The following is a 1038471-nucleotide window of genomic DNA, read 5'->3' on the forward strand; positions in this document are numbered from 1 at the left end:
TTTCTTCCCTTCCATAGAAGGGTCCACACCTTTCCCAGGTGACTGCGTCGTGTAGGGGACAGTGCCGGCTTTGGGAGCTCATAGCTTTCAGCTGAAGTCCAACTTCCTGTGTGAATTTGAGTAAGTCCATCACTTTTGAGCAGGAAGGCATGCTTTGGTCTCAGTTTCTTGATCTTTATAATGGGAATACTACCCTACTCTCTGCCACATCTTCCCCATTTCCAGCCAACTTCCCTTCATCCTTTGGCCTTTAGCTCAAATGCCATCATTTTTTTTTCCATTGAGAACATTTTTATTGAAATATATTTGACGTATAATATTGTGTGAGTTCCACATGGGCAACACATCAATTTGATACTTTTTTATATTGGAGCGTCTTAACTAGATCAGATGCTTGGAGCTAAGATGGGAGTAACTGGCAGCCTTTCCTCTTTTCATGCTCCTGAGTTTGCTTTATGTCTGCTAGTCCAGTGGATTCCTAGAGCAGGGATCATGTCTCCTTAATTGTCTGCTGTGTCTTCTTTACTGGCACAGAGCCTGACACCTAATGGATGCTCAACCTGTGTTTGCTAAATGAGGAAATGAATGTGTGGCTATTGCTACAATTGCAGAGAGAATTTCCTAAGTGACTGGCACTGAGTAGGTGCTTTGCAAGTGACACCCATGATTTTTCAGTGCCGTTGACACTGGAATCACATGTTGTATCTTCTCATACTCAATCCATGCGGGAGAACGGGGTGAACTTGGAACAACTACAGTCTGAACTGTCCAAGTCAAGAAAAAAATGTGGTGTGATAAACTACTGGCCCGAACAACTAGAAGCATGACACACTTTTTAAAGGCTTAAGGAAACGAGAGATCCATAATTTAAAACGCAGGATCAAAAGTGCAAAAAAGCGGTCCTTAACTCATTTTGCTTGCCCCTCACAACTCACACCACAGGCAGTCCAAGAGCACACGTTCTTGAAGAGCAAGGGGTGAAAAGGAATTCCCTCCTGACATCACCTAACTCCCCCCTTCCTCTCCTCATCTCTGGGGATTATCTTATCTGTCCCTTTAATGTCAGCCAGCCCAAATAGCCTCTTGTCAAATATTTCTGGGGCCTGTACTTGAAGAAAGGAACGATTCTCTCAAATCTTTGAACAGGACATTTTTCTTTCTTTCTTTTTTTTTTTTTATGTCAAAATAAACCATCTGCTTGTACAACTGTTTCTAATTACTTCCCTGCCTAGACTCTCCACTTGAGGGGTTTGGTACCAGCACCCCGCCCAGAGTGCTGCCGCCCAAACTCTCGCAGGCAGCTCGTCCACGCCCTCGCAGCTCCGGGTAGAGCCCGGGTCCTGCACGCCTGGGTGTTTGCGGGTCCCTCTGCCCGGCCGTCTGCTGGGGGCACGTCTCTCCCCTCGGTCTCCCCGCCCCCCCGCCCCCGGGAGCCCCACCTCGCAGCCACGCTCCTTGCTTCTGCAGCCTGGAAACTCAGCATGCGTCCCGCAGGCTTGGCGAGCGTCTTGCTGCTGGTGTCCTCCCTTCTCCTGCCGGGGGGGCTGTCAGCTGTTCCACAGAGCTTTTCGCCGTCTCTGAGGTAAGTCTGGTTTGTTTTTCTTGAAGACAGACCTGCCCTGCCTTGCGTGCGGGACTCAAAGCTCCGGGATGGCTGCCCCAAGCCAAGGGCAGTTAGGAAGTTGGACGCCACATCAACTGTTTTTCAACCTGTTCCGATGATTCTTCTTCCATCTACACTGTGTATTACCTTACCCCTGTTCATTTGCCCTTCCTTGGGAAAAATACAATCATTGAATACATTTATCATTTCCTCCTACTCCAATACGTATCAGGAGGAATTTTCTGCCATGCCAGGTGTACCTTTGTGCTCTCACCACGTAGAAGGCAGAGCTATTGCGTGGGGCTCGCATTAACATTTTGCATGACATTTTCAAAGAGGATTGGAGGCACATCGCGATAACTAAACTTGTATGCTTTGAAAGTATAGTTTATAAGTATCGCTTCTTGCAACTTGAAAAAGCCTTATGTCTTCTGTTATCATAACCTGTATGGTTCTTTCTATATAATCATCTCTCCTTTTTCATAAAACAACTGCTCCTGACCATCAGCTAGCAACAGGACTTTTGAAAGAGAACTGAAAAGTCAGCCAAGAGTCAGACTTTGGATTAATTTGCATTTAATCTAAATGCACTGTGTAAGGTTCAGTGGCGGACCTCCAAGGGGCAGGCCCGGATCCTCCAGTTCACCTGGAAGACGGTCCTCTTCTTCGGTGGGGCAGGTCACCACTTAGACATCTGTGGTCATTTCTCCGGTGATGACCAGTGGATAGCATCAGCTTGGTTCTCGGAGAAACGGGGGAGGAGGGGGTGCCCAGGCTAACGATCCCCAGGGGGTTGGCATTCGGTCTCCAGTTCGGGATCTGGGTGGACCCTGGGATGCCGCGGCGGCGGGGCGGGTTGGGGGCGGGTGCTCGGAGCAGAAGGAGCAGTGCCTGGACGTGATCGTGGCCCCCGCTGTGGTCTGTCGCCCCTGCAGGAGCGGCCCGGGCGCCGCCGCGTGCAGGCTGTCCCGGGCTGAGTCGGAGCGCAGGTGCCGCGCGCCCGGGCAGCCCCCAGGGGGCGCTCTGTGCCACGGCCGCGGCCGCTGCGATTGCGGGGTGTGCATCTGTCACGTGAGCGAGCCCGGCGTGTACTTCGGGCCCCTGTGCGAGTGCCACGAGTGGGTGTGCGAGACCTACGACGGCAGCACCTGTGCAGGTAAGGGGGTGCGGCGCCGGGCCCTCCGCACGCGCTCCCCAGGGGGCTTCGGCCCCCTGGGGGAAGCGGAGGCTGGGGACCATCCCATCAGCATCCTAGAAGCCACCACGGGGAGCGGGGGAGGGGGGGAGGGCCCTGCCTTCCGCCAGTGGGTTCTGGAATCACGTCTCTTAACCCCGACCTCTGCCCTAGGGCCCAGACTTCAGTGGAAATAATATTTGCTAAGGTTCCCTCGCTCGATTATAAATCTCAGCTTCTACTGTTGCTTCCTCATTACAGACCAATCCTCCCCACTTCCCCGTAAATGGAGTTATTTCGCTGGGCTCTCCACCCTGATCACGCATGTTAATCATCATATTTGCAGAGTGGAAGCCCCTCCACCCTGATCACGCATGTTAATTATAATATTTGCAGAGTGGAAGCCCCTATTTGTTTTATTTCTTAATTGAAGGGTAGCTGATCGACAGTGTGGCGTTAGTTTCTGACCCGTGTTTTCTTTCTTTACCAAGGAAGTACAGGAGAATGTGATTTTCCTAAATTCCAGGGAAGCCCACTGTGTTTTTGAATGTGGATTTGCCCTCTCGTAGGTAGCATGTAGTTGACACGTAGTGGCCTATATCAGAAAACCGTACACCAACACGAGCAGGCCCCTGTTTTCTTGGGAGCGATGGCTTTTGTATTGTTTTTGCTGCTCCCGTTTTTTGGCTTCAATGCAGCTTGGTGTTTTGTAAGGGTGGAGTGAAAATAAATTCATTTCCTTTGCACATTTTAAAGGAGTGATTTGGGTTCTCATACTGGAAGGGGTCAAGCTATTTCTTCGAAGAGAACACCCCTCACGTCTATAACCAGTTTCTCATAACAGCACCGTTTGCTTGGAGCCAAGAACCTCAATCAGGTCATTGTGAATGATCCAGGCCCTCGGTCAGTAAAAGTGCATCCTCAGTGCACTTTTGTGGGAATACACACAGTGCGTTCCCACCAGTGTTTGGCAGACTCGTAGGAAAAAAAAAAAAATCCACTTATTTTACCCACAGTGTACTGAGAATAAGAGTCCAACACTAACAGAGAGATCAAGCATGAGTTTATAGAAAAATGTTTTTTTTTTTCTCCTGTGGCATTTGGGCCTAGAAGCACAGGGAGGGTACGTAATATGTGGGCTGTTTGACAATGAAAAAAAAAAGTCATATAAGTAATTTGGAGGGCCACAGGTGCTCCTGTGTGTTTGTGTAGCCTTGGAGGCTGCGGTTCAACCTTTAAAAGTATTGAATGCCACAACTTATTTTAGCTTGTCAGTCCCACATGCTTCAGCGCTATTAAGGGCAGCCCTTTGGAATGAAAGCTAAGTATTGTCTAATATTTCTCTCCAAATTCAACTGTTACCTGGCTTCTCTGGCTTTGATTGCCTCTGGCAAGGCCTCCTCAATATCGTGAGTTCTGGACACATTTTTCAGGGCATTTTGCATTGTTCTTGGATTGGAAACATCAGAAGCAGAATGCAGTTTTTTAGCCAGTAAGCTAGTTCTGGTTACCAGTAGCTTGAACTCCCCCTTTAAAGAAGCTGATCGGTTTCCTTTCTGTTAGTTAAAGGGTAGCTGTGGTATGTATATGTACTCTGATTATCTCCCATGGAAAATGACTTTTTGTTTCATCCTGACATCTTTGTCACTACATTCCTTCCATCCTGGTGCAAAATGCAGCCCTGAGTCATGCATGGTTTTGTTTGCTCGTGTGTACATTCCTGCTTCTCTATATTTAAGACCGAATGAAAGAACTGCGTTTGTTTCCAGTCCTCATCTTTCTGACTGTTGCCCATTGATGCCGGCTCGCTGGGCCTGGTGTAGAATCTGCGCCTGCAAATGCACTGGCTACATTTGCCAGGTCAGTGAGGACAGCCTTACACACAGTCTATCTGGTTATCTTGCCAGCTTGCCCGCTTATTCTGTGCTTCAAGTTTAGCTACTCCATTCTGTCTGCAAGAAATAATTCCTATATTATGGCCAGTAAGATAGAAACATGGGCTTCCCCAGTGGCTCAGCAGTAAAAAGAATCTGCCTGCAATACAGGAGACACAGGGGACATAGGTTCGATCCCTGGGTCAGGAAGATCCCCTGGAGAAGGAAATGGCAACCCACTCCGGTATTCTTGCCTGGGAAATCTCATGGACAGAGGAGCCTCCTGGGCTACAGTCCATGGGGTTGCAAAGAGTCGAACACAACTGAGCACTCACTCAAGATAGAAACAGCAGGTTGTCTTTTATGTTTTATGTGCTTCTGGGCCTTGGTCTCTGTGATGAGCTCCTATAGATGATTTTCAAAAATAGAGTAACTTCCAGAGACTTTCCCCACCTCTGTGAAGAAAACACAGTTCTGCTCTGGCAGGGTATCATAGAGTGGTTAAGACTGTGGGCTCTGGGAGAAGTTTTCCAGGATTTGAATCCTACACTTAACATCTGTCTGAACTTGGGCAGTTACTTAACATTCCTGAGCCTTGATTTCTTCTTCTGTAAAATGGGAATAATAAAGTAGCTATCTTATGGGATTTTTGTGAGGTTTAACAGATGCAGGAGACTTAGAATAGTGTTTTGCATAAAGTCAGTACTCAGTACAGATGAATATGCTTGTATATGTCTATATAACATTATTTTGGGATGCGCAAAAGGTGAGCTAGGATGAATGGATAGAAAGAGATAGACAGATAAAGAGCCTGGCTTTGTGTTTGTTAGTCAGTTGATACTGTGAAAGCAATTTAGTTTCATTAATGTCTTGGGGGTGGGGGGGACCTGTTATTGATCCAAAGTTCAAAAGGTCAAGCCAGGACAGCAATTTTGGCTCAACGGGAGAGCAGCTGTAGGAGATACACTGTGCTCTTTTCAAGTTAAGTCCACTGGGATTCTTACACCGTGACTCATAGGAGACATACTTACTTTAGATGAGCTGGTTGAAAGTGATGACGTTTACACACGATCACAAGTGGTCTCTCTCTCCCAGTCTCCACTGGCTCCTGGCACATGGATCTTCCTCCAAATTCTATAGCATAAAGATCTGACCCAGCGATTATTCATGTGGATGTGATGGTCTAATGAGGAGGAAACTCATTTTAGTGAAATATTTCTTTAAGAACAGTCAAATGTTTGATTCTATAAAAACAAATATTTGGTTTGGAATTCAGGATATCCTGAATAACCCCCTGGGTACCTGTGATTACACTTAAAGTATTGGTTTCTTAAACATTTTTCCAATCACTTTTTGAAATACATCACTTAAAAGAGTTTCAGTTTTAGGAACTTGGAAAAGCTAATTGAATCCACTGTAGCCAGTTCTATAAAGTGCTATTGGAGAAGGGAATGGCAACCCACTCCAGTGTTCTTGCCTGGAGAATTCCATGGACAGAGGAACTTGGCAAGCTACATACAGTCCATGGGGTCACAAAGAGTCAGACACGACTGAGCAACTAACACACACACACATACACACACACACACATACATAAAGTGCTATATGGCCTTCCCTGATGGCTCAGTGGGTACAGAATATGCCTGCAGTGTGGGAGATGAAGGAGACTTGGGTTTGATCCCCGGGTCAAGAAGATCCAGGGATCAAACCCATGAATCACATGGGCAGAGGAGCCTAGAGGGTTACAATCCAAAGGGCTGCAAAGAGTTGGACACGACTGAGTGACTAAGCACTCACACTTGCACACTCTAAGTGCTGTATATTTGCTAGACTCTCTGTTTACTGTTAAAGATGTTGTGCTATTAAAGATGTGGTGTAGTTGCTTAGTCATGTCTGACTCTTTGCAACCCCATGGACTGTAGTTCACCAGGCTCCTCTGTCCCTGGGATTTCCCAGGCAAAAATACTGGAGTGGGTTGCCATTTCATCCTCCAGAGGATCTTTCTGACCCAGGGATTAAACCTGTGTCTCCTGCGTCGGTGGGCGGATTCTTTACCACTGAGCCACCAGGGAAGCCCCGTAAGATGTTGTAAACACATGCATATGTATAACTGAATCACTTTGCTGTATACCTGGAACTAATTCGACATTTTCATCAACTGTATTCCCATATAAAAGGAAAAGTTAAAAAATAATAAAATGAAGGTCAGTTAACTCCAGTAATCCCACTGCTGGGCATACACACTGAGGAAACCAGAAGGGAAAGAGACACGTGTACCCCAATGTTCATCGCAGCACTGTTTATAATAGCCAGGACATGGAAGCAACCTAGATGTCCATCAGCAGATGAATGGATAAGAAAGCTGTGGTACATATACACAATGGAGTATTACTCAGCCATTAAAAAGAATACATTTGAATCAGTTCTAATGAGATGGATGAAACTGGAACCTATTATACAGAGTGAAGTAAGCCAGAAAGAAAAACACCAATACAGTATACTAACACATATATATGGAATTTAGAAAGATGGTAACAATAACCCTGTGTACGAGACAGCAAAAGAGACACTGATGTATAGATCAGTCTTATGGACTCTGTGGGAGAGGGAGAGGGTGGGGAGATTTGGGAGAATGGCATTGAAACATGTATAATATCATGTAAGAAATGAGTCGCCAGTCCAGGTTCGATGCACAATACTGGATGCTTGGGGCTGGTGCACTGGGACGACCCAGAGGGATGGTATGAGGAGGGAGGTGGGAGGAGGGTTCAGGATGGGGAACACAGGTATACCTGTGGCAGATTCATTTCGGTATTTGGCAAAACTAATACAATATTGTAAAGTTTAAAAATAAAATAAAATAAAAAAAATACAGGTGCTACAAAAGATGAGGAATACATGACTGGTTCCCGCTGAGTAGGGAGGTTCAGAGAAATACCAAATGCCTATAAGGCAAAGAAGAATATAATTTCTATGTATTTCTATGAGGGTTCCATTAAGGTAGGAATTAAATATTGTGATGTAAATTCTGGAAAAATTGTAGCGTTTGACATAAGTCTTTTAGTGTAAGGAGGTTTTTATTCCAAAGGGTGGACAGTTGGAATTCTGAGTGAAGAAAAGTGGAAGAAATGGTTTAGAGGCAGAAAAACATGTGGGTGTGTTTGGAGAAGAGTGAAGGGTTCTGGGGCTGGCTTCACTGGAAGTTAGGGCTGTGGGAAGCCTAGTGGGAGATATGTTGAGAGCTGCAGCTCTCATCTGGCAGAGAGCTCTGAACCTGAAGGTGAAAGTGAAAACTGAAAGTCGCTCAGTCGTGTCTAACTCTTTCTCGACCCCATGGACTACACAATCCATGGAATTCTCCAGGCCAGAATGCTGGAGTGGGTAGCCCTTCCCTTCTCCAGGGGATCTTCCCAACCCAGGGATCGAACCCAGGTCTCCTGCAGAAGAACTGCAGGCAGATTCTTTACCAGCTGAGCCACAAGGGAAGCACGCTGAATGTGAAGCCTGTGCTCAGTTAAACAGTATATAGGAACCATGAAGCAGTTTGAACATGGGAGTTTGAACATAATTGATGGTCAGTGATTCATGGAAATAATATGGTGCCTGGGGGCCCGGCAGGTTGGGATTGACACTTGATGGGGAGGAACTCAGGTTAGATCATGTTTAAATACTAGTTCCCGGGGAAGCGAATAAGGATAGAATTATGAGGCATTTTAAAGACTGCTGGAAGATAGAATCATATGCTTCAGTACTCAGGGATGAGTAAGATGGTGATAGAACTGATGGAAGAAAGTCAGGAGAAAGAATCAGAAAACTCATCAATGGTGAGAAGGCCCTGCTAAATTAAAAACTCTTATTTTTATCTGGAATTGCTGTGAAATGAAGAATGATCGCTTATAGAATGAGTCTGGACTTTATGGCACTTCTGGGCTTAGATAGGAATCTTGTCTGAATTGTTAACTGGAGTTAACTTGTTTCTGTCATTCATCCCTGAGACAGTCATTTGATTTCTCTGAAAGTTAGTTTCTTTTTCTGGAACATCTTTATGGATATAAAGAACTTGACATTCTTCAGGATATTATTCAGAATAATTTTTATGTATAAATACATTTAATATCTATATAATTTAAAGATTAATTTATTCAGTTCAGTCGCTCAGTCATGTCCAACTCTTTGTGACCCCGTGGACTGCAGCACTCCAGGCCTCCCTGTCCATCACCAACTCCTGGAGTTTACTCAAACTTATGACCATTGAGTCGGTGATGGCATCCGGTGATCTCATCCTCTGTCGTCCCCTTCTCCTCCTGCCCTTGATCTTTCCCAGCATCAGGGTCTTTTCAAATGAGTCAGCTCTTTGCATCAGGTGGCCAAAGTATTGGAGTTTCAGCTTCAACATCAGTCCCTCCAATGAACACCCAGGACTGATTTCCTTTAGGATGGACTGGTTGGTTCTCCTTGCAGTCCAAGGGACTCTCAAAAGTCTTCTCCAACACCACAGTTCAAAAGCATCAATTCTTTGACGCTCAGCTTTCTTTATAGACCAACTCTCACATCCATACATGACTACCGGAAAAACCACAGCCTTGACTAGATGGACCTTTGTTGGCAAAGTAAGGTTCCTGTTTTTTAATATGCTATCTAGGTTGGTCATAACTTTCTTTCCAAGGAGCAAGCATCTTTTAATTTCGTGGCTGCAATCACCATTTGCAGTGATTTTGGAGCCCAAAAAAGATTAATAGATTTAATTTATTCAGACTATGAAACATCCTTATAAGCATTGATTTAAACACACATGGTATGAAAATACTTAAAATACATGGAAATACCCCTAATGTGGAAGTATTGGTAATTTTTTTTCTGGCAGCTATTTCTGATATCTACACTGTTAAGTAGTATGAGAACTGTGTATGATTATTCATGAGAGCTGGATTTTCTGAATCCTTATAGTCTGTCCTAGAACTGTTGGACCTACTTGCTCCTCACAGTTGCATTTTACTTAAAATTTTTTTCAAAACTGGAGTATAGTTGTTTTACAATGTTTCTTCTGTACAGCACTGTGAAGTAGCTATGGTGTGCATATATCCCCTCCCTCTTGGACCTCCCTTCCATCCTCCCATCTCACCCCTCCAGGCCATCACAGAGCGCCGAGTTGAGCTCTCTGTTATACAGCTGCTTCCTACTAGCTATCTGTCTAACATGTGGTAGTGTATACATGTCCGTGCTACTTTCTCAATTCATCTCCCTCATCTCACATGCCTCCACCCCATGTTCACAGGTCCATTCCCTATGCCTGCGTCTCTGTCTCTGCCCTGAAGATAGGTTCATCAGGACCATTTTCCTAGATTCCACATACATGCATTAATATACAGTCTCTCTTTTTCTGTTTCTGACCTATTCATTGTGTATGACAGATTCTAGATTTGTCCACATCTCTACAAATGACCCAATTTTGTTCCTTTTATGGCTGAATAATATTCCATTGTATATTTGCATTACATCTTTATCCACTCCTCTGCTGACGGACGTTTAAGTTGCGTTCATGTCCTGGCTACTGTAAAGAACGCTGTGATGAACACTGGGGTACATGTGTCTTTGGAATTAGGTTGCATTTTTCTTTGAATTAACTGTCTCCAAACCTATTTTGTGGAATCACTCTTCAGTTTTTCTTTCTTAGTGGTCTTCTGTTTTCCACCTTGCCCCCCCCACACCTCCCTTAGCTGCAGTTCTGTATCCAAAGATTCAACCTACCTTGGATCATGGAGTACTGGGGTACATGTTTATTGTAACACATCCACATTGTAAGTGGCATTGTGCAGTTCAAACCTGTGTAGTTCAAAGGTCAGCTGATTTAGTGAAACATTAGTACAGGTCCTAGAGACATCAGGGGTGGGCTTGTTTAATCACAGGAATGTAAACCAACTTAAGACTGAATAGTAATCATTCTAGTTCTTGAAACTCTCTGATTTCCAGTCCTGTACTTGAGTCCTCTCCCTGCTCTCCAAACTTTTCTTTCTCTCACTATTCATCATGTTTACTTCATTTCCAAATTCTGCTCATTTGGGGCAAGGAGTTCAGCTATTATTTCTATTATCTTGTTTCTTGGTCATCCACAGTCTTTGAAGTCTTGGTGTCTATTCTAAGAGTTGATGTCTTTAGGTATTAATGTTATATATATATTCACTTTTTTCAAATCTTGCTTTATCATGTATGCTACTGCTCTAAGTCGCTTCAGTCGTGTCCGACTCTGTGCGACCCCATAGATGGCAGCCCACCAGGCTCCCCCGTCCCTGGGATTCTCCAGGCAAGAACACTGGAGTAGGTTGCCATTTCCTTCTCCAATGCATGAAGATGAAAAGTGAAAGTGAAGTCCCTCAGTTGTGTCTGATCCTCAGCGACCGCATGGACTGCAGCCCTCCAGACTCCTCTGTCCATGGGATTTTCCAGGCAAGAGTACTGGAGTTGGCTGCCATTGCCTTCTCTGTTATCATGTATATGTACTTATAAATAATATAAATACCAAGGCCTGGGGAAGTTCTCTTTATGCATATATATTCTGGTTGCCAGTTAAAGCATATATGCTGCTGCTGCTGCTGCTAAGTCACTTCAGTCGTGTCCGACTCTGTGCGACCCCATAGACGGCAGCCCACCAGGCTCCCCCGTCCCTGGGATTCTCCAGGCAAGAACACTGGAGTGGGTTGCCATTTCCTTCTCCAATGCGTGAAAGTGAAAAGTGAAATTGAAGTCGAGCAGTCGTGTATGACTCTTCTCGACCCCATGGACTACAGCCCACCAGGCTCCTCTGTCCATGGGATTTTCCAGGAAAGAGTACTGGAGTGGGGTGCCATTGCCTTCTCCGTAAAGCATATATATGTGTATGCAAATATGTATTTGCTACCTTAAATTTATACACATATGTTATATACATCTGAATACATAAATATGTCTTCAGACATATGTTTGCATGTATATGTGTTTACGGCATGTATGTGGGTATTAATATATGAGTATACGCACAATTGCATTTACCTATGTGTGTTTAGGTATGTGTGTAAATCTACATGTACCACAAAGACACACCCAGGTAACCCTTCTTTCCGAAAGACTGCTGTCTGCAGAGGGGAGTCCATTCCATTTTCAAATCTTTGCAATGCTAATACTTCTGATAGAAAAGGCACCTTGGGTTGTTATCACATTTGTAAACCTACTACAAACCAACAGCTTATTGGGGAATACTTTGGGTGATTGCCTCTTCAAAACATCTCATGAAGACAGTGGGAAGTTACTTGGTTGGCTCCTAATTTGGTTGTCTTTTTCACTGTTCAGTCAATTAGGCTGCTGAAGTCACATTTGAACTACGATTCGTATTTGGTAAGAATGAATGAATGAAAGTTGCTCAGTAGTGTCTGACTCTTTTTGACCTCATGGGCTGTAGCCCACCAGGCTCATCTGGCCATGGGATTCTCCAGGCAAGAGTACTGAAGTGGGTTGCCATTCTCTCCTCCATAGGATCTTCCCAACCCAGGGACTGAACCTGGGTCTCCTGCATTGCAGGCAGATTCTTTATTGATGGAGCCACCAGAGAAGCCCCATATTTGGTAAAGAAGTTCTCTAATTCTAATACTAAAACTTTGTTCATAGACAGGAATGAAAAATGACTCCCTTTCCTACTCTTTAAGTGAAAAATAGTACTGCTTTTGTCACTAACATATTTTTATTCTGCATACATTTTATGGAGAATCTGAAAATTCCTTAAGGCCCCCTGTTCCATGCTGAAGCTTTGAATCCAGGGTTAGATGCAAAATCACTGAGGATTCTTCTTACAGATCGCAGTCCTAAAACTATAAACCAAATCATAAATTTTCTCTATCCTCAAGGCAATAATATTTTCTTGTCTGGTTTTGCCTGTAACAATAAATTCTACTATTACAGAAATTTGATTTCCTGGTTAGTTCATCTGAATTTTCTAATCATACCTCAGCAGGGAGAAAAAAGGAAATAAGTAAAATGAGATAAATCAACTTTTATGTCTAACTGGACTGGGCTTCCTGGATGGCTCAACAGTAAAGAATCTTACCTGTAACAGGAGACACAGGAGATGTGGGTTTAGTCCCTGGGTTGGGAAGATCCCCTGGAGGAGGAAATGGCAACCCTCTCCAGTATTCCTGCCTGGGAAATCCCATGGACAGAGGAGCCTGGCGGACTACAGGGGTCACAGAGCCAGACATGACTGAGCACAGGCTCGAACTTCAGGAGAAGACAACTGGATTAGGAGACAGAAGAAACAGTTGGAGGTGTGGTGGGGGACTGAAAGGGAGCTATCTTGTAGGAGGAATTTGTTTGAGCTTTCTACCTTTCTTTCTGCCTAGAATGCATGTGGAGTTCCAGAAGTCTGTCTTTAAAATTGAAGTGTAGTTAATTTACGACATTGTGTTCATTTCAGGCGTGCAGCACAGTGGCGTTCAGATGTCAATGTGTGTGTGTGCGCACGCGCATGTGTGAGTGTATGTTTTTTTTTCTGTTCTTTTCCATGGTAGGTTAATCTAAGTTATTGAATATACCTCCCTGTTTCGTACAGTAGGACCTTGCTCTTTATTTGATATATAGTAGTCTGTATCTGTTAATCCTATACTCCTGTTTTATCTTTCTCCTTTGGTAACCATAACTTTGTTTTCTATGTCTGTGGATCTATTTCTGTCTTGTAAATAAATTTGTTTGTGTTATTTTTAGTTTGCGCATGTAAGTGAGATGTAATATTTGTCTTTCTCTGTCTGACTTACTTCACTCCATAGGATAATCTCTAGGTCCATTCACGTTGCTGCAAATGGCATTATTTCATTCCTTTTTATAGCAGATATTTCATGTTGTGTGTGTATATTTATATATTATTGCACCTCCTTTGGGCTTCCGTTATAGCTCAGTCGATAAAGAATCCACCTGCAATGCAGGAGGCCCAGTTCAATTCCTGGGTCGGGAAAATCCACTGGAGAAGGGGTAGACTACCCACTCCAGTATTCTTGGGCTTCCCCTGTGGCTCAGCTGGTAAAGAATCCACCTGCAATGTGGGAGACTGGGTTCGATCCCTGGGTTGGGAAGATCCTCTGGAGAAGGGAAAGGCTATGAACTGTAAAGTCCATGGAGTCACAAAGACTCGGACACGACTGAGTGAGTTGCACTCACTCACCACCTCCTTTTATTGACATATATACCTTAAGTGCCTCAGCACATAGAATGAAATTCAAGTAAGTTAAATATGTATGTGCTGTGTCTCCCCTTCAGTCTTATTGTTAATTAAAGCCTCTTATTAATATTAAATTTAGGGTGTATACATCCCTCTTTTCCCATGATTATATAAATATGTGTTATGAACACATATAGATAGGTTGTTTCCATTCATTTTTCTTGCTTTTTTTCTTTAAGAATAGATCATGGCCCACAGTCTAGTTTTTACATATATGATTAAGAATTTTCATAAGTATATGATGTGCTATAGTATGAATGTATTACGTCATTAGACTGTCTGCCTATTAGTGAACACTCTGGTTGTTTGAAGTTTTTGTTATTTTTGTGTTTTTTGATATAGAGACTTTAAAGAGCATTCGATTTAAAATTGCTCACACATACTCACACTCATACACTCACACAGCTCTCTAGCACTCTGGCTCTTGCACAAGCAAGTACACACTAGAGTGAGTTGGGTTCCGAGACACTTAAGAGGGCATCTCCAGGCAACAGAAGTGTGAATAAAAGTGTCTTCCTGTGTTGAGAATCTTGGCAAAGGGAAACTTCAAACAGGGTGGAACCAGGAGATATGAAGCTTTTGTCCTTTGGGAAATTTCGATTCCAAGCCTGATCTGGGATTCAAGGTCGTGAGTCACATCTGAGAAGGAGGAGGAGTATAGTACTGCTGGGTAGAGAGGACCACGGGGGATGGGCCAGGGCATTCTCAGAGCCCCACATGGGTAAATTCTCAAGCTATTTCCCATTAACTCTTAAATTGATAAAGATTGAGAGCTGCAAGAAGGTTGCAAATCTCATTTTCTTTGGAAAAGAGTGCTTTGTCTTTTCAAGGATCACATTTCCTGGCAAATAAGAAACTCTATTTGGTAATAGAACTCATTCTTCTGTCTACTCTAAATCATCTTATTTAAGGCTGGCTAGAATGATGGCTTTGTAAAGGGAAAAGAAAAATAAGACCTTGATAAGAGTGCTCACTGGTCTGACCTTGTGTCACCTCAGTCTTAATTTATGTGGTGGGACAGGCTTCTGTGCCAAAGTGCCTATCCTGCTAATTGTACGTGATCGCTTGTTCGAACATCAAATTGTTCCAAGTCAATAGTGACCCACTCCAGTTTCCTGATTTATTATTTCATCTGGATATTTCCTAGGAAAAGGCGGGCTAAAGTTTTTTCTGAAAAGAGGCCAGTGAGTTAGGTATTGCTTAGAAGCTTCTCTTACAGCAATGCATGAATGTAAATTTGTGATTTAGCCAATGAGAATAAGGAGCCCAAATCAAGAAATCAAAAAGCACGGTCAATGTATTTCCTAATTGGTCATTACTGCTCTTTCAAAGCTGTCATTTTCTGCTGTGCACAACAGTTAGACAAAACTAGTTATTTCTCTAAACAAAATGACTTGGCCATTTAATTAAACCCTTTCTTCTCCAAAATACAGAAGACAAGTTATAAACTTTTTTTTTTCTTTTTTGATCAACACCATTATTTATATAAGTTCTAAAAGCAGTATTGATGTGAAAATAACTCATCTTTAAGAAAGAAAGGACATTTTTAAGAAACTAAGAAAATATTTTTTTGAGAAAGAAAGCAAATAATTGATTTGTTAGCTGTGTACTGGATAGACTTCTTTAGATTCCTTCCTTGGGCTTCCCTGGTGGCTCAGATGGTAAAGCATCTGCCTGCAGTGCAGGCGACCCAGGTTCAATCCCTGGGTTGGGAAGATCCCCTGGAGAAGGAAATGGTAACCCACTCCAGTACTCTTGCCTGGAAAATTCCATGGACTGAGTAGCCTGGTAGGCTACAGTCCATGGGATTGCAAAGAGTCAGACATGACTGAGCAACTTCAGTTTGAATAGATTTGAGCCCTAAAATTAGTGTTGTGTTAGTAATACAAAAGAATAATAGAAAAATATCTACTTACTTTTGAGCATGCTTTGATGGAAAATATTTTCATACGTATGAATTCATTCACTTTGCTGACAAAAGTCCGTATAGTCAAAGCTATGGTTTTTTCCAGTAGTCATGTGCAGATATGAGAGTTGGACGATAAAGAAGGCTGAGTGCTGAAAAATTGATGCTTTTGAATTGTGGTGCTGGAGAAGACTCTTCAGAGTCCCTTGGACTGCAAGGAGATCAAACCAGTCCATCCTAAAGGAGATCAACCCTGAATATTCATTGGAAGGACTGATGCTGAAGCTCAAATACTTTGGCCACTTGATGTGAAGAGCTGACCCATTTAAAAATACCCTAATGCTGGGGAAGACTGAGGATAGGAGGAGAAGGGGGTGACAGAGGGTGAGATGGTTGGATGGCACCACTGGCTCAATGGACATGAATTTGAGCAAACTTTGGGAGATAGTGAAAGACAGGGAAGCCTGGCTTGCTACAGTCCACGGGGTCGCAGAGTCAGATATGAATGAAAGACTGAACAACAATGAATTCATTCACTTCTTCTATAACTTGAAAGAGGTGGTCAAAATTATTCTTCAGGGACTTCCCTGGTGGTCCAGTGGTTAAGACTCTGTGCTTCCAATGCAGGGGGTACAGGTTCAACCCCTGACTGAGGAGCTAACATCCCACATGCAACACTGCACAGTCAAAAAGTTATATATATATATATGTATATATATCGGAGAAGGCAATGGCACCCCACTCCAGTACTCTTGCCTGGAAAATCCCATGGATGGAGGAGCCTGGTAGGCTGCGGTCCATGGGGTCGCTAAGAGTTGGACACAACTGAGCAACTTCACTTTCACTTTTCACTCTCACGCATTGGAGAAGGAAATGGCAACCCACTCCAGTGTTCTTGCCTGGAGAATCCCAGGGACGGGGGAGCCTGGTGGGCTGCCGTCTATGGGGTTGCACAGAATTGGACACGACTGAAGCGACTTAGCAGCAGCATATATATATATATATATATAACATTTATATATATATAAAATTCTCTATCTATCATACTGAGTAACCCAAGAAGAAATACGTCCCCCAAATCAATAGGTAGCTTCTCTTCAAGCATATTAAAGTTGTCCTGAGACAACATATTTAGGGGAAATTGTTCAGTTGCTGAGTCTTGTCCAACTCTTTGCAACCCCATGAACTACAGCACTCCAGGCCTCCCTGTCCATTACCAACTTCCAGAGCTTGCTCAAACTCATGTCCATCGAGTCGGTGATGCCATCCAACCATCTCATTCTCTGTCATCCCCTTCTCCTCCCGCCTTCAGTCTTTCACAGCATCGGGGTCTTTTCTAATGAGTCAGTTATTTCCAACAAGTGGCCAAAGTATTGGAGCTTCAGCTTCAGCATCAGTCCTTCCAATGAATAGTCAGGGTTGACTTCCTTTAGGATGGACTGGTTGGATATCCTTGCTGTCCAAGGGACTCTCAAGTCTTCTCCAGCACCACAGTTCAAAAATATCAATTCTTGGGCACTCATCCTTCTTTATGTTATAATATTTAGGGGAAATATTTTCATGAGTTTGGAGTCTTGAAATGAGAACCTCATTATTCAGGAGCCTCATTTTTCCATTGAAAATATATCTTGATTTTTTTCCTTTTTTGTGGAGAAGCAGATTGTGCCTCTCCTTTCTGTCGTATGTCAGAGATAGTGCACATAATAGCTCAAATATTGGGCAGGAGAAAGAACACCTCATTCATTAGCATCAAAAGAAGTCCAGGTAACAGAAATCACTGAGGCTAAATTACTCATACCAACAAAGAGCTTTTCTCTCAGCTGTAACTGAAATTCTTAGAGTGATTGCATTTAGCACTAAATAAGGATTCACTGGAGTCAGCAATAGGGGAAACTCTTTCACAACCTTTGGTTTTCCTTTTCCATAAAATCAAAAGAAAACATAGGTAGGAGAGTTGAATACATATTTCTTATTTTCATGGACGTGAACTAGTATTATTTTGTGTATTACCCATTTTGGATAGTATGACTAAATCAACTTAGATATTATTTTTGCTCTTATAAAATTAAAGTGTTTATAATATAAAATCCAGAAGTTCAAATACATGTGCTTAAAAATGTATGTATGGCGTTTTTTAGAACAAAGAGATGTGAATTGACGGCAGTGCACCAGGAAAGAAGAAAAGTGTGCAGAGAAAACTGAACAATTTTGATTAGGTCATCATGAGCGTTACCTTTGTGCCCTGAAGGTGGGCATGTCAACCTTTGCATCTTGATATGCGGGTTCTGGGGACATGCTACATCTATCACTCATCAATCTGCCTGGCATGTAACGTTTCTGAATGCTTCTATCTCAGACAGCCCTGCTTAAATGCTGCTGCTGCTAAGTCGCTTCAGTCATGTCCGACTCTGTGCAACCCCATAGATGGCAGCCCACCAGGCTCCCCCGTCCCTGGGATTCTCCAGGCAAGAACACTGGAGTGGGTTGCCATTGCCTTCTCCAATCCATGAAAGTGAAAAGTGAAAGTGAAGTAGCTCAGTTGTGTCAGACTCTTAGCGACCCCATCGACTGCAGCTTACCAAGCTCCTCCATCCATGGGATTTTCTAGGCAAGAGTACTGGAGTGGGATGCCGTTGCCTTCTCCATGCTTAAATGCTAGATGAAGAATTTTAAGGCTTTTGAGGGATAGCACACTGATTTGTTATTCATAAAGCCTTTCTGTGCGTGCATATACACGCGTGCTCAGTCATGTCTGACTCTTTGCCCGCCAGGCTCCTCTGTTCATGGGATTTCCCAGGCAAGAATACTGGAATGGGTTGCCATTTCCTTTTTCAGGGGATCTTCCTGACCCAAGGATTGAACCCGAGTCTCCTGAGTCTCCTGCGTTGGTAAGAGGATTCTTTACCACTGCGCCACCTGGGAATCCCAATAAAGCCTTCATTGAATTTAATAATCTGCCCTTTAGGAGAGCTGAGTGAGAATGTTTGGACAGGATGGAAATGCAGAGGCAGACTGCTCTAGAAAATGCCTGGGAATTGGAATTAAAAAAACAAAGCAAGCTCCTTGTTCTTTCTCCAATATTGTTGTTCACTGTGTGTCCTTGTGAAAGTCACTTAACTTCTCTGAGCCTCAGTGAAATTAACTTTCACAAGCATTTGTTAAATATCTCCACAAGAATGTCTAGAGAGGTCGCTCTCCTCTTTCTTCGAGGTGGGTAGGTAGGTGGGAGTTGAGGAGCTGAGGGCAATTATTTTCTCAGCCATAGGATTTAACATAAATATTTGAATACAGTGGTTCCTCAGCGGAATTAATGGATTGATGCGATTGTGACAATCTGATATTTAGATCTAATTTGGGGGTCATTATGTTTCCTTTTGAAGTGTAACCGTGTTAAGTTGATTACATCGAAGATTATAATGGCATCTTGAGGATTTTTATGAAGGGATGAGAAAATTTTTAAGGAAAAGCAAAAATGTGTCTAGAAACTAATAGTCAAGAAGGGATTCATATCATTTTCGTAAAAAGGAATTCCTTAATTGTAAACATAATTTTTCTGTGTGTCAGAGGGGAAGAGTTCCTTTCCACTGTACTTAAATATATAAAATCTGTTGTTTTATGGCATCTTCCAGCTGATCTTTGTATAAATGCATGCTCCAAAGGCCATGGTGGTGGTGGTGGTGGTGGTTTAGTCACTAAGTCACGTCTGAACCTTGTGACCCCTGGACTGTAGCCCGCCAGGCTCCTCTGTCCATAAGATTTCCCAAGCAAGAGTAGTGGAGTGGGGTGCCATTTCCTTCTCCAGGGGACCTTCCCATCCTAGGGATTAAACCCTCATCTCCTGCATTGCAGGTGAATTCTTTACCACTGAGCCACCAGGGAAGCCCCCTAACGCCGTAAAATACAGCAATTTAATGAAAACCAAACTATTGACCCATGTCACCACATAAGCAAATAGGCTCAGTGGCTGGCTGTTTCCATGCACGTGTTCAGTAAGCCATTTATCTACTTTTAAATTAAATTACTGTCTTTAATTTTCATACCTGTTCTGCCTTAGAAGAGTATTTTATGTAGCATGATGTGTTTGGTTTTTGGATGAGCTATTTTGGGACTTTCTTTTATGTCCTGAGAACTTCTAAAAAGCATTGTAATAAGTCTGTGTGTTTGGTATTATCCAGATTTCTGTTCTTCAGATTTTAAACAATGGAGCTCAATTTGTTTAAGAGGAAGAAGAGTGTAAACAGTTGTAAATTGTGTGAGAGGTCAGTGCCCCCAGTGGCTGGCCAGTGAACCATTGTAAAGTCATTGGCACCACTGTTACGCATGTAGCTCAGTAATTTAATGCAGAATGTATTTCTTGTTTCTAGTGAAGAACTGTAGGTCCTTTAGGGACTAATTTCTCCATGAAGTTTGATTGATTCTGAAATGCAAAATACTTACAGTTTTATTGGAAGTCAGTATGAGTATAAATATTTTTGACAAAAATGTGTGTAATTAGTATTTCTAATAAGTTAGTTGGTATAAATTAGTCACCAACATTAAAAGCTGAAACTGAAAATGGACCACTTTTTCATATTTAAAAAGGAGAAGGCAATGGCAACCCACTCCAGTATTCTTGCCTGGAAAATCCCATGGATGGAGGAGCCTGGCAGGCTGTAGTCCATGGGGTCACAAAGAGTCAGACACGACTGAGTGACTTCACTCACTTTTCATATTTAAAGACTTATACAGATATAAAATTTAGAGATACAGATCATTGTGTCGTATGTGTGTAATCACTATGCCATTTATTGGTTCAGTTACCAGCTACTTATGGAGAACTATGTGGTTAGTTGGCGGTGTTTTTTTTCAGTCCCTCGGTCGTGTCCAACTGTTTGTGACCCCATGGACTGCAGCACGCCAGGTTTCCCTGTCCTTCACTATCTCCTGGAGTTTGCTCAAACTCATGTCCATTGAGTCAGTGATGTCTTCCAACCATCTTGTCCTCTGTCGTCCCCTTCTCCTCCTGCCTTCAATTTTTCCCAGCATCAGGGTCTTTTCCAATGAGTCAGTTCTTCGCATCAGGTGGCCAAAGTATTGGAGCTTCAGCTTCAGCATCAGTCCTTCCAATGAATACTTAGGACTGATTTCCTTTGATTGACTGGTTTGATCTCCTTGCCATCCAAGGGACTCTTAAGAGTCTTCTCAACACCATAGTTCAAAAGCGTCAGTTCTTCGGCACTCAACTTCTTTATGGTCCAACCCTCACCTCCATACATGACTACTGTAAAAACCGTAGGTTTGACTAGATGGACCTTTGTTGGCAAAGTAATGTCTCTGCTTTTTAATGTGTTGTCTAGGTTTGTCATAGCTTTTCTTCCAAGGAGCAAGTGTCTTTTAATTTCATGGCTGCAGCGATTTTGAAGCCCAAGAAAATAAAATCTGTCACTGTTTCCATTGTTTCCCCATCTCTTTGCCATGAAGTGACATGACCAAATGCCATGATCTTCGTTTTTTGAATATTGAGTTTTAAGCCAGCTTTTTCACTTTCCTCTTTCACCTTCATCAAGAGGCTCTTTAGTTCCTCTTCAGTTTCTGCCATAAGGGTGGTGTCATCTCTGTATCTGAGGCTATTGATATTTCTCCTGCCAATCTTGATTCCAGCTGGTGCTTCGTCCAGCCCGGCATTTCTCATGATGTTCTCTGAATAAAAGTTAAATAAGCAAGGTGACAGTATACAGACTTGACTTACTCCTTTCCCAATTTTGAACCAGTCCATTGTTCCATGTCTGGTTCTGTTGCTTCTTGACCTGCATACAGGTTTCTCAGGAGGCAGGTAAGGTGGTTTGGTATTCCCATCTCTTTAAGAATTTTCCACAGTTTGTTATGATCCATACAGTCAAAGGCTTTAGTGTAGTCAATGAAGCAGAATTAGATGTTTTTCTGGATTGCCAGTTTATTATCTGATGGATTGTGTTAGGAGCCAGAAGACTGAACAGTTATACTCTTGAGCTCAACTCATTTTCTCTACAATATTGCATCCAGAGAAGCTTCTAGTTATTGAAACGTGTATTTTGATTTGTGTTTATACTCTTTAAATACAGGTTACCATTTCATTAGGATTGTGAAAGATGAATGAGAAATAAAATGATAGGTTGTATGTTAAACAAATGCTAGTTACAAATCTTGTTATTTTTACTATATTCAAAGTAAAATAAGATCTTTCTTTTTCATTATATTCCTTATATACACATAATTTCCATTTAAATTAATCAAAAATAATATTCCACATGAAAATATCATGAACTTCCTATTATAAGAAAAAGAAATCTAAGTATTAAATAATTTTTGAGTGTACCTCCAATATTTGATTATAAGATGTGATGAAATTTAATTTTAGCACAGTATGATGTAGGAATAAACCCTGAATATACTATGAAATCGGTGTTGTTCTGTATAATAATTTCTTCATGACTTCCCTTCATATATTTTTCAGTGTATGAATACTTAAATAAGATGGAATAATTCAGGCTTGTATGGAGTGAAGGGGATGTCTTTCAGATGTACTGTTGTGTCTGACTCTTTGGGATCCCATGGATTGTAGCCCGCCAGGTTCTTCTGTGCATAGAAATCTCCAGGCAAGAATACTGGAGTGGGTTTCTATTCCCTTCTGTAGAGGATCTTCCCGACCCAGGGATCAAACCCTGGTCTCCTGCGTCACCTGAATTGACAGGTGGGTTCTTTACCACTAGCACTACCTGGGAAGCCTGTCATTCAGATACTCATTGGTTTATCAGATGGAACAGTTTTCTTGGGTCCAAATAATAGAAAACACAACTCAAATATGCTTAAGGAAAAAAAAAGTTTGCTGGCCTACTTAATTGAAATATTTAGGAAATGGTTCTCAAAGTGTGGTTCAACTGGGAACTTGTTAGAAATGCAGATTCTGAGGCCCCTCCCCAGATTTACCTGCTCAAAAGCTCTCACTGTGGGGCTTGGCCATCTGCTTAAACAAGGTCATCATGTTGTCCTGATAACATAGTAAAATTTGAGAGCCACTGGTCCAGGATGGAATCTGTCTTCAGGTGCAGCTCAATTTCTTGCTCAAGGGATTGTACTAGGATCTAAATGTGGGTTGTGGACCCCAGGGACAGCCCCATCTCCAAGCTTCACATGGTAGCCAGTGGCAGCTTAAGATACCAGTCTTCATAGCGTGTCATCCAGTGGACAAGAGAAATGATTTTACCTTCACAGTCTTCAGTACCAGATGGAAACCTGTGTCCACTTGAAGAATGAAGAGAACTAGAAATGGAAACTGTATAGATCAACATATGCAATATGTTTTTCTTTTATGTAAGTCTCTTTAAAAGAAGAGAGTCAGAGGGAGAAAATATGACTGCAATAAAGACAAAAAGATGAGCTACTGGAGAAACAACAGGAGATGAGGTGGCTGGGGATATGAAGGCTATTTGAGGAATCGGAGGAAATGGTAAATAATATAAATCTGCAACATGGGGTTCATATTTTAGAAGTCTAGACCCCTTGCAGCTTTAAAACTTCATAAGCTATTCAAGTGTCATGTTTAATATTGTAAAATAATGATAATTTTAATCATTCATGCCACTGCTATTCTCAGTGGCTACATTACTATTCATTTATTCAGTCAATGCATGTTTAGCACTCTGAGGGCAGTAAACACACAGCCAGCATTGTTCACTTTACTTAGGTTAGTTTTACACAAAAATATGACTATACTGTGCCTTTCAAGTGTCACCTTTTTAAAAAATGTTTTCTAAATTGCATCAACCAACTGGTAAAACAAAATCTAAAAATATGTAAAGAACTACTAAAACACACTCTTAGGGTCAATACTTTATAATAAAATTTTCTTTATTATATTTCTTCATAAACCTCGAGTTTGTTTTATGGCTTCTAGGTTTTTCCAGTGATTTTGATGACCTGTCTTATTTTTTTGTTTGTATATCTTCCGTAGATGAGAACAAATCAGATTTAGCATATTACTCAAGCGCATTAAATTTCACAAGAGAAATGTGTGGTTATAGCTGTAAGGCAGGTGTTATGATCCTGTCAAATTGCTCGTGCTAATTTCGAGCCATGTCAGGGAGGTTGCTGGGAGACGTAAGAGGAGCACAGGAAATTACAGGGAGCCTGTTGATAACAACATGTCCTTGTACCGTCACCTAAGATAATCCCTAACCTGTCACATTACCAATGCTCTGGTTAAAACAGAAGGCCTCTATTGCAGGTTTGAAACTTCCCAGGTGGCGCTAGTGGTAAAGAACCCACCTGCCAATGCAGGAGACACAAGGGACTTGGATTCAACCCCTGGGTCAGGAAGATTCCCTGGATGTGGGAATAGCAACCCAGTCCAGTATTCTTGCCTGGAGAGTCCCATGGACAGAGGAGCCTGGTGGGCTATGATCCACAGGGTCCCAAAGAGTTGGACTTGACTGAAATGACTTGGCATGCATGCATGTGTTGGTTTACACCAATATCACTGAGCAAAGAAAATTAGGACGATTCTAAAAATATGGTTGTTATTATTGAAAGTTTAGCAGTGAAAATATGGATAAAATTGGCATTTTTAATTGTGATGGCAGAAAAACATTATTTTTAAAATAAATATATTTGATGTATAGTTAAATTACTTTGGTTGTGTTTTGTCAGCTTGGTGACCATAAGAATTCAGTTCAGTTCAGTTGCTTAGTTGACTCTGAGATCCTATGGACTGCAGCATGCCAGGCTTCCCTGTCCATCACCAGCTCTCAGAGCTTGCTCAAACTCATGTCCATCAAGTTGGTGATGCTATCTGACAATCTCATCCTCTGTCATTGCCTTCTCCTCCTCCCTTTAATCTTTCTCAGCATCAGGGTCTTTTCCAGTGTTCTTTGCATCAGGTGGCCAAAGTATTGGAGATTTAGCTTCAGCATCAGTCCTTCCAATGAATATTCAGGACTGATTTCCTTTAGGATGGACTGGTTGGATCTCCTTGCAGTCCAAGGGACTCTCAAGAGTCTTCTCCAAAACCACAGTTCAAAAGCATCAGTTCTTCAGCTCTCAACTTTCTTTATGGTCCAACTCTCACATCCATTCAAGACTACTGGAAAAACCATAGCTTTGACTTAGATGGACTTTTGCTTGCCAAGTAATGTCTCTGTTTTTTAATATGTTGTCTAGGTTGGTCATAGCTTTTCTTCCAAGGAGCAAGCATCTTTTAATTTCATGGCTGCAGTCACCATCTGCAGAATTAGCTGTGATGTTTTCTGTCATTGGCTTCCTAAGGCCGTCTTCTAGGGAAATGCATTTTCTAGGTGTGTGTCTTTAATCAGTGCCCTGGGTAATTGTCAAGCTCAGATATATTGGCAAAGTGCTGGCCTAAAGTAAGAGTTTCAGTTACTTTTCAAGAAAAGGAATACAGGGAGCTCATAGACATATATCCAGTCTCAGCTTGTGAATTTTATTTTGTTGCTGATCATTCAGTGTCAGAAAGAAGGTTTAACCTCCCTCCCTCACCCGGTGCCGAGGAAGACAGGTGAAAGGTTAACCAGGTGTGTGTTCGGTGTGTGGTTGGCACAGAGGGAGAGGAGCATAGAGCCATGCAGAAAGGTTGGCGCCTAGGAGGTGGTAATGAAAGAAATCTTGGGATTCAAAGGAGGAGACCAAGGGGATCTTCACTGTGATGGGAGAGGGGTCACAGAGGAGGAAATTGGGGCCCCAGTAAGTGGAGATACTGATGTCTGTGTTTCCCAAAAGATGTTTAGATGAAGCAAGTCTTGCCTCTCAACCCAAGGAACCAGCCCTTGGACTGGCATTCGGGGGAGTATAAGGCTGTAGACACATGCACAGTGGCTTGTCTAGTTGGAAGACGTGGTCTTTTCAGAACAATCTGCTCACCCTTTATTTTCTTTTTAAAGGTAGTTTTTATGTTGTTGTTGTTTAGTCACTCAGTCATGTCTGACTCTTTGCAACCCCAAGGACTGTAGCACAGCAGGCTTCCTTGTCCCTCACTATCTCCCAGAGTTTGCTCAGATGCATGTCCATTGAGTCAATGATGCTATCTAACCTCTCAACCTCTGCCGACCCCTTTTCCTCTTGTCTTCAATCTTTTCATCATCAGGGTCTGTTTTTAGCTTGACATATACATTTAATTGATTCTATATCTTGACTTAAAAGAGTGACATTTCAGAGTTCATTCCTTTACTTTTAAATAAGTAAAGGACATATGGCTGCTTTGTTTTCCCCCCACTGGTTGTAGAACTGGGAGGGATGGCTTTAGGAATGGACATGGGAGGAGATTCCAGGTCACAGGCTGGTATTCTTGAGCTGTGGAGAAGGCAATGGCAAGCCACTCCAGTACTCTTGCCTAGAAAATCCCATGGATGGAGGAGCCTGGTAGGCTGCAGTCCATGGGGTCGCTACGAGTCGGACACGACTGAGCGACTTCACTTTCACTTTTCACTTTCACTTTTAACTTTCACACAATGGAGAAGGCAATGGCAATCCACTCCAGTGTTCTTGCCTGGAGAATCCCAGGGACGGCAGAGCCTGGTGGGCTGCCGTCTATGGGGTCTCACAGAGTCGGACACGACTGAAGCGACTTAGCAGCAGCAGCAGCGGCATTCTTGAGCTGACTCTTAACTCTGCCTTGTGTGAGCTGTGTCAGGATGTGAACGCTGCTAAACCTGTCCAATAACTTTCTTGTCTGTGACCTGAAGAATAGGACAGCTTGATAGAGAGTACTACTCACTCAGCATAAACTGTGTGCCCAGGCACTGTGCTAGGTATCCTATATATTATTCATGGGATTCTCAGTTCAACTTTGTGAGAATAGCACTGTTGTATTCTGACAACAGCAATAACTATTAATCTGCCTTACAGGATTTTGAGAGGGTAATCAATGAGGTTAGAGACATTCAACAAGCAAAAATCATATTCCAAAGTATGGATAAAATTCTGCTTCTTTTGAGACATAAACTATATACAGCTTTGCAAGATAGTTTCTGCACCCCCCCTCCACAACTCCTACCCATTAAATTTTTATGGAACCCCTCATCTGTTTGCACATGGCATATAGGGAGTACAAATAGGTGGCACTAGAAGTCAAGAACCTGCCTGCCAATGCAGGAGACATAAGAGATGCGGGTTCAATCCCTGGGTCGGGAAGATCCCCTGGAATAGGGCATGGTAACCCACTTCGCTATTCTTGCCTGGAGAATCCCGTGGATAGAGGAGCCTGGTGGGCTACAGGCCACAGGCTCACAGAGAGTTGGACATGATTGAAGCAACTTAACACGGCAATATATTTTGGTTTCCCATCTGTGCTTTGAAAAACCAGATAATATAGATGAATATGTATGGAATTCAGGGTTAAAAATATTGGCCAGATAGAATCTTGTCTGTCTTGATTTGGCTGTGTGACACCTAACAGGTTATTTCACTTCTTCTGAGTCTATTTCATTGGAAGAGTGAGAATCATCTCTCTTATGAAGCTTAAATGAGACAATGGAAGATGACCTATTGCAGGGATTGACAAAAATTGGATCACATTTAAATGAAGTGTCATGGTTGAATGAGAGTTTGCAGAATAATTCTTTATAAATGCAAGTCAACGCCATCAAATCTAATGACAGAATGATTCTTGTCTGCAAAGTGTGAAGGTAAATAATGTTAGAGTAACATTTGGTAAGATCCCTTCTGAAGGAAGAGAGTTAGTAAACTTGTATTCTCTCTTGCGCCAGAGGAAAAAGCCTAAATATACTGCCAGAGATGAGGTCGCTGACATCAAAGGACGCCTGAGTATGGATGCATGCTGATAAAATGGCTTCAGTTTGTCTGACTCACTGGTGAAAAAATAGAAACCATTGAGAGGTGGACTAAAGGTCCTGGTGTGAGGATTGCTAGCTTTCAGAATAAGTGAAAAACAAAATGCTCTTCATCTTGGACTTTGTTTCAAGCTTACTTGCAGCGATGGAAACATTCAATAAGGGTAACAGAACTTTGTGATGGACTGAAAGTTTGTGCGTCCTCCCCCCGCCCCCATCACATGTTGAAGCCCTCCCTGCCTCTCATATGATGTGTATTAGGAAGCAGGACCTTTGGGAAGTGACTCAGTTTTTTCCAGTAGTCATGTACCAATGGGACAGTTAGACCATAAAGAAGGCAGAGCGCCAAAGAATTGATGTTTTCTAATTATGGTGCTGGAGAAGACTCTTGAAAGTCCCTTGGACTGCAAGGAGATCAAACCAGTCAATCCTAAAGGAAATCAACCCTGAATATTCATTGAAAGGACTGATGCTGAAGCTGAAACTCCAATCCTTTGGCCACCTGATGCAAAGAGCCGACTGATGGGAAAAGACCCTGATGCTGGGAAAGATTTCAGGCAGGAGAGGGGAACAATGGAGGGTGAGATGGTTGGATGGCACCACGGACTCAATGAACATGAATTTGAGCAAACTCCGGGAGATAGTGAAGGACAGAGGAGCCTGCCATGCCGTGGTCCGTGGTGTTGCAAAGAGTCAGACACTACTGAGCGTCTGAACAGCAACAACATAGGTTTAGATGAGGTCATGGCAAGTTCCCCCATGATAGGATTAGTGCTCTTATAAGAAGAGGAAGAGACAGCAGAGCTCTTGTCCTTCTCCACCATGCGAGAATGTAGTGAGAAGGCAGCAGTTTGCAAGCCAGGAGGAGGAGCCTCCCTAAGAAACAAATATCCCAGCACCTTGATCTTGGACTTCCCAGCCTCCAGAACTATGAGAAATCACAGTGTCATTTGAGGCTCCTGGTATATGGTGTTGTGTTATAGCCACCTGCGCTAAGACACTCTTAATGGGCAGCTATTACTTAAGCACAGGGTTCTCTTAGGCAAAAATGAATAGTCCAACCCTGAAACCAGTGAAACCAAGACTGGTTAAAATAATGTAAACACAGTGTGAGAAGCCTTGAATTCTGCCTGGGATTGTCACTTGGGAAGTACCCTTTGAGCAGGGCCTGGAAGAAGGAGAGGGATTTGTATCCTTGGGGTATGATAGCATCAGAGAGGTGAGACATTCATCGCAAATGAGCACAGAGAAGAGGCTGAACTGCAAATCAGTGTGTTGACAAAATATGCCAAGTCTGAGAAATGGAGGCCAAGTCAAAAGCGGCAGCCTTGGGTCTGTTCATCTTCTCGCTTCAGAGTTTAGTCTGACAGATTTGCAGAGAGAGGGAGCAGAGTTTCTTGGTCATTAGAGAAATCATCACCGAAGGATGCACTTTTCTGTTGATGAACTAGGAGCCCCTTAGTATTCCCCGCATCAGAGTTGCCCCAAAGCCAGACATTTACTGACATTTAGTAAAGATCTCTCAGATTTCTTCTTTGCGCTGGCTCCATGTTAATAAATGGTGTACTGGAGTGTTGCACACCTGAGATCTCTCTGCTTCTGGGCAAACCGTTTGCCTGAAAATTCTATAAAGTGAGTTTTTGAAGGTCTGATGACTTTTCTACTCTTTCAAATGCTTCTGTACCTCCAACTTCTTATTCTGGAAATCACGGTGAGTTAAGTGTGTCTGAATTTTGTCATTAAGGAAATGGCCTGGTTCTCTGTCTCTGATGAAAGATGGAGGAATCAAGTGTGTGGGGCTCCTTTTCAGCAGTTTTCTCCTCTCCCAGGTCAGCAGATGGCAGAGCTGGTTGGGGCCAAGGTCTCCTTCTGACCGCCCTCTTAAATCATCTTCGCATCCCGGTCATGGCAACCATTTGTCTTATAAAGCTCACAGCTTCCAAATTAACCCACTTTGGGGATTTCTCATCAAGAGAAGGTTTATATAAACAAGGATAAGCTGTGCAGTTGAATTTGGATTGTTACTGTTGGAAGGGATTGTGAGATCAGGTGGCAGAGGGTTCATGTCTCCAGACAGATTCTGACAACTTTTTCTCCATCATCCGTGTGGCCATTTTTTTCTGCTGCACGTCCCTTTGAGGATTTTAAATATTCTTCTTGGTTTTCAGCTGAATCAGAGGATGGTGAAGTCTTGAGTCCCCTGGATGAACATTTTCTTACGCGAGAATCTGGATTGTGAACAGCACCTTCTTTATCAAGTTCAGAGGCTTCAGATACTGAGCTGTATTTGTGGTCATGCTTGACTGTTATTCAGTTAGGAGGTGATTTTGCTATTTTGGGAGATGAGGGAAATGGAAATAAATGGGGTTGCTTTTTGAGTCCAGAAATCCATTTGGCGCAATGGAGCTGACACACTTTATTGCCATTTTTAGGGTCTCCTTCTAATTTGCAGTGGATACCGATTCCCTGCTTAGATTTCCTAAGGCCACTTCTGTTAGTCGGAAAGGAGACTGGGGTAGCCAGAATTCCCTGTACAGATCTCTCTCCTCTGCTTTCTTTTCTCTGATCCCTCCTTTATTTTTCTTTCCCCAGAATCCCTTAGAGCTTGGTGAGCTTTTCCTTTCCTTCCCCTTCTGTGCTCCTGGGAAATCCATTTTGTAAAGCACCCGGATTTAATTCAGCAGCCCCAGAGGGTGATAGGTTCAAATGTAGCCACCAAAGGAATTTTGAAAATCTCTTCAAAGAGCCTGGCTTTTGAGTGTATTGTCTTGTGGTACAATCCTCTTTTGAATTTCAGAAGCCTAATGTTGATTCTTCCTTTCTCTTTGCATTGCTTTTCTAAAAATTCTTAAATTCCCCACTCCCCTTCATCCTCCAAAGTCAAATGGAGATGGGTCAAGCTACCTAGGGTATAAATGCATTGAACAGCATTATTTAACAATAATCTCTCTAGGTAGGCATTTGCTAGGAGTGAATCCCAAGGTTTCTGAGATTATTTAGCACATAGTAGATGCACAAATAAGTAAATAAATAAGTAGGTGAATGGATGGCAGGGAGATGGAAATGACAGATTTTGTTGAATAAGCAGACTTTATGTCATCCTCAGTTCAGTTCAGTTCAGTTGCTCAGTCGTGTCCGACTCTTTGCGACCCCGTGAATCGCAGCACGCCAGGCCTCCCTGTCCATCACCAACTCCCGGAGTTCACTCAGACTCACGTCCATCGAGTCAGTGATGCCATCCAGCCATCTCATCCTCTGTCATCCCCTTCTCCTCCTGCCCCCAATCCCTCCCAGGATTAGAGTCTTTTCCAAAGAGTCAACTCTTCCACGAGGTGGCCAAAGTACTGGAGTTTCAGCTTTAGCACCATTCCTTCCAAAGAAATCCCAGGACTGATCTCCTTCAGAATGGACTGGTTGGATTTCCTTGCAGTCCAAGGGACTCTCAAGAGTCTTCTCCAACAGGCGCTCAGCCTTCTTCACAGTCCAACTCTCACATCCATACATGACCACAGGAAAAACCATAGCCTGGACTAGACGAACCTTTGTGGGCAAAGTAATGTCTCTGCTTTTGAATATGCTATCTAGGTTGGTCATAACTTTCCTTCCAAGGAGTAAGCGTCTTTTAATTTCATGGCTGCAATCACCATCTGCAGTGATTTTGGAGCCCCCCAAAATAAAGTCTGACACTGTTTCCACTGTTTCCTCATCTATTTCCCATGAAGTGATGGGACCAGATGCCATAATCTTCATGTCATCCTAAGCGTCTTCAAAATTTGGCTCATTGGAGGTGCCATCTAGAGCTAAGAAAGCCTCTTGTTGTTGTTCAGCCCCTTAGTCGTGTCTGACTCTTCTCAACCCCATGGACTGTAGCCCACCAGGCTCCTCTGTCCATGGCATTCTCTAGGCAAGAATACTGGGGTGGGTTGCCATTTCCTTCTCCAGGGGATCTTCCTGATCCAGGGATCGAACCCATGTCTCCTGCATTGGCAAGTGGATTCTTTACTGCTGAGCCACCAGGAAAGCCAAGAAAGCCTCTAGTAGTTTGAAGGAAAAGGCTGTTTTAATTTTCTGGCTTCCTTCCTTAGCAAGAACGGAACTCTTGCCTTTTGAGCTTTTACCCTCCCTCCCCATGAAGGATGGGGAGGATAATGAAGGATGATGATCCTGATGAAGGCTTTCTTTAACAAGACACTGACTTTTTGAAAAACAAACAAACCAACATGAGGCTGCAGTATTTCCCATTAAATCACTTTAATATGCCCGGTGTCCTGTCCTGTTTATTATGATTCTCAGTGTTGCCAGTAAATTGTGTCCTGAATGTCCTTGATTGAAATGTACATTCCGCATTCGGGTATGTGGACCAATGTGACTCCTTTCTGTGGGTGTGAAATGACATCTGCGTTCCGGACAGGCTTCAACCACCCGACAACTGTTCTCCCGAGTGATCTGTGAGCTGGGCCTTCGTCACCTGTTCAGTCTGCCAATATATTTTCCACATCTGTCCTCCCAGTCGCCCCGAGATTTATTTTGCTTGCCTGACGGCAAAATGTCCTTGTACCTGAGGGACTGAGGCCGGGGAAACATCGATCTCTTCTTTCTTTGACACGAGTCCATTAGCTTCATCTGTCTTGAGGACAAACCCGGCTAAGAGCCTATCTGATTTTTCTTCTTTGGGGACCTTTCAGAGTTTCAAGGTTACAGAGAAATTGGCTTTGTGCAAAGCCTATTGCCATCTGTTGCTGGTTTCTAACCTCAGAGCCATTTAAGAGATGTGCCACGTTAGATTCACACAGACGTTTTAACTAATTATATGTCCTCGTACTTAACCCAAGAGCAAATATTAAGGTTTGTCCTATCTGTGCCATTTATCTAAATATCCCCCTATTCAGCCTGTTTTTGGCTTTTTTTGACATAGTGTTTATCTGTGATAAGATGTCATCTTCAGCGGCAGCGTGTGTATTCTGGATGATCATAAAATAATAATGCATGTGAATGGAGAGCCAAAAAGCAAGCAGGGGATTTGGAGATTCCTGTTTTGTTTTAATTGAGAAAACTGAAACCCAGAGAGCTTATGTGGCTTTCTGTCAAAGTCTCAAAATTAGCTCATGTTTCAGGTGAAATTTGCTTTTGGATTTTAAACAGATGATAACACTGAACTTTTGGTGACTGTTTGCTTATTTCTCAGTGTTCTTAGCTTTCTTAACTAAGAAATGACTGTTTTTTAAGGTATAAATATTATTTTCTAGTAAAAATTTGAAAGAGGCTAAAAAGTAGAAGCTTCAGTCAGAATATGCAACTATACAGCTCTTTCTCTCTCTATATACACATATATATGGGCTTCCCTGGTGGCTCAGTTGGTAAAGAATCTGCCTGCAATGCAGGAGACCTGGGTTCAATCCCTGGGTTGGGAAAATGCCCTGGAGGAGGGCATGGCAACCCATGCCAGTATTCTGGCCTGGAGAATCCCATGGACAGAGGAGCCTGGCGGGCTGCAGTCCATGGGGTCACAAGGAGTAGGACACAGTTGATCGACTATGCACAGCATATATATATACACACACACTTCAATACAAATAAATATGATAATTATATTAATATTTTATGCTAGATTTTCTTTTATTATGTTACATATGCCTCATATTCACTTCCTCACATATAAAGTTCTAATCTTAGAGCTTTTTTAAGGAAACGTGTGCTAAGGAAATAAGGAGAGGAAGGAATATGCTATATGCATGAAGATGCATTTTGCACTGATGCCTATAAAAGCAAAAAGTCATCGGCAGATTGTTTATCCAATAGTAGAAACTGCATCATAGCACAGTAAATTAACATGATAATTTGCAGTCATTGGAATGATAAGTACGAAGATTTTGTCTGTGGACATAGGTTGTAAAATCAGATTTTAAAAACCACAACTACTGTTGTTCTGCCTCCTCTACTATCAGGTGTGGGAAGGGTATGTACGCATACAGACAAATATGAAAAATTCTGTGCAAAGCTAACTGGTGTTGGTGTGATTGTCACTGCTTTTTTTTCCTTTGCTTTAAAGTTCTTCTGTGGTTTCATATGGGTTCATACAGCGTGATTACAATCGTGTGATACGTTATGTCAGGAAACGGAAACGCACTAGGTGAAAAGGATGGCAGTGACATGACAAGTACTGAACGTCGTGTGTAAATGTGACAGATATTTCCAATTGGCCAGGGAGGGTTTTGAATGCTCAGTTGTGCCTTGGGAACCATAAATTGAATAAGACCATATGAAAGGTGCTGGTTATTTCCAATTCCCAGCCCTATATTTCCAATAAATTAATGTTTTAGAAAGACCATTGGCTTCAAAAGGCTCCAAAATATGTAAGTAGCAGGAATGAAGACTGAGCCCCAAATCCCTGGTGTCCATTCTTTACAAATGTGTGATACCGAAATGGTGAGGATATTAGGGACTGAGCTTGCTCTTGGCATAACCTTGAAATAGCCCACCTTTGTTTCCGGCTGCCACAAGGATGACGCCCCGTCTCTCTCCCAACAGACATGAGCATGGATCCCTCTTCCCCAGGCTTGATTTTCTTTTCTCATCCCAGAGTCTCTCGTCCACCTGCCACCCTCTCAAGGATGCTCAGGACTTAGTCTGGTTTTGGAGCGCTGCTTCCTCCATGGTGCTGTGTATAGGGGTCTTCTGGGAGCAGAAATTAACAGAGGGTAAATTGTTTTTTCGAGCTGATAGTGTTTGGTACTTCTCAAACCATACTGTAGGAGGGGCCTGCCTCACGTAGGGTGAGTCCAAGTCAGGGAGGCAGAAGAGGATTGAAAAGATCTTGACTCAGAGCTACTGGGGAGATGTAGGGGGTGTCCTGGCATCTGTCTGGGACATTCCCCAGTGGCTCAGAGGTAAAGAATCAACCTTCGATGCAGGAGCCACAGGAGACTCAGGTTTGATCCTTGTGTCGGGAAGATCCTCTGGAAAAGGGCATGACAACCCACACTAGTGTTCTTGCCTGGAGAATCCCATGGAAAGAGGAGCCTGGTGGGCTACAATTGTTGGGGTCACAAAGAGTCAGACATGAGTAAGGCAATTTAACATGTTAGCATGTCTGGGACATAATTAGGAAGAAGATTTTCTATTTAAGGTAGGGGGTGGTGGTGGTGTAAACTTACATGGTTCACATAACCTGCATAGCTTCCCTTTATCTTGAGACAAGGATTCTAGTAAAAGGATTCATTGAGCTAAAAATTAATATCTTATAGCTTACAGTGTGTATTTCATAATTTCTTGTTGTTTAGTCTGACTCTTTGCAACCCCATGGACCGCAGCACGCCAGGCTTCTCTGTCCTTCACTATCTCTTGGAATTTGCTCAAACTCACGTCCATTGAGTCGGTGATGCCATCCAACCATCTCATCCTCTGCTGCCCCCTTCTCCTCCTGTCCTCAATCTTTCCTGCATCAGGATCTTTTCCAATGAGTTGGCTCTTCACATCAGGTAGCCAAAGTATTGGAACTTCAGCATTAGTCTTTCCAATGAAAAATCTCAAGAGTCTTCTCCAACATCACAGTTCCAAAGCATCAATTCTTTAGCGTTCAGCCTTCTTTATGGTACAACTCTCACATCCATACATGACTACTGGAAAAACCATAGCTTTGACTATACAGACCTTTGTCAGCAAAGTGAAATCTCTCTTCTTAATATGCTGTCTAGGTTTGTCATAGCTTTTCTTCCAAGGAGCAAGCATCTTTTAATTTCATGGCTGCAGTCACCATCCACAGTGATTTGGGAGCCCAAGGAAATAAAGTCTGTCACTGTTCCCATTGTTTCCCCATCTATTTGCCATGACGTGATGGGACCAGATGCCATGATCTTTGTTTTTTGATTGTTGAGTTTTAAGCCAGCTTTTTCACTCTCCTCTTTCACTTTCATCAGAGGCTCTTTAGTTACTTTTCACTTTCTGCATTAAGAAAGGATGGGGTATTTTCAAAAGCTTTATTGTCCTATGTTGATTTTCTTAATACTCTTTAATTTCCCCACCAGCCTGTTCCCACAACTTGTTTACATGCTGATACCCTCCCCTTCAATCTATATTTCCTGTCTGTATTACTCCAGGGTCACTATTTTTTCATAGAATATTTCTACTTGAGTGATTTACTGATATCTGAAAATTAACATATCGAAGCCAAGGTTCAAAATCGTTTTCTGTTGCAAGACAACAGATAGTACTCAGTATCGAATTTCTCACTGCAATCAAATTCCACTTACTCCAAAGGTAGATAAGCTCCCAGGGAGGCCGGGGGCCAGCAGGGATCAAGTCCAAGGCTGGGAACCGGGAAACCGGGGCTGAGCTTCCTTCTGTCAGCGCACAGCTCTGTGATCATGTAAATCATTTAACTTCTCCCACTTCACACCAGGGGTGGCTTGACCTACTTAATCTGCAGAGCTTCTTCAGGCTTAAAAAATTCTGGTTCTCTTCCCTGATTTTAATATTTAATGATATGCATAGTTGTCCTTTTGCTGCATGAGAATTAGGCATGAATGATAAATGGCTCACAATGAATGCCTCTAATTAGTTATAACCTAGAGAAAACACATCCATTTTTAAGTCTTTCCTCTTCTCATTTTATTGGGTTTTCCAGTGTCAGTAGTTAGTATCAGTGGCATTTGATTTTCCCTGGGAACCTTGCATCCTTTTATTATTGCATCCTCAACCTCTTCTCTCTGTTGTTTTCATCACAGTGGCTGTGGACACATATGTTAAAGACTACTGTAATGTGTCCTCAGTCGCTCAGTCGTGTCCAGCTCTTTCTGATCCCATGGACTGTAGCCCATTAGTCTCCTCTGTCCATGGACTTTTTTAGGCAAGAATTCTGGAGTGGGTTGCCATTTCCTTCTCCAGGAGATCTTCCTGATCTAACCCAGGTCTCCTGCATTACAGGCAGGTTCTTTACCACTAGTGCCAACCGGGGAACCCAAAGACTGTTAAGCTGGATATTATTTCCCAAATCACTAGTTGCTCCCTGTTGTAATTCTATGGTACTGTGTTTCTTTCCTCTGTCATTCCCTCTCATCCAGGGAAGATCCTTTGTTGGCAGCTTCTTGCCTATCCTGAACAAAGGTTAAAAACCTAGAGATGAGCATGGAGAAATTAAGAAACAGCGTCTATGCTACAAGAGTTAACAGTCTAGGGAGTTGAATTATTGAGCTGCTTGATCACCTTGGGTAGGTCTGGAGAACCAAGGCAGCTGAAGGAACATGGCATAGGGCAACACCCACCATGGGAAAGACCCTGGAGCTCACCTTCCCAGCTGGTGGGGGTCTGACATGGTGAGAGAAGAAAGAGGGTGACTTGACATTACAGGATGCAGGGAGCTAGAATGGAGGCTGTCTGATAAAGTGGTCTTCTAGGCTCTGTAAGTTAACTTTACCTGATAAACATCATATTCATTATTATAACTATATTGACCACTGTGAATGGGTTTCCCTAGTGGCTCAGATGGTTAAGGATCTGCCTGAGGTGCAGAAGACCTGGGTTCGATTCCTGGGTGGGGAAGATCCCCTGGAGAAAAAAATGGCAACCCAGTCCAATATTCCTGCCTGGAGAATCCCCATGGACAAAGGAACCTGGCAGGCTACAGTCCGTTGGGTCACAAAGAGTCGGACACAACTGAGTGACTAACACTACATGAATGTAAAAGGCACTATGATAAATCCTATAAGAGGGCCATTTTATTCCTCACATTATCCCTTTCAGGTACATGCTTTTTTAAAATTTTTATTTATTTTATCTTTATTATTATTTTTGATATGGACCATTGATAAATCTTTACTGAATTTATTACAGTATCGTTTCTGTTTTATCTTTTGGGCTTTTGGCTACAAGGCATGTGGAAGCTTAATTCCCAGACCAGGGATGGAACCCACACCCCTGCATTGGATAAATCATGGGTCAGGAGTCTAAAGCATAGCAATCTGGGGAAGCGGGTTCAGTCACGTGGGTAGCAGTTGCTGGAGCCAGCTTCTGGAATGTCTATTTAAGGCATGAGGAGAAGACATTTGCTTTCCCCTTATGCTTACCTGACATGACATTCCCAAAGCATGTAATTGCCGTATCTGTGTTTTCCTGTTGAGATGGACCCAGACACTTAAACCAGGAAGGCATCAAGACTCTGAAAGTTCTATGTCATTGAGCAAGCTAGTCATAAAATGAAGCTGGAAAGGAAAGAAAACCTTTGATTCCCTTGGTATTTTCTAATTGAAATTGGCCACATGGAAGTCCTAAGCAAAGATGCTCTTGACCCAAGCGGCCCGGTACTTCTCTTCCTGAGCTGGAAGCACGTCACGTCCCTGGCCCCATGTGGCCCTGTAGCACCTCTTAAGGGCTGTTCCTTTGGACGACAGCCAAGTGGTCTCTAGAGAAATTATCTGGAAATTGATTCTGATGCTAAGGAGTCCTTGAGAGAAATAGCATCTGTCTCTTGTTTCAGAGTAATTCAGCCGATAGATATTTTCTTTTTAGGCAGGTACAAAATTCCATGCTGCTCAAAGATGAGTGTTCCTTATGTAGGCTTTAATACTTGGACAGTTCCAGTAGAGGTGGGGGAGATTTTGATGCCAATCTCTGATTGGAATGTTTTTCCAGTAGTAGCATGTGGTTCTGTGGTAGGATTTCAGTCAAGTTTTCCGCTCAGTCATATGATTTGGTGCTTCTGGTATTTATGTTCTCATTTAGTATAGATGACCCGTCACTGAACATTTTTGTCGTGCCTTTTTTCCTTTTAATTTAATAGCAAAAAAATAAAAAGAAGAGTTCTCTGTGTGAGACCTCATATGACTTCCATTGGGAGCTGTGTCCACTTTCAACTTCCATTTCCTTTTAAATTCCGCTGGCTGGCCTTAGTTTCCACATGTGCAGCTGGGAAGGCTCTTGTGTGAAGCCTGGTCATCATATTTCCTTTGCAGATCTGAGTGCTTTTTTTTTTTTAATTTCTCAAATATGATGCAAAATCAAGACTGTTGAAATAATTTGTAATGGTGTGGCCAAAGGTGGAAATATGAGACATACATTTCTATAGAGATATATATTATAAGCATCCTTTTGTATATCATTTCATACCTGTGAAACACCTTTATGAATTGTTATGCTTCCCCAGGTCATTTGGGAAGGGCTGGTGTTTGCATTGACTTATGTCTAGAGATCTACAGTGAGATGTTTTGTGAGATTCATTTAGGGTTTTACAGAAATAAAAGAATCAAGCAATTTTGACTCATCAAGCCTTTAGGATTTTACAAAAATAAAGGAGTTATAGTGATTGTAAAATTCCTAGAAGAAAGCATAGGCGAAACATTCTCTTAGGTCAGTCTCTCAAGTTAATGGAAATAAAAATGAAAATAAATAAATGGGACCTAATCAAACTCATAAGCTTTTGCAATGCAAAGTAAATATAAAAAAATGAAAAGACAACCTGTGGAATGGGAGAAATTATTTACAGATGATGCCACAAACAAGGGCTTAATCTCCAAAATACAGAAACAGATCATACCACTCAACAGCCAGAAAACAAACAACCCTATTGAAAAATGAGCAGAAGACCTTAATAGACCTTTCTCCAAAGAAGACATACAGATGGCCAGTGAGCACATGAAAATATGCTCAACATCACAAATTATTAGAAACATGCAAATCAAAACAACAGTGAGGTCCCACCTCATACCCGTCAAAATGGCCATCATTAAAAGTCTCCAAATAACAGATGCTGGAAAGAGTGTGGAGAAAAGGGTCCCCTCTGACACTGTTGGTGGGACTGTAAGTTGGTGCAGCCACTATGGACATCAGTGTGGAGGATCCTCAAGAAAACTAAATAGAACTCCCACATAATCCAGCAATCCCACTCCTGGGCATATAACCAGATGAAACTATAATTCAAAAAGATACATCAGCCCTATGCTCATAGCAGCACTGTTCTCAATAACCAAGACAAGGAAGCAACCTAAATGTCCATTGACAGGTGAATGGATAAAGAAGATATGGTACATATATACAACAGAATACTACTTAGCCATAAAAGCAACAAAATAATGCCATTTGCAGCCGCATGGATGCAACCAGAGATTATCATACTAAGTAAATTAGAAGGAGAAAGGCAAATACTGTATGATATCACTGATATGTGAAATCTAAAATAGGGCACAAATGAAGTTATCTGCAAAACAGAAGCAGACTTACAGACATGGAGAACTGACTTGTGGTTGCCAAGGGCGATGGGGACACAGAGAGGCTTGAACTGGTAATTTAGGCTTGGTAGATACAAACTGTTACATATAATGGGTGAACAACAAAGTCCTACTGTATAGCACAGGCAGCTATATCCAATATCCTGGGATAAACAATAATGGAAAAAAACTAGTTGTGTAAAACTGAGTCACTTTGCTGTCAGCAGAGATTGGCGAAACGTTGTAAATCAACCCTGCTTCAATAAAACAAAAAGTTACGATGGCTGAAAACTAGAGTTTTAGTGATGATCACACTTCAGTGAATACAGAAGTTGAATTATAATGTTGTACACTTGAAATGTACCTAATGTTATAAACAAATGTTACTGCAGTTGAAAAAAGGGATGAGTTTACAAGATGGGAAATGTCTTTGAATTTAAAATATATACAGATGGTCCCAATCATTTGTTCAGATGGATATTTGCGTGCACGGTTGTGGTATACCTGGCAGCTGATTAACCTGCCAGTGGGGCTGCCTCCAGCCTACTAGTGTAAATGGCCTCCTGGTTCCCAAATGTTCATTATCAGAACAGTCTTGCTTTGTTTTTGCATTGTGTCTTTAATCACATACTGAGAAAAGAAAGAAAAGTGCTTCCCTCATAGCTCAGTCGGTAAAGAATCTGCCCACAGTGCAGAACACCCGGGTTCAATCCCTGGGTTGGGAAGATCCCCTGGAGAAGGAAATGGCAACCCACTCCAGTATCCTTGCCTGGAGAATCCCATGGACAGAGGATCCTAGTGGGCTGCAGTCCATGGGGTCACAAAGAGTTGGGCATGACAGTCTTGCTTTGTTTTTGCATTGTGACTTTAATCACATACTAGTCATATCCTGCTTATTTGCGAAAAAGAATTTCAGACTTCATCTGTGTTTACTCCATATCCTTTTGTTATACTGTATGACTTCTACATGACATATTGGTTCTTACTTTAATTCCTATTAACTCTATCAACTCCTACCTCAGATCTTTGCATGTAGAATTACACAGAGGTACTTGTCACAAAATTTGTTGAATCAACAGTGTAGAAGGCTACAGTAATTTGCTTTACCACGGAAGGTTATACAGGTTTTAACGGATTTATCTGGAGAAAGAAAGCAGACCGTTTTCTCGCAAGAAAATGTTCTTTTCTTTATGTTCTTTGTGTTCGTATATTCTCTGTGACTTTCACTGTAAAATGCCCTCCCTCAGTTTTGAAATTAGATCAGCAAGAACAAGGACAGTGGTCAAAAGTTGCCGCTTCTGGCTCGGACAAGAAATTTCGCATGTTGCTTCCATCCTCTTAATGTGAATTGCCTGTAAATAGACTTTAGCAATTGATTTTACTTTTTGTAATCGGCTGCCCCCAGAGGGATCATAATGGATGGCCTTGAAAAAGGAAGAAATTTCTATGTGTTTGACATGCTTTCATTACAGTAATTGGGGAAAAAGAGAAGAAACAGGATGTGACTCAGGGCTTGGGGGTCTCTGTGCCCTAGTTTGCTTCTCAGATGGAACTCAGTGCCTGAAACACATTCCTGCCTTCTGCTGCTGGCTCCGCTTGGCTTTCCGTGTGGCCATCGGCTGACCTTGGTCTCCCTGTCCCTGCTCCATCCCCTGAGGCCATCCCCTGCTGCCCCTGTGGGCCACAGGTGTCTCCCACCATGCCATCCCACCTACCAAATGTAGTCCCCTAGGTACTCCCATTTTAGGTGCTCTCTCAGGATAAAGCCATCAGGATGAAGACTGAATTCAAGATCGCCTTTATTTGGTTGATCATGGTTAGAATCGTCTTTGATCATTGCCTGCAAGCTTCAACGCACTAGCAGAGAGTCCAATAAAATGTATCATGCAGTATCTCTTTATAAATTGTTTTCTTTAAGAGGTATGAACAGGACTTCCCTGGTGGTCCAGCGATAAAGAATCCTCCTGCCGATGCAGGGGACACGGGTTTGATCCCTGGTCTGGGAAGATCCCACATACTGTGGAGTAACTAAGTCCTTTACCACAACCACCAAGCCTGTGTGCCTGGAGTCTGTGCTCCACGGCAAGAGAAGTCACCATGATGGGAAACCCAAGCACCGCAATGAAGAGTAGCCCCCACTCGCTGCAGTGAGAGAAAAGCCTGCACAACAACAACAACAACAAAAGTTAAACAAAAAGCAAGAACTAAAGAGCCTCTTGATGAAAGTGAAAGAGGAGAGTGAAAAAGTTGGCTTAAAGCTCAACATTCAGAAAACTAAGATCATGGCATCTGGTCCCATCACTTCATGGCAAATAGATGGGGAAACAGTGGAAATAGTGGCTGACTTTATTTTTCTGAGCTCCAAAATCACTGCAGGTGAGGATTGCAGCCATGCAATTAAAAGATGCTTACTCCTTGGAAGGAAAGTTATGACCAACCTAGACAGCATATTCAAAAGCGGAGACATTACTTTGTCAACAAAGGTCTGTCTAGTCAAGGTTATGGTTTGTCCAGTGGTCATGTATGGATGTGAGAGTTGGTCTATAAAGAAAGCTGAGCGCTGAAGAATTGATGCTTTTGAACTGTGGTGTTGGAGAAGACTCCTGAGAGTCCCTTGGACTGCAAGGAGATCCAACCAGTCCATCGTAAAGGAGATCAGTCCCATGTGTTCATTGGAAGGACTGATGTTGAAGCTGAAATTCCAATACTTTGGCCACCTGATGAGAAGAGCTGACTCATTTGAAAAGACCCTGAAGCTGGGAAAGATTGAGGGCGGGTGGAGAAGGGGACGACAGAGGATGAGATCACTGGATGGCATCACAGACTCAATGGACGTGAGTTTGGGTAAACTCCAGGACTTGGTGATAGACAGGGAGGCCTGGTGTGCTGCGGTTCATGGGGTCACAAAGAGTCGGACACGACTGAGAGACTGAATTGAACTGAAACAAAAAATAGTTACGAACAGAGCCCACAAGGTTCCTCTTTATAGCAATGAGTTTAATATAGTGATGTTCCTGCTGACCGATCTTGGAAATGAAAGTTTCATTCACAAGGATGAAATTAAAGCACTATCAAGTTTAAAATGTCACGCAGGTCTTTGTCAGTGAGGTTCATTATGCTGTATTATTATATTCATACAATTTCTTTCTTCTAAGGAGCTTAATGTTCTCACTGAATGTTAAACAACTGCCACAAAATTCTTGTGAGATTATTATTTTTCCCAATGACATAAAATTTCAAAATTATTTACTAATTAATTCTTTTGAATTTCTCCAAAGTAGGGCAAATTCAAACAGTCAGGAGCCCCCTCCTCTCCGAAGCTGGGTTGGTTATTGCATCTCCCATCCTTCACTTTCATGTAAATGACCCTTAGATGCACAAGAGGCATTCTTCTGGGAAATGACATTTTGTAGCCTTTCAAACAGCTTCTTTAAAACAAAAGAGAATAAAAACTGGACACATGTGTAAATCTTCTGGGAACCCTGTGTCTAGAAGAGGAATTTGAGTCAACTCCAATATCCAGTCTGGAAGTGCCTTGGAGTTTTCCAGGACAAAAGCAAATACAACTTGGAATCCTACCCAGTCTGTTACCAGTTGAAGTCACTCACAGTTTATCTAACCCTAGTTGTTCTTGCTCCTTCCTCTTGACAGTAAATAGAATAATAATTAAAAGTTATTTGTTTTAGACATAGGAAGCAAACTTATGCTTACCAAATGGGAAAGGGGAGGAGGAGGGATAAATCAGGAGTATGGGATTAATAGATACCCACCACTATGTTTTGGGACTTCCCAGGTGACGCAGTGGTTGAAGAATCCGCCTGCCCATAAAGGAGACACAAGAGATGCAGGTTCAATCCCTGGGTGGGGAAGATCCCCTGGAGGAGAAAATGGCAACCCGCCCCAGTATTCTTGCCTGGGAAATTCCATGGACAGAGGAGCCTGGTAGACTACAGTCTGTCTGTCTGTCTTTTCCCATGGGGTTGGAAAGAGTCAGACATGACTATGCGCATGCATACACACACAATGTATAAAATAGATAAACAGCAAGGATTTACTGTATATATGGCACGTGGACCATATTCAATATCTTGCAGTAACCTATAATGGAAAAGAATCTGAAGCTGTGCGCCTGCAACGAACACAGTGTTATAAATCCACTACAGTTTAATAAACATTTTTACAGTTACTTTTAAACAGCACAGTGGTATAGATCTCAATAGTTGTTATTCTGATTATTAATTTTATTGTGCACCTCCTGTTCGGTTTTGTGGTGGAGGTGGCGTTTGGCTTGACTGAGACTCACCTCTTGGCTCTTGCTGTTTGCCTTGATGACTTTGGCTTGTGTTGCCTGGCCTGTATTGTAGGTTCTGGAATCTGTTCTAGGGAGAACTCAAGTGGCTTGGATCTGATTCTTAGGAGGAAAAAGGGATAGGCAGGAAGGTGGTAGGAAGTCCTTTCCTAATTCCAGTCTTTCCATGACAGCCCAACCTTCTGGAAATGTCTGAGTTATACTCCTCTACTGGACACTCGCGGCCATGGTTGACCCCGGCATGGGGAGCTGTCCGAGGTTCCAGCCACCGGCAGCAGGTGCCGCCAGCCCATCCTCTCGTTCTCAGAGTCTAGATGGGGTGTGGCTCTTGTGTGTGCGGGCCTTGTGGCTCTTGCAGTGGTTCAGTTTCCAGGCAAAAGCAAGGAAGAGCTTTCCCATAGAGGGTCCAGCTATCTGACACTGATATCCTCACTTGAAATACATCAATTGGGGGAGTTTCCTGGTGGTCTGGTGGTTAAGACTTCAGCTTCCAGCACAAGGGGTTCAGGTTCAACCCCTGTTGTTGTTCAGTCGCTCCATCATGTCCGACTCTTTGCAACCCCGTGGACTGTCCCTTTTCCCTGTCCTTCTCTGTCTCCCAGAGTTTGCTCAAACTCATGTCCATTGAGTGAGTGATGCCATCCAACTATCTCATCCTCTGTCACTCTCTTCTCCTCCTGCCTTCAATCTTTCCCAGCATCAGGATCTTTTCCAATGAATCAGTTCTTCGCATCAGGTGGCCAAAGTATTGGGGCTTCAGCTTCAGCATCAGTCCTTCCAATGTATATTCGGGGTTGATTTCCTTTAGGATGGACTGGTGTGATCCCTGGTCAGGGAGTGAAGATCCCACATGCCTTGTGGGCCAAAATCCAAAACATAAAACAGAAGCAATATGGTAACAGATTCAAGAAACACTTTAAAAATGGTCCACATTAAAAAAAAAATCTTTAGAAAAATACATTGATTGCAGGAGACCAGAAAGAAATCTTATGAAAAGGCAAGTTACTTTTAGATATTATCCAGCAGGAAAGCAGAGTGTTCCAGAGAATCAGAACACCCTCCAGTAACCCTTAATTTCACTCCCCACTTAGGATATGTGATTGAAAGATCTGTAAATGCTGTGTGACCTTAAGCTCTACCCTTCAGTGGGGTCAGTCTCTTCTTGTACTGCTTATTGTTGGACTCCCGTGAAGCCAAGTTTTCTCCAAGGTGTATTCCATGGATACACTTTTGGACGAGTGATGAGCAAACTATAGTCTGGGGTTTGGGGTGGGGCTCACACACTGCCTAATGTGCTTGCTGAAGTCCCTTATGATCTAATGTTTGGGAATCCCTCATCACAAAGATGGAGGATGTGAGGACTGGAGGATGCAGTGTAAGCCAGCTGCATCCTGCTTCCTCTGCAGTCCTTCTCCCCACGGGCTCCAGTGATGTGCCTGACCTCCAATGGATGGGTTAGATTAACCCCATTCGCGGAAGCAAAGGGATGCAGGCAAAACAAAGTGAGAATTTACACTGCCCCAAGGGAAATACCCTCATTTAAAGGCGGAGGGGATTTCATAGGCTTAAGTGCACACTTAGAACACCAAAACAGATTCTCTTAAATAGGTGCCCTTCTGAGAGTGAGAGAAACACATTAAGCACTTAACAGTCTTTAATTTTTATGTAAATCGGTATTTTTATTCTCCAATTTAAAAAGTGTGGTGTTAAATAAAACACAGATGAAGAAAACCACACACAACCATGCATAGCTTAAGAAAACATTAGACGATTGAATTCTCAGGACAAGTAATTGAAATCTGCAGTCACGCCAGAAGCCACGTGTCCCATCCCAAGTTTGACCTGACTCTCTGCCTTCAAAAGTGACCACTGACCGGGGCCCGGGTCCTTTACTCATTTATTCACTATCTGATAGGCATTGATAGAGTATGAGGCACTTACATCAGCCTTTCCTCTTCCATCTGAAGCATTTAGAATGACATGTCAGATATCTAAGACATAGTTCTAAATAAACCTGATTCTCCTGATCAGACATGGTTTGATCCCTGGGTTGGGAGGATCCCTGGAGAAGGGCATGGCAACCCACTCTAGTGTTCTTGCCTGGAGAATCCCATGGACAGAGGAGCCTGACCAGCTACAGTCCATGGGCTTGCAAAAATTCAGACACGACTGAGCACACACACAGAATTTAAGATTCAGCACCTTGTTGGTAATGATGAGAGAGACAGATATGATTAAGTCACAATTTTGTTTGTTTCTATAGGACTTAAACTCTAAGAGCAGCAGACATATTGCAAAGGAAATATTAGTAGTCAAAATGTCAGTGACTTTTTCCCCCTAAATTCTCATATGCCTGGTTATAGTTTTTGAGATGGGAGGAAAGAGAAAAATGCATTTAGAATGTTTGTTTTCTCCACCAGTCTTTTCCTGGGAGAGAAGAGAGAATGAGGCAAAATGAATTCTCTTTCCCCATTTATCTCTCCATCTAGAGATTCCATCCTCTAACAGTTTCCTTCCTCTGATTTAAATGTGATGCTCCTGGAACATGTTTTACGTAGACCCAATAAAACAGGATTAGTCTGATAGCAGTGTGTTCAAATTGGCACAAAATTTGGAGCAAGTGCTATTTCCTACCTGTCAGATGTTGTATCTGGTCAAAGAAACGTGGGATAATCTATGTTACAATCTCCTGGGCCTTGGTATATTGTGAAATTTAGGGAAGGAACAAAATCAGGATTCAGGCAGAAGGATCTAGAACATGAGAAGAAAGGAAGTTGTGTGCTTACCCGTGGGGCTTCCCAGGTGGGACCGGTGGTAAAGAACCTGCCTGCCTGTGCAGGAGATCTAAGAGACGGGGGCTCAGTCCCTGGATTGGGAAGATTCTCCTGGAGGAGGGGATGGCTACCCACTCCAGCATTCTTGCCTGAAGAATCCCATGGACAGACAAGCCTGATAAGCTTCAGTCCATAGGGTTGCAGAAGAGTTGGACACAATTGAAGTGACTTAACATGCACACACACAACTGCTTACCTACATGTACATTTTTCTAAATATGTGAACCCACTATTTTAAGGCTACATTTAGTCAGGATCGGGGTGAGGTTCTCAGGCTCATGACTGCTTCAGACAGTGGGATATCGTAGGGTTTCACTCTCCAGATGGAACTGCTGGACCTGTGAGGAAATGGTGACAGGAGTTTGAACTGATCATCAAGCCTTAGAGAATGGAAAGTACTATTCTGAAATAATGAAGGAAAACACAGCACGTTCCTTCCATGGGGACTAGGATCAAGGAAAGAGCTCTAGGAGTGTCCAGAATTCACCCCTTCGCTGCATGGATGCAGTGTCTTTGTTCATGATTAGCAGAGAGCATGCCTTTGCATGTGACACTGCTGGGCGGCTCTGAAATGACCTCCCACATGGCCCCTGGAGGATGCCCTTGAAATTTTTCAATAAAGCAAGGAACCATAGAAATTGAAAGAACTTATCTTCTTTGTGGGGAGGGGGTTCATTCCTGGGGGGGGGGGTCATTTTCCCCTTGGCCTCACCATGTAAAACCATGGGGAGGTAACAAGTACCAGTGCTGAGAACTGAGACTGCCCTCTTTTGCTGTTAAAGATGACAGAGTCAAGCTTTGGGACATCAGGACATCTGAGCAAACAGTAACTAAACAAGCAGCACATCCTGTACCATGATGAAAGGTCATGTTGAAGAGCAGGAGTATCCAAGACTGGGTGTCTATAAATCCTGAAGTTACTACTCTAACCTTGATGGTCATCTTAGGCTAATGTGACTCGGTAAGGAAGAGCCGACTCACTGGAAAAGACCCTGCTGCTGGGAAAGATTGAGGGCAGGAGGAGAAGAGGGTGACAGAGGATGAGATGGTTGGATGGCATCACCAACTCAATAGACATGAGTTTGAGCAAACTCTGGGAGATAGTGAAGGACAAGGAAGCCTGGTGTGCTCCCGTCCATGGGGTCAGAAAGAGTCAGACATGACTTAGGAAGTGAACAACAACAAAGTGAGGATTATGTGAAAAATTCAGAGTGTAGCTGAAATATGGGCATATCTTTCAATCTGCAAAGACAAAAGACAATTAAAAAAACACCTGATTTTAAAAGTAAACATTTTTCTTCTGAATGTTGAAATAATTATTGAAAATATTTTGCATTTTGTGAAGAGTTTATAAAGATGTATTCCCAGGGGAGCTGTCAAAAGTACCATGGTTAGGATAGATCCATTTTAGAAAATTGAAATATTTTTGTTATAAAACTGCTCATTCCTTAGTAGTTGATGTCTCCATCAAGCAGTTGGTTTCCAAGTGGATACAAAAGTAGATGGAAGGGAATGGAGTCCTCTGATAAAGTCAATCCAGTGAGAATTTGGACATGACAATATGATTGCCACGCCCAGTAACTTAGTTGCTATTTATACTACATTTGAGATTTGTTTTGAAGGTTAAATAAAATAGTAAGAGTGCTTTGTAACAATATATGCAAGCAAAATGCCACTACTAAAGCAAGTGTTCTATGTATGTCTTTAAATATCTCTTTCTAAGTAATCATTAAGAACATAAAAATGCTACCATCCTTACATTGCAATCACCATTCTGACAAATTCATTCTAGTTATGCAAATCTAAATATGTCCTGTGTATACATTTTCCATGAGAGGAGATATTAAAAACTAAATACTGAATGCAGAAATGTTGCATGAACATTTCACCTTCGCAGCAGGAAAATAGTTTAAAGAAGCCACAGTAGCATGAGCCAAATGACTGCCAACTGGCTGATTCCTTGCTTTAACTTGCTCTGATAGCTGCTGCTCCTGCCTTGACTGTGTTTAAGGGGAACATTTTACCTGGCAAATTTCTCTACTGTGCATTCCACTGTGCTTGGAGAAAACGACATCTTCACATCATGTCAGAGAAAAAACAGCATCCCGCAACCTATTTGTACAATTAGGGATAATTCTATGTAAGTGGAAGCCGATGAGGGCAGAATAGAGTGGTCAGCAGGTCATCTCTCCATGCAGTGTTAATACGGAGACATTCTGGGTGTCCATGCTGTGTTTTAAGCTCTTACCAACTCTCAAGCTTGCCTACTTATTTATTATAAACATTAAAAGCAGAGACCTTCACAAAAGGGCAAAATTAACAGTGAGTGCATTCACACAAAGAAAATGTATTTGAATGAGGTGTGTCTGCTGTTACAGGGATTGTCAGTGGGGTTGTCTCAAAGGGTGTTTGTGCTTTTCTCTAAATGGTTTGACTTTGACAATCAAGAGCATGTAGATTACCTGTACCAGGAGTATGCACATAAGTGGCATTTTTTTTGTTTTAATTTTTACCAATTCCATGAATACTTTTTTTGAGTGCCTACTATGTACTGGGGCTTCTCTGGTAGCTCAATTGGTAAAGAATCTGCCTGCAGTGCAGGATACCAGGGTTCAACTTCTGTGTTGGGAAGATCCTCTGGAGAAGGAAATAGCAACCCACTCCAGTATTCTTGACTGGAAAATCTCATGGACAGAGAGAGGAGCCTGGCAGGCTACAGTCCGTGAGGTCACAAGGATTGTACATGACTTAGCAACAAAGCCACTCCTATATACTAGATGTGAATGTCTTTGAAGGACTCAGAGTCTAGCAGAAGATGTAAATAAATGAATAACTAGAAATGCTGTATTTGGTGCTGGGAATACACTGGTGGCAAAACATATCAGTGTCAAGAACAGAAAGGATCTGAGACCCTTACTCTCTTCGCAAGCTAACAGGTTAGCCTGGCGATGTCATGAATGGTACCAGAAGACAAAAAATTCTGGTTCAGAGACAAAGGACTATATTTGTTACCCATATCAGGACAGACAGCATAAATCTCATGTTCATATCAGTTCTTCTTGCTCTCCAAATCTTATGGGAAATTGCAGTGAATGTCCACATGAACACCATGTACACAATAGTGAATTTATAGTTTCTACTTCATGAGTGAATCTTACTAATCTATACTTTGTCTCAAAATCACTTATTATTAATACATTCAAATTTTCAAATGTATTACTATTTATGTTTGTATTACCATTTATCATTGCAATGATAATGACAGTTATCATATAACTCTGTATTATTAGTGGAAAAAATTTTTAACTTTTATTTATGTATTTATAGCTGGGCTGGGTCTTTGTTGCTGTGTGGCTTTTCTCTAGGTGTGGCGAGCAGGGGCTACCCCTCATTGCAGTGCTGGGGCTTCTCACTGCAGTGGCTTCTCTTGTTATGGAGGATGGGCTCTGGGGCCCACGGGCTCAGTAGCTGTGGCTCCCGGGCTCTGGAGCACAGGCTCAACAGTTGTGATGAATGGGCTTAGTTGCTCTGCGGCCTGTGGAGACTTCCTGGACCAGGGATCAAACCCGTGTCTCCTACATTGGCAGTTGAATTCTTTACCACTGAGCAACCAGGGAAGCCCAGTGGAAAATGTTTTAATCTGTATTTACTTTTTATTTTCAACAAGAATTTTCTTATTTCATATGACCTTCGATTTTTTTTTCTTGATAAATATCTGAGCTTTACCTTTCCTTTTGTTGGATTTTAAATACCTAATAGAATTCAAATAACTTCTTGATCAATTTTACTAATTTTTATCACTTTATTTACTATATATTTATGTATTCTTCCTCTGCTGTTATTAAGGCTTTGTGTTATTCTTTTTAATTCTTTCTAAATTTAGCGCTTGTTTTCTGTACTTTTGCTTTGAACTTGAATTGCTTAACACTGTGGATCTCATTGTATACTGATCTGTTACAGTGTGTATAGTAGGTCACAAGGGGTGTATGGAGTACATGGCAGACACTTATGTACTCAAACAGAATTTACACCTTCCCGTACCTACGATGACATTTCTCTCCTGCTCTTTGCTGTGAGGAGTTGACTTTTGTGATCAGGGAAATGACCTACTTCTTTGCACTTTACTGATTCTCATTAAAAGATGATAAAAAAGAGTATAATAATACATTGAAAAAAATATGGTGCATGAAATATTTTTATTCTTTTATTTAAAAAATTGCAACACTAATGCGTGTGTGTGTGCTCAGTCGTGTCTGACTCTTTGTGACCCTGTGGACTGTAGCCCTCCAGGCTCCTCCATCCGTGGGGTTCTCCAGGCATGAATACTGGAGTGGGTTGCCATTTCCTGCCCTGGGGGATCTTCCCGATTCAGGGATCGAGCCCGAATCTCCTGTATTGGGAGTTAGATTCTTTACCACTGCGCCACCTAGAGCGCCCCACAACACTAATAGATCATTCTTATAAAGTAGAAATGCAGTAGAATATAAAGGAAAAAACAAAAAAAACCTGAGTGTCTCCCTGTCCCCTCATTGACAATACTAAACTGTATTTTTTTAAGAGAATTATTTATTTTTTTAATTAAAAATATGTTTTAAACTTTTTGTTTTCTATTGGGGTATAGCCGATTAACAGTGTTGTGATAGTTTCAGGTGAAGTGAAGGGACTCAGCCCTACATATGCATGTATCCATTCTCCCCCAAACTTGCCTCCCATCCAGGCTGCCACAGAACATGGAACAGAGTTCCCTGAGCTGTACGGTAGGTTCTTGCTGGTGATCCATTTCAAATAGAGCAGTGCGTACCTGTCCCTCCCACACTCCCTAATTATCCCTTCCTCCCATCTTTCCCCCCAGCAATCCTAAGTTTGTTCTCTAAGCACATGTATCTCTTTCTGGTAAACCGTGTTCTTAAATCCCTGTCCCCTCCCGTGACCTTCTGTGATTTGGACAAGAGGTCCTATCTCAGGGCTTTTTCTCAACCTGAAGGACGATCCGTAACTGACTTTCCCATCCTCTTTCTGCTTGCTAACACCCACAGAAGCAATTATACCAAGGCTTTACCCAAGCACTGAACAAGGGCAGCTTGGGGCGGCAGCTTTCCAGGTCTTCAGAAACTTGTCAAGCTTACAACAGAAAAGAGACTGGCCGTGCTGGATCCAGGTCTGTAGATCTGAGAGTTGTTTGGGCAGCAGAACGCCCACATCTGTTCTCTTTCCTGGCTCTGTGTCAGTCCTGGGATGGCCGTGCAGTAGTGACGTTAGGGGGTGCTTTGCCCAGAGGCCCCGCTGCTTTTGAAAGGTGGGTTTTCCTACCAAGTGAATATTCTTTTGGTGGTGGGCCAACTGCGACATGCAGTGAACTAACCCGAGGACATTTGAGTGAACTTCAGATGTCCTAAACTGTGATCATGTCCTGCTGAGCAAAATAAGACGATGGGGTGTGTTTTCCTCTTCAGTTTGATTCGAGACGAATTACCAGGGGGCATAACTTTCTACTTTTATGTAGCACCTGTGACATTGCAGATAGAAGACATTTGCACTTTTTGATTGTGAAAGACAAAACCACAACGCTGTAGTTTCTTCATCATGTTTCTTTGGGGATACACTTCCTGTGTCATGTGTCAGGAGAGCAATGGTGTTTTGATGAGAGGCATTGGGCTTCCATTGTGTGGCGCAGCTGGTAAAGAGTCCGCCTGCAATGCCGGAGACCTGAGTTCGATCCCTGGGTTCGGAAGATCCCCTGGAGAAGGGAAAGGCTACCCACTCCAGTATTCTGGCCTGGAGAATTCCATGGGCTGTATAATCAGTCCGTGGGGTCGCAAATTGTCAGACACGACTGAGCAACTTTCACTTTCAGCGTTGTCCATAGCAACCATAAAGAGCACGTTATCAGGTTGTTAAGATACTTTAGAGATGAGCCAGGTATTCAAGGTGAAGTAACAGGTGCATAAAAGGGGAAGCAGGGAGGGCTTGTTGGCAGTGCTGGGCATGGAGCAGCTCCATATTCATGCCATCTGCCCGCCCTCTGCGTTCACCCAGTGGCTCCAGACCTGGAGGCATTCACAACTCAACAGGAAACACAAGAGACTCATTAACTGAGATAAAATCGTCTTCAGGTTTCCTGTCTCCTTTGTTGTGGGCTCTGATTTGCATGTGATTTCTGATTTCCTTTGACTTGTGTGACATGTCGGAGTCTTGTCTCCTGAGATCTCTCTCTTGACTCTGAACTGATTACCCAGGGTGACATTGAAAACATGAGAGGCTTCCAGTTTCTAAGGATTGTGGATTTTAAAGACAGGCATTTGTTTGTTCAGTAGAGATGGTGGTCTTGAAGGTGTAATTGGGAGAACTAAGGCTTTTTGTACAAGGAAAGAAAAAATAGAGACACTGGGGAAGATCTGGGGGAGGGGGGCGTTGCTGGGTTTGGGGAAGAGGAAGTAAAGGAAATCTGGTAGCTAAAGGGTGTATCTGAAGAATATTTCCTCTCTGAGCCCCAGTAGGGGACTTCCTTGGTGGCTCAGTGGTAAAGAATCTGCCTGCCAGTGCAAGAGGCATGGGTTCAACTCCTGGGTCAGAAAGATCCCCTGGAGAAGGCAACCCACTCCAGTATTCCTGCCTGGAGAATTCTGTGGACAGAGCTGCCTGCTGGGCTACAGTCCATGGAATCGCAAAGAGTTGGACACGACTGAGTGACTAAACAACAAATGCTCCTGTTGGCATCCCACGATAATACAGTAGCCCTTCATGTCCACGGGTTCTGCACCCATGAATTCAGAACCCACAGGTACGGAGTGCCACAGTCCTGCACCATTTAATATTAATTACTTAGGCACTGCAGATGTTGGTATCCGTGGGGTCTTCTGGAACCAATCCCCTGCAGATATTCAGCGACCACTGTATGCAGTGTAAACCCTTTTCCTTCTATCCTCGTGCAAAAATTTCTGAAGACATTGCTTTCTCATGGGTCTGTGCTGTGTGTGGGTGCTCAGTCGCTTCAATCATGTCCAACTCTTTGTGACTGCATGGAGTATAGCCCACCAGGCTCCTCTGTCCAGGGATTCTCCAGGCAGGAATACTGGAGTGGGTTGCCATGCCCTCCTCCAGGAGATCTTCCCAGCCCGGGGGTGGAACCCGAGTCTCTTGTATCTCCTGCACTGGCAGGTGGACTCTTTACTGTTTAACCACCAGGAAAGCCCCCATTTGTCTGTGGTGAAGTCAGATCTGTTTGTTTATTTTCTGCATTTTCCACCAGAAGTTCCATAAGGGAAGAAGGACAGCCTTTTCTGTTCTTGGCTTCAGCTCCAACAGCAAGGACAATTGCTTGGTACAGAGTGCTCCAGTACTTACTGAACAAATGACATTTATTTAGAAATAAATTATTATTTTTATGATTGTATTGACAGATAAATGATTTTTTCCTTATTTTTCATCCCACTTCAAATGCTATCTATTTCTAGCATACGTGGTTTTTAATTTTTTTTCTTATGATAAAAAATATAATTTCCTTAATGTTTTTAAAATACAGAAAAATGTGGGGCAGGGAAAGCACAATTTCATCTGCCATAGGAAACCATTAGCTCTTTTACATTCTTCTAGTCATCTTGTGTGTTTTTATATAGCTGAAGTTAACTATAGCATCATTCTGATAATTAATTCTAGCTTGTGTTTTAAGGAAACACAGATATAGCAAGCTCATAGAACCACGACACAACTAAGCTTTTGGAAATAATATCCCATTGATCCTATTTTCTTTCCACATCTGCTTGATGAAACTTAGAGCTTGGGGAGGCATTGCTTGCAAGGGAGTCTGGGGAATGGAGTTGTAGCACACCAGACTTATTCTTGAGTATTATTTCTTATATTTTTATTTCCTTTATCTAGAATGCTTTTCTTGCTGCTGTTCACAAAAGTGATCCATTGACATATTTTAAGTTGCAATTCAAAAGTCACCTCTGCAGAGAAACCTCACCTGCTCAGTGACCCCCACATGGCCCTTTCTGAGTAAAACCCACCAGGCAGTTCATTTCCTCTGTAGTGTTTCTGACCATCTGTAATTACTGTGTCTCTTGACTCTCTAATCCCCTAGAATATAAGCTCCAGGAGGGCAGGAACTTTGTTTTATTCTGTACTGTATCCACAGGACCTAGCATTTGGCCAGGACTTTACATATTTTATCCACATTTGTTTCTGATGGATTCACCAAGATTGTAACTTTAGACTTTTTCCAGCTTACCACCTTAAGAACTGCAGCAATGGGCATCTTTGCACAAAACTGTCTACGTTTCTGACAGTTTTCTTGGTTTAAGAAAAGATGAGCTATTGGATAATCAGGTTGGGAACATTTTGCATTTGCAGAACTGTTTTATAAGAATACTGTTTCAGTTCAGTTTCCTGCCAGCAATGTGTGAAAGCTTCCATCTTATCTCATCACCACTGGAACTGAATATTTTCATGTTTAAATCCTTGCTAATTTTTTTTCTCATGGAAGTGCAGAGGTTTTTTTTTATAATTATAAACATTTTTCAAGTTTTAGAATATTATGAATATTCATTCTTGGTCATATTTTTAAAAACAAAATTTACATCGTTTTGCTTTATGCTAGAAGTTTTCAACGCCTATGTAGTCAAAGCCATTGATTCTTTCCTTTGTGACTTCTTTTATTGAAAGAAAGTTTTATCCAGACAGCAGGAGAATATTCAGTCTTTAATTCTTTGATGTTTTCAATATTTCAGTTCTTTGAGATACTTTCTGTATCAAATTTATATTCATGAATTATATTTTAGGGGCTTTTAAAGTTATCTTCTTTATCAAATTTGAAACTGGCTTATATTAGTAGGAAATGAAAAAACATCGGTTTAGAAAGTAAACAGAACACAGACAAAAAGGAAAGACCATAAAACTAAAATGTTTTTATATCTTATGTATTTGTCTGTTCTTGTTCCAGCATCGAGCAAGTCTGAAAATCACATTTGAACACTCCCCCCACATTTTAACTGTATTTGCAACATAAATTATTATAATGTTCATGCTCTAAGTGGAATAATGCCAGCAAACCTGGTTTGCTTAGCACAATGTTGTGATTGCCTCAGTATCAATTTATTGGATAATATTATTGTTATCCAGTACTCTTGCCTGGAAAATCTCATGGATGGAGGAGCCTGGTAGGCTGCAGTCCATGGGGTCTCGAAGAGTCAGACACAACTGAGAGACTTCACTTTCACTTTTCACTTTCCTGCATTGGAGAAGGAAATGGCAACCCACTCCAGTGTTCTTGCCTGGAGAATCCCAGGGACGGGGGAGCCTGGTGGGCTGCCGTCTATGGGGTCCCACAGAGTCGGACACGACTGAAGCGACTTAGCAGCAGCAGCAGCATTATTGTTATTGGAGGGTGAGGTTGGAACATGGACCTAACTGCATCCTTGAAACTGATCACAGTGACTTCCAATAAGTGAGGAGGAATGCGGGGAGGAATTTGATTTTAGCCATACGGCATGCCAGTCATCCTTAATGCCTGACTCTAGAGTGAATGGAAATAATATGCCCTCCTGTGAGTCCTTTAAGTGCTAACGTATCAGCTGAAACCCTTAGACGAATCTCTTTGAAAAGCAGTGTTCTCCAATTTCCTGTTGCTGCCTTCAGGTTGAAATTAAAATCACCAATATTTTATAACTGTGAATAGTTACTATAATAATTGATTTAATTTAATTTAACAATGTGCCTGCTAAGGCATAGATTATGCAGTGACCTTGAAAGAATGAAGAATATTAGAGGAATTAAATATGCCCTATGCTGATTTCTTAGTTTTCCTAATTTATTGGCTTTTCTTGGAATAGTCATTCTCTTCTCCTCTATTTTGGAAAAAAACAGAGCCCCAGGAATAGAATAGAAGATGATTTTAATTTGAAGAAACTATGGGTTTATCTGTTTAGGTATTATACATGAGAACTGTAAAAGGAAGTTCAGAATTGAGCATGCAGAGAAAGTAATTGAGTGTCTGATTGTGTGGCAGACAAAACCCTAAGGTCACATCCTTGGATAGTCCGTTCCCTATTGAGTGGAACCTGTGAGTTGCCTGTAACCAGTAGAATATGGCAAAAGTGATGAATCTTACGGACAGAGGAGCCTGCCAGGCTACAGTGCGTGGGGCTGCAAAGAGTTGGACACATCTGAGTGACTGAACACTGTTTCTTATGGGTTATTGGAAAAGGGAGATTATACTAAGACCTTGTCAAGTCCTTGAAAGGAAGATTCAGGCCTTCTCTGAAGTTAGAGAGTCAAAGCATCAGATCTTCCCCACTCCCCCACATTCCCATGGCTTTGAAGAAGCAGGATGTCATAAATCTTACAGCCACCAGGAAAGGAATTTTACCAATAACCAGAGGGAGCTGGCAGGTGGACCTTTCCCTATTTGAGCCACCAGATGAGAACACAGCCAAACCTACACCTTCATGACAGCCTTCTGAAGCTCTGATCAGAAAGCCTAGCTAAGCTGCATCCAGAATTCTGATCTGCAGAAGCTGTGAGATAAGGAATGGGATAGGCTTTCAGTTCGTGGTCATTTGTTGTGTTGTCAGAGATAATTAAAACAAGCAATCCCCAGGATGGCATCAGCTAAGGCAGGGAGAATTCACTTCTCTGACACAAGATGTGAAGTTCCTTTCACTCTCAGTTTGCAGATTAATTTGAATGGTGTTGTTCTAATTTGAAATTATGCTCATGTCTAAAGAATGATCCGGTCTGATACTCCTTCTATTTCTTTCCTTGTGAACACTTTTTTTTTTTTTTTTTTTGAGGATTATGTTTTGTTTGATGGAAGTTACTGAAGGCTTAAGCCTGGACAACAGTCTCTTAAGATAGCTCTCCTGTGGACAATTTTTATTAAGAGAGACTGATAAAGATATCAAAAGGATTATTCTTGAAAGAATACCCCCTCTGACTAATAGTTGTACTTATTTCTCTGAGTTTTGAACTTCTTTACGATTCTACTACTTTTTTACTTTTTGTCTATTCTCATTTAAGCCATTTTGCCTCTGAGCTCAAGCTTTCCAGTTGTCTTCGTGTTTGGCGACCTGATCTCCTTTTCCCCTTGTCATTTGTCCCTTGTCTTTGCTGGATGATGCTGAGTTTCCCCTTCAAGTCTACGTGCTCAGGGTGCTTAATTCAGTTTATATCCTCTTTCCATTCCCGTTCTGGGTTCACTCTTAACCCTGCCTCGTTGCGTCTTCCCCATGCCACTCAGCATTCGAGAAATTTCTGTCTCCTTCCCTCTTTAAAATTTATCTCCACTGTAGAATTTCATTTTCTGCTTGGCAAAGTTCAAATTTAGATATGTGGAGCTTAGGCCTGTTCCTTTGTGGGATTCAAGTTTTGTGTTTACTCTCTTCAAGAAGTGAACAAATCGATACGCAGCTTTGAGTGAGCACAGGATTTCTCATCATCATTGGATGGAAGATCACATATGAGCATCTCACCTGAGCTCTAGGATTGTGGACAGTGAATTATAGATTGTAAGTGAGCATGAAGACCATTCCCAGTATAGGTATGGTCCTTTGGAATCAGAAGCATTGCAGGGGAACTTGGTTTTTCTTTGATCAGAGGACATCTGCTATAGATTAAATATTTGTGTCCCCCTTCCCCCAGATTCACATTTTGAAATCCTAATCCCCCAGGTGATAGTACTAGGAGGTGGTGCCTTTGGAGGTGATAGATCAGGAGGGTGGACCCCTCATGAATAGGATTAGTGCCCTTATAAAAGAGGCCCTAGAGCAAACATGCTCCTCTCACCACATATTGTTGTGTTCAACTCCTTGTGACCCCATGCCAGGCTTCCCTGTCCTTTACTAACTCCCAGGGTTTGCTTAAACTCATGTTCTTTGATTCAGTGATGCTATCTAACCATCTCCTGCTCTGCTGCACTCTTCTCCCTTTGCCTTCAATCTTTCCTGACATCAGGGTCTCTTTCCAGTGAGTTGGCTTTTCACATCAGGTGGCCAAAGTATTGGAGCTTCAGCCTCAGCATCAGTCCTTCCAATGAATATTCAGAACTGATTTCCTTTAGGATGGACTGATTGGATCTCCTTGCAGTCCAAGGGACTCTCGAGTCTTCTCCAGCACCACAATTCCAAAGCAGCAATTCTTTGGTGCTCAGCCTCCTTTATGGCCCAACTCTCACATCTGTACATGACTACTGGAAAAACATAGGTTTGACTAGATGGACCTTTGTCGGCAAAGTGATGTTTCTGCTTTTTAAGATGCTGTCTAGGTTTGTCACAGCTTTACTTCCAAAAAGCAAGCATCCAAATCTGTCGACATCATAGTCTTCGAATATCCAACTGGCAGAACTATAGGAAATACATTTTTATTCTTTGTAAGCTACTCAATCTGTAGTTTTCTGTTACAGCAGCCTGAACTGATAAGACAGTCTTCTTTCTGGAGTCTGTTTCTCCTCTATGATTACCTTCCCTTCAGTCCCTCTGTGTGCCAAGGTCTCCTCTAGTTCTTGCATCTGTGCTTCATCCTCCAAATCTGGGACTCGGAATATATTATAATAGACATTATAAGAATTGCTTGGGTGTTTCCTGTACCAGGACATAGCGGTGGCTTGGTGTCCTGCCCATTTGTGGGGCAGGAAATACTTTTATTTGTGCTGGTGAATTCATTTTGTCTGGGTTGTCTTTCTTTACTAAAAATCTTGCATTCTTTTTCATAACAAACATTTAGTGACTAATTATGTTTTTCCAGGCAGTTTACAGAGGGCTGTGGAGAGTTTAAAGATGAATAAGAGTTGCCTTTCTCCTCCCAGATGTAGTAAATGTGAGACCTACTGGGAAGGTGACATTGATGTTTGGTGGGTACACATCTGCTGTGGCATAAGGTCGGTACTTGGCTAGACATACTAAAAATGAGAATTTTGGGCTTTCGAGCTTGAGACACAAAAAAGACTTGTGTGTGATTCTTGTGCAAAAGAAAGTTTAATAAAATTATTACTTGGTGACAAAATAACATTATTGTTATCATGATGATAAAGATAAGATGTAACACCAGAAATTCTCCCAATTTCTTGTTATGTCTTTGCTGCTGCTAAGTCGCTTCAGTCGTGTCCGACTCTGTGCGACCCCAGAGACGGCAGCCCACCAGGCTCCCCCGTCCCTGGGATTCTCCAGGCAAGAACACTGGAGTGGGTTGCCACTGCCTTCTCCAATGCATGAAAGTGAAAAGTGAAAGTGAAGTCGCTCAGTTGTGTCCAACCTTTAGCGACCCCATGGACTGCAGCCTACCAGGCTCCTCTATCCTTGGGATTTTCCAGGCAAGAGTACTGGAGTGGGGTGCCATTGCCTTCTCCGGTTATATCTTTAAGAGAGTATTATAATTTTAAAAGAAGAGAGTATTTTAATTTTAAAAGAGAAATCATATGCTCTTTAAAATTATTTTCATTAATCAAAAAATTAGTATCTGTTTTAAGATTAGAATTCTTGTGCTTTTGTAATTCTCTCATACTTGTAAGTCTGAAGCTTTTAATATGGTCTTTCATAATTATACTTGAGATTAATTGAGAACCATTGACCCAGTGAAATCAAGTTCTGAAATTGACTTACCAGTAATGAATTCTTGATAAGGATGTATTATTCATATCTGCGGTAATTATTTTGGACTAACGATATTCTAGATTAAATTGATCTTGGAAAATACCTTACATGCAATACTTCCTGATCTCAAGACACAACTCAGTAATGAGTAATATAGAGTAAATTTTATATTCTTGCAATAACTGGGAATGAGGTGCTGCCCTGAGTGTGTATAGAAATACATATACAGCATTCATTTGTCTAATATTTGAATTTATTTGTATGTAATTAGTACCCTAAATTGTAATACCTTCTGCATTGCTAACCATTATTTTGTGTCATGAGATTTTAAACATATCTCATGTTTAACATACGTTCTTTGTTTTCATGTGATGATGGGTAAGTGAGGACACATTCTAAAATAGCAAAAGCAAAATAGCTTATATGGAAATATTCCATTCTGTGCATCCCCATCTTTTTGCATGGTATAAAGTGTATTGATTGGTTTATGGAAACTTTATAACTAAATATATATTTATTGCTGGATTAAAGATAAAAGTGGTCAAGATGTTGGCCTCTGTTAAAAACCTGCTAATTTTCATCATTGGAATTATTATGACTTTATATCCTTAAGTAAATAGAATAAAAGTCTCCCTTGGAAAAAATAAGTTACTCAAAGCAAATTAATTCTTCCTGGTCAGCAAGGTGCTATTCCATGAATCCTGTCTAATTAGTTTAATTTTTTTAGTTAGGAATCATTTTTAGGAGTTCATTTTCTGAAAGTGTCTCATTTCTCTTTTTTATATCATTTGTGTAGTGAGAGGAATATATTTATAAGTGATGATAAATGTTAAAACAGATTACTTATCTCTAGTAATACTTACACCTGTTAATATATGAAATTTTAATTTTCCTTCTAACTGTTCAAAATCACTTGCATTTAACATCTGAATTTCAATTCCTTTTATATCCCTTTTATGTGAAAGTGTAACCTTGAATCTAAAACAACCACTGAAAACACCGCCTTAAAAACTCAAGAACTTGAAGATACGTGGCTGTGGCGTGTGCACACCCTCACGTACCTGAACTTGGGTGACTTTAGTTCCTTCCATCTTTGCCTCTGATGCCCCTGGGCTAGAGGAGCCTGAACTCATATTATCAGGCGCTTTAACACTGGCCGCCAGAGGGCTCCCATATTCCTTCCATCTTAGTATAAAAATACAAAGTGCAACAGCTCATGAAATTCTCCATCAAACAAAAAGTGTTGTAGTATTTATGATAAAGTTATCTTTGGGAGGAAAATGTTCCAAACTCACTGTGTTCTTACAAAATGACTTCAAGGAACAAACTTGAGAAATTCACATTTTCATGAAAGCAAAGCGATGACTTTGTGTGGTTGGTTTTGTTTTTGTTTTTGGAGACCGTGGAACAGACTGACAATTCTAAAGACAGTACTCAGCAACTCCATTGAAAAAAATATTGACATTAGCTATTATGTGCATAAAACCGTTATATATTTATAAATGATATAAAATATGATTCTAGTCATTGGAGTACAGTACAAGTAGACTTGTAGATTATCCTGAAATGGAACTCTGGGTATTTTTGTTAGCCTAGCTTTTGGTATTTCATGCAAGGGTGGGATTTCTTTGGGTGGTCGTTGTGGTAAGAGGAATAATGTCACAAGTGATGTATGTTTCAACTGGAGAGGAAGGAAAGGGTTGCTTTCTTTGTGGCTCTTTCCTCTGGTTCTTTCTGTGCTAACTGAAAACCAGTCCCTGGGGCTGAGACTTTGCCAGGTAACTCGAAGGGTTTCTAAAAAGCAGCTAATGCATTTGTCATTCTCCTGTTTTCTTTAAATTGAGATTTAATTTATTTTTATTTGTTATTAATTTTTAATTTAATTTTTTGGCCATTGGTCTTCCCAGGTGGCACTAGTGGTAAAGAAGCCGCCTGCCAATGCATGAGACGTAAGAGACTCGGGTTTGATCCCTGGGTTGGGAAGATCCCCTGAAGGAGGAAATGCAACCCGCTCCAGTATTCTTGCCTGGAGAGTCCAATGGACAGAGGAGCCTGGCTGGCTACAGTCCATGGGGTTGCAAAGAGTCGGACACCCCTGAAGCGACTTGGCATACACAAAGCCTGTGGGATCTTAGTTACCCGACCAGGGATAGAACCCACCCCTTCCTGCATTGAAAGCCCAGAGTCTTAACCACTGGACCACCAGGGAAGTCCCCTGTTTTTTTTTTTTTTTTTGTGATCACTTGTCTGCCTCTGACAATCCAGGCGCTATCCCCAGAGTTTATGTCTGCAGGCATATTTCTGCCATGAGGTGGACAGTAGGGTTAGCATTTAAAGGGAAGGTTGTAATTCACAGCAAAACAAACTTTGAAAACAAGAATGTAAAGAAATTCTTTGAATTCAGGTGAAACACTTCAAATGAGTCTCTAGATTGATCTTATTCTGTGATGTTTTTAAACTTCAATTTATCATCAGTCACTGAAAATGTGATCTAACTATTCTACCTCTTTCAATTACTTTTTTTTCTCGAATACATCAGTCATTATTTCTGCACTTAAATGTGCATCAAGGAGAATAACAACATGGAGGGCCTGCTTAGCTCAATTATACACCCACACCTCCATGCCGTCTTTTCGACTGTGAGACTGCAATATTGTCTTACAGAAGAAAATAAAACAATCTGTTCCCCCTTTCATCCATTATGTTCCTCTGGTCTAAGGATTATTTTGTGTTTTCTCTAGAGAAAGATAATTTAAAAATAGAGCTAATTTTGTTTTATCTTGTACTTATCAAAATCGTTTTAAAGCAGCATTATGAATTCTGTTTTAATCTGTGCTTTTGAAATGATATTTCGCGATGCACACTTTTTCTGAAGCCTCGTCTGTTCCAATGGTTCCCGTCTGCCCATAAGATGAAAGGAAAAGTGAAAGTTGCTCAGTCTTACCTGACTCTCTGCGACCCCATGGACTATACAGTCCATGGAATTCTCTAGGCCAGAATACTGGAGTGGGTAGCCTTTCACTTCTCCACAGGATCTTCTGAACACAGGGATTGAACCCAGGTCTCCTGCTTTGCAGGTGGATTCTTAACTGGCTGAGCCCCCAGGGAAGCCCTCTCCGCACGATATTGGTGATTGAAAAACACCACAGTCCTTAGGCTTAGATTACCACATCTCCTTGAAAGGTGCTTGAGAAATGATCAGAGGGTAAAATTTAGTTTGGAAGTTCAGGTAGAGTCAGTTATGGTTACAACCAGGTAGTAGCCAATCTAGAGCCGCTCAGCCCGGTGATTCACTGGCTTGTGTTTGGTGCCACTCTTGCTCAAGGAAACCCAAACTGTTGCAAGTGGTAATTAACTGCATTTGAAACCATTGTTTATCTCTAGCTCAAAATATGTGTCAGCAAAAGAAAAGATAAAAAAGATTGATAGCAACTATATATCGCCCGAGCCCACAAATTATTAAAATTCTCTTGTGTTTTATATTCCCTGTGGAAGCCTTTGAATTAAAAATGAAGGACAGTCTTTTTAGTGAGATAGGTTTTGCTTAGCAAAGTCTGCTCATTGTCCTACCATTTCTAAGTTCCTCTTATTTAGAAATGAAAATACCTGGAAATGTTTTCATTAATATAGCCAAGCAGTTTTACATAAAGCAATTGGTTCCTGCCTTTCCTGAATCATTACTTCAGTTCTGAAATTCAGTATGTTTCGATGCTGCTCCAGATGTATGTATTTGCCATTTAGAAAAGAAAGTGTGTCCCTCTCTAGACTCTGTGAAATCAAATTGGCATGAAATGAACTTTGGCTCCAAAGCTTCTGCTGGCATTTATTTGCAAAGGTTTCTGTGGCCAATATTCCTGCTGCCGAGGTGACATTAAACCTGGCTGGTCACCAGGGAGAACTGTGGCTTTTCTCTTCACTCATTCCGGGTGTGACAAAAAAGGAACTACTTCAGGATATGCCAACCTTGTTTGATTTGGCTTTTTCTGCCCCAAGCAATCCTTGATATTTACATTTCAGCAAAAGACCAAAAAAACTAAAATAAAATAAAAAACTGAATTCCCAGCACCAGGGAGACAATAATCAGGGGGAGAACTTAACACTGCCTGGCTTTTTCTTAAAATGTATGTTAAGTCCCTCTTCCTAAAGCCTCTGATGGTACGTAGATGCCTTGTGTGCTGGGGCTGTTGATGTCGATCATTTTTATCCCTGGATTTGGGGTATCTTTAACATAAAATATAAACATTTATCTTAGAATTCTGGTTCCCAATCTTGACTGGGAATGCTTTTTAATTCCTAATGCTCAGGCTGCATCACAGACCAGCTGATCAAAATGTCTGTGGTTGGAACCAGGAGTCCAGTTTTTTAAACCTCCTAGGTGCCTACAGTATGGAGCCAAGTTCAAGAGTCACTGTCTCATAAACCCACATCCCCAAGTGATGTCATCCGTCTTGATGTGTGTAGCAGATGAGGACCCTAGGCTACAGGTCTAGATGTTCTGGAAATGCATGGTGTTTTCTTATAACTTGATTTAATTTTAATAACAAGTTGCACACTCCAACCTGTGTAATTCGGCCACTGTGGGGGAAAGTTGATCTTAGCTAATTTAGGTTTCTTTCTTTCCCTAGGATTGCAAGTGAGTTTCAAGGGAATTGAAACTAGCTGGAGAGGGTGCTAGTCCAGGCTGCTTCTTAACCCCTTGCGCTGGCCTTAGCCAAAAGGACATCAGCGTATCTGTCCAGCGATGGGTCTGTGGTCCACCGGGTCTCCTAAGCACTTCCCCTCCGCCTTGCTCCATCCCACATGAAGGGCTCTCTTTCTCCCATGCCGGGTGGTGTGTGAGGCATTGAGGTGAACTGGCTGAATCTGCCCTGAAGCCCCATCCAACATTTTTCTCTTCCGCATCTTCTCCACACTTGCAAAGTGGCTCCCACGAGGTTTGCTGTTTCAGACAGAATGAGAGAGATATTGAATGAAAATATTAAGAAAGGAACCAGAATTAAACTGGAGCTTCTGGTCAGCAAAACCAGAGTCTCCTCTTCGTCTTTAGACAAAAGCTGTACATTCCTTTTTAGTTGAAAAGAAACCATAAAAAGAAGCCTCTTGTCTTGAAGCAGTTTTTTCACATGGGAATGTTTGATTGAAAATTATCATTGATAAGTATATTACTATCAAAGTTCAACTTCACATTTTTTGCTGCTGCTGCTGCTGCTAAGTCGCTTCAGTCGTGTCCGATTCTGTGTGACCCCATAGACGGCAGCCCACCAGGCTCCCCCGTCCCTGGGATTCTCCAGGCAAGAACACTGGAGTGGGTTGCCATTTCCTCCTCCACATTTTTTTGCTAGACACGTCTAATTTGTCTCTGTTTCCTCAGGTACCTTTGTCATTTGTCTGCACAGGATGAATCACCTTTAAAATTGTATCAACTGGTGCCACCTCCACTGGATCAGGCAGACTTGTGTTAATCCCATTGGTGCTTCCTCTCTTGTCATTGAGAAATTCTCCCTAATTATTGATGTGGATGAATTACTTCATTTTAGAGAATGTTTGAAGCTGATTTATTGATGATTTCTTAATTAGTATCTTTACTGAGTACGCCTCAGCTTGTCTAACTCAGTTCTGCATAACCTTGGCCTTCAGAAAATATGATTCTCCCTTACAAAGTCCAAGTTAAATATGCATAGATTTTATGTTTCTATTGTTGTAACCACAATATCCACTAATCATGTGCCTGTTATGTACCAGACACCATGTTCCTACCTTATAAAGATTGTCTTGTTTAGTTTGACAGTCTCCATTTTACTGTCAGATGAGGAAACTGCTCAAAACACTTGTCCAGGTTTATTCAGCTTGATAATCACAGTTAGGACCTGCTTCACACTCTTAACTATTAGACTTAGACATACAAATTAAGGCAGTTCTTGATGTTTGAAATGTTATTGTACACATATGCATGTGTGTGTGTGTGTGTGTGTGTGTGTGTGTGCTCAGTCATGTCCGACTCTTTGTGACCCCATGGACTGCAGCACACCAGTTTCCTCTGTCTTTCACTGCTCCCAGAGTTTGTTCAAATTCATGTCCATTGAGTTGGTGATGTCATCCAACCATCTCATCCTCTGTCACCACCTTCTCCTCCTGCCTGCAGTCCTTCCCAGTATCAGGGTCTTTTCCAATGAGTCATCTCTTCACACCAGGTTCTAAAAATTAAATATGTTCAAATTCATAAGGGAATTTCAAGAGAAGCTTGGAAATGTTTTGGAAATAAACCCTTTGGAGGTAATGTGATCGGTACTATCGAGACTTCCACAGAGTGTCTTGATCCTGTGTCTGATATGGGGGATTGTGCTTAGGGGACCTTGGTCTAACCCAGAGCTGCCCGACGGAACAGGAAGCTTGATGGAGCCTTCTTTCTCTGCACTGACCAGCATGGTACCCTCTTTGCCTCTTTTCTTTTCTGTTGGCCGCTGTGCATGTGGAATCTTAGTTCCCCAACCTCTACTGCAGGAGGATGGAACCCAACTCTCCTGCAGTGGAACCTTGGAGTCTTAACTACTGGGCCACCAGGAAAGTCCCATATTTTCTTCTTCTCTTCTTTTCTTTTTTCTTATCATTTTTCTTCCTTTTCCTCTTTTTGTTGAATAAAGCAAATAAACACAAGCTTTGGCCTCAGACAATGTTTAATTCCTAATAATAATAATCTGAGTAAATAACTGAATTTTTCCTTTCTAAATGCAAGTAAATAGTAGCACCTACTTGTATGGTTATTTTTAGGATTAATGGGATGATCCTGTAGAGTTACTGCTATACATCATCTGTTCATGGTGATTTGATCGTGGTGATGGTCCTACTTCCCCAGTGCAATGGTAAAGAATCCACCTGCAATGCAGGAGACACAGGAGATGTGGGTTCAATACCCGGGTTGGCAAGATTCCCTGGAGAAGAGAATGGCAACCTACTCCAGTATTCTTGCCTGGAGAATCCCATGGACATAGGAGCCTGGCCAGCTATGGTCCATAGGGTCGTAAAGAGTTGGACATGACTGAAGCAACTTAGCATGCCTGTATGCTTGCACTAGTGGTAACATTAAAAACTGGTAAGAGAAAGGTTTGCTACAGATTTCAAAGAACTTGTACTCAAATTCCCATCTTCTGTTTTCATTTGCTTTTCTTTCTGCACTATCGTTTTGCATCCTAAAAATAAATAAAAGGCTCCAATTATAAATGTGGGGCTTCATTAATAAAACTTCCCACTACAAAAGAAAACAATAACATACCAGAATCAGTGATTTAGTATGACCAAAATTCCAGAAATTGATTTTTCAGTAGTCTGCTCTGTTTTTTTTTTTAAACAGACCCTTAGCAGTGCTTTTTAGAGGGCAGCATTTGTTTTGTGTTATCTGCAATTGGAAAGTTTCAGCCCAAGCCCCAGAAACGAGTGCAGAAGGGGCGAGTGATAGAGGAAACCTGGTATTGTTTAGGGAACATAAACTAAAGAAGTCATCTCTTGGCCAGGACACATGCCAAGTCACGAATCAACTTCCACCCTCCACTGTGTCAAAGCTCCGTGGAGGAGATGGCATCTAGTCACACTCCCAAAAAATAATCATCACTGTGTTCAGGGTGTCCTGCTGACTCCACGGGGCTGGTGGCAGGATGCTGGAGACATTGCAAGGCTGACTCACTGCAACCAAGGGACTTAGCACATGGCAGGAAAGGAGAGCAAGTTTAAGCTGAGAGTACACGTGATTTGCTAAGATTCCAAAGCAAGAAGAGTGGAACCAGAGCGTTGCTGGGCACATCACTCGTCTGTGGGGCTAGAGAAGGAATACAGGATACCAGCAGCCAAGACGGGCTTCCAGGCAAACAGGTTGGTGTCTCGGTCTTGAGAAGGAGATGGAAACGAACAACAGGCAGGCTGAAAAAGTGGCCAACTCACTGCCTTCTGTCTGCTCTGGTACAGTCCTTTTGGATCTGACTCCTGTCTTAAATAAAAATGCTACTCGAGAGATACGATTTTGGTAGAAATTAAAGAAGAAAGGACTACCAAATGAAGGAATGATAAGAAATTCTGCAGTGGAAGAATATTTACAAACTCTGGGTGGACCCAGACCAACAGACCTTTGCTAATATGGGAGCCGTGTTTGGTGACATATGGCTTGGGGTAATATTGGAAAGTTATTCCATATTCATTAGTTCATTCGAGGCTTCCATGGTGGCTCAGTGGGTAAAGCATCCACCTGTGATACAGGCGATGCAGGAGATGTGGGTTCAGTCCTTGGGTCAGGAAGATCCCCCGGGGGAGGAAATGACAACCTACTCCAATATTCTTGCCTGGGAAAGTCTATGAACAGAGGAGCTTGGTGGGCTACTGTCTGTAAGATTGCAGAGATTTGGACACGATGGAGCACGCATGCATGTTATCTAAGAGTACTAAAAAGAAAAAAAGCTCATCAACTCATTAGTTCATTTGTTCTTGTACTTACTCATTTTTTAGGCACTGTGGTAGAAGTGGGAGACCTAGCAGGAAATAAAACTGGGCTTTCATTGTAATATGGGAAACAGACCGTAAGCTAGAAAATAAGCAAAAATAAAGTATGTTAGATGGTGATAAATCCTACAGAAAATTGAACAGGCAGGGCGATTAGGGATTGATGGGCTGAGGAGGACCGTGGTGTTACATAGGGTGGCCAGGAAGGACTGACAGTTGCCAACGACCTTCCTTTGTATTCAAGGACAAGAAGGCGGCAGTGTGGCTGGGATGCAGGGAATGAGGGGCAGGGGCTGGAGCTGACGTTGGAGGAGCAGTGGGTGGGGCCAGGGACACGGTAGAGTCTGATGGAGACACAGCAGAGACCTGGACCTGGATGAGGGCCCTGGCAACTATGAAAGAAAGTGAAAGTGAAGGTTGCTCAGTCATGTCCGGCTCTTTGTGACCCCATGGACTGTAACCTTCTAGGCCCCTCTGTCCATGGGGATTCTCCAGGCCAGAAGTCTGGAGGGGGTGGCCATTCCCTTCTCCAGGGGATCTTCGCAACCTAGGGATTGAACCCAGGTCTCCCGAGTTGCAGGCAGATTCTTTCTCTCTCAGCCACCAGGGGAGCCCGAAGGCATCGACAAAGTCTTCATGCCCTCAGGGATGCTGAAGGGCTTCCCGGCCCCCTTTCCTGACAGATTATTCATCCACAATGAGCTCAAGTAAAATCGTGATCAAAACTCTATGCTGATTATGTCTGTCCCTCTAGCCTAGTTATTTTTCATCTGGAAAACTACACTAAAAAAAAAAATGTAAAAGATGAGACTCCTATTATTCCATCCAGTTTTTACTTCTATTGTCCTAGCCCTGGAGCTTATGATTTCTGTGACTCATACGGCATATCATGAAGGAATCTGAGTCCAACTGGAGATGCCAATAAAGTGCTCTCAAAAGTGACATATATATACTACCACGTGAGAAATGGGCTTCCACTGTGGCTCAGTGGTAAAGAACCTGCCTGCCACGGAGACATAAGAGACATGGTTTCAATCCCTGGGACAGGAAGATTCCCTGGAGGCGGGCACAGCAAAGCTCTCCAGTATTCTTGCCTGGAGAATCCCAAGGACAGAGGGGCCTGGTGGGCTACCGTCCATGGGGTCGCAAAGAGTCGGACATGACTGAAGAAACTTAGCACACACACACGCGTGTGGAAAATAGATAGCTCATGGGAAGCATCTGTAGAGCACAGGGATCTCAGCTCAGTCCTCTGTGAGGACCTAGAGGGGTTCGATGGGAGAGTGGGAGCAGGGCTCAGGAGGGAGGTCATACATGTATTCTTACAGCTGATTCACATTGTTGTACAGCAGAAACTAACACAACTTTGTAAAGCAACTCTATTCCAATTAAAAAATATTGAAAAGAGATAAAACTTCCCTAGAAGCATGGTTTTCGAAGAATGATATGGATGACTGCCTTGTGGGAGGCATGGAGGTTAGGAGTGAGAGGCCGGTTGGCCAGCCTCTCCAGTGATGGAAGAAAAACGTGGTGAGGTTCGCAAGTGCAATGCTGAGGGAGGTTCATCCACTCAGCAGAACTTATTGAGCATCTTCTGTGTTCTAAAATGTCCATGTATAGGGTTCTGGGCTTCCCAGAAGCTTCCCAGAATTCTTTAGTGGTAAAGAATCTGCCTGCCACTGAAGGAGATGCAAGAAACATGAGTTCCATCCCTGGGTCGGGAAGATCCCCTGGAGAAGGGAATGGCAACCCACTCCAGTATTTGTGCCTGGAGAATCCCATGGACAGAGGAGCCTGGCAGGCCACAGTCCATAGGGTCGAAAAGAGTTGGACACGACTGAGTGACTGAGCATAGGGTTCTAGGTACTAGAACAAGTCGGGGCTCCTTGCACTCATGATATTTACCTTCAATGAAAATAAAGAAAAGTCAGATTTGAGGAGCCTTAAACCAGACACTGGAGAAGGAAATGGCAACCCATTCCAATATTCTTGCCTGGAAAATCCCATAGACAAAGCAACTTGGCAGGCTAATTGTTCATGCGGTCACAAAGAGTTGGGCACGACTAAAGCGATTTAGCACAAACCCAGACACAGGAACACATTTTATTAATCCAGGCAGAAAAAAAGCAAAGAACACGAACAAAGATTAGCAATTGCATACAGCCTTAGAGTTAGGAAGATGAAGCCGCGTCTTCAAAGGAAAAGAGACTGGTTGATCCAGCTGCAGGCGAAATAGTGCTGGTGGACACAATACACATTCATTGCTCAGCCAAAGACCTCATCTCAGGTCAGGCAGGGATTGCTTTCCTTTTGTGTAAATTCAAAATGTAAACTAAATGGAAATAATGCTCCCGCTCAGTCGTGTCTGACTCTTTGTGACCCTATGGTTTGTACTCTGCCAGGCTCCTCTGTCCGTGGGATTCTTCAGGCAAGAATACTGGAGTGGGTAACTGTTCCCTTCTCTAGGGGCTCTTCCCGAGCCAGGGATCAAACCCAAGTTTCCTGCATTCCAGGCAGATTCTTTACCATGTGAGCCGCCACTCTTTAGCTCCCTTTCCTGGAGCTTATCTGTTCTATCAGACAAAAATGATCGCCTATCTGAGATGAAATAAATATGGTGCCAGATCCAAGATTTCTTAGAAAATAAATTGATTGCTGGAAGTGTTTCCGCAGTCTGTGAATGACCCTACATTAAATGTTGACAAGAGAAGTGGGGTTGGGTGTAAACAGTTGCCTTCCGTTCTTCAAATGATTTCCCCTTCAAGCCCCTTTGTGAGAACCCAACACTCTGCCTTTCCGGCCAGCAGAGTTGGCTTAGAATACATTCTGGAGTGTGTAGGTTACCACTCGGCGTATTGGAAACCGGAAGTGTTTTTGCTAACTAAATGTCGAATAGATAAAACTTTACTCTCAAGACAGAATATTTTGACAAAAACACCATGTACCTTTATTGACAGGGCGCCTTCTGCTTTGGATTCATGCTCATCTAAGACTGTTTGTTTCTCGTGTCAGACATCCATTGACTTGTGATGAATGCAGGTGACTTCCAAATGTCAAAGCCTGAACACTTTGCCTGTTCACTCAAGGAGCATGTGTTGTTCAAATTCAGGGTCGCATCTTGTTTTTCTCTTGACAACACTTTGGTCTTAAAATCTGGAAGCGCATCGGACCCTTGATAGCGTGTCTGTGTCTGTGAAAAGAAAATAAACCCATGTGCTCCTGAGGGGCTCCATCCTAGTAATCTTCAGTCCTTCCAGAAACAGTGTGCATCACTTCCAGTGATTCAGGGCCAGCTTGTGGGAGTGACAGCCACTCCACACTGCCATGAGCAGTCACTGCGTGGACCATGATGACTTGCCCCAGAGCTTTATTTCTCAGACCACATCTGTTGTGGTAGGGGTGAAATGTGATGGTTGAGAATTATGGATTGTGGCCAACTGAGTTGTCACTCTTTGGTCTAACGTGGGTGAGAAAGAGAAGGTGACAGAACCATTTTTTACTGCAGTTAAGTGTGATTAATCTTTGTCTTCCTAATGCAATTAAAAGAAAAGAAAAAAAAAAAAAACCAGTATTTTCTTTCTTTTTTCACCACCTCTCCTCTACACTGCAAGTTAAAGTATTCTATACAAGTGAACAGGAGGGAACAATTGCTGCCTTGCTGGAAATTCTCCCAATTAAAAGCATGAAAGTGTTAGTCGCTTAGTCGTGTCCAACTCTTTGTGACCCCGTGGACTGTAGCCCACCAGGCTCCTCTGTCCACGGAATTCTCCAGGCAACAGTATTAGCCATGCCCTCCTCCAGAGGATCTTCCTGACCCAGGGATTGAACCCAGGTCTCCCACATTGCAGGCAGATTCTTTACCATCTGAGCCACCAGCAAAGCCCAATTAGAGCCTGTCTTTATTTCTTTTTTCTCTTTTTTATTTTTTTAAATTCTGAAAACGTGATAACATATTTAGAGGAAACTTGGAAAATACAGAACAAAGTTACATATAGTTCCATTATATATTATACAATCATTTTTAAGTACATAAGTGAAGATTTTTAGTTGGAGTTTCGATATCAAACTCAAAAATTAATAGAATGAATATACAGAGAAATAGAAAGATGTAGTAGACCTGAAAAACACTATTAACTAAATTGATGTAATTAAGCTTTATACAGTTTTCGCATAACGGTATGATACAAATTCTATTCAAGTTCTCATAGACTCTAAACCAGTAGACACTGGAACATATCCAGGGACATAAGACCAGGTGCAAAAATTTCATGGTCTAAAGGTATTGAAATCATACAGAGTCTGTTCTCTTATCATATATCTCTTATGATAGCCTGTCTTTGAAAAACAAAAACAATGAATATGGTTGATGATACACTTCAGAGTATATATAACCTGCTCACGTTGTCCAGGTTGTGGTTTATTTTATAGAGGAAATAGTTCAGTACTTTTATTAGTGAAAGATAGATTGGAAAGCTCAATCTTTCTCATTCATTCTTTTTGCCATTATTCATAAATCAAAAGTTAAAATATGACACTTGATTTCTAAAGTAGGGGATATTAAAAAAAAAGTGAATCCATCTAAGTTTGGGAAGGATTTAGATGGTCATTAGGTTGAGTTATTTTAATAGCTTTCTCCACTGATGTGATTTTATATGTGTTTGTGTGATTATTTGAGCTGTCTCCTGTGCTAGAGTCTAAGGCGTATGGAGGCAGGGGCTCAGTGTGTGGGCTGACTGCTCCCCACAGAGAACCAGTCATGGACCATCACCTGGAGTCAATCAGCTCTAGCTGGAATGTTTATTGATATAAAGACTGAGTGATTGAACTACCTACCTATAACTAGTGTTTTGTGCAGTTTCTGTTTAAGGGGGTTGTCTAAAAATTTTTTGAATACTTCTATCAAAGAGGAAGTAAAGTTCCATATAATTTACATGTTTACATGTTTGAAAGTTGTTGTTCAGTCGCAAAGTCATGTCTGACTTTCTGCGACCCCATGGACAGCAGTACTCCAGGCTTCCCTGTCCTTCAACATCTTCTAGAGTTTGCTCAAACTCATGTTCATTGAATCAGTGATGCCATCTCATTCTATTGTTCCCTTCTTCTCCCACCTTCAATTTTTCCCATCATCAAGGTCTCTTCTAATGAGTTGGTTCTGTGCATTAGGTGGCCAAAGTATTGGAGCTTCAGCTTCAGCATCAGTCCTCAGTACTGAACTGATTTCCTTTAGGATGGACTTGTTTGATCTCCTTGCAGTCCAAGGGACTCTCAAGAGTCTTATCCAACACCACAGATCAAAAGCATCCATCTGCTTTATGGTCCAACTCTCACATCCATACATGACTACTGGAAAAACCATAGCCTTGACTATATGAACCTTTGTTGGCAAGGTGATGTCTTTACTTTTTAATATGCTGTCTCAGTCTTAAAGTACCTTGAGCCTTTTTTTTTTTTTTTTTTAAGTAGTGGGACTGTTAGAACTGTTCCAATTCATTTTAGGAAGATATCTTACAAGACAATCCTGTTGACTTTGAAAACCTTTGGAGGTGTGTGAGACAAACCTTAAATGATGGCTGAGTTCATAAAGTTCAACTAAAGTATTTAAACTATAAGCTTTAATTGTTATTTTTGAAACTATTATGCTAGTTGGTTCAAATCAGAGGTCTTCAGTATTATTTCATGTAATTAAAATGTGACTAAAAAGTCACTAAGTATTAATAGGAATCATTAAGAGTTCCTTACAAGATCAGATGGTAGGACTCTCATGGTTCCACCATCACTGCACTGAAATTCTTTCTTGTAGCTTCAAGTTTCTCTTCAAGCTTTTTGTTATCATTAGCATTTATTCACTTATTCAGGTGTTAAGTACTAATTCAGGTCCTACTATTTTCCCTGGCTTAGATATCATGCTTTTTTAAAGCAATAAAAGGAATAAAATTAGGCATTAAAGGGATCAGATCAGATCAGTCGCTCAGTCGTGTCCGACTATTTGCGACCCCATGAATCGCTGCACGCCAGGCCTCCCGGTCCATCACCAACTCCCGGAGTTCACCCAGACTCATGTCCATCAAGTCAGTGATGCCATCCAGCCATATCATCCTCTGTCGTCCCCTTCTCCTCTTGCCTCCAATCCCTCCCAGCATCAGAGTCTTTTCCAGTGAGTCAACTGTTCGCATGAGGTGGTCAAAGTACTGGAGTTTCAGGACAAACAAAATGTTGTATATACACACAAAAAAATCAGAGTCAAAAAAAGGAGTGGACATAGGTGAAACATACCATGCACATTTCATAGATTTTCATGCCATTTTCATAGATTTTCATTCCATGCACATTTCATAGGCAAAGGGATAAAATTTAGCAATTAGATATTTCATATAAGTGGAGAAAAATATTTCTCCTTTTGTGTTTATTTCATTTGGCATAATGTTTTCATTACAATCTATGAAATGTGCCTATGAAATGTGCATGGAATGAAAATCTATGAAAATGGCATGAAAATCTATGAAATGTGCATGGTATGTTTCACCTATGTCCACTCCTTTTTTTGACTCTTATTTTTTTGTGCATATATACAACATTTTGTTTGTCCATTCATCTGTTGATGGACATTGTTTCTGCCCTTTGGCTGTTGTGGATGGTGCTGCAAAGAACATTGGCGTACACTTTAAAAAACAAGAATACAATAGTTTATAAAGTCAAGTTCATTGGGAGGGTTTTCACGAATTTGAAAGAGTGACAGATACTGGAAAGATGTCATGTCCACTTGCTTCATGCTTTTGTTGAGAATCTACCTTATCCATTAAGTAATTTAGGTAATTTATTGGTGATTTTGTGCTTTTCTTGAAGGTTTCATACTTTTTAATTTGCTCTCCAAGAGTCAAGATAAATGTGTACATCTTAAAATAAACATACACCCTATTTAAAGAACGAATCTTTCCAAATGATTCCTTAGAAGGAAACTGTTTATTTGAAGAGACATTAATTTAAAAAAAAAGTGATTTGGGTACTACTAAGTGCATTTTAAAAAACAAAAAGTAGCTCAGGATGGCCAGAGGAATAGGGCATTGGGGAAAATTTCTCAAAACCTGGGTTTAAGGAATCCTCGGTTTCCTGAATCCCCAGAAGAATGAGGATCCACAGTCTAAAATAGGTTTCTTTGTGCAAAATAAAAACTCACTCTTATTTTTTTAACTTCTTAAAAATAAAAAACAAAAAGTAAATATGCACTAAAATCATTTGCAGTAATTTTCTACTTATCTAAGAAGCTAATTCCTATTTTAAGAGCATATCTAGAGAGGATCAATATTCAGTACATTATCTAACAATTAGTGTGGTTGTTCATCTCAAATTAAAAATCAAGTTCATAGGGCAACAGTGGAGAAACAGACATAGAGAATCGACTTATGGACAAGGGGAGAGGGCAGGAGAGGGTGAGATGTATGGAGGGAGTAACATGGAAACTTATATTACCATATGTAAAATAGATAGCCAGTGGGAATTTGCTGTATGGCTCAGGAAATTCAAACGGGCTCTGTACCAACCTAGAGGGGTGGGATGGGCAGGGAGATGGGAGGGAGTTTCAAAAGGGAGGGGATAAAAAAATCAAGTTCCCAACTGTTCTGCTTAATAGATGCTTAAGTATATTTTAGCAGAGTCAAAATATAAATGACTGTATTTTTAGAATTCAGTATCAGTGTATTTAGATGCCAGTTGCATGTTAATCGGTCTTCCTGTCAAAATCTAAGCTCCATAGATCATAAACAGCATCTTTATAGCAGATTTTCTAAACATTGTGTCCCCTGATAAAGTCCTCTTCACTTCCTAGCACTTAAGATTAAGATGAGGGAAGGAAAGCTATTGAAATATGAAATTCTTCTTTGAATATGAAATTATAAAGTGAGAATGTACAAATGCAGAATAGCTTTAAACTGTTACCTTGCAAAATGTTTTGTTTTCCATAACACTAGCGTGATAAAGTAAAAAAAGATTGATCAAAATAATGAGTCTAAATAATAGCCTTTCACTATCATGAAGATGATTATAGTTATCAGTAGACGCCTAGAAGCACTAGGTCCCAACTCCTAACATTAGGTCCAGTTTTTATTGCATGGTTATTTAAAGCCATGTAATTGAACTAACCGAGGGTTATTTAGAATAGAAAAATTTAAAAATCCTGTTTAAGCAATATTAACAATAGATAATTAAGGTACCTTCTTCCCAATGGCTGGATGTTAATATCAACATTCAACTGAATTTAAGCCAGTGCTGAATACCATCATCTAGAGCAAACTTCTAGAATGACAAGAATATATCTGAAGATTGACTACTCATTTCATGCTTATTCATTTTATCATTGAAAGGTTTCGTGGTCACATTTCAAAAGACATGCTGGCTAGACTAACCCAGTTGGAACTTTTATTATTTTCATTCAAAATATCTTTGAATCCCTCTAAAAATCATGAATGGAGAAATTTCTCTAAACTTCCTCTGATTTGCTGGAATCTAGACTGCCTTGGCAGAGAAGGCAATGGCACACCACTCCAGTACTCTTGCCTGGAAAATCCCAAGGATGGAGGAGCCTGGAAGGCTGCAGTCCATGGGGTTGCTGAGGGTCGGACACGACTGAGCGACTTCACTTTCACTTTTCACTTTCATGCATTGGAGAAGGAAATGGCACCCCACTCCAGTGTTCTGGCCTGGAGAGTCCCAGGGACGGGGGAGCCTGGTGGGCTGCTGTCAATGGGGTTTCGCAGAGTCGGACACAACCAAAGCGACTTAGCAGCAGACTGCCTTGGTGCATGTTTCTGTGGAAAAGTAAGCTTTTGGTCCAGAGTCATTTCTTAAGGATAAGTTGAGGGTTTGCCCAAGAATCTGAGATCAATCTAGAAGTGAAAACAAGTTGACACAAATTGTCATTATCTTCACAAACAACCACAAAAAATGTCACAAGCTGTCTTTAAGCTCCCAGAAGAAAATTTCATTCCTAAAAACGTTGATGGAGAGAGTTACCAAAACATTTTCCTTGCAAGATTTGCCAATTCAAAGACTTTGTTCATCATCATTTTCTACGGAAAGTTCCAGCTCAACATTTCTCGTGTTACCCTGAGGAACTGTATCAAACATTGACAACAAGCTTAATTTTTGTTATAAAGAAGTTTAAAAAATATATTTCCTATGGCTCTCTAGTTTAGCTTCTTGACATACATTTTGTATTCGATCCTTAGTTTATTTTATTTTCTTGTTCTTAAATATGGGTGCCTGGGGAAGGTTGGTGGTCCTATAGTTAAAAGGACTCTGCCTGGCAAATAATCAGAAGACAAGGCTATACTTATTTCTTCCAAGAGCAAAACTAACTGCCTTTCTCTCCCCCAAATCAGGCTTACTGCTAGAACAATGTTGCATTTTTTAAATTTCTAGAAGCATTTAGTTTCCAGAAGAGAAAATACATAAGACAGCATCCACTTTCTCTAGCATCAGATCAGATCAGATCAGATCAGTCATTCAGTCGTGTCCGACTCTCTGTGACCCCATGAATCACAGCACACCAGGCCTCCCTGTCCATCACCAATTCCCGGAGTTCACTCAAACTCACGTCCATCGAGTCAGTGATGCCATCCAGCCATCTCATCCTCTGTCGTCCCCTTCTCCTCCTGCCCCCAATCCCTCCCAGCATCAGAGTCTTTTCCAATGAGTCAACTCTTCGTATGAGGTGGCCAAAGTACTGGAGTTTCAGCTTTAGCATCATTCCTTCCAAAGAAATCCCAGGGCTGATCTCCTTCAGAATGGACTGGTTGGATCTCCTTGCAGTCCAAGGGACTCTCAAAAGTCTTCTCCAACACCACAGTTAAAAAGAATCAATTCTTCGGCACTCAGCCTTCTTCACAGTCCAACTCTCACATCCATACATGACCACTGGAAAAACCATAGCCTTGACTAGACGGACCTTTGTTGGCAAAGTAATGTCTCTGCTTTTGAATATGCTATCTAGGTTGGTCATAACTTTCCTTCCAAGGAGTAAGCTTTTAATTTGATGGCTGCAGTCACTAGCTGCAGGGATTTTGGAGCCCCAAAAAATAGTCTGACACTGTTTCCACTGTTTCCCCATCTATTTCCCATGAAGTGATGGGACCGGATGCCATGATCTTCATTTTCTGAATGTTGAGCTTTAAGCCAACTTTTTCACTCTCTGCTTTAACTTTCATTAAGAGACTTTTTAGTTTCTCTTCACTTTCTGCCATAAGGGTGGTGTCATCTGCATATCTGAGGTTATTGATATTTCTCCTGGCAATCTTGATTCCAGCTTGTGTTTCTTCCAGTCCAGCGTTTCTCATGATGTACTCTGCATATAAGTTAAATAAACAGGGTGACAATATACAGCCTTGACATACTCCTTTTCCTATTTGGAACCAGTCTGTTGTTCCATGTCCAGTTCTAACTGTTGCTTCCTGACCTGCATACAAATTTCTCAAGAGGCAGATCAGGGGGAGGAGCCAAGATGGCAGAGGAGTAGGATGGGGAGAACACTTTCTCCCCCACAAATTCATCAAAAGAGCATTTAAACGTCAAGTAAATTCCACAAAACAACTTCTGAATGCCAGCAGAGGACATCAGGCACCCAGAAAAGCAACCCAAGTCTTCGAAAGGAGGTAGGAAAAAATATAAAAGACAAAAAAAGAGACAAAAGAGGGAGGGACGGAGTTCCGTCCCGGGAAGGGAGTCTTAAAAAGTGAGAAGTTTCCAAACACCAGGAAACCTTCTCACTGCCGAATCTGTGCCAAGCTTTGGAAGCACAGAGGGCAACATACCAGGGAGAAAAAATAAATAAACAATTAAAACCCGCAGATTGCGAGCCCTACGGTAACTCCCCCAGCGGAGAAGCAGCACAGACGCCTGGACATGCCATTAGCAAGCGGGGGCTGGGTAGGGAGGCGCGGTGCGGGCTGCATCGCTTAGAGTAAGAACCTGGCCTGAATACCCTGAGCGCTATCTGAGCGAAATAATTTGGGCTAGCAAACCAGACTGTGGGATATCTACCACGCGAAAAGCCAGCCCTAACCTATGACACCGCCAGGCCCGCGCACGGAACAAAGGACTGAACAGAGATAGCTGGCTGCAGACCTTCCCCCTCTGGTGACAGGCAGCCAGAGCCGGAAGGGGGCAATTGCAGCTCCAGAGAGACATTATCTATAAAACTGTAAGCAGGCGTCTTTGCTAACTAAAACTTCTTGGGGGTCTGGACGGTCAACATCTGCCTGAGAAGGTGCGCCGGTTGTACAACCAGATAACCGAGTGGCGGGGTGCCTGAACCTGAGCGGCTTGGACCTGGGAGGTGCATGCAGCTCAGGGCCGGCCTCGGATGGTTCCCAGTGGAACAACCTAGAGCCCGAGCAGTGTGGGCAGGGAGGCTACACGCACCGTGAGCGGGGGCAGACCCAGTGTGGCTGAGGCACTGTGAGCGCACGCCAGTATTATTTGTTTGCAGCATCCCTCCCTCCTTCCCCACAGTGCAACTGAACAAGTGAGACTAAAAAAAAAAAAAAAGTGTCCTCCACCGTCCCCTTTGGGTCAGGGCGGAAACCAGACACTGAAGAGACCAGCAAACAGAAGAAGCTATAACAGAGGGAAATGCCTTGGAAGCTACAGGCAATAGATTAAAACCCTGTGGTTACTACGGACTACATAGGAAGGGGCCTATAGATCTTGAGAAATATAAGTTGGACCAAGGAACTAGCCAAAAATGAACTGAACCCACAATACTCACAACAAAACCAGAGAAAGTCCTAGATATATTTTTACTATTTTTATGATCATTCTTTCTTTCTTTTTTAATTAAAAAAAAATTAAGTCATCTATTGTTCCTCTAATTTTCACTTTTATAACCTATTACTTTGCAAAAAAGAAAAAAAAAAGACCCTATTTTTTTCTTCTTCAGTAAACTTCATAAATATATTTTTTATAATTTTTTGACCTTGTTTTTTTTTTCTTCTTCGTTTCTTTAACATTGTATTTTTGAAATTCCAAACTCTACTCTAGATTTTTAATTTTAGCTTTTTGGTATATGTTATCAATTTTGTACCTATAGTTTTTTTTTTTATAATTTCTGTGACTTTTTTTTTCCCCTCTGTTTCTTTCTCTTCTTCTTTTATATAACATTGTATATCTGAAATCCCAAACTCTACTCTAGATTTTTAACTTTTGCTTTTTGGTATTAGTTATCAATTTTGTACCTATATTTTCTTTATAATTTTCGTGACCTTGTTTGTTTTTGTTTGTTCGTTTTTTCTCTCTTTCTTTTCCTTCTTCTTTTCTTTAACATCGTATTTTTGAAATTCCAAACTCTACTCTAGATTTTTAATTTTTGCTTTTATGTATTTGTTACCAATTTTGTACCTTTAAGAACCCAATCTTCAGTACCCATTTTTCACTAGGGAGCGAGATTACTGGCTTGACTGTTGTCTCTCCCTTTGGACTCTCCTTTTTCTCCACTAGGTCGCCTGTGTCTCCTCCCTAACCCCTCTCTACTCTACCCAACTCTGTGAATTTCTGTGTGTTCCAGAGGGTGGAGAACACTTAAGGAACTGATTACTGGCTGGATCTGTCTCCCTCCTTTTCATTTCCCGCTTTTATCCTTCTGGCCACCTCTGTCTCCTTCCTCCTTCTTCTCTTCTCTGTATAACTCCGTGAACATCTCTGAGCAGTCCAGTTGTGGAGTGCACATAAGGAAGTGATTACTGGCTAGCCCACTCTCCCCACTATTGATTCCACCTCATCTCATTTGGGTCACCTCTAACTCCCTCCTCCCTCTTCTCTTCTCCATGTAACGCTGTGAACCTCTCTGAGTGACCCTCATGGTAGAGAAACTTTTCATCTTTAACGTAGATGTTTTATCAGTGGTGCAGTATAGAAGGAGAAGTTTTGAAACTACTGTAAAAATAAGACCAATAACTGGAAGCAGGAGGCTTAAGTCCAAACCCCAACTCCAGGGAACTCCTGACTCCAAGGAACATTAATTGACAGGAGCTCATCAAACACCTCCATACCGACACTGAAGCCAAGCACCACCCAAGGGCCAACAAGTTCCAGGGCAAGACATACCAAGCAAATTCTCCAGCAACAAAGGAACACAGCCCTGAGCTTCAATATACAAGCTGCCCAAAGTCACCCCAAAACCATAGACATCTCATAACTCATTACTGGACATTTCATTGCACTCCAGAGAGAAGAAATACAGCTCCACCCACCAGAACACCAACACAAGCTTCCCTAACCAGGAAACCTTGACAAGCCACCTGTACAAACCCATACACAGTGAGGAAATGCCACAATAAAGAGAACTCCACGAACTGCCAGAATACAGAAAGGACACCCCAAACTCAGCAATTTAAACAAGATGAAGAGACAGAGGAATACCCAGCAGATAAAGGAACAGGATAAATGCCCACCAAACCAAACCAAAGAGGAAGAGATAGGGAATCTACCTGATAAAGAATTCCGAATAATGATAGTGAAATTGATCCAAAATCTTGAAATTAAAATGGAATCACAGATAAATAGCCTGGAGACAAGGATTGAGAAGATGCAAGAAAGGTTTAACAAGGACCTAGAAGAAATAAAAAAGAGTCAATATATAATGAATAATGTAATAAACGAAATTAAAAACACTCTGGAGGCAACAAATAGTAGAATAACAGAGGCAGAAGATAGGATTAGTGAATTAGAAGATAGAATGGTAGAAATAAATGAATCAGAGAGGATAAAAGAAAAACGAATTAAAAGAAATGAGGACAATCTCAGAGACCTCCAGGACAATATTAAATGCTACAACATTCGAATCATAGGGGTCCCAGAAGAAGAAGACAGAAAAACCATGAGAAAATACTTGAGGAGATAATAATTGAAAACTTCCCTAAAATGGGGAAGGAAATAATCACCCAAGTCCAAGAAACCCAGAGAGTCATAAACAGGATAAACCCAAGGCAAAACACCCCAAGACACATATTAATCAAATTAACAAAGATCAAACACAAAGAACAAATATTAAAAGCAGCAAGGGAAAAACAACAAATAACACACAAGGGAATTCCCATAAGGATAACAGCTGATCTTTCAATAGAAACTCTTCAAGCCAGGAGGGAATGGCAAGACATACTTAAAATGATGAAAGAAAATAACCTACAGCCCAGATTATTGTATCCAGCAAGGATCTCATTCAAGTATGAAGGAGAAATCAAAAGCTTTTCAGACAAGCAAAAGCTGAGAGAATTCTGCACCACCAAACCAGCTCTCCAACAAATACTAAAGGATATTCTCTAGACAGGAAACACAAAAATGGTGTATAAACTCGAACCCAAAACAATAAAGTAAATGGCAATGGGATCATACTTATCAGTAATTACCTTAAATGTAAATGGGTTGAATGCCCCAACCAAAAGACAAAGACTGGCTGAATGGATACAAAAACAAGACCCCTACATATGCTGTCTACAAGAGACCCACCTCAAAACAGGGGACACATACAGACTGAAAGTGAAGGGCTGGAAAAAGATTTTCCATGCAAATAGGGACCAAAAGAAAGCAGGAGTAGCAATACCCATATCAGATAAAATAGACTTTAAAACAAAGGCTGTGAAAAGAGACAAAGAAGGTCACTACATAATGATCAAAGGATCAATCCAAGAAGAAGATATAACAATTATAAATATATACGCACCCAACACGGGAGCACCGCAGTATGTAAGAAAAATGCTAACAAGTATGAAAGGAGAAATTAACAATAACACAATAATAGTGGGAGACTTTAATACCCCACTCACACCTATGGATAGATCAACTAAACAGAAAATTAACAAGGAAACACAAACTTTAAATGATACAATAGACCAGTTAGACCTAATTGATATCTATAGGACATTTCATCCCAAAACAATGAATTTCACCTTTTTCTCAAGCGCACATGGAACCCTCTCCAGGATAGATCACATCCTGGGCCATAAAGCTAGCCTTGGTAAATTCACAAAAATAGAAATCATTCCAAGAATGTTTTCTGACCACAATGCAGTAAAATTAGATCTCAATTACAGGAGAAAAACTATTAAAAATTCCAACATCTGGAGGCTGAACAACACGCTGCTGAATAACCAACAAATCACAGAAGAAATCAAAAAAGAAATCAAAATTTGCATAGAAACGAATGAAAATGAAAACACAACAACCCAAAACCTGTGGGACATGGTAAAAGCAGTCCTAAGGGGAAAGTTCATAGCAATACAGGCATACCTCAAGAAACAAGAAAAAAGTCAAATAAATAACCTAACTCTACACCTAAAGCAACTAGAAAAGGAAGAAATGAAGAACCCCAGGGTTAGTAGAAGGAAATAAATCTGAAAAATTAGAGCAGAAATAAATGCAAAAGAAACAAAAGAGACCATAGCAAAAATCAACAAAGCCAAAAGCTGGTTCTTTGAAAAGATAAATAAAATTGACAAACCATTAGCCAGACTCATCAAGAAACAAAGGGAGAAAAATCAAATTAATAAAATTAGAAATGAGAATGGAGAGATCACAACAGACAACACAGAAATACAAAGGATCATAAGAGACTACTATCAACAATTATATGCCAATAAAATGGACAACGTGGAAGAAATGGACAAATTCTTAGAAAAGTACAACTTTCCAAAACTGGACCAGGAAGAAATAGAAAATCTTAACAGACCCATCACAAGCACGGAAATTCAAACTGTAATCAAAAATCTTCCAGCAAACAAAAGCCCAGGTCCAGATGGCTTCACAGCTGAACTCTACCAAAAATTTAGAGAAGAGCTAACACCTATCCTGCTCAAACTCTTCCAGAAAATTGCAGAGGAAGGTAAATTTCCAAACTCATTCTATGAGGCCACCATCACCCTAATACCAAAACCTGACAAAGATCCCACAAAAAAAGAAAACTACAGGCCAATATCACTGATGAACATAGATGCAAAAATCCTTAACAAAATTCTAGCAATCAGGATCCAACAACACATTAAAAAGATCATACACCATGACCAAGTGGGCTTTATCCCAGGGATGCAAGGATTCCTCAATATCCACAAATCAATCAATGTAATACACCACATTAACAAATTGAAAAATAAAAACCATATGATTATCTCAATAGATGCAGAGAAAGCCTTTGACAAAATTCAACATCCATTTATGATAAAAACTCTCCAGAAAGCAGGACTAGAAGGAACATACCTCAACATAATAAAAGCTATATATGACAAACCCACAGCACACATTATCCTCAATGGTGAAAAATTGAAAGCATTTCCTCTAAAGTCAGGAACAAGACAAGGGTGCCCACTTTCACCATTACTATTCAACATAGTTTTGGCCACAGCAATCAGAGCAGAAAAAGAAATAAAAGGAATCCAAATTGGAAAAGAAGAAGTAAAACTCTCACTATTTGCAGATGACATGATCCTCTACATAGAAAACCCTAAAGACTCCACCAGAAAATTACTAGAACTAATCAATGACTATAGTAAAGTTGCAGTATATAAAATCAACACACCGAAATCCCTTGCATTCCTATACACTAATAATGAGAAAACAGAAAGAGAAATTAAGGAAACAATTCCATTCACCATTGCAATGGAAAGAATAAAATACTTAGGAATATATCTACCTAAAGAAACTAAAGACCTATATATAGAAAACCATAAAACACTGGTGAAAGAAATCAAAGAGGACACTAATAGATGGAGAAATATACCATGTTCATGGATTGGAAGAATCAATATAGTGAAAATGAGTATACTACCCAAAGCAATTTATAGATTCAATGCAATCCCTATCAAGCTACAAATGGTATTCTTCACAGAGCTAGAACAAATAATTTCACAATTTGTATGGAAAAACAAAAAACCTCAAATAGCCAAAGTGATCTTGAGAAAGAAGAATGGAACTGGAGGAATCAACCTACCTGACTTCAGGCTCTACTACAAAGCCACAGTTATCAAGACAGTATGGTACTGGCACAAAGAGAGAAATATAGATCAATGGAACAAAATAGAAAGCCCAGAGATAAATCCACGCACATATGGACACCTTATCTTTGACAAAGGAGGCAAGAATATACAATGGATTAAAGACAATCTCTTTAACAAGTGGTGCTGGGAAATCTGGTCAACCACTTGTAAAAGAATGAAACTAGAACACTTTCTAACACCATACACAAAAATAAACTCAAAATGGATTAAAGATCTAAACGTAAGACCAGAAACTATAAAACTCCTAGAGGAGAACATAGGCAAAACACTCTCTGACATACATCACAGCAGGATCCTCTATGACCCACCTCCCAGAATATTGGAAATAAAAACAAAAATAAACAAATGGGACCTAATTAACCTTAAAAGCTTCTGCACATCAAAGGAAACTATTAGCAAGGTGAAAAGACAGCCTTCAGAATGGGAGAAAATAATAGCAAATGAAGCAACTGACAAACAACTGATCTCAAAAATATACAAGCAACTCCTACAACTCAACTCCAGAAAAATAAATGACCCAATCAAAAAATGGGCCAAAGAACTAAATAAACATTTCTCCAAAGAAGACATACAGATGGCTAACAAACACATGAAAAGATGCTCAACATCACTCATTATCAGAGAAAGGCAAATCAAAACCACTATGAGGTACCATTTCACACCAGTCAGAATGGCTGCGATCCAAAAGTCTACAAGCAATAAATGTTGGAGAGGGTGTGGAGAAAAGGGAACCCTCTTACACTGTTGGTGGGAATGCAAACTAGTACAGCCACTATGGAGAACAGTGTGGAGATTCCTGAAAAAACTGGAAATAGAACTGCCTTATGATCCAACAATCCCACTGCTAGGCATATACACTGAGGAAACCAGAAGGGAAAGAGACACGTGTACCCCAATGTTCATCGCAGCACTGTTTATAATATCCAGGACATGGAAGCAACCTAGATGTCCATCAGCAGATGAATGGATAAGCAAGCTGTGGTACATATACACAATGGAGTATTACTCAGCCATTAAAAAGAATACATTTGAATCAGTTCTAATGAGGTGGATGAAACTGGAGCCTATTATACAGAGTGAAGTAAGCCAGAAAGGAAAACACCAATACAGTATACTAACACATATATATATGGAATTTAGAAAGATGGTAACAATAACCCTGTGTACGAGACAGCAAAAGAGACACTGATGTATAGAACAGTCTTATGGACTCAGTGGGAGAGGGAGAGGGTGGGGAGATTTGGGAGAATGGCATTGAAACATGTAAAATATCATGTATGAAACGAGTTGCCAGTCCAGGTTCAATGCATGATACTGGATGCTTGGGGCTAATGCACTAGGACGACACAGAGGGATGGTATGGGGAGGGAGGAGGGTTCAGGATGGGGAACACATGTATACCTGTGGTGGATTCATTTTGATACTTGGCAAAACTAATACAATTTTGTAAAGTTTAAAAAAAAAAAAAAAAGAGGCAGATCAGATGGTCTGGTATTCCCATGTCTTTCAGAATTTTCCACAGTTTATTGTGATCCACACAGTCAAAGGCTTTGGCATAGTCAATAAAGCAGAAATAGATGTTTTTCTGGAACTCTCTTGCTTTTTCGATGATCCAGCGGATGTTGGCAATTTGATCTCTGGTTCCTCTGCCTTTTTGAAAACCAGCTTGAACATCAGGAAGTTCATGGTTCACATATTGCTGAAGCCTGGCTTGGAGAATTTTGAGCATTACTTTACTAGCATGTGAGATGAGTGCAATTGTGCAGTAGTTTGAGCATTCTCTGGCATTGCCTTTCTTTGGGATTGGAATGAAAACTGACCTTTTCTAGTCCTGTGGCCACTGCTGAGTTTTCCAAATTTGCTGGCATTTTGAGTGCAGCACTTTCACAGCATCATCTTTCAGGATTTGAAAAGCTCAACTGGAATTCCATCACCTCCACTATCTTTGTTCGTAGTGATGCTTTCTAAGGCCCACTTGACTTTACATTCCAGGATGTTTGGCTCTAGGTCAGTGATCACACCATCGTGATTATCTGGGTCGTGAAGCTCTTTTTTGTACAGTTCTTCTATGTATTCTTGTGATCTCTTCTTAATATCTTCTGCTTCTGTTAGGTCCATGCCATTTCTGTCCTTTATCGAGCCCATCTTTGCATGAAATGTTCCTTTGGTATCTCTGATTTTCTTGAAGAGATCTCTAGTCTTTCCCATTCTGTTGTTTTCCTCTGTTTCTTTGCATTGATCACTGAAGAAGTCTTTCTTATCTCTTCTTGCTCTTCTTTGGAACTCTGCATTCAGATGTTTATATCTTTCTTTTTCTCCTTTGCTTTTCGCTTCTCTTCTTTTCACAGCTATTTCTCTAGCATAATCGATCTAAATAAGATTATATAACATGCTTTCTTAAGTCATTATTCTAAAATACTGAACCATGGAGCCAGGTGTGTTCCTGAAAGTTACGTTGGAAGGAGGAAAAATTGAGAGTGAGAGTTGAAACTGAGAAGTGAGGTGGGAAACACAAGTTCATGGGTACTGGATTTGAATCAGATTTTATGATTTGAGACAAGCCAGTTGCTCTCCCTGGGCCTACATGTTGACTTTCTGATTCTAAACTCATAAGGGTTTGGTCAATAACCTACTGCTAATGAACATAAAATACCCAGCATAGGATCTAACATATAGTAAGTACTCAGTGAAAGTTAATTTCTTCCTTTCTTACTCTCATTTTTACTTTATCTTAATGAAAGTTTTTGAGTCAGTTGGTGCAAAACCTCTATTAATTTTCCTGTGATCACCTCAATAGCAAATATTGCCTTATCACAGAGGATGATTTCTGGTCAGATTAACTTATTTTAATCACATGTTAATAATTGGTCCCTCAGAAAATACTGAGGGCCAATGATACTTGTGCATATTCAAGAAACCAATGGTATTTAGGTATTGAAGCCAATGGCATTTAATAAACGTTTACTACATAGTCTTTCTTTGCTTATCTCTGTATTGAAGTAGACCCTTTTTTATTTCTATGGTGAACATGATCTACATTGTCAATAAATTATTTCCTAGACCTCTTCTGGCATCCAGTGTTCCTCTCCCTCATTGTGATCACACATTTTATAAGAACCGTGAGCATATAGAGACGACCATGTTAAAGTGATACATCCTGCTGCATTCCATGATGAGTCTATTGAAATATGTGAATTCATAATATTTTAATCAAGTTGATTATTACAGCCCTGACTACAGAAAAATTATATCAGCTCTGACTGCCAGAAAGTACGTCTTGGTAATCAGAGGATTGCATCTCCAGGACCTTCTCTCTCTCTCTCTCTCTTTTTTTTTTGATGACCACCCAGAACTAAAACAAGTTTTGGCCTAGTAATTTAGACAGTATTTAAAATAGGATATATATCTTAAGTGAGTAAAATCAATTAATATAATTTCATATACAATTTAGTCTTTAGAGATACAGACCATTTCAAAGAAAGGCTTTTTTTTCCCAAAGATTTTTTTTTTTAAGAGGACCATTTTTAAAGCCTTTATTGAATTTGTTACAATATTTTCTGTTTTTTTTTTATGTTCTTTTTCTTGGCTTTGAGTCATGTGGAATCTTAATTCCCTGACCAAGGATCAAACCCACATCCCTTGCATTGGAAGGCAAAATCTTCACCACTGGGCCAACAGGGAAGTCCCCAAAGAAGGGCTTCAAGTTCAACCATTCAGACTGAAAAAATGTGGCAGTTTGAGGATGCTGTTGCCTGTGGTGTTGCTTTGGCAAAAGTTAAGTTGAAAGTATAAATTTTGACAACTGGGCAATTAATTTTATTAACATACAGCACAATGGTAATCACAGTGAATTTCCTAGATTTAAGAATCCTAATTAAATAAAATTATTCATTTAAAAACATACACATTTTTCACATAAAACAAAAATGTTCCTCTCCTCTCTTAGCTAGATAATTAAAGTTGTCTTATGGATCAAACCTATTAAGTTACTATAATCCACTCCCAGGTATTTTCACCTCAGAATGGACTCTAAATGTTGTCTATATCTTATCTGAAAAAGAAGGGATTCTCTAAGAGTGTTTGCATTAGAAGCAGTTGAGTTTTAGTCATAATTATCTGTAGTTGGTTAGTTGCAGCTTAATCAAAAAAAGAATTATGCAATGAGGGTTTATTAATCCTATGTCAAACTTTGGTTACATAGATGGAAACTATATTTGAACCAAGCTTTAAAATCTCATATGAATTAAAGCTTATTATTAATGTCTGTGCAAACCATACACCATAATTTTGCCAGTATTAGAATGAATAAGAGTCATTTGCAAGTCATTTGAAGGATAATTATAATTCCAAATATATAAAACAGGTTTTTGACCTAGGCTTGAGTCCTTTAATTTATATTCATGTAAATGTGGAAATTTATACAAATGTATGAAAAATATGATTTGCAGGAAGAAAATGCTGGATTCATCACTACTTTTATTATTTACCAGTAGTGTGCCCCTGGACAGTAATTTTATGCCTTCTTCATCATCTATGTATGCATCAAACTTTTTTTTTTTTGGCAATTACTGTGTGCCAGAAAATTGGATAGGAACCAAGGATATAAAATTAAGATGGCACATAGCCTAAAGAAGGTAACCGTTTAATAGGGAAGAAAGCCATATCAAGAGATAATTATGGGTTAGTGAAGTAGTAGATATGTACATAGTATTATGGAGCCTGGAAAAGATTTCTTTTCCAGTTGAGTGTGGGAGGGCATTTCAAGAAGAAGAGAAAACATTAACAATGAACTGACTTACAGTCCTCGGTGGAAATGAAAGTCATTTGCAGCCATTTTAGAAAACATTATGGACATATCTATTAAACTTACATATTCATATAACATTTAATTCATCAACTTTACCTTCAGAAATTAATAATAAACTATTTGCATGTATGGGCAAACCAATATTCATGGAGAAGTTCACTTATCTGATTCCTTTCCACAATACCCTTTCAAAAATAATTGTCCCAGGAAAAAAAATCCCTCTCTTCAGTGATTAATAATAAATAAGAAATTAGTATGAGACCTGTAAAAGTAATATAAGAAATACAGAACATAAATAATAATCAAAACTCAGATAATAAGTCAACATCTGAAAGACTGTACTGTGAAGCTAAAAATAAATTATGAACGACTTATGTTATGAAATTAAAAAGAAAGGATTATTTTTAATAGATAAATTGCTTCTCAGCAATGAACTTAAAAAGAAGATGCAGGTACTCAAGGAGAAAATTATACAAGACAGAAAAAAATTTTAAGGATTTAATAAATACTTACATAATGGTTATTATGTGACAGTCACTATCTTAAGCACTTTACAATTGTCATCTGACTTAATCCTTATAATAACTATAATACAAATACTACTGTTGTTCCCATTTTACAGACATGAATTCTGGGATATATAGAAAGATTAAATAACTTGCTGAAGTTCACACAGCAAAGATATATGGTGAGGGTACTTATAAATTAAAAAAAAATTCCTCTTAAAATTCTTGCAAAAGAAAAATAAACCCAAACTGCAGCCTACCAAATATGATGTCATAAAAATTTGCAATATAATGACAGAAAAGAGACTAAATCCTTTAACTTTCTAAAATCCACTGCTCATAAAAATCATGAAAATGTCCAACAACCAATAGAAAAGTTGGCAAAATATATAAGCAGAAAATTGTAAGGAAATGAGACAAAGAATGATTTTGTTTATAAAATAAAAATGATTTATAAACCAAAGAAAACATGTTGAATCTCATCCATAGTTGACACATGTCAGCAAAATGATCCAATGTAATTTTTGATGCTCAGATCAACTCAGTTTCCTTGGTGATATTCCATGTTATGTGTTGGCAAGTGAATCCTCACACGTTGTTGGTGAGAGTGTACTTAGTATCATTTTGGAAAAAAATCTTTTATGGTATGTATGCCCTTTTATCCCTAAACTTCCCTTGTAATAATTTACCCCACAGATCTTTTCAGACTTTTGCTTAAAGATGCCTGTTTAAGGAAGAACCCCTATGACAACACTGTTTGCAGTGGTAAAAGATTAAAACTAGTTAAGTGAAATCATTAAAAGGGGTGGCTACATGGTTGTGGTGTATAGACGGTGGAATATTATGCCTCTGTTAGAGTGAGTAAAGCAGATCTCTATAGGCTAAGATGTTGACATGAATAGGGGTTGGGAGACAATTCTCCATGGGTCTCTTATGTTTCTGTCCTTTTTTTCATCACATGCACTGATTGCTTTCATTCCAGAATATCATTTCATGTATGTTTGTACAGTCTTGCAAGACACAGCCAGTGTCTCTTTCTGAAGCAAAGAGGGTCTGTTTATAACCTAGTGTAATAAAATAGCACACTCTTCTTTGGCACAGATTCTGGCATGCTTTGTTATTATTCAGTCGCTCAGTTGTGTCTGATTCTTTGTGACCCCATGGACTGTAGCATGGCAGCCTTTCCTATCCTCCACTCCCTCCCGGAGTTTGCTCACAGATTCATGTCCATTGAGTCGGTGATGCTACCCAGCCATCTCATCCTCTGCTGCCCTCTTCTGCTTTTAACTTCAGTCTTTCCCAGCATTAGCGTCTTTTCCAACGAGTTGGCTCTTCACATCAGGTGGCCAAAGTACTGGGGCTTCAGCTTCAGCATCAGTCCTTCCAGTGAATGTTCAGGGTTGATTTCCTTTAGGATGGATTGGTTGGATCTCCTTGTAGTCCTGGGGACTCTCAACAGGCATGCTTATTCCACATATATTATAAGAAACAGGATCCCCACCCAGGAGATGTCTCTCCCATAAACCTGCCACATGTGTAGGAATCACCGGCTCCTCCTTGTGTTGTCCTGTGGGGACTGGAGCTTGGGTTACTGACAGAAATCAAGATTTCAGTTACTGCTATTGATGTGAGTAATACAGTCCTTAGACTCTGAACCCAGAGTCTCATGTCTTCTGCCAGAGTCCATGAAATGGTGCAGGCTTATTTGTTCTTACTAGTTTCAAATAGAGGAAAATCAAATCTCAGCCCTTTCTTTGTATTTTTTCTTTACTTGTCATGTTATAAACATACAGAATACCTAATATTACAGTGTCTTGAAATTAAGCATGCTTTTGTTGAACAAATATTAAAAGCATAGGTGATCATCTTCTGTTTTTAGGTATATCCATTTTGTGTGACATAGAAGCAAGGGTATTACTTTCTTTATGATTTCTCTACTTGTTAACAGTAGGACGAAGAATGGTGTTCAGTTTGAAAGCCAGTGTTTTCAGAAACAGAATTTGAGTATAAATACACATGGTAAAGTAATTAGCCTCCAATTAAAATTAATTAATTTAAAAAATACATGTGGTGGTTGTTTCAGATGTGCTCCTGTACCTGTAACTCATCTGTTTGTGAAAACTTTTTTTTTTTAATTATTAACTTTTATTAGAGTATAGTTGCTTTACAATGCTGTGGTAGTTTCTACTGTGCAGCAAAGTGAATCAGATATAGCCCCTCTTTTTTGGACTTTCTTCCTATTTAGAGTACTGAATAGCGTTCCCTGTGCCATACAGTAGGTATAATTATTTTATACACAGTATACACACACACACACACACACACATCAGTTCCAGTTCTTCCCACCCCCCTTCCCCTTTGGTACCCATATGTTCTCTGTGTCTCTATTTCTGCTTTGCAAATAAGATCATCTATACTGTTTGTCTAGATTCCACAGATATGCGTTAATATACGCCTTCACAGTTCTTTACAAAATCTCTCCAAGATATATTTTAGGTAGAAAAATAACATCAAAGCTAAGAACAAAGTCTGTTGCTAATTTTAAGAAAACTGATAAGTGAGTATATGTGAGGATTTAACTTTATTTAACTTGAAGCTTGCATATTTGGCTAAGCAAAGGAAATACTGCTTTTAATTCCTTTTCAAATTTTCTCTGATACTTGCTGTGAGTTTTCCTCTTATTTTCCAACTGTTCACTGAATGCCAGTGAAAAAAGTAAAATAATTAAACATGACTTAGTTCAAGCTTGCTTAAAACTTAGTGTGATTCAGTGGTGTAATGATGAGCTTAGGTTTAGTTAACTCTCTTCAGAATAAATATTCCAGTCTCTTTTTATTCCTTTTACTTTCCTTAGATTGTCTAAGATACACTGGGAAATATGGATTTTACTGATGCTATGTGTTCAGGCAGGATGGAGGAGGGTGAGGAGGCAGAGAAGGACAAATGGCAGGGTGGGAGAAAGAGGGGAAGGTGCCAAAGGATTGAGAAACAACTGATAAGATAAGGACTTAAATGTCAATTGAATTAAGGAATAAAAAGCATATTAAATTTTCTAATGTCAGTAGAATGGTGGGACTGAAATCGGAATGTAGATAAAAGGTGAGACTGGGAGTGGAACACTACCTACCTGGAGCTTTAAATAAGGAATGGAGCATTGATTTGGAATAGAGACTAAGAATAGGGACTTGGGTTTAATAGAGGGGGTGTTGATTACCTTTAGTAGAGACCAGGAGATGATGAATTTCACGGTGTAAGAGGAAGGTGCTAACAACAAAGCTGAGGTTGAATCAGAGGAGAGAGAAGAAGCAGGGTTTCCAAAAAACCATATGGCAAAGAAATCCTTGAAAAGAATGGACCTCGACACAGCCTCTGGGGCTGCAGGAAGGAGGCAACGTGGATGAGGGTTCCTTAAGAGGGAGAAAGGATAGAAAGCTGGGGGATTTCATTCCTGGTCACCCTTGTGGGTACCCAAGCTGAGTGGGAGACTGGACAGCTTCATTGAAAGTTTAGAGGAATTGTTTAAAGGCATTAACTGAGAATTTTCGCTTCAGTAGGTGAGGATGGTAATACTGGTTTTCTGTTTTTTCATGTCATTTTGATAACCAAATAATACGAATTAAAGTGATTTGTAATTCAGAATTTTAATATGTTTTTTATTTTTCGGTGTTCTATTATGGTTTGGTCAGAGAAGGCAATGGCACCCCACTCCAGTACTCTTGCCTGGAAAATCCCATGGGCAGAGGAGCCTGGTAGGCTGCAGTCCATGGGGTCGCTAGGAGTTGGACAGGACTGAGCGACTTCACTTTCACTTTTCACTCTAATGCATTGGAGAAGGAAATGGCAACCCACTCCAGTGTTCTTGCCTGGAGAATCCCAGGGACGGGGGAGCCTGGTGGGCTGCCGTCTATGGGGTTGCACAGAATCAGACACGACTGAAGTGACTTAGCAGTAGCAGCAGCATATGGTTTGGTAAAGCTATTTTCCAGAGTAAATATCTCTATACCAATGTAAAAAGAAATGGAAGATACATTATCTAGAATGATTAAAAAGGGATATTTTGAAATTGAATGGTAGGTGAAACTTATCTATCATGGATTATGATGATAACTATAACTTTTCAGAGACATAACTCATGACTCAGTCACAGAGAGTGCATCCTGGGGGTTGGTAAGTTTAGAATTGTTTGTATTTTTTGTTTTAACTTTCATGTATTTATTCATTGTTTTTGGCTGTGCTGGGTCTCATTGCTGTGCAGGCTTTTCTCTAGTTGTGGCGAGCGGGAGCTGTTCTCTAGTCGTGGTGCACGGACTTGCCATTGCAGTGGATTCTCTTGCTGCAAAGCATGGGCTCTAGGGCACTCGAGCTTCGGTAGTTGCAGCTCACGGGCCCCGTAGTTGTGACTCCCAGGCTCTTGAGCACCAGGCCCAATACTTGTGGGGCAAGGGCTTAGTTGCTTCAAGCCAGGTGGGATCTTCCCGGATCAGGGATCAAACCCATGTCTCCTGCATTGGCGGGAGGATTCTCTACCACCGAGGAAGCTCCCAAACTGTTTATATTTTCATATGAAGATATTCCTTCTCTTTGGAGCTCAGGCTAATACCACTGTTGTCATACTCTTTTCCTATTCTCAAAACACCTTGAGTTTAATGACTTCAAAACAAGCGAGCATGCTGGCTATTATGGCAAACTTTCCTTTCTTTCTTTCTGTTTTTTTTTTTTTTTTTTTAACTTCAAACAGCAATAGTTTATTTGTGCTCACATGTCCATGGTTTGAGCGGGAGGGTGTGCTCAGTTGTGCTTGACTCTTTGCAACCCCGTGGACTGTAGCCCACCAGGTTCTTGGTCCATGGGATTTGCTAGGCAGAATACTAGAGCGGATTGCTATTCCCTTCTCCAGGAGATCTTTCCCCACACAGGGATTGAACCTGCTTCTCCTGCAATGCCTGCATCAGCAGATGAATTCTTTACCACTGAGCCACCTGGGAAACCTTTGGGTGGGAGTTGGTTGACATAAACTAGTCACACGTTTGGTTCAGATCTGCTCCACAAGTCTTGTCAATTGATGATAAAAGAGAAGAAGTCAAGCCCCAGCTGTACAAAGCATATTTCAAGCCTCTGCATAAAGATCCACTAGCATCCCATAGGCCAAGTGAGTTGTGTGTCCAAGCCAATTTCCTTTCCTTTCAATCCTCTAAACATACTGCTCAGTTAAGTTTGCCTCTCCTCTTCCAATATATATGGTTTCTATAAGAACTACTTGTGAATGAACTGTGTGTAGTTTTTATTTCTCCTGAAATGAGTAGGGATGTCAGAACAATGTAACAGTATTATATCCTAAAAAGCAACTTTGCCCTCTGGTTTTATTTCCAATTTAATTTTTCTGTCTACTGATCTAGATTTTAATTTTTTAAAAAGGGAGCCAACAGTGACAACTTATTTAAAAAAATTTTACCTTGTCCATGAATTGCTTTTTTTCCAATTTTCTAAATGACTTCTTGAGTTCCTAAAAAGTTTTAAAAATGAATAGTAATGAGCTCAATTTAGTCTCCATGCCAACTACTGATAAGTATTTTTTTTTCTGCTGACTGATCTTTGTATTGTAGAAAATGTCTTGACTTAAAGTGCTTTACTTGCTTTCAAGAGAGTAGTTTCATTTTTTTCCAATCAAGTGAACCAAACTGTCAACAACTTTTATTCAGTACCCGCTTTTATGAACAGCTTAGAGGAGAGGTACCTTAGGGGGTTATTGAATTAATAGAAAAGTCCTTGCTATTAGAAGATTTACATTAAAGTTGGACTGAACATATAAATGTTTATTAATTTTTGAAGTAAGTGAGAAGGAAATAAAATAATAAATTACTACCATCTGCTCCTTTTTAGTTGGTTGAGGATAAAATACCTCAAGAATCTCTTGATCGTAATGCTTGAAGACCTTGAGGTGATCATAGCTTTGTTTTAGTCATTGCACAGACTTCTTTAAGGAGCAATAGGAGAGGTCTTTTTTAAAAAATAGATTTTTTTAAAAGGTAGATTATTAAAAGTCCATGTTTTTGGTAGTGTCCACTTCTGGGCATATTTTAGAAGCTCTGCATGGGGGAAACTTTCCACAGCCCACTGGAATTTAGGAGTTGCAACAGGGCCAACAGGAAAGGCCCGGTATTTTTTTCGAACAAATAAAATGGTTTTATTTTCTAGAAAATAGGGTTTGGGGAATGGAGGCGTCCTAGGCAGAATGACTAGAAAGATAAGTCATGGAGAATCATTTTATCTGTTTCCCAATGACTGCCCAGGCAGTGTGCTTTATTATATGGCAGATTTCTACTGGATTTTTTTTCTACTGACTTTTTAAGATTTATTTTTATTGACATGCAGTTGATTTACAATGTTGCATTAGTTTCTGCTGTACAGCAAAGTGAGTCAGTTATGCATGAGTGAGCTACCCAAGAGTGTATATATAGACATATATAAACATGTATGTATGTACATGTACATGGCCTATGTCATGTGCTTGCCCGTTCACAGCTGTTTCACCTATATATACATATATATGTATATGTATCTCCATTGAGGCCCATATATACATATCTCCATTGACCCGATTCCTTGACACATATGTTTATCTAAATGAGAAGGAGGTGGGTGATGGTGAGCATGGAGCTTCATTTTGTTCCTAGTAAAACTAGGGAGATGTCATTCATTCCCGGTTTCCTAGTCTGGTTACAGTGTTCTGAGATTCTTAGATTCCAGTTTGACTAAGTTCATTTCCATCAACTGAGAAATACTGTTGGTGGATAGTGAGAAATGGCAACCCACTCCAGTATTCTTGCCTGGAAAATTCCATGGACAGAGGAGCCTGGCGGGCTACAGTCCATGGGGTTGCAAAGAGCCGGACCCGACTGGGTGACTTTCACAAGACTTGAGTGGCTTCTATCATTTGGAGTATTTGAGATGAAGAGACGCTCTTGAATAAAATACCCCTACACAGAACAACAAGCCAAGGAAGAAACTAAAGGAGCTGAGGGTACATTTTATTTTTTTTAATTACAGAAGAAAGTGAGGGAATCTTGGTAAAGGTTTCTGATGAAAAAGCTCTTAGAACTGGAGCTAGAGGAACAGAGAACTGAAAGTTTCTATCATCTGGTCCAGTAATCTTTCTCTTTCCCTTCTCAAGACACCTGAGAAATACAGTACATCCTCTAATGATGGGGTAGGGTGGGAACACCAGCTTCTTGATAAATGTGGATAAAACAGAGCAGGGAAAACAATTCTAATACTTCCCCATAAAAGACACTTGGGCTTCCCTGTTGGCTCAACTGAAACTGCCTGCAATGCAGGAGACCCTGGTTTGGTTCCTGGGTTGGGAAGATCCCCTGGAGAAGGGATAGGCTACCCACTCCAGTATTCTTGGGCTTCCCTGGTGGCTCAGCTGGTAAGAAATCCGCCTGCAATGCAGGAGACCTGGATTTGATCCCTGGGTTGGAAAGATCCCCTGGAGAAGGGATAGGCTACCCACTCCAGTATTCTGGCGTGGAGAATCCCACAGACTGTATTGTCTATGGGTCACAAAGAGTCAGACACGACTGGACTGAGCGACTTTCACTTTAAAGACACATGCCCTGCATCCCTTGAGAAATACTGTATCTATGTACATGTTTAAGTTGTCAGACCAAAAAGAACAAATGAGCCCTAAAATATTAGAATACTAACTCACCTGGTGAAGATCAGAAGACCAACTATGGCAGAATATATATGAGCACCTAGATTTCCCGAATTTCCAAGCTAGGGCTTGTGTCTGAGTGTCTTGTATAATTTTTGACTATGATGTATAATTATATGTTTGTGAAATTTACTACTCAAGATTCAGCCAAAACATTGTGTATTGTTTGCTTTAGTTTATATTTTATGTTTTACAGTTTGTAATTATTTCAGGTTACCAGAATTCTAATGTTAAATCCCTGAATCTTAGCAGTATTCAACCCAAACCCACTTTAAAAATGAACTTATCAGGATAATGTACAGTATTCTAGTGGGTGCTTTGAGTAACAAGTAGGATTTTGTTTCATGATATTGTCAGTAGCAAATAGATTTGGTAACAATATCCACCACCACCACCCTGATTTAATATGTTGAATGTGCTGTTTGAAGGGACTACCTTGGTTTATTGTAACAAAAACAAGATAACTGAGGCTGTAGTATGGAGTTTTCAAGGTGAAAGGAATCTTGGGGGTGATTCAGTTCAATCTCTTAACTTTGCAGATCAGCACAGTGACGTCTAGAGAAATCAGATAACCAGACTCCTGAATTCTTTAATCTGCCAACTTTAGCATTATTTAATTTTCAATAGTAAAGTCTGATGATTTTGCTGTTAGGATTCTTTCAACAAGTATTGAGTAATCCACTTCTGAGCATGTGAGTTACAAAAGGAAACATAAAAAGCTAAACTGGTGTCATCAAGCTGCCAGTCTTCACTGACACCACTTTTCCTGGAGCAAAAAGGTGCTCTCGTGTTTGTTGTTGTTCTGTTGCTCAGTCACATCTGACTGTGACTCCATGAACTGCAGCACGCCAGGCTTCCCTGTCCTTCACTATCTCCCTGAGTTTGCTCAAACTCCTGTCCAGTGAGTCAGTGTTGCCATGCAACCACCTCATCCTCTGAGCCCCCTTCTCCTCTTGCCCTCAGTCTTCCCCAGCATCAGAGTCTTTTACAATGAGTCAGTTCTTCGCATCAGGTGGTCAAAGTCTTGGCATTTCAGCTTCAGCACCGGTCCTTCCAATGAGTAATCAGAGTTGATTTCCTTTAGGATTGACTGGTTTGACCTCTCATGTTTACCGCATTGCATCTAAATGGACAATGTTGATTGTAATAGGAAAAACACAACTTTTCAGCTAAGTGAGCTAATTATACTTTGTTCCTCTTATTTGTAAAACAAGGAAACAAAATCTATCTCACTGGCTCTTTATGGAAGCCAAAGAGACTTGCCTGCATAGAGTACTTATCACTCTACCCGGCAACCAATACTTATTAGTTTTCCTTTCCTCTCCTCTTTTCCACTTTCCTGATCCAGGTCACATGTGGATTAGTGTCCAGGCAAGACCAGAGAGCAGATATTTCCATTTCTGGGCCAAAATTCCCTTCTGCACAGAATCCTTCCATCCTTCACATAGAAGTGGGAAGTAACTATCTAAGAAGTCTTTTTTTAAAATAAAGAAACAGGGAGGGACTGGTGCCCCTGTCTTGAAAATAGTCATTTCTATTAAAAACCATGAAATAATTGTAAAATTAGCCAAGGGGTCCTCTTCTTAGAATTTAGATGTGACATTGTTCTTTTGTTTCTCATACCTAGAGAGGCTGGGAGAACTATAGTGGCTTAGAAAGAACAGGAGAAAAATTGAGTGTGTCCATTATTAAATGAGCTTGTTTGAATCCATTGGACATTAGGATACAATGCTGGTCTTGGAAGTTTACCTTTTTGACCAAAGCAAGTAGATCTATGGGCTTCCCAGGTGGCTCAGTATAAAGAGTCTGCCTGCCAATGCAGGAGATGAGGGGTCGATCCCTGGGTTGAGAAGATCTCCTGGAGAAGGAAATTGCAACCTACTCCAGTATTCTTGCCTGGGAAATCCCATGGACAGAGGAACCTAGTGGGCTATGGTCCATGAGGTTGCAAAGAGTCAGACACAACTTGGCAACTAAGCAACAAGAAGTTAGATTTGTGGGGCCAACTGAGTTCTCAGATTAAAACCGTCTATTTCAAGGTTACTGTGTGGCTTTAACAGTGTATCTGACATGCATAGACAATAATTTTTTAACATCTATCCTCCTATAGATGAAAAATTATTTTCAGTGGTAATGATGGGGTAGTAATTAATAATCAAGATTTATTTCCAGCTTTATTAAGATACAGTTGACATGGCATTATGTAAGCTTAAGGTGTGCAGCATAATAATTTACATATAAATAATAGCCGCAATAACTTTGGTTAACATCTGTCATCTCATAGAAATACAAAGAAAGAAGAGAATGTTGTTTTCTCTTTGTCATGAGAACTCTTAGGATTGACTTCCTTAACTTTTGAATATACTGTACTTCAGGGTCCCCAACCTCCAGAATTTAATGCTTGATAATCTTAAGTTGACCTGATGTAATAATAATAGAAATAAAGTGCACAATAAATGTAATAATCTTGAATTATCCTGAAAACACTCCCTGCCCTGGTCAGTGGAAAAATTGTCTTCCACAAAATTGGTACCTAGTGCCAGAAAGGTTGAGGACCACTGCTTCATTGCGTGTGTGTGTGTGCGCACGCTTAGTCACTCAGTCGTGTCCGACTCTTTGCAACCCCGTGGACTGTAGCCGCCAGGCTCCTCTGTCCATGGGGATTCTCTAGGCAAGAATACTGGAGGGGGTTTCCGTTCCCTTCTCCAGGGGATCTTCACAACCCAGGGATTGAACCTGGGTCTCCTGCACTGGAGGCAGATTCTTTACCATCTGAGCCACCAGGGAAGCCCAGTGTATATTAACTATGGTCATCGTGTTGTATGTGACACACTGGTGCTTATTCATCATACAACTGGAAGTCTGTACCTTTTGGCCACCTTCATCCAATTCTCTGTCCCCGCCCCGTTAAGTACAAACCTCTTTTTTTATGAGTTTGGTTTTTGGCTTGTTTGTTTGCTTGGCTCGTTATTTTCAGGTTCCATGTGTAAGTGAAATTATGCACTATTTCTCTTTCTCCGTCTGACTTATTTCACTTTGCATTTTGCCCTCAGGTCCCTTCATGTTGTTCCAAATGCCAGGATCACCTTCTTTCTCATGGCTGAGTAGTAGTCCATTCCACCGCTGCCCCCCTAGCCCAAGGAGACTGGGACCTGGCCCTGCTTTCACAAAGATCTTCACCTGGCTTCCAGAGCCTGCTGTGGCTTTCCGCCCAGTCTGGGGTGGTGCAGATGTCCTGGGACTGGGGGTGATCAGGGACCTCGACTGTGGGAGGAGTGGGGGAGAAGAGGGGCTAGCAGAGCTGTGGAAGCGCATGTGGACCTGGGCCAGGCGGTCGGTGGGAATTCTCAGGCCCTCCTAGTGTAGCACAGAAATGGGGACGGGGGAGCTGCTCTCGGCTCTAGCCATTTATTTTCATATCTAAGAGGGAATAAAAAGACCACATCTTATGTGTGAATATCTTTCCCAGTATCAGGGTCTTTTCCAGTGAGTCAGTTCTTTGCATCAGGTGGTCAAACTATTGGAGCTTCAGCTTCAGCACCAGTCCTTCCAATGAATATTCAGGGCTAATTTCTGTTAGGATTTATGGTTTGATCTCCTTGCAGTCCAAGGGACTCTCAAGAGTCTTCTCCAGCACCACGGTTTGAAAGATAAACTCTTCTGCACTCAGCCTTCTTTATGGTCCAACTCTCACAACCTTATGTGACTATTACAGAAACCATAGCTTTAACTTTATGGACCTTTACTGGCAAAGTGATGTCTCTGCTTTTAAATATTCCATCTAAGTAGGAAAGAGGGTAATCAGGATCTATTACTTGCAGCTCTTGAGGATTAAATTATGCCCCACTAAAGGATGGGTGAAATCCCTCCATCCGGTGCCTTGAATGTGACATTTGGGAAGACAGTCTTTGAAGATGTAATTAAGATGTGGTCCTCCAGAAGTCTGAGGGACTCTAAATCCAGTGACCTGTGCACTTATAAGGAGAAAGATTTGAAGACACAGACACACAGAGGAAAAACCACACGAAGACAGAAGCAGAGCAAGGAAAGCTTGCTCAGACAAGGAGCACCAGGACGGCAGGCAGCCACCAGTAGATGGGAGACAGGAATGGGAGCATGTCTCTGGCAGATCCTCTAGAAGGATTCAGACCGTTGGCATCTTGATGTCAGTTTGGGGGCACTAGAGCGGGGAGTGAGGAAATTTTTGTTGTTTTAAGCCTTTCAGTTTATGGTACTTTGGATGACAGCTGCAGCAAAATAGTACACAGTGGATAAAGTGTTTTGCCAAACGGGATGTTCGGCAAAGCCACGTTGTTGACACTACAGTGGCGATGACCTTGCTTCAATAATACAGCAGCCTCATTCCCTGAGGTTGGCCAAAGTTCTTTGTAACCTTGGGTAAAGAGGATCTTCCCTGGTGGCTCAGACGGTGAAGAATCTGCCTGCAACACAGGAGACCCAGGTTTGATTCCTGGGTCGGGAAGATCCCCCGGAGAAGGAAATGGTTACCCACTCCAGTATTCTTGCCTGGAGAACTCCAGGGACAGAGAGCCTACTGAGCTACAGTCCAAGGGGTCGGAAAGAGTCAGACATGACTGAGTGACACTTTCCCTTTCAAAGAGTAGGACTTATTTAAAGATTCTTTTCTTTCTAAAAACATTGTGTACTTATCTCCTGATAAAGTTATATAGGCTATTCCTTGGTAATTTTTGACAGTAAAAAAAAGTCTACTCCCATGTGCTTTCCTAAATGGAGGAAAGGGAATCAAGAAGACCCTACCGGGCATGAAGTTTAGATAAAAAATAAAAGCAGATGACCCTATCCTACCTTGGCTGTCATCTTTGCCTGCAGTCAGATGCTTAAGGAAAAGCTGAAAACACATTACCTGGCAGCGTGTGCCTAAGATGTTAACATAAGATGTGAGGAAAAGGGGCCTCCTAATAAAAAAAATTGTGTATTCTAAATAAAGTTAAATAGCTTTTTCTTGAAAGGACTGCTGGTGGGCTTCAGTGTGCTGGTATATATCATGACTCGCTAAGAGAAGAATACAGCATGTCTCTTTCCATGTTTATTTTATCATAGAGCCTTTTATGGAACAAGTTTCTGAAACTGCACCTCCATGTACTAATAACTCTGGGGTATAAGCACCTAAAATATAGCTTCTGCTGATGCTTTATGGAGTCATTGTGAGATGAATGAGCCTTTTAGTATCATCTGTACATTGTGCTTATTTTTCCTCTATTTTTCCAAATCTCCATTTTAAAAAGTCTGTAACCTTTGACCCACAAACCATTACCCACCTCTGTCATATATACCTTAGTTTGGAGTTTAAGATCTTCCATCCAATATAAGAGATGTATTCTTTTTCTAGATACTTCCTTGTCTCCTAAATCATTCTTATTTTCTTCATAGTTGATATTAGGCTTTCGTTATTGGGATGAACCATAAGAAATAGCTGGCATTTAACTTATAGAAGTGGCTGTTTCTTTGCTCTATGACACAGGGAGCTCAAACCTGTTGCTCTGTGACAACCTAGAGGGGTGGGATGGGGTGAGAGGGAGATTCTAGAGAGAGGGGATGTATGTTTACCTATGACTGATCCATGTTGGTATACGGCAGAAAGCAACACAATATTGTAAAGCATTTATCTGTCAATTAAAAATAAATAAATTTATTTTAAAAGTGGCTATTTCACATTGTTTAACCTAATACACTAATATTATTAAAGAATCATTACAGTGACCGATATTCTTAATTCACCAAAAGAGGTTTAGCCACTTTAAGAATTTGGCTCAATACGTTCATAAATAGACTGATTGGCAGGAGAGATCACTTATGATTGTCAGTGATACCAAGCTGGCTGAGATTGACAGGATCGTGTAGGACCAGACAGGGATGCAAGATGATACGATCAGTTTGACAAAGTAACATGCTCTGGATAAAATGAATTGCAATTAGGGTGCAGGCAAGGTGTTGTTGTTTGTGAAACAGAATAATTAATTCAAAAAATGCAACAGGAATAGAAACCCTTATGTGGACTGGGCCACATGCAGAGGAGTTTTAAAGTCAGAGCCGATCAGAGACCCAGGCTCTGCCCGACATGCCCGCGTGGCATGCCTTTGAGCCATCCACTCGGACCGACCATCTGGACCTCATCGTGTGGATTTTGGCCTCCACCTCGAATGACTGTTGGCCCCAGATCAATGATTCCGCTTCATTGTGGCCTATGAGAAATTCATAGTGCCTGAAATAGGCACTAAGACATGGCATTGTCATCTTGAATAATATACGAATACTCTCTCCCTGGTGGCTCAGATGGTAAAGAGTCTGCCTGCAGTGCAGGAGACCAGGGTTCGATCCCTGGGTCAGGAAGATCCCCTGGAGAAGGAAATGGCAACCCACTTCAGCATTCTTGCCTGAAGAATTCCATGGGCAGAGGAGCCTGGTGGGCTACAGTCCATGGGGTCACAAAGAGTCGGACAAGACTGAGTGACTAGCACCTTCTTCTTCATTCTCCCTGCAACCCATTCAAACTCTGCTCACCTTTCAAAGCCCAGTTAAAGGTCAAAGAAGTCCAGAAAATCTTTCTCCTCTTCTGTAGGTTGTAGACTACATCCTTCAACTTCATACAACATACAACAAATGGTTCTGGCTGAACATAACACAATCCTCTTTGCATATTAGCCTTGACTTTGCAGTTTGTAAATCCCTTGAGGACAAAGACCAAGGATTGTATGTGTTTTGCACTTCTGTCTAATATGCAATCAATGAAGACATTAGCTGGCTTCTTCAAACAAGACTTGATAAAATTAATGACTGCAAAAATAAAAACAGCAAAATGTTGATTTGAGAAAATGAAAGGTTGAGAAACTTTTGTGAAGGTGGATGGCTATGACTCTTATCCTTTTGACTCCTGAACCAAATTTTCCCATCAGGAAACAAAATGTATACTTATTTTTCATGTTAATCTTATCCCAAAGTGGGAAAATTATAAATATATAGAGATATATATTTAATATATCTATACAATTTATTGCATATGAAATTCAAATAAACATAAGGCCAATGTTTAGTAGAATTTTATCTAAGATTCCTTACTTAGAGTTTGTGATCTTATGTGTTATAAAATGCAGCTAAATGGAAACAATTTTTATTGGGTTTTGGTGTCTTAAATGTGCAAGTGCCTGGTGGACTTTTTTAGTGCTAAATTTTCTGATCATGTGTTTTTTAGACCTCTGGTTAATTATCTAGCCTAATGTCTCTATGAGTTAATGTTTTTAGCATGAGTTATCAAAGTTGATTTTGGAAATAAAGCCCACATAGTCCATTGTATGGAGTATAAATAGTGCCCCCCCCACCCCGCCAGCTGCTGCCATATACTTGTGTTTGAATTTATTATGGTTCATTCCTGAGCCAGCATCAGTCTTAAGATTCTTTGGAGAACAATCTAAGTCTAACTGGATGTTGTTAAATTCTCAGGCCACGGTAAGTGTGACTGTGGCAGATGCAAATGTGATGAAGGATGGTTTGGTGACGCTTGCCAGTACCCAACCAACTGTGACCTGACCAAGAAAAAGAGTAACCAAATGTGCAAGAATTCTCAAGACATCATCTGCTCTAATGCAGGTAAGAATTCTGTCCCCAGAGCATCCTCAAATGAAATAATCAAAGTTAGGTTCTTAATGGAAATATGTAGGCATTGAGAAATGTTGAACCTCGGAGTGAGACTGCTTTTGAGTGTATTTTTTTTTTGAAATGAAATTCAGATAAATCAATTGGGGAAAATGTCATCTTGCTGAGACTGGCAAGTCTGATGCTCTCCAGCTGTTCCACATGCCTCCTTCAAGCAGGATATTTTCTGGAATAAAAACCCCTGACAGCATTTTATGTCAACTGTGAGCCATGTTTTCAAATGCTGGATTAATTCTCTTAAAAAGGATTTGTATGAACTGAATTAATTGTTCTCTGTTACAGATCAAGGGGGCTTTGAATTCATATGTTACCATCATATAGAATTAAACTTTTCAAATTTGACGGAGGTTTCAGGTGCCCTGGATGTGAAACCCATTGAAGAAGATAGTGACAGCAAGAGTTTTATTTAACTGAAATATTTTTCTATCTTGTAGATTTCATTTAAAATTATTTTCTTAGAAATGTACAGAGGAGCTGTTAAAATTAATTACCCAAATCATATAAAATGCAACAACTATGGTTTGGGTTTTAATGGTGTTTAGCCAATATTACTATACTTAAATATTCTTTTGACAGTTGAGCACACAGAAGCTCAAAGTCAGTTTATATTCTCAACCCCGGTTGAAACTGGGAATGCTCCTGTCCTCACTGAAGGCTCTGATTTCATTGCTTTGGTGTCTGATATGAACTGTAGTGGGTTTTTAAAGTTCTCTGGGTAGTTCTTCAGCACAGTGGTCCCTAATCTTTTTGTCACCATGTACCAGTTTTATGGAAAAATTTTTCCAAGGACTGAGAGTGGGATGGATGGTTTAGGGATGATTCAAGGGCATTGCATTTATTGTGCATTTTATTTCTATTATTATTACATCAGCTCCATCTCAGATCATCAGACATTAGATCCTGGAGGTTGGGCACCCCTTGTTAAGTAGATCTGGGGGTATGAGTTTTTGCTTTGTGTGCTCCAGGCCAGGGTTTGATGACACGTGAATACCTGCCCTCCTGAAGTTCCTGTGGTTGGGGGACTCCTTTTACAATCAGAGCTGGGACCTTTCCACAGCCTTTGAGAGGAATTGCTCTGTGAAGATTCAGAGCAGTAGGCTATTTTGTTAGTAGTAATCGGGGCTATTTCCAAGGCAAGTTGTGACTGGTGCAACCTGGAACCATGATGGAAGTCCTGACAGTCAGATGTTAACTGTCACTCTCCTGGCTTCTCTCCAGCACTTCCTTCTTTTCTTTCTTCTTAGTAAAATCTTTTTACTTCTGGTTCACAATACCCACCCTCCAAACACATACGTGCACACACACACACACGCACATACACTCTCCCTCTCTCTCAACTTCATGCTTTCTAAACTTCTTTCAGTAATAAGTTTTGAAATCGATTTCAGTTCTGTTTCTTTGTAGTCTATTTTTGGATTGATTGATTTTCAAATCCAGTTTTTCTTTCTTTTTAATAATAATAATACATTTAATAATTATTAAAAATTTAATAATATGTTTTAACCACCTAAGAATTAGTTTAACTGTGTCTTTTAACTAAGAATTATTTAGCTATTTAATACTTTAAAATGTATAACTATCATGGAATCTAAACGTGTGATTCACTACATCATCATCTCAACACGTCCAAAAGGAGGAAATTTACAGAATTGTTTTAGTAGATGATGAAACACGTAGGATAAGGTATAAGATGCATTTCTAAGATATTTTTACCTCTATTTTTTAACATGGATGTAGTATTTTTATGTAATCTACTGTGCCTATTCCAGCTTTGCCAACAATGCCTTTTATAGCATCGCCCCCACCTCTGTTCCAGTCTAGGGGCAGTGTTACGTCTGGTTGTCATAAATCTTCAGACTCCTTTAATGTGTCTTTAGACAATTTTCACAGACAACACAATCTTTTTTACTCTCCTCTCAGTTTCTTAGCCTTTCAAGTTTACTTTGGGGATCTTGTCCTCACATGTCTTTCTTTAATGCCTACTTCTCCCAGCCTAGTTCAGGCCCACTGCCCACAAGTTGTGTTAGTCTGAGTCCCTTGGACAACAAGGAGATCACACAAGTCAATCGTAGAGGAAATAAACCCTGACTATTCATTGGAAGGACTGATGCTGAAGCTGAAGCTCTAATACTTTGGCCACCTGATGGGAAGAGCTAACTCATTGGAAAAGACCCCGATGCTGGGAAAGGTTGAAGGCAAAAGGAAAAGGGAGCAGCAGAGGATGAGATGGTTGGATGGCATCACTGACTCAATGGACTTGAATTTGAGTAAATGCTGGGAAATAGTGAAGAACAGAAGAGCCTGGTGTGCTGCAGTCTATGGTGTGCTACAGTCCATTGGGGTTGCAAAGAGTTGGACACGACTGAGTGACTGAACTGAACTGAAGATGTTGCTAAGAGTTGGATACGACTTAGCAACAGACAACAGCAACAACTGAGTTGTTATTACTGATCTTTCCCCTTCATACAGCAGTGTGGTTTTCAGGAAGCAGCTTGGAGCAGAAAGCGAAGAGGAGCTGTATGGAGTGGAGAAGAAGACCGAAGGGCAGGGGGAGAGGGAGATGGAGCTGGGGACCAAAGGAGTCCCAGAAGGTGGCTTCAGAGGGGCACAGAATGGCCAGGCATAGTCTGCAGAGCTGAGTCAGAGCAAAGCGAGTCTCCTGCACCATCGCATCAAGGATATAGGCCGGTGTTCAAGACAGGGAGTCATCCTAGAAAGAGCCAGCTATATTAGGCAGAACGAAAAGTCAGAACTAAAATAATCCAGCAGGAGACAGAAGACCAGTTCTAGAGACTGAGCTAATTGGCAACCAAGAAAGAGCCACGGTTTGACACAGCATGAACGCGCGAGTCTGGCGCGTCTGCCGGGGCTTCCATATGCTGTTTCTTGGAGCCTCAGTTGTGAATTCCACTTGATGAGTAAGACAGGAAGGCTCTGAACTGTTGTAAACTTCCCGCGTCACCCAGGGATGGTTCAGATGTGTGGATTGCAGGGAGCCAGCCTGTGGGGGACGTCAGGGAGGAGTTGTAGAATTCAGAGCAGAGACTATGCCTTCTCATCTTCCCTGAAAACAATGATGGCGTCATAATCCTCATGATGGTACACCTCTCTCCCTAACCGGGAAGTGCTCCTGGTATTCCAACAGATACATTCTAAAATCCTTGACCAATATTCTGGATCCCGTACTTTCTGCCTGCAGCAGACACTTTTCTCCAAACTCAAGTCAGAGTCTTCACTGTTGTTTAATTCTTCATCCTTATTCGTTAGCTCAGACTCTGTCTTCAGCATCACAAGGCTTTTCTCCATCTCCTTTTCTTGAAATTCTATCTGTATACCAAGTGCCAACTCAAAACTTACTTCTTTGCTGTGCCTTTCCTCCTTCACAGAGCCAGCCTGAGGTTCATGCTATCTTTATAGCTTTTGTCACAAATGTGTTGCAAATGCCTTTGTGGCATCTGGTTTCATATCTCCATTGTGTACTAAGTATCAATCATCCAGCACATTCTTCTTGATCTATAATTTACTTGGTTTTAATTTTATTCCTCTTATTATCTCCTATAGCACCTACAACTTCACCAGTGATATAATAAGCAACGAGAAAATGTAATGAATAGAGATGTGACTGGTTGAAAGACAACATGAATAAATGTGAAAATGAAAAAGATGGGTGATAATTAGGGGGAAAAAAAGAGATGAGGCAATCCCATGAATCGTAGCATAGATTCAAAATGAACTTTTATAAATCAAAATAGTTTCCAGGGGAAAAAAAAAAAACAAGAAAATGAAATGTAATAAAAGTAAAATTCACACAGGCATTCTCAAGGAAGAAAAATAACAAGCTCAGGTTCTGTGAAATCACCATTTATTTGTGACTGTGAGAGAAAGAAGTGACCCGTGTAACAGAATCACACAGAGGGTTGGAAATCAGGAAACAGTGGGATCCATAAATATAAAATGTGTCTGGAGAAAATATTTGGGAATATGACTAATGTACTTGAAGTCTTAATGGGAGAAGACAAAGAACCCAGCATTTTCTGGAAGTCTATAATGTGCTAGATACAATAGAGTTTTTAGAAAGATGACAGGGTGATATATTTATCACTTGTTCTTCAGAGTAGCTCTATGAAGTAGACATTATTTGCAGATAAGGAATTTGAGAGTTAGAGATAAAAAACAATGACCTCAAAAGTGTACAGCTAGAGGGGATTAAGACCTGGCTTTAGCTTCAGAGCTTCCTTAGTCCTAAATCCATACTCTGTCTGGTCAACACATAGAGGATTTCCAATATTCAGTAGCTCAATTCAAATTTCAATATCTTTAGTTCTTTTCCATCCTTTACCTCTCAAAACCAGTCACTGAGTCATCTTTTCTTTCTCCTGAAAATATCCCCATGTGTATTTCCTTTTTTCTAAACTCATGACCATAACGTGGGTCAGCCTCTATCTTCTTTCCTGCAGACTAATGAACCAACATTCCTTCAAATCCACTTTGCCTCATTTCAATGCATTCACCATGTGACAACCAGAATAACCTGGTGGAAATAAATGTCTGATCACATGACTCCCTTGTTGAAATATTTCAGTGGCTTCTCATTATTCTTGGATGAAAGTTGGAAATCTTTAATGTGACCTCTTTGTTGTTGTTCAGTTGCTAAATCGTGTCTGACTCCTTGCAACCCCATGGACTGCAGCAGACTAGGCTCCCCTGTCCTTCACTATCTCCTGGAGTTGGCTCAAATTCATGTCCATTGAGTTGGTGATAGTATCTAACCATCTCATCCTCTGCCACCCCCTTCTCCTTTTGCTTTCAGTCTTTCCTGCATCAGGGTCTTTTCCAATGAGTCGGCTCTTCCCATCAGGTGGCCAAAGTATTGGAGCTTCAGTATCAGTCCTTCCAATGAACACTCAGAGTTGATTTCCTTTAGGATTGACTGATTTGATCTCCTTGCAGTCCAGGGGACTCTCAAGAGTCTTCTCCAGTACCACAGTTTGAAAGCATCAATTCTTCAGTGCTCAGCCTTTTAGATTTCCATAAACTTCACCATTAGTTGCCTTTTTTTCCTTTCATGACACCCTCCGCTTTATTTTCCACTATACACCAGCTATTTTTCCCCCTCTTATTTCCTCTTTTACTGCAGAGCTTTTGCTTTTGTCTCTTGCTGGAAGTGGGCTTCTTCACCATCTCACTTCTCTTTGCTGTTATTTTTTCTTGGCTTTCAGTTCTCAGTTTAAGAGCCATTCCCCATTCCCCAGCCATTCCTCTTTGACCACCAGGTCTCAGATAAATCCCTTTACTGTGTGTTTCTGCAACATTGTGCACTTCTCCATTTATTTTATCACTTTGGTTTTTACTCATATAAAACTTTAAGAGGAGGTTATGGCTGAATTGATCACCTGTTGCATTTCCAGAGTCTAGGATGAGATCTAGCGAATGCCAAAGTCTCAGTTACTCTGTGGTGATGGATGTGATGATCAATTAAAGATTAAAAAATAAGCATTAAAAAGGAAGCTACTCAAATGGACAATCTACTTCTCAGTATCTTTTGAATGCTGTTTTATTGTCAGTGAACTCACTCTCAGGGGTTGTAGTCAAATCCTTTTACACTTGACAGGGTATGTGGAGAGCAGTAGACCAGATGGCTGTGGTGCCTCTGTTTCACTCTGAGCTGCCCTGAGAGTCTGGTGAGGTTCTAGGACTCCATGCATAAGAAAAACCCACTCTGGGCCCTTTGTCACAGGGACATGGGTATCACTTTAACACTACAGATATGAAGTTTTTAGGAACATTTGAGTTTTTCATTTATTTAAATTTGATAATGAAGCCACAAATATTTATTATATAAATAATAAGCTCAAATATTGCACAAAGCATTGAATAAATAGCTGGTGAGGAAGATAAGCAAGGTTACTTTTCTCACAAAGCTTAGCATTTTCTGCTTTAGTTCACTCAGACCCAGGTGTAATCAGAAGATATTCATTCATGCATTGATTGGATGGACATTTATAATGTAACTCTGCTCTTGGGGAGTTCAGATTTACATTCATGAAACTATTAGAGGTCAATCATAATAGCTGTGTGCTATAAAATGTAACTAATGGGCTACAATAATCTCAAAAAAAGAATGTCATTATCCATCTCATCATACCCAGTAAAACCTAATTGGAACATAAAATTGATTGGAATTGTCTTTACCCATGAAAGAGAGGTTAAAATTCATTAATTATAATTTATATGCATTTAACAAATAATTTTTGCTTTGTTTTAATGGTTTAGGTACATGTCACTGTGGCAGGTGTAAATGTGATAATTCAGATGGAAATGGACTTGTCTATGGTAAATTTTGTGAGTGTGATGACAGAGAATGCATAGATGATGAAACAGAAGAAATATGTGGAGGTATGTATATTAACTTTGCAAAAAACAACATAAGTACTTGATTTTGTCACCTGTTTCATTGAACTTCTATCTCTATGAGTTTATATACTGGGTTTACTCATTTAAGCTGAACCTATGTTTATTTGGAAAATACTTCATATAAGGAGATATAGACTAAGGCATTCAGAGCAGATTAATAAACCTTTGTTGTTGTCGTTCAGTCACTCAGTTGTGTCTGACTCTTTGCAACCCCATGGACTGCAGCATGCCAGGCTTCCCTGTCCTTCACCATCTCCTGGAGTTTGCTCAAACTCATGTCCATTGAGTCGGTGATGCCATCCAACCATCTCATCCTCTGTCATCCCCTTCTCCTCCTGCCTTGAATCTTTCCAGGCATCAGGGTCTTTTCCAGTGAAAAATTGTTTATACTTTTTATTTTGTAACCATTTTATTGAAGTATTATTTACAGTGTTGTGTTAGTTTTAAGCGTACAGCATAGTGATTCAGATGATATATTTGTGCATATATATATATTCTTTTTCAGATTCTTTTCCATTATAGGTTATTATAAGATATTGAATATAGTTTCCTGTCTTATGCAGTAGGTCCTTGTTGTTTATTTTATATAGAGTAGTGTGTATCTGTTAATCCTAAACTCCAAATTTATCCTAATTTACCCCTAACCCTGGTATCCCCTTTGGTAACAGTGTGTGTTTTCTATGTCTGTGCATCTATTTCTGTTTTGTAAATAAATTCATTTGTATCATTTTTTTAGATTCCACTTACAAGTGATATCATATGATACTTAGAGCAGACTAGTATTTTTTGAGTTTTTCTCTTTAATTTTTTATTATTTTTTAATTGAAGGATAATTGCTTTACAGAATTTTGTTGTTGTTTTCTAGTACTTTTTAAATGCAGAATCACATTGTTCCCAGAGAAGAGCCCGATCATTATGGCAACAGGCCAGTTGCCTGGTTCTGAAGTAGTCCTAGTTGGACTCTATCTTCTTTGCTCAGCTTTTATTTTGCCTCTTTTCTCCCAGTCTCTCTATTGCATGTTTTAATTTCATTTTCTTTCCCATTTTGAACCATAACCCTGTAAATACTCTCATGTGCTATTGGGGACATTGAAGACCAATTGGATTATTAGCCTGGAATCTATCCCTCCCCACACACTTAGATAACTTTTTTCATGATTGTTTCTATGGACAACCATTACTCAATCCATTTTTCTGTTGTATCAATTATTGCAGGCTTGCTAATGTCAAGAGCTGCAATGAGTACTTCTTATTCAATAGGTAACTTACCAGGATCCGAAATGACTTGCCAGGGTTAAATGGAATTTAGACTCCTGTCTATCTCATGCCTGGCTTCCCTGATGGCTCAGTGGGTAAAGAACCTGCCTCAATGCAGAAGATGCAGGTTTGATCCCTGGGTCAGGAAGATCCCCTAGAGCAGAAAATGGCAACCCATTCCAGTATTCTTGCCTGAAAAATCCCATGGACAGAGGAGCCTGGAAGGCTACAGCCCAAAGGGTTGCAAAGAGTTGGACACGACTGAGTGACTATCCATACACACGTACTGTCTGATGCCAAAGACTGTGCTATTGATTGCTCCCCATAGAGACCTGCCCTGGAGTTTGGAGCTCCACAAGGAAAGCCCTTCTTACCACTTGTACTGTATTAATAGTTCCCTTCTCTTCTGCTTCCCTCTCTGCAACTCTGTGCCCAGGGTTTCAACCAAGACTGGCACAGGGCAGGAAAGTAAACAGCAGTGAGAATCACTTCAGTTTGGGAACACTCTTCTCTGCTGTTATGAAACATTTTAACCTGCTTACCTCTGGCCTAATCTCTCTATCCATAAGTAATTAATTCTTTCATTGAAATCTGAAGAGACTCTGTCCACAGAATCCTATCCTGCATACCAAATGGGTGATTTCAGAGGAGTATTTGCCCTGAAAGGATCAGGAGCCAGCGGGGTGGGGAGGAACCGGAAGGCCATCAAGTGTCACTAAGCTGCTGCTTTGTTTACAAAACAAATTGAGGCTTCAATTCCTGCGGTCATCCAGATGCTCTTGTTTTAGGTCAGCTCGGAGCTCTCTCTCTGGTGTCCTAGCTGCTCCACCAACCAAGATAAAACAAAAAGAGAAGAACCTTCATTTTTTCCTCCCAGTGACCGAAGCTCGATGCTGCTCAGACAGTTCTGCTAAAGGGCTTGTTCCAAAATGATTAGAAATTAGATAAAGCTACCCACACATGTGATGTGTTTGTCTTCCTGGTATTTCATTTGCAGTTATCACAGATCAAAAAACAGGAAGGGAACATGTGTGGAGCCAGTGTTTTCTGATACACACTGCCAAAGCAAAGTCTATTTGCGTGTGTAAATATAAACATTGACCTGGAAAGAACAGGAAATGTTTAATGCTCAACCTTTCCACTCATTATTGCTGTTGGTTTGAGGCTAAAGCAATTTCATGGTGCAAACTCTCTGACCACAGATAACCAACATTCCCGTAAAATTCTCTGGCGATGGCACTGTGTAGGATTCTAGATTTTTCCATGTATCATTCACATGAAAACAGTCTGTTGAGAGGTGATTCTACAGCCCAATAGGGAAGCAATTCAAAAAGAGATTTTCTTACTCCATCAGTTTGCACAAAGCCAAGAATGATGTTCATTGCCTGGGCTGTGTATTGTCCTAAGGCTTATATTTTATCTCGGTTATCCAACTATGTCTTATTACAGTACTTTCACTTGAATTATGAAGATATCTGCTTAATTTTCCATATCTGCATATGGTATAGCTTTACATGATTTATTCTAATAATCCTGTTCACCTCTATCTCAATGATTTTTTAGTATAACCTTATCAGTACTGAATTTTATAAGCATACAAAGAATTTGGGTGTGAGGAATGAAGATTTATGATCATTTATTAATCTCATGGTAAGCCTTACATGAGATTAACGAACTGCTGCATGTTACATAAATTTCTTATAATGACAGAGGAAATAAACTTTGAAGATTTCTGAGATTATACTACTTTAAGTATAATCTACTTAAAGGAAATTCTACTTTAAGAAGTTAATCAAGCCTTTAAAAAAAAAAAAAAAAAAAACTGACTCCTAGGAAAAGCTTTTAGTAAGCAATTGTCTTGTTTTCTTTCAGTGTAACCCTCAGGTTCCTGAGGCTTGTGATATAACACTGGCTCATGATATTTTTGTGTGCATACATATAGAGATAGTTTTAAGTCCATGAATAAAATGTATAGCTTTTATATTTTACTACTGATGAAATCATTTGATGGTCTTTATGTCAGCTTAAGTGAAAAAGTTAAAATTTGCTGTAGAAATGATCCTTGTCTATTAGCTTATGTGCTTAGTCACTCAATCGTGTCCTACTCTTTGCGACCTCATGGACTGTAGCCTGCCAGGCTCCTCTGTCTATGGGATTCTCCAGGCAAGAATACTGGAGTGGGTAGCCATTCCCTTTTCCAGGGGATCTTCCTAACCCAGGGATCGAACCCAGGTCTCCTGCATTGCAGCTGGCTTCTTTACCATCTGAGCCACTAGGGAAGCCCCATCTCCAGCTTAAGAAGAGATTTTCTGTAGATACTCCAATTGCAGCTCATTTAGACAGAAAACATGACATTATACACTGGGTCCTTGTCTTTTTCTCTATATTTCACTCTAGCACTTTCTCTTCATCTCTGGCTCTCTCTGTCTCTCTGATACATATCTACATGAAGGAAGTCTCATCTGAGAGGCAAAAATAGCATGAGACCAGCATATTTTATCGTATTTTCCCCTTCATATGTGTGTGTACCCGGCCCTACTGACATTCCTGCTGTTGGCCAGAAATGCCAGAATGTGTTTGGAAAGAAAAATAGCCTTGCTATTAGTTTCCCATGGAGGCTCTGGGATGATGGCTGATGGAGAAGAGAGAGGCAAGAGCAAAGACTTTAGCCATAGACTGATAAAGCATAAATTCATGTACAGCAGAAAGAATAGACTAAAAACGAAAATGGTGCTGTTTTTCATCATAGGTGCAAGAACACACGTTCATGGTTGTTGACATAACTACAGAAAAAAAGAGGATATACAAGGAGATTTGGGGCAAAAAAGACTTGTCATCTTTTGGGAATTTGTAGGGTTGCTGGACATGGGCACAGAAAGTGATGAGGTGACATCATTACAGATTGCATGGACATAAGTACAAACAAGCAGAGTAATAGTTTATGGAGCAATGGGAGCTGCAGTGGTGTGGGGGCAGTTGGAGACAAAATGATGGGCTGCCCTTACCCAGCACTTGTATTCTCTTGACAGATAGGAAGGGGATTTGACTTTAATACCAAGGGTCCATGCTGTTTTATTTGTAGTTAGTAGTTTAAGTACTACTAAAAGTTGATTTAGCTGAAACCCTCTGCCACATGGTAAAACACAATAGCTTGTTGGATACTGTTGAATGAAAAGATGAAATGTTTCCTCTGGCTAAAGAAATGGCTCAGTCATTAATACTGTGCATCCAAGGAAGTATGCACCATTGGTTTCTCATGGTTAATTTCAAATGACTCAAGAAATGCTCTCAGAGTGAATGCTTATATACATTTGAGTTTGATGTACATATTTGTGACTGGAGGCCTGGTAGACTTTCTCTGTCTTTCATGCAGTTTCTTGAACACTCTGTCATTTTCCTCAGCCATCTGGCTAGGACAAATCAGAGGACACCTTGACTTGCTTTATGTGTGTGATGATGTAGATGTGGGCACACCTATGATGTTTCGGTGGCGTGCTATATAATTTGATTATTTTAAGCAAGAACCATGGAGCAGGTTGATTATTTCCAAAGGCAGAAGTGATCACCAAGAGGTAGAAAGTTAATTCTGCTTTTGAAAGCTGCTTTTTTTCCTCACTGTGTAAAATTCATTTTGGGTAAAGGCCACGGAAAGTGTTACTGTGGAAACTGTTACTGCCAGGCTGGTTGGCATGGAGATAAATGCGAATTCCAGTGTGACATCACCCCCTGGGAGAGCAAGCGAAGATGTACATCTCCAGATGGCAAAGTCTGCAGCAACAGAGGTGTGTCTTTCATATTCATTACCACGTAATTGGGGAAAAAACAAAGCTCTTTAATTATTACTTCACCTTTCCTGTGTATTTCCTTCCATGTGGAAGTCATCTTTTATAGGGTTTGACTTTGATGTAAATCAACATTTCCCATACCAACAAGCGTCCCTTTCTTATTTTTTTTTTACTGGGCAGAAGGCAGAAAGATAAGAAAGTTGCTGTCATACTTGCAGCTTCACTGAACAAATAGTTAACTCAGGGCCTGTAATTTCTTTGGCAGCCCTCCAGAAATGACATGGTAGAGCGAAAAGGCGATTCTGGTAGATACTTCTGTTAAATGTCTCTTGACTAACAGAACCAGCTACAGCGTGACCATCTCATTATTCAGAGGGTATTCCAGAAAAAACTTGTCTTAATTAAGTCAGTCAAAGGCTTGGTTACAATACTGAATTGATATGGAGTCATTTAACTTTGATACACAATAATAAAAATATGATAGTGAATAAAATATAGCCATGTGAAATTGAGATTGACCTTAGGCAGGAATTTAAAAAATATATTAGTATTGCTATTGTGTAATTTAAAGTGAGTTAACTAAGTGTTGATATCAAATCAACTAGTATTAAACACTTGGAAGAAAATTCTTGAAAATACGTGTTCTTTTTCCCTTTGTCAGCTGTCCTGGTAGATAAATAGCCATGTTGGGCTTTTCTGACTACTTGAAGTTATCAGTAAGTAGTCAGTTTCCTTCTATAAAAAAGTTAAAATCTAGAAAGCTGGAAAATTATTTTTTTGCATTTCTATAAATGAATGACACATTTTAATAGGTAATGCTTACATGGAAAGCCTAAACACACTACCAGTTTTATCTTTTTAAAGGTTGACACAGAAAAGTAAAATATGCCCAATTTCTGTACATAGAGAAAGGGAAGCAAAAGGCCTGAACTTGGGACAAAAATTATAAGGAAAAGTCCTCTCTTTAATTTATGCAGAGCAGGTCTGATTATTTATCATACTCACTCACTTATATTTTCATTTATTATATAAGCTATGTAGGAACCATTGCTTCACGAATGCCCTATTGATGGACATTTAAATCACCAGTGGTTTTTCAATGACATGATACCACCATATTTAATGTTCCTATACATGTGCTTTTCAGTTCTTTTCCTTGCCTCTACATACGTGAATTGAAGTGAGCTGTTATACGTAACATACATCTAAAGAGTCTATGTTGGGAAACTGCCATCTGGAAAGTTGTGCATTTTATACTCTGCACCTGCACAAACTCTTGATCCTAAAACAATCTTCTTTTTCATTTCTGTCTGTCTGATGTCTGAAATAATTCTAACTCGCTGTTGTTTAAAGTTCTCTTAACCCTTAATCGTTACAGGTTGAGTGGTAAGCATTTTTTACATTTATCTATCGTCATTATTTCTCTCGACAAAACTTCCAATTAGTGTCCTTTGTCTATTTTTCTGTAGGCATATTTGTCCTTGGATAATTCATTCATAAGAATTGCTTATGTTTGTGAAAGTAGCTTTGTCTTTTAAATACATATGACTACGTGTTTCAGCTGTTTTTATCTTTTAGTTCGTTTTTGGTATCTTGCCCTCAGCCAGAATTTTAGATTTTTATGTCGTTAATTCTTTTATTTTTTTTCTTTAAATAATTTGCTTTGACGTTTTTGAATAAAAATGAATTTTATTTTACATTTTATGGTTTTATATCCTTAAATCTTTAGCTGGAATTGACTTTGATGTAAGAGGTAAGAAAGGGATTTAACTTTGTTCCTTTCACAAATGATCTAAAGATCATTGCCCTAAAGATGGTTATTAATAGTTCACACAAAATTATATGATTTACAACTTAACACTTCTCTATATGAATCTCCAAAAAGCCAGAGTCCTCGCTCTCCGCCTGTGCCAGTGTCGTCTATAGCCTGGGCTCGTCTGACCCAGCCATGCCTGCTTTTCAGTCTTTCTGGATATGCTCCTTCTGCTCCAGTAGGTCAGGCCTGCTGAGGATCCCATGTCCATCCCCACCTTCCTTGGCTCACTCTTGCTTTCTTGACCTCCCTTGAATTGTTCTACCTCCAGACCTCCTAAAACATTTCCCCTTCTCTCTTCTTATCCAGACCATCTACCTTAATTACTTCTGCTCACATTGACTTCCACTTGCCCAACTTTTAGAGTATTTATGTCCTTGTTTACAAAATGTTAGTGCTTCACGTGCTAGTTTTTTTATTAGCCTTTTTTTTTGGTCAAATAAATTGTAAACCTCTTGAGAGCAAGGGTGACATTTTTTGTTAATTGTGTTGGTATTATCTCTGAGTCCTACCAGCACGGTGTTCCTGACACATCCTGGAATCCCACAGAAGTATCGGCATGGATAATAACTTTTGTTTATGAAGGATCTCTACTGTCCACTCTAGATGGTGTTTCATAATTCCCAAACACGTATATTTTCCAAATATAAAGTGAACAACAGAAGAAAGAGCAATGTGTAAGATGCTTTCTTTCATGATTTTTCTTCATTCGACCCATACAAAATTATTTTTCCCCTCTAGGGATTTGTGTGTGTGGTGAATGTTCTTGCCACGATGTGGACCCCACTGGAGACTGGGGGGATATTCATGGGGACACCTGTGAGTGTGACGAGAGGGACTGCCGGGCTGTCTATGACAGATATTCTGATGACTTCTGTTCTGGTAAGTGCTTTTCTAACTCCTGTTTTTATTTTTTATTATTATTATTATTCTTTTAAAAAAATATTTATTTATTTCTTTTATTTGATGGTGTTGGGTCTTAGCTGTGGCCTATAGGATCTACTTCCCTGATCAGGGATCGAACCTGAGCCCCCTGCACTGGGAACTCAGAGTCTTTACCATTGGACCAGCAGGGAGGTCCCTAATTCCTGTTTTTAAATAAGAAAGTGTTCATTTCCCTCTTTTCAAGATTTATTCTGCTTCTCCAAGAAACTGTGAAAGAACTGAATGTGCCTTCTGAAGAATTTGAGACCCATAGGACTCCTAATATCAACCCGAAAACCCTTTAGAGAATTTGCCACAATGGGCAAAGATTGGAGATGCAAACACACCCACTCTCTGAAAAGCAGTCTAATCTTTCACCAAAAAGAACTATTACCTCCACGTATCTAATACTTAGCAGTGAGAACACGAAGCTAGCAGACCTGACCATGAACAGGAGAGGTACCGTTAAGGCAACTGTTATTAACACAGCACAAAACGAAAGACAATGTGGTTCTCGTAGGAATTTATTGCATTGCTTCTTTGGTATAATTTATATACTAAAAGTTGTTCTGCATTAAGTCTACAATTGAATATCAATTAGTAGATTCAAAAATTCTATGTGGACCAGCTACTCTTTGCCAGCATCTGTGCTGCATCCGGGCCACTGGTTCCAGCAACGAAGGAGACAAAGATAATCCTTGACAAGGAGCCTGTAGTCTAAATGCAAGGGGCTTCCCTGGTAGCTCAGCTGGTAAAGAATCCGCCTGCATTGCAGGAGACCCTGGTTCCATTCCTGGATTGGGAAGATCCCCTGGAGAAGGGATAGGCTACCCAGACCAGTATTCTTGGGCTTCCCTGGTGGCTCAGTCTGTAAAGAATCTGCCTGCAACATGGGAGACCTGAGTTTGATCCCTGGGTTGGGAAGATCCCCTGGAGGAGGGCATGACAACCCACTCCAGTATTCTTGCCTGGAGAATCCCATGGACAGAGGAGCCTGGCGGGCTTCAGTCCATGGGGTCGCAAAGAGTCGGACACGACTGAGCGACTAAGCACAAGCAATCTAAATGAAAGGGAAAAAAAAAAAAAAAAAACACACTGCCAGAATTTCTAATAGTGCAAAGGAAAACAATAAGCAGTCAGATTTATCTTTAAAAATGTCACTCAACAAAAATGAAGTAATAGATTTTATTACATGGGACAATCCAGGAGGCGTAGACACATCTTCATGCTTGATTGCTTGGTTTGTGTAAGGAAATAGATGGGGAACTCTGTCTCCAGAAAAAGTTTGCCAGCAAAGGCAGATAAAAGAGCTACCCTTTTTAATTACGATGATGCAACTGCAAAGACTTCTCTGGCCTGGCCCAGGGGAGCTGGCTCCTGTAGCTTCCCCCTGCAGAAGAATTGCCCTGTTCTGATGATCCCTCGGGCTTGGGAGAATTTCCTGAATGGGCTCACAGAGGTGATGGGGTCGTAGGCTGAGATTTGAACAATAAGACATCAGGCTGTGATTGTGATTTTATTATTCCTTTGTTGAAGTGAGCTGAACGTGGCCAGTTCTCCACAGTCTGCCTCCGACACCTAACATGAGAAATATAAGCAAGAGGAATCTCATTATCAGAGATCCTACGCTGAGAGATACCTGTCAAGTTCGTTCACACACCTCATTCCATTTTATGTTCGCACTGACTCAGACAGGGATACATTATCATCTACGTGTAAGAGGGAATGTTCAAAGAAATTAGCGACTTGACAAGTTCACACCGCCCTTAAATGTCACCTGAAAACAACTTTAGCTGAAGTGCTCATGTCATTTAATCTCCAAATGATGCACAGAAGATGCTTCAATTTTACTTTGTTTTGGTAAGGAAGAGATGTCCTTTGAATGCTTAAAATTCTTATAAAACTAAGCTTCTCTGAACATTGTTTTGATCTGGGGTGGGCATCAATGTCTGGAGTATTTCTTCATGCTTATTAAATCTTTAGAATTCTATATACAATGCTTAGCAAATTACTAGTCTTCACAATTTTCCCAATTGCCCAGAGTTGCACCATGAGAAGGGAGCCATGCAATTGACTATTGAGTGTGGAAGTACCTTAGTGTTAGGAGATAGAATATCCACATCCACCCCAAGGATGTGGATATTCTCTAGTGATTTATGCCAGGCTGGAGTGGAATAAGACTCAGATAAAATGAAGCTTTATTTTTAGCTCCCATTCCAGCCACCCTGAGAGTTTTGAGCTTATTTAAGTCCAAGAGAAATCTCTCATTGGATTATAGTTGGCTCATTTAATTGACCTTCTAATTTTATTTATTTATTCCCACTCTTTCCATTCATGTATTCAATAATGCACTTAAATGTAAATATTTTGTGCCTGATGCATCATGGGTACAGGAGACATGATACAAATTTTAAAATATGATCCCTGCTCCCAAATAAATCAGTTGTATTTATTTGTTCTTTCACTCCTAAAGTGTATTTATCACTTCTTTCACACTTCTTTCACTCCTGTTCACTGATACATGAATTCATCCATATACAAATATGACTCATGTACCCACAAAGATACACACGCATGTTCATGCCTCAAAGAGGATACTCTAGACAAATTTTGAGTGTGACTGAAATGACAAGGGCATGACCAGCCATCCTGAAGTATATCAGCTGCTCTGTTATTCCAGTTCTATGAACTGCTCCCCTGAACTGACTTTCTGATTCTGAAATAACTCCTTTCTTCCTGATGACTGCTTACCAATCTGATCCATTTTGCCAAATTCCCAAATAGGAAAAAATATGCTGCAGTGTGACTTTCCACTTTTTCAGCTTGCTCCTGCCTAGCAAAATGATGAAAATATAAGGTTAGTTTTGGCCTGGAGTTCCCTTAGTTTGGAAAGTAGACTCATTTGGTAGAACCGTATTATGGGAGGAAACTTGTCTTTGTGGATTAACAAAGAGTTAAGGGAAGAAATGGAAGGAAATGGTTACATACATTCAGTTTACATTGTCTTGAAAGGGAAAAATAATATATTAAATGACAACTGCTAGTTAGATTGAATTCATTTCCCCCAATGTTTTCTCTCCATGGTCTTCATATTTCCTTGTGAGAAGCAACTTGTAAATATCAGATTCCAGTTCATGAGCATTTTTTGTTCATTTTCAAGGAAAGAAATAGCCTCTGTGGAAGAAGAGCATTCTGGAATGGATGGAATTACATATGTCCTGGATTGATGTTTCTGAGGTTAGATAGCTTAACACAAAAGAGTGCAATGATCACACACACAAAAAAGCTTTGGTGTCAGCAACCTCTTCTATAATTTCTTGAGAGCCTTTAAAGCTCAGTGTTTTGATTTTTTAAGTAAGTTTTTTTTTTTAAATAATGTTTTTGGCTGTGCTGGGTCTTTGTCGCTGAGCGGGCTGGGCGGGGACTACTCTCCCTTTGAGTGCGTGGGCTTGTCACCGCGAGGTCTTCCCTTATTTCGGAGCACGGGCTCTAGGGCGCTCAGACTTCAGTAGATGTGGCGCACGGCCCCAGTAATTGCAGCTTCTGGACTCTAGGATGCATGGGCTTCAGCAGTTGTGGTTCCCAGGCTCTGGAGCACAGGTTCAGCAGTTGCAGTGCACGGGCTTAGTTGCTCCAGAGCTTATGGGTCTTCCTGGACCAGGGATCGAACACGCGTCTCTTGCCCTGGCAGGTGGATTCTTCACCACCGAGCCATTAGGGAAGCCCCTAACGCTCAGCGTTGCCATGATGCTCTTTGATGATGTCTCTTGCTGCCAGCTCCCCACCCTGTGATGCAGTTCTGGCTGTGATCCTCTTTACAGGCCAACATTAGACACTGTTGTTTTCCCCTTGTCATGAATGTGTGTGTGTGTGTGTGTCTAAGGAGTGTTCATAGGTCTTTGAAAGCAGTTCTCTAATGTACATTCCATGTATTTAATATCTGCGATAAAACAATACATTCTATATCTTTCATCTCTATTTTGTTGATTCCCTTGTCTACAGAGTTTAAAAGAATCTTTGTTAGAATCAATGAAATGAACTTCTGAAGGCCAAATATATGTGGATACATACACACCTAGATTTGACACACTAGCATTGAAACATGATGTTTCAGATCAGGGTGGTAGAATTCACTTCTTCTAGTTCTCTCATTTTAAAGATAAAGTGAGATGGAGCCCAGAAAGGTGAACCAGTGACTCATTTAGATGGAGGACACGGATCTCCTAACTTCTTCACTTTTGCTTTTTTCTCTATTTGTTTTTGAAAGACTCTGATATAGTATGTTATGACAGTCTAAAGGATTTTCATGATAAATAGATCTTATCATTTCTAAGCTTATAAATCAAAAGCAAGCATTTTCATCATCTTCATTTTATTGCTATAAAATTGAGAAACTAGTAACCTCAGAAGAGAAATTGCAATTTCAAGTTTTGATTTCCTGTCTTTTCTGAAAAGCTAAATACCTGCTTCAGAATCTGGTATTGATACCTTGCATTTCTAACTGGTTTCCTAAACCCACTGATGAAATACCATAAAGAATTTTAGTAGAAAAAGGTACAGTTTCCTTTAGAATGGAATCCATAACTTATTTTTGGCTGCATGTGACTTTAAGTTATTGAAGAATATATAATATAACTTTTACAACTGTGAAAGCATAGTTTTGTTTATGTTTTCACTCGTCAAGTTCATCTCTGGTCAACATTTAGGTTAGCATTACCACTGTCAATACTATTCTTCACGCTGCTAGACTAGAGTTACATTCAAGCCTTTTCTCTATTACTTTTACATTTGCTTCTTCTGTGATATTCATCGGGGTATTGGATTTAGGTATACCTACTTTTCCCCAGACAATGAAACCTTCAGAAACATTCTGTATGCCACTATTTCCTCATTTAAACTGGTTGCCATATACTCACTGACTCTCAGGAATTACTTTCACTGTGAACGTTTTACTCAAGTCATTCATTTTTTTCATAACCCTTCTTCCCCCAGCGTGAACTTGTTCACTGGATGTTGGCTTCTGGTGGCAAAGTGTAGAGGGCACAGCCATGGATGATTTGAGGAGGCCAGGGCCCATCCTGAACTAGGCAGTGTTCTCCCACTTTGATCCTTTCCTAGTTAGAGGCCAGACCTTTCAGCCCGGCCAGTCGCAGCAATGACAGCATCCCATCAGTTCTTTCCAGTGTGTACACAATCGACCACAGCTGTTTCTGAGAGTGCCTTTTGCTCAGCTGAGGCAGGGGCTGGGTCCAAGCCTGAGGCCACACACAGAAGCTTAAGGATCATCACACATACCGTTTTTGTTTGGAGTTGGCGATGCCTAGAGGTGACGCATAAACTCAGAGTAGTAATCCTTGAGAAGGTCCGTGATGCTGCATTAAATGCACAGGAAATAGAGGTGAAGACCTTATGGACCACGTTTCCTCTAGAACTTGTAGAAATGCTCACAAATAGCAGAGGGACAGAAAAGTGAAGCCACATAACGTTAGGGGGAGAAGCACAGAGAGTAAGGACTCAGCGAGGCAAATAGAACAAAAACAGAAGGGAGTGGATATGAGGGCAACAAGGGGAAGACTTGCAGAGATTTCTTCTAGGTCTAGTGCATCTGTACATTTTTTTAACATTTGTTAAAGCACCCACAATTAATCTGACTTCTTAAGATACTAACTAGACCAGATTTTAATTTCAAGAATCTCTATTAATAGTGTCTGTCCATCTTCATGAATTTGTTTTATGCTACTGAAATTTTTTTTTTTTAATGTTGACATGTGAATGAACCTAAGACAGAAAGTAATGGCTATTCTTTTTTAAAAAAATGGTTACTTATTTTAAAATTACTTATTATTGATTTATTGATTTATTAATTTATCATTTATTTGCATTCACTGGCTCTTATTTGCGATGCCTAGGATCTTCGTGGTGGCGTGCTGTAGGATCCTTAGTTGCAACATGTGGGATCTAGTTCCCTGACGAGGAATCCAACCTGGGCCATTGCATTGGGAGCCTGGAGTCTTAGCCACTGACCACCAGGGAAGTCCCTGTAATGGCTGCTCTTAAGCCAACTATGGAACTTCAGAGTATCCTCCCATCAGTCCCCATCTTCTTCCACACAGACTCTGACTTTATTCCACGTGTCAAGGGATCAGGATGCTCACTGCCCGTGAATTCCAAGCACCTGCAGTAGTAGGTGGCCCTCTCCTGAGTACTTAGGAATTCCCTGGCCTCCTCACCTACTGGATGCTTTGTTCTAACTTCCACAGCTATTTTAAACTTTCAAGAGGAAAGCTTTTTTTCCCCCCTTTCAATCTAACTGTGTTTTTCAGTTTTATTGTTGAAGTGTCAGCTCGTCTTCCGCAAATGGCAGCATGTTCTGTACTTTGTCCAGCATCCTCCTGGCACATTCAAGTGCCCTACAAATGATGCTGCTTGTCTCCCAGAATTTCAAAGTCACTGGCTCTCATAGAACAGCAGAATTGATTGTACTTTAAATGTTAAAGATTTTGTTTTAAAATCTGTTTTTTATCTATGCATTTGCAATACAGCTCTGTTTGCAAATTTTGCTCTAAAAATTATATGAGGACAGGGAAGATGGGGAGGAACTTTGTAAGCTAGGATAAATGGCTAGAATCTAGGGAACCCAATAACCTCAGAGCTATAAGTGTTAGTAAGTTAAATTTTTATAATAAAAATTCCTGTGTTTGAAGGTCTAAATGATCATAGTCACATGTCGTATGTATCTATTAGTAATCAAAAATTTTTCCTTTAAAATTATGAGCTCTAAGACAAAGTGTTAGTATCAATAGCAATTTGTTCCATAGATTCTGTTACATAGCAGGTGCTCAATAAACTTGTTGAATGGAATTTAGTGTAAATGAGAGATTTGGGTTCCGTAGTCCCTAATAGCTCATCCTATTTTGACTGTGATTTTGTGACTTATTCCATGAAGAAGCCTGTTTATAATGAAAAGCTTCCTGATAGACGGATGCTTCAAACTTGACAGATGGACATCTGCCCACAGACCTCATGAGATACTGATAAAACAGGCCAGTCTTCACTGAAGGCCAGTTTTCATACTCTGTGATATATATTAATATCAATGGACATGAGTTTGAGTAAGCTCTGGGAGTTGATGATGGACAGGGAAGCCTGGCCTGCTGCAGTCCATGGGGTCACAAAGAGTCGGATACGACTAAGCAACTGAACTGAACTGAATACAAAATAGCATGGATTTTTAATACATTAGCAACATACTTGATTTACTTAAGGAAAGTATGATTCCACTTCCTTTAAAATCCTTCATGCATTTTTGGAGGAATTATTGAAATCTACTTTACTTTGCATTTGTAATAATGAGTTTCAGAACGGTTATGAAGAGTTAGAAAAACTCAGCTAAGTTATTCATTCCTTTCTGTTCCTACTTGGTTAGATGTGTGGGCTCAAATGAATAAAAATAACAATAGCTCATTTTTATGTAGCATTTTAAGATACATTATATACTTCTTGATAAATGTGGATAGATAATGCGGTTTAGAATGAAGAACCTAAATGTCAAAGAGGGTGTCATTTGACCAGCTGTATTCTGTAGGGAGCAGGGTCAGGATTTGAACCTACTTATATGATTGATAACCTGGTCTATTTTCTGCTATACCATATCACCACTTATCACAGTTTTTTGAAGGCTCTGTGTCCATGTGTAAATAAATTAATTTCTTTCCTGACCTCTTTTGTGTGTATGAAATTAGTCTTCAAGGGTTGTGGGTAGTAAAAAGGTCATGAAAATAAAGTCTGGGAGACTCCAGGAGCTGAGACCCTGTTTCAAAAACAAATTGCTTTCCATTTCCTATGGCTCTCCTCCATATGAATTAATCTCCAGACCCATTAAACCCTCCATTTGGGCCCCAGCAGGCTAATTCAATCTCATGCACTTGGATTTTGAAAGATTCAAGTTGATAGCCCTCCAAACCTGTTTATCTGATCTGGAGTTGTTGCTTTTCTTTACTCTTCACGATCAGTCAATACAGCTCGGGTATTTAAGAACGTTGTTGAAAAATGGACTTTTGCCTTAATGTTTTCTATGAGATCCTGAGTTCTTTGTCACACTCACTGTTTGGAAACTAATTCTGACTTCAGTATGTTTTTCTCATATACATGTGTATGTGTATATATATATATAATACATTTTTACATACACTAATATACATGTATACTCTTACTCTCATTGTGAAGGTCACGGGCAGTGTAACTGTGGCAGATGTGACTGCAAAGTAGGCTGGTATGGGAAGAAGTGTGAACACCCACGTTCCTGCCCGCTGTCAACGGAGGAGAGCATCAGAAAGTGCCAGGGAAGTGCCACTCTGCCATGCTCAGGAAGGGGTAAGTGAGGGTCTCAGGCCTTGCCACCCACCACTTCTAACCCTGTGAGTCTAGTGAATTCACTTCACACATATCTTATTTAAAAGGTAGCTGAGATTCCTGAATGAGGAACAATTTGCCTTTTCAGAATAATGACTCCAGTATCCACGAGTGAAAATACGGAGAACTATAATCTCTCTCTTTCTTCCTCTCTGTCACAACCGCCCCCACACACACTCACTCACTCACTCAGTCTACTTTAGCTCTGAGATTTGTTCAATTTCCATCTAGTTCAATGCTGCATTAAAAGAAGAAAAAAAAAGTTTGAATATTTGCTCAGAGCTTTGTCAATAAAACCATCTAATTGTCCACTGACATTTCTGAAACTTAATAACATCCTACGGAATTGTAGTGTTGGCTTTTGAGAAAGCATCATATAAACAGCTTGGAATAAGCTTTCCTGGTCTTGGATGGCATGTAGCCTCAGGTGTGTTCTTGGTACCAGATCAGTACACACTGGAGGAGAAGGAAGGATTCATCTAGGGGAAAGCTGGTTTCACTGTTTTTGATTTATCAAAATAAGAAATACAATTTCAGCTTTCATGCGAAAAATGGCAAAATTAAGGTGAAATATGCTTTTGGAGGAACTGGTAATTGAAGTTATTACAAATTTTATTCATGAAAAAGGAAAATGAGAAAGATTTCCCTTATGTGAATGTTAGATCAGAACCACCACAATATTGTAAAGTAATTAGCCTTCAATTAAATAAATTTAAAAAATTAATTTTATGTTGCAGGGCTTTTTTTTTCTTTTTGAAAAATGAATTTTTGAGATTGAATTCAAGTGTCATAAAATTTGTGCTTATAAAGTATACAACTTAGAGGGGTTTTTTGTTTTACTTTTTACTGTATTCATAGAATTATCTGACCTTCACCACTGACTTGTTCCAGAACATTTTCATCACCACAAAAAGAAACTTGGTACCCCTTCCTGGTCACTCTCCATATTCTCCCCACTCAGCCCCTGGAAACCATTAATCTTCTTCCTGTCTCTGTACTTTTGCCTGATCTGGATATTGCATCTAAATAGGAACTGTGTTCTTTTGCGTCTGGCTTTTCTCACTTAGCTTAATGTTTTCAACATTGTAATGTGTCAGTACCTCGTTTTATGGCTGCATAATATTCATCTGTATGGATATACCATGTTTGTTCATCCACCCATCTGTCAATCAACATTTGAGTTGTTTATTCTTTTTGGCCATTATGAATACCGTTCTATGAATATTTATTTACAAGTTTTGTGCAAAGAATTTTTTTTTTTTCATTTCTCTTGGATATCTGCCCATGAGTTGGAATCGCTGTGTCATATGGAGTTCTATGGTTAGGTTCTTGACGTACCGTAACACTGGCTTTAAAGTGACTGTACTATTTTAGTTTTCCTTCAGAAGTGTATGAAGCTTCCAATTTCTCCACATCCCCACTGTTATTTATTATCATATGTCATCTTTTCTCTATTATTATTTTTTTGAGGGGTGGGTAGAAAACCCTCCCAAGTCTCCAAGATTATTTGTAACATACTGTTTTCCTGTACTCTGGTATTTATCCCTAATGATTATAAGAAAGAGGATAAAATATGGATAGAAGGAATTTTTAATTTCAGAAGCATTTCGGATTTGCCCCATCCTTCACTAATAACCCCAGACAGGAACCACTGTTATATCAGCATTAGTAAAATATTGTGATTCTATTGCTTCAGCAAGCCTATTAAGCTCTTAAAATAACAAAGACTAAAAAATCAGTTTTTCTTGGACTATTGTTATTTATTGCTAAGAATAGCAAGCTATATAATAGAAAAATAAGAAAAGCATATAAAATATCTTAAACATAGAAAATGACTTTAAGTATGTGTGTATATATATATATATCTGCCAAAGTTTTCCATTTGTCTTGAATTTTTATATGATGTTAGTGCAAGAGAATTATTTATGGACTTCATATATCAATGTTTAATAAACTCTGACAAACATATTTGTCTCCTACCTTTATGAATAATCTTTATTTAGTTCCTATTTTTCAGGACTAGAGTATATTTAAAGTTTATTGTACCAAAAAGGTGTTAATATGTGGAGAATTATACTTTTTATTTTTTTTGAAATTCATTCAAGCCTTTTGATGCTCTTTACCAATTGTAAGCTTCTCTAGTTTCCTCACAAGGAAACAGAGATATTGATGAGTGAAGAGGTTTTCCAGGGAACTGTAACAAAATGTAAGAATTTTGAGAATGAAGACCAAGGATTTATGACAGGCAGGCCAGTGCTCGGACCAATGGTCAGAGACTTCATTTTTCATAGGGCTACATCTGCAAACTCATGAGCACTGGAGGTTTTAAAGCAAATGGCCAAGATGGAAACTTCCAAAGGATTAGTTTTGCGGTTTATGAATGACAACTGCAGCTGTGGTTACATGAGTGAAGAAAGCAATTACAAGGCCCATCGGTTCTCCAGCCGGAGAGCCTCAGCAGCTCACCAGCTGGAGCCAAGGGGAAAAAAAAAAAGCAATTCTCCTGGTAGAATTAAATTAGATTACTTGCTTGTGCCATTGATGACTATGTGTGATCATTATGTCTTAAAGGCAGGGGAATAATTTAGAGGATGTCTTAAATTCTTGGTTAATCCTGTAATTCCTTGATTTCTATTCCTTCATTTAGTTAGATGATTCTCCTGGAGCCAGTGTGGATATCCAGTGATTCATCCTAATTTCTGCTCCTGGGGTTGGGGGGTGGGGTGCAACTTTCTCAATTCTCCTATCAGTGTTTCGCTCCAAGGGCAAAAGAGTCGGACACGACTGAGCACACAGACACGGGCAATGTCTACACATTGGTTTTCAACTCTTCTTGGTTAAAAATACACTTTTATTGTTATTGAGGTTCTCCTGGGTACGTGGTCTGGCTTTGGCCAGAAAATATGAGCAAAAGGGATGTTATCACTTCCAAGTGGAGGATGCGGAGGCAGTGAGAGATTGTTGTGCTGTCGTGTTCCCTGGCATGGGGATTTGCAGTGTTTAAGATGGTAGCTGATCTAAATAAGGGGATGTCTGCTGACCCACCAAAGGTCTATAACACAAGTGAGAAATAAACCTTTGTTGTTTCAAGTGGCTGAGACGTTGGGGTTGTTTGTTATGGCCACAGAACTCCTGATCATACTCTCTTCTGCATGCAGAATTAGGGAACACAGCCAAAGCAACACAACCAAGCTAGCAAATGCAGCAAAAATCATGCTTAAATCCAAAGAGGTAGGTATAAAAAAGTTGAGGTTTATTATTGTATATATATTGAATGTATCATATCAGCATGGGTATCTAAATCAGCATAAATAGGGACTTCAATGGCAGTCCAGTGGTTAGAAATCCATGCTTCTGCTGCAAGAGACATGGGTTCAATCTCTGGTTGGGGAACTAAGACGCCATATGCTCCATGATATGGCAAAATCAAACTAAATATATGTATATTTTATAAGTGATATATTTATATTATTCTGTTAATATCAGTAGCATTTATGGGCACAATAAAATGCTAAGAGCATTAAATGCATTACCTTTTTTAATATTCCCAAAACACAATGAGGTAGGAAGAAATATAATTCTTCTACTTTTCACAAAAGAAGAAACTGGAACAATCTGTCATCTTACCTGGTAGGTGCAGGAGGTACAAGTTTTCATAGAAATTTTAATCCAGGCCCTTCAATGCAAGAGCTGTCATTTAAGATAATTTACTAACATTCTAATTTGTTAATGTGTTCTTATAACAATTTTCTGAACAACTTGCAGTGAATAAATTTTTGTATTATAAGTATTCTTCTGCAAAATTATTGATATGGCTACATAGCATTCCATAATATGGTTGTATCCATAGCAAAATAATTTAATCAACCCTCTTTTATTAGAAATCTAAATTGTCTCTTATTTTATTCAAGTGCAAATGTCATACTTTATACTCTTATAGAAGAACATTTGCATAAACCCTAAGTATTATTCTTAGCTGTGGATTTGTTGTTGTTCAGTGGCTCAGTCATATCTGACTCTTTGCAATCCTATGGACAGCAGCAGGCCAGATTCCTGTCCTCCACTATCTCCCGGAGCTTTCTCAAACTCATATCCTTTGAGTCCATGATGCTATCTAACCATCTCATCCTCTGCTGCCCCCTTCTCCTTTTGCCTTCAATCTTTCCCAGATCCAGGGTCTTTTCCAGTAATTTGGCTCTCTGCATCAGGTGGCCAAAATATTGGAGTTTCAGCTTCAGCATCATTCCTTTCAATGTATATTCAGAGTTGATTTCCTTTAGGATTGACTGGTTAGATCTTGCTGTCCAGGGGACTCTTGAGAGTCTTCTCCAGCATCACAGTTGAAAAGCATCAGTTCTTTGGCTCTCAGCCTTCTTTATGGTCCAACTCTCACACCCATCCATACACAACTACTGGAAAAGCCATAGCTTTGACTCTGTGGACCTATTCAGCAAAGTGATTTTTCTGCTTTTTAATATGCCGTCTAGGTTTGTCACAGCTTTCCTTCCAAGGAGCAAGGATCTTTTAACTTCATAGCTGTGGTCACTGTCCGCAGTGGTTTTGGAGCCCAAGAAAATAAAATAGGTCACTGATTCCGCTTTTTCCCTTTCTATTTGCCATGAAGTGATGGGACTAGATACCGTGATCTTTGTTTTTCAAATGTTGAGTTTCAAGCCAGCTTTTCACTCTCCTCTTTCACCTTCTTCAATGGACTCTTTAGTTCCTCTTCACTTTCTGCCATTACAATGGTATCATCTTCATGTCTGAGGTTGTTGATATTTCTCTCAGCAGTCTTGATTCCAGCTTGTGATTCATCTAGCCCAGCATTTCTCATAATGTTCTTTGTATATAAGTTAAATAAGCAGGGTGACAATTTACAGTCTTGTCTTACTCCTTTCCTGATTTGGAACCAGTCCATTGTTCCGTGTCTGGTTCTACCTGTTGCTTCTTTGATCCACATATACAGGTTTCTCAGGAGACAGGTAAGGTGGTCAGGTATTCCCATATCTTTAAGAATTTTCCACAGTTTGTTGTGATCAACACAGTCAAAGGCTTTAGCATAGTCAATGAAGAAGAAGTAGATGTTTTTGTAGAATTTTCTAGCTTTCTCCATGTTCCAAGCAGTGCTGGCAATTTGATCTCTGATTCCGCTGCCTTTTTAAAAGCCAGCTTGTACATCTGGAAGTTCTTGGTTCACAGTACTACTGAAGCTTAGCTTGAAGGATTTTGAGCATAACCTTGCTAGCATGTGAAATGAGTGCAATTGTATGGTAGTTTGAACGTTCCTTGGTGTTGCCCTTCTTTGAGATTGGAATGAATACTGACCTTTTCTAGTCCTGTGACTACTGTTGAGTTTTCCAAATTTGCTGACATATTGAGTGCAACGTTTTAATAGCATCATATTTTAGGATTTAAAATAGCTCAGCTGGAGTTCTGTCACCTGCACTAGCTTTGTTCATAATAAGGCTTCCTCAGGCCCACTTGACTTCATACTCCAGGATGTCCGACTTTAGGTGAGTAGCCATACCATTGTGATTCCAGGTCGTTAAGACCTGTTTTGTATAGTTCTTCTGTGTATTCTTGCCACCTTTTCTTAATCTCTTCTGCTTGCTTTCCTTGTGGTTCAGCTGGTAAAGAATCCACCTGCAATGTGGGAGACCTGGGTTTGATCCCTAGGTTGGGAAGATCTCCTGGAGAAGGGTACAGCTACCCACTCGAGTGTTCTGGCTTGGAGAATTCCATGGACTATACAGTCCATGGGGTCTCAAAGAGTTGGATATGACTGAGCCACTTTCATTTTCACTTTTTCTGTTAGGTCCTTACCATTTCTGACCTTATCATGCCCATTCAAGGGCATGAAATATACCCTTGAAACCTCCAATTTTCTTGAAGAGATCTCTAGTCTTTCCCATTCTATTGTTTTCCTCTATTTCTTTGCACTGTTCTTTTAAGATGGCCTTCTTATCTCTCCTTCCTATTCTCTGGAACTCACTTGGGTGTATCTTTCCCTTTTTGCTTCCCTTCTTCCTCATCTTTTTGTAAGGCCTCCTCAGACAACCACTTTGTTTTCTTGCATTTCTTTTTCTTGGAGGTGGTGTTGGTCACTGACTCCTGTACAGTGTTATAGATCTCTGTCCATAGTTCTTCAGGTACTCTATCAGATCTGATCTCTTGAATCTATTTATCACTTCCACTTTTTAATCATAAGGTATTTGATTTAGGTCATGCCTGAATGGTCTAGTGATTTTCCTTACTTTTTTCAATTTAAGCCTGAATTTTGCAATAAGGAGCTCATGATTGAAGCCACAGTCAACTCTAGGCTTTGTTTTTGCTGAAAGTATAGAACTTCTCCATCTTCAACTGCAAAGAATACAATCAGTCTGATTTTTATATCACCCATCTGCTGATGTCCATGTGTAGAGTCATCTCCTGGGTTGTTGGAAAAAGATGTTTGTTATGACGACCATGTTCTCTTGACGGAACTATGTTAGCCTCTGCCCTGCTTCATTTTGTACTCTAAGGCCCAAACTTGCCTGTTATTCTGAGTATCTCTTGACTTCCTACCTTTGCATTCCAATCCCCTATGATGCAAAGTACATCTTTTGAAACAAACCAAGATCATTCTGTCATTTTTGAAACTGCACCCAAGTACTGCATTTCAGATTCTTCTGTTGACTTTGAGGACTACTCCATTTCTTCTAAGGGATTCTTGCCCACAGTAGTAAATATAATGGTCATCTGAATCAAATCTGCCCGTTCCTGTCCATTTTAGCTCATTGATTCCTAAGATGTCAATGTTCAATCTTGCCATCTCCTGCTTGATCACATCCAATTTGCCTTGATTAATGGACCTAACATTCCAGACTTTTAGGCAATATCATTCTTTATAGATGGAACTTTACTTTCACCACCAGACATATACATAACTGAGTGTTGCTTCTGCTTTGGCCCAGCCTCTTCATTCTTTCTGGAGCTATTATTGCCTTCTGCTTTTCCACAGTAGCATATTGGACACCTTCTGACCTGGAGGGCTGAACTTCTGCTTTCATATCTTTTGCCTTTTCATACTGTTCATGGGATTCTCGAGGCAAGAATACTGGTGTGGGTTCCATTTCATCCTCCAGTGGGCCATAGAACTCGTCAGTATGACTGGTCCATCTTGGGTGACCCTGCATGGTGTGGCTCATAGATTCCTTGAGTTACACAGCCCACTTCGTCATGACAAGGCTGTGATCCATGAAGGAGCGGATGTGGATTGAAAACATTTAAATGCATAAAAATATAACTTCTTAATAAATGTTCCCAAACAATTTATATTCTCTAGAATAATTGTATCGGGGTGGAAGAGGGTTTCCCTCCGCCTACCAGTAGTGACAATTTAAATAATTCGCTTTCCATGGGGTGGTTTCTGTTTGTGTTGAAACTTTTACCATTTATCAAACTCCTTTCACTGACTTCTGTAATCATCAAAACGAACAGTTTATCTGCAGGCATTAGTACTCAGCAGCTCGTGTTTGCAGCGTTTGCCCTTTTTGGTCATCATCCGTCCTCGTGTTTAAGTCGTTGTCTCATTTGGTGCCGCAGTCCCGTGTTTGTTGTCTGTCCCCTGTTCCCTTTGGGTTTCTTTGATCAGACTTGTTCTAAGAGAGATTGCACGTGTTTTGGCCCTTCAACACACATACCCAGACACCCCCACAAGGGGAGGTGTGAGGTGGGAGGAGAATGACAAATGGAAGCTAATTATTGAATATCATAGCTTCTAGAAAATAGGAACTGTGTCCTCATTTTTATCAATTAGTAAGCCTTAATTAATGAATTAAGCAAGTTGGTTCAGTTTCCTCACCTAGGAACATAATTTGAAAGAAGGATAGCATGCCAAATTTGCACCATCTGGAGATTTTTCAATTTAAATTATCATTTATCTCTTCTTTTTATTGGCAAAGCACACCTTTTCTCGTTTTGATCAACCAGAGAAGCTTTTTGTGATGCATGCATTTTTTTTAACCTGTGTTTTTTTACTCTACGTAATTATTTTATAACTGCCATTTTTCTTATTTATATATAGAGGATACAATTGTTATTTGAAATAGAAAAAAAATTTTGTTTTAAGTCCTCTAAAAAATTATTGTCAATTTTTGTGGGTAGGAGGGTCTTTTAATTTTTTAATAAAATTTTTATCAGCTTTATTGAGATATTGATGTTAAAAAAAACAAAAAATTGCACACATTTAATGTATATAATTTGATTAGTTTGGACGTGTGCGTATACCTGTGATGCCATCAGCACAGTCAGGGTGATACACAGATCTGTTACATGTCCCTGTGTCCTTTTCCTGTGTTTGTGTATGTAGTAATGCTTAGCACAAGCAAACATTGACTATCTAACATAGTCAAACTAACAGAAGCAGAAAATAGAATGGTGGTCACCAGTGGAGCGGGGAGGAGGAAAGGGGGGAGGTTTTTTCCAGTGGGTATAAGTTTTTTTTATACAAGGTAAATAAGGTCTGGAGATCTCCTATACAACATAGAGTGGATAGCTAACAATTTGAACTTTTTTGTGTGGTTTTGTGAACTGAAAAAAATTGTTAAGAGGATAGTTCTCCAAACATTTTAAGTACTGCCCCACCTACTGTGATTTTGATTGTATTTTTAAAATTCCCAGAGGCTTAATTAGATATCTTATTGTTAGTGAAGTGGGAAATGTATAGACAAGAGAACCCAGTATTTCCTTTGAGTAGTACTTTGAGTACACTTTGTCGATAAAGGTCTGTAGAGTCAAAGCTATGGTTTTTCCAGTAGTTATGTATGGATGTGAGAGTTGGATCATAAAGAAGGCTGAGGGCCAAAAAACCAATGCTTCCAAATTGTGGTGCTGGAGAAGACTTTTGTGAGTCCCTTGGATAACAAGGACTGTTATCCAATCAATCCTAAAGGAAATCAACTCTGAATACTCATTGGAAGGACTGATACTGAAGTTGAAACTTTGGTCACCTGATACGAAGAGCCGACTTACTGGAAAAGGCCCTGATTCTAGGAAAGACTGAAGGCAAAGGAGAAGGGGGCAGCAGGAATGAGATGGTTAGAGACGAACAAGATGGCAGAGGAGTAGGTGAACGTGGAGGACATCTCTCTCTACGAGTACATCAGGAATACACCTTCAGACACAGAAGTGCGTTCAGAATGCCAGCTGAGAGTGGGCAGGAGTACCTGACCACTGGAAAAGAATATATAGAACCATGTAAAACTCGGTAGGCCGAAGGAACCAGGGGCGAATCAGGAGTGTTAGGACTGGATCCGCCCTCAGCAGGTGGGGGCACTGAAGCAGGGGTCCAATCACCACCTCGGGGCAATTGTTTGGGTCAGAGGAGATGGTTAGATAGCATCACTGATGCAATGGGCGTGGATTTGAGCAAACTCCAGAAGTTAGTGGAGGACGGGGGATCCTGGTGTGCTGTAGTCCACGGGGCTGAAAAGAGCTGGACGTGACTTAGGGACTTAACAACAGCAACAACTTTGAGAAGGAGAGTGGGATTCAGATTTTCTCTTTACTAAGTATTCAGTTTGATCGATCCCCTGCGTCTGTCAGAGCTTGGGAACTCTGGAACAGTCATACACTGAATTATGACCTTTCAGACGTAGTTGCTGAGCACCCCAGCCAAAGAAGATGCAGAAATGATCCTGTCAGATAAGCTTCTTTACTCTTCCTTTTCCAAAAGGAATCATCCTACTTTCAGTGATGCACCAAATGGGGATAATATCAGTGAATTGGGAAATCATGCCAGAAGCAGAAGTCTATATTTTGTCCTATTTATAGACATTAAATGATGAGACATCAGTCTTTGGATCCCCAGGGTGTCTCCCACGGATCTCTGAGCACACCTTAAATTTTCAGTGTCCCTTTTATGGCTTTTAAGTGTTCTCTAAAATCATGGAATGACCCAGAGTAGAAAAATAGTATCTAGGAAGAGAAAAAGCCTCTTTGTTATTTGCTTCCTTTGTACTCAGAAAATACGTATTAGAATGTCTTAAACTGTAGAACATTTCACAAAACCTCGACAATGTGAATGCTATTTATTATGACTTTGTTAGGGCTGCCAGGGTGGCACAGTGGCAAAGAATCCACCTGCTGATGCAGGAGACGCAAGAGACACGGGTTCGATCCCTGGATCGGGAGGATCCTCTGGACGTATTCTTGCCTGGGAAATCCCATGGACAGAGAAGCCTGGCGGGCTACAGTCCATGGGGTCACAAAGAGTTGGATCTGACTGTATGTGCATGCACACACACACAACTTATTTAAAAAATAATATGGGGAGAAAAAGATTGGGATCATGGAAGAACGAAATATAGCGCCTCCATCACTCTTCAAGGTTTCATGATGTGCTGGGACATTTTCTACCCTCATGAGGGACCGAAGGTGCAGGTGCCTGTACAGCTGCAGACTGGTGTTTTTCTGGCCAGTCCGTATTAAATCTGATATTTAATCTCTCGATTCTATGAAGAAGCAGCGTTTACTAAACTACAGGCATAATTTGTGTACATTGAAGGAAATTGCTAAATATAATGGAAGCAAGCCAAGAAAAGAAGATCTCATGTAAGATGACTCGGTAGGAATTCTCCTTTCCAGCAGGCAAATAATTATCTCTGTTCCTCTTCTTTATTTCACTGTGCCTTTCCTCTTGCTATTTTAATATTCAGCAGAGCAGAAAGGAAAAAAAAATTCAGAAGCTGAATTTAGTAATTTTTGTCTAATCTTTTAAAAAAGATGGTACAAAGTAACTCAGTGGAAAATAATAAATGTAATATTTTTTTCAGATAACCTGAGGATTTTCTGATCCATAGTCCAGAAAACTGTATCACTCCCCAGACAAAGTGAATATTTTGTGTGTGTGTTCCAGTCAGCGATCTTGCTTAAATGGTTTGTCTCCGGCAACAGAACATTTTGTGTCAAAGATAGAAATCAATCCAAATAAATGGACAATTTTTATTACATTTTGCATAACTTTTATGGAGTAAATTGAAAACTGGCAAAATTTTCTGGCTAAGAAAGTTCCCAGTAAAGACTGCAACAAATATTGTCAAAATCTATTTGAAATGAAAATAGAATATTGGGCATGAATTCAATCCTGATTTCTCTAAGTGACCTTAAAATGAAATGTGTGACAACCATGACAGTTTTGTTACTATAGTTATTTATTTCTATTAAAACATTAAGCCCACTGTGTAGGATATAGTGTGGGGCTCTGATGGTTATCTACCTGCTTTTATTCAACATAAACAAGCAAACCAGATACATTTCATGGGGAACAGTCTCTTCTGGTTATCAGCAGTAATCTTCACAGAACTACACATTCTATACGCTTTGTTTCTAATAGAAAAATCCATGAGGCAGAGTATCATTATCATGTCTAGATTTTAGGGTCATGTAGATGATCAAAACTCTATAATTCCTTTCTTGGATACATAAGATGTCATTAAAAATTATATGGCTTGTCGTTATGTTAAATGTCCATGATAGATACATACGCAAATATTATATTGTTCAGTTGCTCAGTCGCGTGACTCTTTGCAACCCATGGACTGCAGCACACCAGGTTTCCCTGTTCTTCACCATCTCCTGGGGCTTACTCAAACTCATGTCCATTGAGTCATTGATGCCATCCAACCATCTCGTCCTCTTCTCCTCCTGCCTTCAGTCTTTCCCAGCATCAGGGTCTTTTCCAATGTGTTGTCTCTTCACATGCAAATATTATATTCAACAGAAAGTAGTATGTTCAAGGTATAACCATACTAGAGCATATTGACATCTTATGCATCATATTTTCATTAGTGATGTTGCTTATCAAATTTAATAAATCTAATATTCATTGATCATTTTACCAGGTATAGGGCTTCCCCCCTGCCCCCGATGGCTCAGGGGTAAAGAATCACCTGCAGTGAAGGAGATGCAGGTTCGATCCTCAGGTAGGGATGATCCCCTGAAGGAGGAAATGGCAACCCATTCCAGGATTCTTGCCTGGAGATTCCCACAGTCAGAGCAGCTGGTGGGTTACAGTCCATGAGGTCGCAAAGAGTTGGACATGACTGAGCACACACACACTTCAATGTTGCCATAGAAATGCTGGGTTAACCTTCCTCAGTGCCTACTACAATGCATCCTTGCTAAAATACTAAGTTAAATGTAACTAAAGTGACCAAGATACAGCCTTCTTATACCTGAGGCAAGTATGTTAGCATCCTTTCATGTGGTTTCCTCTTTCCTTTGCCTCCAATCATGTTTACTTATCTAATGGAATAGGGGAAGACACAATTCTACAGTGACTGTTTTATTAAGAGGCATTCATATTAGCAAAGCAGTGAAATAACAACAGTTTAGTGGTTGGACTGGTATTTTGAGGGCCCCATTGTCTATACTGGGTATATGTACATATACCTGCCTATTTTAAATGGCAAAAGGACCCAGCATTGCAGCGAGGCAAGGAAGTGGGCTTATGTGTTTGGGCTGAAAGACTCTAGACTGAATCTGGGTTCTCACTGGGGCTACCTTACTGGTGACTTTGAACTTCACTGCTCCAGGCTGCTTTTCCTCTCCTTCACTTCTCTCTGCAGCAAGTGCCCTTGATTCTATATTCTGACTCATTTGGATCCTTAGATTCTACGTGCTCTCATGGGTCCCATGGGTTTCATTTATGACTCACCTTCTTCACAGACTTTCTCTGGTTTTGCATCACTAACCTGACAGCTGAGTACTCTTCAGAAGAATCAGGTGACTCGCTATGCTGTTTTCTAGACTCTGCTTTCTCCCAAGTGACTGCTTTGGATACAGACTCATATTCTTCAGTTAAGACGTCCTTTCATTTGGACTGCAACAGTTAAGATGGATGAGATTTTGGCTCTTCATAAATATTTATTTCTCATGTGATGCCTTTTATTTGGATAAAGGAAGAAAGACAAGATTCTTTGGCTTCCTATTTAAGTTTCTAAATAGTCTTGGCCTCTTTGCTGCTCAAAATATCCATGCCATGTGGATGTTGTAAATAGCACCAAATGGTCTGGCATAGCACTGTCATGAGCTGCTTAAAGTTTGAATGGTCCCAAGAATGAAACTGTAGATATTTGAGGTCACATGTAACGTTCTTTACAAGGACATCAAATCATTTTCCAACGTTTCTTTCTCTGGAGTTTTTCCTGTGGCCCTATATTGCACAATAGTTCACAGAAGGAGCTTAAAAGAAATGTAAAAAAAAAAATTGTCAGCAGATAATGGAGTCTACAGTGACTAGAAAGTTCTCTTACACAGCTTCACTTGATGAATTTGCTAGAAGTTTGCATATCATGAATTATATGGAGCTATAGCCACAATGGTTTGCCTTGGAAATGAACAGAGATCATTCTGTCGTTTTTGAGATTGCATCCAAGTACTGCATTTCGGACTCTTATGTTGACCATGATGGCTACTCTATTTCTTCTGAGGGATTCCTGCCCACAGTAGTAGATATAATGGTCATCGGAGTTAAATTCACCCATTCCAGTCCATTTCAGTTTGCTGATTGCTGGAATGTCGACATTCCCTCTTGCCATCTCTTGTTTGACCACTTCCAATTTGCCTTGATTCATGGATCTGACATTCCAGGTTCCTATGCAATATTGCTCTTTACAGCATCGGACCTTGCTTCTATCACCAGGCACATCCACAGCTGGGTGTTGTTTTTACTTTGGCTCCATCCCTTCCTTTTTTCTGGAGTCATTTCTCCACTGATCTCCAGTAGCATATTGGGCACCTACTGACCGGGGGAGTTCCTCTTTCAGTATCCTATCATTTTGCCTTTTCATACTGTTCATGGGGTTCTCAAGGCAAGAATACTGAAGTGGTTTGCCATTCCCTTCTCCAGTGGACCACATTCTGTCAGCATTGTCACCCTGCTTAAACTTCTATGCAGAGCACATCATGAGAAATGCTGGACTGGAAGAAACACAAGCTGGAATCAAGATTGCCGGGAGAAATATCAATAACCTCAGATATGCAGATGACACCATCCTTATGGCAGAAAGTGAAGAGGAACTAAAAAGCCTCTTGATGAAAGTGAAAGAGGAGAGTGAAAAAGTTGGCTTAAAGCTCAACATTCAGAAAACGAAGATCATGGCATCCGGTCCCATCACTTCATGGGAAATAGATGGGGAAACAGTGGAAACAGTGTCAGACTTTGTTTTTTTGGGCTCCAAAATCACTGCAGATGGTGACTGCAGCCATGAAATTAAAAGAGGCTTACTCCTTGGAAGGAAAGTTATGACCAGCCTAGATAGCATATTGAAAAGCAGAGACATTACTTTGCCAACAAAGGTTCGTCTAGTCAAGGCTATGGTTTTTCCAGTGGTCATGTATGGATGTGAGAGTTGGGCTGTGAAGAAGGCTGAGCGCCGAAGAATTGATGCTTTTGAACTGTGGTGTTGGAGAGGACTCTTGAGAGTCCCTTGGACTGCAAGGAGATCCAACCAGTCCATTCTGAAGGAGATCAGCCCTGGGATTTCTTTGGAAGGAATGATGCTAAAGCTGAAACTCCAGTACTTTGGCCACCTCACGCGAAGAGTTGACTCATTGGAAAAGACTCTGATGCTGGGAGGGATTGGGGGCAGGAGGAGAAGGGGATGACAGAGGATGAGATGGCTGGGTGGCATCACTGACTCGATGGACGTGAGTCTCAGTGAACTCTGGGAGTTTGTGATGGACGAGGAGGCCTGGCGTGCTGTGATTCATGGGGTCGCAAAGAGTCGGACACGACTGAGCAACTGAACTGAACTGAACTGATAGCCACAATATGCCAGCAAATTTGGAAAACTCAGCATTGGCCACAGGACTGGAAAATGTCAGTTTTCATTGCAATCCCAAAGTATGGCAACGCCAAAGAATGTTCAAACTACCGCGCAATTTCACTTATCTCACATACTAGCAAAGTAATGCTGAAAATTCTCAAGCTAGGCTTCAACAGTACATGAATCAAGAACTTCCAGATGTTCAATCTGGATTTAGAAAAGGCAGAGAAACCAGAGATGAAATTGCCAACATCTGTTTTAGCATAGAAAAAGCAAGAGAATTCCAGAAAAACATCTACTTCTGCTTCATTGATTACACCAAAACCTTTAACTGTATAGATCAAAACAAGCTGTGGAAAATTCTTAAAAAGATGGGAATATCAGACCACCCAGCTGCCTCCTGAGAAATCCGTATGCAGGTCAAGAAGCAACAGTTAGAACCAGACATGGAACAATGGACTGGTTACAAATTTAGAAAGGTGTACGTCAAGGCTGTACATTGTCACCTTGCTTATTTAACTTATATGCAGAGTGCATCATGTGAAATGCTGGACTGGATGAAGCACAAGCTGGAATCAAGATTGTCTGGAGAAATATCAATAATCTCAGATAGGCAGATGACAGTACCCTTATGGCAGAAAGTGAAGAGGAACTAAAGAATCTCTTGATGAAAGTGAAAGAGGAGAATGAAAAAGGTGGTTTAAAACTCAACATTCAAAAAACTAAGATCATGGCATCCAGTCCCATCACTTCATGGCAAATAGTTGGGGAAACAATGGAAACAGTGAGGTACTTTATTTTTTTAGGGTCCAAAATCACTGCAGATGCTGACTGTGCCATGAAATTAAAAGACACTTGCTCCTTGGAAGAAAAGCTATGACAAATCTAGACAACATATTAAAAAGCAGGGGCATTACTTTACTGACAAAGGTCAGTATAGTCAAAGCTATGGTTTTTCCAGTAGTCATGTGTGGATGTGAGAGTCGAACTATAAAGAAAGCTGAGCCTTGAGGAATTAATGCAGTCCCTTGGACTGCAAGGACTGCAATCAGTCCTAAAGAATTAGAAGGACTGACGCTGAAGCTGAAACTCCAATACTTTGGCTACCTGATGCAAAGAGCTGACTCCTTTGAAAAGACCCTGATGCTGGGAGAGATTGAAGGCAGGAGGAGAAGGGGGTGACAGAGGATGAGATGGTTGGATGGCATCACTGACCCGATGGACATGAGTTTGAGTAAGCTCCAGGAGTTGGTGATGAACGGGGAAGCCTGGCTTGCTGCACTCCATGGAGTTGCAAAGAGTCAGACGTGACTGAGCAACTGAATGGAAGTGATAGTCCCAATGGGCTGTCCCAGAGAGTACAGGCTGTACAGGTACAATCTGGCTGTCCTAGATGGTGGCTCAGATGGTAAAGGATCTGCCTGCAATGCAGGAGACCCTGGTTTGATTCCTGGATTGGGAAGATCCCCTGGAGGAGGAAATGGCTACCCACTTCAATATTCTTGTCTGGAGAAGTCCATGGACAGAGGAGCCTGAGGACAGGCTACGGTCCGTGAGTCACAGAGTTGGACACGACTGAGCGACTGACTCTTTCAGGATCATTGTCCTGATAAGATGATGGCAAAACTTACACACTTGAGTATACTTTACTGTAATTATAAAGAGGCAAAACCCAAGGAGTGTAATTCATGCGTGACTCTAAATCTGGATGATTCTGTTGCATAAAGAGAGAAACCTGGAAGGACCATAGTGGTAGAGAGTCCTGGGTGTGGTCAGAGGCCTAAAGTCTTGTGGCTGCACGAAGACGTGGCAAGGCTGGAACATACTGACCTTATGTAACCCTTTCCCGAGTGTCCCTCCCACTACTTGTGTGATCCCTGGGAAAACCCTTGGCAGGCATCGACCTCCTGTTTGGGTTGAGGTGCCCACACACGGTGCTACAGCTCTGTGCTTCCTCTCAGCATCTGTAGCCTCATCCCGTCAGCCACTTTGCAATCCTGGGGCCACGTGCCTCTGCAAAGGCAGGAATTCCAGACATGGCTACACGGCCTATGAGAACCTCACAGCGTGCTTGTGCTCATCCCGTTCATTGTTTTTGTGGCCCTGGGAAGTTGCATTTCACTTTACAGACTGTCAGTTTTATCTCTGAAAACTGTATTATAATGGCCGTTTCCTCTAAAATGTTGTGAGGGATGATTAAGATGGTGCATAAGAAATTGTCTTGTTAACTGGAAAACCAACCTACAGTTGTGAGGGATTACTGGGGTTTAAGCAGATGACGCAACAGGTGAACTCAAGGCCATAGAATGTTAGAGAGAAAATAAGATCAGTATTCATTCACCTCATTCATTAGTTAATTCACACATTCGACTTATATATATTGGGGTCCTACTGTGTGCCTAGAACTGGTCTAGGTGCATAGGATAAAATAATAAATAGGCAGCTAGTGTCAGGCCTCTCAGACAGCTTGTGGTCAGTTTGGTTGGAGAAATGAAGTGAAGTTGCTCAATTGTGTCTGACTCTTTGCGACCCCACGGACTGTAGCCTACCAGGCTCCTCCATCCATCCATGGGATTTTCCAGGCAAGAGTACTGGAGTGGGTTGCCATTTCCTTCTCCAGGGAGATCTTCCCAACCCAGGGATCGAACCCAGGTCTCCCACATTGTAGGTAGACGCTTTTACCGTCTAAGCCACCAGGGAAGTCTAAAGAAGAAAACAAATAATTTTTCTTAGCGTTAAGAGATGAAAGTCAAGATAAAATGGCCAAGGTGGGTTATGCAGCCAGCTCCAGATAAGGGAGTCAAGGACCCTCTCTGAGGATTTCTTCTTGGCCAGATCTAAGTGTTGAAATGGGGCCAGAAGAGGGAAGATGGTCAGAAAACAGAAAAAAAAAAAAAGATTTATACCATACTTCAGACTCCTGAAGGTTTTCTGGAAGAGATCAAAGTTGGGTGGGCTTTGTTCTTTGAGAATCCAGAGAGGAGACTTAGAATTTGTTGAAGAAGTATTTTAAAAATACCAACATGAGCTCCCACCTGACTTAATCTATCTGTGAGATGGCCTGGGCATCAGGGATTTTAAAAGCTCACTGGTGACTTCGCTGTATGGCCACATTTAGAATCAATGCTCTGCAGAGTTGTGTAATGGGCAGAGTCCTGCCACAGAAGGACGGACACTTTTGTTTTTGTCCTACTTCCCACAGAGCAAATGGGCCTTCGGGAGTGCTTAAGAGTTGCAGAAAAATTACTGTCCTATGGGGTCTTTGCCGGATGGTCTGTTGAAAAGGTGGAAAAGCAGTGAGGCAGTGGGGGGTGGGGGCATGGGAAAATTATGCTCTTAGTGAAAAGGATAAAGAATTTTCAAAACAGGAAGTCCCATCAGGAGGTACAGAAATATAAAAGAGTATGCTATATTTGTTCAGGAAATTGCTCCAACCACATTTTTGTATATCTGAGGTGGCAGTGAGAATCTGTATTTTAGAATAGATCCAGTGTAATTATGAAGCTTTTGGGTGTGAATGCTGGGGTTGAACCTCTTTCACAGTATTATCCTTCCCTGGTCCTCAGTTGCCCAGAGCCCTTAGTCTGACTTTCAGCCTTCACGGGTTGCTTTCTGAGAACTAATCTGTGATGTGTTTTTCCAACCAAAATTAATTTATATTATAATGAAAGATTCTTAGACTTCTATATCCCAGGATTCTTAACCTGAAATTCACACAATTCTGGCAGTTTATGGTTGGGTGTCAGGGCAATAAGTAACTCATATAATAGTGGAAATTAACTGTACATACCTTTTTATATTTTTATAAAGATGGGGCCTACGGTTTCTTTTACTGGGTTCTCAAAGAACTGCAAGATATCAACAAAAGGTGTGATATTAAAACCACTGCATAAAACCAAAACACTTTTACAGAGAGGTCAGAGCAGATTATTAAGAAACATATTTTGCATTAGATGTGCCTTAACTATACATTGTGTGGTTTAATAGTTAAACTAGTCAATTATGCAAATAGTAATCAAATGTAGAAATACTTGGTGATATCCAGTTGTATTTGTAACTTATGAAGTGACTTCTTTTTCTCTTTATTGAAGTTTAGTTGATGTGCAATATTTGTGTAAGTTTCACGTGTCTGACATAGTGATTTACCATTCTTAAAGGTTATATTCCATTTATATTCCATTTACTGTAAAATGCTGGCTAAATCCCCTGTATTGTACTGTATGTCCTTGTAGCTTGTTTATTTTATAGTTTGTAGTTTGTACCTCTTAATCTCCCACCCCATCTTGTTCCTCGCTCCTCCCCTCTCCCCGCTGGTAACCACTGGTTTGTGCTCTATATCTGTGAGTCTGTTTCTTTTTTTTGTTATCAGATCAGATCAGATCAGATCAGTCGCTCAGTCGTGTCTGACTCTTTGCGACCCCATGAATCGCAGCACGCCAGGCCTCCCTGTCCATCACCAACTCCCGGAGTTCACTGAGACTCACGTCCATCGAGTCAGTGATGCCACCCAGCCATCTCATCCTCTGTCGTCCCCTTCTCCTCCTGCCCCCAATCCCTCCCAGCATCAGAGTCTTTTCCAATGAGTCAACTCTTCGCATGAGGTGGCCAAAGTACTGGAGTTTCAGCTTTAGCATCGTTCCTTCCAAAGAGATCCCAGGGCTGATCTCCTTCAGAATGGACTGGTTGGATCTCCTTGCAGTCCAAGGGACTCTCAAGAGTCTTCTCCAACACCACAGTTCAAAAGCATTTTTGTTATACTCACTAGTTAGTTTTGGCTTTAGGTTCCACATATAAATAACATTAATAGTATTTGTCTTTCTCTAACTTGTTTCACTTAGAATAATATTGTCCAAGTCCATCCTTGTTGTTGCAAATGTCAAAATTTCATTTTTTTTATTTTATGGCTGAGTAGTACTCTATTCTAGGTATGTATACATACATATATATATATATATGCACACACACATGCCCATAAACACACACACACACATCTTCTTCATCTGTTCTTCTGTTGATGGAGTCTTAGGTAGCATCTGTATCTTGGCAACTGTAAATAATGCTGCTGTGAAAATTGGGGTTCACGAATCTCTTTGAATTAGTGTTTTTGCTTTCTTTAGGATTAAATACCCAGCAGTGGAATTGCTAGGTCGTATGATAGTTCTATTTTTAGTTTTTTGAGAAACCTCCAGACTGTTTTCCATGGTCACTGTACAAATGTACATTCCCACCAACAGTGTATGAGGGCTCTCTTTGCTTTCTTGCCAACATTGATTATTTGTGGTCCTTTTCAATGATAGCTCTTCGGACTGATGTGAGGTGATATCTAAGTGTGGTTGTAGTTTGTATTTCTCTGATGATTAATGATTAATGATGTGGAATATCTTTTCCTGTGCTTGTTGGCCATCTGTAAGTATTCTTTGGGAAACTGTCTATTTAGATCTTCTGTCCTTGTCTTAACTGGACTGTTTGCCTTTTGATGTTGAGTTGTTGTTGAGTTGATGTATGAGTTGTTTATATATTGGGGATATTAACCCCTTATTGGTGTTATCATTTGCAAGTATCTTCTCCCATTTAGTAGGTTGTCTTGGCTTTTTTTTTTTTTAATGTGTTCACAAGATTTGAGTTTGGAATGAAATGATGGACCAAACTCAAAACCATTTTCTTCTGAAGCATGAGAATTTATCACTGAATTTTCTTATTAGGATAATTAGAAACATAGATAAAATTTCAAGGAGGGGGGAAAAATTCCATTCCTGTGTTTCCATTTGAACAGAGTGACATTTCTTCTCTAATGCTCTGGGTTTTATTCTCTACTCATGACAGGTGTCCATTCTGATTAATAAATGTTGCAGTCCTGAATGCTCAGAAGAGTGTAACCTGCCATTCTAGAAATAACAGGAGTATAGGAACAAGAACAGAAGGAAATTTAACTTGTATGCTAATAAAGTTCTTTTTGAATTTTATTAATATATATAAAAATGGAATAAAGAAACATAATTGGTGTTTTGCAATTCCTCCATGGCTCCAAACTAAGGTTTAGCTAGTCTATAAACTCCTTTCCAATCAACATTCAGTCATGTTATTATTGTTTTAACTTTAGCTAGTTTTGTCCATATGAATCCTGGAATTATGAGGGACAGGGATAAATTATCAAAGAAAATTTCAAGCAGTGTGTCAGAGCACATAACCTGAGGAAATAGTAAAGTAGATAGACAAATAGGTCATGCAGCAGCAATAACTCCTGTGATTATTAATCTTGAATGAACCAAGCTCTACCTTCCTGGGCTTGAAATTGTTTATCATACATGTATCCATTCATGTATTCATTCCTTTATTCAATGCAATTAATTCCGTTGGCAATATAAAGTGACAAGTAGACTCTTCTTAATGGTTACCTTAATGGAATGATTTGCATGGCTGTTTTTTGAACTTTGATGTTGCTGCTAGATTCTGGTTCAATCCAGAATCATAGAAATGACACCATGGCATAAACTGGCCTGAGAGGAACGCTGTGAGTGAGAGTAATGGCTTTTATTTGTTCAGTGTAGGCGATAAATATGCAAAGTGTTCATAAGACCGTGGCTGAAGCTTACTCGAGATCACAGACTCCCAGTAACAGAAAGGTACGGCATTACTGCTGCTGGATCACGCTGAAGAGCCATCCCCAGTTTGGGACATATTACAAGTTGGATTTTATGTCCTGAAAAAGTCTAGCTTTCTTGATTATGTATTTCATTCCTTTGCCATTAGGTACAGTGCTAAGGATATAGCAATATTACACAACATCCATGTCAACTGAGTCTTTTAGAGGTAGATGGTAGAATCCTAGTTCAACCAGAAACAAAGGAGTTATGTGCTTACATAACCTAGAAGGTCAGGGGTGAAGATGAGCTTTAGAACTAATGGAAAAACCTTTATATGTGTCTCTCTCTTTCTTACATGTAGGCACACGCACACACACACACACACACACACACACACTTACACACATGGATGCAGGCACATGACCACACGAAGCTGCCCCCAGCACATGCATTTCTGCTGTGTTAGAATTTTATCTTAATCTTGCCTACTGTAGATGAATTATTCTCCATGCAGAAGGGTCATGGGTTCTAGCCACCTAAGGTTATATGTTTCTTTGCCCTCACAAAGGAAAATGAGGGCGTGGAGAAAACTCCCCTGCAGTTCCAGGCAGAAACAACAGCTGGTGCATCACCTTAACTTGGAACCATGATCAATTTTGAACCAGTTCTTATGTTCAAGGGCTTCCCAGCTGGTGGCAGTAATAAAGAATCCACAGGCCAATGCAGGAGACGCAAGAGATGAGGGTTCAATCCCTGGGTCAGAAAGATCGCTTGGAGTAGGAAATGGCAACCCAGTTCAGTGTTCTTGCCTGGAAAATTCCATGCACAGAGGAGCCTGATGGACTACAGTCCCTGGGGTTGCAAACAGTTGGATGCGACTGAACATACACGTATGTCCAAAGAGAGAATTGATGGAGTATTGAACTCGGCTCACCCCAGGAGCAGTGCCAGGGTGGTGATAAGTAACAGTTTAAGACTTCAAAGAAGGATTTCCCTGACAGTCTAGTGGCTAAGACTCCGAGGGTTCCATTCCTGGTTGGGGAACTAAAATCCCACAGGCCCCATGGTGCGATGGGAAAAAAAAAAAAGATTTCAAAGAGCCCTTCTGGGCAAACGAAACAACGTTTACTGGCTACAACCACATTTCAAGCTGTATTGATCTTGAGAATCTTTGATTACATGTAGCACCATCTTCCCATAGCAAGATTGATACGTAGCATATTTTTCAGATTCATAGTATAAGGACACCATGACCTGATTAGGCAATTCATGAATAACTGTGGTAGGAGAATAATAATCCCCAGAGACAGTCATGTCCTGATCCCTAGAACCTGTGATTATGCCAGATTATGTGGGAAGGAGGAAAAAGTCACACATGAAATTAAGATTGCTAAGGGGCTTCTCGGGTGGTGCAGTGGTAAAGAACCCTCTTGCCAAAATAGGAGTTGCAAGAGACCCATGTTTGATCCCTGAGTCAGGAAGATACCCTGGAGAAGGAAATGGCAGCCCACTGCAGTATTCTGGCCTGGTAAATCCCATGGACAGAGGAGACTGGTGGGCTACAGCCCAGGGTGTCGCAAAGAGCTAGACACAGTTGAGTGACTGAGCACACACACATGTACACACAGTCAAGAGAGTGTAGTGAATCATCTGGGTTGGCCCAGTGTAATTACAAGGGTCCTCACAAGGTGAAGAGGAGACAGAAGACTTAGAATCAGAAGGAGGTGACGTGGGGATTGACTTTTCGTTGTTGACTTGGATGATGGAGGAATGGGACCCGGAGCCAAGGAATGTGATTGGCCTCCCGAAATTCGAAAAGGCAAGGGATTATTTGACCGTAGAGTTCCGGAGGACTCAGTTCTGCTGACACCTTTATTTTTAGCCTACTGAAATCCATTTAGACTTCTGATCCCTGGAACTATAAGGTAGTACATTTTGTGTCACGTTTAGCCACAGAGTTTGTGGAAATTTGTTATAGCAGCAATAGAAAATTAGTACAGGGACTTCCTTGGTGGGCCCAATGGTTAAGACTTCGTACTCCCAATTCAGGGGTGTGGGTTCAATCCCTGGTCATCAGGGAGCTAAAATCCCACATGCCTGGTGGCCAAAAAGTAGAACATAAACAGCAGAAGCAATACTGTAACAAATTCAGTAAAGAGTTTAAAAATGGTGTTGTGTTAGTCACTGAGTTGTGTCCAACTCTTTGGGACTCCGCGGACTGTAGCCCGCGAGGCTCCTCTGTCATGGAATTCTCCAGGCAAGAATACTGGAATGTGTTGCCGTTTCCTTCTCTAGGGTAAACTCCCAACTCAGGGACTGAAGCCAGGTCTCCTGCATTACAGGCAGATTCTTTACCAATCTAAGCCACCAGGGAAGTGGTAGACATCAAAAAAATCTTAGAAAGAAAGAAAGAAAGAAAACCAGTACAGTGTCACAAGGAAATATTCTTTGGCATAGACACTAGGATATAAATCAATAAATCAGAATCTTTGTCTGAGTGACTTACGTAGGCCCATGAATTTCTTTAGACTTTTACAATCTGTAAAAGAATAATACTTAGAAGGTATTTCTTTTACTGCTAGTACTTCACCTACCAGTATAAACCTAAAAAGCTGACTAGTGTATAATTTCCATATTGATTTTCCTTTGCATTATTTTAAAATAATGGAAATTAGTTTTTAAACACAACTTTATATCCTGCTTTTTGCAATTATATGAGATCTTATAGTTTATCCCACTTTGTAATATGGTCTGGATATGTTGGTTTTAATGGCTGTATACTGTATTAAGAGATTTTGACCACATGTAACATTCATCTTTATTTCCTCATTTAATCCATTTCTCTACTTAAATGGCCCATGAACACAATTATATGATTTTCATATTATGGTCTGAATTTTTTTCCGGTTTCGACATTTAACAATGCACATTTGGGTGTGCATTGTTACCTGGAGTAAGTAAGTAGATCTAAGTTTTCCTGGGCCTACATTTTGGGAGTCTCTTTTAATAAAATGAATTTAAAAGTACAGGTACAAAATTAGTTAAGATGCATTTTTATTTAGGATGAAAAGGGAAATCAGCATACTTGTTTCCATCTTATTTACTGTATGTACTTTTGGCTGTGCTGGGTCTTCGCTGCTGCGTGCAGGCTTTCTCTGATTGTGACAAGCAGGGTCTACTCTCCAGCTGCAGTGCACTGGCTTCTCACTGCTGTGGCTGCTCTTATTGCGGAGCACAGGCTGGGCGTCCAGGCTTCAGTGGTTGTGGCACACAGGCCCAGTTGCCCCCGGGCTTGTGAAATCTTCCTAGACCAGGGATTGACCCATGTCCTCAGCTCTGGCAGGTATTATTCTTAACCATGGCATCACCAGGGAAGTCCAATGTACTTTTTTAAAGCAGAGAGACACCACAAACATCACAAAATCCAGAGTACAATGGAATTACAATTTTTATGATTTGGCTGTAAATGACTCTGTATATATACATCAAGACTTATTTCTTCCCAACTTTCCAAAGTTTGCAAATGAGGGTTGGGCCTTACAGAATACGTTCACTGTTATGACTTGATCTCTGGCCTGAAGGCTCAATATTTCCATTTTTGTTTCTTTTTCATTCAGGTTGCCTGAACCCCTTATAGACCTCAAGATCTTCCAGCAAAATATAATCATGACCTGGAGTCTTGGTTTCACAGTTCATAAAAAGCTAGATTTTTAGGTAATAGAAATTCAGAGTTACAACCGTTCTGACTATTATTTCACCTCACTTGAAAAGAGATAAGGAAGCTGATCAAGGCCAGATTGAAGCTAAGCCTAAAATGAGCTGTGCCTACTCATTGAAAAATGTTCCCACACTCTAGAGACTTTATTCTACCTTTAAAATGCTCTTGTCCATCTCTTCACAAGACTTTGGAGACTGGAGATTTTCAGAGTCTTAACGTGTTGATGTGAAGATAATACGAAAAGAAAGCTTTTTTCACAACTTTTTTACCCTCAACAGCTTCTCTGGGGGAGGAAAAAGAGGATTTTATCTCAGTCAAAAGGGAATAAAACTGTTGGCCCTGACAAATTAGGGTTGGAGGGGATCATTGAAACCAGGAAGTGGGAAAGTTGGGGGATTATCCCTAAAGCCTGGATCAGACAAGGAAATCAGCTGGAGGCAGTGCAGATTTAAGTGAAGATGGGCACGCTTGGGTCAAGGGCCCGGGCTGATTGGAGCAAAGAGATAGAACAAGAAGAAATGGGAGGAAATGTTTTAATGGATTGAAGACAGGGTGGATATGAGTGGAAAATCTTTATTTCAATGAATACAGGGCCTTCTTCCATGGATTTAGTTCTACATTCCTGACACTGATCTAAAAGGGAAAAGAAAAATTGAATCTAGAGTGAGGTTGGTATGTGTGTATATATTTTCCTGTACCTGTGACTAAATTCTAGAGTCAATTAGCAATAATATGGGAATTTTCCATTATTTATGCTCTTTTCTCTAATAGAGTAGATTCTGTTTTGCAGACAGATGAACAAAATTTGAATTCATTAATAATAGGTAATTTCTGTCACTGTGGTTAACATTATTAATATGGATTTTATTCTGCATTTAACATGTATGTTTTAATCTTTTCTATTAAAAATAACATCATAAATTTGAAGAAAACTTTAAAAGTTGATACAATAATGTAATCTGTAGTTTATTCATTTAACTTGACCCTGTGATAGGGTGATCTAATATTTAGTGTATGATCAACAATCTGTAAGAAACTTGTAGAGATTACCTCTTAAGTAATCCTCTTTCAGGATGATGAATACTTGTTTTTTTCTAAAAGTCTAAAAACGTTTGTTTAATGAATTACTCATATTTTCTTGTACTGAAATTGTTTTCTTATTTCTGTCCTAATACCTAATGCAGAATTCTATTTTATTTCTCATTCCACATGCAGAAACACTGTGTCATCATTTTAAAATGTAAATGCATTTAGTTGCTCTTCTGTATGGTTTCCATATAGATTCCTGACTAGATATCCTATAAAATTATAAAACTCAGGTCTCCTGTTGATTTTTATCTGAGGATGGGTAATGAGTTTAGCTTTGAGTCATTGTAGTTCCAAAGCTGTAAAGAAAATCATTGCAATCACACTTAACCTTCACATTGCATGGATCCAAGGCAAGACGAGATTATAAACTGGACAACTGACTTGAGAACTCTCTTCTTCATGTTGGAGGAGATCATCAGGGTAGTCTACTGAATAATCTGCACATACAACATTTTACTTATTTATTTATATTTTTATTGAAGAATAGTTGATTTACAATGTTGTGTTAATTTCTGCTATACAGCAAAATGATTGTTTTATATATATATATATATATATACTATATATTAACACAATCTATATATATATTTTTTTCTTTTAAAATATTTCCTTCCATTATGTTTATCAGAGGGTACTGAATATAGTTCCCTGTGCTATACAATCGGAACCAATGTTTATCCATTCTGTGTATAACAGCTTACATCCACTAACCCCAGCCTCCCTCTCCATGCCCTTCACCTCTCCTGTCCCTTCGCAACCATAAGTCTGTTCTCTTTGTCTGGGAGTCTGTTTCTGTTTCATAGATAGGTTCATTTCTGTCATATTTTAGGTCCCACAGTAAATGATATCATATAGTATTTGTCTTTCTCTTTCTGACTGGCTTCACTTAAGACGATGATCTCTACTTCCCTCCATGTTGCTGCAAATGGCATTGTTTCATTCTTTTTATGGCTGAGTAGCAGTCCATTGTGCATATATACCACATCTTCCTTATCCATTATCTGTTGATGGACATTTAGGTTGCTTCCATGTCTTGGCTCTTGTAAATAGTGCTGCTATGACCATAAGGGTGCTTGTATCTTTTTGAATGATCGTTTTCTCTGGATGTGTGCCCAGGAGTAGGATTCGTGGCTCATTGGTAATTCTGGGCTTCGCACATGGTGCTAGTGGTAAAGAATCAGCCTGCCAATGCAGGAGATGTAAGAGATGCCAGTCTGATCCCTTAGTCGGGAAGATCCCCTGGAAGAGGGCATGGCAACCCACTCCAGTATCCTTGTCTGGAGAATCCCATGGACAGAGGAGCCTGCAGGCTATAGTCCATAAGGTCGCAAAGAGTCAGACACGGCTGAAGCAACTTAGCACAGCACACCACAGCACATGGTAATTCTATTTTTAATTCTTTGAGGAATCACCATACTGTTTTCCACAGCAGCTGCTCCAGCTTAAGAATATAGAACATCTTAAAGAAATGAAATCTTACTTTTTTGCATATATACTATAGCCTTTTGAGTCTGTTTTAAATTTCATTCAAAATACCTTATTGAATAAAACAATTAAAGTAACCAATTTAATAAATATTCCATTAGGCTGATTAAGCATGTCCCTCTGAAGTGTATTGAAAATAGCAATATATACAGGGTCTTGTATTCATTTAAGCAGTCATGGGTACAGGGTGACCCAGAACCCCCAGGGTTCCTAGAGGTATTCTGGAGATATCCTGGAGGGATCCTAGAAAGGATACTTGGGAGAGAGAAAAATCTGGATTTGTTGCTATTCCATTACCCCTATCTCTTGCTTCTTCCAGGTAAATTTCACTTACATATGTATTATTTAGTAAGGATCTATTAATAATTTCATTTGGAAAAAAATGTTTCTGCTGGTTTCTCGTTGCTGTTGCTGTTCAAACGTGAAAACCTTTGCTTTAGTGAAAGCAAACACTGTTTCTTTCCGAATTTATCTCCAGTTTAGGCAAACATTTATATTCTATGCTCTAATAACTACAGTGCATTTCATTTTCCCTGTTCAGAGCCTTTAAGTGTTCACCTGAAATGATTTAAAAATAAACTGTCACTCCAAAAGGAAAAAGAAGCGTCTGTGGATGGCAGGCTCAGGATTGTAGGCACACCTAGGGTTGGTCACAGACTGAAACCCAAATGTTGAGAAAGAATAAAATCAAAAGAATAACTGTGTCCAGTGCTGCCATGGGGCTTGAACCGCTCTGCATTTTATTTCTCTTAAATCTGTGACTTTCCTGAGAGTTAGACAGGAGGGCCCAGCATCAAGGATTTGACCTCCCTTCAAATCCTGGGCGCTGCAATCCGCTGGAGCCACCCGCAGATTCTTTTGTTGATAAGTGATTCAGGAAGAGACGAGGAACCCTCCCCACCAGCAGGCTGCAAATGAACTGAACTGCAGCCTGGTTCACGACGTGCGTGGCTAACAGTTACTTTCGTTTTTTTGTAGAGGGTGGCAAAGGCATTTTTTATAGTAATAAGGTGCAATCTGTGAATCCTGCCATATACCAGATTAAAAGAGCTGCTGCTACATCCGTGCAGAGAGCAGAGGCAGGTAATTATTCAGAGATAATGCTTCCGGGACAGAACGTTTTCATCCATAATGGTCCCCTGCTGAGAGATAAATGGAGAGGCTGAGGCAGCTTACTTATTTTTTGAAGCCGGAGATGTTTTTTCAGTGACACAATTGCAGCTCTCATGATTACCTTTCCTGTTTTACCAAATGAAAGGTTGTAGATTTTAATCATCATGTCTGATGGAGGGCGGATGTCATAAAGTGACAGAAGGTGACAATGGCCTGCAGTGTGCAGACTGATTTAGTACACAATCCTGGTGCAGGATCAGGAGAACCACTTCCTTATAAATAGGTAGACTGTTGGCTTATGCACCTTCTCAAATTCTAAATTAGTTCTGTTCCTACCAGGTAAGACTTCATCTGTCTTTGCTTTGACGATGAAAATTCAGCTGGGAAGTCACCTCTAAGATGACAGATTTCATTTGATTTCGGGGATGACTCGGTTTCATCTGTAGCTTGAGGGTTACCTGTAGGACTAGATGGCTCTATAACTGTGTTCTTTGAATGGAGACAGTCCCCTTCTCTGATCTTGTATTTATTAAATAAAGGACTTCATCATTGTGTGAAGTGGACAGAAATAATATTCTGCCCAACTTGAAATGTCTGAGCTGGCTGCTAACTAATGGGACGGAAACCGCTTGGTAGATGGTTCAGGAGAAGTTTGATGTGGTTTGTTCCCTTGCAGTCTATTTGCCTTGATCCTTTTGCAACAGTTAATAACTGGTTTTGATTGTCTCAGCATCACCAGTTTTCCTTGATTTTATGAGAAGTTGCCTTGCCTCCTGTGATTTTTATCCTATCTCATCAAAATCCTTTTCTTTGTATATTTTTAAAGGCATAGAATATTTGCAACTAAAGGTTTTTTCTTGTACGAAACCAAAAAAAAGTTCACCTGGCCCCACTCTGTGTTTGTATTTGGATCCTACGCTCAGTCATTCTGACTCTTTGTGACCCTGTGGATGGATTCTCAGTCCTCCAGACTCCTCTGTCCATGGGATTCTCCAGGCAAGAATACTGGAGTGGGTTGCCGTGCCCTCCTTCAGGGAAACTTCTGGATCCAGGGATCCAACCCTCATCTCTTATGTCTCCTGCATTGGCAGGTGAGTTTGTTGTTGTTGTGTACAACTAGCACCACCTGAGCGGTCCATGTCCTGCCATAGTAATCATTAACTTTTCCTGAGCATTTGCTTCTGTTCTAAGGGCATCACATAAATTTATCATGAATTATATAATGTTTTAAAAAATACTCAGTAGGTGTTTTCACTCTACCCAGAAAGAAATTGCACTCAGGGAGATGACTTGTGAAGGTTCTCATAGCTGAAAAATGGGGGGATCTGACTCCGTTGAGTTGAATGCCAATGCCCAGTCTCAAGCAAGGTACAAGGTGCTTTACTGTTCAAAGTGTGGTCCTTGTATCCACAATAGCAGCATTACGTCATCTTGGAACTCATCAGAAAGGCAGAATTTCAGACCCCACCCCAGACCCACTTAATCAGAATCTGCATTGTTAACACCATCCCTGGGTGATTGATATTCACCAGGAGGATTAATAAGAGCCTCACTGTTCCTTTGTTACAGGTCTGCAAACCTGTTTTGCCTCTGTTTAGGACAGGAAGGGTTTAGAGAGGATGTCAGGGTGAGTGATGATGCCTGCTTTGGAGAACTTGTGAAAAATTATAGCAATGTCTCAATGTTGAGACTTTTTTCTTAGCACAGTGGGAAAATGATTCTTCTGGTTTCAATGACGACAGGCAAAAGAGTGCCCTGGGAAATATCCCTATGAAATCCTAAAAGAAAATAATGATAATAAATTCAGAAAGACTTATTGAGGTATCCGAGCATGTTTTTAAAATCCTTTTCTGTCCTAGCACCACATCTTTTAATTCTGGATCATTCTACTTCATGTCTTGGCACTGTACTTCTGCCCACTGGAAACACATTTATCAGGTTATTATGAGGGCCTGCCTTTCGGCCTTGATGGAGACAAATTAACGACTAAGGTGTGCTGGCCCCTTCCAAGCTGGATGGTAAATTTGTAGAGGAAATTGAAATCTGTAACTTAAATACACTAGGAATGTACTTAACCTTTAGACTCTGAAATGCTTTCTCAACATGCAACACAGGAAGGTTGATATTTAAGCATTTGACAAATTAAGGTTTAAGAAGGAAGTTCCTTTTTTTATTTTGAAAGATTGTGTTAATTATTGACGAGGCCAGGAAATATACTTTACATGGTTTTTCTTCATGGGGTAGTATTTCAATTCAGTGTTTTGAACAGGCCCTAGAAGTAACATTTAAAAATCGGAAACTAAAAGTGATATATGCACCTCCTGAAAGAGAAGCCTAATTATTTTCATCATTTTTCATAATATTATATTTGTTGTTAACTTTAATTATTCGAACACTCAGTAGAAATGAAACTGATATTTCAGGCTCTGTGATGATTAAAGCTTCTGTCAGCTTTAATCTCACTATCCTAATAGAATAAATTTGAGTTGGTGTGTTCAGTGAAATAACCACAAATTGAAACTTCAGAAACAGGTAGCAGTGGATGAATGTCCATTTCTTTTCTCTTGACAGCTCTGTAGAAAGGGATAATGACGGTCCAGAAAAAAATGCTTACAGCCTGATATAACCAGCATAGCCTATTTCCTAGATTTAAGACATTCAGTGTTGAAGCAGACCAATGATTTTGTTGCTGTTCAGTCGCCAAGATGTGTTTGACTATTTGCGACCCCACAGACCAATGATTGGCAGTAAGTAAATAACAGTGTTGGGAGTAGAAATGTTATATAAAATGCCCACTTTGAGAAAAAATTAAAATTAGCAAATATTTATTAATTTTATTATCCATAACAAATCTAAGTCTTTTTCATAAACAGTGCTGCAAATTCTTCATAATTTCTTTTGCTATTTTAAAATAGGCATCATCATAACCCATAAATGTTCAGACCCTTTCCCATACTCCTTGATCTGTGAAGCATTTTGAAAATGGCACTCTAATTTCATGGTGCAAAAAAGAATAACAGATTTGTGGGCATTTCAATGTTTTAAAAAGGAATTGTAAGTGAATAACAACTTTCCTCAAGACAAGCAGCTGACCTTAAACGTTAGTCGCTGATTGGCCTTTGTACATGAATGATGGGCCTTCTAAAGAATCAGTCACATCTCTTTCACCTAGTTTTACTCCAGGAAACCTAGCAATTTCTAAATGCCTTGATTTTTGCTTTTCTTGTGGAAGTTTCTTTTTATTGCACACACAATGGCTTCCTTGTATTTCAGTGCTTTGTAAAGGTTTTTTAAAATACACATGAAGGATTTGAATTTAAATTAAAATCCAGCTGCACACATTCTTATTAAAATTAATTCAATTGTGGAGAAAAGCTAATCAGATATTTTCTTGTGTTGTTAATTTGCCTCTCCTCAGGCAATGAAAGTACATCATTTTTAAAGGAAATCATTTCAAGATTCATCCTAATTTCAAAAAACTGAAAAAGTCTTAGAACCCAGAGATTGGCTAATTAAATACTTTTTGATGATGATCTTAGTTTACTCAACAGAAAGCCAATGGGGTATCTTGAAATTTTACCTGAAATAGAAGACGAGATCTGAATGGAAGTCCTGGTTTGGACACTTTCATGCTGTCACTAACCAGAGGTCATGTAACCTTTCTGATTCTCCTTTATCTTGTCTGCGAGTAAAGATAAGACTCTTGTTAGGATTAAATGAGGATTAATTGTGCAGTTTTCTGTTTCACTAATTTCTGTAATAGGTTTTGTGGTTTACTTTTCACTGCTTTTCAAAGTGTAGTCTGCATTGAAGAATTTCACTTTCACTTACCTTTTTTCCCTGGGGATTTTATTTCTTTCTAGCTTTATGGCATTGTGATCATATAACATAAATAAAGAAATCACGTTTTAGAATATTTGAGTGATTTTTATGTGAACTAGTATATCATATGGAGGCTTCCCAGGTGGCTCACGTGGTAAAGAATCTGCCTGCCAATGTAGGAGATGCAGTCAGGAAGCCTGGGTTCGATCCCTGGGTCGGAAGATCCTCTGCAGGAGGAAATGGCAATCCACTCCAGTATTCTTGCCTAGAAAATTCCATGGACCAAGGAGCCTGGTGGGCTCTAGTTCATGGGGTCTCAAAGGATCGGACACGATCAAGCACACACACGCATGGGTGTGAGGTATAAAGTCAATTTTGGTAAATGTTCTATGGGTGAAAGTGAAAGTCACATCCGACCCTTTGCGACCCCACGCACTATATAGTCCATGGAATTCTCCAAGCCAGAATACTGGAATGGGTAGCCTTCCCTCCTCCAGGGGATCTTCCCAACCCAGGGATTGAACCCACGTCTTCTGAATTGCATGCGAATTCTTCACCAGCTTCGCCACAGGGGAAGCTCAAGAACACTGTAGTGGGTAACCTATCCTTCTCCAGGGGATTTTCCCCACCCAAGAATCAAACTGAGGTCTCCTGCATCGCAGGCCGATTCTTTAACAACTGAGCTGTCAGGGAACCCCTTTGGGTAGTTTAAAGAAATTAGCCCTAGTAATGAGTTTGTCCAGATCCTAAATGATCCTGTTTAGATTTGATCTATCCAGGACGGAAAAGTGTTGGTCGCTCAGTGGTGTCTGACTCTTTGTGACCGCATGGTCTGTAGCCTGCCAGGCTCCTCTGTCCAGGGGAAATCTCCAGGTAAGAATGGTGGAATTGGTTGCCATTCTCTTCCCTAGATGGTAGAAAGGAGAGTACTAAATTTCCCATAACAATAATCAATTTCTCATTTTGTTTCTAGTAGTTTTTTTATATCATATATATTGATGAGACATGATATGGACAAAAAATTCATGACTTTATGTATTGATTAACATTCAAATTATAAAAGAACAAACTCATATGACATTGTTTGTTTAGTTTTTTTATATTAAGTTCTGCTAGGTCTGAAATTTATGCTACTGTTTCTTCATACTATACACTTGATAAATCTTCACCAACAGTTTTACTTTTATTCATTTTCTTGAGTCAGATTTATCTTTTATGGGCATCACATATTTGAATATTTGATTTTTAAAAATTTTTATTGAATCTGTGAATCTTTTAAGAGGGTAGGGATTAAAGTATTTGAGTTTATTATCCTGATATATTTTGTTTTACTCCTGCCAACTTCTTTTATCATTTTTCATGCCATTTTTTATTTTCTGAATTTTGTTTCAATGCCAGTATGAAACGCATTGTATAGGTTTTAATCTCCAATGTTTTGCAAATAAATATATCTCTTTTTATGTTTCTGATTCTCTTATAATATTTTAAAAACATTGTCAGTATAAATTTTTGTAATTATCAAGGTCTTCAGTTGAACGATGTCATTTGTCTTTCATGAAAGATTATCTTCATTTCATTTTCCCCTCATCTTTACTCACTGAAAATTATTATTATAACTTTAGATTTTTAGAATTCACTAAATAAAATTAAATTATGACTCTTTCATAATGCTTCTGTTTCAAATAGTATTTTTGACATTTTCATTGAACTGTTTAACCCTATTTATAATAGTTATTCAGAGAAGGCAATGGCACCCCACTCCAATACTCTTGCCTGGAAAATCCCATGGACAGAGGAGCCTGGTAGGCTGCAGTCCATGGGGTCGCTAAGAGTTGGACACAACTGAGCGACTTCCCTTTCACTTTTCACTTTTCTGCACTGGAGAAGGAAATGGCAACCCACTCCAGTGTTCTTGCCTGGAGAATCCCAGGGATGGGGGAGCCTGGTGGGCTGCCGTCTGTAGGGTCACACAGAGTCGGACACGACTGAAGCGACTTAGCAGCATAATAGCTATTAACCCCAACTACTGTAAGTAGTGATTACAGTGCTTATAATTGGTCCTATTTTCCACGTTTCCTGTGTTTTTGATGCCTTTTATTCACATTTCTCTGTTCTTAAAAGAATTTTCTCTGTGTAGTTTACCTTGAATATCTAAAATTATTTTTCTGTTTTCCCCAAACCTTAACATCATGTTCCCTTTAGAAATCTTTATTTTGAATGATAACATTTTATCTAAATGTTCCATTTCCTTCTGGTATTTTAATTATAATAAATCTGATCCTTTGTAGGTGATCCACATTTATTTGCCATCTTTATATTTAATTTCTATCATGATGTGAATCTCTTTCAATTGCATTCTTTCCCTGGAGCATGGTAAATCATTTGTAGCTTGATTTTGGGTTCAGGATTTCAAATAGGGTTCAAATTTCAAAATTTCAGGATTTGTGGACCTGATTTTGGGTTCAAAATGCTTTGGTCAATGATTTTTCAGTGTCTTTTTGTACTGTTATGCCTGATTCTTCCTAGGAAGACCCGTGATTCGTAGATCGGATAGACCTACAGCCAGCATCATCTGCCAATAATTTTGTCTTTGTTCATTTCTTCTGCATTTTTTGAAATTATTGTCATTTTTATTCAAAATCACTGATGAGACTGATTTCCACCCCCTTGTGAGTCTGCCCTTTATTTTTTTCTCCATAGAGACTTTAATGTTACAAATGTGCTTGATTTTTTATGTTCTTTTCCCCTTCTCACCCAGCTCTCTTATCTCAAATAGCTCTCCCGCATGACTTTTTTTTTCATTGAAGCTATATCTCTTATTGCAATCAACAAAGAAAAAAAAGATCTTGTAGGGCTAAAAAACTTTTTAGAAGCATGTGTATTTTCTTAACTTGACTTGTCACCGTGCTTGTTCTGTAGTTCTTGCCATCACTGGGTGGTTTACTCTATTCTCTTTAGAAATATGCAGCAACCATCAGTTTGCTAAAGGCAAAGGTACCTCCTACAGTAAGGACATTCCTGAACTGTCTCCAACCCAATATGTTTGAAAATTTTAATTGATCCTAGAATGTTTACAAAAATATTTACTTATTTATTTGGCTGCATCTGTTCTGAGTTGCAACACATGGAATGTTTCGTTGCAGTGCAGGAGCTTCACTCTGGTTGTGGAGCGTGGGCTTAGTTGACCTGCGTCATGTGGGATCTTAGTTCCCCAACCAGAGACTGACCCTGTGTCCTCTGCATTGGAAGGTAGATTCTTAACCACTGGACCACCAGGGAAGTCCCTGATCCTAGAACTTTTCTCAAAAAAGTGCACAAAGCATCTCACAGAGCCTATGTTTCATGGAATTATATTTGACCACAAATGGCTAAAGATATATCATTTTATAAGCTGTAAATATTATGAGAAATCCTTTGCTGTAATTATCCGCTAGTATTCATTTTCACTTTAAAGCCAATTTGCTATGATTTTATATTTAGATAGAGCTTCTTTACAAATGAGAAGAAATAGTGATGAAGAATTTCCCAGTGTTTTTCCGTGTTTTGTAAAAGTAGATATAGATGTTCAGTATATATATATATATATATATGTATGTATGTATGTATAATAGTTCCTCAGATGAGGAAAATCATTTAATGAGGCTTTTATAAATACATTTTGGACACCCACATAGACAAACTGCAGAAGAAATTGCAAACATTTTTCACACACATCATACTATCTTAGATTACACTGAAACATTGCAAGAGTGCTAAAAGATGTCAAAGTAACTAATTGCAGCATGTGAACTTGTGTTTTTTGCCTAAATTTGTCAATTGAAGAACTTCGTATTTTGGGGGGAAACATTGTAGTGTCAGTACCTCACTTTTTGGGTATCAAAAATTATGCTCCATTATTTTATAGTGACAGGATATGATAGAATACGAAAGATGTTTATACAAAACTATATAAAAAACAAAAATGAAGAGAGTTCCCATGGGTATATAGTTGGTCATCAAGACAAGCCTTTCAACAAACGTTGCTTACAGTTCAGTTCAGTCACTCAGTCGTGTCCGACTCTGCAACCCCAAGGACTGTAGCATGCCAGGCTTCCTCCATTACCAACTTCTGGAGCTTGCTCAAACTCAGGTCCATCCAGTTGGTGATGCCATCCAACCATCTCATCCTTTGTCATCCCTTTCTCCTCCCACCTTCAATCTTTCCCAGCATCAGGGTCTTTTGAAATGAGTCAGTTCTTCACATCAGGTGGCCAAAGTATTGGAGCTTCAGCTTCAGCATCAGTCCTTCTGATGAATACTCAGGACTGATTTCCTTTAGGATTAACTGGATCTCCTTGCAGTCCAAGGGACTCTCAAGAGTCTTCTTCAACACCACAGTTCAAAAGCATTAATTCTTTGGTGCTCAGCTTTCTTTATAGTACAACTCTCACATCCATACATGACCACTGGAAAAACCATAGCTTTGACAAGATGGACCTTTGTTGGCAAAGTAATGTCTCTGCTTTTTAATATGCTGTCTAGGTTGGTCATAGCTTTTCTTCCACAGAGCAAGCATGTTTTAATTTCATGGCTGCAGTCACCATCTGCAGTGATTTTGGAACCCAAAAAATAAAGTCTCTCACTGTTTCCATTGTTTCCCCATCTGTTTGCCATGATGGGACCACACGCCATGATCTTCGTTTTCTGAATGTTGAGTTTTAAGCCAACATTTTTACTTCTCTTCTTTCACCTTCATTAAGAGGCTCTTTAGTTCTTCTTCGCTTTCTGTTGTAAGGGTTGTGTCATCTGCATATCTGAGGTTATTGATATTTCTCCCAGCAATCTTGATTCCAGCTTGTGCTTCATCCAGCCTGGCATTTCACATGATGTACTCTGCAAATAAGTTAAATAAGCAGGGTGACAATGTACAGCCTTGACGTTCTCCTTTTCCTATTTGGAACCAGTCTGTTGTTCCATGTCCAATTCTAACTGTTGCTGCTTGACCTAAATACAGACTTCTTTCACCTTCATCAAGAGGCAGGTCAGGTGGTCTGGTATTCCCATCACTTTAAGTACTTTCCACAGTTTGTTGTGATCCACACAGTCAAAGGATTTGGCATAGTCAATAAAGCAGAAGTAGATATTTTTATGGAACTCTCTTGCTTTTTCTATGATCCAATGTGTGTTGGCAATTTGATCTCTGGTTCCTCTGCCTTTTCTAAATCCAGCTTGAACATCTGCACTACATATAAAAGAGACAACTAATGAGAACCTACTATATAGCACAGGGAACTCTACTCAATGCTCTGTGGTGACCTAAATGGGAAGGAAATCCAAAAAAGAGGGGATATATGTATATAGCTGATTCACTGTGCTACAACAGAAACTAACATCACATTGTGAAGCAACTATACTCCAATAAATTTTTTTAAAGTAATGGTTAGAATTTTAAAAAATGATGCTGAAGTGATGAAATAAATGTATGAAAAAGAATGAATGGACACCATAAATAACCGAATGTCAAAGCTAAAATTACCAGTTTCTAGAAGAAAACATGAGACAATATTTTAGCGACCTTGGGTTAGGTGGAGATTTTTGTAGGAAATGAAAGAACACAAACCATAAAATAAAAATTGATAAATTGAACTGCCTCATAGTAAAAAGTCAACTTCTAGTTATCAAGATACTGGTTCAGTCAGTTCAGTTCAGTCATTTAGTCGTGTCTGACTCTTTGCAACCCCATGGACTGCAGCACGCCTGGCCTCCCTGTCCATCACCAACTCCCGGAGTTTACTCAAACTGATGTCCATTGAGTCGGGGATGCCATCCAATCATCTCATCCTTTGTTGTCCCCTTCTCCTCCCGCCTTCAATCTTTCCCAGCAACAGGGTCTTTTCAAATGAGTCAGTTCTTCACATCAGGTGGACAAAGTATTGGGGTTTCAGCTTCAACATCAGTCCTTCCAGTGAACACTCAGGACTGACCTCCTTTAGGATGGACTGGTTGGATCTCCTTGCAGTCTGAGGGACTCTCAAGAGTCTTCTCCAACACCACAATTCAAAAGCATCAATTCTTTGGTGCTCACCTTTCTTTATAGTCCAACTCTCACATACATATGTGACTGTTGGAAAAGCCATAGCCTTGACTAGACAGACCTTTGTTGGCAAAGTAATGTCTCTGCTTTTTAATATGCTGAGAGTCCCTTGGACTGTAAGGAGATCCAACTAGTCCATCCTAGAGGAGATCAGTCCTGGGTGTTCATTGGAAGGACTGATATTGAAGCTAAAACTCCAATACTTTGGCCACCTGATGCAAAGAGCTGACTCATTTGAAAAAATCCTGATGCTGGGAAAGATTGAAGGCAGGAGGAGAAGGGGATGACAGAGGATGAATGGTTAGATGCCATCACCAACTCAATGGACATGAGTTTAGGTAAACTCCGGGAGTTGGTGATGGACAGGGAGGCCTGGCCTGCTGCGGTTCATGGGGTCACAAAGAGTCAGACATGACTGAGCAACTGAACTGAGGTGTAGGTGCTGGTAATAAAATGAAAAAGAAAATCACACGTAGGATAGCTTATTCTCAATACATATGTCTAACAATTACTTGTACTTAAAATGTATAAGCAACTTTTACTACTCAGTAATAAAAGATAAACAACTCAATTACATGGGGAAAAGACTTGATTAGACTTCACAAAAGAAGACATATGCTTGGCAAAACCATATGGGAAAGTATTCAGCATCATTATCAGGGAACTATCCATGAAAATCTCAGTCAGTTATCCACCCCTGTATAACCATTAGATGGATGAAATCAAAGACACTAAAAACACCAGATGTTGGTGAAGATGTGAAGCCCAGAATTCTCATATTTTGCTGTTAGGAATATAAAATGGAACACCTATAATTTGGAAAAAATATACTCTGTGCCACTTAGATGTTAACCCAATGTAAGTGATGAATGTCTGCAAAAAAAAAAAAAAAAGAAAATAATGGATAAGTAAATGGCGACAATTCATAAAATGAAATATTTCTCAACAATAAAAAGTAATACACACTACACATAATCATATGGGTTCTCTGGATGATATACACAATAATATGGATCTATTTATACAACTTTTATCCTCATTCAAAAAATAATTTGTGGAGGAAAATGCATTCTTTTCTGTCTTGACCTTAGTTTTTTTGAAAACAGATGGTCAGGTTTTCAATTTTGGAAGTAAAAATGCTGCTTTTCTGAAATATTGATTCAGAAAAGGGAAACTTCTAAGTCACAGACTAAGTTCAGCCATAATAAGCCATAAGTTCATCTGGTAATACTGTTTTTATCTCTGATGATTGCTGTCAAAGACAAAGCAGTGGTTCTCAAACTTTAAGGTACATCAGAATCTCCAGGAGTTTCAGATCGGCAGATCTGGGGTGGAGCCTGAAATTTTTCATTTCTGACAAGTTCCCAGAAGAATACCTCTGGTCCAGAACAGAGGAATGCTGTTGGATAATGGGCTTTCATGGTACTGGTTGAAGAGCTCAGAATAACAGTTAACTGTCCAGTTTGTATTTCAAGGAGTGCATGAATATCAGAGTATGGTGGGAGCAGCTGCTGAGTCTTGAATTTCAAGGTAGATCACTGATCTGACCTTTATTTGAGTTCTGGTAAACCACTGTGAAGAAGGCTGAGCACCAAAGAATTGATGCTTTTGAACTGTGATGTTGTAGAAGACTCTTGAGAGTCCGTTGGACTGCAAGGAGATCCAACCAGTCCATTCTGAAGGAGATCAGCCCTGGGATTTCTTTGGAAGGAATGATGCTAAAGCTGAAACTCCAGTACTTTGGCCACCTCATGTGAAGAGCTGACTCATTGGAAAAGACTCTGATGCTGGGAGGGATGGGGGCAGGAGGAGAAGGGGATGATAGAGGATGAGATGGCTGGATGGCATCACTGACTCGATGGACGTGAGTCTGAGTGAATTCCGGGAGTTGGTGATGGACAGGGAGGCCTGGCGTGCTGTGATTCATGGGGTCGCAAAGAGTCGGACACGACCGAGCGACTGAATTGAACTGAACTGAACTGACTGAAACCACTATAAGGCGTACTCATAATGAATATCTACTTCTGGACAAAATTTTCTGTTTCTATATCCACCTGGCCTCTGAAGAGCAATTGTGAGCTGTTATTAAGCCGTGTCACTGGTTTATTTAAGGGGGTGGGATGGTGTGGTAGATTTTATTACTGTGTCCAGTTCTTTCCATGTCGGCTGCCTTGTGACTTATATGGCTGTCTTGGGGTGGGGAAAGGGAAAGGATATTTACTCATTGGACAACAAGCTTAGTCATGTGACTTGTCTTGGCCAATGATAACTGAGTAGGATGTACAGTTCTAAGGAGAAGCTCTAAAAGCCCTCTTCTGCTTTTTCAATTGTTTTTCTCCTTTGCTGTAAAGAGTGGTATTTCACAGACAGTGGCCATTCCATTGACCAGAATGAGAAAAATATGTGCAGAAAAGTTGCAGCCCACACGTAACCTGAGCAAAAAATAAACATTTGATCTTCTATGTCAGTGAAATTTGGTGGCTGTTATTGCAGCAAAATCTAGAGAAAATTATTGAAATATCCCATACCTCGTAGTTTATGCCAGATATCAGACTAGGCTGATTATGTATATTACTTTGCTTTTAGTTACCATAATAATCCTGTTAATTAGATATTTTTCCTTCAAATTATAGGAGAGAAAATAAGATTTACAGAGTTAACCACATTAATTCTGGTAAGAGATTTCTTTCAATTATACAACAGTGTGGTAATACACAAAATGTTAAGCTATAAATAAATAAGATTATGTGGGCAGACGATCAAGTTTATCAAGAAATATTGTCAGAAGAGCCGACTCATTAGAAAAGACCCCACTGCTGGGAAAGATTGAGGGCAGGAGGAGAAGGGGGCAACAGAGGATGAGATGGTTGGATGGCATCACTGACTCAATGAATATGAATTTGAGCAAATTGCAGGAGATGGTGAAGAACAGGGAAGCCTGGTGAGCTATAGTACATGGCGATCACAAAGAGCTGGACACTAGTTAGCAACTGAACAGCAACAGTTGTTTGTTGAACCTGGGCTTCCCCGGTGGTGCTATTGATAAAGGACCTGCCTGCCATGCCAGAGATATAAGAGAAGCGGGTTCAATCCCTGGGTCAGGAAGATCCCCTGGAGGAGGGGATGGCAACCTACTCCAGTGTTCTTGCTTGGAGAATCCCATGGACAGAGGAGCCTGGCGGGCTACAGTCTGTGGGGTTGCAAAGAGTTGGACATGACTGAAGAGACAGCAGTATCTTAATCAATGGGCAACTACAGAAAGTAAAACCTTCTCTACCAGAATTGGTGTTTCCATTAAAAGTTAATTAAATAAAATTTTACCACTCAGTGCAAAAACCTCCAGTTAAAAATGTTCACTCTTTAAAACTCTGAATATTATTTACTTGGGATTTTTTTGGAGTAAATGGGCTAGGATTTTGACGTTTGAAAGTTGAAACTAGGTCCCAGTAAGATGAATGAATGGGGAAACATTATTAGCCGATTTTAGAAGCTTTTAGTTGAGTAAATAAACATGTTAAACTTGACAGATACTTGAAGGTTTGATTGTTAGTGAGGCAGTAAATGAGGAATTCAAAGGAGAGGCGGTAAAAGGTCTGGAATCCAAGGTCTGTGCTTAGGAGATCTGTGTTGATGAGTAAACCTGGGGTATTCAAGGTGAAGTACTTTCCCATTAAGATGGGAAAGATTCCAATAAAGATGTTTTATGAGGAAAGATTAGCGCATCTATTGGGCAAGGCATTTGGGACTAGCTTTCTCAAAAGCTTTATTTTTAAAATAAGTGTTATGGTGCATCTGCTCTCTGCCAAGTGTTCTCGGTGTGAGTCGTACGCAGTAAACAGGAAATATATCTGCGCTCACAAATCTCTTACATTCCAGTGGGAGAAACAAACCAACAGAAGGGACGAGCTTCTGAAATCCTAAATACAATGAAGAGACTGATAAGAGAGGACTGAGTGTGACCGTGGGGAGCGAGTGGTATTTGCAGGAAGAAGGGGGAAGAAGGGATCAGCAGAAAAGGCCATGGATGAAAACCTGATGTTTGAGCTGAGCTCTGAATGAACTTGAGAGTCGCTTGGATTGAAAGGAGATCAGTCGAGACAATCCTGCAGGAAATTCACCCTGAATATTCATTGGTTGCTTAAGCTGAGCTCAAATACTTTGGCCACCTGATGTGAAGGTCAACTGATTTGAAAAGACCCTGACACTGGGAGAGGTTGAGGGCAAAAGGAGAAGCGGGTGGCAGAGGATGAGATGGTTGGATGGCATCATCGACTCGATGGACATGAGCAAACTCTGGGAGATAGCAGAGGACAGGGGAGCCTGGCGGGCTATAGTCCATGGGGTCACTAACAGTTCACAGGAGTTAGCAACTGAACAATAACAAGTGAATGAACTAAGAAAACAAGCTGGGGAAAGGCTGGAGGGAAGAGTGATCCTGGCACCCCAGCGAGGGAAAATGCTTCAAGGCAGCAGTGAGGTTCTCATGTTCTGTGATATCACCAAGGCCAGTGCTTCCCACATTTAGAAAAAATATATAGATCCTTTTGAAAATAAGGGTGTGTGTGTGTGTGTGTGTTTCCAATGTCGGGCTCCTTTTAAAGAATTCATTTTATAGGCAAGTAGACTCAATTTCTATTTTTATTTGTCTTTTGTAGCTTCATGGGTATGTCTTATCTGTAACAGCTGTATTGGGAACATGTAAATTACATATTATATAGTCCAAAAGAAAATGAGAATGCACAATTATCTGGGAAGTTTCCTATCATTCATGCATACTTTAAAAAAAATAATTTTGGTTGCCTAAATGATCTGTGCAACCTCAGCAGATAAGAGTTTCTCAAGCTTTTGTAGCCCAAAATATTATATGAAGCAAAAGATTTAGTCAGTGGCCTATCCCCACCCCTGACCCCCCTTTCCCCAAAACCTCAAACCAAAGAAAATTAAACACATGTTAAATATCTGGATAAATAAACCAAATAAAAAAACCAAAATAATATATGTATTTTAATAGAATGAATAGAAATATTATCTCTTTGAAATAAACTCCACTTTAATCATAAGCAAATTACTTATGTTAATTACAACATTATGTCATGTCATATAGTTATATGCAGTAAAAAAAAAAAAAAAAACTCTCAAAGTTTATTTTAAAGAGAGTATAATTATGTTGGTCTTCCCTGGTGGCTCAGTGGTAAAGAATTGCCTGCCGATGCAGGAGACATGGGTTCAGTCTCTGAGCTGGAGAGATCCCCTGGAGAAGGAAATGGCAACCAATTCCAGTATTCTTGCCTCAGGAATCCATGGACAGAGGCACCTGGAAGGCTGCAGTCAATGGGGTTGCAAAGAGTTGGACATTACGTAGCGACTGAAAACATGATTGTGTTATATTCTCAGAGGTTAGAAATACTTAAAATGTGGCTCCATTTCAATTCTTGCTGTTGTATAAATACTTCATTAGTATAGACGGTAGGGACAGAAAAAACATCTCTTAATCTGAAAGCACTCAAGTAAAGAAGATTAAACCATAGCTTCTTATATATTTGGATTAGCTCCAATAATATAAACCTGAACAGTATATACAAGTTATTGATTATATATGAATAAAGATCCAAAATCACTGTGGAAAGACTCTTGAAAGTCCCTTGGACTCAGGAGATCCAGCCAGTGCATCCTAAAGGAAATCAACCCTGAATATTCACTGGGAGGACTGACGCTGAAGCTGAAGCTCCAATCCTTTGGCCACCTGATGCAAAGAGTCAACTCAGTGGAAAAGACCCTGATGCTGGGAAAGACTGAAGGTGGGAGGTAAAGGGGACAACAGAGGATGAAATGGTTGGATGACATCACCAACTCAATGGACATGAGTTTGAGTAAACTCCTGGAGATGGTGAAGGACAGGGAAGCCTGGCATGCTGCAGTCCAGGGGGTCACAAAGAGCTGGACATGACTGAGCGACTGAACAGCAATGAATAAAGATGCACATATCAAGCCTTTTCTAATACTCTAAACACTCGCTGTGTTGATTTTCTACTTTTCTATGAGAATCTGTAGAAAATCCATCCTAAAAATGCTTCACTATTTATATTCATCATAGTTTAATTTTGGCCTAGTTTGACCAGTATCGAAATAAAAAGTGGAGGAAACCATTACTGTTTGTCTAACCATCAACACCCAACCACATATCTACTCTAAGTGACATAGTTTCCAATGAACTATTGCAAAATACAGAGCCTATAGGACTCTAAGAATTACTAGTCAGTTTACTCACTGATGAGATTGAATGTGCTTTTCCCAGGGTAAGAGACCCACTCCAGTACTCCTGCCTGGAAAGTCCCATGGACGGAGGAGCCTGGTTGGCTGCAGTCCATGGGGTCGCTGAGTCGGACACGACTGAAGTGACTTAGCAGCAGCAGCAGCAAGAGACCACATTTTGACAGTTTCCCTTCCATTTTACTGTTTTACACGATACATTGAAAAAATGCAGAATGTGTTTCCTTTTCAGTTTGTTCCTAATGTTAGCCAATTGATTCCCAATGGCAATTCAGAATAGAACATTTAAATCTGGAAATATACTTTGGGGAATCAGAAACCTTCACAGAGGCTTTTTTGTCGGGGAGAACAGTGACTCTCTCATTAGGCAGTGCCAAGTGCACCTGTGCTTCTAATCATCAAACATGTATCTGCTTAGGGCAAAAGTTACCTTAGTTTACTGTCATTTAATCTTATGATTCATTTCCAAGCTGAGTGAGTCAGAAGCCTGCACGACCTCTTGTTTAATGAAGGGCTACTGGGGAGAATGTCGGGCTCCCCATAAATGCAGATTCTGCCTGTTTGATTGGAACTCTGTTCAAACATTTGTAGATTATAGGCTTGTGATATCCTACTTATATTTTCACCGATTAAAAAATTAATTGGAACCTTTTCTTTGACTTTCTTTAGAGACACTGAGTTCTAGCGCTAGGTAAGCAGGGTATTTTTACGTGCCTTGAATCACTTAAAAATAGCTTCAGTGTGTGCTCTGCAGAGATGGGAAGGAGACGTTATAACATATCATGATTCCTCACATCCTCTGTGTAATAAACTGGTCATGATTTTTAATACTTCAGTGTGTTCCAGTGTTTCCGAATTGATATTGCCACATCTTGTGCTGGGAACAGCATTCATGGTATTTGTTTGAGTGCCAAAGATTCCGTTTGCTGCCTTGTTAATTTTTGTTCTAGCTGATACCATCAAATATGTTTTATGAAGAAATTTAATTAGAGTCATTTTGTATATGATATAATTAAATAATCACATCCAACTTAATTCTGAAATTAACTGTTCTTGGAGGCTGATATTTGAATCTACTAAATCTAGACACTTGCACGGGTACCAGTTAAAATTTTTTCTTTTTATAGTCATAAAGAGTTTTATGTTTTGATCACCAAAGTGACAAAACGGGAGCATACATCAGGAGTTGTTTAGAGCAGGCTTTGCTGAACCTGAATTTTCAGTACATGCTGGCCTTTTCAGTGACTTCCATGTGATAGTATTTTCAAATAAAAGTATTTTAAAATATTTCAATTCGATCTGTGCTGTATATATCCATAAAGATGTGAATATATGTGAGCATATGTGTATGTGCATGGATTGGCTTTGAAATCAAATCGATGATGGGGGAAGCAAAGTCAAAATGATTGAACAATAATTTTAAGGCCATCAATCATTGTTTCATCATTGGCTTCATCACACAAATAGAAATGTGCCCATTACTATATGCCAAGTACCTCTTTTACTCTTGGTTTTCATGGGAATTCCGTATGTGCATAAAAAGTACACTTCCTGGGAATTGGTACTATATTTTCCCATTGTTCAACATTGCCAGCTCTCAAATTAATCTGATGTAATTTATCTGCTCATGACTCTGTTGATTTTGTGCAGGAACTTAGTTCTGTAACAAAAACTAATTCTCACTACTTGTGTTGCACCATTTAATTATTACTGAATGAACACTGATTAAAATAAAAGAAAGCCCTTTATTAAAGGAATGTTCCTAGTACACGACAAACTATGTTGTGTGTGCTCAGTTGCTTCATTTGAGTCCGACTCTTTGCAACCCTGTGGACTGTAGCCCATCCATAGTGACCCTATGGACTGTAGGCTCTGTCAGTGGGATTCTCCAGGCAAGAATACTGAAGTGGGGTGCCATGCCCTTCCTCAGGGGATCTTCTTGATTCAGGGATCCAACCAGTGTCTCCTGCATTGCAGGTGGATTCTTTACCAATGAGCCACCAGGGAAGCCCCATAAATTATATTACCAAATATTAATGTAAGGTCCGTAAAGTCAAAGTCATGGTTTTTCCATTAGTCATGTATGGATGTGAAAGTTGGACCAAAAAGAAGGCTGAGCACTGAAGAATTGACACTTTTGAATTGTGGTGTTGGAGAAGACTCTTGAGAGTCCCTTGGACAGCAAGGAGGTCAAACCAATCAATCCTAAAGGAAATCAGTCCTGAGTGTTCATTGGAAGGACTGATGCTAAAGCTGAAACTCCAATACTTTGGCCACCTAAAGCAAAGATCCCACTCATTAGAAAAGACCCTGATGCTGGGAAAGATTGAAGGCGGGAGGAGAAGGGGATGACAGCGGATGAGATGGTTAGATGCCATCACGGACTCAATGGACATGAGCTTGAGCAAGCTCCAGAAGGTGGTGAAGCACAGCGAAGCCTGGGATGCTGCAGTCCATGGGGTCACAAAGAGTCAGACATGACTTAGCAACTGAACAATAGCAATGTAAGGATAGAAGAAAGGAAGGATCTGTAATGAAAAAATATATCAAAAAATATTTTCACTTGTCATTCATTGGACATAATTTTAAGGTGTGTTGAGGGGTCATTATTGGAAGCTAAACTCCCCTTTTCAAAGAAAGTCAGTGACATTATTGTGTAGACAATTTGGTAGGAATGAAATGTACTTTGCATGCTCAGTAGCTCAGTCGTGTCCAACTTTTTGTGACCCCATGGACTACAGGCCACCAGGCCTCTCTGTCCATGGAATTTTGTCCATGGCAAAAATATTGGAGTGGGGTGCTATTTCCTGCTCCAGGGGATCTTCCAGACCCAGGGATTGAACCTGTGTCTCTTTTGTCTCCTTCATTGACAGGCAGATTTTTTACCTCTGTGCCACTTAGGAAGCCTCCATACTACAGTTGATCTTAGCCAAAAAGCCGAGAAGCAAAATGTACTTTAATGCCATATAAAAGTAAAAACATCATATTTGTCATTGCTACACAGTGTGTATATTAGAAACTGCTGATGCCCTTAAGGGATAGCATTTGAAGAACAAAGGGAAGAGAATATGGTGTCACGTGTATGAGTTGAGAATAAAACGAATTAGCATTTGGCTTCTGATGTTCATTTATTTTCTTACTCAAAAAAAATCAGGCATTGCATTCTTTTTGGGTAATTATGAAATGCAAAATGAGATAGAACTGGAAATCTTTCACAGTAATTTCTTTTGGAGTTTTGGCCAGTATTCCCCCATGATAGAATTTTCTTTTGTTCTGAGATACACGGGATGAAATTGCTTGAACAAGTGATATTTGAAGATACCGATGATTGTTTCATAAGAAGCACAAATACTCATATTTCCTTGTCACTGGGAGTTAGGTGAGTCATCTTCAAATTGCTTCATATGAAATATGATCAAGTCAATTATTTAAAACACAACCTATAGATATTCCTGAAATTGTTATCCTTTTTGAAAGAAATTAAATATTTACTTTTAATATGTTTTCTAAAACAAACTTTCAGAACAGTGAATAGGTACAAGATTTCAATTTGAGTTTTTAGGTATAAGGAAGGCTTATTCTTCCTGGCTTTTTAGTTTTCATTTTACTTAAGTTGATGTTATTCTTCTGCATTTCATGCACCGTCTTTGTGCCTTCCTGACTACCTCATTTCATTGGATGCTTTCAACTTTTTCCAGCATCTTTGTTGTCGTTGTTGTTGTTTTTGAAATATTTTGCACTTGCCTCCTCTCTAAAATGCATTAACGCAGTTTCGTTTAAACTTCAGATCATCCAATTATTAGAATAGCACTGTGTAGACAACACATGAAGAAATGAATCATTCATCCATTTCCCGTCTTTTGTCTCCTTTCCTGATTGAAGGGTTCAATAAATTGCTTCAACTCATAATGACTAAGAGAGTTAAATACTATTTTTACCCATTCAGCTGGGTTTTAAATACAGCATGTGGACCCGTCATTCTGTCATGGGCAGGAACTCTGGAAATTCTTGACAGCTTATAATCTTTCCTACTTATATTCACAAGGAAAAATGATTATACTTAAAAGCAGGAACTTTACACACTAATTTTTAAATCAACTTTCAGAAAGGCAAGAACCCCATGAAAATCAGTGCCCTCTTTTCTTTTGCGAAAGTTCTTATCTCAGAGAACAAAGCGGTCAGCATTTAAGGATTTAATGTATTAAATGTGTTACTTTGTCATTTAAATAGAATATAAGAAGTCTATTTGTGATAACACTTGATTTACTTATATGTTGATGTTCTAAGATTTAAATCCATATGTATTTAAATCCAAATTTGAATCCATATGGAAGTCTGTATGGTAGAAAATATTATTTCCATGTAAGGAAAAAAGTATAACATTGTGACCCGTCAATTTATTTTTGTAGTTAATTTATTTTTAGCTGTGCTGGGTCTTGGTTGCTGTACAAAGGCTTTCTCTAGTTGTGGTGAGCAGGGGCTGCTAGGGAGCATGGGCTTCTCGTTTTGTCGGCTTCTCTTGTTGCGGAGCAGAGGCTCTGGGCTTTTGGGCTCCATAGATGGGCATGCGGGCTCAGTAGTCGTAGCACCCAGGCTTAGTCGCCCCACAGCCTGTGGGATCTTCCCAGAGCAGGGCTCAAACCTGTGTCCCCTGCATTGGCAGGTGGATTCTTAACCACTGGGCCTCTAGGGAAGTCCTGGCCCTTCAGTTTAATCTAAATCAAACCAAGCCCTCTCCCTGTTTATCATTTACCCTGATATGTATTTTTTTCATAGCACTTTTTATTACCTGAAAGCATATATATGTATATTTTTTTGCTTTACTTCTAAAACTCGATTTTAGCCATTAGAATAGAAATTACAGAACAGGGCACAAGTTTCTTATTTAGACCTAGACGAGTAATGACACATCAGGGACTATGGTGTTACTGTGATGTCCCAATGAATAGCTGATAACTGACTCACTGACTAAATGAATTGCAAAAATCCACTACTTATTTAGTTGTTGTTGTTCAGTTGCTCAGTCATGTCCAACTCTTTATGACTCTATGCCAGGCTTCCCTGTCCTTCATCATCTCCCGGAGTTTGCTCAAACTCATGTCTGTCGAGTCGGTGATGCCATCCAACCATCTCATCCTCTGTTGTCCCCTTCTCTTGCCTTCAGTCTTTCCCAGCATCAGGATCTTTTCCAGTGAGTCAGCTCTTCGCATCAGATGGCCAAAGTATTGAAGCTTCAGCATCAGTCCTTCCAGTGAATATTCAGTTTACTTAGTATGAGTATACATTTTGCTACTGAGTACTTTCCATACCTGGCATTTATGGCTAAAGGTATTGAAATTGAAATAGTCACTGAAGGATATTACCATGGACTTTGGTATTAGTCAATGCATTTTCTTTTTAAACAAATGTATTTATACATTTTTGATGTGGATCATTTTTATAGTAAAGACTTAATTTGTTTGTAGTATTGCTGAATTTGTTATAGTATTGCTTCTGTTTTGTGTTTTGGTTTTATGGTGAGAAGCACTGTAACTTCTTAATCAACATCAAGTTTTTTCTCCTCTTCCTGGGTTGTTACCTAGTGAGCCTTTAGATTAGCCCCCAGGGTGTTGGCTCCATTTCTACAATAGAATCGACATCTAGATTTCTAGAAACTCTTGGAAAGGCAGTTGTGGTTCCGTTGACCCAGATCCCTGACGGCTGCAGGACTGCAGCATTGTTCTCTGCCTAATCAAAGCAGCTAATAATGATTAATGCCAACGAGTGTGTGCTCAGTGGGAAGAACGGAACTTCTGGATGTCATTCTTAACTGTCTTGTAGATCGATGTGTTTCCATTGGCATAATTTTCCTTTTTTTTTTTTAATATCCACGAAGGTGTGGACTTTAAGCACCATCTGGAGAAAAAAAATTTGTTGTTTGGCACTAATTTAGGGTATATTCTACCACTCTACTGAATTTCTCAATGAATAAAGCCCTGCCATGGTAGCTGGTATAATTACTTTCCCTAGTTGGCATTCAGTAGTGAAAAAGATTATTTCTAATATGAAAAAGCCTAAATATTATAGGAAAAATACAAATATGCTAAAAAGAATCATCAAAGGATTTAAACAGTTTTCTCAAAGGAAATAAAATAATGAAAAATGTATACATAAAAGTTCCTTTGAAATGGAAATTTAAACTTTGTAAATTGGAAGGATTTTCTTCATGCAATTCAGTGTTGAGATAAGGATTCACTATAAGTAACCAGCTGTGACTTAGTTTCTTAGGGTAATTTACAGTGTAAATTATGAATATTCCTGACTCAATACTTTTATTTCAAAGAAGCTACCTAAACAAAAACCACAGAGATGCAAATATTTCTATATATAAAAATACTTCACAGTTTTATTCCAATAGTAGGAAAATGAAGACAATTTAAATATCTAATAATAGAATTAAATGGCTAAATGCAAAAGAATGAACAGCCCACACTAAAAGTTTTCAAAGGATAAATGAAAGATATGAACAATGATCATGATATATGCAGAATAAACTGGTTTTAAAATATATCCACAAATTTTCAAATATATCCACAAGTAGCTCAAATGGTAAAGAATCTGCCTGCAATGCAGGAGACCAGGGGTCTATCTCTGGGTTGGGAAGATCCTCTGGAAAAGGGAATGGCAATCAATTCCAGAATTCTTGCCTGGAAAATCCCACGGACAGAGGAGACTGGCAGGCTACAGTCCCTGGGGTTGAAACGAGTTGGACACGACTTAGCGACTAACACACGGAACACACACAAACCTATCGAGTTTTATATTATATATATTGCATATAATCTCTTTAAAAGAAAGAATAGAAACAAATAAGCCAAAAATGTATAAGTGGCAATCTCTGAGTGATACATATATTAATTATTTTTTTAATTTTCTAAGTTTATATTCATTCAGTCACTAAAATGTGATGAAATATCTTGGTTCTTGTTGTTCAGTCACTAAGCTGTGTCTGAATCTTTGGACCCCATGGACAGTGGCCCACTAGGCTTCTCTGTCATCCTTCACTATTTCCCAGGGTTTGCTCAAATTCAAATATCTGTTGAATCAGTGATGCCATCCAACCATCCCATCCTCTATCATCCCCTTCTCCTGCCTTCAATCTTTCCCAGCATCATGATCTTTTCCAGTGAGATAGCTCTTTGAATCAAGTGCCCAAAGTATTAGAGCTTAAGCATCAGTCCTTCCAATGAATAATTCAGGGTTGATTTCCTTTAGGACTGACTGGTTTGATCTCCTTGCAGTCCAAGGGACTCTCAAGATTCTTCTCCAACACCACCAAACACATCTTGGTTAGTATGCTTATTATTGTTTCTTGCTCAGCATGCTTATTAGCAGTTTCCCTGGTGGCTCAATGGTAGAGAATCTGCCTCCGGTGCAGGAGACATAGGAGACTAGAGTTCCATTTCTGGGTCAGAAAGATCTCCTGGAGGAGGAAATGGCAACCCCCTTCGGTATTCTTGCCTGGAAAATTCCATGGACAGAGGAACCTGATGGGCTAGGGTCCATGGGGTCTTAAAGAGTCAGACACGACTAAGCACAACAATATTTACATTTAGCATGCTTATTATACACTGAACTATTTAGAAGGCAGTTTCTAAGACAGATTATATACAAAATACCACAAGATTATGAGAACAGTCTTTTAGATTTCTATTTGCCAAAATTCTATTTGCCAAAACTATTTTTGCCAAAATATAGAAATCAATCATGTTAAGCAGGTGATTTAGTAGTAATAGAAATAGTTACCTACATTAATATTTTCTATTTTCAAAATCCTCTGTGATGAAAACTAAATTTGTCTGAAATTAACTTGTAATAAAATACAAAATTTTGTGTGGCAAAAATTCCCTATAAACATTTTATAAATTACTAAATTATTCTGTCTCTCACTATGATTAAATGGTTTTTTAAAAAAAATATTAATTCATTTAGCTGCATTGGGTCGTTATTGTAAAATGAGGAGCTTTGATGGTAAAAAATTTGCCTGCAATGTAGGAAATCTGGGTTCAATCCCTGGGTCAGGAAGATCCCCTGGAGAAGGAACTGGCAACCCACTCCAGTATTCATGGCATCCCAGGGACAGAGGAGCCTGAGCAGGGCTACTGTTCATGGAGTCACAAAAAGTCAAATATAACTGAGCACTAACACACTCACATGGTGAAGGGTCTTCAGTTTTGGCATGCCAAGTTTAGTTGTGATGTTTGGGATCTGGTTCCCTGACCAGGGATTAAACCTGGGCCACCTGCATTGCCTAGAGGAGGGCATGGCACCCACTCCAGTATTCTTGCCTGGAGAATCCCTAAGGACCCGGGATTCTTAGGGGCCCAGTGGGCTGCAGTCTATAGGGTTGCAAAGAGTCAGACACAGCTGAGCAACTAAGCATAGCACAGCACAGAACCTGCACTGAGAGCACAGACTCTTAGCCACTGGACCATCAGGAAAGTCCCTAAATAGTTTTAATAGACCAATGCAGTGGCCAAAGATAAAGCGAAAAGCTGCATCAGTTTACAAATATCTATTTGAAGGAGTTGGAATGCTGTTAAAATAGCCAGGGCTCGAGAAGCCAAGATCTCATAGAAAATAGAAGAAATATGCTGTGAATCCGCTATCCTACGCAATGCTTTCCCCTCAGATTATTTGCTAATTTTCACCTTGTGCAGGGAAAGAGGGGGAGAAGCCAACAGAGGGCTTGGCTATAAGGAGAGAAGACATTTGAACTTTCTAGAATCTTAAAGGGATGGAAACTAAATAAGGTTGAAGCTGCCAAGACTGGCAGGGCTTGTAGGATCATGATCTTGGACGTGCAGAAAAGGGAATCAAATACTACACCCTAATTTGTCTCCAGGGGCTTCCCTGGTGGCTCAGATGGTAAAAGAATCTGCCTGCAATGTGAGACACCTGAGTTTGACCCCAAAGTCCTTTAAGATCCCCTGTCACTCCAAGGCATTTGCTCATTCATGAGCAGTGAAAGATTAAAGACCAAGAAGCCAAGAACATAATGACTAACAAACTGATTAGAACTTCAGAGAGTTGTGTGGTGTTCAGGAAACAAACACTGAATTTCAGGGCCCACTGAGAGCATGGATCATAAACATCTACAGAGGTGTTGGAGAAATCAGACCTAACAAAGGCTGCAACGTATCAGCTCAGCCCTTGATTGGACTGGGGAGAGCCAGCTCTGATTTGGGCATGTGCTAGAAAATAAGACAAATAATCTCAGGAGAAGTATTTCACAAGAGTTTCTTCAGTGTCCTGCAGTTAATTAAAATGTGTCAAAGCAAACCAAACCAAGAAACAACCAACTAGGACCATTTGGAAAACAGACAACAGAAACAGACCCAGAGATACTACTGGAAATTAGATATACATGACCTGTGTTTAAGAAAAGAGCCTGAGATTAGGAGCAAGATAAGGGTGCCAAACACAGTTTAGCACAATTTGGTGAACCTAGTCAGTACATAAAGACAACAAAATTATAAAAAGACGTAAGAAATGAGAAGGAATAAAACTATCATTATTCACCAATGACATGAATATCTGCTTATCTAGATATTCAAAAGAATTTCAGGCTAATTAAAAGTAATAATATTTCAAAAATGCCTAGAAAGCAAGAATCTAAGAAAATACAAGTTTTATAACTTTATCCCAGCAACAATGCTAGACACAACAGAGTATATTCTATGTGATCCCATTTACATAAACTTCAAAAAAAGTATGTCTCATATAGTAGTGATAAAAGTTAGATAGATAGTTTTGTCTAGGGATTGTTGAGGGGGACAAAAGAGGAACATCTGGAGGTTTAGAGAATGGTATATGTCTCCATTTGTGTTTTGCATGAGTCTGTTCACTTTATGAAAATTAACTAAGTCATAGGTCCAGGACGGCAATTTTCTGTACATTTATATAAAATGACTTAAAAATTAATACACTAAAGTATGAGACACCTACATAAGATTTTAAATACTGAAAAGAAAGGCCACAATTAAAATTATGATTAACGCATTTTTCCTCTTAATAAAGAAGAGTATACATATGAATCAAGAAACACATAATTTTAGTTTTAGAATCTTGTTGACTTTCGAGCATCTGTTCACTTTCATTCTTCACAGGTTTTAAATTTTTATTGAAATTTAGACCTGAAAACACATCTATGTCCTGATTCATATTTTTATGGTAGACTCTGAAGTGAGACAATTGTTGTGAACCCAGGAAATTATTTAGAGTGCAAGAGATGTGTCTTCATATTATTTATGGGGAAGAAATAGCCAATGAAGTCCTAAAATCATCAGCTTGCATTGCCACCTTGTTTACATGATAATTCGTGTTTACATGATATTTACGTTTTTACTCGTATATTTCGATCATTTTCAATCAGAGTGTTATAAGACCCGTGAGTAAGGTACCTAAGTAAATGATTGAAAAAATGAAAACAGGAATAGCTAGGTTATCTTTTGAATTAGAAATAGATTTTTAAAAGTATTTTAAATATTTTTATTTTAAGATATTGGCCCTGTGGGTATTTCTCATGGGAATTTTATACGTTTGTAGATACCTTCCTTTTCAGTCAAATGAAGCAATGTCAGATGCTCTGCACACCTCTGCCAACCCGTCGCCCAGATCATTGGCTCCAAGAACTCTCAGCTGGTTTTCCATCGTGTGTCTTGTGCACTCTCATTCAGGTTTTCTCCACACTGCTGTCAGCGTGATCTATCTAAAATCCAAATTGGATTTTCTAATTTTCCAGCTTAAGGGGTGGCTCAGTGATAAAGGTTTTGCCTACTAAACAGGAGACCTGAGTTCTATCCCTGTGCTGGGAAGATCCTCTGGAGAACCCTCTCCAGTATTCTTCCCTGGGAAACCCCATGGACAGGGGAGCCTGGGGGGCTACAGTCCATGGGGTCACAAAAGAGTTGGACACAACTTAGCAGCTATCAAGCTTAATGCATTTTAAACCTTTAGGAAAAATCCAGACTCCTTTCTTCTTCCACATCCACTTAGGCTAACTATAGATCTCAATCACGTGCTACTTTTTCTGAGAAGCTGCCTGGATGTCCATGTTCCCCCAGCTATTTTTTAAAACGTATTTATTCATTTGGCTGCACCAGGTCTTAGCTGCGGCAGACAGGGTCTAAGTTGCAGCACATGGGATCTTAAGTTGTGCCATGTGGACTCTTAGTTGCAGCTTGTGGGATCTAGTTCCCTGACTAGGGATCAAACCTTTGGAAACTTAGCGACTGGACCCCCAGGGAAGTCCCAGCTACTTTGGTCACATTCTTAGCGTACTGTGCTTTAACATGTAGGCATCTTTGTCTGATTTGTTCAATAAAATATTGGATCACAATAAACTGTGGAAAATTCTTCAAGAGATGGGAATCCAAGACCACCTGACCTGCCTCTTGAGAAACCTGTATGCAGGTCAGGAAGCAACAGTTAGAACTGGACATGGAACAACAGACTGGTTCCAAATAGGAAAAGGAGTAAATCAAGGCTGTATATTGTCACCCTGCTTATTTAACTTCTATGCAGAGTACATCGTGAGAAATGCTGGGCTAGAAGAAGCACAAGCTGGAATCAAGATTGCCGGGAGAAATGTCAATAACCTCAGATATGCAGGTGACACCACCCTTATGGCAGAAAGTGAGGAGGAACTAAGATGCCTCTTGATGAAAGTGAAAGAGGAGAGTGAAAAAGTTGGCTTAAAGCTCAACATTCAGAAGACGAAGATCATGGCATCTGGTCCCACCACTTCATGGGAAATAGATGGGGAAACAGTGGAAACAGTGTCAGACTTTATTTTTGGGGGCTCCAAAATCACTGCAGATGGTGACTGCAGCCATGAAATTAAAAGACGCTTACTCCTTGGAAGGAAAGTTATGACCAACCTAGATAGCATATTCAAAAGCAGAGATATTACATTGCCAACAAAGGTCCATCTAGTCAAGGCTATGGTTTTTCCAGTGGTCATGTATAGATGTGAGAGTTGGACTGTGAAGAAGGCTGAGCACCGAAGAATTGATTCTTTTGAACTGTGGTGTTGGAGAAGACTCTTGAGAGTCCCTTGGACTGCAAGGAGATCCAACCAGTCTATCCTAAAGGAGACCAGTCCTGGGTGTTCATTGGAAGGACTGACGCTGAAGCTGAAACTCCAATACTTTGGCCACCTCATGTGAAGGGTTGACTCATTGGAAAAGACCCTGATGCTGGGAGGGATTGGGGGCAGGAGGAGAAGGGGACGGCAGAGGATGAGATGGCTGGATGGCACCACTGACTTGATGGACGTGAGTCTGAGTGAACTCCGGGAGGTGGTGATGGACAGGGAGGCCTGGCATGCTGCGATTCATGGGGATGCAAAGAGTCAGACACGACTGAGCAACTGAACTGAACTGAAGGAGTGATGAGGGCCAGAATGAGAGAAAGGGAGAGACAGAGACTGAGAGACAGAGTTGGTTGTTTTCCTAAAAATGCATGGGTCTCTTAAGTTCACAGTGCCATTGAATCTCAGTTTTCTCATCAGGTCTTCAAACCCCAAGAGATTTTTGAATAAGGTAAATATAACTGATGCCACATACCATGGTTTTATATTTTGTCAGATATATACTAACAGCATTAGAAGATGTGCCTTATTTTCTTTCTTTTAAGAAGAAAAAATACGTTTGTTTTCGAAATGAACAAACTGGTTTGCAAATGTGTTTTGTAAGGAGATGGTACATATTTTTGTCCCTCTGTTGGTGTTGTTATTATTGTCTTCTTCCCTCATAGGTCAATTGGTAAAGAATCTGCCTGCAGTGTGGGAGACCTGGGTTCAATCTCTGGATCAGGAAGATCCCCTGGGGAAGGAAATGGCAACCCACTCCAGTATGCTTGCCTGGAGTATCCCATGGGCAGAGGAGCCTGGCAGGCTACAGTCCATGGGTTCACAAGAGTCAGACACGACTTAGCGATTAAACACACTGTTGTTGTTTTTCAGTCACTAAATCGTGTCTAACTCTTTGCAACCCCATGGACTGCAGCACACCAGGCTTCCCTGTCCTTCACTATCTCAGGAAGTTTGCTCAGATTCATGTCCGTTAAGTCAGTGATGCCATCCAACCATCTTTTCCCTCTATGCTTGATATTATTAGATACTTAGACGTTTCAATTAGACATTTCCCTAGGACTTCCTCTTGCATTTAGAGTAATTTTAATATCATGACTCTTATTTCATTCTGAAAAGCAAGACGTATATTACATTATATTCTGATAGTGTTAATTACTTGTGGCATTTGTCCAAAATTAAGAATAGGTATAACTTAGTTATTTAAATTTATATTTATGAGTTAGTAGATACTGGATTGAATCTTGGCCCCACTATTCACTGACTGTGTGACTTCCACTTAAGTACTTAAACCCTGTAAATCCATGTGCCTTGTCTGCAAAACAGGGATTAAATCAGGACCTTCTTCCAAGGGGTCATGTTGGAGAAGAAATCAAACAGTGGACAGGGAGTATTTAGTACAACACCAGGAAGTGAGTTGCAGGGCCACAGTCACCCCACTGTCTCAGGGTAGGACTGTTTCCTTGCTGACAGGACATTGTCAGGAATTCCATCCCAAGACCAACCAAGATGTGGAAAATCCAAATTCACGGCCTGAAGACAATGAAGGTCTCAGTGAATGTCTAATCCCCTGCAAGTGCTTTGTTATAATTATTTAAATGTATCAACTGCTAGATGGGAAAAAGTGGGAGAATGTTCAGGAATGTTCATAGAATGCAGGAGAAGGAAACGGACACTCCAGAATTACCACTTTGATTGATGGTGTAGAATAGGTGTTTGGTTTATCTTCTCTGTTGTCGTGTGTGGGGGAAAGTGGACATATTGCAAAAATCAATTGTTAGACATGCATATTTAAATGTAGGAAGACAAGTGGTAGAGAGATATATTTAGTCAAATTAATGCACTAATAATTTATCCTCAGAAAATGCAAATCCCTGTTGTAGTTCTCTTCCTGCATGAAATTAAAGCATTCTTAGTGCAGGGACACTGCAGAACTTGAGATCATCTTGGTGTATGAGCGAAGAAGCAACTTGGTGTATATAATGTTGTGTTGACAATGTTATTTTGAGTTTCTTCTCTGCTTCTTTTTTTTTTTAAAGATCTTTTTATGTGGACCATTTTTTTTAAAGTCTTTATTTAATTTGTTACAATATCATTTCTGTTATACATTTTGGTTTTTCTGCCACAAGGTATGTGGGATCTTAACTCTCCCACTGGTGATTGAACTTGCATTGAAAGTCAAAGTCCTAACCAGTGGGCGGTCAGGGAAGTCCTTCTCCTTTGTTTCTTAATTAGAACTTCTAAATCTGTAAACCCAGTTTTTGCTTCCCCTTTATGTGATACTACAGAAGAACTGTACAAAAAAGATCTTCACGACCCAGATAATCACGATGGTGTGATCACTGACCTATAGCCAGACATCCTGGAATGTGAAGTCAAGTGGGCCTTAGAAAGCATCACTACAAACAAAGATAGTGGAGGTGATGGAATTCCAGTGGAGCTATTTCAAATCCTGGAAGATGATGCTGTGAAAGTGCTGCACTCAATATGCCAGCAAATTTGGAAAACTCAGCAGTGGCCACAGGACTGGAAAAGGTCAGTTTTCATTCCAATCCCAAAGAAAGGCAATGCCAAAGAATGCTCAAACTACTGCACAATTGCACTCATCTCACACGCTAGTAAAGTAATGCTCAAAATTCTCCAAGTCAGGCTTCAGCAATACATGAACCGTGAACTTCCTGATGTTCAAGCTGGTTTTAGAAAAGGCAGAGGAACCAGAGATCAAATTGCCAACATCCACTGGATCATCAAAAAAGCCAAGCGAGTTCCAGAAAAACATCTATTTCTGCTTTATTGACTATGCCAAAGCCTTTGACTGTGTGGATCACAATAAACTGTGGAAAATTCTTCAAGAGATGGGAATCCCAGACCACCTGACCTGCCTCTTGAGAAACCTATATGCAGGTCAGGAAGCAACAGTTAGAACTGGACATGGAACAACAGACTGGTTCCAAATAGGAAAAGGAGTACGTCAAGGCTGTATATTGTCACTCTACTTATTTAACTTCTATGTAGAGTACATCATGAGAAACACTGGGCTGGAAGAAGCACAAGCTGGAATCAAGATTGCTGGGAGAAATATCAATAACCTCAGATATGCAGATGACACCACCCTTATGGCAGAAAGTGAAGAGGAACTAAAAAGCCTCTTGATGAAAGTGAAAGAGGAGAGTGAAAAAGTTGGCTTAAAGCTCAACATTCAGAAAATGAAGATCATGGCATCTGGTCCCATCACTTCATGGGAAATAGATGGAGAAACAGTGGAAACAGTGTCAGACTTTATTTTTGAGGGCTCCAAAATCACTGCAGATGGTGACTGCAGCCATGAAATTAAAAGACGCTTACTCCTTGGAAGGAAAGTTATGACCAACCTAGATAGCATATTCAAAAGCAGAGACATTACTTTGCCAACAAAGGTTCGTCTAGTCAAGGCTATGGTTTTTCCAGTGGTCATGTATAGATGTGAGAGTTGGACTGTGAAGAAAGCTGAGTGCCGAAGAATTGATGCTTTTGAAGTGTGGTGTTGGAGAAGACTCTTGAGAGTCCTTTGGACTGCAAGGAGATCCAACCAGTCCATCCTAAAGGAGACCAGTCCTGGGTGTTCATTGGAAGGACTGATGCTGAAGCTGAAACTCCAATACTTTGGCCACCTCATGCTCATTGGAAAAGACCCTGATGCTGGAAGGAATTGGGGGCAGGATGAGAAGGGGACGACAGAGGATGAGATGGCTGGATGGCATCACCGACTCAATGGACATGAGTTTGGGTAAACTCCGGGAGTTGGTGATGGACAGGGTGGCCTGGCATGCTGCAATTCATGGGGTCGCAAAGAGTCAGACATGACTGAGTGACTGAATTGAACTGAACTGAATCTATCAGTCTTATCTCTTTGCCTGCATTTAAAGCAAACATGCACTATTACCTCTAAAATTCATTTGCTTCTCTGTTACAACCTCCCACTGACATGCCATGTTCAGGCGCATGAGCTGACTGGTTGTTGGCAGTTCTTGTAACAGTGGGCATACCTTTCCCCATTGATTGCTGCCATTGATAATTGCCCTTCAGAGAAGCAACTGGAAGCCTTAATATCCAGGTAATATGATGTATATTCACAGAGGAACTTATGTCATCAACATACTTCTCTGTTTTCAAAATGCACTCACATTTTAACTTGTTTGTAATAGTTGGCTATACTTCCCTTTTCTTTGTGTATTACTAAAAGGCGTCCTTATTAAATATGTTTTTAAGGAGTAGTTTAGTTGTTTTTTTATTTTGAAGCTCCATGCATCGTTATTGTCACTGTTTAGTCATTAAGTCCTGCCTTACTCTTTTGTGACCCCATGGATGCTAACCCACCATACTGCTCTGTCCATGGGATTCCCCAGGCAGGAATACTGGAGTGGGTTGCCATTTCCTTCTCCAGGGATCTTCCTGGCATCACCGGGAAGGTGATACAGGGATCGAACTGGCATCTCTACCTGCCAATTTTTTGGTCAATAAAATACATCTTAGATATATATTCAGGGTCCTCTTTTGCTCAAATAGTGTTGATTAAGTTGATTAAACTGTGTTCCCAGTATTGCTTCTGATAGAAAACTACTCCAAAGGCAGAAAGGAAAGTACCTTGACTTAGCCTTAAACATAATGAAGCTGATATGGTGTGTGAGGGTTTAAGATTTGAAAACAAATGTAATTGTTAGCATTTAAGTTCAGTGAGCTTTAAAGTTATGCTTAGCCCAGTGTACTTTGGTTTTAATTCAGCTTGCATAAAATTTATCATTTACTGTTTAAATAAATTATTTCTTTGAACATTTCTTTTAATTCATTATTTTAAGTCTTAAACATGCCACCTCTCTGATGATATGCCAATCATGGTAAATGGTCTAATCTAACACATACACCAAATTGCAAACCCCAATGATATAATTTTAACTTCCTCCTCACCTGCCCATCACCCGTTAATATAAAACTTTAAAAAATGCATCTTGTGATGCATTCTTATCCCCATTTTGCATGTTACTATGGGCCACTCTCTTTCATCTTGACTTACTTTATTTTGTATGACTCCTCTTACCTATTAGCTAAACCTGCCCAAAGCACAATAGTGGTTTTCTTTATAGTTACAAAATATGTTGAGGTCAGTTTTCATTCTGTGGAAATTGGAATTCGTATTGGAAAGTAACGTTTTCTTCCTTGGGACCATCAATCTTAATAGTCTCATCTGTTTGATTTAGGTTTTAGACACTCTCCCTCTGAGTTCCGTATTAGCACCTAGAATGCTCTCTGCATGGTGGAATATTAATGATCGTCTCTACAGATGATGAAGCAGAGAACGAACGGTTCTCTGTTGATTAATCTGCACTAGAGTAATCCTGAATGGAGGGAGCAAAGGAAAGACTTTCCTGAGTTTCCTGTCCCTTCTTATCTCGTGGCTGGCACTCATGATAAAGAAGCTCATTTGTAAGAGTTCATGAACAGTTTCAAAAAAGTAGTGTAAAAAGATGAATTTCTTCTTCCAGAGATGGCCTACTTACTGATTTAGGTGAATAAATTAGCATTCTGTCTCCACCCAGAGTGAATGGCCAATTAGTCGGGCTTTAAGTAAATTAATCTACACCTGAAATTCTGACAGCAGGCACAGCTCGAATGTGTGCAGCAGAGGTTTTGGCTGGTACCAGATATATCTGCTCTTTAAAAAATATAAGAGCATAATGTGGGATGAAATGCAGCTACAGGTTAGGTCATGAGAAAGGCTACTGGAAGAATGATCTTAATTAAAGTGAATCCTTTCAAAGTGCTCTTAGCTAGAATATTTATGTTACAATTTGAGATGAAATTATATTGCCTTGTTTACTCATGTAGGTAGAAATAGGTGTAGATAAAAGGCTAGAATTCACTACAAAGTTAACAGTAATTGTCCCTGGAGCTGAGTGTAATGGGGAATTTACTGCCTTATATGTATGTATTTTATTTTTATTTACATTGATCCTGTGTTGATTTATGGTCATGAATTACTGTGAAAATAACACATTTAAATCAGCCCAATCATAGTTTTAAATGCAAAAGGCACTTAGTATTTTCATGCATGTGTGTGTCCGTGTATGTAATATTTTAAGATCTACTTGCAATTAGGAACGTGATTTTTAACAGGGGTTATGGGGATATACATTAAAAAATATAGTAAGTGCATGTCTTAGGTCATGGTATGAAGTTTTAATGTCTTGCATAAACACTGAATACAAGATGCAAATGAGAAGCCTAGATTAAAAGGTATCAAACAGACTTCAGCATCATGGAGCACATTTTAGATCCATCAATATCTATATAGATCGATCAGTATCCATGAGTATCAGGCTGGAGTACCGCCAAGGTTCTATTTTCAACATCATAGTGATACCTAATCGAGCCTTCAATGGTGGTTGTGCATGGGGGCTGGACAAGTGGCAGACCACTTCCTAGAGGATGGGACAGTGGTCAGTCTTAAAGGAGGAAGTGTAAACTTGGGTGAGCTGATTTCCATGTGAGCATGCATATGTGCACGTGTGTGTGTGTGTGTGTGTGTGTGTGTGAGTGAGTGCAGAGGCCTCTGTATTTGGACCTCTTGAGAAGGGGAGAGGAAAACAAGGAATAAATGCAACTCAGCCTCAGCTGAGCTCTTCTTTATTTGAATTAAGGTGATCTTCCCTCACCTGTCTTAGAGTTTCTCAATAGCAGCACAATTAATATTTTCAGCTAGCTAATTCTTTGTTGTGGGGCTGTCCTCTGCTTTGTAGGGTGTTCAGCAGTGTTTCTGTTCGTTACTAGACACCAGGGAAGCCTGCAACCCATCATTACACTCAAAAATATCTCCGGACATTACCAAATGCCCCTGGGGAGCACGATTTCCCCAGGATGAGAGTCACTGCTCTCTCTGCTTGTAAGAAGTCCAGGACTTCCCTGGTGGTCCAGTGGTTAAGACTCTGTGCTCCCAGTGCACAGGGCAGGGGTTCCTGGTCCAGGAACTAAGATCCCACGTGCTGTGCAGCAAAAGAAAAAAAAAAATAAGTGACTTATTTCTGGTTAAGGGACTGTAATCCAGAGACCCTGTACTCTTTTCCTACACAATTTCTGACAGTCAGAGAAATAACAAATAGGACCAAGAAGACCACAACAGACTATAGAAACAGATGTGTAAATGACCTGGTTATTGGTATTATCACGTAACAAACATCAGGGTTCAGTTCAGTTCAGTTGCTCAGTTGTGTCCGACTCTTTGCGATCCCATGAACTGCAGCACGCCAGGACTCCCTGTCCATCACCACCAACTCCTGGAGTCCACACAAACCCATGTCCATTAAGTCGGTGATGCCATCCAACCATCTCATCCTCTGTTGTCCCCTTATCCTCCTGCCCTCAATCTTTCCCAGCATCAGGGTCTTTTCAGATGAGTCAGCTCTTCACATCAGGTGGCCAAAGTTTTGGAGTTTCAGCTTCAAAATCAGTCCTTCCAATGAACACCCAAGACTGATCTCCTTTAAGATGGACTGGTTGGATCTCCTTGCAGTTCAAGGGACCCTCAAGAATCTTCTCCAACATCACAGTTCAAAAGCATCTGTGCTCAGCTTTCTTTATAGTCCAACTCTCACATCCATACATGACCACTGGACAAACCATAGCCTTGACTAGATGGACCTTTGTTGACAAAGTAATGTCTCTGCTTTTAAATATGCTATCTAGGTTGGTCATAACTTTCCTTCCAATGAGTAAGCATCTTTTAATCTCATGGCTGTAGTCACCATCTGCAGTGATTTTGGAGCCTAGAAAAATAAAGTCAGCCACTGATTCCACTGTTTCCCATCTATTTGCCATGAAGTGATGGGACCAGATGCCATGATCTTCGTTTTCTGAATGTTGAGCTTTAAGCCAACTTTTTCACTCTCCTCTTTCACTTTCATCAAGAGGCTTTTTAGTTCCTCTTCACTTTCTGCCATAAGGGTGGTGTCATCTGCATATCTGAGGTTATTGATATTTCTCCCAGCAATCTTGATTCCAGCTTGTGCTTCCTCCAGCCCAGTGTTTCTCATGATGTACTCTGCATAGAAGTTAAATAAGCAGGGTGACAATATACAGCCTTGACGTACTCCTTTTCTTATTTGGAACCATTCTGTAGCAAATATATTTAAGAAAAGATGGCAAGACAGGTATTTAGACAACATTCAGTCCATGTGTGCCTAGTCGCTCCATCTTGTCCAGTAAAAACTACTATCTTTACTGACTGTCACTGATGGTGGTTTATGTATACATTTGTTGGTCTTCAGTTGGGAGCTTGTGTGTGTGTGTTAATTGCTCGGTCATGTCCGGCTTTCTGTGACCCCATAGATTGTAGCCCACCTGACTCCTCCATCCGTGGGGTTTTTCCAGGTAAGAATACTGGAGTGGGTTGCCCTGCCCTCCTCCAGGGGATCTTCCTGACCCAGGGATCGAACCTGGGTTTCCCTCATTGCAGGCAGATTGAGTCAACAGGGAAGCCTTATACATGGTTTATTCTAAGCTCTGGAACATTTTGAAGCCTAATTTCAGGATACTTGTCTTCATCAAGGTCTTGTGTTAGATTCTCCCAAGGAAATGACTGATCTTGGATCTCTTTAGCTTTCTTTCCAGTTTACTCAAGGAATCCCAGACTCACCTTCTCTGCTTTGTTGCTTGAAGTGCTGCTGTGGGCTTTGACTCTCAGGACCTCTTTCATATGAGCTGATGCTAATTGCTCTTATTCCAGCTCACAGTTTTGGTTTTGAGTTTCTTGAAGAATTACATGACTTCCCATAAGCACAGCTATGGAATAAGCATTGTAAGTCCAGTATATTTCTATTCTTTTTATTACCAGAAGCTAATGCCCACATACTATGTACTTCATTGTAATATATCTTTTGTAACACTAATTCAAAAAGTGAAAATTAATAAGAACTGATTTAAAATCACATCTCACACACACACACACACAAATAAGTAGGGGATAAACAAGAAACTTATATTTGGAAGAGAATGCATTTAGAATGTTTATTAATTATACTTTCCATAAAGCATTTATCATTTCCTAGCCAAAAAAAGAAAATAAATATATGAATTAAAATCCCCAGTGGAATTAGTGCAAGTTCTCATTACATAATACATCATGGACTTCCCTGGTGGCTCATATGGTAAAGCATCTTGCTTGCAATGCAGGAGACCTGGGTTCGATCCCTGGATCAGGAAGATCCTCTGGAGAAGGAAATGGCAACCTACTCCAGTACTCTTGCCTGGAAAATCCCATGGACAGAGGAGCATGGTGGGCTACAGTCCACTGGATCCCAAAGAGTTGGACATGACTGAGCAACTTCACTTTCACTTTCATGGGCAAGCAGTCAATCCTTTGGACTCTCAGGCAATCAGATGTATTTAAGCCAAAGATATCTCAAAAGTGAAAAGTGAAAGTGAAGTCGCTCAGTCGTGTCTGACTCTTTGGGACCCAGTGGACTGAGGCCCACCATGCTCCTCTGTCCATGGGATTTTCCAGGCAAGAGCACAGGAGTGGGTTGCCATTTCCTTCTCCAGAGGATCTTCCTGACCCAGGGATCGAACCCAGGTCTCCCGCATTGTAAGCAAGACGCTTTACTGTCTGAGCCACCAGGGAAGTCCTGATTAATCAGGATTCCTCTGATACTGCTTTTTGTGCGATGCAAACTTCATCATTGTTTCAAGCATCTAATCTCTTATCCTTTCTTTGTTTTCTTTTATTACCTAATTTCATTGGCTGAATAGCTTTTGCAGCAGCGATGTTGACTATTATTGCTAGGATTGATTGACTAGCCTTCCTCTTTGGCTAGATTAGCTGAGAGCAGAAGTCATCTCCCTGAAAAACTGATATTGCAATTTCCTGTTCCTTCAAAGAATACGTTGCTTTTCAAACAGTGGCACAAATGTTTTTGACAATTAGCAATTCCATGTGATTTGTTTTTTATTAGTTTGTATTCACTTTGATTTTATCCAAGACTTGAGTAAGAGACACATAAGCAGAGTTTAACTCATAATATGAAGGGACCCAGGGTAAAATTAGGTTTTATTCCAAACAAACGACTATTTAACCTATGTATGAAAGTGTTAGTCGCTCAGTCTTGTCCAACTCTTTGCAACTCCATGGACTGTAGCCTGCCAGGTTCTTCTGTCCATGGAATTCTCCAAGCAAGAACACTGGAGTGGGTAGTCATTCCCTTCTCCAGGGGATATTTTCCTGTAGTCAGGGAGATACAAAGGCTTGCATGCTGCTGCTGCTAAGTCACTTCAGTCGTGTCTGACTCTGTGTGACCCCATAGAAGGCTTGCATGAAGGACTTGCGTTTCAAATACCTTTATTTTCTGACAGTTTTTCCATTACCAGTACAAGCAGCTAATTGCATGTGTTTGAGAGTTCTTTCTCTTGCAACATCATCCTTCTTTTTCTCTTCCCCTTATTTGGAAGCATATTTCTCTTTCTTCCTCCATCTCTATGCTACTTTTAATATTCTTATCAAAGAATATTCTTTATCTTATCAGAGAATATTGAATATTCTTATCAAAGTCAATATCCTTATGAAATGTTTGCTCTTATCAGGTAGTGTCCAAGGAACAGGGAATGCCTCATCTGCTTGGTCCTCGTTCAGTTTTTCTAGGTAGCTAAGATTAGTCATTTGCCTTTCTGCACAGTAAACTTGAACTCCGGGAGATGGTGCGGGACAGGGAAGCCTGGCATGCTGTAGTCCATGGGGTCGAGTAGAGTCAGAGACGACTTGGCGACTGAACAAGATTAGCCATGGAAATATCGATGTTCTCTGCTCAGTATTACATTGTATTGAAATAGTCATTCTGTCCTGTCTCTTGAAACACCTGTTCTTTTGCCATTGAGTATGAATATCGTTTAATAAAATTGGTAAAATTTTGTGAATGATGTCATCTTCCTTGAAGAGATAATTTACTTTTTGTCTGAAAGATGTATGTACAAAGGCAGATAACTTCAATCCAATCAGGTATTAGCATGACTTCTAAAGTGAAAACCTGGAATGTTTATGTTCTGTTCATCAATGCCCTCCTTCTCAAAGGTCCCTGAGTTCCAAGTACTACCTTGCCAGCCAGATGAAAAAGCCAAAATCTCCATCTAGTTTATTCCTCTTTTAGATGTTGCTTCCTGCTTAATGCTTTATCCTCTTGCCCTAAAAAGTTCAGGCTTGACAAATGTATGAAGGGGATTATTTGTGTATCAAGGAGAACTCACTATCCTATGGTTCCATTTTCTCTAGAATCTTGGCCACTTAAGTCCAGGCTGCCTTAGGAGGCTTTGACTTAATCTCATATATTGAACTTCTTGCTAGTTAAAAATTGTTTCTGGGGCTAAAGAAAAAATGGAAATAGGACTTCCAGGTGTCATAGGAGTTTGTTGAAAAATAACATCAGAATAAAATACCTTTTAAAGAATTAGCATATTTAGTCTAGAAACCATAAGTTATCTGAAATATGTTGTTGGTAAAAATAAAAAAGGAAGTGGACATTCATATAACAGAAAAATGGATTAGCTGTGAAAATGATATATTACTTCCCATTATATAAAATTATATTGATAATTGTTGTTGTTTAGTGACTAAGTCTTGTCTGACTCTTTCGGACCCCATGGACTAAGGCCTGCAAGGGTTCTCTGTCCACAGGATATCAACCTACTCAAGAATACTGAGTAGGTTGCCATTTCCTTCTCCAGGGGATCTTCTCAACCCAGGGATCAAACCCTTGTCTGCTGCATTGCAGGCAGATTTTTTTACCACTGAGTTGCCAAGGAAGCCCATTTTGATAATTATGTGATTCTATTTGTGGGGACTTCCCTGGTGGCTCAGATGGTAAAAGCATCTGACTACAATGTGGGAGACCTGGGTTCGATCCCTGGGTTGGGAAGATCCCCTGGAGAAAAAAATGGCAACCCATCCCAGTATTCTTGCCTGGAAAATTCCATGGACGGAGGAGCCTGGCAGGCTATAGTCCATGGGGTTGCAAAGAGTCAGACAAGACTAGTGACTTCACTTCACTTCGCTTCACTTTTACTCTATAGGTTATACATTTTTTTTTTTTTTTTAAGTTTAAACACTGTACCACAAGCAAATATCACAGTGGTGCTTAGAAAATCCAAAGGGCAATATTTTAAAAAATACATATTTCTGTTTTTGTCCCTTTAAAGTTATTTATTAAGTGCATTCATGCTCAGTTGCTGAGTTGTGTTCTGATTTTTTGCGACCCCATGGACGCGGTAGCCCATCAGGCTTCTTCTTCCATGGGATTTTTCAGGCAAGAATGCTGGAGTGGGTTGCCATTTCCTCCTCCAAGGGATTGCCTAATTAAGTAGGTATTCCCAATTTAGTAAATTTTAAATGAAAAGTTTATTTATTTCCTAAGATTATAGAACGTGTAAGTGATAGATATTAAATTCTATCTTAGGTCTTTCTGAACCCAGAGCACAAATTCTTAACTTTTATCAGAGACTGCCTTATTGACTTCAGTTCCTTTAGTGATGAAAGCTTACTCCTTACCATGGCAGTACATTCCATCAGAGTGAACTACTCTGATGTGTGTAATATTATTTATTACAGTATATTAGACTGTTTCCCTGTAACTCTTGCCTATTAATTCTGATTATGTCAACTGTGCTATAAAATGGCAAAGTTAAAGCAAGTTTGCTATATCCTTAAATTGTAAGATTATTGAGTTTCTGACATTTTTGGCTGTGTAATTCCCAGGCTCTGCATATTTTTGACACTGCTTTATTGAGAAAAAAATGTCTTAAGACCTGAATATGTTTTCCAAAAGTGAATGTAAAATGTATGGCTAAAAGTACACCTAATTATCGATAGGGCTTTATTTTTTACGAAACATTTAGTTACATAGATAAATTATGTTTAGGATTTTACTTGTATATTTTTTAAATTTAAAATATTTTTATTTTAATATACTTTTGATGTTAGAAGACTTAAGAATAGTACAAACTGTCTTTGTTTTTTTTTGCAAGAACAGTTTGAGGAAAAGTTGCTCACATGGTATTAACAATAGCTTCAAATTTAAATGTACATGTACACATATATCCTCATATATGGATACTCTTACGTATATACTCAATGTTCTTTCTAATGTTTCATCATGTGGAAAAATTAATATTGGCAGATTCAGAAATAAAGAATAATTAAGAAATAAGTAGAAAATATTGCTTTATAGTTTATTTTTTCTTCACTGTAAAAGGTTAGCTCATTGATAGAAATGTATTGTTTATTGTTACATGGATTTCATTATTCAATTTGTAAAATAAATTTTCTAATTATCTCTGGTGTGGAAAGAGAGTCCACACTTGTTTCAAATCAATTTAATTAGCACTCTTGAACTATGAAGGAAGTGATATATTCACTCACACTTTTGAATTTTTTAAAGTGACAAAACCAAGCAAGAATTTAAAAGTGATGAGGATTTGATTCCACGTTTTCCCTCTTTGCCCAAATATAGTTTATCTTCGAGAAACTTCCTATAGAAATGTTTCTCCGATTGTATCAGCTCTTTCGCTGGTAAATAGCATTTGTTGCTTTGTCTATCCTTTGACATTTATCTCATAGAGTATTTCCTGGTGAATTACAATTGCTTGTGCTTAGGACCTAGAATGGAGTCATTAATTCAGTACCAAACAAGTATATGCCTGGATGTAATAGGATTTTTTTTGGTAATTTTTAATTGGAGGATGATTACTTTACAATGTTGTATTGGTTTCTGCTATACAACAACAGGAATCAGCTGTAAGTATACATATATCCCCTCCCTCTTGAACCTGCCACGTACCATCCCATCCCCCCACCTCCCCAGGTCATCACAAAGCACCAGGCTGAGCTCCCTGAGTTATACAGCAGCTTCCCACTGCTGCTGCTGCTGCTAAGTCGCTTCAGTCGTGTCCGACTCTGCGACCCCATAGACAGCAGCCCACCAGGCTCCCCCGTCCCTGAGATTCTCCAGGCAAGAACACTGGAGTGGGTTGCCATGTCCTTCTCCAATACAGGAAAGTGAAAAGTGAAAGTGAAGTCGCTCAGTCGTGTCCAACTCTTAGCGACCCCATGGACTGCAGCCTACCAGGCTCCTCCGTCCATGGATTTTCCAGGCAAGAGTACTGGAGTGGGGTGCCGTCGCCTTCTCCGGCAGCTTCCCACGAGCCAACTGTTTTACACATGGTAGTGTATGAACAGCAACACTACTCTCTCAACTCGTCCCACCCTCTCCTTCCCTACCTTGTGTCCACAAGTCTATTCTGTACATCTGTGTCACTATTCCTGTCCTGCAAATGGGTTCATCAGTAGCATTTTTCTAGATTCCGTATGTATGTGTTAATATGTGATATTTGTTTTTCCCTTTCTAATTTACTTCACTCCGTATGACAGACTCCAGGTTCATCCAACCTCACTATAACTGAGTGAGTTTTTCTTTCTTTTTATGGCTGATTTTTGTTTGCAGAATCCCTAAACTTTGTGAAGCAAGGTGCCACCCACTATCTGGCCAATAGATTTACCAGCTAGGAAGATGGAGATTTCTTTTCTCCTTTATATTGCCTCATTTGGGATTGACCACATTGATTAATTACGTAAGCTCCACATTTCCAAACCCATTCATTCTCTGTTGTTGTTGTTTAACCTTAAAACTATTGCTTAGTTTCTGAGTTATACTGGTAAGTGAGTGTGATAATGGCTACCTACTTTAGAAAATTTTTGTTAGAAATAAGTGAGTTGAGTAATGTTAGTCATTATAGAAACTAATCTTAAGGGTGAAATAATGAGATCATCTTACTTCGAGGTCTAATAGACTTCCTCTGTGATATTCTCCTCAAGACCTTGGGAAAGCTCTACAGAAAAGTGAGCTCTGCTGCTGCCATATCGCAATTTCAATTTTAGACAGACAACAGAAAATGATATAAGTGCGCCATTTGTTCAAATGCCTTGCGTGCATGCTCAGTCACTAAGTTGTGTCCAACTCTTTGAGACCCCCATGGACTATAGCCCGCCAGACTCCTCTGTCCATGGAACTTCCCAGACAAGAATACTGGAGCGGCTTGCCATTTTCTCCTCCGTGTGATCTTCCCGACCCAGGGATCGAACCCTCAACTGTTGAGTCTCCTGCATTGGGAAGCAGATTCTTTACCTTTGGCCCAAAGGTCTGTGATTGATTACTTCAATCCTTGTATACTAAGAAAACATGAAAGGAAGGATTGACATTTATCCTCGTTTTTAAAAAGTCACCAGCATCTCTTCCTTGACTAGCTGAAGTAGCATCAGTGTGGCTTAAATTATAAGACATCCTCCTGCTCACTTTGAAGCAGTAGGTGAAGGTGCCTCTTCCCTTTAAATTTGTCTGATGGAAGATGACTTTATTCTCACACACGAAATATTTGTACTTAGATGAAATGGTACAGAATATTATAGTTCTCGAGTGTTTAATTCCTCCTTGTGGAAATTTCAAGGGAACTTCAGATGCATTTGGCAGGAGCTTTTCCTGGTGCAATCAGGTTGCTATGGTAAACCTATTATTTTAGGCGAAGGACGACTGTGTTAGTGAAGTGCTAATCTCTTTTCTGTTTTATGTGAGCCCCTAATTACTCTCCCACTGTTGAGCCTGTATGCAAGTGTGGTTTTGCCGTTTTAAAAAGTAGAAGAAAATAAGGTTGTAGAGAGTGTAACTGCTGCTCCCAAGCTGGCAGGTGCCTTTGATGATGTTGCTCTTCTTAAATCATCTCATTCTGGATCAGAAAATATAGTTAATTTTTTTTTTGGAGAAATAGAAAGAAATGGATTTTATGTGAGTTATTGAAATTACAGCTTCTCAACATGTTTTTAAATTAAATACGTAAATACTAATATCTATCACAGATATTATACAGTTACAGATCCCACCTACAGTTCAGTTCAGTTGCTTAGTCGTGTCTGACTCTCCTCGACCCCATGGACTCCAGCAGGCAGGCTTCCCTGTCCTTCACCGTCTTCCAGTGTTTGCTCAAACTCATTTCCGTTGAGTGAGTGATGCCACCCGACTATCTCATCCTTTGTCATCCCCTTCTCCTTCTACCTTCAATCTTTCCCAGCATCAGGGTCTTTTCTAAGGAGTCTGCTCTTCGCATCAAGTGGCCAGAGTACTGGAGCGTCAGCTGCAGCATCAGTCCTTCCAATATTCAGAGTTGATTTCCTTTAGGATTGACAGCTTTGATCTTCTTGCTGTCCAAGGGACTCTCAACAGTTTTCTCCAGCACCACAATTTGAAGCATCAATTCTTCAGCTTTCAGCCTTCTTTATGGTCCAACTCCAATGTCTGTACATGACTCCTGGAAAAACCATAGCTTTGACTATGCAGACCTTATTCAGCAAAGTGATGTCTCTGCTTTTTAATATGCTGTCTAGACTGGTTATAGCTTTTCTTCCAAGAAGCAGGTATCTTCTCATTTCGTGGTTGTAGTCACCATCTACAGTGATTTTGGAGCCCAAGAAAATAAAGTCTGTCAGTGCATGAATCCACCCACAGCCTGAAATAAAGATATCACTACTTAGAGTAGGGCTCAGGCATGTATTTAGTAAAAAGCTTGCATTCAGTGATCTACTAATGGTGTGGACTAAGTACTGTGGGATTAGACAGAACACTGCATTCTGACAGGTGACTAAACTAATCAGGGAGGACAAGGGAGGGTTTATGGAGAGATTAAATTTAAATAGGCTAGTGAACACTAGTTTGAATTTTATAGAGAAAGTTGCAGAATATACGGCCAGTGAAGTGTAGAAATTTAAACCCCTATGGGGAGTTCCCTGATGGTTCCATGGTTAGGACTCCGAGCTCTCACTGCCAAGGGCTGAGGTTCAATCCCTGGTTGGGGAACTAAAATCCCACATGTTGTGAAGAGTAACCAAAAAAAGTTTTTAAAACCTCACATGCTATAATATTCTGTTTTGTTTATATACCATAATTTTATTAATGAGTCTGGATCTGATAGATATTTGTGTTCAATCTTTTGAACTATGACTAAGTAATAGATATTGAGTAAATTAATTAATTCTTCCTCAAGTGAAAAATAAAATAAACACATATGCCAGTAGTGTGTTCATGGTTGTCAAAGAAACCAGTAATACGTAGTCAGGAAACTTATTATATGCCTCAAAATGTTAATTAAATGGTCACCATAAACACATGTACCCTCAAACTTAAGAACTGATGCTGCCCTGGTAACCGGGAGTGGATTATGTCTCAGGAATGGTGTGACTGGTGTTTCCCACGTCTGTCTGCCGTGGACTCGTCAACTACGCTCACTGCTGCTGTATGTAGTTTGCCTCTGTCCACAGCCTGGATCATAGTTGTCATTCACGCATCTACCCATGAGAGGGCCAGTGTGTTCATGCAGAGCAGGCAATATTATGCACAGCTCAGAAAATCTGGGTTCTAACACCAACACGGCTACATGGCTAATGTCTACTTTGCTAACCTTCGGCAAGTCATTCAGCCTCAGTGTACTTGAGTTTCCTCATCTCTTAAATAAATTGTAGAGACTCATGGATCCTTATGACATTTTACAAAAAAATAAATGCATGCTGGCATGTATTTTTCCAGGGACAGATCCGGGGTCTACCAGTTAGAGTTCTTGATTGCTAATAAAGGTCACCAACTTCATTCACTGAGATGAAAAAATATTTTATTCCAAGGGCTTAGGCTCAGAGTGCAAGCTTGGACAGCTCGCTCACACAAGCCAGGGAAGCAAGGCACTGCCACGAACCAGCTGTCATTTTGGAGCGTCAGCCTCCACGCCCCTGGAGGCTCATGGCTGTGCTGTCACACTTGCCACTCTGCCACAGTCCCCGTGCCTTACTCTCACCCTCAAGAATCCAAGCCCTGGCCAAGGGTGTCTGGTGTGTCCCTGCTCGGTCCACCAGTCCCCTGGAAGAGGGGTATCATTGCGGGAGGGGGAGGGCTCTGTCTCCTGCTGAACTCAGCTCTGCCTCCAAGTAGAAAGACGGGTTGAAGGGCGGCCAGAACAGCACTATCTATTGCTGTATCTTTCATCAGATTCTCAAAGGGACCATGACCCTGACACTTCTGCCAGAAAAGATTATGAATCACTGTGTTAGACTATCTTTAATTACAGCGCTGAAGTGATACGACTCTAAATACTAATTTTTCTTTTTCCTATCGTATCCCAGCTCAGAATTTCTTTAGCATGACACAAATGCAGTAACAGAATGACTAACAGCATTGCAGGGTCAGCCCTGAAGTATCTTATGATCATTTCAGTGGGTGTGTAATTATGATGGTTGGGATAATGACAGGGAGCTAACAGATGTCTTGGAGTAGTCACTCGGCTGAATTTCTGGCAAACCAGTCCCAATTCCTCAGAAAAAAAGAACTGTGCTTTCTCATACAGCCTCCTGGAGCTCCGTGATGATATATTAAGACACAATATGGCCGAATGTTTAGAGGCAAACTTTAAGCATGATGGGAATAGATATAAATTTGGAATCTATCCCTTGAGAGCTGGTTCAGCAGAGAAAGTTACTTGGCCTCAATATGTCTCCATCTCCTGTTTAGTAAAATGATAGTCATAATGTTAGTGCATGTGTGGTATCATGAACACAAAAGGATGGAGTTGAAGAAATTATAGTGTTTGAGGCATAGTTACAGCTCAGGAAATAATGATGAAAGTCATAAGGAAAATAATTAAGAAATTCCCAAACTGTGAACCAAACTCAATTCCAAAACAAGTTTCTACTTTTAAACTTTAAGTCAAGGTTAATAAGGATATTTAGGACATGAACTCTCACCCACGTCCCATGTTAAGATGAATTCTGTGAACTCAAAAACTCACACCAAATCAGCACTAAAATATCATGTTGAAATGTATCCATGAGAATTTTTTTTTTGCTTATGTGGCAGACAGACCCAAATTAAAAATATTTTTTAATGACCGTATTAGTTCAAATTGTGTCAGAATAAATAAAGTTGATTCAGTTATGTTAAATGGTCTCCTCATAGTGGAATATGAAACATCCAGGGAGTTTCATCACTGAATGAGTCTTCAAAAAGGAATGAAACAGAACATGGAAAGTAGAAAACAGGAGTCACCTACGAGCCAGGAGTTGTCGCTTCAGTTCCAGCTCAACCTCCTAGGCATTTACGCTTGACCTTCAGCTTGACCTTAGGGATGTAGGAGAAGGTATTTGCTGAATTGTTAGCAGACAAAGACTAGATACCGATCCAGGAGGTCTGGTCTAATCAGGTGCTTGTTTTCCTGAAAAGTCTTCCTGATTCCGTGAGTCTCCTAATGAGCGTGTTTTCCCTGTGTGTTTTGCAGGTAAGTGTGAATGTGGCAAGTGCACTTGCTACCCGCCGGGAGACAGCAGGGTGTATGGCAAGACATGTGAATGTGACGATCGTCGCTGTGAAGACTTGGACGGCGTGGTCTGTGGAGGTGAGCAATTCTCACAGCTCTCTGCCTGCAACCTGCGTTATCTGCTTTCCTTATTCTGCTTCTCCTTTAAAAAAAAATTCTGTTAAAAAGAAGATATACAAAAAGCCATATACAGTTAGCATATGGTAGTGGTGATGGTGGTTTAGTCGCTCAGTCGTGTCCGACTCGTGCGACCCCATGGACTGTAGCCCACCAGGCTCCTCTGTCCGTGGGATTCTCCAGGCAAGAACACTGAGTGGGTTGGCATTTCCTTCTCCACAATTAGCATAGACATATATGCATATACATACACAATTAGACCTATACAATTAGTCATATACAACTGGGTTGGTAATGACCTCGTACTCTGAATTTATTCCGTGTGTATGTACGTGAAAGGACACAGCATCCTATCAGTAAAAGAAGACAGACACTAAACCAGATTCTCTGAAGATGGAAACGGTTTGCTTCAACCAAGCAGTTTCCAGCTTTTATTCCTCTACTGATAAAAATTGATCCGGGAAGAATCACCTGAGACTTGAAAAAAGAAAAAAAAAAAGAAAAAAAGTAAAATACGCTCCAAGTTAATTACACAGTAACAAGAGATACACGCTCTGTTTTCATAGTGAATCTGAGACCCAGACACAAGCTTGTTACTGTTAGTTGCTCAGTCATGTCCAGCTCTTCGCAGCCCCATGGACTCCTCTGTCCATGGGATTCTCCAGGCAAGAATACTGCAGTGGGTTGCCATTCCCTTCTCCAGGAGATCTTCTGACCCAGGGATCAAACTTGCGTCTCCTGCATTGCAGGCAGATTTCTTACCGTCTGAGCCACGAGGAATAAGCAACATAGAGGAAGAATGAGGCAGATAGGGGGTCATTACAAAGGTAATACTGCAAAAAGGAGAGTCACAGGGATAGAATGTTGCCAGTGTCCACCTGAGCTTCATCCAGGGGAGGGGATGAGGGTCAGCATGGTTCCATTTCAGTCTTGCAAAGATCCATATTGTAGAAGGTGCGTGCTGATTATGGCCCCTCCCAGGTTTCTAGGACAATTGAGGTGAACCGAACCTAGAATCACACAAACAGAATATAATTCTATCTCTTTAAGATAATTCAGTTCAGTTCAGTTCAGTTGCTCAGTCGTATCTGACTCTTTGTGACCCCACGAATTACAGCACGCCAGGCCTCCTTGTCCAACACCAACTCCCGGAGTTCACTCAGACTCACGTCCATCGAGTCAGTGATGTCATCCAGCCTCTCATCCTCTATTGTCCTCTTCTCCTCCTGCCCCCAATCCCTCCCAGCATCAGAGTCTTTTCCAATGAGTCCTCTTTCAGTATCCTGTCATTTTGCCTTTTCATACTGTTCATGGGGTTCTCAAGGCAAGAACACTGAAGTGGTTTGCCATTCCCTTCTCCAGTGGACCACATTCTGTCAGACCTCTCCACCATGACCCGCCCGTCTTGGGTGGCCCCACGGGCATGGCTTAGTTTCATTGAATTAGACAAGGCTGTGGTCCTAGTGTGATTAGACTGATAATTACCATAATGAATTGGGTATTGTTATTGGGGGGAAAGCCCCCACAGGCACATATAAGTGAGGAGAGCTGACCATCCATCTCTGTCATCTCTCTGACCACCACGTATGGCTGTCTAGCAACTCTCTCTCTAACCAACTATAAAACACTTGGAATTTCACCAAAAGTATTTTCCTCTTTCCTTTTTCTGTGAACCAAGGGAAAAGGCCCTTTTTAATAACTGTTGGGCCGGGTGTTTTCTCTCCCGGTTCCCATGACAGCCATCCTCAGAGATTGTTCCTCCTACCCTAGTCTCACAAACGGAAAAGTGAGTGAGGTTTGAGGCGTTAATGTCCCATCTCTGCAAAGTGCCAGACCCACGGTAGGAGCTGTGGAGTTTAGTTCACAGATCTCTCGCTAAACCACAGTTTTCCCGAGAGTGACATACAACTGTGTGTACTTTATGTCAATATTACTTTTAGTTTAGATTTTCCCTTTACTTCTAGTAGTCATCAGAAATATCTAAACAGACTATAGTCCCTTTTATTGTTGTCCTTAAGTACCTGATATAGTACAGACCTGTTACATGTGCATACCCATAAAATAATGAATCCCCCTCCCCCCAGTGAATCTCTCTTTCTCTCCAGCTTTGGGGAGGAAATCAAGATAAAATGAATCTATATATCTTCTTGTTAGATGAGATCAAATGTTTACTAGGTAAATGAGAAAACATCGCACAGTGATAGCTTTTTAATTTTTGACTCTCCGTATCTCCACTTGGTCCATCTACCCAGAGTTGTCTGTGCCCTGGGGGTGGGGTGGGGGGTACTGACTCCCATTAGCCAAACCTGTAAATGTACAAACTAAACATCAATGACTTGAGGCTATACAATCAGAAATGTAATTGCCCTAGAGACTAGAATTTTTGTAAAAAAAAAAACGATGAGAAGTCAGAATCTGAGATTAAGATTTGAATGCAAGTCATCTATTGGAAGGGGATTCCCAGGTGGCTGAGTGGTAAAGAATCTGCCTGCCAATGCAGGAGGCACAGGAGATATGGGTTCCATCACTGGGTTGGGAAGATCCCCTGGAGGAAGAAATAGCAACCTGCTCCAGTATTCTTGCCAGGAAAATCCAAGGAACAGAAGAGCCTGGCAGGCTGCAGTCCATGGGGTCACAAAGAGTTAGACATGACTGAGTATGTGTGAGCATGAGAGATTATTGGAAAAGGAAATGAGTTACCAGTAGCAAAGTGGGAAGACGTGACAATGGAGAGGGCAGCCAATGAAGACCATGCTATCAACCCAATTACTGCTGCGGTCAATTGGAGCTTAATCCCAGTTCAGAGGAGGAAACTCTAGAGGTCCGAGTAAAGCACACAATTCTATCATCAGTCATGGGTTGAGGATTGCTTCTAGGAGGCGTTAATTCCCAGGCCACATCCAGCTTGTCCCACAGGTACCTGATCAGAGCAGGCTTCGGTGGCTGGAGTAAACCTCCGGGCAGAGAACCTCAGGGGGTGCTGAGTGAAAGTCATCTTAACAAGAAGGATGGTGCTGCTTGGACACCCCCACAGAAGGGCCCCCAACTCTCCTGCCAGGTGGTCTGTCCTTTCTGAAGTGCAGATTCTCATTCTTTGACATGGTCTACATGTTGCTCATCATCCAATCCACCCTCTCTCTGGTTGTATGCAGGATGAAGCACAGTAGATTAGGCAGTAGCTGGGGATGTGTTGATCTATTAATAATCTTTATTCTCCTGGTAGAACCTTGGCTATGATTTTCAAGATCCTTCCTCTCATATTTAGAGATTAATTCCTAGGTGGTCGATCTTCCCCAATATAGATGATATCGGAATGTAATTACCCGAGGATGAATGTGTTTCAGGGTTGGGGAAAACACTGCTGCTACCTCTGTGTGCCCTGCCGCGTGTGTACTCGTTCAGTCATGTCCCACTCTTTTGCGACCCCATGGCCTGTAGCCCGCCAGGCTCCTCTGTCCATGGGAGTTTTCAGGCAAAAATACCAGAATGGGTTGCCATTTCCTCCTCCAGGGGATCTTCCCATCCCAGGGATCAAACCCGAGTCCCTGACATCTCCTACATTGGCAGGCGGACTCTATACCACTGGGTGTGTCTGCTAGCACCTGACACACACTAATCAGATAAGCATAGCATCTTTGACCTGTATAACCGGATGGATTCTATCAGTGCTTTTTCTTAAATGGTAGCAACCCGCTCTGCAAAATCACCTGTGCATTTAATTTCATGTTTTACTGACCAAAGGATCTCAGAACACGTTTCAAGTATGTAAAGGAAACACACCTTGGAAATTTCCCTTGAAAATATTTTATGTTGTTGTTCTTTTTAAAAAAAATATTTATTTATTTGGCTATATCAGGCCTTAGCTGTGGCGCACGGGCTTTCTAGTTATAGCACGTGGGCTCCAGAGCATGCAGGCTCCGTAGTTGTGACCTGGAGGCTTAGTTGCCTCACGACATGTGAGATATTAGTTCCCGAACCAGGGATCAAACCCATGTCCCCCACATTGGAAGGTGGATTCTTGACCACTGGACCGCCAGGGAAGTTCCCGTGTGGTTGTTCTTAAATTTCACTTTGATATTCGAATAACGTCCTTGAGAGAATTGGGGTTAGGATGATACCGTTAATTTAAAAGGTGTCTGTGGATAACGACGCTCAATTTCACTTACCTTCTCCTGCTTTCTCCGAGCTCTGCACCCCAGGTGACAGCATGAATCCTTACATTCTGGCACAGATTTTGCACTGGAGCCAGTGCACACATCTGTACACATTCCAGTGGGTAGTGGTTTTGCTTTCCTTTTCGTTCACTTGTGAATCTTCACTATGATGGTGGCTCAATCCTACTGCTTGGAGGAGGTTAGTTCCAGGAGAGGGGGAGATGTCTGCATCAGCGGTCAGCTCATGTGTATCCATAGTGACTTCTAGCTAGAAATGCTGCACATCATTTCCAGTCCACACTGATGCTCTGGAAGTGTTCCCCAACAAGATAAGTCTAGTCTTGGTATTCCTGGTGGCTATGGTCTATAAAGGGGCTTCCATAGTGGCTTAGATGGTAAAGGATCTGCCTGCAATGGAGACCCAGGTTCGATGCCTGGGTTGTGAAGATTCCCTAGAGAAGGGAATGGCAACCCACTCCAGTATGCTTGCCTGGAGAATTCCATCGAGGAGGCTGGTGGCTACAGTCCAGGGGATCGCAAAGAGTCAGACATGACTGAGCAGCTAACACACACATGGTTTATAAAGGTGCCATGCACAGGGTGTTGGCAAATACTGACTCTTGAGGGAAATATGGGGCTAGCTAGGATCCCACCTCTGCTCCTGGCATTTTCAAAAACCAATCAGTACATAATCTTGTTTCATGTGTGTTTCTATGTGAAGACATACTGGGTCACATGTAGTTGATTCACTGACATGGAGCTCATGGCCAGCAGCCCTGTAACTCATGCCTGAACGAAGATGCTTTGGCTCACAGGTTTCTCCCTAAGGTAGGACCTCACAGCCTTTTTGCACTTAGGAACACTGGCTAGCACTTCAGCACTGTACTTGGAGGCCATCAAAAACATCTAGATCACCAACGGAAGGTGCAAAAATGCGAAGAGTCTAGCACCTCCTATACTGGGAAAAGCACACTGGTCTTCAGTGTAAGAACTGAGCCAAGAAGGCAGAGCATGACCTTCTTTGACCTTCGCTGGGAGTGTGAACCTTGCACACCTCCATTTTTCACCATTTGCCCTGTGTTCTCAAATGCCCTGGAAAGCTTTTTGAGTGTTGATTTTCAGGAATACAAATAAATTTTAGGGAGTAGGCAAGTTCTCAAATATGAATCTTCAAATAATGAGGATCAAGTGTAATTCATATTCTCACTGGAAACATCACTTCCCATGTGAGTTTTGCACTTGGCCTCAAATTATGATTTCTTTAAGACAGTTGTGGAAGGAATTGTTTGAGCCTTGACTGTTATAGGGGTTCCTTGATAGCTCAGCGATGGCAATACCACCCTGAACACACCTGATCTCGTCTGATCTTGGAAGCTAAGCAGGGTTGGGCCTGATTAGGACTTGGATGGGAGCCTGCCTGGGAATATCAAGTAGGCTTTGGGCTTCCTTGGTGGCTCAGATGGTAAAGAATCTGCCTGCAATGCAGGAGACCTGGGTTCTATCCCTGGGTTGGGAAGATCCCCTGGAGAAGGAAATGGCAACCCACTCCAGTATTCTTGCCTGGAGAATCCCATGGACAGAGAAGCCTGGCAGCCTATAGTCCATGGGATCACAAAAAGTCAGACACAACTGAATGAGTAACACTGACTATTATAATCTTGAATTTAATTATTAATTTATTTATTTGGCTGCACCTGGCAGCATGTGGGATCTTAGTTCCCTGACCAGGGATCGAACCCATGTCCCCCTGCTTAGAAGCATGGAGTCTTAACCACTGGAACACCAGCGAAGTCCCTTGAATTTCATTTTTTTTCTCTGCTGTTCTCTGGAAAGAAATTACAAGGGACATGCTGCTAATTAACAAGTTTGAACATACAGTAATTCCAGTATTAAAATATATGGCATACTAGACCCATTGATAAGGAGACCACAAGTTCCCTTCACAAACATTTATGTAAATGTAATTTGCTGTTTAGAAATATAAATGGCAAATTATAACATCAGTTAAGTCTACAGACATGAGGCTCTCTTGGTTCCAACCTTGGCCAGCCACTTATTCCCAATATAACCTGAGGCAATTTACGTATCCCATTTCTCTTACTTATAAAAGATGATTATATGTCTCTTGGAGGGTTATTGTGAGAGTGAATGAGTTAATGCATATAAAGCACTCAGGGTCATATCCAGCACATGTGTCACAAGTAGATATAGATATTACTGCCATTAGTGTTGTGTGTGTGCTAAGTCACCTCCGTCGTGTCTGACTCTTTGCGACCCTATGGACTGAAGCCCACCAGGCTCCCCTGTCCATGAGATTCTCTAGGCAAGAACACTAGAGTGGGTTGCCATGCCCTTCTCTGGGGATCTTCCCAGCCCAGGGACGAACCCACATCTCTTATGTCTCCTGCATTGGCAGGCTGATTCTTTACCACGAGCGCCACCTGGGAAGCCCATCATTAGTGTTATATACACATATAAAAGATGAAAGAGCCAGTTCAGGTGGAGTTTATGCTGTGGATTACTGTAAACTATGGGACATAGACCAGAACTCATGTTTGCTTATTAATTCTGTTTTATAACAGTTTATTCAGAATGATAACTGTCTGCTTTTTTCTTTGCATAAAGCCGTCTTTATCCTCACACTTGACATTAAGCTACCAAATCAAAGTGGCCACATGCATCTCAGGAGTGTTTTTAGTGGCTCTTACTCAGCAGGGTACCTAGAGGGAAGCATCTCATGGGTTTGCAAGCGTGAAGTAACACAAATAAGATGACACTGGCCCTTAAGGTTCGAACCACCACATGCATTGCCAGTTTCTGTATTCCTGAAAATCCCCATTATCATAAGAAAAGATTATCTTATTTCATATTATCCCATCATGTATATAGCACATAACTAAGTCAGCAAATACTCATTGCATACTTGTTCATGTAATGACCGTCACTGCCTCTCAGACACAAGCATGCCTGTAATTTCTCCTAGACACCTTTACCTCTGACCTGTCTGGTTGCATTCCTCTTGGTTCAGTCTTTTTTTTTTTTTTTTTAAACATTTTTGTTTGAAACTGACTTTTAAGCAGAACACTTAGTTTACTTTTAAAAATGTATATTCATTCATTTGGCTGCAGCAGGACTTGGTTGTGAAGTGTGGGGTCTTTCCTGGAGGCACACAGGTCCCCTCATTGTGGCGCCCGCTCTCCAGAGTGCTCAGGCTTTGGTAGTTGTAACCGCAGGCTCGGTTATTCCATGGCACATGGGATCTTAGTTCCCCGACCCGGGATCGAACCTGTGTCCCCTGCGTAGCCTGGTGGATTCTTAACCACTGGACCACCAGGGAAGTCCCATCTCGATTTAATCTTTAACCCATGGAAACTTGCTCTGTCTCCCACTATTCTGCCTAACTGACTCTCTGGGATTATTCATAGTTCCCAGTTGCCCAAATCTGAGGTGCCATGCAGTTCTCATTCTGCGTGGCCACTTTTTAGCATAGGGTCGTGGTTACTCTGCTTTCGATTCCTCTTGACATGGTCTTCTCCCTGGGCCTCAGAAGCACCTTACCCCGTTTCTTCTCTCTCTCCTCTTGTAATCACTTTATCTTATCTCTCAGAGGTAGAAGGAAGCTGTTGGTTTTGTTCAGTTGCTAAGTAATGTCCAATTCTTTTGTGACCCCATGACGGTAGCCTTCCAGGCTCCTGTGTCCATGGGATTTCCCAGGCAAGAATACTGGAGTGAGTTGCCATTCCCTTCTCCAGGGGATCTTCCCAACCCAGGAATCGAACCCACATCTCCTGCTTGGCAGGCAGATTCTTTATCAGCCACTGGGGGAAGCTCTCAGAGCCTGCCAATAAATCTTAGCATTTCCCTATAAATTGCGTTTGGATGTCTTTTCTGCTGACTGTTTGCTGCCCTTGCATAACCTCAGCTTCTTCCTGTTTTCTCTTAAGGTCAGTGTCTCCCAAGATGATTTCTTAGCATCGTTCCCTCCTGGCTTCATACTCTTCAAATTCAAATTACTTATTTCCAATATGGAAATTCCTCCATATTCTGCATGGTTGAAACTGACGTAATCATTTATTTTTTCTTTAATTCAGGAAATATTGTTGAGCCCCCACTGTTAGCCAGCACTGGGGATTTCATGATGAATCTATTAGAGTTGATGGTCACATTTGAAGGGTGGCATTGACAAAGAAAGGACAGTGAGGCGGATGGTCTGAAAGGAGAAGCACTAATTCAATGAAAAGATACATGATAGGGGATTTGGCATAGACTGGAGGCTACAGACACCTTCGCGAATGTCTTAATATCTGGTCAAAACTATACGATGCCTAATATGTGCTTGTGTGTGCGTGTTAGTTGCTCAGTCATGTCTGACTCTTTGCGACCCCATGGACTGTATGTAGCCTGCCAGCCTCCTCTGTCCACGGAATTCTCTAGGCAAGAATACTGGAGTGGGTAGCCATTCCCTTCCCAGGGATCTTCCCAACCCAGAGATTTAACTCGGGTCTCCTGTGTTGCAGGCAGATTCTTTACAGTCTGAGCCACCAGAGAGGGGAACTAATATGTGCTTGAAATGTATTAATCAGCTAAACATCGTGACCACCACATTTGGTAATCAGGTCATAATATTTAGCCGGATGAGGGGAGGTGGATTGACCCAGGAGTCACAGAACAAAGTGTGCTCAGGCATATGGCAGAAAGAGAGGATGACATGGTCAAGGGATTTTTGAGAACCAAAGAGAAACTCTGTGTGATAGATGATAAGATAGCAAAGAGGACAGAATATGATAGATTTTGTAAACACGTTCTTGATTTGAAAGCCTTTACTGTGGCTTAGCTAGTAGAGAATCCGCCTGTAATGTGGGAGACCTGGGTTCGATCCCCTGGTTGGGAAGACCCCCATGGAGAAGAGAAAGGCTACCCACTCCAGTATTCTGGCCTGGAGAATTCCATGGACTGTATAGTCCATGGGGTCACAGAGTCAGACACGACTGAGTGACTTTCACTCTCACTGAAAGACTGGTCGGAAACCATAGAAGCGTTTAAACAAGACAATAGCACAATCACTCTGTTTACCAAGTACCCCTGGCTGCCAGGCGAGGTCTGGATTGCTGGGAGGAGTGTGTGTGTGTAGGGTTGCTGGGTAAATGTGATTTTAGGAGATGAGTCCTGGTGAGAGATGCAGGCAGGTTAGCTAGATTTAGGACAGTAAGGATGGAAAACCTGTGATGTATTGGATAACATACTAGAGACAACATGACGACAGGCTCCTGAAACCTTTCGACTCACTGCAGGGGACTCGGCCCTCTGTTAGACCCCTCCTCCAGCTCCCCAGAAACAGATGAGTATGGTGGATGCCAACCAGGCCACGTGGCTCATGGCAATGTGACCTATGGCTGATAAATTTCAACTAGATTGGGAGGGATTAAGAATGAACTGTGAAAGTCTTATGGGAAGGCCATGCTTTTCTGTGAGTGTTGTGTCTCAGCCAATAGGCATGTCTCTTGAGAATTTCCTGGAAGCTGTGCTTAAGGAATCTATTGGAAGAGATTTTGGGCTCCTATGGGGCATAAGACTTCTAAGCCAGAGAAGCCTCAATATCTGTGCAATGTGGAGTTCATCTCCAGGCATCTGAACTGCATTAACCTGAAGTAAAGGTTATCTCTAGACCGCAGTATAAAGCTGTTATCCTCATGAACTGCTGTAAGGATGCCCATGGAGAGGAAAGCTGACAGGATGTGGTTCCTGTCCCATCCCACATACCTCCAAGGAGACCAGTGTCAATTGTCGATCTAAATGTTTAGTTGAACCTGACAAGAGTGCCCCCCACCCCACCGGGAGTAAAATTCCTGTTTATGGATATTCATGAATGAAAGACATGAGTGAGGGGCAGGGTGACTTGTGGGGTGACTCACAAGTTTCTGGTTTGAGCAGTCAGATGGGTGGAGGAGACTATGTTTTTTTTGTCTTGTTGTCTCCATTTATTGAAAAAAAGAACGCTTTCTTCACAGAGGGCATTGGGAGTATAGAGTCTTAGCCACTAGACCACCAAGAAAGTCCCAAATACATCTGTTTTAGATTTCTTGAAGCACCAACTACAGAATGTTTAGGAAGTTGATGTCATATAAACCAGCAGTTCTGTGCCTAGAGGAAAGAGTGGCAGTTACTTTGTTCAAAGAATTTAGTTTCCACATCCTGTGGCCAGTCCTAAAGGAAATCAACTCCGAATACCCACTGGAAGGACTGATGCTGAAGCTGAAGCTCCAGTACTTGGGCCACCTGATGTGAAGAGCTGATTCACTGGAAAAGACCCTGTTGCTGGAAAAGACTGAGGGCTGGAGGAGAAGGGGACAACAGAGGATGAGATGGTTAGATGGCATCACCCACTCAGTGGACGTGGATTTGAACAAATTTCAAGAGATACTGAAGGACCGGGGAGCGTGGCATGCTACAGTCCATAGGGTCGCAAAGAGTTGCACGTGACTTAGCGACTGAACAACAACATCACGAGGCAGCCCATGGAAAACAAATCCTACCGTGAGGCATGCGTGAAGCTCACTAGCATCATCCCTCTGGTATGGCTTCAAAAAGCAAAATTGACATCGCTAATCTGGGTAATTTTCTCAGTTCACTGCCAGACCCTGAGTCATAGTATCTCTGACCTTGCATCTGGAGGGCTGGACAAGAAGCCCACATATCTAATGTGTGTGTGGCCAGAGATCAAAATTCAGATCCCTGACTCCAAAGCTGGGACTCCCTGAGCATTTCTGCAAACAAGTAAAACCCCAAATAATGTAAACCTACTTAGTTAGGGGGCACGTGAGAACTAACAGGCAATGATGTCCATCCACCTTTCCAACAAAAATAGGACTTCCCGGAAGGCTCAGCACGGGAAGAATCTGCCTGCAATGCAGGAGACACAGGAAATGTGAGTTCGATCCTTGGGTTGGGAAGATCCCCTGGAGAAGGAAATGGCAACCCACTCCAGTGTTCTTCCCTGGGAAATCCCATGGACAGAGGAGCCCTGCAGGCTGTGGCCAAATGAGTCACAAAGAGTCAGAAACAACTGGATGGCTAAGCACCGACAAGTACCAACATTAACGCTGCAAGTGATTAAACCAATTCTGGTAGGCTGGGATCAGTTAGCAAGCATTCCTGAAGGTGAATGTAAGCAATTGCATAATTTTAAGCAGTTCAGTTTGGATTACACCAAAATTACAACCTGAAAATGAGGGTCATGAGAGTGACTGGCACAGAGAGAGTCAGCACGAAGACTATGCCTCGCTTAATCAACTTAAACTGGTGAGCAAAGTGATGGTTCAGTGGTAAAGAATCCACCTGCCAAATTCGATCCCTGAGTCAGGAAGATCCCCTGGGGAAGGAAATGGCAACCCACTCCAGTGTTCTTGCCTGGAAAATCCCATGGACAGAGGAGCCTGGCGAGCTATATAGTCCATGGAGTCGCAAAAGAGTTGCACATGACTTAGTGACTGAATGGCAACAAGCAGTGTTCAGTGATCATAGACTGATGTGGACCTTCTCAATTCTCTATTAATGACAAAAATATTATGTGATCTACACATGCATGGATTTTTTTTTTATCAGATCTCACTACTGAGAAAAAAAGCTTTGGCTGGAGTGATAGTCCCTGGGATGTATTTGTATTTTAGTGACACTAGACTTTAAGATTTCATAAGGAAAATGTATCTATATGTTGGCTCTTATATGTTTAATTGTTCCTGGTGGCTCAGACAGTAAAGAATCTACCTGTAATGCAGAAGCCCCGGGTTCGATCCCTGAGTCAGCAAGATCCCCTGGAGAAGGGAATGGCTACCCACTCCAGTATTCTTGCCTGGAGAATTCCACGGACAGAGGAGGCTGGTGGGCTACTGTCCATGGAGTTGCAAAGAGTCAGACATGACTGAGGGACTCACACTTTCACTTTCAAGCTTAACCGGAGAACTCCCTCTGGTACTCCGTATATCCAGGATGAGAAGAAGAAGTGGACTGCTTACTGCTTTCCTTTTTCCTCTCAGCTCCTGGAATGAGCCTATGAGTCCAATTTAAGGAACAAGAAAGGATAATGAAGAGCCACCTCTTAATTACACAATCAGTTCACATTTCTTCTAGGAATTCTTTGGTTCGAAGCTGCAATTTGAAGATGATCAGGCAGCCTGAGAGTATGACTGCAGTAACACCTCCGCCGCCCGCCCCCAGGCACTCCTGGACTTATGTTGACGGTCCAGACCACTGACTCAGGCCACGCCTTTCTTAGCTGGATGATCTGAGTGGCATCGTGATTGTCTCCTTGTCTCTGAATTACATCTTAAAACCGCAGACCCCTTTCCTGAGCTTGTACATGTGCCAGTGTTGGGAGGCACCCTGCCGGCCTGTAGGCCTTGTAATTGCCCAGCCTGGAGACAGTGGCAGAGACGTCAGTGGATTATTGGACAAGGAGTTGCTTTTTATATGTTTATTTGTCTATTTTTGACTGTGTTGGGTCTTAGTTGCGGCTGACGGGATCGTCTGGCGTGTCCGGGCTCAGTAGTAGCAATGAGCTGGCTTAGTTGCCCTGCAGCGTGTAGAATCTTAGTTCCTTGGTCAGGGATCAAACCTGAGTCTCCTGCATTGCAAGGTGGATTCTTAACCCCTGGACCATCAGGGTAGCCCCTGGACAAGAGAATCTTGCAAGTCCACAACAAAAGTTCCTGGAGCAACACCCCACCCATCACATGGCAGGTGGCAGGACATGGCAGCAATCTTTGGTACTCCGGGGAGGAGGAGCTTAACATTTACAGGGGGAATTGAGATCACGCTGGCTCATCATTACCAGAGAGACCAGTGGCTGGGGCAAGAGGCAAGCACATAAACCGTTACTGATTAAGTGTATAATTAAGAGGATTGGATGGTCATATGAGTGAAGCAGAGACTGGTTGAGCAGGGAATGTGCAGAGAGCAAGGGAACAGCCATCTTGAGTGGCCTGACTATATAGCCAGTTAGGACTGTGTTCAGCGATAAGTAATGACACAAATAAGCCTGCCGGTTGTCACTTCGGGGTTGGATGGATGGCAGGGTGACTGCCTGAGAGCCATCAACGTCCCACACACCTTCTCTCTTCCCTCCCACTCTGCCCTTTCATGCCCATTGAAAACCTCCTGTTGTGCCATCTTTTAGGAAAGAAGAAAGGGAAAAGAATAGGACAAAGGGCAAAGGATATGCGCTAGCTGAGTCTGTCTCATTTTCTTTAGATGACAATAGCTTTCCTGGAAACTTTACCCAAGGGATTTTCTTTTTTATCTCACTTAATAGAGTTAAGTCCTAAGGGCAACTCTAGGTCAAAAGGAGCCTGAGTAATCAAATATTTTCCAGATGAACATATCAGCATCTCCATGAAAAAAATGAGGGTCCTCCTATTATTAACAAGGTGAAAAGAATATTGGGCAGACAGTATATATTAATAGTAGCTGATGCAATTAGATCCATTCACGTGGGCCAGTTACTTAATTGAGCACCATCTTTACAGTGTATTAAGAAAATGTGTCTCAGAGCCAATGGATTCATTGGAAATGTCATTGTCTAGAACATCACCGCTCAGGAGTATTTTCAAAGATAATGGGAATGTTCCATATCTGTCTTTTTCAACACAGTAGCCGCTGGCCATGTATGGCTGTTAAACACTTGAAATACGACTAGCGTGGCTGAGAAACTGAATTGTAAATTTCATTGAACTTTAATAAATAGTCACGCTGATTAGTGATCACTACATTGGACAACACACATCCAGAATGTTCTTGGTGAATATTTTGGTGTAGGCGAAGGGAAGAGAATAGAAAGAAAAATCATGGTTGTGGGGTTGGGGGGAGGGTCTGCCAGATGCCAGGAGAGAGCGAATGGCCTTGGAAATGAAAATCAAATGGAAAGTTGCTCACCTGTATGAAGACTTGGGAAGCCGAGTGAAGGCAGATTTAGTAGACTTCAAATGTTTCATTAGGCTGGTTCTCCCTACAGGTTCTAGAATGATCTATTACACGCTTATTACATAGATAGGGCTTCCCTGGTGCCTCAGTGGTTAAAGAACCCACATGCCAATACAGGAGATACAGGTTCGATCCCTGGATCCGGAAGATCCCCTGGAGTAGGAAATGGTACACACTTCAGTATACTTGCCTGGGAAATCCCATGAACAGAGGAACCTGGAGGGCTGCAGTCAATGGGGTTGCAAAGAGTCGGACACGACTAGGGGACTGAGCATGCATGTACAAATCACAGATAACATCACTGTGAATTCTACCCCCAAGGAGAGATGCCGTTCTCCCTGAATGTGAATAGATTATTCTCCCAGTTCTGCCACCCCTGGGTGTTCCACACATTGGCCTGGGTCAACAGAATAGGGCAGATCTGGCAAAAGTTGACTGAAACTACTCTTGTGCTTTTTATCATCTTTTTTTTTTTTTTAACTCTGACTTTCAGTATGATTCCACTCAGTAGGTCTCCTTTATGAAATATTCTCCTTGTTATTTTACAAGACAACATAATCATATTTTTCTCCTTCTTTCCTGGATAATCCTACTTGCCTGGCTTCTCCCTTCTACCCTACCATAAGTATCAGATTTTCTCAAGATTTACTTCTTCCTAAGTGGGCTCATTGACTTCCAAAGCTTTAAATGCCATCTCCTTTGGGAGACTACAGCATGGACAGTCCTAGTGCCAACTGTCCTCAAGTGCCAGATCTGTGTCAGTTGCTTATTGACCTTTCCTTGGTTGTCTTAAGAGCATCTCAGCCACACAAGGTTCAAAACGGAGCTGATGTTCTGCTCTCAGCTCTCCCTCCTGCAGTTCCGTTGTCTATTAGGCTGCATTGTTAGAGAACCCGGTCTTTCTCTCCCTCACCTGCCATGTATAATCCAGCAGCAAGTGCCATAGGCACCCCCATCAAAGGAGATCTCAGCCAGCTCTCCCTGTCGGCATTGGCATCAGCCTTGTTGAAGCCTGCATCACCCTTCGCCTGGGCTCTGCAACACCCTCTCACTTTCCCCATCCTCACCGCTTCCCAACACACCAGAATCTCTCTCACCCAGTTGCCAAAATGTATTTGCAAACTGTAAATTATAACACATCACTCTCTTGCATAACACCTGTCTATGATTTCCCCTTCCTCTTAGAATAAAATCTAAATGCCTTACCAAGGATGAATAATTTGCTATGTTCTGATTCCTAAATATTTCTCCAACTTTATTGTTTTTTTTTCCATTTTTCTTCCTCATTAGTCTTCAAATACACTGCCTTTTTTCCCCCCACTGCCTATAACATGCCAGCTCTTTCTTATTCTGAGAATTTTCATTCGTTTTTCCAGAACAATGACTGTCTAGCTCCTTCTCAGCCCATGGGTGTCAGGGAGCTGATTCCTCCAGTTAATAATGTTCTCTCTGCCATATATACCACCAGCCTCTTTAATTCTTCCATCGCTCAAGTGTATTTGTTCCCATGTTGTTATTTGTTTTCTTCCCAGTAGACTGTAAGCCCCTAAGAGTGGAGCTGGTACAATACCTGGTGCACAAGAAAAAAGTTTTTGAATGGATGACCAAATTATTAGTTTAGAAAGAAGATAGTATTAAAAGGCTTAAAAATTTTTTTGAATAAAGAGAAGTCATGTAAATGGCAAAACGTTTAAATACCGTTGGGCTTCCCTTGTAGCTCAGTTGGTAAAGAATCCGCCTGCAATGTGGGAGACCTGGGTTTGATCTCTGGGTGGGGAAGATCCTTTGGAGAAGGGAAAGGCTACCCACTCCAGTAATCTGGCCTGGAGAGCTCCATGGACTGTAGAGTCCATGGGATCACAGAGTCAGACATGACTGAGCGACTTTCACTTTTAAATCCCAATGCATTTTGACCATTGTCTGGGCAAGATGCCAACCTGACTATATGGAAGGGTGTGATAAATAAGCTAATAAATGAAAAATGATCTCCTATTTCCTTGGATGTAAATTATATATTAAATTACTTGTGGTGAGGAGCCATTTATTCATTCTCAATAATATCCTAAATCAAGAGCAGAGTGTATTTTTCTGGCATAGAGATTAAATTATTCCACTTATGTGAAATGATGGTAATGCTTACTCACCCAGAGTCAGTAAGAAACATAAACATTTGAAAAGTCCAGAGCTTCATGAGATTGGTACTAAAAGCTCTTTCTTGTCCTCCTCCTCCTCCTCCTCCTTCTTCTCACCACACGTTATCTACCTCCAAAGGTGCTTCCCTGGTGGCTCAGATCATAAAGAGTCTGCCTGCAATTCGAAAGACCTGGGTTCCATTCCTGGGTTGGGAAGATCCCCTAGAGAAGGAAATGGCAACCCACTCCAGTATTGTGCCCTGGAGAATCCCATGGATGGAGGAGCCTGGCAGGCTACAGTCCATGGGGTCACAAAGAATCAGACACGACTGAGCAGCTTTCATATACATACACATTAAAGGTGGATAACTTGTTCTGAGCTTCTAAAGTAGACTTCACTTTAAGTAGACTTTTGTTTTATTGGGGAAGTCAAGATGGAATCAATTCCATAACTGTTACTTGAGTGTGTAACTGTTACACAGATTTGCTAACTTCATTCCACTCTACAGGATGTAGATAAAACAGAGCCATCTAAGAGCTGTCTGTTGACTTTGAACAACCAGTTATTAACCAGATGACCTGCAAACATGTCCTGGATTCAGTTTATGATTATCAGTTGGAATTTGTGGGAAAAAGATAAGAGAATTTTGTTGAAAAAAACCTCACTCTACAAGTGTTTTTGGAGGATCCCCTGTGTATAAGGCAGAGTACGTGGTACTCTGAAGACTACAGTAATTTATCAGAAGTGATTCCTTCTGTCAAAGAGTTCTGTCAGGTAACAGGTTTATCTGATACATAACTGCATATCACAAGGTGGAAGAAAAAAAGTTGCACCGTAGAGTTGAAAAATAAGATGGTGTAGAAATTCAGAGAAGATGAATTTCACTTGGGGATATTAGAAAAATCTTCCAGAGGCAGTCATTGCCCCTGTGCTTTGAAAATTCAGCAGGATCTGGTTGTATAGAGTAGATAACTATCTTGGCAAAGCCATGAAGTCAGGAAAACCCCAGAACTACATAGGGAAGGATGAGTGGATCAGAAAGTGTATGGAGGGGACAGGAAGTAAGGTTGGAGAAGCAGCTGGGGCTCTATTTTAGGAACCTAAGACACAGAAGGTTAGACTGGGTGAACTTCTTCCCATTAGCATTAGGGAGTCACATAGTCCTATATCTCAAAGCTATGTCGTGAGTAGAGTTGTTTTATAGGAAGCTGGGAGCCAGAACACTGGGGGAAGACATGATCGAAGGTTTCTCAAAGGTTTCTGATGATGATGCGTGTACCTGCTAAGTTGCTCAGTCATGTCCGTCTCTTAGCACCCCTAGGGACTATAGCCCGCCAGGCTCCTCTGTCCATGGGGATTCTCCAGGCAAGAATACCAGAGTGGGTTGTCCTGCCCTCCTCCAGGGGATCTTCCTGACCCAGGGATTGAACCAGCATCTCTTACGTTGCCTGCATTGGCAGACGGGTTCTTTACTACAAGCGCCACCTGGGAAGCCCTCTGATAGTGATAGGAGTGCAGATTTCAGGGGTTGTTTCAACAGAATCTGGCAACTTCTTAGATGAGGAGAGTGAGAGAGATTGAAATATGATCCAAAACATTTTGAACTGGTTGACCAGCAGAGTTGGGCTGCTTGAACGGGTGGGCTACATAGAAAAATAGCTTTTAGAAAGAAAATTATGTCTCCAGGTCTCCAGGTAGCTTTTGGATGTTAGTAGAACACAATGTGTGAAATCCCAAGTGCGGAACTTAGGAGAGATTTAAGGGCTGGATCGCTGTGGTTAGCTAAAATCCTATGATTTGATGAATTTTTCAAGAGAAGATGATTAAGGCTGGACAGTCAGGGGATTCCTACATTGATCCGGTCAGGCAAAAAGTAGAGGAATAAATAGACAAGGGAGGAGTGTTGAAAGGATAAGGCAAGTTCAATGTCGTGAAAACCAACTTAGGAGAGACTTTTTAAAAGGAAAGTACCCACGAATGTCAAATGTATACCTTACAACTATGCAGCTATTTAAAAAGACAGGGATTAAGAAAAGTCTCTTAGATGTCTCAAATTGATAGTCATTGTCTGTTGGCTTTTTAAGAGTTACACTCTATTTTTTAAAAAATCTTTATTTCCTTAGTGGCTGTGCTGGGTCTTTGTTGCTGCCCGGGCTTTCTCTAGTTGTGACGAGTAGGAGCTATGCTCGAGTTGGACTGTACCAGCTTCTCACTGTGCTGGCTTCTCTTGTTGCTGAGCTTGGACTCTGGAGCACAGGCTTCGTAGTTGTGGTGCTCAGCCTTAGGTGCACGTCAAATCTTCTCAGATCAGGGATGGAACCCGTGTCCCCTGCATCGGCAGGCATATTCTTAACCCCTGGACCACCAGGGGAGTCTAGTAGTCATGGTTTATTTTCCATAATGAAAGGTATAGGCATTGTGACATGTGGAAAATGAGGAAACGCTGAAATTAAGGAAAACTGGAGTCAGGTTCTAATCCTGTATGGTTCTGTGATTTGAGGCAAAATTATTTAATCATGTATGGATATGAGAGTTGGACTATAAAGAAAGCTGAGAACTAAAGAATTGATGCTTTTGAACTGTGGTGATGGAGAAGACTCTTGAGAGTCCCTTGGACTGTAAGAGATCCAACCAGTCCATCCTAAAGGAGATCAGTCCTGGGTGTTCATAGGAAGGACTGATGTTGAAGCCGAAACTCCAGTATTTTGGCCACCTGATACGAAGAGCTGACTCATTTGAAAAAACCCTTTTCAAAAGACCCTTCCCAAATGGTGGGAAAGATTGAAGGCGGGAGGAGAAGGGGATGACAGAGGATGAGATGGCTGGATAGCATCACCGACTCAATGGACATGAGTTTGAGTAAACTCCAGGAGTTATTGATGGACAGGGAGGCCTGGCATGCTGCAGTCCATGGGGTCGCAAAGAGTTGGACATCACTGAGTGACTGAACTGAACTGAACTGAACTATTTAATCTCTCCAAGCCTTAGGTTCTTGACTATAAAATGGTGATAATGCTTGACTCAATGGGCTATGGTGAGATGCAGTTCAATAAATTAGTGTATGGACAAGAAATAGGCCTGTTAATCCAGGTCTCTCTCAAATTTTCCTCCCAGTTGCTTTTGATTCACTTCCAGATAGTCATGTGTTATGGGGAGCCATCACCTGCATTCATGGGTAGTTAGGTTCTATAAGTCTTAATAATTAATTGCAAGCAATTAAATATTGGCCACCAATCCTTCCTTGGGCAGACCTGAGTGTAGGAGGAGGCAGATGGAATATGTTTTGGGGATCCTGCCAGAGCGAATGGTCAAGGCAGAATGGTCTCAAGAGATCAGAGGGCCTGACCAGTTTGGATGATGATTTGATATGTCCCTGGAATGTAGGGCAGGGACCACCATGATTTTTCATTTGATTTTTTTTTTTTTTTTGCATTTTCACATTTGATTTTGCATTCCCTGGTGCTAGCAAAATGCTCTGTATATAATCATTAGGAAGAAGTTGCCAAACAAATAGCTGTTTTGTTTGTTTCTTTGGAGAGATCTGGCCATCTGATAATGCACATCGAGGTAAAAAGAACAGAGCATTGATTGGAAAAAAGAGAAACGAACGTGGAAGATGGTGCAATCACGTGGGGTGTTGGTGGCCAGCGATTGGCCCGATGTATATGCCAGTGATTAACGGTCACAGATATCATGTTGCATCTACACCAAAGATAAACATCCCCAAACCAGGAACCAGTGACACAAACAAAAGGGGAAAAAAAATATGAGTCTAAGCCTGGTGCTGTTTTTAAGTTCTGTTCAACAATCGGAAGACACCATTACTTACACTTATATCTGTTGTTATTAGCAAACAGAGGGGCACAGGGAGAGAGGTGTACAATCCTGGATGCCATTCGTATGGAAGTTAACCTTCAGTTTTTATTTGGAAATAAGAGAGGGATCGAGAAATGTGGCAGGCAGTGGACCGGTCTGGGTGTCAGGGTGTGCACAGTGAGGACAAGCAGGGGGACCCATCCTGGTGACGAAGCAAACGGGCCCTACTGTGTATCCAGAAAGGATGATCACCTTGCATTTTAATTTGTTCCAAGCTTTCTTTCTCTCCGGAGTCCGTCTCTGATGCGACATTCAAGAGGACTGTGTTCAGCTAGAACTTGGGTGTGAAGTTCTTTTAAAGGCTCACATGCCAGATCGACTGTGGTTAAGGAGAGTGTGTTTGCTCGATAGGAAACGAGATTTCCCTGGTTGACATATGTCTCCTTTAAAGAGTGTGACTCACGGCCTGTGTACCCGTCTCCTCTTCTCGCCCCACCCCGTGACTGCCTCGCAGGCCATGGGACATGTTCCTGCGGTCGCTGTGTTTGTGAGAAAGGATGGTTCGGGACGCTCTGCCAGCATCCGAGGAAGTGTAACCTGACGGAGGAACAGAGCAATAGTCTGTGTGAATCGGCAGATGGCATATTGTGCTCGGGAAAGGGTGAGTATCTGCTGGAGCTTGGACGGGTTCCCTGTTCTTCCGTGTGGTTTGTATTGTACAGCAGCATGGTCGGTACAGCCGGCTTATCCAGGCTGAATGGAAACCATGCTGTCCTCTGCTCCGACCAGACTTTGAGCTTGAATTTCTCCCATTCATACGATCATGGAAAGTATTATCAGAAGGAAAGTCTCAAATTTACCTGTATGCTGCTTTCTTTAGTCGTAAATGAATTAGCGATAAAAACATGTGTGTGCTAAGTGGCTTCAGTTGTGTCCAACTCTTTGCAAACCTATGGACTGTAGCCCGCCAGGCTCCTCTGTCCAGGGGATTGTCCAGGCAAGAATACTGGAGCGGGTTGCCATGCCCCCTCTCCAGGGGACCTTCCCGACCCAGGGATCGAACCCACGTCTCCCGTGTCTCCTGCATTGGCAGATGGGTTCTTTACCACTAGTGCCAACTAGACATGTGTAACCTAATATCCAAAAAAAAAAAAAAAAAATGAAGCCTTCAAAGTGGTTACAGTCTTCAAGTTGATGGAATAGGAACAAATAAATTCAAGAAGAAAAGCAACCCCACCCAGTGCCCCTCCCCCACCCCCAAAGGGCACTTTTTTTTTTTTCTGAGTAGGGAAAGAATACTAATTAATAGACTGAGTTTTAGATTTTTTTTTGCAAAGTGAGGTTTTTTGTAATTGATTATTTTTAATTTTTATTGTTTTTGGCCACACATGGCATATGAGATCTTAGTTCCCTGACCAGGAATTGAACCCATGCATTTGAAAGTGTGCAGCCCTAAGCACTGGACTGCCAGGGAAGTCCTGAATTTTAGGTAGCTTGATATTGACGTTTTTGTATAAATTTTCCAAGAGACTTTAAAATCCTGCTCTCGGTGCATATGGGCCTATCTAAAGGCTGTCACATTCCTCTTTGCTATTGGCTAGGAAGCAAAGCTTCCTTGGTGGCTCAGACGGTAAAGAATCTGCCTGCAATGCAGGAGACCTGGGTTCAGTCCCTGAGTTCGGAAGATCCTCTGGAGGAGGGAATAGCAACCCACTCCAGGATTCTTGCCTGAAGAATCCTATGGACAGAGGAGCCTGGCGGGTCCATGAGGTCGCAGAGTCAGACACGATGGAGCGACTAAGCATTGAGTGGCTGGAAAACACCTAGAAATTCTGGAAATGTGTGTGTTCTCACTGAATGTTCAAGAGCTGCTCTGCATGGAACTAGATGCCTGGGGGCTTCCCAGCTCACTAGGCTCCTTTCAGAATGGATGATCCCCACTTCCCAACGTGGAGCTGAAGCTGAAGCTGCATTTACCCTCAGACACCTACCCTGGGGACAGGATTAGCAGGTAAATACCTTTCTGAAGAAGACACAGGGAAGAAAGAGAATTGCCTAATAGCCAAGGAGGCGTCCTCAGAAGTAGAATAAATATTCTGGTTAGAGTCATTACATTCTGAAGACAGAGACTCATTTTTTAAGCATCATTAATGTAGAAAAAATATATAAAAAAATAGATTGACTAAACATTAGCCCAAAGGAATTTCCTTAAAATGAAACAGGATGAGAAAATCTCTCTAGTTAACGCCTTTTCAAATTGTTTGCTTTGGGTGGTGGAAATCTATTCAGGTATCAATGAAGAGTTGAAAGCATATTTGTCTAAACTATCTGTTTGCCCTTCAACGGGTAGACAGTTTTAAACCTGGAAGGAATGTAAAAGTGTGATCAGTATCAGGACCTCTTATAGCCTCAAGGATGTTCGTTTTGAGGTCCGTGTTAGTGATGAAGCTGGCATGCCTGGTTGGCAGTGGCTGGCTGTGGACTCCTCTGTTTCTTCCTGTTCTGGAAGAATCCTTGCTGAATTGTAGAGCAAAAAAGGCATTACACATGAGATCATGGAATTGTATTCTGTCAGTGAACAGTGGGGATGCAGAAATTATCCTTGTCAGCATGGAGGAACCTGCACCCCAAGAACCACAAGAAAAGAATCATGAAACGGATTAAGGGTCTTCAACATGATGGCTGAGAAGAGACACCCCCTTCTGAGTTATTTAAACAGGGGCCATCTATTTCTGGATTCATCTCACGGACTTGCCATATTGCCGTGTACTTTACCCCCGAATTTGTACATGAAAACCCCTCACCCTGGCTTTCGCAAAGGAAATAAGTCTTTTTCTTTCTCCCGTGATGGGGCAGATGTGAGCAGAGGGTCCTGAGATCCCCAGGGCACAGCAGTTTAGCAGCCCAGACCCAGCTGAGTGTTTCCAGCAGAAAAACGAACCTGCAACACGGGCTTCCCTGGAGCTGGGAATAAAGCTGCCACCTCAGGAGACGATGAAGAAATAGCGTTTTATTTCTTTACAAATTGATAGCCAAGACAATAAATCACTCCATAGAAAAATTTAAAACAAGATACATTGTTGTGACCTTCATAACAGATGGAGGAGTTAGAACAGTAGTGAAGTCTGCCTGCTGGGATGTTGGGTTGCAGCATTTTGTCAGGCTTGATGGATGAAAAAGAAAGTCCGACTCTGTCAATGGAGCAGCAAACAGAGAGGTGCCTTGCCCTGACACACAACGGGCTTTTGTAAATAACTGGAGATGAACGCAGGGCCAGGTCTCCCCTAAGCTTAGCTACCTTTGACGGATGCATGATACAATTCATAGGATGTTTGGGGATTTACTCCTCTGGATCCAAGAACACACAGTAACCTTCTTGCAACTTCCACCTCAATATAGGTCATGCCCTCTAATATCCTTAAAGATGCTGTTGTGTGACAGTTCTTAATTGTGTGTCATTCAATGACCCCTTACACTCTTACATTGATACTTGTCATCCAGATTAAGTCCATGGTACACCCCCCCTCCCGCCCCCCGCCCCATCCCTCATCCCTGGCCCAACCCAGCCTGTTCTTCATGCCTGGAAAAGAGAAAGGGTGAAAAATCATGTTTCAAAAGCCACCCTTTGCTCTGTGTTCTGGTTGCCTCACTCAATGGCTGTCTGGACAGAATCTATAGGATGCACAAATCATTTTTGAAACTGCATGGAAGTCTTCCTCCCCCTCCCCCTGGGAGAAGCATCACAGATAGATGCAAGAGTAGACTGAATCAGATTGGAATCTTAGGTTAACTGATGTACTTCCATTTTCTCATCTTCGAAGGCAGAAGAGTTTCATTTCTTTCCCCTTCTTACATACTAAGGATGCTCTGAAGACAAATGAGAAAAGGTGGTTGATTGCTCAGGAATGGAAGCCAGTAAGCAGCATGGAAGGAAGATCAGAGCACTCTTTAGGGTCCTTACACTAAGACAGACAATAAAGGAGTTAGGTGATGTGGTCATGAACTTACTACCCTAGAGATCCTGCCAAGACGGGCCAGCTGCCTCCTTCAGCTGGACTGGGTCTCATGAGTGTAAGTGGGGCCCGACCAGTGGAGCTGAATAGTCGATCCCCTCTTGGCAGTCCTGTGGCCTGTGTTTGTCTGTGTCTGTCTGAGAATCCTTTGCCTAAGTGGTTCCCTTTCTACGCACGTGCAGTTTGAGCCCTGACTACTGATAAAAACAAGTCAGAGCACTCTACAACAAAGGCGTGGCTCTCAGAGGTCCTGATACCGGTCACACTGTGTTAGTATTACATGCTATGCTAATCCTAATTTTACAAGCAGAAAAAGTTCCTACCTCTGAGAGGCACAAATAGAAAGAACAACACAGCTGGGGAAAACGCTGACTGAGAAAAGCTACTTTTTCATCACATATACAAAAATCAATCCCCATTTTTCACTTGAAGTAGTTCAGTGTCTAGTAGACTTTTGGAACTGGAGTTTACTTGTCAAACGGTCCATCCAAGATACCATATTAACTTTAGCTGAGCTTAATCAGTTTTAGGAAAATACTTTGTTATAGCCTGAAGCTAAACATTCCAGAAGCAAGAGCAGTAATTAGAATAGTTTCAGGGCTAGGGGGTAAGCTTAAAAACGAAACGTGAGATCTTTTCATGAGTTGTGACAAAAAAGATATCCTAGGCATAATTGTGAATATCATGAACATAGAAAGTCATTTACTTCTGCTGCTTTGTAGACATAATTTTGAAATGTAAAGGGGACAACTGTTTTACAAACAACTAAAAACAATCAGATTCATTCCAATAATCATGGAATTAAAGAATGAAATATGGTATTTTCTGAAGCAGTTACCATGAAAAGTCAATGAAATGCCCCAAGTCTTTTTTGTTTGCACTCAGATCGCTAACCATTTACTAAATGAGCTTATGGTAAACACTTCCATGCCTAGAAATTGGAAAGAAAGTTTTTAAAAGTACGACAAATACATTTCTAAAATAAGGTAACACCGTACCTGAATGAGACCAAGAAGAAGCCAGCATCCTTCACAGACTTGAGCCAGGAGGTCCCTGCTCATTGGTTCCTAAGCAACCACCAGGCTGTCAGTCACTCATCAGAACTGAAAGTTGTCTAGAATTTGCTCAAGGAAATGCAAATCAACGAGACCCTCAGGAAAGTAAGACAAGACTATATGAAATTATGCTATGGTTAAGCAAAGACTTCACAAATGTAAACCCAGCTCTCAACTCATAACTAGTTCTGACTACTCCCTTACCTTCTTCTTTAGGAGCATGGCAAGGAATGTGGAAAGTTTAACTTGGCTCTTGGGGATTTTTGCAGCTAAAATACAGATTAGTCATTTCCATGATATGAAATACCACATAGTGCTTAATGCATGAGATGTGTTTATACGGATCCTTTCCGGATTCTGTGATGTCAGGAAATCTCTCTCCCTCAACCACTTGGCTCACTCAGTTTCTTAATTCATTTTTCAAGCACTGTGTTTCCTAGAAGCACTAATGACGGACTGCTGCTCATCTTCCAATATATTTTTTTTCTACTTCACCATCTCTTAAGGTGATTTTTGACCAGAACAATTTAGTGATAAGCATCTTTTAGTAAAAGGAAAACCATGTTTGGAAAAAATAATCCATCCAAGGAAATAAAAGGAAGGGTAAGTCCTTCTTAAGTGTTTCCTTTAAATTTTAAAGTTTTCTTTACTCTTGTTGTAGCCGAAATTTTGCCACATGAGGATCTCATAGCCCATCAGGTGAAAACATTTAGACTGAGAGACCCTCCTTTTGTGACACCATTTAACTCATACATTTTCTTTTAAATATATTTAAGTAACTAATAAAATTATTTCTGGGCAAACCAAAATGTTCTTAATAACCAAAGAGGAGGTTTTTAATTAATAACATTAATTAAATAATTAATTGAAAAGAGGAGAAATGAGTAAGTAATGCAAAAGATACTTTGACCAAGACCCTGAAAAGATGAACATTTTGAGTGATTAGAGCCTTTCTTGATTATGGCAACAAATTCTAAGAATGAGATCTGATAAGGCAAATATACATGAGTTACTGTGTATTTTTGGCACTTTAAAGAGCTACCCAATATGCAGGCGTGTCCCTATTTAAAGAAAATCCCGTAAACAAAAATCCAGAATTGTAAGCACAATAATTTAGTAGTTCTTTTCGTTATAAAATGCATCCCCACCTAATAGAACTTGCTATTCAATTCCTAAAAAAAAACAAAAAACAAAGCACCTTTAAGGCACAATTGAATTCAGGAAGAAAAAAGAAAAAAGGAACATCTATTTTTGAACACCTTTTCTGAAGGCCATCCATAAGAATCAGCCACATTCTGCCCTCATTGACATTTCAACCAGGCGGGACCGTGGAACATTTGCTCAAGGCTAATTGCAACTGTCTAGATCTGTAATGAAGCCTTTCCTGGATAACCTTTATGAATTACAGTAAGTCAGGCTCCCCTCTGAGTAACTGGCTAGTCAATAAACTTCTCCCTTTGATAGGTTATTAAACATCCACTGTCGTTGCATTGATGATATTCTGTTCTCAACCGAAACCTTTAGTTAAGTGATGACGGCAAGTAGTGCCCTTTCTGATTCCAGGCTCCTGCCACTGTGGAAAGTGCCTTTGTTCTGCTGAAGAATGGTACATTTCAGGAGAATTCTGCGACTGTGATGACAGGGACTGCGACAAACATGATGGGCTCATTTGCACAGGTGCCGTATCAACCAACCCTAATCGCTCTTTGTCATAGTCGGCAGTGGAGACCACACTCACTGTGCCCTGCCGCAGATGGCAGGGCAGGAGAGCCTCCTTGCAATCAAGACCTACTGTTCATTGAAAGTCACTACAGAAGGGGAGGGGCATTGATTCCCAAATCCAGAGAAATGCACAAGAATAAAGCCAAATTATATGGCTGTTGGGAAACTTCCACAAAGTAACCCCTCTCCCCTATTTACGCAGAAAAGAGAAAACAATGGTCTTGAGAACCATTTTACTTTGAGCCACATGTAGGCAATGGAATATTACTTTAAACAGGTCCCAGGTGCCTCTTCCAAAGACCATTGGTTGATGTGTTGGTTGTGTGCAAGGAATGGGGTGTGTGTTGAGGGGATGGGAGCAATGAGAACACTTAGCAGTGTAATAGCTATTGCTTTCTCGAGTTATTGAATCCCGATAATCAGTTATGTCAATAAAATACATCCCCTTGAATAAGCTACAGGGAAAAGAGACATATATATCTGCTCTCCTTACTTCCAGTGGCAGGTAAAAGATGAAAGCTTCCATGTCATTAAGCTAGACCTTCACTTTCAGTCCACCCCTCTGAAACAAGGCTCCTCTTCTGATTCCTCAGCTTACCTCGTTCTATGTCAAGGGACTTGGTAGTTTTCCACATTTATTCATAAGTCAGACATAACTTGCTGTCTACAGGAAAACGAAATTATGACTTGGAAGCCACCTGGAGTGACACAGGATGGTCACTCTTAGATGCTATGCACAGGGTGGCATCAAGCAGCTGCCATTAATTGTGTGAAAAATTAGATTTCCCATAGCTGCTAAATGAGATAAGATGGTTACAGAATAGAATCAGAAAATTTGCAGAGGATGAATGAAATGGTCTTGCTGATGAACAGCTACAGTTTGGAATGACGTATTTTATAATGCGGTGCCTTTCTATCATGATGATGACTGCCCTGTGTACTCTGCTGCAGGGAATGGGATCTGTAGCTGTGGAAACTGTGAATGCTGGGACGGATGGAACGGAAATGCCTGTGAAATCTGGCTCGGCACGGAATACCCTTAACAATTACGTGGCAGGGAACCGGGTTCTTCTTTCTTCTCGGCCCTCAGAACGTATAAATGCAGAGGAAACCATGTATAATCACCACTACAACAGGTCGAACAAGACTATTGTATGTTTTTCTCTTTCTGAATGCCTGAATGAAATCTGGGTACCCATTAAAAATGAGTTAAGCAAATTCTGATGAAAATAGCATCAGAAAAAACTTTTCCTACCTTCATTTACATCAGTGGTTCTCAACAAGGGCAAACTTTACCACCCAGAAAACGCTTGACAATAATGTTTTCAGGTAATTTTGATGGTCACCCTGGGTGGCGTGGAAGGCATGTTAGGGGTGGATACCCAGTGGGTGGGCACCAGGGATGCTGTGAGCGTCCTCTGGGGCACAGGACAGCCCCCACAGCAAAGAATGACCTGACTTCACATGTCAAGGCTGCCTGAGCTGAGAAACATTGAATTACATGGTTGTTAGAAATGTACAACCCTGTACAAGAAAGACCATATTTGTGTCTAAGGAAAAAATACAGCCTCACATAAATCCATTGACCATATTTTGCCAGGATTCCATATCACTCATCATTTCCATGGAGACATAAGGAATCCAGACACCCATAGGACAAGGGGCAGAAACTACATCATCAGTGCTTTTGAAAAAAAGAAATAAACCTGATCATTTTAGCCATTAAAGTCATTTGTCTTATCCCCCTTTAGACTCACACAAAAACAGACTCTCTTAAAATGAAGGAAGATATTATGAAAAATGTACAATTCAACATTTTAAATAAATAGTGACATAACTTGCTTATATTCTGTGTCAGTATATATTTACCTACTGAGGATTAACTCCCCCAAATGAATTTTTATTCAGGGGTATCTGTTTTCTATTTCTAGAACATTTTTTAATATTGGGCAGGGGTTACATGTATAAGAATTCTGATTTTTTACTGTTTAAACTACTCCATGGTAACTTGCCTTTTAAAAAGACAGCATATAGTTAGATGTATGATGGGCCTGAAATATACATTCACCTCCCTTAAAAACTCTTATTTGTAAGGATACATTACTTATTGGAAAAGTAGGCTCATGCAAAGAAATCAAGAAATTATATTAAGATTAAAAGTCTCAAAAGCTCAGAGGGTTTAAAAAAAAATCCAGAAATGCCTGAAATAGAAATTACAAGTATTCAGTCAATAATAAGAACAAAATGTTTATTTTCTTAATGGTGAAATTCTGCTCTGTATGAAATTCACATTGAATTATGAAAATGTACAATAATTCAGACTTCCCTTACATATTTACAGTTAAATCTACTTATACACATTAGTTAGGCAACCCTTAATTATTTAGAGCTAATAAAAACCCCACTTTTTTTTTTCTAAAGGTGATTTCTATCTTGTAAAATCCTAGAATAATGTAACAAAATCATTTCCATATTAAGATGAAAAGTTTTACTTGGAAATTTTTCTTGATGATGTAAATATTCTAGAGTTGTGGCTTGGACTTTTCTAAGTCACATCACCAAAAATAAGGAAAATATGCATCTGCTGAGTTACTGAAAATTTTAATATTGAAAATTATTTAAGATAAAATTTAACTGATGCTGATTTTGATAGTACTAATAGTGTTCTCATACTTTAAGAGATTTATAAAATTGTCATTTCTATCCTGAGATTAAGGAGTGCAACCATGTGATTGTATCTCTAGTCTCAAGTTATCAATCAATATATCAGTTTTTGTAAATGAGGGAAATAGGAGCTGTGAAGAAACAATACAGATTATACTCTTTCCTCTTCTCTATCTAAACACTTTAACCCTCAAACAAAGCTGTTATTGTTCAGTTGCAGTTCTGATGCCTTATGTGATGCTGCACAGACACTGAACTTCATTACCTTATCCAGCCATCATAATTTGCACAAAAGACCTTCAGGTTCCTTTCTTGCAGAACTTTGGTTTCTATAAAGGACCAGATGGTAAATAGTTTAGACTTTGTGGGTCACATACATCTCTGTTACAAATTCTTGTTTGTTTTCATTTAATATTTTAAAGCTGAAAAAACAAATTCATTCTGAGCTCCTGGACTGTAAGAAACATTGGGAGATGGATTTGGCTTGTACCCAAGCAGGAGTTTGCCAGCCTCTGCTCTACTGAAACTGCTCTTAGCTTCCTCTCTTGTCGCGTAACCCTCGGTGTGTCTTCTTTTTCTTATCATTTTCTACATCTGTTACCCCTTTTCATTAACAGCACCTACAATAAAAGTGCTGTTCTTTTATTTTCATTTAACAAAAATGTCCTTGGCATTCTTTTTTTTAAAGAAAAAGTTAAAATATGGAGATATTAGTGTATTATAAAGTTCAAAATGTGATTGGTCCAAATTTTTTGACAAAGCTGAAAATATAATTCAGCTCTATTCTGGGGTTCATTTAGCTCAGAATTATTGAACCAAAAGGAAATTATGGCATTAAGTCACATGGTACCTACACGCTAATGAATATTTTTCTTCTAAAACAAAAATATTTTCATTTTACCACTTTCTGTCTGCTGCAACAGTTCTTGTGTGTGTTTATGTATGATTTTGGGTGTCTAGCAATGCAGACATCAATAGATCTATGAAGAAGTGATTTAACTTACATGTTTAAGTTGGAGAAAAATAAACATAGTTACGTACAAGACATAAATTTCTACCCTTCTTAGATGTGATTTTGTATTTTGATTTTTGATTCCATTGCTTAGATAGAAACTCCCTCTTCAAAAAAAAAAAAAAATGGCAGGGCAAGAATAAACTTCTAACAGTTGGAGGGAAATTTCATTGGCTTATTCAAGTTGGTCAGTAGTTATAGTGGAAATACGTCAATTGGGAAGGATACATGTTTGCCAATGGTGTTAGCACCAACCCAGTTTGCTTGGCAAATCATCACTGAGGAATTCCTCCATAAAGGACTTTTGAATAAGAGTCTACAAACATCCTGAGACCTAGGAGAATCACCCTGGACTCTGAGCCAATCTGGATTCTCACCATGCATTGGAAGGAATGGCCTCCACCACCTCAAATGCAAACACAACATGGGGATTAGACCAAATGAGAGAGAAAACCAAGAGAAAACAAAAACAAGACATAACTCAACCCTTGCAGACTCACTATCAAAGATTTTGAAACCCCACTCAGTATTGAGTCAACAGGCCACTTTGTAAGCAAACAAAGCTACTTTAAAAAGTGTATTTTACTCCAGAGTAACACAGTTCACATCTGGAGTCTGAGATGCCTGCTTAGCTCAACAGCTATCCCTGGATATAGTCTCCTTCTAAAATGTTCATACTCCATCTAATATTAGGGAGATAACTTTAAATGAAGTGGTACATGTTTATCTTTTAAGTCGAAATGTATTTTTTTCTTGTATTTTAAAAAAGAGCCAAATCTAGTATTGGTCATCCTGAAAACAGCTGATGGTTTTAGTGCTTTAAGCATTCATTAAGCAACTGGCCAGATATGATAAAGAAACTCCTCTTGCACTCCAAGAGGCAAATAATTAGATGGACCATGGCAGGAGTCTTGTGGGTTCATCATGGCACTTTTGAAGCCAGTCCTTAACCCAAAACACTCAGGGCAAAGGAACATTTAGAGCAAGAACCTCTAAATTCTCCAAGATTTGTAATGGAATGATGCTCAATTCCATTGTACTCTTTATATAGGTTGGACCATTTGCCTCTCTTCTATAATTTTTTCAGGTTAAGTTGTAGCAAAATATTTTAGCAAACATAAGAAAATAAAATGATATCACTTGAAATATGAAAACAATAAACATTCCAGAGCATTGTTGAGGAATGAGTGAAGCAACAGCTCCCATAACAGATGAGCAGACATAACCCTTCCACACCAGACACGAATGCAAAAGGCATGTGATACTGGAAAGACTCGATAAATTAACATACGCACATGCAGGTACAGATCACATGGTGGTCTCCAAATACAAATGAATTCCATCAGATTTACTGTACAGAACATCATTGGTGACAGACTGCACTTAAAACGGCAAACTTAGTTTTTGAGGGGGAAAATGGTGGAGACTTATCCTGGAAAAATAGCAAAAGAGGTATCATCGAAGAGCTAAAATCTTCTTTGGCATGGTAAAGGGGGAGACTGAGTTTACTAAACTTATTTACATGACATTTCTCTATATCTGTGGGTGATCCAATGCCATTTTGTTACATAAAGTTGTTCAATGTTCTGGAATATGCCTTCATATAAATATTTTATTCAATGTGTTGTATTTATGAATACAACAAATGATATTAAACACAGAAACTGTACAATGCAGACAAACTCTTTGTATGTAGATGAGCAATACACACCAATGGCTCTTGAAACACAGGTCCTACAACATGCAGTTCATCAGTGCTGTCCTCGTTCCATGCAACAGGTCAGACCAGACACAGAGGAAGTGATCTAACTAAATCACAACTAACAAGGAGCCCTCTGCAGTACGTCTAAACATATATTAGAAGAAAGTATTTGACATCCATTCATAGGGAAAAATGCCCTTATAGGTAACTCATGTAAAAAACAAAACAGAGGTACACATTTACTGAAATCTCATTCATTTACAAAAATAAATCTTGTCATAATTTTAACCAATAAACAAGCTTGCAGGAGAGAAAAAGAAACCAGCAAGTAGGGCTGATTACCAAAAACATATAGGTGGGGTTTTTTGATGTGTGTGTGTGTGTGTGTGTGCACCTGTGCACACATGCACATGGTAGGGTCAGTCCATCTAATTGGAATTTCAAGTTGTTATTCAGTTTGTCACATACTATGGATTATATGTCTTCCCTAAAAATTGATTAATGTAATTCATCTAATGTATTTTAACTTAGCCTATTAAAAATAATAGGCTTTGAAATGGTGTAATAAGAAATCAAGAGAGGTCAAAAGAATCATTATGTTGTATTTGTACTTTAGCATTATCAACAATAAATCTACTCAGATGTTATGCTAACTTTTTATTTATTAAAGAGGAATTCAATATGAAAATGAAATAAGCATAAACAGTTAAATTGATAGTAAATCTTTAATCAGCTAAGCAGGCCAAAATTTTTAAAGGCTGGGCAAAGGCTGTCATGGAGACTTAGGAAAGCAGTGACAAAATAATTCCCCAGTAAATACAGTGCGGATGGGAGAAAATGGCGACTGGGTCATCCTTCCACATAGAAAATAACAAGAGGCCAGTAGATGGATCCCACATATAGCTTTCTATAAATGAGGTTTAGTTTGGTCTCAATTAACTGTTCAGAGGAGAAAAACATTGAAATTTATTAAGTATATACAGTTAACAAATATATTTCCAAACAGTTTAGTATCAAACATTTTGAAACACTTTAGAGCCAATGGTGAACATTTTGCATGGTTTCTTCACTGTGGAGTCAACTATTCCTGGACTTTCTCGGTTGCTGTCTTCCCTAAGCTCAGAATTCAGCAGTTGGAAATCCCAAAGGAAGTTAAGAAAGCAAAATCAAACAAAAGCAAGAAAAAAAAAAATATATATATATATATATATATATTGGATGGACTGAAAACCTGATATTTGAACGTGTTGGTTTGCCTTTATTTTTAATCTAGAATAATTCAACAGACTGCATTCTGAGATCATGGCAAGGCACCTCTAACTCAGCTACAGGGCCACACGGACCCCAGAAGCTGAGTCAGAGGTATGGACCGGTGAAATACACAGTACCTGACTCAGCATGCTGAGCTAAAAAAAATACTTTTTTTTCCCCTAATGTGTCCGGTTTAAAAACTTGTCATTAAACACCAAAAATATTAAAGTCTAATTTATAACTAACATTTGCATTGCTGCTGCAGGAAAGAACACAACAGCCGCCTTGCCCATGCTCTGCCGAGTATGAGTGGAACGCAGCCCAAATCGGGGATGGTGTTAAGTTTGGTTCATTAAAAACAGAAAGGATTCTCTATCTGAAATGGATTTAGGTAGCGCAATTCTTGTAGGTTGTTAATCATTGATTTTTTTTCCTTTTTTCCCAAATAATGAGGATTCATAGATGAAAAATGAACCTTAATCAGGCCTACAAGGCCTACAGAGTTCTTCTGACCCACTTTCTCAAAAACCAGTGGGTCTTGCTCGCTGGGCAAGGCAAATGTTACCATTACCAGTAAGCTTGTGATATGTATAAAACACACACACACACACACACAAAGAAACTAAGGGGGATGTCAAACCCAGATCATAGAGCGCTTCCCATGACCGCGTTTGACCCCGTTTCTCAGCCCAGCCACGTGGGCCTCGGGAGCACAGTATCTGCTACTGGACGGGGGGTATATGTGTGTTTCATCAGTAGTGTGAGCCGGAGATCACAGTCCTAATCTCTATAGATGCAATTTGTCATAATAGGTTTAGAAGGCTTTCCGTTTCCCTGATCGCTTCCCAACTAAGCCAACCACGACAGTTAAGATTGGGAGGAACACCATCCCTACAAAAGGTCACAGACAGTAGAGCCAGCAGCCCTGGGAAAAATAAATGGGAAGAAGAGAACTCCAGAATAGCACAGGTTTACAGCATCTAACTAGAAATTTACTCAAGAGTATCTGTGTGCTACAAAAATCGAACTGAAACACATGGATTTCGCCGAAACGGGACTCAAAAAGGAATATGGGTAGCTGTCAGCAGGCAAGGTGTCGAGTGGACTCGTGAAGGAGGTCATTCACATGAAGTGTCACAGTCACAGAAAAGATATTAAAAAGGCATTCCATATCTGGTAGGGCATTCCATGGTCTGAGTTGAGCTGGTTGTCCAGGTGTCTTCTTCTTGTGGGGGGGTGCGACGCGTTGAGATTTATCCACTTGCAACCAAGGAGTTCGGGCCAGCGGGGAGCAGCCTACCCCCAGCGGCTCCTGGGCCCCCGGAGGAAGCGGGAGGGTCTGGCCGGGATAAATGGCTCAACGGCGCTCGGGGGCGAGTCAGTCACAACACCCGTGAGGGTCTGGCTATGTCGTCTTACTTTTGTTGACTGGTTTGCCTCCATTCATGATGGCCGACGCGCTCGTGCTTTTACTCGGCGTCACCCCGGCCTTCGGGACCGTTTCTCCGACGTCATGCAAAGATGGTTCTCGGTACATGGCAACTAGTGGTGGGGACAGGGGAGGAGGGCAGAAAAGGAGACGTTACCTGGTTAGGCTCACGCACAGACCTCCGCTGGAGGCCCAGTCTTTTTTCCCGGAAGTCGAGTAACCCCATCTAGAGGGAATTCCTGTTTTAAAAGCAGTCAAAACCAGCCCCTGAACAGAAAGTATGACTTCCTTTTCCATTTTCCGGTTTTGTGTCTCCAAACCGTGCACGTCGGTGTGCCTGGATTTTTGTCGAGGAGAGAAGGTTTAAATGGGGGCTATACACACACACACACACACACACACACACACACACACACACACACACAGAGGCCACAGGAAGTATATGAGAATGGCAAGCATTTAATCCAATTCTCTTTGTTCAGCGAGAAAAAGTCAGACCCTCCTCCCACTACATGCTGTCAACACAAGGACACTCATTCCCACTCATCTTCTCCAGTCTAGGTCTTTAGGTCATTAAATTCAAACTCTCAAGTGATTAAAAAGCAACATGATCACACTATGTCAGCTTCGAAGCCATACAAAGCAACAGGCAAAGCCAGAACCTTCTGGAGCTCATTGTTTGAATTTTCTCTCCCGACAGTCGTGCACAGACCCTCTTAAATAACTGAAGGCAAGCGTGAAACGTTCTATATTTTTATGCCTCATTTTCAAATGTAATCCTGAAAATCTGTAATTGATATCCTATAAGGCAGAAGTGCCGAATGGCAAGAGGATTACTGGGACTGACATCCGAGGAGGCTCCAAGGAATTGAGTAGTATCTGGTGACATCACTGATTCCAATAGTTCATGTGGTTTTGTTAGAAAAGGATCCTAGGGAATCCTGGGAAAGGAACTTCCAGACTGACTGGTGCTTGGGGAAAATGAGCTGACTTAAAATCTTCTGCCATCAGAAACACAAGTGAATTAGAGCTGCCCAACCTGCTTTTAGGGTTTCGAAAGCTGATATTTTATGAAGATACCTTATGTTTCATTAGGATGAACCACCATATGCATATATACACACATACACATATATACAGTAACGTATACAAATCTTAAATGCACAATATAAGTAGACACCTGTGGGACCACCACCCAGAGCAAGGTAAGAGACATTTCCAGCCTTCCATGAGGTTCCTTTGTGGCCATGGCAGAGTCATGGATGTGGGAGATAAACATGTAATACATCTGATCAGGATACTGCACACACAACACTCACCTTCCAATGGCTTGGGTAGAAAATGAGCTGCTGGTTTGGTTTTCTTTACTCTGTTTCCTTTCATAACTTGCCCTTCTTTATTCAATCCCAAAAACCAGGCTCTGCCAGATTCCTGTTGTCTGTACAGCATAGATGAGTAGATTACATAATAGTTTTCAAAAACAGATTCTTTAAACTTGCACTCAGGGGTAAAAAGTTCCTGTTGAGAGAAAAGGAAGAAGTGAAGGTTAGAGGAAGGGGTGGGAGCTTCCTTGTATTTATTTCCTCTTCCTTCTTGCAAAAACTCGTCTAGGATGGCCGGCCAGGCAGCACTCGGGCATGGATGACCAGATGTTCCTCTTCCTACAGGTGTTAACTTTTATCAACATACAATATGTTGAGAAGAAGCTGCTACTTTGGGGGAAAAAAAAAATATATATATACACGTATGTATGGGGCTTCCCAGGTGGTGCTAGTGGTAGAAAACCTGCTGCCAATGCCAATGCAGGAGAAGTAAGAAACGTAGGTTCGATCCCTGGGTTGGGTAGATCCCATGGAGAAGGAAATGGCAACCCACTCCAGTATTCTTTCCTGGAGAATCCCATGGACAGAGGAGCCTGGTTGGCTATAGTCCATAGGGTCGCAAAGAGTCGGGCACGACTGAACTGACTTAGCACACATTCATGTATGTATGTATGTATATAGGCAAAATTATGGATGTCCTCTAATTAGAAAATAGAAGACAGGAGCAATAGTATTTGGTTGAACAGGATACAATTCAAGCAGGGTATAACCAGAAACAGCACGATAAAGTATCACCCTGTGCATGCCTTTGTGCTAAGCTGCTTCAATCGTGTCCAGCTATGTAGGGCCCCACGGACTGTAGCCTGCCAGGCTCCTCTGTCCCTGGAATTTTCCAGGCAAGATTACTGGAGTGGGTTGCCACGCCCTCCTCCAGGTGGTCTTCCAGACCCAGGGGACAAACCAATATCTCCTTTGTCTCCTGCATTTTCAGGCGGGTTCTTTACCACGAGTGCCACCTAGGAAGTCCAGCACCCTGTATTCACAATACATTTAAATAATAATAATGATAATATTGGGTTGGTCAAGAGGTTACTTTAGGTTTTTCTGTAACATCATATGGAAAAACCCAAATGAACTGTTTGGCTAAACCTCTATAAGATATATTGAAGGTATTTGCTAACCTATTTTCAATATTTCTGTAAGAATTATTATTACATGATAATCTAACAGTTTCCAGTTGTTCACTGGATCACTGATATTACAGGATGACATGTTTTACCTACAAAGAGACAAACTGACACCTCAAACCAAACCCCTGACAATCAGTTGGCACACAAGCTAGCCCCTGAAGCTGAGGCCAGGGGTCATGTTAGCTGGTCATAGAGACGGGAGCTGAAAACCACAACCTAAGCCATGGTCTGGAGCCCCCCTGGAACTCTTCAAGAGAACCATCAATGGCTGTTATGCCTAAGTTCCACTCCACATATTTTGAAACAGCACAATGAGTTAACATGACTTTCAACACCATAATCTACATCAACTGATGAATAACACACAGTTGCTACTTTAAAGTTATTATTAATATTACAAATATTCATAGATGAGTTTTACATACTTCTAGAAGTTAACCTACAAAAGCATTTCTGATAGACTTCTTTGAAAAATAATTTAAAAATTCCACCTTCCTATTTGCATATCATGGAAGTCACTTAACTAGCTTTTGTGGCTATTTTATATAGGCTCAATACTGTGCTATTCCATATTTATGAAATACAGATGCAAAATAGACCTTTATTGTCATTATCTTTTTGAAAATATCACGTACTTAAATTTTTTTTCACCTTAATAGATTTTTATGACTGCTGAAAAATGGTAACTTTGTTTTCTTTTAAAGAAGTTATTTTCTAGGGAGGGGGGTTCAGGATTGGGAACACATGTACGCTTGTGGCGGATTCATGTTGATGTATGGCAAAACCAATACAATACTGTAAAGTAATTACCCTCTAATTAAAATAAATAAATTTAAATTAAAAAAAGAAGTTATTTTCTATACACATTCAGAAAAACACATCATTTAGGATCTAAAAAAATAAAAGCTTTAAGAGTTAAAATTATGCTAACCATAATAAGGGGCATGACATTGTTTCCTGTAGAAATGGTCTTTAAGTATTTCCCATGAGAGTGTTAATTATCAAGTGGTGTCTCTTGCAGGATACAATTTATTCAGAGTGTGCCATAACTTTAATTCAATGAAAGTTAAATTGTTTTCCAAGGGGAACAGGTTTTGTTAATGGCAGATGCTTCTCATGACAAAGATGACAGTTCCAGTGATTAATTTGATGAGATTAAAATAGCAGAAAGATAGGTTTAGCCCCTCCCAAAGGAATTTATGTAGCCCTCATTTGAATAAGGTACCATCTGAATAAATGTTCTGGTCTTCCACTAAGTTTTATTTCTCCAAATATCCTATTAGTTCTCTCACTAATAAATGATAGCCTTGGTAAGTCAATCTCCAGGCCCTGAACAGAAGAAAGACTAATAAAAGGGTCCGAGTTCACACATTTGTGGTGAGGTAAGGAAAATAAACAGCGCAGGAGCAGCCACCCCAGTCCAAGGTCAGGGTGGGCGGCCAGGAGGAGCTGCCCCATGTCCAAGGAGCAGTGGCTGTGCGGGAGCAGGAGGGCCAAGAGGAGCTACTCCACATTCAAGGTCAGGAGGGGCGGCGGTGAGGAGATACCCCTCGTCCAAGGTAAGGAGCAGCGGCTGCGCTTTGCTAGAGCAGCCGTGAAGAGATACCCCACGTCCAAGGTAAGAGAAACCCAAGTAAGATGGTAGGTGTTGCGAGAAGGCATCAGAGGGCAGACACATGAAACCATACTCACAGAAAACTAGTCAATCTAATCACACTAGGACCACAGCCTTGTCTAACTCAATGAAACTAAGCCATGCCCTGTGGGGCCACCCAAGACGGGTGGGTCATGGTGGAGAGGTCTGACAGTATGTGGTCCACTGGAGAAGGGAATGGCAAACCACGTCAGTATTCTGGATCATTGAAAAAGCAAGAGAGTTCCAGAAAAACATCTATTTCTTCTTTATTGACTATGCCAAAGCCTTTGACTGTGTGGATCACAATAAACCGTGGAAAATTCCGAAAGAGATGGGAATACCAGACCATCTGACCTGCCTCTTGAGAAACCTATATGCAGGTCAGGAAGCAACAGTTAGAACTGGATATAGAACAACAGACTGATTCCAAATAGGAAAAGGAGTACATCAAGGCTGTATACTGTCACCCTGCTTATTTAACTTAAATGCAGAGTACATTATTAAAAACGCTGGGCTGGAAGAAGCACAAGTTAGAATCAAGATGGCTGGGAGAAATATCAATAACCTCAGATATACAGATGACACCACTCTTATGGCAGAAAGTGAAGAGGAACTAAAAAGCCTCTTGATGAAAGTGAAAGAGGAGAGTGAAAAAGTTGGCTTAAAGCTCAACATTCAGAAAACGAAGATCATGGCACCCGATCTCATCACTTCATGGGAAATAGATGGGGAAAGAGTGGAAATGGTGGCTGACTTAATTTTTTTGGGCTCCAAAATCACTGCAGATGGTGACTGCAGCCATGAAATTAAAAGACGCTTACTCCTTGGAAGGAAAATTATGACCAACCTAGGTAGCATATTCAAAAGCAGAGACATTACTTTGCCCACAAAGGTCTGTCTAGTCAAGGCTATGGTTTTTCCAGTGGTCATGTATGGATGTGAGAGTTCGACTGTGAAGAAAGTTGAGCATCAAAGAATTGATACTTTTGAAGTGTGGTGTTGGAGAAGACTCTTGAGAGTCCCTTGGACTGCAAGGAGATCCAACCAGTCCATTCTAAAGGAGATCAGCCCTGGGATTTCTTTGGAAGGAATGATGCTAAAGCTGAAACTCCAGTACTTTGGCCACGTCATGCGTAGAGTTGACTCATTGGAAAAGACTCTGATGCTGGGAGGGATTGGGGGCAGGAGGAAAAAGGGACGACAGAGGATGAGATGCCTGGATGGCATCACCGACTCGATGGACATGAGTTTGAATGAACTCAGAGAGTTGGTGATGGACAGGGAGGCCTGGTGTGCTGCAATTCATGGGGTTGCAAAGAGTCAGACATGACTGAGCAACTGAACTGAACTGAACTGAAGGAAAATAAAATGGAATGCTCTAAATCTGGCTTATCCTCAAAAGATTAATAAATATAATATTGGTTGAACATGGATCTTCTGGGACAAACAGATTAGAATTTGGCATGTCCTTTGTCATTTTACTGAGACAGGCCAAGGCATACAAAGGGCTTCCCTGGTGACTCAGAGGGTAAAGAATCTACCTGTAATGCAGGAGACCCAGGTTCGATCCCCAGATCAGGAAGATTGCCTGGAGAAGGGAAGGGCAACCCACTCCAGTATTCTTGCCTGGAGAATTCCATCATGGACTACAGTCCATGGAGTTGCAAAGAGTTGGACATGACTGAGTGACTAACTCTTTCACTTCACTTTCAAGGCATCCAAGCATAGAAATAAAACCTAAAGCAGGTTTTATTGTTAAAAATCTGTCTTAGAATCAGCTGGGAGTGGGTTTGGTAAAGGCTGACTCAGTTGACCATTCAGGCGGAGAGAGGAGCTGGAACTTGCTGCCTAAGATATTGGGTCTCTACCCAGAGCCTTCCCTTATTAAGAGGATCACAGAAGACTGATCTTAAAGACTGACCTCTAGCTTTGAAAATGCAGGTCCACAGAGTAGTTAATCTTTCCTTACACGGATCCAGTCCCAACTGCTGTGATGTATGAAATGTGGAGGATGCTGCTTGCCTTGCATTGGCAATTAGAAATGTATTGTTTATACTCTAAATTGAGGAAGTTGAATATGAAAGATAGTGAAGACCCTTGACTCAGAAGAAGTCGTTTATTCTCAGAGTGTACCTCAGTATGGTGGTGCTAGTGGTAAAGAACCCGCCTGCCAATGCAGGAGACACAGGAGACATGGGTTCAACTCCTAGGTTGGGAAGATCCCCTGGAGGAGGGGATCTACTACTACTACTACTATTACTACTACTACTACTATTACTACTACTACTACTACTACTCCTCCTCCTCCTCTAGTATTCTTACCTGGGGAATCCCATGGACAGAGGAGCCTAGTGGGCTACAGTCCATAGGGTCACGCGATTAAAGTGACTTAGCACGCACCTTAGTATACCTCTGACACTAAGTCTTTTTAGATACAATGTTTGCATCTTAGGACTCCAAGGAAGTCAATAACACCTCCTTTCTGCAAGCTGTGGCAGTGACTTCACAGGGAGGTGATTCAGTCTTCTACATTAGAGCCAAAGCTTTCAGGCAGTTGTACTGGTGGAGACTGGTCGGTACTTTTTCACCCTTCTTTATTCTCGGTTAAATAATTACTGCATATACGCATACTCACATGCACACACACACTACATTTAAGGCTACTATTGTCTAATGCTCTTTGCTAGACTTTTAGAGAATTTAATCTGCTCATGAAATACTGGAGTTGAAAACAATCCCTTCATTCTCAGGAGAACTGGTAGGATTAATAGAAATTGCAATTGGTAACTACTTGTAAGGGACAAATATACTTTTAATTTGCAAACGGGAGACAGAGTAACGGTGAACAACATCTGTGGATCCAGACTGCCTGGCGTCAACCTTGACCCTACTCTTTCCTTGCTGGGTGTCCTTGGGAAAATTACTTAATCTCTGGGCTTCAGTATTCTCATCTCTAAAATGGGAACAAAAATCACAGGATAAGGAACTTCCCTGGTGGCCCAGTGATTAAGAACCTGCCAATGCACGGGACACAGGTTCTATCCCTGGTCCAGGAAGATCCCACATGGCGTAGAGCAAGCAAGCCTACGCACCACAATTACTGCAGCTGAAGCGCCTAAAGCCTGAGCTCCAGAACAAGAGAAGCCGCCTCAATGAGAAGGCCACGCGCCCGCAACAAAGAGTAGCCCTCACTCGCAGCAACTAGGGAAAGTCCATGTAGCAACGAAGACCCAGCACAGCCCAAAATAAATAATAAATAACTAAATAAACAATCATAGAATAACAGGCTGGTTGGAGGAACTGAGTGACACCATTGCTGACTCTGGACTCTTTCTTAGATCTTGAAGCTGAGCAAGTACAACACTTGCAGGCTTGCTGGGTGCAGCCCAGCAGAGCACATGTGAGGATAAATGCCCCTCACTTAGTCTCGGAGTTGAGCAGACAGACGGAGTGGCAGAAAAGGTGACGGTTCTCATGGGAAAACAAAAGCCTTAGATCTTTAGTGATCTGGTTTTTCAAGGAATAAAAATACCCAGATTTCTAGATAAAAATCTCCTGTGTGTGTTGGCAACTATTTGTTTGTTCCTGCTTTTGTTTTTCAATATAGTGTGTATCAAGGATCTGAGATGGCCCCCTGAACACATCAATTTGAGACCCCCAGCGTGGACCAGCAAGAGAAGAACTAAGGAAGGAAGGAACCCCAGGAGGCTTGTCAATACAGCCCTAACCTGATAGATGGTTTTTAAACGATTGAGCAATACCAAGATTGTGCCAGTGAGACATTCTACAGCTGGCAATGATAGTATGAGAAGACGTATTTAAGTCTAAGCTCAGCTATAAACTCTTTGAAACTGCCAAAATGAAATAGATAAGGAGTTTGGTATGTCTTTTTCTCCTCCTTCCAGACTATATTTAGAGCCACCAACACTGCCACAGCAAAAATCAACAGCGATAGAGTCCCAGCAGAAGCTTAAATATTAACCTGTAACTTTGCCAAACGAAATCATCAAATCACAGAAGAGAAAAAAACACAACAATGAAACAAAAATTTCATATCTCCTTTTCTGTTGTGGTTGTTTTGAAAGGAAAGCACCATCTGTGGTGTACTTATTATCTTAACAGTAGCAGCAGAATTCCTCTTTAGAGGGAAACGTCTTTGTTTAGGAAAATACCGTGATGGGCCATTTGCATGCAGCAAGCTAGGCTTCTCCAATCAGAATGAGAGAAGGGGGTGGGGGGAAATAGAGGACCCAGGTTCCACAATTTGTAACCAATGAATAAGCCATAAACCCAGATAACTCAGCATAATCAAAACCTAATAGCTAACAGTAACCTTGAGAATCTGACTCAGTGGTTGGCAAATTACAGTCCATGGGCCAAATTCATGCTACAAAGTTCAGAGGAGAGCTGAGATTGCATGGCCTGCAAAAACTGCAGTATTTACTGTACAGTCCTTTGCTAAAAAATTTTGCCAACTCTCATCTAAAGATAAATTTCAAGGACTTTCCAACCTAGGGAATTGGGGGAGGGGTCGTTAAGCTAGTTGCGAATATTTCCAAATGAAGTCTGGATTGCACTTATTTTCATATATACAAATGCAGACCATTTGAATCAATATTCTCATCAGTGTTTCAGCCCTGGAAAAGCCTTAATGGTATGTTTTGGGTCTGGGCTTCCTGTGAAAGTGCTGGGCTAACTCACAATCCATTGAGTTACTACATCTCTTTTGTTTTTATCTCTGACTATATTAAAAATTGTTGTTTTGTTGCTTAGTCACTAAGTCATGTCTGACTCTTTCCAACTCTGTGGACTGTAGCCCACCAGGCTCCTCTGTCCATGGGATTCACCAAGTAAGAATACTGGCTGCTGCTGCTGCTGCTGCTGCTAAGTCGCTTCAGTCGAGTCCGACTCTTAGCGACCCCATGGACTGCAGCCTACAAGGCTCCTCTGTCCATGGGATTTTCCAGGCAAGAGTACTGGAGTGGGTTGCTATTTCCTTCTCCTGGGGATCTTCCCGACCCAGGGATCAAATCCAAGTCTCCTGCATTGGCAGGCAAATTTTTTACCACTGAGCCACCAGGGGAGCCCTCCTGTTACTATACAGAACAAATTAATAAATGATCATGAAATTTTAGTAAATATTGATTCAGTTCAGTCAGTTCAGTCGCTCAGTCGTTTCTGACTCTTTGTGACCCCATGAACCGCAGCACGCCAGGCCTCCTTGTCCATAACCAACTCCCGAGTCCACCCAAACCCATGTCTATCGAGTCGGTGATGCCATCCAACCATCTCATCCTCTGTTGTCCCCTTCTTCTCCTGCCCTCAGTCTTTAAATTGGCATTATTCATAAGCTTGCTATTATTTTTATGACTAGAATAAAAATTTATTAAAGCAAGAAAATGGAAACAAATATATTTACAATGTATCTTTAAATAAGAAGCTTTAAGATTATAATTAAAATATGTGGGAACTGGTTCTATAATGTTAAATCTGTTTTCTCCATAATATAGACATGAATAAATTCCTAAAATAATAATGCTTGCAACACGAACAGATGGTATCAGTGCTATAAATATTAGCAAAACTACCACAAAATAAATATGTTTGAAGAAGTATTAACCCAACCATATACCATTCTCACAATTTGTTATGGCTTAACAATGGATACCTAATAATACTACTAACAATATCATTATTGTGTTAGTAACACAGGGCTTCCCAGTTGGTGCTAGTGGTAAAGAATCTGCCTGCAATGCAGGAGACACAGGTTTGATCCCTGGGTCAGGAAGATCCCCTGGAGAAGGAAATAGCAACCCAGTCCAGTATTCTTGCCTGGAGAATTCCATGGACAGAGGAGTCTGACGGGCTACCGTCCATAGGGTCACAAACAGTCAGACACGACTGAGAGACAGTACACATAATTACAGATAACACTTAAATTGTGTATAATTCTGTACCAAGGACTGTTCTGTACATTTACCTAATCAACTAACTATTCCACACTATAATCTATGAGATTGGTACTATTAGTACCCTCATTTTGGAAATGAGAAACGGAGCCCAGAGGGGTTAAGCAATTTGCCCAAGAACATTTATTTTCATCAAGATGACTAATTTAGCTATTCCTATCCATTTATCATTCAACTGAAGAGAGGTACTTCATTTTCAAGTTTAATCATGTTCTTAATTTTATTTTTTTTAATTTATAGTTTGCTTTTAATTGTAGGATAATTACTTTATAATAGTGTGATGGTTTTTGCCATACATCAATGTGATCAGCTGCAAAAATGGGCTGAATTCTTCACCCTCCCCTGAATCGAAGGTCTTCAGCATGTCATTTGACTTGTCTTCTCACTGTGAGCTAAGGGGGAGAGGGCAGAGGCTTGTCAGGCACGTGTTCAATTGGGTTTGCCCTCTCAAGCTCTCCACTGCCCCGAGAGCACGCCTGGGCGTGGGACACGTGGAACATAGCCAAGTTGCCCAACTTAAAGTAGCCTGTTTCCAGACAAGTGATCAAGTCCTACCAACATCGACAGAGCCACCTAGCCCAGGTCCATATGACTCTGGATGCACAAGCATTACACATTCAATTGTTCTATCCTACTTCAGCAGTCATTGTTGCCTACCTGGTATCATTAAGGAATAGATAAGCCATACAAATAAATCAGTATTTACTCAGTGAGAACACAGGAAATATGTACCTTAGGGCTTTCTTGCTGGCTCAGTGGTAAAGAATTCACCTGCTGATGCAGGAGACATGGGTTCGATCCCCGGTCCAGGAAGATCCCACATGCCTCGGAGCAATGAAGTCCATGCACCGCAATGGAGCCAGTGTTGTGGTGTTGAGCCAGTGTTTTAGAGGCCAGGACCGCAACTACTGAAGCCCGAGCGCCCTAGAGCCCATGCTCCTCAAGAGTAACCACCGAAGTGAGAAGCCCAAACACCGCAACCAGAGAGTAGTCCCCACTCAACGCAACTAGAGGAAAACCCACACGGCAATGAAGATCAGGCACAGTCAAAAAGAAATACACAAGATTATTTTTAAAATGTACCTTTTACAGCTACTCTTTATCTACATCTAACTACGGGTGAAAACAAATATAAATGGAAAATAGTAATAACTGATATATGCTATCACCTTGGCAGAAGTGTCACATGTCTTAGGATATAATTGTTAAGGGGGAAAAAATAGAATAAAAGAGTTAAAAAAAAAAGAACAAGAATACATAGGAATACTTAAAATGAATCTCTTCTTCTCTTCACCCAAGGCATACACACCTTCCCCAGCCACTGAATGATTGAAAAAACATTTGTACATGCCTCTACAAGCTTTTTCTACTTTCTTTCCTTTAAGCTCCACTTAAGTTAGACCTTCCCATAAAACTTTTTGTGTGTGTTGGCATTGTGTATTTTTCCTAATAAAAATGCTCAGTCAAAAACCACTTGCATAAATAAAAACCAAACCACACCAATAATCAAAAGGATCCATTCATCCAACCTACAAAATACAAGCTTCCATAGAAAAATGAACTAGAAGTAGGTTCTGAAATACTCCTAAAATGTCATATCTGTTGAAAAATATTAACCTATATTGAGCTTTATGATTTTTAGAGCCCACCCACATATATTTCATTTGATTCAACAGTGCAGTTAAAAATGCTTTGAGAAGAATAGCATGATCCCATGTCAGAGATGATGATTTTAAGACTCTGAGGGCTTAGGTCCTCATAAGCAATGGATTAAGATGTTTTCATGTATATTTGTGTGATATATTGTGTACATACTGCTGCTACTGAGCAATATTTATTAATAACAACAATGTTGAAAGTATGAGCCAAAGGTAAGGGGTTTCCCCCGCACTCAGAATATCAAATAAATCATCTCACTGGAATAAAAGAGGTCAGTAGTAAAAAATTACCAACACTAACAAAAAGGAAAAAAGGAAAAAGAATCATTATCAACATGAATGTGTGGAATACGAGGAAGCTCACGTGGTGCTGAAATGAAAACCCAAGGATTGTTTTCCTTTGCTTTTATTTTATTAGCCAGAAACACACCGGCCATGAGTCCCCAGATTCTGGTTGCAAATTGTTTGATAATTCCAAAGGTTACACAAAAGGGCTTACACAGACCACTGAAGAGAAAGGTCAGGAAAGTCAGAAAAGAGGCAACAGCCACACTTCGTGGGACGAAGAGTGACCAGCGAGAGGAGAATGTCAACCTATGGCTAAACGTCCTTACCCGGATGAAGGCAACACCGTGAAGCTCAGTCCTGCTGTGGATTTAGTTATATAATTAGCACTGAATTATTTTCATGTTATATTATGAATTTTACAGGCAAAAATAAATTGTTTTACTTTCCAGGTTGTTGGTTGAGAGTATGACACTAGGAAATGGGAATAATTATATTATTTAAAATTGATCAAAATGTGTATATATATATATATATACATACACATATATGAAAAATGAAAGGGTTAGTCAGTCATGTCCGACTCTGTACAAGTGCTAAACTTTCTGTCCTAGATATTACATAATAAATTTGAAAATTTAAATACTGTGAACACACATGGTAACAAGTTTCCATTATTCTGCACTTAATAATGTCTAAATCCATTGTTAACTGGATAAATAAATGCATGAAATTTAGGCATTATATTATGGCCAGTCACTGTTCTTGACCTAGAGATACAATTATGAGCAAAAATGATATAATTGGTAGTCTTAAGGCATGACGGTCTAGCAGAGGAAACAGTTACACTATTGATCATATCGTTACAAAATAAGACAAATTCTTACAAGAAAAGCAGTTATTTCTGTGAGAACACATAATAAACAAGTCTGACCTCGCCTGAATGGGTAAGGAAAAAACATTGACCTCCGAGCTAAGTGAGTTAGCTAGGCTTAGAGCAGGATAAGGGCTTTCCTGGTGGCTCAGTGGGAAAGAATCTGCCTGCATTCAGGAGACTTGGGTTCAATCCCTGGGTGGGGAAGATCCCCTGGAGAAGGAAATAGCAACCCACTCCAGTATTCTTGTCTGGGAAATCCCATGGACAGAGGAGCCTTAAGGGCTACAGTCCATGGGGTTGCAAGAGTTGGCTATGACTTAATGACAAAGACATAACAACAACAGAGCAGGATAAAGAATATTCCTGGAGGGACTTCCCTGGTGATCCAGTGGTTAAGACCTCACCTTCCAATGCAGGGAATGAAAGTTCAATCCCTGGTTGGGGAGCTGAGATCACACATGCCTCGTGGCCAGAAAACCAAAACATAAAACAGCAGTAATAATGGAAAAAATTCAATGATGACTTTAAAAATGGACATTAAAAGTAAAAAATTAAAAAGTACATTTCTGGTAAGGGCGACATCATGTGCAAAGGGCCTGTGGCAGGAGCAGACAGATTTTAGAGGACAAAAAGGAAACTGAAATTGGAATGCAGAGTGTGAAAGAGACCGCAGTAAAGATCTGGGGTCTGGGTGTTAAACATGTGCCAAACTGGGAGGTCACATGAAGAGTTTGGGGCTTTCCCTAAAAACAATGGAACAGCAGTAAACATTTCATTGCAGGGGCATATCAAAGGCAGGTAGGCATTTGGAAAGACCACTCTGGCAAAACTGTAAAGAATGGAGAAGAGAGCCAGTTTGGATTCAAGGATGCTGGCTGTTCACTTCAGTACCAGGCGCAGATGTCGGCAGCAGAGACAGAGAGAAAAGGGCAGTTTGGGGAAATATTTAGGAGGTCAAATGGTCAGGACCCTGTGACTGTACATGGCGGCTAAGGGAGAAAGAATGTCAAGCACAACATGTAGGTTTTTTTGCTTATGGAACTGGATGACATTTGGTGTGTGTTCACTGCTGTTTTTGAAAGGTCAAATACTGTAGTTCTTGGGCAAAATAAAGCTTCTGTGTATAACACAAGTTTGCATGGTGCTTTCTGTCCTTTTATAGGATATTATTTCAAGTATTTAGAGAGTAACTTTCCACAGTGTTGTACTGAAATCAGTTACCTTAGGTACTAAGGACTTGTTGGTAGGTATGTCACAGTGTGTGTTTTCAAGAGTTTCACTTTCATATTAGTAGAGCGGATCAATATTACATTAGCAATCACAAAACAGAGCTTCCTGTGTTGTGCTGAAGGCCTGAGAGGCAGAGTCTAGAAGCGGGCATGTCATTTGCAGTTGTTCAGTCATTTGCAACCCCGTTGCTGTTGCTATTTAGTCTAAGTCGTGTCTGACACTTTGCAACCCCATGGACTGCAGCACGCCAGGCTTCCCTGTCCTTCACTATCTCCCAGAGCTTGCTCAAACCCATGCCCATTGAGTCGGTGATGCCATCCAACCATTTCATCCTCTTTGGCCCCTTCTCTCTTGCCTTCAATCTTTGCAGCCCCATGGACTGCAGGAATAGCCAATCCTGCCTCAAAGAAGGGGATAAGCTTTTTGAATGTTATACTATTTAACTAGGTTTTGAAAGCTGAGTCAGAGTTTGTGAAAGTGAAGAAGAAAGATAAAAACAGCCGATTTGGAAGGAAAAGAACTGTATTTTAGAAATTATAAGAAGCTCTTTGAGGTAGGGGTCCTGGATGAGAGTGGCTGGAAGCTAAGCTCTGTGTGGAGAAGTGAAGCTGGAAGACAGAAAATCATATTGGCCACTCCGTGGGATTGTGACTTTCTATTAAGCAAAGATGAGCTCCAGAGATGTCCAAGAAAACAGATGATGTCCTGAGAATGTGTTTTCAAAAGATAACTGACCGTGTGATCCAGCAACCATGTTCCTTGCTATCTTACCCAAATGAGCTGAAATTTGCATCCTCGAAGAGACCTGCCTAGGATGTTTATAGAGACTTTATTTGTAATTCCCAAATATTGGGAGCAACCAAGGTGGCTTTCGATAGGTGGATGTATAAGCAAACTGTGGTAAATCCGTATGTCAACTATACATGGGCGCTTGCCAAGGGCATTTGCCATCTGCCTCTGCAGAGGCTGAATCCTGAGATGCTGCAGCTCTGACCTTCAACTTGTCCTGAAGGGAGTTCAGTGTGGAGAATGAGGCTCTTTGTGCTCCAGGAAAACTGGTGGAATAGGTCTTTAGATAGTTACATATTTCCAGGAACTGATTTCATGAGCCCAATCCTTGCATTTTCTCATATTTAGAAGAACACTAAATGCCTTCATGGTGACATCAGCTCCTCGAAACTAGCAGAAAACCTTTTTGTAAGATAAGTGCTTGATTGCATGAACTCCCTCTTCATCCAAATCACATATAAATATGTCCTTCCCCGCTGCCTCTTTGGAGCAGTTCCTCAGAACTGTCTGAGATGCTGTCTCCTGGGCAGCAGTCCTCATTTTGCCCCCAAGTAAAACTGTGAAGAAGGCTGAGTACCGAAGAATTGATGCTTTTGAACTGTGGTGTTGGAGAAGACTCTTGAGCATCCCTTGGACTGCAGGGAGATCCAACCAGTCCATTCTAAAGGAGATCAGCCCTGGGTGTTCTTTGGAAGGAATGATGCTAAAGCTGAAACTCCAGTACTTGGCCACCTCATGCGAAGAGCTGACTCATTGGAAAAGACTCTGATGCTGGGAGGGATTGGGGGCAGGAGGAGATGGGGACAACAGAGGATGAGATGGCTGGATGGCATCACCAACTCGGTGGATGTGAGTCTGAGTGAACTCCGGGAGATGGTGATGGACAGGGAAGCCTGGCGTGCTGCGGTTCATAGGGTCGCAAAGAGTTGGACATGACTGAGCAAATGAACTGAAATGAACTGAAAACTTAACTTACAACTTTCATGTGGTACATCTTTTTTAGTCAACACACACAATGGAATCAGATAGATCAGATATTATTCAGCAATAAAAAGAAATGATCAAGTCATGGGGTATCTTAAATGCCTATTAGTAAATGAAAGAAGGCAATCTGCAAAGGATGCTTGATGTATGATTCCAACTCAATGACATTCCTGAAGAGGCAAAGTTATGGAGAGAGTAAAAAGATCACTGGCAGTGAAATTATCGATATGATAATGATACATTATCTAGATGACATTGTATATGTCCTATATTTACCAATATCCATAGAATGTACAACACAAAGAGTAAATTCCAATGTAAACTATGGGCTTTAGCTCATAGTGCTTACACGCTTGCATGCTCAGTTGTTCAGTTGTGTCCAACTCTTTTGCGGACGCATTGAGTGTAACCCACTAGGCTCCTCTGTCCACTGGATTTCCCAGGCAAGAATGCCAGAGCAGGTTGCCATTTCCTCGTCCAGGGGATCTTCCCAACCCAGGAATCAAACCCACCTCTCCTGTGTCTTCTGCATTGACAGGCAGATTCTTTACCACTGAGTCACCTGGGAAGCCCTTAGTTTATAGTAGTATACCAATATCAGTTCATCAATTATAAAATATGTACCATAGTAATCTTAGATGCCAATAATAAGGGAAACTTTTTAGGGGTGGGGGTAACTTGGAACTCTACTTTCTGCTTACTTTTTCTATAAACCTAAAACTCCTTAAAAAGAAAGATAACTCAGAATGGAGGAGGATTTTAGTCCAGGGGCAGAGATTTACAGGTTCTAAATAGGTTCTCCCTTTAATGTCTTAATAAATTCCACATTAGGAATCGCTTACAATTATGCATTGAAGATGCTATATTAACAGTTCTCAAGGACAGTGGTTGAATATCCAGATTGAAGAAGCAAAAATGGAATCTCTAGATCAGTGATGGGCAAACTGCAGTCCCCAGGCAGTTTTATTAGCACACAGCCAAGTCCACTAATTTGCTTATTGCTTTGACTATTTTTGAGCTACAATAGTAGCTGATTTGTAGCAAATGAGACAGTATGACCCACAAACCTAAGACATTCATCTGGCCCTTTACAGAATACGTTTGCCAGCTCCTGTGTTAGATTCTTATTGGGACTGGCTGAATATGTATGGCCTTCATGGGATTCCCTCATTTCAGAAGAAATCATATTGAGATACAAGAACCTTCTCAGAAAAAGAAAAAATCCATTTGCTGACAGATCCCTCTGAGAATATCTGAGATTTGGAGATATGATTCTGGAGAAAGTTTTCCAGCCAACAAACTTATGGCTACCAAAGGGGAAGGTGAGGAGGGATAAATTAGGAGTCTGGGATTGGCAGATACAAGCTACTATATACAAAAGAGACAAACAACAAGGTCCTACTCTATACTATGGCTCAGGGAACAATACTTCATATCCGATAGGTAATGGAAAGGAATATGGAAAGAAAAGAGAGATCAGTTTTTCTATAAGGTCGTAACCATAGCTCAGGGAACAACACTTCATATCCGATAGGAATGGAAAGGAATATGAAAAGAAAAGAGAAATCAGTTTTCTCTAAGGTCGTAACCATAGCTCAGTGGTAAAGAATCTGCCTGCTAGTGCAGGAGATACAATTTCAATCCCTGTTGAGAAGATCCCCTGGAGGAGGAAATGGCAATCCACTCCAGTATTCTTGCCTGGGAAATCCCATGTACCGAGGAGCCTACCGGGCTACAGTCGATGGGGTCACAAAGAGTCAATACATATATCACAGAATCACTTTGCTGTACATTAGAAACTAGCACAACATTGTAAATCAACTATACTTTATTTTTAAAAAGTCACATTTTGAGGCTGAATGCTATGGTCATTCCACCTTAGAGATGAGTCATGTGTCTCTTAGGCTGTTTGCATCCCTGAGCTGCAGGGCTTTAAGAACCCAGGTCATGGCTTAGGCTCCCAGCAGGCAGGGGCTGGTCCAGAATGTTGCTTTCTGAAGAATCAGCATCTCAGGGCAGACGGCTGGTGAAATGGCAGGTGACTCAAGGGCCATCCGAATACTCTGCCTCCTCCTGCCTCAAGGTAACTATGGATCAGGTAAAACAAAGTATCCAGAAGAACCTTCTTTGTTGTCAAGAGTTCTGCCCAGAGGGTATATTTTTCCCTGCTGCCTTCTCTGTTTCAATGATTTTAATGCTTTTATACCATATAATTGGGGCAACCCACTCCAGTATTCTTGCCTGGAGAATCCCATGGACAGAGGAGCCTGGTGGGCTGCAGTCCATGGGGTCGAAAGAGTCAGACACGACTTAGCGACTCAACCACCACCAACAACCAGGTGGAGCTAGTGGTAAAGGACTTGCTTGCCAATGCAGGAGACATCAGAGACACAGGTTCGATCCCTGGGCTGGGAAGATCCCCTAGAGGAGGGAATGGCAAACCACCCCAGTATGCTTGCCTCGAGAACCACATGAACTGTATAAAAAAGACAAAAAGATAAAACTCCACACTACCCATCCTCTTAACCCTCGTATATTTCCTTCTAGCTAGCTTTTTTTATGTCTATTGCCTCTTAAAATTTACCTTAAATAGGAAGAATCAAAACGGTTAGATAAAAATAAATACATGAAGTCTTCAACTTTCAAGGAATTCAGACAAACTTGGCCAATCGAATCTTAAACTGGGGAGAGAACTGAAGACTGTGATGAGTTGCTCTCATGCGCACGGGAGCTGTTAAATCTTAACAGGTGATAGACAAGTAGGCAAACTAGTCATATGGTTTAGTCACAGTTCACGACTGGAAGGCGAGTCTGAGCGGCACCATCACGAGGTGATTAAATCGTGTGTGCTTCCTCCAACTCCAATTTGCAAATGAGAGTTTAGGTCCATCATCTTTAGGCTTTGGTGGTGATAAGAGTGTATGTTTATACAACACTCCACAGAATTTTCAAGAATCCCTTCTATAGTTTTAAAGTGGGAGTTGTTTAATTCGTGGAGAAATACCTAATTTTAAACATAGGATGACTAATTTTAAACATAGGATGCCTGATTTTAAACATAAAATTATGCATGAACTTGCAATGCATGAGAATTACAAGAGCAGAGTAGTTCTTACCAATTGTATATAAAAACATATGCAATTAAAAGAGAGACACTGTTTTAGTATGAAGTCACAGCAGGCTTATTTTTCAGAGAAGAAAGCTTTCGCTTCAGGCTGTGTTCTCTTCTTTGGAGAGGATAAAAAATGATAAAAACCACCCCTCCTTCAAGGAAACACTTCTTCCAGAACAATCTCTTCTCATGAACTTAGATATAAGATAAAAACTGATTCAGATGAACTCATGCCACATAAAACCCTTTCTTTGTGTTTTAATCCTTTTAATTTTATAAAAGGCAGTGTTTTTCTGGTTTATAGAGGTGTATGAAAATTAAAATCATTTGTATGTCAGAACCCATGTTTAATTACTGTGGTCTTCTGCATGAGATTAATTGATTTATTGGTAGGATAGCTATCCTGGGCACTAGAAACATTCTTTAGAATAATTTGAGAAAAGAAGCAAATATCAGTAAAATCTACATATTTTAATAGACTTGGCATTATGCTATGCTAAGCTTTTCTTTTCTGTTAAAAATTATTAAAAATCAAGTTAGTATGTAAAACAGTCAGAATACATAAATGTTACTTGAATTCAGTGTTGCAAAAAGTTGAGTTTACTTTAAATGCAACAAAAAGATATTTACTAAAATGACTTTTCAAATAACCCTGAATTCTGATGTTTAATTGAAAGATTTTTAGTGGTTGTTAATCCCCGAGGACTACTATATGACGTCATGTATAGATCCAGTAGTCATGTATGGATGCGAGGGTTGGACCAAAAGAAAGCTGGGTGCTGAAGAATTGATGCTTTTGAACTGTGGCTGAAGAACACTCTTGAGAGTCCCTTAGACTGCAAGGAGATCCAACCAGTCCATCCTAAAGGAGATCAGTCCTGAATATTCATTGGAAGGACTGATGTTGAAGCTGAAACGCCAGTACTTTGGCCACCTGATGCGAAGAGGTGACTCATTTGAAAAGACCCTGATGCTGGGAAAGATTGAACGGGACAACAGAGGATGAGATGGTTGGATGGCATCACTGACTCAATGGACATGAGTTTGAGTAAACTCAGGGAGTTGTTGATGGACAGGGAGACCTGGCGTGCTGCAGTCCATGGGGTCGCCAAGAGTCAGATACGACTGAACGACTAAGCACAGCACATTCTAATATTTACACATATTTTTGTTCTTAAATCTAAACTATGAAAGGGAAATCAAATCCAGTGTTCAATACTAATTTCTTAGGGTTTGATCTAAATTGACTCTCTGATCACAGTCTGAACATCTTGGTTGGGCTCTTCTGTGGTATCTAGAAAATCTGTTTGTCTTATTTTAAAATCATCAAATGGAACTTATAACAAAATCCCATTGGCCTTGGTTTTTTTTTTTTTTTTTACAAAACAGAGTTCTCTTTGTCATATTTTCAGTTGCCTTCTTTTTCATTTTTGGTGGGGTGGACATTTGAGAAGCAAAATTGAAACAGATAAAAATTTTTTAAAATTCAGACATGCACTTATTAAGAAGGAAATTTACACTAAAATAAAAACTGAGAATATGCAACAGCTCAGTTTAAATGTACCTGGTAGTCACTAGATCATTTAGAAACAGGTGGTTATTCAGGTCTGAGTCCAGCCTGAAGTGGTGCCTTTGACCTAGCCATTCCCTTCTCCAGGGGATCTTCCTGACCCAGGAATCAAACCCAGGTCTTCCACATTGCAGGCAGATTCTTCACCTTCTGAACCACCAGGAATCCCCAAACAAATAACAGCACAACCTAATCTCAAAATGGCCACAGAAGATGCCCTTGGCTTATCTGCACCCTGACTCAAGATAAAGGTCACCCTCTAGTGGGGTTGACACGTATTTCAATCTCAGTCCCCATTGTTGGAGGAGAAGTGTCACTCACCATGCGTTTAAGTTGCAAACTGATTCCATTTGAAAATCAAGTGCAAGCCCAGATTCAGACATTTTTATTTGTGTGTCAAGGATGAAGAGGTGAAGATTATTGTACTTTGCCCAAAGAAACTGGCCTCCTTCTGAGATTAACAAACTGAAACTCTCACTAAGCCTATTAATGCCATGTTAAACTCACCTGTGAATATGTCTTAACATGGCTTACAGTGACGATGGAAAAACAGTCTTGTCCTTACTTTTAAAATGAGGAATTAAAAAAAAAAAACCCTTCATTTCCCTTCAGTACCACAATTTTGCAATATCTGGATGCCTTCTCTAACTATCACATCTAACTTGTAACATGACTGCTTACATTATCAGCAACCAGTGGGTTCACTGGGACATTAGCAATGAGAAAACAGGAACAGTTTGAAAAAATTAAATATAGACTCAATGACATTCTTCACTATACATCAACACTTTCCCAGGGCCAAGTGCTTCTGTGTGCATTCACTTAGTTTTAGAACTATAATCCAAAATAACAGGAAGGATAACTATGAGGCATGAATTATTATTTTTATATCACAGGCAAGAAAACTTAGATCAGCACTCCTCAAACTTCAGCATGCATCAGAATCATCCAGCAAGGAGTTTATACATCATCTGGGGATAGATTAGGAGAGATTCTGCATTTCTAAGAAGTTCCCAGGTGATACTGAAGCTTCTTGCCTGAGGACCACTCTGAAAATCACTGTGTTAAAAGGTGTATGTGGCTTTTGCAGTGGAAATTCCTTCAGCTTAGCTAAGATGAATGCACAGTAGGAGCTTAATGTATTTCAGCTTTCTGCCCTTGCAGAGCATAAAGACACAGTAACTATAGACATAGTAACCATAAAGACAGTTACTAAATCATTTCAGGGGCCTTGAACACTTTCCCCCACTTTTGGATCTACTTGTAGAACTTTCTAGTTCTTTATGTGACTGGCAAAATGTCAGGAAAGTGAGCAAAAGAATGTAATGCCCTACAGGAACACAAATATTGGACCCTGAGTGTAGATCAATGGTTTTCAGAATTCAGTGTGCACCCTTATCTGGGTCCCATGGATTGGGGTCCAGCAGTTTTGGGTTGGGATAGGGTATCTGCTTTAAGAACCCAGATAGTTCTGATGCAGACAGTATTCCAACATGCTTTGAGAAACTCTGGCTTCTGGTTTAAGAGATGTCTGGTTGCTTTCTGATATGAGAAAAACAGTAACAATAACAATAACCACAAATATGCCTTTTCTGCAAGGACAGAGATTTTGAGCCACATCTCAGTTCAAGCTGCCTGACCATAAGTTACCCAGACCCTGTGACTGCTTTAGGACTCGAGTGTGAAACAGATCTATATGCAAAACTCTGCAGATCTATGCAGGGCATTGGTCATTTGACTCCTCCAGACCTGGGGAGAATCAACAGGGACAAGAGGCAGGGACCCACCTGCCTCCCCTCCTCTACTTCCCATCCCAGCCTGCGAGCCACTAGGGTACCACATAGGATCCAAAGTGGCCAGTGAGATGTTCCAGGTGGGAATCTGAATCTACAGGGGATGAGGCAGGTACTCAATGTATTAGGGAGTCTGGTGAAGTGGGGATTGTGGGGGCCACTAAGGACCATAAGGACCTCATAGGGTGGTGGAAATGTTACCAGTTATACATCCTATGCAGATGGCTTTGGCCTGGACTGAGCTACTCTCGGTTCCAATCAGAGACTGGTTATCCAACATCTTCAGAGATTCTCTGGGTGCCCACTCCCACTGCACTGCTGACTGTTGTTAAGTCATGTGTTAGTCATAAGTCTTGTCTGTCTTTTTTCGACCCCATGGACTGTAGCCCACCATGCTCCTCTGTCTATGGGATTTCCCAGGCGAGAATAGTGAAGTGGGTTACCATTTCCTCCTCCAGGGCATCTTCCTAACCCAGATATCGAATCCATGTCTCCTGCTGGGCAGGCAGATTCTCTACCATCTGAGCCCCCAGGGAAGCATACATTTCTAAATTCTGCACCTCTGACCTCTACATTTGAAAGGCAGGTCCACATCACCTATTTCAATTTTACATAGGCTCTTTCTACCCATGTTATTTTGGGGGAAATAATCTTTGGGGTCTCGACTGTGAAGTTAAGAGGAAGGACCCAATGATCTCTAAGGCACTTCCCAGTCCTCATGATTTTACCCGTTAAGACTTAGAATAGATGCCCTTGAGAGGGAGCTACTCTAATAGAGGAAAGAGGACCAGATTTATCACTTGGCTCTTTTCTACAGAAGTAGAAATGGAGTTCAGATAAATGAGAGGATCAGTCTGGAATCTTCAGAGGCCGCTCCCATTTCTTCTTACAAGTTAAGTTTAGTGGCAGCTAAATAACCTCATAAACTATGAAGAAGAAACAGGATTTCCCAGCTGTCAGGGAAATCTTACATCTTTTTATCTAATACCAACCCCTGAGCCTACCAGAAATAGGGGCAATTCTGATGGTTCATTTCGTACAGACTACAGCATCAGCGACTAAAGGAAAATCTACTTTTTTAGTTAAAGTAAGTAAACAAAATGCCCTTAGATGAAACTACTTTTGACAGAGATACATCTGAGTGAAATATGAACCAGCATCTCAGAATGAAAGGCAAAACCCTTCCAACTATATTCCCTGGAACCATGTAGCTCCTGGAGTCTCAGAAATAGAATGTATCTATTTGGAGTTTACTGAATGTTCAGTACTTCTTGTCTAGCATGTACCCTATAGTAAAACAGCCTTTGTTTATAAAGACCTAGGTAGTCAGGTGACTTCATGTTTATCCTATCAAGACCTCTTGTCAAATGTTGCCTATTCATATAATTTTCAGAGTCACAAAGACTGTCACAGGGAGAATTAATGTGGTAACAAAATCTGTAAGAATATGCAAAAGTGCACTTTTACTATGGCCTTCCAAGAGTTCTTGCGGGCTCCTGAGTTCCTTTTTGGAACAAAGCCGAGGATGCATGGATGGATGGGTGTATGAATGGATAGAAGGAAAGAAGGAAGGAAGAAAGGGAGGAAGGAAGGAAGTAGACATAGGCTGGCTGATGGCACTTGTAAGGTAGGAAGGATTGATTAGCTTCTGGACTCCAGAAACTATATAGGGAAAAATAAATATTACATGGTACCTGCCCCAGGTCTCAACATAGCAAGTGTTCAATAAACACTAATACTTGTTGAATAAATGAAAAATAAAAATAATAAAATTGCCTTCCAATGATTCAGGTGCTCAAAGCACTCACTCGGTTCCCTTGATTCAGTTCAGTTTAGTTCAGTCGCTCAGTCACGTCCAACTCTTTGTGACCCCATGAATCGCAGCACACCAGGCCTCTCTGTCCATCACCAACTCCCGGAGTCCGCCCAAACCCATGTCCATCGAGTCGATGATGCCATCCAGCCGTCTCATCCTCTGTCATCCACTTCTCCTCCTGCCCCCAATCCCTCTCAGCATCAGGGTCTTTTCCAATGAGTCAACCCTTAATTAAAAGCCATCAAGATATGGAAGCAACCAAAGTGCCCATCAACAGACCAATGGATAAAGAAGATGTGGTATGTAGACCTGATGGAGTACTCCTAAACCATGAAAAGAATGAAATTCTGCCATTTGAAGCAACATGGATGGACCTCGAGAGTGCTGTGAAATGTCAGACAGAGAAAGACAAGTACTCTGTGTTACCACTTGTACGTGGCATTCAGAAAATAAACAGATGAACATAACAAAAAAATATGGGCCTCCCTGGTGGCTCAGTGGTAAAGAATCCACCTGCCGGTGGAGGAGACGTGGGTTCCATCTTTGGATCGGGAAGACCCCCTGGAGGAGGAAATGGCAACCCACTCCAGTATTCTTGCCTGGGAAGTCCCATGGGCGGAGGAGCCTGGCGGGCTGCAGTCCGCGGGGTCACAAAAGAGCCGGACACGGCTGAGCGACTGAGCACGCACGCAACGGGAGCTGAGCCCCAGGCCGCTTAGCGCTTCTCCGTCCGTCCCACAGACTCCCGCTGCAGGGTTTTGCGTGTGCTCTTTTTTCGACCAGGAATGCTCTTCCCTTCATATCCACAAGACCCCATTTCTTCCTCAGTCTCTTCATCTCTCTGCCTAAACACCCCCTGATTAGAGACACCCTCAGAACCAGCTCTTATAAAGCAGATCCCTTTCCTCACGCTGGACATGCCCTTTCTTGCTCACATTGCTCTTTCTCTTGCCAATACCCACTGTGCTTTTTGTTTGTTTATTAACTGTCTCCTTCCACTAAAATGTAAACTCCAAGAGAGCAGTGACTTGGACGTATTCACTGGAATCCCAGGCACCAAGAACAGTCCATTAGCATAAAATAAGCGTTCAAGGAGGATTTTGAGAATAAATTAAAAAGTGTTTTTTTTTTTAAATTTCAAAGTCAGCATGCTTGATACTTTGTATAATGAATTACCATCTTGAAAGATAAAAAAAAAAAAAGAGTATTCACTGAAACCCCTTATTAAGAATTCAGATCTTAGATAAAGTTCTAATATCGCAATCTTACTTTTCAGATCAAAATATAAATTAGGTACATTCCTTTTCCAGTGCTATTTATTAAGAAAAGTTAGAAAGACAAAGGCCTTAAATTAGGGACATTCATTATATGAAAACAAAATGATGCTGTGTGATTCTGTATCCAATATACACTAACAATAATTTTTGACTCAAATAATACACTTTGTGAATCTTCAAATAAATCGTAGATCATGTAGGGGAAACCATAAAACAACCTCCCCGCTGTAATTTACATAATGCTTAAAAATGAGGAAACATAAGATAAAGACACATGGAGAGATATTTTCACCAGTTGAAAAACTCTAAGAAAACCTTATACCATAATGTCAGTTGTCCTGTGGAGTATTTGAAAGTCCAGAATGGCTAGTGTCTGTCACTTGGCCAGCCCAGGGAGAGATTAAAGCGTGGAACCCATCTGACCGTAAGTTCCCTCCATCAAGAGTCCTTTTAGCTTCAGGGCCCAGCAGGAAGGCCACTGAAAGACACATGCTCACTTAGGCGTCTTGGATAAGTTCACAGCCATGAAAAAGCCCTCTATTCCTCACTGACAGCAAAGGGATGAGTAAATACTCAGTTCACAATCCAAAGGCTTAAAATCACAATGAAAGGCTCCCATCTCTGGGGAAATAAGCTAACAAGAGAGTCCCAGAGGGAGAAACTGGCAAGGAGCCAGAACTGGGGAGAAACTAGCTAAGTCCAGTCCTTTTACATCTGCTGGTTTCAGTTGACATTTTGAGCACGAACAGGATGTACTGATGATCCATGTGAGACAAAGCATCAGGTGCTGTACTGTACCGTAGGTTGCTGCATAGTAGGAAGGCTCAAATAAAGTTGATGAAGCCCAAAACCCTGACGGCAGGGTCATTTTGTCTAATTCCTAATTGTACTCTTTGACATGTTTGGAAAGGATTTATAGAGCTATGTGCTTATTTGAAGAGTGTTCAATCACAGATGGCTGCATTAAATCTCATGCAGTAATGCAATATTTTGAAACGGCATGCCCTGCTATGAAATTGATGATATTTGCCTTTAGCTGGGTAAACTTTTCAATGAACTCTTCTAACTCCATTTTGGAAAAGCCAGACTTTCAGACTGAATTTGAGATTTTGTCCAATAAACTCACTAATTAATTGTACCAAATGGCTTCTGTTGGGAGCATGACACTTTTCACTCTGTGCATTAAGCTAGCCATTGAAAGACTAAGAAGAAATATAACCTTAAGTAACACATAAATTTAATACCGATTCATGCCTACTATATGGCACAGGGACCTCTGCTCAATATTCTGTAATAACCTAAATGGGAAAAGAACTTGAAAAAGAATAGGTGCATAAATCACTGAATCACTTCGCGGTACATCTGAAACTAACACAGGATTGTAATCAACTATGCTTCAATATAAAATAAAAATTAAAGAAATATAAATACAGTACCAGTCCAGCAGAAATGTCACTTTGCTGACAAACGTCCAGCTATGTCAAAAGTTATGGTTAAAGCTATGGTTTAACCACAGTCAAAGCTATGGTTCTTTCAGTAGTCACATACGGATGTGAGAGTTGGAGCATAAAGAAGGCTGAGCACCAAAGAATTGATGCTTCTGAACTGTGGTGCTGGAGAAGACTCTTGAGAGTGCTTTGGACAGTAAGATCAAACTCGTCAATCCAAAAGGAAATCAACCCTGAATATTTATTGGAAGGACTGATGCTGAAGTTGAAGCTCCAATACATTGGCCACCTGATGCGAAGAGCCAACTCATTGGAAAAGACCCTGATGCTGGAAAAGATTGCAGGCAGGAGGAGAAGGGGGTGACAGAGGATGAGATGGTTGGATGGCATCACTGACTCAATGGACCTAGAGTTTGAGCACACTCCAGGAGATGGTGAAGGACAGGGAGGTCTGGAGTGCTGCAGTCCATGGGGTCACAAAGAGTCGGATACGACTGAGCAACAGAACAACAGTAACAAACACCAATCCAGACGGCTTTTGTTCATCTGGGGCGTCCTAGGTGGCTCAGATGGTAAAAAATCTGCCTGCTAATGTAGAGCTGGGCGATTATACAGTGTGGGTGAAGAAGTTAGAAAATGACAAAATCAAAAGAGCTGGTCAAGCAGGCCCTGTTGGAAGGGTCCCCTAGTTATTAATAGGTGGAGAGAACCACAGTGCGGTCAACATAATTTTCACACTTTTCTTTACACTTCAATACATATACACTTTCTATATGCTGAAGTACCTGCTGGGAACCCGAAATACGCCGGTTTTCATTGAACTGTGAGGTATTAGCAATTGTCACATTTCATCTTCCCGAATCTGTATCAAGTCAAATCTTCCCTCCCTTGTCATGGTTTCCCTCTTGCCCCGAGAAACATCTTCATGCTAGTCAAGGAGTTGTATTTTGTCAGGGTGCTGACACAGCCGGGAGGAAACATCTTTGAGTGCTGCGCAAAACACACACCCCCACTCCAGCCTGCAGCCTCCCAGTCCACGGCGAACACGTCAGGGGCTATCTTTCAGACCACCAACTGCCAGTTTCCCTTTCATCAAAAAGAAAGTCAAGTGTAGGGCACTGCGTGTGCTGGAAGTTTTCAGAGGCACAGAAGTAAGAGCCTTTGGTCCGGGGAGTTTGGCGGAGTTGGAATTTGAGAGAAAATTACACAGCACAAGGACCCATGATTACGGGTATACCAGATTATTTTATCTGTGCAAAGTAAAAGACATAAAATTCCCTGGCCAGTTGTCCCCAGCAGTGGTAAGACCCGGAGAAAGGCAGGAGGAGCCTTCTAGATCACTGATTTGTATAATAAGTGGAGTTCTTCAGCTGGACTCAATGCGCCAGTATTAATACGGAATCTGCCCAAACTATTTGGATTTAACGGTATTTTCAGGGCCTACTTCTTCTTTCCCTTGAAAGTTATAAGACTTCAGTTACAGTATTTGGATTGGGATGGTGACGGGGCCACGTGTATAGAGACCAGAGTTTTGGGACTCGATGGCATACCCATGCACTCGTGTCTCCTCTGATTGTAATCTGGAATAAAGGCGCTGTTTCCCAGAACAGTGGAAGGCTAGGGTGGCAGGGCTGGGCGCGGTCCGTCTCATGGGGATAATGCTCATCACTGCCAGTGTTCAGAAGGGCAACACAGAGCAGTCAGTTTCAGGTAGTCTCAGCATTATTTGTTCACGTTACTGATTGGGGGATCTTTACAGAATCTAGTACCTATGGCTGCTGGTGGTGTGGTTTAGTTGCTAAGTCGTGTCTGACTCTTGCGACCCCATGGCCTGTTGTCCACCAGGCTTCTCTGTCCATAGGGATTCTCCAGGCAAGAATACTGGAGTGGGTTGCCATTTTCTTCTCCAGGGGATCCTCCCAACCCAGGAGTTGAACCCAGGTCCCCTGCATTGCAGGAAGATTCTTTACCGACTGAGCTACAAAGTGAGTGAAGTCACTCAGTCATGTCTGACCCTGTGACCCCATGGGCTGTAGCCTACCAGGCTCCTCCGTCCATGAAATTTTCCAGGCAAGAATACTGGAGTGGGTTGCCATTTCCTTCCCCAGGGGATCTTCCCAACCCAGGGATCGAAACCGGGTCTCCTGCATTGCAGGCAGATGCTTTACCTTCTGAGCCACCAGGGAAGCCTTAAATACCTATGGCTAGCTATTTGTTATGTAAGTGAATACTGAAATATGTTTGGATAAGAAAAGACGTATTAATACGTCTCCAGTCAATAAGTTGTTTATTGATTCTTTGCAGACAAGGCCACATTGCTGGAACCCAGGGACCTCTCCCATGGTCTGCACCTTCTCCCATCCATGGGTCTCTACGCTCTCAGCTTCAGTTTTCTGATCTTCGTGTGACAATTTCAGGACTTGCCCCCACTACCTCATAGAATTGTGAATATCACATGTGATAATGGGTTGAGAGAATGTTGTGTAATTGTCAAGCAAATTGCAGCATTAAGCTCTTGGACGATCCTGAGGTGTGGAGCACATCGAATGTGCTGAGTAATTAAACCTCCCTGGTGATCACCTAACCCCATCTTTGCTCTGGTGTAGAAGGGTCCTCCAACCAACCGGTGCGTTAACCATGAAATGAGATTGACCAGCTTGAGAGCTAACGTCTTCCTCTTCCTTGTCCTTGTTTATTCCAAAGCAGAGTCTTTCAACATGGGGACTACTGACATTTCCACCAGATAATTATTTGCTTTGGGCGGGTGGGGGAGATGCTGTCCTCTGTGATGCAAGATGTTTACCAGCATCCCTGACTTCCCAAGAGATGCTATCAGCACCGTCTCCTCAAACTGTGACAAACAGAAGTATTTCCAAACAGTGCCTGGGGAGGAGGGGCAAAGTCAGTCTGGGTAACTCACGGCTCTGAAGGAATGTCATGATTTAGAAGCAAAATGGGCACAAGGTGGAGGTCGTGAGGGAAGGAATCAGCAAATTTTCAAAGTATTTAATTATTTTCACATATCTTCAAATTTACCTTTCTAAGATAACCTATTCTGCATTTTAAACTGGTTATATGGCGGTTAACTGGAACTCGAATGAGAATTAGCATTTTAATAAATCACAAAGTGAGAGTGATACCACTGGGTTCAGTATAATCCCTGACAGACAGTTACTTCCTGCATCTGGATTCTCCATGCATCTGCTATAAAGTGACGCTTCATGCACACAGGATATAATTGGCATTTTGTGAGCCAACAGCTCTTATTGTTCCATTTCGGATTGGCTCCTCCACGCTACAACCTGTGTATGTGAGCGGTAGCAAGAGTGTCTTTGGTCGGTGCGACTAAGCAATAGACTACAGGATATCACTCTGCTTCTGAGGCTTACCCCCTCTTCTCTCAAGTCTATTATTTTCCTTCCTTGCTTCATATTTCAGTTGTAGGAAATCTGAGTTAATGAAAGCTGAATTAATCTTACAAAAAGAAAAACAGAAATAATTAAAAACCCCCTCTGTTGTCAATTAAGTGCAGACCCCTACTTGGTCAAAGTTGTAAATCCATGAAGTCTCTAAAGGGCAGGACCCGACAGCTGACAGTGTCGGTCTGGGGACCTCTGCCACAGATTAGGATAATGGTAATAAAAAGATGCTTTGCTTTCAACACAGTGATACCACTGGGTTCAGTATAATCCCTTACAGACAGTTACTTCCTGTATCTGAATTCTCCATGTATCTGCTATAAAGTGATGCTTCATACACACAGGATATAATTGGCATTTTGTGAGCCAACAGCTCTTATTGTTCCATTTCGGATTGGCTCCTCCATGCTGCAACCTATGTGTGAGAGCGGTAGCAAGACTATCGACATACGTACTTCAGACTCTTCCATCGTGGTTTATTACAAGATTGTGAATATCGTTCCCTGCGCTACGTCGTAGATCCCTGTTGTTTACTTTACATATAGTAGCTTGTACCTGCTGTTCTCAAGCTTGTTTCTCTTTCCCTTCATTTTTCCTCTCTGGTAACCACAAATTAGTTTTCTGTCTGTGAGCCTGTTTTTATTTCGTAAATAAGTTCATTCACATCATTTTCTTAGACTCCACATATAAGCAGTAGGATACAACCTTTGTTTTGACTTGGTTCACTTAGTGTGATAATCTCTAGGTCCATCTTTGTTGCTGCAAATGGCATTATTTCGTTCTTTCTCGTGGCTAATATTCCATTGTATGTACGTCCTACATCATCTTTATCCTTTCATCTGTTGATGGACACCTAGGCTGCCTCCACGTCTTGCCTATTGTAAACAGTGCTGACACTTGGGTACAGGTGTATGAGTGTGTGTTCTTATTTGCTCAGTCATGTCCAACTCTTTGCAACCCCATGACTGCAGCCTGCCAGGCTCCTCTGTCCATGGGATTCTCCAGGCAAGAATACTGGAGTGGGTGGCCATTTCCTGCTCCAGGGGCTCTTCCTGACCCAGGGATCAAACCCACATCTCCAGCACCCACGGCACTGGCAGGCGGATGCTTTACCACTGCACCACCTGGGGACCCATATGAGGTGCTCACAAACAGGCCTGAATAAACCACTCCCCTGCCCCCCAGGAGTTCACAGACTGTGGGAGAAACAGGTATGCAATAGACTTTTGCAATATGGTGTTGAGACATTTATGACAGAAGTAAGCGAAAGATGCCAAGGGTATGCAGAAGACTTGGGCTGGGGGCTGAGGCATTTGGCAAGAGTGTTGAATGACAGCCAAAGCTGCAGAGAGGTGCAGTAGCCACAAGGATTATACTGGGCTCAGTAGTGTCCTCCGCAGATTCACTTCCACCTGGAACTTCTTGTGATTTGACTTGGAGGTAGAGTCTTGGCAGATATAATGAGTTAAGTGAAATTTAGGTCACCCTAGATTAGGGTGAGCCCTAAATACAATGACTGATGTCCTTATGTAAAAAGGTGCATGAAGACATAAGCACGGCAGAGGGGAGAAGGCCAGATGAAGCTGGAGGTGGAGACTGGGGTGCAGAATCCACAAGCCAAGGGATATGAAGGATTGCAGGCCACGAGCAGACGGTAGGAGAGCGTCGGGGCTCAGATGTGTCCTCAGAAGCTCTGGAAAGAGCCACCATGTGACACACAAGATTTAAGGTGTCTGCCTGCAGAACGGCGAGGGAACGCACTCCTGTTGTTTAAAGCCACCCCGTTTGTGGTCATATTTTACAGCAACTGGATGAGAATAACACGGTTTCCCAGGTGCCTCAGTGATAAAGAATCTGCCTGCCAATGCCAATGCAGGAGACACGGATTCCATCGCGAGATCAGAAAGACCCCCTGGAGAAGGAAATGGCAACCCATTCCAGTCTCCTTGCCAGGAAATTCCATGGACAGAGGAGCGTGGTGATGTCCATGGCGTCGCAAAGAGCTGGACACAACTGAGCAACTAAACAAGGAAACTAACACAGGGACCAAGATGAACTTTCCCTCTAGTCATCCCACAGCAAAGTATTCCAAATAAAAGGGAGAATTTTCCTGCATTATATATGACAGTCCTTACTTTACTAAACTAGCAACACAATTTATCACTGTCCCAGAATTTTTGTCTGTTTGTCCTCAATTTATATCGACAGAAGATAATTAATATAAGAGCTTGCCTCAAGTAGCTTAAACTATTGCAGGTCTTTACTTCTCCCCTTTTTTCCAAAAATTTTCCTAGCACCTGTGTGATCACAAACTAATATAGACTATGATTCATATGTCTAAGGAAGCAGCTGGTCATTGTATGGAGCTACGGTTATTCACCATCATTACATTTGAGAATCCACGAGGGAGCTGTTTTAAATACCGATGCTAGAAGGCGGATCCTTGGAGATCCTGATTTAATTAGTCTGGTGTGATACTAGGTCATACTTTTTTTTTTTAGGGTTCCCCAGAGTTTCAAAAATGCAGACTGGGTTGAAAATACAAAGCAAGGGTTTCCCAGATAGAAGCTGATACATTGCAGCCAAGTATATTAAATGACTGTCTGATGGAACTAAATTGAGAGTACAAATAAAATCCAAGAATAAGCTCCACATGTGTGTTCACGTTTTACTAAATCTCTGTTACACACTCATGTAATATTTTATCCCAATATGATTTTGATAGAAACTGGGGAAAGTTTAAAAAAAAAAGACATGTGACCTGAGCCAGAGAGATAGCAATATTATTAATCTGGGGGCAGTTGGGGGTAAAGCGGTCCTCCCAGAGATGCAGAAATAAGAGATGGAAATTTAAAAGCAGTAATAACCATTACGGCCACGCTAGCCTTTTGGGACAAACCTCTCCAGAGTAAGCCATTAATTACACAGAAAAGAAAAACGGTTACTTTTGTTACCAAATGTGTTCTTCTAGAAATGACTATATTGCCTTTTAAAATTTTTTAATGTGGATTTAAAATTTAAGTGTCTTATTACACGATGGGATACTTTTGAATACAGAATTGAGAATAGAAAATTGAATAAAAAAATGACAGCCTAAAGTGTCTTTCTCATTTTCCTCTGTGATGCCCCCATTTATATTTTTAGTGTTTTTACAATTTTGAGGAACGCACTGCTGTTTCTGGGGCTTTTCCGGTGGCGCTAGTGGTAAAGAACCCACCCGCCAGTGCAGGAGACATGGGAGACACAGGTTCAGTCCCTGGGTGGGGACCATCCCCTGGAGGAGGCCATGGCTACCCACTCCAGTGTTCTTGCCTGAGAATCCCATGGACAGAGGAGCCTGGCAGGATATAGTCCCTGGGGCTGCAGAGTCAGACGTGACTGAAGCCACTTAGCACGCTCTGTCGTTTCTAAAACAGACATCAACAGAAGCTGTAAAAGTCAACAACCTGTAGGCATTTGGTGTGAGCAGAGAAGTCTCTAGCTGCACAAAAGATAAAATGTCTGTTGTTTTTAAAATCATACATCCTAAAAAATTTTTACTCCAAAAAGAGTGAATCAAGCATTAAATATGTGCTAAAAAACCATACGAACTATTAGGAAGAAAAGGTCGTAGAAAATGTATATATGTCGAGGTTTTTAACTTCTCTGTTTTCCAAAATTCGTGATGGCAGAATAATTTAGAAATGGTTGAGTTTGACCATAAATTTTGTCCAAACCATTTGCTAGAGACTAATTAATGTTGATGTTCAAAATAAGTGATTGGTGATTTTCCCATCTTTGCCATATATTCATATCTCTATCTAATCACAGTACATGTTATTAAAATGCCATAAAGGTACTCAAATGTTTTAACTAGAATATTAGCTAGTGTTTATCAGTGGGACTTAAGCAAATATTTGAACAATACATGAAAGTTTAAATTTTATCCAATTACTAATAAAATAAGTATCTCATTAAAATATTAGCCTGAAATACTGATTTTACTCCTATTCTCTACCTCAGAGTTGTGCATAGTTAAATTATTAATGATACAAAACATCTCCCTCTAATTATTTTTTGGATGAAATTTCTGTATGGATAAATGATAACTTTGGAATTGCAGTCAAAAATACTAAGTAAGAAGCTTAAAAATACTGAAGTGACTCAATGTAATGGTTAGATATTAACCTGCTTTAAAACTTTTTTTTCCTGGTCTGGAGAACCCAGATAGAATATACTACATTTTAAAACAACCAAATCAATAGTATCAAAAGATACAGTCCAGTGTGCCAGAAACATTATTTAGAATCAAATAATGATAAAGAACCAACTATAGAGGAACTTACTGAGAAAATATACAACACAAAGGAGGAAACACACAGATTTAAAACTACTTGAAAATTAAACAGTACATCAAAAGTATTTTCAAACTGCCGATATGGTATTTGTTGAGTCTATGGAATTTAAGGGGGCTTCCCAGGTGGCGCAGTGGTAAAGAACCTGCCTGCCAGTGCAGAAGATGTAAAGAGATGTGGCTTTGATCCCTGGGTCAGGAAGATCCCCTGGAGAAGGGAATGGCAACCCACTCCAGTATTCTTGCCTGGAGAATCCATGGACAGAGGAGCCTGGCAGGCAACAGTCCATGGGGTCGCAATGAGTTGAACACGACTGAGCTCTGGCGTGTGCGCACACACACACACACACACACACACGGAATTTTAGAAGATGCTTAGAAGTTCATAAACATCTCAATATACCTATAGTGAAAAAGGATGCATTGGAGAAGGAAATGGCAACCCACTCCAGTGTTCTTGCCTGGAGAATCCCAGGGACGAGGGAGCCTGGTGGGCTGCCATCTCTGGGGTCACACAGAGTTGGACACAACTGAAGCGACTTAGCAGCAGCAGCTGCAGCTACAGTGTAAATCAACATGACTCTTAATGTTGAAAGACTCAAAGCCTCCAAAGGCTTAACTTCCAAAGGTAGTATATTTCTTTTGCATATATATTAATTGTACATTAGCATTCTATTTCTACAGACACAATGCACTTCAAGAAAGCCTCAGAAAATATACACTGAAGCTAATAAGATGCATGATGAGAGGTTAATTTAACACGTTACAAGACTTTAATTATTTAATGTGATAGATGGCCCTTTTTTCCAAGTACTGACCTGAAGGAAAAGATTTCTCCCCAAGATGGTTAGGCTAAAAATCAACATAAAAGCATGAGTAGATAATTATCATCTAAGTAAGTCTATTCATGCTACCAAAATGAAAACTTTGAACATGACACAGAGAAGTTCTTTGAAATTATATTGACCGAGAATTTTGGACTTTAGACAAATAAATATCCTGCTTTTTACTCAATCAGAGCTGTTGTAGTACTGAATATTTATTTGGTCCCCAACACACAACTAGCTCAGACGCTAAAGCAGCAGCCTGCAATGCAGGAGAAACGGGTTCGATCCTTGGGTCAGGAAGATCCCCTGGAGAAGGAAGTGGCAACTGAATCCAGTATGCTTGCCTAGAGAATTCCATGGACAGAGGAGCCTGGGGGGCTACAGTCCATGGGGTTGCAAAGAGTTGGACACAACGTGTAACAGATCTGAAATGTGAACTTAAGGAATGGGCTGACAGAACATTTTCACGTAGAACACTCAAAATCTCTTCAACTTGAGTTTTATGAAACTAGGGATTCTACATATTTGATTTTAACTTCTGTTTTCAAGACATTTTAATGGTTTTCAAACTAAGAATATACATCGTTTAAAGGGAACCAGCCTAACAAACAAAACCCACTCTTACATACAAGGTAAGCACTGCTACCACCCTGACTCTGGGCCTGCACTGATTACAAATTAATGCTATCGTACAGATAGGACTTGATGCTTGCCTTCGAGACACTTCAACAAAATGTGGTAAGAAATAATAATTTGAATGAAGTCGCATCAACAGTCCCAAGGAAGGACAGACATTACTGTTATAGAGCAGGGATTACTGGATTGACAAGGACCCTGGGGACGCTCTCTAGACCAGAAACAGCCTGGATACATTATGAGAAGCCTTCAGGGAACTGAGTCACTGAAGAGTGAAAGAATTCTTTTAGCTGCACAGTCTAGCAGCCAATTCATTATTATTGGCTAATTAGTCCTCCATGGTTTGATATAATTAACACAGAGTAATCTTTCAGAGGATAAAGAAAATATATCTCGTATTGCTTGACATAGTTGCACATTTGGAATTATTGTTGTTTAGTTGCTAAGTTGGGTCCGACTCTTTAGTGACTCCATGGACTGTAGCCCACCAAGCTCCTTCTGTCCATGGGATTTCCCAGGCAAGAATATTGGAGTGGTATTGGAGTGGGTTGCCATTTCCTTCTCCAGGCGATCTTCCTGACCCAGGGATCAAACCCGGGTCTCCTGAATTGGCAGGTGGATTCTTTGCTGCTGAGCCACCAGGGAAATTCCGAATAGTCTGTCTTTAAACCATGATACCAGGGCAGAACTTTCTACTTTGCAAAGACGACTCATTACATTTTGGGGTGGGTGCCCTCTTCATTTTCTCTCCTCTCAGGATAGAGAGGTTCTGGCTTCTGTAAGTACTTCCCATTTATCCCTGGCTGAAAGTTGTGAAACTTTCTATTAATTAATGTTTAATTCTCCCTAATTAGCAAGTTTAAAATAATGACAGGACTAAATTGTCACACATACTGCAACCCAAATAGGGCTGATGTAAAACAGGTACACTACGTGACTTAATGAAGCAATATCAAGGCAAAAGAATCCACAAATTACTCAAGTTCAGAGACACAAATTCACTGTAGCATTAAAGTTAGGAAAGAGGAATTTCCTTTTATTAGACAGATTTTGGAAAAAAGCCTGTGAGGGGTATTGCTTGTAGAATCAAGGATAATTTTCCTACATAGAGGAGAAAAGGGGGGCTCACTGGAGACCCCAAATTACAGACTATTCTTGTGGTGGTGGTATTTCCGTAATGTCCAACTCTTGCGACCCCAGGGACTGTAGCCCGACAGACTCCTCTGTCCTCGGGATTCTCCAGGCAAGAATACTGGAGTGGATTGTCATTTGCTTCTCCAGGGGACCTTCCCGACCCAGTGATTGAATCCAGGTCTCCTGCACTGCAGGTGGATTCTTTACTGACTAAGCAATGAGGGAAGCCAACAGACTATCCTTAAATGATTATTAGTTTTTGTAATGTCTATTCATTGTTGGTTTCTAAATATTTTTAAAAATAGACACCAAAAGAGACTATTAGGGGCTTCATGAAGCCATTGTCTTAGATTAAGGCAAGGTTTGACAAGTATTACAGTTTGGTCATTTTTTATGGCTTTGGGGCCAGTATTTACTGGTTTGCTCCCTTCCACTGGTGAAGAGGAGGGTGATATCCTTCAGTTTACATCACTGTATGTTCTGCATTTTCCTTTTTGCACACCAGAAGAAAAGGATTTAAAACTCAGCATAATGCTTTCAAACATATTGGATCATAAAACGTTTAATACAGGGAAATCCTTCCGACATTCTCTGGCCCAGTTTCTTCATTTCACAGATGAGTAATCAGATGTTCTCAGAGAGGATGCTGTTTGCCCAAGGTCACTCGGCTGATAGGAAATCTAATTTGCAACTAAGGACAAATGTACGCTCTTCCACACAAGCACTTGTGGGCTTTTTTTTTTTTTTTGGCCAGTGAAATAGGTAAACACAATTTCATAAAACCTGCAGATAAACAGAAACAGAGAGGAAGAACTAATATGTTGGAGAAGATCAAATAAAAGTTCAAAAGTATGCTGGCAACTTAGAGTGATGAGAAAAAAATGACAAAATTAGATTTAATAGAAAATCAGTGTAAAGTTCTCCTTCAAATTGATCATAGCTGTGCAGACCCCACCCAGTTCTACAGTTATAGAAAGGAGAGCATCAATCTCAAGAAGAGTTCATGCCAAAAAGACTGGTGGTCAGACAGACTAGCTTAATTGAACCTCATTAATACAAACTAATGTCCACTTCAGTGAAGGCAGTAGTCCTACCGAATTTGTCTGGAGGCAGAAGACTTGTGCAAAAGGTCTAACTCTGCCCCAAATGGGACTTTTATCTGAGAGTCGTCTGTAGTGATTTTTTAAAATGTATGCCATCCCCACTAGATTATAAGACGTACAGAAGTGGCACCATATTTATTTTATCCTCTCATATATCCCAGGATTTTCTACTGTGCTTGGCATATAGTAGGGATTCAATAAAATACTTGTGGAGTCGACTGTTAAGGTATGTGCCTTATCCTTTCTGAGCCTTGGTTTCCTCACTTGTAAAATGAAGAACCTGCAGTTGTTGCTGTGCATGTAAAATAAGAGAACATGTGGGTGTTTTAGAAGCTCCGAAGTGCTATAAATAAATAAGCGGTTACTACTACTATTGATCAGTTCAGTTCAGTCGCTTAGTTGTGTCTGACTCTTTGCGACCCCATGAACTGCAGCACGCCAGGCCTCCCTGTCCATCACCAACTCCTGAAGCTTACTCAAACTCATGTCCATTGAGTCAGTGATGCCATCCAACCATCTCATCCTCTGTCATCCCCTTCTTCTCCCACCTCCAATCTTTCCCATCATCGGGGTCTTTTCCAATAAGTCAATTCTTTGCATCAGGTGGCCAAAGTATTGGAGTTTCGAATTCAGCATCTGACCTTCCAATGAATGTTCAGGACTGATTTCCTTTAGGATTGACTGCTTTCCTTTAGGATTGACTGCTTTGATACATGTTACCAATGATGCTTAAAGAAGCAAACAATTTAGCCTGGAAAATTCAACGTTAGTGAAATGGAATTGCTGCCTCCAAATAATTAATAAATATTAACAGGGCTTCCTAGGTGGCTCAGTGGTTAAGAATCCACCTGCAACTCAGGAGACACAGGTTTGATCCCCGGGCCAGGAAGACCCCACATGCTGCTGTGCAACTAAGCCGATGTGCCACAACTACTGGGCCTGCGCTCTGGAGCCCGTGAGCTGCACCTACTGAAGCCTGCATGCCCTGGAACCAAGAGAAGCCACTGCAATGAGAAGCCTGAACCCTGCAACTGAAGAATAGCCTCTGCTTGTCACAACTAGAGCAAGGCTGTGAGCAGCAACAAAAACCCAGCACAGCCATAGATAAATGAAAACAAACAAAATCTAAATGGTTAATTTTTTAAAAAAAGGGGTGGAGTGGCTTAGAGAATAGAGCAACCTGGTGGTAGACTGGGATAGGAGACTTCAAGAGACCCATGCTAAAAGCAAGTCCAATTCATCACCTAAGCGCAGTGTTTTGCTTGGCTTTTACACACATTTATTGTGGCCAAAGGGGCTGAAGAAGATTCTGTTGGTTCTGAAGCCTTGTCTACTCCTATCTCTGGCCACTCTCTGACACTACCATTGGTGGAAATGTTCAAACAGAGGTTAATATGGATGATAGAGTGATTCATACACTGGGCAAGAGAGTGCACTTTTGAACTCTAAGGTCACATACAGCTGTTCCTGGATATACTAAAAACGGGAGTATATTTTTAGTTGGAGAAACTAAAAAGTTTTAATTTGGTGATGCATGCATGAGCTTAAAAAGGACTGGAGAAAAGGGCTACAGAATCCTCTTTTTGCTTCCCTGTGACAGAGAAAATAAAATTTAAACAATGATTTATATTGGCTACACGCCCCACCTTCCAAGAAAAAAATCACTATATAAAATTCTATATAGGAGTAAATATAATGTTATATAAATCTATGAACATGACAGTTTGTATATATAATATACATACATGCAAACCACACATACATATAATACCATTATCTAATTCGTATATATCATCTTGGCACTTATGTGAACTTAGTGTTCAAGTGCATTAACCCCCAGAAAACTCTTAGCGAATTGATGAACCATGAATCCACTTAGAATCTGTCTTCTCCACTAGAAAAAGAAAAAAAAATGTGTTTTCAGAAAAACATTTGGCCCAAAGACGATATAAGGGAGAGCTTTTCCCATTTAAATAGCTCCTATTTTTATAAATGGAACCAAATCAACTTCTCCATAAGGAGAAAACACACTTGCGAGGAGCTGAGAAATTCTGGGAGGCTGGGGGGAGGGAAGGAGGAATGTGGAGTTGCCAAGGAGTTTCTCTTACATTTAAGCAACAAATCTTAGGGGGAAATAAGAGAGAGTCACTGAGACTTGTTTCCTTGCCTCGGTGTAGATTAGCATAGCAAGGACAGAAGTCTTCAAGGAGGACAAAGATACTAGGGAAAATGTACAGTTTATGCCTAAAGGATTTCATGGAAGTCGTCAGGTAATGTAAAGTGAAATGGGAGAGGTATAGAGGCTGTGTTCCCCTTGATGCTAGTATGTGCTTTCATTTGATATTAATAGTCTCCGAGCTGAGGGGGAAAAGCATCTTTACCTTTTGCAGTGACTCCTTGCCACCAACTTATGCACATGAGCTAGAATGCTCAGGTCACATACACAAGCCTCTCAAGTAGAAACACTGTATTCTAAAGATAATTATAACATACATGGCATGGCAGTATTTTTCCAGGATGCTGGAAAGTTCACGAAAGCATTATGTAATTCCCTGAAATGAAAAACCAGCCCAATCAACAGGGACTGCCTCCTGACCTTCTGTTTTCTTATTGGCAAGACACGTTTGGCACTTCCATCAATATAGATGAAAATTAAGCCCAGGAATCCAGAAGAGACACCTCAGACCTCAACGCTTTCCATCACTATCAGTGGGAATATCAGAAGGCAGTTTTCTTTCTGCAACATTTCTCTCTCTGAGTGAAAGCCAGTTATTTAACTGCATTTGTCGGTTAATCAGTCAGAACCTGAAGATATTACAATTTAGGATTGTGCTCAAGAAATATAGTTGTTCTGTGAAACACCAAAATGAAAATTGCTTGGTGTTATTCTGGCCGTCTTCGCTCGAAGCCATAATTATTAGGATGCTTTCTCAAGGGCAGAATCTGGGGAGCCCACAGGTCATCATCAGAGTTTATTTCCTCCTGAAGCTTGCCATTCAGGGACTTCATTTTCAGTTCAGAGATATTACAGTAAATCCCCTCCCGATTTATACAAATCAGTGTCTGATCTCAGCTGGCAAAAAAGCAGCTTTCAAGCTAAACTCTTCCAAATGTGCAGAAGGCCCAGCTGCAGTTATAGACACTGAACATTGAGAAGAGCTGAAGGAGAACCCAGTCCCTGAACAAACCCTGCACTTCTTCAAAGCACATCCTTGTGTCAAGTTACAGTCAAGGCAACATGTCCTAAAGCTACATGTCTGGGTGCCCTCCTGGCAGCTCCTGTGCTCTACCAGCCTCAAGACCTGCAACACTTCCCCCCCATGAAATACCTGGAATCAGATGCCAAAGAGCAAGGCTAGTGACTAAACAGCAGATTCCAACTTCTTCCCCAATCAGCTCAATGGCCAGGTCATTGCAAATATCTCAGATCATTCTCATAAGTCCAAATGCTGCCAGAGGAAGTGTGAGAGAATGGACATGTCCTTTCCTATCTACAGACTGTCACAGAGAGTCAGCCACACTTGGAGGAAGAAAGTGATAAAAAAAAAATATATGTTGGTTCAGAGACATCACTTTGCCAACAAAGATCCGTATGGTCAAAGCTATGATCTTTCTAGTAGTCAAGCATGGATGTAAGAATTGGACAATAAAAAAGGCTGAGCACTGAAAAATTGATGCCTTTGAACTATGGTGCTGGAGAAGACTCTTGAGAGTCCCTTGGACAGCAAGGAGATCAAACCAGTCAATCCTCTAGGAAATCAACCCTGAATATTCATTGGAAGGACTGATGTTAAAGCTGAACCTCCAATACTTTGGCCACCTAATGAAAAGAGCTGACTCATTGGAAAAGACCCTGATGCTGAGAAAGACTGAGGGCAAGAGGAGAAGGGGGCAAGAGAGAATGAGATGGTTGGATGGTATCACCAACTCAATGGACATGAGTCTGAGCAAACTTCAGGAGATGGTGAAGGACAGGAAAGCTTGGGGTGCTGCAGTCTATGGAGTTGCAAAGAGTTGGACATAACTGAATGACTGAACAACAACAAATGTGTTGGTCCATGAGTCACCAAACTTCCACAATTACTTTAAATCAACAAGCTAGAGAGATGACTCCCTGGTCTACAGCAGAACAAGGCAAACAGCCTTCTCTCTGAAAAGAGAGTACTGATTGCAAACCTCATCCATCTCACACTTAGAAACCCAGCACTGCTCTTTTTTTTGGCCTCATATTCTTTATCTTATCTCTTCATCTAACTTGTAGCTTCCCAGAGCAGAGCATCACTGTTGACAGTCCCTCTTCCACTGAGATTTCTCTAGATGAGAGCCCTTGGAAACCTGCTTTGTTACAAAAAGGATTTGTTCCACCCTAGTGAATGAAGGAAGCATAGTCATTAAGAGGGGTCATTTGCTCAAATGCCAGTCTTGGTTAGACAGTCGTCGTAATATCATAATTGGCAAGATTCAGAAACTGATGTGAGACCAGCGTAACCATGTTACACTCCAGGGCTGTCACCAAGGAGCCAGGCTGACATCTGAATTTAGCTGACACTGTTCGTTTGCTTTGAGGCTGCTTTTCCATTGTGTCCCTAACTGCAAAGGAGAATGACTCCCTGAGGGAAACCTTTGGGATATTGCAAGTGCGTAAACATCTGGGATTCAAATCCCTTTCAATTACATTCATGATCTACTATGTGCAGGAGGAAGTTTTGAGTCTAAAATAACATTAATTTAGTCTCAAGGTTAGAGAGAGAGGTTTCAGACTTCCTCTCAACCCCAGATGCTCTTTAGAACCCCAGAGGGGAAAAATCTATATGCATTCTGTAATGAAACTGTGATTAGACATGTGAAGGGAACCGTATCCTTGAGCTGCTTGGTGAGAGTAGCTGATAAATCAAATGGCTATGATGCTTGCTTCCATAAATCAGGAAAGAAAGTTCAGGCGGTCAAATGACTGACTTCAGAAGTGGCTGTAAGATGTTATTCTACCTAAGAGCAACTGCCTGCCCACACTGACAGAACCATCAGATAGAGTTAAATTGGGTTGGTCCTTTACAATCTCAATTGTGTTTTTCCGACTTAAAACTCTCCATTGCTATTAGCTAAGCCAACCTTTCCTCCACTTCTTACCAGTACTACCCACATCATGTGAATATTACAGCCCCACTTCACCATGGTTCTCCTCGTGTGAACAATTCCCCAATCAGAAAGCCTAAGCCATCAGCAACTGGCCTAAGCTAGCAATGCTCTTTCATGCCATTCCTATAGGTAGCCCCTTCTAACAGGCAGGCCGACCTCTCTGCTGATCACTGACCTTAACTGATGATACACTCGTTGATATGTCTTGGCATCTACTTATGCTCTGCTAGAGCTTCTTTGTGGCTCAGCTGGCAAAGAATCCACCTGCAATGCTGGAGACCTGGGTTCGATCCCTGGGTTGGGAAGATCCTCTGGAGAAGGGAAAGGCTCCCCACTCCAGTATTCTGGCCTGGAGAATTCCATGGACTGTATAGGCCATGGGGTCACAAACAGTCTTACACGACTGAACGACTTTCACTTTCATTTTCACTGGTGGTTGGTGGTTTGGTGGTTTAGTCGCTAAGAGTGGTTTCCGACTCTTGAGATCCCACGGACTGTAGCCTGTCAGGCTCCTCTGTCCATGGGATTCTCCAGGCAAGAATACTGGAGTGGGTTTCCATTTCCTTCTCCAGGGGATCTTCCCAACCTAGGAATCAAACCCAGGTTTCCTGCATTGCAGGCAGATGATTTACCAACTGAGCTATGAGGGTACTACTCATCCCATTATCTTTATATATTATTAAAGAATCCTTTGAAAGGGCCAGAGACAGCAGTTGGGGCCTAAAATCAGGCAGACAACAATGTCATTTGTACATATTAATAATAATAAAAGTTCCTTCCTAACTTAGAAATCAGGACATGGCTTCACTACAGTCAAAGAAAGAATAGCAGACCCAATACTCAAAGACTTAGAGAACTTCAGCTGTGTCATCTTTTTTCAGGGACTAATAAAACTTTCAAAGAAATAACAATTCAGGGGAAAATGTGCCTCAACAATATTTTCAGATAAAAAATGGGCTTAAATTGATAATTCCATTTGAAATATGTTTCAAGTGTGTTTCATAAATGTAAAAAATGCTGAACATAAAAAGCATATAAATTAAGGAATTTGCAAGCTTCTAAAAAGAAGTTATAAATATTTCAGGGTTGAACTGTTGACCTGAATATTCCACAAAAAACACTTGTAATCATTGTTGTTTAGTCACTAAGGTGTGTCTGACTCTTTGTGAACCCAGGACTGTAGCCCTGGTGCTGCTGTCCGTAGGATTTCCCAGGCAAGAATACTGGAGTGGGTTGCCATTTCCTCCTCCAGGAGATCTTCCCCACCAAAGGATCAAACTCATATCTCCTGCTTGGTGGGCAGGTTCTTTAGCACTGAGCCACCAAGGAAGCCCTCATAATCATTACTGTTGTCTTAATGTGCTAATTTTATGTCAAATGGTAATTTGGCTTATTTAAGGTGCTCCAATGGTCCATCCTAAAGGAGATCAGTCCTGGGTGTTTATTGGAAGGACTGCTGTTGAATCTTATACTCCAATACTTTGGCCACCTGTTGTGAAGAGCTGACTCATTGGAAAAGACCCTGATGCTGGGAAAGATTGAGGGCAGGAGGGGAAGGGGACGACAGAGGATGAGATGGTTGGATGGCACCACTGACTCAATGGACATGGGTTTGGGTGGACTCTGGGAGTTGGTGATGGACAGGGAGGCCTGGCATGCTGTGGTTCAGGGGGTTGCAGAGAGTCGGACACGACTGAGGAACTGAACTGAACTGAACTGAATGGTAATTTGATTTGACTATTATATTTACAAAAAGGAAAACTGGCATCGTCTTTTCTGTCAAACAAGTATGTTCTGGAGGAGGAATAAGATAAATTATATGAGCTATGTATTTCGCTAATAAAGTATTTTTCAGCGAATAAAGTAGTATCTTTTTGTTTCCAATAAGTGTATGCCCTGAACGACCTCCCACTCTGCTGTCCTGTGATAAAATATTAAGGACACAGACTTTGGAAGCCAATGGACTTGAGTTCAAGTGTTGGTACAACTTCTTATTAATGGAGTGGCACTGGGCTATTCCTTTACTACCCTGGAGCACTGGCTATGGTATCCGGAATGGACTGAGTGGCGGTGGTTCAAAACTTCGTATACAAAGTTAAGATGAAGCTGAAATAACTCATTACTAATAATTTGTCCCAGTCATTTGATGAGAGAATTACCATCACTAAGACCCGAGCTACGAAATACTACAAACTGTGTGTCATTATAAAGCCGCCCTGCGTTTCTTTGTTACCCTCCATCTTTTGGAAGCAGTTGTCATAAAATTGCCAGAAATATTGCTGCTGACTTTATGGTTTTTCAGCAGCCACTTGTGAGTCAGCATATGTTCTAATTTTTTTTCTAAGAAATCCTTGCAACATTTCTGAATAAAAGCATTCATTGCGCGTATGCCAATCTACAACTTAAAGTCTTTGCTACCTTTGTACTTAAACATGAAGTCAAAGTCTCCACCGTTAACTTATAACAACTGGTGTTTTTGTCTAAATAGTGAAATCATGTATAATGAGAGATACTGAGACTTCCTTTCCTTTGTGTGAAGTAGGGTAGGGGAAAAGAGTGGTGCCCCGGAAACTGGTTTCATCATTTCTTTTCTTTTCTTAATTCAAATCTTCCTAAACCCTGTAAAACTTTGCATTCCCCTCCTGCCCCGCCTCCCCTCAGACTTGGAAGGATCTTTGCTGCAGTTCATCGTGAGCAGGACTCAAAAGTATAGCACTGATACACAGGCCATGGGCTGGGGGAGAAAAGGAGAGTATTAAGAGAAGCACAAGGTTTAACAAGCATTTTTCTAATTGAATTGAGGAATTTGAATTTCCTCCAAAGCATATGATGTTACTGCCTTGCTCTAAAATCACCAATGACATCTCATTCCTCATAGGAGAAAAAAAAAAACAAACAAGTAAATTCCTTATTCTACTTCAGAGGACCTACGTGATCATATCTTTGCCTGCAGTCCTGACCTCTGACCCTTACCCATGTCACACCAGGCACAACAGCTGTCTTCTCCCTGTTCCTCCCGTTGTCCACTCAGCGTCACCGTGTGTCCAGGCCCCAGCGATCTCTCTCCAGCAACCTCCCCGTGCGGACGCTCGCTCCCTCACGTGCTGTCTCTCTGTCCTCCTCCCTCTCATTTCATCTAAGCCTGGTGTTCCTTGAGCGTCCCATGGAAAATGGAGCTGCTCCCACACAAAGGTTGTCATTCTCTTCTGCTGCTTTATTTTACTTTCAAAGAGTTTTACACTGCCTGAAATTGCATGCATTTTCAGTTGGCCTATTTATTTTGCTTTCGTTCACTGGTCTATGAACCCCCAAGAAGACAAAACTTGGTCACGGTCTTTGATGTACCCTCAGCATAACGCAATCATGATAGAAACTTCAAGTTTAAATGAATGAATGAGTGTCATGCATGAACACTGAATAGGGGCCTTTAAAAAAATTTAAACTCCTTATTGAATTTGTTACAGTACTTATTTTGTTTTATGCTTTGTTTTCTGGGGCTACAAGGCATGTGGGATCTTCACTCCCTGACCAGGGATCAAACCCACAACCCCTGCACTGGAAGGGGGAGTCTTAACCACTAGACTGCCAGGGAAATCCCTATAGTGGCTTTTTAAGGTTGCATTACATTTCTAAGGAAATAGTGAAGAGTTGGGAACTAATACTTGGTTGCTTGGCATAGCCTCTTTATCAGCACATTTACTTATCTATCTAATAACATTGTAGAGTATCTGTCACCTTCACTTAATAGCTGAAGCCTCAGATTTTAGAATTTAAGGAATTTGCCCAAGGGCATATACTCAGCAAGAGACTGCCAGACCCTGAGACCTGGTTTTTAGCTTCCAAATTTGTTAATTTCATCCTGACACAGATGTGAAATAAAACTTACAGAACTTTTAAGAACTTAAAAGACTTTGTCAGTTCTTAAGTAAGCGTTTATTATTATAAGGGAACTCTGATTCAGAAGCTGGGATGAGAGAAATAATTAAATAAATGTTTATATAAGCAGAGAATCAAACCACCATGTGAATTAATAAAACCTAATTATTTCTCATTCTTCTCTGGCTCTCCGTCTTTCCAATTTCCCTTGATTATGGGTGTCTCTTTAAAATTCAGTATGTGTTCTTTTCGATCCATAGTTTGTCCTTCAGAAAATTCATTCTTTTTTATGGCTTTGCAACTTAATTTTGCATTTCTAAAACCGATCTTGTGCTTGAACTCCAATCCTATCTCCTAATACATAGCGAATGCTATCATATTGTAATCTGGGCATCCTGTCCCTAAGCAAAGGCAATATTCCTCCAGGACCAACTGGCTCTTTGTCCTGAATTTTCTCTACCACTGACATCGTAGTCCAGTCATGAAGGAGTCACCATATTTAACTACTTAACCAAAAAGGAGTTATATTTCATCAGTTCTTATTTAAATCACATATATGACTTGTGTTTGTCTCATTTTCATCATTTTCATTGGCAATACCACATCTCAAATCTATGTGAAACCAACTCAGTAGATGGCCTCTTGATTGATCTATTTTCCATGTTCTCCCTATTAGAATTCATCGTAAACATCACTACACATTAGTATCACTTACAGTTTCTCAGAAATTTACTGCCTACAGTTTAGAGTTTGCACTGTGTCACTGGGAAGGAGCGATCTATAATGTAGTCCCATTACTTGTCATGCTAGCTCCTACTATTCCTTAATATCCTCCTGTTCACGGAACTCTGTTAAATATATACCCTACTCAATTCTGTCCTTAGGACTCTTCCACAGCCTCCCATTTCTTGGGATGCAGCCCCTTCTTTTCCCTTTTATTCAAATCCCTGGAGGCTCAGCTAATCACCTGCCCTCAGGAAGCCTTTCTTGACTGAGATGCCACATCGTCTCAAGTCCAGGAGACACCATGGACAGGCCTGTGCTCTGGGGAGTGTGTTTCCTTTGTACTCCTGGACACCAGTCTTTCTTCCTTTTTAAATCTTATGTGATGCTTAATGGATACCCTTCTGAGGACGCTTTAATCATTCTAATGCTTGAATCGTTCCACATCCTGAATATAATCTTCCTGTTCCCTATCTATTTGCTCACTCCTATCTCACCCTATCTTGGTCTTGCTTGTCAATTTCTCTCTTAGGTCAATTTCCCTTTCAGCTTTGGGAGTCAGCGTGTGTTTAATAAACAACTGCTGTTCATCTTGGATTGTTTGAGGCAATGAATATGGAGTGGGGAACAAATCAGACTGAGGTATGTGTCCCTCACACTGTGGCCCATCAGTGCATACAACCCACAGGACCAAGTGCTATGGGGGCAGCTACCGGGTGCTGGAGGGGCTGAGCAGTGGGCTGGTGGGGTGGTGAACGGTGTAGGCTGGGCCCCAGCCATCTATGTCATAAACAGCCCTCGCGATCATCTCTAGCTTTATCTGTAAAGAGGGAAGGGTGGATACCACTTCTGCCAAAACACGTCCACTTCCTCCTCCTGTCTCAGCACGCCTCTCTCTGTGAACGGGATGAGAAATGGAATCATTACTCCTCCACGTGAAACCACACCTCTCTCCCATAGACACACGCAGTGTGCACGCAGATATGTCACTGGCATGTCTGGAGTTTTCATCGTTGTTGAATTGCATATTTTGAACTACTCAAAGGCAGAGAGCATAGCTCCTCTCTGCTTGGACGTCACGTTCACAATAGGGGGTCAGCAATTTTAGTGGAGGACAACCGCCTCCACTCATATACTCACAGTCTCAAAGGTCAGCTTCACTCACAAGCTAAAAGGAAGAGGGGAAAATCAATAAAAAAAAAAAAAATACAAGGCAAATGTAAAGCAAAATGATACTATTTTTGAGTGCTGGGCAATTTGACCTATAGGTTTTTGCAAATTTAAACGCCATTTTAAGCCATGTTTGACTTAAATAAAACCTAATTATGCAATTAAACATATCTATCTTTAAATTAAAATACATTTTATATTGCTTGGTTTCCAGGTGGCTCAGGGGGTAAAGAATCCGCCTGCAATGCAGGGGATGAGGGTTTGACCCCTGGGTTGGGAAGATCCCCTGGAGGAGAAAATGGCAACCCACTCTGGTATTCTTGCCTGAAAAATCTCATGAACAGAGTAGCCTGGTGGGTGATAGTCCAAAGGATTTCAAAGAATTGGATGCAACTGATCACATATATTGCTACTTTATTTCATACCCTACTCCATCATCAAGGTTCTTGACTTGACAGTAATTTGAGTTAAAGGACTTTTTCCTCTACTAACAAATTGTTTCTGAGTCTTTTCTAGGTGGTAGAAAGAACTCAGTGTTAAAGATTAAGTCAATTTATTGTTATTTTTTGGTTGTTTGCTTTGATTGGGCTTTTTAAAAAGTTATCAGCATGTTCCTGATATCCTAATAACACAGTGAGAGCATGACTGCCCAAACTCGAGAACACAACTAATCAAAAAAATTTTTTTTCTCAAGTTTCATGATTACTTATCATAGAACTGTATTGGACTTAAAACTGCCCATTGATGTGAAAGCCCCTTCACTGTTGAGTCCCTGTCCAGGAGACCGGCTGGTACAGCAGGCACTGGATGTCACCCTGATTCTACACCAGCTGGACCAGACTAGCTGCTAATAATTCCCATCAACCAGCTCACCACTGCCCTGATATCCCAGCCCGAGGCACTGGCTCCTGGCTCACACCATGTATTTTATTCCCTTTCACAGAATTATGAGAGTACCAGTGTTCATTAAGCATCATAAACTGTCTATTCCTATTTGTGTTACCCATTTCTCTTTCCTGGTATCTCAGCTGGTAAAGAATCCGCCTGCAATGCAAGAGACGCCAGTTCAGTCCCTGGGTTGGTCCACTGGAGAAGGGAAAGGCCATCTACTCCAGTATTCTTGGGTTTTCCTGGTAGTTCAGCTGGTAAAAAAATCCGCCTGCAATGTAGGAGACCTGGGTTTGATCCTTGGAGTGGGAAGATCCCCTGGAGAAGGAAACGGCTCCCCACTCCAGTATTCTGGCCTGGAGAATTTCATGGACTGTATAGTCCATGGGGTCGCAAACAGCTGGACATGACTGAGCGTCTTTCACTTTCACTACAAGACAGGGATTTTTATTATGTAGGCAAACACTTCACTATTTGCATATAGAGTTCTACTGATTGTCACTACGAAAAGAAAATACTTTTGTATTCAGGTGCTGCGGCCGCAATAACATAGACCAGAGACCAGTGGCTCACACTAGTGGAATTGAGTTCCTCAAGAATCTGGGGCCTGAAGTCTGAAATCAAGGTGCTGGCAGGGCTGGCCCTCCGAAGCCTCTGTCCCTGGCTTATGGACGGCTGCCGTCTCACCTGGTCTTTCCTCCTGAGTCAGTGTGTGCCTTGTTGTTGTTCAGTCACTCCGTCGTGTCTGACTCTTTGTGACACCATGGACTGTAGCCTGCCGGGCTCCTCTGTCCATGGGATTCTCCAGGCAAGAACACTGGAGTGGGGTGCCCTTCCCTTCTCCAGGGGATGTTCCGGACTTGGGGACTGAACCCGCGTCTCCTGAATCGCAGGTAGGCTCTTTACCACTGCGCGTGTCCTCTTAGAAGAGCACCAGCCTTGTGAGATGAGGACTCGACTTAATGGTCTCATTTCAAATGAATTACTTCTTTGAAGGCCAGATTTCCAGATAAAACCACATTCTGAAGTAATAGAGGAGTCAAGACTTCAACATTTTAATTCTAATGGCACACAGTCCAGCCCATAACACTTTTCTTTTTCCAATTTGTCTGATTCTTGGGTTTCCTCCCATGGTTGCTGACTATTAAATCAAATCACATTTGTGTAGGCTGCTAGAAAGTCTATGGTGTCCCTTTTAAGAAACTTAAAAAGAAATCAGCTGTCTCAATGATGGATACACATGCAGGAAGGTCAACGCTAATAGCTCGAGCCATGTTGCTAGTTAATCCTGTCCCATCTGCAAATATGCAATCTGTTTTGTCTTCCCAAATGCACTGTTATGTACTATCTACAAGCCAGAATCCAAAGCTAGTTCTGCCTTTTCATCTCCAAGTGAATATTCAAATCACAAAATAAAAAATGTGGGAAAACCATGGACTATAATTTAGAAAATATGATATCACCCATGATACTAATTAATGGTGTATTCTTTAATACTTTGTTCAAGAGTATATTGTAAAGCTAAGCCAATAATATTTTTCCTTTCTATACTGTTCTAACAAAGACAGTGAGAATCTATATAGAATGTTCTTTGAAAGCCTTAAGGCACTATGTAACTTACTGGGCTTCCCAGATGGCTCAATGGTAAAGAACCCACCTGCCAATGCAGGAGACATGAGACATGGGTTCAGTCCCTGGGCTGGGAAGATCCCCTGGGGAGGGCATGGCAACCCACTCCAGTATTCTTGCCTGGAGAATCCCCTGGACAGAGGAGCCTGGCGGGCCACAGTCTCAGAGACGTGGACGCGGCTGAAGTGACTTAGCATAGCACAGCATGACCTACTGGATAGTGGCTATTACCCATTTTTGTGATCATTATTGTATGAGTGAATGGAGGCTCCACTGTTTTCATACCTCAAGCTCTCTTAGTTGAGTCTCCTGTTTATTCCCACAATGCTCTCCACTTACCTTTATCACAGTATTCACTAGATGATATTTTAATTGTACAGGTATTCATCTCTTTTCCCACTGGAATTATAAACCCCTGAAGTAAAGGATCTCGTTTGCAAGCAGCTCTGCTTCTTCAAGGCATAACCTTGCACGGTTTTCAGTGGAAACTCTCCCGCCCTCTGCTTACTGACTGCATCTCCCAGGACACGTCAGCCTGATTTTCATTCTGGGGAGCTCGCAACCTGTCTTCTTTGCTTCCTCCTCTCCAGACGGCGCACAGCCTCTGTCCGTCGGCTGTGGGAGGCCCACTTCCAACGGTCTTAAACAGTCACCCCAGCGTGTGTGGGATCGTAGTTGGGTTTGGTGTTTGTTTTCACCCATCGCTCGCTTCTGCCCACTGAGCACATTGAATCACATAGAAACACCTGACCGTATCCAATTACCTCGTTCTTTTTTCTCTCTAAAATTACCAGAGCGGTTCCACTGGCATGCAGAACATGAGCAGAGCAGGCACACCACTGAAGAGAGCCTCTATGATTTGGGAAAACCACCCAGCTAATTGGAGTCTGCCTTCTGATTCCTTGTCCAGGTCACAGCCATCAGATTAGAGCAATTAACTGCTAATTAGGAGCCTGAAGGAGAAAATTAATTCGGGGGACGTAATCATCTTCCTCCCTCCAGGAAACCGACACACGTGCGTGAGCACTGAGGGATGTTCTGAAATATCTGCTAGTATAACAAAAAGCAGCAGTCTTGAGACGGAGTGCTTGGCTAAATTAACTGATTACGAACCCAAAGCCTGTAGTTATCAGAGACCCAATCAATTCCTTTAATGTGACTGGGACATCACGAGCATGCCTTCCTTTCTTACTTTGAATGTGATCGAATTAAAAAACAAATACAAGGGGGTAGAGACGGAGACAATGATTGGATTCTTCAGAGGACATTTTCCACGTAATTCCCTATTTTGTGTTTGTCTTATCAACCAGAAGGATTTGCTTTCAGTTCTAGCACTATTAAAAGCCTCACCTGTTTAGAATATTTCTTCACTTGTTTTTTTTTTTTTCCTCCAGGATGCTTCCTGATTTAAGAGAAATCCTACTCCAAAACCACTGTGGACAGGTGACTGCAGCCGTGAAATTAAAAGATGCTTGCTCCAAGGAACGGAAGCCATGACAAGCCTAGACAGCGTATTTGAAAGGCAGAGACATCTCTTTGCCGACAAAGGTCTGTATAGTCAAAGCCATGGCTTTTTCAGTCATGTACGGATGAGAAAGTTGGATCAAAAAGAAGATTGAACACTGAAGAATTGATGCTTCTGAACTGTGGTGCTGGAGAAGACTCTTGAGAGTCCCTTGGACAGCAAGGCGATCCAACCAGTCCATCCTAAAGGAATACTGAATACTCACTGGAAGGACTGATGCTGAAGCTCCAATACTTTGGCCACTTGATGCGAAGAGCCAACACATTGGAAAAGACCCTGATGCTGGGAAAGACTGAAGGCAGGAGGAGAAGGAGGGCAACAGAGGATGAGATGGTTGGATGGCATAATTGACACAATGGACACAAATTGGATCAAACTCTGACAGATAGCAAAGGACAGGGGAGCCTGGCATGCTGCAGTCCATAGGGTCACGTAGAGTCGGACACGACTGAGCAACTGAACACCAACAACTCCTTTACTGTTCTTTGTGCCTTTTGGATTATATTCACTATGACTTCTTCTTCCCTCCTAGCAAAGGACCCATGATTTTCCCTGCCATTCCCTCCATACACACCCTCCTTTTAGGAGTTCATTTGCCACCACATTGAACTTGACCAGCTTGAACATCACCATGACTTAGAAATGTCTCTGACTTTACACCCCCCTTCTTCTCTTCCACTGTGCTTTAGTTGAACAGATCCAGGACTTTTTTCCATTCTAATATCTCAGTAGCTAGAATGAAGTGTGTCTGAAATGGAGCTCTCTTTCCTAAGAAAACACTTCTCCTAATTTTTATGCTTCCCCTTATTCACATTGCCCTTCTATGTCTCCAGGCTTGAATCTACTGGGAGTTCTTTCTTCCTACCTTGCTCCAGACCCTTAAAGGGCATCAAGTACTAAATTTTTTTTTTCAATTTCCGACATTATTAGTTTTTCAAAGTTTCACGTATATTGTCATGTCCCATCTCTGATCTCCACATCTTATAAGCTTCATCTTCCTTTCCCAGTCCAAATCACAATTGGGGGATCACCTAGAAAACCAAGCTGTTTACTGTGCATCAGTGAAATCTTCTCTTCCTCAAATCTTTCAGATTCCTCAACCATAAGGAAGTTAGTTCATATTCTAAACTCTTTTCCCCTCATTAGGCTCACTTCAGAATTTAAAGCACAAACTACCATTTCCTTGAGACTCGTGTGTTCTCTAGTTATAGAAGATCTCTATAAAATTCTAAGATTTGCAGGAACTTAAAGTATTATATAAAACTATGGTGAAGGACTAATTTTTGAAAAGAACATATGAAAGTCCTTATAGACATCAATAGCTTCCTAGGATGGAAAAAGAGCGACTATATTAAATGAAGAAAATGCAAATTATACATATCAAAATGATGACCAAACTTTAAAGAGTTATCATCTTTGATCATCAGATAATTTTCAGAAGCTCCCTACCTCAATGCTTCAATGAACTACATTACTATTTTAGTTTTATTACAAACAGAACATCTTTTGAGGCTGCCCTCAACTGCTTTTGGCCTTCAGCCAGATGTTAAATGTCATTCTGATTTTATGAACCTTACATTCTGTCTCCTGAGCTCCACCTACTCTTATAACTCTCTTAGCTTCCTCTCTAAATAAAGGTCTAATTCTAACATTTTCCTTTTGTTTTCCTTTGTGTGTATACTCAATTGCTCAGTCATGTCTGACTGTTTTCAACCCCATGGACTGTAGCCTGTAAGGCTCCTCTGTTCATGGGATTTTGCAGGCAAAAATCCTGGAGTGGGTTGCCATTTTGTTTTTCTTTAATTTTCCCCAAATCTCATTTTCACAGAGCTTTGCTTATTTATCGATTTTACAATAATTTTCCTTCAATGACTTCTAACTACTCTACCTCTCTTTTTCTCAATTTGCAATCCAGGAGTTTACTTCTTTTTCTAATAATAACCAATAGGTATTACCACTATAATCGTATGGGAACCAATCTGCTTCTAATTCCTGGAAAGTATCTTCAACTACAGTAGAGTGAGGGAAACTGGAATATGGGTAGTGTTATTGGCCAAATTTGTTTTCTTTAAATACATATCTATATTCCCTCCAAAATTAAGTGGAAATTCACCTGTAAGATATGAAATACCTAAACTCCATAAGTTAGCTGTATTTCCTGGATTTCAGTGTGCCTCACTTTTGGGAAAGTGTTTAAAGGCTTCCTCCTGGGTCCTATCCACCATCGAGATGTTGGTTAGTTTGGGGGCTTATGGTCGGGAATAAATATCTTAAATAAGGATCCCAAAGTGATTTTGCGGTAACCTCACCTTGGATAGTGTTATGATAAACTTAGATAAAGGATTAGAGGACAGCAGTTAGCTGTACATCTTCAGAGTATCAGTACTTTGTTGTATCTGTTTTCATTATAACAACTAGAATGTGAGTTCGATACTGACATTTGTGCCAGAGGACTCTTTACATTTGAAAACACTTGCTATTTTTTATTCTGCTCAAACAATAAGCCAAATGAAGGGAAGGATTGACAGTGTTGATCGAAAACATTTGCTGGGACAGGCACACAGGTAGCTCTTCCTGAGGGTGGCTATGAAGGAGCCCTGTGTGTGCAAGCAACTCCTGGGCTCCATCTCTGGCCCTTTCGCTTTCTATCTGGGTGGTCTTTGATGAATACATTTCTCAAATCTTGCTTCCCCTATGAGTATAATATGGGCATGTCATCCCTTCACTTCAAAGGGTTGCTGTGAGGATTAAGTGAGAAGCTGATACAAAGTTCTATGATCAGGAAACACATATTCGACATTCATATTTTGGAATGAGAAGCATTGTGAGATTTAATATAGTATATGAGACCCTTTGGCCTTAAGTGAAGTTCCTCAGTCGTGTCCAACTCTTGGCAATCAATGGACTGTAGCTTACCAGGCTCCTCCATCCATGGAATTTTCCAGGCAAGAGTACAGGAGCTGACAATTTTACTCTCCTGTTTTCCTACAACCCCTATCCCCACCACCTGTAAATTATAATTTTTGTAGTTCAGGACTCTCATATTACTCCTTGGGAACTGTACAACATTTAATGGTCTGTAGAGAACAGTGGTTCAATAAATGTTTCAAGTGAGTGATATTTACAAGCCCATCTACTCTTCAGTAATTATCTTCTTGCTGCTACTGCTACTGCTAAGTCGCTTCAGTCGTGTCCGACTCTGTGCAACCCCATAGATGGCAGGCCACCAGGCTCCACTGTTCCTGGGATTCTCCAGGCAAGAACACTGGAGTGGGTTGCCATTTCCTTCTTCAATGCATGAAAGTGAAAAGTGAAAGTGAAGTTGCTCAGTCATGTCCGACTCTTAGCGACCCAATGGACTGCAGCCTACCAGGCTCCTCGGTCCATGGGATTTGCCAGGCAAGAGTACTGGAGTGGGGTGCTATTGCCTTCTTCGATCTTCTTGCTAATATTATTATATCTTCAACTCCTTTCTCCCACCAGAAAGAGGATTTTTATTGGTGTGTCCACCAAGACCTTCTGCAGTAGCTCAAAGACAGTAGAATAGCATATTTCTAGAAGCTAGTCTCTGCTCAAGAGTTACCTTACCAGCATCTTTAGTTCAGTAGTGTCCGACTCTTGGTGACCCCAGTGGTGACTGCAGCATGTCAGGCTTCCCGGTCTATCACCAACTCCCAGAGCTTGCTCAAACTCATGTCTATCGAGCTGGTGATGCCATCCAACCATCTCATTCTCTGTCTTCCCCTTCTCCTGCCTTCAATCTTTCCCAGCATCAGGGTCTTTTCCAATGAGTCAGTTCTTCGCATTAGGTGGCCAAAGTATTGGAGCTTCAGCTTTAATATCAGTCCTTCCAGTGAATACTACCCTCTTACCTGATCTATTAGTATTAAAATGAACACTTCCATGGTCAATTTCAAGTAAAGTTTATAAATGTTCACTGAAACCTACAGTATAAAAAGGTCCTACAGATTTAGGATTTATGAACATTAAGGGCATGAAGCCACTGAGTCCAGTTCATCCATTTGGAAAGTAAAGTTCTCTGGATTTCAAATGAGAAGCTAGATATGTTATATATTGGCGTTTAAAGTCAAAATGAACACAGCATTACCTTTTCCTAGAGAATGGGTATAATGAATTATAGCACCTGATAAGGCTAAATAGAAGATATTATTGAAGCCTCATTTAGCCTTTATTTGTGACAAATGAGAAAGCAAATTGTAAATCAAAATGGGTACAGTAAAAAGATCTGTAATTCTCACAGGGAATATTAAGCCAGAAGTCATCTTACTAACAACACAGACTCTAAGAAGAATTCAGGCAGAATAGGTCAAAAGAAAAGAAACACAGAATTAGGGGAGGTAATAAAAAGATGACCATTTACAATGAACTATAAGCTATTTTCTTACGTCTGGTAAAACCCTTAGATCAGAGGTAAAGAGCCCCGATTCAAACCTACACACCCTTTGGATCGCTGAAATAATAGGAAATAAAGCAAAGCGGTTTCTGGTACCAAATGACAGCTTTTCATTTTAGTGTCACTTGGGTTGACAATTGATATACAGGACACACGTCACAACTCATCGCTGCCTATCATACAGATAGGCACCTTGGAAGTTTCCGGCAAAAAGTAAAAACTCTGAACAGCACAGTGAAGTCTTATTTCATGAGGAGAACTAAGATCAAGGTCATTTTTGTGAAGGAAAAAAAAATTAGAGAAAATATTGCTTTCTGCCCCAGACTGCCACTGCAAGAGGGCTATCAAAAATCAGGCTTGCTGTTAGTCATAATTCCAACATCATGAAACAAAGTCTGTGCACACATATTTTCTTTTTTCCCCCTTCATTTTTGTCTAGATAGCATATTCAAAAGACTCTGATGCTGGGAGGGATTGGAGGCAGGAGGAGAAGGGGATGACAGAGGATGAGATGGCTGGATGGCATCACTCACTCGATAGACGTGAGTCTCAGTGAACTCCGGGAGTTGATGATGGACAGGGAGGCCTGGCGTGCTGCGATTCATGGGGTCGCAAGGAGTTGGACACGACTGAGCGACTGATCTGATCTAATCTGAACCAATTGAACCCACATTTAAAAATCAGGAGGACTTATATAAAATTGAGATTTCTAGTCTTCTCTTGAAAAGGGGCTTCCCTAGAGGTTCAGATGGTAAAGAAAAGGCCTGCAATGCAGGAGGCCCAGAATTAGATCCCTGGGTCGTGAAGATCCCCTGGAGAAGGAAATGGCAACTCACTGTAGTATTCTTGCCTGGGAAACTCTATGGACAGAGGAGCCTGGTGGGCTAGTTTATGAAGTTACAAAGAGTTAGACATGACTGAGCGTGCACACACACTCACTGCTTTGAAAACAAATTATACGCCATTTCTTCAATTTTAAAATTTATGACCTGAATGAAAATGAAAGTTATCAACCTTAGGGATAAACTAAAACAATTGTTATGAATTGCTCTGTCTTGTGTGTTCAAACTCAATAAAAACATGGATGCAGTACAGTCTTTAAAAAAGCAATATTACCCTTTCATTGTCTTAAAGTTATTTCAAAAAGTCAGTTTTTTTATCCAGAAACAGAAAACTATAAGGAAAGTATGGATTAACATGTATAATATCATATATGAAATGAATCGCCAGTCCAGGTTCGATGCATGATACTGGATGCTTGGGGCTGGTGCACTGGGACGACCCAGAGGGATGGTACGGGGAGGGAGGTGGGAGGGGGGTTCAGGATGGGGAACACGTGTTTACCCGTGGCGGATTCATGTTGATGTATGGCAAAACCAATACAATATTTTAAAGTAATTAACCTCCAATTAAAATAAATAAATTTATGTTAAAAAAAGAATATAGATAAACGCATAAATAAAAAATATACAAAAGTAAAAAAAAAAAAGAAAGAAAGAAAATGTACATGGTTATCAGTAGATAGTAGAGCTCCCCTTGTGGCTCAGTGTAAAGAGTTCATCTGCCAGTGCAGGAGATATGGGTTAAATCCCTGGGTCGGAAAGATCCCCTGGAGAAGGAAATGGCAACTCACTCCAGTATTCTTGCCTGGAGAATCTCATGGACAAAGGAGCCTGGCGGGCTATAGTACATGGGGTTGCAAAAGAGTTGGGCACAACTTAGTGACTAAACAACAAAATATCAGTAGACAGTAAGATTTTTTTTTTTTAATTATGAAAGTATTTGCTAAAGGCATTTTCTGTCCTTAGATACACACTGGTCCAAAAATTTTCCCCTGTTATCTCCTCTCAGTGCTTTAGGAGGATTTTATTTTATCTATCTATCTATTACTTTTCAGATTTGATTAAGGACATCTGCATTGTCATGCAAAAACAATAAAACAAAACTTAACTCAAGTGTCTCTTTTTTTCTAGTGGACGAAAATAAACAAATCTGATCTCCATATATCTTACATATTTGCCCTAGAGTACTAATAAAGATAAAATAAATTAAGAGCAAATGGCACCCCACTCCAGTACTCTTGCCTGGAAAATCCCATGGACGGAGTAGCCTGGTGGGCTGTAGTCCATGGGGTTGCGAAGAGTCAGACACGACTGAGTGACTTCACTTTCGCTTTTCACTTTCATGCACTGGAGAAGGAAATGGCAACCCACTCCAGTGTTCTTGCCTAGAGAATCCCAGGAATGGCGGAGCCTGGTGGGCTGCCGTCTGTGGGGTCACACAGAGTCGGACACTACTGAAGCGACTTAGCAGCAGTGGACCATTAATTCCACACAAATACTTTGCTGTGATGCAAACCCAACAAATAAGGAGGGAAGGATTAGTTTTTAAATTAAGGATGAATGTTCTAGAAAAGCTTGGGGTAACTTTCTGGTTTTTATCTCAGCCTCTGATCTGAAAAGTATCCTATGATAAAATAATTTGACCTTAGAATAATTATTACGTTGATTCATAGGCAGCTGATTTTATTGAAATTATAACTCATATGTCAAATTGTCCAGAAAATAATAGGTAAGAAAAAGAAATATAGACTGAAGTTTGAGCAATACTATTCCACATCTCAGATGTCTAATTGGTCTTTGGGGGAGGAAATGGTGATTAAAACTGAATATGCCTTGATCAACTGATGAGAGATTATGATGTCTTAGTTTTTTTTTTCAAAGACATAACTGTTTTTCTCTCATCCAGGTCCTCACAATTATGCTTCAAAACAAATCAGAAATACAAAAGACTTCTCACACTCTCATACTAAAAAGAATCTTGAGATAAAATAGAAAAAAATGTGACAAAGCATTTCTTACAGAAGTTTCTTATAAGAAGTCATGGCATTCTTATATGGACACAGGAATATATGTCTTATATATCTTTCTTTTTTCTCTTTAAACTTTTTTTTTTTTTTCATTTGTCATTGATAGATTTAAAGCCATTCCTAAAGATTACATTTTGGTAAATTAAGCTACCATACTAGACATGAACATTACATCATATAGTTTAATACTTTGATCTCTAAAAACTTAAAGAGGTATCATATATTTGGCCTACAAAAACATAGCAGATGTGTTTTTCAATGTTATATTATCAAATATAATGGAAAAAATGAAAAAAATTCATGAAATATTAAACTGTTTATGTTTTAACCATGGGAAATGAAATTCAAATGGCATTATATGTGAGTCCCAGAGACATTTATAGACTTTAAAACTCAAAACATAGCCTTGGTCACATTCTCTAAGTATTACATTCCATTAAGGACAGAACTCATTCCCATTCATTCACTGACAATGGTAATTGTCTAAATAGCAGTGAGGAAAATTTCACCAACACAGATGATTGAGCAATGGGATAGAGATCTTTGGGATTAAAATAAAAATTTCTTCTTAACAGAAATGCCTAAAGTGTATGTTAGTCTATTTTTATTTTATGATATATTTGCTTAAAAAACTCATTCTTTAAAAAATATATATAAATATGCCTGTGGGGCAATGAACAATTTTGCAATTAATAGACTAACACAAATTTTAAATCATATGCATCTTGTGAGTTGTCATTTTACATTTTGTGTGGGAAGATGAGTTGTGTTTTCCTGTGTCCATTGGAGGGCTGTTCAGATAAACAATTGCCTGTATAAGCGACTGAACTATGGTATTAGGTAGAGACGTGTGAGTGTGTTTGAGCACGTGTGTGTGTGTGTGTTGGACTTATGATTGTGTGGGTTGGAGTAAGTAATGAGAAAGTCAGGATAACCAATGACCTTGGCATGACATTCGTAAAATTTTGAGGTCACTTCAATTTTGAACTATTATTTTCTAAAACCATTAGTAGTTATTGGATTCTACTATTAGGCAGAGGTATGTTTAATTAAAAGCATTAATCACTTGGCGATGAGCTGGTCTGAAGCAAAGACTATCTCATACAGATACAGTAAACATAAAATACTTGCTGCATATGAAAGATCTCTGGTGAATTTTTAATGCATCGTGGGTGTACAGAATTCATGCATATCTACTCGAATCTCAGTGTCACTTGATTTTTTTCTTTAACTCAAGTCCATTTGGGGATGGAAGGTTGGAGATACTTTTTTTTTTCCCTGTCTGATCTTTCTCATTTCACATTCAAAGCTGTTACCGCTGATATCCCTTTTGTCTTTCAAATCTGAAGTTTCTTAGGCTCCATGAGCCCAGAGGATAGAAAAGTCACATCAATGCCTGGGTGTGACATTGATGCCATGTTTCCTAAGCCTCCTTCACTCCTGCCCAAACTCAGCTGTTGTTCTCTTGATAAGCAGAGGGGTGCCTGCGAGCCATAAGGGCAAAAGCAGTGCTTTTGCAGTGCAGAAGGGATTTGCTCTAGTGAAAGATCTCTTTTCATAGTTTGGTGCTGGAAAAAAAGATTTAGAGCCGAGAAACACGGCTTTACATCAATTTGAATAATGTATGGCGCTAACAGAAACACTGAGAAGTCAAATGTTGGGTGGGAGGGATTGAATAAATAGATGGTGTGGTATTACTTTGCAATAGTCATTACTTTTTCTCACCATTTCAAATTCAGAATTTTGTTTCTATTCTACCTGGAAGACCACTTCCCATTCCCTTCCCAAAGTGAAATATTCTTAGGATATTAGGAAGACGACCCAAAGCAAGGAGAAAGACAAGAGGACAGGGATATAGTAAAAGATTAGACAAGAAAGACTTCATGAAAATGCTTAGAGAGAATAATTCAAAGAGAAGAGGACAGCTAAAAACGGCCTTCAGTATTGTCAACTGTAACAATTTCACGGAAGTTCTGGTAGGAATGACATGATAACAGTTACAGAGGCAGGCACATGGGTCATAAGCTGGAATCAAGATTACTGGGAGATATATCAGCGACCTCAGAAATGCAGATGATACCCCTCTAATGGCAGAAGGCAAAGAGGAACTAAAGAGCCTCTTGATGAGGGTGAAAGAGGAGAATGAAAAAGCTAGCTTGAAACTCAACATTCAAAAAAACTAAGATCATGACATCCAATCCCATCACTTCATGGCAAAAAGATGGGTAAACAATGGACACAATGACAGACTTTATTTTCCTGGGCTCCAAAATCAAATGATTTTCCATATAAGTAATTACATGAGAACACCATTTACTATAACATACACATATCTGAATTTACTGAATATCTTTCTGTCTGTCTTTATCTCTCATGCCTATTTCCTCTCTTCTCTTTCTCTTTTTTCTTTTCTTCCATATTTCTCTCTTTCTGTGCTTCTTATAACATTTATCTATTAATTAATCATTATTTAGCAACAAAGTGACTCTTTTTTAACCTAATAAAAATTTGTAATGTCATATTTAATTTTACAAAGCTGTTAATTTAATACTTTCTATATATTAAACATTGCAATAAGAAATTCAGTTAAGATTCCTTAATAAAATATAAAAAATTATGTTTCCATTCCAAATCTAGAGTATGAGAAATCTGCTTTTGCTAGCAGAACCAGAACGAGCTATTAGTAATACTAATACGGTTGGAGGCTGCAATTTCACCTCACTCTCTTGTTGAAAGGCATTACAACACCAAACAGTTTTTATTATCTGGAAATACCTACTGGTCTCCAAATAGATAAGATACTAAGCTAACTTGTCTTTTTAGAAATTTTTTCCAGGTAAAGGCTTTGAACATATATTGGATGAAGGTAGTGATGTCTGGATATCAAATAGAAAAATCCAAAGCTTATGTTATTTTTCAATACTTTACAATTAACGTAAGGAAAACATGCTCATAAAATATAGAAATTTAGTGCATGATATAATTTACAATTTCTTCTTTTCCTATATTATGTGAAAACTATATTTGGGTCCTTACTACAATTCTCAGATAAGAATTCTATGAATTCATCTTACACTCTTTCATTCTAATTAATTACCAGAAAGTAGACAAAATTTGAGAGCAATCTTTAAAGCCCTCTGGAGGCCCTGACTTCTGATAGATTGTAGAACTGATATAGTGCTACTTCATGTGCCTATATGTCTTATATTAAAGTGTGACAGTGATGCCTATATTTTCAAAATTCAGGCAAATCTTTTCACTTATTGTATATGTTGTACAGTGAAACAATATGTCACAATGAATTAATGAAAGTGTGCATAGAAAAATACTTTACATAGAAAAAAGAGCTCAGTTTAGGTTCCAGGATTTTATTTCTGTTTTCAGAAAACATGATTAAAAATACTTAACCATCTAGCTTTTTACCATGACCAGTAGCCACCATAGCAGTCATTAGCTTCATGTCATATCTGTGACTGTCACCATACATGCACCAGGCTGTCCCAGATGCAGGCTCTGAAGAGCTTATCATAAAATCTAAAAGTAGTAAAAACTCATGATAGCGAAGAAAGGACTTCATATTTCTTCTCTAATTCACAATTTATCAATTATTCTACAAATGAGCACAGAGGGCTGTCACCAGTTGAGATGACTGGTGACATCTCTGGTGATGACCTAAACTAGCAAAGTCAAACAGGTAAGGGGACTTACAGCAAAGCGGTGACAGCTCAAAACAATTTTGCTCTCTGGATCTAGGGTAAAAATTTCATTCAAGATGCATGATAGACAAGGATTTTAATACAACAGAGAACGAAAGGTTCATCCTGAGTTCTAAGACTCTTGGACTAACTGAGATTAAGTGAAAGTGAAGTCACTCAGCCGTGTCCGACTCTTTGCGACCTGTGGACTGCAGCCTTCCAAGCTCCTCCTGGAGTGGGGTGCCATTTCCTAACTCTTGGCTAAATGGGCCATGGTGTTAGCTGTTGATCTTACAAACAGAGCCAGCTATCTAAGACACAGATTCACTCCTCACAGCAATCCTATTAAGATGTTTTCATTAGGAGCCATGCTTTGTAGAGGAAGAAACACCCTAAGACAACACAACTAGCGAGTGAATTGGCAGAGTCTGTATTTGAATCAAGAGTCTGACTTCTGAGCTACATAGATTGCAAGCTTCTTGAAAAGTGAATCTACTTCTCAATCATTTTGGTATTCCCTATGAACTTCCCTGGTAGCTCAGATGGTAAAACGTCTGCCTACAATGCTGGAGGCCCGGTTTCGATCCCTGGGTCAGAGATCCCTTGGAGAAGGAAATGGCAACCCACTTCAGTACTCTTGCCTGGAAAATCCCATGGATGGAGTAGCCTGGTGGGCTATAGTCCATGGGGTTGCACAGAGTCGGACACGACTGAGCGACTTTACGTTCACTTTCATGGTATTTGTGGGCTTTCCAGGTGGTGCTAGTGGTAAAGAACCCACCCGCCAATGAAGGAGACGTAAGAGATGTGGGTAGGATCCCTGGGCTGGGTACATCCTCTGGAGGAGGGAATGGCAACCTAATCGAGTATTCTTGCCTGGAGAGTCCCATGGACAGAGGAGCCTGGTGGGCTCTGGCCCATAGGGTCACACAGTCGGATACAACTGAAGCAACTTAGCGTGCACGCACGCATGGTATGTGTACACAACTGTACTAGGACATGATTTTTAAAATCCCACTTCATTACTTTTTTCCTAATGTACATATTATAATAATCACAGCTCTGTACTTCCCAAAATTCATTGCGAGTGAACAACACTGTAATTCACTTTACATGCATTAAAGTGAATAATAATAATGCAGTAATAAATGCAGTTCCTAGCATCAGGTCAGAGAAGGCAATGGCACCCCACTCCAGTACTCTTGCCTGGAGAATGCCATGGATGGAGGAGCTTGGAAGGCTGCAGTCCATGGGGTAGATGAGGGTCAGACAGGACTGAGTGACTTCACTTTCACTTTTCACTTTCATGCATCGGAGAAGGAAATGGCAACCCACTCCAGTGTTCTTGCCTGGAGAATCCCAGGAATGGGGCATCTTGGTGGGCTGCTGTCTATGGGGTTGCACAGAGTTGGACATGACTGAAGTGACTTAGCAGCAGCAGCAGCATCAGGTAGAGCATGCTTCCTGACCTACCTAATACCCGAATGACGGCATCACTCCTGGGGTGCCATGAATCTCTTACTCACCCAGGCCAGACCCTTGTCTCCTTAGCAGGAGGCCACAGGACTTCAGCCCTACATCATCCTGGGTCTATTCATCTCTGCTTACAGCTTCCTCCTCACATTCCACTCACATAACTGCTCTGGCATTATGGGTATCACTAACCAACACCTAAGGGGGCTCTTTTATTTAGGCTGGTTCACAGTCCATTCATACAGACAAAGATGCTTATTTTATAGTTTCCAAAATATCTTATATATTTTTTTTTTATTTTCAGAGAAATCTCTGAATCTTGTATTTTTCATGATGAGGTACCAAAGGGCAAATTTGGAAGAGCCTGGACCATCTCAGTGTGACTTTAGGCAAGACACAACTTCTATAAGCCTCCCTTTTGCACCCCTAAAATGAAAGGATTGGCCTAAATATTTAAGCTTATCTTTTAGGTCTAAAGTTTGAAGGTCTCTAAGAAGTAATTCTGTTACTCTTTGAATTTTCCAGTGAAAGATGAAAAATAAACTTGTTATTTAATTTCCTAAATTGAAAGATGATAGGCAAAAGGGTCCCAGAGCATGTTATTAGATCTGGTACCAAGGGATTTATCACCAACTGGTTACATGACTGCTAAACCACTTCAATTCTATTGAAGCTCCCTCATCTACAATAAAAGTGATTGAAAAATACTTGACTTCCCCAGTTGGATTGCTCTCTGGAAAGTACATGATAGAATTATTAACAGTGTTACATGACTGGAAACTCTATATACTACTACTCAAATCATCATCAGTTAATTGGTAAGTTTTAGATCTTGGAGAGTTCCTAGGGAAGATGCTTTCACTCCTAAGAAGAGAGTGAACAGGATCCAGAAGCTTTGCAAACTAAAATAGGCAAGCACATACATTTATTTTCATGAGTCTTTTACTGAACTTTCACATTTTCTTCCACTGTGCACAAAAGCAGCAAGCCACAATGGTATTATCAATACCTAACATTTTGTTATTTATAGAAAGTAGAGGTATTTTAATTTTATAATTAGTTGCAGAGACCTCAAAATATTTATGCTCATAACTATTTAGATTTGCCACTGCTGCTGCTGCTAAGTCGCTTCAGTCGTGTCCAACTCTGGGCGACCCCGTAGACAGCAGCCCGCCAGGCTCCCCCGTCCCTGGGATTCTCCAGGCAAGAACACTGGAGTGGGTTGCCATTTCCTTCTCCAAAGATTTGCCACTAGATCTTACTTAACATGTTAATTAAAAATCTACATCATTATTTCATTTTTTTATATTTTGAAAAAATACATTTCAATGTAATTGCTTTCCTTAGCTATCATTTTGTACATCTCAAAATGCTTTTCTTAGAAGAGGCCCAAAGGATTGAACAGACTGCCAAAGGGGAGAAGTCCACGGGAAAACATTTCTAGTTGGCTGGTGAAGAAAGATGCAATACCAACCTCACCACAGTACACACAGGCAGCAGCCTCTGAGAGCAGTACCAGGCAACAACCTACATTTTAAAGATCAAAGGACCTAAACGCCAACACAGCTACAGAATTTAATCATCAAACAGGTCTTTTCCATATCATAAACCATTGGATGATAGGATGAGCATTTCTGCTTATTTGTAATGGAAGTCAAATAACTCTTGCTGCTGCTGCTGCTGCTGCTGCTAAGTCTATTCAGTCGTGTCCGACTCTGTGCGACCCCATAGACGGCAGCCCACTAGGCTCCCCCGTCCCTGGGATTCTCCAGGCAAGAACACTGGAGTGGGTTGCCATTTCCTTCTCCGATGCATGAAAGTGAAAAGTGAAAGTGAAGTCGCTCAGTCGTGTCCGACTCTTAGCGACCCCATGGACTGCAGCCCACCAGGCTCCTCCATCCATGGGATTTTCCAGGCAAGAGTACTGGAGTGGGAGTATTTGCCTTCTCCGCAAATAACTCTTACAAGCCAAAAAAGTGGAGAGACAGCTAGACACTTTCTCTAAAAGCATGGTCCCCAGACCAGAAACAGGCACCACCTGGGAGCTGGTAAATGCAGAAACTCTGGTCCCAGCCATGACCTAGAATTGCATTTTAGCAAGATTCCCGGGTGAGTTGTGCACACATTAAAGTTTAAGAAACACTGTCCAAAGAAGAGGAAGCTGAAAAACGTGTAAAATGGACCTACACAAGAGCGTAGTTTTGAGGATTTTAAAAAGTATATCTCCATCATTTTTTACATATTAAAGCAGAATTTATATTTTTTGCGGTTTAGTCGCTAAGCTGTATCCAACTCTTTGCAACTCCATGGACTATAGCCCACCAGGCTCCTCTTTCCATGGGAATACTGGAGTGGGTTGCCATTTCCTCTTTCTGACCCAGGGATCGAGCCTGCATCTCCTGCATTGGCAGGTGGATTCTTTACCACTGAGCCACCAGAATTCATATGCCATAAAATTTACCCATTAAGAGTGCAATTCAATGAATTTTAGTAAATGTTAACAATCATGCATTCATAACCATGACTGAAGATTTAAAACATTTCCAGCATCCTTATAAGTTCCTCAGGTCTTTTACAATCTGTCCTTTCTTTCACCTTTGCTCCTAGAAAACTATTTATCTGCTGTGGGAGGCTATGGTTTTATCTTTAGAAAAATCTCATATAAATGCAGCCACATGTTATTTAGGGGATTTTTTTGGTCTGACTTCTTTCACTTAGCATGACGTTTTAGAGATTGACCTAAGGGAATCAGTATTATGCTTCTCTTTATTGTTGAATAACATTCCCTTGTCTGGGTGTATAGTACTTTGTTCATCCATTTACCAGTTGCTGGATATTTGGGTTTTTTTTTTTTTTTCCAGCTTTGGACTTACTCTGAATAATAAGGTAATAAACCTTTGCAGATAAGTCTTCATGTCTCCAAAATAGTTTTGATTACTGTCAATCAACAATATGATGTATAATTAATGAGCAAGTAAAAAAAGAAGTAAGCAAATTTATTAGTCTCCTAGACAGTTATTCTTACAATAGCCATTTGTACCAACAAAGTGGGCATTTCTGAATGTGGGGAGAGAGCCCAGGATGTCAAGTAGAGGAAAGAATGGAGATGCTGTAAACTAGAGGAAGATTCAGAGAAGGCAATGGCACCCCACTCCAGTCCTCTTGCCTGGAAAATCCCATGGATGGAGGAGCCTGGTAGGCTGCAGTCCATGAGGTCGCTAAGAGTCAGACACAACTAAGCGACTTCACTTTCACTTTTCACTTTCATGCATCGGAGAAGGAAATGGCAACCCACTCCAGTGTTCTTGCCTGGAGAATCCCAGGGACGGGGGAGCCTGGTGGGCTGCCATCTATGGGGTCACACAGAGTCAGACACGACTGTAGCGACTTAGCAGCAGCAGCAGAGGGAGACTGACTTCCCTACTAGCTCTCGATACTGATATTTGAGCTGGTGGGAAGTAGGCAAAAGTGGGAGTCTACATCATGTAACGATGTTTATGGGTAAATCCAGTAATAGCATTGTTGTGGCAAGAAGGTGACAGGGCACAGTAAATCGTTAAGTGCGAGAAACACACGGCAGAGGTTTGTGCAAGGCAGTCGAGGAAAGGTACTCAGCAGTTCATTTTAAGATGAAAGCTTGGTTTATGAAGTGTGTCCAAGTCTCAGACCTTTAAAGAAGGCTCACTGAGCAACTTGGCACCCAGAGGGCTAATCATAGACAATGTCCATCAGCCCCTAGACGCCCACCTGGAATTCTTTTGTGATGCTGCAGCTACCAGGCTGTGAGGCTGCCCTTAACCTTATATTTTAAGAAGCACTCGAGACAAGGGAAGAGAGACTGAAGACACTTTGGCAAAAGCAGATGAATGAAACCAAATGAGGGCCATCGCATTGTTAATTCTGCCCTCCCCCAACAACTGACTTAAAAATGTTTTTGTCTGCCAGGCAGCTCACCCAAGATACTATGCAGTGGAAGCTGGAGGAAGAGGATGATGTAACCGTTGGGGTAATATTCCCTTATGTAGATTTCCCCAAAGCATTTTTCCAAGAAAAAACTAGGTGTGAGCTAGGTGTGAAGTGCTAGTCACTCACTCGTGTCTGACTCTTTGCAACCCCATGGATTGTAGCCCGCCAGGCTCGTCTGTCCATGGAATTCTCCAGGCAAGAATACTGGGATGGGTTGTCATTCCTTTCTCCAGAGGATCTTCCCAACCCAGGGATCAAACCTGGGTCTCCTGCATTGCTGGCGGATTCTTTACTTTATCTGAGTCATGATGGGATGAAAAGTTTCCATGTACCTGAGTATGCAGAAGTCAAGGATGGTCTGAGAGGGAAATAAGGAGAGGAACATGGACAGGTGGGTGAGGGGTTATTAGCAAGAGCAGGGATGAGCTCTCTTAGCTTTTTAGGTTTAAAAGTTTTGTTCAATATTTAACGTCTTTGACTTTTGAAACTTCTTGCTCTCACACTTGTACGTAGCATGACAAAAGAAAGGGATTAAAAATCTACCTGTAAGTGATATGAATACAATTGTCTAACAAATAACACAATATTAATTTACTCCCTTACATATAATTACCTGGGTCACCATTTTGATATGTCATAAATAAAGGCAAAATTATGCAAAACGCTATAGCTACAGAGATTCAAAATAATTACTGAGCATAGATGATACTTCAGTTTGCCTGGATTAAAAATTCAGTGTATCTCAGCATGATTTTTACATATTTTAAAAATATGCTATTTTTTGTACTTGATTAACCTTCTTATGCCCTCAAGCATATGTTCTATTCTATTGTACAGATGTCTCATTACAAAACTCTTTCGGTTAAAACAGAAATCCCACATACTATTTATAATATTTATTTTCATCAGAAAATAAAAGTCATACATTCACATATAGAACATATGCTTTAAAATTATCTTTATTTCTGCAATGTAAAGATAATCACTGCTAACAATGAGAAATTTTTCTTTATTGCTATGTGAAGTATATTTGTTATTTTGCTAAACTCAACTTCTTTATCAATTCTGACTAAATGCGCAGGTTTCGAAAACCATGTAAAATAATTTTATTTTCTTTCAAAGAAACATGTTTAAGGTCACATTGCTGCACCTGCTCTTTTTTCTCATCTTTAAAGAACTTTGTAAGAGGAAGAACAGAGCTTTCTTGCTCAATTATTCTAAGAACTCAAGTGGCTATTTCCAAACAGGTGCATGAATTAACCTATGGTTATAATCTCAGGATCACAGGCCTTTTTTTCTCAATGGGCATCTGGAGTTCTGGCAATGTTCAGGCCACACTCACTTTATTTAATAATCACGTTTCTACCCCCTCTCTCCCCCTCACTTCATCTTTCTGGTTCCATCCTTTAATCAGTGGATGTGAAGTTTTTCTTTCAATTAATGGAATTAGCAAAAGAAGCTTTGAAGTGTCTGACACATAAATTAAAAAAAAAAAAAAACCTGAAATACAAAATTTTCTCCAAAGTGTAAACACTGATTAATTCTTTGGGACTTTTCTATGCTTAAAAAATGATACATTATTCAGAAGAGCAAGGCAGAGACAAGCTATGCTCTTTCCTCCTGTCCATTACGGCCCCAGGCACACACCCTCATTACTAATGCTATTACTTGGTTTGGCAGTGTCTTCTTTGAAGAAACACTTAATCTCTTATTTTTCATTTGAATTTATTTTTTCCCCTCTTACTAGCGAGGAACTGAAGAAATAAGAGGTTAAGTTTGCCCTCTGAAGTTCTGAGAAAGATGCTCTATTGAGTTACACCCCCTGACTTTCTTCCTATAACCTTAACCAGGACCCTGGATGTCATCAGGATCTAGCTGTGGCATCAGCATGAGTTGATGTAAAATAGAGAAAACAGTAAAATTTACCAGTGAACATAATAGTCTGAGATATGTCTCTACTCTTCGGTCTCATAGAGGACTGTTGTGTGTGTGCTAAGTTGCTTCAGTGGTGTCTGACTCTGCGACTCCACGGACTGTAGCCTGCAAGGCTCCTCTATCCATGGGATTCTCCAGGCAAGAATACTGGAGTGGGTTGCCATGCCCTTCTCCAGGGGATCCTTTCCTACCTAGGGATTGAACCCGCATCTCTTATGTCTCCCGCATTGGCAGGCAGGTTCTTTACCACGAGCGCCACCTGGGAAGCCCAGAGGGCTGTCAGCAAACGTAATCATCTGAGAAACATCCTTACTCTTCGGTCTCATAGAGGACTGCCAGCTATGGTCTTGGTGATCAAAACAACACAAAGGAGAAAACCAGAGACTGTAAGAAATCGTAGTGACTATGCACAAAGGTATAGGACACAGATAATCTAAGCAAAGAGCAGATCATCCTCATCATTCTTCACTCACTTGCCCATTCAATCCCTCAGCCAAGATGCATTTACTGAGTGCCTATTATCCATTAGGAACTGAAGGCTCTCAGAAAATCAAGGTGACTAAGACGTGAACCCTGACTTCAAGATGCTCTCGTTTTCAGCTTCTGACCAAAGCCTTTGTCTTAGGAAAAAATATCCACTGACATATGAAACCTTCAAAAGCTCAATGAAGCCTGAATCCACAAAGAATATTCTGTGTCAGACTGTCAGCAGTGAAAGATTAGTTTTTGCCTCTTTTGTTATTTTCTTAAAACTTCTTTAGATGGAAATATTCCTGGACCAAACCCAAATGCTGCAACTGTGATAAAGAAATCATTCCCAAGCAAACTATGTATTTTCCCATCAGCTCTGGAGCCTCCAAAGGACTTGAGCTTGGATGCCTGCCCAAGCGGCTCCTCCGTCTGCTGTACAGGGTATTTTGGATAATACACTCCACCCTTATTTTTTTGTTAATCCTTCAGCTTTCTTATAATGGTGAAAGACCCCTGAAAAAGATATATATGTATGTCATGTGTCAACTCAAGCAAGACTGTCACGATGTCCCTGTCACAGCCACAACATCCATTGAAATCCTCTTGGCTTCTTTTGAGGCTCACAGCTGTACTCTTAAGTGTTTGCATGGTGGGGAGAGTTTTATCAGTATTTATGAAGAGATATCTTAGGCAGAATTGCAATGTACCAATACTATTTCCCAACAAATTATATTTCTAGCCATTCTAGAATAGTTTATAAGCTAAAACAGAATAACACAACTTAATTTGAAGAACAAACATCTATTTTACCAAAGAAAGTACAACATAAACCTGCAAAATATAATTATCTTTGTGTAGAGCTAAGCCTACCTGATTTGTTTTTACTTAAAAGATTTCCAGTCTGTCTGTCCCAATCTCGGCTTGTCTAGCCATTGCCCATCTGTTACTCCAAGTTACAGGAATGGGTAACCTCTTTATCCTTTCTTCAGTCACTTCCTGTGAGGCCCATTTTCCAGGTCATCTTGAGTTGTTGCTGTTGTCTGGTCGCTCAGTTGTGTTTGACTCTTGTGACCCCATGGATTAGAGCCCGCCAGGCTCCTGTGTCCATGGGATTTCCCAGGCAAGAATACTGAAGTGGGTTGCCATTTCCTTTTCTAGGGGATCTTCCCAACCCAGGGATCAAACTCACATCTCTTGTGTCTCCTGCATCGCAGGCAGATCCTTTACCACTGAGACACCTGGGAAACTCCTTCTCTTGAGTAGACATCAATAAAAACACAACAAAACCATGATAGAGACCATTTTTGTGCACGTACCTTCTGCCAGGTGCTTTGTACCTATTTAAGCACTTTACACTACTTTCTTTTACTCCCCATAATAAGCCTCTAAGGCAGAGGTACTTATCTCAAACTGAGAGGAAAGGAAAGAAAAGCTCAGGGTTTAAGAAACTCATCCAGTACCCCAGAGCTCTTCTATTAATTGAGGTGTTAAATTAATTGGCAACAAATTAAATTGTTGAGAAGGAAGAGGTGGTAGGAAAACGACCAAGATCTCTCCTTTACAGTCAGTTATTTTTCTTAAGAAAAATCAAACAGAGTCAATTTGAAAGACCTAGAAGGTAACATGGAGAGTTCAGAGGTCCACTCTGAGAGCTGTGTGCAGCGGAGAGAAGGCTTACATCAAAACTGGGTCCAAGGACTTGGGGTCAAAAGGAGAGAAATCTATGTTTTAGTAAGGAAATCCTATCCTTATATTTAGCTATCAGTAACTTAAAAGTTAACCTATATTGCAGACAGATAGGAAAGTATATAATTCTGGTACTGTAGGTAAGAATGTGAAATTGAATTTTTCAGGTAAACTGCAAACCTAGTGATCTGCTTAATTTAAAATCCCACATTGGACATGACTCAGGTATCTACATCTTTTGTAGCACTGCCCCTTGTTCATGCCCCAACCTGTTGTAATACTGGATGTTTACATTTTTTGTGACGATACATAATAGATCAACCGCAGTCATAGTGAAAACACGCCTTTATGTCTTTCATGCTGGGACTTGAAATCCTTGCCTTATGGTCATGCATCTCTCCCTCAGACGTGGGGACCCTGCTTGCTGTGTATGACCGACAGCTACGCCAGTGCACAGGTGTATAATTAGAAAAAAAAGAAAGTGCTTGAGACTCAAGTGCACACTCATCGCTTTTCTTATCTACGATCGACGAACTTTGACAATTGAGCTTTCCATAACTGGTTCTTGGCTGACAGCAGGTGAAAAGATTTAAGCTGAGAATTAATTACACTGATATAAAGCCACCAAGGGACATGCCAGTGGGAGATGCTCATTGACCCCAAAGGATATAAAATTTCAGAGAAGCAGCAGCTGCAATATATCAGTGGACAGATGTTTCTGATGCTTGGGAAAACACATTATGTCAATAAAAGTCATGATCTGTAATGAGCGTATATAAGAAAAAAAACCAGCACCACTTTTCAGCAGATAGACTGTTTAAAACAATATGGTTTCTTCGTGCATACCGATGACCAACAGATGACCAATAATGGTCTAATATTTTTGCTATTAAAAATTAGGGAAAATAAATTAAAGTAAGCACTGCTTAATAATATAATTGAAATTGTGAAATATGGCCAAAATTAATATTCCAAGGGGTGGGTGAAAACTCCATGTTCAGTTTCTGCTTCGGAGTTGAGATATCGTAGGAAAATCATAGTTTAGTTAACATTTTAGAAGAAAATCTGAATTTGAATTTTGAAAAAAACACTTAGTGTGCCATACCAAAGTTATCAAAATGCAGTCATGTCATATTTTTTTCCCATATAAGTGGAGAAAGAAGCACCCTTAAGTGTTCAGAGACACATAGGTGAATTTAAACAAATCACCTGCAAATTTGACTCTTAAAAAAAAAAAAGTGGCACTGTGGTAGGCTCACCCTAGGAAAGTAAAAATTAGGGACTTCACTCAGTGTCATGTCTGAATTATTATGAAATCTACTCCTTATTCTCCTGTCCCAAGTGTAACTCATTTACATAAATCATTTGTACATTACAAATAAAACATTATGTACTGGGTTGGCCAAAATGTTCCTTCAGGTCTTTCCACATTTTACACACATATATTTATCTCATATATGTATAATATTATGAATATTTTCAAAAGATTAAAGCCATGGTGAGATGATCTGCAATTGTTGTACTATAGTAGTTGCACTATCTACTCGGGTCAATTTGTGAACTTCAGCAGGTCCAAAATGTGAGCTGTTTTGCTTCTCTGTGACTGATTCAAACACAGTACAGTAAGTCACTTCCAAAATTGAATATCCCCACTAGATCCTCCAAGCCATTTAAAAGGAACATATTCATCCTTGGTAACTGTTGTCACTGTGTGATACTCATCAACTGTTTAACAATTCCTAGAGCTACTTCAAAGACTTTAAAAATAAAACAGACCTTTATTTTTTGGCAAGGAGATGAGAGCAAGCATGCCTCGTAATAACTGCCTCTTAGTTTACTGGGTAATCAATGTTATCACGAGATTTCCAAATTAAAGACTGCAAAGAGGCCCAGTATCCTTATTCAGCACAGAGTCCAATCTCTATACAGCCACACAGCCAACCCTGGTTTTTAGATTAGATCCACAATAACCGTGCTATCCTGAACTGATGGGTTTAATCCATGGATCAATTCAATTCCTTACATGCTCTAATTTTATTCCAATCATGCTTGCTAGGTTGAGTTAAAAATATCTCTGGCTTAAAAAAGAAATAACACATTTTAAAGAAATCTCTACTGATTTGCTTTTTGTTGCATTTCATTCTACATACACCCTCAGGAAGGGAAGTCTAAGAGGGAAGCCCCACCCTAGTTCTATCATACCTTCCTGACTTCTCAGTAGAAAATCATTACCGGAGTCACACTGGACAATAGAAACTTCTGATGCCACCTAAATCAGGGTCAAAGAAGCTCATTTGTGGCCCTTGCCCTTCAGGATCTGAATTGTGTTCCTGGGGCTTTCAAGTTCAATTGTTCGCTATCTACCCTGGGCAGAGACCAGGTGTGTGGGTGTACACCGACATCAGGAAGAAAAGTAATAAAAAGGAATTACAGAATAATATTCAGTTCAGTTCAGTAGCTCAGTTGTGTCTGATGCTTTGTGACCCCGTGGACTGCAGCACTCCAGGCTTCTCTGTCCATCACCAACTCCTGGAGCTTGCTCAAACTCATGTTCATCGAGTCAGTGAGGACATCCAACCGTCTCATCTCATCTTGTCCCCTTCTCCTCCGCCTTCAATCTTTCCCAGCATCGGGGTCTTTACAAATGAGTCAGCTCTTCGCATCAGGTGGCCAAAGTACTGGAGTTTCAGCTTCAGCATCAGTCCTTCCAATGAATATTCAGGACTGATTTCCTTTATGACTGACTGGTTGGATGTCCTTGCAATCCAAGGGACTCTCAAGAGTCTTCTCTAACATCACAGTTCAAAAGCTTCAATTCTGCGGTGCTCAGCTTTCTTTATCGTCCAACTCTCACATCCATGCATGACTACTGGAAAAACCATAGCTTTGACTGATCAGACCTTTGTAGGCAAAGTGATATCTCTGCTTTTTAATATGCTGCCTAGGTTAGTCATAGCTTTTCTTCCAAGGAGCAAGTGTCTTTTAATTTTAATAAAGGAATAATATTATTTCCATGCTATACTCTTTACAGGAAGCACAAATCGGTCACATTGGAAAAAGAACCAGACTGGTTATTATACATCCCTGTAAGTGAATCATCTTTTAAAATGTGATGACCTACGGGAGTGGGATAGTGAGATGGGAAGGAGCTCAAGAGGGAGGTGATACAAGTATCCATATAGCTGATTTACTTTGCTGTACAGCAGAAATTAACACAAAGTTATAAAGCAATTATACTTCAATAAAATAAATAAAATACAAAAATTAAATTAAGCTTTAAAAAGGCCAGTGTCAAACAGTAGAGAGATATCAATTTTGACTGAATCTGTGTGAAATCAGTTCCATGTAATATGACAAGGTATTATCATAGGGTTCTCCTCTGTTTGGGGCATCCCAGGTGGCTCAGTGGCAAAGAATCTGCCTGCCAATGCCGGAGAGATGGGTCTGATCTCTGGGTCGGGATCCCTTCGTTGGCAAAGTAATGTCCCTAATAGGCATGGCATTAAAAGCTTATTTGTTTTTAAAATACAAATGCAATCTTGACTCTAAACTATTTGTATACAGAAGTACTTTTCAGAATGGGGAGCATTTGTGTGTTAAGCGCCCATAAAAACAGATGATTTATCAAGTCTGTTCTTTTATATATACTTTTCTTTTTAACTTGGGAGGGAAAAGAAGGATTCCCATATAAGAAACATTCTTAACTGTACTGGCTGAATAGCTTCTGTGGGCATAAATGGGATATAGAAATGAGAAAGCAGAGTTCTTGGTCTCCAGGAAAAAAAATATGGCATGTAAATTTAGTTAATTTATAGCCAGAAGGCCAAAAGACAGTCTTCAGAAAGTTGTTTAATTACATGAGACACTTGAATTTTAAGATGGTCTATACAGCATATGTAGGACTACTGATAAATGTACATCAATAGGGAAAACCACAGACTATTTGCTTTATGTTGGCTAGTCTGTACACAGTTGAAATCTGTAAGTAATTCATCATCTCCACTGGTTTAATTACAATTCAGCACCCTGCCAATTGCCATTACAATTCAAAGGCTGTTGTGTCTTGTTGCTTAATTGTAGACTTGAGGAAACCAAACTTATGCTGAATGCAAAACACCTAAGTTGATGAACGCACTTTGTTATATCCTGACATAAATCCAAGAAATTTAATGGGATATTCTTTCCAAACAAGATCATATTTCTAATTCATACATGATGCTATTTGAGAGTTAACACTGTGGCTACTTTATTTCTCAAACCAATAATAGATATTTCCCTAGTGATCAAACAATTACCTCCAAGTGAGCGTACGACCCAGTTAGAAAGATGTGTTAATAAAATTTTAGAACTTGAACTGTAATGTGCTAAAGTGTTCCTGGAAAATTCCGATAGCACATCTTTATTGAGTATACAGTCCCTCTGATTTTGTATGAGGGTTCAGACCCTGGGTCGGGAAGATCCCCTGGAGGAGGGCAAGGCAACCCACTCCAGTATTCTTGCCTGGAGAACCCCATGGACAGAGGAGCCTTGCAGGCTGCAATCCGTAGGCCTGCACAGAGCAAGACACAACTGAAGCGACTTAGCATGCACACACGCACGACTCAGCAAAGAAAGGTGTGGTTCAAGAATTGAGTACTTTAACATCTTCGTTCTCAAAGGAACAACCACATCAGATTTAATTCTTTCTTTACATTACAAACAACTCAAGACAAACAGGACTGGAAACGAATTGTAGAAAGCAGTTAGCTGCTTAAAACCTCCTAGATGTCAAGAAAAGTGAAAGTGAAGTCACTCAAACGTGTCCGACTCTTTGCAACCCCATGGACTGTAGCCTACCAGGCTCCTCCCTCCATGGGATTCTCCAGGCAAGAGTACTGGAGTGGGTTGCCATTTCCTTCTCCAGGGGATTTTCCCGACCCAGGGATAGAACCCTGGTCTCCCGGATTCCAGGCAGACGCTTTAACCTCTGAGCCACCAGGGAAGCCCAGATGTCAAGATGATAAGACACAAATAAATGTATAAGAATCAAAGTTCAAGATTTTCCAGCATAAGAGTCATATATGAGAAATGAGTTAGGGACCTAAATATGCTGTTTAAGATATGCTCGTACCACAACTTTCTTGCTAATATTGATCAAGGCAAAGTAAATTTTCTATAAATAGTGTCATTCATAGGCCACACATGCTCTAGACAGAAAATATTTGTGGCTGGTTCCATAGGAAGAATCAAAGTTTAACTACAATGGCACACAGATATTTGGAAGCAAAAGAAAGAATTAATGTTAATTGTGACAAAGAATTGTACTTTAAATCATTTCTAGTAAATTTATAATCACCTTCTCTTATTGCATCAAAATAAGAAAGCTTCATATTTGCTCTTTAGATTGGCAAAAAGCTTTTCTTTAGATAAGTAGTGTTGCTTCCACTCGTCCTTCCTAGAGGTGTGTGTGTATGAAATTTATTTCTTTCAATATATTCAATATTTAAACAAACTTCTAAATTAACCCAGCCAAGATCAATTTAGACAACAAACTTTTTGACTTCAGGAGAATCACAAAGCATTGAAAATCCAAATATGACTACACAGAGACATATTAAAGTTTTCTAAGCTTATTTTTTTTTAAAAAGTTATAATTGGACAAAAACTGTGAAGATGACAAAGAGAAATGTACAACAGTCACGCAGCATGTCATAAACCAGCGGTGTTGGTGATAAACCTTATAACTTCAGCCGAATCTTCCCTTTGGGTTGGTGTCTCCCCTTCCCTCAATGTGCACATGTTGATACACCTCTCTGGGAGTACCTAAGGGTCATGAGACAGTGACATATGCCTATTTTAGCCACAACTGTATCCTCAACACTATGAAGAGCGCCTGACACATAGGATAATAATTTCATAAATACCTAAAATATAAATAAATATTTGGTGAGTGAATGAAGGAACACTTTATTCTCTGCATAAAGTAAAAAATCTGAACATGCAGATTGCACCTTTTGATCTTCAGAAATACATGTTTCATTGCTGTTGACTCAATAAAAAAGACAAGAACTTATCCTCACTTGCTTAACTGCCTGTAACATAGAAGATATCTGAAAGCTTTATGGCTTACTTTTTTTTTTTTGGTATACAGCTAATGAAACTGTTTTTTAAAACTATGTTCAAATGAATGTTTCATGTCTAAGCAATCATTTAGAAAGATAATGAAGTGAAATGAAGTGGAAGTCGCTAATTTTTTAGCTCCCCTGTTTCTCCAGGGGAGCTTCCCAATCCAGGGATCGAACCTAGGTCTCCCACCTTGCAGGTGGATTCTTTACCAGCTGAGCTACCAGGGAACACCCCCTCCCCACCAAAAAAAAAAAAAAATGCATAGCACTTTACAAATTACACAGTACTAACATGTATTATTACCTTATGCAAATCACACCTCTAAGAGACAGATATTAAAAACTACCATTTCTCATGTGCAGAAAGCTCAACTGAGAAACCTACCCAAGGCTAGACAGAGAGTAATTGTCAGAATGTGAAACATCCTGAGATAAGAGTCTAAGAAGCTTACCCCTAACACCTCAGTAGTTGATTAAACACTGCCAAGCAATTTTGTAGCATCTGTAAACACACAAACCACTTCCGCTCTATTATACTGCTGCTGCTGCTAAGTCACTTCAGTCCTGTCTGACTATCTCTGTCCTAATGGAGAAGTCAGTGGAAACAAGAATGCCTAGTATGTGCTTGAAGCCACACAAAGCAAATAACCATAGGTGGTGGTTGAACAGGGAAACAAACAATGCATGCGTGCTCAGTCCTGTCTGGCTCTTTGCAGCCCCACCGACGGAGTCCACCAGGCTCCTCTGTCCCTGGTATTTTCCAGCAACAATACTGGAGTGGGTTGCCATTTTCTCCTCAAGGGGATCTTCCCACCCAAGGATCCAACCAGCTTTTCTGTGGCTCCTGCATTACAGGTGGATTTTTTTTTTCTTTTAATCACTGAGCCACTAGAAAAGTCCAAGAAAAAAAATAATGTCATAAATGTTTACATCTAAAACACAAATCATGGAAGCAAGGACAAAATCACCATAGTAAAACCAGTGGTTATTAAACTTTAGTGTGTATATAGTATCATCTAAAGTGCTTCTTACAATGCAAACTACAAGATCCTACATACATCTGGAGACTTGGATTCAATCAGCTGAGTAAGATTTAAAGCAATGTTTCCTAAATTTTGCAGTATGTGAGAATTACCTGGGTTGTTGTTAAAAATCCTAAAGCCCAGGCTGCAAGCAGAGCAATTAAATCAGAATATTGTATGTCCAGTGGTAGGATAAATACAGCATCTTTTTTAGGCATTGTTTCCCTCACAGATTAACTCTAAATTGGTATTTAAATATCTTTGTTTTGAACAAAGATGAGAAAATTTATATAAAATTATACCAATATATTCTGAAATATATTTTAATTGTCTTCAGTAGGAATTTCATCTTAACCCTGCTCATATTTCAAATAAAAACAGTCAACTCTGTAAGCCTGCAACTTTCTACAGATCTGGGGAGTTTTGTTCAATGATGTTCTACTTCTTCTAAGAGGAGACCGGGAACCAGAGGGCTCCCTGGTAATTCCTGTTCGCTCCTTTGGGTGCTCACCTCCATTTCTGACAAAGATTTTGCTACAAGCACAGTGATTCATCCTGAAGCCTGAAGCCAAAATATGCATAAAAATTACAATTCTCAGAAATTAAAATTTATATTTGAAAGGGAAATGCTGGTAAGACTAAGGCGTGCGTATGCAAAGAATTTTGGTTGCTTGGTAATCAGGTAACTTTCAAAAGAACACTTCGAAGGTAGAAGTACTTCCAAACATTCTGCTTTTATAAGGATATAAAGTAAATAAGCAAGAAGTCATGGTGCTGTGCAAAGTAAACCAAAAGTAAGGTGCTCTCATAAATGCACTTTTGCATAACATGAGCTTTAAACTAAGCAAGCAACTCCGTAAAAACACAGTTATTCAGAAAGAGAGGCTGCAGATACTACAAATGACTTTTAATAATACCTAATGACCATTCCCAACTAATGAGAAAGCTGATAAGTAAAGGATATCCAGGCAAAAAGTTCAAGGGATGTAGATTATCAGCGGGGCAAGAATCTACATCTTCCAATTGCTCTCAAAGGATTTTGCTTGTTTTTTTTTCGCTGTTGTTGTCTGCTTTTTTGGCTTGGCTATGATTACAGCCATAGGCAGGTGAAACCTGAGATATCTATTAAAATTATCTAGGAAACTTTCAAAATGATCAACTCAAATGCATATACCCCTTCCCAGACCAATTATATCACACTCTAGGATAGTGCAGCCCGTCATGAATATTTTTTGAAGATTCCAATGTGTATCCAAGGCTAAAATCCACTGCTTCAGTGGATCTTTCATAATAAGAAAGATATGATAATGCTAATAATGGTGCACATCTAGTAACAAATAGGACCTAAACATTAACACTTCTCTGCTGCTCTGCACTGTATAGTGTCTGATGAAATCTACAATTTTAATTTAGTATTGCAAAGGCATTAAATGAACTTTAAATTAAATGCAAAGTTAGGTTCTCTTTGGCTTTAATTTGTAGCCTATATTGTACAAATGCAGTCTTGAGAAGAGCCTTGGCTTTTGAATTTAAAGAAATTAAAAATTCAACATGAGAAAAGAATATTTAGAAATAAAGAGAAATGTAAAATTATGAGTCATAATAAAGGTAAACTTAAACTCAACTTTTAGCACTTCCAGCTAAATAAAGGCCACAACAAACTGAGAGATGATTCAGAATACTCTCAGTAAGCATAATTTGAATAACTTTTGTCTAATGTGTTTTTCTGACTGCTCTCTTTTGTTTAAACTGAATTATAGTTCATGGAATATTAAAGCAAGCCCCAGTAAATGACACGTGATTTAGAATATCACTCCACATGTATAGACTCAAAATGGAAAAAAAAAAAGAAAGTTTGCTCTAAGCTTGTAAAACCGAACAGATAGTTCTTCCTAGCTCTAGAGACGTTTTGTCTAAATAAATAAGACAAGAACCTACCCTTCTGGACAGAGTTGGGAGCAAATGAAATCAATTCTTCAGCTGATATGTTTTAGTGTCCCCTTAACACTGGTAGTTTTATAAATGCTTGTGATTCAAAGTCCAATGAAGACATTATTGATGGAAAAACAAACCTCAAACTCTTCTTGGCAAATGAGAATTGTCCTGAACTGTGAAATATTAGTTCAAGTAAGTCCAAGGTAAAGTGGATTCTAGCTGACATTTTGAATCTGATTTTAAGAAGAAATATTGACTGTCTCTATTTAAAAAGGATTATAAATTTGTTTTTAAAATTGTGAAATGATTTACAGGTGCTCTAGTCTATTCTTCTCAATTCACAAAAATTAATGCAGTCATTATGTAATTATACATGTATTACATATACAAAAATATGCATGTATAATTTAAAGCACATTATGGAGAAGAAATTCTTAATTTCTTACACCTTATTTTATTTTTTGAAGCCGTGCATGTATGCTAAGTTACTTGAAGTGTCCAGTTCTTCATGACTCTTAAGGACTGTACCCTGCCAGGATACATGCATGCATGCCTTCAAACTATAAAATAAGATGTAAGAGATGAAGAATTTCATCTCCATTAAGTGTTTTAAATTATACATATATTTTCCTTTATTTCTCAGCTATTTAAAATATGCATCATAAGTGTCAATTATTTAATTTCCCTCACAATTTACAAATAATTATGAATATCTTTCCAGTAAGATGCAACTAATATAATGATACATTTTCTAGTAAGTTGACAGACTCATCATGTAAATAAGAATACACGTTTACAAACTGTTGGTTAAAAGATGTGTTGTGTTAGTTGCTTAGTTGTGTCTGACTCTTTGCAACCCCCATGGAGTCCTCGAAATTTCTGTCCACGAAATTTTCTAGGCAAGAATACTGGAGTGGGTTGCCATTCCCATCTCCAGGGGATCTTCCTGACCCAAGGATCAAACCCTGTTCTTTTGCAAACAGGAAGCTTCTTTAGTGCCTGAGCCACCAGAGAAAGATATTATTGAAATAATACTAAAAAAAACTCAGAGATTTAAGTCAAAGAATTTGCAATTTAAGCCTTTCATGGAAAGTAGCAAATGCAGTGTTTTGTACGTGTATAGCAACCAAATATACACTGGCTTAAAAACATACAGGTAACCAATACAAAATAAAAGTTTCAAAAAAAAATAAACCAACAATACCCAGGTAATTACATAGTTACACAACAATTTTCTCTGAAATGTCTTCTACAATTTTATTACTGTAACTTTAACTCTTCAGACCTATCTATATCTAAAGACAATCAAAGATATGTGCTTTTACGCTTTAATAAGTAGTTTAACCATAGTTCAATAGTTTTAAATGTTTATCTCTAGATAAAAAATGGGTTGATACAAACATATTATTAACAGAGCAACTATTATATGGATTTCCATGTAGTAAGGAGTCTATAACTTCAAGTGAGGGGCTATTTACGATTTCAAGTGTGGACCTCAATCAGGAAAGTCCTACAGGATAAACATCATGGTTAAATTATATCTTCCAGGACAGACACCATCAACTCAAGAAGTCCAAGGACTATGTAGAGACATGGCAACCCATTGATATTTTGTATCTTTTCTATTAGAAACAATTACCCTTTGATTTCTAAAGCAATCTTACAGGACTGATAATAATTAAAATGACAGCAGCGTTGCTTATTTTCCTACATTACTAATTTGCTATTTTACTATTTTGTCCATTTGCAGGATGCGGTCCACTCAGAATAGTGTGGGGACGGCCCAAGGGGATACTGGTTCACCAGGAAATGTTCCAAGGGGCATGGACTGAACTAGTATGATCCCATATACTCTCCGACTAGTTTTGAGAAACCAAGAATATGTGTGGATTATTTTTTCCCATAATAAAAATTGCCTTCCAAGTCAAAGGAATTATGTTTGTGTGTCAATTGCTCTGTCGTGTCTGACTCTGCGAACCCATGGACTATAGCCCACCAGGCTCCTCTGTCCAGGGGATTCTCCAGGCAAGAGTACTGGAGTGGGTTGCCATTTCCCTCTCCAAAAGGAATTATGAGTTAGTCTATTTTAGGTTAGGTTTTAGCTCAGAGGTTTGTTTTCCAACATAATTTATTATTGAGCACACATGCTATTTGCTTTAAAGCATACACGATGCAAAATCCCATCATATTAAACTCAAACAAATTGAGTCTCTTCCCGTGAAATCACAAACATCAGGCGACAAATGGAAGCCATTAAAATAGAACTTTTTAAAACCATGGCAGATGAGTCAGAGAAAGATCCCTGCATTGCCGCCCATTATGGACAGTCACTAAAACTAGGAACGCCAGATACATAGAAAGCCTAGAGTCACTGGTGAATTCTGCCGTTATGTCACCCATACATAGACTCACTGTCCCAAAATGTCATGTTCACTTCACTCCTGTCCTCACTAAAAGACATCATTCCTTGAAACTGGCTTGAAGACCACGCACAAAAACATCACCTTCCAAAGAAACCATTCGGCTTAGGGGCTCTGATGAGTACATGACATGTACTTAAAGCTCATTTATCATTATAACTACAACTTTGTAGGCTCTAACCCTTTTATTCAACATATATCACAGTTCTTATCTCTTACCATATAGCTGAGTTATCTTTTTGTTTTATTCTTTGCTCTGTGGCTGAACTGAATTGCTCAGTTTATAAAACATGGTACTTTAGGCTTAGCATAGGTAGCACCATTATGCTTCTCCCCTTTAATAATTCTCAAACAGGAAGCGTTAAATTCTAGTCATTACCTAATTCTCAGTGCACATCCTGATTGACTTTCGTTTTAGGAAGAATATACTGGACAGAGGAGGCTGGCAGGCTACAGTCCATGGGATCACAAAGAGTCAGACACAACTGAGCAACTAACTACACACACACACACACACACACACACACACACACACACTTTCCCTAAGTCATGTGCAGCCATTTGCTTGCAAGATACTCCCATGGAGGTACGTGTGCGTTCTTGAATATACCTTGGTGAACCCATAACAATTAACTCAGAGGACAGAGTTATGATGTTGGAAATCTAAATGATTGTATGGCAAGTGCCAGAGACCAACATTCCCACTGCCTGTGATATGTGGAAATATACAGATATGAATTCAGATCAAGAAAATCTTTACTTTGGGCTGATTCTCTCTAGGATTGGTAGAAAGATGGGAAAATCCCCAACATCAGGTTAAAATGGGAACTCCCAGTCTGGAAGGCCTTGTGTCTTGAGGTCCTCATCACATACGTCTGTTGGTCCTTGGTAAATGTCATGATTTGGGAGCAATGCCGAAGACAAAAAAAAATCATAAATTCCTTAGGCAGCAGTAAATATGATATTTTAGGGTTTAGTGGTTTTTGTTAAATGTCTGGGATAAGAAAAATTGCTGTGGAACCTGTAACACAACCTTAATTGGTAAAAGCAGAATGTCTTTAAAAGTGTAACATCAGTGGAAATTTAGATATGTGCTGGATTTTTTCAACAGTCATCACAACAGCTTTCACAAACTGCTGTATGTTGAAATCACCTCTAACCTAAGTGATCTGCTTAATAAGTCTTGATATGCCCGTAACTCATAAAACAGCAAACAATAGGTCTAATCCCCAAGAAAACTTGGGGAGCGATTCCTCTAATTCTAACAGCTAAGTGGGGAGAATTGCTGCTGGCATGGAAAAGAACAGACTCTAAAGTGGTTATTTACGAAGATTACATCCAAAGGTGAATGATTAATTTGAAACTATCCAGTGGCAGAAACTAAGTATGATCTGGGGGTAGTGGCAAGGGTCACAGGATGAGACAGGGAAACAGAGAAACGACATTGCAGGCGTGCTGAGAGAGACAGAAGCGAAATCAAGAGGAGAAAGAAAGTGACTTTTCAAAAAGGTAACTTGAGAAAATCTTTTTCTCCAAGCAAAACAAAAATGGGATCAGAGCCATTAGTGAAGCACAAGTAACACACGGTGAGTATTTCAAGAAGAGAGTAGATGTCTTCTTCTTTGGGAACGTGCTGAGGGTAGAGGCAATGGACCTCTAGAAAGGCTTTAGATTCGAGGTTGGCAGAAAGCTTTGAACTCCAGGGGAAAGAGCCCTGGCTGTCCCTCGTGTGGCAGAGGTCAGTGCATAATCATACACTAGCATGGATAATGGGCATATCTGGTCAGCATGCCAACAATCTGGTCACCGGGCAACAGTGAGCATCTTTCATCGTTTCTCTATAGTGCTCTGCGCTGAGCCTTAGTAATCCTGTTGACAGCAGCTTGATCTAGTAGGAGCTGTGTCTAATTTATTTGCCAGGTGTACACAGTTTATTACTGGTGCTATCAATACCCAAGTAAAAGATTTTTTTTAAAAAAAGGATACTAAAAATAAAATATATAGTCCAAGAAGAAAGATATAAGCATATATAATCCAAAGTAATGCCTTATTTCACCTATGAATATTAAAACTATTTTTAAAATGTATCAGCATTTGGAAAATCAATCACGAAGCATATAAAAGTGGAAATCTGCACAGACTAAGCATCTGACCGGCAACCTCATCAAGGGTCCTAGCAGGAAGGAAAATGAACTGAAATACTATTATCTGGGTTGTTTCGTTGTTTAGTTGCTAAGTGGTGTCTGATACTTTTGACCCCATGGACTGAAGCCCCTCAGGCTCCTTTGCTCATGAGATTTCCCAAGCAAGAATACTGGAGTGGGCTGCCATTTCCTTCTCCAGGGCTTCTTCCCAACCCAGGGATCAAACTTGCATCTTCTGCATTGGCAGGCGGATTCTTTACCACCGAAACATTAGGGAAGCCCCATCGTCCAGGTACCCTCCCTTTAAACTTGAGAGGAGAAAAGCTGAACTAAGGGTGTCTTCTTCCTCTTTTAAGTATCTTTTACAAGGGAAACATAAGCATTTCATCCTGGCAATTTGGATACCCAGAAATTTCCCTGGTTGTTACATATACATTAAATAAAATAATCATATACTTCTTCAATATGGCAGGATAACAAATGCTAAATGGAAAATAAACCAAAACCTAAATATGGATGAAATACTTTTCTCCTAATATACACATCAGAACCTTGAATGCTAGTCTTTTCCTTGCAATGGGGTGATTTCTCTGATACAAATTTGAATAGAAGTATGATTACCTTTTTAACAGTTAGGAAACCCAGTTAGGGGACTCACTTTTAGGAGACCCAGAAATGCATCACAATGAAATAAATTACATCTTCAAAATCAACAATGTGATAAAAATACAGGTGGCTTTCCATGAAGTGCTTTTTCCAAGTAAAGTGATAAAATGGCCCTCTTAAGGATATGACATAGGATGCATATTACTGCAAGTTGAAACAAAAATTTCATTTTAAAATACTGACCAAAATGAAATTACATTCTGTCTTTAAAAACCATAAAACCCACAGAATGAATGAATTTAGTTTTCCTGGAAATCAATTTAAAAAGCAGTACAAGTTCCCCTTTAGAATCATGCATAAACTTTTTGATAATATATTTATTTATACTATATTGATTTTTGTCTAGTTTCAGGACATCAAAAGATGCCACGGAAATGTTCTTTTATGGGATCAGCTTTCATGGGATTGTTTTTAGGTCATTTCAATGAAACAGTGAAAGCAATGTGACATTAAGAAAAGACAGTAATGACAGTTGTAGGCATGAGAAAGAAACCCTGAGGTCTACCAATGAAGTGAACTGAGTTGTAAAGCTTAAAAGACAGAAAAGAAAATATTTTTTACCCCAAAGCTCCAGATTTTTCTTTCCTATGAACATATTGCTTTCATAATTGGAAAAGGATCTCAGAAAGGTTATTTCCTTTGTCTTTGAAACTCATTAGACTTTATGAAACTTAGAAAGGCATTACATTTGCAGATCTCTTACATGCATGGACAATGTGTGAGTGCTAATCTGAAGAACGGTACCTAAGTGTGATCTTTACTTGAGATGACAGGTATGTAAACACACTGATGGATAAATATAAATGCCCTTTGTGGATAATCATAACTTCAGTCTTTTTAAAAATCTGAAGAGAGATCCTGGGGCAGAGGGGAGGAGGAGAGGAGGAGGGCCCCTCTCTCCCTGCCAACCTGGTGTTTCCACTCTGGGATCTCTCTGGCACGTCCTCCGTGCCAGAGAGAGGACCTGCTGCTGGCACCATGCCCACCAGGCCGACCGCACAGCTGGGGAAGTTCTGACTTGTTCATGATGTGTCTGTGATAGGCTTGGTGGTGTTTGCCGACCTTATGTAATGAGTTGCCATCATTCAGCCAGAAGATAATCCCAAGATCTGAAGATCAAAGAAAACATGATTGGGCATTCCATCCATTTCTTGGAAAGCATTTCAAATGTCATCATCATGTTATAAAAAGTCATTCAGAATTCTCAAGGTCACACAAAGGGCCCAAATGCTTCAGTTTGTGCTGGTGGCCTCACCTGCTATGGTGAGTCTTCTGAGCTAGCTATTTTCTCCTCCTATGATACAAGTCCACCTACCAATCCCACTCTATAGTTCATCTAAGAAATGAGTTGTAGAAGAATGAATTCTCTAAAGAAATTTGTTAATTAAAAATCTTATGTTGTTGCTGTTTAGCTGCTAAGTCACATCTGGCTCTTTTGCGACACCATGGATTGTAGCCCACCAGGCTCCTCTGGCCATGGGATTCTCTAGGCAAGAATGCTGGAGTGGGTTTCCGTTTCCTTCTCTAGGGGATCTTCCTGACCCGGGGATCGAACCTGCATCTCCTGCATTGCCAGGCAAATGTCTTTACTGCTGAGCCACCAGGAAAGCCACATAAATCCTATACACTATCCCAAATACTTCATGATGTGTGTTCAGAAGAAGGTCTAGATAAGTAGGAAGAGAAAATGCCCACATTTACATATCAGAATCCTAATTTCTGTGTGTGTACTCTTTTCATTGTGTAGGAAAAGAGATGTCTTCTCGATGGTGGGTTATGGTTATAGAACATCTAAACACACACACACACCCCACAGTCACCCCTGAAGATTACTGAGTTAGTTATCCTTTAAAAACTCACTTTGAAGTGGAGTTACCAAGATTAGTTCATGAATACATAATACTTTGGGACTCTGCAGTCTGTATATTCCTAGGACTTGGGTATGATATTTCTACATCTTTATCTTGCTAGTCTCACCATCGACATCTCAAATGTAAAATCACTTCAGGTAACGGATAATGCAGTTCTACCACTTTTTTTCAGAGTGAAAAATTATTTTAAAGCATGAAGGGCTTGTTGGTAGAACACTGACATCAATAGGAAATGCAATTAAGTATTGAGCAGAATGGTTAAGGTAATTTTAACATGCTATTATTGAATCAATTAGTACACAGTAATTTGCCAGATATTCAGTGTTTCAGCAGACCCTTGGGCGACTCTCTCGTTAAGCAAATGATTTGAATATTGAATAAATGAAATTAAGTGCGATGGTGTACCATATTCCATAGTTTTCCGTAGTCATGGTAGGAACATAATGTCTAATGAAGCTATTATTCATTAAAAATTTAAACAACATGATATTTTAGTACTGGTAGTTAACATTTTGACAAGTCTGAGGAATTTCTAAGCAGTCCCAAAGACTGGCCATCAGGAATAAATAATAAAATCAGGACTGGTTTTCAGGACCCAGAGAAGCAAAGTCAGACTTTGGCTTAAGCAATCGCATATTGCTGATACGGTTTCTTTCCCCTCTTTTGGTTATTGTTATTGCATAAATGATGCGTAAAAATTAATAAGAACCTTGTGTGCATTCAAATTCCTACAAGGTGCTGATTTTTTTTTTAGATAAACACAGGGGAACTATTGCCCAAGGCATTTCTTCTGTCTACCCATTTCAATGTACAAGCACTCTCACGAAATGTAACGTTAAATTAAATAAACGGTCACTGCTATTTCTCCTGGGTATACATTTGGCCTTGCTAAGTCTATAAAAACAACCTTTTAAAGGACTGAAACTGCATTAGATAAATAGTTAACCCATTTATGGTACCTGTGGAACAATTTCTTAATAATTTCCTTCTTTATTTTAATATGATATTTCATGTTACAGTTTATTTCTCCATGGATACTAAGAAAATGCCTCTTACCTCACCTCTAGATAAAAGGTACCTAGAGAATTTTGGATAGTTTGAAAGTTGTTTTTTCTGTTATTAATATTTCTAGAAATACAGATTTATGATTGAAATTTGTGAACATTTAACATGCCTTCTAATAAAAGCAGTTATTTCTAATACCACAATAAACATACAACTCTGTTAGGTATGTGGTAGGTAGAGTTACCTATACTGCAAACTCTTTTTTTTAATGTAACTTTTTATTGTATATTGGGGTATTAAAAGATGCCTACTCCTTTGAAGGAAAGCAATGACAAACCTAGACAGTGTATTAAAAAACAGAGACGTCACTTTGTCGATAAAAGTCCGCGTAGTCAAAACTATGGTTTTCCCAGGATCTATGGATGTGAGAGTTAGATAATAAAGAAGGTTGAGCACAGGATTGATGTCTTTGAACTGTGGTGCTGTAGAAGACTTTTGAGAGTCCCTCGGACTGCAAGGAGGTCAAAACAGTCAATCCTAAAGGAAATCAACACCGAATATTCATTGGAAGGACTGATGCTGAAGCTCCAATACTTTGGCCACCTAATGAGAAGAGCTGACTCACTGGAAAAAGACCCTGATGTGGGAAAGCTTGAAAGCAAAAGGAGAAGAGGTCGACAGAAGATGAGATGGTTAGATAGCATCACTGACTCAACGGACATTAATTTGATCAAACTCTGGGAGATAGTAAAGGACAGGGAAGCCTGGTGTGCTGCAGTCCTTGGGGCCGCAAAGAGTCAGACACAATTTAGTGGCTGAACAAAAATGATAGCCAATTAGCAATGTTGTGATAGTTTCAAGTAGATAGCAAAGGGACTCAGCCATACATACACATCAGCACATTCTCCCCAAAACTCCCCTCCCATCCAGACTTCCACGTAACATCGAGCATAGTTCCCTATGCTATACAGTAGGTTCTGGTTGCTTATCCACTTTAAATATAGCAGAGTGTGGGATCTTAGTTCCCTGATCCAGGATCAACCCAAGGCCCCCTGCATTGGGAGTGCAAAGTCTTAACCGCTAAACCACCAGAGATGTCTCCTACACTGCCAATTCTTAATACAAAACATTTTTTCATTGCTTCTATTGATAACATTAATTGACGATTGCAGGATAGAAGCAAAATGATAAATGGCAATATTGGAATAATTAACAATGCAGTAGATGCTCAGTCGTGTCTGATTCTTTGCAACTCCATGGACTGTAGCCCACCAGGCTCCTCTGTCCATGGAATTCTCCAGGCCAGAATACTGGAGTGGGTTGCCGTTCCCTTCTCCAGGGGATCTTCCCCAACCCAGGGATCGAACCCAGGTCTCTCACATTGCAGGCAGATTCTTTACTGTCTGAGTCACCAGGGAAGCCTTAACTGGAAAAGTTAACACAAATGGGGAGTCAGTGAAGGTCAACCCTTTGTCATTATGCCCTTGTGAAGGGCATTCACAGATAATCTCTTACATGACATGGGTATAAGCTTCTCCATTTGTCAGACTAGCACCTTTAGGTACTACTTGGACCAGCATGAGAGTACAGTAGAGTGAGATTTCCTCTTTGTCCGTGTAACTATTTCTACTAAATGGTGACCTGGATTAATAACCAAATAAAAATCTCCATCTTGTCAGAAATGCAGCAATTCTAAAGCCTCATAAAAATATCTTGCTCCCATTCAGTGTCATCTTTACTGGGACAGCAAATAACTACCAATTAGGATGCCTCTGCATGGACTGAGATGTACCTATTAACAAGTGACTCATCTCCTCACTTTATATAGTTGTCAGATCTTAAAACCAATATCTAACTCTAAATAAAACTCTCAAGAAATCTCCTCTGTCTTTACTCAGAAGAACATTATGTACCTTTTCATGAACTTGCAATCCAAATTGAATGCATTTCCTTAAGACAACCAACCAGAGTGAAACCATATGTAGCTCAGAGCACAAAACACCCTTCTATAACACAGAGAAATAATTCAAAGTTAAAATTTACTGTGTATGGAGTTCACATATATGGAAACAATAAGTTCCATGAGGCCAGGGGCCATGTCTGTCTTTTTCATTATTATTTCTCCAGGTTCTAGTATGTGTTGGATCAATATTGATTGACAGGTAATGTTAGAAAGAAGATGTGACCAATAATTTTAGATGAGTAAATAGTCATTATTCTTTCAATAATACCATAGCTCTAAAATCAGTGGAAACAAATAGCATAAAGAAGAAGAAACAAAGAAAATCATCATAAAAGGAACAGCTTTGCCAATTTTAGTAAATAACGTGATATAAAAAAGCCAATTTGGTTTTTGAAAAATGGTTGCTAGAGTAGTTTTTCTGAAGGAAAAAACAGTCATATTTTTATGATTTATTTTATAAATTATTTTCGTTAATTCCCAAGTATCTAAGAAGTGGAATATAAATTACCAAGAAATGAGTTGCACTGAGGAAACTTAGAGAAATACCCAACTTCTATTCAGAGCCCACCATGAACTCATGGTTCTTAGGTTCTCAGAGTAGCTTACATACAACCCCATTCCCAGAAATAAAAAGAATTCTCTAAAAGTAAAATATGGAATCAGAAAGAAAAACCTTTGATTTTACTTGAATGGATGGTGAATGCAATTTCAGTAAGGAGGCCTCCCACATACACAAACAACTTTTAAATATCATAATTTCCCCCCAATTTTAGTAGTATTAATTATGCTTTAATGTTAGAGCTGATTTATCATTCCTTATATAGTATACCCACTCCAGTGTTCTTGCCTGGAGAATCCCAGGGACGGGGGAGCCTGGTGGGCTGCCGTCTATGGGGTCGCACAGAGTCGGACATGACTGAAGCGACTTAACAGCAGCATATAGTATATCTGGAAAAGGAAATGGCACCCACTTCAGTATTCTTGCTGGGAAAATTCCATGGACCAAGAAGCCTGGAGGACTACATACATGGGCTCACAAAGAGCCGGAAATGACTGAGCGACTGGGCATGCATGCATACGGCATATCAACCTTCTTAGCATTTATGGAGTTTTTTGCAGTTTTTTTCATGGTGTGGAGAATGAAAACATTCTCAAATATTATCCTTTGATTTAGGATTCAATTTTTCAGGTAGTCCTCAAAATTCCTTACATATAAAAATTCCTTTCACCATCTACCATCCATCCTCTACAAACACAGATTTTTTAAATGGAAACATTTAGATATAACTTAAATTTTGTTGCTATCTACAGTACTTTATATTGATATTTTTCACTCTAGAGTAAAATAGGATACAATTGCAAACTGTGATGATTTTTTTCTCACTATATCATTACAAACATATGGAAATAATAAAATCCTTTCTGCATCGTTATTCTAATTACCATTATTCATGCTCTTGCTTTAAATTGTTCAAGTTTAAGTGGTAGCGACATTTACTAGAAGTCAAGGCTTACTTTTTTGCTTGAGATTCTTTTTTTTTTTTTTCAGGGGAATGCAGCATCACCACTCAACTCATTAATGCAAATATGACCATGTTAGAGGCAGACATTGCATAACTGAGTTCTGCCTCTGTGGGATTATCATGCCCTTTCAGAAAAGGAAATGTGTAAATAACTGCTTTTCTGCAATTCCAACTCAAGAAATAAACACACTCATCTCCTCTCTGCTGATGTTTAATGTTTTTCGTGGGGAAATGATAAGTGGCATGCATAATAAATATCATGCATAAGGAAGGCACTCAAGGAGCAGATTAATAAAATCTGCTGGTGAAACTGATTCCACCTGAACAATGAGCAATCAAGAACTACAGGCTGAAGACTTCCTATGTATCCATCGCTATCGAAGGAATGATAAGAAATGTACAAATAGAATCACGGAATTACAGATTCGGCGAAAAGATAGGAGAAAAGAGTCTTAGAATTATTCATCTAGTCAAGATGTCCTCTGAATGGTTTCCTCCTATCTATTTCACTTTAGAGGGTTTGTTTGTCTGTTTTTAAATCAGGAATTTTTCACACATCTTTGAAGCCCCAGTGCATACAACACACAATAGCTGTCAATGGGAGGCATGGGATAATGTGGGTTGATCTGAATGAGCAAATAACTGAATTTATGATTATACACATCTCTGCAGAGTTCTTGGCTCTTCAGCCTACATTTAAATGTTGAGTAATTATACTGAGCAGCAATAATATTCTATATATTTCTTACATACTTTTTTCATATCAGACCTGTGTTTAATTTTTGTGAGTCTTTGGAATAGTTAAAATATGTGTATATATATATATATATGTATGTGTGCGTGCGTGTGTGTGTGTGTGTGTGTATAAAATGATGGGCCCACATGGGATCAATCCACTCTACTCAAGACCCAGAAAAGATGCTCAAAACCCCAGGAACATGCTGACCATCTAAGGCAGGAGGGAACCTCCTTTGTTTCAGGAATGGGACTTGTGTAGGAGGGTCCTGCAGAGAGAAAACCAAACTAGTCGCAGAGGAAGCACAGGCTTAGGAAAAAATAAACAACAGATAGATATATTTATTTCATTAGTAATTTAAAAAAATCTCAAAAGAGTTCGCTTCTGAAGCAACACAGATTTGCTGTCACTGGAAACCTGATCTTTACAGGATGCGCTTGTTTTGAACCACCCTTCAGGCCAGGAGGTGCCCACCAGCTCCAGGCCCATCATCTCAGGGAGACCCCTTGAGCTTTACAGGAGGGAGACGTCTCTCTTCCAGGATTGAAAACCAGCTGTTATTAGTTGGACATTCAATGTCTTTCTTTCTGTTTCTCTTACTTTATTTTCTTAAGTTTCAGCAAGATTCCTGTCTTTCCCTATTTTATCTTGATGCTCCAGGTCACATTTCTTGTCCTATTCTTTCGAGATTGAACGGAGTGATCGCAGCTGGGATTTTTCTCTGTGCATTTCCTCAAAGGCCAACTCACCTGGTCAGTGGGAAAGGTGAGCATTTTTACCCGTCATGTCATTCTGCTTATTTCATCAGGCTTGCCTGGTGGCTCAGTGATAAAGAATCCACCTGCCAATGCAGGAGATTTGAGTTTGATCTCTCAGTTGGGAAGGTCCCGTGGAGAAAGAAATGGCAACCCACTCCAGTATTCTTGCCTGGGAAATCCCATGGACAGAGGAGCCTGGAGGGCTACAGTTCATGCGTTCATGAAAGAGTGGGACATGACTGAGAGGCTGAACACACAACACACTCTGCTTACTTCATGGGGGCTTGAAGTGGACTATGAATTTGTAAATAACAACAACAATGATAATAATAAAGCAATGATAAATATAAAATCATTTGCATTTTATATAATGATGCAGTGATGCAGACCCTTGTTTATCAAGGGTGCTCCTTCAGGCACGTGTGTTAGAAATGCATATTCAAAGTTCTGAATTGGTGTTTAATTAACCTTTTAGGTGAATGTCCTGGAGTCTGGATATTTACAATGCTATCTGAGGAAGTCGTATGTATAATGAGGATTGGGAATTTTTGTAAGAATATCCAAAGGTCTGATATATTATCATGTTATTAGCATCATTTTTATAAAGGTACAAGATATGAATGTACTCAGCAAGTCCTCTGCTTTATTACCTGGTATCCAAAATTGCTCCTATTGATTCTGTATATTTACAAATCAGGCAAAATATATTAGAAAGCTTTTTGAAGAATTCATGGTATTTAATAAGGTTCTTTCTAACATCTAACTTCCTCCCTGCAGATGCTGTTGACCCAACTTCTTCAGCTCTGTCCGATATTCTGGAGGAAAAGGAAAACACCATCATCCATCACAGAACAATTGTTTCTCCACCTGCAAACCATTCTTAAGACAGCCTCAGATGGATTCTTCCAGGACACACGAGCTTCCACATCATCCAGTCGTCATTTAGTGGGGTTATTAACCCCCCTGGATATCCTGGTCCAGCTGAAGGCAGCATCTTCATCCACCCCAGCTCCCTCCTCCTTTTGGGTTTTATTTTCTTTGAGGGAAGCATCATAACTCACTAGGTTCTGACTTAATCATATCAGAGTGAGCCTTGATTCTGTTGCCTCCCATACCCAGGCAACCTCAGACTTCTTTCCATAACTTCTTCCTTTATTTATGCATTTTTGGCTATGCTGAGTCTTCATTGCTGCATGGGCTTTTCTCTAGTTTCAAAGAGCGTGGCTACTCCAGTTGTGGTATGCAGGTTTCTCATTGTGGTAGCTTCTCTTGTGGTGGGGCGTGGACCCCAGGGCTAAAGGGCTTCAGTAGTTGTGGCATCTGGGCTCATCAGTTGTGGCTCCGGGGTTCTAGAGCACAGGCTTAACAGTTTGGCACATGGGCTTAGTGGCGCAACTTCATGTGGGGGTCTTCCCAGACCAGGGATTGAACCCACATCTCCTGCATTGGCAGGCAGAGGCTTTACCACTGAGCCACCAGGGAAGCCCTCCATAACATCTCAAGAACCATCTTCAAATATCTCTCCACCCTTTCAGTTCAGTTCAGTCACTCAGTCGTGTCCGACTCTTTACGACCCCATGAATCGCAGCACACCAGGCCTCCCTGTCCATCACCATCTCCTGGAGTTCACTCAAACTCATGTCCATCAAGTCAGTGATGCCATCCAGCCATCTCATCCTCTGTCATCCCCTTCTCCTCCTGCCCCCAATGCCTCCCAGCATCAGAGTCTTTTCCAATGAGTCAACTCTTCGCATGAGGTGGCCAAAGTACTGGAGTTTCAGCTTCAGTATCATTCCCTCCAAAGAAATCACAGGGCTGATCTCCTTCAGAATGGACTGGTTGGATCTCCTTGCAGTCCAAGGGACTCTCAAGAGTCTTCTCCAACACCACAGTTCAAAAGCATCAATTCTTCGGTGCTCAGCTTTCTTCACAGTCCAACTCTCACATCCATACATGACCACAGGAAAAACCATAGCCTTGACTAGACGAAACTTTGTTGGCAAAGTAATGTCTCTGCTTTTGAATATGCTATCTAGGTTGGTCATAACTTTTCTTCTAAGGAGTAAGCATCTTTTAATTTCATGGCTGCAGTCACCATCTGCAGTGATTTTGGAGCCCAGAAAAATAAAGTCTGACACTGTTGCCCCATCTATTTCCCATGAAGGGATGGGACCGGATGCCATGATCTTCACTTTCTGAATGTTGAGCTTTAAGTCAACTTTTTTCACTCTCCTCTTTCACTTTCATCAAGAGGCTTTTCAGTTCCTCTTCACTTTCTGCCATAACAGTGGTGTCATCTGCATATCTGAGGTTATTGATATTTCTCCCGGCAATCTTGATTCCAGCTTGTGCTTCTTCCAGCCCAGCGTTTCTCATGATGTACTCTGCATAGAAGTTAAAGAAGCAGGGTGACAATATACAGCCTTGACGTACTCCTTTTCCTATTTGGAACCAGTCTGTTGTTCCATGTCCAGTTCTAACTATTGCTTCCTGACCTGCATATAGGTTTTTGAAGAGGCAGGTCAGGTGCTCTGGTATTCCTATCTCTTTCAGAATTTTCCACAGTTTATTGTGATCCACACAGTCAAAGGCTTTGGCATAGTCAATAAAGCAGAAGTGGCTCCACCCTTTCCAGTCCCTTAGTTCCCGAGTTGCCAACACCAGTGTCTCTTGGCCCAGAAACAAAGCTAACATGTGTCTAGAAACTAAGTTACTGTGTGTGGCGTGTCTTCCTTTATTCAGTCAAGGAGCTGTTGTCACTGTGGCCACACCGATTACAGGCTTCATGTCATCCACTGCCTGGTACATAAAGTAAAACAGGAAGTGGGAGGCATGGGTGGGCAGCCCGCCAGCAGTCAGGTAAACAGCAAGCAGTTTCCCGAGGATGGGTGTCCGGAGACGTCATTCAGAGACAAGACGGGTATCTTCTGACACACAAGAACTCACACAAGAGTTCATGGGCACAGAAATACAGGGGAGGGATCGTGTATGCCTGTGGACGAGAAACTTCCAGGCAAGAAGAGAAAGCGCTGGAGGAAGTTAGATACCGCACTGCAACATAACAAAGGGGCTCCATCTTTATGCCCAAACCTGAGCCATGAACAGAGGGCCAAACGTCAAGAAGGAAAGAACACTGTTCCATCTGGTTTTGCTAGAGCTGTGGACTGGGCGGAAAGATGTAGCGCTGATGGTAGGAGGTGGCCGGGAGGTCCGAGACTTGCCTGTCTGGGTGTTCTTATTAAGTGGAGGATAGACAACCACACAAATAAAGAAGAGCAAGTGAGAGACGCCCATCAGCACAGAGCAGGACAGTGGGGCCCCCTTTGTAGAGAGGGTCATGAAACTGTTTCTGAAAGAGACAACTATAGTATCAGAAAAACCATTTCAGACCAACTAGATAAGACTTTGAGGTCCCTGAAAATACTTTTCTTCAGAATACATAGCATTTAGCTTTCCTCCTCCTTAATTATAGGCTACTTCACTACCCCGCTGCCCCATGCCAGCACACACAATCAGCGTGCATGTATACTTTCAGCGTCCAGATACCCCAGGGCTTGAGCGAAGAAGCGTGCAGCTCTGCTTCAGATTTCTACAAAGTTCAACTTAGCGGCAGATGAAGTTAGGAAAATCAAATATTTTATTCCACCCAGTGTTAATTTCTGGGCCTGGGTCATCTGCCTACCAATTTTCACCAAATCTACTCTCACCATTTTGGTCTAAAGCTACCATCAACGCCCCCATCAGCTGTGGAAACAATGCTTGTTGCGTGGAGGTTGGTCATTGGGCTACCAGCTTTAGAATCACCCACCAGTGAAGGAGGGATTCTTATTAAACTGTGGATTCCTGGGCCTCCCCTCAGACATATTGGATTGAAATATCTAGAGGTTCACCCACGGAATCTTTATTTTTCCCATTTGTCCATGTGACTCTTACGAGTCCTGATATTTAAAATGCTTTTTCTTGATTTGTTTTTAAAATCTACATGGAAAGGAATTGTCTTCCTCTCCACTTGCATCTCTTGGTTAAGAGACTCAGACGAAATACAGATTTCAGGAGAACACCAGGGCTCACTGTTTCTCTAGATGCCTGCATTGGGGTAACAGAAACATTTACAGCCCCACTTTGGGGTGGGGACATATATTCACATAAATGTCAGCCTGTGATAAGACAATGAAAATGAATCTTTATACACTTTATGTACATTTTTTTTACCTCATCATTGAGAAGTCAACCAGATTGAAACTAGAATTTTAACACCCCAAATTATTAAAGCATCCAAGGAACATGTTTTCCTGACTTAGATCCAAGATCCTGGGTTTCATCCATTTTATCATCAGTCTCCTTTCTCTCCTTCCCCCACAACCCCTCACTTTCTTGTATCAGAAACACCCTTTGGCTTCCACTATTCTCTATTTCTGCCCAGCTGATGAATGCTATTTTTCTTTCATCCCAAGTTTTCTTGAGTGTTTGGAATTTACATTCGAACCTTAACTTTCTATGGAGGATTAACTTAGTTTTTCAAAGTTGTAGGTTGTTTGGAAGGGAGAAAACAAGCAAACAAACAAAGGAACAAAAAGAAACCCACCCTTGACTGTTCCTCACAGCACTATAAATAGTCTGGAGTTGGTCAACATGCATTTTGTTCCCTAAACATTATTTTAAACTAATTCTTTTAAAAAATATTTCCTTGTCAGTTTCTGTTCTGTGACCTTACAGCCTGTGTTCTACCTTCAAGCAAACTGCATCTGACATCAAATCTCTTAGGAGGCCTCTTCAAGTAACATATTAGAATCGTTATGACCACAAAAGAAATGACTATTGTCATGTTGATGAAAAGATTCCACAGGGAGCAAGTGCCTTCAGCATCGGAAATGTGATTGTTTACATCTCAGTCAAGATTCCTTCTTTCATCCCCCTGAGGTGAAATTATCTGACAAATTAAATATCTTTATTTGGATGGCAAGGGATTATGAGAGTTTCAAGTCAGATTCCAAGAGTGACTTTCAGTTAATGGAACTCACTTTGAGAGATCTCAGTATTTTATTGCCTACATTCCAAATCTATAGATTCTCAGTAAAACTGATCTCATGTCAGACACTAGTCTAATTTGATCTTTTAAAAGTGAGCACAAAACAGACTCCTTCATTTCTCAGACTTCAATCTTTATATCAAATTTTTTCTTTAAATCATAGCCTGGGTGGAGTTTTCCTTTTAAAAAAGTTACTCAGCTTAGTTCAAAACTTCTTGGTTAGGTTAACCCATGTTAGCTTTAAAGTTTAAGCTCAAACATTACATGGAATACATTTTAAGAATATGAAACACCCAGTATATAGTAGCGATATGTACTTCCCAGGGGATGTTAATATCAGTATACACTTGCAGGTGGTTCAGTGGTGAAGAATCCGCCTGCCAATGCTAGAGAAGCATGAGATTCTGGTTCAGTCCCTGGGTCCTGAAGATCCCCTGGAGGAGGAAATGGCTAGCCACTCCAGTATTCTTGCCTGGAAAGTTCCACTGACAGAGGAGCCTGGCAGGCTACAGTCCACGGGGTCGCAAAGAGCCAGACACGACTGAATGAGCACGCACACATGTGATATCCAACCTTCCCCCCGACAAACATTTTCTGATTTTCTTTTACTTGAGATTCCCCAAAATAAACAGATTATGTTTCAAATGATACTTCTTAATGTTTGAAATTAACAATTCCCTAGGTAACAACTCCCTAAAGGTTTGTATGACATCATCTTGTGTATATAACTTCTCGCTAGAATAGGTGCCAGACCATATTATGAAAAATGTCTGGTGCATGAAAGCCCTATGGTGCGACAATTAAAAGTGATCTGATGAGTCTGACTAATAAGGCTCAAATCCTATCTTCTCTTTTTACTGGTGACTGACGACTCTTTAGGCTCTCTGTGTATCCCTAAGATAATTTTAATGGTATTTGCTTAATTGGCTGGGAGGATTAAATGAGCTAAGACTGCAACGCACTTAGAACAGTACTAGGGAGAGTGCACTAGGTAAATATTAACCATTGTTATCATTATATATTATAGTAACTGTGATGTTATCTTGTGCTAGATTCTCATTTTACTAGGTTCTCAAAAACTAATTACGGAATAAAGGACTGAATGTGGGGAAACATTCCTTTCTCCTGAAGTATTGAAGTTCAAATTCCATTACCTTGAAATAAACAGAGCACTTTCACTAGATAATATCAGTCAAAACTGGAAATCACACTTAATTTGAGTCTAAATCCTTTTTCTATAAGATGCTGAGGATTCTAAGGGCCTGGTCTGGGCAGGCGTAAGCTGGGTGAATAGAGTGCTCCTTCCTACGTCCTGCGTTCAGAGCAGAGAGTCAAATATGAGAAGAAGAGAAAACCCAAGTCCTGCAAATCAGAAACTCAACAACCTCAACTGGAAGGCCCCAAACCAAATAACTGGAGAAACTGGGAGGTGACGGCAGAAAACAGCAGGTCAGATGAAAAGCCTGAAGTTCTTCCCGGGACAAATCCTGGTGCGTGCTGCTCCCCCAAGATGTGCTTCTTGGGTAGAAGGAGCTTACTCAAGGTGTTGAGGACTGAACCAGGCAGCTGGCTCTGTCCTCATTCTATTCTTGTCCCACCACTTACACTGCACCGAACATAACCAGGACTTGGATTTTAAGCTAAGACCCAGACGCACTCTGATATTCTCTACCTTTAAAAAAAAATGCCATCCAGGTGCAACCCCATCACAAGAAAACAGCATCTCAGAAGCAAAAGAGATGAAACAAACATTTACACTTCCCCTGACATCAATGCCTACGCTAGAGCAGGAAGACATGATAAAATCATCCGTAGAATCAGAACTAGAGGCGATGGCAGAAACTGCATCTGATCACTTTTAGGCATCTCAGAGATGACTGGGGGAGACGAAGAAACAAAAATAAGAGCACATACGTCAAATCAATGAAACTGACTTCATTTGAGATAAGGCATCTCTAGGAAATGATCTTTATCTGAGTAGAGCTTTTCTAAAGGGGAGATAGGGAATTCCAGCTTCCTCTGGCTCCCAATATGTTGAATATTCATCTTGGGCAACCGAATGCAATTTGCATAATACGGGGCCCAGGTCTGCAGCAAGAATGGCCTTCAGGGAATGAGAAAGAAGTTTTCAGAAAGACTAGAGCATGTCTCAGCTCAACAGGAAGGGAATCCACGGCTCACATTTTATTTTCCTTGACAGGATTTTCCCAGATTTTGCTGAAGAAAATGTATCACATTTCATAGGAGTCCCCAGAGAACCCTTCTGCTCTGCTTAAGTTTTAGTGGTGTGTGTGTGTGTGTGTGTGTGTAAAATGTATGTATGTATACATTTTTTCTGACAATATTTAACAACAGAGTTTTAAAGAATTCATAGGAAGACGACAGGAAAACCCAAATAAGAGAATCTCCTCTGAGGCTCCATGACTTTAATCTGTCAGTTTTTGCTCAAGGGATAATGGAAAGAAGTATTTCCATCTTAAGTCTCTATTGCTTGGACCTCTGGCAGATGCGAATTCTAACTGCATTATAATATATATACACAGCACATCTGAATGCAAATCACTTGTAAACAGTAAATATTGCAGAAGAGAATGGAAAGGTGCTCAGATGGTAATACACATTAATACAAAACCAAGATTTGTTTACATTTAAATGCGATATACATTTTGATATTAGAAATATTTTCCCAGTAAAACACTTAACTCAATCTCAATTCTTGTTTTTTAAAAGAACTACTCTCTCCTAAATTTTCTCTTCTAGAATTACATTTACTCTGTTTCTTTTTGCAAAATAATCTTTTATAAGAAACTCCCTAAGAAAAGTACATTTCTAAATAATAATAGAAAAGGATTACATTAATATCAATCCTTTCTAATAGCAATTAGGTAATAAAATTTCATTTGGGTTTGAAAGTGGACAGATATTACTGCATTTTTCTTAGCCTATAAAGTATCAGCCTATTGTGTTCTTTGCCTTACATTTAAAAAGAAGGAAAGAAAACAATCTGCTTATATAACATCAACCACTTAACAGAAAACTTAAAATTTGGAATATTTGAATAAAGTGGATAAGATCTCTTAAAAAAAAGTCAATCCCTTCAAAATTTCTCAATTTTCAATGAACTGGGACATATAAAAATATGCAAACACACAACTTTAAGAGGTAATGTTCCTCTTCTGCTTGATACACTGATACATTACCAAACATTGCTGAATCATGAATTAACAGCTCCTAGGCATTGTCATAAAGGTCAGACACTAAAGCCAAACTGAAAGCATTCTCCTTTTTGTGGTGGCTGCATCGCTGTGTTGATGGCCAATACCTTGGATGTGTTACTTACTGATGGGTAGAGGTAACCTTCTCCATTCATGGCGACGTACAACCCCGTCTTCACTCCCTGGATTGCAACGACGCGCAGTCCCACTGGTATGAGGTTGAACAGTGCTGCGAAGAGAAAGACGGTCTGTCACCAATGGGCAGGGGAAGCAGAGCACCTCCCCCCATCACTTTTCTGTTTCATTTATTCTATTTGAGAGATATTACGTCCGTTATAACCTTCTGAGAGGCTCCCAATTCATTACCTTCTATCTCTCTATTTAAGAAGTTTCTGTTATGAGTAAAGATAGCACTTGAGCTCTGATTTGTAGATCTTAGCAGGCTCCCTATAGCATTCTGAAGAATGGTGGGATAATAAACAGAATCAGGCCTGTAATCACGACTCCAGCATCACAGTCTCTGATACCATTTGATACCAGAAAAAATCAGCTAGGAAGACTCTCAAAGAGCAGAGTTTTATTTTAAAGATTTTTTTTTTTTTAATGTGGACCGTTTTTATAGTCTTTATTGAATTTGTTACAATATGGTTTCTGTTTTACGTTTTGTTTTGTCGCTCACAAGGCGTGTGCGATCTTAGCTTCCTGACCAACCAGCAATCACATCCGTACTCCCTGAATTGGAAAGTCTTAACCACTGGACCACCAGGGAGTCACCCTAAAAGAGGAGAATTTTAAAAGCCCAAATTGAGTGTTTATCTGGTCTTTTAGGTGGAAGGTTTGCTTCATCACTGCAATGTTGTACAGGCAAGAAGTTAAAAAGGTAATTCCAAAGCTAAATTACTCTTGCAGAACCAACATGACATGCCAGCAGAGCCCAGAAAAGATGTGCACCTGCCCACGTGCTAAATTTAGAAAGAACTAATCACACCGAACGGCGTACGAATTTCAGAGAGGGAATCTTCTTCATTAATATTTCATAAAATTATGAGTGAACACGAAAACAAAGAGGGAAGAGTGTTCAATTTTACCCCCTGAAGAGATAAGAATGTTTCCATGTTCTATTTCTTCCTTTATTGACCAAAAATGTATTCGTATGTAAGTTTCACATTGCAGATAGCAATGTTATCATGATTTTTTTTAAAGTCCTAATTAACATCCTTAATAATGCATTTCCTTGCCAGGGTTATATATGACTGTGTAGTGAGCATTTCAGCATCATTCCTATTTTTCCCCTTTGGCCACATGGCATGTAGGATCTCAGTTCCCAGATCAGGGATTGAACCCTCACCCCTTGCAATTAAGTGCAAGAGTCTTAACCACTGAATCTCCTAGGAACTGTCTAATATCATTCTTGGTGATGACTGCTTGAAGATTTTATTATAGACACATTTATAAGATTATCGTTAATTATGAGAGGTTATCTGCTCCTATTTGCATTCTTAATTCAAGTCTAGAATTAAGAGAACCATCCCAGAAGAGGCAATGAAAGCACTAAAATGTTGAAGTAAATGTACAAGGAAAATATCTTAGGTTTAGGCTCTTGCTTGTATTCCACGAAGAATAAATAATTTGAAAGATGTGGGCAATTTTGGCTTAAATCTGTGGGTCTACTCAGTACATAATTTTAAATGGACTTTCTACATTGTGTTCTATTTAATTCCGAGGCACATGGTTTTTCTGATCGAGTTGGGGGAGATTACACCTTCTCTTCCAGTTACTATATGTTACTGATCTTGGGATCTCAAGATGTCTGTGCTACTCAGATGATGAAATGAGAATGGCTGGCCATGACCCTTGAGAATTATCCCTACAAGAACATTCAGGGGCATCAGGTTTTGTGGGTATTCACTTTCAGGATGCAAACTAGCATTGAACTGTCTTCTGTAGGATTCTAGGGGCTTATAATACCCTTATGGAGGAATGAGGCTTCTGTTTGCTTATTTCTATGATATTATTTAATGTTAAACATGAATGTGGAGTGATTGAATACTTGTGGCATGGCAACTTTCAGTATTTCTTCTTTTTTAATTTTTTGGCTGCGCTATGCAGCAGGTGAGATGTCAGTCACCCAACCAGGGATTGAACTCACACCCTCTGAATTGGAAGTGCAGACTCTTAACCACTGGACCACCAGGGATGTCTGCTCAGTATTCCTTCCTTGTGGAAGAAAGTCATTGGATATTTTTACTCTCTTCTATATCACCTGAACTGTCCCATCTTGCTAATATTTTGAAAGGATTGGCACCATAGGATAATTCCTGATTTATTTGCAAAAGTTTTTAGGGAAAACCATAATTGTGCATCTGCCCATGCAAACTTTTCTATCTGAACCTATTCAAATGTATTTATTCTAACCTTCATATATGTTGGAGAAGGAAATGGCAACCCACTCCAGTATTCGTGCTTGGAAAATCCCATGGACAGAGGAGCCTGGTAGACTACAGTCCATGGGGTTGCAAAGAGTTGGACACGACTGAGTGACTTCACTTTCACTTCACTTCACTTTCATATATGTCTGGTGGTGTTGCGTGCGTGCTCAGTCATGTCCGACTCTTTGCAACCCCATGGACTATACAGTCCATGAAAATCTCCAGGCCAGAATACTGGAGTGGGTAGCCTTTACCTTCTCTTGGGGATTTTCCCAACCCAGGGATCAAACCTGGGTCACCCACATTGCAGGTGGATTCTTTACCAGCTGAGCCACAAGGGAAGCCCTGCACTGTATTTAAAAATATACATATATATATATATATATATATATACTTTTCCCCTCCACAGGGTTTTGACTGAGACCTGAATTATAATAGTTATTATCATTTATAGGAAGAAAACAGAAAGTGAATCCATAGAACCACTGTAATGCGGAAGCCCACTCAGAGCTGACCATGACGGATCCATGGTGCTTGTCATAACAACAGATACTCACAGTAATTGAAACATTATTATGGGTTTTCAGCCTTTTTATGTCTAACACAATTATAAAGCAATCCCACAAGGCCTGGGGGATGTTCATGCTACTTTGTCCATTCTGTGGAACACTCCAGTCTCCATATGATAGTGAATTTCATTCAACCCTGGCTGCACTTTAAAACTAGCTGTATTCACAAGACAGGATGAAAGAAAGTGAAAACTGAAAGTAAACTCGGTCAGTCTTGTCCGACTCTTTGCAACCCCATGGACTATAGGCTCCTCTGTCCCTGGGATTTTCCAGGCAAGAGTACCGGAGTGGGTTGCCATTTCCTTCTCCAGGGCATCTTCCCGACCCAGGGATCAAACCTGGGTCTCCAGCATTGCAGGCAGACGCTTTACTGTCTGAGCCACCAGAGAAGCCTTATAAGACAGGATGGCTATGCCCAACTCCAGAGCAATGAAATTAAATCAGAACCTCTGGGAGTGGGTTTAGGGCATCAGGAACTTTTCTTTCTTTCTTTTTTTTTTTTTAAAAAAAAAAAAAAGCTCCTCAAACGATCCTAGCCTACAGACAAGGTGAGAACCACCTTCCTGAGGCCTGTTGAATAGTGGGCATTGTGAGGGAACAGCTGGTTTTATACATCAGGTTACCAGGTTGGGAATCTCTCAGGTAAGAGGGATTGGTTTGGATGGGGCTTTAATCTAGCAGTAAAGACTGACACATGAATATTTCTATAGCCCTCTTCTGCTTTCAGTATCTCGTAGTGGGAACAGTGACCTTTAAGAGCACAGGAAAATCCCAAGCTTTTGGCCACTTGCCAAAAGTAAACTGAAGAAAAAAATCATTCTGTAATCAAATACCATAGTCATGGTAATGCTTATCTCTGGTGCATAGAAGGGAAGCTCTAAGAATTTCAGAGCAACACACTCTGTAAAATGAGTGTGATGATAAAGTACCCCAGGATTTCACTTCTGTTTGTGAAAGATGTTTCCAGGGCACTGGAAGCCTGGGTAAGCAGGTGAGTTGCTTCAGAATCTCTCAGTTAGGGCCAATTATCCACCCTTCCCCATTTTCTTGCCCAAAAAGCTGTAGATCTCACCCGGTGATCCGGGGAGGGCACTAGTGTCAGGGCGATAGGTTTGCCTGCCACCCTTTCTCCCTTTGAAGGTGTTTAAATTTTTTGACAAAGAAAGCTTAGCAGGGTGGTTCTGACTTTGCCTAGTTCTGTGCTATGCTGTCACATCCAACTCTTTGTGACCCTATGGACTGTAGCCCGCAAGGTTCCTCGGTCTATGGGATTCTCCAGGCAAGAATACTGGAGCGGTTGCCATGCCCTCCTCCAGTCCTGACCCAGGGATCGAACCCAGGTCTCCTGCATTGTAGGTGGATTCTTTACCAGCTGAGACACCAGGGAAGCCCTTACCTAGTTCTAAGTAATCTCGTATTTACTAGTGGGCTAGCAATGAGCTCCAGTCATGCAGGTTCAAACCTCAGTTCTCTCATTTGGTGACTTTCGGGGTGCCATCAGGGTGACTTTTAGGTTATTCCTCTTTATTTTTCCTACCAATGGGTGACTAACCTTTGTTTTGTATTCAGAGAAATAGCAAAAAATTGGAATGTTTGTGAATAATTACATTACACTCTCAAGCAAAATGGAGAAGGAAATGGCAACCCACTCCAGTATTCTCGCCTGGAGAATCCCATGGACAGGAGCCTGGTGAGCTACAGTCTTTGGGGTTACAGGAGTCTGACATGATTGAAGTGACTTAGCTTAAGCAAAGAGGGCAGTGCTCCACTGAGGACTTGTCTGTCTGTCAGCATCTCTGACGCTCTCACCTTCATTTCTAAAGATCACTTTTCAGGGCTAATGATTTTCCCAGAACATATGAGACTACTGTGATGAACCAGAGAAAAGAAGATGCGTTAAAATTCATCCTATAAGCTTGTGTTTTTCAGTTAAGATGGTGATAGTATGAAAAAGTTGAGTTAATTAGTAATTCCCATTGCTTTTACAAAGCTGCTATAATCCTGCAATGTTTTATAAATTTTGCAGTCATGCAGTTTTCATAACCTTTTGAGGAGGGAACATCTATCTCAACCTGTTTTATTCTGTTCTGCCTTGTCTTTGCAAATGTTAAAACAGTAAGAAACTAACCTAACTGACTTAAAGGGCACAGAAAACACAGTGGTTAACTTGTAAGAAAAGAAGCTGTGGGCTAGATCTTTGCAGAGGAATGGAAGCCCTTGCAGCCTGGTCACTATGATTTGGTTCTGATTTGCTTGTCCACTGGGGTTCCCATTCCTGCCTGGTTCCCAGAACTGCTCCTCAGCAGCATTGAGGGGGATTAGAAAGGATTTCAAGAGCCACACAAAGATTCTCTTCCAGGGGAAAAGCCTCATACATTTACTGAACAGAAGGCCCAGTATTTTTTAGTATCTCAGCTTCCCGGTCCAGTGTTTAATACTATGCAGATAACCAGATATAATCATGTGTGTGTGTAATTTCTACATCTGCACTTTCATAATTTAGAAAATATTGTGCTGCTTATTCAATTGTGATGTAATACACTGTAAAAAAAAAAAAAACACAGTGTCTACTGATACTTCTTAACTTGATATTGATTCCATCATGAAAAAACCAACTTGTTTGATGCTACAAAAACAAAAGGAGAGGTAGGGAAAAAACTCATAAAACATTTGCTTGAAGGAAGCTATTTTTTCAAGAAGTCCAGCTAAGCAGCATTTTTGTATAGCTATAATTTTTTTTTCTTTCTTTGAAATTGCTTGTCTGATGGATGACATCAGCCTCTAGTCTGATAAATCAGTGTCATAGGTCTTATCGTGATCAGACTTACAGAAAACGTGCTTTCATGCTCTACTAGACTCTGGCCAAAGAAAATCAGAGACACTGAAGACATGAGAACTTAGGAATCTAAAGTCCATGACCCTCACGACTCTAACATACAAAAAAAAGAGAATGCCTTTTGTCAAAGAGTGGGTGAGGAGTTTAAAGTAGGGAAAGGAAAATTAGCAGATGTATATATTCATACATATATGTAATATATATTAACATGAATCAAAAGAAACTAACATCTTCTGTAGGTCAGAGATGGTTAAGTGCTGACGATTTTGAGAGTTCAACCTAATATCAAAATCCCAACAGGTAAACAATGTTTGATGCCAACCTTATGAATAAAAACGTCTTCTATTTCTTCCCTTTGCCTGAATTACTTTACTTTCTCTTTTTCTAAATCAAGAGGAAATAAAGCAAACAAAAATCAATGAACAAATATGACAGGGAAAAGTCTAAAGTACAAAAGGATGACATAATAGAAACAAGGAGATGAAAAGATTAAAAACTGAATAGGAGGAAAATATAGATAAAGAAAATATTTGAAGTTTAAAGAAAAATTTTTAAATGAAGTAATGTCCAAAGTCTAAAATACAAACACAATGTTTGGGAAAATAATGATATTTCACTTAGCAACACCAAATGCAAAAATAGCCTACTTTATATTATTAGCTTCTCTCAGAATCAGTGTATCTGAACAGTTGATGACTAGACTTTAAAACAGGAACTGTCTATAATTTGGTTATATGTATTCAAAGCCTCCTTCTTCCCATGGAATAAAGTTCTGTATGTGAAGGATAAATGCTAAATCGATGAAAAGATTCATATCCACTAGTAAAATGTGATAAAATATTTCCAATAAAATTGATTTTTGCTTTTCACTCATTCTCCTGAGCAATGAAAAGTGTCTACTTTTGAACTGATGTGCTAAATTAAAGGGAATCAGAGGCCAGGATGCACAGAAAATAGGAAACAAAAACAGAGAAAATTGAAGAGAAGGAGTGCCAGAATAAAAATACAAAGAAAAGTTATATGTAAAGAAATCGTAACATGAAGACAGATATGAAAACAATGGAAGGTAGGTGGCTTTTTTAATTTAAAAAAACAGCACAGATCCAATTTTATAAATAAATAATTCATACAATGTGTTAAAAAGTACACAGCCTTCATGTTCCCTCTATAAAGAAAAATATTATCTTGTTGAACACAAAGAATTTGAAAAATAACACTTCCATTATTTGAAACAACTAATCCTTATTGTTCTTGAAAACACAAGAACTAATCCTTATTGTTCTTAATGATAACACAGTTATCATTAAGAAGCTACACACATGTACACCCGTGGCTGATTCATGTGAATGTATGGCAAAAACCACTACAATATTGTAAAGTAATTAGCCTCCATTTAAAATAAATAAGTTAATTTACAAAAAAAAAAAAAGAAGCTACAGGTCTCACAAAAATAAAACTTCCAAAGTAAATAGGTAATCAACTTTCATCTGAATGCATTAGTGCAATTACTTTGATGATAATGAGATTCAAGTAACAATAACACTGGATATGACAACTGCTTGGGGAAAAAACTGAAAAGATGAATAATTCTCTTAAAATGACAGGTGTCTTTAGTGGCTCTGTGAATATTTCTATCCAGGTGGTCCAAAGAGAATTGTCAATGGCATTCTAGGGTATAACATTTGTAAAAATGAACGCACGTAACCCAATATTTGCAACTGTACTTGGAAAGTCACGTAAGCAGCAGCGTCTCCACCGATTGTGTGAGCCGGTGGCCTGGGGGGTCACTTACTAGAATTAGTGCTGTCCTCCTTGGTCCCGTCGAGAGCTCCATCGGGGTGCATTTGCAAGTAGTAGCCTTGCCTGCAATATAACCTGGTCACTATACCCTTGAGCTGGGGATCTGAAAGGCAAACACAGAGGTCATAAGCCTCACAACGCGTCACAGTGGAGTTTCTTTTTTCTTCCCTGCTTCTTTTCTTTCTTTCTCAGAAGTAAGAGGGTATTTTATAGAAACATTTTATAGAAGCACCTTTTATTTTATGTTTCCCAGAAATGTCTCTGCATTTCTCAAACCTGGAAGATGCTGATCACAGGAGGTGAAGAAAATGCCGTCGTAAACTTATTTTTCGTAAAGTCGTAAAGCCAGAAACTTTAGATAACAGGTCATTAAAAAAAACTGACATGTATGTATTTAAATAATTAGTTAAAATGATTAAACTACTTAATCTATTTAGCTATTAGCTAAGTCCTAAACTAACTAGCTTAATAGTTTAAACTAATATCATTCAGGATGGTGGGACAAGAATTTTGCAAACTCCTGGCTTTAAGAAACCATATCAAAGGCTTTTTAACAGAATTTTTTTTTTCACTTAACTTGACAAGTAATCCCCAAATGTGAAAAACTTTTATTAAAAAAAAAAAAAAGCCATACTAACATTTGGTACACATTCTCAGAAAAAGCCCTGATATGGAGGATGTTTCCTTGCTGCTTAAACAGTCACCCTAACTTGCACAGAAGTATTGTGTACTTAGAGGTGATCCACAGTAAAATGTGAAAACTAACTTCTGAACTCAGGGCGAGACACAGTAACAAACCTAAGCTCTCTGGCCATCAGTCAGTCAGTTCAGTCGCTCAGTTGTATCTGACTCTTTGCAACCCCGTGGACTGCAGCACGTCAGGCTTCCCTGTCTGTCACCAACTCCCAGAGTTTACTCAAACTCATGTCCATCAAGTCAATGATGGCATCCAACCACCTCATTCTCTGTCATCCCCTTCTCCTCCTGCCTTCAATCTTTCCCAGCATCAGGGTCTTTTCCAGTGAGTCAGTTCTTTGCATCAGGTGGCCAAAGTATTAGAGTTATACTGCATTCAGTATTGCATTCAGCTTCAGCTGAATCTCCAATAATCTCTGGCCATAATCCAGACCAATTAGATGAATTAGACAGATAATCCTATATAATTTATATAACCACAAGGGATAGTAAAATTATACACTATGGATTTTTATTCTTGTCTCAAATGGCTTAAGCTCAAGGACAGTGGAAGTTTATTAAAACTAAAAGGAAAAATACACAGTAACAGACTTCTCATTAGATGATTCATAGAAGAGATGGCCGGTCTAGTGATCTGGTGCTTCACAAAGAGCCAACTGTACCTTCAAAAATAAATATTTGCATGTAGCTTTTCAAAGGTCACCACCATCTCATGACTCAATTTAATGGGAGACATCAGAATCCTCCCCATGGCAACTAGCATGTCTCCACAACCCCTGAATGAGACATGCAAATGTGATCATGCTGTCAATACAGGCAGTTGTTACAGAATGATGAAACCGAGCATGTTGTAATTGATCAAAAAATGATGGATGGCAAACAGGTGAACACACACAAAAAAATGTGCAAAAACAAACCAAAAAAGCTGTTCAAAACAGAATATCCTCAGCCTTTTGTCTAGTTCTCAAGAAATTAAAAAGAATGACAGCATCTGTTTCTATGTACATCTGATGTATCTGATCATTTGAGAAATGCCCCCATGGAACAGATTTTCTTCAAAGATACTGTGATATTGAAGAATCTGGAAAATAATGCATGAAAACCACAGCATGGCAGCATTCATGTAATCAAGCATGTCAGAATACAGGTGTTCTTGGAGGAGTAGGATTTTAGAAAGAAACACCTAAGTGATTATTAAGTAGTAAAGACTCTGCCTGCAATGCAGGAGACCCGGGTTCCATCCCTGGGTTGGGAAGGTCCCCTGAAGAAGAGAATGGCAATCCACTCCAATATTCTTGCCTGGAGAATCCCATGGACATATCATGGGGTCACAAAGAGTCGGACATGACTGGGTGACTAACACTCACACTAAAAGTGACTATTACAATTGTGTCATGCATGTTCCTTGTGTGTGTGTGTTCAGTCGCTTCAGTTGTGTCTGACCCTATGGACTGTGGCTCACCAGAACGCTCTGTCTATGGGATTCTCCAGGCAGGGATACTTAAGTGGGTTGCCATGCCCTTTTCCAGGGTATCTTCCTGAGCCAGGGATCGAACCCACGTCTCTTATGTCTACCTGCACTGGCAGGTGGGTTCTTTACCACTAGTGCCACATGGGAAGCCCCGTATGTTCCTTACTCTGTAGTATATAACTTAAAAAATCACATAATTCTAACATGTGCCTAAGTGAACCTTACTCTGCTCATCACCCAATAAGTACTACTGAACCTTTAAGTACTGAGGATTTTTCCTGGTTTTGCTGTATCATATTTATGCTTGTCACTGGAAGTAGGTAGCACAGAAAAAGAAGGAAACAAAAGTGAAAAGGTGAGATAGGGGTGGCAATGCTTAGTTGCCATGAAAACATACAGAGCATTTCAGAGACAGAAAATTTTTTCTGCAAAAGCTTTATGTTCTGGATCACTTACTTTTAGTAATCCTATATTTTAGCTATGATATCTTCTGGACTTGAATTAAGTATACCAGGCAAGAAAGTGAGAAGACAGGTGACCCTCACAAGTCCCTTCACACTTACAGAGAGCCCCCTTCTCCTTTGTTTCTTCTATTAAAAAGATAGCACAAGCACTGGAGAGAAAGTGGAGAAAAGCGAACCCTTGTGCATGGTTGGTGGGGGTGTAAACGGGTGCGGTCACTGCGGGAAACAGCATGGAGTTTACTCACGCTGATGAGTGAAACTGACCAGCATGAAAACTGAGCCACAGGCTCCAGAGATCCCACTTACGGGTATGTATACAAAGGAAATGGAATCAGGATCTCAAAGAGCTATCTGCACCCCCGTGTTCACTGCAGCATCATTCACCACAACCAAGACGTGGAAACGACCCGTGTCCATCAGCAGATGAATGGACACAGAAATGCGCAGTGTAGATGCACAGTGGAATATTATTCAGTCATAAGAAAGGAAACCCTGCTATTCGTGATAACAGGACTGAACCTGGAGGACATTAGGCTAAGGAGCTAATTTCTAACCCCACCGCATGCCTGCCAAGAAATTACAAGTAAAAGACAAAATTGTATTTTTGAGTTCTTATTTAATTTCAAGAAAAGAAAACCAAACTGATTTCTATTTATCTGCTTTCACAGTATTTGTTTTTTCTTTTTCTTTTTCTTTTTAGAAACCATAGTAATATTGACTGTTCTTCTCAGGTGCCACAATTAACTCACTGAATTTTTACCACAGTTTACTTACAAAATGGGAAACCCATTTTGATAATGAGAAAGTAAAGACACAGCACAATGAGGTAATTTGACAAACAGCACATGACTAATAAGTGCAAAGCTGGATTGACGTGATCCTGCCCACTTAACCACTAAATTATGTAGCCTGTAAAAATTGAACAATCAGACTGAACTATCTTAAACAACTGAAAATGAAATGCAAACATCTATTCTTTAAAACTAGATTCTCAAAGGTTATTTTGGGCTGTGTCTAACCCCGCTAATCCTGCAGAGTTGGAGCTGAATCTATAATGTAAAGCCATAACATAAAGTTAGAGATGACCAAATTTCCTGAAAATCTCTTCTAAGATCTTTCCCACTTTGCCACTGACCACATTTCCAATAAATCTCCACGCATGAAATCCTCATCAAAATCATAAATATAAGACTAAGTTTAAACTTCCTACGGTATCATTTTCACTTTAATTTCTCCATCTCCATCAACTTCAGTCAAAGATCCACTCTGACTTGACCACTGATGTTAATTGTTAACCCCCTCAGATTAACACCATGTTTGCCTTTTATATTCCATCCAATGAGTTGCCCAGTTCCTATAGACACTGTCTTCAAAATCTCTCTCACTGTTTTCCCTTTCTCTGTTTTCACTGCCAGCAAGTGTTCAGCCCCTCATGGCCTCTCCCAGGCCATGCAGAGTGCTGTTCTTGTCCATCAGATCAGGAAATAAGCAGCAACTCTCCAACACCCACCAAATGTCTCACTCTGCAGCAGCAGGGGCCCACCTACCTGCCTGACCTTGGTTTCTACTGTTCCCCTGCCATCTTCAGCATGTAGCCCAACCTGGGTCACTGGGTTGTTCTGACTCTTTGCAATCCCACGGACTACAGCACATGTGGGCTGCCTACAAACATCCCATGGTCTCCCACATTGATTCCGTTCCCGCAACCTTACTTGTCTCAAATACGCCCACTTGTGTAGAGACGTGAGACTCTGGACTGGGAGCTTCACGAGGAAAAGTGAAATGTACAGTATTGCTCACCATGGCATCTCCTGGGTCTGGATAAATGAGAGCCTTGCACTATTTCTTTTGTGAATGAATACTAACAAAGATGTAATTTTTCCAGTAAGTTCATATTGCAGGTAAGAGTGAAACCTGGAACAACATGAAAACCAAAACGGCAATCATAGTAAAGGCTTAAAAATGTCCACAATTTTTGACTAGGTAATTTGACTTTTTGGAATTCCAAGTTAAAAATAAGTCCTTAGTGTTTTACAGTTTTGTGTAATAACTTGTGTGTATAACTTGAGCATGGCTATGTAAAACTACTATTCATAGGAAAAATGAGAGACAATATGCCAAAATGTTAAATGTAACTGTACTTTGATGGTTATCAGAATATTTATTTTTCAATATTAATTATTTGTAAAAATGTCCAATCATGATGGCATGTTAACTTTATAATGTTAATGCAGAAACTATAGTAAATCTATGAATGCCTTTGGGAAAGAATGAGTTAAAATAGCATTTTGTACCTACTTGCAAAGAAGATCACATATGTATATGTAAATCAACTGAACACCTATTACTGCTGTAGATTAACTGGTTGCCCCAAATTTTCAAGAATTCCACTTAGTATTTTCTCATCGTACATAATCACATGTTCATAAAAGCTTTACTGTGATACTCATTTATACAATTGTTCAATGTAGCCCTGTATAGCTTAAAGTCAGTCTTTCAAATAATTTAAACAAACCCTTTCTCCCTAAGCCTAGAGTGAAAATATGCAACCAAAAATCACAGCAAAAACAAACAAAACAACAATTTTACTGAGAAAATCACGACATCAGTATGTGCAGTCAGACAAAGGTAAGACCAACCTTCTAGATCTCTGTGCAAGAAGGCTCTAAGCCTTCATTTTCTTACTTTACTTCCAGTACAAGTCTCAGCTTCCATCTATAATAATACATGCTGAACCCATCTTGACTCTTTGAGAGAACAGTTAACAAAAAAAGAAACACAAAAATCCCACATAACTGCAGGAATGGACAGGATCCAGAATTTGCAAATATTTAAAGCAAACAGCATCCAAAGTGGGGCGGGGGTGGGGAGGTGCTTCTCCCCATGCAAGGTTTTGCAAGATCGCACACTGCCATGGATGAAGAAGACCCAGTGGTAGAACTTACTGTTGTTATTACCTGCAAAAATGACAAGGAACTTAAGCATGGATTGACATTGGTATCTTCAAAGTCACATGTCACATGCTACATTAGATCCTTGAAGTATGTGGGACACGTGGGCCATCCCATAATACTGAGGGGCTGGCCCAGTGACCCTGCCTCTCAGCCACTGTTTCCAATGAATGCTTTGCATAGGTTGAAATTCACGTGTTCCTGGTTAAGTGGCTTATAAATTATATTATCTAGTTTAAATAAAATTAGGATAGTCGAGGGGAAAAAAAAATCCCAGAGATAATATGGGTCAGAGGTGAAATTAAAAAATAAGAAAAACAAGCTAAAGCTTAACATCAAGAAAAAAAGGAAGATGCTGTATATTCTATGTGGATTATGTGGCTAAAAGAAAGGATGAAAATAAGAAATCAAAACAATGATGATCTGTTTAGATCTCACATGAGCTCAGCCAAAGGATTTTAAAGGTGTTTAGAAGACAATGTAAAATGCATCTACTATAATAAAAATGGAGTGTCATCCTAAATAAGTGTTATGACTTGAGACATAAAAGAGTGGAAGTATTGCTTGTATGAAATAAACTTATATTGAGGTGCCTGCTCACTTTTTTCATTAAACTAATGGGACAAGAAGATTTGATGATGAAGTACAAAAAAATAATTATTTTGTTTTCAATAATGATATAGCCCAAACTCCTATAACTTGGACTCTCAATTAATAATTGAAAGACGAATCAATATCTGAAGTCCTACACCTATATTTTAGTTAGCCATATAAAAATGCAAAATATTTTCCAACTCAAAAAACTGTTAAGGATCTTTATTCTCTTTTAAATACTTATGTATCCACAGCATCTTATTCTGCTCAAGAAAATATGAAAACTTAGCCCGTATTAATTATGTTTTTTATTCTGTCTTTTCTATTTGCTGTGCCTGGACACTTCACTGAAAATGTCCTGAGGATACTCCTTGTCTGAAATTCTAGACTAACTATGTTCTCCGATATTAATTAAAATAGAAATAATGAAAACTAATACACATGTATATGAAGAGGAAAAAAAGGTATTTCATAATATATTAGCCTCAACACTTAGAACTGAAAGAAACTCAAGTCAGTCCAACTGCCTTTAGGTGCAAGGAAATATCTAACATTTTTAATTAAAACAATCATTTTATCAGAAGTAGGTTCATCTAAATAAATCACTGTCACAAATTATTTTCACAAAATGTTCTGACTGACAGAAGAGAAATCAGAATAACTCTTAAGATGATGTATACATTTTAAATCATTTAAACTAATAACAGTATGGCATGGATTTTTATGTGGCAAATATATAAATGGATATACACATGTACTACATTTGTTTACTCATAAACCTTGGTACTAGTTACAATATAGGTTCTTCAGCGTCACTCCTCTATAGCTATGGAAAATCATATATTTTTTAACAGGGTAAAAGGCAATTTTGGGAATATACATTTTTGTGGTAGATCTAATTAGATTTTGGCACTCCTAGCAGCAGAAAATAGTATTGTGAATAATTTATCCAAATCCATAAATTATCATATACTCCAATCATAAAAATAAAACATGCCCAGGAACTCTTCCAAAGGGCTGGGAAAAAAAAAAAAAAAGGTGAGAGCACTAAGGAAAATGATAAAGAAAACTGAAGGTGGGAAAATCTGCTATATCTTTCTGTTAATTTCTGAGACTGGTACTCACTTTCCTCTTGGAACTGACCACATGCCACCCTCAGAGCCTCACTCCCCTGGGAACCTTGTTTCAGCTATTTCAGAATTGTTACTCAACCCACCAACCCAATCCAATGCATTATCATGTCTGCTGAATTTTAACTGCTGATTCTATAGTCTACAGTATCTTCTTCACCTCTGCCTACCAGAATCCTTTGCCTGATGGTATTAGGGATACAATCTTGCCTGAAAATACAGTTCTTGGGCTCAGCGAGCTTGCTGTCTATTGAAAGGAGAAGAGGCGAACTGTAATACAAATTTACATCAATTAATCATGCGTTAAATTATTGGATTTACATGTCTGTCTGCCCAGCAAATACATTATACATCTTTTAATAATTTGCATCATGTATTATTCAAAGTAGCCTGTCACTATGCTTTGGACAGAACAGCTGCTCAACAAATATATATTGAACTGAATTTATTTTCTGTTGGTTTTTTCAGATCGATAAGTTCTAAATGGAATTCAAGACAAAATGCATTTTTCTATATCTTATTTAAGACTTAGAGGAGTAGAGTATACTTGAGATGAAGGCAAAGGTAAATGTGGGTTCTTAAAGGGAAACACCACAACATTTTAAGCAGTTATTTTTTTCCAAAAATTATTTTGGCCCAAAAATTCCCTCTAGGTAAAATATACTAAAAAAACAATAGTAGGTAAAGCCTTTCTTGGGGAAATGTCTGAGAAGATCATTAAAAGGAAGGCAAGCAGTAAAGATCCTGCTTAATATTTGACCCTAAGCTCTGAGAAGCAGATGGACCTTGAGCAGACCTAGGTATCTAGGGATTCCTGGTACAATGTTGACCTTTTCGAATATTCAGGGTCTATAAGTTCCAGAAAGAAGCACATCTTTCAAGCTCAGTTAGAAAAGCACCCTATTCCAATGCCATTCAAAATCTTAGCAATATAATTTCAGTAAGGACATATTACTAAATATATTGTTACTAGAACATTCCATATTTGCTCAGCCAGTCCCTAAATATTTAATAACAACCTCTTTTCTATTTCTTTATGATGGGATTATTTTCAATTAAGAAAACCACCATGGGAAAAATTGCTGCAAACCTCCTTTGGAATGATGGATCAAGGCAATGGCACCCCACTCCAGTGCTCTTGCCTGGAAAATCCCATGGATGGAGGAGCCTGGTGGGCTGCAGTCCATGGGGTCGCTACAAGTCGGACACGACTGAGCGACTTCACTTTCATTCTTCACTTTCATGCATTGGAGAAGGAGGTGGCAACCCACTCCAGAATTCTTGCCTGGAGAATCCCAGAGACAGGGGAGCCTGGTGGGCTGCCGTCTATGGGGTCACACAGAGTCGGACGCGACTGAAGCGACTTAGCAGCAGCAGCATCTTGAAACACTCCCAAGTTCTGTGTTTAACTTATGATACCTTGGCACAATAAACACACACACACACACACACACACACACACACACACACACACCCCAAACAGCACAGAGTGAAGAAGTTTTCACTTCGCCATATATGTGGCCAAAATCTCATTATTTTTAATGGACAATCCTTTCACTTTCTACTGCTCAACACAAAAGCCATTTTATGCTTATTATAATACAAAATATAATTGCATATTATTAATCAGGCCTCTTACTGTGTTCTTCATAAAGTTTGAGACTAATCAGATGTAACTGAATGGCTTAAGGAACAAAGGCCCAAGAGTATTATTAGCATTTGCTAATATTTTGTAGTCAAACATCATAATGAGCAAATTTCAATGCTGGAAATATGACTGAAAAAGAATGTGAATGCTATATGAGCTATACACCACAATCTGAGAGAGCTTAATAATTATGCAGAATTTCTTTAAAAGTCAAAATGACTTCTATTTCTGACCAAGAAAGAATAATGAGGACCAGACGTACTCTCTAATATGAAACAACAAAAAAGGACAAATTGAATTTTGCAAGACACTGGATACCAGGAAATGAAGGACAGAGGTTTCCGGGAGATGGAAAAGAAATAAGGTGAGCTCTTTTCTTCCCGGATTTTAAAGGCTTAGAGATGTTCCAGGACCTGGTGAAGGAAGGGGAGCCCGGTGGACTCTCTAAGTTGAGATGGAGTTGAGTCCAGGGAAAGGAGAGGGTTGCAGAGGGATAGAATTTCTGGGATCTACATAGGGTCTCCTTCGGTCTTCAGCTGAGTACTAATGGACAACTGCACATGAGGAGACCACTCCAGGCTGGGCAAAGTCATCCGAGAGGAATAGAGGCAACAGTGCCTCACACACACACAAGACCGGAAACAATGCCTATTCCCACTAGCCGGACTAGAAAAACTCACAATTCATGGGGCAATGAGCAGAGTATAAATAAGAGGCTTGCCTCTGTAGGAGGGGAATTAGCTTAGTCTGAGCAATGCTTCAGTCTCCCCTAACAAATTCTGAAAGCAAGAGCATACTGTTTCTGAGTAACTTAACTGCATCCCAGAATAAGTTCAAGAACATTTGTAGGAATACAAAAATATCTAACATTCAGGGAAGCAAAATTAAAAGTATTTGGAATCCAATAAGAAAATGCAATAAAGCATGCAAAGAAGCAGGGGATCTGACCCATAACAAAACGGAGAATCAGTAAATCAAAACTGACCCAGAGCTGCCCCAGATGTCGGAATATCAGACAGGGACATGCAAACAGTCTTTACAACTCTATACCTTCCACACATCCCAAAAGTAAAATACAGATACAGACAGCCCAGAACAAACTTTGATGGGTGAAAGCTGCATTTCATGAAATGAAGAAAAAAATTCGGGGAATGGCATTAATGGCAGATTAAACTAATCACAGAAAAAGTGGTTAACTTGGAGACACAGTAATAGAAATGATTGCAAATGAAACCCACGAGAAAACAGAATTCTAAAAAGAAATTAACAGAGCTGTCAGATAACTTTAAATGATTGGAGATATGTCTAATTGGAGATTCCAGGGAAAAGTACCAAGAGGGCAAGAAAGAAAGATATTTGAAGAAATAATGGCTGGAAATTTCCAAATTGATGAAAACAATAAAGCCAAAAATCCAAACTGCTTAACACATTCCAAAGACAGGAAACATGAAGAATACAATACAAAGACACATCGTATTGAAAGTGCTTAAAACCAGTGATAAAGAGCTCATCGCTTCTTTCCCCAAGATCTGTGACTACTTGGAGACTGGTGAAGAGACTGGGAGCAGCAGGGGTCAGGAGTACAAAGGGGCATAAGGAAACCTCTGTGGTGACAGACATATTTATAACCTTGAGTATGATGATGATGTCACATGTTAAAACTTATAAAATTATACACTTTTAAATACAGATAATTTTTATGACCATTATACCTTAGCAGAGTTATTAACAATCAAAGTAAAAGGATAGAAAACAGTATGCCATGCTGGGAATAATCAGACTATTAATCAAGGACAAAATAGATTTCAAGGCAAAGAATCTTACAATACATAAGGAAGGATCATTTCCTAATGATAAATAAGTCAATGTAGGAAGAATGCATAACAATCCTGAATGTTTTTGCATCTACTAACAGTGTTTCAAATACATGAAGTAGAAACCAATAGGATTTGAGGGAGAAATAGAAAAATCTGATTTGAAAGTCAGAAATTTCAACTGTATTCTCAAAAAGAGAGAAAAAGTAGGAAAAAAAAAAACCCTAAGGCTTAGAGTATTATATGTTAAATTTAACACGCTCAGTTAATCACTAGAAAGTATGATTCACTTCTTTCAGAAACTAGAAATGGAATTCTCTAAATTTAAGGAATCTGAAAAGCAACAACTATTTGACTCACTCAAAGACTTTTTATAGCAGGCCATACAAATTTGCGCTCCAGCCATCATTACATTATCAGAAGTTGAGAATTAGTGTAACAAAAAGGAAGATATTAAAGAATCCAAGGTCATCTGTTGAAATTAAAGTGCACTCTTGTTTAATAGAGTCTTCCCAGGTGGCTCAGTGGTAGAGACCTGCCTGCCAATGCAGGAGACGCAGGAGACGCTGGTTTGACCCTGAGTTGAGAAGATCCCCTGGAGAAGGAAATAGCAACCCACTCCAGTATTCTTGCCTGGAATATCCCATGGAGAGCCTGGTGGGCTATACAGTCCATGGGGTCGCAGAGTCAGACATAGCATACATTGTTTAATAAAATTCAGCATGCAAAGCCTTTAGTGAAAATTATATTGGATTAGGATATGCCATATTCATATGAACTATGAATACAGGAATTAGAGCAGAAGTATAGTTTTATTAGCTTTCTTATGAGAAGGCATAGAGCAGTAAACTGGGAATTTCACATGAAAAAAAATGGTGTTTTCCATTTTTTAGCACACATTTGCTTTACAGCCAGGAAGCATTTCCCTAAATGTGTTATGCCAAGAAAATAATCAGGACAGGGGGAAAGTTTTTAAAAGTAACTGTAGGTAACAAGGACTGATCAATACATTCTCCAGAGTCGAGGTTCACACTTTGGTGTTTCAGAGCAGATATTTAAAACCCACTTTGCCTGTTTACACCTAGAACTACAGAGGCAACTCCATCTAATGGGCAGAGTTGTAAGAATAGATGGAAACAGTACCAGTAAATACTTGGTTTACTTCTATTTAAGGAAGATGCAAATAGCTGAGGTGTGCTTCCTTCTAAAATTTCTGTTTCAGACTTTGTCTCCCAGCTACTTCTCAGAGAAGATGAAAGTTGTAAAAACCCTTCTGTTAACAATGTCAGTCCTCCTGGAAACTCCAGAGCAGCAGGGTCACAGGCAGGAAGGAGAAGGCATTCGGGGTACTTATTCATCATGTAAAGTCACATTGTCACCTTTAACTAGAGAGGGAAAACACTGAAGCCAGTGGTTATGAAAATAAATGAAAACACACAGACACAGTCTCTGAGAAATCAAGGTGGAAGTTCCATGAACAATGATGTAGAATTTGGTCTTGAATTTAGAGTTAAGCTGTAGACAACCCAGGTGTATTTTAAAATTAAAATGTAGTTCATTCACAATGTTTTGATAGTTTCAGGTGTACAGCAAAGTGATTCAGTTACCTATATACACATATGTGTGTGTGTGTGTGTGTGTGTATATATATATATATATATAATGATTGCTCCTTGGAAGAAAAAGTATGACAAACCAAGACAGCATATTAAAAAGCACATGAGAGTTGGACCATAAAGAAGGCTGAGTGCTAAAGAATTGATGCCTCTGAACTGTGGAGATGGAGAAAACTCTTGAGAGTCCCTTGGAATGCAAGGAGAACAAACTAGTCAATCCTAAAGGAAATCAATTCTGAATATTCATTGGAAAGACTGATGCTGCAACTGAAGCTTCAATACTTTGGCCACCTGACGCAAAGAGCTGACTCATTGGAAAAGCCCCCGATGCTGGGAAAGATTGAAGGCAGGAGAAGAAGGGGATGACAGAGGATGAGATGGGTTGGATGGCATCACTGACTCAATGGACATGAGTTTGAGCAAGCTCTGGGAGATGGTGAAGGACAGGAAGCCTGGCGTGCTGCAGTTCATGGGGTCACAAAGAGTCAGACACGACAGCAACTGAACAACAACATATGTATATATACATACATATATATTAGGTTCTTTTTCATTATAGGTTATTACAAGTTATTAAATGTGTGCTGTGCTCTACAGTGTAAGTGAAAGTCACTCAGTCGTGTCCAATTCATTGCTATCCCATGGACTATACAGTCCATGGAATTCTCCCTGGCCAGAATACTGGAGTGGGTAGCCTTTCCCATCTCCAGGGGATCTTTGCCACCCAGGAATCGAACCCAGGTCTCTCGCGTTTCAGGCAGATTCTTTACCAGCTGAGCCACAAGGGAAGTCCTACCGTAGGTCCCTGTTGTTTATCAAGCCAGGCACATTTTAAAGGGAGTTTCATCCACTCAAGTCTGAGAGCAAGTTTGCACGGACTTACACTTTTTATTCTTTTTTTTTTTTTTTTGTATTTCCATTTTCTTTTGGTTCTACTTCAACTTCACAGACTTATAGAGTCATAGTATGCTAATTTAATAAGCAATGTTGCAGTTTGGACATGTTTTCAGGGTGCCGAGTGGGCAGGAGGAAGAGAAGTCTGTGAGAAGTTGGTTGAGAGTCAGCCTCCTTCCGCCCTCCCCCACCCTTCCAAATGCACGCTTGAGTCTTAAGTCCTGATTTCCTCTGCTTAAATTGGATTTGTGGTTTGTGGCTTTGGCATCACATTCATACTTTTAATTTCTAAAAAAAGAAGAGGGAAAAAAAAACCCCACTGGGAAAGGCATTACTCAGAGAGCGCATTTTGGCACAAGTCCTTTAGAGATGGGACAGAGAACTACTTCTCGCCCGTCCCCACTGGTTCTGTGCGCTCACATCCACTCTTTTGCTTTCTTCAAGACACAAAGTTCTTCTTCACCCCAAAGCGTTTCTGACCTATAACTGATTTGCTCTGCCCCCTGGGAAAAAAAACAAAACAAAACAAAACGTAGTGTCCTGGAGAAGAACCAGACAAGTCGAGGAGCCTGAAGCCACAGAGGAGAACACGATCCACAGTCTGCAGTCACTGCTTAGCGATCCTGGTCGCAGGTGACAAAGAGCAGCACAACCAAGACCAAGAGCTGAGCTTGAAATCACTACACTCAGAAACACCGCTTAAGCATGTGCTTTTTTTTTTCTAAGATCATTTCACACAGCCTAGAAATTCCAACATTTTTACCAGTTTTAAAAACCGGCTTCAGTCCTTCAGCCCACCGATACGGCAACAAATGGAAAACTCTTCATTCCATTCCAATTCTATGTGAAAGACAATGTGAGAACCCAAATGTACTAGGGAGTTTAAGGCACTTCCTTCCTGAAAGAATTTACAGTGTTATGTGGATTTCAAGGTAGATTAGACAGCAGAACTGAAGTGAAAGTTGCTCAGTCGAGTCTGACTCTTGGCAACCCCAGGGACTACACAGTCCATGGAATTCTCCAGGCCAGGACACTGGAGTGGTTGGCTTTTCCTTCTCCAGAGATTAGACAGCAAACAGCTCAACAATAATAAAAGACTTAATAGTCATTTATGAAAGCCACTGGACAGAGAAGATGGCCATTCTTGATTGACTAGCTGAAGAATGTGGGCTAGAGACATACATACTACCTACTAAGAGCTGTCCTTCTAAACCAACGTGGTTAGTGGAAGACTTCAGAGAGAAAGTGAGGTGTGGGCTAATCAGAGATGGACAGGATGTGGGGATGGAAAGAGACATGGGCTTCTCAAGTCAGGAGAAGGTCATGATGGTACAAGTTTGTGAAGACCTTTTGACTGACAGGCTGGGTTTGGGGGATGTAGGGCTGGTGGCAGGTAAGGCTGCTTGCAGTCTGCAGGCAGCTTTGGGCATCCAGAAAACTCAAGGTGAGCAGCAGGCACACATTCATCAGTGGAGAAAGTCAGCATGCTCTGGGTTTTATTTTTGTTATTTTGTTTTTCTTAGTTGAAAAGTGATCTGATGTTGTAACATTTTAGAGAATGCTATCAACTGCAGACTTTTACTCTATGCACAATCAAAGCTTGGGGAAATAAATTTTAAAAAATTTAATCTGATAAATTAATTTGGCTGTGTTTCTAGATCCTAAAGGAAATCAGTCCTGTATATTCACTAGAAGGACTGATACTGAAGCTGAAACTCCTATACTTTGGCCACCTGATCCGAAGAACTGACTCCTTGGAAAAGACCCTGATGCTGGGAAAGGGATTGAAGGTGGGAGGAGAAGGGGACAACAGAGGATGAGATGGTTGGATGGCATCACCAACTCGATGGACATGAATTTGAGAAAGCTCCAGGAGTTGGTGATGGACAGGAAAGCCTGGCGTGCTGCAGTCCATGGGGTTGAAAAGAGTCGGACATGACTGAGCAACTGAACTGAACTGTGTTTCTAAATTTCCATATACAAAATTGTAAGCTTTGCTGTAGCACATGCTAGCAAGTTAGCTGTGTGTGTGTGTGTGTAATGAAATTTAAAGGCTGTTGTAGTCTAGTAATGGAAGACTTTTTTTAAACATTTTATTTTGTGTTAAAGCAAAGCCAATTAACAATGTTGTGATAGTTTCAGGTGGGCAGCAAAAGGACTTATCCAAACGTATACATGTATCCATTCTCCCCCAAACTCCCCTCCATCCAGGCTGCCACATAACACTGAGCAACGTTCCCTGTACTATATACAGTAGGTCTTTTTAAATGCTGTGACTTTACGTCACTCAAGATCATTCCTACTGACATTTCACAGGGGATTCATTTAAATAATATTTTAGGCAAGCTTACTCTATTGTTTCATGAAGGAGGGAAATGTAATAAAATCATTAATAAAAAAATGTCTAAATCCTTACCAATATTTTTCTGAAATGTGTTAATATAAATAAGCTAAATATATTAGTATCTCCCTGGTCAACTCAAAGGCAGACAGCTTTAAAATGCCATGTTTTCTTTTGGATATTACTTTTGCATGGAAAACAGCCAAAAAATACATCTTAAGAGATCTATTTCTACTCACATATGTACAATAACAGGAAAGCCTCACAGAGAATATCAAATAAAAAATAAAGTTTAACTGTCATGAATATTGGAGGAGGACATGGCAACCCACTCCAGTGTTCTTTCCTGGAGAATCTCATGGACAGAGGACCCTGGCAGGCTACAGTCCATAGGGTCTCAAAGAGCTGGACACAACTGAAGTGACTTGGCACGCACGCACATATGCGTATTTGACCTAGAAACTTCAGTGCGTATTATTTAATTAAATCTTTAGCTTAACCCATATAATACACAAAGAAAACTTGAATCTGTGAACACACAGCATTTGCCTACTCTTGCCCAGTTGGTGAGAGACGAAGTTGATTCTAAATTCTAAAACGTTTTGGGATCTGAAAATGTCTTTGTCTTCTGTTGCCACTTCAGTTACATATACAGGTATTTATCATCCATCGTTATCCAAACTACTTCCTCTTCCTCCACATCTGTCAAAACACTGCCCTACATCAAGGCCTTGATGTTTAGAAACATCCCCCTGTTTCTAAAATGGTCTCCTACTTTCTCTGTGGGGAAACAGTCTTTGTTTCCTTGATTTGCATATTTTACTAAATCATCTTTGTTGAGTTTTATTTTTTTTAATTTTTATTTTAAATTGGAGCATAGTTGATTAACAAAGCTGTGTTAAGTTTCAGGAATACAGCCAAGCGATTCAGTTACACATATACATGTGTCTATTCTATTTCAAATTCTTTTCCCATTTGGGTTATTACAGAATATTGAGCAGAGTTCCCTGTGCTGTACATAGGTCTTTGTTGGTGATCTACTGATATTTTAAATATAGTCGCTTCTTACATTTTAATGCTCAATTTATTTAGATAACACAAGGCAAGTGCCGATATGTGGGATTCAGAGCTTTTCTGGGCAGAGGGTACGGGGCATTCTTGTATGACGGCTTCTTTCTATCCTCGTCACTTTACATCTGTGGGATCCCAGTATCTTCCATTCAAAAAAGCATTTCCTGGCATGCCTAAGAAAACACTGACCTTGTAAAATGGATGAGTGCTGACTTCCAGGGCTCCTGTATGAAACCTTTCCATCTGTTTTGCTCTGCTCTGTGCCAGGGAGATTCATTTGGTCGCTGTTGCTCATTAAGCCCCTCGACTAAAATAGGATCCATAGTTCAGAAGGTCATCGCAGAAAGGCAAAGCTTTAAATACAATTGGAACTAAAAAAACCAAAATCCTCAAATCTCTGAGAGGACAGCATACAAAAAGTTATAACAATATGACTTGTAACAACAAAGCTCTACACCCACACAATCTATAGGCTGGCACAAAATGTTTCCCAGAGAAGTTTCCTATTCTGCACATTCATGACCGCAGACCTCTCCACGGGGACCTCGTCTGATTGGTGAGCAGGATAAGCACCTCACCTTCCAGAGTGTTTTCTCGTCCGTAAGAACACACGTGGAATAATGTCAAACCACCAAGGTGAGGCCACCAATGAGATCAGATGTAAATCTGGCACTCAGGAGAGGCCAGGCAGAGGTTAAATTTTCCTTCTCCTCCACTATTTATTTCTTCTGCTCCTTTTATTAGAATTAAATTAGAATCCCCAATCTCCGCTTTTTGTAGTTGTTGTTCAGTTGGTAAGTTGTGTCCAACTCTGTGCGACCCCATGGACAACTCAGTAGGCTTCCCTGTCCTCCACTATCTCTCAGAATTTGCTCAAACTCATGTCCTTTGAGTCACTGATGCCATCCAACCATCTCATCCTCTGTCACCCCCTTCTCCTTTTGCCTTCAATCTTTTCCAGCATCAAGGTCTTTTCCAATGAGTTAGTTGGCTCTTTGCATCAGGTGACCAGAGTATTGGAGCTTCAGCTTCAACATCTGTCCTTCCAATGAATATTCAGTACTGATCTCCTTTAGGATTGACTAGTTTTCTCCTTGTAGTCAAGGGACTCTCAAGAGTCTTCTCCAGCACCACAGTTCAAAACCATCAGTTCTTCGTCTCTCAGCCTTCTTTACGGTTCAACCCTCACGTCTGTACAAGACTACTGGAAAAACCATAGTTTTGACTATACGGATCTTTGTCAGCAAAGTGACGTCTCTGCCAGATTTGGTGAAACTAGGAGCAGCAATGCAGCAAGATGGGGAAATACTCTACCCTTTTCTCTGTGCCTCTTCTTTCACAAGGGCCTCTCCAATCACACACCCCAGACGCCTAGACCCTCACAATGCCCTCACCCGCCCCTCTCCCCAGCTGTATAGAAAATAACCCAATTCCAGATGGAGCCCCTTGACTCCCAGTGTTCAGATGGGAGCATCCCAGGGGAATGTTTCGTAGCGGCCTCCTTTCCAAAAGCACCCGCACGCCTAGAAATGCCAGAATGCATCCTTCCTTCTCCTCACCTCTCTCTGTTTCACAGAGACAATGGTCCTCCTCTTCTGCTGCAGTCCATGGGGTCACAAAGAGTCAGACATGACTGAGCATGCATGCATGCACAGTATAATGGTTAATAATATCAGTGGTTAACTTGTAAGGTATTTAGACTTTGCACAGTAGGGAAAAGAAAATAAGGAAATAAACAACTCACAGTCACTACAAAGATACAAAATAAATACTTTCTTTTCTACATTTATTCACTGTTTTTAAAAAGCTGTCCCTTATTCAAACTCATAATTTTCCCCTAAGGAAAAGCGCCAGAGAATGATTGGCCAAAAAGTTCATCTGAGCTTTCTGTAAGATGTTACAGAAAAACCTGAATGAACTTTTAGGTCAGTCCACAATATTACATAAAGGATTTTAATATGAAGACTTCCATATGAGTTCTCTTTACATATTCTTTTAAAAAAAAGTGTTGTAGGAACAAAAGGAAATTATCCTCACCCTAACTGTTTACCATTTAGCCACATATATTATTTGGGCATCAGAAAAGCTAATTAGAATCAAGACTTTCTTAACTTGATAATTCTCTTAACAGCAGAGAGGAAGTGTCTATACTTTGCAATTATGTGGGCCACTGAACATGTAAAGTGAAAGGAATTAAACTTGCTATGACTCACTACCATGCCCCCAAAATACCCCAGTCCTAGTATTATCTGGTTTAAGTGGAAACGAATTTGCAGAAAACAGTGAGGCAATTTGGCTCTGAATACATGAGCCCTCCAGGAGCAGACTGTACACTTGGACAGTGGGGGTGAGGAGGGTCAGGCACTTATTAGCTGTGTGGTTTGAATTAAACCATAGCCTCCCAAATCTCTCTACATAGTGCATAGAAAAGCTCTTGGCCAACCAATGTCAGAGGATGCTGTAAGAACCTCAGACAGCATCTTAAATTGGTAGTTTAGTCACTAAACCATGTCTGACTCTTTTGCGACCCCATGGACTTTAGCCTGCCAGGCTCCTCTGTCCATGGGATTTCCCAGGCAAGCATACTGGCGTGGGTTGCCAGTTCCTTCTCCAGGGCATCTTCCCAACCCAGGGATCAAATCTGTGTTTCCCACATTGCAGGCAGATTCTTTACCAACCAAGCCATCAGGGAAGCCTTATCTTAAAGTAGTGAAGAGAAATATCAAGAAATGATAGGTAAGTGTTCCTGATTAATTGTGTAAAAAAATGAATTTTAGCCTGAGAATATGCCAGGTCATATTCAGAGGATGAGATGGTTAGATGGCAACACTGATTCAATGGACATAAGTTTGAGCAAGCTCTAGGAGTTGGTGATGGACAGGGAAGCCTGGCATGCTGCAGTCCACGGGGTCACAAAGAATTGGACATGACTGAGTGACTGAACTGACTGATGGCAAGTCAGGAAATTAAAACAGGCAAGTGACAAAATCCTGTGGAGATATTTAAAGGATGGCTCTCCAGGACTTCCCTGACAGTCCAGTGGTTAAAACTTTACCTTTCGATGCAGGGGATAAAGGTTCAGTTCCTATTCAGGGAGCTAGGATCCCACATGCCTTGAAGCCAAAACACCAAAACATAAAACAGAAGCAATATTGTAACAAATTTGATAAAGACTCTAAAATGGTCCGCATTAAAAAAACCTTTAAAAAATAAAAAAAGGATTGCTCTGGTCACTGGACTGATTGTCAGATACATATGATGTGTGTGTGTGTGTGTGTGTGTGTGTACGAGTTGCCCAGTTGTGTCTGGCTCTTTGCAACCCCATGGACTGTAGCCCGCCAGGCTCCTGTCTCCATGGGATTTCCCAGGCAAGAATACTGGAGTAGGTTGCCATTCCTTCTCCAGGGGATCTTCCCAACCCAGGAATCAAACCCGGGTCTTCTGCATTGAAGGCAGATTTTTTTACCATTTCAGCCACCAGGGAAGTCCGTATGATGTGTGGAGTTAAAATATTATCCCTGTGGCTGTACTATAGATGGCCCAGCCTTTCTCTGAGGTGGGATCAGAGGGATGGTGAGAATGCATCCAAGTGAGAGCCATATAGGAGGTAGAAATGACGGGCTATTTCAACAATGGCTTGCTCTCTTTACTGGCTACTGGCTTTCTAATGGCAGCCTCTGCATTTTTTCAAATGGCTGTTTCCTACTCATCTCACCATCGTGTCCCTACCCAGTACCACCTTTCCCAGGACCTCCCTGCACCCACAGCTGCATGAAGTTAGCTTGCAAGGTGCTCTCATAATACGTTATGGCCAAGTGCTGCTGTTTCTTTGATTGTGTTACTTGTGATTAGTTCATGGCATTGCCTTGTTGTGGTCAACAAAATATGGTTCCCCAAAGATGTTCATATTCCATTTCCTGAAATCTATGAATGTGCGTGCTAAGTCACTTCAGTTGTATCCGACTCTTTGCGACCCTATTGACTGTAGCCCACCAGGCTCCTCTATCCATGGGATTCTGCGGGCAAGAATACTAGATTGGGTTGCCATGCCCTCCTCCAGGGGATTTTTCCAAGCCAGGGCTCAAACCTGCATATCTTACATTACCTGGCACTGGCAAGTGGGTTCTTTACCACTAGGAAGAATCAAAATCTATGACTATGATACCTTTGCATATAAGGTTAAGCTAAGGACCGTGTGAGATTATACTGAATTATCTGGGTGGGTCCAGTGTAACCACAAGCATCCTTAAAAAGAAAGTGGAGGTGGGATGTAGTGATGGAATAATTATAAGACAGATGCAACATTGCTGATTTTGAGGATGGAGAAACAGCCTCATGCCAAGGAATCCAGATGGCCTCTAGAGTTTGGGAAAGGCAGATAAGTGGATTCTCCTCTAGAGCTCCCAGAAAGGAATGCAGTCCTACTGACACCTTGATTTAGTGCAGTGAGACCCATGTTAGAGTTCTAAGCCTATAGAACTCTTAAGATAATAAATCTGTACTGTTTTAAACCACCAAACTTGTGGTCATTTGCTAGAGCAGCAATGTGAATCCCCAGTGGCTCAGTGGTAAAGAATCTGCTTTGCCAATGCAGGAGATTCGGGTTTGATCCCTGGGTCGGGAAGATCCCCTGGAGGAAGAAATGACAACCCACTCCAGTAATCTTGCCTGGGAAATCCCATGGACAGAGGAGCCTGGTGGGCTACAGTCCAAGTGGTCGCAAAAGAGTCAGACATGACTTAGTGACATAACAACAAAGAACAGCACTTGTACTAGGGTGTTAGCATTTCAACAGGAGGGACTGTACGTGTGACCCCCTGAGAGGCACCATATGGTTAGCCCTCTGCATCTGTGCAAGTATTTTCACTGAATAACACAGTTTTTTCCAACCCTTCCTGTCCTGTTCTTAAAGAACTATCCCCTTGTAGCGATGTGGTGAGATGTTTGACAAAGAATCTGAAGAGCAACAGGCTCCCTTTGCCTTTGGAATGGCCCTTTAGAGTTTTAAAGGGTTCTCATACACCTTCATTCAGTTGAGATCCACTAACTCCAGCTACAATCGGATTGGATCTATATTACAGCAAAATAAAGTACAAATATGGAAGAGAGTATAGAAACATGAAGATGGTTGGCAGGAGTGGTAAAACAATAATCACACTGTGAGACCACTGTGTTCACACTCTGTTTTGTTTGCTGTCACTAAGTGAACACTCACCTCCCACATAAGGCCACTGTCCTGTTAGACAGTATCTTAGGGAGTATCTATCAGTGCTAGGAACCCAGCGATTCTCAGAGGACCTAATGAGACTCCTCCCTGCCTAGAGTACAAGGAAGCCCGCTGAGAGCTGATGTCCCGCTCCACGCCCCAGTGCTGCTCTGAAGTGTGAGTGAGGATGTCCGCTCTCCTCCACTATCTGTACCGAGGTGCTCTTTGTCACCCTTACCCTTACCATATAACTGCTGGTGGGCTCTGTTATTAATTGAGCTGAGTGGGTATCAATTGGGAAATTGAGCTTCTCAAGTTTCCTAGAATGGTTTTGGATATGTAGTGAGTTTCTCTTTAAAAATAGAAGGAAGGAATATGAAGAGGCATTCTACTCAGTAACAATGTCAGTAATCAAGTCTGTCAAATATATTTGCACTTCTTTATTCTAATACCAGTCATTTTCTAAATTTACACTGCAGCACAATTTGCATTATTAACAACCTAGTATGGAAAAAAGAAAAATACATTAATTCTACGTAAGACAACAAAGTCAAGTAGATGATAAAATATTTCCCCATTTAGGGGTCACATATGATGATGCTATGAAAGTGCTGCACTCAATATACCATCAAATTTGGAAAACTCAGCAATGGGCACCGGACTGGAAAACGTCAGTTTTCATTCCAATCCCAAAGAAAGGCAATGCCAAAGAATGCTCAAACTACCACACAATTGCACTCATCTCACATGCTAGCAAGGTAATGCTCAAAATTCTCCAAGCCAGGCTTCAACAGTATGTGAATCATGAACTTTGAGATGTTCAAGCTGGATTTAGAAAAGGCAGAGGAACCAGAGATCAAATTGCCAACATCCATTGGATCATCAAAAGAGCAAGAGAGTTTCAGAAAAATATCTATTTCTGCTTTACTGACTATGGCAAAGCCTTTGATTGTGTGGACCACAATAAACTCTGGAAAATTCTTAAAGAGTTGGGAATACTGGACCACCTGACCTGCCTCCTGAGATATTTGCATCCTTATGGCTCAGCTGGTAAAGAATCTGCCTGCAATGTGGGAGACCTGGGTTCGATCCCTGGGTTGGTAAGATCCCCTGGAGAAGGGAAAGGCTACCCATTCCAGTATTCTGGCCTGTAGCTCTCCTACCAAAAGCATTTCACTCTCACAGGAAGCAGCAGTTAGAACTGGACATGGAACAACAGACTGGTTCCAAATAGGAAAAGGAGTACGTCAAGGCTGTATATTGTCACCCTGCTTCTTTAACTTATATGCAGAGGACATCATGAGAATGCTGGGCTGGATGAAGCACAAGCTGGAATCAAGATTGCTGGGAGAAATATCAATAACCTCAGATATGTAGATGACACCATCCTTATGGTAGAAAGTAAAGAAGAACTAAAGAGCCTATTGATGAAAGTGAAAGAGGAGAGTGAAAAAGTTGGCTTAAAACTCAACATTCAGAAAACTAAGATCATGGCATCTTGTCCCATCACTTCATGGCAAATAAATGGGGAAACAGTGGAAACAGTGACAGACTTTATTTTTGGGGGCTCCAAAATCACTGCAGATGGTGACTGCAGCCATGAAATTAAGACACTTGCTCCTTGGAAGAAAAGTTATGACCAACCTAGACAACATATTCAAAAGCAGAGACATTACTTTGCCAACAAAGGTCCATCTAGTCAAGGCTACGGTTTTTCCAGTAGTCATGTATGGATATGAGAGTTGGACTATAAAGAAAGCTGAGCACTGAAGAATTGATGCTTTTGAACTGTGGTGCTGGAGAAGACTCTTGAGAGTTCCTTGGACTGCAAAGAGATCCAACCAGTCCATCCTAAAGGAGATCAGTCCTGAATATTCATTGGAAGGACTGATACTGAAGCTGAAACTCCAATTCTTTGGCCACCTGATGCTAAGAACTGATTCATTTGAAAAGACCCTGATGCTGGGAAATACTGAAGGCAGGAGAAGAAGGAGATGACAAAGAATGAGATGGTTAGATGGCATCACTGACTCAATGGACATGAGTTTCAGTAAATTTCGGGAGTTGATATTGGACAGGGAGGCCTGACATGCTGCAGTTCATGGAGTTGCAAAGAGTGGGACACGACTGAGTAACTGAACTGAACTGAGGGGTCACAGTTAATATTAACATCTCTCTCTGAGTTTCCTCAAATTAAGGTCTAAATATATTCCTTTTGTCATAATTTTAGTGTGGGCATGGGACTCAGAGATCTTACAAGCCATTAATCTCCTAATGACTACTTAAGAAAGATCTTTTTACTTTCTCCAAAGTACATATTTTTAAAGAAGCCATTAGATTTTCAACAATTTTTGAAGTCTGATAATTTAATATCCTTTCAAATGCTTTGAGTCCTTTACAAAGTGCAGGCATCAATTTCAGTGCAGAATTCTGTCAGGTGAGTCACTTTATGCATTTCTTCTCCATTGCTTCCTTTATTTCCTCCCCCATGTGTTCATTCAGAGTTGGCTTTACACAGTAAAAATGTTTCCTTTTTATCCTGGATGTGAATATCACATGTTCTTTCATGTTAGGCAAATTTGTGAAATCTTTGAAAGCCAGATGAAAAATAATTACTCTCATTAGAAGGGCCATGAGGTACAAACACAGCTGCCCAAGAGAGGAAGTTTGGCAAATTAAAATGTAGGAGGACAATTACATCAATTTGAAAAGAATCAACCATCTATACTTTGCACTAGGAATTATTACTAGAAAAGGCAACATCTGATATTATTCTGCCAACAAAAGTCCATATAGTCAAAGGTATGGGTGTTTCAGTAATCATGTATGCACGTGAGAGCTGAACCATAAAGAAAGCTGAGCGCTGAAGAATTGATGCTTTTGAACTGTGGTGTTGGAGAAGACTCTTGAGAGTCCCCTGGACTGCAAGGAGATCCAACCAGTCCATCCTCAAGGAAATTAACCCTGAATATTCATTGGAAGGAGTGATGCTGAAGCTCCAGTACTTTGGCCACCTGATGTGAAGAACTGACTCATTGGAAAAGACTCTGATGTTGGACAAGACTGGAGGCCAGAGGAGAAGGGGATGACAGAGGATGAACAAGATGGTTGGATGGCATCGCCAACTCCATGGACATGAGTTTGAGCAAGCTCTGCGGGATGGTGAAGGACAGCAAAGCCTGGCATGCTGTAGTCCATGGGGTCGCAGAGTTCGACACGACTGAGAGACTGAAAAACAGCAACAACATCTGATACTTGGCATTCAGAAGGTCTGAAAGTGAAAGGAAAGGTTTGTGGAAACTATAAAAAGTGACTACATATTCAACAACACACCTGCTCCAGTGCTTCTCAAACATTTTACTTAAGCACTTTTAAGAGCAGAGCAAAGTAAGTTGTCATATTTACTGGTGGGTCTGAGGAAAGAAGCCTCAAATAGTACCCAGTAAGCAGGACTTTCTTTAGAATCGTGTATTTTACTGAAAAATTTGAAATACGTATTCCACTCTATAATCTGGCTTTGGTTGATATAAATATTTTTAAATCCTTCACTAAAATTATGCTACAGGCTCAGTTGCTCAGTTGTGTCTGACTCTTTGTGACCCTGTGGACTGTAGCCTGCCAGACGACTCTTCTGTCCATGAGATTCTCCAGGCAAGAACATTGGAGTGGGTTGGCATTTCCTCCTTCAGGGAATCTTCTCAACCCAGGGAGCAAATCTGTGTCTCCTGCATTAGCAGGCAGATTCTTTACCACTGAGCCACCAGCGAAGCCCCAGTTATTCTTAATCACTAACTACAACTGATGCTGCACAAAGATATACCTCTGGGCTCTCATACCCCAGTGTACTGTTCTGTCCCCCAAGAGTATCCACATCCCTTTGCAAAACATGGTGGTGAGCAGACAACACTTTGCCTGCGATCGAGGCAGAACAACAACAGTCCCTGAGTGTTATGTCACCAAGTCGATCTCAGCTAAATATTTTGCCTTTTATTTTCAAATCGATCTTCCCCACAGCCTGGAGGACAACATGTAAAGCTCTGACACACACTCAGGTGCTGTGTCTTTTCTTTCTCTCCTTGACTACGTTTCAGAGCCTCCTTCTCCACTTTCACCCCCTGCGAGGATTTTACTTCTGCATAAATCGCTTTTTTTACTTCTGCATAAATTGCATTACTCTCCAGCCATCACACTGTTCTTCAAGAACTTTATGGGTCCTGTTCACAGACTTTGGGCTCTAGTAGTCAGATGTTCTCACAGTGTGACTCCAAGGTAGGAAAAAAGATGCCGGTTGAGAGGCAGTGAAAGATTCCAAGAGGAACAACTAATGCCTGGAAATAGGTGTATCTGAATGGAAAGGAAATCTACTTTGGAATGAAGGAAGAGGTGTGAAATGAAGTCAGATCCTTCCACGCAGCCTATGGAAAGTTATTTTTCTTCCTGTGTGTATATGTGTGCACATACACAGACGTGTGTATCTGTGTGTATCTGAAATGGTGAAATGCTACATCATACTCACAGCACACCAAGAAAACAAATCAAGAGAACCATTTCTTATCTGGCTCTGGCAGGGCCTAACCATGAGACCATCGTAGGAATCCCTACGTATTTGGGCTTTATATTTGTAGGTTACCTTATCTACACAATGAGATGATTGAACTGGAAGGTTTTCTAAATTCCTTCTAGGAAAGACATGGGCTTCCCAGATGGCACAGTGGTAGAGAATCTGCCTGCCAATGCAAGAGACGTAGGTTTGACCCCTGAATTGGGAAGATCCCTTGGAGTAGGAAATGGCAGCTCACTTCAGTATTTTTGCCTGGGAAAATCCCATGGACAGAGGAGCCTGGCAGGTTACAGTCCATGGCAAAGAGTTGGAAACGACTGAGTGACTGAGCATGACAAAGGAAAGATGTAGGAAAATATATTACAGCACAAATAAAGATAAGAAATGCAAAACTTAGTAACCAATAACTTTACGTTTTCCTCCCAGTCTAGATTTCCAAAAAGAATTTATGTTAATGTTCCTGGGAATTAAATTAGGGACAGAATGTGCTGGGAGATACGTTGTTATATATTAAAGGAGGAGCGACCTGATCAATAGATGTTCTGAACGGTTTTATCCAGGCCTAGGGCTGGCCCCCCATTGTATGCATATAGAGTTTGGGAGTTTACAAAGCACTTTCACATGTATTATCTCATTTGAGTCTTACTTATGAGATAAGCAAAATAGATATTATAATAACTTAATTCACAAATAAAAATACTGAATATTAGAACAACTGAATCAATGATTCAAAAATACACTGCCTTAATCTGACACAGCTCTGCAAAATCAAGGCAGTTCAGGGTGGGTCCAAGCTAGCATGAGCATTGTAGCACACCATAGGATTCAAGCCAGAATATTTGGACTTCTTGTCAAGTGGACTCCAGTCTTTTAAAGTTGTTTGTAAATAAGAATAAAACTGTTTCCCAGAGTTATAGCAACCTGGAGCATGGGCTATGCCATTTCATCTTTCTTGTAAACTTTAAGGACTCAGCCAAAATTAGAACACATGCAAATTTTTATATTACTCTTTGCAAGTCCACAAATTTATAACATTCTGGAAGCCAATTTGATAAACTACATCCTTGTCACTGTTAGCAACTGCCAGGGAATGGATTTGGAAAATGAAAAAACAACCCAATTTTTATAATAGAACAAAAAGCCTTAAAATACTTACAGCTGGCAATACACACAGTATAATAGCATGACAAGTAATATGCAAAAGATTTACATCCAGAAACAGTTATTGACGAAAATAATCATTGCTCCAGATTTTACTAGAAATTAGAACTGAAAATACGTTTAGCCAGTAGGTAATGTTCCAAAAGAGGAAACAAACCAAAAAGATTGTCAAGAATTTGTCTTACAACAAAACCAATCAACTTATAAGAAAACTTGTAATTGAACTGTTGATCATACCTCTGTATCCCAACAACAGTCAACTTTCATCAAGATATTGATATTCTTACTATATTCAGGAAATGCGGACCAGAAAGCAAAATTCATTTTTGCTGTTTAGCTGCTAAGTCATGTCCGACTCTTTTGTGACCCCGTGGACTGTAGCCCACCAGGCTCCTCTGTCCATGGCATTTCCTAGGCAAGAACACTGGAGTGGGTTGCCATTTCCTTCTCCAGGGGATCTGTCCAATCTAGCGATGGAATCCGTATCTCCTGCATTGGCAGGTGGATTCTTTTCTGCTGCTAAGCCCCCAGTGAGGCCAAGAAAGCAAAACAGTATTTCCTAACTGCCAGTTTCTCTGTGAGTTAGGATTAAAAAGAGGAAACCAATTTCACTGCTAGTTACAACTGAGTAAACAGCACAGGACCAAATTTATCATATACGAAAGCCAGATACTTCTAAAAGGAAAGAAAAGAGGAAGAAGGAAAGAAAAGAAGTTTGTCTGAAGGCCCTGGAGAGCATCCCAGGCAACCAGAACTGGAGGGGCCAACATCCCAGAAGGAAACATGGAGACGAGCACGGTATTGCCCTTCATTTGTTCTCTAAGAATTGTTCTGCTGTTCAGAAGCAGAGGAAGGAAAAAGACCGAAAATCAGAGCAGAGCTTTTGGTAGTCCACAAGACTAAAGAGACAGAAATTGGAGCTCAGGGCTTGCTAAGGAGTAGCGGCCTTGGTAAACATCCAGGCTTTCAGCTGGAACCCCTAAAAAGTTCTCTTTTGCCAAAACACTATCTACAAACAGACAAGCTAACACATACACACACATACAGTTGAAAACCAACTTTGAATGCAATTCTCACTAGAATAATTAGGGGTTTCCTGCCCTTACTCTGTGCATGCATGTATGCTCAGTCACTCAGTCCTGTCCAACTCTTCACGACCCCATGGATTGTAGCCCATCAGGCTCTTCTGTCCATGGGATTCTCCAGGCAAGAATACTGGAGTGGGTTGCCATTTCCTTCTCCAGGGGACCTTCCTGACCCACAGATCAAACCTGAGTCTCTTGCATCTCCTGCATTGGCAGTCCTTACTCTAATTACCTGCAAAAAGAAAAATATATATATCCTCTCCAAGGGAGATAAAATCATAGGCATATCTGTAAGGTTCTCTACCTAAAATGTTGAAAGCTCAGTAAAAACTGCCAAATTATCAAAGAAAATACGACAAAGTACAAGAGAGAAACAGAAGATAAACACACACTGTTAGGTGTTCCAGATATTAGAGTTAACAGACACAGACTTTAAAATAACTAATTGATATGTTTAAGAAAAGAGAAGAAATGATCATCTAACCAGAGAACTGAAATAATCAATGAAATTTCTAAAATTGAAAAATATATAGTAATGGAAAGAAAAATATCAATAGATTTTTGTTTAGCAGAAAGAGAAGAGATGATTAAATAACTGGAAAAAAACTCTTGAAAATTTGCAAACTAAAGTAGAGAGCATAAAAATGTGCAAAATCTGGAAAAAGGAGTAAGAACGTGTAAGACGTAATGAAAAGCAATAACATAGAGGTAACTGAAGTCCTAGAAAGATGAAAGTGAGAGAATGGTTATATTTGAATAAAATGTTTACAAATTCTGAAGCTGACCTAAAACCTTATACCCCAAAGTGGTTCAAAATGTGCTGCAAACCTCATGCAAGAGAAATACAAATAAAACTATACCTAGGCATGATAAACTTGCTGAAATAAAAGAGAAGGGGAAAAAGGCAAGAAAAAAATCTTTTTGAAAAGCTTGAGAAAAATGAATGCATATTCTTTTCTAATGAGTGACAATTAGGTGACACTTGAATTTTCTAGAGGAAATAATGGAAACTGGAAGACAATCAGATCAGATCAGATCATCGCTCAGTCGTGTCTGACTCTTTGCAACTCCATAAATCGCAGCACGCCAGGCCTCCCTGTCCATCACAAACTCCCGGAGTTCACTCAGACTCAAGTCCATCAAGTCAGTGATGCCATCCAGCCATCTCATCCTCTGTCGTCCCCTTCTCCTCCTGCCCCCAATCCCTCCCAGCATCAGAGTCTTTTCCAATGAGTCAACTCTTCGCATGAGGTGGCCAAAGTACTGGAGTTTCAGCTTTAGCATCATTGCTTCCAAAGAAATCCCAGGGCTGATCTCCTTCAGAATGGACTGGTTGGATCTCCTTGCAGTCCAAGGGACTCTCAAGAGTCTTCTCCAATACCACAGTTCAAAAGCATCAATTCTTCAGCTCTCAGCCTTCTTCACAGTCCAACCCTCACATCCATACATGACCACTGGAAAAACCATAGCCTTGACTAGATGACCCTTTGTTGGCAAAGTAATGTCTCTGCTTTTGAATATGCTATCTAGGCTGGTCATAACTTTCCTTCCAAGGAGTAAGCGTCTTTTAATTTCATGGCTGCAGTCACCATCTGTAGTGATTTTGGAGTCCAGAAAAATAAAGTCTGACACTGTTTCCACATAGAATGCCATTATTAAAGTGATGATAGAAAATAACTTCCAGGGACTTCCTTGGGGGTCCAGTGGTTAAGACTGTGCCTTCTGATGCAGGGTGTGCAGGTTGGATCCCTGGTCAGAGAGCTAAGATCCTACATGCCTCGCAGCCAAAACCAAAACATAAAACAAAACAGAAGCAATACTGTAACAAATTCAATAAAGAATTTTAAAAGGGTCCACATCAAAATAATAAATGTAAATAAATAAAACAAAAAATCCACCAAGAAAACAAACAAAAATAACTTCAAATCTAGAATTCTATGATCAGTAAAAACACTGTTTAAAATAAAAGGTAAAATAAATTTGCACACAAAGAAAATGGAGAGCATTCATAACCAATAGACTACACTAAAATAGTACTACTACTAAAAAGTTGTTTAGGCAAAAGGAAAAAAAAATTCCCAGATGGAAACACAAAAATGTAGGAAGCAATAAAGAGCAAGGAAAAACACAATTATCTAAACAAATATTGAGTGCACCAAATAATAAAAACAATTTCTTGTAAGTTTTATGCATATATATAAATCAAAGCATGACAATAGAAAAGAAAAAAACTAGAGATTATGTGGTAAAGTATAATAAAGTTCTAATATTGTATTAAAAGTGGAAAGGATTCAAATTTTTATATTAAAATCTCTTAACTCAACATTAAATGTGATATTATCCAGGACAATCACTAAAATATTTGTAATGGATGTATAAACCTCAGGCTAATAATGGGGGGAAATGGAATAGAAAATATTCTTAACACATTAAAAGAACACAAGGAAATAATAATAAAAGGAATATTGAATAGGTTGGACAAAGAGAAAACAAATGTTAATATGGTGCAATTAAATTCAACTATATCAGTAATTTCATTAAATGCAAATAGACCAAATATATTCCCATTAAAAGTCAGAGATTGACAGTGTATTTAAAACAAAAACTAAAGTAAAACAAAATAAAGTTACATTTTAAATGTCATGGTTAAGTATAAGGATATATAAAAATTAAAAATATGAAGAATAATCACCATGGAAATACTAAAGCAAAGAAAGCTGGCATAGTTATCCTAATAGCCAACAAAATATACATTAAAGCAAGAAAAAAATAAGATATTATGATAAAAGTGTATATCTACCAGTAAGATATAATAATTTTGTATTAACCTATAAAGAACAAAGGCAAAATCTGATGGAGCTAAAGGAATACAGAAAAATCTACAGTCATATATGGGAGATTTTTAACATAGCTGTCTCTGTAACGGACAAAAGTAAAGAAAAAAATCAATTCTTAACAGAAAAAGTTTGAACTATATAATTAACCAACTTGATATAATTGATACAGATAAAATGTTCTACTTGCCAACCGAAAAATATAAATATTTTGCTTTCAATCTGCATCTTTCATTTGTTTTCTGATTACAGTGGATTTGACCTAGAAACTTAGCAAATAATTATAAAAAAACTGGATAATCCCTAAATGTTTGAAAATCAAACAAGCACCTCTAAATAACCATAGGTAAAAGAAGAAATTCCAATGGGAATTAGAAAATGTTTTACTGAAAGGAAAATGAATATATAACACAGCATAACTTGTGTAACATACCCAAAGGTAAGTGCTCACAAGCCCATGTTTTCAGATAAATTTATAACTTAAATGTGTTTAAATTCCCTAATGACTTAAATTAATGAACTTCTACTTTATACTCTCAAGAAGTTAAAACAGCAAATTTAATCTTTAGAAAACAGAAGGATTTAAGGTTAAGTACAGAAGCTTTTGAAACAAAAAATATACGATAAAAAAATCAACTAATCCCAAAGTGTCTTCTTTTTTTTTCCCAAAGCGTCTTCTTTTAAAAAGACCAATAAAATATAGTACATATAAATAAAATGGGTATTTTGTATGTGCAAGTCATATGTATTTGAGAAAAAGGAGAAAAGGCACAAACTATCCTTATCACAACAAAGGGAGACATTGCTACAGATGCTATGAATGACTCCCAGTGATTATAACAATAGATCTCCAAATATAACGTGAAGGAAAATGAGGCAGACTCAAAAAGCACATGCTGTTTGTGTTTTTATGTTTTGAAACAGGGAAAGCTATTATATTGTGTTAGAAGTCAACACAGCACCTATGTTTAGGGTTTACTAATAGGAAAGGCATGTGTGTGGAATTTCAAGGGCATTGCTTTATTCTCGATCCAAGTGATCTTTATACAAGAGTATTCATCTTGTGAAAATTCATTAAGTTGTATGCTATTTGTGCACTTTTCAATGTGTGTATTATACTTCAATAAAATACTGATTCTAAAGTTGAGATATGCTTTAAATGTAAAAACTGCCATAAAACTTATAAAATAGAATTAGATGACATACATTTCAATCTAAAGTTCATTTAATAAGCCTTCGGAAGTATTTAACGCCAGGAGTTTTTAATGTCTTCTACTCTACTGTTACATGAGAAATACTGAGGGGATTTCTTAATCAGTAGAAAAACAAATGCCTTTTTGTAAAAGCAAAAGCTTAAGATGGACAAAAGCACAAGGCACACCATTTCCCAAAAGTTGGGGAAGAGCGTTTATTCGGTTGGGTTGTCACCTGGATTTTACTGTCTTGCAAAATTTATGAAGCAATGAAAGAAAATCTTTCTGAAAAAAAAAATAGAGGTGGAATTGCCCATAGAAGCATGGAAGAGAAATAAAAGATGGGAGAAGATGAAGTAAAGCCATAATTCTTAGCATCATCCCCTGTTCACATCCCAGTGGGTAAATTCCAACCCTGGTTAGGAAGAATGTTCTGAAACTTGCAAGTATTCCCTAATTGTAAAGAATGTCCTGTGTACATTGTTCTTAATCATTATCAAGAAACTTTGGGGGGAAAGATAGCTATATGATAAAAGAGGAGACCTTACAGTAGAAATCCAAAACTATAGGGTTTTAATCCTACTGCTCCTATAGTATAGACTATATAACCCAGGAAAAATGACTAATATCCATACATTTCCATTTTTTAACTTAAAATTAGACATAATGTGGTCTACAAGTTTCTATGATTTTAATGTAGATAATGGTAAAGTTTGGTAAGTTAAGATACTGGTTGCTTTATACTTACTTGCAACAATTGGGGTATCTCAGATTTATTATTTCAGCAACACCCTTAAATTACTCAAGGCAACAAATGCTTAAAGACGACCAGACACAAAGAGCCACTTTGCCAGGAGAATACATGTAAGTGCATACAAGTCTCAGCCTTAAGGACTCTGCTTGATGATTGTACCTTCTACATTCAGAGGGTTTTCTCTCTCTATTATCTTTTCTGTCCTTTTTCATTCTGTCCTCACTTTTAGCTTTCTGATGGTAAATGTTTACATTTAAGACTTTCTTTATCATATACAGGCATATTTTGAATTAATAGAACTTACATATTTCTCAAACATAAACACAGAAGACAAGTATTACAAGACAAGTAGTTCCTTAGCTGCAACTTGAAATCCAGTAGCAGGATATGCATGAACAGGATGTCACATCCAGTATTGATACAGTAGCTATTAAACCAGTGTGTTTAATCAAGCCACTCGTGGATAAAGCACTCTTTAAATGGAATCACCTTGGATACAAGCTCTAATAACCAGCTCCCTGAAGCACAAAGGAATCCTCTTGACTTATAATTACTTTCTTCACTAGGAAAATTACTATTTACTGAGATTTTTACCAAAGACTCTTTATCCTGTTCCAAACTCTGTCATGGTTTTTGAGAATCTTGAAGTTTCCCTGGCTGATTGCTAATCAGAAATACATGAGTCTACGCTACTTTCAAAACCAGCACTTTTGATACAAATCCATTAGCTTTAGTCCTATGTTTGACTAATTCAGCTTCTTAAAATTGAGAATTTCACTGACTTAGTGTTTCTCCCTCTCCTCCAAAGAAAGAGGTGTTGCAGTCAATTCCAACTGGCTACAATCCAATGGTCTTGTTTTTTTCTATTCCAACCAATGCTGCCATGTAGATTACTTCTTCCAATTTTCTGTTTGTCTTTCCTCACTCTTTCACAATTGCTATTTAGGGGCCAGGTATGCTGCTCTTGACAAATGTGTGCAATTTTATATAATGGACTTAAAACTGAAGATTGAAATTCCCTGCTGCTGCTGCTAAGTCGCTTCAGTCGTGTCCGACTCTGTGCGACCCCATAGACGGCAGCCCACCAGGCTCCCCCGTCCCTGGGGTTCTCCAGGCAAGAACACTGGAGTGGGTTGCCATGAAATTCCCTATGGGTTAACAATCCATTTAAGTTGCAGAACATGGTTGTGAGATGGGTGTGAGTGAATGTGTGTGTGTGTGTGTGTGAGAATTCATTTAAGTTACATGTATCACTTACAGGCTTGTCACTGCTTCGAAATTTCTTCATTGCAACTTTATTCCTTTCAAATGGATTTTGTCTTAGTACCTACTGGGTCTTATTAAAGCTTTGAATAAAAAAAAAATTCTATGCAAATATCAATCCCAGAAAAATATAATGAGGTTGGTTATGGAAAAACAAAAAAGATGTTTGAAAAATTGAGTTCTAGAAGTACTGGGAGGCATTAAACTAACTTTTAGTAGAGACTTAAGCAGGTTTCTCTTTTATTTTGTCTCCATATTCACATGTGTAAGCACATCGAATTTAAGTGTATATATATATATATTTGGAATTGAACACACTTAGTACTTTGTTTTTATACCTCATGTGATATCTGTATCACATAGCAAGCTTCACATTAATCTTTTAATTTACACATAAACACACTCATACATGTGACATATTTTCTCTGTCTTTCACAATTGGACACAAAGAGAAAGGGAAGGAGGAGCTGATAAAAGCGCCCTTAGCTACAACTTGTCTCAAACTTGAAGCTAAAAGGTACTCTTCCAAAGACAAATATGGGGAAGAGTCAGGGGAGGGATAGCTTGGGAGTTTGGGATGGACATGCACACACTGCTATATTTAAAATAGATAACCAACAAGGACTTACTGTATAGCACAGGGGACTCTGCTCAATGTTCTGGAATAACCCAAACAGGACAAGAATGTGGAAAATAACAGATACATGTATATGTAAAAAAAGCTTTTAATAAAAAAAAAAAGGTATCCACAGACTCTGAAGTTCATAGCAGCAGTATTTACAATAGCCAGGCTATGGAAGCAACATAAATATCCATCAACAGAGGAATGGATAAAGAAGTTGTGGTACGTATATGCAATGGAACATTACTCAGCCGTAGAAAAGGACCAAATAATGCTATTTGCAGCTACATGGATGGACTAAGAGATTGTCATACTGAGTAAAGTAAGTCAGACACAGAAAGTCAAATATCAAATGATACAATCTACATGTAGACTCAAAAAAAAGCAGGGTACAAATGAACAGAAATAAATTCATGTGTGTAGAAAGAAATTATGGTTACTAGGTGATAAGAGGGATAAGTTGAGAGATGGGGACTGACATATGCACACTACCATATATAAAATAGGTAACTAATAAGAACCTGCTGTATAGCACAGAGATCACCAATTCAATGGACATGAACATGGGTGAACTCCAGGAGACGGTGAGAGACAGGGAAGCCTGTGTCTCAGGGTCCATGGGGTTGCAAAGAGTCAGACACAACTTTTTGGCTGAACAACAACAGCACAGAGAAGTCTACTCAATAGTCAGTAATGGCCTTTATGGGAAAAGTGAAAGTGAAAGTCACTTAGTCATGTCCCACTCTTTGTGACCCCGTAGACTGTAGCCCACCAGGCTCCTTTGTCCACAGAATTCTCCAGGCAAGAATACTAGAGTGGATTGCCATTTCCTTCTCCACTATATGGGGAAAGAATCTAAAAAAAGAGTATAGACTGATTCCCTTTGCTGTACACCAGAAAGAAACACCACATTGCAAATCAACTATACTCCAATAAAAGGTATTCTCCCAAGTCAACTTGCCGGGCCTGCTCCTTGCATAGAGGTCTCTGTATATCGACAGAGTTTGCTCAGCCAGAAGAGGTATAGTGAAGCCCCAAGGCCCAGGGTCTGAGTCCACACGCTCTCCATCACCAACCACACCATGGAGGGCAGTGTGATGTGTGGAGCTCGGGGCTGTGTATGGCTGGTGGCTGGATGCTTATGGGGCAAAAGAAAAACCCATGCAGATATGAGAAGTTTAAGTGAAAAAAAGTGAAAGTGTTGGTTGCTCACCCATGTCCAACTCTTTCTGACCCCATGGACTATAGCCCACCAGGCTCCTCTGTTCAGGGGATTCTCCAGGCAAGAATACTGAAGTGGGTTGCTATTCCCTTCTCCAGGGGACCCAGGGATCAAACCTGGGTCTCCCACACTGCAGGCAGATTCTTTACCATCTGAGCCATCAATGTTTACCTCTAGACTAAGTTGTTAGTGTAAAGATGTTGCCAAAAAGCACTTACTATTGTCCTCAAAGTCTGTTTCATTTCACCCTACAACCATGAACAATCCAGAAAGTAAAATGGTTACATTCATGGGAGAAAAATTGCATCAGCCCAGCAGCAGTAGCAGGGGAAGAGGAAATGTTTGCTTATTAACCACATATTCTTGACACTTCAACAACTTTTATTACTTTTATAACTTTCCAAACTGCAAAGTTCTGGGGATGAAGTATATAAAAGTCTGACATATGTAAAATACTCCAAACCTTCCAGGAAAACGTTTATATCACCACACTAGCTAGGAGGTGTGTGTGTTAGGTTAGTCGTCTCCAACTCTTTGAGACTTCACGAACTCTAGCTTGCCAGGCTCCTCTGTCTATGGGATTTTCCAGGAAAGCATTCTGAAGTGGGTAGCCATTCCCCTCTCCAGGGGCTCTTCCTGACCCAGGGATTGAACCCAGGTCTCCTGCACTGCAGGCAGGTTCTTTACCATCTGAACTGCCAGGGAATGGCTGCCTCTAAAAGGGAAGTCTAAAGGATTATGGAATGAACCCATCCAGGCTCTGCCTTTCTGTTCAGCTTGGTGCCCAGTGTCCCAAGCATTGGACAGAAACGTGGAGATATATATATATATATATATATATATACACACACACACACACACACACACTACTATATATAAAATAGGTAACTAATAAGAACCTGCTGTATAGCACAGAGATCACCAATTCAATGGACATGAACATGGGTGAACTCCAGGAGACGGTGAGAGACAGGGAAGCCTGTGTGCTATAGTCCATGGGGTTGCAAAGACCCCATGTGTCAGGGCTTGGGACACACTTCTGAGGGAGGGGGTTACCCTGTTGCAACACTGTTGGTTGCAGTGTGGCTGGAACCCCCAGGAGAGAACATGGGGAACCAGTAAGAGTGGAGCGAACCTTGTGCTCGACTTTCTAGCTCAGCCTGAGGATGGATCTAGTAAGATACTGGAATATAGTGAAGATTCTACGATTATTTGAGGTCCACTGAGTTCATTTTAAAAATGTACACCCTGTATCAGTCAGATCAGCATGCAAATATTTGGGTTGTCCAAAAAGCTTATTCGGGATTTTTTTTCCCCCATAAGATGTTAATCCTTCTGCCAAGTAGAAGTCCCCGGAAAAAATTACCTCACTTTCTCTCATCAATGAAGATAAAAATAATGCTCCTTATATCCTGAGGTTGGGAGAAATAAGAGATGGGATGTACAACACTCTTACCTCCAGCAGGTTCAGTAAAAAGGTTTGATTAGTTTCCTTATGTTTTCCTTTAATATGTCCAGTAGGAAGCCAAGACAGATCCTTCTACCTTGCATAGATCTGTTCAGTCTCTCCATCCCTCCATTCAAGTCTGAGCCCATCCCCAGAGAGAAGGGAGACAGCAGATGTGTTCAGTGCTCTCTATGGCAAGGTTGGCCTCGGCATGAAATTTTCTTCATGCAAACGGCAGTGATCTGATTTACTGGAATAAGGATGAGGTAATCAGTGAACAATTGAAGGTACAGAAACGATTAAGCTGCTGGTGGCATTTACTTATGCAGAAAGATTAACAGAGTTAAACAATTGTAAGCTGGCCAAATGGTAAGGAGGATAAAAAACCATGAACAAATATTTAAAGGGCATAATGTAGCCCAGGCTAGGCAGGAATTATTTACAGAAATCTAAAGAGCTACCATGAAGCATGTGCTGGAATAAAAAGACATTAAGCAATGAGATTCTACTTTCAAGATCCTTTCAAAAGGGAGAAAATTGTTGGATTCTGAAGAAAACATCTGTCCATCAAACAGTCAAGAGTTTCCTGAGAAAAGATACTATATTCACGTAGCCACTGAACCCAGTGGTTACATAGCCCTTGGAGAAACTAACCAGAAGATATAAGAGAACTCTATAAATTTATTCCTGAATTCTTAATAGATAAAACTTTTACCATTTCCCCTATCTTAGAAGTCCTTTGTCATACTAATAGGATATTTAAAAAATTCAAAAATACAAATGTAAAAAAAGTTACCTTAAGTTTTGCCAATAAAAGATAGTTGGTTTAATAGCAAGAGAGGAATGTATGATCAACAGGAGATTAAATTCTAAGATAAACTATATTGTAGTATATTTACATGCTGATGAGAATCGTACAGTAGGATATAGAAATTACATGATGCAGAAGAGAGAGGAAAATATTGGATTTTTGTCCCTAAGTAGGGGAAAGGTTCTGTTCCTCGATTTGTGGAGGTCTTGACCTTAAATAGGAACACTGAGAGTTCATTCCCAAGTTCAGCAGGAAAAGGGGGAAAGTGGGTAGATCAAAAGATAGATCTGTAAAAGCAGCTGTGGAGTATATGAAAATTTATTTTCAATTATTTCTATTTTCTCAGAAAAATAGAAGTAAGAACACAGTTGATGGAGAGGATACGAGAGGAGGTCTAAGATGTTTGAAGAGAAAGAAGATAAGAAATATAATCTGTTGAAGTGTAAATAGATTTTTTAAAATGTACCAAGAGCTCACTTGATATTACTGACTATGAACTTAAAGCAGAACCAGTGCATGCATATGCGTGTTTCTCTTCAGCCAAAATCAGACGTGTAGGCGCAGGCACAAAGTAGGTGGGCAGTTGGGTTAACCACGTAGTTTTGCCATGTAACAAGCAAGATAACAAGAAAAGAAGAGTCAGATAATATGTCAATAAAAGTATCTAAATAACATAACTAGACTTGCGAAGGCTGTGGTGGTGGTGGTGGTTTAGTCGCTAAGTTGTGTCTGTTTCTTGCGACCTCATAGATCTTAGCCTGCCAGGCTCCTCTGTCCATGGGATTCTCCAGGCAAGAATGCTGGAGTGGGTTTCCATTTCCTTCTCCAGGGAGACTTGCAAGGCAGTACCAGATTTAAATATTCACATGTGTGCAATCGTTATAAAGCCCATAATACAATTTACAAACAATTTTTAGCCTTGACTCCATTACATTTTTCTGGTATTGGTATTAGGAAGAAGATCTAAGAACTCATTAGAAAAGGACAATGAACCAGTGTTACTAACAGTCTGAAATTTTCATGATTAATTTGTGACTCTATAACCTTGGTGGTTTGCTTCAGTTTATCATGGAATATAACTTAACAGACACAAGAAATATTAAAAAATATATTATCTGAGACAATGAAAAGTTAATGAAAGACCTCACATTAAAGTCATTACATGCTAGTGAAAGCCCTCCTAATTAATCCTTTTCAGAATTTCAGGTCAATGTGGCAATTCATTAAGAAGATAACACCAACTTATGTCACTTCCAAAGACTTGCTGGAAAAACCAAAGCTGCATTCCTATATCAAAAATGGCTTGGTAAAATATGGCTTTTTTTTTTTTTGTCCCTTTCCCCAAATCCCACAAATAAATCTCTGCTTCCAGGCAAACTTTCCTGCACCCTCAGTTTTAAAAAGTTAATAACACATTAGTACATGCATTTAGGGCTTCCCTCCTGGCTGAGCTGGTCAAGAATCTGCCTGCAAATGTGGGAGACCTGGGTTAGATCCCTGGGTTGGAAAGATCTCATGGAGAAGGGAAAAGCTACCCACTCCAGTATTCTGGCCTGGAGAATTCCATGGACTGTATAGTCCATGGGGTCGCAAAGAGTTGGACACGACTGAGTGACATTCACTTCCCTTCACTTCACATGCATCCACTCAACAGATACATATGATACACATCTACTACGTGCCTTGAAATAATGTCTGCCATTAATGCTAATGCCATAGAGAACTGAAAGAGTGGAAAGTGGTGAGAAGGATGGAGTATTGAAGGACAAATTTGCTTTTGAATTTTGGTTGTGTCACTTGCTACCTGTAAGTCTTTTGGCAAAACACAAATTCTTTGAGCCTTGGTTTCCATTGAGATGGTGATGAATCTCAACTAATTGAAGTAATGAAATCAAATATGTGACAACTGATATTCAGATCAGATCAGATCAGATCAGTCACTCAGTCATGTCCGACTCTTTGCGACCCCATGCATCGCAGCACGCCAGGCCTCCCTGTCCATCACCAACTCCCAGAGTTCACTCAGACTCATGTCCATCGAGTCAGTGATGCCATCCAGCCATCTCATCCTCTGTCGTCCCCTTCTCCTCCTGCCCCCAGTCCCTCCCAGCATCAGAGTCTTTTACAACTGATATTGGGCACTGGTTAATAGAGGGGACTGTGGAGCCACCCTGGAACCTAGGTTTTAATCCAAGCTCCATATCTTAACGTTATGTGAACCCGGACAACTTACTCATCCTTTTCTTTGATTTCAGATACCTTATTTGTAAAATGGGTGGTTGGGTAATATTTTAGTGTGTCATCAAATAATGGATAACATAGCGTGCCTACTACATCTGCTTGTTGCAAGGATAGGGGGTACTCAGGGGCAGTGCCTGACATTGTGAGTGTCATATAGGTGGTTGGTGACACGTTAATAAGTTTCCAGTCAATTACAGCCATTGCCATGTGCTCACTGATCTCAACGGCCACTCTATGCCACTGCTACTCATAAATTCTGAGAAATACAGGATTTTTCATTCATTCATTAAATACTGTGGAGTGTTAGCTATATGTCAGGCACCGGTGGGACACTGCCTTTTGAGTGGTTGCTGCCCGTCATCATAGCATACGGATCCCTATTAAACCTGATGTCAAAGAAGTATAAAAACATAGGGTGAAACCCATATTCCATAAAAAAATATTTTACACAATATAGCTTTATGAAAAGAATCTTTTTTCCTGAACAACAAAGTGGTAACATAAAATGATTTTTATAAAAGGTGTCTAGATGCCTACTACCATGCCTTACAGCTAGCCTTTCAGCCCTAGGAAACAGGGAATGGTACCATATTCATTTAAATAAAATTATTAAATCATAGCTATTTCTTAAGTTGAACGTTGGAATCATTGTAGATAAAACGACTAAATTAGTTTTCTAGTCATGTCAACATAGTGTGGTTGACTTTCAATTGCATCAAACCCCCTAAAATGGTCTCTTATATTTTTGAATCTACCATTATTATGTTTTTAGCCTTTGAGTGCTAAAATGACTATATTTACAATATCATATACAATCTGTACTATCTAAATATCATAGTTCTTTTTGACTAAAATTCCTGACCATTTGGAGAGAAATTAATATAAACTGTATCTAGAAAGAAACCTAGATTTCAGAACAAAGTGATAAATCAGATTGAAATATAATTCATTTACAACTCCCTTTCAATGTCTGCCATGATTTAAAAGTAAGGAAATAAAATTTAGAAGATATCCTTTCTACATTGAAGAGAGGGGAGGTTCATGTCTATTTTAAAATGACTTTCTTATAGGAACATTGTATAGACTAAAATCGCTAACAGAAAAAACCAGAATTTAGGAGCTAAATGTAGAACAGCTGCACTAGTGATTCTACTAATCTGAAATATAAACTGAAATCTGTAGCTGATAATGGTAACCTAGTTAGGGGAGTGGAGGAGAATTGGTGCTTCTGAAATCCTGTATTTGAAGATATGTCAAAGGATTTCTTTATCAGTTAATAGTACTATTTTCTCAATATATGTAAACTCAACTCAAGCAATGAATCTAACCTAACCCAAAGGAAACCATCTTACTTACTTAACCTAACGTGCATCTTACCTGGCCTACTCTGCTATCTTATACTTTATATATTACAACACTAATTTTTTGCACCACAGTGGTATTAATCTTTTTTCAGAAGCTTTCAGCAAATGTAGAATGTCTGAAATTATAACAAGTCACAGAAAATATACATAAGGAAGTAAGGTCAATTAAAAAAAATAATCTTTCAAATTGTTTTATGTACCAATTCACTAATATCCCCATAATATCTCTCACGTAGAAACCCTGCATTTGACAGAATAGCCCTCATTAAAGATAGAAAATGTATAATTTTTGTCTAGCCTTAATAAAACTAAGAAGTAATAAAACTCTGCTTATCAAAGTTAGCAACAGGTATTATCAAAAGATAGATAGGAAGACTCCCACAGACATCATTCTAGAAAAGTAAAAAAATATATACTTTCAAAAGTAAAACAGGATGATCTTTTGGGAGAAAAATACTCCTTCCTTATTTTGACCTAAAGAGCCCAAATAAGTAGGCTGTCTTTTTCTTTTCAATGGTGATGGCTCAGAAGCAGTAAGACGCGATGGTGGACTTCTGCTGAAACAACTCTTTTCTGTTGATTTTTTTCTGAAAAGGTGTGTTTGGCTTTCCTTACACAGTACCGTGTAAGAAGAAAGACCACTTCTCTTTTGTTAGGATAGCTGATGGGTTTCATTATCACAGTGTCACAAAGAAATGTATACATAGGTGTGTATATATATGACAGAATACGTTGAAAACAAATTTTCAGTAGCTCATTTTTCATTCCTTGTTTCTTATGACATCCTGTAATTTATGTTAGGTAAAATCTGTTAGTGAGAAACCCACATAATTACTGATTAAACATATAAATACATTACATATGATATCATTGCTCCTATGAAAACAGCCAAAAAATGAAATATAGAAGATTTCAAAACACAATTGCATTAGCTATACCAAAGATTTTGAAAAGTTATTATCCTACAAAAATGAAAGTTCTTCTTTGGTTTAAAAACTGATAACAAAAATGTAACACTTTTAGAATATAATGTTCATATATATCATCACAGGTAGGTTCTATTTCAGTTTTCCTTTTTTTTTGTTTTTGAGATTCCAGATAATAAAACTAGATGCAAATTGTTGGTTTCCTTGTGCCTTCTTTTTTTAGCTGTCAACAGATATTCTAAGTATCTATTTTCATAAACTAATTAAGCCTTAAAGTGAGGTTGGTTATTTTCTTGCATTCTTGAGAATAACTTGCAAATATGTAATCACACTCCAATCCCTTAAAAAAAAGATAGAATATATGTGTACTCTTGGGGAAAGTAAAAAAAAGAAAAAAAAGATATAAAATTTTGAAAAGTATATTTACTTCTAAAATAGTCTAGTTAGAGTACCGTGGTCCAAAAACACTTTTTCAGCTTTGGACATATTGACATTCCCTATTTCAATTCAATTTGAGGGCAGTGACAAGTACCCAGGGCATGGCAGACACACTGCCAAGATTTGAAAGTCCAGGAATACAAAAAACAGAGACACTGCTCCCTACTACAAGCTACTGAATATGTGTGCTGGATTAATTATTATTGGGCATAAACAACAATCATGAGGTATAAAATGAGTTCTTTTTACTTCTCAGCAATGAGGGAAGACTTCTTAGGGAAGTCGGCATTTTTTCCAAGCTTTAAGAAATGGGCATCATTTCAACAGGTGAAGGGAGAGATTCTGTGCCGAGTGAAGCACAAACTAAAGTGCAGAGATTTGAAACCATGTGGTTGAACCGTGAATGATGTTTGGAGTCCAAAGAGTTAAGGGTGGAGGGAGATGAGCCTGGAAGATAAGATAGAGCGTGGTGCCCACCATGACCACTAAGCCATCTAGCAAATTTCCATCCTTTACAGGAGCAACTCAACTGGTGAAAAAACCATCTTCTATGGGGTCAGGAGGTGATCAGAGTTGGGGGGTAAGGCTTGACCCAAAAGGGGTAAAATAATAATGTGTCATACTTTTTATATTAAATAAATTACTACTTAAAGGAGGATTAAAAAGAAGAAAAAAATCTACATCTAAGATATGTATACTACTTTTCCCCAAAAGACAAAATATCAAGCTGTTCTTTATTTGTTGGCAAACATGTCAAATGTATTTGCATTTCTGCGTCAAAAAGCAAACTGCAGACAAAATAGATGTAATGTGAAATGGCAGTATACCTGAAGTTTCTACACCTTCTCTCCTTCTCCCAACAGGCTAAGATTATCCCGACTTCAGGGGCTTCACACACATTGTTCTTTAGACCTCTGCACCCTTTCTCAGATGGTAGCCTTCAACCTGTAGCTCTCAGTGTCTCCCACCCTGTCTCTTGGCTCTGACTAGGGCCCCCTTCCCCCTACCCTTGCCCCGTGCTTCTCTGCTTCAGCCCTCTTTGTGCATTTCAGGACCTCGAGTTTTGTAATTTCTTATTAACTTGTTCCTTGCTACCTTGCAGTGACTTTTTCTCTCACGTCTATAAGCTCTATGATACAAGAAGAATCGTCTGCTCTTTTCAACACTACACAAGTCCTAGAACAGGACTTGACACATTATAAAGATTCAATGACCATTCACCAAATTAAGAATTTTAAAATAAAATGATAAATTGTCACACATAAAAGTTATATCTTTAAATCAAGAAATCAGAATTTTAAAATTTCCTTGGGTCAGTTCCTATGCAAAGAATGAGTACAGGAGGAAAAGGTAAACATGCTTAAAAATATTTCCTAAAGAAATATTTAATTAAATAAGAATTGTGTATAGTTATATTTAGTAGTATATAACCATGTAATTATATATTAATATACAATTTACACAATATAGTTTCAACATTTATTTTGCTTAAATTAAAAATGATTCCTTTCTAATACTCAAAGGGTTTATCTACATTTTCTTCACTAAAGAATATATGTCTTTATATAGAAAATATATAAGGATAAAAGAAAAGGTCCTGATGAACCTTCCTTCTATTCTATTTCTTTTCCATTCTTCCATCAAAAATAAGGTAGCAAAAGTGCCCTCAAATATATTTTTCTTGCAGATCATTGAGGCTTGCATATCACTGCAAACTCACGAATGTCAAGGGAGCATCCAGGGTTGCAAATGTTGAAATAGACAGCTCAGATGTCTTTTTCACTGGTAAAAAGTTTACCCCCATCCTAACATTCACAAGTGTAAAGCAAACCTTTCTTCATGACTCATATGATTCAGAACATTTATTGTTCATATTTATAAAATAATCCACTGGTTTACATTTAAAGAAAACACACTAAGTTTTCATCATCGTTCATATCAAAATAATCCTATCTAGAAGAACTGTGCTTATTTACTCAAATAGATGGCAGAATTGGAGCTCTAGAGCTGGTTAAAACTGGGTTCTAAAAGATATTCAGATGAAATTAGGGGAGAAGCAAACAGGTTAAATCATGATAACGTGACCTTCCATGGAACAACAAGGTTCAAAACAATCCAGTTGGTCTTATAATACCCAGGTTTGCTGGGCAGTTGTTGCTAAGTCACTTCAGTCGTGTCTGGCTGGACAGGGCTCTAGGCTAAAGTGAAAAATTAAAGTCCATTTTCTTAAACAGCTTCAACACTGGTCTGAAAACATCATTGTCCCCAAACTCCTCATCAGGAAGTCTCTTCTCTTATAGCTCTATAATTTATCTACCTTAGAACTTCCTCTCTGATCCTGCTCAGAAATTTGCCTTCTTGATTCTAAGAGCCGGTAACTTCAATTTCTATCTGTGACAAGGAGTGGCTTAAAAAAAATACAGTTCTAGCTTTTGTTTAAAGAAGCATTGAAACTTTTGGTCATAAATCTGCAAATGTGTGGGATACACACACCCTCACATAGATACACACCTAAAACACATGCTTCTCTTACCCGTCTTTGGAACAACAGGGAACTTAAAATAAATACAGCTGGGCACCGGGAATATAATGTGCTGGGCAAACATATACTCCTATTAACGTAAATATATTCTTCAGTGTTTCCTGCCGAGCCCACTTAGTGATGAAAAGCAAGCCATCCCCATTTCTCCCACGGAAACATCCCACATGCTCGCCAAACAACCTCCCCTAGCAACTGGATGCCCAGCCGACCAGCAGAAGGAACAAAAGCCTCTGGGCTTCAGCTCAGGGGTAAGTCCCTTCTGAGACTCCGGTCATTTTAAAGGCAGCACCAGAAGGTCTTGCTGGGCACTAGTTATTTCCCGAAAAATACGTCCAATGAGGCAACTATTCTCGTCATCTGACTATAGTAACTGCCTCTTTTGCCTCGTGTAATTCTTGAGTCCTTGAATCAAGACTACCATGTATGGGGTTGTCTGCCAACCTCCCTACTCCCATGCGTTCTTCCTACTCTGCGCCCCTCTCCTCGTCCCAAGAGGCGATCCCTAGACTTCAAAGTGACCAGTGCTGCCCGCTAAGCAGCTTTCTGGTAAATCTCAACCCAGCTGGCTCCCAAGGCAAACACACCCCCACTCACTTCTCTCGCACCAGCCCCCCGCCGAGCGCCTGGCGGAGATCACCACCCTCCGCCAAGGTCTGAGAGCCCAGCGGGTTTCCAAGAGCCCTGGAAACCCAGAGAGGCCAGACCCAGAAATTCCCGGCATCTCCAAGCGGACTGGAAGCAGCCGGCGCGACCCCGAGGTGTTAAGGGAGGTCCCCCCTCCATCCCCCGTCCACCGCCCCAACATTCCGGAGTCAGATTCTACGCCCCGGGCGGGGAAGAAGCCCAGAGAGAGTAGAGATTCTCCCTGGGGGGGTCAGCCCACATCCGCCTGGAGAGCTAGAGGCAGCGGTGGGAACGGGCCACCCTGCGGGCTTCTGGCCGGTGGAGTTTTCAGGGGCTACAGGTTGCCAGAGAGCCGGTTCCCAGCTCCCGGGGGCGGAAGGCGCTCGGAGCGCTCGGAAGGGAGACTTGTCTGGGAGGGGAGCGAAGTGGGGGTGCGGGGGTGAGATGAGAGATCGAGGGCGGGAGGGGGGCCCGAAAAGGCCCCACACAGGCGGGGAGATGGGAGAGGGCCGAGAACGCGCCTCCCGACCGGGACCCCCCGCACAGACCTTGGCGCCGCAACCTGCGCTTCTTGAGGCCGAAGATGCGAACTTTGGAGAAGATGTCCACCAGGTTACCGTTGCAGAGCCCGCGGTTCTTGCTGGGGCTGCTCCGCCTCCTGCTGGCGGACGGCCGGTCCCAGTGTTGCTCCCGCGCCTGCCGCTTCTGGCGGATCAAGCCGCTGGCGATGGCCGCGGCCATGGTGGCCCCGGCCCGGGTCCGGAGGAGGGAGGCACGGAGGGAAGGGAGCCGAGGGACCCCGGAGAGGGACGGGGAGACGCAGGCGGCGGCTTGCCCTCGGGGAGGCGGAGAGGAGGGCTGGGGAGAGGGCGCAGGGGCGCTCAGTCCCCACTAGGACCCATCGCCCTCTCCGCGGAGCGCGGGGCCCGGCGCGCAAATGCGCCTGGGGCGCGGCGGGAGCCCGAGGTGGCGGCCGCGTCGGAGCCGGGAGTGGGGCCCGGGCTGCGGGCGCCGCCGGTCACCCCGCGTGCCGCCCGAGCCCTCTCTCCGACGGGCAGGCGCCGCCACTCGCGCGGCCTCGCTGTCCGGCCCGCCTCCCGGACGCGAGAGCGAGCTGGCCGCCTTCTTCCAGGGCAAGGAGTGGAGGAGCGGCGCCCGCAGGGTCTCCGCGTCGGTGCGTCCAGGGCGCGCCGGGCAGGACTCAGCGCCTGACTCGAGCTGCCCCCCGGCCGGTGCCGCCGCCGCTGCCCGCTCGCGGATTCTGCCGGTGATTGTCAAGTGCTTTGGAAATCAGCATCTGGAGAGAGCAATCTTCTCCCAGGAGATCTCTAATCAGAGCGCTTCGTTCCCACCCCACTCCACTCCCCTCCCGTCCCCCCCTCCCCTCCTAGGTCAGTCTTCAGGAAAAAAAAAAAACAAAAGGAAAAATGGGGGAGATACAAGGATGACTTTAAAAATATTAATAATCATATAAAAGAAAGCCCAAAATGGGTGGCAGGGGGGTGGGGTTCTAAGAGGCTGAACCAAAGCAGGTGGAATTGAAGGAATGATCAGCGCGCTTTTTCTTGGATGAAAACTCGCAGGTGTCTGAGGCTCCCCGGGCTTAGCGAGGGTTTCTGGATCTTAACGTGCCTCCTGGTCCACGGAAACTCGCGGGCGCGGCTGGAACGCGAGGTGGTTTCCGCCCTCCTGGCTAATCCCTCCAGCTCCGGAGCCTCTCCACCCCGGGAAGGAGGAGAGGGGAGGAGGGAGCTTGGGAGGGAAGCGAGTGGGTCCTGAGAAGGGAGGCGTCTCCACTCCCTACCTAATCCACCCAGACTAGCCGGACTATTCCTTCGTCTAGCTGCCCAGAGAAGTAGGCTTGCCATCCTGAAACTGTAGCAGAGCAAGAAGGAGGGAGGAGGGGAGGGGAGAAGACCCCACCTCACCCCCCACCCCGCCCCGCCTTCCCAAATTTACTCTGTAGCACTCGGAGGAAGAGATGGCTGCAGCTGTAGCTGCTACAGAACAGCAGCGGGGACGGAACATTGAAGAAGTCACTACAGAATATTAAGGGCGGGGAGAGTGACACAGTATTCCAGTAACAAGAGAAAGCAGCCAGACTGAGGGACACTCCAATTAGAGCTGGTGTCCCTGGGTAGAGAGCCAGGGAGCAAAGCGGATGAACTGTGTCTGACATTCAAACACAACAGCTGCTGCCTAGTCTCCCTGATTTCCTGTCTGTGTCCCAACAGCAGTTCCGTGTTGGGTGAGCGAAAATATGAAGGCCCAGGAGGAGGGGAGCAAGTGGAGGGCGCCCTGGAAAAGGAGGTTGGGAGAGAAACAATTCACGCCTGGGTGAACGCAGATCCATGGTTTCTAGGATACACTCGGAGCGTCAGAACTAGGAGTAGCTTGTGCTCCTGTGGTTTCTCACCTTTCCCTCTTTCCTTTATACTGCTTGTCATTCCAGGAAGGCAAAGAAAAGAAATGGGCGAACTAGACATCTCACAATCGGGTGTGAAGAATGGAGGAAAGAAAACTCATTTGGTAATTGCTGCTTGTAACAATCGCTTCTCTGGTAACTGCTTTAGAGCTGGGAAGAGGACAGCAAGCAGCCTGGGAGCAGTTCTGAACCAACACACACTTTGTCTTTGTCTCAGGAATAGGCGGCAAAGTACCACGCAGACCTGCAACCAGGCAAGTGGGAGAAGTTCAGACAAGGGCTGATGACAAGGATGCTAGACACCTTTTGTTCTATGGAAGAACTTACCCACAGTCTCACCACGGAAGCAATTACTGCTCAGCTGTTCTTCGTTGTATTTACAACATATTTACTAACAAGTCTCTTCGGAGGAAGAGAATTTAATCTAAAAGGAGTATGTAGATTTCAGTCCAATGCAGATCAAATTGGTTTTAGGATAATGTACATAATGTTTAACATTAAAGAACATATTCTGCAAGCTGACTTTCCCTATCTTATTGTGTTTTATGCACCTACGAAATCTGTCTATCTAATAGCCATGATTATTAAAAGGAATATGCATGAAGAATTCTTCCAGAGATTTGCAATCCTTAACCAGTTATGAGATAGGAAAAGTAAAGGAAGAGGGTGTGTTGACTATTTTACTCTATGCCTACCTTTTCCTCCCTGTGTACATGTCTTTGTTCTCATCTTTTTACACTATGTGTTTAGTGTTGCTATGTTCCTGCTGAAAAAGGAAAGGTCATCGGCAGAGATGGATACACCTAATAAAAGGCTATTAAAAACGCACTGAAATAAGTCGTGTTGAACAGAAGATGTAGCTTCTCCTGCCTTCCATTATTGAAGAGTGGCTATTTGGACATTTCAGACATTACAGATTGCAATTTCCTAGTGACTTTACAATTAAAGCAAACATATTTACTTATAGTAATGAGTTTTTCAAAAAAGCAAAATGTTAAGTATAGTAACCTTTTAAATATAGTACAATTGCCCCAAACAACATAACCCAGTTTGCTTTGAAAGTTTTTTTTAATCCTTGTAATAAATGTGTCTAGTATAATAACTTGAACAGATTAAAGCTTCTTATTATTAGAGCTGTGTTAATTATTTTCTTTCCAGGCATTTTCTTATAATTCAGTCTTCTCTACAAGTCTCTGGATTGTATAATCCATAGGAAGGTTGGTGTTTTGGTTTCTTTAGACCCCCTCCCTTCAACGTCAGCCACCTCCAGACAAGGGTGAGATTCAGCACCGCGGACAGAGATTCTGCCCAGCCTTAGCGCTGAGCGAGGAAGCAAGTTCCCTGAGCGTGGGAGCGCCTCTGATGCTCTACCTTAAAAGCAGCTTTCCACTCCCCACGCCATCCAAGGCGGGAAGGAAATTAATCCTCACTGCTTCCACTGGCATTAATAACCCACCTTGGAGCTCAAAGCCTTTCAGCTTTTTGATAACCGAGAAATACTATTTTATTCCTGATGCATTCCGACCCCTGGCGCAGTGGACTCCTCAGTCTCAGCGCATCTACGCAGGACTGTGAATTTCACAAGCCTTAAACGGGGTCATTTCTATCTTGTGTGGTTTCCTGTCTTAGCGGAGCATGGGTTGAGGGCAGCATTGGGAGAATCCCGGTCTTTTCGCTTAATCCATGCGTTTTCCTTTTCACCTCCCCAAAACACTGTTTAGTTGTTTACAGATGGAGGTAATGAAAAAAAAAAACGCAAGAGAGCCATCTGCTGTCTTAAACTGTGATAAAAGCATGTGCAAAAAAAAAAAAAACAGACCGGGTGAAAACCGTTCAGGACAGGTGAACACAAATCCATACCTTGCTGTGATTCAGAAAATAATTTCACACTCATGAGGACCTCCTTGGTGTCACTAACTTCACATTTGACTTTACAAAAGCAAACAATGAAGTACTGCCGAGACAGCAATGCCTCCTGACCAACCTGTCAGGAGTCTGAACTCTCATTTCAGACAGCCGCGGGCGTTCATTTCTTGCCTCTGCTCCATCCTGCCCGTATAAAGATCTCCAGTGAGTTGCTTTAGTCTCCTTCAGCCTCAGTTTCCTTATCTCTAAACCTGAGATGATAATGAAATCTCCTTTTCAGTTCTTGTGAGATTAAAATTAATAAACAATTGTAAAGATCCTTGTCCAGTGTCTGGTAACATCCTCAGTGCTTAAAAATGATAGCTATTATTTTCATTGTCTTTCAGATCACTTACTTCTATCTTGGAAATTATGTTTCAATTTCCATGGCTTTTTGGTATCAAAATATGTGTAACCTCGTGTATATTTCTCCACCTTCTAAATAGGTACACAAAAATGTTTTAAGTACTCAGAAATGTAAAAATTATTCTAAGTTTTGGAAAAAGAAGTTCAAGGTCAAACCTTAGTTCACAATTGACCAAATTTGTGAACTTAGCTCTGTAAGCCTCTTTCCCCACTCATTGAATAGTGATAATAAAAACATTTCCCTGCCTCACAGATTTTCTGTGCCTGTAAGAAAACAATTCTAACACTGCAAAGTATCACACAAGCATTAGTTCATTGGAAGCTGATTACCAACTACTTCCCTGTGCTCGCAACTCTCCAGAAGATGCCAGGTTCCCTTTGGCCCTTCTAGTTTGCATATGTTGTTCCTTCTGCCTGGAACATTTTTATTGCCTCTTGCCCACACTCCCCTTGGCAATATAAAACAGTAGCTAAAATTACAATTGGAGTAAAGCAAACAAAGACTCTACTCTGCACCCTTGAGCAATTCATCTAAACCTAAGTTTCAATCTCCTTTGCTGTAAAATAGTCATAATAGTGCAATAAGGTCACTATGAGGATTAAAGGAGAACATGTGTATAAAATACAGCAGTGCACACTCAATGTGCAACTCCACATAGTGCAAACTCAATGTGCTCAGTCGTTCAATCATGTCTGACTCTTTGTGACCCCATGGACAGCAGCCCACCAGGCTCCTCTGTCCATGGGATTCTCCAGGAAAGAACACTGGAGATCTTCCCAAATTAAATGCATGATAGCTCTTGGTAATTCCTTAAATCCTCATTACTCAGGTCTTCATTTCCTCAATGACCAAGTCCTACCTTGAAATTTCTATGAAGGTGTCTGGTAGGCATCTCAGACTTAACTTGGCCAAGATTACATTCTCACTTTCCTTTCTCTAACGTGCTTTACAATGTCCCCCATCTCTGCAATGACATCTGCCTTCTGCTTGTTCTTCTGGCCCAAAGCTTGGGCATTGTACTAAGCTCATTTCTTTCTTCAGTACCTTTATGCAATTCCTCAGCAAAATGCATTCACCCTGTCATCAAAATAGATCTACAATACAATCACTTCCCACTGTCTATGTTGCTACCTGTTACCATCATCTATTGAACTGTTACAGTAGCAACCTGATTGGTCCCTTGGGATTCACCCTTGATCTTTAACATGCCCTCAACACTGTGGCCAAAGTGTTAAAGGTATAAATCCTATTATTTTATGCCTCAGTTCACAATCCTACACCTACACTTTGTGAAACCAAAGTCGTCACAGTGTCTACAATGCTCCAGATGATTTGTATCCCTCATCTACCTTTGTTTGCTATCTGCTGTCATCTCTGCTTCTCTCTTCATTCACCAGTGGCTGTTCCTCAACCCACCTGGCATGCTGCTATGGAAGGGTTTCCATGCTGGCTCTTCCATGTGATTCGCTCACCCCCTTCAAAATTTTGCTTACTGATTATCATCCCAGTTGAGATCTTCTCTTGGGGCTAAAATACCAACTGCCACCCAGTCAATCCTTTCTTCCTTCTACAGAGCACTTACAACTTTAAAAAATTCTATGCATTGTTATATATGTATTTTAATATGTATCTTATTTATTTGGACTATCTTGCTGTCTTCAAACACAAATATAAGAGGGGATGTATTTTGTGCCTCATTTGTCAACTGTCACATGTCCACTGCTTAAAATGGCACAAGGCAAAGTGGGTGCTTAAAGAATTAAGAAGTTGGATACATAGACAGCCAAACAGTTAATACCAAATAAGAGGAACGGAAAATCTCACTTAGCCCAGTCTGTCAAGGATAAATTACCCCAGGATGCTTGATCTGTTTAAGCACCAAGAAATCTAAAATTCCATTTGGAATATACACAACCTCAATCTCATAAATAGGATACACAGAGACGTCTTTATACTTTGCTATATCACTTAGGCTTAACTTAACATGACACGCAGTTTGAGTTGTAAATTCCAGCAGTGATTCCCAGGGCTTACTGAAGGGAATGAGACAGATTCCGCTCGGATTGGAGAGGACAATGCTACTGATCTCCGTGGCTCATCCTCGCCCCCAACACCCTGTCTTCTCCTTTGCTTTCAGGTTGTAGATTAGCTGCTCTGTCCTCTGACTCTTTGCAACCCAGCTCCGGGAACTGCAGCTCGCCAGGCTCCTCAATCCATGGGATGTCCCAGGCAAGAACACTGGAGTGGGTTGTCATTTCCTTCTCCAGGGGATCTTCCAGACCCAGGGATGGAACCCGACCCTCCTGCTTGGTAGGTGGGCTCTTTACTACCGAGCCACCTGGGAAGTCCTGCGTTCCATTTGCCAATTGACAATATGCCCCATTTTCAAACTTGTTACATCAAATCAATCATTGGAAGCTAGATGAAATATAAGTTAGAATCATCTATAAATATAAAACTAAATAAAGTCTAAGGGAGGAGAGTACATAAAAAAAGAACAGCTTTATTGACACTGATTTCATTATTAAAAAAGCCTTTCCCCCCCTTGCCTTCAGAGTTTTTGTTATATTCTAGGTTATTTTGTTGATTAGGTTGTTTAAATATATGTTTTTGTACGGTTTACTAAAAACAAGTATATTATCTCAACTTCAAATGAACAAAAAAGTCTAAAAATATATTTTGTGATACTGATGTCACTATTGAATGCAAATCCTTCTTATTTTCACTAACTGATAATCTGCCTATGTTTTATTCATATATGCCACAGCCACAGACATCATTTCTATGTGACCAAATTCATCAGATCTAAGAAATTATTGACTTTAAGAAGCATTGTTTAAGTACAAAGAAAAAAATATGTTTTATTAAAACATATCATGTCATAAATCACAAGGTGTATATCAATTTCAGAGATGTTTATACAAAAATTATTTGCATGGTAGAATCAACGGAATAGGATATAATGGCACTATGCAAGGCTATGAATGGGAGTTCTACCTTTATTAACTGTGTCATGCTCTGTATTTTGCTTAGAAACCTCTTACATCTTTTGATTAAAAAAGATTTTAAGTGCTTCAGGGAACCTGTGTTCAGAAATATCTTTAGTTTCATTATTGTCATTGTTATCTTAATTCCTTTGTCTCCCAGTGGGTCTGAATTGGAAGGCTAGTTAGGGTGGAAACAAATATTCCTCAAATATTCACTGCTTACTTATTTGATCATCTCCACCCAATAATTGACTCACTCCATTTTGTCACATGGTTTGCTTTGAATGTCAATCACTTGTGAACCATTTAAAGTTAAGGATAAAATATGAGGGCCCAAGATTGTTTCACAAATAAATTATCATAAATTAATTTCGGGTGAGCTTGGGTAGGTCATAAAGGATATATCGGCATTTATGTTTTTATTCTTTATTCTGGATTAAATAGGTTCTGTTTGAAAATGTGTGAGATAATTCTGAGAATTTAGTCAACACTAATGACCCTTTTTGATTTTTACTCATTTGGAAGAACATCAAAAAGTAATGTTAAGATGTACTTGGGACACAATTTCAGGTAGTTAATTAAGAACGGTGTGTATCCATTCATTACAGTTCAAGTTCTAAGTCTTATTTTTTCTGTGATAGTATTATTGATCTTTATTTTAGATTAAAAAAAAATCTAAATGAATGTTAAAGTGTTTTAAATTAGATTTTCAAGGAGTAATTGATTACATTAATGTTATAATAGCCTCCTTGATTATTTTTTCTGGATATATTTATTTCTAGTAGGGAACAGATTTCCATCTATTAAAAAACCTGGAAGGCATTTTATTGTTGCTTAATATTTTGACTCAATAAAGAAAAAGTGGAAACTATTGGTACTGAAAACTTGTGAACATTCTTCACTATAGAAGCAATACCAGATTGATATGAGCAGATGGCTTAGCTTTATAAATCTAATGTATTTTTTAAATCTGACTAATACACTGTAAAAATAGTCTCAGTGCTTTCCAGTCTCCTATATTAAAATGAACCTGAAACATACATAGCATTCATTTCAGAACTGAAAGTATTGACTTATGCTTCCTCACTCTAATAACATCAATTTAACCATTAACCAGTGAACTGGGTTTTTGAAAAGACTATTAAATATTTCAACAGAAAAAAATATTATTCAGTTTTCAGCAAAATGAGAAATGAACTTGAATTTATATTCTCAGCACAAAGAGTCTGTGTGCACATATGGTATAACCTTATCAGAGTATCACATTGTAACCAATTTCTATTCAGCGATTACTACAATGGTCTCTTCCATTGCTGTGACAGGTTCTAGGTTAATTATGTTCTTTGTATGTAGTAATAAATGTGAGTGAAAGTCATTCAGTCGTGTCTGACTTTTTGTGATCCCATGGACTATACAGTCCATGGAATTCTCCAGGCCAGAATAGTGGAGAGGGTAGCTGTTCTCTTTTCCAGGGGATATTCCCGACTCAGTGATTGAACCCAGGTCTCCTGCGTTGCAGGCGGATTCTTTACCAGCTGAGCCACCAGGGAAACCCAGTCATATATGAGCACAGATGCGCATGTTTGTATTTGTGTTTAGTAATATACGGGCTAAACACAAACATGAACATGCGCACCTGTACACATGTGCACACGCATGCCCACGCATGCATGTGCCAAAGCACATGACTGAACTCCTGGTGCTGGTAAAGGTCATCAGAAAGCACCAGTGATTTCTGAACACAAGTGATTGCAAACTCCCCATTTAAGAATCTCAAAACACTATTTTCATCACTACCCCAAGAGTGTAGACCATAGCTATGTAATTTCAGTTTTGAAATTTTTTTTCAATAACAGTGAAATAGAAATTAGGAATAAATTAGAGTGTAGGTTTAGGTCATAATTCTTTGAACACAAATTGAGAGTATGTCTCTCTCAATACACCCAAGTAATATTTGTGTAATAGTCTGTGAAGAACTTTTACATGTACTGAAGTGGGTGTCGTGATCTCTGTTTAGGGGAAATGTTAAGCCTCACAGATGATAAATGACTGTTATGTTTACAGTGCTAGAAAGAAAGAAACAGATCTTAAGTATATCCTTTTCCTACCAAGCTACCTCCATCCATCTACTTAAAATGTGACTGCTGTCACAGCACCAAGTCTAGGATGGGAAAACTTAAATGGGATTTGAGGACTTTCAGCAGTTTTGTGGATGGATTTGGATTATCTGTGATTCCCCATGAATTTTGTACTAAAGGGAAAAGAATGTGGGCATGTGCATTTTGGGGGTGGCTTCCCAGGTGACTCAGGGGGTAAAGAATCCATCTGCAATGTGGGAGACCTGGATTTGATCCCTGGGTGGGGAAGATCCCCTGGAGGAGGGCATGGCAACCCACTCCAGTTTTTTTGTCCAGAGAATTCCATGGACAGAGGAGCCTGGTGCACTCCATGGGGTCCATGGGGTCGCAAAGAGTCAGATATGACTGACTAAGCATACACATGTGCATTTTTAAGGAACCTGGGTTCACAGATGAACAGAATTCATCCAATTCTCAAAGTGACTTGTATCCAAAGCAGGAATAAAAAATCACAACTGTAGAGGGAGACAGAGAAGGAATGAGCACACAGCATCCAATACTACATTGCTGACTATGAAAGTAATACGTACTCATTAAAAAATTGGAATATAAAAATAAATGATAAATAAAATCACCTCTAATCTTGACATGAAAACTTGGGTGTATTTCTTCTGGTTAAAAAAAAAAATCACTTTACAGCAAAATTTGCTCTCATTTTTTGGCCACAGTTTAGTGACTGAGAAGATGCAACTGATGCAAAAGCCAGTGTATCAAACTTCACACACTTTCACTACATGACCTGGAAGTCCATCAGAAACTAGTATATTCTACATGTCTCTAGAAACTCTTTAAACTCAAGAGATCAGTTCAGTTCAGTCACTCAGCCGTCCCCTAGTGATGACCTCGGGCTCCCCCAGATAACCCGGGATCATCTCCCATTTCAACAACTTTAACTTAATCATATCTGCTAAGTCTCTTTTACCATGTAAACATATTCATAGTTAGAGGATTAGCGATAAGGACTCAGACATCTTTGAGGAGTGTATTATTCAGCCTACCATGCCTTGTTGTTGTCGTTTAGTTGCTAAGTGGTGTTTGACTCTGCGACTCCGTCGACAGCAGGCAGCTCTGTCCTTCACTATCGGCTGGAGTTTGCTCAAACTCATGTCCATTGAGTCGCTGATGCTATCTAACCATCTCATCCTCTGCTGCCCCCTTGTCCTTTTGCCTTCAACTTTTCCCGGCATCTGGGTCTTTTCCAACAAGTTGGCTCTTCACATCATGTCGCCATGCCTACACGCCATCTAAAGCACGTGAAAACACATCCCTGCCTACCATTTGACAATCACACCCCAACCTCACAGCTATGGACAAGATAGCTGCTCCAGAATGCCAGTTTTTAAATGAGAGTGCTGTTTCGTACAAATGAAATTTTTTAAAAAACACCAGCGGTTTACTTGATTGAATATGACTAGCGCTGGCTTCTGCAGTCCTGTTGCTTTAGTCCCTGTTCAGAAAGATGTCTTGTTATTTGCTGGGCTTCTCTGATACCACCTACTTACCTGAATGTCTTATGACTTTAATTACTGCATCTCTCAGGAAAAAAAAAAACATAGCAATTCTCAGACGTTGCAGACATAGAGCCATTTTGTTCCCCTGTGGGTTGTGAGGATGCATTTTCCAAGTCCCATATAAATCCACGAAGAATTAAATTTCTTGAGTTTACAACATGCCTTTCATTGAGATTTAGGACCATAGAAAGGAGCTGAATAAAACTAAAGCTAGACGTGTGATGTAGTGCAAGATGAGATTTAGGGCCTGAGGCTATCATCAAATGAAGGAAATAGATTCAGAAAATCTTTTTTTTTCCTTTTCTCCATTCCATTTTCATTTTTATTTAGCTGTAGGGGTAGTAGATAATTGCTATTTCCTTTTAGAAATGTAGACTAGCTCCTTAGGTAAGAATTTGTGTTCCCTGGGGATTTGACACTGACCGCAAATGAAGGGTATCATTCAAGTCAAAGATTTTTAAAGGAACTCGGAAATTTTTCAGTGAGTTTGATGTGCACAAAGGAAGGAATTTCAGAGAAAAAGAGTAACTTCAGGCAGAACATCATGGAGAGTTTTAAATTGACAAATTCTGTTCTCCTATTCTCTAAATGCCTCTTAGCTCAATCTTGTGCCCTTTCCCCCCTTTTCATGTTGTCACTCACTTTATTTTCCTCTGAGTCCCTACAGAGACGTGAAGCTAGTTTCCAGAGATGAGAGTACCCAATGCTTGCAAGAAATCTTTAGCTGTCAGTCTGGAATAAGGGTCATTCTACTTTGCAGACAAATATATATAATTTTGAAACACTGACGCATATCAACACATGGATCTCTTCCCAACCAACAGAGATAAAGGGTCCAGGCAGAACTATTCCTTCCCCAGATGCTTAGCTGGTGCAGCCACCTGGGCTAAAGAGGAGAGAACTCTGGCCACGCTCACCGACCTCTGTGCATCTCCCCCTGGGCTACGTCGCTCAGTTTTGTCCTACTCTTTGTGACGCTATGGACTGTAGCCCACCAGGCTCCTCTGTCCATGGGATTCTCCAGGCAAGAATAATGGAGTGGGTTGCCATGCCCTCCTCCAGGGGATCTTCCCAACTCAGGGATCAAACCCATGTCTCTTACGTCTCCTGCATTGGCAGGTGGGTTCTTTACCACTAGTGCCGCCTGTTCAGTACAGTTCAGTCACTCAGTCATGTCCCACTCTTTGCAACCCCATGGACTGCAGCACACCAGGCCTCCCTGTCCATCACCAACTCCCAGAGCTTACTCAAACTCATGTACACTGAGTCAGTGATTCCATACAACTATCTCATCTTCTGTCGTCCCCTTCTCCTCCCACCTTCAATCTTTCCCAGCATCAGGGTCTTTTCTAATGAGTCAGTTCTTTGCATCAGGTGGCCAAAGTATTGGAGTTTCAGCTTCAGCATCAGTCCTTCCAATGAATATTCACGACTGATCTCCTTTAGGATGGACTGGTTGGATCTCCTTGCAGTCCAAGGGACTCTCAAGAGTCTTCTCCAACACCACACTTCAAAAGCATCAATTCTTAGGCACTCAGCTTTCTTTATACCAACTCCCACATCTGTACATGACTACTGGAAAAACCATAGCCTTGACTAGTCGAACCTTTGTTGGCAAAGTAATGTCTCTGCTTTTTAATATGCTGTCTAGGTTGCTCATAACTTTTCTTCCAAGGAGCAAGTGCCTTTTAACTTCATGGCTGAAGTCACCATCTACAGTGATTTTGGAGCCTCAAAAGATAGTCTGTCACTGTTTCCATTGTTTCCCCATCTATTTGCCATGAAGTGATGGGACCAGATGCCATGATCTTAGTTTTCTGAATGTTGAGCGCCACCTGGGAAGCCCATAAAATGGGCTTAGTGGGCCTCTCCAGAGATTTAGTTCTAACAGGACACGTCTCAGATGTGTTCATCTCAGGGATTTTTGAGTATAAACTGGCGACAACAATTTGACGTGACTTTACACTATGAGGTTCCGGTTTTAGCCCCTGAGGCCCTGCTACAGGAGTGAGAGCAGACACTCAGGTGCTGCCTTCTGCTTTTCATGTCGCCGAGGCAATGATACACCAGGAGTCCTATTCCAGGACCTTTGTTGTAACTTCTTCACTGACTCCCATGGGGGCACTGTACCCTCCACTTCTGGAAACTCACTTCCACCGACTCAGCTTCTGGGGATGGTCTCTGCCTCCCAAGCACCCAACCACCCCAATGCAGGGCTCCAGACCTCAGGGCCTTGCCTTCCAAGAGCCTGACACATGTCAACAATTTTTTTGTTGTTGTTTTTTGAAGACATACACACTACACTGACTCAATGTACATGAATTTGAGCAAACTCCAGGAGGTGGTGAAGGACAGGGAAGCTTGGCATGCTATAGTCCGTGGGGTCCAGAGAGTCAAATATGACTCAGCAACTGAACAACAACAATGCTATTACTTAGATAATCTGAGTTGTCTACGAATCGCTTCATCTGACATTGGCAAGGTCAGCTCCCTTCAGTTAAGATTTTCATTAAAAAAAATTTTTTAGACATAAAGGCATATGTGTTCATTTATATAATCAGCCTTCATTCATTCATTCATTCATCCACTCAATAAACATATCTACTGAGCACTAACTCTCCATCACTAAGCTTGACCCAGTATTTAGATATTAATAAAAAGCAATTTTACCCTCAAGCAGCTCAGACTATAGGGGAAGATGGCACATACATAAGTGGGACTGAGTGTTAGACAGTCAGAGTGTGAAGCTTGCTCAAGGAGAGTGGAAAGAGAGTGAGTCTATCTGGTGTGGGTCAGGAAGTGTCTCCTGGAAACAGCCACGTGGCAAGCTGAGATTTAAAAGCAGGTGTTCTACCAGGTACACAAGAGGGGCTTGGGGACTCCAGCAGGGAAGTGTTAAAGGAGAGAAACCCCAAGTTAAGACACAGCTTAACATGTGAATTCAGTGAAAATGGTTTTGTGCACCAAAAGTACCCAGTTTGTGTTGGTGGCAAGAGTATGAAGAATCTTAGCTGGCGATCACGTTAGGAGTCATTGGGGAACTTTGCACCAGCTTCAGAATCAGCTGAGCATATAAACAATATGTAATGATTCATGGAGTATTGTCTTTCCATGTATGTTTGCAATATGAACCACTCGCTTACTGGAGTATTTGCACGTCATCTCACAATTCTCACCTGCTCTTTATCCACACTTCTCTATTAACCTGAGAGCCAGGGTCACCGGAGTTAAACTGTATACAAAATAGGATATGTGTGATATATGACATTAAACATACACACACACACACACACACACACACACACTCACACACACACACATGTATCTGCTGTTGTTCAGTCAGTAAGCCGTGTCCAACTCTTTGTGACTCCATGGGCTGTAGCCAGACAGGCTCCTTGGTCCATGGGGTTCTCCAGGTAGAAATACTGGGGCGAGTTACCATTTCCTTCTTCAAAGAATCTTCCCGACCCAAGGATAAAACCCTCATCTCCTCCATTGGCACGTGGATTCTTTATCACTGAGCCATCTAGGAAGAACTATATGTATATATAAACTGAAGGGCAATATTAACTGTTTATCAGTGGATGGTGGGGTACACTTTTTATATTTTATTCTTTGTACTTTCCCCCCAATATTTTACAAGGAACATGCGCTAACTTCCTAACCATAAAAGGTTGCTTTAAAAACAAAACAAAACAAAACAGAAATGTTGACTTTAGAAGGAATAGGAGGACATCACATATACAAAGGGGAAAGAAAGTCTCACGTTTAGCTGGGGATATCATTATCCTAGCTGTAGATGTCATTAGCTGATTAGATTGTTCTTCCTTCTAAATTGCAATTAGTCTTATTATTCCTTTTAAGGTGAGAGCATATTCTATTTATATGTAGCAAAAGCCTTGTGTTCAGAATTCTTAAACATCAACATCTTTCCCTTTCTTCTTTGTTATAAAATTTTTCTGTTCTCACAATCACTCTAAGAACACAAATAAAACCATGAAAAGAGTGACATCTTTGTCCTTGAAAAATCAAGTTGCAATCTCTAAGACAACCTCCACTCAGGGTTGAGAGTGTTTACCAAATCTGACGTCATAAAGAGCAAAATTAATTTCCTGTGATAAACTATTGGTCTTTTTATGACCTTGCCTTGGCTCCTAGATGAACAGGTCCAATTTTAATTACAACACACTCATGTCCCCATATTCTAGTATTAATGCTGTGCTGATAAACACAGAAATGCAACTTGGTCACTGGGATATCTGGTTTTCATGATGCTCTCTCTGTATTGTGATTCAATCATTCAGTCATTTTCTTTTTACCTTACAGGGTATCGTGTGCATGTATGCTCAGTCACTTCTGTCGTTTCTGACTCTTTGTGACCCTATGGATGCTCCTCTGTCTACAGGCTTCTCCAGGCAAGAGTACTAGAGTGAGCTGCCATGCCTTCCTCCAGGGGATCTTCCAGACCCAGGGATTGAACCTGCATTTCCTGCATCTCCTGCATGGCAGGCAGATTCTTTACTGCTGAGCCACCACCCTTCTGCTCAAAATTCCCATAAAGAGGCTTTAAATCACCTAGTCCTGTTTTATCTAATAACACTGCCCAGAGGATACCTGGTTTCCATGGGCACCCTCCAGGGACTGAGGACCCAACAGACCCAGAGTCACCCTCTCCTTTCCAGGTGGCTTGAAATTTGGAAGGTCTTTCCCGGTATTGGGCCTGAAGCCTGATCGAGTACAGCTCACTGGAATAAAACATGTTTCCCTTTTCCACGTAACCCTCTTTGAGTATTTTATTACAATGCAGGCCCTCACAGTTGATTTCTGTCCCTCTAGTTTTCATGTTTTTAATGACATTGACACACCCATGAGAGCTGTCGCCAAGGTCACACAAAACTTGCAGGGTTTTTTCTGCTCATCTGTTGACTTTTTCTGCTTGCTTCTGGAACTCAAGTGAACCCTTCCCCTCTTGACATCTCTGCTTCTTGCCCGCGGCTCCCTAAGTCCTATATCCACCCTCACGTTCTTTCAGTGCCAAGCCTGAACACCCATGTTTTCTCTTCGCCTTCCATTGGCAACTCAGTTAGTAGTCAACACTCACTGTCCTTGGCACTTCTTCTGAGAATAGGTTTTGATGTTCTCTTTAGTTGCGAACACTGAGACTTCTAAACGAAGCTGTGTTTATCTAAATTCTCTTAAATCCTTTGGACTGTCTGCTCACCTCTCCACTCCTCCACTGTGTGTGAACAATGAGGGAGATTTTTTCAGCTTCACTAAGTCAGGACCTTGTCTGCCTTGCCCACTGCTCATGTCTGATGCTCCCAGAGCCTGCCATCATGCTTGGCCCCAGAAGGGATTCAGGGATGAGTTGTCCCATAACTTTGGAGGATAAATTTGCTCTGAGTAAGCTGGACAGAGTGCTAATGGCCATGTTAAACCTTCGGATCAGAAATGCACACTGTAGAGACATGTGGAGCCCAGATCTCAGGGTCTGTGTCCTTCACTGGGGTGGGGGGGGGGTCCCATGTGGCACTAGTGGTAAAGAAACTGCCCACAAGTGCAGGAGACATAAGAGACCTGGGTTTGATCCCTGGATTAGCAATATCCCCTGGGGGAAGGCATGGCAACCCCCTCCAGTATTCTTGCCTGGAGAACCCCATAGACAGAGGAGCCTGGCGGGCTAAGTCCATAGGGTTGCAAAGAGTTGGACATGAATGAAGTGACTTAGCATGCATGCATGCAACCTTCACTGAGCGGAGGGTCAGAAGAACAAGGTTGATCCAGCCTGACTTTCCCTTTAGACCCTATGTCTTCTTCACATTATTTCCTATATAAATTAGATTGCTATTTTAGCCCAGTGGATCTCCGTAGTTGCTGTTCATGGAATCACAGAGGAAACTTTTAAAAAATATCTCTGGGGGGTGGGGGTAAGTCCTGAGTACAAGAACCTTCTCTAAAGCTCTCCAAAATCCACTACAAATATGGTATTATATAAATGATCAGAACAATCCATTACAATTAATAGTATATCTTTTCAAAGATTTTTCTGGAAGCATATTATTTGTTTCATTTGTCAACTTATAACCTTGCTTGCAATTTTTCTCTTAGTGTATGGGGAAAAAAAAGTCCTTTAATGGAAGACAGTCTGGCCTTTATTTTGAGCCCATTGGAAAAGAGGCAGTTGTTCTTTCCATGATTTTTAAGAAGGAAATCATAAGTGCATAAATAAGCCATATCATCCCAGAGTAAAATTTGGTTCTTGGATCTCTAGTAACTACCAGCTGAGTTAAAGCAAGCTACAGGCAAGTTTTCTAAAAGAAAAGAGTTATTTGTGTTGTTGTTTCTGTAATTTAAGTTATTAGTCAGTCAGTTGCCCTTAGCCACTTTTGTTAAGCTGCTGCTGCTGCTTTTTTTTTTTTTTAATTACAATAAAATAAATTTGAAAAATCACCTAAGAAGAATTCTAAGGGCAAAAATCAGATTCTAAAATTCTAGTTGAAACATTTTTATTCAGTGTTTAACATAGGGGGCAAATTTAGAAGGAAGAAAAAACTGCAACCAAGTGATTTTGGGGTCAGTGTTACCGAGGAGGAAAAGAGAAGTAGAGGGAAGGGGGAACAGCTAACTGCCTCTCATGACCCTGGAGTCCTGGTTTCCCTCTTCTGTTTCTCTTTCCTTTTTTTTCAAGTTCTTTTTAGCCTTAATTTTTCACTGTATCCACCTCCATCTTTCTTAATTAAGGAAAATAACTAAATGATCATGAATAATATTGGTGATATTTTACATGTTTTCTTATTTTCATTCTAAAAGCTGAGTCATTTCTATTTCTCAAAACGTTCAAACAGATACATTAAAACTAACCAAAACTAACCCAAACTCCTCCTTTTCCTTAAAACATGGTTTGTATGTGTCTGTGGTCAGAACCCACTCTCTGCACACCTCTAACTTCCCATTGTGAATAGAGCAAATGCTTTAATAGGCATAAATCAGAAATTGACTAATATAAGATTTTCAGATTGCCTCGCAAGTATGTTTGTTGAATCAGATTGAACTGTTACTAATTATACATTTGTGTATTTGCCTAATTAGTTTGTGATTGTAGTTTCACACATTATTTTAATCTTTGCAATTTAAGTAACTGAATACTAGTCTATGTATTATTATGGCTTTTATGTACATAAGTATGCATACCAGCATACAACATACACACTTTTTCTTTTGGTTTTTACAACTATGACTCAGAGTAGAGAATATATTTTAATTTCACAAGTAATATACTTTGGATTCTATTTCTTGGCAGAGCATGAAGCTATTAACGTCCATATCTAACTTGGTCAATATTTCCAAGTGATAACTTTTCTAGTCGCAAAAGGGAGGAGAAGCATTTTAAGTACTTGCTAGTTTCAAACTTTTAATTTGCTTCATCACCAAGGCAAGGAAGTAGACCTTGAATAAATCAGTAATTCACTTCAAAGACGGAAGGCTTGAGTTGATAAATAAATGCAGTCAATGCAACAGCAGAAAGCGGCCTCCACTCCGCAGTGGTACGTGACGGCGGCTGATTCGCCAACACACGGCAAAAGGAGACAACCCAAACGCCCTCCAACAGGAGAATGGACAACAAACCGCATGAGGTTTATTCACACACACCCCACAGGACCCCTCCCCAGTCACAAAGAACCTCAAGTCACTGGAGCGCACAGTCACAAAGAAACCTCAACAACATGATGTTGAACAGTTAAAGAAGCCAGACGCAAACAAGTACAACCGTGACTCCATTGAAAAAGTGGAAAACGTCATCTCTAGACATCTGAAGAGTCTGTCTCTGAGGTGAGGGGTTGACTGGAAAGGAAAGAGGGAACTTTCTGGGGTGATTGAGATGCTCTTTGCTTTGATCTGAGTAATGACTGTAGGGATGTGTACATTTGCCCAAATTCACTGAGCTGAAACGTCTGCAGTTACTTTGTGTATGTTATACTCCAGTAAAATTCTACTAGAAGAAAACAAGTAACAACAGCAAAAACCCTTCTCAAAGGAGTGTGGGGCTTCCCGAGCGATGCTAGTGATAAAGAACCCACCTGCCAACGAAGGAGACACAAGAGAAGCGTGTTCTATCTCTGGGTCGGGAAAATCCCCTGGAGGAAGTCAAGCAACCCACTCCAGTGTTCTCGCCCGGAGAATCCCAAGGACAGAGGAGCCTGGCGGGGCTACAGTCCCTGGGGTCCCAAAGAGTCGGACACGACCTTGAAGCCACTTAGCACACAAGGTAGCCTGGTGGCAGCTCTGCAAACAACCACAGCTGATGGAGAGTGTCTGGAAGGCCACACTGCCCACCCTCTCTGCCGTTCTCGGTTCTCTCCGAGACCTGTGACAGCGGGTGGAGACTGGAATGCCAGGCCCTCCTGCAGCAGGCTGTCTGGGGCTGGGCTGTCCCACGGTCCAAACCGCGATGAAGGAAATCCAGCTCCAGCTTTTGTGTTAGGCTCAGGGAGATACAAAATGCCTTATGGAGATACAGACACACTTCACTGAAGTCAATGAGGAGACAAAAAAAGGCACTTATTCCCAAAGTACATTTTAATAAAACATTTCCTGCTAAAGTTGAAATGATAATGGGAAGCTCACAGCCCATCACTGCATATAATTAGGTTTAGGCAAATTGTGACTCAATTGATATGAGACCAGCATCTTCCTTTCCACCCCTTCAGACTCACTTCAAGCAGCCACTTGGCCCCCAGATACCCTGTAACAAAAGTGAAAGTGAGTGTTAGTCACGCAGTCGTGTCTGACCCTTTGGGACCCCTCGGACTTCTGCCCATGGAATTCTCCAGGCAAGAATATTGGAGTGGGTTGCCATTCCCCTCTCCAAGGGATCTTCTCCACCCAGGGATCGAACCCAGGTCTCCTGCAATGCAGGCAGATTCTTTACTGTCTGTGCCATCAGAGAACCCACCTATGCTCTAATAAATACTTACTAGCGAGGCAACTCTATCAACACACCTTCTCAGTGCTTCTTGGTCCTGATATCCAAGCTGCCCACCCCCTACACACACACAGCTACATGAAAACTCAAAGACACATAGATGACCAGAAAATTCTCTCTTCCCCACCTGACTTCCAAGTTGTCATCCAGCTACTGTCACCAATCAGTCTTAAAAACCATTCAATGTATTCCTTTTTCCTGCTCAGGTAAGAAGTTTGAATTCTTATGAAAAGATTTTTAACCATATTGCGTCATCTCAGAAGAATAAGGCACTTATAGTTCCTGCAGCAGGTCAGTGAAGGGAAGTTGCTGAAGGCTGGATGGTGGTGGTGGAAGGTCTCTCAGGATCTCAAATGTCCTGCCTAAATGAACATTTCCTGAGTGCCAGGCTTAGTCATTGTTTTTGAGTCGCTAAGTCATGTCTGACTCTTTGCGACCCCATGGACCATAGCCCTCCAGGCTCCTCTTGTCCATGGTATGCTCCAGGCAAGAATACTGGAGTGGGTTGCCATTTCCTTCTCCAGGGGATCTTCCCCACCTAGGGACTGAACCCATGTCTCCTGCATTGGCAGGCAGATTCTTTACCACTGAGCCACCCCAACAGCTCATCAGGCTTAGTAGCAGGCCCTTAACATACATTATCTCTTAATCCTGAGACATCCTGACCAAGGAGAGACCCTCGCTCCCATGCCCCAGTTGGCAAAATGAGTATGCTGCAGGATGACAGTGTCTGAGTCTCCTGAGACCAGCTCAAAGCAGCTCCTTAGTATCCACATCATGAAGGTTATGAAAATTTACAAGGTAAAGGAATGAAAAGAACTTCAGGGTGATTGGAAGGTCACCATTCTCACATGACCAGAGACCGACCACTTTTAGCAACTTGCTGAATGCACAGCCAAGAAATTCACTGGCCCGGAGACAGGCCACCATGCATATGTACAAGGAATGACTTCCTTTAATTAAGCACTGTTAAAATTAGTTATGATGAACATCTGGTGAAGAATGTCTTCATGAAATTAATGTTTATAATTATTCCCTCTGCTCTTACCTCTTGGGTTAGTATTAAATATGAACATGGGAATAATATTCATTTAATTCCTAATAAAAGTTGGTATTAAAATAACAGAGTTGGACCATAAAGAACACCGAAGAATTGATGCTGTTGATTTGTGGTGTTGGAGAAGACTCTTGAGACTCTCTTGGACTCCAAGGAGATCAAACCAGTCAATCCTAAAGGAAATCAACTCTGAATATTCATTGGAAGGACTGATGCTGAAGCGGAAGCTCCAATACTTTGGCCACCTGATGGGAAGAACTGACTCATTGGAAAAGACCCTGATGCTAGGAAAGATGAAGGGCAGGAGGAGAAGGGAGTGACAGAGGATAAGATGCTGGGATGGTATCATTGACTCAGTGGACAAGAGTTTGAGAATACTTCAGGAGATGGTGATGGACAGGGAAGCCTGGCGGGCTGCAGACCATAGCGTCACAAAGACTCGGACACAACTTAGTGACTGAATAACAACAACAAATAACAAGATGTTATACTTCTAATAATATCCAGGCCAGAAAGAAAACCTCATTCAAATAAAACTAGTATTTATTTTTTTCTTTCATCTGTCAATAAGAATTCATCCCCTTGGAATCTCAAAGCTAAATATATGATTTAAATATAATTGCTATCTTCAGCCTAGATTTCTGGATTAACTTTTCTTCCACATCATTGTATTTTACCTTCAGCCATTAAACTAACAAATACAGCAACCTATGGCTTTTTCCCATAAACGTATTCAAATCCTTCTCTAGAATTAAACAGGACATGAATAATAAGTAAGAATCATCCTTTGGAGGAAAAGGAATGCCTTTATCCAGGAGCCAGTGATTTTCCACTGGGAATATTTTGCCCCCCACGTTTTATATGGCAAAACCTAGAGACATTTTTAGTTGTCAAAACTAGGAGTGATGGGACTTCGAGCATCTAGTGGGCCGAGGTCTGGAGTGCTGCTAAGCATGCATATTACTTCCCACAGCAACAAGTTATCTGCCAAAAATGTAAATAGAGCCAAGGTTGAGCAAGCCTGCCTCGGAGCTGGTACATTTGCAAGAATTAGGAGAGCCAGGTAAGACTGTGATTGAACATTGACCATTGATGAATTAACGAAGTTTGGTGAGTTTCGGATTCTCCATCATCTCTAACTTTTCCAAGTGATACTTTCTAGTTCCAGCGACATAATATTCAGTACAATTCTGTGCAATTCATAGACTTCTGACCTTGACTTCTCTCTGTGTGTTGGTGGCAGGGCTTCTCCAGCCCTCCTGGGAAAGGCTTTAGGGTTATTAACGGCACCATTTCACAAGCTCATTGAATGATGATTAGTAAAGACTCAAAGCTGTAGCCAGCTTCCACAGCCCTCTCAGTCCCTCCCCTCCTTTATTTTTGTCTGATCTTCCATGATCCCAGGAGTGAAAACACATTCCTTCTGTACATTATCCTTTACTGTAAGCCCAGCTCTGACCTTTAGGATGGTTGAGTGAAGCAGATAGAATTCAGCCAGGAAGGCCCCCAGAAGTAACTCAGACACTTAAATATAATACACCGCCCTGGCTGGCTTTACATATTGAGTAACAAAGCTTTGTAAAAATCTTCCCGCGTGCTGATCAGCGTTCCATCTTTATTTTGGATTCATAGACTCAAATGCCAGTCATTCTCCTATAACGGCACTGTCCACCTTAAATAGCCTGAGTGGGAAGAGATTTCAAAGCATGGAGAGCCTTACTGTTTGTGTTCACTACATTTAAATGGGGGAAAAGCTATTGGGTCCAAAGGCTACCAAATGCTCCTGTTAAACGGCAGTGGGGCCAAGAACTGGCATGCTTTGGAAAGAAATAGTATGAAGGGAAGAGTCAGAAAGCAAAAGAATCGTGAGATCCAAGAGGAGGGGGTGAAAGTTGGTGGGAGGGGGCAGACGGAACATTGCAGAGGGCACCAGGCAGAACAAGCGAACGCAAAGAGCTCTGGAAGGCAAGGAGAACGCCTGGACTCTTTTCCTCCTTAAATTGTCCAAATGGCCTTGTCCAAGTCACTCAGGCTCCGTGGGACTACAGAACAGAGGACTTAACTTGAATGATCTCAATTCAGATCCTTGCAAGCAGTAAACATCTAGCTCCATCTGTGCCTTGGGTGGGCTAAGCTAGAAAGAAACTCAACAATCAGTGTGCCTAGATAAACAGGCTTTCACACGCAGGGTTTAAAGTGCGCAAGAGTGAGGCAGAAGGGTGACTGGGAGGGTTAAACCAGGTCTCCTCTCCCTCTGTGAGTGTGCTGTTATGCAGTCAGGAAGTCATGTCCAACTCTTTGCAACCCCATGGGCTGCAGCATGCCAGGCTGCCAGGCTTCCCTTTCCTTCATTATCTCCTGGAGCTTGTTCAAACTCACGTCCATTGAGCTGGTGATGCCATCCAACCGTCTCATCCTCTGTCGCCCCTTCCCCTCCTGCTGTCACTCTTTCCCATATCAGGGCCTTTTCCAGTGAGTCAGCTCTTCGCATCAGGGGGCCAAAGTGTCGGAGCTTCAGCCCCTACCAACTTTGAATGATCTCTGTTCAAGTCCTTCCGACCAGTAAATATCTGGCTCTCTCTGTGCCTTGGGTGGGCTAGCTAGCAAGGAATTCAACAATTAGCATGCCTAGATAAGCAGTCTTTAACATACAGCATTTAAATTGCAGAAAAGCGATGTTAAAGTGTGATTGGGACGGTGGAACCCTGTCTGCTCTTTCTCTGGGAGAGTGGAGGGAGGTACAGGCACTCAAGGGAGCCATGATTCTTCCGGGGTAGATGAATGAAAAGCCTCCTCTGTGCTCCTCTGTCCTTTTCAAGGGGAACTGGAAAGCAGCGGAGGGAGAGTGAGCGGCCTACTTTCTGTTCTCCCAATGCACAAAGCTTGAGGCTATGGAATCAAGTGCCTTTTTCTACCTGAAATCCTTGGTAGGGCCTGACCTTTCTTGTCATCTGGGTTTTCACCCCCGTATCACCTGTGCAGAGAGCTCTTTCTGTTCACCCAGTCTACAGTAACTGCCCCTCTCAAGTACGACCTGCGCTCTTTAGATCTCATCCAATTTCATCTACAGAGATTTTTTTTTTCCCTCAATGTCACAGCTCGTCTTGATTTTTGTCTTTACGTGCTTGAGACGTGCTTCCCTCCTCGGGAGCAGAGCCCTCGTAGGTCTTGTTCATTACTGCTCTGTTCCACCTGACACCAGGGTCAAACTCAAAAATGATTTGTTGAAAGAATCAATGAATCAATGCACATGAAATAATGTGGATAAAATTTGCACGTGGGAGAATCTGGGAAACAGAGAATGGAGACAGAACATGGGAAGAATAGCTTACATCCTTGGGAAGATAAGAACCCCAGGAGATGCCACCCGAAAGACTCAGAAAGGGACAGGCTTGATCCTGCATGTCGAATGAGACCTGGAGGGTCACGAGAGATGACCTTGTGAGCTGGAAGTAGCAAAAGCGTGGAGAGATAGAGGTTATCAGTCTACCTGATATCAGCCTACCAGGTTATCAGTCCTGATGCCCAGAGGCCTACAGCTTCAAATCTCAAAAACCAGACTCATCACAAAGCAGGGGAAAGGAGTGCAGCATTTCCACATAATTTAACATTTTCATCAATACGCAGAGTTGTCTTGAAGGGTGTATACTCCCTGTGATAGCTGTGGTTATCTGATCTCAAAGCTAATAAACATTGAAATTCTACTCTTTTCTACCCAAGCTAAATTTCTTCCATTAGAATAAATTGCTATGTGTTGATTTCCATAAATTTCACCAAAATGATAAGACCATTTTATCTATGCATCTTAATGCTTTTTTCCTTGTAGCAAAAATAAATAAATAAATCTCCTCGCTTTGATCCTATACTAATACAAATTTTAAGGAGAAATACAAAAGAGGAGCAAAAAAAGCCTGTCTTTGGTTTCAACAAATCTCAGGGTTACAATTCACTGGGCCCTCTGCTGCCTGCTTTTGGCACTGAAATCCAAGAAGCCTTTCTAAAGTGCACAGAAAACTTGGAAAAGAGACCATTTCTAGTCAGGCTTTTATCCAACTGTCTATTTAAAGAAATTAAATTCTTAGATTACATGTTGCATTTCAAAGGTTTAACAAACTGAGTTGTCTTTGAATATTTTGAATAAATTTAAAAAAACCTCTCATTCCAATAATCTTCTATGATTCCTCTTCCAAACCTATGAAGAATGTCCAGAAGACAATAAACTCAGGCAATTCTCTCATGAATTATTGCTTGAAATTATCAAGAAAATTCAGTTGCATCACTAGCAAATAACTGACTTTACTTGATATCACTAAGTACAATTTGCTTTGTGAAAGTTATATTTCCTACTTTTTTAATATATTAAGTCTTTCTTAAAAAAAAAAAAAAAAAAAGGATCTATTACTAGGTGATAGTCTTAGACTTAGGCAAATTTTTGTATCCTTAGATTGATAGTGGTCAATCATTAATTGATGTTTGGCCTAGTAGAAAACTAACATTTTTTTTTAAAGCTACAGTAGTATCCATTCAGGATATATGCCTTAAAACTCTTGTTTGAAAATGCATCCTCGTGAAGGTTACATGTTATTCCTCACATGGAGTAAGTAGCTCTATGAAAAAATACGGTGCAATTATCTGATTTGCCAGCAGTGGACACTGTTACTCTAGTTATCATCACACAAGGACTAGGAGAAAAGCCTGCTCAATATCTCCGGAAATGCTTGCTCTGTATTCCCTTGAATAGCCACACAGACAATTCTTTTGGAAAAGTAATAAATTTGGGGGAAAAAAAAAGAAAAACCACAGTGTTATTCTTAGAAACCCAAAGATTATTAAGAAATAAATATTTACATTTTAGATGGTTCTCATTTGATTTTGTGTTATTAATTTATGGAACTTATCTATTAGCTGCAGAATAACCAATCATCATCAGGTTTAAGTATATCCTATGCATCTACAAAAGCTCAGTCTCCAGAAAGATGTTGCCAATCAGTGTGAGACACACACAGAACTCTTTGGAAGGTTCCCTGCTTCCAGCCCTGGCTTCCCACAAAGCAGCTCTGCCCCTCTAGACCAACCACCAGCCCTCTCTGATCTTTGTCATCTGTCTGGAAAGGAGCTACCTAAATTCACAAATCACCAAAAATGCCTATTCTGATGTTTGTATTTCTAGGACTCTCTCAGGACAGACAAGAGCAAAAAGGCTTTGTGATGCTTGTGTAATCAGGCAAGGTGTTATTTAATCTCCATCCAAAAGCTACCCTTATAAAACAGCTATTCCTTCTGTGATGAGGCCAGAAACAGAAGCTCCAGCCCTCAGGGCAAGCATAACGGATCCGCCTTCAAAGCTAATGGAAATAAGGCTTTCGCAGTGGGCTCATAATAGAAAGCCTCTTACTCTCTACTTTCTTCTTTGCCTAGCAGAGGAGAACAACTTGCCCCAATCAGGGTGTTTACTGTGTGCCAGGTAGGTATTATTATCATTCTCATTTTATCGATGAGGAAACTGAAGCACAGAGAATTAATAAACAGTCTACGGGTGCATGCATGCTCAGTCGTGTGTGACTCTTCGTGACCCCATGGACTGCAGCACGCAGGACTCCCTGTTCTTCACTATTTCCTGGAGTTTGCTCAGATTTGTGTCCATTGAGTCAGCGACACCATCTAACCATCTCATCTTCTGCCATCTTCTTCTCCTTCAGTCTTTCCCAGCATCAGGGGCTTTTCCACTGACTCTCAACATGATGCTCTCTACCTTGTCTGCTGCCATCTACTAGATTGTGAATTGCTTTGGGGTAGAAAATATTCAGGACTTCCCCAGTGGCTAAGTGGAAAAGAATCTGCCTGAAATGCAGGAGATGCGGGAGACGCAGTTCAATCTCTGGGTCAGGAAGATCCCCTGGAGAAGGAAATGGCAAACCCAGCCGGGAAAATCCTATGGGCAGAGGAGCCTGGCAGGCTGCAGTCCATAGGCTCAAAAAGAGTCAGACACAACTGAAGAGACTAAGCAAATGAAGTAATGCAAAAATCCTCTTAAACTCTCCAACATACAACATATCCTTAAAAGTGATTCTTTCCACTCTTCAAAGTATATGCTTATTATTTCTTGTGTGACTAGTATGTAAAACCCACTCACAAACTACATTCCTTCTTTCCCAAAGCAAATCCAGTTTTGTTCAGATGTCTACCCTAACTCAGGCAGCCAAGCGCCTTGGGAAATGACCCCATCCTCCAAATTCAGAAATGAGACTCTATTAAGCTGATCCAAGGTCAATCCAGTGTACCGCATAAGTGATAAATTTAGCATCAGTCATGTGACCTAGTTCTGGCCAATAAATTCAGGGGAACTTTGCAGAAAGAGGTTTTCATTCCTAAGTAGTCCCTGGCAGAGACAATCGCATTTTTCCTTTGGAAGTATTTCTTTTTTGTCTGTGGTTCCAGGAACTGCTGTAGTCACTTTGCTACCAGCCTCAGGAGGAAACCCACCCCAGGGATTGCAGAACAGGGACATAGGCAGTTCTGAATGATGTAGCTGGAGGTCATGGCTGAAATGAGTCAGCCATGTGAACCGCAGTCCCTTTGGACTTACTGCAATATGTAAGAATAAATTTTCTTATTGCTTAAGCCAATTTGATGCAGAGTTTCTTTTACCTTCAGTCAAAACACATTCAAACGGTTATAAGCAGAGCCTGGGATCCCACTTCTGTGTCACAGTCTCCTGACACCATCACCATGGTATAAGGTTCACTCAATCTCCTGTAATAGTTATATGTGGGCAACCAGTCTAATGGGCTTCTCTGGTGGCTCAGCGGTAAGGAATCTGCCTGCCGATGTAAGAGATGCGGGTTTGATCCCCGGGTTGGGAAGATCCCCTGGAGAAGGAAATGGCAATCCACTCCAGTATTCTTGCCTGGAGAATTTCATGGACAGAGGAGCCTGGCGGGCTGCAGTCCATGGGGTTGCAAAGAGTCAAACACAACTTAGCGGCTAAACAACTGCAACAACAGGGTCTACTGGCCATTGTCAAGTGGAACTGGACTACAGCAATAGCAAAGAGCTTTTTGCTCAATCATTTTTTTGTTTGTTTGTTTTAAATTGTGGTAAAATATGCATAACATAAAAATTACCACTGAAACCATATCTAAGCCTATTAGCATTAAGTATTTTCACGTTGTAATCCAAAGACCACCACCACCCACTTCTAGAAACTTTTCACGTTATAACGCTGAAACTCTGTACCATTAAACAATAACCCCCATCTCCCTCTCCTCTCAGACCCTGGCAACCGCCACTCTACACTCTACGAACTCGACTACCCTTGGGTGCCTCATCTAAGTGGAACCAGACTGCATTTACTCTTTTGTGACTGGCTTATTTTGCTTAGCATAATGTCCTCAAGGGCCATCCATTCCATCCATGTTGTAGCATGTATCAGGACTTCTTTCCTTTTTAAGATGGAATAATAGTCCAATGTACGTTTACACCACATTTTGTTTATCCATGGATGCTTGAGTTTCGTCTACTTTTTGGCTAGTATGAAAAATGCTGCATGGTTGTAAATAGCAAGTTTTAATACGGCAATCAAATGCATATTTAACAGTCTAAATCATGGACTAACAAATTGTGACCCTTATGCCAAATCTAGCCTGATGTCTATTTTTATAAATAAAGTTTTATTAGAACACAGCCATGCCCATCTGTTTATATGTTGCCAAAGGTTGCTTTCACACTGCAGCACAGTCTGGAAGTGTTACAAAGAGACCACAGGGACCACAAAGCTTAACCTATTTACTCTGGCCTTTTACACAAAACTTTTGCAGACTTTTGGTCTAAAGGATGCTTAATGATCAGATCAGATCAGATCAGTCACTCAATCGTGTCTGACTCTTTGCGACCCCATGAATCGCAGCACGGCAGGCCTCCCTGTCCATCACCAACTCCCGGAGTTCACTCAGACTCAAGTCCATCGAGTCAGTGATGCCATCCAGCCATCTCATCCTCTGTCGTCCCCTTCTCCTCTTGCCCCCAATCCCTCCCAGCATCAGAGTCTTTTCCAATGAGTCAGCTCTTTGCATGAGGTGGCCAAAGTACTGGAGTTTCAGCTTTAGCATCATTCCTTCCAAAGAGATCCCAGGGCTGATCTTCAGAATGGACTGGTTGGATCTCCTTGCAGTCCAAGGGACTCTCAAGAGTCTTCTCCAACACCACAGTTCAAAAGCATCAATTCTTTGGCGCTCAGCCTTCTTCACAGTCCAGCTCTCACATCCATACATGACCACTGGAAAAACCATAGCCTTGACTAGACGGACCTTTGTTGGCAAAGTAATGTCTCTGCTTTTGAATATGCTGTCTAGGTTGGTCATAACTGTCCTTCCAAGGAGTAAGCGTCTTTTAATTTCATGGCTGCAGTCACCATCTGCAGTGATTTTGGAGCCCAGAAAAATAAAGTCTGACACCATTTCCACTGTTTCCCCATCTGTTTCCCATGAAGTGATGGGACCGGATGCCATGATCTTCGTTTTCTGAATGTTGAGCTTTAAGCCAACTTTTTCACTCTCCACTTTCACTTTCATCAAGAGGCTTTTCAGTTCTTCTTCACTTTCTGCCATAAGGGTGGTGTCATCTGCATATCTGAGGTTACTGATATTTCTCCCGGCAATCTTGATTCCAGCTAGTGTTTCTTCCAGTCCAGCATTTCTCATGCTTAATGAACTAGACTCCAAACCAGTCTCTTGCATCTCTTATTGACCACCTATCCTTCCTGCCTCCAGCTCATCATCTATAAGACTGAAAGATTTTCTGAAATGCAAGCTCTACTCCAATAAGCTGCTTTCAGAACTTCAATAGTTCCACTCTCTCCCAAAGATGGCACCATGGCTCCCTGGAACCATCCATAACATCCATGATCCATCCCCTCCCGTCCCCTCCCCTTCTCCCTCTTCAAGCCCCAGTGGCCCTTCACTCAATCTCAATTTCCCTTTGAGAAAGCATTCCTTAACTCTCAAGAACTTTGCAAACACAAACTAGTTGTGCAGCCAAGTGAGTAAATGAACGAATGAACTTTTTAACCACATCACATCTACCCCTTGAGGAGGTTAATTTTTTGTTCTTACCTCTTTGTCACGTAAGCATTTGGATGATTTTCTAAGCCTGCTGAAGGTGCCAGACAGAAAGTGCATGAAAATAACCGGCAACTGCTGATGAATCTTATCAGCCTTGGGACCCTAAATTCAGAGTGGTCACTTAGAATGAATTTTTAGAGATGGTTGGACGATGCAGTCTTGGTAATTAGCTTACATTTTAATTTTTGTGTTTTAAAGTTGCACATTTTCAATAAAAGTAATAAGTATCACACAAAATGTTCATTCTGAATTCCATTCATTGTTCTAAAAAGCAAAATTTTGTATAATGTTAGAAATGGTGGAGGAATGATGGCTATTAGGAATTCCTATTCTATCGTGTCAACACACTGCTGTTGTTCAGTTGCTAAGTCACGTCTAACTCTTTGCGACCCCATGAACTGCACCACACCGCGCTCGCCAGTCCTTCCCTACCTCCTGGAGTTTGCGAAAATGCATGTCCATTGAGTGGGTGATGCCATCCAACCATCTCATCCTCTGCTGCCCTCTTCTCCTTTTGCCTTCAATCTTCCCAGCATCAGGGTCTTTTCCAATGAGTTGGCTCTTCATAACAGGTGGCCAAAGTGTCGGAGCTTCAGTATCAGCCCTTCCAAGGAATATTCTGGGTTGGTTTCCTTTAGGATTAACTGGTTTGATCTCCTTGATGTCCAAGGGACTCTCAAGAGTCTTTTCCAGCACCAGAATTCAAGGCCATCGATTCTTTGGCGCTCAGTTGTCCTTATGGTCCAATTCGCACATCCATACATGACTACTGGAAAAACCATAGCTTTGACTTTATGGACCTATAAGTGTCAACATGGCTGCACTCTTATGAAAGACAGATCTGATTTAAAAACAAAAACAAAAACAACTATTCTATATATGTGTGTGTGTGTGCTCGGTTGTGGCCAACTATTTGCAACCCCATGGGCTGTAGCCCATAAGGCTTCTCTGTCCATAGAATTTTCCAGGCAAGAATACTGGAGCGGGTAGCTGTTTCCTCCTCAAGGGGATCTTCCCAACCCAGGGATTGAGCCCAGGTCTCCTGCATAGCAGAAGTACAATTCTATATATAACTTTCCATAAAGAGCATAATGTTGTCATTTATGATCAACAAAATACTACCATATTATCTAGAGAGCTTGCTTTTACAGATAAAGTTCTGTATTGACATAGTGAGACTATGATATATCTAGAGGAAGAATTCTTTAGTTCTCATAGTTTTTATTAATCACTTAATGCTGAGATTTTCCAATAAAGTAATCCTGGAAATAAACCTTTCTTTAAAATGAGTTGTTCCCCCCAAACAAAAGTATTATGTAAAAGGCAATAATTTGGCAGTTTAATGGTAGAAAATAGACTCTCTGAAATAGGACAATTCTTCCAGGGAAATTAATGGATATTAATTCAAACTATAAAGCTTCACTTTTAAAGAGAGGGAAACGTTCTTGAGAGGCAGTGATGTCCAGATAGACCTTGAATATGCATTTCCAATGCAATTTTATCTTTTGTCAGCTTTGAGAGTCGTACTCAAGAGGTCTTTTTAAATATGCTAAACTTTACCGATGATGTATAGGAAGCAAAGTATTTTATCTTTGGAGGGGTATATGATATATTACTATTGGAATTTATTTTTATCATCAGTACTTATTAGTCATGAAAATAAATTTAAAAGTATGTTGGTTTCATTACCCAATATACAGAATGCCAAATACATGCTGAAAATTAGTGGTGTTAAACAATTCAATAGAATTGACCGAGAAAGAGAAAGAATGTTGTGAGTGTGTGTGTGTGTCTGTGTGTGTATGAGAGAGAAAGAGAGACAGAGAAAACAGAAGTGGTTGATAGAACTTCATAAGGTTTTCACTGTCAAAAGGACAGATTTCTAGACTTCTTTAATGATGTCAGCTTAATCAAAAATACATATATAAAATAAGCTCGTTAGTAATAACAGTAAATGAGTTCCCAATGCACAAGCTTCATTAGTGACAAAGAAGCAAAAATAAGAGGGTTTTTCTCTTTTTAAAAAATGTAGAAATAAGAGAGAAGTTTGACACAATTTTCACATCTGCAAAAGTCCTTATAATTAACATAGTCATCAAACATCTCTGGCATATACCAGAACATATACCAGTTCTAATGTGCTGCCATGGAATTTTTAACCTTCCTCCAACTTTACAACAGGCATTTTTTTTTTTTTTTTTTTTGGACTCAATATTCTATCCATTTCCAATTCAAGTGACTAGGATGGTCTCAGTTGGCACAATTTGAAGAGACATGAAAGAGACAAGATAGATTTCCTTTTCCTTTTGTGTGTGTTTTGGGGTTTGGGGGTTTTGTTACAGAAATTATACTTTATACGAAGGACACAAGACTGGCATTTTCCTACCTCATCAGGGTTTCACTGTCTTACATTAGATGACTATTTCTGTGCCTCAGCTTTCCCCTCTGAAATGGCCCATGGCTCTCATATTGAGACTGAATTCTATCCGTAACTGAGAAGATGCCCCAACACTTTTCTCTTCCAGGAAACTTTTCTCGTAACCAGATCTCTGAGCTGTTGCCTGTTGTCATCACTGCCCAATATGAGCTTCTGTGATGACACACTTCAATGAGTACTAGCTGGCAGCTCTATGTATCTGCAAATTTTCTTTGCTACTCTTCCCCCATGCCAGTCTGCTCCCCAGTGGCTCAGTGCTAAAGAATCTGCCTGCAATGCAGGAGACATGGGTTTGATCCCTGGGTTGGGAAGATCCCCACAAAGAGAAAATGGCTACCCATTCCAGTATTTTTGCCTGGAAAATCCCCATGGACAGAGGAGCCTGGTAGGCTACAATCCATGGTGGCAAAGAGGCAGACATGACTGAGCACACTCACTCACTCACACACACACACACACACACACACACACACACACACACAGCTCCTCAATTGCACGTCAGCAGAAACTGGAGGGACTGTAGACATTAGCAGCTCTTTGGGGCCACTGATGCTATTTAGCAAGTGAATGCTATTTTTAAACACTCAATTTGGTAAGTGCTAAAAAGCAAAACTGTGGTGTTGGAGAAGACTCTTGAGAGTCCCTTGGACTGCAAGGAGATCCAACCAGTCCATCCTAAAGGAGATCAGCCCTGGGATCTCTTTGGAAGGAATGATGCCGAAGCTGAAACTCCAGTACTTTGGCCACCTCATTCGAAGAGTTGACCCATTGGAAAAGACTCTGATGCTAGGAAGGATTGGGGGCAGGAGGAGAAGGGGACGACAGAGGATGAGATGGCTGGATGGCATCACCGACTCGATGGATGTGAGTTTGAGTGAACTCCGGGAGTTGGTGATAGACAGAGAGGCCTGGTGTGCTGCGATTCATGGGGTCGCAAAGAGTCGGACATGACTGAGCAACTGAACTGAACTGAACTGAAAAAGTAAAAAGAAAGGAAATTCAGTAAGGCATATGTGTGCCTGCTAAGTCGCTTCAGTAGGGTCCGACTCTTTGCAACCCTATGGACTTAGCCCACCAGGCTCCTCTGTCCATGGGGATTCTCCAGGCGAGAATACTAGAGGGGGTTGCCATGCCCTCCTCCAAGGGATCTTTCCAGCCCAGGGTCTGATCCCATGTCTCATGTCTCCTGCATTGGCAGGAGGGCTCTTTAGCGCCACCTAGGAGGCCGAGTAAAGGCACACTGGTGTTTAACAATGCCTGCCCTTTAGTGACTGTGCCACGGAGATTTTAAAAAGCTCATGCAATTCCCCAAACGCCTAAAATTGCACTCAGAAAGATGTTTAAGTATCTCAAAGAACCTAGAGAAGAGTTAGCAAAAGATTTTTAATTGCTTGGTGTGGGAAATAGTAAGTTCTCACCAGATGGCATCCCACCCATTTTTGTCAAATAAATCCTGACGGTGTTCACCATGGTGACCTGCTCCACCCCAAAGAGTGAATCACAGTTGCTCTGAACCAACTGTGACTAGACCACGTGCTTTTTTTTTTTTTAATTAACTTTTATTTCTGTACAGTGGCTTTACAACATTGCGTTAGTTTCTGCTGTACAGCAAAGTGAGTCACCTATACATATACATATGTCCCCTCTTTTTTGGATTTCCTTCCCATTTTGGTCTCCACAGAGCACTGAGTAGAGTTCCCCGAGCCATGCAATTGGTTCTCATTAGTTACCTATTTTATACATAGTACATCAATCAATAGTGTCTATATGTCAATCTCGATCTCTCAATTCATTCCAAGCCCTTGTCCCCCGCTTGGTGTTCACACATTTGTTCTCCACGTCTGTGACTCTATTTCTGCATCTGTTTTCTAGAAACTCATTTCCCCAGATTTCCTTGGAGAAGTGTGCAGCTGTGATACCAGTTCCTGGCCCATGAGCTGTAAAGGGAAGTCTTCTTGTGGGGAGGAAGGGGTGTGGTGTGAGAGGTGCTAAGGCAGATTTTTGTGTTTTCCTACCCATTTGGCCTGGCCCCTTCCTTTCTCTTTGGGACTTTGGTATAAGACAGAGATTCCTGCAGCTCTGGGCTTCCCTTGTAACTCAGTTGGTAAAGAATCTGCCTGCAGTGCAGGAGACCCAGGTTTGATTCATGGATTGGGAAGATGCCCTGGAGAAGGAAATGGAACCCACTCCAGTATTCTTGCCTGGAGAACCCCATGGACAGAGGAGCCTGGTGGGCTACAGTCCATGGGCCGCAAGAGTCGGACACGACTTAGCAACTAAACCACCACCTGCAGCTCTAGAAGTCATCTTGTGTCTACGAGGCATTCAAGAAGGGGAGGAAAAGCTGAGTTTCTAAGTCACTGATGAAGCCACTGAACAAGCCTATAGTTTGATCTCCCTTCAGACATTCCAATTATTTTTTTTTAAAGTCACATCCTCATTAAGTTACTTATAGTGGAATACATCTTGACATACTTAGGTATTTTCTAGGCATAGCAACATTATATTATTATATATACCATAACATAATATTGGAGAAGGACATGGCAACCCACCAGTATTCCTGCCTGGGAAATCCCACGGACAGAGGAGCCTGGAGGGTTACAGCCCATGAAGTCACAAAAGAGCTGGACACGACTAAGTGACCAAACAACAATAAATATAACATAACACTGTAGTTTAGTCACTGCTTCTTGCTCAGTTCGTTTGTGACCTCACTGACTGTAGCCCGCCAGGCGCCTCAGTCCACAGGATTTCCCAGGCAAGAATACTGGAGTGGGTTGCCATTTCCTCCTCCAGGGGATCTTCCTGACCTAGGGATTGAATCTGCGTCTCCTGCATTGGCAGGCAGATTCTTTGCCACTGAGTCACCAAGGAAGCCCAAATATTATATAATAATTATTATAATGTCATCTAGCTGTCCTTAGAGAAACTTAAGTTGGGAACTCCAGGAACAGGAATATTGTAGTAACTGGTGTTGATCTGTGCCATTTTCATCTTCTCTATCTGTTAGTGGAGTTCTTAGTGATCAAAAGCATGTCCTTTACTGATTTTAAAGTCTTATCTGTAAACTCTACACCTAGAGTGAGGTGCTTGAGAAATACTCAATTAAAATTTGAATAACTGTCAACCCAGTAACGTCAAGAAACTTAGGATCACAGGACTCAGCCTTTTAGTAATATCTCTTTATTCAGCCACAACCTCAAAATACCCTGTAGTTCAAAAGGAAAAGCTAGTTAAGCAATGTCTTTGTTCTCAGCAGGCTTTGTTTTTGAATGTCCAATTCAACCTTAAAAAAGTGTTCGATTATGAGATTAACTAGACATAGTTCTTGCTGTAAGGAGTTTTTAAGCTAATGGGAGAATAGATCTGCATAGCAAAAAGAAAATGGTGGCTTACATGGCATGATAGCAGGAAGAGAAAGGGGTTATTCCTGACTGGAATGTTCACAGATGCTACATAGGAGACAGAAGTTGAGCTCCACTTTGAAAGCTAAGCAAATTTTCAATATGTAAAACATATCTATCCAAGACATACAGATGGTCCACAGGCACATGAAAAAATGTTCAAAATCACAATTATTAGAGAAACACAAATCAAAACTACAATAAGGTACCTCCTTACTTTGGTCAGAATGGCCATCATTAAAAAATATACATATAACAAATCCCCAAGAGGGTGTGGAGAGAGGGGAACCCTCCGACTATACACATAACAAATCCCCAAGAGGGGGTGGAGAGAGGAGAACCGTCCGACATCGTTGGTGGGAATGTAAAGTGGCATCACCCCTTTGGAGAAATGAATATGGAGTTTCCTCAAAACACTCAAAATCGAGTTTCCACAGGATCCAGCACTGAACCACTGAACCACTTTGCTGGACGGCAGAAACTAACACAACATTGTAAATCAACTACACTTCAGTAAAATAATACAGTTAAAATGAGAGTGAAGAATGAAGATTCCATCTAAAGAGAATAGCTGGAGCAACAGCATAGGTTTTTGACAAAAAGAAAAAGAAAAGAAAACGTGATGCAAAGAAAAGAGTATAGTAGGCTAATCAGATTTAAGATCGTATTACAGAAGACTTTATAGTTAAGGCTCAGACCATTACTCTTCATTAAGAAAAAATGCAAAACTGTCCAAGGTTTGTGGCCAAATAATCATGTTAATATAATCAGAAGCATGCTGTAGAACATAGTTAGACTAGTAAAGAGGTCTTCTTACAGTACAAGTTAAGACATTTGACAGCCTAAGAAGAGACTGAGGGATGTCTAAGTACAGACTATGGTAGTGTAACAGGAAGAGAAAAAAATGTAATTCCATTTTCTCAGTCTTCCTAGTACCCAATTATAATCTCCAAATTGAACAGTGTCAGTAATTATGTTGATAAGCAAATCACTGCCTGTATCTATTCAACAGGATCTAGGAAACTGGAAACATTAAGGAATGGAGGAGAAGAATCAGACTCAATTTATATCTCCCAAGAAGATGAGTATATCCTGTTTGTTCAAAGAGATGAATTTCAGCATTTAATCATCTTTTTATGAATGCTCAAGCTTGTTGGATTTCCACCCCATCTATATCAAGCCTCCAGATTTCACCAATACGTAATTTGACAATCCTCAAATAATAACAAAGATTTTAATAAGACTTTCAATTTGGAATTCAGCTGCTAAGTATGTGACCTGCCCTTACAGCTGTAAGGTATAACATCACCTCAATTCATTTATTACTATTGTTGTCAATAATAGCCTTAATCATCCAGACTATACTCATCCTCTCTGGTTCCTCTTTACATTTCTTAACACCAGAAAGAGAATAATATTAACATGTCATATTAAATTTCTTTGAGTCACCTATTAAATATTTGACAATGACCAATATATCATCTACTACAGTTTTATTATATTAATAAAACTGCTCCACTTTGTCCAATAGCTTGTGCTTCATGAATTTGATACAGTGTATTTAATTAAATCCCATCAACGTTTATGAGGTACCTACTATGTTAAACACGGGATGATATTTTATGCATTAAACATTTTTATCTTTAAAATAGGCATGCAAACCGTATATTATTATGCTACTGCATAGATAAAGGAAATTAAGAATGAGAAAATAAGTTGTCCATAATCTAGTAACAGTCATTGGTAGAGCTGCTCAGATGCTCCCAGTGAAGGAGAAAAAAAGAGATAAAATATTTTTCCTATGGTCTTGTTCCTTGTTCCTTTTCTCTTTCCTTCCCTTCTCTCTCTCTTATATATTTTATTATCTCATTTTAGATGTTGAAAATTAAACTCTTGCTACAGTGACACATTTAATTGTGAGACTAATGAGACCATAGCTAAATGTAATCAATATAGTCAAGATAATCAAGATAACATGTAGGAATATAATCAAGAATCTGCTTCATGAGCACAGATGGTTTCCAAGCTACAAAGAAGATACTGAACCCCAAGGAGGGCCCTCATTTCCCAGTGTTTCCTTCCAGGGACTTAAATTTGCATTTAGAGATGAAGTTGTGATGCAAAACAAAATCTCAACAAAGGAGCTATGAATCAATATCCCCTGGATACTGTGTCTAGCTTGTCTCATTTCAAAATTAGTTTTGCTTTTTGTAAATGAGGTACAAAAGTAAATGGATAACTAGTTCTCCTTTTTGGGCAAAGAAAGCAAGAGGTGAAGCAGAAGTTGTTAAGAAAGTAGACCTTTTCTTTCCCCCAGGTTTATTGAGGTGTGATTGATCATTAAAACTGTAAGATATGGGGCTTCCCTGGTGGTCAGTGGTTAAGGATCTGCCTGTCAATGAAGGTGGCAGATCCTTAGTCTGGGAAGATCCCACACGCTGTGGTGCTTACAAAGCCCCTGCCACAACTACAGAGCCAGCGCTCTAGAGCCTGGGGGCCACAACACTGAGGTCCGCACGCCTAGAGCCTGTGCTCCGCAACAAGAGACGGAGTGAAAAGTCTCTTTTCACAGTGAAGAGCCTGTGCACCGCAATGAGGACTAGCCCTTATAGACACCTAGAGAAATGCAGTGCAATGGAGATCCAGTAGAACCAAAAATAAATAAATACATCTTGAAAAAAATGTAAGATATTTAAAGCCCACAACTCGGTGATTTGGCATATGTATACACAGTGAATGTTCATTGGAAGGACTGATGCTGAAGCTGAACCTCCAATACTTTGGCCACCTGATGTGAAGAACTGACTCCTTGGAAAAGACCTTGATGCTGGGAAAGATTTAAGGCAGGAGGAGAAGGGGATGACAGAGGATGAGACGGTTGGATGGCATCACTGACTCGATGGACATGAGTCTGAGTTAACTCCGGGAGTTGGTGATGGACAGGGAGGCCTGGCGTGCTGCGATTCATGGGGTTGCAGAGTCGGACATGACTGAGCGACTGAACTGAACTGCCTGAACTGATACACTGTGAAAGGACTTCTCTTCACTGAGTTAATGAAACACAATCATCACCTCACATTTGCCCTTTTTTTTTTTTGGTGAGAATATTTAAGTTTTATTCTCCTAATAAATTTCAGTTATATAGTACAGTGTTATCTACTCTAATCATCATATTTATAAATTAGGTCCTTGGATCTTATTCTTTTTTTTTTAATCATTGAAAGTTTGTACCCCTTTGCCAACCTCTCTGTATTTAACACCCTCCACTCCAGCCCTTGGCAACTATTTTCCTACTCTCTGTGTCTATGACTTGGACTTTGTTTTTAGGATTTTTTTTGGTTTGTTTTTAGATTTCACATGTAAGTGATCCTATGCAGTATTTGTCTTTCTGCTTACGCCCCTTCGCAGAATGCCCTCCAGGTTCATCTATGCTGTCATAAGTGGCAGGAGTTCCTTCTTCGTAAGGCTGAATAATATTCCACTGTGGATACAGACCCTCTATTTTTATCCATTTATCGATCCACAGTCTTGTGTTGTTTCTATAGCTCCAGTGTGGTGAATAATGCTGCAGGGAACATGGGAGGATAGACATTGCTTTGAGAGAATCCTATCATTTCCTATGGACGCATTTCCAGAAGTGGGATTGCTGGAGCAGGAGAATAGATCTTAAAGCTTACCACCCCGCCACGCCCCACCCCCAACACACAAACAATGGCAATTATGTCAGGTGAGGGTGGCATTAACCAACCTTATTGTAGTAATCATTTTGTAACATACATGCGCACCAAATCATTAGCTTGTATGCCTTAAAATGACATATATTATGTGTTTATAACAAAGCTGGAAAGAGAAAACTTATTAAATATAACTTTAAATAATATACATTTTTTTAACTTAAAAAATATAAAAGAGAAAAGAAGCTTAAAGCAATGCTTGAGAAAATTACTTCTTCTAGAAATGTAAGAGTTTGGTTAGTCTGCTTAAACTCAAATTAATAGCTAACTAACCCAGTCTCTGATTAAGAACACCAAGCGTCAACACAATGCTATCTGTAATGCTTAGTTCTTTGAAAGGAGCACACATCTAGCACTTATGTAACATTCATTAGGTATTTTCTCTAACAGAGCATCTCTGTGTGTGGCCCTGGGCTTCCTGAGTCAAAGTCACACAGCACAAACCTTAAGCTCATGTCTTCTGTGTTCACCTCAGACCTACTGAATCACCCAGTATCTGAGGATGGAGCAGCCTCTTCTGTTGCATTGGAATGTCTAAACGGATATATTTGTAAAATTAACATTCTGTTTATTTATTCTAAATTACTCATTAACTTATTTTAAATTTATTTTTGGCTGTGCTGGGTCCCTGCTGCCATGCCCAGGTCTTCCTCAGTTGCAGTAAGTGGGCGGCCACCCCTCATGGGTTTCTCTTTGTTGGGGAGCACAGGCTCGATAATCATGGGGCACAGGTTTAGTTGCTCCACAGCATGTGGGGTCTTCCCTGGCTAAGGATCGAACCCATGTCCCCTGCATTGACATGGAGATTCTTAACCACTGGAGGACCAGGGACATCCCAAATGCATTGTTAATTACTCAGTTAAACCTCAAACACGCCACGTTTGAGAGTCCCTGCTCTATGTTTTCCTTGCCTATTTTCATAATGCTTCCCCTCTGACTACGTTAAGGTTTAACTGTGTGCCAGTATCAGTTTCTGCAGTACAGGCAAAGCATCATCATTTCAAGGTCATGTGGTGTGAACTTTTATGTTGTGTGGGAGGAACTTACTCTTTCTTGTGAGTAACGCACACAGCAAGGAAAACAACGGAAGCGCTAGAAGTCACTAAGTAAGCAAATCTGTTCTTTAGATGCTCTCCTTTCATCGCTTCTTCTAAATTAAGGTTGTTCCTTTGAAGACCCTGGGCATGGAATTGTTATGCATCTGTGTTCAGCTTCTTGTTATGCCACCTTTGGGGTGATACCACTTGTTGTTGATGACGTCTTTGTAGCGCTTTTGAATTCTCTACAGAATCTATCACATGCCTTAGATACAGGAAGGGCCAAATAGATACCTGCTGCCTGTTTAGAAGAAGAAGCTGATAAATTAATACTCTTGGGATAAGATGGGGTGAGGCCTGAGCACACTGGTGACAGGAGAGAACCATTTTTTTCTGAATTTGGAGCTCACCTACGATTAGAGGGTGAGATGGTTGGATGGCATCAGCACCTCAATGGACATGAGTTTGAGCAAACTCTGGGAGATAGTGAAGGTCAGGGGAGCCTGGCGTGCTGCAGTCCATGGGGTTACAAAGAGTCGGACACGACTGAGCAACTGAACAGCAACTATGGTTGTGGTGTAGATGAGTCACTGGGTCAATGACCAGACTAAGAGTTTGTGACTCGGGGCCAACATGTTAAGATATTTTTTAAAACGACTGTCTACCTTTTATTAGTTAAGATTGATGACTTGGAGGGGAAACTCTAATTGATTACATATTACAACCAATTTCAAACAAGTGAAAGTGCAGCAATAAATAGATAAATGTTGTTTATCTTCAGAAATGAGTTATAAGTGAATAAAGGTGAAGTTATGATGTAATGGCTATCCCTAATTTATGAGGAGGGTTGTCATAAATCTGACAAGAAGTCTGAAAAATATCTCTTCAAATATTTTTCCCAATCTACCAAACTAGAATATAATATTTTAACTGTTGGATGTACAAAATACTGTTTTCTTCTAACAGCTATTGCACACATTTTTATTTTAAAGATCTACAAGGAAAATATTGATGAAGTCCCCATAGCTTAAGAGGTCTAGTCCTTTATGTTTAAAAATGCCCTAAAGATTCCCTGGTGCCTCAGACAGTAAAGCGTCTGTCTGCCTGCAATTCAGGAGATCCGGGTTCGATCCCTGGGTTGGGAAGATCTCCTGGAGAAGAAAATGGCAACCCACTCCGGTACTCTTGCCTAGAAAATTCCGTGGAGGAGCCTGGTGGGCTACAGTCCATAGGGTCGCAAAGAGTCGGACATGACTGAGCGACTTTACTTTCACTTTTTCAAAGTTAGAAAGTCAGAGCATGGAGCTGTGAAATGAAGTTCCCCCTGCTCCTTCTTCTCTTATCTCATTCATTCTTTAACCATTCATTCATTCTTTTATTCATTCATCCAATTAGCAGACTGTTTATGATGTGAGCATTGTTTGAGCCGAACAGAGCTGGGCATTTGAAAGCAGTGGCGGGGAGGTACTTTCAGGAAATGGATTTCTAACGGCTCGTTGCTGCCCATCCATACTTTAAACGGAGGATAACTTTGGTCAAGAAAAAAGAGGAGGACATACCCAGTTATCATAGAACTCACCAGCTGACAGGGGTAAGAACTGTTGATGAAAGAGAGGATGGGGGACGTTTGGCCAATAGGCTCCATGTTTGGGGACATTCGTGGATCCTCCTTCATAAACAGATGGATCGTGTAGGCCTTTTTAAACTACCTTTATCCAATACTCAGCTCCTAGGTTGCACTTATAAAGTATTGGTAAATTAATAAATAACACATTTATCTGACCCTGTGACTGACTGAAGGATAAGAAATGGTACTGTCAGTGTTTCTGGCTGCCCTCATTTGGTCAGACCACTGCCTCCGACGGTCTCTGGCGCTTTGTGAATATCCTTTGCCAGCAAAGGAACAGGAGTTCAGATGGGTCCTTTGGAGATCCTATGCAATCGGCTGGTGGGACCCCCTCTTCATTACTTATGCCATTGCACAAAGTCCCCATGGCTTTTTATGACTATTTTTCACCCTCAATTAAACTCAAAACTGGCATATGTCCATCTATTTTAAATTTTGCTTTATGTTAGTTTTTATATGAAGGATTTTCTGCCCAGAGGAACAAAGCCGCATCTAATTAGGTAATAGGAGAAAAAGGCGGAGAGTTGTGATGACTGGGGGTGAAGCAGGGGGTTTCCAGGAAGGCCATTCCTTTGTCCTAGCACAAAACCCCCCACATCCTGACAGAGTGACCTCAAAGGGCCAAGACGGAACGTTCTTTTTTTTTTCATTATTCATCATGTTATTAATACAGTCATTGTTATGGGTGCTCTTTCTTCCGGTTTTATTATTTGCCTCATGACAATCTCTGAATCTCCCTTGACTGTCTTTTGTTCTAGTCAAAATAAGTACTATATAACAGCTTTTTCTAATTGGCTCCACTGGCTATCAGTCCTCAAGGGGCCAGATTTGGATCTCATATTTTCAAGTCCAGTGGAAGCTCCCAAAAAAGATACTATTTGTCAGCTCTCACAGGAACCATACTTGGGAGATGTAGACCTTGAACTCAAGTGCTTTCTTTCTGTCTCTATCTTCAGCACATTCAGAAAACATGTCATCAAGGCAACATGTTCCCAGGATATTTTTGAAAGTAATCCCCCCCCTTACACCCCGCATCTCACACTTTGCATATGGCCCTTCGTGCAAAGACATTTTTGAGGTATTCCTGTGATTCTATCTGCCAAGAGGACCCTCTAAGTGACATTTAAAGACTGGGGATCAATCACATATGCAGATACTAGAATCCTAGATGAGAAAAATCACAGGACCATGATTTTATGCTTTTCTCAGTGATGTCTCCAGGTACTTAATGGGGCACATAGAAATTCTCTAGGCAAAATCAAATTCTGGTTCAGTCAAGTGTTTTTAGAGCTACACAGCACTTTTAGGCTGGGAGGAGTGATGTTTTGCTGAGAGGGTCTAACAAGAAAGTTATTTTCTGGTATAAAGTGGCTTCTCCTATGAAACCAAGTCAGTGATGTATACTGCAGCAGATACATTAACATTTGAAACAGTTTAGTGCATCAGATACATTCAAGTGTGCATTCTATGTAGCAGGGCATGCCCTCACATTTCCCATGGAGCTAGGGGTCCCAAATGGGAATTTAATACAGAGTAACCCAAGGGATGGGAAAGAGAAGAGCTCTCCTCTATCAATGTTATTTTAAGCTTCCAGTATAAATCCCTGATGAATCAGACCGAACACAATATCAGGTGAATATAAGATTATATGCTTCCAATAAAAGCCTGCTTTCCGTGGGGATCTGAGTGTTCGTCTGTGAGCACAGCATGTAGATTTCTTCCATCTTTCTTCCACCTGCACCCTCAACATCAAAGGAACTTGTTGACTCAACAGTGGATATTGATGAGGCTCCCTGAACAGTGAACAGCTACCAGACTTAGTCTGTTTCAAAGCCACTGAAACTATTAGAGCAGCTGGAAATATTAAAACAAATGCAGAGGGCTTGCTGTTTAGTTATGTGAAAACAGGCAACTAATTTCAGGGCTCTTTTTGCCCTAGGCAGCGATATTTCAGCAGAAGAAAGGCAGAACTCAGAAACCACAGTGTACTCTCTTTATCTACAGCATTGACTCCCTTCAAATTCTTCTCTAAATTCAAAATGAAAGTGATAGTCGTTCAGTCATGCCCGACTCTTTGTGACCCCAAGGACTACAGCCCACCAGGCTTCTCTGTCCCTGAAATTTTCCAGGCAAGCACACTGGAGTGGTTGCCATGCCCTCCTCCAGGGGATCCTCCCACCCAGAGATCAAACCAAGCCCTCCTGTACTGCAGGAAGACTGTTCACTGTCTGAGCCACCATTCAAAATATTTAGGAGTAAAAGTGCCCTGAGAGGTCATGTAATCTGGCTTTCTCTTTTCCACACTTCTAGAAGAAAAAGAAATTCTTTCACCCTCATTACTCATTGCAATCTTATTGAGAAAGTCTTTCTTTCAAAGATTTTTGGAGTGTTTTACTTTGAGGGAAGTAAACCAAATGCAAGAATAATGGCATAGGGATTCTTTTGCTTGAGGAAATATTCAACTCTATGGAGAAACAGCAGCTTTGGTGCGTAAGCTTTGCTACAGAAAACTGTGAACTGGAGATCTGATACGTATTATCAGAAACGTTGATTTGCGAGGTGGGTTGGGCAAATGACCCTTAGCACTGTAGTTTCTCTGCCTTTAAAACTATCTTCACCTTTCATGGACATACGATCTCTAGCTTATGGGATACATCCCACAAGTGTACTTAATTTTACTTTCTTTACTTCTGTTTTTAAAGTTCTTGAGAAAGCATTTGACCAGCTGGTTTGGTACATTATGTGAACTGAATAATACACATGCATGTTTAAAAAAAGTTATCCTCTTCCTCCAGAGGTCGTAGTCATGGAAACCTTCTAATACTTTTAAGTAAAATATAGCCATTCTTTCAAAGGAAATGTTAACATCATTCACAAAGATACTTCTCTATGAAATAATGTAGATTGGCATCGAGATAGTCTCCTTTGCTGCGGTAGTTATCTTACTTTCTCTTTTATAGTTGATACAGAAGTCTTGATTTTGTGGTGGCCGCTATTCAATTCATTTGCTAATTACTGCACACTTAACTTTCTCACCTATCCCTTTAAAGGTCTGAAATTTTATTTTTATCAATATTTTTAAAAACTCAATCAATATCATTTATTATAATCATTGAATGCTATTGACAACCCTACAGGCTGGTTAAGAAATTATGTGTCTTATTAATCCATCTTGATTTGTTGTAGATTCTGCTATTTAGCCACAAGACAATAACATTTATCCTTAGACAAAGGGAATAGATATAAATAAGTTAATGCCTGTCCAGTTCTCAGAGTAGCAGAATAGTTACCAATTGAACATTCACTCTTTGGGCCCACCCTTGGGACTCATAGATAGTTCCTCATCTTCACAAGAACTTTCAGAGTTAGGCATTCCTTTTCAAAGATTTTTTTTTTTTTTAAGAGTTAGGTATTCTTTTCTCTAGCTTGATGATGAGGCTCTTGAGGCTCAGAAAGGTAAAGTAACTTGCTTAAGGTCACACAGCTAGCCAGTGGTAGAGCCAGAACTCCCCACAAACATCTGACTCTAAAGTTGCCTGTGCAGCATACTTCTCCTATGAGATTGCAATTGAACACACCAGTCATTTGAAGTTCATGAACATAAACTAGTTTTAATGACTGGGGAGTCCACATATGACACTGCAGTGCTGCCTGACAATATTTTAAATTATCCATTACCTGAAAATGATATCCCTTATCTATCTGAAAGAGTTGCAACATGGCACAACTCCAGGGGGCACTGAAAATGAAAGTTGCTCATTTGTGTCTGACTGTCTGTGACCCCATGGAACTATATAGTCCATGGAATTCTCCAGGCCAGAATACTGGAGTGGGTAGCTGTTCCCTCCTCCAGGGGATCTTCCCAACCCAGGGATGGAACCCAGGTCTCCTGCACTGCAGGTGGATTCTTTACCAACTGAGCTATCAGGGAAGCCCAAGAATACTGGAGTGGGTAGCCTATCCCTTGTCCAGCGGATCTTCCTGACCCAGGAATCAAACCAGGGTATCCTGCATTGCAGGTGGATTTTTTACCAACTGAGCTGTGAGGGGGGCATAATTCCCATCATCTTCTATGAGAATAACCCCTCCTGGAGTCATGCATTTCAGACCCTGAACTGCCATCCAGGGCAGCCCTGATAATAAACTCGTTCTGACTCAGTAGTTAAAAAACAATCCCGTGGGTAGTGAAAAAGAAAAAAAAAAAAAAAAAACAGTAAATAAAACCACAAACACATTTGTCATTTATAATTCTCAAGCCAGGTGGCACTGGTGGTAAAGAATCTGCCTGCCACTGCAGGAGACATAAGAGATGCAGGTTCAATCCCTGGGTCGGGGAAGATCCCCTGGAGGAGGGCATGGCAAGCCACTCCAGTACTCTTGCCTGGAGAATCCCATGGACAGAGGAGTCTGTTGGGCTACAGTCCCTGGGGCTGCACAGAGTTGGATACAACCGAAATGACTCAGGATACAAGCCAGAAACCCAAGCAATATACTATAAAGTATTTAACATGTTTCTGTTGACTCAATGTACATCCAGGCCCAAAAGAGGAATAAGAGATTTCCCACTGAGTGTCAGTGCATGCGTGGGTGTGTGCTCAGTCACTCAATCATGTCCGACTCTTTCCTTTTTTTAATGTGACACTTTCTCTGTTTCAACTGGACAAGGAAGTAGGTGATCCCAGGAATGTGGACATCAATCCTGCAAGTGTAAACTGAACTAGCCTTGGGACAGAACCAACATCACAGAAGGCAGATTGGAGAAAACATACAAACAAAAATCACAAAACAATATATGTCCCACAGTTCACCATAGGGTCACCGAGTCACAGCCGCACTTTATGTAAACTAATAAATTCCAATTTTGTATAAGCCAATTTGAGCTTTCTTCAACTTATATACTTATCAGATCGTAAGACTGGCTAAATATCAGCTGGCTGGAAACTTCAGTCATGTAAAACAACCCCGTTCCCAATGTGGAAAAACTAGAATCTCATTTTCCTGACAGAAAAGAAAATGCTAGCGAACTAAAATCTCCATTTGAAAGACCAATCAGCTAAGGCAGTTTTTGCTATAATTACATTATATTTCTGGGGCTCCATCGCTAACCCTCTACTCACTCCTCCTGCAAAAGAGGGAGACTCAAACATGTTAACCAAAATGGGGGTGCTTTCTCATGGGTTTACATTAGTCTGTTGGGTGAAAATTTCCATTTGCAATAGACAAATCTCCTCTTTTAATAGACATGTATTTTCAAAGCAAAACCCCCTCACTGTCCTTATCTGGCTAATGAAGTTCCTGCTTACAGATAATCTTACATTACCTGTAATCTGTATAGAACAAGGATATTTGATGTGGCATTTTCTTGACATTTCTATCCTACTATAATCACACTCTTTAATTGTCTCTGCCTCATCTGCATAGTAGAACTGAAGTCCCAACCTAGTTTCTGATTTTAATCAGAATTCATGGAGCCAGAAGTATCACTAAACATCATTCAGAAAACACTGCTATCAAAGACATTTTCCCAATGTTTTAAAAGGCAAAAGCAAACTATATTTTTCTTTGAAAAAAAATGAGGTCATTTGCATATGTGGCAAAAAAACAAAGGGATGTTTTTAAAACTAAATTAAAAAAAACTGAAAGCCCAAATGGACTTTTTAAGCCTTAATATAGGAGAAGTACAAAACCTGATTAGGATGTACCTCTTAAATTATTAGGCTGATAACACCATCTGAACTCATTAGGCATTTGCAAAAAGCAATGATGATTCTAGTGAAATGTCAGATCTACTTTCAGAGGATCTCTGTTGAATAAATTACCTCTGTCAGGTCGCTAAGGGCTCCTGCAGTTCCAGAAGCAAGCCAGTACCCCTAATGGAGGAGTCCTCCCTTGAAGGTGATAATTCACTCCCCCTTGCCCCCCAAAGGCCAGCTCCAGCTACACATCATATCACCCCTGCCACAAAGTCCTGTAGAGACTTTCCTGGAGGGATGGCCAGTGTGTGTTGGAATCTATACAGAAGCAGCAGAGCAGAGAGTAAAGAGGACCAGGAGCCAAAGTAGCAACCATGGGCCAACTTCCTTTAAGGAAACTTGTCACCATAAACCCTATTGTTTGAGCAGAGAATAAAGAGAAGGCATGGCCAGAAATTAGGGGTATGGTCACGACCACAGCCTCCTTGGTCAGGCCTCCCAGTGCAAATCCCATGAGAACAATGACTAGCTGTATGGCCCTCAGTGAGATGGGTAACTGCTCTGTGGTTCAGTTTCCTTGAGTATAAAAGTGGGGAAAAAAACAAGACCTATTTCTTGAGGTAGTTATGAGAATAAAAGAATATGCGTAAAGTGCTTATAGCACTTAACTAAGCACCACACGGATTTGGTAAAGAAATTAATTAGAAAATAGGACTAACATTTACGGAGACTGTTTACTGCAATTTCACTCTTTTCTTGATTCCACAAAGGGGAAGGAGTGAAACTGTATTGAATTTACTTAGTAAGACAGATCTTATAGCTCATCTATCTCCCTGCTGCTATTGCTAAGTCGCTTCAGTCATGTCCAACTCTGTGCGACCCCATAGACGGCAGCCCACCAGGCTCCCCTGTCCCTGGGATTCTCCAGGCAAGAACAGTGGAGTGGGTTGCCATGTCCTTCTCCAATGCATGAAAGTGAAAAGTGAAAGTTAAGTCGCTCAGTCGTGTCCAACTCTTAGCGACCCCATGGACTGCAGCCTACCAGGCTCCTCCGTCCATGGGATTTTCCAGGCAAGAGTACTGGAGTGGGGTGCCATTGCCTTCTCCAATCTATCTCCCTGGATTCCGTTAAAAACAAATTTCAAAATAGGCATTATTAGCTCTAACTTACAGAAGAGAAAAATGAGCACAGAGAGTTTAAGTAATTATCCCCAGCGCTCTGTGATTTGCATCCAGTTCTCTGTGGATCCAAAATCGAAACTGTTTTTCCCATCTCACAACCTTGTAAGCTAAAGGTTAGAGTATGATGGGAAGGCTTGAAATTGACATAGAAAGAGGAAAAACAAAAGGAATCAGATAAAGACAAATATGAAATAGGTTGAAGGCTAAGGGGAGGGTCTCTCATTTCTATTGTCACAATTAAAGTTAGTGCATCCCATGGAATAAAAAAGAATACAGCTTTACACAAAACTGGTTAATGATAACTTGCATGTGAGCTCAGTCACTTCAGTCGTGTCCGATTCTGCGCAACCCCATGGACTGTAGCCTGCCAGGCTCCTCTGTCCATGGGATTCTCCAGTCAAGAATACTGGAGTGGGTTGTCATGCCCTCTTCCAGGGGATCTTCCCGATCTGAGAACTGAACCCATGTCTCTTATGTCTGTCTGCACTGCAGGCGAGTTCTTTAGCACTAGCGCCACCTGGGAAGCCCCAGTGATGAACAGGAGATACCAAAAAAGAAAAGGAAAGAACATGATGGAAACCCACTCGGATGACAATGCAGAGCCATTTCCTGCAAGCAGAGGGCAAAGTGGAACTAGAATAAGCATTGGAAGAAGCATAGAGACTTCCATATTCCCATCTCAGCTATCAGTCAACATTTAATTGTTGGCTGCAGAGAAAGCAGCTGCCCATCGTCAGTCCTAAGTCAAGCAATAGACTTTATGTTAGATAGAAGCGCCAAGACTCAACAGTGTTATTGCTACTATTTATAAAGAATGAAAGGATTAATTATCTGCAAGTAACGCCAGCTCATTACTTCTGGCATTCTCCAGGGGAAAAAAACAACCTGTTGTTCCTAAACAGATAAATATGCAATGAAGTCTGGTTAATTCACTAAAATTGCAAAAAGGCAAGGTAATTGTTTCTAATACTTCAAGTTACCGAAGGAAAACATATACATAAAGACTATTATATTTATTTTGACTTCTGTGGATTTAAGGGTTAGTTTTATATTACTCATTAGAACAAAAATGACAAAAAAAAAAAAAAAAACAACAGAGCTCAAAGACATGCAAAGGTTTTCTATTATAGGAGTCCTGTTGAAAATCCCTGCTTCTGTAAGAATGTAAAAGGAGTCTATTAAAAGTGGAGAAAATGATAAAATTTAAACTGGAACATCATAATGATTTTAATAAAATTGCTATTGGAAAGCAGTGGGTAAGGGAATAATTTCCACATGTGGGTTCATATTTGATTTGTCTAGAAATTTCAGAGCTTTGGAAGAAGTGACTATTTTCTCAAAAACATCCATATGGATTCCAAAATATTCAAATACATGTGTTGCAATGGATCAAGTCATGGTGTGCAGAAAACTCCTCTGTCAGCGCCAGCCTGCCAGCAGTGGGGTAAAACGCATCAACATGTAAACCTTAATATTACATCTGAGTTTCACAGCACAGGGCAAGATTAAGAAGAAATGAGGTGAACAAAAACGGTTTGGGAACAAACCTATTCAGGACAAGTGACAGAGATGGAGAATTCAGCTGGGGTCTAATCAATGCTCTAGTAAAGTGAGGACTGTAGGTTTTAGAAAAATCAGAGGATGAAAACCATAGGAGAGAACACTGCTATACAATGAAAAAGGTAAACTCAAAGTTATACTAGGTTGGCAAGAGGGGATATGATCCACTGATTCTTAAGATTATTTCAAGGTAGGGTGTTTAGGGGTCCACTGAAAATTAGGAAGCTCCTTAAAAGAAAGACAAAGTCCTCTGACTCTTGGCCAAGTATGCCAAGAAGAACAGAGAAACTGGCCTTTCCATTAGCAACAGTAGCAAGAGGGGGGCTGGTGAAAGGCATCAGGCCAAGTTAGTAATGCCAACCTTTGGGGGAATCCACCTTGAGTTCCGAAGACTTAGCTACCATAGTTAGTTCTACATGTTAGTTGGGGAATCTCAGGAAAGAAAAGGTGGTTGGGAAGGAGACAGAATGGCCTCAGGTATAGACAAGCCTTCTTAGTGTCCAGTGTGTGTGTGTGTGTGTGTGAGTAAGTGAAGTTGTATCCAACTCTTTTGTGACCCCATGGACTGTAACCCACCAGGCTCCTCTGTCCAGAAGATTCTCCTGGCAAGAATACTGGAATGGGTTGCCATTTCCTTCTCCAGGGGATTTTCCCAGTCCAGGGATCGAACCTGTGTCTCCTGCATTGGCAGGCAGATTCTTTACCTCTGAGCCACCTAGGAAGCCCAAAGGATGGGTACTAAACACCATATTTCTCTAATTTTACCAATTAGTAGGGTGACCATAAAGTTTGACATTCAAAGAGAACCCTTGTGAGAAGTGTTGCTAGCAATAATTGTGGTTAAAAAAAAAAAACAGAAACAAATTAATCTAACAATTCTAATTCCAATTCTTATTTGATATAATTTTGCTCTATCACAGTTACAAAACACATCAAATATATATTTCTAATTAATACACAGATTCCAAATTGTATCTCCATTTTGCACAACAGGTTTTAATCTAAAAGGATTTGTTTTCAAAATTAAATTCATCCTCGAAATATTAAGGAAGGTTTGGCACTATGAAATCTTCAAAATTGTGCTACAGTGTAAGATAACATTACAAAAGAAAATTTCCAACAAGACTTTGAATACTGCAATATGCTAAAATAAGAATGTATACATCTTGCTGTCCTGCAAAGTGATGAATCAAAAGGCAGCCTCTTTTATATGGATGTCTAACTTGTAGAATGTTCTCTAAAAAATAGATCACAACAATTCATACATTATCTAAAAGTGAAATTTGCATTTTAAACATATTTGGGAGCTAGACATGCTACATCTCAGAGAAACCTAAGGAATGTGTTAGAGAGACAAAAAGCCCTATTACTCATGTTACTAGAGATACACTATGAATATAGATGAATATAGCTGGCCAGCTCTATCCCAGAGAACAGAAAGAAAAACTGGAAAAATTAAACCTGTCTTATTGCCTGATTTAACTATCCTATTTTGGGTAAATCTTCAGAAGGCTTTTAAACTGCTTTACCAAAGTCAGTCTTCTAGCAAGCAGATGGAACAAACTAGAAAGAATGTTTTCCTGTCCAAACTCATATTACCTAAGAGACGGGATATACCTGACTTGCTCAGATGCAATAATGTTACGTAGACACTTCTGTGTGAAATTTCTAACCTAAAAATTATGGATAGAAGCAATCTAGATGCAAACATGAAAGCATATTAACTGAGTCCCGCCAACATTTGATATGAGTAGTTGTGCAGTGGCTCTTTGGAGTAGTAAACAAATGACCAGGTAAAGAATCTTTGAGAACTAACTTGTTAGAATGTAGACAAACTTTTGTGCAGCTACGTTCTACCCAGAATCATTGGTATTCCCATATCCCTCTGGACCAGCACCATCATTTAGTATTCCTGTTAAAGCAATTAACCTATGCACCAGGGTTAATTCAATATGCATATACCAGAATTATAAAAGATTCCACTCAAAACTGAACTATCATTGCAACATCATTCTACAGCTAAAATATTTCCAATAATGTGTCATTATTTGTTTGAACTCTGGGCAGTTCTCAAACACTAACTGAAAACTACATTTAAATAGTTAATAGTATGGAGAACAGTGGGCTTCCCTCATAGCTCAGCTGGCAAAGAATCTGCTTGCATTGCAGGAGACCCAGGTTCAATTCCTAAGTCGGGAAGATCTCCTGGAGAAGGAATAGGCTACCCACTCCAGTGTTCTTGGGTTTTCCTTGTGGCTCAGCTGGTAAAGAATCCACCTGCAATACAGGAGACCTGGATTCGATCCTTCGGTTGGAAAGATCCCCTGGAGAAGGGAAAGGCTACCCACTCCAGTATTCTGGCCTGGAGAATTCCATGGACTGTATAATCCATGGGGTTGCAAAGAATCAGACATTACTGAGTGACTTTCACTTCACTATGGAGAACGGTATGGAGGTTTCTTAAAAAACTTAAAATAGGACTACCATATGATCCAGCAATTCTACTCCTGGGTATGTATCTGGAGAAAAACGTAATTCAAAAGGATATATGCACTCCAGTGTTCACTGCAGCACTATTTACAATAGCCAAGACACGGAAGTAACCTAAGTATCCATCCACAGAAGAATGGATAAAGAAGTTGTGGTACATATATACAGTGAAGTACTACTCAGCCATGAAAAAGAATGAAATAATGCCATTTGCAACAACATCGATAGACCTAGAGATAGTCATATTGAGTGAAGTAAGTTAGACCAGTGAAGACAAACGCCATATGATTATCACTCACATGTGGAATCTAATTTAAAAAAAAAGATACAAATGAATTCATTCACAAAACAGAAGCAGATTTATAGATAATGAAAACAAACTTGGTTACCAAAGGGGAAACATGGGGTGGAGAGGAGGAGGGATAAATCAGGAGTTTTGGATGAATACTATATAGAGGCTAAATAAGCAACAAGGATGTATAACATAGAGAACTCTACCCAATATTCTGTGGTAAGCTATATGAGAAAAGAACCTAAAAAGAGCGAATACATGTATATGTATAACTGAATCACTTTCACTAATAAAATTAAAGTATTAAAAGACAAAAAACATTTTAAATTAAGTATGATTCTTATTAGGAATGATGAGATAATACAATCAGTAGTGAATCCACCAACCCCCCCACAAAAGGGTAAGAAAACATTTTTGAGTCTTTGATTGTTAGCCCTGGATCCATCCCATAAAAGAGGAATAGCAGGCCTGATTAACTGTACTTTTCTGTGGTCAGTTTACAGTTTTCCTGCCAGTAGATTCCTCATTTGCTGGAATACATTATCTTGAGGACCCAAGGGGCTGACCCTCGTGTTGTCTGCAGGTGTCCCTGAGGCAAAATTGATAGGAGAAATATTTCAAAAGATTCAAACCCAGACACATGCTAAAGTCATTTCTGGGCAGACATCAGTTACCCGAAAAATAAGACCAAGACTTGTGCTTGGATAAAAATTGAGCCTTGCCTTTATGCACCTGTTCCCCAAGGGTGTGCAAAGGCTCACCAGCTGGGTTCTCCATGAGACGAGAGCTTGATGGCAGGTGGCCGTGGAGGAGATGGCCTTTCCTGATGATCTGGGTTCACTGCTTGGTCACAGTGGGTCGTCTACACTCTGGAGTCAGAGACACCTGAATTCACTTATTATTGCCACTTCTTCTTCCCATGAACTCAGATAAATCACGTAGCTTCTCTTTTAGCCTGCCTATTCATCCATATAACAGAGATAATACATCCTCATGGGAATATACCCTCATGTCACAGGAATTCAACAGGATGATGCATGTAAAGTAACAGGCCCTCCAAACTACGGCTGCCCTGTATACTGATATCATAGAAGGCCTGGGAAATACATCCCAAGCTTGACTTTGTGATGCTTTCCAGCTTTGTGTCTTTCACATAAGTATTTCACACAGAAAAGGTGCAAAAGAAAATTGCATCTATAAGCCATTTTGCAGCCATAACTTTTCTAGGAACCAAGCTGAATTCAATCTATCATCTGTTGTCACCATTAACATTGAAAAATATAGATAAAGCAAGTTAAAAAAATTTTTTTCCATCTGTCTAGTTTAGGATTTCTACTATCTTTGGTAACAAGGAGAAATCTCATGGGATTACTATTCTTTGAAAGTCATTGGGGCAAAAATGAATAAAATGGATTTTACTAAAACTCATTTCCAACTGCAATTTTTAAGAGTAGTTGAAAAGGGTTTATTTAATTCTACATTATTTAATTATTATTTAACTAAACCTAACCTACCTTATAAGTCTACCAGAATCACCAATTTCTGTAAAATGTAGCACTTTCATGAGAGGGGGCCTATGCAGGCCATCAAGATCTGTATTGCCCAAAAATACATACAGAAATTTTAGAACAAATGTGACAACTAAATTGCATAGAAGACATGTTAATAAAAATTTAAGAAAGGTTGTATTGTGTGGAAAAACATGCCCAAGTTGTGAAAATATTACATCTATGAGGACAGCATCATAAAATCTAGTAATCTATAATAAGAAAAGCACAAAAATATTTTTTAAATATAAATTTTTATAGGCCTCAGTTGACCTACGGATTAAAATCTTATTTTACTGATTGGGAAAGACAAATAATTAAAATGCAAATAAAATTTTAAAAAAACACCATCAATAAGTCATTCTACTTGTCATGAGCATATCAGAATTGAAGAATTGATCACAAATTCAAGGTTTGCAGCACAACAAAATCATTTCAGATATGTGCTTTAGAAAAGAGTTTTTCTAGTTTCTGTATAAGCAGATCATCAGGTTACTTCTATTATTTTCTAAAAGGATCAACCTTGAGTGGATGCTTAAGCTATGGAGGGATGTTCCAAAATACTAACAATTTTAAAGTTAGCTTTAAATTAAGGAAATTGATCAAATTCCCATGTGTGCATGTGATTAATATTTAGAAAAAGAAGAGTTATATTTATCTGTGTGCTGTATTCTTTTCACAGAACCCATTCTCATGTTAAATAACTTCTGGAAATAAAAAAAAAATTAACACACTCATAAAAATATCCCATGGACCATGTGTTACAATGATTGCATTTATAAAATGCCGAAAATCCCATTATTTCAGTATCTTGCTGTGTTTCACTGAGTCATCAGCATTAATCATAGATGACATATTGCTAATGCATTAGCGCTGTCCTTCATGGTGTGAGAATATCTACCAGGGAAATAGCTTTTCTTTGTTGAAAAAAATCCATGGCTCAGATAAAGAAACCTGAAAATACATGTTTTTCATCTTTATCTCTGGCCCCTTTTTTTGCAGCTGCAAATGACATCCTGTAAGATGCTGTGCATAGATTCTCAAACAAGTTATTACTATTCAGTTCATAATAAAAAAAAATTACTCAAACTATAAGCTGAAAAAGCACAGGGACTTGAATGCAGCTTACATATTTAAAAGTAGGATAAAATAGTATGCCAGCTTCCCATTTTCTCCAAAGTTTTGTCAAAACAGCTATTTATTCAGCTCTGCCATTTTTACCATTCCTGCAAAATCTGCAAGGAATCAGAAGACTCTCAACTCCAACTGAAGCCCAGGGTCACATCCGGAGTTCTTAGTGACTGATCCGTGTGCACTCAGGAGACAGAGCAGAGAAAAATCCAATTTCAAGGTTAAGAAATTAATTTTGCAGCCGTGTCCCTGCCCCCACCTCCATCTGTTAGGAAATCATCGACTTTACCTTCATGACACGTCTAGGACTTAATCACTTCCCATCACTTCAACTGCCACAGCCTCAGTCCAAGGCATTATCACCTTCGGCTCAGATTACTGTAAAAATCCCTAGCTACGACCCTAACTCCAGGCTACAACCTGACCTCCACATACTATCTTCTTTCTTTGAAAACAAAATTCAGATGCTGTCACTCCTCTCTGAAAAATCCTGCAACAATCCCACTGAAGGTGAAAATGCCAAGTCTTGCCCTGACCACTACTGTGATCTCTTCTCCTGTGTGTGTTCATGAATAGTTCAGTCCTGTCTGACGCTTTGTGACCCCATGGACTGTAGCCCGCCAGGCTCCTCTGTCCACCGGATTTCCCAGGCAAGGTTACTGGAGTGGGTTGCCATTTCCTTCTCCAGGGGATCTTCCTGACTCAGGGGTTAAAGCTGGGTCTTCTGCATTGGAGACAGATTCTTCACCATTTAAGCCACCAGGGAAGCCCAATCTCTTCTCCTAATAGCCTCCTAATCCCACCTCTGCTCCCAGCACACTGGTCTTCCTGCCTCCTCAAACACACCCAGGAGGCAATTACTCCAGGGACCTGCCGCTTCTTGCAACGTTCCTCCCCAGGATACCTGCATCTCTCACACCCTCACTTCCCTTAGGTCTCTGGGACGCTAGTCCTGACCACCGTGTATTTCAACCCTCTGTGTCATTCTCTTCTCTTTCCCCTGCTTTGATTCTTTTTCACAGCAACTTTTAGTGCTTAAACGTATTGATTCATCTTTTTATTAATTATTTTCCTTTTCCCTCTACCAGAATCTTAGCTCCAGGACAGCTTGATGTCACCTGCATTTTTGTCCTCGCTGTTATCTTCGGCACCCAGAACAATGCTTGCATGTGGATATTCAACAAATATTTGCTGCTTTGACCAATACAAAAATAATATTAAAGAATTGAAGAGGCTGTTAAATCTATTTTCCTTATAATTTTTAAGGTAAGTTTGCTGTAGACATTACCTGAGTCACTGGTTAAATGATCATCTCCTTCTGTGACAGCATAAAGTCCATAAGAATAGGAATGGATTGTGTCCCGTTTGCTGACCTACTGCTAGTGCCTGTGACCGATCATGGCACACTTGTTAAATGTTAAGTGGACAGCTGTGTTATTTTCATTCCCACTCTTGAACCACAAATGAAATGCATACAAAACAATATTTTGGAAATTAGAAGCCATAAGTAAATTTCTTATGGACACTTGAGATTGGGAAATACAGACATTCAGATTTGGGAAGCTAAGAAGGTTTCTAAGTCATTAGCAAAGACAGATGATGAGTAAGGGTCTTAAGTGGTTGTAGCAGAGATGCAAACAAATGGTGATGATCAAATCATCAGAAGTTTGCCCTAGTGTTTTGCTGAAAATTTTCCAAAGAGTTGAATGTGCTTAAGAGGGTTAATGAGTTTTAAAATAATTGAGTAATTTTCTCCCCTCTCTGGAATATACTGTTACTTGTAAATCTCAGTGTAATTTTAGATTATAATTATTAAAAGCTCCAGTTCACAAAATTGTCATGTGTATATTTGTCTTCCATGTCATCTTCTACCCATAAAACAATTATCCATTAGTTTTCATTTTTATGAAAGACTATAGGGAATTCTGTGTAGATTATAAAGAAGGAGATATATATTTGATTTAATATATCAAACATGTTTTCTTCCACTATACAAATACTGGACAATTCTTAGTATGATGAGCAAAATAACTAAGAAGACAAAGGTCATTTAGAATGGTGACCACAGTCAGGTAGACACACAGACAGGTCAGTAAGCTGGGCATGAGCTCATGGCCCGATTAGTCAAAATAGTTCAGAAGGAAGAAATGAAGACAGAATAACTAAATACTGCCATGAATAGTGCTCAACAAACATATTTTCCAGTGGTTCAATCCAACCCAAATAAATGCTTTTAATCTGCGGAGACAACTTCCACCTGAAGGCTTTGTCCCCTGAGAAGGAAATTTGATCTGAACGTTTCATGTTGAATCTGACTTCCCAATGTCAAGCAAACCTTGAATTTACTGATTGCTAGAAAAATGCCTCATAGATGACCTTATCAGTCCTCTTCAGCCTTTTGATTCCTCTGATAGTACACTGATTTAAAAAGAACCTTTGGATAATCACTTCAAAAAATTTTTCCAAAGAGCTGTATCTGCTTAAGAGGGTTAATAAGTTTTAAAATAATAGGTAAATTTCTTCCCTCTCTGGAATATGCTGTTACTTGTAAATCTCAGTGTATTAAGTGTATAAAAAGTTGAAAATTTTAGTTTGTAATTATTGAAAAAAGCTCCAGCTCACAAAACGGCCACAGAACTTCTGTTTGTCTTCCGTGTTTGTCTTTCACCCACAAGACAATTATCCATTAGTTTTTGTTTTTATGAAAGATTATAGGGAATTCTGTGTAGATTATAAAGATGATGTACATTTGATTCTCTATACCAAAACATGTTTTCTTCCACTACATAAATAATGGACTATTCTTAGTCAAATTCACTGTGGCCATTTTCTAAATCCACACACGGGGGTAATTAACTGATTGATGAAATTCTATAGCTATTACATTAATAAAGAAAGCTTTCAGAGACCAAGTCACATATGAATGCATATGGATTTTTATGTGTGTGTGTGTGTGTGTGTATATATATATATATATATATACACTGATTCTGGCACATTTATTAAATATTTAGTGACTATTTAGTGTGATAATATATATGATAATATATCATATATAATTTAACAAATGTGTTTAATTAATAAATATGCTTTAAACTGTTTGGTAAACAAGTAAGCGAGCCTTAGAATTTTCCCCATGATAATAATTACCAGCTTTAAATGGGTTTTCAAGGATGGAGGTTCCTGTAAGTATTAATCAGGCATCTCATTGTACCTATTGTATTTTATCTTTTTGGATATCATCCTAAAGTTATTTCACAGCAGACATCTAACCATAAATCCTTGCCAAGTTCTCTCTATTACTCACTCCATCACAAGCAGATTTATTATGAGATTAACAAATTATCCCCTAAGAAAGCTCTGTCTCACAGTTTCTTCCAAATATTTTTTGTCACCTTTTTATTTGAAAATAACTTTCCAAAATCACAAGAGCTGTGGTGCTCTTACTCATAAAATACTATGTCAGAACACAAACAAGAAATATTCAGTTGATGCCTACCTGCTGTTTCTGAGCTAGCACCTTGATTCGGAGCTTAGTGGTTATGGAAGGATGTGATATTCAACAATAATTTAGGATGGAGGTTATCAAGGCTGTTACATGTTTACTCCAGTTTCTGTTTTAATTAAATGCCCATTCACATCTACATCCAATTCTGTACTTACAACTGTACTGTCCGCCTCAAAGTTATTTGACTTCTAAGAGTGACTGTACTTCTAGGGTGATGTGACCGTGAGAACAAAAGGGTGACTCCCTCGGCACCGCATTAGTGTGGGCTCTGAGCACTGCACCAGGTTGGCTACATACTGGTCTCTGGGGATACTGACTTAGCAATCAAGATGGTAGGAAGGTGAGGGCGGCAGCATCACAATGAACTACAGATAACGTTATAACCAGAGAAAACAGTCACAAGCAATCTTAGCTCTTTAGGAACTGAAAATGAAGTGTTAGTCGCTCAGTCACGTCCAACTCTTTTGTGACCCCATGGACTATAGCCCGCCAGGCTACTCTGTCCATGGGATGTTCCAGGCCAGAATACTGGAGTGGTTAGCCATTCTGTTCTCCAGGGGATCTTCACAACACCCAGGTCTCCTGCATTGACAGGTGGATTCTTTACCACTGAGCTACCAGGGAAACCCTCAATGTCCTTTCTTAACTCAGCATAAAAAACTTTGTATTGCATATTTTAAAGAGATTAATTTCTCAAGATTAATCATATATCATATATATATATTTTTTTTTAATAACTTTGGGATACAATCCACATACCATAAAATTTACCCACTTAATGTATACAAATTAATGGTTATTAGTACTCTTGCCTAGAAAATCCCATGGATAGAGGAGCCTGGTAGGCTGCAGTCCATGGGGTCACTACAAGTCAGACGCGACTGAGCGACTTCACTTTCACTTTTCACTTTCACACAATGGAGAAAGCAATGGCAGCCCACTCCAGTGTTCTTGCCTGGAGAATCCCAGGGATGGCAGAGCCTGGTGGGCTGCCGTCTATGGGGTCGCACAGAGTCGGACACGACTGAAGCGACACAGCAGCAGCAGCAGCAGTGATTCACAGAATTGTGCAACAGTCACCACCCAAAACCCAATATATTCTTGAATTTCTTACACAACATCATCAAAGGATGCGCCCTCCAAGGGGAAACAATCTGACAAAATGATCGTGTAAAGCTTCAATAATTCAACTGGCAATGACAATTTTAAAGAAGTTTGAGCTCAGTTGAATGGTTTCCAGATTCAGGTGGCCACAGGGACAAAACAACCGATTGACATGTGTGGAACTTGACTGGTGTTAGAAAAGCTATGGGTTTCCTGTTTCTAATCTGATAAAGAAGTTGTCATTCCCATCTTGACACTAAGGAAAGCTAGACAAGTTGAAAATCAGTAACTTCTCTTAGTTCTGTCTGAGAACTGAGATCACAAGGCAAACTGCTTCCCTGAGACTGTAAAGACAGGTGGGCCCAGAGGATCACAGCATGTCAGGAGCGGAGACCCAGAGTCAGAAGATGCGATACATATGTATACACAACGGGATACTCTGCAGTCATAAGAAAGGGTGACATGATGTCATTTGTAGCAACACGGATGCAACTAGAGATGATCACACTAAGTGAAGCAAGTCAGAAAGAGAAAGACAAATGCCATATGATGCCACTTCTATATGGACTCTAAACGTCACACAAATGGACCTACCTATGACACAGAAACAGAATCTCAGACCTATACAACAGACGTGCAGTTACCCCAAGGGAGGGCTTTGGAGGAGGGATGGAATGAGAAGTAGGGGTTGCTAGACATACACTTTTATATATAGGATGGATACAAAAGATCCTACTATATAACACAGGGAACTATATTCAATATCCTATGACAAACCATAATGGAAAAGAATTTAAAAAAATGAGGATGAGGAAAATGAAATTGTCCTCACCCTGAAACAAAAAGATCTTGATAAAAATCCTCATTGAACTTGTAAGGTGTCCTGGAAGAACCTCAAGACAGAAGCCTTACTGTCAATGAACTTCATGATTTCTGTTCTTTAAAAAATAACAAAGTCTTTGTGTATGATGCTGTTTATTTTTATTCTTATTTCCAGAGAAATTGGTTTTGCCCACTAGAGGTAGCCAAGTCATTAGCTACTGGTTACTTAAATCCATAAATCACAAATTGTGAAATTTTTATTTCATTTCCCAAGTAATATAATACAATTTTGTAATGAGAAGTAATTTGAGGTTTATAAGAACTGTAGGAAATAAATTAGTAGTATGTGAAATTTAAAATGAACGAATACACATTTTGGAGAAGGAAATGGCAGCCCACTCCAGGACTCTTGCCTGGAAAATCCCATGGACAGAGGAGCCTGGTAGGCTGCAGTCCATGGGGTCTCTAAGGGTCGGGCACGACTGAATGACTTCACTTTCACTTTTCACTTTCATGCATTGGAGAAGGAAATGGCAACCCATTCCAGTGCTCTTGCCTGGAGAATCCCAGGGACGGGGGAGCCTGGTGGGCTGCCATCTATGGGGTCGCACAGAGTTAAACACGACTAAAGAGACTTAGCAGCAGCAGCAATATACGTTTTGCTAGATTTACAATGATATCGCATGCTACTCCTTATTGAAAAATGTGTTTCCCCCTTAGTCAATGTCCTAGTTATTTGAAATATGTACCATGATCTCACCATGATTAAAAGACCTGTTACAGCGCTATTAGGACTTGTGTTATGCAATTAGGCATGACACATTAACATATGGCTAATCGAACTACAAAACCTTTCTAAACATCTATCTTTCTACTTTAATTCTTTGTACTGTATCTTAACCACAAGATAAAAAATAATTATAGCAATCTGAAGAGAACATCTGTTGGTTAAAGTAAGGATCATAAAGACTGTTAGCAACTGTCATGTGTGAATGATCATAAAAATATCTGAAGGGCAGTAATTTTCTAAAAATTCATTGAAAGCTTCACTTACTGCTTTGCTTTTTCATCATCTTTTGAAAGAAATATATTTGCATGCTTGTGTTTTGTGTGTGTGTTACTCGATATAAGATGGATAAATGAGGAATTTCTCTACACAGCACAGCCCTGAGCCAAAAAAGATCACATTTTAAGGGAAAAGAAGAAAGTTCTCAATAAGTAGAAATTCAGAAATATCAAGTAAACATAGTTTAGGAAGAAAAATTGTTTTCCAGGTTTGGTAAAACAGAAGTGTAACAGTAAGTCAAATGTTTTGCTTAAGGAAGAGCTAAGTCATGTTTTTATTTTATAATATATATCTTACCTATGTTGAATACTTAATTGAATTCAATTTAGCAAGTAATTACATGTATAACATTGTCCTAAGAATTGGAGAAAAATAAAAATGACTAAAACCTCACTCTAAAATAGATCACAATCAAACGAGAGAAAAAGGTCAACACATAACTGTAAAACAAGACAAAGTAGAAATAAAACTAACTGCCATATCACAGGGAGGAGCAATCCCTCTGTAGTTGGAAAATCAGGGCAGCCTGCCTGCAGGAGCTGGCATTTGAGTTGTATCTAGAAGTGCAAAAGGGATTTTGAAAACTGGATTAGAGAACGCCAGCTTCTTTGGGTTTTGAGCTGTAATAAATAGGAGGGTATATGGGAAGTGAGAGTGGGAAAAAGCAGTTTGGGGCAGATTATGGAAGATCTTGATTTGGGGCCTGAATAGATTGGACTTGAGCACTGTGTCAATAGAGAAACTTTCTGAGGAGGGTTGTGACTAATGCCCATGTTTTTGTAATTCGTAAAATTATGGAGGATGAATTGGAGTGAATGGAGATTGGAACCAGGGATATTAGTTAGGGGCTGTGAGGATAATCCAGGTGAAAGCTGATGGGGGTAGTCACAGAAACCTTCAGGAGATGCAGTTGACAGATTCAGACTAGACTGCAGAGAAGGGGATAAAGAAGAAAGATGAGATCAAAGATAACCCAAGTCTCTGACTCAGTTGAAATCTTGCTCCGGCAGTGAAACAAAGAAAGGAGCAGACCCTAGAATAAAGAACTGAGCTTTATGAATCTGTCATAATCTCCCACTCCCCTCCAAATCTAGTTTGCAAATAGGTTAGAGGTTTGTGATCAACAAATTAAAGGTACACCTAACGCACCAGGCAATCTTCTCTTTAGGTTTCCTTTGTTCTTTCCAAACTTATGAGTGAGAGAAAGGACACTGGTTTACAAAACTACTACGTGGAACAATTTCTTCTCCCTCTGGAACACAGATCAGCAGAACCCACTAGATCCTAATTAGAGGCAATGCATTAATAGTAAATGTGTTGTCTGATGTTTAGCACATTCTTGACTTAAGACGCTTCCACCCACAGCTCCCTCTGCCTAGGAAGCTACCAGATTTCTGCACGGCTCTCCCAGTCCCTCCCTTTAAATGATCAGAGGGCTTTTGCAGCAGCTGAATAAGTAGCACGCCTCAGCATCTCCATCCTTTCAATCAGCTTCAGACCACCTCTCACCACTAATCATACAGAACAGAATACTCAAAATGGAAAACAGATTCCAACTGGTAATCTGTTCCCATTTGGAAAAATACAGAAAATTCCATGAGAGTAGGGATTTTGCTCACCCACATCTGTATCCTTAACTTCTAGAAGAGTTCCCATCAAGCAGCCAGTCCTACATAAAAGTCGACTGAATAAATGTTACTTTTATTTTGGCCTTAGAACTGTCAGACATCCTAGCTTTAAGAGTTCTCAAGATGATTAGTTACTACCTGTGAAATTCTCAATCACCTGCCTGTATCATAAGGCAGTTATGCCCTTTCTTATTTACTACATTTAAAGGTGATTTTGCTGTTTCTTGGGCTTCCCTCATGGCTCAGACGGTAAAGAATTTGCCTGTGATACAGGAGACCCAGGTTCCACCCCTGGGTCTGGAAGATCCCCTGTAGAAGGGCGTGGCAACCCACTCCAGCATTCTTTCTTGGAGAATTCCATGGACTGAGGAACCTGGAGGGCCACAGTCCATGGGGTCACAAAGAGTCAGATATGACTGAGCAGCTAATATACACATGTCTTTTCTTATTTACTAAATTTAAATGAATTTTTTTATATGTGCAATACTACTATTTCACTCACAGTTGACTAGACAGTGGCTCGGGATAGCAGCTGTTTTTGGACCCAAGCATCCCTCTGAATCACTTGCTGAAGTGGGTTGTTGGCCTCAGTCCTAGAAATTCTGATTCAGTAGCTTTGAGGTGGGTCCAGTAAGCTCCCACGTTAAACTGGTATCGCTTCCCAGGGACCACACTTTGGGAACCACTGCATTTCCAATTATGACATAATTACAGCAGAAATAGGCTGCAGAGTCAGGGAACTGGGACGTTTCCCTGTCTTGGTGACAGAAGAGTGGGTCCCCAGGAGGACAGATCACTGCTCCTCTGTTTACAAGGCTTATGCTTCCTAACCTACTTTAAAAATACCTAGAAGACCTCTTTGCTTCCTTAACTGGATTAGGATTTTTACACTCGGTTTCATTCAGTTGTATTACACTGCTCAGAAGAACCAACTTCACAGTCAAAGAGTGTTGAAGACGTAATAGGAAGCAGGGAAAGCTACTATTACAAGGAGAGGGCACTGTATGACTCCCAGTTCCTGTCAAGACATCATGAGGACCACACCATAGGCTGTTGAGGACGTGTGGTTGCAAAAATGCACGAAAGGCCCTGGAGACTTTCTCTTTAATGAGATCTCTTGGCTTTTATAGATTCCTGACCTAAAACCATATTTATCTTCATTCTTCAAGAGAAATATAAGGATCACATTATTTATTACACAAACCAGGACACTGCTGAGAGAGCAAGGGTTTCTATCAATTTCACCGGTTTATCTTATTAGTTGCTCATTCGTGTCCAACTCTTTGCAACCCCATGGATTGTAGCCCGCCAGGCTCCTCTGTCCGTTGAATTCTCCAGGCAAGAAGACTGGAGTGGGTTGCCATTTCCTTCTCCAGGGGATCTTCTTGACCCAGGGAATGAACCTGGGCCTCCTGCACTGTAGGCAGACCCTTAACCATCTGAGCCACTGCTGCTGCTAAGCCACTTCAGTCGTGTATTAGGTGCAAATAGCTATCAAAGTGGAATGTCACAGGGCAGGCTACGGTTATCCTTGTGAAGTGAGGAAATTGTATTAAATGAAAATTGGATCCTGACAGTTTGCTTGTTCTCCATTGGTTGGTTTTTGTTTCCTCATTCTTAAGGATTTCTGAAAATCACTTGCAGTTGCCTTGCCAGGCCTTCAGAAAGGCCTCTCCACCACCCTGGTGTGCTGCGGACCTTCATATGAGCATGTAAGCTGGGATTCCCGTTGGTGTGTGCGTGAGATGGAGGAGTAACCGGTGAGCTTTGGAGCCAGGTGACATGCAGGGCACAGTGTGGCTTTGCTGTGAGGTCTTGGATCTCTCTGCGCCTCTGTTCCCTTATGGAGAAGTGATGAACAGTAATACTTATCCCATACAATTACCTACGAAGACAGCACAAACCACCTAGAGAAGGCCCGCTGTATAGTCCCTGCTTAGTAAACCTTCATTTTTTTTTTCTTTTTTGCCAAAATGTACACAAGGCAAAAATTTAACCTTACTACTCTAAAAGATTCATGTAATTTATTAACTCCCGTAAGTGATTTCGACTGTGCTTTTCAGACTATCAGAGAACAGGATGTGGGGGTAGGGAAAGGTAGACTGGAGGAGGATATGCAATTTAGAAATTACATATGCAAAAATGTAATGAGCAATGAGAAAACCTCAACTTTGTTGTATAAATAGCTGTGATATTCTTTATAGTTTGACATTTTGTTAAAGGAGAATGTAACTTTTACAATCTTCATCAAAGGTGACATGAGTTTACAAGCGATGAGCAAAACACTAACACAAATCAATAAATAATTAGCTGAGTTTCTGGATAGGTTTCAAAGGAAATGAAGAAAATCTGACGACGTGCAGAGACTCATTTAGAGGCCAGGGAGCCACAGGGTGGTAAGTGGGTGACCCAGTGTCACTTAACAGAAGTTAAGTGCTTCTTACAGCTTCTGCTTTTTGTAGATTCTTTATTTTATTCCCCTCTTAAACACATAGATTCTCTAAAAGTTCTAATTTTTCAAGTGCTTTTTCTTAGTGGAAGCAGCTGCTTGCCAAAATTGGGGGTATGGGGAGGACCACAGAATTCACCAATGGGTGAACTGGAATTACAAATTGGTACCTTGTAAAGAGGATAAATTTTATTCTCATTCCAGGAGCTTAGGCCCGAGTTCCATATTTCTGGGCTTCCATCAGAATCCCAAGCTACACAATTGACTATTCTTCATGCATTATCCTAAGTCACGCAGAATTTTTAAATGTCAGAGCTGAAAGGACCTGAGACTTAAACTAACCCAAGACCTCAATTATATAAATGAGGAAAAGCAGCCACCCAAAGTGTGCAGTAACTTACCCAGAGTCATAAAGATGGTAAGACATATAGATGGTAGATGTTCATGGCCTGGAAACCCATTCCTGGCTCCTAGAACGATGCTCCTTCCAGTGGATTACATGTCCTCTCCTCTCCTTTAGTCATTAAAGATGGACCCAAAGGGGGTTTCTCCATGAATCCCTCAAATGGGTCCTTGGGTGTTGTTTTTTTTTTTTTTAATATCTATTTATTTATTTGACTGTGTTGGGTCTTAGTTGCAATATACGGGATCTAGTTCCCCAACCTGAGATCAAACCTGGGCCCCCTGCATCAGGAGTGCAGAATCTTAGCCACTGGACCACCACAGAAGTCTTGTCCTTGGGATTTTTAAAAGTTGCTCTTAAATGACCTGGACATCCAATAATAGGGGAATGCTAAATAGATTATATAAGCCTATATGCTGAACCACAGTGTATCCATAAAATTCATACTCTAAGATATTTCAAAACACGTGAATATGTGAGATAGTCACACATACTGTTTAAAAAGCGGGTTATAAAGGTGATTATCTTATGACTTGTGAGTATTTGTAAATGTCAAAGGAAGGTTATGAAAGATTATACACCAAGATATTAACAACCACTAACTCTGGGTATTGATATTGCTGGTGGATGTGTAGTTTACTCTGATTTCCACATGCTCTTCAAAAGTATGTGTTATTTTTCTAGCTATAAAAGAGAGGGAAAAGAGCTGGATAGCAAGCAAATACTTCAGTAAGTAAACAATCTGAGCCTTTTCTGACCCTGTTCTTGGCTTTCTCCCTTTTGCCCTGACTCCACTTTTCCTCAAATTTTCTTCCAAGACTCCTTAAAACTGCTATCACTGTTTCTGAATAGAAATGTTCATTTCAGTCATCAGTCCAGCCCCAGACAGCACCTCTGGTCTCCATTATATTCACTTATGATTCAATAGTACTAGAACACTCTGGAACCAGCTGAAACTACAAGTGAGAAAGAAGACTGGAGGTGAAGGCTGAGGAGTCATCTACTTGCAGGGAACAGCAAAAACCAAGAGAATGGAAGCCAAGCAAGTCTTAGAGGGCTAAGAGACTAGGATGGCACTTCGAGGCTGGAATGTAGGGAGAGAGCCAACAGCTGGGGTCGGGATGAAGAAGGGCATCAGCGAACAAACAAGAGAGCACAGTCAAAAGTTGGATCGTGGAAACTGAGAAGAAAAATCAGTGTATGAAATGCTGCTTGTTTATGTGTAGGCGCAGAATCGGGTGGTAAAGAATCCACTTGCCAATGCAGGAGACATAAGAGATGCAAGTTAGATCCCTGGGTTGGGAAGATCCCCTGGAGGAGGGCATGGCAACCCACTCCAGTATCCTTGTCTGGAGAATCCCGTGAACAGAGGAGCCTGGTGGTATAGTCCATGGGGTCGCAAAGAGTCAGACACAACCAAAGCGACTTAGCACACAGTATTGGGACAATTAAAGAATAAGCTGAAAACAGTTTAAATGAATGATAGCCAAAACATTATTTAGATCACTTAAGAACATGGAAGAGCAATTCTGGGAAAAGAGCACACTGAAAAATTTCCATGTGTTCTTTCATAATTAGAAATGAGGAACATCACCCTTAGCGTAATACCTGGTCTCAGAGGAAAGATAAAATCAGGAAAGAAATTTGTGTGTGATGGATACTCATCAAGGGAGCCTTGTGACAGAAGAACCAGGACACCTTTGGCTCAGAGAGACATCTGGAAGCCATATGTTAGATCACAGAGATGCTAATGCCAGACACTTCTTTGCAAAGAACAGCCTCAGGGGCAAGAGATGACTGGCTCCTCTCTAAGCCCCCAGGGAAGGGCTCCAAATAGTTGAAATTTACTCGCAACATGGTATTGAGCTGTCACTGTTTATGACGAACCATGACTTTCTCCCAGCCTTTGGATCAGCTGAGCTCACAGCACGTTCTTTACCTTTTTCTATTTGTGCCTTTCCCCTCTTTTTTCACCTTTCATAGCTTACCCTGATGATAATAGAATGGCTAATGATGGAAGATGGTCAAAGCATTTTTTTTCTATTAAGGTTGAGATGATTTTTTAAGAAATTAGGATTTAAAACAATTCAGGAATTTAAGACTGCTAATTGATTTTTTATTCTTTTTGCAATCATACTATAACTTGGTGCATGGAGAAGGGCTGTGTCTTGAAGACATGCATACAAAGATGACTTTCCTTGTGGATCAGCTGGTAAAGAATCTGCCTGCAATGTGGGAGACATGGGTTCAATCCCTGGGTTGGGAAGATACCTCAAAGAAGGCAAAGGCTACCCACTCCAGTATTCTGGCCTGGAGAATCCCATGCACTATACAGTCCATGGGGTCACTAAGAGTCGGACATGGCTGAGCAACTTTCACTTTTTCATACAAAGATGACTCTTGGGCCAGTATTACTATAAATCTAAGTTTCCACAAAAAAATACCTGGATCACAGGTGCCTGAAAGGCAGCCTTTACATAACAATCGTGACAAAGACCCGTGCTGCCATTAGGTGAATGTCAGGTGTTGTTTGAAACATCTTGCATACATTGACTCATTTAATTCTCACACAGCCTTAAAAGGTGGGCGCTGCTATTGTCTTCATTTGTAAAAACTGTGGTGGGGGGAAGTTCCCACAACCCACTCAGGAGCCCAGAGTCAATAACAGAAGAGTCTGAAGATTTTCATGCAGTCAGGCTTCAAACCATCACCCTATAAGCTGTCTGTACACAACAGCAGTTCATGTCCATTTCCCATACACAGGTAGGCTGCAACTATGAATTCACTTTTAGATCAAATCAGTCGATCCTAAAGGAAATCAACCCTGACTATTCTTTTCAAGGACTGGTGCTGAAGCTCCAGTACTTTGGCCACCTGATGCAAAGAGCTGACTCATTGGAAAAGACCCGGATGCTGGGAGATTGAAGGCAGGAGGAGAAGGGGACGACAGAGGATGAGATGGTTGGATGGCATCACTGACTCAATGGACATGAGTTTGAGCAAACTCTGTGAGACAGTGAATGACAGGGAAAACTTGCATGCTGCAGTCCACAGGGTTGCAAAGAGTCAGATACGACTGAGCGACTGAACAACAACAAAAGTCAGGGAAAGCATTCCCAGAATATCAACTGGTCATTAAATGGTTATGAGCATTCAGCTATTGTTTCTTCAACTTTCTCTACTCCTACTCACAGCCTGTGAGATAGGCTTGTGATGCTATGAATCAGAAAGGACTCAGTCTTCCTAGAATGAACTTTTTCTCACTCAGTAAATATTTATGAGATTCCTGTTATGGGTCTGTCAGGCACTGTACCTGGTTCTGGGAGACTGTGATGAAATAACCTGACACGGGTCCTACCATCAAAGACCTTACGGTCTATCATGGTGGTGATTCCCAAGTAGCTTCATACCCAGGCTCAAAGGAAAAAGTGACAGCATCTGTACTGGAGTAAAGAGCTGAGACTCTGTGTATCAGCACCTGACCCACTCCACTGCCCGACTCTGTGGAGTGTCCTGGGGCTGAGGGATCAACTATCCTGTACATATGATCCCTTCTAAACACATGGGTGTATCCACACCCATAAGAGAAACTTTGGAGGAGTGAATGCAAATAAATAAATATACTATTACATTGCGGGGACCAAAGTCCCATGCTGGGGGACATCACAAGGGATTATAGAACCACTTATAAGGGAAGCCTAACTCAGTGTAGGGCAGGTCAGGCAAGGAGTCCCAGGGAAGCAACATCTAAGTTAAAAACCAATGAATGAGTTGACCAGATGAATAAAGAAGAAAGGGAAGAATGGTCTAGGAAAATAAGAGAAAAGCAGGAACAATCAAATCGACTGGGTCACTGAACTCAATTGGACATGTGAGCTGGTGTGTGTCATGATGGGCAGGGAGTCTAAAGGATGAGCTGACTCATGAGCCACATACCTGTTTCTTTGGAAATACATGATGTAAGCTGGAAACGTTCACATTGTGAGACCGTGAGCCACCATGGAAGCTACATCAGGTACATAAAGGATGTCAAACTAAGTGTCTAGTTTTTGTTGCAAAGGGTTGGCTGGCTTTTGTTAACGTGGACATCTGAGCAATTCCCAGAGGACGTGACTGGGGGAGTAACATGTGCCTTTTCTTTGCCAGCTCTCCTCGGGTTTCAAAAACAGCAGCCTCCAGCAAGGACTAATGGATTTGTTCAGTGTTTCTTAATGCTCAAGTGTAGAGCCAAAAGAGACATTCAGCGTAACAAAGGAACTGAAGTCATCATCCTGTTAGAGATGAAGCAGAATACAGAGCTCAGCCTTTCAGCTCACTGCCTGGCGCTTCTGTGGTTGTCCCAAGCATCCCTTCTGCTTTCTCATTCCTCTCCCGAGAGAGTTAACCATGCCTGATCCCCACTTTTAGGAAAGCTGCCAAGCTGAATCAACTGCTGTGGCGTCTCAGAATTCATCAGGGAGTTGGCAGCCCTGGCTTCTGCATGGACTGGCATTATTCAAACAGTCTTTGCTCATCACATTGGGAGATAAAGCATCCAGCACCTTCAGCAGAGAGGAAGGGAATTTCTAAGAGGCTTAGAGTTGAAAAGGGACTAGATTATCCCACACATTTTCTATCAGCCTGGTTATGCTTGGGGAGAGAAAAGAGATGAGTCACTTTAGAAGGCTATGCTTATGTGATTCAACACAGGAGTAGAAAAATAGATGTTTCATCAGATCAGACAGGAACCAAGTCCTGGCAGAAGCAGAAGTGTGACCTGGAGCCCGATTTTGGACCCTTCAACCCAACTATTCCTTAATCTCCACCTGAACACCTGTCAACTTGAGTGATGCTCTCCCTGCGTGACACCTGTCTATCTAGAGTTATGGCCCCTCCCAGTACAGCTTAGCCTGATTAACTACTGGACCCAAGGTTAGCACATCCATCAGTAATGGTCTTGGCTGATTTGTCTTTGAGAAACAAACATACATAGGGTGGCATCAGTTTCTTTCCAAAGAAGAGACCGCTTTACGAATGTCAGGCAATGAATGACGTTTTGGCATTTTGGACACTTGATTTAATTTATCCTTGGGATTTATTCTAAGGAAGCAATCCAAAATTTAATACAAATTGTTCAAGTTTTGCCTTACTATCTATTTTCCACAGACAAGGCTGTTTTTCGTTCTTATATCCATTTAGTGAGGCTGTTATAAAAATCCCCACATAGATACATAATCAAATGCAAATAAGCTCAAGAAATGTTGATTTTGCTCTTGAATTATAGCATTCTCTATGCAAATAGTAGCTTTTAAACTTGCTCAGAGCTTTCTCTGCTCAATGCCAGTGCCAGACAAAATATTTTACTGTGGCCTTGGCTTCAAGATTTTATTGCTTTCATCTTTACACATAGGAACAATATCAGTCCACAGGTCTTTCCAATATGCTCTGTGTGTTTTTTTGACTTGTTTTTGAAGGGCAGTACACCTTCAGGACAGGACCTAGCTAGCAGACTTGGGTAATGAGCATATTTACAAAGATGATTCTTAACTAAGAATTTCAAAGCCAGCTGAGAAAGGATGTTGGGTGATACCCCCTTTCGATGGCTTCTCATCACTAACCAAATTTGAAATAGCTTCTGTTGATGTGAGTTAATCTTATAAAACTAGCTCACAAAATACATTATTCAGGTATAACATAATGAAATAAATGTCAGTGTTTCCTAAAACATGATTCCTATGATAACCTGCCATCAATTTAGAGAAATGGACCACGTCTTATCTCTCTCAAAGTCTCAAGTATAACATTTGCAGAACTGAAGCCACCATTATAATCCCATAGAAAAGACACAGAAAATTTAAAATAAATGATAGCTTGTGCTGAACTTGCAATTACTTTGGGTGTTTGTATAGTATATTTACTAATTACAATAACTGCCCTTATTTATATATAAGATATAAATCAGATAAAATGTGTTTTTGCAATTGTTTATCTATCCTCAATGTATTAAGATCCAGTGAGTAAGTACTAGGTACATGAAAGGTTCTCAGTGCTATGAAGGGCTTTAGAGACAAAAGGGACATGTTCTTTGTCAGTAAAAAGTTTAAATTCTTACTGTGTAAAATGGAGATAGCTGGGAAAGCATATACAGAACCTTTCTTTACTGCCTTTGCCGCTTTTCTGTAAGTCTGAACTTCTTCCAAAATAAAAAGGTTATTAAGAAATTGTACTGGGAAAAGGGAACCCTCCTACACTGCTGGTGGAAATGTAAATTGGTGCATTTCCACCAATGGCAAAGAGTATGGAGGTTCCTTAAAAATCTAAAAATAGAACTACCATATGATCCTACAATCCTACTCCTGGGTGCATATCAGGAGAAACCGACAATTCAGAAAGATACATGCACCCCAATGTCCACAGCAGCACAGTTTACAGCAGCCAAGACCTGGAAGCGACCTAAATGTTCACTGCCTGATGAATGGATAAAGAAGATGTGGTACATATATACAATGGAATATGCTGCTAAGTCGCTTCAGTCCTGTCCGACTCTGTGCGACCCCATAGATGGAAGCCCACCAGGCTCCCCCTCCCTGGGATTCTCCAGGCAAGAACACTGGAGTGGGTTGCCATTTCCTTCTCCAATGCATGAAAGTGAAAAGTGAAAGGGAAGTTGCTCAGTTGTGTCCAACTCTTCGAGACCCCATGGACTGCAGCCCACCAGGCTCCTCCGTCCATGGGATTTTCCAGGCAAGAGTACTGGAGTGGGGTGCCATTGCCTTCTCTAACAATGGAATATTACTCAGCCATAAAAAAGGATGATATAATGCCATTTATGGCATCATGAATGGACCTAGACATTATCATACTAGGTGAAGTAAGCCAGACATAGACGAAAATCATATAATATCACTAATAGGTGGAATCTAAAAAATGTTGATACAAATGAATTTATATACAAAACAGAAATAGATTCACAGACACAAAAAACAAACTTATGGTTACCAAAGGGGAAATTCCAGTTGAATTCCAGTTGAGCTATTTCAAATCCTAAAAGATGCTGCTGTGAAAACGCTACACTCAATATGCCAGTAAATTTGGAAAACTCAGCAGTGGCCACAGGACTGGAAAAAGTCACTTTTCATTCCAATGCCTAAGAAAGGCAATGCCAAAGAATGCTCAAACTTGCACTCATCTCACACACTAGTGAAATAATGCTCAAAGTTCTCCAAGCCAGGCTTCAACAGTACATGAACTGTAAAGTTACAGATGTTCAGGTTGGATTTAGAAAAGGCAGGGAACCAGAGATCAAATGGCCAACATCCACTGGATCATCGAAAAAGCAAGAGAGTTTCAGAAAGACATCTATTTCTGCTTTACTGACTATGCCAAAGCCTTTGACTGTGTGGGCAACAAACTGTGGAAAATTCTGAAAGAGATGGGAATACCAGACCACCTGACCTGTCTCCTATATGTAGGTCAGAAAGCAACAGTTAGAATTGGACATGGAACAACAGACTGGTTCCAAATAGGGAAAGGAGTATGTCAAGGCTGTGTATTGTTACCCTGCTTAATTAACTTATATTCAGGGTACATCATGAGAAATGCTGGGTTGGATGAAGCACAAGCTGGAATCAAGACTGCTGGGATAAATATCAATAACCTCAGATATGCAGATGACACCACCCTTACGGCAGAAAGTGAAGAAGAACTAAAGAGCCTCTTGATGAAAGTTAAAGAGGAGAGTGAAAAAATTGGCTTAAAGCTCAACATTCAGAAAATGAAGATAATGGCATCTGGTCCCATCACTTCATGGCAAATAGATGGGGAAACAGTGGAAACAATGACAGACTTTATTTTTTGGGGGCTCCAAAATCACTGCAGATGGTGATTGCAGCCATGAAATTAAAAGACGCTTACTCCTTGGAAGAAAAGTTATGACCAATCTAGACAGCATACTAAAAAACAGAGACATTACTTTGACAACAAAGTTTCATCTAATCAAAGCTATGGTTTTTCCAGTAGTCATTTATGGATGTGAGAGTTGAACTATAAAGAAAGCTGAGCGCTAAAGAATTGATGCTTTGGAACTGTGGTGTTGGAGAAGACTCTTGAGAGTCCCTCAGACTGCAAGGAGATCAAACCAGTCCATCCTAAAGGAAATCAGTCCTGAATATTCATTGGAAGGACTGATGTTGAAGATGAACCTCCAATACTTTGGCCACCTGATGTGAAGAGCTGACTCATCTGAAAAGACCCTGATGCTGGGAAAGATTGAGGGCAGGAGGAAAAGGGGATGACAGAGGATGAGATGGTTGGATGGCATCACCAACTCAATGGACAGGAGTTTAAGTAAACGCTGGGAGTTGGTGATGGACAGGGAGGCCTGGTGTGCTGCAGTCCATGGAGTCTCAAAGAGTCGGACACGACTGAGCGACTGAATTGAACTGAACTGACTGAAGGGTGAAGTGGGAGAGGGATAAATTAGGAGTTTGAGATTAACAGTACATACTACTATATATATAATAAACAACAAGGACCTGCTGTATAGCACAGGGAACTATACTCAGTATTTTGTAATAAAGTATAAGGGAAATGAATCTGATATATATATATATATATATATATATATACATATACATACATGTGTGTGTGTGTGTAACTGAATCACTTTGTTGTACACAATATTGTAAATGAACTATGTTTCAATAAAATTTTAAAAAATCTTATTGGGGAAATAAAATATATTTGTATGCAATTATAAAAAGATAGGACATAAAGACAGCTGAGAAAGGTTAACAGAGGTGCTTGTGCTTAATTGTTAAGCCAATTATATTAACAGTAAGTCCTAAAGAATCTTAGGGCAATCCAGCCATGAGGTGGTAGATTTTTATTTTAGAATAATATATATATATTTTTAATTTTTGAGTAATTTCAAATTTATAGAAAAGCTTCAAAGCTTCACTATTTGAGGCCAAATATTCTCAACCCATTATAATTAGGTCAGTGAAACTCTGAAGGAAAACTGATTTTACAGATACCACAAGTTAGCATAGAAAGTCTACAGACAGTTCGACCTTTTATAAAAGGTGGCTCTCCTTTATTCCGCCTGGGCACAGGAACGAAACCAGCCAAAAGTAGCCAAACTGAATGTTTTAATACACAGGCTTTTGTTACCTGAAATAAGCCTGAGTAAACAATCAAGAGCTTTGGAAAATGCCACAGTCTGAAATATGAATCATAAACTCTTACTTCTGAGAGGGGGACAAATACCAGTAGGTCAAAAAGAAATTAATTTCCTAGAAAACAACAGATGTGGCAATTAAACCCAAAGTCCTCAACCACAGTTCCTGGATTTGTTTGAGAGAAGGTAAACGGAGAGGAAAGCAAGCAGGTTCTCATGAAAAATGGGGGCCTCAGGGATCAGTCCCTCTGAATCACAGGACGGTCTAAATGAGATGCCACGTACAGTGGGTGGGGGGGGGGTGCTCACACAAGTCTGAGGCAGCCTTATCAGCTCTCATGTAGAGCCGAACGAGTCCAGTGATCAAAGTGCCCTGAGCACTGGTACAATCCAGCGCAGATGTGAGAAACAGGATAAAAGGAAAAGTGGGCAAACTCTAGAACTGTGAGCGTGTTTCTGAACTAATAGTGAGTGAAGGACACTTATCAAGGGTGGATGGGGAGATGTGAGCTGCATCACTACTCTGACTCCATCCAGCAGGTAGTGACAGTCAGTGACTCCATGACTCTATTCTTTGTCTTCCAAGCTGTGTTCATCAGTCTCAGCTTGTCAAGCAAATCATGCTGTGGTGAAATGCCAAAAACCTCATGTCTGTGAGAACACAGGCTAAGAAGGGGCTCCCTGTGAAAACGCCTGTGATATTGTGATTCTTTTCGAAACAACCACAGGTGGTTACTGAGCTTTCCTCTATACCGTTACATTCCAAAGACAGGACCTTCCTGGGGATGCATTTGAGTTAATCTAATAATGAAAAAAAAAAAGCTACAGTGAGGTCCCATTCTACTTCTAAGACATTTCATTATCTGTGAGAATAAACTGGAGAGGCAGAAGAAGAAAGAAATCAGGGAATTGGGGAGGGAAATAATGAGCCTTAGATGCCACTGAGGATCCAGGTAGGGAGGCAGCTAGACTGCAGGTCACAGGTGAGTCATGCAATCTCACAGCGTCTGTACTCGTAATTTATGCAGAAATTAGCCCAGAAATGCAGAATGTCAGTTTTCTAGAAGCTTAGGCATCCTCCACTTGCATCATACTAGGCAACACTTTTATGACCACCAAGAGAAAATGAAAAGAAATCAGATCACTGCTTGCCATCTAATTGGTTTGTATGTGCTAGGCAGGCAGCAGCTTCCGGGGACTCCAGCATGGATCTTTCATACCTGAAAACTCATCTACCCGCCTTGAAAACATATTGATTCTTCCTTCATTGCCCACAGTTACAAAATTTCTTCTTCTTTTTTTAATTTAGAGTATAATTGCTTCACACTGTTGTGTTCGTTCTGCTGTCCAACGAAGTGAATCAGCTATCCGTATACATATATCCCCTCTCTCTCGCACCTCCCTCCAACCCACCCCCATACCAGCCCTCTAGGTCATCCCAGAGCACCAAGCTAAGCTCCCTGTGCTTTGTAGCAGGTTCCCATTAGCTATTTTACACGTGGTGATGTATCTATGTCAATCCTAATCTCCCAATTCTATCTCACCCTCTCCTTCCCCCTCTGTATACACGTCTGTTCTCTACATCTGAGTCTCTATTCCTGCCGTGGATCCAAAGTAAGGGAAATCCTCTCCAAATCACTACACAGTTATTAAAATCGTTCTGCCCGAGGGTCCATTTGATGAACAGACCTCGGTACTGAATGGCTCTCTCCTGTGCTTCTTGAGGCATCTTCATATTTGGGAGTTATCTATGTCTTGCCATTTTAAAGTGTGTATTGTAGGGCAGGTAGTAGAAGGACCTGGCATCTTACACTGGGAGCTACAACAAAGCTGATGCTTAACCAAGTAATAGCTTCCTGGATGACTCAGTGGGTAAAGAACCTGTCTGCAATGCAGGAGATGCAGGAAATGCAGGAGATGCAGGTTCCATCCCTGGAGGAGGAATATAGCAACTCCTTCTGGTATTCTTGCCTGAAAAGTCACATGGACAGAGGAGTCTGGAGGGCTACAATACAAAGGGTTGCAGAGTCTGACATGTCTGAGCAACTAAGCATGCATACACAACCATGGAATAAATGTCCCGCTGCCTTTGGGTCACAGCTTTGGACAATTCACCACTCACTAGGACAGTAAACAGCAACATGACTGATAACGCATCTCAGTTCTTTCCATGTGATGATCTGATTGCTGTTGAGCAAAGAAAGTATAAAAGTGGATGTAAATGAGAGTGTTTTGAACTTGTTACAGAAGCTGACCTGTTTAAGTCAGTTTTCAAGTTTCTATAGGGATATTTAAGACCACTGAAACCGATTTGCAATCACAACCTAATTCGGTTTTAGGTGGGAAAGACGGAGAGTCACTTGTCAGTCAGTTATCTCTGCTCTAGGATCTAAATTTCCAAATTCTGTATCTAAGTTATATCATCAATTAGTACCAAATATCTCCACCTTGATTTGCAGAAAAGTAACTGAAAATTTAGGTCAATTTGAATATTTGTCAGTTATGAAGAGGGAATTACAAAAATGTTCTCTTTTAATGTAAAAGTCATACTTGCTGTTTGAAATAAAAATATAAAAAGTAGATTAATGAGGAAAAACACAGTTCCATGTATATTACATTTTTAACATCTTGTATATTCTTTCATACCTTTTCCGTAGATACTTGTCAGTTTGGATAAGATCATATTGAATATATTTTGTAGCATCATTCTAAAAATAATACTATATTTTATATATAAAATACATAAACAAAGACCTACTGTATAGCACAGGGAACTATATTCAATATCTTGTAATAGCCGATAATATAGTGGAAAATAGATTTCCATTTATATTATAATATAATGGGCTTTCCTTGTGGCTCAGCTGGTAAAGAATCTGCCTGCAATGCAGGAGACCTGGTTTCAATCCCTGGGTTGGGAAGATCCCCTGGAAAAGGAAAAGCTGCCCACTCCAGTATTCTGGCCAGGAGAATTCCATGGCCTGTATAGTCCATGGGGTCACAAAGAGTCAGACACGACTGAGTGACTTTCACTTTATAATGGAAAGGCATATGTATATATGTGTGTGTGTGTGTATATATATATGTGTATATATATATCACTTTCTTGTACACCTGAAACTAACACAATACTGTAAATCAACTATACTTCTATAAAAATATAAGTATCTTTCCATGTAAATAGATTTGATAGAAGTAGATAGATAGAGAGATAATAGTTACAACATCATTTTTGTTGGCTAAATACTATTATATTCTATTGGTAACTTTTCTAACCAATTTCCTATTGTTGATTAGTTGAAATGTATTCTTTATGAGTTTGATGTTCATGAGTTTGTGGTTTCATTGGGCCTTGCAATAAACAAACTTAGCGTTTATAACTGTATATATGTTCCAAATTATTTTTCAGGATATGACTTTAGAAATAGAAAATTTGCATCAAAATAGATGTTCTTTTAAATATTTTTATAGAGATTTCAAAATTTTCCTTCAAAAAGTCTCCACCAATTTACACTAAACTACGAACGTTCGTTTTCATCAGGAAATGAACTTGAAAAGCCTAGTTGTGTCTTTCTTCAACATTCCAATACATTAATAATCTTAATAAAAGATTCACCTTGTTTATAGTGAAGTGTACTATAGACTGATTCAGTTCAGTTCAGTCACTCAGTCATGTCCAACTCTTTGCGACCCTATGAACCACAGCACGCCAGGCCTCCCTGTCCATCACCAACTCTCAGAGTTTACCCAAACCCATGTCCATTGAGTTGGTGATGCCGTCCAACCATCTCATCCTCTGTCATCCCCTTTTCCTCCTGCCCTCAATCTTTCCCAGCATCAGGGTCTTTTCCAATGAATCAGTTCTTCACATCAAGTGGCCAAAGTATTACCAGACTCTTAAAGGAAATAATGTAAAGAAGTCAAGTACCTCCTGTTTTTATTCTCTTCTTTTCCGGTATGGAAGGCAATGGCCCCACTTCAGTACTCTTGCCTGGAAAATCCCATGGATGGAGGAGCCTGGAAGGCTGCAGTCCATGGGGTCGCTGAGGGTCGGACACGACTGAGCGACTTCACTTTCACTTTTCACTTTCATGCATTGGAGAAGGAAATGGCAACCCGCTCCAGTGTTCTTGCCTGGAGAATCCCAGGGATGCGGGGAGCCTGGTGGGCTGCCATCTATGGGGTCGCACAGAGTGGGACACGACTGAAGTGACTTAGCGATGCTAAGATACAGCTTATTAGCCAAGTTTCCCAAAGCCAAACAGAGAGCACACAAAAAGCCCCTATCCTTTCCAGTTCTTTACAGAAACTCTCACAAGGTTGACCAAGGAATTCCAAAAGTCCCTGGATTTTGAATAATGAAAAAGTACACCCAGACTAAAATGGAGGCAAGAGTCATGTTATTCTAAAATTAAGAAATAAAGGAAAAGAAGATGGTGCGGCTGCTTCCTCACGGCCCTATTTAGCTACTTTCACACTTTAAATGAACCATCTCTCTTGACTAAGTACATGGTTGAAATAGCATAGCTCCTCACTTCAGTTTAGAAACAGAACATTCTCTCACAGTGGGTTTATGTTATATAACTGGTTTGAGATGGAAAATAAAATTGATGCGAAGCCGTTAAAACAAACAGTTAAAATGGCAGCAGATGGCACCAGCCGTGAAGGCCGTGGCCATTCCTGCAAAGAGAGGGAAAGCCTTGAGGACAACTTCAACCTATTTTGGTCCACATTTCAGAGTAGAGGGATGCCTGTATTCCGCAGAGTTAACAAGTGGGTCTAATCAGCGAGAGCTCTGTCCACAACCTACTTCCTGGTCTCAGGTGTAAACACAGAGGAGAAAAGGAAACTGTGTTTATCTTTTCTAAAGACAGGGGTTCACTCTTGTGTCTATTTACACGAAAAGCATCTATTAAACATTTTTCTGTTGCCAGTGTAGAATGAGATCCTGAGCTCAGTGTCTGGAAAAGTCTAGGGTTTTAAAACCAAGGAGACCTATGTCCAAACTCCGTTTTACCACTTACCAATCATAGTACTCGTCTATGTTAACTTCACTCAATTTCAACCTTCTCCTCTACAATATAAAGATGATAATAATAATAATACTCTCAGGATGACGGTGTTATAAATAATACATCCAAAACAAGGTAGAATTGATGGCATATCAAAGTGACAACCGCTTGCTCTATTTCAGTCATCAATCAGCAGAGAAGAAGGATGAGAGGATGTGGAGAAAAGAACATCAAAAAAATCAAAGTGGGCTTTTATTCTCTTGACATTGCATAAGTAAATGAGAACACGCAATCCATGGGGTCACAAAAAGTCAGACATGACTGGGTGACTGAACAACAACAATGCTAAATTTAAAAAGCAAGTAACTTAGACTAGGTTTTCTATTTTTAATAATGCCATTGTTCATTTTTGTGCATTATTCTAGTGATGTGCCCTTTAAGAGAAGCCAAGAGTCCCATCTCCATGGGAACAAGGTTGAAAACCTTGAAGACAGTGTCTTTCTTACAGTGCATTCAATTGAGAATCCTTTAAAATGGCATTGTTATAAAAAATTTGATTAATCGCGTAATCATGTTTTATATTCTCCTAAATACTACTAATATATGGAGAGAATTACTATGGTAACATACCTTGATCTTTCCCTCAAAGAATTTCCAGTAAAATTCACTAAACATTAAAAAAAGCAACTTTCACCTACGATTCACACTTCTTCCCTTTTTCAAGATTCTCAATACCCAGGAAGAAGGCAAGACTTAGGTGTATTTTCCTTATGCTGAACAAGTATTTAGCTGAATCACGGAGCTTAAAGAACAGCCCAGACAAACACTACTCCAGGATGGCTTTTTGACGATGTTTTTTCATCCAGATAGCGGCAGTCCACATGAAAGTGTTTCTGGGAAGACCACAGAAAGGTAAAGTCTTTGGTTTCCCAGATTACGAGCACTCTCAGCCGTCACATTACTGAGGACACTAATTCTGCAAATACCAATCTCCAGATCATTTCTCTGCCAAGGAAATATTTTTTTCTGCACCTGAGGTAAATGGAGAACTGTCTCACCAAAAAAAGGGGGAAAAAATGGATGAAGCAAATCATCTATCTTTAGCTGTCACTCACAACTTTATGAATAAATTTGTGGCCATGTATTTATTTTTTTTCTTGATATCATATAAATTTTGTGTTTTGAGATTTTTTTTTTCTAGGTTTAGCTTGGAGATCAAACCAGGAACAGGAGTAGAACTGTCATGATCCCTTACCCTGCCACAAGGAGAGGTATCACTGTAAGCCTTGAATAATCTCTAATTCTTTAAAGTAAATGAACTCATCAGTTTGCTTGTCTAGTGACTCAACAATGCCCTGTGGAACCAGATAGCAGGCAGGGATGCTGGATTATAGAAAAGACCATGGCCTGAGCCACATAGTGCCATGAATGTTATACAAATTAAAATTTGGCTATAACCTTATATCTCACTCTTCATAATTGGGTTTGGAAAGAAAAATGAGGTCTTTGATGTTAATGTGAAAGTAAGTACTCTCATAATAATTTAGATGCCTTCACAGGGCTCCCTGCTATGGGGAACTTTTCTCCGGATTATTTTGTCTGCACGAGAAGGGTTCAGAACCATGCTTCTGCCAAAGTTAGTGACCTGGAGAAGCAGCTGTAGTCCCTGGCAGGATATCGCGGGACAAGCCCAAAGTGGTTGATAAAACACAGGCAGGATATAACCTCAGGGTGTTTCACAGTAGATTGGTGTGTGCAGATGTAGATGTAGATTGGTGTAGCACAATGAAATAAAACAAGTTAAACAGGTTAAAAATAAAGTCACGTGGTAACGTAATAGCCTGGGTTTTCAGAACTTGACGAAGTCAAGATGGTAAGAGAAAGAAGAGGAAGCACTCACTCCCAAGCTGGAGTTCGTGAGGACAGAGATGCTCGCCAGTGGTACCACCTTCCTCCCTGTCTCCAGCCTGGCCTCCGGGGCTCTGGCTCCGCCTCTGCTGGGTGCCCCATCCCCCTTATTAGGCCCTCTCTGCTTGTTCTTTCAAAGTGATGCCAAGTAACCAACTATTGATTTTCTATACAAATGGAGGAATGAATGAGTAATAACGGTGCGATGAAGCACTGGTTCCAAGTACCTTATCATTCCTTTCAGAAGAACACAGATATTAAAACAATCACTGGAAGTTGTACCCACACAAAAACCTGCGTGTGGATATATAGCAACTGCATTCGTAACTTCAAAAACCTGGAAGCCACTAGGATGTCGTTCAGAAGGCGAGTGGGTAAATAAACTGTGGAAGATCCAGCAATGGACTTTTATACAGTGCTAAAAGTACATGAGCTATAAGCCTTGAAAAGACATGGAGGAATCTTAAATGTATATCATTAAGTGAGAGAAAGAAAGAAGACTAAGTGCTGAAGAACTGACGCTTTTGAACTGTGGTGTTAGAGAAGAGTCTTGAGAGTCCCTTGCACTGCAAGGAGATCCAATCAGTCAATCCTAAAGGAAATCAGTCCTGAATATTCGTTGGAAGGACTGATGCTGAAACCGAAGCTCCAATACTTTGGCCACCTAATGCAAAGAGCTGACTTGTTAGAAAAGACCAGGATGCTGGGAAAGATTGAGGGCAGGAAAAAGAAGGGGACGACAGAGGATGAGATGGTTGGATGGCATCACCCACTCAATGGGCATGAGTTTGAGTAGGCTCCCGGTGTTGGTGATGGACAGGGGGCCTGGCGTGCTACAGTCCATGGGGTCAGTCACAAAGAGTCAGACACAGCTGAACAGCTGAACAACAACAACAAAGTGAGAGAAGTCAATCTGAAAAGTCTACATACTATTTGATTCTAACTATATGTCATGCTGGAAAAGACAAAACTAAGGAGACCGTGAAAAGATCAGTGCTTGCCAGGGGCTGAGGAAGAAGGGATGAATAAACGGAGCACAGAGGATTTGTAGGGCAGTGAAAGTACTCTGTGTGATACCATAATGATGGATACATGCCATTACACATTTCTCCAAAGCTACAGAATGCATAGCACCAAGTGTGAACCCTCATGCAAACTGTGACTTTGGGTGATTGTGATGCATCCATGTGGGTTCAGTTGTAACTAATGAACCACTATGGTGGGGAATGTTGATAACCCGGGAGGTTATGTGTGTGTGGAGGCAGGGGGTGTTTGGGAAATCTCGGTACCTTCAGCTGAATTTTGCTGTAAAACAAAGACTGCTCTGAAAACATAAATTCTTCACATGTGCAAGCTCAGTTGCTCAGTCATGTCTGACTCGTGGTGGCCCTATGGACTGTAGTCAGCCAGGCTCTTGCCAGTCTCCTCTGCCCAGTAGAATTTTCAAGGCAGGAATACTTGGGTGGGGTACCACTGCCTACTTGAGGGCATCTTCCTGACCCAGGAATTGAACTTGCATCTCTTGCATCTCCTGCACTGACCAGCAGATTCTTTTCCACTAGCATCTCCTGAGAAAACATAAATTCTTCATAAAAACTTAAAAATTCATAAACAGGGAGAAGAAGGAAGAAGAGGAAAGTGGGAAGAAAGAAAAAGAGAAAAAGACAAAATTAAAACCACAATCAGCCTTTCATATTAGAATTTCCTCCTTAGTTTGTGCTAAACTTTATTTTTTAAAAAATTGACTAACCACAAGGATTACTGAAAAAGCCATTCGAACAAATTTCAAGAACAAAGAGACTTCAAGAAATATTACTGACTGCAGGAATAACAGTTTTTCTAAGGGTCATCTTCCGGGGAAGGAAACACTCTCAGATGGCATTTGAAGTTTCTGTCACAAATTCTGAGAGATTCACAACCTATCTGCTGTCCTGCTAAGGGGTCCCTTGAAATTTTCCACTGAAGCATGAATTTATAAACAAATAGTTTCTTAAATTGAAAGGAATTATGCCTTCTTGAGTTACAGAACCCATCAAGTGCATGATTTGACAGCTGATATGCACTAATACAATTTCTTAGATTTAGCCAACTTCCCTCCTAATTGCACTGCATAAAACACAATAAATACCAAAAATTTATTTTCGATGTCTCTTTGTTTCGTAGCCCCCTACCACATACCAGGCACTGCCATTTATGCCATTTCATTGAATATTTTGTCCCTCGGACACCTGTGTCAGGTCAAGATGAGACCGGACTTGTTTGGAGCCTAACAGCTTAATCAGGTTTCGAGAAGAGGTGTTCTCCTAACAGCAAGGGCATAGAGAAAGATCAATAGCTAAGATCAATGTTTGTACATAAAATATCTCTATGTATCAGGCACTTTCAATGTCCGAATGAATTCAGTCTCCACAACAATTTTATTAAGCCTCTATAAAAGCTGCTTTGTAAACGTGAAGAACATGTGTCCCAGTAGTGAAGAAATGTTCAGTTGCTAAGTCGTGTCTGACTCTTTGCCACCCCGCGGGCCGCAGCACGCCACGGGGTTAAGAAACCTATCTAAATCTAGATGGTGGAAACAGGATTCAAACCCCCTGAATCACTGCACATCTGGCCTAAACATAGGCTGTGAGAAGAGGAGAACACATTCAGCAGTGAACATTTAAATACACTGTGGGGATCTCAAAATTCTCTGCATTTCTTCTCTGATTTTTTTTGACATAGATTTTTTTTTCTATATCCAGTTTATTATGGAATAGCTATCTCTACCTGACCATCAGTGCTCAAATGACACCAAATTATTAATTTAAAACATTTTAAATTAAATTTACATATACGAAGAAAGTAACATGTCCATTGCCAAAAGCAACTTTTAGTTAATTTTTTAAATGAGACGTGTCTTTCCACCAGTTTAACAACTCTGTAACACTTAGTGTAGTCATAACACGTATGCGTTGAGCAGAACCGAGCCTCTGTGCAATAGCATGTGTAAAAATCTGCAAGTCCTAGAGGACAGTGCTTTGTAGCAATGGAGTGGGGTCAGAAAAGAGTGGGGCTGTCATGGTCAGGGGCGAGGCAAGCTCTCTGTAAACATGTTTTGTGGGCTGGGAAGTGCTGATTTCTACTATGAGTCCCTGGAGCTGTGCCCCGTTCACACCCCACATTCTCCTCCAAGCATGAATGTTAAGGTTTACAACGTGGGGCCACGGGGTCACAAGGGGCTGTTCAGAGAACAAAATCCAACATCTATTCAAAGGCACTTGGAAAACCATAATGTGCAGCTAAAACGTAAAATACTGTGGCAAGTATTAAGTTGGTCTCGTGCAATGTTGTCAGTATTATTCTAGTGTTTTGTCCCTGGATGTGATATGCAGACTGATTATCACAGATTTCTATGCACACACCAATCCTGGATATGATATATGTCCAAATGCAAACTTCCGGGGGGGTAGTTTTGCTTTTTTTTTTAATGGTATTTTAAGGTTGTACTAAACCCATGTGTGGGTGGATGGTGTGATAAGAGAACCATCACCTATTTCTGTGCTATTTTCCAAAGAACCTGAAGCAGAATTCTTTAACAAAATTAAAAGTTCAATGCATGCTGTTACCTGAATGTAAACAAATCTGACTAAGAAGCACAATTTGCATTTCCTCCCCAGTAGACTCTGAAAATAATCTAAGTTGAAGTTTATTTTTCCAACTTCAATAGCAATCTCAGCAAGCAATGTGCTTCTTTTCAAAAATACTCACTAAAACAAATGGAAATATTCCCTCATATTTGCCACCCCATTAGTCCTCAAAGCCAAGCTGTTGAAATATAGAACTATTAGTCTCTCATTCCAAACCTCCCTTTGGAAGAGAGTTATCTGGATTTCGGTATAAATAACATGTTTTCTCAATAAAAGAAAATAAAATACATGATTGTCATGAAAAACAACTAGCACTCGAGTGACCAATATAAGCAAAAGCATAATTTGAAGTATTTTAAGTGAATTATTAATATAATCATGAAAATTATCCTATGAAGTAATTCAATTTTAATCTACATAGTTTTCATTTCACAACTAAAAAAAAAGTGAAATGGAAGAAGGTAAGGAAAACTCTATTCTCTCCATATCTTAATGTTTATCACTATTTCTAAAGTATAGAACTTTTAGCTAGCTTGCTATTGGAATAATATGAAAAAGTTTCAGCATTTTAATACAATGCAAAATGTACATTTTCAAATTAGCAAAATTGAAAAGGCCACCTAGGAGAAATAGGGAGCAATGTGGTAAGCTGAGATTAGTTAATTGCTTACAGATTATTTTGCTAGGAGTTTCATTGTCGGGTCAAAATCTATACAAATCCATAGCATTAAATATAGCATGAGCTGCCCTGCACAGCCTTTGAAGCCAGATAACAGTGAATACTATTTTCAAATACGGTAGCTCTTTTAAAATGTGGTACATCTGAATCATTTGTGGAATTGACAGGATTACAGACTCCCAGGTGACATTCTGGATTTGCTTAATCAACATCTCCAAGTGTGGGGCTTGAACATGTACATTTCACAAATATCCACAATGAATTTCATGCTCAAAGTGGAAATGAGGAAAAATTTACCACACTTAAAACGCTTCCTTATGTATCGATCCAATAAAAACACAACCAATAGAAGAGCACGATGCTAAGAAAATGACTCAGCGAATACCTTTGGCAAGGCATTCAGACGATATGCTTAGCTTGGGGAGGAGCTCACCTGACACAGGGAAGGCAATGTTAAGAAGATGGTTAGTGGGTCAGACCCTCTGCTCACATCCTAGCCCCTCTCAGGTCTTCATCTTGAGGCCAAGTGAATTGGAGGGCACCCAACCTTCCTCAGAAGAGGACATCTGAGAAACTCTTGTCCTAACACCCAGTCCCTCCTAAAGGAGATCAGTCCTGGGTGTTCACTGGAAGGACTGATGCTGAAGCTGAAGCTCCAATACTTTGGCCACCTGATGTGAAGAGCTGACTCATTGGAAAAGACCCTGATGCTGGGAAAGATTGAGGGCAGGAGGAGAAGGGAACGACAGAGGATGAGATGGTTGGATGGCATCACTGACTCAATGGACATGAATTTGAGTAAACTCCGGGAGTTGGTGATGGACAGGAAGGCCTGGTGTGCTGCAGTCCATGGGGTTGAAAAGAGTCAGACACGACTGATAAATTATTTATCTGTCCCAGGGCAGATGAACACCCCACTTTCCCCTGACAGCCCTGCGTCTCTCTTGGAGAAGTTATAAGCTGCTTAAATTCTCATAAGCAGTAAGTGATAGAGCAGGTATTCAAATTCAGGTCTGTGATTCTAAAGGTCATACTCTTTCTACTTCACAGCATACTGATTTAATGTTTCTCTCAAGAATGAGGTGTTTTTAAGCAAGCCTGTGGCAGGCGCTGACTCCTAGGACATTCATAATTAAATTTTCTCTACGTTGTACTTTGACAGCAGATAGGCTCTTTTGTTTATTTACCTAAGAACTGAAACACGTTAAATGTCAGAGCCTGGGGCAGCAAAACTGTCCTGCTATTGGAGGATAAGAGCTGAAGTTGTATTCTCGCCCACAAAGACAGTCATCCCATTTCAGCACAGGTGTGAACACTGCAGATCTCTTCAATTTAGTCGAATAAAGAAAGAAACGTTTTATCTCTGTCAAGTACTTCAGCTCAGTTGCTCAGTCGTGCCCAACTCTTTGCGACCCCGTGAACTGCAGCACACCAGGCTTGTTTGGTCGGTCAAGTACTTGCTTGCACCCAAACAAAAGCAGGAGAGGCCGCATTATACAAAGAAATATTTAGGAAAAACATACATACTTGATCTTCTCAAGAACTTAGAGAAAGTGTCATCTGATGATGGTGATGTTGGTGATGATGGTGCAAGCATAGTAACGCCGTGTATGTGGGCACGCTCAGTCGCGTCTGACTCTTTGCGACCCCATGGACTGCAGCCCACCAGGTTCATCTGTCCATGCGATTTTCTAAGTGAGAATACTGGATTGGGTAGCCATTTCCTTCCCCAGGGAGCTTCCTGACCCAGGGACCGAACCTGCTACTGGTGTAATAGTGTTTCCAGAAAGGGGAGGAATCAGGAGGAAGTATGGTGTGAATGGCCTTATTGGAGGTGGGGTGTAGAAACAGGTACAGATATGGCTAGATGTGTAGATTCTGTAGTGGAAAATTGAGGGCATTTATTTTATTTTTTAATTTTCTCTGGGAAGAAGGAGCATATGACTGAAAATAGCAGAAAGGTCAGGTATTTCAAGAGTAGAAAAGGAAGATGACTAGAGAAAAAGATCAGGACATGGGGAAGTGCTGAGGGCATAATAGAGGTGAAAGTGAAAGTCGCTCAGTTGTGTCCGACTCTTTGTGACCCCATGGACTATACAATCCATGGAATTCTCCAGGCCAGAATAATGTAGAGTGGGTAGCCTTTCCCTTCTCCAAGGGAATCTTCCCAACCTAGGAATCAAACTCAGGTCTCCTGCATTGCCGGCAGATTCTTTACCAGCTGAGCCATAAGGGAAGCTCATAATAGAGGTGGGTCACAGTGAATTCTGCTTCCCTAGCGTTCATAGCTTCCTCTAGTAGAATTAGCAACTCGAGTGCAGGAACACTTAACAAGGATATCTGGGGAACTCCAGAGTTGGAGCACGGCCTGACAAGAAGAGTGGGTTCTCAAAGTCAAGTGAGTTTAGGACGTGGGCATAAGGTTCAGTGAGACGGTGCACAGGAGGAGAATGGGAAATCGACCTGTCCAAGAACACAGGGGGTTTCCCCGGTAGCTCAGTGGTGAAGAGGAGCCAGATCAGGAGCTGCAGGAGACCCAGGTTTGGTCCCTGGGTTGGGAAGATCCCCTGGAGAAGGAAATGGCAACCTACTCCAGTATTCTTGCCTGGGAAATCCCATGGACAGAGGAGCTTGGTGGTCTATAGTCCATAGGGTTGCAAAGAATCAGACACGACTGGGCGCACACACACCCATGAACACAGGGGTTCAAACAAGGCTGAAGAACGGTCTCAGTGGGAGAAGACAGACAAAAGATGGAGGGAGAGTATTAGGGTCAGAACACATGATATTTATATGAGTGGTTTGGAAATAAACACCTCTCAATGATCACAACACTTAGGGTATGACCCTTGGGTGTGTGTGTGGCTTAAGTTGAGTGGAGAAAGACACTGGAAATGAGGGAATCAAACATTCAATGGCCCAGGAGGATGGATTTGACATCATTAAAGATGAAACAAGGTTTAGAGTTGAGAAAGACTGCTAGCTGGGTGCCAAAGTCTTGGATAAGTGAAGGCTGAAAATAGTCTGTAGGTCTGAAAATAGGAAGGGAACACAGTGATGCACTTAAATAGCAACATCCTTGAAGGAGCAGAGGTTTTAAAAGAGGGTAAACAGTAATGGTCTGATGGCAGCGGGCTTCAAGTTGAATATGGTCTCACCCTGTGAATCTGCGGAAGTGTGATAGGGGAGAAAGAGACCCTTGAGAGACCTGCATAGCGACCCAGCATTTCTAAATCCCCTCCTTTCCCAACTCAGTCCTATATGAGTAGCCCTTTCCTATTTCTCACTCAGCAGCAGTCCTGAATCACAAAACAGGGATGCCAGAAATGCCGTCAGTCTGATGCTAAGGGAAGGACAATCAACAGAATAGATGCAAAATCGGTTTGCCCTGGACCGCGCAGGGAAAACTGTTGATCCATTAAATTCAAGAGATATTTACCAGGAAATTACTTTGACTGAGAATCCACAGATGAGACAATTCTTATTAGCTGCTAGAAATGCCAAACTGCTTCCCAGAGCCCAGCATCCTCAGAGCCTAATGAATCCATCTGAGACAGGAGGCAGTGTGTTTCTTTACATTCCACAAGGGAGGGGCCAGGAGCTGTGACTTCTATCTTTGGATTTTCTATTAACTGCCAGACCTTGAGCATCCTCTTACATTTCCCGAACCCCAGACTCCTCACCTACAAAGTGACTGATGATGGACTAGACAATAACGAGTGACCTTTTCCGCTCCGAGGAACAAAGACACCATCCGTGATTTACTGGGAATTCTGAGACAGACCGGCCCTGTCTGTTTGATTTCCGTCTTGGTAACTACCCTCCCCACATTCCATCCTACCTCAGGGTCCCTTCCCATAAACGTCAGGGTCCCACTGGGTGGGGCCTGCCTCACTCAGCGGTCTTGCTGCATCATCAAATAGAGCTTGCTTCATATGACAGAGGGGACCCCCTCTATTATTTAGGGGACACGGAGGGTGGCCACTCCTGGAATTCTAATTTTTTTTTTTTTAAACAAATAGCAGAGGAAGGGGAGGGAAGTAAGAATGATTGGGGGTTTTTCTAATAAGCCTTTTTAAAAAGCCCACAAAGATAGGTGGTCTCTTCAGATCCTGTGCAAGGAGCCCCTCCAAAATGAGATGAGGAACTAACCTCTCCCAAACAGACAGTGATATCAACCTCTCTTTTTTGTTACTGTTTTTTTTTTTTTTTTTGCCCCTGCCCCTCCCCACAACTCCATCTGCTCAGAGGAACCAAACCTTCCTGGATTGGCATGAAGATTGCCAGAGAATTAAAAATAAATGGGAAGGAACTTGGAGAAGATAAATAGATGCCACAGCCTCAGATAGCCAATAATATTATCCTGACTTGGTTTAATATTCAAACAAAAGCCAAGAGGTCTTTCATTTAATGTATTTTAAGTGCTACAAAATCCTAAGAAGCCGATTACACTAAAATAATACTCATATAAAATATATGTTAAGTTCCATTTTAAATTAGAAAAAAGAGGAAATCTTTGGATAAAGATTTGCATGTCAGTTTTGGATGCTATATTAAGGCTCCATACCACTCTTCACAAAGTACACTCAAAATTACCTGTTTCCATCATCACAGCATTTAAGCAAATTTCTCTATTAACAAATCAAAACAAGGCTTCATGTTGTGTAAAGCCCTGCGCTGGGCTCCCTGGTGAATAAGAAAGAGCATGAGGCAGGACATCCGATCTAAAGTGATTGACAGTCTAGTAGGGAAACTGTGTTCATGTAGCAAAATGTTTTCAAACACGCACAGGTATTTACTCCTACACAAAACAAGTAACAGAATGACATCACCAGATAATGCTTAACTGGTGGGTGGACAAATACCAGTAAAAGCAAGAGTGGTATTTCAGAGATGGGATAGCTCAAACTGGTGGGAAAAGTTTTTAGAGGAAGATTTTAAATAATTATACCAACTAACCATTCATCTTTTTAACCTTAGTAGGCACTACGTGAAGAATGAGTCCTTTCTATCTGGCAGGTACTTTTAATGTACTGGTGAATGTAATAATCCTCTCACCGTGCTGTGCCAATAACCTAGCTTCTAATAATGGGAAGGACAAAACCATCAATAAACCATCCGTGTGTTCAATGTTCAGCTCAGGGTTTATCTTGGGATACCTCTCCCAAGATAAGGGAGAGGTATTATCAGGGTTTACCTCTCCCCTCATCTATGCCCAAGTCAAGACTGGACCTAGAGTCAGACTTCCAAATAAGAGCAATTGGTAAACCAACTTCCTAATTAGTAAGAATTCACTGACCTTGAGAACTAAAAAGAATACACAAATATATACATATATAGATTACTCCTTGAAAGAAAAGTTATGACCACCCTGGACAACATATTAAAAAGCAGAGACATTACTTTGCCAACAAAGATCTGTCTAGTCAAGGCTATGGTTTTCCCTGTAGTCACGTATGAATGTGAGAGTTGGAGTATAAAGAAAGCTGAGTGCCGAAGAACTGGTGCTTTTGAACTGTGGTGTTGGAGAACACTCTTGAGAGTCCCTCCGACTGCAAGGAGATCCAACCAGTCCATCCTAAAGGAGATCAGTCCTGGGTTCATTGGAAGGACTGATGTTGAAGCTGAAACTCCAATACTTTGGCCACCTCATGCGAAGAGCTGCCTCATTGGAAAAGACCCTGATGCTAGGAAAGATTGAGGGCAGGAGGAGAAGGGGATGACAGAGGATGAGATGGTTGGATGGCATCACCGACTCAATGGACATGAGTTTGAATAAACTCCAGGAGCTGGTGATTGACAGGGAGGCCTGGCATGCTGCAGTCCATGGGGTTGCAGAGTCAGGCAAGACTGAGCAACTGAAATGAACTGAACTGAGTATGCACACAAAAGCACACACATATAAAATAGCACAAGTATGACACACATTTATGATGGTCATTATAGTTCAGCAGAAGAATAGTTTTGCCCTTTCAGACTTTAAATCACAAATATTCCTCTTCTTTCAGAAAAAGTAAAAATAAAAGCAGGCAAAAAGGGGATATTTAATCAAATTTCCTCTAATATGTGTCTGTTAACACCTTAAATAGCTGACAAGAAAGATAATTCTAATGATACTTTCTTTTTTAAATGAGATAATTTTTTTTTTTTTTAAGATTTGGTTTCGATGTGGACCAATTTTAAGTCTTTACTGAATTGTTACAATATTGCTTCTGTTCTATGTTCTGATTTTTTGGCTGCGAGGCATGCAGGATCTTCACTCCCGAATGACAGGCATGCAGGGATTGAACCTGTATCCACAACATTGGAAGGTAGAGTCCTAACCACTGGCCCACCAGGGAAGTTCCTAATGATACTTTAAACACTCAGCATTTCCCGAGGGTTGCAACTATTTGAAATCCCTCAAATTTTCCCATGGTATACACACAAACAAGAAAAGCTAAAAAAAAAAAAAAAAGAAAGAAAAAGAAAATGGCAGGTGTGTTTTCCTAAATCTGTGAAAAATGCCAACTCTATTATAAAAGTTTAGAAACATTTTGCATATGGCTATCTTGTTTATTAAACCACCCAGCCTGTGCTTGACTTAGTACAATCCGATTTGCCAACTATACCCTTTAAGATTAAAGAAGAGTCCAGATGTAAATAGATCATTGGAATTCAGGGGTGTGTGTGTGCATGTGTGCGTGTGTATGTGTGTGTATATCTGACTTAAGCTATTGGTCATCACCCTCAAAATTTACATGCGTTTATTATAGGTCAGGCTATTGATATTTCTATTGCAAACATCTCACAATGATTTTCATTTTGGGGTCACTCCAGGTAACAATCTTAGGCACATTTTTGCTTTCAGTGGAGAAACCCAACAGAAGCAGTTCTGTTCTCCGATTATTCGTCACCCATTATTTGCAAAATAACACACAGGGTTTTGATTTGGTATCAGCTGACTCCAAATTTCTCTCCTCCCTATTCTCGAAGGCACAGCACAGCTCTGCCACCTGTCACTATTAAATCATCCCCTAAAGAGAAAGGAAGGCAAAGAAAAGGGAGGAAGAAAACTGAAGTGTGTATTTCCAAAGGCAGCTGCACCAATGCCGTTTCTGTCTTCCTTCCTCAAGCATTTACGAAATGCTTACTATGTAAAAGCAAGTGCTCCACGCGTTGAGGACACAGAAAATTAACCATTGCGCTGGCCCTTGAGTCTTCACTGCAGCTTTCTTTGTTTCCATTTTAAAGCTTTCAATAACAGAGGCCCTTCTGCTTTCAGAATAAATGAAAATTGAAGGATGAGAAATTCGAAAGTATAAACAAATTTCACCCAATGAATCACCTAACGCTCCCACCCCGACCATTAGTTCTGCGCCCAGTATCCCGGGCTTTGCGAGTCTCCCACTTTTCATGGCTGGCTCTGGGTTTTGTAAAACAGGAAGAAGCCGTCTCTGCCCGCAGGGGAAGAAGCGCTCAGCTGGGGATAAGGCTCACAGAACATGGAAGCATGATAAGGCCCTGTGCACATGAAAAATCCACAGCTCATCAGTGCAGAAATTAAACATGCCTGATTTATATCCAAACAATGGTGACGTGATTGTCACAGCACACATGGTGACTTCACTGGCTTGGGAAATTATCCAAAAATCAGCTAACAAGCGCTTCAAAGAGGAGGGCAGAAGAGGACTCTCATATTGCCTGCCATGTGTGTCTTTCTTCAAAGTCAAGTGCCCAGATCTATGTGGAGCAGATGTTCTGAGGTCTGAAAAAGGCTGATTTGGTGAATTTACTGCTATTATGCATAATATCAAACTCTTTCCTTTTATAATAGTATAACTTAGAATCCTAAGACTTTCTCCATCTCATCCTCATTAAGCAAATACCATATCTACAAACTGCCCCTCTGGCTGTGTTCAATCCTTTGGGGATTAAATTGGTGAAGAGACACAAGGATTCATTCTGAGGTCTGATAGAGCTCAGTTGATTCCAGCACTGTCTGGATCCAGCAGATAAAGAGCTTTGTTACTATCTTGTAAAAAGCTCTGAGGTGTAGGAAGAGGCAGTTAGTTTAAAACATTCATCCCTCAGCCAATCTTGCTGCTGCTGCTGCTGCTAAGTTGCTTCAGTAATGTCTGATTCTGTGTGACCCCATAGACAGCAGCCCACCAGGCTCCCCACCACCACCCTGTCCCTGGGATTCTCCAGGCAAGAACACTGGAGTGGGTTGCCATTTCCTTCTCCAATGCATGAAAGTGAAAAGTGAAAGTGAAGTCGCTCAGTCGTGTCCAATCTTAGATCACTGTGAATGTCTGGGAACAGAGACTCTCTATTTTATTCATTCTGCAAAGTGAAGAAGAAACAATGCAAAAAGCAGGAAATTTTATTTACTCATCAAATAGTTACATGCCGTTTTATCTTATGCTAGATTTAATCAAGTGAACAAAATGTCTTGAAGTAAAGGCATTTGAGAAATGAAGTGACTTGAGCCACTGTTACGCTGTGTACGTCGACTGACATGCGTTATGTCATCATGAACACCCAGAGCTCAAGCAGATTAAACTAGATCATGAATGCCTATTGTAGCTCTTCAGTTTATGATTTTAAAGCACCTAATCCAGAGTAGAAAGCTATGGAGATATTTGACTTAGATATTTTTACCAAAGGAAAAAATTGAAAATCTTTGGAAAGATATGATTGATGAAACAAAATTATTTTTTTCTCTTCAGTCCCATCATTTATCCATAGAGGACAATAACCAAAATAGAAGCAGAACTAACATGTTCTCTGGGGATCAGGACAACTATTTAATACTGACGAAGATTATTCAGTTCTTTAGATTATTTGCCACATGTTAAGTCTGCATTATGTCTTAGGCTCAATGATAAACACTAGAAATATAGATGTAAACAGAAGGGAAATGAATTTCTTGTCTTCATAGAGCTTATGATCTTGTGTGGGAGGGAGAAAGTAAGTGAGTTACTAAGCACACACATTATGAATGCTCCGTGTTGGAGGGTGAAAAAGAGGTATTATGTGTCAAGTACACATTATAAATTTCAGGAATACTAGGTCAACTATATGGGAGATTTCTATCCATACCACCATTATTTATAGAGCCCCAAAAATCCCTATGAAAAATAACATAATTTAATAAAAGGAATATATCTTTGTCTATAGATTTGTTTCCAGACAAACTTTTTAGAAGCCAAAGAAGAAAAAAATAGACATCTTGACCTTGTAAAGTCTACTGGAAGGTAAAAATTAATGGGCATATCAAATCACTAGGCCCCAGGTTGAGGAGACCAGGATTCTGGGGAGGACAGGCCACGCACATGGTTTCAAAAATGCAGCAAGGAGACCAAGGAGATAGATTGTGTAGACATGGTCTTGACCATGATCACTGTTAAATAGCTTAACCCAATCAATAAATTTTCAACAGCAAGAGTTGTCAAGGCACAGGGAGACCAGTTAGCCAGGGAAGGTCAGTGGGCAGTGAGAGGGGGCTGGATGGGATGTGTTAGGGGGAAATATTAACGTAAACTTTGTGGTTTCAGACCAGCTCCTTAAGATAGTCTCTGATCCTTTTCTTTGCAAAATATTGAATGAGAAGGAAGCCCAAAAGGAAGAGGCTATATGTATACATATAGATGATGCTTTTTTCCAGTAGTCATGTACAGATGTGAGAGCTGAGCACTGAAGAACGGATGCTTTCAAACTGTGGTGCTGGAGAAGACTCTTGAGAGTCCCTTGGACTACAAGGAGATCCAGCCAGTCCATCCTAAAGGAAACCAACCCTGAATATTCATTGGAAGGACTGATGCTGGAACTGAATCTCTAATACATTGGCCACCTGATGCAGAGAGCCGACTCACTGGAAAAGACCCTGATGCTGTGAAAATGGAAGGCGGAGGAGAAAGGGACGACAGAGGATGAGATGGTTGGATGGCATCATCAACTCAGTGGACATGAGTTTGAGTAAACTCAGGGAGATAGTGACGGACAGGGGAGCCTGGCGTGCTGCAGTCCATGGGGTTGCAAAGAGTTGGACACAACTGAGCAACTGAACAATAGCTGATTCACTTTGCTGTACAGCAGAAACTAACACAACATTGTAAAGCAACTATACTCCAATAAAAATTAAAGAAAAACTGAACAGGAAGAGTTCATTTCAAGGAAACCAACTTTACCAATGACTTTGGTTGATTCCTATTTCGCCAATGTCCCAGGTCAGTCTGAGTCTTGGACAGACCTTAGGGCAAGCCTGAAGGCAAGGTGTGGAGGCAGCCACCTCTGCCTGCTTCCCTCTGGCTCTGTCTCCTATCCATTTCCCTTCCCTCCCAGGAAGTAGCTATCTTGCCTTTGTAGTCATAACTATCCAGGCTCCTGAGGTTATTCTCAATTGAAAATATAAGTGAATTCTCAGTGTGAATTTCAGTGAGCTCACATTGCAATTTCTGATATCACAGGGAAAAATTAAGATCCACATTACACAGAAACACTCTTGACAATACTATCTCCATGTGAAGCATGACTTAAGCAAGGGGTGTTTGGCAACAGCTTTATAACATAAGTCAAAATAAAATTGGTTTCCATGCCACCCATACAGTTACATAAAAATCACAAGTAGCAAAAATGTTCTTGCTTTACATTTATGGCTTACCAAGCATTTGTACATTGTTGTATTATATAACTACCCACAAAGAACACATAAGCTGGTTAACTTTTTTCCTTCTATATAACCACATAGGAAATGGCAACCCACTCCAGTATTCTTGCCTGGAGAATCCCATGGACGGAGGAGCTTGGTGGGCTACAGTCCATGGGGTCGAAAAGAGTCTGACACGGCTGAGCGACTTCACTTTCACTTTCATATAGTCATTTACATCTTTTATAACTTGGAGCTTTATTGTGAAAAAGATCCAAGTTTAGAAAGTTTTCTGTAGTGATAGATGAAATTTAAATTGTGCTGTATTAGCATGAGATAGATGTGGATTTCACTTAACGATGTATTGTGTGTTAGTCGCTCAGTCATGTCTGACTCTTTGCGACCCCATGGACTGTAGCCCGCTAGGCTCCCCTGTCCATGGAATGCTCCAGGCAAGAATACTGGAGTGGGTTGCCATTTCCTTCTCCGGGGGATCTTCCCACCCCAGGGACTGAACCTGGTCTTCTACATTGCAGGCAGATTCTTTCCATCTGAGCCACCAGGGAAGCCCTAGCAATGCATTAAACCTCATTTGTTTCTCACAGAAAGATAAATATCCTTATGAACTGATCATACTTGAGGCTCAGAAATGCTAAGTAATTGGCCCACGTTTGTGTAGTCAGATCTAGGATTAGAACTTAGATCTGAGTTACTATGAAGCCCATTCAACTCTTTTTATGAAATTAGAAATGCAAATATCTCTCCAGATGAGAAACTGGAAAATCTTTATTTTCTTATTTAATTGAATTTTGGCTACAGCCCATAAGATACACTGAAAGTGTATGTAGGATAGTAAAAAAAAAAAAAAAAAAAAAGTAAAACAATATTACCAGTCTTTATCTTGGAACTTTGAACAGCTCTGGTCCATTAGAGTCTCAAATGACCCTAGGAAATTTATTTCCTTGAGACTGAAAGAGCATATACATACAGCCCATGAAAATAACTATAGCTGAATCTCTGTAAAGAGAACATTTTGGAAAAGAATGAAACGTTAAAGAATCATGAAGATAAGGTTTCTATTCACTTACTTCTCAAAGCTTTTTAACGGTAACTATGAAATTATCGTATCTATTGTACATTTCTAAAATCACAAGTCTAATAAGTAGGTTCCTAGAAACAGAATCATGAAAATGATGGGGGTGGGGGCAGGGCTTGAATTCATACCATTAATATAGAGGTTATACATGTGCTACCCTTGATATTCTAAATAAATGATATACGCCTGGCTCCAAACCTCCTGCTGATGCACAGCTCCGTGTTCCCTTCACATCAGCTGCTGCCAGCACACGGACTCTGCCCACTGGAAGCTTCTATTTCTGGTGGAATAAAATGACTTAAGGGCAACTGTCTTCCCCTTCTCCTCATCCCTGCCTGCCAGATACGATTTGCTTCACTTTATTCAGCCTCTTCCTTCTCCTCTCTTCTAAGGAGGGTCCTGCTTTGTCTGCCTGTTGCCAAGCTCAGTGATGAACAATCAGAAAGAAATACAAAGGAAAAGAGGATGCTAAGATAGGCCAAAGGCAGAGGACTGAGGGAATTTTACAGGGGGAAGAAAAAAAAAAAAAAAAACTTGGAAGAAAGGAGAGAGAGAAGCCACAGTACCTGAAGACAGTGGATGGGAGAGAAAATTACTAAGACCTTAAGATATTTTGAGAAATGATGGTATTCATTTCCTTCATGCTATTGAGGTATTCCAGCAGAGACCTTGAGTTATTGTGACACATGGTTTGTTCCACTGTGTTCCTTTACTCTTACACTCTCTAGGTCTGCACCCGGGGCTTGCCAATGTGTAAGTGTTGCACAGGTTGAGAGAGAAGGAGCCAGGGACGGGGAGATGCTGCACTACCATGCTGCCCCAGAGTTGCATTGTCACAGTTCTATCAGGACAGCATCACCCAGGGGCAGACATCCACGAGAGAGAGTCCCAGGGGCAGATGTCAGGAATCCCAGGGCTGTCCTCCTCACCCCCTCCACCCGCTGCCTCTCTTACCAGTCCAGATTTTATTCCCTGTAAGTGTCCTTTAGGAAATCTGCCTGAGACGGAGCAGCGACTGATCGCTCAGAGGCTAACTTTGGTCCAAGACTCCCCAAAAGAATAAACCTAATGAGATTTCTTCAACACTCAAGACCTCACTTGACCCCAACTATGTATTTGCTTCCTGGAATTTCCTCATGTGCTAGAAAATGGTTTGCAATAAAAACAAAAAAATAGTTCTTCAGTACTCTACATATAACCTTTAGAGATTGGAACTTCTTTCCATGAAAACTCATGCTAATTTTCATAGTATCTTCATGACCTTTGTTACTTTTTCATTGTCTTTCAAGCACGCTCTGATTTACAGAACATTTTGAATCGCATCTGATTGTAATCCATGTAAACAAATCCATGTAAAACCACAGTGTGCCAAAGAGAAGCAAGGTCAAAGAACAGCACAAATGAAATGAAATAAAATAGTTCTATGATAGGATCAGCATGAAGAAATGACTTGAACAAGAAGAGATTTGGAGGTTCAGGTTGGACTGAATCAGGGGAGAAAGAACTTTGCTATATTTAACATGGACGGGGAGCCTGGCGGGCTGCAGTCCAAGGGGTCGAAAAAAGCCAGACACAACCTAGCGACTAAACAACAATATATAACAGAATACTCAGTTTAACAAACCCATCCCAATCAATATTTCAGCCTATACACATCCACGTGCACACACATACACACTCTTAAAGGGCTTAGGTACTTAGGCTTGTCACCTCAGTGTCACCTTGATTTTTAAAGCCCCTTTCAGGTCAAGATCTGAGCTACTTGGACTTAAATAGACACTCAAGAAAGGGGAGGGCCTGTAACTAGACTGTATTAGGGCGCAATGTCTATTTAGCAAGAACTCTCACTGGTTCTAAGGTATTTATGTCCCTTTGAAAGTTTATATGCAAAGAATCATTTGTTTTCAGCAAAACCAGACCCTGAATCAATTCCACAATTGTAAATCCATGAACTCGAACCAGTGCTGCCTGTCAGCTGGCCTTCCCCCACCCGCTGGGCATGTACCCTCTGGGGAGGTGGAGCCTGTATGATTCAGGGTGTCAGTGTCACCCATCTACCTGAAAAGCAAAATGCTGCATCTCTGGAGAACAAACCTAGACCAGCGAGGCTCTCGCACCAGAGGAAAAGGCAGGCTTTGTTTTCACCTTGATTCCAGCAGCTGTGCCTCCCTTCTTTCTGGGATCGATGCACTCTTATCTCTCGCAGCAGGGGAGGAGGTGCTCGTGTAATGAAGCAGTAGGTATAAAAGCAGAGGATGTTAATGCAGAGTCTACAACTCAACATCCCTGGAGACTGTACCCTCCAGGAGCCCACGACTCCAGGGTCTGACAGAATGAGATGGAGCTGGCCCAACGGAGCGTGACAAGCCATCACATTACAAGTCGGCTGGAGTCTCTGATGGAGTGGCGGTGTCTTCTGTTTGTTGGGGAGGGAACAATGGATGAGAAGGCTCTTAAAGAGTTATAAGCATAGCTGTGAGGCGGGTGATTTGTACAGATGACTCCCTAGTGATGCGGACTGTGCAAATAGAGGATGCTCGTGGTGGCATAAGTCACCACACCGAGACTTTCTATCTACAAAATAAGGAAAGCATTACTCTCCCGTTACCCACCCCCCTGACCACAGTGAGGTTGCCGCAAGGGATGCACTATCCTTGAGCACAGATTTTTAAAGCCGTGCCCCAAAATTCAGAATCAGGATAATATTCCAATACAACATATATAAATAAAAAACAATGCAGAAATATTCATGAAGAAAATATCACATTTTTAAAATTCAAATTGGTTGCATGCTAAATCACTTCAGTCATGTCCAACTCTTTGTGATCCTATGGACTGTAGCCCTCCAGGCTCCTCTGTCCAAGAGAGTCTCCAGGCAAGAACACTGGAGTGGGTTGCCATGTCCTCCTCCAGGGGATTGTCCCAACCCAGGGATCGAATCTGGTCTCCTGCATTGGCAGGCAGGTTCTTCACCACTAACGCCACTTGGGAAGTTTCTAAAATAGGGCTGGAGCCTGATTTTGAACCACACAACTCATGAGCCTTTTTACAGCCCTGCTTTGCTCTTCAGAGAGCTGTTGAGATCATTACATGATGGATACAATGGAAAACTCTACAAAGAAAGGATGTTATTGCCCCTGAGTGCCTACTAAGATCCATGCATGAACCCACAGGGTTCTTTAGAAACAGGATCCCATTTATCCTTGTAACTTTCTGAGTTCATCTTCATTTTCCATTGTGCAGATGATGGAAATAAGGTTCTCACAAGTGTCTGGGCCAGGACTTGAGCCCTGGGTGTCTACCTCTGTCTCCTGGGTTCTCATTACCCCTGTGGTGCTATTATCCATTAAAAATAAAACTTGTAAAAAAAGTAAAAAATAAAACTTGTTCTCAAACTTCTTTGATGCATTCTAAATACTTGAAGTAATACGAAGAGGCCAGGTCGGGCTGTCGGATGCCTGAGTTGAGAGTGAGACAACCGGATGCTCCTCGAAGAGCCCCAAATCCCAGGAGACGACACTGTCAGAAAAATCCACATCAGAAAAATCCAGATCAGGATCATGCATCAAAGGAGACAATAGCGTGAACTCTGATCTGGATGCAGGAAGAGAACGTGGAGGTGAATGTATGGCTCCCTTAATTGTGGTTATTTCCATCTATGTTTCTCTTTGGCTGAAAGGAGTCTGGACAAAGAAACCAGGTTACTTTATTTATATGTGAAACTTGCAGGAAATGTCTCCTGTTCCCACCCCATCTGTCCTGTCCTGAAATACTTTCTAACAACCAGCAGCAACTTGCCGGCTAGGTCTCTCCTAGACTGGTTTTGGGCTCTAGGCTGCATGTGGCTGAAGCGGCCGTCCCAGCCCTGGAGCAGGTATGAGCGTGGGTACCCCTCAGGCTGCTGATTTTACAGCCAGTGTTTTCGGGGTCACTGTGCTACGTGCGCTGGCTGACTCGGGGTGGTCAGTAAACCTAATCACCGCCTCTGGATCCGCACCTGACGTTTTCATATGTGCTGTCCTGCTGACTTTCATTTCTCACTGCCAGAGCTATTCTCAGTCCCTCCCAGTCTCATGGAAAACAAAGCTGGATTTTTATTAATAACTTCTTCACATGTTTTAGCACACTATAATCACTTAGGTTCTTTCACTCCAGGATCTTTCTGTTGAGTCAGAGAATGAATATCCCACTCCTGACCTGTGCGATGGGTGTAAAGGCAGTTGCTGTACTTGTGGAAATTTGCATCATCGAGAGAGTCACCCTTAGTTTTGTGTCTGTTGTCTAGGAAGAGACACTAAGAGACTGGAAGCAGAAACTGGAGCACATACAGGGGGGATGAGTCAGAAAGAATGGCCTGGGGGAGAGGAGATCAAGTTCAGAGAAAAATGCTGCGTATTTTATAAAGAAAGATTCCCTTTATTTTTTTTAGAAAAAGCAATGGCAACCCACTCAAGTACTCTTGCCTGGAAAATCCCATGGATGGAGGATCCTGGTAGGCTGCAGTCCATGGGGTCACGAAGAGTCGGACATGACTGAGCAACTTCACTTTCACTTTTCATTTTCACGCATTGGAGAAGGAAATGGCAACCCACTCCAGTGTTCTTGCCTGGAGAATCCCAGGGACAGAGGAGCCTGGTGGGCTGCCATCTATGGGGTTGCACAGAGTCGGACACAACTGATGTGACTTAGCAGCAGCAGCAGCTTTTTTTTAATTGGAGAATAATTGCTTTACAATGCTGTGGTGGTTTCTGCCATACAACAACGCAAGTCAGCCATAACTATACATATACCCCCTCCCTCTTGAGTCTCCCTCCCACCCCTCCCCATCCCACCCCTCTAGGTCATCACACAGCACCAAGCTTGGCTCCCTGGTTTATAGAGCAGCTTCCCACCAGCTCTCTATTTCACACATGGTACTGTGTATATGTCAGTGTTCCTCTCTCAGTGCATCCCACCCTCTCCCCCCGACCCCACTGTGTCCACAAAACCATCCTCTATGTCTAGAGCAGAAAGATTAATTTTTAACAGAAGCAGAAGAGGAACAGCTGCCAAGCTGTAACCAGGGTCAAGGTGCAGGGAGTAGGTAAATAGAGAGAGGGAGACTGTTCTAGATATTATAGACCCAATAGATGTGTTTCAGCAAGCCCTTTGGATGATTCTGATGCTCACTAGTGTGAGAACGACTGGGCAAAGCAGAGTGTCCATGCTTTTCAAAAATATTTTTGTTAAATGACCCATGTCAACACCAAAATGACTGGGGAGGAAGCAGGCAGCTCTAAGAGGAGGTGTGTGCGTTGTACGAGATCTTGGGAAATGAGGATTAATCTGCCAGCCTGCACACCCATTTCACACATGTCCCTTGGGAGGTGTGATAGTCTTCCTGCCCTTATAATGATAAGATGCTGAGCTATGGGTCTGTCCCAGATCTGTGACTCTGTAACCAAATGGTGGGACACACTTTACCTCTGACTGCTTGAGGGTTCTCCCCCTAAAGATGGGGGAAGGGAAACCACTCAGGCTCAGGCTGGGCTGGGCAGCATGAGAAGCAGCAGCTTTGAAACTGACAGCTTAACTGGAGCTGTCTGATGCTGCAGGATAACTTACACAAGTGTATCACAAATTCCTGGAGAGCTAATGAGAGAAGAAGAAATTAAAAGTCTAGATCAAAGAGAGGAAAGAAAAGGGGGCGGGGGGACTAGGTCCTCATGATTCCATACTGAGCAAAAACAAGTATAAAAACCCATCATGTCTTGGATAAAAGTTAGGGACCGCTCTATTCAGTTTATGAGAAATGTGAAATTCTAGGTTCCGGACACATTTTGAGAGCAATGAAGAATACTAATGTGGAAAAAGAAAAAAAAGGAATGCTAATGTTTGCTTTTCTGTTTTCATAAAATTGGAAAGCTAAGACTGAGGAAGGAAAGGAGACATCCTGACCTCTTAACAATCTCAAAATGAGAAACAGACCAGAGTGAAATGCACAGAGGAGCGAATTTCTAGAAGAATCTATGTCTGAATTCTAGACACTCTTCATTCGGTTGGGTGCCTAGGCGGATCCGGCAGCATTTGGGAAAAACCACCTCTTGGGTTCTTAAGAGTTTCTTAGTTTTTGTTTGTTCTGCAGCTGTGGCTTGTGAACTCTTAGTTGCCGCACGTGGGATCTAGTCCCACGACCAGGGATTGAAACTTGACCCCTGCCTTGGGGTGTGAAGTTTTAGCCACTGCACCACCAGGGAAGTCCCTTAAGAGTTTATTGGTGAGTAGCTATTATTGCCAGAGAAGGCAATGGCACCCCACTCCAGTACTCTTGCCTGGAAAATCCCATGGACGGAGGAGCCTGGTGGCCTGAAGTCCACGGGGTCGCTAAGAGTCGGGCACGACTGAGCGACTTCACTTTCACTTTTCACTTTCATGTATTGGAGAAGGAAATGGCAACCCACTCCAGTGTTCTTGCCTGGAGAATCCCAGGGACAGGGGAGCCTGGTGGGCTGACATCTATGGGGTCGCACAGAGTCGGACAGGACTGAAGCGACTTAGCAGCAGCAGCAGCAGCAGCTATTATTGCAGATCAAAACAAAGACTCTTTAACTCTTAACCAGTTTTCATTATTAAGTGAAATATCTATGCATTAGACATTACAGTCTTACTGTAATGTACAGACTTACTCTATTGTATTACAGTCTTAACTCTACTGTATTAATTTCCTGTTTTTGCTGTAACAAACTGCCACAAACTTAGTGGCTTAACACAAATTTATTATCTCACAGTTCTCTAAGTCTAAAGTCTGGTAGGTCTCACTCGATGTAGGCACTGCTGGGTTGCTGCCCAAAGACTTGAGAAGAGAGTCTATTCCTTGTCCTTCCCACCTCTTGTGACCCTCAAGAGGTCTTCTTCCATCTTCAAAACCAGAAGCATCACATCTCTCCTTGCCTTTCTTCCAAAATCATGCCTCCCTCTCTGACCTCAGGCAGGAAAGGTTATCTGCTTGTAAAGACCCATGTGATTAGACTGAGCCACCTAGATAATCCAGGATAATCTCTCTTTATCCAAGACCCTCACTTAATTATGTCTGCAAAACTCCTTCTGCCATGAAAGGTGACAGGTGCACGTGTCCCCAGGTTCCAGGGATTAGGACATGGATGTCTGTGCAGGTGAAGGAGGCATATTATTATTCAGATGAGCCCTGAATCATGATAGACGAGATGTTTAGTTACATAAGAGTAAAACGCTTTAAAATGCCATCCCCAAATAGTCAAAATTTCTAAAGAAATCTATCCTGAAATGAAAAACAGGAAGGGTGAAGGTGAAGAGAGACCATTCATCAAGAAAAGGGAGAAAATACTGGGAGGGAGGAAAGACCACGGTACAACTAGAAATCCTTTTTTTTTTAGTATTCTTTTTTCTTAAATTGAAGTATAGTTGATTTACAATGTTTCAGGTGTGCAGAAAAGCGATTCAGTTACATACATGTGTTTATATGTGTGTGTGTGTGTATATATTTCTTCAGATTCTTTTCCATTATAGGTAGTTAGAAGATACTGATTATAGTTCTCTGTGCTATACAGGAGGGTCTCAAATTACCACACAGTTGCACTCATCTCACAAGCTAGTAAAGTAATGCTCAAATTCTCCAAGCCAGGCTTCAGCAATACATGAACCATGAACTTGCAGATGTTCAAGCTGCTTTTAGAAAAGGCAGAGGAACCAGAGATCAAATTGCCAACATCCTCTGGATCATGGGAAAAGGAAGAGAGTTCCAGAAAAACATCTATTTCTGCTTTATTGACTATGCCAAAGCCTTTGACTGTGTGGATCACAATAAACTGTGGAAAATTCTGAAAGAGATGGGAATCCCAGACCACCTGACCTGCCTCTTGAGAAACATATATGCAGATCAGGAAGCAACAGTTAGAACTGGACATGGAACAACAGACTGGTTCCAAATAGGAAAAGGAGTACGTCAAGGCTGTATATTGTCACCCTGTTTATTTAATGTATATGCAGAGTACATCATGAGAAACGCTGGGGTGGAAGAAGCACAAGCTGGAATCCAGATTGCTGGGAGAAGTATCAATAACCTCAGCTATGCAGATGACACCACCCTTATGGCAGAAAGTGAAGAGGAACTAAAAACCTCTTGATGAAAGTGAAAGAGGAGAGTGAAAAAGTTGGCTTAAAGCTCAACATTCAGAAAACGAAGATCATGGCATCCGGTCCCATCACTTCATGGGAAATAGATGGGGAAACAGTGGAAACAGTGTCAGACTTTAATTTTTTGGGCTCCAAAATCACTGCAGATGGTGACTGCAGCCATGAAATTAAAAGACGCTTACTCCTTGGAAGGAAAGTTATGACCAACCTAGATAGCATATTAAAAAGCAGAGACATTACTTTGCCAACAAAGGGTCATCTAGTCAAGGCTATGGTTTTTCCAGTGGTCATGTATGGATTCAAGAGTTGGACTTTTGAACTGTGGTGTTGGAGAAGACTCTTGAGAGTCCCTTGGACTGCAAGGAGATCCAACCAGTCCATTCTGAAGGAGATCAGCCCTGGGATTTCTTTGGAAGGAATGATGCTAAAGCTAAAACTCCAGTACTTTGGCCACCTCATGCGAAGAGTTGACTCATTGGAAAAGACCCTGATGCTGGGAGGGATTGGGGGCAGGAGGAGAAGGGGACTACAGAGGATGAGATGGCTGGATGGCATCACTGACTCGATGGACATGAGTCTGGGTGAACTCTGGGGGTTGGTGATGGACAGGGAGGCCTGGTGTGCTGCAATTCATGGGGTCGCAAAGAGTTGGACACGACTGAGCGACTGAACTGAACTGAACTGTACTTCTTGTTTATCTGTTTTACATATAGCCACGTGTGTCTTTAATCTCAAATTCCTAATTTTGTTGTTTTTCAGTTGCTAAGTTGTGTCCAATTCTTTGCAACCCCATGGACTGTAGCATGCCAGACTTCCCTGTCCTTCATTGTCTTCTGAAATTTGCTCAAATTCATGTCCATTGAGTCCGTGTCTATTGAGAACCCTAAGTTTGTTTTCTATGTCAGGGAGTCTATTTCTGTTTTGTAAATGAGTTCATTTGTATCATGTTTTTGGATTCCACATACAAGTGATCTATTAGTCATAAAAAAAAGAGAATGAAATAATACCATTTTCAGCAACATGGCGTTTGTTCCAAAATGGCTACATAAAACCAACAAAAGACATGAAAATTAACTAAAGAAAATCAGTTGCACATCAGCCACATTACATACAGATAGTCAATGAATTGAGCTTAGTAATGCATTCATCCGAGAAGGCAATGGCATCCCACTCCAGTACTCTTGCCTGGAAAATCTCATGGATGGAGGAGCCTGGTAGGCTCCAGTCCATGGGGTCGCTAAGAGTCGGACACGACTGAGAGACTTCACTTTCACTTTTCACTTTCATGCATTGGGGAAGGAAATGGCAACCCGCTCCAGTGTTCTTGCCTGGAGAATCCCAGGGAGGGGGGAGCCCGATGGGCTGCCGTCTATGGGGTGGCACAGAGTCAGACACGACTGAAGCGACTTAGCAGCAGCAGCAATGCATTCATGCCCTGTGTTTGAGTCACCCTCATGTTCTTCCACTGAAGAACAAGTAACTCCCTAACTCGTATAAAGATCTCTTCTTTCAGATCAAGCATTTATTGCTCTTCCATGTTATACCTGTAGTTTGAACAGACAACCAAGCAGGAAAAAAGATAGTAAAAATTATGCAAAAACATAAGTAAAACTGATTTTCTATACAGGGCAGTCTAAAAAGAGTAGGGTATGGAAGAATGTAGTTTAGAGCTAGGAAGAAGACTTAGAAGCCAATTAAAAATTTCCAGACTGGAGACCCACATTACACCTTCATAATTTTGCAAGAAAAAAAAAAAAACAGAAAAGTTGCAATATTCATGTACAGAAATGCCCGTGTTGAACTGTATGTTCAAAATTTTTTTCCAAAGTCAAATAAAAATAGGTTTGGGTCAATCACCATTGCAAGTTTCTTAAGTCCTTTTATTCCAAATGGAAAATAAATAATATTACTTAGGGTCGCAATTTGCTTCAGATTATATGTTTTAGTAAGCACAGCCATTTCAATAAGCCATTAAGTTGCTCTACACTATAATTATCCATACAAAAGTGGAGCAGATTGACTGAAGCCCTACTCCTAGGTCACGCAAAACTGGAAAAATCACTATGAAGGGCATTTGCCTGTGGGCGGTTGAGAACAGTTGTATTAGCCATCTTTCCATATTCTAATTTCCTGAATGTTTTAAGGTCCTGAATACAACAATGTCAACCAAAATTTTCATTTCGTTCATCACAGATAATTTGTATTCAACAAATTGACTGAGTAAGGACTTGGTGTGTTCCCCGCATACAAGTAGTTTCTTCATAATTTGATTCACTCTTTAGCTTATTAATATTTAGTTGATTACAGTTAGTATGTGCACTAGTTTTGTGCCCTTGAATGGGAGTGACTGAAAGGCCTTATTATGTCATTTATAAAGCAAAGGCAACATATTTGAATCCAGTGTGAAGTTTTTAACATGATATCTCCAAATGATTAGGTGAAAAGTATATTTATTATAATTTATTATTGATACTTATTCTTAAGTTCCGTCTAGTCAAGGCTATGGTTTTTCCAGTGGTCATGTATGGATTCGATAGCTGGACTGTGAAGAAAGCTGAGTGCTGAAGAATTGATGCTTTGGAACTGTGGTGTTGGAGAAGACTCTTGAGAGTCCCTTGGACTGCAAGGAGATCCAACCAGTCCATTCTGAAGGAGATCAGCCCTGGGTGTTCTTTGGAAGGAGTGATGCTAAAGCTGAAACTCCAGTACTTTGGCCATCTCATGAGAAGAGTTGACTCATTGGAAAAGACTCTGATGCTGGGAAGGATTGGGGGCAGGAGGAGAAGGGGACGACAGAGGATGAGATGGCTGGATGGCATCACCGACTCGATGGATGTGAGTCTGAGTGAACTCCGGGAGATGGTGATGGACAGGGAGGCCTGGCGTGCTGCGATTCATGGGGTCGCAAAGGGTCAGAACTGAACTGAACTGAACTGAACTGATTAAGTGAAGTATTATGATAAAAACATTAAAAAAAATCCTTTCAAAAAAAATCCTTTCACATGGAGAGAAGGGAACCTTCTTACACTGTTGATGGGAATATAAATTGGTGCAGTCTCTATGGAAAACAGTATGGAGGTTCCTTAAAAAACTAAAATTAGAGTTACCATATGATCCTACAATTCCACTCCTGGGCATATACTTGGAGAAAACTCTAGTTCTAAAAGACACATTCACCCCAGTGTTCAGAGCAACACTACTCACAGTAGTCAAGACATGGAAACAACCTAAATGTTCGTCGACGGCTAAATGAGTAAAGAAGATGTGGTACATATATACAATGGAATCTTAGTCATAAAAAGGTGAAATGATGCCATTGGCAGCAACATGGATAGATCCAGGGCTTATCACACTAAGTGAAGGAAGGCAGACAGAGAAACACAAGTACCACACAGCATCACTTATATGTGGATCTAAAATACGATACAAAGGGACTCGTTTACAAAACAGAGACAGACTCACAGACATAGCAATCAGACTTCTCTTGATTACCAAAGGGGAGCAGGGATGGGGAGGATTAAATTAGGAGTTTGGGATTAGCATTTACAGCGACCACATATAAAGTGGACAAGCAATAAGGTCCTACTAGAGCACAGGGAACTATATTCAAGATCCTATAATAAACCACAGTGGAAAAGAGTATGAATTTTTTTCATATTGATATATACCAATCGACTTGTCTGCCCTCACAGAACTCAGTCAACTGGGAGTTTAAAATGTAATATTAGTGATATGCTTGCCAACACATGTTTTGTATATTCCTAGGAGAATACCAAAAGCAGAGAGAACTAACATTCTTTGTAGCTCAAGAGACACTTGATAAAAATTGTATTCAAACAAAAGCAGGTATCCCACCCTCAGCACAGCTGACACTTCGGGCTGGGTAACTGTTGCGCACAGGCGGCTGTCGTGTATTGCACAGGCTTGACTGTCACCCCTCATCTCTACCCAGCAGATGTCAGAAGCGAATCTCCAGTGTGACAACCCAAAGTGTCTGAAGGCATCCCAAATGTTCCCCCAGAAGAGGATCACTGGTCTAAACAACGTGGGCTTGCCAGATGGAGGAAAGGAAGCAGCAACATCCCTTAGGTCCTGATGAGCTGTATGTATCTTTGCATTCTGGTAAATAGATTTGTGTTGATAAAAAGAAACAATAATTGCCTCCTACTTATATCATTCTTATGAAATGCATTCATGCACATGTGATCCTAATAGTCTTGTAGGAAAATAGGGTTGATATTTACTTCTTTTATAAAATGAAAATGCAGCCCAAGATAAGGGAAGTGATGTGCTGAAGGTCAGTTTGAGATTTTAGCACTTTCTGTGTTTTTCAGGCCTTTCCCTCAAGGATTATTATGTTTGAGCCATTCTAACCACTCACATCACTTATTCTTCCCATCTGTACCTGGCTAAATCAAATCAAAGTTGTTCAACAACGTTCGAGCAACAGATTTCATTGATTCATTTAACAAAGTGTCTGACATAAAGTAGACATTGTGTATTCTACTTTATTCCATTGTATTAGGCACTTTGCTAAATGCCAAGGCTTAAATTCTGAACAACAGTTTTTATTTTTTGATTTCTTCCCCAGGCAGCACGATTTTCAATTAATATACTTGTGTGTGGCCTGCAAGGACCAGGTCTACCTCTCCCTGGCAGAGGACAGGCAGCCCCTAGTCTGAAGTCAGTTGAACAGCAGGTTTCTTTTCCCTCAAAAAGAGTGAGGAGAAATGTCTTATAACTCTTAAAGTAGGTTTGGGAAAGAAATTGAAAAGAGAAGGAATGCATTTTGGCTTGCCAGGTAAAAAATCTGCCTGCAATGCAGGAGACGCAGGAGATGTGGCTTTGATCCCTGGATCAGGAAGATTCCTTGGAGAGGGGCATGGCAACCCACTCCAGTATTCTTGTTTGGAGAATCCCATGGACAGAGGAGCCTGGTGGGCTACAGTCCATGGGGTCACAAAGAGTCGGACACAACTGAGCATGAACACATGCACTTTGGCACATGCCAACTGAGATGCTTCTCCAAAAAGGAGCAGAGAAGAACACAAGTGAAGACCAATCGAGAATGGCCTGCATGCGAAGTGCGACACTGTATGAGGAGCTCAAAAGCCTAACTTCTCTTCCAGAGGTTCTTTTTGAATGGTTGACCTTGAGCATCTTGTTTCATCTGTTTGGGTCTCACTTCAGATTATCTCAGATGCAAAAGGCAGCTTAACTGACATGCTTTGGTGATGCTACAGAAGTTCCCAGATGTCACGCAGCTGCTAGGCTGTTGTCCACTGACGCTGTGTTGTCGTGGTGTGTGTCAATCAGAAGGATCTCCAGGTTTACAGTTTCAAGTTCTGTAAAGCTTTGACCCTGGGGTACTGTGAGTGAATTGTGTAGATGGAAGAGTCTAAATTGTGTAGATGGAAGAGTCTAAATTCAAGGCCAAGGGGGCTCCAGCCAGCTGTGTTAATGGGTCTTGAAACCTATTTGCACAGAAGTTATTTGCAGAGCAGTTGTGCTCCCACTGAGCTTCTCCTGGGTTGGGACCAGGCTGCACCCCTGACATCTCCCGTGACTCTTTAGGAAGCTGTAATTGAAGGCACTTCCTAATCAGATTCTCCACTTTCAGGGGTACCCTCCTCTTCCTGATCGACTCTACCCTAATTGTTAATTATTCAGGAGAAGATCTCTCTCTTTGTGTTTCTCCTCCCAACTGCCAATAAAGATCGAAACTATGAAAGCTACTTTGTTAAGTAAATTAAATGGGTGCTGTATTTGGGGGGGACGAAGGAAATGTGTCAAAGAATTTATAACAATTCATGAAAACCTGAGCTACACCTTCATCATCCGGTGGCAGTTATTTTTCAGATCAGTGGTCCTGTTGAGAAAGGAATGAAAGCAAAGACTCCTCTTGCTTTAAAAAAAATGCACACGCATCCAATTTTGTGTCCCTTTCAGGTGACGTGAGATGCTTTAAAGCACTGAGTTAAACCCAGTTTGGAAAGAGCTGCCCTGAAAAGACTACAGCATTAATCATTTGCAAACCCATGATCCCTCAAAGCTACGTCATGGTGGTATAGGCACTTTTAGGAGGAGATTGTAAACTCACCACCATCCAAGAGGAGGAAGGAAATATAATGTTAGACCCTACACCTCTATCCAACCCCACTGCTGCTGCTGCTAAGTCATTTCAGTCGTGTCCGACTCTGTGCAACCCCATAGATGGCAGTCCACCAGGCTCCCCTGTCCCTGGGATTCTCTAGGCAAGAACACTGGAGTGGGTTGCCATTTCCTTCTCCAATGCATGAAAGTAAAAAGTGAAAGTGAAGTCCCCACACTAAATCCCAAACACATTATCTGATCAGACGTATGCAGACCATGAATAGTTGAATGAAAATACTGATGAAAGACATCAAACAAAATATCTCCCATCTATTGGAGAAACAGTGGAGAAGGAAATGGCATCCCACTCCAGTACTCTTGCCTGGAAAATTCCATGGATGGAGGAGCCTGGTAGGCTACAGTCCATGGGGTCACAAAGAGTTGGACACGACTGAGCGACTTGACTTTTTTTCTTTCTACATAGTTCCTTTTGGAGAAGGAAATGGCAACCCACTCCAGTGTTCTAGCCTGGAGAATCCCGTGGACCGAGGGACCTGGCAGGCTATGGGGTTGCAAAGAGTCAGACACGACTAAGCAACTAACACACACGTTGGAGAAACATGAGTTATGTGCCCTGACTCCCCAACATGGCCTACAAATGGGACATCTTTCTCTCATCATGCTTGCTCCAGGAGAGAACCACAGGAGGCCCAAAAATAAGTGGCTGAACCCTCGCTGACTTTCCACATCCGTGTTGGTTAAGCCATCCTCAGAGTCTGAGGTTGTCTGTTGGCTTTTGCTCATCTGATAATTCTGATGACCCTTTGTGTTGTCACAATGGACACTGGAGGATGAAGGTCCAAGAATCATCTCAGCTGCGCACAGTCAAGCGCTTGAGTGAGCACAGGTAGATGGAAGACGTTGCAACAACAGCGAAATAGACATCCTGGAGGAGTGATTCAGGGAAAAACAGCTGTACAGAGGAGAGAAAGGTGTAAACCAGATCTAAATACATGTCCATACTCACAAGAGTTTCCGTTCTCACAGGATGCCGGAAACAGGAATGCCTGATCTCTTCCACACACACTGAAGTTTTCGAATTCTGTAAAGAGTGGCAAAAATCTGCAGGATGGCACAAGAGGCTGGGATACGAGGACTTGGTTGAGATACAAACAACCTATGAGCACAAATCAGTTTTCGGATGTTGATCTACACAGAGCTGTGGTGCATCTGTCTTGAAATTTTCTTAACCATCTAGAAATGGATGGAAAGGAGCCTGCAGAGAGAGGGTGATGGGGACATAGAACACATTACGTTGTTCCTAGGGACCCCCTGAGAGAAGGAACCGCGAAGCTGTGTGTCTGAAAAGTTCTCATCCTGATCCCTGATGCAATTTAGAGAAGAGCAATGGGTACATATCCCCGCCACCAACCCCTGCCTTGATTCTGGTGTGTGTTTTAAATTTTGCACAGTTGCATGACTCCAACATCTCAATTTGGTCTGTAAAGCTCTTCTCCTTGAACTATAGGCTGGCTTTCCTGGTGGCTACCTAGACACTCCTATAGCATGAAGAGAGTCATTCATGAAGAAGGAATTCGAGACTGAAAATCAATATTAAGGGCAAGATGGGCAAGATGATGAGCATAGCAGTCCCTCTCCAATGTGCCCTCCCAAGAGTGATCACCAAGTCATCACCCACTAACCACGGTCTTCCCTTCCCACCAAGGGTCACTGTTCACCTGTCGATGTCATCTCTCTAACTCCCACTCCACTCATGAGGGAAAAAAAAAAGAGAGATGTCTTTTATCTTTGCCCCAGTCAAGACACTCTGGTTGTCCAGTCATCCAACTACTAACTCCGTCTTCCACAGCCTGTCTCTAGTCTCTAGATCATTTCCAAAAAGATATTCAGAATAAGATTATTAATGGGCAAGAAGATATTTAGATATAAAAGAATTATTGACACAAATGGTTGGGGTTTAGATGTACCCACATACAAATACTTTACTATAAATTTGCCCAGAGTGCCTGGGAAAAAACTAATGTGTATTTCCAGGAAATAATTTTGAGTTTTATTAATATAAAGAAGACCAGCATAACAGCTCAGACAAGTTCTTTTATAGCCACATGAATTAAACATGAAGAAGCACAAAGAGCAGATATGATAATGCAGCAAAGGTGACAAGTGAGCATAGGTGCTCTGACTGACATTTGAGGTTTTAGTCACCTAGTTTTATTAGACAGTTTGGCTCACTGTTGTGTTAAATTACTGTACTGTTTTCCTTGGTTCCCCCACAAATGGCGCATTGAACAAATTGCAAGTGCTGTTTTTGATATCAAATAAAAGGTGAACCATCTTGAAAAGGATTCTTAAAATGACTTTATCTCATCTTCAGCTAATCATCATTGTAAAGCACAAGAATGTGTTGATAGACCAAAAGCCTAAGTGTCTACTATCGGAAGGTGAGAATTAAAAAACAAAATATAAGTGCATAGATTTGCTAGACTGAAAGTATGATTCACACATCCATAAGTTAGTTCAGAATACACATTGCCACCCCACCAGTTTAGGTCTCTCCACTGACATATTTAATTTTAAAAATATGTTAATTGGGCCATAAAACCATCAGATATGTCTTTTGGGGAGGTGTCTGGTTAGTGCTACATTAGCATAATAGTATTAAGAGTGTGTTATTTTTAGCATTCAAAGAACCAAACACACACAACTCTAGAAATGAATTAAAGAACTATATTTAAAATGCAAAACTCACACATCAAAACAAGTAAATATTATATATTCTTGTTTGTAGCCTAAATAAGAAGAGAATGACCAGATATTGAAATGAGAAATTTTTGAAATAAAATACACCTACATATCATAAAAGATCATCTAGAGTTTATTTTTGCTTTACTAAATAAAATTAATCAGTTCATACACCCCCTACTCCCCTTCCTGCTGTAGGCATACACCTTGCTTGGCATCTCAAATATTTGGTTTATTTTAGGAATAAATCAGATGACAATGCAAGCCTGAAAGATTCTTTATCATAATCAGTTCATCTCTTGAGAGATATTTAGAGATGCTCATTTAAAAAAAAAAAATTGTTAGCCTGTTAAGCATAGGATAAGGATTGAAATATTTTAAACATCTTCATCTTTACATATGTCAGCAAAAAACATATTTTTGTTTAAGAAAGAGTATGGGTCTCTTTAGTGGATCCAGTGCGCATTCCTTTGAAGTGAGACTTTTTTAAGCCTGGTTTATCATCTTGGCTGTTAAAAGAAAAATCAGCTGGCACAGAGTTTTTCTTTTTAAACACACTTTACAGCAAAAGGGTTAAGGGAGTTTCAGGTCCCTGAAATGGTTTACTCTGGGCTCATATAATCAGATTTTTGTTTCTTTTTTTCTGCAGAATGACCCAGTACACATTGTTTAATGGTGCAAGAGTGGGGAAAAGTCAAGCTGTTATGTCATACTCTCCCTTTGCCACTTACAAGCTGTTGTTTTCTTAGGGAAAATATTCTCTCTCATTTTTCTCCTCTAACAAAAGGAGGAATAATAAATACCTATACTGAGCAGCTATTGTGAAAATCTCGTGGGATAATAGGCGTGTGTGAAACAATTAGCAGAGCACTGGCTACACTCCAGATTGTGTGTGCGTAAGGGGTCGCGAGAGTCGGACACGACTTAGCGACTAAACCACCTCCACCACGTGTGCTCAGTCGCGTCCAGCTCTGCGACCCCATGACTGCAGCCCACCAGGCTCCTCTGTCCATGGAATTTTCCAGGCAAGAATACTAGAGTGTGTTACCATTTCCTTCTCCGGGGGATATTCCTGACCCAGGGGTCCAACCCATGTTTCTTGCATCTCCTACATTGGCAGGCAGATTCTTTACCACTGCACCACTTGGGAACAGTAACTATAAGACCACTGTTTGGTTGTATCTTCCATATGCTTTCCCAGGTTTTACACTCACACCATTACTCTGAGATCAGTTACCGTCTCCATGTCATAGCTGAGTCATCTACAGCTTAGAGTTATGTTGACTTTCCTGTTGTCACGTAGAACTTCTCTGCAGGTCGTCTGATTCCAAATCCAGAGCACGCTTACCCTGATTTCTCACCTATACCAGGTAGGGGGCAGTCAGGGAACAGTGTGTGGTGAGCATCTGGGTGAACATCTGGGTGTCCGTGGCATTTGGCAGCTCATCCAACAAGAAGAGATGGCCAGGGATGAGTGATGTCAGCCATGGAAGCCCATAGTAGCCAGACCTCAAGTTCAAAGGTAGAACCCAGGTTGTCTAGACTGAAGGCACATTTGTAATATTAATCGGTCTTTGCTTTATTGGCTCTGGAGGAGAAACAGGTTTTTCTTATTCAGTCCTCTGGATTTCAACTCTTATTCTTCAGATACTGTCACATTCATTATTTAAATCTGAAAAACTTCCTGCCCTAAAGCAGCAGTCTTTGACATTGCCGCCTTTCAGCTGAAAATGGGGAAGATGTTGGATTCAAAGAAAAGGCAAAGATTATGAAAGAAAATGAAACACTCCTGAGAAAACCACAATGAACTGCCAAAGGAAGCCCAGTCAACCTCATGAAAGAAAAAAGTTTGAAGAAAAATGAAATCCATACAAATTTGAGACGATGTTCATCTTGAACATGCTGGAAAATCCTCACAGGCCATATATAATTTATAATAAAAGGCACAAACTTTGTCTTGCACAATCCAATGCCCTTTTTGTTACCTCCACATTTTTGAGCAGAACGAATCAATAAATGTGCTCTTTCTCCATCTAAATGAATGAGAAAATCCAATTTCTTATTGACTCTAAAATCATTGTTGCAGGACAGAGCACCCAAGCTGCACACACTTTCAGGAAACCTCACTTCACCGTGAACCATTCTGTCTCTTTTGGATGGGTTTAATAATCCTGAGTCTTCTAATAGTTTGTTAGATGCCAAACAAAAAGTTAGTGAAAGTGAAAGCATTGGTCACTCAGTCATGTCCAACTCTTTGCTACCCCATGGACTATAGCCCACCAGGCTCCTCTGTCCATGGAATTAATTCTCTAGGCAAGAATACTGGAGTGAGTTGCCATTCCTTTCTCAAGGAGATCTTCCTGAACCAGAGATTGAACCTGGGTCTCCTGCATTGCAGGTGGATTCTTTACCATCTGAGCCACTAGGGAAGCCCCATTAGAACACGCAAATATTTTTTTTTAGTTCCAAACCATAAATATCCATTATTTGCTTGCCTGAGTGTTATGGTTTGCATTGGGTCCTGTGTCCTCCCCCCAACCCCCCACCCCCAGGATTTGCAAGTTATGGTCCTAATCCACACCATTTCAGAAGGTGACCTTAGGTGGAAATCAAGTTGTTGTCAGTGGCATTATTTAAGATGAAGTCATGCAGAGGAGGGTTGGCTCCTGGTCCAATATAACTGAAGTCCTTACAGAAGCTAGAAATTTGCATACAGATAAACACGTAGGAAAAACACCTTGTGAGCCTGAAAGGAGATACGGGGAGAGGCATCTGTGAATCAAGGAAACACTGAAGGTGCACAGCAGACCATCAGAAGCAGGGGGAGAGGCACAGGAAAGATTCTCCCTTAGCTTGAACTCCCAACCTCCGGAACTGGGAGACAATAGATTTCTATTGTTTAAGGCCCCCAGCTCATTTTACTGTGTTGTATCAGTCCTCCTAGCAAAGTAATACTCTGAGGCTGTCTCAATTATGGGCTCTGAGGACTTGGTGTTCAGTTTTCCAGTTTTAAAAGCTATGTAAATAAATGGAAATATCAAAGCGAAGTCTCAGAGAGTTTATTTCCTTTCAAGGTTAAGTGTGAACGATGTAAAGATGTTAAGAGGAAAATAAAAGAGAAACACCTGACACATGCCTATTCTTCCTTTGCTTCAGGAGCCAGTGTATGTCAACAGTTTAATAAATTCATAAAACTAAAGACTTTCTAGATCTCATGCATCAGAATACCTTGGAAGTTGAGAGAAAAATCTGATAGCAAAGAAACAAAACCATGGAGTTTAGGAACGGCACTTCATGGTCTTTATATTCTCAATCACAATAACCACTAATTTTTACAGATCACTGTAGAACTTGCAGAAATTGTAGCTACGCCTCACATAGTATAGACACTGAGTAACTGACAGCCATCAGTATATACCCATACCTGTCTTAGAAAATAAGCTGATGTTTTGACTGGGGATTGGGAAATCAGATGAGTCAATAAATGCATCTCTATCTATTCCCTCATTTTCAGATCCAGTGCACTGATTGGGAAGTTAAATGAAAATGAATAAATCTGTAACCAAGTATCATTACAATATTTTTTCCAAAATGTATTATACTAAATGGTCATGTATGGATGTGAGAGTTGGACTGTGAAGAAAGCTGAGCACCGAAGAACTGATGCTTTTGAACTGTGGTGTTGGAGAAGACTCTTGAGAGTCCCTTGGACTGCAAGGAGATCCAACCAGTCCATTCTGAAGGAGATCAGCCCTGGGATTTCTTTGGAAGGAATGATGCTGAAGCTGAAACTTTGGCCACTTCGTGCGAGGAGTTGACTCATTGGAAAAGACTCTGATGCTGGGAGGGATTGGGGGCAGGAGGAGAAGGGGACGACAGAGGATGAGATGGCATCACCAACTCGATGGATGTGAGTCTAAGTGAACTCCGGGAGTTGGTGATGGACAGGGAGGCCTAGCGTGCTGCGATTCATGGGGTCGCAAAGGGTCAGACACAACTGAGCGACTGAACTGAAATGAAATGCTCCTCTTAAAGGTTCATTTCAGAATAATTTGCAAACTTTTAAAATCAAAACCTGGTTAAAGTCCTTTATCAATAGATAGGGCTTCCCTGGTGGCTCAGACATCAAGAATCTGCCTGTAATGCAGGAGACCTGGGTTTGATTCCTGGGTCAGGAAGATCCCCTGGACAAGGAAATGGCTACCCACTCCAGCATTTTTGCCTGGAGAATTACACTGGCAGAGGAGCCTGGCGGGCTACAACCTGTGGGTCACAAAGAACAGGACATGACTGAGCAACTAACACTTTCACTTTTTTTTTCACCAGTTCTCTTAAAAGTGGCTGATTATTTAAGAACTAATTTAGTTAGCAGAAAATGAAGCCCTATATTGTAGTCTCCACAGCGATATTTTAGATGACAGATCATCCCACAACCTGTGAAACTATTTTCAAGCCTCTCTCACTTTGACTGACAATATTTTCAAGGAATTCTAGCCTTTTGATACTTGTTTTTTTTTTTTTTTTTTTACTTTCTATTAAATTATTTGGATGGAAAAACTCTGGTCTCGTGTTAGAAATCTTAACCTCTTTGACTTTATACAACAGAAAACTATACAAAAAATAACTTTTGAAACATATATTTGCAGAAAGTTTTTGTGATACATACATATGCAAACACCAGAATGATTCAGATCACCTATATCTTTCCAGAAGATTCAAATTCCCGTATCAACCATCAAAACCCTAAAATGTCTGAAAACCAAAAGTTCATAACACGTTTAGCAGTAAAATCCACCTGATCAGATGTGAAGATCTTTGCAGCTCTTGCTTATCCCACTTAGTATGAACAATCAGTTTTCCTGCAGATATGAAAGTGCTGGTCTACTGCACAGATCCCATGGGTTATGGACAGTGCATGATACATGATATTCCAGTATATACTATTTATAGATATAATATTAACATAGATATCTAAAATGTTTAAATCTTAATTTTGAAATATATCTTCCTGTCCCAAGGATTTAGATAAGGAATTATGAATTTTATGCTTTTTCAATACATTCTAAAAAAGGCAAAAAAAGAGTTGTGTCCAACTCTTTGTGACCCCATGGACTGCAGCCCACCAGGCTCTTCTGTCCATGTAATTCTCCAGGCAAGAATACTGGAGTGGGCTGCCATTTCCTTCTCCAGGGGATCTTCCCGACCCAGGGATGGAACCCTGATCTCCCACATTGCAGGCAGATTCTTTACCATCTTAGCCACCAGGGAAGCCCCTTAATACATTCTATGTCAACCAATAAAAGAAATTCATCAACAAATTCTTATTAGATATCGATCTTGTACTAGATTTTACAAATAAGGGAGTCTTCACTCATTAACAGTTTGTAATCTAATTGAGCTAATGAAAACATACATCCACTAAAAGAAAAACGATTCTGTAACAAATGTCACAGATTTTGGTGACATTTGTTACAAAAGTTAACTACCAAATCAGAGACCTCAGATCCCCCATTTTTCTATTCCTTACCCAAGGAGGAGTCATTCTTTCCCTCTGAGAAAGAGATGGCCTAAAAACACCCCTCATCCAGACAATCCCACTTGGGACATCAGAAGACATTACCTCTCAGGCAAAGAAACCTGAAAAATAATGGTCTTCAACTCAAAACACAGCATATTAGGTTGAGCTAAGTTGACCAGAGACCCACGAAGACCCTGCAGGGCTTAGTGCAAGCTTCCCCACACCCTTTCTCTCCCCTGATGAACCGATATTTATTCCAGCACTTGCTAAGTGTCAGATACATGCTCAGTGCTATAAATGTTACATCATTTAATTTTCATACAAGCCCAGGAGGAGATATAAATCATATTCATTCCCCAGAGGAAAAACTTCAGAGAAGTGATACATACAAATGGCCTGGGACTTCTAATTTGCAGATTTGGGACTTGGAAATGGATTGCTATATCTGACTTAAAAGTTTATACTAGGGACTTCCCTGGCAGCCCAACGGTTAAGACTTTGTCTTCCAGTGCAGGGGTGCAGCTTTGATCCCTGGTTGGGGAGCTAAGATCCCCTATACTTTGTGGCCGAAAACCCAAAACATAAAACAGAAACAATATTGCAGCAAATTCAATAAAGACTTTAAAAACAGTTCACATCAAGAGAAAAAAATCTTAAAAAAAGGTTATACTCTTTCTATCAATTTTCCTTATAGGCAATGGTCAGTATATTACAGGGAAAAAGACTGAAATGATCCACTGAAATTAGTTGGGAATTCTGACCTTAGTCACCACACTTTGTAGATTCTCCTAAACTGTGACTTCAGTGATGATATCATTTCATACAAAAGTAAATAGAATTTCAGTTCTTTTTTTTTTTCATCTCATCTCCTTTGTTTTTACTAGATTGTCAGTCACAGAAGAACACAGGCCCAACCTTTTTTTTCCCCAACACTTAACACAGTCCTGGAAGATAGAACTCACTCAACAAGTTTTACATGAATGAATGAAGCTCTCGGTACTCAAAGGCCTAGCAGGTACATGGGCAACCTTTATCTAAGGGCTGGTACGTGTGTCTCCACAGTTATAGGCATTTCCTCGTGGTTTCTGCAGCATCCTGGGGAACAAGGCAAGACATAATGGACTAAATTTAAAGAAGGAAAAGCTAATCTATTGTCACTTATGCAAGAGACTACTAAGTTTTCTCTTAAAAAAAATGAAACTTCTCAGAGACCTCCAGGACAATATTAAAAGCTACAACATTAGAATCATAGGGGTCCCAGAAGAAGACAAAAAGAAAGACCATGAGAAAATACTTGAGGAAATAATAGTTGAAAACTTCCCTAAAATGGGGAAGGAAATAATCACCCAAGTCCAAGAAACCCAGAGAGTCCCAAACAGGATAAACCCAAGGCGAAACACCCCAAGACACATATTAATCAAGTTAACAAAGATCAAACACAAAGAACAAATATTAAAAGCAGCAAGGGAAAAACAACAAATAACACACAAGGGGATTCCCATAAGGATAACAGCTGATCTTTCAATAGAAACTCTTCAAGCCAGGAGGGAATGGCAAGACATACTTAAAGTGATGAAAGAAAATAACCTACAGCCCAGATTATTGTACCCAGCAAGGATCTCATTCAAATATGAAGGAGAAATCAAAAGCTTTACAGACAAGCAAAAGCTGAGAGAATTCAGCACCACAAAACCAGCTCTCCAACAAATACTAAAGGATATTCTCTAGACAGGAAACACAAAAACGGTGTATAAATTCGAACCCAAAACAATAAAGTAAATGGCAATGGGAGCATACTTATCAGTAATTACCTTAAATGTAAATGGGTTGAATGCCCCAACCAAAAGACAAAGACTGGCTGAATGGATACAAAAACAAGACCCCTACATATGTTGTCTACAAGAGACCCACCTCAAAACAGGGGACACATACAGACTGAAAGTGAAGGGCTAAAAAAAGATTTTCCATGCAAATAGGGACCAAATGAAAGCAGGAGTAGCAATACTCATATCAGATAAAATAGACTTTAAAACAAAGGCTGTGAAAAGAGACAAAGATGGTCACTACATAATGATCAAAGGATCAATCCAAGAAGAAGATATAACAATTATAAATATATATGCACCCAACACGGGAGCACCACAATATGTAAGACAAATGCTAACAAGTATGAAAGGAGAAATTAACAAGAACACAATAATAGTGGGAGACTTTAATACTCCACTCACACCTATGGATAGATCAACCAAACAGAAAATTAACAAGGAAACACAAACTTTAAACGATACAATAGACCAGTTAGACCTAATTGATATCTATAGGACATTTCATCCCAAAACAATGAATTTCACCTTTTTCTCAAGTGCACATGGAACCTTCTCCAGGATAGATCACATCCTGGGCCATAAATCTAGCCTTGGTAAATTCAAAAAAATTGAAATCATTCCAAGCATCTTTTCTGACCACAATGCAGTAAGATTGGATCTCAATTACAGAAGAAAAACTATTAAAAATTCCAACATATGGAGGCTGAACAACACGCTGCTGAATAACCAGCAAATCACAGAAGAAATCAAAAAAGAAATCAAAATTTGCATAGAAACGAATGAAAATGAAAACACAACAACCCAAAACCTGTGGGACACTGTAAAAGCAGTCCTAAGGGGAAAATTCATAGCAATACAGGCATACCTCAAGAAACAAGAAAAAAGTCAAATAAATAACCTAACTCTACACCTAAAGCAACTAGAAAAGGAAGAAATTAAGAACCCCAGGGTTAGTAGAAGGAAAGAAATCTTAAAAATTAGGGCAGAAATAAATGCAAAAGAAACAAAAGAGACCATAGCAAAAATCAACAAAGCCAAAAGCTGATTCTTTGAAAGGATAAATAAAATTGACAAACCATTAGCCAGACTCATCAAGAAACAAAGGGAGAAAAATCAAATCAATAAAATTAGAAATGAAAATGGAGAGATCACAACAGACAACACAGAAATACAAAGGATCATAAGAGACTACTATCAACAATTATATGCCAATAAAATGGACAACGTGGAAGAAATGGACAAATTCTTAGAAAAGTACAACTTTCCAAAACTGGACCAGGAAGAAATAGAAAATCTTAACAGACCCATCACAAGCACGGAAATTTAAACTGTAATCAAAAATCTTCCAGCAAACAAAAGCCCAGGTCCAGACGGCTTCACAGCTGAATTCTACCAAAAATTAAGGGAAGAGCTAACACCTGTCCTACTCAAACTCTTCCAGAAAATTGCAGAGGAAGGTAAACTTCCAAACTCATTCTATGAGGCCACCATCACCCTAATACCAAAACCTGACAAAGATCCCACAAAAAAAGAAAACTACAGGCCAATATCACTGATGAACATAGATGCAAAAATCCTAAACAAAATTCTAGCAATCAGAATCCAACAACACATTAAAAAGATCATACACCATGACCAAGTGGGCTTTATCCCAGGGATGCAAGGATTCTTCAATATCCACAAATCAATCAATGTAATACACCACATTAACAAATTGAAAAATAAAAACCATATGATTATTTCAATAGATGCAGAGAAAGCCTTTGACAAAATGCAACATCATTTATGATAAAAACTCTCCAGAAAGCAGGAATAGAAGGAACATACCTCAGCATAATAAAAGCTATATATGACAAACCCACAGCAAACATTATCCTCAATGGTGAGAAATTGAAAGCATTTCCTCTAAAGTCAGGAACAAGACAAGGGTGCCCACTTTCACCATTACTATTCAACATAGTTTTGGAAATTTTGGCCACAGCAATCAGAGCAGAAAAAGAAATGAAAGGAATCCAAATTGGAAAAGAAGAAATAAAACTCTCACTATTTGCAGATGACATGATCTTCTACATAGAAAACCCTAAAGACTCCACCAGAAAATTACTAGAACTAATCAATGATTATAGTAAAGTATCAGGATATAAAATCAACACACAGAAATCCCTTGCATTCCTACACACTAATAATGAGAAAACAGAAAGATAAATTAAGGAAACAATTCCATTCACCATTGCAATGGAAAGAATAAAATACTTAGGAATATATCGACCTAAAGAAACTAAAGACCTATATATAGAAAACTATAAAACACTGGTGAAAGAAATCAAAGAGGACACTAGTAGATGGAGAAATATACCACGTTCATGGATTGGAAGAATCAATATAGTGAAATGAGTATACTACCCAAAGCAATTTATAGATTCAATGCAATCCCTATCAAGCTACCAACGGTATTCTTCACAGAGCTAGAACAAATAATTTCACAATTTGTATGGAAATACAAAAAACCTCGATTAGCCAAAGCTATCTTGAGAAAGAAGAATGGAACTGGAGGAATCAACCTGCCTGACTTCAGGCTCTACTACAAAGTCACAGTCATCAAGACAGTATTGTACTGGCACAAAGACAGAAATATAGATCAATGGAACAAAATAGAAAGCCCAGAGATAAATCCACGCACATATGGACACCTTATCTTTGACAAAGGAGGCAAGAATATACAATGGAGAAGAGACAATCTCTTTAACAAGTGGTGCTGGGAAAACTGGTCAACCACTTGTAAAAGAATGAAACTAGAACACTTTCTAACACCATACACAAAAATAAACTCAAAATGGATTAAAGATCTAAACGTAAGACCAGAAACTATAAAACTCCTAGAGGAGAACATAGGCAAAACACTCTCCGACACACATCACAGCAGGATCCTCTATGACCCACCTCCCAGAATATTGGAAATAAAAGCAAAAATAAACAAATGGGACCTAATTAAACTTAAAAGCTTCTGCACATCAAAGGAAACTATTAGCAAGGTGAAAAGACAGCCTTCAGAATGGGAGAAAATAATAGCAAATGAAGCAACTGACAAACAACTAATCTCAAAAATATACAAGCAACTCCTACAGCTCAACTCCAGAAAAATAAATGACCCAATCAAAAAATGGGCCAAAGCACTAAATAGACATTTCTCCAAAGAAGACATACAGATGGCTAACAAACACATGAAAAGATGCTCAACATCACTCATTATCAGAGAAATGCAAATCAAAACCACTATGAGGTACCATTTCACGCCAGTCAGAATGGCTGCGATCCAAAAGTCTACAAGCAATAAATGCTGGAGAAGGTGTGGAGAAAAGGGAACCCTCTTACACTGTTGGTGGGAATGCAAACTAGTACAGCCACTATGGAGAACAGTGTGGAGATTCCTCAAAAAACTGGAAATAGAACTGCCTTATGATCCAGCAATCCCACTGCTGGGCATACACACTGAGGAAACCAGAAGGGAAAGAGACACGTGTACCCCAATGTTCATCACAGCACTGTTTATAATAGCCAGGACATGGAAGCAACCTAGATGTCCATCAGCAGATGAACGGATAAGAAAGCTATGGTACATATACACAATGGAGTATTACTCAGCCATTAAAAAGAATACATTTGAATCAGTTCTAATGAGATGGATTAAACTGGAGCCTATTATACAGAGTGAAGTAAGCCAGAAAGAAAAACACCAATACCGTATACTAACACATATATATGGTATTTAGAAAGATGGTAACAATAACCCTGTATGCGAGACAGCAAAAGAGACACTGATGTATAGAACAGTCTTATGGACTCTATGGGAGAGGGAGAGGGTGGGAAGATTTGGGAGAATGGCATTGAAACATGTATACTATCATGTATGAAGCGAGTCGCCAGTCCAGGTTCCATGCACGATACTGGATGCTTGGCGCTGGTGCACTGGGAAGACCCAGAGGGATGGTATGGGGAGGGAGGAGGGAGGAGGGTTCAGGATGGGGAACACATGTATACCTGTGGCGGATTCATTTTGATATTTGGCAAAACCAATGCAATATTGTAAAGTTTAAAAAAAATTTAAAAAATTAAAAATAAAATAAACCAGGAAAAAAAATGAAACTTAAAAGTAAGGTTGGATTTTGAGAAACCAAAGTTAACCATGATATTAAAAGGCTGAAACTTCTGAAACTACTTTCTTGTAGGAGATTTATTGGTGTATTTAGAGATTGTCTCTCCTGATGGCTTAGCACCCTTTTTATAATGGACATCATCTAGAGACTTTGTGTTTAAATGACATGTAGCTTAACACAAGCCATTTTGTAAGGTGATGGAGGGATTCATACACTTTAGCGTGGCCAGCTCCCCTGTAAGAGAAATGGACAAAGCATACTGAGCTGGAGAATTGCTTTCAGGAATAGAAAGTGTCCATTTCCTTAATCTCCTGCTCCTACACTTCTCCTTAGAGGTCAGGGTTAATCAGATATCCTTTGTCTTCTTCTTGGTCTTCAGACTTTTCCTTGGGTTTTCTCAGCTTCTTTGATGGCATCAGCTGCTATGATTCTCTGCTGACACCCAAATATTTCAACATCCCTCATCTTCAGCATCCTGATAGACTTCACACTGAATGTCCCAACCCAGGTTCTCCTTGGGCTACCTTGGTGGGTGGCTCAATTGTAAAGAACCAGCCTGCCAAAGCAGGATACCAGGGTTTGATCCCTGGGTTGGGAGGATCCCCTGGAGAAGGAAATGGCAACCCACTCCAGTATTCTTGCCTGGGAAATCCCATGGACAGAGGAGCCTGGTGGGTTACAGCCCCTGGGGTCACAAAAGAGTCAGACATGACTTAGCAGCTAAACAACAACAAAACAGGTTCTACTTCTGTGTCCAAACCATAAGTCACCCTGTTTCTCCCCTCCTTTTCTACCCCTCCTTTCATCACAAAACGAGGTGTCTCTCCTCCTACAGTCCCTAGGTCATCATCAGAGTCACCCCTCCTTTTACCTTATCCCCACCTAATGCCAGTTACTGATTCCCATTAGTGTTAACTCCCGAGTATCTTCTGAAACCAGCTTCCCTGCCTGTCCCCACAGTCCAGCTTTCATTTTCGGTTCTCATTACCTACTTGGATTACTGCACAGGCAGGTGACAGGTCCCCCAACTCCAGTCCAATATCTACACCACAGTCCTAGTTTCCTACCCCAAAATAAAATCTGATGCTACCCACCTCAGACTTGGCCAGTTCCATATTTGTCTCTCCCGGTTCAATGCCCCATTTGCAGCACACAAGGATCCAAACCAGTTTTTCAGTCCTATCTCTGCCTCACGCACATATTTTTCCCATCACTGGGATTTTTTTCCATCATCTCCCGTATATGCTGAGTCCTTTGTACATCTCTGATTTTGCACACACCATTTCCCTGTGCCTGATTAGTCTTTCCCTGCCTTGATGTCGGGCAAAATTCAACTCATCTTTTGCGACCCAGATCCAGTGTCGTCTGCTCTGTGAAGCATTTATTGATTTCCTCTGCAAGGACTAATCTCTATCTCTTTTTTTTTTTTTTCTGAAAACAAAATGAACTTCTTACGCTGTCTTGAATCAGCTCCATTAGCACTGGACAGTGGACTTCTTTCCTGAACCCCAGGCTTAAGCGCACCAAATATACACCCATGATTCACTTATTAATGTACATGTGGGCGCCTTTGTCACTTACCACTTGCATCTGGACTTCAGTGATGGTGTGGCCCTTTACTGGGGGTCAGAGGGAGGAGGTGCAGCAAACCGTACAGTTCAATGCCCGGATCCAGCCTGCCTGTTGCTATTAATAAAGCTTTATTGGAACACAGCCACAGCCATTCATTTATTTGTTGTCTAAAGCTGTTTTCCTACCACAATCATAGCACTGGGTAACTGTTTCAAATTGTATGGCCTGAAAAGTCAAAAATGTTTGGCACTTTACAGAAAAATTCACCAGTCCCTGAAACAGTCTGCAACCCGGAGCTTCTGCCATTGTCAGCACCCACTTCAGGCCCAAAGAAGCATTTCCCAAGGTCTGTTTACCTTTCTTCTCAAAAGGAAGGCTACTTTACATCCCAGTGATATAAAGGTATGTAGGTTGTGTCATCAGTATCAAAGACTGACATTTCTGGGAGTTCCCTGGTGGCCGGGGGTTAAGATTCCAGGCTTTCTCTGCTGGGGCCCCAGTTCAATTCCTGGTCGGGAAGCTAAGATCCCACTAGTCATGCGGCAGACAAACAACAAAAAGACTGACATTTCTTTGGGAGCAAGAGAGGAGCTGAGTGCTTTAGCTGTAAGAAGACACAGTATATACCCTGTCATATCCTTCCTCTAAGAGAATATGGATGTAGTAGACACCTATGTAATAAAATATTTCCCCAAAATGCTAAGTGTCCATTTTCTTACTTCTCTTCATATTCTTATTTGTGGTTCCAGAGACACTCACAATTCATCACAATATATGCAATTGTCCTACATGGCATTTCAGAAACATTTTGTGATGGTAAAACATTCATTTTTGTCTTAAATTTAAGTTGATCTAGACGTAAAATGCATGAAATGTGAGCCTAACTCTACACTCACAAATATGCAATACCAGCAATAAATATTTATAATATATAATATGGACATATATAAAACTAAAATGGACATAATTTTAAATTTATGTGGAATATAATTAAAAATTTAAAATAAATTTTACATGCATGTATTATAATTCATATTTCCATTTTATTATTATATGCAATTTTGAATATAATTATTTTAGGAAATATATGCAAATGGTTTTCAACTTTTAAAAATTCTTCCTTGACTTGCATTCTTGGTGACATTTAAATTTTGTACACTTTGAACACAGTTACATGTTGTTTTTTAATTCTTTAGAACATTGCTGCCAATAAAATATGCTACAGACCTTTTTTAAAATTTAAGCTTAATTAGTGATTTTGCTAAAATGAAATCAAGAAAAATAAAATCTAAGGAGTAATGATATCATTGTTTCTATAAATTACAAATGTGTTTCTTAAGAATACTAAATCACTGGCCCATTGACAGAACATCCAAAAATAAGCAATAATAATGAAATTCTGTCATCTTGCATTGTTTGCTTACACTTACTCACGCAAATCTTATAGATTGATGGGTATTTTAAAATCTTGTCTTTATGAAGACATATTTGCTTCCCTTGTGGCTCAGACAGTAAAGAATCTGCCTGCAATGCAGGAGACCTGGGTTTGATCCCTGGGTCAGGACAATTCCCTGGAGAAGAGAATGACAACCCACTCCAGATTCTTGGCTGGGAAATCCCATAGGCAGGGGAGACTGGCAGGCTACATAGTCAGTGGGCTCACAAAGAGTCAGACATGACTGGTGACTAACACTTCACTCCTTTGTCAGGATAGAAGAGAGAGATGTAGTCCCTTTCAGTCAAGGTAGTCCAATGAGCTTGACGTCTGAGGTTAGGGGATTAGACTGTGGCGTGTGGGTCTCCATTTTCCCTCCTTCCTGTGCCCTACAGCTGGGGGGAGGGGTTGTTTCCTGGGGGTCACTCTGTAGCCCCTGCTTCCTGGGTTCCTGCCTCACTCCTAGCCACTCTCCTCAGGAACATTTGCACCTGTGTTCTCTCTATGGTGGGTACAGAGATTCCTGAGCTCAGATTTGATTGATATTCTGACCCCAGCTTTCGGTTCCAACAATGTAAGCAGATTTCCCAGATTCCTTATCACACCAGTTGTCTTGTTTCCACATAACATTCATGGCAACCAAATATCTCTTAATTCATTTGTTAATTTAATATCTGACTCATCCAAATGGACTGTAATTGGTATTTGAACAGGGATCGTATCTTTTAACATTGTATTCACAGTAACTAATACACTATTTGAAATATAGGAGGCACACAATAAATGTTCATTGAGTATGTACCTGTTTATAGCATGAATAATGCAATTTCCATGACCAGGAAGTTCTCTTAGGTGTTAACAAGTTCTTAATGCATAATTCAATGTAGACTCAAAATTACTTCTTGAATGAAGGAAGGAGTAAATAAATGGATAAATGGTTGAACCAGTTCAACACCTGCAAGGAGTATGGGGTTCAGTCACTAAGTCATGTCCGACTCTTTTGCAACCCCATCGACTGTAGCCTACCAGGCTCCTCTGGCCAAGAGATCTCCCAGACAAGAATACTGCAATGGGTTGCCATTTCCCCCTCCAGGGGATCTTCCCAACCCAGGGATCAAACCTGCATTTCCTGCATTGCAGGTGGATTCTTTACCCACTGAGCCACTGGGGAATTTAAATAACTGGAGTATTTTTGATCTGGAGTTAATTCTTTCAGTACCTTAGTTTCTCCATGTGCTGAATATTGGAGTTGCTGTCTTCCATCACAAGTGAAATTCTTATGTTTATTTGTGTAAGCCCATGAAACCCCTCCGGTGAGAATCCTGTAACTTTATTATTGTTACGTCTCGGCCACCAGCTCAGTACATGTCATTTGCCAAGAACATGTTCAAAGCAGATGGACATGAAGTCTGTGAAGCTTTCATTATTTTTATTATCACTTGTTCTAAAGGACACGAGCCTGTAATCAAACATTGCTACAGAGAAGCTGCAGTTCCCGGACAGCTGCAGCCCCTGAAACAGCAATCCTGCTTTGGGGAGTTTGATTGATATGAACATAGAGACTTCAGTCAAGTGCAGTAAAAAAAAAAGGGGACTATTTTATTAACAAGTTCCGGGCTATCTAAGAACCTCCTTGACACATATTTGAAAACAGAATAACATGATAATGCAATCTAGACATACTCCTTTCAGAAGACATCTGCATTGATTTTCTCACTAACTCATTTTTTTAATCACATAACAGACCCAAAGTTAGTCTGCATGTCCTTCTTCCTCCTTAGAAGAAAATTAGCTGCTTCATTTTTTATCAAGGGATTTTATACTGGCCCATGAAGTTAAGAAAGGCTATAGTCCTTTGTTTTAAAAAATAAAATTGGTATCTTATTATTTAAAAAATATACATGGGGACTTCCCTGACAGCTCAGGGGTTAAGTCTTCACCTTCCAAGGATTCGATCCTTTATCAGGGAGCTAAGATCACACAAGCCTTGAAGCCAAAAAACCAAAACAGGGAATGGAAGCAGTATTGTAACAAATTCAATAAAGACTTTAAAAATAGTCCACATCAAAAAATATTTTAACAAATAATGCAATAAATAAAAAGTAGCACATGTGCATTGTAGAAAGCAGGCACAGATACATAGGAAAGGTAGAAAATAAAACAATCACCTCTCCAATTAAGAGTTTGCCGCCACCACATCTCAGGGTATCACTGCCAACACACACACACACACGTGTATGCATTTCTTCAAAGTAAGATATACAATAATAGATTTTGAAATTTTTTAAATTAAGGATATCTATACCCCCTTTTTAATAAATTCTCATGTCATCTAATACCCAGTCCTAGTCAAATGTTCAATTAGCCTCCAAATTTCTATTACTGATGATTTGTTTGAGTTGGAATTCAATACAGGACCACTCATTGTTTCCAGCTGCCATGCCTCCTAAGTGCTTTTCAATCGGGCCGAGTTACATTTCTTAGGATATTGAGTTGCTGGGGAGACCAGAAATTTCTTATTTCTTAACTCAAAAGTAAACAGAGGTTCATGGAGATAAATAGCTATGTGACCACAGGTATATAACTCCATACCACCAAATTCCTGATGAAATAACCAACAGGATACCCCAAAATGAGGATGACAGCTCTATATGTTCTAGAAATTTAACGACACATGCTACTTTACATGTCGGAACCAAATGTCTTCTAGACATAGGGTGGATTGAATGGGATTGAAGGAAGGCAATTTCCTCTGAAAGCCTAAGATGTCTAAGAGGTAAATAGAAGACAGTGAGTTTCCATAACGGGAGTCATACATGGGGGAAGTGCTCAGCACAGCAGAGGCACCCAGCTGGGCATCTGTGTTGCCTCTGTAGACCAGTATGTTTTAGAGTGCATCAGTCACTCTAGAAGACTAAGGACTCCTGCCATGAGTGTGCACACCAAGCAGAGGGCACGACATGAATCTCTGAGGGAAAAATATTGGGATTGAAAGGCTACACAAAAGCCTGGTTGGTGTACAGGAGTGTAGACAACATTTGAGGAAAGCAAGGACTTAGAAAACGCACCATCTACAAAGGCCTCCTAAGCAACCCAACTGATGATCTACGCCAGAATAACAGAAAATGAAGCAAGACCACTAAAAGAAGGATGAAGAAATAAAGTTATCCAGGGAGCATGGAATCAGTCAAATAAGACAAATAAATTTTGACATTTAGTCTAAAGAGCACTGCAAAATTAATGCCTCAGAATATTTTGATAGAGATTATCTATTCCTGAAAAGAAGTTTTATCACTTTAAATGAATAAGAAAAAAGAAATGAGCAAGACAAATCAGCAAAAATCTCCAATTCCAAAAGAATCATGGTCACTAGAAATAGTGATTTTGAAGAATTTTTAGGCTTTATCATTTAAGTAAAAACAAAAGAAAAAGATTAGAAAACTATAGTTGCTGTAACTACAAATTTCCAAATGCAATTTTAAAAATCAAAGGAAATAAAAATTAACAGTGATCTCTAGTTCATGAAGCTATTGCTGATTTTAATTTTATTCTTCATGCTTTTCTGTATTCCTCACATTTTCTAAAAGGAGCATACATTATCACTATAATCATATTTTTATTTTATTTTTATTGGTATAATATGTTAATTTGGCCTTTTATTATCTCCAACAACCGACTTTAAATGTAGTTGAGTCTATGGGTCCTTCCTTGATGTCATAATTTCTCACTGTATGGGCTAGATGGCCTTTTTCAAAGCCATAACTTCAAATGTGATCTGTGTACTGATGACACGCCCAAATATATTAACTACTTATTAAAAAATGGAAACCATTCTTCTTCAACAAGTCATTCCTCTTTTCTAGTGTTAACTATTTCATCAAAGACACCTAATTTACCCAGCTGCCCAGACGAGCTTTCCTGGTGGCTCAGATGGTATAGAATCCAACTGCAATGTGGGAGACCTGGGTTTGATCCCTGCATTGGGAAGATCCCCTGGAGAAGGGAAAGGCAACCCACTCCAGTATTCTTGCCTGGAGAATCCCATGGACAGAGAAGCCTGGCGGGCTACAGTCCATGGGGTCACAAAGAGTCAGACACAACTGAGCAACTGAACATAGCACGTTACCAGACTAGCAGAAGGTGCTGAAGAATCATAGTATTTGAATGAATGACGGTTTTATGAAAGAAATGACATATGAGATGGGTCTCAAAAAATTTCTAAGGTACCACCAAGCATATAACTAGGACGTGATTTGCTAATGAAAGACCACCATGTCTTATCAGAGTAAAACCTGCAGGCATGAAAATAAAGCACTTTTAGATATCTAAAAACTTAGATAAGTTCCTGCTTAAAATAGACTAAGCTGCTCACAAACATAGTTGAAAAATTATTGTTCGTGCTTTTGAGAAACAAAGTGCAAAATGAGCCTCTACTTATAGTGGTCTAGATAAATACTGGCTTCACCCTTTCTTTCAGAAGGCTGAAGATATGTTTCATGCATGTACTTAGAAGTGGTTTATACTTTTCTTAAAATTTCTCTTTGAAATTTTAAGAAAAGAGTCATAAAGAGTTGGACACAACTGAGTGATTGAACAACAAAAACAAAATTTCAAAGCTTATGTATTGCTTAGAACATCATATACATGAACACCTGAATTTTGATAACACACAATGCTCATTTATATTGCATAATCTTGTATCATATTTGATACAAATTGATGACCCTCTTCAAGACAGTTTTAAATAGTCCAAAAAAAGAAAACTTCATCACCTCTATTGTGCAAATTTTAAAAATCAAACTGGTATATGTAAAATTTAATCTAAATATATGTTATATTTATGGAGGAAAAATGAAAATAAAAGGTAGCTTTAAAAATCAAGGCATTTATATAAATACACAATTCAAATATGTATAATTGTTTCTTTTAACAAGCTATAGTGCATAAAAAGAAAGTTGAATGCTAATTTACATTATTATAGATAAATGATATTATAATGTCACTCTTTTTCAAAACTAAAATATTTCCATGAAAAACAATTCCAAAAGTTTCAACATTGTTTAACTAAATATCATTATTATTGAAATAATTGATTAGTTTCAGCCCATATTCCAGATTCACGAACATCTATTTGGTCAGGATGAATCAACATCATAAGGAGGAGAAAAGAGATTGGACTTGTAGAAGTTTTCAGTATAGAAATACCTCTTTCTTCAGGGATATATACAATCACTGCAAATGTTTACAGCCTCTAACTTGTGGCTCAAGGTAAATCATTCCTATATGATCTACTAGGCTCTTTCGCTAGGAATCAAGGTCAAATGGAGCCTAGTACCGTTGGCTCCTTGGCTGATAATTTACAGCAAAGCTCAGAGTTCTGGATATGTAGCGATAAAGCTTAAAACACCCCTTCAAAACATTTCTCCTAAATTAGCTTCTCTACAATTTTGAAAACGTGTCCTGGGAGTATAAGAAAGATAACATTGCTTATTTTAAAATACATGAAAGGGCAATTAAAAAAAAACACACATGCTTGGAAAAAACAATACATACAATAGAAAGGCAACTGTGATTTGACTAGGATTTTACCAAATCATCAAGTAAATTCATGACGAATAAACTATCGATCATTTTAATCACTATATATGGCTATTTAATGCTGAAGCTGAAACTCCAATACTTTGGCCACGTGATGCAAAGAGCTGACTCATTTGAAAAGACCCTGATGCTGGGAAAGATTGAGGGCAGGAGGAGAAGGGGACGACAGAGGATGAGATGGTTGGATGGCATCACCGACTCGATGGACATGAGTTTGGGTAAACTCGGGGAGTTGGTGAGGGACAGGGAGGCCTGGCTTGCTGTGGTTCATGGGGTTGCAAAGAGTCGGACACGACTAAGCGACTGAACTAAACTGAACCTAGTAAAAGAGTATTCAAGCAATTCTGTTTTCAACATATTAAAAGGCATTTTCATGATGTAGATTTTGAGTAGAGGAATGTAGCTCTAGGCTCTACTTAAGCATATTTCAGATGTAAGTAATTAAGAAAGCCAGCACACCAGGGTACACTTAAGCAATACGTTAATAATAACATTCAGTTTAAAATATACCCTGATTTTAAGCAGGGGATTATTAATGTATTATGAATCCACACTAATTATCACAGTAGAATGCCCAGAATTTTAAATGAGAAACTAATTCATAACAGTAATTTCTATTTTCAAAAAAATCAAGCTTAGTTCGATGTCTAATTAGTACCTTATGACTTGCCCAAACTTCTTTATCATTGTTACTGTAGCATGTGATTTGAGAACATCTTAAAAAGCTATTACTTTTTCTGACATCTAATTTGCATCAGGTTCTTAATTTTCAACTGAAAATCAATTAGGCACTCAAAAATAGAAGAACCAGTGAAATTACGTTATCAATAACAGTGCTATTTTACCAAAACCAGTGAAGGGTAAAGACAATGCCAGGCCGGAGTTTTTCACTATCAAACGTATTTTGCTCTTTAAAGACATGTTTATAAAGCTCCCATCAAAATGATTCCAGATGACACATTCAAACAATGTTTCTAAAGTTTCTAGAAGGAAATATTCCTCTTCACACACATTTCTCCCTTTATTCTTATGAGTCCTAAGTCCCAAGTGTCTTTCTCTAATTATGGCCGAATTATTGTTGAATCCTTTTCATGCCTCCATGAAATCTCTCTTGGATCTGCAGAATACCTGCCACCTCTTAGCCGAAGCATTTATCACTTTGGACCCAGACTGTTGCAGGTACCTCCAGGCCTCCAGTTCAGTTTTATTCCTCCCCATCCGTACCCCTGGAATAGGATATGGCAAACCACTCCAGTCCTCTTGCCTGGAAAATTTCATGGACAGAGGCGCCTGGCGGGCTACAGTCCATGGGGTCACAAAGAGTAGGGCACCGCTGAGCACACAGCATATCCAAACCATCCCTGGTTCATGTCTGTATCATGAAATATACATCTTGAAAGCATGGGACACCATGGCTTGCAGAGAAAAAAAAAATATATATATATATATATATATTTATATACTCGAAATTTTCCACCGTCTGACATTAACTTATTCACTTACCATTTCTCCCATTGTTTCTCAATTAAAAGTTCCTGTCCCCCACTTCACGCCTTGGAACCATGCCTCCAGAGCCCACATTGGCTTACTTAGAAGCCCTATGTTTCCCAAGACCTCCAACAGAAGTGTGCACAGAACAAGTAACATGTACAGGAAAGCTTGACTTATTTCAAGTCACGAGATCACCATATTATCCTGCTGAAAAGGCCATCTGAAATCATGTGGTTCGGTCCTCTCATTTTATAAACATGACTCTTGTGTTGTGGTGAAAGATAATGACCTGACTTGTGTATAGCCACCCAGCTGGATTTTTAAAAATCAAAACAGGAATTCTGCCTCCCAGAGAACTACCATTTTTTGTTATTTTGTATCATGCAAATAATTTAGAAACATCACTAATGGTGATGAATAAGGTGCAATGACATGCTTTTATTGTCCATTGAAAAACTACTGAGACCTTGTTCTCTCAAAAACCAACTCCTATTTTTGAGCTATTACATAGAAAGTACTTCCATTTACACTGTATGATCAATTTTTGACAAAGGAATTTAATTATACCAGTGAGTTTTTCACGATCTATGAGACAACTATGAGATACCTATTTAAAGAAAATATGTTGTTGTTTTTTTTTAAACAAGATTTAATTTTTCCTCTGTGGACTATAATATAAAGAATTATTTTCATATCCTGTCTTCATGAGTAATGCCAGGAAGTCAAACCACATACATATGTTTACTGCATTGGTAACTGGTTCTCGAAGGACGGCAATGTTATTGGGCAGAAAAGATGAACCTATTCGCAGGGCAGCAATGGAGACTCAGCCGTAGAGAACAGACTCATGGACACAGTAGAGGAAGGAGAGGGTGGGATGATTTGAGAGAACAGCACGGGAACGTACAGACCACCATGTGTAAAATAGATAGCCAGTGGGAACTCGCTGTATGACACAGGGGGCTCAACCGGTGCTCTGTGACAACCTAGACAGGCGCGAAGGAGATTCAGGAGGGAGGGGACATATGTATACCTATGGCTGACTCATGGTGATATATGGCAGGAGCCAACACAATACTGTAAAGCAATTATCCTCCAATTAACAACAAATAAATTAATTTTCTTTTCTATGCAAACCTGAGGAGAAAAGCAAATGTGATGAAGTAACTTACAACTTTAAGTAACAGCTTATACTACCAACAAATCTGTTGGCCTAGCTCCTCTCTAAATCATAGGTAAGCATCACAGGAGGGGAAAAGCAAAACAAACCCGAGTTATTTCCTGTCCTTGGAAGCTCTGCTGTGTAGACAGTAGGTGGCAACACAACAGGGGGATAGAGAACAGAATCAAGATTGTAAGGGAAGTTTAAAAATAGTGTCTCTGTAGATAAGCAGAGAGAAAACTACCCAGCCAGTGATATCCACGGAAATCATAGTAAAATGTGTGTTTCTGGGAGGTTCGGGGTTGACAATCTGACACTCCAGCTGTCTTCAGGGAATATTTAGTTTTAAACTAAAGTCAGTAATCTAGCTGATACATGACTTGCCTTCTTTTTACTTTCTACCAGTCTCCCTCTGTTTACTATTTGTTCCATGGTTCCTTCATCTTCTTTAATAACTTTTAATAACCACCATGTCAAGACAATACCCACCCCCAGAAGTGCAACAGTAAACTGAGCTTCGTCGCTGTCTTTATTGTATAGATATAATATGTATGAGCAATTTTCTCAAATGCAACAGAAAGAGATCAATTTATTTTCCCCATGTCTGCATCCCATCTTTGTAAACAAGTGGTAGATAACTTGACAGATAAACCTCCAGTTTTTCTCTAGTCTTCATCTAGTCTGCCTAGGAAGACACCTACTGGGTAATAGTAGAGCGGCAACACTTTCCAATTTTTATCACTGAAGCGAAACTTGAATGCAGGAAATCTAGGTGACAGCGATAGGAGGAAGTCCAATTACAGTCCCAAAATAAAATGCACATGAGGACCTGCTTTGGGGAGGGTGGGGGTGGGCACTGCATGCTTGTAAACAGACTCGCTACCACACGCATGCTCAGTCACATCCAACTTTTTGCAACCCCATGCACTGTAATCTTCCAGGTTCCTTGGCCCACGGAATTCCCCAGGCAAGAATACTGGAGTGGGCTGCCATTTCCTCCTCTAGAGGGTCTTCCCGACCCAGGGACTGAACCAGAGTCCCCTGCATCTCTGGCATTGGCAGGCTGATTCTTCAGCACAAGCACCACCTTGGAAGTCCCACTGATGGAAAAGTGAATCACTACCCAGAAAAAAAGTGTGTGTGGGGGGCTAGGACCACCCCACGAATGCACAAAATGGAAATGAGAAATACAATACCATGGTCTCCATGCAAAATAAGAAAAAATCATGAAAACAGAGGAGCAGAGCTCACTTCTGTGATGGAGCCATATCAGTTCAGTTCAGTCAATCAGTCGTGTCTGACTCTGTGACCCCATGGACTGCAGCACACCAGACCTCCCTGTCCATCACCAACTCTTAGAGTTTACTCAAACTCATATCCATTGAGTTGGTGATGCCATCCATTTCATCCAATGTCATCCCCTTCTCCTCCTGCCTTCAATCTTTCCCAGCATCAGGGTCTTTTCAAATGAGTCAGTTCTTCACATCAGTTGGCCAAAGTATTGGAGGTTCAGCTTCAGCATCAGTCCTTCCAATGAATATTCAGGACTGATTTCCTTTAGGATGGACTGGTTGGATCTCCTTGCAGTCCAAGGGACTCTCAAGTCTTCTCTTGAAAGTATCATACAAAATACCATTCAAAAGCATCAATTCTTCAGCGCTCAGCTTTCTTTAGAGTCCAACTCCCACACCTATATGTGACTACTGGAAAAACCATAGCTTTAACTAGATGGACCTTAATTGGCAAAGCAATGTCTCTGCTTTTTAATATGCTATCTAGGTTGGTCATAACTTTGCTTCCAAGGAGTAAGCGTCTTAATTTCATGGTTGCAATCACCATCTGTAGTGATTTTGGAGCCCAGAAAGATAAAGTCATCCACTGTTTCCACTGTTTCCCCATCTATTTGCCATGAAGCAATGGGACCAGATGCCATGATCTTAGTTTTCTGAATGTGGAACTTTAAGCCAACTTTTTTACTCTCCTCTTTCACTCTCATCCAGAGGCTCTTTAGTTCTTCTTCACTTTCTGCCATAAGGGTGGTGTCATCTGCATATCTGAGGTTATTGATATTTCTCCCGGCAATCTTGATGTCAGCTTGTGCTTCCTCCAGCCCAGCGTTTCTCATGATGTACTCTGCATAGAAGTTAAATAAGCAGGGTGACAATATACAGTCTTGACATATCCTGTTCCTATTTGGAACCAGTCTGTTGTTCCATGTCCAGTTCTAACCGTTGCTTCCTGACCTGAATACAGATTTCTCAAGAGGCAGGTCGGGTGGTCTGGTATTCCCATCTCTTTCAAAATTTTCCACAGTTTGTGATGATCCATGCAGTCAAAGGCTTTGGCATAGTCAATAAAGCAGAAATAGCTGTTTCATAAGGATGAAAATACATAGCCTTTGTGACAGAAGAAAAGACCATAGCACAGGAAAGGTGGTAGACAAACATCTTATCACTAGATGTGAAAAGAGGGTTGAACTTCAGGACACGGAATTGCTATTCTCACTGATGGCGGCAAAGAGTAGCATTGATTCAGGGGGCCAAACTGAATCACTGATATAAGGACAACCTACAGAAGAATTCCTAGAAGTTACAGGAAAACAAAACCCAACTTGCAGACAGTAAGATAGAAGAGGCTCAAGAAATAAAGGAGGGAGGGCAAAATAGCTTCTCAGAATTAATGGATCCCTGAGGAATCATCAAGAACAGAAGAAATAATTAAAAGCCCAATGAAAGAAACATTTCCTAACTAACAAAAGTATTAATAACTTGTATTTCTGTTTTTTTTTTTTCCAGATATATACCCTGGAATGGAATTGCTGGGTCATAAGAGCTACCAAGTATTCATCAAGAGATGAACAGATAAAGAAGATGCGATATGTTTCAATCTATGCAATGGAATACTACTCAATCATAAAAAGGAGGAAAACATTTTGCCACTTTCAGCAGCATGGATGAATTTGAAGAGCGTTTGCTAAGTGAAGTAAGTCAGGCAGAGAAAGACAAATACTGTATAATATCATTTATATGTTAAATTTCAAAAAACTCATGATTTTGTAAAAAGCAAATAATATATCAACTAGATTACTGTCTTAATTTAAAACTTGTAAGAAAGAAAGAAGCAGACTCACCAAGAGAACAAACTAGTGGTTGCCAGTGGGGGGAGCGGAAATTAGGGCTGGGGGAGCTGAAGGTACAAGCTACTGGTGTAAGACAGGCTGCTGCTGCTGCTAAGTCGCTTCAGTCGTGTCCGACTCTGTGCAACCCCATAGATGGCAGCCCACGAGGCTCCGCCATTCCTGGGATTCTCCAGGCAAGAACACTGGAGTGGGTTGCCATTTCCTTCTCCAATGCATGAAAGTGAAAAGTGAAAGTGAAGTCGCTCAGTCGTGTCCGACTCCTAGCGACCCCATGGACTGCAGCCTACCAGGCTCCCCTGTCCATGGGATTTTCCAGGCAAGAGTACTGGAATGGGGTGCCATTGCCTTTTCTGGTAAGATAGGCTACAAGGAGGTATATACAACATGGGGAATAGAGCCAATATTCTGTAGTCACTGTAAATGGAGTGCAACCTTTAAAATTGTATAAAAAATTTTAAGGACGTTTTAAAGTCATTTGTGTGCAGGGCTTTACAAGTTTTAAACGAAATTAATAACAATCCCTTCCTCAAATCCTGTCAGCATTGTCAACCGAGGAATATAGAACAATGGAGGGATATATGTACAGAGTTTGGAGGCCAAGCTCTTACAAATGACTAATTTTATTTCCAGCTGACTCACTTCACTGCGTGAGGAAACAAGAAAGATATTTCAGATAAGCAAGACCTGGACAACATATCATTCATTGACACTTCTAGAAAAAATTGCCTGAAAGCTCACTCAAATGAAAGAAAAATAGAGGCAAAGAACTTGGGCAACAGCGAAGTAAAGTTGTAAATTGAGGTCTCAAAAGCAAAGGCCTTACCAGAGGAAAACTAGTAATATAAATGTGCAGATTGGTTGATGCAAAGCCACAGAAGTGGGGATATTGTGGCAAACTTGAAAAATTCACACGCCGTCCACCACTGACATGCAAATGCTGAAAATGCGTCCACTCTTTCCATCCAGCCCAGAGAGGCAGCAAAGCTTGATCTCTGCTGTGAAAGCACACTAGGACTTCCCCTTCACGGGTTCCCATCCTGACAGAGCTGCGAACTTGGACATCAGGAAATTGTGAAACCACGAGCAACCCTGACCTTGCGGGGTGACCCGAGTTCGTGCCTAACTCACTCCTTTTACTGCACCACTGGGCATGCATCATGCCACATCCTTTACCAGATAGCTCCTGAGGAATTGAGTACCACTTTTGATGATGGCTAAAATAACTACAAGTTTTGTTCTATTCCAGGGCCAACTAATAGAGCCTAACATTTGTACACGATTGAAACAATGTGCCAAGAAACCTAAATTTACCCAGCAAAACATATTCTCCCTTTCTAAAGTTACATAGAGAAAAACTTGCCAATTTCATTGCGAGATATCTTTGCAATACATTTAAAATCAGTGTTTAACTGGTTCCTTAAATTTTACAATAATTGGTGAAGTCTTTTATGCTAATCAGGAAGAAGCAGCACCTACCAAGTGGACGAAATCTCTGCTGCACAGAATTCTATATCAAAGGCCTGATTATACTTGCATTAATTATGTTAAAAATTCATATTAACTGTTGAACTTAAACTAAGTAAAAATTAATAGAAAAGAGAGATAACCAACAAGGACCTACTGTATAGCACAGGGCACTGTACTAAATATTCTGGGATAACCTATATGAGAAAAGAATCCAAAAAAAGAATGAATCCATGTAAATATATAACCAAGTCACTGTGATGCACACTGAAACTAACACATTATAAATCAACTATACTCCAATAAAATTAAAATTTTAAAAATTAAAAAAATAGAGCAAAATATCTATTTTGTAAAATTCTGGATTATTTTCTATCTTAAAATTTATATGTTCAAAATTTTCTACATATGTAGTTTTTATAGATAAGCCAGTTGGTAACTTTAAGTATCACTCTAAAATTTGGGCAATGGATACGGATGAGCTTAAAATGAGAAATTATCTTTCAATAATTTATTTATAACAATGCATCATAAAGGATAATAAAAGAAATAAAGTTATAATCTGATCATTTGAAATGCAGATACATCATTTTCTCAGAATAGCTTGATTGGAATTAATGGTACAGTTGTTCATACATTCTGAATATCCAAAACTCTAATTACCAGTCAATGTGTGAAACACATTTCATTTGAGCCTTTTTTTCTGAAAGGACACCAGTGAAAAAGAAAGTTAAGATGAGACCTTTCCTCAAGACTTTTGCAAAAAATAAATTCTAAATTATTAAAAAGGTGAATATTAATGTCAATAAGAAAGAAGAAAAGGTGTATCATTAAATATATGTGTGACTATGTTGCACATTCCAAATGTAAACAAAGGGAAAAGGATATAGATCCAAAATACCAATAGACAAAACTACGGAAAGGAAGATTTTTGCTAGCATTGTTAGGTAAAATCTTGAATGATCGATAAGATGCCCATCTCAATAGAAAAACATGCAAAGGACATAAAAATAAATTCATAGATGCACCAATTCAAACCTCAAATTAAACATCAGCACAATGACTCTTTTTTATTTTTAATGTTTTTGTCTAGAAAATTGACAGATTTTTAAAAAAATGTTAATATCTTATTCTGGTATGTATGCAGGGAGTTTGATCAGTGTCTACTCTGCTGATAAGAGCAAATTGCTATTTCTATGAAAGCAACTAGTCACTACAAGTCTCAGGTTTTATTTCATAGCTTTGGTTTAGTAATTTCACATTAAGGAACTCCTACTAAGGATATAATCAGATCTATGTCTGTGTATCTATGTATATAGTTAACAACATTTTCATTGTGTTCTCATACCTGGTTTATAGAGCTGCTGCTGCTGCTGCTGCTGCTAAGTCGCTTCAGTCGTGTCTGACTCTGTGCGACCCCATAGACGGCAGCCCACCAGGCTCCCCCATACCTGGGATTCTCCAGCAAGAATACTGGAGTGGGTTGCCATTTCCTTCTCCAATGCATGAAAGAGAAAAGTGAAGGTGAAGTTGCTCAGTTGTGTCCGACTCTTGGCGACCCCATGGACTGCAGCCTACCAGGCTTCTCCATCCATAGATTTTCCAGGCAAGAGTACTGGAGTGGGGTGCCATTGCCTTCTCCAGTTTAAAAAGCTATCACTTATCAATAGAAAAACTAAATTCATTTTTGTAGTCCATATATTAAAATAGTAAATAGCCATCAAAATGTTTTCAAAAATAGTTGAATAGTGGGAAAATCCTCATAATAAAATGCCAAGAGGAAAAAACTATATGTACAGCATGATTTTAATTACATAAATAAATACTCCAAAATCTCCATCATGGTTATCTCTCAGTCATGATTTTCTGGGAAGTTTTTATTCTATATTTTTTTGTGTATTCTTATTCTATGATGAGTATATCCAAATTCCATAATTATAGTCTATTTTTCTTTTGCAGGTTAGACTTTTTGCTCATTCATTCATTCACTTTGCAAATACTCACTGAGTACCTAATATGGGTAGAGTTGGTATTTAACATCAAGTTCTAGGTAATAAAGTTCATTACTCTGTCTGTAAATTAAATATCACTAAATCAGCAGTCTTAATTATGACATAACTAGTCCAAATTAAAAAACATCAAACCTTTTCAATGATAATATATTCACACCATCAAAAACCACTCAGTAATAAGAGAAAGTACATAAACCATAGATATACGTGTAACAACATGGATGAACCTAGTTCTGTATATTTTTAACATTTACTTCAAACAAAATTATTCTACTGACAGTAACATCAGCACCATAAAAATGTACTGTTTGGAAGGACTTTGTTTTTGTTTTTTTAAAAAATAATAATGGAATGCCAGAATTCTAAGTAGTCTTGCACATTTTAAATCTGTCCTTGGCCATGGATGATACTTCCTAACACAACTTGCAGGGTCGAAAACAATGACCAAGAAAAACCACTTTCAAGCATCTGGAAAGTGATGAATGCTATAGCTGGAAGTACCGCAGAGGGGTGAGAACCTCCTTGTCAGACGCAATCTGCATGCTTGCCTTGGTGAGCTCTCATGAGAGGACGTGGGGGAACGCCTTAGCTTGGTCCTGCTCTCGGTCCTGGTGTGCTGGCCCAGATGCAGGCTTTTAAAGTAAACAGACAGTGATGGGCGCATGGGAAGGCAGAAGATTAACTTTGGGGCCACTTCCAGAGTGTGAACTTCCTGAGACATAAATAATTTAAGACACTTTAATAGATACTTTAATTTAAAGATACAAATTAAGATACTTTAATTTAAGATACAATATGGATATATTATAAAGTATAATTCAAAATTCATGCATATTCCTTGAGTAGAATGTAGGTTTTCAGGTAGTTATTAATACTTGGACTCCCTATCCCAGTGCCTGAAAAATGATTATTTTTTTTCCTTTTCATCAGCCACTGGGGAATCTTCACAGAAAAGATGTGGATCACACTCTGTAAGAGGGACCCCAAAGTCCAAACCACATGTGATGTCCCAGATGGGGTGGAAGGTTACTCTGGGGAAGCTTCATGGAGCTGGGCACCCGTGGCTTGGGTTGGAGTTGTCACAATGGAGGGGCTGAGAAATGGACACATCAGTAAATGATCTGATGAAGGATCCATAAACTTCACTGAAAGAACCAAGAACCAAACAAAGGTAAGAGTAAAGAGTCAAGGGTGATGCCCAGTGTTGGCGCTGCCATCATCTGAGACAAGCCTTGTAGACAAGTCTATGGGAACCATCCTCAGTTCTTCTAAACATGACTCCTCACCCTCTGAATGCTGGTGCCCCTATGGGCCAGTTTCTTCTCTTTCAAGACTGGAAAATGTACACATCACTCTCTTAATTCTCTACCCCATCTCCTTCCCCAAATCAACCATCTCCATTCCAAATGTGTACAATGTTTGGGAAGACTAAGCTATTTTTAAAAGTGTTGTAAGTGATTAAGAACTAAAAGCATAAATGTTGGCATTGTGTCTGCCTGGCCTCTTTTCCTCCCTCCAGAACTAATTCTCAGTATAAAGACAACAGAATGGGGAATAAGCTGGCTTGCAGAAGAGTTCATCTTATTCTTTAGGTAATGATCTAATTTGCCTGCAATTTTTAAAAGTTCACTTACTAGATACATCATATTGTACCATCAATTTGAAGACCAAATAAGACTTGCTTCTCAGCGGACATGTAATCAAGCTGAGAGCACCAGGGACTACCCAGGGGAGATCACTAGGCAACTGAGATCAGAGGAGACCTGAGTGTCCTTGCGGCTCCAAGGTCCATTTCTTTGGATGAGGATGCTCTGATGAATTCATTCTGCCTGAAACCTTCTCTTCATTTTCCAGGACCATTAAAAACATTTTAAAGAGACAACTGAAGAGCAGGAGGGAAAATGGAAGCTCTTGTAAAAGAACATTAAAAACTGAAGTAATGTTTATGAGGATAAAAGAGGCACCCCAAGCTATTCGGCAAAAGTTGAGCCATTCCTTCTCTTTCCCATCACTCAGTCAAGTGTCAGCCTTAAACCAGGCAAAGATCAAATTGCTTCATCTTGCTTTCCAGGACCTTCAGAGCAGGAGTCCCCAACATCCAGGATCTAATGCCTGATGATCCGAGGTGGAGCTGATGTAATATTAATAGAAATAAAATGCACAATAAATGCAATGCACTTGAATAATCCCCAAAGCATCCTCTCATCTGTGGAAAATTTGTCTTCCAAAAAACTGGCCCCTGGTGTCAAAAAGTTTGGGGATCGCTGCTTTAGAGGACCACAGATTCCTTGAAGCTCTTAGTAGATACCTAGCATGTTTAAGTATATCTACCAAAGACTTTGGGTAAAGCGATACAACTCTGACGACAGACTTTAGGCATCAATCAATGAGGAAGAACTGGAGGGGACACGTTTGCCTTCACTGAGGATGTGATGGTTTGCCCATTTCAGTTCCACATTTTCAGCTCTATGTGATTGCTCATCCCAAGAATCTCACTGACATTGGTTGAAATAGTCTCAGCAATATTTTCTACCTTCTTTTATGATCTTCAACCAAATGCAACTTTTCATTCTTTTGCTCCTTCATTGTAAACTAATTATTATTTTGAGTAGATACGCATGTTCCAATACTTAAGATCGTGACGTTGTCACATAGCTATAAGTATTTTATAGATTTTTAGTTATTTATATGCCTATGAATACATGCCTTTGCCTTCTATGTGAAATCAAAAACTTCTTATTTCTAAGGATAACCTGGTAAAATGTGCCAAAATTCTGACACAGTGTGATAAAGACTTATGTATTAACTGCAAACATGATTGGTAAAATCCGTGAAAGCAACACTAAATGAGCTTCCAAGCATAAAATTATAATGTTTCCGTTTTAGTATCTACAAATGGAATCTTATGTATACAGCAGTATATTATTTCAACTGTAATCCTGAAAGTAACAACTGTTTTTTAAATTAGCTATAACTGTTTAAGCAACCAAAACAAATAGAGAAATCAAAAATCACACGGAAAGTGAAAGTCGCTCAGTCGTGTCTGACTCTTTGCAACCCCATGTACTGTAGCCCACTAGGCTCCTCTGTCCATGGGATTTCCCAGGCAAGAATACAGGAGTAGGTAGCCATTCCAGTTTCCAGGAGATCCCCAGAGGTCAAACCTGGGTCTCCCACATTGCAGGTAGATTCTTTACCATCTGAAACACCAGAGAAGTCCATAAAAATTTCCATATCAAGATACTCAACTTACCCATTCTAACTATACCGTGACTATACTTAAAATTACAAAGAGATTTAAAGGATGACTCCAAAATGGAAAAGGAAGAAACCAAATTAAGACCATAACATTTTGTCAACAGCATTCAAAAGAGATCACAATGCAAATAAATTGGAAAAATTATTGTGAAATGCTTTTATATCATAGAATGAACCTAAAAGGAAAAAGCCATAGAGTAGACTTTAGCTCATTTAGAATTCAGCAAGCCTTCCTACAAAGCTATTCCTCAGTCTTATTTAAAATAAAACCTGAAGCTATGTCTTTGCTTGTTAGCTTGTGTTCCTTATAGAAGAGAAAGCCATGATAAGAGACAAAATAGAAGTGGCATTTGCCAAACGACTCTAATCCATCTTCCCAAAGACTAAGTTCTCATTAATTTCAAGAACTGGAGTCACAACCAGAAAACCAACAACAGCAACAAAAATGGCTAAATGGCTACTTAAATGATAGGCTTTGACCCTGTTCAATCTAGAACTCAGAGCAATGGTAAAACATTTTTAAAAAAGGTCAACATTCAATATGAAAATAGATGCATAGATTCGTGTGCCTTGAATAAGTAACATATTCTAAACTCAAATTTCTCATTAATTTCTTAGAATATACCACAGCAACTTGTGCCAGAATTGAAATAAACCCATTTTCCTATAAAATCATTTGACTTGGTGCATTTATTCAGTTTCAGTAACCTTCCATCTGTTGAAGAAACTTGGATTCATCCTTGAGGCATTTCCACCTCTCAACGCGACACCTAATTCATTAGCAAATGTTGTCTAATCTTTACCTTTTATGTTAGGGCTGCTTGGCATCACCCTCACTGGTCCAAACTTCCATCATCTTTCATCTGGATTACTTAACAAAAAAAAAAGCTTCTTATTTCCAACTGTTCTCCGTTAGTCTATTCTCAATCCTGCAGCCTTTTAACAGTTATCGAGACTGTCATTCCTCTGCTCAAAGCCATGAAATAGATGAAGTAGCTTTTCATGTCAGTCCAGGTAGAAGCCAGTTCCTCTAACACCTTGAGATCAGTCTCTCTTACCTCTCAGATCATCCCCTGCTTTTCCATCCCTCTCTCCTGCAGTGACTCGCCTTATGTTTCATGAAATCCATGCCCCAACTTGGAACCTTTGCTGAGTGCGTCCTTTCATGCTGGAATGCTCTTTCCTCCTGCCCACATGGTGACCTCGCTTATGATCTCCCAATGTTTACCCAAATATCATCCGACCCATGAGGCTGACCCTACTGAAAACTGTCACTATCCCCACACATTATATCCCTGGGCTACATTTCTCTCCTTTGCACTGTCTTTTAACACACTCTATACTCATTTATGCAATTCTTCTTGGTCCACTGCAGTATAAACTCCATGTCGATAGGATGTTCTGGTCTGTTTTGATTCACAGATATATTCCTAGCATCGAGAATTAGTTGTCAGTCTCACACACACAGAAAACAAACTTCTGCTTACTGAAGGGGAAACAGGGGGAGGGATAAATTGGGAATTTGTGATTAGCAGATACACACTGCTACATGAAAAATGGATAAAGAACAGAGACCTGCTGTATGGCCCAGGGAACTACCATCAGTATCCTGTATTAATAATAACCTATCATGGAAAAGAATCTGAAAAATAATAGATATAGACACATAAATGTATAACCAAGTCACTTTGCTGTCTCCCTGAAATATTGTATATCTTTACTTCAGTAAAAATACATGTTTGTTGAAAAAAATTAATGAATAAGCACTTCTTTTTCTTTCTCCCATTTAGCTTTCCTACAAAAAAAAGCACTTTTAGTTACATATTTTCTTTTCATTTGCTAACAGGCATTCAAAGAGCGAAATACATAGACCAGTAATTAAAACGACTTGTATTATTTGCTGACAATTTCAAAATAAGGCATAGAATGAAGGCTGGTTCTGATAGAGGCAGATATCATTATAATAATGGTAGGAGTTATAAATAGTCAAAGGAAGCAGGAAGTTTTTAGAGCAATCATATTAGAAAAATGGCAACAGCAAGGGCTTTGAAGATGTATTCCCCAGACAACTTACAGTCAAAATCAGCACAAGAGAAAACATTTGGGGGGGGGGGGCACCTCCTCATCCAGGTGTGAATTTCCTCATTAACATGTTGGATGGATCACTTTTTAAGTGAAATGATGTTGATAGTCCCAACCACAAAGAGCTACACAGGCAGAAATGGCTGCCCAAAACACTCATTAATATTGATTCCCAATGCCTCCTACTACCACCATTTCTGGTCTTTATTCTTTAAGTGGAAAGTTCCTACAAAATCCCCAAGAGTTATCCATTGACTGTACTTGAAATTCTCATAGGGAGTACCACTGACCAAACTAACAAAGTTAAACAAAGAAAGTTAGAAATTAGTATAGTAGGCCTTAGCCCTTATCATCTTTTCTCTGCACACCCTGCCATGCACTTTTTATATACTTTTTTACTCAAGACAATTCTATTTTAATTAAAGCTAAGTTTCTCTCTTTTTCTTTTTCTTTCCCCCAACCCCTGTGTGTGTCTCTCTGTGTGTGGCATATGTTCCAGTGAGGTAGAATGATTTATTAACCTCCCTGTATGTACCAAGCACCATACTTAACCCCAATTCATTTCATCTGAAAATAATCCTTAAATGAAAGTTCATTTGCCCATAATCCTTCAGCTGATAAGTGCTGGAGAAATTATTTGATCTAAGTTTGGCAACTTAACAATCTTATGTTATTTTTCTAAACTACCTGTTAGAAACAATGGGAGTGATGACACTCCATTTTCTGATTAATTATTAAGAGAAGAACTCTGATGTAATAAACAGTGACTACGACATGGTTTAGGAATGTAAGACAAAAGCAAGTCCCTGACTTGATATCCGAAACAATAAAACTGAGTTCCCTGGTTTCTCAGAGAATAATATAACCCTGGGGAATTTGTAATTTATGTTGATTCAGGTGAGAATGAATGTCCTCTGGTAGGATGAAAAGATTGGGTACCCAGAGACCAAGGCAGTAAAACCCATCACCCTACTTTTTCTTTGGTATTGGAAGATCAGACATGCTAAAACAGAATTTCCTTAACTGAACCTTAAGGTATTCATAAGTTGCAGAGTCGAACACAACTTAATGACTGAACACACATACACACACAAGTTGAAAATATTAAAAGGAAAATAATTCTACCTCACGCATAAAGGAAATGATGAAGACAAGCTTAAAAAAGAGATAAGAAACCATCTTTAGTATCAACTCTTAGAATTTTGTTTTAGTAGCTGCCTTGACAATAAAACTTCCCAGCTCTATTAAATTGTAGCTAAACATAAATTGTTGTTTTGTATGTATTTACTTCCCTGGCTCAGACAGTAAAGAATCTGCCTGCAATGTCAGAGGCCCGGATTTGATCCCTGGGTCAGGAAGATCCCCTGGAGAAGGAAATGGCAACCCACACCAGAATTCTTTCCTGGAAAATCCCGTGGACAGAGGAGCCTGGCAGGCTATAGTCCATAGGATCCAAAAAGTCAGACACGACTGAGCAACTAACAGTTTTTTTTAACTTTTCATGTATTTACTATCCAAGGTCCGTGAAGCAGGCAAAAGGGCAGGCTACCATTTTGAAACATTGATCAATATAGAGATTAATCAATAGTTAGAAGGACTCTGAATGTAAAGTTGTGATGAATGACAAGTCTTGATTAAAAACTAAAGCCAATTCTTTTCTTAAACCAAATTTTCATACAAGTGGTTGATCTCAACTTTAAATGCTATTTGCTAGCTAATTTCAATTCAAATTAAATGTAGACTCTTAGAATTGAGTGGTACCTCAGACCTAATTTCATCACATTGCTACATTTTACACATGAGAACGTAAGTGACTTTCTCAAGAAAATTAAAAATCATCAACAACAAAAAGAAAGAACACAAGGAAATGTATATATGTATTTTTTTAAATCTCAGAATACACATACGCTAAGATGGCTGTATGTGCATGAAAGCTAAGTCACTTCAGTCGTGTCTGACTCTTTGAGACCCCCTGGACTGTAGCCCACCAGGCTCCTCTGTCCATGGGATTCTCCAGGCAAGAATACTGGAATAGGTTGCCATGCCCTCCTCCAGGGGATCTTCCTGACCTAGAGATTGAAACCCCATCTCTTTCCTCTCCTGTATTGGCAGGTGGGCTCTTTACCAGTAGTGCCACCTGTATCTTAGTTAGTAAATTGGTTTTTTTCCTCTCCTCTCATTCTCATTCCAGGCTCAAATAATCTACCTAGCTTGACTGAATTCAGCACATGCACTTGTAAATACCTTTGAAGGTAAGTAAACACATATGAAGTTGGCATTAAGCTTTCAAAACTTTCCAGAGTTCACCGGGGGAGAAAAGGCAGCTTAGACAGCAGGTGGTCTCATGAGGTGAGGTGAGTTAGAAACCATGATACTCCCCAAAGGCTCCCATGCTTGACCTTCTGTGTCATCTGAAAGTTCTTCCCTGACTTGCAGGATCTGAAGCCAAAGGAACCAGGCTTTAGAAGGCAAATATGTCACCTGTCAGGACAAGCACACAGTTCCAAAAGGAGCCCTGCCATAATTTAGTTCATCAGATTCATTGGCTTATGAAATCGGACACAGGACTGGTTCAAACTGATGGGACTGGAGTTGGAAAACACCATTGTACATTTCTGGAAATGATATATACACTGGTGGGCCCTCCATTGTGAAAAATCTGTGTAACCAGAAATAGCATGCAGGGCCATATAGGTGAAATATTAAAGGAAGAGAAGAATTAATGCAATTTAAGGGCTTCTTAACAGTGCGTGCATGTACGCTCTGTCGCTCAGTCATGTCTGACTCTTTGCAACCCCATGGACTGTAGCCCATCAGGCTCCCCTCTCCACGGGATTTCCCAGGCAAGAAGACTGGAACAGGTAGCCAATCCCTTCTCTAGGGGGTCTTCCCAACCCAGAGATTGAACTCGTGTCTCCTGCGTCTCCTGCACTGGCAGGTGGTTTCTTTACCACTCAGTCATCTGGGAAGCCCCTCCTAACAGTGTGACCTAAGCTAACAGAGTGACTTGAGCTAAGTGTTCTCATGACTACCTTGCCTGGACCCAGTGAGAAGTAGAGATTGTAGCTCTGAACACAGGATCTGGCACAAAGCCGGTAATGGGACAAAAATGGTGTTAGGAGTGGTCGCTTTCTGCACTGCCCTGCACCTTCTCTGTGTCACACACATGTAGCGTTTTGCACACAACTCCTCTAATACACCAACCATCTTTCTGAGATGTCAATTTCAGAAACAGAGAAGACGGTATTTACACAGATGTTTGATTTCAAAGCCCATGACTTTGCTACTTCTCCGTATGTGTGTAAAAGTACTGTGGAGAATCAACTTACACTGAGCCCTCACCTGGTGTTAGATCTCACAATATTCACGTGCACCTGAGCCCTCACTTGGTGTTAGATCTCACAATATTCACGTGCACCTGAGCCCTCACGTGGTGTTAGATCTCACAATATTCACGTGTACCTGAGCCCTCACGTGGTGTTAGATCTCACAATATTCACGTGCACCTTTTGAATTTGAAGCTATTAGTCCCATTTTACATTCCAAGGAACTAAGGTACAGAGAAAATGGGTCACGTGCCCAGAGTTCTAGTACTTTAGTTAGTGGGTTAGCTTTCCATTCTTGTGTGAGTTCATTTCTCCAAAACATGTAGCCAACAGAGAGTAAATTATATACATATAACAGCTTGACCTAACTGTCAACCTGAAAAGAGCCAGAGACTAGGTTTCTCTTGATGTTTTGTCAAGTTTGGGCTCCAACAATTGCCAAGTTAAGAGAAACAACAAAATGGTAAATTTGATAATCAGACAGAATTCTTTATTTCCTATTAATGAAAATGGACCTCAAAGTGTAGCAAATATACCTATACCATAGATTCAAATCAAGTTGATGTTAAAATGTACAATTTGCATAACTTAGAAATGTACTGAAATTAATTAAACCAAGTGGAATATTTGTTTATGCCTCAAAGTCTGAAATAATATTTAGATTTAAAATGTGGCCTATTTCCAAGTCCTCTGGTAAACATACCTTAATGTTTTCTTCTTGAGAAAGCAAAGTCAGTCCACAAGGTATCTGACATAGACAATTGGAAAACATAAATATGTCATTGGAAATATATAGATTTGAAATTCTATAATCTAACAATTAGAAACATATCCTAATTAAAATAATTTTTCAAAATCGTCTAAATTTGAACATTTCATACTAAAAGAGGAAATGGCAACTCACTCCAGTATTCTTGCCTGAAACATCCCATGGACAGAGGAGCCTGGGGGGATACAGTCCTTAGGACAGGGGAGCCTGGGGGGATACAGTCCATAGGACAGAGGAGCCTGGAGGGATACAGTCCATAGGACAGAGGAGCCTGGGGGGGATGCAGTCCATAGGACAGAGGAGCCTGGGGGGATACAGTCCATAGGACAGAGGAGCCTGGGGGGATACAGTCCATAGGACAGAGGAGCCTGGGGGGATGCAGTCCATAGGGCTGCAAAGAGTAGGACATGACTGAGCGACTGAGCACACACACTCTTATTAAAAGACACTTGTTTTGTCATAAAGCTCTTATCATAGCAGATATTGTAGGGAATACCATAGGTCCATGGTTTTATACTTGAAAGCTTACAAAGATAAGTGCTTCACGCATAAGCTCATTTAATTTCCACAATTATCAAATGAAGTGGTGTATGTGCATATATTTTTATTTATAGCTCCAGCTTAGGAAATTGAAACTCTAGCCAGAATTTGGACCCAAGTCACAAAAATGTCAGAGTTTCCCTGGTCACTCAATTAGTAAAGAATCTAACTGTAATGCAGGAGACCTGGTTCAACTCCCAGGTCAGGAAAATCTGCTGGAGAAGGGATAGGCTACCCACCGCAGTATTTTCAGGCTTCCCTTGTGGCTCAGCTGGTAAAGAATCCGTCCCCAATGCGGGAGACCTGGGTTTGATCCCTGGGTTGGGAAGATTCCCTGGAGAAGGGAATGGCTACCCCCTCCAGTATTCTGGCCTGGAGAATTCCATGGACTGTATAGTACATGGGGTCGCAAAGAGCTGGACACAACTGAGTGACTTTTACTTTCACAATAATGTCAAGATTTTGCCTCCATAAAAGGGTAATGGTCACACCTCTTTCAACTCTAACTATTGAAGATATTTGTGAAAGCTATTTATCTACCTAAATAGATACAGAATTCAGAATACAATCTTAACTTTAAAGTGATGTTTTCAAGACTATAGGGAAAACAAATTGAGTACCAAGGTAACAGATTTTAAATATTTGTTCATATTCACTGGACTATAGTCCATATAGTATATCCTTTATGTTCACAACAAAACCAAATTATATTCTATTATCATTTGTTTCCCTTCTCAATTGAAAGAGAAATTGTCTGGCCCGTATGTCAAAAAAGATAGATAATTTCTATAAATATATTATATTTTATCCAGAAGAGGGCAGTGGCAGACATTCAACCTAATGTCTGATATTTTGGTCAGAAGAAAGCCAAGCTCAAATAAAATAAATGCCTATTTCAGCAAGTTGCACTTCCTTCCGTGGCCTGCAATGCGACGAGAAGGAGCATGAACACATCTGGATAAAATGTTTTGAAAACTGACGCTAGTATTTTAGCGGTTAGCTCATTTTTACCAGCCAGTGGAAGAATGTGATGCTGTGTGATTCTGGTCAGTGTTACTGCCTAAAGGGTCCACACTTTCCCCAAGCTTGAATTTCAAGGAAGTTTACATTTGGCATTCAGGTACAAAAGTCCTTTCTATGTACAACTATGCTCAGTTATTATGTAAGGTGCCTACAGACAAAATTTTCATCATGATATCAAGTCTTCAAAAATGATTCTGCTTCATCAAAAGCTTAAAAGCCAGAGAAATAGGAAACAATGGTAGTTTTGATAAGCCTGATTTCCTGAGTGGCTGAGACAAGTGATTTATGAATCACGTACCTGCTTCAGCTCATTTTAATTGCTAGCTTTGTCTTCTAAGCAATTCTTTTCGGCACTATACAGATATGAAAGTACCCTTTATTTGGGGTCCATGGTTTTATACTTGAAAACTCTTTGAGAATAACTGCCATTCTTAGGGCTTTGTCTCTTTCTCTTGTGTTTTGAAATTCCGTTTGCCTATAGTTCAAATGACAGGAGATTCTGTTAAAAGAAAAATCATTTTCTAGTATTTAGTACTTAGCTTTACTGTGTACATCTGATCTTTTTAGAAAAACTGGATAGATGGGGTACTTAGCGAGGTCAAAATGGAGCAACTTGAATGTTATCATTACAACAAACATTTTTATCAATATACTCCCATAAATTCCACAGATACTTGTGAGGCTCTATCTGTATCAAGCATTTATATTATGAGTTTATTCATTCTTTCAGGTAATTACTGTCAATTATCTGTTGACTAACTGTGCTGTTTGCAAAAATAACCCCTCACAAAAAAGGAGTTTGTGTTATGAATTGCTACAGGGAAACAGAGTGAAAAGAAGTTATAAGTTGTAGAAAACATATAGAATGGAGCTGGGTTGTCTTAGTTAAGTCCCACAGTCTCTGCCTCAGTTACCACATCCATAAAATGGGGATATAATATTTACTCCTGGGAAACTGCTGTGGGTCAATAGATTGTGTTTATGACCTCTACCCGAGTGCTCAACTGCCCCAGAGGCTCAACAACTGTAACCATTGTTTTGGAATATAACTTCCATATAAAGCCCAGCTTTGACTGCAACGGGCAATCAGAATTCTGCTACTGACCAAGATGGCAGCGCTAGAGAATGCCACTTCCCACGTGTCCTTCCCAACCATTAAAAATGGCCCTAAAAATCTGGGGACAACCAGAATGATGGCTGGAACTCACATCCCCATCCGTGCATGCCCATTCCAAAAAGACATCCATGGATGCCAACTCTGAGAGGATGCTTTCAGTGTGGTCAGAACCTAAAAGTACACGAGGTCCTTTTCCATGTATTAGCCTTGTAGCTGAGAGCAGATGGCACAGTCACTCTGAGCTGGCAAGAAGCTGAGAGTCTAAAGTCCAAATGGATATTATACCATCTAAACCCAGACAGGGAAGCTTAATAATAGGAGCTTCAATACCCACTTTTTATAACAAATATTTTATAATGTCTCGTTGGCTAGTCCAAAATGAAATTATTTCCTTCTAAACACAATTTAAATCAATGTAATATGATTATGTAATAGAAAAGAATAGGAAACAAATACATACATTATATGTACTTGTATTTTACATTATTGCATGTTATAATATGCATATCTGCATTTCTATTTCAATGTTTGTGAGTGCCAAGTCGCTTCAGTGGTGTCCGACTCTTTGCGACCCTCTGGAAGCCCTATAGCCCGCCAGGCTCCTCTGTCCATGGGATTCTCCAGGCAAGAATACTGGAGTGGGTTGCCATGCCCCCCTCCAAGGGATCTTCCTGACCTAGGGATCGACCTGGATCACTTATGTATCCTGTATTGGCAGGCGGATTCTTTACCACTAGCACCACCTAGGATGCCCCTAGATATGTTTAATGTAGTATCATACTCAAATGCCTAGGTCCAGCCGTACTAGATGACATGGTATAATGAGTAGGTTTGGGTTCAGGAGATACAAGACAATCACCGAGTTTATAGGTTACTAATTCATTTGTTTCTCAGCTCCCCAGTTCCACCTTGTAGGGCTGGGCATGGCACCCCCAAACCTCATTTCTGCTTTGTCGAGTTTCTCCCCATTAGGCTCTGCCTCTGGGGGCCCTGGAGACGTCACAGCTGGAGCAGGAAGGGGAAAATTGCAGAAGGAAGTTGCTCCTTCCATCTCTAGCCGAGGAGCCTCTTGGCAGCCTAGAACTCCCAGGAGCCTCACCCTGCCATCTGTCATCAGCTGCAGAGCCTTTCCTGGGAGGCACCTGAACACAGCTTGTGGTTCTGTCCGCAGCCTCGCGACCCAACTTCCCTTAGATGCCAGCCAGCCCTTATTCCCCCGTCAGAGGTCTGGATCCCAGGTTCACGGCCCCTTGCTCTGAATCAGATACACAAGCCCAGCTGCCCTCCTCCCTAGAGATCTGAGTTTGCGCTTCACGGGGTCTAGCCTCCACGTTTCTGTGTTTTCCCTTTGTTCCCTAGCGGTGGTGGCAGTGGTTGTCAGTTCTCAGTCATGTCTGACTCTTTGCAACCCAGCGGCCTGCAGCACACCAGGCTTCCCTGTGCTTCATTACCTCCCACAGCTTGCTCAAACTCACAGCCATCGAGTCGGTGATGCCACCCAACCATCTCATCCTCTGTCGCCCCCTTCTCCTCCTGCCTTCAATCTTTCCCAGCACCAAGGTCTTTTCCAAAGATTTGGCTCTAAGCATCAGGCGGCCAAAGTACTGGAGCTTCAGCTTCAGCATCAGTCTAGTGGTGGTAGCTGCTTCTTGAAGCTGCCTTTTCCAGGATACCTTAACCTTTTAAGTTACCAGTTGACAGCGTATTCGTAAGAATTCTTCAAATTTCTCTGTTCAACTAACTTGACATTTCTCTCTCCTGACCAGACTCTGCTACACCTACTGAAGACTGCTAAAGTGATTTCTTTTTTATTTGAACATTTAAAGTAAGGACTAAAGGCATGTTTCTATATGCACATAAAATGGTCATAAATGCAATCGCTACGGATACTGACTGAGCCGAGGCCGACACACTGGGGCACAGCAGTGCCTTTGATGATGCTGCTTTCAGAGATGGTGAGCAGCGCTTTACAACATGCTGAGCAAAACCGACTGCCCCTCTTCTGATTTACAGTCTCATCCCTGGAAAACTCAGCACATGTCTTAAAATGCTGAAAAAAAAAAAAAAAAGAACGCTTTGTGTTTCTACGTAAAATACAGTCATGGGAGACACGGAAGAAGACTCCCGCAGGGCAGTCAGGCATTGCTGGACATCTAAAGATGCTGACTCTGAAACTCAGCCCCAGAGCTGCCCAGAACCTTCCTAGATGCCTCCAGGAGTAAAGCCACATCTACTGAGAATCAAAAGAGCCAATACAGGCATACTTCATTTTATTGCACATCACTTTATCAGGCTTTGCAGTTATTGAGTTTGGGGGGCTTTTTTTGCTTGCTTTCTTCCCCTCAACAACTTGAAGTCTTGTGGCAACCCTACCTTGAGCAAGGCTGATAGTGAAAGTGATAGTTGCTGAGTCGTGTCTGACTCTATGCAACCATACGGACTGCAGCCCACCAGGCTTCCCTGTCCATGTAATTCTCCAGACAAGAATACTAGAGTGGGTTGCCATTCCCTTGTCCAGGGGATCTTCCCAACCCAGGGATCGAACCCCAGGTCTCCTGCATTGCAGGCGGATTCTCTACTGTCTGAGCCACCAAGGAAGCCCCTTGAGTAAGTCTATCAGCATCTTTTTCCCATCTGTGAGTTTATTTACCCATTAGAACAACCACACAAGGAGGTGATTTCCTGATTTACTGCTAACATCTTTGAGGTACATCTCAAAGAAGGTATGTGACTTCTCCAAGGACATGCAGCATCCAGCTGTCAGTGGTCAAATTCGAACCCACAGCTTTGGATTCCCGATGCCACTCACCACCCGTCTCTGGACTCTTCTTTCTGAGTGGAGGATGGGCAGGTACAGAAGACAATGAGCTAGGAAATGCAGAATTCTTGGACAGCCAGGAAGGAAAGAAACCAGACTAGGCACAGGCCAGGACCTTGTTTGAACAATGAGAAATTTTACCAATGAAGAAATCACCCACAAGATATCTGTGAAGCTGAACTAATTTATATCCACTGCCAGCACCTAGGCTTGCCCTTTTTTATAGGTAGTTGCCTATGAGTGCATAGAGTCTGTTCTCATACAAACCCGACACTTATAATAAAATAGCTCTGTCTGCCTCAGCAAACAATTGGAGGGCATAATCTTTTCACTGATTGTGGGATTCGGTTATAAGACCAAAAAAGCTGTGTTCTTACAAAGATGCCTCCCAGGTGGAACTCCAAAATCCTGAAGAATTGCCCCCAAAATGCCTAAGACAAACATTTGCTGCTTTGCAATTCTGACTATGTGCAATCTGTAGGTGGTCAGCATGTTCCTTTCAAAACATAGCCACGTGCAACTCATTCTAAAATGGCTAAGGCCTTTAGAACAGAAAGATTCAGAATGGAGCATTTTCCTGCTTCTGTAGATGGTCAGAGCCAGTGTCAGAAATCTGCTATCACCTGGTGAATCTATCTAGGATGACTAGTTTCCTAGCATCAATTCAGTTCAGTCGTTTAGTCATATCTGACTCTTTGCAACCCCATGGACTGCAGCACGCCAGGCTTCCCTGTCCATCACCAACTCCTGGAGCTTGCTCAAACTCGTGTCCATACAGTCAGTGATGGCATCCAACCAAGTGTCCCAACTTGCTTCTCGACAAATTAATAGTGACCTTAATAAATTCTTTTGTCTACTTGAGCACAGTGCTAACTCAGATCTATTTATCACATCCTTTTTCAGGGAGCAGCAAAAGAGACTGGGCTGACACCCGGCCACGTTCTCTGTGACCCAAGTTGTTAAGACTCCGATGTCTTAGACCAACTCAACAGCACACAGAGGTACAGAGGCATCTTTGGAGCTGAAGGCCAAACTCTTGACATCAGAAACTCTCCATGGGATGGAAAATGATTGACAGGGTCTACCATCTTCCCAAATTGTCCCCCTTTCCTCCACCATGGGAGCATGTTTTTGTCCTATAGCGCATCTGTCAAACAATACTCCTAGGAGCATTTAAAGCCACACAGTATGAACAGAACAGAGGTAACAGGAGAATAAAACTGCCTCATGTGTAAAGTTCACAGCCGACTGAGATCTGGGTCCAAACTGTGAGCCCAGAGCCCTGCGTCCACTTATCATGACAAGCAGTCCACCAAAGGAAAACCGCAGCCCTGGGGCCCCAGTCTGGAGGAGCAGCCACTTACTGGAATGCACTGGAGCTCCCAGGGTAGCCCGAATCGCATCTTTAGAGTCATGCTGAATTGGAGCAGAACCCTATGGTCCTTGCCCACCCACACCCCACGTCCTCTGCCTGCCTTTGTCTCTGGAAAAACTTTAGCCAAAGAGTAAGTTTAGTCAGAGGACTGAGAACATGCAGAAAGAAAGAAAAACAGTCGCAGGAGCTCAAATAATAACAATGTAATCATGAGCAGTCATGGATCTTTAGTTCCTTCTCAAGACCATAGCGGAGAAGGCAATGGCACCCCACTCCAGTACTCTTGCCTGGAAAATCCCATGGACGGAGGAGCCTGGTGGGCTGCAGTTCATGGGGTCGCTAGGAGTCGGACATGACTGAGCGACTTCACTTTCACTTTCCACTTTCATGCATTGGAGAAGGAAATGGCAACCCACTCCAGTGTTCTTGCCTGGAGAATCCCAGGGACGGAGGAGCCTGGTGGGCTGCAGTCCGTGGGGTCGCACAGAGTTGGACACGACTGAAGCGACTTAGCAGCAGCAGCAAGACCATAGGTAATATTCCCAGCCATATTCTGTGAGCTGTTTTGTAGATATTGAAACCCCTACCAAATGGAGAAGTTAACTACATGATGACTGGACTGTAGCCACATGACATCAGCTGCCCCAATTCCAAGAACTGGCCTCAAAGAAATGAAAACAAACGGACCCTGGAACTGAAAATTAACTGTACCTAAAACAAGGATGACACTGGTCAGCCCCTGATGACCAATTTCAAGTTGACTGTCAGAGCTGACTGTGCTGTTTCTGCATATAGTCCCCTCCCTCTGTCTATAAAAGCTCTTGCCTCTGATTGTCAGTGCAGTGGAGGGGGCAGGGGAGGAGCTGGCTTTTGGACCGACATCCACTCTCCTTGCCCCTCCAGTTGCCAGCATTCAAAATAAAGCAAGCTTTTCCACCAACCTGGCCTCTTGACTGGCTTTTGAGCAGTGAGCAGCAGGACCCCACTTTCTCTTACAACATGCTGCCCTCTCCCCCATGATGCTGGCCCATCTCCAGCTTCACCTGAGCTTCTGTAAGTGAACCTGCCCTAAGTCTGCACATGAGATACAATTGCCTTAACACCCCCCCAGCCCTAGCTCTGTGCATCCTCACTGGTAACAGACAAGGGTTTCATTTCCACCCCATGCACCCTGAGTCTCTATACAGAAAACCAGCGGACAGTCCGTCGCCAATTTGCGTTTCTGTTTAATAACCTGTTTCCAGAAAGGCATGTCCCTGGATATTCACACTTAAAATGATCATACGGCTGATATACCCAGATATAACACCAAGACTGTCTTCTAAGATTTTTCTCTTACAAACAGGGCATCTATGGGCTTTTCCTGAGCAAATGCTGCAGAATTATGTGTGTGTGGGGGGGGGGCTTTTTTTCAGCAATTTACAGATAAGGTTCATGTTTTGATACCCAGGCACTAGGTGATCTCAGAGATACTTGGCATTTATAGCAAGTCATGATGTACTACTGCTACATTCTATTGAAATATTTCTACAAATACACTGTGCATGATAATTAGCTTGATGAGATTTAGACACTGAACCATGAAACAAGAATATGCTCAGAAAGCAAGAGATGTTAAAAATGTTGCTGCTATGAAAAATGACTAAGACTAGAGGAAGTCAGACAGGATATGAGCTGAACCCCGAGATCTAGGGGCTCTGGGCACGCCCCTCACCCCTTTAAGATATACAGTCTGTGCCTTAAAGATGAACAGCCCTCAGCTGAGAAAGGTAAAGGCCCAAAGACACAGAGCTCACCTTCTACTTTGGTAATAGATGATCTTTCATGTCACTTCTGCTTAGTCTCTGGCCTTCCAACAATGACCTTTTATCCAGAGAGGGGTTACTTGTGAACAAGAAAAGTAAATAAACCAGGAAATCAGTCCTGAATATTCACTGGAAGGACTGATGCTGAAGCTGAAACTCCAATACTTCGGCCACTTGATGCGAAGAGCTGACTCATTGGAAAAGACCCTGATGCTGGGAGGGATTGGGGGCAGGAGGAGAAGGGGATGACAGAGGATGAGATGGTTGGATGGCATCGCAGACTCAATGGACATGAGTCTGAGTAAACTCAGGGAGTTGGTGATGGACAGGGAGGCCTGGCGTGCTGCAGTCTGTGGGATCACAAAGGGTTGAACATGACTGAGTGGCTGTTGGGACTGTATTTGGTCCTTTCCCTATAATTATATAACATGATAGGGTAAACTATTTCCTCTGAATGCTGAGAAATCCAAACGCAAAATAAGCAGACACCTCCTCGACACACCTGACAAAATGGAAAGTGGCCTAAATTCACAATTTAAGTCATTTTTTAGTTGTTTGTCAAACATAAGAAGCATGAACAGTCTTCAAAAGGCCTTAAAAAACTGGAAATAGAACTGCCATATGACCCAGCAATCCCACTGCTGGGCATACACACCGAGGAAACCAGAATTGAAAGAGACACGTGTACCCCAATGTTCATCACAGCACTGTTTATAATAGCCAGGACATGGAAGTAACCTAGATGTCCATCAGCAGATGAATGCATAAGAAAGCTGTGGTACATATACACAATGGAGTATTACTCAGCCATTAAAAAGAATACATTTGAATCAGTTCTAATGAGGTGGATGAAACTGGAGCCTATTATACAGAGTGAAGTAAGCCAGAAAGAAAAACACCAATACAGTATACTAATGCATATATATGGAATTTAGAAAGATGGTAACTATAATACTGTATACAAGACAGCAAAAGAGACACAGATGTATAGAACAGTCTTTTGGACTCTGTGGGAGAGGGTGAGGGTGGGATGGTTTGGGAGAATGGCATTGAAACATGTATATTATCACATGTGAAACGGATCGCCAGTCCAGGTTTGATGCATGATACAGGGTGCTCGGAGCTGGTGCGCTGGGATGACCCAGAGGGAAGGGATGGGGAGGGAGGTGGGAAGGGATTCAGGATGGGGAACACATGTACACCCGTGGTGGATTCATGTCAATGTATGGCAAAACCAATACAATATTGTAAAGTAATTAGCCTTCAATAAATAAATAAATAAATAAAATTCACAATTAAAAATAAATATCTTCAAAAATTTTTAAAAAGGCAATACAGCATGTCCATTTTTAATCTCAAATATACTTTGTGTTTTTTTCTAAAGCAAAGTGCATTTTCAGAGCCTATAAAAATTTGTAGATGAATGAAACTCAGGTGTACAACTTACGCGCCTTAGGAGTAGTAACTGTCCACATTCTTTCCATGCTTTTGTGTGTGTGTGTGTGTGTATGTGTGTATGACAGACAACCCCCAAGAAAGTCTCCAAATCCTTATTTTATAGAATATCCTTTCAAGGGACAGAAGACAAACCTTACTAAAAACTAATCTAATAAATTTGGGCATCAGCGATTTATTTTGTGCAAATAATGTTAAGTATCAGCTATTTCCTCAGTGCTCCCAGTTAAACCATTTTAAAAGAACTCTAAACCAGAAGTAGTAAGAACAAAATGTAAGAAGAACTAGCACTGAAAGGTATTTTGTTGCTAAAAAGCCACCCAAACATTTCACAGGGTTAGAAGTTGATTCCTTAGCATTCTGGATGGCTGTTGAGTCCAGGCCTGACAAAATCCTTGGGCAGTTCTAACAAGCAACGCTAATGAACATTCTCTTGGTGGGCTATTCTTACCTTGAGCTGAAACTGGGAAAACTCTGCGCTAATTTGTTGTAAGCATCATGGAAAACCGTGAGGGGCAGAAGAGCCCTGTTTTGCCATTGACGTCATCATTCTTGATGATCAATTAAGATCATCTGGAACTCTGCTGGGCCACTGAATCTTAAAATAATTCAGAGAAGCCAGTGAGGGATGGAATCTCCAGGCAACACAAATACTACTCATAATTAATTTATACACATGCTAATGACTGACCTTCGCGTGCATTTTTCATGGTATCCTTCTAACCCTGGTGCAAGTAAGACAGGCATTTTTTACCCCGTTATCGCTGATGGGGTAGCTGATACTTGCTGAGTCACAGAGTAGCAGAGAAGTACCTTATATCCAGGTCTCCTCCTACTTCCCCAGCCTCCATCTAGAGCTCCTCCCAGGAAACCCGCTCTGGGCAATCTCAGAGAGAGCAACCGTTCTCCCTGCAGTGTCCTCAGGGACTGGGGGCGCAGGCCAGCCCCCAAGCCTGCAAGTCCTCATCCTAGTGTGCTGACGAAGGAGAGGAAAAGAACTGCCACAAAAGATCCAAACCACAAGGAGCCACTGTGAAGTCTGCCTGGCAAAATATTATTTCTCCAAGAACTTAGCTTTTCAAAGATGGCACTGAAGGTCTATTTGCCATCCTTAAAAATCTGATGAAAGTTGCCGAGTAGGAGATGGCAAAAATAAGAAGAGATTAACAGGAAAAATAGGTAACGATCCCTGATTGAACTCTCTGTAAATCCCCCAAGCAAGAGAATGAATACCAGTGGTATTGCATGAGCTCACGGCTCAAGAACTGCAAAAAAAAAAAAAAAATCTCTCTGCTCTGGAAAAAGGAGAAGGCAATGGCAACCCCACTCCAGTACTCTCGCCTGGAGAATCCCATGGACGGAGGAGCCTGGCGAGCTGCAGTCCATGGGGTCGCTAAGAGACACAACTGAGCGACTTCACTTTCACTTTTCCTTTCATACATTGGAGAAGGAAATGGCAACCCACTCCAGTGTTCTTGCCTGGAGAATCCCAGGGACGGGGGAGCCTGGTGGGCTGCCGTCTATGGGGTTGCACAGAGTCGGACACGACTGAAGCGACTTAGCAGCAGCAGCTCTGGAAAAAAATGAAAACTCTAGACGCAGAGAAACATCCACTTTCTCAGGGGTAAAATCGCCACATAATTCTAGATCACAAGTCTTTCAGAGCAGAAGGAATAGGCTTACCTTCAGATGGACTCTAGCATTTTGACTAATTTCAGGAGATGAAGATGCAGTGGTACTCAGATACACTGTGAGGTCATTACTCAGATTTTGCTATTGAATCCATGCTCTTTGTCTAAAGGTTCAAAGAGCCTCAGGGTATGAGTAAAAGCATTATCTCCTTCCAGACTTGATTTGCTTCTTTTAACAACAATAACAAAAAAGTCAGTGTTCTAAGGTATGGCCACTCCATTCAAAGTGTGGTCCTCACATAGGCAGCATCAGCAACACCTGGAAACTTGCTAGAAATGCAAATCAGGAAGAGGAAAGTCACAGAAGGAAGTTGCTCCCTCCACCTCCCACTGAGGAGCCTCAGACTCCAACTCAGACCTGCTCACAGAGTCTGCATTTTAACAAAGGTGTCCAGGGGTTCTATGTGTACTTTAAGTTGGAGAAGCACTGTTTAGGGTCCTCGATCTGAGCATGCAATAAACAATAAATGCTGGAGAGGATGTAGAGTAAAGGGAAGGCTTTTACAGCTTCCCTGGTGGCTCAGTGGTAAAGAAAGTGCCTACTATGCAGGAGACCCAGGTTTGATCCCTGGGTCAGGAAGATCCCCTGGAGAAGGAAATTCTCCTGTTGTTGGGAATGTAAATTGATACAGCCACTATGGAGAACAGTATGGAGGTTCCTTAAAAACTAGAACTACCTTATGAGCCAGCAATTCTGCTCCTGGGCATATACCCAGAGAAAACCGTAATTCATAAAGATGAGTGCACCCCAGTGTTCATTGCAGCACTATTTAAAACAGCCAAGCCATGGAAGAAAACTAAATGCCCATAAACAGAAGAATGGATGAAGAGGACGTAGTACCTAGATACAATGGATTATTACTCAGCCATAAAAAGGAAAAACATTCTACCATTTGCAGAAACATGGTTGGACTGTCATATAGTGAAGTCAAAAAAAGAAAAATAAATATGGTATATTAGCGCATATATTTGAAATCTAGAAAAATGGTACAAGTGAGTGAAAGTCGCTGAGTCATGTCCGACTTTTTGTGACCCCCCTATACAGTCCATGGGATTGCAAAGAGTCAGACACGACTGAAGCAACTGAGCACACATGTACTATACAGTCTGTGGAATTCTCCAGACCAGAATCCTGGAGTGGGTAGCCTTTCCCTTCTCCAAGGGATCTCCCAACCCAGGTCTCCCACATTGCAGGCGGAGCCTTTACCAGCTGAGCCACAGGAGAAGCCCAGAAAAATGGTATAGATGACCTTATATGCAAAGCAGAAATAGAAACACTGATGTAGAGAACATATGTATGGATACTGTAATCGGGAAGGGTTAATTTTGAATTTATGCTGGATCTGCTTCTGTGACTTTAACCCTCATCCTGCCACTTGTTTTGTTACTGTGCTGCTGCTGCTGCTAAGTCGCTTCAGTCGTGTGCGACTCTGTGCGACCCCATAGACGGCAGGCTCCCCCGTCCCTGGGATTCTCCAGGCAAGAACACTGGAGTGGGCTGCCATTTCCTTCTGCAGTGCATAAAAGTGAAAAGTGAAAGTGAAGTCTCTCAGTCGCTTCCGACTCTTTGTCATTGTAGGCACCCATAATGGCCTGCCTCGGGGAGATAACCTGAGCTGCCCACCTGTGCGGGAGAGTAAGGAAGTGAGACTAACGCATTCCCCTGCCCAAGGCTTGCCATTCTAGGCGACATTTGCAAGGACTGAATAGTCTTTTTACTTGGTTTCCTCACCTCCCCCCATCTCTGCTCTGATCCAACAAAGAACCTGGCAACCAGGCCGCACCAAGAAGGTGATTTTGAGGCGCTAGCCTGCCATATTCTTGATCAGCAGGCTCGCAAATAAAAGTCTCTTCCAACACTCCATCTTATTTACATTCATTGACTTATTGTGCCAGGAGCAGAGCAAGCCTGGACTCTGTAAAGGTAAAAACAGCAAGCGGGAAAGGGAGGGGAGGATGAATAGGGAGATTGGGATGACATCTATATACCATTGATACTATGTATAAAATACAAAACTAATAGGAATCTACTTTATAGCACAGGGAATTCTACTCAATGCTCTGTGATGACCTGAATGGGAAGGAAATCCAAAAAAGGGGAGATAAATGTAAACATATAGCTGATTCACTTTGCTGTACAGCAGAAACATGCACACCATTGTAAGGCAATTACACTCCAATAAAAAAAAAAGAGAGAGAGAGAGAGAAAGGTTAAACTGTCAACAGCCAGAGCAGGAGAGCCTTCTTTTGCCCCGAAGTCACAAACCCGGCATCAGTGTCCTGTTTACAAACGCGAAGGGACCTTTAGTGATTAAATCAAGAGTAAAACACATTTCCAGAATTCAAATTAGGTTACAGCAAGGATCGGATCCAAAACCTAAGTGAAGAGTGTGTGGCGAGATGCATCTCATGCAAAGAAAAGTATCGATTTTTTTTTTTAATGTAAGGAGATTCTGTTTCACCAAACTGTTGCTGTGCTATTTTGATTAAAAGGACATTTGCTGAAGAACTTAGAAAAATGAGGCTGGTTGGCTCATTTCAAAATGTCAGTAAACTAATGATTGTGATTAAGATCTGCTGCTGGAGGTTAGAATTCCACATTTTAACTGAAAAAGAAGTATTTTGCCACTGTTTCAGGCAAAGTCTTTGCATTTTTGTTTTTTTTTCCCAAGAGAAAAGGAGAAAATTGCTGCCAGTATTAAGTAGGTCTAGAAGAATAATTAGATATTTTCCCCTGATCATTTAATTGACCATGGTTGACCTCTATTGGAGCCAATTAAATTTTTTTTCATAAGGAACCACTGACTGACCTATTTTATTCCATTTTCATGTCTCTCAATATTTGACAAGATGGTGAAAAAAAAATCTAGTTTGATTGTAACTGTTTTTGAATCCCTAATGGCTAGAAATTCTAAAACATCTCTAGGTATTTTTATCACCGATAATCAGTAGCTTTGATGCAGAGCTTTTATGTATGATTGGAGAGTAGATTTCTAAAAGTGTGAAATACTACAGTGTTAAATATAGCTAACTGGGACATGAAGCCTATTCCATTTATTTTGTTTTTCCAACAGGGCTTGACTGACATACTGGTTCTTGCAATACCTTCAGTCATCCAGAACCAGGAGTCTTTTAAGTGGAAGAAATTAAATGAGAACTGCCTGTCATTTTGTAAACCCAATTTTCATAGCATTTCAGTGCACTCAGCCAAATGACTTAGGCAGTCAGAATATCACAGATACTGGATTCAATACAGAAGGTATTTAATTTTAAATGGTAATGTCATCATCTATTAATCACTTTAAGTGTCTGTATATACTGACACACACTACAATCAATAGTCTGTGTCTTCAGTAAACAATTATTGAAGATGATGATAGATTCCAGATAGTAGTAAACACATTGATTACAGGGTCTCCATGTATACAATTTTATATTCAAACAGATCAGTAGATTTGACACTGGATCACAGGATTACTACAGAGAAGCAGCTCCAAAATGGTTGAGGTTCAAAAATTTTTTCCAGAGAAATAGGATTTACTTTACTAAAAAATACTTAACTTGAATATGTCTATATTCAGTAAGCCAACTTAATGCTGAGTGATTCATGCCAAGATACACAAACCCATTTGCTTAAAGGATCCAAAGTTAAATCAGTCTTAATTACTGAAAAAGCTTTAGGCCAAAGAACATGGTGCGAGGTAAACAGTTGTATGCTAACATATCCATTTGTGTTTATAGTAGCTTCCAATATTTCCCACGGGGCTGATGTAAGAGAAAATATGTTTACATGCTTTTTTAAAATCATAGGGATAATATTTATTGGGCTTTCCTGATAGCTCAGTTGGTAAAGAATCCATCTGCAATCCAGGAGACCCCGGTTCAATTCCTGGGTCAGGAAGATCTGCTGGAGAAGGGATTGGCTACCCACTCCAGTATTCTTGGGCTTCCCTTATGGCTCAGCTGGTAAAGAATCCTCCTGCAATGTGGGAGACCTGGGTTCAATCGCTGGGTTGGGAAGAGCCCCTGTAGAAGGGAAAGGCTACCCACTCCAGCATTCTGGCCTGGAAAGTTCCATGGACTGTATAGTCCATGGGGTCACAAACAGTCGGACACGACTGAGCGACTTCCACTTTCAGTTCACTTTCAGGGACAATACTTATGACATCGAGTTAGTAAATAGTTATCTGTATATTCATTTCATCTTTATTTATGCTAAAAGATCATGTTCATTAAAGTCAAGGCTTTTGAGTACGGAAAATGAAACAGGTGGCCTACCCCTGTACTGAGGATAATTGGAAAAGTTCATAGAAACCTTTTAAGAAATTCATCTATAGTGTGACTGTTGCAGAATTTAAGCAACACACATTTATGTCCTGATGATTTTCTCTCTTCTTTAGGCTCTAGCACACCTTGTAACCCATCACTTGGAAACTTGAGCAGGTTTTCTCCACTTGTGAACTTCAATTTGATGAGTACTCATATTTTATGTAAGAGACAGTTTAGGAACAACTTTCATAATGAAACAGAGGTGGGTACAGAAATTTAGCAAACTGACCTGTATGCTGACCGCTTTGAGATCTGGGTTCCATGACTGTCAGCAAATTGGCATGGAATGTGAGTGGTAGAATATTTAAAGCTCAAGTCAGAACTGATAAAAATGTATTGAAGTGGCAGGCCTGGAAAGACATCTGTAAAGTTTATTTTGTTTTGATTTGCCCAATTTTGACACTCTTTTATAGTGAGTAAAATTCAACTCAATTCAATACATATTTTCAGCACTTTGAGGTGTTCAAAGATGAGGAAAATAAAGCAGCTAGCCACAGAGAATAAAAATAGGGAGCTGCATTTGAGCATTTACTATGCCCTAGACACGTCTGAGCACTTGTTATGATTTAATGCATAAAGGGAGATATAATTGTTAATGTGCATTTGTGAATAGTTGATGCAAGAAAGAGAAGTAGTTATATCTTAATGCAGAGCTTAACACAGTAGCTGGCATTTAGACTTTAAAGATGGAGCTTAATTTCAGAAGTAGAAGAGAAAGATGGCATTTCAGGAAGATGGAGCTTCCTAAGGCAAGGCCCATATGCAGCAGCAATTATAAGACATGATCAGAAAACAGTCTTACAGTTTGCATCACAGGCCTGTGGGGCAAAGGGGAAATGTTTGCTTTCTTAGAATTAAAGACAGAGTTCCCTTGTGCAGTTTATCAGAAAGACATCTAATCTCATTTGGGAATTCAGTACATATAAAATATTCTTAATGACTTTAATGGAGTATATAAATATATTTTTAAAGCATTTATTCAGGACATTTATAAATTATTTAGACTAAATAATGGCATTAAATTGAATTACATTAAATAGTAATCATTAAATATTCATTAAATATGAACTCATTAAATATGAATTACATAGCATATGTGATGTTTTTCATCTCTGAAAATGATCATATTTTTGTGCTCTAGATTGATTTTTAAATTTCATCTATTGCATCAATTTGGGGTAAATCAGTGCAGTAGTTTTATTTTTTTTCCACATCATAAATTTGTGTTACACATGTAACTATTTTTATTTGTAAACCATCCCAATTTTTCTACTTATTACAATAGGCGATATGGCACCGTATCTGGAAGATACAGAGCCATGTAGTAGTAGACAGTGGCAAAGAATTAGAAATACTTGCTGGATTGGAAATATTTGCTAAGAAGAGATTAATGTTCAAAAAGTGAAACCTAGTCTCAAATTGGATATCTCTTAACAATGCTAAGAAATTTTATCAGCACTTTGTAAAGACAGGTTCTATGTTTTCATTTCCCCCATTGTTAGGTATATATTTAAACCAGTATGTATATATAGGTGAAAATGCACAGGTGAATAGGGTGTGTGTGTGTGTGTGTGTGTGTGTATGTAAATTTACGTGCACACAAGGAAATTTGCACATTACTTGTATAACTCTCGTTCACAGATGTGGGGTCTTCCAGTCTTAGAGGGACAATTTCATTTTTCCTATAATCTGCCTGATTTGACAAGAAACAAAAGGGCCAGTTTTCAAGTACTATCCAGGACTGCTTTCCTGGTTCAACTGCAGAGGAGAGTAGTTGCACTGTGACCATATGGCCTCCAGCTGAATTTACCCATCCCTGACCTAGGACTGGGGGCAGGAGGAGAAGGGGACGACAGAGGATGAGATGGCTGGATGGCATCACTGACTCAATGGACGTGAGTCTGAGCGAACTCCGGGAGTTGGTGATGGACAGGGAGGCCTGGTGTACTGCGATTCATGGGGTCGCAAAGAGTCGGACACGACTGAGCGACTGAACTGAACTGAACTGACCTAGGCAGCCACGGACCCCTCAATGTCCGCCATTGAGCCTTGTCACTCTGAGCCTCTGCTTGTCCCCACTGTGGCCACGGTGTCCTGGTGAGGAAACCGTGCTGGTCTCTGCCTTCCTCCCTTCACTGCCAGCTCAGTTCCCCTTCACCCAGGTTTGGATTTGTTGCAACAGCCTCTGTGTTTTTGCTACGCCCATCCTACTTCTTCCCTCATTAAAATAATAATTTACCTTTCCTGAAATACCATTACCTGATGTTATTGTTTCATTGCCAAGTGAACGAAACACTTTTGCTACCTGACTCTTTTGCTACCCCATAGACTGTAATCTATGGGGTAGATTACAGTCTATGGGGTAGCCGCCAGGCTCCTCTGTCCATTGGGATTTCCCAGGCAAGAATACTGAAGTGGGTTGCCATTTCCTTCTCCAGGGGATCTTTATGACCCAGGGATTGAACCCACATCTCCTGCACTGCAGGAGACTCTTATACCACTGAGCAACCAGGGAAGTGCACCATTATCTGATACTCCCCTAATAAACTGATGAAGTTTCCTTTAGCCTCAAAAATTTTTTTAGAATATTTATCCCAACATAGAAGACTTGACAAGTAAGCAAATCAGACCCTGGTTCATAAGCTCCTCTTACAGGCAGCCCTCTGACCTTCCACCCATTTATTTCTCTTGTCTTCCGAGCCCTACCTACCCTTGCTGTCCATTCCCCAGTGAGTCCCCACATTTAAGAAGGCCTTCCATGAGCTTCTGACTCTCCAGCAATCTCTGTTTTCTCCATGTCCCTCAGCTACTACTAGGTCTTGACATATTAGAACTGGACACACACATTCATTTCTGGAGCTGGGTTTGGGCTCCAATTCTCTATCCTCTCTGGATTTAAATCCATCACAGCAGGAACCATGACTCAAGTCCTCTGACACCTCAAAACTTAGCACAGTGCTTTGGGCAGAGGAACATGTGAAATGTGGGCTCCCAGGTGGCACCGGTGGTAAAGAACCACCCGGCCAACACAGGAGACACAGCAGATGCGGGCTTAATCCCTGGGTTGGGAAGATCTCCTGGAGGAGGGCATGGCAACCCACCCCAGTATTCTTGCCTGGAGAATCCCATGGACAGAGGAGCCTGGAGGGCTATGGTCCATAGGGTCACAAAGAGTCTGATACAACTGAAGCAACTTAGCACACACACAGATGTAAAATGTACTCTTACTTGTGCTGAATAATAACAACAATAATAGCAATTACTGAATACTTATTACATACCAAGACTGTGTCATGTTTAAAGGAGTTCATTAATCTAACAGAAAATAATTAAAATAAAATAGAAACAAACAAGAATCCTCCAGAAGCTTATAATCAGTTTATTTAGAACATAAGAAAGTAAGTGTGAAAGATTCTCAGTCGTGTCCGACTCTTTGCAACCCCATTGACTATACAGTCCATGGAATTCTCCAGCAGGTAGCCTTTCCTTTCTCCAGGGATTGCCTTTCCTTTCTCTGAACCCAGGATTTAAACCCAGGTCTCCCACATTGCAGGTGGATTCTTTCCAGCTGAGCCACAAGGGAAGCCCAAGAATACTGGAGTGGGTAATGTATCCCTTCTCCAGAGGATCTTCCCGACCTAGGAATCAAACTGGGGTCTCCTGCATTGTAGATGGATTCTTTACCAACTGAGTTATAGGGAAACCCTTTAGAATATAAAAATAACCACAAGTTAAAATGAAACCAATTGAAGAAATATATCACCAACCACAGAATGCTTAGGGCTTTGTGTGTCGAGTTAAAAGAATGAGTTACCAGGGTGAGATACATTTAGTTAGCAAAGATTTTGGTGGAGGAAGTGAAATGGGGGATGATCATAGATTTGGGAGAAATGAAGTGGAAGAAAGTATTTGTAGTGGAAATGGAGGGGAGTGAGGATTCTAATAACTCCTAAAACCAGAAGGGATTGTTCAATTGCTCATTGCATTACTCAGGACACCCTTCCCCAATAACCTCTGCTGCTGCTGCTAAGTCACTTCAGTCGTGTCCGACTCTGTGTGACCCCATAGACAGCAGCCCACCAGGTGCCCCTGTCCCTGGGATTCTCCAGGCAAGAACACTGGAGTGGGTTGCCATTTCCTTCTCCAATGCATGAAAGTAAAAAGTGAAAGTGAAGTCGCTCAGTCATGTCTGACTCTTAGCGGCCCCATGGACTGCTGCCTACCAGGCTCCTCCATCCAGGGGATTTTCCAGGCAAGAGTACTGGAGTAGGGTGCCATTGCCTTCTCCACAATAACCTCTACATACACCAAAACTCTTGAAATGCCAATGTATTAAACATATAAAGTACTTAACCATGGTCTAAACTTGGATCCAATCTTAGGAACGCTTCTATAGATCTTATTTTCAAAATATTTATAAACTGTCTGGTGGGAATATAACATATTAGAATATTATATATATGATATATATATATATGTTCTTCATTTTTGGTCATTTTTTAGATACTTTTTTAGATATACTGAGGACTCTTGAGAGTCCCATGGACAGCAAGGAGATTCAACCAGTCCATCCTAAAGGAAATCAGTCCTGAATATTCATTGAAAGGACTGATGCTGAAGCTGAAACTCCAATACTTTGGCCAGCTGATTCGAAGAACTGACTCATTGGAAAAGACCCTGAGACTGGGAAAGACTGAAGACAGGAAGAGAAGCAGACAATAGAGGATGAGATGGTTGGATGGCATCATCAACTCAATGGACATGAGTCTGAGTAAACTCTGGGAGTTGCTGATGCACAGGGAGGCATGGCGTGCTGTAGTCCATGGGGTCGAAAAGAGTTAGACACAACTGAGAGACTGAACTGAACTGAGGATCTTTTAAATATAATTCAAAACTAATTCTAAGCATGTCTGCACTGAACACATTAAAACACAAATCAATTATACTTCGATGCTGTCTAAAATTGCTTGGATTGAGTAAGGCTGAAATTGTGAAAAAGCCCCACATAATCCTTATGCAAAGAGAGAATCTTCCCTTGGTGTGTCACACTTAAATGTCACAGGAGCAGGTTGGAGGCATATCCTCCAGACTGGAACTCTTGCTTTATTTCAAGCCACACAACCAAGGCAGAGACTCCAATAACCTCGTTTTAGAAGCACCGTCTTCTGGCAGACTTTTAAAATATGGCGGCAGTTACCTTTGAAAATATTTATTACATATTTGATTGCTTTCTAGCAAAACGCCTTCCTCCTCCTACTTTTGCTCTCTTATGCCTTTCTGGCTTTTAACCACTGAATATCTTTGCTGTTTTTGTTGTTTAGGCACTTTGTTGTCGTTTAGTCGATAAGTCTTGTAGGACCCTTTTGTGACCCCATGGACTGTAGCCCACCAGGCTCCTCTGTCCTTGGGATTTCCCAGGCAAGAATACCGGAGTGGGTTGCTATTTCCTTCTCCAGAGGATCCTTCCAGCCCAGAGACTGAATCTTCTCCTCCTGCATCGGCAGGCAGGTTCTTTACCACCGAATAACTCCAAATTTTTAGCAGAAATTCTTCTTTGTACAGCAGTAAGTGCTTTTCTGCCTTGTTCTACTAATAGCATTTCGGTTTCTGCTTTAATTGTTTATCTGGGTAATCAATTCCTACCCCTCTTCCATCCTGTTTAGTATCAAACAAATGAGTAACATCTTTCTTCCAGATTGTGTTATAAACTGAACCAAAGCAGAGGTATGGTTGTTCCCACAATTTACGCCTGGGAAGCATAAAGAATTCTAGGTGTAGTTAATTCATATAATGATTGCTATTAAATACAGTATATTTAAAACCCCATACTTAAATAGAATATGGAAGCGTTTTGAAAGAAATTGTGTTTTATTCAATTGTAAAGATCTTAGATTTTTTTCAATGTGTTAATACTTTTTCAAGATGTTCTAAGCTGCTTCAGTTGAGTCTGACTCTTTGCAACCGTATGGACTGTAGACTGCCAGGCTCCTCTGTCCATGGGGATTCTCCAAGCAAGAATACTGGAGTGGGTTGCCATGCCCTCCTCCAGGAGATCTTTCCCACGCAGGGATTGAACCCATGTCTCTTGCATCTCCTGTATTGGCAGGCAGATTACCACTAGCACCATCTGGGAAGCCCTTTTCAAGATACTGATAGTAAATTTTCTCTCTGCTTTCCACCAATGGCTGGGCATTTTCTCCAAATAATTGGATTTCAGAAAGATGATAGTTCATTTTAGGAATTTATGTTCATATTCATGAAAAAAGTTTTCAAATGAAATCCAAGTAACTTTAGATTCTGCGTTTTTTAACTAGAATGAACTTGGTATGGCAAAAGTAGTACAGGCTTCCAAGTTTCAGATTTTGTTCTTTATTTATGCAAAAGATAGTCAACCTCTCCAAAGCTCTAAGTACCTGTCTAATTTGAGGTGACCATTTCCTATTTTATAGTTCACCCTGGGCATGAAATGACACACATATGTAATACACCTGGCACAGGATAAAGGTGAGTCCCCGTCCCTATAATTAGACAGATAATCACAGCCTGACTTGACTCTTAGTAATTTTGCATCTTATTATCTCATGTGTTGAGTAAAAACTAAAAATTTCTTTAGAAATATTCCCTACACTTTAAAAGATTAAGTTTGTGTGTTCTCTATTTATTTCTCATGTTATCCTCAGCTCTGTAGTTTAGGTAATACATTTAGTCCATTGCACAAACAAAATCTAATATGAGGCATACCCAATTTGTGGAAAGAATCGCTGCCCTTTACTGAGCACTTATTGTGAATTAATATTGTTCTAGTACTTTATAGGCTTCCCTGGTGGCTTAGATTTTAAAGAATCTGCCTGCGATGCAGGAGACCCAGGCTTAGGTCAGGAAGATCCCCCTGGAGATGGAAGTGGCAACCCACTCCAGTATTCTTGCCTGGAGAATTCCTTCGACAGAGGAGCCCTTCATGTCTAATTTAATCCTCCACAGCCCTGGGGAAGGTGTTACTATTATTATTCCCTTTTTAGAGATGAGGAAACTGAGAAACAGAAGGCGACTCACAGTGACTGGCCCAGACAGTAGGTAAAGAGGCCAGGTTTCAAGCCACGTGGTCAGGCTCCTGAGTGCAGACCAGTAGAGGTGAATCTAAGTGGCGGGGGCAGTGGCAAGGAACTGTGGCTCTCCCTTCTCACTCCTGCCACCCGCTAGTCCCACCAGCTCAGTGTTAGAAACCTGGAAGCCTGCTGGGAACCACATCTCACGAGTGGAATTCCTATACATCACCTGCAAGCTTTCTACTGACCCCTTTTTCAGAAGATTATTAGGTCATTTGAAAAGTATATTTACTCCATTTCAAAGTCTAGGTCTTGAAATAAACATTCATTCATTTAGTCATTCAATCAACATGTGGTCCATTCTGCTCTAGGCATGGGGAATAAAGAAAGAAGTTGCTCAAATTATCTTTGGGAATGATATGATTAAATAGGCATGGTTCTGGGTTATTTTAAAAACAACGTGGATAATAAAAGTAATGAATTAATTTGCTAAATTATTTTATTTTAAAACCCATGCAGTCAGCACTTTGTAGTATCTGCATGTTACACTTTCATTTCTGGTCCTCATATAAACCTATCAGGTAAGTAGATATATTCCTCACTTTTAGAAGAGAAAACAGATTTATCTAACTTGAGCAGTTTGGGCATAGTCCTCTCACTGAGGTCTTCCACGTTCAAGTCCAGAATTCCAGAGACTTGGAAAACAAGGTGCTAGAAGATGTAGTTCTCACAGGCTTACATAGTAGATCACAATTTTACAGAAAGAGACATTTAGCTATACCTTCACTGACACCTATTTAGAGCAGGATGTAACATTCTATGGGCTTCCCCAGTGGCTCAGCAGTGAAGAATATGCCTACAATGCAGGAGATGCCGGTTCCATCCCTGGGTCGGGAAGATCCCCTGGAGGAAGGCATGGCAACCCAATCTAATATTCTTGCCTGGAGAATCCCATGGACAGAGGAGCCTGGCAGGCAATAGTCCATGGAGTCAGACACTACTGAAGCAACTTGAGCATGCACACACATGACATTCTATGGCATAAAATTATTTTGATTGACTTTCATGCACAAGTTCAATTAGCAGCATGAACAGATCCAAAGACAAATATTTTTCATTTACTAATTGCAAGAATCCAAGTCACATTTACAAGCCATGGCTCTCCACTGAGTGCTGGACAATATATTGTAAAAAGTGGATTTGCTGGTATAATGGAAATGGAAGACAGGATGTTCCTGTCTGGTCTGGGTACCATGTTCATTAGGAAACTAGACCAGGGTTTCTCTTCCTCCCTCTCCCCTCACTTGCCCCTCGGTGGCATGGGCACATGCTTCAGGGGTAGGACACTGGCAGCTGTATCCTAGAAGAGGTGGAGAAGAACATGAACCCCTCCTCAAGTCACAAAGACCCCTAGAGATCATTTACTGTCCAACACGAGTGTTAAGTTGCTTCAGTCGTGTCCGACTGTTTGCGACCCCACAGGCTGTAGCCTTCTGTCCATGGGATTCCTCAGGCAAGAATACCGGACTAGGTTGCCATTTCCTACTCTAAGGGATCTTCCCAACCCAGGGATCGAACCCGTGTCTCTTATGTCTCCAGCGTTGGCAAGCAAGTTTTTTACCACCAGCGCCACCTGGGAAGCCCCCCACCCCACCTAGAGTATCATAATTAGAATTCAACTGTGGAGGTATCACTAGTCTATGCTAGTCTCCCTAAAGTTTTAAGTCAGAATTACCTGTGGCGCTTTTTCAGAATATGCATATCTAGATCCATTCCCAGCCCTACTGATTCAATTGTGTATGCATACCATAACTTCTTAATCCATTCATCTGCCAATGGACATAGAGACAACACTGTAAAGCAATTATCTTCTAATTAAAAAAAAACAAAAACACCCAATGGCTAGTACCAATTTGCAGCCATGTTTGAGAGCCACCGACAGAAGTGGCTCAAGACCAGGAGGCAAGGGTCCTGACCCACGCTCCCCATCTCCTCAGAGGCAGACACAGAAGATGACGATGTTAAAGTTAAGACCGAGGTCACAGAGAATAAAAATATTTTACATCAAATGTCTTCCAAATGCATAAGCAGTAAAAAGAATAAGATGGGAAATGGTTACTACCTAGGCTACCTCACTGCAAGAAATAGACGCTGAAGAAAAGACCAAGAAGTGTCCCTGACAACACGGCTGCCATGCTGCAGTTCTCCTGCCTGTGGGAACAGCTATTTTTTTTTTTTAATTGGAGGATAATTATTTACAATGTTGTGTTGGTTTCTGCCATACATCAACCTGAATGAGTCATAGGTGGTGCATATGTCCGCTCCTTCTTGAACCTCCTTCCCATCTCCCTTCCCATCTCACCCTCTAGGTGGTCACAGAGCAGCACTTTTGAGCTCCCTGTCGCACAGCAAATTTTACACATAGTAATGTATATATTTCAGTGCTACTCTCTCCATTCGTCCCACCCTCTCCTTCCCGCACTCTGCCCACAGGTCTGTTCTCTGTGTCTGCATCTCTGCCGCTTCCCTGTAAACAGGCTCATCAGTACCACTTTTCTAGATTCCATACATATGCGTTAATGTACAATATTTGTTTTTCTCTTTATGACTTCACTTGTGGATGTATCACTACACTGAGTCTCCCTAAAGTTTTAAGTCAGGATTATTTGTGGAGCTTTTTCAGAATACGCATATCTAGATCCATTCCCAGCCCTACTGATCCACAGTCGTATAACCAGCTCTAGGCTCTTTTACCTTGATCTGAGAGAGAAACCTGGTCCATGCCAAACAGAACACTGAAACTTCAACCATCAACTAACAACAAAAAAAAAAAATCACGATTTGGGATTGAAAATTAGATTGATCTTAAAGGGAATAAAGATGATGCATTTGCATCATTTTTTAATTTACAAGACAGAAACAGATTCACAGATTTAGAGAACAAATCGTTGGTTACCAGCGAAGAAAGGTGAAGGGAGGGATGGTTAGGGAGTTTGGGATGCACATGTACACACTGCTATATTTAAAATGGATAACCCACAAGGACCTACTGTATAGCACAGGGAACTCTGCTCAATATTATGTAACAATCTAATCAGGAAGCGAATTTAGAAAAAGAAAAAAAGAGAGAGACACATGTATACGTACAAGTGCATCACTTTGTTGTACTCCTGAAACTAACACAACATTGTCAGTCAGCCATGTGTGTGTGTGTGTTCAGTCGCTAAGTCATGTCAGACGCTCTGTGGCCCCATGGACTGTAGCCCGCCAGGCTCCTCTGTCCATGGGAATTCCCCACGCAAGAATTCTGGAGTGGCTTGCCATTTTCTTCTCCAGGGATCTTTCCAACCTAGGAACTGAACCCTCATCTCTTGTGTCTCCTGAATTGGTATGTGTGGGTCAATCAACTATACACCAATAAATTTTTTTAATAAAATAAAAATAAATTAGGGAATGTGTTCCCCAGAGCATAATGTCAGCACTTTCGAAGGTATTCAGGCATTGGTGGTTTAAAAGAATCAGATTCCAAATCCTCAGCCTCCATGGGAACTCTTTTCTAAAATTCTTCTGCCTCAGACGCCTGTCTGGGAGGTCTCATGTCCATGCTAAGGTGCTTGTCCACCACCCCCTCCCACAGATGGGCTTCACCCACTTCATGAAGAGAAAACAAACCTTTCACAGACCTGGAACGTTACTGTGATGCGTTGCCCAGTGATGGAAAATCTGGTCATGGGACAATCCAAACTACTGGTGTTGGCAAAGTCTCCTTTTGCTCCACTATCCCTTCACCAATCTCCCCCCACAATCCTTCTCAGGAAGATATGAACACCTGACAAATTTATTTCTATTTACCAGAAAATTCTCTCTGCCAGTAATTACCTCTTTTTTTTTTCCAAAAAAAAAAAAGGCCCTATTTTGATTCATTACTTGCTACTAATAATGATAAATCAGTACAGAAAAAAATGTTAATCCTTAGAACCTTATTTCCCAAGAACGTTTTTAAAATTCGGCTTTCATTTGTAATCATATTTTGTTGCTGCAACTATAGAGTGTTGAGTATGCAGGTAGAAACTTATCTTAATTAATACATCCTTGTATTTTACCCTGAACATATTCTTAGATGTATAAATTGCACATACTCAAATACTTCCATAAGGTTGGAGAGGATGTCTTTGAATTCAGACTGAGAATGTAATGGGATCATTTTTGCTTTATCGGGTAGGTTCAGAACACAGCTAATAGAGTGTGAATATCATCAAGCTCCTAATCTTTTTGAGTTTAAAGGCACTGAAACATCAAATTCTTGATGTCTAATACAAACAGAATTATCCTAGCTTGTCTTAGAGGGTCTAATAAAACTGTGTTTTGCCAAGGGAATCTTTTTTGGCATTTAAAAGTCATGTTTCAATCAAATACAATCAAATGTAACTTGACCAAAACAAAATGAGAAGTCACTAATGACTGAAATATTGTTTATAATTGCTACCAATCCTCAGGCTGTATTAGAGTCACGAGTTCTGTTCTCCTGGGCTGTTTTTGCTTTTAAAAGAAACCAATTAAAAAGCAACTTAATTTATTCACAAGCTCACCCAAGCAAAATGTCATCCAATATACTGATGACTTCTGCATATTTCGGAATTTTCTAGTTTCCCAGTTGTATGTCAGGCTGTTATTTTTATATCCAATCCACATATTGGTAGCCGGACTTCTGGTCTTAGTTGCCATTCTCTCCTCCTCCCCATTATAGCTCTTCCAACTTCATTCTCTTGAAACTCTTATCACCTTCCAACCCTGCCCCAACCCTCAGGCTTTCAGCTTGTACCTTAACCCCTCATCCCATACTTTCCTGACAACAACCCCCTAAATCTCATTTGCCTTCATGCACTTTTTCCTTTGTTACAGATGATGATGATAATAGGAGTATCTCACTGTATATGTGTGTGAGAAAGACATATATATGTCTTTCCACATGTTCACTGGGAAAAGTCCTCTTTACCTCTTAAGAGACTTCCCTATAAGATTCCTAGTTTCCACCTTACCACTAAACTCTTGGATATTCTTCAGTCCTTATGAGTCTTGATTATTTGGTTGCATTTTACACTGCTGGGCTTCCCTGATGGCTCAGCAGGTAAAGAATCCACCTGCAATGCAGGAGACGAAGAGACCTGGGTTCAATCCCTGGGTCAGAAAGAGTCCCAGGAGTAGGAAATGGCAACCCACTCCAGTATTCTTGCCTGGAGAGTCCCATGGACAGAGGAGCCTGGTGGGCGGCGGTCCAAAGAAAGGGTCACAAAGAGTTAGACACGATTGAGAGACAAACCACACACTCACTACACACTGCCTTACATTGCTGAAAATCAAAACACAACTTTTTATAAGCATTTTGATGAACTAGAAAGATCTAGCTAGATCCCCTCGATTGCAAATACTCTGGCAGGCTAGCGAACTTTTTTTGGTTTTTTTTTTGAAAGATTATTAAAATTACTTTTGAAATAAATATTTTCAATAACAATGGCAAATATTGGTTAAAGACTTAAATGTTCCAAGTTCTCTTTTAAATGTTTCATATTTATTAATGCATTTAACCCCTCAAATAACCCTGAGAGTCATTGCAATGTCACAGGAGCTAAGAAGAAAGTTTAAATGGCTCAAGTTCATAGAGGTGGCATGTGTTTGAACTTAGGCTGCCTGACTGTGAAGCTCATCCTCCTGTTCATCAAATGATGCTGACTCACCCAGTAAATTACTTACCCAGAATGCCTCATGCCCCAAGTAATCAAATTAATTGTGATTTGGGTCTAAGGAATATAGCACTTACAGAAAATTATATATAGAGATGATGATGAAGAAGAAGGAAGAGGAGAATGAGGAGGAGGAGGAAAAGATGATAGACAGCTACACAGATAGATGATAGATAGCTGGATAGCTGTAGACAGACAGAGCCTGGTGAGAACGAACTAATTAAGATGACACCTCCGTTTCAAGTAGCTTATCAGTAGCAATGCTGAAACCAATGCAGAAAAAGATTAAAGAACTTGTTGAAGATCATAAAATCAGGTTCTGCCACAGAACTTTCTAGGTCATATGCAGCCGACCATGTCTGCAACTAGATTGAGAAGAAGCTACCTTTTTTCTTAAGCATTTTGCTGAGTAAAATGTCAAAGATGGTGGGAGGAAAAATGCAAAGCTAATCAATAATTGAATGAAGCTACAAAATGAACTTGTGCTTAAGAATAAGACATTAGGGAAAAGCATTAGCACGATGAATATAAATGCATATGATGTTGCTTATATAGGAACTTAGCCCAGGGGGAAAGATTAAATAAAAACTGATTTTCCTCAAGAGACACTATCATTCAGAACATCAAGTGGTGGACACAATAGATATGGTAATAAACAAAAATTTTAATACCCAGATGATCAAAGCTTTGCTTGATTTTCCAAATTAAAATAATATGAAGCTTCCAAAGTCCCTAGATAGGGCCCATGATCCCCATTACTTTTCTATTTTCATATTGCTCTACATCTTTAAAAGAGGTTTTTTTGGCATTATATGTAGCTTATGTCATCTGTTTTTAAGGGATTTTTGCCAAGTCTTAGTCCACCAGCACATATTTTAAATTCTTCATATGGTGAGGCTTGCAGTGTTTATTTTTTTTTAATTCCTACAAACTTACACATGTAATAAGCATGAAACAAAAATAAAAATAATTTGTGTGAATTAAATATTTTAAAGTGGAAGTGCTTTGGACCTAGAAATACACAACAAGTGAACTTAGTTAATGAAAATACTGCCACAGAAGAAAATTCAAGACTTCTCCAGAATGCAAGATGCAGATTTACTTGTTGATAAAAGGCACTCTGGGCTTCCCTTGTGGCTCAGATGGTAATCTGCCCGCAATGCAGGAGACCTGGGCTCGATCTCTGGATAGGAAAGATCCCCTGGAGAAGGAAATGGCTAACCACTTCAGTATATTCGTGCCTGGATGATTCCATGGATTGAGGAGCCTAACGATCCATGGATTCCCAGACAGTCAGACACAGTTGAGTGATTAACACAAAAGGCACCCTCCAGCCACATTCTGCACAATCCAGGATGAGCATTGGGGCAGGAATAAGAAAGAATGGCAACATGAAAATGGCAAGAAATAGAACTGTTTGGCCTCAGATAAGTTCTAGGGAACAAGGCATGCGTTATAAAGGGACAGAAGAATAGACAGTAATATTAATTAAAAATCACTAAAAATTAAAAAGCTGTCCCATTTGAAAGTACTAACTAGGTTGCTAGCAGAAACCTTGAAAAATGACCATGGACTATGAAGTGTGGATCTGGGACAAAAGATAGTATAGGAAAATGTAATTTATAGAAGGGAAAATGGTTTTATTTTAAAGAACATTAATTTTGACCACCAAAATGGAGATAATTATACTCTCAAGAAAGGAGGAATGTTGAGTGTTACCATATTGCGGTTGTGTTACAGAAAAAGTAAGATTATGGAACTTAGCTATTAAATTAGAGAAGAAAAGGCCAACTTTCTATACTAAAAGCTTTTTTTTTTTTTTTGGCACTTGCTGAAGTTAGAGATTTAAAACAAAAGGGAAAGCAGAATTCCTCTTATGCTTAGAATACACCAGCGGGGAATCAGATCTAGAAGCATTTTGTAGCAGTCGTCTGTTCAATTCTCTGGACAGATTTTTTTTTTCTCTCTTCTCTTACATGAGCTGGAGAGCTAGCTCACATCTTGCTTTTACCAATTTGAGATTTCCAGTATTTTTCCTTTTATCGTTTTCTACCATCGCTAGCTTTCTCTTGAGCCCGTTTGTTTTTGCTCCATTGTCTGTGTTTTTAAGAGAAAACAAAAATTCTTTGGCATTCAAGGGAAGTTCAAGAGGGAGGGGACATATGTGTAGCTGTGGTGATGCTGATGAATGGCATAAAGTAGCACAATATTGTAAAGCAGTTATCCTCTAGTGAAAAGTGTTTTAAAAGCTTATGGTAGTAAATATCAATGTTATTTTTAGCCTCTTTTCCCTTCATACTCAAAAATAGTCATTCTTTTACCTTTTGCTCTTAGAAATACTATTTAATTACTTCAGTATTTAGAACATGCTTCAGTTTCTCCAGGTTAAGTTTATAAAGTTCAGCAAACTACATGAAATTCCCATAATACAAAATAGAATATAATAATGTATTTCCATGAGATATTACTACTGTTTTGTCACTTTTTAACAAAATTAAACTATTGACTCCTTCTTTCGGTAAATTAAGCCCTCAGATATAATTGATTGATGTGTAAACTTGATCAAACTATCCCCATTTTGTTACTAACAGAAACCTAGAAATTTTATTCTTAGTAATAACTTATTTTGCTAAGGTTGTCAAATCAGTTCTCCAAGTCATTAGCCAATTAGGCTTTTTTTTTTTTTTTTTGCCTAATTGGAAATCTATTGACTTTTCTTAGTATGTATATATTTAAATTACAAAAATAATTTGTACTCCTAGTAAAAAATATTAGAAAACTTGGAAAACTATAAGAAAATCATTCATAATTCCTCAACCTACAGAGAGTCATTGTCAACATTCTGCTATGCATTAATATTTATAATCATAGCAGTACATCCCAAAGAGTAATAAAGCACTTTAGAGATGTGTGAAAACTAGTCCTCTAATTAGTAGAGTTAGAAAGAAAATGCTGGTGCATGGTAACTGTTTATGTCTGTGTGTATCCATCAGCCAATGGACACTAGCCATTCTGGCTTTGTGAATCTTCTCTCCAGAAGACCACTGGATGTCAGGACAAGAAAGCTGGCCCTTTTACCCAATAAAAGCAGTGTGCGTGTGTGTGCGCGTGTGTGTGTGTGTGTGTGTGTGTGTGTGTGTGTGCGCGCACGCGCGCATGTGCTCAGTCGTGTCCAACTCTTTGAGACCCCACGGATGTAGCCTCCCAGGCTCTGCTGTCCATGGGATTTTTCAGGCCAGAGTGCTAGAGTGGGTTGCCATGCCTTCCTCCAGGAGTTCGTCCCAACACAGGGATCGAATCCACATCTCTTGAGTCTCCTGCATTGGCAGGCAGATTCTTTACCACTCATGCCATCTGGGAAGCCCCAATGCAGGCAATAAACATTTGAAAGACTATTTTCTTGTTTAGTCTTACTTTCTAGGGCAGAAAATTATAAAATGGATCTGAACTGCTTCTTTGTAGAACAGATTTTGCATAGTACAGTATAGTTTAATCCATGTAACAGTATTTCAATAAATATTTATAGTCTAATTTTTCTTTTCAACAACCTGATGTCGTAGCATGGAAGGTGAAACAGGTTAATATAAAACCTCTAGGAAACTGATCAAGATGGCACGGTAGGAGAATTCAGAATTCACTCCCCTCCATGAGCACATCAAAAATATATCTGCACGTGGGGCCGTTCTCACTGAAAAGGAACTGGAGACTGGCAGAAAGACTCCTGAACACCTGAGGCTTTAAACAAGATCCACAAGTAGTCAGGGAGGAGGGGAGGAAAATCCATCAGGTCGGAATCTATGGTTCTGGGAGAGGAATCAGAGGGAAAGGAAGGTTACCTGGGCAGAGACCTGCCCTCGGGAGCGAGCAGTTCCAGCCGCAGTTGGGGTATCCCAGTCCTGGGATCCTACAGAGAAGATGAGTCCCCGGATTGGCTTGGGGGTGGCTGGACTACAAGGGGGTCTGGGGAAACCTGGAGTGGCATCTGGGTGGGGCAGAAGCGGCCACCACTGACACTTACACAAGGAGCACATCAGGGAAGTCCAGGACCCTGACGGCAGTCAGCCCACACCATCCACCGAGCCAAGAGTCCACGCGGCCCCAACTGCTCCACAGCAGGGCAGAGGACGCAGAGGCTTGTGAGGGGGTGGGCAGTGACCAGCTCTGAGAGACAAGGGAGACCTGGACCTGAGATTGTGTCCCATGAGAGAGGGTCACGATTGCTGGCACCTGACAGGCAGTGTGGAGGAGACAGCTCAAACCTCCATCTGCAGCTGACACCAGCAAAGGCCCCCCCTTGCTTCAGCATCACCCCCCGCCCCCACTCTGGGGGAAGCACCCCAGGGCTGGGACAGGGAAAGCACTCACTTTAAGGGGAATGGGGTCAGGTCCGTCCCGACCCTACGGGCTTCTGCTCCAGCACCTTGGGACAGACTCTGCCCCGGCAGAGCAGGGATGGCTCCTGAACAGAGGGGAGACCCCACCTCACACTGGCTCCAGTTCTAGCCCCTCTGCCTGTAGCCCCACCTCCTACCAAGATGATAGTGGCCAGCATATCCTTAAGAAAGATGTGACTGGGGTCCAGATCAAATCCAGCCCTCCCGCAAAGACACGGGCCACACACAGTCTGCGGAGGAATGCTCCCATATAAGGACATACCTTCAAGACTGCAACAGGGAATCGTGTTACCTAAACTTAGGAAGGCAGATAAAGTTTGATAGGGTCCACATGGGGTCTCATTAATAAGGTGGCTCGCTATGTCGACCTTGCAAACAAAGAATAAAATCACAGTGATCTGTGAGATTGACCAAATTGCCCAAATGGCATCCTGTTATCTCACTGGCGCTTATCTTCTCAAAGCTGCAAGACCACCAGATTCCAGACCCCGGGCTACGTGACCATCCCTCCAGCGAATTTTTCATTGGCGGGGTATAAGAAGGACTCTGTCAGAAAGGGAGAACATTGGTTCTCCTTAAGGGCCAGTCACCCTCCCTTTTCCCTCTAATAAATTTCCTCTTCTTCCCTGACTACCTGGCTCGCTCGCTTTTTCTCTGCACTCGCCTTATAAAGTTGAGCAAAATGATATGGCAGAGGAACTGCTCTCAGTTGAAGAGCAAGAGAAAAACCCCTAAACCAATAAATAATGAAGTAAGGAATCCAAAGCATTAGTTATAAGAGTGTTAACTGAATTAGGGAAACAGATAGATGTACTTTCCTTTCTTTTATCCCGACACATCTGTCTCAAGCGTCCACTTCGTATCTTTATATCACACCCACTCTTCTCTCTGGGAATATCTGGGCTCTGTGCTGGAGCCCCGACTGTCTCTCACGCAAGATCCCTCACTGCTGCTGGACTTGCCTCATTCATGTTTTACAGTAAAGTCTCCAGAACCTGATTCTACAACCTGTCCCCACTCCTGTCATATGCCTGTGGCTTACCGCTAAACATTCCCTCTTCATTCACTGCTCTGTTCAAGATCAATTCCAAACGCCTTAGTGAGCTACTGCAGACCTTTCACTGCCTGATCTCCAGGCGTTTCCACCCCTTTCCTTTCTCCACCCCCTAACCTTGCACTTTGGGCTTCCCTGGTGGCTCAGATGGTAAAGAATGCGCCTGCAATGCAGGAGACCCAGGTTCCATCCCTGCATCGGGAAGATCCTCTGGAGAAGGAAATGACAACTCACTGCAGTATTCTTGCTTTGGAAATCCCATGGACAGAGGAGCCTGGAAGGCTATAGTCCATGGGGTTGCAAAAGAGTCGAACACAACCGTGCAACTAAGCTAAATGAACAAACCTTGAACTTTCTGCTCTAGCTACATCACGAGTGTCAGTCCTGGAAGCACAGGCTCCTGTTCCTGCTGTAACTTCTGCCTCAAGCATTGTCTTTCCTCACACCCTCTCTCTCCCCATGTCCTCTTTGCTTTGCTAATTCTCTGTCCTCCTCAAGGTCTGCATTTAGGCATCCCTTCCTCTGGGAAGGCTGGTCTGACCCCTCTTGCCTGCCTTGTCTCCACCACTGTCTGCCAGGCCATCTTCTGCCAAGACCGAAGCTCCTTGAGAATGGACTGAGATTTTGTTCCTCTGAGTCTTTTCACCCACAAAGTGTTTAATAAATAAAATTATGACATTTCTATCCGACTTTCATTATTAGCCAGGATCGCAATCCCCTGATTAATCAAAAGAAGGCATTTCAGTGGAATGCAAGAGATGTGTCTTTTCACTGTTCCCAGTCTGGTCCCCTCACCTTCGCAGACATATGCTCAACTCACTCTCACCCTCTTGATCTCACTCACCTGGCCTGTAATCTCAAAACCATTATAATATCTAGATCCTACTTTCTACAGGAAGCCTCAAATATTACAACACAGATTAATCTCATTCTCCAAAGTCCTATAGTATTTAAGGCCATAGATCGCAACTTTGTTACTATATTATGTTTATGATCTTCAAACATGTTGTCAGATCAGATCAGATCAGTCGCTCAGTCGTGTCCGACTCTTTGCGACCCCGTGAATCACAGCACGCCAGGCCTCCCTGTCCATCACCAACTCCTGGAGTTCACTCAGACTCACGTCCATCGAGTCAGTGATGCCATCCAGCCATCTCATCCTCCGTCATTCCCTTCTCCTCTTGCCCCCAATCCCTCCCAGCATCAGAGTCTTTTCCAGTGAGTCAACTCTTCGCATGAGGTGGCCAAAGTACTGGAGTTTCAGCTTTAGCATCAGTCCTTCCAAAGAGATCCCAGGGCTGATCTCCTTCAGAATGGACTGGTTGGATCTCCTTGCAGTCCAAGGGACTCTCAAGAGTCTTCTCCAACACCACAGTTCAAAAGCATCAATTCTTCGGCACTCAGCCTTCTTCACAGTCCAACTCTCACATCCATACATGACCACAGGAAAAACCAGAGCCTTGACTAGACGAAACTTTGTTGGCAAAGTAATGTCTCTGCTTTTGAATATACTATCTAGGTTGGCCATAACTTTCCTTCCAAGGAGTAAGCGTCTTTTAATTTCATGGCTGCAGTCACCATCTGTAGTGAGCCCAGAAGAATAAAGTCTGACACTGTTTCCAGTGTCAACAACTGAATGTTGAGCTTTAAGCCAACTTTTTCACTCTCCACTTTCACTTTCATCAAGAGCCTTTTTAGCTCCTCTTCACTTTCTGCCATAAGGGTGGTGTTATCTGCATATCTGAGGTTATTGATATTTCTCCCGGCAATCTTGATTCCAGCTTGTGTTTCTTCCAGTCCAGCGTTTTTCATGATGTACTCTGCATATAAGTTAAACAAACAGGGTGACAATATACAGCCTTGACGAACTCCTTTTCCTATTTGGAACCAGTCTGTTGTTCCATGTCCAGTTCTAACTGTTGCTTCCTGACCTGCATACAAATTTCTCAAGAGGCAGATGAGGTGGTCTGGTATTCCCATCTCTTTCAGAGTTTTCCACAGTTCATTGTGATCCACACAGTCAAAGGCTTTGGCATAGTCAATAAAGCAGAAATAGATGCTTTTCTGGAACTCTCCTGCTTTTTCCATGATCCAGCAGATGTTGGCAATTAAGCTCAGTTAAATTACATCCCGCATCTTGTATTTCTCCCAGTACTGAGGATAGAGCTAAATGCTCAAGCTCACTAGTAATCACAGAAACACAATTTACAGCAATGGAAAGTAATGAAACAACGCGTGAGATCCATCAAAATGATAGAATTTGGAAACACTGATATTATCAACTGTTAGTAAAGCTATCAGAAGTCAAGAACTCATATGTATGTGTGGACATAACATGGTGTAGCCACTCAGGATTCAGATTGGCAGGATTTGTGAAATTAAGAATTTGTTTGCCTTAAGACACCGCAAGCTCCCTCCTAAATATATATCCCAGAGATATTCTCAAAAATCTCATCAGGGACACAGATGAAAACGCTTTCCCTGACCTTTTATGTGACAACGGGGAGTTGGAATTCGCCCCCAGGGTCCTGTTCTCAAAATTGATACAATGGTAGGGGCTGAATAGTAGAATATACCGGAAGCCCATTTTAGAATAGTACTCAGAAGAGAGACAACATGGCAAGACAGAAAACACATAACACTCAAAGGAAAAAAAAAAAAAAAATCTATCGCACAGTAACTAGTCTTGTAAATTTAAAATATAAACACACAAAACACTACATACTGGTGTATTTAAGGACATTTAGTGTATATACTCGGAGAAGGCAATGGCGTCCCACTCCAGTACTCTTGCCTGGAAAATCCCGTGGACGGCAGAGCCTGGTAGGCTGCAGTCCATGGGGTCGCTAAGAGTCGGACATGACTGAGCAACTTCCCTTTCACTTTTCACTTTCACGCATTGGAGAAGGAAATGGCAACCCACTCCAGTGTTCTTGCCTGGAGAATCCCAGGGAGGGGGGAGCCTGGTGGGCTTCCATCTATGGGGTTGCACAGAGTCGGACACGACTGAAGCGACTTAGCAGCAGCAGCAGCAGCAGTGTATATACTAGGAGAAAAATAACAGTAAATAGATTAGATAAATTGGACAGATGATACATCGATGCATGTGATAGATGATGATACATTAGATAGAGAAATGGAAAGAGGAAGGACCTTGCTAAGACAGTTTTTTCACATACAGATGTTAAAAGTCAAGGCGTGATTATTTCAATCTGAGGTCCCAATTAAAGAAGCAGATGACAGACAGACAGATGTCAATGCACAGATTCTAGGAGTTCATTATTTAAAAGTCTTAAGTAGTTTCCTGCCTCCTAAGAGGGTTTATTTTGGGCTACAGGTCACATTACTTACCCTTTATTTACACCTAAAAGTGACCAATGAAGCATTTGGGAGAACTGTTAAAAAGACTTTCAGGTGTTCTGTTGACCTAAATGCATTTCCATTTGAGCAGTTGCATTTATCCCTGAAAACACAGCCAGCAGGGAGCTCTGAAACATCTGCTATCAAAACCATCAAAACAGAAGGCCTTTCTATCCCATCTCCTACAATTACATTGAAATGAATCACTGACCATTATTTTATACCCTCGACACAGTTATTTTTCATCAACAATTTCCCACTAGTGCAGCACTATAATATTTTAATGGAAGTGTGATTTTAAAATAATTATTTTTTTATTTGCCCTTCTATGTCTGTAGTGCTTTTAATCTGACAAACCATTCCAAATAGTTCTTTATTCATAGTTACTATACAAGATTTAGAATAATATGGCTAGTTTGGGATTGCTTCTCCTAATTAAACAAATTTGTATAGAAATATATATGTGTGTATGTGCATATGTACATATATATTGTTGTTTATACTTTAAGGAATAATAATCACTTTTATGAAAGTCTTATTAAATGGACTATAATTTAGATCATGCCAATAAATTTTCTATAATATTTGTATATATGTATCCTTGTGTGCATGTTTCATAGAAATATATATATTATGGGAATATATATATGTACTCACATATACTCTAGAAGATTAAATATATGACAAAAGACTAGTGTAGAGAATAATATATAAACTAAGAAAGTTATATATAACCAGGAATTGAGAAGATAGAATTTCCCAAAGAAAGAGAAGAACATTCATGCTAATCTATATATCATGATTCTCTAGATTGAGAATCTAGTTAAAACAGTCCCACCATCTTTAATCTACTAATTATTAGCTGACAATGGACATAAATGCAGCAGGATTAATTAGTTAACAGTCTCATTTGGACTCATTAGAAGCATGTTTTTAACTTCTGTCATAGAGCAGCATCAGCCTCTGGTTTCAGCAGGAAGAGGTTCCTACCCACATCACGAGCACAGGCCAGCCTTGCCCACATACAGGGGAATGGACTGTTTACATGTTTCCTTACTATCTACTATGGAAAAACATACACTCTGCTTCCCTTGGTCTCTTTCTGAAACACACACATAGTAAGCAAATGTCTGAAGTGTCAAAAACCAAAAACCAAAAAATTTTGGTTTGAACAAAAATTCCATTTATGTTGTCATCTTTCCTCTCCTGATGCAGTGTTTATTACATTTAAGCACATGTATTGTCTGTAGGTCCTGAACAAGGCACCGGGCTAGACCTTGAGTATCAAACACAGACAGGTAAGACACAGACCTGCCTGCAGGAAGACAAACATCTCATCCAAGAAATGCAGGTGCTTTGCGTTATCAAGAAGTCCTGCTGTGAGCTTTCCCTGAGCATGCTCAGAGAGTGACAGAGCATGTGTCTGCCACCTCCCTCCGTCATCAGGTCCAGTGGATGGAAAAGCAGTGCCTAAGACTGGCGTCTTCTCACAGGCACAGGCTCTGGAGGAGGATGTGGCAACCCACTCCCATATTCTTGCTAGGAAAATCCCACGGACAGAGAGGCCTGGCCGGAGTACAGTCCAGGGGGTCACAAACTGTTGGACATGACTGAGTGATTAAGCGCACATGCATTGGCACAGGTATATACTCCCATGGAACTCCATAATTAAAGTAATTATGGGCCTCAAGTATTATTTCACCTGTCTTAGGACTTATGCCTTTGCACATGTCAGAGTTAATAGTCTTCATCACTTGTGTAGCAGTTGTGGGAACCCAGTCACAGCACAACCCTGCAAAGAGCTTTCCTCTCCAATGACAAGGTGGGCTAATCGATGGTGGCTGTTGGAGGCGCCATGCTGAAACTCAGCAACGTGAAGTCATGAATGCTCCTTCCTAATGATGGAAACGGCATCTGAGATGGAGGGACGCAAAATTAATGCTTTGTATTATCTTCTTACAGAGTTGCTTGAGTTAAGAATTTTAACGTTAAATGAAAGAAAAAAATCTCTGTTGGCACCAATGTCTCCTGGACATATTAAGTTCAACTCAAACCTCTTCAGTGTCCCCTCAGGTCAAGTGTTTCTGAATAAGAAAATCACGGAAGAAAATTCCTAGAAACTGTTTCCATGCACACTAGAAAAATGTGACAATTGTCTCTTCTTAGAATCTTTGCTTTCATCTGACCCAACTGAGATCTGTTGTCTAGTTATATCCAACAGGAAGTCCAGGGACTTCCCTGGCAGCCCAGGGGGTAAGACTGTGCTTCCACTGCAAGGGCATGTGTTCAATTCCTGGTCAGGGAACTAAGATCTCGCATGCTTCAAGATGCAGCCAAAAACTAAATAAAAGTTTTAAAAGTAAAATAAAAATAAAATGAAGTCCACTTGCACAGTGAAAAAGCTCAACATTTTGTTCTACATGCTATATGGACAAATACTGCATTGCAAGAAAGCAATGACATGGGGACTTTTCTCTGAGCTATATTCTGAATTTTCTCTACAATTCCTTTAACTGGCTGTTCTTATTACAAGTACTGTGGAAGAGTTAAAAATGAATAAGATACTAGGACTTTGGAGGGCAGCTCTATAACAGAGTCTATGACATTTGGAAAACTGCCTGTGAATAGTACTATCCTACATGTGGGTTTCAAACCTCAATTCCAGGGGATCTTTAAATAAGACTTTGGCTGTAATTCTTTTCTCTTATTTTACATGTATCAATGCATTTGCTTTGCAGAATTGTGTTCTCCAAAAGAACCAAGATCTCAAAAGTGAAATATATCATGATATGACCCAGAATTTTTTATCCAATGATAGTTTTTAAAATTAAACGCTTTATAGTATTTTGCATCCTAATAAAAATATTATTCATATCTGGAACGCAAATGCTAATAACTGGTATTTCTCAGACTTCAGATACTATATTAACCACTGTATGTGCTTTAGGTTATGCAATGCTCCCAGCAACCCTAGGAAGTAGATACTATTATTATCATTATTGTGCTCAGTCGCTCAGTCAGGTCCAGCTCTTTACAACTCCATGGACTGTAGCCCAGGTTCCTCTGTCCATGGACTTTTCCATGCAAGAATAGTGGAGTGGGTTGCCATTGCCTACTCCAGTTATTATCATTATTATCCCTATTTTACAGATGAGAAAATTGAGGCACAGAAAGTTCAAGTAACAGGTCCAAGGTCACACTGAGAGCTGAAGGCTGAACTCAGGTAGCTTCATTACGAGTTTGAGCTCGTGGCTGTTGCACTAATCTGCCTCCCATATTAACAACAACAAAATCTGTAGAAAATAATCAGCTCCAATACACCCACAGCCTTGCTTTGAAAATGGGTCGTCTTATTCAAAAAGCTTTAATTGCAAAAAGCACTATAGCAACCAGAATGGTCCTGCTGGAAGAATTAGTTTTCCTAGGATCAACATAGGCAGCAAGCCTAGCTATAAAGCAGCCCACAGATGAAATAAATAAATTTTGAGAAAAAAAGAGCTCAGAATGACAAAGTGAGTCCACAGGCTTGAACACATGAAACAATCCAAAGTAACAATGACCGATATTAATAAGAAAACTTACTCTGTCCTGTTAGCCAAAATACAAAAATCTGGGTAAAAAAAAAAAAGAGTAACATCTCCTCTCCATGGTTGTTATTTTAATTAACTCATTTGCATTTGGCTTATTCTGTATAAAAGTAAATTAATGCTTCCAAACCACTCCCTTCCTGCCTCCCATACTTGGCTAAGGGACCAGCCCTAGAGACTTGATCGAGGTGAGGATAAAAGCTGAGATGTTAGATTTCTCAGGCAAACAGCCACAAAATTTGCCACAATGATAAGAGTCTGAAACTAGGCCACTCTGCCTGTTATAAATGGCTACTCTGCCCATTATATTTTAGAAATGGCAATGAGGTCAGTTTAAACCTTGCAAAGTTTTGGGGCGGTCTTGTGGAGTCCCTGGTTCACTGTGCACTTACACAGCTACATAGTCATTCCTCGGACACCTGCTGTCTATCTGGGGCTCTTTAATAAATTTGATTTTTCCAGCATACACAATGTATTTATGCTGAAGCGACTTCTTCTCAGGCATCCATCTATCTTGTCAGTTAAATCAAGACAATTGACGAAGGCTAAAATCCAAAAGTGAAAGTATTAGTCACTCAGTCATGTCCAGCTCTTTGCGACCCCATGGGCTGTGGCCTGCCAGCCTCCTCTGTCCATGGGATTCTCCAGGCAAGAATACTGGAATGGGTTGCCATTTCCTTCTCCAGAGGATCTTCCAGACTCAGGGATCAAACATGGGTCTTCTGCATTGCAGGCAGGTTCTTTACTGTCTGAGCCACCAGTGAAACCCCAAATCCAAAAGTAATGACCAAATAGTGCTTTCTGCTTTTATGAATTATCTGCAGTATTATCCTCTACAGACATATTCTGTATAAACAAAAAAAAAGTTATTTGAGCAAGAAAATCTGGAGACACCATATAGTTGTCTAGATCGTGGATTGCTTCATCATAAAAAATAATATGCAACCAAAGTTGATGTGCATATGTGTGATGTGTCTGGATAAGACTGGGCTCCAGTATTTGTAAATAGTAAATGAGTTTGGGGGAATGAATGGACTGAAGTTTGGTGAACCCCACTTGTAGTGGACTGTCAACATCCCAAATTTGTAGGGTGATGTGTGGCCCAGCTGGTAAAGAATCCACCCGCAATGCGGGAGACCTGGGTTCAATCTTTGAGTTGGGAAGATCCCCTGGAGAAGGGAACGGCTACCCACTCCAGTAATCTGGCCTAGGGAATTCCATGGACTGTATAGTCTGTGGGGTCGCAAAGAGTTGGATATGACTGAGCGACTTTCACTTCACTTCTGTATACATCCCATTTTTTGTGTACTGTCCTGGAATAGTGAATAATAGCCTCATTTCACTCTGAAAATGTCTTGATTTGGGGGAATGAATAGTACAGTCATCACATATCAGCATCCTTCAAATCTGGTAAGCATGGCTTATCTTTCAAGAGTATCTAATCTAATTCACATAATCGTTTCACTCTATTGTAACTGTCTCATTTTAACTTAGTGGAGTGAAATTTTCACAGAAATCTTATTATATACATGTCTTAAAGCAACATCAACTTTATTGTGACAGCTTTAGGTCAAACTCCCCAAGACCCGTCTAAACTGATCACTCAGCCACACTTGGTGCTTTGGAGGAAAACAGGGTAGAAATATCTGGAACCAGAGCTGGGAAAACTCTCCAACATTGCTCATTTATAGTGGAGGTATTAATGGAGACCTGGAAATGTTACCGTAAAAATTAAAGCTTAATACAAATAAAATGATTCCCCAGCATCTGGCAAGTAATACTCAATAAATACTGCTCTATAGTTCACCAAAACTTATCAGTGTTCTTCTCGGTACTAGACACGAAGTTGGGTGTTGGGTCATTTCAAAATCAAAGCAGTATGGCCTCAGCTCACCAATAAGTTTCCATACTTTATATAATCTGTTTTCAAAAATTACTTCAAACCAAGGCAAACTTTATCTTTCCTTTATCTAAGAAATAAAAGGCTGAAAAATTACCTGGAAGAGGTAACACTTTGCTATGAAGGGACTCGAGTCTGCCTGTAATTTAGTATTATGTAGTCTTGGTAAGGGAGAGTAAAAAAGTAGGAATACAGTATGTATTTTAAAAGGAGATAGACTGCCTCTAATTAAGGGTGATGGAGTAGAAACTAGACTTGATAAACCCCCATAGTGAATAAGCAAAAGGGCACAATTTTCTGCCACTTTCACAGAAACTCAATTCCCTTCTCAATGCCCCCTGTATAAATTAGGTTATAAGAAAGCTTGAACATAACAATTGACAGTATAGCCTATATACCTGTAGCATTATCATATTACTCTGGTGACAAGTGATAGAAACTAAACTTAAAATCAGATTTACCTAAGTGAAATAAGAGTTGATTGTATTACAAAAATCCAAGGACGGATTAAACAACATTAAAAAAAAAAAAAAAAACAGAGCAATACAACAACATGCAGAGTTATAGGGAAGGCAGATGGCTGGATCTCAGAACAAGTGGAAACCAGGAGCAGAAATGTCAGCAAGACTTATTTTTTCTGTCTTTGACTCATCTTCTGTACTGAAATCTAGCAATAAACACAGTCACCAACATTTTCCCTATGTGGTATGCCCTTCTGTACTAGAAACAGACTTAGCCTCTTTCTCAAGTTCTGAAGGATTCTAGTCAGCTAGGTTTGCATAAAGAGTCCATTCCTGGACCAATCAACTTTGATCATATAAGAAAATGGATGTTTCAAATGGAGGCATGGAGTTTCAGGAAGAGGAAAAAGAACTAGGCATCCGTCCAGTAGAAGTCCGGTGGAGCTCTCAGGCCAGGATCTAGTTCTTGGTGGGTATTTTCTAACAGGGTCAATTCTTGCCACATTAAACAAGACAGTTTCCTTTTTTGTGCAGCTGTTTAAGGATACTCATCAATTTAAAAAAAAAAAAGAAGAAGAAGAAACAGGTTATGGATTAATGCAGCAATTTAGAAGAGTTTTCGTAAAGTGGATTCTAAAAAGAGAAAATGCATTTGTGGAAAATGTCCTTACTACTCAAAAAATCACGGCATTTGCTGAACAAATGGGCCATAAAAATCATGAGGAAATAGACTTGTGATCTAAGAATTTTCTCTAGCTAGATAAATGGTGGATTTATTTTTCCCATATGTAACTTTGATGCATTTTGAAAATACATCAAACACAGTCACATGAGATTTTTCTCTGTGTGTGGATCATCGCTATTACTTAGTTATGCAGATGCTGAATCATTATACACTGAAAGAAAAATAAGTCAGTTTTCCCAGACTTATTCCAAAAAACTGTGTGCATCTACCGCTAGAGGGCACAAATAAGACTTTCTGTGGGGGGAAAAAAAGGTCTTGAAAATGACAAAATAGCACATTTGGAATCAGACTGAATTAAGATATGTAGATAGTGCGTGTTTTCCTTAAATCTAGGAAGAAAAATCAAAACATACTCACATTTTGCCATGGACCATTTTGTTATGTTTTCTCCCTATCTTTTTCTCTCCCAAAAAAAAAAAAAAAAAAAAAGAATTCATATATGAGGAATATACAAACTATCAATGATTCATAAAAATTTAGACATATGCAAAATTACTGAAGTTAAATGACTATCAATGAATAAGGTAACATAAAAACACTGCTACAGCAACATGGTAAAAATGTCACAAGTTGGTAAAACTATTCATAGTTGCCTGGGCTTCCCTAGGGGCTCAGAAGGTAAAGAATCCACCTGCAACATGTGAAACGTGGGTTCAATCTCTGGTTGGGAAGATCCCCTGGAGAAGGGAAAGGCTACCCACTCCAGTATTCTGGCCTGGAGAATTCCATGGATTGTATAGTCCATGGGGTCACAAAAAGTCGGACACAACTGAGCGACTTTCACTTTCAAGCCACATTTAGGATGTTTGAGGTAATTCTCTCCTGAAATCAAGCACAATACAGTTCACAAAACTGATTCTAAATCTTGTAACTATCAGATATACATTGCATCTCTCCTAAATCTTGTAAGTATCAGATATACATTGCATCTCTTCTTAGCTAATGAGGCACTGGGGTAAAAATAGGATATGATTTGGTTGCTATCTTCACACAAGAATGTGCTTGAGTCATGCCTGCAGAATCTCTCCGTCTTCAACAGCTGTTTTACTCTTAAAGAAAAAAGAGAGAAAAAAATAACCCAGCTTCTCCAGAAAAAGCAAACACTCCTTAATCTTGTCACTGTGGATGTTTGACAAGTACCGATAACTATGGCAAGGTGTGATGTCTCCCTTGATTTGTTTTCGGGTTTGTTTGTTTTTTCCTAAGGGAGAGGGCTTTTCCAGAATCAGTGCTTCCACCGGAAATAAAAACAAGAACAAAGTCTGCTGCTATGCTTTGAAGGTAAAGAAAAGTAGTCAGGTGGTGATGGCATACTGATTTGACTTTGTGATGAGTGAAAGCACCACCGTGAACCGGATATGCCTTTTACATCTTAATCTTTCCTCCCATATGTTTCAAGCCACTACTTTGCAGGTAGCATCAAGAATGTATTAAAATACAGGTTGCTTTCATTTTGTTGAAATTTCCTTGCAACACAAATTTTAAAAGTTGTAAACAAAGAGTTGTAGAGTTTCATAGAATCGCTCAGCTTAGCCCTTTCTAATGCTGCTCTTTGAAAAAAAGGCCTATTTTTACAAATCTGATACCTTCCAAAAATGTTTTCTTGTATTCAATTTCTGTTTCCTGTCTTGCTTCAGATTTTGTTCCTTTCCTCCTGATTCCACTATGGTTCATCCCCATAACCTGGACAGGTCCATAGGAAACAGCAATTACGACATGACCCACATTTATCCTCCCACTGATGGACATCCATGGAGCAATGAGTAGGTATCCCTTTTTTTTGAAACAGCTTGTCTGCAGATCTGAGCCCCAAGATGGTTTCCTCCACCAAATGCTTTTGGATGCTTTGTCCTGTGGGATTTCGTATCATGGTTTTCGGAGATATGGGGTTGGGGGGGCACAGCTGCTCCCACAGAAGGACTACTGCCCCCCTACACAGCCTCTTTCACTTGCGTCATATGTGTGTGTTAGTCAGTCAGTCGTGTTCGACTCTGCAATCCTAGGCACTGTAGCCTGCCAGGCTCCTTGGTCCATGGGATTCTTCAGCAAAAATACTGGAGTGGGCTGCCATTCTCTTCTCCTGGGGATCCTCCCGATCCAGGAATCAAACTCGGGTCTTCCTTGCATCACAGGCAGGCTCTTCACCACCGAGCCACCAGGGAGGCCTGTTTATGGCACTATTCTGTCCATGCTATTTTCTTAGAGAAGCCCTAGCAAGCAAATACATTCATAAACCCAGAAGATAAACACCCAAAGCCTTTAATATGCTCATAGCCACCTACATGATAATAATTTAACGGTACATGCATAGGCTATGTCACACACTGCCTAGGCCTTTCTGGCATTCAGTTAAGCCAGACTTCCATGTACTGTGGGCTTCTCTGGTAGCTCAGTGGTAAGGAAATCCCCTGCCAATGCAGGAGACACTGGTTCGATCCCTGGGTCAGGAAGATATTCTGGAGAAGGAAATGGCAACCCACTCCAGTATTCTTGCCTGGAAAATCCCATGGACAGAGGAGCCTGGCGGGCTATGTCCATGAGGTCGCAAAAGAGTCAGACACTACTTAGTGACTAAAGCAACATAGATGGTAGCACCAATTGTGCCATTTTATGCACTTGTGCATAATGTCCTTGATAAAGGACAGAAATGGTGTGGACCTAACAGAAGCAGAAGACATTAAGAAGAGGTGGCAAGAAGACACAGATGAATTGTACAAAAAAGATCTTCATGATCCAGATAATCACGATGGTGTGATCACTCACCTAGAGCCAAACATCCTGCAATGTGAAGTCATGAGGGCCTTCTAAAGCATCACTACGAACAAAGCTAGTGGAGGTGATGGAATTCCAGTTGAGCTATTCCAAATCCTGAAAGATGATGCTGTGAAAGTGCTGCACTCAATATGCCAACAAATTTGGAAAACTCAGCAGTGGCCACAGGACTGTAAAAGGTTAGTTTTCATTCCAATCCCAAAGAAAGGCAATGCCAAGAATGCTCAAACTACTGCACAATTGCACTCATCTCACATGCAAGTAAGTAATGCTCAAAATTCTCCAAGCCACGCTTCAGCAATACGTGAACCGTGACCTTCCTGGTGTTCAAGCTGGTTTTAGAAAAGGCAGAGGAACCAGAGATCAAATTGCCAACATCTGCTGGATCATGGAAAAAGCAATAAAGTTCCAGAAAAACATCTACTTCTGCTTTATTGACTATGCCAAAGCCTTTGACTGTGTGGATCACAATAAACCATGGAAAATTCTGAAAAAGATGGGAATCCCAGACCACCTGATCTGCCTCTTGAGAAACCTATATGCAGATCAGGAAGCAACAGTTAGAACTGGACATGGAACAATAGACTGGTTCCAAATAGGAAAAGGAGTATGTCAAGGCTGTATATTGTCACCCTGCTTATTTAACTTATATGCAGAGTACATCATGAGAAAGGCTGGGCTGGAAGAAGCACAAGCTGGAATCAAGATTGCCAGGAGAAATATCAATAACTTCAGATATGCAGATGACACCAGCCTTATGGCAGAAAGTGAAGAAGAACTAAAAAGCCTCTTGATGAAAGTGAAAGAGGAGAGTGAAAAAGTTGGCTCAAAGCTCATCATTCAGAAAACGAAGATCATGGCATCTGGTCCCATCACTTCATGGGAAATAGATGGTGAAACAGTGGAAACAGTGTCAGACTGTAGTTTTTGGGGATCCAAAATCACTGCAGATGGTGATTGCAGCCATGAAATTAAAAGACGTTTACTCCTTGGAAGGAAAGTTATGACCAACCTAGATAGCATATTCAAAAGCAGAGACATTACTTTGCCAACAAAGGTCTGTTTAGTCAAGGCTATGGTTTTTCCTGTGGTCATGTATGGATGTGAGAGTTGAACTGTGAAGAAAGCTGAGTGCCGAAGAATTAATGCTTTTGAACTGTGGTGTTGGAGAAGACTCTTGAGAGTCCCTTGGAGATCTGACCAGTCCATTCTAAAGGAGATCAGTCCTGGGTGTTCACTGGAAGGATTGATGCTAAAGCTGAAACTCCAGTACTTTGGCCACCTCATGCAAAGAGTTGACTCATTGGAAAAGACTCTGATGCTGGGAGGGATTGGGGGCAGGAGGAGAAGGGGACGACAGGATGAGATGGCTGGATGGCATCACCGACTTGATGGACATGAGTTTGAGTGAACTCCGGGAGTTGGTGATGGACAGGGAAGCCTGGCGTGCTGCAGTTCATGGGGTCACGAAGAGTCAGACACAACTGAGTGACTGAACTGAACTGATGCACATGTGCAAGCCAAAATTAAAAAGAATGAGCTAGTGTAGAGTTACAACTTTTGTCATTAATAACAGCTTATAATAAAATCAATTATGTATTGTTATGCCTGAAGTCTTTTACTAAAAGATTTTTCCCCTGAAATAATTTAACTCACAGCACAAGTTGATGGTCTTGAACATATTAAAACTGTACATTTGACACATTTGTGTGATAATTACCATAGTTTTCAATGAATTTTAAAGATATGCTTTGAAATTAAGTTCAAAAACAGTGTTAGCAGAATCTCAGAAGCTTCTCCTCAGAATTGTATTATTTCTTGAAGCACACATTGAAAACATCTAAGTGAGATTATAAATACTGCCTTTTATGGTCAGTGGACGGTCAACATGAATGATACCAATTTCCATTTCCACTATTCTCTGTCCACCTAAGCACCCTAACGGAGGCACATGTATTCCTAAGTTCCACATTCATCGGTAAGTCAGTGAGATTCTCGACCCAGCACATTTTGTTCTCTATTCTTGATATTATGCAGCTCAACGCTTAAGTAACAAACATCAAAAGTACATGTGCTTCAAATGGTTTTCATCTGAATAAACATCACACAAACATAAAAGGAAAAATAATTCTAAAAATATGATCTAAATCAGAAAAGTTAAATCATTTTAACAATGAGCCTTTCTAAGTCAAGAAAACATATGACAACCAAGTAATTTCCCAGTAATGTATGACACAAAAATTCCAAAAAATAAACATTCCCGGATTTCGTTCGGTTATTTGACAAGCATGACAGATGATCTTGTTGCCGACAGCCATTATCTCCTTTTTTTCAGTTCTAAAAGAACCTCAATTTTGTTCAAGGTGTTGTGAGTAGGAGTATGAATCGTGCTGCTGAAGGAGACGAAGCCCTCACCAGTGCTACTCTGTGAATACCCATTAAGTGAAGGCAATCAGGATCATCACTTGTCAGTGACTCATTTAGGAATGAGCATGAGACCCAGTGCTGGCCAGGGAGCTCTGTGAAAAGTTCTGCTGGGGATGGGCGTGCTTCAGACATCATCAGGCGCCTTCTGAATCTCTGCCCCCATCTTGCAATCAGGGGGGTAGAGGTCAATCCCCCCATGGTGGCAGGGTGAGAGGATGCAAATCTGGATCCCAAATGAATGTCATTAAACTTCTGGATTAACCAGCTCTAGAACTTCCCTGACTTCAGCCTTCTTAATTGCATTTAAGCCAATTTTAGTTGGGTATTCTAATGTTTCCTTCTGAAAGTATGTTAAATCCTATGACCCAAATTTCTACATATGAAATTTCCTTCAGTGGATCAGTTATAGCTATAAATGTCTTTATGCTCTAAAGCCTCTGAGTGTTGAACAGTTGAAGTAATAGCCCTTCTCCATAGAGCTACATAGAGCCCCCAAACCACCCCAGGAATTATTGGTGCATTAATAAAATTCTTGGTTGCCCTAATGCATTTTTGGAACAGGAAATCCTGCCAAAATGGAGAGTGTTTAGAGAAGTATATTAACATTATTTTATTTGAGTACAAGAGAAATGAAATTCATTTATAGTAAAAGAAACAAACTAGAAAACACCCACACAAAATAACTCCTATTTATTTTTCAATAATGTTCTACTTAGACACCAAAGGAAAAAATGGTGAGTATGGCATAAAACAGCAAGTCTAATCCAGCACTCTGATAAGCAAAGCACATTATTGAATTCAATGACTCAAGAATTTTTTTTATCCTGCAAGTCTTGTTCCTGTGAGTCATAAAACTCTTCCTGGTTGCTTGTCCAAAGTCACTTCATACTGACTATCAATGCCAGTGGGGAAAAGAGTCTTGCCCTGTTTGTGTTCTCACCATTTACAGTGTAATGCACAATATACATGCATGAAAAGCATGGTGGTTTAGACTCATTCTAGTAGCTGTGGGTAGGGCCCTAAAGAATTAACTGACTAAGGAAAGTGAGTGTTGATTTTTGTGGTTCCTAAGGCATTTTATAAGATGAACACCAAAGTCATATGATCTCTAACATAATCATAAACATGGTATAACAGTATTTTCACATTAGCACATTAAGATAGATGGCCCTTTTCCTATGTTTGATGTCTGCTAGAGAACCCATACAGAGAAGGCAATGGCACCCCACTCCAGTACTCTTGCCTGGAAAATCCCATGGATGGAGGAGCCCAGTGGGCTGCACTCCATGGGGTCGCTAAGAGTTGGACACGACTGAGCGACTTCACTTTCACTTTTCACTTTCATGCATTGGAGAAGGAAATGGCAACCCACTCCAGTGTTCTTGCCTGGAGAGTCCCAGGGACAGGGGAGCCTGGTGGGCTGCCGTCTATGGGGTCGCACAGAGTCGGACACGACTGAAGCGACTTAGAAGCAGCAGCAGCAGAGAACCAGATTCAGCAATATTTCATTAATTCCCTAATTCATTCATCAGATACTCTAGACACTGCCTCTGTGACACGGTTATTGAGGAATAAGTGTTGTCACTAGAAAACACTCTTTTCCAAGACCTTTATAAGTGAAAAGATGGAGGCCCAATAACGTGATGCAATTTACATCAGTGTATCTATTTAGTGACAACATCGTAACTCAATTCTAAATGCCTTACCTCCCAGGCCACTGCTCCGTCAGCCATAGCATGCTGTCTGGACAACAATAATAATCCTCCAAATGACTGCCTATGTTCAACTTCACCAAGCAAAAGCATGAGCTTCAGATGCAAAGAATAAAATATTCTTTCAAACCAGTCTTAATTTTCTGACTCACTTATGAGGAATATTAATGAAAATGAATTGCCTAAAAGGCAAGGGAGACTATCACATCAAGTAACAGTAGCCAGGGGGAAAAGAACAAAGTTCAAAGAACTGATGGGAACTTAATGACCAAGCCTTGGTTCCATTTCAGCTTCTGCCAGTGGGCTGTGGTTTAAACTCTGATACCATGGGGCAGGGATAAGTTAGGAGCTTGAGACTGGCAGATACAAATAAAATAGACAAACAACTATATACTTATATATAAAACCAAATCACTTTGCTATACAGCAGAAATTAGCACATTACAAATCAACTATAGTTCAATAAAACAATTTTAAAGGAATATATATATATGTATGTTTAACTGAATCACTTTTCTGTACAACAGAAATTAACACACTGCAAATCAACTATATTTCAATAAAAAGTTTAAATAAATATACTCCAACACAAAGAGTTACCAGTGATGAGCACTGACCAAATCTGAGTTGGTTGATAAATAGCACCCACCAGCAAACCCCTAAAATGAACGAATGATGGTATGATTTAGTGGCTATAAAGTATGTTGCTGAATTATTTTAGATCACACTCGGACAAATATTTATTGAAAATGCTTAGATACATATGTATTGAAAAGTACCTTGTTCATATCTAGGCAAGACACTGTATTAGCCAGGTGAGAAAAATGAGATTCAAAGTGAAGCAACTGACCCAAAATGAGCCAGGAAATAACTGAGAGCATTCAAATCTGGGTCTTCTGAACTTTAGGTCACATTTTCTTCTGCCCTGTGTTTGACCAGCTAAGATTCGCGGCTTTGTTGGGATGGCAGTTCAGGCCTTATGAATACACGGTGTATATGTTTACACTGCAAGTCAGGTATTCAGCATCTCTGTGTGCCAGACACTGGTTAGAGGGTATGACATCAAGATGAATAGGCAGGGCCTACTTTCAAGGAGCAAATGTGACCCAAAGGGAGACACATCCGTACACAGACAAGCCATCAATACGTGGTCAATACCACTGCAGTGGAGTGCTTTCCAAGTTTACCCAAAGGGCATCTTTTACATACCCCCTCTCCTGGTGGCTCAGATGGTAAAGAGTCTGCCGACAATGTAGGAAACCTGGGTTCGATCCCTGGGTCAGGAAGATCCCCTGGAGAAGGGAATGGCTTCCCAGTCTAGTATTTTTGTCTGGAGAATTCCAAGGACAGAGGAACCTGGAGGGCTATACTCCATGGGCTTGCGAAGAGTCAGACATGATTGAGCAACTAATATACACACTCCTGTATACATCAAAAATATCATCATCAAAAATGTCATTCTTTCATACTAATCATTGGTCTATCCATCTAAGCTTTTGAAAATGCAAATATTTCAGCACAGAAACCCAGCGTACTTAGGGCCCAAGGTGGCTGGTCTGCCTGGTTCTCTGAGAGGGGAGGGGTTAGAAAGAGGCTGAAAGGAGTCAAGTCAAACTTCCCTTAATTTCCATTTCTGTTACCAATCTGGTGTTTGCTCTACTGAGAAGCTTTCACCAGCCAAAAATGATTTTCTTGTTAATTTTCAGGAACAAACGTGTGCCGTTTTAGTCCATCCTGTATGCTAGGCCATGTTTTTCGGGAACTGCTGCACACACGCAGTGTAAATAATAAATGCTCTTCAAAATTTGGCAAATGCCCAAAATGCAGCAATTCTCCCATACCTAGGAGGTATGTAATTTTTAGCAAAACTTTTATTAAATAAATTTGAATTAAAATGTTTTCTAAGCATAGCACCTCCAAGGCTCTAATATATAATGTGTCAACAGTCCTTGCATGGAAAATGAAAGTTTTACTGTCTGTAAAATATTCACTTTTGTTCTGTCCAGTTGCTTTCTAAAGTCCCATGCTCGGGTGTCCTGCAGGGTAGTCCCCTCTCCATGCACAGTTTTATATATTTTAGAATGCAGAAAATGGATTATAGAGATACAGAAAACTGTGGGTTTTTTTTTTTAACTAATAATTGCTCAAGTTTATTGAGAACCTATTATGTGCCAGGTTCTGTGCTCAGGGCTTTACTTGGACTACCTTACCACTTAAAAGAATGCAATTTAGTCAAAATAGAAATGTCTATGGCAGCATGTCATTAATTAAAATAAGTGATTCCCAAATAAGTATTTGCAACATGTATTGATACAAAATCAATTCTTCATGCTTTTGTTTTTTTTTTAATTTTATTTTATTTTTAAACTTTACATAATTGTATTAGTTTTGCCAAATATCAAAATGAATCCTGTGGTGTTGGAGAAGACTCTTGAGAGTCACTTGGACTGCCAGGAGATCCAACCAGTTCATCCTAAAGGAAATCGGTCCTGAATATTCATTGGAAGGACTGATGCTGAAGCTGAAACTCCAATACTTTGGCCATCTGATGTGAAGAACTGACTCATTAGAAAAGATCCTGATGCTGGGAAAGATTGAAGGTGGGAGGGGAAGGGGATGACAGAGGATGAGATGGTTGGATGGCGTCACCAACTCAATCAGTTTGAGTAAACTCCAGGAGTTGGTGATGGACAGGGAGGCCTGGTGTGCTGCAGTCCATGGGGTCACAAAGAGTCAGACACGCCTGACTGAACTGAACTGATTGATATAAAATGATGTTTCCCATGGAGATTTTAAGAAACACTAGTTTTTTTTTCAATACTAATAGGTATTACATTTTTAAAAAATCTTGTGCTGGTTAGTATTATGTGTCAACTGGACTAGGTTAGGAGATACCCAGATAGCCGGTAAACCTTTATTGCTGGGTGGGTGTGTGAGGATGTTTCTGGAAGATTAGCATTTGAGTCAATAGACTAAGTGTTGCCTTCCTCCTGACCAACGTGGGCATCGTCCAATCCACTGGAGGCCTTGAAGAGAACTAAAGTGTAGAGAGAGGGAAAGTTCTCTCTCTCTTACTGAGTTGGGACATCCTTCTTCTCCTGGACACGAGTTCCTGATTCTCAGACCTTCAGACTCCAGGACTTAGACCTGGAGCCACCAAACCTACCCTCCCTGGCCCACACCATTGGCTCCCCTAATTCTTAGATCTTTAGACTCAGGTTGAGTGATACCACCAGCCTTCCTGGTTCTCTGACTTGCAGACGACACATGGTTGAATTTCTCAGCCTCAATATCCACCTAAATCAACTCGCATAACGTCTCCTCTTGTACCTCTATACACGCCCTAATGATTCTGTTCCTCTGGAGAACGCTGACTAATAGGGATGGCAAATAAGTTTAAGAGAGGATAAGCTAAAGCAGTCAAAGACATCTCTATGCCATAACTCTGCTTAAAGCCTTTATTACACAACCACGTATAACCTCTGCGAGAGAGCGAGATTGAAGACAGACATGCACGCTCACGTCAAGGCAAACACCACATCAGAAGGCATCTCTCCAACCTGGTGTTCCACAGAGCACAGTTTGGGAAACGCTAATACAGAAACTCAAAATCCAACAATATGTTGGTATCAGGTGGGAAGGACATACTCCAGGGGCAGATTCAATGTGAAATGTGTTTGAAAGGAGACTTTCCTTTGATTGATGGAGGGAAGAGGGTAAAGAGTTGGAGGGGATGAGGCACAAGATAGATGGAGACAAGATGGCAAAAGCAGACCCGGTCAGACCTGGGAAGACCTTGTCAACCACATCAAGCAATGGGGTAACAAAGGCAGCCCTAGTCTGATAAGCTTGCTCTTCTTTTCTTCACTGAGCATAACAGAAAATCACAGGCCCCTGTCCTACAGCCTCGACTTAGTCCTGATAAAAGTGTAGGACTTTTCACTGAGAAGTTGAAAACCAAGTCAGATACAAAAATCATCATATGTAGACATGACAGAGAACCAGCCTCATTAAGATGTATGCACTGGAGTATCTCCCAATGTTCTGAATTGAAGGGAAAATGTGGCTCTTGTTTAAGCAGCAGCAGATGTTGGAAAGAGCACTGACCAGAGAAGGGAGAGATTTATTCTGGTCCTGGTTCAATAATCTGGGTGCCTGGAAACAAGTCCCATAGACCCTCCTAGGGCTCATTGGTGAATGCAAACAAGTGGCTGGATGGTCTATAGTCTTAGGATGTCCTAAATAGTCTATGCTTTCAAACTGTGGTGTTGGAGAAGACTCCTGAGAATCCCTTGGACAGCAAGAAGATCAGACCAGTGGATCCTAAAGGAAATTAACCCTGAATATTTACTGGGAGCACTGATGCTGAAGCTAAAGCTCTGACACTTTGGCCACCTGATGCAAATAGTGGACTCATTAGAAAAAAGACCCTGATGCTGGGAAAGATTGAGGGCAGGAGGAGAAGGGGACAACAGAGGATGAGATGGTTGGCTCGCATCATCGACTCAATGGACATGAGTCTGAGCAAGCTCTGGGAGATGGTGAAGGACAGGGAAGCCTGGCGTGCTGCAGTTGATGGGGTCTCAAAGAGTCAGACACGACTGAGCACCTGAAAAACAACAATAGACTATGCTCTCCAGAGCATGTTTGGTTTGATTGCCTTTCAAAGAGCAGCAGTAAATATTGTGCTATGAAGTGGGGAAGGTTAATACCCACCTGGAAGAAGTGCTCCAAGGATTTCATGTAAAGACTAACGACATGGTGGAAATCGTTCCCTTACTTCTCTAAGACACTGGGCTTCCCCACGGGGAGCCCCCATTCTCACAGAGTTCTTCCAAGTCAGCACTCTCCCTCCATGCTATAGTCATCCGTGCTCCCCATTTTTCTTGCCTCCTTACTGTGATGAGTCCAAGAGTAAGGCAATAAAGAACACTCACAGCAGTGACTGAGGGTGGGGGACTGAAGGGCAGATGGACTTGGCTCTCATCCTGGCCCCAGCCTGCGCATCTCCTTCTCACATTGTTCTCTGAGACCCCGCCAGCATCATTCCCCTGATCTAGACCAAAGGTCCTCAGATACAGGCACTGTTTTCCCCTGAACATTCGGTGATGTCTGAAGACATTTTTGGCTGTCACACATCGGGGTGGGGACTTGCCACAGTTGGCACCTGGTAGGTAGAGGCCAGGGCCACTGCTAAACCTCCTGCAAAGCACGGAACAGCCCACCCCCCACCCCCCAACAAATCAAGTGTATAGCCCCAAACATCAGGAGTGTGGAGAGCGGGAAATTGCCCAGCTGAAGTTTTCAGTTTAGCCCAAGAAAGACTCTTTCTTGAGAATTTATGGGGAAAGGGTACCTTAAAAGGGTAGGTTAACAGAATTGCGGGGATCATACTTTCATATAAGTTGAGTCCTTTTGCATTTTAAAATATTTTTTGATAAACTTATTTTAAAATGTTTCCCTACTATGTGGTGAGGCTGAGAAGGGAGCGCTATTGAAGAACTCCATGACTTTTGAGGTTTCATTATGATAGAGCACAAACAGACAGGTCACTATGAGGCCAATTGCCAGGCTCTTTGATTCTTTGCCACTGGCATGAGCTATAAACTCATGGATCAATCTCTGAACGCAAATGGAAGTGACTGCTGTGGGCCATGCTGATGCTGGGATCCCAGCTCATCCAGAGTGAGGCTGTAAAGCCCATTTTATCTCACCTTTCCAGGGACCCTTTCATCATCTTATTTTCATATTTATCTATTTATTTGTATTTGGCTGCATCATGTCTTAGCTGCAGCATATAGGCTCAGTAGGTGTGGAGCGTGGGCTTAGTTACCCCATGGCATGTAGGATCTTAGTCCCCCAAGCAGGGATCAAACCTGGGTCCCCTGCATTAGAAGTCAGATTCTTAACCACTGGTCCACCTGGGAATCCCTCCATCATCTTCTTAAACCTCATTTTTTTAAAAAAAATCAAAGAAAAGATGAGGGAATTTAGCAGCCATACTAAATGTTCAATCACATGCTGAAGAGGAACTGAGCATCTTCATTCAACTCAAGGGTCCACGTGAAATAATGACTCACGTTATTATGTAACAGTTTCATTTACATAACGCTTATCCTTTACATGGGCAGAGTTTCACAGCCACTAGCTAACTTATTTCTCACAACAATCTTATGACACATTAATCAGCCCATTTTACTAATGAGAAAACATCCAGGAAGTCCACACAGCTCACGGGGTCTTTAAGCAAATTCAGATTCCCCAGCGGCTTCTTTCTCACACCGTCCAACACACAGCATGAAAGAGCAGACATTGCAATACACTCTGATACTCCACATTTCAGGACACAAACGCTGGATTTCTACCCGTAAAAATAAAAATGGTGGTTTTCTTCACTCAAGCAAGGTTAGGGCTACTGCTGATAACATTTCGCTTCATTGAAAATTTAAGATGTGGCAAACTCCTAAGCCCTGCTCACTAGTTATCTTAGTTTTCTAGGACTGCCATATGAAGTACCATGGGCTTAAAAGACAGAAGTTTATTTTTTTCCAATAAGAGGCTAGAAGCCAAGATCAAGGTGTCAGCAGGGATGGTTTCCTCTGAGCCTCTCTCCTGGCTTGTACGTGGCCACCTTCTCCCTCTGTCTTCACACTCTCTCCCCTCTGTGTGTTGGTTTCATCTCCTCCTCTTAATAATGACAATGTGCATGCATGTACTAAGTCGCTTCAGTTGTGTCGGACTCTTGATGACTCTGTGGACTGTAGCCCACCAGGCTCCTCAGTCCTTGGGATTCTCCAGGCAAGAATACTGGAGTGGGTTGCCATGCCCTCCTCCAGGGGATCTTCCTGATCCAGGGATCGAATCAGTGTCTCTTATGTCTCCTGCACCGGCAGGTGGGGTCTTTACCACTAATGCAACCCACTCACACTGAATTCAGGCCCACCCTAAGGGCCTTATTTTAAATTCATTTCCTTTCTAAGGAAATTTCCTCCAAATACAATTGTATTCTAAGGCACTGGAATTTAGGAACTCAACGTATGAATTGGGGCCAACACAACTCAGCCCAAAACACTGATGTCAGGAAATTTTTTAGAGCGCAGATCTGAGTTCCATGAAAAGCTAAAACTCAATTCCAAAATATATCCTTTTAGAGTTATGAGGTTCTGCTTTCACCTATAATTTTTTTCACCTGTTAAAATATACCTAAAGAGTGCATTTTATTCTTAGAGCTTAGCTTTGTGCAGTGATGTGGAAAATGTATTGACATGTTAATCTACTGATGTTTCAAGTTCTGCTGAACATTTAATTTTAAAAGATGTGAGCGGATTGTTCACGAGGTCTGTTTAGGGCTGCTGGGGAAACCGCTTTTTGATTTTCCAGGTGATTCACCTTCCTCCAGCACAGCAGCCCCAGGTCCCTGGCAACATCAGCTGGTCCACAGCTTCAGCGGAAGCTGCTCTGAGCAGACAGGTCCCTACTGGCCCTGTCTCCAGGTCCATTAATCTGAGGTTCTCTTTAACAATAAGTGATTAACTGAATTTAGAATCATCTCAAATAAGATGAAGCCTTTTCAAACATACCTGACATTTTCTCAAACTTTGACAGAGGCTGGAAATGGGGAAAAGAGCCTCAGAGAGAAAGGAACTGCCCAGGGCAGGCCTGTTCTGTTGGTGGAGAATGAAAAAGAACTAGAATTTCATAGGCAGATCCCTGGGTTATAAAGTCTGGATTATGTTCCCCAATCTTCCGTTTGTTTCTTGCATGCTTTAGGGCAAATTGCCATCTTTTGGAGGTTGACTTTTCCTGTACAACCAGTGGTTAACAATCTCAACCTGCCGTTTTACAGGTTTCCTATGGGCCAAATGAAGCACAGCATGAGACATGGTAATGTAAACTGTCACCCTTTGGAGAAGAATTTTGGTTGGTTCTGTATTTCTGAAACAGGCAAATTTATATTCTACAGCATTCTACTCATTTTCTTGAAGATAAATGGTCTTAAGTTGTTAAACATATACAGGTAGATTTCAAGTATTAGCCCAACTCCCAGTGTAGGCTAAAATTTGAATGAAGCTCATGTTTTCTAGAATAGAATGCCAGGAGTGATCAGTGTTCTTTAAGGATCACAGTTACCTCTCTGTAGGCTAGGGTTTGCAATCTCCTAGTAGCTTCCATTTTCCTTTTCCGTCAAGGGCACTGGGAATGTGTGGGGAAGGGCTCGAACGCAAGTTTCCACACCCGTGAATCTAGTTCTTCTTTCTTTAGTTGGAAATCCTTCTAATCTCAGAGGATGAGAGAAGGGGAGGAATCATCAGAGCAGATCAGATCAGTTGCTCAGTCGTGTCCAACTCTTTGCGACCCCATGAATCACAGTACGCCAGGCCTCCCTGTCCATCACCAACTCCGGAGTTCACTGAGACTCACGTCCATCGAGTCAGTGATGCCATCCAGCCATCTCATCCTCTGTTGTCCCCTTCTCCTCCTGCCCCCAATCCCTCCCAGCATCAGAGTCTTTTCCAATGAGTCAACTCTTCACATGAGGTGGCCAAAGTACTGGAGTTTCAGCTTTAGCATCATGCCTTCCAAAGAAATCACAGGGCTGAGCTCCTTCAGAATGGACTGGTTGGATCTCCTGCAGTCCAAGGGACTCTCAAGAGTCTTCTCCAACACCACAGTTCAAAAGCATCAATTCTTCGGCACTCAGCCTTCTTCACAGTCCAACTCTCACATCCATACATGACCACAGGAAAAACAATAGCCTTGACTAGACGAATCTTTGTTGGCAAAGTAATGTCTCTGCTTTTGAATATGCTATCTAGGTTGGTCATAACTTTCCTTCCAAGGAGTAAGTGTCTTTTAATTTCATGGCTGCAGTCACCATCTGTAGTGATTTTGGAGCCCAGAAAAATAAAGTCTGACACTGTTTCCACTGTTACCCCATCTATTTCCCATGAAATGATGGGACCAGATGCCATGATCTTCGTTTTCTGAATGTTGAGCTTTGAGCCAACTTTTTCACTCTCCTCTTTCACTTTCATCAAGAGGCTTTTTAGTTCTTCTTCACTTTCTGCCATAAGGCTGGTGTCATCTGCATATCTGAAGTTATTGATATTTCTCCTGGCAATCTTGATTCCAGCTTGTGTTTCTTCCAGTCCAGCGTTTCTCATGATGTACTCTGCATAGAGGTTAAATAAACAGGGTGACAATATACAGCCTTGACGTACTCCTTTTCCTATTTGGAATCAGTCTGTTGTTCTATGTCCAGTTCTAACTGTTGCTTCCTGACCTGCATACAAATTTCTCAAGAGGCAGATGAGGTGGTCTGGTATTCCAATCTCTTTCAGAATTGTCCACAGTTTATTGTGATCCACACAGTTAAAGGCTTTGGCATAGTCAATAAAGCAGAAGTAGATGCTTTTTTGGAACTCTCTTGCTTTTTCCATGATCCAGAGGATGCTGGCAATTTGATCTCTGGTTCCTCTGCCTTTTCTAAAACCAGCTTGAACATCAGGAGTTCACGGTTCACGTATTGCTGAAGCCTGGCTTGGAGAATTTTGAGCATTACTTTACTAGCGTGTGAGATGAGTGCAATTGTGTAGTAGTTTGAGCATTCTTTGGCATTGCCTTTCTTTGGGATTGGAATGAAAACTGACCTTTTCCAGTCCTGTGGCCACTTCTGAGTTTTCCAAATTTGCTGGCATATTGAGTGCAGCACTTTCACAGCTCATCTTTCAGGATTTGGAATAGTTCAACTGGAATTCCATCACCTCCACTAGCTTTGTTCGTAGTGATGCTTTCTTTTTTTTTTTTCGTAGTGATGCTTTCTAAGGCCCACTTGACTTCACATTCCAGGATGTCTGGCTCTAGGTCAGTGATCACACCATCGTGACTATCTGGGTTGTGAAGATCTTTTTTGTACAGTTCTTCTGTGTATTCTTGCCATCTCTTCTTAATATCTTCTGCTTCTGTTAGGTCCATACCATTTCTGTCCTTTATCGAGCCCATCTTTGCATGAAATGTTCCTTTGGTATCTCTGATTTTCTTGAAGAGATCCCTAGTCTTTCCCATTCTGTTGTTTTCCTCTATTTCTTTGCATTGATCGCTGAAGAAGGCTTTCTTATCTCTCCTTGCTATTCTTTGGAACTCTGCATTCAGATGTTTATATCTTTCCTTTTCTCCTTTGCTTTTCGCTTCTCTTCTTTTCACAGACAGCCATTTTGCTTTTTTGCATTTCTTTTCCATGGGGATGGTCTTGATCCCTGTCTCCTGTACAATGTCACAAACCTCATTCCATAGTTCATCAGGCACTCTATCTATCAGATCTAGGCCCTTAAATCTATTTCTCACTTCCACTGTATAATCATAAGGGATTTTTCATGCATAGTATTAAAAGGAATTATAAAAACTCCTATCCTGATGCTGGGAAAGATGGAAGGTAAAAGGAAAAGGGGATGACAGAGGAGGAGATGGTTAGATAGCATCACCGACTCAATGAACATGAGTTTGAGCAAACTCTGGAAGATAGTGGAGGCCAAAGGAGCCTGGTGTGCTGCAGTCCATGGGGTCGCAAAGGAATCAGACATGACTTAGCAACTGGACAACAACAACTACTTAATAACCTCTTACAATGTCCCAGCACTGTTTTAAGGAGGTATAAGCTCTGCCTTGCCCAGTCCTCCCAACAGTCCTTTGAGGTAGGCATTGTTCTTCTCGCTATTCTAGTTCTGAGGAAATGAAACCAATGTCTAAAGAGGTAACAGGCAGGGCAGGATCCATACAACCTCAGTATCTCTGCTCTGGGTCCTGTGATACATGGCGTCCATGAAACAACAAGAATGTAAACATAGTTAAACCTTTGAGATTAAACACTGACTCTGCTTTAAGGATTCCGAGTTGAAATTGGGGATTTCCAAATTGATTCAGAACTCGTACACCGTGAGTCAGTCATTAGCCTGGGGAAACTACTGAAAGCCATTGAATATCAATCACAATTGTAGTGTTTCCCACTAGCAAAATATAAGGAGTTGTAAATATGGTCTTACACACATAGGCAAGACTAGCCATAACAGATTATGGCAAATGGAGTAACTAGTGATACAAACAAATACTGCAAAGGGAAAACACAGGGATGAACTGAATCTGACACCATCGAGGCAGGCTTCATGATTTTGGCATTTTAGCCAGGGCTCAGAGAAGTAGGCTTTCTTCAAATGAGGAGAATGGGGTAGCAGAAAGAATATGACATCAGTAGACAGTAAAGAATTGAGGGATGGATGGTATAATTCTTCACTAATTTTAGCTTAAATAGTTCCTACAGGAAAATTATAACTCTTTTCCCTTATTCTCCATTAAACCAAATGGATTTTCAGAAAAACATGCCTACAATGACATCTTAGAGCTTCAGAAGCCATATCAATAATGAAATCAGAGATGTGGCTAACTGTTCACTTCTCTGTTACAGAACTCATCAAACTGTAGCAGAATTATGTGCTTATTGCTCTATGAGATCCTCCCCTTTTTATCTCTGTACACCGAACACTCTGCCTGCTGCCTGAACCACAGTATAGCTTAACACACATTTGATTTAAGTACAAGTTGCAACATCCAGTCAATATTGACTGCATTTCCATTAAGGCTTTATTTCTCCTTTCAAATTTTACAACTAAAAGTTTTCTCTGTCAGGTACCTAGAAAATTAGAACCTATTTACTTAAAACCAGTTTATTGAAGTGACTCATCTCAGTGAGATAAACACTTGAAACAGTTTTATATTTTCCTAATCAATATGAGAGTCCCTTGGACTGCAAGGAGTATGTCAAGGCTGTATACTGTCACCCTGCTTATTTAACTTCTATGCAGAGTGCATCATGAGACATGCTGGACTGTAAGAAGCACAAGCTGGAATCAAGATTGCCGGGAGAAATATCAATAACCTCAGATATGCAGATGGCACCACCCTTGTGGCAGAAAGTGTAGAGGAACTAAAGTGACTTACTTTGGCCACCTCATGTGAAGAGTTGACTCATTGGAAAAGACTCTGATGCTGGGAGGGATTGGGGGCAGGAGAAGAAAGGGACAACAGAGGATGAGATGGCTGGATGGCATCACTGATTCGATGGACACGAGTCTGAGTGAACTCCGGGGGTTGGTAATGGACAGGGAGCCCTGGCGTGCTGCGATTCACGGGTCGCAAAGAGTTGGACACGACTGAGCAACTGAACTGAACTGAACTGAATCAATATGACTCATATGCTACCTCAAATCCTCTTTTCCTGCTAGGTGGAATATCTGGTCATTAAAACTTAGTCCAGAGCTTCCCTAGTGGCTCAGTGATAAAGAATTCTCTTACCAATGCAGGAGACATGGATTCAATACCTGGGTCAGGAAGATCCCTTGGAGTAGGAAAAGGCAGTGCGCTCCAGTATTCTTGCCTTGGAAATCCCGTGGACAGAGGAGCCTGGCGGGCTACACTCCATGGGGTCACAAAGAGTTGGATTTGACTGAGCTACTGAGCACGTGCACACACACACAGCTTGGAGAAGAAGCCTAGATGCTGAAAGGCAGGGTAGATTCCCGGAGTGTTCACCACTGGGTAGGCAAGGATGCGATTTGGGGTGTGTGAACACTGCAGTGCGGTCTACACTGAGTGGGGAAAGTGGCCTAAGGTGGTAAAACAGCTGGTAGAGATCGTCTTCCAACCAAAGGGCATTGAATCACGACTCAGCAGAGACACTTAAAACCAAACATCAGTGCTTCAGTTGGGCAGTCTGCAAAACCACATCAAATCATGTATGTGTTTCTGCTTGGAAGATATGAAAAAGGATACTATAGTTAAGATCAACATAGAGAAAAATAAAAGAGGGAAATCATCAGAGGGTAGCTCCTAAGAGAAAGAAGAGGATGAAGGAAGGGAGAAGAAAAACTCTTCTTCAGAAATCCAAATGGATAACTAGGTCCAAATGTCTTCTACAGCTTATTAGGCATCAAATAAATGTTTTGAAGGAATGAATGGATGAGTAAAAGAAAAAAGAAAACTAAATGAAGAGGGAAGAAAGGAGAAAAGGAAGGGCAGCAACCAGAACTCCATGTTTGTATTTTGTGGTGGTTTCCCTGTTCTGAACAAGGGATTCCTGCCATTCTCGATGGGAAATCAAGCTTGCTGTTTCATTGCCGCTCACGTAACAGTGCCTTTCTCGTCACCACTGTATTTTGGTGTCCATTTGGCTAAAGGGACAGGAAAGCAGCAGGTATGCCCTTCTGGGGAGCACATCTTACTCAGGACAGACAACAGTTAAACAGTTGACATAATCTCATCTTCGCAAATGGAGGGAAATAGTTGAGGGGAGCTTCTTAGGAACTCTTTTTATTTCATAATATTTTCATTGTAAATATCAATATTCAATGCCACCAACTTTCCACTAATTATTATCCCAAGAAAAAGAATACAGATAATAGAAACTTAAGAATTCCTCAATCAAGGCTGAAGGGAAATTGTAAATGACTACTAATGGATACAGTTTCTTTTGAGGGTGACGAAAATGCCCTAAAAATTGATTATGGTAAAATGGTTTGTACAACTGCATGAATATGCTAAAAATCTTTGAATTGTATAAGTTAGTGAACTGTATCATATGTGAATTATATCTCATTGAGGCTGTTAAAAAGTCATTTGTAGAAATCAATCAATGTGAAAAGAAAGAACTCCTCAGTCAGACTCTAAGCTCTGTGAGGCCTTTAATTAATCACTATATTCCCAGCATAGTGCTCTTAGAAGATAATTTAAAAATGTTTTTAGAATAAATGAATGAATGAATTGAATGAATGTTATTGCTCATTCTGGACATTGATTTTCATCTCCTTATCAAGAAAAATAATAATATTTTGTTGCGAGCTGGCGTGAGGACCTCCACCCATGGCAAAGGTCATGAGGAAGGAGGCTTGACATACGCAAAGGCGGGATCGAGCCTCAGGAGTCCCCCTGGAAATCCTCGAGCATCTACCCCCATAACCAGAGCCTGCCTACTTTACTACTTTGTGCTCTCACCAACACCTCTGACTTTACGGGGGGCTGTCCCCCACCACCTCTTTCGGAGAAGGAGTTAACTTAGAGCTCCAGTTAATAAAAACTGGGCGTGACAAGAGTGTTTTAACCTACAAGCTCCTCTGAAGGTTCTCTAGCCTGCCTGACAGGCTTGTCCAGCCACATGTGATTTCTCAGAGCCTCCCAACTGTGAGAGGCATGAGATGCTTTAAACCTTCTAAAAACAGGTTCCTTAGAAAAGTTAGAAAACCATTAGTATAAGTATAGTGGGCTGATTAGAAATTGTATTGGTGAAGGGTTTTTCATTTGTTGAGCCAATGTTTGTTGCTAAGTCTCCACATCCCCTGCCCTTACACACATTAATGAATATATAGAAGAAATAAGTATTAACCTTTGATATTAATCATGTTAGACCTTAGGCTAAGTAAATTCTTTCCTTAATTAAAACCCACTACACCCTCACCCTATAGGAATGTAACTTTATCTGGTACCTTCGGAAGGTGGAGTCTTTTTTAAAAATAATCACCCCTGGAGAAATAAGTGTCCTGGTTGACTGACCACTGTCACAAGGAGAGGGTCATAAATTGTCAGCAGGCCCCCTGGCCAGAAGATGATGTAACACCCCTAAGACCTCTGTATACATTTGTATGAAGCACCTGACTTTGATAAAAGTCAGGACTGTTGACCCCGCGTGACTTTTGCATAACATCTCAGTGTATAAAAGTAGACCATGGAAAACAAAGAATTGGGATCAGTTCCTCGAAATACTGGTCTCCCCATGTCGTTCTCTCTTTCAGACTCTGGCTGAGTTTCCATCTGGAACGCGGAGCCCGCCATGCTTACTAATTATGCCTGGGCTTCTAAGATCCGACAGGGGAGGCCTCAGTGTCTCCTCTCCTTCAGGAGAACGGAAGGACGCCTGCGGCCTACGTAAGTGGTGCAAGCTTCTTGTCTTGAAGTTTTATTGGTTTTTCGTGTAAATCAAGCTACTCGGCCTCTTTTCTCCACTGAATTTTCCTACTGAGCTATCCTCATTCTATTACTCTTTACATCTCTGATTAATATCTAATTGAAGCTATTGTATCCTGATCCTCCCCGACACCATCCCCGCTTCGAACTCCCTGGATCAGCTGGGGCTGGACCTCGGCAATATTGCCTTTGTCCTTTATCTTAAAGGTAACATATGGTGGATGGTGGTTTAAGAATCTCTATGAATAATTTCTGATCTATTAATATGATGCTATAACTTAGGATCTAAATGTAAAAGCTAATAGAACAATGAAAATCTGAACCATGTAAGACATCTTAGTTTCAAGTATTTTTAGATATGTTATCTCTTGGTTTGGGTTTTTTTTAAGATTTTTTTAATATGGACCATTTCTAAAGTCTTTATTAAATTTGTTACAATATTTCTTCTGTATTATGTTTTGGCTTTTTGGCCATGAGACAGGTGGGATCTTAGCTCTCTGACCAAGGATCGAACTTGCATTCCCTGCATTGGAAGGCAAAGTCTTAACCACTAGACCACCAGGAAAGTCCCTATCTCTTGGTGTTTAAGAAATACTAAGAAAAGGAACTAGAGCCAGTTGCAGGTGTCCTGTACTGGAGCTATGTGAAAGCTAGTTGCTGGCACATTTCAGCTTTTTCAACAAGTGCTGTTTTAAATGGCAACTGAAGTTTCAGCAAATGCAGAAGCTCTTGGTCAGGGGTTGAACAAAGCTTGCTATTCTAGGCATATTGTGATAAATTATAAGAATGGATCACAGGAATACATTTACTGGAAAGCAATTGAAGGGAAAGCTTTTAGAAAAACAGATTTTTGGCGAAAGCAGCCATTGAGCTATTCTGGTCTTTGGCATTATGAAACCAGAGAGCAAATTTCCAAAGCAATTATTATAAACCAACATCACATTAAAATCAACTCTTTTATATCAAATGCCAGGAGATGGAGATTAACATCTTGTCTTACAAACGAGCACTTTGCATCATTGAAAGCAGCACAAAGGCTTAAACCAGAAGAGTTGATCAAGTTTGTGGTATTAGTAATACTGCATACCTTCCCAGACAGAAGACTTGATCTTTGAACATCATAAAGTTTCTAGCATCTCCCCATGTAACATGTAACTCTGTTAACTGAGAGTGAACTTGGATTGAAAAATGGAGCTAATGGAGACATTAAATTACCTGGGGAGCCACAGCTATGATTCCTAGGTTTCTCTTGTGGCTAGAAAACATGTTAACAATGTGACCTTGCATGACCTCTGTTTGTGCTCCAGACTTGTGTGTACGAAACTGCCCAGCTTCTCACTATTGTACGTTCAGTCGGTACTTTTTTGGGACGATGGTATAAGCCTGGGTAAATATTTTCCTCTGGTCAGTAGCAATGATTGGCAGTGTCTCTCATTTAGATGTAAGCTAGTGGTAAAGGCACAAGGATAAAATAAAGGATATTTCTAATTCTCAGAGGAACATTTTGAAAATGCTTCTAAATAAATATCTGTGCTGTCAACATACATCCACCTATTTCATATGGAAGGATTCATAAAATTTCCTCCCATGTATGAAACATTTTTCTTTTTATAAAAAGCTCATCAAGTGCCAAACACACAGTCACAACTCACAGTAAATGTAAATCCTCTGAAATGTTCTCTGCCCAATTCCACAAAAAGACTTCTCATAGATAAATTCTATCTTTGATGATAAATCAGAGCATCTGGGTAGTTTATGGGTATTAAACTCATTCTATTTTAATTGTGTAAATTGCCCTGTAGCAAGGAGATAAACATAACAAGTACAATATGACACTTTGTGTAATATGCACGTTTAACCAGATAAGAAATTTTGTTTTTTGTCTCTGGCTTAGATGGTAAAAAATCTGCTTGTAATGCAGAAGACCTGGGTTTGATCTCTCGGGTGGGAAGATCTTTTAGAGCAGGGCATGGCAACCCACTCTAGTATTCTGGTCTGGAGAATCCCATGGATAGAGGAGCCTGGCGGGCTACAGTCCATGGGGTTGAAAAGAGTCAGACATGACTGAGCAACTAACACTTTCACTTTTTTTTCTCATACAGGAAGGATATTTATACTAAGCACCTGCTTGTATAAATGTGACAGACGGACACTATACTAGGCATCAAGTTTATACATATGAGTAAAGCAGTATAAACAATATTTCATAGGAACCTGGAATGTCAGGTCCATGAATCAAGGCAAATTGGAAGTGGTCAAACAAGAGATGGCAAGAATGAATGTCGACATTCTAGGAATCAGCGAACTGAAATGGACTAGAATGGGTGAATTTAACTCAGATGACTGTTATATCTACTACTGCAGGCAGGAATCCCTCAGAAGAAATGGAGTGGCCATCATGGTCAACAAAAGAGTCTGAAATGCAGGACTTGGATGCAATCTCAAAAATGACAGAATGGTCTCTGTTCGTTTCCAAGGCAAACCATTCAATATCAGAGTAATCCAAGTCTATGCCCCAACCAGTAACACTGAAGAAGCTGAAGTTGAACGGTTCTATGAAGACCTACAAGACCTTTTAGAACTAACACCCAAAAAAGATGTCCTTTTCATTATAGGGGACTGGAATGCAAAAGTAGGAAGTCAAGAAACACCTGGAGTAACAGGCAAATTTGGCCTTGGAATACAGAATGAAGCAGGGCAAAGACTAATAGAGCTTTGCCAAGAAAAGGCACTGGTCATAACAAACACCCTCTTCCAAAACACAAGAGAAGACTCTACACATGGACATCACCAGATGGTCAACACCGAAATCAGATTGATTATATTCTTTGCAGCCAAAGACGGAGAAGCTCTATACAGTCAGCAAAAACAAGACCAGGAGCTGACTGTGGCTCAGATCATGAACTCCTTATTGCCAAATTCAGACTTAAATTGAAGGAAGTAGGGAAAACCACTAGACCATTCAGGTATGACCTAAATCAAATCCCTGATGATTATACAGTGGAAGTGAGAAATATATTTAAGGGCCTAGATCTGATAGATAGAGTGCCTGATGAGCTATGGAATGATGTTCGTGACATTGTACAGGAGACAGGGATCAAGACCATTCCCATAGAAAAGAAATGCAAAAAAGCAAAATGGCTGTCTGGGGAGGCCTTACAAATAGCTGTGAAAAGAAGAGAAGTGAAAAGCAAAGGAGAAAAGGAAAGATATAAGCATCTGAATGCAGAGTTCCAAAGAATAGCAAGAAGAGATAAGAAAGCCTTCTTCAGCGATCAATGCAAAGAAATAGAGGAAAACAACAGAATGGGAAAGACTAGGGATCTCTTCAGGAAAATCAGGGATACCAAAGGAACATTTCATGCAAAGATGGGCTCGATAAAGGACAGAAATGGTATGGACCTAACAGAAGCAGAAGATATTAAGAAGAGATGGCAAGAATACACAGAAAAACTGTACAAAAAAGATCTTCACGACCCAGATAATCACGATGGTGTGATCACTGACCTAGAGCCAGACATCCTGGAATGTGAAGTCAAGTGGGCCTTAGAAAGCATCACTACGAACAAAGCTAGTGGAGGTGATAGAATTCCAGTTGAGCTATTCCAAATCCTGAAAGATGATGCTGTGAAAGTGCTGCACTCAATATGCCAGCAAATTTGGAAAACTCAGCAGTGGCCACAGGACTGGAAAAGGTCAGTTTTCATTCCAATCCCAAAGAAAGGCAATGCCAAAGAATGCTCAAAGTACTGCACAATTGCACTCATCTCACACGCTAGTAAAGTAATGCTCAAAATTCTCCAAGCCAGGCTTCAGCAATACGTGAACCGTGAACTTCCTGATGTTCAAGCTGGTTTTAGAAAAGGCAGAGGAACCAGAGATCAAATTGCCAACATCCGCTGGATCATAGAAAAAGCAAGAGAGTTCCAGAAAACCATCTATTTCTGCTTTATTGACTATGCCAAAGCCTTTGACTGTGTGGATCACAATAAACTGTGGAAAACTCTGAAAGAGATGGGAATACCAGACCACCTGATCTGCCTCTTGAGAAATTTGTATGCAGGTCAGGAAGCAACAGTTAGAACTGGACATGGAACAACAGACTGGTTCTAAATAGGAAAAGGAGTTCGTCAAGGCTGTATATTGTCACCCTGTTTATTTAACTTATATGCAGAGTACATCATGAGAAACTCTGGACTGGAAGAAACACAAGCTGGAATCAAGATTGCCGGGAGAAATATCAATAACCTCAGATATGCAGATGACACCACCCTTATGGCAGAAAGTGAAGAGGAACTAAAAAGCCTCTTGAGGAAAGTGAAAGTGGAGAGTGAAAAAGTTGGCTTAAAGCTCAACATTCAGAAAATGAAGATCATGGCATCCGGTCCCACCACTTCATGGGAAATAGATGATGAAACAGTGGAAACAGTGTCAGACTTTATTTTTCTGGGCTCCAAAATCACTACAGATGGTGACTGCAGCCATGAAACTAAAAGGCGCTTACTCCTTGGAAGGAAAGTTATGACCAACCTAAATAGCATATTCAAAAGCAGAGACATTACTTTGCCAACAAAAGTCCGTCTAGTTAAGGCTATGGTTTTTCCTGTGGTCATGTATGGATGTGAGAGTTGGACTGTGAAGAAGGCTGAGCACCGAAGAATTGATGCTTTTGAACTGTGGTGTTGGAGAAGACTCTTGAGAGTCCCTTGGACTGCAAGAAGATCCAACCAGTCCATTCTGAAGGAGATCAGCCCTGGGATTTCTTTGGAAGGAATGATGCTTAAGCTGAAACTCCAGTACTTTGGCCACCTCATGCAAAGAGTTGACTCATTGGAAAAGACTCTGATGCTGGGAAGGATTGGGGGCAGGAGGAGAAGGGGATAACAGAGGATGAGATGGCTGGATGGCATCACTGACTCAATGGATGTGAGTCTCAGTGAACTCCAGGAGTTGGTGATGGACAGGGAGGCCTGGTGTGCTGCGATTCATGGGGTCGCAAAGAGTTGGACATGACTGAGCGATTGATCTGATCTGAAAGCAGTATCAGGACTCTATGATTAAGGGACTTTTGGTACATACGAGAGGACAACTGGTAAACCCTTGATGTTTCAGTTTAGGAAATGCTGTCTAACCAGAGGTGTGTCCTGTGTCTCACAGAAACACCAATTAGGGTGTGAATCTCTCAGCAAGGTTGCTGGTGATGATTCTCAGAAGTCATTTTGTGCTGGGTCTCTACAGGATGGTCATCATGGATATGTCTTCTAGTAGGTGATCTGGCTATTTACAAAGACCAGCAATTCAGGGGCACGACAGCATAGGGCAGTTAATGAGAATGTGACCAAGAGGAGGCTAGACTGTGAAGATTCACAAATACCATGCGTAGGAATTGGGGACTTTCATAAGCAAAATGAGGAGCCTTCGAAGGCTGTTGTGCAGGGTGATGAAATGACATCTGCAACCCTGGAAAACATTCTGGATGCTCCTTAAAGGAGCGTCTGCAATAGGGAGAGATGGAGGGAAGTGGGTTGGTAAAGCCATTCCAAAAACAGAAGGCAAGGGGTGGAAACCTAACTGAGACATGTGATCCCTGTTGTAGATGACATGACTTTTCACCAACTGTCTTGATGTCCTCCATGCTAGAGGGTCATGCATGCCCTCCCATTGACCCCAGCAGCAGCCAGGCGATTTGCTTTGGCCAATAGAATGTTGCAGGTTACTAACTAGCAGAAGTTTTAAGATTCTGATCAGTTAGAAGAGACCCTGGATAGAGCCATAGTCACGTTACATGGATAGAGCCACAGTCATGTTACAAGGGACATGGGATGTAAACGAGAAACACATCTCTGTCTCTATAGGCTAAAGAGATCTGGGCATTTTTTTGTTTCAAGCCTAACCTTGTAGAAGCCTAACTTCTACAATCCCCTTAAAGTATATACATTTTATGTCTTTTACTGTCTTGTGCTGCAAACCCTGCTGACGATTGATCCATAGGTATTTATGGGATATCTGCTTGAATGACAGACACTCTGTTTTTGTGAACCAGTTTTCACCCACCTGTCCAAGACTTGGTGATGGACAGGGAAGCCTGGTGTGCTGCAGTCCATGGGGTCCCAAAGAGGCAGACACAACTGAGCGACTGAACTGAACTGAGCTTTCACCCACAGAGACTTTGTGGTTATGTTCTCGGAAGACATGACATTAAATGAAACAGTATCTTTAGCAAGTCAAAAAGCACAGAAATCCCTTCTACCCTCTGGCTGGGGTGGGTCATGGATGGTTTCCTGCAGGGTGGATGATGAAAAGGGAAAGCTGAAGAGGGTAGGAAATAAAGGTCAGGTTGGGAAACAGAAAGAGGGAGAAGTTATACAGGCAAAAGCAAGAAAGAGGAAATCTGTAAATCACCTTTCCTAGAGAGCTGACCACTCTTAATAAGCAGCTGCTGTCTGCATTGTGCAGTACATTGGTTGGAGCCTGAGTCCGACTAGCAATAACACTTAAGCAGTTCCTCAGTCACGTTAGCTGTGTTTTGAGCACTCAGTGGTCTCATGTGCTAATTTGGTGCAGACATAGGGTCGCAAAGAGTCAGACACAACTGAGTGACTGATCTGAACTGAACTGACCTTATAGAACATTTTCATCACTGAAGAACATCGTATTGGACAATACTGGTCTAGGAGAAATGAGATAGAAAATGAAAAATATGTATATAACAAGAAAGTCCTTGAATGCCCGGACAATATTTTATTTCATTCGAAAAGTTTAAAATTTGAGAAAGGTGTTAGCAATAACAAAGAAATTGAAAAGATCAATCAAGAAAGAATAAATAGAAGACAAGGCTTGGAGAAAACTAAGATTGAGGGGTTTTGCAGCAACCCAGAATTCACTGACCTAGATCAGAGTGGTGACGGTAGAAACAGAAAAATAGGAATACTTGGACTCTCAGCATTTGCAGAGTCTGTGTTTGCAAGTTCACCCACTCACTAAAATATATCCGTAGCCCCCCCCAATTAATATTGTCTGTGCCTTCACAGTCATTCACAGATATGTGCTGAGTGGAGAAAATTTAAGGCACCGATGGCTGTGCCCGCTCTCATCTGAGGTTTCAGCTGATGCTGTAAGGGTCCTTTTTGCAGTCTGCTGAGTGCCACGTTTTCCACGCATTTGTGCTGTTTGTTGGTGATTTCCCTGTTTAAGTGGCCTCCTGATGTACAGTTGAAGTGCTGTCTGGTTTCTCTAAGCACAAGAGGGCTGCGATGTGCCTTAGAGATAAGCTCTGCTCAGGCACGAGTTGAGTGCTGGTAGCTGGGAGTTGCAGTATCATGCATGGTGCATACTCGGTCATGTCCGACTCTTTGCGACCCTATGGACTGTAGCCTGCCAGTCTCCGCTGCCCATGGACTTTTCCAGGCAAGGGTACTGGAGTGGGTGGCCATGCCTGCCTCCAGGGGGTCTTCCTGACCCAGGGATTGAACCTGTGTCTCCTGGATTAGCAAGCTTATTCTTTAGCACTGAGCCACCTGGGAGTGCAATTTTAAGGAGTACATATTAAATAGTGTCTCTAATCAGAAATGCACAGAAAACAAAGCTCTGAATTGATCATTTGGTCCAAATGGTGTGAGCAGAGGCTCACAGGAATCTAGCCCTGCATCCTAGGCACAATGGCACAGGATTCCCTAATGCAGTGCTGGAAGCAACGAGACAGGGCATCGCTGCAGCGCCTGTGCAGAGGCAACTGTGGAGAGGAGGTCTTGCAAAGGAGACACGACATAGGCAGGAGACCCCATTAACGATCCTTCAGGCTGCACCTATTGAAACAATGTGCACCACACCCCAATCCAGAAGTTTCCGTTAATTAAAATATAGGGTTTGCTTGGGCTTCCCTCGTACTCAGTCAGTAAAGAATCTGCCTGCAATGCAGGAGGCCTGGATTTGAACCCTGAGTTGGCAAGATCCCCTGGAGAAGGAAATGGCAACCCACTCCAGTATTCTTGCCTGGAGACTCCTGTGCACAGAGGAGCCTGGCAGGCCACAATCCATGGGGTTGCAAGGGTCAAACACGACTTAGCTACTAAAGCACCACCACCACGATCACTGGAAAGAAGCCATCCATAAGGGATGGAATTTTTAGCATGCTAACTCAGATTTTTTTTTATCTACTATTATTGAAAATCCATGCAATACCTTTCATAATTCACCTTTTAACTGAGGAAGAAGAAAAAAGAAACAACACTGGATCTGGGAGTTTTAATTTCTATGTCTCTATGTGAATCAGTCAGCCTGGATTAGTTTCTATCCTATTTCTCAATCTGAATAATAAGTAAATGGGAAGTCTGAAAAATAAGTGATACATTGAGCCCACTGATTTAACAACTAAGAGCACGTGAGACTTTAGTTGAAAAAGCCATGAACTTTGAAAAATCTGTTAGAGTTCCTCATTAAAATGTTAGAAACTGAAATGCCAGATCTTTTTTGTTTTTGTTTTTTCAAAATACGGTTTGGAGGATGCTGAACATATTTCAGGGAGGAATCAATTTGCAAGAGAATAAAAGGTCATGAATTGTAATCCTTCAGATGAAAGATCAATAAAATTAAAAAAATAAAAGGGCCAGGTTATTATGTACCCCTCCAAAATCTGTTATTTAACCATCTCGCCTTTTTGTTGTGGCTTCTTAGTATATGTGAGCTTCCTTGGTGGCTCAGTGATAAAGAATCTGCCTGACAACGCAGGAGACACAGAAGACATGGGTTCGATCCTTGGGTTGGGAAGATCCCCTGGAGAAGGAAATGGCAACCCACTCCAGTATTCTTGCCTGGGAAATCCCATGGACAGAGGAGCCTGGGGTCCATGGGGTTGCAGAGAGTCAGACAGGACTTAGCAACTGAGCACATTTTCCACAGGTATCCATTGAATTCCTTTCAATAAAGTTACAGCTTCAAAAACCCTGAACCAAAATTTTTAATTTAGACCACAAGTTAAAATATGAAGCAAATCACCAGGAGTCTATCCTTAAAACCCCACTGTCTGTCATTAAACATTACAGATTATGTTTGCGCAGTGTTGCTGATCCTAGTATCGATAGAAAATATTCACTCCTACAATGTAAACAAGACTCTGATGCTGGGAAAGATTGTGGCAGGAAGAGAAGGAGGCAACAGAGGATGAGATGGTTGGACGGCATCATCAACTCAATGGACATGAATTTGAGCAAACTCTGGGAGATGGTGAAGGACAGGGAAGCCTGGCCTGCTGCAGTCCGTGGGATCGCAGAGTCAGACCAGACTTAGTGACTGAACAGAAACAACAATGTAAACAATTTTTGGAGAATGAAGAAAAACATGTACATTTTGGGGACATGGGGTGAAGACTTAAAACCTTCAGTGTCTCATCAAGTTGTACTCATTCTTCAATATCAGTGTCCAACCCAGCACCATGTTGACCGGTCTATTACCATGTCTTTTGTAGCTCCCTGGGATCACCCATAGCTTCCTGGGATCACCTTCCTGGGATCAAGGGATCCCTGTGAAATTCTACAGTCGCGCACCTTTTAAATTATCAACTCTCTCCCTAGAGGACTGTCCGGGGAACTGTTTGCCCACCACTGCCTTCTGGGTGCCTAGCACAGAGTCTGCACACAGTAGATGCTCATTCAGGGAAACAGTTGTTGGATGAGTGAACGGGTCAGTGAACCAAGGAATCCGTCCTTCTCTAAAGCTGAAGGTCCGCCACTCTCATTTAAGCTCTTGGGCAGAAATAGAACGCCACACAAAGATAGCGCACGCCTCTTATGATCAGACTTAAAGTTCTAAAAGCAGGGCTTGCATGTGCACAGGTCTTTAAGAAGGTGTGAGGACATTCATATTTATAATAGCTGTTTCCTGGGGATTTTGTAGAACCTCCACTATCAAAAATGCCCTGACTTTATGAATGTAGCTTCCGTCTCTGGAATCCAAGAGTAGGTTTCCTAGCTAAAGCTTGCTTTTTTTCCCCTAAAAAGAAAATATGGTCTTTAATTCCTGGGGAGGCTTGAGCAAACTAGTGTAGTGAACAATTGAAAGGATGATACATGATAATCACTTAAAGCTAAGAGACTTGTTCCTCCGTGCCAAGCTGGGAGGACTCGAGATTCAAATTTAGGTCTCAACAAAGATCCAGGTCACCATATATCCTGGAACTTAGAGAATTGTTGAACGTATTAGTCACTCAGTCATGTCTGACTCTTTGTGATCCCATGGACTGTAGCTTGCCAGGCTCCTCTGTCCGTGGGATTCTCCAGGCAGGAATACTGGAGTGGTAGCCATTCCCTTCTCCAGGGATTAAACCTGGGTCTCCAACTTTGCAGGCAGATTCTTTACCATCTGAACCACCAGGAAGCCCTGGAATTTGGAGGTCACGATCAAAATGCACGGTAGTCACAAATTCAATTCCTTAGACGCCAAGGGTTTTCTCTATACATACTTAAAAGAAAAATTATCCGTCCCTTGTTGTACGAGTGGTCTGATGTTCATGATGTAAGCCACATTTCCAGTGCACAGGATCTGGTAATTTACAATAAAAATATTACTGACCTCTAACTTAGCCACTCACATTGACAATGATGGTTATGCTGGTTGTCTTCTCCCTCATTCGTGGTTCTCAGGAAACTGCCATTCAAGTGTCCTTACCCTTGACATTACTGCTAATTCTGACACAATTTGGATGTGCTGTGAGCAGAGATACGGCTTCTTTCCTTTTTTTAATGTGACCCAATTTGCTACCGCACACGATTTTCCCTTTTGTGGAAACCGTGCCTTTAAATGTTGAATTAGAGGCTTCAACCCTCATGGTCAATGTTGTTTTCTCCCAGGGGAATACAGCTGCCAAAGAAGGACTCTGCACCCAGGGGAACTTGTACAAAATAAATCCTGAGAATCTGACTGTTTCATCTGGCTGCAGAAACACTCGTAACTGAAAATCAGCCTGAATAATAAACGGTTATCATCCTACTGCTGAACTAAGATAGGTCAGATGAGTGACAGAGGAAAAGGAACATGAGATATATTTGCTTTCATGGAAAAAAAAAAAAAAAGCAGCTGCCTTCTTTATCATGCTAAAATAAAAGAACGAACTAAAGCAAAAAGCAGGGGGGGTGGGAACTGTGTAAAAGGGAGCCAGAGACTGCTTTCATTTTATTATTTTTAGAAGCAATGAGCACATGTTTGATAAGCCCTCCAAAGTGTGGGGGGAAGCATGGCATGAGCGCAATGAATCCTTCTCTCGGGGCCACATCAGGACAGGGATGGAGGTTAAACAGTGAGTTTTAGAGCTGCCCTGGATTGATGTGGTGAAACAGCCTGTAGGAACTGAAATTTACTTTGAGAAAGCCTTGTTTAGTCGCTAAATCGTGTCGACCCTTTAATGACCACATGGACTGTAGCCTACCAGGCTCCTCTGTCCGTGGGATTTCCTAGGCAGGAATACTAGAGTGGGTTGCCATTTCCTTCTCCAGGGGATCTTTCCAGCCCAGGGATCGAGCCCGTATCTCCTGCATTGGCAGGCAGATTCTTTACCACTGAGCACCTGGGAAGCCCTTGAGAAAGCCTTGTTTGAATGCAATGCACATAGCATGATAAGAGCTGGACTTTTTACTGTGACCTTCTTATAAACCTTATAAATGGTGCACAAACACCATTTCTTTAAAAACAAATTAGTATTTTATGGCTGGGAAAATCTGCCTTAAAATTCACAGAGGCAGGATCTTATCACCCTCTGTTTATTTTTCCCAGACGACAACAATGTTCCTCAGAGGGAGAATCAGTCTAGCAATTTTTAAAATAAAAGAACCCAGAGAAGAGGATGGAAATCTTAAGCTCCTTTTCTCTTGAGCCGGTGATTCTGTTTACCCTCTCTTGACTTCTGATGAAGGCCGAGGGCATCAACAAGATCACATAAGATGCTGAAGGCAGACCCTTGCTCTTCACAGCTGGGCCACCAGAGCAGGGTTCTACATGAACAAAGAGACCAATGAAGCCCCATGAATACACTGCCGAGAGCCTTGGGAAAGACACAGAGGCGATTCCTGGGACAGAATAACCCCCAGACAAAGGTCTGCTCCCTTCCTGAACTGTTTGTCAACAAACACACGCTGAAAATTGACCCTGTGCCAAGGAAGATCCATGACAGTGTGATCTGCTGCTGATTCTGGAGTTGAAGATACTGAAATATAGTTGCGAGAGTCAGATGGAGCAGTAAAGACAGTTAGATGTGACACTGTATCTGCAACAACACAGAGAGAAGGAAGAAAAACTCCATACTCACAGTTTCCGGTCTGTCATTCATCCCAAATCCTATCTTTGGATGCAAGAAAGGTATAGATGGTGCTAGTTAAGAATCCACCTCCCAGTGCAGGAGATGCAAGAGACAGGGGTTCGATCCTGGGTTGGGAAGGTGCACTGGAGGAGAAAATGGCAACCTACTCCAGCATTCTTGCTTGGAGAATTCCAGGCCAGAGGAGCCTGGGGGTCTATAGTCCATAGGGTCACAATGATTGGACACGATTAAAGTGACTACACATGCATTATCCATCATCTTTAGACAACCTGGTGATGCTGAAGGGTCTGCACCTTTAAGCCAGGGAGCTTGTTCCCATTCACAGGTTGGGCTCTTTCACACCCTCTCCTGTGGAACTGTTTTGCCCTCAGTTTTGCTTCCCACGTTTCCCTGACATCCTCAGTCTAAGAGCTCTCACTTCCTACTCTGTTTCCAGCCTCCCACTCACCCCTCCCACCCAACACCTGGTCACCCCTCCAAGCCTCCCTGAGACACCTGTCCTTGGTTTGGCAGCCAGCTTCTTGCAGGCCCCTGAAGACAGGACTGGGACCAGATCATGAGATCAAATTTTTCATGTTTCTTTGCTCAGATCATAAAGGATCCACCTGCAATGTAGGAGAACCAGGTTTGATCCCTGAGTCAGAAAGATTCCCTGGAGAAGGGAATGGCAACCCACTCCAGTGTTCTTGCCTGGAGAATCCCATGGACAGAGGAGCCTGGCTGGTTACAGACCATGGGATTGCAAAGGGTCAGACACGACTGAGAGACTAACACTTACCTGTACCAAGTGCAACAGAAATCATAAACCCCAAATGAAAAGTTACAAAAGAAGAGCAATCATCAGCCCTCACTAAGCAACAGCCCATCAGACATTCCAGAAAGCAAAAGTGGCAACAGAAGCCCACTGCCGAGAAGAGAAATAGTTCACTTCTGTAGGGTCATATGATCAAATGTGCAAATTCACACCACTGCTCAAGAGGCTCAAATAAAAAAACAATATTTTTGTGTCCTTTAAATAATTCATTTATTGTTGTTCACTGTTCAGTCACTAAACCGTGTCCAACTCTTTGAGACCCCATGGGCTGCAGCACTCTAGACTTCCCTGTCCTTCACTATCTCCCGGAGTTTGCTCAAACTCACATCCATTGAGTCAGTGATGCCATCCAACCATCTCATCCTCTGTCACCCCCTTCTCTTCCTGCCCTCAATCTTTCCCAGCATCAGGGTCTCTTAATGAGTCAACTCTGTGTATCAGGTGGTCAAAGTATTGGAGCTTCAGTTTCAGCATCAGTCCTTCCAATGAATATTCAGTGTTGATTTCCTTTAAGATTGACTGGTTTGATCTTCTTGTGGTCCAAGGGACTCTTAGAGTCTTCTCCAGCACTGCAATCAGAAAGCATGGATTCTTCGGTGCTCAGCTTTCTTTATGGTGATCTAATTCTGCTTAAAAGCCCTAATCAAAAGTCATCTAACTGGGTAAACTTAATCCCAGCCCATGGGAGGAAGTTCTTTCAGGAAACCAGCTTCCCCGTGGGAAGAGCAGTACCATCCAGTAGAATCTTCTGTGATGGTGGGAATGTTCCAGAGCCACACAGTCCAACAGGGTGACCACCGGCCACACATGGCCATGGAACACTTGAAGGGTGGCCAGTGAGACTGAAGAGCTGAATGTTTAAAATTAATTTAAAATGTAAATGTGTATAGCCACATATGGTTAGTGGCTGCCAAACTGAAGCGCCACTGGCTAACTCAGAACTCACTAGTCCTCAACTATAGAACACAGCTGCCCCTTTTGAGTGTGTTACTGACATCACATCATGGGAGGGTAGGGGGTCCTTGTCCACATTCATTTTAGAATAGAGGTTGGGCCACAAGTAGGTGGTGAGGGCTCCCCATTCCTTCTCTGGCTTCTCCTCCTCCATCGCTGGGCGGTCAGTATAACACCATGATGCTGTCAGCTCCCGGTTAAAGGAGAAGGGAAGGGTGTTAAGATCATAATTTTCTCTTTTGATAAATTACGGCTTTCATGTCTATGATGTCGATGAAGACACAGAAATCCTATGTAGAAAATATCAGCTCTCTTTCTCTTCCTCTTCTTCTCCCTGCTGTTGTCTTTCTCCTCTTCTTCTTCTCTTCTTTCTCCTCCTTCTCCTCTCCCTGCTTCTCCTCCTCTCCCTGCTCCTCCTCCTTTTTCAGCAAGGTTACCACTCTGTCTTGCACCCAAGCAGATGGCTGTCCTGGTCTACCAGACAGAGAAAGCCATTTACAGACAAATGCAGGAGCGGCAGCCAGGGTGATATTTCTAAACACATCTCCCATCACAAAAGCATTTATCTTATCATCAGTTCAGCACTGCAGTTCAGGGAAAGATTTACAGCGCCCAAGAACATAGGGCATCTTTTGTTATCCCAAAATGATAGGCTGGCCAAGATGTTCTTCAGTAATCATTTTAAAAAACAAAACAAAAACCCTACTGTGAAATTTACCTACCCAGGATTATATTCTTCCAGACCTTGCAAACCAAAGGTAAGCCTTTGTAACATCAGAAAGTGAGGACTGTTTTCCTGCTATACTCTTTAGAGTTAATCCATACCTGCATCTTTTAATATGTCATTTGATATAACTTCTGGATTCTTTCATCTCCACTTTAACCCCTTTTCTTGCAAAAGTCTTCCTGTAAATAACTCACAAAGCATCGTAAATTAAAAAAAAAAAAAACACCACACACACATTGTTTTAAAATCATTAACAATGGAAGTTTTTTTTTTTTTTAATGCAAACAAGAATTTTAAATGTGGTCGGTTTTCTTAAAGTTATTTTAATCAAAATGAAACTACAGGATGGTAGCAATTGAAAACATGCTATAGCTTGAAAATAAGCATAAACTGAGGATATAAATTGGAGTAAGAAATGGCAATCCACTCCAGTGTTCGTGCCCGAAAAATTCCATCGACAGAAGAGCCTGGTGGGCTACAGTCCGTGGGGTTGCAAAGAGTCGGCCACGACTGAGCAATTGAGCACATCAGGATATAAATATAAAATATTTGAGACAATGTGGACAGAGACACTTTAAATAAACTTGCACAAAGTTGTTATGCGTTAATTGACTCCTCGTTTTCAGATGAGTGTACCTGTGCTGTTCCTATGTCAGTTTTTACAAAGAAAGAATCAGTTGTGAGCAAGACACTCACCAGTCTCCAGAACACTGACGCAACAGTGACCGAACTGATGAATGAATGCTTGTACAGTGACGTATTCAAGAAAGAGCTTTGTTAATTAACAGTGTCTTCAAGAAATTCAGACAATGAAGCACTTAAACTCATCAGAAATCCTTGACAAATGCTAAGGGAGCTTCTAACAACAGACTCTTCATCTGGGTTTATAGCCAGGGAGGAAGTTTCTTCTTTCAAATTAAGTTTTTACTTTAGAAAATCTTTCCAGAGGCTAAAAGCCTAACCTTAATTTTTAGCATATGAATAAACATAAGAAAATAAAAACAAAAAACCTTCATGTCTTTTATTCCTCATCTTAACTTTGCTGGAAAATCATTATTTATGCAAAAAATGAATAAAATTAAGCAACAAGCAGTTTTTCAAACGAAAGTTCTTTCCTGTCTGCTAAAAATAATTATATATGTTGTTGAATTTAATATATCCAGACTGGAAAAGATTTTTGTTGCCAGTCAGTAAAACACGTTTAATGTCAGTTTTTATAAGAGTGGCTATTTTCTTAAGCAGCACCACAAGATACTGCCACATTTTGCTGACTGGACACTGCCCACCTCCAGCAACTCTTCAGTAAATGAAAACACAAAAATCTTGCAGTTCTGTCTTTTCCCTGCACTATATATTTTTAAAAGAGATTTCAAAATAAATTTTGCAAAAAAGCATGAACTATTTACTTTCTAAACTGAAAACTTTTGTGTTTCTAAGACATTGCCATAAAATACTTGCATCAAATTTCAGGAAGAAAAGAATGTACATATGAAATCAATTCTTACCAATGGTTTAAAACAAACCTATTCTACTCAGATAACCCAGCCTCTCCCCAGTTTTGCTTGAAATGGTCTTCCCTCAAAACTGTTTTTTTAGAGTTTCCAGGATTATAAATTCTCAGAAGGTTGTTCGAGGGGAAGGGGGCAGGCACAAGAACAAAAAGACAGGATTTAAGAGAGAGAATTGGGGTGTTTTGCTGGAGAAAGGCAGGAGGCTTAAGGCCTAGAATCCAGTTCAATAATATGGTGACACACACATACAATCCCTGGCTCCTGAACATGAATCGGCTAGAGAACTTTGGTCAGTCTTTCTGGAAATATGTTCTGAAGCCTCCTAATATGTCTTTGCTTAGTCCCTGGAACACACTCTCCCCTTGAATTATCTCCTGTGTTAAGAACACCCTCAGCTCAGCTCCTCTGCACACCCCTCTCCCACGTGTTTAAGCCACAAATGAAGAGCATCAGTTAACACAAGACAGACACTTCCTCCTTCAATACACTCAAGAACTAGAGGTCATCTTGTTGATATGGGGCAAAATTAGTGAGGCTCTGAAACCCAAGGGAATACGTGGGTACCCTAGCACATAATCTGGAAGTATCATTAGGCAATTTCTTAGCTTTTTGTCAGTTAGTTACCAAGCATGGGAGATGATGTTTAATAACAAGTAGACATGGAAACCCGTCAGATCTTCTGCTGGCTGTGAAATACCAGGACGATCAAAGCAGGGCATATCAGCCGTATCCCAGCGTTGGACAATGATTTATGAACTTAGATCTACTTAATCCAAAGCATTTGGGAGCTCAGACATAAGCAAAAACTGGGAATAAAAACATATGTTATTTGAAGGAGTATGTACATGACTGTTTTAAAATATTTGCACATGTTTATAATATATTAATGGTCCCCTCATTTTTCGTGCTTTCTATGTTCTGTTTCTCTGCCAGTCTTATGACAAGAAAAGCGACCTGTGAGCAAAGCACTCGCTGCTTCATAACAACAGCAATGAATGATGACTTGATGAATTAATGCCCACATGGTGAAGTGTGCATGGGGTCTATTTAGCATATAGATCCAAATCCAAAGCGTACCCAATGATTCTTACCAAAGATTGGTCCAGTGGGAAAAATGTCTTTACAGAGCTTCGATTTCAATATTAAACTACTTTGAAAGACTCAGATTTTCTAGAAAGTATATGTTTTTCCCATTAATTCATAAGGTAGAGAAAACCTTGAGTCTAGATTGTAGATCCCTCAGAAGTCATGTCATGTCTTACAGGAACCAGGCTAAACTCAAATAATGTCAATGTTCTCAGTCTTAGTGTCCGTTCCACTGGTTCTTGGTGGATGGGTCATTCTCTAAATTGCAGGCTCCTCATTTTAGGGGAAGAAAAATGTAGTGATCTTTTCCTTTTCTCAAGGAAAATCACTAACTTTTTCAATTGATGTGTGCCAGTGACTACTACTTTTCAGAAATGCCACTCCTTTCTGTATGGTCTCTCTGATCTAGCATCTTCTAATGTCTGTGCACCAGATATATCCTAAACTGTTTCATCAGCAAGTTCTTCACAGAGTAAAAAGCCAAACCTTCACAGTCTGCCTGGGTGTTTTCTCGGGGACCTTATGGCTCATTGAAACCCCACCTTCACTCAAAGAGGAGTCTATTCCCAAGAGCTATTCAAGCACAGAGGAAATGATAAAGAAAAAGATCCCATCTCAAAAAAAAAACAATGGCCCTTCACTTCATAATTTTTACATAAAAGTTGATATCACTATACTCCTTTACATCTGTTATTAAAGAAAATAGACAACATTTAATCATATCCCAACAAGCACATTTAAAGTATCACCAGCCATGATACTGATCCATCACTTTCAGTACCCAGCTCATGCCCTAGGCCTCTCGTGATCACAGCACACATCACAACTCACATGGATGGCCTAAATGAGCAATCCCCCCGCATCACATAAGTACAGGGCCAAAGCCTCCATGATCAGCTTCCCTGGCTTCACTGGTATCTTCAATGATCCATCTGCTTGGTAAGTCCAGCGTGTTGACTTTGAGAATGCCCAAAGCCCAGTGAGTGCCCTTCAGTAGCTTGACAGGAGTAAAGTGAGGACTGAGGAATGGAAAAGTCCAGCCAATGGGGATTATAGAAGCTTGGAAAACCAAAACTCTATAAACAGACTCCTAATCCTCCCACTGTGTAGACCATTGCTCCCAAGGCCACTGAAAACCAACTTTGGGGATGTAATCCACCAATTTCACCCCAACTCCCCCAGCTTTCCAATACAACTACTTCATACTCACCCATGAGCTATTTTAACTTTAAGGTTGTATCTACCATTATCATTTGAACCCAAATGCAAAGATTTTATCTGTCTCACCTTTTGTACTCAAGGAGCTATGTATCCCTTGGGAATTTGATATTGTGGAGACAGTAAGCAGTCATGAGGAAGAGATACTGAGGGGAACCATGTTAGGAAAGGAAAATTTAAAAAAAAAGAAGGAATGAAGGTTAAAAGCAGAATGGGAATCGGTAACATAACCTGCAGCCATAGTGTAACCACAGATCAAACAGCACAGAAGTGGGTTTGTGACATAAAGCCCCCACTCTCTCAGACTTCCTGCAGCAAATGATAAAGAAATAGGAATACTAAGGAGAAATACCATTAAGCATAAAATTAAGTAGCTGAGAAACCCTGGCTTATCCTCAAAACACTTGAACCAGAACTGAAGGAAGTCTACTGGGCAAGGAGATCAGAGCTGGCACTAGTGGTAAGAACCCACCTGCCAATGCAGGAGACATAAGAGACTCAGGTTCAATCCCCAGGTCGGGAAGATTCCCTGGAGGAGGGCATGGTAACCCACTCCAGTATTCTTGCCCAGAGAATCCCCATGGACAGAAGGGCCTGGGGGACTACAGTCCATGGGGTCGCAAAGAGTCAGACACGACTGAAGCAACTGAGCACTCACTGCGTTGAGAAATACCCAGTTTGCCCCAAGAATCAGCCCCATCCCAGTAGCTGCAGAGAATGGCCCGTCTCTGTCTCCACTACCCGCGTGCTCCTGGTCCCTGGGTTGATCCCTGTAGCAACGGTCTGATCTCCTTCACCAGTAGATTCCTTCAGCCCTGGTTCAAGTGTTTCCAGGATAAGCCAGTGTTTCTCAGCTACCTAAGTTTATGCTTGGGGACGACAGCATCTTCTACTAGTCCTCGGCTTCCGCAGTGCTTAACAGATATGTTCACTAGTACATGGAATCTTACTGCTGCCACCACCATCAACACTACTACTGCTATTGATAATAATAAACAAATAGCACTAATATAATGTTCATTTCTTGCCAGAAACTCCCCTGAACATGTTATACTTAGGTACCGGCTTTATACCCATTTCGTGGAGAAGTAAATCAAAATTTAAAGACATCAAGTGACCAACTTGGCAGAGTACATCTGAAATTTAAACCCACACTGTCTGGCTCCAGAGACCATGTTATTTATCTCTATTCTATGATAATTCTCAAGAGTGAAACCTAATAATGAGTCCAAATAAATAACTAAAATTGTGAAGAATATAATTCCTCCCTTAAGAAAGCCCTTTGCATGGACCATTGATCATATATCCCCTTTCAAAATACCTTTATGCTTGGTGTATTTCTTAATAGCATATGGATTCTAAAATAGATCTGTCAGTGAAACTCGATCGGATTTATAAATATGATCACTCCTCACCCCTACTTAACATTTCCAATCCAAATTACCTCCTTAACTTCACATTTTACTACTGATACAAAAAAAAAAAAAAAGTGTGTTTCTGGCAAAAGGTTATAAACTTTCATGGAAATCTTTTGAGAGAAAGTTTATTTAGCATTGGTCTCCAAGGCAGGACCATGGGGTAGCCAGTTGAATGCCAACAGATGTAATTTCCTTATTTGAAAGATAAATTGTTTGAAATTGATGATGCTTTTCTGTTGACAGTATGTATGTCAATCATTATGACTATTTACTATCATTTCCATGATGTAACTCTGCTCAGATATGGAAGCTTGTTGATAACAATTAAGATGAGTCATTTTATAAAAGAAATATGCTTTACTGGTTAGTGTTTTCCTAAATTAGAAGCCTGATCATATTATCCTGCTTATTAGTAACTGCCCAAGAAGAATGCATGTAGTATATGAAATTCATTGCTGGGTTATATCTATCTATCTAGTAGCCTAAAGAAATATAAACAGGCAGTAGGATACCAGCATTCCTTTGAAATAAATCAATGATAAATATTAAGCAGCTTAAACCTGGAAACTTTGTTGAAACTTCCCCAAAGGTCCATTTATCATGTGAGTCACTCCCATATATGTATTCCATACTGTCTAGGACTATAATTTCAAATGTATTTTTCAAATCATATTTATCATTACACTAAATGGTTTTTTTTGTACCATGCTGATGCTGAAGTTGAAGCTCCAATACTTTGGCCACCATGAAGAACTGACTCATTAGAAAAGATCTTGATGCTAGGAAAAATTGAAGGCAGAGGAGAAGGGGACAACAGAGAATGAGATGGTTGGATGGCATCACCAACTCGATGGACATGAGTTTGAGTAAGCTCCAGGAGTTGATGATGGACAGGGAAGCCTGGCATGCTGCAGTCCATGGGGCGGTAAAGAGTCTGACATGACTGAGTGACTGAACCGAACTGAACTGAAATGGTACTTTAGTAACACTCTAGTAGCTTTTAACTTAAATGCTGTTTTGTTTAAAGGAAGAGTCAGCAAAGTGCAGCCTGTAGGCCAAAACTAACTCCCTACCTGCTTCTGTGTGACTCACACTCAAAGGGATTTTTCCAGATTTGCAATCAACTTGATGACAGGGAATGCTAATTTTGAATCCCAATTAAACCAAATGTTATCTCAAAAAATATAATGTTCTTATTAGTAAATGTAGTTGACAGAATAATGGTTCCCAAAGATGTTCACACCCTCATTCCCGGAACCTATGAAAATGTTTCCTTACTTGGTAGAAGGGATTTGGCAGATGTTATTAAGGTTATGAACTGTTTGAATCATGTCCCCAGAAAGGTGCGTGCGTGTGTGTGTGTATCTGTGTGTGTGTGTGTGTTAGTTGTTCAGTCGAGTCCAACTCTTTGTGATCCCGTGGACTGTAGCACGCTAGGCCAGACAAGAATACCGGAGTGGGTTGCCATTTCCTCTCCAGGGGATCTTCCCAACCCAGGAAGCAGACCCTTGTCTCCTGCATGGCAGGTGAGTTCTTTACCATTGAGCCACCAGGGGAGCCCCCCAAGGGTTGATGGCCACCACCAGAAGCCAAAGGGAGACAAGGAAGGATTCTGCCGTGACTCTCAGAGGGAGCATGGCCCTGCTGACACATTGCTTTGGGACTTTGAGCCTCTAGAACTGTGAAAAAATAAATTTTGGCTGTTTTAAGCCACCCACTTTGCAGTAATTCATTACCATAGCTCTAGGAAACTAACTCGTGGACATTGAGATGGAAGATCATCCTGAATTATCCAAATGGTCCAGAGAGAAACACAAGGAGCCTTCAAAGTGAACAACTGGTCTGGGTTGTGGTGAGAGAAAAAAAAACTGTGAGGCTGGAAGCAGGATGAGAAAGAAGCCATTTGCTGGCCTTGAAGACAGAGGAAGGTAGACATAACCCCAGGAACACAGGCAACCTCTATACTGGAAAAGAAAGGATGCTCCTTTTTCAGTGGAGCCTCTAGAAGGCACACCTTGGTTTTAGCCCAGTGAGATCTGTAATGTATTTCTGAACTCCAAAATAGTGGGATAAAAAATTTACATTGCTTAAGCCACCAACTTTGTGATAATTTGCTATGATTACAATAGAAAAGTAATATAATAGGCCAATAAAGTTGTACTCAATTATAATTATTATTGTTATCATATGACTGTTATCAAATTTTATGAAAATTGCTTATTTTTCCATTGTACCTACAAAATATCTTTGATTTTTTAATCTCAGATCACAAAGCCTAGATGTTCTCTATCTGAAACTTCACAATGTTTGCTAACACCTAGTTTTGAGTTTAACAAGTTTCAAGTTCATCAAAAGGAAAATACAGACGGTCCTGATTTATGATGGTTTGACTTAGAATTTTTTGACTTTGCGATGGTATGAAAGCAATATACAGTCAATAGAAACTACTTCTAATTTTGAATTTTGATCTTTCTCTGGGTGAGTGACAGGCAATATGATCCTCTCTCATGATGCTGGCCAGAGCCAGTGAGCCCTGGGTTCCCGGCAGTCACATGATCACTAGGGTCAGAAACCGATACACTTCCAGTCGTTCTGAACACAAACAACCATTCTGGTTCTAACTTTCAGCAAACAGACCAATAAAGTAGACAAAACACTCAATGCTTTCTTATAAAGTAGGCTTTAAGTTAGATGATTTGTCCCACTGTGGGCTGAGGTAAGTGTTCTGAGCATGTCTAAGAGGCTCAGCTATGATGGTCATCACGTTAGATGTATCAGATGCATCTTTGACCCAGAATATTTTCAACTTAGGATGGGCTGATCAGGACATAATTCCACTGTGAGTTGAGAAAGGTCTATACTTAAAATGCAGATCTCTCATTTCTCAATATTTCTTGTTGAATAGTTTATTGAGGTTCAGAACCTTAATTAAACAGTTAATTGAGGTTCAAATTAGAGAAGCAGATCTATTGTCTAATTGTAGCTCTCAAAAGGAATTTTAAAATAGTCACTCTATGACTATATTTGCTCATCTTTAAAGTCCATTTGGGCGGTTTGGGGATGTGACACCATAGTGCACAGCAGACACGTGAGTCAAGAGTCAGAAGGAGATGTTAGACAACATGGAACAAAGGCAAGTCCTGACCTCTATTTCCAGAGCATATGCAAGCCCGCTGGTCCCAGAGAGATGGATAACACACCATTCCTACCAGCAGGTAGGCTGTAGCCTTAAGTCAATGTCACATGTTTGCTGGGAATGTCCAAGACTGGACTGTCCAAGTATATTCCTATTTGAAACATGACACTCTCCTATTAGTAAAATATGTTTAGAGTCCATCCCTTTATGAATTTCTTCAGAATTCAGAAATTCCAAATTAGGTCACCAATAAAATTAAATAAAACACTCTTCTTCTTTGCTAGTCATTTGTTCAAAGAGATCAAAACTTATTCATCTTAATAACACCATTCGGAGCTTGGTAGCCTCATTTTGAGGAACTGATGGTTAAGAAGACGTAAATGGATTGCTGAAGACAGGCTGAGTCAGGAAGAAAGGGGGTAAGCATTAGCAGGTTGTGCCTACTCTACAGACTAGTTAACCCTGCTTTTATTTGTGGGAAGATGGGAGCTTAAAGTAAAGCATCTTTCATTCAAGAATCACCAGTAGGTGTTGAGTGTCTTACCATGTTCTGGGAACAGAAAACCCAGACCTGCCCCTGCTCCTCAATGAGCTCAGTGGTTCACAGTCAGAATAGGAGGTGGCTTTGACTTTTTCTTCCTCCCTCCTCACTGCACCCCACCCCACTCAGTCTCGTCCCACAAGAGCTGGCGCATGTGCCCTTGAGCAGAGAGCTGGCACAGGCAGGGATCCCCTCACCCACCACCAGAGAGACCAAGAAATAGAGCAGAGCAGTCACGCCTGGCCTTCAGAATCCGTCAGACGGAGGTTCAAATCTACTCCCCTCAGTAGCTACGTGATGGCGGGAAAATAGTGTGACAGAGGTGGCCCGGTTCTCTAGAGCTCAGATCCCAAACCACGAGCACAGCTGTCCTTTGGGGGCTGCTGGGAGGGCTGAGAAGGCACACAAACGCTTAGCAGTTCCTTGCACAGTTTTGTAGGACTCCTGTTCACCAGAGAGAGCTGAGAAGGCACACAAACGCTTAGCAATTCCTTGCACAGTTCTGGAGGACCCCTGTTCACCAGAGAGGCTTCTGTCCAAAGGCAGCTCAGTAAAGGAGCTCGTGTTATAGGTGTAGGCATCTTGAAGGTACCCGTGGTGGAACTGTCCCAGGATGATGGAGACGTGCGAGAGGACAGCATGAGACACCAGACAGCCTGGGACAAAGGCCAAGTTGTGGCTGTTGTTGTTCAGTCGCTCAGTTGTGTCTCATTCTTTGTGACCCTGAGGACTGTAGCCCGCCTAGGCTCCTCTGTCCGTGGGATTGCCCAGGCAAGAATATACCAGAGTGGATGGCCATTTCCTCCTCCAGGGGGATCTTCCCAACTCAGGGATTGAACCGGAGTCTCTCATATTGGCAGGTGAATTCTTTACCGCAGAGTCACCAGAGAAGCCCACACAGAGCTTACTAACCCCGGTTTAGTACAAGGATGTCAACAACTTTAAATTGAGGGGTGAATAAAATGGTGAGAAAAGATGTGTGGAAGAAAAGAGAAAAAGTGAAGGGGAGAGGGGGCAATAAAGACAGGCAGGAGGCACAGAGACGTGTGTCACTAATTATCCAAAGCTTGTCGTCAGGCCATCCAGACTCACATGCAGGGAGCAGCTGGGCCATTCTACTCGCAGCTCTAAATCTCTAAGATTGAAATGATTCTGTTTTTTTTTTTTTTTTTTTTTTGAGGTAGAGTGGTGATAGATGATAAATGAGGTAAGAAGATGCTTTAGACAGTTTTCAAAAGAAGATGATAAATGGCTAGTAAATATGAGCAAAACAAATGGCCCATCATTTGTTAATAGCACAAATTAAATCAGTATGGTGCAATGTTTGCCTATGAAAGGAACAGAGGCTTAAAAAGGAGAATCTCGGTGTGGTTAAAGACACAGTGAGTAGATACATTCAGACATCGCCGACAGAAACATACATTGGGATAAGAGTTTGAAAGGCCATTTGGTGATATTTATAAAATTAGACTGTGCCTATCTTTTGACTTATTAACCCTCTTTAGAAACTTTCATAAGGTAGCTAATTATTAATAAAAGACGATATGCCAAAAGGCCCACAAAAAAAGTGTTGGACAGAAGTGTAGTACTACAGTGAGAAATTGGAAGTCCCCCAGCTGTTCAATATTAGCAGGGTGTTTTTAAAAGACAGGGTATATCCATATAGTGGAATACTTCGTAGCCATTAAAAATGAAGGGTTTTCAATAACATGGGGAAGTTTAATAACATTAAAAATGTCAACCAAAGAAAGCATATGTTCTCACAAAAGCTAAGATTTTATTGAGAAAAATACACTGAGATTACTATTGCTGGAATTATGAACGCACATTTCCTGATTCTTCCTATTTTTCCAAATTTTCTAAGCGCACACCCATTCTTTAAGCTCAGAAAGGACTTAAAGCTAGTAATTACCATAATAAGGAAAACAAAGGATGAAAGGGAGCAGTGGTTCTCTGTTTCCTTTCATGGTTCTGAGATATTATGTCTCTGAGAAGAAAATGTGCGGTGGAAAAGTAATTTTATTAATTGATTTCAGAAAGGCCATGAGATGTAGGGAGAGAATTTAAGAGGTAGCAACAAATTCTTGAAGATGGATCTATATCTAGGAGAAGAAAACTTTCTAAACCTCTCTTCAAACTCTATGCTTCTTAATGTGGAATTTTTCATTTTCATTTTGCAGGCCTATTTTAACTGAATAGTTACTTAACAGAACTAAAGCTTTAGAATACACCCAGGCTATGCTTACTTTCAAGATGCTTCTTAAACTCATTCCACCTGTAATAAATTTTTTTAGAAGTTAGGGACAGAAAAGATTTTCTCTCTGTAAAAGTCTTCGGGGTTTCATTGCATTTGACTATAAAAAGTTTGTTGTCAACTTACAGGAAGTTAAGAACAAAATTTTATACTGTGGTCCTTTAACATTTTCAGCAGAGACCTTTCAAAAATTTTATTTTCTCCTTATCTTCTTTCTCTATTACTTGAATTTTGTATTTTTACATGAGTTAAAGGATCCATTATATAGTACTGTGTTTTATCTGAATCCTCTTTGGTAGTCAGCAGGAATACATACATTCAGTTTTATATGTATTAATAGACATGTATATTTATGTCAGTCATATATATAGATTCAGTTATATATTGTTGTTTTTCAGTCGCTAAGTTGTATCTGACTCTTTGCGACCCCATGAACTGCCTTCACTACCTCCTGGAGTTTACTCAAATTCATGTCCATTGAGTTTGTGATGCTCTAACCATCTCATCCTCTGTCGCCCCCTTCTTCTCTTGCCCTCAGTTTTTCCCAGCATCAGGGTCTTTTCCAGTGAGTTGGCTCTTCGCATCAGGTGGCCAAAGTATTGGAGTTTCAGCTTCAGCATCAGCCCTTCCAATGAATATATATATATATGTATATACTTTTTCAGATTCCTTTCCATTATAGGTTATGACAAGATTTTGAATACCATTCCCTGTGCCATACAGTAGGTCTTTGCTATTTACCTATTTTACATATAGCAGAGTATATATGTCAACTCCAATTTTCTAATTTATCTCCCCCCTGCCACTATCCCCTTTGGTAATCAAATATTTTCTATGTTTGTGAATCTATTTCTGTTTTGTAAATACATGTATTTGTATCGTTTTTTAGACTTTACGTATAAGTGCCATCATGTGATATTTATCTTTCTCTGACGTCACCTAGTGTGATAATCTCTAGGTCCAAGCATGTTACTGCAAATGGCATTATTTCATTCTTTTTCATGGCTGAGTAGTATTCCACAACATTATATGTATTTTAAAATAAAATAATAACAGTACAGTAACTAGAGCAATAATAATGATGTTAACTAGATGTACTGTAATAATCATTTCACAATATGTTCATATATAAACATAATGTTATACACCAGAATCTAATATAATGTCATGTCAATTACATCTCAGTAAAAATGCATATGTAGCAATAATAAGAATGATTTTGATAATGAAAAACCATACCCAATGTAGAGTAAGACATTTAAAGATTTCCTTACGAGTTAATATATTAATATCTTTCCTAGATAATTCAATTTTTATCCAAAAATGAGTTTAAATTTTATTTAGTGAAAGGCACTTGAGGTCTGAAAGCAGAGCACTTGCAATCAGAGCTGGATCTCCCAAGTTCATGAAAGGAACAAGTCACTCCACTCCTGTCATCTATTGCATGGAAATGATACGGTCCCTGGCATCTTATCCTGACAATATGAGATAATACACATAGAAGTGAATATAGGTTGTGAAGCTATTATTTTAATTCTTTCACAATAAAGGAGGGGAAAAACTTTGGCAGGGTTTCTTCACTCGATAAACATGCTGTATTTTCTCAAATGAAGGAAAGATTAAAAGTAAACTTTGACGACCCACTCTGGAAAATTCTTAGCCTGGACACATTACGTTGAATACAGCCTCAAGAATTTACCAGTTTTAACATGAGGTGACACAGTGGTAAAGGATCCACCATGCAAAAGATGCCAGAAATGCAGGTTTGCTCCCTGAAGATTCAGGAAGATTCCCTGAAGAAGGGAATGGCAACCCACTCCACTATTCTTGCCTGGGAAATCCCTTGGATAGAGGAACCTGGTGGGATAGAGGAACCTGGCAGGCTACAGTCCATGGGGTTGCAGAGAGCTGTACACGACTGAGCATGCATGCATGCATGTAATTCTTTTCTAGGTAAAAGAAAATGTGATTCAGGAAGTACAGCTGATAGTTTAGAAAACAGAGAGGTCACAGCTACTGTACCAGTAAATGGGACATTGCCATTAATAAGCTTAAAATATCCCTGAGTAACGTAAACATTATTTTGCCTAAACAACTCACTGGGGACAACAGGTTAGGACATCTGTGCACTTCAGTACAGAATGGTACAGCGTTTTGCAGACTTAAGTATAAAATGTGTGTCAGTTGCTCAGTCATGTCCAACTCTTTGCAACCCTGTGGACTTAGCCCAACAGGCTCCTCTGTCAGTGGGATTCTCCAGGCAAGAATACTGGAGTGGGTAGCCATTTCCTTCTCTATAGGATCTTTCCGACTCAGGGGCTGAACCCAGGTCTCTTGCACTGCAGGTGTATTCTTTCCCATCTGAACTACCAGGGAAGCCCTGTAAGTAAAGAAGAAGATCCTCTCATTAACTGTAAAATGTTAGCAAATTGTTTTAGAACAATATTAATATATAAAACTATGTATAATCTGCCTGCTGTATCCTAATGGCTTATTTACAACTGCGAAGCTAAAATTAATTTATAAGTTACAAGCAAAGAAAACTACCAAAATAGTATGAAAAATAGTAATATTAATGTGAAGGACTACATCGTTCACTGAAACAACGGCTCTCAGTATGAATGTGATGGTTCAGTTCAGTCACTCAGTTGTGTCCGACTCTTTGCGACCCCGTGAATCACATTACGCCAGGCCTCCCTGTCCATCACCAGCTCCCAGAGTTCACTCAGACTCACGTCCATCGAGTCGGTGATGCCATCCAGCCATCTCATCCTCTGTCGTCCCCTTCTCCTCCTGCCCCCAATCCCTCCCAGCATCAGAGTCTTTTCCAGTGAGTCAACTCTTCGCATGAGGTGGCCAAAGTACTGGAGTTTCAGCTTTAGCATCATTCCTTCCAAAGAAATCCCAGGGCTGATCTCCTTCAGAAAGGACTGGTTGGATCTCCTTGCAGTCCAAGGGACTCTCAAGAGTACCCATGCGCAAAGTCTGACATGTTCAGAAACACAATTTTCTTAATGTTTTTCTCTACTCAAAATTCTATGAAATCCGCACTGCTATGGTGCATGCCTGAGTTATACATGCGGTGCACACACAGGCACATACAGTCCATGTGTGTGTACACACAGATCACATGCAGCACACACTGCAGTCATATATGTAGTACACATGGAACACACGCAGATACAAGCCTGGCTGACGTGTGGAGGACAACTTGAGTCTTTCCCATTAAATCTTGGACACATAAACAGCACCCCTCACGCTAATCATGATCAATCCAATAGAAAGTATAGGGACAGAAACTGCATGACCGAAAGGAGCCCCAGAAAATCTGGAACACGCTTATCTCATCTTCTCTAGACCAACAGACATGAGTCTGAGCAAGCTCCAGGAGTTGGTGATGGACAGGGAAGCCTGGCGTGCTGCAGTCCATGGGGTCACAAAGAGTCAGACATGACTGAGCAACTGAACAGCAACAACAATAAAAATGGAATTACAAAACTGATCATTTTCTTGAGGAACACACAGACACTGGGAAAATGTTTATACAACCCCGTTGAGAAACTCTGGCATCTACGTCATGTCCTTAGCTGCTCAGTCCTGTCTGACTCTTTGTGACCCCATGGGCTGTAGCCTGCCACACCTCTGTCCATGGGATACTCCAGGCCAGAATACTGGAGTGGGTTGCCATGCCCTCCTTCAGGGGATCTTCCCAACCCAGGGATCGAACCCAGGTATCCCGCAATGCAGGCGGATTCTTCACCATCTAAGCCACCATGAATTAAGTCTAAATACTTTGCAAAGTTTTTTATGAAATAGAATTCTAGAATTCCTGATTTGAATAGAACTGTCAGGGGGCCAGGTCCAGCCATATCTGACAAATTGATTTTGTTGCTGGCTCAGGCCAACAACATCGGCAACAACACTCCTGGCATCTGATTTAGTCTAGTCTCCGTTCTCATCCATTATCCTCTTCTCTTTCCTACCTTCTTTTCCCCTCTTTTCCACCTTCATGCCCAGTCCTTGATCTTAAATACCACCCTCACTGGGGCCAGGTAAGACAGACATACCAGTGAAACAGATTTGCTTTCGTCTCGAAAACCCGTAAAACAGCTTCTCTGTGGAAGGAAAGCCTCAGTTACAGTTGTTTACAGGGCTAGAAATTCCAAACTCCTGGCAAATATTTAAGACTGAGGCCTTTTCCTTTGTTGTTGGTAGTTTCGTCACCAAGTCGTGTGTGACTCTTGGCAACCCCATGGACTGTAGCCAACCAGGCTCCTCTTGTCCATGGGATTTCCCAGGCAAGAATACTGGAGTGGGTTGCCCTGCCCTCCTTCAGGGGATCTCCCTGACTCAGGGATCGAACCTGGGTCTCCTGCATTGCAGGCAGATTCTTTGCCATTTGAGCCACCACAGAAGCCCTTTGTTAACACAAAACAAATAGATTTCCAGGCCTAGTTACCTGCACAAAAATGTAGAAGTTAATGAACATTTCACATATATGAGGTAGATGCCTTAAGCACTTGCTCTTATATACAAAGCTACAGTCTGCATAAAGGAAGCACAAAGAGTAATAGACCCCCAAAAAGCTGATATATTCCATTTTTAGGAATTCATCCAATTTAACAAATAGTTATTAAGTGCCTATTATCTGAAAAATACTGCACACTTTTGATTTTTCTCTTTACATCAATAATGAAATAAAAGACCAAGATACTTATGTTCCCGGTTTTATTTATCCATCTCCTTTTTGCAGAATATCTATTGGCCGTCTATGATGATGTACTAGAAATTGTGTTGGGTTCAGTAAGAGGTTAGAGAGGGGAAAGATTGTTTTTCAGTTGAAAGAATGGAACATGTGTTATGCATGAACTGGCATATAAATTTAGACTAGAAAACATCAGAATTGCAACTTAGAGAAAGGAGAGGGAGAATGAAAAGGATCAAAGATAAAACAATACAGTTCTGCAGTGATGAACATGGCCAATTTGAAAAGATACAAGTTTCAGGTGCAATTTTTTTCTATTAATATCTTTGTGAACTTGGGAAATTATTTAACCTCTCCAAGCTATAATTTCCTTTATGTGTCAGAAGGTTTTAAATAGAAACAGTCATAGATTGCTTCATTTCTGTTTTGTTTTGGAGAATTAAATGAGATAAAATATAGTGTCTGGCACAGGGTTAGTGCTCAATTGAATCAATAAAGGCTACATATTTTCATTATTTTTTCAATCATTTTCCAGTCATTATTCATCAATGATTACTTTTAATATTCTAGTGTCAAACATAGCATGAGAGTATTCACAGAGAGAGAAAATCTAGAACCAGCTCTGGGAATGGTGAGCATTCTAATTTGATTAGTTTAGATCTCAGAAGAAAAGTGAAAGCTGATAGGTTTGAAAAGTTGATTCTAGTCAAGCTGAAAAACAGGCAGAGATACTGGGTTTAACATGGAGATAGGAAGGAAACCTCAGAACAGCGGGTGGTGATAAAATCCGAGGTGTGCTTTGGAAAGATAGCCAACAGGATGAGCTGACTGGAGGGATGTAAAAAGAGAGAGGACACTTCTGGAAAAGTGTTTCAATTAATCAATTGAGATTTAAGAGACAAAATGGAAACTAGAGAGTTGAAGTGCTATGAAAAGGAGGGATTGGATTTGACAGAGAGACTATGGTGGGTACCATCCCTTAAAACTTTCTGTAACATCTTTAAGTTCAGGAATCTTAGCTTCAGGAGTTCTCATGAGGAAAGCAAATGCCATGGCATAGGCCAAATTTGTATCTTAAAAGTCTAAGTATCTATTACTTACAAGGGACCCAGTGTGTATAAGACCATTTTAGCTTCATGTTAAAGTTGAACACCTAGTGGATTTTATAGTCTCACACAAGGCCCAGCTAAGGAGAAAGAAGAAAACTTTTCCTCCAGCTGTTTCTGGCAACCTTCTCTCATATCCCCTTTTCTTGAATTGGTTACACCTTCATTCTTGAAGCACTCATTGTGATCATGGAATTTCCATGTGTTTTAGGACTTTAAACCTTGTTCGCCTGAATTGACTTTTGTGCCTAAAAGCATGAGACTCTATTAATATGGTTAGAACAGTGTTCTCAACCAGAGGCAATTTTTCCCTGCAGGAGACATTTGGCAGTGTCTGGACAATTTTGTGTTTGTCACAGCTGGAAGGGTGTTACTGGCATCTAGTGGGTAGAATAAAGGGATGTTGTTAAATATTCTACAAAGCATAGCACAGCCCCCTACAACTCAATTATTGAGCCTGAAATGTCAACAGTATCAAGGCCAAGAATTCTGGATTAGAACCATCAGGGATTACCTCTGAATCCAAGGGTGGGACCAGCTCCAAAACCAATTTCACATTCACAGAGAAATGTAAAACCAGTGTTAGGAAGACAACCACAAAGTACATTTAATTCATATGTGGAAGAAAATGTTGCCTGCTGTCAGTAAACAAATGATGCTGCATCCATCAAGGCATCAGCAAGGCAACTGTCCCTGACTGCATGCTGAGGGGATTCAGGATGGACAAAAACAGGATGCTGGACCTCGATGGATAAGGTGCATATCAAAGAAATGATTTAAAGGAACCCAGACTTACATCTTCCCCTACATAGAGAAGTGCTAAATTCTTTAACTTGAAATGTCTGCTTTTCTTCAATTGATAGTAATATTTCGATGTTCCACTGTTTGGTTTTTGCTGCAAAAACTTCAATATGTTCCTCCCTTACTTCTTTAGCGCAGTCCCTTAGAACTATCTGAGAGGCTGCCTCCTGGGTTTACCTCCTCAGCAAGTCTGCTGAATGAAACACAATTCTCAGGCATCCCCTGGCTGTCCAGTGGTTAGGACTCAGAGCTTTCACTGTTGTGGCCAGGGTTCAACCTCTGGTCTGGGAACTAAGATCCCACAAGCAATGTGGTGCAGCAAAAATAAATAAATAATTCTCAACTTTAAGGCTGTGTATTTTTTTTTTCAGTTGACAATATACTCATTAAAAATTAACTGGGTGGGGGAGCACTGAGGAAATGTAGTAAAGATCTCCAAAGATATTTTTTTCCATAAGAGCAATAAAGAAACTAACCATAATGTCAAAATCAACTTATTGATAGCTCTGGAAATTAGCCAACAGGGGAATCCAAGGAATGTTTATTTTTAAAAAATCAGCTGAATCTCAATAAGAACAGTGCCCTATTTAACCTGCCCTATTCCCATTCCTTCCACTAGCTTTGTTCATAGTGATGCTTTCTAAGGCCCACTTGACTTCACATTCCAGGATGTCTGGCTCTAGGTCAGTGATCGTACCATCATGATTATCTTGGTCATGAAGATCTTTTTTGTACAGTTCTTCTGTGTATTCTTGCCACCTCTTCTTAATGTCTTCTGCTTCTGTTAGGTCCATACCATTTCTCTCCTTTATTGAGCCCATCTTTGCACGAAATGTTCCCTTGGTATCTCTAATGTTCTTGAAGAGATCTCTAGTCTTTCCCATCCTGTTGTTTTCCTCTATTTCTTTGCATTGATCATTGGGGAAGGCTTTCTTATCTCTCCTTGCTATTCTTTGGAACTATGCATTCAGATGCTTATATCTTTCCTTTTCTCTTTTGCTTTTCACTTCTCTTCTTTCCACAGCTATTTGTAAGGCCTCCCCAGACAGCCATTTTGCTTTTTTTCATTTCTTTTCCATGGGGATGGTCTTGATCCCTGTCTCCTGTACAATGTCATGAACCTCCGTCCATAGTTCATCAGGTACTCTATCCATCAGATCTAGTCCCTTAAATCTATTTCTCATTTCCACTGTATAAAGTGGAAAATTCTGAAAGAGATAGGAATACCAGACCACCTGACCTGCCTCTTGAGAAACCTATATGCAGGTCAGGAAGCAACAGTTAGAACTGGACATGGAACAACAGACTGTTTCCAAATAGGAAAAGGAGTACATCAAGGCTGTATATTGTCACCCTGCTTATTTAACTTATATGCAGAGTACATCATGAGAAACGCTGGGCTGGAAGAAACACAAGCTGGAATCAAGATTGCTCGGAGAAATATCAATAACCTCAGATATGCAGATGACACCACCCTTATGGCAGAAAGTGAAGAGGAGCTAAAAAGGCTCTTGATGAAAGTGAAAGAGGCGAGTGAAAAAGGTGGCTTAAAGCTCAACATTTAGAAAATGAAGATCATGGCATCTGGTCCCATCACTTCATGGGAAATAGATGGTGAAACAGTGTCAGACTGTATTTTTTTGGGCTCCAAAATCACTGCAGATGGTGACTGCAGCCATGAAATTAAAAGATCCTTACTCCTTGGAAGAAAAGTTATGACCAACCTAGATAGCATATTCAAAAGCAGAAACATTACTTTGCCAACAAAGGTCCGTCTAGTCAAGGCTACGGTTTTCCCAGTGGTCATGTATGGATGTGAGAGTTGGACTGTGAAGAAAGCTGAGTGCTGAAGAATTGTTGCTTTTGAACTGTGGTGTTGGAGAAGACTCTTGAGAGTCCCTTGGACTGCAAGGAGATCCGACCAGTCCATCCTAAAGGAAATCAGTCCTGAATGTTCATTGGAAGGACTGATGCTAAAGCTCAAACTCCAGTACTTCAGCCACCTCATGTGAAGAGTTGACTCATTGGAAAAGACTCTGATGCTGAGAGGGATTGGGGGCAGGAGGAGAAGGGGACGACAGAGGATGAGATAGCTGGATGGCATCACCGACTCGATGGACGTGAGTCTGAGTGAACTCCGGGAGTTGGTGATGGACAGGGAGGCCTGGCGTGCTGTGATTCATGGGGTCGCAAAGAGTCGGACATGACTGAGCAACTGAACTGAACTGAACTGATTCCCATTCCTTTTCCCTGGCTCCACAGCAGCCTTGAAAAACAATAGCTTTGCACTCACCATAAATGTGAAAATCAGCAACCTACCCACCACTGGAGAGAGCAGAAAAGGTTCAGAGCTCTGCCCAAAGCACCATTAGTAGATGTTATTATATTACTTGTTTAGTTTCCTGGAAACCTCCGCAACCAGGGGTTGCCTTTATTTGGCCTGACTCAGAGATCTTTCATTTTAAACAATCTTCCCTCAGGGCCTTTGTCCAAATCAATCAGGGATAATTGTTTAGCATCAGAGCTACCTCAGAGAGTTGGGGCAAACAAGAAGCTGACCAAAAACTTAAGGAAATATCTGGTAAATGAGTCATTCATAGGGACATGTCTCAGACTGCAATTAAAAAAAAAAAAATACCACTGGAATATTCCCCAAGGTAAAATAGTCTTGATAAATTTAAAAAGATTAAAATCATCTGAAGTGTGTTATCTGATCACACAAAATGAAGTTAGAAATTAATAACAGCAGAAATATGAGAAATTCACAAATATGTAGAAATTTAAAAACATATTACTAAATAACCAATGGATCTAAGAAAGTTTAAGGGACATTAGCAAATAATTTAAGACAATGAAAATGAAAACAAAACATACCAAAACTTATGGGAGTTAGCTAAATGAATCCTTAGATTGAAATTTATGCCTGTAAATGCCTACATTAAAAAGAAGAAAGATTGCAGATCAAAAAACATAACCTCCCACCTTAGAATCTAGAAAAAGAAGAGCAAACTAAATCTAAACCATGCAGAAAAAAAGTAATAAATGTCAGGCTTGAAATAAATAAAACAGAGAGCAGAAAAAAAAAAAAGAGAAAATCAAGAAAAATCAAGTTGGTTCTTTGAGAAACCATTAGACTGACCAAGAAGAGAGAAAACTGTATTATTAAAATCATTAGTGAAAAAAGGGAAATACTACTGACCTTACAGAAATAAAAAACATTATAAGGGAACATTCTGAACAATTGTATGCCAACAAATTACACTAATCCAGATGAAATAGGCAAATCCTAGAAAAATACAAACCAATGAAACTGACTCAAGAAGACACAGAAAATCTGAATAGACCTATAACAAATAAGGAGAGTGTGCTAGTAATCAAAAAACTTTCCACAGAGAATCCCAGGCTCAGATGGTTTCCCCAATGAATTCCATCATATCTTTAAGAAGAACATGAATCCTTCACACAAAATTTCAAAAAAAAAAAAAAGAATAGAACAGAATATGTCCCATTCATCCTTTACGACAAGTGTTACTGATAACAAAACAAAAAAAGACCTCCCCATCCAAAAACTTGCAACCATATACCTTATGAATTATAAGGTAAATTATAAAATAAATGAAACTTTGTCAACCTAATAAAGAACACGAAAACCCACAACCAACATCATAGTTTCGGTGAAACACTGAAAAGTTCTCCTGTAAGACAAGGAAGAAGAAAAGCATATCCACTCTCACCACCTCTACTCAACACTGTACTGGAGGCTCCAGATAGTGCAACTAGGCAAGAAAAAAGATTGGAAAGGAAGAAGGAAAACTATTTACATTCAGATATGACATGATCTTGTATTCAAGGAATCCACTAAAAAAATCTATTAAAATGGATAAACAAGTTCATCAAGGTTACAGGATACAAAATACAAATTAAAAGTCAGATCTGTTTCTACGCACTAGCAAGGAACATTACAGAAACTGAATTTAACAATAGAATTCCATTTATAATAGCACAAAAAGAATAAAATACCGTATGAATACAGTTAACAAAAAGACATGTTCACTAAAATTCATGAAACATCATTGCTGAAATTAAAGAAGATGTAAATATATGGAAAGGCATTCACTTTCAAGAGTCAGAAGACTATTATTATCAAGATTGTAACATTTCCCAAACTGATTTACAGACTTGACACAATCCCTATCAAAATCCCACCTTGGTTTCCTTGTAGAATTTGACAACCTGATCCTAAAATTCATATGGAAATGCAAAGGACCCAAAGTAGTCGAAACAATCTTGAAAAAGGTGAAAACAATTGGAGGACTCACCTTTATAGATTTCAAAATGTACTAGAAAGCTAAAATAATCATGACAGAGTGTTACTGGCATAAGGAAAGACATAGAGACCAGTGGAGTAGAACTGAAAGTGTAGAAATACATCCTAACATTTACAATCAATTAATTTGGACAAGCATACCAAGACAAGGGATGAGTTTTCAATATATGAGAAAAAGAACTCTTTTCAATTACATGTTCCTTGGCCAACTGACTTCCACCTGCAAAATAATGAAGTCAGACCTCTACCTCACACCGCATACAAAAATAATTCAGTGCATCAAAAACCCAAATGCCAGAGCTAAAAATATGAATCTATTAAAAGAAAATACAGAGGCAGTTCTTCTTGACCTTAGACTGGGCAATAGTTTCTTAGGTATGACAGCAAAGCACTAGCAACAAGGGAAAAACTGATAAGCTGAACTTCATTGAAATTTAAGAGCTATCTTTGTGCTTCAAAGAACACAATAATAAAAGTGAAAAGACATTTCTTCCACAGAATAGGAGAAAATATTTGTAAATTTTATATCTAATGATCTCATATCAAGAATATGTGAAGAACTCTTACAACTCACAATAAAAAGACAAATGACCTAAGTACCAAAAAAAAAAAAAAAATCAGCAAATGACTTAAATAGACATTTCTCCAAGGAAGATATAGAGAACTGACCAGCAAGCACATGAAAAGACAATCAAATCATTAGGCATCAGGGGATGACAAACCCCCAAAAAAAGACACCACTAGGATATCTATAATCAAAACACAGATAGTAACAACTATTCGTGAGGATGTGGAAAAACAGAAATCTGCATACACTGCTGCCGCCGCTGCTGCTGCCAAGTTGCTTCAGTCGTGTCCGACTCTGTGCAGCCCCATAGACGGCAGCCCACCAGGCTCTCCTGTCCCTGGGACTCTCCAGGCAAGAACACTGGAGTGGGTTGCCATTTCCTTCTCCAATGCGTGAAAGTGAAAACTGAAAGTAAAGCCGCTCAGTCGTGTCTGACTCTTAGCGACCCCATGGACTGCAGCCCACCAGGCTCCTCTGCCCATGGGATTCTCCAGGCAAGAGTACTGGAGTGGGGTGCCAGTGCCTTCTCCATACACTGCTAGTGGGAAAATAAAATGGGGCAGCTACTTTAGAAAACAGTTTAGCAATTCCTCTAAAATCTTAACATAGTTTATGATTCTATGACTCAGCAATCACAATCCAAATTTATATCCAATATAATTAAAAACACATCCTCACAAAAACTTATAAATAACTGTTCACAGCAGCATTATTCATAACTGATAAAAAGTAGAGGAAACTCAAATGTCCATCAACTGATGAATGAAAAACACTAGTATATCCATCTGATGGAATACCGCCGCTGCTGCTGCTGCGTCGCTTCAGTCGAGTCCGACTCTATGCGACCCCATAGACGGCAGCCCACCAGGCTCCCGCATCCCTGGGATTCTCCAGGCAAGAATACTCACCCATAAAAAAAGAATGAAATGTTTATACAAACTACAACAGGGATGAACCTTGAAAACATCATGTTCAGGTAAAGAAGTCACACAAAAAAGACATGTTGCATGATTTCATTCTACGCAATGTCCACTGTAGGCAAATCCAGAAATAAAGTTGATCCATGGTTGCCAGCGGCTGGGAAATGAATGGGGGAATAATGACTGCTAATGGGGAAACCTTTTTTTGAAGAGGGGATGATAAAAATTTTCTGAAATTACTATGTTTGCACAACTTTGTGAATATAGTAATTGCCACTGAATTATACACTTTTGAAAGGGTGAATTTTATGGTAATAAATTATATCTTAGTTTTTAAAAAAGACATTGAGAAGAACTGAAAGGCTAAGAAGAGAAACATTAAAGTAATTTTATTTAATTGAAAAAGTGTGTGCTTTATAATGAAAATAGGGCTGTGAATATGACAATGATGATGATAGTTAAAATTACTAACTTTTACAAAAATTCTATGAAACAGGTATTATTTTTATCCCCAGTTTTCAGATGAAGAAAATCAAGTTTAAGGAGACAAGGCAACAGGCTAAAAGTTACACAGTTAGAAAGAAAAAGTAGCAAAAATAGAATTCAAAATCAGGTCCTTTAATTTCTTTAGACACTGGCAGTGATAATGTCCCCGCTCTTGAGATCACATTTTACTTATAGAAAAAGACAAGTAGAGAAATAATAGTCATCAGGTAAAAGAAGTTTATAACAGAGAGTTGTGTGCAAAGTGCTTTGGTCGAAAAGCAAGCAACACAAAAGATGACTCCATGTTCCCCAGGAAGAAAGGGCAGGAACATCCTTCATAGATAACTAGAGTAGCTGAGGACCTGCAACCAGGATTTCAGACATTTTCCTGATGCCTTGTAGCGTCTCTCTCCTTACTTCCTAGGTACCCCCTACACACACTTGCGAGTGAAATTTAGTCTTGTCCAACTCTTTTGAGACCCCACACTGTAGCTTGCCGGGCTTCTCTGTTCAAGTCATTTTTTTGTTGTTCAAGGGATTTCCAAGGCTACAGTGGGTGGGTTGCCCCTGGAGTGGATTGCCATTTCCTTCTCCAGGGGATCTTCCCGACCCAAAGATCGAACCTGTGTCTCCTGCATTGGCAGGCAGATTCTTTTCCACTGAGCCACCATGGAAGCCACCATTTAGATATGCACTGAGCTTCTAACTACACAGTTGGCTGCCCCACACTTTCTAAGGTGTATTGGTTTCTCATATTGTTTTGAAGTCTATGCTTACATACTTTGTGAACAAGCCTTTAGGTACAGAGGCCTACCTCCTGAGTATTTTGAACTCTTATGGGTTCTTCTTTGAAGAGAGTTCATTTAAACTCATTTTTTGCATGCAGTTATTAGTAACCTATTCAACGAACTACAAACCCTATTCTGAACAAAATATATGTAAGCAGCTGTTAATCACGAAGGAATTGCACCAAGCATCTACAGAGGAAAGAGTCACTGTTTCAAACACGGAAGGAACAACATCACATCTGGATAATGGTTTTTCTGATTAAATTTGTTGCAGACAGACAGAAGGCAGAATTAGATCAGTAGTGAGTTTATGGAGTAGCATTAGCAAGAGAAAGGAAGTGAATCCACAAATGTCACTCTGGAGAGAGCAAGCAGGATGTATTCGCCATCTCCTAATAGATTAATTAGGATAAACTAAACAGCATGTTCAGAAAGTTTATAGGATTGGCAAATAATGTTTTGGTAAGGTCATTATAAGCCATTCAGTGGCCATTATGATGGTAATTTACAGCCGTGACAATTGTCTAGACGAGAGAATTAAGACGTTACTGGTTCCAATTTTAATTTGAAACAAAGCTAACTTCATTATATTAAGTGTCCTGGTCTTGTGGCCTCCAGCCACTGGCTGCAAATGTTAAACTCATTTGCTGTTTTTCCCAGAACAGATAACAGGAGTGGGCAGGGGCAGGAGAAAGAAATGAGTCAATAGTGAAGCAATTTGGATTCAAGCAAAAAGACTCAGGGAAGGAAAAAGATCCTTCTTTGCACAGCAACGTTATCCGAACAGCAGGGTCCTCAGATTGCCTGGCAGTGGGAGACATCACATAAACTGCCTCAGGTAAAGCAAGGGGTTTATCTTTGAAAAGAGTCTACAGCTGAGCATAGACTCTGTCCTGCCCTTACAAGCATAACCTTGAAGCAAGGCTTAAAGCAAGACAGGGGCTGAAAATGCAAGTCGCTCAGTCATGTCCAACTCTTGGCAACCCCGTGGAATGTAGCCCACCAGGCTCTTCTGTCCATGGGATTCTCCAGGCAAGAATACTGGAGTGGGTTGCCATGCCCTCCTCCAGGGGATCTTCCCCAGCCAGGGATCAAACACAGGTCTCCCGCAAGGCAGGCAGATTCTTTACCATCTGAGCCACCAGGGAAGCCCCAGGCAGGAACTAGTGGTCTCAGTGAACAGGAAAGAAAGTAGGAGGGAGAGACCCTCCTTCTCCTGTGCATGGGACCCTCTAGGCTGATTTCTCAGGAGCACCGTGATGTAGGACCACGCATTCATTTGTATTTGAAGCAAATTAACCTTGTGTGGTTTTCCTATTGAAGTTTTATTTATGCCCTCTAGGCCAGTTGTGTGTGTGCTACATACTCAGTCGTGTCTGACTCTTGTGACCCCATGGACTGTAGCCCACCAGGCTCCTCTGTCCACGGGACTTCCCAGGCAAGAATACTGGAGTGGGTTGCTATTCTCTTCTCCAGGGGATCTTCCCGACCCATGGATTGAACCCACGACTCCTGTGTTTCCTGCGATGCAGGCAGATTCTTTACTGCTGAAGCCAACTGGAAGCCAGGCCAGTTACTTCTTAACATGTCTCAATTTGGTCCTTCTTCAATGGATATCAAGTCAGAGTTAGAGGAGGAACATCTCAGAATCGCCCTTAGGGGACATAGCCAAGACCCCCAGCCCCCTCCTTCCACCAGCACCAGGAACCCCTGCTGTAGACTCAGGGGCGTGTGGTGGGCATCCCAGTTTGGAAAGAGTGACGTAAGTTTTAGGTATAGTTCTGCCTTTTCCTATGACCTGGGCCAAGTCACTCTACCCTCACACCCTCAGTTTCTTTATCTGTAAAAAGAGGAAAATAAACTTGTACCTTTAAAATTCTGTGATTTTAGGTGCCCATCCCATATGCAGTAAATGTCCCACTTCCTTTAAAATAAGTGAATATATAATATGTAAATATATATTTATCTATAAACATATTGTATAGGTAATAAAATAATATGTATTATGTGTCTATATATAATAAAATAAATAATCTCCATCCATATGTAATCACACATATATAGCAGGCTTCCCAGATGGTGCTCCTGGTAAAGAACTCACCTGCCAATGCAGGGGATGTAAGAAACATGGGTTCCATCCCTGGGTCCGGAAGATCCCCTAGAGGAAGACATGGCAATCCACTCCAGTATTCTTGCCTGGGAAATCCCAGTGACAGAGAAGCCTGGCAAGCTACAGTCTATGGGGTCACAAAGAGTCAGATACGACTAAAGCAACTTAGCACACATGCATACATATATAGCGTATTGCACACACAGATTTATACTCCATAACCAACATAGACTACAGAAGCGCATCTTCAGTCTCCAGACATCCCTTCCAAAGTATTTTCAGGTCAGTATAAGATTAGTTTAGGTCTCAGAATCAGAAGACAGAAAGCCTCAGGGCTCACAGTAGCCTGCTCCTGAGTGAAGGTGGTCCTTATAAATGTGAGGCTTCTAAATGGCTAGAAGCCAACACCCTGAATCATTTGTGTTGGGAGAAAGGGCCTCCGACACTCGGACATCACAGCAAAGTCGACAACTTTTATTGCTCCTCTTCCTCGCCGGCACCAGCTCCTCCCAGCTTTCTCCTCCACCCACACGCCCTGATTCACAGTTGGCATCTTCTTCTTTTCAATCACACCCCCTTCCAGTGAGGTTTTTCTGAAACTCGCCCATTCAAGGTAGACCATGGCAACGACGGCAGCAAACCGCAGGGCTTTCTTCAGGCACCAACAAGACGCAAGTCTCAGTGACAGACAAGAATCAGAGCAATGAAGACCATCTTCCAAGGCTAAGGAAGGGCTGGAAGAGGCAGGTAGACCACAGTGGTGTCTTCCAAGTACAAAACCCCAGGACAGATCCATTCATACCAGCATAAAGTATCAAACATGAATTTCTTCTAGAGAGGATGGTCCAGCCACTGTTAGTGATTCCAAGAGTGGATATTTCAGGCACATGGGCCTTTCCTCTTCCACCAACATTATATTCTACTGGCAGGAACCCATTCCTCAAATCATGTAGTCATGTATGGACGTGAGAGTTGGACTATAAAGATAGCTGAGCACCAAAGAACCAATGCTTTTGAAGTGTGGTGTTGGAGAAAACTCTTGAGAGTCCCTTGGACTGCAAGGAGATCAAACCAATCAATCCTAAAGGAAATCAGTCCTGAATGTTCATTGGAAGGATGGATGCTGAGGCTGAAACTCCAATACTTTGGCCACCTGATGCAAAGAACTGACTCCTTGGAAAAGACCCTGATGCTGGGAAAGATTGAAGGCAGGAGGAGAAGGGGATGACAGAGGATGAGATGGTTGGATGGCATCACCGACTAGATGGACGTGAGTTTGAGCAAGCTCCGGAGTTGGTGATGGACAGGGAAGCCTGGTGTGGTATAGTCCATGGGGTTGCAAAGATTTGTACATAACTGAGCAACTGAACCAAACTGATTCCTCAAATCGCCTCTAGGAAGAAGCCATAGGAGAAAGAACTACAAAGCATAGCCGGGCTGAAATTCATGCTGAAATTGAACACAGCCTCCTTCTGAGTGGGGAAATGGGAATGTGATCATTCTAGTTCCTCCTTCTGAAGACCAGAGAAAAGATTTCTGCTCTGCCTGACAAATTCCATATCCTTTTGGACTTTTAAAATAGTGTTCCCGAAATTGACTGCTACTTAAATATGGAGAGGAAAATCTGCCAAAGTGATTCGATTATTCAAATGCTTCAAAGAACCGTTAAAATATAGGCTCTGGGGGATGAGAGGAGCTGGCCCGCCCTCTCTGGACGCCTTCCCCTCACAGCCTCTGACACAGCTAATGGACTTCCAGAGGCTGTCCCCAGCGCTTCAGGGTTTAAGCTCACTGAGCAATGGAAGGCATTAGTTCCCACTCTTTGCTACGTCTCCTCAGTGAAGCCCCTAAAATACCCTCCTACATCTAAATGTCCCAACCACGACAGAGGTCCTGAAATATATCAGCAACTGGCTCAGTAACATGAAACGTCGTTATTCCACAACTTCATACCTGTTAAGGTTTGTAAAATGTGTAGGTGATTCTCTTACTATCTTTGTCAAGTCACTAAGATTGCATCAGCTAGAAACTCTTCATCCAAATTAAAATAAATCTTGTCCACAGAGAAGGCAGGCATGGATTGCTTATTGGTGAAAACGATCTAGTGCCTTGATTTCTTGTTGATGTTGTTTATTGGCTTAGTCGTGTCTGACTTTTGGATTGTAGCCCACCAGGCTCCTCTGTCAATGGGATTTCCCAGGCAAGACTAGTGGAGTTGGTTGGCATTTCCTCCTCCAGGGGATCTTCCCAACCCAGGGATTGAACCCATATCTCCTGATTGGCAGGCAGATTCTTGAAAGCTCCAGTGTCTTGGTTTAATAGAGCTTTATTCCTTCCAGGAATTAAAATGCTTGGGATAATATGCCATCCTTTTAAATCTCAGCTCTTGCAACTTTACCTCCAATAATAGTTTAAAATACAAATCTCATGTATGTTTAAATAGTGTGTTCTAAATGCTGGGTACTGGGTTAGGATTAACTTGACGTGGATTGGTTCATCTAGCCTCAAAACAACCAGATGAAGCAGGAGCTCTTATGACTTGTCTGGGTCACAGAGCCAGTTAGCAGTGGAGCTAGAATCCCAGTCCTTAACACTAAACTAGCTGATATATTGGGCTTCCCAGATGCAGTGGTAAAAAAAAAAAATCCACCGGCCACTGCAGGAGCGGCCAGAGACACAGTTTCGATCCCTGGTCGGCAAGATCCCCTGGAGGATGAAATGGCAACCCACTCCAGCATTCTCGCCTGGAGAATTCCAGGGACAGAGGAACCTGGTGGACTACGGTCCATGGGGTCACAAAGAGTCAGACATGACTGAGAGACTTCATGATGGAGCACACATTCATAGCTGATTACCAAATCCTTCAAAAGGGTTCTTACTATCCAGCCTTATTTATTTTTTGCCTTTCACCGTTGCTGCCGAGTTCCTCTGACTCATGTCTCTGATTCCAGGCTGTCACCTAGTCCACAGAGGGCCCCCCTCAAACTTCCTTAAGTGCTTTTCATCCTGCACTGTGTTGCATTCGCTCCAAATCTTCAGAAAAAAATCCAGTCTCACACCTCCTCCACATTCAGACCCCAAGGGCCAGAACAAGAGATCCCACTATTTCCATTTAAAAACACGGAGGTTCTTTCTCCTTCTCCTTCAATATGTCGCATTCCAAACTCTCCCTGTCCTTTTCTTCTGCAGGTCCAATGTTCTCAAGCTCTGCTCTCTCCAAGCAAGCCTTCTGCAGCATTTCCCAGTTATATTATGCACTGGGGACTCATTCTTACACTAGTTTAAGAATTTATGCTTCAGTAGAAACACCACAGGGTTTAGAATCCAGAGACCCATACTGAAATTCAAGTTTTACTTACAAGGTCACTTAATATCATGTGGCCTTAGGGTTTTCATTTATGATGTGGAGTCATTAACAATGCTATAAGGATGAAATGAAATTATAAATGCATACACAAGTATGTAGAAATACAAACAAATATATGTAGCCCACCAGGCTTCCCTGTCTGTGGAGTTCTCCAAGCCAGAATACTGGAGTGGGTAGCCATTTCCTTCTCCAGGGGACCATCCCGACCCAGGAACCAAACCCAAGTTTCCTGCATTGCAAGTGATTCTTTATAGTCTGAGCCACCAGGGAAGCCCTATGTATTTGTCTACATAAATAAAATTTCATAAAGTATATTTTATTTAATCTTTACACAATATTTATACATGAGTATACATATACACATGCCTTCCCTGATGGCTCAGATGGTAAAGAATCTGCCTGCAATACGGGAGACCCATGTCAGGAAGATGCCCTGGAGAAGGGAATGGCTATCCACCCCAGTATTCTTGCCTGGAGAATTCCATGGACAGAGGAGCCTGGCAGGCTACAGTCCATGGGGTCACAAAGAGCTGGACACAGAGCTGAGCAACTAACACTTTTACTTTATACATATATATATATATATGTATAAAATCTAGTATACAAATATAATAGATTGGAAAACTATAAAATGCTCTAAAGAGATAAAAAATCATTACAGTTTCTTAACTGGTAAATAGAAGGATAGAGATAGACATAGAGACACAGATAAAGAAAGACAGACACTAGATTCCCAGAGGGTAGCAATCTTTTTTGTTGATATCCTTCTTAGGTTCTAGCATAATGATACACACAATAAATAATGCTCAAAAATACTTGAATACAAATTTTTCAGGACCACTAGGGAAAAATCATTGTTCCCATGTTATCCACTGGAAAAACATACAGACTAGCGAGATATATCAGTGACCAGGCAACTATTCCAGGGCAAATGCAGATCTCCAGATTCTCACTTGAGACTTTTATCAACCAAGCTGCTCTGCTAGCTTTTTCCTTGATGAATCGGACTTCATTTTTCCTAATAACATCCAGAGAATGTACTCACTGTTTGTAGATAGCACCGAGTGGGTGGAGTGTCAGCTACACTTGGAGGGTGTCACTGCAACTCAAAACATTGCTGACAACTTGAAGATGTGGGAAGATACAAACAAGAGCATTGAGAGGACCATGCGTTAAAAAAAAAAAAAAAAAAAAAAAGGACTAATGCTGTCTTTATCACGAGTCTCCTTAGAAAAGCTTAAAATGCAAATGCTAAAACTTTTGACCTAGTAGGTAATCTCTCCATCATAGTAAATGGTACCTTTACTATGGTACCACTCACCAGGTACCCTGGAATCCATCTTCACTTGAAGATCCCCTAGCTGGACAAGCATAGAGGATATGGAGATGGCTGGGAGAGAATAAATAAACATACCTAATGGATGAATAAACTGTATTAGTGAGTATATACAGTTCACAGGGAAAGAAGAGACGACTAATGGAACATACTCACAGACACGCACAGAGCAGCCACCATCTTCTTCATATCCCCCCAAAAAGATTTATATCCCTTCAAAAGATTTACCCTATTCCTTAAGAATAGGGTTTGGATGCAAAACAATCTCTGAAGTGTAAGACCAGGAACTTACATTCTCTCTTCTTTTGTATTACTGAATATCCTTTCCCGGGCAGATATTGAAGTGTCTTGAACACACGCATCTGATTCTTTGGCAAGAGTTTAGATAGTCTCAATCTCGGATAGTCTCAATCTTGGATAGTCCAGAACTCCAGTGATGAGCAACTGAGCAGGATTCTTATGATAAAGTGGAGAAGAGAGTGGGTAAAGTGTTTGAACAAATATTAACCTGGCACAGTTGTGATCCTGAAGTGGTAGACAATAGTGAGAGACAAAGGGGTTTGAGTTACTGGAGAGGAACACTGCTGTGTCTGTCAACTGATGACACATAATATGACCAGCTGTGCTCCTCTAAGCCAAAGCACCAGGAAAAGTTACCATGGTCCCTACAATACACAGCTGGTCCAAAGAGCCTGTCAGCGTGCCGACACTGACCAGCAGGGGAAGGAAGATGATAGCATTTGTTCTCATTCAGCTACAAGGAAAGGAGTCTCATTCGCAAGAGGCTAGGTTATGATGCTTCACAGAAGAGTCTGGGAACGTGATGAGTGGGAGAGGTGGCCAGGAAGCAGAAGGAGAAATCGCAAGCATTCATGCACCCCACTGGTCTGTAGTTAATATTACCTGAAAAACACTTTTTACACCAGGCGATATTCTACTGCATTGGGAAAAAATCCTTTTTAGCTCTTTCCCAGAATTAAACTTTCTCATCCAAGCAGTACGGCTGCTGCTGACACGACAGGCTTCTTGGAGAGGGCAAGCTCGGCTTAGAAAAGGTCTGAACTTGTTGTTTTAGAGTTATTGTTTTCCACTTCTAATTGCAGACCTTCCAAAACATTTGCAGAGAAGCGCGAGCCTTAAGCAGTAGACATTTCGGCCACATTTGCATTTCTAAACGCGTGGCTTTACTCTGACCACCAGCCGCAAAAAGGGCTCAGAGTCAGGATACCTCAAAGCTGCTCATTTTTTTTTCAAGCTCTTTCCCAAATTCTCTGAGATATGGAGACTGCAGAAAGGGGTTAACAGGCCTCTTTATCAGACCTTTGGGGGCAGTACTGACCCAAACATTACGGCAGGCCCCCAATGAAATCCCTTCAGTCTCACTCTGGATAACTAACAACTTAAGCATCTCCTTAAAGGTGTGCAAGACTGAGCTGGAGCCCCCATTTCAAGACGGTTATGATGACCTGCAACCAAAGTGATCCAGAGCCTGGGGTGAATCCTACTTCGCTTTGACATTGTGAAAGGCCTTGTGTTTTCCCTTTGTTCTGATAACACTATATTTGCTTATGGAATTACGTTTTGCTTAAACAAAAACCACAACAAATAGGTTTGCATTTCCCAAAATGATTGTTGTATGGATCAACACCTAACGAGGTGACGCAGCTCCCCAGAAGGGCAGGGTGGTGATGAAAGAGGACCTGCTTCTTAAAGTCATGTTTGCAAATCTCAAGTCGGATGATGCACGTGCAAATTGGAGGCAGAATTTTCAGAAGAATAAAACAAAATCTTGAATTACTCTAGGAAAATAAAGCAGTTAGGTCATTGCCTCTGGAGAGAAGCGTTGGATGGCTCTCTCTTCCCACATGCTTTTTACAGTTTAGTATCAACAGTATGTATCTATTATCTCTTTGAAAATAGATGAGATAATTCATCGATTTTAATAAAAAATGAGACCAATGAGAGGACAGGAGTGGAATTAAATCATACGTATTATAATTGAAATCCAAAAAAATCTCAAAACTATGATACTTATATTATTTTAATAAAATCTATTGAACAGTTCATTTTAAACACTTTTCTGCCTTGCTTTTAAGTATATTTCATGGAGTCTAATTTTTTCTTGTGGAGCTGGGTTGCAATGCCTTATTTTTCTTCCCCCAATTAACACAAGTATTGACACCAATTTGCATGGGGGCAAACACAGTTTAGCTCAATGAGCCCAATTGCCCCTCCCCCCATTAAAGGTTAACTGTACAACTGGAAACAACTGCTAATTAAAGCTTAATTGTTACCTACCCTGCACTTCTCACTTTATTAGACAAGTGGCTACTGTTGGAACAACTAGCTTGACTACGCTCAGTGGAAAAGACTAGCAACCAGGTCCCTTCAGTGGGTGAGGTCTCCACTCTGGCAGAACGTGGACTTGCACTGTGGCTCCAATTACAACTTTCAGTTAGAACAAACTGATTCTGCAGCAACAATACCAACAGAGTGACACATTCCATCACATTCATAGGGCGAGGGAAGGTTGGGAGGTGGGTAGTCTGACTCGCTTCTGCCCAGCTTATCTCACGACCTTAAGGTTGTCCCAAACAGCTTTTTATTAACCCACTTAGCTGCGTCTCCCTAGGAGGCACGCACCCTCCCCTCCTGCCTCCCCTCCCCTCACAGACATCTCAGGTAAAATTTGGGCTGGATGAAGTGAACACTGTCCCCTCTTACCACCTCCCTGGACCACACTTCACTGGTCAGGAAAGCATAGGAATAGAGTAGGTCGATTTTGCCCTTCAGGGAAAGGATGGATGCAAATCAGATTGGAAGTACTGCCTTCTCCACAGACAGACACACCAGCCCCATCCTGAAGATGGTAACAGGATGGCTTCCTTCCCTTCTGCTTATGAAGCAGCAGAAACTGAGGGAAGAAGGGCTCTGTCGTGGGGCAGTGGTGTTTGTGTATGTGTGTGCACACACGTGCACATGCGTTAACTCAAGCAAGTTATTTAATCTCTATGAGCCTTGGTGTTTCCATCTGTAAAATGGGGATGATTTCTCAGAGTGACCTTACAGAACAGATGGAAGGAATAAATGAGGTGATGCCTGTGACATGCTTAATAGAAAACAAGGCACAAAAAATAAAAACCCTCCATAGTAACTATCACTGTTGTTCATGAAAAGTACTAGACGTTTGGCACACAGAGTTTAGACATTGTATATGTGAAGTACATTGTGCTTTGGGCGATACAAGGTATACTGTATGATCTCTGATCTCAGGATGCCTTCCAAAACCAGAGGGGAAGAAATTTTGGGCACAGGAAGAAACTGGTGACCTGGACTTCATATGAAAGGGTCCCCCAGAGTTGGGGACCTGGATTAGAAAGGGTACAAAATGTCCAGAAAGGGAGAGAGACATGGCAACATACCCCCACCTCCCAAGTTAGGGTGGAGAGACCAAAGGGAACCTTCTGGAAGAAACTGCCTAAATTTCTATTGTAATTCGGTGGATCTTCAAAAGGCTGAAGGAGAACATCTGGGATGGGAAGTGGGAAGTGTGTCCACGGCCAGCAGCGACTAGTACACTCAGGTTCGAGGCAGGGAGGATTATCATCCACCCAGCTGCCCCACTGGACATACAAGGACCTCGCCCTTGGACTTTGCTTCCACCAGAAAGCAACTGAGAATCTACCAGTGGCTGCTACAAGGGTCACAGTGTAAACATTTGGTGTTGGAATGAAACTCTAGAGCATTCAACTAATTCACCCCAGATAAACGTCAACACCCACACACTCCTACACATGAACAGAGGGTACTTCATTTTTCAAAAAGGATGTTGCTAAGTCTAAAGAATTGTTAGTATTTGCTATAATTTGGGTAAATATGGAAGAACTATTTGGGCCACTGTCTTATCTTAAATCACACGACTACCTACCTGTCAGAGATTCATGACAAGCTGTATCTGATAGAATGCTCAGGTATAGCTCTTCCCCCAACACCTTAGATTTCACATTTTCTCAATTCTGTTAACGTGAACGCTTCTAAGAAGCCCTCTGATGCCTCTAAGTCTCTAACTCAGGAAAACTGTAAGAAGACAGTCATCAAAGAAAGCCAGATTTGAAAGTAAGCAACTGACCTCTTTCCAGATTAACAGGTTATCCCCACAATGGTGGAAAGCAGGCTCCAAATTGTTTTAACAACTCCTCCAACAAAAGAGAGAGAAGAACAGAGAGAGAAAGGGAGGGAGAAACCAAAATGTCTGAGAAGAATTTAGATGGGAAAAATAGCAAAGCATTTAAACAATGTTTGCATCATATCTTAAGAGAGAAAGGAGAATCAGTTTTTATAAAACTTAAATAGTGTTTATGGACTTAGAGCCCATAATGAATATTTTGATGGTGAAAATCAAGTAGATATAAGACTCATAAAAATGATTGTGCTGAAAGAATGTGTGAAATCACCTAGCCCAGACCATGCATTTCTCTAATTACAATGGTGAAGTTCAGAGAGGTTGAATGACCTGCCTGTAGCCACCTAGTCAATTGGCCATTGTTCTTACCCAGTGATAGGAGCTGGTTCTTCTGTCAGGAGGACTTTCTGCCCAACTATGGTAACTCAGAAAATCTGCAGATTATAGAGTTAACAAAATTTCCTTGGTGGGATTGTGCCTTTCGGTTTACAGAGAAGAAAATGTGCTTTTCTGCTGCTTTCCCTAGGAACTCTTGCTTCATTAAAACATTCATTCCCAAGATAAGTTTCAAGGTTAAGTCGGCATTCAAAACACACAAAGGTCATCCCTCCTGGTGCAACCGAGTCAACATGCAGCCATAGAGAAGCGGTCTGAGTGACAAGTCAGCAGGGAAAATATGGAATCGTGGCGCTCACACCCATTCTCCTTCTGAGCCATCTAAGGTGCAACCAGAAAGAGTGCTGGCAGTGCTAGGAGCCCCTGGAATGTGATAAGACACAAATCAAATGTCACCCATTAAAACAAATGTCTGGCTGTTCCAAAGTGTCTGCGTGGTTTGTGTTGCTGTTTTATTTCCTAATCCTCATCTCGTTGGAGTTAGAGTACATGGCACCATTCTTCCATAAAAACAGTAATTAAAGACTTTTTAAAAAAATATACATATTAGCAGCATACACACACTATCAGTTTATCTTGTGACTTATCAAAAATATTGTGCACACAACAGATGGAAATGGCATAAACAACAAAGTTTTGCATTATTCATAAACTACGCGGTTAGCTTTTCCCCAGGCTCCACGCTACTGAGGATTATGTGTGTATATTTATATGTTCTCTGTTAGAAACCAAGTTTTTAACAACAACATGGTTCTTAACGGAAGCATTTTAATTGGGGGGTTATCAAATTCTTAAATTTGAGTATCCTGCACACTCGAGTTTATCCTCTCAAACCAGAATGAAAACAGCTAATCCAAAAGACAAAATATTTGGGGCTCATTAGGAAAACATCAAGGGAGTATTTACTAAGGATGGATCATATGCGCCTGCAATGAAGGAGACCACCTGCAATACGAGAGACACAGGTTCCATCCCTGGGTCGGGAAGATCCCCTGGAGGAGGAAATGGCAGCCCACTCCAGCATTCTTCCCTGGAGAACCCCATGGACAGAGGAGCCTGATGGGCTACAGTCCGTGGAGCTGCCAAGAGTCAGACACGATTTAGCAACTAAGTCGTGCACCACCTAGCACCGTCTTAGTCGTGCACAGACTTAGCAACCACAACAACATATTTTCAGCAGAGGTCCTTGTGTTGAACACAAATATTTCATACGAGAAACACCAAAAAGAGATAGCATCAAAAATAACCACAAGTGGAATAAGCCCACTGTATCATTTCCACCCAAAACAGAGTGATTTTTAAGCTGTCTTCTGCAGAACCACACTCTTGAAGTGCAAGTTGATGAATAGGTGTTTCACAGTGTTTCCTGAGAACAGTCTCGAGAGTCAAATGGTGCTTGAGAGGTGCTCCCAGGAATATACCTCCAACGATGTGAGAAAGGCAGGATCAAGCAGAACAAAAAGTGAGCCCTCGGAACCTCAGGGAGCTCTGGGGCTGGGATGACCCTGAAGATCTGTCCCGAGCTGAAAGCAGACTTTGTGTCTCTGTATCACTGGTGGCACAGTGGTAAAGAATCTGCCTTCAACGCAGGAGACTGGGGTTTTATCCCTGGGTCAGGAAGATCTCCTGGAGAAGGGAAGGGCTACCCACTCCAGTAGTCTTGCCTGGAGAATTCCACGGACAGAGGAGCCTGGCTGGCTACAGTCCATGGGTGGCAAAGAGTCAGACAACTGAGTGACTAACACTTTCATTTTCAATCTCTGCACCAGCCAGTCACTGGCGGTAGCTTGGCAGGCAGTTCCTGGCAGCCACAATTCCCCGTGAACCATAAGCCATCGATGGTCCATGTTGCCAGCATGGGGGACGGCACTTCTGATTTGAAGGATCTAGGACGAACAGTACAGTATTGCCTTCAAAAGGGATTTTTCATTGTAGGAAGCACCTCCAAGTCAGATTTCAAACCATAGAAACCTTGATTTGGACTTTTAAGACCTCAAATACTCTGGAAGGGTGCCTAGGCAATGAAAAAGAAGCATCTACTAAACAAGAAAGAATTAAAATTTTAAAAAAATTCACCACGGGGAAGAGAAGAATGAAGAGATCTTTCTACCAGCTTATTCATTTGAACAAGTATTCTCAGCACTTAAAGCTATAAAAATTAAAATAGTGTTGACTCTGGAGCTTTTCTCATTCTAGCAATAAATAATACTCACCCCAGATACAAGATCTAACAGATTTTTTTTAAAGCTCCATCCATTTCATTGGCATGCATGCATGCTAAGTCGCTTCAGTCGTGTCCAACTCTTTATTATCCTACGGACTGTAGCACTCCAGTCTCCTCTATCCAGGAGATTCTCCAGGCAAGAATACTGGAGTGATGCCATGCCCTCCTCCAGGGGATCTTCCCAACACAGGGACTGAACCCACATCTCTTATGTCTCCTGCATTGGCAGGCGGGTTCTTTACCTCTAGTGCCACCTGGGAAAACCTCAGTGGCATGCATTCTAACATAATTTTAGTTTTTATGTTTATTAAGCATAAAATTATAAATTACATTGCTTTGAACAATGATTCTAATAAAAATTCAATTTAGAAAATAATATTTTTAAAGTCATATAAGTATTTTTATTACAGAGATATGAAAGAATGATTAACAAAAGGTTTTGAGGAATAAACCTATTACTTTAAGTTCTGCAAGGGAAGTTTAAGTGAAAATACAAGTTCATTGAGGAAAGGAAATGATGGAAATTTTCCAAACATCAAAGAAGAGCTTGCTTATGTACTTTCCAAATGGAAAATGCGGGGACTTTCCTGGTGGCCCAGTGGTTAAGACTCCACCTGGCAATGCAGGTTTGATCCCTGGTCAGGGAACTAAGATCCCACATGCCTTGGGGAAGCTGAGCCTGAGTGCCACAACTGCTGAGCCCAGGCACCACAATAAAAAGATCCCCTACGATCCAACAAAAATCCCATCACAGACAAATAGTAAATAAATAAATATTTTAAAAAGAAAAACTTAAAAAATTAAAATCTAAAATGGAAAACAGTGATTAACAAATGATTGTACTTTCCAGATGTGACTGTGACTCAAAAGAGAGATGTTATACTTCGATTTTTAAAATACTGAAAATACACTAAAAATTACATACTCTGCAACAACGATGTAAAATTTAGGCTTCATTGTGAAATGTGCAAGGAACAGATAGTTTCCAAGCTTTCTGGGGGTGAGAGTAAGCAGGCAAAAGAGTTTAAAGAGCCTGTATTTGAAAGTCTCTCCCAACACTTAACTACTCATAATTATAAACTGTGAGCCGAAACTGTTGCCCTTGTAGCACCTCAGAACCACCAACAGAAACATGTTTCATTAAATGTCAAGGAAGCATTTTAAGAGTTTCCTATTCAGCACAGCAAAGGCGACCACATCCAAACCAGTCTAGGAGAGATTGTCACTGGATAATGAGGTTTTGCACAGGAGAGAAAACTCCAACTGAGGGAAATTGAGGGCCAAAATGGTACCCTGTATTGAGTCTATTGGTACCCTATTATATACCCTGTATAATAGGTAACTGTATTACCTGTAACTGTAACCCTGTATACCCTGTAACTGTAACCCTGTATAATAGGTAACTCTTGCCTTAGGAAGGGGACAATGTCTTGGGACAGAGGCCAGACCCCCGAGCGATATCACCAGGAGGAAATGCAGCCACCTCAGCACCGCCTTTATTTTTTCTTACTGTCTTACTCCCTTCATCTTTTCCTTCTTCCATCTCCTCCTCCTCTGCCTCCTTCTCTTCCTCCCTTCCTCTCTCTTTGTCTCTCTGTCTCTCTCTCTCTCTCAAGAGTCCTATATCAGCAAAAAAAAAAAGAGGAAGGTTTATGATTATAATGAAAAAACAAGCAACATAAAAACCATTCATTATTTTGCCAAGATGAAAGACAGAATGGTCAACACAGCTTTATAGGAAAAAAGGGTAAGTGAACAAAACTCTGATAAGGCTCCCAGGGCCTTATAGCTAACTATTCCCCCCAACTATTCATTACATATAAACATTATGTGCGATTTATCCCAGCCTTATCTAATAAAACATTTTAAAGACTGTCTAGCTCTATTGCCTTTGAAGAATTGATGCTTTTGAACTGTGGTGTTGGAGAAGACTCTTGAGAGTCCTTTGGAGTACAAGGAGATCCAACCAGTCCGTCTAAAGGAAATCAGTCCTGAATATTCATTGGAAGGACTGATGCTAAAACTGAAGCTCCAGTCCTTTGGCCACCTGATGGGATGAACTGACTCATTGGAAGACCCTGATGCTGGGAAAGATTGAAGGTGGGAAGGGAAGGTAACGACAGAGGATGATATGGTTGGATGGCATCACCAACCTGATGGACATGAGTTTGAGCAAGCTTTGGGAGTTGGTGATGGACAGGGAACTCTGGCGTGCTGCAGCCCATGGGGTCTCAAAGAGTCAGACACGACAGAGAGACTGAACTGAACTGAGCCCTATTGTAAATCTGTGTGTTCCCCTCATTCTAATCAATATTTACATAATATGACTCCTTTGAAATATCTTTCAAGGTTATTTTGGTGTCTACCATTTTATCTTGAAACTAATCAGACTTTTGGTTCAATCACTTGCAAACTTCTTGGAAGGTGGAAATAGAAAAACACAAAGATACACATGCAAGCTTAACATCTCTTTTGCCACTTAGATGCAATAAATCTATGCTGGAGCCCTGTGTGCTAGGTACCTGCTAGGCTTAGAGGAAGCATGGCTTGCAAGTCTACTTTTTAGATTATTTTTCACAGACTTTTCTTAAAAGTGGGCCACTTTTAAAGTCCTACTGCATTTCTTACAATATTGCTTCTGTTTTACATTTTGGTGTTTTGACCAAGAGGGATGTGGAACATCAGTTCCCCGACCAGGGATCAAACCAGAATCCCCTGCATTGGAAAGCAAAGTTTTAACCCCTGGATCACCAGTTGCAAATTGCAGACTCGCCTTTGCAAGTCTCCTTTAAAACTGAATTTTTGTTTACTAGTTTTTCAGCAAAATTCGGTTGCTCTTTAAACTCAAATACCAAGAATTATAAGATTGATGATGTTACACAGGACTCTTGTTCAGTTTACCCAGCAGAGCCCAGGGGCTGGAAGGAAGTGTCTTAGGTAGCTAGCAGCCAAGGGTGCATTTTGGACTGGTTTTCATAAAATCGGCTTCCATTTTGAGACTTATTTTTGTCATGAGTGCTTCTTGTTCATTTTGATGAGCATGTAATTTTGCCCTAGCTTTTCCATTTAAGTCTTCAATTCCTGTTCAACCAAACACTCTGATTTTACCTAAATTTTCCTTGCACGATTGCGCGGATGTTTTCTGAGAGAATAGTTAGGGCCCCTTCATTTACAGGATTTCTCTTAGTAGAGTCTAGCAGGAAGTGATCAGATGGTCCCAATTCCAGTCCCCTAACTGGCTCCACAACGCGCCTCCCCAGAGGCAGCCTCTATACTGTGAGTTCACACCAGCTCCTGCTGACTTTCTTCTCAGCAGTTTTAGGCTTCCTCCAAAACTCTTGTTGTTGCTGTTTATTTAATATCGTGCATTTTTGTTAAACCACTAAGGCAGTTCAACCTGTCTCCCAAGCCAGAAGCAAATGGAGAGAGAGTCTCTAGTTGTTGTTCAGATGCTAAGTCATGTCCAACTCTCTGAGACCCCATGGACTGCAGCACGCCAGGCTCTTCCTGGTCCTTCACTTAGCCCCAGTTTATGTCCACTGAATCGGTGATGCATCCAATCATTTCATCCTCTGCTGCCATCTTCTCCTTTTGTTTATATCTTTCCCAACATCAGGGTCTTTTCCAATGTGTCATTTCTTCTCATCAGGTGGCCAAACTATTGGAGCTTCAGCTTCAGCATCAGTCCTTCCAATGAGTATTCAAGGTTGATTTCCTTTAGGATTAATTGGCTTGATCTCCTTGCTGTCCAAGGGATTCTCAAGGGTCTTCTCCAGCACCACAATTTGAAAGTATCAGTTCTTCAGTTTTCAGCCTTCTTTATGATCCAACTTCAGCCATGAAATTAGTAGACACTTGCTTCTTGGAAAAACAGCTATGACAAACCTAGACAGAGTATTAAAAGGCAGAGACATCACTTCACCGACTAAGATCTGGATAGTGAAAGCTATGGTCTTTCCAGTAGTCATGTATGGATGCGAGAGAGTTGGACTAGAGTTGTAAAGACAGTTGGACTAGAGAGTTGGACTAGAGTTGAGAGTTGGACTAGAAAGCTGGACTATTAGAGTTGTAAAGAGTCTCTAGACCAGTACACAGATTCCTTGAATGGTCAAGTCTAAGTGCAATAGCCCAGAACTTGCCAAAGGAGCTCAAAGCACCACTGCTCCTGAATCCCCTGGACCCTGCTCAGAACCATCATGATGCTACCTTCACTCAGCAGTGCTCCCCATCTGATCCATGTCGGGGTTAATCCATCACGTGCCTTCCTCTACCACCAGACCTTTAAGCTTCTTGAGGTCATAGACTATATCATTTTTCTCTTTCTCTTGACTACTTTCAGTTCAGTTCAGTTCCTCAGTCGTGTCCAACTCTTTGCGACCCCAGTGACTGCAGCACACCAGGCCTCCTTGTCCATCACCAACCCCCAGAGTTTACTCAAACTCATGTCCATCAAGTCGGTGATGCCATCCAATCATCTCATCCTCTGTCATCCCCTTCTCTTCTTGCCTTCAATCTTTCCCAGCATCAGGGTCTTTTCAAATGAGTCGGTTCTTTGCATCAGGTGGCCAAATTATTGGAGTTTAAGGTTCAGCATCAGTCCTTCCAATGAATATTCAGGACTGATTTCCAACTATTTTATAGGTTGCTTAGTTGCTTCAGTCGTGTCTGACTCTTGCAAGCCCGTGGACTGTAGTCTGCCAGTCTCCTCGGTCCATGGGATTTTCCAGGCAAGAATACTGGAGTGGGTTGCCATTTACAAATGATTCATTCTAGGCACAGCAATGAGAATATGCATTGAATGAATTAAACAGGGAATTATGATTCTGACTTTATTATCAAATTAACAGGAACTACTTACAATACTGACCATTAGGGGGAGAAAAAACTACTAATATCTTTATCTTCAAAACGAACAGCAAAGATATATTGGTGTAGTGGAAGCAAGGTGGCCTGGCATCCAAGCTTTGCAGAAAGCTTTGCTCAGGCAGGAGTCTTCTTTCTAACCAGGCAGCATGCTTCCATTAAATCCAAATAAACTCCAGCTCCACATCCCCCTCATGGGGCAAAACACTCTCAGGCTTTGACTAAAGGACAGAAAAATAAACTGAATGATGCCAGCTGTCAGGTTTTTAACATATTGTTGCAACTGCCAGTTTTAAAATTATTCAACACCTAGAAGAAAATAGTGACAAAGATGGAGATTTCTTAGAAAAGAGCTTTAGAACCCTCTAAGCAGGCAATCCATGTCTGCAGCCAGGGTTCTCCCAGCCTGCTTTGCGATTTAAGGATCAGTGTACATTGAATGAAAATGCAGTGCTCGGGAAATTCGATCATTACCTTTTTTTTTTACAAACATTATAAACGTTAACAGAGCTTTACTTCTCTTCCATTAAGGAATACTATATGTTAATACAGTAACTCACACTGGGGGGGGAAATGCAAATGAAAGGGCTTAGAAATCTTTGCTTAGAGAATAACCACATCCTCCTGGAATGTTCCTTTCACTTGTGGATCTCACTGTACTTCAGCTAGTGGCAGGGCTAGGGATCAGATCAGAATATTTTTCAAATGGTAGGTGAACATCCTACTCCGGGAAAAAACATCCCAGAGTAAATATGTCAAGCTGATCTTTAGGGGTCCATGAACAGATTCATCAAGCGACTAAAGTTAAGAATTTGTTGGAGTAACTGCCAATAAATCAAGAACCAAAAGAAATTTTCTGGAAACCTTGACCTATTGTAGATATTTAATCATTATTGTTGCTGTCACTGTTAATTAAAAAAACAATAAATCAGAAGGGTGGCACTGAAGAGTAAGAAGAAATAGACTTGACTAAAGAATTACTCTTCATTCCCTTTCCCCAACAAGCACCCTCAAGAGTATCTGCTTCTGCCTGCCAGATGGCCAGTCTGACTTAGAGAACGTGCCTCTCTGTGCTCCAGGCGCCAAATAAATGTGCAGGTAGCCCAGCTTCTCTAGATGGTGCTAGTGAAGAAAAACTTATAGTCTACCCGTTTCCAATAAATAGATGGCATTACCATACTTCAGAAGGTCTCAGTAGTCTTTGTTTAGAATGCCCCAGCATCAGGAAAGGGGAAAGATGCCGCCTTTCATCTGAGAAAGCCTGAAGGTGAGAACTCGGATCATTATTCAAATCAGGTCCTATAGACAAGATGCCCCTCTCCTGAAATGGCTGGAAAACTAGGAAACGAGCTGGGACTCTAACACCGGAATGCCTTAGCTCTGACCTAACTTTTGACTTCCCAGTCTTGAGTTGCACGGTCTGACTTCTGGATGTTGACTTAGTTGTACTCAGCAGGATTAACAATACTGCCCATCGTGGTCTCCTGGGGGAGACCCTCCTACTTTCTCCACTTGCTCATTGATTCCCTTCTTTTCCATTGTTTACAACCAATGTTCACTGGAAGGACTGATGCTGAAGCTGAAGCTCCAATACTTTGGCCACCAGATGTGAAAAGCCAATTCATTGGAAAAGACTCTGATGCTAGGAAAGATTGAGGGCAGGAGGACAAGGGGGTGACAGAGGATGAGATGGTTGGATGATATCACCAACTCAATGGACATGAGTTTGCTCAAACTCAGGGAGATGGGGAAGGACAGGGAAGATTGGTGTGCTGCAGTCCATGAGGTTGAAAAGAGTTGGACAGGACTGAGTCACTGAACAACAACAATTTACAACCAAATCACGAAAAGGTCCTGTTTGTTTTGAAGCCATGATTGAGAGTCATTTCATTGTCTCTTTTATTCTTAATATGAGTATATGGCCCACCATTTAAGATGCAGAAACTTTTTTAAAGAGAGAGAGAGGTTTTCTTTCCAAGGGATCTTGGATAGCTCCAAGGTGGGTGCACAGTCTTCAATGGAATTAGGAAAGCACATTGGTCATCACCCTGTAAACATGACTAAAACACATAATGTGCTCAGTTCATCATTCACACTCTCTGAATGCCACTCTGAATCCTCAGCACTCCTCACAGAAGTCTGAGAGCCATCTGGAACAATCTGCTCCCACTAATCATTACCCAGGTCATCATTTGTCATGTATAATTCTAGACCAGGCATGCATGCGCGCTCAGTCCCTAAGTCGTGTCCGACTCTTTGCAACCCCATGGACTGTAGCCCACCAGGCTCCTCTGTCCATGGAATTCCCCAGGCAAGAATACTGGAGTGGGTTGCCATCTCCTTCTCCAGGGGATCTTCTCAACCCAGGGATTGAACCTGGGTCTCCTGCCTGGTAGGCAGATTCTTTACACTGAGCCACCAGGGAAGCCCTATAATTCTAGATCCAGAGTTCTCAACTAGCAGTGTCTCTGCTTACTGCTCCCCAGGGGATATTTCACTGCTACTGGAGACTCTTTAATCATCACAACTCGGGGACAGCTACCATCTTCCAGCAGCTAGAGGCCAGGAACGCTGCTCAACATCTTACAGCTCTCAGAAAAGCCCCAAAGAATTATCAAGCCCCAAGTGACTGTAGTGTCAAGGCTGAAAAAGCCTGGTCCAGATACTCTCTCTTGCATGCCTTGTTGGTATACAACGAGGCATATTTGGTGCGGAAAGCCTCTTTTTACTCCTCAGCCTGAAGAACTCCCATAAACCCTGAAAGGATGACTCACCTATAAATAAAGGAGGGGAAAAACAGCTATACTTTTTTGGTGGGAACTGAATGTCACCACCCACATTCTGTGAAGGAGAGGCAGATCACTATTCACTCTTCTAGGAACATTAAGTTGAAAATTTCACAATTTACTTCTTTTCACTTCACATGCAAATTACAAGGCACTAAAAATGGGAGATGCTGACAGGTTAATTGCTCCCACTCCTCTGGTCCAACTGCACTGAGCTGAGGCGGAGGAATCACAGAGCAGGAAAAAGGCATCCGAGAGGGTCAGCCTGCTCCGTGAAGCTGGGTGCATCAGCACCCTTTGAGTGTTGAATTACAGTGACAGCTAATACAAGATGTACTTAACATTTGCTGGTTCGATGCCAGCTTTTTAAAGTAGTCTTTTAAGAAGAAATTGGCACTTCTTTTACTCCTTTATTATTTTTTTTCCCTTGTACTTCTTAAAAATAAGATATAAACGCAACATATGTTTCAGGCACATTGGCTCAGAACTCCGACAAGGTAAAAAAGAACTCTCCTAGACAGCCAGAACTCTCAAATAAAGATCATCTCCAGGTCCCAGGCCTTTCTGGTGACACAGTTTTTGGCCCCAATAGTCAGGTTAAATGACTGCACATTTATCTTCATCCTGAGTCCCTTCCCTGTGACCAGCAACCTTCCCGCGACCCTTTGTGTGTGTATATGTATGTTTAGGCTATTTATACAACTCCCATTAGAACATTTTGCATCCTTCTTGAGATGATGAACTTTTCAAAAGCAAACTGTGAGTCTCTGAATCATCTCAAACTGCTTTTTCCAGCACAGGGTTATATATACAATACTCAGCACATGTTAGTTGATCATTTTTATTTCTGAGTGGAAAGGGAGTCGGGATGCTATGTACATTATTTTAACCACATGCCTCCTCTTCTGAGAGCGCTGTTCTTATTCATGGTTGAGTTTGAGCTGATGTTGTACTGTTCAAGCTCTTTGAGCAGTCGGAAAGAGAAATGTAAAAGTCAGATATGAAGGTTGAGGTTCCAGATAGAGACATACATGTGAACTGAAGGCACAAGAGCAGGTGAGCTGAGCAGAGGAATATTTACAGAGAGGAGCCAGGAGATGAAATGGAGCAGAAGAAAAGTGTCAGGAAGGAGAGAAACCATAAAAACCAACGCAATCTGGGCAAGAGAAAGAAGAGTGATCACGTGGCATGGAGATCCCCAAGATCTCTCAGCATGGAACCCAGATCTATCATGGGCCTCATCCTAGACTCTCAGCACAGCTTGGCAGGAAGGCAGGAGGAAGCTGAGGAAAACGTTAGCCAGACCAGACAGAACAGACGTCAGTGGTTGCACCCCCTGCTGGCTGGATGACCTCAGACAAGCAACTTAAAACTCCCCAAACTCCATGTCCTCATCTTCAAGATGGAGACCATCAGGATGACATATCAGGGTTGAGGTGATGTGTGTAATGAATCGGGTACATTGCCCAATGCTATGTGAGTGCTTTCTCATAACATCATCCAGTTCTCTAATTTCTGGAGACAAAACATATGAGTAACAGCAAAAGCAAAACTGTATTATAAGCATGCTTAATCCGCTTAAAACTTCATGGGCTAACCACTAACTCCCAGGGGAGAAAGCATCGTGTTCTCTTGGGAGACTTTAAAGCACAGAAACTACACATAAAATTGGGGAAAAAAAAAAAAACAACTGTTTTCCTGCTATTTCCTTCCAGGGGAGCAAAAAACAAGGCATTCTTAAAACCTTCATCACAAGACATTTCTGTTCTGAAGGAAACAGGAATCTTTTACAGAAATCTCCAGTCCGACATCAGTGTTATCATCCACTGTACAGAGAATTCCTCAATGTATTACTAGCCCCCCAAAATAAATTTGTATGACTTAAGAAGTCATTTGCTAAAAATGAGAAAAGTAAGACATTTCACGCTCAGGAAATAGTATTTCATTTTATCAACAGGTAACAAATCAAAGCCTACTCTGTATGTTGATATTAGAATTTAAGTTCCCAGAACAGTGGCAGCCATGAAATTCAGGGCATGAAAAATATTGACCCAGAAAAATAAAGGTAATTCATCAGTCAGTCAAAAGTCACCCCCCTCCCAGCCCGTCTTACTCCGAAAAAGCAGCATGCAGCCAGCATCAGCAAAGTCAGCATCCTACTGACAGAGCCATGCAGGCTTGGATGGCCAAAGATGAAGAGTACTGGTGGAGCCTGTAGGGGACGGATGGAGAGCCAAGCTCGTCAGAGGCAGGAGGACTGGAGATCGTGACCAGGCCCAGCTCAACCCAACTGCCACTGCAAGAGCAAGTCAACATTGTAGGAAAACAAAAAATGTTTAAAAATTAGCACTTAAAATGGCTTAGGAAAATTTTCCGCAGAGGCGGAATTCTGCTCCTGTTTCAAGAAGAGAGTCCTCTCTACTGCTCACGTGTTCCGGTTTCTGGAGCACAGTCTGCCTTTGGACCCTCATCAACTTCAGCTTTGCCTAACTCTGCAAATGCAGTATTGATTTCCAGAGGCCCAGCCTGAAGAGCTTTCATCAAATCCCCATTTTTCTCCTTGATGCCAGAGCTCTACTTGAATAAAAAGCATGGTCTGCCAAGCCAGAGTTTCTTTCCACGTTATTTGTTCAGCAGACAGGACTGAGAGCTTAGATTCCTGATCACATCAGGATGGCCCTTGACCAAGGTGACAAGAGACACATCAGGCCTAAGCCTGACCTGCAGTGCTTGGTAGGCAATATCTGGGCATTTGAAATGCAGATCAGAGGTGAGTGTGGACTTTCTGGGTTGGAAATTGCAACTAGAACAACTAGAATCTCCAGCTGAATTATAAGGAGCTCAGAATCTTCTAGGAAGTGCAAAAGAAAATATTTTAAAGTGAAGGAAGTATTATACGTTAAAGGGAAAAAAAATCAAATCCCTCAGAGTTTAGGTTTATTTTGTGTTAAAAGGCAGCAAGTTAAGCTAGAGTGCTAATGGCCCTGGCTCTTCCTCTTTCCTCTGGACTCACACCTCCCACAATCTCCCCTCATTACACCCCAAATGAGTATCTTGGTGTGTTTTCACCCACACTTTTATACTTGCTGATAAGACAATATGCTAAGATATAGGAATATGCATTGGAGGACGGTATGGCAACCCACTCCCGTGTTCTTGCCTGAAGAATCCCTGTGAACAGAGGAGCCTGCAGTCCATGGGGTCACAAAGAGTCAGACACGACAGAACGACTAAGCACAGCACAGCACGTGAGTATGTACATGAGTATGTAAAATACAAACACGTAGAATTTTTTCTTTTATGAACTTGAGATTATAAACTGATCGTTTCAATTAGGAGCAAAGTCATGATTCACTCATTATGTGTCACATCTGCGTAATACTCCCATTGCTCTTTTTCAAATTCTCCCCTACTTCGAAGGAGCTAGACTGGTTAGATCAAAGACCATTTTTTCTCTATTGCGCTTGTTGTAAAGTGATGCTGTATACCCTGCCTATCCCCAGCACGTCTAGGCTCTTCCCGCTGTAATTTACACGGAGGCAGTCTCCCTCATGGAAACTCCCCAGGGCCGCTCCCCTGTGCGATGGGCACCCCAGAGGCAGAGAAAGGAATTCTCAGGACCTGGTTAAACTGTACCCTCCAGGGTTTATACTGTCAAGTGAGAATTCTCCATTTCAATCCTTGCCAAAATTGCTTGTAGAGTTGAACCTTCTGAACTTACTGTGGAGTTTGGTTTAGAGCTTGTGTAACAGGGTGTTCTCAATCATTAAAAAAAAAAAAAAAAGGAATATACGTCAGGGAAGAATTTATAATGTTTACTTTTAACTTCCTCCTAGAACTGGAAGGCTGGATTACCATTTTGATGGATGGGGTTCAGCTGTTGAAACTGGTATTAAAATGCTCTCAATTTATGTATCTCAAGCCCCAACTCACAACTTACAGCTCTGGATTCTACGAAATATCTCTAGCACAAGAGTCAATACAGCAATTAAAAAGCAAAAGGTTTCCTTTTAGTTAAATTTGGGCCATGTTCAGACCTTCTCAAGAAATATTTATTCAGTAAACCTAAGCCTGGGACACTACTGATACTGTATAGCTTGGATATAGTTTAAAGTTGTTAACAGTATTACTAACATAATCATATGAAAACTATAAATGTATGGCTTTGGGCAAGTGACTTTACATTTCTGGCTTTTTTAAATTTTCAATTGTATAAAATCTAAAAGTTGGATGAGAATCAAATTTCGAAAGTTTCTATTTGGTCTTTTTGAGTTCTAAACTTCTAAGATTGAATGACTCAGCACTACATAAAGAAAGATGTTTTTACCTGAGGAGTAATAATATTAATTCTCCTTACAAAAATATGTGGCTACACTTATCATTTAAGAAGATAAATAAAAGTGCTGCACAGACAATTCAGAATCCAGATTGATTCTAAAAGGGAGAAAAACCTCTGAATATATCTCACCTTAGGTTGTCAGCAGGAAAAACTCTTAATCTACACATAAAATCCAAAATGTGATATTTTTTTTAGTCATTACTAAAAACAAATGCAGAAATTTAAGGAAGAGAGCTAAATATCTAGAAGTTTCAAGACGTTAAATGCATTTTTCCTCATGATATTTGGAAAATACAACGCAGGTTGCTTGAGATGATTCATATATTGCTATATAACTCCTGTTCACCCATCCTTGACTAACGCACTAGAGTAAAACATTGGGGCCCCTCCTTGCTCTGAAACACAGCAGAAGTTTTCAAGGTACAATGTACATTTTTCAAAAGCACATTTTGTAGGTTGCTGTGACTTGGCACCAAGAGGCACTTCACACAATGTTCACAGCTACCCTTGACTAATGGGTTTCCCCATTGAGTTCACGCTATGTGGACATTCCACAGCATGAGGATTATCAATACATGTTAGCGGCATGGTTTGTGCAAGGAAGAAGAGAGAGCCCCGAGCTGAAGTTTGCATGCTGATCTCAGCTCGGCCCTTCTTCAAGCCATATAGACAAACCCTTAAACCCCCCAATGTTCTTCTCTTTCTCTGAAAAATAAGGAAATGCACTGCACACGCATGCTGAGCTAACAGCTGTAAAAGTGAAGACCGTTCACTCTGTAAACGCCTTATGACCACGTTGACATTCATCATGCTGAAAGGACAAACATACAGTGGTTTCTAGAAAGAATTCTTCCTGAGTCCTTTTTCATATCTAACATGTCCAATGAACTTTAGATACCCCAACACTGCAAAAAATTAAAGAACAGAATTTTTAAAAAATGTGTGCATGTGATTCTAATCAAACTGTGTTATGGAGGCAATTATTATCAGAAGAGAATTAGATTTGGAGATAAAATGATTTTTTTCAGATGGAAATTTTATGAAATAAACCAGAACTCCCAATCCCCTAATGAACGCAAACCCACAAATAAAGGAAGGATGTTAAACTCGTAAAAATGTAGCTCTCTCTCAAGAGAACTGAGTAAAAGAACAACAAAGTTTAAGACGCTAACTCTAAACCTGAGGAGAAGAACTGACTCATTAGAAAAGACCCTGATTCTGGGAAAGATTGAAGGAAGGAGGAGAAGGGGGTGACAGAGGATGAGATGGTTAGATGGCATCACCGACTCAGTGGACATGAGTATGAGCAGGCTCCGGGAGTTGGTGATGGACAGGGAGGCCTGGCATGCTGCAGTCCATGGGGTGGCAAAGAGTCAGACACGACTGAGCAACTTAAATGACTGACTGTCTGAACTCTAAACCTATTGCCTATCACTGCTCTGAGCACTGAAGAAATCCCAAAGAAAAAGGCTAGATCCTTGTCCTCCAAGAGCTGAGAATGCAGGAGTGATAAGAGATGAAGGTTTGATTCCTGGGTGGGGAAGATCCCCTGGAGAAGGGCATGGCAACCCACTCTAGTATTCCTGCCTGGAGATTCGATAGACAGAGGAGTCTGGTGGGTTACAGTCCACAGGGTCACACAGAATCAGACACGACTGAAGCAACTTAGCTCACACACACCCACCCAAGAAATTCTGACCAGTGGTTTGCCAGCCCCAGCCTGAATTCCTTTAGTAGCCATGACTTCCTGAGACAGCTCTGGTTGTTACAGAGAGGAACGGCCCTGGTTGTCAGAGAATTCTCATCTGAGCTGAAATCCCTCTCCGTATGCCTCCTGCCTAACGGTTCTAACCCTTCATGGAGAGAAAGACTGAATAGCTTGTTCTACTATGCCTAGAGGATGTTCGTTTGAAATGCAAGTCAGCAAGTTTGTCTCATTCAGGACATTTCTTCCTCAAGGTAAGGGTCCCGTTTTCCTTGAGTGGTCCTTGCGGTATGTGATCTCTGCATCAAAGAACGTCTTGGTCATTCTCCCAAATACTCCTCAAATCTATGCCCTTCTGGAAACACAGATCGGAAAGGAACACAGCCCTCTTAAGGGTACCGACTGAATACCACAGTTTAGGCACAATTTCTCCATTAAGGCAGCATAAAATGCTACACAGGAGAAAAACGGAGGGAATAGATTTAAAGGATATTTGAGGGGGCTTCTTAGCACTCAGCTTTCATTAGCCATCTTTCATCATCTATTGGAATCCTATCTGGGTCAGTTAAACTATCCTAGAATATGCTAGTTTTCACTTTAAAACCTCATTTCCTACAGTTCCAAATATAGGTTTCAAATTATCTAGAGAAAAATCAGCCTAGAAAAATGGTAAAACCACACACATTTGCACATTTACCAAAATCCGCTATGAGGGGGAATAAGGGTGCAGGTAAGACCCTTTGTTAGAACGTGTGGTTGGTGACTCAGTGTAGACATTAGTGACTAGATACAGATACGGGTATATGGCTGGGGGCAGAGGGCAATGCATGGTGATAAGAGACCATCAATGCCAGCGCGACAATTTTTATGGCTACTGGAGATCCAGAAAGGGACCAGAATTATCAGCCTGGAGAAGAGAATGGCTACCCACTCCAGTATTCTTGGCCGGAGAACTCCATGGACAGAGGAGCCTGGCAGGCTATAGTCCATGGGGTCACAAAGAGTCAGACATGACTGAGCATCTAACATACAAACACATATATGCAATATATCTATCAAATACAAGACATGATTCAACTTACGCAAACACAAACTTAAGTTTTATCCCTTTGAGTAAGGACAATTTTAATGATCAATGATTATGGCGATCCTAAATGATGCTTTGAAAAGGAAAGGTTTTAGCTCAATCTTGGCACATCCTCCATCTTCTAGTGACTATTTTTATGCAGTTCTGTGTCTTCAGAGACTGATAATCAATCATTTATAGCTTCCATTGCTTTCTCTTCTCCCAGCATCCACAAAGAAAAGGAAAAAAGAAATTTCAACATGTTCTCGTTGACATTGGCGCTTCAGAGCTGCAACTTGGCACTTCATGCTGAACAGAAAAAAAAACATTTCACTCTGATTGATTCCTCTCTGCACAGAAATGTTCCAAATCTCTTCCAGCTCCCAAGTCCAAATTCCCCCTCCCAATTCCCAAAGTGGTAGCACACTTTGCACTCTCTCAATCTGCCTTCCTTCTTGACTCCGAAAGCCTGCCTCAACCCATGAACAAGCCCTTCCATCTCAGAGCATCTTCCTGCAACCCTGGCTTCCTCGGATGTTCCAAGACTACAGTATACGTCTCTTCAGTGTTACAATCCTAAGTTCAGTAACTAATGCCTCCATCCTGGGCCAGCCCATAATATCCAGCCCTTTATTTTACAGTCTCCAAAAGAGACAGTTTTCTATTAATGTAAACTGCATATTTCTCTGTCAGTTCAAAACATGAGCTTTATTTCTGCTACTAAACCTGTGCTACTATTAACTAATTTAGACTTGCCCTTCACTTGACACTTTCCCAATCACCTCTAATAGATGATATTAGTCTCTCTGAGGCCATACTAAAGATAAGAGCAAGTTACAGACTAAAGGACAAAATTCAAAAAGCTTATAATTTTTTGTTTTTACTTTCTGATCAGCAAAATCTATCTTCCCTTTGGTTTTCTCCTGCTGTTTTACAAACCAGACTGCTTCTTGGAGGGATATTAAAGAAATTCACATTTATGTAATAAGGTAAATAGTATTTTCCTTGAAAATAACATCCTGCCATTCACTGGCTTCCCTGGTGGCTCAGATGGTAAAGAATTGGTCTACACTGTGGGAGACCTGGGTTCGATCCCTGAGTCGGGACAATTCCCTGGAGGAGGGCATGGCAACCCACGCCAGTATTTTTGCCTGGACAATCCCATGAAGAGTCTGGTGGGCCACAGTCCACGGGGTTGCAAAGAGTCCAACACGACTGAGCAACTAAGCACTTTCATTTGTTTGACTAGTCAGAATTCAAACCTTTTTAAATGTATTTATTTATAAAAAACTATCTGATATCAGGCATAGATCTGCTTCTAACTCAAAAGTTTTACTAAGCTTTTTTTATTTACTAAGTTATATTATTTAGATTTTTCCTTCCCAGAAAGACTTACTACCGCCTAGAATAACAGATACAAGTAACAGAGAAACATTAAGTATCAAAAAAAAAAAAAAAAAAGAGTCGTCAATGAGAGGGTTGTGAAAGTCGAGGACTCTCCCCATGGTGTGCTGAGAGTAGCAGGTGGGTGCTTCCTTGTCTTGGGTGTCTTTCAATCAAGCATACACAACATCTGGCAACTTGTCTGCAGAGCTACGTAGACCACGCGTCTTTGTTTCACATCATATATTGCACGCACCACATCTTTGACTCACAGACACTTCCAGATTTATTTGAAATACGCTCACAAAGGGAAGCTCACATATGACACCCTCCATTGCTGACTAAGTAAGAGCCAGCTTTCCTTGTTGAGAGTTGATGTTGACCAACATTTCCCTTCATGTTTATTAACTGTAAAATGACTAAATGGAAACATACTTTCTTTGCTGCTTCCTCACAGCAGAGTTTCCTATTCCCAAGATTTTTTTTCATGGAAAATGACATTACCTATATCCTATTACATTCTCAGGAATGTTGGACAGTTCTACTTCTTTACCAACACAAATGTAGGCGAACCTAAAAATTAAGATTCATTAACATGTGGCGGGCGTGCCACTTAAGAAACGGTGAAGATGAAATAAATAGAATTCTAAGCCACTCAAAGTCTCAATATCTTCCTTTCTGACACCAATGGTGGTTTAGCTTTCTCAGAGTATTAACTGAATAACTTATGTGATTAAGGAATGTTAAGATTAGAATTAATACTTAATATCTATTTTTCCTAGGATTGAAAACAGGATTTATCTATTAATCTATCCATCTATCACATTCTATCATCCTACAATATCTGGCTGATATTTTTCCTATTGATCCTTTCCCATGCCCCAGGCCCTCTGCAAAGTTTTTTTCTAATATTACACAATTTCATCCTTAAATAACCCAGGGAGTTAGCTCTTATATCTCCCATTTGACAGATAAGAAAACTGATGCTTAGACAAGTAAAGAAAGCTCACACAGTAAATATGTCCTAGCGCTGGGATTCTTATCGTGGGTTTTACTGGCTCCAAAAGTGTGCTCTTAACACTCGACTCTGCTGCCTTCTAAACATAGCACACCTTTGTCGTCTGCAAGCTGAATATTAAAATATAAAACCACCCCCTCGGTCATTAAGTGTCTTTTTAAGAACATGCATTTGGGGTTGATTTAAAAATAATACTCTCAAGACTACTGGCTTTGAACTTCTTTCCTTTGCTGACTCCCTGCTCGAGTCCCTGTTTCCTACCCTGACTCCTCTTGGTCACCTTGAATGGTTGTTGAGCCCAGGTGAGAGCTGGCCCAGTCTGACCAGTCCTGCAGCCTGGAAGATTGAGGAGCAGGTGCTTCTTGGACGTTCTCACTCCCGGGAGGTTCTTTGTTAAAGACAAAAACTCTTACACAGTGATATCTAGTTATATTTTGCTAATTTCATTTGGATCACACCACCACCAACAGTATTAGCAACTAGTGCCTCTTCAGCACTGACAATTCACGGGGCTCCGTGCAGGGAAGTCCGAAGTGAAAGTCGTGTCTGACTCTTTGCAACCCCATGGACTATACAGTCCATGCAATTCTCCAGGCCAGAATACTGGAGTGGGGAGCCTTTCCCTTCTCCAGCGGAATCTTCTCAACCCAGGGATGGAACCCAGGTCTCCCACATTGCAGGTGAATTCTTTACCACCTGAGCCACAAAGGAAGCCCACCTGACTTTTACAACTTCATCCCCAGGATAAGCTAATGGCTTAGGAAGGACTCCATCCCCACTTCACAGATAAAGTGAGACCAATGATGATGTAAAGAGGCCAAGAAGTGGTACTTTGTGCTCGTGCCTGCTACTCTTTCCCCTCATTACCTCTTGCTACTGGTAATGGTGGGTGCAAAAGAAGGCACAGTGGTGATGATGGCACAGTCACCATCTACTGACCTGCGACTCTCTTTTCCTGAAAACACCCTGCCCACTCGGCTTGGGAGACTCCACTCCTCCAGTTTTCCTCCTCTGTTTCCAGTGGTTCCTTCTCAGGCTCCTTTTCTGGAATCTCTTTCTTTATCCCAACTCAGGGCTCCTCAGGATGTGGTCACAGTGTAATAGAATAGGCCCTACCCTTCCCACACCTACATGTGTGGTTGCTAATGGCCAGAGTAAAGCCAGACTTTATAAATATCTCACTAATATTCCAACCCCATGGGGGTGAAGAGGTATCCCTCTTCACCTGGTGAAGAAAGAAACTTTAAGAGTTAAAGTGACTTATTCAAGGTCTTAGAGGAATTAACTGGTTAGAATCTGACCTTGAGTATATTAACCTAAAATATATTCTTTCCCCTAAATTATTCTCCTTCTTCTTTTCTTTTGAAATAGTATATTTTGATGTCTGCCAACCTGGTGAACCAAGTTGCCACCAAATGCATTTTTTTTCTTTCTCCCTGTCTCAGAAACTGGTTTAATATGTTGTGGAATATATGAATCATTCTTTAAAAGTCTTCCATTGTAAATCGATGGGGGCAAAGTGGCAGATTGCAAATCAACAGCTTATCACAGGCACATAAAATAAGCACCCTACTTTGCATTTTTATGTTTATTTCTTTTAAAAGTAATCTTCCCTGCCTTTCTGGCCCACCGTGAACCTAGAAAAATATCCTTCATGAACAGCAGTGTCAAGAGGTGAGCTGGTTACAAGGATGAACTAGAAATATTTAGAAATGAGAGGCACGAATTTAAAGCCAGAGCAGAAGGCAGAGTTGGGGTTGGTAGGGGAGGCAACACCGTAGATAGACGTAAAGAACTGTAAGATGCAATGTTGAAAATTTATAACCTGGATACTCTAATTATGCTGCTTTAGAGTTATGTTGTTTCTTAAGTATTCACTAACTGAAAATCCAGCAAAGAAAGGTCCTTCTCCCCCCTAGGATCTGTCCAATGGCTATTTCATACTCAAGAGAACCTATTAAAGAATAAGCGAGTAGTAAGATACCCTCCATCCAGGGAGGGTAAGAGGACAGACAGAATTCAGATTCCCATCTCCATTTCCTTCTGGCTGTAAGTCTCTGGGTAAATTACCTAAGCAGCACCTAGCTCTGTTTCCCCATCTGCAAACAGTATGACAGTGGTTCTTCTCCTGAAGGCACCACACTCATTCTCGGGGCCAACTCCCAGCCCCCTATCTCTACCTGGACATCTAAGAGGTCAACCATTTCAAACAAACTCTGCACATCCCCTCTTGTGCCAGCTCTCCCGAAGTTTCTTACCTGAGAGTGTGACAGCTCCACCCTTCCAGGTTCTCAGGTCAAACACTGCAAACTCAGCCTTCTCATCTTTAGGCAAATCCTGTTGTTTCCACCTTCAAACCATGGTTGGCTACCTCTATCGCGACCATCTTGGTCCAAGCTACTCAATATAAATCAATTGCATTTGCACAACACTCTCTTTACCATCACTCTTACTTCTGCTCACAACCCCTTCACAGTCAGAGTGCCTCTTCCAAAACATGTCATATCAAGTCACTGCTCCAGCTAAAAGCCCTTTAGAGGCCCCCATCTCGTTCCGAGCAATAGTCAAAGTCCGTATCATTGACTACAAGGTCTCCTCTGCTCCGGTCTTCTGCTAGCTCTCCAGCCTCATCACATCCCAGTCTCCCCCTCGCTCCCAACTCTGGCCACAACCCCATCCTTTCTGTTCCTCAATTGTACCAGGCGACTCCCACGCTGGGTTTCCCGTCTGTGGGAGACACGCACACAGCCCATGTCTCCCTCCCTCTGAGTTCCACCTTTCCTGATCCTACCTTACACTCTCCCGTCTCCTTTCCTGCCTCATATCTTAACAAAGCATTCCTCCCCGCTGAATATGTAATATCATTTTCATATTGAGCTTACTTTTTTGTCTAGCTTCCCCCAATCAAGTGAAAGCTCCAGGAGGCAGGAACCCTCTTTCTGCAGCTGTACTCACAGTACTACAACAGAGGCCAGCCAAAGGAAGAGCTCAGATTCCTGAGCAAAGGATGAACTTGGAAGATCATCCCTGGTTCAGCCCCCCAAGACTGTCAATGAAATATATCCGAGCTCCTCTTAGCTGAAAGGACAGTCAGACGTGAGAGTCTTCTCTGATCTCATTCTGCCTCCATGATTTAGTAGAAAGTCTAGCAACCCTATACTCAGTGGTGAAGGTCAAAGTGTTAGTTGCTCAGTCGTATACTATTCTTTGAGACCCCAAGGGATTCTCCCAACCCAGGGGTTGAACCCGGGTCTCCTGCATTACAGGCGGATTCTTTACCAATAATACCACCTAAGAAACTCATGCTCAATGGTGTAAACACACAAAAGAAGGAAGTCCTTGAGAAACTGGGCTCTTGCAAGCTTGCCTTTGCATCATGCTGACTTAAATGTACTTCTGACTGGTTTCCTGGTTTATGTTTTTAAACAGCTGCAACCATTAGACTATACTTCCATATTTGACTACAAAATAGTAGATAATTTTCCACTAGGTACCTGGAAGAATCAAATTCACAGAGACAGAAGGTAGAGCAGCAGTGACCGGGGCTAGGAGGAGGGGAAATGGGGAGTTGTTTAATGAGGACAGAGCTTCTGTCTGCAAGATGGAAAGAGGTCTGGAAATGGATAGTGGACAGTGGTGTTGATGGATGCACACAATGTGACTGAGGTTAATCCTGGGACACCACACATAAAAATGGCTCAGATGGCACATTTTATGTTATGGGTAGCTCAACACAACTAAAAATCTGAGAATTAAAGGAAGAAAACACTAGGTGATATTCAACTTTTTTTCTGAAATGGCTACGTATATTAATCATCTTCAAAGGTTCACAATTATTCTCTGAAGTTATTTATTGCTATATACACACATATGTATGTCAGACACATTATAAATGCATATTATTCATAAATTATATCTGATGCAAAAGCTGAAGTTCCAATACTTTGGCCATCTGATGCACAGAGCCCACTCATTGGAAGAGACCCTGATGCTGGGAAAGATTGAGGGGAGCAGGAGAAGGGGATGACAGAGGATGAGATGGTTGGATGGCATCACCGACTCAATGGACATGAACTTGAGCAAACTCTGGGAGATGGTGAGGGACAGGGAGGACCAGCATGCTGCAGTCCATGGGGTCTCAAAGAGTCAGACACGACTTAGGGACTAAATAAAAACAATGTATCTGAGCTTATAGAAGTTAAAGGTTTGACACCTTCCCAGTGGTGTACAGTGGGATTGGGAATCACATTTACTGTAGTCAAACAGTATGCAGGAAAGACTCTAAGAGTTAGGAAACCTTTAAAACACTGAGTGGGAGAAGTCAAAACTTTTGCTTCTCAGAGGAGCATGAATTCTGTTTACTATGTATTTCTGGCTAAGATTACTCATAGCAGACACCGTCCACACATATACTGAAAGATCTTCGAGAGCAGACTTTTTCATCTGGTCAAGGCAGTGTATCTTTTGATAATCATCTGATTCATAAATTTGTTTTACTGACCAATTCTATGGCATATATTTCCACTGAATTTCTGAAACAGAAATCCAAAACCAAAAAATCGTTTGGCAGCATTTATTCCTTTGGAAATTATATTTGAAGATTTATTTATATTTTTCTGCAATGTTTAATCATGCCAAATAATAAGATTAATTATGTAGACTACATTAGAATTCCAGCATGTCATTAAAGTTTTACAAATGAATAAATTAAAATCCATGAATAATTCAAAAATCTAATCTCCACTGAGCTAGCAATATAACCCAATAAAATTATTCACTGTAAACTCTCCATGTCATTGTCACCCAAAGTTTGGTCTATAGGCCAACAGCATCCACAGGAGAAATTCTCAGATGTGAAGAATCTAAGACCTCCCCCAGACCTTGTTTAACATAAATGACTCAAGATTTGTGTGCCCTTTAAGAAGGACAGCCCTAAGGATCTATAAAGATATATAGTAATTTTTTTCAGCTGGTCTCCTTTCCAAATTTAGGATCATCAGGGACCTGAATCAAGGAAGAACATTCATTTATTTTTCTGATCTCCTGAGCCCTTAGTTCTTAGCTGGTGAAACACACTTTCTAGAGAAAAGTGTATCTCTTTGGGAGATGTGTTGATAGAGGATCCCTGTCTTTAATCTTTGGGATCACCAGGTCATAGAAGTCTGAAAATTACAGGCTTCTCCAGAAAGGAAAAGCTTCAAGAGCCTCAGGAAAGAATTCTGCACACAGTAAATAACCCATGGGTGCTGGCCCACCAAACGAACAGTTAGACCGAGAACTGTCCCGGTAAACAATGTCTTCGCCCATCCTTGTACTGACTGTATAAAAGCCTGACCCTATTAGTTAAAAGGAGTAACAATTCGTGGCAAAAATACAACAAAGTACATGGTCCTGGGATGTCACCAGTACGCTCAGAACTTTAAAGCTATCATGGGAATTTGCTGTATGACTCGGGGAGCTCAAACCTGGTGCTCTGTGACAACCTAGAGGGGTGGGGTAGGGAGGGAGGTGGGAGGGAATTTCCAGAGGGAGGGCGTATATGTATATACCTGTGGCTGATTCATGTCAGTGTACGGGAAAAACCAACACAATATTGTAAAGCAATTATCCTCCAATTAACAATAAATAAATTTATTAATATTTTTTTAAAAGAACTTTAAAGCTATCCCAGGAGGTGGAAAGAATAGCCTCTTTTCTGGATGGTGCCTGCCCTCCTCCATCAGCATGTACCCCATGACCATGTCACTGGCCTTAGCCCAGGGCTGTTCACCCTCTAAGCAAGAAAGGCTGTGATTAAGAATTTAAAATGTCCCTGGCTTCAGAGGTTGTATGCTCAGCAAAAAAATTGGAAAGACAAAAGGTATGAGCATTTTCTTGTTCAGCTATCAGTGCTGTTCAGTCACTAGGCACGTCTGACCCTTTGAGACACCAACTATGGAATTCTCCAAGCCCGAATATTGGAATGGGTAGCCTTTCCCTTCTCCAGGGCATCTTCCCAACCCAGAGATCAAACCCAGGTCTCCTGGATTGCAGGTGGATTTTTAACCAGCTGAGCCACAAGGGAAGCCCAGGAATACTGGAGTGGGTAGCTTATCCCTTCTCCAGGGGATCTTCTCAACCCAGGAATGGAACCCAGGTCTCCTGCATTGCAAGGGGATTCTTTAACAACTAAGCTATCAGGGAAGCCCTCACTATCTCCCAGAGTTTGCTCAAAGTCATGTCCATTAAATCAGTGAGGCTAAATTCACAGGCTGTGGAGCCCGTCTGTGCAGCTCCCATCTGGAGCTGGCCATGGAGATCCCCTCCTCTCTGCTGACCCAAGTCCATCAGAGAGACCAAGAAAAAACTGGGCTGGTGGGTGGGAGCCGAGTGCTCAGAGGGTCCCACCACTCCTGGAAAGATGCGGGGGCGGGGAGGGGCACCAGGACACAGGGCCGGGGATACCGCAGAGCCAGGAGCGGGGGACCGGGGGCCCGGAATTGGGCTCCCAGGTTTGCTCCGTGACTGGGCATCTCCCTCCTGACCTGGCCTGCAGGCCTCCTCCCAGTCTAGGGCTGGAGGAAGGGGGACTGCCGCTGCTCCCTTCCTGCTGTGGGCTCCATCCATTACGAACATGGAAACTTTTCTGCCAGCTTCATCTCATGCGCATTTGCTCGCCTGAGACCTTCCCACACTTATTCCCCCGCAATCGGCAACCCTAGAGACTCACTCTGTTCTTTATCTGTGCACATCAGAAAAAAAAGAAAAAAAAAAAAAAAAACACGGGACGAACTCCCGACACAGGCAGACCTGGGTTCCTGCGAGGGGCTTAGATCCCACATGCCTTTCTCCAGCTCTGGAAAAGCCCTGGAGAGACATGCAAGAGAAGCAGTCAAGGGAATAGTGACCCATCCTCAGCTACTGCAGCAGACGCCCTGCTCTGCCGTCCTCTAAGAAGTAGTAAATGTCACAACGAATACTTAAAGGGAGGGACAACAGCTGACACAAACTGTATTTCAGCAGAACCAGTGTTTGCACCTAGCTTCTAAACCACCTGGGAACCTTTTTCCCCACAGAAAGAAAGCGTTCCAAACCCAATGCCAATCAAGAAAAAAAATATTTTTTTTAATGTTATAAATAATGTTCAAGTTACCTAAGCCATAAATTAAATACATCTTAAACATTATCTTCAGGCTTTCACAGTAGAAGTTTCATAGTACAGAACTAACAAAACTCTAATCTGCAAATTAACAAACAATAATTACAAATCTAAAATAACAAATGTCTTAAAAGTAAAATGTTGAATTCAATAACAGTGATTTGATTTATAATCAGTTCAGTTTAGTTCAGTCACTCAGTCATGTCCAACTCTTTGCGACCCCATGGACTGCAGCACGCCAGGCCTCCCTGTCCATCACCAGCTCCCATAGCTTACTCAAACTCACGTTCATCTAGTTGGTGATGTCATCCAACCATCTCATCCTCTGGCATCCCCTTCTCCTCCTGCCCTCAATCTTCCCCAGCATCAGGGTCTTTTCAAATGAGTTAGTTCTTTGCATCAGGTGGTCAAAGTATTGGAGTTTCAGCTTTAGCATCAGTCCTTCCAATGTACACCCAGGACTGATTTCCTTTAGGATGGACTGGCTGGATCTCCTTGCAGTTCAAGGGACTCTCAGGAGTCTTCTCCAAAACCACAGTTCAAAAGCATCAATTTTTCGGTGTTCAGCTTTAAGTTCAACTCTCACATCCATACATGACTACTGGAAAAATCATAGCTTTGTTTGACTAGACAGACCTTTGTTGGTTGTTAATTTATAATAGATTCATATGCAGATTTTTGAACCACATATCTAGAGAAATCAAGGTTGGCATCCACTCTGAACTGATATTAGGGATGCATATACCTAAAAAATCATGTTTTTAAAATCTACTTATATTTAATTATGCAGCTCTTTATACCCCCGCAAACCTCATTAATTACCATTTATGTGCTCAACTTGCACATAATGGGCAACATTTTCTTTTTCATCATTAAATTTGTCTCTTGACTAAATTGACATGTTTACTAAATGAAATAATTGGGACATAAGATATTTGTATTGTGAAAACTGCACCAAGTCAAAATATTCTGAAATATACTGAAGAGACTATTTAACAAGAAAATAAAAGGTGACATTTTAAGAGAATGAGACAAAGATTAATCGGATGCCACAATGCAAGATAAAACAGGTTGCAGGCAGTTTTCCAGAGAACATTAAAAATGTATAGAATACAATGAACTTTTCCATCTTATGTACTGTCTTGTATATATCCTGTCTTTCTACCTCCACTTAAGTCATAGAGATACTTTCTTTCTATCACACTTTTCTAAATTACAAAAGATACACATTCCATCAGCATGCCTGGCACTGTCTTTTTCAGTGAAAATTCATTTCCATATGTCATATCTAAGTCAGACAGTATTTCAGAGAGAAGCTGAAACTCCCTTTGCCTTTAAGATATATTTATGGACATAGTTCCTACTAATGTAAAACGTGTAAATTTGTCAGTGAGTCAGAGCATCATATCTTCATTAGAAATGTCCTCATATTGTTACAGCCAGGGAGTCAGGTTAGAAAGAGACAAGGATGAGAGAGTCAGGGTCATTGATTCGTTTTTATAGAAAACTGGGAGAATATTTAATTGGAAATTTAGTAATGTAAATTAAACTATTAAAATAACCCAATAGTTTAAATACAGATGTCCCCTTACCTCTAACTCATTTATATGTCTGTGTGTATGGTTTATGTTTCTGCCTTTAGAGAGGCAGTACATAAAGAATGAAATTAAGTCATTGAAATGAATGACCTGACTGAATATAATTATGCGGCCCCTGAACTATTTTGCTTATCAGCCTGACATAGTGGAAAACACAGCACAAGTACAGTGGAACTGAGGGTCAGCATGCTGCATTTCAGCTGAGAGTAGAGAACTTGTGCAATGATTTTCTAGTAAGGAAGCTGGTAAATCACAAAACCAGGATTCCAGCCCCGGTCTGCCAGACTGCAAAGCCCTAAGGGAGCTATTGCACTGAATAAATTTCCATTTCCCGTTTAAAGTAGATTTTTTTCCTTCTCATCATACTCTGGCCAAGCTAGGCTATTTCTTCCGTTCAAAGAAATATCTGATGTACTATTTTGCAAAAGAGTTAAAGATAGTAAGATCCAAGTGATGTTTAGTTGATCGGTGCTACAGAACAGTGATTCTCAAACGTTAATATCCTTTAAAGAAACGCAGGTTCTGATTCACAAGGTCTGGGTGGGGGCCCTCCTAGCAAGCTCCGGGGTGCTGCTGCTGCTGCTGGTCCAAGGACCACACAGAAGAGCAAGGCTTGGGGAAGGCTATGATCAATTTTCTGCTTCGGGGTTTGAATGAGGTTGACTGAACTGCTAAATCGGGTGTCTACACTTAGAGCATTAGCTGTCCATCTGACACAGTGATCACCTACATGCTGAAAAAACAAACAAACAAAAAAAAAGGTAAAGATATGAAACAAGCTTCTTATCGAAAAGGGATTTATATGGTTTCTGGAACTCCTCCAAACCAGTGGAGCCCCCGTGACCAAGAAAATCTGGACACAGTTTTACTATGTTCTGTAATTTAGGATTTACTTTTCTTACTGCAGTCCCTCTAGCATTTTCTTTAATTAGTTTTGATTCTTCACCCACTTAGAATAGGATATCTCGGAGCAAAAGAAACCCCTCTCCTCCAACATAAAGTTGAAGGCAACACACCTTTAACCTACTGTATAGAACAAGGAACTATACTCGACATTTTGTAATAAACTTTAAGGGAAAAGAATCTGACAAAGAATAGATATAGATAGACAGACATATAACTGAGTTACTGTGCTGTATTCCTGAAACTAACACACTATTGTAAATCAACAATAATCCAATAAATAAATAAGGAAATACACCTCCTAAAATGTCAGTGGAATCAAGAAAATCTTCCAAAAGCACAGCATTAGGATTGAAAACTCTAGAATTTAATCTTATCAGGAAAATGCAAAAGGCATATTAGTATTTCACTCTAATTAGGCAAAGCCTCTTTTTCTCCCGAAGAACCCTTCCCAGTTGTGCTGTTTCACAGTGGAGCTTTAACAGCATGCATTTCTCACTTCACATCACAGCCTGTCTCAGGGATGTTACCAGGAACGCTGGTTGTCCCCTTGCTCCTGCATTATTATTTTTTTTATCATCATTGTGAGGAAGAAAATCCCTCTTACAGATAACATGCCTAACTCTCAGCAAGATTACAAACCAGCTCTCGGAGGTTACAGATAAAATATTTCTATGTATAGCGATCTTAATCCAAGACAGAAGAGAAAGCATATGGCCAACCAAATGCAGGCATTCTGGTATCTCTGCGTCTCCCTGCTCCATGAAATCATGCTTCCTCAGCTCACAGGTTACATAACTTGAAGGACTTGTCTTCACTTGAAAAGCACGCTCTCCCTTCCTGCCTTCCCTGCCACACTGCGCAACTAAAATCAGTTTTTTCAGCAAAGTTGAGAGTGGATATTTGCCTCTTTTAAAAATAACAGGCCAATTTTCTGTGTTTTGCCCTCTTCCCCTTCCTGCACTGAGCAGCATCAGAGAAAACGCACAACTGTCGAGTCTGCAGCCGCAGCCCCAGATCTCCCCGTCTAGGGACCACTCTTCAAGTGCTGCTGCAGGGACCATTCTGGAGTGTTGCTATTGAGGAAGCAGAAGAAGAAGGAAGGTTAGCTATACCCCAGAATAATGTCTGTAAATTCCAAAAAGACTGAAGAATCAAACATCAATTGGGGAAAGAAGTAGCATTGGGAGAAACCACACACGAGAACGACTTTTACCCTCTTCCCGGGGAAATTTTCTCGAATACATAGTAGTGACATGGCCAAGGTGTGTAACAGGAAAAGCATTTCCACAAATCCCAACAGAAAGGTGAGCGACGTATAAAAATAGACATGTGTGCTCAGTTGTTACGTTGCGACTGACTCTCTAAGACCCCCTGAAATGTAGCCCGCCAGGCTCCTCTGTCCATGGGATTCTCCAAGCTAGAATACTGGAGTAGGTTGCCATTTCCTTCCTCAATAAAAATGGACACGGGTTCTGAAAAGATTATTCCCAGGGGAAAAAGGAAATGCCAAGTTCCAGTGAACATGAGGAAAGATTTTCAGTCTCACCAGTAATCAGGAGAATATAAATTAAAATAATTGGATTCTCTACTTCCCATCAGATTGTGTAATAGCCTGTGGTTGTAGGGCTGTGGTTGGAAGGTTGTGATTGGAGGGCTATGGTTGGAGGGCTGTGATAGGAGGGATGTGGTTGGAGGTCTGTGGTTGGAGGGCTATGGTTGGAGGGCTGTGATAGGAGGGCTGTGGGGCTGTGGTTGGAGGGCTGCGGTTGGAGGGCTGCAGTTGGAGGGCTGCGGTTGGAGGGTTGTGGTTGGAGTGCTGTGACTGGAGGGCTGCGATTGGAGGGTTGCAGAGGAAGGGACTCTTTTACACGTCCTTCTGGAAGACTCTATCTCTCAGGTAACACAGTGCTTTCCCCCACGCCTCGCCCCATGCAGAGAAAGGACAGACTACACATGCGTGAGCTACTCCTCAAAAAGGAGGCATAATTTCAGATTCTGTGTTCCTCTACCCCAGTCCACAGGAAGTCACAGGAATCACGATACTTCACTCTCCCAGGGCTGTCCTGGATTGTACCCTATACCACCCATGTGTGCATGCTCAGTCACACAGTCGTGTCCAACGCTTTGTGACCCCATGGAATATAACCCTCCAGGCTCCTCTGTCCATGGAATTTTCCAGGCAAGAATACTGGAGCTGGTTGCCATTTACTACTCCAGGGGATCTTCCCAACCCAGGGATTGAACCTGCGTCTCTTGCATCTCCTGAATTGGCAGGTAGATTCTTTACCACTAGTGCCACCTGAGAAGCACACCCTATATCATCCATGCAGCCAAACATGGCAGCCAGATTCTTTCCCCGCCATAAAAAAAGACTCTTTAGAAGAAACAACAATCGAGTCAAAAGATGCAGATTTCCTTGCTGAGGATCCGTCAAAAGGAACTGGGACAACTAACAAAAGCAGCTCAGACTCCTGCTGCAGTTACATGATGGAGAAAATATCATTTGTCCACCTGCTTTTGCTAATTTCAGCTCGAGAAAGTCAATATAGAGATAGTCTATTTTTTTCCATTATTAAAAAAATCCTTTCCATGAGTAGCAGCCAACCTGTCCTCCCATTACCTACAGAACAATCCACTTAATGAAGAGGGAAAGTATTTGTTCAGAGCACAATGAGGCTAGATGAACCACGGGAGACAAGGTTCTGCCAATGAGAAGCCCTAAAGCTCTGATCCAATAAACAGCTCCTGCCAGGAAGTCTTATTTTTAGTTAGGAAGTGATTTTCTACAAGCCCTGCAAGTTTTGCTTGCTTTGTATATAAGATTTAAAGAATCTTTGCTCCTGGCAGCCTGAAAATGGAAAATAAACTAAATGCTCTCTTCAGGTTCTAAGACCCCAGAGTGGGAAATGAGAGATACGCTGGCTTCTGGTGACAGGAAACCAAACCCCTGCTCCTTCCATTCACTGGCCTGAATCTCAAATCTAAAGCATGTGTACAATGGGCATGATCAGAATAACCTAGTTTTGGAGACTGAAATAAAATAAGAAGCACACAGATTTGTAAACTGCAGAATTAAGTTTTGAGCCCACAGAGGTCCTAACCAGTCCTCCCCACACCTCTTCTTTCTCTAGTATTTCTCAGGAAATAGAAAAAAAAAAGCATTACATGGAAGTGAAATACTTAAATTTTATATTTAAATTGGTTCAATCTCTCAGTAGTGTCTGACTCTTTGCAACCCCATGGACTGCAGCATGCCAGGCTTCCCGGTCCTTCACAATCTCCTGGAGTTTGCTCAAACTCATGTCCATTGAGTCAGTGATGCCATCCAACCATCTCATCCTCTGTCATCCCCTTCTCCTCCTGCCTCCAATCTTTCCCAGCATCAGGGTTTTTTCTAATGAGATGGCCCTTTGCATCAGGCAGCTAAAGTTATTGGAACTTCAGCTTCAGCACCAGTCCTTCCAATGAATATTCAGGATTGATCTCCTTTAGGATTGACTGGTTGGATCTCCTTGCAGTCCAAGGGACTCTTAAGAGTCTTCAACACCACAGTTCAAAAGCATCAATTCTTCGGCACTCAGCCTTCTCTATGGTCCAACTCTCACATCCATACATGACTACTGGAAAATGTATTAAATATCTAAATATATGTGAATCTGTAATTTTGAAAAAAAAAAAAAAAAAGGCAGAGCCAAGCCCTGGACGTACCATGAAGTGACAGGGAGGTGTAAATATCCACTTTGCCTATTTAACCTTTATCCTCTCAGTGTTTTGCTTGGAAACTATTCATTCAACCAATCCTATCTCTTTAGAGTACAATTCCATCCAGTGTGTGGCAGACTGTTAGGTTTCCCTCCAAATCACTTCTCAGTTGGTAAAGAATCTGCCTGCAATGCAGGAGACCCCAGTTCGATTCCTGGGTTGGGAAGATCCCCTGGAGAAGAGAAAGGCTACCCCCTCCAGTGTTCTGGCCTGGAGAATTCCATGGACTGTATGGGGTTGCAAAGAGTTGGACACAACCGAGCGATCTTCACTTTCCCTTTCACTCTTGCCCTAGAGCAGAGGGTTATACAGCTAGAGACTATATTTCCCAGCCTCCTTGGCTCTTTGACATGTTGTGACTAAGTTCCTGTCTGCAGAAGGGATTCTTGGTCATTGAAGTTGGTCATGCACTCTACCATTCTTTCTCCCATTTCTTACAAGCTAGAACAGGGATATATTTAACAGTGACTCAGCTACAGCCACGAAGATGAGGACAAAGCCCAGAGGACACAGAGCAACAATGTGAAAAGAACCTGGGTCTCTGAATGACCTCTCAAAGCAGAGCTAAGCTGTCAAATTGAACTGGTTAGGCTATTACATAAGAAAAAATAAAGCTCTATCTTCTTTAAGTGACAGAAAAAAAGGGGGGGATCTGTCATAGCAGCTTAATCATTACCTTAATAAATGAAAAAGAAACCAATTGTTCAACCAAATTCTGCATTTACTTTTCCAGCAGAAACTACATTTTGGTATGGACTTCCAGCAAGTCAGAAAAGTTTTAAAATCCAAAATATATGATCTAAGTTTTATAAATCCAAGTCACTGGTGAAAAATAATTGTTTAGGACTGACATTTATAACAACAACTAGTTGAATTATTTAACTAAAACTAATTAAGGAGGTTGTGTGTGTGTTTGTGCTTAGTCATGTACAACTCTTTGTAACCCTAGGGACTATAGACCACCAGACTCTTCTGTCCATGGAATTAAGGAAGGAAAAGGGCCAACTTCTAATTATTTCTGTGACATAAGTTGGGGGTATCAGTGTGGAAAAATGGAAAGAAAGCAGGCAAACCACTGTTTCAATACAAGACTGCACAAATACTAGGCCTGTTAGTTAATTTCTCTGAGTCTCGGTGTGATGTAATGTAATGAAATACATGTAATATGGGGATAAGACAATCCAGCAAGTGATGTTACAATAAATGTCTAGTCAGGAAATGGCAAATAGTAAGCTGCAGCAAGAGTGTAGCTACTACCAGTAGTCCTTTCATTAATAAGCATATTTACAAACAAAGCTGTAAAGAACAGCACGTCTCACTGAAATAATAAAATTCTTCAACAACCATGTTGATGAGACCTCTTTCAAATCCATTCTCTTTTCCTCTTTTGGGATTGTCTAGATGCAGTGGATGCCTTTGCGTGCCTCTCCTGGATCTTATCCCATACTTTCTGCACTGAGAAATTTTCTTACTTCTAGAAGCCCCACATCATTATATTTAGGAGGTGGTCATCTTTTATCTACATTTTATATAATAGGAGCAGATTGGTGGGTCTTCTTCCACAATTTTGAAGGGCTATCATTGTGAAATTGCTTCAGTGCTTCAAAGTTTTCTTTAAATTCTAAGTGTTTAACAAGAGCACTGCTAAGGAGGCTTGCATCCTTCGTGTATTCTGTAAAAGCTAAGCTGGTACTTATTATGCGGGGATGGAATTTCCATGTAATTTGTGCAGCGATGCAGATCTGCACTGGCTCAGAATCTGTCTGCATTTTGGGTTCTGTACTTGGTCCTGAGTTGTTCTTTAACTGAAAAAGCGTGACTTGCTGGATGGGTGTGAGGTGACTTCCTTCTTTCCAATGCACAGGAAGAGGGAGGCAATGGCTCTCTCTAGGCAGCACCTACATCCTCTCTGTTTTCTCAGAATTCTGCTCTTTGACCAATTCACATGCACCATAGGGTGGGCTTAAAAAACGGAAAAGAGAAACCCAAACATGGCACTTTAAGTGAAATAAAAATTCTCCTTCAAAATTACATTATTGAGCCTTAAAATTGAGCCATCAATAAAATTACACTATTGAACCCTCACGCTAAACTACAGATGAGATGGCTGACTGTAAAACTATCAGATGAATCCGTATAAATTATCCTGAGTCCTTTTAGACTGTTCAAGCTGTGGCATGCAACACTCTGAATCCTTTAAACCAGCTACAGATTAGGGTGTCACGTGGTTACTCATTGATTGCTTGGGTTCAGCTGGTCTGTGAAGCAAGTATATTTTCTTCTCAAATAAAGAGCACTGAAAATAACAATGAAATGTGCCTCAGAGAAGGGGTCTATTCTCCAAGTGTACCATTCCCTTATTGTGAATATCCTTGGACTCTTTTCAAGGAAGAAACTCATATGTTTCTGTGAACACACTTAAGTACACAAGGCAAAAAAGATTCAATGTATCTGAAGCAGGCAATGAAACAATTTCACAATGATAGCCCTTCAAAATTGTGGAAGAAGACCCACCAATCTGCTCCTATTATATAAAATGTAGAAACTACCAACTGTTTCTAATCAATGTCAAGGAAAGAAAAGGAAAGCTGTTGCCCCCTGCTTAGCAAATGGCAGCAGAGATACTTATTTCATCTTCCCTGCGGAAATTCCAACTAGTAGAGAAATCAGCCTTGCATGCATGTGTGTGTGTGTACGTGTGTACATGTGTGTGTGTGTGTGTCTTCTCTAAATGATCACTAATGCCTTCTACTGGCTGCCTAAGCTTGGGTGAGTTATTAAATCACATCTAAAAGTAGACATGATGCTACCTGAACCACCTCTCTTAAAGGTTACTCTAAGAACTGCTCCAAAAAGAGTCAAGTAGGCATGTCTTGTCAACCTTACAGCAATATGTAAAGGTAAACTCTTCTCTTATAATCTGTTAGAACATAATCATCTTGCTTACATGAAACTGTATGCCTGTTAATTAGCAAGAAGAATAAGCTCTAGAGATCTGCTCCACAACACGGTCCTCATAGTCAACAATAAGTATTTTATACTTAAAAATACATTAAGAGGGGAGATCTTGTGTTTAGTGTTCAGGGCACAACAGAATAGAAATCTGAAAAAGAATCATCCAGAAAACTTAGAGAACAATTATTGGAACTTTCTTTAAAGTATTTCAGGTGATTCTTTACAAAATGCAGACTTAGTTTCACCAGGGAAGGGATCATGTCAGTTTTATCAATAGTTGGATGGCAAGGATTCATCAAAATCTGAATGCCTGGCATATAGTAGGCATTCAGTAGAATGGCTACTAAATGAAGAACTGAATTAAATAAGTAATAACATCACAAAATTATAAAAAAAAAAACTCCCATAATTGCTAACTCAACTATCATTAATATATATTTTGATACAGATTTTTCTAGCTTTTACTGCTACAAGGCCCTCATGAAAACTGATTTGTATAAAATGATAGTAATAGCTAAGGTTTATTGACAACCTACTGATTGTAGGTTCACTGACAACCTATTGAAAACCTATTCGCTAGACTACATGAACACCTAACAGCATTATCTCATTTAATAAATATAACTGCATGTGTTAGGATTAGGAACCTCTTTCATTCTCAGAAAAGAAATATGAGATTTGAGATATGGATTTAAAGTGTCATTTGATGGCCACATTTGGTTTCTGTTCAATATTCAGGGACAAACCTATGTGTGCAAGAGATCTATTGTATAAAGTTTAAATGTGTAGTAAGGAAAACATTAATTTATCAGCTTACAATCAATTGAAACAGTATGTCATCATCTTTCCTACTTACTTCTTAAAAAACTTCACATGCAATTGAATATAGTGTGTGCTGCTGCTGCTGCTAAGTTGCTTCAGTCATGTCCGACTCTGTGCGACCCCATAGACGGCAGCCCACCAGACTCCCCAGTCCCTGGGATTCTCCAGGCAAGAACATTGGAGTGGGTTGCCATTTCCTTCTCCAGTGCATGAAAGTGAAAAGTGAAAGTGAAGTCGCTCAGTCGTGTCCAACTCTTCTCGACGCCATGGACTGCAGCCCACCAGGCTCCTCCGTCCATGGGGTTTTCCAGGCAAGAGTACTGGAGTGGGGTGCCACTGCCTTCTCCGGAACATAGTGTGTAAAACATAAATATTTTGTTTTATTCCTTTGTCTTTCAAAACAAATTATGTAACAGATGGACATTATCGCTTTTGTCTTAGAAAATAATTGAAGCACAGAAAGGTGAGGTAGCTTGGCCAAAATATTCAGTAGGCTAAAGAGAGATTTATTTTCAGAATTCATCTCTTCTTAATCTCTAAACTACTACTTTTGCTACATGTCCTCCCCCAAAAAAAGTTAATGATGCTCACACTAAAAGTGAGAATTGAAAAAGGCAAAGAACCATCCACAGTTAAAACTGTTACGCTACCTTGCAGTTATGGCAGCGTTGTTAAGATTTTCAAACATCAATTAGTCCTCAAATGTTGAACTAACAAAGGAAAGCAAACAATGCTCTCACAAATGCAACTGTGTCAACGTTTTAAAATCAAGATGAGTTGGCAAACACATGTTAATCCACACTGTGCAAAGGTACTTGAAAGAGATGGCGTTGGCCCTGGCAGAAAAGCCAAAGCAAATCTGGACACAGGAAAAGACAAATCACAGTTATAGATAGGGGAAAGTGAGGAACTGTCATTTCCAAGTTTGTTCGACAATTTATGACACTCCTATGTTTCAATCAGTCCGTGTTCAGGTCTATGTGCTCCATTTGCAGGTGGACTGTATTCAGCATTGTTGTTGCTGTTTTTCAATTGCTAAGTGTCTGACTCTTTGTGACCCCATGGACTGCAGCACACCAGTCTTCCGTGTCCTTCACCATCTCCTGGAGTTGGCTCAAACTCATGTCCACTGCGTCAGTTATGCCATCCAACCAACTCATCCTCTGTTGCCCCCTTCTCCTCTTGCCCTCAATCTTTCCCAGCATCAGGGTCTTTTCCAGTGAGTCAGCTCTTCACATCAAGTAGCCAAAGTACTACAGCTTCAGCATTATGGGAGGTATAAAGAAGTAGAAGTCTCTGCCTTCTAGACACTTAGAAATTATTAACATGTACTTCTTTACCAACTCAAGTAAAATCAGGGAACAAATAAAATGAGAAAATATAGACGTGTATTGTCACAGAAGTTTATGGAACATATATACTCTTTAAGATTTGCAAGGCTCAAACAAGAGGAGAGGGTTGGGAAACAAACAATAAATTCAGTATAAAATCATGCATGTTGAGGTTTCCCAGAAAACAACAAAATTCTGTAAAGCAATTAACCTTCAGTTAAATAAATAAATAAACATACAGGCCAATGTGACTCACACCCAGGGCTTATGTAGAGGACTCAACCGAGGCTAGATTGACAGAGGAAGGTTGAGGCCAAATACACAAAGCTTTGGATTCCAGATTAGATGTGAACTTAATTTGTCAGGAAATTGTGAGCTTATTTTGAACTAAGAATTAATATAATCAAAGCTGTGTTTCAGAGTGGTTTCAGGTGAAACATACAAAACAAATTGTGTGCAAAAACAATGGAAGCCAAGAAAAAATGTGCAGCTACATGTCCATCGACAGATGAATGGATAAAGAAGCTGTGAGACATATACCCAATGGAATATTATGCAGCCATAAAAGGAAAGAATCTGAGTCAGTTTTAGTGAGGGGGATGAACCTAGAGCCTGTAGCACAGAGTGGAGTAGGTCAGAAAGAGAAGAACAAATGTCATATATTAAGGCATATGTATGGAATCTAGAAAAATAGTACAGATCACTCTATTTCCAGAGAAGAAATAGAGGTGCAGACAGAGAGAATGGACTTGTGGACATAGCGAGGGAAGGAGGGACTGGGACACACTGAGAAAGTAGCATTGACATATATATACACTGTCGCGTGTAAAATAGGTAACTAGAGTGAAGCCGCTATGTAACACAGGGAACTCCATCTGCCACTCTGTAACAACTTAGAGGGCGGGAGTGGTTGGGGGAGAGAGGCCAAAGAGGGAAGGGCCATACATATAATCATGACTGATTCTCACTGACGTATGGCAGTGTCAAGCAATTATCTGCCAGTAAAAAGATAAAATAGAAGAAAAATGTGCAGACCAGTGTCTCGTGATATTAAAAAAAAAAAAAAAAGACTGAACAAGATGAGTAGTGGGGAGAAAAGAGAGAGCAGCATTAAAGGAAAGACCTGTTGAGATTGGTGGCTGATCACATAGAAAACAAAGGAGCAGGTGGCATCTAAACAGCAAGCTTTGGAGCCTGGATGGTGCAGAGGAAATGATGACATTGCTCCAACAGGGACAGGCCAGGAGGGAGCATCCCAAGAAAAAGAGCTGAGCTCTAGGGAAGAGTTCAAGGATCAGCACACCTCTGCACTGCCCCTGGGACACGGAGGGCAGGAGCTGTGGAGACGGAGGCCAGAAGGCGGGTCAAGGCCTGAAGCTGGAGATTTTAGAGCATTGATTAGAGTGCGTGGGCTTCCCGGGTGGTACTGGTGGTAAAGAACACACCTGCCAATGCAGGAGATGCAAGAGATGTGAGTTTGATCCCCAGGTTGGGAAGATCCCCTGGAGGAGGGCATGGCAACCCACTCTAGTATTCTTGCCTGGAGAATCCCATGGACAGAGGAGCCTGGTGGGCTACGGTCCATGGGGTCCCACAGAGTTGGACACAACTGAGTGACTGAGCACACTCTCAGTGAGTAAGATCTTCAAGAAGGGGAATTACTAGCAATGGACTGAGAGTTTATCTTCATATTATCCCTTCCTTGGGAGCAAGGGAAAAAGAGACAGTGGGGGAGGAATGTTTACAAAGGTAAAGAGAACCCTGACAGTAGACTGCTATTTAGCATAAAAGAAAGAAAGTGAAGTCGCTCAGTTGTGTCTGACTCTTTGCAACCCCATGGACTATTGCCTATCAGGCTCTTCTGTCCATGGGATTTTCCAGGCAAGAAAACTGGAGTGGGTTGCCATTTCCTTCATGGAATGAGAAAATTCTGAGCCAGTCAGAGAGCATGAGACCTGGAGCAAGACAAATGGATTGCCCAGCCAGAAACAGTGGTGATCTTGCAGATGGCAGCTGTGCAGGATGATGGTGACAAGAGCTGAAGATCAAGGGTAAGACAGACAGCGGAGAATGGAGGCCAAGTGGGAAATATCACCAAGTACTCAGAAGGGTACAGAACAGTACTGAGAACAGTGTGTGTGTGTGTCTGTGTGTGCATCTGTGTGTGTCTGTGTATGTGTGTGTGTATGTGTGTTAGGGGGTATCTTCCACGGTAAAAAAAGAAAAGAATGACATCAGGTGTTATACAGGACTTTGTCTGAGTCCATTTCAAGCGAGTTGCCAAGCTGGAGGTGTTCACACAGCCAAGGGAGGAAGAGGATGAGAGAGCCCCCTACCCTGGCCCCCAATTCTTAAGCAGGATTTCGGAAGAGAATGGCTGGGGAAGCTCTTTCATGTCTCTTGAACTCCTTGGAGAGATAGAGATCCAAAGAGGATTTCTTCAGTGTTAGAGCGCCACAGCACATCTCCTGTCTCCTCCTCATGAGAAACCTGAACTGGATCCCAGGACCCATGACTGTGGATGAGCTAAGAGAACTGACCATCCTCCCCATCGAAGGCAGACCCAGGGTGATTCGAGCACCCAGGAGCCTCCAGGCAGGGATGCCTGAGTGCTCGCAGACCAGGCAGGAGCCAGGCAGGATGGAGAGTCGGCCTTGGCCTGTTCCTGTAAACCTCCTGGCAGAAGAGGAGACTGGCAGAACAGAGTGGGGACCATCATGGTCCAGGGACTGGGAGGAGACCACCTGCAGGTAGGAAGAGGCATGTGCTCTGTGTCAGTGTAAGTGCAGGAGGGGAAGCCTATAAAAGCACCACCTGGAGAGAAGGATGAGCGTGACCCGGGGTGGAGACCAGGGAGAACTGGCAGAGCTGGGCCACACCCACTGCACCCCTTTTCCTGAATTTCCAGCCTGCCAGGGAACTAAGTAGTTGTTGCTCAGTCATGTCCAGCTCTGTGCGACCCCATGGACTGGTAGCCCGCCAGGCTCCTCTGTCCGTGGGATTCTCCAGGCAAGAGTCCTGGAGTGGGTTGCCATGCCCTCCTCCAGGGCATCTTCCTGACCCAGGGATTGAACCTGCATCTCCAGCTTGGCAGGTAGATTCTCAACTACTGAGCCACCAGGGATGCCCAGGGACTTAAGTGGCAGCTGCCAAGGGGAGGAGCCAAGCAAGGAGGCATCAGTCACCACTTCCTGGGACAAAAGCGTCCAACTGAACCACACCTGACCTGGGAGAAGTCCAAGAGCGAGCTAATGTACCTGTTTAGAGCCATAATTACTCCCATTATGTTGTGCATATGCTTTTTGAATGGCCTGTTTTCATAGCAAAAGGAACGTTAATCACCTGAGAGTGATCAAACATCATGGTATCATCCACATCTCAGGCAAGGAGACCTCCACCCAACGTGTAACCAACAGCAGGCAGAGTGGAGTTAAGTTTCAGTCATGAGTTTATGCATGAGCGTGACACAGGTTGCATATTATATTAATGCACTTTACCATGTTGAAACTCCTGAAAAATGCTGCAATGGAGAAGTGTGTTTACTTCATTAATCTTCATGTTCCCCAAATGTATTTATCCAAGGGGTATTTTTTTCAGAGAACTCCAATTAACATCCCCATAATCTAATATTTCATTGAATTTTTTAGTTTTAGTTTTCAGTTTTACAAACATCATTCTAGACATTTAGCATATTACAGAATCTCTACCTTCAAAATATTTTTGGAATATTTCATTGTTTAATGGCTCCTTCTAAAGAATGAGCTGTACAATGTTATTCCCTTATTTACAAATCGTTATGACAAAATAATTGTTACAGTAACTTTACTTTGCAGTTCTCTAACTAACCTCATCGAGAAATTAATCACCCTACATAAGTGAATTTCCATGATAACTGGAGCTCAGTCCTATACATTTTAACATTTAAAATGTCAAGCTATTAAAAATAAAGCCTCCAAAAACAACATCTTATTACTCGGGGTGGCTGTTATAAACAGGAAAGTTACCTAGAGTCATTACTCATTTGGTAGAGGGTCTGGGCCCTTGGAGACTATGTGGGTGGGGGCACTAGGTTCCCTCTGGGATGGTGACTTTTGGTGGCTTGGGTGCCTGTTGTAAATTTCCTTCTGTTGCCTCTCTTACAACCCATCTGTCAGCTGTCAGTCATAGTTGGCAGGCTCTGAGTGAGAGCTCTAAGAGCCTGGCCTTTGTAAAAAGCTTTTCTTTTCAGGTCCCCCAAGAACCTTACCAGTTGGAGTGTTGATTTTGTTTTATTCTTTTCTGGATTCAATCTTTTAAAATGTCAGGAGGTGGGATTTCATGATGAAACAGTATTTCCGTAGTCCTCAGGGCTGCTGCCTACAGTGAACAACTTGTGCACAGCATTCAGGACCAAGGACAGAGGTGAGCGTGGCTAAAATCCAGTGGGGGTGCCAGGCATGCAGTCACGAGCCTGCGGGACTTTGCCAGCCAAGCTCCGCACCCCCAGGCCTGCCCTACCAGAGCGGGTACCTTGACTAAAGCTCCCAGGAGCACCCTGCAGGCAGGGTCACTATAGGCTGCAGGGCTGGTCACCCCCAAAGCCCTGGTGCTTCAGCCTGCATGAGGTGCCACTCGCCTTCAGGCGTTTCAGCTTTCTCTTCCAGCATCCTCCAAATAATCCGGCCAATTCTGTCCTTCTGCCAAGCCTCTTTTAACCACCAAACAAGATTTCCTTTATTGGTAACGGTGCACCGTTATCGAAATATCACTGATAAATTAGAACTGAAACATACCCACCCACAAAACTCATTCCCCTTGTTCTTCTGCCTCTCAGCCTACACAAGCTGTAACCCACAAATGGATAAAATTAAGTCAACCTAATACTGCACTGGCCCAGTCATCACTCATTACTGACCCCAGACACCTAAATATCCCAAAATATATATCTATGAAGCTAATCCAATCTGTCCGGATCGTGTTGGGAAGGAAAGACGGGAACTAGGAAAAGCGTTATGCACATATAAAATCAAATAGAAAAAAATAAATCAGCCATTTGCCAGAGGTAGGTGGCACTGAGGAGAGTGAGAGCAGGCAGGAGATAATAGAAAATATGCGTTGGTCTCTGCCCCCAGTTCCTTGCACAGACCTCCTAAAAGCCTTGTACGCTCCAAATGATAAAAGCACTCGGAGCATCTTTTATTTTAATGTGGCAACTCTGGCTGGGCTCCCGGATGGCTCTTGGCTGTCGGCTGCTCACCAGAACACCCAAGCCATGGTTGTTGTTGTTCCGTGGCTAAGTCATGTCCGACTCTTTTCAACCCCATGGATTGCAGCATGCCAGTCTTCCCTGTCCTTCACAATCTCCCAGAGTTTGCTCAAAGTCATGTCCATTGAGTCACTGATGCTATCTAACCATCAGCTTCAGCTTCAGCGTCAGAGGGTGATATATACATCCCATTTTTTGTTTACTGTCCTGGAATAGTTAATAAAAGCCTTCATTTCACTCTCAAAGTGTCTCGATTTGGGGAATGAATTGTACAGTCAACACATACCAGTTCCCTTCAAATCTGGTGAGCATGGCTTTACCTAAGTATCTAATCTGCATCATAGTTTTGTTGGTAAAGCTCAGGGTTTCTCAATGCAGCACTACTGATACTGGGGGCCAGATGATTCTCTGGGCGGGGGGGGGGGGGGGGGCGGAGTTCCCAGGTGCACTGATCAGCACCCTGACCCCTACCCACTAGATAGATGCCTGGAGCGCTTGCCCTCAATTACGACAACTTAAAGTGTCTCAAAAGTTGTCAAATGTGCCCTGCAGAGCAAAATGACTCCTAGCTGAGGCCTACTGGTGCAGCTGAAGTCCCAGAGAAAATGTAGTAGAGACTGCATGCTACTTACCAACTTGCTTTCTTTTACAATCCATGATTAACTGACTGTTTCACCAAATAGCTGGGTGACACCTCTAAAATCATTGATCATCTGAGATAGTTCCATGTAAATCTACCTGATGGTTATTGCTTTGGAAGAAAAATTCAAATTCTAACCCCTTTTGTTCTGTTCCTTGTTCTCAGGGCTGTTTCTATCAATTAAAACTGAACCACACCGTCCTTGTCAATCAGAAAGACAGTGGAGGCCACCTCAGAATTCCTCTGTAATTGCTGCCTTCCTGAGAAGGCAAATGATTCTCCTGTAATTTGTAACTCCTCTGGCCATTTATTCTGATCAAAGTTGAGCAAAATTGGAGCTTTAAAGGGACTGAATGAAAAACCCAGGACCGAGAGCAAATATGAATGTCCAACCACCTTTGGTGACTCAGTCAGTGCATCTGCCTGCAATGTGGGAGGCCTGGGTTCGATGCCTGGGTGGGGAAGATTCCCTGAAGGAGGGCATGGCAACCCACTCCAGTATTCTTGACTGGAGAATCCCCATGGACAGAGGAGCCTGGTGGGCTGCAGTACATGGGGTCACAAAGAATTGGACACGATTGAGCTACTAAGTACAGCACACAGCACAACCATTTTGGGGTATTAAATACAGTGATAGGGAAATTTTACTGAGCTACATTCAGTCAATTAAACACAACACAGATACCCACACATAACAAAGAACAGGAAATAAAGCAGAGTTGGAAGGACAGTAATCCATTTAACGAAGTAAATTAGAATTCTAAAACAGGCAAGAAAACAGGCGGTCAGGTACAGTCAGGTGTCTTCCTAACCCATAGACAGAGCCATCATCAGAAAGGCTTGTGATGGAAGATTTACCCTGGCTTGTAAATGAGGCAAGATTACAAAGTAATGTAATTTCCTGGATAAGGTGTAAGTAAGTAATTATCTCATCAAGGAATTCTGCTTCTGGTGGGCAATTAGAGGGAAAAAAGAAAAAAAGACAGAAACAGAGCCTTTCCTCTGTCTCAGAAACTTCTGCTGGGATATCAAAGGCTATTACTCCTTGATGTAGAATGTGTCTACTTGGGTTAAAACCACAAGTCTGCAGAGAGAAAAACAACTGTTACCACCTAGCTTCTGAAAGGCTAATCTTGTGACTATGTAAACTCATCTAGCTCTTAGTACATCAGCGCAAGCTTCCTCTAAGCTTTCCCATGTCAGGACATCTACAAGGCATACTTGATGTGGGACAGACTGGTAGAGAACGTAAGTTTTAGGAGATGAAATGTGAAGCTGACAATTTTAATAAAATACTTCTACTGATTGGATAAGGCTCTGAGACCATTTGATTGCCACCTGGGAACTCAGTTTGGGTGCAGCACCCAACCAAACTCCAAATTATTACTGAGCGGTATTTTAATTTAAGAATTATAAAAGGATGGTATAGTTGATGGAAGGGGGAGGGGGGAATGAAAAGAAGGTTAAGAACCCAGATGATCACACACATCCACAAGGTCTTTTAAGAGTAACCATAGGAAAAACAAAAGAGGGCACCCAGAAACTCATCAAATTTTATTGGAATGTTTCCAAAAGTTTTCTTGGAAACTATTGCTGCTGCTGCTGCTAAGTCGATTCAGTCGTGTCTGACCCCATAGACGGCAGCCCACCAGGCTCCCCCATCCCTGGGATTCTCCAGGCAAGAACCCTGGAGTGGGTTGCCATTTCCTTCTCCAATGCATGAAAGTGAAAAGTGAAAGTGAAGTCGCTCAGTCATGTCTGACTCTTAGAGACCCCATGGACTGCAGCCCACCAGGCTTCTCCATCCATGGGATTTTCCAGGAAAGAGTACTGGAGTGGGGTGCCATTGCCTTCTCCTGGAAACTACTGAATTACTCTAAAGAGTTAATACATCTTCTAGAATTTTCCACACCTTAAGCAAAACTTACTTTCTCTGTAAGATGTAGTCTAAACTAATATATCACCTACTAGCAATTGCTCATGCTAAAGCATAAGGTAAGCTTAGCAAGTGGGTGGCATTTCTTGATTTAAAATTAAGACACTGCTGAAAATACAATAAAATCAGTTTACACAGAACATTGTTTAACTTTAAATTTGTGCCATAAATTAAATTTCAGTAGCTTGGAATAAGGGAGAAGGCAATGGCACCTCACTCCAGTACTCTTGCCTGGAAAATCCCATGGACAGAAGAGCCTGGTAGGCTGCTGTCTACGGGGTCGCACAGAGTTGGACACGACTGAGCGACTTCACTTTCACTTTTCACTTTCATGCATTGGAGAAGGAAATGGCAACCCACTCCAGTGTTCTTGCCTAGAGAATCCCAGGGACGGGGGAGCCTGGTGGGCTGCCATCTCAGGGGTCACACAGAGTCAGACATGACTGAAGCGACTTAGCAGCAGCTTGGAATAAAACAGTAAAAATGAACCAAAAATCTGTCGAAAAGAAAAATGGTATTTTCCCCTGTGAAATAACATTCATTTGCCTTCACTTTTTAAATGAGATTAACATCCTTCTATCTAAACTGAGTAGTTTGTTTCAAATTCATTTCCTGGTAGGTAAGGAAAAGGGAGGTCTGGCCTGCATAGTAATCATAATAATTGGCATAATAGAAACAGTAAGATTATTGCAAAATTAAGTGTTGGCTGGCTTAAACTGACATTTTTCTGATGACAGTGGCATTAGAGTAAATAATGGTGAATATATACAAGTTACTCATTAGAAAAAGATACCCATCACCAGAAGAAAACTCATTACACCCAAGAATAAGTCTTCAGAATACTATTTTTCTGGAAGTAGATTCTTTCGATAGTTATTAGACACAAATGATTTCAACAGTCTACTGATGGTTTGGATGGCATCTTGGTTTTTTCTGTTTCCTCTTCACGTGCATGTACATTTCTAATGAATAAAGTCCATGTGATAAAAGTCCATTTATCTTGTGACAAATGTGTATTTTTTCCACCTCTACTTTCAGTTTTCACAGTTGCTTCCACCAGCCCACGAGGAAAGGACAGAGCTGCAGCAAGAAATAAAGGATGCTGACAAGGTTGCTGGTGTGCAGTGTTTCTGAGGAGACCAACTTTAGTCTCCTTCCTTCCCTTCCGCCCAGCTCTTCAAGCTGAGTTAACAGAGGGCCTGTCCTGGGCTTTCCCGATAGCTCAGCTGGTAATGAATATGCCTGCAATGCAGGAGACCCTGGTTTGATTTCTAGGTCAGGAAGATCCCCTGGAGAAGGGATAGGCTACCCACCCCAGGTATTTTGGGGCTTCCCTGGTGGCTCAGTCAGTAAAGAATCCACCTGCAATGCAGGAGACCTGAGTTCAATCCCTGGGTTGGGAAGATCCCCTGGAGAAGGGCACAGCAACCCACTCCAGTATTCTTGCTGGGAGAATCCCCATGGACAGAGGAGTCTGGCGGGCTACAGTCTGTGGGATCGAGAAGAGTCAGACACGGCTAAGCACAGGGCACAGCACAGTCCTGCTCCAGATCCTCAGAGTTTTGCCTACTTCTGGGGGTGCAGCCGGGACCTCGGTCCCTGCATGGGGCAGGGGTGCTAATCCATCGCTCCTGGACCCACCCCAGAGGGGGCAGCCGGAAGTGGGGCAGACATGGATCCCACTTGCCTCTCCCCGCCCCTGATTGCCTGGTCTGCTGACTTTTTTCTTCATGCCCTCACACTGCTCAGTTACTTTGCTCCCTCCTTAGGTCTAAACACTGGCCTGCCCACCTCGGACCGTAACAGCTTGCCCATCACTTGCCAAATCCCTATTTCAATGGCCATCCCCTGTCCTCCTATACCTTCAGTCTGAGGACTGGGAGCATATGGGGAGAATGTGGCAGGGTATGGTAGCACTCTGATGACTCCAGGAGCTCTGAGCCCCCAGAGTGACAGCTGTCTCTGTGAATTATTTATTCCACCTAGTTGATGCCATGGATCATGTCAGAGGGACCCCACTTGAACACGCACGAGATGTACTCTTGGTTTCATTTACTGAATGTAGGATATGAACGATAACGTGAAAATTTCAGGATTAGTTAAACAGCTTTGGGACAAATCGCAAGGATGTAAAGCTAATAAGAACAAATACACAGTGTTAGTGTGTTATCCACTCTGATCCTGGTTGTTCTTCAGGGGGTCTCTCCGCCTGCTGTAACTATAGAGATGTAGATTTACCTGTGGATGCATTGTTCTGCAGGTAATTTTAATGTTCTCCAAACAGAACATGATCTGAAAAAGTTAGAAACCAGTCTCTTCATTCAGCCGCTCCTTTTATAAATGTTGCTTCCAAGGCACAAAGAGATCATCCTGAATTTTTGAGAACATTCTAGTGGCCCCCACCACCACCACTCTCCAGATAAGATCGAAAGCATGACAGACCCAAAGCCAACACTTTTTGTTTCCTCTCTACACTCCCTAGTCTTAGTCACATTAAATGATTTTTTTCTTTAAGTCCAGAACTGATGATTATACAACAAACAACTCAGTTGGTGGCTCAGAGGTTAAAGCATCTGCCTGCAATGTGGGAGACCTGAGTTCAATCCCTGGGTCGAGAAGATCCCCTGGAGAAGGAAATGGCAACCCACTCCAGTATTCTTGCCTGGAGAATCCCATGGACGGAGGAGCCTGGTGGGCTACAGTCGATGGGGTTGCAGAGTCGGACACGACTGAGCGACTTCACTTCACTTCACTTCACTTCACTTCACTTCACGAGGGATTATATAACAACAATGTATCCTGCTTGAGGACAGTTTCTCCTTCCTGAAAACCTTCTGACTAATCCTGATATTTTAGAATGTAAATTATGGGAGTGGGTCTGGTAGGATCTTTCTGTTGTTAAGTTCTAATCCTGTTATCCTAAAACCTAAATTATGGGTGTGGGTCTGGTAAAATTTTCACAAACTTGAGATGTTCTTTTGATGTATTGTAAGAACTAACTTAAAAAGTATATCATTTCCTTGCCAAAGACTAGGGAGTGGGCACTCTCCACCCGCTTCTGATGTCTCTGTCAGAAGCTTTTTCTGTCCCTTTGCACTGTAATAAAACTTCTGCCACACAAGAAAAAAAAAAAAAAAGCCAACACATGGGTATCTAATCGCAGCCTGGCTGCCCAGATTCAGCCCAGCCCTGATCAGCGCACACAGCCACTGCAGACAGACTGAGTGCCCATAGCGCCTGAGGGCACCGACCTCCTCTTTGTCAGCAAGATCTCCCACCTCCACCTAGACACAGTCACAGGCTAATCTAGCATCCGATCCTTTATTAAAAAAAAAAAAAAAATGTCCCTGACCACAGCACCAGAGCTCCAGTCTCCATCAGCTAAAATCATCTTTGTTCTTTTGCAACTTGTGAACACCTCTCTCACGGCACATATACCCTCCCCTTATCAATGTATATTTGCTTTGGGTTCATCACTCTCAGGGAAGCCCTCCTCCCACACAGCTCTTTGAAGGTAAAACTCTTCTGCCTTCATAACCCTCAGCCCTAAAACAGCTCCCCAAACCTTCTAGGTTCTCCCACAAATGTTTGCTCTATGAGTGAACAAGTGAAGGAAGGAAATCTGAATGACAGAATACTAGGAGAAAAGCACTGAATATCTTCTATAGTCGAATATTATATTTTATAGCTAAAGCAGTTAATGCCTGATTCCATACAGCTGGTTTGTGACAGGGGCCAGGACTAAGAGCCTCCTTCTGATTCCAGGGGTATCTCTCACACACCCCAGCGCTTTATGTCTTTGCCCTGAAACAAACAAACAAAAAAGCATCAGGAACACTTTTTTCTTTGCAAAGTATGAAGTAACCGGTGCCTTCATAGTGGTTTTGAGCGGCGCGAGCGGCCTGTCACCTTTCCTACAAGGTTAACTCTGCCCGACAGCTTTTCAAGGGATCTGTAACTGGCAGATTTGGTAAGACGGAGGGCATCACCAGAGAAGCCCTTCATGTTTAATGCAGAGAGAGAGAAGGGAGGGAGGGAGGGAAGGAGGAAAAAGAGAAAAGGGAGGAGAAAGAGAAGGCAGATGAAGCAGAAAGAAGTGAACAAGAGAGGAGGGTAGAGGAGGAAACAGGAGAAGAGAGGAAGGAGGACGTGAGAATAATTTTAAGCAAATTTTTAAAGACATCAGTTGAAGCCTAATTACCTTGTATATACATAAATGATACTCAACTCCTCAGCTGTTTATATCTTCAGTAAAAACTCAGTCTCAAGTACAGATACATTGGGTCCCCCATGACTGTGGTAACCCTGGCACACGTTCTGGAAACCAGGAAGTTTGTTTTCACACCCAGTGAAGACTGAGCCAGCGAAGAGCAAAGCGATACCCTGCACGCGCCGTGGTGGCCGCGTGCCAGTCTGCAGGCTGTCTGGAGCTACTCCGCATTCTCTTTCTGGACAGTTCCAAGGGGAGGATCCGAGTACTGCTCTGTTTTCATTTCCTCTGCAAGCCTGCAGTTGCTTCTCTTCTCCGATTCACCACAACATACTGAAGATAACCATGTTTTCCCCTCCATCGCAGAACGAGTGTCCATTGCCCCAAAAGAGCCAAGAAATAGAATGGACACCAGGCTTGACAGGAAAACAGCCGGCCATCTTCTAAGCCATTCTGTAAAGAGGTCGGATCCTACACAGCCCCTTGCAGTGTCCCAAGGCCAGCCTGTCCTTTCTCATCTCCTGGGGTTAGACGTGGGACCCCTCTGCTTCCGGGGCTCCCTGCCCTGTGCCCCTTGTCTGAATGCCATTTCTTTCACCTCATGGCTCAGCAGAGAAGTTACTTCCCCAGGAAGCCCTTCCTAACTCCTGCAGAGAAGGGAGCGGCCCCTCCTGGGGCTCCCATGGTGCCTGCATTGTAACTTTCCCTGTCTCTCTCCAGTACACTGCCCTGAACCATTCCTAGGAGACACTTAAAGTACCTGGGGGGGGGGGGGTGGGAATGGATAATTTAGACTGCTTTAGAAATAAAATGCATGTAATTTTAGTGTGGGCTTCCCTGGTGACTCAGACCATAAATAATCTGCCTGCAATTCAGGAGACCCGGGTTTGATTCCTGGGTCAGGAAGATTCCCTGGAGAAGGAAATGGCTACACCCTCCAGTGGTCTCTCCCTTAGACCAGCATCTAGGGAAAATGGAAAGGGCTGAGGGTACCTGGTAAGATCCATCGGGGCTGTCCTACTTCAACTAAGCACCAAGAACAAAGCAGAAGTTCTATAAGAGGCAATTACAGGATTTTGAGTAACATTTAAGGAGCATTACCCTTAGCTTCTTGGCTGGTATAGCAAGTTTTAAATCAGTCTTGGCTGCAGGTTGTAGAGAAAAATCTTTGCACTATTTAAACCAATCACTGTGCTCTCAGTTATAAAGAAATGAGAAAAAAAACAAAAGTAAATGAAAACCAATATGAATGTAGCATCTTTAGAGAATAATAAATTAGCTGGAACCAGCAATCGAATAGCAGTTCCCAAGATGGCACTCTGTAATTATAGCTCATCAGAGTATGTCTTGCATATTCCAAAATAACCTGTTACCCTACCCGCTTTCTTCCAAACTGGGAAAGTAAAGATGGCAGCAGGCCTCAAAAATAATGACTAACTGGTTCCCAACTAACAAGGGTGGCTATCAGCTTTGGAAGTCCAGAATTTTCTATAAATACATCATGCAGAAAGAAATCTGAAAGTGTATTCCTAGAATTTGAATTACCCTTAGTCTATTTTCAGGGATTTTCATAACACTTTAGAGACAAAATGATTTTCTTTTCTTGAATTTCAAATAAAGGGGAGATTATTACCGTACAAATGGTGGGTAACCAACAGGTTGGGCTGGGCTGAGTAGATGGAGGAGTCTTTCTGCTCATAGGCTCTGAGATCTCATCATCCAAGATGACTCACAGATGACATAAATGGCTTCATTAGAGAGTGGTACCAGGAGCTGGGGCTGGCAGGGTGGGGTGGTGTCTTAGCTCAGTCCATGGGGTTCGGATGCATAAAACGCAGGCTCATGCATTCAGCCCATATCAGCTGTGTATGCTAAGTCGCTTCAGTCATGTCTGACTCTTTATGACCCCATGGACTGTAGCCCCGAACCAGGCTCCTCTGTCCATGGGATTCTCCAGGCAAGAATACCGGAGTGGGTTGCCATGCCCTCCTCCAGGGATCTTCCAGACCCAGGGATCAAAAACATGTCTCTTCCTTCTTGTGCATTGGCATACAGACTCTTTTCCACCAACACCACCTGGGAAGCCCAGTATCAGCATCACAGTATCAGCACAGCATCAGCGGAGGACTGGGTAAATTTCACTGGACAAAGGATTTGAATATTACAAAGCACAGGCTGATCTTCAGTATGACGTAGTTGGGGAGAACTGCCCTTCATGGAGAGTGCAATAAATAACCTGCACTGTTTTTAATATATTTAATGCTCAAGACAGAACACTTTAAGGTTCATACATCAGAAATAAACATTTTAAATTAAATACTTAGGTTAAATGATCTAAAACTTTTCAGAAGCAATAACTTACCATCTAAAGTGGAAACAAAACTTCAAAATGGTTAATTTTCTACCAATTATTGCTTGAACCTCCATTGCCAGTGATGAAAGGCAAAAAGTTTTACTTTGTATTCCAGGCTGATATTGTCCCTGTGAGGAACTATAATTAGGGAAAATGATGCTACAATCAGTCCCCACTGCTGAGATTCTTTCAGCATTACTGATTCCTAAATAGGCAGTTGTTTATTTTGGGTGGTCTTTCTAAAATTCCTAGCAAAGAAGAGTACTTGGGCCAGTTTTTTATATAAACGTAGAAGGCAATGGCACCCCACTCCAGTACTCTTGCTGGAAAATCCCATGGACGGAGGACCCTGGTAGGCTGCAGTCCATGGGGTCACTAAGAGTCGGACACAACTGAGCGACTTGACTTTCACATTTCAGTTTCATGCATTGGAGAAGGAAATGGCAACCAACTCTAGTGTTCTTGCCTGGAGAATCCCAGGGATGGGGGAGACTGGTGGGCTGCTGCCTATGGGATCACACAGAGTCAGACATGACTGAAGCAACTCAGCAGCAGCAGCAGTTCTAAGAAAACCTCGACTGCATTTATTACATCATGTAATAAGTGAAAGTCACTCAGTTGTGTCTGACTCTTTGCAACCCCAGGACCATAGCCTGCCAGGCTCCGCTGTTCATGGGGATTTTCCAGGCAAGAATACTGGAGTGGGTTGGCATGCCCTCTTCCAGGGCATCTTCCCAACCTAGGGATCAAACCCAGGTCTCCTACAATGCAGGCAGATTCTTTACCATCTGAGCCAACAGGGAAGCCCAAATCATGTAACAGTGATCTAATATAGCCAGTTATAGAGCTTCTCAGGTGGCTCAGTGGTTAAGAACCCACCAGTCAATGCAGGAGATGGGTTCAATCCGTGGGTCCAGAAGATCCCCAAAAGGTGGAAACGGCAACCCACTCCAATATTCTTGCCAGGACAATCCCATGGACAGAGGATCCTGAAGGACTGTAGTCCATAGAGTTGCAACTGAGCAACTAACCACACACAGCCAATCATAGCCAAAGTTTAGCAAATTATAGCCAAAGTTTAGCACTTACTAAGAGGTAGGCACGTGGTAGGCAGTACAACTAAGCGGCTGAGAAACTAAGACACATAGCCAATTGTAGCCAAAGTTTAGCAAATTACAGCCAAAATTTACAGTCAGCAAAAACAAGACCAGGAGCTGACTGTGGCTCAGATCATGAACTCCTTATTGCCAAATTCAGACTTAAATTGAAGAAAGTAGGGAAAACCACTCGACCATTCAGGTATGACCTAAATCAAATCCCTGATGATTATACAGTGGAAGTGAGAAATAGATTTAAGGGCCTAGATCTGATAGATAAAGTGCCTGATGAACTATGGAATGAGGTTCGTGACATTGTACAGGAGACAGGGATCAAGACCATTCTCATAGAAAAGAAATGCAAAAAAGCAAAATGGCTGTCTGAGGAGGCCTTACAAATAGCTGTGAAAAGAAGAGAAGCGAAAAGCAAAGGAGAAAAGGAAAGATATAAACATCTGAATGCAGAGTTCCAAAGAATAGCAAGAAGAGATAAGAAAGCCTTCCTCAGGGATCACTGCAAAGAAATAGAGGAAAACAACAGAATGGGAAAGATTAGAGATCTCTTCAAGGAAATTAGAGATACCAAGGGAACATTTCATGCAAAGATGGGCTCGATAAAGGACAGAAATGGTATGGACCTAACAGAAGCAGAAGATATTAAGAAGAGGTGGCAAGAATACACAGAAGAACTGTACAAAAAAGATCTTCACGACAGAGATAATCACAATGGTGTGACCACTCACCTAGAGCCAGACATCCTGGAATGGGAAGTCAAGTGGGCCTTAGAAAGCATCACTACAAACAAAGCTAGTGGAGGTGACGGAATTTCAGTTGAGCTATTTCAAATCCTGAAAGACAATGCTGTGAAAGTGTTGCACTCTATATGCAAGCAAATTTGGAAAACTCAGCAGTGGCCACAGGACTGGAAAAGGTCAGTTTTCATTCCAACCCCAAAGAAAGGCAATGCCAAAGAATGCTCAAAGTACTGCACAATTGCACTCATCTCACACGCTAGTAAAGTAATGCTCAAAGTTCTCCAAGCCAGGCTTCAGCAATACGTGAACCGTGAACTTCCTGATGTTCAAGCTGGTTTTAGAAAAGGCAGAGGAACCAGAGATCAAATTGCCAACATCTGCTGGATCATGGAAAAAGCAAGAGAGTTCCAGAAAAACATCTATTTCTGCTTTATTGACTATGCCAAAGCCTTTGACTGTGTGGATCACAAAAAACTGTGGAAAATTCTGAAAGAGATGGGAATCCCAGACCACCTGACCTGCCTCTTAAGAAACCTGTATGCAGGTCAGGAAGCAACAGTTAGAACTGGACATGGAACAACAGACTGGTTCCAAATAGGAAAAGGAGTACGTCAAGGCTGTATATTGTCACCTTGCTTATTTAACTTCTATGCAGAGTACATCATGAGAAACACTGGGCTGGAAGAAGCACAAGCTGGAATCAAGATTGCCAGGAGAAATGTCAATAACCTCAGATATGCAGATGACACCACCCTTATGGCAGAAAGTGAAGAGGAACTCAAAAGCCTCTTGATGAAAGTGAAAGTGGAGAGTGAAAAAGTTGGCTTAAAGCTCAACATTCAGAAAATGAAGATCATGGCATCCGGTCCCATCACTTCATGGGAAATAGATGAGGAAACAGTGGAAACAGTGTCAGACTTTATTTTTGGGGGATCCAAAATCACTGCAGATGGTGACTGCAGTCATGAAATTAAAAGACGCTTAGTTCTTGGAAGGAAAGTTATGACCAACCTAGATAGCATATTCAAAAGAAGAGACATTACTTTGCCAACAAAGGTCCGTCTAGTCAAGGCTATGGTTTTTCCTGTTGTCATGTATGGATGCGAGAGTTGGACTGTGAAGAAAGCTGAGCACCAAAAAATTTATGTTTTTGAACTGTGGTGTTGGAGAAGATTCTTGAGAGTCCCTTGGACTGCAAGGAGATCCAACCAGTCCATTCTGAAGGAGATCAGCCCTGGGATTTCTTTGGAAGGAATGATGCTAAAGCTGAAACTCCAGTACTTTGGCCAGCTCTTTCGAAGAGTTTACTCATTGGAAGACTCTGATGCTGGGAGGGATTGGGGGCAGGAGGAGAAGGGGACAACAGAGGATGAGATGGCTGGATGGCACCACTGACTCAATGGACATGAGTCTGAGTGAACTCTGGGAGTTGGTGATGGACAGGGAGGCCTGGCATGCTGTGATTCATAGGATCACAAAGGGTCGGACACGACTGAGCGACTGAACTGAACTGAACTAAACAGAAGATGTAGGCACATGGTAGGCAGTACACACACAGAAGCAACACATTTTCACACGGTATTTAGACTTTCTAGGGATCCCCTCCAAAATAGTTCATTTTTACCCATATTTAATTGACATTTTCATTACATATCCTCTTAGGAATCAGCGATTCATTTTTTTTAAAAAGAGATTTGATAAATAGTTTTTTGGCGTTAAGGAAAGAAGACCTTTCATTTTAAAGGTAAGGAACTATAACATAGGCAGTGAAAAATTACATGGTATTAGGATTTCAGAATATAACAAAAATTCGCCCCTAAGTATTAAGGGTTTATACACTATCATGTATTCTTCACTCTTCAAAAAACTTCAGAGATACAGTGAAGATAATATCTGTTATGCGTGAATATTAGGGTTTATGAGATTAATAAATGCCAATACTCTCATTTTATGCCAACTTTTATTAAATCATATACCTAACAGCTTGTTTTGTACTTTATCAGTGTTGATAGTTTAGATCCAATATGTTTTCATGGACCCTGGAATAATATTCTGTTTTTAGATACTAAATATTAGTAAAGATAAAATATCTCTAGCACAGCGCTTCAGGACATAAAGTTGGCTTTAATTCATGAACTATTATTAAAATTCAGATTAAAAAAAAAAAAAAGCAGCCTAGAAGGAAAGCCACAGTAAACACTGTTACACAGTTTAATGACTTAAACTCTGGCACAAGGCCCTGTTTCAGGTAATAGCAGAAAGTCCAAGAATCAGAAAAGGTAATTCTGTCAATTAAGAGCTCCTCTTGTCCATAGGATTTCCCAGGCACAAACACTGGGGTGGGTTGCCATTTCCTCCTCCAGGGGATCTTCCCTACCCAGCATCTGAACCCAGGTCTCCTGCATTGGCAGGAGGACTTTTTACCACTGGCACCATCTGGGAAGTCCATTTACGACCAGAACGCATCAGAAGCTTAAACTCAGTGTTTCCAAGTCTGACATGATCGGAATCACCAGGTAGGGATGGGTGGGGCTAATAAAAAGAAATCCACAGGTGGCACCCTTCTAGAGAGACATTTTTTCAGCTACTCTGGGGTAGTCCCAGCAATCTGGATTTTTCAAAGAGCTCCCTATATACTTCTGAGGTTAGCTGGTTTGGGACCCAAGTTTGATGGAGTAGATAGAGTTTGCATCATAGCTCTACCATTTACCATTCTTGGGACACTGGGCAATTTAAGACAGTCTAACTTTCATGACAGTCTAACCTTCAGAGATCAAACTGCCAATATCCATTGGCTCATCAAAAAAGCAAGAGAGTTCCAGAAAAATATCTACTTCTGCTTTATTGACTATACCAAAGCCTTTGACTGTGTGGATCACAACAAACTGTGGAAAATTCTTAAAGAGATGGGAATACAAGACCACCTGACCTGTGTCCTGAGAAATCTGTATGCAGGTCAGGAAGCAACAGTTAGAACTGGACATGGAACAACAGACTGGTTCTAAATCAGGAAAGGATTACGTCAAGGCTATATATTGTCACTCTGCTTATTTAACTTATATGCAGAATACATCATGAGAAATGCTGGGCTGGATGAAGCACAAGCTGGAATCAAGACTGCCAGGAAAAATATCAATAACTTCAGATATGCAGATGACACCACCGTTATGGCAGAAAGCGAAGAACTAAAGAGCCTCTTGATAAAAGTGAAAGAGGAGAGTGAAAAAGCTGGCTTAAGACTCAACATTCAGAAACCTAAGATCATGGCATCTGGTCCCATCACTTCATGGCAAATAGATGGGGAAACAGTGGAAACAGGGACAGACTTTATTTTGGGGGGCTCCAAAATCACTGCAGATGGTGACTAAAACCATGAAATTAAAAGACACTTACTCCTTGGAAGAAAAGTTATGAGCAACCTAGACAGTATATTAAAAAGCAGAGACATCACTTTGCCAACAAAGGTCCATCTAGTCAAAGCTATGGTTTTTCCAGTGGTCATGTATGATGTGAGAGTTGGACTATAATGAAAGCTGAGCACTGAAGAATTGATGCTTTTGAACTGTGGTGCTGGAGAAGACTTGAGAGTCCCTTGGACTGCAAGGAGATCCAACCAGTCCACCCTAAAGGAAATCTGTCCTGAATATTCTTTGGAAGGACTGATGCTGAAGCTGAAACTCCAAAACTTTGGCCACCTGATGCGAAGAACTGACTCATTTGAAAAGTCCCTGATGCTGGGAAAGATTGAAGGAGGGAGGAGAAGGGGATGACAGAGGATGAGATGGTTCGATGGCATCACTGACTCGATGGACGTGAGTCTGAGTGAACTCCGGGAGTTGGTGATGGATAGGGAGGCCTAGCATGCTGTGGTTCATGGGGTTGCAAAGAGTCGGACGTGACTGAGCAACCGAAGTGAACTGAACTGAACCTTCATGACACTCATCTATAAAGGGGAGGAAAAGATACATTTCTTTGGAGAGTCTTACTTGGGTTCCATAGTATAATAAGATGTTGAGCACTGACACTAATACAAAATCAATGCTGGGGCGGTGGGGGGTGGTGGGGGGGCGGATACATTGGGGGATTGAGACTGACATACACACACTCAGTTCAGTTCAAATAGGTAACTAATAAGGACGTACTATAGAGGACAGGGAACTCATCTCTATACTCTGTAACGACATATATGGGAAGAGAATCTAAAACAGAGTGGATATATGTATACGTATTACTGATTCACTTTGCTGTATACCTGAAACTAACACAACATTGTTAATCAACTATACTCCAACAAAAAATGATTTGTAAAAAAATTAAAACGGAAGTGGTTATAGTGTTTCTGCTCAGTAGACTATCCTCTGATGAAGAAGATGTAGAAGTATCTTACATCATACTGATAGGCTAACGCTTTTTTTTTTTAGAGGAAAATTGATTTTATTAACAAATACATCTGTATTAAATAAAGATAGGACTGCCTATCTCCTTCTCTTAAAAAAAAAATCCATGCTCAAAAATGGTTTGTACTCAGCCATAAAAAAAAATGAATTTGAGTCAGTTCTAGTGAGGTAGATGAACCAAAAGTCTGTTACATAGAGCGAAGTAAGTAAGAAAGAGAGAAACAGGTATTATGTATTGTAGCTCAGTCGGTAAAGAATCTGCCTGCAGTGCAGGAGACCCGGGTTCGTTCCCTGGGTTGGGAAGATCCCCTGGAGAAGGAAATGGCAACCCACTCTAGTATCCTTGCCTGGAAAATCTCATGGACACAGGAGCCTGGTGGGCTGCAGTCCATGGGGTCGCAAAGAGTCAGGCACGACTGAGCGACCAACACTTACTTACTTACTCACTTGTATGGAATCTAGAAAAATGGTACTGATGAACTTATTTGCAGGGCAGCAGCAGGGATGCAGACACAGTAGGGGAAGGAGAGGGAGAGACGGAACGAGAGAGTAGCACTGCAACATACACATTACCATATGCAAAACAGATAGCCAGTGGGAATTTGTTAAATGACCAGGGAGCTCCACATGGTGTTCTGTGATAACCTAGAGGGGTGGGATGGAGTGGGAGGTGGAAGGGAAGTTCAGGAGGGATGAGACATATGCATACCTATGGCTGATTCATCTTGATTTAGGGCAGAAACCAACACAACATTGTAAAGAAATTATCCTCCAATTTAAAAATAAATTTTTAAAAAATAGCAAAAAAAAAAACCCCAGTTTGCATCCTTTCCCCTCTTTCCCTAAAATTAGCATCTACTAATGACATTGAGGCATACTTGCTGTTCTCCAACTTGGTGAAGTAATATTATGTAGGCTTCCATTTAAAGCATGAAAGTTGGCCAAAAATAAATGTCCTCTCCATTTCAGCCGATTGAGCTGTATGGCCACCAGGCCATCTGTGTTTGTTCTAGGGGAATTCCAGAGACTATAAAAATACTTATATATGCCAAGTGAGTCCAAGGGCCTACCATGGCATCATTCAGGCTTTCAGCAGAAAGAAGAAGGCTTCAACTGGATAATTGGAGAAGTGGGTTTATAGAGGAATTGTATGTAAGAGACTGGGCAGAGCATATAGAAACTGCAAGGGATTGCAAAAGGACCCTGAACTTAAGATGGGGGCCAGGGGGTTCCAACCATATCTGAGCCAAAGGGGTAAGCAGCAAGTGATTATTCAAGCCTGGGAGCCGGAGGACCACCCCCCCCTTACAGGAGCTGTGAACTTTGGTCAAGGGACTCAGTGGCCCACAGTGACCCTTCAGATGACAGTATGAGGAAGAAGTCCCCAACCTCACTTCCTGCTAGTTGCTTGCTAATGCTCCCCATTGGTCAAAGGTCAAGATCAGTCTTCTGGGTGGGACGAGGAAGAGTTGAGAGGAGACTGGAGTTAGTTCAGCCGGAATTTTTTACTCACCCAAAAGGACGAAAAAGAATACAGTCAACTGAAAATAGATCAGAAGGGAACTCATGAAAACAATAAATGTAAATCGAACAAAATCAATTTTTAAAAAGAAAAACGTTGCAGAAACCTACACAACATTGTAAAACAATTATCCTCCAATTAAAACTAAATAAATGAAAAGGGAGGAAAATGTTGCAAGAGTGAAAAATTGAAAGTGATATAAGTGTCTACACTATGAGCACAAACTCTGTGCACCCTGAGGACAGAAGTTTGAGCTGTGCTGTTTACTGCAACCCCATCAGCCAATGTAGGTGAGGGCATTGCAGGAGCCGCTACTGACTCATTCCTCAAGGGCTAGTGGAGTAATTCACAACAACCCATGCAAAGATGTAATGTGCAACTGTGAAAACAGTTTAAAAAAGATTGAAAAATGGCAAATGGGAAGATTTGCATGATTAAGTGAAAAGAGAACACTGCAGAATAAAGATCTCATTTGTCTGAAAACAAGATAGGTAGATATTATAAATAAAAGTAATACAGTTTCACTGCCAACGATTCTGTTGAATAATGTAATGGTGGATCCGTATCATCACAACCTTGTCCAAACCCACAGAATGTACAACACCAGCTGGAAGCGGTAATGTGAATTACGCACTTTGAGTGATTATGATGTGTTAGCGTGGGCTCATCAGTTATAACATATGTACCACTGCAGCAGAGGATGTTGATAATGGAGGAGGTTATGCATTTCTGGGGGCAGGGAGTATATGCGAAATCTCGCTACCTGCAGCTTAATTTTGCTGTGCCTATAAGTGTTCAAAAAATAAAAAGTCTTTTTAAAAAAGTAAGATAAATAATACTACATCATATACACATGTAATGTTATTTATACAGAAAAATGCCTAAAATTATAAATACAACTCTATAAGAAATCTCAGTAGAAGTTCTAATGAAGTGAAAAATGGAAAAAGGAGAAGAATTTTAGTCTTCGTTTCTGACCCATTGTATCAACCTTTTATAATGAACATGCTAATTTTATAATTTAAACCATTTAGATTAAAAACAAATAAAAATTACCAAGGCCATCTGGAAATTTCTAGCATTAACCATTAGGTCACTAAAATATACAGGGAAAAACACACCATATCCAGTTTAATTGCTTCTATAACAAGATGGGTTTAACAGGTCACCAAGAAGGTAGAGGTGTCAGTTAGATAAGCTTTAGATTTTTATACTTTGGAGAGTGAAAGTGCTAGTCACTCAGTCATGTCCTCCTCTTTGCAACTCCAAGGACTGTAGCCCACCAGCCTCCTCTGTCCATGGGATTCTCCAGGCAAGAATCCTGGAGTGGGTGCCATTTCCTTCTCCAGGGGATCTTCCTGACCCAGAAATTGAACCCAGGTCTCCTGCGCTGCAGGCAGACTCTTTACCAACTGAGCCACCATCGAAACCCTTGTTATACTTTACCACCTAGGAGAAGGGGGCCACAGAGGATGAGATGGTTGGATGGCATCACTGACTCAATGGACATGCTGCTGCTAAGTCACTTCAGTCGTGTCTGACTCTGTGTGACCCCATAGACGGCAGCCCACCAGGCTCCCCTGTCCCTGGGATTCTCCAGGCAAGAAAACTGGAGTGGGTTGCCATTTCCTTCTCCAATGGATGAAAGTGAAAAGTGAAAGGTAAGTCGCACAGTTGTGTCCGACTCTCAGCAACCCCATGGACTGCAGCCTACCAGGCTCCTCAGTCCACGGGATTTTCCAGGCAAGAGTACTGGAGTGGGGTGCCATCGCCTTCTCCGTCAATGGACATGAGTCTGAGTAAACTCCAGGAGACAGTGAAGGACAGGGAAGCCTGGCTCGCTGGAACCCCGTGAGGTCGCAAAGAGTCAGACAAGACTTAACGATTGAACAACAACAGCGCCTGTTTAGAAGCCCAAGGTTCCAATGATGGCAAAATCATCAGAAAGATTTTTATCTCCTCGTTTTAAATCTATTTTGAATTCATTAAAAACCGTATCTGATGAGTTGAAAGAAGAACACTTTTAAAAATAAAGCAGATTGAAATCATATGTTAAGACCTGTCAGGAGATAAACAAAAAGCAGTGACAGGAGAGCTAAATCCAACGCCTACCCTCAGGAAAAGGCAAAGATTTTCTCTCTCTTTAGCTGAGGGCAATGCATGGGACCCAGCTGCACTGAATTCTCTTGACGAAAGAGCAGCAACACTGGACATATGGTGTGGTTCAAACCCTGCTGAGGAACTTTTGGACAGGGACACTAAAAGATGCACCTAACCTGGTTACTAATAGCAAACCACTGATCCGTCAGCTAATGGTGTTCCTAGGAAATAGAATTTGAGAGAAGAAGAAATAGCAGCATGAGACAGAATTAATCCACAACAGGTAATTTCCTTCTCTGTGCACAGCCCTCACCAAGAGGAAATCCGAAGATGTACCACCTGTTCAGCTGTGTCTTTCATGAGATTTAGAGTGACCTACCACCAGAATTCCAGGTTCCTATGCAATATTGCTCTTTACAGCATCAGATCTTGCTTCTGTCACCAGTCACATCCACAACTGGGTATTGTTTTTGCTTTGGCTCCATCCCTTCATTCTTTCTGGAGTTATTTCTCCACTGATCTCCAGTAGCATATTGGGCACCTACTGACCTGGGGAGTTCCTCTTTCAGTATCCTATCATTTTGCCTTTTCATACTTTTCATGAGGTTCTTAAGGCAAGAATACTGAAGTGGTTTGCCATTCCCTTCTCCAGAATATGAAATAACTCCAGAAAGAATGAAGGGATGGAGCCAAGCAAACACAATACCCAGGTGTGAATGTGATTGGTGATAGAAGCAAGGTCCGATGCTGTAAAGAGCAATATTGCATAGGAACCTGGAATGTCAGATCCATGAATGAAGGCAAATTGGAAGTGGTCAAACAGGTGATGGCAAGAGTGAACGTCAACATTCTAGGAATCAGCGAACTAAAATGGACTGGAATGGGTGAATTTAACTCAAATGACCATTATATCTACTACTGCGGGCAGGAATCCCTTAGAAGAAATGGAGTAGCCATCATGGTAAACAAGAGAGTCCAAAATGCAGTACTTGGATGCAATCTCAAAAACGACAGAAGGATCTCTGATCGTTTCCGAGGCAAACCATTCACTATCACAGCAATCCAACTCTATGCCCCAACCAGCAACGCTGAAGAAGCTGAAGTTGAACGGTTCTATGAAGACCTACAAGACCTTTTAGAACTAACACCCCAAAAAGATGTCCTTTTCATTATAGGGGATTGGAATGCAAAAGGAGGAAGTCAAGAAACACCTGGAGTAACAGGCAAATCTGGCCTTGGAATATGGAATGAAGCAGGGCAAAGACGAATAGAGTTTTGCCAAGAAAATGCACTGGTCATAGCAAACACCCTCTTCCAACAACACAAGAGAAGACTCTACACATGGACATCACCAGATGGTCAACACTGAAATCAGATTGATTATATTCTTTGCAGCCAAAGATGGAGACGCTCTATACAGTCAACAAAAACAAGACCAGGAGCTGACTGTGGCTCAGATCCTGATCTCCTTATTGCCAAATTCAGACTTAAATCGAAGAAAGTAGGGAAAACCACTAGACCATTCAGGTATGACCTAAATCAAATCCCTTATGATTATACAGTGGAAGTGAGAAATAGATTTAAGGCCCTAGATCTGATAGATAGAGTGCCTGACAAACTATGGACAGAGGTTCGTGACATTGTACAGGAGACAGGGATCAAGACTATCCCCATGGAAAAGAAATGCAAAAAAGCAAAATGGCTGTCTGAGGAGGCCTCACAAATAGCTGTGAAAAGAAGAGAAGCGAAAAGCAAAGGAGAAAAGGAAAGATATAAACATCTGAATGCAGAGTTTCAAAGAATAGCAAGAAGAGATAAGAAAGCCTTCCTCAGGGATCAATGCAAAGAAGTAGAGGAAAACAACAGAATGGGAAAGACTAGATATCTCTTCAAGAAAATTAGAGATACCAAGGGAACATTTCATGCAAAGATGGGCTCGATAAAGGACAGAAATGGTATGGACCTAACAGAAGCAGAAGATATTAAGAAGAGGTGGCAAGAATACACAGAAGAACTGTACAAAAAAAATCTTCATGACCAAGATAATCAAGATGGTGTGATCACTCACCTAGAGCCAGACATCCTGGAATGGGAAGTCAAGTGGGCCTTAGAAAGCATCACTACAAACAAAGCTAGTGGAGGTGATGGAATTCCAGTTGAGCTATTTCAAATCCTGAAAGATGGTGCTGTGAAAGTGCTGCATTCAATATGCCAGCAAATTTGGAAATCTCAGCAGTGGCCACAGGTCTGGAAAAGGTCAGTTTTCATTCCAATCTCAAAGAAAGGCAATGCCAAAGAATGCTCAAAGTACTGCACAATTGCACTCATCTCACATGCTAGTAAAGTAATGCTCAAAGTTCTCCAAGCCAGGCTTCAGCAATACATGAACCGTGAACTTCCTGATGTTCAAGCTGGTTTTAGAAAAGGCACAGGAACCAGAGATCAAATTGCCAACATCCACTGGATCATGGAAAAAGCAAGAGAGTTCCAGAAAAACATCTATTTCTGCTTTATTGACTATGCCAAAGCCTTTGACTGCGTGGATCACAATAAACGGTGGAAAACTCTGAAAGAGATGGGAATACCAGACCACCTGACCTGCCTCTTGAGGAACCTATATGCAGGTCAGGAAGCAACAGTTAGAACTGGACATGGAACAACAGACTGGTTCCAAATAGGAAAAGGAGTACGTCAAGGCTGTATATTGTCACCCTGCTTATTTAACTTCTATGCAGAGTACATCATGAGAAACACTGGGCTGGAAGAAGCACAAGCTGGAATCAAGATTGCCAGGAGAAATATCAATCACCTCAGATATGCAGATGACACCACCCTTATGGCAGAAAGTGAAGAGGAACTCAAAAGCCTCTTGATGAAAGTGAAAGTGGAGAGTGAAAAAGTTGGCTTAAAGCTCAACATTCAGAAAATGAAGATCATGGCATCCGGTCCCATCACTTCATGGGAAATAGATGGGGAAACAGTGGAAACAGTGGCAGACTTTATTTTTGGGCTCCAAAATCACTACAGATGGTGACTGCAGCCATGAAATTAAAAGATGCTTACTTCTTGGAAGGAAAGTTATGACCAATCTAGATAGCATATTGAAAAGCAGAGACGTTACTTTGCCTACAAAGGTCCATCTAGTCAAGGCTATGGTTTTTCCAGTGGTCACGTATGGATGTGAGAGTTGGACTGTGAAGAAAGCTGAGCGCTGAAGAATTGATGCTTTTGAACTGTGGTGTTGGAGAAGACTCTTGGGAGTCCCTTGGACTGCAAGGAGATCCAACCAGTCCATTCTGAAGGAGATCAGCCCTGGGATTTCTTTGGAAGGAATGATGCTAAAGCTGAAACTCCAGTACTTTGGCCACCTCATGCGAAGAGTTGACTCAGTGGAAAAGACTCTGACGCTGGGAGGGATTGGGGGCAGGAGGAGAAGGGGACGACAGAGGATGAGATGGCTGGATGGCATCACTGACTTGATGGACGTGAGTCTGAGTGAACTCCGGGAGTTTGTGATGGACAGGGAGGCCTGGCGTGCTGCGATTCATGGGGTCGCAAAGAGTTGGACATAACTGAGCAACTGAACTGAACTGAACTGACCACCAGACAGATCAAAGGCATTTGCTCATTTATACCACATGATGAAATCAAACATTGCATTGGCCTAGAGTTAAATTTTGTGATAAGAAAGAAAGGGGTAACAACAAAAAAGTTACATTCTTCATTCTTAATCTCTTCATTTTAGTAACAATATTTTGCCTGTACTGATTTAAAACACCTGAAATTTAATGCACAAAGAATAGTGATTTTTTATGTTTGCATATAGTCAATCCATATTCCTAGGTCACGGGAAATGCTTTATTCATCTTAAAAATATTCACCTTTCATTTTGTACAAGTCAAGCTTTAATATCCTTTTCAGTACACACACACACACTCACACACTCACACTAAAAGGAGCTGAAGGTGGAGGAAACGTGGAAAACCACTGCTTTAAACCATATCCTGGTTCTGTCTGATTTGGCGTATCTCATCTTTGATCCTCAGCTACGAAGTTCAGGAAACATGCCTATATATTTTATTCCCAATGCAGACATTTTGCTTTGTTTTCACTCATCATTATTTAATAAATTATTCACATAATGGTAATGACAGCATTCAACTCATAAATATGTGTGAAATCCACAAGAAGTAAATGTATGCTGATTTTATGTGAACAAGATTTTATGTTGCCTGTAAGAGAATCTCAGCATATATTTGAAGCGTTTTCTCCCGAGCACTTGCAGGCACGTCCTTCTGCCTTCACATTAAATGACACAGGTTGACTGCTTTCTCTGTGATGTGGCTTCTCTGTAACACATGCACAAGTAGCTCCTCTGGCCCTTGACATCTCTCTTTTTTTTTTTCACTCTAAAATTATAAATGATTTGTCTTTGGTATTTTTAACAGATTAAAAGCACACTGTCCAATGAAGAATTAAAATCATGATGTTTGGACTAGGAGTTATTACGGTCTCATTTTTTACAATCTGTGAAAAGTTTTCATTAAAACTGGAGCGATCCCTCTACTAATCCTCAAATTAAAAATAACGTTGGGAATATTCAGAAAGTAAAGGAGGTAAAAATGAATTTGAGACTAATGAGCTGACCTCTCAGACGGACAGGCCCTCCCCTGGGAAATAACCCGGCCATCATCCCAGGGCCTCACAGGGCTCCTTGCAAAGAACAGCAGACCCAGAACTTGGGTCTCAGGCTTCTGTGACTGACGAACTCCTAGATGTCAGCACAAATATGATACTTCTGAAGTCCTGTCCCATGACATGAGTCCAAATTCCAGAACCTCATAGGCGATTTCTCTTCCCAGTGTCCACCTCTGCCTAATTAGCCCAATAAACTCTTCTGCGTCTAACACAACACCCTCTAAAATCTTCCCAAGCCTAGCGAAAAAGGAACAATTATTTAAAGTGATTTTTTTGTATATTAACTTTCAAGTGATGTAAATCCACTGTGCAAAATGAACTGGACAGATAGGATCCCTGGTGTGTATCCGTCTCAATCTAACACAGACACTAATGAACTCGACTGTGATAGGAATGTTGACAGATGAGATGGCTGATGGCTGATTGGTCATGCATAAAAGCAACACCTTCCCAAGCTGGCTTTAAGAGCAATAAGCAGCGAAATGAACAAAACTTGAATCACACACTTCTTGGGTGAGCATCTTACTACTGTGCAAATATCACTACTATTCATATGACTTACCGATATGAACGTGGAATGGACATACTATTATTAAGAAGCACTGTGGGATATGAAATGACCATGACTCATGCACTGATGGAATGGTTTTCTGCAAATTACCCAATCTGAGATTTTGGCTAGTAACACATTGTCCTGAGGAGGACTGCATGGGATGATAGAAGTTAACGCCGTTGCATGATTGAGGTCTCAATAATCGTGCTTTTAGCTTTAACTTCTGACTTAGACTAATTAAGGTTTTCTGGAAATTTCTGTCTGCCTCAGATGATAAAGATTCCTCCTGCGACCCAGGAGACCTAGGTTCGAGCCCTGGGTTGGGAAGATGCCCTGGAGGAGGGTATGGCAACCCACTCCAGTCTTCTTGCCTGGGGAATCCCATGGACAGAGGAGCCCAGTGGGCTGCGCTGCACTGGGTCACAGAGTCGGACATGACTGAGCAACTAAGCAAACCACAGTTTGGAAACATACACATATATAATACTGTATATAATTATTTTATGATTGCTATATCAGAAGCACATAGGCAAAGATCACTTAGAATCTTCTCCAAACTACAGACATGTTTAGACGATGGAGTCTTTCTTACAGTTTATTGCATTCACTGCATGCCATCAAACAAAAACTGTGCAGCTCCGAAAAGACTGTTCACTGCCAGTTCAAAGAATTCTTTTTCCTTTTAAGAAGAGTTGTAAAGCCTTGGGTGCAGTATTCAAGTTGCCTAAAAAACACAGAACTGTCATAGCATACGTAGTCTTCTTTTCGAAACACTACAAAGGGATGTATGCATCTGACCTTTAATTTTTCAGAGAACTTTTTTCTATTCAGGCAGTATCTTACATAAGCAACTGCAAAGACATGAATGATGCGCTTAGCTGTGAACATGACATTTTAAAGGTGACAGTAAATGATGCAAAGAATTCGAGGTGGCAAGGTCTTAGAGTTGCCATTAACAATGGAAGAAGGTGACTTTGACTAATTTGGTGGCGTGTTTCTGGGGGCTGTGCTGGTGAGCGTCCTTTTCAAATTAGTGGAGGCCAAAGAGCACAGATAATGAAGCCACGACGCTTGCTAAAGCATGTCAACCTAGAAAGATGATGCAAGGGCTAACACTTGGCCTGACTTTTTTTTTCACTTTAATTATTTTATCTGTTCAGGTATTTCTGTAGCTTTTAATTTTATCAACTGCCACATTACCAGAATATGGCCAATTTTATCAACCTTATTTTTAAACAGATGCTAGACAACAGGGTTTGTGGTTGATGAAGTTCTATTTTAGAATGACTGTCAAGAAAATCTATTTTAGGAATCATTATTGACTTTACATTCCTATTTTAAACAACGGCAGTGTCGCTTTGCTTTAAATGTATGCATTCCTGTTTAATTCCCAAGTTGTGCTTAAGCTGATTTTCAGAATTTAGAAAAGCCACACTAACGGTCTTCTAGGAGAGACAGTCCTAGCATCAACTTTCACTGTCAGTCTGTCCCCATCCTACGCAGAATGCCCTGTGGCCTTGAGACCCTCCAGCCAGTACACACTCTTTGTGTTGGTTCCCTGCCATGCAAACTGGGATTATGTAGAAGGTTCCTCGTAATCATAACTCATCAGCCCTCTTGTAGCTGCAGGCTTTCTCTTCCATCCCCAGGGAGAGGGAGCGGGAAGTGGTCCAGGCAGAGACCAGCCCCAGGCTCTGCTCTGTCGCCTTCTATTATCCTGCTGGAGAGCATCCCGTGCAGGGAAGGAGCAAATCCTCAGTCGTGGACTGGATCTCACCAAGGGGAGGGGGAAAGAGCCGAATGCTGAACACCCTTTTCCCACTACTGGTGGGTATTCGGTCTTTGAAGAGCCCCTTTAAGAACTGTAGTCAAGATGGGAACCCACCCATTGTTTTGCTTAAAGGGCTCTCCTACCAGTTTCCACAACTGAACTCTTGAGAAATAACATGAATAATGCTTAAGTCTCTTTGATATCCTACTAACGTCTGAGCCCATTAAAAGAGGCTCCCTGGTCACAGGCTAAGGGTCTAAAGAGTCCCTTTTTTCACAGATGAAGAAACAGAGTCTTGGAGGGTGAAATGGTTGGAGAAGAAAGATGGAGCTAACTATAGCTATCTCCCAAGGCTCAAAAGTTTGCCCATTGGAGAATGAGCAGTGGACACACTTAAATTTCTAGAAGGGTAGCTTCTAAGATAAGAGTGAACAAAATAGCAATATATTTTGACATCAGCTCTGAGCCATTCCTAAAGTCATTCTTTTATAAACTAATGCATTTAATCAGCAGACTGGGTAGGTGAAACAGGGGGTGGCTGAGCATAGGTTCAAAATGTATCACTCTTTGGAAAACAAAATCAAGATACTCTCAAACGCAGGATTTTAGACATGTAACCCCTAAAATCTTCACTCTACATATATTCTAGGTACAAAAAAATTTTTCATTAAGCTCCAAGGTATGAACCACTCTGCAAAATTCTTCCCCGCTGCTCTCATGATGTTCATTCATTTACTTTTAAGCTGAATGATTGAAAGAAAATGACTGTAAAGAGGGAATCACATTTAACCAGTGTGGTGCCATCTGCTCCAGGTATGATGACGGCGCCCACTGTGAGGCCACAGATAAACACAGGGCGGGTCTGAAGACCCTCCTTCAGGGGCTTTGCACAGTGTCTAGGAAAGAAAGATGATGCTTTCTGATGATACTTTATATAGAGTATATATTTTATGGCTTATATACCACCTAGGTTCATTTTTATTTTATTCTATTTCAGTGGCATTGTATGACTACAAAGTATTGGGAACTTGTGGAAGGAAAATGGAGAGGGGAAATCACCGGTAATCACTTATTGAAAGATTACTGTTTCTCACATACCGTTGTATTTCCTTCCAGTCCTTTACATGTGTATGTAGATAGATAAATAGATGTAGATTAATTAACTACAATGTCTTAATCCTTTTCCATGTAGTACATTTATGTGGAAAGCACGATATTTTGGTAGTTACCACTGTTGTATGCCACAGAGCTCAGTCAGTAAAGAACCTGCCTGCAATGCTGGAGACCTGGGTTCAATTCCTGGGTCAGGAAGGTCTCCGGGAGAAGGAAATGGCAACCCACTCCAGTATTCTTGCTTGGAAAGACCTCATGGACAGAGGAGCCTTGAAGGCTACAGTCCATAGTCACCAAAGTCGGGCACAACTTAGAACTATCTTTCTTTCTTTCTTTATTGTATATAAGCTTATATGTTTAACTATTTCTCTACTGTTGGAAGTGAAGTGAAGTGAAGTCGCTTAGTCATGTCTGATTCTTTGCAACCCCATGGACTGTAGCCTGCCAGGCTCCTCTGTCCATGGGATCTCCAGGCAAGAATACTGGAGTGGGTTACCATTTCCTTCTCCAGGGGATCTTCCCGACCCAGGGATCGAACCCGGGTCTCCCACATTGGAGGCAGGTGCTTTAAACTCTGAGCCACCAGGGAAGCCCATTTCTCTATTGTTGGAGGTTCAGGTTATTTCTACCCCTGGGCTATCAAAAGAACACTACAACTAGCACTAGCTTAACAAAGTGTACATGTTATATGGAAGCATATGCACCACCATGTGTGAAGTAGATAACCAATGGGAACTTGCTGTATGACTCAGGGAACTCAAACCGGGCCTCTGTGATCACCTAGGAGAGAGGAAGGGGTGGGAAAGGGGAGGGAGGTTCAAGAGCGAGGGACACATGTAAACTTTTGACTGACTCATGTTGATGTATGGCAGAAGCCAACACAAAATTGTGAAGCAATTATCCTCCAATTAAAAATAAATATTTTTTTTAAATGTACATGTTATATTTAATGAATTCAGTTGCTGGAGTTTTCTTCTTAATAACTGTGAGCTACATAGGGCTTCCCCTGTGGCTCAGCTGGTAAAGAATCCGCCTGCAATGCAGGAGACCTGGGTTCAATCCCTGGGTTGGGAAGATCCCCTGGAGAAGGGAAAGGCTACCCACTCCAGTCTTCTGGCCTGGAGAATCCCATGGAGAAATCCATGGGGTCACAAAGAGTCGGACACGACTGAGTGACTTTCACTTCACTTCACATGTGCTCAGTTGCTCAGTCCTGTCCGACTCTTTGAAGCCCCATGGACTGAGGCCTCCAGGTTCCTCTGCCTGTGGGATTCTCCAGGCAAGAATACTGGAGTGCAGTGCCATTTCTGACTCCAGAAGATCTTCCCAAGATGTCTCCTGCATTGGCAGGAAGATTCTTTACCACGAGCCCTAGCTAGGAAGCCCTTTATGAATGTCTTTATCATTCCTCATCAACTTACAGTGCTAACAAACTTATTGATCCCTTACTATGTACCAACACTCTTTCAAGGACTTTCTATATATTTGCACATCTTAAACTTTACCAGCACTACAAGATCATTCTTACCTTTTATCATCTTTAAGGAGGAAAGGAAACTAAGCTACGGAGAAAATGCTCTAATTTCTCTCTAAGGCCACAGGGCTGACACAGAATGGATCAAGTGTTCAAACCCAGAATCCTTGAGCCTGGCTCTGAATCGGGTCAGTTATACTACCTCCCTAAAGAACGAGTTCGTGGGTTTATTAAGCATGCTATTTTAATATTTTCTGCATTTTTAAAAACATCACTTTCAAACAGGAATGTTAATGTATTTGGATAAGGAGCAGTTTTAGGAAAAAAAAAAAAAAAACATACAAAGGAAAGCAGACCCAGTGACTCAACTCCTTTGCTGAAACAGCTCTAGCCTCCCCACAAATGACATGTGTCTTACTCCTCCTCTTGTAGAATTACACAGTGTCATGCTCACAATTTTTTGAGAGAAAGAATAGGAATACAAAGTCATAAGTTCAAGAGGTGAGAAGTGGAGAACTGTGATTTCCATATACTGAACTATGGTGGTGAGTTGGCCCTGAGTCAAATCCTAACCCTACTCTTTTCTTCTAGACGCAGCCATAGGAGAGGTACTCACCTCCCTAAGTGCCCCCTTTCTAATCTGAAAATAGGGATGTTAACACCTTCTCTTGCAGAGTTACTGTGAGAATGAAATAAAAAACTGTCACACAGCCACTGGCACCAAGGCGAATGCATTATGTCATTGTTTTCTCTCCCCTGGCTGGCTTCCCTCAAAAAATTCATGGAGACGTATGGCAAAAACCACCACAATATTGTGAAGTAATTAGCCTCCAATTAAAATAAATAAATTACATTTGTTTCTAAAAAAAAGCACATAAATAAAAATAAAACCCTTCTCAGAAACAACATAGCTTAAAAGTCTAACCTTTTATAATATAACTATTAACATCTTCTTTGGAATAAAGATCCTTTAGGAACTCCGTTTGAAATCCTTTGGGCTTTTCCCTGGAAAATATCCAGCCATCCTTTCTCCTACTAAATGCACAGGATGCCTTCAGAGTCTGCTCCTGAATTTATGCTGATTGCTGGAGTTTCTATCTCCAGAGTTTATAATCTTACTGGAAACAGAGTGACTTGTAGACACAGAGCCCAGGGCCCAGGCCTCGAGGGTAATGACTTAATATATCAGGGAGGAAGTTCTCCAGGTGGCAAATAACAATTACCAGCATCATTTGAGTATATTGTGGATGCAGGTCTGTACGTATTAAATTATTATTATTATTTCGTTCATTCACTCTGTTCAAATAACAGTCCCTATGTAGACATGCTGCAGGGAAAATAGGCAATTATTTCAGCAGTATCCAGACACATCAGCCACTGAAGAATAAATAACATATTTATCTTTTTAAAATTATGTAGCAGGTTGAAAAAAAAAATGTCATTTTAACAGCTGGCACCAGAGTTCTCCTAAAGGAAGGAACTGTCTTTGCTTAGGAAAAATACCTAGACAGACTGCTTTAAGCAGGCAAGTGTGACCCAAGGGGAATGCTTTATGTGAAAACAGCAAAAGCAAGTGATAGCTTGACTGCTCCGTGAAATGTTAACAGAATTTGGAGGGTGGAGGAGGCATCTAGAGAGGCAAGAAGACCAGTCATCAGTGAGAGTGAATGGGGCGTGTGTGTGTGTGTGTGTGTGTGTGTGTGTGTGTGTGTGTGTGTTAGTCACTCAGTCGTGTCCGACTCTTTGCAACCCCAGGAACTGTAGCCTGCCAGGCTCCTCTGTCCATGGGATTTTTCAGGCCAGAATGCTGGAGTAGGTAGCCATTCCCTTCTCCAGGGCATCTTCTTGACCCAGGGGTCAAACCCTAGCCTCCTGTGTCTCCTGCACTGCAGGCAGATTTTTTTTTACCCGCTGAGCCATGAATAGGGTAAGAGACAGTAACTTAACAGAAGGTCTGATCAGGCAAAAAAGGAGGTCGGTTAAAAAAATTCCAAATGGCAGGGAAGGCAAGGCATTGAGTTATTAACCGAGTCAGAGTCTGGTTCTTTGGGGTAAACGGGCTTAATTACTGCAAACCTTTAGTAAAGCCATTACATACCAATCCCTTCCTTGAATGGTGGGTTTGGCTTCACTTTTGAGAATACATGGACAGAGAAATACGAGTGGCTCCAGGAGCTGAGATAAAAGTGAGATTTAGAGTCAGCAGAAACACAAAAACAGCTCTGGGGTGGAAATAAGAACGTGAGCCCCAGGGAAAAAACAGAAATTGTCAGGAGGTTGTTGAGCTTCCTGCAGAAAGTGGACTTGGGAGTTTGAATCAACTCTGTAAATTTCAAAGGGACGTAACACCAGGGTGCCGTTCGTGAAGAGAAGCAATCTCTGGTCAACAGGCACAAAAGGGACAGAATCAAGAAGTGCGTTCCCAGGTGCTTGGGGAAGTGAGTTCGGATTTCATCTACTTCTGCTTTGGATTTCTATTTGTTTTCCAAATGCTTGAGCTCTTTGAAGAGTGATATTTTCACAAAGGTAATAAAAATAATTTTAATTGCATTCTAAATGAAATCAAGTCATTGTTTTGATGAAAGGCCATTCCTTTTACAGGTTATCAAGTAGCATCAGGACCGAGTTACCTGGATGCAGGCTCTGAGCGTGCTCAGAAGACAGGAAGGCCACCCAATGGCCTGTACTGCTGCGGTTCTTGAAGCTTTTATGACCCTAGAATGTCCAGTGAAGAGGAAGCAAGAGCGACCCTCCCCATGAAAAATCTGCTCAGCAGACCAGCAAAGTAACATGTGTCCTGTCTACCTTCTAGCACATTCTGGCCTCCTTTCCTCTTCCTCTCACAGCCATTCTTTTCTCAAAGCAGAGCCACCAAATCCCCACCCCTCCCACCAGAACAACCCTACCATGGTCACTGACAACCTCCTGATGATCCCAACTAACAATCTGCCCTTGTTGGAATCCCTGATTCTGTTTTTCTTATTCATCCCATTATTATTGTTGTTCAGTCGCTAAGTCTTATCCGACTGTGGCCCATGGAGTGCAGCACACCAGGCTCCCCTGTCCCTCATTATCTCCCAGAGTTTGCTCAGATTCATGTTCTTTGAGTCGGTGATGCTATCAAACTATCTCATCCCCTTCCTCCCCCTTCTCTTCCTGCCTTCAATCTTTCCCAGTATCAGGGTCTTTTCCAATGAGTTGGCTCTTGCATCAGGTGGCCAAAGTTTTAGAACTTCAGCATCAGTCCTTCCATTGAATATTCAGGATTGATTTCCTTTAGAGTGGACTGGTTTGATCTCCTTGAAGCACAAGGGACTCTCAAGAGTCTTCTCCAGCACCATAATTGGAAAGCATCAATTCTTTGAAACTCAGCCTTCTTTACGGTCCAACTCTCACATTTGTACATGACTATTGGAAAAGCCATAGGTTTGACTTTACAGACCTTTGTTTGCAAAGTGATGTCTCTGCTTTTTAGCACATTGTCCCATTATTATCTTGATCCAAATTCCTCAGTCATTCTACTGCTCTCCTTCCTCCACCAGTGCCTTAAATGGTCTGTTTCCCAAATCCTATCCTGGGTTTTGTCTTTTAATTCCACATATATTCTGTGCTTCGACTGTCACTGAAAATGACTCCCAAATCAACTTCTCTAAGACTTCTCATCTCCAGCCTTAAACCTCTACTCCTGAAAGCATGCTGCACACATCCACCCAGATATCTCACCAAGCATCTCACTGTCTGTATGCCCCAACAAGTGGAGGCCACAAGGGATGACCTTGCCAGGATCTACCCTTTGTCCACCATGTACCTCTCCCAACTACACCAAAGAAACAGAATCACACATTTGCACTGTGAGCACTGTACCTTTTTCTAGCCATATAATGACCAATAAGTTCCACATATATAAATTCAGAGGACATCAGGGATATCAGTCTTGCTCCTGCTCATAAGCCTATCTCCTTATAGGTATCACATAAGCAACACCAGCCACGTCTTATTTAGACATCATTTCATTCTGTCTTAACATCATAGTTATCTGAGTGCTTATAATAATAACTTATTTATTTTTCTTTCTAAAAGAATGTTTCTTTCTCCACAACAATTAATATTCCCTAGTGGTATGCTGATTGAATGGCTCCCCAGGCCAACACTTCCTTGTGCCTATTTCTACCCTCAATGTACCACCTTCAACGTTTATCTTAAGCTTAGCTACAAAGAGCTTTCTAAAGTTGCAGGTCTCAAAATGCAGTCCACACACATAAGTCCATAGGATTCCCCACTCAAAAATGATCTTCATAATTAGAAGTGATGCATATCCCCTCTTAGAGATTCACCCCTAACACTCATCCAATAAGAGCTCTGAAAAGTCCTACAACTAAAAACGCTTTCTAGCTTTAGGTAAATTTTTGTCTTTGGATATTTCTCTTTCAAGTCCTACTTATTAATATCCGAAAAAGTTAGGGGACAATTTGTCAATACAAACGTGTGCAGTGGCTGCAATAAGATAGAAGTTAATCTCTTTCTCTGAGCCAGAGAAGCAGTCAGTGCAAAGCAGATCTGGTGGTTCCAAGATGAGAGGGGCCAGGCTCCTTCTACAATGCTGCCCAGGGGTCGTCAACAGGCACTGCTTCATATTCTACGATGACTCCACCAGTTCCTACTCACATTCATATTCCATTCAATGGAGAAAAGAAAGGTGAACACACTACATCTTCTATTTTAAGCAATTCCCTGGAAATTGTTCACACTATTTTCACCCCTATCCTGTTGGGTATGACTTGATCACGTGAGCACAACTGCCTGCAAAGGAGGCCGGGAGATAGTCTTTAAAGACATGACCAAGTGCTTAGCTAGAATGTCTATTGCTATAAAAGAGGAGGAGCATGGAGAGACGAGAAGAACTAGCCATCTCTGCTACAACATCCATAAACCCCACGCGGGGACGAGAGACTCATCAATGTGAACGAGAGACTTGACGAATGTGAATGAAATTACAGGGGACGCATATTAAGCAAACTAGAAGAAAGCGTTCACGGGCATTATCCAAAAGTTCAACTGAAAGCAGCAGCTTGCCATCAGCTTATTTTCCCACATTCTAGCCATTCTTTTGAAATAAAAGTTTTTTCAAAGATGTACATTGAAATAGTTTTCGGAACTCATCGTTCAGTTCAACCATTCTACAATGAAAAGATGTAACAGAATTATGTTTCTCTAATATACAAGTTCATAGGGAGACATTAAGGGACATTAAGTCATCACTTTTATTACCTAATCCTTAATTTCAAGAATGTTACTCACTGACAGTGTCACCTTGGGTGGGTCAGTAAACATTCTCAAGTCTCATTTTTTTTCCGCTGTAAATTGAAGATAATAAATGCACACTGCAGTATTGTTTAAATGGTTTACATAGAATAATAATACATATAAAACACCAGAACAATTTTACATGCTAAAAATGGGTGTAACTAGATGATCTTTAATATTCTGTTTCTATGACCAAAAAACTGTGAAGGGTAAAGAGGTGTTGCAGAAACAATCCTGGCATGGGAACTTCAGGAAACGCTGGAGTCAACCTGTGCTTTGTCCTTTCTCAACGACAGAGCAGTACTTGGACACAAGATGATGTCCTGTAGCCTCTCAAACTCTAGGAAACAGCTCTTGAACACACACAAGTATATTTCTGGTAGCCCACCAAATCTTAACTCTTTTACAAAGAACATTCACAAAACTTTCTAAGACCGTTTTGATCTACTCATCACCTCCCTGAAGGAGTCTATAGAATGCAAATCCTCAATAAAATTTGTGGTTTAAGGAAATAATTGAGGTTCTAGATAAAGGAAGAACTTACTAAGGATAAATATGGCACAACCCTAAGGGAGAAAAAAAAAGAACCTCTTTAGCAATTCTATACTTTGGCTAACTTCTTACCTTTCATAACATGAACAATCAGAATAAACAGTGCATCCAGCTCTCACTACAATTTCTTATTTTAAAAATGGAATTAGACCAGAGACTCTGTACGGTATTTTCCTGCTTTGAAATTCTAAGAAATTAAGTTTCTACGTTAATTTTACTGTGAATGTTTTTAAAATTAGATGCAGATATGCACACTGATTACAAGTATAGGACCCTGTGTGAGTTTGTGCATCTACTATAAAATAATAGAAACATAAAACTAGAGCCTTTCAATGGAGATTTTAAACCCAGGTGCTTATTCGTGGTTTAAATGCAAGCAATTCTACTTAAAATTTTGAACAATATTTCTTACTAACTGCTGAGTGTGGAAGACCCTAAATAATCAACAGAACCACAGTTTCTATCGCAAACAATGTTTATAGGTCTTTAGCTATCTGTGTGTATGTGTGTGTGACCACTCTGTCTGAACTGTATAAATCACATATTTTGCAAAAAGGCAATGAGAATCACCAAAGGCATAAAAGAAAGAAAAAAGAAATCTTGCAGGACCATAAAATTAAACATTTTTATTCACTTAAAAATTACTGCAGACTTGTACCTTCCTGACGGCAGATGAAATTTTTCATAGAGCAAAGGAAAGATTCATAACTCCATAATAACCCCTCTGGTGATCTGAAGAATGTCCTCGGCATGCAGATTAAAACTACGCTTTTGGTTGTGAACACAGCTTCAAGGGCTGTGTGTCACTGCTTCGTTAAGAACTTTCACACTGCATTTGGGTGTGTTATATGAAATATATGCATGGTAGCTCTTTTCTAAAGATAAAAAGTCTAGAAAAATAACCTCCTTGGAGTTATTTACATACATACATTTATAGAAAGAGAATGAACAAAGGATGGGTGGGATAAATGCTAGCTGACACTTTTATCACATCAAAAAGAAACCCAGTTCCTAATAACCCGGAAGGTACACCAAGAATTAACACCACCTGATCTTGGCCCTGAGTTTTTCTCTGTTTTCTTCCTAGATGCTTCGAGAGTACACCACATTCCAGCATTGCTGGTGACTTTCTTCACAAACTCTCCACTCTTTTAGATGTGTATTTAGTCGGGGAATGGACAAGCCAGATCTTTGTAAACAAGCCCAAGTAACACTTGGATAGTTTTTTTGTGCTTTTATCGCGCTTAGTAAGTTCCAGGCACTGTTCTAAATGTTCTCAGTGCAGAAGTTCCAATGAGGTAGCAACTATTTTTATCCCAGTTTACAAATGATAAAATGGAGGAAAAGAAAGGGTAAGCAATTTGCCCAGGGTAACAACAGCCAGTTGCACACAGCATGAAGCCAACGCAGACACTTCAAGACAAACAGAGGAGCCACGGCAGAACTGTGATACAAGGCAGGGTAGGTAACAAGCACCGAGGAGAGCATGTTCATCCCGGAACGGGGTTCACAGCGACACGGCTGCAGAAGGAAGGAAAGCAACCTGAATCCTTGGTTCTCAGAACACACTCTGACTGAGGGCAAAATTGGTCTCATTGTGTAGGGCAGGTCCGACCCTACAGATGGAGTTGAGTGACCTAATCGACAGATGTTTTCTGTAAGCGCCCAGAATCCAAGGCAATCACTGATGCTTTACCAGGTTTGCCCACATCGTCTAGCCTGAAGATTCCCTGCACTGACTCCCCGGCACCATCTCTGCTCATGCCATTCTGCCTACCACTACTCACCTACCTTTCCTTGAAAGAAATGTCCTGCCTCTCAAAGCTTCCCCATCACAGAGGAGCTGGTCAAGCTCCCCTTCTTCCTGGCCTTTTCCTTTTAAAGGCTTAACGAGCCACAGTATCTGTCATCAGTCATCCGTTCGCTGAAACGTTTTGGTTTCTGTATAACATCTTAACCTCTGTGGCCAAAGACCACGGAGGGCAGCATCACTTGTCTCTCATGGCTCATGATGCTCGCTGGCGTGATTTGCTCGTACAAATGCCTAATGGACATTCGTTCAATGAAGACGCTAATGAATACCATAATTTACGTGCTAGCCTACTTCTTCCACTAGGCCATCCGCTTGTGGAGCTCAACAAGCGCTCAATGAATCTTTATTGGTTAATTACTCCTCTACTGAGTCAGAAACCATTTGCAGTGTTATGAAAAAACGATTATGAACACAATCTAGCAGCTGTTTTTAAATAAATGGTATTTAATAAAATGAGCCTAAGGTACTTTGTGTAATTCCATAAAAGCCACACTATGAACACAACCTCTGGGATTCGTTTCGAGAGAAGGCACACATTTTTCTTCCTTCCTTCAAGTGAGGATGCATGGCATACCTTCTGGACCTGAGGAGTTCTCCTCCTTTTCGAAACACAGTTGAGAAATTTGAGCTTGCACAGGAATAGCAATCAAGAAGAAGGCTTCTGAGTCAAGGTTACCAAGTTCCTCTCATAAGTATATTTCACTTTTGTTCGGACCTTTGTGAAAACGTTGCATATGCATGCAGCACATGTGTATGTGTCCTGTCTGGTATTAGGCTAAGAGTTTGAAGTTAAATATGATGGATCCTTGGTTTATAACATTATCTGGGATATGACAACTATTAACATCTCTATTTTAAAAGGTGTGTGTGTGTTTAGTAGATCAGTAGTGTCTGACTCTTTGGGACCCCATGGACTGTAGCCTACCAGGCTCCTCTATCCATGGGATTTCCCAGGCAAGAATACTGGAGTGGGCTGCCATGCCCTCCTCCAAGGAATCTTCCCAACTCAGGGATCGAACCCAGGTTTCCCGCATGGCAAGCAGATTCTTTACCATCTGAGCCACCAGGGAAGCCCATTTTAAAAGTTAGACATGCAAATCTTTTATAGTAATTTTTATGGAAAAAAATTTTTATGTATATATGGCCCCTCCCTCACAAATGTTTTCTACTAGTATTTATTTAAATTTCAGACCAGAACTCTAGAGCAGATCATATAACTTATATCTCTGTAACAAGAAAATATTTCATCTGACTAAATATCTAATACTGAATGTTTGTTAAAATTTTCTGGGTCTTAGCGATCAGTGCAAAGAAACAGAGGAAAACAACAGAATGGGAAAGATTAGAGATCTCTTCAAGAAAATTAGAGATCCCAAGGGAACATTTCATGCAAAGATGGGCTCGATAAAGGACAGAAATGGTATGGACCTAACAGAAGCAGAAGATATTAAGAAGAGGTGGCAAGAACACACAGAAGAACTATACAAAAAAGACCTTCACAACCAAGATAATCACAATGGTGTGATCGCTCACCTAGAGCCAGACATCCTGGAATGTGAAGTCAAGTGGGCCTTAGAAAGCATCACTATGAACAAAGCTAGTGGAGGTGATGGAATTCCAGTTGAGCTATTTCAAATCCTGAAAGATGATGCTGTGAAAGTGCTGCACTCAATATGCCAGCAAATTTGGAAAACTCAGCAGTGGCCACAGGTCTGGAAAAGGTCAGTTTTCATTCCAATCTCAAAGAAAGGCAATGCCAGAGAATGCTCAAACTACCACACAATTGCACTCATCTCACATGCTAGTAAAGTAATGCTCAAAATTCTCCAAGCCAGGCTTCAGCAATACGTGAACCATGAACTTCCAGATGTTCAAGCTGGTTTTAGAAAAGGCACAGGAACCAGAGATCAAATTGCTAACATCTGCTGGATCATGGAAAAAGCAAGAGAGTTCCAGAAAAACATCTATTTCTGCTTTATTGACTATGCCAAAGCCTTTGACTGTGTGGATCACAAAAAACTGTGGAAAATTCTGAAAGAGATGGGAATCCCAGACCACCTGACCTGCCTCTTGAGAAACCTGTATGCAGGTCAGGAAGCAACAGTTAGAACTGGACATTGAACAACAGACTGGTTCCAAATAGGAAAAGGAGTACGTCAGGGTTGTATATTGTCACCCTGCTTATTTAACTTCTATGCAGAGTACATCATGAGAAACGCTGGGCTTGAAGAAGCACAAGCTGGAATCAAGATTGCCGGGAGAAATATCAATAACCTCAGATATTCAGATGACACCACCCTTATGGCAGGAAATTGAAGAGGAACTAAAAAGCCTCTTGATGAAAGTGAAAGAGGAGAGTGAAAAAGTTGGCTTAAATCTCAACATTCAGAAAACGAAGATCATGGCATCTGGTCCCATCACTTCATGGGAAATAGATGGGGAAACAGTGGAAACAGTGTCAGACTTTATTTTTTTGGGCTCCAAAATCACTGCAGATGGTGACTTGCAGCCATGAAATTAAAAGACGCTTACTCCTTGGAAGGAAAGTTATGACCAACCTAGATGGCATATTCAAAAGCAGAGATATTACTTTGCCAACAAATGTCCATCTAGTCAAGGCTATGGTTTTTCCTGTGGTCATGTATGGATGTGAGAGTTGGACTGTGAAGAAAGCTGAGCGCCGAAAAATTGATGCTTTTAAACTGTGGTGTTGGAGAAGACTCTTGAGAGTCCCTTGGACTGCAAAGAGATCCAATCAGTCCATTCTAAAGGAGATCAGTCCTGGATATTCATTGGAAGGACTGATGCTAAAGCTGAAACTCCAATACTTTGGCCACCTCAGGCGAAGAGCTGACTCATTGGTAAAGACCCTGATGCTGGGAGGGATTGAGGGCAGGAGGAAAAGGGGACAACAGAGAATGAGATGGCTGGAGGGCATCACTGACTCGATGGACATGAGTTTGGGTGAACTCCAGGAGTTGGTGATGGACAGGGAGGCCTGGCATGCTGCAATTCAAGGGGTTGCAGAATCGGACACAACTAAGTGACTGAACTGAACTGAACTGAACATAAATGGCCCTAGAAGACATAGGAAACAACATCAAATGAAATTTTTAAAATAATAGACATAAAATTATTAGTATGCAAAGTATTACTCGTTTCACTTCCCCCAGTAAACCACTTGTGTGCTATGCTGTGTGCTTAGCTGCTCAGCCATGTCCAGCTTTTTGTGACCCCAAGGACTGTAGCCCACCAGGCTCCTCTGTTCATGGATTTCTCCAGGCAAGAATTCTGGAGCAGGTTGCCATTTCTTTCTCCAGGGGATCTTCCCAAACCAGGGATCAAACCTGTGTCTCCTTCATTGCAGGAGGATTGCAAAAGATTCTCTACCCACTGAGCCACTGGGGAAGCCCACCCATTACAAAAATTTATCTTTGGGTGGATTAATCCTCAGCCACTGGAGTTCCACCTTCACCTTTGTCTTTGCCCCACGTGAGCAGGCTTTGAACTCACTTTAGTCACTCTGCTATTTCCTGCACTTCAGGCACAATGCCTGGCATGCTGTGGGCACTTGATAATTGTTTGATTAAAGAATAAATGAGAATCTCTTAAAGCCACACAGATGAAATAAAATCTTTTGAAGACGGATGACAAAAAATTGCTTCGGAGAATAAAGTAATCTTTGAAGTTGAATCCAAGAATCTAATAATTCAAAACCTTTTCTACATTACCCTGGCAATTTCCTTTTATATCAATACCACTTTGAAACAGTGAGTTTACTTTATCAAGTTTTTTATTTCTCTCTGTTGTGATCAGAAAAGACTGATAAGGTGGTTTGTGTTCAAAGATGCCTGCAAACCAAAGCCTATTGCAGACTCATGAAAACCATCTGCCAAAATTGGAGGAACCGCCTTACTCTCACTTGTCCCCAAATTCTCAGTAAATAACAGGAAAACCAATTCAAAGTTCAAAGCTGAATTAAAATTGATTAAGCTTTGCATTCATTCTAAATGCAGACTAAGATATTTATTTAGGTTTGTGTTGTGTACTCTTCTATAATACTATTAAGGGAATTAAAACAAAAGTACTCTGAATCCTTCAGAAGAAAAGCATTATTCTCATAAACTTTAAATAGTCACCCCACTCAGTCAGTAAAGAATCTACCTGCAGTGCAGGAGACGTGGGTTTGATCCCTGAGTTGGAAAGATCCACTAGAGAAAGAAATGCCAGCCCACTCCAGGATTCTTGTCTGGGAAATCCCATGGACAGGGGAGCCTGGTGGGCTAAAGTCCATGGCATTGCAGGAGTCCAACACGATTTAGTGACTAAACCACCAGCAACACAAAGATAAGCACCTTTCACTCATTTATAGAGAACAATATATTTCTATCACTTCATGTACCTGAAGAGGTGCTGTCTTTTCTCATTTTTAAAAGTGTCTATCTTTTCACATTTTTCTCAATCTACTGTGAATTTATCAGTTTCCTTTTCCAGTGCTGGTTAAGTTCCAAGGGTAAGAAATGAAGGCCTGGGAATTAGAGGCTGTTATTAAACTTATTGGGCTTCCCACGTGGCACTAGCGGTAAAGAATCCACCTGTCAACGCAGGAGACTCAAGAGACGTGGGCTTCATCTTTGGGTCCAAAGATTCCCTCGAAGTAGGAAATGGCAACCCACTCCAGTATATTCTTGCCTGGGAAATCCCATGGACAGAGGAGCCTGGCAGGCTACAGTCAGTCCATGGGGCCGCAAAAAGTCAGACATAACTAAGCGACTGAGCACACACACATTAAACTTATTTCTGGCCCTTTTGCCTTACAAACCGTCAGCACCAGATTGGAAGGGATTCAGTCAGAAATCCCTAAACACTTAGTATTACTCGAATCATGTTACCAATTACAATTTGTTTATCACTCCTTGAGTGTGGTCCCTTGTGAGCCCTGCAAAGAATTAAACACGATGAAGGTATTAAGGCCACTGCTTGTCTGCTTTACTATGGTTACATCTCTAGGTCCATTATACAAGTTCATAGATTTATACACCTTTCCTGTCCAGCACGGACCCCATGCATTGATGTGATAATCTGATGAATGTCTTTCTATCCCACTAGAAAACCCAACGACAAGTTTCTTTGTCAAAGAGTCAGATACTAAATATCTTGGGCTTCATGGACCAAAAGCTGTCTAATTGCTCAGGCTGGCCATCATAATCTGAAAACAGGGTACTCAATACATGCTTATTAAATGATTCACACTGAATAATTTATGGTTCTCACAACACCATGATTAACTTATTTATGATGAGAGACTGTGTTGGAACCTTTTTCACCCTCTCTCTCTATCAAGACTCTAGTGAGGCCAAAATATGGGACCCTTACAAAGGTAAGTCATTTCCATTGATGTTGTTCAGTCACTAAGTCGTGTCTGATTCTTTGCGACCCCATAGACTGCAGCATGCGAGGCTTCCCTGTCCTCCATTATCTCCTGGAGTTTGCTCAAATTCATGTCCATTGATTCTATGATGCCATCCAATCATCTCATCCTCTGTCACCCCCTGGTCACCCTGCCCAGCATCAGTGTCTTTTCCAACAAGTTGGCTCTTTGCATCAGATGGCCAAAATACTGGAGCTTCAGCTTTAGTATATTCCAATATACTTCAGTATATTCCAATATTCCAGTGAATATTCAGGACTGATTTCCTTTAGGATGGACTGTTTTGATCTCCTTGCCGTCCAAGGGACTTTCAAGAGTCTTCTCCAGCACCACAGTTTGAAAGCATCAATTTCCATTAAGTTGAAGATATTTAGAAAGGGACTGACTGAGTCATCAAAATAAAGCTTGGTTAAGTAAATGGAATGGTGATTAGCCATGCAGAACATTATTAACTGTCACAGCCGTTCCCCGTCCAGGCCAGCCTCTCAATGTAGTAGTCACTCACCTCCGAGGTTCAGAGGAACCACCCATCTTAGGCTCTTGGACTTGATCTACTTCATGCTGGTGCCAACTACAAATCTCTCCATTAAATTCTAGTACTGTGCCTGAGCCCAGCCTCAGTGTGGCATTGGGTCTCTCTGCATACACAGGACTTGGCTGTAGCCTTGAACTTCTCTCTAGAGTGAGTGATGGGGACAATCCTAAGTGGGTCTAAGGCCGCTGTCACCCTTGCCTAGCGGTCTTACTGCCTTGTCCCTCCACATCCTACCTTTAAATCACATAGTTTTCATCCTACGCAGTCAACACCAGTCCTCGCTGGGGCCACTGAGCCCTAGAGAGGACGAATCAGCAGCAGAGGACCACCCTATCTTAGTGAAACCTGCTCTACGCACCCATGCAAACCTATATAGTGTATTAGTTTCCCTCAGAAGAACATAGAATGTTGCAGAAATCAAAGTTATATAACCACTCACATTTTGAAAAATAACATTATTCTTTTCCACTTTGTATCACTTTCACAAAGAAATGTAATAATCAAAATAAAGAGCACATTAATATTGAGCAATTGCAATTTTTTTAGTAAGCAGCATGTTTTACTGTACATGACTCTGAAAGTATTAAAAACATGCATGCATGCTTAGTCACTCAGTCATGTCCAACTCTCTGCAACCCCATGGACTGCAGCCTGCCAGGATCCTCTGTCCATGGGGATTCTCCAGGCAAGAATACTGGAGTGGGCTGCCATTGCCCTTCTCCAGGGGATCCTCCCAACTCAAGGATCGGACCCATGTCTCTTGAGCCTCCTGCATTGCAGGTGGATTCTTTTCCATCTGAACCACCAGGGAAGCCCATTAAAAAGATGCTTTTGCTAAAGAGTAATTTAATTATCAAATAACGCAAAATAACATTATCTTCATTCCTATGTAAACGATCATTTAAATGTTAAAATTAAGCATTTTCTTCTTTTGAAACTGACAGATTTCAAATATCACCCTGGGCATTTTATACACTGGACTTGATCCTTGCCTTTAGAGCAGGGAAACTATATTTAGAGACCTCAGTGGAGCACAGAGAGGAGAACTTGCTAGTGTGCTCAGAAGGCTTGGGAGGGGAAAACAGTAGGGAAGATTTCACGGTGGTACTAACAGAAGCCTGGCGGAGCTCACCTCTTCCCTGTCTGAAGAATTTTTATCTATCCACCAAAGGAAATAAATTCACAAACATATAATAGATGGAGGGATCAAGTGTTTTAGAACCAAGTAATTATCCACCGAGCTAAGGGTCCTCCATGCTCTCAAGCACTCTTGGGCAAGAATGTCAGAAATTTCTCCTAGGCAAGAAACTGAGCAAGAATGTCAAGGACTTAATCTGAATAAGGCGGGGTCCTAAGAATGAGGCTGGCAAAGAAGACAGAGCTCAGAAACCAGCAGCCACAGTGCACCTGGATGGATTCAACAGGTGGCCTTCCCTGCTCTGGTTCTGACCACCAGGAACAGGACTGGAAGACCCCAAGCCACCCCTCCTGCTTGCCCATATGATGCCCATCCAGCCTTCTCTCCACACACAATGTGGAAGTGCCTACAAGAGGAGAGAAAAGCTCCCATCGCTGCAATGACTCAGCACCCCAATGCTGACTCTCCACTTGCCTGAGTTAGAGCCAGCCTGGCTGGTGACTCGGGTGCCCTTCGGCCCAATCGCAACAGCTGCAGGAGGGCCGGCTAACCAGACCCGGTGCAAATCCCTTCTCCTGGCGTGCACTTAATTCTCTAACATGAATCAGTGGTCAACCCTGAACTAGCCTTCCCATTTGGAAGTCTGTCGTCACAACTTGAAACGTGCCGAGAAGTTTTTGAAAATGGCTTGATCATATTCCACTTACGAAAGCCTAACTTTCTGGGGGCTTTGTTACAGTTATTAATAAAAGGGCTCCTTTTACAAATTTAAATGAAGTGGCAAAAACTCATGGGGTTTACTAGAAGTCAAGTCTTATCTGTCAAATATTTCATAATATATACACTGCAGAGCAAACAAATATGGAAATTTCTGAGCATTTTCAAAGCGGGAGATTTACGTGTGTCACTTCTTGAGGGTAAGTCTTTCATGTTATTATCTGCCAGAATTTCAAATGCAATAGGAAAACGTGAAATCAGTATCCTACACCGTTTCCACAGACGTTAAGTGTTAGTCACTCAGTTGTGTCCGACTCTTTGCAACCCCAGGGACTGTAGCCCTCCAGGTTCCTCTGTCCATGGAATCATCCAGGCAAGAATACTGGAGTGGGTTGCCATTCCCTTTTCCAGGGGATCTTCCAGACTCAGGGACTGAACCTGGGTCTCCTGCATTGCAGGCAGATTCTTTACAATCTGAGCCACCAGGGAAGTCCTCTTACCTGTTTCCACAGATAAGAGATTATTATTTTTTTTTTAAGACAGCACATCAGCTTGTTCTGGGCTTTCACATATATAAAGTATTTACTCTATCAGACACTTACTAAGTGCTCAGCAAACATGAATTCTTAGCTTTTTCTTTAAGGCTTTGGTAAGACTTGGTAATTTCCAAGCCAAAAGTTAACAAAACCAGACAGAAGAAATCACTTCACCTAAAACACTGAGCCTGAGATGCAACAAAATATGAAGCATCTATACATGAATACATTTTGAAAAATCTGGAGTCAGGGAGCTTCCCAGGTGGTCTGGTGGATAAGGCTCCCAGTGTAGGGCTCCCAGGTTCGATCCCTGGTCAGATAACTAGATTCTACATGCTGCGGCAAAGCCCAGGGAAGACAGATAAATAAAATAAAAATTAAAGAAAAACAAAAAAATATGGAGTCAATCTATGGAAAAAACAGCAGAGCAGAAGACAGCACTGAGAGCCAAGAGGCAGTTTGGGCATCTCTTCTGAACGCAGTAGACCCCAGCAACAGGCCTGGATTCCTTCCACGGGCGGGGCTGGCTCTGGGCCCGCTCTGCTGGAGACTGTGCAGGAACCAGGGATTTGCAGAGCACTTGATACCTATTCATCCAGATGACATGAAAACTCCCCTCGTCCTCTTCCACAGCCCTCTGCTCAGTCTCTCTGGAGTCAGTGAAGGTGGGAGGGAAAGTGATGAACCCCAAGTTTTTCAGGCAGCAGGAAGACAGCGTCCACAGATTGCTGTCCCCTCGCCAAGCCCACGTTTCCACCTCTGGTATCCCCTTCACCCACCAGTCAGTAGGCTCCGAGGTTCTTTCTCCAGAAAACGGTGACAGACGGAGGTCAGGTGTCTGGAAAGCCACTGAAGGCCCTCTCTTCTCCACCATGGCAGCCTCTGGTGTCTTATCAGTTGGCCACCAAGTCTCAGCATTGACTTTGCAAAATGAATTCATGTATAAGAAATCCACTGAGAGCTGCAGGCTCAGCACTCCCCATACGAGGAAGTGACAAACCTTACTTATTGACTTTGTTTTTTAACGGCCCTTCTTTAGAGAAGAAAGCCTTCTGACTCTTCCATTGCCTTGGTTCCCCCTGATGGTCCTGACCCACGTGTTAACACACAGGGACCACATCCGGGGCAAAGGTTGGCTCCACGCCTCATTTCCTGGTTCTCTGCTGAGGGTGTTGCTTACTTCCAGACATGTAAATGGTTTGCACTTTAATGTAATCAAAGACTGCAAAAAAAAAAAACCGCCACTTGAAAACCTTTGGGGAAAAAAGAAAGGAAGGAGAACAGGCCTCCAAGACAGTGCCTCTAAAGCAGCACAAGTCTCACGACCTTCACGAACAAGGACTCGAATGTTTTACAACATTTTCCCAAGGCATTATTTTCTAATAAATCTCCCCTGGTTTTGCATTCTTTTTGCCGTATAATATGCAAAGAAGAAAAGAACAATGACTGGAAATTAGGCGGCTGTGATTTGAAGGGCTCTCACTTGCATGCTGAGAAGTGTTATAAATGAATATTTCTGGCATCAGCTGCTGATAACAGCTTGGTACTAGCAGTGCTTGATTCAAGATGTCATATGATACAATAATACACAAATTGAACACACAGAGGGGGGAAGTAATCACACAACCTGTCATAGGTGTGGTAGTTTTTCGTGAGCATTCAGGGAGGGAAAGGCAGAAGTAGAAACCTGAAGTATGAAATAAACAAATGAACAACATCTACCATACCGGGAAAAAGCATTACTGACCAATGGGACACATGATTCTTATGTTGTTGTAACACGAGTGGTTTCTTTAATCAAAACCTTAGAGCATAAATTTATGAATGATCTGGTCCAACTGAAGTACTAAAGCCAATGAGAGTTTATTTACCCAATGTGATCACATGCTTTTCCTATTAATACTTAAAAATTAATTTTCTTAAGAATAGCCCTTTCCTCCACTACTTAACCTTTGTATCCCATTGGTCCTTCAGAGTCAGACTTAAAAAAAAAAAAATCTATCTATATATCTATATCTATATCTATATCTATATATATATCCTGAATGTGATTAGGATAATTTTAGAATAGTGAAGTTGCTCAGTCGTGTCCGACTCTTTGCAACCATGGACTGTAGCCTACCAGGCTTCTCCGTCCATGGGATTTTCCAGGCAAGAGCACTGGAGTGGGTTGCCATTTCCTTCTCCAGAGGATCTTCCCAACCCAGGGATTGAACCCGGATCTCCCGCATTGTAGGCAGATGCTTTACTGTCTGAGCCACCAGGGAAGTCCTAACTTTAGAATGGCCTTATCTAAAAAATGTTTAAATATTAGCCATCAATTATCTAAGACCAAAAGCAAATACATTCCCAACATTAATTTCCATGATGTTTCCTTTCACACTGAGGCATTCTCTTGTCTTGTACACTGTCCTTTGTCTTTGAACATTTGAGTAGATACTGGTTCTGAATTTGTTAGCCCCTCTTCCTTTCTAAATTTCTTTTCCCAGTTGCCAAAGGAGCTATTTTGTCCCCTGAGTCTATTAGTGACAGCTTTCCAATTTCAATTTTAATATTTGTAGTTCAATGGCCCCTGTACAAGTCCTGGCTCCCCAAAACCAGCTACACGACCCCCATCAAATCATCCCCTCTCTCCGCGCCTTGCTTTCCCCATCTACCTCATCAGGTTGCCAGGAGCACTACGGAGTTGGGGTGGTGATGGGAACAGTATTTGGCTCACAGTCAGCTCTCTGTTAACGTGCTCCTCTTGAAAGCTGATGCTATTTAGACGTGAATGCCTATTACTCAAAATGTTTTAAAATACTCCTTTTTATTTGTTTTCCCCATTGGTCTATGGATTACTCCAACTTAAGTAATTGGCTTGATTATTGCAAGTTGGCCATCCATGCATTTTTTTTTCTTAGTATAACTGCTTTACAATGTTGTGTTAATTTCTGCTGTACAACAAAGTGAACCAGCGATACCTAGACATATGCCCCCTCCCTCTGGAAACTCCCTGCCACACTCGCCAGTCCACCTGTTTGCCATCACAGAGCACCGAGCTGAGCTCCGTGCGGCACAGCAGGTTCCCACTAGTTCTCTGTTGCACACGTGGTCGTGTGTACATTCAGTCCTTCCCTGCCTCCCCTTCCCGCTCTGTGTCCACTTGTTGGTTCCCTACGTCTGCGTCTCTAGCCCTGCCCTGCAACAGGCTCATCTGTACCATATTTCCAGATTCCATACATGTGTGTTAATATATGATATTTGTTTTTCTCTTTCTGACTTACTTCACACTGTATGACAGACTCTAGATCCAGCCACATCATCAGTGGGATTTTAAAATAAGAAAAACCTTTCAAGTTCTGTTGTCCAGCTTCCATTTCTGTGGTGGATTCTCAATTACCATGATTATTATTATCAGACTTTCATTCAACAACTAACTGCACTTCTCACAGTTCTGATGCCGCTGAAGAATAGTTGTCATCCAAACTTTAGGCCTGGAGATGTTCTCAGCACTGTGGATAAAGTCACTATCTTCTCTGTCCCTTGGGTCCACTTTTTTTTATTTTTTAACAGCAGGGATCTTCTCCACACCCTGCACAGTGATTCCTAACAGCAGTGTAGGCAGAAAGGGCTCCTGTAAACTTTTCCTTCCCTTTAGCAGATTCCCATTCTTTCTTTTCCTGTGACTTTTCAGCACTGTGTGGTTTATAATGCATTTGCACAATTAGCATGCATGGAATCCCTAAAACCACCTTCCTAAAGATAAGGAAGGCAATTATAACTGTCCCCTCAAATTCTCCCAGGCAACGCGGAGTCAAAGGTTAAGATTTTTAAATCCTAGAATTAGAAGAGTCAGAGGAAGCTGTAAAACCCAGGTCTCAGGATTTCCCTCCCAAAGCTGTGTTCACAGTGCCATGTTGGTTCTTGAAATTCTGAACCATAGTGCAGAAGCACAAATGTGCAGCCTCAGTGTTCTCTTTTCTTTCCAAATCATTGCCAAAAAAAAACATCTTTGGAGACTGTGTTTCCTTCAGTTAGATACTAGAGCTCAAGAAACATGAGACAAGACAGCAAAACTGGAGTTCAGTAGGAGGGCTAAGACGACATTAAGTGCGTTTCTTTCAGCTATTGACAAAACCCTCACAAAGAGGCCACAGGAGCTAATTCTACCATGAAGACAACACAGTTGAAAGAACTGCCCACCAAAAATCAAAATCACACAAAATTAAAATGAAAATTTGCGAGAATCAAAGTCACGCAAATGCAGCAGAGGAGATACTTGACGGCACGACCTGAGCCAGGGGATCAAGGTCAGCGTCAACAGTGTTAAGTCAGATTGATTGTATTGACAAGTGCCCCTGCGTATAAAGTGATGAGACTGGGCACTTTACCTCTGGGATCCTCCCCATAAAACCCGTAAGCCCAAGCTACATGTGAGGAAAAGGTCAGGAAAATCCAAACTGAGGAACAAAACACTTGACCACTGCTCCCCAAAGGTGTCAAGGCCATCAAAAACAGGGAAAGTTTGCAAAACAGTCACCACCCAGGGAAGCCTAAGGAGACATAACCATTCAATGTCATGAGGTATCCTGGACGAAACCCAAGACAGAAAAACAACATTAAGTAAAAACTAATGAAATCATGCGAAGAGTTGACTCATTGGAAAAGACCCTGATGCTGGAAGGGATTGGGGGCAGGAGGAGAAGGGGACAACAGAGGATGAAATGGCTGGATGGCATCACTGACTCGATGGACATGAGTTTGAGTGAACTCCAGGAGCTGGTGATGGACAGGGAGGCCTGGCGTGCTGCGATTCATGGGGTCGCAAAGAGTCGGACACGACTGAGCGACTGAACTGAACTGGATGAAATCTTGAGTATGAGTGCCAAGTCACTTCAGTTGTGTCTGACTTTTTTGCAACCCTATGGACTATAGCCCACCAGCCTCCTCTGTCTATGGGATTCTCTGGGCAAGAATACTTGACTGGGTTGCCATGACCTCCTCCAGATGATCTTCCCAACTGATGGATGGAATTCTGTCTCTTCTGTCTCCTGCATTGGCAGGCGGGTTCTTTACCACTAATGCCACCGGGAAAACTTGCATTAATAACAATGCATCAATATGAGTTCATTCATTGTAACACATGTACCACGCTAGGATGCTAAGTAGGAGAAAACTGGGTGTAGGGTACATGAGAACTGTATGTGCTACTATCTTTGAAGCTCTTCTGTAAACCTAAAACTTCTGAAACAAAAGTTTTCTTAAAAATAAAAAATAAAAAAAGTTGGGACTTTTCTGGCAGTCCAGTGGTTCCACTGCAGAGGGTGTGGATCTGATTCCTGGTCGAGGAACTAAGATCCTACATGCCGTGAGGCCAAAAGGTAAAAAACAAAAGAAAAATAAATAAATAAAATAGGGCAATATATTTTTAAAACTACTAAATACATTTTTGCAATTCATTCCTTTTATTTTACTGATATCTATGGATCCAAAGACAGTGGAGACATCACTTTGCCCCCAAAGGTCTGTATGGTCAAAGCTATGCTTTTTCCAGTAGTCATGTGCGATGTAAGAGCTGGACCATAGAGAAGGCTGAGTGCCAAAGAATTGATGCTTTCAAACTGTGGTGTTGGGGAAGACTCTTGAGAGTCCTTTAAACAGCAAGGAGATCAAACCACTCAATCCTAAAGGAAATCAATCCTGAATATTCATTAGAAAGACTGACACTAAACCTGAAGCTCTAATACTTTGGTCACCTGATGCAAAGATCCAATTCACTGGCAAAGACCCTGAGGCTGGGCAAGATTGAGGGCAGGAGGAGAAGGGGGCAACAGAGGATGAAATGGTTGGATGGTATCACCGACTCAATGGACTTTAGTGTGAGCAAACTCTAGGAGATGGTGAAAGACTGGGAAGCCTGGCGTGCTGCAATCCATGGGGTCACAAAGAGTTTGACATGACTTAGCAACAACAACAACAATGGATCTAAATAACTGAATTAACCAACTATTGTTTATTTCTTCTGTTTCACAGAAGAGGAACGTGATGGATCCCAGGGGAATCTGACCACATGGCTGGGCTGCCCTCATAGACCGTCCTTGCAGTGGGGCTCTGTTCCTACTAACACATGCCCCCAATCTTGTTTATACCAGATGTACTTGTTATTTTAATTATGTAATTTAATTAGTTTGAAATCACAAGTATAATTTCAAAAGAGTCGTTACTTCTTTGAAAAAAAAAATAGACTGAATGGTTTGAAAAAACTTGATAAAGGCAAATAGCTAAAAATACTCCTTTGAAGATATATATTTTTGTACCATAAAAGATCGGGAGAAAAAGTCATGAAAGTCAGGGAGAGTTCTGTACTCAGATTGTTCACATCCTTCAAATTTTGCTCTACTTAAAGACACCAAAATTAGAAATCATAGATTGTGGGTGTTATTTCTGCGGGAATCCAAGTCATTTCAACCACAATCAAAGAAAACGCCATGGTGCTATCTCAAAGGACTGTTGAGTGCACATTTATATATTTAATATAAAATAAACTGCTTAAGACATGTGTATCCTTTTTAATAATATCCCTGCTTTACTGCTTTTTCATTATCTTTTCAATGAACCAATTACCACTGATCCCAAATAACTAACCAAGGCATTCTATATATTGGAGACGATTTTTATTTTCATTTTTCATGCAATAATTTATGGTCCATTTTTGGCTGCTTTTCATTTTACTGGTAAATTCATGTTTTTATTCTGCACTGTTTTATAATGAGCCCCTCCATGCAATTCTGTCACCTTTTCCCACCAGTGGACTCTAGATACAAGAGCGATTGCCTAATTGTTCTGTGCTGCTCATAAGAAATAAATGCACCTTTTCAAATTCCTAAGGACCAAAAGTTTCCTTCTTAGATGAACAACTGTAAAGCATCCCGTGACGGGGAGGAGAAATCCCTGAGAACAAAGGAATGCAAAAATGTTTGTCTGTCTGTCTGTTTTAGATTCAGTGTCTGGGGAAACAATATCATTTCCTCAAAATGAAGTGAGTCTCTTTTTGAAGAACTCTAAGTAGGAGAAAGGATGAAAACTGAATAAATGCAAGACGATGACACCGGATATGAATTTGTTTCTTCGATCACACTGAAAGCAAGATCACGAAGACATACTTTACCCTTCCCAAGAGAATCTCTCTTTCTTGATGATGGTGACATAGCTGTTTCTTTCTCCATTGCTAGTAAACTCACTCTGATCAAAGCTGAAGTGTAATAAACTGTTAGAATTTTCTAAGCAAAATGAACTGCAAAATGCCCTAAGGATACAACAAATGGAATTAAATGGTTATTTACAAATTCAGCTGTTCACCCTCAAAAAAAAAGGGTCCTTGGAAAATTAGTGTGGTTTTTGTGTGGGATACGCTTTGGAGGAATAATTTTTTAAATAGGGCATTTATTAAAAACACACTTGGGAGACAAACAGAGAGCTGAAACGGATATCAGCTATCCACCGAGAACATAAAGCAGTACAGAGGATCCAGCATCATGCTTCCCCAGAGTAAGCAAGATGAAAGTTTAAAGGTGAGGCTTTGCAGCCTGCACTTAGACTTGGATGCACTTACGACGGTTCCATTATGAGCAGACTATTACCAGAAATGAGAGTAGGCAGGACACCAAGAGGAAAATCAAACAGGGAGAGGATTGTTGGGGCTGCGGGCTTCTACCCACAACCCGCACCCCTCAGACACCCCCCATCTCCCCCAGCTCAGGGGAGGAGACGATGGAGGGTGGGAGGTGAGAAAGAAAGGTGGGAAGTGAATGAAGACGGGATGTCCAGGAGCAAAGTCTCCAGAAGGAAAAGCTTCCTCTTTTTTCCCCTCCCGTGCTCCACACAGGCTTCCCAGGCGGTGCTAGTGGTAAAGAACCCGCCTGCCAATGCAGGATTCGTAAGAGATGCGGGTTCAAGCTCTGGTTCACGAGTCCCCCTGGAGGAGGGCATGGAACCCACTCCAGCATTCTTGCCTGGAGAATCTCATGGACAGAGGAGCCTGGCGGGCTACAGCCCATAGGGTCGCAAAGAGTCGGACACGACTGGAGTGACTAGCATGTGTGCATGCTTTCCACAAGAATTAACCTTGACACTAAAAGTGCCACATAAAAAGGAAAGAGGCAAACAGGACGGTCTGAGCTGCATAGCACACATTCCCTAGGTCTGAGCAAGGTCAGATTTTGAGAGTACATCAACTTGGCTAACAAAACGTGAGTATCCCCCAGTAATATTTTAGGGACGACAGGGAGAAAAGCAAATACATAAACCAAATACCGAAATGCAGTGACACTTTGAAAGCTTGTTCATCTTAGTCCTGGGCAAACTTCTGTTTGTATATATATTTCATCTTTCCAGTGTTTGAAATGAAATTTGACTTAACTGATATTATTAGGGCTAGTTCTTCTACCTTTAGAACCTACTGCTATTTCCTGGTACATTCCCATGTAATTTCAAATCTACTGTGTGGGAAAAATACAAACCTCACATTTAAAAACTAAGTATACCAGCACTGATTGTGTTAATGGAGGCAGGAACAATCAGCATTCTTCTCTTTACAGCCTGGCTCAGAACTCATCACTCGCACCGTTTCTCATATCTTCCCTTCCCTCCGCCCAGAAACCGCAGCAGTTCCATTCGTGTGTGTTCTGCCTTCTCATATAATTCCCACCGGACATTTCCATCCACAAGTCCGTGTGGACCTTCTAGCTAACCTTGCATCATCAGAGTCAGCGTGTTTCCCAGACACTACAGTCCTCTCAACATAAGTTACACCACCATCTTCTCAGGATTGAACTTCTGTGTGATCGGCTACAACCCTCTCTTCCTAACCCCCCACATTTCGTCAGTTATCCAAATTTTCCCACTCTGTCTCCACAAGGATTCTAACTTATAGCCCCATTGGATTTTGAACCCCATGATAGTATGAATCTTATCTTGCTGTTCATCTGTTTTAATTACTGTGGCCCCAACACCTAGCACAGCATCACGCGCAAGAAGATACACAAAACACACTTGTTGATGAAAGTCACACATTGCTAACTTCAAAAGTATACTTGTGGCTGTTCATCTTTAATATAAGGCAGGCACACACAAGAGGACTACTTTTAGAAACCCTTTGCCAACCATTGACCTCTGACCTAACTTTTTTTGTATTCCATGTTCTCTTCCTGGCCCCATCAACCCCCTATCAACACACGCACACACACACACACACACACACACACACACACACAACACACACACAGCTACCTAGCTTTAATAAAATTTTTAATTTATAATCATTATAAAAATATTATTTTCAAAAGAAAAAAAAAGATGGTTGCCTTTTTTATTATCTTCTAGACTTTCCTCAAAATAAAACGGAAAATTGGCAAGAGTTAGGTCAATTTGATTAAATGTACACAGGTCAATTCAAATAGTTCAAGCCAAATGCTTTACTGAAATATTTCTTTTTCTCCATCTACTTAATTGACAAAATTGACCATATCGTCAAAAGCTCAGTCTACCTCATCTGTTCCAATACACAATCAAAAGTAGCATTTTGGTGCAGAATAGTTCTTTATACATATTTATACGGAGCTGACTTTTTTTGGAGCTGACTTTTTTAAAGTGTTTTCAATAAAATTTCACATAATGTGACTGATGTATAAGACTAAGAAAAATATGAAAGCACAATCCAAGTGACAGTTATGAATTTCCTACTTGGGAGAAAAAAAACTGCCACAGACCATGTTGGGAACATCAAAGAGTGAGACACAGGCTTATAAGCAACTGAGAACGTAGAGACAAATTATTAATAATCAATGGCAAGATGGAAATACAGATGGCTCTGATTGCTAAGCTTTCCTGGCCCTCCTCGGCCCTCTCACCTTGCCTTACCCATGTGGATTGCACAGGGCATCATGATTACCACCCCCACCCCACCCTCCTCACTTTGACCTACCAGTCAAACCCTGGTCCACACTGTGCCAAGCAGCTGAACAGGACTGGAGAAAACCACCCAGCTTCCCTGGCACTCTCCTTAAAATCACAACTGCTAGGGCTTCCCTGGTGGCTCCGTGAGGAAGAATCTGCCTGCCGGTGCCGGAGACACGGGTCCAATTCCTGATCTGGGAGGATCCCACACACGGCAGAGCAGCTGAGCCCCTGCACCATGGCCAAGAGCCTGTGCTCTAGAGCCGGGTGGCCGCAACTACTGAGCCCCCATGTCACAGCTACTGAAGCCTCTGTGCCGTGGAGCCCATGCTCTGCAAGAAGAGAAGCCCTGCGATGAGAAGCCCCGACAGCACAACTAGGGAGCACCCACACACCACAACTAGGAAGCACCCCCACACCACAACTAGGGAGCACCCACACACCACAACTAGGGAGCACCCACACACCACAACTAGGGAACAGCCACACACCGTGAGGGAGCACACCACACACAACTAGGGAGCACTCACACACCATGAGGGAACACCCCACACACAACTAGGGAGCACCCCACACACAACTAGGGAGCACCCCACACACAACTAGGGAACAGCCACACACCACAACTAGGGAGCACCCCACACACACCACGAGGGAGCACCCACACACACGAGGGAGCACCCATACACAACTAGGGAGCACTCCCACACCACAAGGGAGCACCCCCACACCACGAGGGAGAACCCCCACACACAACTAGGAAGCACCCACACACCACAACTAGGGAGCACCCTCACACAACTCAGGAGCACCCCCACACCACGATGGAGCACCCCCACACCACAAGGGAGCATCCCACACACAACTAGGGAGCACCCCACACACCACAAATAGGGGGCAGCCCCTGCTCACTGCAACTAGAGAAAGCATGAACAGCAATGAAGACCCAGCACAGCCAAAAGTAAATAAACAAAAAAAATTTTTTTTAAATCATGACTGCTAGTCTCTACCGAGTGGTTTGTAATGGAAGGCAAGCCTACAATATCCCAAGGAAATTATTTGATATTTCCTTTTTCTTCTAAACTCCAGCACTCTCCCCTGCTTCCACACGTTCCCCCCATGATCCTCCAACCGCCCACACGTGCCCCCAGGCGGGCTGTGTCCCTTCCTGTGGCCTTTCTTGACACGTCCAGACTCTGATATAAAGCCCCCTCCACCAGGGGAGCAGACCCTCCTCACACTGCCTGTCCAAGAGCACTGCTATGGCAAGAGGTTCTCTCCCTAAGGATTCTTTGCTTCCTTGCCAGTTCGTGGAGAATTCGAAAAAAAAAGTTTTAAAATACAATATCCAGCTTTTTTCATTGTTTTCTCCAGAAGGTCAAATGGAACGCCTAGTTTGCCATGTTGTTGGTTAATCCTCTGTCCTCATCTCATTTGCTGTATCAGCAGCAATGAATATAATTGATCTCTCTTTCTTTCACGTGGTATCAGGAAGCCTGCTTTCCTAGCCCTCCTTCGTATCAGGGGTTCCTGTATGTTCTGTAGACTTCGGTTCATCATCACACCACTCCTCTTCCCCATCTACACTGATTCCTCAGCTGTGGATTCAATCAGTTACCCACAACTCCCAAATGGAAGTCTGCAGTCCCCACCCTATCCCCTGAATTCCAGACTTAGAGATCCAATTCTATTGACTATCACCACTGAAGTGTCTCTAAGAAACTTCTGAAACCTAGCACATCTTAACCCAGACTCTTGATCCTGGCTCCCAGACATCCTCCCACAAACTTCCCATCCCCACAAGCAACCCCATCTGTCCACTTGCTCATCCTCCAAATCCTGGAGTTCTCCTTGACTCCTGTCAACTCTCCTTTTGATCTAGAGTCTGTCCAGAGTCTGACCTCTTTTCCCTCCACTGAAATCTGCCTGGTTCGAGCAGCCACTCTTTTGTTCCTGAATCATTTCAACAGTTTCTTTTAACTCTCGCCCCTGCAGTTGATTCCAACACAGTAGCTAGAGTGGTCCCTATAAAATGTAAGTCACATCACGTTACTCCTTTGTTTGAAATTCTTCAGGGTCTTCCTATCCCTCTAGTAGTTAAAGACAAACTCTTCACTATGACTTTCAGAACCCTCAATGACCTGAATACCCACTGCCTCTCTGATGCCATCTGCTACCACCCCCTACCCCCTCTGCTCCACTTGAGGTGGACTCCTTGGCATTTATCAGCGTGCCAAGCATTCCATCAAGGCTTCTCAGGTGGCTCAGTGGTAAAGAATCCACCTGCCAACACAGGAGACATGGGTTTGATCCCTGGGTCAGGAAGATCCCCTGGAGAAGGAAATGGCAACCCACTCCAGTCTTTATAGCCTGAGAAGTCCCATGGACAGAGGAGCCTGGTGGGCTACAGTCCACGAGGTCTCGTGCCACCCCTCAGGACCTTTGCACCCACTGTTCCCTTTGCCCAGAAGGTCTTCCCAGGTACCTTTGTAACTCTTTTCTTCACTTCTTCCAGTTCTCTGCACATATGTCGTTGAGTATTTCCTTGATGATCCTCTATAAAATAGCATCTGCCTCCAAAATTCAGCACTTGCTCTCATCCTTCTCTGTTTCGTGTTTTTATGTATCATTATCTTACACACTTTATGCTCTGTGGCTTGCTTTATCGCTATCAATACCACACCATGAGGACAGGGATCCTGGATACTTTATTCAAGTCTGTTTCCCAAAACCCAAAAATATGCCTGGCAGATAAAAAGAAATCAGAAAGTAATTGTTGAATAAAGGAATTAACTGCAGTTGGAGAAGGGACGTTTCTATGAATACTGACATAACACTTACTGAGTGCTCCCTATCAGGCGCACTGAGTGCTCTGCACGTTTTGTCTTTCTAAACCTTCACAACAAACTCTGAGGTAAGCACTTGCTGATCCCTAATTGTACAGATGAAGAAATTATAGCTGGGGGAAGTCAGATAACCCACTCACCTCCCAGGGCCACCGGGCAGTGGGCTTGAGGCTGATACTGCCAGCTGCTTCTCTCCACAGTCCATTGTTTTCCTGTCAACTCCACACATCTCTCAGCTGTGTCGCTGGGATGAACCTTGAGAGTAACCTTAGTGTGCAGTGAGCACTCAGTACACATCAGCAGTTAGTGATCAAAAAATTAAACTCCACACACAGTAGGTACAATACTAAATGGTAACTTAACAGATTCACAAAGCTACGTAAAAACAAATTCATGGTAACCAAAGCGGGAAGGGGTGTGGGAGGGTTAAATTAGGAGGATGGGACTAGCAGATACAAAGAACTATGTATAAAATAGACAAACAACAAGAAATCTACTGTAGAGCACAGGGAAATATATTCAATATCCTGTAATAAACCACAATGGCAAATTTTGTTAAAGCCATGTAGATTTCTAGACGCAACATTCTGCAGCAGAGATCTGGTGTAACGTCACTGTCTTGCTAAATGGATACCACCACTGTAAGTGTGGACTTTTCATATCTTCAGTTTTGTTCCCCAAAGCTACCTGCTCTCTGTGGATGCTAAGGTTCAGGTTGTTAAGACTTGATTACTTGCCAGGGTGATGCTGACCCCAATTCAGCATCCCCACAGGCACACATCAGAAAAACCCATTCGATGAAACATCCTCTCTGAGGATAAACAGCTAGGGGTGCCTCTTGCCCAGCTCTCTGGGACCCACTCTCCATAGTCCTGTCTTCCTACGTAACCCCACAAATCCTCCTAATCAAGGAGGGTAGCTGCCCTGAAATGTGCTTGGTTAGACATCTTCTCTTCTCTGCATTTGTCTTCCTGACCCAGAATCCTGCAGCTACTGATTCTGAATCCAACCCTCCCATTTCCAACACTGTTATCTTATGTTCTAGCTCCTGAGGCTTACCAGACACGGGTTCTCTAGTCAAGCCTGTGCCTGCATGCACACGTGCTCAGTTACTTCAGTCATGTTCAACTCTGAGACCCCATGGACCATAGCCCCCCAGGTTCCTCTGTCCATGGGATTCTCCAGGCAAGAATACTGGAGTGGGTTGCCATGCCCTCCTCCAGGAGATCCTCCTGACCAAGGGATCAAACCCAGTCTCCTGTGTCTCCTACTGAGCCACCTGGGAAGCTCCAGTCAAGCTTAAGTAAATTTAAATCATATTTTCTAAGTAGGCAGCATCAGCAGTTACACAGCCAGACAGGCTTAAGGAAAAAGGAAGAGGAACAGGTGTGTGATAGCCTGCTGTCACAGGACTCCAGTGCTTCTCATATCTTGCATTCAGTTTTTATAGCCCCCTCTGACATGGAACAGGAAAGATCTGTGTGGCTAAGGCTAGGTCCTAAAGACCTTGTGGGGTCTTCCTTGCACTCTTGGCCCATTCGCTCTGGAGGAAGTCAGCGATCACGCCTGGAGGACACTACAGCAGCCCCAGGAAGAAGTACAGATAGGATGGAACTGAGGCCTCCAGCCAACAGCCAGCACCAAGTTGCTATCCACATACGTGAGCCAACCAAGAAGAGGATTCTCCACGCTGGTCAGCCTTCAGATGACTGAGTCCTCAGCCAACATCTTAAACGCAACTCTGTGAAAGACCCTGAGCTAGAACTACCCCTCAACTCCTCTCCTTGACAAACTGGGTGAGAGACAAAATGTTTCTTCTTCTTTGAAGCCACTGTGATTTAGGGCAATTTATTATGCAGCCAAAGATAGCTAAGAAAATGTGCATTCAAAATCCATTTATAAGTAAACCTAGAATGTCATGAGCCCTGTAACAAGAAAAATTGTAGATAAATATAACTCAACATTCAAAATACATGAGGAATATGAGAGATGAAATAAGGGGCATCTTTTTATAAAACTCAAAGTTTTGATTGTGTTTGTGTGTGTGTTTAGTTGCTCAGTCATATCTGACTCTTTGTGACCTGCTGGACTGTAGCCTGCCAGGCTCCTCTGTCCATGGGACTTTCCAGGCAAGGATACTAGAGTGGGTTGCCATACCCTCCTTAAGGAGATCTTCCTGACCCAGGGATCGAACCCAAATCTCTTGCATCTCCTGCACTGGCAGGTGGGTTTCTTACCACTTTACCACTGGGCAGCCCCTCCCAGATGGTGCTAGTGGTATAAAATCCCCCTGCCAATGCAGGAGACAGGGGCTTGATCCCTGGGTTGAGAAGATCCTCTGGAGAAGGAAATGGTTACCTACTCCAGTATTCTTGCCTGGGAAATTCCATGGACAGAGGAGCTTGGTGGGCTACAGTCCATCATGTCACAAAGAGTCAGACACAACTGAGTGACTAAGTGTGTGCACACACACAGAGACACACAGACACTCACACAGGTCTGATCTCTGGCTGGGGCACTAAGATCCCACATGCTGCATGTCTTGGCCAAAAAAAACAAAAAAACAAAGACCACTGTTTAAGATCCAGAAAAGCTGTCAGTGATACCACTTATTTTTATGGATCATTTCTTCTAAAAGGGAGCAAAGAATAAATAATAAGAAAGGCTACTATTTAATGAGTAAACATCACTGAGTAGGTTTTGCATTAATGGCTGTACATAGCAATAGTAATTGCTGATTTTTTTTTAAGTTAGTCAGTGAGAGGCATTGTCCAGAGCACTTTACACATATTGATTCATTTAATCTTCACAACCACTTTATGACTCGAATTCCAGTATTGTCCCCATTTTACAGATGAGGTAACTGAGATACAAAGAATGTAAGGAATGTACCAAGGTCACACAGATAGAAACCACTGAATCCCCACAGCAGCACTCCGACAGACACAAGCCCTTCTGAGGAGCATAAAGTGTTCCAGGTTCAAGGCCAAGCTCTTCCATGCTTTTGCACACGACAGCCCCAGGGCACCTATTTCACACATAAGGGACCTTGGAAATTCACTCAGTGTCTTACAACAAACAAACAGCTCAGGTTGGAACTGACCCCAGAACAGACCCTCTTACCCATTCAGCTATCTAGAGAAGCCCAGTTGGGCTTGGCCAGTGGCATAAATGTACAGCTACTTGAGGAGGTCTTCTCCTGGACAGTTGCCAGAGGAGCATTTTAGTTAAAAGCTTTCCAAATGCTTGAATCATGCCAGCTCTCTCCCAAAGGACACTGGAGATCTTCTCTGTTGGCAGAGGGAGGATTTTACCGATGCCAAGTCAACAATTGGTAATATTTGTATTTAACAACAACAACAACAAGCTTTAGACACCTTCCCACTTTTCATCTCATCCTGATTACAAAACTGATTCAACATTTACTGAATACCAACAAAGGGCCATATAATCAAAGCTATGGTTTTTCCTGTGGTCGTGTATGGATGTGAGAGTTGGACCATAAAGAAGGTTGAGTGCCACAGAATTGATTGTGGTGTTGGAGAAGACTCCTGAGAGTCCCTTGGACTGCAAGGAGATCCAACCAGTCAATCCTAAAGGAAATTAGTCCTGAATATTCATTGGAAGGACTGATGCTGAAGCTTCAATACTTTGGCCATCTGATGTGACAAGCCAACTCACTGAAAAAGACTCCGATGCTGGGAAAGATGAAGGGCAGGAGGAGAAGGGGGCAGAGAAGATGAGATGGTTGGATGGCATCATCAACTCAATGGACATGAGCTTGAACAAACTCTGGGAGATACTGAAGGACAGGGAAGCCTGGCGTGTTGCAGTCCATGTGTTGGCAAAGAGTCAGACACGACTGAGCATCTGAACAATAACTGATGCAAATCAGTATGATGATCATTAAGGAACATCCAGTTACATATAATTTACCTGAGTATATTGATTCCAAACTTACAACTCTCAAGAGAAGTTAAAAGAGCTTCAGTGATCTGTGGGATAACAGCCATGGCACTAAAGAAACTTACAGGACACACAGGGGGAAATTCAACCTCTGCATCATCTAGAAAAATTCAATACAACTCTTTCAGAAAAAATAAATTAGACTAAAGGTCAGTAGACTTACCCGAATGACTTTGAACAAGTCATTTCATTTGTGCATTTCCATGTCTTCATTTGTAAAACAAAAAGATTGGTCTACAAAACAGCAAATCTCTTCCTAGTGCTGACTTCTGTCCTTGCACAATTAGAATGTCTAGATTCAGACAACGTGCAAGACAGCAGGACTGAGGTGGGGCTTGGTACATGGAGTGGTGTCAGGGACAGAAGATGGTAAATACCCAAACCCCAGAGCCACTCATACATGAATTAGTAAGACTTTATTCACCTGCCAATTCAGGAGCCGCTGGAGCTGTGGGTTCCATTCCTGGATGAGGAAGATCCCCTGGAGGAGGCAATGGCAACCAACTCCACTATTCTTGCCTAGACAATTCCATGGATGTAGGAGACTTGTGGGTTATCATCCATAAGATTGCAAAAGAATTGGACATGACTGAGCATGCATGTGACACAATGCATATATATATATATATATATATATATATATATGCACACATATATATAAAGACCCAGGGAAAAGAGCATTCCAAAGTATCAGCAAAAATGTACTGAATTTTCCAAGCCTTGAATAAAACTGGGACACCAGAAATAGTAACCTTGCTAAGTAAGTAATGGCAGATGTACTTGACACTTGGTTAATGGGATCTAAAGAAAAGTAAACACGAGCCCACACAAATGCATACATGCATATACTGCACACACACACTCAATCCCTCGCACAGAAGTGAGGGAGGCTTCCCACTCTCAGTGGAGCACGGAGGCTGGGCAGGCGTCAACACGAGGCTCTTACCCAGTTTCGCTGCACTGCGCCAAAGCCAAGGAACGTGCAGTACGCCTGCGCACACCACACGCTTTCCTGCGAGCACAAAGGAGGCCTGGGAGCTCTTCCCGACTGGGACGCTTTCACCAGGCAGGTAAAGGCGCTCATTGAACCAGTGGAAAGGACTAGAAGCCTGAACTCTGACTTCCTTGTTAAGGCAGCTTTACACCCAACTCTGCAGTACCAGGCAGGAAAGTATATTCGGTCCGGATCCTGCTGGGAACGAAAGAAAGGATGAAGAAAGTTGCTTTTTGGTGCCTACGAGTGCCTTTTCTTGCTCAGAAGGATCTTCCAGTTTGGGCACAGAACATAGCAAAGTAAATTCAAGAGTAAATGGCAGAAGGGCACTGAAGTGTTCAGCAAACAGGAGGCCAAAACGGCTGTCGTCTGTTGCAAAACTGCAAACAATGCTCCATGGTCATCCACTAAAGGGATGCGAACAAAAATTCTACAGAATTAAATGGTAACAATCTTTCAATTCCCTGCTCTGCTGTGCATAAGATGTCAGGTCCTCTCCAGATCCTCATCATGCATTTGGTTTAGTCTGCGAATCTCAGTTACTCTTGAATCAGTTAAATTTTAATTTAATATTTGGTGGAAACCACTGATAAGTTCTCCATGACCTTTCATTTTTCACCCACGCATAGATCTCACTCACAAGATAGTCAAGGTGCTCACTGCCCACGATGACGTGACCCTAAGTCATCCCTTCACTGCCAATTAGAAAATGATTTAATTTAGGGCTCATTTTGTTTCCCTCGAAAATAAGGACTTTCTTTCTAGCTCCATGATTCTGACATCAGCTTTTATTGGGAAAACCTTGGAAGGGCTTTAACAAGTCCAAATGATGGAAAGAAGGGGAAATGCCCCTTTATTCTTGCCCCCTTTAATCTTGTTAAGGTGAAACACACACATTCTCTGTCTCTGTCTCTCTCATACATCCTTCCCCTTCCCCACTTTCCTTACTTGAGAGTCTTTGGGGGATTTTTTTCCCCTACTCTTTATTTGGTTATTAACTACTTAAAGTGAGGAATCCTGGCAGACAGAATCCTAAAATTTAAAAAATAGAAATGACCTTGAAGAGTATATGGAATGAATGAAGCTGATAAATATTAAAAGAGAGTTAGTTTTTTAAACTATTAAGAGAATAGAGCCTTTTCTCTTGAATGTCAACTGCACTTCATGTGTATCTCTGTTGCGTCTGTCCTCAGGATTCGTGCCCACAGGGGACAGAGGAAAGCAAGGAACAAAACCTCCTTTCTTTCTGATTTTTTTTTTTTTATCCAGCTGCCGTACAACGCCGTCTTCCTGTGTCTGTGGAGTGACAAGCCCTGAGCTCTCGGGGAGGGAAGCCTGGCCTCCGCCAGCTCTGACTTTCCTTCTCTCCAGAGTTAACCCATCATTTGGGGCCAGGTGCCAGGCCAGATTGTTCTCCCTTGGGGGTGGGAAGTGACGGCCAGGGTCTCATCTTCAGGAGCTCAGAACTGCATCCAGGGCATGACCTAATTCAAGCTTGTGTCCTTCTACCGTGCCAGCATTACCTCTGCTGATATTACCAGCTGTGTCCCATATGGCCCATGTCCGTTCATTTACACACACACACACACACACACACACACTTCGGAAAGGTCTGGTCAGCCATTTAAATAGGCTCGAGGCTCTGACTGTATCTCCATTCAGTGTCCTTCCATTCATTACACCCGGCGTGGTCCAGGAGAAGAGGTTATTTCTGAAGGGTGTGAGGAGAGCTGCATTTGAAAGTGTGTTCCTCAGGGAGAACTGAGCTCTTCTTTTCTAAGAAGGTCATGAACAGATCACATTGCATTAGGAGTCTCTCTTGCCCTGGTTTCTGGGCCCTGGAGGGTTGAGCTTTATGATCTACCAGGTGCAATTATCAGATCAGTGCTGAAGAAACATGTTTTTCTGTGTGAAGCTTTCAAAGCAAAACTAAGTTTTATCAATGATTTTCCCCAGAAAAGATGAGTGTCTTTAATTTAAGCTCCAATGCTCCTGCTGGCAAGCATCCAGACTTTCCCATAGCTGAACTGGGCTGATTTAAAAGTCACCTTGTGAATTGGGGACAGGATGCAAGTATGGAAAAACACTACCATCACTACTCAGAAGTACTGTCATATTAGCAATAACCAAAAAGAAAACTGTAGAAAGGAGAAGGGAGGGGGGAGGGGTAAGTTGAGGAGATTAAGGGTCAGCGCCAGGTGGTACGGCGGTAAAGAACCCACCTGCCAATGAAGGAGACACAAGAGACACAGGTTCCATCCTTGTGTCAGGAAGATCCCCTGGAGGAGGGCATGGAAACCCACTCCAGTATTCATGCCTGGAGAATCCCATGGACAGAGGAGCCTGGCTGGCTACAGTCAACAGGGTAACAAAGAGTCAGACGTTACTGATGCTACTTAACACACATGCATGAAGGAAAATACCTTTTTTTAAGGTGTATAACACAGGATATTTAAAATGACAAAGAACTGAGCTATTCTAAAGCACAACTGCAGAGGCTATGCTTCAACCTCTGATATCTGTGATCACATTTGAGAACAGATCACGTTGCCCCCTTCTCTTCCTACTCCTTGGAAATACAGAAGACATATCACAGCATCTACCAAATAAAGCATAAGAATGTAAGTAGAAAACATACTGATGCACTTAAATGTTTCTTTCATATCCAAACCAGACAGAAACGAGTATTTGAATATTATTAGGGACTCATATTTTCCAACACTTGTTTACTATAGCTCACAGTGGGGATCTTTCATGGGGAAAAAAAAAGGAGAGAGGGAGATTGTCGTTCCCATTTTCCAAAGTATCAACTACACTGTACTCTACTTCATACTTATGGGTCAGTAAATTTGAATTTAAGAACCAAGGGACCCGAGTTGCAGTTTAGCTGTGCTGCCAAGGACCCTGGCTTTTCCTGAAAAACTCTGAGTTTCAGTTCCCCCTCTGCTAAATAAAGGGCTCCATTCTCTTTGAGGTTGCCAGAGATTTACGGAACTACCATTGTCCCCTTTAGTATCAACACTCCTCGTGTTTCCATCGTGTGACATGATGAACAACGCTCAAAGCCTAGGAGAAAGGTAAGTCTGACTTGTTCCTTTGGATGAAAGTAGGGAAGAAAAGGTCTGAACTGGGAGAGAACTGACAGTAGCACCTACATCTGGACACGACTGATGTTCTGTTTCCTAAGAGGCTCCATGGACAGAGTCTCATTCAAGTCTCACAACAGACCTTGGAGGCTAACATTCATGGGTGAATTGAATGTGGAAATTGAAGGGTTATCCCAGGACACTGAAAAATATCTTTATGTCCATAAGATGTGCATGACTCATGCACATGAGGCATTCCATGCGCATGACATGGAATTTGGACCAAAAGGTGGGAAATGTCTGTATATTCCATCACAATCAAATCTACCAAAAGACGTGTTTTCCACAGACACTTGCTGCCAGCATCATGTCATTTCCCTCTTCATCCCAGTACTATTTTGGTGTTCCAACCACTTCCTGGAAACCTTGAACTGATAAAGACACTCGGCGCCAGCCCGAGGAGCACTCTCACAGCGGCTGTTTATACTTGAAGGAGGTGTATTTTCCTTTTTTAGGGCACAAGTCAGAAAGCGGCCTACAGCAGAAAGCTACTGCCAATTATTTTGGTCCCAATCCTGTCCTCAGACACAGAGAGAGGGAAAAACAAAGGAACCAGCCCTCTGGCCACGGCTCCCCCAGGCTGTGTGAGAAGGAAGTAGGTGGGGAGAGGAGACCAAACCCAAGAAAGACAGCGGAGTTGCGGCTCCTCCTCCGTGGGACGCGGGCCCGTGTGATGTAAGCACCCTCTCCTCCTCCATGGGACGCGGGCCCGCGTGACGTAAGCACGTGTGCTCTGTATGACGCCACGCACACCCGCCTGCCTCTGCCTGGGCCATAGCCCCTGGAGCAAGTTTACATTTAGTTCAAGGACACTGGAGCCCACTTAGAACATTGAGAGCGTTACAGTGCTGCAGGGGTAAAGGAAGCTCCAAGCAAGGCTCCATAGCAAGGTTCCTGTTGATCTAACCAACAGGAAGTTTAAGGATGTATTAAACCTGAACTGTGAACAGAGCGCTCTGCCTTGAAGGTACAACTCAGCATAAGACTGTCTTGAATTTGAAAGAACTCACAGGCAGTGAAGGCTGGTGTATAAATAGTCAAATTACACCAAAGTGCTTGGTCTTTTTTATAAATTACAGCAGAATCAGAGAACTCAAATTGTCTGAGAACTAGAAGGTAACAGGGCAGGCTCAGTTGGTAAAGAATCTGCCTGCAATGCCTGAGACAAAGGTTCTATCCCTGGGTTGGGAAGATCCCCTGCAGAAGGAAATGGCAACCTGCTCCAGTATTCTTGCCTAGGAAACCCCATGGACAGAGGAGCCTGGTGGGCTAGGCTCCATGGGGTTGACTGAGTGTCAGAACACTATAGATGGTAGCATTTGAGCTTAATCATGAAAGAGGAATAAGAGTTTATCATCAGAGCTGCAGGAAGGGTATGCCACTCACAGGGAAGAGCCTGGATTTTACAGGAAATAGTGAGAAGTTTAGTGTGGGCTTTGTTGTGAGAGGACCAAACAAGAGATTCTTTGGGAGTTACCTCAAAAAGGCAAAGGGAAGGAGGAGTCAAAACACTTTTATTTCTTGGATTTATTTATTTTTTTGGCCACACCGCACAGTATCCTTTAGAGGGTCTTAGTTCCCCTACCAGGATTGAATCCATGTCCCCTGCAGTGGAAGTATAGAGTCTTAAACACTGGACGACCAGGGAAGTCCTAATTTATTTTTAGATTAATAAAACAATTATATTTGAAAGGTATATTTCCACCTTCAACCCAAGTGAAACTGAAAGTCACTCAGTCGTGTCCAACTCTGCGACCCCATGACCCAGAAGGCTCTTCTGCTCATGGGATTCTCCAGGCCAGAACACTGGAGTGGGTAGCCATTCCCTTCTCCAGGGGATCTTCCCAACCCAGGGATCGAACTCAGGTCTCCCGCGTTGCAGGCAGATTCTCTACCATCTGAACCACCAGAAAAGCTCAACCCAAAGAGACATTTTTATTTTCTTTTAGTTAAAGAAGATATTCACCACAACCTTAAATTCTATGGAAAATTGCCTCTAATCATTCATTAGTCCTTACGATTTCAACAGTCCAAATTGGAGAGTAACAACATGACCCAAAAACAAAATAACAAATCCCTCCACAAAATAACGCATGGCTGTTTAAGACAAAGAAATAAAGTAAGTTTTAAAAGTCCATAGTTAAACAACAAGGACTTATTGAATAGCAATTCTCTACTTTGAAACCACCACACCTGTTTTTCATCATCACTCACAGGAAAGGCAGCAATGAGGTAAGAGCTCTGCCAGCTTGAGGCAGAAAGACACAGCCAACAGACACACACCAAGATGTTCCCTGCAGCTAAGAAAATGCTCCTTGTGCCACACAAGCCACAGTCACGAGGTATTACATATTGAAAAGAAATGGTGGCTCATAAGCTGAGACATCAGTGGGGGCGGGGGAAGAGTGAGATTTCTGCTGCTGCTTGTTAAAATAGAAAATCTATCTTGTGCCAAAGCAATTAGCAGCATTGTGGTTTCCCTGACAGGTGATCACACAAAATGAAGTTATCAATAAAGTTACCAACATCTCCATGTAGGTACCATCATGTCTTAGTCAAATGGAATGATTGTTCTTTCCACAGATTTTCCAAAGCAGCTCTCATATGCGCTTACCCTTTACTGAAGCCCCATCCCGTTATGGCAAATAGATGAGGGAAAAGTGGAAACACTGACAGATTTTATTTTCTTGGGCTCCAAAATCACTGCAGACGGTTACTGCAGTCATGAAATTAAAAGACACTTGCTCCTTGGAAGGAAAGCTATGGCAAACCTAGACAAAATATTAAAAAGCAGAGACATCACTTTGCTGACAAGGGTCCGTGTATTCAAAGCTATGGTTTTTCCAGTAGTCATGTTAGAATGTGAGAGTTGGACCATAAAGAAGGCTGAGTGCTGAAGAACGGATGCTTTTGAATAGTGGTGTTGGAGAAGACTCTTGAGAATCCCTTGGATGGCAAGGAGGTTAAGCCAACCATCCTAAAGGAAATCAACCTGAATATTCATTGGAAGGACTGATGCTGAAGCTCCAGAGCCAACTCATTGGAAAAGACCTTGATGCTGGGAAAGATAGAAGGGAGAAAGAGATGGGGGCGACAGAGGATAAGACAGTTGGATGGCATCACCGACTCAATGGACTTGAATTTGAGCAAACTCCCTGGGAGATAATGAAAGACAGGGAAGCCTGGCATGCTGCAGTCCACGGCGTCACAAAAAGTCGGACACAACTGAACAACTGAATACCACCATACTAGTTTCTGATGACTGTGTCCTCAAGTGCCACATCCACTTCCTGAAGTGAAGGGGCCAAGTCCATACGTTTTCTCGTACAGGTCACTTCAACCAACCAAGCGTATCTTGAGTTTTCCATGTGTTGTACCAGGTACAAGGATTCAACAACTAGTGAGAAAGCATTCCCTTCCCCATGAGAGTTGGCAGTCTCATCTCATCATCACAGGAACTCACAAAGCAAGTGTTCAAGCTAAGCATTCACGAAATACGGGGCGAATAAACAGGTGGATAGACAGGCAAGTAAAGAAATGCCAACTGCTATTTCAGAAATGTTCAAGACGAGAGTGGCAGCTTTTAATCTGAAAGTTCATTTCTTCTCTCAGAAAGGAAATCCTCTCCTGTATTTCGACTGTTAGACATTTCCCGCTAGGCTCCAAACCAAGCGCTTGACCATACCTGCCAGGAGGGTTCATCCTATTAGGAACCAGGTAGAATGTGTTATTTATCTCACTTCTATCTGCTTTAGCTTCAAAATTATTCATATATATATAATACTTATGTTAATATAACATAATATCCAAATAATATTGTATTTTTATAAACATATTTTTATATACACACACATACATACACCCACATGTTTTCCCTAATAAATAGGTCAAAGAAATCAGTGGTAAAGAAAAGGTATTATGAAGCCTGCTATTCTCTCCTTTTATGAAATGTCATTACCTTTTCACAAAGAAACACACATTGCTCTAAAAGTCAGCCACACGTCCATACACGTGAGGCCCACTGCCAAGGTGCCTTGTAGACTCCATCCTGACTGGGCAGAGAAGGCCAGAACTCAAGTCCAGTTCAAGGACGATGACGTCCATGCACTCCCTCCTGCAAGCCACACCTGGAACGTGCCACCGCCTCCTTTGCAGGTCTGTTCTACTTGACTAAGCTCCCTGAGGGCTGGCACTGTGACCCTTTCTTCTTTAAACACCAGGTACTCAGCACAGTCCGGCTCAGACCCCACAGCTTCAAGAAAGTGGACTCAAAGGCATATATCAGTTTGCTAAAGTAAATACGAAATGCATTTCCTTTTGAGATATTTTGTCATCCTCCCTAAAATCGCTGAGGATCCCCTATCATATCACAAAATCAGAGTTGGAAATCTCTGTCCCAAATAGCATGCCTCTAAAATATATTAGCTTGAGTCCTGTGTACCTTAGGGAGAACCCCAGGCCTGAAATAAACTAGGTAAGACCTCAAACACAGCAAGGCAGTGAGTCTAACACAGATTTATTAAAGCCTTAATTCCTTCTTCTTGCCTTTATAGCCAATTACTCCCCTTTACAATATCCCAGGATATTAAAAAAGTTGTATATTACATTACACTCTTTCATGAGTATAACAGCACTGTGAATGAGTAGAAACGACATAACTACTTTGATGCATAGTAAGCGCATACTTTGGCCACCTCATGCAAAGAGTTGACTCGTTGGAAAAGACTCTGATGCTGGGAGGGATTGGGGGCAGGAGGAGAAGGGGATGACAGAGGATGAGATGGCTGGATGGCATCACTGACTCGATGGACCTGAGTCTCAGTGAACTCCAGGAGTTGGTGATGGACAGGGAGGCCTGGCGTGCTGCGATTCATGGGGTCGCAAAGAGTCGGACACGACTGAGCGACTGATCTGATCTGATCCGATCTGAAGTGCATACTGCGTGGTCCCATAGCTGCATTGTTCAGGGAAGAATAAGCATTTGGCCAGTGCCATCTAGTTAAGGGGAAGTATGCCCTGCCAGGACATAAAGGTCTAAACCAGAAGACTGTACGGAGTCTGATATTAATCCCAGGGTGGGGGCAATACACCAGAAATTGAAAGCAGGTTGAGCTTTGTGCCTGGAGAAAATGTAACATTCTTAAATCCTAAATTCCTCACTTTTCAGCTACTGTAGTCAACCAAGTTGCAATGACATCCTATTATGTTACAATCAGTTGTGGGTCTGTCAAAAGCAATCCTACCCATAATAGCTAAAATATTATATTTTAAAGCAATATATTTTTGATAAATTAAAGCAGATTCAGAATTAACTCCCCAACATCATTACTGTCAGCTGCGTGCCCAGTAGGTTTTCTTGAGTGTGAGAGGGGAATAGACACCCACAAACACGTCAAGGACTGAACATTCAAAAGAAAAGTCCATGTGCCATGCAAGTTGAACACATAAAACTTGGAGGAAGGCTGAGGATGGGATGGTTGGAGGGCATCACCGACTTGATGGACATGAGTTTGAGCAAGCTCTGGGAGTCGGCGATGGACAGGGAAGCCTTGTGTGCTGCAGTCCATGGGATCACAGAGTCGGACACAACCGAGGGACTGAACTGAACTGAAGGAAAATCTAAACAAACTGTATTTACAGATTGCATGAACTACCGCTCTTGAACTCTGTGTGTGTGTTTGCATATAAAGTGTTACAAAAGTTGACACCTTGTTTCTCAGCCATAATATTATAGAACTTGATTTTTTTTTGTTCAGATATCCCAAGTAGACCTCTTTAAGAATCAGAATTTTAATTTTAAATGCTTTTTTATAAAGCTGATCCTAAAAGCTCTGAGACATATGAAAGATTACAGTAAAAATAACATAATCCTCACTCAGAGTATCTCTTGTGATCATCACCATTAGACATTGACTTCCTCCGGGATGACTGAGGTGTGACAGGCACGTGCCTGCCCACAGTGGGTCATAGCATCACACTTCCTTAGGTTGTACTGTTACTGAGTCCAAGTTCATTCTGCTTGCCACATGACAGGCCAATAAATCCGAGATGAGGATTTGAGGCAGGAAAGAAGCCGGCTGACAGAGAAGATGGCAGGCTAGCGCCTTAAAATAACCATCTTATTGGAGTCTGGATTTCAGACTCTTATAGATAAGGGATTGGGGGGAGGGGGGGAGTTGAGGAAGCAAAGTAAAAAGGCCATTAATCTTGCAGACATCTCCTAGAATGGCAAGCCTCAGGCAGGGGATGTGTAAATTCCTTCCTGCCTGCCATTAGCAGGTGGACAGGGGTCTGAACAAAGGCACTTTTACTTTAAATCAGGCAGAGGGGCAGGGTTCTCTGCTGGGCCATTCTGTATGATTATAATAACAAAAGTAACGAGATGCAAGTTGAAGCAACAGTTACAACAGGGTGTCAGAATTGACTTCTCTGAAAGTGAAAGAGGTGAGTGAAAAGTTGGCTTAAAGCTCAACATTCAGAAAATGAAGATCATGGCATCTGGTCCCATCACTTCATGGGAAATAGATGGGGAAACAGTGGAAACAGTGGCAGACTTTATTTTGGGGGGTTCCAAAATCACTGCAGATGGTGACTGCAGCCATGAAATTAAAAGATGCTTACTCCTTGAAAGGAAAGTTATGACCAACCTAGACAGTATATTGAAAAGCAGAGACATTACTTTGCCAACAAAGGTCCGTCTAATCAAGGCTATGGTTTTTCCAGTGGTCATGTATGGATGTGAGAGTTGGACTGTGAAGAAAGCTGAGTGCCGAAGAATTGATGCTTTTGAACTCTGGTGTTGGAGAAGACTCTTGAGAGTCCCTTGGACTGCAAGGAGATCCAACCAGTCCATTCTGAAGGAGATCAGCCCTGGGATTTCTTTGGAAGGAATGATGCTAAAGCTGAAACTCCAGTACTTTGGCCACCTCATGCGAAGAGTTGACTCATTGGAAAAGACTCTGATGCTGGGAGGGATTGGGGGCAGGAGGAGAAGGGGATGACAGAGGATGAGATGGCTGGATGGCATCACTGACTCGATGGACATGAGTCTGAGTGAACTCCGGGAGTTGGTGATGGACAGGGAGGCCTGGCGTGCTGCGATTCATGGGGTCGCAAAGAGTCGGACACGACTAAGCGACTGAACTAACTGAACTGAACTGCAACAATATCGGAGAAGGCAATGGCACCCCACTCCAGTACTCTTGCTGGAAAATCCCATGGACAGAGGAGCCTGGTAGGCTGCAGTCCATGGGGTCTCTAAGAGTCGGACACAACTGAGCGACTTCACTTTCACTTTTCACTTTCATGCATTGGAGAAGGAAATGGCAGCCCACTCCAGTGTTCTTGCCTGGAGAATCCCAGGGATGGGAGAGCCTGGTGGGCTGCCGTCTGTGGAGTCGCACAGGGTCGGACATGACTGAAAGGACATAGCAGCAGCAGCAGCTGCAACAGTACGGCTGCTTTCTGTTGCTTTTGTGGGTCATGCCACGTTTGTTCATTCAGTTCAGGCAGTCATTTAACTCTTCAGACACATGGTGTAAAGAGGACACCTCACTAAGGTCAGTATATCTACCTGTGGTAAGGATGCATTTTACTCAATAGGAGTGAGAATCTTTATTGCTCTCTGGATTGGAGATGTGCTGGTTTCAAAACCTCGTTTGTTTTACACCCTTCCCCAAATGTAGGACCACATTCTCGGGGTGCTCGGAGGCTGGAGCAAGCACAGGAGGCATGAGAGCCTCGCTTGACCTCCGTCCTCGTTCCCCACTGGGGAGGAAGCATCTGGCCCCGTCTGACCAGCCCAGAACACCAAGACCTGTCTGACTGGCCCTCTGCCCGCCCCAGATCTCTGACCCACTCTCAGGCTCTCACACTCCGCCTGAGGGGCAGCTGGTGGAGTTTGATCAAGAGGAAACCAGTTTGATCAAGAGGAAACCCTTGCTTAGTTCCTGCCAGGTCCCTCCAATAAATCATCCTATTTACAGTATATTTCCTCAACCCAGATAAACCCTCCCCTGCCCCAGTCTAGCCTCCTACAAAAACTGCAATATCATAAACTCCCACAAGGTGAAAATTTGAAGCTATCACGGGCATTGGCCTTCACTCTACATCTTTGGAAATCAAAACTGACCCCAATGGCATACTTTATTTCTTCTTCGGGGTTGCTTAGGTTAGAGTTTACCCATTATTTTCCCCTCGTGCCACACATAAAAACTGATAACAGCATATGGCATTCTCCGTAACTGGGAGCGGCTGGAGGCTCCAGCCACCTTGAGTCCCTCCAGTCCCCTTGAAGACTGAGAAGATAAACAGGTCAGCATGGCCATAGGACATTCAAGGCACAGAGGTGAGGAAGATGTTAACCACTGGAAGATTCAGTTGAGACTCTGTCCACAGAAGGAGCTCCCTAGATGCTGTGTGAGCTGACCAAACCTCAGAAGGTCCTGCCTGCGTGCTAAGTCACTTCAGTCGTGTACAACTCTTTGCAACCCTATGGACCATAGCCCACCAGGCTCCTCTGTCCGTGGGATTCTCCAGGGAAGCATCCTGGAGTGGGTTGCCATGCCCTCCAGGAGATCTGCCCAGGCCAGGGATTGAACCTTCGCCTCTGGCATCTCCTGTATTGCCAGGCATGTTCTTTACCACTAGCACCACCTTGGAAGCCCCAGAATGTCCTATCCAACCCCACCTGGGTTCACAGCTGTATTAGGCTCCTGGGACTGCCATAACAATGTATCACAAAGTGGGGCCGGGGAGGAGGCGGGGTGGTACTTCACCAACAGGAACGTATTGTCTCACAGTCTGGAGGCCAAAGTCCAAGATCAAGGTGACTGCTGCAGGGTCGGTTCCTTCTGTGGGTTGTGAAGAAGAATCTATTGCGTGCTTCTCCTTTTGCTTCTGGGGGTGACTGGCCATCTTTGGCATTCCTTGGCTTGTAGTAGCATCACCCCAGTCTGATATATGCCTTCATTTTCATGTGGCCTCTGCCTGTGGGCATGTCTGTGTCCAAATGTCCCCCTCTGTATGAGGACACCAGTCCTGGTGGATTAAAGGCCCACCCTACTGCAGTGTGACCTCATCGTAGCTAATTACAGCTGTAGTGACCCTGTTTCCACATAATTTCTCATCCTGGGGTTCTCAGGGTGGGATTAAGCATCAACATGTGAATTTGAAGGGAATACAGTGCTACCCGTGACCCAGGGGTGGTACTGATCACTGTCTGTGCATCAGCTGACACAGCAGCTGGCCCACAGCAGGTCGGCATTCAACACGAGGACTAAATAAATGAGCGGGTGTGTGCACAGCCCTTGCTAAGGGTCACTCATCTGGTCTGGGGTGATGTGGTTTGCCTGATCCTATTGAACTCTGTACACTCTGAAGAGAAGCTGCTGCTGTGAAAAAGTTTCTGAGACTGTTGCCTGAAAAAGTGAGGCCCTCTGAGCTGTCTGATCACAACAGAAGGCTCTGAAGTTGGAGTCCTATAAATAGCAGGCAGTCTTAGCCTTCCAAATATCATAGGTACTTATAAAAAGATTTTAGTGTCAGATAAGAGTTTTTGAGTGATTTGATTTTTAAGAAGAGGAGACCAGGGAGAACTAACTATAGTTTAATTAATTACTTATGAAAATGGTTCACTACATATAGATTCACCATGATGTATCTAATCACACCCGTGGAAGGTGGGAAATCGCGAGCATGGACCCAGGAGTGTGCCCCTCTCTCCACTCCGGTGCTTGGATGCCCCTCTCAGGACCATTCAGGCTCTGGATACTGAAAAGGAAACCTGAGAACCTGGTCCTGGAGGAGCCCACCTTCCACCTCTGGATCCATGGTGTCATCACTCAGTCTCTGGGACTTGCCCCAGGGTGGGGTTCTGGGGAGGGCGGGGAGCCAAGTCCAAGCTGGTGTCAGTGATCACCTACACATGCTACTTAAATGCGAGCCTTGTCAGGAAAGTCTTTCTGAGTTCATGAGAGCTTTCCAGGCACTCAAGCCAGAGTGACACGTTGCCTGTGTCCTCCCATCAGCTCTGAAGCAGTGGGTTCTACAAGCTGATGCCCATGACTGCTGAGCCATGGAAACGGGAGATGTCAGGTAAGGATGGTGATTGACATATAGACATAAATATGCATGTGCTAAGCACTGTGTGTGTGTGTGTGTGTGCATGCGTGTGTGTACAGAGAGAGACACTGATGAAAGCCACTTTGCTAATATCCCCAAATAGATTTCACGTTTACCAAGCAAATTGTAGCTGCTTTTCCTGAAACTACCTACAAAAGTGTATTGTGGACAGATACACATCTGTATGGTGTCTAATGCAAAATGCATGCATATGCCTGTGTGCGTGTGTGTGTGTGTCCTCCCAAAGCAGCTGTAGGTACTGCAAAGAGTAATAGTTTGGGTGTTATTCAGGAATCCAGAACTTGGGTTCCAGTCTTGACACTGGTGAAAAGGGGAAATAATGATTTCTACTGCCCAGTCTGTGAGCACGAAATGAAAGAGCTGATGTGAAAGCGGCTTATGAACCACGAGAAGGACAACACTCGTGAGTCTCGCAGGTTGAGGAAGGGAAGATAAGAAGCATGTGGGGAAAGTTTCAGGCGAACTTGTGGTCTAGATGGAGACGTGGGGGACCCTTCCTCACGTGGATTCAGTCGATGCTGGCCTAGAGCCGCCATGTAATCTCCTCCTGGACCTCTGCTGTAGGACTGGGGTTATCCGGGGGCAAGTTTCTCTTCATGTTTATGCTTAGCCTTTCCACGCCATTCCCTCCTTTTAGAGACTAATCCCCTCATGCAATCTGAGAGGGAAGGAATAGGGTCTGCTCATTCATCACAAAAGGCTGAATCAAGGAGGTGCCCCCACTTGGAACAGGTGCTCTTTGAAAGGGGACGGGTTAGGACAAGCCTGGGAACACGAGGAAGCATGCTGACCGCATCTGTCTTGTCACTCACGCGCCCCACACCTGCGGAACCATGGCCCCTCGAATGGGTCTGAAACCTGGAAAACGGCCACACGAGATACAAGGAGGCCGTGGTGTGTGTTTCTGATGAACCCCTTAGGGAATGAGGCCTCATTTCCTGTGCCCTTTGCTCCCCCCACTAAACTCTTGGCCATCTCGACATATAAACGAGACTCCCTGTGGAGCCAATATGGCTGTTCTCGGAAGCGAGAACACAGGCTCAACTTGTAACCAGCCCAGATGGCTGGTGCAGTTCAGACACAGAAAAACTTGAGGCTGTTCAAAAAGCATTCAATTGTCTAATGTCTGCTTGACATTCTGCAGAGACAGAGACACCAGTCTGTAAGGTACATGGCAAGACTACAACTTCTCCTTGGCTGCCAAGCAGCTGTATGGTTTTGGAAAAACTCCTTCATTCCTATGGATTGCATTTTCTCATCAGTAAAATGACTATATGTGTGTGTGTGTGGGTGGGTGTGTGTGTGTAGCTTGTTCAGTCATTAAGCCATGTCCAACTCTTTGAGACCCCATGGACTGCAGCACACCAAGCTCCCCTGTCCTTCACTATCTCCTGCAGTTTGCTCAAACTCATGTCAGTGATCCTATCTAACCACCTCATCCTCTTCTGCCCCCTTCAACTTTTCCTTCTCCAGGGGATCTTCCTGACCCAGGAATTGAACCTGTATCTCCTGCATTAGCAGGTGGATTCTTTACCACCAAGCCACCAGGGAAGTCTGTGTGTGTGTGTGTGTGTCTGTGTGTGTGTATATATATATATATAGCTAGAAATTCAAATTATACTGATTATTTTAATTTCCATAATATAGATGAATGAGATGGTATGCATGGTATGACATCTTGGTTAGCAAGGAGTTGCCATATAATGAATTCTCAATTTTCAAAGTACCATAGTATAAAAAAAAAAGTATTTAACAACTACCCAGAGTATAATTTTTAAATGAATTTGAAATGGAATACCTCTCAGAGTCATTATAGATACACATTTTCATTTAGTAGTAAATATTGAAGTGCTTGTTAATGGAAATTTTTGGTCAGTTCTTGTTATTAGACTTTTCCATACTTTATTTTTACAAGTATATGTGTGCATGAGATTTTTATAGGTGAAGACAACTGAACATTTGGACTACTGCCAAAATGTGCTTGTATTTCATTAATTTTGCTTGGGCCTCAACGAGTATTCTAAATTTGAACAGGGCACACTAAATACAACGAAATTAGATCCCACATCTGGTTCATAACCAGTAACTTTCCAGTAGCTTTTGATTCTATAACTAATAAAGCAAATCATGGCTCCTCCTTATTAATTGATTTGGATTAATTTGCACCCCTCTCCCCACCTTACATTTCGACTGTCTTCAAACCCAGAAGTTCAAAATGACCTTTAATTTCTAAAAATCTTTTCAGCCCAGACTACACCAGAACAGACCAAATTCCCTCAGGCAGACCCAGGCCAAGAGTAGTCTGACTCAGACACAGCCTGGCTCAGGTGAGACTGAGCCCAGGAACACAAGGACCAGGCGGAGGACAGAGCTCTGGACACAGGTGGGCTCTCCGAGCGCTTTCCCCTCCAGCATCCACAGGAATGAAAAGCTAATGGGCTGGAGAGATGCCTTCTAGGGAGAGAGGAAGCAATACTTTCCTAAACACACCTACATATTGCTTCTAAACATCACACCGAGATGCACAGAGTCCTGCCGTGAACACCTTGAGCGGTTAACTGAATGGCTTAATGCTTGCAGTTTAAACTGTAATTTCCTGAAACGAGCTTTACCACCAAGACGGAGACCTCACCGTGGTAATGGAGGAAATCAATAAAACATCCCCTGGTGTGGAGAACAGGGACGTATTTATTACAAGTGGGGAAGACCGATTAGGCCTGTCTGTCATGATGCCGATACACAATGGGTCCTGGCGGTTTCGGGGATCCCATAACTGTCCTGACTTAATGGTGGTGAGTCGTGGGCCCTGATGAACATGAAGAACTTCAAGACTACCCACTGGACTCTCTATAGCAGTGCACACACTCTTAAAAAAATTATCCCAAACTTTGCTTAGAATGATAAGTCTTCTCATGTTGATAAACAAAGATTTGGTTCAATATTTCCTTCCCTGCCTACTACATGGTTTCCCTGTGGTAAAACCATCTATTTTTTTTTTTAGCTGTGTCACACGGCTTGTGGGATCTTAGTTCCCAGACCAGGGATCAAACCTGGCCCACAGCAGTGCAAGCACGGAGGCCTAGCCACTGGACCACCAGGGAATTCCCCAAATCATAGTTACTAGCTTTGCAAAATAACATGACACAAAAGCCCACATAGAATTTTTAAAATTTCAAAAGATCATTGTTTATTGCTTCATATTAAAATGTGTATAGATCATTCCTAAAACAGATAATGTAACGTGTTCTAATCTCACCCATCTTTTAAGAAATATACATTTGTTCCCTTTATGTCTAATCTCTACCTCTTCCCAGCTTATCTTCAAATCGAAAAAAGAGAAAGAAAGAAAAGAAGGAAAGGAAATAAAATACACTACGTGATACTAAAAACAACAAAATAAAAACTAGAGAAATGTTCTATTTTGACCTCTCCAGCCCTTGCTTTTCTCAAAAACTGATCCTTATGCCAGCATTTCTTAAACTGGCAAATAGCACAAAGGAGAAATGGAAGGTCTGTGGTTTCTGCTTATAACACAAATTTGGTTAGCATTGGTTCCAATGATTTTTTTTTCCTTCTGCCCAAGTGTAAGATTAAAAAAAGTTCCTGCAATGTCAATTTATGAGTTATTGTAATTGTAATTAATACTGTGTCAGCATTCGACACACTTCAGTATATAAGAAATACTGAGAAAAAATTGCTACATGTCAGTTTGAGAACTTTTAAGCTGCATTAGTCACAAATTTCTCTAAGAATACTTGGAATTCTGAGTCTTCAAAGGCAGGATCACATGTACCTATGGATTTATAAGACCACTTTTTCTGTAGCTCATTAACCTGCTCCTTTGTATTTTGTTTCCTGTCTTTATCATCAATGAAGCAAGCTAACTGAGTACCATTAAAGAGTCTGATTCATAATTTTCTTTTGAGTTATCTAACAAAAAAACACAAAACCTGATGATATTCAAAAGGTATTGATATGACATTGGTAAGAATAAAACCCTATCTCTGAGTCAGATTGAAATCACATTATTTATATAGCAATCCAGATTAAATTTAGCAAAAATGTTTTATTTTAAAAAACTTTACTGGCTCCTCTGTAAATATAACCTATAAAGTCTAATCACACTCCCCTTGATTCTCTTTACCTTTTGAGAATTTAAAAAGATATGTGACCTACAATAACCAATAATCAGTCATTGAGGGAAAAAAGATTGGAGTAAAATTAACTTCCTAGTAGCAATAAAACATATTACCTGTTGACATTGTTGTTCAGTTGCTAAGTCATGTCTGAGCATGCCAGACTTCCCTGTCCTCCATTATCTCCCAGAGTTTGCTCAAACTCATGTCCACTGAGTCAGTGATGCCATCCAACCATCTCAGCCTCTGTCTCCCCCTTCTCCTCTTGCCCTCAATCTTTCCCAGCATCATATTATCTGGGGGGTGGGGATTTAAATCCAGGTTCTGAGTTTCACTTGCTGCTCTCCAGTTTGTTACATACAATGATTAAGGAAACAAATTTAGTCCAGATCAGTGATTATTTCACTGCAGCTGAAGTACTGCTCAAGGAAACTTAAGAGTTGTGAAGCCTAGGACTGCTCCAAGGGTCCCAGTGTGCAGCGTGCGTGTGTGTGTTCTGAGCCTGTGCTGCTGTTTGTGAGTACACGCACGTGTTTGGAGGCGTTGCCACGTCCACCTTGGCTGAAGTTATAGGGGGAAGACAGACAGACATCGAGACGTGACAGTAATTTTGTATCCAAGGACAATAATCGCAGCTATGAAACTCAGTGTGCCTATTACATGATCCCATTCTATGATCAAAGTGGAAAGGAAGGGCTGCAGACTGTAAAGAATGGAGGGAGAGTTGAGCTCTCTCTTGCCCAATACACACACTTACAAGAGCCTTCTGGTGTCCACGAGAGCTTGGGCTCGGCCCGGGTCCAAAATCCGGCTCCACCATTTACAACAAACACCAAACCATACAGATGAGGTGTCTTCCCTTGTGGAGGTGCACAGCCTGGGTGCAGTGACCCTGGCTGCAAAGCCTTTACATTCAGACTGCAACAGAGCGACTCTCAGTGAATGTTGGGTAACAGGGTTTTTGTTCTTACTGGGCACCAGACATCATGTGAGGCACTGATGGTTATGAAACCAACTGCAAAAAAACCCACGTATGAACCCTCTTTTACTTGTGAGGTACTGAGGTTAAATGAGGTGAAGTCACTTGCCCATTTACAGTTCTTTCTTTCCTTTATTAAAGACAGACACTACACTTTCATATGCGAAATTCTGTGTTCTAAGCCGCATTACAAATATTAACACATTTAAGCAATTCATTAAAACTCACAGTTTTTTCCCACGTTCTCTGCTAACCATTAACTGATATCTGTTGTTATTTCTGCTAATAATTTTAGAAACATTAAAGGCAAATTTTTTAAAACTTTACTGTGATTCTCAATTCAATATCATAAACACACACAGTGCAGTCATAAGACTTTTTTTTAAAAAAGGAAGGTATTTTTGAAATCATAGTACATCAAAGAGAAAATGCTCAAAGGAAATGAAAGGAGCCTAAAGAGATGGGGCAAGATTTCCACAAACAGCTCTCAAATATCACCCTACAGAAACAAAGAAGAAAGGATGCCAAGGAAAGATGAAAAGATTGGACAGGTTTTTTAATTATACCTGGCATTACTCTTTTTTCCAAAGAATTTTAAAAAGGAGTGGAGAGTATTCAATCAGATTAAGGCTATCAACAAAAGGAAAAGGAAGCTTTTAGAAAAATGCTACTATGAGATTATCTTTCTCTTTTGTTTACTAGAAAGAATAGCCCCGGTCCTTCCAACAGCACCGTGGGCCATCCCAGAAGGACCATCCCCTCTGATGAGTATCTCCCTCCGGTCTTGTCTCCTTCACATCCCATCGGGTTCCGATCACCCAGCCCTTCTGGCCACCTTGGTATGATCTCAACGTGCAGTAGACATTCCCGGGTCTTTCCCTCTGCCTGGAACTCTGTTTTTCCAGATAGCGTCATGGTTAATGCCCTCATCTCCTTGAAGAGACCTGCCCTTACCTTGCTATTTAAAATTCAAATTTGCAACCTCACCCCCACCGCAGCATTCCTAATCCTACCTACCTGATAGCATTTTTAACGCTACCATCCTCTATCACCCAATATACCACGACGCTTGCTTTTTATTTTGTCTAGTCCCTTGGTCACCCTCTACCTCTTCAATGGAATATAAGCTCAATGAAGGCACAGATTTTGTTCTGCTTTGTTTTTATCCATCTTTTCACTGATATACCCTAAGTGTATATAAACAGTGCCTAATATAAACAAAGAAAAAGTGTTTGTTCAATAAACTTAAAATGTGATTTTTTTTTCACACTTGTTCAGATGGACATACGCGTGCTAAGCTGTTTCAGTCGTGTCTGACTCTTTGAGACCCCATGGACTGTAGCCCGCTGGGCTCCTCTGTTCATGGGGATTCTGCAGGCAAGAGTACTGGAGTGGGTTGCCATGCCCTCCTCCAGGGGATCTTCCCCACCCAGGGATCGAACACGCATCTCTTGCATCTCCTGCATGGCCAGGCAGGTTCTTTACCATTAGCGCCACCTGGGAAGCCCGTCCAATAGACTCAGTTTGCTTTTGATGCTTAAAAACAAAAAAATCAGTCCCTGTGCATATGATTTGAGTGTTCTTGAGAGAAAAGGAAAACTTATACTCCCTATTATTTATGGAGTTGAAATGTGAGATGAATCATAATCATTCTGATGTTAATTCAAGTTTTAAATCATAACCTCAAATAACAAACTAATCGCAAAATGTAAAGAATAAGCCCCCAAAGCCTAAGAACAATCACCAAATATCAAATGCAAATGACTAGAGAAAGTAAATTTCTCTGCTGAAAACATGGCAGCCAATTTCTTTTTTCAAAAATGTTGCTTAATATGCTAAAAGGCACAAACAGCACAATGCCAAATCAAACTGGTGATATAATTAGGTCAAACTTAGTAGAGAATTATCCTATAGTCTAAGTTCAATTTAAATAAATGAAAACCAGAAGAAGAATGCTGACTCCCTTCTTAAGATTTCCTTAGCCTTGTGAATTATTTTCCTGAGACAAATTAATACCTAGTAAACAGACAAGGGACAGCATATTTAGCACCATTTCCTCAACACGCTCAGGAGGAAAAAGTACTCATCTATTATCATGTCGCTTAGGAAATAGGGTGGGGTAACAGGAGGAACAGGCATACAAGAAAATGGCTCAAAATGATTATAAAGCCTTTTAAAATCTGATATCTTAAATCCTACATTTTAAAATAAATTTAAAAGGGGGAAAAAAAAAAAGGACTCCCAAAAATGCATGTGAGGAAATGAATCTCAGTGTCCCGGAGCTTGTGGCTGAAAAAGAAAGTCCATAAAAGACCAAAATAGATAAACGATTGAAAATGAACAGAACAAAAAGTCAAGGCAATAGTTCCACTTATTCCTCCACAGAAGGCGGACTTACAGAGAAGGTTCTGTCCAGCTCATGTGTTAGACCGGAATAATAGTTCAATCTATTAAAGGAGAAACCCAGCAAAAATCCAGAGGCCCAAATTGAAAAAAAAAAAAAAAAGTTAAATGAATAATTAGCTTCCAGCAACTGGGCTTATATCTCCATGTTCTTCATCTAAATAAAGTGGAAGAATGTCAGGTTATCACATCCACCTAGGAATGGCTCTCTGGTCCTCCAAAATTGTACAAACTATATCAACACCTATTTCTTTGCTTTCAGTACCATTAATGATAATTTTTAAAAAATCATACATGCAGTCCCTCACATTTGGCTGCCCTGTGATACATCTGTTAGGATCCAACAGTTCAGACGACTTGGGAGGAGCAGGGCAGGGGGAGGAGGGGAACCAGCACAGAACAACATGAAATCACTTAAAAATCACCAGTGATAATTATGGCTATCTCATGTGAGCTCTTGTTTCAATCTACAATGCAGAGCAAAGTAGCCATTAAGTGACTGACAGGTACCTACAACTCCAGATAATTCTTTTCATTCAAATAAATACGTTCAGGTGGCCAAATCACTTCTGTAAATCTCTTTTATCTGATAGAAGACAACTGTATTAATAGCCTCAAAACAGAAGAGATACAGATTGGACTCATTTCTTGAAAAAAAAAAAAAAACGTCATAGGCAAAAGACAGCATTAAGGGAAATGGAGAGATCAACATAAAAGACTTCGAGCAAATACAAGAATGTGACCTCAGAATCTGTGACCCAGGAGGACTCCTCTTCTCCTTCCTGGGGAAAATAGGAAGAGAGGGGGCTGCATTTCATGAGCTTTTGTTTTTCTATTGTCTCCAGTGAGAGCACAGACGGTCTCCTCGCCTCCATTCTCCCGTCTGAGCTTCAAGGCAATGCAGTCCAACTGCTTCACTTTGTCCTTGAGTTTTAACGTAAACAAGCAAGGCTTACAACTAATTCAAGTCAATTATCTGGAAGGCTAAAGTCCTCCATAAGTGCATGTATTATTTATCCATCTACCCATTCAATTATTGATCAAAGATATTTGAACACATACTATATATATAAATATTGTGCTAAGAACTACATAACTTCCCAGAAATCAAGTTCTTGGCAGGGGGGCTGTAAAATTCTGTTAATAATCTGATGAAAATGGGTGAAATGTGTCCTCTAGATAGAATGTTCTGTCATCTCCATTTCTAGGATAACTGACGTTTAAACATGTCCCTATCTCCTCCGTCCCCCCGTATATATGTTAGTTTTCTCTTGCTACCTGTCAGTACATTTGTCCAAACTCCTCAAAGAAGGACTCTCTCCATCCATGGACCTCCCACCTCCCCGCATACTTGAAGCACAAACAGCCATGTCTGGCACGTGGTGGAAACAGGATGCAGGAGCAGTGGCATGGATGGCTAACGGGGGAAAATCTGCAGTTCCACTGCTGAGTGTTCTCACAGATGAAGAAGAAAATGAGTTCCTCAGCATAAATATCTAGTAGGAAACAAGCCTGTGCCCTAACACTGCTCGCGTTCTAGGAATCAGAAGAGCCTTCCAGACATCCTGGTGCTCAAAGTGAAACTTATACTCTACACCATCATTTTCAGGAAGAGGAGGATCGCAAGACCCCCATATGCTCTTGATCAACCTCTCTTTCTCTTCTCCAGTCTCAGCACCACTCTCTGCCCAGCCACCAGCAGGGCTCACTTGATTTTGCCCTTTTAAGTAGCCCAGACATTCTGGTTCATTCCTTCTCTGTCTACCATCCAGTCCAGTTCCCGACATCCTCTTCGCTGGCCCTGTGCCCCGTGCCCAACGCTTCGAGTTCTTACCCTGTGTCCACCACAGCTCAGCATCACCAGCGCAGGTCTGCCTTGCCCCACCCCCTCTGACTCCCTCCTCCAGCTTCTTGCCAAGACACGGTTCTCCCCCGAGAATCAGCTTCTTCTCAGCCCTGTGAGAGGAGGCTGCCTTCTCTTCCACACCACCAGGGTGATGCAAGGTTGGTTTCCTCCTTCTGCTCACCAGGAGATCCCCCCTGTGCTCCCCGCTCCCGAAAAACACATGGCCCCTCCGTCCTACTGGCGAGCAGTGCTTACTCTGATCAGGCTTTTCTCCCTTCAAACCTATCCATGACCTCCTCCTTCCCGCAGCCACTGCTGACCTCTGGCTGTGACCACTCCCCTGCCGGACCTCGTTCATTTCAGCTCATCACCCATCTCTAGAAGAACCCCGAAACAATGCTTGGTGATTTCCCTTTCCAGTTAACCAGGATCTTTCAGATACTGCCCCTCCCTTCCGACGGTCTAGTCCTCCGCCCCTCCTCAGCTGCTCAGACCTGTGGTTGTAACCAAGAAGACTTCATCCACCAAGAGGAGCTCGTTACCAAGCACTGCACTGTCAGACCTGCCCCCCTGTTTCCACCTCAGTCCCTTGCTCTTGGGCCCTTCCAGGGCTCATATCCATGGATCTCACCACGTGTTCATGTGTCCATGTTCCTCAACCTCCACGGCCTCACTTCCTGCCTTTCCAGTTTAAATTTCAGTTATTATTTCCTCATCATGCTCTTCTGTAAACCCTTTCCACCTCCTCTGTGCATCCCGACCTGGTTTGGGAAGCATGCTCGCTCCTCAGAAACTGAGCCCACAGTCACATTGAAGATTCTCAATCTGAACACATGGCCACTAACCCCAAGTGGACCCTTAATGCTGGCAGACCATGAAACTGTGCAGATATGTCCCAGCCATTCTGTTACTCTTCTAGTGGAAAATTCTGTGCTGTTCCTTCCTCAGATTTCCAACACAGCTTCCCCTCATCTGCTCCTTCAGTCTGAGGTCTGATTTTGCTTTATCAATGAGAAAATAGGAGCAATCTGAAGAGGATGCCCTCAACTCCCACAGGTTCATCTCCCCACCCACCAGCACTGTTCACCTTCCCTCTGCCATCTCTCCTACCTTTATGAACCAGGATCCATGCCCAGAAGATCCACCCCTCCACTCCTGCACTGGGTCCCCTCCATCTCACCTGCTCTGGAGTATTCTGGTACGACTCTCATGTCCCTCTCATGTCCCTCTCATGCATCATCGATCAATTTTCCATCTCCACTAGACCCTTAGCATTTAGCATATAACCATGCAATGAAACCTTAAACCTTTAAAAACTAAAAGATCCCATACTCTCTGATCCAGGATCAGTTTTTGATACATGACTTCAGAGTTATCTTTCTTCTTTCTCTCTCCAGCTCCTGTCTCTCTCCCCAGTTTCTCTTGAGCCCTTTCCAATATGTTTCAATCTCACTGCAATTATGCATTTTGCTCATGACTTTGTTCCAGTGTGACCTTCTCAGCAAGGCCTCCCTGACCACCTTACTCAAAGCTGCAAGCCCAGCACCCTTGCTCAACTCTCCCTACTCCTTTCTCTGCTTTATTGTTCTCCAGAGCTCCCATTTCTGTATGACATCCTATACATTTTACCCATTTCTTCACTTACTTTCTTGCCTATAAGAATGACATTTGCATGAGATCAAGATTATTTGTATATTTTATTTTCCATTCTCCTGGCATCCAAAAGAGTAATATGCCAATTAAAAAAAAACGTGGTCAATGATTGAGTGGTTTGGGGAAAACCGTAGCATAGTGATTAAGAGTAAGGCTTTGGAATTGGACAGTCCTCCTCTGGAATGGGCAGTAAGAAAACACTTCTCGTGAAAAGAAAAGTAATGTCCCTTGAACAAATCCCCCACAGCAGAGACAGGCAGGCAGCATCATAGAAGAAAAAGGGCACAGAAATAGCAACCAGCGCAGCACCCAGCACCAGACATCTTTGTGCAAGCTCTGAATTACGAGAGAGATGAGTTATTTCACCTCTTTGGTCTCATTTTTCTCAACTTCATACTCACATCACAGTCAATATTTTCCACTAATCTGAGGGCTTGTTAGGTGGTTGACTGTAAGTTGGAAGGGTAGGGAAAAGAAGAGAAGCTTTAAGTTTGAAGTGTTTTTGTGGTAAGACTCATGGTGCTTCCCTGGAACACAGGGGCCTAAAGGTAACATTCTATTTCATACATTTGAACACAAGGGTGAGAATGAAACAATCAGTAGCTGACTGCCCACTTCCCCAGAGAAAATGCATAAGTGAAGCAAATGAAGTAAAATAGTCATTATTATAAGATGCCATTATATGTTAATATTTTGAAATATATCTTTAAGATATAATTTTTAATTATCACAGATTTTATTGACTCTACATGTGTGTGAAACATTAAAGAGAATCCAAAAATGCAAAATAATGAGGATCCCTTCTGCCACATTTGTAAAGCTGAGGGAAGATTCCATTTTCCCAGAATTTAAGGCTGCAATCCATGACTTCTCCAGAGAGAGCTTTACCAACATCTTTTTTAAAAAATTCAACTGCTTTGCAGACTGTCCTGAAATACATCATCCACAGAGGATGACTAACTCGCAGCAGACCTGTCTCCTCTAGAGGGCTGGTTGAAACGTTGCCATCCTTCCTGACAGTTTTAAGTATTTCAGTCATTAATAATTTTTATATCTATCTTCACATTTATAAGGAACCCCCTCCAAAGCCTTGCAAGTTGGACAGCTTTATTTTGCATATATATATTTTAAGCATCAGTGAAGAGACATGATAAGTGCTATTTTTCAAGAAATAGTTCAGTTAGAAGCCAAATCGAAAGAAGACCAGAAGTCCCACTTTTAATGCTCTGACCTGACTGTCTCACAATGCTTCTAAGCTAACTAGTGACACAACTTGAAGCAGATCACAAAGTAAAGGTCTTATGAAGCTATTTCTATTTATGGTATTTCTAGAAACATTACCAGTTCTATGTGTCAAGCTATGTAAAACTTGGGAACAAGATTATCATACCACACTAAGTAAGTCGGGATATCCAACATGCCACCCACAGGCCAGATGAAGCTTTCAAAATTGAAAAGCCTCATACATATATATACATATATATGTGTATGATTCATTCCCAAAAGTAAAACTTCCCTTCTACCTTAAGCCAACAGAGCTCTCACATATGTGCATATGTGAAATGTTTATTGTTTGAAAACACATCAACGTTTATGATTTACAACTAGAAAATCAGTTTGCATTTGGGAGAATATGATTCATAGGTTTACAAGCAAGGTGGGGGAGGGGGCGCATCTTTTCCAAATAAAGGGAAACTGGGTCATAACACAGTCTAATACAAGGTCAACTTGTTAATACACTAATGATTAGCAATTTAATCATACTTTAAATCTTAAAAAATAAAGATTCTACACTCTCCTGATCCAGAGCCAAATTTTTCTGTGACAGGTGACTCCAAAATGTTGGCTGGCTCAGGGTCCACTTGTGAATACCAAAGAATAAAGTAGAGTTAAAGCTTGTGGCATTGGTCTTACTTAAACTGAGTCTCTTGCCAGACAGTGTCCTTGGGACTCAGCAAGATGTCAGAAATATACACGTGACCTCAGACGAGGCCCCTCAGCCTTCAGTACAGTGGGAACACAAAGGCTCTGCCAGAGAGATTCAGCGTGATTCCTGTGTGTGATGTCCTGTGTTCTGAGGATGGGGGATGTGAACAGTCACCAACCAGTCACCAAAAACACTGCTCACAAAGGACACACAGCCGCTGGCAGTGAGCAAACAACGCTCCTTCCAAACCTGCTGCTGCCCATTTGGTGCCAACCTTCGGTTCCGACAAAAAAAACTCCCTTCAGAGGCACAAGTTGGCCATTTGTTTTGTTCATCTCCGGTGTGTGAAGGGCTCTTTCTATCAGAGAAATTCACCCAACAGCCACCACAGGATGTTTCTCATTTTTGATGACTGAAAGGTACATGCCGGGTCTGGAGGAGGGAGCCATTGATTTATTTTCACCACTTCTCTCTGGCTGACAGCTATTTAAGAGAGAAGGAACAAGCCAGATCACTCATCTGCCTGCTTGGCATGCCTGGTAGTCATGGGAGCCCAGATCGAGGCCATCTGTTCAGGTCCCAGCCTCTCCAAACACACACAAAAAGAGGATGTCTAAAGGGGTGCGCTCCCACCCTGCTCTGGAGGACTGTGAGGTAGACCAGAAGACCCAGTCCGAGCCACCCACCCACCCACCCACCCACTCTGCTGGACTTGGGCTGAAATAGTTATTTCTAAGTCGATTGGCCTAAATGAACGTTAAGTCGATTTGAACATCCCTGGCTCAGTCCTATCTTCCAGACACGTAGGCAGGTAAACCCAGTGAATCGATAGAAATGTGTGTTGCACACAACCTACAAAATGAAACCCGCCTAAGAGGACATCCTGCTCAGTGCCTGCCTGATGGTGTGTTACTGCGCCTTCAAACTCAGCTCTCAGATCCCCTAGATGACTGCAGCCAGAAAGGCTGTCTGCAGCAAAGCATACAGATGATGGCCACTCTTCAGAAACAGCAGAGTCATGTAGCTCCACTCAGTGAAATGAAACCAAATGAGATGTCCTCTGTCGCTTCAACATAGCCCTGTTGCGCCAAGATTCATGATCTATTATGAAGAACCGCCAATCAACACAGATGCGGTTCGGAGAAAAGAATGCATTAGTATAAGATTTCCGTGATTAGAATTCTAACCACATTTCACATATGTTATAAACCATTTTGGAAATAATTTAGCTTTCTGAGACATTTTGAATTTTGCTTTTTGTACTCTAAAAGGTGCTATGCATTTCAGTTATCATTGAGGTAATCATGTGAAGGCTGCCCTGGATTTTCCAAATGAATCCACTATGATAACAAGGAAAATTCTGGAATCTAGGGCCATTTTGGTAATTGTGTTGGTGACACCTCTGCCCCCAAGAAAGCACCTGTTTTCAACTCATACCGACATCAAGGCTACCTGTCTGACTAGAAGCCACAATGTTAGATCCATGTCCTTTTTCTCTTCTGCAGCCCCTTCCACCTCTAAACCTACTTTCCCATCAACACTCATCCACAACCCATTCCTTCAGGGGCCTTCCCATATCTCAGTACAGGAAAATAATTCATGACCACATATCAATATTTTAGGTCTCTCAATTTATATACCTGCATTTCCAGTTAGGCTCCCTGTTTTACACAGCCCACTCTAGGAAGTAAATGCAGAGAGAGCAAACAGCATCATCACAGTTACACTACAGTACCACAACGACAGCACTCGATTCTTACTTTGTGGGAGGCTTCCTGCTGAAATTTGTGCTGGTTAGATTTTGGACCATGTGGACTTTCTAAACTACTTTTAGTTAAGTTATCTCTATATCTATATAGCAATATATTCCATGCATAATGTAAGTCCTCTCAAAAAGGCCAACCTTTTTTTTATGATTTAGTAATTTTAGCAGACATACACCAAACCCAGTTCCCACCAAGAAATGAGATAGAGCCAAAAATGTTAGTAGAAATAAGGAAGGTGCCCTATCAAAGGAGGATACCAGCGAGATGCACTTCAGTTTGCCCTTCAGAATCTGAGAATGCTTAGGAGTTGGAGGTACAGGTACAATGTAAGGGAAGAGTATATTGGACTAAGAAGCTTGAAAATATTAATGAGACTATTTTGAGAGCCTAGAAGGAGTACTAATTTTCCAGGATCCCCATCTCCAATGCAGTTATTATGAGATTACTCATCCCTCATTCCCATAGGAGTGTTGAGAAGTATTCTACAGAGAAATTGAGCCTGATAATATTAAGACTCAAGGATATCATGGAGAGTGGGGAGAGGGGAGATACCAATACACCCATCTCTCCTTTCCACCCAGCTCTAGGGTGTCAACAGCCAGGCTTATGCTTCCTTCAGAGGAGACCAGAGGATTTTGCTCTAGAGAAATGGGGAAAAAATGTATTTAGACTGACTTCTAGGGATTCTCAGGCAAGAATGACCTGGCTGGTCACAGAAGAGTGAAGAGTGAACGAACCCAACTTTCTCACAAAGCTTCTGAGCATGAAGATGGGTAGAAAAGCAAGAATTACCAAATCCTTGAGAAAAGCCTCCAACTGAAAGAGAATGAAATGGGAAAAAAGAAAAGAAAAGAAATGAAAATTTCAAATAATTGACAATGATAGCATCATAGATAAAAGACATTGCATCCACAAATTAAGAACAAAATGTCATACAAAGGATAATTAAAAATACCAAAAATAAGAGTTCTCTGAAATTAAAAGTATAAAAGTAAAAACAAAATTTAAATTCAATAAAAGAATAGGAAGATGAAAGCAAGGAATTAAGTCCCAAAGAGGAACAAAATGTCAAAGAAAGGGAAATAAACAACGACAAAAGGACTAGTTTAGAAAATCCACATGGTCCAAAATCTAACTGATAGAAATTTCAGCAGGAAAGATCAGTCTATATAGAAATTATAAAAAATAAAGAGTATTTTTCAGAACAGACTGATGTGGGTGTCCAAATTGAAAAGTCCTTGAGAATGTCGAGCCCAATCAATAAAGGTCCACCCCATATAGTTAGAAATTCTAGGGAATGAAGTGAGAGAGAAGGTCACATACTAAGAATTAGGAAAAAGTGGTTATCAGATTCCCATTATTAACACTGCTGCTACTGCTACTGCTGCTGCTAAGTCGCTTCAGTCGTGTCCGACTCTGTGACCCCATAGACAGCAGCCCACTAGGCTCCTCTGTCCCTGGGATTCTCCAGGCAAGAACACTGGAGTGGGTTGCCATTTCCTTCTCCAATGCATGAAAGTGAAAAGTGAAAGTGAAGGCACTCAGTCATGCCCAACTCTTAGTGACCCCATGGACTGGAGCCTACCAGGCTCCTCCATCCTTGGGATTTTCCATTCGAGAGTACTGGAGTGGGGTGCCATCGCCTTCTCCAATTAGTAACACTAGAATCTAGAAAAAAAAAAAAAAGAGAATGATGCCTTCAAAATTCTAGTGAAAAGTAATTTTCATCTAAAAGTCTAAACCTGGCAAAATGACCAGTTCAGCATGAGGATAAAATAAAGACAGTTTTAGACAAGTCTTTAATAAACATGCCATGTCACATGTTCCTCCTTTCTCAAGGAATCACCATAGTTAGGAATGATATGAGATTTGAGAGAGAGAAGGTCCCACGTATAAAGAGGTTAAATAAATTTCCAAAATGATAGCATGGACTACATAGCTCATAGCAAACAAGAATAAGGAAGGAACATGTCATATGAAGTGTGCTGGGCATCTGTCACAGGCGTTTTTCATTTTTACTAGTTTGGTAGAAGGAACTGGAGGCGAGAGTGGAGGTTAATGACACACTGAAGGAGGAAGTTGTCTACTTGGGTTTGGATAAAAGGTTAATAGATTTTCAAAGGCACTTTGATAAGTTCAGCTAACTTAAAAATAATAATAAAGTAATGCTTAATATCTTCATATTTTTGGCAGACTTACAAAAACATCAACCAAATTCAGTTCAATTGCAATTCTGCCCAATGAAGTGTGACCCTGAATTTCTTTTCAGTTGTCTTGTTTTTAGATTAAAACTGCCCCTTCCCCTGCCTTTCCCCCCGCCCCCCCCCCCCCACCAATTTTGGCAAATCTCTTAGAGGGGAATCATGTAGTTTGGAATTGGAAGCAATTGTATTTCACATCAAAAAGTACTTTTCTTTGAGAGAACTAAAAGAAAGAAGCATAATAATAACAAGAAGTTAAAACATTGATTCTCTTTCTAGTTAAATCTAGGATTATTATCAATCCTTTCCCTCTCATCCTTAGTAAGTAAGTGTTAATAGCTCAGTTGTGCCCGACTCTTTGCGACCCCATGGAATGTAGCCCACCAGGCTCCTATGTCCATGGGATTCTCCAGGCAAGGATACTGGAGTGGGTTGCCATTCCCTTCTCCAGGGGATCTTCCCAACCCAGGGATCAAACCCATGTCTCCTGAATTGCGGGCAGATTCTTTACCACTGAGCCACCAGGGAAGGCCCCTGGTGCAAAACACACACACACACTCCAAAGAAGAGTGTTAATCATTTCTAGATGGTCCACAAGGTAGGTAAGACTTTTACCACGAATTCTTTGTTGTGCATCCCAAGATGTCCTTTTAGTTCACAATCAGAGATTCTCTGGTATCTCATCACTCCTTTTGTCTATCGATCATGCTCTCCTAATTCTGAAATAATAACTCACAACTATGATGAAAAGGAATATGGTAAAGCGTCCAACAAACCAACCTTGAAATCGATATATGGATCTAGAAGACAGTAATAAAGATGCAAGGAAAATTCTTACCGTAATAGCTAAAGTTTCTACAAGAGGAAAAGGTAATCAATTAAATTACCATGATGAATGTACTTTTGTGGACATTTAGAGTCCTTAATAAATTAGCAACCAGATTTACTCAAAAGAGCGACTCCCTCATATTTCTATAATCGTTTAGTCAATTTAGAAGTGTGCATTAGTTACCTAATATGTGCTTGGCACTGAATTAGATATTGAGATTTTGTTAAAGTAAAATATAAGCTATTACTTTGCCTTATGTGATTGTTGTAAGAAAACTAAATAAGCAAATAAACATCAAGTAGAAACAGGAGTAAAGTTGAATAACCAATGAGAAGCTTGACGGAGGAGGTGCGGTTGGAGCTGTGCTTAGTCACTCAGTCATGTCAGACTCTTTGTGGTCCCATGGGCTGTAGCCCGCCAAGCTCCTCTGTCCATGAGGATTCTCCAGGCAAAAATACTGGAGTGGGTTGCCATGCCCTCCTCCAGGGGATCTTCCCAACCTGGAGGCAAAATTAAGAAAAAAAGGATGGAGGAGAAGAAAGCCTCTCCAAGCCGGGGACTACAGAAGACTTTTGTTTGGGAGAATTGTCCACCCAAACCATCATAATTAGAGAAACCATTTATCAATTATGAGCAAGCACACAGTAACCGAATTTTAAAAACCACCTTGTCAGGGAGCATTACAGCTTCCGTCTTCCATGTGAGGATGGATGTGTGCGTGCACGCTCAGTCGCTCAGTCACGTCCCACTCTTTTGTAACCTCATGAACTGTAGCCCACCAGGCTCCTTTGTCCAGGGGATTTTCTGGGCAAGAATACTGGAGTGCATTGCTATTTCATTCTCCAGGGGGATCTTCCCTACCCAGGGACAGAACCCACATCTCCTGCATCTTCTGTGTCTCCTACATTGGCAGGCAGATTCTTTACCACTGGGCAAGCTGGAAAGCCTATGTGGGGATATTCATCCTCAAAGAGTTTGAGCCCACTTGCAGGAATTAAGGGGCTTCCCAGGTGGCTCAGTGGTAAAGAACACACCTGCCTACGCATGAGACATAAGAGACTCAGTTTCGATCCCTGGGTCGGGAAGATCCCCTGGAGGAGGGCATGGCAACCCACTCCAGTATTCTTGCCTGAAGAATCCCATGGACAGAGGAGCCTGGCAGGCTACTGTCCATGGAGTCACAGCTGAGCGACTTAGCACTCAGGCACACAGGAATTAAGAAGTAACTGAGAGGGAAAGCAGCAGGTACCCACCATCCCTTTAAAGAGCTGAGTGTCAGACAAGAGAAAATGGTGTGGCGGAGTTGAGGCCTTCCAAATGTACAGACATTAGGAAAGCAAGAGAGATGATTAAGGGGTTGAGCCCCAAGGAAGTAAGATGGGAAATAATCCCCCCCCCAAAAGTGGACAGCTTTACAAAGAAGGCTTTTTTTTTTCATATGAGACTAAAGAAAAATAAGAGGATGGTTCTTTTATTTAAACAGGAAGAAAAAGTATTGCATTGTGAGGAGACAAATGTATTAATATTTTAGAGCTCCTATGTCATTCAAAATGACACAAAGTGGATGTAAAATATCCGTATCCATCTACCCATCCATCATCCATCCAATACACCCATTTACTCCTTCAGCGACCTCCTTAAGGTACAGACTATGTGTTTAGCACAATTGTGGGCTTTAAAGGATACCAGACAACATGGAGTTCCTCCCTTTAAAGCACTCCTGATGTTTAATTAAAGGCTGTTCTTTCCCCTCCCCCAACCCACCCACTGTCCCTGTTATCAGCTCAAAGCAAGAAGGCTGACAAAGCTGCTATTTGAAATATTTTTATGACTGAAAGGGCTACCTTCCTGCAAGGTTTCCAAGTCAGGGCATTTTGTCAAGAACTTTTTATGTTCTCTTACTATGAATAAAGGCGGAAAGCTGACACAAAGCTCTGGCATTACTTTTCCTTTTTAACTTGAAATTGCAAAATGATTAAAGCCACCTAGCCACAATAGTTGACCTATTAAGGAAGAGCCCCGGTCAGGTGCCAGGCAGGGAAGGGTGTGGAGATGGATTTATAAAGGACTCCCCAGACCGCGTGCATTTTCCTCTGGGGCTGTTCTCCCTTCCTCACCTCTCTTATTAGCTTGCCTGTAGCTTCACGAGGCCACCTGAACTGACCCTGCTCGACATGGAGTCTCGCAAGCCACAGGGAAGTAACAAGTACAGTGGTTAGGAGGAGTAATTATAATTTGAGATCTTCACTCACCAAAGTTGGCTAATTCAAGTAGAAAATCAGCTTTTTTCTTTTGACTGCACCATGCAGCATATGGCATCTTAGTTCCATGACCTGTGCCCTCTATATTAGAAGGGCAAAGTGTTAACCACTAGACCACCAGGGAAGTTCCACATTTTGTAAATCAGCATTTTGGATACTTCCTCAGTAGCTCAGTGGTAAAGAATCCACCTGCAGGAGTGGATGCAGGAGATGCGGGTTCGATCCCTGGGTCAGGAAGATCCCCTGGAGGACAGCATGGCGACCCACTCCAGTATTCTTGCCGGGAGAACCCGATGAACAGAGAAGCCTGGCGGGCTACAGTCCACGGGGTCACAGAGTCCACACGACTGAAGTCACTTAGCACGCACCCACGCAGGTTATCACCTAAGAGTGCACAGCCACTTTGATAAGGCCAGTACTGACAAAGCAGCTTTGTGCTCCACATGTTGAGGACTAATTATTCACGTTGCAGTCTTCTACAAGGAGACAGTGAAAAAAATCACTGGAAAGCAAGCTACAGAGTGACTCCCAGCTCCACCCCTGGTACCTCCTGAATATTGTCTACCCAACACTGCCACTGAAATGATGTGCAAATCCATACGCAGGGGAGGCATTTCAGACATACTTTGCATAGGGCTTATTGCTTCTCTGAATTTGCCATGAAATCCTAGATAATCACTTCAGATTCTAGACTTCAGCCTTCTCCACTTTAAAAATAAAAGACCGACAAAACCAACCCAACGCTCTGTTACTCTACACAGAGATGTTGTCTTCTTCAGAATTTACTTTTAAGCCCACAGACAACAGCAGCGACTAATTCTGTAACTGTGTATAATACCCGACATGATCATCTCTGACTTTATAGAATTAAAATAACTCAGACATAACAGCAATCCAACAGCCAGGATTACTGACAGCTCCAGGAACAAAACAACATAGAAATCGCTCCAAATGTTTAGGAATCCAGCTACAGATGGTGATGCCTTTCCCATGTTTGCTCTCCAGAATATCCTAAACCCATCCAGGACACCAGTGGAGGGCAAAGTGGATCAATGGGCAGACTTTGGAAGACACATTTCTATGGGGGAAAAAAGGTCAAAATTGAGCATTTTGCCGACTCTTCTGGTTCTCGTAGCTGAAAGCATTTCTTCTTGTAGGAGCCTAAGTATTTGAATATGTAATTCAAAATTATAAACCAAAGCGACTGATCGCCAATGTTTTAAGCTACAACTTGAAAACAAAATCAGTAAGTATAATAATAAGAGCTCAGGAAAACACCCCAAGCTGGAGACCATTTATTTTGAAACTGTTGGCAAAACTCCCACGAAGGATATTGTTTTCAAGAGAGAGCAAGCACATTCAGGTATGTGTGAATCCATTCATAAATATAGTCAACCAAGTGCCATGCAGAGATAATAAAAAACTTAGAGTCTAAGAGAGAAGGGTAACTGCATACACAGAATGTTAAGAGTGGTGAAAGGAGAGGGGTGTGGAGGTAACTTACGGGTGCAGAAGTGTGTGCAGGCACGCTAAGTCGCTTCAGTCGTGTCCAACTCCGTGCGACCCACAGACTGGAGCCCTGCCCCCGCCAGGCTCCTCTGTCCATGGGATTCTCCAGGCAAGAATACTGGAGTGGGTTGCCATGCCCTCCTCCAGGGGATCCTCCCAACCCTGGGATCGAACCTGCATCTCTTAATGCCTCCTGTGTTGGCAGGCTAGTTACCACTAGCACACCTGGGAAGCCCTGGGTGCAGAGACAGGGGTGATCAATTCCCCTGGGGGAATGGACAGAGAGTGCCCATTCCAGGCTGACAGAGATGGTAGCATTATAATAATAATAATAAAAATAAAGTAGTCGATGGCTGAGGCGTTCTGCATACTGGGAGTTGCTTCTTAGAGTTCAGGCACGATTTCAAGGGCAGTTATTTTCAAGACCCTCTTACGGAGGACCTAGTCGGCCAACCTAATGAGTAAAAATTCTCCCACTAAAGGGCTTGCAACAGACGAATAGCATAATCAGATGTGCCTTTAGAAAGATAACTGCATGAAGAATGGATTGGAGGGGTGTGACAGAGTCACATGCCGGAGTGTTGGCTTTCAAACTAAATTTAAGTGACCCCTTTCTGCAAATTCTATGGGTCAAACCTTCTACTAAACATAGCTCTCATCTTCTCATATTGCCTCGTTAAGAAGCAGGGCAGAATCTAAACACATTTTTAATATCCTGTTAGATTTCCTTAGCTGGAAAAAGAAAAGCTACTTAAGGCTGACATTCAGGTACATTCCTTGAGCGGCTGAGCACTCTAACCCGATCTTTCTCTGACTGTACTATTGAATGTAACATCACTAAGTTTTGCAGGGAAGAAATTCTAATAACCATATTCTCTGCCTTGTGTGTTTCATACTCTGTCACAGAATGAATATGGAGTGCTTTTTAAGCTGATTATATAATTTACAGTGAGATCTGTTTCATTCTTAGTTATCAGGAAAATTATTAAGTTAGCAGCTGCAATCCACTTTTTTATACTTCTGCCAGAAAAGGAGGAATGAGATTTATCACATACAAAATGATCCTCCATGAATAAATTATCCTGTGGTTATAATATTTTAAAATTCCCTCATACCTATTAAAAACTAAATTAATCAAATCACTTGGATGTTAGGATGTTTTAAAAAGATAGATATTGTCAAAATGCTGCAATTTTTGGTAAAGATTTCTCCAACCACTTAGGGAACCTGAATGAAAATAGAACTGCTTCCTTAAAGAACCTTACTAAATCCATTAACTATTGATACATAACATGCTGCTTCTGGATAAAAAATCCTCATGGTTTGTCCACTTGGGCAAAACACTAATTTGATGTGTAACAATACAAACAGTGGCTATTAAGAGAGTAATCATTTGAAAACTGAATTTTCAAAAATCAAACTAAATTTCTTTCTAAATAGAATACAGACCAAGGGCATTTGTTAACAAATTGATTTGGATTTATTCTCATATCCTATTTGGTACAGAAAATCTGTCAGTTTAGCCCACTTGAATAATGTTTGAGCACTCACTGTATGCCAGGTTCTGAGTGTGCAAAGAATCTATAGTACAGAAAAAGTATGTGCAGTAGTGCTCAGTCGTGTCCGACTCTTGGCAAACCCATGGACTGTAGCCTGCCAGGCTCCTCTGTCCATGGGATTTCCAGGCAAGAATACTGCAGCGGGTTGCCATTTCCACTCCAGGGGATCTTCCTGACCCAGAGACCAAACCCCCGTCTCCTGTGTCTCCTGCATTGGCAGGCAGATTCTTTCCCATGGAGCCACTTCAGGAGTGCCCCCTGCCATGAAGCACACCTAAAATGAGCATACTGGAAGATCCAGAGAGACAAGACTATCAATTCACGATGACTTACTGGAGTCAGCTAGTAAGTAGAATCAGGCCCAAGAAACCAGATGGTGCTAGAGGAAACAGTCTACCTTGACCCCAAACTGGAGTAAGAGTGAAGGTAGCAGAATATGCCATCCCAAAACATGCCGCCTTCAATTATTATTTTGAACTTATAGGCAGCAAATGCAGAGAGACGTTTTCTCTGAACTCCTCTTATCTGATTCAGCTTCAAGACAGATTTTTCAAAAGGAGCTTGGAACTCCCCCCAGAGTTACACCAACCAGAGAGGACTGGCCCTTCCCACCAAAGAGAAGACCAGAGGTCAACACTACACTCAGCCAAACTCTGTCACCCATCTGCTCCTCCATAGAGTCTTCTTAGGACCCATTTGTCTTTCCTAAAAACCATTTAATCTCTCCTCAAAGGCCTACATCCCTTCCCCCCTTTGCCTATTAAGATGGTTTTTAAGTCTGGATTCTGATCCACGTCTGGGAGTTATTCATTTTCCCTGACACAAACACACACAAATACGATTGCTTGTTTTCTCTTGTTGGTCTCTTTTATCACAGGGATCTCAGCTAAGCACACAGAAGGGAAGAGGGACATTCTATATCCTCTCTTACAGAATCGTGTCATGCTATTTCCCATGGTCAGTGAGTTTGATATCAACATGCAGCAAAGGGAATGCATTTGTCAAAATATAAACAATGATGGTCTTCTGAGGACCAATCTATACCTATTAAAACATACAAAGCATTCTAACGACTAAGAGAGAACAGGATGTGGTGGTATCTCTGAGAATGCCTATGACCCTAAGTAATCTTTCCTGGGTAATAAAATGCAATCTGATAGGGATATCTCATGAGGCTGTGTGAGTGGGCAGGAAATTCACAGATGAGCTTTGATGTGGGTAGGTGTAAAATTATACATTTATGCAAAATAATTCAAATGTCCCTTGTAGAAAGATGAGTTCCAAGAAATCACTTACAGCTTAGAAAAGGATCTAAAAGTCAGATATTTCCTTAAAATGTGTTACTACAGTCAAAACAGCGTATCAAATCCTGAGTGACTCCAGATTTTTGACAACTGTGGTGTATCTTCATAACACATTCTTACAGCACAGATGTCCCGAAAGATGGGCAACCTTGGGGATGGTACAGGAGGTAGCATGAGGGAAATTGAGTCTCATTCAGATTTGAAGCGAAGGGAAAAACATGCCCAGTGAGAGAAGTAAAGGAAAGAGGAGACATTTTCCCTTCATCCTTCAGTGCAGAATGTGAATCAAGGAAGACAGAATTAAGAACCGTGGGAAGTAAACAATGCAAAGATGAGAAAGAGCAAATGGTGAACAAGAGAATCTGAAGGTAGCAAGCCTGAGCTTGAAGGAAATCATAAAGGTAATCAAGAAAGAGCTAACGCCAGACAATGGCACAGTAGTATATTATAGGAAATAGGTTCTCAAAATGTGGTCTCTGTGATACAATACTGTCATCTGGGAACTCGTTAGAAATGTAAAATCTCTCTCGGGCCCTTGGATCTATTGAAATAGCAACTCCAGGGGCCCAGCAATATGAGATTTAATAAATTCTCTAGGTGATTCTCATGCACACTCAAATCTGGGAACCACTACTCTGAAAGCTAATAGCTATGAAGGTACTATAGTTACCAGGTAGTTACCTGGGAAGTTGGGTTTATAGGTGGCTTCTTTGGTCAAAGGGCATTTGACATCGCTTTAGTGAAAAGGTACTTCTTCCTCAACAAACTCCTCTTACTGAAGCCTTGAACACAGGTTGCTATCCTAATTCAAAGCTTCCCACAGGGTTTATCTAGACCAGTGGTCCTCAACTTGGGCCATGTTGCTTCTCAGAGAATATATGGCAACGCGAGGGGCAATTTTGGTTGTCAAAACTGGGGAAATGGAATGGTACTACCATCATCTATTGGGTAAAGGCCAGGGGTGCTGCCAAACACATTACAACACACAAAACAGCTCCCCTTGGCAAATAAGTGTCCTTAGAGCTGCTGTTGAGAAACTGATGCTGATCAGTTGCCCTGGGAACTAAATTCACACCAAACGTCATCTACTGGCCCTTCCATTCCCCCAACCCAAATTAGTTCCACTAGAACAGACTCATTGGAAAAGACCCTGATGCCGGGAAAGATTGAAGGCAGGAGGAAAAGGGGACAAGAGAGGATGAGATGCTTGGATGGCATCACCGATGCAATGAACATGAGTTTGAGTAGGCTCTGGGAGTTGGTGATGGACAGGGAAGCCTGGCGTGCTGCAGTCCATGGGGTTGCAAAGAGTCGGACACGACTGAGTGACAGAACTGAACTGAAAACTTGTGAAACACGGTTCCACTGATTCAGTCAATTTTCCCTTTATACACAAGCTTTTCCATGATCTGCCTTCCATTCCCTCATCTTAATTATATATGACTTTTCTCAGGTAACACAACCCTCTCAGCTACACCCTCCATGTCAGTGTTCAATCTACCATTGAAAAATCCTCAAAGAGAATTGAAGTCATGTTTCCAGCACTTCGTCTTTCCTGACTTGAACATGTTGTATAAATACAGAAAGATAGTTTCCATCACGATGCCACTTGGTGGGGAGCCGTACAAATCTGTGAATTTTCATTCCACAAAGATAATACAAAATGTCTATCTACATAAACAGTTTTAATTTTTTTTTTCTTTTTATCAACAGAAATCTCAAAGCCAAGAAGCTGAGAGTTGATGTTTTTTCCAGGAATAAAGGTAAAAACCCTGCACACGTTTGGTTCCTTGTTTGTTGTTGTTCCGTTGCTAAGTCATGTCCGACTCTTTGCAACCCCACGGACAGTAGCCCTCCAGTCTCCTCTATCTACAGGACTTCCCAGGCAGGAATACTGGAGTGGGTTGCCATATAATGTGTTATGAACCCATGGGTTTAGGTTAAATTAGGACAAATTCTGAGTACTCCATCGGAAATTTCAGTGCAGTAAACCTATAAAATATTTTAAAAACAGTGCTTCCATGTATCATCAGGTCCATAGAAGTGATGGACTGTTTTTCTCCTTCAGAGTGACTACTAAGCGATTCTAGGGAGACCTGTGTGTTCTGAACTCTGACACGCTGTTTTCCAATACAAATCTGAAAAGGGAACAGAATGAATATGGACTATGGGTGACCTGTTACAAACTCATGCTTGTGAAAATATTCATCAGCAATGAGTTAATATGTATTTACCAAAGCCCTGTGTGATAGGAAAATTAACTTGTCAGCAGTCATTTCCATCTGGGCACAGAGACTGCCCCCAAATGCCACCTGAAGTATCTATAAAAAATGCACTTCTCCAAAGGGCTTCAAGAAAGCAGCTTCGGGCATGACAGAAATTATCCTTTGACCTCACTTGGAGCAAGACAGATTCTTCTCTCCACATTTCCAGCCGGGGGAAGAAATTCTGACATCTCTCGTTTTGAGTAAGTTCTATTTCCTGTATCACATGGTTCCACATCTGCCTTGGCAAACTGCAGAACTTATTGGGAAAGAAAGGCCTCTCTTGTATGTGGCGAAAGTCATGCTGGCCTTTCTACAGGACACAAGCAGAGAGTCAGCCAGTTGACAAGAATTTACTGACAACAATCCAGGTATTCAGGTATAAAGCAATGACATGGGAATTCACAGGAAGTCGGGTAGGAATGATGAAGTTTGCACTGAAGTCAGAGGGGTGGGAGATCCACCAGATTTCATAAGCAAGGTTTCTGTATACAAATGGTCAGTGGCCACTGCCTCCCTCTCACCACCTTAAACTCAGGGTCAGTCCAGCTTAATTTGTCTCAGGGAGCAGCAAGTTCCCCTCGAATTAGAGGGGAAGTAACTGCAGCAGCGATGCAGCACCCTGGTGGCTCAGCTGGTAAAGAATCCGCCTGCAATGCAGGAGACCCCGGTTCAGATTCCTGGGTCGGGAAGTTCCCCTGGATAATGGATAGGCTATCCACTCCAGTATTCTTGGGTTTTCTTGGTGGCTCAGAAGGTAAAGAATCTGCCTGCAGTGCGGGAGACCTGGGTTTGATCCCTGGGTTGGGAAAAAGCCCTGGGGGGAGGGCATGGCAACCCACTCCAGTATTCCTGCCTGGAGAATCCCATGGACAGAGGAGTCTGGCGGGCTACAGTCCATGGGGTCGCAAAGAGTCGGACATGACTGAGTGACTAAGCACACATGTGCATCTGCAGCAGGATCACCTTGTTCTTGTTCAAATACACTTACGTTCACTGTGTTTCCTGTTCTTCCACTTCCCCTCACTCTCTGCCATGTGACTCCCTCTTCCTTCTCATTCTTCTCTTCAACACCCTCTTCCAACTCTTGCCCAAGGAACACCATTCTTCTCTCACTCCTCAATCTCTCATTATAATCCTGCACTATGCAAATCCAAAACACCCCATGATTATAATAAAATTTTGGAAAGTACAGCTGTAAGCACAAGTGGCAGTCTCTCAGTCATGTCCAACTCTTTGCAAACCCATGGACCGCAGCCTGCCAGGCTCCTCTATCCATAGAATTCTCCAGACAAGAATACCGAAGTGGAGAGCCATCCCCTTCTCTAGGGTATCTTCCCAACCCAGGGATCAAACCCAGGTCTCCTGTGTTGCAGGCAGATTCTTTACTGTCTGAGCCATGAGGGAAGCCCTTAAGTATAATACAATTATATGCAATTTAAAACTCTTAAAGAGCTTCTGGAAGTCCCCAAAATTCCCCTTCAGAATCTTAAAGCAAAAATGTCCCAACTCCTTTCTCATTTTTCTCTAATTAGATTTGCTTCTCCCCACCAAAGTTATTCAAATCATATTCTTAATTCAATTCTATAATGTCTACTTTGCTTAGAAATCATATTTTTAAATAATATATCACGGGAAACCTTCAGAGTATTTCAGCTTATTAAAAAAAGATTTTGATGAGTCTATTAGTTATATGTAACAAACTATTAGAAAATTCAGTGGCCAAAAACAACAAACGTTCATTATCTGATGGTTTCTGTGAGTCAGGAGTCCAGCAGCTGCTCAGCTAGGAGGTCCTGGCTCAGGGTCTCTCGGTTTCACTCAAGTTATCCACAAGGAGGACTGCTGTCTTCTCGAGACTTGATGGGAACTGGGAGGTCCGCTTCCAAGATGGCACACTCAGAGGCTGTCAGCGGGAAGCCTCCATTCCTCACCATGTGGAGGAATGACCCACCATGTGGGCCTTTCCAGAGGCTGCCTGGGTGTTTAGAGGCAAGTAATCCGGAAAAAAAGAAATCGGGCTACCTTTTCTAACCTGGTCTGAAGTAACACTCAGTCATTTCCATTTTTCTCCCCTGTGCCTTAGGAGTAAGTCATTAAAACCAGATCACATTGAAGGGAGAGGGGTTAGGTTCCAACATTTTAAGGAAGTTTCAAAGAATTTCTGGACACATTTCAAAGCGCTTGAGTGGGCAAGGCTTGAAACCAAGGCCCACTCAGAGTGTTATTTCCATGAGGAAAACTCACGCTGTAATGTACCTGCAAGCATACGTTTAAATCAGAGATTTTTGTAAGGGGGACACACCCCATGATGTGTGAATACGGCTAAGGATGTTGCCAAATACTACAATGTGTTATTGAGACAAATTTGTTGAAAGCTACAAGTTCATAGCTTTTGCCACTATAAAATACTCGAGCAATCAGATTATCTACGTCTATATAAGCTGACCCCTGAATAACACAGGTATGGACTGCACAGCTCCACTACAATGGGTGTTTTTTCAACAGTAAATTCAATGGCACTGTGGTTGGTTGAACGTGTGGATAAAGAACCCAGAATATGGTGGAAGCTGGGGTACAGGGGGCTGACTATAAAGTGTACTGTGATTTTCAATTGCAGGGAGAGTTGGCACCCCAATTCCTGTGCTATTCCAGGGTCAAATTGTATATACATACATCTCCAACACTTTAGTCCAGTAATTTAACCTGACAATTAAAATAACTACGGAACACCAATAGGGTTCTATAGAAAATAACGGATGACTCACAGATGAGAATATGGGGACACTTTTAACTACCAAGGAAACAAGTTGTTTTAATAGCTCATAAAAATGGTCTACATTTACTCATACATTAGGACAAGTCCACTGTTAACTATCAGTGATCACATAATCTAGGTCATCTTTTAAGATACAGTTATGGAAAAGAACATTGTGTTTTTAGAAGATAAACGTTTCCCTCTCAAAATATTCTCTCTTATAATTGATTGCTCTAATTCCCACCACTCCCACTGTCCTGGAAGAAAGGTGTCCTGGACCAGAAGAGTTTAGATTTACTTTTGTCCTCCTCCACATGAAAGTATGGTCCAAATCCTAACGTGTACTGTCAGAAATAATTGCAGTTCCATGTCTAGTTCACAAGGAATCAAAAACTACTATATCTAAAAATAAAAGCAGAATTTCCTGGTGGCCAGTGGCTGAGATTCAGTGCTTTCATTGCCACAGATGCCGGTTCAAACCCTGGTTGGGGAACTAAGATCCCAAGAGCTGTGCCGTGAAATCAGAAAATAAATAAAAATAAAACCAGTATACCTAGTAAGAAGGCATATTTAACTCACATGAACAAATATCAGACACAGCCCATGAAAGCATGAGCAATAATACATTTACATTGCTAATAAACTACTGCTTTTTCTGTGTCTTTCCATGTATTCTTTCTAAAGATCTTTGCTGACTCCTTCCCTATCCAGGTGTTCAATGTTGGTGTTACTTAAGATTCCTTTTCTTCTCATCTGGAGTGTTTTCCCTGGTGGGCTTGTCAACTTCTACGGCCTCAAAAACCAGCTAAATATCAGGATCACTCCCAGTAGTGAACTTCCAACCTAGGAATCAATCAACCACAGAACCTGCCCTACTTCGGTATTTACTACTGAAAAAAACCCAACTGTTAGTGACCTGCAGAGTTCAAACCCATGTTGTTCTAGGGTCAACTGTATACACCACTGGCTGAAACTGAGAATTTTGATACAGTGGGAATACCTGCTTAAAGCAAATTTAAAGAGCCCCTCTTGTGTGAGACAGAAAGTGTGAATGTGTGAAATCCTAGTACCTGAGTTAACACAATTTCCACATCCTCCCAAATTTAGACAAACCTGCATGTGCTATAGAAGGAATAGAATTTTAAGTAGTTCTACTCTCTAATGTCACAAAATTATTTATCGACAGAATATTCTCTATTGTAATTTACACCTTCAGCATCGGAAAATCTTATGCAGTACATTTCAAATAAAATGGATGTGAATATATTTATAACTCTTCCTTATAATTTTTATAAAAATTACAGAGAATGCTCATACCAATTCAACAAAATGCAATAATAAATTGTCCTAAAGAGCCTCTTGATGAAAGTGAAAGAGGAGAGTGAAAAAGTTGGCTTAAATCTCAACATTCAGAAAACGAAGATCATGGCATCTGGTCCCATCACTTCATGGGAAATAGATGGGGAAACAGTGGAAACAGTATCAGAGTTTATTTTGGGAGGTTCCAAAATCACTGCAGATGGTGACTGCAGCCATGAAATTAAAAGACGCTTACTCCTTGGAAGGAAAGGTATGGCCAACCTAGATAGCATATTCAAAAGCAGAGACGTTACTTTGCCAACAAAGGTCTGTCTAGTCAAGGCTATGGTTTTTCCTGTGGTCATGTATGGATGTGAGAGTTGGACTGTGAAGATAGCTGAGTGCCAAAGAGTTGATGCTTTTGAACTGTGGTGTTGGAGAAGACTCTTGAGAGTCCCTTGGACTGCAAAGAGATCCAACCAGTCCATTCTAAAGGAGAACAGTCCTGGGTGTTCATTGGAGGGACTGATGCTAAAGCTCAAACTCTAGTACTTTGGCCACCTCATGTGAAGAGTTGACTCACTGGAAAAGACCCTGATACTGGGAGGGATTGGGGGCAGGAGGAGAAGGGGACGACAGAGGATGAGATGGCTGGATGGCATCACCGACTCGATGGACATGAGTTTAATTAAACTCTTGGGAGTTGGTGATGGACAGGGAGGCCTGGCATGCTGTGATTCATGGGGTCTCAAAGAGTCAGACATGACTGAGTGACTGAACTGAACTGAACTAAAGACTAATTCGGTCCTAAGATTTTTGTTTCATCTCATTCCACTTTGCAGAGAGAGCAGGCAACAGCTGAGTTAGCACAGTGTTCCCATCCCTCACGGACATCAACTTTATTGCCACTTAGAAATCACTTGCTCAGGATAACTATTTTTGGAACTTTTCACAAAACAGTCTTACTGCCTGAAGTGAGGTCATACTAGATTTTTAAGTAGAGAACGGGAGAAGAAAGTGATAATATTTCAACAGAGGAAGAAGACTCTGAAGGAGACCTCCTGGGAAGCCATTGAAACACCTCCTCCATCTCAGGTGAAGGTAAAACCAGACCCAGAAATACACCTCTTCCTTAATACAACTCTGCTCCTGACTACAAGTGGAGCCTTTTTAGACCCAACCCTGCAACTTTCAGTGAGACGGAGGAGTTCCTTCCAGGACAAGAATAACTGAAGCAGTTGGATAGAAACCTAGAACTTTAGGTTTGAAACCCTCGTATTTGCCTGATCTTTAAAAATACAATATTCAGAAAGCTAATACCTATGTCTTGCCTGACAAAAGGACATTGAGCCTTAATGAGTCAAACAGGGAGAGTTCCTTAAGCTTCCACAGGGCTGTGTGTCACATAAAATGTGTCATTATGAGGTACCATTTCACACCAGTCAGAATGGCTGCAATCCAAAAGTCTACAAATAATAAATGTTGGAGAGGGTGTGGAGAAAAGGGAACCCTCTTACACTGTTGGTGGGAATGCAAACTAGTGCAGCCACTATGGAGAACAGTGTGGAGATTCCTTAAAAAACTGGAAATAAAACTGCCTTATGATACAGCAATCCCACTGCTGGGCATACACACTGAGGAAACCAGAAGGGAAAGAGACACGTGTACCCCAATGTTCATCGCAGCACTGTTTATAATAGCCAGGACATGGAAGCAACCTAGATGTCCATCAGCAGATGAATGGATAAGAAAGCTGTGGTGTATATACACAATGGAGTATTAGCCATTAAAAAGAATTTATTTGAATCAGTTCTAATGAGGTGGATGAAACTGGAGCCTATTATACAGAGCGAAGTAAGCCAGAAGGAAAAACACCAATACAGTATACTAATGCATATATATGGAATTTAGAAAGATGATAACAATAACCCTGTGTATGAGACAGCAAAAGAGACACTGATGTATGGAACAGTCTTATGGACTCTGTGGGAGAGGGAGAGGGTGGGAAGATTTGGGAGAATGGCATTGAAACATGTAAAATATCATGTATGAAACGAGATGCCAGTCCAGGCTCAATGCACGATACTGGATGCTTAGGGCTAGTGCACTGGGACGACCCAGAGGGATGGTATGGGGAGGGAGGAGGGAGGAGGGTTCAGGATGGAGAGCACATGTATACCTGTGATGGATTCATTTTGATATTTGGCAAAACTAATACAATTATGTAAAGTTTAAAAATAAAATAAAATTTTTAAAAAATGTGTCATTATTAATGAGAAACCTTGAAAATCTGCTAGATGGATAAATATCCAAGAGGCAAGAAACGCACTAGACTCAGCAACTGAAGCCAAGATCAGGTCCCTTCACCCTCAGGACCAACATCCGCCTGTCAGCTCACTCACTGAATCACACAACTGGGACAGAACTCAATTTCCATTAGTCGGAGATTGGTTACACAAATAATTTTACTACTTTAAATGCTATTCATTTTATTTGTGGTAAATAGATCCATATAATAGGACATTCAGCAAATATTTTTTAAGATAAACCAATTCTCAATATGCTGACTTGGATTTCTGAAATTGAAAGAATTTATTAAGTGAAAAAAGAAAAAGAACAATATATATGCAAAGTATAATTTTATTCTATAAAATGCAAATATGTATATGTTCATTATAAACTATACATAAAAAGAGAAGTAGATTCATTTTTATGGGTACTTATTAAATATCTGGAAAGTTTCATTTTAAACTGTTAAAAGGTACTACTTCTGAAGTGCTAAAAAAAAAAAGAAAGAAAAGAAAGACAAAAAAAAGCAATAATCAACATTCATTTTGACATCATAAAACCTGAGTTGTTTCATTTTAACAAGTTTGGATATTTTTCAACATGGACTACTTTCATTATAATGTTTTCTTAAAAAGAAGTGTCCTTAAAATAGAAAACTAATAAGGAATTAGTACATGGCGTGGAAAACTCTACTCAACAGTCTATAATCACCTATATGGGAAAAGAATCTTAAAAGGAGTGGATATATACATGTGCATAACTGAGTCACTTTGCTGCACACCTGAAATGAACACAACTTTGAAAATCAACTATACCTCACTAAAAAGATTTTTAATGTGTGCCGGCCCTTCCTCAGGGTCGATTCCTCACGCACCACGGAGGCCTCCAGCCCCCAGCACACCATGTGCGTCGTGCCTGTGGACACGTCGTCCACAGCGTGCTTGGAAGACCTCCACGAAGGGTGGAGGCGCGCCTGCACACACCCACCCGGCCCTTCTGCAGTGGGGGGTGCGGAGGTTGCGGAGAGGGCCATTGCCTGCAGGAGGGAGCTGCCAACATGATACAGAGAAGGCCACTGGCAGCAAAGTCAAGGTCCAGAAAGAAAAGAAGACACTGTTGAATTCTGGAATGTTTATCCTCCCTTTAAAGAAGGCAACTCGACGTAGCAGTTAAAACAGCCTGCTCTACACACTGCTTAAAACTGAATCCTGAAGCCATATGTCATTAGCTGGGCAACTCAGAAAACTGCTTCTCTGTGCCTTATTTCACTATCTGTAATTAGGGGTATTAACAGGGATATTATGAAGTTTAAATGACTAAGTGCAGAAAAAGCTCTTAGAACAGTGCCTCAGACAAACATAATACGTATTCAACGCATGTCCCTTGGAGACAGTGTTCTTGTGTCTACACCAGTAAGTGGTCGGAAGAAGGGGTGATGGTGGGAGAGGTAGGTGGCAGAGAAGGTATTAAAACAGGGCTCACTCGTTGTGCCACCTTCTAAACGTCTCCAACCAGTTAAGCTCAGACAGAACTGGGTATAAGCCCTCAAGGTCTGACTTACTATTCTCTAGAGCTAGATGTACATACATAAATAAATAATAGTTAAATAGGCATAAATAAATAGTTAAATGATTACATGCCAAAGTACTGTATAAGCAGGGACGTTAGAATGGAAAGATTTTCACCAACTGCAACACTATTATTTCCATTTTGATAGAAGACCTCATATCAGGAAAATCTTATTTCTAATGGGCAAAACTTGAACTTTATACAATAAAAGAGAGTTGTTTGCCTTTGAAAAATGATCATTTAGTTTTTAAAACTTTTGGTTTCTTCTAAATAGTGATTTCCCAAAAAACAGTTGAAATATGAATCAATAACAAAAATATATCCAACTGATACATGTTCAGTAGTACATCAATTATATGAAACAAAGAATTCCTGCATCATGACTGTCTATGGTCTTTACTGAGATTTGTTTTAAATTCATTTTTGATACTCAGTAGACACATCACCAAAATTAGAAGGATTTTCTAATATCAAGTGGGTATCCTAGTGAATGTATGAGGTTTCCTTACAGACAGGCTTTAACCATACACTGTTTTGTTAGGAGGCCTGATTGTCTGATGCTATCAGAAGTTCCAGGGCTGCGGTCAAGAGAGCACATGAGCTGTCGGGGCCCAGTTCAGCTTATGATTTGAGCATTTACATGCTAACACGGTATCTGTGTGTGTGCACGCTTGCTCACGTGTGTTCTTAACTCTCTACTTGAAAGTATGATAGGCATGTTTTGGTGCATGTTTGTTTTTACCTCCATGACACAAATCCATTCTCTTCATCACCACAAAAATACCTTTCTTAACATAAATTAGAGCTCCACAATGAAGGCATGGAAAAGAAGGACTCACATGACAAAATTTCCTTTTTCAAATGTTGTAGATGTTTACCTGAGATACAATTCTACAATGAATACCAGTTAAACCCTAGAAAAATTTTCATTCATCAATTCAGATAAAATTTATAACCACCTAATAAATGCCAGGCATAATACAAAAACATGCTTTCACATACAGCAGAAGAGCAAAAAAAAAAAACAAAAAAAAACTATTATTGCATCTTAATATTCCTCTCCATAGTCTCACTTTTAAGATATAAAGTTCTTTCCACATTTTGGTGATTTAATCCAAATACCATGGACTCCTGCATTCTATACATCTTGCTAGTTTTCACTTTTACATTTTTTTCCCCAATACCAACTAAAAGGCAGCTCTTCTATCACTCAGATTCCCTAAAGAAAAATGGATACAAGGAATTTTGAAGTTAGTGCATCTGAAAATGTACAGTGGTTTAAGTAAAGGTACAAGCTGCTTTTCCAAATAAAGTTTCATTTTTAGCCCTTCATATCTCAGCAAAATTCTCCTTGTACAGTAAACTTTTGAATTATATAAAGTTAAAAAAAAAAAAACTCAAGTCCTTTATGTGCTAACTTTCTGAAATTCTAAATAGAATTCCATTGTGAAACTACTTACAGCGGTTTAGAAAAGAAATTAACCAAAATTAACTTTATATTAAAAAACAAGCAATCCTCAGGGAGAAAGATTTACTTTTCCACATTTACAACTTTTTCTGGGTACCTAAAATACAATGAAAGAAAACGTTATAGTATACAGAATATACATAGAGTGAGTAGACTGGATTTTCAATAAAAATGTTATTTCAACCCAAAGTATGAGGATGATTTTAAAACAAAGCTGAAAAGCTATAAAGATTAGAAACTGCTATAAAACCTTTGAAGAATGAATTGATTATCCATTTTCACCTTCAGCCATCCTAACTTTGCTTTTACTTGGCAATAATTAATACCACAAAAAGCAGTATCTTAACATACACCCTAAAGGGGGTGCACGGGGTATAAAAACCTGCTTTGAAGGGGGGATCCAGATTATGTCTTTTGTCAGCTTGTGGTGATTTTTAAAACCATGGTGCATCATATTCTTGATTTCAAATTTATGAACCACATGTGGATACAATTACAAGAAGACATTATTGGGAAATCCTCCAATTTTGAAAACTAACCTATAAAATAATTAAACTACTTGCCCCAAAATGTACACTACTTGCAGTTCTCTGCAGCAGATAAACCCTAGATGGAAATATCTTTTAGCCTAGATGGAAATATCTTGATTGAAAATGTTGAATGTCATGAATGAGATGGAACAGGTTAAAAAGGAACCATGGAGCTTTTCCTCATCCTTTAAAACTAGGTACATTATTTTAAGCCAAAATGGTATTCCACACAGTGCTAGTTACTTAATGAGCTTAAAACCTCAAGAGGTAATACAAGATGAAAATAAGTTCTCACTTTAAGTTTATGTAAATCATAGGTAGTATCTCCGCAGTAAATTGAGAAAAACTGCAAATAAGAGGGCAATCATCTTTGGAAGTCGATGTCAAGGAGGAAAATGACCACTCCCCCTAGCTAATCATTCACACCTGTCTCAAGTTGCCTTCGGTGGACTTTGCTCTCCTTTGAAACACTATTCTTCATGTTCTCCTGTCTTAGCCAAGCCAGTTCCCACTGTACATTCACCCTAAATGTTGCAAAATACCCACACACACAACTGCATCAGCAGCAGATACATTCATTCTGATGGTGCACAGAGCCGATCTGTTGAATAAGTGATGCAGAAAACAGGCCATGAACGCCAGGACGTAGGGTCTCCGCATCTAGGGCATAAACTACAAAGCAGAGAAGAGAGCAGATTGCTGCCTCGTTTGAAGGTAATTCTACAATATCTCCTAGTCAAATGCTATCACTTTCTTTTTTTTTTTTTAATTTTACTTTATTTTTAAACTTTACATAATTGTGTTAGTTTTGCCAAATATCAAAATGAATCCGCCACATATGACTTTCTGATTCATAGAATTTGTAATGGAGACAAGGAGGGGGTGGGTTAAGACCTCCGCATCAAAATTCCAGAACAAATAATATCTCAGTGTCTTGATAATAAATTTAAGGAGTGAACTGTAAAATAGTGCAGTGTTAACTGATACGCTCTTTTCAGAGCCCCTCATTTCAAGACAGTCAAATCAGAGTAGTCTCACAGTAAAATGTAAACATCCTCATCAACAGCACTTCAAAATGCCCAGCTGTCATCCTGTAATTATCTATGGCCCAAGAGAAGCATTAGCGCAAACAGGACAGAATTTTTTAAATTTAAATAACAGTTCAATCCAGGGCTGATACAGCAGTATCATGGCGTCAGGAACCCAGGCTCCACCAGGCTTATCTCTTGAATTTACATCCTCCTCTCCACTCTCAAGGCCGCCATCTTAGTTCAGGACGCCATCTTCTCTTCCTTAGACTATCGTCATGGCCTTCCTTCTAGTGTCATTGTTTCTGGGCAGCTTCCTCATTACTCCCATAAACCAATGGGATCTGAGTGTTCTCAAGAAGATTCTAAATTAATTACCATGGGAGTCCAGGCCCTTCAAATTATGGCCTGGGTTTACAATTCCATCTGCATTTCCAGCCAATCCTCACACTCTGTTGCCATTTTCCAAACACTTCAAAAACTCTTGTTCTTTCCTGATTTTCGCTGTACTGGAACTTCCCTTCTCACCTCTACTCTGTCCTTTCTCAGCCTCATCACTCTTCAAGGCCCACGTTGGGTGTGATCTCATTTGCTAAGTGCTCTCTCCTTTCTGGGCTCTTCTGCCCACCAAAATGAGCTCAATAAATATTTAATGAGCATAAAGCAAAGTAAAGGACTAGAGATAGTGACATAAATAAGAGTGCTTCTGCCCAAAGTGGTTAAATATTTAGCAGATGAAATGGAAACTTTACTCATCAGAGTAAAACATTATCAACAGGATAATGGCAATATGATCAGACTGCTATGGGGGCAACTTAATCTCGCCTCCAGACAAAATCAAAGGTTCTACAGCTATGTACAATACTACTTTCTTAATTTAGTACTTGTATGGTCAATAAATACACTTGTATCTTTCTTCCCTACCAAATTATGAGTTTGTGGGGAAGGGGGCCCAGGGCAGGCCACTCCAAGATATGCTTCAACAGAATATTGATTATTTTGAATTAAGGTTACTTAAGAAACAGCCAATTCAAGAGGTACACTTTGACCCTCCTTTGTCTCTCTGAAAGCAGGAAATAAATCTCCCATGGGAAGGGACCAGTCCCTGCACCTGAAGGTAGAAGGAAAGAGAGAGTTCCAGGCCTGAGAAGCCTATATAAATAAACTTGTCACTTCTTTATTAATTTACTACCCAAACTTTGCCTAAACTCCTTAATAATTAAGCACCCAACCTAAGTTTCTTTGTCCTGTCAATTCCTCTCAAATTTATTGTTTCTTTGTCTAAAAAACATAAAAATTGCTTGCACTAGCCTCTTTTTTGTCCTATTTCTGAGAAACTCCATGCTAACCAGTTAAACTTGTTTCTTTTTCCTCTGTTAACCTGTCTTGCTTCCATTTTAGGCATAAGAACTCAAGAGGAGTGGGTGAGGAGATCTCCCGCTCCCCAACACTACCCATACCACTATTTAATTTACTGCCAAAACAAATAAGAAGGATTTCATTTTGACACTTATTTGCGAAGTCCATACAAATACAGGAAAAAGAATTCAAGCTTTAAATAAATATATTGCAGCAAAAAATTTTAAAACCTGATTAAAATAATACTGAGTTATCTTTAGTCATATTATGAAGAATAAAAAAGACATGCTAACTAAATCCAAGTGGAAAAGATTACTTTTTTGAGGTACTGAAAAAGAAAAAGATTTACCTTCCATGAGAAAAAATTAATTATCAATAACAAGCCTATGTAGGTCAGGAAGCAACAGTTAGAACTGGACATAGAACAACAGACTGGTTCCAAATAGGAAAAGGAATATGTCAAGGCTGTATATTGTCACCCTGCTTATTTAACTTATATGCAGAGTACATCATGAGAAACGCTGGGCTGGAAGAAGCACAAGTTGGAATCAAGATTGCCAGGAGAAATATCAATAACCTCAGATATGCAGATGACACCACCCTTATGGCAGAAAGTGAAGAGGAACTAAAAAGCCTCTTGATAAAAGTGAAAGAGGAGAGTGAAAAAGGTGACTTAAAGCTCATCATTCAGAAAACTAAGATCATGGCATCTGGTCCTATCACTTCATGGGAAATACATGGGGAAACAGTGGAAACAGTGGCTGACTTTATTCTTCTGGGCTCCAAAATCACTGCAGTTGGTGATTGCAGCCATGAAATTGCAGCCATGAAATTAAAAGATGCTTACTCCTTGGAAGGAAAGTTATGACCAACCTGGACAGCATATTAAAAAGCAGAGATATTACTTTGCCAACAAAGGTCTGTCTAATCAAGGCTATGGTTTTTCCAGTGGTCATGTATGGATGTGAGAGTTGGACTGTGAAGAAAGCTGAGCACCAAAGAATTGATGCTTTTGAACTGTGGTGTTGGAGAAGATTCTTGAGAGTCCCTTGGACTGCAAGGAGATCCAACCAGTCCATCCTAAAGGAGATCAGTCCTGGGTGTTCATTGGAAGGACTGATGAAGCTGAAACTCCAATACTTTGGCCACGTGATGCAAAGAGCTGACTCATTTGAAAAGACCCTGATGCTGGGAAAGATTGAGGGCAGGAGGAGAAGGGGACGACAGAGGATGAGATGGTTGGATGGCATCACTAACTTGATGGACATGGGTTTGGGCGGACTCCAGGAGTTGGTGATGGACAAGGAGGCCTGGCATGCTGCAGTTCATGGAGTCATAAAGAGTCGGACACAACTGAGTGACTGAACTGAACTGAAACCATTTAGGCATAGCTTTTGATTCTACTAAAGAGTGAGTTATCACATGAAACACAATAATACTTGGTTATTTTAAGAGATGTATACACATGAAAGAAAAACATTGAAATACCAGTGATACTGATATATAATTCTGCACCAAGCTCTTCTAATCATTAATTTGTAAAATTAATGCACTCCAAAACTCAAATTAAATAGTTAACTCAACTTAACATTTAGATCAGTTGATTCTGATCTTCAGGTATTGTGGTTGTTAACTTATTTATAGAGAAAACACACTCTTATTAATCTATTTGAAAAAAAGCCCAGTCATTTAGGATGGCACTAATTTCCTAATTTTGCAAAAAAAAAAAAGTGAATCTGGGAGAGGTTTCGCAGTTTCTGCTTTTCACATGGTAGATCAGCTGGGAAATCAGAAATAGGACTCCAGCCTATTCAGTGAGATAATAAATGTTCAAAGAGCTTTGTAAACTGTAAAGAACTATAAAAATGTACATTCCGTACAAGCTGGATTAGAACACTCTGTGCTCATAGAGACTTCAAGTAAATTCTGTGACAAAAGACTCCTTTTCCCAAGGCATGAGACTGCCATAAAGATGAATGTTTATTGTTATTCTGAAAGGAAAAACAAAAGGCATTTCCTTGAACTGAAGAAAATAAATAACATTTTATTTTTTAAATATGATGTCTCTATCAACGGTTTTATGACAGCTGTGGGAAGCCCTTTGTCTTATTGCCATTTTGAGTAGCTTGAATGAGTTTCTTTCTATCCATCCCTGCCAATTTATAGCCAAGATTCTTTACCCTCATATTTAACATTAAACAGGGAGACATTTGAATTTTTCATACGATCTTGTCTGGAAGAAAAGTCTTTAACTGTGATTTAACTGCACTTGAAAAAATCTTAGCCCCAACACTTTCAAGTTTCTGGTCTCTACCTGAGAGAGAGGATGAGCCAGACCACTGGAGATCATTTGGATACCCTGGTTCATGGAGGTGGGTCTGAAGGTAATTGTTATTGCTACCTTTTTTCTAGAGAGAAGATGCTGTGAGTGCCACAGGACTTTGCTCTAAGCTTTTTAAACTAGTTGCCAACAGCACAAATGTGCACATTCATACTGATGTGCCAACATTGATCTCCTCAGTAAACACTCAAAGGATCAAGAACTGTTGTGTTGCAAAACGCTTCGGGGGCCACGCTTGAGGTTGTGAGCCATCAGCAATGCTTTACTCTGACATGACTTTCATGTCGATTTGTTCTGATGGTTTCCAAGTTTTTATAAAAGCCAAAACCTCACAGCGGACACAGTTCAATTTCAGAAACTTGCTAGCGTGTCCACAGTAACTCCTACCAAGTCCTCGTCTGCAGGCTATGTTCGTCCATGCAGTCTCAGACTCCAGCCTCACCACTTTAGTTCTTCCCTGTTTTCTGCTTAAGAATGTTTCCTGTTTACTACTGCTGAGGAGGGGGGAAAGAATTGTGGCAATTAGAGAACTTCTCCATAGACATTTTCATATAGAGCCACTTCCACTTAACTAGTATTAAGTGGATACTAACAAGTATTCCACTCATAGAGTATCAGTTCAGTTCAGTGAAGTCGCTCAGTCGTGTCCGACTCTTTGCGACCCCATGAATCGCAGCACGCCAGGCCTCCCTGTCCATCACCAACTCCCTGAGTTCACTCAAACTCACGTACATCGAATCGGTGATGCCATCCAGCCATCTCATCCTCTGTCATCCCCTTTTCAACAGACCTATTGGATGTTAGATTATAAAATGGCAGAGAATGGCTCTTGATAACAAAATTTAAGCTTGTTTTACCAAAAGGCACCCACAGCGCCCTCACTGAAACTGTCCACAGCACCCCGCTGACAGTGGTCAGAAACCAGTCTCCCAGTTCCTCTGGGAGAGCCCAGTTCCTCTGCGGTTGGTCATCAGCCCACAGCAGAGTGAAGAACCTACTGTCTGTGGGAGGAAGGCCAGAAGGGACTAGAAACCCCACACGTATATGGGTGAGCTCTAACCCTTTCGCAGAGTCACGAAATCTGAGACCTAAGCTCTTGAGTCCAACCTGTTTCCCCAACTGGGATCCAGAGCCAGCTCCTTCCCAGGTAAAAAATTTCCTTTAAAAATTCACTGAATTCCACAGTCTTGCTCTTTTTTTCCCCCTCTTTTTATTTGGAAGATAAATGCTTTACAGTATTGTGTTGGCTTCTGCCATACATCAACACAAATCAGCCACAGGTATACATACGGCCCCTCCCTCTTGAACCTCCCTCCCATCCCTCTGGGTTGTCCCAGAACACGGGGTTGAGCTCCCTGTGTCATGTAGCAGATTCCCACTGGCTGTCTCCTTCACACATAGTGATGTACATGTTTCCATGCTACTCTCTCCACTCGCCCCGCCCTCTCCTTTCCCTGCTGCATCCACAGTCTGTTCTCTGTGTCTGCGCTTCTATTCCTACCTGCAAATAGATTCCTCAATACCATCTTTCTAGATTTCATGTTAGTATATAGTATTCGTTTTTCTCTTTCTGACTTACTCCATTCTGTATAACAGGCTCCAGGTTCATCCCATACTCAGGAGTCTTCTCACCATGAGGCACCTCCCTTCTGGGAGGGGGCTTTTCCACAATCCAGTTACTAGGTAGGGCTGCCCTTCCTACCTAATCATCCTTTCAGTCACATGGGCCAGACAGTAACCAAGGAGAAACCAAGTTCTTAAGTTCTTTTGAGACATGACCCCTTTGAGAATCTCCAAGTCTGAGTCCCCCGGTGAGGAAATTCAGACTATGCTCAAGCATACAACATTTTATCACCTTACGGGTCCCCAGAGAACTATCCAAGGACTGGACTGAGGAATCTCTGGGAATGGAAAGTTCTAAGCAGATCTGAAGACAGAACCCCCAGTTCAACTTTCAGTTTTGTTCCTTATTGACTATAAGACTTTAAGCAAGTCAATTAAAATTCTTCAAGTCTCTATTTTCTCATTCACAGGACAGTAATTCCTGCCATCACCACACCTCTGGGTTCTATCCATAAAAATCAAAATTTTGTAATTATATATCCCTATGAGGTTAAAGGCAATGGCAGCCCACTCCAGTACTCTTGCTGGAAAATCCCAAGGACGGAGGAGACTGGTAGGCTGCAGTCCATGGGATCACAAAGAGTAGGACACAACTGAGCAACTTCAGTTTCACTTTTCACTTTCATGCATTGGAGAAGGAAATGGCAACCCACTCCAGCATTCTTGCCTGGAGAATCCCAGGGATTCTGGAGCCTGGTGGGCTGCCGTCTATGGGGTCGCATAGAGTCGGACACAACTGAAGTGACTTAGCAGCAGCAGCATGAGGTTAAAGTATGTCTTTTAATTAGAAACCTTGGAGTCATCTTTGAGTCTGTTTTTGTCTCTCATCTACTCACTCACCTTGGTCAGGTCCTTATGCCTGAACCCCAATCTCTGCTTCCCAGTTGTTATACATATGCATTGTTACATATGAGTAAGTAAACATAAATATACATATATAACTAGAGAAAGAAATGGCAACCCACTCCAGTATTCTTGTCTGGAGAATCCCATGGAGAGAGGAGCCTACTGGGCTACAGTCCATGGGGTCACAAAGAGTCAGACACCACTGATCGACTAAGCACACACATATACACACACACACACACATACATATATAACGTCTATATCTACATTTGTGTATGTAAACATACAAAATTTTATATGTGAATACGATATATATTCATTTATCTCTCTGCCTTTGTTTGTTGCTATGAGACAGTCATGTTTCCAAAATGAATTATTGTTTGATCTAAATGATGTTCTTACTAATCACTTCTACAGTGGCATAAAGTTAGCCAAGATAGAGAATTTAGAGCATAGAGAGAGAGAAAGAGAATTTGCTGATGGGGAGGTGGGGAGAAATGGGCGCAAATAGGCAATGAATCAGCTTTCATTGAGGAAGTTTCTTCTCACTCAATAGAACAAAGATTTTGAAACAGATATTAGGAAGATGTGATGCAGAAGTATAGCATCCTGTTGGCTTACGGGTCTTCACAGACTCTGGTAGGCGCTGACTCATCTTAACCTTCCTTCCCCTGGAACCCTAGGAAACGCCAGGATCCCCAGTTGACAGGCCCATTTCTGAAAGACTGTACAACTTTCAAGAGTAAAATATGAGTGATTAAAAAACATAAAGGTACTAGATATTAATCAATGTCATACTGGTGTTCTGGATTATCATATTTCTGAAAATAATTAGATTTATAAATATCACATGCTCCTTGATTAATAGTCTAAGTATCAACAACATACCATCACATGAAAGTGACGAGTCATGGCATTAGGGAAGCGATGGAATCTGTGATCCACGTGTGGATTTGGTGAGCATTCTGGCTCATGGGTGGTGCCAGTCACACAAGCCTCACATGTGTGCCCGCCACTGCAGGATTCTGCCTTTTATAAACTCTGCCCACATTCTGCCTGGGCAGTACAGCACTGACTAAAACACTGAAAATACCCCTCCCTGCCAAGAAGCCAGCAGTCACTTCTATATTCTGTCTTCCTCCCTACAATAAACTCTTCATAAAAAATGTCCAAGCTTGTTCTCTCTCCAAACTTCACAATGTGATTTAAAACATAAAATAATCTCAAACACATAATATCTTAAAGAGGAAAAACACACATTTGTTGGGAAATAGGTTACAAAAATTCTCTTCTGCACAAGCCTAGTATATCATTTTTTAGTACAGACCTTTACACCAAATTTGCTTGGAACTACTAGATGTGACTACAACTTCCTTATGCACTATTGTGTGACAATCACTATGAAAAGTACCACTTTACAATTCAGTTAGTTTTAAAACTCACTGTCATAAGCAAGAATTCTAGAGTTGAAGGAAAAACACAAAGGAAGAAATCCAATAGCATTAGATGGCCTCAAAGGGAAAGAAAAAAACCACCCAGGAAAATACAGAATTCCCATGTATTGCTATCTTCTCTTTTTGCATAACAAATCACCCCACAACTTATCAACTTGAAACAGAAGCAAATATTTACCATCTCACAGTTTCTGTGGGACAAGAATTATCTGGGAGCATATTAAGACATAATGTACATGACAGAATTGGTAACAGTTTTAGAGATTTATCAGTCCTGACAAGAATGCAATGACTGCATTTTAGAGTTACTCTACAGAAGTCACTATTTCCTCACACGTAAAGAAAATACAATTCACCTGCTCGTTAATGTTGATATTAAAGGCCCACAGATGCCATCTTTCAGGGCCTTTGTCCCAACAAGAGAGCTATGTAAGAAGTAACTAGACCTGCCTCACCCCTTGACTCAGTAACATAAAAAGCTAAGGTATAACTGGATCCTCTGGACCTAAATGAATTAGGCATGTGTGCATGACAAGTCGCTTCAGTCATGTCGCACTCTTTGTGAACCCATAAACTGTAGCCCACCAGGCTCCTGTGTCCGTGGGATTCTCCAGGCAAGAATACTGGAGTGGGTTGCCATGCCCTCCTCCAGGGGATCTTCCCACCCAGGGTTTGAACCTGCATCTCCTGCAACTCCTGTGTCGCAGGCGTATTCTTCACCACTGAGGCACCGAGGAAGACCCCTAAATGAATAGCAGAAAGAGTCAATTAGGAGAAGACTTTTCTTTAAGAGAATCCAGCCATCACCACAGACATCACGCCGTTTCAGAGGATTTGTCCCCGAGAGAGTTTATCAGGATGTACCGTGAGCTCCCAGTCAACAGACTAGTCAACTCATCGGTCACCTCGCTGAGGGAACGATCACGTGTGTCTCTGTGACCTAAATCATGGGACCACTGGCCCACGTGTCACACATCCGGGTCACACAGCCAGACCCTAGAGCACGGGGTCGGTGGAATTTGGGTTTTCAGCCTCACGGAGGCTCCGGCCACCTGGGTCTTCTTCTGTCACTGTCCTTCCCTGGAAGGCCCCCGTGGTGGCCACCACAGTGCCGCAGCACAGAGAAAGGAGCCCAGCACACAGCGGCTGCCCGCCCTCCCGTCTGCGGAAGCTGGACCGGAAACCACCCCGGAGCATCCTGCTTTCTTCCGTCCCGTCGTCAGAGGTACAGGGCCTGAGATGCGCTGACGGGGATCCAGGTGCCCTGTCTCACCAACCGCCATCTGACGGGTCAGCTCTGCTCCTTGGTGTGTTCCCCTGGCTGCAGAATCGATGGGTGAGTAGATTCTCAGCAGAATCGATGCTGAGTCATGGTGATACAGGATCTTGCTGCAGACCTTACCGAATGGGATATCATAAGGTCACACTCTCTCCTGAATCCATGGAGTCGGAAGTGGCTCTTTACCTGTTCGAGGTTAAGCGTTGCCACCTTACAGTCTGGGTGTTTGAGAACCTCGCTCAGGACCTCCTCAACTGGTGTGTGTCCCCGAATGCACCCACGTGAACCTACATTTACAAGCCAATAGCATTAGATGGCCTCAAAAAGGGGGGGTGGGAGTGGGGGGCGGGGAATCATCCAGGAAAATAAAAAATTCCCATGTAATAATATTTAAATAGTGCATTGGCTATTTTTTGTATGAGGTAGTACACTTCTTGGAACATGAAAGCCTTTCTATTAGCATCACTGCTTGTTGTTTCCTGGTCTCAGGATTTATGACTGAAGCTTTGAGCTACAGAACTACCACTGAGAATTCCAAGTTCAGGATTTGGTCTGTCTCAAACTGCCCTAGCAGAATTCTTCAGCTGCAAAATGGGAAGAACAATTCTATTGACACCCCAAATTAAAAGGATTATAGACAATTACATTTTAAAGGAAATGGTAACAATCAGAAGAGAGAACACATTATTAAATACAAAGATTAATTTTAATGAGATCGCTATGTTATCAGATACCCGGATTATTTTATTTAACCAAAGGTGGTGAAGAGTGAATTTTCCACTATGCATCCAGGATTATTCTTGTAATATCCCATAGATTTATCAAAATAATAAAGCATACATATACAAATACTCCAGATCTTATAATTTTATGTTTCTCACTCAAATGTAGTTATTTATTGAGTATGGTTTGATGCACTGTGGGTACCAAACAAGTGTTAGAAGTGGGTCCCTGCCACTAATGACCTTTAGGCCTTGGGAAAACCACACACACACACACACACCAAAAAAAACTTAACCCTTTCTTTTATGTTCAAAACTCTTCCCTCATACAAAAAGCAAAACCAGCCAGAAAACTCATTCAAATCTCTTAACTCCTGCTATAATTACTGTATTCCTGTCATCGAGTTATCGGCCATAAACTTGCAACAACGACTAGCCACCTGGATTTCTATATTCCAGGTACATTCCTAAAACACAAGTAGGTCTCACGGACTCAAAACTTTATAAAATCAAAACTCATAACCGGATATAAAACACTCATCATGGACCCATCTTCAGTTCAGTTCAGTTCAGTCTTTCAGTTGTGTCCAACTCTTTGCAATCCCATAGACTGCAGCTCTTGCCTATCCTTAAATCTGATCACCAGTTCCGCAGGGTTCACTGTGTCCAGAGCACTCCCCACACCATGTCTTCTTACAAAGAGTTCTGCCAGGTGATCCATAGGCTGCTCTGTTGGAGGGTTTTGTCTTTTCTCTCTCTCCTTAAAATGGCCTTAACTCTCCTCTTCTCCAACAAACTTTTATTCATCCTTGAAAACCCCAGTTTCAATGCAAACTACTTAACTATTTTAAGTTAATAGCCCCTAAAACCCAGGGGCTATGGTGAGACTTTATATGCATTATTACTATCAGTCCTCACCACACCCCTGTAAGATATGTGTCATTATCTCTACTTTACAAACAGAGATATGAGACTGAGATACAATGATAATTTTTGCCTTAGGATACTTTTGAACTGTGGTGTTGGAGAAGACTCTTCAGAGTCCCTTGGACTGCAAGGAGATCAAACCAAACCTAAAGGAAGTCAACCTTGAACATTATTGGAAAGACTGATGCTGAAGCTGAAGCTCCAATACTTTGACCACCTGATGCGAAGACCTGATGCATTGGAAAAGACCCTGATGCTGGGGAAGATTGAACGCAAAAGAAGAGGGTGACAAAGGATGAGATGGTATTGCCAACTCAATGAACATGAGTTGGAGCAAACTCCAGGAGAGAGTGAAGGACAGGGACTTCTGACTTGCTGCCATCCATGGCAAAGCGTCAGACAGGACTTAGCGATGGAACAAGAATAACAATGAGGAGATGTGGAGATAAGACTCAAATCCAGGTTTGTCTGACTCCAGAGCTACATGAATACTTAGTAATGATGTTACATACTGACTTTTAGCACGTAGATTCTTTTAAAGGTTCAAAGGGAATGCAAAAGTGCTCAAGTGAGTTGACATACAGATAAGCAGTCTCAGGACAGATAAGTTCCTAGGCACGAATGCAGGCGTGTAGGTATCTGTGTGTGGTCACATACAGCCTTCTCTAAAAATTCTCCTCCCAAATCAAAGAGCTGTACAAAAGCTCACCTTCCGGTATACCTCAAGTTTCCTAGATGGTACGTTGCAGTCCTAAGAAACCAGCACTTTTCCAAAAGGGTCTCCCTAAAGGGTGCAGGCAGGTGAATACAAAAGCAATCTGCCCATTTCTTCTCTGTTTTCCCAGGTACAGGAAAGTGAAATGATCCTAATACTCTAAGAGCAGACTGTTCATCTGAGTCACACCAAGTAACTTGATTACTGCTAAAGTAGAATTTGAAAATGAGTAAAGTGGTTCTTTATGATCAGCCTTTTGGAAGTCATTCAAAAGTGCAGCAGTACTACTTCAAAGAGGATAACTCGAATTTAAATCTCACTCTCTCTTTAGTGTTGTTTATCAACAGCTCAGTATTTAATTGGGACGCTTGATTTATGTTATGTAATTTAACTAGTATATAATTTAAACATTCATAATTAAGTCACTATTGGAATAAATGGAATAAACACAAGATGAAGTTGGATAGTGAGGCGCTCATCACCAGAGGAGTTCGATCAGACAGGGAAGATACTTGATACTGAGTTTCCAGAACCATGGTTCTGAACCTGGAATGCACACTGCAACCACCCAAGGAGTTTTTTCCAAGATGGAGGCCCAGGTCCCACCCACAGAGATGCTTATAAAGCTGGAGTAGACGAAGCATGAAAACAGGTTTGTTTTTTTTACCTCAGGGCTTTTGAAGCTCAAGTCACTCAAATTGATGGCCAAGGTGGACACCACTGCCACAGAAGGAACTCAGGCACTGGATGGAAGGTTGGAACAGGTGCCATTTCAGGACCCTTCCAACCCTGAGAGTCCAAATGGTTTTTTTAATTGGAGGATAATTACAATATTGTGTTGGTTTCTGTCATAAATCAGCCATAGGTATATATATAGGTCCCCTCCCTCCCGCCTCCCACCCACATCCCACCACGCTAGGTTGTCACAGAGCACTGGGTTTGAGCTCCCTGTGTCATACGGCAAATTCTCACTGGCTATCTGTTTTATACATGGTAATGCATATGTCTCAAATGCTACTCTCTCAAATCATCCCACCCTTTCCTTCCCACACTGTGTCCAAAAGTCTGTTCATTATGTCTCCGGTAAGTCTGATTGTGGATATGATCCATGCTACAACATGGTACTAGATTAGACCTGAAGTTTCTCTGGATGTGCAAATTCAGAATAAACTGTTGCAGTGATATTGTTTCCTGGGTGTAGCTTCCAAGTACAAAGAGGCCGCTACTATTCCTTACACCTCCTTCTTGTAGTATCCTATCTTCTGCAGATCACCAATTGAAGAGATATTAAAAGTGAATAATTCAATCAACTCAATGAGGAAATATCTACTGAGGATCGATTATCTGCAAAACACTCCTCTGGGCACTGAACATTCAATAACAAGTTATTGGTCTCACTGGAGTCTCAGATCTCACTGGAACTGACAATTTAACGGGCATGAATGGCTGCAATACAAAACTAAGGTGATAACTTTGAAGTTTAAGTGCGTGATAGTCCATTTAAGAGAGTACACCCAGTTGGTGAAGAAAAGACTGATGCAGGCAGAAGTATGTTATCTTATTTTCGTAAGCCATGGTGCAAAATCCATACCTTATATGTTTTACTAAAGGGGAATATATATCAAAGGAAAATGTAGAAGTTGTAGGTCAGCCTTTAGGTATACCAACATGTACATATACCTCCCTAAACATCTACCGGAAGAAATTCTATTAAGCAAAACCTTCTAGAGATTTTTTTTTTTAACCAAGGGCTAAAGTGAAATTTTCTAGAGTGACGCAGATATATTGTTGGTTTATGCAATTTAACCAAATTCCGAATAACTTGAAACAATTGCCTAAAAACAGCCACCTTGCTAGTGAACCATGCTGATCCCACAGGATGAAGAATACTTGAGGGCTTCCCTGGAGGCTCAGTGTAAAGAATCCACCTGCCAATGCAGGAGACACAGGTTTAATCCCTGATCCAGGAAAACCCGACATGCTGGGGGGCAACCAAGCCCATGCGCCACAACTACTGAGCCTGTGCTCCAGAACCCAGGAGCCACAACTACTGAGCCTGTGCTCCAGAACCCAGGAGCCACACTACTGAGCCTACGTGCCGTCACTACTGAGGCCTGAGCACCTAGAGCCCGCAGGCGACAAGAGAAGCCACTACAGTGAGAAGCCCGTGTGCCGCAACTAGAGGAGGCCCGGCACAGCCAAAAAGAAAGAAATAAATTAAATTTTAAAAAAGAAAGAACACTTGAGGGACTTCCCTGGTGGTCCAGTGGCTAAGACTCCGTGCGCCCAATGCAGGGGCCCAGGTTCAATCCCGGGTCGGGGAACTAGATGCCACAACCAAGACCCAGTGCAGCCAAATAAATAAATGAAATAAATATTCAAGAGGAAATAAAAAAGAATACTTGAGATATGAGAGAACATCAGCTAGCCGACATTTGCTGAACTCTATTTCAGAAAACTAAACTTCCACAAACAAGAATTCAGAGAGGCAGAGCTGGAGTCAAAGGAAGACATGGACTAAATCTATCATGTGCGTGTATTAGTCGCTCTCTTGTGTCCAACTAACTCTATGCGACCCCATGGATTATAGCCCGCCAGGCTCTTCTGTCGGTGGGATTCTTCAGGCAAGAATACTGGAGTGGGTTGCTGTTCCCTTCTCCAGGGGATCTTCCTGACCCAGGGATCAAACCCGGTCTCCTGCGTTGCAAGTGAACTCTCTCCATCTGAGCCGCCAGGGAAGCCCTACCTATCATAATAACCAGCCAGTCGCCTCTGGCTGACTCCACCTAACAGAACTGGAGCTGCAGAGGGTGCTGGAAAGGTCACTCGCTCTGATAAAAAGTAGCACCCCCGCTGCCACAGTCACACCCCAGAAACGAAATCCACGTTCATGTGTGTTCCTGTTAATCTTCACCACCAGACGCAGGGTCGAGCTAGAGGCAGGAGCCTGGCAGTCAGCAGGAGGAAGCTGTGTTCCGTATCCCTGATTCAGCCTGGGTACCAGTCACTGCTGTGCTTGAATCCGAGCCCTCAGACAGTGCGATCCAGATAATAAAATGCTTTAGCTGAAGAGATAAGACTTGGGGGTAAACTAATGACTAGAAACTCAGCTCTTTGGCACAAACTATAATTCTTTCATGACAACAATATAGAAGACTTAGTAAAGTTTAATCTATTGTTTTTAAAGAATCAAGCGTATCATATAAAATCTACCTTCTAAATAAAATAAAGACCCAACCTTTGGATGTTAAGACTATTTACATGGGAAGCTATATTTGGAAACATGAACTATAGTTTCTATTTTAAGACTGTGTCCTCCAGATTTCAGAAACGAAAAACACTCACCTGAATTCCTTTCCAGACAAGATAACTGCTTCTTAGTTTAAGAAAACCCAACCTCAACTCAGCAGATAAAGTGTCAATAAAAGTCCTCTGCCTCCTTTTTTAATATAATTTTTCAATCCCGCTTCTTAAAAAAGATCAACAGATTAAAAACTGTATACATAAAACAGAACATCATAAGCAAAAGAACAGTGTGTCCTAATGTATCCTCCTCCTTTATTGAGTTCAAAGCTAAGTGAAAGGAAAAAAGAAACCTATTAATTCAGAAGCTGTAGATTCTAGAGTCCATTTATTACATTGATTTTCGGATTCTAAGGAGTAAGCCAGCTAATTCTGCTTTCAATAAAGATGCCTGGCTGGCTTATTATTTTATTAAGCGTTGGAGTCTGTGAGGACCCTGTCCTGGGCTGTCTTCTCCTTCCATGCCTTCTCTCCTCCGTCCTTCATTCATTCCTAAATTTTCATTTACCAGCCACATATGGAAGCCAGCATGTCTTTCTGTACCCCAGCCCCGTCTTCTGAGTAGATATGCATAACTACAGTCTACAGTGTTCTTAAAGTTATACGTTCCTCCTGCACAGCCTCTTCCAGAAAGAACTTCCACTAACACATAATTCTAAATAAAGTGTATATCAAATGACACATCAAGTAACTTTTAGTGAAACCTCATTGCTTCTGGTGTCATATTAAATATACAATAGGAAACAATTTAATGATTGGTTGATTGACATTTTGAATCAGGTCAACTTCACTTGGGCTTCCCTGATGGCTCAGCAGTAAAGAATTTGCCTGCAATTCAGGAACTGCAGGTGATGCAGGTTCACTCCCTGGGGTCAGGAAGATGCCCTGGAGGAGGGCACGGCAACGCATTCCAGTATTGTTGACTGGAGAATCCCGTGGACAGAGGGGCCTGGTGGGCTACAGTCTATGGGGTCCCAAAGAGTTGCTGTAGCCCACTAGGCTCCTCTGTCCATGGGATTCTCCAGGCAAGAATACTGGAGTGGGTCACTTGCTAGGTTCCCTAAGCTATCTTTTCCTAGCACATGAAAATTATGTATTGTCCAGTGGTACTGTCAAGAAAAAGAGAGTCAGTTATTTGGGGTCACTCCCATGTACTGAGAAGGCAATGGCACCCCACTCCAGTACTCTTGCCTGGAAAATCCCATGGATGGAGAAGCCTGCTGGTAGGCTGCAGTCCATGGGGTCACTGAGAGTCGGACACGACTGAGCGACTTCACTTTCACTTCTCACTTTCACGCTTTGGAGAAGGAAATGGCAACCCACTCCAGGGTTCTTGCCTGGAGAATCCCCCAGGGATGGGGGAGCCTGGTGGGCTGCCATCTATGGGGTTGCACAGAGTCGGAGGCAACTGAAGTGACTTAGCAGCAGCAGCCCACCTATTGATAATAAGTAATCACCACAAATCCAGTGGTGCCTGGTGTTAGAAACAGCCCCGGTCACCTGGGTCCTAGGGTGGGAAGTGTGCTCTTGGGGTCCAAGCTTCCTCCCAACAGATCAGAAGTCTCATTTACAAGCCTAGCAGTTCCTACAAGGCTCTTGAAAGAGGCAAATTCAAGCTAGACTTTAAATATCAGGTTATTTTTTTTCCTGAAGAAAATAAATGAGTGATAGAGCCTGAAGTAGCCAGGTAGAAACAAAGAAACGGGCTACAGTTTTCACGGATAATACAAAATTGGCAGGATAAGCTATTTACAGTTTTCAGGGTGTGAGCAGCAAGGCTAGTAGCAAAACTCAGACTTAAATACACAGTGTGAGGGGGGAGATGGGGTTTGGAAAGGAAGGAAAAGAAAGAAAAGCCCAGGAGCAAAACAGAGTTCAAAGTTGCAAATGAGATTTTTAAATTCAAAGAAGTAAAAAAAAAAAAATAGTAAGTTGGGCAATGAATGATAGAAAAAGTTTGCTTTAAAATGTGCTTTCTTAGGTTGCTGTTATTTAGTTGCCACACTGTGTGTGATACTGCGACCCCAAGGTCTGCAGCACTCCAGGCTTCCCTGTCCTTCACCACTTCCCAGAGTTGCTTGAATTCACGGCTATTGAGTCAGTGATGCTATCTAACCATCTCACCCTCTGCCATCCCTTTCTCCTTTTGCCTTCAATCTTTCCCAGCATCGGGCTATTTTCCAATGAGTCAGTTCTTTGCATCAGGTGGCCAAAGTATTGGAGCTTCAGCTTCATCATCAGTCCTTCTAATGAATATTCAGGGTTGATTTCCTTTAAGATTGACTGGTTTATAACTTCATTTATAACTAAGGTAGAAATCCTCAGTGAGAATAACCTATAAAGTTTACCTCAAAATCGTGAGGTAATTATTATTAGATATTAGCAATTGAGGAAGATAATAATAAAAATAACATAAAATATACTAATCAGAAAAGCCTATTAAATATTTTAATATTCATTTTGGCATATGTAGATGATTAAGGCTCAACTCAACAAGATATACAGGAAAAGCAGATAATATTGTAATATTCTAGCAGGTATGTGTGACAATGTTCTTTAGCTTCAGAACAATATATGAACTTCAAAACTGTTTCTTTGCAGCCAGTCCCACTTCAAGCAAAACACAAAATGTTCCAGTCTCCTTTGGCCCTGAAGGCTTGTGAGTAAAGAACTGGTTAGGCCCATAAAGTACAACAAGGGACTCAGGGAAAACATGGCTTCTATCGGGGTTGGCCAGGAAGTTCCTTTAGGTTTTTCTGTAACATCTTATCGGAGAAGGCAGTGGCACCCCACTCTAGTACTCTTGCCTGGAAAATCCATGGACGGAGGAGCCTGGTAGGCTGCAGTCCATGGGGTCGCTAAGAATTGGACATGACTGAGCAACTTCACTTTCACTTTTTACCCAAACAAACCTTTTGACCAACCCAATACCAGGCCTCTCAATCTGACTCCATTCAGCCTTTACTGGGGCATTTTAGTTAATACTATAGGATACATAAGTAAATTCTTAGGGTTTTGCTGGTGACTCAGCAGTAAAGAATCCACCTGCCAATGCAGGAGACATAAGAGATGCAGTTCGATCCCTGGGTTGGGAAGATCCCCTGGAGAAGGGAACAGCTACCCACTTCAGTATTCTTGCCTGGGGAATCCTATGGACAGAGAAGCCTGGCAGGTTACAGTCCATAAGGTCGTAAAGAGTCAGACACAACTGAGGAACTAAACAACAATAAAAGTATTAATTATAGGTAAAGCTTTAAAATTATATCAATTGATAATAATAATAATTTTAGCATTGATCACCCACTGGAAAATGTCGGAAAGAAAACTAAAATTGTTTCTGGAAAGGAAATGTGAAGGAAGGGGCTGATAAATAAATGTCCACATGCTGGGTGTTTCCGCAGGCACTTTACTTACATGTTCTCCTTCAGTCACTACAGACATTCAAAGGAAGTATGCTCTCTCTACTACCAAAAGCAAAATACGCCCAATAAACAGAAACAACTCTGAGCTAGAGAGGAATTACAGGTAGGATTCCAATCTTAACTCCAAAGTTCACACAGTAAAAAAAAAAAAAAAAAAAACAGCAACCAAAATTGTTTTTTAGATACACAACTATTAATAGGAGTTGTCAAAGAAGACAATAAGGACACAGAGGCTCTGAGTGGCCTTTAGACAGGGGTCACAGAACTGGCCATCTCAAGCAATAGGGCTGGGGACATCTTGGCAAGCACAAGCCAAAAGAAGATAGAGAAGATCCTTCATGTAGAGGACGACATTAAAGATGGAGAGTTTTCTATGATTCCTGTTAAAGAAGTGAAGTAAATTCGCTCAGTCGTGTCCAACTCTCTGTGACCCATGGACTGTAGCTCACCAGGCTCCTCTGTCCATGGGATTTTCCAAGCAAGAGTCCTGGAGTAGGTTGCCATTTCCTTCTCCAGGGGATCTTCCCAACCAAGGGATTGAATCCGGGTCTCCCACATTGTAGGCAGACGCTTTACCATCTGAGCCACCAGGGACTTAGGGAAATACACAAATCAAAATTCAGATTTTTAAACATTTCATTTTTTAACATGATAATAATAGCATCAAAAACCTCTGTGAAAGTGGTTATTTGTACTCAGAGCTCGATTCCCCAGTTTTAAATTGGAGATATCTAAAATTAAAAATATTAAGAAAAATATTATTTTCAAGTAAATCAAACCTATTCTGAACACATTCATTCAGCAAAGCCACCAGGCATCAGGAAGTAGTAAGTTTCTCACTGGACATAAGGAAATAGCCAAGACGTAGTCCTATATTTGATTCATTTGTATGTATCACATGTATCGTGTGTATCCTGAGGGAATGTGGAGCTAGATACACACCCATGTATATGCACACATACACATATGTACAGAATTCAATGGGTAAGCCTTTACTGTATGTTTCCGGATGTTAAATGTGCACACAGATTAAGGCAAAAGGATGCCAGCATGCTGTTAATAATTCCACCTTGTTCCCTTCCTTCAGCATTTTACTTGGCTGTGCTGGGTCTGGGTTGTGGCGTGTGGGATCTTTTGTCGCAGCACACAGACTCTCTAATTGCAGAGAAAGGGCTCTGTAAGTTGCAGTGAGGGCTTACCTGCCCCTCAGCATGTGGGATCTTAGTTCCCCGATGACCACCAATCGAACCCACATCCCCTGCATTACAAGGCAGATTCTGAACTACTAGATCACCAGGGAAGTCCCTCCACCTTGTTCTTTTTTGTTTTTTTAATTTATTTATTTTTTAATTGAAGGGTAATTGCTTTACAGACTTTTGTTGCTTTCTGTCAAACCTCAACATGAATCAGCCATAGGTGTGCATATATCCCGGGTGGGGAGGGAGACAGGAGGGAGGCCCAAGAGGGAGGGGATATATGTACACCTGGTTCTTAAAGCTTAGAGGCCCACGTAAGCAAGTTAGGAAAGGGAAGTAAAAATCACCTCATAACTGCACTCTTCCCTGATGATGTAATTACAAATAAAATATCTTTGATGTCATTAAAAAAAAAAAAAAGCTTTTATTTTTAAGCAAATAAAAACCATGATCTTTCAGTTTTCAAGCCGGGCCTTTTGGAGCTTTGGTCATGTATCCTGAGATGCACCTCCCCTGTGTGTGTCCCACTAGTGATGCCTGAAAGACAGAGAATAGTGGCACTGCTCTGAATTTACTGCTCTGGTTCAAGCCTTCTCTTAATTCCCCATGCACAGCCAAGGGAAGGCTGCAATACTTAAGTATAAGGGAATTAAATACTTGGAAAGAACACAAAGAAATCAACATAGAATGCCATGGAACTGGACAGTCTAGCATACAGTTTAGCCATTTTCAGCTTGCAGTTCAGTACATGGATGGCTCCCTACTCAGCCTCCAACCTGCCAAAATACCTACTAACATCTAGCAGCCTAATACTCAAACCCAGGAGAAGTTGGGAGAGTATGACGTTTCTTTTCCTAGGTGGTTAACTCCCACTCTTAGGGTTCAGGTTCATGTCTGAACTTTTCCACAGATGACTGGCCCTGAGACTGTCCACCTACTTTAGGAAAGTCTCTGCGCATTTATAGTGACAGGGCTTTGAAAAGTGAAAGTGTTAGTACCTCAGTCGTGTCCGACTCTTTTTGGCCCCATGAACTCTAGCCCTCCAGGTTTCTCTGTCCATGGGATTCTCCAGGCAAGAATACTGGATTGGGTTGCCATTTCCTCCTCCAGGGCATCTTCCTGACCCAGGGATCAAATCCAGGTCTCCTGCATTGCAGGCAGATTCTTTATCATCTTTACCCAACTGGAAAATATGGTGATTTTTTTAAACAAAGCTTAATATACCTCAATATATATTAAGGTATAACAGGAGGGGTTGTTCTCCTACAACTTCAGATGACATTCTTATCACGGAATATTTAAGTTTTACATGAGATATTTCTTGAAAAATCTGTATGCAGGTCAGGAAGCAATAGTTAGAACTGGACATGGAACAACAGACTGGTTCCAAATAGGAAAAGGAGTATGTCAAGGCTGTATATTGTCACCCTGCTTATTTAACTTATATGCAGAGTACATCATGAGAAATGCTGGGCTGGATGAAGCACACACTGAAATCCAGTTTGCTGGGAAAAATATCAATAACCTCAGATATGCAGATGACACCACCCTTATGGCAGAAAGTGAACAGGAACTAAAAAGTCTCTTGATGAAAGTGAAAGAGGAGAGTGAAAAAGTTGGCTTAAAGCTCAACATTCAGAAGACGAAGATCATGGCATCCAGCCCCATCACTTCATGGCAAATAGATGGGGAAACAGTGGAAACAGTGGCTGACTTTTTCAGGGGACTTCAAAATCACTGCAGATGGTAACTGCAGCCATGAGACTAAAAGGTGCTTACTCCTTGGAAGAAAAGCTATGACCAACCTAGACAGCATATTGAAAAGCAGAGACATTACTTTGCCAACAAAGTTCCATCTAGTCAAGGCTATGGTTTTTCCAGTAGTCATGTATGAATTTGAGAGTTGGACTGTAAAGAAAGTGGAGCGCCGAAGAATTGATGCTTTTGAACTGTGGTGTTGGAGAAGACTCTTGAGAGTCCCTTTGACTGCAAAGAGATCCAACCAGTCCATCCTAAAGGAGATCATCGTGGATATTCATTGGAAGGACGGACGTTGAAGCTGAAACTCCAATACTTTGGCCACCTGATGTGAAGAGCTGACTCATTGGAAAAGACCCTGATGCTGGGAAAGATTGAGGGCAGGAGGAGAAGGGGACGACAGAGGATGAGATGATTGGATGGCATCACTGACTCGATGGACATGAGTTTGGGTAAACTCCAGGAGTTGGTGATAGATAAGGAGGCCTGGCATGCTGCAGTCCATGGGGTCGCAAAGAGTCGGACACGACTGAGCAACTGAACTGAACTGAGATATTTAAGAAGTGAATCGGAATAAGTTTAAATAAAAGTATAATTTATATCTCAGTGAATTCTGAGCCTCATGGCATTAATATTAAAGCTAAGTAGGCAAAGTAAATATAAATACAGTTTTATTATTGTCAGTATATTAATGAAATGACTGTGCTTTGAACATTTTAGATAAACATCAATAAGTCAGAGAACTATTTTAATCAGAGATAAATATATAAAAATTGCTCTTTCCATATACCTATGAATAGTCTGTTTTATTTTCACAATGGTATTAATTTCCTTAAAGTCCTTGTAAGTTTTACAAGGGTATTAATTTTTTAAGTGCTTATAAGCTAAACTACAGTAAAGGTAGGCATTAGATAAGCATGCCCATGATAGCCAAGTAAATAAACTTAAAAGTACAAAAAAGAAAAAAAATGCACAAAGACCCCAAGGGCATTGCCAGTCGGTTTTGTGGAGCAATAAACCAGTTTCCAGTCATAACCTATTTTACAGTTATTGCTACTTTCACTGCATTTTTCAACTTGAACATGTACCAAATTTATCATGAAATGCTACCTAAGGACAGCTATGGACTCCTCCATTCCACTTAGAATACTCCAAATCCATCCTTCATTTGGTCCAACAAGCAGAATCTCATGACATAAGTGGCAGTGGTAAAAGGAAAAAGAAATGAGAGAGCAAAGGGCAAAGGGGAAGGAAGATACATGAGTTTATGATAGAGTTTCAGTTCAGTTCAGTTCAGTTCAGTCGCTCAGTTGTGTCTGACTCTGCAACCCCATGAATCACAGCACGCCAGGCCTCCCTGTCCATCACCAACTCCCGGAGTTCACTCAGACTCACGTCCATCGAGTCGGGGATGCCATCCAGCCATCTCATCCTCTGTCGTCCCCTTCTCCTCCTGCCCTCAATCCCTCCCAGCATCAGGGTCTTTTCCAATGAGTCAGCTCTTCACATCAGGTGGCCAAAGTATTGGAGTTTCAGCTTCAGCATCAGTCCTTCCAATGAACACCCAGGACTGAGCTCCTTCAGAATGGACTGGTTGGATCTCCTTGCAGTCCAAGGGACTCTCAAGAGTCTTCTCCAACACCACAGTTCAAAAGCACCAATTCTTCGACGCTCAGCTTTCTTCACAGTCCAACTCTCACGTCCAAACATGACTACTGGAAAAACCATAGCCTTGACTAGACAGACCTTTGTTGGCAAAGTAACGTCTCTGCTTTTCAATACGCTATCTAGGTTGGTCATAACTTTCCTTCCAAGGAGTAAGCGTCTTTTAATTTCATGGCTGCAGTCACCATCTGCAGTGATTTTGGAGCCTAAACAAATGAAGCCTGACACTGTTTCCACTGTCTCCGCATCACCTCTGTCAATGTTGCCTCTTTAGCCCCGGGCAGACCATCCCCAGCAACTCTTCCATCTGTATCTGGCCTTCCAACCCTCTCCTCTCCCTGTATGAAGACTAAGATACCAGATATTTGGAGGTAACAGAGTGAACTTCTAAGTTACCAAGGTGACCTACTTATTTGAGAGAAGTTTAAAGTGCTAGTTAGATTGTGGTGGTGGTCGTTTAGTCACTAAGTCCTGTCTGACTCTTGCAACCCTGTGGACTCTAGCTCTCCAGGTTCCCCTGTCCATGGGATCTTCCAGACAAGAATACTGGAGTGGGTTGCCCTTTCCTTCTCCAGGGGATCTTCCCAATCCAGGGATCGAACCCACGTCTCCTGCACTGGCCCATAGCTAGATTGTACTAACCCGTAATTACCAATGCCAAGGTGCCTGCCTGACTAATAAGCCTGATACAGGAAGTAGACACACTTTAAAATGTCCTGTTAAACCTATCCATCCTAAGCTGCACACCTAAGCATCTAATTTTACTTCTCTCTTTTTTTCTTGCTTCTAAAGGCATTTAATGAGACTAGTTTCCAAGTTTTACATCACTTGATAAGAGGAACCAGCACAGCAGAAAGGTTTCCCTGGTAGGTCCCGTGGGGCTCAGTGCTTAACAGAGAGGAAGAGACTTCCTTCTAGGCCCCTGCTGTGACCGGAGAGACAGCAATAGGATCTGTACGTGTACCCAGGACTATTTCTTGATCCACGAACCTGCCACCCTGAAGGACTTTGCCTTGTATCTGTTTCTTCATGTCTCAGCTGAACTGTGACAAGGATGGTGCTAGGTAAACTTAACACTGGTTGGTGTGGTCAGGTAGGTAGAGCACTGCTCCAAAGTAGATGTTCAGACATAGATGCCATTGCAGACACGTTGAACCATATCGTTTGTTAGTGCTCATCATGGCCCATGAGCCTGCAGTGGGTTTGAGCCAGGACCTTTAAAATAAGGACGTATTAGTGGTAGATTTCCTCATTCTAATTTACCATTACTTCCTTATTTTGGTGGTGACGGTGATAACCTACACACATGGACCCTATGTGTGTAGGATGTCTTTCGGTTCAAGTAACTGGAAAATGACTGAAGTTTCAGGGCAATAGAACAGCAGGTGGATGTTGGCATGAATGAAGAAGAAAGGCAGGTAGTCCTGGATGGTAGTGGGTAATACATCAAGAAACCAGATGCGAAATGGAGACAGCTGAGCTATGAGTTGAAGGTCTATGGATTCTTTGACTACTGTAGCTTGAGCACTTGGTAGTGCAAAAGAGAATTCTTTTAACTTTATTAAGTAATAAAAAAGAATTCACTCATTCCTCCCACTCCATATATATATATATATATACACATACCACATCTTTCTTATCCATCCAACTATTGATGGATATTTAGGCTGCTTCATATCTTGGCTAGTGCTGCAATAATTATGAGGGTGCAATGTCTTTAGTTAGCATTTTCTTCAGATAGATACCCAGAAATGGAAGTGCTGGATCAGATGGTAGTTCTAGTTTAGATTTTCTGAGGAACCTCCATCGATTTCCAGAGTGACTGCACCAATTTACATTCCCACTGACAGGGCTCAAGGTCTCCCTTTTCTCCACATCGTCCCTACTGCTTGTTATTTCTTATCTTTTTGATAACAGATATTATAAAAGGTGTGAGGTGATAACCTTATTGCAATTCTGATTTACATTTCTCTGACAATTAGTGACTTTGAGTATCTTCTCACATACCTATTGTCCATCTGTACGTCTTGACGTGAGAATAGGTATATTCACATCCTCTGCTCATTTTTTAATCAGATCATTTGTTTTGTTATTGAGTTGCATGAGTTCTTTATATACTTTGGGGATTAGTCCTTATCGAATATATGATTTGCAAATATTTTCTTCCATTCAGTAGACATTGCTGAGCAGAAGCTTTTCAGTTTGATGTGTTCACACTTGTCTATTTTTGCTTTTACTGCTTTTGCTTTTGATGTCAGATTCAAAAAATCATCACGGAGACCTATGTCAGGAAGCTTGCTGTCTATGTTTTCTTCTAAGAGTTTAAAGGTTTCAGGTCTCACATTCCAGTCTTTAATCCATTTGTAGTTAATTTTTAGTGTATGATATAATACAGTGGTCCAGCTTTATTCTTTTGCATGTGCCTGTCCAATTTTCCCATTTATTGAGGAGACTGTCCTTTCCCCATTGTCTATTCTTGGCTCCTTTGATGTAAATGAATTGACCATACGGCATGGGTTCGTTTCCCGGCTCTGTATTCTGTCCCACTGACCTATGTGTGTGCATGTATGCCAGTACCACACTGTTTTAATTGCTACAGCTTTGTAATAGAGCTTGAAATCAGGGAGCATGTTGCCTCCACCTTTGCTGTTCTTCTCAAGATTCTTTTGGCAATCTAATTTCAATTGGCATCTAATTTTAAGTAAAAATGATCTCAACAAAAACTATTTGAAAGCCATGAAATGGACTGGTGTGGGTATAAAATATTCTGGTTTTTAATTTCAAAATCACAAGTTTAAAAACCCAAAATATGTAACTTATTCATTATTTTTGCATTGATCCCACTTCCAAGCTACTCATTTCTGCCTTCAAATTGCTGTTAACACAAACCCTTGCCCAGTGGCTGTCTTAGATGAAAGATTCCTTCCGTCTATAGATTAGGTGAGCACACAAGCATCCAGAATTTAGTCATGTCTAACATACTTCCAAGTCCATAAATACATTTAACATGCTTAGCGTTTGTCCCTCAAGTTGGAAAAATCCAAACCAAAATTTAGCTGAAAGAGTATTTCACTATTCAGCAACTTAAAATATGGATATTTTACCAAGATGTAATAATATGACAGTTAGGAAATAAATATAATGTATATTACCTGAAATTACTTTTAGGCAATTTTTTAAGTACTCTGTACCTGTTTTGCCATACTTGTTAGCAGTACCAACATCTATCATTTTCCTTAATTTTCTAGTAATTCTAAAGTGAAGAGAGAAAGAAGAGCTCCTCATAAAACATACAATAATATTTAAAAGTATTTCTACCAATTATAAATTTTATAGAATACAAGAAAGAAAGGGTCAAAGTTCCATCTTCTGTTAAAACTGTAACAGTGGGAGCTTCCCTGGTGGCTCAGATGGTAAAGAATGCACCTGCAATGCAGGAGACCTGGATTCGATCCCTGGGTCAGGAAGATCCCCTGGAGAAGGAAATGGCCACCCACTCCAGTATTCTTGCCTGGAGAGTTCCATGGATAGAGGAGCCTGGAGGGCTACATTCCATGGGGTCATGAAGACTCAGACACAACTGAGCGACTAACACACACACAGACGTGTCAGTTCTGGGAGACAGGCATTTGCTTACCTGTATCCTCAGCAGCTAACACAGACCCTGGCCCATAGCAGATGCTCAATAAATTTTTTTTTAAAGTTAAAAAAAAAACAAAAACAAAACCTGTAACAGTGAAAGAAAAGCATAGTCAAGCAAAAACTGTTACTAAGATTCACAGAGGTAACTGCTTCTGCTCTGGGCAATAAATGTAAGAGAGCAAGACTACGATTCACAAAAAGAGCTGATGACCCTCCTTTCCTTCCCTGGAGGCTTTCACAGACATGATAGCGGGCAGCAAAGACACTGGGCGAGGAAGTGCAAGTGTAACTGTGCCAGTCCTTAGGACATGGCCTGGACTGTGGCATCTTTATATGGCAGTTTATTTTTTTACTCAAGACTATGTTAATGCAACAACATTCAGAGCCTTTCCTTAACTCTGCACTAGTCAGACCGACCTTTTTTTTGTATTGTACAGTTGTCTACTGCCTTTACCCTAATTGGCACCAAAAAAAAACCCACAAAAGTTTAATCATTTACTCACTCACTTCCCACTGAAATGACAGAATTCAGGGTTTTGCTGCCAATTTGCTCCTACCACAGTGTGTCTACAACTGTTATCACCACCTTTTTAAAATGAACCCCTTCCCCTTCTTATATGAATTATGCTGTGGCCCTGTAAATACCCATTTTATAAACTTATAACCTAGGATCTCTAAGAAGGATGCTAGTTCTAAATCGAAGAAATTGAAATTGCTTATTATAAGGCATTACTAGGTATGTATTTGTAAAGTTTAAATGGTCATTAATAACTAAATCTGTGCTCTTGTTTTAACAAGTGATCACGCTTAAAATATCATTTTATATATTTTGTGACATTCTGAAGCATTAAGATAACCAAGAAATAGATATTCACCCCCTCCCCAAACACAATTCAAATTTTATAAAAGAAAGGAGAAGAAAAGCAAAATACGTTTCCAAGACTTGTGCTTTTAGCAAACTGTTTCCTTAATGCATCTGTCCACTAAGCAACAGTCATCAGGGGTTACTCCAAAGCATAGCCAGAGCAATGTATTAGGATTCTTGTATAAGAAGTTGTGGCTCACGTTGCTGAAAAGTTCCCTGTAGCTCAATAGCCTGTGACATTTTCAGTCTGGTGATATTTCACCGGAAACATCATCTTGCTGGGAAGTTCGCTGCTGCCCCATGGACCTTAAGTGCTACAAACCAAGTTGTTCAGTCTTCCCATTCCAGAAACATTCTCTAGTTCACTAACTGTTACCACATCCAGTTTAGCTCCTCTGCCAGGCTTCTGGACTCCAAATTATGATTCTTCTCATCCTCCAAAGTAAAAAGAGTCCCTTAACATTACCCAAAGTCCCCAAATATGAACCTTTTGCTCAGCCTCTGACTTGCACTCACACTATACTCCCCTTGCCAAGAATATACTCATCTCTCCTGCCAAAAGACACACGCATTTAAAAGTCAGCTCAGGTCACACTTCTCAACGAGATTTCCCTTTCTTCCCGGCTCATCCTTCCATGGGTCTCCTACAGCCTTCCCGTGGGCCTTTCATATCTCATTACCAGTGTTCTCTATATGTTGAGCTTCAGTACGTTGGGGCCAAAGACCAAATCTTTACAGAGTGTTTTAAATCTCTCCCAGTAACCAACATGGAACTTACCCCATACAGTTATTGTATAAATGCCAAAAGGAAGATGGAGACTCAAGGAAAATTTTGGAGGTGATGGATAGGTAATAAATATCTCATCTTTGTGGTGAGAGCACCAAAGTGTATTCATATGTCCAAACTCATCAAATCATACACATTAAACATTCAAGGTTTTTTGTATATAAATTATAGCTCAGTAAGATGCTAAAAAATTTCTGCTCCAAGGCAACTAAAGGTCTCTTGGATCCAAAATAAATAATGACATAAATTACTTTTTACAGCAACAAATGTCACTTTACAAAAATAAATAAATAAATGCTGATAGGTTTACCCAGATAGATTGTATAGTATCTGTCTTCTCAAAACCTCAGGATCATCTTTTCCATAATTTCCAAATAAGATGTTTCTCTACATTAAGTGCATCTTCAGAACGACAGCCCTGAAGACACCAGAGAGGAAAGACAAGGTTGCTGTGTGGAAACAGACTTAAAGGACAACTTACCCAGGGGATTTCTGCCCTGTCTGCAAAAGAGCTTCTGCCTTAGACTGTCTTCAGGAGGATGTTTGCATTGCAGAGCGACCTTGGCATCTAAAGACTGCTTCCAGGTTGCTGCTGTTCAGTCGCTCAGTCGTGCCCAACTCTTTGTGACCCTATGGACCTCAGCACGTCAGGCTTCTATGTCATTCACTATCTCCCAGAGTTTGCTCAAACTCATGTCCACTGACTCCGTGATGCCATCCAACCATCTCATCCTCTGTCACCCTCTCCCCTTCTGTCCTCAATCTTTCCCATCATCAGGGTCTTTTCCAATGAGTTGACTCTTCACATCAGGTTGTTAAAGCATTAGAGCTTCAGCTTCAGCACCAGTCCTTCCAATGAACATTCAGGGTTGATTTGCTTTAGGATTGACTGGTGTGATCTATTTGCAGTTCAAGGGACTCTCAAGAGACTTCCCCCACACCACAGTTCAAAAGCATCAATTCTTTGGTGCTTAGCTTCCAGGTTAGAGGGTGGATTTGTTTTCCATTCAGGATAATAAAGACCATGGTTCCCTGATGGGCAAAGACTGGGCATTTTTTCAAGAAGCTCCTTAAAAGAAGGCAGATTTCCTAAACTCAGAGGTCCTCAGCTCTGACACCAACCCACTGTGTGCAGGTGCCCACCTTGGCCACTCAGCACTGCCCCCTGGCAGACATGAGGACTCAGGAAACAAGAACCTGAAGCCCGTTGACCCTAAGTTGTTGCTGTTGTTTAGCTGGTAAGCCATGTCTGACTCTTTGTGACCCCATGGATTGTAGCCCACCAGGCTCCTCTGTCCATGGGACTTTCCAGGCAAGGTTCCTGGAATGGGTTGCCACTTCCTTCTCCAGGGGATCTTCCTGACTCGGGGATGGAACCCACATCTCCTGCATTGACAGGCAGATTCTTTGCCACTGAGCCAGCTGGGAAGCCCGTGTCCTGAGTAATCCAGTCCTTCATCTCTGACCCAGGAGCCTCTGTCCTCAACCAGCATCCCTGTAACAGGGGAGGACCAGCTTGTTAGCCTGCATGTGGGGTCAGCTGGAGAACCCTTTGTAGTTTCGGACAACTGCTGGATGTTAGCCAAAAGTAAGTGTGTTCAGTTAGGAGTTTTTAGTTTACAAAAGAAAACAGAAGTTACCACATTGAGGTCTACACATCTCACATGCTATGGTACAGGCAAATCTCAAAGTCAACAAGTGAAAAGCACAGGCTCAAGGGCACGAGGATTCCAGGATTTGATCACCTGAGGCTGTGTGTGTGTGTGTGTGTGTGTGCGCGTGCACATGCCCACTCAATCGTTTCCGAGTCTTTGGGACCCCATGGACTGTAGCCCACCAGGCTCCTCTGTCCATAGACTTTTCCAGACAAGAATACTGGAGTGGGTTGCCATTTCCTTCTCCAGGGGATCTTCCCGATCCAGCGATCGTTAACTCCTATCTCTTATATCTCCTGCATCGGCAGGCAGGTTCTTTACCCACTGAACCACCGAGGGAAGCCATCTGAGGCTCTAGGCTAAGGTAAAGTCAGAGAGAGTAGATCGGGCTGCCTCTCACAGGAGGCATGGGTGGGAATAGAGAATGAGGTTTCTGGGGTGATGAGAACACTCTAGATCTTCAGTAGGGTGGTTGGCACAAAAATACACACAATAGTCAAAGATATCAAACTCTACTGTAAAGAGCTGTGCATTTTAATGTATGTAAATTATGCTCAATTAAAAAAAAAAAGCACTACAAATTCTAAATATCCAAACACTGAATATGTTGCATTCCCCTTTAGTTTCAAGATAGAATGATTCACAGAGACACGGAGACAATACCAGCCACTCTCATGTATACCCTTTGAACCTGCCTTTAATCGGTAGCTGCAATATAAGGATTTAAGACGACACCTCTAGAGAAAGACTGCTTGTGTTTCAACTGCTAGCTGAGCGCTGCTGCTGCTGCTAAGTCTCTTCAGTTGTGACTGACTCTGTGCGACCCCATAGACGGCAGCCCACCAGGCTCCCCCCGTCCCTGGGACTCTCCAGGCAAGAACACTGGAGTGGGTTGCCGTTTCCTTCTCCAATGCATGAAAGTGAAAAGTGAAAGTGAAGTCGTTCAGTCGTGTCCGACTCTTAGCGACCCCATGGACTGCAGGCCACCAGACTCCTCCATCCATGGGATTTTCCAGCAAGAGTACTGGAGTGGAGTGCCATTGCCTTCTCCAGCTAGCTGAGTAGCATCAGATAAATTCCTTAAACTCTTCATGCCTGATCTTCACCCTTTATCAGATAAATGTAAGAAAAGTTCCTACCTATGGTTCTGAGGACTAAATTAGGTAATATAAATAAAATATCTAGTACAGAGAATGCACCCTATAAAGATTATTTTTATTATTACAGAGAGCACAAATACTAATACAGGATTCAGAGTAATTCAGGATATATCAGTTAAAATAAAAGAGTAATATGTTTTTTAAAAATCTAGTAAGTATAGACTATCATTGTTGGAAATATTAGGTGTAATAATTATATTGATGATAATAATACTCCCAAATTGTTTAAGTATATAATCCATTAAAGCCACAGATACACATCACAGTTTTTTCTAACATGTTATTTGAAGCCCAGAAAGAAAAACATTATAGTCAAACAAGTGCTACTTTGGAAAAATATCTCAAGTTCAGACTGATGTGTCTCATTTACTGTCTGACAACTGTACTGTTGATATTTTTTGCCCTTTTTCCCCCTTATGGTAATATACGTCAAAGTTGAAAAGCCAGTTGTATAATATACTAATCCCAACCTTGCCTGAAGAGTTAAATTGACGACCAACCTTTTGAAAGACACAAGTAAAGGAAAGAAAGATGTGAGGAAAAAATCTCGGGTATGAGGGTACAGATACTGGGAGAACGGGCGGGATCCTTGGTGATGGAAAAGCAGATTACTGAAGCGACGGGGACAGAGCGGCCAGGGCTCCGGCTCTGCAGAGGAGAGCACGTTCAGCACCTTTCCAGGAAAAGGGCCATGCGCCATGGGGGGCCAGAAACCCCTCTGCACGGTGTGGTTTAAGATCATTCCCAAGACCTTTAAAGGAAATATAATTCCAACTAAAAAATGATAAAAAATAAAAATTTAAAAGAAATATAATTAGGAAAGGTAAAATAAGTAAACAATCATGATCCCACAAATTTCTGTTTTAAAATTTATTTTTTAATGTGTTGCTATATCATGAAGGTATTTCTAACATTTAGAAGCCATTCTATTAAGAAGTATTTCCAATATTTTATATTTATTATTACATGTCTGATATATGAGGGATTTTGCGCCACTTAACTGGCATTTGGGTGGGAAGTTTAAATGTAAAAGAAAAGCTAATTAAGATGATGGAAAAAGTGAATTTCTAGGAAACAAGTCATTGGATAATAAAGGAGGAAAGAGCAGACTGGGTCAACTGTTTTCAAGCCGCCCCCTCCCCCAGGAAAATGTTGAGGCAGAGCCATTGGTAACTACTGCCTGTTTAATTTAGAAAGTGACTCAGGCCTCCAGGCAAACAAAGCCCTTTCTTTGCTTTCAAATGGTAACACCTGGATTACAACAGAAACACAACCAAGAAAGATGAGTTTCAGACTTTCAAATAAGTGGCTATTTAAGAAAAAAACAAAAACCCTACAACTGTTTTAGCCTTAGAGCCTTCTCATTTTCGGAGCTGCCCTGATGGCCCAGCTGGTAAAAAATCCACTCACGTCTTCTTTTTTTAAAGTCTGTCATGTGCTCCACACAGGAAGTGGGAAAATCAGAGATTACAATCCCTCTCAAACTACACTTTATCTAAGAAAGAGGCAGCATTTCAGTAGAGGCTACCACACACTTCACTGATCCACTCTAATTGTGCAGACAACACAATTATGTTATGGGGCAAAAACAGACATTTTAATTACAACTACATTTCTATCCAAGATGCAGGTGCACAAACCTATGTATGTATATTCAGTGAAGTTCACACTTCCTTTTTCTTGCCAGACCTGAATAATCTGGGAAATTGGCTTTTAACTATTATTTGACTCCCCAAATGGAACAAAGTATTGTGCACAAAAGCATCAACTATCAACAAAGAACTGTATAACATCTTTGAAAAAACAAACAAAAAAAAAAACCTTTGACTTATCTTTATTGTAAGGCATTATTTTTTCATCCCTATGGACTTTGGAGTCAAGAAAATGAACTCTTTAACCCAGAGCAACTCTCCCAAGAACTGCCCATTCAAACTATGATCTAGATGGGAAAACTTGTCAAAGTTTCCTACTTGCCATTGAAAGTTACCACAGCCTCTTGAATGTAAACAGTCTGGAGAGAGGCAAGTTTTGCTCTGTGTTTCAAGGAGACAGGGGTGTTTTATTGGCAAATGGTCAGTAGCTCAGAATCAAAAGGAATCGTCCAAACCATTTAAACCTTGGTCAGAACATCCTAGATTCCTCCCTCTTGTCCCTTCCCAAATTCAAACTGGCCACGGAGATTACATGGACTCCACTTACTCTCCAGCCCCTGTGTCTGCCTTATTTTCGACTTCCCCGCTTCCTCTCTGGCAGTTCTTACCTTCAACCCAGCTCCACACAAAGATTTTTCCACAGTATTTCCAAAATTGTCAAGAGTCCAAAATAGCTTAATTGAAAGATTCACTGAAAATGGCTAATGAAAATCTAAGGACACAAGAGGTACGTAAAACAGAAGACTGTAAGACCCTTTACTCCCCTCTATCCTCCACGTCAGTCCTCACCGTCTACCCATCCTCTATCTGAATTGCCTCTCCACTCTGAAGAAACGACAAAACCATAAACAAAACAAATTAGTGACCTTACACATGCCCCCACACATACCCTTGAAAGATGGCCCCCAAATGGGCCCCTCTCGGAACTAACAGGACTCCAAGGGCTTCTCCAGGAAACCAGTAAACCGATACTAGTTATTCCCTTGAGCAGCCTGTGGGAAACTCAAGTTAAAATTAATGAACAACCTCGACAAATTCATAGATACCAGACTTACACTCTGCTTTAAACCCCACTTGTTCTGGAGCCTGACAAAACTGGTAAGACTGCCGAAGAATTCTTACCACACTCAGTTCTCCTGGATCTCAGTGCCCGGTTGAGAAAGGAAGAGAAAATCTCACAGTTTCTTCCTCTCCAAGCCCCACTGGTTATTGATCCCTTCTCTTCCAGCAACAGCTATTGGCTTCTTGTTTGTCTCATTTCAGGTTCCGAGAACTCAGCCTGGGAACCATCAGACTGAGGGTCCTCAAAACATGGCCGGACAGAAATGTAGGTTGCACTCCATGTGCAACTCCACTCCAGGTGCAACTCCATTAACTCCACTTCAGTTAATGTCCTGATGACCGAGGCTTTCTTTGGCTGTCTTTGGATGTGGCTCCGGATCTTGGGAGGGTGGGACCTTTTGCACATTCTTTGGGGACACTTCTTAGAATCCAACAAGTTTTTCATTACTGCCAGGAATATTTACCATTTGTCTCAACTGAAACCTGACAAGATATTAGAAAAAATCTTTTTTTTTATTTAAAATAGCTCTACAGTGAGAAGTGGGCCAGACTGAAATCTGACATTCAGAGCCTGATAAGAACTTTTTCAAGGACTCCTCCCCCAAGTTAGGCTTCCCAGGTGGCTCAAGGGTAAAGAATCTGCCTGCCAATGAAGGAGACTCAGGAGACGTGGATTTGATCCCTGGGTCCAGAAGATCACTTGGAGGAGGAAATGGCAACCCACTCCAGTATTTGTGCCTGGAAAATTCCATGGACAGAGAAGCCTGGCAGGTGGGCTACAGTCCATGGAGTCGCAAAGAGTCAGACATAACCGAACATGGGCTTGCACGCGCATGTGCGCGTGCACACACACACACTACTGCTACTACTACCACTACCCCTAAGCTAAGTGAAACTATGAACTCAGAAGGAAAGAAAGATCTTCTGAAACAGACAGCTCTAAGTCTAGTACACAGAAATCTTTTTATTTCCATGTTAGTTGAAGAGCTTCTCCCGGAAGCAGCAAACAGAAGATAACGTAGTCCAATGAGTGATCAGCTCTTTGATGTCATAAAAGTTGTAACACAATTCTTTGAGGAATTCAAAACTATTCCTTGTTTCAGAAACTGAGTTCTTAAAAGAACAGAAATGCAGCCCATGAAGCAATTCAAAGTCCACCTATCCGTTTTAGCTATCCCCACATCTCCCCTACACTGGTAGGTATTACAAAATCCTGGATTTAGGAAACAAAAGTCCTTCTTGAAGGATCTTACATTCTTTCCCTGTGTCTTGAGATATAAATAGTCTACCCAGTTTTCTTGAGGAACTGATGACCATTTCTTTGAAAAGCAAACTTCAAGGAGGGTATTATCATAAGATGGGAGAAAAAAGGTTAAAAGACTGGAAACTAGGCCAACAAATGTCTTTTAAAAGTGTAAAGCCATCTGAGCAGGGAACCTTAACCTACTCCACCTGCCAGAAACATAATTTGGGTCTAGCGTTCTTTTATAAAGCGGGGAGCCTGCCTTATCATACCCTCAAAATAGTCTTATTCAACTTTTAAATTTACAGTGAAGTTTTGTGTGTGTGTGTGTGTGTGTGTGTGTGTGTGTGTTTTAAGATTTGAAAATGCTTGAGATTTTTCCCAATAGTTCAGAATAACAGAAGGAAAAACAAGACAACGTAGGCCAAGTCCTCTCCAAAAAATGTTGAGACTGAAGGAAAAGACATCTGGGGAATACAATAGATATAAAGGAATGCCGTCTGTTTGAGCACCAACCACACAACTCTGTAAGATGCAAAAAGAGCTCTTGGTGGTGTCACCAGTGAAGTACAAAGCTTTTCTTCTTCCAAATATCAAAGCTGGGAGACGCGCTATCTCTACAACTCAAAACCGGCTCTTCCAACATGAGGGAGCCGCCACACCTCTAAAAGGTCAATCATGAGCCTGAAGGTGGCCTTCCATCTCTGATCTCAAATTTAAACTACAACTTAAAATATACTCAACATAGACCAGGAGAGACAGGAGGAAGAGGGTAAAGTTCATTCAGAATCCAGATTGGGTGGAAAAATGACAAGAGGCTTGGCGTGTGAGAACTGCAACTGACTTGAGACTATTTTAATCAGTGCCCAAGGATTGCAGGGGCAATATTCATTGGATATTCATTGAAAGCACTGACCCTGAAGCGCCAATCCTTTGGCCACCTGATGCAAAGAGCCAACTCACTGTAAAAGATCCTGATGCTGGGAAAGATTAGAGGCAGGAGGAGGTTGGGGCGTGACAGAGGATGAGATGGCTGGATGGCCTCACGGACTTAATGGACAAGAGTTTCAGTAAAGTCTGGGAGATGGTGAAGGAAGGACAGGGAAGCCTGATGTGCTGCAGTCCATGGGGCTGCAAAGAGTTGACCCGACTGAGAGACTCAACAACAGCATACACTGCAGGTGAGGAGACTGAGGACGGGAGAACTAAGGGAGCCAGCGGGTCTGCCCGTGTCGAGTGGGGACTGGGCTCATCCTCTCCCACTCCTGAACTTGGGCGCCTCAGCCAGCAAGTTAGCTCCTTCCTGCCGCCCAGCCCCTTTTCCTCTGAACGCCCGGGCGCCTCGGGTGAAGGCGGCCACCTGTGCGCCGGGACCACACTCCCTCGCCGTCCTCCGGCTCCGGGGGCGCACGGGGACGCGCGCGTGGTAGCCAATCCTGGGGTATCCCGCAAAGACACGCGCCGGCGTCAGGCTGCCGGCCTGGCACGCGCGTCCAGTATCGCCCGCACCGCCGCTTCCGGCCACGTGGTTTCCATAGCAACGGCTGCGCCGGCCGCCAAGCCCTCCTCCCCCCAGAGACGCCCCAGGGTCGGAGGTCATCTCTGTGGCAACGGAAACGTCTCGCGGTACGGCGGCTCGGACGGGCCGCTTCCACCGCATTGCGTAGCCGAGCCCTGGGCGCTCTGAGGAAGCGCGCGCGCTGTGGCCGGCCCCCAGGGCTCTGGCTGCCCGCGGGTCGTGGTGGACTAAGGCCACGCGTCGCCTGCCTGCCCCTCCACTCTCTCCAGGGTTCCATGAGGCCGACTCCGACCCCGGTCCGGCCAGATACCCAAGGGGCTCGTCTCCTGGAGGCTGAGGTGGCCGGGTTGGCGGTGGCAGAGAACTCTTGGGGTCCACTCGCTGCTCTGGAGGCGGGAGCTCGGCCCAGTCGTGCCTTTGATGGTGGCTCCGGGGGGCGGAAGCCGAGTAGCTGAGTGTGGTTGTGGGGAAAACAGGAGTTTGCAGATGACGGCTTAAAAAACGGGAAAGAGCGAACCGGGTAGGGGCGCCTCCTTTCCCAGCAAGTGAAACTCGAGGCTGCTGGTTTAGGGGCTGTCCCCTCAAGAACAAAAACGTGCCGCATGGGAGAGTGCCGTCTTCAGAGGAACCTCGGAAATGAAAAAGAGGATTCAAATTCACTCAACTGTTTTGCCGAATGCTTTGCTCTTTAAGGAGCATATTAAAGCTTAGAAAAGAAAATGAAGCGGGCTTCTACAGAGGGAACCAAAGGGTGCCCTAACACTTGTTATTTAAAGGCTGAGCGGGTCAGAACCGGTGTATGCCCGTCAATTCAGTTCAGTCGCTCAGTTCAGTTCGTGTCCAACTCTTTGCGACCCCATGGACTGCAGCATGCCAAGCCTCCCTGTCCATCACCAGCTCCCGGTGTCTACTCACACTCATGTCCATTGAGTCCGTGATGCCATCCAACCATCCATCCTCTGTCGTCCCCATCTCCTCCTGCCCTCAATCTTTCCCAGCATCGGGATCTTTTCCAAAGAGTCAGTTCTTCGCATCAAATGGCCAAAGTATTGGAGTTTCAGCTTCAGCATCAGTCCTTCCAGTGAATGTTCAGGACTTAGCTCTTGGGCTTATGTGTTTAAGGAAGGTCTGAAGTTTTGAGATTTAGCATAAGGGCATGAGAAAATGTGGGCCCCAGGGAATATTGCAAACCATGTTTCAGGATGCCCTGGGATGAAGGGTCAGAAAGCCACTAACAGCTTTTTCCTTCCTTGTTTTATCATTTAGAGGCCAAATTCTTGGTTGGCACTTTTGGAAAGAAGTAAGCATCAAGTGAACTTAACCAAGTAAATTGTATGATACTGGCAGTTACAGTCCCACAGTTCACTTTCTCAAGGAACCCTGTTTTTCACTATTCATTTAAAATGTATTGAAAACCTGTGATCTGTCACAACGAGTTTTTGTCAGGGAACAATGATAAAGGCAGTAGTGCTTGACAGTTGTTAGGTGACTTTCTTCGATGGTGTTAGTAGGTTAGATAAAAACTTAAAGGTTCCCTGTAAAACTTGTCTGCAGCATACCTCCTTTTTGCTTTCATGTTTAGGAAGACCCTAAGAATTCCTCCGTTAAACTTCTCTACCCTTCATCATTCTTCCTTTTACTTCTGGCCAAAGCGAAAAAAGAAAAAAAAAAAAAAATGAGTTTGTACCAACTACAGAACTATACAGGGAAAACATCAAGACATACCTGGTCTTCAAAAGCAGAACAGCAGAAAAGTGCCTTTCTGGAGGCACACAAAGGAACTGAGAAATCTTGAGGCAATTCCCTGCCTTTCTGTCCTCAGGTTCAACTCTTATAACTAAATATAGCACATGGTACACAATCTAAAACCCCAAGAAACACAGCACAGACTATGGCATTAGGCAGCTAGACATGTCAGTAGGTATTTCCCTGACCCACTGTCCCTCCTGTAGGTAGTACTAAGTTGGGCTCAAAGGTTTTAAGAATATAGACACAATGCAATGTCTCATTTAAAACTTAATAGAAGAGCTTCAAATATACTGTTTAAACATCCCGACTGTTTCCCCTTAAGGCATAAGAAACTATTTTGAATAAATGCTTCCATTTTGAGACATCTACATATTTAAAGAAAGCTTATGAGTCAATTGAGTGAGTTATGATGCCAGAATGTACAAAGGAGCAAAAACTTCAGTGATTGTCCTTGTTACCACATTTATAAAAATGCTTCACAAAAGTCCTCAATGTTTGTGTTGCTAAAATATGGAAGACTGGGTTTGAACGTTTTTAAAGGAGTGGTTCCGTGTGGGAAATGTGAAATATAGAATCAGCTTTCACACCTTCTGAGAGCAGTGCATCGTTTGAGGGAATGTGCTTGGTTATGGATGCTGCCTGTGTTGAGAACAGGCTGGATATAGGTACAGCTAAAGTGAGCTCCATTGTTAAAACCAAGTTCAGATGATCATGCGTTTGGTTTCACACTTGTTAACTTGGATAGAAATTAAAGCAAACATAATGCAAAAACACAACACTCCCAACAAGTCAATACTTGGAAGCCTAACAAACATTGAATCGTTGGTTCATGAAGTGCCACTGCCTGCAAAACTCATTTTGCTACTTCAGTAACTAAAGCTTCCTGGATGGAGCCCAAGGTCAACTGGTGTTATTGGGTTGGCCAAAAAGTTTGAAGTTTTTCCATAAGATCCTACCAAAAAAAAAACCCAAATGAAATTTTTGGGCAACCCAATCCATGGAATCCCACTCTGAAGGCAAGCATATGAGAAGGAGAAGGGCCTGACATCTGTTTGGTGTTCCAGCCATGCAGTCTGAATCTGCTGTCTCCATACTATATCTGCTCTGTGTTTAGAAATGCAGAGGTTATGGCCCATTAGTGGCTCACCCAGCTCTACAGGAACCTAGGATGAGTCGGCAGGTGCAGGAGAAGAAGTGAAAAATGCTCACTCTTTTTTTCTTCTCCCTCTTCTTATTTTCTCACTTCCCAAAGGCATGACCTCCCCAGATGTAAAGCAATTAGCTTTAAAAGACTAGCATATATTTACATGAGTAACAGTGGCACACCAGATGTTTTTGGCACCTAAAACAGCTTAGTAAATGGCAAAAGCAAAGCTGGAAGACACCCTTAAAAAGGAGGAAATAGAAAGTGACAATGACTTCTACCAAGCCCTGCTTGTTTCATCTCAAAGTTACATAGCAGAGAGAGTGAGTTTTGAAGAGGAAACTCAAGGCCACGAGTTTGTCAATTTTCTAAATGCGCTTTGCAGAACTAAATCTAGGGCACCCGCTTCATACCCTCCTTGCTGCTAGCACTGGTCCCTGATAAAATTACCTCTAGTTACAAATTTTTCTTAAAATCTGTGCTTTCCAAAATCCACCAAGCCATGGAAATTTGTGTGTGGGAGTAGCTATACATAAGTCCCCTGTATATGACCCTTCATGTTGCAAACTTTCTAAGATCCATTCCCATGTCCAGTCATGTTTGTTCGTGTGTCTGGTGGAGATAGTCATGTGCATGCACCCTCTACAATTGTTTGCGTTTTGTGTACTTAACTATACAGTACTGTACAGAGCACAATAGTACAGTATCTTTATTTCAAGCCCAGGTTGTACCCAGACATCACTGGATCATTTTTCTAAGAGGGTTGGCAGAATTGAATCCAGCAAGGAACCAGAACCTGTCTGTGCAGTTGCAGCTCGCCCTCTGTCTCCTCTCTGGGGTCTCAAAGAGTTGGAAACGACTCAGCAACTGAGCACATGTGCTCACTGCACACTCTGTCTCCTATGGCTGAAAATCCTTCAGCTCTACCATCTCCCGCCTCCTCTCCCTTCTCATATCAGTAATTCTTCTTACCTGTTCATTCACGCAATGCCAGCTCCTGTGTGCCAGCTGTTGTACTGTACTTTGTTTTTTATGTATTATTTCTGTGAAAAGTACTATAAACCTATTACAGACAATACTATATAGCTGATTGTGTTCTTGAGTACCTAGGCTAACTTTGTCAGACTTACGAACAAATTGGACTTACGAACAAATTCTTGGAAGTCATTCGTAGGTAGGGGATTTACTATATTTGCACATCTGTGGCTTCCTTTGCCTGGTGGACAGTATGTATCTGAATAGACATCCATGACATGACCTTCCTATTTCTCTTTATTGTGGACTTCTTTTTTCCAACTGTATTGATTTCCTTAGCAGCCATCGGTCAAAGTTTAGTGACCTAGATTATTTCCCAAACTGGCCTGGGATACACATTGGTCAGTCCAAACTATCAGTACGAGTTTAAATAAACAGATCAAGCCCTCCTCCAGGCAAAAAAAGTGCCTTGGACTCAGTATTCCCTACTTAATGATCTGCCTAAAATACAGTCACTTTGCATGACTCATGCAGTGAAAGTTGAAGCAGGTAACATCTATTCTAAACATATAGCTATTCCTCTCCTAGGAAAATAGGAGAAAGTAGGACATTTAAGCAGAGGCATGCACACCCACGTGTGTGTGACTGTGTGTGTCTGATAATAGCTATATTGTGAGATATTGGACGTCTTTATGTAGACAGTAAATTTACTTTCTATCCAATATCCAAGCTATTGCAATTTAATTTAAAAAGCATATATTGTACAAATGCATTCTTCATGCTCTCCTCCATTTAAGTTTTATATAAAAAACAACCACCAGTAAAAACCTATTTAATTATCACTTCTTATTTAAACACTAGTCAGTGACTTTTGGGTAGGTGAATAAAACGCCCTTAAGTCTATGACTCTATTATTTGCTTATGTCCACACCAACCTGGTTATATAGCAGTACTCTGACATTTCTCTCAGGAACCCCAGAGCAAACTCTGTACTTGTTGATAAAGCACTGGGAATAAGCAGTAAATTACTTTATAACTTGGAAAAATTAGAAAGAAAAAGATTCCTCTAATAACAAGTCTTGACAGCAAATTTGTGATCCTAGTACTGGTACTTGGAGGTATTCTGCTAAGCTTCTTAGTTTGAAACCAGTTAATTGTCCTCATTTGAGATGTAAGATAATATAATAGGTAGTAGTCAATCTGTTCTTTTTGGTTTTTAACAGTTAAGAAGGTTTTAGTCTTTGTTTTATTTTAATTACCCAATTAACTTCTTAGTTATACTGTTCTCTTGGGATCAGAACCATTTTAGGCCTCGTGTTAATAGCAGAAGGAAAAGAGAATTTACCAGCTACCGTCCTGAAAGTGAATGGCTAGGCAAGGGTTTGATTCCATCTAGGAAGGCAAAACTTTAGAAGGTAGACAAATAGAGTGACACATCAAAGTCCCATTTTTAAAACGATTTACAAAATGCTGCAACTCCCAGGTTGGCGCTCTCACCCCTGACATTCTAAGACTTAAACTATCCTATTCAAGTAGTTGAGGCATTGTTAGACGCAGTTGGAGTTAACCCATCAACTCACACCCAAGTACTTTAGCATTCATAAGCTGCAAAATAAATTACTCTAAAAATAACATCTTTTATTTGACACCTTCCAAAACGCCTCTGAAGCAAAGAAAAAAAAAAAATCTACTTTATTCCAGAGAGATGAAAGTGGGTGGGGTGGGAGAGGTGTAATGAAAAGATCTTGAATCGTGTATGGGTGAAAATTAGTGTTTCCAGTAAAACTGTTTACCAAAAAATAAAAATAAAAATTTATAAAAGGCAGTAAGGAAACTTACTGTTCCCTGCTGCCCACTCTCAGCACTATGGAGAGACAGATTCTAGATCTCTATAACAAACGGCCAAGTCCAAAGAAATGCTTTTACAGTATTCCTTTCTCAGAGGGAGATAAATCTTTTCACTGGACACAAGGGTTTACAGACCACTGATTTGACTGTGTGAGGGAGTAACCCTTGCCTCAAGGGTCTTGGCGTGAACTTGGGAGAGGGTAGTGTTGCAGATTTGGGTATGACCAGGCCATCAGCAAGTGTTGGGCCTGATGCCGGCTTGGTCGGGGTACCCACAGCTCAGCGCCCAATTGGAAATGCGGCTGGGGAGGTGACCACACTGCTTTCTCCTTGGGTGATGCTCAGGATGGTGGTACCATCTCAGAGTTGCTAAATACTGAGGAGTTAAGAGAGAGGAGGGTGGAAGGACAGGGCATGGAGCGGGTGGTGGAGAAAGAGGAGAGGGGGACGGAGAGAAAGCCGGTCAAGCTAAACAGAGCAGGGAGCTGAGAACTCCAGGTCGGAGGCAGGGAGCCACTGCAGCACCCCGCCGCCCAGAGCTTCTCTCAACTGCCACCCAAAGGTCCCGGCAGAAGGCAACTGCCAGGCGTCCTCCCCGCATCCGAGCACCTGCCCTCTGGACCAGCAGCACAGAGGGCAACAAGGGGGACCCAGCCTCCGCATCCACCCCTCCATCTTCGGCCACCCAGCCTTCCTCCCACCTCCCCACCCCTCCTCCCACCTCCCCACCCCTCCTCCCACCTCCCCACCCCTCCTCCCACCTCCCCACCCCTCCTCCCACCTCCCCACCCCTCCTCCCACCTCCCCACCCCTCCTCCCACCTCCCCACCCCTCCTCCCCTCCCTCCTCCCCTTCTACTCCCTCCTCCCCCTCCTCCCCCTCCCCCTCTTCTCGCGCCGCCCAGCTACGCTGCATCTTCCAGCACCGGAGGCAGGGAGGCGGCCGCCACTCGCCGCCTGGCCGGCGGGGCTCCGGGAGCCAGCGCGCCCCCGGCGGAGCTCGCAGTGTCAGGGTACCCGCGGGAAGCCATGATCTACTACACCGCAGTGCCGGCGTCAGGAGCCCCGGGCGCCCCGGGCTGCCGCGGCAGGACGGCCAGGGCCCCGCCCCCGCCCCCCAACACGGCTCCCAGACACAAACACCGGCCTCCCGCCCCCGGGTCCCTCCCCGACCTGGGCCGAACCGGGGGACACCGCGCTCCCCCCGCCCCACCGCCTTCAGCGCTCGCGCTCTCGGACCCGCCGCGCCCGCGCGCCGCCGCCACCACCACGCAGTCCTCCGGCATGGCCTCCCCAGGGCGGCTCGCCCACAGGTCCGCGGCCGCCCCCAAACGCCTCAGACTGAGATCCCGGGAAGTGAGCCCCGGGGACCCGACTCCCCCGAATCACCTGCATTTGCATTTCTTATGTAACGTACTGCAAGTGTCCCGGCTGGAGCCTTTTGGAAAGGGGGCGCACGATCGCCGCGAGGCTGAAGCAGGGACCCGGGGCAGGCGCATCCCACCCGGGGGACACAGACACGGGGCGAGGAGACTGCTTTATTACAGGGAGAGACCGGGCTCGTCGGCTCGGTGTGGGGTTCCCTCCCGACAGGAGCCCCGCTCAAGTGTCCCTAGTGACAGGAGGTGTCGGAGGCAGAAAACGGGAGAAGGAGTTAAAACTCCCGCACGGCGAGCTAGACGGGGGCGGGAGGCGGGGGCCGCGAGGGAGGGGGAGCCCCTTCTACTCTGGTAAAGGTGATGGGGTGGCGGATATTGTGCAAGCTAATCAGAAAGTCTCGAACAGGTTCTCGGAGCCGAGCTAGGTCTCCCCGAAGCCTGCAGCACGAGTCGGCGAAGCTCTCGGCTTCTTTTTCCTGGCAACGAACGAAGCTTCAGCTGCCTCGGGCCAAACCTTAAGCCATAAACCCTTCAATACTTCACCAAACATCGGCAACCAGATACATTAATTAAAAAAAAGTTTCCTCCTCCCTCCAAGTGACGGATTGTGTCACAGCCAAGGGATGCTGACACGGGTTTGGGGGCTCAGAGACGCGGATCCAGCTGTTCCTTGTTTATCCATGCAATAGCTCTATACACTACACTGTCCTGGTCCTTTGCTGTCTCCCCTGCCTTCCTGCATAGCAGAACTGCAGATCTAGCTCAGTGAGCAACAGACAGGTTATTAGGAGGAAAAACATAACATGATGCATGTTTTGCTTACCAGTTGGGTTCTTGTTTTTCTTAAGACTCTTGCCACAAAGACACTGCAGCATATGCGTTCCTTTGCTGAAAATGTTCCAAAGAAACCACATTGATTTGGGCGAAAAGCAATCCAGCAGCTTAGACACCCTGAGAAAGAAGAGATCCTTGTGGTTGCATAATAATAATTTGAAATCAGTTCTCCTGAAGAGGGGCACCGGTTTTACCATAGGAAAAACGATGATATTCCGGATCTTCTCCCAGTTTTTTCCCCTCACGTGGTGTATTTCTTTGAGACTTCTCAGTGATTGTTTTTTTTCGGCCAGGGTGAACGATTTTATCCCCCTTGATCACCACTGGATTATTACCAAAGGGTTGGCCAAAAAATCCTTTTTCAGCGTGAAGACAAACAAAAAAGCAAAGAAATCCCAACTGAGAGCAGAGTTAATCAAGGAGAACAGGAATGCACAAAAGATCCCCGAAGAGAAAACCATAGCCTTTTTACTTGATCGCTATGAGGATGAGTGAGTCTGCAGGAGGCTGAGCAGGATTCGTCTCACTGAGAGAAGACTGCCATTGTGTTGTCCCTAGGAGAGAAGATTTAAAAAAAAGAAAAAGGAAAGAAAGAAAGAAAAAAGAAAAAAAAGAAAAAAAGGAAAAGGAAAAGAAAAAACCACCACCAGCACACACACACACTGATACCACCTCCGAGTCTGACAGCCGAAGACACAGCCTCCCTTCTGTGTCGATTTTTTTTTTTTTTTAAATAATCAATCGCCGGTGCTCAGTGGGATCGGATTAAACCTGCAGTTCTCAATCACCACGAAGAAAAGATGCAAATCGAGGTGCCTGGGCAGGCTGGTCGTAGTAGGTAGACAGCGCCACGGACCCCCTGGCTCCTGGCTCGCGCTCCGCCGGTTTCCAACAACGGTGAGCATGGGGAAAATCTCCCCTCCGGATTCCTCGCCCAGCCTCGGATGTGAGTTACAGGCATTAAAGGGAGGAGGAGTTGAAGTTTGCATTGAAAAGACTGGCTTTCCATGACGTAGCCACGTGCTTTCAGACCCGTCACCAGTGAGATGCTTGCACCCGCCCGGGGAGGGCAGTATCACTGCAGTCTCCCCGCCGGTTCCCCTCTCGAAGTACCCCCCACACCCCACCACCGGCACTCAGCCCCAGCCCCACCGTTCGACCCCCTCCCTCCTCTCCCGGCCTGATGAGGCTTGCTGCTTGCCCTCCGGAGCCAGCTAACAGAGCCTTCTCTTTCAAACTGAATTCTGAAAAGGAGAATTGATGGTAATTAGCAAACCTTCAAAAATACATGGGATGGACCGGAGGCAGGGGTTTAAGCGGAAACAGCAGTTTAGTACCACTCGGCCAACATTAGTTGAACCTTACACTTTCCAAAAACAGGCTGGAAAGCATCTAAACCCTTAAGGAAAACTCAAGTTCCTTTAGTTCTTATTTGAATCCTACTTGAAGAGCTGTTGGAAAAATATAAACTAGACATATGACAAATATGTACTTGCAGATACTGCCTGTTAAAAGAGCAATCACTAAGATCAGAGTGAGGAGCTATACTTTGTTGAGGAGGGTCATATGTAAATGGGAATATTTATGCCTTTTCTAGACAACCCATGATCTTCAAATACTTTTTTTTGGTACAGAAAGCACTCTGCTTGATTCACACACTAATTCATTGCTTTTTTTTCTGCACTCATTAATTGAACTAACATTAAATTCATCCTTATTCTGTTATCTACACTTGTCTACAAATTTGTCACCTGCCACCACCATTTAACCTAACAAAATGGCAAATTTTTTTTCTTTTATCAAGATGTAACCCAGTTTCCTAATTTCCCAGAAAAATGAAAAGATTTAGGGCAGCGTTTTTTATTTATTTTATCTCATTTGAGGAAAATATACAAGATAATACAAACTGTTACTAAGAATCATATAACAAATTCCAGTGTACTTCTTAATCAGAATTAATAAATGTTAACATTTCATATTTGTGTGCTGAGCATTTTCAAAAAGTAAAATTCACCACTTTCACTGTTGTTAGGCAAAGGACTTAAAGTTATGCCAGCTTATTAAGCTCTGTCTTAATTTCAAAAAATTTAAACTATTACCTCTTCTGCATGGGATATCAAGCTATCTTATAAACAAATAGATGTAGATTTATGTTGTTGAAGACAAATAGAAACTGATTTTAAAAAAATTTAACTGCTTACTTATCAGTTACTAAAATAATAAACAACTTTCCATGCTAGTGTTTTCTAATATGTAAGAAGAGTTTTGAGGTGTCAAATTTGTATCCAGTATCCATAACCCTTTCGGGAAATGTCAGTTGATTTTTAAACATGGTAGAAGAGGAATTTAACTCCAGCAAATTTTAAGTTAAGAAGCTTGAAAGTTAAATGCTGATGTCCTCAACATACTTAAGGAATCATGTCATACAGTTTAAAGAATTTGCTTAAACAAAGTTGGAGAAAGCAAGGAAAGAGAGAATATATAAAAGTCTATGAATATAATGCCAAATGACTTATAAGCAGCCTGAAAAAAAACTGAATAGTGGAGTTCTTTTTTTGAAAGAGGGAAAATGAGACAGCATGGCCAAATAATTAGGACAGAATTTCTGATATCAATCAATCAGGGTCACACAGCACATGCTGCTTTTATAATGTGTCCTGTCAGGGGTTCCAGAATGTCCCAATGTATTACCACTGGACATAGGCCAGGTGCACAGCTGAATAAAAAATAGTCCTCATCAAGGTCTTCTGAACTCACACAGCTCAAAGTTTCTGTAAAAGCTTGCGGAGTTCCCTGGGGTATCCCACAATTAGAGTAAAATCTGGGGCCCTGTTTGCATCTTCTCATATGCTATTTGTGTGGAGAGAGTGTTTCTCAAAGCAGCTCTTCTTGCCTCTCCAAATGAGAATCTCTTCTACATTTTGTGACAGTGAACTTGATCCCTATTAACATAGAGAATGATTGAATGACTGCCAGAAAGTTATGGTTTGTCTTGTACTGGTGGAAAATGTATTAATTCTTTGTCCTGTGACCGAAGGAGCAACATAAAAGGTGATTAATTGTGACTACTATTTACTGAGAATCTATTATGCCAGGCACCGTGTTGGTTGCTTCTCCTTTATTTTGCTGTTTAAAGCAAGGAGAAATCTTTTCTTACACTGAATGAAATTTCTATGGTTTTTTTTTCTATATTTACCAACACATTATTCATTTACATTATATAGGCTATTAATCACATTATTAGGGCTTCCCAAGTGGCACTAGTCATAAAGAACCCACTTGCCAATGCAGGAGACATAAGAGACTCAGGTTTGATCCCTGGGTCAGGAGGATCCCCTGAAGAAGGAAATGGCAACCCACTCCAGTATTATTGCCTGGAGAATCCCATGGACAGAGAAGCCTGTCAGGCTGTGGTCCAAAGGGTCATAAAGAGTCTGAAACAATTTAAACAACTGAGTACACACACATGCAATCTCATTATTAAACAAACAAAAAATACCAAATACTTTTGCCTGAAAAAGATGTCATAACATTAATCCAGGTCACCTTTGGTCAAAGGGAGTTGCAATTTCTAACAAGCTTTGAGGAACCCTATATAATTATTCAACTAATATTTATTGAGCATTTATGCTGTGAAAGTAACTGTAGAAGTAACTGTAGAAGTAACAGAAGTAACTGGCTGCAGCACGCCAGGCTTCCCTGTCCATCACCAACTCCCAGAGCTTGCTCAAACTCATGTCCATCAAGTTGGTGATGCCATCCAACTATCTCATCCTCTGTCGACCCCTTCTCTTCCTGCCTTCAATCTTTCCCAGCATCACGGTCTTTTCAAATGAGTCAGTTCTTCACAGCAGGTGGCCAAAGTATTGGTGCTTCAGCTTCAGCATCAATCCTTACAATGAATATTCAGGACTGATTTCCTTTAGGATGGACTGGTTGGATCTCCTTGCAGTCCAAGGGACTCTCAAGAGTCTTCTCCAACACCACAGTTCAAAAGCATCAATTCTTCAGCACTCAGCCTCCTTTATGGTCCAACTCTCACATCCATACATGACTACTAGAAAAACCATAGCTTTGGCTATATAGACCTTTGTCAGTAAAGTAATGTCTCTGCTTTTTAATATGCTATCTTGGTTGGTCATAGCATTTCTTCCAAGAAGCATCTTTTAATTTCATGGCTGCAGTCATCATCTGCATTGGTTTTGGAGCCCAAGAAGATAAAGTCTGTCACTGTTTCCATTGTTTCCCCATCTAGTTGCCATTAAATGGTAGGACCAGATGCCATGACTTAGTTTTTTGAATGTTGAGTTTTAAGTTAGCTTTTTCACTCTCCTCTTTCACTTTAATCAAGAGGCTCTTTAGTTCCTCTTTGTTTTCCAGACTCCATGGTGCATGCTAATTCATGAAACTAAACCAGATTTCCAGTTATGCAATAAAGAAAACCAAGGGTGGTTTGCCTCCAGCTTAGAGATGATCCAAAGATACTCACACTCACCTGAGTTCAGACCCTTATTTAAGTTTTGTTTTGGAAGACATCAAAATATTTACTTACCCTTTGCCATGCTACATTCAAATCAATATTAGATGACAAAAATAGTAGCTATTAGAAAGTAAATGTAAGCTTTAGAGCTAAAGAAAATAAGGGAAATTTCATAGTAACTGTAAAACTGTCAGGAAAACCTTTAGTATATACAAATAGAAAAAAAAAAGACTGTTATCACAAAGCTCAAGTAAAATAAACCCAGTTCTTATAATCAGGCTCACTCAAGAATTAATTTCACGTTCAGCATATTATAGTAAGCAAACCTAAAAGTAAGTATAATGACCAGAACACAATAAAATATATATTTTAATCTTAATATAGATTCTATAAACTTTCATGAGATTAGTTATCAAAAATCTTTGTAACTATCTTTTTATAATTGTTCCAGTTACTCTTCTACTTCATTCTTCCTTTTAGCTATAAAACCCCAACCCCACCACACTTTGGGGAGGGAACATGGGTATTCAAATAGAGAATATAATTCCCAGCTCCTTTGCAGTTAGGCAAGGTCATGTGACTAGATTCTGACCAATGAGATGTGAGCAAAAGTGCCACATTCAACTTCCTAGCCACACTCGCCAAAGGAAGTTGCTTGTTTTCCACGTCTCTCTTTTCTTTCCTGTGAGCAGAAAGCAATGGTGTGAGCGGCTTTGAGAACAGAGATAGGAACACACACCAGGAATGAAATAACAATATAGAAGGACCTTGGACAGAGCAGCCACACTTTTCCAGGATTACCCTCCTGCCTCTGTTCAGATCAGTGACAGAAAAAGAAACTTATTTTTTGAGCCACTGTATTTTTGTGTGATTTTGTTCCAGCAGCTTATCCTCTCTACTATCTTATGGACTGGCCTGATGTGAATAGCAATACACCTATCTATTTGGGTTATTTACTTATATTAAAGCTGAGCACCAAAGAATTGATGTTTTTGAACTGTGGTGTTGGAGAAGACTCTTGAGAGTCCCTTGGACTGCAAGGAGATCCAACCAGTCCATCCTAAAGGAAATCAGTCCTGAATATTCATTGGAAGGACTGATGCTGAAGCTGAAATGCCAATACTTTGGCCACCTGCTTCGAAGAGCTGACTCATTTGAAAAGACCGTGATGCTGGGAAAGATAGAAGGCAGGAGGAGAAGGGGACAACAGAGGATGAGATGGTTGGATGGCATCAGCAACTCAATGGGCATGACTTTGAGTAAACTCTGGGAGTTGGTGATGGACAGGGAGGCCTGGTGTGCTGAAGTCCATGGGGTTGCAAAGAGTTGGACATGACTGAGCGACTGAACTGAACTGAACTTATATTAAAAGGATAGGCACTTCCCTGACTACTTTGCACTTCCAATGCAGGGGGCACCCAGGTTTGATCCCTGGTCAGGGAACTAGGATTCTGCATGCCGTGTGGCACAGCCCAGGAACAAATTTTTTTAAAAAGACAAAGAGCACAAGTACATCACATATAATCTATGGATTAATTCAGGCTGCCACTCTTCTTTCCAATCACTGTAGCACCTACATATCTCTTAGATGTTTCTTACAAGCCATTCTTGCTTACCCTCACCACCAGTGCAAATGTCTTATTGTTAGATCTTGCCTCCCCTTGCCTCCTCTGCCCTGCTCCCTGCCAGTCAGATGCAACCTATGACAGTTTAGACCTTATGACCACGACAGTAAAGGAGAAGAAAGACAGAGGGCAAAGCGATTGGAAGACGAGTTGGTCAGAAAAAGAAGACCTGTGTGTAGCCAAGGCCCTCAGTGTCTATATTTACTTTGCAAACCTTTTTTTGGAAAGCATGATGCATTTTGTGATTTGCACACTCATTCTTTCTCTTATCAATTATTTCTCAATCATTCTTTCTCTTATAATTATTATCGCTTTTTAAAGAATAACTCTCTTCTTCACATCACTGAACTAACTACTCCATTAGTAACTCTTTCTTCTTTTCCCCATATTCCTCCATTGACTCATAGAATAGATACCTCTGGTCATCTCTCCTGGAGCAAACAGTCTGGAAAAGGAACTGCAGTCCTTCTCTCTGCCACCTCCCAGCTTCTCAGTGAAGATGGAACGACTTGAGCAGCCCAGGGTTCTCTGTCCCCGTCTCTTGCTCTCTCTCTCTTTGGATCTGCTGGCCTTCAGAAAGCTTTCAGACCCCTCTGCTTCACTTTCTCTGCTCAGGAAGCACTGGACCAGCCTGGAAGCCCATAGTCCATCTTCTAGAAGTGGGCCTGGAGACCAATCTCTCTCTGAACTCTTTAAGGGGACTTGGAGCAGACTCCTTTCGCCCTTCCACATCAGTGTGCTCCAGATGGCTCTCATTTACCAGCATCTCCATCTCTAAACCTAAGGAATTTTGTCCAAACCACATAAGTCCCCTCTGCCTAGGCAATCCCAGAAGTAGCATACCCTAGGAGAGTTTCTCCACGACTCAACACCCAGCTCCCGGACCCCTTGGGAGGGATAATGATAAAGCATGTGCTTATCCTTCTTTCCCAGAGTTTTCCTGTGGGAGGAAGACACAGTCTGCCACCAGGATAGTTGGCTTAACAGACGACTGGCCTTCTCCCCTTCCCCATGGAGCCGTGATCCACCGGTCCCTCATCTGCTACATTTGTTCCTAAAGAAACTACTTGTACTAGAATCTTCTTTCTCTGTGGAAACTCAAAGCATGACCAGGCTTGCAGAGGGAAGGCAGGGTTTCTGGGGGAAAGTGTCTACTCTCCAGATTCAAACTCTGCCTTGAGTGGTCACTGCAACGCTCAGATGTGGAGGAAGCAGTTAGAGAAACCAACTCTTGTCCCCAGGTTAAATTTCATTCCCCAACACAAACCTTATCAGCAATCAAAGCTAATATATCTAAAGCCATCTTTCTAACTCATGTGGCCATATTTCTATATTGAATCTGAACTTCAAAGTGGAGTGAAGGGGGAGAATTAATTATCATGTCTTAAGATGCCCTCCATACTATAAAAATAATATAAGAAAAAAATCTTCCTCTTTATTCCTATTATGTTGGCAACTTTAATTATAAAACAGTGAGGAACTTGCCAAGAGATACAGGCCAAAGCAGGTGAAACCCTCTGAATCCTCAGTAATACGATCTTCTCTTGGCAAAATGCTATGAGGATTCATTTCTTACCTAAAGGAACTTTATCTCAGCCAATATATATATTTGTTGTTCAGTCACTAAGTTGTGTCCAACTCTTTGAGACTCCATAGACTGCAGCACGCCAGGCTCCTCTGTCCTTCTCTATCTCCCTGAGTTTGCCCAAATTCATATCCACCATACAGATATGTTGTTGTGTGTGTGTTAGTCACTCAGTTGTATCTGACTCTGCGAACCCATAGACTGTAGCCTTTGTCCTTGGAATTCTCCATGCAAGGATACTGGGGTGGTTTGCCATTCCCTTCTCAATGGTATCTTCCTGACCCAGGGATCAAATCCAGGACTCCTGCATTGCAGGCAGATTCTTTACCATCTGAGCCACCAGGGATATGCATGACAGTAAAGCCCTAGTGTCCTGTACAGCTTAGGAAGAGTCCAGAGGGCCCTTCTTCCCATCCTCTGAGGCAGATAGGAATTAACCTTATACAAGTGGAATGGATCCTAAACAATTTGAGAACCTGCACAGCATGGCCCATTGTATCAAGATCTCTAGACATTCATAACTCATGCTTTCCATTGATACACATGTTAAACCTTCTTTAATGTGATTTATGACAAACCTAGACAACATATTAAAAGTACAGACATCACTTTGCCAACCAAGGTTCATATAGTCAAAGCTATGGTTTTTTCCAGTAGTCATATATGGATGTGAGAGTTGGACCATAAAGAAGGCTGAGCGCTGAAGAATTGATGCTTTCAAACTATGGTTTGGAGAAGACTCTTGAGAGTCCCTTTGACTGCAAGGGACTCATACCAGTCAATCCTAAAGGAGATCACTCCTGAATATTCATTGGAAGGACTGACACTGAAGCTGAAGTTCCAATACTTTGGCCACCTGATGTGAAGAGCCGACTCATTGGAAAAGACCCTGATGCTGGGAAAGATTGAGGGCAGGAGGAGAAAGGGGTGACAGAGGATGAGGTGGTTGGATGGCATCACTGATTCAATGGACATGAGTTTGAACAAACTCCAGGAGATAGTGAAGGACAGGGAAGCCTGGAGTGCTGCAGTCCATGGGGTCGGAAAGATTCAGACATGACTTAGCCACTGAATAACAACAACAGTGTGATTTAAATTCAATGTGAATTAAATATCATTACTAAAACCATATCAAACCAGTGGTAACTATACAACTACTTCAAACAGCACTCTACTTTCTCCCATTAACCCCGAATTTTGTTGCACCATATTCTGTGAAAGTATGGCCTCAGTTGAAAGATATTGTCATCCATGATTTGAGATGTTCTGAGGATTGCAAAGAGTCAGACATGACTGAAGTGACTTAGCATGCATGCAAGGGGGAACTACCTTGCCTGCACCTGGAAGCTGGCCCTTACTCGCTATCACCATTGAATAAGACCACTTTGAAGATATCATTTTACACTGGTAGGAGAAATTTATCCACTAAACTTTCTCAATTTGGGCAGAGATCTGTACTATTTCAAAATTTAGAATATTATTTGCCCTGGACCAGCGTTCACTTTATAAAGTGAGAATAATTGCAGAACAAGGTTAACAGTATTGAATACGAGCCTGAAGAGAAGAGGAAAGTGCCTCATTCTCAGCTTTTCCATTAGTTTTAAGTCCCCAGTTCCCACATGAAAACACTTTGTAAGTGGAATATATCAGATGGCTTCAGTTTTCCTGCTTGATCTCAGATGGACACATTGTTCTCTCTGCCTAGATTCCAGTTGTTGCTGTCCTTGCTTAGTTTTAGTTGCTAAATTATGTTGAACTGTAGACCTCTAGACTCTTCTGTCCATGGGATTTCCCAAGCAAAAGTACTGGAGCAGATTGCCATTCCCTTCTCAAGAGGAATCTTCCTGACCCAAGGATTGAACCCTGGTCTCCTGCATTGGCAGACAGATTCTTTATCACTGAGCCATCAGGGAAGCCCATAGATTCCAGAAACTTGATACCTTATTGATAAAGAATTCCCTTAGACCTTGTGATGGTAAACAATAATACCCCAAAATCCAGTGTTATAATACAACCTTCAACCCAATATATATATGTGTTTTATTACACACTCTTAAACATGTAAACATATTTCCTCCCATAAATGTTTGCTGAGCACCCAACCCAACAGGCTACTTTTTAGAGAAAATCAAGTTGACTCCATAGCACATTTTACTCTGAATTGAATATTTGAAAATGACTTGGTTGGGCTTATCTCTCATATTTCCTCAAAAAAGTGGTTTAAAAAATCAAATTCAATGCTCATATAAGAAAATGTGAATTTTCTTATGTGTATGGAATTATTTTTCCCACAAACAAAAATTTCCTGTCCTTAAATTAACATGTGTCATTCATGCAATTCCAAAAAAAAAAAAAATGTGTCATATATTCTAACATTTTGGTTACAAAGTCAATGAAGAAAAATGCCCACTCAGAGAGAATTTACATTCCAAAAAATAAATGGCAGAAGTCTATTGGATCATAAATTTCCAGAGGTCAAAAATTAAGGCTATTTAACTCACTTTATATGGTACCCTAATAATCTTAAATGTATGTCTAGCTAATAGTTTGTGTCCTGAATTTCCACATAAACTTAGATTCTGAAGATGATGGGGAAAAAAGTCCCATTTCTTTGTTCATGTCAACCAACAGCTTCATGAACATTTACAATATTGTAAAAATAAGTGCACATAATTGAATTCCTGTCCAAGAAGGTGTGAAAAATGTTTAAAATACTGTGTTTGAACACTGACTTGATTTAATGTATTGTTGGTCTCTGGACAACAATGCATTTTACTTTATCACTTGTTTGAATGAGATAAATAATAGAATGCACACACATGTATAAAGGCTCAAGATAATTACTACTTAACATTGACTTTGTTTTTTGTAAATAAACATTGTAATGAACAGTACGTAAGTAATTAGTCAAGCACATCATGGCCAGTATTTCAGATTATATTTAAGGAATTTACAATTAGGATAAAATCAGAATAAAAATCATATTGTAATTTCAATATTAACCACTTTCTCTTAGCAGATATTTCTCAAGCTCTGCTACACATTAGCATATTCTTGTTCATTTGTTTTTAACTTTTTAAATTAATTTACGTTTTAAATAGGCATTCCCAAGTGTTTGGATGTGTGTAAATTTCCATTAGTAAATTGAATCTGATATTATTCCATTAAGGCAACACTTTTAAGTAAGATTTTCAAATATGCTTAGGTAATAGACCGCAGGAAGTATGATATTGAATGCAGAGCCATATGAAATAGTGTTACAGTAAACTTCAAGTTACTAAACATGTTTTTCTGATAATAGACATAACATCTTTATAACAGTGTGAACATTAGCAACAGTGTTCAAAATCTCAAGTCAAGAAGCAAAATCTCAAGTCAAATCTGGGAGAAAAAACAAAATCAAAAAAAGAAAATCCTATCATGTTTTCATTTCATTTCCTACAACACAGAGGAAAAGACCACTGCTTGCAGCAAAATATTGTCATTTAATTTTTGAACACTGGAAACTCAAAGGCAGCTAACCAAGGCGGTTGTGAGTCAGGACTAAAAGGCAAGCTGGGTTCCATTTGTCAAGCCGGGACTCAAGACATTAGCCAAGGACATCTTCTGATTAGTTCACCCTGAGAGGCTGCCTTTTTCTCATTTGTCCTCCAAACGTGATGCCTTTTTCTAATTGGTCAGACTAGATGGTATGCTTTTTCTGACTGGTCAACCTAAAAAGGGTGCCTTTTTTCTGATTGGTCCATACAGAAGGGACTTTTTTTTTCTGACTTGCACAGATCTCTGAACGCCTGGCCTTCCTGCCAACATATCCACCAGACCAAAGAGACACTTGTTAAGTATCCATGACACCAGGGGGACCCACCTCTAGAGAAGGGAGGGTCGGAGAAGGCAATGGCAACCCACTCCAGTACTCTTGCCTGGAAAATCCCATGGATGGAGGGGCCTGGTGGGCTGCAGTCCATGGGGTCGCTAGGAGTCGGACATGACTGAGCGACTTCACTTTCACTTTTCACTTTCATACATTGGAGAAGGAAATGGCAACCCACTCCAGTGTTCTTGCCTGGAGAATCCCAGGGACGGGGGAGCCTCGTGGGCTGCCGTCTCTGGGGTCGCACAGAGTCGGACACGACTGAAGCAGCTTATCAGCAGCAGCAGCAGACACATAAAGCTGATCAAAGAAGACAGACTTAGATTCAAAAGAAATGGTAAGTTTTGAATTCAATCCGAAGTATGAAATTCAGATAAATTGTGCCTTATTTTCTACCTTTTTCTAATTGGTGTGCACAGAGAATAATGTGTCTGGTGATATTCTAAACAAATCATTTGTCATTCCTTGAAACCTGAGCTTTGAACAAATATCTTTGTACCAGAGTCCCTTCTCACCACTTCTCTGCTCCTGCTGATAGTGGTTCCGTCATGTCCAGCTGTTTTGTGACCCCATGGACTGTAGCCCACCAGGCCCCTCTCTCTGTAGGATTTTTCAGGCAAGAATACTGGAGTGGGTTGCATTTCCTTCTTCAGGGGAATCTTCCCAATCCAGGGATGGAATTCACATCCCCTGTGTCTCCTGCATTGGCAGGCAGATTCTTTACCACCATGCCACCTGGGAAGCCCTACCACATCTCTCCAACATATTAAATGTCAATTTCTGCAGCTGATGAATATTTATCTCAAACATACAAAAGTCAGAACGGTATTCAACCAAAAGCAGAGTGGACTGGTGGCCTGAATCTAATGTATTTGAGGATTACTAGTTCTATTTATTTAAAAAATATTTGCAAATCTATATCATGCATGCTTACTGATTTTTAACTCTGGCATTTAGCCAGCCAATTCATGAGAAATTTGGCCAGGTTCTAGGAGTATTCAAAAATCTAAGTCTCTAGAGAATTTCAGCTTTGTCTCTGTGAGACCAGCCATTGAAAGTTTGAAAATTCAGACCATCGGCCTTAATTTTCTCTCTCTGTCTCTCTCTGCCCTCTCCTATCCCTCTCTCTCTCTAATATGAAACTTGCATGAACACACACATATACACAACTCTGTGAACTTAACTTTTCCTAAATTGACCATTCATTTTTGTCATATTTAAAAAAGAATAGAGAAACATGGTGCTACCTACAAAGGGAGATTTTGCAGGTGTTTCTTTAAAAACACTGGCTTTAGGGACCTGAACACGTGGTCTAGGTTTGGAGCACTTCTGTAAAACCGGGCTGAGTAAATGCCATTATATCACTTTTGCAAGGCCAACACCTCCTCTTACCTCCTGTCCACCATCCCCATCCACATTGGAATTATGGAAAATGAGCAAGTTAACCAGAAAGCCATGAACAGAAGACTTCCTTAACTCTTCTCACTCCCCAATATTATACTTGTGTAGTTAAAATTGGGTTGATTTGTGAAATCATAATGTGTATTTTCATTTTAAGCTATTCTTCACAGTAACTTCCAAGTCCTGTCTTTTAATTATACATCTACAGTAATTTCTATCTTTTAAATTGTTCTTTTATTCTTGTATTTTCTTTTTATAATTATTCTCACTTAGAAGTGTTGTATTCTCAGAATATGGTGTGTTGAGCCTTCCATAGGGCCTGACACATGGTAAATTTTTATTCTTGGGTAATTCTTGAGATTTTCCTCTTTCTCTTCGGTGATCTGCAGTTTTCCCATGGTGTGCTTATGAGTGGATTTATCTTTCCTGAGCCTGCATTCTATATGGTGGAGACTCTTCAAGTCCAAAATTCTCGATCATCACCTCTTCAGATATTTATTCCTTGCCATCCTTTCCATCGGAGAAGGCAGTGGCACCCCACTCCAGTACTCTCCTGGAAAATCCCATGGATGGAGGAGCCTGGTAGGCTGCAGTCCGTGGGGTCGCTAAAAGTCGGACAACTGAGCGACTTCACTTTCACTTTTCACTTTCATGCATTGGAGAAGGAAATGGCAACCCACTCCAGTGTTCTTGCCTGGAGAGTCCCAGGGACGGGGGAGCCTGGTGGGCTGCCGTCTATGGGGTCACACAGAGTCGGACACGACTGAAGCGACTTAGCAGCAGCAGCAGCAGCATCCTCTCCATTCTCTTTTCCTGGAAATTCTAACACAGAAATATCGATTCCTGTTCCTTTGTGTCTTGGGTCCATGATTTCTGGCTTATGGTTGACATGTACTGTGTTTTTGTTTCTCTGCTCAAGCATCTTAGCATGCATTAAAGTCTCAGATGGTTCTAGAAAGTAGATGTAATATGGATTGAATTTGCATTCCAATGGTTCATATTCTTAGTGGCATTCCTTAGCACATGATTCAAATGCATGTTGGAATTTTGGCTTTTAGGTGGTGAGCAGGAAGATTTCTGTCTATATTTTTGTTCTCCTCCTTCCTGTTCCCTTTCACTCTGCTCTAATGGTGCCTCCATCCTGCACTTCTCAGGATCACAGTTCATACCAGGATTGATGGCATTGCTGGTATTCACAAGCTCTAGTAGTACTCAGGACACTGCATCCAGTTCCCAAGGGAGTACTTGATCATGCCACCTGACCTTTATCATCTATTTTCCTAAGTTCATAACTTCCCACGTCCCTGGGGATAGCGAGAACAATGATGTCTGAGTCCTTTACAAGACAGGGAGTCCCATTCCAGCTCCTGGCCTCCAGATCCCATTACCCCTCAAGAACCAAACCCTCGAATTTTTATTCTATTTCTGGTTCCTGAAAATAGCAATCTTGATTTTTGACCCAGATATGTAACTTTGGCTTCTGGTTTTTATAGCATAGTCATCATTGTCGTGTGATTGGAGTAGTAAGAGTAACTTACAATGTGAATTTACTTCAGATGGTAAAGAATCTGCCTGCAGTGCAGGAGATGCAGGTTCATATCCTGGGCTGGGAAGATCACCTGGAGAACAGAATGACAACCCACTCCAGTGTTCTTGCCTGGAGAATTCCATAAACAGAGGAGCCTGGTGGGCTACAGTCCATGGCATCGCAAAGAGCTGGACACGACTGATCAATGCTTTCACGTTTTTTTATATATTAACTATCTAAATATTACCAACTTTAATCATAAGTGTTTATCAACAAAGATTACATGGAGGAAGCACTAAGGAGTGTGAATCTATTTTTTTTCTGATTACTATGGAAAATAGTAGTTCTTACTTCTCTATTGGCCATTTTTTGGTAATCTCTATGACTTTATAAACTTTCCCTAACAGCCTAGCATCAATATTGGCTGATTACAGACTAGCCATCACAACTGAGCAGTTTCACATGGTCTGAAATATTTTTTTAAAGGGTTTTTTGGTTGCAAGTGACAGAAACACGTTAACTATTGACACCATTAACTTCAAGAAGAGCAAAAATTTCACTGATTCTCAAGGCTGAAAGGAAAATCAGGTCAGATTCATTCTATCAGAGGGTCTTCCTCTACCAATTCAGGAAAAAAATGATTCCTGAAGTCCCAAGGTTTCTGGAGCAGTGAAGGTTTGAAACTTGTCCTCCAGACCCAAGTTTAGAAATTCTAGGGAAATGTTCTGACTGATGCAGCTTGAGTCAGTTGATCACCTCTGGGCAAATTGAAAGTGATCGTGGATGTGGAGGGTATAATAACACGGTAGCACTCAACTCAAACCACGTGGATAAAATAGGATGGTGCTGATCATGGCAGACAAGAGAATAGATTTCCATTATGGCTTTTAAATAAACATAAAAGTAAAGATTATGTTTGAACTCTCAGGAGACAAAGATTGTCACAGTTAGTGTTTGATTCAGGAAGGAGACACCACTCTATATTACATTAAGGATGTAACAGAAGCAATTAGTGGAGAAGGAAATGGCAACCCACTCCAGTATTCTTGCCTGGGAAATCCCATAAACAGAGGAGCCTGGCGGGGCTACAGTCCACAGGATCGTAAAGAGTCAGAGGTGACCTAGTGTCTGAACAACAACAGAGGCAATTAGACATTTACAAAGTAATTGGAACCAAGGAAAGAACTGAAGACACAGAGGCTGGTACTGAACTAACTTTAGGGATAAAATAAGACGATGAATTGTAGAAGTGTTGGGCAATAATTGTTTTAACTACTGAGTCATTTCTTTAGGTAATACAAAGATGAAGAAAGCATCATCAGAAACTTTCTTATTTTCTCTTAAAAAATGATGAGGAAACAGGTGCAGTTGGGGAGTTATTCAAATAAACAAGATACTGAGTAATGTGTGGAACATTATCAAGGACCAGTAAATTTTTCTGAGCTGTATTTTACATGCCCCACTAATTTGTGTGATCTGGAAGCCTGCTCCCTGTGATAAAATAGACTCTCCATTTCTGTGTGTGCCCTGTGTTTTTTGAGAGTTATTTGTGTCTCTTTCTCCATTGCATGGAACAAAATCAACCTATTACAAGATACTTGCAAGAATATAGAACTATAAAATAAGTATAAAGTCAACCAAGGATCAATCTGATCAATATGCCTATGTTTCAAATTTGAGTTTTGGGGGAGCTTGGGAAAAAGGAAAACATTATGAATTAGAAATATTTTATCACAGTAAATAAGAAGACTATCAGATCATCAAGAAAACAAATGTTGTCAGTACCTGGAAAATACAGTGAGTGTCTCCATGAGAAAGTAGAAAAATAGGGAATAAAATTTACTTCAGCTAATAGTAATTGAAGACTAGATATAACATTTATCTTGGAAAAGAAGGAAGGCTGAAATTTTAATAAGCAAACAGTCAACCACAAAAATTTAGTGAACGAAGAGCAAATTGCCCAAATAATGGGAAGGAAAAAAAGAAATCAGCAAAATGAATATTAAAATAAAGAAGATCAACAAAGCCTTGAAAAACTTGCAAAACTGAGAGCGGCTGCCTCCCAAAAAAATATATGAGGAAAGCACACATACACACTCACACACACACACACACACACACACGTTAGGCATGAAGAAAGGGACTATCACTACTGATAGTGCAGATATTTAAAGGGGAGGAAGAGGAAATTATGAGCAACTTCATGTATGTTTTTAATGCTACTTACTTGATTGATGGTGACTGCAGCCATGAAATTAAAAGACGCTTACTCCTTGAAAGGAAAGTTATGACCAACCTAGATAGCATATTGAAAAGCAGAGACATTACTTTGCCAACAAAGGTCCGTCTACTCAAGACTATGGTTTTTCCAGTAGTCACGTATAGATGTGAGAGTTGGACTGTGAAGAAAGCTGGGCACCGAAGAATTGATGCTTTTGAGCTGTGGTGTTGGAGAAGACTCTTGAGAGTCCCTTGGACTGCAAGGAGATCCAACCAGTCCATTCTGAAGGAGATCAGCCCTGGGATTTCTTTGGAAGGAATGATGCTAAAGCTGAAACTCCAGTACTTTGGCCACCTCATTCGAAGAGTTGACTCACTGGAAAAGACTCTGATGCTGGGAGGGATTGGGGGCAGGAGGAGAAGGGAAAGACAGAGGATGAGATGGCTGGATGGCATCACTGACTCGATGAACGTGAGTCTTAGTGAACTCTGGGAGTTGGTGATGGACAGGGAGGCCTGGCGTGCTGCAATTCATGGGGTGGCAAAGAGTCGGACATGACTGAGCGACTGAACTGAACTTGATTGATACAGCTTTGTGAATTATTATGAGGTGCACAGTATTGCATCCACTTCACAGATCCAAGAAAAGAAGCAAACCAGACCCAGAGTAGCCCCCAGTATGTCCAGTCCCAGCCCCAGCTGTCTCCCTCCACAAGTAAGGACTCTCCTGCCCTTTAAGGCACTCGCTTGCTGGAGGAGGTTGCAGGAGAGGAGCTGGAGGAAAAGCTGCCAAACAGGGAGAAGGAAATCAGCAGGTGAAGTGTAACGAGACAAGACAAAAGAGGCGAATAGAGAAACCAAGTGACGTGGAAGGAAGGGAAGTCAGAAGAGTGACTCGAGTCCCCTCTCGTGGGAGGCGCTGCAGAGTGGTCGTATTCCTGGGGGCAAGGTCCAGCTGAAAAAGAGAGAGGTTACAGTCTGAGCGTGGAGAATTCATCATAGAGTGTGAGAAAGCTAAAAGAGTTAACCGTATATTAACCATGATTAACCATATATTAGTGTGACATCTAGAAAAATGGTATAGATGGCCTTATTTGCAAAACAGAAGTAGAAACACAGACAGAGAACAAACATATGGACGCCAAGGGGAGAAAGAGGGTGGTGGGATACATTGGGAGATTGAGATTAACACACACACGCTGCGCTTCCCAGGTGGCGCTAGGGGTAAATAACCTGCCTGCAAACACAGGAGACGTAAGTGAGGCGGGTTCTGTCCCTGGGTTTGGAAGATCCCCTGGAGGAGGGCATGGAGATCCACTCCAGTATTCTTGCCTGGAGAATCCCACAGACAAAGGAGCCTGGCGGGCTGCAGTCCATAGGGTCACAAAGAGTTGGACACGACTTCAGTTCAGTTCAGTTCAGTTGCTCAATCGTGTCCGACTCTCTGCGACACCATGAATCGCAGCACACCAGGCCTCCCTGTTTACATTGCCAACTCCCGGAGTTCACTGAGACTCACGTCCATCAAGTCAGCGATGCCATCCAGCCATCTCATCCTCTGTCCTCCCCTTCTCCTCCTGCCCCCAATCCCTCCCAGCATCAGAGTCTTTTCCAATGAGTCAACTCTTCGCATGAGGTGGCCAAAGTACTGGAGTTTCAGCTTTAGCATCATTCCTTCCAAAGAAATCCCAGGGCTGATCTCCTTCAGAATGGACTGGTTGGATCTCCTTGCAGTCCAAGGGACTCTCAAGAGCCTTCTCCAACACCACAGTTCAAAAGTATCAATTCTTTGGCGCTCAGCTCGACTTACCATGTACATAAAACAGACAACTAATGAGAATGCCCAGGGAATCCTATTGAGTGCTCTGTGGTGACCTAAATGGGGAGGAAATCCAAAAAAACAAGGGGATATATGTGTATGGCTGATTCATTCTGCTCTACAGCAGAAACTAACGCAACATTGTAAAGCAACTGTACACCAATAAAAATTAATTTAAAAAAAGAGATGATGCAGAACCTAAATGAAGTTTGGGACACATTGAATTTTTAGAAAATGCTCTCCCACCCTCTGGAGGGAAGAAATATGTGGGTTTTGATGCTGGTAGGTTTCTAGACTTGGAAGTGAACAGATGAAATTCTTAGCTGATGACTTCAATGTTTAAGTGAAAGAAGACTCAAAGTTAGGAGTAGGGATGAAAGTAGAGGGATGGAGTAGTTAGCGGAGAACGGAAATGGGACAAAAAATAGAGAGTGAGAAACTTATAAGACAAATCCAATCGAGTTGTCAGGCAGGGCTGGGTGCCCTCTTGGAGTTTGAGATGATTTATTTAAAGGAAAGCTAGGCTGCCTGTCTGCATTCCTCTCCTCCTGAAGCATTCATCTGTCTGTGTGTAAGCACGGAAGTCATGGTCGGGTGGTTGAGTCATCAGAGACCGGGGTTTGACCAGGCAAAAATGACAGAAGAAAAGAGAAGAAGGTAAAGGAGACGGCAGGAGAGTGACAATGACGCAATAATGATACGTCAAGGACTCGGCGTTGCGGAGGAAGAAGGTGAAGACACGTGTGCATGTCTGTGGGGCAAGGGTGTGAGATGGTGAGAAAGTGCTAGGGTAGGTTAACTGCAGAGCATTCACTGATGAGAGTTTTTGCCGTGAAATTATTTAAGCCCGTGAGCGAGGAAAGGAGATGGTCAAAGAACTGGGGTAAGTTGAAGATTTCGAAGATGGTACAGTTTATCCACAGGACAAGTTTCAGGTTGGACTGTGAGAGTGGAAGGCTGAGGGGCTGGGGGGAGGAGGAGAGGACGACTGTGGAAATAGGGGCCAAGGAACCAAGAGGCTGGCATCCCAGATGGAACATGCCCCGGAATGGTGAAATCCCTGGGAAGGACGGTGTGAGTCAGGGAGAAGGGGAAGGCTGGAGCCAGAAGGATTTGGGGAATGAAGCACAGAAGCCGTGGATGAAGTGGATGAAGCAGTGACGGAGAGAAAAGAGTGACTACGCTGGCTGCCATCTTTGTAACGCTGAGACTCCTGTGTGGGAAGTCCTCACGGGTCCCCTTGCCCTCTGGTTTCTTGTTCCACCATTGGAGAGCCCTCTCAGGAGACTGGCGGCGGGGAGGCCTGAGTACTTCTCCCCCAGGGGGCACCAGGCTGACTGTGCCCCTCAGCTGAAGGTCACTAGTAGCTCAAGGCAGCCAACCCTACGTGAGTCTCTCGTCCTGGGTTTTGATAACAGTTCCCTCCTGCCTCCCTTGAGGCAACCAGGGTTACTAGCTCCCGGTTTCTGCCCCATTCCTGTGCTATTCCATGTGGCTTCTCTACACCCTATTTGTATCTTTGTAGAGGCTCCCTTTTTTAAAATCCTATTTGAATTTTCCTACTCTGAGGTGCCATCTGTTTCCTTGCTGAATCTCTGATACCACGATAGGATCCAATGGTGTGAGCATGAAGTTTAAAACGAAGGAAGGAAGGAGAGGGAAGAGAAGGAGAGGAAAGAGGGAGGCTGGGAGGGAGGGAGGAAAAGACCAAAAAAGACTGATAGTCCAGAAGGGGTGATGAGAATTAAGGAGGACGCCTACCCCACCAAGTGTCTTGGAACCTTGTGGTGTGTGAGAGAGAAAAACAATGCCTCCAATTGGGAACAATGTCCTCAAAAACCTGCCAGACATCTGTTAGAGGCCACAAGTGGGAAGAATGGCAAAAATAAAAATAAAAATACCCACAGCATTTGAGGATGGAGGGGAAGATGGGACAAATAAAGGAAGATGTCACATTTCTTCCATCCTGTATTGATCTGTTGAGGTGCGGGTGTACCCTGTTCTTCATGACAAGGCAAGAATGACACAGAAGGCAGTTCAGAAGTCACCAGGGCTGTCTCTTCTGCTTCAAAGAGTGAGGCCATCATCTCGGTTTCAACAGGCAAGATGGTGGTCACCTGGAGCCTTGGGAACAGGACGCTAGCCCTGCAGAGCAGCAGAGGCAGGACCTCCGCCTCAGGGGGTCTGGAAAACAGAACACTGAACCAGAGAGGATACTTCTTGAGACTTAAGAGCCAACGGTATTTAGCAAATGGTATTTTCTGGGGACACATCACCTTTTTTCTCATCCCAATTTCTCCTGTTTGGAATGGGAATGTCCATCCCATGCCTGTCCCACCAGGAAGTACATGAATTACCTGGGTTCACAGGTTCACAGCTGGAGAGGAATTTTCCTAGGAATGAATCATTCTTCAAGTCTCACCCATTTCTGACTGAGATCATATTTAGACTTGGGGCTTTAGACTTTAGAATTGGTGCTGGAAGGGATTAAGACTTTGGAGCTATTTGGAAGGAATTAATATATTTCACATGAGAGGAGAATGTGAATTTTGGGGCCCAGGAGCAGAATGTTATGGGTTAAATGTGTCCTTCCAAAATTCAGGTTGAAGTCCTAACCCCTAATCTGATGGTACACAGAGGCAGAGCCTTTGGGAAATAAACAGGTTTAGATGAGGTTATGAGGGGGGCTTCCCTGGTGGCTCAGCGGTAAAGAATCCACCTGCCAGTGCAGGAGACACAGGTTAAGATCCCTGGGCCAGGAAGATCCCGTGGAGAAAGAAATGGCAACGCCCCCCCCCCCCCCCCCCCAGCATTCTTGCCTAGAGAGTTCCATGAACAGTCCCTGGAGTCGTAAAGGATCGCACATGACTGAGCACACATGCCCACCTCACAGACTGCAATTGGCAACTCGGGTCATAGCAGTTTTGTTTCGTTTTGTTCAGTCAGGAAACAGGGCAAAGCCATTCCTGTAGCCTTTGGTTAGTGTTTAGCTACAGATAAGGAGCACTGCTCTCCAAATGCAGAGATTAGGGGGCGAGTCATAGAAAGCTTTTTTAAGATGGAAGGGACTGGGATGTGTTTAAAGGCTGATGGGAAAGGTATTAAGATAGAGCAAAGGTTGAAGGCTCAGAAAGAGAGACGGCGTAATCCAGGAGAGGAAGTCTCACAGGCAGCTAGCTCCTGAAGGTAGGGTGATGGGACTGGTCTCCCTCATTTTGATGGGAGATAGGAATTTCACTAAGAAGCCACAAGGATCTGTTGAGAATGGCATGTTGTGTACTCCACATATTAATCACTCACTCTGAATTAGTAATGACACATGGAGGTAGCAAGCTCTGGGCGGAACGAGTCTATACCCTCCTCGGTGTATTCCTTGTTCCCAGGTTGACCTGCCCCAGGATATCTGCATTTTTTTTTTTTTTTTGCCTCCATGAGTGTCACCCGTGACAGGACTGCACATCTCCCCTGTATCTGAACACTCACAGTTTAAAACAGGGATCTCTTTTCTGCCCTCTTTTGGTCCAGCAGAGACATTCTCCATGCTGTGAGGATGTTAAAGATCTTAGAGCTCCTATGATGAGAGGAGCCCTTTACTGCTTGGGGTCTAAACATTGTTCGATGGTTCCTCTCATACAGCATCCTAAACGTGCTGAGTCTTTAGCAACCAGCGAGGGGAGTGGTTACGCTAGCCCCCACGAAGGTGGTCACCATGTTGCACATTGGGAACAGAGGCAGGAAGGTCACCATCAAAAGATCAGAAGGATGAATACAACGAAATAAGGGAAGCCGTGGTGTTTGCCTGAATGATCTGAACATCGGAAACCAGGTCCAAAGTCCAATAAATCCAGACAGATCCCAAATCCAAACCTCGGTTCCGAGGGAAACAGAGTTCAAGTCAGAGGGAATGTGGACTGAACAGGGAATCTATCTGTAATGTACAGGACAAGGTCAATGAAAGCATTTGAGTTTGTTACAGAGTGACTGTGATGTAAATAGGGAAGGAACCAGGGACGTTTTTTCAGCCAGTCTACTGCAGGAATTAGATCCATGAAGGGTAAAGAGAAACACTCTCAGATGGCCAGAGGAAAGGGGAAAGAAATACTAGTTTGGGAATGAAGCGTGGGGTTGGAGAGGTCACCAACTGAGAGCTTAGGAAAGTGCCTGGCACCCCCTCTTGGGCCCTGACCAGTGACTATTTCCAAACGATTTCTGGGACAGATGCTATTAACAGCCTGCCAGTGGCTCAAGGGAAACGTATTGAGTAGAGGCTTATTGCTGGGCTGCTGCTCCACAGGAATGGTCATGTACCCACACAGTATGACCTGTGTACAAGAGATATATGTAGTAAAACTATGATAGAACTCGCTTAATGTACATTACCCGGTCTCTATTTCTTCTGAAGAAAATATCTCCCACTCAGAAGACAGAAAGTGAAGCTGATCTGAGAGAGGAGAAAAGGTTTCTTCCACCCTTGAGACTCAGAGATGCTGAGATTGAAAGGATGGGACTCCGGTTCCCAGAGATGGTGAAACCAATCAGGCAGGGGGAAGGCTTGAATCTAGATTGGGGGTTGTATGCATGTGGGTGATTCTACTGCATCTGCTCTGCACGCGGATGCAATCTCACATTACTTGAATGTCTCCCAGCTCAATTTAATATGGCTCAGCACCCAAACACCAGATTGACATGAAGTCAATCTTAACCCTTGAGGGTTCTCCCCGCTCTCTCTCGGATAGTCAAAGAAACTGAATACCCTGCGTGTCCCAAAGTTGTTGTTCAGTCGCTCAGTTGTGTCTGTTTGCGATCGCATGGACTGCAGCATGCCAAGCTTCCCTGTCCTTCACCATCTCTCAGAGTTTGCTCAAACTCATGTCCACTGAGTGGATGATGCCATCCAATCATCTCATCCTCTGCCATCACCTTCTCATCCTTCCCTTGATCTTTCCCAGCATCAGGGTCTTCTCCAATGAGTCGGTTCTTCCCATCAGGTGGCCAAAGTATTAGAGCTTCAGCCTCAGCATCAGTCCTTCCACTGAATATTCAGGGTTGATTTCCTTTAGTCCATTTTTGTTCTAAAGAGTTCTCCCCAAACGTCCGTTTTTGTCCCAAAGAATTTTCCCCAAATGTCCACTCCTCAGAAAGGAAATGGACATTTCCTTCTCATTTAGGACTTCCAACTGGCCCTCCCGCGTGTCAGCAAAACCCCAGCTGTCACCAGCTACAGGCTCAGGCCCATCAGGTCCTTTGAAAGCTGTGGTTGAGGTGTCAGGACCCAGGTGGCCCAGTGGCAGGACCTGGGCTTAGTGTTCAGGTTTGTTCACCAGCATTTCCCTGAGCCTGGACCACAGAGCAATGTGTCAGAACACGTGTGTCCCGCCCACAATAAAGCCACGCCCACCTTCCCCTTTCCCCCGAGTTTGGGGATACCCATAGAGTCAAGGTGCTTTTCTTTTCCACCTCTGAAATATCAGCTCCTTCTCTCTGAAAGAAAAATGATTACCCAAAAGAAGCCCTGGGCTTTTGAGATAGAAAAGGAATCTTTTTCCTTTCTCTAAGAGAAAAACTTGGAGGTTAAAAGTGTAAAAGCATTTACGCCCCTTCTGAGCATATGTGCTTAGTCACTCAGTCGTGTCTGACTCTTGCGACCCCATAGACTGTAGCCTGCCGGGCTCCTCTGTCCATGGAATTCTCCAGGCAAGAAACTGGAGTGGGTTGCCATTTCCTTCTCCTCTGAGCATATAGAGTTTGGGTAAACTCCGGGAGATGGTGATGGACGGGAAGGCCTGGCATGCTGCAGTCCGTGGGGTTGCAAAGAGTCAGACACGACTGAGCAACTGAACTGAACTGAACTGAGCATATAGGGTAGAAAGAACACTCTCCACCCTCCCTCCTTCTAGTTGAGTAAACAGGCTCCCCTCAGTTCAGTTTAGTTCAGTCGCTCAGTTGTGTCCGACTCTTTGCAACCCCATGAATCACAGCACACCAGGCCTCCCTGTCCATCACAAACTCCTGGAGTTCATTCAGACTCACGTCCATCGGGTCAGTGATGCCATCCAGCCATCTCATCCTCTGTCGTCCCCTTCTCCTCCTGCCCACAATCCCTCTCAGCATCACCCAAAATCAAAACAGGAGTTGTTTTTTTTTTCTTGGCTGATGGGAGGGGTAAAAATGGGTAGACCTATTTTTATCAGCTCACCTCCGCTACATGTCTAAACTCAAGAAGCTGTGTGAGCCATGAGTGAAGCTGAACCTAGGTCACTGGTCTGGAAGGTCCGAGAGTCTGTGGGCTCCATTTGCACACCTGAGACAGGTAGCGAAAGCACCTGCGTGTTGTGGAGGAACATGGAATCAATGATGGTGACTCCGCCTGTGGAAAGAAGTGTCTGAGTTGGGGAGCAGCGCCAGACAGCAGCCAGAGATGACGTTAGACTTCCAGGCCACCAGACCATTTAGGGAGGGGACACCGAGGTTGGGGGGCCCTGGCCCAGTTCTGGGGACAAAGGAGATAGCTCTGGGGCAGCTGGCCGGCCTGTGTTTCAACAGTGACACCATGTGGCAGCAGGGCTACGGGGACAGCAGAGGACATGAGGCTTCTGGTTTTCTCTCTGACATCAATGACTAGTGACTCTCTGATCCCCTGGAGGAGGAAGGGGCAACCCACGCCAGGATTCTTTTTTTTTTTTTTAATTAATTTGTTTTTTTAATTGAAGGGTAATTGCTTTATAGAATTCTGTTGTTTTCTGCATGAATCAGCCATAGATGTGCATAGGTCCCCTCCCTTTTGAACCTCCCTCTCTCCTCCCTCCCCACCCCTCTATGTTGATACAGAGCCCCTGTTTGAGTTCCCTGAGGCCTACAGCCAATTCCCACTGGCTTTCCATTTTACATATAAGATGGTACTGAAGAATTTATTTGCAAGGCAGGAATGGAGAAACAGACATAGAGAACAGACTTATGGACACGGGGAGAAGGGAGGAGAGGGTGAGATGTATGGAGAGAGTAACCACTCCAGTATTCGTGCCTGGAGAATCCCACGGACAGAGGAGCCTGGCAGGCTACAGAGTCGGACAGGACTGAGCGACTAACACTTTCGCTTTCATGAGTAGCCCAAACAAAAAGGGTTGTCACCCCCTCCAGGCAACCCTGAGGGGTTCGTACACAGGGATTCAGGGCTCCTATTGTTCCGCCAAGATTCTCTGCATATGGTTCATTCAGGAACCTCAAAAGAGAGAGTAGCTCACCTAGGGCAGAAAGGTCCAGTCCTTCCTCCAGTCAAATGTCGTCTTGAGCTCAGCCCATTCATTGTCTGAAAAGACCTCCAGCGTTCGGGATGCGAAAGGGTATACTCACAGAAGGATCCATGCCCTCCCCTGCCCAGCCCAGCAGACAGCAGGAGGTGGAACAGAAGCACCAAAGACTTGGACTTCTTTCTAAATTCCGAGAGGAAGATTCTTTGCTGTGGGAGGACTTGCAAAAGACAGGACAGAATGTGCGTGAGTCCAGGCACCAGCACGTTGAAATCCAGCCTTCAAACCTGACAGATGGCCACAGCCAAGAGCCCTTGAGTGTGTGTGTTCGAAGCACACATTATGAGGAGCTCGGCAAAGAAAACGTTGCCTGCGCACTGACACTTCATGTATGACAACCCGTGTTTTCAGAGTCACTTGCTCCAGAGCGAGTAAGTGAACAAAAGTGGTGAAACAGTCTGTAACTCTCAGAATTTCACGGCAGAAAGGGGAGGGCAAGGGGAATGGAACTCCACTGGCTAGATTCAAAGGAGGATACGTTTTTTTAAAAAAAGAAAAGAGGTATAGGATTTGCAGAAATCAAAGAATTTCAGGGCCAAAAGAAACCCTACGTTTCTAATTCTATCCTCTCACTTCCAGGAAAGACTGTGGGTTTCTTTGTTTGTTTATCTTTTGGTGTTTTCCAGAAAAGACTCTTCTAGGTTTTTTGCAAATGCATCATAGCTCCTCTCACACACCACCAGTCACCTGGAGGGCTCAGAGGTTTTATCTTGGTTTGTATTCCTAATTGCATACATTTCTACATCAAAAGAAATCTTGCTTTTTGCCTGAAGTATAAACTTGGCTACTGAAGTGTACTCAGGAGATCACTGTAAATGTAAATCAGAACTGTTGATTATAAACAATAAATCCAAGGCTTTTGAAAAGCTTAGTTGAAATAGCACATGCGGTTAATAGGAACTCCTTCACCACGAACTAAAGCCGCAATTCCATTGCTCTCAAAAGGCGGAAAGGCAGTAAGTTAACACAGCATATTTAATATCTTCACTCCTTATGCAGTTTTGATATGTGGCGGTTACTTGGGGCTTTCCAGGTGACTCAGTTGGTAAAGAATCCTCCTGCCAAGCAGGAGACTTGGGTTTGATCCCTGGGTCAGGAAGATCCCCTGGAAAAGGAAATGGCACCCACTCCAGTCTTCTTGCCTGGGGAATCCCATGGACAGAGGAGCCTGGCAGGCCATGGTCCATAGGGTCACAAAGAGTCGGACACGACTGTGACAACTAGCCGTGCACGCAAATGTTGTTAATGTTTTGGTTCAAAGGAACAGCTTTATAACCTGGGTCTCATCCAGTAGCAATACAGAGGAACGACCAAAGCTTTGAAATTTTAGTCTTCTATTTGTATCTCTTTTTCTCCCATCTTTACGAAAGGTGAAGAGCAATAGGGAAGCACATTTTCCCTCTAAAATGCATTATTCTTCCACAACAGCCATTATAAAAGCAGTCACTTTTGGTTTAGAATAACATTTTTCCTTCATTACATAGAAACTAAAACTGACACCACACAAGACAGAGGGAGGGGTTGCAGGGACGTTTACCCAGTCTAGATGCATTTTCGAGGATATCTCATATCTCTCATTTTCCTAAAGACGTGATACTCTGTAGTGTTCATTTGTCCATGTGGTAGACATTAGCCACATGTGGCTGCTTAAGTTTTCAATTTTCATTAATTAAAATTAAATAAAATTAAAAACTTGACACCAGCCACACTTCAAGTGCTCAATAGCCATGTGCAACTGGTGTCCAGTCTACTGTCCACTCTATTGTGGGTGCTCAGTTGCTAAGTCGCATCTGACTCTTTGCTACCCAGTGGACTGTAGCCAGGCTCCTCTGTCCATGGATTGCCCAGGCAAGAATACTGGAGTGGTGTCATTTCCTGCTCCAGAGGGTCTTCCCAACCCAGGGACCATATCCACGTTTCTTGCATCTCCTGCATTGGCAGATGGATTCGTTACCACTGAGCCACCTGGAAGGCCCCATGAATTCTCTCAGGGCAGAATTATAGAACATTTCCTTCAATGCAGAAATCTCTATTGGACGGTGCCATTCTAGGTGGGAAAAAAAAATATGTACTTACTTTTGTTAACCTGTTACACAATTTTATAACACTTATCTAACCTGTGGTTAATCTTGTGGAAAACGTATTGAATATACCACAGTTGATGAGATTCGGATTTTAAATCATGAGATACGTAGTGAACAAAGAACTATCTTTGAATTTTGAAGTGCCCACCAGCAAAATTTGATTTCTTCTCACTGCTTCTAGAACTTTCAAGGGAATGCTCACTGATGACTTTGTTAGCTAACATAAGAATGCTGATTAAAGTTGAGGGAAGTACAGGGCAACTCCATCGTAGTGACCAAGGACATTTAAAATGAGGAGATCAGACATTTACTGCTTAAGTCACCTCTTCACCTGAACCCTAGAATTCTCAGCCCACCAACTTCAGTTGGTGAAGTGTTGATCAAAAAATAGCACATTAGTGTTAGATTTTTATCCTCTGATCAAAGTAATTTCTAATGAGATAATTGAAAGAAAATATCATGTGAGTCTCCAAAGAAATCTTAGGAGTTTTTCTATAATTTATTCATAGATTTTAATGCAAGGACCTTCCTATCAATTAGAAACAATCACACATAAAAGCAAAACTGTAATTAATTAAAATAGATTTATTGGATTGGCCAAAAAGTACATTTAGATTTTCCCAAACTAATTTTTTGGGCTAACTCAATGCAATAATGCCTACATACATATGCATTGCACCATTTCATATATTATCTCATTAAAATTCTTAACAGTCTCCTGGTGCAGGTATCATGATTCCATTTTACACATGAGGGCATTATAGGGAAGAGATTATTCTTAAAGACCACATACCCAGTAGGTGAAGAGCCATGTGCCCCAAATGTTCTTCACTCTACTTTAGAATGTCAAAGAGTTGGGCATTCAGGGAACGCATGGAAGGTCAACTCTTTGTTATTCATTGACTCTGAAGACCAAGTGACGGCAACCAACAAGGAGAGCCGTCAACCGCCTCCAATGTGCTGCTTAAGAGAAACAGGATCCCATGATCCCCAGGCTTGCCAGTGGTCACGCATTTGACACTGGCATCCGCCAATGATAATAAGCAGCACATCATTCGTTTCTAAGCTCATTGTCATAAAAACACACCATTCATTCATTCAACAAATGTGTCCGGAGTTCTCTTTCAAGTCAGGACCTCTGCTAGGCACTGCACTAGACAAAGGCTTGGATGTGGTCCCTGCATCCCAGCCTTAGTAGACTAGCGGCCCCTAAGACTGGTCTTCTCCCTGTGTGATGCTTTAAGAAGATAATTGATTTTACTCAATGCTACTCTCTCAGCTCGTCCCACCCTCTCATTCCCCACCTATGTCCACAAGTCTGCTCCCTACGTCCGTGTCTCCACTGCTGCCCTGCAGATAGGTTCACTGAAACATACACATTACCATATGTAAAATCGGATAGCCAGTGGAAATTCTCTACATAATGCTGGGACTAAAATCCGGTGCTCTGTGATAACCTGAAGGGGTGGGATGGGGTGGGGGGTGGAAGGGAGGTTCAAGGGTGAGTGAAGTGAAAGTTGCTCGGTTGTGTCCGACTCTTTGCAACCCCATGGACTATACAGTCCATGGAATTCTCCAGGCCAGAATACTGGAGTGGGTAGCCTTTCTCTTCTCCAGGGGATCTCCCCAACCCAGGGACTGAACCCAGCTCTCCCTCATAGCAGGCGGATTCTTTACCAGCTGAGCCACACAGGACGTAGATAGACCTGAGGCTGATCATGCTGATGTGTGGCAGAGACCAACACGATGTTGTAGAGCAAGCATCCTCTAATTAAAAATAAATAAAACATTGAGTGAAAAAAGAAGATATTGATTTAAAAGTCAATGGAAGTTTAATATTGACTGAGGTCTGTTGAACGTTAGGTGTTTAAAAATATACCTAATTAATCACCTCCCACCCATCCATTAGGATGGCTATTACTAAAAAAAAAAAAAAACAAAACAGGAAACAACAGATGTTGTCAAGAATGGGGAGAGATTGGAATCCATTATAGGTGGGAATATAAAATCGTGCAGGCACTATGGAAAACAATATTCCTCAAAACAGTAATAGAACTACCATATGATTGAGCAGTCTTATATCTGGATATATACCCCAAACTGTTACAACTACTAGATGAATTCAGTAGTGTCAGGATACAAAATCAACATACAAAAATCAGTTGTGTTTCTTTACACGAACAATGAAGTATCTGAAAAAGAAATAAAGACAAAAGTCTAATCTATAATAGCATCAGAAAAAAATAAAATACTTAGGAATAAATTCAGCCAAGGAAATGAATGGAATAGAGAGAAGAGGACTGACAGAGAATATTGTTAGGAATCAGTGAAATGAGAAAGAAATGAGAAAAGTTAAACCTATACAAGGGTGTGGGGAAAAGAGGAGGAAAGATGGATTTAAAGGTGTTTGGAAAGTAGAATCAACGATGCTAAGTGGCAAACTGATGTGAAAAAGGAAATAGAAACCGTAATTGAATTATTTTCTGGTGCTCTTTTGTTACTTCATAAATTGGACCTTATTGATGTTCATCCTTTCTTCCTTATGTGTATTAAAATTTAAGGATATGCATTTCCTATTAAGTATGGTGTCAACTGTATCACACGACTTTTTATATGTTCAGTTCAGTTCAGTTCAGTCGCTCAGTCATGTCCCACTCTTTGCGACCCCATGAATTGCAGCACACCAGGCCTCCCTGTCCATCACCAACTCCCGGTGTTCACTCAGACTCACGTCCATCGAGTCAGTGATGCCATCCAGCCATCTCATCCTCTGTCGTCCCCTTCTCCTCCTTCCCCCAATCCCTCCCAGCATCAGAGTCTTTTCCAATGAGTCAACTCTTCGCATGAGGTGGCCAAAGTACTGGAGTTTCAGCTTTAGCATCATTCCTTCCAAAGAAATCCCAGGGCTGATCTCCTTCAGAATGGACTGGTTGGATCTCCTTGCAGTCCAAGGGACTCTTTAGGAGTCTTCTCCAACACCACAGTTCAAAAGCATCAATTCTTTGGTGCTCAGCTTTCTTCACAGTCCAACTCTCACATCCATACATGACCACTGGAAAAACCATAGCCTTGACTAGACGGACCTTTGTTGGCAAAGTAATGTCTCTGCTTTTGAATATGCTATCTAGGTTGGTCATAACTTTCCTTTCAAGGAGTAAGCGTCTTTTAATTTCATGGCTGCAGTCACCATCTGCAGTGATTTTGGAGCCCCCAAAAAATAAAGTCTGACACCATTTCCACTGTTTCCCCATCTATTTCCCATTTATGTGTTGTATAGCTATTATCAGAGAAGGCAATGGCACTCCACTCCAGTACTCTTGCTTGGAAAATCCCATGGACGGAGGAGCCTGTTAGGCTGCAATCCATGGGGTCGCTAAGAGTCAGACACAACTGAGCAACTTCACTTTCACTTTTCACTTTCATGCATTGGAGAAGGAAATGGCAGTCCACTCCAGTGTTCTTGCCTGGAGAATCCCAGGGACAGGGGAGCCTGGTGGGCTGCCGTCTATGGGGTCGCACAGAGTCGGACACGACTGAAGTGACTTAGCATAGGATAGCTATTATCACTTGTAAGTGATTTCACATTTCCATTAATGTGTCTTGTGGGAGAATTTGTTATTTAATAGGCACATTTATATTTTCAGCTACACAGTGCTTTTTAGTTATTTTTATTTCTTATTTTTTATTGAATTTCACTGGAGTAAGAGGACATATTCTGTATAATAATCCTTCTTAAGCTATATTGATACCTTGTGTACGGTGTGGTATGAAGTTCCTTTTTATAAACGTGCTGTGTGTGTTTGAAAAAAATATGCATTCTCTAGTTGTTCAGCACAGAGTTCTACATATGTCCATTGGATAAGATTGTTCACTGATTGCATTTTTTAAATATTCTATATCCCAATCATTTATTTTTCTTCATCTATCAATGAGAAGCATTTAAAATAGTCTATCAAAAGCAATTGTCTTGTGAATTTCTTGGTCCTCCTCATTTCCACTCGATGTATGTTGAGGCTGTATTATGGCTATAGTTTGGGACGGCTATACCTTTTTGGTGAACTGAAAATGTTATCATTATACTGGGCACCTCTTTATTTCTTAAAATCTGTTTCATTTGGTGTTTGAGTCTGTTTCTGTCTAATGTTTGCCTGATGCATCTTTTTTTATGTTTTTACTTTTCAAACTTTCAGAAATACAACTCCTGAAAATAACAAACACATAGATGAGTTTATTTTTAAATTTTGTGTGACACTCGTCTCTTCAACAGATTTTAAACAAAATTTTAAAATGGTTCCACCAAAATAAATTGCTCTGAAATTTGAATACTGAGAGAGAACTGTGTGGGTTCCCTAAACCCTTGTCATTCTTTGCTCTGGACTCACATGGCCCAATATGGTAGCCACCAGCCTTATAGGGCTTGTGAGCACTTGGAATGTGACTACTTTGAATTAAGATGTACTATCAGTGTAAAATACACTTGAGATTTCAAAGCTTTCAGTTCAGTTCAGTTCAGTCACTCAGTCATGTCCGACTCTTTGCGACCCCACGAATCACAGCATGCCAGGCATCCCTGTCCACCACCAACTCCTGGAGTTCACTGAGATTCACGTCCATCGAGTCAGTGATGCCATCCAGCCATCTCATCCTCTGTCGTCCCCTTCTCCTCCTGCCCCCAATCCCTCCCAGCATCAGGGTCTTTTCCAATGAGTCAACTCTTCACATGAGGTGGCCAAAGTACTGGAGTTTCAGCTTTAGCATCATTCCTTTCAAAGAAATCCCAGGGCTGATCTCCTTCAGAATGGACTGGTTGGATCTCCTTGCTTTAGTACCCCCCAAAAAAAGAATACAAAATATCTTAATATTCCTGTGCTGATTACAAAATTAAAACATTTTTCATAGATTTGGTTAAGTAAAATATATTACTAAAATTAAATTCATCCATTTCTTTTTTTTTCATGTGGCTGTTAGATTAAAATTACCACCTGTCCTACATTTGTGGTTCATGTGATATTTCTATTGGACAGCATTATTCTAGATCTTCCTAATGTGCAACTGCATTCTTACCCTTGGGTCTAGATGATACCTTTGTTATTATTGTAACAAACCCCATCTTTCTTCCTTACTATGGTTCAAGTTGATTTGGGGCACTTGCTGGCAGAAGTCATAACTAATATACTAACTATAAAGACTTTCTTTTTGGCATATCATTTATTAGGGACTGAATTGTGCCCACCCAAAATTCACAAGCCAGGAAGAGAGTTATTAGGAAAGGAATCAGCCAACACCTTGCACTTGGCCTTCCCAGCCTCTAGAACAAGGAGAAACCAATTTCTGTTATATAAGTCAGCCAGTCTGTGGTACTTTTTATAGCAGCCTGGATGAATCAAGATATTATTTCATCATCCACTGATACCAAATTCTTACTGTACTGATCCTGAGATGTAAGTTTTCAAGAAAACACTGAGTCGTGCAAATAAAAGTAAGCTGAATGAAAATATCTGTTGCCAGAACACGGAGGACAACATTTTTTAAGTGATTCCATTAGCATGTAATTACTAACAACTTTCTCTCCTCCTAAATGTTCCACAGAAAAGAGGTTGAGAAATATTCTCTGTGATCCTGAGAATTGATACTCGATAACTCTAGCCCAGTTTTCATCCCTCTGGAGATTCACAGCAGGCATTATCACATTACAGATTTCGAATTGTTCTCAGCTAAAGAAATCAGATTACCTTGGTTGCATTCCCCAAGTTTCTGAAATTCATTTGATCGTAGTTATGACCATGTCTCTGGCCAAATTTGACCATTATTTTCTCAGGAGACGGAGAAGGCAATGGTACCCCACTCCAGTACTCTTGCCTGGAAAATCCCATGGATGGAGGAGCCTGATAGGCTGTAGTCCATGGGGTCGCTAAGAGTAGGACACGACTGAGCGACTTCATTTTTCTCAGGAGAACAACCAAAATCTCAAATAAATTTGGAAAATGCTGCCCTGGTGTTTTAAAATGGTTTTGAAACTTCAATGATAAAGTTTTTTTTTAAGACTTTCTTCATTTTCTTTCCAATAAGTTACGTCAGATTTTTAATCAACAAATAATTCAGAGGCATATGCTCTCATTATTTTGTTGGCCCAAATTGTCAGAAAATCACTTAATCATATCAATGGTTGTTCAAGAGGTTTGTAGCAGAACTAATGAAAAAATTGAAGTGTTATCCTTCATGTAAGAAAGCATGGATAATAACTCACTATTAAGACAGCAAAAGTTGTTTTTCACCAGTCGTGATGGATACAAGCAAATCCATCTAGTCTCTCTTTTCCTCTCACAGTAAATGACAGACTTGTCTGTAACAGCTGGCAAAGTCTAGGGAAGGGGAAATTCACAGAAGCAGGATGTAAATAAAAGCATCACTTTTTGAACCATAGACTTTATCAATGCAGCCTCATAATAGAATTTTTTGGTTTAAAAAAATTTTTTTTTTTTTTTGCCATACCACACAGCATGTGGGATCTTAGTTCCTAGACCGAGGATGGAACTCGTGCCCCCTGCATTGGAAGGTGGAGTCTGAGCCCCTGGACTGACTCTCCAGGAAGTTCCTAGAATGTTTTTAAACATATCCCTACCTCTTATTGTTTAGGGTGGTCCCCAGTTGGCCTACTTATTTCTTAATTTCTAATGCATCAATTTATAGCTTATCTACAGGACATTTCAAAAATCTTAATTATAATTAAGACTTAAATCCACATTTATATGTTCAACTGCTAATATTTCTCTTTAGTTTTTCTTCCATTACCTTTTTAAAAATTCTGTTGCTGTTTATAGATCATTTAGATGTCTGCATATCTGATGACTGTTCCTAATTTAACACTCAATCCAGTTCAGTTCAGTTCAATTCAGTCGCTCAGTCGTGTCCGACTCTTTGCAACCCCATGAATCACAGCACACCAGGCCTCCCTGTCCATCACCAACTCCCGGAGTTCACTCAAACTCATGTCCATCGACTCAGTGATGCCATCCAGCCATCTCATCCTCTGTCGTCCCCTTCTCCTCCTTCCCCCAATCCCTCCCAGCATGAGAGTCTTTTCCAATGAGTCAACTCTTCGCATGAGGTGGCCAAAGTACTGGAGTTCCAGCTTCAGCATCAGTCCTTCTAATGAACACCCAGGACTGATGTCCTCTGAAAGTCTTCGGTTAATTTGATGAATGTTAAATTCTTTAAGATAGATTGGTATACTTATAGGATAACAAAGGATATTCACCAAATTACATCAAATGACCTTTCTCAGAGTTTTATCAGCCATTCTCACATTGCTTTCCTTCTCTAACATGGTAATTAGGAATGAGAGTTACCAGTTATAAAGAGCTTGATTCAATTTATCTCCAATAATCTACAAAACAACATTATATGGTACTTACCATCATTTCGATTCAGGTAACAAAACTGACTTAATCGTCAGCTTGTCAATGAGACATAATCAGTTCAGTTCAGTTGCTCAGTAGTGTCTGACTCTTTGCAACCCCAAGGACTGCAGCACGCCAGGCTTCCCTGTCCATCACCAATTCCCAGAGTTTACTCAAACTCATGTCCATCCAGTCATTCATGCCATCCAACCATCTCATTCTCTGTCATTCACTTCTCCTGCCTTCAATCTTTCCCAGCATCAGGGTCTTTTCCAATAAGTCAGTTCTTCACATCAGGTGGCCAAAGTATTGGAGTTACAGCTTTAGCATCAATCCTTCCGAAGAATATTCAGGACTGATTTCCTTTAGGATGGACTGGTTGGATCTCCTTGCAGTCCAAAGGACTCTCAAGAGTCTTCTCCAACACCACAGTTCAAAACTGTAAATTCTTTGGCACTCAGCTTTCTTTATAGTCTAACTCTGACATCCTTACATGATTACTGGAAAAACCATAGGTTTGACTAGATGGACCTTTGTTGGCAAAGTAATGTCTCTGCTTTTTAATAAGCTGTCTAGGTTGGTCATAGGTTTTCTTCCAAGGAGTAAGCGTCTTTTAATTTCATGGCTACAGTTACCATTTGCAGTGATTTTGGAGCCCAAGAAAATGAAGTCTGTCACTGTTTCCCCATCTATTTCCCATGAAATGATGGGACCAGATGACATGATCTTAGTTTTCTGAATGTTGAGCTCTAAGCCAACTTTTTCACTCTCCTCTTTCACTTTCATCAAGAGGCTCTTTAGTTCCTCTTCACTTTCTGCCATAAGAGTGGTGTCATCTGCGTGTCTGAGGTTATTGATATTTCTCCTGGTGATCTTGATTCCAGCTTGTGTTTCATCCAGCCCAGCATTTCACATGATGTACTCTGCATATAAGTTAAATAAGCAGGGTAACAATATACAGGTCTAACTCAATGAACTATGAGTCATACCATGTAGAGACATAACAGAGAGAGAAAAAGTCAAGGTCAATTGCAAGTCTATCTGCCTCAGCTTTCTCACTTGTGTGCCCTTAACATATTATTTCTGACTGACCTTGTATGTTGTACTCCACTTGACTTAACCAAACACTATGGGGCTTGCATCCTATTAAAACTTAACAACAAGTTTTCTATCACCTAAGGGTATAATTGTGAGGTCAATATCCAGGAGATGAGGAAAGTCCAAAGAGTTCATACCAGCGTTTGGACCAGTTCTCCTAGAGAGCATCTGACAGTTCTGGAAGTTGCAGATGAGAGTCTCAAAATTGAGCAGAGCCCTCAAGAGACTCGAAAGCCAAGGGGATCAGCTGCAATGAATGAGTGAAGAAAACAATTCCAGTAGCAATCATATCCAAAGGAATAAGATATCTAGTTATAAAAGTAACCAAGAGGGTCAAAGACTTATACACTGAAAGTCACAAAACATTACCAAACCACAGGCTCCTGTGGAATGGTCCAGCTGATCCCATGGACACACCCAGGGCTCCAAGGACATGACCTGAGCTTTCGTCCACAAGGTGACCCTTGGCAGGACATCCCAAGACAGGGAACAGGCTGCAGAGGGTGGAAAAGAATATTGGGGGAAACTGCTGCAAGTTTCATGTAGCTTATGAGTGTGTACTTTGAATTCCACTCAGGATAGTGGGTTGCTTTTTCACCAAGCTGCACAATCTCTCTGCCTCAGGGCTTCCCACTGTCTGAACCCCTTTCTCCCCCAGCTCAGCCCCACAAGCCCCTGCAGACCCAGGTGACAGACAGAGAGGGTGCTTACAAAGTGCTGGGAATGCTCCACTGTCTGAGCTTGCTCATGGTGACATGGTAACTCACCGAAGTATACTTTATGGTCTGTGTGTTTACCCTTATCTGTGTATGTTCTGTTTCAATTAAAAAGTACAGCAGAGACTTCCCAGGCCGTCCAGTGGTTAAGACTTCACCTTCCAGTGCAGAGCGTGCAGGTTCCACCCCTGATGGAGAAGCTAAGATCCCACGTCTCAAGGCCAAAACACCAAAACATAAAGCAGAAGCAATATTGTCAGAATGGTCTACAGAAGGCCTGCTTTTGTCATGGGTCTGATGACTTGCTGTATCTTCTTAATCTTTTTGTGTCCTTTTTTTTTTTTTTTCTAATGAGTAAAGTGTGGTGGGCACATGAGCCAAACTATCTCCAAGTGTTGTTACATGAGTTGATGGGTTTGGAAAGGTTTTGAATAGCATCATCTGTAAGGAATGACAGTAATGAATGCCTTAACATCCTTGAAAGTGAAAATGTTAGTTGCTCAGTCATCTCTGACTCATCTACAACCCCATGGGCAGTAGCCCGCCGGGCTCCTCTGTTTATGGGACTTCCCAAGCAAGAATACTGGAGTGGGTTGCCATTCCCTTCTCCAGGGGCTCTTCCCAACCCAGGGATCAAATCCAGGTCTCCTGCATTGCAGGCAGATTCTTTACCATCTGAGCCACGGGGGAAGCCTTAATCCACAATAAAATTCCCATTTGCCTTCAGGGAAGGTCTTGAAGGAAGCAGCATCCTATCTTGTCTGTACATATACTTTCAGTGGAACACTGAAGAGGAAAAATGATCCACATAAAAAAAAATCTTTAAAAAAAAAGTAAAACAAAATCAAGTGAATAAAAAATTGAAACCTCTCTACCGAAGCCTAATCATGCCCTCCATACTGATTCCTGCTTCTCCCTGCTACATCCTATCATATTCCAGCATCTGCCAGTTAGCCTCTGATTTTACCTCCCATGAAGAGGCCCGCTCCCATCTCTGGCTGCAGCTGTTTTCACCAGCCCTCAGCCCCCCTCCTGCTCCACTTTCAGCAGCCCCAGTAGGCCCAGACCCCTCAACCAGGTGAGACCCCATGACGAGCCTTTTCCTCGAGGTGGAAGCAGACACACTTACGTGGTCTATCTTACCTCCTTTGTACAGGTCTGACTCACCCAGGAGATCATAAACTCCCCATCTAAAGAAACTGTTTTCCAAACCCATGGTTGCCATGTTGAAGGGATGGTTAAGGACTTAGGGCAGATCATGTCCACACTGCTATATTTAAAATGGATAACCAACAAAAACCTATTGTATAGCACATGGAACGCTTCTCAGTGTTATGTGCCAACCTGGATGGGGGGAGGTTGGGGGAGGATGGACACATATATGTGTCTGGCTGAGTCCCTTCACCATTCGCCTGAAACCAGCACAACGTTGTTAATTGGCTATATCCCAACACAAAATGGTTTTGGTATTAAAAAATAAATAAATAAGTTAAAAAAAAAAAAAAAGAAACTCTTTTCTTCATGTGTCCATTCGGCAGAATATCTGGCATGGGCCTGGTGTGCAACAGACATTGAACAGATGAGGAATGGCGTTGCCTGGGCAATGTATTTGGTGAGCCACTCACCAGCATCAGAAGAACAGAAGGGGTGGTAGAGACCAGGGTGGGGGGTAGGGGGCGGATGCTTTCATGCTTCTTGTTCTTAACAAAATGGATTTCATTGCATATATCTGAAAGAGTTTAATGTTTTGTTTTGTTTCCTTTGATTTTGCCCTACCCTTGAATCCAAATACCCCTCTGCAAAGCTCTAACCAGGGTACTCTTTACTACAATTACCTCACTACCAGAGAGATTAATAAGCCTTGTCAGCTTGACTCATAAGTCACAAATTTCTACAAGTAGGAGATTTTCAAATAAGAGGCAAAATCCCCTTGCTTAGTCACTCTGTTGTCTTCTTGAATCAGCTTAGAGTCTAACAGCACTTCATGTTCACAGGCATATACAGGTATTGACTTTCTTGGGGAGAAATATTATGTTCTAATGACCAAGAGTGATGAATACTGTATTGAATGAAAATAAGAGTAACCCAATATCTCAAATGACTATAAATCTTCATGTTCTCCCAAGCAAAAACACATTCCTATTTCGTTACCAGGGAACAATTTGAAAGACTTGAACTACTAAAGAGACTAAGTAATATTGTACTTGGTAAAAGAACTTGGGTCTTATTGAGTCGCAGAGAAGTTGACATTAAAGAAACATGGAGTAGGGATTAATTCACTTGATGAACCAAGTGAAGAAACTTTCAGGAGCTGCCCAGGCTGGGAAGTTCTAGTGAGGGTTCTAAGGACAGTAACCAAGGATTATTTAGCTGAGAAAGCAGGTGTTTGAAACACAGGAAGCAGTGGCTGGTGTTATTCAGTTAATTCTACTGTGTGAATTGTTTTTCAACAGACCAGGCCAAATGACAACTTAGCACCTCCCACCGGAACCATGGGAAGTTAAATCCAGCTGGGGACCCCCCACCTGTTTCCACCATAATGTCCTTCCCTACTCATACCTTTGGCATTACAGGTGGCTCAGTGGTAAAGAACCTGCCTTCCACTGCAGGAGATGAAGGTTTGATGCCTAGGTCAGGAAGATCCCCCTGGAGGAGGCCATGGCCGCCCACCGCAGTATGTTTGCCTGGGAAATCCCACGGACAGAGGAGCCTGGGGGGCTGCCTTCCACGGGGTCACAAAGAGTTGGCCACGACTCACCGAGTGAATAACAACAACAAAGAAAAAAAATCTGTAAGAATAGGCATTGGGATTCTCTGAACCAATCATTTCTCGTTTCAGTGGGTGCCAACACAAGACCAACAGAGGAGAGCTTAGTCAATCCCCCCTACAATTCCCTTCAGAGACCTTTCAAACCTTACAGCTAAGAGCAGTGGTGAGAACACAGGGGTCTCACGAGTTAGGAGGGTGGGGTTGTCTGAATTGGGCTGGTGGAGGGCAAAACGCGGTACAGACAGGGAAGTCTCTCAAGCAGGGAGGGTGGTAGGGAAAGGTTGAAATTGTGTTGCTGGGGAATCATGGTGTATGAGACCCTCTGTCACGATACCTGCCTGGGAATGGCCCAAAATGCCCCATGTCTCTGTCTGACAGCCCTGTATTCCAGAACATGGAATTCTGTATTCCAGAAATGGAAACCTTTAAAAAAAAAATGTGCACCTGGACAGATGGCCTTGTATAAGTTGTCTCCTGGGGGAGACTCTCACTCACTGGGTCAGCAGCCTGAGTCAGCCCTGAGGAAAACATGGCCCGAGGGAGTGAACAACAGATTGAGAATAATTGCTCCCCCGGGGCCCCAAGGAAATTTTCTTTTCTTTCAGAATGGCTAGAAGCCTATATACTTCTAACTTAGGGAAATAAGAAGAGTAGACAAAAAAAAAAAAAACCCTGAAATTTCCCATTAAGAACGCTGATAAGGATCAGCTTCATTAATTTAGTTTTTAATTTTGAAACATTCTCAAAGAAAAAGTACAATTTTTTTTTCCTGTAGTATTTGGGAGGGGGTTGTTGACCCGATGTCCTATGACTGCTGTATATATTAGGGTTTATTTCCTATAAATAAGGACATTCTCTTACATAACCACAGTTCAATCAGGAAATTAACATTGATAGTTATTACTACTTTACTTTTTAGAGCAGTTTTAGGTTCTCAGCAAAATGGAGTGAATGCTACAAAGTTCCCATATACCTGCCTTGTTCCTGCTTCATGCACAGCCTTCCCTACTGACAGCACCTTGACATTTGTTATAATCCATAAACCCGCACGGACACGTCATTACTGCCCTAAGTCCACTGTTTACATTAAGGTCCATTCTTGGTGGTGCACAGTCTATGAGTTTTGACAAGTGTAATGATATGTACCCACCACTGTAGTATCATACAGAGTAGTTCATTGCCCTAAAAAAGCCTTTTGACACCCCTGTTTATCCCTCCCATCAACCTAGAGATTGCTGATCTTTTCACTGTTTCCATTGTTGTTGTTCAGTCACTCAGTCGTGACTCTTTGCAGCCCCTTGGACTGCAGCACCCCAGGCCTCCCTGTCCATCACCAACTGCTGGGGTTTACTCAAACTCAGTGAGTCGGTGATGCCACCCAACCGTCTCATCCTCTCTCACCCCCTTCTCCTCCTGCCTTCAATCTTTCCCAGCATCAGGGTCTTTTCTAACTCTAAAAGAGTTCTGGCTCTTCGCATCAGATGGCCAGAACTGTTTCCATGATTGGAATCATAGAATAGGGACTATTTCAAACTGGCTCCTCTCACTTAGTAATACAAATTTATGTCTGTTTCCTCCATGTATTTTCATAATTTGGTATTATTTAATGTTGAATAATATTCTATTACCAGACAATGGTACAACCATTTATTTATCCGTTCACCTATTGAGGGATGCTTGGTTACTTCCAAGTTTGGGAGATTATGAACAAAGCTACTATAAATATATGTGCAGGTTTTTGTGTGGATGTAAGTTTTCAAATCTTTTGAGTAAATACCAAGGACAGTGATTGATGAGTCATATGCTAAGAGTATGTACAGTTTTTTTAAGAAACACCAAACTTTCCGCTTACCCATGACCATTTATATAGACTTCAATTTTTGATATTGCAAATAAAGCTGTAAAGAGAATTTTGACACACGAGAATGTCTTTAGACCATATTCTAAGAGTGGAATTGCTATCACACAGGTTTTGTGAATATTTGATGGAATCAGATAGTACCTAATTGCATTCCTAAGTGACTGTAGTAATTTACATTTTTATATCAGTGCGCGCATGCTCAGTCACTGTGTCTGACCCTTCTGTGATGCTATGGACTGTAGCCCTCCAGGCTTCTCTGTCTGGGGGATTATCTGGCAAGAATGCTGGAGTGGGTTGCCATTTCCTCAGCAGTGTGTAAAAAATTGCCCATTACTCCACATGCTAACACATAGTAACAGGTTTCTTTGCTTTTTCCAATCTAGTGATATAAAATGGCATTGCATTTTTGTCTTAATTGGCATCTTCTGATTACTGATAAAATTGAGAATCGTTCCATAAGTTTATCGGACATTTGTATTTTCTTTTCTGTACACTGTCTGTCAATATGGGTTGCTAAGTTTTCTGCTGAGCTGACATCTTATTGGTTTGTAATGTTTACGTGGTCCGTATGGGTCACCATCATAGTCAAGACACAATTCTATCCATTCAAGAACCCCTCCTCTATCGTTTTACAGCTGCAACAGCGTCCGTTTCTCCCGAATCTCCAATCCCTCTCTAACTCCTGGCGTCAGCTTATCTGGTCTCTCTAATGTTATCATGCCAGAAATGTTATCTGAGGGCTTAATGGTGGTTCAGCGGGAAAGAATCCACCTGACAATGCAGGAGACATGAGTTTCTACTACTGGTCCAGGAAGATCCCACGTACTGCAGAGCAGCTACCCCATCACCACAACTGCTGAGCCTGCGCTCTGGAGCCTGGGAGCCGCAACGACTGAGCTCACAGCTGCAACTTCTGAAGCCCACGTGCCTGGAGCCCATCTCCGCAACAAGAGAAGCCGCCACAGTGAGAAGCCCGAGCACCACAGCTAGAGAGTAGACCCCCACTCATCACAACTAACCCTCTCAGAGCAATGAAGGCCCAACGCAGACAAAAATAAATCAATCATATAAAATTATAATCGAAAGTTACCTGAATGCAGTCATACACCATGGAAGCTTTAGGGGTTGGTTATTTGATGCAACATAATTTCCTTAAGCTCCAAACAAATTATTGAATGTATCAACAATTTCTTCCTTTTTATTGCTGAGAAGTATCTGTGATATGAGTATACATATGTTTAACCATTTACCCTTTGAAGGACATTTTAGTTGTTTTTGGTGTGGGGCTCATAACTTTATTCATAATAATGAATAAAGCTACTATAAACATCCAAACAAATGTTTTGTGTGAACAGGTTTTCGTTTCTCTGGAGTAATGCCCAAGAGTGCAATTGTTAGGCTGCATTGTAAGCACATGCATGGCTTTAGAAGAAATAGCCAAACTGGTGTCCATGGTACGCCTGCTCCATTGCACTCTGTTTGTGAGATTAATCCAACTTGCTCATGTTATACTATCATGTTTATATATTACTGGTCATTTTTCATTAGCTTGATTATGTCACATTGATGTATTACTGGTCATTTGGGAGAATCTCTTCCAAATTTTTTAAAAAATTTCCCTTTTACTTTGTTAAACAGCTTCTAAATTGATACTGATACTCTGTATCTGATGATGCCAAAATCTGAAATGTTGGAGCCCTAACTCAATTTTGTTTTCTTCTGTTAAATTTCATTCATGGTGATTTATCTCCTTGTAGATTTAATGATTTTTTTTTTAGCTCTTTTTTTTTTTTTTTGGTTGATCTTAATCTGTGGGGGAAACAGAGGCCATAATTTAGGGTAGTTTCCTTGTAGAAGGATCTGTGTTTGTCTCTGCTGGGGGTCAGAGGAGGTACCACCTGCCTGGGACATTTTAACTCCTTTTCAGTGCCCCCAGTTTAATTTGGCTTCCCTAGTAGTTCAGATGATAAAGAATGTGCCTGCAACATGTCAGATTTGAGTTTGATATCCAGGTCGTGAAGATCCCCTGGAGAAGGGAATGGCAATCCACTCCAGTATTCTTGCCTGGAGAATTCCAAGGACAGAGGAGCCTGGTGGGCTGCAGTTCAACATAGAGTTGAACATGACTGAGCCACTAACACTTTTCACTTTCAGTGTAATTTAGGACTCAAATTCCATTCCCCCCAAGTCACACTTATTTCACACCCTGGTATCCCAATTAAAAGCAGGTCTTAGATTTATAGGATAAAGGCAAGCAAGGAGAGGGAAGAATGGAACCAAGTGCTGAGTGGCTTGGGACCATGGCATTCCACAAACCAAGCACCCCACCTGGGTCCCCCAAAATGCACACTGAGCCCTGCACAGGAAGAGGCAGAACAAGAAAATAAGTACGAGGATTCAGTGTGGAAAGGGTTCCGTAGGAATCAACTTGGGGATGAAATGTTTCCAGGGGCAAATTAGGAAGTACTGTCTTTCAAGTTTTACCAAAGACCACCCCTGGAAAAAGCCCTTTTGGGCAGCTTTCAGATATATGAAAGTCTTTTTTCCAACCTTACTCAGAGCATTAAAATAATGAGAACTCGTATTGCTAGAATCCCAGCTCATGCAAACTGAGTCATGTCAGTTAAACAGTGACTTTAAGTGGGGAAGGCTGTAAGTGATGTTCACCAAGATCAGTGTGAACTAGAACACTCTCCATTTATGGGGTTTGTAGCCCAACTTTTGGATGAGGTCACAGTTACTTATCCTGAGCTAGGGGATATTTCCATGCACATGGAGTTAGCCAAACCTGGATGCTATATTAAGTGGCCTATTTCCGTGTCTATAACAATCCTTTTTGTTGCATAAGGATACTGAAACACAGACAAGAATGTAAGCTCTTAGTTATATATCCCTCACCAAGTGGCAGGAGGCTGAGTCTACCAGTGCTTGAATATTTCTATTCTGAATATTTTCAAACCTACCTAAAAGTAGAGAGAACAGCATAATAAACTCCCATAGATGCACCACTCAGAGTTAAAAATTTATCAAAATTTTTGTCATAATTAGTTTATCCTCTTTGAGATTCTTTTGTTTGTTGTGTCTTGTTCTTGTTTTGAAATGGGATGTTGTTTTGTTTTAGCTAAAAGATTTTAATGCCACTGATGTGATGTCATTTCAACACTAAATCATTTAATATTTATTACTAATATTTTCAGACAATAAATTTCCCTCCCATAAGCACAATACCATTCATTGTTCAGTCACCAAGTCCTGTCCAACTCTTCACAACCCCACGGACTGCCACACACCAGGCTTCCCTGTCCCTCCCCAGGGCAAGGAGAAGATGGTGACAGAGGATGAGATGGTCAGATGGCATCACCAATGCAATGGACATGAGTGGACGTGGGAAAACTCAGGCAGATGGTGAGAGACAATCCCATTATCACAGCTAAAACCTTTAACACAATGCAGGCTGCGTAAGGATTTCTCATAATTTTTTCTGCTTGTCCTCTTTTGAGGATCATTTGGGATATTTCTGGGCTTTCCTGGTGGCGCAGAGAGTAAAGAATCTGCCTGCAGTGCAGGAGACCCAGGTTTGATCTCTGGGTCAGGAAGATCCCATGGAGAAGGAAATGGCAACTCACTCCAATATTCTTGCCTGGAGAATCCTATGGACAGAGGACCCTGGCAGGCTGCAGGCCATGGGGTCACAAAGAGGTGGACATGACTGAGTGACTTCACTTTCTTTTTCTTCGTTGGGCTATTTCTACTCTTTTGTTTTTGTAAGTAATTATCAGACCTTTCATGACTAAATAATTCCTAAAAGAATATAGAAATTTAATTTGGCTTTGGAGCTCCTTTTCCCAATATATGCTTGTTTTTATACATTCAAGTCCCCCTACATGTGACCTGTTCTGGATTTCAGCAAGAAGAGTAGATGTGTTTACTGAGAGTGTTTCTTGCACTGTGCTAATTCGTTTTGGTTTCACTGGGTGAAGAGGACTGAAATCAATGGCAGGCAGACAAACGTGGCCCAAAAGCATGTAATTTACAAATAAAAAGCAAACCCAGCCTCTGGTCACACTAAAAGAGAATGTAATTTGGACCCCACTGATTTTTAAAAGAACAAGTCTTGGAATTTCCTGAATTTTATTATAATCTAACATGTACTGGCCTCCATTTCCATGAGTTCTTTTTAATCAAATGAAGCTTTTAAATATCTGAGTCAGTGTGAGGTCAAGCAGCAGATTTTTGTATTCACCATTTGTTCACTGAAATGGAACATCGGCAAGACAGTCAATAAATCACTCTGTCATTTGAAAAGTGAGCTAGAAAGAAGATAATAAGAGTGGTAAGAAAAATTATAAAATGCCAAATATATTCATTGCCATTCATTCATAAAACAGAAGAAAACCAATTTCAATCTTTGAAGCATAATTCCAAGATAACCTTTCTTTTCTTTCAGTCAAGGAGCTCTGAGAACCAACCTCAGCTCAAACGTCTCTAAATATAGAAAATCAGTTTAACTTGGGAAATGGGACTGTAAAATGTTAGCAGCCTTTTTTTAAGCTTCTGAAGTCCCAGTTTTCGCATGCACACTCCATTTCTAGTATAAAGGATGAATAATGAATAACTAAGGTCCATCTTCAACTCTCATTTACCCTTCCCGCCCTGCTCTTCAAAAGAAGCCATCAGACTGCATATCAGCCTGTGGAAAAGCCCAAACCCTGGATTTGAGCTGAACAGCATTCTAGCCCTTGCTTTGACACTTACTGGCTGCGTGACTTTGTATAATAAGATTCCTGAATCTTACTTGCGCCATTATCTGTCACGAAGTCATGTCCATCTCTTTGCGACCCCCTGGACTGTAGCCCACCAGGTTCCTCTGTCCATGGGATTCTCCAGGCCAAGACGTTGGAGCCGGTTGCTATTCCCTTCTCCAGGGGCTCTTTCTGACCCAGGAATCCAGCCCAAGTCTTCTGCACTGGCAGGCGGATTCTTTACCACTAGCGCCACCTGGGAAACCCATGCCACTATATAAATTTGGATTATAATACCTAGTTTCTAAGGTGCAGGAAGAATTAAATTGAGTGTTTCTCAAACTTGTTGGTAATTTTGTGTCACCTGGGAAGCTTTGAAAAACCCAGATGCTCAAACCTCACCCTCGACCAATACGATCAAAATCTGTGGGGGCCACTCAGGTCTCAGTATTCTCTGCTAAGTTGCCTGGCGGATGCCATTGTACAGTCACGTTCAAGAACCCCATGGCTCTGATATATACCCGCATCTACTACACTCCAGCCCCTCAGCAGACTCTCCATCTGTGTTGGCTGTAACTGTCACGTCCTATCAAGTTTCAGAATGCCTTTTCTCTCGCCATTCCGTCACCTGAGGTGTCTTCAGACTATTGACGTGAGTAAAATTTGACGTTAGAGCTTCCTTGCCATCCACATCTCATGTTTATCCCTTTGAAAGCCCACTTTCATTTCTTTTTTAAAACTGATTTCTATTGGAGTAGAATTGCTTTGCAAGTCTGTTTAGTTTTGTAGATTCTACTTAGTTTTCCACAATTCTACTTAGTCTTGGTTTCTATTGTGCCACATAGTGAATCAGCCACGTGCACACACATATCCCCTCTTTCTCGGATTCCCTTCCCATCTATGTCTCCAGAGGACACCGAGTAGGGTTCCCTGAGCTCTACAGCAGCTTCTCATAAGTTATCTATTTTATACGAAGTATCAATAGTGTATACACATCAGTCTCAATTTCGCTGTCCCTCCCTTTCCACCCCTGGTGAGAATCCCCTTTCCTTTATTATCTCCCCATCTACTCACTCAATAGTATAGCCATCCAGGGAAATGTACTCAGTATCCTGTGATAGACCACAATGGAAAAGAAAATGGGGGGAAAAAGGTAGATATAACTGAATCAGCTGTGCAGTAGAAATGAGCACAACATTGTAAATGAAATATACTTCAATAAAATAAGTTTGTTTAAAAAAAGCCCCCAAAATAGCCAGCTTATATAACCAAAATTAAAGATGCCAGGCAAGGATAGAAAGTTACTCTTTCCAAGTAGAATTTCACACTGCCTGGACTCAGAAGGTGAGATTCAGATCAAGAGGTCATCTTAGTGACATCTCTGTGATAAACTTCATCACTGCTCACTGCTCTAGGGTAACCACGGGGTTGAAATTTATGATTCACCGCTTCCAACTCTACTCAGTGACACAGTGTGGCTGTTTGGGTTCCTTTGCCATCTGATTCCGTACTTTTATTCCAATTCTTCATGTCATGCAGTAATGATTGTCCTGGTTAATTTCACATCGCCATTGTCAACAGTGTCTTGGCACGTCGCCAGACAAACCCTGCAAGCATCTTATTTGAGACACATCCATTCCCAGGGTGGCCAGATTGTGATTTGTTTGCTTTTAACTGAAATGAAAATATGAGTTAATTAAGATGAGATGGTAAAGTGATGAGTCTCTCCTTAGTCAGAGAAGTATTGCTTCAAGAAAACAAGTTGGAGTATTGCTACATGCATGAGCCACCTCATTTTTATGCTGATATGCTTTACAAGCATGTGTCAACCATCCTCAATAGAGTTCTCACACAAAGATGAATAATTTTCTGCAAGACTTGTTAAATCAAGGTGATGATTGAAAATCGACAGATGAAAAACTGAACCTCCCAAGTAAGCCAAACATTGGAACCTAACAGTATGAAATTTCAATCTCTGCCTCTTTAACGTCTCCAAATTCTTCTATCAGTTTATAGCTCAGACTGATAACGCTAATCGACAAAAACAGTTTCACCATGGTTGAGCTATTTCTGAGTCCATGAAGATAAGGCTTTGAGGGAAGGTGTACAGCAGCATTTAGTGTCCATCTTTGCGAGTTTGTTGTCAACTACTTTAAGGAGTAGTCGACGTGTACACACTGCTATATTTTAAACAAATAACCGATTCAGTTTGATATTTGGCAAAACTAATACAATTATGTAAAGTTTAAAAATAAAATAAAATTAGAAAAAAAAATAAAAATTAAAAAAAAAACAAGCAAAAAAAAAAAAAGAAAATAAACAAATAACCAACAAGGACTTACTGTATAGCACAGGGAACTCTGCTCAATACTCTGTACTAACCTTAATGGAAAAAGAATTAAAAAAAATAGATATATGTGTAACTGAATCACTTTTCTGTATACCTGAAACTAACACAACATTGCTAATCAAATATGTGTGCATACTAAGTCGCTTCAGTCATGTCTGATTCTTTGCAACCCTGTGGACTTGAAACTATAGCCTGCCAGGCTCCTCTGTCCATAGGATTCTCCAGGCAAGAATACTGGAGTGGGTTGCCATGCGCTTCTCCAAGGGATCTTCCCGACCCAGGGATTGAACGTGCATCTCTTATGTCTTCTGCAGTGGCAGGTGGATTCTTTACCACTAGCGCATCCTGGGAAGCCCTAATCAACTGTACTCCAATACGAAAGTTAAACTTAAAAAATTAACATTGCAACATATCTTTAAAAAAAGAGTAGTTAACGTTCATATCAACCATTTCACTGCTCAACTTCCCGCAGTTAGTGGATGGATAATAAGAAACCAAGTTGGAACTCAGTGTCCAAGTACCTTTGTTTTGATGGCCATCTCTTGACTCCATTGGTGAGGGAGGGATTCTCACCCTGAGATTTCAGTCCAACCTGCAGCACCCCAGCTGGGCAGAACTAACAGGGGTTATGAGTCACAGGGACTCCCAGCCCAGGACAAAAGGACACCCTGCCATGCAGGGCCACCTGGTGGGGTGGGAGGTGTGCTCTGGAATAGGGTGGTCAACCACAGGCTGGCAGAGGCAGGTTTTGCAGTAACAAGGGAGTGGATGACCCTTGGTTCCTGGTGGGAGGATGTGATTGGCCTGTTTGAATAATTCCAGGGGCAGTTAGAAACCCACTCTTCAGGGGTGAACGGCCCTGTGCCTAGTACCCTCGATGAGTGAAGTTGTTTGCTGGGGGACCCCATCCTCAGGAGCAGAGTAGGGAAACTTAAACCATTCAAGGTTTTCCCACACGTCAAGGCACATGTAATACTGAGCTTTTAACTTAAGGTCATGTTCCCCAGCTTATACATTGAGGGCTCTCCAGTCACTTGACGGGTCAACGAGAGGGACAATGATAAGGCAAGAGAAGCGGTGGTTGGTATACTTAACAGGCACTTCCTCGTATAACTGTATTGTTGTTCAGTTGCTAAGTCACGTCCAGCTCTTTGAGATCCCATGGACTGCAGCACGCCAGGCTTCCCTGTCCATCACTATCTCCCAGAGTTTGCTCAAACTCTGGCCACTGAGTCAGTGATGCCATCCAATCATCTCATCCTCTGTCATCCCCTTCTCCTCCCATCCTCAATCTTTCCCAGCATCAGGGTCTTATCCAGTGAGTCAGCTCTTCCCATCAGGTGGCCAAAGCATTGAATCTTCAGCTTCAGCTTCAGTCCTTTCAATGAATATTCAAGGTTGATTTCCTTTAGGATGGACTGGTTGGATCTCCTTGCAGTCCAAGGGACTCTCAAGAGTCTTCTCCAGCACCACATTTCAAAAGCATCAGTTTTTCGACACTCAGCCTTCTTTATAGTCCAACTCTCACATCCGTGACTGACTATTGGAAATCTTTCCCATTAAACTGGGATGAGGATGATCCACCTCATCTTGTGGATGAGGGCTGTGTCTCTCTCCTTTCCCACTCTAGTCCCAGCTCCACACAGAGCACATTCTTTAATTAGTTACTGTCTTCCTCAGCTTTCTCAGATCCTCTGCACTTAACCATTCTGTACTTCTGATTCAAGGTTGCTAGTTCAGCTTCATGTTGACGGAGGAAAAAACATGATAGTAATTTCACCACCTTGTCATCTTCAATTTTGCAGCATCGCTTAATTGTGTCCTATTTTGTAGGGCTCTCAGGAAAACAAATACCAAATTTCAGTCTCAATACTGTTTCTAGACATGCTTGTTGAGAGTCTGAGGGCCACAAAAGTGTAACCTCTGGAGAAATGGAGATCAAAAAGAGCCTGTCTCTAGTCAAGGGAAGTGAGAGTGGTCATGCTGGCTGGTACTCACCAAGCATCCTTTCCTTCGGTGCTCGCTGCAAATGTCAGGAATGGTACACTCCTTTAGGCTGCTCTCTTCAACATGTATAATTCTGGAAAATGAGTCACCCTTTCGCCTCCCCTTCTCTGCCTCTTTAAAATTCAAAACCAAAGCCCAATCCCAAATACAGTTTATTAAGCGCTGGCTCAAGAACAAAACATACTGGGAGACCACTGTTTAAAGTCAGTTTAGCAGAACATATGTATGGATATCAAGGGGCAACGGGGAGGGAAGGAATTGGGATATTGACATTGACACACTATTGATACTAGGTATAACATAGATAACTAATGAGAACCTACCACATGGCACAGGGAAATCTACTTAATGTCCTGTGGTGACCTGAATGGGAAGGAAACCCAAAAGGGAGGGAATATATGTATCTGTATGGCTGATTCAGTTTGCTTTACCGCAGGAATTATCACAACATTGTAAAGCAACTATACTCCAATAAAAATTAATTTTAAAGTGTTTTAAAACTTTTTAATCAAAAAATTAAGTCAATTTAGCAAAAGCTGCCCGGAAAAGAAGTAAAATAACAAACACCAATATCCAGATGGCTTTTCTGATTAACAAATTGAATTAAATTCTGTCTCTGATCCACGAGCTTCCTTCTTATACAATTGCAATTTTTCATTATTTTGGCTTATTACAATTTCCAGTAATAAAGTGCACTCGACACAGCAGCCATTTGAAAGTGATTTCAGCAAGAAGAAAACTCTCTGTAATGAACTATTTCAACAGAGATTAGAATATATTTCATTCTTCACAATTTTCCCCCTGGTAATTAATCCTTAGTGGAAAGAAGTCTGAAGAGTTGAATCTCTATTTTATAAGCTATCTGGGCTTGGAGATCACTTAATCTTTCCAGGCTTCCATTTCCTCATCTGTGTAAAGTGGGGACAATAATACTTGTCTTGCCAAGTCATTTTGCAAAATCAATGAGACAGTACCCCTGAAAACGCTTTGCAAAGTACAAAATGTTATGTACAAATGTAAGATACTATCAGACCAAAAAGTTCTTTGGTATTTTCATTTCATGCTTTTTTTTTTCTCCCTGAATCCTCCAGCTATTTTTCTGTCAATGAAGGAAATGAAAACTAAAATGTTGCTCTTATTACTGAAGTTGATCTCTGTAATTTCACTGCTCTTCCATGGACAGCCCAAATACAATCTCAGACTCCAAACAGCTCACCTATGGAATACTAATTAGGAGCCTGGTCTCTAGACAAAGTGCCTGGATTAGATTCTTGTTCTGCTCTCTCAGGGCTATGTAGCCTCTATGTGGGTGTGTGTTCAGTCTCAAAGTCATGTCCAACTCTTTGCAACCCCATGGACTGTGGCCCACCAGGTTTCTCTGTCCATAGAACTGTCTAGGTAAGAATGGGTTGTCATTTCCTCCTCCAGGAATCTTCCCAACCCAGGGATTGATCCTGAGTCTCTTGCCCACATCTCCTGTGTTGGCAGACAGATTCTTTACTGCTTGAGTCACCTATGAAACTGCTGTGTGGCCTAAAATACATCATCTAACCTCTCTGAGCCTCTCGGAGTTTCCTACCACAATACTGGAATAATAATAGCTTTCCCCTCATGGTTCTGATGAGTATTAAATGTGTCCATACAAGTTATGTATTTAGACAGTGCCAGACATAGTACATTTTCAACAGACCTGGTTATATTTAATAGAATTACCTCCAGCCATTTTCTTTTCTCTTTTTTAAAAGACATTTTACTTTGTATTGGGGTATAGTTGATTAACAATATTGTAATAGATTCAAGTGAACAGCAAAGGGACTCAGTCAGGCATATACATGCATCTAATCTCCCCCAACTCCCCTCCCATCCAGACTGCCACAGAACATTGAGCAGAGTTCCCGGTGCTGTACAGTAGAGCTTTGTGGGTTATCCATTTTAAATATATCTGTGTGTACATGTTGATCCCACTCTCCCTAACTATCCCTTCCCCCCATCCTTTCTCCCCACCCCCGGCAACCGTTCTCTAAGTCTGTGAGTCTCCATTCTATAAGTTCATTTGTATCGCTTCTTTTTAGATTCCACATTTAAGGGATGTCATGAGATACTTTTCCTTCTCTGTCTGACTTACTTAACACAGTGTGATATTAGAGAGTGTCCTAAATCCATCCATGTTGCTGCAAATGGCATCATCTCATTCTTTTTACCAGCTGAGTAATATTCCATTGTGCATACGTACCATATCTTTATCCACTCCCCTGCCGATGGACATTTAGGCTACTTCCACGTCTTGACTATTGTAAACAGTGCTGCAGCGAGCACTGACAGCTTCTCTCTGCTTCTCCCCACCTGGCGCTCTGCTATCCAGCAGGTCACCTGTTTCCTCAGGGGTCTGATGGCCAGAACTTCCAATACTGCCAGCTTGCTGATGTCATTCCTTTATTCCTCGATTTTTAATCGATTTGCACTTCTTTCTCCTCTTTCTTGTTTTCTTTCCTTTTTCTTTTTTTTCTTGCCTTTTTTTCCCCTTTTTTTTCCTGTCCCCTCTTGTCTAATCCATGTCACTTAGCCCCATGTGTTTTTCAGCTTAACAAGCTTTATAAAGATACTCAGGTATTTGGGCCTCACAAAAATAGTGTTAGTCAAGGTCAAACAAGATTTATTTATTTATTTTTAATTGGAGGATAATTGCTTTACAAAGTTGTATCGGTTTCTGCCATACATCAACATGAATCAGACAAAGGTATACATCCGTCCCCTCCCTCTTGAAATTCTCTCCTACCTCCCACCCCATCCCACCTCTCTAGGTTGCCACCGAGCATAAGGTTGAGCTCCCTGTAAACAGGGCATAGTGGATATGAAATGAAGGTAGTCAAACTTAGAAAAAGAAACAACTCTTCCAGGGTGGTCTCTTAATATTAGAAGTCACTATTTAGCCAAACAGAATCTAAAATATGATACAAATGAACTTATTTACAAAACAGAAACAGATTCACAGACACAGGAAACAAATCTAAGGTTACTGAAGAAGAAAGAAGGTGGGCGAAGGATAAATTAGGACTTTGGGATTAGCAGATGCAAACTAAAATATGTAAAATAAACAGCAAGGTCCTACTGTATAGCATAGGAAAATATATTCAATATCTCACAAAAAGCCACGATGATAGAGAATATGAAAAAAGCATTTATTACTGAATGCTTAGCTGGATTCGGAAAGTAAAAGTTTTAATACTCTCAGTGTAGTTTATGGTTCTCCTGGAGAAGGAAATGGCAACCCACTCCAGGTTTCTTGCCGAGGGTATTCCATGGACAGAGGAGCCCGGCGGGCTACAGTCCACGGGGTCACACAGTTGAGTGCCTAAACCACCATCATGTTATGGTTATGGTTTCATCCAGAGATGGGGCTGTGTAACCAGGATCCTCAGGACGGAGCACACTAATAATGACCCTGGAACCAGAAGCCGCTACATAGCCCATCAGCTCCAGGGCACATTGAAAGTGACGAGTCCCAGCTGGATCGGGGAATGGATCTCCCCTTCCCATCAGGCCCTCTGCGTCTCCCACAGCAGTCCACCGACCCTCAGGAACAGCAACCTCCCCATCAGTTCCTGCATCAGGAGGTGAGCAGTACCTGGAGGGCTATGGGCCAGAGCCCCTGGTGCTGCTGCTCCCTGCATCCAAGACTCCCTGGACGTGGACAGACATCGTCCACCCAGGGCCACATCCAGGTCCCCAGGCAGGGAGAAAACAGTGGCCAAACAGGGCCTTCCTCCCAACCTCACCATCGGCTCATTGGATGGGGGTGGGCAGGGACAGTGCAGACACCAGGGAGCCAAGAACCCATCACGGGAAGTGGGAAGGAGATGAAAGGAGGCAGAACCGTGTGTGAACCGGGCTTGAACCCCCCTGCACATGCCTACAGACTTCTTTACAAGTTCAAAGAAAAAGTATTAAGAATTTTAAGACTGCAATTACTGAACATCATACCCCAAACACAAAGTTCTTCTAACTGAGGAGGTCAGTGCAACCTCACTGGCCACTCTTTTCGTGGCTCAGCAGGTAAAGAACCCACCTGCAATGCAAGAGATAGAGGAGCCACAGGTTCGATCCCTGGGTTGGGAAGATGTCCTGGAGGAGGGCTTGGCAACCCACTCCAGTATTCTTGCCTGGAGAATCCCAAGGACAGAGGCGCCTGGCGGGCTACAGTCCACAGGGTCGCAAAGGGTCAGACACAACTGAGCGACTAACAAACATTTGTTCGCTGGTCACTCACCCGTGCAGCTGATCCTAAGACGTAGTCCTGTGTTAGCTCAGCCGAAGGAGTGCAGTTAAATGTCAACTGAAAAGGAAAACGAGCATATTATCCATCAAAGTTAAGGTTCTCACTACTCAGCCATAAAAAGAATGAAATGTCATTTGCAGCAACATGAATGAATCTAGAGACTATCATGCTAAGCGAAGTAAGTCAGAGAAAAACAAATATAACATGATATCACTTATTTGTGGAACCTAAAATATGATACAAATGAACTTATTTACAAAATAGAAATAGTCATAAACATAGGAAACAAACTTAACAGTTACCAAAGAAAAAGGGGATGGGGGAAGGATAAATTAGGACCTTGGGATTAGCAGATACAAACTGAGGAGGGCATGACAACCCACTGCAGTATTCTTGCCTGGAGAATCCCAGGGACACAGAAGCCTGGCCGGCTGCAGTCCATCGGGTGGCACAGAATTGGACACAAGTGAAACGACTTAGCACACGCGCCCACAAACCACCATGTATAAAACAGATTAACCACAAGGTCTTACTGTACAGCGCAGGAAACTGTATTTGCTATCTCACAGTAAGCCATAATGGAAAAGAATATATATATATATATATTACTGAATCGCTTTGCTGTATCCCAGAAGTTAACACAACGTTATAAGTCGGTTATGCTTCCATAAAAAATTAAAATAAAAACCCAAGCTTCTATTTCTATTCTTACCAGTCAGTAACTAGTGTTTGCTCAGTACCTACTGAGTCTTGTATTGGGATTAACTAAGGATGCTGCATTTTGGAAAAGATGGAATTCAGGTACATATTTAATTGCATGAAACAACCTCTCTTGGATAAAATTAGATTATTAGCATACTGATGATGAGAAAGAGGAGGAAGAAGAGGCGGCGAGAATATGGAGGGGGAGAAGGAGGAGGGGGAGAGAAGAAAGAGGAGGTGAAATGAGAGGAAGAAGAGTGGAGACTTCCCTGGTGGTCCAGAGGTTAAGAGTCTGCTTTGCAACGCAGGGGACGGGGTTCAATCCCCGCTTGGGAACTAAGATCCCACTGTGCTGCGGTGCAACTAGCCCCACTCACCACAGCTAGAGAGCCCAGGCCACAGTCACAATCCTGGAGAGATCAAAGAGAGCTGTACTTTTAGTAAATCCAAACAATTACTACTAATTTCTTCTTGCTGGTAAAAAAAAAAAAAAGAAAAAAAAAAAAAAACCAGTCAGATAATATGCCTGAGTTAGTCATGATTAGACAGAATTCAGCCAGAATAATGTCAACTGTTTATGTCAGTAGTCAGGCAACTAGTTTAACTTGCTCTGAGTTTTCCCATTTTAAAGCAAATAGAACGCAATTTACTCAAAGCCTCTTATTAGAATTTAAGAGCACCACAAGCTACTTCTTTTGTTTTCAGGGCATATACTTATGCAATTTTGCTTTCCTAGTGTGTATAGTTTGTCTTTTAAAAAATACTTACAATGATGTTTCTGCAAATGTTCTTATTTACTGGTTGAGCTGTAGTTATAAAAATTCATTTCGTTTGCATCTAACTGAATTTCAAAGTTTATAGGAAGACATTTATATTAGTCAACCCTCCCAAAATAAGTTTTGTTTCAATGCTACTATTAATTATTAGCTCCAAGCAAGATAGAAAATCAAAGTTAACCTTTAAAAGCTACGAAAATGGAGTAGGAGTTGTTGTTTTGGTTTTTGGCCAAGCCACGTGGATTGTGGATCTTCGTTCCCTGCCTATGGATTGAACCTGGGCCCCCGGCAGTGGAAGTACAGAGTCCTGACCACTGGACTGCCAGGAAATTCAAAAAAGATGTGTCTTTAATGATGTTCAAATTATATTTTACTTGTAAGTACCAGTCCAGTACAGGTCTGCTCTGCCTTTCCAGTTTCAGTTTTAACTTATGACACAAAAACACTTTTAAAAGACGTTTTTTCCTTATCCTAGAAAGAACCATGACTGTTGGGTATATGGGATAAACTCTAATGACTATATACTGAATGCCGTGAGTATGCCGTATGGGCTTCCCAGTTCAGTTCAGTTCCGTTCAGTCACTCAGTCCTGTCCGACTCTTTGAGACCCCATGAATCGCAGCACGCCAGGCCTCCCCGTCCATCACCAACTCCCGGAGTTCACTCAGACTCACGTCCATCGAGTCAGTGATGCCATCCAGCCATCTTATCCTCTGTTGTCCCCTTTTCCTCCTGCCCCAATCCCTCCCAGTATCAGAGTCTTTTCCAATGAGTCAACTCTTCGCATGAGGTGGAGTTTCAGTACTGGAGTTTCAGCTTTAGCATCATTCCTTCCAAAGAAATCCCAGGGCTGATCTCCTTCAGAATGGACTGGTTGGATCTCCTTGCAGTCCAAGGGACTCTCAAGAGTCTTCTCCAACACCACAGTTCAAAAGCATCAATTCTTTGGCGCTCAGCCTTCTTCACAGTCCAACTCTCACATCCATACATGACCACTGGAAAAACCATAGCCTTGACTAGATGGACCTTTGTTGGCAAAGTAATGTCTCTGCTTTTCAATATGCTATCTAGGTTGGTCATAACTTTCCTTCCAAGGAGTAAGCATCTTTTAATTTCATGGCTGCAATCACCATCTGCAGTGATTTTGGAGCCCCAAAAAATAAAGTCTGACACTGTTTTCATTGTTTCCCCATCTATTTCCCATGAAGTGATGGGACCGGATGCCATGATCTTCATTTTCTGAATGTTGAGCTTTAAGCCAACTTTTTCACTCTCCACTTTCACTTTCATCAAGAGGCTTTTGAGTTCCTCTTCACTTTCTGCCATAAGGGTGGTGTCATCTGCATATCTGAGGTTATTGATATTTCTCCCAGCAATCTGGATTCCAGCTTGTGCTTCTTCCAGCCCAGCGTTCCTCATGATGTCCTCTGCATAGAAGTTAAATAAGCAGGGTGACAATATACAGCCTTGATGTACTCCTTTTCCTATTTGGAACCAGTCTGTTGTTCCATGTCCAGTTCTAACTGTTGCTTCCTGATCTGCATACAGGTTTCTCAAGAGGCAGGTCGGGTGGTCTGGTATTCCTATCTCTTTCAGAATTTTCCACAGTTTATTGTGATCCACACAGTCAAAGGCTTTGGCATAGTCAATAAGGCAGAAATAGATGCCTTTCTGGAACTCTCTTGCTTTTTCCATGATCCAGCGGACGTTGGCTTCCCAATTAGTACAGTGGTAAAGAATCTGCTTGCCAATGCAGGAGATGCAGGTTCAACCCCTGGGTCGGGAAGATCCCCTGGAGAAGGAAATGGCAACACACTCCAGTGTTCTTGCCTGGAGAATCCCACAGACAGAGGAGCCTGGCTGGCTACAATCCACAGGTTCACAAAGAATAAGACACAACTGAGCACGCACACACACACACACACATAACCTATATGTCTTCTAAATAGCATGCAATAATGACACTCACAAGAGCCATTTGATGTAAATACTACTAATCCCCATGTATTTCTGTTTATCTGATGAAGAAACCGAGGTTCAGCTTGAGTAAGCAATTTGACCAAGGACGATACAATCCCTCAGTGGATCTAATCTATTCCTGAACAACTTCAGAACTACTGCTGTCTGAGAGGCTGCCTTCCTTCTCACAGTAGATAGCTTTACAATTCATCTTGTGAGGCAGTAGTCCTAAATTTTACTTTGAAAAGCAGTGAGGTATGGGTGGTGCTAGTGGTAAAGAACTCACCTGATGATGCAGGAGATGCAAGAGACACAGGTTCAATCTCTGGGTCAGGAAGATCCCTGGAGAAGGAAATGGCAACCCACTCCAGTATTCTTGCCTGGGAGATCCTATGGACAAAGGAGCCTGGTGGGCTACGATCCACGGGTTCACGAAGAGCTGGACACAATTGAGCAGGTGCACACACACACGTACACACACACACACACACACACACACGCACACACTTGATAAGCCTCAATGTTTTCCGAAATAAGCCTCCTAACATCTCTGATTACATATGATATGTTTTGACATTTTTTTCATTGAGTTGAACTTAGAAACTCCAGTAATCAGTAACCTCAACTCCAAATCAACAGTATTTTAAGTGTTTAGTTTCTGACTTTGCTTTCACTTGAGTCACAGTGGGGCTGGAGTGAAGGAGGTGTTGGGCTAGGTCCATTGTCCAACCTGAACGGCTTGGACCCTGAGAAGGGGAAGGCTTCCTGGCAAATGCGAGTAACCTGCTTTACAGCAAAGGATCAGGGAGTATGTGCTGGCCTGGGTGGTGCCTGCTCCACCGTTACCACCAACAGAACATCGGGATCTTTCTCCTTGTTCCATAAGTGCCTGGGAGTGAGTCTTTAGACCTATCGTACTGAGGGACCCAGATAAAAGAGGAGCAAATTGGTGGTTTCTGATTCCCTTGGCTAATATAGGAGCCATCAGAGTAGGTGTGGTTTATTCACGTATAAATGAATGATTTGGACTATAGAGCCTTTTCATTTCCACCAGACTAGAATACAGGGCCTATTACAGTGCCTGATACACCAGGAACTCGAATTTTGAGCAACTAAACATCTGAGACTTTCAACGCTTTGAAACAAAGAAATTTTACTTCCCTCTGACTCCTTTTAAATGTCAGAATGGATCAGTATATTCTACAAATGTCTACTCTACTAAGAAACTCTCTTGGGGGGGAAAAATGTTTTTCAGAAAAATCACTTCTATAGTCTATGTATTAAGAAAACCTATTTTGAGGGGGAAAAATTGCCAGTCTTCCAGTCCTGGCAATGTAAGTGAGAGAACCAGGCAAATCACATCTACACTCTGACAAATTACATCCATCTCTGACAAATTTTTCAGAGATCTATGACGGTATTATTTAATACACTTAAATAACAAGGAATCTACCAGGAAATTGTGGAGTCAAAGATATGAAGTGTGTGAATTCAACCCCTGCCTGTTCTAGATGAAATCTTGAGCTATGAAACCCCAAGTCTTAACCTATGAAACATCAGTCACACAACAAGAACATGCAGAGGTGCCATACCTGAAGGAAGAAAAGGATGAAAATGTCCAGAAAGACTTCTTTATGGTGTAAGTGCTCACTGCAATGCAGACTTTAGGGAAAGACACTCTTGTTTCAGTACCAGGAAAAACGCATTTTTTCTTAATTACAATAATCCCTGTTAACATTGTAAGGTGGGTCTCAAGGCATTTAAACACTGTCAATATATAAACTAAGGTGTATTATGTCTTTAGTATAGGAAGTTATAATCTTTTTTGAATCACAGAGCTTTTGAGGTCTGCGTCTAATTTTCAGAAAATAATACATTCACACAAAATTGTGCCCCAGATTGCAGCTGATCCATGGACCTCAGATTAACAGTCATGTGTCTATGAATATCCAGGAGCTGCTCAGACCTTTGGACTTCCCAGGCGGCACTAGTGGTAAAGAACCCACCTGCCAACTTAAGAGACTTAAAAGACTCGGGCTTGACCCCTGGTTAGGAAGATTCTCCTGGAGGAGTGCATGGCAGCCCACTCCTGGGTTCTTGCCTGCAGAAGAATCCCACGGGCAGAGGAACCTGGTGGGCTACATACACTCCATGGGGTCACACAGAGTTGGACACAACTGAAGGGACTTTACACACACGCACTCAGCTCTTTAAATATATAGATATTTATTACATATTATTTCACATAATATTATACAATATATATTTATCTTCTGCCACAGAATAGTTTGAAACTACTTGCAAAAAGGAATCACATTATATCAGAATTTGTTACAAAATTAAACTTACAGGAAATAAAAATGATTTAAATTTTTATCTAAGTAGCAGGGTTTCAGGACTTCCCAGGTGATGCTAATGGTAAAGAATTCGCCTGCAAATGCAGGAGATGTAAGAGACTTGGGTTCGATCCCTGGGTCAGGAAGATCTCCTGGAGGAGGGCGTGGCAACCCACTCGAGTACTCTTGCCTGGAGAATCCCACAGACAGAGGAGCCTGGTGGGATACAGTCCATGAGGTCACAAAGGGTCAGACACGACTGAAGAGAATGAGTGCGCATGCACGTAGCAGGGTTTCACTAATCTCTGATGGATAATGTAATAATGAAATAAAAACCAGTCAACAAAGAGAAGATCATTTTTGTAATGAGCAAATTTGGAATATATTAAGATATGAAGAAACTTCTTTTCACTGGGCATAATAAATCAAATTACCATGAGAAAAGAGAATATAAATTTTTTTAATCCACTTAGCTTATTTTACCAAAAATGGTTTCAAGATGGTCACTAGTTTTCCCCCCTTTACTTGACCGTGACATTTGTCTAATTTTAGGGGCAAGGAAACTTGTATTTTCATTTCATTCATTCACTTTCTCAAAAACATCATCTTATCTCCCAGGAAAACATGGGCTGTCCAGGCTCAAAACTCTCTTCAAAAGCTCTATATTGAAAAATAATAATAATTTCCCTGGTGGTCTAGTGGCTAAGACTGTGCTCCCAATGCTGGGGCCCAGGTTTGATCCCTGGTTGGGGAACTAGATCCCGCATAGGACGTGGCGCAGCCAAATAAATAAATAAAAACAGCCTGCAGTGACCTTTGTGCCATGAACTGCTGCAGAATCACAATAATTCCTTCCAAAAGAAGCTTCCAGAAAGGAGGGCTGCCACATCTGACACGCTTGTGGGTGGAAATACAGGTTCTGAAAAGAGCAGGTTTATCTGATTCATCTTTCTGTCTTTCCCCCATGACAGCTCCTTGGTGACTCATTCAGCAAGGAGGCTGATCGGAGCCACAGACACATAGATTATAAGGTTCCAGAACTTCAGGCTTGCACACCACGAGCACTGTGTATAACAGTCTACAGAAGCCACTGCTCCTCCTGCACAGAGCAGCTGCTCCATGTTTCTGCAGGGAAATGAAATTCTTTTCTTGTTGATTTCTTTTCCCCTGTGAGTTAGACGCAAACATTTGCCACCTGGACTCTTTCCGATCTTCAGCCTCTGTCTGATGCTAAAGCAAGCCTGGTAGGCCAGTGGATAAAAAGTAAGGCTTCAAAGAACCAAACTAGAAATCAGAGTGAGGCTTGTTCATATTTTCCTCAGATTACTGAAGCAAAGCCTCAGCCACATTACAGCTTTGTGACTTCTGCACCTGCCAGTCAAAAGCAATGAGGGTAGCCAATCCAGTTGCCTAATCCTGGATGCATATTTCTTTCTTTGAATTCTTCCAATAACTGCACATATCATACTTTAAAGTGAAAGAAAGTGAAAGTGAAGTCGCTTAGTTGTGTCCGACTCTTTGAGACCCCATGGACTATAACATATCAGGCTCCTCCGACCATGGGATTTTCCAGACAAGAGTACTGGAGTGGGTTGCCATTTCCTTCTGCAGGGGATCTTCCTGACCCAGGGATTGAACCCGGATCTTCTGCATTGCAGGCAGACGCTCTACCATCTGAGCCACCAGGGAAGCCTGATAGTACTTTAAGGCACTCTATAACATGCATGTTTTTGTAGTTGTATGACTTAATAACCAGATTGCATAACCCCTCTATGGTCAATATACACATCCTTCTTTCCTGCCTCATACATCCTAGGTCCTCAGTAATGTGTCCATCCTTTTGTTGAAATGAGCATCAAATATGTGGTTTGCTTTTCAGTCTATTTACAAACGGCATACAGATCAATGGCTTTAATTTCTTAAGTGGGTTAACCAGAATTAAAACTATACAGTTCTTCACGATGTGCTCACGAAGGACCACATAGGACACTCGGAACAGTGAGTGCAGGTGCCAGCAGGGCCTCGATCGTCACTATTTTTGTTGTTGCTTAGTTGCTAAGTTGTAACTGACTCTTTTGTGACCCCATGGACTGTAGCCCCCATTCCCCCTGGCTCCTCTGTCCATGGCATCCTCCCAGGCAAGAATAATGGAGTGGGCTGCCATTCCCTTCTCCAGGGAATCTTCCCAACCCAGGGATCGAACCCACGTCTCCTGTGTCTCCTGCATTACTGCTTAGCACCTGGGGAAGCCAATATTTTGGTTGTTATAGTTTCCTCATCAAGCTCAGAAATTTTTAAGTTACAGATATTTGGCTGGATAGATGAGTCAAAAGATGAAGAGAGCAGTATCCCAGCCTTGCAAACAGATTTTTTTTTTTGGAAAATAATTGCTTGGCATCAATAAATTAATGAATGACCAGTAAACTTTTCTTGAGAGTTTTCCATATACTTTAGTATCACAAAAGAGATTTCTGTATGGACGTTACACTCTATTCTGGTGAAATCGAAAGGTTTATACTAGTCCTGAAAGCTACATGCCTTCTATTAATATAGACCAATAGACCAAGACCTAATCTTTACAGTTATTGATTAATACTGGTAGAAGGCCCAGGAGGAGTGACCAATGGAAGTATCACAGCTCATGACTCTCGAGGGGTCATAAGAAGATCATTCACCAAAGGTGAGATGACCTTAGGCCCCAGCTGACTAATTTCTCCAGCTGAAAAAAACCTCATTTTTCACACAAAAATACAAATTACTCCTATTTAATCATTTCAGTGTAATAATAAGTAAATATAGAACATAATAAGTATATGTTGCATGTATTATAAATAAATTTAAGTATAAGAATAAAGAAATATATGCAATCTGGGTTAATATAGGGTGTGAGTAGAGACCAAATAGTGGGTTGGGAGGACATTCCAAACTTCATTGCTATTATAATTAAATAGTGTTACTTTTATACTCAAGAAGGGCAAGCTTTTACCTCTTCTAAGGTATTAAAACAATATTGAGTAGGTCTCGCTGCCTAGAGGAAAAGATATTTTCATTTCACTACCATGAAGTGGTGAAGAATCTGCCTTCCAATGCAGGAGACATGGATTCGAACCCAGCGGGTCAGGAAGATCCGCTGGAGGAGGGCATGACAACCCACTCCAACATTCTTGCCTGGAGAATTCCATGGACGGAGGAGCCTGGAGGGCTACAGTCCATGGGTCACAAAGTGTCAGACTTGACTGAGCAACTAAACAACAAGCATATGAAATTACAGGTTGTTTTCCTTTATTCCTTGATATAGTCATTCAATCAATATTTACTGAGAGTCTGCTAGTTGATGAGAGGGTAACCACTCCATACGTGTACAGTTCTTATGTGCTGTAATTCTTGAATTTACAAGATCTTGTTTTACTGTGGGGACAGCTGTGTGGGCAGAAAGATGAACGGTATGTGAAAGGCAAAATTTCACAGCAAACAGTAAGTCATCCCTTTTGCCACTCATATGAGAAAGACATCAGGCTTGATGTCAGAAATGAACAGTAGGCTTTAGTTGGTCAGAAATCAATATAAAATATTGTGCCTGGAAGACTAGAAAGGTCCCTTGCCTGAATATACTACAAGTCAATACAAAGGGAGACTTTACTTTCTTTGGATAAATTCTTTGGTTTTGATTCAACATAAGAAGGATTCAGAATAAACATCAGGGTCCTGTATTGTTTGTGCATTTTTCTCCTTCAAGACCTCGAATTATCACTAGATCATCAGTTAGTAGGAGACGAGAGGAGACAGCATCTTGCATACAGTTTGACCGGTAATACTTGGAATGTTGCCAGAAATCAGAGGCAAACTAAGTGATCCTCTGGTTTAGGTCAGCACGTCACTACTGAGCTGGGGTTTGAAGACTGAGCAGGGAAGGAAGGATGTTCCAGGAATCAGGAACAGCATCAGCAAAGGCACAAGGGTGTGGAAATAGTTCTTTCATTTGGGGACTGGAAGTGAGCAGTGTGCTATGGCCAGAAAACAAAAAGAGGTAAGTGATTAGCAAAAAAAAAAAAAAAAAAAAGTTAAAGCCCTTAGTGAGGGAAAAACACCTTAGAACAGAAATTTTGATGCGGGACCTTAAACAAGCACCCCAACCGTCTTGGACTTCAACGACAACAGAAACAAAGGCAGGTAAATAATCTCCAAGACTCTTTTCTGGGTGAAAAACTCAATGATTTAAAAGCCATTCATGTAAAAAATATACCTGAGTATTGAGATCCAACCAGCCAATCCTAAAGGAAATCAGTCCTGAATATTCATTGGAAGGACTGATGCTGAAGCTGAAACACTAATACTTTGGCCACCTGGTGAGAAGAACTGACTCATTGGAAAAGACCCTGATGCTGGGAAGGATTGAAGGCAGGGGGAGAAGGGGATGGCAGAGGATGAGGTGGTTGGATGGCATCACCCACTCAATGGACCTGAGTTTGAGCAAGCTCTGGGAGTTGGTGATGGACAGGGAAGCCTGGCGTGCTGCAGCCCATGGGGTCGCACAGAGTTGGACACGACTGAGCAGCTGAACTGAACTGATAGCATACTTGAATATAGTGCAGACATTGGGTTGACCAAGAAGTGAATAACGTCTTATGGAAAAATCCAAACTAACTTTTTGGCCAACCCAGTATTTATTCAATGAGTTTGTATTACGTCATAATCTACACAGCACAAAGAATGAAACCAACACAGGATTTTTAAGGCTGTGAAAATGTTCTGTATGATCCCATCATGATGGATACAGGCCTTTTTGCGTGTGTCCGAATCCACAGGACCTACAACACCGAGAGTGAGCCCCAGTATAAACGATGGACTATCAGGGCATAATCTCGTGTCCACATAGGCTCATCAGCGTTCTTGGAGGGACCATTCTGCCATTTCGCTGAGTCACTGTCACTGTCTAGAGCCCTGAGTGGCCCCTTCTCAGGGTCCGTCTGCAGCAACTAGCATTCCAGCACCACGCGCGCTCCTGGAGTGGGGCCTACGAAACCGCCTTTTAAGCAAATGTCCCAGTTTACTCTGAGGAAATAGTCTGTGAGCCACACTGCAGAAAGGCATTTCAAACACAGAGACTTCAAGTCAGATCTGTCCCTTCGTTTTCATGTTTTTGCATGTTCGATAGTACCAAAATTCCCGAATTAAAGAGAAACACCAAATAACAAAACAACCCCTTATCTAAAATACATTAGGACAGGCTGTCTTTAGACTGCGTCCTCTGTCATTAACAATGATTGCTAAAGTAGAGTGGCCTCAATTAGCTGAGAACAAGGCAAAGCTATTATCAGAACTAGATGGCTGAAGCTGTTAACATCCCTGGGACAAGGAAAGAGCAATAAATGGGTCTTTTCAGGCAAGGAATTAATAAGGGGAATGGATTCACTTGCCAAGAAAATAGAAACTATTCCTTATGTCAAGAGAGGCCTGGCAAAGAAGCTTGACGTCAAAGCTCGTCAGTGACAATTAGAAATGAGCAGTTCCCACCAGTGTCTCACAACAGAGCAGGTTTTCCGTAGCGTGGGCCCAGGGCAAGTCCAGCAGCATCGCCTGTTGTTGTTCAGTCGTTGAACTGTGTCTGACTCTTTGTGACCCCGTGGACTGCAGCACGCCAGGTCTCCCTGTCCCTCGCTATCTTCTGGAGTCTGCTCAAGTTTATGTCCACTGAACCAGTGATGCTATCCAACCATCTCATCCTCTTATCCCAGCATTACCTGGGATTCTAGTAAAAAGAAGAAAAGTAACATCTTAAAACCCCTCCCAGTCCCAGCATGTAAGAAACTCTTAGAGATTAAGCCCAGCAACCTGCAGGTTAACAAGAGCCTTCTGGCTAAAACTGTGACAGCTGGTGAGGAAGTGGAGAAATTGGAACCTGTGGGCACTATTGGGAATATATAATGGTGAAGCCACTCTGGAAAACAGTGTGGAGCTCACCCAAAAAATTAACACAGGATCCTGCAATCTCATAGCTGGGTATATTTCCAAAAACAGTGGAATCAGGATTTCGAAAAGTTATCAGCACGCTCATGTTCATTGCAGAATTATGCATAACAGCCAAGGTGTGGAAATAACCTAAATGCCCACGAGCAGATGAATGGATCAAGAAAATGTGGCATATACATACCATGGAATACCATTCAGTTTTTAAAAAGAAGGAAATCTTGCAACATGCAACACCATGACTGAAACTTGAGGGAATTATGCTCAGTGAAATAAGCCAGTTGAAGAAGGACAAATACTGCATGACTCCACTTACAGGAGGTATCTAAAGGAAGGAAAGTCATAGAAAGCAGAGAATAGAATGGTAGCTTCTGGGAGTTGGTGGGGGAGCAGAAATGTGAATTGCTAATCAATACGTATAATGTTTCAGTTCAGTAAAACATATAAACTCTGAAAATCTGTTGTACAACATTATACAACCTAGAGTCAACCATGTATGGAATTGCACACTTAAAATTTTGTTCAGAGTAGATCTCATTTCAAGTGTAATTACTAATATAAAGTAAGAATTCCCTGGTGATTCCAATGCAGGTAAAACTTTGAGAACCTGTAAACCTAGACAGTATATTAAAAAGGAGAGACATTACTTTGCTGATAAAGGTCCATCTAGCCAAAATTATGTTTTTTCCAGTAGTCCTGTATGGATGTGAGAGTTGGACCCAAGAAAGCTGAGCATCAAAGAATTGATGCTTTTGAACTGTGGCGTTGGAGAAGATTCTTGAGAGTCCCTTGGACTGCAAGGAGATCCAACCAGTCCATCTTAAAGGAAATCAGTCCTGAATATTCTTTGGAAGGACTGATGCTGAAGCTGAAACTCCAATACTTTGGCCACCTGATGTGAAGAACTGACTCATTGGAAAAGACCCTGATGCTGGGAAAGATTGAAGGCAGGATGAGGAGGGGACAACAGAGGATGAGATGGTTGGATGGCATCACTGACTCGATGGACACGAGTTTGAGCAAACTCTGGGAGATTGTGAAGGACAGGGAAGCCTGGCATGTTGCAGTCCATGGGGTCGCAAAGAATCTAACACGACTGAGCAACTAAACTGAACTGAGCCATAGAGAGAAGTCAGGAGCCAGTTATTTCCTTATCATTCGATTGTTAATCAGTCACTCAGTCAAGTCTGACTCTTTGCAACCGCCTGGACTGCAACATGCCAGGCTTCCCTGTCCATCACCAACTCCCGGAGTTTACTGAAACTCATGTCCATTGATTCAGTGATGCCATCCAACCATCTCATCCTGTGTGGTCCCCTTCTCCTCCTGCCTTCAATCTTTCCCAGCATCAGGGTCTTTTCTACTGAGCCGGCTCTTCACATTGGCCAAAATATTGGAGTTTCAGCTTCAGCATCAGTCTTTCCAATGAATATTCAGAGTTGATTTCCTTTAGGAGTGACTGGTTTGATCTCCTTGCAATGACTAAGTGTGAAAAATAAAATGCAAAATTCAAGTAGTTATAGGAAAGGGTTAAGAAGCACAAAGGGAAAAAAAAGTCTCCAACACAAATCACATTTACACTAAGCAATCCGGCTATTTCCAGACAGCTGAATCAGATGCTTTAACCTTTTATAGCATCCTACGCCCACCTCAGGTCTGTGTCTTTCTCCCACTGGAAAAATTCTGCAGTTCATTTTAATTAGCATGACAGTTTACAAAGTGGGTTCATACACATTATCTCATTTGATCTTCGTAGTAATCCACACAAGAGGCAGGGATCATTCCCACTTTATAAGTGAGACAACTGAAACAGAGAGATAGAGAGACCAATGTGAAATTCAGTTCAGTTCAGTCGCTCAGTTGTGTCTGACTCTTTGTGACCCCATGAACTGCAGCACGCCAGGCCTCCCGGTCCATCACCAACTCCTGGAGTTTACCCAAACTCATGTCCATTGAGTCAGTGATGCCATCCAACCATCTCATCCTCTGTCATCCCCTTCTCCTCCTGCCCTCAGTCTTTCCCAGCATCAGGGTCTTTTCAAATGAGTCAGCTCTTTGCATCAGGTGGCCAAAGTATTGGAGTTTCAGCTTCAGCATCAGTCCTTCCAATGGTTGGCTCTCCCTGCAGTCCAAGGGACTCTCTAGAGTCTTCTCCAACACCACAGTTCAAAAGCAATTCTTCTGCTCTCAGCTTTCTTTATAGTCCAACTCTCACATCCATACATGACCACTGGAAAAACCATAGCCTTAGCTAGACGGACCATTGTTGACAAAGTAATGTCTCTGCTTTTTAATATGTAACGTGAAATTACACAACTCAATTAACAGGGTCAGAACCTGAATTCTAGACTTTGGCTCATTCCCTAATTCATTCTGCCTTTCTGTAGACTCAGGTTACTGACATTGAAGAAGTTCCTCCTAAAGGACTTAGTGCAGAATTTCTCAGTCTCGACACTCTTGATGCTTTGGCCAGGTGAGTTCTGGGGTGCTGTTCATTGGCGCAGGGAGGACTGCCCCATACGTTGTAAGAAGTTGACCCACATTGCCGGCCTCTCACCACTAGATGGCACTAGCACTCCTACCTCCAGTTCAGTTCAGTTGCTCAGTTGTGTCTGACTCTTTGCAACCCAATGACAGCAGCACGCCAGACCTCCCTGTCCATTGCCAACTCATCATCATCACCTCAAGTTGTGACAACCCAAAAGGTCACCAGACATAGCTAAATGTCTTAGGGGCAGCTTGGCGAGTAAAACCATTGTTGTAGAGAATGCCTGATTTAGTTTAACTAAAACTCCATCAGAATCACCTGGAGTGCTCTTAAACCTCAGATGGCACTACCCCAACCCCTGAGTTTCTGATTCAGTAGGTCTGATTCAAGACCTGAATATTTGCATCTCTAACAAGTTCTCCAATACTTTGGCCACCTGATGCAAAGAGCCAACTCATTGCAAAAGACTCTGATGCTGGAAAAGATTGAAGGGGACGACAGAGGATGAGATGGTTGGATGGCATCACTGTCTCGATGGACATAAGTTTGAGCAAACTCCGAGAGATGGTGAGGGACAGGGGGGCCTGGAGAGCTGCAGTCTATTGGGTCAGTGACTAAGAGTCAGACACGACTGAGTGACTGAACAACAAGTTCCCAAGTGATGCTGCTGCTGGTGGTTCAGAGACCATCCTTTGAAAAACCCCTGTCTAAACCACTTGTGAAGTCAAAAAGTATATCCCTAGAAAGGATGCTTGCTTTTTAAAAGATTTCTTTAGCAAACAATGAATAATGAAAACAAGCAAAGACTGCCTTGATCCACAGTGAAAGTGAAAGTCGCTCGGTCTCCTGTCTGACACTTTGCACTATACAGTCCACGGAATTCTCCAGGCCAGAATACTGGAGCCTTTTCCTTCTCCAGGGGGTCTTCCCAACACAGGGATTGAACCCAGGTCTCCCGTATTTCCCGCAGGTAGATTCTTTACCAAGTGAGCCACCAGGGAAGCCCAAGAATACTGGAGTGGGTAGCTTATCCCTTCTCCAGCAGATCTTCCTGACCCAGGAATCGAACCGAGGTCTCCTGCATTGCAGGTGGATTCCTTACCAACTGAGCTATCAGGGATTGATCCACAGCCTGCAGTTCAATACGCAACATCTTCCTGGACACCCAAATGAGGTTTCCATTATTAACACATGGCCCTTGAATATTATTTTAAAAAAAAAGCACTCACGCTGCAGACAGGAAAATACCTCTTACTTCTTCCCACGCTCTTTATGAAAGTTTAACATTTATTAGACCTTCAAATTCTTCTTATGATACAAGAAAGACGACACTCTAGCTTTTTTTTTTTTTCTTGCCCACCGCTACTAGAGTTAGCAGACCAGATCAAGAGATGGCCTGAATAACACTCTCCCTCTCAGAATTATGGAGAGGACCTTATTTTATAATGAATTTAAAGTGCTCTCCCTGCGAGGAAGAAATTCTGAAGTTCTGGGTGTAGAACTTTTCATAGATGTTTTCAAGAGATAAAGCAGGTCTGTTTCAGAATAAAAGTTCTTTTTTATTGCTTCCTACATTTTGTTATTGTTGTTTGGTCGCTAAGTCATGTCCAACTCTTTGCCACCCCACAGACTGCAGCACGCCAGGCTTCCCTGTCCTTCACTATCTCCCAGAATTTGCTCAAATTCATGTCCATCGAGTCAGTGATGCCATCCAACCATCTCATCCTCTGTCACCCTCTTCTCCTCCTGCCTTCAATCTTTTCCACCATCAGTCTTTCCCAATGAGTCAGTTCTTCGCATCAGGTGGTCAAAGTATTGGAGCTTCAGCATCAGCATCAGTCCTTCCAATGTATATTCAGGATTGACTTCCTTTAGGATTGACTGGTTTGATCTCCTTGCAGTCCAAGGGACTCTCAAGAGTCTTCTCCAGCACCAAAATTAGAAAGCATCAATTCTTTGATGCTCAGCTTTCTTTATGGTCCAACTCTCACATTTGTACATGACTACTGGAAAAAACATAGCTTTGACTACTCGGACCCTTTGTTGGCAAAATAATGTTGAAGTTATTATGAGAATAATTGATGAAGGAACAGTTGCTAATTTCTTCCACCTTAACAGAGAAAAAAAAGTGATGTTTATGTAATGTGACTAGAAATTCTCTTACTGTAGTGGCGCTAATTGAAATACAACAAACACTTTTCTGTTGCATATCTTCCTTTTGAAATCTAAGTTAGCATTTTAAAAACGAAGCATTGACATTTTAACAGCCAATAATTACGTAATTATAGCCTGTATACTTTTAAATGATTGAAAGGGTAATGGCCCAGGAGAAATGTCTTATAATTAATTGGATGTTTTTATGTGAAAAATAGCAAAATGACTCAAGGGTGAAGCAGGGAAAATTTGCAAAATTATTTCTTTGAAATAAGCTCACTCTATATGCTATTTAACTAGGATGTACATGCACAATGGGTAATTCAATCAAATGGTAGCTTTGCAAAATAAATGCATTTTCACGGCAGTCTTTTTTTATGTTGGAATATAACTGCTTTACAATGTTGTGTTAGTCTCTGCTGTACAGCAAAGTGAATCAGCTATATGTACACATACATCCCCTGCCTCTTGGACCCCCCCCCCTCCCCCCATGCCTCCCCTCTAGGTCATCGCAGAGCACAGCGCTGAGCTCCCTGATATACAGCAGCGTCCCACTGGCCATCTAGTTCCCACATGGTAGCGTGTGTACGTCAATGCCACTCTCTCAACTCATAACCCAAGAAAGGAAGTGCTTCAAGCCCCAGCCCCCTAGTTTTTCCTTCAGCAGTGCCCCCCACCACCACCCTACCCCCTGCCCCACCAGGCTGGGGCCTGGTTCATACGGACCTGAGCCTCAAACCACTTTGAAGAGCCAAAGACATTCCTGAACGAACCCCTGCTATTAGGACACTCCTGATAATAGTGTGGGGACCAGTCTCACAACCCTTATAACCACTCAGTAGTTCAACTCCTCCTTCTCCTGAATTATCTACGGTAGGGGCTTCCCTGGTGGCTCGGACAGAAAGAATCCACCTACAATGCAGGAGACCAGAGTTCAATCCCTGGGTCAGAAGGATCCTCTGGAGAAGGAAACGGCAACCCACTCTAGTATTCTTGCCTGGAGTATTCCATGGGCAGTAGCCTGGCAGGGTACAGTCCAGGGGGTCGTAAAAGAGTTGAACACAACTGAGCAACTAACACTTTCGCTTTCCTTTTTCTCCTGAAATATCTATTGTAGGTTCTCCCCTTATTGTTCTTCTGTTGAAAAATTGGTTTCATTATGACTATCATTTAGTCATAGGAAGGGAATCTAATCCCCTGAAACTTATCAATCAGGAAAGGAAACCTAAGACAATTATCTGAGTGACTCAAATAAACAACTGCTTCCGCTGTTTCAGCATAGGAAAGAAAAAACAGACTTGGCAATTATTTGATAACAACAACAACAAAAAATCTGGCCATTGCAATACCTAAGGTGGGTTTTATCTTAAATTGGCCATTTGTGCTGTCTTCAAGATGGTAAAGAGTCTGCCTGCGATGCAGGAGACCTGGGTTCAATCCCTGGGTTGGAAAGATCTGGAGATGGAAATGGCAACCCACTCCAGTATTCTTGCCTGGAAAACCCCACGGATGGAGAAACCTGGTGGACTACAGTCCATGGGTTTGCAAAGAGTCTGACACGACTGAACAACTTCACTTTCAACCTAAACTAAACAAATCATATTTTGTTTACATTTCTCCATGAGGTGAAGTAAAAGTTGCTCAGTTGTGTTCGACTCTTTGCGACCCCATGGATTGTGGAATTCTCCAGGCCAGAATACTGGAGTGGGTTGCCTTTCCCTTCTCCAGACAATCTTCCCAACCCAGGGATCGAACCCAGGTCTCCCACATTGCAGACAGATTCTTTACCAGCTGAGCCACAAGGGAAGCCCAAGAATACTGGAGTGGGTAGCCTATCCCTTCTCTAGGGGGTCTGCCTGACCCAGGAATCGAACTGAGGTCCCCTGCACTGCCGGCGGATTCTTTACCAACTGAGCTATCAGAGAAGCCCTATAACGTCTCCCCATAACAGCTTGAAATACTCAGACTCTATTGTCTGAATATCTGAGAGAAATATGTTTCTGTCTCAAACCATGCACACGTTTCCCTTGCTTGCCTACTTCCCACCAAGGTTGCAGACTGCCTGAGAGGCGCTGTGTGCCATCAACCAGTCTCTTGGCCAACACGGAAATTCAGCAAGAAGGAGCTACCCGCATGCCTAGCACTAAAGTGACACGGAAATCCTGGTACTGTTTAACATGTAAATATTGGGTTGGCCAAAAAGCCTGTTCAGGTTTTTCCATATGATAGTATGGAAAACCCAAATGAACATTTTGCCCAGCACAATATTTCAGTGACAACCGTGGAGATTTTTAAAAGGAAAATTGAGCTGGGAAAAAACATGTGATGCCCTCCTTGATTTTGTTTCCTCAGTACCATGTGTCTCAAACTGTTCATGATAATGGGCATGAAAGTTGAATCAGGTACACTCTTTGTCTCCAAATATTTCACGCTCCATTAGGAAACACAGACAGAAACATCACCAATCATTGTAGCTGTTGACTAGGACTATACACAGAAATGCCCCAAGAGCTTTAAGAATAGAGTTGAAGGCCCCGAAAATGGTGGAGGGGAGTTAGGTTTGAGTGGGGATGTGGGGGCCTGGAAGATGAGTGGCATAAGATAGAAACTGTGTCATTAACTTTGAGGCTTTCCCTACAGTGATTACAAAGGGGAGTCACTTATGTATTGGCACAGCTAATTCATATTTTAAGAAGGGAAAGTACACCCAAGGTGATATAAAAACAGCCTAAAACCTGAGGCGTGTTTAAACGCCTTCATTTTACCCTTTTAATATTTAAAGCTCAAGTTAGCGCTTGTTATGTGTTAAGCTTCTGTGTTTATGAATCTCCCAAGGTGGTTTCTATTAAATGCCTTGTTCCTTAAGTAGCAGATATTCTCCTGTGTTTAGCCTCTCAGCCTCTCAAGAGCTCACTCTCTCTGCGCACTGTTTTCTCTACATTCCTCTGCTCCCTGAGGTTAATAATAATGAGTCAGTGTGAAACCTTCATAAAACACTTTAAATTGCCCCAGAAATGAAAATCTCAATTATTGTGATTAAGTAAGCCCTCTATGGAAAAATGGAGAATAATTGGGGACTGCTAACAAATTTAGGCAAAATAATATCCTGAAATATGACTTCCTTTTACATCTCTTCAGTTCCGTGTTAATGCTGCCTGGCCTTCTAGCACTATTTCTGGGTGAGATGTAGCCACCTCTTCCATCTCCTTTGATAATAAACAGGACAGCAAAGACCATAACAGCTTCAGGACAGAGTCCAAAGGGAACCTTGGAGTAGAGGCGATTTTGAACCAGAAACAACAGAAGGAACAGTTCCAGAAATATTTACAAAGCAGAAAACTAACATCATCACGAGAGCTTTGTGAGAGAGTAAATTTTACCAGCACAAGAACACAGAGTCCTAATGACATTCTAATGGAGCTATATACGTACATATACAAATATGAATATATTCTATAGATGAATGCGTGTGAAAGGGAAAGTTGCTCAGTTGTGTCTAACTCTTTGTGATCCCCTGGATTATATAGTCCACAAGGCTCCTCTGTCCATGGAATTCTCCGGGCAAGAATACTGGAGTGGGTTGCCATTCCCTTCTCCAGGGAATCTTCCCAATCCAGGGACCCAGGTCTCCTGCATTGGCAGGCAGAATCTTTACTGTCTGAGCCCCCAGGGAAGCCCATACTCTATATATGAATACACAGATAATTATATATACATTTTTATACGTACATACATAATATACATTTGTACAGATACCATATATAATACTTATATATAAAGATATCTACTTGTCTATGTATCCAAAGTATATATGTATTATATACCTTATATATATGTGTACATAATATGTATACACATATGTCTATAATGTAAAATGCACATACACTGTGTGTATATATAGTATATGTAAATGTATATATCATATATAGTAGTAGTAATAGTTGTGCCTACTCAGTCCTGTCCAACTCTTCGCAACCCCACAGACTGTAGCTGCCAGGCTCCTCCGTCCATGGGATTTTCCAGGCAAAAATACTGGAGTGGGTTGCCATTTCCTCCTCCAGGGGATCTTCCCAACCCAGGGCTCAAACCCTTGTCTCCTGAGTCTCCTGCATTGCAGGCAGATTCTTTGCTGTTGAGCCACTGGGGAAGCCCTATTATGTATAGCATATATGTGTATACATGTGTGTGTATCTATATCTAGTATATGTGTGTATATATATTATATATAGTATGTGCGTGTATATGTTTTATATATATATCATATATGAAAACATGTCAACAGTTGCACAGAGGAAATTTTCCAGATTTGTAAACTAAACAGTGAGGTTCTTTCACGCACTGACTATCAAAGCTTTGTGACACAGTAATAAGATATTGTCTCCATAAGCTCTTAGGTATTTTTAAATCACCTTCTCACAGGAAACTATCTACAGTATTGTTATTGTTGTTCAGTTGCTAAGTCACGTGTCCAACTCTGAGAGCCCATGGACTTCAGCATGCCAGACTCCTCTGTCCATGGAATTTTTCAGGCGAGAACACTGGAGTGGGTTGTCATTTTGCTTCTCCAGGGTACCTTCCTGACCCAGGGCTTGAACCTGCATCGCTTGTATCTCCTGCATTGGCAGGTGGATCCTTTACCGCCGCACCACTTGGGAAGCCCCCGAAAATCTCAATATCTCGTTTCCATTGCGAACCATGTGTCTCTAGTTACCTACTCAGAACAAAGCACGGAGACTTAAGACACAAAGGTAAAGACGTGTGAGGTCCTTGAGAATGATGGGGGTTATATCTTATCTGTCTTTGTGTTCTAACTATCTAGCATTGTGCCTTTTCTAAAATGGACACAAATATCCATTAAAAGAATATAATTCAATTCAAGCCAATGGCGTTCTCACTGTTCACTGCCTATGTAAATAGATTCATGAGTACCAGGCTAATTACAAAATAAATGGGGAAAAAATGGAACTGTCATTTGTAGCCCTTGATCTCATGGAGGTTACAATCAGCTATGGAAACAAACACATAAAACAATTCAAGAATAATAATCCAACTCTTTGGGTTGCTTAATGAGGTAAAGGTGAATTTTTCCCTGTAGATTTTCAGAAGGATGAAAATGAGCTAAATGAAACTGAAAGTCAATTTATCAACTGCTTCTTCATTGAACATGCAGATTTGTTCTCTGTTCAGTTACAAAGACATCTGAATTTGATTCATAGGTTTACTATTTTAGTTAATGGAATGAGGCAGAAATTAACAGAGTGACATCATAACAAACTCGAATGGGAAAAACAAAACACATAAGCCAATGCTGATTCACTTGAAATTTAACATCATCTAATCTGGGGATATATCCTAAAGAACTGAGGGATTGCTGCCCCCAAGAGGTTAATCAAAAAACTCCAAAATTAAAAGGATGACTCATTTAAGTTCAGGAGTCAAACAACAGAGAAATGAAGACGTAGGGTTGGCCTTATTTTATAAGAAAGGGACACCCAAGCCCACTAATTCTGGAAGGAAAAAAGAAAAGAAGGTTGTGTGAAGCTTGTGAACAAGGAGAGGAGTTTGTAGCAAAGGAAAGCAAACAAGGTGAGTTTCGCTCCAATGAACATCAGTGGCGACTTCTTCAGGGAGTCTTAGCAAAGTCTCAGTGTTTTCTCTTGTCACTTTTGCCCTTATTTCTCTGTAGATACTAGTGTTTAATAACCGTGAAGCATACCTAAGGGGCTCTGTCAGTTCAGTCGCTCAGTCGTGTCCGAATCTTAGTGACCCCATGGACTGCAGCACGCCAGGCTTCCCTGTCTATCACCACCTCCTGGAGTGTGCTTACTCATATCCATCGAGTCAGTGATGCCATCCAACCATCTCATCCTCTGTTGTCCCCTCCTCATCCTGCCTTCAATCTTTCCCAGCATCAGGGTCTTTGTAATGAGTCAGTTCTTCACATCAGATTGCCAGAGTATTGGAGCTTCAGCTTCAGCATCAGTCCTTCCAATGAATATTCAGGATTGATTTCTTTTAGGATGGACTGGTTGGATCTCCTTGCATCCAAGGGACTCTGAAGAGTCTACTCCAGCACCACAGTTTAAAAGCATCAATTCTTCAGCGATCAGCTTTCTTTATGGTCCAACCGTCTATGCTGTATGCTTATTTCAATTATTTAAGAAAAGTATGGGGTCTTGTCTTACTCAACAATAGGCCAGAGGAGAGTAACCTCCATCAGAATTAACCCTTGGCATTTCCGTGGCAGTCCAGTAGTTACGACTGCCAATACAGGCGACACAGATTTGATCCTTGTTTGGGGAATTAAGATCCCACATGACCCCAAGATTTGGTCAAAGAAAAAAGAATTAACTCTTACATGTAGTAGAAGTGAAAGCCTGTAGACAAAATCTCTGCACCATGGAGCTCTTCTTAAAGTAACAGGCAGAAGGAAAGGAGTGTGGGGCCCAGAGTCTTCTTGTTATTCAGTTGCTACAAGTGTCCAACTCTTTGAGACCACATGGACTGCAACCCGCCATGCTCCTCTGTCCTTCACCATCTCCCAGAATTTGCTCAGATTCATGTCCATTGAGTCGGTGATGCCATCCAACCATCTCATCTTCTGTCATCCCCTTCTCCTCCTGCCTTCAATCTTTCCCAGCATCAGGGTCTTTTCCAATGAGTCAGTTCTTCTCCTCAGATGGCCAAAGTATTGGAAGTTCAGCTTCAGCGTCAGTCCTTCCAATGAATATTCAGGGTTAATTTCCTTTAGGATGGACTGTTTTGATTTCCTTGGAGTCCAAGGCATTCTCAAGAGTCTTCTCTGGCACCATAATTCCAAAGCATCATCTTAAAATATGAATAGTTTAATTACCAAAAGTCTCTAATAGCAAATTGTTATCTGTGTCAGTTTCAGGAACTCCTCGTATTAACTCAAACTTCTAACATTCAGTTAGAAAAGCATATGTAAATCAGGTGGGCAGAAAGAAGAGACAGTGGAGGCTGAAAACAACCTTCATCTCTGTCATTGGATGTATTTCGGATTTATGCTTAGAGATTCACATGCCCACCAACTTGAGAGCTTTGTTGTAAATGTTTTTCCCCTAAGTACCGTTGACTTATGTCTCCCTGTGCCTGTCCTGACACCCACTTTGTAATCCCACACAGGGGGACTGGTCATGTAGACTCCTTTGCCAATTCACACATGTACTGATGCTCCTCCAGCCAAATCCACGTCATCCAAGATGAGGACTGCACCCTCCCTTGCACAAAGACAACGTCCGCCAGCCAAGCGGAGTTACACGGAAACCGAACCTACCCCTACGAGGTGTCTTCTTTCCCTTAAGAGCTAGAAGAGGCTGGTCAAACTAACAATGACAAGAGCCCTGCAATATCAGGGCTCTGAAAGCAGAAAGAGCCGCAGAAGGGAGAGGCGGGGAGATTAACAGCACACAGATGGACGCTTGTGATGGAGACACAAAGATGGGATCCAAGGAGTCTGGAAGCGAAGGTAAATCAATTTTAGGACAGATGTCGGCTGGTAAAGATGGAGCCAAGACAGTCAGAAGCAACAGCTGAGGATTCTCTAGGCAAAAAGCCCAAAATGAGTTTGAGGGGAAATTAGCATGTTTAAAGGGGTAACTTAGAACTCACTAGTTCTAACATGGTTGCTGTTTGTTGTTGGTTAGTCATTAAGTCGTGTAGGATTTTTTGTGCCCCCATGGACGTAGCCCACCAAGCTCCTCTGTCCATGGGATTTCCCAGGCAAGAATACTGCAGTGGGCTGCTATTTCCTTCTCCTGACCCAGAGACTGGACCTGCGCCTCCCGCTTGGCAGGTGGATTCTTTACCAAATAGTGTTTGGTCCTAAGTTCATCTTCATCAGGTGGATGGTACAAAGAGCATCGGATGTGTTCTTAGACTTACTTTAATTACTAAATTACCCCTGCTTCATTGCATGAAGGATTTCATAGTGGCAATGATGTAGGTATTGAGCAATGGAGAATTTTCTGCTATAGCAGTAAACAAGGGTGTCACAATCATCAGCCTTTGCAGCCCTCCACTTTGAGCCCTGAGGGAACTCAGGGCTGAAAAGAACACCTGCCTTCTAGCAGCCATCAGAGTGCAGGCACTCCCTGCTTTGAGCGTTAAGGAAACTCATGTGAAAACACAGGATACTGGCCCCGGAGAGTTGAGGTGCATATCAAAGGAATGATCTCAGAGAGCCCTGGCTCTTGCCTCTTCTCAGAGAAAAGCCCTAAATCCCTGGACATATCCAGTTTCTTTAATTAGCTGTATCTTTTGATGTTCCCAAGTACTTGCCCTTTGTTGCAAAACTCCTACATTTCCTAGCTCCTCCCCTTGCAGAAACAGCTTGGAGCAATTTCTCAGAGCTCCCTGAAATGCTGTTTCATGGGCTGAAATAAAACTTAACTCTCGTCTCTGACATTAGGCCTTTTTTTTTTAATCAGCAGTATCCATGCCAAACAGGCATGTTGTCTTAAGCTCTGCCTTTCTGAGCTTCATACAGAGATTTGTAATATATCATCCATAGATGTTTATGAAAATGTCTGTAATCGCGGGGAAGCCTCATGCTCAGTTGTGTCTGACTCTTTGCGACCCCATGGACTGTAGCCTGCCAGGCTCCTCTGTCCGTGGGATTTTCCAGGCAGGAATACTGGAGTCGGTTACCATTTTCTTCTCCAGGGGATCTTCCCAACCCAGGGATCGAACCCGAACCCAAACCCGAGTATCCTGTATTGGTGTCTCCTGCAGGCAGATTATCCCTGGCCTTCAGTAAATGTTGTTTTTTGTAGTTGTTGTTATTGTTTTGGCTCAGACTAGGAGTTCAGATTATACACAAAAGTTAAAATCAGAAAGAACTTTTAATGTGGAGACACTTCTGAAGACCTAGGGGGAGTTGAATACAGATGAGGAAGCCATGGGGTTGTAGTGAACTCAAAGAGACGCCGCCAAGATCCCACTGCAGGAAGCACTGGGTCCCAGCTGCTGGCTGTGAGGTCACAGGCAGCCTCTGCATGTCAGCCCTATGAAATGGAGTCTTTCCTGCCACAGCAATAAACAAGGATGCCACAGCCATCAGCTGTTCTGGCCCTCCAAATGTGAATTTCTGAACCCACAGTGCGCCCAGGCAAAAAAAACAATGCCTGTGATCTGGTAGCTCTCAGTCTGCCACCACTCCCCACTATGAGGAGGAGTGAAGCATTCGAAAAATCAGATCACAGGATGCTGGTCCCAGATAGCTGAGATAATCATTAAACGAATGATTTCAGGAAGCCCAGATTCTTGCATCTTCCCATACATATATATAGCACAACAGGGCGATATATTCCTTAACTTGAGATTTCCTGGTTTTCTTTTGGTGTTCAGACTACCTGCCCCTTATTATAAGCTTCTATATAACCTGATTCCCCATCCCTCACCCCAACCTCCACCCTCCCACCCCACCCCCACTCCCCCGCCATTGTTTAGAAGTAAATTTTCAGCTTATTGTCAAAAACCAAGCTATGAAAAACCTCCTTTGGGGTTCAGCTTTGTTACACTCTTTTCTGACTTAGAGTGGAAAGTGATTTTTCTGCTGAGATAATATTTCCATGTGTCCGCATCAATTTTTATCTCAGGAGTAAATCTTTTCAGATATTTGGTGAAGAAATTCTCCTCTTTGATCATTTCACTCTGTAATTAAAACAGTGACTATTTTTAGCTAGCAAAAACAAGTCCTTACCTTGTATTTAAAGACCCTGCATCCTCCAGAAATAGACGGTAAATGTGAAACACCTCACTAAAAAAGAAATGTAAGGAGCATCTCGTTTGGAGAGTACACGTTCCAAAAAAACTGATTCAATGACAAAGTGAGGACGTTTTTAGCATGCCTTCCCAGCTGAGACCAAACAGATGCCTTCCCGTTTGAGGGGCTGCCACGGGGAATCTGAGCAGTCGTCATGTACGTATGCTCAACAGGATTCAGCGTAAACAACGGGAAACTGCACTCTGGTAGGAAATTGACAATATTAGATTGTTTCCTCGGATAGAGTCATACTTAGAAGTACAGGGATGGCTTGTTGTCTCAAAATTTTCATCTCTCTATTCAGAATGGTGTGTTTCCCAGGTGGGGCAGTGGTAAAGAACCCACCTACCAATGCAGGAGACGCAAGAGACCTGGGTTTGATCCCTAGGTCAGGAAGATCCGCTGGAGATCTGGACTACTGGAAATGGCAATCCATTCTAGTATACTTGCCTGGAAAATTCCAACGACAGAGGAGCCTGGCAGGCTGCAGTCCATGGGGTCTCAAAAGAGTCAGACACGACGGAGCACGCACAGGTACATGTAGACAGAATGGTGGGCTGCAAAGACGACATCCATAATGCCAGTCCTAGAAACCATTAATCCTAAATAGTTATGAGGTACCTATTGTGCACGAGACACATTGCTCAGAAAACCTAAGAGCCTATTGTATTAGACTTCTTGCAAGTGACCTAGCTCTTAACGCACGCAGTGCCTGGCTTTGCCTCACAGCCAGGAAGAGTCTGGCATACCACCTGCCCCCGCCAGTTTGGGTACCTCCCTCAATCCTCAACTAAGAAGGTTGTACATCCTGCGGAATCCACTGAAATGTCAAATCTGGGGGACAGGGAGGGTGGTCCCTCAGGAATGAAGGGCAGTAGAAGATGGAAATGACACAGGAACTGCTGATGGCAGTCCACAAAGGAGCACGTGCCAGAGATCTACACGCAAACGTCATGGCACAGTCGTCCTTCTGTGGTTCAAGGATGATTCCTCCAGCTGTTCCTGATACTTGAGTGTCTCCCCTCTGCTCCAACTAAAAAAAAAAAAAAAACAGTTCCATTACATCTTTCTAAAAGAGAAAGGGTCAATTAGAAGTAAAGGAGCATTCCAAGTTTACAAGGTTGGTTTTGTTTCCCTGGTAGCTCAGATGGTAAAGAATCCGCCTACAATGCAGGAAACCTGTGTTTGATTCCTGGGTCGGGAAAATCCCCTGGAGAAGGGAATGGAAACCCACTCCAGGATTCTTGCCTGAAAAATCCCATGGACAGAGGAGCCTGGTAGGCTACAATCCATGAGATAGCAGAGAGTCAGGACTGAGCAACTAACACTTTTCGTTTCTTTTGTTTATATACTTGACATAACTTCTTAGTTTTTGAAGCATCCCCTATGCTTTTTGTCCTCTAGCATCTATCAGACCAACATCTTCAGGGTGGTGCTCTGCTGAGATTGATTTACCAGAATTCACTCACTGGAACAGAATCACAAGTTACCCAGCAAAGTGGGACACCAGCCTGTAAAGGCCAATTCTAACCAGACGGTGGCACTGTTGCAAAGGCAAAGCTGAGTGAATAAACCTAACCGAATTGTCGGATAAGGAACGTTTCCCAGAATTCACACACACAGACACGGAAATAGAATTAAAGCTTGTATATGACATTTTTACCCCTGTTAAGAATAATTATAACTGTAGAACTAAACACATATTTTAACCTTGTGACCACTGCAGCACGCTTTCCTACAATGTGTAGCTTTGCAGTTTACTTTCTTCTATCATCAGTTCTCAGTTGCAAATATCACAATCATTTAATCACTAAGAAACAATTGAAATGGTTAAAAATCGGGAATGTTTTTAAAAATTTGGTATATTCATGGGACTATATAAAGATCATGTATATAAATGTTTTAAACTCTGAAAATGAGAATAATGCAATGCTAGATGAAAAGTTTGCATATGAAATTCTAATCCATAGTAAAAGTCTAATTTTGGCTATTGGTCTCTATTTCAGAGCAGTGGAATGACAATGGTTTTAATTATAATCAAGGGTGCAATGAGGTATCACCTCACACCTGTCAGGCTATTATAAAAAATTTTAAAAAGAGAAGTGTTGGCAAGGATATGGCAAAATTGGAACCCTGGTACACTCTTGATGGGAATGTTAAATGATGCAGCTGCTATGAGAAACCGTTCGAAGGTCACTCAAAAAATTAAAAATAGAACTACCAGATGCTCCGGGAATCCCACTTCTGGGTATATATTCAAAGAATTGAAATCAGGATCTTGACGAGACATCTATAGTCCCATGATCTTTGCAGCATTATTCATAATAGCCAGGATATGGAAACAACCAAATGCTCATCAACAGACGAATGGATACAAGAAAAGTTAGTGAATATGTTGTCATGCTTCTAGTCGCTCAGTCATGTCTGACACTTTGTAATTCTTTGAGACTGGAGGTGTATGTAGTCAAAGCAAATTAATTTTTAAAATTCTTTTTTTATTATTTTATTTTATTTTTAAACTTTACAATATTTGTATTAGTTTTGCCAAATATCGAAATGAATCCGCCACAGGTATACCTGCGTTCCCCATCCTGAACCCTCCTCCCTCCTCCCTCCCCTACCCTCCCTCTGGGTCATCCCAGTGCACCAGCCCCAAGCATCCAGGACCGTGCATCGAACCTGGACTGGCGACTCGTTTCATACATGATATTATACATGTTTCAATGCTATTGTCCCAAATCTCCCCACCCTCTCCCTCTCCCACAGAGTCCATAAGACTGATCTATACATCGGTGTCTCTTTTGCTGTCTCGTACACAGGGTTATTGTTACCATCTTTCTAAATTCCATATATATGTGTTAGTATACTGTATTGGTGTTTTTCCTTCTGGCTTACTTCACTCTGTATAATAGGCTCCAGTTTCATCCACCTCATTAGAACTGATTCAAATGTATTCTTTTTAATGGCTGAGTAATACTCCATTGTGTATGTGTACCATAGCTTTCTTATCCATTCATCTGCTGATGGGCATCTAGGTTGCTTCCATGTCCTGGCTATTATAAACAGTGCTGCGATGAACATTGGGGTACACGTGTCTCTTTCCCTTCTGGTTTCCTCAGTGTGTATGCCCAGCAGTGGGATTGCTGGATCATAAGGCAGTTCTATTTCCAGTTTTTTAAGGAATCTCCACACTGTTCTCCATAGTGGCTGTACTAGTTTGCATTCCCACGAACAGTGTAAGAGAGTTCCCTTTTCTCCACACCCTCTCCAGCATTTATAAGTAGTAAAAAAAAAACCTACCTGTCCATGTTAAGTTTCACCAACAATGGAGCAAGCTGTCTGATCTATTTACCTCGAGAAAACAGGTGTTTAAGGTCTCTTTACTACATGCCTCGGTTGATTTTTTTTTCTATTTAGTTATTTTCTTTCGGGCTGAGCTGGGTCTTCATTGCTGCGTGTGGGCTTTCTCTAGCTGCTGCTTCGTTTCAGTGCGCGGGCTTCTCTTTGCCGTGACTTTTCTTGCTTTTCTTTGATTCAGTGAGCATGGCGCTCCAGGCACTCGGGCTTCAGTAGCTCCATGGCACGTGGGATCTTCCCGGGCCAGGAATGGAAGCAGTGCCCCTTGCATTGCAAGGCTGACTCTTAAATCTTCCCTGCACCACCAGGGAAGCCCAGCCTCAGTTGATTTTTACAGATCATTTCTTACAAACTAAATAATCCTTTTTTAAAAAAACTGATTTGCCTGCTCTCTGGAAGTCTTACCTTTTGGTGGCGGGATGCCACATGATATGATTGGCCCCCACACACTGAGTCACTAGGGCATCCGAGCCAGCTGTAATAGTAATATTATACAGTAATAGTAAGTAATAGTGATCATTTGATTATTTATTGTCTCTGTGGAAGGTACTTTTTCTCATTTAACCCTGATAAAACCTTCAGATTTGTAGTTGAGGATACTGAGGCCTTCTTAAAGGTCATGAAGCTAATCAGTGGCAGAGCCAGTCCCCCGAGGCAAGATCCCTTAGCTTCTAAGTGCTTTTGCTGGCAAATTCTTGGCCTCTCTCCATCGAGTCAGGAAACTTGGGCTCATAATTATGCTGTCTGTGCTTAGTCCTTCAGTCATGTCTGATTCTTTGTGACTCCATGGACTATAGCCCACCAGGCTTCTCTGTCCATAGGGATCGTCCAGGCAAGAATACTGGAGTGGGTTGCCATGCCCTCCTCCAGGGGATCTTCCCAACCCAGGGATCGAACTCAGGTCTCCTGCATTGCAGGAGGATTCTTTACCAGCTGAGCCACCAGGGAAGCCCTGGGACCATCATTAGGACTGGCCTTTAATTGGATACTGAAACTAACAAGTTTTCCTGGCACTCTGAGTTTGGGCAGATGGATGGGACTTCAGAAATCCCATACAGGTGTGCAAATATCAAGAACTGCAGTGGTTGGGCTGGTCCGGCCTGTGCCTGCCCTGTCGAGAGAGACCCACTGCCTCCTGCAGTGACATCTCAGAGGGCAGGAACTGTCCTTGGGTAGTTCCTGCATTGCACAACTTAATTCATGTCTGTCCACGTAAGTGTGGTTTACTGTCCTGGGATTCAATGGGAGCAATGTGTTTGCTAACTGATACACATAACTAATAAGGGTGGAACAAAATAAATACCACATGCTCTGTTCTAGGTAAAGCTCTTTCAATTAAGTAAGACAAAATTCCAAAGACTATGAAATAAAAGTGTTTAATATAAGGAGGGTGGTTCAGTGGTAGAGAATCCACCTGCCAATGCAGGAAATGAAGGTTTGATTCTTGGTCCAGGAAGATGCCCTGGAGAAGGAAGTGGCAACCATTCCAGTATTCTTGCCTGGGAAATCTCACGGACAGAGGAGCCTGGCGGGCTACAGTCCAGGGGATCACAGAGAGTTGGATAGGACTTAATGACTAAACAACAACTTGGGGGGATCACCAATCAAACCAAAAGCAACAGCTCAGTGGGCTAGGGCTTTTCTGAGAATATGATAGTCCTGGATAATGGAGTGTTCTCAGCCCCCCAGCAGTGGGGCTCAAGAACCAACTTTCAAGAACCTCGGTCCAACCCTCCATCACACACTACATGCCGTCTGCTTCTTTCATCCGCCTGAGCACAGGACGACTCTTAGTCCCTTCAGCTACAGCCAGATAGAACATGGGGACATTCTTGCTGCCCACATAGTGGGGACCATGTGCCTTGTGTGAAGGGAAGCCTAAGCTCTCCCCATACTTCTTAAATCACGATCCATCTTAAATCCCCACCATCGCGATCTCCACAAATAATCAGTCCCAAACCACTGCATGTATTTTGTGTGGCCATTAAGTCTACCGGCTCCAAATGTCCTCTGGAAGCCAATGGATTCGCTATTCTTCCCATTTTCTACTGATTCTGCAGAAGGAAGGGGTGGTCTCTGGTCCCAGGGACAGCTGGTCAGAGGGGTAAAGAGCAGCCTGGTCCCAGAAACGAGAGAAAAATGGAGAGAGACTTATGCTGTGGCGTGTGCTTGTTTGCTGCTGCTACTGCTGCTAAGTCACTTCAGTCGTGTCCGACTCTGTGTGACCCCATAGACGGCAGCCCACCAGGCTCCCCCGTCCCTGGGATTCTCCAGGAAAGAACACTGGAGTGGGTTGCCATTTCCTTCTCCAATGCATAAAAGTGAAAAAGGAAAGTGAAGTCGCTCAGTCGTGTCCAACTCCTAGCAACTCCATGGACTGCAGCCCACCCGACCCCTCCGTCCTTGGGATTTTCCAGGCAAGAGTACTGGAGTGGGTTGCCATTGCCTTCTCCGGTGTGCTTGTTTACCTGCACTAAATATCTGCAGTTAAACGCATCTCATCTCTCCCAGTATTTATTTCCTTCCAAAGGCACCTCTCTCTCGTATGTGAAAAACTCACACTTGTCCTATTTATATAACACTGACTCTATTTCTCACGAACTGACAACTCTAGCCTTAGTATGCTAAGAGCACATACCCTGGGGGACATGTTTAAACTTTCCTAGATTAACTGATAATAAAATGTACTGTTTTGAAATTGATTCAAAATCTCCCCACACTCCGCCCCCCACCTCCCGCCCCGGCTGTAACTACAAAGGAAGGGGGCTCCGTTAACTCTTTCCCATTCAAACGAGTAAACTGAAGTCCGGAGAGGTTCACTGTCTTGTTAAAATGACAAACCAATGAACTAGGACTAAAGGTCAGGTCTCCAGATTCCTAAAGCCAGCTCCCAGTTCAGTTCAGTCGCTCAGTTGTGTCTGACTCTTTGCGACCCCACGGACTGCCACATGCCAGGCTTCCCTGTCCTTCACCATCTCCCAGAGCTTGCTCAAACTCATGTCCATTGAGTCGGTGATGCCATTCAACCATCTCATCCTCTGTTGTCTCCTTCTCCTCCTGCCTTCAGTCTTTCCCAGCATCAGGGTCTATTCCGATAAGTCAGCTCTTCGCCTCAGGTGGCCAGAGTATTGGAGTTTCAGCTTCAGCAGCTCACATCCACCTCCCAGTGCTAATTTCTGCGCGGGGGAGACATGAACGGCCCTCTGACATGGCCTACCCCACAGGCACATGATCTTCACCTTTTCAATTTTTCCAGGATTTTTCTCCCCACTTCCCTTTGCCCTGAAAGGCAAAACTGTACTAAATGTTCAGCTCCAGGCTCTGGGTTTATATCTACTCCAGAAATTCTTCACCCTACTGCTAGCCCTAGGAGGCCTACAAGCAAGTATTTTTCATATGTCGTCCAGATTTCCCTCAACATTCTCAGTAGGAGTCTTGATCCAAATTATCTAGTTTATTATTTCTCGTATTGAAGTTTCTTGGAGCTGGACCTGTGTTACATAGTTTAATTGAGTTCGGAAGTAGAAAGAATAGAAATAGAGAGGATGGCAAGTATCACTTAAAGTATTTAGACTCATATAAGTCTTAAGACTAAATGAATAGATATTATTTATATGTTGGTATAGTGAACGTTCGGTATGATGAACAAATCTTTTGAACTGAGGCATCTTTGGAACGGCCTTGCTATGGTTATAGAATTTCCCACATTATCAGTCCTGCCTGCCCATGCAAGAAGTCAGAACTTAATCTCCCAGCCTCCTTTACAGCTAAGCGCAGACCTGGGCCTTAAACTTAGAGGAGCACGTTGGTCCATCCGGCTGTGCCCTGGAGATTGTCCAGGCAGTGGGCCTGTTATGCGAGGCAAGGACGGTCTTTGCCTCCGGGGGGCGGCAGTGCTCAAGTCTGAAGCATCTGAATCACCTTTTCTCTGGTGTGAGCTGCTGTAATCCGCATCCTCCGAGAAGCAGATGCCAAGCCTGGCTTCAAGGAGCAAAGATGCTATCAGGGGAAATGCCTGCCCGAAGAAAAACGGTGAAGAGTCCACCAAAGGTTTGGGAGAGCCGTGAGGGTTTGCGAGCCCGACCCCTGAGTAAAGACGAGAACAGCCAGCGCTGGGTGCCCCGCAGCCTAGCGAAGGCTTGGCAAAGCCGCCGGGGGAGTCCTCCAGCCCCAGTCTGCTGTCAAGGAAGTTGCTCATCTTACAGGACCCGAGCGTCTCTCTCGTTCCTTCTCCCCCGCATCATCGCCCCGGGGGGGGTCGCCCACGGGAGGAGGGGCCTCGCTGGCAAACGGCGCTGAATCGCCAAGCCCGGCATCTGGACACGTGGGATGCTTTCCCAATCTCGGCGCGGCCTGGGATGCGATCAAAGGATATTCTGCAAATAATACGGTGCCACAATAGTTACAAAGCAGGTGAGTCAGGGGAAGAGATTGCTCTTACCCGCGCCTCTGCCTTGGTACGCTGAACACCCCCCGCCCCGCCCAGCCCCGCAGGTGATGCGGAAGGGAGGTGGGCCTGGGGACACCTGGCTCAGGGCTTCCCGCTCCGACAGTGCTGCGCGGGAAGGTGCGGGCGTCCCGCCTGGCACTTCACTCCGGATACCAGGCCTTGCCCTCCTGACCCTGCCGTGTCCCGTCCTCCCCTTCCTCCTCCTCCCCATTCCTAAGCCCTCGTTATGTTTATCTGTATCTTCATTGTTTCCTTCGGAGAGCCAATGATGGGTGAACCATTGAGCTGTTTGTCCGGTTGCGCAAACGGACTGAGCATTGAAAGAGTTGCCTTAGCTGGGAATGTCATTAAATCCAGAGAGCAGCCGGGGTCAAAACACAGAGTGAAAAATACTGGGGCTCCAAGACAAAGCATAAGACTTCGTCCTGAGTTCAAGTGATTTCAGAGGTTTTAAAAAGCAGTGGTCTTCAAACTGTGGTACAAAGTCCTGGATAACTTCAGTCCGATCAGTTTCCAGAGGCTTAAATGTCTTATCTCCTCTTTTCCAAATTGACCTGCTTGAAGACGTGCCTGTGATGGAAGGACATACCGCCTTCCCACCTGTTTCACAGCTGGGTCTCCCGCCTTAAAGATAAAAAGGCATTTTACAATGGGGCATCTCCTGCAGGTGAAATAGCTTCTTGAACATCAAATAAACGGATGATTTGAAAAACCGTCAGCAAAATCTTTAATCACAGCCCCAAAGCATGCATCTCGTGCATCTTTTTAAGACCTGCATTTTCAATAAGAATTTTTTGTTCTGTAATTTTTATCTTAATCAAATAGTAAAGCTTAGGATGTATATTGTTTTGATCAACCTGCCAATAATTGAAAGGTAATCCAAAAGAAAAATATTAACATTTTGATCCCAGGAAAATTTTTAAAATATTAACATACATATTTTTGTTGCAGATAATAAATGATCAATAGGGCTTTCCATTATAAATTACATTAGGATAAAATTCTGTGTAGAATGATAAAATTTCAAGAAGGAAGAGTGATGTCAAATGTCTGACTGAATTTAAATGGATATGTTCAGGTATATAAACTACAATGCTAAGTGTCAAACAACAACAGAGTATCAAAGAGTAACATTATTTAAAGAAGTTTAAAGAATGTCAATATTTACAAAATGTCAGATATTACATCCTTTATTCCTTGAGAGTATGATGACAAATTCTAAGTTATATTAAAACTATATAAGAGGGTACATAATCTTTCTAAAACATTTTTATGGGATACATAAGCAGAAGAAATTTTTTAAACACTGTTACAGGAGTCTAAAAAAAAAGCCTGCCACTTTGGTTTCATAGTGAACAGTTCATTCCCCATCCATTCATTGGGTGACACTCCAGCAGAGCTCAACTGGTGTGGTAGAGAAACATCAGAGACAGAATAGAGATCCAGCTTTTTCCTCGATTCATTTTGTGATCTGTGGCAGTCAGTAACCCTGTCTCTTTGCTCCTCATCTGTAAAATGAAACGACTGGACAACAGTTGAGCCTGGAAGCTATGCCACTGGCACTGTATGTTTTTACTGAATGTCTTCTGGGTTTGTCCTTCTCTTTTCTTTCTCAATCACTGTAAGTCCTTTTTGAGGTAACATAAACACAGTTGGGAGTAGGAAGGAAAACTTTTAACTATCCTGTTTCCTCTTCACTAAAGAGAATGTGCTTCTCTAAGACTTACAGAGTAGAATGAACGGGCAAGTAATCAATTCAAAGGAACTGCACAGCCTTTACGGTAATTTCTGAGACTTCATGGAGAATCCCCCAATCCCGTGAAGTGCAAACTGGTGTACATGGGATTTCCCTTGACACCGTGCATTCATAATCCGGAGTCCATGATAGAATCTGAGGGGTTCAAAAACTTGAGTAGAAAAAGATAAATACAGCCTAACTTCCACTAACCTTTTAGTTAAGTATTTCCTTCAATTGTAGATGTAGGTAATAACCAGAATGGTATTAGCATTACTGTTTGTTCCTGTGTCACCCATAAAAAATCAGCTTCTTGTCATAGTACAGGTCTCAAAATATTTATGCTCATTACTATTGTGCAATTACAGGCACTTATTAGATTTGGCACTAGCTCCTGTTTTTATGCAAAGAAGCATATGTATAACTACATACACACATGTATAAAACTATTTCTGTATAACAAAGTTGGTTTTCATATTTTGATAGCTATTCCAACATAATTTCTTTTGTAATTCTCTATATTATATTTTATGAGTTTAAAATTGTTCTGAGAAGCTGACCTTAAGGCTGACCAGATTGCCAAAGACATCCATCCTTGGCACATCCTCACAAAGACTGAGATTACCCTGGCATGAATACAGACAGAAAAATCATTAAAGGGCCACTGGGCCAGCATGGAGCAATTGATAGCAGCCCCCCTTATCTGGAAATTGCCAATTATGGCTCTATCAGGGTTTCCCTGGTGGCTCAGATGGTAAAGAAATTGCCTTCAATGCAGGAGACCCAGATTCGATGCCTGGGTCGGGGAAGATCCCCCCTGGAGAAGGGAATGGCAGCCCACTCCAATATTCTTGCCTGGAGAATTTCATGCCCAGAGGAGCCTGGCAGGCTACATCCAGTCCATGGTTCACAAAGAGTAAATAAGACTGAGTGACTTTCACTTTCAGCTGAGTGAAGAACCCTGAGGATCAACCAGGAACACCAACTTAAAGAGAGAGTCGGGGCGGGGGGGGGGGGGGGGGTGGGGGGCAGAAAAAAGAAAAAAAAAATGTTTTTCAGAAATCCCGGAAGCCCAGGGTAAGGCAGGAGGATAGGAGGGGCCCCTTTGCGATGCTACTTTGTTACTGGCTACAGAGGCCGATGGAATGGCCAGCAACCCGCTTCCTGTTGACTGCAGACTGCAGCCCTGGCCCGTGCCCACCACCACCACCATCCTTCAAAGGGACACACCTTCGAGACGGGAACACCAGCCCGATACCACTAAATCAAAGAGCTCCCAACCAGAAAAATCACTTCCACTCTCCCAAATCAAAAAATTGGTCTCCTGGCTTTTCGCCAATATCCGATACGCCTAAGGAGTTTAAGCGAGCTCGCGTGGGCTCCCTTTGCTCGGGGTCCACCCGGAGGGTTCCGCCGCAGCTGACCGCAGTTTCATTCATCCACCCCTGCACGTTCAGAAACCATCGACTGTCAGAAGGGGGCTTCCCGCTTCTCCAGAGGGCAAGCCCCCACTTCCTTCTCTGTCCCCCGCGGTGGGGCGGGGATACGCGGACCCTCTGCTTAAGAAGCCGGCCCGCCCCTTAAAAAAAACAAAAACAAAATCCCCGCCCCGCACTTCTCTCTGGTTTAAGGCCCCCCGGGGGCTCCTGCCCCCTAAGCCCTCCAGCCCCCTAAGCCCTCCGGCCACGCCTCAGGCTCCGCCCCCTTCTCTGCGGCCCCGGGTACCTCTCGGGCTCGGCTTCCGGAGAGCGGCGCCGTCGGCTCTGACGTAGCGGCGCGGGATTGGCCAGCCCTCCCTGGAGGCTCGGCTATTGGCCGGACGCTGGCCCCGCCCACCCCGACCGCACCTCCCCTCTTAGCCCAGGCCCGTGGCCGCCCGGGTTGTCCTCGCGCCGCCGCTTGTCCGCGCGCCGCCCGGCCGTTTGCCTCCCCGCCACCCTGCAGCCTACGTCCATGGCCACCGCCGCGACCGAGGAGCCCTTCCCCTTCCACGGCCTCCTCCCGAAGAAGGAGACCGGGGCCGCGGCCTTCCTGTGCCGCTACCCGGAGTATGACGGGCGAGGGGTGCTCATCGCCGTCCTGGACACGGGGGTCGACCCCGGGGCCCCGGGCATGCAGGTGCGGCTGCCGCCAAGGGCCCCAGCGCAGGGGTCGGGGGCGGCGAGGGGACGCGGGCCTCGGAGCCCTGCTGTGCGGCCGAGGGCGAGCCGGGTGCCGGGAGGAAATCTTGAGCTGGGAGGCGCGGGGCGCCGGGGCTGGGCCCCGATGCCGGCCCAGACAAAGCGGAGGGGCCCGGCGCGGTCGGACGGGGCGCCGATCGTCGACCCCCCCACCCCCGGGAAGTCCCTTCCAGTCTGGGCGCCGCCAGGCCCCGGGGCCCGCGGGCTCCCTCCTACCCAGCCCAGCGCCCTCCTCCGCCGCCGCGGCTGCCTCGTGGACCCGAGCGACCAGTGCCCGTTATTTACCATTTTATTATCCTCGGGAGGGTGGTGTGGTGCTGGTGGGGAGGCTACAGAGAAGAGGCAAATCAGAACTTTAAGTGGCTTTTTTTTTTCTCCTGTTTTTTCTCACTGTCGTTCGGGTGATTTGATTTGGGGTGGAATGGTTTGTTGTTTTTTTTTAATCTAGAAACAACGAAAGCCGCCGGTTTCAAGAAGATAAGTCAACTTCCGGAATTGTTTCCTCCGGTAGTTTTCTGTGTGCTATTTTTAAACCCTCTTCTGCAGTGTACTTGTTTAGGGTCAGCTGAAACGCAGGGCTTATTAGGCTTTTACGTAAAGAAGAAGCCGATTGAGTTTTTTTTTTTTTGCGAACTCTTCCAGGGTGCATTCAATTATGCTTGCTTTTTTTTTTTTTTAATTTTTCAACCTCAAAATGTAAGACCACGTACTTTGTGATTTTTTAAAAGACGATTTTGTTTGGCCTTCGGCACCTTTGGAATCGCTGAATCAAGGTACCCTTGTGAAAAAGGTAATTTTTTTAAAACGTTGTATCTCCGTTGAAAGCCTTCTGATTAAAGTTTTCAAAGTTTGGCTTTTGTAAATTTAGCCTTAGACTTGCAGGGAAACCCAGTAGTCAGCAGAACCTCACCGTTGCTCAAGGTCCCATCTCTGGGACGTCTAAAGTAGCTGGTTGCTGATCTCTTCCCCTGTGTCAGCCCTTCACCTGTATGTCTTAAAACCCTGAAGTTGAGGGATTCTCTTCCTCACCCATGCCTCCGCCCTCTCAAATCCTTGATTGTGTTTTCTTATAAGTGAGATAGCATTTGGCAAGTTAGGGTGTAATTCAAGGGAAAGAGGAAACAGGTCCGCTCTGTAGAGAATCCCCCCCGGGGGGGTATCTTGCTTCCTCCCCTTAAAGCTCCTGGCCCTGTGGGCCGCTCTGGAGCCTCAAAAGAGAAGCAGGTGATGCCTTTCCTCCTGTGCTCGAGTGGTCCAGTTGTGTTAATAACTCAGGAGACTCACAGCAGTGACAGCCATCACCTCCTCGAGACTTTATTCCCGGGTAGTAATGGTTTCCATTCCGGGGTGGTGTGTGTGTTTCCTTTTTATAGGGATAAGTGGGAGGAGAACGGGTGGAGGACATGGTTCACTGGCTCTTTTGTCAGGATAATAAAGGGATCGGAAGAGTTTGGAGGAGTACTGTCTGGAGAAAAGACGCTTTTGTAGAATCTCCCAGACCTGCTCATCCCGTCATTCCGTTCCTCCCTCTATAAAGTATAGGCAGTGACTCTCATCCCACCGCCCTGCTCTGAAAATTGAGATGATTAGTTACCTGTGACTGTTTAAAGAGCTCAAGAAAAGCCTTCAAGAAACTCATGCTTTTAAGCAAGGCTTAAATAACCTTGAGGGAGTTTATGCTGGATCTTAAATCACCAGCTCTCTGAGGGATAAATGTGCGTTCGATGTGTGTGTGCTCAGTTGCTTCAGTTTTGTCCAACTCTTTATGACCCCATGGACCGTAGCCCGCCAGGCTCCTCCGTCCCTGGGATTCTCCAGCCAAGAATATTGGAGTGAGTTGCCATGCCCTCCTCCAGGAGATCTTCCTGACCCAGGGATTGAACCCTCATCTCTTAACTCTCCTGTTCTGGCAGGCAGGTTCTTTACCACTAGCACCACATGGGGAGCCCTTAGGTGTGTGCATGTAACAATAAATGTTTGCACGACAGTGTATTTGAAGGGAAATGAAAACTTAACTCTTACCTTCTAACAGCTTTGAGAGATTGGCCTAAACATGGCCATCCAAAAAGAATTCAATAAGGTGACTTGCAAACATGAGTGAATTTTTAAGGTTTTTTTTTTTTTACCCTCCTTACCTGTAACAAATGTGTTTTGTAGATCTGTGTATGCATCATTAAGGTAAGAAGGTAGATAGAAATAAAGTGGAAGGAGCCAGTGAAATAGGAAGAGGCTCTTGAACTGGACATTTGAAAAGCCAGTGAAGTCTGAGCAGAGGACTGGAGGTGCAAGGAGAACTTTGAGGAATATGGTGGAGAGTCCCGTTCTTTGGAGATAGCCTCGGGTTCAGTTCTTTTTTGTGACAGCGTGTAGGCTTGTTAAATGCAGAGGGTGGCAGGATGAGAGGAGTAATAATTAAATAAGTGGTTAAGTCTTTTCTGTAGCAGATATTCAGGCATCTACGGTTTTGCATTAAAAGATGCTGGAGTCGTGCAGACTGTAACTGTTAACAGAGATTGATCAGTGGGCCAACCAGAGTTCACGGAGGAGCGGCGGAGCTTGGACAGGACTTGGAATTCAGGGGCCTCCCGGCCACCACTGGTCATCCTCCACATTGCCAGAGTACCCTTCCTTAAAAACTAAGAAAAAACCCCGCCATCACACCCTTGCTTAATACCACAGTGACCCATTTGGGCCTCCCAGTTGTCTTTACATGAAAAGCCCCAGTCCTGAACTTTGCACTGGGCCATCGCCACCTGATTGCAGCTCCTTGCGTAACCTTGGTTCGCGTCTCAGCACTTCTGTCCCACGTCCCTGATCCTGGGCTTCCACCACCAACACTCACCCCTTCCCAGATCTTCCAGGTCTTTCCCCAGCGCATGCCGCTACACGTGGGGTTTAATCTGCCCGCAGGCCTTCTACAGGCACCTGTAAAGGCCTGTTTAATCCCGTAACCCCTGGCTGGGCCCTCACCTGTTACCTTTGGGGATATCTACTGATTTATTTCGGCCATCTCCCACCGCACGTGTTGTGTATTTTTGTGTATATGCCAACCGCTGTGTCAGGACCTGGGACTTCAAAGAGGGATAGGGCCCAGTCCCTGCTCACAGTTCCTTTTCTCTCTTTGCTCTCATAGCGGTTTATTCATATCCTCCTGTAGCACTTAGCATTTCGTTTTAGTCTCTTGCTTTTCATACCTTTTTCCTGGTTAAGTTAAAATTCCTCAAAAGCACCTATCCAGATTCATTTTCTGTGAAATGTGCTTGTGTTGAATGGGGGGAAAAATGTATATGTGTGATAATATCTGTAATTTCCTCATGGGGGAAAAAATATAATTTGGGGACAGAGGTTACAAGTAGTCCTGTAAATGTCTTTCTAATTTTGTATTCACTAAAATGTAATAGAGGGGGCTTCCCTGGTGACTCAGTGGTGAAGAATCCACCTGCCAATGCAGCAGATCCGAGTTAGATCCCTGGGTCCTCCCCTGGAGGAGGAAATGGCAACTTACTTCAATATTCTTGCCTGGAGAAATCCATGGACAGAAGCCAGCGGGCTACCATGGGGTCATCAGACACCACTTAGCGACTCAACAGCAAGACAGAGCACAGGGAAGAAACTATCACAGATGTGTGCTTGGTTACTAATAGCAGTGCTGCCGGATTTAAGTTTGCCTTTCCTGATTTCCTCCGAGCTGGGTTGTGTGTTCTTATGTGCCTTCCTGGACACTGTCCTTCATCTTTATTATTCATTGTCCTACGTCACTGTTCTCTTGTCTCATTTGTCTTCCCAGCTGGATTGTAAGCTTTCCGAAAGCAAAGCCTGTCTTACTCATTTTATCACTGTGTTCTTAGAACAAGAGTCATTTCGTAGTGTTTGTTTGCAAGATAACCATGCTTTGCTCACAGGAGCGTTTTCAGTGTTGTCCCTGAAATTTCAAGTGAGCGCTTGCTCCTTTACTGCAGTTTATGCAGAAAAATTGGCGAACTTCCCACTCTGATTCTGATCTTCTGTAAACCCTCGCCAACTTTGCCACAATAAGTGTTTCACTGGAGATAAAAAGTAGCTGAGGTTCTTGATGTTGGGGAAGATCCTTTGGGCAAGTTCTCTTCTCTTCAGTCAGCATCGCCCAGGAAGCATCTCTCAGTCTCCCACTCCATTCCCAGGGCTTATCACCTTTGCTCTTGTCACAGTGGCTGTGTCTTCAGTCCCCCGTGACCATCCAGTCCTCACAGTAGAGGGACAGCGGTCTCAGGTTAGCAGTGCAGTTTCCTCTCCTCCTCCTCGAGCTCCTTGCAGAACTCTCAGCCGGTTTGCCTTTCTAAAACCTTCCTACCCTTAAATTCCCTCTTGCATCTTCTCTCTAGTGGAGTAGGTCCCTTCACCTAATGATGAAGGGAGAAGTACACAGATAGAAAACCGTACATATGAGAATTTTTCATGGGTAAGAGAGAGGTCCTATTGAGTAAAGCTGATCGCAGTAGCAGATGCAGAATAAAGCACGAAATCCCGTCAGGCTCTCTTTCTTTGCTCTCACACTGATGAATGAGGTCTCTAATGAGAAGGATCCGTGTCGGACTTGTTAGCGATCTCTTACGATTCTTGATCTCAAGGCACTGATATTGTTTGCTTTTTTGAATGAGAAAATGAAGGCAAATGGTTTGTATTCTTAGTGCTATTATGCAGCTTTCAAATCACACACTTATTTGGAAAACGTTTTAAAATGGATTATTTGTGTATGGTCTTAACACATGATCCTAGCTAGTTTTATAGGAGAGTTTATAGGAGAGTTTGCACTTCCTTCTAGTGGTTTCTGTTTTTATCTTGTTAGATTCTTCATTCTTATATTTTCATTTCATGTTTGAAGATACTTAGCCAGTCCCTTCAAAATCAGTGTCTGATTTAAGTCTTATCATAATCTTGTCGGGGTTGGATGTGATTTCTGCCGTGACTTTTAATTATGATTTGGAGCCTTCTGAGTGTATTAGAATACTTATTCCTAATATAGACAGCCCCCGAGAAATAATCACCTAGTTTAAGAATTTTGTCACCTAAAAATAACAGCACTGCAGCCCCCGACAGAACTCTCAGCCCCTGGTTGGTCGATGATTGAAGTGAGATCTGAGATCCACCAGCCACCCCCTAATTTTCCCTTGTAAAGAAAAAAGCATGTGTGTTTCCTCCGTATAGCGAGCTCCCCGCTCCTCCTCTCCGGTGCACCGTAACTGCAGATTCTGAGGACCCTGCAGTGGTGGGTGTGTGTGTGGCGGCGGTGTGGCGGGAAAGACTCCAGGAATGGACCCTGCACTTCAGCTCAGCTCAAAGAGGGTGAATTCTCGGGTGCAGGGGGAATCTGCAGACTGGGCTCTTGGCACCCTGTAGGCATTTTTTTTTTTTTTACATTCCTGTTTCTCTCTTTTTTAATTAATTTGTTTTTAATTGGAGGTTAATTGCTTTCCAGTGTTGTGTTGGTGTCTGCCACGCATGAGCATGAGTCAGCCACGGGCACACGTGGGTCCCCTCCCTCTCGCACGTCCCTCCCTCCCACCTCCTACCCCTCGTGGGCACACAGCGCCGGCTTTGAGCTCCCTGCCTCGAGCTCCCTGCCTCATCCAGCAGATTCCCACTGGCTGGCTGTTCTTCTTTCTCTTGTGAGGGCAGGGGTCTTCTGTTTTCTATCTTTTTAAGGCCTCCGGACCTGATTCCCACTGCTCACTCAACACGTGTCTCTTGAATGTGACAAATCCCCTTGGCGAAGCTAGCCCAGAAAGAGCCCCAGCAGGGTCCCCCCCATAAGGGCAGTGGGGTGTTCAGTGTTACCGTGGGCTGCAGCAGTCGGAGGCCACCCCGCAGCTGAGGAAAATCCATCTTAATGCCGAGTAAGGAGTGTCAGGCTGTCCAAGAAGCCAGGAGCCTCATGTACCTGACAGACGCTGCCGGGTTTGGAGTAATTTGGGGAATAAGACAGACACGGCCCTCCCCCCGGTGCAGCCTCCCTTCCACTAGTGCGAATCGGGGAAGAGTCCCAGCCGTGATTACGAAGTGAGTGGAGTTCTGCAAAGGCCCCACGGTACCGTGAGGAGGAATGATTGGGTTTAGGGTGACGAGCGCTTAGACCAGGCCAGCAGGGAGGTCTCTGTGAAGGGGCAGCGTTCTCTAGAAAACGGGGTCCCTGAGACGAGACCAGGACCCTGTGAACAACTGAAGGGACAGACAGTTCTCAGCAGAAGGCCCTGGTGCAGGAAGGTGGCGGCCATGGCCGACAAGTGGAAAGCAGGCCAAGTGGTCTGGGTCGGGAGGGTGCGCCTGTTGATCCTGGAGGGCCTCCCGGGGGTGGCATCCCGTTCGGAAGGCAGGAGGTGACGGTGGTGGAGAAGCTCAGGATGCCCGTGTGATCATCCAGAGAAGGTGGGTCTGAACCGCACTTCAGAGGTAGAATGAAGGACCTCGGGAAGCTGGCTGTGAGCACTAAACTAGAGAGGCTGAGAAGGCCTTCCTGCGTTTCTGGCTTGGGCACCCGAGTGGGTGTTGGCTTCCTGGGCTGGCAAGGCCTGGGGAGGGGGCAAGTGTGAGTGGTGAGTCTGAACCTGACTTAAGAAGTTTGAGTGCTAGTGTGGGCTCCAGTAATGAAATGTTAGTAAGCGTTTTTCCCTTCAAGCTTTGTACTCATCCAGCCCCAAACTCACCTTCTTCAGATCTCTCTTCAAAAATGTTAGCGTTCTCAACGAGACCTTTCTTGAGCAGCCTCGTTAGCGCTGAATGCCCCATACCACCTGTCTCCTTTCCCTGCCTGATTTTCTTGGTTGTAGTGATTACCGACTGGCATGTTGTATATTTCTTGGTTTATTGAGTCCATATAACACAAAGTCTTTGAGGTCAAGAATTTTCTGTACTGTACACCTAGTGGAGTATGGCCTATGGTAAGTGCTCAGGAAGTATTTACCTAAATATATGACTATGTTTTCTTGAGAGTATTTGTCAAGCTTTTGGCTTAAAACCATTCAGTTCCCTTTTTCAAATGAATGCAGGTTTTATAGGATATTTTATGTATTGGGACGTGTACACACACACACATTTGGGGGTTGGCATTGCTTTCAGAATAAAAACTGGATTCCATAATTCATATTTTAATGGTCTCTTAATCTTCAGGTTACAACTGATGGGAAACCGAAAATCATCGATATCATCGACACAACGGGAAGTGGCGACGTGAACACGGCCACGGTGGTGGAGCCAAAGGATGGTGAAATTGTTGGTCTTTCAGGAAGGGTGCTCAAGGTTGGAGCCTTTATCTTTTCACTGATTTTTTCTCTTTATTTTTTTGTGCTGTCACCTCAAGGCATCTTATGTTTTTACCTTACGTTCCGTGGGGTAATGTTGATTACCTGTTGCTGTGTCACAGATCACCCCGAGACGTCATGCTTTCAAGCCTCAAACGTTCACGGCTTCTGTGCGTCAGGAAAGCAACACAGTAAAGTCTTCACGTTTCTCTGACTTAGCTGTGCTCTGGTTAAATAACTTATGTTCTAATTCTGCTTCTTCCAAATAGCACGTAAACTGCCGATGGCTGACGTCTAATTCTTCCGCCAGTGTGAGATCAGCTGCTGCTCAGGTGCTTTGAGGATGCTCGTCCTCTCATTCTCTAAGGATTCTATTATTGCTAAGCCGTCTTGAGTAACTGGTGGTCGGTTACTTACGGCCAGTAGTAGTTAGGGGAACAGATAAGAGCAAAAAAGTGAATAGAAGCAGACGCCTTTCATGATTAATTGTACAGGCAAAAAGAAAAGTGACAAGGCACATATGCACAGTTGAATGAGTAGTTTAAGTGAACACCGCTTTGCCTGCTATAGATAAGGCAGAGCCTTGCCTCAGGACTTCACTGTGTTCTCCAGATCACAACGGATTTTGGCTTTTGTGAAATCAGTTCTTTGCTTTCCTTTACGGCTTTACCACCTCTGTGCGGATTCATGGGATCTATTGGTAGTTTTGCCTGTTTGTGGGCTTTATATGAATGGCCTCACTTCCGTGTCATTTTGTGTCCTCTGTTCCTGGGTGTTTATGAGATGCATGAGATTGAGCCCTGATTCGCGTGGGGCAGTGATGTGTTCGGTTTCATTGCTGTCTCTGGGACATGGTTGTACCACGGGGTGTCCGTTGTGCTGGGAACAGTTGTTTCCGCTTTGGGACTGTCACAGTTCTTGAGAAAACGTTCTTGCAGACATACTCTGCGCACCCATGCGCAGGGAGCTCTAGGATGCGTGCCTGGGAGTGGGATTGCTGAGTCATAGAGACACCTTTCCTGGGTGGTACACCTTCACCAGTTTTCCAGCTGGGTGTACTGAAATACGTCTCCACTAGCAATGTGGAGGCCTCTTAGTAGCTGTGCTGCTACCAGTTGATGTTTTCAGGCTTTTTAATTTTTGCGAATAGCTTAGAATTTAGCTGTATCACTTTGTAGTTTTAATTTGTGTTTCTCCGACGACTATTAAGATTGAGCCCCTTCTCGTGTGTCACTTAGGCGTCTGGATCTTCTCTTTTGTGAAGTGCCCCTCCGCGTGCCTTTGCTGGTGGTTTTGAATCCTGAGTCGTCCGTCACTTTCTTCCTCGTGTGTGGGGTGACCTGTCCTTGGGTCACATATGTTTCGGGTGTCTTTTCCCACTCTGTGCTCGTTTTCACCTTCCAGGCGATGTTTCTTCATGCGTAGGACATCAAATCTTTTGTAGTTGGAAATCAGCCCTTTGCCTTTCTGGTTAGGGCTTTTTGTGTCTTACGAAATCCTTCCTCCAGCTGACAATGAGTGAGAAGTACCAGCCCTTAACTTCACAGACCAAAGGGAAACGAACACCCCCAAACCTGCCACCAGACCAGCCACAGATGAGAGTAGGGCCCTGGCCAGCACTTCAGTTGAACCCAAGTGGAGGATCCAGACCAGCTTCTGATTGACAGAATGTGTAAGACAGGAAATGTGTGTTCTTTTAAATCACATTTGTGGTAATTCGTAACACAGCAGTAACTAATAGACTCGGCAGAAGATGTACAAGCTGTAAAAAACACTCAGATGGATATTTTAGAACTGAAATATTTTTATGATAGGTGAAACTTTTTTTAAGACAACATCTTAAGACAACATCACTGGAAGGATGCAGTAGCAGAAAGCAGATGACAGAAGAGTCTGAGCGAACTTTAAGATCAACCAATAGAAAATAACCATTCTGAATAACGAAGAGAAACACTGGGAAGTAACGAACTTAGCTTGAGGAACTTGTGGGTCAGTAATGAATGGTCAGATATTTGCATCATTAGACCCTAAGAAAGATGGGAAAGGGGTGTGCTGCGGGGAAAAAAAATTGGGGGAGAGGTTCTCCCAAGTTTGGCAAAGATACCAACCTACTAATTCCAGAAGCTGAGTGAACCCCAAATAGGATAAACTGAAAGGGATTCATGCCCGGAAACATCCAATCAGATTGCCAAAAATAGCCGGGAAAAAGTGACCCACTATATAGAGATGGGAAGGATTGATTGACTTCGGCCTTCTCATCAGAATCCTAGGGTGTGGCGTGACATTTTTCCAGTGCAGAAAGAAAGGATCTGTCGATCCCAGATTCTATATGCACTGAAAATATGTTCAGGGGAAGAGGGTGAAATAAAGACATTCCCAGATAAAGTAAAAGTAAGAGTATTTATAGCCAGCAGATACACTTTTTAAAAATAGTTAAAAAAAAAAAGACTTTTCAAAGGAAAACATGGGGCAGCAGAAATGAAGGACAAGCAAAAGAAACTGTAAAGGTCTTGAGTAAATATGATCACCTGCTTTCATTTTTTTTAAATTGTATTTGATAGCAAAGAAAAAAACCCTTCCTGACCTGAAATCAGGATATTCTCCCATTTTTATTTTCTAAAGGCATCCATCATTTTTCTTTTCTTGTTTGTTCTAGAATTCACCTGAAATTGATTTAACACTTTGTTTAAAATAGGAGTCCCTATATTCTTTTTTTCCATCTGAACACCCACTCGTCCCACCGCATGTGTTAAAAGTCCATAGTTTGCCCACCAATTTTCAGTGCCGGCTTTTACTTTGCAGCCTTCAAAACGTGGTGACTTTTGGCTTCTAAAGCCTCATTTCCCATTCTTTGTCGTTAGGATTTTTGGTTTTTTCCTTTTCCTTATTCTACTTTTAGCAGCATTTGGAAGGAAGCACAGTGCCTTTTAAAGTTCTGCCTCATTTAACTTGAAGTCATTTTTCAAATCATCACTTTTTAGCCTAGTTTAGGCTAGTTCAGAGACCGTGAATGCCTCAGCCACACTTCACATCGAATTTAGGTGCAGTGACAGCTGAAGGGAGAGGGTCCCTGTGTCCACCCCGACCGTGAGGCTGACAAGTCTGAAGTACCGTTTTGAGGCAAAAAACTCAACATAATTTTCTTGCATGGAATGTCAACAACTCACGGTGACAGTTGTCTCATTGAGAAAACCTTTAGTTCATTAAACAGCCTTTCTTTAAAAGAGTCAGTAAAATGAGGTGTAATTAGTAATTAAAGAAATTCTGTTTCTTGTTTGAGAATCACTCTTATCACATTGTTAGTTACTATGTAATTAAAACTCTTTTAAAGAGAGCAGCTTAAAATGGTAAAAAATAAATGAAATGCTTTGATTTTTAAGAGAGACCCAAAATAACTTCATTTGTATGGAATACTCAAATATGTAAAATAACATATTCTCCGATGGCCTCAGAGTAAAGGTAGCTGAGCACAGAAGAACTGATGCTTTTGGACTGTGGTGTTGGAGAAGATTCTTGAGAGTCCCTTGGTTTGCAAGGAAATCAAACCAGTCAATCCTAAAGGAAATCAACCCTGAATATTCACTGGAAGGATTGATGCTGAAACTGAAGCTCCAATACTTTGGCCACCTAATATGAAGAGCCCACTCATTTGAAAAGACCCTGATGCTGGGAAAGATTGAGGGCAGGAGGAAAGGGGATGACAGAAGACGAGGTGGTTGGATGGCATCGCTGACTCAATGGACATGAGTCTGAGCAAGCACCAGGAGATGGTGATGGACAGGGAGGCCTGGCGTGCTGCAGTCGATGGGGTCACAAAGAGTAGGACTCAACTGAGCAACTGAACAACAAGCAACAGAGCTAGCTTTAACATGGTGAAGGTTAACTAGTAGAACCGTGATTATGCATAATTTTTATTTTCTTATTTTTTTGTTTTAGTTACATTTTTGTAACTAACTAGTCCACATGTACTGTGAAGAAAATGCGTGGTAGCAGTTTGAGAAATATCTGGTTCGTGGTCCCTGCAGAATTTAGTCTTGCTTTACTTCAACACAAATTATGTCTACTCATTATTTTTATTGTATTATATACATAGTTTAAGTAATTGTGATTGTCTCAACACCTGATTATTTTGCAGTTACTTTGATCGGTTATTTCATTTAATCCTTTGGCATTTCACAGCTTTTCGTAATCTCTGCACAAAGGAGTTGTCAGTAGCATATGGGAACAAAGCCACCTGGGTGGTGGGACACCTGTGATTAAACAGGCTTGTGGCTGCTCACTCTTTTATTGTTGCAACACGTTATTATTGTGTGTCATGGATGTTGCGAGAATAAGAATCTCTATTATCTAAAGAAGGCTGGTCAGTTTTGAATGAAAAGTGCTAATTTGTATGCCAGCATGTTTAAAATTTCATGAACTCTAGATGTCGTTGGTTCAGAAATGATGACTGATGTGCAGACTTTTTAAAAAAATTTTTTTTAAATTGAAGGATAATTGCTTTACAGTATGTGCAGGCTTTTGAAGGTCAGTAGATCTTGGAAGTTCTGTGCACAATTGTCTTCCTCTCTTGAGTTGTGAGAAAATTTCCTCCACAGGCTTCCTGCCTGGGGAATAGTCTGATGAAGAGGGACTTGAGGATCCGAGTCGAGTAGAGATCCTGCACAAGTGAGGACTGTGAGTCAGTCCACAGCTTCTGGTGGTTGTTAGTTCAGCTTCGTAACCTGTACACTTTAAAAGCTGTTTTTAGTGATCATGGGTCCTGAGATGATAGAATGTGAAGGGTCCCCATGGTCTTATTTGACAGTTAAAGTTGGTTGATGTTCACACAAATTCTTATTCATGGGACTTGTGAAGTAAAGATGATTTTCTTCCTTTTGCACATGAGGAAGTGGAAGCCCGTGGCTCCCGCCTGGTGAGGAGCAGAGTCTGGGCCATAGCCAGGTTTGTCTGGCTTTAAATTCTGTATCCTTTACACCAGGTTTTTGTCTCTTGATAGAACTAGATTCCAGCTTTCTTTTCAACCCTCCTGTTTGGGCCAGAAGTTTAATTTCTCTTTGCCTGTTTGCTTTCTCCATTTGTAAACTGGGCATGCTCTTTGTATTTTATGTAAATTAAAAGCTTGAAGTGTTATTTTTAAATACTTTGAGAGAGCAGGAAAGACTATTATAAGATGTTGTATGTAATTATCATAATTTTATAGAGCTTTTTTCTTAAGAACACAAAGAGCTCTTTTTATAGGCTCTGGGCCCATCCCTGTAGTATCTTGGAGGAGAGTGAAGTTCTTTTTCTTAGCGGGACATCCGAGGGCGGAGAGGTTCTGTAAGTTGCTTCCCTCCCCTGGTTGATGGGCAGTTGGGTGATGGGGGAGTGAGCTGTCCTGAGCGCTTGGGAACTGAATGTCTTAGCAGTTTAATGTGATGTTGATAGCCCTGCATAAACTGTAAAGCATTGTGTGAATGAAAGTACTCTAGTTAAGCTATCTCACTGTTGAGACAAAAGGAGCCAGAGATATGTTAAATGGCAACTTAGAGTATTAAAGATATGCTCTAAGGCGGCCTGCTTGAAGTTGAGCCCCAAGGACAGATTTTCCCCCAGGACTGCACCATTGGAATTGGGAAGCATTTAGTGAGTGAGAAATGTTCTTTTTTCCCATAGATTCCTGTGACCTGGACAAATCCCTCAGGCAGATATCACATTGGCATAAAAAATGGCTACGATTTCTATCCAAAGGCTCTCAAGGAAAGAATTCAGGTAACGGACAATCTAGTATCGATGACTTCTTCAGATTCTATTCAGACTGAAGAAAGAGACTTCCTTAGCTCTCACTAACCTGATGATTATTAAGGGGATCTGGAGACTTTCAAATGATATCTGCTTCAAGAAAGATGGTATCCGGTGAAATGTTACCCATTTGTGTTTCCTAATCTGAGATACATGGATAAGTTTAGGGAATCTGAAAACCTTGAAATTTTATTCACATTTTGTGTATTTGTGTTTTTCTGGGAAGAGGGATATGCTTTCATTGGACAATCAATTTAAAGCCTAGACTGCCTTATTTATTCCTGTTCCTGTCGTTTCTCTGGTAATTTTTCCCATTTTCCTAGTCTTTGCCTTGCTTTCTTGATCCCAGTTAGTGATGATTCAGAACTAGGGAAGGAAGTAACTCAGACCTAATGCAGCTGAAGGACGGGAAACATAGTCTGTCTTTGGAGAGCTAAGAATTGTAAAACCAGTGAGATGGAGCCTGCTTTATGACAGCACAGTCGACCTTTCGGTAGTCACGGGAGCGTTTGAAATGTTCATTATCCATCCATTATAGGAGCCACGAGCCACAAATAGCTATTGAGAACTTGAAATGTGGTTAGTATGACTAAGGAAGTGAAGTTTTAATTTTATGTAAGATTTTAAAGTAGTAAAACAAGATGTGATCCTTGCAAGTTGGGCCTTCAGGGTGAGACCCATGGGCCATGTAGTCTAGGGTTGTGATTTGCTTCTCCAGGGGTCAGTGAGCCAGTAAGAAGTTACTCAGTATTTTACATATAAATATTTACTTGGCAGATTCCAGTCATTCTGAAAAAAAAAAAAAAAAAATCAGAAAACAAATGTCATGTAACGCAACTTCTATTAGATACTATTTTGTTTTAATATTTCAGGCTGAAATGCACAGTATTTTTATGCATTACATTAAATTTAATCAGCCATGTTCAGGTATGGATTAGGTTCAAGCAGATCCCCTTTTTTAGTCCAGTGGAGTTGATTCTTTTACTGGAGAGGCTTTCTTTAACTAGCTGACTTCCAGTGGGAGGCACTGTGGTTCAAGACACTCGGGATGGCGGGAAGACCAGTTTCAGCAGCAAAGAACCATCAAGTCAACGAGGGTGGGAAAAAAGAACAGGCCAGGGAGGTGGGAGACAGGAAGTCCACCAGAGTGTAGCTGTGGGCTTACCCTGTCTTCTGCTTGCTCTTGGCTGAAGGCATTTCTTTTTCCTCAAATGATGGTATTTCAGGCTGTTACTTGACATGATATTATCTATTCTTGGAGAAGGATTTAAATGGGGGCCTATGATGTATAAAAATAACATCTGGTTGTGCCTTGGTAAACTTGGGCTTTTAGAGTCTAGGCATGGTGAATTAAGTAATCAAGTTTTTTATAACTGATCCGTTCATTGCTTTATCAACTTGATTATAAATGATTTTTTTTAACCTCTGTATGAGCATTGTATAGCATCACAGCTAATAGCAACTCTTAAGTTCCTATCTCAGTTTACCTGCATATTAGTCCACCTCATTGGAAGGCCATTTCTCTGTCTTTGCAGAAAGAACGGAAGGAAAAAATCTGGGACCCTGTCCACAGAGCAGCCCTCGCGGAGGCCTGTCGGAAGCAGGAAGAGTTTGACGTTGCCAACAACTGTCCTTCTCAAGTTGGTGCTAGTCGCTTTTATTTAAACATTAGCGTGTTCTTGGAGAATTAACAGTTCTTAGAGAATGCACAGACTTTTCCCCCAAGTTTGTTTTCTCCCCCATGTTTTAACTTGTCTAATTTTACTTATTTTCCTTTCCTCATTTGTCCTGAAATCAATTTATATATTGGTTGAATGTTTAAAAGTTCTTAATGAACATAGAATGCCCGCACGGAAAAGTGCGCACATCTAGATGTGGTGTCATGAACTGTCACAGAGGGAGCACCCCGAGCGCCAGCACGCCGGCGCCGCTCGTGCCTCTGGCTGCTCACCGCCACCTCCACCCAGGAGCAGCCACTGTCCTTGATGGCTGACACTGTCAAGTGACCTCACCCGTTCTGGATTTTGTAAAATGGAATCATACGGTGTCTGTCCTTTTACGCATCACCGCTTTCATCCGATGTTTTCCGTACGATCCTCCAGTGCGGGGTGTTGGAGTAGTTCACTCTCGTTACTCTGTGAGGGCTGGACCACAATGTATGTGTCCGTTCTGCAGATTGATCCTTGCTTTGTTTCCAGTTTTGGGCCAGGATGAAAAAATCCTGTTTTGGAAGTTCTTGGGCCGGTCTTCTGGTGGGTTATAAAGTGACCGTACCAGTTGCATAGGAAGTGTACGAGAGTTCCCATTCTTCTACATTCTTGTGTTGCATGTTTTGTAAATCAGTGTATGAGATGAAAATAGCATCTCAGTTTATTATGAAAGCTATAAGTGCTGTTGCAGAAACTGGAGCACCAGAGGTATGTAACGGTTGGCAGGTGAAAGTCTCTGGAAGGTCACCACCCAGGGATGCTAGCAGCAACTTGATGTTCGTCCTTCTGAATTTTTCTGTTAATGCATGCCACTTTTTAAATGAATTTTTTAATCAAAGTATAGTTGATATACAGTGTTTTAGGTGTACAGCAAAGTGATTCAGTTATACATACATATATATATATATATTCTTTTTCAGATTCTTTTCCATTATAGATTATTACAAGATATTGAATATAATTCCCTGTGCTATACAGTAGGTCTTTGTTTATCTATTTAATATGTAGTAGTGTGTATCTGTTTCGCTCACATTCCTAACTTACCCCTTCCCCTCCCTCCCGCCCTGGTAACCATAATGTGTTTCGTGTCTGTGGGTCTTTTCTGTCAGTCAGGAAGTTCATTTCTGTCATTCCTTTTTAGATTCCACATATAAGTGATGTCATGGTATTTGTCTTTCTGCTTCTGATTTACTTCATGTAGTATGATTATATCCATCCGTGTTGCTGCAGATGACATTGTTTTGTTCTTTTTATGGCTGAGCAGTCCTCCATCGTGTGTGTGTGTGTATTTATATACGTGCCACGTTTTGTTTATCCAGCCACCTGTCGATGGACATGTAGGTTGCTTCCTGTTTGGCTGTTGTAAACAGTGCTGCTGTGTATACTGGGGTGCATGTTATCTTTCGAATTGGAGCTTTTCTCTTTTCCAAGTATATGCCCTGGAGTGGGATTGCTGGAGCATGTGGTAACTCTATTTTTAGTTTTCTGAGGAATCCCCAGACTGTTTCTGAAGCGTAGTGGCTGTACCATTTACCTTTCCCACCAACAGTGTAGGTGGGTTCCCTTTCTCCATACCCTCTCCAGCATTTATTATTTGTAGACTTTTTGAGGATGGCCATTCTGACCAACATGAAGTGATGGCTTCATGGTAGTTTTGATTTGCATTTCTCTAATAATAAGTGACATTGAACATCTTTTCCTGTGCCTGTTGGCCACATGTGTGTCTTTTTGGAGGAAACGTCTACTTAGGCTTCTAGGGCGTGCATTTCTTAATCAGAAATGGGATTGTATTGGCGATTCTGAACCCTGGCTCCCTGCTAGGATCACATGAGGAGCTTTAAAAATTCCATGTTTGTGTCCTAGAGAGGAAATAAATCAGAACCTTACAGAGGAGGCAGATATTTTAAAAACTTGTCAAGAGTTTTCATTAACATGCAGGTCGGGTCAGTGCCCACCAGCCTATATAGATCTGCACACGCACACTTTTATTTACTTTATCTGTGTTCATTTTTAACAGCTGTATAATTTTTGGTTAGATCACTTTTGGTTCTTCAACCTCCTGTTGGAGACGTGAAATGTAGTATTTCAAGTACTACATATAGAGCACTAACTATAGAAGAGGGATCTGAATTTAATTAGCCATTTTATTTTGTATGCCAAAAATGTTTATATAATTGTCTTTTTCCTTGAGGAGTAAACATTGAATATATTGAATAAGGAAAAAATGAAGCATAACTTAAGATTTTGGGAACATGTGAAATCTAAGTTTTTATTCACCTGGACTAGTCAGGCGAATATAGGACCATCTCATACAGTACTTTTTTTAAAGTGCTTAGATTGAAGCATACAAATTTTCCATTTTTATAGCTCAGAATGGTTGAATAGCAGTTTATATGTACTTGGTCAAAAATACAGTATGTATTTAACTCAGCAAATTCAACAGAGGCGAGACTATTCATAATTCCTATTATTTATTTGGGTTCTTAAGAAACAGATTTGAAGTGGAAATGTTCCTGGCTATAAAAATCTAAAGGTAGATGAACTAACGTGTAGCAGTTTTAGTGTTGCTTTTGGAACTGAATCATGCAGGTACAGGCATGTGACTAATACCCTTGGCCAAGTGAGGTCCCCGCCATGTAGCACCGTGTCTTCCCCAAAGCAGCTGTAGTGAGGGGCTGACTGTGATAGTGAGGGAAGGATTTTTTTATTTAATATTTTAATTGATATCTGCCACTAAATTGAATTTCAAATTGTACAGACATAAAAGGAAAGTCTTCTTCCGTTTTTCCAGGGTAAAATGACTTTACTACTGGGTCACATTGTCTTTGGTTGTCTGTTACTGTCACTTGCCAAGAGCACAAAGTGCTAACATTAGCACATGTTCTAATTGATTAGGCAAATAAATTAATCAAGGAGGAGCTTCACAGTCAAGTGGAATTGCTAAACTCTTTTGAGAAAAAGTACAGTGATCCTGGCCCTGTGTACGACTGCTTGGTGTGGTTTGATGGTGAGACCTGGAGGTAAGCCATGTGGATTTTATACATCTTCATTTAAACATGGTCTTGCCTGCTCTGAAGAACATTAAGCCCTCAAACTACCCAGAGATTTGGTTTACAAGACATTAATATCTCTAAGCAAAGCTCCTTGAGAGCCGGGTTGGCTTTTGAGTAGTTTTGGATAAAGCCTCTTAAACTTCTTAGTATTTTAGGCATGAAAGCTGACTCTTACCTCTCTTAGAGAATCTTACCCCCTTAACCAGACAGCAGTCATTAAATATACAACAGCAGGTTGATCATAGGAATCTTCCTGATTGAAGCTGGGCAGTTTGTAAAGTAAGTGCAGGAGGGTCTGGCAAGAGTATCTACTATAAATGTTTTAAGGGCAGAGGAGGAAAATGGCATAAAGATTTACCACCGGAGACCTAGACGCTAAGTTGGTCTGATTCCTTAAGCGGGTGGGTGGTTTTCTTCCTGGGGGTCTGTGAAGGACGGTTCCTAGAGACCCTTGTGCGTGACTTCATTTAAGGGCTGGTTGCTTAAGTCACTTTACCCAGTCTTTACTGAGGCCTCTGTGACAGAGGAAGCTGCCACATTTGTGCTGGTAAACAGAGATAGTGTGGTGAGAAGATCCTCGAGAAACAGTATTGTGTGATTTTTAGAAAGGTAGAAAAAGAAGATAAATTGCATTACCTGCTCTTAATTCTCCTTTTCCAGAGCCTGCATTGATTCGAGTGAAGATGGGGATCTGAGTAAATCGACTGTTCTGAGAAACTACAAAGAGGCTCAGGAGTATGGCTCCTTCGGTGCTGCCGAGATGCTGAACTACTCTGTCAACATATACGACGACGGGAACCTGCTCTCCATAGTGACCAGTGGAGGTATTCTGTCTTAGGTTTGCTAACTAGAGATGAACGTGCAAAGTACCGGGAGGATAAATTCCTCTACCCAAAAACAGCCCGAAGGAGAATTGACCGATCCCTACGACAGAACTAGGTCTGGAGTCACGGATGTGATTTGATTTCCTGGAAAGGTATTGGGTATTGTTTTTTTTTAAGGCCGAAACCATGTAGGATCCGTTCCAGGAGTGTGAGCATGGTCCAGCTACAAAAAATAATGTAAACACAGTTCATTCTATGAACAATAATTTCACCTCCAAATACTAACTCTTGAAAATTCACCCATGAGTGTGAAGGATCAGGTAAAAGGATCCTTAACACAGCTTTCTGTGTAATTTCAAAAAAGTTATAAACTTTCTTGAAATTTGTGTGTTTTTTATAAATTATGTTATTCATCCTGTGGAATATGTTATATAGTAATCATAATAAATCTGCATATAACTATGTATAAATCTCATATAAATTTTACTGAAAAAAATATATTGATATTAAAAAAATTTGTGTGAAAATTGTTTATGGGTGTGTTTGGTAAAAATATGAAAGCATAGGTGTGAAGACGGTGTGCACCAGCTGCAGGGCAGTGCTTGCTTCTGGGAGGGAGTGAGGAGGGTGAAGTGGGGTACCCAGCTCCCCCCGCCCATAGAGGCACAGCTTAGGTACAGGAAACTGCACACACTACACACTCATAATGTGGTGAGTTCTGATGTGTGCACACACCCGGGAAACCATCCCTACAACCAAAATAACATCTCCATCACCACCACCCTCAAAGGCTGGCTTATTCTTCCTATAATCCAGTTGTCTCCACTCACATCCTCTGGTAGCCGCTGAATGGCTTTCTGTCCACCCTTGATTACTGTACATCTGATAGAATTTTATATAAATGGAATTAAAAAAATGAAGTTTGTTTTTGCCTGCCCATTGCAGCATGTTGGGCTGAATCCGTGCTGTGATTATAAGTGGCTTGTTCCTTATTGTGGAGCAGTGTTCCACCGTGTGTGTCCACCATGGTTTATTTATCCATTCACCTCCTGATACACACTTGGGTTGTTTGAACAACTGTGTACAGGTCTGTGTAGAAGTTGGTTTTTGTTTTAATTGGAACCCATGTCTGGGAGAGCTGGTTGGGTGTGGTAGGGCCATACAGGATTGAAGACCCTCCGAGCTCCCCTTGGCAGTAGCAGAGGCGTGTCGCACCCGCCGCAGCGGAGAGTGCACGCCCCCGCCCACAGCGGCCACCCTCAGCCTCAGTTCTTCAGCAAGGGGTGGCTCTGCGTGGCCTTCCTCTGCGTCTCCCAGGTGACTCGCCTTTTCATACGTTTATTTGCCATTTGGTCATCCTCTTGGGAAATGTTTTTCAAACGCTCTTTACCCATTTTTGGGGGGGGTTCTTTTTTTTTTTTTGAAAGATTATGTTCTAGATATAAGCACTTTGTCAGTTACATGTGTGCAAATACTTTCTCACCTTTGTGACTTAACAGCGTAGAATCCAGGATGGCAGAATAGCGTATGTAAATCACAGTCACTTTTTGTGAATTATTGTTAAGAGACAGAAGAAACAGTACCCCCTTACACGTTAAGATAACCGTGTTTTTATTCTGATTACTACTACGCAGATTGAATCTCGTGGTTAAAACTTTGAGCCTCTGAGGGTGTTTCCTCATTTTCTCCCCTTTTTGCCTCTAGGAGCCCACGGAACACACGTAGCTAGTATAGCTGCTGGGCATTTTCCTGAAGAACCTGAGCGGAATGGCGTAGCTCCTGGTGCTCAGATTCTTTCCATCAAGATTGGAGACACGAGACTCAGCACGATGGAGACAGGCACAGGCCTCATCAGAGCTGTGAGTGCTCCTGAGCTGCTGGTGTCCAGGACTGATGGTTCATGGTCGTGGATACTTGGATTAGCAAGCTGCTCTTGCTTTATCAAAAATACATGGCACTGTATTTAGTGTATAGGACTTTGTTTGCAAAAGCCCAAAATGCTTAACTCATTTAAAAATATTTTTATTAGAAATTATTTGGGTTAAAGAGATTTGGGGAAACATGAAAACATTGTTTACATTATACCTCTCACTTGTAGTAAATCCCTTAGCAAACTATTTTGAGATACTTTTAAAAGCATGAAAAAAGACAGGAAGACATCTCAGCCAGCCTGCTCCATCAGTGTAAGAATTTATTCTTCATTTGACTTTAACATATGAATTCTATTTCACTTGAGTGAATTTAGACTTTAAAGAGACCTCCCTCGTTTCTCCAACTCAATTCTGCAGATGCTGGTTTGTTTTTTATTGACTACTTCCTGTGCCGTGTATCAACACCACCCCCAAACACACACACACCTTTTTTTAAGTTCGTTAGCCATATGTCTGGCAGTAACTTATGAATATAGGTATGAGTTGGAATATGATTGGTTACAGAACTGTGGGATGCCTTTTTTGTGCTGGCTTTTCTGTTTTTATAAATGGCTGTCTAAGCTGGACTGTTTCTCTTTTTAATAGATGATAGAGGTTATAAATCATAAATGTGATCTTGTCAACTACAGCTACGGAGAAGCGACTCACTGGCCAAATTCCGGGTGAGTGTTCTTTGCCACTCGTCAGCCGTGGGGGCGTAGCTGGTAAGAGCAGTGAGCGCTTCTGTGTAACTGGAGCGAACGTCACAACTGACGAGGAGCAGACTTGGGCAGATCCTGTGCGGCCCCGAGGCCCTTGGTCCACAGTCATGTCTTTGACGCTGGTGTCCCCTCCTGGCCGGTGGACCCGACGGCCCCTCGGACCCCCGTCCACAGGCAGCCGGACCTCGGGTGTGCACCGCGGGCCCTGCGGTGACGGCGCCCCTCAGCTGCCGGCTCTGCGGAGGCCACCCTGGCGGCATGCTCGGGGGCCGTGAGCCGCGGGTGTGCGGTCAGCTCTGTCTCTGGTCACAGTGCGTGCCCTTCCCTCTGGGACGGCCGTTGCACACCTTTTCCTGGGGACTCTCGGCGACCTCCCCGTCAGTCCTCAGCTGGCGTCCTTGCTGCTTTCTTTCCCAGAGCAGATGAAAGCGCTCAGAGGGGACTCCGGGCCCTCCTGTGACCCGCCTGACCCCACCAGCTGCCGTCCCTTCTTTTCTCATGGAGTGTGCCTGGGATGAAGAGCGGCTCTGGTCCCCTCCGCCCTCAGAGATGCCTTCCAGCATCGACTCGCTCCTTTCCTGGCTCTCTTTACTGTTAGACAGACCTGCTCAAGTATCCACTAGCTTTAAAACTAACTAATAACAAGCCTCCTCATCTCCCATGGCCTTTGCTTTTCCAGCAAAACCGAGACAGGTGTGTTCACCGTTGTCCATCGCCGGGTCTCCCTGCCCTGCTCCCCTCCCTGTGCTGTAAGGGTCTTCCAGCCTCTGGCTTAGCGTGACCTCATGTTGCCTCAGCCTTTCTGTCTTCATAGCGCTAACTTGGCAGTGACCCTATCTGGAGAGTTTCCTCCCACCACCCCATCCAGATACACCCATTGTGCATTTTCTGCAGCTCTGTGACAGAGCTCTGCCGAAACGCAAATGTCACCAAACGAGCCTGTAGTTGGCTGTCGTCAGTGATTGAGTTTTCATGGGTGCATCATAAATGCTTTTGCTAGATGAAAAGAGCCATTTCAGTGGCTGTGTCTCAGGATTGTGTTTAGGTGACATGAACAGTGACAGGGCTCCAGAACGATCCGTGAGCACCTGGGAAGGGGCCCTGTACCTGCAGATGGCCCGATAACCCCGGGAGATGGCTTAATGCGGCGCTGGAACCATTCCTGTACGTAACGGTGGGGGTCTCACAATCTGTACATATGTGCAGTCTCAGAACTACGCACCGAAGAGAAGGTCGGTTCTACCACATGTTGATTTAAGAAATAAAAATTTTAAAACCCATAATTTCCTCAGCTGACGGGTACACGGTTCCTTGTGAGACAATTGCTCATTTCCAGACCTGGAAGCGAGCACGCTGTCAGCGTCAGTTGTGAACGTAACCTCGCAGGAGGGAGAAGGAATCTGCTTCCGTGTCTGCATTATCGCGGTGTATATCTTTCTCTCCTGGGACCTTCCTTCTTCTGCAGTCTTCTTACTCTAATGTGCTTTTTCCTTCACTTTTATGATTTTGGAGTATCCCTGGCCCTTAACCTTTTTTACATTGACCTCATTTTTTTTCCTTGTGGTCTAACTTTACCTCCTGTAATGACTACCAGTGTATTTTTCTTCCTTGCTGTCAAGCTCTAACCAGATCTCTTATATGTTAAATCTCTCTCCCTAGCGCCTTATTTCCCCATTCACCTTTGCCGCTTGTAACAGCTGTGTGAGGAGTTGGTTCTCCATACTTCATGTCGGGGGGGAGTGGACCCCCTGTGGCCCCTGACCCAGTCTCTGCTAACGTTGCAGTCTTTGCTTTTGGCCCCTTGGCAGTTTATTTTCCCCACATATATACAGTTTTGTTTTTAGCACATTCCCCACTAAAAACGGGGCCTCCTAACTCCCTCCGCTGAAACCCGACTGGGGTATGTCTCTGGGCATGGCTCTGTCGCGCTCTGCTAATGGCACATGTGCCGGAATTTACCTGACCTCGCGTTTGAATGTATTTTAGTTTTATAAACACTTTGTGAGTAGAAGCAAGGCACTTGCAGTGTGAGAATGTCCCTGAGTGATTCTAAGCACCCCTCCTGACCTGTGACCACCATTCTATTGCTGCTGCTACTCGCAACCCATGGTTTTTTTTTTTTTTTATATAAACCATGTTTGAAAATATTTTCACATTACAGTAATCCATTTCCTGAAAAGTGGACAGTTCGTGTGTTCAACTGAATCCTCTCCCTCTTTCAGGAGAATATGTGAAGTAATCAGTGAAGCTGTGTGGAAGCACAATATAATTTATGTCTCAAGTGCTGGGAATAACGGCCCCTGCCTGTCTACAGTCGGGTGTCCGGGAGGAACCACGTCCAGTGTGATAGGTGAGTTTGTAGTGTTAGAAATAAACTTAAAAACAAGCAGACAAAAAGATTTAGTCCATCCAGTGTTAATCGTATCTCTCCCACACACAGGACACTGTGAGCCTATAATAGACCCTCAGGAAAGTGAACTCTCGTAGGGACCCACTGATGTAGAATTTCATCTCCAGCAGACTGGAGTAAGTGTGGAGGTACAGATCACGGGTAGCAGAAGTATAGATCAGGCCTGTTGTTTAGTTGCTAAGTCATGTCCAATTCTTTGTGACCCCATGGACTGCACCATGCCAGGCTTCCCTGTCCTTCACTGTCTCCCAGAGCTTGCTCCAACTCATTGAGTCGGTGATGCCATCCAACCATCTCATCCTCTGTCGCCCACTTGACCTCCTGCCTTCTGTCTTTCCCATCATCAGGGCCTTTTCCGATGAGTCAGTTCTTCACATCAGATGGCCAAAGTCCTGGCACTTCAGCTTCAGCATAAGTCCTTCCAATGAATATTCAGGGTTGATTTCCTTTAGGATGTACTGGTTGGATCTCCTTGCAGTCCCAGATCAGGCTGTGGGATCACAAAAGTGCTGTTCCCTCTGATTTGAGGATCTGGGCAAGGCTTTCTGGAAGAAGTGTGAGAACAAGGATTTCAGTAGGTAGACAGAAGCAGGAGAAGGGCTTTCCAGGCTAAGTGAGCAGCATAAATGAAGACACTTGCTTCACTTTTTATTTATAGTGTCCGCCTGTGTATTTATAGCAGAGTTCCCTCGTTTAGTTTCTCTTGGAGCATGCAGGAAGACCTAGAGGTAGAGGAAGGGAGCTTCCTTACTGAGAAAAGCAGTTGAAACACATTTACTGTGTGCCTGTGGCCTTCCCCACCCTTTGTCTTCAGGATCGGATACGGTATTGTCTGCTTCACTGGAATCCAACAGGAAACAATAATGCCTGTCAACGAAAGTTGTAAGAGATCGAATTATTTGCAGTCATAATATGAAAATAATAAAATTAGCTTCTATTATACGACAGTAGCTGCCATCTTGTGCAAAAAACAAAACCCCACAAAACATGAAATCCACCCCTTGGTTTTTTTAATGTGAGGCATGAATGAGGAACGGTGAATTGAGATCCCTTAAGTAGTAAATGAGACCTGAAGATTTTTGGTTTATTTTTAAATGTGGGCTCAAAACACTTAATGTTTGTGACTGAACATGTGACCATAAAAGCTGGTCCCAAGCAGTTTTCCTGGTGTATCCACCATTAACTGCACAATACGTACGTATCATAGGAGTTACTATAGTTGCGTAGGTATTAGAGATTTTATAGATACACAGCAATATTTGGGCATTAAAGGTTAGAGTAGAAACTGGTCCTTTTAAAAATATTTTTGTTTTAAAATATCAGTGATCTTATATTTATGGGACATGCTTGTATTCGTGGCTTGTAAATTTTAAGCATGGTGTCGCTTGCTTTCAGTAACCTAAAATCTCTTGATAAAGTAATTCTGTTAAATCGTGTGTTAAGACAGCAGTGCCTGCCAGTGATTCATGCATTGTGTGTTCCAGATCTCTGGATACTTTTAAGGACACAAAATGAAACAAAATAATCCTGAGAGGTACCTAGTGATAAAAATGCACTGCTCCTCTACAGCGCTCAGCATTTTGTCATTTTCTTATCCCCGCATTGGCAGAACACTTTAACCTAAATTCTACAAAATGACTACAGTTTCATGTGGCAGCACTGTTGACCTAAGTCCTCTTAATTCACTCATTCTGTCCAGCCTTCTACCCAGGAGATGTGTGTGTTGTGAAGGAGAATGAGGAGCTGATAGTCTTGGATTCTGAGTCTTGTCTCTGCCGGTCATTATCTTCAGTACATTTTTTTAACCCCTTTCTGCCCTGTTTGCACATCCCTGGAATGAAGGACCTGACTTTGATCTCTGAGTTCTGTGATTTCAGAGTCTTAACTAGTTTCATCTGCACGTTTATCTAGGAGACCGTAGCATGTTACTGCAGCCACTTTGCAGGGGAGGCTACTGCCAATTTCACGGGTAGAATTTTCTATACCATGGCCATTTAAAAATGAAGATCAATCAACTAATTCCTTTATTTTTCTGAAGTTATATTTTTACAGTTTGAAACACATTTCTCTTTCTCTTTCATGCATACACACACTTTTAGTTACATTATCCTGTTTAGTCCACATAATAGTGCTGGTAGGTATTTTTATATACAAAAGCGCAGCACCTCATGTAGTGTCTGGTATGTAGTGACCTTGCCTGGGTCGTTAAGTTTTTTCACCTTTCCATCTTGTGAGAGAGAACGGTGGTGTCCAGAGAACAGGGGCTTCGCCGGGATCCCACGGCTGGGGGAGCAGTGGGGTTCGAGTCGCGACCCCTGTTCTGTATCCTTCTGTCAGTGACCACATTCCCCGCCCCCCGCAGGTGTCGGCGCCTACGTTTCTCCTGATATGATGGTTGCCGAGTACTCTCTGAGAGAGAAGTTACCTGCAAATCAGTACACGTGGTCTTCTCGAGGCCCCAGGTAGGTTGCGCGTGGAAGTGGAGTGGAGTGAAAGCCGCTCAGTCGTGTCCGCCTCTTTGCGACCCCATGGACTGCACAGTCTGTGGAATTCTCCAGGCCAGAACACTGGCATGGGTAGCCCTTCCCTTCTCCAGGGGTCTTCCCAACATGGGATTGTCACAGCCATTCTGTCCGACTGCCTGGGGGGAGCGCAGGGCTTTGCCCTGAGTTCATTTGCCCGTTGGCCCAGTGCCCACCTCCCTAAGCAGACTCTGCCTTGCTCTCCTTCAGCGCTGACGGGGCCCTCGGAGTGAGCGTCAGCGCCCCGGGCGGCGCCATCGCCTCCGTCCCCAACTGGACGCTGCGGGGCACCCAGCTCATGAACGGGACGTCCATGTCGTCTCCCAACGCCTGCGGGGGCATCGCCCTGGTCCTGTCAGGTGAGGAGCGCCTCCCCGCGGCCCAGCTAACCCCGCCGCAGAGTCTCCTGCTGGAGCTGCGAGTCGTCGGCTCTTCCACATGTTTCTGTCAGTTTAAGTACTCTTAATGAGATAGAAGTGACACGGAGAAATGGATTTTCAAAGTATCATTTTACACTTCGCCTTGCTGTTGTTCAGTCACGGTGGTGTCTGTCTTTGAGCCCATGGACTGCAGCGTGCCAGGATCCTCTGTCCTTCCTGTGCTTCACCTCAGTCCTAGTTGTAAAATCCACGGCTTCCTTGTTTATAAGCTTGCTTAAGGAGGTGTGAAGTGTCTAGACAGTTTCATAAAATAAATTTGATGGCATAAAATAAAGACAAATTGTAGCCATAAAAAGTAATTGAGTACCTTTCTCTTCTTGCAGACAGATATTTTTGTTCTCTAAAGTTCTCAGGGCAAGAAAACGTGGTTGAATTGGTAATGACCTGGCCCACAGTAAAGTGGTGGAGAATCATTTATGGGATCTTAATGGTTTGAACGTGCATTCACTCAGCAAGCATATTTATTGGCTGTTACTGACTATTAAGCTTTATTTTGGCCTGGGGCTAAAGTAGGGAACAAAACATCAAAAAGACCTGCCTGTGTGGAGTTGATATTAAAGTTGGAGGAGGAACAGACTATGAACAAAGTAAAAAATCGCTTCCTTGACATAGTAGAGGGTAGGAAGCGTTGCCATGGAGCCGGTGAACCGGACCATGGGGAGGCGGGACTTTCTAGGTTGATGGGCAGGCGGCTGCATGCTTGACGTGGAGGATGGGGCCATCGGCACTGACTGGGCTCCACTCTCGCTCTACTGTGCAGCCTCTCCAAGCATCTCGGGCTCGCTGGTGCCTCTTGTCTGTGGCACACTATTCTGTCTGCCTGGAATTCCTTTCCCGCCGAGTCTTGGCCCTGTGAACGCCCGTGTATTCCCTGAGAGCCAACCCAGTATCTGTTCTGATGGGAGCATCGCCTCTCCAGATCCTGACAAAATTGTTTGCTTTTTCGGTTGACTCTTAAAGTGCCGTCATGTTCCCATGTTTTTTGGTTCACGTTCTACACTCCTCATGAGTATTTGCATGTTTAGTTCTGGAGAGGACAGGCGTGCCATCTTACTCGCTTCCACCTCAAAACAGTCAACATCAGAAGGTGGGCGGCTGGGTGGCCTCCGCGTCATGTAGACAGTCACCCGCAGCCTCATTGTCCCTGTTGTCGACCAGGAGGCTTGTCAGCAGCCTCCTGGGATCCGGTCTCCAAGGTGCTGATTGGTTGCGTGGGGCCTGAGCATCTTTCTGGCTTGTTTCCGTACCCCTGGTGTACATCCTGTGCGCCCTGGTTGAGACCTTCTGCCAGTGACCATGTTGATTGACCAGCACTGTCTTAAGGAAAACGTGATTGGAATGCCTTTTGGTCCCTGTGCCGAGCCCACCTTCATGCTGTGTCACAGTGGGCATGCGGAAGTTTTCATTGAATGAAGTCGTTGTGTTATGAGTCATACTGTAAAAAAAAAAAGATTAAAAAATGAGTGTTGAGACACAAAAACATTAAAAGCAGAAAACGTACACATTATCCATACTAGGGTGGGGGAGGCTGGGGAAGCGTTTCCAATAACTGTCTTCTGTAATAAACACTAGTTTCTTGATTTCATCTTTTGATTTTAGGTCTGAAAGCTAATGATGTTAACTACACAGTTCATTCGGTCAGAAGAGCTCTTGAAAACACTGCAGTGAAGGCTGACAACATAGAAGTATTTGCCCAAGGACACGGTATTATTCAGGTATTGTCGTTTGAGAAGCAGGCTGTAGATCAATAGGATAATATTTTAGCTGTTATTGGATAATATCCCTACTATAGTGATTGAGTTTTTCTAATTGTTGACTATATGGCCAGAGTAGTTCTCTGAACCATAAACGAAGAAGGTATGAAAAGAGATTTTATAGTTGAATTTGTGGTGGTAAGATAGAGAAATGTAATTGATGTAAGACATATAGAGAGATGGCAGAGGGCAGCAGGTAAAAGCTGACCAGGCATAATGGCACTTGGAGGATTCCTAGCATCATCACTTGGGAGTAAGAGGGTGAAGTGGAAGGTGAGTCCCGTGGCTGGACCAGGGTTTTGTCCAGTGAGGTAGAACTGTCCTCCTGATGGGCTTTGTCATGTAGTTCAGAGAGGAGAATGTTGAAGCTGACTCTTGCTTGTACTTTGCTATAACTGAAATGAAATGGGTGATTTGCAACAGAAGGTTTTTTTGACCCAACTATGTGTATCTTACTGTTTGTATCCTTTTAATTAGGTTGATAAAGCCTATGACTACCTCGTTCAGAACACATCGTTCGCTAATAAATTAGGTTTCACTGTTACTGTGGGAACTAACCGTGGCATCTACCTCCGAGATCCTGTTCAGGTGGCCGCACCTTCGGATCATGGCGTTGGCATTGAACCTGTATTTCCAGAAAATACTGGTGGGTGATAGCCAGAGAGTAAGCTCACATGTTCACATTTTTGGTTTGAATTGTACTGTAATAGAGAGGTGCTGTTTAGGCTGATGTTTTAAAGAGGAGATAGGAATGAACAATGTTAATATTACTGTGCATTTCAGAGCAAAGGGAAACTGATGGCAACTGGGGACCCTGATACAGTGGCAGTTGAGTTAGCAGTGTGATTACAAGAAAATAATAGAATGGGCCTTCAGTCACCTAGAGCTCTTAATTAAATTGTGGATCATAAAGCGTCAGATGCCTTTTCTTTCCCACCTTTACTGCTTGAGTGTAAGAGCCAGATTTTGGTTGCAGAGTGGGAAAATCAGAAGCAACCAGGGAGAAGCCCAGCTCAGTGAATGTAAACAAGACTGTCGTGCCTGTAAATTAGGAGTCTCTTAGATTCTGTTGACTGCACGCAGTATGAGAAAACAGCGCTAAACGCCTTATGTTAAGGTTGTGGCCGTGCTGGGTAGGCGTGTGGATGGACCCCAAGCACCAAGCGTGCTGAAACACGTGTGAGGGAGGCTGTGTGACTGGTGTGTGTGGGCTGTGCTTGGGGAGCCTGTGCCTCCTACATTTTATAGCCAACGGTGCTTTCCTGCTGCTGAATGTTCTTGAGAGACTACAGAACGTTTTAAAATGGAAGAGGAAAACAGAGCTAATCTTCACTTTTTGTTTTTTTTAATGCCAGAAAACTCTGAGAAGATATCCCTCCAGCTTCATTTAGCCTTAACTTCGAATTCGTCGTGGGTTCAGTGTCCCAGCCACTTGGAGCTCATGAACCAGTGCAGACATGTAAACATCCGCGTGGACCCCAGGGGCTTACGGGAAGGACTGCATTACACGGAGGTACGGCCTGTGCGCCTTTGCTCTGCCTTCTTTGCACTGTGCGGAGTGTTTGTGTGGCAGACCGTTTACCCATTAGTCTGAGTTAGTCAAGGCTTGGCCTGCATGTAGTTGTTCAGGCTGTTTGCCATTGATATGTGCTGTGACATCAGAAAATTGATGCTTTTACTTAGGACGTTTCACCTTTAATATGAGATTAATTTATTCTGTGAGTAGGTCCACCTTCTTTCATTCTCTCCTTTTAAAGAAGCTTCGTTTGTGGATACTGACACTTAACTCTTTTCTCAAGGTATGTGGCTATGACATAGCGTCGCCCAACGCAGGTCCTCTGTTCAGAGTCCCCATCACCGCGGTCATCGCAGCAAAGTAAGTGCCCAGTCACCAGCAGTGTGCTGTTCGTGTAAGTGTGAGGTGGCTGTTCATGGAAACAGGCTGAGCTTGTAAAGGATCCGCAGGCCAGAACCAAGGAACTGGGTTTTAGTTCTGCTCCTTGCTCAGCATCCAAGATGGCATGTGGTCGGTCAGCTGCTCCTGTTCACAGGGAGGAGGATTAATGGCGTCTGCCATCTGCCCTCCACCAGGGTGACGGCGCCCTCCCGACCGCCTGGGCTGGAGGCCTGAAGCCTCTGCAGTGTCCTGACAGTGATTTTGTCCCCTCCCACCCCGACCTTGCCACCGCTACCCCCATCTCTGGAATCATATTGTCCCCTGGTTCTTCCGCATTTCTAGTCCCCTCTGTTTCCAGGCTCTTCCCTTCTCATCTTGCCTTCCACCCCGGACTGAAGGGTCAGGTCTGATCATACTGCTTCCGTATAAGGTCCTTTAGCATCTCGCCCGAGCATCCTGCTCTGCAGTTGGCCAGCGGTGGTCCTGCAGAGCCCGTGTCTCCTGCGGCTCCATCACCACTTTGTACATTCCCACGAGCTCACCAGAGCTGACCTTTCCGCTGTCTCCAGGACGGGCCTGTTTGCACAGCTGATTCTTTGCGTTAGGCCCCTGTCTCCTAACCCAGCGACCAGGCAGGTTCCCGGTCATCCCCAGCTGAAGGGAGTCCTTCCTTTCTGCTGCTTCTCGCTTTTACACGCCCGTGGTTTAGGCTTGAGCCAGTGTGCTGTCATTTTTAATTGACCCCATTTGACTGTGAGCCCACAGAAGACTCAGGGCCTGCATCTTATGTAATCCCACATGGAGCCCACTGTACAGAACAGACAAAAAAATGGTCCAGTACAGGAAGGGGAAGACCGAGATGGGAGTTCTGGAAACTGGGAAACGTGAGTTAGCACTTTCTTTTGACTTAGTTGCATAGTAATATTTAACATGCAGTAGGTCTCAGCCTGTATGAAGCATAGAATGAAACAGAGATAACTAGTGACACAGGTGAGGAAATGCAGAACGGTTAAATTCTCAGCCGCGTTTTCCCTGCAAGTCCGACAGGAACTTACTAGACGAGGTAACGTGTAAGATTCAGGAATCGGCCAAGACCTCTTCTCCTGATGGAAGCTGTCTGGGACCACTCCGCACAGATGAAGCACTTTGCATCTTTTCCACCAGCACTCCCCGCCTCCCAGAGCATGCTGCGTTCAGCATCTCTGCTGGGCGCTCTGTCCCACGGGACTGGCCGAGGAAAAGGAAAACAGAACATTCACTGCTGCGTCTGTAGCTTCTAGTAGCTGTGCCCCCGATGGAGTAGGCACTCACTAAATGTTCGTCACACTGAGTAGAGTTAGTCCTTAGTGTCTACTTTAGCTTTCCAGTGTGGATAAGTAAACATTTGACTTTGGGGTTTCCCTGATCCTTTTTAAAAATCCTATGAAAGTAGTTTTCTTCATACTGTGTCATTTCTGGCATGGGTGCATTTTGAAGCTACAAAAGGGATTAAATTTAATAGCAGTTTCAGAGGATAAGACAGTATCAGAGTCACAAAACATTGCCTTTGATTTTAGCATTTTAGACTCAAAACAGTCCAGATTCTGGTTTTTGGAAAATTATGTGGATGTTGTAGAATTCCGTTAACAACAGCAACAAAAAAGAACTGTGTGTCTGGGTGTATTATAGACAAATTATAAAACGAATAAAAAGCAGAAAAATCATCTACACTGGGCTCCCCCCAGTTCTCTCTGCTGAAGTGTTGCAAAGATGAGATGATACTGTGCATACCGTTTTGTTCCCAGCCTTTAACTTCCTGTGTTCATTTCTCAGGAGCTGTTGAAATCTAGAGTGCCAGTTGGTTTACAATATGAAGCCCTTTTTAATGAGAGTATCATGTTTAATCATTAATTTTTATTAATTTTTAGAGTAAATGAATCAACACATTATGACCTAGCCTTGACAGATGTACATTTTAAACCTGGTCAGATTCGAAGGCATTTTATTGAAGTTCCTGAGGGTGCAACATGGGCTGGTAAGTAAAATTAAAGTCTGTCTTGCCCATTTGTCTTTTTTTGTTTTTTGTTTTTCATTTTTTTTTTTGCTTTTTTCTTTAACTGGAGGATAATTGCATTACAATGTTGTGTTGGTTTCTGCCATACAACAGCGTGAATCAGTCAGGACACATGTCCCCTCCCTCTTGAAACTCCCTCCCACCACCTGCCCCCCCCATCTGTATGTGGATTCTGAAGGCCAGAGCAGATAAACCAAGGGGGAGAGATTAGGAAAACTTATCAGTGAAGTTGAATAGAGGGAAACTAATGGAACTTTGGCATGGTAACAAACAGAGGTTTCTAAAAGTAAAGTCCTCTTTATCAGGGACTGATTGGCTTTTAGCTAAAGTAAGAGAAAAGGCTGAACTTAGCAACAGAGGAGGAAGAGATTTTTAAAATACCCCAGCTAGGATAATTGTGTGTCCATCTGTGGACCGCTTCTGTTTCATGTTCTTTGTAGCATAGCGGTTGCTCACTTAAATCCTGATTTGTTTATTTTCCATAGCTAACTTTCCTACCCTCTCATCTTAATTAATATTCTGTCAATTCATTGTTTTTAAGGAAATATGCAGGTTTCACTTGAATGTATCATTTTATTCTTGATAGCTGATTCCCCTAATGTAGGCGTAGGCCTTACGGAATTTGTGTCCCTTTGAAACCTGAGTGACAGTGTTGCCTCTTGCCTTCTCGCCTCAGAGGTCACCGTGTGCTCCTGTTCTTCTGAGGTGTCTGCCAAGTTCGTCCTCCACGCAGTGCAGCTTGTGAAGCAGAGAGCGTACAGAAGTCACGAATTCTACAAATTTTGTTCCCTTCCAGAGAAGGGAACGCTCACTGAAGCTTTTCCAGTCTTAGTAAGTTTTAATTAACAGTCTGAAATCCTAAAACTGTTTTCCATTTGTCTTTCGTGTGAGCTGTTGTTACTCAGTCGCTAAGTCGTGTCCAATTCTTTGTGACTGCAAGGACTGTAGCCCAGCAGGCTCCTATATCAATGGGATTTCCCAGGCAAGAATACTGGAGTGGGTTGCCACACCCTCCTCCAGGGCCTCTTCCCAACCCAGGGATTGAACCCAAGTCTCCTCCTTGGCAGACAAGCAGGATTCTTGACCACTGAGCCACCTGAAAGCCCTTGGTGTGACCTAAGACTTAAGTATTTTGATTTGATTTGGTAGTTTGCATTCAGAGCACTCTGGGCCTGTGTGTTTTATTAATGCTGAGTAATGTCAGAAGATAGGTCATCTTACTAAGGCACTTAAGACCAAGTGAAGACCAAGTGAGGTAAATACTAATCTCTCTAACTCCTAAATAATTTAGTCAAAAGAAAGTTCTGGTATGCTAGATGCTGGCACTTGACAAAGTGGACCCTGGTTGAGATTGTTTTCTCATTGTATGGTAGACTATTTCCATATTTAAGACTTTTTTATTTACTTTAGTCATTTTATTACTGCCCTGTTGTTAAGAATCCATGAGGTTAATTTGCTCTATAGGTGAAAACTGCCACTCCTTCCTACAAATTACTTCAGTGTTGCAGATTTCCACACTTAACCTATAGTGTGAGAAATGGGGGCTTCCTTCTAGAAGGGGAATACACTGGTGACCTTCTTCAAACTTGCTACCTAGTGTTTTGAGTTGGATCCCTTATCTTTATCTCTTCTCAGAAGATAAGTGATGAGAAGATAAACTTTCACTTGTGTTCTTGTATGTGTTCACTTTAGTCGCACAGTCGTGTCTGACTCTTTGCAACCCCATAAATTGCAGCATGCCAGGCCTCCCTGTCCATCACCAACTCAGTAATATGATTCATCTTTAAACTTTCTAGTGCAAAGAATGTTCAAACTACCACACAATCGCACTCATCTAACATTGCTAGCAAAGTAATGCTCAAAATTCTCCAAGCCAGGCTTCAACAGTATGTGAACCACGAACTTCCAGATGCTCAAACTGGATTTAGAAAAGGCAGAGAAACCAGAGATCAAATTGTCAATATCTGTTGGATCATGGAAAAAGCAAGAGAGTTCCAGAAAAACATCTATTTCTGCTTTATTGACTACACCAAAGCCTTTGACTGTGTGGATCACAACAAACTGGAAAATTCTTCAAGAGATGGGAGTACCAGACCACCCTACCTGCCTCTTGAGAAATCTGTATGCAGGTCAAGAAGCAACAGTTAGAACCAGACGTGGAACAACAGACTGGTTCCAAATTGGGAACGGAGTACGTCAAGGCTGTATATTGTCACCCTGCTTATTTAACTTATATGCAGAGTATATCATGAGAAACACTGGGCTGGAGGAAGCACAGGCTGGAATCAAGATTGCCGGGAGGAATATCAATAACCTCAGATATGCAGATGACACCACCCTTATGGCAGAAAGCAAAGCAGAACTAAAGAGTGTCTTGATGAACATGAAAGAGGAGAGTGAAACGGTTGGCTTAAAACTCAACATTCAGAAAACTAAGATCATGGCATCTGGTCCAGTCACTTCATGGCAAATGGGAAACAATGGAAACGGTGAGACTTTATTTTCTTGGGCTCCAGAATCATTGCAGATGATGACTGCAGCCATGAAATTAAAAGACGCTTGCTCCTTGGAAGAAAAGCTTTGATCAACCTAGACAGCATATTAAAAAGCAGAAACATAACTTTGCCAACAAAGATTCATCTAGTCAAAGCTATGGTTTTTCCAGCAGTCATGTATGGATGTGAGAGTCGGACCATAAAGAAAGCTGAGCGCCGAAGAATTGATGCTTTTGAACTGTGGTGCTGGAAAAGACTCTTGAGAGTCCCTTGGACTGCAAGGAGATCCAACCAGTCAATCCTAAAGGAAATCAACCTGAATGTTCATTGAAAGGACTGATGCTGAAGCTGAAACTCCAATACTTTGGCCACCTGATGTGAAGAACTGACTCATTGGAAAAGACCCTGATGCTGGGAAAGATTGAGGGCAGGAGGAGAAGGGGACAACAGAGGATGAGATGGTTGGATGGCATCACTGACTCGATGGACTTGAGTTTGAGCAAGCTCAGGGAGTTGGTGATAAACAGGGAAGCCTGGTGTGCTGCAGTCCATGGGGTCACAAAGAGTCAGACATGACTGAGAGACTGAACTGAGTACACTGATTACTAGAAAATTGAAAACTCAGTATCCAAGGAACAGCTTTTGTTTCTGATTTTTTTAATAAAAAGAAAGAAGGGAGGGACCATAATTTCATTTGACCATGGTTGCCAGGCAGCTCTGAGCCCAAGACTACTACCTGTGACTACTGAAAATTCCTACACAGCTGTCATACCCCTTCTCTTGCCATCGTTCTTAATGATTTTTCCTTTGGTCCTGTTTTTATTCTGGTTGTTTTCACTGTTAATTTATTATATGTACTTGGAAACCGTCTCAGATCTCTTACAACAAGCAGTTTAGGATTATGGGTAGATAACTGTGTATTTAAATACCTGTGCTCTGTCTCTGCAGCTGATTTGGGTAACTCCAGGCGTAGCTAAAATCCCATGGACGGAGGAGCCTGGTAGGCTGCAGTCCATGGGGTCGCTGCAGTCCATGGGGTCGCTACAGTTGGACACGACTGAGCGACTTCACTTTCACTTTTCACTTTCATTCACTGAAGGAAATGGCAACCCACTCCAGTGTTCTTGCCTGAAGAATCCCAGGGACGGGAAGCCTGGTGGGCTGCCGTCTATGGGGTTGCACAGAGTTGGACATGACTGAAGCGACTTAGCAGCAGCAGCAGGCGTAGCTAATAACAAGATTCTTGGAGTTTTCTCTCTGTGCAAATCTGTTTGTATTTTGTGATTCACACATTTACAGTATGTTTCATTTTTCTCTGTAGGGTGGGAAAGCAATCGAGTTTTGCATTGCTCGCTGGTGGGCAAGTCTCAGCGATGTCAACATTGACTACACTGTTTCTTTCCATGGGATTGTATGTACTGCTCCACAGTTAAACATTGTAAGTTCACCTTTCCATCATTTTCAAGGTCAGTTATGCATGTCACTGTGAAATAATGTCGATGGTTAGATTTAAATTTTAATGGGGACATTACCTATGTTCAGGAAATAGCAATAGTCTTTTTTAATGGGTGCTTACAAACTTTGACACATTTATTTGAGGTTTAAGTATTTTAAAATGTAGTTCATTTTCAGTAAGTTGGAGAAACTAATTTGATAAATATCCTTCGTAGCATGCATCAGAAGGAATCAACCGTTTTGACGTGCAGTCCTCCTTGAAGTATGAAGACCTGGCTCCCTGCATAACTCTGAAGAGCTGGGTGCAAACACTGCGGTATCTTACGTGCTTCAGGGCGACAGTGTTGGGTTTCAAGGGGGTGGGAGGGCCCTCTGCGCTCCTTGGAAAGGGTCTTTTTTTTCCTTAAGTCACATGAAGGCTGGAGATGAAAATTCACTGCATGACTTTCCAGCCTAGAAAACTGGACAGGTCTCTGGGGAGACCTTACGTGACATGCACCTGGAGCCCTCGGGGGCACCTGACAGGACCCACCCTGTGACGAGGGCAGGACTGTCTGCGTTCAGACCTGTCCTTCAGCCCCATTAAGGATCATCACGCTAGTACCAGGATCTGATTACATTAGGACTCTTAGTTGGTAGTTGAAAATGTTTTTATCATGAAAAGGGTGTTACCTTTTTAATGCTGCAGAGTTTTAACTTTGTGTGTTTCTGTGGTTTGGTCAATAAAGAATTATGTAAGTTAATGATTAAAGTGTTATAAAATACACTGGGAAGGATAGTGTCCAGGAATGCTCATTTATCAGTTATTGTGATTTGCCATAGTTTTCGCTGCTCATAGTTTTTTCTCATTGAAATGAACCTTTGACTCTTATGCAATTGTCTGATTACAGCCCACTGAGTGCAAAAACAAAACCTTTAGGATCGAGAGATGTTTTGCCAAATAATCGTCAACTTTATGAGATGATCCTGACTTACAACTTTCATCAAGTAAGTGTTTGTGTGATCAGGTATACCCTTGCAACAAATTTCTGTGTTTTTATAAATCATAAAAAAGGGAAGGACAGTGTGTTCAATGGGGGTGTGTGTGTATACATACATATATATGAAATAGAATCAAATAAATAACACTGGCTAGTTTAGAATTATTCTTTGGGAAATTATGATATAAATGATGTAAGCACCATTCAGATCTGAAGTCACAACTTCTTACTTCGTGGCGACCTGACCTTTGAGTCTTAGTTGTCGTCACTGACATCTGTCCTCCGGTGCCTGTCCTCTGGTTCAGTGTCTTGTCGAAGCCACCTGCCTTCTGATTAGGAAACTGGGCCTCTTTGCTCTCTGTGTTGACACAGTGAGATGTCAGAATGGCTCCTTGGTTGAATGGGTGGTAAAGGTAGTTGAGATGAGCATAAATGTCAGATCGAAGTTTATGGAGAATCAGTAAGATTTTAGTAAAACTCTTATTGAAGCATAATATGAGCTACCGCTGGGGAGAGGTTTGATACTGGTGGATTGTCTAATTTCAACCTTATAAATATATTTGTTTTATTAAAAACCAATGAATTAAGCATCCTAAAGAATACATATTGCTTTATAAATGAATGCAGTTACCTAGGTTTGTGTTTTTTAAACCTTGTAAAGGAGAAATACGTTTTTTTAGTCCCTAAATACTGAGTGTTCTGCATTTTTAAGATTGGTTACCTCAATAAAATGTGTTTGATACTTTTAATGTAAGTTTCATCGATAACAGTATTACAGATCTGTTAGAAATCGTATAAACCATTTCAAGTAATCATTCTTTTTTTTTTTTTTTTTTTTACAGCCCAAAAGCGGGGAAGTGACCCCCAGCTGCCCGCTGCTCTGTGAGTTATTGTATGAGTCAGAATTCGACAGTCAGCTCTGGATCATATTTGACCAGAACAAGAGACAGATGGGCTCCGGCGACGCGTATCCTCATCAGGTAGGAAGTGGGCAGTGATTTTTAGAATTCACAGAAGCCGTTTCCTGAGCCAGTGAAGCCCGGATTCTTGCTCTGGTGACGTCCCTGCTTTGTGATGCGTGTTCAGTGCTTGACACGAGGCTGGCAGCTCCTCTGTCTGCTGCAGCTGCACAGCTGCACCTTTGGGCTCCGTCTGGCTTTGGGTCAAGAGGGGCCCAGAAGGACGCTCACGGACACTGGCTGGCAGAGCCTTTCATTATTCTCCTTCCGACCCTGTGCTCACTGCCATCTGAATGCTGAGAGCAAACCATCAGGATACATGAGCACTGAAAAGTGGTCCCAGGTCTGAACTGGATCTGAGCACCTGTCCTCAGGTTATTAGAACTCTGAGATGTGTTCCTTGTCGGCGGGCTGAGTACTGATCACTGACTGTCCGCCAGGTGCTGTGCCTGGCACTGTCGTTTGGAAGGAAAACAGTCTCTTAATCCTAGCATTTATAAGAATTTTATCCCTGATTGAAATGTTATGACCAAGAAATTACATACTTCCTGTAACATTAATAATTCAGTGCTAAATAGTAAAAATAACCTCTGTAGGGTTTCAGTCACTTAAGGAATGGTTTCCATTCTCATCACGGCGAGGCCAGGCACGTGTCCCGAGTGCGGACGGGTTACTATTGCAGCCGCTCCTGCGGTTGCTTTAGTCTCAGAAGAACCTGTTGGTACAGAGAGGACAGTGTTCCATCCTCTTGAGCAGCTTGACTGGATGGAGCACAGTGCTGAGTAGATGCATATTCCTTCATGTCCACGGGCTCCCGTTTCTGCTGTCTGCAGTAAGCGGGGTGGCGTGTTGGATGTAATCCAAAGGTTACCAGTCGTGTGTATGGAAACAAGCGTCTGTGTCTGTCTGCGATATTACACAGCACCTCAGTTTCGCTCATTCTCGTGTTGTTTTATACGTGCCTATGAAGACCCATGAACAGGGAGGTCATTGCCTTTGAGTGGAGACGGAGTCAGCTGAGAGCGTAGGAGTAGCCTGTTGTTGTAGGAGGCACAGGGCTCCAGAGCCAGAGCCGCCTTCAGCTCCCTGATTCTCTACTCTGCACGTGACCCGGCCAGGTCACGTGACGACTCTGGCCCTCACCCTTGCTCACCTGCACAGTCGGGATGTTTTGCCCGTGTAAATGGGTGCGTCGTAACGTGCCCTGTGCGTCGCACACTGAGCGCTGTGTAAGGGGGCGTCTACTGTCAGTCCCCTAGGTGATGGCTTTCGTTCATGTGGCTCAACTTCACTCTTCCCAAATACTTTTCTTTTGCAGTATTCCTTGAAACTGGAGAAAGGAGATTACACAATTCGACTGCAGATCCGTCACGAGCAAATCAGTGATCTGGAACGTCTGAAAGATCTCCCATTCATTGTTTCTCATAGGTTGTCTAATACCCTGAGCTTAGATATCCATGAGAATCATAGCCTTGCACTTCTAGGAAAGAAGAAATCAAGTAACTTGACGTTACCCCCCAAATACAACCAGCCGTTCTTTGTCACTTCCTTACCCGATGACAAGTAAGTGATAACATGACTTGCTTTCAGTGTCTGTCTGATTCTCTGTGGTCTTTAAAGTGCTAGTTTATTGCCTGAGGCTACACTTAGACTGCGTTGTCATGCCCCTTTAGAGATAAGTTATTTCTCCCTTTGGCTTTTGAAATCTTAGCCAAGGGGATCGTTTCAGGATGCAGTTGTTGTGATGTTTCCCCCTAATTCCCCTTGTGAAACTCTCTCTTTTGTTCCTCTTCTCCTCTTTTGAATCTTCCGATTAGAGTACCTAAAGGGGCCGGGCCTGGGTGCTACCTCACAGGATCCTTAACGTTGTCAAAGACTGAACTTGGGAAGAAAGCTGTAAGTAGTTTTTTTGTTTTTTTTTTAAATTGAAATTGCCTGTTCTAAAATTTCCTTTTCTTTAAAAATGGAAATTAATTCCACATTACAGTAAAAGAGAAGATCTCTCTAGAAAATGAAATTTAATAGTTTTTTTCCCAAGTTATTAGTAAAGGTTAATTAATGTTTGGTTGTATTTTTATATATTTAGTATTCTTTTTTCCCAAGTCTAAGTTCTTGGGCCTTGAACCTGTCCTCTCTTGCACGGTTACTGTACTTGAACTTCCCATGAAATACATAGATCCAGATTAAACTTGTCTTAAGTGAATGGGATGTTTAAAATTAGAGAATTTATTGAGTTTTAAGAATGTAGTATTGTGGATACAGGGGAAAAAATCAGATCTTCTTGGGTGACTTCTAAAAACCAGTCAGAACAATTATTGCTAATAAGCAGTAATTTTCACTTGCACAGATCTTTCTCTTATGGGAATTTTGTGTAATTGTAGAGATAACTGCAAGATTCTTCTTTTGGTGTTGTAGTTTCAAAATTGCGCCTCTTGTTAAAAACATATCTGGTTGTTATATTTTAGAGGTAAATGTTGGGTTTGATGGTATCTGTTTTGCTTTCCATCTGTTTTCATTACAGATTTATTGTGAGAACAGTGTTTATTATGTGGGTATATTTCCTTTTGTCCTAAAGTCATTTCATCTCCATGCCAATAAAAGTTGTCGTTCTTAACAATTTTACATTTCTCTTCAGCTTTAGTTCTTACAAAGTAAATCTACCACTTAATTCTGGAATTTATGAGTGCTGTTATCAAAATGAATAGATCTCAAACATCTTAACAAGTATGCTCATTGATTTTTTAACCACTGTTGAACCAAAGATGGTTTATTTGCTAACAGAGAAGTGTCATCAGTTGTGACTTTTGTCCTTAGGAGTTGTTTTCCCTAACATTCCTTGAGTCTTACTTCAGTTCATACTATTTGCTTATGTGTACTTTAGTGTAAGTTATAAACATTCAGTGTAATGTGCAGTGAATCCGTAGTTTCTGGAATTCATAGATGCACTGATTTTGAGAAGTCCTAGTAGTCTTTTTTAGGGAGATTTCATTTTCCGGTAAGGGAAACATTGCTGCCTCTGCTCTGGGGCCTCACCAGCGAGGCTTCTCATCCAGACAACTCTTCTGAAGTGTCCGCTGCCTGTAATGAGTAAGGCAGAAGAGTATTGTGATCGTGGAAGTTCGCTTTTAGCCACTCAGAGCTCTGCTTCCTGGCTGTATTCTTTAAGAGGCCATTGTGAAATTAAATTGTAAGCAGACGGGATTGGCTGTAGTTATTACTTACCAGGGTAGATTTTCTTGAGGAATCCTAAAGCCATAGAGTTAATTGTCATTCGCAGCACATTGTTTATTTCATCTGACCTCAGTCTGGGCCTGCGTTTCTTAAGCTTTGGGCGGTGGCGAAGGTAACTGTGGTCCGTGTTGCTCCTCCCTGATGCTCCCAGTCACCTCGAATGATGCTGTCCTAGCGCCTGGACGTGTGTGCTTGCTGTGATGTCCTTGAAAATCCGGCTCTGAACCGTCAGCTAACTTTTAACGTCTTCAAAACTGTTGTGATAACTGATGGGATTTTGCTTTACAAATTGTTGCAATACATTGACCCTTAGGAATAACATTTTTGAGTGCACTTTTATTCCCAAAAAACACAATTCAAGTGGCGGGATTGCTTTCTTTAAAAGCCTGCCATTTTGGTGACAGACCTGACCCTTCTAAGACACATCCAGGTAGAACGGAAGCTGGACGAGAATTAGGCAGAGGTGGTGTCACCATCCTGTGTAGATTTTGCATGTTTTCTTACAGAATGTCCTTCTAACTCCCAGGGGCAGTCTGCCGCAAAACGACAAGGAAAATTTAAAAAGGTACTGATTGTCAGTTCTTTACAAAGATGTCTTAAAGCCTTATTTGCATATTAGTTAAACTTCTTTTTCTGTCACTATTATCTTTTTAAAAAAATCTCTCCCTTAGTTTCCTTTCTTTGAGTTCTGCAGTATAATGCTTTTAGCTTATCAGTGTTGACATACTGCTCTCTGAAATGTTGTTTCCTGCCATAAATTTCTTGAAGACCCCTGGTTTATTTGTGTATAGAGAAAATTCTAATACTATTCATTTCGTACTCTACGTAACCAAGGAATAATACTTGAACTTTTGAATTTCTAAAATCATATAGAGAGATGAATGTGTTGTGTTTTTTTTTTTTTTAGCTATATATGACAAAGTTATTTTTAAAGTCTAAAGACATTTCTTAAGTGGGATGATTTGATTAATAAAATATTATTAAAATATTTAAAGTGAAGTGTATTTCCTGCCCTTGCGTCTTCTTAGTTCTAGAAAGGCAGAGACAAAAAGAGCAGCAGGTGTAGCAGGAACAGGAGTTAAGAACTGTTGGCCCCAAATTAAAACTTACACTGAGCACGAGCAGACCTTAAGACCATAACTAGTAAGTGACCTGACCTGCTTCCCTGCTGCTTTTTAAGACAGTCTCTGACTGGCTGCTGGAGCGAAATTTAACTTGAAAAACTCTCCTTCAAGTCTACTTTAGAGAAGAGGACCTGCTGACATCATGCATTGTTGTAGAGATGTATGGCTCAGGCAGTAAGTACTGCAGGGTGAGAGTTAGTGCTTTGAGATAGAAACAAAAGATAATGCTGTTTCTAGTGATCTAGAAAATTCATAGTGATCTGAAAATGGGGTTCACCATTTTATAAAAGATCAATTGTCTTTATTAAAATGACTTCTGAAATTCTGTATTACTATGTGACGGTAAAGACTGTTCAAACAAAATGCACCACAGGGGGATAAAGGAACATTGTCTTCTCTGAAGACCACATTCCTCAGCTGAGCATCTTGACCCATTGGAAGGCCCTGCCGATTCATCCAGTGGAACTTAACCAGCGTTAAAACAAAAACAGAAGGAAACAAAGTGTCAGTTCATCAGGCTCACAAAACTGTAATTTCATTTTGTGTGTAGCTGATCTTTGATTCATTTTGAAAACATCCTGAATCCTGAAAGCCACTGCTTCAGAGAATGAGGGCGGGCATTCTCTGCCTACTCAAAAGACGGTGCACGTCTCAAAGGCAGAGCGGGTGTTTTCTTCCTGTTGTGTAGTCTGGTTGGTCTTCGGGAGTTTTGGTGAATTTTGTTAGTATTAGATTACTTGAGATAAGAAACTATCATATGAATAGAAACCTTATTCCTGTGGTTAGGAAGCTTCTAGAGCTGATAGTTGGAGTCACCGCCTCCATTTCTCCCACGTCTTCAGTGCAAGTGCATGGGACACTCTTATTTTAAAAATAATCATTTTTATAGTTTTCTAATCGCATTACAATGATAAAATTATATATATAATATAATTACATAATATAAATTTATATAAATTATAATTTCATGTTATATATTTTATATAAATATATAGTTTATATTTTAATTATATATTATAAAATTTTATATATATATAATTTATCACCTGAACAAAATACCAACTTTTTGTACATAATCTTCAGTGGATTTGTCCTCTGGGTCTCGGTGACTTTTGATTTGAAAATGTATGCTACCCATTTTTAAGTTCATTGTAATGTGAAAGAATATAGTTAACATCATAAATAGCACTCAAATATGATATTAGTTTTTAAAATAGCTGTTGTACTTTGTGTGAAGATATTAAAATTTTGAATTTATATTTTTTAAGTAATTTAAGAGATAAAGGTATTATGTTTTGAACCAGAATTTAAATGGTGGTGTGTTTTATTGTCCAAAGAATAGTTACTGATTTGGCAGATAGGTTTGATTTTCTAACTGTTGATAAATTCAAACACTGCTGAAATTCTTTGTGAATAGCTGGAGTGATTGTTTTTCTTTAAAAAAAGGCTTACTATTGTCTGCTGTAGAGAAACTTCTAGCATTTCTGCTCTGAACAGTCTTTTTTGACTGTCTTTTTAAATCATAATCAAGATTTCTTTTGATTTAATGGTATAAAATTATTTCTGTTAAATTGACCCTATACTAAGCCCTTTAGAAGTTGAGTTGTAAAAATATGTTTTGACAAAAAGAACAGATGACCATGATAAAATAAATAAAAAATAACTTTTTTTTTTTGGTTGGGGATTAAAACTGCCATGTCCATAATATTTAATAATAAAAAGTAGTGCTTGTCTTGAACTTTTGTTATAGGACAGTGTTAACATTTATAATTACTAATTTGTTATATATTTAATGTATATAATGCTGATTACCTAATCAAGATCCTTCATCATTAACTTCCCCCGTCTCTTGCATTTTCAGTGTAGTTTATGGTTGCTATTATATATGGTTTTTCTCTATCTATATATAGATCTTTGTTAGAGTTCATTGTTAATCATCAGTTCTGTTTAATGGATTGTTCATTTTAAATTCAACTGTTTTCTCTCTTTACTAAAACATCTTAGCCAATGCCTTACCTGTGGGCCTCAGAGGAGGCATTGCCTCACAACAGAGAGGCTTCCCCTCCTGAAGTTTGTCCCTCTCCCTGCTCAGGCGAGGAGGCGGGCTCCCCAGGGGGACGCACATTCAGTCAGAGGGAGTGCTGGTTGCCCGGTGCCCTCCTCTGGGCAAGTCCAGCACCGCACAGGAGCGTGACTCCAAGGGAGTGGGGCAGAGGTTGGAGTCACTTCCCCCTCGAAGTCTTAGGTGTGCGGCCTCTGCTACACAGATGACACACAGTGTCTGTCCCTTTAAGAACTTGGTGACGAATCATTGACTCTAGGGTGCCAGCACTTCTGACCTGGCTCCAGCGCAGGCCAGCGCCCACCCAGGACAGTGAACCTGGAAGGGTGAGCAGGGTGGTGGCAGGGACCCTCTCCTCTCCCCGGGCTCACATGTCTCTGGAGGCCTTTGTCCACGGGCTCTGGCCCCCTGACCTCAGAGGTTGTGTGGCGCCAGAATGGCCAAGAGTGGATTTCTTAGATTGCTCCCCGTCCGTGGGTTTCTGCGCTTGGAGTGAGTCCTCCTGAAACAGCAGTTGTTGTTTTCTTAGCACTGCTACCCAGTGGCTCCCGTGCTTCCTGTTACAGTACCCCCAGGTAAAGTTTAATTGTGGAAGCTGTCAGAATGGACGTATTTTATGTAGCATTCACACCTCAGAAGCCTGTTTTAGCAAAGATGAAGCCAGTACTGTTTTGTGGCTCAACCCGTGCAGAGTTTTTTCCTGAAATTACGTGATTGGGGCCTTAAAAACATCAGAAGTGCCATTTGTTTCAATTGCAGCAGCTCCGTTAATGAAAACACATACAAGATTTTAGCATAGCACCACTTTTACTATAAACCTGAAGATAGAATTTTAGAAGTTGTCTTAATAATGATGTAATTAGGGCCGCTTAGTTATTGGGTCAAAAACAGCAAGTATAACATGGGCTGTCATTGCCCAGACACCGCGTTAACTTTTCTCAAGAGCAGATGTACACGTTGATGAAATAGATGCAGATCGAGGTAGTTACATGGGCTCTCGTCAAAGCAGAACTTCTCAGAACCATCTGTACCTGTTTACTTCCCCTTCTCTCCTCGACTCCCTCTCACTCGGCCTTCACTGCCGACCCCCTGCCCTCCTCCCCTGCAGGCACTCCCCCGTCAGTGCCCATGGCCACTGTGCAGCCAGGTTGACAGTTCCCTCTCCCGTCTGATGCCACCTCTCAGGTGGCCTCAGACGGTCCCCCCGCGATGGAGCGCTGTGGCCCACACCAGGGCCCACTCTCTTCCCTCTCTCTACCCCTGCTGGTCTCGTCCAGCCCCTCATCTTAAGCACCCCAGCAGACACCATCGGCCCTGCACTCACGGGGCATCCCCGGTCTGTTCATTTCTTCTCTCAGCCGTTCTTCCTTTCCAAGCTGTGTCAGGAAACCCGGGCTTCTTGCCAACTCGTTCCGCTCTCTCTCCACTTTTGCCCTCTGTCATCCAGTCTCCAAATATCGTATCAAAGAGTTCTTAAGCGCCAACCAGAATGGTTCATCCATCCAGGATCCAGTGTTAGTCAGCCAAGAGCACAGATCTTTGATCATGCCACTGCCTTGCGCCCGGCTCCTCCTGTTGGGCTCAGAATAACCCCCATCCTCTCTAACCGTGTCCTGTCAGCTCAGCTCCCTGTGCCACCGCCCGAGTCTCAGCAGCTCGCCCTGCGCTTGCCGCCCCCGCTCAAGTTTCTGCCCTTGCTCGTCTTGTCCCTGCAAGTGCTCCTTCCCCGCCTCGTTTTGGTTCTTTAGGTTCATTGCAGTTCTCTCATTTAGGTCACTGAGGCTCCATGAGCTCAGACATCAGCTCCTTAGACTGTCTCTGTTAACAACTTTGTCTACACAGGCTGACCACCAGCCCCCCTTACCCAGCTGTCACACCGTGCCCTCACCCTGGTCTGTTCTCCTGATACTCTGTGTCGTTACCCAAGTTGTTTATTTACTCACCCGTTACCCCATTTGTTGGCTGTCTTCCCGCAGCGCTGAAGGCCCTTGTCTGCTTTGTTTTAGAGCAATTACCTTGCACGTCTTGGGGTCTCAGTTGAATAAAGAAAGAAATTTCTCTTTAAATTTACTTAGAAAAGAGGATCTTTCCTTTTTTCAATTCTAATTAATTTCCCTCCTCAGAAATAAAATGTGGATCGCTCAGTACTTTTTTGTAGTTAATCTTTCACAGAAAACCAAGAATACCAAATACACATACATGGGGAAAAATTTGTCCTTATTTCCTTTGTTTTAAAGGAGATAGTAGAAGCATCATCTCCCTAAAGTTTGGGAGAAAATGACTTTGATCACAGATTGGAACTTGAGATGCATTGTGGCCCTTAGAATCCAAAGTGCAATGTAGTACCGCTCAGGGGCAGCCCGTGTTAACGTGCTGTTCAGCTAGTGAAGATTTCTAAGTATGCAAAATAATCACGCGTGTTAATTTAAGACTCTCTCCGCAGGATGTAATCCCGGTTCATTATTACCTGATATCTCCTCCAACAAAGACTAAGAACGGCAGCAAGGACAAGGAAAAAGACTCGGAAAAAGAGAAAGATCTGAAAGAAGAGTTCACCGAAGCATTACGAGATCTTAAAATTCAGTGGATGACAAAGTAAGTTCTAAATGGCTTTGAATCTTCCAAGTGTTTACTTCTCTTTTCCCAGCTGCAACAGCCCTTAGTAAATATGCAAAGACTGTATTCAGAAATGTCAACAGTGAATAGGATTGCAGGTGCTTCTAAATTTTTCCTGTAATTCTGTTTATTTTTGAATTCCCCTTTGTAATGAGAGTTTTTATTTTAATCCTATCCTCATTTGCTCTTGGAAGGGAACTTTATTGGAAGGTGCAAAGAAAACCTGTCACCGTTTGCCCACTCTGCGGAGATCATCAGTGTCCCGTTGTTACCTGTCTCTGTGTTTATACACGTAGCAGGTGGGCGGATCCTGGTTTTCCAGTTACAGTTTGGTTATGAGCAAATTTAAAACCACCTTTTCAGGCATCTGGAAATGATCCCGGGAACACGCAGACAATGGAGGAACAGCATTTGCTGAGGCCAAGTCCTGGGTGAATTTGGTTGAGAGGCAGGGACTCCCTCCTGCTCAGCCTCTGCTTTTGAAGCGGAGGGTCTGCCCGGCCGGGCACCGCTGAGACCCCGAGGCCCTGCCCGCTCTGGGAAGCAGTGACATCACACCCAGTGTGGCAAACCCCAACCTCAGCTGCTGTTCCTCCCAACATATAATCAGCAAGAATATAGTTTACTCAGCTTCCCTAGCCAGGAACATGCAACATTTGTCTCTGTACTCATTCAAGACTTCAGATTTTTCAAGAAAGTGTAAATTTTCCTTCTTTGTAGATCTTAGACCTTTCTAGATCTTTTCATCTTAACTCTTTCTGAATTTTTCCTGCTTCCTTTTAATAAATTGAGTTGTAGCTGGTATGTAGGAAAGCTGTTGATGCTTATTTTTATCCAGCCATCTTATTGAACTCATAATTGAAATAATTTTCAGTTTTATTCTTTTGGTTTTCTAGAGACATGGATTTATACTACCTGTAAATCTTTGTTAATAATTATATTTCAGATCGATGCATTAGGATATTGACTGGAGCTTCAAAACAGTATTAAATAGGAGTGACAGATTTTTTTCTTTCTAAAAGAACTAAATAATGACTGTTTCTTTCTTATTTCCATAGGCTGGATTCTAGTGACATTTATAATGAATTGAAGGAAACGTACCCTAATTACCTTCCTTTGTACGTTGCACGACTTCATCAGTTGGATGCTGAAAAGGTTGGGCATGCTTATTTTTTACTATGAGTGTATTTCTTTGCTTGCAGTATTATATAATGTTTGCATTTGAAATAAAGATCCAGTCCTGATCATCTCTTCCTGGTGACTGAAAACATGTTTCCTCACCTTGAATGATCTGTTGAGCTATTTTCCTAAAGCTCTGGACTTGGCCATTACTATATCATTTGGTTGAACGAATATTCTTAGCTGGTCTTGTTCGGTCAATGGGAGAAAGAGGAGATAGGAAACCCTAAGGATTGCTCTGTTGACCTTGACCTGAAAACAGCTGGAAGCAGAAGGCAGTGGTCCTGGCCTCCTGGAAGCCTGAGCAGCTGCAGCAGAAGCAGAGTGATCCTCCTGTGTGTTTAACGATTGTCCTAGCTCCCAGCTGTCTTGACTGGACCGGCTCCTGATGGGAGCCGTGGCTGTAGACGGTGCTTATAGCCCTGATCAGCTCAGAGTCCTGAAGGGTTGAGCGTGAGCCAGAAGGTACCGATGGGAGCAGATTCCTGGGGCCGCCACACTGCAGTCCTCAAAGTGAGACTCATCAGCTAGTGCTTTTCTTACTCCTGTTTGCGTGTGGTGTGCAACCAGGGTAACATAGCCAATCACATTTCTTAAGTCTTGATAAGATACCCGGGAAAGGGGTTGCCTTGGAGAAAAACGTCTCTATGAGCTTGGTCTCTGGCTGAGTCTTACTGTTCATTGCTGGCAGGGAGTGTAGGGGCAGGTATTTTCCCGTCTGCGCTCAGGTTCTCTAGAGGTGCTGGTGGTCATGAAGGTCACTCTGGGAGGTGGCACCCGGCCCTGGCCTGCAGCCCGCCTGCTCCTGCACCACCGCGGTTGTCACTCCTCAGAGTCCGGCTGCTCAGAGATACTTCCTTTTTCTTATTTATTCTTCTCTTTCCTCCTCAGGAACGAATGAAAAGACTGAACGAAATTGTTGAAGCTGCAAATGCTGTAATTTCTCACATAGATCAAACAGCCCTAGCAGTTTATATTGCGATGAAGACTGACCCCAGGCCTGATGCAGCTATTATAAAAAAGTACCTAACCAGTAAATACTCTTTCTTGCATCTCATTTCTTGGTGACTTTTTTTGGTTATTGAAAATATCCTCCTTTTCTGGTATTTGTTTATATCCTTATCGTTGGGAGTTATCAGGTTGGGGATACTCCATCCTTAAATATTTGGTGGTAGTTTTCTCTAGTCGTTTAAGAAAAAGCAAAGTCATTGGCTTTCTCCACCATCAGGTGCTGTCGTGGTGGAGAGATTAGAGTGACTGTCATCACACAGTCCAGCCATTTGGGGGTTTGTGTGAACTGGACATACGGAGAAGCACATAGCAGCCTGTAAAACTAATTTTTCAACCTTTTATTGACGAATAATATAGCATGACATACTCCAAATTTGGCTTGTAACGCTTAATAAAATGAAAAGAAAATTAGCTTAAAACTGTTATCTAGCAACCTCAGTTTTATGAAACTGGTTGACAGAAATACTTGAGAAGGGGGATTATAGTTTAGCCGTAATAAACCCTAGTGTGATATGTAAAACTAGTGAAGCCAGATTTGTGCGTTTATTAGTTTCCTTCCATGTGGGAGTGTTTCCACGTGCTGCTGTGACGGTCTACCCTTCGTGAGCTCCTGCCTTCATCTCCTGATGGATTGTCCAGGATCACTTCTTCCTCTGTCGCCTGGGTTTGTTTCCAACCCCAGGGTCCTTAACTGACAAGGGTAGAAAGTCCCACCTTCTCTTAGAGTTGCTATAAACTAATAAACAGAAACTGTTCAGACTGCCTGAAAGGACGGTCATTTCCTTTCGAGATTCCGCCTGCTGCAGTCAGGATTTTTTTTTAAATACAAAATGCTTGATGGTAAACTGCTGGAACTCTTGGCATTACATCATTCGTACTGCTGATAAAGGTCTTATGAATCTTACAAGCAGCAGTTTTCAAGCAGAATAAAATGTTTGCAAAATAGGTGGTTGGCCATTGTCAGCATCCTTCCACGGAGCCTTCTTGAAACATTGCTATGTTCTTGTTACTAATGATAGTGGAATTGACTTATATCCCAATACAAAATGTTTTGGGTGTTTAAAAAAATAATAATAGTGGACAGTGTAGCTGCCAGTTATGTACAAGGGATTCCTAGGAGCATTAATTTCTCATTTCCATGCAAAACTGCTTTTTCACTTAAGTCTCTTGTGTCAACAATTGTAAGACAGCCATTTTGTAATCTTAAAAATTCTAATTTTTTTAGGTGATCTAATACTAAGTTTTAATTACATTTAAACTACAATTTACTCTGGCCACTAAAGTGTCTGATTGAAGTTGCTTCCTCAAATGTATCTGTTGCCACCTTCATCAGTCCCTAACTAAATTTGATTCAGAGGTGTTTATTGAGCAAACACTGCTTGGGACACCCTTGAGAGGAATGTTAAAAAAAGAAGAAGAACCTGACAGTCTCTACTCTTAGAAAATGTACTGTCTAATATGGAAGTTGAAATGGTGAGATAGAATGTGACTGAGAGAAGAAGTATTTTAAATTGTGAACGCTTATGGGAAGGAGAGCTGACTTTTTTTTTTCAAGGAAGGAAAAACCTCATGGAATGATAGGTATTTAATCTGAGCAGGTCAGTTCTCGGAAGAGGGGAGGAAAAGAATATTCCAGATATATGGAATCTGAACTGTTGGATCAGAAAATGTGGAAATAGCAGGGCATCTTACAGGTGACCTAATCCAGGCCTGGCTTGTCCGGCACAGCCTCCCCCCAGCCTGGCCTCCACCCTCTGCGTCCTCCAGCCCTTCTTGGGGCAGCAGGCACAGTCAGTCAGGATGCCATGGGTGACCAGATGTCCAGACCTCGCCATGCTTGCCCCTTCCTGTTTCACGGCCCTGCTTCTTCACAGAGTGGGCGCCGTGCCTGTGCCTGACTCCTGGAGTTACTGTGAGCACAAGTGAAATACTCCTGAGACGTTCCAGATGCTGCCCAGCATCTACAAGGTTGGGGGTGAGGGGACCCCATTAAACAAAAAGCTGCATAGTTGCCCCAAGCCCATCCGTCCTTCTGTTCTCAAGTCCAGAGTGACCAAGCACGTCAGGTCCCCGGAAACGTCTCCATGAAAAGATGTAAGAGTGGGCTCTTTTAAAACTTTGAAACTCTTTGCTGATAAACTCTTAGGCAACTTTTCGGCATAATTTCACCTGCATTGCAAATGTATCAAGGTGGGTAGCTTAGGTTGTAGCAGGTTACTGCGTTGTTTGGGTTTTTTTCCCTTCCCGTTTTAGTTGTCTATTGTACTGATAACTGTTGACTTGGTAGTCCCTGTGGATCTCATATGGGGCACGTCTCACTCTGCATCCTTCAGAATCCTCCTTATCATTAGACAGCCTGTCCGTCCTGTGTTTGAGTGCCTTCTGGTCGTCATCTCAGCACTTAGGTCCTTGTTTGCACACGAGTTGGACAGGGTGCCTCAAGTAAGCAAGCTTTCTGAAGCGCACGCTGTTCCCCAGAGTGTAGGCAGTTACTGCATTTCATTCTTCAATGGTTTATTGAGCATTCTGTGCCAGGCATTATTCTGGGCACTTGGAATACATCCAAAAACAGAGACGCCTGCCTAGAAAGCAGGGGACCTCGGGATGGGAGCAGCAGTGGCGGGACCAACCGCGGAGCTGAGTCCTGGCCCTGCCACTTCCTGGCTGGGGCCTTGAACAGATGGCCTGATTGCTTTGTGCCTCAGTTTCCTCCTGTGGAAAATGGGGGGCCATTGGTGGTCGCTTACTCACAGAATTATTCTGAGTATAGATGAGTTAATACGTTAGAATACTGAGAACACTTGGTGGCACATGCAGAGTAAGCGTTGCATTTCTGCGCATGTACAGAAGTTCACAACTACAGAAATATGTAATAAGTGATATTTACGAGAAGCCTAAACACTTAGAAGATGCTGTTCTAAGACTTCTGTAGCCAACAGAATTTAGAACCCAGCACTCTCCCCTCTGTTGCCTATGGCTGCTTCAACCAAGTACAGCGACCCCACTCATGTAATCCGTGCGTGTGAATACATGGCTTATGTTGTCACACCAGCAAACATCTATCCAGGGCTGTACGATATTGCTGTGTTGTAAAGCTCAGGCGAAAGGTGCATGAGTTTAATCTCAGATAAGGCTGTGTTCTTAATGCTGTGTTACTGACCTGTGGACTGTTCTGGGCTTGGTGTGCAGTGACATGGACAAGCAGAAGTCGACGCTGGTAGATGCGCTCTGCCGGAAAGGCTGCGCCCTGGCTGACCACCTTCTCCAGGCCCAGGATCAAGATGGTGCCGTGTCGAGCGACTCAGAGGGGCGAGAGGAGGAAGGAGAGAGCACCCTGGACTCTCTGACGGAGACCTTCTGGGAGACGACTAAATGGACCGATCTCTTTGACAATAAGGTACCCTTTCTGCTTTTTGTTTGGGCCCAGCTCTTGAGGATGTGTCCCAGGCCTCTCTTGGGCCCGGCAGGCGGACCAGAGAGGACAGAGTACATGGATGGAAGCTGAGCTGGGCTCTGAAGAAGCCATGGTCCTAGCAAGGTGTCCCCCTGGCTTCCCGGCTTTGAAAACCACTTGACCGTTGTTCTGTCTGTGTGCATGGTTACCAGTGGCCACGCTAGTTTGGAAAGAGTTGGAGAGTATATATGGAGCTGGAGGCTCGGGTCACGCTGTTTACGTAGGAGCCCAAACTGAGGCACCTGGGAGCTGTCTTCTGCCTCCCACACCTGTCCACATGCTCGCTTGTCAGGGTTGGAGGCGAGGGTATTCTGGTTAGTTCCGGTGTGTGTTATTTCCCTCCAGGCTCTAACTGCTGAGGAGATACCACCTCGATTTATAGCTGACCAGTTTTTAAAACCTAGTTTTAGAAAAAGCAACCTGGATGAGCTTTTTGGATTTTCATTATAGAAGCATTTTAAATCCCTTCTGGCGCTCAGCCATAATTCTTAGGGTAGAGATTATGTGACTGCAGGAGCGGTCAGCCTGTCTTTTTCCTGGACATAAAGGAAATGAAGTCAGTGGAATGCTTCTTACCCAGCACAGACTCTTGGGTGTGTTGTTGATTTTTGTTTGTTTGTTTTAAGCAGACAGATGCTTGTTTTCAAGAACAGCTATGGTAATTAGTAGTAACGACCTCTGGATGGAAGTAGGAGGAAATTCTTCCTGTCCACCAGGGTTTTCCACCTGAGGACAGAAGTGTGGTTAGAGAAGGAACTCAGTTGCGTTCTGGAGACTGAAGGAGTCAGCCCCAGAGGTTAAGAATTTAGATATGGAATCAGCGCCTGGAGCTTGAGCCAGGCCTGCCCCTGCAGTGCTGACCGTGCGGGCCAAGGCGGGTGGCTGGCTTCTGATGTGGGCTGTGGGCTCCCGCAGGCTCTCAGGAGTGAGTGTTGAGAGCCCGGATGGGCGTCAGCAATACTCACTGTTACTGCAGCAGCTACCACATGTCTGCCGTGTGCCAGACACGGCACTTGCTGCTGGGAAAAGACGAGTAAGAACCTGGCTAAACACTTGAGCGTCACGGTAAAATTGTTACAGTAATTCTCTTCTTGCCATAGTGCTTCTGTCATTCAGGGCCACTTCTGCATTTTATTACCTATCTGTTTACTGTGTTTGTAGCAACGGGTGTTGAACCCTTTGCTTGACTCTAGAGTACATATAAATGGGAGTGGGTTCCTTTCTTTGAGGACATTCTCCACATTCTAAAAGTAGAGACTATTGCATATAAACCCCTTTCATGGATGACAGCCTTGTGCTGAAGGGGCTTGTGTCATTGAATGAAGCCATCAGCCATGCCATGCAGGGCCACCCAAGATGGATGGGTCATAGTGAAGGGTCTTGACAAAACATGGTCTACTGAGGCAGGAAAAAATAAATGGTTACAAGTAACTGCTAATGATTTATCATAATAGCTTTATTCCCCCAATCAATTATCTGTTCTTTGCAATACTCCGGTCTTTTAAAGACACCAATTGTTCTTTTAAAAAGTTTCAAAAATTGGCTTGATGTGATATGTTCATTTGAAAAATTACACTTCTGTTAATGCTTCAGTTCTTTCATTATTAAAGCAATAGCTTAAATTGTAAACTATTTTGTAGATAAGCTGTATCTTGTTTTATATCCTAGGTTTTGACATTTGCATACAAACATGCATTAGTGAATAAAATGTATGGGAGAGGCCTTAAATTTGCAACCAAACTTGTAGAAGAAAAACCAACAAAAGAAAACTGGAAAAACTGTATTCAAGTAAGTGACTTGTACTCAGTACTTAAATCAGCAATGTGGAGTGTCGTTTCAGTGTCGTTAGTGGCAAGACAGAAGCCTCGTGGTGACAGGATAACACCAGCTTCATCGTGACTTTTAATTATTAGTCTAATTAACGTGATGGGAAATACACTATAAATGCATGAAAGATAGTAAGCTGTTTACTTTTTTTTTTTTTTTAACATTTTTCACTCCTGTCTAGAAAACCTATATTTAGCCTCTAGTGTTTTCAACACAGGCAAAATGTGTTGCAAATATTGTGTAGTTAGAAGATAGGTTTCCTTTATGAAGGAAACAAATAATTCTCTTTAAATACATGTTGGCTCAGAGCCAAAATGGTTGAGCTTTTAGAGTCTGTTTCATTTGCTTTGTCATTTAAAAGGATAGGCCATTTTTAATTTTACCATGTGTTTATATGCAAGCAAGTTCTGTGCCTGAGCTTTCTGCACAAGTTAAATGTCAAGTGTAGAAACTTAGTGAATTCTGAAGAAATTGTTTCAGCCTAGTCTTGTCTTTGGACCAACATGATTAGTTTATGCCAAAAAGGTAGATGACAGTTGAGAGCTGGTCACGCCAAGGCGGCCAGGGGCCTGGTCTTCATATTTCAGGTGGCAGTAAAAACTCACCTGTGGCCGTTTTTGGTAAACTATAGCTTACCTTTTCTCTTGGACCTCTTCTGTGTATCTTGACCAAGTCAGTTCAGATTATAAAACATTTGAAATTTTTGTTTTATCAAAAAATGTTTTTATTACCTTGGGAATCTTCATTGCTGCGTGGGCTGTTCTTGAGTTGCCGTGATTGAGGGCTCCTCTGTGGTTGCGCTGAGCGGGCTTCTCATCGTGGTGGCGTCTCTTGTCGCAGAGCAGGGGCTCCAGGGCTCACAGGCCTCAGCAGTTGCAGTTCCCAGGCTCTGGGGCACAGGCCTGGTGGTTGTGGCGCACATCAGCTTAGCTGCTGCGAGGCAGGTGGGGTCCTCCCAGATCGGGAATCCGTCCCTCGTCTCCCGCGTTGGCAGGCGGATTGTGTACCTCTGAGCCACCAGGGAAGCCCTGGTAGATCTCAGTTCACGTGTGCAGAGCTTCGAGGAGGTGGAGGGAGCTCTTCCTGGAACCAGCTAGTACTATCGTCCCGTCACGGACTCTATAAACCCAGCGCTTGTACTTGTGAAGCCAGCCGTCTACCCAGACTCACTCAGCAGGGCACATTGCACACCTTGTCTCTGTCCGCTCGCCGGCTGTCTGTTCTCCACACAGCAGCTGGAAAGGACAGCTTCATACCCTCGGGCTGAAGCTCCGTCACATTCAGAGTACTATCCACATCCCCCGTGGCTCGTGAGGCCCGGGGGTCCTGCTGCTGCCATTCTCCCCCGCCGCAGCTCACCGATGTCTCACGTCTCATTCTCATGTCGCTCACGTCCGCCCTCTGCTTCCCCTGTCTGTGTGACTGACACCCACCCCCTCCCAATCTGCATTAACAGCAAATTTTATTTTTACTATATACCAGATATATTCTTAATTATTTACTTATTTATTCATCTGTTCAATAGCTTTTTACTTTCCTGAACAGAACATAAGTTTCTTGCAAGTGGGAAGTGACTTTGCTGAATGCTTTTTCCTAACACCTAGAGCAGGGAAGCTAGGATGGGAAGGAAGAAAGGAGCAGGTCAAGTCATGTTGATGGGGAAGAAGACGGGAGGGAAGCAGGAAAGTCTCCCTGGATGGTGATAATCACCAGGGAGGTTGGTTGGTGGGCTTCCCTGGCAGCTCAGTTGGTAAAGAATCCACCTGCAATGCAGGAGACCCCGGTTCTATTCCTGGGTCAGGAAGATCCCCTGGAGAAGGGATAGGCTACCCACTCCAGTATTCTTGGGCTTCCCTAGTGGCTCAGATGGTAAAGAATCCACCTGCAATGTGAGAGACCTGGGTTCGATCCCTGGATTGGGAAGATCCCCTGGAGAAGGGAAAGGCTGCCCACTCCAGTATTCTGGCCTGGAGAAGTCCATGGACTATATAGTCCAAGGGGTTGCAAAGAGTCGGAGATGACTGAGCAACTTTCACTTTCAGGTTGGTTGGTAGGAAAGTTGGTAGACTAGTTGGTCATGAAGAACACTGGTTGGTAGGAAGGAAGGTTGGTGGGTGGGTTGATGGTGGGTTGGATGGAAGGAAAGTTCTACCTGCTACTTCTTTATTATTGCTACGTATTTAACACGGAATTTACCCTAAATTCTGAGCTTGGAACATCTATTTTTTAATAGTATTTTTGTATGTTTTATTATTTTCATGTTTTATTACAGCTGATGAAGCTGCTTGGATGGACCCATTGTGCGTCTTTTACTGAAAACTGGCTCCCCATCATGTATCCTCCTGATTATTGTGTATTCTAAGATAGGAACCAAGACTTTACATTTTAAAAAAGAAGGTTTTATAGTGAATGGATATAAAAGCAAATCTGTGGCATTTTTAGTCTAATGCATGTTTTCATCCGCTATCAAATACTGATTATTAAAATGATGTGTATTTATCAGAGAATTTGCTGGCGTGTGGCTTAATACATGTAAATCTAGACCTCTGACATCATGGTGTTTTCTTAATGCCTCACATTGCTGGCAGCGGGCTGTGCCCTGGGTGCCAGCACCAAGGACTTTCAGTTGGGTTGCAGCTCTTACATGCATGAGAGGATTTGAACAGTAACTTTTAACTGCAAACCTGTAAAATTCTATTTTTTATTTTATAAATGAACAGGGTTTTAACATGGTTGACTTAATTTTTTTGAATGGTATGAAGGCCTTAAAAAAGCTACATTAAGCGTAGCTAAATTATTTATTGGACTAAAAAGTAACAGAACTTCATTTCCAGATTTTTTTTCTTTTTTTTGGCAAACGTTTACATTCAATTAAGGGGAAAAAATAAAACCGGCACAAATAAATGCGTGGCAATTGCTGGAGCAGATAACTGCTTCAATCACTCTTCATCTGGGAGTTCTTTCAGGCCAATCATTCTTAGTATCTCTTGACGTGCAGAGCATCAGAATGAACCAAAATACATGTATAAGTGCCAGACAGCTTAAATCTGTATCAGGTATTGTAAAGATACCCTATGGTTTGTTTATTACAGTTGAAATAATGTAAACAACGTGAATAAATGTGCAAAACCAAGATCGCAGCACACCATATGCACTCTGATACCTTAATTTTTTTTTATAAATAATAAAGGTGAATATTGAAGCTTCTTAAAGTTGGTCTTAATTTTTCATGAATAAAATTTGGGGTTAGAACAGAAATAATATATTAAACCTACAGATAAAAAATTCAATATGAAGTAATTTAATTTATACTGTTTATTATAGGCTTGCAATTATTTGAATATATTTCCGCATCTTTTATGTGATTAACTTGTGTATGTTTAATTTTATTATTCTTATCTTTCTGGCTACTATCCTTCTTTCATCTTTCTTCTGTAAAATAAACACACATAGACAATATTAAGAGGCCTCTACTCACTTATAGCAAATACATGTGTATGCGTGCATGCGTGTGTATGTATGTATGTGGCTTCTAAATCTTCTTTCCTTAGAATTCACTACTGTAAAAGGCCTACCAGAGATCTGGTCTTATTAATCATTCATAACTATTTTTGAGTAATTGACTCCTGTATCTGATGAAATCAGATGAAAAAGTGCAAATATGCATGCAGACATTTGTAGTTTCTGAGCCGTCTTTGTTCATCTCAAGTCCATCCATGAACAGCCACATTCGTGTTCTCTCACACACACATACTTTGACCTAAACATATGGGCGCCCACATACACAGGTTCAATCCAGTCAGAAAGTTGAGACGTTCAGGAGGGGTAAGGTGGCTCCCCAAGGTCGTGCTGCTGGCTGACTACTAATTAGAGAAGGTGTTGTACAACAAGTTTTTCATTTCCGAAAGAACTTCCTGCCGCACAGAGCCTCAGGCTCAGCCATGGGTAAGTGCCCGGGTTTTCCGTGAGGATGCGTTCAGCCCCGCGACATGTGTGGCTGACATCCAGGAATATGACAGCTTTCAGAGCCCCTCTGAGCATCTCATTTGCCTTTAAGCTTTTGAATTAGTCCCAACAGTTGTCCTCCATCTCAGGCAGCCACAGAATTATACAGTTGCTTGTAATTATCTCAACAAACACCCCCGGGAAAAGGCTTCTTGGTCCATGAGAGAGCGGAGTCCTGTCCAGGACAACCTTGCATGTGGTGTTTTCTGGGAAATGACTGAGTTTTAAAAAAGTTGCTTCTGAGAATTTTTGTCAGTTTTCTCTTAACCTGATGGAGGAGAGAATTTTCAGAGGTGCTCTTTCATTGACACCATTTCATTGAAATCACACCTTTTTTTTTTTTTTTTCCAAGAACATGACTTTAGTGTCCAATTTTAATGTAATTTTAAGATTAGAAACTTCTAGTAACAGATTTTGAAGATTTTACTACCTTCTGAATTGTCTCAGGATATAGTGAATCCTTCAAATACTTTTTTATGTAAAATCACCATTGTTACAGAGTTCCCTGATTTCTCACTTTATTATTCAGGTTTTGGTCTTTTTGCTGTATTTTTTAACGTGGAAGGAAAAATTAAGCCCATGGAGAGTTTTGGATACGCTCTTTAAAGAAAGTGTGGAGTTCCGAGTGCAGTGAACCGCCGGGCCCTCATGGCAGGCCAGGCCCACAGGAGCCTGGTCTTCTGGTGCCGTCAAGGTCCTGATGTAGTGCGAGGCAATCAGGTGGGGTGCCAGTCTGCAGAGAGAGCTGGTGATTGACAGTGCTTCTTAATAGAATGTGTGATACAGCATGGATGTATTTATGATAACACCATAAAATTCATACACAGATGAATTTTTTTTTTTTTTAATATGAGTCATGTCTGGCTGTCTTGTACCAAGGACTTTTGTATCCAAATACTTCTTTCAATGAGATATAAGTCTTTCTCAGATAATTTTGAGCTCACTGTGGAAGTTAGAGATAGGTCCACAGGCTGGCAGAATCCGCTGTGAACTGTTTATCCTAGGAAGACCAGCCCCGCAGTTCTATCCACGGCAGTGACACGAAGCTGCCTTGTTGGCCCCTCTACTGAGATCACTCGGTGCCTCCATGCTGACAGCCAGACCCTAATGCATCCTGGAAGAAGGCACTCTTCGCAAAACTTACATTTCTATGAGATTGAAACCTGAGGAAAAGTGATAACCTTCTTAAAAATTTTTATTTAAGTTCAGTTATACACATACATACATTCTTTCTTTACACTCTTTTCCATTATGGTTATCACAGGAAAATGGGGATTTTTTTGTTTTGTTTTTATCATGCCACATGGCTTATTGAGATCTTAGACCCTACCAGGGATCAAATCCACACCCTCATCAGTGAAAGGGCAGAATTCTAACCACCAGACCACCAGAGAATTCCCAAAATGGTAGTCTAATGGTGTGTACATTTATTTTTTATACATACTTACTTCAAAAAAAAATAAAAAAGGGAATTACTAAATTAATTTGGAAAATGTACATCAACCTCAAAAAATGCTTTACAAGTTAACACATGATAAGTCTCATAAATACAGTATTCAGTGGAGAAGCATATCATAAAAGAATATACACAGATTTCATCTATGTAAAGTTTAGAAACAGAGAAACAGTCTTTAGTGATAACCATGATTATGACTGAAATTTTGTTAAGGATAACTTATCTCCTGAGGAGATAAATTGTTTCAGCAAATTGTTTGCTGGTTGTTTCAGAGACTGTCTTCACCAATAATTTACTTAACAGAGGTTCATTGTGAGAGTTATGTTACAAGCCAACAGCATACAGGATATATCATCTCTTAATAAGCCAATAGAGAAATACTGCAAAGCAGCTGATGGTTGATTCAAATGATGACACTAGGAAAATAGTACTATTAAAAACTGAGACAGTTTTCCTCTTTGAGGTGCTGCTGGCCAGTGTCTGCACCACACCATTGAAAACAGTGGAAAGAGCTGGATGCAGGTGAAACCTTCTGAAAGAAGCACCAGGGGCTGGTACACTGTGCTCAGCACTAGTTCGAGGCCTCGTCCCAGCACTGTTTCTGTATTTTTCAGTTTCAGCCAGTGTTAACGCCTATCAGTCATTTCAGTTCAGTCGCTCAGTCGTGTCCGACTCTTTGCAACCCCATGGACTGCAGCACGTCAGGCTCCCCTGTCCATCACCAACTCCTGGAGCTTACTCAAACTCATGTCCATCAAGTCAGTGATGCCATCCAACCATCTCATCCTCTGCCATCCCTTCTCCTCCTGCCCTCAATCTTTCTCAGCATCAGGGTCTTTTCCAATGAGTCACTTCTTCAAATCAGGTGACCAAAGTATTAAGAGTTTCAGCTTCAGCATCAGTCCTTCCAATGAATATTCAGGGCTGATCTCCTTTAGGATGGACTGGTTTGATCTCCTTGCAGTCCAAGGGACTCTCCAACACCACAGTTCTAAAGCATCGATTCTTCAGTACTCAGCTTTATATTCCATCTCTCACATCCATACATGATCACTGGAAAAACCATAGCCTTGACTATTTGGACCTTGGTCAGCAAAGTAATGTCTCTGCTTTTTAATATGCTGTCTAGGTTGGTCATAGATTTTCTTTAAAGGAGCAAGCATCTTTTTAATTCCATGGCTGCAATCACCATCTACAGTTCTTTTGGAGCCCCAAAAAATAAAGTCTGTCACTCTTTGCATTGTTTCCCCATCTATGCCATGAAATGATGGGACTGGATGCTATGATCTTAGTTTTCTGAATGTTCAGTTTTAAGCCAACTTTTTCACTCTCCTCTTTCACTTTCATCAAGAGGCTCTTTAGTTCCTCTTGGCTTTCTGCCTTACATAAGGGTGGTATCATCTGCATATCTGAGGTTATTGATATTTCTCCCGGCAATCTTGATTCCAGCTTGTGCTTCATCCAGCCCGACATTTCACATGATATACTCCGCATATAACTTAAATAAGCAGGGTGACAATATACAGCCTTGATGTATTCCTTTCTCTGTTTGGAACCAGTCCACTGTTCCATGTCCAGTTCTAACTCTTGCTTCTTGACCTGCATACAGATTTCTCAAGAGGCAGGTAAGGTGGTCTGGTATTCTCATCTCCTTTAAGAATTTTCCAGTTTGTTCTAATCCACACAGTCGAAGGCTTTGGTATAGTTAATAAAACAGAAGCAGATATTTTTCTGGAACTCTTTTGCTTTTTCGATGATCCAGTGAATGTTGGCAATTTGATCTCTGGTTCCTCTGCCTTTTCTAAATCCAGCTTGAACATCTCTAAGTTCACATACTGTTGAAGCCTGGCTTGGAGAACTTTGAGCATTACTTTGTTAGCAAGTGAGATGAGTGCAATTGTGCAGTAGTTTGAACATTCTTTGGCATTGCCTTTCTTTGGGATTGGAATGAAAACACCTTTTCCAGTTCTGTGGCCACTGCTGAGTTTTCCAAAGTTGTAAGTTAAGCCTGTAACTTTTCTATTACTCTGTACCCTCTCCTTTTGCTACAGCTAAAATTTGTATGAAGTAGAGTCTGCTGACAAAAGTATATTGACAAGTTTAAGACCATGCTCTCCAGCAGAAATAACAAGGGGACATCCACTTGTTAATGTGTTCATGTAAAATTTATTAAACACTAAGTTGAGAACTCTAGGAAGCCAACAAAGCTAGTTTCATGTTTTCGTGCTGTGCCTGTGTATATTTCGATTAACCAGGTAATCCTAAATAGGTTATTTTAGAGAGTTGCTGTAACAATCAGGTTTATTCTAGGTAGACACGTTGATTCTACACACTACCTTCGCCGTCTTATAAAATTTCTAACACTGTTCAACAGACCCGCTAATGTTTTGAAAGGCATTTTGTTTCGTTCAGTCCCATTTTAGTATTCCTTTAAAGAGTTTGATCGATGACTCTTGAGATTCAGCCAAGAGCGTCGTGTCAAAAACTTGCTTGAATTTGTCTAAAAATTCGTAGTCGGTGCTGAATCTGAACTTGTTGGCCCAAAGCAGCACCGTCCCTGGCTGACAGAGGTACACCATGGTGGCGAGCAGCTTGTCCAGGAAGTAATGGTGGTAGACCACGTCGGAGGCCAGCACGTAATCGTAGTAAAGCGTGGACTTGGGGAAGCTCTGCTCCAGGCCCTCCCCCCACACCAGCTCCTTCACTTCCGGCAGATACGTGGTGCAGTTGAGTGTGTTCTTTAGGAGATTGTATTGTAGGTTCCCCAGCACATCAGGCAGATCTGTCGCCGTGACCTGAGCCCCTAAGAGAGAGAGAAAGCCTGTCTTAAGTACCTGGAAATACCGGGGCAGCCCAGTGGACACATACTCTCGGGGGGAGAATGGAGCTGGGTTTCCCACCTTGGCCCTGTGGACATCCTGGCTGGATTCTTTCTCGTGGGGTAGACCCCGCGCTGTGCCCTGTAAGACGTTCAGCAGCATCCCTGGTCCCCACCCACGAGGTGCACGGCACCTCCCCACCCAACCCCCAGGCAGGATGCTCAGAAATGTCCCCTGACATTGCCAAATGTCCTTCAGGGGTCAGACTCCGCCTTTGGTTGAGAACCACTGAGGTAGAATAACGGTTCCGTCTTTTAAGAAACTGAAACCATGGCACGGGAACTCGGCTCAGTACTATGCAATAATCTAAATGGGAAATGAATCTGAAGCAGGATAGATACTGTATACATGTAACTGAATCATCTTCCTGTATACCTGAAAGTATCACAACATTTTTAATGATACTCCAACAAAATTAAAAGTTTTTTAAACTTTTTAAAAAACTAAAACAGTGTTTGGGGAGATTTCAGAATAATTAACATACCAAGGTTTGGAGCTTCCCTGGTGACTCAGACTGTAAGGAATTTGCCTGCAATGCAGGAGACCTGGGTTCGATCCCTGGGTCGGGAAGATTCCGCTGGAGGAGGGCATAGCTACCCAGTCCAGTATTCTTGCCTGGAGAATCCCTTGGACAAAGGAGCCCGGTCGCAGAGTCATGACTGAGTGACTAACACTTTCACTTCTATAATAATGCATGATGTTTTCCTTCTAAAACTGTGTTTATCTGAAAATTTTGGTTTTCTCGTCTGGAAGGTATCAGCACAAAGCTTTCCACAGGGGATGATCTATTTTGTATGATTCTCCCCCCTATTAAATGTACTAAATTAATTTTTAGGCATTTTAAAGAAAGTGATCAGTGTTCACAAAGTAGATGGCCGTATTTCCAGACTGATTTTGATAGATGTGTAATCACACAGGCAGAAGTAGACCAGACACAGCCACCTCTTACGCAGCGTCCAGGACGCACAGCTGGTGTTTGGGGTGTAAATCTGTTTTCATCTTGGATTCACTGACTTGGTTTCTTTTTTTTCTAAAACCTTAGTTATGATAGTTGCAATGAAAAGCAGGACACAGCATAACATAGCTGTTTACAACCGGAACTCGAGAGTCACCCCTTCAGGATGTCAACTTTCTCACATGCTAAGCACTGGGTTGGATGTTCGTGTCTCTGCTGCTGCTGCTGCTGCTGCTAAGTCGCTTCAGTCGTGTCCAACTCTGTGCGACCCCATGGACTGCAGCCTACCAGGCTCCTCCGTCCATGGGATTTTCCAGGCAAGAGTACTGGAGTGGGGAGGCATCGCCTTCTCCAGTGTCTCTAAGATGCCATTATCTTATCTCAGGGATAACAGGAGTCATTCTGGCCTGGACGTTTGCGGGGACTCAGTGAGGGCGATCACGGCCAAGCACCTAAACCACAGCCCATCATTCAGTCAACATGTATTACTACTGTTGTCCTGGTAAGCATCTTTTGAAACAAGGTCGAGAATAGACACACAGACACACCTAGAATACTGGCCACGATGGAAACGAGGCCTGGTCCAGCACCGATTTCCAGTATCTTAGCACCTCGGAGATTGAGTTCCTCTGTGTGTTCTTCCAAATACTGGCACAACGCCATGGCCTGGAAAACATTCACACTTGTCACTGGACACTGAAAACCAGAGACCCCTATTCCCACTGCCAGTGAACTGCTAGAAGGCATGTTCACAGTTCCAGCTTACTGAGGGGTCCACAGGAATCAAAGCACACGTGCCACGGAGTGTTTTGACCTGTGGAATATGAAAGGAGCAACCAGGGACGGGGGAGCCTGGTGGGCTGCCGTCTATGGGGTCGCACAGAGTCAGACATGACTGAAGCGACTTAGCAGCAGCAGCAGCAGCAGCAGCAACTTGAATCAGAGGAACTCGAGATGCCGACTTGCTAAAGGGCCTGTATCCGAAGACTCTTGATCAACCCCCAGGAGGAAGAGCAACTCAGCTCTTCCAGAAGCAGGAGTTGAGGAGCTGCAGGACAGCAGCCCCTCACCCTGGGCAAGTCGCATCAGGCCCCCAACCTGCTGGAAGACCGCTGGGCTCTAAAATTCTCAACACCTCCCTCCAGAGCCCATCAGCAAGCAGGTCGCCCCGGACCTTGCCTGCTACACTGGACAGCGGGGCAGTCATTTTTCTTTTAAGTAGCTCATCTAATAAACACTCTGGGAGGACAGCGCTTCCCAGACTCTGGTGCATACTCGGATCACTGGGGAGCCTGGTTAAAGACGCCCCGCCGCGTGCAGTAGGTCTGATGGGGCTCAGGACTGCAACTCTTAACGAGTCTGCCTTTCTAATCAGCCAGCCCATGGACCACGCTTTGGGTGGTAGCAAAGAAATTGTATACTTTGCACAGTCAAAACAAAAACAACTCCGCCCAAAAGAACCAAGGTGAATACATTTAGATCCATTTTTACACAGAAAACCAAAGGTCCCTTTCCTTCTTTCTTCACTCCCTTCTGCCCGCCCCCTGTCTGTGAAGAGATAAAGGGAATTCGATGTGTGTGGATGCGGGAGGTGTTTTGTGTGAGGCAACGGTGGCGGGGGGGGGTGCGGTCAGCTAGTGATGCCGGGGGGCCACAGAGACTAGGGGAGTGAGCGTGAGGGCGTGACCCGGGTTGGGAACGTGAGTCCTGAGCTGAAGAACCAGTGTGAAAGCTCAAGTGTGCACACACCTTTAGGCCTCGCCTTCTGACAGATGCTCGGGACTTGTCGTGACTCACTTCCTATTTGTAGCTAAGGCTGGAGTGGCAGGGGTGGGGGTTGGCCAGGATCATGTGAGACACGCCAGCCGCACTCACGGTGGCCTGCCCCAGGGCGGGTGGCATACCCAAGGCCGTGGGTCTGTCCATTTCATCCTTAGCTCCTCTCAAGGGGCTTGGAGGGGGCGGCCAGGAGTTGGGGGATGGAAACTGAAGCACAGGTGCGAGGTGACTCCAGCATCCAACCCATGGCATGAACTTGCAGGCTGGGAATGGACGTTTTGAAGAGAGGCGTCCTTTGGATCTTGAGAAAGGATCGTTATGCAGAGTGGGGGTTTCACCATTTGGAAGAGTGTCACCAGGGCCACCAAGACTCACGTGTGACTTGAGGGCTTCTGGAGCGGTGGCTTAGGTGCCCTTCCTGTGGGGTGTGCCCTGTGAGAAGCTGGTCCGGTGGGTGCCACCCGGGGATGGGTCTTCCCGAAGGAGCAGCTACATCTTTTAGCAAACCCTCCTCCACCTCCCCGGGGCTTCCCTGGTGGCTCAGACGGTAAAGAATCCACCTGCAATGCAGGAGACTCCAGTTTGATTCCTGGGTTGGGAAGATCCCCTGGAGAAGGAAATGGCAACCCACTCCTGTATTCTTGCCTGTGAAGTCCCATGGGTGGAGGAGCCTGGCGGGCTACAGTTCACGCGGTCACAAAGAGTCAGACACGACTGAGGGACTAACGTTCACTTTCAGCCACACCGTGAAAGCGGGGGGACCCCCTGAGGGTTGTTGGACATGGCCCCAAAGATTTTGCCCACTGCAAAATCTAAACCCTAAAGACTTCTGATTTTCTTTCTTAACAATTCATACGAATTTTTCATCCTACTTCCCAATATGCTCAAGTTTATGTTAATGTTAAAAAAGAGTGTTTCAAGAAACACAGCGTGGCAGAAATGGTTTCTAGGAGAGACGCTGTGTTCTTGCAGCTTCTAAGCACACCAGCCTCACCCTCAGGGCCAGCCAGGGACCCTCCATCTGAGAAGCACAGAACGTTAAAGCATTTGGCAAGGCGCCCAAGGCAACACAGTTGTACAAAAGTGCTGTTCCCATCCCCAGAAACCCGGACGCCCCGACGCCACGGCCCCCTCACCCCCGGCCACACCACCGCTCCGTAACTCTCGATGGATTCCTGAATGACAATCTTCTTGCCCACAAACCGATAGTACTCCTGGGTGTAGCTGGCGTAATTCGTAGGAACAAATTTCTGGAGGCTTCGAAGTGATGCTTCTATCTCATTAGAGTCTGTGGGACCAAAAATAACAGGCTTCATGATTTGTGAAAATGAAAGTCATTCAGTCGTGTCCAACTCTTTGCGACCCCATGGACTATATAGTCCATGGAATTCTCCAGGCCAGAATACTGGAGTGGGTAGCGTTTCCCTTCTCCAGGGGATCTTCCCAACCCAGGGATCGAACTCAGGTCTCCCGCATTGCCGGAAGGTTTTTTACCAACTGAGCCACAAGAGAAGCCCAAGAATATGGGAGTGGGTAGCCTTTCCCTTCTCCAGGGGATCTTCCCAACCTAGGGATCAAACCCAGGTCTCCCACATTGCAGGTGGATTCTTTACCAGCTAAGCCACAAGGGAAGGCCCCCATGATTTGTGGATCCACTGCAAATATACTAATTATAGGTACAGTTAGTCAAATGGGAAAAGATTGAGCCATCTTCTAGAAACAGAGAATGTTGTTGGTGACAATGGTCACAAACTAGCTCAGACAGAATGTCATGGGGTGACTGGGACGGAACAGTCCGATGGGGATTTTTATCAGATGACATGACGCCTTGGGATGCCCCAGGCCCCTCCCTCAATTTCGGACAGAGATGGGTGTGGATCCGCCCCTCCCTCAGTTTGGGCGTGAGGAGGCAGCTCTACTACCAGGCAGGATGGCACGACTGAGCCGTCTGCAATAAGGAGGACCCGGGCAGGCACACACTGGACTATTTTTAGGCCTTGAAGTGAAGTAACATCCCACATGGTGGCTGGAACATGTTCCTTAAGTCCTTCTACAACCGCTCCTCAAAAGGTACAGGTCACCCAAAGACAAGCCAGCTGCACAGCCCTGGGGGAGGCTGTCATTTGAGCCCTGACTATTAAATTACTCTTCCTTTAAATACTCCTTTACACTCATGACCCACTTGAGCGGTGCTCAGATATCATATAAGATGAGAGGAAACGAGCACCTGATCAGGGATGATATCATGGAAGCCCAGAAGTCACAGGTTTCCCAGAGGGTTTCAGCATTTAATAAAAAAAAGAGTGAAAAGGTCAGAATGAGGATGCTAATCACATGGAGGGGTCATGTACAGAAGAGGGGGGCACTGCTGGTGTCCCCAGGGAGAGGCATGGGTAGCGAGGAGTTTGGGTGGGGGACGGCACATGAGACCAGCCTTTGTTGCCTGAGCTGTGCCTGGGGAGAGGTAACCAGGGATGGAATAGCAGAAGGGAGCTGTCAGTGAGCTTGTGTAGGGCTCTAGTCGGAAATAAATGTTCAGGAAGGAAGACGAGGCTGAGTGCAGGGTGAAGGGTAGGGGGCCTTTGAAGAAGCCAAATCAGGGGTCCACCCCTCGGAGTTCACATTTCACTGAATTCCGCCTGCACTAGAGCAGTTCTCTGTTGCAGCTTTCTCTGCAAATCCCTGTAAGAGGGTCACAGTCAGAAGAGTCTAGACATGTGGAGTAAACACTTACAAACATTTACGAAAACTTGACCATGCCTATTGAATCTGATTATGAGAAACTGAAGCTTGTACTGGGTATTATGCCTTTGTACGTTTTTTCATCTTGTTTTTCCAGAAATTCATTTGTGTTGCATTTTATAAAAAAGTGTTCAAATGGTCTTTGATTGTCGTGTGAGCCAAGTGCTGCTGCCGCTGCTAAGTCACTTCAGTCGTGTCCGACTCTGTGCAACCCCATAGACGGCAGCCCACCAGGCTCCCCCGTCCCTGGGATTCTCCAGGCAAGAACACTGGAGTGGCTTGCCATTTCTTTCTCTAATGCATGAACGTGAAAAGTGCAAGTGAAGTCGTTCAGTCGTGTCTGACGTGTAGCGACCCCAGGGACTGCAGCCTACCAGGCTCCTCCATCCATGGTATTTTCCAGGCAAGAGTACTGGAGTGGGGTGCCAGTGCCTTCTCTGTGAGCCAAGTGACCGGTTTGTAAATTAACAGAATGACACCTGCAGCTCTCAGCCGTGGGTTCTGATCTAGACTATTCCAGCCCCGGAAGGAGAATTCTCTGTCCTGACCACAAAGACAAGAAACGCAGACTTCACTGAAGCTTGTAAGAACCTTCTGAGGCACAGTGGCCAAGTCAGTCCTGAGACATCATCTTTTCCTGCCATGTGCCCTGGAGAGACCCTGGGGAGAGAAGGGGGCCTATGATTCTCACCAACTTCTTATAAGGGAAGCTATTGACATCTAACAACATGAACCTCAAATTTATCACACAGCAAAGAGGACCCATCTTCTCCCATAGGCTGAGCAGCTGACTCTGAGTTCTGGTTTCAGAGGCAGCAAGAAGGCAGAGGAACAGATCATGTGGTGCCCAGGAGCATGCAACAACCAGGCTGGGAGCATGAGGAACCACTGATTTGTAGGGTTTGGCCATCACCATGGTGACAGTGCTCCCAACATGGCCGTCCCCCGGGAAGAGACGCAGCTGCTGAGCATCATGGGCGTTTCTACCACAGGTGCGACATCCACCAACAGCCTCAAGAGCACAGATCATCGTAAGATGTGGGAAGATAATTCATGATGAGACATGAGTATTTATTACCTAAGATTTTTCATATAACTTTCCCCTTTATGTAATCCATTTCATTGTATGTTTATATGACTTAAATTTTAACAATGGCCATGTTTAAAAAAACAGCTTGCAAAAATTCCCAAAATGCAGGAGCTGGACCAGCCATTGGGTAAGAGGAGGGAGTCGTGGGCTGCCCTCCTTCCATCTGAGCCTCTGGTCACTGGAGCAGGCAGACCATCAGGGACCCAGGGCACTTCCTGCCAGTTTCCAGCCCTTCCACGTTGGCCAGACCGGTCCTTCTTTCCTTCTTCTCACAGATCACCACATGGAAGCTAACTTTTCTCTCAAGACTGAAAGAAAAGTCGATGGGCTGCTCTACAAATGGCTCATCCTTTCATAGGATGACAAACAATAAGTTGATGGTCTTCCTTTCTGGGTCAACATTGTAAAGAAAATGGGCATAAAAATATCCCTCCTATAAGACCCCTTTCTTTGCTACAAAGATAAAGAAATTTGTGTTGACTGCGCATGATTTTCATTTATTGTATCTATGCTCACCTGTAGGAGCTTCCCTGGTGGCTCAGACCATAAAGAATCTGCCTGCAATGCGGGAGACCTGGCTCCGATCCCTGGGTCAGGAAGATCCCCTGGAGAAGGGAATGGCAACCCACTCCAGGACTCTTGCCTGAAGAATCCCATGGATGGAGGAGCCTGGTGGGCTATAGTCCATGGGATTGCTAAGAGTTGGACACAACTGAGCAACTAACACACACACACACACACACACACACACACACACATGCTCACTTGATAGTTTTAGAGAGGTCAGCTTTTGGAGATAGGCAGAGTCGCATTTTTATGTAAACAACTTAGTAAAAATAAATACCGTCCTGGTTTAGCAGAGTTGGAAGAGAATTTCCCAGGATCAACGACTGTACATGTTTTGAATGTTATAACTTGGCTCTTATGACATCATTTGTTATGTCTGTTACTTATTTCCTACTGATTCGCTGTCCAGAAATGCAAGCCTGACTGGTTATGTTGTCCTAATGGGAAAATGGCTTTACAAGGATTCACTGTAGACTGCGGCTGCCAGGAATACATTTTGGCCAAGAGCAGGAAGGAATCTAGATTTCATTTCTGTTTTAAAAGTTCTTGTTAACAAACATCTGACTCTCCTAGAATTTGGAGAAGACAAAGTTGTGGACGTAGGGATTATTACCATTACTGCCAGGCTTCTGCTGGCATAAGGGCATCCTACCGTTTCATGATCAGAAAAAGATCTAGAGTTCAAAGGAAATGGACTGTCTGGCCCCTGAGGTTCACTGGAAAATGCCATCCCCAAGTGAGAGCGTGGAGAGGTGAGGAAGGAGGTTACCTCCCGGGCGTTTGCTGGTGCCGTCTGTGTGCAGAGCCTCGTTGTCCGGGGGGCTCGGGCCCTCGTCCAGGGGCCGGGGCTGCTGCTCGGAGCTCAGACACGCGTCCATCACGGGGCCACTGGGGAGGAGAGAGCCGGCCAGGTCCGAGTGCTCCGCCGGGTCTGAATTGCCCAGAGCCTCCGCAAGGTGCAGGTTATCGCCTTAGCATCTGCTGAGCCGGAAAGAACACCTGCTTTTCAGCTTAGTTCCTTGGATGAGGAACGCAGCCACCCCGAGCTGCCATCCTGGTGCTGCAGAGAAAAGTGGAAGGAGACGAGGAAGCATTGCTCCAACTTTCCTGTGCCTGGAGAAAGGCAGAAACAGAGCCTCTGGTAGCGAGACAGGCGCTGCCTCGCTGTGGTCTGAAGTGTATCTCTAAGAGCTTTGGGGACTGAATGTTGACAAAGAAAGCCTGACCCAGCGGTACGTATGGTTGAGAGTATCTTGTGGATCGAGGCTTGATGACATCATGCATTTGGCCCAAAGGCAAGACTGCTCCCTTTCCATCTGAGGCTTTAGCGCAAGATAGTAGAAAGCTCTAGGGGCTGAGCGCCAGGAAGCTTGTTGGCTCCCTATTCTGACTCTTGGCGACTCACTTAATTCCCTCCACGCCGTTTCCTCATCAGCAAAAAGGGAAAGATAATGATATCTGCCTACCTCCTAGAGCCGTGGTGAGAAACAGGAGAGCAAAAGTGAAAAGCAGCTCAGGAAAACCCTACCAATTCAGGGAGGAAAAAAAAAGGACCTAGCTGGGGGGACCACTGCTCAGCGTCCAAATAAGAACGCGTGGCATTCCTGCGGGACTCCGCGGGTTGCTGCCAAGCTCTGTTCTCGTGCTTTTAGCGTATCGATTCGTCTCATCCTCACAACAAACCTATGAAGCAGATGCTATTCTTACGCCTCTTCTCAGATGAGAGAAATTCAGGCACAGAGAGACTCGAAAGCAGCCCAGGATCACGCAGCCGGCCAGAGGCAGAGCCAAGAATTCGGTCCAGGAGGCCCAACTGCAGGGGCCACATTCTTGACCATGAGGTGGGACGCAGCCCGAGTTGTCTCACTTCAGCCATGGGTTTTCTGGCTGATTTTTTCCCTGAAGTGACTCATAACGCTTAGTTGTCACAGGGATGTTTTCTAGTCTTCCAATTTT

The 1038471-nt window shown here is 41.5% G+C and overlaps 4 protein-coding genes and 2 long non-coding RNA genes across 13 annotated transcripts; 3 read left to right on the plus strand and 3 right to left on the minus strand.

The window, feature by feature from the left end:
- Nucleotides 1-1313: 1313 nt before the first annotated feature.
- Nucleotides 1314-234718, plus strand: ITGBL1 (integrin subunit beta like 1). Of its 2 annotated transcripts, XM_086330521.1 has the most exons (11): nucleotides 1314-1582; nucleotides 2539-2759; nucleotides 106564-106710; nucleotides 113050-113172; nucleotides 118089-118229; nucleotides 120787-120927; nucleotides 129196-129342; nucleotides 205850-205966; nucleotides 226598-226744; nucleotides 232715-232828; nucleotides 233825-234718. In XM_086330521.1, exons 1-11 carry the CDS (start codon nucleotides 1482-1484, stop codon nucleotides 233914-233916), a joined length of 1491 nt encoding a protein of 496 aa, XP_086186647.1. In that variant the 5' UTR covers nucleotides 1314-1481; the 3' UTR covers nucleotides 233917-234718. The 2 variants fall into 2 exon arrangements, with proteins under 2 accessions (XP_086186647.1, XP_086186648.1); XM_086330522.1 differs by lacking the exons at nucleotides 205850-205966; nucleotides 226598-226744; nucleotides 232715-232828; nucleotides 233825-234718 and adding an exon at nucleotides 154393-155811.
- Nucleotides 234719-240472: 5754 nt separating this feature from the next.
- FGF14 (fibroblast growth factor 14) lies at nucleotides 240473-862773 on the minus strand. Of its 3 annotated transcripts, none has more exons than XM_086330526.1 (5): nucleotides 862640-862773; nucleotides 352813-352923; nucleotides 345312-345415; nucleotides 242251-242449; nucleotides 240473-241044 (listed from the first exon to the last, which is right to left on the minus strand). In XM_086330526.1, exons 2-5 carry the CDS (start codon nucleotides 352862-352864, stop codon nucleotides 240908-240910), a joined length of 492 nt encoding a protein of 163 aa, XP_086186652.1. In that variant the 5' UTR covers nucleotides 352865-352923; nucleotides 862640-862773; the 3' UTR covers nucleotides 240473-240907. The 3 variants fall into 3 exon arrangements, with proteins under 3 accessions (XP_086186652.1, XP_086186651.1, XP_086186649.1); XM_086330525.1 differs by lacking the exon at nucleotides 862640-862773 and adding an exon at nucleotides 565919-566057; XM_086330523.1 differs by lacking the exon at nucleotides 862640-862773 and adding an exon at nucleotides 400353-401112.
- Nucleotides 401180-403331, plus strand: LOC147362017 (uncharacterized). The gene is made up of 3 exons (XR_015138445.1): nucleotides 401180-402052; nucleotides 402257-402333; nucleotides 402447-403331. It is a non-coding gene; the product is annotated as an uncharacterized LOC147362017 (long non-coding RNA).
- Nucleotides 862774-961528: 98755 nt separating the features above from the next.
- Nucleotides 961529-965087, minus strand: LOC147362018 (uncharacterized). Its single transcript, XR_015138446.1, has 2 exons — nucleotides 964681-965087; nucleotides 961529-963009 (listed from the first exon to the last, which is right to left on the minus strand). It is a non-coding gene; the product is annotated as an uncharacterized LOC147362018 (long non-coding RNA).
- Nucleotides 965088-965977: 890 nt separating this feature from the next.
- Nucleotides 965978-1024254, plus strand: TPP2 (tripeptidyl peptidase 2). Of its 5 annotated transcripts, none has more exons than XR_015138447.1 (30): nucleotides 965978-966238; nucleotides 973444-973572; nucleotides 979230-979325; nucleotides 980891-980995; nucleotides 983960-984084; nucleotides 984778-984941; nucleotides 986646-986800; nucleotides 987458-987534; nucleotides 989796-989923; nucleotides 992346-992445; nucleotides 992716-992864; nucleotides 994545-994660; nucleotides 995177-995345; nucleotides 996055-996212; nucleotides 996499-996575; nucleotides 998504-998610; nucleotides 999326-999480; nucleotides 1002466-1002582; nucleotides 1002815-1002915; nucleotides 1003490-1003586; nucleotides 1004422-1004559; nucleotides 1005857-1006101; nucleotides 1006356-1006434; nucleotides 1008296-1008334; nucleotides 1013399-1013550; nucleotides 1014630-1014726; nucleotides 1015642-1015783; nucleotides 1018951-1019158; nucleotides 1020884-1021003; nucleotides 1023315-1024254. XR_015138447.1 is itself a non-coding variant. In XM_086330527.1 (30 exons), exons 1-30 carry the CDS (start codon nucleotides 966074-966076, stop codon nucleotides 1023402-1023404), a joined length of 3789 nt encoding a protein of 1262 aa, XP_086186653.1. In that variant the 5' UTR covers nucleotides 965978-966073; the 3' UTR covers nucleotides 1023405-1024254. The 5 variants fall into 5 exon arrangements, 3 of the variants coding, with proteins under 3 accessions (XP_086186653.1, XP_086186654.1, XP_086186655.1); XM_086330527.1 differs by having other exon boundaries at nucleotides 1015642-1015772; XR_015138448.1 differs by lacking the exon at nucleotides 1008296-1008334.
- Nucleotides 1024255-1026224: 1970 nt separating this feature from the next.
- On the minus strand, nucleotides 1026225-1037795 carry METTL21C (methyltransferase 21C, AARS1 lysine). The gene is made up of 4 exons (XM_086330530.1): nucleotides 1037285-1037795; nucleotides 1033253-1033404; nucleotides 1030886-1031003; nucleotides 1026225-1029306 (listed from the first exon to the last, which is right to left on the minus strand). The coding sequence occupies exons 1-4, from the start codon at nucleotides 1037391-1037393 to the stop codon at nucleotides 1028912-1028914; spliced, it is 774 nt and encodes a 257-aa protein (XP_086186656.1). The 5' UTR covers nucleotides 1037394-1037795; the 3' UTR covers nucleotides 1026225-1028911.
- Between the last annotated feature and the right edge of the window lie 676 nt (nucleotides 1037796-1038471).

Source organism: Bos grunniens, chromosome 12 (genome assembly GCF_055505025.1).
Source record: "Bos grunniens cultivar Pamir isolate PY7600 chromosome 12, Bosgru_T2T1.0, whole genome shotgun sequence".
NCBI lineage: Eukaryota > Metazoa > Chordata > Mammalia > Artiodactyla > Bovidae > Bos > Bos grunniens.

What these genes read in the sequence shown, in the direction of transcription:
- TPP2 (XM_086330527.1), top strand. Translation starts at nt 966,074, where the DNA reads ATGGCCACCGCCGCGACCGAGGAGCCCTTCCCCTTCCACGGCCTCCTC. An exon ending in GCACAGGCCTCATCAGAGCT is followed by an intron (nt 986,801 to 987,457) that starts GTGAGTGCTCCT and finishes TCTTTTTAATAG; the next exon opens with ATGATAGAGGTTATAAATCA. An exon ending in AAGGACTGCATTACACGGAG is followed by an intron (nt 996,213 to 996,498) that starts GTACGGCCTGTG and finishes TCTTTTCTCAAG; the next exon opens with GTATGTGGCTATGACATAGC.
- FGF14 (XM_086330523.1), bottom strand. Translation starts at nt 400,545, where the DNA reads ATGGCCGCGGCCATCGCCAGCGGCTTGATCCGCCAGAAGCGGCAGGCG. An exon ending in AAGGTTACCTCTACCCATCA is followed by an intron (nt 242,450 to 345,311) that starts GTAAGTAACACA and finishes TTCTCTCAACAG; the next exon opens with GAACTTTTTACCCCTGAGTG. An exon ending in TCTACCCAAGCCATTGGAAG is followed by an intron (nt 241,045 to 242,250) that starts GTGAGTGTTGTG and finishes CCCCACCACTAG; the next exon opens with TTGCCATGTACCGAGAACCA.
- ITGBL1 (XM_086330521.1), top strand. Translation starts at nt 1,482, where the DNA reads ATGCGTCCCGCAGGCTTGGCGAGCGTCTTGCTGCTGGTGTCCTCCCTT. An exon ending in AACAGAAGAAATATGTGGAG is followed by an intron (nt 113,173 to 118,088) that starts GTATGTATATTA and finishes TTTTGGGTAAAG; the next exon opens with GCCACGGAAAGTGTTACTGT. An exon ending in CAAAGTCTGCAGCAACAGAG is followed by an intron (nt 118,230 to 120,786) that starts GTGTGTCTTTCA and finishes TTTCCCCTCTAG; the next exon opens with GGATTTGTGTGTGTGGTGAA.
- METTL21C (XM_086330530.1), bottom strand. Translation starts at nt 1,037,393, where the DNA reads ATGGACGCGTGTCTGAGCTCCGAGCAGCAGCCCCGGCCCCTGGACGAG. An exon ending in CACCAGCAAACGCCCGGGAG is followed by an intron (nt 1,033,405 to 1,037,284) that starts GTAACCTCCTTC and finishes TTGGTCCCACAG; the next exon opens with ACTCTAATGAGATAGAAGCA. An exon ending in GAGCGGTGGTGTGGCCGGGG is followed by an intron (nt 1,031,004 to 1,033,252) that starts GTGAGGGGGCCG and finishes AATGTTTTCCAG; the next exon opens with GCCATGGCGTTGTGCCAGTA.